Genomic DNA, 1153433 nt, shown 5'->3' with positions numbered 1-1153433 from the left:
GTGTTCTTTTTAAGATCAGAAACAAGAACACCCTTATTTAATTCTATATTAGAAGACCTCCCAGTAGAGTAAGGCAAAAAAAAAAAAAAAGAAATATAAAATGAAGAAATAAAATTGCTTTTCTCTTATTGGAAAATAATATAATTGACTACATAGAAAACCCCAAATAATCAACATATAAATCATTAAAGTTAGAAGATATAGCAAGTTGGCTGTATATAAATCAATACATAAAAATTAATTGCCTTTCTATCCAAAGTAACAAATAGTAAGAAAATGATATTTAAAACATCGAATTTATAATAATCTCAAAAATACATAGTATCTAAAGAATAAATCAAATAAAGAGCACAAAGAGCCCAGACATGTATATATGCACATCTGCTAAATATCAAAGGTGATATTTCACATCAATGTGGAGAAAAATCACTTTTTAATAAATGTTCTGGGACCAATTGCTTTTCTCTGTGGAAGAGATGAAACTGGACTCCCTGTGTTATACCAAATACAAAAACAAATCCAGTTGGATTTGAGACCTAAATGTAAAAAACAAAAATAGAGAAAACTTTTGCTATGGTTTGAATGTTTGTGTCCCTCCAAAATTCATGTGGGAACTTAATTCCCAGTTCAATAATATTAAAAAGTAGGGCCACTAGGAGGTGATTAGGCCATGCACACTCCACCCTCACAGATGGGATTAGTGCAACCATAAGAGGGCTGAGAGGACAAGTCTGTCCTTTCCATTCCTTTGCCTCTTCTGCCAAGTCAGGATGCAGCAAGAAGACACCACCGTAGAAGCAGAAGGAGCAGCCCTCACCAGACACTGAACCTGCCTGTGCCTTGATCTTGGACTTTCCAGCCTCTAGAAATGTCAGAAATAACTACCTATTGTTTATAAACTACCCAACCTAAGGTGTTTTGTTATAGCAGCACCAGTGGACTAAGACAACTCTAAAGGAGAGAGTATTTTTGTGTTATTTCATAGAAAGAAATTCCCAAGACATGAAATGTAAAAATAGTAAAGGAAAAGATTGTGAAATGTGACAATCTTTAAGTTAATGTTGATTGAAAGATTCTATAAAGAGAATGAAACCATAAGCCACAAACTGGGAAAAGATATTTGTTAGACATATAAACAACAAAGGGTTAATATTTAGATTATTTTCTAAAGAATGGCTTTGAATCAATAAGAAAAAGACCAATAACTCAATAGAAAATTGGATAAAATACTTGAATAAGCACTTCATACAAGAAATTCCAGTTGTCAACACACGGATGAAAAGATATTCAATCTCTCTGGTAACCAGGAAACTGCTACAAAAACTGTACTGATATACTAATATATGATGACTATAGTTGAAAAACTTGATAATATCAAGTGTTGGTGAGGATGTGGAGCAACGGAAATGCTCATCCTCCGCTAGCAGGAATGTAAATTGGTATAGCCACACTGGAAACCATTTTTGCATTACCTAAGAAAGGTGAACACATACGTAACATATGACTTGGTATCCCACTGCTAGGTATGTGGAAAAATTCTTACTGTGTGTGAGCTGACAGGTACAAGAAATGCATTAGCACCATTACTTGTAATTGAACAACAACAAAAACCTGAGAAAACTGGAAACTTTAAATTTCCATCAGCAAAATGGATACGTTGCTTATTTACTGAATGGAATACTAACAGCAGCAAAAATGAAGTCCAGCTATATTCAACATGGATGAATCAAAAAATATAATGCTGGTCAGGTGCAGCAGTTCATGCCTATAATCCCAGCATGGAGACTTGGAAGGCCAAGGTAAGAGGATCACGTAAGGCTGGATGTTTGAGACCAGTCTGGGCAACACAGCAAAATGCTGTCTTTACAAAAAAAATTAAAAGTCAGCCAAGCATGGTGGTGTGCACCTATAGTCCTAGCTACCCGGGAGGCTGAGGCAGGAGGATTAGAGCTGGGGGTTATAGTGAGCGTGCTACACTACAGCCTCGGTGACAAAGTGAGACCCTGTCTTCTAAATTAAAACACACACACACACACAAATCCATAATGCGGAGAGGAAAAAAGTCACAGTCAAAAACATATTGCATGTTTTAAATAATTTATATAAAGTTCAAAACCAAGTAAACTAAAAAAAAGTAAAATAATCAATTTTTTAGGGATATCTCAATTTTTTAGAGTTTTTTTGTATAGAGATATCTCCCTACACAGAAAAGCAAGGGGTAGTTAAGACAAAAGTCAGAACAGGGGTTCTCTGTGGGAAAAGAAAGTGGGTTGGGGGGTGACCATGAGGGATGCACAGTGACTTCTAAGGAATTCATGTTCTGCGTCTCTCACAGATCAGTATCGTTATTCTTTAAACAACACACATTATTTTTTCCCATTTCCACAGGTATAATAGATCTCACAATAAAGAAGTGGGGAGAATAATTTTACCAGTGATTGTGGGTCACTTGGGAATTAGGTTTCCAGTCTATGACATCTCAAGACTTCTAGGTCCGGATTCTCTAAATGAGACCAGTTCAAGATCAACACATACCACAAGAGCTCAAATATGGTTTCAGCTCCTAGACTTCATTCTAATGGATTTTGAATGACAGAATACCATCTGTCTCCACAAAAAAAGTGCAGAGAATTTTTTTTATCAAATGACAAATCAAAAGGAAAAATTCACTCCCGTTAAACCATAGCATACCCTGGAATATGGAATACCAGACCCCTGGCCATTCCCCCTACATCCAACACACACTGCAAGCACATTCTTTCCCTCACATAAGTTCAGAGACAGAAATAAAATGAAGATTTTTTTTTTTGTCTCCCATTCTGGGAAGCATGATCTTCACATGTTTCTATCCTACTTCCTTATCAACCTTTAAATAAGAAATTTGAATTTAAAAAAAAAGAAATGTGAATTATATTTAGGCAGGCAGAATAGTCTTCTCTTCACAAAATAAAAATCTGAAGCTTTAAGGCTCTTTAAGCTCTTTAATTGGTAGGGAATATTGCCTTATAATTAGCTATGTTCCATTGACTCTATGTCAGTAGAAGTGTATTCAGAACAGAGGGCTTTCTGTAAGTAAAAGGAAAATCTGAGTTAGTGAGACTAGTTAGTTTTAGCTGAAAGAATCTGTTCTTTGGAAATAATCTCCATGCTGTGGATTCTTATTTTTGTTAGGAGGTGACTCATAATTTAAAGAGTAAAGATTTCATTTTTAACCTTCAAGTTTACTTGACTTTCTGCCTCCACAAATATATCTGCAGAAGATGAGACCATGTGTTAGGAACTGAAGTTCAGCTTCATTTTTATATAACTCATTTTGGAGGTATATGATTTAATATTTTGATATTGTCTTTCCTCACCAAATCGAGTCACTTCTCAGTGGTGAATGTAGTATGTGTTATTTAACACTCAATAAAATAATGCAGAATTTAGGTTAAATAAAGATATTGTGATTGCCTTTTTACAAAGGAAGTTTACGATTTGACTTAAAAAGAGATTAGCATTAAATTTCACTCACTCTGTGTCTGTCTCCCTGCTGACGGTAATCAATCTTGCAATATTTCAAAGGTCTACTATTTAGTATCAATTCTTCAAGGAGGAAAATAAATTATAAGAAATGAGCAGTTGTTTCGAAGTCATAACCTAGGGAAGCCAAGTAGCCACTTGGTGTAGGCTCATAGTTACAAAGGGGTTCAAATTTGGAATTTGACATTCTGCTTGAAAGAGAATACACACTGCATATATGCACGTGCTCACACACATTCACAGAAGCCAGGGCAGGATGGGAAAAAATCATTTTTCTTAAACTTTAAAACTTTTGTTCTATTACCTATTTTCATAGCCAATAGTGTGCTATATATTAAAATTCCTATAAATTTTCATTATCTTGTAAATAACTTTTAGTTAAAAATAATTTATTCTGTGTAAACATTTGAATTACTTCCTTGATAAATGAAAATGGCCTTTGCTTCTTAACCGCTCAGAATCCAAACCCAGAAAATCTTTTGGTTCCATCTACCTACTACCTTGTCAGTAATTTTTTTTTGGACAAATCACTTAACATAACCAACCCTGTTTCTTTAAGATGGAGGAAATTTCCGACAAACCACATTTGTTTCAGAATCAAATAAGAATGTACATGAAATCTGTTTGAAAACCAGAAGCCTGTGGATGCTAATTAAGTAACTAGCCTAGCAAAAATGCATCGACATTGTTGGTAAGCCATTGTAGATGCCTAAGGTGTCAGGAAAAGCCACTGAGTTAATGTTGTTGCTTTATTTTTAATTATAAAGCTGTTAACCTTTTTATTCTGAAATAATTTCAGGCTGGCAAAAATAGTGTAAAGAATTCCCATATATGCTTCACTAAGATTCCCCAAATGATAATGTCTTTCTTAACCCCAGCATAATTATCAGGATCAGGACATTAACACCAATATACAATTATCTAATTTACAGACCTTATACAAATTTTGTCAGTTGTCCTAATGTCCTTTTGCTGGTCCAGGATCCAATCCATGATCACACAATGCATTTAGCACCTGACACCTATCCTCCATTTCCTTTCATCTATAATGGTTCCTCAGGCTTCTTTTGTCTTTCTTGAGACTTTTGAAAGGTACTGGAAGTTATTTTGTAGAATGTCCTCCAGCTTAAGTTTGTCTGACATTCCCTCATGACTAAATTTAGATTGTGCACTTTGGTCAAGATTACCACAGAAGTGATGCTGTGCCCTTCTCAGTGCTAAATGCCTTCTCTTTTACATTTTACTGCTGCTTGTATTTTTCTTTTTTTGAGATAGGGTCTCCTTCTGTCACCCAGGCTGGAGTGCAGTGGCACAATCTCAACTCACTGAAACCTCCACCTCTTGGGCTCAAGCCATCCTCCCTCCTCAGCCTCCTAAGTAGCTGGGACTACAGGCACACACCACAACACCCAGCTAATTTGATTGTATTTATTGCTTCATTAAGGTCCTGCTCCTCTGAATTCCAATGGTGTTCAGCTCATGGAATCAACACAAGTGGCAGAGGAAAGGTTTATGAGATCTTCCATAAGGCTATATGTTCCAATACTGAAAAGCCTTTGAGGACCACAGCAGGCTTCTTTATCTTTATCCCCAAATCCTAGCACGTGTCTGACACAGTAAGTTTTTGTTTGTTTGTTTGTTTTGAGACAGGGTCTCACTTTGTTGCCCATACTGTAGTGCAGTAGTACAATCATGGGTCACGGCAACCTCTGCCTCCTGGGCTCGTTATCTTCCTATCTCAGTCTCCCAAGTAGCTGGGACTACAGGCACACACCACCACACCAAGTTAATTTTTTTAAAAAAAATTCTGTAAGGGTTTTGTTGTGTTGACCAGGTTGGTCTCAAACTCCCCACCTCCCAAATGCTGGGAATACAGGCATGAGCCACCATGCCTGGCCCCACAGTAAGTATTGTGGGTTTGTTCAGAGACCAAGTTACATTCACTTTATTACCCCCGATACCCAAAAGAGAATCTGAAAGATGTGAAATCAGAGCTTCCAGTTTCACCTTCCTGGGCTGAAGTCACAATGTGTTTCATCGTTTCTGCAACAAGAAACATGGAAGTCCCTGCTATCCCTACTTCACAAACAAGGATGCTTACTTTCTACCATTACTTCACTTTTATCACTTTTCTTTCACAGAAGAAAAAAGACACTTGAGGGAAAAAGGCATTGTGTGGTATAGGATTTGGCATCCTGGAAAGCCTTCTAGAATGACAGGCAGTCACTGTTTTATGGGTTTGTGCTAATGCATTAAAATGGAAACCAAATACTGTTTCTTACTATTGACACATTGCTTTAAGATGCTTAGTCACATGAAAAATAGAAATGAAGTATTAATTGGCACTCTTCAAGAACGATGCCATACATAGATGTTATTATACATAGTATAGACAGTATTATACATAAATTACATTTGAAAAAGCTTTTGCTCAACAGAGATTAAAAATATTCTATATTTCACAGTATTTAAGAGCTTAATCCAGGTGGTAGATACCTTAAAATGTTAAGAGTTAATACCTACCCTCGAGAAGTTTATAATCTTGTATATTTTTGTACATGTAAAAGTACACAGATGTATTAACCAAATACAGAATGAAGTTAGATCTAGTTAGAGGTACACACTTGTGCTGCAAGAACACAAAGATAAAGGCACTTAATTCTGTTTTGGGGAAGGGAGTAACATCTGAACACATTTTTCTGGATAGGCAGTTTATGCTTCAAGAACACTATGAATAGGAGTTAGCAAGTGCATTCAGTAAAATCCTATGCCATCATTTAAAACGATGAGTATGAATTTTATAAATACAGAAAATGCCCTTAAGGAATCTCCACACTGTTTTCCTTAGTGGTTGTACTAGTTTACATTCCCGGCAGCAGTGCAAAAGTATTTCCTTTTCACCACATCCCTGCCAACATCTATTATTTTTTGATTTTTTGATTATGGTCATTCTTCCAAGTGTAAAGTGGTATCACATTATGGTTTTGATTTGAATTTCCCTGATCATTACTGATGGTGAGCATTTTTTCATATGTTTGTTGGCCATTTGTATATCTTCTTTTGAGAACTGTTTATTCATATCCTTAGCCCACTTCTCGATGGGATTTTTTTTTCTTGTTAATTTGAATTCCTTGTAGATTCTGGATATTAATCTTTGTCAGATGTATAGATAGCAAAGATATTCTCCCACTCTGTGGGTTGTCTATTAACTCTGCTGATTATTTCTTTTGCTGTCAGAAGGTTTTTGTTTAATTAAATCTATTTATCGTTGTTTTCGTTGCATTTGCTTCTGGGTTCTTGTCTTGAAGTCTTTGCCTAAGCCAATGTCTAGAAGGGTTTTACTGAAGTTATCTTCTAGAATGTTTATGGTGTAGGTCATAGACTTAAGTCCTTGATTCATCTTGAGATAATTTTGTGTAAGACGAGAGATGGAAATCCAGTTTCATTCTCCTAAATGTAGCTAGTCAATCGTATCAGCACCATTTGCTGAATAGTGTGCCCTTTCCCCACTTTGTTTTTGTTTGCTCTATCGAAGATCAGTTGGCTCTAAGTATTTGGCTTTATTTCTGGTTCCCTATTCTGTTCCTTTATGTGCCGATTTTTATACCAGTACCTTACTGTTTCAGTGACTATGACCTAATAGTATAGTGTGAAGTCAGGTAGCGTGATGCATGTCGATTTGCTCTTTTTGCTTAGTCTTGCTTTGGCAATGTGGGCTCTTTTTGGTTTCATATGAATTTTAGGATTTTTTTTTTCTAGTTCTGCGAAGAATGACAGTGGTACTTTGACGGGAATTTCGTTGATTCGTAGATTGCTTTAGGCAATATGGTAATTTTCACAATATTGATTCTATCTGTCCATGAGCACGGGATGTGTTTCCATTTGTCAGTGTCATTCATGATTTCTTTCAGCAGTTCTTTGTAGTTTTCCTTGTAGAGATCTTTCATCTGCTTGGTTAGGTAAATTCCTATTTTATTTTCCATTACTGGGTATCTATTCATAGAAAGTCATTATATAAAAAAGATATTTGCACACGCATGTTTATAGCAGTGGAATTCACAATGGCAAAAATATGAAACCAGCCCAAATGCCCATCAATCAAAAAGTGGATAAAGAAATTGTGGGGCGTGCACGCGTGTGTGTGTGTGTGTGTGTGTGTGTGTATACATACACATACATACATACATACACATAATGGAATACTACTCAGCCATAAAAAGAAATGAAATAATGGCATTTGCAGTGACCTGAATGGAATTGGAGACAATTATTTGAAGTGAAGTAACTAAGGAATAGAAAACCAAACATCATATGTTCTCACTCATAAGTGGGAGCTAAGCTATGACGACACAAAGGCATAAGAATAATACAATAGGCTTTGGGGACTCACAGGGAATGGGAGGAAGGGGTGAGAGATAAAAGACTGCACACTGGGCACAGTGTATACTGCTCAGGTGATGGGTGGCCAAAGATTTCAGAAATCACCACTGAAGAACTTATTCATATAACCAAACATCACCTGTTCCCCCAGGAAATAAAAAATAAATGCTTATGTAATGATTAGTTTTTAAAAAGGATGAAAGACTCTGAAAAAAACAAGAAACAAAAATAATGCCATCTGCAAGGGAGAGAGAAAACATACACAATGAAATGTTTCCAGGAGTTTCATCTCAGTAGCCAAAGGATTTTTTTCCTTTCTACTTATATTGTTCCCAACTTTTCTAAGTATCATGTTTTCCTTTTGTAAGACAAACACGCAACTTAGAGAAAAGAAGACATAGGGACAACTGGAGGACAGCAAGATCAGTACGGGTGGCCACAACACAAAACTGATGTGAGATCAAGCTTGAAAGGTAGATTGCACTAGTTCATGGAGGGCCTTGGATGTGAAACTGAGGGTTTTGGTTTTTTTTTTCTATCTCATTTTAGGTTCAAGGGATATATGTGCAGGTTTGCTATATGTATAAACTGCATGTTGCTGGGGTTTACCATACAAACGGTTTCATTACCCAGGTAGGGTACCCAATAGTTTTCGACCCTCACTCACCCTTTCTCCCACCTTCCACTTACAAGCGTGCCGTGATGTATATTATTCCCCCTTTTGTATCCATGTGTACTCAATGTTTAGCTCCGACTTATAAGTGAGAACATACAGTATTTGGTTTTCTGTTCCTGTGTTAATTTGCCTAGGATAACAACCTCCAGCTCCATCCATGTTGCTGCAAAGGGCCTGACTGCATTCTTTTTTACGGCTGTGTAGCATTCCATGGTGTATGTACCACATTTTCTTTATCCATTCAACCACTGATGAGCATCTAGGTTGACTCCCTGTATTTGCTATTTTGAATAGTGTTGCAATGAACATATGAGTACATGTATCTTTTTGGCAGAACAATTTACATTCCTTTGGGTATATACCTAGTAATGGGATTGCTGGATCAGACAGTAGTTCTAAGTTCTTTGAGAAACCTCCAAACTATTTTCCACAGTGGCTGAACTAATTTACATTCCCATCAGCAGTGTGTGAGTGTTCTCTTTTCTCCACAACCTTCCCAACATCTGTTATTTTCTCACTTTTTAATAATAGCCATTCTGACTGGCATGAGATGGTATCTCACTGTGGTTTTGATTTGCATTTCTCTGATGATTAATGATGTTGAGCATTTTTCATGTTTGTTGGCTGCATGTATGTCTTCTTCTGAGAAGTGTCTGTTTACATCCTTTTCACATTTTTTAATATGGTTGTTTTTTGCTGGTTGATTTAAGTTTTTTATAGATTCTGGATAGTTGACCTTTTTGGATGCATCATTTTCAAATATTTTACCCCATTCTGCAGGCTGCATGTTTACTCTTTTCACAGTACCTTTTGCTATGTACAAGCTCTTTAGTTTAATTAGGTCCTACTTACCTATTTTTTGTTTTAGTTGCAATTGCTTTTGGAGGCCACATGATGAAATATTTGCCAAACGCTACACCCACAATGGTATTTCCTAGGTTTTCTTCTAGGGTTTTTCTAGTTTTAGGTCTTACATTTAAGTCTTTAATCCACCTTGAGTTGATTTTCGTATATGGTGAAAGGAAGTGGTCCACTTTCAATCTTCTGCATATGGCCAGCCAGTTATCCCAGCACAGTTTATTGAATAAGGACTCCTTTCCCCATTGTTTGTTATCATCAACTGTGTCGAAGATCAGATGGTTGTAGGTGTACAGCTCTACTTCTGGGTTTTCTAACTTGCTCCACTGGCCTATGTGTTTGTTTTTGTACCCGTCTCATGCTGTTTTACTTATTGTTGCCTTGTATAGTTTGAAGTCAGGTGGTATGATGTTTCTGGCTTTGTTCTTTTTGCTCAGGATTTCTCAGTTCATTTTTTGGTTCCATATGAATTTTAGAATAGTTTTTTATAATTCTGTGAAAAATAATATTTGTAGCTTAATAGAAATAGTACTGAATCTGTAAACCACTTTGGGCAGTATGGCCATTTTAACAATATTGATTCTTTTTACCCATGAGCATGGAATGTTTTTAGCAGTGTTTTGTAATTCTGTACAGATGTTTCACCTCCCTGGTTAGCTGTATTCCTAGGTATTTTTTTTTATGGCTATTGTGAATGAGACTGCACTCTTGATTTGGCACTCAGCTTAGCAGTATGAATATGTTACTGACTTCTGTACACTTATTTTGTATCCTGAAACTTTACTGAAGTTATTTATCAACTTAGGAACCTTTTAGCAGAGTTTCAGGATTTTCTAGGTAGAGACACATTATCAGCAAAGAGAGATAATTTGACTTATTTCCTATGGATGCCTTTTATTTCTTTCTCTTACCTGACTGCTCTGGCTAGAACTTCCAGAACCATGTTGAATAAGAGTGGTGAGAGGAAGCATCCTTACCTTGTTCCAGCTCTTGCTTTCTTTTTTGAGATGGAGTCTCCCTCTGTCACCTAGGCTAGAGTGCAGTGGCATGATCTTAGCTCACTGCAACCTCTGCCTCCTGGGTTCCAGTGATTCTCCTGCCTCAGCCTCCCCAAGTAGCTAGCACTACAGGTGTGCACCACCACGTCCAGCTAATTTTTTTGTGTTCTTAGTAGAGATGAGGTTTCACCATGTTGGCCAGGCTGGTCTCGAACTCTTGACCTCAGGTGATCCACCCGCCTTCCAAAGTGCTGGGATTACAAGTGTGAGCCACCACGCCCAGCTGCCTTGCTCCAGTTCTTAGAGTGAATGCTTCCAGCTTTTGCCTATTCATTATGATGTTGGCTGCAGGTCTGTCATACACGGCTCTTATTATTTTGAAGTATGTTCCTTCAATGCCTAATTTGTTGACGTTGACTGCATTTTGACTCTGACCTGTCACATGAGGTCAGGTATGAAATTTTCCACTTGTGGTGTCATGTCAGTACTCAAAAGTTTAGGATTTTTTGGCACTTCAGATTTTGCATTTTTAGATTAGGGATGCGCATCCTATATGTTTCCAGAAGGCAATTTGAAAAATTATATCCAGGGGCACAAACACATGCTGTCCTTTGATTTAGCAATCAATTTCTTTGAACTTATCCTAAAATTATTAAAGATATACATAAATACTTTTGTACAAAGAAATTAGTAAAAATACATCAGTAGTGTAAACCTGAAAACCATCTAAAAGCTTTGACAAATGAGGGAATGGCTAAAAAATTAGGGTGTAATATGATGGAGTCCTCTGCTGACTTTAAATACAATGTTTTCAAATTATTTATGAAATAGTAAATGCTTTAAAGATATTAATTTTATATGGCATATTATTCACTTTAGTTTTAAAATATAACATATTAATAGAAATTTGAGATAAAGTAGGGTCAACCAATCAGGAGACATATATTGCCATCGAAAAGGTAGACTGTTACTTGCTGTTCCCAAGCGGAGTGTGCATGCCACACCACTGAGGGTGCCACAGGGGAAGCACTGTGTCAGTCAGAGGAAGAGAGAGAACTGTGGGCAAGAGTCTTGATTCTGGTTTCTGCAAGAACAGGTGAGGCAGGCTAAGCAAGCTTGGAATTGGCTACTTCGAATAATTTCAGTAGACTCTGGGGTACAGGGGCAATCCCTTCATAGAGATCTGGTATCTGGCTCTGAGGTGATTAGGTTAGACAAATAGTAGCCCAGACTGTAAGGGCTCAATAAAAGAGATGGTTGAGTAGTGGGCTCTGGACTAGTTGGTTTATATTTGAAAAGTGTATTCAAGGGAAAATTGTCTACTATCTCTAGGTATTGGCTAATCCTGGGAGGGACAGTCCCTCCAAAGTCAGCAAAGCATCAGAATATAGAAAATAAAAGACATGGTTAAGACATTTATATTTTTCTTAATTTACCTTTTCTTTTTCTACAACTAACAGATACTACTTTTTTTAAATTCAGAAAAATAAGGCCAGATGCCAGGGCCTCATGCCTGTAATCCCAGCACTTTGGGAGGCTAGGGCAGGAGGACTGCTTGAGCCCAGGAGCTTGAGACCATTCTGTGCAACATAGTGAGACTCCATCTCTACAAAAAAAAAAAAAAAAAAAAAAAAAAAAAGTTAGCTGGGTGTGGTGGCACACACGTGTAGTCCCAGCTACTTGGGAGGCTGAGGCAGGAGGATCCCTCAAGTGCAGGAGGACGAGGCTGAAGTGAGCCATGTTCACGCCACTGCACTCCAGCCTGGGTGACAAAGCAAGACCCTGTCTCAAAAACAAAACAAAACAAAACAAAACAAAAAAACAAGGCTGGTGTGGCAGCTCATGCCTGTAATCCCAGCACTTCGGGAGGCCGGGGCAGGTGGATCATCTGAGGTCAGGAGTTTGAGACCGGCCTCCAACATGGTGAAACGCCATCTCTACTAAAAATATTAGCCGGGCATGGTGGCACACCTGTAATCCCAGCTACTCAGGAGGCTGAGGCAGGAGAATCACTTGAACCTGGGAGGGGGAGGTTGCAGTGAGCTGAGATAGCATGACTGTACTACTACACTTCAGCCTGGTGAGAGAGCAAGACCCTGTCAACAATAACAAAAAAAAGAAATATACTAAAAAGTTTTCTTGTGTTATTCACAACCTTGGACATTTCTTTGAAAGGATAAATTGATATCACTATTCCAAAAGCCATGTACATGGTCCTTCTTGTTTTTTAAACCCAAAGAACAACTATGGACAGCTGATGCTATGAACTTTGTGTTGCTAAAGGTACGAGATCATGCTGAGCCACTTCCGTGGAACATCTTCATGTTTTCCCAAACAGTCAGGACATGGAGTTTCTAATCAAATGCAAGATTCCAGACTGGCCCTTTTCCTGTACTATGGAAGAGAGGTCTCTTGGTAAAAGTATTTAAGGGACTTAAGAAAGAGCCTTCCACAAGTATCACCTGCCTACAGACAATTCCCTTTGTGGGTGAGGGATAAGTGTACTGATTTCAGAAAGTGGTAGCCACATGGCTTTGATCGCCTATATTCCATACCTGATAACTGATTAAAAGCATTTGTTGGTGCTGTGTTTAATGCTTTAGAAATAACTGTGGCATCAAAGAGTCTATCAAGGGTTGTTGCTGGAGGCAGGGAACAGCCTTGTAGTCTGCCAAAAGCATCTGCTTTTTCACAGGGAGTGACTAAGCAGACTTTGACAACCTATACCAACTTCTGAGGACTTTTCTAAAGGAAGAACTTAATAACTGTGTGAACTCCATAAAATATCCACTGGTCAGGATGCCTAGCTTAAGCTCAGGTGCAAGCCCCTGCCACAACAAGAACACTGTCCCACACCCAACACGAGGAGCTCACCACCTCTGCTGACCATGGACTGAAAGGCAAAAAGGCAGCACCAGGCACAGCAAGAGCATTTTTGTCCAGCAGTTCCCCTAACTCACCGTGCATGGCTTTAGGTAAGTCACTTACCCTCTCTGTGGTCATTTCCTCATCTGCAATATAGAAGTTATAATAAAGACCAGAGTGACCTCATAGAGTGTTTACTAAAAAATACTGAGACAAATGTTTAAGGATTTTGGAATCTATGAACTCATGTTGGGCAGATATTCAGTAATACATTAATTACTTATCTGAGTTGAGTGTAGTGGGCTTATGACCAGGTATAAGATCCAAATGGACACTAGTGTACGTTTCCATCTTCATATAAATGGTCAGACTGAAGGGTGTAAATATTAAAGCTGAGTGAAATTAAGGGGTAGGACTGCTGTAGAGCAAGATTAAATCAGAACTATAATGCCAGGTAATTCAGATTTCCACATGAAACTCCTCATATAATTAATGAAATATAAATTAGTCCTTCCTCTTTTGAAGAAAGCAATATGAAACCATCAATAATCAGACAAACACATGATTCAAAATCATGAGCACTGCTGTGAATTAAAAGTAGTACACTTGAGAATATTCAATATGCAAACTACCAACAATTTAATTATTGTACAGCAGCTTTGGTTATTTCATTCTATTGCTTTAAACCCAACTGTGGGCCCCACTGAGTTTAAAATGACATGAAATATGAAATATGAGGCATTCCCATCAGCCTCATCCCATGCTACTCTCACTCCTAACCCAGGCAATGGCCTCAGAGCACTGCACGACACTGCCCAATCATTTCAGGTCCCCCCATGACTCTACTTCTCCTCGCCTGGAATTCCCTGTTCTAAATTCAGGTTTTCTCAGTTTATACTTACTTGTCAAGATAAAGTCAGATGTTCCCTCCTACAAAAAGTCCTCTCTACCCACTGTTTCCCAACATCAAAACCTGCCACCTGGGAGCCCTCAGACATTATACAGTGGCACTTTGTAACTGATGCCATCATTGAGCTCATCCCACTTCATTTAATTCTCTTTTTACTAATCAGTCTTCCTCACCAGGCATCGCTCCTTAAGGACAGGAACCATGTTTTTATTTCCAGTTTAACACAATCCCTGACACACTGCCCACACTCAATAATTGAGGAAATGGTGGATCATTCAATAATTTGTGTTAAGTCAATTCTATAAGGATATTCAGAAAAAGTTAAATCTCTGTTTCTCCCTATTTACCATCATGAATTTGTAATGGATAAATGAGTTAAATGTAAAGAAATAAAACCATAAAAGTATAAGAAAACATATATATATATGAATAGTCATAATCTTAAAGTGAGGAGAGAATTTTGAAGTCTAAAAAGTGGCTTTAGGTAAGTTAAGCCACATCTGTACATTTCATTATGTCTTCATTTAAGAAAAGAAAAACACAAATGTTAGCTTTTTTTCTGTTAAGTTTAATCTTCTTTGGTATCACACTATCAATTTTGCTATCACGCTATCAATATCTTTCTGGATTCAGATTACATCTCTCTCCTCCCTAAGCCTCCCCAAAGCAGGCTATGTGCAAAAGTGACCACAAGAACATCACCATCTTCAAGCCAAGTGACTGGCTATCATGTTGAACAAAAAAGCCAAAGAGAGAACAGCAGGGAATTTATTCACTATAGCCATATTCAACTCAGGCAAAGCGACAGCCCAGGCAGAGTTATAGGAAAGTAAAAGGTTGACAAGAGGAAAGAGATATGAATGGTTGGAATAAACTCAATCACTTGGCAGGTGGGAAAATTTAACTAATCTGGATTGGGGTAAATAGTCTGGGAGTAAAACTGTAAACAATGCCCAGGTATCAGAGAGCCCCACAGATTATGCTGTGCTAGCCTCACCATTTAAAACTAGCCGCAGGGGATCTGGTTACCTGATAATGACGCATCTTTCCTACCAGTAAGGATAGGCCAGGGAATCTCCCAGGATTGCTCAATGCAACAGCACATACATTTTAGAGCATGTTTAAGGTAAGATGTGGATTTGCTTGTATTGCTCATACTGGACTGTGTACTAAAGACGACCTTAAAATCAGCAGGTGCCCTGGATCTCTTGCACAGTTCATACTAAGGTTGCTTCTTCCTAGCTGATCCTAAGGGCATGGCACTCAGGGTAAAACAAACCAACTGCATGGGCATGAACATCAGAAAAATGATGTTTATGTTCTAAACCTTAGAATATATTCAAACCAGTTTTCCAGTTTGCAGTACAACCTGGTTGAAAGGATACGATTTTTAAAAAGCTAGCCCATTCCCCTATTTGGATGGCACCAAATGTGAGTGGGTGGTACTTGTCAGCTATGGTCTTATAATGTCCTGCAGATCAATTAGTAAATATTCCTCAAGCACCTACTATGAACAAGATGCTGAGCTGAGGGCTGGGGATATGATGGTGACAAAAGAGACTAATCCTTCATGGAACCCAAAAATCTAACAGATCTTCCTGTGTATCTTGCAGTTCTACCAGGTAGTAATCAAAGGCTTTGAATGCCTCTTGTGGCATAGGCAAATGAAGGAGAAGGCCAAAATTATTGAAAAATAATATCATTTATGCATACAGTGAAGAAAATGTAGCATGTAATCTTGAAGTTTTGATGTACATAGCCATATCACTTCCCTGTGTGGCATTCAACACCGAAGATGTTGGGTCTATCTCATACTTGACTACTGTACTAAACTACTCTTAGTCCATTTAGTGTTGCTATATACACTAGGTAATTTATCAAGATAAAGGGTTTATTTGGCTCATGATTCTGATAGTGGGAAAGTTCAAGATGGGACATCTGCTTTTGATGAGGGCCTCAGGCTGCATCCACTCAAAGTAGAAGGTAAAGAAGAGCTAGCAGGTGCAGAGATCACATGGGGAGAGTGAAAGCAAGAGGGTCAGGCTGCACCAGCCATTTTAACAACCAACTTTAACAAACAATTAAACAGAGTGAGAACTCATTTACCCCCAAGGAAGGACATTAATCTATTCATGGGGGATCCACCCCATGACCCAAATACCTCCCATTAGGCCCCCACCTCCAACACTGGAAATCAAACTTCAACATGAGGTTTGAAGGGGAGAAACATCCAAACCATCGCAACTATACACCTGTGATTTTGAATTTGAAGAGTCTTAAGTGTTTTTTCAAAAACCATGACATCAACTGGGAGCCATAGTCTGACAGTAGACTGTGGGAACAGAATGCTTTCTCTAGCATTGGTGGACAACAGCCACATAGCCAAAGGAAAGTGAGAATCATGCCAAGGGGTAGAAGTAAAACTTTGACAACAAAGGTATAGGCCAGGGGCAGTGGCTTACACCTGTCTAGCACTTTGGGAGGCTGAGTGGGTGGATCACCTGAGGTCGGGAGTTCGAGACCAGCTTGACCAACATAGAGAAATACCTGTCTCTACTAAAAATACAAAATATTAGCCAGGTGTGGCGATGCGCACACTCGTAGTCCCAGCTACTCAGGAGGCTGACGCAGGAGAATCACTTGAACCTGGAAGGAGGAAGATGCAGTGAGCCGAGATTGCGCCACTGCACTCCAGCCTGGGTGACAGAATGAGACTCTACCTCAGAAAAAAATTTTAAAAAAAACAACAAAGGTTTAATCATCACATTCAAGAGATAAGATAAAGTAGGAATAAGTAGGAAGGTAAAGTTTATAAAACAGAAAGGTCAGAAACATGGCAGGGAATTTACTATGAGTTGAATTTGAAGAAGCAGTTCAGAATAAGGACAAAAACAGTTATCAAGTCCAACAGACTAAAATGGTTCCCAAGATCATTCATTTGTTCACACATTGTCTCTCATCTCATGGAATAGAAAAGTGGAAGGCTTTTTTTGCTAATTTTTTAAATCTATTATTTGATTGATTCAACTATAAGTACTGCCTTTTAAATATTTGGTTTGATAGGGAAAAATAAACTATTCTTGCTCTTAAACGTTTGGAGAAAATCCTAAAAAACATACCTGGTTTTCTTACTTTGCAATAAAAGATTAATTGCAATAAAAGAAGGAAAAAGGAATGAAAGAAATTATCAGCCAGGCATGCTGGCTCTTGCTCATAATCCCAGCACTTTTGGAAAGCCTGGATGGGCATATAGCTTGAGTACAGGAGTTGGAGACCTGCATGGGCAACATGACAAAACCCTGTTTTTTTGTTTGTTTGTTTTGTTTGTTTTTTTTTTTTTTGAGACAGAGTTTCGCTCTTGTTACCCAGGCTGGAGTGCAATGGCGCAATCTTGGCTCACCGCAACCTCCGCCTCCTGGGTTCAGGCAATTCTCCTGCCTCAGCCTCCCGAGTAGCTGGGATTACAGGCACGTGCCACCATGCCCAGCTAAGACAAAACCCTGTTTCTACAAAAAAAAAAAAAAAAGTACAAAAATTAGCTGGACATGGTGGTGTGTATATGTGGTCCCAGCTACTCCAAAGGCAGAGGTTGACACAGGAGAATCACTGGAGCCCAAGGCCGTGGAGGCTGCAGTGAACTGTGATCACACCACTGCACTCCAACCTGGGCAACAGAGTGAACCCTGTCTCAACAAAATAAACAATAAAAGAAATTATCTTGTCCAATTTACTTATCTCACAGCTAACAAAACTTAGGCTCAGAGTGGTGAAATAATACGTCAAACTGTGTTTTACATCTTAGTTTAAATAAAAGAGAAAAAAAATCAGAACTTAAAACAGTTCTCATGCATGTCTCATCCTCATTTACTACAGAAACTGAAAAGGAATAAAAAACATGTAGGATGAATTTCAATGCCGCTGCAGAATGCAGCCCTTCCCAGCACTACCTTCTAGCATGTAAGCAGGGGCATATTTGAGGGAAGCAGTTGTAGTGCGCACTGATTGAGGAAATCTATAAACAGAGTGTATCTGGATTTCAACATGACATTTTTCAAACCTGGAGAGTAGTAGGCTACTTTAAGCCTTTCATGATAGCCTTGAGAAAAAAATGGGGATGGATTAAAAGAGTTTGAGGCAGAAATACTGGTTAGGAAACCATCCGCTGCGGTGAACAAGAATGACCAAGAGAGTGATGAAAACGAGGTTGTCACTGCTGTAGGTAGGACCACAGCTGCAGCTGCTGGCATCCCCACCACTGCCACTGCTACTGAATCCTGACATGCCAGGCACTATATGCTTTACATATTTTATACAGTCCTCACAGGTCTATAGTGTTTACTATCCCCACTTAGCATGTGAGGAAACCAAGGCTCAGAGAGATAAAGCAACTTCACTATGTCATCTTGGCTACACTACAGTCCTCAGTTAGTCTGTCAAACACTAGTCTAGGTGTTGCTATGAACGTATTTTGTAGATGGGATTAAAGCCATGATCAGTTGTCTGTAAATGAGGGAGATTATCTTAGGTAATCTGGGTAGGCCTGACGTAATCAGTTGAAAGGTCTTAAAAGCAGAGGGGAGGCTTCCCTGAAGAAAAAGAAACTCCACCTGTAAACAGCAGGGTCCGCCTGTGCTTGAGTTCAGCCTGCCTTTACTGACAACCTGCTCTGCGGGTTTCAGTCTTGCCTAGTCAGCCCCACAGTTGCATAAGCCAATCCCTTGCAATTAATCTCTTAATATGTATCTCCTATTGGTTATGCTCCTCTGGTTGAACCCTGACTAATACACATGCCAAACATCACACAATTGTTAAATGAGAGACCTCAGATGCTTTCAAAGTCAAATTAGGCCAGTATGCCACACTCCCTCCCAGAAGTTTTAGACATCAGCACTCCACAGAAACGGAACCACATCCAAATGTGCAGACACTAAAGGAATGCAATCTAGGGGCAAGGTTAAAAGCTCTGAAGGTCACTCTGCCTGGGTTCAAGCCCTAGTTCTGCCACCTTAACCTTAGGCAATGTAATTAAATTCTCTATGCCTCAGTTTCCTCATCTGAAACATGGATTAACAATAGTACCTATTTCATCAGTTACTGATAATTCAATGAGTTATACCATGCAAAGCATTTAGAACACCTAGCACATAGTAAATACTCAATAAAGATTAAGAATTTTAACTTTTTAACAAAACCAAAGACAGAGTTATAGATGCTGAGCTTTTGAAACAGGGAAAAGAGGGAGGAGAAACACTCATGATGACTATAAGGAAACTGGAGTCAAGGGAGGAAACCACTCATTTGTGATGCAGAATATAATCAGAATGATATAAGCACTGAAGAATGCTTCCCTGACTATGATCATTCCAGAAAAGGCCAGCATTTCATAGGCATTATACCTAATCCAGGGATGGGCAAAAGCAAGAAATCACAGTTCATCAGAATTTCAGTTCCATATCAACACAGAAAAGTCCCTAACTTGTTCTAGGGCTGATTGATCCCCATGCAAAAGAAGAATGCAGGGTTTAACATTTTCAACATCAGCAGGTTTTTCCAAAGGCACAAAAATGTATTTAGATTTGGATGGTCTACACTGAGTTTACTAATATATACTGAAAAATACAGCTCAACAAAATACAATTCCTGCAGGTTATGAGCAAACAGTAGACACAAGGTAGGCCATTATCATGATTCACATTAGTCAGGCATGTTAGATACACCAAATTCTACACAAAGCCTACAAAAGATAGGTAATTCCTAACAACTCAAGTAGCAACAAGATGAGATGCCTTCTATTTAACTTTGGGGGAAAAAAGCATCAGTGTTCATACAAATATTTGTATATCTTTTCACTGAATGGTGATTATTCTAGAAAAAAGGAAAGAGCCTTTTTTAAAAAAGGAAGCGGGAGCCGGGCGCGGTGGCTCAAGCCTGTAATCCCAGCACTTTGGGAGGCCAAGGCGGGTGGATCACGAGGTCGAGAGTTCGAAACCATCCTGGTCGACATGGTGAAACCCCGTCTCTACTAAAAATACAAAAAATCAGCTGGGCGTGGTGGCGTGTGCCTGTAATCCCAGCTACTCAGGAGGCTGAGGCAGGAGAATTACCTGAACCCAGGAGGCGGAGGTTGCGGTGAGCCGAGATCGCGCCATTGAACTCCAGCCTGGGTAACGAGCGAAACTCCGTCTCAAAAAAAAAAAAAAAAAAAAAAAAGGAAGCGGGACGCTGCAACAAGCAAATGTTAAAGTTTTACAAATACAATGTTTAATCACAATGCAGATTTTAAAAGCAATAAAACCCAAAGTGATAGCTAGGGCTTTAATACAATCCGGGCATACCCTGCCCTAGTAACAATGTTGATCATAATCCAAAGTTGCTTCCTAAAGAATATTTAATGAAAATTATTTCTAAACATTTTGCTAAATAATTTGCCCTGGATGCCTTCAGGGCTTTGAAGTATGAATTGAACATCCCTCTAAGATTGGGCTATTTTGGTTATGACGGCATACCACAGAGGTGGCTATGATTATTGTTTAAAGGAAGTGATAAGCCAAAAGTACTTTCAAGTTGAAAACTAAAGAAAAGGAGAATTGTCCTAAAGAAGCCACTAGCAGCGTGATGCATGGAAAATTGGATTTAGTCTCTCTTTTCTAGGTCAGAGTGGTTGCCTGGGTGACTTGTTATAGAAGAGATGGCCTACCTACAATGCGATATTGTTTGTTTCCATGGTAGTGTAAGCACAGCCTATCTTTGGGTGCCATGTAAACTCGGAGAGGAAATTTAATTCTCCAACCAGGGAGCTGATACATGTTCAAGGAGAGAAGACAGAGCTGTGGATTGTGTTCATTGTTTTATCAAAACTTTTCTCTAGATCTTTAACAAAACAACTATTAATCTTGATAATCTTCTACTCCTTTTTAAAATCTATTGATAACACATTCTGCCAAGTATTCAATCAATTTCAATCCCATCTACAGTATAGATGGTATAAATTCAATCTACAGATCAGATGTATACTGATCTAGCTCTTAAAATCTTCATTTCTATAAAATATACTTATAGCTTAAGTACTCTATAGACACAATAATATATTCTCCCTATATTCTCTGCTTCTAAGAAAAAGAGATGATGTATTTTGTTATATAGGAGTTTCTGTTTACAAGTAACTTCTAAGCCAGAGATCCTCTGCACTGTAACTGAATTAAAATAAGAACAACTGGCTGGTTGCAGTGGCTCATACCTGTAATCCCAGCACTTTGAGAGGCCAAGGTGGGCAGATCACTTGAGGCTAGGAGTTCGAGACCAGCCTGGCCATCATGGTGAAACCCTGTCTCTACTGAAAAAAAAATACAAAACTAGCTGGTTGTGGTGGTGCACACCTGTGGTCCCAGATATTTGGGAGGCTAAGGCATGAGAATCACTTGAACCTGGGAGGTAGAGGTTGCAGTGAGCAGAGATCGCACCACTGCACTTCAGCTTGGGCAACAGAGTCAGATTCTGTTTCAAAAAAAAAAATCTCCTGTCACCACACTTAGGTGTTTCCATGAGTGCTCTCTTCATATTAGGAATATGTTCTGATGCAGGGCACTGGATTTCTTACTGTTTATAAACCTTCATTAAGTGTTTGTACTGGAAGTTAAGGCTAAGGGTCTTCAGCTTTGCCCCATGCAGCTGCACAGGAAAAGTCTGTGAGCATTGTAAGTTCTTTTCTGCAAGCATGCCTGGAGCACATGCCCCTATCAAGGGTACAGAGTGATGGGAACGGAAGAACAACACAGGTCATGATGCTGAATAAATGTGGAAAGTGCAGATACCTGCTTCCCAACAGGCTGCCATGGAAATAAATGAAATCGTATTTACGCTGTTCATAAGAATGTGAAGTGTATTTAAAGACAGAAGTAGCTGCCTTAACCAAAATCAGCAGCACTTCAAAAAGCTTATCTGCCATGATCAAGTAAGCTTTATCCCTGGGTAGCAAGTTTGGTTCAACATATGCAAATCAATAAATATGATTCATTGCATAAACAGAACTAGAGACCAAAAAAACACAGGATTATCTCAACAACTTTTCATGATTATCAACTTTTGATAAAATTCAACACCTTTTCATGTTAAAAATCCTCAACAAAATAGGTATTGAAGAAATATACCTCAAAATAATAAGCGCTACCTATAACAAACCCACAACCAACATTGTACTGAATGAGTGCTGGAAGTATTCCCCTTAAAAACTGGCACAAGACAAGGATGCCCTCTCTCACCACTCCTGTTCAATGTAGTATTGGAAGTCCTGGCCAGAGCAGGAGGTCAAGAGGGAGAAATAAAGAGCATTCAAGTAGGAAGAAAGGAAATCAAGCTAGCCCTTTTTGCAGATGATATGATTCTATATCTAGAAAACCCCATAGTCTTGTGCCAAAAGCACCTTAAGCTGATAAATAATTTCAGCACAAATCTCAGGATACAAAATCAATGTGCAAAAATCACTAGCATTCCTATATACCAACAACCGTCAAGCTGAGAGCCAGATAAGGAATGTGGTCCCATTCATAATCACCGTAAAAAGAATAAAATACAAAGAACACAGTTAACAGGAAGGAGAAAGACCTCTATAATGAGAAATGATAAAACACTGCTCAAAGAAATCAGAGATGACACAAACAAATGGGAAAACATTCCATGCTCATGGATAGGAAGAATCAATACTGTTAAAATGGACATACTGAGGGAAGGTGAAGGTGTTCTCTTTCCGGGTCCATAAGGGGGTGTAGTTTTAAGGGCAAGAATTTCCCAGCGCCATGCCCACAACCCTTCTCTCTCCATATGGGAGATTTATATGTTTGAATTTCACGGGTGTGGGAAGAAACTAAGAGTCAATAACCCCAGCAGATGTTTAAAGGAATTCCTTTCATTGGCCAGAGGAACTTGGGAAGTTGGGAATGTCTCTCAGGATAAATTCCCCTGCTCCTTCACCCACACCGGATTTCCAGCTCTCTGGAATCCCTCTCACATGGTGGGAGCTCCCTTTCTCCTCTGAGATTTCCCCTCTGGAATCCCCCTTCCACACTCTTCGTGGAAGTCTTTCTCTTCTTCTCTTTTCTCTACCTAAATAAAATCACCTTTCTGCAACAGTTCTTGGGTCCAATATTTACTTTAACAAGCATACAGCACACCTGCAGTGGTCCCGTCACTTATTCTTTAAGAGACTGGAGACCAAGAACCCCCACAGCATTCTCTTCAGAGAGCTGTGCCTCACCAGCACCCAAGAAAAAACCCAGTTACAATACTATCCAAAGCAGTTTATAGTTTCAATACTATTCCTATCAAACTACCAATGACATTCTTCACAGAACTAGAAGATACTACTTTAAAATTCTTATGGAACAACAACAAAAAGCCCAAATAGCCAAAGCAATCCTAAGTAAAAAGAACAAAGCTGGAGGTATCACCATTGCCTAACTTCGAATTATACTACAAAGCAACAGTAACCAAACAGCATGGGAGAGGTAGAAAAACAGACACATAGACTAATGAAGCAGAATAAGGCTTAGAAATAAGGCTAAAACCCAACAACCACGTGATCTTCAACAAAGCTGACAAAAACAAGCAATGGGGAAAGGACTCTCTATTCAACAAACAGTGCTGGGATAACTGACTAGCCATATGCAAAAGACTGAAACTGAACCCCTTCCTTACGCCATAAACAAAAACCAACTCAAAATGTATTAAAGACTTAAATGTAAAACCCTAAACCATAAAAACCCGGAAGACAACCTAGGCAATACCATTCTGGACACAGAAACAGGCAAAGATTTCATGATGCAAGACACCAAAAGCAATTGTGCCAAAAGCAAAAATTGATAAATGGGATCTAATTAAACTAAAGAGCTTCTGCACAGCAAAGGAAACTATCAACAGAGTGAAAAGACAGTCTACAGAATGGGAGAAAAGTTTTTGCAAATTATGCATCTGGCAAAGGTCTAATATCCAGCATCTCTTTGGAACTTAAACAAATTTACAAGAAAAGCAGCAAACAACTCCATTAAAAAGTGGGCAAAGGCACAGAGGGATAGGTACAGTCTCCACCACCCTGGAGCCAAGAGTCTTTCACACCACCTGTCCTTGCACACATATACCAAATGGAACAGTGGCCATCCTTCCCCTCCCCCACCAAACATACCACCTTAATCTATCTCTTGGGACTTAGCCCTCCCCTCCTCTCATTTCCCATTAAGTCTGAGAGGCAAGAGCTGGGTTAGGCAAGGAGGTGGTTGGTCAGAGATGGGGAACAGCCAGGTGCCCTAGTCCTCTGATTTTTCCTCCATCCTGCTTATCACCTCCCTGGGTACTCTCGGCCTTCTCTTGGGAACAGCTGGGGCCAGGACTGGGTCACCTAGGAGCTGAATCAGCATCTCCTCCTGAGTCCCAGGGCCCCTGCAGTTCCCAGTCTCTTCGGTCCTGCCGCCCTTGCTTCTTTCCCACAGGTTCCACTTTATATCCACCTTTTCCTTCTGTTCAATTTTTATTTTTTTATTATTAAATGATGTGGTCTATGAAAACAAATAAAAATCTGACTTAGTTTTAAAAAAAAGTAGGCAAATGACATGAACAGACACTTTTCAAAAGAAGACACACATGCGGTCAACAAGCCTATTTAAAAAAGCTCAACATCACTGATTATTAGAGAAAGGCAAATCAAAGCCACAATCAGATTGCCACCTCATACCAGTCTGAATGGCTATTATTTAAAAGTCAAAAAATAACAGATTCTGGCGAGAATGCAGAGAAAACACTGTTGGTAGAAGTGTAAATTAGTTCAACCACTGTGGAAAGCAGTGTGGCAATTCCTCAAAGAGCTAAAAACAGAACTACCATTCAACCCAGTAATCCAATTACTGTGTATATATCCATAGGAATATAAATTGTTTTATTATAAAGACACATGCATATTTCATTGCAGCACTGTTCACAAAAGTAAAGACATGGAATCAACCTAGGTTCCCATAAATGGTAGACTAGACAAAGAAAATGTGGTAAATATCCACCGTGGAATACTATGCAGCCATAAAAAAGAATGAGATCATGTCCTTTGCAGGAACATGGATGGAGCTGGAGGCCATTATCCTTAGCAATCTAATGCAGGAAGAGAAAACCAGATACCACATGTTCTCACTAATAAGTGAGAGCTAAATGATGAGATCACATGGACACATAAAGGGAAACAGCACACACTGAGGCCTACTGGAGGCTGGAAGGTTGGAGAAGGGAGAGGATCAGAAAAAATAACGAATGGATACTAGGCTTAATACTTGGGTGATGAAACAACCTGTACAACAAACCCTTGTGACACGAGTTTACCTATGTAACAAACCTGCACACATACCCCTGAATTTAAAAGTTAAAAATAAAAAGATAGTAGTAGTCCCCTTTTCGGGAAAGAAAAGAAGATGAAAGAAAGAAGGGGCCCAGATACTTGGAGTGAAGACTAAAACCTAAGAGCCAACCATCTGGCAGGAACCAGGAATCAGTAAGCTTTCTGGCTTTCTTATTGATCAGAAATATGCCATAATTTGCCTTTCAAGGTGATTTAAAAGCTCTGTTGCCAGGAACCAAAAAGAAGATGCATGTATCCTTCCTTTTGTCAAGTAGGAAAATCACCTGTGTGTAAGACAGGCTGCCTGTGTTCACTGTCCACGCTGCATCACAGACCTTGGAGGGGAAGCCCAGTAGAAAATGATAAAACGTCAGTGGGCCAATTCTTTCTTTTTTAGTTTTCCTATCCACAGCCAAAGGATACTAACATCAGTTCTTCTACGCATGTCACTGGTGATTTTCCATTTCCATGCCTACTCTGTTCCCTGGAAGACACCTTCCCCCAATCTTTTTTTCTGCTTCTCCAAGAGTTATCTTTCCATCAATACTAAAATTAGCCCCTTTTCTGAAAGCATTCTGTGGTTCCCTCCTTCATGAACTAGATGTAATTTCTCCCAACTATGGGGAGGAGGCTAACTCCTAACAGCCCATATGTTGTACTGTGTTCCTATCTTGTATTACAAACATTTTGGCTGCATTTCTCACCCAGCCTAATAGATTTTATAAGCTCTTTAATCACTTCACCTGCTTTATCCACTTCTGCTTCTCTGTTTGCCTAGTAAATAGTGTGTATTTAAGGGATACTTTAAGAATGAGCTAACCCCTTCCACACCTCAAACAAACCATCCTTCGTTCAACATCTGCAAGCCTTTATTAAGCACTTAACAGGTGCAAGAAATTGGAGATTATAAAGATGAGTAAGAACCGATTCTGGCCTCCTAGTGATATGCAACTTAAAGGTGGAGCTAAGAAACCAAATAACTTGTGGCAAACAGGTACAAGTGTTATCATAGGCACACGCAAAAAACTACAGTGTGAAAATAGGAGGGTAGAATAAATTCAATTTGGGTGACCAGGAAGTTCTGGGAATGTTGCATGAGGAAAAAGGGGAAAATCATTTGTTGAAGGTCAGAGTTCATTAAACAGTTTGTAATCATTATCTCACTGAATTATCACAACCTTCCAAGTTAGGTATTTTACCCCTATTTTACAGATAAGGAAATTGGGGCTCAGAGAAGTTTTAATATTTGGCCAAGTTTACATAACTGATAGTAATGAAACCAGAAATCGCAAGCCCAGTGGCCTATTTCCAAAGCTTATACTGGTTTTCCTACACCAGATCTTCTCCACACAAACAAAAAAAGTGACAAGTGCGCTCAGTCTTCAAGCCTGATTGGTTAAGATTTTCCAGGCCCATCTAGAGGGAGGGCAGGGGCATTTCAGGAACAGCCAACAGTCTGAGGAAAGGTCTGGAGGTGGAAAAGTGTACACCATGTTGGGGAAAGGCAGGTCCCTTCACATAATTGAGTAGAGGATATATCAGAGGGATAAAGGTGGAGGCACTGGTCAAGAAGGGTAGTAGATGGTTCTCTACTTTCCCTATGCTTGAAAAATATGATAAAGTGTATTTCTCATCTACTTAAAAATGCATGAAATGTTGTAAGTAAAACATTTTGAATGTCTTGGAAGTGATTGTTTTATTTCAATAGTCTTAACCTTCAATTCTAAATATCATTTAATGCAAACCATAGAGTAGAAAAATGATTCTCTTTACATTTCCTTTTCCTTCAGACTTCTTTGTTTTTAATCTCTCTGTAATGATACTATCTAGAGATTTAAACCGTAAGTTTAAAGACTAGAGAAAATAAATACAAATAATTTAGCTACACAAATATCAAATGTCCTATCATGCCAACAATTTAAGTATTTTCTGGTGAGAGTGTTAACACTGTATAACTGAACTGATTTTAAGAAGTTTCAAAATATTTTAAGTTTAAAAATACTCTTTTTTTTTTTTTTTTTTTTTCAGGCTAGAGTACACTGGGACAATCTCAGCTCACCACAACCTCCGCCTCCTGGTTTCAAGCGATTCTCCCACCTCAGCCTCCTGAGTAGCTGGGATTACAGGCATGCACCACCAACGCCCAGCTAACTTTTGTATTTTTTAGTAGAGAGAGGGTTTCACCATGTTGGCCAGGCTGGTCTCGAACTCCTGACCTCAAGTGATCGGACTGCCACAGCCTCTCAAAATGCTGGAATTACAGGTGTGAGCCACCATACCCAGCCAGGTTTAAAAATATTTTAAATTGGGCCGGGCGCAGTGGCTCAAGCCTGTAATCCCAGCACTCTGGGAGGCCGAGGCGGGTGGATCACGAGGTCGAGAGATCGAGACCATCCTGGTCAACATGGTGAAACCCCGTCTCTACTAAAAATACAAAAAAATTAGCTGGGCATGGTGGCGTGTGCCTGTAATCCCAGCTACTCAGGAGGCTGAGGCAGGAGAATTGCTTGAACCCAGGAGGCGGAGGTTGCGGTGAGCCGAGATCGCGCCATTGCACTCCAGCCTGGGTAACAAGAGCGGAACTCCGTCTCAAAAAAAAAAAAAAAAAAAAAAAAAATTTAAATTGGGCCAGGCATGGTGGCTTGTGCCTGTTATCCCAGCACTTTGGGAGGCCGAGGTGGGCAGACCATGAGGTTAAGAGATCGAGACTATCCTGGCCAACATGGTGAAACCCCATCTCTACTAAAAAAATACAAAAATAAGGCTGGGTGCAGTGGCTCACTCCTGCAATCCCAGCATTTTGGGAGGCTGAGGAGGGTGGATCACGAGGTCAGAAGTTCAAGACCAGACTGGCCAACATGGTGAAACCCCATCTCTACTAAAAAATACAAAAATTAGCTGGACATGGTGGCTCGTGCCTGTAATAGCAGCTACTTGGGAGGCTGAGATAGGAGAATTGTTAGAACCAGGACCCGGGAGGTGTCACTGCACTCCAGCCTAGGCTACAGAGTGAGAATCCATCTCAAAAACAAAAACAAAAACAAACAAACAAACAAAACCCCAAAATTAGCTGGGCGTGTTGGCGCGTGCCTGTAGTCCCAGCTACTCCGGAGCCTGAGGCAGAATCGCTTGAACCAGGGAGGCGGAGGTTGCAGCGAGCCGAGATCGCGCCACTGCACTCCAGCCTGGCGACAGAATGAGATGCTGTCTCAAAAAAAAAAAAAAAAAAAAAAAAAATTTAAGTTAAAAAACTGGGTGGGGCCGGGCGCGGTGGCTCAAGTCTGTAATTCCAGCACTTTGGGAGGCCGAGGCGGGTGGATCACGAGGTCAAGAGATCGAGACCATCCTGGTCAACATAGTGAAACCCCGTCTCTACTAAAAATACACACACACACACACACACACACACACACACACACAAAAGTTAGCTGGGCATGGTGGCGTGTGCCTGTAATCCCAGCTACTCAGGAGGCTGAGGCAGGAGAATTACCTGAACCCAGGAGGCAGAGGTTGCGGTGAGCCGAGATCGCGCCATTGCACTCCAGCCTGGGTAACAAGAGTGAAACTCCAACTCAAAAAAAAAAAAAAAAAAAAAAAAAAAAAAAAAAAACTGGGTGGGTAAATGGGATATTGTAGCCTAGTGTGATACAATAAAAATAGTATGTGTCAGGGACCAGTAAGTGAGTAAGAGAAGGAAACAGGGTGGTGCAGGGCATGCATAGCTAAGAATTGCATAAATTATCAGTAAATATCTAGAAATGCTACACACTGCTACAGAGAATATATCCCACCTGCAGTCCCAATAAGGGCTTACACTGAAGGCTCTTAGTTCCCACAGGCTCTTGCCACTGGGAAGGGGCGAGGCACTGGGCAAGGCAGGGGCTACAGAGGGATGGGATGCTTAGAACCAGGGCAGCCACTCCAGGTAGCAAAATTGCAAAAACCAGGGCAGGGAATCATTGTCTCACAGAGCAGGCAGATGTCTCAGGTACTTTTGCTTCCTGTAAGGCACATGGCATACTCTGAGGCCCCTGGTAATACTTCTGTCTATGATGATGCTGACTAACGACCCAGATCCCAAGCACCCAAGTAATTCAATTGTCACTGCAGGGAAGTGGAGGTCTTCAATTAAACATGACAACTGAAACTGGGGCTACTAGAATGAATTGTTATTGGCTCATTTATGATTTTCTGAACACGACAAAGGGGGATTTTAAAAGGATGCTACCTCAGTGTCCACAGCACAGAACAACACCATGCTTTTTAGAACCAGGGAGTCATTTCACAAGGATAATGTACAATGAAATCACTCTTATCCTACTGACATTTTGGCTTTCCCTATACATTTTAAACATTAGTTTTTGTTTTTCCTGGAGTCAAACTTTGATGGAGTGTCAGTCCCTCGCCTCCCCTCCATCTCCTTCCTTCACTCTCTCCTTCCTCTTCTTTTTCCCTCTCCTCCTCTCTTTACTTCACACTTGCCCTCCTTCCTTCTTCTCCCTCCTCTCACTCTTTCTCGCTTCCCTTCTCTCTTTTCCTCCCCCTTAAATATTAATTAGCCCATCCTAGTTTATCTTGAGTCAAGCATTTCTGGCTGAAATTTTGCCCAAGGATCCATGCCAGGAACAGGAGCTTATGCAAGGTTGATTGGGACACGACTTTTGATTGCTGACTCACAAAATGAATTTAAACCACTATAACTGCAGAACTACATGTAAAAGATTTGGATCTTATAATAACATAGGTGAAAACATGAAATGATAAGAAAAGGGAAGGTGAGAAAGCTGCCCCACAGATGCCTTGACCCCAGATCATCTCTGGCCACCAGTCTTAGAAATGTGCTGCTCCCCAAGACCGCTTTCTTCCTAACTCCAAGGATTCTGGAATCATTTATCAGGAGGACACCCAGTCACTTGGCAGCACGCTCAATTTCGGTGTTTACCATCTAAAACAGATGGGATGGGGAAACCCACAGTTTGGCTTATGCTGTTAAAACAAAAACCTTAGGGCCAGTTTTGTAGAGGGCCACCAACTGGCCCAGAGGCCTGTTTATGTTTTCCCTCTGGAGATTGGGAGAAATAGTAAAAATATGCATACTTTTTTTTTTTTTTCCTAGAGACTTCCATTGAGAATTTTATTTTATTTCTACCACTCTTGAGATAAACAGGTGTCTGGAAGTGAGCACACTTGCTCATTAGCATCACCAACTCATATGGGAAAGAAACCAAAGCAGTATCATTGAGAGCCATGGATTTTAACTAGTTCTGTCACATCCTGGCTGTATAACTGTGAACCTGCCTCAGTTTTCTCATCTGTGAAATGGAGATACCACCTACATCACAAAGCTGCTGTAAGACTAACGGAAGCAGCCCTTGTGAAATGTCTGGGACATCTTAGGTACTCATCATACCTTGGGGCTCTCCCAGCCTCCACAGAAACATTGCTGCCCTTAACTAAGAAAATTTAATTGTTATTTTTCCCATCTTTACATTTGATATGCAAAGAGCAATGAACTATTTCTCTAAAATAGTTAGATAAATAACAATAAACTTTATCTAAAAGCTTATATGTCCTAAGTCCATAAGACTTCTCTGGGGAAAGTTGTTCTTTGAATTAGTAGATACATTTTCTTCCTTCTTTCTTACCCCCTTCCCTTTTCCCTTCCCCTTCCTCTCTCTTTCCCTTTCTTAATGGACCAGACAGGACTCACCAATTTCACAAAGCAAATTGGAGTTGTAAATTAATAACTACATTAAGCGAATGTTTTATGAAACACTATTTCCTCAGCATCGGGCTAAGCATTTCATTTGCATTCATATCTCATTTAATCCTAGCAATCTCATAAGTTGGACTGCACAGTTATCTCCATTTTACAGATGGGAGAACTTAGACTAAGGGAATTCAAATAACCTGGGTGACACATACAGTAAAGGGCAGAACTCAATCACAAGACAGAGCACAAAGGGAGTCAGAGCTTAACACCAGACATGCCATCTTCTATTTTCAACAAAGGGTTTTCCTAAAACTACTAATATTCAAATGATGGAATTTCTCAAATCTCCCCACGATCTAAATTCCCACAATTATATTAGAATTTCGAAAGCCACCTCCTCTCATGGCCTTATTTCAGAGAAGTATCTAAAACTCTATCGCCTTATTCCAAAAGGAAAGGGGAGAATTAACTGCTTCCCTGAACTTCTCTGCCAATCTTCCTTTAGTTATTTCTGTTTTCCTGCCTCCCACTGGTCGTAACAGCTATTTTATAATCATTCCATAATTGTGAGCAGTAGTCCCAAAGGCCCCGTTCTAAGAAACCACAGAATACGGCGGGTGAATACTAGCGAGATGGAAAAAGCACAGCAAACTTCCTACTCTGTTGACAAAAATACCTCAGAAATAGATCATCGAACAAGCTAAGTCCACTGACGACCCTCCTGAAGCTGCAGTGGTGGAAGGCTGTCGTGGTCCCAGAGTGGGGCCGCCAGTCCACGCGCACCTGCCCGCCTGCGCGTTCCTCCGCGGGGCAGCGGTTCAAGCCGGGAAGCCGCGAGTGTTTTCAGCTCAGAGGGGAGCGGTTCGCATGACCCGGGTTCCGTCCACAGCTGCTGACAATTGTTTTACAAGAAAGAAAGAAGAGACACAGAAGTCTCCGCGAGGGTGTAAGCCTTGCCGACGCCGAGGCGGGCGCCCGCGGTGGGCGGAGGCGGCTGCTCCCATCCAGGGTGCAGGGTCCGTCGCCGGCTCCCTTTTGCCAATGCACGCGGCTCGGGACCCAGACAGACACCGCGTCCTGAGCGCCGGCGGCGACCCTGGGTCCCCTCCCCACGCCCCGCGCCTCCGGAGGACGCGCCGGGCGCCGTGCTGCACCTGTGCCCCCCGGGGCGGCCTTGTTCCAGCGCCCCTCGGAGGCGACGCCAGGCATGAGGGAACGGGGCGGGCGCTTCCCTCGGGGTGCAGGGGGCAGACCTGGGGTCGCGGGGGCGCTCCCAGCGCGTCAGGCGCCCCGCGCCCACCCGGGGCGGCCGTCTCGCCACCCGCAGCCTCACCTCCCGCCGCAGCCTCCTCTTCCGCCGCCATCGCAGGAGCCACCCGGCCGGCTCCTCAGCCCCGCGGCTGGCAGCATGGAGGAGCCCCGGGCCCGCCCTGCCCCGGCCCAGGCGGCAGCTCCGGAGCGGGGAAGCGGGGACTGGCGGGCGCAGCCCGGCCGGCAGCGGCTACTGAGCATGCGGACTGGGGCCAGCCGCCCGCCGCTCTGGGCGCCCCGGGGCTCCCCGGCGGGAACGGGACCCGGGCGATGGGCGGAGTCGCCGCGGACACCGCCCCGCCGAGCCCTCCCGCGAGCCACAAGGCGCTAAAATGGCCAGTCGGGTCTTTCTACCAACCCGCCCATTCAAAACAGGCTTCCATGCTCATAGCAGGCTTTGCCCCGGCGTTCCGAAGACTGCAGCTGTAGACCCTCGGGGCCGAGGTGAAGGGTGAATGAAGATCCTTGCACGGCGGGTTAGCGGAGGGCACGGGGCTGGGGTTGGGGAGGGGGTGCTGGACGAGAGACCCTGCTCTTTTCGGCCTAAGGAAGGGCTTAGCTGCAGCGACGAGGGTGTAGAGGATGGAGAGAGGGTCCCCAAGGAAGCCGTTTTGCTGCCTGGAATGGTTGGGTAAATCCGGAAACAAGATCTTTTGGGGATCACTTGACAGCCCTACATCCTTATAGCTAGTGTCTAGAATACACTGGTCCTGTTCAGCGCGCTCTGAATGAAGAGAACCCCTAAACATGGCTGTTTACTCACCCAGGTGCAGGTGGGCTGAGTTGAAAAGAGAGTCTGTGCAGGGTGGTGGGATCGGAGTTGGTTTCATAGGTTTAGGGTAGGCAGTGGAAAGTTATAGAAGTTACAGTTTAGGGTGGTTTTGCAAGCTGGGAGGGGGTTGTTGAGTCTGGAGTCACCAGGTTGACTAAGGTCGGCTACAAAGTCCAATTGCCGGCCGGGCGCGGTGGCTCAAGCCTGTAATCCCAGCACTTTGGGAGGCCGAGGCGGGTGGATCACGAGGTCAGGAGATCGAGACCATCCTGGTCAATATGGTGAAACCCCGTCTCTACTAAAAATACAAAAAATTAGCTGGGCATGGTGGCACATGCCTGTAATCCAAGCTACTCAGGAGTCTGAGGCAGGAGAATTGCCTGAACCCAGGAGGCGGAGGTTGCGGTGAGCCGAGATCGCGCCATTGCACTCCAGCCTGGGTAACAAGAGCGAAACTCCGTCTCAAAAAAAAAAAAAAAAAAAAAAAAAAAAAAAAGTCCAATTGCCTTATCAATTGAGGCCAGGAATAAGGAACAACAGAAGAAAGTCTCAAGTTAATTAGGCGCTGCAGGGGTGGATCATTCTTTCCCTTTTCGTGGTCTTCCAGTTACTAAACATTTTCTTTTTTCTATTTTTTTTTTTTTTTTTTTTTTTTTTGAGACGGAGTTTCGCTCTTGTTACCCAGGCTGGAGTGCAATGGCGCGATCTCGGCTCACCGCAACCTCCGCCTCCTGGGTTCAGGCAATTCTCCTGCCTCAGACTCCTGAGTAGCTTGGATTACAGGCATGTGCCACCATGCCCAGCTAATTTTTTGTATTTTTAGTAGAGACGGGGTTTCACCATATTGACCAGGATGGTCTCGATCTCTTGACCTCGTGATCCACCCGCCTCGGCCTCCCAAAGTGCTGGGATTACAGGCTTGAGCCACCGCGCCCGGCCAAACATTTTCTAATTCCGGGAGGCCATCCAGAGATGTATGTGTGGGTCACGAGGGTCACCATGGCTTGATTTAGGGTATTGTCTGTGGTGTGGCCAGTTCAAAGAACCTTGCAGTCCCGAGACCCATTGCTTGGTAACCTAGTAGAAGTAGTAAAGAAAAGGCACAATAGAGAAGACACAAAATCAAGCTTTGCAACCAGCCTACATGTAATAATTTTCCTACAAGGACTGAATTCCAGCGTCTTAACCAGCAGCTTTTGTGTCCTCAGGGCAGTACTTAGGGCCATTGTTAGAGTCTGGGCAAGGGGTTTGGAAGTATGTTCCCAACACCAGTAGGCATGACAGGAGAAAACTGTTGCAGACTTAAGCAGGGGACTAGGACTGTATGCAGCTAGAGGTAAGGGACACCTGCTGAATACTGCTGTCCTCGGTAACACACACCAAGACACACCCCTAATCAAAACCATTCTTGAAACATCTCACCCCTAGCTTTGACTTGGAACTCCACCCCAAATTCTACCAACACCAACTTCTCCTGGCAGCTCAGAAACAGTAATTCCACAGAAGGCTCCCCCGAGTTGTGTTCAAACCTTGGCTTTCCAGACAAGTGTATGCTATTTTGAGGTGGTTTGCCAAAGGGTAAGAGGTAGAATCAATTAGACCTGGGCCTTAAGATCCTGGTTAAAATGTAAATACTATTCTATACATGGCCTTGCTTACAGTGCATTTTCCCTTATCAGCTCACAACCTGTTTCTTAATTCCTGTCTTAGTAGGGAAACAGAAGTACAGAGATGATGAGAATTTCGGCCAGGATCACTCAGCTAGTAGATAATAGAAGCAAGATCATGAAAATTAGGTCTCCTTCTTAGGAGTTCCTATTGTGGTGTCCAGTAAGCTTGCCTGTGAATCACTGCAGTCGCCGTTTCTTAGAAACGATGATTCATTTCCACCAAAGTCCAAAAGCAAGAGAAAGGGAATACAGAATCTACAAAAGCAGAAAGGGTAATGCACAAGCAAAGCCAGCCCACAGGATTCCATGGGGTGCAACCCTCTCATTGTTTAATAGATATTCCCCTACTGCTCAGATTTAAAGCCTGCTTGCTCTTTTCTTTATACTCTGGAGCTTTACTTTCTAAGACATGATTTTTTGTTTTGTAAAGAGTGGCTATATATCCCATAGGATAAGGCAAACAGACACACTGTCTTGCCTGATGGATAGGAAGGTAATCTCTCATCTCCAGTGAGTGGTTTTCTCATATTTTCTCCTGGGAAAGAAAATGTGAGAAAGGTGATTGAATGGTTTGTATAACAGAATGCAGGATAATTTGTATAATAGAATGCACACAGTTCATTTTGGTCAGCATGGTTCCCCTGCCAAAAGCCCCGAAGCAGCCTTGCTCTCCGGGAATCATTGCTTACCTTTAACTTAATTTGTTCGTTAATCTTCTTTCATTGCTAAGTACCCAGGCAAGAACAAATATTTTAAAGGTGGAACAAATATTCCATTGTCTATCTGGAATTAGGAACCACTGCCTCACAGCTGTAAACTCTTGTCCTTTTAACCTCCTGCTGGGATTGTAACAATATAAGTTAGTTTTCGTGGGAGGGGACTAAAGCCACTTAGAGATTTTATTTGGCCCAAGACCAAAAACCCCCAAAAAACTAACAACAAGAAAAAACCACACCTGCTTCAGAGTGTAGCTAAATTGAAGATACTGTTTCCAATGATGGATAACAACAAGTAACACAGAAGCCGGGAAGGGGAGAGAAGAGGGGGTGGAAAACAATAAGGAGGGAAAAAAAGGATATATGTGTTTACTACCATTGAACCGTACACTTAAAGTGGTAAAGATGGTGAATTAAACAAACAAAAATAGCAGCTACCCATTATTGATGTCTTAAGTGACTGGGGAAAATAAATTATTAATGTTTAAAACTATCTTTTCTTCCTACCCTGGCTCCAGCATCCTGTGGAGGGTGAATCCTGGGGAAGATGCTTAGATTTGTTGGGCAGATTGATGAGTGAGTGCAGTTTGGAGAAACAAGTAGGCCAACACTCTCCTATATGTGTTTAGAGAGAGATGGGGGTCTATGGTGGACTTCTGGTATAGGAAAGATCAGCTTGAGCGTGGCCTAAGGGAAGGAAAAGCAGAGAGGTAACTGGAGGACAGACAGTCCACTCCTGAAAGAGGGAGAGGCGGTAAAGGAGGTGGTGGTAGCTGCCATAAGGAGTGGAAATTTGCTATCTTTATTTTATTTTTTACACAGAGTCTCACTCTATCAGCCAGGCTGGAGTGCAGTGGCACAATCTTGGCTCACTGCAACCTCCGCCTCCCCGGGTTCAAGCAATTCTCATGCCTCAACCTCCTGAGAAGCTGGGATTACAGGCATGCACCACCACACCCAGCTAATTTTTCATATTTTTAGTAGACATGGGGTTTTGCCATGTTATTCAGGCTGGTCTCGAACTCCTGGCCTCATGTGATCCACCCACCTTGGCCTCCCAAAGTGCTGGGATGACAGGCATGAGCCACTGCACCCTGCCAGGAAATTTGAGACCTTTTAAAGGGATATTTAGGGAACTTCATTGTGTAATGCAAACTCTCTTACATTATTTCCCTGGAAGATAACAACTTCAGCCAAAGCTGAATTCCTTTTCTCAATGCTTTTGGAGTCATATTTGTTTTTATTAAAAGTGAAAACATTTTGAGATTGGCCTTAGGTGGAAAGCATGGTCACCTACAAAAATAGTCATTTAATTCACTTGTTCACAAACATTTATTGAGTGCCTGCTGTGTGCCAGGCACTGTTGTAAGCACTGACTTTTGTATTTTACCTACTGTACATCAGTTACTTTATATGTATATTCTCACAAAAACCAATGAGTAGATATTAGTTCTTTTTTCCATTAGCTCAGTGGTTCCCAAAATTCACTGTGCATGAGAATGTGCACAATTTTAGATCCACTTCCAGAGACAATGATTTAGTAGGTTTGGGGTGAATCACAGCAATTCCTTATTCCCCCCCCCTTTTTTTTTTTTGAGACGTAATCTCACTCTTGTCACTCAGGCTGGAGTGCAGTGGTGTGATCTCGGCTCACTGCAACCTCTGCCTCCCAGGTTCAAGCAATTCTCCTGCCTCAGCATACTGAGTACCTGGGATTACAGGCACGCACCACCACACCCTGGCTAATTTTTATACTTTTAGTAGAGACGGGGTTTCTCCATGTTGGCCAGGCTGGTCTCAAACTCCTGACCTCAGGTGATCCACCTGCCTTTGGCCTCCCAAAGTGCTGGGATGACAGGTATGAGCCAATGTGCCTAGCCACTAAGTCCTTATTTCAAATGTGCTCCCTATTTGATTTTGAAAGTTGCTCTAAGTACTCTAGGAAATACTGCTCTAACTTGTCAAAAATGAATTTTCTTAAGTCTGGGTTTTTGCAGTATGGTATGTACAAGGGAGAAGTGGTGGGGAGGGAAGCTGTATTTCTTAGAGGACAGAAATAGCAATACACTAAAATTCTGAGCAAACTGCAGGGAAGGACAAAACTTAGGACAAGCATAAGGAAATAGTGCACACATCTCCTTTTATGTAGAGTTGCTTACACTTCTTTTTCCATTAGGGATTATGTGTCAGTGACTCAACTAATGTTTACTTTTGTGGTTTTAAACACTCTTAAAGCAGATATAGTAACCCAAGGCTTCCTCAGTCCTCTCGGTATCGTATAGAATGGTACAAGAGGGTTCTCCAAGTTCTGTTCCTGATTTTTTTTTTACCCAAGAAGACAAAAAGGTCAGGTGCAGTGGCTCATGCCTGTAATTCCAGCACTTTGGGAGGCCAAGGCGAGCCGATGACCTGAGGTCAGGAGTTTGAGACCAGCCTGGACAATATGGTGAAACTCTGTCTCTACTAAAGATACAAAAATTAGCCAGGCACAATGGCAAGCACCTGTAATCCCAGCTTCTCAGGAGGCTGAGGCAGGATAATTGCTTGAACCTGGGAGGCAGAGGTAGCTGTGAGCCAAGACCGTACCACTGTCATCCGGCCTGGGTAACAGAGCAAGACTCCATCTCAAAAAAAAAAAAAAAAAAAAAAGTAAAAAAGGTATTAGGCTGAGTATTGACAGTTTACCTTTCCTACCATGAATTTCTCCCTTTGGAAGAGACTTAGAATAGTCTTCCTGTGTTTATGAGTTTGATCATGAATGTTTTAATAAAAAGGTAAAGTAATTCAGATAACTTGATGTTTGCTAGCAATCTCACCTGAGAAATGGTTTTTTTTTTTTTTTTTTTTTTGAGACGGAGTTTCGCTCTTGTTACCCAGGCTGGAGTGCAATGGCGCGATCTCGGCTCACCGCAACCTCCGCCTCCTGGGTTCAGGCAATTCTCCTGCCTCAGCCTCCTGAGTAGCTGGGATTACAGGCACGTGCCACCATGCCCGGCTAATTTTTTGTATTTTTAGTAGAGACGGGGTTTCACCATGTTGACCAGGATGGTCTCGATCTCTCGATCTCGTGATCCACCTGCCTCGGCCTCCCAAAGTGCTGGGATTACAAGCTTGAGCCACCGCGCCCGGCCGAGAAATGGTTTTCATTAGTCAAAGGTCATCTTCCCAATTTTGACAAAGCAATTGACCTAATAGTAATGAGACCACCCCGCCTTTGGCTGGATCTTGGGAGAAAATAAGTTGATGAGGGTCCTTATTTCTGTTAATGAGCTCTGGAGGAATTGGACCAATAAATGATCTACTCTGATTAATAGGATCTGGGAGGAATGGCAAAAGCACTAAAAAGACCAAGGCCTCTTTATATGATGTCCATCCTGTTGTATGATGTCCCGACACCCAATCCTATTCTCAGAAAAATGTTAATGGGCCAACCTTCAGTTCCTATGTAGGCAACAGCAGATCCAACACCACAGTCTAGGTGCAATGGCTTCAGGTAAGAATCATTGCAGTAAAGCTGTGTGGCATCCTCTTGATTAGTTTGTCAAAAGCACCCTAATTTGGTTCTGGTATCCATGTGGCCATGTTCTTTAGGTGAGCCTCATCCCAGTAGCAGGGATGTGATGCTTGATTACTTTTAAATCAACTGCCCATCAGGTACTGGTTTACGACTATATGGATGGCACAGTCATGGACAGTAAGATGCGAGGGTTACTTTACTTAGAATGCTTCTGGAAAAGATTTTCCTTGCTCTTAAAAAGCAGAGATGCAAGGCTGGGCACAGTGGCTCACATCTGTAATCCCAGCACTTTGGGAGGCTGAGACGGGTGGATCACCTGAAGTCAGGAATTTGAGACCAGCCTGGCCAACATGGCAAAACCCTGTCTCTACTTAAAAAAAAAAAAAAAAAAAAAAAAAAATAGTTGGCTGTGGTGGCACATGCCTGTAATCCCAGCTACTTGGGAGGCTGAGGCAGGAGAATCACTTGAACCCAGGAGGTGGAGGAGGTTGCAATGAGCTAAGATCATGCCACTTCACGCCAGCCTGGGCAGCAGAGTGAGACTGTCTCAAAAAAAAAACAAACAGTGAGATGCAGAAGTGTTGTGTGTGTTTTTTTTAAGGCCTTACGTGTTGTGTGAGGATTTGATGCTTAGAGTCTCTGTAGCCATCTAGCTTCTCTGGAAAAACAAGACCAAAGACAAAGTCAACACAATTGTCGTGACAAAGTAGAAAAATGGAAAACGGAGTCTCGGTATGGTTGCCCAGGTTGGCCTCAAGGGATCCTCCTGCCTCAGCCTCCTGAGTAGCTCAGACTACAGGTACGTACCACTGCTCTTGTGCTTTTGGATTCCTTGACGTTTCTGAGATGCTAAAATGACTACTCTGGAAGCTCTCTCTCTTGTGTCTTACTGTTACATAATATACAAACTTTCCTTATCATTGAAGCCATTTTTACTTGTGTTTTCTGTCACTTGTAGTCAAAAGTATGCAAAGTAATAACTCTGTGTCCCTGTCACTCCATGTATACTCCTGAGATCCTAGAAGCATGTGAGCTATTTTTTCAATGACGTTCACTCTATGATTTGAAGGAGTAGGCAACACTGGACTTGGGTTCAAGGGCAATTTATTACTTGTGTTTTAGGCAAGTCATGATCACTTGGCCTCATGTTGATCATCTATAAAATGATGGTAATTATGTAATTACAGAGTAGTTGTAAAAAACAAATAAGTGAAGACATTTTGTATACAAATATAAGTTCTTTGTTATCACTAGATGTTTTTGAAAAATGAATTTAGAGTCTCCAAGTTTGCTATAATGCCTAAATTTTAACATTCAGTGTTTTAACTGTTGTGTCTTACAATGACATTATTGAAATGATGTACAAGGAACAGTTGGGAGAGAAATGAGGCTGAATGGGATTTTCACTGGCTCCCTTGAGGCTCAGTGGAAAAAGTCATCATGATTGTCAGTGTTTTCCACAGAACAGGAGGTAGTGGTACCTGGGCCACTTATATTCTTATGCTATTTTGACACATTTTCATCAATTTAGTGCTTGCTAATTAGTTATGACCAAGTTGGGTAGTTGTATATAAGCTGTACATCCTGTAAGTACCTAAAAAGTGTAGCCAACATGTTTTTAGCTACAGATTTGGAGATTTTAAATATAAACTTCAAATATTTTGTTCTTGATGTGATTTTCAAGTGTAAAAGCTGGTCAGTAATTTACATTAAGTAGTCTTTCTTGAGTTTTGGGTAACACCTATCTCAAAACTCAAAAATAAAACCAAAAAACCTCACCAGCAGAAACTTTGTAAACATAGTTTTTATTCTTGTCTTACCGTCATTGAAAAAGTCCTGCCACCAAAACATTTTTGAAACTCAGTAACTGAACACCAAACTCATTAGCCTGATGATTACTTTTCTAGACAATTGCTGAATTATATTGCTTTTAAAAAAATAGCTAAGATATATTTTTACTATTTATTCCTTTAAGCAGCAATATTCCCTCACATTTTTTTTCATAAAAATCTAAAATATCTCTAGTAGTCCCAAGTGTCTTATATTTGTTCTAAGCATTTGTTTCACTAAGATTTTCCAGAAATAAGTGCACTTCTAAAGAGAAAATAAATTTAAATAAAATAATCATGGTTGTAGCAAAAGTTATTTTAAGTGTTTTGAATTTTAACAATTCAAAGAGAGAATGTGTTTGGTAGCCAGGGTCTTCTACAAACTAAAATCTCAATTCATTTATTTGTAGATCATTAAAAGACAGCTGCTGCTCCTGTCAGTAAAGAACTAATTGTCTAAGGTTTTCTACAATAAAACACCAAAAAGAAAAAGTACTTAAAAATATTTAAAATTTAGAGATTTACACAAAGCTCTGCAGCTGTTCAAAAAACAAATATAGAAATAAATGAAACCCCCGTCTTAGGCCTTACCAAACAAAGAACATTTTCAATACCCCATACTTATTTTCCATTCACTAGCTTATTAAATCAGCTATACACTCTATTCAGAAGTGGCTGGTTTATAAGCAATTCCTTATTTTCAGATAGCACAATGCTTCAATACATTTAAAGATTTAAAGCTATGTTAGTAATAAATGCATAAAAGAAAAATAACATAACTTGCTTTAATACAAAGGTTTTTAATAAAAAAGTCAAAGTCTACATTAAATCAGGAAATTGATAAATCTGAATTATACAAGCTTTCTATATACTTAGAAAAACCAAAAACACAGTTTTTAATAAAACTCTTTTAATTCAAAATAGAGTCTAATTTAAAGAAAATGTCACTATGCCCAGTTGATTAGATAGGGTTTTATCATTTAAATTAAATTATTCACCTGAAATATGGGAAATGTATAGTAGAGAAAATTCAATCTCAAGGGTACTTTGCAAATTATCTGGTTAATTTGCATCATGAATCAAATTCTTAGCTTCCAAAGGGCAGACACAGTCTTTAATTGCTTTTAGGTAGGCACTTAAGAAATGCTTTTGATGAGGAGAAAACCTCAAAGATTGTGAATCACTCTAATAACTCCAGGGAAGAATAAGACTCTCAACAAAGTAGCTTTCCAGAACTATCCTTCCAGTGCCAATTTGCAAGCTCTTTCTGGTAATAAGAATGAGGGAACTCAAAACAAAAAAATGCTCTATTCTTATGCATTTAAAAAGTAAACTTAGGTAAATTAGTTTCTTTTTATCAATCTCTGTCAATTTGAATTAATGGCATTTTTCAATACCATTTCAAGAATAGTTAACCATGCTAGAACTAGAGAATGTTGCAATTACCTCATATCTTACCTATTCATTATCACACTAGCAAAACAGTCCTTTAAAAAAAAATAATAAAGTGGGGGAGCAATGTGGGGTGAGGAAATCTCATAAACTTCAGCAAAAGTTAATATTATTTTAATTAAAGGCAGTTATAATTAGAAAAATTAGAATTGGTCAAATTGAGGTATCTCCAGGGTTTTTAATAGCTCTCTCCTAAATACTCAAAAAATTCCGACTAGAAAAATGGAAATGAACTGTTAGATAAACACATAAGTACTCAACAAATATTTTTAAAAGAAACAAACCAAAATAGGGAAGTGGGAGGAAACAGGATGGCCTTATGAAAACACTGTGGAGCTACCTAGCAGCAACATTTATAAAAGTTTTTGTAGGCCGGGCGCGGTGGCTCACGCCTATAATCCCAGCACTTTGGGAGGCCGAGGCGAGTGGATCACAAGGTCAAGAGATCGAGACCATCCTGGTCAACATGGTAAAACCCCGTCTCTACTAAACATACAAAAAATTAGCCCAGCACAGTGGCGCGCGCCTGTAGTCCCAGCTACTCGGGAGGCTGAGGCAGGAGAACTGCTTGAACCCAGGAGGCGGAGGTTGCGGTGAGCCGAGATCGCGCCATTGCACTCCAGCCTGGGTAACAAGAGCGAAACTCCGTCTCAAAAAAAAAAAAAAAAAAAAAAGTTTTTGCAGATTTGCACAATGCTCATATGCAACTCTTCCCCATTAGGAAGACATTCTTGCAAACAAATCATCACTTTAGATTTTGATCATAGATCATTTATAATGGTTATCATTGTTGTATGTTCTAAAAATTCCATCCATTAACAGTTAAGACAAACATTAGGCCATTCTTTGCTAGCATATTATTCCTCAACTAGTACTAATGAAACCAAAACCTCAGAGTTGTTTGAATTAGAATTAAAATATTAAGCTAGAAAAGATTATTTAATTCTTAGGGTGATACCCAAAGAATTTGATGCTGACATTATCTTCCCTGTCCTCTCATCACAACCCCCTGGCCTGTATTTAATTCCTTAATTCCATCTATATTCACCACAGTGATATAGCTAAACATGAACAATATTGCCCTTGATTAAACCGACCTCTATCAAAGATCTGTCAGGTCTGAATACAGCATTCCCACAGGAAAGGAAAATTCTACTAGTTGTGAGCATCCACTGTTGAAGATCTTTGGTACATTTGGAGCATACGAAAATAATGGCACAATAATACAAGTACTATCAAAGGAAACATTTTCATCAAAAGAAATGTTAACTAGCCATGATATGTAACAACTTTCTAGAAAACCAAAGTAAATAGCTTTTTGTTCTCTACAAGTCCATTTACATAATAGAAGTTTGACATTTAAAAAAATAGTTTAATAAAAATACACCAATTCTACAAGCAGCCTTCATGGTCATTTCTTAAATTCAACTCACCATAATCAAATTAAAATAATGCCATGTCCTCTTGTTAAAAAAGAAGTCCTCTTGTCACAAGAAAATCAACTTTACATGTTATATAATACAGTACGTCTCCCTAAGAGTATACAGACTACGTATATAAAGGTCATCAGTATTTCTGAATGCAACATAAATATATTAGTGGAGTGCTTGAGTGAAAGTGTTAAACTTTCTCTTTCTTGTTATAAACTTGTCACTCCCTACTGTGGAGTTTGTGTAATAACTTGATGATAAATTCTATTTTTTAGAGAACCAGTGAATTTCTTTTTAAATTTCCATTACAGAAAATGTCTTCATATATATTCTACAGATGTCCAAACCAATAGGGCAATGTTCTAACACCAACTATGGAAGATGGCTTTTACTGATTATCTAGACCCATAGAATTGCAGTAAAACATCAATACTGCAGTGTTACCTACAGGTTAACCTATGTTGCTTTAAATGATATGTTTCTCCTGAATTGATTAGAGGTGTTACAGTTCAAAGCCACAGCACACACAGGCAGAATGGACCTTAATACGCATGTAGGCAGTGCAGTTAGAAAGGGATGTCTGTTCCTTTTATTCCAGTACCTTCGTATAATAAAGTTAACAAAAACAATAAAATATTTTTAAAAAAAAGAGCCAGCTGGCACTGCCAACCAATTCCTATAGTAGTCTTAGAAATCCTAATCCTGTAGAATTTCCTCTTGTAGTCAATAAGCACCACCATCTTCAGGAGTATTTCAGTGTATTGTTATCTACGCCAAGCAAGCCTGGTGATGCAGCTACCTGAGTTCTCTTGGTTATGGGCGAATGTTATCTTCATTCATAATTTCCCAGCTTTCATGTAGGTGGGGATAGAGCCACGTTGAGTCAACCCTTCAAACCTTTTATAGGTATAATTGAGAAAAACCCAGTCTTTGGATTTGTAGTCCGGTTCTGTGGTATTTGGCACTAGAAAGAGAAAAATTAAAGGAATTTCATTAGTGAAATGCTGTCATCTTCAAAGACTTTTAATAGTGTTAGTTACATTATAGATTGTCTTACCTGGTTGTAAAATATCAGATTCAGGGAAGTCATCAAAATTTGAAGTATCATCAATGCTTTTGATTTCTATAGGGATTGCTGCTGGCCTTTCCCTGTAAAAAGGTATTGAGTAGGCATGGTAACTTTTCTGAAACTCTCAATCTCCAACTAATAATTCTACTTGTAAATTCTGTATACTATTCTATAGATATTAGAAAAGTCAAGGAAATTTATTGTGGATTTGAGAACAGTAAAAGGGAGTTCAAAATAGTTGAGTATAATTTTTTATTAAAATGTTTTCATTCACTTGGAATTTTAAAAAATTTTTTGTTTTTAATTTTTATAATTATGTTATAGGTATATATATTTATAGGGATCATGAGAGAGTTTGATACTGACATGAAATCGGCAATAAGTACATCGTGGAGAATGGGGTATGCATCCATTCATGCCTTTATCCTTTGAGTTACAAACAATCGAATTACATTCTAAGTTATTTTAAAATGTACAATTTTCTCTTTCATACTTTAAGTCCTTGCTAAGAAAAAAATGAAAAAAAAAAAAAGTACAATTAAGTTATTATTGACTATAGTCACCCTCTTGTGCTGTCAAATAGTAGGTCTTATTCATTCCTTTTTTTACCCATTAAGCATCCCCACCTACTTGCCATTTTATACTTCTGTACCAAGACTTTTTCATACTATTTTTAAAAAGTGAGCTAATGAAAAGTAAAAGAGGTTTTATTTAAAAGATTGTACAATTGTATAAAGTATGTGAGATATTATAAGGACTGACTGATCCTTCTTAATTGATTTAGGAACAGAATTTAGTAACAATCTATAAATTAAAAATCATTTGGGGAAATGAGGGGCACACAGGTGAAGGGACTATTTGTGATGAAATCTGAATACAAAAACTTCTGTCACATAAATTTTAAGAGAATCAAAGATAGTGAAAAAGAAACCAGTCCTGCAATCCCAGCACTTTGGGAGGCTGAGGCGGGCAGATCAGGAAGTCAGGAGTTTGAGACCAGCCTGACTAACATGGTGAAACCCCGTTTCTACTAAAAATACAAAAAATTAGCCAGGCATGGTGGCACGTGCCTGTAATCCCAGTTACTTGGGAGGCGGAGGCAGGAGAATCGCTTGAACTAAGGGAGGCAGAGGTTGCAGTGAGCCGAGATCGTGCCACTGCACTCTAGCCTGGGCAACTGAGCGAGACTAAAAAAGAAACCAGTCATGAAAATGCCTTCTTATCATGCTAAAAAGTTTATAGAGATAGTTAAAAGAAGCTATCAGTTTTTATTACTTCTGTTTTTTCAACAAATATTTATTGGATTTATTAGGTGGTAAGTTTACCAAATTATATAAAAACATATATATTTTTTACCAGAATTATTCCAACCCATTTATACTTAATATACTAATTTAATAAACCTAGTTTAGTGGAAAGAACCCTGGAGCACTGAGATCTAACCTTTCTGTTATTAACTAGCAGTATGACATTGGCAGGCAAGTCCCTGTGCCATGACTATTCCCTCATTATAAAACCAGGAGAACTGGCAGTCTCTGAGCATCCTTCCCACTGTAAAAGGGGGGATATCATAGTTCTTTCTATTCAATTAAGTTGTGTGTGTATAGTATTATACAGCATAATGATTAAGAGTTAGGTCTTCCACTAACTCTTAAATCATTACGCTGCCTAGATCCAATCTAACTGCCTGAGTCCAACTCTAGCTTTTTCATTTACTAGCTGCCCATTATAGGCACATTACTTAACTTTTCTATGCCTTAGTTTCCTCACTTGTAAAACACAGATAATAACATTTCTTACTTTATAAAGCTTATATGAGGATAAGATGAGAAATACAAGTAAAGTAATTAGAACAGTACTGGATACACAATAAATGATTTTTTAAAACTAGCTATTATAATAGGCAGAGTGAGCTGGGCACCTGTAATCCCAGCACTTTGGGAGGCCAAGGTGGGCAGATCACAAGGTCAAGAGATTGAGACCATCCTGGCCAAGATGGTGAAACCCCATCTCTACTAAAAATACAAAAATTAGCTGGGCGTGGTGGTGTGCGCCTGTGGTCCCAGCTACTCGGGAGGCTGAGGCAGGAGAATTGCTTGAACCTGGGAGGCAGAGGTTGCAGTGATCCAAGATCAGGCCACTGCACTCCAGCCTGGTGCCTGGCGACAGAGCAAGACTCTGTCTCAAAAAAGAAAAAAAAAAAAAAGACCAGCCTGGGCAACATGGTAAAACCCTATCTCTACCCCCCCCGCCAAAAAAAAAAAAAAAACACGACAAAATTAGCTGGGCATGGTAGCAATGCCTGTAATTTCAGCGACTTATGGGGCTGGGGTGGGAGGATCACTTGAGGCTGGGAGGTCGATGCTTCAATAAGCCACGATCATGCCACAGCACTCCAGCCTGGGTGATAGTGTCAGACCCTGTCTCAAAATAATAATAATAATAATAATAATAATAATAATAATAGGCAGAGTCCCTAGCACCCAGCAGGTTCTCCAGTGAAGATCTGTACCAAGGAAATGACACATAAGCTGTCTTAGAAGATACAAAAGAGCCAGCTAGGCAGGGTAGGGGTAAAGGTAGTGGGGAGAGGGCATTTCAGTCAGAATGACTAGCAAATGGCCAAACTTAGAGGTGGGAAGAGGAGTAGTAAAGGCCATTGAGATGCAACTTATGCAGATGAGGCAAGCGCTATACCCTGAAGTCCTAAGAAAGCAGTGAAGGCTTCTTCACTGTATCCCAAGTACGAAGGGAAGCAGGAAAGTGGCGTGGCCTGATTTATGCTTCTAAACTGTTGCTGTGTGGAGAACAGATTAGAACTACTGCAGGTAGTTTGGCCATAAACTGAAAGGACAATGCTCACAATTAACAACTGTAAGCAAATTCTTAAAAGTTACTTGTATTATTTAATGCCCCCCAACTAATGTTTAAAGAACATTATTGTAAATTAATTAAGGAGACACTGTGGTATATTACAGCAAGGACAAAAACGAGAGGTCACAGTGTGAAATGTAAATACATCTTTCATATGTTAACAGCCTTCACTGTGTGAGTACGAATATAAGAATTTAAACAGCTGCCCAATGTCCTTCGCTGAAAGTGGATGTTAGCCTAAAATAAGTCACTAAGTCACTTAGCTATAGTCACAACAGTCCCACTCACTTACATAATCCAGACAATACTGGACTTAATGACATTATATGTTACTTTTGTATTTAACTAGCAGAATCAGAAGGAAGTTAATTGCTAACTCTAGAATTTCGTTTTTACTCAGACTTCTCCCATTCAAAGCCTAGGAACATACCTTATGTGCTCCCAGTCCACACCTTCAAAAAATGGATGACCTTTGATTTCTTCTACTCCACTATTTCCAATTCTATTTTCAGAATCAATACAAAATCTACAACATGGAAACAGAGAAATTATCATACACAAGTTACATCTAAAGTATTCTAGCTGGATTACTTCAAATTTTTTTTACAGCAGTATGATATTTTTCTTTTTATTGATGTTAACTATGTTTATTGTAGGAAATGTGAAAGAAAATAAAAATAATCTGTAATAGCATTACTTAGAGATAACAACTAAATATTCTAATCTTCTAATCTTTTATAGTATTAAAAATACTGTGTTGATACTATAGTTACTATGTTAGGTCTGCTTTTTTTTACTTGATATACTGAGAAAATTTGGCAAGTCACTAAATATTTTTCTATAAATTTGTTTCCTAAAACTTACATATGGAAATACTATAGCCAGTCTACTATTGAGCCAGTCCAATATTGTTGAACATTTAAATAGTTTTCAATATTAAATACCATGATAAACATATTGCACCTAAATCTTTACATGTATCTGACTATCTGCATAAATAAAATTCCTAGAAATGGAACTTCTGGATCAAAGGTCATATATAGTTTAGGGATTTTTAAAAATAATATGCTGCCAACTGGCTATTCCCACAAGTTGCCCCAATTTATAGTCCTTCCAGCCATTCAGTACCAAAAAACTTCATATTAGTTGAGGAACAGTACCAAAACACTTCATATTAGTTGAGGCACACATGGAAATTTTTGCTTAGAAGATTTCACGTATATACTTTTCATGACAGGAATCTGCTACTAACATTTTCCCTTTTCTCTTTAATGGAATCAGGTCATTGCATTCTAACAGAAGTGACCTTTTGGTTTTACATATATCAGTAACTGAAGCAATACAAGACCTCCTCCCTCTTCTTAATTCCTACATTTTTTTCTGCATACTTCCTTTTAAGAGTTTACATTTTTAAAAACACCTTTATTGATCTCTTTGTATACATCAGTGGTATCCGCTCTTCCCAACAAAAGTGAAATGAGTTGTTTAGGTACTTAGGAAATTTTGAAGACACTATGAACTCCTCTGGGAATTTAACCACTAACCTGAGAATTAAGTCCTTGGCTTTCTCAGATATAGGTACCTCTGGAGGAAATACCAGAGTTTCTTTCCAGTTCATCACTTTTCTGTACGTTTCTTGAGGTGTTTCAGAGCAGAAAGGTGGATATCCTATGTATCAAAGAAATCAAAAATGTTTCATCAGCTTTGTGATTAGTGAAGTTATACCTACCAAACATGTGCTATAAGAAACCAAACTGAGTGCTCTATTTAACAGTCAAAAATGCCACCATTCATCAATTTACAATAAAATTGCTAATAAAGTCAATAAAATAAAAGATTTAAAGCACTGCCTCCCCTTTTACATGAAAAGCTATGCAGGTTAACAATTTTTATACATGGGAGTTTGGGTTAAATACTTGCCTTCCTGAAACAGGATCCCTGGAGAGCTCACTGGTATTGATCAGTATGCATTTAACATTGGGGGGACATCAGAATTAAGTTTAAAAAACTTCAAATATTTTAGTCAATGATATCTGTAATATGTTCAAACAATGGTACTCAAGGAAATTTTTTGTACATAAATGAATGATAAAACATACCTATTAGCATTTCATACATAATCACTCCCAAAGACCACCAGTCACACAATTTGTTGTAACCAGTCTGCATGAATACTTCTGGAGCAATGTAATCTGGTGTCCCAACTGTGGAATATGCCTACAAAGGAGCAGCTTGTCAAACCAGCATTCTTAACATTTAAAAAATATATATCTGAGGATGGCTTACTACTGGAAAAAGCAATATATAGAGGTGTTAAATTTTCATTTATGTTTATTTCACATGTTTATCATGTGCAAGGCTTAGTGGTAGGTAGTGAGTCAGATAATACGTTATAGACTATTATTTTTCAGTCTATTTACTTTCCTGAGGGAATGCTGAATTAGTTTTCTTTTCATCACTTGGTTGAACAAGTATTTATAGGGTGTCCATATGTGCCAGGCATTTTATAACAATATATCATTTCTGCCGTCCCCCAAGAAGCTCAATTAAGTTATTTATATACATATATAGCCTTCAGTCTATTTCAAATAGAATGAAAAAGTTCAACCTAGAAGACCTGGCTTCCCCACTCACTACTAATGTGTTCTTTGGCAAATTACTCAGTTTCTCTGAGGCTCAGCTTCTGCCTACATAAAATTGGAATAATAATACCTGCCCTAATAGAGTTGATGTGAAGATGAAACAATAAAAGGCATGTGCTTTGTAAACTACAAACTACAAAAATAAGCAGAGGTATTTTCATTAGAAATGTAATTCCAGGGTACTGCTTATCTATTAGGAAGCTATGCAGTTTTGAATTCTTAATTTATATAAAATCTTACAAAAATTATTTCTACAAGGCAGTAATTCTCAACTAGGGGTAGTACTCTTGGGGCAATGGTAAATGTATGGCTGCAGAGTTTGTCATCTCAATGACAAGACTGGCATTTAGAGGGCAGGGGATCCAGGCGCTAAAAACATTTCCTGTCCCAAACACTGAGTCCTCTCTACTTCTCCCTTGGGAAACACTTGATCCAAGGCTTGGTGACTGTTGGCCATGAGAATAAAAAAACACACACTTGAGTAATATTGTGTAAATAGGGGGGTACAGAATTCCCCTACCATATTTTTAAGCAGCATTCAGTTTTTCTCTTTAAAAACAGGGAATAAATATAGGAAATACTGCAATTATTCTCAATTGCAAAATCTGATCTAAAATTGGCACATTTTAAAAGTAGAATAAAGGTTTTCTCCTTAATGCATAACTCACTATCATTTAAAAATACAGAAATGTTTTTACAAGCATAGGAAGTTTGCGATTACTTAGGTTAATGAGATAATAAACTCAACAATGCAAAGGTCATTTTATTTGGTTTTAGAGGGTATTAGACTATTATTTTTCAGTCTATTTACTTTCCTGAGGGAATGCTGAATTAGTTTTCCTTTTATCACTTGGTTGAACAAATATTTATAGAGTGTCCATATGTGCCAGGCATTTTATATGAAATTAGGAAAACAAAATCCAAAGGCACTTTCTTAACCTGCAGAATGTTCATGGACCTATTAACAGGACAAAGGGAAAGAGGAAAAATGGGAAGCAATTCTATTTGCTCAGTTATAGAGGTAAATAGTATGGGGTTAAAAATAATGTAATTCTATATTAAAGGAGTAATGAAGTTTATTTGTGGCAAAGCCAGCTTTTTCTAATTTTATCTGTTTTATTGTAACACTGTTTACATCCCAAACTTCTTACTTTATTTATAAAGAAGTTCTTAGCAACAACCACCTTACTTGCTGATTGATATTTGTTGTATTAGGATTTGTAACACAGATATGAAAAATAGAAATCACAAGGCATTCAATACAATCGCATTCAACTCAGTGAGTTTTATTTAAAGTGCTCATTTCTATAAACAGCTTACTCATAGGTATGCTCAGTAAAGTACTGTAAAGTTATAAAGTAAAAACCAACATTTTGCTTTACAGGCAAGGCAACTTAACAGAGAAACTAAGAAAACTGTGTGATTCCAGAAAAAGAGCTATCATTGTTAGGCAGTAAATAGTAATCATTATAAAGATACAAATAATGAAGTTAAAAATCAGGTAAGATTTTAGAACCAAGGCACAAAATTCTTTCTTAAAAACATGGTTGACTCACCAGTTGTCTCCTGTTCTTCTTCCAGGTTTCTGCTTTCCTCTTTGAGTTCATGTTCTGAAATGCTAATTTCAACAAAAACAAAATCACACATTTATATCTAAAAAACAGTGGATTAAGGAGTGGGGAAAGGGAAAGAACTTTCAGTTCTCTACAGTACTGAATTAAACCAGCTACAATATCTTAACCAGAAAAAAAAATGAACTTACAGAAGTCACTTGGTGGGTTGTGTGTGAGATTTCTATAAAATTCTGTCCGGTGAGCCTTCTTTAATCCAGTGCATAAACCAAAATCAGATAGTTTTACATGACCCTAAAAAAATCCAGTAAAATCAGATTATATTAACTTTGAAAACAAAAGGCCTTATTATAAACTCCTCTGTTAAATGCCAATTATAATAAATACTGTTAGCTTGGGATTTATACAAGTAAAATGTAAAATTGTAAATATCTGATGATGATTTTTAAATGTAGAAAATGGAGGGAGACAGAGAGCCATATTCCCTGTTATCATTTCATTCCCAAGTCCTCTCCTAGTACTTTATTATATAAAATAATGTTTAGCAATCATCTAAATTGCAGTTGTGGATTTCCAATCACAAAATCAGCTCTACTGCTCTAAAAATTAATCAACAGCCTAGTAATTCACCCGTTTATTCACATGCCTTGGCATCCAATAAAAGGTTGTCTGGCTTAATATCCCGATGGATGAAACCCAACTGGTGGATCGCATCTATTGCCAGAACAGTCTCTGAAATGTAGAACTGTGTTTCCTCTTCTGTTAAGGTATCTTTCTTCATTAGCAATGTCATCATGTCACCTAAATAAAGGAAAGTTAAATATATTATTATTGAAAACACCTGAAAGGTGGAATACCTTGTAAAAGCTTTCCTGAAAAAAAAAAAATTTTTTTTTTTTTTGAGACAGAGTCTCACTCTGTTGCCCAGGCTGGAATGCAGTGGTGTGATCATGGCTCACATCAACCTCCGCCTCCTGGGTTCAAACAATTATCGTGCCTCACCCACCCAAGTAGCTGGGATTACAAGTGTGCACCACCACACCCAGCTAATTTTTGCATTTTTAGTAGAGACAGGGTTTTGCCATGTTGGCCAGGCTGGTCTCGAACTCCTGGTTCCAAGTTATCTGCCTGCCTCAGCCTCCCAAGTTGCTGGGATTATAGGCATTTGGGGAGGCTGAGGCAGCCTAGCTAGCTTTCCTGTTTTCATTTTATGATCTACCCAGTATATTTCTAACCATATTTTGGGCCACATAAAAGTGCCATTGCATAAACACAAGTTTCATGACATTCAATGGTTTTAAGGCAGAGACTATATGAAATCAAATCACAACAGAGCTGATAATGAAGTAATATCTACCACTCAATTTCTAGAATTAACTGCTGAGGAAAATGTCAAACTGCAAAAAAAAAAAAAAAAAAAAAAAAAAAAAAAAATCAGAATAAGTACACCTGGAAATCAAATATATTCTTCTTTTAGAGTTTAGTGAGACATTATTGCACTAAAAAAGGCACCTGTAGACATTCTTTTATTTTCAAGGAATTTAAAAAGTTTTAACAGTTTTATCTGTTGTAAACACTGGTGCACTTACAACACAGAATTGACAACTGATTACAATTTTTAATATGTTTTTTGAGGCTTTAAAAAGAAAAATAGGGGGCCAGGCATGGCGGCTCCTGCCTGTAATCCCAACACTTTGGGAGGCTAAGGTGGGCGGATAACTTGAGGTCAGGAGTTCGAGACTAGCCTGTCAACATGGTGAAACCCCCATGTCTACTAAAAATACAAAAGAGTTAGCTGGGCATGGTGGCTGACACCTGTAATCCCATCTACCCAGGAGGCTGAGGCAGGAGAATTGCTTGAACCCAGGAGGCAGAGGTTGCAGTAAGCCAAGATCACACCACTACACTCCAGCCTTGCCAAAAGAGCAAGACTTCGTCTCAAAAAATAAAAATTAAAAAAAAAAAAAGGTAGAAGAATTGTTTGCCCTTCATTGCCATTCTTTTCCCCTTGCCCTCTTTGCTAAACAATGATTATCATGGATTTGGTGTGTATCCTTCCAGCTTATTTTAAAAATATGTTTTCATATACACATATTTAAAAATAGATTTATAGTCTTTTGCATTTTTGAAAAATTTACATAAATGTTATCAATCTGTACGTGTAATCCCACAGCTTGGTTTATTCACTACACTCTGTTTCTGAGATCTCACTGTCGAACCAGATATAGCTTACGACTTAAGTACTGTAAAATATTTTATCACATAAGTATGACAGATTTGACCATCCATTCTTCTACTGATGGGCACTTATCTTGCATCAATTTTTTACCACTGTGACACATGATGGAGAGAATCTCTAGGGAACACAACTGGTTGTGGAAGTGCTGAATCTTAGGACACATGCATTTTCAGCTTCACTGGATATCTCTAAACTGCTCTTCATAAAAGTTAGAGATAATTTACAAGAGGACCGTTTCCCCCATAGCCTCACCAATACTCAGTACTGTAGATGTTCAGTGATTTTACTAATCTGAGGAGTATGACATGGCATCTAATTTTTGTTTTAATTCACATTTCTCTGAATACTGGTGAAGTTGATCATTTTCCTATATATTTACACACTAGACAGAGTTTCTCTTCTGTACATTGTCTATCATTTGCCCTTCAGTTGTTTTTTTCTTTATTGACGTATTTTTCTTAACTCGTGACTTATGATATAGTTTGGCTATCTACCCCTCCAAATCTTATGTTGAAATGTGTCTCCAGTGTTGGAGGCTGGCCCTAGTGGGGAATGTTTGGGTCATGGGGACAGATCCCTCACGAATGGCTTGGTGCCCTCCCCACAGTAACAAGTGAGTTCTCACTCTATGAGTTCTTATGAGAACTGGTTGATTTAAAAGAGAGCCTGGCATCTGTCTTGCCATGTGACACACCTGCTCCCTCTTCACCTTCTACCATGAGTAAAAGCTTCCTGAGTCCTCACCAGAAGCTGAGCAGATGTTGGTGCCATGCCTGTACAGCCTGCAGAACCATGAGCCAAATAAACCTCTTTTCTTTATAAATTACACAGTCTCAGGTATTTCTTTCTAACAACACAAAATGAAGTAACACAACTTATAACAATCTAATTATGTACAGTGAACCCAGAATGGTAATATTTAAAATGTGCTAACTTTATCATTCCTTCAAAATAATCTGTTTTGTGATCAAAATGAGCATCAGTATGGTAGTAAATATTTTTAAACTGTGACCATGTAAAACTTCAGAGCAAGGAATATAAAAGTAAACTTCATCAATAAACTTATTATTGCATATAAAGATGTGCTTGTATCAGTCTGTCATTGATACCATGTTTGCTTTTACCTCCAGGGAGAAATTCCATGATTAGATAAAGATTCCTCTTATCTTGAAAACTGTAAAACATCTTCACCACCCAGGCACCATCTGCTTCTACCAAAATATCTCTTTCTGCTCGGATATGGGCCACCTAGATGAATATATTTTTGAAAAAAATTACTGTAAACATATCATACGTTTGTCAAGCTCATCTCTTACACTTAACCATCCATAACAGTAATGAAAGAAAGATGGAGTTTCAGAAGATTTGAAACATATATGTTCATATTCTCATCAAATATGGAGAACCTTAAGAAATAGTTTATATTAGTTTATATCTTTAAGTCTGAAAAGGTGAGGTCAACAGGTATATTATGGGAAGCTAAGGCCTCTGAGAGCAAGAATCACTGTCAAAACTTTTTTTTTTTTTTGAGACGGAGTTTCGCTCTTGCTACCCAGGCTGGAGTGCAGTGGCCCAATCTCGGCTCACCGCAACCTCCGCCTCCTGGGTTCAGGCAACTCTCCTGCCTCAGCCTTCTGAGCAGCTGGGATTACAGGGACGCGCCACCATGCCCAGCTAATTTTTTTGTATTTTTAGTAGAGACCGGGTTTCACCAGGATGGTCTCGATCTCTTGACCTAGTGATCCACCCGCCTCGGCCTCCCAAAGTGCTGGGATTACAGGCTTGAGCCACCGCGCCCAGCCTGTCAAAACTTTTTAACCAGAATCTCTACCCAGCCTAGGATCCTGGCTTTGTCATATACATTTATGGCACTGTTGTGACTTTTAAAGTTAAAAGTAGTAAGCAATGCCCTGTAAACTGGTACAGCAAAGCCAAGCTTGGCTAAAAATAGCAAACTATTTTTAACTGTTAAACAAAGATTATGTTTTTTTTTAAAAGAAATAGTAACAATTACAGTAACTTTATATTGTTATTGTTATAATATAAAACCTCTATCATATCTACAAATGGTAGCTACAGCAAATTCATGTAACTTTTGGGGGTTTTGCTACTGATTTCCTGGACACATAATCACTAGAGATACTATTATGTGAAAATGTTACAGACTGGAATATTTTATAAACTGGATAATTTATGGTATAACTGGTCAGTTTGCAGGTGCTTTTCAATTAATATATTCATATACTTTTTCCAAAGGTTAATAATAAGATTTGATTTATGCTTTTGCTATTTTCACTGTGCACTATTATAAACTCCGATCCAAAGCACATGAGAACATAAATTTGTAAACCTTTTCATGATAATAAAATATAATCTACTTAAAATATCTATTTGGAATTACTGCCTAGTGCAGTAAATACTCGGAGATCAAAGTGTTAAGAGCTGAGGAGTAAGAACTTGTTTTCTAGCATGAAAATACTTTATAATTTCTACTGATCTGTTTCATTAAGTGAAAAATGGTACCAAGAGTAACTACCTGCTACCTTTCATTAAGCAATTGTTAAGGTGGTAAGGAAAAGTCCTAAACTTTGTTGTTGCATCTGATGTGTAAGAAAAACAACTACAACATAAACTTGGCTTGATTATTTTTAAATGATTATAAAGCCAAATTACAGGATATGTTTCCAAAACAGGACCCAAATGTTGGAAAGTATGACTTATGTTAATCTGGTACCATAATAGTGGGGAGATTAGTTGCTACTTAATTTTGTGGGGTGGTTTGCATTAAAATGAATGTGATAAAAGTTAAAATTTTGATGTATTAGAATTGAGTAGAAAAAAGGTTTCTAAACAAAATTCAGTGGTAACAAATACAAATTAATTCATACAGAAGGAAAAAGCAATCTCAAAATGCAAAAGCAATAAGACTTTGGGCTACAGTGAAATTTCTGCCCCCCCCCCCACCTCCCCACAGGAAAGAGCAGTGGTCCAGAGGCTCAACTTCCCACAAAATATTCTAGACCAAGGGCTGTCCAGTAAAGATGTAATACAAGGCACGTACGTAATTTTTTAATTTTCTAGAAGCCACATACAGAGTGAAATTATTTTTATTAATGTAGTTTATATAATGCAATATATCCAAACATCATCATTTCAATATGTAATCAATATAAAAATCATTGAAATATTTTATGGTATTATTTTTTTTTGCACCAAGTCTTATTTGCTGGATATCTCAATTTGTGCCCAGTAGGGTGGCTCGTATCTACACTACAGCTTGAACTAATTGCTTCCTTCTGTCCTTCCTATTATACCCTTTGTAGAACTAATACCATTATGGCTGTTAGATTCCTATTGACTATTGCTTGTCTCTGAGGCTATGCATCTTTACCTACATCCTTACTCCCATCATTATCTACAGTTCTCTAATCCAACTCAATATCTCAATCTTCCTTGCTTTCTAAACGTCTTCCCTCTGGAGAATCATAGCTTGTCATCAACAAAATCCCCTATAACCCTGTCTCTGGATGGTTCCTATTACCTTCTTATCCTCTAACTGAAACTAGGGTGAAAGATCACCCACCTATGCTAATGGGTTTCACTTTAAATTCATGACTGCAAAACTCAGTGAGCCTTCAACTGCATTTCCTTAGCAGGTCTGCTTTCCCACACCTAAAAATGACCGCTTCACAACTTCCCTCCTTAAGTCTTCAAAAAGTCATTCCTTCTTTACTCAAAGCTCACCCCCGGAACTGCATTAAGGCACAGGAAACATGGAGAGAGCCCAGAATATTTAAAAAGTTACAGATTTTAGAAATATGTAAAATCAGCAAAATTCTCAGAATAATTTTGATTTGATATGTGATAGGGATTGTGGGTGCTGACAACTGTCCTTTATTTTCACTGTAGTCAGAAAAGGAGGTATTTCAGAAGTTATGGACTGAATGTTCGTGCCTCTTTAAAATTCATAGAGAAAAGCTTTAATCTCCATTGAGGCTGTATTTGGAGATGGGCCCTTAAGGAAGTAATTAAGTTTAAATGAGGTCATGGGGTGGAATTAGTGTCCTTATAAAAAGAGACACCAGAGACTTCTCACTGGAGTGTGTGTCCCAACACACACCAAGGAAAGGCCATGTGAAAACTTATTGAGAAGGGGGCCATCTGCAAGCCAGGCAGAGAAACCTCACCAGAAACCAAAACCTGGCTGAAGCTTCATTTTTGACTTGCAGTCTCCAGAACTATGAGAAACTAAGTTTCTGTTGTTTAAGCTAACCAGCCTGTTGTGTTCTGTTATTAAAGACTATGCAGACTAATAAATAGATTATAAATTTGGAAGAAACCTTGAAATAACTGAGAAACACTAAAACAGGCTATCAAAAAATTAACAGCTTATGTAATAAGATGGGTAAATTGCCTCTTAAAAATTCTAACATAAACCCTCTAACACCCAGTCAGTGGATGCTCCTTTGCATTACATGTGTTAAAGAACTCATACCTGCTCTTTTTCAAGCATATCAGCCTTTCTTAATATCTTCATTGCATAGATGTGGCCTGTATCTTTCTTCTGGACCAACCGCACCTAAAATATAAAAACATGTTATAAATGTTAAACAGTCACTACTATTTGTTCAGGAATCAAAAGTTGCTTCCCTGAAAGAAAGCAGAAATTTGCCAGTGTTGGTATTTCAGGAATTATATGTATTTATTTATATATACACACACACACACACACACACAATTTTAGATGGAGTTTCACTCGTCGCCCAGGCTGGAGTGCAATGGTGCGATCTCAGCTCACTGCAACCTCCACCTCCTGGGTTCAATGGATTCTCCTGCCTCAGCCTCCCAAGTAGCTGGGATTACAGGCACCTGCCACCATGCCCAGCTAATTTTTCCATTTTTAGTAGAGACAGGGTTTCACCATGTTGGCCAGGGTGGTCTCAAACTCCTGACCTCAGACAATCCACCCACCTTGGCCTTCCAAAGTGCTGGGATTACAGGCGTGAGCCACCATACCCAGCCAGGAATTATATTTTAAAATACATTTTAATTATCCTAAGATATAAATTTGCAGCAGTAGTGACTTTTAAAAAGAAGCACACCTCTCCAAAAGCTCCTCTTCCTATAACTTTCAGAGACTCAAAGTCATCCAAGCCAAGTCTGGTCCTTTTGAGCCGTAAGAACTCTGTTTCTTTGCGAGCATGTTGTGATCGACGTAACTTTTTCTATTAAAAAAAGATAATTTAAAAGGATGATTTTATAATCAGGTTGAAGGAACTTATAGCATTAAAAGATGATACACATAAAAATAAATGATAGCACTAATATGTAATATACTATTAGACTAAAACAATTTAAGGAAACTTAAAAATTTCTTTTTTCTTTTCTCTCTGTCCTTATTTTTTAGTGGAGGAGAGTGAACTTTTTAAAATTTCTAACAACCTCCACTCTCGAGGTGGAAAGTTAAATATCTCATTTAACTAGTCCATCATATTTGTGTATATATGTATAACTTATTCTTTATATGGTAACTTTATTCCATAAATAAAAATTAAATGTTAGTAAATTTTAATAGTATTCTGATACTGATTTTATTGTCAGGAAATATGCTTTGTTTCAATTCCCTAATTTCCAAGGTTGCTCTTTCACAACTACGGAGACTTGTGACAATAATGGTAGTATTTCCATAAAGATTTACTTGTGGTAGAATTTACTCTTGGGCAAATTTTAATAAACTGCTTGAGACTTGGCATACAACTTCCTGAAAATATAAAATTGCAAAAACAATTACAAGAAGTCATTAAAATGACTGGGCACGGTGGCTCACACCTGTAATCCCAGCACTTTGGGAGGCCAAGGTGGGTGGATCACCTGAGGTCAGGAGTTCAAGACCAAACTGGCCAACATGGAGAAACCTTGTCTCTACTAAAAATAGAAAAATTAGCCAGGCGTGGTGGCGGGTGCCTGTAATCCCAGCTACTTAGGAGGCTGAGGCAGGAGAATTGCTTGAACCCGGGAGGCGGAAGTTGTGGTGAGCCGAGATCACGCAACTGCACTCCAGCCTAGGTGACAGAGTGAGACTGTCTCAAAAAAAAAAAAAAAAAAATTAAAATATCCAAGTCAGTAATTTCATAACTGATTCTAAAAATACCACAAAAAATAAATGCCATTAATAAGTAACACTGTGAAATACCTGAAGGTTACATTTGGAACAGGCATTTATTTTATTGTTCTAAACTTCATTTTTCCCCCTCACCAATCAAAACTCTGTTTTTTGACACAGCTCCCAGTAGAGGTAAAACTAAGTGGAAAACAAACAATATCAGTGAAAAAAATTTAACTCCTGTTCATCTTCAACTGACTCCTATCAAGCTTTTAGTGGTTCAGTGAGGAGAGAGAGACAAATCGAAATGACAGTAACAGCTTAGAAACACTGCTTCTAAATGCAGCTCATGACACAGCCCCTCCCTACTCCTGTGTATATCTATTTTTAAAAGGGATAGATGAACTATTAATTAGAAATATGTAAACCTGTATTATCAATGCAATGAAATTCTGATACTTCTAACAGTGTTAATCTAAGATAGATAGTTGAAGTCAAGAAACTATGTCTTCAAACAGCTAAATGAAGTTACACACCAAGTCACACCAATGGTGTAAAAATTATTACAGTAATGAAGGATAAAAATCAAGTACACAGGCCGGGCACGGTGGCTCAAGCCTGTAATCCCAGCACTTTGGGAGGCCGAGGCGGGTGGATCACGAAGTCAAGAGATCGAGACCATCCTGGTCAACATGGTGAAACCCCGTCTCTACTAAAAATACTAAAAATTAGCTGGGCATGGTGGCGTGTTCCTGTAATCCCAGCTACTCAGGAGGCTGAGGCAGGAGAATTGCCTGAACCCAGGAGGCGGAGGTTGCGGTGAGCCGAGAGCGCGCCATTGCACTCCAGCCTGGGCAACAAGAGCGAAACTCCGTCTCAAAAAAAAAAAAAAAAAAAAAATCAAGTACACAAAATAACAGGCTTTGCCTAATGTCTTTTTCCACATCTGATATTGATTATAAACTACAATGATACTGTGGAAAAAGTAAGCAAGCAACAATGAAAGGTAATTTTTTTCAGTAAGAAGTGGGGCAGGTAGGGCACAGTGGCTCATGTCTGTAATCCCAGCATTTTGGGAGGCCGAGGCGGGTGGACCATGAGGTCAGGAGTTTGAGAATGAGCCTGTCCAATATGGCGAAACTCCATCTCTACTAAAAATACAAAAATTAGCTGGGTGTGGTGGCACACACCTGTAGTTCCAGCTACTCAGGTGGCTGAGGCAGGAGGATCGAGAATCACTTGAACCCGGGAGGTGGAGGCTGCAGTGAGCCTAAATGCGCCACTGACTCCAGCCTGGGCAACAGAACAGGACTCCATCTCAAAAAAAAAAGAACTGAGGCAATAAATAGGCTGGCACAGTGGCTCACGCCTGTAATCCCAGCACTTTGGGAGGCTGAAGAGGGTAGATCATGAAGTCAGGAGGTGGAGACTATCCTGGCCAACGTGGTGAAACTCCATTTCCACTAAAAATATAAAAATAGCTGGGTGTGGTAGCGTGCAACTGTATTCAGGAGGCTGAGGCAGGAGAATTGCTTGAACTTGGGAGGCAGAGGTTGCAGTGAGTTGAGATCATGCCACTGCACTCCAGCCTGGGTTACAGAGCAAGACTCCATCTCAAAAAAAAAGTCAGGTGATTCAGGAAATTAAGTAGCTATTATAAAGACATAATAAACATTACTGCATTCACCTAAATACTATCCAGACCTAGTGGCTAGTTTAAAAAGCAGATTTCCCTGATTATGGAATTACAGGGTTTTTTCTCTTTTAAATATGTTTTATGGCGCTAAAACTACATTGATATAATTAAGAAAACAAAAAATGTGACCTAAAGCAATAGGGAAGACTATTTTTTGCTTCTTTTTACATAAATGCGATGACAAATGTCCTTTATTCCACATAGTAGGTGTTCAAAAATATCTTTTGAATAAAAAAATGAATTACTAGAAAAACAAAAGATAGCTCTTTTTTTTTTTTTTTTGAGATGGAGTTTCGCTCTTGTTACCCAGGCTGGAGTGCAATGGCGCGATCTCGGCTCACCGCAACCTCCGCCTCCTGGGCTCAGGCAATTCTCCTGCCTCAGCCTCCTAAGTAGCTGGGATTACAGGCACACGCCACCATGAAGATAGCTCTAAAAAGTAGCTGATAAATTTTAAGACTAATTTTTAAAAGGCCACTTGGTGGCACTATAGCATCATGTCCTTTATGAAAGTAGTGAGGAGGTTTTTTGTTTTTGTTTTTTAATTACATAAATGAATAAGTGTAAGAATTTTGAAGGATATTTTGAGTCTCTCCTTTTAAAGATTATAAAACAGTACAGATGGATATAGTTGCAGAAATCCTACCTAATCTGAATGGAAAAGATGACCTTGCTATACAGTTTCATAAATTGTCTAGTAGTTTGTATAATGCAGCAAGGAAACAATTTATGTGATTTTGGGCACAGCCATTTAATAGCAAAAAGAGAGTCGCAAGTGAATGGAACACATAATTCTATAAAAATAAGCATCACCTATAACATTGTTGTTACATTACTTAAAAAAATATCGATTCCATGATTTTAGTCTTAGAATCAGTGTTGCAGTCCAGAAGTAGCTGAAGAAGCAAATTCATGTTAAAAAGAAAAAGAAAAAAGCTGTTTATATATCTACTCACAACCTGTATAAATTAAGTAGCCTTGCAAGACAAATAGTATTCTTGTGGTAATTGCATCCTTTCCTCTCCAAAGAAGACAACAAAATCTGTGGACAGTGTAACATTTCACGAGTCTATTTTATAGCTTGTACTTGCTTATTTTCGTTTTTCATTAGAGTAAACAATATTCCATGTTGGATGGGATTTTGTTAAGGGAGATGAAACTAGAAAATGATTTTCTTCCTTTCTCCATTCCTTTTTAAATGGGTGCTCCTCAAACCCTCGATCTGTAGGGTGGCCAGTATTTGTGTAAGATAGACAGTGCATACAAACGTTTTCAGATGTAAAAAGGTTCAGCTAGCAACTTCATTTTATTTTTATGAAATTGTTTTATTTTTTATAAAACCCATTCCACAGAAAGATAGCTGTTATGTACTTTATATTAAGGTTGAGAGAGTTTGTCTATTTTATAGAATTTGATATAATCTAGGCTCTAGCACGGGGCCTAATAAACAAACCTACGGATATATTTGATTTGGACTGCAAATTGTTTTTCAAAACAGGTGACTGGTGATTCCGCAAAAAAGTCCAGATTTCCAGCTTCTCTGGAAAAACAGGGCCTTGGTCACAGGGGCCAAAGGTAGCAAACCCCTTGAGATGAGCCTTGGTTCCCTAATTTGTCAGTCTCCAGCACTGATGCCAGTCCCAAGGAGACATGTCCAAGTAGGCTAGGACTGTTCTTTTATTACAGCAATGTGAAAAGTGGTTTGTCTTTGCCAACAGATAAACCAAAGATCAGTATTTAGGAAAATGATAAATCTTTTTTAAAAAGAAAATAGACTAATCTATTTCTTCGTGGAAGCAAAAAGAATCATGTAAGTTGAATATAAAAACAGTATATCTGGATCAAAAGAATATAACCTAAGATGCCACTGTGAAACCAATCTGGCCAGTTTGTCTCACTTATGTCACCTGCTTAGTGCTTGGGTATCTGTTTTTGTAGTCTCTTCCCTACACTTCAAATTAAGATCTTATGTTTAAGATTTCTATATCAAAATAATGATGTACAACATATTAATATGATTATATGGTTATTAATTATAAGAATTTTATATTAATGACATGTAAATAAGATAATTTTAAATGTAAAAACGTTTGAGTCAACTGATTAACAAAGTTATCACCTTTCGTATAAATAACAAAATACTGTATTTGATTTAAACATTACAACTATAAGAAACAGGCACAGTCCTAGGAAAGGTACAGGGAAGATTAGATATTGATTTGATTTCAACTAATCATTCGATGGTCTACTCTTTCATAGAAACTCTTCCCATCACTGAAACCATTATACTTTTTTTTTTTTTTGAGACAGTCTTACTCTGTCACACAAGCTGGAGTGCAATTGAAGGATCTCAGCTCACTGCAGCCTCCGTCTCCTGAGCTCAAGTGATCCTCCCACCTGAGCCTCCTGAGTAGCTAGGACTACACACACAGGATACCATGCTTAGCTAATTTTTAAAATATAGTAAGATGAGGTCTTACTATATTGTCCAGGCTGATCTCGAATTACTGGGCTCAAGTAATCCTCCCATCTTGGCCTCCCAAAGGGCTGGGATTACAGGTGTGAGCCGCTGCAGTCAGCATGTTAAACTAATTAATCTAGGTTGTGACTCCCTATTGCCTAATACTAAAGTATATACCTTTCTTACTAAACTATTCTAAACCTAGTTTTCCGTGGTGTGCTATCAACTTACCTCACTATTTCCTTTACACCCTTTATAGCTCAAATGTAAATTCATTATTCTGTATATGTATCATTATTTTGTATAAACCTCTTACCTCTAATGTAAATACTACCCATTCTTTAGAATCCAAATCAATTGTTACTTCTTCTATGAAACCTTTTCTGATCCTCTGAATTAGAGGAAAAGTCTTCTGTATATTTTCAAAGTTCACCACAGTCTATCATATGTACATATTTTTACATATACTCACTTTCTCTCTCCTAATCTAAAACTCCTTGAGGGTAAACGCCATTGCTCATTTATTCAAATATTTATTCTAGCTCTCTGCTAGCCAGCTGTGGAGATGTAATGCTCAACAAGACATTATAGTGTCTAGTCTCTGGACTGTATTTTAAGGCTCCCATGGGGACAGGAACAGTAGAATGCAGAAGTACCTTGAGAGGTTAAGGAAGATTTCCCAGTGGAAGTGATGCCTGACGTGAGGCCTAAAGCTTCTTCTTTGCCCAGGCTGGAGTGAAGTGACATGATCACAGCTCATGGCAACCTCGAACTCCCAGGCTCAGGTGATCCTCCTGCCTCAACCCCACCAAGTAGCTAGGACTACAGGCACATGCCACCATGCCACGCTAAAGATTCTTGAAGAATAATGGGAGTTGGGTAGGAGTAAGGAAGAGCTCCAAGCAGCAGAAAGAGCATGTGAAAAGGTCCACAGGCAAGACAGGGAAAATCAAAGAAATTCTTACTGGGCAGCATGGGGGACGGGTGACAAGAGGCAAGGCTAGAGAGAGATAAGCAGCGGACAACTAGTGAATGGTCGTGTATACCAACATTAAAGAGCTTGCCCATATCCCAAGATAAGGGAGCCAGGGAAGGATTATTAAGCAAAAGAGTGACATGATCAAATCTATTTTTAGACTGATTACTCTAGCTGCAGTTTGCAGAAAAACTGGGTGTGGGAAAAGGGGAGACCAGCTAGGGACAGTTATTCTTCAGGTTAAAATATATGGTAGTTCAAACTAGGGTAATAGCACTGGACTAGAGAAGTAGATGGCTTTAAAAGAATATTTATAAAAAAATTCAGAAGAGTTAACAATTAGTTTATTCCTCCTGGAGCCTACCTTTCTCATTCTACACACCTGAAATACAGTAGGTAATGTTCTCTAAATATGTGTTCTTGGAATTTAAAAAACAACAAAACAAACAAAAAAACTGCCACCTTCTAAAGATACCCATAAAAGATCTCCATGACAGCAACAAAGAAGCCCATATTCAAATGGTAAAATCCACATTATTTAGGTTATAAAATACCTGATGTCAAATGAATGAAAAAGTCACTGAGGATGCTTTTGTACAGTAATTATAGGTAATTACATTACCTCTTCATCTGCTAATCCTTCTTCTTCCATGGCCACTTCTAATTTCTTCTGCCTTTTTAAAGGAAAAAATAATTTAAATTTTAAACACATTCCTAACTACTGCTATTTAAGAAATACACATTTATTTATTCAAGTTAACCACTTCAGTTTGCTATGCTAAAAAAAAACTTTCAAGTTGGATCAAGATAATCACTAAGAATAGTTTTCCTTCTCAAAAAACAAACCCAGATTTTGCTTTCTCATACTGGCCAAATTAATAATTTACTTCTAAAGCTTACTTCACTCTCCTGCCTAAATGAACTATTGGCAATAACTGATATTCTAATATAGAAAACACTGCTATCTAATGTTTAATCCACCAAAATCATTAATATTTCTCAATGTTTATATTAGAAATATAAAAAGATGACTATAATGACTAAAAGTATAAAATTTTAAGGTAGATATCCCTGGTTCTAACACTTATTAGCTAAATGATCTTGGCTAAGTCCCTCAATTTTCCTTCATTTATCAAGGAAAAATGTTCAGTGCAATTGTGTGTATTTTATTGTATTAAAATTCTTTGAAAATTGCAAAGTCATACATGTATATTTTTAAAAACCTACTCGCTACCAGAACATCTGCTTTTCTAGGTATAGCCAGGTTCAATTATTCATTTTTTTAAAAATGGCATCCTTGAAGTTAGTTAAGCTAAGCATTTGGGGTGAGGGCAGTGTAGATGAAGTAACAAAAGCTAGAGAGATGGCTGGGAAACACATTTTGCAACTCAAAGTGAATATTAGTATTTTATTTCTATTGTATTAGTTTTCCCTAAACATAAACCTAGCAGAACTCCTCCTAATTAGTTTTGGAGTGTGTCAGAATAACACTAAGTTTCCAGGATTTGGGTATAAGGGTTAAGGATTGAAACCCTCCCACAAATTTTTTGATATTTGTTATTCATGGCTACATGTCCAAAGGTAAGTTTTTTCCTAAACCATCATTAAGATCACTTATTTTTCCTTCTTATGGAAGATTTATAACATTTAAAGCCTGTTGATACATCAGCACCCCACTGGAGAGGATGAGGCCTAAGAGCACATTCTCCACCACATGCTCCCTCAGTGCTTGTCATAGGCACCTACCTTGGTGCTTATTACACTGATTTTTATCTTTTATTTATGCATTATTTCCCCTAGGCCCCAACCCTTAGAAGGGAATATTCTCCTAACATCAAATCTGTGCTGCCATCACCTACCCCTAGGCACTTCAGTGCTGCTTGTTGAATGATTTCCAGTTTTCTCCTCTGCAGAGAGAATCCAGAGAGTAAGAGGACCATTATTCTGGGAGGAGCTATCAACATATAAGCAACTTTATTCTTCTGTTGAATTTCCACTGCCCCTTTCCTCAATTATTGCCAAGACTAACACTTCATGATATAATTCCTCATTCTGGAAGAGATAACAGTAACTTTTATCCATTTCTACCATATCTAAACAGGAAAGATCCATGACTTCTGTTGCGCATTTTTTAAAAAAGTTTTCCAACTAAAATACTCTTATGCTTTGCTCTGATTAGAAATTTATTGAGCATATGCATTTATCCAATTAATTAAGCCTTAAAAATACATCACATGTTTTCTTAAAGCATAAGTGTTTAGAAAATGAGCTAATTGTTTGACTTGACTTCCAGTGGCACCAAGCTGAGACTACTTTCTTTTTCCAATAATGCAGATAATTTTATTCTTATTTTCTTTTATTTGTTAACAAAAAGCAAACTAAATTACTTTTAACACTGCAGCATGTAAAGACAATGAACCTTTTAAATTCTGATGAATTTTTTTAAGTGCCTGCTTTTTCTTCCTTGTCTTCTACTTTATTCACTCTCCCAGGAAGATCTGATCACTTCCAGAGACTTTAATTACCCTTGTCACTCATTTAATTATTGACATATTTAGATTTATTTCTAACTTATTTTGTGATATTTTGGTATTTCATTCATTTTTTCCATTTTTGGTACTTCAGTTTTTCTTTCTCTCTTGCATTATTTTGAACTGACTTTTTTTTTTTCCTCGTTCCAAATTTTTCCTTCTACTAGTCTGGAAGTTACAAACTATTTTTATCACTTTATGGTTACTCTAGAAATTACAACATAATTTGTCAAACTCTGAAGCTAATTTCTATGCCCTTTCTACTAAGGTCATTAAGTTAATTCCAATTAATTCTTTCCTGAATTAGATTCTTCTGTTGGAAAATATTATACTTTAATTTCTTTAATGTGTAAGATATTATCACTATTATTTCTGTTGTTTTATAGAATTTTTGTTGAGATTTATCCACCTGCTTACCATTTACATCTTCTGTTGGTGATCACTTTCCTTCTGCCTAAATGGAACCTTTGGAATTTCTGCTGGTGCTCTTTTTTGTTTATTTGTTTGTTTGCCTCTGCTCCATTTTCATTCCTTTCTTCCCTTTCAGAACCTTTAGAGATAGGTCATCTCTTCTCATGATTCTCCATGTTTCTCAGCTCTCTTTCACATATTCCTATTCTAAGTTGATTTCTGAATAATTACTTATTTTCCAGTTCACTAATTCTCACCATACCTGCATCTAATCTGCTGTCAAACCAGTCCAAAATTAAATTAGACTCGTCGTCCTATTTCATTTAAACTGTACCACTCTCAGTTTGCCCAGGCACGACATTTCAGGGGCAACATTGACTTGTTTCCCTCACATTTCATATTTGGCTAGTAGCCACATTTTGTCAGTCTTTCTTACTTGTCAGTTCTCTGTTGTCATTGTCACAATCTTATTCAGGCCCCCTTTCCATTAACCGGACTACATCACTAGTCCTTTCTGTTTCTAATTCCCCACCCGGACCCCAAACCATTCTCTTTATCACAACTAAAGTTCTCTTCCAGAGAAACACTTGTGATCACTTGATTCTTCTGCTCAAAAACATCCAAGACTCTCCACTACCATGAAAAGAGCTACATTAACAAAGCATCCAAGGCTCCCAGGATGTTGAAATGTGGCACATCCTGTGCTTGACCCAAATTGGACACTGCCTGACCTGGCGATTTCCTCTGTCTCTAATATCCTTCCTCTTGCTCTTTTGCCTCCTTCTCCTCCCTTTTATGCACGTATAAATAATACTTTTCTTTTAGAGTCCAGTTTAAATGCCACCACTATTTATGAAGCTTTCCCAATTGCCTTAGTCAAAAGCACATTCTCTCTCCCTTGTTCTTATTTTAATATTATCTTTACTCTTTCATGTAATATTATAAGTTTTCTTATTATAAGTTTTCTAAAGGCAAAATAACATGTCATTCTTTTTTATTCTTCTATTCCCACTGATGTGCACACAACATTGTAAATGTTTTTTGGATTAGAGTCATTCATAAAGCATTCCCCCCATATTTTTTTTAGATGGAGTCTCACTCTTTTGCCCAGGCTGGAGTGCAGTGGTGTGATCTTGGCTAACTGCAACCTTCAAGTGATTTTCCTGCCTCAGCCTTCTGAATAGCTGGGATTACAGGCATCCACCACCACACCCAGCTAATTTTTTGTATTTTTACTAGAGACAGGGTTTTACCATGTTGGCCAGGCTGGTCTTGAACTCCTGACCTAGGGTGATCTGCCTGCCTCAGCCTCCCAATGTGCTGGGATTACAGGCATGAGCCACCACACCCAGCCAGGCATCCCTTTAAAAGAAAATATACAGACATATAATTTCACATTTGGAAAAGGTTTAAAACATACTTGACATGTGATATAAGTATATGGATGCACAAGACTTGGGGCACCTCAGGAAACTACTCTGTGAAAATAAAACAAGTGTCTATGTGCACTATCAGTACAGGAAACTTAAAAATAGCATGCAGGGACCCATAATATTCATATTATTCATGGAAAACAAGCTTATACTCCACTCACAGCACAACAGCTTAATTAACTAAAAAAAGTTTTCATTCGCCCTTATTATACCTGGTTTCTCTCTCTTCATGCTGTAAAATTAGGTTGCTATAAAAATTCTCCAATGTGAGCTTGGCTACAGTCACTCTTTCCCGGGTATGGTTGCTCATAGGAAAGGTTGTTGTAGTCCCTGCCGTCATTGCCATAGTAACGGAAACTGAAACAACAAAGGAAACAAATTATTCAGTAGGAAAAAAACCTATCTTTTATAACAAACTCTGAAAATGTTTAATTTTAACTAAGAAAAATTCTACCCTAACTGTTAACACATCCAAATATTTCACATTATAAATAATACAAGGCTAGGGGAGAAAGAAAAAGCACTATTTCTAAAGCAAGAGAAATTCATATTGTGATGGCAAAACCACGAGTGAATGACAGCAAAGAAGAACCAGTGGCATCCATATATAATAAAGACACATTTATATACATTGTGTCACATTCAATAAGCATTCAAAACAAGAAAAGTTCCATCTACTTTGTTGTTTCATTACTAAATAAAATCTGTAAGACAGTGTTAATAGTTATATCCCTAATAAATGCCAGTCTAAGAGTTAATGTAGTTAAGTAGCTTCTGCCTTATGAATTCTAAGAAACATGAAATATTTTATCAAATATGCATATGAACACCAATCTAAAGCAATTTTTACATATACTGTATGGGGTAACTACTTTTAGAAGCAGGACTCTTTGGATGGGGCCCATTGCTGCCCCATTTCATTCTGAATTCTGGGTCATTCCAAAAAGTGCTATAACAAGGTATAGTAGACTTCTCCAGACTGTGAAGCCCATTTCATTTTCAAATGAAACTCAAATGCCTATAGGAACCAAGAAGGAAACAGAAATTTATGAATGAAGCCAGGTAACAAGAGGGAAGCTTTGTGGCCTTAATTAGATGATGTATGTCTGCTTAAAGGCATTCCAGTGCCAACTTTTAGAGATTACTGGGCCACCCAAACAAAGTACTGGTTCAAAGAAGATAATCTGGACTATTAGATAAGGAGTGTAGCAAAATGTCTGCTTCAAAGTGGGGAAGACTGAACTCTGGTGGCTGTGGCAGGCAGGCACTGACCCTAAGAGATTTGCCCACCACAGGTACATCTGGAAAAAAAGATTAGAAAAGGTCAAACATTAAAGAGGCTTTGCTCATCTAGATGAAAATCATAATAGACCATTCCAAAGAAGATCCAGCTTGCCAACAGTGACCATTCAAGGCATTCTTGGTTGAAAAGTATTCGCTCAATCCTGCCATCTATGTCCCAACATCCATCTTGCTTTAATTACATGAAGATACAGAGCCCTATATGTAGACCTGAAATGGACTAGATTCCAGGGTTGATGGAAGGAACCAAAAGATGTCAAGCAAATCAAGTATAGGTTGAAAGCAAACAATTATCTATGGCAAACTCCCAGTTCTCTTGTTGTCCTGTTGGGGGTTTATACCTCAATGTACTTCTTGAGCCTCAGAATCATTATGTCTAAAACGGAATCTACTGTTTTGGCATTATAAATCTGTTCCTCTGCTGACTGCTTTAAATGTTTTCATAACGAGAAGCTGATCATGTCACTTGTTTAGAATCATTCACGGCTCCTCATTGCCTACTACAAGCTAAATTAGCTAAACATAATAAATAAGAACAACTCATACACATTGAATGTGTGTAAATATCAGGAACTTTATATTTTACTCACTGATTTCCCCCTTTTTCTCTTCTGAGAATTTACGATAGAGGCACCTGCCATGCATGATTGCATTTCATCCTCACAACAGCCCTGCAAAGTAGGGAAGTGAAGTTTGAACAGTCACATAGGTAGTGTGATGAGGAGTCAGGACTCCAACTTGCTATCTTTATCTGTTGCTTTTTATCTTTTCTATCATTATCTGCTGCTCTTCCTCACCACTCATTCTTTTCCCAACATACCTTGCTCTTTCAGGCCTCCAATCTTTTGCATGACCTATCCCTGACCTATATACCACTCTCTCTGCAGGAATCCTGCTGATCCTTTATGGCCCAGTTTAGCTGAAGTCTTACTGTGGTGACTTCTCTAACATGCTCTACCAGAAGAGGCATCACATTTCTCATCTTTTTGTGCATGTTCTCTAACATAGGTAGTCTGACACTGATGCTTGTCACTTCTAAGAAAAATTCAACCTTAACTCTAACAGTTACTTCACCAAACCAGGAATGCCTCTAGGCAAGAACTCTTTGATTCATTTTTCAAAACTCCCCACAACAGCACCATCTCCGACACAGAGTAGGCATGAATAAATAAATGAATGAATGAGACAACCTATTGATGGGAGAGGGGGTGCTGCTGGAATAGTTGAAAGAATTAGCCAACAGTAAAGTACTCTATAAAGATTGGCTAATAAGCAACTGTGGAAAAATAAATTACAGAAGGTAGAAGTTAGAAATTAAAAGATATAATCCCAGCCTTGTTGCTAACTGATCATATGGTCTTATTCAAATCAACAGAACACCCTTAACTCAAGTCACTTTTCCTGAAACAGGGCTTATAATATTTGCTCTGCCTGGTTCACAGATCTAGTCTAAGGTCATTTGAGATAACACACAGGAAAGCCACAATGACTTATACAAATGTAAGATACTATTCTAGGTACCTAGTTTAATCTTTTTATTGTGCTAAATCTTTACTAATAATATTATTTTTAAAACAATAAATAATGAAAAATAAATTCAAGAATTATCATGGCCAAGTGATTTTTAAGAATTTAGCTGGCCGGGCTTGGTGGCTCTTGCCTGTAATCCCAGCACTTTGGGAGACCGAGGCAGGCGAATCATGAGGCTAGGAGTTCAAGACCAGCTTGGCCAACATGGTGAAACCCCGTCTCTACTAAAAAAACACAAAAAAATTAGCCAGGTGTGGTGGTACACACCTGTAGTCCCAAGTGCTCAGGAGTCTGAGGCAGAAGAATCACCTGAACCCAGGGGGTGGAGGTTGCAGTGAGCCAAGATTTGTGCCAATGCACTCCAGCCTGGGTGACAGAGTGAGACTGTCTCCCAAAAAAAAAAAAAAAAAAAAATTAAGCTGCTCTTACTAGACTGCTGTCTAAGACAATCCTGCCAAACCATTTTTGGAAATTTCAGCATCATTGGCCTCATGTTCTATGTTTCAGGATCAGATGCAGAAAGGTCAAAGAATGCCAGGCACAGTGGCTCATGCCTCTAATCCTAGCACTTTGTGAGGCCAAGATCACTTGAGGTCAAGAATTTGGGACTAGCCAGAGATCACTTCTCTTAAAAAGAAAAAAATTTTAATTAGCTGGGTGTGATGGTGCACACCTGTAGTCACAGCTACTCTGGAGGCTGAGGCAGAATTTCTTGAGCCTTTATTCAAGGTTACAATGAGCTGTGATTGTACCACTGCACTGCAGCCTGGGCAATGGAGCAAGAATTCAGACTATACAAAGTTAAGTAAGTTTCTTACTATAACACTTCCCAGCATCTTTCGGTTTTTATTGTTGTTGTTGTTGTTTTGGAGACAGAGTTTTGTTCTGTAGCCCGGGCTGGAATGCTGTGCGCAATCTCAGCTCACTGCAACCTCAACCTCCCAGGTTCAAGGGATTCTCCCATCTCAGCCTTCCCAGTAGCTGAGATTACAGGTGCATACTATTGTTTGTATATTTAGTAGAGATGGGGTTTCACCAAATTGGCCAGCCTGGTCTTGAACTCCTGACCTCAAGTGATCCGCCTGCCTTGGCCTCCCAAAGTGCTGGGATCACAGGCATGAGCCATCTTGCCCAGCCTTCCCAGCATCTTTAATATGCTAACATGCATCCTAAACCCTCCAAAAGAGGATAGGTATACAATCTGCAGTAGTATTATAATGAACCTCCCCTAAGCATATAAAATTCAAGTTCATAGATACTTCTCTTCCAATGCTTTTTGGTAAACAACTGCCTGTAACTTTTTCAACAAACATTTGAGGTGAAGGAATCTTAAAAGTTCCATCAAAGAGCAACACCCTAGAATGGTTTCTGACTTGCCTTGTATTTGTTCTGGCAAACAGATACTAGTGAACACAGAAAATATCTGGAAGATCTATAGCCAATAAGAATTTATAAAGTGGTTTGCCACTTTACAGATTTGCCTTTACAAAAGGTCAAGACCCAACTCTAGTTGTCCAAGGCCTTATATATTTCTTTCAAAAAGTGAATGGTGAAAAACAAAAAACAAACTTTTATAGTACCTCTTGGAAAAAAAGCAAAAAAAATAACATCACTCACAGAGTTATGTTGTTCATAGCTAAGCTTGCAGAAGTTGGAGAGAAAGACATATGTTGAACTTGGGGTGTGGTCTTAGAGGGAGCTGACTGCCAAGGGGCCTTGTCAGGCAGGCTGCCCTGCCTGGTCTGTCAAGCAAGATCTGGCCCTCTGCTGCCACTGTCTCAGGGCAATCAAATTCTGGAATCCACTTTATCCTAACAAAGTTCACAGACGACAAATATACAAGATAGAATGGCAATGTATTGATTTACACAGTAAGAAACTGGGTGACAAAAAAATTAGGTTCAGAACATTGCTTGGCAAGCATGGCATCAAAACAAAGAGAACTGTTATTAAATTTAAATGTTTAATGGCATCAGGATGAGGTAGAATCTGAAAAACGCAAGGCTGATGGCTATCTTGCCTAGGGCGCTAAGGCCCACTGGAGAGTGGCTGTAGGAGATGGTGTGCTACTGACCAGGCCTTTCAAGAATGAAGCCAAACTGGGGGGCCAGAGGTGGAACTTCTGAGGAACGTTATTGAACAAAACTTTTGAGGAAATTTTTGCGAAACATAAAGAAGTGCTAGGGAAATCAAAATAATCCCAAATAACGAAATTATCTGCATTAACAGTATGGAAACAGTGGCACATGTCTGTAGCCCCAGCTACTCGGGATGCTGAGACAGGAGGGGCATCTGAGCCCAGGAGTTCAAGGCTATGGTGCACTATGATGCCACCTATGCATAGCCACTACACTCTAGCCTGGGTAACAGAGCGAGACCCAGGCTGAAAAAACAAAAACCCAACAATATAAAAATACATATGAGGTCATTTTAGATAAATCTTTATGAAACTGCGGTCTTCATAAAAGAAGATAAACAGAAGATGAGGTTTCTGCTATCATAAGAAAGTGTAATGAGTTTTACTCCAAAATCAGAAGTGGATGATAAGTAATGAAATACTACTTTCAGACACTATATAATTTAGTCATTATTATGATGTTCTTTCCATTGTAGTTACATAGACATACATGCCTTGTTTAAAAACCAAGTAAGAGCAAAATCTCTTCTTTTATCTTTGTAATGAAAGCATCACAATACCTGGCAAAGTGCTGGGCACGCAGTAGGCATTCTGTAAGTGATGGTAACTCAACTCTAAAGTAATAGATTTTAAATTATATGTGTGTTTCATATATAATAATTTCATTTGGATTAAGAAATACAGAATCATTTGGTATTCTATTTACCTTCAGAAATACATTTGCAGAAAAAAACAAAAATCCCACCCTTATGTATGATTATACAGTATCTTTGTAGAGACTGGCTTTAAAAACAATAAAAATTTATTTCCTTTTTACCAGACACAAACAGACTTTAAAAAATTTTAATTATACAAAACTAAGAAGTGATCAAATTATTACAAAGAATGGTCTAGATGACTGGCACTTACTGTATTGCAAATTTATTCCTTTAATGGATTTAACACTGTTCTTTTTCTTTTATTAAAGCCCTTTCTTTGGCCAGAAAAAGAACAGGATACAATTTGCAAGTCTAGAATTCCTGGACTGATAAAAACAACACAAGGTGCCCTTGAATTTCCTGTTCACGTGTGTTTTCTCCAGACTGCTCTATTCATTAATGGAGACACTACCAATAGTTAAGTCCAACATTCTTTACTTTATCAAGCCTGGGGAAAGGAGATAACAAATCTGGCACTCAGGCCATTTATAAATAGATGTGGTATCTCCAACTATTTACCATCAAACTTCTAAAGGAAGAAAATAGAACAGATTTACCTAGCTGTAACACAAATTATTTAACTGGTGACTTCACCTTAGTTTTCACATACTACATTTTAGAGGAAGGAGTGTCCTTAATACTACTATAGTGCCTTAGAGTATAAAAATTCTCCTAAAGTCAATTCTCTAGTTGCAATTACACTGACCTAGTCCTCAGATTGGACACTGTATAAAATGGATCCCTAATGAAAGGGCAGCCACAGCTTCTTTCCTTTGTGAGACACAGTCTAAAAAGCAAGAAATTCATAGTCAGGTGAAGATTCAAATCCCAGCATTAACTTTTACTAATTGTATTATTTTCGAGCAACACTTAATGCAGATATATACTATACTGACTGAATGAAGTGCTGAGAAGACTGATAAAACACAGTTCCAGACTGTAAGGAGTTCATGATATTACGAAAACACAAAGTAGAGAGAAATCAGCTCTTCAAGAGGAAGGGTAATCAAAGGTTTAATAGAAGAGGTGATGCCTGAACTGAATCTTGGAGGGGAAGCGGCTGTAGCAGGAGTTTACCAGTCAGGTGGACTCACAGAGAAGGAAGAGCTAGCTGTAAGGCATGAAATACACTGACACACTTAAGCATACAGATAGACTGAGCATTTTTGATTACATGGCAGAAGATAAAGGGAGAAATAAAGACCTTTTTTGTGATGTTAAAAAAATTATCCTGAGCATAAATGGGAATCACTCAAGGCTTTTAATTTAGTAAAAACCTAACAGCAATTACAGAACATTTATTGAGTGTTTACCCAAGTACCAAGAATTCTTCTAAGAATATTACATTCTTAGAAGCATTTAATTCTCCTAACCAGCCCTCAAATCCTATCTGGAGCAGGAAGTAAATCTGCTCAGGAGGCCTCAATAACAAAATAGTTAAGGCTTACAACCCGGTAGCCTGCGGACTTACTTTGTTTGGCTTGTGTTACAATTTAGAAAGTAGAAGGTTTCACATGAAAATCCAGATCCTCCTGAAATGTCTGATCTGTTCACAATGAGCTCTTGTTCCTGCCTGCATCACAGACAGCTGGAGCAGAGCCACAGCCGGCCCCTTATAATACCGAATCCCACCTGACCACCACTCTCGCATCCCCAGACTCCTTCACTCATTTTATTACCCACCTGCTTCCTTTACAGTACATTTGAGATTACAGAATAGTGAGGGCCTAATTAAGATAGTAGCAGAAGTGATGAAAAGAAGCCTCAGTCAACTAGAAAGACTGAAATCTCTAATTATTTCTAAGTTTCAGATTTGGGTGACTAGGTAAATGATGCTACCATCAATAAGGTCAGAAAGTATAAGAAAAGCTAACTTGATGGAAAAAGAAAGTTAGTTTAAGGCTGATCCTGTCTCAGTTATTTAACCTGAGTCAGGATCCACATTTCTAAAATGGAGATCATAAATGCCAACCTTATAGGGTTGACAGGATGCTTTGATGGTGGCAGAGCACAGGATGAAAGGCCAGATTGCCTGGGTCTGAATTTTGGCCCAGCCATTCACTAGTTGTGTGAGTTTAGGCAAATTAAACTTTAAACTTTCTATGTGTCAGTTTCCTGTTAAATAAATATAATATAGCCAACTTGTGTGCATGCTTATTATGTTAATATAAGATTTAAGAGAATTCTAAGTTAGTATTTGTAAAAGGACTGAGATAGTCATGGGTTTGATAAATCGATTAAGTGAAAAATATTTTTAAATTACCAACTGGCTCATGTTAATGATTAAAAATTATTAATTTTCTTCCCTTCCCTGCTCAATCTTCCTGCTCATCCCTCCTGCTATGGGCTGCTACCATAGTAAGTTAGTTTGTAAATTTAGTCTCTAACAGATAGTCCCTCTCTCTTCTGATCTTAGCCTACTTCATTTGACAAATCAGATTGCTTTTAATGGAGAGGGGAGAAAAAATGCATCAAAAAGAAATATTTAAAGTAAATAAAGAACTCTTGGTAGAAGCTTTACTAAAAGTTAGTAGTGACTTAGAGTAGACTAGAGGTAGAAGTGTTCCATAGAAGAACCGCTTCTCTCAAAAAAACAGAGATTCTCATGAGGCAACACACACCAATATATTTATAATCTCTTTACTGTGTCTGCTGTTAATAGCTTTTGTTTTTGTTTTTATTTAGCATGGTCCTCTCCATGTGGTGTAAGCCCAGATCACTAGACCAGAGGGACACATTTCATTAACAGACACACTTGTCTTTGCTCCTTCTGTGAGTCTTAAGGTTGGTGATAATGGCACAGTGGTGCTGAACTCAACATTATCGTTTTCATTTTCCAAACCGTTTTAGAAATAGGCAGTTTTCCTATGGACAGTTCAGTGGTGGAGTATCTGAAAGCTCATTTGGCTACAGTAATGCTGTTCATGGCAGACTACCTGGCTTTATTAGTCCAAATAATTACTAAAAATCCCTCTGAACTTACTTTTTTTTAAATTTGCAATGAGAAGGGAAAGTGTTTATAAACCAAATGTAAACCATTAAACTAAGCGGTAAATTTACCAAAGAAGCAATTTTATTTAAAATTCTATTTACCAATCTTAATGTTTACAGTATTACCCTGGTTTTTTTTTCAAGAATATTTAAGAAAGAAGCAGTCTACTCTTATAATACTTACAAAATTTTTCTATTGCCATATTCCTATCTAGTAATGCATTAGATTTTGTCTGCAAAAAAATGCTCGGCTGAATCTACCACATCATAGTTAACTTTAAAAAATCACCTCAGCAGAAATGCCACATAACTTCAAATATTTATAATCTAGTACACCTCAGTGGGAAAAAAAAAATCAATGCCAACTTTTAGACAGTTGAGGCATCCTTAAAAGAATTTTAAATCAGTTTCTATTACTGTCACACACAAGCATATACAAAAAATAATTGCTTTAACTGACATAAAAGAGAAAAAAAGCCACAATTTACAAGAAAGGGAAGTAAAGGGTAGCGGGAGGGAGATGATGGGTAATGAAGGGGAAGGGAGACCAGAGTGAGTATGTCAACACTATTAAAGGAGGAAATATTCAGAGGTAAAACAAAACAAAAACAACTGGGAAAAAACAAATTTATATTATATATATATAAAAAACCAAAATGATGTATATTTGTCATTTATATTTAATTATAAATAAATATATATATGGAAAGAGAAAAATTTATAGAATTTATAAAGATGAATTAAGTAGTCTAGGGCAACTTTTGGAAAGCATGAAAGCATAGTGCGGGAAAAGACAGACATTACAGTGATCTAGAGAATTTGGGACCAGCAGATTTAAACTATGGCTCTGAAGTGTGGGTCTGGATGAGTGAGATGATAGCTAGTGTACCTAGAAGGATCTACCCTTCGCTTTGCCTTGTCAGCTGAGCCATGCTTCCATCTATTAATACATCCAATAGCCCAACATCGTAAGTTTTTTTAAAAATATTTTTCACTTCTGTTATAAAGAATATGGGTCAGTTAAAAGTAAGACAAATGATTTTTTAAATAGTGAAATTTAGAGTTTAAAATAAATGTATACTTTAAAAATGTTAACTTTAAAGACATAAACTAGAAATGGAAAAATCATACCATTTGCAAAAGTAGCAAGAAGGAGGAGATGGAGTACAACATTTATAAAATATGTAAGAATAATCTTGGCCAGGCATAGTGGCTCATGCCTGTAATCCTAGCACTCTGGGAGGCTGAGGCAGATGGATAACTTGAGGTCAGGAGTTCAAGACCAGCCTGGCCAACATGGTGAAACCCCATCTCTACTCAAAATACAGAAAAATTAGCTGGGTATGGTGCACACACCTGTAATCCCAGCTACTTGGGAGGCTGAGGCACAAGAATCACTTGAACCCAGGAGGCAGAGGTTGCAGTGAGCCGACGTCACACCACTGTACTCCTGCCTGGGTGACAGAGCGAAACTCTGTCTCAAACAAAACAAAACAAAATCTTGATTTTAAAAAGTCTTGGCTTTTAATGAGGTAACCTAATCATAGATTGTGGCAGGAAGAGAAGAGGAGAAGACATTCAATTAATAGTATTGGAACAACTGGTTATCCATTTTGGGAAAAAAAATCAAGTCAGATTTCATTTCATTCCAAAATGCAAAATAAATTGCAAATGCTTCAAAAGGACAGACATAAAAACTAAAGGAAGGAAAGATTGAGGGAAGGAGGAAAGAAATGAAAGTTAAAAAAAATTAAACTTCAAAAAAATTACAGGAAAATATAGATGAACACTGGATCTTCAGAAGGAACGGGCTTGCTTTTTTTTTTTTTTTTTTTTTTGAGATGGAGTTTCGCTCTTGTTACCCAGGCTGGAGTGCAATGGCGCAATCTCGGCTCACCGCAACCTCTGCCTCCTGGGTTCAAGCAATTCTCCTGCCTCAGCCTCCCGAGTAGCTGGGACTACAGGCACGTGCCACCATGCCCAGCTAATTTTTTTTTTTTTTGTATTTTTAGTAGAGACGGGGTTTCACCATGTTGACCAGAATGGTCTCGATCTCTTGACCTCATGATCCACCCGCCTCGGCCTCCCAAAGTGTTGGGATTACAGGCGTGAGCCACCGCTCCCGGCGTTAACAGTCTTTCTTAAAAAAACATCGCAATGAAAACTTATACTGCATTTCATTATACAAAAATTTGGAATATACATATGTATATACTGTATATCAAAAAGATTAAGAGAATAAAATAACTGTAAAATAACAATGTCTAAGTATACCTTAAAGTAGGCCGGGTGTGGTGGCTCACACCTGTGATCCCAGCACTTTGGGAGGCTGAGATGGGTGGACCTCTTGAGGTCAGGAGTGCGAGACCAGCCTGGCCAACATGGCAAAGCCCCGTCTCTACTAAAAATATTATAAAAAAAATTAGCCAGGCGTGATGGTGTGCACCTGTAGTCCCAGCTACTAGGGAGGCTGAGGCAGGAGAATCATTTGAACTTGGGAGGTAAAGGTTGCAGTGAGCCAAGATCCCATCACTGCACTCCAGCCTGGGCAACAGAGTGAGACACTGTCTCAAATATATATGTGTGTGTGTGTGTGTGTGTGTGTGTGTGTGTGTGTATACACATATATATGTGTATATATATATATTTTAAATATATACATATTTAAAATGTATATATTTATCAAATAAGTACATACATAGCTTAATATTAAAGTTATAAGGAGACAAAGACCCTAATAAAAGGATAAATAACACTATTTGACAATAAATAGGAATAGTTTAAAATGTTCAATTTAACTAGTAAATCAAAGACATGGAAACTTTAAAATAATGCAGTATGTTCCCTATACGAAAGTAGTCACAATTTAAGGGGAAAACACCCCCCTTAGTGAGGTCCAGTCTGTCATGAGGTACTTTTCTATCTACCATATGCACTTGTGTTAACTGGCAGAGATGTGACCCTTTCTAATAGGCAATATGGTAATTTATACCAAGATTTTTTATTTTTTGACATAATAATTCCAACTTTAGAAGTCTATCCCAAGGAAATAACCAAAATTGCAGCAAAAAATTTTTTTAATAAAAGTGTTATTTTAAATAACAAACAAATTAAACCAAATGTTTAAAATTAAGTGAAATGATCGATGGAATGATGATAGTATATCATAGAAAGAACACAGAAGAAAATTTTCCCTGCAAATTTTAACAACATGAAAAATGTTAAGTAAATAAGCAGGATATAAAGTTCTATTTTCAAGTACAATACGAACTCAACTATACAAAAATGGGGAAGTTAAATTGTGATGTAAGAACAATGTGAAATTAGGGATGACAATTTTTGCAGTCTACCCATCTGACAAGGGGCTGATATCCAGAATTTACAAAGAACTAAAACAGATCCACAAGAAAAAAAACAAACAAGCCCATTCAAAAATGGACGAAGGATATGAACAGACGCTTTACAAAAGAAGACATACAGGAGGCCAACAAACATATGAAAAAATGCTCATCATCACTGGTCATTAGAGAAATGCAAATCAAAACCACATTGAGATACCATCTCACACCAGTTAGAATGGCAATCATTAAAAAATCTGGAGACAACAGATGCTGGAGAGGATGTGGAGAAATAGGAACACTTATACACTGTTGGTGGGAGTGTAAATTAATTTAACCATTGTGGAAGACAGTGTGGCGATTCCTCAGTGACCTAAAAATAGAAATCCCATTTGACCCAGCAATCCCATTACTGGGTATATATCCAAAGGATTATAAATCATTCTACTATAAGGACACATGCACACGAATGTTCATTGCAGCACTGTTCACAATAGCAAAGACCTGGAACCAACCCAAATGCCCATCGATGACAGACTGGATAGGGAAAATGTGGTACATATACACCATGGAATACTAGGCAGCCATCAAAAACGATGAGTGTGCGTCCTTTGTAGGGACATGGATGAACCTGGAAACCATCATTCTCAGCAAACTGACACAAGAGCAGAAAATCAAACACCGCATATTCTCACTCATAGGCGGGTGTTGAACAATGAGAACACATGGACACAGGGAGGGGAGCACTACACACTGGGATCCATTGGGGGGAAATAGGGGAGGGATGGGGAGGTGGGAAGGTGGGAAGAGATAGCATGGGGAGAAATGACAGATACAGGTGAGGGGAAGGAAGGCAGCAAACCATACTGCCATGTGTGTACCTATGCAACAATCTTGCATGTTCTTCACATGTACCCCCAAACCTAAAATGCAATTAAAAAAAAAAGAAATTAGGGATGATTTAAATTTTGTCTGTTATCACTTTTTGAATTTTCCAAATTTTCAATAACAGGAAAACAGCCATTTTTATAATCAGAAAGAAAACATTTAAGAGTGATCCTGGGAGAGTGCCAGAGGTGGGGGAGGTAAAGGGGAATCAAGTTGCACTACTTTTCAGCACACAGAGGTGGTTTTTCAGGTACCACTGTATTTGGATTTTTTTCCCTATAAACCAAATTCTTAGTTCTGGTTTAGTGGAGGATTACAAAGAACAGAAAAAAATATATATATATTGGATGTCATGGAACAAAACTAAAGACAAATGAGAATAATAATAAAGGGAAATTTGAAGAAAGTTTTCTGATCATATCTTACAGTTGAGCTTTTAGGGCAACCATTTTTTGGTGGCTTATACCCACCTGTGCATATCTACAAGGGCTCAAACTATCACTTTTCTCAAATAGCTTTTCCACTGGTGACTAGAAAGGCCCATATCAAAACCAAAAAGCAGAATGGCACAACTGTTAGCTAAATGATCTTCAAATCTTATTTAAGGTAAAGGAAATACTCCTTCAAAATCATACAAAGAAGAGAGACAAAGTGAATGCTCTAGTTAAGGAAGATGCCCACCCCCTTTATTCCTTCCTTGCCTGTTTTAAGGGAGATAATGCCTGATTCAAAACATCAGTATGCCCAAATGCATATTTAGAGCTAAAAAGTGAAGGTTTGATGTGTGTGACCAGAGAACAACTAATGAATGTTACAAGGCAGGAAAAGGATGAGTAGTGAGAGGCGGGGACACCCTGGCAAAGGGAAGGGAAGGAGCAAGCTTGGGAAGCAGCCTGAACACATAAACCTGTACAAAGCTTGGGCAGCTTGGAACACTTGCTTTTCATTTTCTTAAAAGTAAACTTAGAATAGGAATGAGAGAGCGTGAGACAGACAAACCAGACACTTGCATGCACAACAAAACTTGAAAATATACTGAGTTAAGTGAGGATGTAAAATATAAATTTCAAATGCAAACTCAGATTTTAATTTTCCCATTCATTCAAAGCTTCTACATCACTAAACAGCTTCAGGAAAGACTTATGAGCATTTCTCAGTTGTACCAATTCCCTTTTTATTTCTTAGTTTTAATTTTTAAATTGCTGTGTTTTTTTGTTTTTTTTGTTGTTTTTTGAGACAGAGTTTTGCTCTGTTGCCCAGGCTGGAGTGCAGTGGCACGGTCTCGGCTCACTGCAAACTCCGCCCCCCAGGTTCAAGAGATTCTCCTGCCTCAGCCTCCTGAGTAGTTGGGATTACAGGCATGCGCCACCACACACAGCTATGCTGTGTTATTTTGTTTGCTCTTCCTTCCAAATGAAAACCACCCCCTGAAAGAGATCATACGAATGTTTTAACAACTTAAGAGCCAGAAGCAGCAGTTCTTTAGGGGTACAAACATTAGATAAGACTAAAATTAAAATACGTTATCACGAAGCTTACAATTTTAAGACCTAAGTAGCTATGAGCTATTTTTGGTTATTTTGAGTCATTTCAACTCTCCCAAGAGACTTTTTTGACCATCACAAGTGACCAAAAAAAAACTGTTCCCAACTAAAAGCAGACATACCATGTGACTCATCAGACCCAGATATTGTGTTAAACACACACACCATTTGACTTCCACAACCACGAGAAAATGGAGAAGACATCCATCTCATTAAGATACCAGAATACAAAAAATTTTGAGGCAGGAAGGACACTTTTATGTGGTAATGACCTTTATCATTAATACCTGAACAGCTTACTACCTAAGCAATGAAGAGGACCGGACCACACCATTTTTTTTAACTTGTGATCTTTAGAACACAATTCTGGATTATTTGGAAAACAAATATAGGAAAGGGAAAAAAATACCTAAAATGGAATGAAAAGTAAATTGTATAGTTGGTTGTCATCAAGGATATCCTGTAATTCAACTGGCAAACCCTCCCATAAATCAGCTTATAAGTTCAATTCTATTTAGCAATTTTCTAGACTCTACTACAGGTCTAAGATTGCAAACTTAGTTCATCAAGAGGCAAGGCTGATAGAATCATACAACTTGAATTCAATTTCAGTTATAGAAGCTGGTCACCATTAAGTGATGTACAGACTATCTTATTTGTCATTAAGTGAGAGAGACTATATTACCTAGCCCATCTCCCTCATTTTATGGACATGAGGCCCAAAGACATTTGGCTATTTAGTGGAAAAGCTTGGATCAGACCATGTCACTTAACCTTAAGGTGAAGCTCCCATTCTAGCTGAGTCCACAGTGCAGTGCCCACTCCAGGACACAGTACTGCCCCTGCAGCAAAGCTGGATATCAGAACACTGACAGCCAGGGCTGAGTCCTGGATTATGTAATATCTATTAGCCCTAACTCTGATGTCCATATCTAACACTGATGTCCGTATCTAACACTAAGTCACTGCTTCCTATCTTATGATTACAGATCTGTGGATCTAACAACTGGCTTCTGCCTGTTTTCTTCGTATGACCAAAAATGACAATTTCATCCCAAACTTGCTGGAAACCAAAATACTATGACTAAAGGTTTCCTGAAAGGTATTAAGATTTCAATTATAGAAGTTGATCACCATTCAGTGATGTAGATTTAGCCTGGGACTCTGCCTCTAAATGTAGAGTTAGCTGTGTGTCCCAAAGTTGGGTTCTCAAAATCTTACACAGTGTATGGGGTCATGGGAACTCCTTGTTCAGGACCCTAAGCATGAGGGCAAACTTAAGTGTACATATATTCAGATTTCTAGAATATGTCATAGGTAGTTAATAACAGAGGTGAAAAAAAATTTCTAAAATATAAAAATCCACTATTTTCTTTCCAAACTGGATGTATCTTCAGCCCCATATGTAAAAGTAAAATGTTGCATGTAAAAATGTGAAAATATCCATAAGTATACAAATTACAAAGTGAAAGTGACCTCACAATCCTACCTCCCATAATATCCAGTTTTAACTGTTGAGTAAGAGACTGGAGTTACACTCCCTGGATTTAAATTCTGGCTCTGCCACTTACGAACTGTGAGAACTCTCAGGGTGTCAGTGTTCTTATCTACAAAACAGAGATAATGAAAGCATATAAAAATTAAAAACTATGTTTATTGAGTGTTTTACAAAGCATAGATATTGTTCCAAACACTTAAAACACATTAACTAATTTTAATCAAGTGACTGATATGTATTAAAGCCCTTAGCATAGTGCCTAAAACTCAGTCAAGTACTCATTAAATGTTAACTATTGCTATGTCCTTCCAAAACTTTAATGCATAAACACACACACACACACACACACACACAGAGTTTTAATACAAATGGGCTCACGTAAGCTATTGTGTAAACTGCATTTTCGAAAGGTGTTCAATATTAATACAAATGGATCTACTTCATCCTTTTTAAGGAGCACATAGTAATAATAGTTGCTAACATATAATGAGTTATTTGTGCTAGACATTGTGCTTTATGTGTATCATCTCACTTAATCCTCGTGATAGCCTTAAAAAGCATATACCAATTTATAGAAGAGAAAACTGAGACTTAGCTGGATTAAGTTACTTGCCCAAGATCATACAGCTAGATGTGGTAAAGCCAGCTTTTAAACCTTAGTTTCTCTTAAACTAAGCGATCAAGCATATTGCACCTTCTGTTAAGTGCCATGGTTTTAAACTAACGTCCATTAACAGATGTTTAGATAGTTTCCATTTTTAGGGGGTATTTTTAGCTATGCTATAATAAACATCAAGGATCACAGATCACAGACTCTGTACTCTTTCTCTTTTCCTTATTATATACTTCCAGATGGGCAACTGTTGAATCAAAAAACATTCACATTTAAAATTCTGATATACACAGCCAGACTGCTTTCCAGAGAGACAATAACAACTGGCCATCAATAGTTATATGAGAGCACCAACACTAGGCAATGTTCATCTTTTTAATCTTCGTCAGTTTGATAGGTTAAAAGAAACCTTAGTTTTGCTTATACATTCTCTTGATTACAATGACTTAAGCATGTTTTTATATATTTTAGATAACTATTTCTTCTTTTTTAATCTGCTTAAGACTGTTGCCCACTTTTCTACTGAAAAATTCATTCTTTAAGAGATTCCGACTATAACTGAACAATGTAATTATTTTAAATAGCTGACATCATACCATAATGCCAATATTTAAATAATTTCAACTTAAACAACAGAAGAAAAAGTGTGATTTAGCTTATGCAGGAACTATAGTTATTATATTAGAAGTAGACACTTTCCTATAAATCAATAGGATCAAACCAAAACTACTGTCATCCTACTCAAAAGTTGAGAATGTAAGTAGAAACCATTTTCCAAACTAAGATTTTCTGTTATTCAGATGTGACATTAAGACTTCATTGTTTATTTATTTGGACCAGCATACATCATTTCTTTTTAAAAATTAATGTCAATTTACTCTTCGTTTTTTTTTGTTTTTGTTTTTTTGACACAGCCTCCCTCTGTCACCCAGGCTGGAGTGCAACGGTGTGATCCTGGCTCACTACAGCCTCTGCCTCCCAGGTTCAAGCAATTCTACTGCCTCAGCCTCCCAAGTGGCTAGGATTACAGGTGCCTGCCACCACGCCCAGCTAATTTTTTGTATTTTTAGTAGAGACAAGGTGTCACCATGTTGGCCAGGCTGGTCCTGAACTCCTAACCTCAGGTGATCCACCTGCCTTGGCCTCCCAAAGTGCTGGGATTACAGGTGTGACCCACTGCACCCAGCCTCAATTTACTCTTTGACAGAAAACTTCCCTGCTTAGATCATGATTGTCTGGAAATCAACTAAGCATTATCCTCATCTCTGTTCTTATTATCACTGTCGTTGTCGTCATGGCTACCATTTATAAAACACCTTCTGTGTGCCAGGCAGTACACTGTACATTATCTTATATAATCTTCACAACAGCTCCATGAGGTAGGTAATATTTCTCCATTTTGGAAATGGGAAACTGGGCTCAAACAGGTTATTTAACAGAGGCCTTTCAACTGGAAAACACTGGAGCAGGGAATGTGAACCCTGCCTCACTGGAGAGCTGTTGTTCTATGACCCATGCCTACTTTTTATGACCAGAGTCAGTTAAATAAAGCTAAAGCCAAAAATAAATCTGTAGCTTCCTAAAGGCAACTCAAGAGAATTACTGGCCTTGTCTTACATTATTACCTTATTTATTCTTAGTAAATCTTAAATGGTTTTAGAATTCCTTGTTTTAAAGAAACTTAAAATGATCAACATGTCTAACTTTGTAACAAAGACGAGGCTGTGTTGCTCCTCCCCTGATTCAAACTGCCTGCCCTTCTTGCCAAATAGCTCCATACGCTTTTTAAAAGAGTTTTATAATCTGTTGGAAATCTATGCAATTATTTCAGACTATTTAAAATACGTGTTGTCTGTCTTATGCCTTCTTCAGTCACTTATCTGAATAGGAAAAAAAGTATCAGAATGCTTTCTATATGAACAGGAAGATTAACCAACGTTGAATGGCAGCCAGAATCCTGGCAAAGATGCCATTACAGGGAGTCAGGGTTGAAGTCCAAGTTTAAGGTGCATCTAGATGGGTTCCCAGGACCCCTGAAGTAGCCTCAGGAGGTCCAAAAGAAAAAGCTCTCTGGCACAGTCTCCTAATGGTGACAATGGAGTCCCTCTCATCTGCTTGGCAGTCTTACAATCGGAGAGTTCTTACATCTAACCTAATTATTTCCCACTGAAATTGAAACCTAATTCATTTATTTATTCTCTATAAAAATGAAAAACACCACTGTAGCAAGTAACTTGCACAATTTCTCACAGAAAATAAAGGTAGCTGGAATCAGTACTGATTTTCTTTGATTCTCTTTCATTGCATCATCGAAAGTTCTTATTTTGCTAAGGGAAGAACTACTTATCTCCCTCAAGAAAACTGTGGAACTGATTTGAAAATAACACTGCCTTTCTGAAATGTTCATGATTACTATATATCTTAGAATTTAGAAACAGAAACCCTTCATAGTACTTTTAAAGGTCTTTTTAGTAAAAATAATAACCATGGGTAACTTTGATCAAATGCTTCTGTGACAGAAACAGAACTAAAGGTTTAACATGCATGATGTTCTTTCATCTTTATAGTTCTATATAGTAGGTACTTCCACATTTACAAATAAGTAAGTAGGCTTAGTTAAATCATCATCCCAAAGACCTACAGCCAATAAATGGAACCTGTTTCCCCAAGCTCAGAACCCTCAGCTATATGGTCTCTCATCAGACTTTTATTTTTTAAATATGTAAGCTTCCCTTTTTAGAGTATGTTGTTCTAGAAAGCATAAGTTCTTTATAATAAATTGTATTTTTCTCATCTCTTTCTGTTATAAATCTTGTGGAAAAACAACAACCTCACTGTTTTACAAAACTAGAGAGTTACACTTAAGAATGTAGTAAAAAAAAAAAAATTTCTTTTTGAGATGGAGTCTCACTCTGTTGCCCAGGCTGGAGTGCAGTGGCATGATCTCGGCTCACTGCAAACTCTGCCTCCCAGGTTCAAGCAATTCTCCGTCTCGGCCTCCCCAGTAGCTAGGATTACAGCTGTCCACCACCAAGCCTGGCTAATTTTTGTATTTTTTTGTAGAGACACGGTTTTGCCATGTTGGCCAGGCCTGACCTCAGGTGATCCACCTACCTCGACCTCCCAAAGTGCTGAGATTACAGGCATGAGCCACTGTGCCCAGCTAGAAACATTTTTTTTAAACTAAGGGAAAAAAATATGTTTACTAAGACGTAGAAGCATGAATATAAGTATACAGCTTTTGCACCAGAAACAGTCCATTTTGAGACTCTGTTCATTTAATCTATCCATTTATTATCACAGCTAACCATTTTATTTTCACAGCTGTATAATAAAAAGATGTTCCTCGACTTTCAGTGGGGCTACATCCCAATAAACCAATCCTAAGTTGAAAACATCGCAAAGAAGAAAGTGCATTTAATAGTGGCAGCAGAGGAGACATTCCCCAACTTAAAATTTTTCAACTTTATGATGGTCTGAAAATGAGGCACATTCGGCAGAAATCACAAGGACCACCTTGATGGGCTTATATCACAATAAACCCAACCTAAAGCTGAAAAATCAGTCAGGGACTATCTGTATTTTGACATCTGTTTGGGCAGGCCCCTGCTCTTTTTCCTCCAAATTCTTATACTTTTTCATGTGAATTCTAGAAATCTACTTATAAAGTTCAATTTAAATTACTGTGGAGATTTCAATTTTGTATCATCTTTTGAGAAGAGGAAAAGCATGATTTACACTATCCGGCCTCAGTTAATTTCAGTTTCAGGGCTGTCTATACCTACTTTGCCAAGATATTTCTGCCAGCTAGGAGACAAGTACTCAAATTTAGAGTTAAGGTTTTTAAAATCCTTTTTTAAAATTGCATCCAAACTTAGAGGGTCCGTTATTGATTATAAAAAACAAAAGATATTCAACATACCTAATAGGTAATGTATGCAAGACACACAGGCTTTCAGGGTCACCAAATAAAGACAAAACTGGAAGAAGCCAATAAAGCTAATAGTTCCATTGGCTTTAGGTAAGGCCAATCAAATAATTACATCACTAGCACCTGTCAATGTATCAGGCAATATGATAGTAGGAAGAGACCCAAATAGTAAGACAGATAATATGAGCATGCTAAGATCCCATAAAATTGTTGAAAAAAAGAAGTTAAGACTAACCCATATAAACAGTTAGCTTGGGTGGCCTTTCTGATATAAGCAGGGCTCCAGAAGAGAAGATCAGTGTGGGCTGCAGTGCCCAATAAAAACTAATAGATGGAATAGCTCAGCTCTTGATTAACTAAATGCCTGGTGGTAATTCAGTGACAGCTATTCAGAAGTCCATGTGAAGAAAAACAGTGATTATGTCAAGTTGGTTTATAAATCAAGGCTGGGCTACACTTATGGCCTCCCAATAAAAGGGCAGAGATCCTATAAGCAAGCATGTCTTAATTGTTCTTGCAGCAACTACTCCAGTCATATGGATAAACTGTGCCCAGCACTCAATTAACCGAATGGGAAACCCCCATGCTTCATGGCTTATAGGCTATTCAAAACCAGAACCTGATCCTACTCTCCTTATACATGACCTGAAAAGTCCTCTTCCACTGGACTTGCATCCTCTTAAAAACCCCACCCAGTTTCCTGACATCATGGAAATTTACTAGTCCACTTGGAAGACCTAGTATGTAAGCTCATCTATTTGTGGAAAGAGGCAATTCTTTCCAAAATTACTGAGTCAGAAATTTTTACCAGCTCTAGACTTTTCTTTTAAGGAGGGGAATTTTTTTTTTTTTAAGTTTTACTTGAATAAACAGGATGAACACTGTATCTACTCCCAAGGAGCAAAAAATACTGCTCAAATGGCTGGAAAAATTGATCAGGAGTGGAGTGGAAATCTGCTTTAAAATTTAAAAATTATATACCAACTCCACAGTTACTTAATTTTTAAAAAGTTATGAGATAAGACATCTCCGTGATTTACCTATCTGTCATTCCAGAAAACACGACTCAGGGAGGCCAGACAGCTCTTTCTTCCTCAAGTATTTCCTTTGAAAATGAACAGAAAACTTACCGGTGAGTTGTTTTTAAGGCAGTTTCACCAAAATCAAGGAGTTAAAGAATAACCCTCTTGAGATTACTTCCAGTCGTGTGGCGTGTGTGTGTGTAGGAAGTTTTAGTCTGTTGCCCAGGTTGATCTCGAATCTTGAACCCCTGGACAAGAGATGTTACCACCTCAGCTTCCCAAAGTGCTTTATACTTTTTAAAGGTAATTACTGGTACTTTAAATAGAGAAACACAGGGTGTGAAGTTTTCACACACATGCCTGAGGACTCAATTTCTACTGAGATGATATACTGTAAATCATGAAACACTAATTCACTTCATACCTTTGTATTAAATGAAATTTGGGTAATTTGGTTTGTACATATTTAGAAGTGAAATAAATATTTCAAGAGTTGTGAAGATCAAATGAAAGAGGTAAACTGCTTTATAAAAGGCAAGACACGCTATTCAACGTAGGGTTATACATGCATGAAAACAATAAATCTACATCTTCGGTAACGGTTATTTCTGGGAGAGAGAAAAGGGAAGGATTACCAAGTCGTCTTAACTCTATCTGCAATGTTTTGTTACTTAAAGAAAATCTGAGGCAACAGGGCAAAATAAAAGATTTGGTAAAGATATGTAGTAGATACATGAATATTCTTTGTATTTTTATTCATAACTTTGTGTATTTTGCAATAATTCATAATATAAACCTCAGTTACTAGTTCATACTGTAATTTTGATAACATAGAAATGACAAAGAATCCACAGAATTTTAAAAGTTTCGTATGGATCATTTTTTAAAGCTATTTAACCTTATACATAGAGTATCTTGCTTTTTACTAACTATTGTCTACTCTCATTCATATAATCACCATTGCTTTTCTTCCTTGCACCTCCACCTTGCAGAATTTAAATAATAAAGCACAACTCTCGCCAGGGCATGCGAACAAAAGGAATTTTAAGGAGATGGGCTCAGTGGAAGTAGTGGTCCTGGGAACAGCTTCACAGATTAAAGAGAAAGCACAGGGGCAGGCTGCCAGATTTCTGCACTTTTGTCTTCAGTGGGCTTCATTATTTTATTTCAATTATCATGACTTCCCACAATATCAGAGAGACTCATATTTAGAAGTTTAAAAACATGTCCTATACATACTAAAATATTTCCAAATGCAATAATACAACATCAAGGATTTACTGCAAAATAATGTGGAGAGGAGTAGGTGTGGGTATAGAAGAAACAAGATTGGTTATGTTTTGTTAACTTTTTAAGATGGTGATGTGTACACAGGAGGCTACAGTTTACTTTTTTATTTAATTTTGTGTTTACTTAAATTTTTCCATAATGAAGTTTAAAAAAAAATCCCAAAGCTAAAATAAATGATTTAAATATCGTTATATTAAGTCTTGCACACATTTCAATTTGTTCGGCCTATCCATGCCAAGGGGATCAGGAAGCCAGGCCAGGTTAGTCCTGAGGCACTGCTAGTCAGCTGTATGCTCTTAAATTATTCAGTTTCTTTGGTTTGGGTTTATGGATGAGATATCTACATTCCCTTTTAGCCATATCATGATTACTGGATTTATAAAACTGGCTTACAGATATTGTATAATACAGTAAGAACTGCAAATGTTATAATGGTACACTGTGACAACATGGGAGTATCTTTCATCCCTCATTTATTTATTTGAGAAACATTTAGGGAATGCATACTATGTGCCAGGTAGTATGATATGTGGGTAGAATTCAAAGTTAAGTGACACAGAATCTCTGCCTCCAAGATGCACTCAAATCAGGCCTGGTGTGGTGGCTCATGCCTATAGTCCCAGCACTTTGGGAGGCTGAGGCGTGTGGATTACCTGAGGTCAGGAGTTCAAGACCAGCATGACCAACATAGTGAAAGCCCATCTCCATTAAAAATACAAAAAAATAGGCCGGGCACGGTGGCTCAAGCCTGTAATCCCAGCACTTCGGGAGGCCAAGGCGGGTGGATCACGAGGTCAAGAGATCGAGACCATCCTGGCCAAGATGGTGAAACCCCGTCACTACTAAAAATACAAAAAATTAGCTGGGCATGGTGGCACGTGCCTGTAATCCCAGCTACTCAGGAGGCTGAGGCAGGAGAATTGCCTGAACCCAGGAGGCGGAGGTTGCGGTGAGCCGAGATCGCGCCATTGCACTCCAGCCTGGGTAACAAGAGTGAAACTCTGTCTCAAAAAAAAAAAAAAAAAAAAAAAATACAAAAAAATTAGCCAGGCATGGTAGCAGGTATCTGTAATCCCAGCTACTTGGGAAGAAGCTGAGACAAGAGAATCGCTTGAACCTGGGAGGCAGAGGTTGTAGTGAGCCAAAACCAAGCCATTGCACTCCAGCCTACACAACAAGAATGAAACACCATCACACACACACACAAAAAGGTGCAGTCTAATCATGGAAGACAGACGTAAAAACAAATGAACAACATAAAGTTAAGTACAATGATGGGGTGACGTAGCTGAAAATACCAAAAGGCCTTAGTAGTGTGAGAGAGCAAGGAATTGTAAATGATTTTGTATGAGGGTGGGGATAGAGAAAGTGGCAGATGAGGGAGGACAGGAAAGGAGGAACCAGATTGAGAAGGACCATGAATGTGATGCCATGGAATTTGGATGCTACCTTGAAAAGTGACAAGGAAGCCACTTAAAAGATTTTAAGTCTGGAAATGATGTGGTCCAATTTACATTTTAGATTAATTGCTGAAGCAGGAAGGTAGATTTGGTAGTTGCTGGCAACGTTTGAGGAATGGAGGAAGGAGGAAGAATGGGAGGGAGGTTTACAGTAATTATGAGATTACTAAAATGGTCTAGCAGGATATGACTGAACCCACGCAGGGTTAGCTGAGATACTGTTAGAATGCATTCTTGGGTTTGGAAGTAGAGAAAAGAAAACATAGTGAGTTATATGAGTAAGTAATCATTAATGTACAATAAAGGTAACAAGTTCCTTCTTCAAAGTATAAAAGTGACGATGTTAGAAATGCAAATTTTAGGTACTCTAATATTTCTCTTTCAAGATAACACAGAAACTGCAGCATCGAACAACAGTATATATTCATCATGAATGTCTTATGTGCTTCAAGCACAGCACCTAGCACATAGTAGGTACTGAATAAATGTGGGTTATGTGTGAACGTGATAAATTATTAAATACATAAAATTGTTGTCTCTGGTCACTGCCAAATAGTACAGATGGTAACTCCCTGCTGGCTAGATTGTAGTGACTTGATAAAATGCACAAGCAAAAAGAATTCTTTCTCAGGCGATTTTTACACTATTCTGTAATTTTCCTCCCCAGATTTGAAAACTGTATCAGCAACGATCCTCACCATCATTTCTTAAAAACAATGGAGACGATAGGTAACCTCTTGTTACTTAAGATTTAGACTATTACCGACATCTAGACTCCAACGGGACACTCTTTTTTCTTAGAAATTACATAGCATCTTTTATCTGAGCTCCAAAAAGGGCATTTCTAACAGAAGCATCAGAGAGAAGCAGCCAGTAAGTCCTCGGTGCTGGCACAGGGGCATAAAGCACATGGACTTGTGTTTCAGTTTTTATAAAATAACAGCAATACTGTTTCCTAAAAACACATTACCTTTATTTGAACAGAGAGAAAAAGTAATGCACAGAAAGGTAGATTATCTAGACAAAGTCCTGCTGTTAATGACTATTATTCTGAAATTAGAAAATTCTGCCTATCTTTTAATCATTACCTCCTTATAATTCCAGATTTTCTCAGCAGTGAGGCTATAGTACCAAACATCAAAACCTAGAAATCTGATCATTCTATTCCATACCCAGAACTTAATTAACTGCTAACACTCTGTTACTGACAATAATAAAAATAAGTAATTCATAATAATTAACTATATGTTAATTATGTCATAGGTAATGTGCTTAATACTTTATATATGTTATTTCATTTGGTTTTGATCCTTACATTAGCCCTAAGAAGTGGTACATAATGCTACTTCCATTTTGCAATAGAAAAAAATGGGATCAGAGAAGATGTATATGTTTTAAATGTTATAAAACTAAAACAAGCCTGTCACACTCACTAGCCCAGGACTCTTCACACTATGCAATACTGATCTCCCAAGCCATGTGTAAGTGGGCAGGTGTTAATATCCCTAAGTTAAAGATTAAAAAGCTGAGGCTCAGGAAGTTGGCAAGCCTTGTCTAGGGTCACACATTTAGAAATGGAGCCACCATTCAACTCCCAGTATAGGACCCCTCCCATTCTACCTCCAATACTGGACCTTCTCCATAAAATAAATCATAGCCACTCTCAGGGATCAATAAAGTAGAAAATCTCCACCCTTGTTTAAAAGAATAAAAGATAAACATACAAAATAAGGAAGAAAAAATATCAAAAACAAACTGGCTTTGTCAACATAGCATAAAGGTCATAAGGATCTTAAAAAAAATTAAAAAGCCAATAGGTTTCTTCTGACACCATCAGGGCCCCAAAGAAGCTAGTGTAGAAAATCATGCATTTCAGATTTCTAATCTATGAGTACATTTTTGTTTTTCCAGTATTTGTTTATGTGATTCTTTTACAGTCCACATTTAACTGCCAAGGTTTCCAGTACTTATCAGAGACCCAGCAAAAGGTTAAAGAGCAGTTTTCTGTCCCCAACCCACATAGAAAACAATGGCTACAATCAATCCTCGAAGAATCTATTGCCAAGTAGCAGGCAGGTGCAACTTTTCTCTGCTGCACTGTGTGTGTTGGGGGAGGAGAGGTTTTGAAAGAAACATTAAAAACAAACCACATTTGGAGGGATAATTTCTTCTAAGTAACTTACTTCTTGTAAGGCATTTGGCTGTTGACAAGATGATCCCACCCTTGAATACACGGAAGTTGCACCCAGTTTCACAAAGCAGATTCAGTTACCCCAGGCAGAAGTCTGGACTTCCCTCCAAGACAAATATGGAATTCAATCTCAGTGATGCCATGAATGCAGCTAATTAATTTGCAATCCTTTATAATGACCATATAAAGATGGGAAAAGAGCTACTTTCCTAGTCCTTCCTTGAGGGGAAATCAATAGAGGAAAAAAGCATATTTAAATCCCATGACAAAGTTTTCAAACTTTTCCACTAATGTACACGCCCTAGCTAAGTCATCAGCATAATACCCTACAGTGGATCACCTCAGTACAATCTTTCCTATACATGGTCATTCCAACACTGTGCTAATTTTACACAAAACTGAATCCATAAGAAGGTATCAGGTCTCATTCTTTTTGCTTAGCCATTTAACCCTACAATTTTTAGAGTAAATGCAATGACTTTAATTTATTATTTATTTTTACTTACAGCTAAACAAACCAACCACAGCTGAGTGAAGATTCTAAAAATAGCCAAGAAGCTGAAGCAGTAGTAGCAACCTAATGAAAATTGCTTTATGAACAAACAAGAGTGTTTAAAATCCAAAATAAAGATTCAGAGGGGGAAAGTACTTTTAACCTTAAGCTAATGAGCATGGTGACTCACACCTTTGTAATCCCAGAACTTGGAGAGGCCAAGGCAGGTGGATCACTTGAGGTCAGGAGTTTGAGATCAGTCTGGCCAACATGGTGAAACCCTGTCTCTACTAAAAATACAAAAATTAGCCAGATGTGGTGGCATGCACCTGTAGTCCCAACTACTTGGGAATCTGAGGCAGGAGGATCTCTTTAATTGAAAAAGCAGAGGTTGCAGTGAGCTGAGATCGTGCCACTGCACTCCAGCCTGAGTGACAGAGCGAGACTTGGTCTCAAAATAAAAAATACAAAAATAAAGCTAATGAGTAGACACATTTCAAATATGGCTAGCTATTTCCCAAATAGCTGTAGTCTTTTAGAATGGCTCTATCTCAACTGGACAGTAACTATCCAAGCTTAAAAGCCAACTGGAGTCCTCTGTGGAATATTTAAAACCATTCTCCACTAACTGTCCTCCAAACGTTTGCATATGGCATATGCGATATTCAATTACAAGCTATGAATTTTCTGAAATCTTTCAGAGGCCAGCAACCACTCATGAGGAGCCAAAACTCTTCATAATGAAAGCCTGATCCACTGTACACTTCCATTAGACAACTCCAGCTCCAAGTTTTGCTCTCCCTTAAAAGTACTAGATCCCACCAACCACACTGAAAATGTATTTTCCCATTCCCTCATCATCACATTTAAAAAACGAAGTCTTAGATGAATGTTTCTTTTAAAACTAAAAATGAATTAGTATTTCTTCAGACACCAAGTTGACGATATCTATGAATCTACTTCTAAAACTCTGCCACTAGTCTGACTGAGTTTGAATCCCTAATTCCATTCCTGCTGCCTGTGTAATCTTAGACAAGTTACTACATCTGCCTGTACCTTGGTAGATCAAAAGGACTGCTGTGACTTAATATATGTCATGCACTTAGGGCAGTACCTGATTCATGATAAGGGTCAATTTGAAGAAATTATCATTATCATTATCATTGTTATCATCACCTCGTTACCTCTACAATAACACTGTTAACATGTCCCTTTTGTCACCCTTACAGTATGAGGAAAACTCTACCAAAAAAATAATTAGGATCTCTCTACTAAGCTAAAGGAAGTAACTCATAGACAGTTTGGTCAGCAAGTTATGTATTACAAATAAGATCATGAAGACTAAACTAAAATCTTAGTTTAAGATTCAAGCCAGGCATGGTCGCTCACACCTTGAATCCCAGTAATTTGTGAGGTCAAGGTGGGAGGATCCCTTGAGTCCAGGAGTTGGAGACCAGCCTGGGCAACAAAATGAGACCCTGTCTCTATAAAAAAAAAATTTACAAGGGCCAGACTCAGTGGCTCACTCCTGTAATCCCAGCACTTTGGAAGGCCACGGCCAGCGGATCACCTGAGGTCCAGAGTTGGAGACCAGTCTGGCCAACATGATGAAACACCATCTCTACTAAAAAAATACAAAAATTAGCCAGGCATAGTGGCAGGCACCTGTAATCCTAGCTACTTGGAGACTGAGGCAGGAGAATCGCTTGAACTTGGGAGGCAGAGGTCGCAGTGAGCCAAGATGACACCACTGCAGTGCAGCTTGGGCGACAGGAGGAGAGTCCGTCTCAAAACAAAACAAAACAAAAGACTGAAAGTTATGGGTTATGACACAGAACACAGGCAACATGAATATATCATGGTTATGAACAGGTAGACTATTCAAGATTGAGTATTTTCCAAATAATAGAATACTAGGTTAAAAAATTAGCATCACGGAATAAAAAATAAGCCACAAACTAGCAGAAGATAATTGTAACACATAAAAACAAAGTATTAAATACAATGGTAATACAATGATGCTATTCTTACACAGTTGTTTCTTTCAGGTACTATTCTAAACAATATACATGAGTCTCAAATGCATTAAGAAGTCCTACAAATCAATAAGAAAAACACAAACAACAAAATTTAAAATGAGCAAAAACCCCACAAATTTCACAGAAGAGAAAACATAAATAGCCCATCAACCTAATAAAAGATGCTCAAATGCAATTCTAATCAGGAAAATAAAAATTAAAACCCTGAAGAGATACCACTTCATATTTTAGTTTAGCAAAAACCTAAAAGGCAATCAATATCTAGATTTTTTGAGGAAGAAGAACAATGAGAAGACTATTCACTGCTGGTAAGGATACAGATTGGTACAAACTGCTTTGGAGAACAGTTTGATGCTACTCAATAGGGCTGAACACGCACATGCCCAATGACCAAGCAATCCCACTCTCAGGTATATAATGTAAAAATACTCCCATACATGTAGAATAGGAGACAGTTCATAACAATGTTCACTAGAGCCTGAGGCTGAGGTGGAAGGATCGCTTGAGGCCAGGAGTTTGAGGCTGCACGAGTATCTGGGAATATAAGCATAAGCCACCATGCCTGGCTAATGTTTTGTTGTGGCGGTGGTTGTCACAGGTGAGGTCTTTCTTTATTGACCAAGCTGGTCTCCAACTCCTGGCTTCAAGTAATCTTCTCACTTCTGCCTCCCAAAGTGCTGGTGTGAGCCACCATGCCCACCAAGTTCTGCTTCTTAACCTGTGGTAGACATTTAGATGTTTTATTTTCCTTTATTGTACAGATATACTTCATATTCTCATATTAAAAAAATAATTTAACATGTATTCCCTTTAGATGAATGATGGGGAAACTTACACAATGAATTCATTACTGAAACAATGTATAGATTTCAGACTAGGAGAGTAACATTTATTTTAGAATAAAAGGTAATAGAAAAGCTTAAAACTTGCAACAGAAACAAGATCCAAAACTTTAAAATTGAGTCAAACTAAAATTTAAAAAACAAAGCAATGATATAAAGTATCATTTGTCCAAACCTGTTCTATAAAACATTTTCCTAAGTCTGAGGAACAAAGAGGTTCTAAGAGTAAAAATATGTCTGAAAACTAATGGGTTAAACAACTGAACCTATGAAGGAAGGCACAGAACTTCTCATGCATTTTTACATGGCAATTTACACCATGCTGCTTCTTCTAGGATTTGCATTTCAGATAAACACAATTTGGGAAACATTTTGTAACAGAGGCCATACCAGATTGAATATTGCCCCCCAAGAATGAATTGAGAACAGGAATGGATACTCTAGTAAGAGGTACCCAGATATCCTAATCTTCACTATCTGACCTAAACCCTGGACAACTGGGATCAGACCCCATAACCAAATATAGCTCTTTAGGAAGTAAGTGGATAATCACTGTGTGTTGTATGAACATGTGGGAAATGTGTTTCCTATACAGCTTTTCCATGATTTCCCCTAGTGGCAAAAAAAAAAAAAAAAAAAAAAAAAAAAAAAAAAAAAAAAAAAAAAAAAAGTTCAACAACAAAAAATGACCTAGGTGTAATATAAAGAATTTCTACTATTGTTAGGGTAATGGTGGACTGACTGACAGAGGGTCTTAGATCTGACCTAAGTAAAGTTCGATAGAAGCTTCCAGCACAGAAATTCATGTTTCAAATTGGATCTCTCAGTTAAAAAGTTTTTCTGTTAGACTTCCCCCAATCAAATTAGAAATTATCTAATTTTCTACCTAGGTACCAGTAATCTGTGAACTAGGCCTAAAAATTCTTCATAATGTGCTTTTATTACCATAAGAAAAGATGCACATTTATTTTAAAAACTTCTCTACACCACTAACATAAATCTTTGCACACACTTATTCCTTTTGGAAACTAACTTCTGAGTGGCAATGAAATATATTCTTAAGAAAAACTTCTGACACAACGCCTTTGCATTTTGAAATATGTTAAAATATTATTTGAAAAAAGTCAAACATCTGTCTTTTCAGGGTACCACAGAGATTCAAACTGGAAAATGTGGCACTGTCAGGAGTTTCTACCTGGGTGAAAGGTAGCAGACTTTTCTCTTCAGAGGGCTCTCGACAGGGTAGCATTCATTATCTTGCCAATTGACCAAAACCTAGGCCTAATCCTCAGTCTTATAGGTTCAGAAGTTTATTTTATTTATTTATTTATTTATTTATTTTTTTGAGACGGAGTTTCACTCTCGTTACCCAGGCTAGAGTGCAATGGCCCGATCTCGGCTCACCGCAACCTCTGCCTCCTGGGTTCAGGCAATTCTCCTGCCTCAGCCTCCTGAGTAGCTGGGATTACAGGCACGCGCCACCACGCCCAGCTAGTTTTTTGTATTTTTAGTAGAGATGGGGTTTCACTATGTTGACCAGGATGGTCTTGATCTCTCGACCTCGTGATCCACCCGCCTCGGCCTCCCAAAGTGCTGGGATTACAGGCTTGAGCCACCGCGCCCGGCCTCAGAAGTTTATTTTTATCAGCTTCAATAGGTAGCTACATTGCTTAGAAGCAAACAACATTAACAAAGCTTCAACAGAAGTCAGGATATAGATGCATTAATACAGAATGACAAATGTTACTGTGACAGAAATAGGAATGCCTGTTTATCGTCATACAAAACCAATACTTTCATTACAGCCAAACTGATATAAGAAGCCAAATAAAAGGCCCCTGGATACACAGGGAATCAGAATAAAAAAAGAGGAATAATAAAATAGAAAGTCTTCTTTCAATCAATCAATCTATATATATATACACACACACACATATATATATATATATATATATATACACACACACATATATATATATATTTTAATTAAACAACTACTATGTCCAGGCAACCTTCTAGGTACTGGGGACACAGAGGTCTCTGCTTACAGAAGTCATATCTAAGTAGCAGGTGAAGGGTATGTGTTTCACAGAAGTTTATTATAATATATTAAAAAGAGCAAAAAATTTTGGAAGCAATCTAAATGCTCAATAGAGTGCCAATTAAATAATGATAAATCCAAATAATAAATAATAATGCAGCCCTTTAAGAACAGCACTTGCAAGCAGTAATTCATGACATGGGAAAATTATCATGATGGAAAAAAAAGCAAGCTATATATAGTGCATGATCCTATACACACACATAAACACATATATATTTCCTATCCCTTTATATGCATAAGAAAACAAGCAGAAGGAAAGTCATATCTTTAGTCAAATCTTGTTTACTAAAGTGCTATTAATGATTATCTTTTTCTTTTCTTCATACCTTTTTCCATTTTTCAATTTCCTAAAACAGCCTTACATGCCTTTTATCACCAGGAGAAAAATTACTTCTAAAGTAATTTCAGTCAACATGCATACTAAGAACTCCACAGATTTCTCTATTAGAAGCTGTGCATGCCAGTCGTGGAACTCACAGAGAGCTCCTTTCCCATGGCTTTAAGCAATACCCAAAAAGTCTAGCACACCTAAATTTCTTAGTCCTTTGTTTTTTCATCCAACAGCCAGTCTTATATTTCTAGCTGTTTTCTAAACATTTCAACTGAAACATTTTACAGATAACTCATACAGTAGTCGTTCTTCAAAATGCATGGAGAACTGGTTCAAGGATCCTCCTCGGATACCAAAATCCATGGATGCTCTAGTTACTGATGTAATACAGTATAGCATTTGCAATATAACCTACAAATATCCTCCTATATACTTTAAATCATCTCTAGATTACTTGTAATACTTAATATAAATGCTATATAAATAGGTGGTATATCGTGTTTTTATTTATCTTTTTTTATTGATGTATTATTTTTTCTGACAATTTTTTCCCATAGTTGTTTGAATCAGTGCATGCAAAACCCATGAATACGGAGGGCCAATTGGGTTTAATTATGCCCAAAGGTAAATGCATAACTTTTCCCCTACAGCTAATCTTCTTACAACCCCATTGCTGTCCATGGCATGAACCTTTCTTCCAGTCAGAAAGTTTGGGAAGCAGGCTTAATTAATCTCTCCCTTTCCTGTTTCAGGTTCATTAAAAAACTCTTGTCAAAGACTCTTTCATTCCACCTTAGTCTTCATTCTCACTTCCATCAGCACATCAGTCCAGGCCCTTATGGTACTGTTAGTAACATTACTTACCAGCATTCAAGTGGGTCTTCCTGATGATATTCTCTTCAATCCTGAAACCACTGCTCTTTATACAGAACTTGTATGATGTCATTCATTAGCTCATTCATTAAAGCCTTCCTTTTTCTGCCACCCCAATCTAAATTTCTATGCCTGATTTTTATTAAAACCCATAATTTGGCCCAACCCTAGCTATTTAACTTGATATTTTCCACTATTCACCAGTCTCCTCCCTCATCAGTGAGAAGCCATACTATAATCAACCTCACCATTACCCTTGGAATATCAAAACTTAAAAATGGTCCTTCCTTTCCCCTTTACTTGTATTTAAAGAACCCAATGAATCATTCCTCCTCTGCTAAACTTTTCACAATTTCTTCAAACTCAGTTATATTTCGCTTTTTCAGAACCTGTCTTGCACTTATTATGAATCTCACAAGTAAGCACTCTCATGTAGAAAGATTTACAGTCATGTATGTTGTCAGGTTCTACTAAATTTCATACTCCTTGAAGGCAGGAGCCACACCTTATTCTGTCAGCCAAAGTACTCAGTATGATGCAGAGCACACAGAAAGTGCTCAAATCTCATTGACTGATCCAGTGAGAAACGAACGACTTCAGTTCAGCCTCTCTTTAACATGTACATAGCACTTTGGGCAAGTCAAGCACCATCCTAAAGGATATAACAGGGGACTCTTTAAGCACCTTATTATGAAGTCCCTTTAGGGATAATACTGGAGTGATGAGGTGCCCTATACCAGGGATAATGGAGACAGACTTCTTGGGATTCATCACTGGGGTTCTCAAAGTATCTTCCAAGGAGGTAAGAAAAAAGGACTCTAACAGCTTTGAATCTCCATGAGAACAGGCACACTGGTCCTTTGAAAGAGTTCTGTGACTGGGGTGAATGTCAAAGAGAAGTATAATAAAATAAAAGACCTGAGTAGAGTCCTGCTTATTCATAAAATGACACTACATTAATCACCAAATCTCATTCAGCCTTGGTTTAACTCAAGAGAGTCCATGCTACTGTAAGAGGTGGTAACTGCCAACAGATAAGAAATATTTTCATATGCATAGTTGTAGTGCCCCATATTTATGAACTTCCTCAGAGTCTTCAAAAGACTTTCTATATACATTATCCTTTACTTTCTAACTTTTCTAAATGCAAGGTGAGAGAGACACAAAGTGTTCTATCAAAACAGTCTTGGCCAGGCACAGTGACTCATGCCTGTAATCAATCCCAGCACTTTGGGAGGCTAAGGAGGGTGGATCGCCTGAGGTCAGGATTTCAAGACCAGCCTGGCCATCATGGTGAAACCTCATCTCTACTTAAAATACAAAAATTAGCCAGCCATGGTGGTGCATGCCTGTAATCCCAGCTACTCAGGAGGCTGAACCCGAGAGGCAGAAGTTGCAGTGAGCTGGTATCCAACCACTGCATTCCAGCCTATGCAACAGTCAGACTGTCTCAGAAAAAAACAAAACAAAACCAAAAAATAAATAAATAAATAAATGCATTTACCCATATTATTCTTTCTTTTTTATTTTTTTAATTAGAGATAGAGTCCTACTCCATCACCCAGGCTGAAGTGCAGTGGTGCCATCATAGCTCACTGCAGCCTTAAACTCCTGGCTTGAGTGATCCTCCCATCTCAGCCTCCTGAGTCACTGGGATTACAAGCATGAGCCACTGCACCTGGCTGTTTACCCATATTATTCTAAACTCAAGAAACATTTCAGAAATTGACTACTCAATGATTGTATTAGTTTTCTGCCATGGAAAATGTAATGTTTTAGGATATTTAACCTCAATACCTAGCATGAAATTTCTATAGTGCTTTCTCAAGAGGTATTTTGATTTATAAATTTTTTATTGAATTGGTGAAGATATATGAAATTTACCAAATGTAAATGATAAAAACTAATTTTCAATAAAATTTCTATTTTTTAAAGTTGAAATTTTACTTTAAAGACATAATTTGTATTACACACAATTTCAGTTTATAATGGCTGGATTCTCAATAAAGGCATTATTATTGTCTGGGCTCTAATCCTAAAATATAATTTTTTAAGAGAAGGGACTATTTTGAGATTTCTGTGGTTTCTTATAGCAAATGAATAGTGTCAAAAATGGGATACATGGTACACAAATGTCTGGTTCATACCTTAGCATACAGTTATCTGAAATGGACTCTTCACTGGTTAGGAAGCACATCTTGCAAAAACTAAGAAAATAATGTTTAGCCAGAGATCTGCTGCTGCTGCTAAAAACTAACATTTACTAACTGCTTCCACATTCCACGCATATGCTAACAAAGAGAACTGTATACCAAATATACTGTATTAGTTAACAATATGTAAAGCTTTTAAAACAATGTCTGGGAAATAGTAAGCCCTACATTAAAGTTTATCATCATCATCATCTTCATATCACTCAATTCTGAAGACAAGGATTAATGACTCAAGAAACAGGCATACTGCTCCCCACTCATTTTACAGATACAAAAAAAAGTTTAGAGAAGAACTTAGGAAATTTAATTTGTTTCAGGTCACACAGTTAAAATGGTGGATCTTGAGCTTTTTCTAGTCACTATGTAATTTTGATTAACTGATCAAGTAGACCTTAAGTTGAAAACGGAAGAAGAGATAGAAAAAGTTCAGATACTACTGTAACAATGAAAGAAGCTGGCTGGGCATGCTCTGGAAAAAAAAACAAAAAAAAACAAAAAAAAAAACCTGAAAATAATGGGAACACTTGAGTAAATTATTTGTTGCAGAAAAACATGAGAAAGGTGTTAGCAACAGTGTGATCTCAGGTCTCTGGAAACTCATGACCAGAATAGGGGTATTAAACAAGGAAAGAAAACCAACAATTTACAAATAAGTTAATATGATATCATTAAGCATCACTGAGATTTGATTAAATGGGTCTCCACACTAGAATACAGCAAAAGCAAGGAAAGTAGAAGCATAAAAATTGCTGGTATTCTAGAGACTTATGCAAATAAGCTGTGATGGGGACTTCAACTTTTGGGATATCTGCTAGAATTCTCCCACAGCTAAAATCAATGCCTCTGATAAATGCCTTGCTAACCCTTCCACCTCTCAAATGAGAAAACAAATATTCTGGAAAATGAATATGACCACTGGGAAGAAATCAGATGATAAATGGAAGTATTCAGAAACCAGAGATCAATTTACCATGGAATTTTCAAGTTTGTTACAATAGCTGGGAATGGAAACATGGGACACAATTAGGGAACAAAAATTACAAAATGTTCAGAGAAAAGAAAAGTAAATCCTGCCTGAGCCTCAAAAAAGAAAGATGAGTCATCTGTTTTAGGAAGCTCTTAAGAACAGAAGTCTACTTAAACTAGCCTTGATTAATTAATTCAACAAATATTTACTGAGCGTCCACTATGTGCCAGATACTGTTCCTGGTACCATATAAAAATACAAGTGACACAAAATACCAGCCCTATGGATCTTAGATTCTAGTGGGGCGAGGGGGGAGATAAAAGTACAGGGGCTGGGAGAGGCATTAAAATTTTAAATAAGGTCATCAAAAGAGGTTTCATTGAGAAGAAGGTTTGAATGAGGTGAAAAGAATGATTTAGAAATCCAGAGGGAGGAGGGTACCACACAGCGTGTATGTTAAGTGCAAAGCCCTGAAGCAGGGCTATGCCAGTAAGAAACAGCAAGGTGTTCAATATGGCACGGGCACAGACAGAGTAAGGGGGTGGGGGTGGTGAGAAAGAGTTCAGAGAGGTGACAGGGGCCAGAACATGTAACACTCTGCAAAGACAGTAAGTACTTTGTATTACTCCTGCATTATGCCCATAAGAATTCACACTGATTAGGCTCCCATTCACTAAAAGCTCTCTTAAATACCTACATTTTACTAGGTGTTATGAGAAAAATACAAAGGTAAACATGATTATTACACTGAACACAGTGTCATTTTAAGTTCTGCTAGAAGTAAATTATAAATTGAAAGTGAATTTAAAAGAATAACAAGGGAAATGTTCCATTATCTAGACATGATCTGATAAAATACCAGACTGAAACTTGTGAGCTTTAGAATAATTCCTAAAGTTATATCACAAAAAGAATCAGGAAAGAAAGATGAAGGAAAGAGAATAAGTCAGAAAAACATGGCAGGGGGATTCACATAACCAAACAGTACTGCTCCTATCCTCTTTTAGTCACAACAAAAAGATTAAAACTTGGTCCAAGAAACAGAGTTCTGGCTATAAACTACAAAGAATATTAATGACAGAAAATGGGAAGATTCTGAAAAGACTGGCTGCACAAAGAGCTCTTCAATGAACTCAGATTTTCAAAGACAGAAAAAGAAAGGAGGGACAAATAACATGGATGCCTATAAAAGAAACACAGGATGGTATCAAGAAGTAAAATGCCCACAATGAGCTGAACTTAAGAAAATCATTAAGGGCTACAAAAGTTCCTGAATTTATGTCTGGAAGAGAAAGTTTACAAAAGGCCTGGTATACAAAAAAGGCTAAACATGTTGGTTAAGGCAAATAGTGTAGTTAATACATGACAGAAAAAAAAAGAAAAGAAACCCTTCACTTCTATTTTGCTTTTTAAAAAGTCTACACTTGAATACCCCCTTACAGTTTACAAAGACCTTTTACACATTTCTGCCTGGAGCGATAGGTATCACCCCTATTTCATAAAAGAGAACTTCCGGTCCAGTGTCCAGCACTCAAGCCCTGCCTCTCCTCTCGGTGTGGGAGAACAACAGCAAAAACTGGAGTGCTGGGATGAAAGAACTGATGCCCATGACAAGTGAAGCAGCCCTAAGAGACCTGCCCCCAACACACTGCAAATCTTTTGACTTGACCAGTCGTATACTGTGAACCTGCATGGGAATTTTGCTGAATGCTACAAGAACTTTTACACAAGTTAGGAAGAACACAGAGGTTAAGACAGGAGACAAAGCACTCCATCTTTCAGAGTGAGGAAAAAACATGAACATAACAATAGAATATGAACATTGCAAAATATTAACTCTGTGTTTATCATTCAGACCGAAGAAAATCCTAGAACAGATTATAAAACAGTTTCTGAATAGACAAAGATGGCCATCACTGAGAATCAGTATAGGTTCAGGAAGAACAAGTCTTGCCAAGTAACTTTATTCCTTTTGTGGGCAAAGCTATAAGACAAATCTATGTGATTCTCTGAAAGGTATTTAACAAGCTCCACTCTCCAGTTCTTTTTGAGAGGAAGAGAAATGGGCTGAGTAACATGTATTTCATAACCAATCAAACAACAAAACTCAGAATGCTCATCAAATAAGTTCTGCAGTAATCACTGGGATTGGACAATAGTGTTACCAATGATCTGGATAAAACTTTTGCCAACGTCCTTATCAAAATGTAGGGATGACCAGAGCCTGGAGAGAATAATGAAACAGAGGACAGCACAGTCAGATCTAAAACAATCTTAACAGAATATTCACTTTAACAAATGAAATTTAATAGAGAAAATGTAAACAACTATATTTGGGTTCAAAAAAATCAAATGCTAAATGTAAATTGTGAAAACTGCTGTATACATAAAAAAGCAACTAGGCCGGGTGCAGGGGCTCATGCCTAACAACAGCACTTTGGGAGGCGCGCAGATCACCTGAGGTCAGGAGTTCGACACCAGCCTGGCCAACATGGTGAAACCCCATCTCAACTAAAAATACAAAAATTAGCTGGGCATGCAGGTAGGTACCTATAATCCCAACTACTCAGGAGGCTGACGCAGGAAAATCACTTGAACCTGGGAGGTGGAAGTTAGATGCAGTGAGCTGAGATCATGCCACTGCACTCCAGCCTGGGTGACAAAGTGAGACTCCATCTCAAAAACATACAAAAAAAGGCAACTATACCAGCACCTTGGAAGGCCGAGGTAGGAGAATTGCTTAAGCCCAGGAGTTTGAGACTAGCCTAGGCAATACAGTGAAATTCTGTCTCTATTAAAATATTTTTTAAATTACATTTTAAAAAAAGAACTAAAGAGTTTTGTCAAATAAAAATTTGGCATAGGCCGGGCACAGTAGCTCACGCCTATAATCCCAGCACTTTGGGAGGCTGAGGTGGGCGGATCACTTGAAGTCAGGAGTTCAAGACCAGCCTGGCCAACAGGGTGAAACTCCGTCTCTACTAAAAACACAAAAATTAGCTTGGCATGGTGGTGCACACCTGTAATCCCAGGAACTCGGGAGGCTGAGGCAGGAGAATCACTTGAATCCAGGAGGCAGAGATTGCAGTGGGCTGATATCACGACACTGCACTCCAGCCGGGCAAAGAGCAAGACTTCACTTCAAACAAACAAACAAACAAAAAAAAAGCTTGACATAAATTAAAAATGTGAAGTGGCTGCCCCTAAAATTTATACAATCTAAATCTTAGGCTGAGTTGACACACACATATAAATAAGATCAGGCACAAGGAAGGTGAATGCTACACTCTACACTGTACTAGTTGGCTCATATCTGGAGAAGTTATTCAATACTTAGTGATGCCCTATAGTCATACAAAGTGCAAAATAAATGTCCTCATAATTTGAAAATTAAGTCATCCTCTGGGAGTAACACCAGACTATATCAAATAAAATGATGGAATTTAGCCATTACCATAAATAATTCCAAGAAAATGTGTGACTGAAAAGGGCTGGGGATACCCAAGTCTGGTCAAAAGTGAGTAGAGTGTAGTTTCTGGGAGGCAGAATTGGAATGTGAATTTAAAAAGTTGAAACTCTGTCAACTATGTTAACAGAAGGGGGTTATATTAATCTAGAGTAGTGGGGAAGCAGGAGTTTAACAAGGAAGACTTTGCCTATGTGCCCCCAACACTGTCTGAGGTGAAAGCACACTGACAATACCCATACCCGCAGAGCAGCGCTAGACAGCTGCATCCTTATAAAGACTCTCCATCAGGTTATTCTGGCTTAGTGACACTCCCCATTAAGATTACCCATTTGATTAGAAGAGCTGGCTTCCCCTGTAGATTCTCCTATAGTGATGACAGTGTGCTCAGCAAACTATAAGCTTCCATTCCACTCACAGTTATATTAATAAATACACTAACTGGCATTCTTGGTTTTATGTCAGTCTCTCCATCACTTGCTAAATATAAGTAAATTCCCATATTTCTGATGACTTCTGGACACAAAGAAAAATGTTCACAGCTACAGACCTGGAAAAGTGAGGTCTACACCTCAAATATGACAATCCCTATCCAGCTGCTACCCTGAGAAGCCCTCTGTTTCTTTATGATAACTCTATTTGATCTCAAACAGAGCCATATATTTTAAGAAAGAAAACAAAACACATGGATGGGAATGATCAGGAAGGCAAGAGGTCTGAAATCCATATTTGAACAAATTCAGTGAAGATACTTAGCCTGAAACAGAGAAGATGTAAGACAGCCATCTTCAAATATTACTCCTGCAGTGACATAAAATTATCTCTAATTCTCTGATGAGAACCAGCTCAAAGTTACCCAAGAAAAAACTTTTCAGTTAACACTGTCCTATGCCTGGCACATACAAATGCTCAATAAGTTTTGACACATAGTCAATGCCCAACATTATTACCTCTTACTGTAGTTTAGGATATTTAAAAAACATGAAAGAAATACATACTAGACACTGTCAGAAAACCTAGGAGAGGCATCTAACCCTTCCAGAGGTAAGAGGTCAAGGCAGGCCTCCCTGAAGGAAATGCCTAAGCAGAATACTAAAGCAAGCACAGGAATTACCCAAAAAGTATTGGAAAGGGAATTCCAGAAAGCAGTGTGTGAGACTGAAGATAAAAGAAAGCTAGTGGTTTAGTATGGTTGGAGAGGTGAGTAGGGGAGTGACGGAAAATAAGGCTGGAAAACTAAAAAGGAATTTATATGTCACACTAAGGAGCCTGGAAAGGCCATGAGAGTCACTAGAAATTTTAAGGATGGAAGTTACATAATAGATTCAAGTTTAGGACAGTTCTTGTGGCAGCCACATGGAAGATGGACTGAAAGAAGGCAAATCTGGCAGAAGAGAAAGATGGCTAGTTCAGTAATTGGGCACCTGAATGAATATTCTGGCACTGGAGGAAGAGCAAAGCAAAGTTCAAGAAGTAGTAAAAGACCTAAAAAGTGACTAGATGTCAGTCATAAACAAGGAGGACTAGTCAAGGGTGATTTCTGGGTTTATGGCTTAAGAACCAAATAGAGAACGGCATCGGGCACTGGGCTAAGAAGCACAAGAATGGTCTGGGAAGTAAGAAGATCAAGTCAGCTCAGGGTGAATAGAATCCAAGTTAACCGTGTAATACACCGAAAGTAGTGATATCTAGAAGACAAATGGACAATGGGGTCCCAAGCTCAGGAGGGAGTCCTGAGCAACATACACCAGTTTGGAAGTCATTATTGTAGAGCAGTTATTGAAGATCACCCACACTCACAGTGCAAGGAGTAAGAAGAGGATTGGGGACAAAAGGCTGGAGCACACTAACCATTTAAGGGAATGACAGCTATTTTGTGATCCTAAATATTTAGGCAAACTAAATCCACTTGTTGGAGATGATATACAGAAAATTCACAACAGAGAGTTGGACTAGATAACCTCTAATGCATCTTTCAACTCTGAAAATAAATCTAAAACTTCAATACGGTATTTCTTACAATCTGAGAAATAAGTTTTCACCACTATTACAGAAAAGCTAAATGGCTTTGTCAGTCCAATATTTTGTATAAATTCTAAAGAAGAAATTCTTTGTTGTTTGATAATGTTTTCTGAAAGGGAGAGAGTACTTGGTTTACTTGAACAAGAGCGCACAGGCTCTAATTTCTTACCCTATTTTTCCTTCTGTGGGTCTAGTTACATTCTTGATTAGTATGAAAATGCAGTTTTACTACAGTAAAAATTCAGACACATGTAATAAGGCTATTCATCCCTTTACTTTCTGCCACCTTGTGCCTGAATGGGCTATACAATGGGGCTAATATATGGATTTAGATCTTAAATCTTTAACTATATTTCAGAAATGTGCTTATAATTTTCATTGATATTTAAAGTATGCTGATTTCTGTTTCCTTTTCTGCTCAATTCTAAAAACAGAGAGATACAGGTTCATACACAATTTTTAAAATTAAATCCAGAAATGTTTGATTAAAATGAACTGCCATTTTTGGCATAAAAATACACTCAGAGTATTTTCAGACAGGACTGCTGGGACTTTAACTTAATCCTTAAATATGGCACTGGCCCCACCAAGTGGTACCTACAACAGATGTGAGAGGTACTTGACCTTTTTTTAACCATATGTACTTTTTCTCCTGCCCTCACCCTACGTCTTCCCAATCACTCTGCAAATCTGATTTTTCTCCTCCTGTTCCTGTCTTTCACTTTCCTCCTGGGAATGCCCACAAACTTTTAGTATTATCAGTAATGGGACTAAAGCCAACACAGCTGCCAAGCTCTGGTCTAGAAATACAATGGATATAATTTGAATTAGAGAATACCATTAACTCTTTGGTTGCCCTGAGAAAACAACTTGATAATTCTGTTTGTGGCCCAATCCACAGGACAGAATAAAAAGTAGAAAGTAAATCTATATAAAAAAGTAACCTATAGTGCTTTTTAACCCTAGCAATCCAATGTAGATTATACATACAAAGTTTATAATCACGATTTGCAGATACAGGTCTCTGAATGACCAAACAAGGATAGAGGAGAACCAGAGATGATATTTGACACCATCTGAAGTTTAGAGTCATCTTAGTTATTACACTGTGTTATTTTAAAAAAAATAATAAGGCTTAGAGTAGAGAAGATGAAAATGATCAAGGCAAGAACAAGAATAAAAGAACTTTAGTATTAGGTATTAAAGTCTTAGGAAATTTTTAAGAGTTCCATAAAACCCTATGGGAAAGGTAAATAATCATGCTCCTACCACAATCCCCTCCCTCAAGTCAAGTGCTCTTTAAGCTGCGCTTTGATGCAGCATTCTTTATATAACAACCTTCGTGGTTCTAGGCATTCATCAAAGAAAAGGATTTTAGTGGATTTACTTTTCTCTTTGTCTCTTTAGCTGATGGTATCTTTACTTTTTCTGTTTAATTTCACAAAATGGAAGTAAGAGACAATTTATCAGTGGCACTGCATTCCAGCCTGGGTGTGGGAAGCACAGAAGAGGTGCTTCCAATAGGCTATTAGAGGCAACAGAAACACTTTTTTACAAAAGCACAGAGTGTTAAAGCTGGACAAACATTAAAAAAAAAAAAAAAAAAAAAAAAAAAAAAAAAAAAACATAGCAAATAAAAAGTTCATTGATGCTGTCCAGCATCATGGCAAGAATTCCGGTTCCTGGCTCCCTAATACGCTTCAGTGTCTTACATCACTGTGATAATATCTTTCTGAGGCTTCTTGGCCTGAAAAACTCCTCCTCACCCTTCAAGTCTAGGCTCAAACACTTCCACATCCTTGGAAATCGAACACTCTCCCAAGTATGTACCCCTATCCCTGAGGTGTGCCTCGAGTCACTGCTCTTTCATGACAGCTGCCATGCCTGATTGCAGCTATTTCTACCCCTTGAATGTAGCTCTCCAGTCACCTGCCTGGCTTCTGAGGGAGCACCATGTGTTTTTCCCTTTCCACATCTCCTGGTACAGGGTGTGTACTTTATGTACAATTGACAATGAAAGAACTCCCTAGGTCTCAAAATGAAGAGACACCACCCCTCATTCCAAGTGTCTCCTCTCCAAACTCACCTAGTTTAGAACTTCATTATTATCACCTAGGTTATTTAAATTTGTCTCTTCACTGGTCTTCCCATTTCTGGTCTCTCTTCCCTTGAATTCACTCCATATACACTACTGCTACTTACCACTCTAAGTAAACGTACTAAGTTGAGCAGGTGGTAAATCAGAAAATGAAAATCTGGAAAACACAGATTCTCAAAGTTCAATGGGTTCAAATCCAATAGGACAGAAAGAGAAGTAGATAATTAACAGAATGTACCAGGTGCTGTACAGATACACCCAATTTATGCTAATCCCTCTGCCTGGCATGTCCTTCACTCTGAAATGGTCAATTCATATTTCACTTCACATAGGAAGCTTTCCTAATCTCTCCATCCAGAAGAAACCTCTCTTTCCCCTGCTCCCACAGTACCCTGTTACTCTGTTAGCACTTTCTGTTTTAATTACAGTTATTTGTACCTATACAATATACCTCTTACTGGATTGAGCTTTTCTAAATGGATGGTTGCTACAGTACCTAACACAGTGCCCTGCAAATAGCTGATAAATAATGAATTATGATGACTAACTTCACTAAAACATTAGGAGTCTGTGATTCCTTTAGGATTTGCCAGTATTAAGAATATCAGTGGGTCATATACATGCAATTCAGTACTAAAATTTTCCACTCTAGCCACAAAAATAGAAAAAGTCTATTCTGTTTGGCTAGATAAGAGCTGACATATGGAGAACATCCTCAACCAGATCTGAAAATGTCCAAATGAAATGGATTGCTGTTGTAAAAAACACAACAAAGGGCAACTCCTTAGTAGTACCATAAACTGAGCAACCAGCCTCTGCTGCCAAACACAGAAAAGTCATAAGGGGCAAACTGGTGTGGTGTTTCCACAATGGGAGCAGGTCGGTGGGTAGATGCTTAGCTAAGTAAGAATGAACACTGCTAGTAAAAATTAAATTTAATAAAACAAGACACTAGTACAAGACAGTAGATCAAAAATGGATCATTAAATAAGCTGTCTGATCTCTCAAACAGTCACTTTCCAGAAGTGAAGAGCACTTGCAGCTTATCCATTCCTTTAAGGATCATATTCAATTTTCTACAAAAGTGCTACTGTAAGATAGCTCATCAAGCAGGGTGGGGAGTTGGGGAGAGATAGCATGGGGAGAAATGCCAGATATAGGTGAAGGGGAGGAAGGCAGCAAATCACACTGCCACATGTGCACCTATGCAACAATCTAGCATGTTCTTCACATGTACCCCAAAACCTAAAATGCAAAAAAAAAAAAAAAAAAAAGATAGCTCATCAAGCCCTTTTAGGATTCCCAATTCCTTAATTTCACTGTTTGTCTGTCCTCCTTCACCCTTTTCCTTTATCATAATTGTTTTAGTTAGAATGTTATCAGTTGAGTGCACAGTGAGACAGACAGTAACTTAAAAACTAAGGACTTTAACATTTCATGATTTAAAATGCAGAACTAAAATTCTAGCTTCTCAATTCTCACAAAACAAAGCTCAAGGCTTAAAACTTTAGAAAATGCCTGCTATATTTACCCACCCCTAATTGGCTTAATGAAGTCAGAACACTTGATTACATCATTTATTTCAGCATTGTAATTGTTGAGGGCAAAAACCTTGTCTCATCAACTAATTTTGTAGAGCCCTTAGTAAACACTTTGCCTGTAGTAGCTTTTAATCTACAAGGAAGATCAGTGTGTTTTAAGTGTTTATATTAGAGTCAAAAGACCAAATTTAAATTCAGGCTGTTATTTTGAGATCTCAGACAAGTCACTTAATCTGAGTTCCTCTCTTTATCTGAAAATAAGTTTAATAGTCATATCCTCACTGCCTATACCACATGACTGCTATGAGGATTATGTAAGGAAATGTGTAAAAATGCTTCATAAAACTATAAACACAATATAAATATAAGAGCTCCTGTTATTCTTAAAATAAGTGCTAAGAGTAAACCCTCTCTATAAGAAATCAGAATATAATTGAATTATTTCTGCATACGTTTTCCAAGAGAATTTATGTTTGGCATGCAAAACTGTAAATAACTCCTAAAAAGGAAATTACCAAAAAAAAAAAAAAGAGGGGAGAAAAGAGAAGAAAGAAGACTTGAGGTGGGACTAGAAGAGGGACATAAATTAAAGAGAAAAGAAGAAGTTTTATAAGAGAAAGCGAACCTGGATCTTAAGAATCCATTTCTAACTCTACCACTTACTTTGTACCTGTGTGACCCTACACAAGTCGCTTCACCTTTCTAAGCTCCAGTTTCCTCATTTGTAGGTAGAGATAATTACTCATAGGATTGCTATGAGAATTAAATTAGATAATATATATAAAGTATTTAGCACTATGTCTGGTGCACAGTAAGTGATAAGTGGTTACTGGCATTGATAAAATTATTAGAACTGTACCCTAATGGGTGGCATTCAGAAAGAAAAAGTAATCAAAACATATAAGAGGGAAAGATGATATTCAGAGAGCTAAATCTATATATTACCACTGGGAGACAAAGTTTGAGAAATATAAATTACACAAAGTATTCTTCATATTAAATGTACAAATTACTGTGTCTCTAGAATTGGTGAGAAATCAAGAGCAATGTCTTCAAAACTTCCAAATCACAAAAGCAGAATAGCAATGACCATATTCATAAAAGCAGAATAACAATGGGAGAACTAGGCCCCCGAAAAGTGCTTATTAATGTGTAGAGAAGCTTCTCTGTCCCAAACTCAATTTTCTGAACTTTCATAGACAGAATGAAAGCTAGACTCCACAGCAAAGGCACAGCAGTCCGAATGCCAAAAATAGCTGCTATTAGCTATCATGCACACTTATGCTAGTTTCTGCCATCTTGTTCTTTTTTTTTTTTTTTTTTTGAAACGGAGCCTTGCACTGTCACCCAGGCTGTAGTGTAGTGGTGCAATCTTGGCTCACTGCAATCTCTGCCTCCTGGGTTCAAGCAATTCTCCTGCCTCAGCCTCTAGTGTAGCTGGGACTACAGGCATGCGCCACCAAGCCCAGCTAATTTTTTTTTGTATTTTAAGTAGAGATGGGCTTTCACCACGTTGGCCAGGATGGTCTGGTTCTCCTGACCTTGTTATCTGCCCGCCTCGGCCTCCCAAAGTGCTGGGATTACAGGTGTGAGCCACCAGGCCTGGCCCATCTTGTTGTTTATTCTGGGTAACTGTCTTGTATTTGTGGTTGATTTGAGGCGTTAAACATTATCCGCCCTATTCAGGAATTGCAAAAGCAGTAAAAGTGCCCCAGGAATCAGAAAAAAGAGGAATAATAGCTCCTGAATCAGCTGTAGAAATAGTAAATAACTCACAGATGTAAGAAAACAATGGATGCTATCTGTGCACACAGGATCAGAAAGTTACCTATTATAATATGTAGAAATTCTATACCTGTGGAATCAGTGAGAATCAGCAAAAGGCAAGCAAAACAGGAAGCCTTCTGTATAAGTGGCCAGAGAATCAACAATTTGGGTTACCATCTGATCTGGTGTTAATTCAGGGGAAAGCAAGGAGCTTGTTAAGAATTTAAAAGCTAAGCATAGGCCAGGCACGTGGCTTATGCCTATAATCCCAGCACTTTGGGAGGCCGAGGAGAGTGGATAACCTGAGATAAGGAGTTCAAGAGCAGCCTGATCAACATGGTGTAAACCCAGTCTCTACTAAAAATACAAAAATTTACTAAGCATGGTGGCACATGCCTGTAATCCCAGCTACTTGGGAGGCAGAAGCAGAAGAATCACTTGAACCTGTGAGGCAGAGGTTGCAGTGCGCCGAAATCATACATCATACTCCAGCCTTGGCAACAGCAGCAAAACTCTGTCTCAAAAATAAATAAATAAATGCTAAGCATAATAGAAGTATTATCACCACAAACTACATACAATTGCCAAGGCTCCAGGCCTATGTGAATTTATACAATATGAATGTGAATGATCACGTCACCACAAGACCTATAACTGTTAATGTCTTCCCTAAGATCTATGCAGAGCTCATCTAAGAGGTAGGTTACCTGCCTCAGTGGATTTTCAATGGAGACTAAACTATTCCTGGTGGGAAAAGATTCCCCTAAAATTTCTATCAGCAAGGAGGTACAGTATAACCAGTTTCATTCTGATAGACCAACTCACACACCTTTTTACTAAGGTAACATTCCAAAACCACCTGTACTTAGAAATTGTAAACTTTTTATAACAAAGCAAAGTTGACACCTAAGTATCTCAATGAAATGATGGGCTAAATACCTGCCAATCAGGGCATGGTAAACAGAAATGATATACCATCACTACTAATTTAAGGTATGTTTAAAAAACAACTTTTAAAATTTGTTTTGCCATCTTTGTCTTACTTCAATAATATAAATACATGTGCTTTAAATCCTGTCTTTAGTTCTGCTATTTTTACCATTAGGTTTTAAGTTGATGGTTTCATCAACCATCAACTGTCCTAGTAAACGTGTCTTCCAGAACCTACCCTACTCAGTCAAATAGACAATACTTATATTAATTCACAGGGACTATGACTCTAGAGCTGTACTTAAACTACGAGTACAGTCAACTGGGGGCACTGACAAGCCGAAGAGTATGGATTCTGCTGGACAGTTAGGAAAAGGTAGGCAATACCTCTCTCCCACCGCTCAATCATTGTATTCCCTGCCTACATATTTTTTTTCCTAACCTTTAAATCCAATTGAATTTGTGATTCCAATTCTTAAACAGTAACAAATGTGGACTATTGTTGAAACTTTATAAATAAAATCAGGTGGACAGTTACAGTACTGAGTAGGCCTATACAAGACACTGTGTGTTTCTACGGCACCTTTTATTTTGAAATCCCAAAGAACTGTCAAAGTTGCCCCAACATAAAGTATCACTGATGGAACTTCTCTCATTTTATACATGTACAACACTCTATTCACCCTGTTTCTATCATTGTAAGCATAGCTATTCATGAAAATAAACTAAAAGGGCTCAGACCAACATTTAATCATTAACTAAGTTTCAATTTCATAATTCGACCCAAAAACTATCCAGTGCCAAGTGGTTTAAAAAAATTACAGAACAGGGATGGGCACATTGACTCACACCAGTAATCCCAGCATTTGGGAGGCCAAGGCAGGAGGATCACTTGAGCCAAGAAATTTGAGACCAGCCTGGGCAACATAGTGAAATCCTGTCTACAAAAAATTTAAAAATCAGCTGGGCGTGCTTATGCACATCTGTAGTCCCAGCGAGGTAGGAGGATCACTTGAGGCCGGGAGGCAGAGTTGCAATGGGCCATGATCACACTACTGCACTCCAGCCTAGAAGACAGAGCAAGACTCTGTTTCAAAAAAAAAATTTTTTTCAGAACAAAGCCAAGCACAGTGGCCACATAGTTCCAGCTACTTAGGAGACAAGAATATCATTTAAGCCCAGAAGTTTGAGTCCAGCCTGGGAACATCGTGAGGCTCTGTCTTAAAAAAATATAAATTACAGGACAAAACATACAATGATTCAAACATTCCATAAAGCAAAAGAATTAATATGGAATAACTTTTTACTTCTAAGCCCTTATGAGTACTTATAGGTAGTAAGTCAAAATTATTAAAAAGTCCCACTCCATAGTTATATTTAATTTGCACCAAGAATGACTTCAAAAATTGACTAAAATAACATGTCAAAAATAACTCATTTGCTTGGGTGTTCATTATTTTGGAACTCTAGAAAACTGACCCCAAAATTTAGATGTCAGAAGAACGTATTTCCCAAGTCAAGTTTTTGAAACTACATACCTGAGGAAGGCCATCATGAATGGAAGAGAAAATATGGATTGTGGTTAAGCACAGCTATATGGGTACAAGCCAGAATGCCTGAATCAGAATCCTGGTCCTACCACTCAGTAGCTATCAAACCTTAGTAACACAGTTACTTCATCTGCCAAATGGGAATGATAAAAATACCTACTCCATACAGTTGTTGTGAGGATTAAAGCCAGGCAAGTAAGTAGTACATGTAAAGGGTTTAACAGGAAGCAGCATTATATAAAGTATTTACTTATCATCATTATCATATGACTAGATCACTTAAATCATCCACACAAATGCCTTTTCCTATTCAGTCTTCCTTAATCGGTCTAGTAGCATTTAATCCCTCCCTCTTTGGCTTCCTCATGAAACACATTTTCTATGGTAGTTATCTGGGTGGGTACATTTCTCTCCCATTGGATTGTATCTCCTTGAAGACAGCAACCACAGTTGTCCAAGTATACAGAGCGGTAAACACTGTCTGTCTTTCATTTCTCTCCCTCTAAAGATTCTGAACAATACCCTGTCAATCAGCAAACCTTTAGCTGGAAAGAGAAGGTAAAGTACTTATGCAACCAGTGCACTTAAGTACTGGTCATACCTTGCTAATTCTTAAGACTTAAACAAAAATTTGGGGGGAAGAGGAGGAGGATGAGCTTCATGTTTTTAAACTACTAACCAAAGATATATTTCAAATTTTTTTTAAAAAGTTCTTATGTCTTAAAAGCTTGCTTTCATTATCTCATTCAAAAAAACCACGGTGCTTGTAATATAAAAATGCAGTAGCATAATTTCTGCATATGTCAAGTCTAACCTAATCATAACTTGCCCATCTGCTGATTGCAATGTAATCCTAAGGATGCTAGATGACAATATGCTTGCTTGATTCACTCTACACTATTTATGTAAAATAAACTCATTTTAACAATACACTGAGATGCAAATCTTTCTGGCTCTGATTTGTACCCTCTTTCCCTCTTAAAAAAAAAAATGTGCCTCGCACACACAAAAGCCTCCAACTTATTCTGGATCTCTGCAAAGGCACTTTTGAAAGTGCATTAACCAACTTCACTGACACAATGATGCTCTCCTTACTTTAAGAGAACAGAACTTTTCTGAAAGCAAACAGCTGAACTGAGTCCATTGCTTTGTTACCATTTTTTAGAAAGTCCAATTTTTCCTTTGTTCTTATAGTGTCCTATCTTTAGAAATCAAGTTTTCAGCATAAAAACTGGTAAGAACATCTGTCTGTTGCCACAAATCATCTTGGTCTCTATTCTTTGACTTATTTTAAAACAAACTCAAGAGCAAATGGCTAGAGAAGAACTGCTTCTATTAAATGTGGGTTTTCTAAGTCTAATTTTTTCATTCCCAAAGGCAGGGCCTTTCAAAAGAGCACAAAACCTGCACCCAACTTTGCTTCTCATTCTAAACACATCCCAACCAAACGGGAAACGTTATCAACCATCTTAACAAGGAGAAAACAAAGCTAAGTGAGGTCAAACAAAAACATTTTTTAATTCATTGTGCCTCTTTTGAGATCAGGACTTTTCAGATGGAAGCAGTCTGATGAACTTATGCAATAAACTTATGTAATATCATAATTTAACATCATATTTTAGACTAACTTCTCTCTCCTCAAATTGTCACAAGGGTGGCTAATTCACATACAATACCTCTCAGCCACTGAGGAGAGAGCATTAGTAAACTTAATTGTTTTACGTATCCTCAAGCACAGAGACAAAGGCCAGTCAAATTCAAAGATGTTTACAGTACCTGATATACATATACGACTGAGACAAAGAACTTTCAAAAACCTGTACTGAGTAAGCAAAAATGGGCTTAATACAACAAACCTTGCCTTATAATAGAGAGACCTGTGAAATGTAAGCCCCAGCGCCAAAAAAGAGTCTCATTCATCAATCCCCATCTTACAATCAAGAGGCAGAACTTAAATCACTTAAAGCTGTTTCTTCAGATTTGAGCGGTAAAATAAGCTAATACTCAAGCCATTTCCGAGTTAAGTGGCTTCTCTCAAAACTTATCACAAGTTATGTGAAATAGGCAAGAGCGCTGGTTCTGCATTTTATCAAGTGAGAAACAACAGCATCCTACTTTTGGATGTACTACTTCCAGAGCCACTAGATCCTCCCCCCACCTCCCATTTCTTTTTATATTATCCCTCCAAACTTAGAATCCGAAAAGCTATTCCACAAAACAAAAGCAGCACCAGTAAACCGGGAGGCCACTGGTTTTGAAAATAAAGTTTGTTATTTTGCTGTTAACCTGGCAACTTTTTAAAGGTGAAAGGTGCCCTACACAATCGGTTATAATCTTTCCTATTCCCACACCAATAACCACTTGTTTGACCTCGATAATAAAGGTGAAAAAAGCAGTGGGAGAAAATGATTCTGAAAGGAAGGGGCTACGGGTGCAATGGTAAAGGACAGATTCTGAGACCGGTTTTGAGCACTCCGTGGCTTCTGGGAGCTGGGAGGCTTTCCTGAGTCTGTCTTGAGAAATGTTTGGCAATCTGACGCATCAGTTTTTAGGAACCATACACAAACAGCCCCCACAATTGAAGAGCCATGCCTCGGATCCTGGCTCGGGGTGACATCGGCTGGAGGGCACGGGACGGGAGCGCTGGGGCTACCCGGAGAGGATACGCGACATTTGTTATTGTTTATGAAGCCTAGGCGGGTACCCGGAGCTGGGTGCTCGGGGGCCGGGGAATGGAAGGAGAAAGCAGCAGGGAAGGACAAAGATTCCTCTCCGGGCGCGAAGCTCCCTCTCCGGACGCACGGGGCGAGTATCACCCCGGGGAATAAGAGGGCCAAGGCCGTCGCCGCAGCTTCCCCAGAGACATTTCCAGTCCCGGAATTAGTCCGGCTTTCCCTGGGCACCCAAAGACCTCCTCCTGCTCCTGCTCGCAGAGCTGGGGCTGGCCCGGCAAGCCCGGGCCCCTAGCCGAGCGCTGTATCCGCGAACTCACCTGCCTCTGGTCGCACTCGCGGCCGGCTCAGCCTCCACACGGACCGCAGCCGGCCGGGCGCCCGTCCGCTCCCTTCTCCCGGCTCCGCCCTTGCCCCGCCCCCGGGAGGTGGGACCTGCGGCCTCGCCGGAATCTCGGGGCGGCCTCACTGAACTCTCGCGAGCCCTCCCTCCTAGGCTTCTCGATTGCTCGCCCGGTCTGACTCGCCCTGACGTCATACGCACCACAGCAGGAAGTAGCCTTCTGTCGTCAATGCCGCTTCCCGACACCCCCCGTCCCACCCACCTCTGCCTGGTGAAGTCCCGACTGGCTCTGAGGGAGTTGACTGAACTGTCACCACTTACCCTCTCACCAGCCTCACCTCACTGCCATTTTAACTCAAAACTGGTTCAGGCCTCTCTTGAAGTGGCCTAGTGTGTTGTGACATTAGTCACATTGTAAATGCCATCCGAATTTTTCAAACAGTGCAATGCAAAGAATGTTAGAAATGTAAACAGAGAATTCACACGTTTTTCAGAATGGGAAACAGTGGTCAACAAACATGGATCGGCTGACCAAGTTGCTCAGTCGGTAGCTGTGGGGACTAGAAGGCACCCAGGTTCCTTGACGCTTCTGTTTCACCGTGAGGAACCTCCAGAGACTCGAGAGGAACTAGCGTTTAGAAATGCCACAAAAAATACATTAAAAACATGTTTGGGTTTTCTTGGAAAATCTAAAATAACTGACAGTACCGTAATGCTTTATCATTAGGATCCGAGAATTGTGCAGAAGAGCACCCCCCTCTAGGATAACTCAAAAGGGACAACTTTGGGAAGGCGGATGCAGTCTGCTTCTGGGGACAAAACTGGCACTGGCCTTCAGAAAAGCCAAATAAAAGAATTACTCCCAATTACTGTTGACAAATTTATCCTCAATATGAATATTGAGGTTTTATAAAATACCCTTAGCTTTTAGCTGAGACAATAAATGAAGCTGGTACAGTGCTTGCAAAAATTATCACTTACAAATGCCATCCCCCCTTTTTTTAAGACGGAGTTTCGCTCTTGTTGCCCAGACTGGAGTGCAGTGGCCCGATCTCGGTTCACCTCAACATCCGCCTCCCGGTTTCAAGCAATTCTCCTGCCTCAGCCTCCTGAGTAGCTGGGATTACAGGCATGCGCCACCACACCCGGCTAATTTGGTATTTTTAATAGAGATGGGGTTTCACCATGTTGGTCAGGCTGGTCTTGTACTCCCAACCTCAGGTGATCTGCCTGCCTCTGCCTCCCAAAGTGCTGGGATTACAGACATGAGCCACCACACCTGGCCACTCGACATCTTTAAATTTCCCAAGAGCAGGTGACACGAGCGAAAGGCTTAAAAAAGAAGCATTACATCATTTCTGCCTCTTACACTGTGCTTTTTCATACATAGCTTAGTAGTGGGAAAAGCTCTAGTTTGGTAATTAGTGTATTTTGGGGGAGATTAGCTCCATTTACATGGTCAATTTGAAACTCAAATGACAGTTGTCATATACAAGCATAGGAGGTTTGTGATCAGACAAGCTTGACAGAGGTCTATGTGCCCTTCTCCCTGCACTGCACGCATACACATACTGTTCAAATGGGTAGGATTGAGAACAGTGTATGATTTGTTCCACAGCAAATTTATGTTTTCAAATGCGCCATGCTACAGTAATATGAACTAGTATAGAGAAGCAGTCCAGGTTAATATGGGATAAGCTAAGACTTTGACCTCTAGTTCCTAAATTGAGACCATTGTAAACAAATTTCCCTGGGAGGTTGTTGAAAGTACCTCACTGAAACAAATTAACGCTATGTACCCTTTTAGAATTTTGGTGGTCTATGGACCCCTTTTGAAAACAGTGTTCTTGAATGCATAAACTACCTAGGGTTACAAAGAAAATTTATAATATTGACATACAGTTACCAAATACTAAAAAGTGAATTTGTGATATAATTATGTGGTAGGTAGCATCTAAGATGGCTGCCAATGATTCTCCCCTTGCAGTACTCATGCCTTCTGCAATTCCCTTCATTTCTGTGATTAGGTTACAAAAAGATTCTGGCTTCTGTCTTGCTTGTCCTTGCTCTCTCACTTGCTCACTTTAATGAAAGTCGGCTGCTATGTTGTGACCTGCCTTACAGAGAGGCCCACATGGCAAGGAATTGAGAGATACCCAGTCAACAGCCACCAAGGAATTCAGGCCCCCATCCAACAACCTGTGATGAACTGAATACTGCCAATAATCATGTAGGTGAGCTTAGACATAGATTCTCTCCCAGTGAGTGGTGAGATGACTGCAGCCCCACCTGACACCTAGACTGCAGACTTGTAAAACCAGGTACCAAGCCAGAAGGCCCAACTAGCCAAGTCCATATTTCTGGCCCACAGAAACTGTGAGACAATAAATATTTGTTGTTTTAAGCCACTAATTTTTGGGGTACTATGTTACACAGCCACAGATAACTAAAACAGTTATGTATTTGCCTCTTTATTAATGCATTAAATAATAAGAGCAAGACCTACAAGACTTAATTTTGTAGTAATGATACACATAAACAATATTTTGAGATATCTACAACTTAAATGGGGTAGAAAATATGTGTGATTCCTATTGAGGAAAAAGTCACACATATTGCTAATATTCCTGTGGTTTGCTGCCTACATTCATGATGAAAGAAATACTAATTTTCAGTTTGGGTTTAGTTAAAAAAATTATATAAATATATAGCACTCTCTCTATATATTATATATATTAAAAACTACATATGTACATATATATATAGTTTTTTCATCAAAGTTCACAGACCCAGGTTAAGAACCATTTGCCTAAGTAATAGATCATTTGCAGGAACTTCCAAATTCTTATCACCAACTATCTGAGACAGAATCAAAGTTCAGGTAATAAACATACACTATAGCCATTGCTAACTTTATTAGCCTACAGCTGAACATGAATTTGTATCCCCTTCCTCCACTTATTCCCTCTTAATCAAGTTTATGCTAAATGTAGATAGACAGGCTAAAATTGTAGGCCAGAAAGAATGAGAAAAATCGTGATGAAAACCTTTTCAGCACTCTATTTACCTGATTTTTTGTTTTTACTATGTGAAATTGTTAGCTCCTTCACCAGAAGAACTCTTTGGTATTACCTTTACTCTCTTAGCCTACCACACAGTGAGTAAAGAATGAATGCCAGGCCGGGCGCGGTAGCTCAAGCCTGTAATCCCAGCACTTTGGGAGGCCGAGGCGGGTGGATCACAAGGTCAAGAGATCGAGACCATCTTGGTCAACATGGTGAAACCCCGTCTCTACTAAAAATACAAAAAAAAAAAAGCTGGGCATGGTGGTGCGTGCCTGTAATCCCAGCTACTCAGGAGGCTGAGGCAGGAGAATTGCCTGAACCCAGGAGGCGGAGGTTGCGGTGAGCCGAGATCGCGCCATTGCACTCCAGCCTGGGTAACAAGAGCGAAACTCCGTCTCAAAAAAAAAAAAAAAAAAAAAAAAAAGAATGAATGCCAAACGGCAGTAGTAAATAATAATAGAAGAAGAGCTATTCATAAAACCCTTCCACTAAGTGAATAAAGCAACTTTTCCACATATGCAATTTTGCAACTGTGGGATATGGCCAAAGCAGTATTTAGAGGGCTAATTTATTGTTTTAAATGCATTTCATGAAAAAGACAAAAATGAAAACAAATGAAACCAAGCTTTCAACTCAGAAATCTGGAAAGAGAAAACAAAATAAATTTAAAGGAAGAAGAATATAAAACTTAGAGCAGAAGCCCCTGCATGACCCTTATGTGCACCAAGAAATGTAAATCAAATCTATTTTCCCATATATACCTGTTTTTCAAATGTATGTAAATTCTGTTATGATTAATAATTTCAAATATAATTTTAAAGATAAAGACAAATTAACAATTAGTTAATTTAGAAACTGATTTTTCTTTTGGAAAAAGAAAAAAAGACTGAAGTTTACAATAACCAAAAACTAATTCTTTGGAAAAGTAAATGAAATAGGAAAAATTTTGACAAGATTCATCCAGGGAAAACAAAAAGCACAAACAGTAACAATGATAATGGAGATGCAACTACAGACATGGAGATTTTAAAGAGCATAAAAGATTGTGATATGCAGTGTTAGTGTTATGCCAAGAGATTTAAAAAGGAGAGAGAACAGGTACTTTTTAGTTCTCCTGGAAGTCTGCCCTGATGAAAACCCAGTAATTTTTTTTTACTATAGAAAAAAATGGAAAGTTTATAAGATTGTTTTAAAAACTGAATGGGTCTTTCCAGTTTTGAGACTAAGAGTGCTTGACTACTGGCTCCTCTTCTCATAGTCATGACTTTCAAAAGGACTCTAACCCAGACCAGACAACTAAGTGCAGTTGAGTTTGTTTGAAAATGAAGACTCTATTCTACAAGCTGCATGGGGCTCCCACTGGGCCATTTAATCATGGGGCTTCCACTGGGCCATTTAATCATGCACATGACAATCTATTCAGAGCTATCACCAGACTGTCTTCTGAAAATTACTTTATATACCTGGAAACAGTGACTTCTAATTGATCTCCCCTTTATTTTTTTAACTGATTTGACTCGACTGAAAAAAGGCTGACTCACATTAGAGATTTTTTAGTATAATCTTTCTTGATATTATGGATTGACATCCTTCAGTTCACATTTGACATAACATCACAATTATATAGAGGGTTGCTCTTGAAAAAATGTTTCCAAAGATCATTTGCTATTTGTGGTTTTTTAAATGCTAAACCATTACTTGCAACAGTTACCACTATGTTAAAACAGTTTAACTTCCTTTTCAGTTATCTCCTCCCACTAGAGAATGTGAACTTCAGAGCAAACTACTAGAAGTGACTCAAAGGCAATGCACAGTTTACATTTCCAAGCCTGTTACCAAACTACCATCCAGAGGTTCCACCAATTTTCATGCTACCAGCAGGCAGTACAAGAAAATTCCCTTTTCCCCACATGCTTGCTCACAATGGGGTTTTGTTTCCATTTTTAATCTAGCCAGCAAAAGCAAGACTAAGACCTTGACAGGAAAGTCACTTCAGAGACATGCAATCTATGTTCCTCTTCTTCCTTTCAGCTCTGAGGTTAAGGCTGGGGATAAGGCTACGTAGAGAAATAAGTTACAAAACCTTGGCTTGTTTAAATATAGAGAATTCTAGTAGAGTCTGAGGCAGGCAAGATCATTCTTGGTGTCAGCTGGTGCTGTGTTGATATTTTGGCTGAATGATTTTATAAAGCTAGAGAGATGGATTGTGGGGAAGAAGTTATTGGGTGTGCTTCTCATTCATTCTGCTATACTCTCCAGCCTCCTCAGGAATCAGGTGGTTGCTTTCGTAGGTTAGCGTCATACATTTTATGCTGATTTGATTTCCGTGAGAAAATAACCCAAATAGGGCTTTCAAGGAATTGATTTTTTTTCTTTGATTAGATAACACAGGGCCTTAAGAAATTGTTGTTGTTGTTGTTATTATAGAGACAAGATCTCACCATGTTACCCAGGCTGGAGTGCTGTGACTGTTCACAGGTGTGATTATGACATACTGCAGGCTCAAATTTCTGGGCTTAATTGATCCTCCTCCCTCAGCATCTTGAGTAGCTAAGACTCCAGGTGTGTGCCACCATGCCCCGCTAAGATTTACCTTCATATAATAGCAATAGAAGGCTGTTATAGAACTTTGGGCAGAGGGGTTTTATTTACAAGTATTAAATTGTATATTGCAAGCTGTCTGGGGCAAAAGTACCTTGGCAAGCAGACATGAATATCTGGTCTACTTGTGATATGTCCCACCAGGGCTGAATGCTACAAAGGTTATTAAATAAATTGGATAAATTAAAATCAGATAAATCAATATAAATTGGATAAATTAAAATCAGATAAATCCATCAAGTCTCAAAAAGTGGAGCCTCAGATTTCTAGCCTCTGGAATTGTGAGGAAATAAGTTTCTGTAGTGTCCACCCAGTGGTACTCTGTTATAGAAGCCCCAGCAGATTAATGTAATTGTCTTCCTAAAATAGGAATATATGCTTTGGATAAGGAAAAATCAGAAAACAAATCTTATTCTTGGAATTTAAAAATACAACTAAAAAATATGTAAAATCTTGGAAAATAATATAAGGAAATCTTGCAAAAGTAAAAAATAGGTGAGAAAGTTAAGAAATAAGGATCATTCACCTTAAGAGGGGCTGAATTTACTCAACTCATAGGTATTTGAGGGTACAAACTCATAGCAGGGCTTGGCTCTAAAAATGTCTTATCTAAGATATCTTATCTCTTACTGTTGCTCAGAAGACAAAAGAGGAATGGGTATGTAAACATTTGAAACAATATTCTAATTCTGGGCACGTTGGAATCAACTAGTGACCCCATATCTTCTTGATTCCAACAGTGCCCAGTTCATGGAAAGCCTTCTAATTTAGTTTACCTGGGATACTTTTACTTATTTTGGTTTACTCTTGTGGAATATATTGATGTTATACTCTTTGTGTGGGAATGTAGAATAAGCTTACTCAATGTTTTCTTAAACTGAATACTTACTAATTTTCCAGATATTACCTTTTGTCAGAACTCAAGAGTCATGAATGACCCTCACCACACCGACGCTTTCTGACTGAGTTCCACTCTATCTTGAATACCAGACACCTTAATCGTTATGCAGGAATATCATTGCCCCTATTCAGCATGAAGTTACAGATGAATCTTTGTGCTTCTGCAACCCTTAGGATTAAGAGTTCTCTTAGAAAAGGGATGGGGGAGCTGGGTGCGGTGGCTCACACCTGTAATCCCAGCACTTTGGGAGGCTGAGGCGGATGGATCACCTGAGGCCAGGAGCTCGAGACCAGCCTGGCCAACATGGTGAAACCCTGTCTCCACTATTCAAAAATTAGCCAGGTGTGGTGGCAGGTACCTGTAATCCCAGCTACTTGGGAGGCTGAGGCAGAATTGCTTGAACCTGGGAGGCAGAGGTTGCAGTGAGCTGAAATTGCGCTACTGCCCTCCAGCCTGGGGTCACAGAGTGAGACTCTGTCAAAAAAAGGAAGGAAGGAAGGAGGAAGGAAGAGAGGGAGGAAGGGAGGGAGGGATGGAAGGAGGGAGAGAGACAGAGAAGGAAGGAAAGGAAGAAAGGAAGGAAGAAAGAAAGAAAAAAAGAAAGAGAAAAGTGAGAGGGGAAATGTCAGAGGCATTTGAACCAGAGCAACTCCATCTTGAATAGAGGTGGGTACAATGAGGCTGAGACCTACTGGGCTGCATTTCCATATGGGTAAGGCATTGTAAGTCACAGGATGTGATAGGAGATCAGCATAAGATACAGGTCATAAAGACCTTGATGAAAAAACAGGTTGCAGTAAAGAAGCCTGCTAAAACCCACCAAAACCAATATGGCCACCTCTGGTCATCCTCACCGTTACACTCCCACCAGTGCCATGACAGTTTACAAATGCCATGGAAACATTAGGAAGTTACCCTATATGGTCTAAAAAGGTGAGGCATGAATAATACACCCCTTGTTTAGCAAAGCATCAAGAAATAACCATAAAAATGGGCAACCAGCAGCCCTTGGGGCTCCTCTATCTATGGAGTAGCCATTCTTATATTCCTTGACTTTCCTGATAAACTTGCATTCACTTAAAAAAAAAAGAAAAGAAAAGAAAAAAGATCATTTGAGAAAGTCCAAAGTGGCTAAAGAGCATTCTACAAAGAAAGAATACCAATATAATAGAAAAGTTAAATTAAAGAACAAACTGTCTTCAAGTTGAAAAAGCCCTTTGACTGCAGAGCAGGATGAGTGAAGGAAGAAAGGGAGAGAGAGAAGGAAAGAAAGGAAGAAAGGAAAGAAGGAAAAATCCTAGATATATTACTGAGAATGCATAAAGATAACCCTAAAAGCTTCTTGAAAGCAAGTTCAAACACACACACACACACACAAACACACACACACACCCCACCATCAAAGGAATGAAAGTCAGAGTAGTTGCCAAAATTCAAAGAGAAATGAGTTTCAACCCAGAAGCCTATGGACAGGCTAACTATCAATTAGGTTGAGGCAGAATACAGATGTTGTAAAAAAGGTAAGGATTTGGAAATTTTACTCCCAATGCATCCTTCCTTAGAAAGTCATTTGAATAAATTATTCAGCAAAATGGAGAAATGGAAGTCCATGTGTCCTACTGAGGAAAGCAATGAAGGGAAGTGCCAGGAAGGCATCTATTTGGCAGGTTTAAGAGAGAAAGTCCTTCATTTATTCAGCAAATATTTATTGTGCACTGACTACATGCTAGGCACCAGAAGGGTGCTGAAGCTACAGCAGTGAACAAGAGAGACACCATCAGGCTTACATTCCAATGAGGGATAGAGAAAAGATATAAACAAATATGTGTGCGAGCTAATTGTAGGTAACAATAAATGCCATGATGGAACGTAAAGCTGGGAAAGAAGTGTGCTAGTGCGGGTAGAGTGGACAAGGAAAGTTTCTCTGAGGGATGACACTTGGGTTGAGGCCTGAGTGAAATGAGGAACTGGGCCATATGAAATTCTGGGAGAAATGTATTTCAGGAAGAGGAAACAGCAAGTGCAAGGCCCAGCTGTAGAAACGAGCTTTGTGTGTTTCAAGAGTGAGAAGTAAACGTTGCGGGAACAGTGGGAGTGAAATAAGAGTGGTAGCAGATGATATCTGAGGAATAAGCAGGGTCCTTCTCTACTGTGTTGGCTGGGATGAGACGTCACTGGAGGGTTTTGAGCAAGAGAATGAAGTGAGCAGGATAATGGAGGAGTATGGGAAAAGGGAGCCTTAATGGGCTAGAAGTATGATTGAAATGATGGAAAATATTAAGGATAAGGGCAAAGAATAAAAGGAAAAAATGGAAGGTCATTTGAAAGTATAAGGATAAAAGGTTGTACAAGAAAATCAATATAATCTTAGTACATTACATGGCTCTCCACTGAAAACAATAATGTAAGTTATTTTTCACTGACTTTTAACTTTTAAGATCAATCTATAATAAAAGCAAAATAGATTTCATTATGTTTGCATAAAAGGTAAGAAGAAGGATGAGGCACTAACAAAGTGGCATGGTGGGACATCTATCCATTAGGTTAATGGACAAGAAATAGAGGTTTAATTATTTAAAATTTGAAAAGTAAGCAACCAAAGAGCTAAAAATATTGAATTAAATATATTGGCAAGAGAGGAGAAAAGTGAGTATAGTTTCGGAAGAAAACTAAATTCTCAATGATCACAGCAGGAAGATAAAGACATTATCAGTAGATAATGAAATTATCAGTTAAAGACATTAACAGTAGATAATGTCTGAAGTTCATCAGTCGATCAAAAATGTAAGCATAAGCATATTATTTAGAGAAATGGAGGTAACCATCAGAATTATAAGTTCTGGACTCTGGAGAGAGGGCCAGAGAAGTAAAGTGAGGGGCAGAGAATTATTAATTGTTGTTATAAGCCCTTCAGCCTTTAATGTTTTTAATAGCATATATATTAGTTTGACTTTAAAACATTTTAGGCCGGGAACAGTGGCTCATACCTGTATTTCCCAACACTTAGGGATGCTGAGGTGGGTGGACCACACTAGGCTGGGAGTTCAAGACCAGTTTGGCCAACATGGTAAAATTCCATCTGTACTAAAAATACAAAAAAATTAGCCAGGCGTGGTGGTGCTCACCTGCAATCCCAGCTACTTGGGAGGCTGAGGCATGAGAATCACTTGAACCTAGGAGGTGGAGGTTGCAGTGAACTGAGATTGCACCACTGCACTCTAGCCTGGGCAACAGAGCTAGACTGTCTCAAACCAAAATTTAATTTTATATATATCAATCAATCAATCAATCTAGACCCACCAGATCTACTATTTGTCTACATAAAGTCAAGATTTTCTTTTATGATCAAGCAATAGGTCCAAGTGAATAAAATGATCTACTTCTAAAAGATCCACCCTGAAGTGTCTGGACATGAATGTAGGTGGATGAGAGTGAAGAAGCATTAAACAGAGCTAGCAGAATAGCACAGTAGTTAGGAGCATGGCCTCTGGAAGCAGACTCTGAATTTGAATCCCAGTTTTGCCTTTCACTAATTGTGTGACCTTGGGAAAGTTACTTAACCTCTCTGTTCTTTAGTTTCCTTACCTGTGAAATGGGTGTGATAAAAGTACCTACCTCCTATGGCTTTAAGGAGTAAATAAGTTAATCTTTGTAATGTATAGATAAAACAGTGTCAGCAGGGTGCACTGGCTCATGCCTGTAATCCCAGCAATCTGGGAGGCCAAGATGGGAGGATTGCTTGAACCCAGGAGTTCAAGACCAGCCTGGGCAACATGGCAAAACCCTATCTCTACAAAAAATTTGAAAATTAGCTGGGCATGGTGGCATGCAGCTATAGTCCCATATACTAAGGAGGCTGAGGTAAGAGAATTGCTTGGACCTGGGAGGTGGAGATTGCAGTACACCCTGGGTGACAGGGTGAGATCTTATCTCACAAACAAAAACAAAAACAAAACAAAACAAAAAAATCGTGTCCACACATGGTTAGCATTAATTTTATATTTCTTTAAATTACAAAGCATGGTATGATTTGAGGACAATAGAAGGGTGTTCCATCCGAATTTCTCTCTTCTATAGGTATGAAAATCCATTATTATAGACTTTGCTAAAAGATTTACAATATTTTAGAATTCTCTATGAATAAAGAGTTCTCTTGAGAGGAATTACATCTTAAATTCTCATTTTCTCCAAACTTATTTGAGTTAATCTAACCCTTTCCAACATTGATCCTTATCTGAACATAAGGCATCCTTGTTAGGCAGCTGAGATAGGGTAGGGCCTGGTTTGCCCGGAGAGTAGAAACCCTCAAAAGGGAGGTGAGAAGACAGTTCCACAGGGAACTAACTAGGAGGACTCTAGGCAAACAACTTCACAGTCTGGCCAAGGACCAGATTTTAACAAATAGTCTTGGCTCCTGTTTCCCCATGGCCTGTCCTATTCCTGTCTGTCTCACACTGACACGTTTAAACCAGGATAGACCAGGGAGTGTGTTCTGGGTTTGGCACAGGCTCAAGTTATTTATTACCAGACTGAAAAAAAAAAAAAAAAAACCATGTTGTTTCTGGATCTGTTGTGGAGTCAAACCCCAAGGACTATGTTTTTCACATTTATTTTCATTCAAGACTCACTGGCCACTGCAATAGACTAGAATCCCAAAGGGTGGTCCCTTAAACTAGTTCAGTCTTGAGGGTTTGGGAGGGGCTGTTTGTTCAGGCAGGAAACAGCTCACAGAAACTTAACCCGCCTTTGGGAGTGGTTGCCTTGGGAGACCTTTCAATCCCCTCGGAATGGGGCCTCTAGCTGGCTGACCTCCTCTACTCTTTCCACAAGAACAGCGTCTGCATTTGAGTGGAAAGAACATGTGTACAAGTGAGGACTTGCCCCACTTCAAGACGAGAATTTCTGATCCATAGACAGTCTTCTTTGGAAGCTGATGAAATCTGAAGTGTGGCCTTTTATAGGAAGCTTTTTCAAGCTTTTAGGTTTCACTTTGTGAGAAACATGATATAGCAGTAAACCAGGCTGGACCAAAGAGTCGCCATCTGTATCTGCATTAAACATACAGGAATCATAACATTTTAAGGCTGGAGAAGACTGGACCAGATGATAATCTGGTCCCTCTCCCTTCTTCCTATTTAACATATAAAAATTATAAACATATAGAAATAATAAAATTTTAATATATAGAAATCATAAAATTTTAAGGCTGGAGAGGACTTGACCAGATTATCATCTGGTCCCTCTCCCTTCTTCCTCTACATGAGGAAGATCTGAAGGAATTAAGTCATGAATAACCTCAGTCACATATTGAGTAACTGAGATTAAACTCAAGTGTACTGACATACAGGAAGTAATTCAGTTCATCTTACTCCATTCGTAATCTGAAAGGCATTTGGGAGAGACCACATGAGACTTGGAGAAAATATAGAGCTCAAGCCTGTAATCCCAGCACTTTGGGAGGCCAAGGTGGGTGGATCACTTGAGGTCAGGAGTTTGAGACCAGCCTGGCCAACATGGTGAAACCCTGTCTCTACTAAAAATACCAAAAATTAGTCTGGCATGGTGGTGGGCGCCTGTTTATCCCAGCTACTCAGGAGGCTGAAGCAGGAGAATCACTTGAACCCAGGAGGCAGAGGCTGCAGTGAGCACAGATAATGCCATCTCACTCCAGCCTGGGCTACAAGAGCAAAACTCCATTGCAAAAAAAAAAAAAGAAAATATATTTTCTTTGTAAAATTATTACCTATAAAAATAATTTCAAATGCTATAAATGTTTTTTAAGTTTCTAAATGGTTTAACATTTGTTAAAGTCTTTAAAAATTTAAAGCCATCTTTGTCTCATAAACACCTGTAACCTATGACATGCTCACTGAGAAACCTTCCCAGAAACAACTCATGCTAGGAGTTGGTCTAGCCCTGTGAGGTGGGGTGCAACTGATAAGGAAAAGAAGTTCTAAATGTCTCTCTTGAACCCCTATTTCCACCAAAAAGGCCAGGCTTATATGTCTGGGAGTTGCTGATGGCAAAAGAAACTTGAAGGCTTGAGACTGGCAATGGCCAGGCCAGGGCAGTCTACCCCATCATGTCCATTCTACTGTGGGTCCAAGGCAGGGATTCTAGATCCAGAGTCCCTGGGAGCTGGGGACAGAAAAAAAGGAAGGGAGGGGATAGGAAAGTTTGGGAGCAAGCACGTAGGAACCAGACACACAGAACTGTTCTCACCTAAGAATAAGCCTATCATTCTCTGACTATCTCAGCATGGATGGCCTATGATCTAGGCTATAAAGTGTATCCATCCTAAAATAATGGAAATACTAATGTAAGATCAGACCTTGACAAAATAAACACATGGGTACTGCAGAGTGACTGAATGTTTAAAAGGGTAGAAGTAGGAACAAAGTGGGGAATGGAAGATGTCAGAGAAGAAAGCAAACTCTTCTTAATGGGGCAGTATTGATGAAAATGAGCCATTGCTGCTCAATGGTTTTATCTGCCACTCACTGACTCATCACTTATACCTTTTTTTTTAAGCCAATGCATTTTTAATAGGCTTCATTTTTTAGAGCAGTTTTAGGTTCATAGCAAAATTGAACAGAAAGTACAGCGAGTTCCCAGATGCCCCTTACCTTGCCCCCTGCACACAGCCTCACCAACTATCAACATCTAGCGCCAGAATGACACATTTGTCATAATAGATGAGCCTACATTGACATGTCATGATCACTAAAAGTCCATAGTTTACACTAAGGTTTACTCTTGGTGCTGTTCATTCGACAGGTTTTGAAAAATGTATGATGACATGTGTCCAGTACTATAGTATCATACAAAACAGTTTCACTGCCCTGAAAATACTGTGCATTTTGCCTAGTCATCCCTACCTCCCTGCTAACCCCTGGCAACACTGATTATTTTACTGTCTCCATCATTTTTGTATTTTTCCAGAATGTCATATAGTTGGAACCTCACAGTATGTAGCCTTTCAAATTGGCTTTTTTTTTTTTTAACTCAATGACATGTATTTAAGGTTCCTCCATGTATTTTCATGGCTTAATAGCTCATTTCTTTTAGCATTGAATAATACTTTGTTTGGATGTACCACTGTTTACGTATCCGTTTATCTACTGAAGGACATCTTTGTTGTTTCCAAGCTTTGGCATTTATAAATAAAGGTGCTGTAATTAGACATGTAGAGGCTTCTGTGTGGACATGACTTTTCAGCTTATTTAGGTAAATACCAAGGAAGGCAACTGCTGGTAAGAGTGTGTTTGATATTGTAAAACACTGCCACACTGTCTTCCAAAGTGGCTGTACCACTTTGCATTACCACTAGCAATGAATGAGCATTCCTATTACGCTACATCCTCACCAGCATTTGATGTGGTCTGTGTCTGGAATTTTAGCCATTCTAATAGGTATGTAGCATATTTAGTAGTTTGCATTTTTCTAATGGCATATATTGAGCATCTTTTCATATACTTATTTGTCATCTCTGTATGTTCTTTGGTGAGGTCTCTGTTACGGTTTCTTGCCTATTTTTTAATCAGGTTGTTCATTTTCTGAGACTCATTGCTGAGTCTTATGAGTTCTTTGTATATTTTAGATTACAGTCCTTTATCAGATATGCCATTTTGTGAATATTTTCTTCAATCTGTGGCTTATCTTCTCATTCTCTTGCATAGCAGAAGTTTTAATTTTAATGAAGTCTAGCTTACCAACTTCTTATTTCATGGATCATGACTTTAGTGTATTTTAAAAGTCATTGCCATACCCAAGGTCATCTAGATTTTTTACAGTGTTATTATCTAGGTGATTTTAATAGTTTTACCTTTTACATGTAGGTCTATGATCCATTCTGAATTATTTTTTGTGAAGGGTGTAAAGTCTGTGTCTAGATTTAATTATTTTTTTGGGGTGGTATATGGATGTTCCATTGTTCCAGCACCATTTGTTGAAAAGTTTATCATTTTCTCTATTTTATTGCCTTGGCTACTTTGTCAAAGATCAGTTTATCATATTTATGTAAGTTATTTCTGGCTTCTCTATTCTGTTCTATTGATCTATTTTCCTATTTCACCACTATCACACTGCCTTTGTTACTGTATAGTGTTGGTCCTCTGACTTTGTTTTTCTTCTTCAATATCATGTTGGCTATTCTGGATCTTTTGCCCTTCCTATAAACTTTAAAATCAGTTTGTTCATGTTATGTTCCCAAAATATATTGCTGGTATTTTGACTGAGAATGCATTAAATCTATAGATCAAGTTGGGAAGAACTGACATCTTGACCATTTAAGTCTTCCTGTCCATGAACATGGAATATCTTTCTACTCATTTAGATCTTTTAAAATTTCTCTTATCAGAGTTTTATACTTTTCATTATATAGAACTTCTGCATATATTAGATTTCTACGAATTTCACTTTGGGGAATGCTGATGTAAATGGTATTGTGTGTGTTTTTATTTTCAATTTCTTTTTTTTTTTTTTTTTTTTTTTTGAGACAGAGTTTAGCTCTTGTTACCAAGGCTGGAGTGCAATGGCGTGATCTTGGCTCACGGCAACCTCCGCCTCCTGGGTTCAGGCAATTCTCCTGCCTCAGCCTCCTGAGTAGCTGGGATTACAGGCACACGCCACTATGCCCAGCTAATTTTTTTTGTATTTTTAGTAGAGACAGGGTTTCACCATGTTGACCAGGATGGTCTTGATCTCTTGACCTCGTGATCCACCCGCCTCAGCCTCCCAAAGTGCTGGGATTACAGGCTTGAGCCACCGTGCCCGGCCTTATTTTCAATTTCATTTGTTCATTGGTGGTCTAAAAGAAAGCAACTGACTTTTTTTTTTTTTAAGACAGGGTCTTACTCTGTCACCCAGGCTGGAGCACAGTGGCATGGTGATGGCTCACTGCAGCCTTGACCTCCCAGGATCAAGTGATCATCCCACCTCAACCTCCCAAGTAGCTGATACTACAGGCACATGCCAAAATGCCCAGCTAATTTTTCTATTTTTTGTAGAGACAGGGTTTCACCATGTTGCCTAGGCTGGTCTCAGACTCCTGGACTCAAGCAGTCCACCACCTCAGCCTCCTAAACTGCTAAGATTATAGGTGTGAGCCACTACACGTGGCCACAATAGACTTTTGGATGTTAACCATATCATGCACTAGCTCCAGGAGTTTTACTTGTTGATTCTTTAAGATTTTCTAAACATACATATTTTAAAGTTTTGTTACACCTATTTTTTCTTTCAGTTATTGTCAGTGAAGTAGCAGAGGTAGGGGAAAGGGGTTTACGGACAGAGACAATTTTTCCTCTGGTTGCCCAGGCTGAACTGAACAGAGTTGGAATTCAGATCACAAGATACCTGGAAGGGAGGCCAGTGGAAAGGAGAGACAGTGTTGAATAATATAATTACCCATTTTCCAGATTTTTTTTGCCTGATTCTCAACTATTGTTTCCTACCTTCCTTTCCCTGATGTTTTCTTTTCCCAAACAGCCGTGGATGGTTGGAGATGTTCTCTCATTCTCAGGGCTCTGGACAATGCCTCCAAAATTTCTAATGCAGAACTGGCTGGTCCTCAAGTTTGTTCTTTTGCAACCCTGGCTACCCAGCTGGTCTCCAGTGTCTCTTCAGTTGAGCAATCTGGGGCTGGGGAATGGGGAGATCTTTGCTGTTTTATCCACCCTTCACGTCCAACCATCCAGTAGGCCTGGGTCAAGTCAAGCAGCCCCTACAATCAATATCCTACAAATGTGTATTCAGCATTGATTTGGTCAGGATATGAAAAAATGTATTTTTTAATCAATAAAAAGTCTAAGTAGAAAGAGATTTTTAAATAATTCACTTCTAGCCAAAGAAGAGGAAATATTCTTTAAAAAAAGTTGAATGATCAGTTCCCATTTTTCTGAAACTCATCTTCTCTCTTCAGTTTTGTTTGTTTGTAATTTTAAGAACAAGAACACATTTCGAGCGATATATGAAAGGGTGAGTTAAACAAATCACTTGTACTCAGGAAACAGCACTAGGCCACCTACTGTTGACTCAGAAGTTTCAGCTGACCACAAGTGCACAGGTGCATCTCAAAAGTATCCATCTTAGATGCGCTGCTGCTAATAAAGAGTGTTGTTTTCATTGCCTTTGAGAACTGTCAAAAGACAAAATTATAACAAATTTAGTTAAGTGATCTAATTGGCTTCATTTGTGATTCATGGATCAGGGTACTATTTAGAAAAATTAGAAAAGGTGGCTGGGCACCATGGCTCAGCCCTGTAATCCCAACACTATGGGAGGCCGAGGAAGGAGGATCACTTGATCTCAGGAGTTTAAGACCAGCCTGGGTGACATAGAGAGACCCAGTCTCTACCAAAAATCAATCAATAAATAAAATTAAAAATTTAGAAAAGGTGATCTGATGAGCTAAGCAGAGGAGGTGGGCTTTAAAGGCAGAAAAGGGGCAAAAAAGAAAAAGCAGAAATAAAGAACAAAAGGTGAATCAGTCATTTCAAAGTTATATTCCTTATTGGGTTAAAGCAGGAGGGACTTCTTTATCATGCCAGCTAAAACTGGCCTGTTTGGGGGATTTGGCTATGCTGTCTTTCCCTCTTTTTGTCTTTCCCCCTTAGTTTCTTGGAAGGCAAATAACTTAGTTTCTGTTTGGTGACATAAACCTTTAGCATGAGTGACTTCATTTTGGTGTGATCTGTAGAGGCCCAGTCCAAATCAATAGTCTCCTACAAATTTTATATGAAAGAATAGTGTTGCTGGGCATGGTGGCTCATGCCTGTAATTCCAGCACTTTTGGAGGCCAAGGAAGATGGATCATTTGAGATCAGGAGTTTGATACCAGCATGGCTAATAAGCTGAAATCCTATCTCTACTAAACATACAAAAATTAGCCAGGCTTGGTGGTGCGTATCTGTAACCCCAGCTACTCAGGAGGCTGAGGCACGAGAACTGCTTCAACCTGGGAGGCAAAGGTTGCAGAGACTGCATCACTGCATTCCAGCCTGGGCAAAAGAGCAACACTCTGTCTCCATAAAAAAGAAAAAAACAAAAGGATAGTGTCTACCTCAGTGAGACTGGAACCAATTTTCATCTCTATAGCTACATAAGGAGTTGATAGAAAAACTGGAGTAATGGACACTGTTTTCCAATTAATCTCACTGACATGTGGAATTGATTTGGTTTTGCCAGTGTTATTTAGCATCCTTTTAAAATCACCCCTCCCCGACTCATCTCCTCCTACAGCTGCCCACAGGCCTGGCTCAGAAATCTGTCTTAGACACTGAGTCCCACCTAGTCTAGTCATATAGTTTATGAACTACTCTGCCTTGGCTCACTTTAAGTTGACAACTTACTCTTGAATAATTTAACTCCTTTCTTGGAACTAACTCCTTGAGACGTCTCTTAACTTTCACTTCTGCGTGTGGGAGGAAAGTAAAGGTATTAGAGATCCACTATGTAACTGGCTACAGGGTATGTGAACTTTATTTCCCCCTCCCTGACAGCAAAGGCTTGTACTCAGCCTGATGTCTGGGCATAGTATAACTCTAGCTTGAGCTCTATTCATCACAGTCTCCACGTTTACTTACTTGAGCGTGATGATTTGTTTGAGATGTTTTGCTTTAGTCAGGAGGGATGGAAATACATAAAAATAAAAAGATAGATGAACTCATACTGTAATTCTACACTGATTCATTGCAGCAATATTAACATTAATTCAATTTAAAACTCCACATTCCACAAGTGTATTTGGCAATATAGTTCTGGGAGGTAATTTGAAAATATATACAAAACCTTAAGAATAGTTACATTAGTCAAGAGCCTTGATTGCCAGAGACAGAAAGCCAGCTCAGATTAGTTTAAGTAAAAAGGAAAATTTATTAGGGCAAATAATTGGACAGGTTTAGGGGAGCATCTTGCTTCAGTCATGGCTGAGGCCAGGAACTGAAATGATGGCATCAGATTGAGTGCAGTGGCTGACACCTGTAATCCCAGCATTTGGGAAGCCTGAGACAGAAGGATTGCTTGAGGCCAGGAGTTCCAGATCATCCAGGGCAACATAGTGAGATCTCATCTCCACAAAAATAAAAATAAGTTAGCCAGGTGTGGTCATGTGCACCTGTAGTCACAGCCACTGGGGAGGCTGAAGCAGGAGAATGGCTTGAAACTGAGTTTGAGGCTGCAGTGAACCATGAGGCTGTCGCTGCACTCCAGCCTGGGTGACAGAGACTGTCTCAAAAAAAGATGTCAGTAGGAATCCCCCTTTGTTCTTCATTGTTCAGCTCTGCTTTCTTCCATGTTGGCATCAAGAGGGTCCTCATCAATGCCAACCTTAAATGGTTTTGGTGCCATTTAAGAATTTCAGAAGGAAAGAGGTGTTTTCATCCAAGAGTTATTATCAGACCTGGAAAAATTCCCTCTTACTGGCCCTACTTAGATTATATGCTCACTCCTGGACCAGTCACTGTGTCTGGAGTGGTAGGATAAAGGGCACTCTGACCAGTCCAGCCATGTGATGAAACATTTCACCAACTGAGGAAGAGGCAGATACTAAAAGGCAATGAGAGAATGAGGTGAGAGGTCAGTTAAAAATGGGAAGAAATTCTGGGCAGGCAGCAACAAGTGGCATCAAAATATAATGTTCATCCTCTTCTATGAGTATTTGCTCTCAAGAAATAATCAGAAATGTGAGAGAGCTACACAGTTATTCCTCACAGAAGTATGAATAATAAAAATCAGCTGAACATGGTGGCTCACACCTGTAATCCCAGCATTTCAGGAGGCTCAGGTGGGTAGATCACTTGGGCCCAGGAATTCAGGACCAGCCAGACAACAACAAAAAGATACGTGTGTGTGTGTGTGTGTGTGTGTGTAGACACACACACACATATCTTTTTATACACATTTTATGCATATTATATACATTTTATCTATTTAAAACATAATGTGTAAATGTTATGAAAGAATGAAATAATATACTTTATAATGTTGATTGCTTCTAGTTGTCGAAATTAGGGATAATTTTCATCATTCTGGTACTTTTCTCTATATTCCACAGTAAATGTATCTTTTTAAAAATTAAAAACATTATTGAAAAGCCTTTAATTCCTCCCTGCCAATTTAAAACTGATCATGCTATTTCTGTCTGTGAGAAAAGGAGCTGAAATGGAGGGTCTAATTACTGGTAAATAGCAATCATCAGTATTTAGAAGAATAAATTATTCGCTAGTATTTTAAGATGAGCTGAAACCCAAAAGTATTCTCTACTATGTCTTATTTCCACATTTTGAGGCTTTATTTGTATGCACACTACTGACTTTTTCAGAATTAATCAACCAGCCAGCTCCATGAAGAAAGTACAGGACCAGATATCAGCAGAGGGAGAGAGTCAGGGTATCTTTTCTAAACTTCATAATTACTCTTGACTGTATCTGTAGAAAGCTGACTGCATTTCCCTGATGCTAGAGACAGGGAATTTTTCTCAATAGCCTTAGTAACATTCAGATTAGAGGAAATTACTTCAGCAAAATAGAGAACAATCAACCTAAATGACGAAACCTAAAGCTCCTAAATTGCTTACTCCACTCATTTCTGTTTTCCTTGGAGAATTCTGTTTTTGAATGAGCCTTTGCACCATCCAAACAGCCTCTGCATTATCCAACATCAGGAGAGAGGATTGAATAATTGGTCTCTCCCCAGTTTACCAATCAAGTATCAATGAGGCAAATCTTTATACGCCCAAAGGGAAAAACCTTAATTATGCCAGTGACTTCAGAGATGTACAAAATTTAGGAGGAAGGACAAAAAGTGGCACTCCTGTTCACTTATTTCTATCACTGTCTATCACTGACTTGTGAGCTAGCCCCATTTCTTTTTGGATTACCCAACAAAAGAGGCAACTTGATGCCATGGGAAGATGGACAACCAGGGTGCTGTTCTCTAATGAAGACGACTTATGTTTCTTGACACCTTGGAACACATTATGTTCCTTTCACCATGGAACACAAATACTAATAGAAGCTTGTTCAACAAACAGTCCTTCTTTCTCTGGCAAAACTATTCCTGTCTCCAGACTAGGAAGCTTAACAAAGGGTGTCAGATACAAGTGTCCCACCTAAGACTTTTCTTCTTCCTTACTAACAGAACTCCAAGTTTCTGTGGGGCAGCAATGTGCCTAACTTAAAAATTCTATTTCCCAGGGTGGCATTTACAGAAATGTGCTTCTCAGTTGCCCTTGCTTGGAGAAAGGACTTGGTACCCACTGTGAGGAGCATGGTTAGCTGACGGCCTCCAGTTATTAACTCGTGACAGCTTTGAAGCTGAGGTCATGCTTTTCTTGGAGCATCTCTCAGCCAACAACTAAGCAAGATGGTGGTATGAAGGCCTGCCTATTTGTACCTAACACAGGACTTCCTCAACAGGCAGCCTTTGCTTTGGAGCTACACTTCGGGCTGGTAGAGTTTTTGCCAGGTCTCTAACAGGGAGTTTCCCGGATGATTAGTGATGGTGAGCATTTTTTTCATGTGTTTCTTGGCCATTTATCTATCTTCTTTTGAGAATTGTCTATTCATGTCATTTGCCCACTTTTTGATGGGATTACTTTTTTCTTACTAATTTGAGTTCCTTGTAGATTCTGGATATTAGTTTTTATCAGATGCATAGTTTGCAAATATTTTCTCCTATTCTGTGGGTTGTCTGTTTACTCTGATGATTATTCACACATAGACTTTTAAAACAAACAAAAAAAGTTAAAAAAAAATAAACAGTTTGGGTGCAGTGGTTCATGCCTATAAGCCTAGCACTTTGGGAGGCCAAGGCAGGACAATTACTTGAGGCCAGGAGTTTGAGGCAAGCCTGGTCAAGGTAGCGAAACCTCATCTCTACAAAGATAAAAATAAAAAACTTAGCCAGGCATGGTGGTGCATGTCCGTAGTCCTAGCTTCTGGGGGCTAGCTTGGAGTACAGTCATGTACCATCATGGAGGGTTGCTTGAGCCCAGGAGGTTGAGGTTACAGTGAGCTATGATTGCACTGCTGTACTCCAGCCTGGGTGACAGAGCAAGACCCTGTCCCAACAACAACAACAACAACAATAATAATAAAATAAGTGATGAAACAAAAAAAATTTAATTCAGATTTAGGCTTGCTTGTTGTCAACATCCCTGCCTTCCTCCTACATAATGGAAAAGAGGAGCCAAGAATTACATGTCTTAGATTCCTTTTCTCCATATAGTTCCAGAGTAGCATCTGTAAATGAGAGGCACCCAAATGAATAGCAGAAGGTAGGCAACAAGATGAAGTCATCACTCTCTAGAAGCCACTCTAGGCGGATGTGTGGGCTGACTGTATACCTGAAGTTCCCAGCAGTTTCTGGATGAACTAAGCCCTGGGAATCCCCTATTTTAGAACAGTCAGCTGCATGCAGGCTGTGATGACTTGTGGGAGCTTTCCACAGGTTTTTGACTTTATTATTATTCATTTTAAATTATCTTGCTGTGTTATATATTATGTATTATCTCAAAATGATTGCTTCTGAGCCGGGCGTGGTGGCTCAAGCCTGTAATCCCAGCACTTTGGGAGGCCGAGGCGGGTGGATCACGAGGTCGAGAGATCGAGACCATCCTGGTCAACATGGTGAAACCCCGTCTCTACTAAAAACACAAAAAATTAGCTGGGCATGGTGGCTCGTGCCTGTAATCCCAGCTACTCAGGAGGCTGAGGCAGGAGAATTGCCTGAACCCAGGAGGCGGAGGTTGCAGTGAGCCGAGATCGCGCCATTGCACTCCAGCCTGGGTAACAAGAGCGAAACTCCATCTCAAAAAAAAAAAAAAAAAGATTGCTTCTGACAAAGGTTCTGATCTTTTGCTGATGGCACATGAGTGTTTGGTTTAGGATTTGAGTTCAAATACGTAAGATAAAAACCCAACTAACTAGCTTACATTAGTCAGAAATTTGTTTTTTCTCATGTAAGATAAATCAGGGCTGTTGAGTTGTTCTGTGACATCATCAGTGTTGACCAGTCTCCTTCCTCTGTTTATAATCTGTCCGTAGTACTGGATTCCACCCTCCAGCTTGTCTCATGATCACTGGACAGCTGCTACTTGTTAGCATTCCAGGCAGAAGGAAGGAGGAAGAGAATAGGATACGTGCGTGCCTGCCATGTGAGTACTTTCCTAGATGCTCTACACAGTGACCTCTTCTGACATATCTTTGACCACCACTGTCTTCAAGGGAGGTTGGTAAATATACTTCTCAAAGATGGTGGATAAAATATTGCATGGAGCATGCTTATGCTAAAAGCATTCATTGTTTATCTGAAATACAAATGTAACTGAGAGTCCTGCATTTTTATTGCTAAGTATAGCATGTGCAACCCTAATATTTTTATCTGACCAAATTCATTGCCATACTTGACAACATGGGGGTTCTAATTGTAAGCTGGGCAGGCAACTGGTGGTCTCTGTCACGTTGAGCCTTCAGTCTATTGCTTGGTCTCCCACTTTTTCACCCAGGCCTCTTCTCTCTATCCCTAGAGTAATTAGCCAGTTTTAATCTTTACTAGGGTTCCCTATCCACTGCCATATCACCTGATTTCTAATATTCAAATGCTTTTTTTTTTTTTTTTTAGCAGCACAGTTAACTCCATTTTGTGTGTGAAGTTTCCCCTGACAGGTGAATTAAATGGGAGGCATTTAGTTCAAACTGAATGTTAAAGACAACCACATATTTTTTTTTCTTTTTAAATAATTGTTCGTATAAATCTTCCTTAAATATGTTTATAGCTCACATTTATTTATTTATTTATTTATTTATTTATTGAGACAGTGTTTCATTCTTGTTGCCGAGGCTGGAGTGCAATGGCGCAATCTCGGCTCAACGTAACCTCCGTCTCCCGGGTTCAAGCGATAATCCTACCTCAGCCTCCCCAGTTGCTGGGATTACAGGCATGCGCCACCACGCCTGGCTAGTTCTGTATTTTTGGTGGAGACAAGGCTTCTCCATGTTTGTCAGGCTGGTCTCGAACTCCTGACCTCAGGTGATTTACCCACCTTGGCCCCCCAAAGCGCTGGGATTACAGGTGTGAGCCACCCCACCTGGCTGACAACTGAATTTTAATATAATTTCTCACACTAACTTTATAGCCTAAATCTTCAGTTCCTCTTCCTTATGTAAAATGTCTATCTTACTGCTTTTGTAGCATTTAGCTCTTTGTTTTAATAATTAATTTTAAGGTCACCAGTATCAGAACAAAAATGGTGATGTAATTATAGTAAAAGGAGAGTAGAGGGGAAATTGGGAAAGGTGTGGGAAGCAAACTGTGTCACCACCCATTGCAGTAAGAAGTTGATATACCATGTTTAACATTGATAAATCATAAATAGTTGAGTATGCATATTATTTTAAAATGCTCATTTGGATTTTGGTGGAGTGGGGCAGGAAACTATTGCCTCTCAATATGAATAATTTTGTATTATTCAATTTTTTTTTCAAACCCTGTGATTGAATTATTTCACTGAAAATGAAAATGTAAAGGAGAAACTACTGACAATGCATGGGACAGCACGGCAGAAAGCAGTTATAATTAATCAGTAATAAGCACCAACATAGTGGGCGCTAGTAGACAATTAACTACACAAAGGTTGTATTTGGGCTTCAGAACCTTCTCACCTGCAAGGATCAGAAAGCCATGTGCCCTGCAGTAGATTATCAGTGAAACTTAAAGTGCTACATTTTCTCATGGATTTTTTTTTTTTTTTAATTTGAAAGGTAGGAAGTATTAAGGTCCAAAAACAAAACTGTGGCAGAACTCTGGGTCTCAGTGGTGAGAGAAGCTCTGGGGCAAGGCCACAAGCTTTCTAGTGCCCCTGAAATCCTGCTAAGGATGTGGTTAGGTAAATTTTACTTGTTGGTAAGGTTGTCACACTAGGAATCATTTACTTACTCTAGAACACTGAGTGATATTATTATAAGAAACAGGCCGGGCGTGGTGGCTCAAGCCTGTAATCCCAGCACTTTGGGAGGCCGAGGCACGTGGATCACGAGGTCGAGAGTTCGAGACCATCCTGGTCAACATGGTGAAACCCCGTCTCTACTAAAAATACAAAAAATCAGCTGGGCATGGTGGCGCGTGCCTGTAATCCCAGCTACTCAGGAGGCTGAGGCAGGAGAATTGCCTGAACCCAGGAGGCGGAGGTTGCAGTGAGCCGAGATCGCGCCATTGCACTCCAGCCTGGGTAACAAGAGTGAAACTCCGTCTCAAAAAAAAAAAAAAAAAAAAAAAAGAAATTATTTCTCCAACTTTACTTGACTTTAAAATTTAAAATAGCCTAAAACAGTTTTGAAAAAATAGATAAACCTCTAATTCATAGTCCTATTTTAAATCAAGCCGTCATAATGCGATTGTAGCTTTAATGGGGACTGCTTTGAAATAGATCACTTTGTGATAATTATAAGGTATATTAACTCCTCTACTTTCTTTTTTTTTTTTTGAGACGGAGTTTCGCTCTTGATACCCAGGCTGGAGTGCAATGGCGCGATCTCGGCTCACCGCAACCTCCGCCTCCTGGGTTCAGGCAATTCTCCTGCCTCAGCCTCCTGAGTAGCTGGGATTACAGGCACGTGCCACCATGCCCAGCTGATTTTTTGTATTTTTAGTAGAGACGGGGTTTCACCATGTCGACCAGGATGGTCTCGAACTCTCGACCTCGTGATCCACCCGCCTCGGCCTCCCAAAGTGCTGGGATTACAGACTTGAGCCACCGCGCCCGGCTCCTCTACTTTCAAAAGAATTACTCCAACTTACAACACTGCACTATGGTATAGCCAGGATGTAATGTGACTTTTAAAGCTCTTCATATGGGAAAACTGGAAGAAATGTTTCATTCCTTTTTTATTTAATATATTTTAAAATTGGAGTAATCTTTTGTTTTTCATTCTAAAAAAAGACATGTTCATTGTAAAAATTAAAACATATGAAATTACATAAAAATACACTGGAGCAGAATGTATTTTCCAAAGAAGGTTGCACTATTCTATATTCCCACTCCATATACTCTTTTTTTTTTTTTTTTTTTGAGACAGAGTCTCACTCTGTTGCCAGGCTGGAGTGCAGTGGCACGATCTTGGCCCACTGCAGCCTCTGACTTCCTAATTCAAGCGATTCTCCTCACTCAGTCTCCTGAGTAGCTGGGATTACAGGCACGTGCCACCATGCCCAGCTACTTTTTGAATTTTTAATAGAGACGGGGTTTCAACATGTTGGCCAGGATGGTCTCCATCTCTTGACCTCGTAATCCGCCTGCCTCAGCCTCCCAAAGTGTTGGGATTACAGGCGTGGGCCACCGTGCCCGGCCCATTCTCTTCGCATGAGATGTTGACATTCCTCCATTGAGAGGTGGGGTCTGGGTTCCCACTTTTTGGACCTGGGCAGACGTTTGAAACTGCCTTTTACCAATAGATTGTGGCAAAAGTGACTTCCAAGGCTAGATCATAAAAGGCAATATGACTTCTCCCTGGTTCTCACTCTCTCTGCAATTCTGTCTTTGGAGCCCTAAATTGCCAAGTAGGAAGTCTACTAAATTGAAACCTCCATGCTGAGGAGATCACATATTAAGAAAAGCCACAGAGGAGGCCAGGCGTAGTGGCTCATGCCTATAATCTCAGCACTTTCGGAGGCTGAGGCAAGTGGATCACTCAAGGCCAGGACTTCAAGACCAGCCTGGCCAACATGGTAAAACCCCGTCTCTACTGAAAATATAAAAATTAGCCAGAGGCGGTGGTACATGCCTGTAGCCCCAGCTACTGGTAAGGCTGGGACTTGCCTGTACATGCCTCCTAGTAGTAGAATCCCAATTACTCAGGAGGCAGGAGAAACTCTTGAACCCGGGAGGTGGAGGTTGCAGTGAGCAGAGATCATGCCACTGTACTCCAGCCTGGGTGACAGAGAGACTCTGTCTCAAAAAAAAAAAAAAAAAAAAAAAAAAAAAAAAGAAAAGAAAAGAGAAGAGAAACAGAAAGATAAAGAGAGAGTCCCAGAAATAGTCCCAACTATTTAAGCCTTCCCAGCTCAGGCACCAGAAGTGTGAATGAACATGCCTTCGAGATAACCCCAACCCCAGCCACAGTCTTACTATAATCTCATGGGAACCCCTGATGCAGAACCACCCAGTTAAGCAGTTCCCAAATTCCTGATTTACATAAACAGGGGGAGTTAATAAATCAATAGTGCTACCACATTTTAAGGTGAGTTGTTATGCAGCATTCCATAAGGACAGTCCCTCCTTTCCTCACCCAAGATATAACTACAGTTACTAGTGGGAAGTCTACCTGTAAAGACTTCTTTTTTTGAGATGGAGTCTTGCTGTGTTACAGTCTGGAGTGCAGTGGTTGTGTGTGTGTGTGTGTGTGTGTGTGTGTGTGTGTGTGTACAGACACGCATGTGTGTATTCTGTATTTTGTATAAACTTATACTATCATATTATTCTGTAAACTACTTTAATATTCAATATATTATACTTCCATGCTATTAGATATTTTCTAAAATATTACTTTTATTGCTGGAAGGATAGCTATCATTTGAATGTATCATTATTGATTTAAATGAGTCTATTGCTGGATATTTATGTTGTTCTCTATAAAAAATGCTGTAGTTATCACTATATTGGATACACTTGTCCAGTCATTCTTAAGAATACATTTCTAAAAATAAAAATGCTGAACCAAAGGTATTTTGTACAAACTACTAAGTGCATCTGTGTTCCAATTAATGCTTCCATCAAAAGAAAACAAGCATATGTATTCCCTATCCATTTCTTAACTCTGATCATTTAAAAAACGTTTAATCTTTGCTGATCTCATTGGTTAAAATTATTTTATGTTTTATTCTCATTTACATTTATTTGGCTAGTTTACAAGATAGAGCCACCCTAAGTTTTGGTACGGACTGCCCTGAGGAGATTATTGGAAAGGAACTCTCAATACCACAGGGAGTCCTGCCTAAAGAATCCCAAGCCCTCCCGCCTCCTGGGCCATTATGTGAACTATAGCCTTGCTTAGAGATGACTAGGTTTCTCACACTTCATGCTTTAGCTTTACTAAGTGTAAAGATACTTATTTGGGGCAAAGGGACTAGTGAGATATAAGTGACATTGGGAGAACCTCAATGAAGGGCCTTTTTACTCTGGTTACTCTAGGGCATTTTGGTCCATTTGGAATCAAAGTACAAAATTAGGGAGTCCAGTCTCATATTTGAATTGGTCTTGCTAGACCGTATTTCAAGATTATCTCAAATGAGAAATGCCAGGGACTTTCTGCAGACTCATAGAAAGGGAATGTTCTTATGGTACTGGTTAAGGAGCTCAGGAGTCAGGGAGAGGCAAAGGTGTGGGCCCATAACTCAGTAAGAAATTTTCCTTCTAACTATCCCTGTGCCCAGTTCTTCTTTCTAAAATCCCTCTTCCTTTCTCTAGTTGAACAGACCCTATGCCTTCTGGCTTCTTCTTTTTTTTTTTTTTTTTTTTTTCTCTGAGACAGTCTCCTCTGTCACCCAGGCTTGGGTGTGATGTTGGCTCGCTGCAACCTCCGCCTCCTGGGTTCAAGTGATTCTTGTGCCTCAGCCACCTGAATAGCTGGGATTACAGGAGTGCACCACCATACCCAGCTAATTTTTGTATTTTCAGTAGAGAAGGGGTTTCTCCTTGTTTTGCTGGTCTTGAATTCCTGGCTTCATGTGATCTACCTACCTCAGACTTCCACAGTGCTGGGATTACTGGCATGAGTCACTGTGCCTGGCCCCTTCTGACTTTTCTAAGTTAGAAGTATCTGTTCCTCATTTAAGGCACTTACTCCTTTTTTGCCTCATATTCTGGTTATTTTCTTACTGATTTCCTGCACTATACTGGACTTTAGATTGTGTCTTTTTCACCGTTAGCTCTCTCTGCAATGCACAGGTGCTAGCAGGATCTTTTTATTAAATGTTCCTAACCTCTCTCTTTTAAGTCAGAGATCAGCAAACTATGGGCCTCAAATCAAATGAAGCTATCTGCCTGTTTTTTCAAATAAAGTTTTATTGGACCACAGCTATGCTCATCATTTCTGTATTGCCTGTGGCTGCTTTTGATCTAAAACAGCATGGCTGAGTAGTTGGGACAAATCTTATAGCCTGCAAAGCTGAAAATATTCACTATCTGGCCCTTTGCAGAAAAGGCTTATCAACCCTTGTTCATTTTTAGTAAGAAATTTGTCCTTGGACTGTATCCATTAAACCACTCACTGCCTTTCCTCTTGCCTTATGAAATCTGTAAGCATTATAATTATGAAGTATTTTGAGAAAGATTCATCATAAAATAGAATCTCATTTGGGGAAGTGTCAGGTATCAGTTTAAAGGTACTGCAGTAAGCTCATGTAGAACCAAAGAAGTGTCTAGACCCTTGTCAGAAACAGTTGTCATTGAAAAACGATAACCTGGCATTGCAGATTTGTAGATAATTTCTCAGAGCTTGGTTAATGTGAATCTGCCACATGGAGAGCCAGTTATGTACCACCCCAGCTGGGATTAGTCTCTTCTTCCTTAATGCTCCCAGAATCCTGCATTCTCTGTCACAGCATTCATTTCAATTGGCCTTGTATTAATTTTTTAACCAGTGTGTCTCAAGATAGGATTATAAACACCCTGTGGTAAGGAACTCTTTTTCTCAATTCTGTTGCTTCCATAGAGTTTTTGCAAACTGGATATTGATGAATGATCACTGAATAAATGTCATTAATGCAAGCATGAAAAATAGATTTATAATAAGAGTGTGAAAACATGGGCAAAATCTCAGCAGACATTCTTCAAACTGAGCTTCATACATGTACATTTTCAATACTGTTTATTCTGCTTATGTCCCTATTTAACCTGCTCATATATATGTATAGAAAGGAAGTCATCTCAAGAATGCCTACTATACAATAGCACTTTGTTGTTTAAAAACAAAACAAAATAAAACAATTCTCAAGAAAAAGCAAATGCCTTGTTTCTAGAAAAAGAAAATTCCTTGTCTGAGATCAAGTGGTTTTCTCAGGAAATTAACATTATTGTGAACCAGAAAATCCCGCTGGACCCATTTCCTTAACTATTCCCTTTATAGTAAAACTTCAGCAGGTAGTAAACCCTATTTAGCCATCTGAGTGACAGATGAGCCGACAGACCTGTGGGTTTCACCTATGTGAAATAACCCTTATAATCAGGCCCAGTGGAGTCTAACTAGGAAAGCAAAACCTTCCTATGGTACTTGATTTGCCTTTGTAGAAAGTAGAGCTCTTGGTTGCAAAGTGACAGAAACACAGTTTGCATTAGCCTAAAGAAATGGAGTAGGGTGTGGGGGTTGCTGGTTCAGAAAAATCCAAGAAGGTTAGTAACCAAATGATGGGGAAAATTGGAATCCAGCTGGGCCTCATGGAACTATGGGAACCAAGAACTGGACGGCTGCCAGAGCTCTCCTCTTCTCCATTTGGAATCTCTGCCTCTTACTATGTGCTGCTCTCATTCTTGTTCATTGTAGATCAACTTTCTCTACTAGCAAGGAAACCTACCCATATACAACTTCCGTTTTCTCCCTTTTTTATCTTACATCTTTACGCTTTAAGAGGTACAGTCACTCTTCATTTTAATCAGAAAAATCCCAGAGAAAAACTTTGAGTCCCAGTTGAGTCAAACCCAACAGGAGATGTGGTCATATAAGAAAATGACAGCCTCTAACATAGATGTGGGCATAAAGAGGAGGGAGAAATGGAAGAGGAGTGACAGTTCCTAAGAGAAGGGGGCTGGAAGGGCATTGAGTTGACAATTCTGTAGATGTTCTCTTCTTCTTTTTCAGGGTATGGGCTATCCTATTTACAAACAAATTCTTAAGCTTTTGGAAAGAAAGAGGGCTAATGAAGAGCCATACAGGTGCCTCTCAGCCAAAGGGATGAAGAGGTAAATGTTCACACTTGTTTGAAGTACAGTCAGTGAGTGGCCAAAGGCTTCCCATCAGAAAGGACTGAGAGAAACTCACAAGCACCTAAAATGTGAAACACCTAAAATGGACCTTCCCGGTAAATACTGTGAGAGGGCTGGTCTATTTTCCTAATGCAAAAGGCTAAAACTCTGGGCTGCCTTATGGTTCCTCCAAGTCCTGCCCCAGGACTGCTGCCAGCCCATACAGGACTTTTGTGCAAATTAGTAAGTCATGCCCTCCTTGAGGCAGACCCCCCACTCACTATGATGCCGAGACTCCTGTGTTGAGCACTGAATTTCAGCCTCTGTCTGCCCCTCAGACAGGCATCTTTGTGCAGGGCCCAAGCTGCACAAGCATCTGGGGCAGCCCTAGGCCTACCAAGAAGGAGATAGGATAGGCAGGCTGCCCCTTCTCCAAAAGCAAGGACTTACAATATCAGTGTACATGAGACTTGGTGGTAGGCTGGGCATGGTGATTGAAGAGAGTAGCACGAACAGCAATAATGGCAGAATTCAAAGGACTCTAGGGATGGGTAACCTACCTCTGGGTACTGGAGCAATAGAGGTTCTGTGGGTGGAGAGACCAGCAGCAAACTCCACCGGCAGAGCACCAGCAGAAGCAGCACTAGTGTCACTGAGGTTCTTAGAATGATACGAGGAACAATAGTGATGGTTAAGTCTCTCCGATTAAAAATAACATTTTTTCTTGCTCAAGAATTTATGTAACAGAATGTCTTGATAGAGATTAAACTTTTTTGTTTCCTTTCTTTTAACCTTTGAAACCTAAATATAACTCACTTTTGAAGGGTATGATTGAATAAAGATTTAAGGAAGCTGTCCCTAGAAAAAATAATGTGAGGATTTAGAAGTTTGTATTCAAACTTGCTGATTAGCCACTCTTAGAAGAGAAGCCACAGCCCCAATGTGTTAAAAGAGGGAAGAATCAGTGTATTTAGGGTGAGTGCCCAAAAGAAAGGCAATGGCTCCTTAACGTAGTAACAGGGAGGGAAATGATCAAGATCGAGAGCAGGGTCTGGGTGGGAGGGACACTAGAATCTGGGCGTCCCTTCTGATTCCAGCTGGAGATCAATGTTCACCCAGGCAGGTTTTGAAGATGCGAGCAGGGGATAGGCTGCTGCAAGTGGAGATCATGGCAGCACCTAAAGCAATGGCCAGAATGGAGGAGCCCTCATCCCAGTGCTGCAGTCCAGGGAGTAAATGCCCAGGCAGTATGCCACTTTGCTTTTAAATACCCATTTATTTTTGTGCTTTGAAGGAGCCGCCCATGAATGTTCTAGTCACTGTGTGAGTCAGTCTTGTTCCCCAAGTGCTGCTGCAATGCTGCAGCCATCCTACCCTCCCCCACTGCTTCCTGGGCCTCCCATATGGGAACCAAGAACTGGATGGCTGCCAGGGCTCTCTTTTTCTCCATTTGGAATCTCTGCCTCTTTCTATGTGCTACTCCCATTCTTGTTCATTGTAGATAATCTTCTCTACCCGAAAGGAAACCTAACCATAACACAACTTCCTTTTTCCTCCTTTTTTATCTTACAGCTTTACTCTTTGAGAGGGACAGTCACACTTTATTTTAATTAGAAAAATCCCGGGAAAAACTTTGAGTCCCAGCTGAGTCAAACCCAACAGGAGATGTGGTCACATAAGAAAATGACAGCCTCTAACACAGATGTGGGTGTAATGAGGAGGGAGACACCATCTGAGACACTGCTCAATTCCCCTGGCTGCTGTTGAGCTAGGAACTGGGCTGGGGCTCACACTCTGACATAGGTAGAGGCCCAGGATTGCACAGGGTTGGAGAATGGAAGAGACGTAGGCATTTGAGTATGTGATAAAAAGTGGCATTCAAATCCCTGAAGAAAAGGAGGGAGCTTTCAAAAATATTGGGAAGATAGGATAGTAACTAGCAAGAAAATATTAAATGCTTACCTCATTGTACCAAATAAATTAAGACAGGCCAAAGATTTACATGTAAACACTTTTAAACACAAAAGTAAAATAATATAGGGAAAAATAATGATAAATAATGTTGAGTACAATTGAAAACTTCTGTGTGGCAAAAAAAATTATACACAAAGTTGAAAGACCAATGACAAACTGAGGAAAATATTAACAATACTGTCCAAAGGTAAAGGGCTAATATCTGCACAATAATAAAAGAGCTTATATAAACCAAGAAAAATTAAAAATCTAATAGAGAAAAATGGGTAGAAGTCACAAACAGATAAATTACAAATGGAAATGGTCAACAAACATATGGAAAAATGAAAAATGTTCAATTCACTAATATTCAGAAGGCAAATTAAAAAAATAACAAAATGATTTTCACCTATCAGACTAGCAAAGACCTCTAAAAATTGATCAGACTCACACATTGATATGGTTAAGAGAAATACACATTTTGTGCTTTTTCTGTGGGTATACAAAATGACACAACTTCTCAAAAGGGCTATCTGACAAAAAGTATCAAAACATTAGATGTACATACTCTTCACTGCAACAGTTCTTGTCAGACTTTATTCCAAAGAGATAATGCAAATTTGAAAAGATGTACTCACACTTTGTTTATACTTTTGAAAAACAGGAAACAACTTTAATGTTCTTCAGTAGGGGTTGGCTAAATAAATCGTGGTCCAAGCATCCATGGAACACTATGCAGCCCTTAAAAAGAGTGATAAAAATATATTAGGTTGGTGCAAAAGTAACTGCGGGTTTTAAAAACCCAGTATATTGATGCAGAGAGATGGCTTCAATTATCGATTCTTTACAGCCCATTTATTCAATTATGTCAACCATGATCTTTTCTCATCAGCAGAGTTTCTAATCATTCTACCATTATTATTAGTAGTAGTACTATTATTTGAGATGGGGTCTCACTCTGTCACTGACTGGTGTGATCTCAGCTCACTGCAGCCTTGACCTCCTGGGCTCAATTTATCCCACCACCTCATCCCCTCATACCACTGTACCTAGCTTAATTTTATTTATTTCTTTGTACAGACAAGGTCTCATTATGTTGCCCAGTCTGGTCTCGAACTCCTGGCCTCAAGTGATCCTCCTGCCTTGACCTCCCAAAGTGCTGGGATTACAGACATGAGCTACTGAGCCCAGCCTCTACCTTTATTAATTATAGACTTTGGCACCTGACATACAGTCTTTCAAACCACTATCATCCAGGGTGACTTAAATATCTGTGAAGACATGTCATCCCATTTCCAGTCCCTGAAAATTTTGAATGCTTCATTTTCAATAAAATACAGTAGTTTGATACTCTATAGTCACACACTCTCACGGCCACAGTACACACAAACTGCCTTATCTCTAAAATTAGTGAATCAGGTATACCCCTCTCTAATCACATTCTCTTATCCTCTCAACTGGCGTGCCTAACTGTCATAATACATTTGTTCTCTTTTTACTTCAGGTCCTCTAATCTACACCCCCATTCATCTTAGACTTAATGATCCACCATTTCAAACTTTCTCCTGACAGTATCTTAAGCACCTTTGCCTCATTATTCTCATTGCATCTGCAGCAAAAGCTCTTATCTTTTGTTTTTGTTTTTCATACCTAGGCTGCCAAGCACTGCTAGATGATCACATCTTGGTAGAAAAGTACGATGTTAGATTGATATTCACTAATTTCAACCTTTTCTTGGTGCAGTTCCACAAAGGCAGAGCCTGAGACAAGGATCTGAATGTGAGTGGTTTATTTGGAGATAAACCCAAGTAAAATAATTAAAAGGAGAGAGAAGAGAGAGGGAGAGGGAGTGGGAAATGGGACAGAGCGGGGGAAACTAACACAGGGTATGTTGATGAGCAGATTACTACTGTGGGCTCAGTTCCGTTGGAGACCTCCAAGACCCCACCTGTGAGTTGACCCCCATGTTTCTCTCTGTCATTGGTTGAGAACAGCTCTCAGTGGCCTAATTGCCTTTCATTCCAGGCTGCCTTGTGCACAAGTCACAAACTCCCAGCCAGAGAACACCCCCAGGCGATATTGTAGGTGCCTGCAATAGAAAGCTGTTAGTATGTTTGTATCAGAACCATCAGTGCCAAGGGGATTCAGTGGGGCAGCAACAGTACATGGTTGCAGCCCTCAATGTGTTCCAGTCTCCTTGATGTGTTACCCTAGTCACCTTCATCCCCCACCTCCCAACAACTATTTCAAAATTCCTCCTATCACTGCAAATCTCTGATGCTCTTGTCCCCTCACTCTCAGCAGATGACCTCATCTCCTAGTTCACAAGGAACACTGAAGATCTCAGAGTGGAACTTGGTAAGATTCTGCCACCAATTCTAACATCCCACCCACATCCATACCCATCACTTCTCCCTCCATATCTCTGCAATAGAGGATGCATCTCTCCACTATCTAAGGCCAAACTTCTCTGCCTGTTCTCAGTCCTGTCGCTTCCATCTGCTTGTCCACTGTTATCAGTTGATTGCCTCATCTCCCTCACGAGTCTTCAACATCTCTCTGGCCTCCTCTTTCCCATCTTAAAACAAACAACTCGTGCCCAATCTGCATCCCATTCCATCTATTATCCTGTCTCTCCCTTCCTCTTCACACCAGAGTTTATTGAAAGAGTATCTTACATGTGTGGTCTCCAGTCTCTCTCCTCTCATTCATTTCCAATCAGTCACAAATGACCTCCCTGTGGCAGAAGTCACAGGATACCAGTCCTTATCCCTCTTGCCCTCTCAGCGGCATTTGACTCTGGAGATTCATTTCTCCCCTGGGCTCCCATTGGAGCGTTTCTTTTGGTTTGTCTCCTTTCTTTGGCTCCTCCCATCTCAGTCTCTTTATTTATCTTTTCAAAGATGCTCTTCTCAGCTCTCCAGCCTTTCTTCACCAGTGGTCTTACCCACTTCCACACCAGTAATTATCATGCCAAGGCTGATGATTCTCAGATCAACAGAAATAGTCCAGACTTCTCCCCTGACTTGACCTAAATATGCACTTGCTTAATGCACACACTCTGTTCTGTCACTTTAACCAAGTCATTAAACTTCCCTTAACCTATGTTCTTGGGCAAAACATGGAAATGAGAGCAACTACTTCTTACATACTTTTGTAAATCTCTTCATTTTGAAATAATTCTAGTGTCACAGAAAGTTGCAGAGATAGTACAGAGAGGTCCCCTGTACCCTCATGTAGTTTCCCCCAATGGTTACCTTTTATCTAACTATCATATAATATTGAACCCAGAAAACTGACATTAAAATAATGCATGTAGTTCTATAAGTACAAATCAAACCCAGGACACTGACATTAAAACAATGTATGTCATTCTCTGATGTGTTATCAACTATAGATTCATGAAACCACCACTGTAATCAGGACACAGAAGTATTCCATCACTACAAAGATCTTCCTCATTTGCTTCTTTTAAAAAATGTTTACTTTAAAAAAAAACATCAGATCCTTGAAAGAAGGGACATACATACTATTTTTCCATGTGTTTCAGTGTCTAACATGGTGCCTTGCTCTTAGAAGGCGTTGCTAAACGTTTGGGAAAACAAGAATGGAATAAAAGGTGGCAAATTCCATGTGGGTCAAAAACATCAGCCTGGGAGCCAGGACAGACCATGAAATTTCTTAGCTCCACACCAGGAGCCAAGAGCCTGAGGACAGAGACTTCCTCCCTAGATTTACATCCTGTTGAATGAGATGTTGGCAGTCATAGGCTACAAGTCAGAGTGGAGAGGCTTACCTCACATTCATTCCAACAATCACAGTCCCTGTCTGTAGCAGAGAGGAAGGACTTTCTCAGTCCAGGACCTTTTTTGGGAATCTCTCACATCACACCATATGGCCAGTTCCCCATTCCACCTATCTGATGTCTCCCTGCTCTGCCTGACATTACCGGCACATTCCTATGCTTTCTGGCAGCACCCAGGAGATCATCCAAACCTCGGCTTTTCTACTCAGCCAGCATGTGGGACATTTGTCTCAAGGCTCAAGAAAAGTGTTTGGTCCTAGGGCATGATTTTAAAATTCTGCTTAATAGTAATTGCTCTTAATAGGTTATATTTGTTTGCTCAGAATTATCATAGTCAGTAAGTGAACTCTGAAACTCAGAAGAGAGGCAAAACATAGAACAAAACAGCTAAAAAACTACAAAGACAGCTACACGTTCAGGTTATAAGCCCCCATACAGAACATGTGTGTGTGTGCACCAACAAATTCTAATTACTGTTGGAATGAGAAATAAAGGAGTATTTATCCAGCAGTGAGCTGTGTTATTATATTATAATAGGCTTTAATAAGAGCAAAAGTCAGATTTGTGTTCCCTCAATATCATGGTTAAAGTCTCTGAAATCAGAAAACTTAGCTTAGAATCTTTGTGTCAGCAATGAGCAATTTGTGTTGTCTATTCTGTAAGTCTCAAAGAGCAATTATTTGATTTCCAAGCCTGAAGCTCATTTATCAGTTTTAGTTTATAAACTTTGTGGAGCAATTTGTGAGCTGATGTCAGGCTTTCAGCAGGGTGGTTTGGAAACAGTCCACATGGGGATTCATTTCATTTCCTTCTTTTTTTTTTTTTCTTTCCTTTTTTTAGACAGGGTCAATCTTTATCACCCAGGCTAAAATGTAATGATGCAATAACAACTCACTTCCACCTGGGAGGTCCAGGCTGACGTGATCCTCCAGCCTCAGCTTCAAGTAACTGGGACTATAGGCATGCAGCACCACACCCAGCTAATTATTTTATTTTATTTTTTATGTTTTTAGAGACAGGGTCTGTCTATGTTGCCAAGGCTGGTCTCAAACAGTCCTCCCACCTCAACCTCCCAAAGTGTTGAGATTACTGATGTGAGCCACTGTGCCTGGCTGGATTCATTTTCAGTGGTGGAAGTGAGAGGCATGGAAATAAGGCAAAACCTGGGCCCCTTGGTCTTAAGAAACTTGGAGATTTGGAAGTACAGTGTGTGTTGTATATTGAGTGGAGGGCCTGACTGATCTCATGTCAGAGTCTCTCTGATTTTAAAGCCCTACATTCACAGAGAGCACACACAGAATGGATGGGCATATATGGAAGTTCAGGGATCTTTGTTTTGTTCACTGGCATTTCCTCAGTGCTCAAAACAGTGCATGCTGGGTTTCATGACATTTTTTTTTTTTTGACTAATTGTTCAATACGTAACAATGTGTGCAAAAGAGAAAGAACAAATCAATAGGTATTCTGTTGCCAACAAGCCCAGAGAGTCACACTCAGACTTAACCACAAAGCCTGTTGGATCACAGCAAAAAGAAAGAGGAGAGGGGAAAAACCAGGAGCCAGAAGAGTAAGGACTGAGGGTGAACTGAAGGAGCTCTGGAAACTCTCTGTGATCCAGGCCCAGCTTGGGTTTGGTTTAGACAGGTTGGTTCAATCTAACGTGTGGAACATATCAGTGGGAGTTCCAGCGATGGGCTAGAATCAAAGTCAGGTGGATGGAGAAATGGCCTGTCCCAGAAGAGCCCAGCCAGTGGCTGAAGGTATTAGAAAAGGACTTGGTTTTGTAGGGGAGGGACTTAGCAAGAACTAAGAACTTTTGAAAGGGCAAAAAAACTAGAGTGCAGAACTACGGAACTGATCAAAGCCCTGACTTACTGCATTAACATGGTAGTTACCTGGGGAAGGCTGTATCTGGCCAGTTTACATGGATGCCCAGGGCTTCCTAGGTCTTTGCTGGCAAGTCAGATTCTAAGAGTCAGCAGCTGGACAAGGGCTGATAGTGTAAGCAGGGCCAAGCCTACAGGTAAAGGAGACCAGATCAGCTCTCTGACTGCGTGCTTCCACTGCGTGCTTCCATTGTATCCTTAATATGCTTTTGGGTAACACTGTTCACCCTTGCAATTACCTCAACAGCTTTTGTTCCTTGCTGGTATGTGAGGGCGGGCAATGTTTTTATATTGACTATCACTATATCCCCAGAGCAATACTTGGCACATGATGCACATGTGGCATGACTAAGGAAAGAACTTCGGCCTATCTATGGAAGAGACTTGCAAAAGCAGAACTGGACTCTGAGACTGAGAAGACTTACATCCCAGCAGTATTTCTCAACTCATCTACCTCTTATTTCCTTGCAAGAGTCAGGACTGGAATTAAGGAGAAGGAAAGCAGAACACAGTCATCATCTGCCCTGCAGAGCAAAGCTCAACAAGACAGCTCTGCTAGCTGCCCCTGTTGTCCTAATAGCATCCAGTTTTCTGTCTCAATTACATAGTTTAGTCTTAGAATAGTGCCTTTTCATACCAGCATTTTCTTCTATATTAAAGAAGAAAGCTAATAAGATAGTATGAAGTCCAAGGAGAGGAAAGGTGAGTAGAGAGAGGAATGAGGGAAAGAAAAGGAAGAAAAGTAAAGATCCCATTATCATTTGTGCCAGGACTGGATTTGGGTTGTTAATGTCTCTGCTACTCAGTTACTGCCCCAACCTGCCCATTGCTGACTTCTGCTATCCTACAATGCTGCAGTGTCACCAAACATCTCGGGAGAGCCTTCCGGAGACAGAGAGCTCTGCCCACCACACGGCAGGGCAGCAGCCAGCTTTGTTCTGACCTCCTGACTTCCACACCTCACAAGTTAAAGTTCAGCTCCACTGCACTTGCTAATCTCCTAGGACTTTTCTCCTTGTAGCATAAGCATCCCAATCAGTGAGACAGAGCTGGAAGGTTTTAAACTCTAGAATGCCTCTGTAGCCAAAGCTAATGAACAACAGAAAGAAGGGTGGATGGTAGAAGAGAAAGACTCTGTGTGTGTATATGTGTGTTTTTAAACTAAATTTTAAAACATTGCAAATAGAATTTCAACAGGACAAAATCCTATCCAACAGGAAATTTTAAATGGTTCTAAGAAATACCAAATGGGAATGTAAATTAATTCAACCATTGTGGAAGACAGTGTAGCGATTCCTCAAGGACCTAAAAATAGAAATCCCATTTGACCCAGCAATCCCATTACTGGGTATATATCCAAAGGATTATAAATCATTCTACTACAAGGACACGTGCACACGAATGTTCATTGCAGCACTGTTTACAATAGCAAAGACCTGGAACCAACCCAAATGCCCAACGATGATAGACTGGATAGGGAAAATGTGGTACATATACACTATGGAATATTACGCAGCCATCAAAAACGATGAGTTCACGTCCTTTGTAGGGACATGGATGAACCTGGAAACCATCATTCTCAGCAAACTGACATAAGAGCAGAAAATCAAACACCGTATATTCTCACTCATAGGCGGGTTTTGAACAATGAGAACACATGGACACAGGGAAGGGAGCACTACACACTGGGGTCCGTTGGGGGGAAATGGGGGAGGGACAGGGGGATGGGGAGGTGGGAAGAGATAGCATGGGGAGAAATGACAGATACAGGTGAGGGGACAGAAGACAGCAAACCACACTGCCATGTGTGTACCTATGCAACAATCTTGCATGTTCTTCACATGTACCCCAAAACCTAAAATGCAATAAAAAAAAAAAAAAGAAATACCAAAGAACACAGACTTTGCAGAAAAACCAATGGATGACAATATTGCCTCTAAAAGGACTTGCTGTTTGAAAAAAAAAAAAAAAGCTAAAACTGGCCCACACCCACAAAGCAAATAGCTGTGAGGGATGATGGGAACAAAGTGGAATGTGGAATTCTTTGATCCATATATATTTTTTTTTTTTTGAGACGGAGTTTCGCTCTTGTTGCCCAGGCTGGAGTGCAATGGCGAGATCTCAGCTCACCGCAACCTCTGCCTCCTGGGTTCAGGCAATTCTCCTGCCTCAGCCTCCTGAGTAGCTGGGATTACAGGCACACGCCACCATGCCCAGCTAATTTTTAGTATTTTTAGTAGAGACAGGGTTTCACCATGTTGACCAGGATGGTCTCGATCTCTTGACCTCGTGATCCACCCGCCTCGGCCTCCCAAAGTGCTGGGATTACAGGCTTGAGCCACTGCGCCCGGCCTGATCCATATTTTTATAGTAAATAAAAATAAAGGGTTTCAAGTACAATCCTAGAAGGGTAGGGGGAAAAAAAATCAAAGAAACCAAATGGCTTAGAACTAGCAGAAGTAATTTCCAGAAAAAGAGGCTCTAGGTATATATGGGAAGGGGTAGAATATCAGTATCTCATTCAGATGTACTGATCTCTTAGACATGAGGGGATTTTGACTTTTTCTTGAAACACCTTCTTCCAGCGAAGTTAGTGCTCACTGGAGCCCAGATGGGAAGCAAGAAGTAAGAGCTTCTAGAAAGTCCAGTCATAGACACAGGTGGCCTTTCAGTCAAGCCAAAGAATGTGTTAACCAGCTTACTCTTCAAGGAAGTAGAATGGCAGTTAGAGGCTAGGCACAGAGCAGGAGAGACAGAGTATCATTGGATTGGAGTCCATTTTAAGAATTTCTATAAATACAGTATTTATCCTGATGGCATGCTTTATTGGTCTAGAGTCATGCTTTCTTTTTGAATGACAACATAATCCAAAACAGAAATATCTAACCATCGTGCAAAGGAGGTATGAATATACATTCCATTCATGACACATGGTACAAATGCAAAATACAGTTTACCAGGGGGAACTTTACAAACACAGAAGTAGCAGATCTCATGTAATCCCACAAGTTATCTTTCCCAAGAAAAGCATGCTTAGGCTGGGACTAGACAGATATAGTCACAAAAGTACCTATTCCACAATGCTTGACACACATATAGAGAAAGGTGATCATGTGCCAGTGGAAGCTTGCAGATCAAGCTGGTCATAAGGGAAGCTATTCCTCAACTCTAAAAGAAAGATAATTGCACTTACCAGCGGGGCACAATGGCTCATGCCTATAATCCCAGCACTTTGGGAGGCTGAGGTAGGTGGATCATCTGAGGTCAGGAGTTTGAGGCCAGCCTGGCCAACATGATGAAACCCTAACTGTACTAAAAATACAAAAATTAGCCAGGCATGGTGGTAGGCGCCTGTAGTCCCAGCTACTCAGGAGCCTGAGGCAGGAGAATGCCTTGAACCCGGGAGGTGGAGGTTGCAGTGAGCCAAGATTGTGCCACTGCAGTCAAGGCTGGGTGACAGAGTGAGCCTCTCTCTTAAAATAATAATAATAATTGTACTTATCTCATAAAGCTACTAGAGAGATTAAAATAATTGATACTTATAAAAGATGTAGAACACTACCTAGCACATAGAAAGCAATTTTCCAATTAAAAAGTATGTATCCAGTACCAACTATGAATCAAGTGCCATTTTAAGGGCTAAACAATGCAATGGTGAACATGGAGCTTCCATCTAGTGGGAGTAAAGACAATAAACAGCACAGTATATAATACAATGTTCTAAAGAAAATAAAGTGATGAGAATGCTTTCTGTACATAGGGTGGTAAGGAAAGGCCTCTATGAGGAGATGACACTTGGCAATGACCTGAATGGAGTAAGGACACAAACCTGTGACTATCTAGGGCAGGCGTCCCCAAACTTTTTACACAGGGGGCCAGTTCATACTGTCCCTCAGACCGTTGGAGGGCCACCACATACTGTGCTCCTCTCACTGACCACCAATGAAAGAGGTGCTCCTTCCTGAAGTGCGGCAGGGGGGCCGGATAAATGGCCTCAGGGGGCCGCATGCGGCCCGCGGGCCATAGTTTGGGGACGCCTGATCTAGGGGGAATGGTATTCTAGGCAAAGGAAACAGCATGGGCCAAGGTCCTGAGGCAGGAGCATGCTCAGGTTATTCCTGGGATAAGAAGGCCAGGTTGGGTGCAGTGTCTTACACCTGTAACCCCAGCACTTTGGGAGGCTGAGGCAAGTGGATTGCTTGAGGACAGGAGTTCAAGACCAGCCTGGCCAACATGGCAAAATCCTATCTCTACTAAAAAAAAAAAAAAAAAAATACAAAAATTAGCTGGGCATTGTGGTGCACACCTGTAGTCTCAACTACTTGGGAAGCTGAGGCAGGAGATTGCTTGAACCCCGGAGGCAGTTGCAGTGAGCCGAGATTGCACCACTGCATTCCACCCTGGGTAACAGAGTGAGACTGTCTCAAAAAAAAAAAAAAAAAAAAAAAAAAAAAGAAAAAAAGAAAAAAAGAAGGCCATTATGGCTCAAGAGCTGTGAGAAAACAAAAAAAAAAATAGTGGAAAATGAGATCAGAGAAGTAGGCAGGGGCCAGATCTCACAGGGACTTGTAGGCCATGATAAGGACTTTGGATTTTGTTTAAGAGTAGTGGTAAGCCATGGGAGAGGGTTATCTGATTCATGTTGTAGAGAGACTTTAAGAGAAAGAAAGTAGAAGGAGTTGTTAGGTAGCAATACTCCAGATGTGAGATGATGGTGCCTTAGGCTGGGTGGTGTCAGTATTTGTCCTAAGTGACAGCTGGCAAGCATGGTGACGCTATTTATTGAGATGAGGATTATACAGGAAGGAATCGTTGGGTTGGGGGTATTCAAAAGTTTGGCCTGGGACATGTTAATTCTGAAACAGAAACTAGACATCCAAACCCAGTAGGCAGCAGCAATGAGATTTACAGCAGTGGACCAATCATGAAAATAATGCCTGCAGCAAGCATTTGCCAAGAAGGGTTTGACAGCTGTATGGGAAGCATCGCAGGAAACTGGCAAGGACTTATGGGTCAATGGCAAGTACTATGGATGTCAAGGCATTGGTTCCCTTCAGGAGGACTGCTGGAGAAAGGAAGGCGCATGGCTCAGAGGCCCTTCTGGGATGGTATGAACTGCAGTAGTGGTGAGGTGACATCAGCTGCATTTGGGCAGGTGGGGGAAATGGGTTTCTCAGCTGGGTCCAAGTAGCTCCAGTGTCTCACTTGGGATTTTGCTCTGTTTATAGCTTCTGAGGTTGAGGGTGGGGGGATGAGGCAAAGAATAACCACTTACTATTTCTAAGCCTCCTGCTTTTATCTCTTAAGGAAGACAGACTATTCATAGTACTAAGAGCTAATCATTACTGAATATTTTTCTATACATTCCATATTGTACCAACGACTTCATAAGCACTGCATCATTTTATCTTTACAATATGCTGGGAGACAGAAGTCAGCTTGTAGATGAAGAAACAGATTTAGAGAGGACAAATAACTTCCCCTGGGTCACATGGTTTGCATTTATATATATATATATATATATATATATATATATATATATATATATATATATTTATTTATTTATTTTATTTATTTATTTATTATTTTTTATTTATTGCATTTTAGGTTTGGGGGTACATGTGATGAACATGCAAGATTGTTGCATAGGTACACACATGGCAGTATGGTTTGCTGCCTTCCGTCCCCTCAGCTGTATCTGTCATTTCTCCCCATGCTATCTCTTCCCACCTCCCCACCCCCCCACCCCTCCCCCATTTCCCCCCAACGGACCCCAGTGTGTAGTGCTCCCCTCCCTGTGTCCATGTGTTCTCATTGTTCAACACCCGCCTATGAGTGAGAATATACGGTGTTTGATTTTCTGCTCTTGTGTCAGTTTGCTGAGAATGATGGTTTCCAGGTTCATCCATGTCCCTACAAAGGACGTGAACTCATCGTTTTTGATGGCTGCGTAATATTCCATGGTGTATATGTACCACATTTTCCCTATCCAGTCTATCATCGTTGGGCATTTGGGTTGGTTCCAGGTCTTTGCTATTGTAAACAGTGCTGCAATGAACATTCGTGTGCACGTGTCCTTGTAGTAGAATGATTTATAATCCTTTGGATATATACCCAGTAATGGGATTGCTGGGTCAAATGGGATTTCTATTTTTAGGTCATTGAGGAATCGCCACACTGTCTTCCACAGTGGTTGAATTAATTTACATTCCCACCAACAGTGTAAAAGTGTTCCTATTTCTCCACATCCTCTCCAGCATTTGTTGTTTCCTGATTTTTTAATGATCGCCATTCTAACTGGTGTGAGATGGTATCTCAATGTGGTTTTGATTTGCATTTCTCTGATGACCAGTGATGATGAGCATTTTTTCATATGTTTGTTGGCCTCCTGTATGTCTTCTTTTGTAAAGTATCTGTTCATATCCTTCGCCCATTTTTGAATGGGCTTGTTTGGTTTTTTCTTGTAGATCTGCTTTAGTTCTTTATAAATTCTGGATATCAGCCCCTTGTCAGATGGGTAGGCTGCAAAAATTTTTTCCCATTCTGTTGGTTGCCAATTCACTCTACTGACTGTTTCTTTTGCCGTGCAGAAGCTGTGGAGTTTGATTAGGTCCCATTTGTCTATTTTGGCTTTTGTTGCCATTGCTTTTGGCGTTTTGGTCATGAAGTCCTTGCCTACGCCTATGTCCTGAATGGTTTTGCCTAGATTTTCTTCTAGGGTTTTTATGGTGTTAGGTCTGATGTTTAAGTCTTTAATCCATCTGGAGTTAATTTTGGTGTAAGGTGTCAGGAAGGGGTCCTGTTTCTGCTTTCTGCACATGGCTAGCCAGTTTTCCCAGCACCATTTATTAAACAGGGAATCCTTTCCCCATTGCTTGTTTTTGTCAGGTTTGTCGAAGATCAGATGGTTGTGGGTATGTTTTATTTCCTGTGAGGCCTCTGTTCTGTTCCATTGGTCTATATCTCTGTTTTGGTACCAGTACCATGCTGTTTTGATTACTGTAGCCTTGTAGTATAGTTTGAAGTCCGGTAGTGTGATGCCTCCTGCTTTGTTCTTTTTGCTTAGAATTGACTTGGCTATGCGGGCTCTCTTTTGGTTCCATATGAAGTTTAAGGTGTTTTTTTCCAGTTCTGTGAAGAAGGTCATTGGTAGCTTGATGGGAATAGCGTTGAATCTGTAAATTACTTTGGGCAGTATGGCCATTTTCACGATGTTGATTCTTCCTAACCATGAACATGGAATGTTTCTCCATCTGTTTGTATCCTCTCTTATTTCGTTGAGCAATGGCTTGCAGTTCTCCTTGAAGAGGTCCTTTACGTTCCTTGTTAGTTGTATTCCTAGGTACTTTATTCTCTTTGTAGCAATTGTGAATGGCAGTTCGTTCTTGATTTGGCTCTCTTGAAGTCTATTACTGGTGTATAGGAATGCTTGTGATTTTTGCACGTTGATTTTGTATCCTGAGACTTTGCTGAAGTTGTTTATCAGTTTCAGGAGATTTTGGGCTGAGAGGATGGGGTCTTCCAGATATACAATCATGTCATCTGCAAATAGAGACAGTTTGATTTCCTCCTTTCCAATTTGGATACCCTTTATTTCTTTTTCTTGCCTGATTGCTCTGGCTAGAACTTCCAGTACTATATTGAATAGGAGTGGTGAGAGAGGGCATCCTTGTCTAGTGCCAGATTTCAAAGGGAATGCTTCCAGTTTTTGCCCATTCAGTATGCCATTGGCTGTTGGTTTGTCGTAAATAGCTTTTATTGTTTTGAGATACATTCCGTCAATACCTAGTTTATTGAGGGTTTTTAGCATAAAGGGTTGTTGAATTTTGTCAAAAGCCTTCTCTAGATCAATTGAGATAATCATGTGGTTTTTGTCTTTGGTTCTGTTTATGTGGTGAATTATGTTTATGGACTTGCGTATGTTGAACCAGCCTTGCATCCCCAGGATGAATCTTACTTGATAATGGTGGATGAGCTTTTTGATATGCTGTTGCAATCGGTTTGCCAGTATTTTATTGAAGATTTTTGCATCTATGTTCATCATGGATATTGGCCTGAAATTTTCTTTTCTTGTTGAGTCTCTGCCAGGTTTTGGTATCAGGATGATGTTTGTCTCGTAAAATGATTTGGGAAGGATTCCCTCTTTTTGGATTCTCTGGAATAGTTTAAGAAGGAATGGTATCAGCTCTTCTTTGTATGTCTGGTAGAATTCAGCTGTGAACCCATCTGAACCTGGGCTTTTTTTGGGGGGTAGGCTCTTTATTGCTGCCTCGACTTCAGACCATGTTATTGGTCTATTCAGGGTTTCGGCTTCTTCCAGGTTTAGGCTTGGGAGGATGCAGGTATCCAGGAATTTATCCATTTCTTCCAGGTTTACTAGTTTATGTGCATAGAGTTGTTTGTAATAATCTCTGATGATGGTTTGGATTTCTGTGGAATCTGTGGTGATATCCCCTTTATCGTTTTTTATTGCATCAATTTGGTTATTCTCTCTTTTCTTTTTTATTAATTTGGCTAGTGGTCTGTCTATTTTGTTGATGTTTTCAAAAAACCAGCTCCTGGATTTATTGATTTTTTGAAGAGTTTTTTGTGTCTCTATTTCCTTCAGTTCTGCTCTGATCTTAGTTATTTCCTGTCTTCTGCTAGGTTTTGAGTTTTTTTGATCTTGCTCCTCTAGCTCTTTCAATTTTGATGATAGGGTGTCAATTTTAGATCTCTCCTTTCTTCTCATGTGGGCACTCATTGCTATATATTTTCCTCTAGAGACTGCTTTAAATGTGTCCCAGAGATTCTGGTACGTTGTGTCTTCGTTCTCATTGGTTTTGAAGAACATCTTTATTTCTGCCTTCATTTCATTGTTTATCCAGTCAACATTCAAGAGCAAGTTGTTCAGTTTTCATGAAGCTGTGCGGTTCTGAGTTAGTTTCTGCATTCTGAGTTCTAACTCGATTGCACTGTGGTCTGAGAGACTGTTTGTTATGATTTCTGTTCTTTTGCATTTGCTGAGGAGTGATTTATTGCCAATTATGTGGTCAATTTTAGAGTAGGTGTGATGTGGTGCTGAGAAGAATGTATATTCTGTGGATTTGGGGTGGAGAGTTCTGTAAATGTCTATTAGGTTTGCTTGTTCCAGGTCTGTATTCAGGTCCTGGATATCCTTGTTGATTTTCTGTCTGGTTGATCTGTCTAATATTGACAATGGGGTGTTAAAGTCTCCCACTATTATTGTGTGGGAGTCTAAGTCTCTTTGTAAGTCATTAAGAACTTGCCTTATGTATCTGGGTGCTCCTGTATTGGGTGCGTATATATTTAGGATCGTTAGCTCTTCTTGTTGCAGTGATCCTTTTGCCATTATGTAATGTCCTTCTTTGTCTCTTTTGATCTTTGTTGCTTTAAAGTCTATTTTATCAGAGATGAGAATTGCAACTCCTGCTTTTTTTTGCTCTGCATTTGCTTGGTAGATCTTCCTCCATCCCTTTATTTTGAGCCTTTGTGTATCCTTGCATATAAGATGGGTTTCCTGGATACAGCACACTGATGGGTTTTGGCTTTTTATCCAATTTGCCAGTCTGTGTCTTTTGATTGGGGCATTTAGTCCATTGACATTTAGGGATAGTATTGTTATGTGTGAATTTGATACTGTCATTTTGATGCTACCTGGCTGTTTTGTTGGTTAGTTGATGCAGCTTCTTGATTGTGTTGATGCTCTTTTACCATTTGGTGTGTTTTTGGAGTGGCTGGTACTGGTTGTTCCTTTATATGTGTAGAGCCTCTTTCAGGAGTTCTTGTAGGGCAGGTTTGGTGGTTATGAAATCTCTGAGTGCTTGCTTGTTCACAAAGGATTTTATTTTTCCTTCACTTATGAAGCTTAGTTTGGCTGGATAGGAGATTCTGGGTTGAAAGTTCTTTTCTTTAAGGATGTTGAATATTGGTCCCCAATCTCTTCTGGCTTGTAGGGTTTCTGCTGAGAGATCTGCTGTGAGTCTAATGGGCTTCCCTTTGTGGGTAACCCGACCTTTCTCTCTGGCTGCCCTTAGCATTTTCTCTTTCGTTTCAACCCTGGTGAATCTGACGATTATGTGCCTTGGGGTTGCTGTTCTTGAGGAATATCTTTGTGGTGTTCTCTGTATTTCCTGGATTTGAATATTGGTCTGCCTTGCTAGGTTGGGGAAGTTTTCCTGGATAATATCCTGAAGAGTATTTTCCAGCTTGGATTCATTCTCTTCATCACATTCAGGTACACCTATCAGACGTAGATTAGGTCTTTTCACATAGTCCCACATTTCTTGAAGATTTTGTTCATTCCTTTTTGCGCTTGTTTCTCTGTTCTTGCCTTCTCTTTTTATTCCATTGAGTTGATCTTCGACCTCTGATATCCTTTCTTCTGCTTGGTCAATTCGGCTGTTGAAGCTTGTGCATGCTTCACGAAGTTCTCGTGTTGCGTTTTTCAGCTCCATCAATTCACTTATACTCCTCTCTATGCTGTCCATTCTCGTCAGCAGTTCGTCCAATCTTTTTTCAAGGTTCCTATTTTCTTTGCGTTCGGTTAGAACATGTTCTTTTAGCTCACTGTAGTTTCTTACTACCAACCTTCTGAAGTCTGATTCTGTCATTTCATCACCCTCCTTCTCCATCCGGTCTGGTTCCCTTGCTGGTGAGGAGTTGTGATCCCTTTTAGGAGGAGAGGTGTTCTGGTTTCGGGAGTTTTCATCCTTTTTGCGCTGGGTTCTTCCCATTTTTGTGGGTTTATCCACCTGTTGTCTGTCTCTGTCCCAGGGAGTTGGAGCTTTATGAGTTTCCGTTGCACTACTGCCTTTTTTGATTTTTCTTTCAGGTCTGACCCGCCCAGCTAGCAGCAGGCCTAGCCACTGCCTGCCCGCAGGGGCTTTGCTGAGTTGCTGTGGGCTCCGCCCAGCTGCCCTGAGCTCTTCCCTGTAGTCCTGTTTATATGGGCGTAGTTAGAACTCTCTCGGCAACGGTGGCCCCGCCTCTGTTATGGAGGACTGTCTCTGTTGTGGCAGGTTGCCTTGGCAACGGCGGGTTGCCTCGGCAACGGCAGCCTGCCTCCGTAGTGGTGGAGAGTCTCAGTAATGGCGGAAGCCCCTCCCCCACCGAGCCGGACCGTCCGGGTTCAGCTGTGCTTGGTTTGAAGGGCTCAACCCAGAGGGTTTCCAATTACTGTTTTTGTTTTCGTTGTTGTTGGGGGTGGAGGGGTGGGACCAACCGAGCCTGATCACCTGGCTCCCTGACTCAGAGTCTTTTCTTTTAAGTTGAATGACCCCGCGTTCCGGTCGCTTGTTGAAAAGGCGCTGGGATCTCCCGTGCTGCGACTCATGGAGTCGGCTCGAACTGCGGCGCCGGCTCCTGGTGGATTTTTTGCCTAGGAATCTCCTGCTCTGGCTTGCTATTTCAGCTGAATGGGCAACTCTGCCATCTCAGGGCTCTGCTCGCCAGCTAAGAGGGCTCCCAGACCAGTGGCTTTTGTACGGAGAACCGCAGCAACAGGGCGTGGGCACAGCAGCCGCGCGGGCGGAATCAGCCCCACGGGGGCCAAAACAGCCGCACCGGCTGGGATTGCGATGCTGGCGACCCCTCTGCCTGGGTATCCCCTGGTCTGTGGGCAATAAGAGTTCGTCTGGAAATGCAGCGTCCACTCACCCTCTGCTTTTTCACTGGGAGCTGAAGTCCTGAGCTGTTCTTAGGCGGCCATCTTCCCAGCATTCCCTCTTATTTATATTTTTTAGATGAAGTCTCACTCTGTCATCCAGGCTGGACTGTAGTGGCACTATCTCATCTCACTGCAACTTCTGTCTCCCAGGTCCAAGCGATTCTCCTGCCTCAGCCTCCTGAGTAGCTGGAACTACAGGTGTGCCACAATGCCTGGCTCACTTTTGTATTTTTAGTGGAGACAGGATTTTGTCATTTTGGCCAGGCTTGTCTCAAACTCCTGATTTCAGGTGATCTGCTGCCTCAGCCTCCCAAAGTGCTGGGATTACAGGCTTGAGCCACCATGTCCGGCCATATAGCTTTTAAGTGGTTAAGAGACAGGAACTAGAATTGAAATCTAGATAGTCTGACTGCTACAATGTTCTGCTTCCAGCTCTCATGTCCTATTCCTCTAGAATAAAAATCACACCTCATATATGTATTAACATACTTTAGAGCATTCTGCAGGAGCTCTGGCATGCTTAATTTAGGTGCCTTAAGGCAACAGTGACTTGCCAACACCAAATGACTTGGTAAACTAAATGGTGGCTCCCAGCCTTACTATGGATATTCAGATGTCCATGTCCTAAACTCTATAACCTGTCACTATTACATTTATGGCAAAAGGGATTTTGCAAATGTGGTTAAGTTCGGGATTTTGAGATGGGGAGATTGTCCTGGATTAGCCAAGTGGGCCCAATGTAATCACAAGGGTTCTTCTAAGAGGGAAGATGATGTGAAGATGGAAGTAGAAAGAGATAGAAATTTGAAGATGATGCTACAAAAGATGCTTTTGAAGATGGAGGAAAGGACCATGAGCCAAAAAGTGCAAGGAAAACAGTTCTAGAAGCTGGAAAAGGCAAGGAAAGATATTCCTCTAGAGTTTCCATAAGGAAGCACTCTGGCAACACCTTGACTTCACCCAGTGAAACTAATTTTAGACTTCTGGCTTTTGGAATTACAAAAGAATAAATTTTTGCGACTTTGAGTTGCCAAGTTTGTGATAATTTCTTACAGCATCAATAAGAAACTATTAATAATATGAATGGAGTGGGGTGGTAGGCATGGCAGCTACTGGATGAGGATGTCAGGGAGAGCTAGAACTAGTGCAGTGGTGAAAGCTCCTGGATATATTCAAGGATAGGATGGTCTGAGAAAAGGCTAAGAAGTAGCCTCAAGCTGTGGAGCTGAGGATGGCTGCAATTTCTAACACATCCCGCAGAAGGCTGGGCTTCTGGAAAGGTCAGGAACACTCAACTCAGGGATTGTTGAGTTGAAGGAACCTCTGCTGGTCTTACCAGCTTTCTTCAAGGTGCAGGACTGACACACATCCACTTGGTGAGATGGGGACCCAGGTGCTTTGGTGGTCAAGGAGTGGCACCTTGGCTCAGCATATAGCACAGTGTTTTACACATAATGGGGCCTCCTTAAGGTTTGTCCCTTGTTTTCTCCTGGACAGTGTGACTCAGAAGTAGGAAACACATACACATATTCACCACTATAAATACACATCTCAGAAATGAGACAAACATTTTCTCATTCTAGATTTCTAAATAAGTCCTAAAAATAAAGCCCTGAAAAAAAATTCTACCCAAACTTATAGGATTAAAGGGAATAATCAGATATAGGGAGTGGCTTTTCTCTAAGGAAATTTGTGCCATTTATCATAGATACTGAGCACTCCACCCACAGCAGTGAGAAATGTCAACATCAGCAATAAGTAGTTTCCACTATACCTGATTTATCATGGCCTCTGGGGTAAAACTGCAAACATATGCTATACGAATTAGTTTTAATCAGCCATTGTGTAAGAAATTGAAATATCAATACTCTATCATTTTTAAATAGGACAGTCTGAATTCCTAATGTTGGCCCCTGGAAAGACTACTTGCCAACACACTGGAGTATTTCTTGGTTTGCTCCCAAAGAAAGCATTATTCACAGAAAGACATTCTAGCATTTCAGAGCTCTGAGCCCTTAGTTTAAAATACTCTTGGTTTTTGAGTCAGAACTTAATGGTTTTGGGCCTATAGTGAGCAAGATTTATGAATCAGACCCCAGATACAATGCCACTTCTACTATTAACTTTTTTTTTCTGATTATAAATACAGTGCAAGAGCCCGTGGCCTGCAATGCCACAAGGTCTACCTCAAATGCCAAGGTTCTCATAGTGGCAGTCACACAAGAATTTCCTTTACAGTGTCCAGTTCATACTCCTACTCCAGCTGTGGTTGGTTGACAGTGATGTGAGGCAGTGATGTGAGGCTGCTGCTACAGTAGCAAGATGTTTCCAGCCTCAACCAAGATTAAAGGTGCAGGCAGGCAACCCCAGCATCAACTGGTATAACTGATTTCATAAAGCTATGAAAAGGAAGTCCATCTGGGAGAGAGGTAGACTAGCAAAATGTATTTATCCCTCACCTGATGAACTCCTACTTACGTTTCAAGGCTCAATTCAGATGTCTTATGGTGACACCATGAGATTAAATGACAAAGCTTAGCAGAGTTAAGGAAATGGCTTCTTCTACACCTTGACTTAGAACAGAGATGGTTCTGGAACAACACAGACTGACAGGAACACAGTAGCACCTGAAGGGATAAAAAAATTACAGTGTATGTCATTGTAGAAAATATAGGAATGCAAGCTTTGTGCAGTGGCAGTATCATAGCCAATGAGGTCAATCTGAGGCATGATTATTGCTAATTGAAAACTTCTCCCGATACCCTGCTGTGACAACTTGCAATATAGTCAGCATTGGCAATTTTTGACAGTCTTCACGGAGACTGAATTAAAAAAAAAAATACAGGAATGCAGGAAAGTGTACAATAAAAAAAATCCAAATCGCCCATAATAAAACCACATGGATATAGAACTATTAGCAACTTATTGTATTTTAAAAGGTATTTTATTTCCAGACAATTTAAAATCATTAATAAATTACGGTAAATCCATATAATACAGCCAGTAAAATAGATTTTTCAAAAATATTTAATGACATGGGAGAATGTTTGTGATATAATAAAAATTCATGTCGTATTTTTTCAGTATGATTTGAATTTTGTAAAAACATACACACATCTACAAACATACATTTAAAACTCCTGAGAATTGATTAATAAACAAATGAATTATAAATGAAAAATAATTGCAAATTCCTTGTCATTCTCTAAGTCATCCAAGCCCATCTCTGAGTTGCAGTCTATTTCTTTTCCTTCTTGAATCCGGTTAGGCCTGAGGCTGATTTGACCGGCAGAAAACAGAATAAATGATTCTGTGATAATTCTGGGCCTACCTTTTAAGAGGACTGGAAATTTCTAATTTTTCCCACTTGGAACTTAGCTGCTAAGCTATGAAGAGACCCAAGCAGCTATGGAGGAGCCATGTCGAGGATGATCATCCCCTTTGGCAAACAGCTGTAGCCAGCACTGGCCAGTATTCCTGCCAGCTTGCCAGGCATATGAATGAACCATCTTCAAAGTGGATCCTCCCTCCTCCAGGGAGGAATACACAAATGGTGTATTTCTGTTGGCTAAAATCAGAGGTCTTTATAACTTTTCCTCCTTTGTTCATCATATTGCTTTCTTTCACTTAGCTTCTTCATACTTCAATATTCCCTTCTTCAATTTTTGATAATTTGCCTGGGTTAGTTAAGATGATTTCTCATTAGAAAATGCTGTGGGAGGAGGCCGAGGTGGGTGGATCACAAGGTCAAGAGATCGAGACCATCCTGGTCAACATGATGAAACCCCGCCTCTACTAAAAATACAAAAAATTAGCTTGGCATGGTGGCACGTGCCTGTAATCCCAGCTACTCAGGAGGCTGAGGCAGTAGAATTGCCTGAACCCAGGAGGAGGAGGTTGCGGTGAGCCGAGATCGTGCCATTGCACTCCGGCCTGGGTAACAAGAGCAAAACTCCGTCTCAAAAAATAAAAATAAAAAAAAAAAGAAAATGCTGTGGGAGGGCCAGGCGCGGTGGCTCACGCCTGTAATCCCAGCACTTTGGGAGGCTGAGGCGGGTGGATCACGAGGTCAAGAAATCGAGACCATCCTGGTCAACATGGTGAAACCCTGTCTCTACTAAAAATACAAAAAATTAGCTGGGCATGGTGGCGTGTGCCTATAATCCCAGCTACTCAGGAGACTGAGGCAGGAGAATTGCCTGAACCCAGAAGGAGAAGGTTGCGGTGAGCCGAGATCGCTCCATTGCACTCCAGCCTGGGTAACAAGAGCGAAACTCCGTCTAAAACAAAAAAAAACAAAAACAAAAAAAGAAAAGAAAAAAAGAAAATGCTGTGGGAAAATATATATATATACACATATTTTATGTATGTAGTTTCCCAGTTTTCAACAGCACAATAACCATTTTTAACTAGGAAGACATACTTTTTTAAAAGACTTGTCCAAGAACATACCAGGTTGCCCTTTGGTACAATAAGCAGGTATTTATTAGGGAGAAGTATAAAGGCATGTGAGAGGCCATGTGCCTCTTACTACTCTATCTGATTCAGGTCAGGTGGAGGCTGACTGTGTTTTCTAACTCAATGAATGGAGTTTTTAATAAAAGATAATCTAGCCAGGTGCAGTGGTTCACACCTGTAATCCCAGCACTTTGAGAGACCAAGCCAGAAGTTTGAGACCAGCCTGGGTCACACAGCAAAACTTCGTCTCTACAGAAAAATTTTAAAAATAGCTGGGCATGGTGGTGTGTGCCTATAGTCCCAGCCATTTGGGAGGCTGAGGCAGGAAAATTGCTTGAGGCAAGGAGTTCAAGGCTGTAGTGAGCTATGATAGAGCCACTGTAGTTCAGCCTATGCAACAGAGCAAGACCCTGACTCTTAAAAAAAAAAAAAAAAAGATTATCTGCCTAATGTATTCAGTCATACCAAAGCAAGGGATGCCAACTATATTATTTCTGTTTTTTGGAATCATTCCACGATATAGAGCTCTAAGAGAGGATATTCCATACTGTAAAGCCTTAGTAGCATAAAACATTTCCCTGGTCCAAAATTGCTTTTAAAATTCTGCCCCGCTTCCCCCCAAAAATACTGGACAATAATACATTCAATATCACATGAGGTCTGGATATGAACAATTCATTAATTATTTGCATATATTTAGCACATTATTACACAATGTTCACGTGCCTGCTATTTTAGTAACCATAAGACTTTGAACTAAGCATGCTTTTGCCTTAAATCCAAGATAGCTAAATTTGGACATAATGTCTGTAGGACTACTCACTCCTAGGAGGAAGGAGATTCTTCAGAATCAGCTCTATTCATGTGTTTGGAGTAAGCCATCTCTGAGTTGTTTTTATTCACAACACTTCTGACACCGAACACGGGGTTTTCACTGACATCACTCCATTCTCTAACTCTTCGAACACAAACTAGATGTTCTACAATTCAATTCAATTCTGACACTGTCTACCTAGAGTGAGTGCAGACCCCACAGGTTAAGGACTTGGTCCCAAAAGACTGCTCCCACTTCAGATACCAATTGCCAGTTTGGGCCACCCATACTCCTGGGCAACTGGTTATAAAGTAGGGGGATTCCTACAACCCTCTCCTCAGGTTCATAGAACTCATGACAGTCATCTACTTACTATTTCCAGTTTCTTACAACGGATAGAATTTAGGAGCAGCCAAATGGAAGAGATGCATAGGGCAATGTATGGTAGGGGGAATGGGGGAGAAGTTTCTAAGCCCTCTTTGGGTTCCCACCCTCCTCCTAGCACTTTGATGTGTTCACCAACCCAGAAGCTCTCCAAGCCCGATTGTTTAGTTTTTTTGTTTTTGTTTTTGTTTTTTTTTTTTCATAGAGGCTTCATTACATGAGCATGATTGATTAAATCATTGGTGATTAGTGACTGAAGTCCATCTACAGCCCCTTTCCCCTCACTGGAGGTTGGGGATAGTGGGGAGGCTGAAAATTCCAGCCTTCTTATCACATGATTGGCTCCTCTGGCAACCAGCGCCTATCTTGAAGCCACCTGGGGGCCCACCAGGAACCACTATATTAGCATAAATTTAGATATGGTTGAAAGGGACTTGTAATGAATAATGAAAAATGCTTTAATCACCCCTATTGCTCAGGAAATTCCGGGAATTTTGGAAGCTATGCCAAGAACTGGGAACTGGTGGAGCATGGTGGCTCACACCTGTAATCCTAGCACTTTGGGAGACCCCCTGTCTTGAACCAGGAGCTCAAGACCAGCCTGGGTGAGATGGCAAACCGCATTTCTACAAAAAAAAATATAAAAATTAGCCTATTTGGGTGTGAACCAAAGATCATGGAGCTTAAATTTAGTGGGGGTAATTCAGTCCATGAAAAAATGAGTAAACAAAATAATTTCAGGTACTGCTATGAAGAAAATATAACCCAGTGATGTGCTAGAGATAGTCTGGGAGACTACTTTAGATTCCGTGCCAAGGGAAGGCTCTCTAAGCAAGGAGTCTCCAAAGCTAAGCCACCCTTCCCATCACAGCCTGGTCTAACAAGGAGGGGTTGAGAAAAACAAGCAGCATTTCTCTGTGTAATATGCAAAAAACATTTTTCAATGCTTGTGGGAATGGGAAATAACGGTAGGGAGATCCTTTTGCTGTGAACTGATTTTTTTCTTAGAATCAGGATAGTTCAAAATTCCAGAAAATTTTGATCTTACACAAATCCATCTCCAGCTGTTCCTAAATTTTGAATTTTCCTTCAGACATTTTTTCTGTTGTGTAATGCTCCTATCTTCTTTCCTTTTTTTCACCTTTTCCTTTGATATATCCCATTAGAAATACAGAGTCATTTACTATCAAGTCTGGTCAACCACATGCATTTTGAAGTATTTACTTCCAAATGAAAGAGGAGTAATTTACATCTAAAAAGAGCTTTTAGCACTGAGTGTCTTGGTCATCACGTATCACAGTTACGTGATATGTCATATATCACATAACTGATATGACTTGGTTCACTTTTTTTTTTTTTTTTTTTTTTTGACAGGGTCTCTCTATGTCTCCCAGGCTGGAGTGCAGTGGTGAGATCTCAGCTCACTGAAACTTCCACCTCCCAAGTTCAGGTGATTCTCCTGCCTTGGCCTCCAGAGTAGCTGGGATAACAATTGTGTGCCACCATGTCTGGCTAACTTTTTTTGTATTTTTAGTAGAGACAGGGTTTCACCACATTGGCTAGGCTGGTTTTGAACTCCTGATCTCAAGTGCTCTGCCCACATTGGCCTCCCAAAGTATTGGGTTATGGTTGTGAGCCACTGCACCCAGCCATCTTTTGCATTAATGGGTGCCATATTTCGAAGACAGCACATAGTGGTGAAAGACCATGGGCTTTAGGGTCAGGTCTAGCTTTGAGTCCCTACTCTTCCACTTGCTGTCTGAGTGAATGTGATCAAATTACTTAATATTTTCTGGGTGGAAATCCTAGCTACATTTTAGGGCTATAGGACCAAAGATATTCAAAGAAAATTGTCTGGCAAACACTAGGCCCTTAATTCGCAGAAGTTATTACTATTATTCTAGTCATGCTTGGTAATCTATATAAGCTCTTGGATTCTATATATGGTTGAGTCTGACATTTCCACTTTTGCCTTTCAAAATCTGCTGTGAATGTCCTTGTAAATATAAACCTTGTGTCTTCCAAATGGAAAGGGGAAAAACCCAATTAAGATTTCATTGCATAAAAGTAAGTGTGCTGGAATTAGAGCTATGTGATATTAAACAGATTAATTTCCATGGGCTGTTGATGCAGTCATAAGCCTAAAATAATTTGGCAGAGCTAATCCAGACCAGCAAAAACAGACTTCTGAACTGGCACATAGCACAAAAGGTAGTTCTCCTTATGCCCAAATTTAGATGTTGACTCATGCAGGCTGGGTTAAACATCTGAGGAACAAAGTGATATCACCCAAGGAGGCAGGATGACATCATTCTCCAAATGTTTCTTGTCTGTCTGGTTTTGGGGATTAGACCTTTTTAGTTCCTATTCATAATTTCCATTGGTTGCTTTTAAATACTACCCTCCTTGAGAGATGCAACATCAGTTCCTGCCTATCTTTAAATTTCCTGTGTATTGTATTATTTTTCCTTGTCTGACATGGTATTTTTTTTCCTACCCTACTCATTCTATTGAAAGTGGTCTCAAAGGAGCCACTAAAAATGGTCTAGTTGCTCAACCCAATAGCTTTCTTTTTTGTTTTTCTCTGGATCTGTATATGGTGGTTGACACTGTTGATGGATTCCTTTTCCTTGTCACTCTCTTTTTTGCTTTCCTATGCTTGTATCAGGATTCCCTTAATTTCAAAAGTCAGTTCTTAGGAGCCTCCTTCATATGTTTCTCTTCCACAAGCCACCACGAGGTGTTCTCCAGAGTTACAATTCAAGCCCTTTTCCCTGTTCACATACTCTCCCCACCAGCACATCATCCTGTGTCCCCACTCTTATGCACCTTTCCCCATACTCAACCTGTTTGGGTCACTGAATCTGCCCCAACTAAGAACCTTCCATTTTCTCCATTATTTTCACAATAAAGCCCAGGCAATCTTAGAAGACCATTAAATGCTTTATAACTGGGTCTTAGCAAATCTTTTGAGCTTTATCCTGACTACTAAGGTTCTCTGCCCCTGCTCATGGTTTTTCTTTCTCTCTCTCCATTCTGCCTTCCTCAAAAATCTTGGAAATCCTCCAAGATCGAATTCAAATATCACTTCTGCAAAATCTTCCTTAGCACCTTCCTCCCTTCTCCCCTAGTAGAATTAGTGCCTTTATCATATTTCCCATATCATTTTTTTTTCTGTACGACTAGTGTAGCAATTCTCAGGTTTTATTACTGTCTGTTCTGGACTTGTTTGTTCCCTTAAATAGGGACTTCTTGAGAGAAATGACATTACCTTCTGTGTCTTATTATTATTCATACTACTCAGCACAGTACTTTGCAGATAACTGTGTCCTTGAGAAATGTTTCTTGATTTGAATTGAACCTATTTTTCAAAGATCAGTCTTCTAATCAGGTGCAGTTTCATTGCTACTTAAAACACAAGACAGAGATTGAGAGAGAGAGAGAGAGAGAGAGAGAGAGAGAGAGAGAGAGAGAGAAAATCTTTGTCATCAGCTCATTGTATCTTAGCCGTATTTAGGCCTTCATACCAAAGCTCTTTTCTACTCTATACATAATTAAACCGTGGACAAAATAAAGGTGTTCCATGCTATGTATAACCAACTCCCTGGTCAGCTAAATTTCAGTGCAGAATCATCAGAAAGAATCAGAATGTCTAGCCTACTGTACAGGAATAAAGGGTCTATTTAATTAAGTTGGATAAGCTCTTCTATGACACCAGGGTATTATCTAGTACATTTCTTCTCCTAGGATATTAAATAGGGCCTGGATACATGTTACAATAAATGCACACAAGCTCTAATTTTGTTCAGCAAAATAAATGGTTACTTAAAACTAAGCCTGGATAGACTCAATTGTATCAGGTAACTAAGCCAGACAGAAAAAAGCCTTATTCTAAGGCCGGGCGCGGTGGCTCAAGCCTGTAATCCCAGCACTTTGGGAGGCTGAGGCGGGTGGATCATGAGGTCAAGAGATCGAGACCATCCTGGTCAACATGGTGAAACCCCGTCTCTACTAAAAATACAAAAAATTAGCTGGGCATGGTGGTGCGTGCCTGTAATCCTAGCTACTCAGGAGGCTGAGGCAGGAGAATTGCCTGAACCCAGGAGGCAGAGGTTGCGGTGAGCCGAGATCGCGCCATTGCACTCCAGCCTGGGTAACAAGAGCGAAACTCCGTCTCAAAACAAACAAACAAACAAACAAACAAACAAACAAACAAAAGCCTTATTCTAGTGGTTGTGAAGGGCACAGTTTTTCTACTTTCAGCCACTATTCAGCCAAGATCTGTTTCACCAATGATCTCTATACAGGAGTATCTAGTGGTTTTTTTTTTTTTTTTTTTTTTTTTAATGCAGAACATCATAAAGGCAACAGAAAAAAGTATCTACTGTGAATGATAAAATCTCTACTGCTTAATAAGGGCACATACAATTTATAATATACATTTCTATTAAAATAATTGATAGCATACATTGAGCAATAACATGTATATGTTAAACACTGGTTCAATACCTTACATGGATTATCTCATTTCCTCACAATAATCCTATGAGGTTGTAACTATTATTATCCCCATTTTATGCATGAGCCAACTGAAGGTCAAGTAACTCCCTAGTGTCACAGAGCTACTAAGCTGCGAGCTATGAGTCAAAGTCTGACAATCCATAAGCAAAGTGGCCAAGGAAATGTGGCCAGGCAGGTCTTACTCTTTGCTTATCCATTTTTTCCAGCCCAGTCTTAAGATCCTTAAATCCTTAAGGACTGAGGCTTTGTCAGTTATATCTACAGAAGACTTTTATCTCTTTTTGAAGTGTAAAAGGAAGAGAGAAAGGGAGAAATGCAAAGCAAGTCAAATTATACGAATTCAGTTTTCTGCTCAAACCTTGGTTGATAGCTACATGTGGCTACGTGGAAGCTGTGCTCAAAGTTCTGTAGGTCCTTTGCAGAGTGTCTTGCTTCATCTTAGCAGAAACAAGTCTCCTTTTTCTGGATCTCCCCTCTGCCTTCCCAGGGGAGCTTTATAACATGGAGTTCAGGGGGCTCAAGTACAGAATTGTCAAGCATTGCCATGCAATTATTGTATTTACACAGACATTTTTCTTTTGCAAGCTGACATTTATCCTTCTCTTTTTTCCAGTGTTACCAGAAAAATGCCTCCATATTGCTTTTGAAGACAATGAGCCAAAAGATTAATTATTTATTAGCCTATCCTTTTCTTAGCAGAAGCCCTGAAAATAGTGCTATGCCTTTCTACTGCCAAGATAGGCTACTTGTAAACATTTCTTTACAGCTGCCAGTTATTACTATGGCATGATCAGTCTACTCCTGAGAAAGGTGGCTTCCTACATTGTGTCTCCAAGAAAGCATGTTACTGTCTCTCAAATTACTTAGAGGCTATTGTTTAAAAGAGAATTGCAATAACTATTAAATGCAAAAATCAATGCCTTTTATTAGCAAATTGCAGTAAAAATCTTAGATGGATTATTAACAATCATTAATAGTGATGGTGTGGCAAAATGCAAAACATTTGACACACATTATGTTGCTGAGGGTGTGGGAAAACAGATATATATTACTTGTAGGAGTATCAATCCATTGGTAAAACTTTTCATAGATAGTAATTTAGCAATAGCTATTGACATTGCAAATGCATTTACAGATGATTCATAACTGATTCATTGTTGCACTACTTTGTAACAGGAAAAGACACAGTCTAAATATCCATCAATAAGGTACCTAAATGAAAACCTAAAAAAGATTGACAAAGCTCTATGGGTAACACAGAATAGTATCTAAACTCTGTGTCGGGGGCTGTGTGTGGGTGGATGTGTGTGTGGGTGTTTATATACAGTGCTGTGCTGGTAAATATTCAACAACCAGCCCCACAAGTGTAGTTTCATAAATGTTGATAGACAAAAGAAATGAAAGTGAAACAGGTAGACATATTTTGGAGTTTCACTGGCACATCAGTCATATGCATGACCTCTTTGCTCAATCAGATATTAATTTAAAATACTGGAAGGATACCTCCTCAGTTTTTTGTTCCATTATGCACAATGATAAACTTTGAAGTTTAATTTGTATTATTAATACTTTTATCGTCATTTTCATAAGTCTAGATAATCAACAAAACAAAGAATTAAGTTCTGATTTGTATCATTTGCTGATTTCTATGGCAGAAATACTCCCAAATTGGCCATTTTCAAGATACCAACGTGTCATCATGTAATACAGAGTTTCCATGTATTCTGGAGAGACACACATACCTCTATGTACATCATTATATAGTATTTCTATCATATGTATACAGCAGATGCAAATAATTTCAAGAGCACAAATAGTGAAATGTAGTGAAATAATTGGGAAGAGATTAATTTTTACTGGTTATTAGCTTTGTATAACTTATTTAACTTATTAAAGTAATAAAGTAAGTTAATTTATTTTTAAATAATGGCTGTGTTTAATTAGCAGCTGATGAAATTGTTATAAACAATTGGCTCTCTCAAGTTGGTATAAGCCAGAGCCAGCATACCACTGTGTGTATAATTAATTTAAATTCAAATTAACAAATTCTGCATTTATTTATTAAAGAAACAAATATTCATTTAGCATCTACAATGCAGAATGGTTGCTGCCCTCTTGGAACAGGGTCCCAGCAGAAAACAGAAAGCATACTGAATGCTTTCAGTTTCCTTAAGAAACAGAAGGAAAATTCAATGAAGGGACTATTTATAAAGGAGTAAACAAGGTTAAGGAAACACAGAGAGGCTGGCACATCTGTTAATATATGAGAAGATATTCAGATATTAAATTGTACACTTTAAGTGGGTAAGTTGTATGACATGTGAATTATATCTCCATCAAGCAGTTTTAATAAGAGAGGAAGAGAGGCTGAGTCTCCCAGGGACTAACTAACAATGGCAGAGAGCCATTATTCACATGGCCTATGGGGCAAGAGGAGGAACAGTGTTATCAGAAACCTGTGAGAAATGAAAACCCAGAGGAAGGGCTAACTAGCAAGAGCTGTGCTTAAAGAGAGACTTAGTACCCCAATTGTAGCTCTAAAGCAGAGAGAATTGGAGGAAAAAATCCAGAGGAAGGGCTAACCAGCAAGAGCTATGTTTAAAGAGATTTAGTCAGTGACCCAATTGTAGCTCTAAAGCAGAGAGAATAGCCCAAAAATTCTCCTCTCCTGCTCCTCAATCTCCTATTGATGTCTCCCATTGGCCAAACTCAACTGTAAGTGAGAGGGCAAGGGAACTTGAGAGATCCATTTATAAATGTCAACTCTCTAGGGCATAGAACAGATCCATAAGGGTCTGAATCTGAGGGCAAACAAAGGAGAGTCAGCACACACACACACACAGAAAGAGATAGAGTTTTTGCCAGTATAGTATAGGTATAGCATATCTCTAGAAGAAACACAAGAAAATTGTTAACACTGGTTGGATTCAGGGAAGGAAGAAGCTAGAACAACATAGGCTTTTCACTCTATAACATTTTGTGACTTTTTAATTTTGAACCACGTAAATACATTACCTATTTCAAAAAATATATACCATCTAAATTTAAAAAGTGAAAATAAACCAAAACCCAAGTGATTTTGTGGCAGTCATTAAGGCTGTTCACAAATACACCAATTCTTCTCTCCTGAACACAGAGTAGGATTATAGTTCTCCAATCCGGTTGAAGTTAGATGTTGACAAATCTTATTTGACAAATGAAATATGAGTAGAACTAACATATGTCTCGTATGTCCCATTCAGGCAGAAGCCTTGAAAGTCAATGGATTTATTGCCATTTTCCCATTTTCCTGCCTTAGTAAGTGTGGAAGCATCTATCTAGATGGAGTTCCTGTTAACCAGAGTCTATGACTTATAAGGAGCATACACCCACCCTTCAACCACTTCACTGCAATGAACATATAGCATGAGTGAGAAATAACTATTGTTGCTTTAAATTACTGAGCTTATGGGATTGTTTGCTACTACAGTATACACTAGCTTATCCTCACTGATACAGGATTGAATAGATGACTCCTGACATTATTTCCATATCTAAAATATAAGATTTTTAAATATATTTATATTTAGCCTCATATTAAAAACAACTCACATATTTCCATCCACAGAAACATGATTGATTGTAATGATAGTACAAATATTAACTTATGAGTATTAATATCAAATCTAAATTTAGCAACTTGTATCAGCACTTCAAAAATATACAACTTTGGCTGGGCACGGTGGCTCATGCCTGTAATACCAGCATTTTGGGAGGCTCAGATAGACAGATCACCTGAGGTCACGAGACCAGCCTGGCCAACATTGTGAAACTCCACCTCTACTAAAAATACAAAAGTTAGTCGGGCATGGTAGTGCACACCTGTAATTCTAGCTACTCAGGAGGTTAAAGCAGGAGAATTGCTTGAACCTGGGAGGTGGAGGTTGCAGTGAGCCAAGATTGCACCACTGCACTCCAGCCTGGGTGACAGAGAGACTGTTTCAAAACAAAACAAAACACACCTTTTGACCAAGGAATTCTACTCCTAAAAATCAATTCTAATGAAATAGACAACAATGATGAAATTTTACTGAAAGATTGTTATATACCAGGTCCTATTCTAAGTGCTTTGTATAAATTAATTTAGAATGTTTATAGCAATCCTTTGATACATAACCTATTATTATTACCTATTCATATTACACTTTTATACAGTAAGAGTGAGGCTTAGAGATGTTAAGAAACTTATAAAAATTCTATAACTATCAGGTAGAGTATCTGGAATTTTCATCTATCAGCTTGACTCCAGAGACCATGCTTTCAACCACTATGATATAATTTTCAGCTACTTCTTAAATAGGTGTATGTTAACTGTAGCATTGCTTTAGAATAACAAAAGTGCAAGAGTGGTTGAAGCAATTGTGGTAGCACTCTGTGATAGAATACTCTACATGTGCAGTCATTTTTTTTAAATCACAAAGAGGCACATGAAAAGATACTGTGATGGGAAGGGTGTGGCGAAAAGGGCACCTTTGTACTCCATTGGTGGAACTGTAAATTAGTACAGCCATTCTGAAAACAATATGGAGGTTCCTTGAAAACTGAAAACCGTATGATCCAGCAATTCCTCCTCTAGGTCTGTATCCAAAGGAACTGAAATCGGTATGTGGAAAAGATGTCCACACTTCCATGTTCACTGAAGTACTGAAGTAAAGTAAAATATAGAGATAAATTACTAATTAAAAACATTTTCTTTGGGAAGCAAGAATTGTAGTTCAGAACATACACATAGATTGAGTGGTCTTCCTTGAGTATGTTTGAGGAACAAAAAGAAGGTTGGAGGTTTTTTAAAAACAGGAAATGTTACTTACTGGTTTTTCTGTTTGTTTGTCTTCTGAGACAGGATCTGACTCTGTCACCCAGGCTGGAGTGCAGTGGTGTCATCATGGCTCACTGCAGCCTTGACCTCCCCAGGCTCAGGTGATCTTTCCACCACAACCTCCCAAGTAGCTGGGATTATAGGTACATACAACCACACCTGGCTAATTTTCATATTTTTTTTGTAGAGATGGGGTTTTGCCATGTTTCCCAGGCTGGTCTCCAACTCCTGAGCTCAAGCAATCCACCAGCCTTGGCCTCCCAAAGTGCTGGTATTACAGGCTGAACCACTGCACTTGGCCCCTACTTAATTGTTTTGAAAGAACATTCACTGGCACTAGTAAGGTTCTGAAGAGCTGGTGAGCTCTTGACTGATGAGTGATGGTGGTGGGTAAAACTAAGAGTCGTAGTAGGTTGTTTGAGTAGGCATTAGGTAAAACTGGTTTCAAGTTACAGCAGGCAGTTTCAGCAGCCAGGTTTGCAGAGAATTACATTCTTGGAGCAATGTTATGTGCCCTGAGTACCTTTCCCCCAGCCTCTTGACTCTGTTTTAGCTGGGTATGACAAAAGTGACCTATTAAATAATTTTCATAATCAATTTTCACCGCAACATTATTAACAATAGCCATGGTGGAGGTGGCTGCCAAGATGGCCAAGGAGGAGCAGCTCTGGTCTATACCTCCTAGTGAGATCAACACAGAAGGGGGGTGATTTCTGCATTTACAACTGAGGTACCTAGTTTATCTCATTGGGACTGGTTAGACAGTGGGTACAGCCCACGGAGGGCAAGCTGAAGTAGGGTAAGGTGTTGCCTCACCCAGGAAGCACAAAGGGTCAAGGAACTCCCTCCCTTACCCAAGGGAAGCTGTGAGGGACCGTGTGGTGAGGAACGACACATTCTGGCACAGATACTATGCTTTTCCCACGGTCTTCGCGACTTGCAGACCAAGAGATTCCCTCGGGTGCCTATACCATCAGGACCCTGGGTTTCAAGCACGAAACTGGGATGCTGTTTAGCTTTACTTGCAAATTTATATAGGGCTTATAAATATTTTTATTGAGTATTGTTTAAATGATCTGGACTTAAATCACACCATCAATTTAAAAAATAGGCATTTTGATGTTATTATTAACAATGTTGGCTGGGTGTAGTGGCTCATGCCTGCAATCCCAGCACTGTGGGAGGCCAGGAAGTTGGGAGGATCTCTTGAGCCCAGGAGTTTGAGACCAGCCTAGGCAACGTAGCAAAACCTAGTCTGTACAAAAAATTTTTTAAAATTAGCCGATATGATGGTGCACGCCTGTAGTCCCAGCTACTTGGGTGGCTGAGGTGGGAGGCGTGCTTGAGCTAGGGAGGCTGAGGCTGCAGTGAGCTGTCATCATACCACTGTACTCTGGCCTGGGCAACAGAGTGAGATCCTGTCTCAAAAAACAAACAAAATCAAAGTTAGTAGGGGAAAATAGAAGGAAAAGACTTCTAAGACCATATTGAAATCACGCATAAGAAATAATAGGCTCTTAGGGAATTCTATTATTATTGCGTCAGCAAGGGGAGATTTGGTAAGCCTCTGCAAAACATCAAGGCAGCAGATCGAAATAGGAGAAAGACAACAGCATTTCAAAAACAAACAAATGCAGTTTTTGAAGCAGGAGCGGCCTCAAGAAACAGACCTCTGGAACACCAAACCGGGAAGGAAGAGGTGTTTATTATTATGGCTTGGGAACAAGGCTTTATGTTTTGTCTAAACGGCCAAGCTAAGCTCCCCTAACAAAGAGAAGCTCTGCCTTTATATAGGCTTAGACTCTAGATACTACACATGAAACCATCTTAGGTTTCCAGCCTTAGAAATCACTTGTAAGTGAAAGGGTCTTGGGTTTACAGTTTTAGAAATCACATAAGAAAGGGTTTTGCATTTACAGCTTTAGAAATCACATACTAAAGGGTCTTGAGTTTACAGCTTTAGAAATCACATGTGAAAGGGTCTTGGGTTTACAGTTTTAGGAATTACATGTGAAAGCGTCCTGGTCTCTGGATGGAGGAGTTTTGATCTTGTTTAAGTAAAAGCAGTGTCTTCTGGAGAGATTCCCCCATACCACACCTGCCATCTTATAGGAAGGTGATTTAGGAGGCGCCAGTCGGCCAGCCTTTTCTGCCATTGAAATGCAGTGTGGAAGTCAAGGGGGAGGTGATCCTAGATGCCTGTGTCTCCTTCCTCACTTCGAATCAAGTTCTGCCACTTCCTGTGAGTATGACTTTGGTAAAGTTATTTAACCTCTCTGGACCTCAGTTTCCTCCTTTGTAAAATCAAAATGATGCTACCTTAATTAGGTTCTTGACAGGCATGCCAAGTACAATTGTACAGCCTATGAACAAAGGAAGCTAGTGGAAGAGGTGAGAAGGGACTAGCATCCCACCTGGGCTCAGATCACTGAGCAGCATTTACCTTGCAGAAGTTTTCTTTCTAGTTTGCACAAGACCCCTGTAGATTACCTCAGGACTGGATGTTCTAAGGATTTAAGAGACAACCTATTTGTAAAGCACTTAGTAAGCAGCAATCAATGGTAGCTGCTATGGTATTCTGTCACTTATTGGAAATCTACACTGCAAATAGAAGTCGGACCCAGCCCTGTGTGATAGAGATGGCCACAACGGGAAGGGCAGGTCTCTGACAAAGTCTGCTTCCCCAGGGATTCTAAAGGACATAAGGGAAGGGACCTGTCTTACTCACCTCTGATGTTCCAGGCAGTTAGCAGACAATAAATTTTTGTTTAATGATTGAGTAAATAGAAGGATCCTCTTACTTCTTGTTTTTGAAAAAGTAACAATAATAAAAGCATCTTTGAAAATATTTGCTTGGATGCGTTTTTGAGCGCCTTATTCTCCTATGTTGGTTTTCAGTTCGCCAGTTCTCAAACTGAGTTTTCTGTCCGTTTTGAGGACACTTAGAGGGTAAATTTAGGTCTCTGTTCAGAGTATGTCACTTCATTGTCTTATATTTAGAAAGAGAATTCTCAAATAACGAAACCAAGCAGTAACAACTCAATAGATTCTCCAAGCTTTTTTTTTTTTTTTTTTTTTTTTTTCTGTCGTGTTTGCCATGTAATCAAACTTTCAGCCCCACAGAAGTGGAACTAAACCACCCATTATGTTATATTGATCAAATTTAAGTCTGATTTCTTTAGAGTCTTTCTGCTGACCTTTGTTGTCTCTTCCTTTCATTTAGATTACTGAATGAGTCTGGCTCTTTAAATTATGCTTACTGAACTCTGTGATAGCCCAGAACAGCAACTAGGACTGGGAGAAATTGTCTGCTGAGATAAGTGGTAGAAGAGCCTTCTCCTGGTTCCACCCAGACTCCTCCTCATCTTCCAATGTGCAGTGGAGACTCAAACCACACCATGACCCCATTAGCAGTATAGGGAGATTCTGGAATGGTCTTCTTCAGTGACAAAGAGGGGATGCATCTGAGGTATCATGGAAACCGTCTTTCCTCTAAACAAAACTTGCAGTGGAATCTGGCAAAATAATCTTCTCCGTTTAACAAATATAATTTTTCTATAGTTGCCTCTGAGTTAAGCAACTAGCTCTAAAATATGATATGATGCAATAAAATGCAATATGCCTTGCTAATGTGGGTCATTTATTCTGTTTGTGTCCTATTCCTGTTGCATTGCTGGGTTGAATTCCTCACTTTCTTCTAGTTCACCAGTGACTGGGCTCATTAACTTGTCAGAATTAAACCTTATGTGTTGTGCTACTAGCTTCTTTTTCCTTAACAAAAACTATATATATATATTTTTTGAGACAGAGTTTCTCTCGTTACCCAGGCTGGAGTGGAGTGCAATGGCGCAGTCTCAGCTCACCGCAACCTCCGCCTCCTGCGTTCAGGTAATTCTCCTGCCTCAGCCTTCTGAGTAGCTGGGATTACAGGCAAGCGCCACCATGCCCAGCTAATTTTTTGCATTTTTAGTAGATACGGGGTTTCACCATGTTGACCAGGATGGTCTCGATCTCTTGACCTCGTGATCCACCCGCCTCGGCCTCCTGAAGTGCTGGGATTACAGGCATGAGCCACCGCGCCCAGCCCAGCTATTTTTTTTTTTTAATTTTAACTTTGATTTTAGATTCATGGGGTACATGTGCAGGCTTGTTACATTGGTATATTACATGATGCTCAGGTTTGGCTATGATTGACCCCTTCACCCTGGTAGTGAGGATACCACCCAACAGGTAGTTTTCCAGCCATTGCCCCTCTTCCTTCCTCCCCATTCTTAGAGTCCCCAGTGTCTGTTATTCTTATGTTTGTATCCATGTGTACCCAATATTATGCTCTCACTTATAAGTAAGAACATGCAGTATTTGTTTTTCTGTTCCTGCATTAATTCTCTTAGAATAATGGCCTCCAGCTGCATCCTTGTTGCTGCAAAGGACATGATTTTGTTCTTTTTGTGGATATTCCAGTGTATTAGTACCACATTTTCTTTATCCAATCCACCATGGATGGGCAACTAGGATGATTCCATGTCTGCTATTTTGAATAGGGCTGTGATGGACATATGAGTGCATGTGTCTTTTTGGTAGAACTATTTATTTTCCTTTGGGTATATAACCAGTAATTACATTATTGGGTTGAATGGTAGCTCTGTTTTAACTTCTTTGAGAAATCTCCAATCTGCTTTCCACAGTGGCTGAACTAATTTATTAATACATTCCTACCAGCAATGTGTAAGTGTTCCTTCTTCTCTGAAGCTTTGTCAGCATCCATTACTTTTTAACTTTCATGAGATGGTATTTATTGTGGTCTTGATTTCTCTAATAATTAGTGATGATGAGCATTTTAAAATGTTTGTTGGTTAACCGTATGTCATCTTTTGAGAAGTGTCTGTTCACGTCCTTTGCCCATTTTTTAATAAAGTTATTTGTTTTTTTTGCTTGTTGCTATGTTTAAGTTCCTTATAGATTCTGGATATTAGACCTTTGTTGGATGCATAGTTTGTGAAAATTTTCTCCTATTTCTGTAGGATGTCTGTTCACTCTGTTTATAGTTTCTCCTGTTGGGCAGAAGCTCCTTAGTTTAATTAGATCCCACTTGTCAATTTTTGCTTTTGTAATTGCTTTTGAGGTCTTAGCCATAAATTCTTTGCTAAGGTTGATGTCCAGAATGGTATTTCCTAGACTTTTTCTGGGAATTTTTATAGTTTGAAGTCTTACATTTAAATATTTGATCAGTCTTGAGTTAATTTTTATATACGGTGACAGGTAGGGATCTAGTTTTATTTTTCTGCATATGACTAGCCAGTTAGCCTAGCATCATTTATTGAAAAGGGAGTCCTTTCCACATTGCCTATTTTTGTCAGCTTTGTCAAAGATCAAATGGTTATAGGTGTATGATTTTGTTTCTGGGTTGTCTATTCTGTTCATTGGTCTGTGTGTCTGTTTTTGTACCAGTGCCATGCTGTTTTGATTACTGTAGCCTTATAGAATAATTTGAAGTCAGGTAATGTGATGCCTCTGGCTTTGTTCTTTTTGCTTAGGATTGCTTTGGCCATTCAGGGTCTTTTTTGGTTCCATGTGAATTTTAGGATAGTTTTTTCTAATTCTTTGAAAAAATGACATTGGTAGTTTGATAGGAATAGTGTTAAATCTGTAGATTGATTTGGGCTATATAGCCATTTTAACAACACTAATTCTTACAATTCATGAGCATGGAATATTTGTCGATTTGTTTGTGTCATCTCTGATTTCTTTCGGCAGTATTTTGTAGTTCTCCTTATTATAGAGATCTTTCACCTCCTTAGTTAAAGCTGTATGCCTAGGTATTTTTTGTAGTTATTGTAAGTGGGATTGCATTTTTTATTTGGCTTGAATGTTATTAGTGTATAAAAATGCTACTGATTTTTGTACATTGATTTTGTATCCAGAAACTTTACTGAAGTTCTTTATCCATTCCTGGATCCTTTTGGCAGAGTCTTCAGGGTTTTTTAGGTACACAATCATATTGTCAGGGAAGTGAGATAGTTTGATTTCTTTTCTTTTTTTTTTTTTTGTGAGACGGAGTTTCGCTCTTGTTACCCAGGCTGGAGTGCAATGGAATGGTGTGATCTCGGCTCACCGCAACCTCCGCTCCCTGGGTTCAGGCAATTCTCCTGCCTCAGCCTCCTGAGTAGCTGGGATTATAGGCATGCGCCACCATGCCCAGCTAGTTTTTTGTATTTTTTTAGTAGAGATGGGGTTTCACCATGTCGACCAGGATGGTCTCGGTCTCTTGACCTTGTGATCCGCCCGTGTTGGCGTCCCAAAGTGCTGGGATTACAGGCTTGAGCCACCGCGCCCGGCCCTTTTCCTATTTGGATGTCTTTTATTTCTTTCTCTTGCTTGATTGCTCTGGCTAGGACTTCCAGTACTATGTTGAATAGGAGTGGTGAGAGTGGGCATTTTCAGTTCTTAAGAGGAATGCTTCCGGTGTTTGCCCACTCAGAATGATGTTGGCTGTAGGTCTGTCACGGACGGCTCTTATTATTTTGAGGTATGTTCCTTCTATTGTGCTGCTTGTTTTAAACAGTATTGAGAATACCAGTCCCTGTAACTGAAACAGGAAAATTTCCCATAGAAGGACAGCCTCGGTGAGCATAAGAAGGGGCCTTTGTTCTTCCTCAGAACAACTAATCCCTCTTGTAAACAGGCCTGCCATCCAACTCCAGAAACTTCTAAGGAGTTCTGTCCTTGGAGCTTTCTTTAGTTCCTCTGAGCATGTTTCATTGTAACAGTGGGCCAGGTCTTCTGCTGGTTTTAACTGCCTATTTTGAAGCTGCTTTCAGGACAGTTGCTTTTAAGTTAATCTTTATATTCACTGACTTTGATGGAAAACAAACAGTATTATGCTGTTGCTTCTGTATGAACACAGGATTTCTTAGGATTAACTCTATTCAAGCCCAAGTAGCAAACTTTTGGGCAAATATTTAAGTGAGTACATCACTATAAATGCAGTTTATAATTTTTTTCTCATTAAATGTATTATATTCACTTTACAGGATTTCTCTACAGGAAAATGTTGGAAGAAAGTTTAAAATTACATTCTGCACAATCATTATATTTTGGAATGCTATATTAGAAAATCACAAAATATTTGAAGAGAGGGATACCAATCCTCAGATATGATTTTCCATTTTTGATTCTAATAAAATAATGCCAGGTGTTCTGTTCCTGATCTATGGTGAAGATCTAGGTTCCTTTAATTTCAAAATCCTTCCCAATGCCTATCTGGTTATCTTTCTGGGATATTCCCCAGGCTTCCCAATTAACTTCACAAATCCCACTTCATAGATCACCCAAAGTAACAGAAAGAGGCCTTATAAGGGAATGGTTAAGAGCATGAGCCTGATGCAGTATTAGCTGTACCCCTTACTACCTATATGACAATGAGAAAGTTGCTTAAACACTGTGTGCCTAATTTTCCCATTGTAACATGGGAATAGAAACAATGTGTACCTCAGAGAGTTATTAGGATTAAATGAGTTAATATTTCTAAAGTTGTTAGAATAGTACCTGGCAGGAATTACTACATAAATGTTGCTAAATTAAATTTTACCTAAGTCTAATCCTGACTTGCTTTCTCTCTCCAAAATCAGAAGTATTTATATCCCATAAATTTAGTGGAAAAAATTTGTTAATCATTTTTAATGCCTTTTATATAAATAACATATGTAATAAGTATCTTCAGGCTGGACGTGGGGGCTCACGCCTGTAATCCCAACACTTTGAGAGGCTGAGATGGGCAGATCACTTGAGGCCAGGAGTTTGAGACCAGTCTGGCCAACATGGGGAAAACCTGTCCCTACTAAAAATACAAAAGTTAGCCAGACATGGTGGTGTGCACCTGTAGTCCCAGCTACTAGGGAGGCTGAGGCAGGAGAATCACTTGAACCCGAGATATGGAGGTTGCAGTGAGCCAAGATCATGCTACTTCACTCCAGACTGGGTGACAGAATGAGATACTATCTTCAAAATAAATAAATAAATAAAATAATAGTATCTTCATTATAGATTATAAGCAATCTAGATGTCCAGAAATAAACAAATTGTTAAAATATCAAGGTATTTAATTTTAAAAAGTAAAATATAAATTTATCTTCAGTATGTGTTTAAGTGGAAAAGCAGGTTACATAAAATAATGTACATTATGATTCAGTTTTTAATGAAACAGTATGTATTATAGAGGAAGGCAAAAGAAAAGTCTAAACAGATAGATACCAGAATGCTCCCAGTGCTATTTTGGGTGATGAAATGATGAGAGATTTTTATTTTATTTTATTATTCTTTTTTCAAAAATCTAGATCTTATAAATTGTCTCAAAGAACATTTGTGATTTATAAATAAAAAGAAATTGAGAATTTTGATAAAAGTATAGATTTATGATTGTGGAAACTTATTTTCTCTCCATGGAAATCTCTAAGGAAACTGAAGAAATATATTGAATTCCTCTAATTTAATATAATCATAATTTTCATGAACCTTAGAGTTATCAAGGAAGAGCTATTTTAACCCATTGCCTTAGATATCATAAGATATAAAAGATATTTTAAGCAATTTTGCATTTGTCAGCTTATATATTTTAATCATTTATTCTCATTTTTGTCTTACATTAGCTGTGGATAAGTAGTTTCATGTTGGTTTGTATTATATAACCTGACTCTTAAAACAACTCATTACATTAAATTTGAGAACTGAGGTTGATATTCTATAGATAAAATAATTTTTAATTATGTTTTTTCAATCTAGCAAGTAACAGAAATAAAAAGTTTCAAGGGATTATTTGTGAGGTAAAATAAGTATCTATTTAAATTTGATAAATTTTCCAGAAGCTAGAGAGAAAAGTTATATAATAATACCATCTTATCATTATTGGTATTAGGAAGATTTTATTAGGTCACTTCTGATTTTTGCCCTTCTTCAAGTGTGACTTTGTTTACCCTCTAACGGAGTTGTTGGTTTCTTCCAATCTCATGTCAGGGCTAGGTAAAATCTTTGCATGTTCCTCCTTCTTTTTGCTTTTTTTTTTTTAACCATGTTGAAGTTTATCCTTCCTCTCTCATACTAAGAATTATAAACCTAAAAGCCAAAATACAGTATACCAGGAAACTAATAATTTGATAGATTTAAAATGTACAGATTTGAGGGATGTCAACTGATTTTTGTTCCCCCACAGAAATGAAAAACGCATTTCTGCCTCTTGTTGAATCAACTGTTAACCCTCTAACTCACACATTTTTTTAAGTATTAGAAATACATGTTTTAACCTTGCTAAGTCTGTGCAATCATCTTCTCTGGCTATTTTGCTTCTTTTGTCCCTAAGAGGAATTCCCACTGGATTATTAAAAACTTTCTGCCTTGCTTTCCTTAAATCTATTCTCAGAGTTAGAAAAAAGGTTCTGAGAAGAAGATGACCCAGTTTTCTAGAGTGAATAAAATTTTTTTCACCACAGTGGAAATTTTACAGTATTTTTTTCAAAGTTGTGAGATGGTGGGGAAAGGGCGTATTTTTCTTCTTATTAGAAGTACTGAATAAAAGACAAATAACATGTCAAAAATCTTACTTAGAAAATCTACCAGCCAAAAATCTGTAAAGACAGCCCAGAAAACTACAAGGAGGTTATTAAAAAAAAAAAAAAAGTGAGGCAAAGCCTCTTTCTCTTGTAATCTAGCTTCTCTATATATTGAAAGACCCAATGTGGCTTTCTATTTCAAATCTTACACCATAAAGACATTTGATTAACCACTGATACTAGGTTAATAAAATATTTTACTCAAGAAAACAGCCCTCTTATACCATATAAAAAGGAGAAAATATTCAAATAGAACTCAGAATAGAAAGTACTAAACTCTTTTACTCTATGTAAGGAAATTACAAGATTTTTTTTTTTTTTCTGGAAGATTGGTAGTTTTTCATACTACTTCTCATATGCTGTTCTCCTTAAATTTATTGCTTTTTTATCTTCTGCTAAATACACAAAAAAAGTTTTAAAGATGTTCTCTTACAGTACCTAAAAAGTTAATTAAATTTTTTCTACTGTCTCCATCCAGGAATCCATTTCCAATTATTTACATTTAAATTTCTTAATTCATCCATTTATTTATTGATTCACAAATACTTACGGTGTGCCTACAATGTTTCAGTGACTGAGTTAGGCTCTAGGGATACCATGAATGGTGAGCACTGTGGGGGATGTTCCTGTGTGAGACCCCCAAAAGGCGTGGGTCTCACTATACGGTGAGCTTGATCCCAAACACAGTTTCCTACTGGAGGCAGTCGAGCTATCGGAAAGAAGGGACTGAAAGATGACTGATCAGTTTCTAATATCAACCACGATATCGTTTGGGCCTAAACTATGTGGTGCTGCTAGACCGAGTGACTCCCTACCAGCAACCAGTTTCTGCTTTTAACTTTTAATAACTTTAACCTTTTCTTTACTTGCATGACTGCCTCGTACCCTAGATAATGGTTTAACTGTGGGGATATTTGCAAAGCAGGCTTTGATCCCAGACTCAGAGACTCCTGAATGGGGGAGTTGAGATAAGTTGAGTCAGGAGCAGACAAAGGAGAATCTGGTTAAAAGATATTCTGATGAGCAAAACCAGAAAACCTTCTCACGTTTGAGTCCTAAAAGAGGATCAAACCAAAAATAACTGCAGCCATGAGGAATAATGTCTGGATGTAAATAAGCTTTGTGATCACAGGAAATTCTATTACTTTTTACAACCACTGATTGTGTATCTGACTTCTCTATTGTATAGGCCATGTAAGGTATAGATTTGCATTTCCTCTTGCAATGATGTAAACCAGAGCAAAGAAAGTGTATTTATTCCTGGCCTTTGAAAAATAAAATTTGCTGTTTAGGCACTGCCTTCTCAACCCTCCAGACCCCCGCACTTTCTGTCTGTCTTTATTTCTTCAAGCGCATGCTCTCTTCCAGGTTTTGGGACCCTCTTGCAGGTCAAGAGACCCCCGGCAGATGTGCCTCCCGGACCAGTCCCCAACAGAGCATGAACAGGCTCAGCTCACACTCTTACTGAGCTGATAGGCTAATGAGTTATTCAGGTATGAATCAAATGATCACACTAGTAGAGGCAGAATTATGAACTGATGTTCAAGTTCTGAAAAAAAGAACACTGTCCCAATGAGTGGACACTTACTTAGAGTAGCGGACAGGGAGAACTTCCCTGGGAAACAAAACAAGGCATCAAGAACGAAAATGAGGCTGAGCTTAAGATTTAATCTCCTTTCATAAGAACATTGCGGGAAGCCAACCAGACTATTAATTCTAAAGGTGAGCAGCACAAAATTTCATTTGAACCCATTTTCTGACCAAAAATGTTTCTTCTTATCTCATAGGAAATACTTAGTACATCTAATCGAAGCATTATACAGAGTAGGTTTTTGTTTCCTGGCTGCTCCCATATATTTAAGTAAGAAAAAGAGTGAAAAAAAACTCGCCATTTTTTCACCATTTTGTTTCTCTGTCAAATAAATTATGTTTCTGAAATATTTTCTATATTAAAAAAAGATGTTTCATGGATTCTTATTTGCAAATCCATTCCACAATATTGCTATTACATATTCTAGTTTATTCTTTTTTATCCTCTTTGGAAATCCATAACTATGTATCACATTACTACTCACTTGTGTTTCATTAAATGGAACACATTAGATAATTTTATTTCTACTTGTTGCTTTATTACTGTTTTAAATTATTGTGAAGAAGATATTTTTGTTTTAATTTATTTTTTGAGACAGAGTCACTTTGTCACCCACGCTAGAGTGCAGTGGTGTGATCTCAGCTCACTACAGCCTCCACCTCACCCTCCGGAGTAGCTGGGTCCACAGGCGCACACCATCATGCCCAGCTAATTTTGTAGAGACAGAATCTTGCCATGTTGCCATGTTGCTCAGGCTGGTCTTGAACTCCTAAGCTCAAGCAATCTGTCTGTCATGGCCTCCCAGGGTGTTGGGATTACAGATGTGAGTCACATGCCTAGCCAGGCAATATTTTTATATCAGACTTTCCCTAAAACTCCAAATATATTTGATACCTTTTTATCTGGTTGCATTTATCTGGTTTATTTTTATTTTTAATTTATTTTGAAACAGGCTGTCACTCTGTAGCTAAGGTTGGAGTGCAGTGGCACAAATCATAGCTCACTGCAGCCTTGAACTTGTGGGCTCAAGCAATCCTCCCACCTCAGCCTCCTGAATAGCTGGAACTACAGGTGCACACACCCCATGCCCAGCTAATTTTTAAATTTTTTATATAGACGGGGTCTTGTTTTGTCCCTAAGGCTTGTCTTGAACTCTTGGTCTCAATCAATCCTCCAGCCTTGGCCTCCCAAAGTGCTGAGATTATAGGCATTAGCCACTGTGCCCAGCCTGCTTTTAATTTTTTTAAATTTATTCTTATTACAAAACAAATATATGTATTATAGAGAAAATAAGATTTTTAGCAGTAAAATACAATAAAACTTAACAATCCTGAACCAGAGAAAACCACCAGTAATATTTTGTTGTATACCTACATATAACTATATTTTTATATAATTCACTGTGTTTTCTCAGGATTTTCATGAGGTAGTTGAGTAAGCAAAAAATGACAGAACTTTTTTCTTGACTATAATTAATTATCTATTTCTGGATTTTTTTTTTTTTAATTTTGAGACAGAGTCTTGCTCTGTGGCCCAGGCTGGAGTGCAGTGGCACACAACCTTGGCTCACTGCAACCTCCGCCTCCCAGGTTCAAGCATTTCTTCTGCCTCAGCCTACCCAGGAGCCGGGACTACAGACGTATGCCACCACACCTGGCTAATTTTTATATTTTTAGTAGAGATGAGATTTTGCCATGTTTGCCAAGCTAGTCTTGAACTCTTGATCTCAAGTGATCTGCTGGCCTCGGCCTCCCAAAGTGCTGGGATTACAGGCATGAGGGAAGGGAAGGAAGAGTGGAATTGCACAATGGCTCACAACGCTTCTGCTTTGAGATGGTGTAAGTCACCTCCTCTTGCATTCCATTGGTTAAAGCAAACCATATAGCCAAACCTGCTATCAGTGGGGCGTTTTGGGTTAAGAGTTAACAAAATCTTTTATCTGCTGCATATGAATTTGACCTTTGGTTAACATTCTAGCTCTGTTCCCCTGGAACCAGATTACAGTATATGTTAACAGTGTTACTCAGCATCATTGCTTATAAATGATCTCTGATTGGAAATTGCATCTGAACTGGAAGGAACTATAAATGTATTATAAATACCTGATGGAAACTATAGCTTCTAGTATCCTGGAATGTGCTGACTGTTTTAGGTGGGCATGTGTGGTGATGCCAGAAATGACACCTCTGAAGTTTGTTACAGGCAATATTGGCTCCTGTAGGGAATGAAATGCTAAGTTGGGGTGGTTCCTGCAATTGCCTCATATGGATTGCACCTTCTTGCATTTGAGCTGCCTCTGGGCAGCTGCATAATTGGAGGGATACCTGACACCACCAATAGTTAATTGCCTTGTCTCATGTTTTGTTTTTTCTTTTCTTTTCTTTCTTTCTTTTTTCTTTTTTTTTTCTTGAGACAGAGTCTTGCTCTGTCACCAAGGCTGGAGTGCAGTCGCAAGATCTCAGCTCACTACAACCTCCACCTCCCAGGTTCAATCGATTCTCCCACCTCAGCTTCCTGAAAGCTGGGATTACAGGCACCTGACAGCATGTGCAGCTCATTTTTGTGTTTTTAGTAGAGACAGGGTTTCATAACATTGGCCAAGCTGGTCTGGAACTCCTGACCTCAAGTGATCTGCCCTCCTCGACCTCCCAAAGTACAAGGATTACAGATGTGAGCCACCATGCCCAGCCCTGTCCCATGCTTTTTTGAGTGAATCTGATGCCAAAGTGGTCTATGGTAGTTTTGTGAGTTTGAATGTTGACTTGAACCTAATAATAGATTTGATGCCATTGTGAGCACTGTAGGCAGAAATTCACATTCTGCCACAAGACAGCAATATACAAATGCATGCTCTTCTAACTCAAAGATGAACAGATAATTAGAAGTAATAAAAACATCTACGTAGGAGGATTCTCCTAGGGGACCTTGGTACTTTTCAGCAGACAACAGATTCATAGAAAATTACTGATCAACAGAGGAAAAATGCAAAGAGAAACAGGTTTGTGGCTCAGAGAAACCTCAGTTAGAAACCTGGCTCTGCAGCTTCCTGCCTGCAACCTGGGTGAGTCGCTTTACCCATCTGAGCATCAGAATTCTCATCTATAAACCTACTATTTTTAAGGCCTTTTTACTAAAAGAAAAAACTCAACTGGAACTCAGTTGAGCAAAAACAAAACAAAAACAAAAACAAACCAAAAAAATCAAAAAGGGCACGAATGGAGCTGCTCCAAAGCCCGAGCCCAGTTTCTTGTACTCAGTAGCTCCATGATAAATAATTCGTAAAATGAACAGTTAATCTGAAAAAAAATAATTTAAACAGATAATATCTGAAATTAAATTTCATTTCCTTTCATAAAACTTAACTAGCTTCTACTTTAACTCAGTCCATGAAAATTTATATGAGGGGGTGTAGGGGGACAAATCATAGTGTGTATGTTCCCTGAGTGGGAAAGTTCAGTTTTATCCAATACATGAAGCTAGTTAACAAAAGAATATCCATATCATTCTACTTCTCTGAGTACAGACTTATAGTCTATCCACTCTTTTGAATTTAAAAACTTTTTTTGTTTGTTTTTTCACTCTGCCCAATCTTTTTTCTTTTAATTATACTTTAAGTTTTGGGATACATGCACAGAATGTGCAGGTTTGTTACATAGGTATACACGTGCCATAGTGGTTTGCTGCACCCATCAACCCGTCATCTACATTTGGTATTTCTCCTAATGCTATCCCTTCCCTAGACCTCACCCACCAACAGGCCTTGGTGTGTGATGGTCCCCTCCTTGTGTCCATGTGTTCTCATCGTTCAACTATAACTTATGCTATCCCTCCCCTAGACCTCACCCACCAACATGCCATGGTGTGTGATGTTCCCCTCCTTGAGTCCATGTGTTCTCATCATTCAACTATAGCTTATGCTATGCTATCCCTCCCCTAGACCTCACCCACCAACAGGCCCTGGTATGTGATGTTCCCCTCCTTGTGTCCATGTGTTCTCATTGTTCAACTATAACTTATGAGTGAGAACATGTGGTGTTTGGTTTTCTGTTCTTGTGTAAGTTTATTGAGAATGATGGTTTCCAGCTTCAACCATGTCCCTGTAAAAGACATGAAGTCATCCTTTTTTAAGGCTGCATAGTATTCCATGGTATATATGTGCCACATTTTCTTTATGCAGTCTATCACTGATGGGCATTTGGATTGGTTCCAAGTCTTTGCTATTGTGAATAGTGCCACAATAAACACATGTGTGCATGTGTCTTTATAGTAGAATGATGTACAATCCTTTGGGTATATATCTAGTAATGCGATTGCTGGGTCAAATGTTATTTCTATTTCTAGATCCTTTAGGAATTGCCACACTGTATTCCACAATGGTTGAACTAATTTACACTCCCACCAACAGTGTAAAAGGATTCCTATCTCTCCACATCGTCTCCAGCATCTGTTGTTTCCTGACTTTTTAATGATCACCATTCTAACTGATGTGAGATGTTATTTCATTGTGGTTTTGACTTGCATTTCTCTAATGACCACTGATGATGAGCTTTTTTTCATATGTTTGTTGGCTGCATAAATGTCTTCTTTTGAGAAGTGTCTGTTCATATCCTTTGCTCACTTTTTGATGGGGTTATTATTTTTTTTTCTTGTAAATTTGTTTAAGTTCTTTGTAGATTCTGGATATTAGACCTTTCTCAGATTGACAGATTGCAAAAATTTTCTCCCATTCTATAGGTTGTCTATTTGCTCTGATGATAGATTCTTTTGCTGTGCAGAGCCTTTAGTTTAGTTAGATCCCATTTGTCAATTTTGGCTTTTGTTGCCACTGCTTTTAGTATTTTAGTCATGAAGTCTTTGACCATGCCTATGTCCTGAATGGTATTGCTTAGGTTTTCTTCTAGGATATTTATGGCGTTAGGTCTTATGTTTAAGTCTTTAATCCATCTTGAGTTAATTTTTGTTTAAGGTGTAAGGAAGGGGTCCAGTTTCAGTGTTATTTCTGAGGCCTCTGTTCTGTCCCATCATGAGTGAACTCCATTCACAATTACTACAAATAGAATTAAATACCTAGGAATACAACTTACAAGGAATGTGAGGGACCTCTTTAAGGAGAACTACAAACCACTGTTCAAGGAAATAAGAGAGGACACAAACAAATGGAAAAACATTCCATGCTCATGAATAGGAAGAATCAATATAGTGAAAATGGCCATACTGCCCAAAGTAATTTATAGATTCAATGCTATTCACATCAAGCTACCATTGACTTTCTTCACAAAACTAGAAAAAAACTACTTTAAATTTCATGTGGAACCAAAAAAGAGCCTGTATAGACAGTGGTGCAAAGACAATGCTAAGCAAAAAGAACAAAGCTGGAGGCATCATGCTATCTGACTTCAAACTATACTACAAGGCTACAGTAACCAAAGCAGCATGGTACTGATACCAAAACAGATATATAGACCAATTGAACAGAACAGAGGCCTCAGAAATAACACCACACATCTACAACCATCTGATCTTTGAGAAACCTGACAAAAACAAGCAGTGAAGAAAGTAGTCCCTATTTAATAAATGGTGCTGGGAAAACTGGCTAGCCATATGCAGAAAACAGAAACTGGACCCCTTCCTTATACTGTTGGTGGGAGTGTAAATTAGTTCAACAATTGGAAAAGACAGTGTGACAATTCCTCAAGAATCTAAAACTAGAAATACCATTTGACCCAGCAATCCCATTACCGGGTATATACCCAAAGTGTTATAAATCATTCTACTATAAACACACATGTACATACATGTTTATTGCAGCACTGTTCACAATAGCTTCAATAGTTCCAAAGTCTTGGAACCAATCCAACTGCCCATCAGTGATAGACTGGATAAAGAAAGTGTGGCCGACAGATACTGTGGAATACTATGCAGCCATAAAAAAGGATGAGTTCATGTCCTTTGCAGGAACATGGATGAAGCTGGAAACCATCATCCTCAGCAAACTAACATAGAAAAAGAAAACCAAATACATGTTCTCCCTCGTAAGTGGGATTTGAACAATGAAAACACATGACCAGGTGGAGATGAACATCAAAGACTTGGGCTTGTTGGGTGGCTAGGGGAAAGGAAAGGGAGGGCATTAGAACAAATACCTAATGCATGCAGAGCTGAAAACCTAGAAGATGGGTCGATAGGTGCAGTAAACCATGGCACATATATACCTGTGTAACAACTCTGCATGTTCTGCAAATGTATCCCAGAAGTTAAAGTAAAATTTTAAAAAAAGAAAAGAAAAGATAGGTCCAAAAAGAGTATAAAATGTCCAGAATAGTCCAGAAAGACAGCTGAAGACCTTTTCCTCTAAAATATCTTAATATCGCAGTACCAAATAGCCTAACTATGTCAAGGCAAGCATATAACTACTACTACGATGGTAAAGGATTAGGTAAAAAAAAACAAACAACAAATGAGAAAACTGATGGAACAATAACAATTTGTGTTCTGAACCACAAATGAAAACACAGAATACAATTAACTGTTGTATTGTAGTTAAGGTTCTACCACTGGTAAGGGATTACACCTCAGCTCAAGGTAATAGTCACAAGAAACTCTCAGGGCTATTTCAATCTGAAAGCTGCCATAATTTCTGCAGAGATAGCACAGGCTGTCATCTGCCTAGAAACTAAATGGATCCTGCTACCATGGCTAAAGGTTGCACATCCCTAATTTAAGTCTCCTCTTGGCTGAAGCAGCTCTGGGCTGTGATTTGACCAGGAGACTAGAACAGCACCATGGAATGGAAGGAATGCAGAGCACACCCAGGGGACTCTATCTCATTTCTTCAATTACGATGCACACAGCCTCGAGCTACTGCTAAATAATAGATTTAAGAACTATTGAAATCCCTTTCCCCACTTCTCTACTCCTGAAGCAATGGGAAACTATGGCTCACTGAAGCGACGGAGTCAGAACCCAGGTTTCCCCCAAATATCGTAACATTAAACCACGCATCCACTAAATAAGAGTGAAAATTGTCTTGGAACCTCTTCCCCCTTCTTAAAAAAACTGTTGAGGCTACATATCTAAAAGCCATCATAGATACTTAGGCCTCCTAATTAAATGTATAATGCATGGAAACTTGAGAGAAAAAACACCACTTGCTCAGTTATAGAGCCAGCATATATGCACACATACATACACATGCCAATTATTTGATCATTTGCTAAATGTTCAAGCTGTTCCTCTGTCTACAGTTACACGCTAGCGTATCTGTCTCATAAAGGAAAATAAAAAATCAAAGCCACTGGCTGCCAATTTCCCAAGAGGTGAGGAGAAAGCAAAGCAACTGAGAATGAAAAGACTGCTATGGATTTGACAAGATGAGCAAATAGCTTCTAACAGCCCACAATCTTCACACACACACAAACACACACACACACACACAGCATCTGCTTGAAGAGAAAGTTCTAAAAGCCCAACTAAATCTCTATCTGATGGTAAAAGTGAGCCTAGATATTTGGTAGAAAAAGGAGAGAGGACTAACAATAACAACAACAACAAAAAAAAAATGGAAAGGAAAACATTTTATGAGTTACATAAAAACAAGATCATTTACATATTGTTTCTCATGAACCAATTAAGCACAAGACAAACCAAATCTGACACAATTCCAAATAAGACTGCCATCCCCAAGCAATATTTCTAGAATTTTTAGTACAAATTACCTAAAATATTACTTAGTTCACAAAAGATAGTCAGGAGATAGAAAGCCTCAATTCCCACATAATAATGAAAGTGATAAAGACTACAAAACGGGTACAGAGAAAAGGGTGTAAAGGATAAAGCCATAGTAGATGCTTTTCTCTGGGGATGACATTATCTCAGTGACTACAAATTGCCGAATTACAAACCACTACACTACAGGGTGGAGGAATGATATAGGCAGGCCTGAGTGAATAAGTAACAGTATAGTCCCATGGCCTTCCTTGGCCTAATGAAGAGAAGACAGAGATGAAACTGGACAAGGGGCTCCCACCTCTTTCTTGTGTCTGAGTGCATTCAGCCTCAGAAGTGGTATAATCAGCTTTCACCACTATCATCCATGAACCCAAGGATCACTGACACAGAGGAGAGAATAGGGTGTTGCCTGCACTCTCAGGCAAATGAAATTTCATATATTTGCCAGTTGCCAGAACACCTAAGACTAAAAGTAGAGCCAGGAGCAGTGGCCCACACTTGTAATATCAGCTGTTTGGGAGGCCAAAGTGGGAAGATCACTTGAAGCCAGGAGTTCAAGACAAGCCTTGGCAATAAAACAAGACTGTCTCTACAAAAAAATTTAAGCTGGTACACATCTGTAGTCCCAGCTACTCAGTAGACTGAGATGGGAGGATCCCTTGAACCCAGGAGCTCAAGGCTGCAGTGAGCAAGGATCGCACCATTGTACTCCAGCCTGGGCAACAAACCGAGACCCTGTCTCTTAAAAAACAAACAAAAAAAGAGTATAATGTATAATATTACAAATTTCCTTTGTGTAAAATAACCCTAGAATCTCAGCTCCACTCTCTTTTTGAACTAAGTAAACCAGTTCAGACAACCAAGAGTCTCTTTACTGACTCACCCTGGGGAGGGACATGCGAAGGACACATGGACAAATGTTTCCTTTCATCCTCCCTCTGAGTTTCAGTCTAAGGTGAGGCAAGTAGAAAAGGTGAGGCAAATAGAAAAAATATTTTTTGTTAGTACTCACTTAAAAAAAATTAAAAACCAAGCTTAGCTAGTTCATGGACACAGAGGAAATTCATGAAAGGAATGGAACCAGACATCACATTAGCTCCCCACAAAGGTATCAAAGCTGTGTGAAAGGATGTTTCCCTAACTTCCTTGCTTTTTGTGACTCTAGCCAAGGTTTAGAAGGATGAGAATCACATTCCTATTATGAACACAATCCAGGAGGTTCCAATGTCTTATTGACATCCATGCCAGGATGAGCATCCAGGCAAATCAGAGAAAGTCAGACAGCTCTGCATTCACACTCACTGGCTAGGTGACCATCAGCACACTCCTTACCTCTCTCATATCCTCATCTAGATCACCGAAGTGTTAACTCTTACCCTGCACGGGTGCCACGAGGACAAGGTAATAAGCAGTGCCAGAGCTGTGCCTGGTTCACAGCAAGCATTCAGAAAAACTATTTGTAGAATGAATATGGAGTTGAATTAATCAAATGCTTGTCACTTGGAAGCTCAATAAATAGTGATATATTTACTGAACAAGAGAAACAGGGAGAAAGTGGGTAAATACGTTTGTGAGAAACCACCACCTCATATTCTAAGCCTACTGGGTCATTAATGGGTCAACCAGCAATTCTCACTGGTGTAGATAAGGTGGTAAAAATGGTCTGTGAGGTGAAGAGTGATGAAGGACTTGAGAAGAGGGCTGTGCTTTTTATTTCATGTGCTACCAGGTCTGTGTTTTCCTTCTCAGTGCCAAATGAAGACTGGCTCATCGCCTGCCACACCACGTGTTAATCCTACAGCCACCTGTGTTAGTCATAATACTCTTAGCATGTACAAGTTTTAAATGGGGGAGTGGATACAAACACTCTTAAACTTAATGAGTAGACTCGCTAGAGTCAAGTAACTTTACTGCTGGAAAAAAATTCACACAGACTGAGAGGTAACTGCAGACTTTAGAGAAGACTGAAATAAATCATGGCCAGAAGTGAATTCACTTACATTTTAAAAAGCTGATTTATTTGTTTTCAGGTCTTCAAATCTTGTTTGTACTTAGCAACTAATCCACACAAGCTCTTTGATACTGAAAAGAAACAAATACAAAAATAACAAGTTAAAACTGATTTGAAATTATAGCACACCAGAAAAAACAAAAGTGGCAAATGGCTAATTATTATGTAAACAAAGAACATCAAACTAGATAACATGAGTGTAATTAAAAACAACAAAACTTGTGTTAAGGACTTCCTTCCATCCATCCTTTCTTACCTATCCTCCTTCTTCCTTCTCCCCTATCCTCCTTCTTCCTTCTCCCCATCCAGCACTCTACCCTTCTCTCCCTTCCTTCCTCAGTTAATTGGACAACCTCAAAGACTCCCTGATGACTGATTTTTATGCTGAAACTACCTTCATTAATTTTTATAGCACAAAGTAGTGGTAGCACATGGTAGGTGTTATGAATGTTTGTTGAGTAAATGAATGATCCATGGTTTTGCAATATTTTGTTAAGATAAAAAAAATAAGAAATGCCCACAAGTTATTATTTTGTTGTCCAACAGTAACAAGTTGTAGACAATATTTAGAAATACATATACCATTTCTGACTTGCATTTCTGATTATCTTATCTCTTTTAAATAACTCATACTTAGGAGAAAAATCCCTATTAGTATATGGGGGCACATATATCCTCACCATGATATGGTAATAAAATATATTTTGGTATTAAAATAATATATAAGAGCAGTAAAATTCCTTTTGAGATGTTCTTTCTTCATATACCTCAGAACTACCTGCATCCAAAGGAGAAACCAAGGTGTCTCCAAGTTAAATACAAGCGATATTCCCACACGTTTTACAAATGCATACATAGTCAGGGCCAGTCCTACACAAAATTATGATATATGGATGTGGCTGTTTCTTTCCTTCTAACTGTCCTTTTGAGGATTCTGTAACCCTGTATGTTTAATCAAGTAGAGAAGCAAAAGGATCTGCTTCAAGGTTACAACAACTTAGTGAATATCCTTCATGAGGACATTTTTATTTTTAAAAAGGAGCTTCAGAAAAGGCAGGTGCTTAACAGTGAAATAAATGCATTACTGACTATGGAATTTCAGGAATGAATGGGAGTATGGATTGTCATCATGGAATTTCTCAATACCCCATCAAATCACATCAGGTAAACATCTGTCCATTCTGGCTTCATATATGGCTCATATACACACACCAATCCCAGCAACTTTAAACAATTTATTATATATAGGTAAACTGAATTTTAAGACTAGGATGTCCTCCGAAAGTAAACAGTTCTCTTAATGAGCAGTTTTCAAAGTGAGCTGCTAGGAATCACACCCTAAGTTGCTTCTGAGAGCAGAGATAGAAGTGAGTGGATGTGCAGCAGTGGGCAGAGCAATTTCACTTTCATCTGTTTCATACTTAGACCCAAGATTTAGTTGGAGAAGTGGTTCCTCAAACTGCTTATGAAAGAGCTGAAACAATCAATGTAACCAAGTGATAATTAGATTAAAAGCTAGTGCAGAAAATCCCAGTCAGTCTACAACACAGCTGATTTAACACCAAAATCCAACCACCACCTGTCACAGGGCCTTTATGGTAAAATAGGAGTCCCGGCCTGAGCCCCAGCGCAGAGGTCAGCCTGGGTCTGAGCAGACAGGAGCTGGGCGTTCTCTTCTTCCCTACTCAGCCCCCTCATCTCCTTCCTTGGAACATCATGAGCAGAAGGAAGGGTACCTACATTTCCATGAGGACTGAGTCAACAGTAAGAGGACAAGATTAGGGTGTGGGGGGACCTGTGGATATTCACAAGATGGAGAAGTAAGGATCTCCAGCAGAGAACAAGACACGGCAGGTTTGTGTAAGTCAGTCACTTCCCAGGCCCTGCCCCAAACCCCCCAGCCTCTTTGCTAGGAATTCCATGTGGAAGGTTTACACGTTTCACCTGGGTCAGGCCTCTTAGTTAGGAATGAGAAAAGAGAAAATTAATAGAACAGTTTGAAAAGAAGACAAAAATCCTATGTTCTATGAAATCCAATTCAAAACAACATATACAATGGAAAAAAGGGGGGAAAATGGGGGTAGTATTATAAGAAAATAAGCATTGCCTGAATGTGTTCCAGAGAAATTCACATTAACTAAGAGGCACTGAGCATATTCAGTCTCTCCCTCAGCATATAAATGTTTTCGTGTATTCAGTCCTGGCTGGGCCAAATAATCAGAACTCTGATTATTTGGCCCAGCCAGGACTGAATACACGAAAACATTTATAAACACGAACCATTATATTTTTTGAGTTTTCCTCATAGGCCTTAAGTAAAAGTAGCTGTACATGATGGTCCACTAGGAACAAACGAAAAGCTATTGTTGGAGTACAGCCTTGGCAGGCTGGAGTGGGAGAATCACTTGAGCCTAGAGTTTGAGTCCAGCCCAGGCAACATAGCAAGACTACATTTCTAAAAAGAAGAAAGGAAGGGAGAAAGAACAGAAGGAAGGATGGAAGGAAAGAAGGAAGGAAGGAAGGAAGAAAGGAACAAAGGGAGGAATGGAGGGAGGAAGGGAGGGAGGGAGGAAAAAGAACAAGAAGGAGCAGGAGGAAGAAAGAAGAAGAAATAAGAGCAAGAAGAACAAGAAGGAGAAGAACAAGAGAAGAGAAAGAAAAAAAGAGAGAGGAGAAGGAAGAAAGGAGAAGGAAGAAGAAAAAGAAAAAGAAGGAAGAAAAGGAGAAGGAGGAGATGGAGAAGAAGAAGAAGAAAGGAGAAAGGAGGAGGAGAAGAAGAAAGAATGAAGAAGAAGGAGGAGAAGAAGGAGAAGAAAGAGAAGAAAGAAGAAGATAGGGGAAGTCATTTTGATTTGGTGGCACTTTGGAATGATGTTGAACTTTAGGTAGCCAAATGATTTGTCTGCTTCAGTGTGATATTCTAAGGTGCTTACTCAACAGGATCAGATGAAGATGTTTTTGTAGATTACTGTTGTAGGGTGTGGCCAGGTGGAAGCCCTCTCTGGTATGATATGCTTACTGTCCTGGCAGAGAAGGGTTTTGGTTGTGTGGTACAGGAACGACTATGTAGGGATAGAGAAAATAGATCCAGAAGAAAGATGTGTCTGGATTCCATAGAAACCATCAGAATATCTTGCCAATCAGATGAAGAACCTGGAAAAGTAAATATACAAACATGGTATTTTCCCCCCAGAAAACATATCAACATCTTGTATGACTACAGCATTCTGCACACCATAGTTTAGGAAATACCTAGAGTTATTTATATTGTTCTGACTAGACACTGAAATATAAAAACATGATATTTTCTTCCCAGAAAACATGTATACATCTTTTATGCTGTCAATATTCTCCATGACATAATTTATTTAGGAAATGCAAATAGCCCAAATGCTCTTCACTTTTGTTTTCTATTTGTTTTTTCTGGAAATAGGCACTTTGACTACTGCACTACTATTATTATTTACGTTATATTACTTTTTTTTTTTTTTTTTTGAGACAGAGTCTCACTCTGTTGATCAGGCTGGAGTACCACAATCATGGCTCACTGCAGGCTCAACCTCCTGGGCTCAAGCAATCCTCCCATGTCGGCCTCCTAAGTAGCTGAGAGAATCACTTGAGCCCAAGAGTTCAAGACCAACCTGGGCAACACAGCAAGACCTTGCTTTCAAAAATTTTTTAAATTAATTAATTACTTTTTAAAAGATGCTTCCATAATATAAAAATACAAATATCATTGTATTTTTAGTGGAGAACGGGTTTTGCCATGTTGCCCAGGCTGGTTTCAAACTTCTGAGCTCAAGCAATCTGCCTGCCTCAACCTCCCAAAGTGCTGGGATTACAGGTGTGAGCCACCACACTCAGCATATTACATATTTTTAAGGCAAAGTTTTACTTAAATTCTATCTTCCATATACATGTTCCACCCAAGAATTCTTATTGATACCTATAAAATCAAATATCAAGCTTATTTTCTTCACCATCATTCTGTGTACTAACGCTCAACAAACCCATTTATTTATTCTTGAGATAACTTATATGCAGTAAGGTGAACAAATCTTACATGTACAGCTTAATAAATTTTTACATAAGCATCAACTAAAGATGCACACATTTCCAGTGTTCCAGAAAGCTTCCTCATGTCAGTCCATCAATACTTTATTAAAGATGATGACTATTCTGAACTTTCCCACAGATTAGTTTTGTTTGTTTTTGAACTACATACAAATTAAATCATACAATATATTACTTTTATGTCTGGCTTCTTTCAATATTTTGTATGCGAGATTCACCTATGTTGTTGAATGTGGTTTGTTCATTTTTATTTCTGTATCAGTATTATGTCACTCTATCACTCATTCATAATTTATTTATTCATTCGACTCATGATGAACATTTGAATTTTTATCAGGTTAGGGCCATTACTGTAATTGCTATGAACACATTCATCCATGTCCTTTGGTGGATATAAGCACTCACTTCTGTAGTGTATATACTCAAGAATGGAACTGCTGGTTCAACAAGTGTGCATACATTTGGCTTTGCAGATACTGCCAAAAAGTTATTCAAAGTGGCTGTACAAATTTGCATTCCCATGAGCAATGTATGAAAGTTCCATTTGCTCCACATCCTCACCAAAACTTGGTGTTGACATTCTGGTGGAGGTATAGCAGCATTTCATTATGGCTTATATTTGGTTTCTTGATACCTAAGCATCATGAAAAGCTTTTACACTTAGTAGCCATATGGATATTCTCTTTCTTTGAGGTACACATTTCCATTCATTTAAGAATATTGAGTTGTCTTTTTATCATTAAAAAGGAGTTTCTTAAAGGAGGAACCTTTGAAAAGTTCATGGAAAATGTGTATTATGAAAAAAAACTATGCATGGATTTCTTTTTTTTACACCAAAATAAACTCATATTAACTTAATATAATACATCTGAACAGAATCTAATTTGAAGCACTAAGAAGGATAAGACATCAATTTGAAAAGAGCCCTTATCAGAGCAACATGAATTCAGTTAAAACTGAAGCAGTAACATAACATCAAATTTATCGTGAAGCTTTGATGGAAGAATGGTGAAATTATTGATGTTTTACAAAAAGTTGATGGGACAATGCTTCAAAGAAATTAGCAGTTTACAAATGTATAACCCATTTTAGGAGGGATGAGGTGATATTGAAGATGAAGCCTGCAACAACACACCATTCACATCAATTTGCAAGGAAAAAATGTAATCTTCTTCATGCCCTAATGGAAGAGGACTGACAGTTAACAGTAGAAACAATAGCCAATACTATAGACATCTCAATTGCTTCAGCTTACACAATTCTGACTGAAAAATTAAAACTGAGCAAACTTTTCACTGGATGGGTGCCAGAACCATTGTGCGCAGATCAGCTGCAGACAAGAGCAGAGCTTTCAACGGAAATTTTAAACAAGTAAGATCAAGATCCTAAAGCATTTCTCCGAAGAATTGTCACAGGAGATAAAACATGGTTTAGCAGTAAAATCCTGAAGACAAAGCACAATCAAAGCAATGGCTACCAAGAGGTGAAAGTGGTCCAGTCAAAACAAAAGTAGATGGATCAAGAGCAAAGGAAGGCCGAGTACAGTGGCTCATGCCTGTAATCCTAGCACTTTGGGAGGCCAAGGCAGAAGGATCACTTTTTAGGAATTCCAGACAAGCCTGACGAAATAGTGAAACCTTGTCTCTATAAAAAAAAAAAGGTAAAAATTAGCCAGGCATGGTGGTGTGTGCCTATAGTCTCAGCTACTTGGGTGGCCGAGGTAAGAGGATCACTTGAGCCCAGGAGATTGAGGCTTCCATGAGCTGTGATCATGCCACTGCACTCCAGCCTAGGTGACAGAGCAAAACCCTGTCAAAAAAAAAAAAAAAAAAAAAAAAAAGAAAAAAGAGCAAAGCTGATCGCAACATTTTTGCAGGATGCTCAAGGCACTTTGCTTATTGACTCGCTGAAAGAAACAAGTTCTTTTAAGAAAAAGGAAACATTCTTTTAAACATAAAGAATGACAATATTGCGATGCAGTGCGTTGGCTCACACCTGTAATCCCAGCACTTTGGGAGGCCAAGGTGGACAGATCACCTGAGATCAGGAGTTCAAGACCAGCCTGGCTAACACAGCAAAACCCCATCTCTACTAAAAACAAAAAAATCAGCCAGGCGTCATGGAGCACACCTGTAATCCCAGCTACTTGGGAGGCTGAGGCAGGACAATCACTTCAACCCGAGAGATGGAGGTTACAGTCAGTTGAGATCACTCCACTGCACACCAGCCTGGGCAACAGAATGAGACTCTGTCTCAAAAAAAGAAAGAAAAAGGCCAATATTATGGCAATGCTTATTATGGGAGTTTTGAGAAAGCCAGTTAGCAGAAAAATGCCTGAAAAGCTTCGTCAGAGAGCTCTCCACCACAACAGTGCTTCTGTTCATTGCTCTCATCAGACAAGGGCAATTTGTGAGTATTTTGAGAGCTCATTAGATGTCTACCTTACAGTCCTGATTTAGCTCATTTTTACTTCTTTTTGCCTCAAAAAAATCTTTAAAGGGCACAAATTTTCTTCAGTTGATAATGTAAAAAAGACTGAATTGACATGGTTAAATTCTCGGGACCCTCAGTTCTTTAGGAGTGGACTAAATGGTTGGTATCATCGCTTACAAAAGTGTCTTGAGCCTGATGAAGTATGTTGATCAAGTTTATGTTTTATCTTTTAACTCCATTTTTATGAAGTTTTGGAGTCCCCTTGCACAGTCTATGTATGAATTCTTTGTCAGATACATATATTAAAGATATTTTCTCTCAAGGCCAGGCACAGTGGATCACACTTGTAATCCCAGCACTTTGGGAAGCCGAGGCAGGCAGATCACTTGAGGCCAGGAGTTCAAGACCAGCCTGGCCAACATGGCAAAATGGCATACCTACTGAAATTGTAAAAATTAGTGGCCATGCTGCTGTGACTGCAATCCCAGGTACTCAGGAGGCTGAGGCACAAGAATTGCTTGAACCCAGGAGGCAGATGTTGCAGTAAGCTGAGGCTGAGACTGCCACTGTACTCCAGCCTAAGCAACAGAGCAAGACTCCATCTAAAAAAAAAAATACATCTATGTCTACATCTATATCTTCTCTTAGTCCATTGCTTTTCCACTCAGTTTATTCTGTTTTTTTTTGATAAATAGAAGTTCTTAACTTTTTTTCTTTGAGACAGGGTTTTACTCTGTCACCCAGGCTGCAATGCAGTGGCCCAATTATGCCTCACTGTAGCCTTGACCTCCTGGGCTCAAGCTATCCTCCCACCTCAGCCTCCTGAATAGCTGGAACTACAGGCATGTGCCACCATGCCTGGCTAATTAAAAAAAAATTTTTGTGTGTGCAGATGGAGTCTTGCCATGTTGTCCAGGCTGGGTCTTGACCTCCTGGGCTCAAGCTATCCACCTGTCTTGGCTTCCCTAAGTGCTGGGATTTCAGGTCTCTGCCAACACACCCAGCCTGAAGTTCTTAATTTTAATGAAGTAAAATTTATCAGTCTTTTCTATTACAGAGGGTACATTTCTTTCCTGCCTATGATATTTTTCTCTACACTAAGGTCATGAAGACATTTTCCTTTATTTTCTTCCAGAGCTTTATTTGGGATACATCTAGGTCTTTGGCAATCTCAAATTAATTTTTTATGGTATGCAGTAGGAATTAGGGTTAATTTTTTTCCATATTAATATCCAGCGGACCTGGCACCATTTATTGAAAAGATCATTTATTGAAAAGACCATTTATTGAAAAAAAAAAGAAAAGAAAAAGACCATCCTTTCCCTGCTGAATTGTAGCGGTGTCTTTCTTGTAAATCATGTGACTCTTTTCATGCAGATCTATCCCAGATCAGCATTCTGTTCCACTGACCTGTGTGTCTATTCTTGCACCAATATTATACTCTCAGTTATTATAGTTCCAAAGCCAACCTTGCTATTTCTTGGTCCTTTGTATTTCAATATATATATTTTCAAACAGAATCTTCAGTCTAGTTAAATGTAATATCAAAATGCTTGGGTTTAAGTATACCATCTTTCTACCCCTTGTTTATCCCATCTGTTTTTTATTCCTTTATTTCACCCTTCATGCCTTGTTTTGTATCACACTATTGTTATTTCATTTTCTCTTCTATGAGCTATAAGGACTACAGGTGTGTGCCACAGTGCCTGGCTTAATTTTTTTTCTTTTTTTGAGACAGAGTCTTCCTCTCACCCAGGCTGGAATGCAGGGGCACAGTCTTGGCTCACTGCAACTTCTGCCTACGAGGTTTGAGCAATTGTCATGCTTCAGCCTCCCAAGCAGCTGTGATTATAGGCCACCATGCCCTGCTAATTTTTTTTTTTTTTTTTTGAGATGGAGTTTTGCTCTTGTTACCCAGGCTGGAGTACAACCTCCGCCTCCTGGGTTCAGGCAATTCTCCTGCCTCAGCCTCCTGAGTAGCTGGGATGACAGGCATATGCCACCATGCCCAGCTAATTTTTCTGTATTTTTAGTAGAGACGGGGTTTCACCATGTTGACCAGGATGGCTCAATCTCTTGACCTCGTGATCCACCCACCTCGGTCTCCCAAAGTGCTGGGATTACAGGCTTGAGCCACCACACCTGGCTAATTTTTGTATTTTTAAAAGAGATGAGGTTTCACCATATTGGCCAGGCTAGTCTTGACTCCTGGCATCAAGTGATCTTCCCACTTTGGCCTCCCAAAAGGCCAGTATTACAGGCATGAGCCATAGTGCCCGGCCTGTGCCTGGCTTTCTATTAGCTTTTTCAACAGCTTTATTGAAATAAATGCCATGTAATTCACCCACTTAAAGTATACAATTGAATGATTTTTAGTCTATTCAAAGAGCTGTACATCTATCACCTCAAATGCTTTGACATTTTCATTGCCACCAAAAAGAAATCCTGCATCCCTCAGCTATCACCCTCAATTCTCCTATATCTCCCCAGGCCTAGGCAACCATTAAACTAATTTTCTAACTCTACAGAGTTGCCCATTCTGGACATTTTATATGAACATTTAGAAAAATGTACACAATGGGTATTGGTGTGATATTATCTGAGTGTGTGTATATATGTAAGAGAGTAAGGCAGTAAAAAGAGGAGCTTCTGAGTAAAACAAGGAGTGAGGAAAGAATAGGAAGAAAGAAAAAGTGGGGATAGATTTTTATATTTTCATGAGTATGGACAATCATGTGCACTTAAAGATCAGATTTATGTTTATAAGAAAAGAACTACCCCATTAAAAAGGGGGAAAAGGACATGAGCAGACAGTTTTCAAAAGAAGACATATGTGCAGCCAATAAGCATATGAAAAAAAGCTCAACATCGCTTATCACTAGAAAAATGCATATCAAACCCACAATGAGATACCATCTCACACCAATCAGAATGGCTACTACTAAAATGTCAAAAAAATTACAGGTGCTGGTGAGGTTGCAGAGAAAAAAGAACACTTATATACTATTGGTAGAAGTGTAAATTAGTTCGATTGTGGAAAACAGTGTGGAGATTCCTCAAAAAACCTAAACACAGAACTATCATTTGACCCAAAAATCTCATTACTGGTATACAATTCCTTTGTATACCCAAACGAACACAAATTATCCTATCATAAAGGTATGTGCATGCACATGTTCATTGCAGCACTATTAACAGCAAAGACATAAAATCAACCACAATGCCCATCATGGTAGACTACACAAAGAAAAGAAAATGTGGTACATATACACCATGGAATATTATGCAGCCATAAAAAAGAACAAGATCATGGTTTTTGCAGGAAGTGAATGGAGCTGGAGGTCATTATCCTTAGCAAACTAACACAGGAACAAAAAACCAAATACCTCATGTTCTCACTTATACATGGGAAATAAATTATGTGAACATATGGACACATAGAGGGGAACAATAGATATGAGGGCTTGCAGGAGGGTGAAGGATGGAGGATGGGAGGAGGTAGAGGATCAGAAAAAATAACTAGTGGGTATGAGGCTTAATGCCTGGGTGCAAAATGATCTGTACAACAAACTCCCATGACACAAGTTTACCATTTAACAAACCTGCACATGTACCCCATACTTAAAAGTTAAAAAAAAAAAAATCAGATTTATAAATTAGGATACTGAATTCAAGGTTCTTGGTAAAGTTTCTTAAAAGAAACTAACATTGCACAGATGTATAAAAGTTTTGGTTCTCAAATATCTGCTGAAGAAAGACTGGTACATATTTTAGCACTGAAACTGTGGTAGTTCAGTCAGGGTGGTGGAAAAATATTAAGGGAAAAATATTAGAGATAGTTTAGGATATAGTTACAAAACCCCCTTTGAAGACCAAGCAGCTTATGTGGCTTCAGATGACAGAATGGGCTGAAGGTGGTCAGTTCTTACCCTAGGGCATTAGAACATAGAGTAAATACCAGGAATTGTATAAAGACTTCCCCCAGAGAAGTCTGTTTGCCCCCACCTCCATTAGCAAACCTTTAATCATCTGTGTGTGCATAACTACCTTCTACTCGGGATTGGGGAGTGGGGGTGGCAGAAGTTTTTTACCCACAAATGGTGTTTGTTTTAGGCCTCAGAACCTGGTTTTCAATTTTTACCCTCTAGTGGTGTTGACTCAAAGCCTTTGCCATTTAATGTGTGCTGAATAAAGGCCAGGAAGGCCATTGTGTCAGGGCCAGTGGCGATTAACTCCTTCTGGTGAGTGGCCAGGACATACCAGCCCGCTCTTTCACTATATTCTGTGTCTGAGTGAATTTATTCATCTGTTGCAGGGTCAGGGTCTGCCTGTCAGTCCCCAACAGTGGTGCCCGTGTGAGAAGACTTGTCAGTGGTGCCCTCTCTGAGGCGAGCTGTAATGGATTGAAGATCACAATGGAACCCCCAAAAACGAAGGTTAAAAGAGACTGTGCAGCCAGGCAGTAAGTCATTGGTACCCGCTTGGGATTACCAAGTTCAGGGGAGATTGTTCAGAGTAGGGTTTCATCATGGGACAAGTTATCAGCTCAATGGAAACAGTATATAAAAGTGTTAAAACAGCTGCTTAAAGCTAGTGGAGCCTCTGTTTCACAGGCTCAATTAAGGGACCTAATGCAAACTGTTGTTTCCCAAAGTCCATGGTTCCCAGCAGAAGGTACAGTAGACATATAGCTGTGGGAACAAGTGGGGAGAACTCTTAAACAGCATCATGCATAAGAGCAACACGTCCCAGTACCATCATCACCAGGCCAAGATAACAAAGAGGAAATAGAGGTTTTGCCTGAGCTCCATCCTCCAATAAATAGTAAAAAAGACAGGGGATATGCTCCAGCTATGGGACGTTATCTTAAACAAGCAGCACTAGAAGGCGGGCTCTTAGCCTGCCCAACAGTGCAAGATCAACAAGGCGATTAGGTACATAAAAAGATAAGAAAAAACACTAGAGGCAGAAGCCATATGGGACCAAATGAGCAGTGGGTGGAAGGAAAGCCTCGACAGCAAGAAAACTCATAAACCTGGAGCAAGCAAATGTTCCCGGGAACTTAGCCTGCATGGCCCCAATGGCAATGGGGAGCCAAGCTCAGCACATAGGCGCTAGCCTGCTAAGGAGGGGCAGAAGGCACGCACAGGAAGGCCTGCCCAGCTGGCAGCAGCTGCCCAGTGGCAGAGAGAGGGAGCAGCACAAGCAAAAAGCTGCACAGGCAAAAAGTGGCACCCAGGTGAATGTAATGTGGCTGCTGCCCAGGGCCCTGCAGTGCTGCCCTCTGGCTCCACAGGAGGCCCACAGTGAAATTTCATATGTTCCTGATATAGAAGCAATGTCCCAGATTATAATTCTCTGCTAAGATTTAAATATAATTTAAGAATTTGTAAGACCTTTTTCTGATAATGGCCACTGCTGTCATTCCAACCTTCCCCCTAACATGACCCTCTCCAAAACCTATTTAAGTAAAACTGTAACCTCTGAAGGAAGAGAAATTCCAGACAGCCCATGAACTAGCTGAGGTTAATTTACAACCTATAGGACCCCTTCAGTGGGGCCTCCCATCCCATGCAACAATTCTTCAAGATTGGCCTGTAATTGTTATTGACTTAAAAGACTGTTTTTATATGATTCCTCTAGCAGAACAGGACAGACAAAAACTTGCATTTACATTACCAGCTATTAATAGTGTCGCGCCTGTAATCCTAGCACTTTGGGAGGTCGAGGTGGGTGGATCACCTGAGGTCAGGAGTTCAAGACCAGCCTGGCCATCATGGAGAAACCCCATCTTAAAAAAAAAAAAAAAAAAAAAAAAAAAAATGAAAGACCAGCTTGCCGATTTCATTGAAAAGCGCTGCCTCAAGGAATGCTGAACAGTCCTACTACGTGTCAGTATTATGTAGAACAGGCTTTGCTCCCCAGTAGAAGGAAATTTCCCAATCACAAGATTATTCACTTTATGGATGATATGTCACTGGTAGCCCCAGTGGAGCTAGTACTTTTATATTTATATAACTCTGTCATAAAGAATACACAGTTGAGAGGTTTACTCATAGCACCTGAGAAAGTACAAATGTCATCTCCTTAGAAATATCTTGGGTACGTACTAACTTCCCAGTCAGTAAAACCTCAAAAAGTTAAATTAAATACTAGCAACTTACATACCTTAAACAATTATCAAGAATTACTGTGCAATATAAACTAGAGCCTTCCCTGTATGCTCTTTTTCTTCAACTTTATTTATGGGGTGGCCCAAAATGATAATGGTCCAGTTTATGCCAGCTCACAATTTCAACAATTTTGTTACACGCTGAACATTCAACATTCCACAGGCATTCCATACAACCCCCAAGGACAGGGCATAGAAGAACATACCCACTCCACCCTTAAAAATATGCTCAGAAAACAGAAAAGGGGGAGTATGAGTAAGGACCCTGCAACACTATTGACACAAGCCTTATTTACCCTTAATTTTTTAAATTTAGATAACAAATTTCAATCAGCTGTAAAAAAAACACTTGCTAAAACCTCTCAAGACAGAAACAGAAAGATTGGAGAAATAGAAGGAAAGAATGAGAAAGACATAAAAAGTAAGATAAAGGAGAGAGAGAAAGTAGGAAGAAGAGAAAGAAATATTAAGAAAGTTATAGATATAAGAATGCACCTTTAATAAGGAAGGTTATAAAACAAAGTCATAAAGTTAAGGCATGTCGACGATTGTGAAAGTTGTAAAAATGTTATAAAGAGAAATTTATGCAAGAAATGTTGTATAATTTTTGTTTTGAAGGTCTAAGCAAGTTTTTTTTGTTTTTGTTTTTGTTTTTTTGTTTTTTTTTTTTGAGACTGAGTTTCGCTCTTGTTACCCAGGCTGGAGTGCAATGGCGCGATCTCGGCTCACCGCAACCTCCGCCTCCTGGGTTCAAGCAATTCTCCTGCCCCAGCCTCCTGAGTAGCTGGGATTACAGGCACGCACCACCATGCCCAGCTAATTTTTTGTATTTTTAGTAGAGACGGGGTTTCACCATGTTGACCAGGATGGTCTCGATCTCTCGACCTTGTGATCCACCCGCCTCGGCCTCCCAAAGTGCTGGGATTACAGGCTTGAGCCACCGCGCCCGGCCCTAAGCAAGTTTTAAAACATTAAGTGTAAAAGAAATTCTGTGTGTAAACATATTGGCTAAAGTTAAAGAAGTATCATCCAGTTTTTCTGTAAACTAGACATTAAAATAAAGCACAAGAGGTTTTTCTTAAAGCACTAACCTGCTCTTTAACAAAGATTATAAAAGGTCTCTTAGCACAGGCACCACCCCTAGAATTTCCAGTACACCAGCACCAGCCTGGAAAATACACTCTCATCAAAGGATGGAAAGAAGAAAAACCTTGAGCCATCCTAGAAAAGACATTGCAGGACCTGCAACCCTGGATGATGCAGCTTCCTTGGATGACACATGCCCCAGATATTACCTGGGGGATGCTGAAGAAGACAACGCAGGAGACTAAGCAAATCCTGTTCCAGACACAGACGTCATTCACTTCAGATAATTTGATTCTTTTTTACTCTCTCACTTTGCCTGCTACCTGTATCTGCCACACTCTGTTGAGCCCATCTTCTAAATCACCCTTTTTTCTGCTCTGGTATTTAGACAAACACCCCCTTTCCCAGCTTCTAACAATGGAACTGCTTGGCTAAAAGGGATTAACATACCCCCAGTGGGATATGTATTTATTGATGGAATAAATGTTCTTCTCCTCCCTTTATAACATCATTTCTATAAAAGAGCCAAGAACCTTGTATGACTTATTCATTGCTATATCCCAGCAGTGCCTGCATACAATAGGGGTTGCAATAAATATTTGCTGGATAAATTAATAACAAAAGAACTTTCCTAGTATCCTCAATTTTTCAGGCCACTATGTTGAATGCTATACAATATTGTCTCTGCCCTATTAATATATTAAGGTAAATAATGTATGCTTTGTTCAAGTACGCTCAAAGTTCAATATCATACACTTCTTTTTTTTTTTTGAAATGGAGTCTCATTCTCTCACCTAGGCTGGAGTGCAGTGGCAGCATCTTGGCTCACTGCAACCTTTACCACCTGGGTTCAAGCAATTCTGCCTCAGCCTCCTGAGTGGCTGGGACTACAGGCATGTACCACCACAACCTGATAATTTTTGTATTTTTAGTAGAGACAGAGTTTCACCACGTTGGCCAGGCTGGTCTCGAACTCCTGACCTCAGGTGATCAGCTTGCCTTGGCCTCCCAAAGTGCTGGGATCATAGGCATGAGTCACTGTGTCCAGCCTCATACACTTATTAATTCTATAAATCTTAATTTGGCAAAGTCTAAGACCATGTAAGAGACTGAACTTTTATGTTTCTGATTCCTACATTTAGAAGACATAAATGAAATTTGGAGAGTTAGAATGACATATAGGGAAGTGCCTTGTTTGGAATCAGAGGAACTGTCACAGACAGTCTCTGGGTCAGTGGACAATTACCTTCTAAGCCTCAGTTTACTCTCAGAAATAAAATCAATTTACCTTTAGGAATACTGTCTTAATCTGATTTGTGCTGCTATAACAGAATACTGCAGACTGGGTAATTTTAAGTGAATAGAAATTTATGTCCTAATAGTTCTACAGGTAGGGAAGTTCAAGATCAAGGTACCAGCATCTGATGAGGGTCTTCTTCTTATCCCATAGCAGAAGGTGGAAAAGCAAGAAAGCTTGAGAGATAGACAGAAACAAATGAGGTGTCAAACTCGATCTTTTATGAGGAACCCGCTCCTGTAGTAATGAACCCACTCCCACAATAATGTTAATACATTTATAATAGCCCTCATGGCCCAAGCAGCTCTTAGATGTTCCACCTATTAGTACTGCTACAATGGCAATTAAATTTCAACATGACTTTTGGAGTGGACATTCAAACCATAGCAGATACCTACCCAACAATAACTACAGGGATGTTGTGAGGCCTAAGAAATAAAGCAAACTGGCCTGGCAGTGACTCACACCTGTAATCCCCACACTTTGGGAGGCTGAGGAAGGCAGATCACTTGAGCTCAGGAGTTCAGGAGAAGCCTGGGCAACATGGTGAAACCCTGTAAAAATACAAAAATTAGCTGGGCATGGTGGCCCATGGCTGTAGTCCCAGCTACTCGGAAGGCTGAGGCAGGAGAATTATTTGAGGCCAGGAGACGGAGGTTTCAGTGAGCCGAGATCACACCACCACACTCCAAACCTGATGACAGAGTGAGACTCTGTCTCAAAAAAAAAAAAAATTAGCTGGGCATGGTGGTGCACCTGTGGTCCCTGCTACTTGGGAGGCTGAGGCAGGAGAATCACTTGAGCACCATTGCACTCCAGCCTGAGCAACAGGAATGAAACTCTGTCCCAAAAATTAAATAAACAAATAAATAAATAATAAAACTAATTATAAATAACATTTACTGGTCATTTAGTACCAGAATAAATCCTTTACATTTATTATTAACATAAACCACATAGGATCATGTGGTTTATGTTAATAATAAATGTAAAGAATTTAGTAAGTATTTAGCAGTATGTTGTTATTATTTTGTACATATCGTAACTGAGACATGGAGTGATGATGGAACTTAACCACGGTCACATGACATGTAAGTGGTGGCATAGCCAAGGTTCAAACCCAAAATCTGTGCTCTCACCCATTATGTTTTACGTTTTCCATACAGTAAATAGTTTTTCAAGAATGATTTGTCAAGAATGCTTCCGCCAAGAAGTTCTTGCAGCAATAATCAGAAGTTGTAAGATTCTGTCTTTCCTAAACTCAACTCCTGCCTACTAAACCTAAAGCCAACTACTGGTATTCTCGATAGCTGATTCCCAGCAAAGTCATGAGACTAAAATGCAATGCTGAGTCATCCTATAAGTCCCACGTTCTGCATAGTGTGCTTTACTTGGCAATGATTCCCTTGCTTTGCTTTAGCCAAAATGATTTTTTAAAAAGCTGACATTGCATAAGTCTGAAAAGGACTTTTTGAATTCCTATAGATCAACCACTTTTAGAAAGAATAAGTACAAATCAAAAGAATTAATTTTAATCCATCTAATAAATAAAGAGGGCGTTAGCCAGGGTTAGGGGGAAATCTGTACCAGCAGTGTTCTGAAGGAAGAACAGGTATTTACAGTACTCTTTGACTACTTGTAGATGCATTTAGAATAAGCCAGTGTCTGAGACAGCATTCTATATCAGGATGGAACTTAACTGTCTTCTAAAATTACAATGCATATTTAATCTCTTACTGGATTTTTTTTCTTTGGAAAGGAAAGGACTTGTTCTCAATAATTTCTTCATTGTGCTGAGAAATAATTTTAAAATTATGGATATGACCATGGTATCTAGGGGTTTTCTTACATTTTTTGGCTCTGGCAGAAGAAAATTGTAATTTAAGAAAAATCTTTAACTTTTGCCAATTTGGGGTCTGAAAAATATGAATATAATTAATGTAAAAAGTCTGGATAATTCTGACAAAAAATGCATATCTTTTAACCTCAGCAGAGTTATGTGATTTATGAGGGTCACCTGTGAAACTCCGTCTCAAAAAAAAAAAAAAAAAAAATTCTTTTTTTTTTTTTTAAGTAGAGGCAGGGATTTCACCATGTTGCCAAGGCTGGTCTTGAACTCCTGGCCTCAAGTGATCTGCCTTCCTTGGTCTCCCAATGTGCTGGGATAACAGGAATGAGACACTGTGCCCCCACCAAGAAATGTTTTTAAATATGCTTTGTTTTTATAAAATTTGGGTTGGTATTGATGGGTTTCATTAAGCAGTATTTCAAAACTAACAATTGTTAATATTATCACTGGTCTCATCAGAAAGATTCCAGAAAAGTCTCTAAATATTGGGAAGCTGTCAAGCTCATAGGGAGGGTATAAATTTTCCAAAATTATAATTTTCACTTAAAAATGCAAATTTTATCACTGGCAAACAATACTATTCAGTTGTGTTCCCTGAAATGACAGAAATACTTGCTTCATTTTATGAGATAAAATGATATGATGGTCTGATTATAAGTTTAGTTCACTACAACATTTGGTGTTAATGGTCCTCAAAGCTGAAAAAGATCCTGCAGAGAAGTATGGATTCAAATGAAAGGGTTAGCTTCACTTCCTAAATGAGAGTATCAATTTTTCAGTCCATTCACCAATTAAAAAGATACGTTAATTACACTGATCTAATCACTATACATTGTATGTATTGAAACATCATTATGTACCCCATGAAGATGTACAATTATTATTTGTCCAGTTATAAAAAGAAAACTAAAAAAGAAAGAAGAAAAAAATGGGAGGTTTTTGTTTAAGTAATAAATGTGTATCTTCTTTGATATAAATAAATTATTCTTGGAAGTAATCAAAGTTTTCACATTTCCATCAATAGGTTCAAAACTAACTTTCTGAAAGATTTAAAAATAGAGCAGATAATCTTCAGGTAGAAGAGTTTTATAGATGGACATACATCATTTTTGACAACAAACTCTTATAATGATGGAAATATTTCCGAACATCTGTTGTCAAAATGCCTTTTATCCTGGTCTTCAAAATGCGGGTATAGATTTTCTCACTCATTGTGAAGTGTTCCCTTTTCCTGAAAGTGATACATTAAATGTGTTTTTGTATATACATTTATTTTGTTTCTCATTTTTATTTCCATACAACCACTATGGAAGAGTTTTGCAGTGCTATAAAAAAATTAAATATTATATATACCTATTATACTACCATTCTACTCCTAGGTATTTACCTAAGAAAAATTAAAGCTTAAGTCCATGCAAATACTTGTATGTAAATGTTCTTAGCCACTTTATTTGTGTTGAGCAAAAATTAGAAACAATCCAAATGTCTGTCAACAGGTGAACTGATAATGGTTTGGCCATACAGTGAAACATGTCTTAGTAACAAAGATCTAAGTAACAAAAAGGTATGACCTATTGCTATATATAAAGTACATACTATAGATTTTATTAATATAAAACTGTAGAAAATACAAACTAATCTATAATGACAGAAGGAAGATCAGTGTTTGTCCAGGGTAGGGTAGCAGAAGCAAGGAGGGGAGAAAAGATAGAATTTCATAGGGGTATGAGGAAACTTTTGGGGGTGATAAATATGGGGGTGATAAATATATTTGTTATCTTGATTGTGTTGGTTTCATTGGTGTATACATATGTCAAACTCATCAAATTGTACAGTTTAAGTAGGTATAGTTCACTGCATGTCAATTATACCTCAATTTTAAAATGAAATTAAAAAATACAATGAGTTACCACAATACACCCACTAAAATGGCTAAAGTTAAAAGACTTTGCCCAGTGCTGGTGAAGCTGAAACTCTCATACACTGCTGATGAGAATGCAAAAGGGTACAATGACTTTGGAAAAGAGACTGATACTTTCTTGAAAATTTAAAATACATTTTCCAAATATCTCAGCCATTCCATTCCTACATAATTAAGAAATGGGGAATATGTCTACACAAATACTTGTAAATGAATATTCATAGCAGCTTTATTCATTATAGCCCAAACCTGGAAATAGTCCAAACGTCCATCAATAGGTGAACGGATAAACACATTTGGTAGATCTATTAAATGCAATATATTATTCAACAATAAAAAGACTGATACACTAACAACGTATATAAATCTCAAAATCATCACAGTTACTGAAAGTAGCCAGACATCCCCCCAAAAAAAGAATACATGATGTATGATTCCATTTATATAAAATTCCAGAAAATGCAAACTAACTTATCAGAAAGCAAATCAGAAGCTACCTGGGGCTGGGGGTAGAAGGAAGGATCGATTTAAAAGGGGCAGGAGGAAGACTTTGGGGTTGATGAAATGTTTGTTGGCTTGATTTTGATAATGGTTTCATAGATGTATGTCAAAACTTACCAAATGTGGAAGGTTAAGGTTGTATTGAACTATGATTGTGCCACTGCAGTCCAAACTGGGTGGCAGAGCAAGACCCTCCCTGTCTCAAAAACAAACAAAAACTTAGCAAATTGTGCACTACACACACACACACACACACACACACACACACACAAACTTATATGTAGTTTGTCATCAATTAAACTTCAATAAATCTGCAAACAAACAAAAAGTACTGGAATATGATAGTTACTAAATGCTATCAATTAATACTTTGGTGGGGGTGGGGAGGCTATGGGTAGTAACCATCAATTGAAAGCAAATATGAAAGCTAGAAGGCCTCTGGCAGCAGACGCTCACCTCTCGTAGCCTGAAGGCAGAAAATGCTGAGGATCAGATTCACCTTTAATTTCAAGAGTGGTGAACAAGCTCTAGAAATATATGATTCTCAACTCAGGCAAGTTGGCTTCATCAAGGCCAGGGAGCGCATTGATGGGAAGGACTGTGACCCTAAGACTTGGAATGGGTCCTCTTGGTTAACACACTGTAAATCTTGAATCACAATGCCAGTGATTCCTCTGGGCTGGCACAAGCAGCCTTCTCCTCTTCCTCCCTTAAAGGTTAGCTCTACCCATTTCCTGGAAGATGATGCCAAGTCCCCTGCTTTGCAAGATAAATACCACCGCCCCACCCACTCACCTCGGCCCAGGATACACACCTGAAATACTTTGGATGTCTGTCCCCACCCAAATCTCATATAAAAAAATCCCCAATGTTGGAGGTAGGCCATGGTCAGAGGTGATTGGATCATGGGGGCAGATTTCTCATGAATGGCTTAGCATCATCTCTTGGTACTGTCATCACAATGGTGAGTGAGTTCTTGTGAGATCTGGTGGTTTAAAAGCACCTCCCATTCATTCTCTTGCTCCTGCTCTGGCCATGTGACATGCCTGCTCCCCCTTCACATTCCGACATGATTGTAAGTTTCCTGAGGCCTCCCCAGAAGCCAAGCACATATTAGCACTGTGCTTCCTGTACAGCCTGCTATTGTGAACAGTGCTGCAATAAACATATGTGTGCCTGTGTCTTTATAACAGAATGATTTATAATCCTTTGGGTATATATCTAGTAATGGTGCTGGGCCAAATGTTATTTCTATTTCTAGATCCTTGAGGAATCACAACACTGTCTTCCACAATGGTGGAACTAATTTACACTTCCACCAACAGTGTAAAAGCATTCCTATTTCTTCACATCCTCTACAGTATCTGTTGTCTCCTGATTTTTTAATGATCGCCATTCTAACTGGTGTGAAATGGTATTTCAATGTGGCTTTGATTTGCATTTCTCTAATGATCAGTGATGATGAGCTTTTCTTCATGTTTGTTATCTGCATAAATGTCTTCTTTTGAAAAGTATCTGCTCACATCTTGCCCACTTTTTGATGGGGTTTTTTCTTGTAAATTTGTTTCAGGTCTTTGTAGATTCTGAATATTAGCCCTTTGTCAGATGCGTAGATTGCAAAAATTTTTTCCCATTCTATTGGCTGCCTGTTCACTCTGATCATAATCTCTTTGGCTGTGCTGAAGCTCTTTAGTTTAATTAGATCTCATTTGTCTATTTTGGTTTTGTTGCCATTGCTTTCTTATTTCATTGAGTTGATCTTCAATCTTTTATTTCCTTTCTTCTGCTTGATTCATTCAGCTATTGATACTTGTACATGCTTCATGAAGTGTTGTGCTGTGTTTTCCAGCTCCATCAAGTTGTTTATGTTGTTCTCTATACTGGTTATTCTAGTTAGCATTTCATCTAACCTTTTTTCAAGGTTTCCTTGCATTGGGTTAGAACATGCTCCTTTAGCTCAGAGAAGTTTGTTATTACCCACCCTCTGAAACCTGCTTCCGTCAAATCACCAAACTCATTCTCCAACCAGTTTTGTTCTCTTGCTGGTGAGGAGTTGTGATCCGTTGGAGAAGAAGAGTTCTGGTTTTTGGAGTTTTCAGCGTTTTCACACTGATTTCTTCCCATTTACGTGGATTTATCTACCTTTGGTCTTTCAAGTTGGTGACCTTCGGATGGGGCCTCTCAGTGGATGTCCTTTCTGTTGATGTTGAAACTATTTGTTTGTTAGTTTTCCTTCTGACAGGCCGCTATGCTGCAAGTCCACTGGAGGTTTGCTCTAGACCCTGCTTGCCTAGGAATCACTTCCAGGGGCTGCAGAACAGCAAATATTGCTGCCTGTTCTTTCCTCTGGTAGCTTCATCCCTGAAGGGTACCCACTAGATTCCAGCCAGAGCTCTCCTGTATGAGGTGTCTGTCAGCCCCTGCTGGGAGGTGTCTCCCAATCAGGATACACAGGGGTCAGGGAGCCACTTGTGGAGGCAGTCCGTTCCTTATTGGAGCTCAAACACTGTGCTGGGAAATCCATTGCTCCCTTCAGAGCTGATGGGCAGGGATGTTTAAGTCTGCTAAAGCTGTACCTAAAACTGCCCCTTTTCCCAGATGCTCTGTCCCAGGAAGGTGGAGGCTTTATTTATAAGTCCCTGACAGGCTGCTGCTTTCTTTCAGAGATGCTCTGCCCAGCAAAGAGGGAGTCTAGTGACACAGTCTGCCTGAAGTGTCCTTGCTGAGCCGCCATGCCCTCCACCCAGTCACTGTGTAAACTTCCTGGAGACTTTGTTTACACAGGTGAGGTTAAAACTGCCTATCCTAGCCTCAGCAATGGTGGATGCCCCTCCCCCCACCAAGCTTGAGTATCTCAGGCCGAACTCAGATGCTGTGCTGGCTGCGAGAATTTCAAGCCAGTGGACCTTAGCTTGCTAGTCTTCTTGAAGGTGGGACCCACCGAGCCAGATCACTTGGTTCCCTGACTTCAGCCCCCTTTTTCAGGGTAATGAGTGGCTCTGTGACTCTGGCATTCCAGGCACCACTGGATTATGAAAAACAAAACAAAACAAACCAAAACTGCTGCAGCTAGCTCAGTGTCTTCCCAAACGACCACCCAGTTTTGTGCTGGAAACCCAGGGCATTGGTGGTGTGAGCACCGGAGGGAATCTCCTGGTCTGCGGGCTGTGAAGATGGTGAAAAAAGCGCAGTATCTGAGCCAGAGTGCCGGGAAAAGTCCCTAATGGCTTCCCTTGGCTAGAAGAGGGGGTCCTCCAGCCCCTTGTGCTTCCTGGGTGAGGCAACACCCCATCCTGCTTTAATTTGCCCTCCTTGGGCTGCACCCACTGTCTAACCAGTCTCAGTGAGATGAACCAAGAACCTCAGTTGGAAATGCAGAGATCACCCATCTTCTGCATCGCTCTAGCTGGAAGCTGTTCCTATTTGGGCATCTTGCTGAAAAATCCCCAGATTTCTTACCTCACAGTAAATGAATGTCTCTGCTCTCTTTGCCCCAGCCTTACCCTTGGGGCTATCAATGAGAATCCATGAGATTTTTTTCCTACCCAAGTGAATGGGGTCAAGTAAAACAAACAAAAATCAAGGCTAGGTACAGAGTGACTCTATTTGAAATTATTAAAGTAGCGCTACAGTCTGAATTGTTGTGTCCCTCCATCCCCTGCAAATTTGTATGTTGAAATACTAACATAGGAATGATGATGGTATTAGGGAGTTGAGTCTTTGAAAGGTGACTAGGTCAAGAAGGCAAAGGCCTCATGAGTGGGATTAGTACCTCTAAAGAGCCCCAACAGTTTCCCTTGCTTTTTCTACCATGCGAGGACAGTGAGAAGGTGCCATCTACAAACTAGAAGTGGGTCCTCACCTCACCAGACACCAGGTCTGCCAGCACTTTGACCTTTGACTTCCCAGGCTTCGGAACTGCGGGAAATAAATTTCTGCTGTCTATAAGCTATTGGCTTATGGTATTTTGGTATCTATAGCAGCCCGAATGGATGAATACAAACAGGGAGAGAGGAACTATTTTAATAGGGTCAGGGAAACTATTGTAACAAGGAGAATGCCTCAAAGGTAAGATCTGCAATCATCTCAAAGATCAGATAGCAATGGGCTTTTTTCTCTTTTTCTCCTACAGGAAGGAATAAACAGGCCTAGAAAAAAACTAGTGTGGAGGGGAGGAGCAGGTGACATTAATGGGACAGTTGAGCATGGAATGTCCTTCTTGGTGGCTTACCAATTTTCAGGAGGGGTGGTTAGGGAGGGACTATTCCACAGTCCAGTGCTGGCCTAGGCTGAGGGTGGATCAAAGTCCAGTGGCCTATGGGGAAGGGAGAAGCATAAAATTGGGTCAAGTTAAAAGGCATTTTGTCCAGATTAGTCTATAGGGACAAAAAGCTCAACTAAGTACTTTGAGGCAAACAATGGAATTTAGAGGGTCAGTCTGGCTTTATCATAGGTAAAGGAAGGGATTATTCACAGTTCTGGTGGTTCTTTGCAGTAAGCCGTTTCTGGAAATGCAACAAGAGGGAGGGATTTCTTTTTTCTTTTTCTTTTTTTTTTTTTGAGATGGAGTCTCGCTGTAGCATCAGGCTAGAGTGCAGTGGCATGATCTTGGCTCACTGCTACCTCTGCCTCCTGGGTTTTTAAGCAATTCTCCTGCCTCAAAGCAGCTGGGACTACAGGTACGTGCCACTATGCCCAGCTAATTTTTTAATTTTTTAGTAGAGATGGAGTTTCACTATGTTGGCCAGGATGGTCTTGATCTTTTGACCTGGTGATCCACCCACCTCGGCCTCCCAAAGTGCCGGGATTACAGGCATGAGCCACCTTGCCCAGCCAAGACAGGGATTTCTTAACTGTCACTGTTTTCCAGGAGCACAGGGCTCAATTAAATGTTAATACTGTGGTCAGTGGCCAGGTACCCTATAAGTAGGAGACAGGGAAACAGGTTGGGGAGTGTTTTACATGTCATACTAACCTCTCAACATTTAGCATGTCCTCAACGGGACTATCCTCGCTGGCATTTGTTTGTAGAATCAGAAGTATATCTATTCCAGCAACATATCTGAAGTAGAAGCCATGATCACAGTGCATCAAGTCAACCTGAAGGGTCTTAGCTACCAAGTTATATTTATCTCCCCACCTCACTGGTTACCTTGCCCAGACCCCAAGTTGAATTCAGGTGCCTCTTCTCCTTACTGGACCAGTTATAATAGTAACTTAGGCACCTATATTCAATGAAACCATGAAGCTTTTCCCGTAGGCTTTCCCGTAGGCTTCCAGAAATTTCAACAGGGGTGTAGGGTGTGTGGTCCTTCAGTAATAGAGAGAATATGGCTTTATCCTAAGGGCTTTTCTCCTTTAAACAACTTAGTATGTGTAAAAGAAGAAAGAGGCAGGAGATGCAAGACACATCCATCCATTGTTTTTGGTCCTCTCAAAGGTGGGTACCAGGCAGGAAGGTCATTGCTGATAAATCTATTTTGGCTTTGAAAACCCCCTAATCCAACAGTCATAGCCACACAGCTTTCCAAGTGGGGCCAGGGGGTGTGCACCCCTTGGCTGACCTGGACTTAACTGGCACTACAACCTTGTTTAGCAATAAGGGCTTTAGGGTGATGCAGTTAGCGAAGTTTTTTTGATCCTCTTTCTCCTTTTATTCTTTCACTTCCCTAACTCCTCCCATATTTTCTGTAAATGCTAACTCCTTGATCAAATCCCTTATTCCTGTAATGTTTGTAGTAGCATTTTTTTTCACGGCTACACTCCATTGAGTCTACCTCATATTGACACCTTTTGCTACCAGAAGAGGCAGCAGAGACAGAATCTTCTGGAATTTCTTCTCTGGATTAAAAGGCATAATGTTCCCATTGCCAAGGTAATCGACTGTCTATGTTAAAAGTTACTTATCACTTGTAGTCATTTGTTTGTTAACTAATGCCTAGACACAAGGTTTACTTACATTAAATCAAAGTGAAATGCCAGAGTATCCTTCCTTGGTTTACAGAGAACATTATCAAAGACACAAATTCTGGGGTAAAATTATTATACATAACTTACTCACATCCTATCTTCTCTGGAAGGATGCAGAGGACACTCTCTTCATTAAGGCTTTTAAAAAAAACCATTGGTGAGGGGAAATACTATCATTCTTGAAAGGCTCTACTGGCTATTATAGGTCAAGAATGATAGTAAAGGATACTCCCATTGAAACTGACTCCCGGGTATGGTGGCTCATGCTTGTAATCCCAGCAGTTTGGGAGGCTGAGGCAGGCAGATCATCTGAGGTCGAGAGTTCGAGATCAGCCTGACCAACATAGAGAACCCCATCTCTACTTAAAATACAAAATTTGCTGGGCGTGGTGGCACATACCTGTAATCCTAGCTACTTGGGAGGTTGAGGCAGGAGAATCGCTTGAACCCAGGAGGCCGGAATTGCGGTGAGCCAAGATCACGTCACTGCACTCCAGCCTGGACAAGAGCAAAACTCCATCTCAAAAAAAAGAAACTGGCTCCCTAAATTCAATAGAGATTATGGAGTTAGGATGGTTAAGGCACAAGTGGAAGGATTTAGCATTCAGAAACAAAGAGAGATTGGTCATCTAAATTGACAGCAGAGCAAGTAGTAATCAAAATGGTTTCACTTCTATCTGTAGGGCTAGTTAACGGATCTGGTGCCCCTAGAACTGAAATAGAGAAGCAGGATATTAAACTCTTCTTAATTTACATATGAAAAAATCAAATTGTAGGTCTAATGAAGAAAGGTCTTTCATTATAAGAGCCACAGCTTCTTATCTAGTTTTGAGGTTTAAATCAGCTTAGATCATTGACATTTAATTATCAATATATTAATAAAATAAAACTTAGGGTTACTATTTTATTATTTGTTTTATTCTGTTTCTCATTCCTGAGTTACCTGAATCTTTTTTAGTATTCTACCTTAATTCATTGATGTTTCTGAAAACAATTTGTGTAGTTTTTCAGAGAAAAAAAATCTGTGTTGCTCTAGGGTGATCCCAATACTTCTTACATTCTGCTGTTCAGTATAAGTATCTTACCATTTAAACTTGAAGATAAAAATCTTACCATAAGGTTCCTTTACTCTTGCCTTTATTATACAGGTGACTTAATTACCTGTGCAGGCCTGGTGAGGAGGCCAGGCTGGAGGATCACTCGAGGCCAGGAGTTTGACATTAGCCTGGGCAACATAGTGAGACCCCATCTCTTAAAAAAAAAAAAAATTAGCTGGACATGGTGGTACATTCCTGCAGTCTCAGTTATTGAAGAGGCAGAAGTGGGAGGATCACCTGAGCCCAGGTTGAAGCTGCAGTGAGCCATGATCACAGCACTGCACTTCAGCTTGGGTGACAGAGACCTTACCTTAAAAAAACAAACGAACAAAAACTACGTATATATCCTCTAGAGAATCGTATAAAACAGTGCTTTTTCTTTCAATTATCAAACGTAATTTTTAAAACCTCAAGAGAAGTCTATTATATTTACTCTATACATTGTGTCTTCTTTATTCCTGCCATTCTGAGTTTTCTACTGCTATAATTTCCCTTTTTTCTAAAAAGGTTCCCCTGACAATTCTTTTAGAGCAGGTTTACCAGGGATAAATCCTGTTAGTTTTCCTTCATTTGAAAAATGTCATAACATTTTCTATTTGTACCTTCTTGACTCCTTTATAACACTTAAGTACTTTGAAAATCAGTTTTCTGATCAAATATTCTCTCCTCCAAAAACTATAACGAAGAGTACAGATTTATGCACAATGTCTGTGATAGCAAAATGTTTTTAATAAACATCAACGAAAATACAGTTAAAAGTTCAAAAAAATTCTATGACTAGCCAATAAATTGCTACAAATTTTATAGCTAACGCTGGTGTTCCTGCAGTTTGAAACACAGTACTTTTCAAGAACTGTGGAAAAGCTTGATTATGACAAAAATAACAGGCGGTGTACTATTTTTGTTTTCTCCTGAAACTTAAACTCTGAATAGCAAGATTGCAGCAAATGTAGCTCAGGATATTCTGAAAAATACAGCCCAAGGAGATGGCCAGTTAAAATGTGGAACACATTTCAATTCCACCTTTCCAGTGGAGAAAATCACTAGACTAAAAGAGATCCAAGGGTTGGATGAGTAACCATAGTTGAAAATCCTGAAACAAATGTTAGCAATAATAAATTGAGGTTAAATGGAGCCCAGTAACTGATGTATTGAAAGTATGATCTGGTCTGACTAGAACACAGCAATAAAAGTTGAGAGGTTAATAAAGGGCAAAAGAAAGAAACTTTAGATAAATAAAGAGAATGAGAAAGAATTGATGATTCAAAAAACATACTTCACTGTGATGACAAGCAAATTAAGAAGGATGAAAAATACAAGGTGAATTATTTCACAATAGCATGAAAATTCTCTTGACAGAGGATTTCTTGGTAAAATAAATGCATAGATGAACTAGAACAGGTATGAAGTTCTGAAAGAAGAAACATTTGCATAAATGTGACTTACTTATCCAGCCACGCTAACTCTATTTAAAAGCAATACAATTTCCAAAACTTTCTTGCTCAAAGTTCAAATTTACACAATGCCACCTCTAAGAGGCTGGACGCTAGCTTAAACTAAAATGTCCCTTATGTCTGTTCTTACTACCTTCTTCTCTGGCTTGAGAGATGCTTTGATTTGTAAAAGATACTGGCCAATACGATAAAATAAAGACATAAATCATGTCACAATAGAATTTTATATATGTTTACTTATGTTTAATAATGCATTATCTGCCTTAATAATTTCAGTTAAAAAATGATGGTATGATGGTTTAAAGCTGGTTCAATCATGATTTTATAAGCTTATTTATCAAGAGTGAAAATAGAAGACTATTTAAAATAGCTGAAAAGGGAACATGTGTCATAGTGTTGAATGTTTCTTTAACTGTTGGTAAGGCTTGTTATCTAAGTCTGATGCAGAATTCTTAATGGCACTGAAATAGTTCTTTTCTCAGCCACATGGTATCCACTGGTGCTACGAGTCTGGAAGAGACTGGCTATGGGTACCACTTCTTGTCTTCAGCTGTGACTGTGCAATATCAGCAAGCGCACTTTGTATCTTTTCCAGAAGCATGTCTCCTCGATAAACAACATCTTCCAGACATGTAGCAGCTTCATGGTTTTCTTCTTCTAGCTTATATAAGCTAGCAGCCTTTATAAGACAGAAATTTTGAAATCTTTAGAGTTAACGAGAGAAGTTGTTGCAGAGGTACTTATTTTTAAATCTGGATGACTTTGCAATCATTGTGATTTTTCAGCAAAGAAATTCTAAAAATCAGGTAACTTCTAAGAATTTTCCTCATGTGAATTATTAAAAAGAATGAATTTTCAATTAGAAATCTCTAGATATCTATAAGTGACTCCTTTCCACACTACATTTGGGCACCATTGTTCTACTTCACATCCAGAATGCCACCCTCCTCTCATTCTTCACTGGGAAAAGAGACACAATTGAGGAAAGTAAGAGGTTTCCTTATAATGGAAAATAGAATATTATAACAAAAGGTGCTATGATTTGAATGTGTCCCCTCCAAAATTCATACGTTAAAATCCAATCCCCAATGTGATGGTATTAAGAGGGGAAGGGCCTTTAAGAGGATATTAAGTCATGAAGGCAAAGCTCTCATAGAATTAGTGCCCTTATAATATGGCTTGAGATTGAAAAAGGAGCTCTTGCTCTTTTGTCCTTTTGCCTTCTGCCATGTGAGGAAATAGAAAGGCCCTCAACATGGCCTTAAACATGGCCCTCAACATAGCACCGTGTTAAATAAAAATTTCTTACTCATGCACAATGAGTAATAAATGTCTTGATCTTGGACCTCCCAGCCTACAGAAACTGTGAGAAAATAAATTTCTGTTCTTTATAAATTACTGTCTCAGGTCTTCTGTTACAGCAGCACAAATGGACACAGACAAAAGGTATTAAACCTAGCTCCCTTAATTCAAAATTCTCTATTACTAGTAAAATTCTCAAAGGAATAAAGACTTACCTGTAAAGCAGCTGTAGACTCTTCACTGGGTAGGGAATCTATCAAAACATCAATGTCTTTTGCTGTTCGTGCAATCAGCGCTGCAAAAAGCTGGGCATACTCTAGAGAAAGATAATGCTAGATTAGGTTATTAGAAAACCTCAAGTTTTCAGAAACAAATTTTAAGTTAGTGAAACTGGAAACTTCACATAGCTTTTTCTGCACTAGGATTCTAATGATTAAAATATACACCAATCCTATTACACATTTAGCTCAAATTGGGAATTAAGCATAATGTATGTAATTTCATTTATTATGACAATATAGTGGTCACTTAAAAATAAATTTATAAATGGGATGCCTTCCTTGTTAAGGTCCCTCATTCAGCTAAATTAATACAAATTCTCCTCTAAAGGAGTAACAATCTATTATTTGACATGAAACAGAATTATGAGATTTTATGTGGACTGTAAATTTTTTATGACAAAATTTGTAATATCCTCTAATATTTTTAGAAACAAAATAAGCTGAATTGCTCAATAAATCTAATTTTAAAGGATTACAATAAATGTGAGAGTCAAACAAAGAGAAGCTAAGAAAGCCTGTTTACCTTCTGTAGGATTAGCTGGCTGGTCTTTGTTAATTGCTGTCTGAATATTACTAAAAGACGCAGGAGGACCACACTGCTGCAATACCCCAATGGCATTACAAAACTGATCTGCAAGCTTAGGCCAAAGAAAACATGTCAAGGTTAGGAAGGACTTATCAGTTTTAAGGACTTTATTGATAACAGCAACAACAATAAGTTTCTGTAATCATAATCTCTGAGCAAGGGAATAAAACAGAAAGGAATAACTGCTCATAAAATAAGCCAGTTATTATTAACATTAAACATTTTAATTCTGCAAAGAAACTAAGTTTGGTATCAATCTAGTTGAAACAGTTGAAATAAAAATAATATTTTTTTCTTCTGATAGTAAAATGATAAGAGAACATTAGCCAATATTTATTATAAGCCAAAAGTAAAGACTTTTGGGGAACAGTGATGGAAAAGAGAAGTGATGAAAATTCGACTTGCAAATATCTAAGTATGGCATCACATCTAATGAAAATTTATTACTCATGTACAAAGTATATAATTCCTTTTCTGAAACTGGAGTAGTTACAAGCATAAAGAAATAGTGGGGAAAAGTCTGCTCAGAAAAGCAACTTAAGTAATCAGAAACGTATTTGTTCAAGACTCAATCTTTAAATTCTTGTGCTCCAGAAGTACTCCTTAAGTACTTCTAAAGATTGAGAACAGCAATTCCTTATCGTCTCCAAGTTAAATACACCTATCCTCCCCACCAATTTCTCTCACCTAGTCTTGACCTCTCAAACCTCCTATTTCTAATAAGCATTTCCACTGGGTTTCTCTACCATTGTTCAATGACAGAACTCAAAGGCAACTGTTTCCTCTGTTTAATTTGTATTGACAGTCTCCAAGTCAAACAGTCTAACTATAGATTCTTATTTTCCTTTGATCTTCAAATTCTACTAATACTACAAATTTTTCTCTTTTCCTCTGACTTGTTTTCCACTACTCCTTCATATTTACCTAGTCATAAAGTCACTCATGACTAAATGGCTTTGCCCAGGTTTTGCTAATTGTAATGGAGCAATAAGTGCTCAGCTGCTATACAAGTCTAGATCCTAATCCTAGTTCTATTAACTCAAGTAGCATTTTTCATTTTTAAATTGGATACATTCTCATATTACAACATTGTTGTGAGGAACAGAGCAGACACAAAAATATTCAACACAGTGGTTATCTGTTCCATTCTTCAAAAGCTTTTAAGATCCATTTAGTCAAAAATTTATGGAAAATAACTATGACAAGTATTGTATATAAACATAGTAAATGAGACATAGCTTCTGCACTCACAGTTTTCAGAGGGTAGAAGAAATGCTAAAAGCTATACAAATAATTAATTATGATTAGAATAAATGCTTAAGAAGATTCTCCCTATTTTGGTTCCTATCACTCCATATTCCAATTTACTTCAGAACCTGCAGTTGAAAATACTCAATTCATTGTAACTCCCTAACCACAAACTGTTTTTCCATCACTTAAATGTCTCCTGAATATATATTTTTTAACCTCCTGAAGGAGTATGTCTTTGTAAACATGATAGTGCTTATATACAGTAGGCACTCATACTAGTTATCCTAAATGCTTCTCTCCAAAATCCAATTATCAGTATGCTTAACCTAAAGTTAAGGCCATATTCACTCTGTTCTTACTATCCTTCTAGTTATAAGACATGTATGAATATGAAAAATTTTCCCTAAAATAAGATTTCTATCCAGCAGCATCATTAAAATTTGATTTTGTAAAACCTCGAAGGAGTAGTTCCCTGAAGGAGGCTGGCTGGCAGCCCAGGCAAGTCCCTGCAGGGTAGAATTTATCCTGATGAAGTCAACACTTAAGAGACTGGTCCTCTCAGCCTTAAAAACTACTGTTAATCACCCAGAGTATATCTATCAGTTTATCACAAGTAGATTGACACTCTTCAAGTGCGCAAAGCCTGATGTATTAACAAAAATACCAAGTTATTAGCTTACAGCGGGGTTGGGGTGAGGGGGACAGGCAAGGAGACCAGGTACTTAGGTTTTCCTCGCAGCATGTTTTCTCTCCAGCCCCTTATCTAGGACATTAAATCACAATTAGACAATGAGAAACATAACTATTGATGAAAAACTATTTAACCGAAAACTATGTAACTTGTAATGGTAATAAGTATACCCACTGCCGCATAACGACGTGTTGATCAACAGGATGCATATACTATGTCAGTCCCCTATGGTTAGAACAAAGCTGAAAATTCTTACTGCCTAGTGACATCGTAGCGGTCCTAACGCTGCAGCGCAACGCATTACTTAGTGCTTGTGGTGATGCTAGTGTAAACCAACCTACCACGCTGCCAGTGTATGAAAGTATAGCACATACAAGTATGTAGAGTCCATAATACTAGATAATGATACTAAATGACCGTGTTACTGGTTTATGTATTTACTGTTTACATAACCCATTCATTAAGGGCCCATGATTGTATGTGCATCCTTTGGCTTTGCATCTACTTTCCACTCAGGCAATACTGTGGAGGAAAAATAACCAGAAGGAAGAAAACTGGGGAGCTACTCACAAGACTTGGCCTTTAATAGAACAGAATTTGGGGGAGACATTAAAAAAGTGTTTACAGGCCGGGTGTGGTGGTTCACACCTGTAATCCCAGCACTTCGGGAGGCCAAGGCGGGAGGATCGCTTGAGGCCAGGAGTTTGAGACCAGCCTGGGCAACATGGTGAAACCTCGTCTCTATTAAAAATACAAAAATTAGCCAGGCTCAGTGGCGGGCGCCTGTAATCCCTGCTACTCGGGAGGCTGAGGCGGGAGAACCGCTTGAACCTGGAAGGCTGAGGCTGCAGTGAGCCAAGATAGCGCCACCTAACTCCAGCCCGGGAGACAAAGCGAGACACTGTCTCAAAGAAAAAAAAGGAAAGAAAAAAAAAAAAAGGACTCAAACGGAAAGGTATACGAGGATTAGAAGATTTCCTATCATAAAGATATCCCCAAACTGATGTATTCTAAGGGGTGGCCAAGAGACAAGAGATGGAAGGAGACTCGGCCCACAGGAAAGAGCTAAGATGAAAGACCTCTCACCTCAGCTTCGCCTCCCGCACCAACCTGAAGGCGCTGACATTTCATTACAAAAACCAGTCATCCAGAGCATGAGACCTCCCTTGGTGGATTAAAATTGATGAGGAAAGAAAAAGGCTTCTGCTTCTCCCCCCGACCCCCAAAAGAAAGAGATTCCGTAAGCACCACTGATAATAAAACTGTCCTCAGGGAACACGACAGGACCGCGCAGCCCACAAGTCTTGGCGGTTTGACCCGGACAAGAGCGACCCTCCCGGTCTCGGTCTCCTAGGGCGAAAGAGGCTGCTCCCTCGCACTGCAGCCGGCCTCAAACCTCCAAGTTCGCGGTGGCGCCTCCCGAGAGAGCCCTTTATGCCGAAGCCGTGTCTCATTTCGCTCCCCACTTCCAAGTTTTGCCTTTTGAGCCCCTTTCCTCCCTTGTTTTACCTCAGGAAAGAGAAGGACAGAGGTTAACCGAATGAAATTCCTCACCGAATTCACCGCGTCCTGCAGCTGCGTGAGCCGATCCGCCATGTTTCTCTCGCACACAAACGGACGCCGAAAACAGCTGCTCTTCCGCGACTGGGCCGCTCTGGCACGCGTCTTGGCCAATCACAGGGCTGCATTCTTGGAAGGGGCGGGGTCGGAGAGAACTGCCCACCCCGTCGGGAGGGGCTGGGATTCCCCGAGGCGGCCTTTCTAGAGCGGGCTACACCTGGGTGAGGCTGCGTCTTTTTGAGTAAGTGGGGAAGAATGGTCGGGGTCCAGTTGCTTTGAGGGGCTTCTTTAGATTTTTAGGTGTTAAAGCCTTCAGAGATTGTTGGATTCTGCGGAGATTTTTTTTTTTTAGTGATTTCTCTTACCCTCATGTATTTATTTACTGACCAAATTGAACACTAGATATATTTATATTAATTTTTTTCTTTTTATATATGTATTTTTATTGCGTTTTAGGTTTTGGGGTACATGTGAAGAACATCCATGGCAATGTGGTTTGCTGCCTTCCTCTCCATCACCTATATCTGGCATTTCTCCCAATGTTATCCCTCCCCAACTCCCCAACCCTGCTGTCCCTCCCCTAGTTTATATTAATTTTTTATATATCGCCATGAAAGCTTCAGTTGCTTTTGCTTTCCAGGTTTCAATAATATATTCAATATTATTGAATATAAACTATATTATTAAAAGTTTCAAACATATACAAAAGTAGAGAGTGTAGTGAACCCTTGCATACCTTTCACCAGCTTCAACAGTTTAGCAACTCACAGACAATCTCGTAAATACTTTGGGTTTTACATTTGTAGTAACTCTATTTATTTTTCAGAAAAAAACCTTTAACAAGGTTTCCAGTGGACCACAAAACATATACACAGCAAGCAAACTCACGAGTACTTGGGGGTCACAATATGGACTTTAAACAAATACGAGTTTACTCATATAACCAACCTTCACTTGTACCCCTGAACCTAAAAATTAAAAAAATAATAAATTCAAATTAAAATTCATGAGGCAGTCATGAAGGACAGGGTTAGGGTGCCTTCTCTTGTCACCTTTGAGCTGAAGAGGTTGGAGCTACCCATGTGGAGACTGGGTGCTCACTTTCATTCTGAGTGTGGGTGGGCTGGGACAGGTGACACTCAATAAACAGAAAGCATCCAAAACGGTCAGGTACTAACCTGGGCAGTAGTGACCATGTGTGGAGAAGGAAGGAAGAATATAGAGTTACAAGGGAAGGTGTAAGTGTAGGTAATTAATAAGCTTCTTTGGTTTCTGTGACAGTGAGGAAATCCCTGTGAGGAACAGAGGAGGGTTAGTGGAGAGGAGAGTGGAGGTTTCACAGTATACTGTTGGAAAAGAGATTCCTGGAAAATAAGCTAGATGCATTGGGCAGGTTCACTTTTAAGAAAAATCAGCTGCACAATTTAGATTTAGAGTTGGGACGTATTGAGAATCGAAGTGTGAAGAGTGATAATAGAAATTCGGTACTTAAGGAAATTTGCCTAAGGATAATCTGGTAAAAAAATGAGTTTGGAATCGGCAAATAATAGGTTTGCAGACTTCAAACAAACTCTCAAATCCTCTTTCTCAGGCTGATTATTCGTGATTGCTGCAGGGAAGGTGAGGGACACAGTCCCTCGGAAACAGCTTGTTGTATTTATCCCAACCCTTGCTGGGAAGCACCACTTCTGCTTCACACCCATGTGCCACCCCCATCCCCAGACAGTCTGCAGCTGTACTGGGGCCTCATTAGGAACATGGTTAAGGCATGCTCCCCATAATGGGACTAATGAGAGATCACTTTATAATTTGTTTTAACTGTAATTTGGAAGGAATCTACGACCTTCTTCTCCCACCCTTACTTAAGAGTGTACCTTACTGAATGCCTGTCATATGCCAGGAAGTATAGCCAGCGATCATTTTGCAAAGATGGATAAGCCAAGGACTTGGAGGAAGGTTTTGCAGTTGTCCGAGAGTGAGATGAGCTGGGCCTAGAATAGAGTGTTGACAGATAAGAAGGAAAGACTAAAATGTATTTTTGAGAAAAAAATTAATATGGATTGGTGACTGATTAGATATAGTTTAGTCCACTCAGTAAGAATACTAAATTTTACAGCCTGATTGAAGGGAATGTGGGTACCTGAAGTAGAGAAGCCACTTCAAGACAACTCACATTGTGACACAGCTTTTGTCCTGCCATATCTTCCTAATAGGTCTTTGCCTCTGTGCCTCCACAGAGACCTCAGGTTGATATCCAACTATCTCTGCCTGATTTTCAAGTTTCACTGTAATCTGGCTTCAGCGAACAGGCCCAGCCTTGCCACTTGATAATTTTCTGAGTGAAATAATCCTCTGTTTCAGCCAAGGCCCCTGACCCCTTGGTTTTCTGGTTCTTCAGCCTCTTTTGGAGAATCAGATTAAAGAATCAGATAAAAGCTGTGGACCATCTCCCCAGAAGAGGTCCACAACTTAGCCTACATTTGAAAAGGGTTTTATGAATCTCTTGAAGCTGTAGACTTCAGGAATAACCCACCTGCCAAATATAGTCTATGCCTCTAGCTCAGGATTTCTCAATGGCCACACTGTTGACTTTTTGGTCAGATTATTCTTTGTTGTAGGGTGCTGATCTGTGCATTGTAGGATGTTTAGAAGCATCCCTGTCCTCTACTCCTGAGATACCAGTAGCATCCCCCAATCCATTTATGACAACATAAAGTATCTTCAGATAGTCCCAAATGTCCCCTGGGAGACAAAATTGCTCCCAATTGAGAACCACTGGTCTTGCTCTTTCCTCATTCTTTACCTTTCCCAAAACAATTTCTTTCCTGCTATTTAATTCTTACTTATCTTTTTAAGTTTTACACTTCTCATACAAATTTTATAAATTGCTGAAGTCTATAGGGACCTCTCCTTTCTTCTTTTCTTGATTTGGACACTTTCTCATATGCTTTTTCATTTGCTTCTCTTGTGACACCAATTGGATTATATGGTTTTAGGAGCAGGAACCCATTATTATAGATCTCATATTTTAAACACACAATTTTGGCAAGTATTTTCTTTGAAACTTTATATTATTAAAAGTTTCAAACATACAAAAATTAGAGAGTATAATGAACCCTCGCTTACCCTCATCAGCTTTAGCAGTGAGCCCTCATAGTCAGTCGTGTAAGTAGTTTGCTTTTTATGACTGTAGCAACTCTATTTTTTTCAGAAAAACACCTTTAACAATTTTTTAAATAACCTTTTTTTTGGAGATGGAATCTTGCTGTTGCCCAGGCGGGAGTGCAGTGGCCCCATCTCGGCTCACTGCGACCTCCGCCTCCCTGGTTCAAGGGATTCTCCCACCTCAGCCTCCCAAGTAATAGCTGGGATTACAGGCATGCACCACCATGCCTGGCTAATTTTTGTATTTTTAGTAGAGACGGGGTTTCGCCATGTTGGCCAGGCTGGTCTCGAACTCTTGATCTCAGGTAATCCACCTGCCTTGGCCTCCTAAATGGGATTACAGGCGTGAGCCACTGTGCCTGGCTGAAAACACCTTTAATACTCACAGTTGCAATTTATTAAATATCTAAAATGTTCCTAGTGCTGGGATGAATATACTATAAATAAGTATTTTCTATACTATACTCCTTGAAATTCCCTAAACATGCTCTGCTGTGTTACAATTCCATGCACACCATATAAAAATGCCTATAATTCCTTCTTCCTTGTATGAAATGCCCATACGTCCATCCACATTTCCACTTTGTTCCCTTGGTGATTGTTCTCACAGTCCTCAAATGTTATTTTCTTTATTATTGTTATGATTATTATTTTTGAGACAGAGTCTCACTCTGTCATCTAGGCTGGAGTGCAGTGGTACAATCTCAGTCCACTGCAACTTCCACCCCCAGAGTTCTAGCAATTCTACCTCAGTCTCCGGAGTAGCTGGTATTACAGGCACTTGACACCACACCTGGCTAATTTTTTTGTATTTGTAGTAGAGACAGGGTTTCACCATGTTTGCCAGGCTGGTCTTGAACTCTTGACCTCAGGTGATGCTTTTGCCTCGGCCTCCCAAAGTGGTAGGATTACAGGTGTGAGCCACCGTGCCCAGCCTATTATTTTTTTACTCACCACTATACTAGTGAAGAAAATCTTATTTTAACCATCTCTTTATAAAAACCTTTCCTGAATTCTGAGAAAAAGTTAAATGCTCCTAATCTTTACCACAATTTTTCCTTACACTTCTATAATTGCACTGAGCATACTGAGGTGTAATTATTCGTACATCATGCTAATTCGTCAACCAGTCCATGGGTTACCTGCAGGCAGAAAACATATTCTGTTTCCATATTTCCAGTACCTAACACCGAGCATTTAGGCTGGCACATAGAAGCTGAATACATATTTATCAACTAACTGAATGAATCTTCTAGCATAATAATTTATATATAATAGCTACTAAATAAACATTTATTGAATTTAACTTAAACAGTCAAAGAATGTAAATTACTGCCTACGAAAGAGCAAAAGAGTTAAAATATACAGGATGAAGGTGAGATTAGAGTGGAAAAGAATAACTGGACAAATTTCACAGAGGTTCAATCCTGCCTTTTCCCTGGATCCTTGCTCCCAACTCCATTTAAGGTATCTTAGGTTTTATTTAAAAATCTAGAGTAAGTTTTCTCCGTTCCTCCTTCTCTCTCTCCTGACCTTCCTTCCTTTTCTAAATTTTAACAGACTTTTGTTTTATCAGATACTGGATCTCACTCTGTCACCCAGGCTAGAGTACAGTGATACAATCATGGCTTGATGCAACCTTAAACTCCTAGGCTTGAGAAATTCTTCTGCTTCAGATGCCTGAGTATCTGGGACTACAGATGTGCCCTACCATGCCCAACTAATTTTTTTCTTTTTTCTGTTTTTTGTTTGTTTGTTTGTTTTGTAAGAATGGGGATCTCACTATGTTGCTGGGCTGGTCTTGAACTTCCGGCCTCTAGAGATCCTCCTGGCTTGGCCTTCAGAAGTACTGGGATTACAGGCATGAAGCTACCACACCTGGCCTAAACAAACTTTAAGGCTCTAATTATTCATATCTTGTACTTGGGAATCTTTTCAGTTTCTGCATTTCCTTTCAATGCATAGAAAAAATAAACTCATCTGCAAAGCTGCTAAGCTAGTTTGCTTCTCAGCTCTCCAGTGGAACTCTGACATGAACATGAAGCCCCAGGCAATCATCCTCCCAAGCTGTCACGATACTGCACTTAGAAGCCACGGTAATGAGGCCCTGTTCTGATTGCTGACACATCATCAGCTGTCATGTAGGCACAGGCAACTGCAGGCTTGGGGAACTGTGATGCAAAGGTATGGAGGAGAGAGAATAGGCACAGTTCAGGAAATTGAAATTAATGCAATGTGGCCAGCATGTAGAGGTCTGATTTTAGTTGCAGCAAGAACCTAGGGAGGTGAACAAGCACTGCATCACGAAAAGCATTTATGTGTCAGACTTAGGAATATGGACTTATGTCTTGAATGCTTTTACAAGAAAACCCTTAAAATCATATTATCTTTTACAAAATCATAATTTCTTATTCAAAAATGATACATTTTAATGTAGAACTTTTTTACAGAAATGTGTAAAGAAAATCATTCTTAATTTAACCACCTGGAGATAACTATTTTAAACATTCTGGCATATATTCTTCAACCTTTTTTTCCATGCATATAACCAGGAATACATGTTAAAAAGGAAGCAAGGGCTGAGCACAGTGGCTCATGCCTGTAATCCCAACACTTTGAGAGGCTGAAGCGCACGGATGATGAGGTCAAGAGATCAAGACCATCCTGGCCAACGTGGTGAAACCCCATCTCTACTGAAAATACAAAAATTAGCTGGGTGTGGTGGTGCTTGCGACCCAGCTACTTGGGAGGCTGAGGCAGGGGAATGCTTGAACCCAGCAAGTGGAGCTTTCAGTGAGCCAAGATCCACCATTGCACTCCAGCCTGGGTGAAGGAGCAAGACTCTGTCTCAAAAAAAAAAAAAAAAAAGAAAAGAAAGAAAAAAGGAAAAAAAAGAAAACAAGGCAGGCACAGTGGTATGAGCCTATAGTCCCAGCTAGTCAGAAGGCTCAGGCGGCAGGATTGCTTGAGTTTGAGCAGCAGCATAGTCATCTCCCATAAACACTGCCACTTTAAGTTCCAGCTCTCTTTTTACCCTCGTACATTTCGAGGAAATCACTTCTCTTCTAACTACAAGCAGCCGGAAAGAACAGACAGTAAAATACAAATAAGACAGCTCAGGCACAAAGGGAGATGGGTGGGAAAGTTTCTTGGGTAACTGCCAAACTTCACCCTCATACAATGGACCCCAGGAAAACAGTGGGCTTTAATAAGCACATTCCTTTCTCTTCAGGTGCACCAAGATAGGGAAGCTAAAAGCAGACTGGGGGTATGCCTGCAGCTGCCGGAAGATGTATGGGAACAGATACACAACTCTCGCTCCCAGGTAAGCACCACAAAGAGGCACAGAAGCAGTCCAAGCCTCTGATAAACTCTCCCACCCTAAATCCTTAAAAACTTTTTGTCTGTAAGAGAGTGTGCCTCTAACCTAACTAGCTAGAAGCTCCTCTCAGGTTTGTTTTCTCTAAAATAAACCTGTCCTTGACTTCCAAGTCACCTTTCCTGTTCTTCCTCTTGAATTCTTAAATCTGGGCGTTTGAGGCCAGTAACATAGTGAGATCTTGTCTCTTAAAAAAAAAAAGCAAACAAACAATAAAAGTGTATCCATTCCTCTGAGTCAATAAAAGATGTATGTTTAAAACAAAGCTGGATACTATATATATTTATTGCATCGTAAGTTGCCTTTTCATAAAGACTTCAATCAGTTGCTTTCCAGAATATAAATGAAGGGCTGCACAGGATCTATTATATAAATGTATCATAGGATATTTAATTCCTAATTGTTGGGCATTTATGTTGTTTTACATGTTTTTGCTACTTTAAATAACACCTTGATGCATAGTTTTGTACACTAATTTTTTTAAGAGATGGGGGTCGCACTATGTTGCCCAGACTGGAGGGCAGTGGCTATTCACAGGTGCAATCACAGAGCACTGCTCCCTTGAACTCATGGGCTCAGGCAATCCTCCTGCCTCAGCCTCCTGAGTAGCTAGGACTACAGGCATGTGCCACTTCCCCCGGATTATACTAATTTTTATATGTTTATTTAATTACATACTTAAATCTAAAAGTGGAATTATTATACCAAATCTATAAAAATAAGATTTTTAAACATTTTTTATGTAGATTACTTTTTTTAAAGTGTATATTCCCACTATCCCTACTTAAGAATGCCTCCTTCTCAGCTCTTTTATCCACACTGGATGTCCTTTTACTTTTAAAATATTTACATCTTAGTTTGTTAATTTGATTTTTTGTTTGTTTACTATGAGATTGAACTTTTTTCATGTATTTACTGGCAGTTTGTATTTCCTTTTTTTGGGTGAAATTCTGTATTCATGTCCTTTGCTAATTTTTATTTTTTGGTCATCAGCTTGCCTTTTCATATTGCTTATGTGTTTACTTTAATACAATTATCTCTGTAAAAGTATTGATATAGCCAAGTCTACCAATCTTTTCCTTTATGGTTATTTTCTTTGCCGTTGTGCTTCTTAGAAAGCTCCTCCCATTTTGAGATCAATTTATTATTATTTTTAAAAAAGCACTCTTCTACTAGCTCTTTTATGGTTTTATTACTTTGGTATTTTGTTTTGACAATTATTGTGAGATAGAGTTCTGATTCTTTTTGCCCATAGCGCAGCTAATCAATAAGAACACAATTTACTGAATAATTAATCCACTGATTCATATGCTACCCTTATCATAACTATTCCTTTCATCTTCCTTCGATGTCATCTACTGAGGGTTATAGGAATAGGGGCATGTGGAAGAGTGAAAAGCACCACAGAAATAGTGCCACCAAAAGCGTGAAAATTTGGACCAGGCAGTGGGAGAGCAGAAAAGGAATTGTGCCTGTGACAAAGATTATTTGCTTAGCCAAACTTTATTACGGGTTCTGAATATTCTGCTAGGTCCATCTGTGCACTTCTTTGTAAAAATCGTTTTAGCAAAGAACCCTCCCCCCCCCCCCCGCCTTTCCTCCATATCTGATCAGTTTCCTCACCCTCCACCATCCCACAGGTGATATCCTGTCTTCAGGAGGAGTCCTGTTAGGTCACTTTCACCAAATGCCCCTTACCTCTGATGTTTCCTCTTAGTAATTTTCTGTCCACTGAACTCCATGCTGCTCATTGGTTATAAATTCCGACTTGTCCGTGTTGTATTCAGAGTTGAACCCAGTCACTCTTCCCCACTGGAAGAGCCAGTTGCAGTGGTCCCTATGCCAATTGAGACAGTCCTCAACAGTCTTCGTTCAGTGCTTTAACAAGTACCAATGAATAATTTTGTCTTCAACACCTCTTCACATTATGGTCGCAGCTATAGATTGTTAACTTAGTAGTGGATTAACTGAACATGTAATTTCCAAGCTATAGTTGCTCATCAAAATATGTAAGTGGAAAAAATTAAGAAGCAGGAAAGGAAAGCAAGACAATCTTCCCCAAGTAACGTTGAGTCTTTGCATCTGATTCTACATCTTCGATGAGCCATCTGTCACACGGACTACTGTCCCTTAAACAGCACTCAGGTATGTGACTTAAAGGAGAAATTTAGATCAGGCCGTGTCTTCGACGATGTTTCGTTTCGAGACAATGAAACTATTTTTGAATGTAGTGCTCATAACTGGTGCGGTAACCACTACACAAACAGCATTCTCCCGGCGTTTTTATTACACTAACATAAGCCTCAGCAGGGAAGGCAGTTGCTACTGGGGGAAATAGCCTTCAATTGTGTTTTTCGCAACCGATTCCTCTTTTTTGCTGTTGTAAAGAGCCGTTAAACACGGGAACAGTAGCCTGGTGACCGCAACAGAAAATTATTTTGTACTTTCAAGGTGGTTTGCAGACGTGGTGAGATACAAGTGGGAAGACCGGGCCTCAAGCCAGGTCTTTCTTCCTGGGGGTTCCTAGGAGTGCCGCAGGCTGCGAGTCCCCCGCGTGCCGGGAGGAGGCGCGCTCTGCCTGGAAACGCCAGAGCGCCGCCCGCGCTCAGAAACCGGTCGCGGTGACGCAGCGAGAGCCGGGGAGGAGGCGCGGGAAGGCGCGCCGGGAGTAGAGTGCCGGAAGAGGAAAGCTCTCGCTGGGGCGGCGAGTGCGGCGGCGCTCACGCCGGCGGCTACGGAGCTGGCAGGTGCGAGGCGTCTGCACCTGACGGGCGATGGCGCCCGGTGCAGGCGCCCCGGGGTAGCTCGGGCGAGGCTGTGGGTCCCCGGCGCACACGCCCGCACCCCTCCCTGGGCTTGGCGAGGGCCCTGCCCGACCCAGGCAGCAATGGGGCTCCTGCAGCTGCTGGTCCTAGCGGTGCTGGCATCGGAACGTCGGGTGGCTGGTGCAGCCGAGGTCTTCGCGAACTTCAGCGAGGGTAATGTCGGGGCGCCTGGTTTCTGCAACCCAAGGTTGCTTTTGCATTTGCTTCAAGGTCAAAATCCGCCCGGGGTCTGTCAACCTAGCAGGGAGATGGTATTGGGGGCGTTGGTGCACTCCGGATGGTAAGTTCAGAACCAGTACTCATGGACCAGAGTTCTTTCCTGCAGTAGAAACACCCATGGCTAAGCAGGCCTTATTGGCAACCTTCTCATTTAGGCGGAGGAAATGGGAAAAGAGAAATAATTCTCTCTCTCTCTTTTTTTTTTAAACACAGTATTATCTCCCTTAGGGAGCAGCCATGTTTGTGGCTTTAATGTAACTTACTAAAGCGCCCCTTTGCTCCCCAGTGGAATGTCTGAGCTTCTGGACAGCAGGACTTGGGGTGGAACTAAGGGCTTAATGACTTATGGTTCTCAAGCTACATGGAGCTTTTACATCCCCAAATCTTGAGGCTTTTCAAATTCGTTATGTTCTGTAGAGTTTGAGAGGAAAAATGAACCCAGAATCGGGCTTTATTTATTTTTAAAGGGCCTTTACCATCGAATGTATTATTAATGCCATCTGGAGACCGGAAAACATTCCATAATCACAATGAGAAATGAAGGACTTTCTGAATTACGGATACAGAGAAATACAGATAGAGAGTGTATACCCTCAATTCTACAATTTCAGCCACAAATGAAAAATAAACACAGAAACACAAAAGCTTGCCAATCCAGGTATCAGTTATTCTCCTTACTTGAGGGCAAGAAATTTCTAATTGATTTGACCTCAAAAAAAACGAATGTACAAAAACGAACTATGTTGTCTATTGTCTCATATCCAACAAGAAATAGATCTCTATGAGAGATCACAAAATTCTCAATCATTGCAGCTACCAACAGGAAATAACTTGTCATCCATAAATGAACTATAAAGAATAACAGTTTAATAGAGACTAAAACTAAAATGAGAAAAACAAGAATCAACAAAGTTCTATTGCCACTTCAAATTCACCTGTGGGAGCCAAGAAGAATCATGCCTGGGCTTGGCTCCCTGTGAGTACACCATTTTTAATGATATCAGGTGACTCTTGCTCGTCTCAGTGAGAACTCAGAATGGGATATTAGAGTGTAGGTCTTTTGCTTGGTGAATGGGTTTTGGCAACAGCTCACAGTTTGTTAATATAAAATGTAAAAAGCGGCTGTGTCCGGTGGCTCATGCCTGCAATCTCAGCACTTTGGGAGGCCGAGGTGGGCAGATCACCTGAGATCAGGAGTTCCAGACTAGCCTGACCAATATAGTGAAACCTTGTCTGTACTAAAAATACAAAAAATTAGCTGGGCATGGTGCCGGGTGCCTGTTACCCCAGCTACTAGGGAGGCTGAGGCAGGAGAATCGCTTGAACCCAGGAGGCAGAGATTGCAGTGAGCCGAGATCGCGCCACTGCACTCCAGCCTGGGTGTGACGGAGCAAGACTCTGTCTAAAAAAAAAAAAAGAAATGTAAAGGCCCTAGCTATTCCAGGCAGATCGTCATGTGCTTTTCCATGAAGTTAAGCACATTCTGTTTTGTTTTGAGGTTAATAGACTAGTTGCAGTTCTGAAACCTATTTTCTGAATAATGTGATTGTATTCCTATGCACTTATCTTTGAAAAACCTTTGTGCAAACTGAATCATAGAATCTTTGTGTAGAACTGAGGCAAAGCTGAAAAGGGCATTTTTTTTTTTTTTTTTTTTTTTTTTTTTGTGGCAGAAAAGCCTTGCTTATAATAGGACACTTAACACTCACTGCATAAAGTGTGTGCCAGGTGCTTTCCATGTGCAGTGTTATTTAATCTCTAGAACCCTACAATATAATGATCTTCCTTACTTGTCAGAGGGACAAATGAACAGCTGCTAGGGACACAGATAGGATTTGAACCCAGGTGTGTCCCCCTGCAAATTTCATAGTCCTTCCACTTCAGTGAAGCTACCTTTCAATAAGAATATCTTACATAGCAAGGTGCTTTGTACTTAATCCTTTTGTGCATCCTCATTCCTCAAAATAGTCTTATGATGGAGGTAGAAGAGATGCTATCTCCATTTTAACAGGTGAAGAATTTGAGATATTAGAGTTTGTAGTTGATCTAGGCTATCCCCTGAGTCAGAAGAGCAGGGATCCAGATCTTTTTCTTTCTAGTTTGGTGCTTTAGTATTTAATACCTAGAAATTTTTATACAAAAGTTAATTTTTTTTTTTTTTGAGACAGAGTTTCGCTCTTGTTACCCAGGCTGGAGTGCAATGGCGCGATCTCGGCTCACTGCAACCTCCGCCTCCTGGGTTCAGGCAATTCTCCTGCCTCAGCCTCCTGAGTAGCTGAGATTACAGGCACGCGCCACCATGCCCAGCTAATTTTTTTTGGAATTTTAGTAGAGACGGGGTTTCACCATGTTGACCAGGATGGTCTCCATCCCTTGACCTTGCGATCCACCCACCTTGGCCTCCCAAAGTGCTGGGATTACAGGCTTGAGCCACCGCGCCCGGACTCAAAAGTTAAATTTTAATATGAATAAATTGAGAATTTTTTTTTTCAGACACTGTTTTTAGCCTCTTTGCTATGATTATAGCACTGATATTCCTCAATGTTGTTCTTTTTGCCTTGCATTGGTATTGTGATTCTGTGCAGGAGAAGGACAATGTGGGACTTAACTGCTGAGTGATAGTAGAAGCAGATATTCTACATATCTGTCAGATACAAATCAATATGGAAAGGTAGAAGGGTGTAGTTCAGGATTTGTATAATCCTCCTAGAAAATGGCTGGATTGCTGTTTGATGATTCTGGTAACTACACAGACTGAAGAAACAGCATCTGCTGTAATTTAGGAGGATTTACCCATCTTTAGCAGGATGAGCTAATTTACATGACTTGGGTAGTAACTTGAATGCTAAATAAGTCTTGGAAGGTGGCAGATGGAGTTCCTAGAATGTCTGAGGAGGGTGCTTTTTGTGACCAGGAGGCACATGAGATGGATCATACTTTTAAGCAGTTTTTCCTTCTCTTGGAGTCCTAGTTTACTGCTGCCCTTAAGTAATTGAGCACAGCATCATTTGGGCCTTGCAGTCTTTGTGCTATTGATGGTGCTTTACGCAAGATAGCAAGCCATTTGTGGTTAGTTGCAAGTGCTGTCTTTCTCTAAAAAGTATATGAAGCTAAGATGTTCATTTTTGTGTTTCCTTTCAACTTTTAAGGCTATTGAACATTTATAAGAAGGTAACAATGAGAAATTGGGAGGGGCAGTTGACTTCTGACCAACTCAAGTATCTGAACCATTTTTGTTTTTAATCTGAAGAGAATTATGAATATATGATAAATTTCTCTTAGAATTTGGTTGTTGTGTTAAAACAGAAACAATAGAAGTAAATTTTAGTAAAATCGTAAAAAGTATGAGTTACAAATTTTTATGGTTACCAGATTAGGGTATGATTGGGAAAGAAAAAGGAAAAGATTAGGATTGAGCGGACCTTTTTAAGTGGAACTATTGGAAAGAAAAAATGATTCTGGGTAAGAATGGAAGATGAGAATGAAAAATCATTTCAAGTCCCTTCTATAGGTCAGATGGCAAAAAAAAAAAAAAAAATCTTTTTAAAGGAAAGCTAGTGTAAGTACCCCAAGTTGATGTTAGCCATTTGCTTTGTTCTATCTTTTGATGTGCTGTCTTTTTTTCTCCTACTCTCCAAGTCATAAGATCTAATTATGCCTCATAAAATGCTTCTAATAAATCCTTTTCCAGATGCCTTAGAAGTGAAGTTAAATTCCTGTTAACTTCTTCAGGATTCTTTTGGGTGTGTGTCTTCTTTTGCTAAATCTCTTATGAGCAGAAATTGAATGAGTTTCTACCAGACTGAGCTGTTTGTCTTGACTTTCAGTACCCTCTGTTGTCACTGTATGGAAGTCTTTCTCAACATAATGCTTATGATGTTCCTGAAATTTCTGTGAATGCCCTGTACCTGTTAGTCCCTTTCTAACTGCTAATTAATTTCTGCTCTGAGTGCCTGATTCTCTTTCTTTTCTTTCAATAAGGAGATGAACTTCTGAAACACAGGAAGGCTAGTGGAAGTTAATAAATGAACTTTATTGTGTAGCCTTGGGCATTTAAAAAAATTGTTTCTCATTTGTTTGATACTTTGAGCAGCCAACTGATGGCAGCACAGTTACCTCAATTTTACTTTGAGGGAACTGAGGCCCAGAGGAAACAAATTACTTGCTTGAGGTCACATAGTTAACCAACATTTAACAAACATTTACTGTATGCCAGTTAGGTGACTATACCGTTTTAGACGTTGGAATATCAAAGATGACAAAATCCTGCACAGCCAGGAATCAAACCACAACTAATTTGGTTAAAGCAGTCTTCTGAAAAAATTGTGCAATGGCTGTTGGATTGCCAAGTTTACGCTGCCAAGTTATTTTCACACAAAAGTTAGGTTAAAGATAACTAAGACTGAGAAAAAATACATTTATCCTTTGCTTGTTCATCAAATATTACCTTAGGAGTTCTCAAACCTGGCTAAACATTAGAATTACATGGAGAACTTTTTATAAAATGTATATTGGTAAAGAGACAGCTAAAATAGAAATTTAAAAGAAAAAGCAGGCCAGGCGTGACCTTTGGGACATTAAATTCCTGTTAACTTTGGGAGCACTTTGGGAGGTTAAGGTGGGCAGATCTCGAGGTCAAAAGATTGAGACCATCCTGGCCAAAATGGTGAAACCTTGTCTCTACTAAAAATACAAAAATTAGCTGGGTGTGGTGGCATATGCCTGTAGTCCCAGCTACTTAGGAGGCTAAGGCAGGAGAATTGCTTGCAACTGGGAGGCGGAGGTTGCAGTGAGCCGAGATCGGCTCCAGTGCAAGACTCCAGCTAAAAAAATAATAATAATAAAAAAATAAGGCAGGGCTGGGTGCTGTGGTTCGGTCTGTAATCCTAGCACTTTGGAAGATTGAGTTGGGGAGGATCTCTTGAGGCCAGGAGTTTGAGACCATTCTGGTCAACAGCGTAAGACCCCATCTCTATAAAAATTAAGAAATAAAATTAAGAGAAAGAGTAAATTTACTATAGCCTCAAGAAATATTACCTATTCCAGGATGATTATCATGGGATATGTAAAGATGTCTACAGAGAAAATGATACAATACATCCCAACATTCTTGAGATAAATCGAGAAACTAAAGAAATAAAGGAATATCTCAAATTCATAGATTAAAAAATTCTAAAGATAAAGATATTTTAAAGATATAGGCCGGGCGCGGTGGCTCAAGCCTGTAATCCCAGCACTTTGGAAGGCCGAGGCGGGTGGATCACAAGGTCAACAGATCAAGACCATCCTGGTCAACATGGTGAAACCCCGTCTCTACTAAAAATACAAAAAAAAATTAGCTGGGCATGGTGGCACATGCCTGTAATCCCAGCTACTCAGGAGGCTGAGGCAGGAGAATTGCTTGAACCCAGGAGGCGGAGGTTGCGGTGAGCCGAGATCGCGCCATTGCACTCCAGCCTGGGTAACAAGGGTGAAACTCCGTCTCAAAAAAAAAAAAAAAAAAAAAAAAAAGATATAATTTCTCCCTAAATTAATCCATATATTCAGGGCCATCCCAATCAAAATCCCAGCAGCCTTTTTTTGTGTGTGTATTTTAACAGGTTGATTTCTAAAGCTTATATGGAAATGAAAAGGATCAGAAATAGTCAAGACAGCTTTGAGAAGGAAGAACAAATTTGGAGCAGGAGTTAAGGGAGTTTTAATATTTGTGTTAGGATTGGTGTCTGTAGCTAGACAAATAAGCCAGTAGAATGTAATTGAGAATCCACAAGCAAACACATAGGTTCACTTGACTTATGTGAAAGGTGGAACTGCAAAGCAGTAGGGAGAGGGTTGGTATTTTTAAATTATTTTATTTGTATAAATTTATGGAGCACAAGTGTAGTTTTATTACTTGGATATATTGTGTACTGGTGAAGTCAGGGCTTTTAGTGTATCCATCATTGGAATTATGTACATTGTACTCATTAAGTAATTTCTCCTCCTTGGCCCCCTCCCATCATCCTCAGTCTTCAATGCATATCAGTTCACAGTGTAGGTTCTTATGTGCACATTATGTAGCTCTGATTCATAAGTAAGAACATGCATTACCTACAGGGTGGTATTTCTAGTGAAGGTTGCTGTGAAGTAGATAAACATATGAAACAATAAACTGTGACCTCTGTCTTACACCATATATAAAAATCAACATCAGATTGAGTTTCAGCTCTAAATGTGAAAGATAGAACAAACTTCTAGAAGTTAACATGGGAATGTTTCTTCATGATCTTAGAATATGTTGGCAAAGATTTCTTTAAAATGACACAAAAAAGACTAATCTAAAGGAAAAACCTGAGAAACTGGACTGCTAAAATGAAAACTGTTAATCTAAAGGTAACAAGAGAGTGAAAAGACAAGCTACAAGAGTGGGAGAAGATATTTGCAACACATGTCTGTCAGAATACTCATATCTATGGTGTATTAAAAACTCCTAAAATTGAAGAAGGACAGATAATTCAATTTTTAATATATGTAAAAGACTCGAACAGACTCTTCACAAAGAGGATATCCAAATAGCCAATAAGCAAAGCAAAGGGTTTTTAACACCATGAGAATTAGGGATGTGCAAATTAAAAATCACAGTCAGGTACCACTATATTCCCAGCAGAGAAATGAATGATACCAAGTGTTGGTGAGACTGTTGGACAATTGGAATACTGTTCTACAAGTCGATGGGGTATATACATTGGCAAAACATTGTTGGAAGACTGGCAGTATCTACTGAAGCTGAACATGAGAATACCCTATTACCTGATAATTCTACTCTTAGGTTCCACCCAATAGAAATATGTATATGCATGTAACAAAAGACATGCACAGAAAATGTTTGGAGTTATTTAAATAACTCTAAACCAGAAATAATTCAGATGTTTAACAGTAGAACAGATAGATACATTGTGGTATGTTCGTTTCATGAAGTATACAATGGTAATGAATTATGGCTACTTATAGCAGCTGGAACGAATGTACAACCATAATGCTGATTTTAAAGAAGCCAAACACACAAAAAAATTGTACTGTAAATTCTATTAATTTGAATCCCCCAACTAAATTCGTAGTGTTTAGAACTTAGACCCTATTTCCCTCTGGGGAGGAAAGAAGATGTGATTGGGAGGGTCCGCAAGGGGACTGCTGGTTAATTCATGGGTGTGTAAACTTTGTGTATTTCTCTGCATATTATGTAATGAATATTTATTTTTTAATTGATACCTGGACTCTACCCCCAGGGATTTTGATTTAACTCATCTGGAGAGGGTCTGAGGCAGCAGTGTTTTTTTTTTTTTAATCCCCTCCAAATGATTATAATGTATAGCCAGGGTGTATAACCACTGTATAATAATATTTTATTAAAAGGACACCTTACGGTCACTATGGAAAATTTTAAAACTAAGGAAATGTGTAATGAAAAGAAAAAAAATCACTTAAAATACACTCCCAGAGATACTTTTTCCTAATACCCCTACCTATTTTGTCAAGTGACCAGATTTTAAATAATGTATACAAGGTCCCTCCCTTTTATCATCTGGCTTCTGCCTGGTTCCCACTATAGACATTTGAGGAAAGAAAGATGATGAGACATCATTTTCCTGTAGCTTTGGGAAATTTAGGAAGTAATAGATGAAAGTTATTATTCTTGAAATTCAGATATACTTCTTGAAGAAGAATTCAGAAGCAAAGACTGCAGGTTAATTTTTGGTTCTAATCATTATGTATTCTCACATGGTCTGTTTGTTTTCATTTCTGGATTTCTTAAACCAGAACAAGACTTTTTAGGTACAGTTTACCATTTAAAATCAAAGGTCATCTGTTACACTGTCACAGCAAAAACTCACTCAGATAAGTTCATTGCCTGAATATATGCTTTATATGTTTTTTGGGATAGTCTTCCACAAAATCAGAACTATTTTATTTCTTATTAATTTATAATTCATGCTGTAATGGTAACAGCCTAGATGTTCATCAATAGGAGATTGGGTGAATAATTATGGTACCTACCCAGAATGGAATACTCTATAGCTTTTAAAATGATAAAGCTAGAATTATCTATGTTGCTATGGAAAGATATATAAGACCTGTTAAATGGGCAATATCAAACATGTTTATATCTTTTCCCATCTATGTGGAAATATGCATGCTGATAGCTGCCTAAGCCGTAAAAGATGTATTCCCACTGTTAGCAGTGATGATTTCTGTGCAGAGTTCTTGCTGGAGGAATTAGCTATTTTGCACTTTTTGTAAGGATTATATATTTTTTAGAAAAATATTACTATTTTAAGGGAAAGCAAAGTAGTGACAGAGTGTAGAAAGAATGTCCCATTTTGTCCCCCCCCCACTTTTTTTTCTAATATGTGTTCCTATCTTAAAAATATTTAAAATGTAGAGTTTGCTGGGTGCGGTGGCTCACACCTGTAATACTAGCACTTTAGGAGGCTGAGGTGGGTGGATCATGAGGTCAGGAGTTCGAGAGTAGCCTGGCCAACATGATGAAACCCTGTTTCTACTAAAGATACAAAAAATTAGCCAAATATGGTTGCACGTGTTTGTAATTCCAGCTACTCAGGAGGCTGAGGCAGGAGAATTGCTTGAACCCAGGAGGTGGAGGTTGCAGTGAGCAGAGATCATGCCACAGCACTCCAGTCTGGGCTACAAGAGTGAAGGCTCTGTCTTAAAAAAAAAAATGTAGAGTTGGTCGAGCACAGTGGCTCACCCCTATAATCCCAACACTTTGGGAAGCCGAGGTGGGCAGATCACAAGATCAAGAGATCAAGACCATCCTGGCCAACATGGTGAAACCCCATCTCTACTAAAACCATAAAAAATTAGCTGGGTATGGTGCTGAGTGTCTGTAGTCCCAGCTACTCAGGAAGCTGAGGCAGGAGAATCACTTCAACCCGGGAGGCAGAGGTTGCAGTGAGCTGAGATCACGTCACTGCACTCCAGCCTGGTGACGGGGAGGGTGCAGTGGCTCATACCTGTAATCCCAGCACTTTGGAAGGCCAAAGCGGCGGATCACTTGAGGTCAGGAGTTTGAGACTAGCCTGGCCAACATGGTGAAACTCCGTCTCTACTAAAAATACAAAAATTAGCCAGGCATGGTGGCACATGACTGTAATCCTAGGTACTCAAGAGGCTGAGGCAGGAGAATTGCTTGAACCCGGGAGATATAGATTGCAGTCAGCCAAGATCGTGCCACTGTACTCCACCTAAGTGACAGAGTGAGACTCCATCTCAAAAAAAGAAAAAGAAAAAAGCCAGTTAAAATATACTTCCAGGTATACCTGCTTTTAATACTCCTCCTCTCAGCTTGTGAAGTCATCAGTTGTTTAACAATGTATTTTTGTTTCGATGGTTCTGTGTTTCTGTACTGTCTTGCTAAAGTTTTGGTTCTCCAAGTATTTTTGAGCTGTGATTCATCCTCAACCTGGGTGATAGGTTAATGGAAGACTACCTTGAAGTTTACCATGAAGCCTTCTCTAATTGATGGCTTCAGATTCTTCCAGGGCTTTTAAAGGTTCTGTGTACTGTTGTGATGGAAGGCCCATGTCATGGGTGATAGACATAAGGATTATTAAAACATGTTCTAAAATATATCAAAGACAAGTTTAAGTGATAGTTACAGAAGTCCTGGATAACCTTTATGAATTTGTTTGTATTAGTTTTGGTCATGGTGCCCAACAACTAGTCATAAGTATCTCATAAATATTTGCCAAATAGGGAAAATGAGAACAAAAGGGAAAAACTGAAGATATAGATGAGAAAAGGCAGGATAGTAAGTGAACTGAGTGCTGTGAACAGTGAAAGGATAGAAATCTGATTAATTTGTGGGAAAACATACTGATACTGCCAAAACAGGTGGAAATTTTTAAGACTTGGAGGATGCATGATGGATGGAACCAAAATTGAAGAGCAATACATGAAACATTTTTCATGTCATTTACTGAAATCTATGTAGTTTGATGTATAATTTGCTTTTCCAATGAAATAATCATGATGATGGGAAGGCCTGGAAAATATAAACATGCTTTTCTTGTTTCTCTTTAAAAAGAAAACATACACAAACTTCCCATACTTTCCAGACTTCCCTACCCAGATTCTATCGGCCACTCTTTAATATTTTAACCTCTGTTCCATCTAGAGGTTGGTCCCTGTACAATGCAAAATGGCTTTCTGGTTCCATAAACAGGAATTATACTATCCTCATTTGTCATTGCTACAGCTATTAAAATTTTCTCCAGAGTTTTAGAAATGAAACTGTAATCATAAATACTCTTTTGTTCTATCATCTTTTTTAAAATAAACATTAAGTTATGAAGGTAATATAGCATCATGGAGCTTAGGGAAAATATATAGAGGTTTACATTATTCTAGTCTTAGCACTATCTGTGTCTTCTTTTTGGCTGTCCTCCCACAGGCTACTCATTCTTGATTTTTTTGGTTCTGTTTTGTTTTAAATCATCCAGTGGAGCATTTGTATTTAAAAAAAAAAAAAGTGTTGAAAATTGACCTTCTTTTGCCAGAGACTGACTGAAGATTAAAAAAAATTAATAAAAATAAAGAAAATTGACCTTCTTGGGACATGGTACATAAGAATGTGCTATTAAGGTTTTCAGTAGGGCCAGGCGCGGTGGCTCAAGCTTGTAATCCCAGCACTTTGGGAGGCCGAGGCGGGTGGATCACGAGGTCGAGAGATCGAGACCATCCTGGTCAACATGGTGAAACCCCGTCTCTACTAAAAATACAAAAAATTAGCTGGGCATGGTGGCACGTGCCTGTAATCCCAGCTACTCAGGAGGCTGAGGCAGGAGAATTGCCTGAACCCAGGAGGCGGAGGTTGCGGTGAGCCGAGATCGCACCATTGCACTCCAGCCTGGGTAACAAGAGCGAAACTCCGTCTCAAAAAAAAAAAAAAAAAAATTTTTTTTTCAGTATCTGAAATGTTTTCTTTTACCATCCACTGACTCTAATTTTCTTCTAAAATAAAACATGACAATTCCACTATGGGACTTGGGTGAATCTAATCTTCTAAAATAAAACATGACAGTTCCACTATGGGACTCAGGTGAACTGTAATCTTTTTTTTCATCAACTCCTTTTCATCTATATTTAATCTAAATCTTTTGTTTTTAGAATTGAATCTGCAAGACTGCTTATGCGAAGCTTGGGATCTCTTTTGCTCTTCATGCAGAGAGATACTGACTGTAGGTGGGTGGTGAGGTAGGAATCCAGGACTACACAGGATATGAGCAACCTAATTAAAGGATTATTTGAGAGTTAGATTGGAAAAACACAGAGCTGGTGTGCAGCAGGGAGAAACAAACTACAGAGAAATGGGGACAGAGTCAGTGAGTCGCAGACCATGGAGGCAGATGGACAGATGGGACAGGCCTGGAGGATGTGTTGAAAAACTGTTCTTGTTGTAACCTATCTTTTTTATGGACTCTGAGCTTGATCCTTAAGCAAACTAAAAGCTCCCTTTTACAGAATGCCTATGGTTCACAATCGTATGTGCAGTGCCTGGTGTGGACACTCAACGGACATTTTTGTCAGTATTGATGGTTCCTTCCTTTGGAATCTCAGTTAGACAGATGAGGAAATAGAGGCTTAAGGGGATTTAAGTAACTTGCCTAAAATCAAACAGCTGGGAAATGCTGGTATTAAATTGCAGCCACCTGTGTCTCTTCAGGCTGTGCAACTTCAGAACTCACCAGACAATGTGGTTCTTTAACATCAGCACATCCATGATTGTTAGTAGCCTCACAGGGTTGTCGTCCTTAAATTCAGGTACTCTTTGGAAGATCATTGTTATTGCTGCCACCAGAAGGGAAGTTCTGCGCTCTGGGAGCCTGTCTTCAGCACTTTAAGAATTGTTTGTGTCTTTTGAAGCACCTCTTGCATTTTATTTCTGAGCTCTACCATTTACTGGCGGGATGACTCTGGATGGGCTGCTTCACTTTTTAAGCTACATTGTCTTTAGCAGTTGAAATAGGAGCAATAACTGTATTTACCTCAAAGAGCTTTTCTGAGAATTAAATTCCACATTTGTTTATGAATGTGATTTCTGCAAATTGATATCAGAGTACAAGTGTTGTAATGAAAAGTTTATCTCGTTGTAGGTCTTATTGAATTTTCTGTGGGGAAATTTAGAATCTTCGAGCTCAATAGGCCCTTTCCAGAGGAGGCTATTTTACATGATATTTCAAACAATGTGACTTTTCTTATTTTCCAAATACACTCACAGTATCAGAATACAACTGTTTCCTTTTCTCCGGTGAGTACAAATAATTATTTTATTAAAATCATTTCTATATTTTGGGATCTGGTATTTAGTATGAACATTAGAATTCAGTATCTCTTTCTCTTTTATGTTTATGACCTATGTCTTAAATTAAAAAAAAAATCAAGATATATCTTTTCAAGTTAGTGATTATCTCAGGCTTTTCTTGAGTGTGGCAGTCTCTGACTTAAAAAGGGGATAATAGAGAGCTGAGCTGGGGGAAAGGGGGCCCTGTTCCAATGTTACTGCGATGCAGGTAAGTTTTCCTCTTGATTTCCCACCTTTTCATTTTCTTACTTTAGTGGGGCCTTAATAATTTTTACCTGAGAATACATGTCTTAGTGGGTTTTCACTGTTGTTTAGCTTTTCAGTTTTGAACTTTACTAAGAACCCTATAGTATCAACTTTATTCTTTGAACTCTCTCATGCAAACAACAAAAAAGTTACAGTGCTCAGTTCATTCAGCCCTGTGCTATGCCTCCAGCAGTGTTAAGGACTCTATTATAGATGTTATCACTAACCTTCTTAACCTCAACCTCAGCCTTAGAAAGTTTGTTAAATTCCCTGGGTTAGCTTAAGCTATGAAGGACTGCCATTTACGTAATATTTTACAAATCTATTTATATTTAGTCTCTATGATACCTTAGACCAAATCATGAATTTCACCTTGCATAAAGTTATACTTCTTTTTATTTGTACTAAGCCTATCTTATAATATTCTGGAATTTGGTAAACAAATCTGTCTTAATCCAATTCATATGTAATTTTTTTTTTTTTTTTTTTTTTTTTTTTTGAGACTGAGTTTTGCTCTCATTACCCAGGCTGGAGTGCAATGGCGCGATCTCGGCTCACTGCAACCTCCGCCTCCTGGGTTCAGGCAATTCTCCTGCCTCAGCCTCCTGAGTAGCTGGGATTACAGGCACGCGCCACCATGCCCAGCTAATTTTTTGTATTTTTAGTAGAGACGGGGTTTCACCATGTTGACCAGGATGGTCTCGATCTCTTGACCTTGTGATCCACCCGTCTCGGCCTCCCAAAGTGCTGGGATTACAGGCTTGAGCCACCGTGCCCGGCCCATATGTAATTTTTAAAAATTTTATTTTATTTTATTTTGAGAAGAGTTTCACTCTTGTTGCTCAGGCTAGAGTGCAATGGCGTGATCTCAGCTCACTGCAATCTCCGCCTCCTGGGTTCAAGCGATTCTCCTGTCTCAGCCTCCTGAGTAGCTGGGATTACAGGTGCCTGCCACTATGCCCACCTAATTTTTGGTATTTTTTAGGTAGAGATGGGGTTTCACCATGTTGGTCAGGCTGGTCTCGAAATCCTGACCTCAGGCGATCCGCCCACCTCACCCTCCCAAAGTGCTGGAGTTACTGGCATGAGCCACTGCACTTGGCCTATTTTAATTTTTTTTAGAGATAGGATCTTACTCCATCATCCAGGCTGGAATGCAGTGATGTGATCATGGTTCACAGTAGCCTCAAACTCCTGGCCTTAAGTGATCCTGGGACTACGGGCACATGTCACCACACTCAGCTAATTTTTAACTTTTTTTTTTTTTTTTTTTGTAGATACAGGATTTTGCTATGTTGCCCAGGCTGGTCTTGAATTCCTGGCCTCAAGTGATCCTCCTGCCTGGGCGTCCCAAAGTGCTGGGATTACAGGCATGAGCCACTGTGCTCTAGCCCACATATAATATTATAGGCATTGGTTACTCTATCTTTCTTACTATTTTGTATTTTTTTATTCCTGCCTTTTGCCCCTACCATAGAGGTGTTGAAATTGTGTGCATATGGTTGTGCATGAGTGTTGCAGGGGTGTGTAGTTAATAGACTAGAAATGGAAGAGTTCAGCTGAGGAAAAAGAGAAAGGAATAAATAGTATTAATTGCAAGAGATACCAATGTCAGTCATATGTCGAACTTGCCCAAGTTTGTTGCAGCTAGAGCAGAAGGTAAAGCATGTTAAATTTCATAACTTCCTTAGAAAGGAAGGAGTATGCCAATTCCTCAGGGGAGGCCAAGTTTTTTATGGCACTGAATTCAAAAGACAACTTCCTATTCTGGCTCTTACATAGGAGACTTAGTAAAATGGCACATAGCTGAGTTCTTTCTTCTTCTTTTTTAGCTAGCTCTATTTAAAAAATTTTTTTAATTGACAATCAGTATGATTTTCTTCCTAATGACATTATAGCAAGACAACATTTGAAGGAAAAGAGAGAGGATGGGGAAAGTTAGCATTTATATTTGAACAGTGCCTACTATGTACTAGGTCAGTGGTTCTTAAGTTCCTGGAGCCATAGATTACTCAAGTCTGTGGACTCAAATATAAATATATAATTTCATGGGGCCCTTCAGAATCTCAGACCCTCAGGCCCCCAGTTAGGAACCCCTGTGTTTGGTTTTCCATGTAGTTAATTCTCACTAAAGCTCAACAAAGTAGTAGTGATGACTGTTTCTACATCCGAGGAAGCAGAGCTTGGATAAAGAGTTGCCAGCATCGCTAGTGACAAAACAGACCTGGATGGCAGCATCTTGGGCCTTGATTTCTATGCAGAAAGGGTCTTAGTTGTCCTTAATTATCATTTTATTTCTTGGACTGCCTTTAGTTCCCACTATTATATTACTTAGAAGACGATGGCCAGAACTGCACATGGCTTAGGAAGCAAGTGGCACTTCTGTTTCCGGTGCCTTTCCTGATAAAGTGTGGCACTTTTGTTTTTTTTGCGTCATGACAGCAGTTAGCTCTTTGAAACTGTTGACCTGATCATTTATCAATTAATATTTGAATCATTCTTTCTTGTGCTTATCAAATGGAAACTGATCTGCTACCTTTTCCTTACCATTTCCTTAGCTCTGATAGACCCTCTTGATCTGTTACCACTTAACTTAGCATTTTATTATTCAAAAAGCTTTCCAAGCAGATGGGAGTGGGGGATGGTATCGAGGAAGTGTTTGAGGAAGGATTAGGAAGGGGTACAAGGAAACCTTCTGGCGGGATGCATACATTTACTATTTTGATTGTGGTAATGGTTTCACAGGTGTCTATGTATATCAATACTTAAAAGCAGTTTATAGTATGTCAGTTATAACACTTACATAAAAGACATTTCAAAAACTGAACTCCTTGGGGCCAGGGCTGATGTTTTTGTCTTAGTGGTCTCAGACACTAAGAACACATTACTTGATGTAGTAAATCTTAATTCAAGTTAATTGAAACACAAGAATTTCACTGTGCATCTGCTATTCCTGATCATAGATTATTTTTGCAGACAGAATGTTTGTGTCTTCACAACCTTCTCAGTTGAAATCCTCACCCCCAATGTGTTATATTAGGAAGTGGCATCTTTGGGAAGTGATTAGGTCATGGACCCCCATTTAGAACCCTCATGAATGGGATTAGTGGTTTTATAAAAGGGACCCCAGAGATGTTTCTTGCCCTTCCTCTGCCATGTGAGGATACAACAAGAAGTTGGGTGTTTTCAATCTATAACAGGGCCCTCATCAGAACCTGACTGTGTTGGCACCTCGATCCCGAACCACCAGCCTCTTGAACTGTGAAAATAAATTTCTGTTGTTTATAAGCATCTAAACCCGTGGTACTTTGTTATAGTAGTCTTAACTAAGACAATCATATTTTTCAGAAATGGTTTCTCCATGTGTATGTGTGGGCATGTGAACATAGAGATGAAAAAAATTTACTGGTTATTTAAGGAAGGTTTTTTTTTGTTGTTGTTGTTGTTTTTCTATTGGTTTTGAAAAGATTTGGAATAGGACATATGCACTGGATCAACTCGGTAATTTATATATTTTGCTCGACTTCCTGTTCATGACGGTGCTTCTTCTTGACTGCAGACTCTCCTTCCTAATGCCTCAGAAACAGGCACTGACAGTGGACTGGTTTTCATCCTTAGACCAGAGCAGAGTACATGCACTTGGTACTTGGAGACTTCAGACACAGAACCTGTCCAGAATATGGCTATCCTCCTCTCCTACTCAGAAAGAGGTAACCCTTCTGTCTTTTCCTCCCTCTTACTCTTTGGAATATGGGATATGTTCATGAAACTTTAAGGAAAATTATTCTATTAAGATTGTTTGTTGCAATTATAATTTATATAATCAGAAATATAGTAAAAAGCCAGAGAATTAGCATTATGACTGAAAGCTCAGGTAGTGACTAGGAGAACACATTTATTCATTCAAAAAACATTTAGGGAGCCCTTGGAGAAGCAGTAATAGTAAGGCAAGACATAGTCCTTACCAGTTTAGTTATTCTAAGCAGAAGCAGTAAGCTACGTGTCATGAAGAAGAATGATTTGGACAATGGCACGTTGTGGGTGTGGCAGCAGCTGGATGTGGAGGGCCTTGCATGCAATTTGAGGTTTGTGTTTTATTTCAAGGTAGGTTCTAAGGAGGCATAGAGTTTTAAGCAGAGGAATGGTGTTGACCATTTCATCTCTTAGAAAGCCAACTCTAGAAGCAGTGTGCGGATGGATAGGAGAAGGCATATCAGAGTCAGGACCCAGCACAAAGTGAGAAATGAGGATCTGAACAGAGGCTGTGAGAGGCAGGATGGAGGAGAGGAGCTGGATTTGAGATATCCAGAAGGTAGAATTGATACAACACAATGCCTGGTGGTTATGGATTATAAGAGGAAAGCATAGGTTTCCTATTTGGGCAGCAGGGAAATAGTGATACAAAATAGGTATAGGAACAGGGTTGTTGTGTTGCTGGATGTTTTGGGAGGTGGGATGGAGTAGATGGTGATTTCAGTTTGGGACGCAATCTGAGATGCTTGTAGGACATTTGGATGGAAATGCACAGTAGGTAATTTAGATAAGGGCGTGGAGTGAAGGGGTGATTTTAGATTCTCAACTAAATAGCTGTTAAAGCTGTGGCAGTGAGTGGCAAATGATAACTGTTGAGGAATAAGCACAAGACTGGGGAGTATTCAGGAAAGTCGGAAGAGAGCCTGGAGGTTCTGCCTTAAAAAGGGAGCAGGCCAGACCCGGTGGCTCACACCTGTAATCCTTGCACTTTGGGAGGCCAAAGTGGACGGATGACCTGAAATCAGGAGTTTAAGACTGGCCTGGCCAACATGACGAAACCCCTTTTCTACTAAAAATACAAAAATTAGCCATATGTGGTGGCGGGTGCCTATAATCCCAGCTACCCAGGAGGCTGAGGCAGGAGAATCACTTGAACCTGGGGGACAGAGGTTGCAGTGAGCTGAGATTGTAACACTTCACTCCAGCTTGGGTGACAGAGAGAGATTCCATCTCAAAAAAAAAAAAAAAGGAAATGGTAAGTCATACTCTACAGAGAGGTCAAGATAACTGACTGAAGGTGTCCATATGCTAGAGCAAGTACAAGTCAGTGGTGACCCTTTGTAAGAGTCACTTTAGTGGCACAACAGGGATGAACACTAGATTACAGTGATGGAGAAGTGAATGTGAGATGAAGAAATTTAGACTACACTTAAAGCTTGGGAGTAAAGGCAAGGAGAGGGAGCACTAGTTAGGAAAGGAGGTAGAATCCAAAAGGTTACTGGAGTAGACAATAGGAAATGTTATCTGCAACAAAAGGCTAATTACCTGATAAGAAACCTTAGACTTAATTAAGGCTTGCATCAAGGACAGTGTACAGAGAAAAATTCTGAACAGTGGAGCTTCAGCTGGCATACATACCATTTTCTCTGGTGTGGTAAAGATCCATAAATGCAGAAAAAGGAGAGTATGAAAGAAGAGCGTGGAATTTAGAGGAAGATTCCAACATGATATTGATACATATATACACACTGTATATCTGCATTCCAAACCTGGCCAGAAGTAGTCAACCAATAGCTGATCTTTTTAACTCTAGAGGAGAGTTTGACAGACTACAGACCAAGAGCCCGGACTACAGACCAGACTACAGAACCAATTTGCTGCCTGTTTTTGTACATAAAGTTTTATTGAAACACAGCTATGCCTCTTCCTGTACGTATTGCCTGTGGCTGCTTTCTTGCCACAAAGACAGGGGTGGGTAGTTACTGCAGAGACCATCAGACTGACAAAGTCTAAAATACCATCAGGCCTTTTACAGAAAATGTTTGCTGTGCCCTGCTCTAGGGACCTGAACCTTAGTTAACTTTACCTTCTTTAACCTTAGTTCATGAAATAGTGTAAGACTAGAAGCTCTGTGTTTATATTTAACTTCTATTTGGGAAGTTCTTCTAAGAGTAGAGTTCTGTTTTTCTGAGTATGATTTGGATATGTAAGAATTGTTTGTTTAGTAACTTCCCTATTTTTCATCCAGATCCTATCCCTGGAGGCTGTAATTTGGAGTTTGATTTAGATATCGATCCCAACATTTACTTGGAGTATAATTTCTTTGAAACGACTATCAAGTTTGCCCCAGCAAACCTAGGCTACGCGAGGTATGTCTGTCTACCACCTCTGAGAAATGCCTTTAGAACACACATGATGTCAAGTTGTGTAGATTTGACCAGCTTTCTCAAGTCCCTAGTTCTCTGCAGTAAAATTGAATTCTTTAATTTTGGGGTGGAGGGGGGAGGAAATTGATGTAATTTAAACTTCATTATTAATATTTGGGCTGTCATTTACAGTTAATATTTTCCCCACTTCATTCTTGTGAACTCTTTTTATTTCAAGAGTCAGATGTGAATCTGCTATGAGCTTAGAAGTACATCCTGGTTTTTATAAAGCACTTTAAATATAGATAGCACTCAGTAGCCCTGAAACATCCTTATATTATAATAAAGATTCATTGTTTTAATTAAAGTTGTACTTCAGTTTCTGCTTTAACAGTAATGATAGCTAACATTTGAGCACACTTGAATGCTTCCTGTGCATTGTCCATGGTGCTGAGTGTCGTTATGTTCTTTGTTATCTAATCCTAACAATTTTATGAAGAAAGGCTATTGTTATTATTTTATAGAAAGGTTCCCTAGCAGTTATTGAAGTTAAGCGACTTGCTAACAAATGACACAGCTGCTATATTATTTTTTTTAAATCGAAGTTGAGGTCTTTCTGTGTTGCCCTGACTGGTCTTGAACTTCTTAGCTCAAGCAATCCTCCTGCCTCAGCCTCCCAAAGTGCTGGGATTATAGCCATAAGCCACTGCACCCAGCTTTTTAATTTTTTTTATGTTTTTTTTCTCCCCAAAGCTGTAGTATTACTCTAGGCCTGACTGATACAGAATCCAGTTATTGAACAACCCTTGCCTGTTGGTGTTAGTCTTAGTTTGTGGTGCTGCAACAAAGTAGCACAGACTGGGTGGCTTATAAACTTCTTTCTCACAGTTCTAGAGTATAGAAGTCCATAATAAGGGTGCCAGGACAGTTGAGTTCCAGTGAAGTTTCTCTTCCTGGTTACAGACTGCTGGGTTCTCATTGTGTTCACACATGACAGAGAGAAGGCTAGAGGGCTCTCTGGGATCTCCTTTATAAGGGCAGTAATTCTATTCATGAGGGCTTCACCTTGATGACCTAATTACCTCCCAAAGGCTCCAACTCCTAATATCATCACATTGGGAGTGAGGGTCTCACCATATTAATTTTGGAGAGACACAAACATTCAGTCCATAACAGTGTGTTATTTTTCTTCAGAATACTAATTATTGCCACTGCAAACGGTGAACTCTTAAATTTTAATTATTGTTGCAAGTGTTTGAAATTAGGGCTCTTGGTTCCTTTTTATAGATGGGATTTCCACCACAAGAGACTGACGTTTAATTTTGTTGGTTGACTTTAGAGGTGCAGATCCCCCATCATGTGATGCTGGGACAGACCAGGACTCCAGGTGGAGGTTGCAGTATGATGTCTATCAGTATTTTCTGCCTGAGAATGACCTCACTGAGGACATGGTGCTGATGCATCTGCAGAGGATGGTCACGGTGCCCCAAGTGAAGGCCAGTGCTCTCAAGGTAAATCTGAGTCCCATGATTTGTGTGGCCGGATTGTGATATTTTTATAAGAGTTGAGAAGGGGAGAAGCTACCAGGATCTTACTTCTTCCCTGTTTTCTCCATTTTTTAGGGACACTCACTTTATTCTCTTTTATTTTGTTATCATCTTGGAAGTTTTTGCTGGTGATATCTCAAAATGATGTTGGCCTTTGAGAAGATGCATGTAAATTATGTTAAATTTTAGTTTAGCCACATCTGTGTGACTTGGTAATCTGAAATGTGAATGGAAGGAGGTGGTAATTTTCTATGTACTCCCTCAACTATTGGGTAAACATTTTTGACAAGTATGAAGGTTACAGTGTTTTGAGAAAATAATAATGAGAAACTGCTTAAGGATATACAGTTTGGCATTAATATTTCAACCCAAACTCAAAGTCTCTAATTTTGGAGTAAAAATCTTCTCTGAGTTTTTTTTTTTTGGGACGGAGTTTTGCTCTTGTTACCCAGGCTGAAGTGCAATGGTGCGATCTCTGCTCACCGCAACCTCCGCCTCCTGGTTTCAGGCAATTCTCCTGCCTCAGTCTCGTGAGTAGCTGGGATTACAGGCATGTGCCACCATGCCCAGCTAATTTTTTTTTTTTTTTTTTTTTTTTTTTTTTTTTTAGTAGAGACAGGGTTTCACCATGTTGACCAGGATGGTCTTGATCTCTTGACCTTGTGATCCACCCGCCTCGGCCTCCCAAAGTGTTCTCTGAGCTTTTGAATACCCTTGCTCCCCAGGTGTGGACCATGGATCAGTGGCATTGGCATCAATGGGGAGTTTCTGAGAATTGTAATTCTTAGGCTCCACCCTAGAACTACTGAATCTAAATTTGCATTTTATAAGCACCCTCAGGTGATTCTGGCCGGGCAAGGTGGATCATCCCTGTAATCCCAGCACTTTGGGAGGCCAAGGCACGTGGATCATCTGCGGTCAGGAGTTTGAGACCAGTTTGTCCAACATGGTGAAACCCTGTCTCTACTTTTAAAAAATATAAAAATTAGCCAGGCGCGTTGGTGGATACCTGTAATCTTAGCTACTCAGGAGACTGAGGCAGGAGAATTGTTTGAACCTGAGAGGTGGAGGTTGCAGTGAGCTGAGGTCGTACCATTCATTGCACTCCAGCCTGGGCGACAAGAGCAAAACTCCAACTCAAAAAGAAAAGAAAAGAAAACAAAAAAAAGATGAGTGACTCAGGTGATTCTTATGCATATTAAATTTTGAGATGTACTGCAATAGATTATTTTTGTGGAGGGGAGATTTTATCTTTATGTCTTGAAAAGTGCCTAACAGAAATATAATATATGATGTCATCCTTCAGTCTAATGTTTGATGGGTGGAATTTTGCTAGACAGCTTCATTGTGCTTATTCACAAAATAAGAAACTCTGTTAGTGAAGTTTGTTAGTTGCTTTATTAGATTTGTCATTTTGGTACTATTTTTATTTTTATGAAGATTATAAGAACTTATATAATAGGCTCTTTTTAGGTTACTTTTTAACTTTTAGTTAAAACAATATTTTGTCCCGGAATGTGGGAAAACCCTCAAAGACTAATAAGGGTATGTCAAAGAGATTCAGGAGCCTGTTTGAAGGGGCTTGCACTCCCAAATTTGGGACAATTCAAGAATCAAGAAAAAAAAAAGATTGTGATTTCAGCCTTGAATAAATAAAAATGAAACCTTCCTCAGTTGCTACCACTGGAGGAGACTCTTACACCAAATTACTCTAAAAATTGATAAAGGAGTTTAGCTTGCGTTTTTAAAGGAGGAACTAATTCTTCCCCAGTTTGAGAGAAAGCTCTTTGCAAAAGAGAGCCAGCTAATATATGTAGAAGGAATAATATAATTAGATGATCACCATTTTGTGGCCCTCAATGAAATAGTTCAAGCAAGGATCAGCAGGTGAAAGGTTTTTAGGGGACAGGATGTTTCCAGAGTGTCTAAGTAGCATCCTTAGATTCATTCTCATTGCAAAAGGAGAACCACTTTTAAATGGAATGGATTTATAGTCCACCTATTCCAAGTGGGCAAAGCTAATTGCACTGAAAATGGGTCAGCCTGTATTATGTGCTCATGTAATGGAGTCTGACATTATCATCATCACCTTGGAATATTCTAGCAAAAAATGTCTAACCTGAATTCAGTCCATTGGATTTCCTATTTACAGGAAATATGGGTGATAAAAGAACAAGTTAGACACCTTGAGCACAATCTGACAAATCCAGATTGTAGAATATTTTGTGAGAATACTTACCTGACTTCATCCCTTCCACAGTCATTGGGTGGCTGGGAGAGAAAGGTGGGACAGACTGCTCTAGATTACTGAGATTGGCCATAAACGTCATACGTGGAACTTGGTTTGATCTTGAGTAAGAAGGTGAAAAGCTAAAAAAGGCATTAGGGGCCAGGCACAGTGGCCCACACCTGTAATCTCAGCACTTCGGGAGGCTGAGGTGGGCAGATCACTTGAGCTCAGAAGTTTGAGACCAGCCTGGGCAACATGGCAAAACCATATAGCCACTAAGAAAAAACAAAAATAGCTGGGTGTGGTGCTGCGTGCCTGTAGTCCCAGCTATTGAGGAAGCTGAGGTGGGAGGATCACTTGAGCCTGGGAGGCAGAGGTTTCAGTGAGTTGAGATCATGCCACTGCACTCCAGCCTGGGTGACAGAGTGAGACCCTGCCTCAAAAAGGAAAAAAAGACATTAGGGAAAATCTGGTTATGTATTAGCTAATAAGAAATTATTCATTTCAGGCCAGGTTTGGTGACTTACGCCTGTAGTCTCAGCACTTTGGGAGGCTGAGGCGGACAGATCACCTGAGGTTGGGAGTTCCAGACCAGCCTGATCAACATGGAGAAACCCTATCTCTACTAAAAATACAAAATTAGCTGAGCGTGGTGGCTCATGCTGTAATCCCAGCTACTCAGGAGGCTGAGGCAGGAGAGTCGCTTGAACCTGGGAAGTGGAGGTTGCAGTGAGCTGAGGTCACGCCATTGCACTCCAGCCTGGGCAATAAGAGCAAAACTCCATCTCAAAAAATAAAAAATAAAATAAAGAAATTATTCAGTTTCTTAGGTGAGCTAAGGTATTGTGGTTATATAGGAGAATATTCTTATAAAGATGGTCCCTGACTTATGACGTTTGACTTAGAATTTTTTTTTTAATTGTACTTTGGGCTCTGGGGTACATGTGTACTCCTCATTCTGCAGGATTGTTGCATGGGCACATACACCAACCCCACACACCCGTCACCTACATCAGGCATTTCTCCCGGTGTTTTTTATTTTATGATGGTGAGAAAGTAATAAGCATTCAGTAGAAACCATACTTCCAATTTGAGTTTTTAGTTTTGGTAATTTCCTGGGCTAGCAACATACAGTATGATACTCTTGCCATGCTGAGCAGTGGCAATGAACCATAGCTCCCACTTGACCACACAGGTAAACAGCTAATAAATTACATAAGCAACTAAACACTTTATTATAGCATAGTCTTTGTGTTAGATGATTTTCTTCAACTGAGTCCAATGTAAGTGTTCTGAGCACATTTAAGGTAGGCTAGGCTAAAGCCATGATGGTCGGTGGGCAAGGTATATTAAATGCATTTTTGACTTACATTGGGTTTATTCTGATGTAACCCCTCCCTTGTAAGTCTGTACTTAGACTTACGTCTATACTGAGTACCTTGTTACTCAGAGTGTGGTAGGTGGTTGCATGGCATTGGCATCATCTGAGAGCTTGCTAGAAAAACAGAACTGCTGGTACCACACTGACCTAAGAATCAGAATCTGCATTTTAACAAGACTGTCCCCTGTGATTCACAAGCACATGAAATTTGAGAAACAGTGTGGTAGGATATGCACAGCAATATGTTTAGAAGTGAAATGTCATGGTATCTGTAACTTACTTTCCACGGGAAGAAAGTAGAGATGGGGAGAAAGGAGTGATAGGGAAGCAAACGTGGTAAAATCTTAACGATTGTTGATAATAGGCAGTATATAGTCTGTTGGCATATTCATTCAACTTTTCTGTCTGGTTTAAATTTTTTCATGACAGCTTGGTGGTAATATTAACAGTTTATTAAACTTGACTAGACTTTTGCCCAAAAACAAGTTTTTGAAGGCTAAGCAGTATATTTAAACAATGATAGTCTGATGTAGGAGGCCTCAGAATTATTTACTCCTGAAACCCTAATATTTATTTTTCTCAAATTAGTAGGAACATATCTATGTATTATGGTTATATAAAGCATTTGTTTCTTCTAGCTTATAGTTTACAATGGAATTTCTGAAGTTAAGAACTACTGTGTAGCAAAACCTTATACAATATTTTCTTGTTTCAGAGACTGTTAGACAAAAATAAGTGGCTACTACCTGTGAAACATTAACAGACTGTCTACATTAGTTTGTGGCTAATGTTGAACACATCCTTTGTATAGGCATTGGGCTGTGTACTGAGGAAAGAGCAGTGCAGAAGAGAAATACAGTTCCCATCCTTGCTTATAGTCTAGTAGAAAAGAAAAAACTTTTTACTTTGTCCTAACTAGCATTTATGCATTATTTATTTCACATTTTCCTTAAACCAATAAAAAAAACCTTTGGAAGAATTTTGTGTAAGAGCTTGTTTACATTAGCATATACAAACCATGTAAGATGGCCCTTTGACCATATTAAATGGGTTGGTGTATATTTTAAACAATAATTATAATTTATAAATATACCATTTAATATTACACATAGGTGGGGTTATCATAGAATAGCTTTAAAAAATTACCTAAACACTAATGATATATTATTTTTGGCTTCAGGTGGTTACCCTAACAGCTAATGATAAGACAAGCATTTCCTTCTCCTCCCTCCCGGGACAAGGTGTCATATACAATGTCATTGTTTGGGATCCATTTCTAAATACATCTGCTGCGTATGTTCCTGTTCACACATATGCTTGCAGCTTTGAGGCAGGAGAGGATAGTTGTGCTTCCCTAGGTGAGTACATGGATTTAAACTTTTACAAATTCTTCTTTGGCCTTGTAGATTTATATTACTAAAGTAGAATTTAAGAATATTCAAAAATGTTTTTGTTGAGTTCTCATTCATTCGTTTAACACATACCTTTTGAGCCCCTACGCAATTCCACTCTCCGTTCTGGGCACTAGGACACAGTAGTAAACAAAACAGCAAAAATACTTGTCCTCCTTCAGCTTATATTATAGTGAGGGAGACAAGACAGATAAATTTATAAAATATGTAATACATGAGAAAATGGTGAGTGCTAAGAAGATAAAGTAGGAAAGGGAGATAACATGCACCAGTAAGAGGAAAATTCAACATAGTTAGCATGGCCAGGGCAGCCGTTGCTGTGCCACACACGTACCTGGATGTGGTGTGTACCAGGCAGCTGGAGCAGCCAGGACGAGGGCCTGTACCTGGTAGCCTGCCTGAGGGTGTGAAGAACTGCAGTGAGGACAGGGGTGGAGGAGAACGAGGAGGGCAAGAGGAGTAGAGGTGAGACGAGAGGTGTGGGGGCAGACAGCTCACTTGTGGCCTTGTAGGTCTTAGTATGGGGGTTAGCTTCTATTCTGAACGAAAGGGAAAGACATTGGAAGGTTTTGAGCAAATGGAGCCATGATCTGATATTTTAATGGGATCACTGGCTGCTTTTTGAGAAGAGATGGGGGCAAGAGCAGAAACACAGATTGGTTAGGAGGCCACTGAAGTAATCCAGGGGAGAGAGAACAGTGGGTTAGGTAGACTGGGGACAGTGAAGGTGTTGTGAGGTGTGTATGTGTATATGTAGGTGTAGTTAGCAGTTTATCTTGAAATAGTTTCTCAGAAGATATGCAAAAATAGTATAAAGAATTTCTGTATAATCTTCATCCAGATTTCTTAAAGGTTGATATATTAGGCTATTTGCTTTTCATTTTCTCTTCTCTCTTTCTATGTACGATTAACCTTTAACAGTGTAGGGGTTGAGGGAGCTGACTCCCGTGCAGTTCAAAATCTGTATAACTTTTTTTTCTTTCTTTCTGAGACTGGGTTTCACTCCTGTTGCCCAGTCTGGAGTGCAGTGATGTGCTCCCGGCTCACTGCAACCTTCGCCTCCCAGGTTCAAGCAGTTCTCCTGCCTCACTCTCCAGAGTAGCTGGGATTAATGGACACACACCGCCCTCCCCAGCTAATTTTTGTATTTTTAGTAGAGATGGGATTTCACCATGTTGGCCAGGCTGGTCTTAAACTCCTGGCCTCAAGTGATCCACCTGCTTTGGCCTCCCAAAATTCTGGGGTTACAGGCATGAACCACCATATCTAGCCCGTGTATAACTTTTGACTTTCCAAAAACTTAACTATTGTTAGCCTAGTGTTGACCAGAGAAGCCTTACTGATAACATAAATACTTGATTAACACATATTTTGTATGTTATATTTATCATAGACTATAGTCTTACAACAAAATGAGCTAGAGAAAAGTAAATGTTATTAAGGAAACTATAAGGAAGAGAAAATATATTTACTATTTATTAAGTGGGAAAGGATCATCATAAAGGCCTTCATCTTCATCATTTTCATGTTGAATAGTAAGAGGAGGAGGAAGAGGAAGAGTTGGTGTTGCTGTTTCAGGGGTGGCAGAAGTGGGAGGGGAGTCAGGAAAGGCAGGCACACTCAGTGTGACTTACTGAAAAAAAGTCTGTTTGTGACTGGGCGTGGTGGCTCACACCTGTAATCCCAGCACTTTGGGAGGGCAAGGCTGGCAGATCACAAGGTCAGGAGTTCAAGACCAACCTGACCAATATGGGGTAGCCACATATCTACTAAAAATACAAAAAATTAGCTGAGTGTGGTGATGCATGCCTGTAATCCCAGCTACTCAGAAGGTGGAAAGAGGAGAATCATTTGAACCTGGGAGGCGGAGGTTGCAGTGAGCTGAGATCGTGCCACTGCACTCCAGCCTGGGCAATAGAGCAAGGCTCTGTCTCAAAAGAAAAAAAAAAAATTCTGTATGTAAGTGGACCCATGCAGTTCAAACCCATGTTGTTCAGGGGCCAACTGTGTATATAGATATGTACACACACACACACACAGCTTTTCTCAGAACCATTTGAGAGTAAGCTGCAGGCATAAAGACCTTTTTGTCCTTAAATACTTGTGTTTATTTTCTTACATAACCATAGTAAAATTACCAAAATTACAAAGTTAACATTGATACCGTAGTTATTTAATTCACGCATGTTATCACATTTACTAGTTGTTCCAATAATGTCCTTTATAAGTAAAAAAAAGTATTTTTTCACTGGGTGCAGTGATGCATGCCTATAATCCCAGCACGTTGGGAGGTCAAGGTGAGTGGATTGCTTGAACTCTGGAGTTCAAGATCAGCCTGGGCAACATGGCAAAACTCCATCTCTACAAAAAATACAAAAATTAGCTGGTGTGGTGGCATATGCCTTTGGTTCCAGCAACTTGGCAGTCTAAGGTGGGAAGATCACCTGAGCCCAGGAAGGTCAAGGCTGCAGTGAGCTGTGATTGTACTCCTGCACTCCAGCCTGGGCGACAGAGTGAGACCCTGTCTCCCTGTCAACAAATTTTTTTTTTTTTTGCCCTGTCCAGGGTTCAATTTAGGATCCCACATTGAATTCAACTGATGTTTCTCTTTAGAGTGCTATAATTTGGAGCAAGTCTTTTTTTGTTTAATTTTAATCTTTTAAGACCTTGACCTTTTTGAGAAGTACAGAATATTTATTTACTTTTTTAGAATGTCCTCAATTTGGGTTAGTTTGATATTTCCTCATACTTAAATTTTGATTATGCTTTTTTGGCAGAAATACAAAGGAAGTGATGTGTCCTTCTCAGTAGACAATTAATATTTGTCTCTTTACTGATGGTAACACCCTTGATTAAGTTGGTTAGTGGTGTCTTGTCAAGTTTTTCCACAGTGACGTAACTGTTTCCTCCTTTGAGTATCTTTAGGGGAGATACTTTGAGCTTCAGTAAATATCCCATTCTCAAACTCTCACTTGCTAGTTTTGGCATCCAGTGATCTTTGCCTGAAACATTTATTACTAGGTGGTTGCCAAATGGTGTTTTTCTAATGTATCGCTCCTTCTATGTTTATTTGTTGCCATTCTACTCTAAGGAAGAGTTTTCCCTCCCCTCTTATTTGTTTGTCCATGTATTTACATAAGCCTGGACCTGTAGATTCCTATTTTATTCTCTGGATGAAATCTGTTACCATCATTTGTTTTGTGTTCAAATTGTCCCAGGTTTGGCTCATGAGTGGCTGGATATATTTTGGAGTAGTGTGCCGATGGATTGCATTCTTACTGAAGGGGTTTGGGAGAAAAAAGTGAAAAGGACTGTAGTTTTGGCAACTGGAGAGAGAGAATGACCATTCGCAGAGGTGGGAAGGACTGTTGGAAGAGAAGGTTCGGAGGATACATTAAGAGTTCAGTTTTAGACATGTTCAGTTTGAGAAATCTATTGAATATGTATGTTCAGATGTTTAACTGGTGGTTGATTATGTAAGTCTGGAATTCAGAGGAAAGTTTTAGCTGGAGGGCATCTTGGAAATCTTCAGATTAAATATATGGCATTTAAGGCCTCAGGCTAGATGGTATATCTATGAAGAGGCAGAAGGGGAGGCAGGAGAGGCAGGCACACTCTGTGACTTGGAGAAAAGGTCTGAGGACTGATCGTTGGGTGCTACAATATTTGGAGCTCAGGAAATTGAAGATTCTACCAATGGGCTGAGAAGCAACAGCCAGATTGGTAAAAGGAAAGTGGTGTTTGTTGAAGCCAAGGGGAGATACTGTTGCAAAGAAGAGAGAGTGATCAACTGTGGCAGCTGCTGCTGACAGGTCAGCTAAGAAAGAGACTGAAAATGACCCTTGGATTTAGCAACATGGAGGCCATTGGTTACCAATGAGAGCTGTTGCAGTGGAGAAGTGGGGTAGGAGCCTGACTGGAGCATATTCAAGAACAATTAGGAGCTAGGAGCACAGAAATTAGAGAAAGTTCAAGTAGCTGTTTCATAAAGTCTATTAGTTGTATTCAAGCCAGGGATTATGATCCCCCCGACCTCTGCTAGAGCTATATCCCACTGTTAAAGAAAAAAATCAGTGACACTAGTTAAAGCACAGTAAGGAAGATTTTATTCAATGTGGGGGGTAGTACTACAATAGGCATAGGGACCACTGTGATGGAATTTTGCAGTGGGGAAGAGAGATTGGGCTCAACTCTTGAGTACAGCATGGGCTAGTGAGAATGTATAGCCAAGGATCAGGATGGGAGTCAGTGGATGGAAAATTTCTAAGAGGAAACATGAGGGGTAAGGAGACATTCTGTCTATACTGACCTAAGGGGATCCTTACTGAAGACAGACTAGGTTGGTCAGACATCATCTGGGGGATGGCTGGTGGAGGATGAAGAACCCAATCGAATATAGAGGGTGATTTGATATCAAGCATAGGGGATTCTTGCTAAGCTGGTTTATCAATTCTTGGTGATGCTGGATTTTACACAAATATACACAAATGGGCCTAGGAGGGGGTTTAGGAGACTGATGTTTTGCCAAGCGAAGGCTCTTTGTCACCACTCAGTCTTCCACTCAAAACAGCTTCCACTCAAGATCCTTGAGAGATACAGTGGAAGATACCTAGGCAGATATAAGTTTATGTGTGTGTGTACTTTTTTTTCTGAGACAGAGTCTCACTCTTTGTCACCCATGCTAGAGTGCAGTGGTGTGATCTCGGCTCACTGCAACCTCCACCTCCAGCGTTCTAGTGATTCTCATACTTCAGCCTTCAGAGTTCAGAGTATTGGGGATTATAGGCATGCACCACCCATGCTCTGCTAATTTTTGTATTTTTAGTAGAGTCAGGGGTTTTACCATGTTGGCCACCTTGGTGTTGAACTCCTGGTTTCAGGTGACCAGTCCGCCTTGGCCTCCCAAAGTGCTGGGACTACAGGTGTGCGCCACCTTGCCCGGCTAATTTTTGTATTTTTAGTAGAGATGGGGTTTCACCTTGTTGACCAGGCTGGTCTTGAACACCTGGCTTCAAGTGATCCAGCCGCCTCAGCCTCCCAAGGTTCTGGGATTACAGGCATGAGCCACTGCACTTGGCCCAGTAATTTTAACCGATGGACTGAAGTATGTCTGGGTTCCTCCATTTCTTTTCCTTGAACCTTTCATGCAAAAACCCCTTCTAAATAGAAACCCCCCAAGCCTGCCTCTCTCTTTTAGCCTTAGGAGACAGAGAGCTCTGAGCCAGTTGTTCTTCTCGCTCAAAGTTGAACCTTCCTAGTGATGTTGGTTCTATTGTTACTTTCATTTTCAAGCTTGATGAGTACTAGGGTGTTTTTCCTTAGCTTTGAGTAGGGAGGCTATTATCCATATTGCCTCCTCAACTAAAACCTTGGCATGTAGTTCATAACGCTTAGCAATACTGTCATAATTAAAGACACTTTAACCTTCGACTTGCTTCTGTCCTATTCACTTTTTTCATTCCCCAAAGTGACTGCCTGTTTTATGTCTTATCTTAGACTCTGCTTTTTATGAAACCTTCCATGCTCTCATATTTCACTTGTATACTTGTTTCTCTCCCTCCTTCCTGGTACTGTGATAGGGGATTTAGTTTCCCTCTGATGTTAGGGGAGAATATGTAACTGTGTCTTAGTTTTCATTGGGTTGGAAGATCTTGCTGTCTTGGTGATTGTACTTGCTGAAAAGTTCCACTGGATTTTAGTTTGAGAAAATCAACCCAGTGAATTTAATGGTTTTGGGGTGAAAATTAAATTCTAGAAAGATAGCTAAAGGTTTGAAATAAACAGAATGTGGTGTTTTTATCTTTCATTTAATCTTTGTGTGTGTGTGTGTTTTTGTTGTTGTTGTTTGTTTTGTTTTGTTTTGTTTTTTTGAGATGGAGTCTCACTGTGACACCCAGGCTGGAGTGCAATGGCCTGATCTTGGCCAACTTCTGCTTCCTGGGTTCAAGCAATTCTCCTGTCTCAGCCTCCTGAGTAGCTGCAACTACAGGCATGTCCCACCAGGCCTGGCTAATTTTTGTATTGTTAGTAGAGATGGGTTTTCACCATGTTGGCCAAGCTGGTCTCAAACTTCTGACCTCAAATGATCTGCCTGCCTCAGCATCCCAAAATGCTGGGATTACAGGTGTGAGCCACCACATCTGGCCATCATTTAATCTTTTTTATGGGCTCCTTATTCTCAGACAAGCTGATATGTAGGTATATACTATGCCCTGCAAATTCTGCTCTTCTGTCTTGTGTTTCTTATTTTACTGTATGTCTTCATGGTTTCTCCATTCTGAGAACTCTGAAGCATCTTATGTATTTTGATTTGTGGCAGACTTGTTATATTTTCAACGTGAGATTGTATAGATGTTTTGGTTTTGGTTTTAGTTCAGGGATTATTTCCTTGAGTTTATCTCTAAGGAGTCATGATGGTGGGTGATGAATTTAGTGAGCATGTTTTTCTCTTCAGTAAACTAAATGATACAGTGCTTCATTGGTTGTAATGCAACGTTTTCCTCCAAGGCAATATGTATAATTGATAAGACTGGTAGTAATTTGTGTATGTGTGACTTTTAAGTGTAATACATGTTTTTAAATTTTTTATTGTGAAAAACTTCAGCAAGCCTCCATATACCAATTATCCAGCCTTAACAATTTTGATTCATGGCTATTATCTTGTTTCAGCTGTGCTCCACCTGCTGCTTTGTCTCTCCACCTCATCACCTTCCTTTATCACTGGATTATTTTAAAGCAAATCCCTGGTTATCATGTTACTCACAAATATTTCAATATGTATACCTCAAAGATAAGCACTTAAAAAAATAGAACCACAGTGTCATTAACATAATTTTCATTTTAAAATATGGAAAATAATTCAGTAGCATCAAATTAACAGCCAGCTTTTGTTTCTGCAGTCATCTCAGTTGTTTTCTACAGTTTGCTTAAATCAGGTTTCAGATGAGATATATACATAATATTTAGTTGATGTGTCTTTTAAATCTCTTTTAACCTGTGTTCTCCCTTCACCCCCCAACACCTTTTGTCCATGCAGTTTATTTGTTGAAGAAACAGGATTATTTGTGTTGGGAACACTCTCTCTCTGTTCCTCCCCACTCTACCCAGGAATATGTCATAGGAAGTATTCCATATCTATCAGCAAGCATATAATGTCTGGATTCTCTTTTTGATATAGTGGCAGTTTTTGATATTGTCTACATAGGTTCATTCATTAGGGGTGGCAAGGGTATTTTAAAAATAAATTTGTAATGTAAATGTATAGGATAAATTATATCAGTTCACTTAGCTTTTTTGATGAAGGTTTGTTCTATAAATATTAATACAAAGTATCAAATTCAATGTATTATCCACTAAATATTCATTATTTTGTAGGCAGAGTGTCTTCCAAAGTGTTCTTCACTCTTTTTGCCCTGCTTGGTTTCTTCATTTGTTTCTTTGGACACAGATTCTGGAAAACAGGTATTATGTCCACTGTAGTTGCTGTTTACATCTTCGTTGTCTTTTTTCTTTAATGTTGCCGGGGAATGAGGAGAGTAAGCACTTACTTATTTCTGCTATCTTCATAGATTTGTGGCTGGGGTCTTGTAGTCATGAGCCTACTGAGTTGCACTGCATTTTTTTTTTTTTCTATTCTCCCTAGAGTACAACCTTCTCTTCTTAACAGGGGAATACAATTATGCAATGAATTTTTTCAGCTGCTAGATCTGTTAGTCGACTAATGATAACTGAGATTATAAATTGTTGTCAGGGCTGGACGCAGTGGCTCATACCTGTAATCCCAGCATTTTGGGAAGCTGAGGTGAGGGGACTGTGTGAGACAGGAGTTTAAGTCCAGTCTAGGCAACATAGTGAGACCCCTTTCTCTACCAAAAAATTAAAGAAAAATTGGGGCTGGATACTGTGGCTCACACCTATAATCCCAGCACTTTGGGAGGCTGAAGCAGGTCGATTGCTTGAGCTCAGAAGTTCAAGCCCAGCCTGGGCAACATGGCGAGACTGCCTCTTTCAAAAATACAAAAAAATTAGCCAGGCATGGTGGTGTGTGTCTGTAGTACCAACTACGTGGGGAGGCTGAGGAGGGAGGATTGCTTGAGCCTGGGAGGCAGAGGTTGCAGTGAGCCAAGATTGTGCCACTGCACACTCCAGCCTGGGCAACAGAGTGAGACCCTGTCTCCAAAAAATAAAAATAAAAAAATAAAAAAATAAAAAAAAAGAACTTGGTTGTCTTTGTAAAAAATACATGTGGGTTTTTGTGATGGCGACTGACTTGGTTTTGTATAAACCAGTCTGTAGGGCTGCAGTGTACACTGAATTTGAAATGTGTACCTGATTCAGGTTCCAAAGGGAACACCCACATCCACATCAGTGAAACACACTGAAGGACTGGGGTGTAAACCATGCTCATTGAATTGGTTTGAATTATTTGGGCTGCCTTTTATATAAGTGATGTTTTCGATTATTAAAAAATCCTTATTGGCCAGGTATAGTGGCTCATGCTTGTAATCCCAGCCCTTTGGGAAGCCAAAGGCGGGTGGATCACCTGAGGTTGGGAGTTTGAGACCAGCCTGGCCAACATGATGAAACCCCATCTCTACTAAAGAAAATACAAAAAATTAGCTGGGTATAGTGGTGGATGCCTATAATCCCAGCCGCTCGGGAGGCTGAGGCAGGAGAATTGCTTGAACCCAGGAGGTGTAGGTTGCAGTGAGCCAAGATTGCACCATTGCACTCCAGCCTGGGCAATAAGAGCGAAACTCTGTCTCAAAAAAAAAACAAAAAAACAAAAAAACTTGTTTAATCAACAAGGTGTATAACTGAGTAGCAAAGGTAGAGTAAATGTAATCTTGATCTAATAAAGCTCTTTAAACTTGTATTAAGTTGTTTGAAATAGCAGCTCCTTTCCCGCTATTATGTTACTTTTTTTTTTTTTTAACTGGGAAGAGAATATTGTGAAGAATATATAATATATATATATATAACTATATATATATATATATAATATATAACTGAGTAGCAAAGGTAGAGTAAATGTAATCTTGATCTAATAAAGCTCTTTAAACTTGTATTAAGTTGTTTGAAATAGCAGCTCCTTTCCCGCTATTATGTTACTTTTTTTTTTTTTTTAACTGGGAAGAGAATATTGTGAAGAATATATAATACCTCAACAGGTGGGATGATTCTGTAACAAAGAGCTGTAGACTCAAAGTTATCACTGGCTTGTTTTTTTTTTTTCTTTCTTTCTTTCTTTTTTTTTTTTTTTTAAGAGATAGAATCTCACTATGTCTCCTAGGCTGGAGTGCAGTGCAGTGGCTGTTCACAGGTATAATCATAGTGCACTACAGCCTCAAATTCCTAGCCTCAACTGATCCTCCCACCTCAGCCTCCCAAGTAGCTGAGACTACAGGCACAAGCCACAATGCCCCACTCTTGAGTTTTTTTGGTATGTTGATATGTATCATTTTGTATTTATTGAAATTGAGATACAGTACAAGTATTACCAAAAACAACTGTGAAGAATTTAATAGTTGGAGCTATGGCTTCCATGATCAGGATTAGGCTTATTTGTGGGAACAGAGTTATCTGTATGCTTGCATTACGAGGTGTTTTAATGGATGAAGGTAATGAGTGATCATTCTAAGCAGGATAGGATGAATTTAAAGAAGATATAAAAGTTATACTTGGCTTTGGAACAGTTTGGGTTTCTTTTACATTTTACGTTTTATTTATGCTTACAAAACAATTCAAATTTAGTGTGTAATTTCAGATTAGACACACATGACAAAAGTGCTATTCTTGTTTTAAGCAGAAAACATAAATATATTAAAATGAGCTATGAAATGAACAAATAACAATTTAACAATTGATACTGACCTATATACAAGAAAGTGTATCCTGTAGTTAGTACTTTAATATTGTATCTGTTTAATCATAATTGCTCCCATGACTGCTGAATTTCTTCTGCCCTTTAGACAATTTTTTTTTTCTCTGAATGCTGTAATGTGTAAACTCCAGGAGCTTAAGCATGTATTTGTAGATTAGATATTTAAATTGCATTGTAAAAAAGGTGCCTAACCATAGCTTTTGTTGTTTTGCTTTTTTCCTTTCCTGATGGTTTGCCACTTAGAATTATTCTTCATAGGCTTTATCATCATGGGATTCTTCTTTTATATACTGATTACAAGACTTACACCTATCAAGTATGATGGTAAGTGAAAATTACATAGTTTAATACACAGGTATTCAAGAAGGCAGGTGCTGTGTTTTACTGTACCTTTCCTTCTGCAGTTTGGCCTGTGTGTGTAAAATAATGGTCTACCTAGGCTCTGAACACCTTTTCTGAACTACTCATTTCAGACCTTCTGGGTTTTTAATCTGTACGGTGAATTCCTTGGTACCTAGGCAAAGGAGGGCCCATATTGATTATAAACCTGTGTTTTGGCTATGTGATATGTTGAAGATATGAGATGTACAACAAGCAAAATGTTGAAGTTTTCTTTACCTAAAAACAGACACCCCCCACCGCATTACATTTAACAGAATGCTTGTCACCTTTTCTTCCTCAACCCCAATTTATTGACAAGCCAAGCCTGTCACTGGTCCTGTGGGGTTTAGCTCCCTGGCTAGTTTCCTTGTCTCAGCGCAGACCCCTCTCTAGAGAGGGTGACTCTGTTCTGGCTTCATGGAACCGCTGAAGAGCCCTCAGTGCCTGACCTAAAGAAAGCTGAAGCTGTCTCTGGTAAAGGTATTGTGTGTCTAGGGCACGCGATTGGAAGTACTACTGGTGATCCAGCAGTTCATCCTCTTTCTTTGTACAGTGCGTCTGATTCTGACAGCTGTCGCCGGAAGTGTCGGTGGAATGTTCTTGGTAGCTGCGTGGTGGCGATGTGGAATCCTCTCGATCTGCATGCTCTGTGTTGGACTAGTGCTGGGGTTCCTCATCTCGTCAGTGACTTTCTTTACTCCACTGGGTAGGCGGCATGTAACTGATGTTTTGTGTGTCTGAGTCACTGTTTGAATACTGCCTAATTGGATTTGCATCCTAGAGTGGTGTTGCATGTCAATGCTTCTCCTGTGGAGTTCTGGAAATCTGCACTGATGGTGTGACACTTCCAGACAGCACGAATACCAGTAAGAGTCCCTCCTTTCTCACAGGCACATTAGGTGAAATATAGAATGTCTTTAGAGTTAGCTTTGTATCTGTTTGTTGTGATAAGAGGTGTGTGTTGATTAGAAATAATGGAGGTATAGGGGCACTGCTCTGATGGCAGCTGAGTTGGGGAACCTGATGATTTGTTTCTGGTCTTCTCTTGTACCCTCAACTTCTACTCCCACCCTCTGCCAAACCCCAGGTGTCCCTGAGGTACCTCATCACCCTGGGACTGTAGCACAGGGATGGTTCTAGGGTTTTGTTTTTTTTTTTTGGTGTTTTTAAAAAAGTAATTCAATTGCTATCAGTTTTTTACATGTGGTTAACTTACAAGTTAACTTTCTTTGCCATTGTTTAATAAGTTACATTTCCTGATTGTTGTCAAAAACAAAAAGAGTATCTGTATTCAAAAGTATTCTATTTGGCTGTTTCCTTTCTGTGATAATGTTCTTCAAATATTAGAATAAAGTTGATGGGACTGTTAGATACCAAAATACCCATTTCATGAGGCTGTCAACTGTATAAAATGCAGGAGATAATAGAGTACAAGTCATCTCCCTGAAAATTTGTTTTTCTAAGACCACAAAGAATTAACAACCTGTGTTTACTGTCTGTCCAAGGCCCTTTGTTCTGATTTTAGCAAACCTGGAGCCAAGCATATTCCTCCTGGCCCTGCTACAGGTAGCCTTTTATCTGGACAGTCTGATGAAAAACAGTATTGTTTAGGCTTGGCTAAATGACATTCACATGGGGATGTTTTTGAAAATACAGATTCAAGGCTGTATCCTAGAAGTGCTAAATAAACTACTACTTAATGGCTGGGCATGGTGGCTCATGCCTATAATCCCAGCACTTTGGGAGACCAACTGGGAGGATTACTTGAGCTCAGGAGTTTGAGACAGCCTGGGCAACACAGTGATTCCCCATCTCTACTAAAAATAAAAAAATTAGCCAGGTGTGGTAGTGCATGCCTGTGGTCTCAGCTGCTCTGGGAGGCTGAGGCCAGAAGATCACCTGAGCCTGGGAGGTTGAGGCTGAAGCGAGCTATGATGGTGCCACTGCACTCCAGCCTGGGTGACTGAACAAGCGCCTGTCTAAAAAATGAAAAGACCACAAAAACCAAATACCTCTTACTGGGCTTCCCCCCTTTTGTTAATGCTTAGAGCACACAGGAATGATAGGTTAGAATTTCTAGTAATTAATGTGCTTTTCATGAGTAGAATGAGCACAAATTGTAAAGTGTGAAAGAAAATTCTCTATATGCATTCTGGTTCTGTCACTAGTTCCCTTACTAGCTTATAACCTTGGACAAGGTATTGAAACTTTGTTCCACCATCTGTGAAACTATCTCATAGGATAGATGTGAGGTATGAGAAAATAGAAATAAAGAGGTCTCTTAATTTTCATCTTCATAAAAGTAGCCTAGAGCAGGTTGTCTCTAAACTTGTTGACATACGATTCCTATTAGTAAAAATAATTTTAGCATATGCCCTTTATATATGTTTATTTATGAACTATCTCATAGCTCAAGGACAGTTAGGGTGATTATCACAATGCTAGTGGGTCCAAATGTATGTTTTTATTTTTTAGAGACAGGGTCTCTTTCTGTGACCCATGCTGGACTGCAGTGGCACTGTCATAGCTCACTGCAACCTCTAATTCCAAGGTTCAAGCCACTCTCCTACCTCGGCCTCCCAAGTAGCTGGAACTACAGGTGTGTGCTACCATGCCTGCTAATTTTTTTATTTTTAGTAGAGACAGAATCGCTATGTTGCCTTGGGTGGTCTCAAACTGGGCTCAGGCAGTCCTCCCACTTTGGCCTCTAAAGTGTTGGGATTACAGGCTTGAGCCACTGCACCTGGCCTCTCTCTCTCTCTCTCTCTCTCTCTCTCTCTCTCTCTATATATATATATATATATATATATATATACACACACACACACACACATACATATATACACATATTTACACACACACACACACACATATTATATTCTGAGACGAAGTCTCACTCTGTCTCCCAGTCTGGAGTACAGTGGTGCAATCTTGGTTCACTGCAACCTCCACCTCCAGAATTCAAGTGATTCTCCTGCCTCAGCCTCCTGAGCAGCTAGGATTACAGGCACATACCACCCCGCCTGGCTAACTTTTGTATTTTTTAGTAGAGACTGGCTTTCTTCATATTGGTCAGGCTAGTCTCAAACTCCTGACCTCCAATGATCCGCCCACCTTGGCATTCCAAAGGGTGGAGATTACAGGTATGAGCCACTGCACCCAGCCAAGAGGCCTACCCATATTTTTAAGAATTAACATTTGAAAAATATTTGGCTGACCTCTCTGTTCAGATTAGGTTACTAATTTCTACTTTATGTGGGTAGCGACGAGCTTATACTCTCTGAAAGAGTCCATTCTTCACATGCATGCATCATAACTATTTTCAATCCCTCGATTTCTTGAAAGCCTTTTTTTTTAAATAAAGCCACATATATATTTTGTGAAGGTTAATATGAACTAGAGAATATAATCTGTAAGTTCACCTCAATGGCATGTTGCTCTTGGCTTCAGAGAATATGGAGTTTCAAGGTCCAATCCTGTAGCCTAGAGATTCCCACTCTGTCCTGGAATATGTGGGTCTTATGGACTGAGTGGTGGTGCCAGTGTCAGTATTAAACAGCATTCAGGCTATTCTTGCTTTTTAAACTTAACTTATAAAGAGGAGTTGTCATATATTTGTTCTAGGTCAGCCTAATTTGTGCAGCATTTTGAAGTCCAGCAGCAGAGAAGCGTGTGGGAAGAGCAAATGGTTGGTTGGTTCCTCCTTCCTGATATATGAGGAAATCACATGTCACAGTGTGCAGTGGCATGTAGGACATGCTTTGATGGTACAAATCTGTTAAGTGGATTTGCTGTTTACAGTGAGTTCATGGCTTAACTTCGAGTGCCTTTATTTTTTTTATTTTGCAGTACAAAATCATGAAGCCAGAAATGTAGCACTAAAAGGGGTGATTTAGAGCTTGGAGATAATATAATTCAATCTCATTTTGAGGGTTAGGAAACTGAGGCTCAAGGTCACAGAGCTAGTGAATGGAAGAGCTTGGACTATTCCAATCTCTTCTAAATTATTCTGTTAATAAATGCAGAGCGTTTACCTGCTTGATCCCCCTACCCACCCACTTTCTAGAACATATCCTTCAAAGAAGATTGACAGTTAATTGAAGAAAATCAGAATTCATTTCTAGTTGCCAACATATTTCCTGGTTGTCACTTTAAGCATTTGATGTATATGTGTGTTTGGATGTTCCAAGAAATGAAATGTAACTTGGTAAAGCTGTTGCTTACTCTTAGTTTCTTTTTGCTTTTTCAGGAAACCTAAAGATTTTTCACGACGACGGTGTATTCTGGGTCACTTTCTCTTGCATAGCTATCCTCATTCCAGTAGTTTTCATGGGCTGCCTAAGAATAGTAAGTGTCTCATCAAAAGTTAGATTAATTCATTATGTTATCCTGTGTGTTCAGCTGATCACTTTATTTCATCATTTTGCATGTTTTATTCACTGGGGAGGACTGTGTTATCTGTATCAGATGACTGCTTCTGAATAGCCTTGTTACTGTGAAAGCTAAGGAAGTTCTATTTAGATTATTACATGGTGGTTTTTTTTTCTTCCACCAAATGGAATATGCTTTTAACAGTAGGAGCAGAAAAGGTAGTGCTTACTCTAGTACAGGTGTCCCCAAACTTTTTACACAGGGGGCCAGTTCACTGTCCCTCAAGACCATTGGAGGGCCACCATATACTGTGCTCCTCTCACTGACCACCAATGAAAGAGGTGCCCCTTCCTGAAGTGCGGGGGGGAGGGGCGGATAAATGGCCTCAGGGGGCTGCAGTTTGGGGACGCCTGCTCTAGTACACCAACCCAATGGGTCATTAGTTTCAGCTGGCGTCACAAGTGGTTCTTCATGTAGTAAGGTTTATTGTTGAAGTTCCTTCACAGGGAAGATAGATAGTATTTGGACAAGCTGAACTGTGTTTTAAGAACTCATATGGATGCTGAAGATTGTTTTCAGTTTATCTTTCAAGGGAAATTCTGTTCAGCTGTGGTCCCTTTTCATGCGTGAGGGAGCAGAAGTGATTGCCTGTCATTGAAGCCAGTGGAGAGTTAGAAACGACTTTTGTTTTACCAGGGATGATGCCTAAACTCTTCCATTCTTCCACAGCTGAACATACTGACTTGTGGAGTCATTGGCTCCTATTCAGTGGTTTTAGCCGTTGACAGTTACTTGTCCACAAGCCTTTCCTACATCACTTTGAATGTACTCAAGAGAGCACTCAACAAGGATTTCAGCAGAGCTTTCACAAATGTGCCTTTTCAAACTAATGGTAAGGCTCTTAAATCCAAAAACCAGTGTGACAGCACAGTAGGAATCTTGACCCACCTGTGCTAACCAGAACACTTGGGAACTAGATTTAAAGAAAGTCAGCTGGGGCAAAAGAAGGAAACACAGCATACAGTGCTTTGAGAGCCCTCCATTATAACTTAGGATCATGGGAACAAGGCATTTAAAATTTTAAGATGAAGATAAAAATCTACTAGATGAATTTCACTAAGAAATTTCCAAGATTATTTAGATTTACCTGGTCATTCTCAGTGGGGAGAAAAATGCTAACAGTAAATACATTTGACACTTATGGGTGGGGATGGAATGAGGGATGAGAATGACAACCTGATTTAATTTTAAGTTATTCCTTGTTTCCCTCCATTTTATGAAGCATGCAATTTGCTAGTTGAAAGAGCTTTTGATTAGTAAGCCTGTAGTTTCCCTCATTTGTGATTCTATCCATTCGATTTTCTATAAAATTTTTGAAGAAAAAAAATGACTACCACATGAAATGTTCACAGATTGTAAGATGTGTTGACTTCAGAAATGTTAAAATGGAGAGTGAAAAAGCATGTCTTAGAATTGAAGATATATGACAATTGTGATTGTTACGATTTTATTTTATGGAAGATCTTTCCCTCTACTATTCAGAGCTTTCCCTTTGGATAAGAGGTTGAAGGTAGAGACCTTGAAATCCTTAAAAACCTTAAAACTCTCCCAACTTCTCAGTACCAGACAGTGTTTTGCCAAGCCTTTTAATAGAAGCTGAGTACGATTGGTTGAATCTTTCCATGCATTCCTGTACCTACTCTGTGAGTGCAATAGGGTCCCATACAGAGTGGAATGGGAAAGAAATGAGCATGGTGGCATCTGATGTTCCATGATGTACATATGTGAAGTATAACTAGATCACTGCCTTCCTCCTTGAACCCCCTCTGAAAAACATACAAACAACTGTGGGTACTTGTTACATAATGTTGTAAGGCCAAGGATCCAAACAACTGATTCTTTTACAATCTGTCTGGACTTTCAAATGCTTGTAATAGAAAATTCCTAGTTTCAAAAATAAGACTGTGGCTTCCCCACTGATTCCTTGGTTTGTAAGTGAGGAACTACATACATGTTTGGGCTAACTTACCAGAAAGTCTATCAGAAAGGAAGATACAGATTTAGTCCATGAGAGTTGTGTTATTATGTTAGATTTTAAAATACTAGAGTTCAAACTACTTTTCTACTGTTTTTTTTAGACTTTATTATCCTGGCAATATGGGGCATGCTGGCTGTAAGTGGAATTACATTACAGATTCGAAGAGAGAGAGGACGACCGTTCTTCCCTCCCCATCCATATAAGTTATGGAAGCAAGAGAGAGAGCGCCGAGTGACAAATATTCTGGACCCTAGCTACCACATTCCTCCTTTGAGAGAGAGGCTCTATGGCCGATTAACCCAGATCAAAGAGCTCTTCCAGAAGGAGCAGCCAGCTGGAGAGAGAACGCCCCTGCTTCTATAGATGCCCAGGGGGTTGGTCAGTGTGCCTCAGCTTTGGCGTTCATGCCCGAAGTGCTTCACCAATCTCTGGTGCAAGTCTAATAAAAGATCAGGCATATATATCTGTGCTTTGCATAATATTATGGTGCCCTTATGGATATATGGTAAGGGTATACTAGGGGATTAGGATTATTCTAAGAGAATGAGAAAGATGACCAAAAAGTTATGGTAGGGAAGCTTTTCCTTATTTCCAAATATTTGAGATTACCTTTTGGTTTACAACTTATTCCATTAAATAGATACATTTAAAAAATTAAAAACTGATTCTCCTGCAGAGCCCTGGTGTTTCTTTTTATAACCCCTTAAAACAAGTCTCTCACCTGAATCTATCTAATATTGGGGAGGTAGTTTATTTTAGTGTTGTACTGAGTGTTTATTTGTGACAGTGTTTGGAAATTTAGGGATTTGATACTTGGGCCTTTGAATTTTGGAATACAAAATGAGAAGCAGGCCAGGCATGGTGGCTCATGCCTGTAATCCCAATACTAGGAGGCCAAGGTGGGAGGAGGTGGGAAGATCACTTGAGCCCAGGAGTTTGAGACTAACATGGGCAAGAGTGGCAAGACCCCATCTCTACAAAAAGAAATTAAAATATTAGCCAGGCATGGTGGCACATGCCTACTCCCAGCTCCCAAGGAGACTGAGATGGGAGAATCCCTTGAGCCCTGAAGTTTGAGGCTATAGTGAGCCATGATTGTGTCTCTGCACTCCAGCTTGGGTGACAGAGACCCTGTCTCAAAAAAAAAAAAAAAAAAGCAACTTATTTTCTTACTAAAAGCAGTTTGATTGCTTAGTTGTATGTCCTTCTTAGTATTACACATTATCTAAAAGTTAACCTTTTTTTCAGTATTTGAAAAAATTCTTAAATTGTGATAAAATACACATAAAATTTACCTTATTCATTTTTAAGTGTACGATTCAGTAGGTTCCCTTTGTTTTTCCCTTTTATTGCTTAAAATGGTAATTGAAATAGCTAAATTATTTGAAAATAGGCCAATTTATATAGATAATAGAATTTTATAAGGATGATTTATTTATATTCAAAATAATGGCCCCCTTTTTTCTTCAAGGCCTTTTAAAATAGTGTCAACAGGTGATCTTTAATTTAAACTGCATTAGATGGCATATGGATTATGTTTGTTTTTAGGAAATAACCTCACCTTAATCTATATTGCTTGCTGGGCACAGTGGCTCACACCTGTAATCCCAGCACTTTGGGAGTCCAAGGCGGGAAAGTCAGGAGTTTGAGAACAGGCTGGCCAACATAATGAAACCCTGTCTCTACTAAAAATATGAAAATTAGCCAGGTAATGGTGGTGGTTGCCTGTAATCCCAGCTACTCAGGAGGCTGAGGCAGGAGAATCATTTGAACCCAGGAGGTGGAGGTTGCAGTGAGCCAAGATTGCACCACTGTACTCCAGCCTGGGCAACAGAGCGAGACTCCAGCTCAAAAGAAAAAAAAAAAGTCTGCATTGCCATTAAGAAAACTTTCAAAAAATTTGTACTTCTTAGTTCTTTCTGCTCAATTAGCTGTGTTAGCATTAGTGTGAAATACAGTTTTCAGTAATTTCTTTTCTGTATGAAGCCTTTGTACCACCTATGTTTTAAAGTGATGAGGATGGAGTCAAAAAGGATTCCGATGTTTAGTGGAGCTGCTTTTCATTGGAGAGTCCCCTCAGTTTTGACACCCTTGTTTCACCACAAGAAAGCACCTGAACACCCTGGGTTGTGTGCTTACTCAGGGGCTTTTCTCCCAGCTTTCAGAGCACTGAATTATTGTGAACTGGTGACTTTGCAGGCCTGAGTGGAATTAGGGTTGGTGAATGTTGTTGCATACACATTTGTGAGTTAACCACTATTTAAATGATGCTGCTTTTTAAAGTTTTTCAAAGTACAATAGATTTTTGAAGTTTCAGGTAACTGGAAAAATCTTTAACTTTTGCTTTAAGTGTTTGGAGCAGGATAAAACAACATACAAAATATAATACGATTTTTGCTTTGAAAAATTCAGTGCAGGTGACCATTTACTGTTTATTCTGTAATCCTTGCTGTCTATCTATAACTAATTTCAGTAACAGTGAAAATTGATGAAGTTTTTAAAAATGATTTACTGTAGGGACAAAGTTATATGGTATGTTTGTGAGTTATTTTCTATACCATCTGAATGCAGTGCCAGTGAAGACTGTAAGGGCAGAAAACACTATTTTGGAGGGAGGATACAGATTGTTTAAAATTTTTCATTAGTTGTGAATGATAAAAAGTCAAGTTTGTATCATTTTTATAATAAATCCCTATTTTGAAAAAAATGCTAAGAAGCCTCATTTTTATAACATTTTTCAGGTTATATTTGTACCATAGCAACAAGACACAAGAGGACAGTTTCACAACTATAAAAAAGTTACTTAATATGGGCAAACAATATAGTTCTTCATTTTTAAAAATCACAAGGATAGCCAGGCACAGTGGCTCACACCTGTAAGCCCAGCACTTTGGGAGGCCGAGGCGGGTGGATCACCTGAGGTCAGGAGTTCGAGACCAGCCTGGCCAACATGGTGAAACCCATCTCTACTAAAAATACAAAAATTAGCCAGGCATGATGGTGCATGCCTGTAGTCCCAGCTACTCAGGAGGCTGAGGCAGTAGAATTGCTTGAACCTGGAAGGTGGAGGTTGCAGTCAGCCAAGATCATGCCACTGCACTCCAGCCTGGGAGACAGAGCGAGACCCAGTCTCAAAAAAAAAAAAAAAAAAAAAAAAAAAAAAAAAAAAAATCACAAGGATAATTAACAAGAAATGAAGAAATCTGGGGCAGTCCATTAAAAAAAAAGATTAAATTGGTGTTATTAGCACTTCACGTGTATCAAACTAAAGAAAACTAGTAATGTTTTCAGAAAGTTCTGATTAATCTGTTATAGGCTACCTACCAGACTGCCAACCATACTAGCTATATTAGGCCAGTTGAGTTTTCTGTAGCAGGTGAAATAGAAAACTAACAAAGAAATTGCTAGAATATTAAACCTTCAAAAGACTTTAGAGATCATGTTCACTGACCTCTATTTAATACCTGAGGAAATTCTTAAGAAGTTAATGATATGAAGTCAGAGTTATCAAATAACACAGCTCAGACCAAAACTGGGATGCCCGAGTCCCTATCCAAATGTGCTTTACACTTGTCATGACGAAGATGTAAAGCACCAGGCTATTTTCTATTTTCTTCTGCTGATGAATTGATAGAATGTTTCTAATATAAATATTGCTGATTGTTCTTTTTGAAAATTAATTTTACACAGTGAAAGCATGTTTTTCCAAGTTAACTCTCTGAAGTCATGGACCATTTATTTCAAATCATTGGTACATAAATTTCCAATAACCATTTTTCCACAGCAGCATCAGTTCAAACTTGGTCTGAAGTTCACTCCTAGGTGATGTACTTGTGACATTCATTCAAACCCAGAGTTCTTGGCTCTAATTTCCTGAGAACCGGGCCTCGCCCTGGGGCACAGACCTCATTGCACCCCAGACCTTGTTGGGAGGGCTGCTACCTATGGTTTTCTAATGGACTAAACTGTGCCCCCCAACAAATTTATATGTTGAATTCCTAACACCCGGTACCTCAGAGCATGACCTTATTTGGAGACGGGGTCTTTAAAGAGGTTTCAAATTAAATTGAGATGATTAGGGTGGGCCCTAATCCAGTCTGACTAGTGTATTTGTAAAAAGGGGAGATTAGGACACAGAAACACCAGGTGCATGTACTCACAGAGGAAAGACCAAGCACAGAGCAGCAAGAGGGCAGCCATCTGCAAGTAGACAAAACCATCCCTGCTGGCACCTTGATCATGGAATTCAGCCTCCAGAACTGTGAAAAATGTTATTTCTGTTTAAGCCATTCAGTCCATGGTATTTTGATATGGTAACCCTACCAAAAGAATCCTTTGCAAGCCTTTTTACCCTGATTGTTGATTGAAATGGCTCTTGGCAATTCGGCCATTGTATTTGCAAGGCCCACTCTTGATGAAATTGACACAAAGAGGGGCTTGTTAGTGGGAACTCTGGACTTACCAGGGACTACCATGTAATCATTACACTGGGGAGGTTGGCAGGTCTGGATCAAGCTTAAGATTAAAAAAAAAACTTAAGGTGGCTCACGCCTGGAATCCCAGCACTTTGGGAGGCCGAGATAGGCAGATCACTTGAGGTCAGGAGTTCAAGACCAGCCTGGCCAACCTGGTGAAACCCCGTCTCTACTAAAAATACCAAAAAAAATTAGCCAGATGTGATGGCGCACGCCTGTAATCGCAGCTACCTGGGAGGCTGAGGTGGCAGAATCACTTGAACATGGGACAACAGAGATTGCAGTGAGCCAAGATTGCACCACTGCACTCCAGCCTGGGCAAGAAAGCTAGACACTGCCTCCAAAAAAAAAAGAAAGAAAAAAAGAAAAAAGAAAGAGAAAAAAATTGTAATACAATGATAGGCCTTGACTTAGATCTCACATTCACTCATTCAGTAAATATTTGATGAGTTCCTGTATGCCAGGCATTGCCTTGAGCATTGGGAAGATGGAAAACACAGACATGGTCTTTGTTGTCTGGGACTGGAGTATAATAAGTGAGACACACTAGTTACACAAGATGTATAATATGCAATGAAAATGTATAACGGGTAGGGTAGAAAGAGGGATGCCAGGGAAGGAGTCCTTGAGGAAGTGACATCCCAGCTGAAACTTGGAGGTTGAGTAGGAGTAGCCAAACCTAAGTATGTTCCATGTAGGTGAGGAATATTAACAGAAGCCCCAAGGCCTCCCCTTCTCATTGTGGAGAGCTGTAAAACCAGCACATGCCAATTGTAACCTTGGGTCTGCAACCTAAGATTAACTCTTAAAACCAAGTTCTGTTAAAATCTCACACTGACAATGTCATTAACAAGCTTATCTTCCCAGGTGCAGAATAAGGATGAGACAAGATCAACCACTCTTCTGCCTACCCTAAGATGGATGCATAATTGAGTATTTATTCCCTTTTTTCAAAGTTTACCTTATATTATGTGAAACAGATTTACTGAGCATTAACCAGAGCTTCACAAGAATGTAATCATTTGCCTCACCGCCTACCCCTCTCCCTTTTCCTTCCTTGCTCTCCCCGCCTAAATAATGAGTTTTCAAAACCTCTTTGGAAAGCTCAGGTCACAGATGCTCATGATACTTGCATTTTTTTTCCTGTTATATCTTTAAACTTTGGCTCAATAAACCTTTACTGATTTAAGACACTTGTCTTAGTCACTCTTTTTGGTTAACAGGTTTTCTGATTCACAAGAAACTTATAATGACCTCTGGGAAGACAGAGGTTGTAGCAAGATGTTAACTTACTCTGAATTGTAAATTTTTTAGTATGCTAGATTTTTAACAATATACATTTATTTTTTCATTTAAAAAAGAACCTGACCCAACAAACTTTTGGGAATTTACATGCTAGAAATTACAGTAAATAAAGGCATGTATATGGATGTTTACTGCAGCATTATTTTGTGTTAAACTTTGCAAACTAAATATCCATCAATTGGGAAAATTGATGAATAAATTACAACTATATAATGGGAGCTACAAAATGCTTGATTATAGGCAACAGAAACTGGCTAATGCAAACAAGACAGCTGGAATACTGATGCTATTTGCTTCAGGACATTTCCTCCTATGCATCTGATTTTCACATATTTGTAACTGTATATGTAATTTATATTAAACTATTTATCATGCAAATTTAGGTACATATTTTCTTCCTATTGCTAGTGTTTTCAAGCCATAGACTGTAATCAACTCTATTAAGTGAATTTTGATACTTAACTATTCCCCTACTGTAGGATATTTAGGTTGAATCTAATTTGTATACTTTAACACTACCATAATGTAGCTTTGACCAGGGGTAGCAGTGGAGGAGAGAAATGGTCGGATTTTGATATTTTTGGAAGGAAGAGACAACAACAGGATTTGCTGATGAATAGGATGCATGATATGAGAAAGTAGAATCAAAGTTGTCACCAAGGTTTTTGGCCCTAGCAGCTGCAAGGATGGGAAAGAGTATGGAGAGGTTCTGGGAGATTCAGTTTGGCTTTGGACATCTTAAGTTTGAAATGTCTCTTTTTTTTTTTTTTTTTTTTTTTTTTTGAGACGGAGTTTCGCTCTTGTCACCCAGGCTGGAGTGCAATGGCGCGATCTCGGCTCACCGCAACCTCCGCCTCCTGGGCTCAGGCAATTCTCCTGCCTCAGCCTCCTGAGTAGCTGGGATTACAGGCACATGCCACCATGCCCAGCTAGTTTTTTGTATTTTTAGTAGAGACGGGGTTTCACATGTTGACCAGGATGGTCTCGATCTCTCGACCTTGTGATCCACCCGCCTCGGCCTCCCAAAGTGCTGGGATTACAGGCTTGAGCCACCGCGCCCGGCCTGAAATGTCTCTTTGACAGTCACAGCTGCATGAATCTGGAATCAGAGGTCTGTGCTAGAACTGTAAAGTCGTTAGCATCAAGCATAGAGGTGGTATTTAGTCATGAGACTGGGTGACATCACCAAAGTGAGTAGAGATACTGTACAGAATAGGTATAACGACTGAGCCCAGTGCTGTCTAATGTTAAGAGGTCAGAGAGAAGAAACAAAGGAAACTGAGGAACAGCCAGTGAGGTAAAAGGAAAGTGTCTCCTCAAATTCCAATTAGAAATTACCTTCATCAGTATTTTACTAAAAAAAGTTCTATTTCACTCTGACAATGGGAAAAGGTAGTAGTGATACCAAAATTAAGTTATGAATCTACGATCTACTTCATTGAAGCAATTTCCTTCTTTCTTTTTTTTGGCGGGGGAGACGAAGTTTTACTACTGTTGCCCAGGCTGGAGTGCAGTGGCACAATCTTGGCTTACTGCAACCCCTGCCTCCTGGGTTCAAGCGATTCTCCTGCCTCAGCCTCCCAAACAGCTGGGATTACAGGCACCCATCACCATGCCTGGCTAACTTTTTGTATTTTTAATAGAGATGGGGTTTCACCATGTTGGCCAGGCTGGTCTCTAACTCCTGACCTCAAGTGATCTGCCCATCTCAGCCTCCCAAAGTGCTGGGATTATAGGGAAGCAATTTATTTCTATAAAATTTTGGAAGACACCTTAATATTAAAGAATATAAATTAGAACAGAAATTATCTGTGAGGTTATAAATAATTGGTTTTTAAGAACTGTTCTTTTTATATAAAATAAAAAATATACTTGATAGATGATAAATAATAGATGATGTCTCAGTTTCCTAGGGTTGCTGTAACAAATTACCATAGGCTGGGTGGATGAAAACAACAGAAATTTATTTCCTTACAGTTCTGGAGGTCAGAAGTCTGAAATCAAGCAGGCTTGGTCTTTTCTAGAGGCCATAAAGAACTCATTCCATGTCTCTCTTGCAGCTCTGGTGGTGGCTGGCAGTCCTTGAGTAACTCACTGCCTCTGTCCTCATGCAGCTCTATCTGTAATTATATCATGAGATCCCCTAATCAAATCTGTAGACTCTATTTCCAATGGTCACCTTCACAGGTATATCAGGTTAGGACTCAGACTTACTTTCTGGGGGACAAGATTCAACCCACTATAGACAGAAATTCTGCAGGATCTGCACTAAGAAGTTGCCTATCCTAAGGAATACAGATAGAGGTTGTTGCTAAGTAGTTTTGTAGTAAGAAGAGACAAAAGACCTTAAAATTAACCATATATAAGAAAAAATGTAAGCATTTTTCAAATTAAATTGGAGACCATAACAATTTTAATCACTCATCTTTAATAACAAAATAGGTTCCTATGTGACACATACCTCAGACATAAACTTAAGGTTCTGTTTAACAACCCCCACCCCCAAAAAAGGGATAGAAAAGTGTCACTAAATAACAAAGTAAATGTCTTTAAACATCAAGACCTTAAATTCATATCCAAGCAAAAAGACCAAGAATAAGTTAACCCAACTTGTTTACAAAAATAATTATTTATCAAGTCATGTTTTATATCAGAGCTGCCTCAATGCATTGCCTCAGACTTAATCTCAATTGTGTAGCTTATTTCTTTTCTTACTAGGGATAAAAAGTATCTGAATGAATGTGTCATTAAATAAAGGGATACTTTACCAAAAACAATAAAAAAATTTAAAAATAAAAACTGTCATTTATTTATAAAATATCAAATAAGGCCTCTGACTGAGGAAAGAAATCTATGCAATGTTTGAGTCATCAGCCCTTTTCTATTCAATTAGCCTCATCCACCCCACTCACACCAAACTTGATAGAAAAATTTTCTGAAGTGTAGAGTAGTTTTGAATTTTACCAGTATATGAAATTATACATACAATTACCACATAAAGTAATACTTAACAAATTACATACTCAAAGTAGAATTTCCTATTTGTCTTAATTTTAATATGTATTAAATATAAATGAGTACAATATATTTAATCATGTTTGATACTCATCCCTTTTTACTACAGTCACCACAACATAAGAAAATTTAGGTTTCAACTAATGTTAAAGCACATGTCTGTATCTGGTGGCTTTTAAAAAATTCACATACTATATATTTGACATTTTAAAAGACAACAGAAAACAAATACTTCTAAATCCACAGATTACCCCACCCCACTCCCACTTTCAGCTGAAAAATCTTACAGATTATGAAGATCAGATGGAGCCTAAAAACAGATCCAGATATATTTTTTTTAAATTTTAATTCACTTTCTTTTCGTATCTCAAGAATACTTAAGGAAAAAAAAAGGGTTTTATGAGCCAGAAGAATTCCCAATTCACTTTTGAAATTACCATACCTTTCTTGCTATAGCAAACATTTCAATTCTGTTAACTAAATGAACTACATAGTATCCTTAAAAATCAGCCAGAGAAGAGAAAAACAAATTTTATCTTCATTACTGACTTCGAACCAAAACTTATTCTTTCAAAGGAGTAGTTTAACCTACTAAATATGTCTATTATAAGATCTTCTTTCTTAGAAAGTAGTATTCCTTCTTTTTCATTCCTGAAATGATATTTCTTATACTTCAACAAGCTATGGACAATTGTTAGCTAAGTATCAGTTATGGTAGTTTGCTAAAATTATCTCTTTTGTTGATGGTACATATAACACATTCATTCCTATAGCCTTTAAAACTTCTTTCACAAAAATTTAAGTAAATGTGAAAGTAGGCAATCAATAAAGCTGAAGTCTCATGGCACATGAACTTTGTATTAACTTTGATGCCAAATTGGAAGGATGAAATTTAGCATACAAATCTTCAGTTCACAATAGAGTGGCCAAAATGTATATTTTTAGATGGGTATAATTTTATGAATTCTCAAACATTTATTGGGAATATTCAAGCTTACCTTATTAATCACCCAGAAAGCCAGCACCACTGCCAAAAGCTCTTGATATATTCAGTAGTCACTGTGAAAACCTTTCATTTCTTTATACCAGTTGGCAATGGCTCAGTTTCTATTTTCCAATTATGTTTTGGAATAAAGTCTATGACCATTAACTATGCATTGTTGCTATCTCATAGCCAGTGCACTATACATATTTATAGAGAAAAAAATAAAGGACTGAATTTTCTGTTCATTCATTCATTCATTCATTCATTCACTTATTTGACCATTTGGAGCCATGTAAGAAGCTCACAGACTCAGAAGCTCTTCAGCTCTTCCTCAGACTCAAGTCACTGCTGGTCACTAATGCTGACAAAGAAGTACTTTCCGACGCATCATCTTTCCTTAGGTTCAAAAATGATTCTCGAGTTATTTGAAGGATCTCTCTTAAGCCTTTGTTTTCTTGCTGTAAGAAGGCAAACAAAAACAAAGATGCAGTCGCCATCTACGAGGTAGCTGAACAGCACAAACATACGTTAGGAAAAACTAAACATATGAAGGTATAACAAGTTTTGTAATTGGCATTAATGTACTCAATGATGTATGCAGTTGGCAATTTGAATCTAAAAAACACTTAAACACCTAGGAATTGTGTTCAACATCTTACACAACTGCAAAGCCTTCTTACTCAAGCAGCTATAATTGTAAATACAAACTCAGAAATGGCCTTATTTTATAATCACATTACAGATGAAAATAACACCTAGATTTATATTTACATAAACTCATAAAGCCAGTGAATAGGCTACAATCTCTTAACACTCTTTAGTACTTTTATTACTTTTCATGATAGCACAGAATGAAGGACAAGTTTCTCTCACTGGAATTCGGGAGCAGCAGGGTTGGGATAGCTGATGATATTTGTCAAGAAGGAATGTAAGTAACCAAATCTGACACTGGTAAATAACTTTGCTTTCCACTCCCCTTTTGGTTATTGTAAAAAAAATTTGTAGACATTTAACAATAACCTTTCATAATTTATTCTCTACCACTTTGTCTTTAGTCTCACTTTCTAAATTTTAGTACAGCGAGTGCTCGACTTACAACCACGATTGGTTCCGACAGACCGGTCGTAACACGATTTGGTCTTAAGTTGAGTAGGCTATATGTACAGTTGAAATGGTGCACGCGGAGATGGTAGTGCTGCCGGAAGCTGGTCCGCACTGTCGTACGCCCAGCTGGGCAACGTTTGCGCTGCCAGACACAGAGCAGTCATGGCTAGCGATTGTGGTTGTAAAGTCAAATGGTCGTAAGTTGCATAGGTTGTAAGTCGATCAATACCTGTAGTCTAAAGCAGATTCCCCACCATGATTTCAAAATGAAGTTCTTAAAGTATAAAAGTCTATTGTACTGATATCAGTTATTCAGTGACTTGCACTTTCACCATCACAAAACAAAGGAGGATGAGACAAAGGCTTTGAGAGTCCCCAGAAAAATGAGTGCTCCTAAATATCTGTGGTTTAAAAAAAATTTCCCTGTATCAAAAAAATTTCCCTGTAATAGAATAAACAAAATTTTAAAAATTACTGAACTGAAGAGTACATTCACTTCATAAGATAAGCAATATAGGATCAAACCTCAATTTTCTAAATTACTGGTATACTGTAAGTTACTAATGATCCTAGATTCTTGCATTACCATATAAATGGTCTTGCATAATATGCCCATATAAACAGCATCCAGGAGAACACTATCAGTACTCCAGAAAAGTGGTATGTGTGTATGTATGTGTGTGTGTGTGTGTGTATATATATATATACACACACACACACACACACATACACACACACATCCAGGAGAACACTATCAGTACTCCAGAAAAGTGGTATGTGTGTATGTATGTGTGTGTGTATAATATATATATACACACACACACATACATACACACATCTAAAAATGACATATATTTTCTGACATAAATCTTTGCATGGACAGTTTTCACCTACATTTACAATATAAAACTTACTTCAAGTTGAAATATTCGTTCTTGTTCCTTGCAACCCTGTTGCTCATCAATTTCAATGGCTTTCCTCATTACTGCTGCCATTTCAGTTATCTGGTCAACATGTGCTTGCAGTTCCTGAAAAAGAAGGATGGGAGTTGGAAATTAGCAAAATACTTTATTATTTTTATTTCTGGATCCTCTCTTTTTTTTTTTTAATAAAATCTGCAGTATCACTTAACATGAATATAATAGTCTTACATTGTCACTTAATATAAATAAAACAAATATTCACAATGAAGTTGCTTGACCATGGATGTGCTTTTAAAATCAGATTTGTTAGGATAAGCAGCACAATATAATTAAACCTAGCAGCAAGAAAAGTATTCATATTTTACATTCCTCTCACCACAATGATCAGCAACTTTTTTTTTTTTGCACTTACACACACTATTGTTCAAAGTAATGGGAAAGATAAAAATTGCCAACACATTCAACCTTTTTTCCTCTCTGAAGTCTTCAATGATTTAGAAATCTTTTCTGTTTTGCTCAGGCCTATAAATTGATCTCAATCCAATCTGTAACCTTTTCTAGATCATGATCCTCTTTGAGAGCAGGAAGTACATCTTTACATCCACCTATTATTTAGTGTACGGTATAAGATAAATATTGGATAAAATGAGCACAATTCTGCTTTTCAGTATTAAAATATTAAATGGCCTTTGCCAACTATTGAAAATACAGTATCAGTATAATACAGATATCCACATTTGTTAGGCGCAGCAAGTAGCATAAATTCTTTCAATCTCATTCTCTTATTTTTTGCACACCTATGATGTGCCAGTACTGGGCTAAACAACAGGAATACAAAGACTGTTAAGACATGTTCCCTGATCTAAAGGAGCTTACAGTCTAGTGAAAGAGACAGACAAAAAAGGTTTAAAAATCAACAAAAACTTGAGAATAATCATTTTCTCAATCAACAGCTTCTATAGAGCATGATTTACTGGCAAGTGAGAGAGATTTTATTATATTAAACCCAAGACTTAAATATAAAAGTGAATAACTAACCAAATGAACACTGTCTTTTTAATAATTATATATACTTTTTTGTAAAAAGAATTTAACAGTACTCCAAAAACCCACAGAAGTTGTTAAGCTGGAAGAAATGATAAAGTAGTATCTTTGGCAAACCACATTTAATAACCTCTTAACCAACAGAAATGTAGGTCCTTTTAATAGGGAAACCTAGTACTGCTAGTACTCAGCAAGAAGGTACTATAAAAGACGAATCTGTGCTGTCCAACACAATGCTATTTAAACTTAATTAAAATAAAAATATTTTTAAAAATAAACAATTCATCAAGACCATCATGGCCAACATGGTGAAACCCCATCTCTACTAAAAATACAAAAATTGGTTGGGTGTGGTGGTGTGCGCCTGTAGTCTCAGCTACTCAGGAGGCAGAGGCATGAGAATTACTTGAACCCAGGAGGCGGAGGTTGAAGTGAGCTGAGATCGTGTCACTGCACTCCAGCCTGGGTGACAGAGTGAGAGTACATCTCAAAAAAAAAGAAAAAAAAAAAATTAATGATTCAGTCCCTCAGCTGCATAAGTGACACTGCAAGTGCTCAAGAGCCACATGTGGCTACTGGCTTCCACACTGGACAGCACAGATAAAAAACATTCCCATCATTTCAGAAAAGTTCTACTGGACAGTTTTGAAGTAGATTAGAGTAGCAAGAATGCTATCAGGACAAATATTTGTCATATTCCGCAAGTTAATCATTAAAATTCCTCCCATTGTCAAGGAAGCATAACATATAAAAGCAAGTAAGTACAAATCATTGCAGCAGCAAACTGAATAAAGGATAATGAGCAAAAATTTTGAATGCCAACAGCTTTCTCAATTTATTATTTGGTCAGTCCTATGGCACACTGACCTAAGTTTAAAAACTATACAGGAAGCATTTCTTTGCCTTTAAAATAGAAGGGGAAAAAACGGATTTTTTCAGTACAGAGTCTCTTCTAACAAAACTCATAATGAGAAAACACCCAATACTTCAAACAGAACAGCATTTTTATAGGCCAAGGTAATGGTTCACTTATTAACTATAAAATCCTTAGAGAAGTATCACACACTTTTTAATGAGCACAAGAGGCAAGATCTGTCCTTTCAAAACTGTCTTGAAGACAAGAAGTGTCACCAGCATAACCCTTGAACTGTCTTAAAATGTCTTTCATTTCTAACTCCCTGTCTAGGTGTATTCCTTCTTTATTCAATAAAGATCTGCCACGAGTAAGTTAAAAAAAATAGTTAAGACACAATGGAGAGAGCACTACTATGCTTAATCCTAAAATATACATAAACAAAAACATTTTTATTTGCAAAATCAAAGGAGTACAAACTATCCAAAATCTGAATCAAAACATTTAGTACTTTGACCAAAATTTTTATGAAATCAGGTTAAAATTAATGCCAAGAAAATATCTTTGATGTCCAGAAAGAAAATGACTGTTTTACAGCAACAGGTACCAACAGCAAATAAAGAGTTGGGCTGAATAACCTATAAAACTCGAAAATATCTAACAAGCTGTACATGATATAATACACAAAAAATTAATGAGAGATTTAAAGTTTCTACACTTAACAGCATGGCTATTAAAGACACAACATTATTTTAATAAATTTCATTTATTTGCTGATCTAATCTGGGAGGGAAATTCAATGTAAAAAAAATTTTAAAATGGACCCCCCTTCCATCCACACCCCAAAAGTTGACTGTTTATTTAGTGTACATTCTGATTTGCTTCCAAGTGCCTTCTCTCCAGTCCATGTTGAGGTGCTTCAAGGATGTGTCGAGATGCATCAAGGAAGAATCCTTCGGAGTTGTTACGATGTACCATGTCAATCTGTAGTACAGAGTCATTATAATGTTAATACGGATATCATCCGTAATTTAAAAACTGAATGAGTGTTAGTTCATGCGTGTTAGCCAACTGTTTGAAATGTTTGCTTTTTTAAGATTTCCAAAAAGGTATCTGTTCAAAAACAACGTGAAAATTAGTATTTGGGTAAAACGAGCTCTCAACCTTTCTACCGACTCAAAAACTTCTAGGTAAGGGCAAAGTTCTGTTTCATAACAGTCTCAAAAGGATCTCTCAAAAACTTCTACGTAAGGGCAAAGTTCTGTTTTGTAACAGTCTCAAAAGGATCTCTTAATCCAATGCAAAATGCTGCTATGTGCAATTCTATTCTTCAGACCTAAATGTGTTGTAAAATTACTTTTGCGCTTAGGCATATCAGAGCACTAGTACCTAAACACATCCTGGAATCCCATACTTTTTGTGCCTTTATTATACAAGTTTCTCTGCCCACTCACTTCTGCTTGTTGACCTACCTACCCATAATTAATTCAAGGCTGGACTGAGACAGATTTTCTTCCCTTCCCTGATAACTTTCCAGATTTTCCTTATGACAATTAATATTGCTCCCTCTAGCATTCCAGTAACAATTCATATCTCTACTATGAGATTCATCACAACCTACCATAGAGTAGATAGTTATGTTTATGTCTGTATCTCCCATTACACTGCAAGCTTGTACATTCATCTTATTATTACCCGCAACTAACTCAGTGCAAGTATTAATGTTTGTTTAATTAAGTCGAAGTGTCTCCTTTTTGGGAAAAATCAAAATCACAAACATTAATATGTATTAGTGAGAATTAATAACAAGTAACAGAATAGTCATTTTACGGGAGGCAAGGATCACCTGAACTTAGATGAAGAATTCAATCTACTTAATGAAAAAGGATGGTTCACAGCTATCATAGGGAATGTTTAACTTTACTAATTAATAAACCAGCTCTGGTGAATAGTAAAATCTAATGTACTTCAGAAAACATTTGCTTCTGTCATAGTTGCTACCAGATAGGACCAGCAAGCTGTATTCTTTTGCAATGGTATTCTTCCCTTTGGATGTTTAACATTTTATTTTTTACATTATAAAACATACAAACCTTTTGGAAATTCTCAAGATTACATTTCTCTTACTAATAATATTAAGTCAATTCCTTTTAGTGTCTTTAGAAAAGTCCTAGTTATTATAGTTATTATTATACCTTTAAATTTAAATGATTTTAGAATGGTCTCAGTAACAATAGTTGCATTTTGTATTAAAAATATCACCACTTAAAACATCCATGGATTTCCATTTGCTTCGGAGATGAATAGTATAATTAGAAAATATTAAACACAAATTCATTAATTTATTATTTTACTGGTTGACATAAGAGGTACCTATCATTAGGTTTTCTAATATATAAAGGCACAAAAAGAGCTATTTCATAGGTATTAATTCTAATCGAAATAATTACTAATAAGTTAAAAACACCTAAAAGCACCAAAACGGAAGAATTATTTTAAAGAATCTAAAATGTGTTTCAGTAATAGATAATTATAAAAATACCTCCTTTCCCATTTCTAATGTAACAAATGGGGAAAAAAGGTTCCTATCACTATTTCTTAAATAATATTAATAACTAACAGTCAGCTCACCATTATGTAATACAGATAATAGCCTAGTTTCCACAATCTAGTTTAATATTTTTATTTCACATCGGCAATTAAAATTCAGTTAAATATAAATGAGAAAGGATTATTCTACTTGTTTTCATAGCAGTTGCCATAAAATATGGGGACATACCAAAGGGAATAGCCATGGAATGACAAAGGGATGAATGGCAGGTAAAACACTAATTTATAACTACTTCAGCTTTGCTTATAAAAAAAAAAAAAAAAAAGACGTCAATTGGTATGCAATACTGGGGCAGGGGAGCAAAACTTTAATATGTTGCTTCTTCTCCTCAACCCCATGTTTTTTCCATTATAATAATTAAGATCATTTATAGTCTGGATGAATTAGCCTCATTCAGAAAATAGTCTTAAGAAGAACAAATCTATATTACACTGCTTTCAGATTTAAAAAAAAGTTTTCAGTATTTTTTGTTTTTGCAAGAGAAGTCAATACACAAATTTATCAGAAAAAAAAATTTCTTAAAAAATGTGTGTGTGTGTGTGTGTGTGTGTTTTTAGAGACAGGTTCTCACTCAGTTGTCTAGATGGGTCTGCAAGGGCATGATCATAGCTCACTGTAACCTCAAATTCCTGAGCTGAAGTGATCTATCCACCCCAGCCTCCAGAGAAGCTAGGCCTGCAGGTTTGTGCTACCATACCTGGCTAACTTTTTTACTTTTTGTAGAGATGGAGTCGTGCTATGTTGCCTAGGCTGGTCTCGAACTTCTGGTCTCAAGTGATCCTCCTACCTTGGCCTCCCAAAGTGCTGAGATTATAGGCGTGAATCACCATGCCCAGCCTTTAAAAAAGTATTTCTTAAAAGCATATAGCCCTACATAAATAATGTTGAATAGTACAGACTTACCTTTATATCCAAAATAAAATTTATTTTTCAACATACAAATTAAAAGTTTCTAAGAAACAGTGAGAGCTATAAGAGTAAATCAAACAGAAAATGATATATAACAGAAATGGAAAAATTAGAAGAAGGAGAAAATGTCAATTAAAAAGATGAAACATTCAACATCATGTTAAAATGCCACTACTAGATACCTGTGATTTTTTTACAAAAAAATCTGAACACAGGATAATCAATCACCTTTCTTTTTCATTTCATATCACATTTATAGAATGGATTACCTTGGAGTGCTGCTCTTTTAACTTCATTATTATACCTGGATCATCTTTTTTGCTAGCCATTAGCAATCTAAACATTTGTTCTCGATACTTGCTCATTATAAGTTCCAAGGCCGACTGATGTTCTTCCAGGGATGTACGCAATTCTATCAAGAATAACATTGAATTTTATTCAAACTTGAGTTAAAAGTACATAAAATATTCTCTTCCACTAAGCGACTTATAAATAGGACATTTTAAAAATAAAACACAATGCACAAAAACCTAGCCATATAACAATAATGGTCACCAAATGAAGTCCCTTATTCTTTTTTTGAATGACCATTTTAAACCTGTTTTTTGATAATCATTTCAACAAAGATTTGCTAAATAGCAATTAAATATAAGCCAAGGCTCCCTCTATATTAAGAATACCAAAGGGCCACCACAGACTTCAAGAGCCTAGTAGAGAAAACAAGTATGTGGTAGGTGAAGAGTTGAGTGTCAGTCAAATAGATTTAAGAGATGTCTGTGAGGAGAAATTGGTAGAAGCTCTGTAGAAGTACCCTGTGAGTTCCCTCAGTTGAAAAGTGAAGGAATGGACATCCTAAGCAGGGAGGCAGGCAAACAGATGATGTATTTAGGAAGTGATTTGTTTTGGCAAGAGCAAAGAGTTTATGGTGAATAAAGCTGTGTGAAGAAGATAAAAAAGAAGGCTGGGAATTGATTTTTAGGGTCCTTGTAAAAGGTAGTACATATACAATAAAGTTCTTAAGCAAAAGAATAACATGATCAGATTGATTTTTGATATATCAATCTGATGCTTATCTTGAAGAGACACTGGAAGAGGGAAGAGAGACTAGAATCAAGGAGATCAGTTTGGATACTTCGAGTAAGAGACTGAGCATCTAATCTGGGGGCCAATGCAGTGGGACTGCAGAGAACGAAGCTGACTTACTTCATAGCTAACAACGGTGGTGCTAACTGGATATTGAAAGTGAGAATCTAAGAGGATGTCAAGCAAGGCAGATGTTTGTATGTAAGGAGTGATATAGAGCAATAAATATGATTTAGGAATAGAGACTAGAAATGGGATCAATGTCAAAAAGTAACGTATCTTGCCTTTGTTTTCTTGTTGCAATTCTCTGATTTGTCTGTTTTCTTGCTGGATTCCCATAACTAATGTGGACCGTGGCCGATGTCTTGCAACTTCATTAAGTTCTTGAATTTCTTCCTGATACTAATGGGGAACAAAACACGTGGGATGAAAATATCTGCAAATACATATCTGATATATAAATATATCTGAAATATACACGTAAATATCTGATAAGAACTTAGTATCCAGAATATATAAAGAACTCTTACAACTCAACAATAAACTAAAAATAACTCCCATTTTTAAAAGTGGCAAAGGATTTGAATAAATATTTATCTAAAGAAGACAAAAATGGCCAAGAAACACATGAAAAGATGCTTGATTAATGTAACTTGTCATTATGGGTATGCAATTCAATATAATCCACTAGGATGATTATAATAAAAAAGACAATAACAATTGTTGGAGAGCATGTGAAGAAATTGCAACCTTCCATACATTGTTGATGGAATGTAAAATGATGTAGCTCTTGGGTGTCCAATCTTTTGGTTTCCCTGGGCACACTGAAGAACTGTCAGGCCGCACATAAAATACACTAACACTAACAACAGTTGATGAGCTTAAAAAAAAAAAAATCTTGTAATGTTTTAAGAAAGTTTGTGAATTTGTGTTGGGCTGCGTTCAAAGCCATCCCGGGCCATATGCAGCCAGCAAGTCACAGGTTGGAGAAGCTTGGTGCCGCTGCTTTGGGGAACAACATGGCAAATCCTCAAAAAATTTAACCAAGTTATTGTAGGACCCATCCATTTCACTTCTAGGTATTTACCCAAGAAAACTGAAAACATATGTCCGCACAGAAACTTGTACACAAATATTGATAGCAGCATATTCTTACTATCCAAAAAAGTAAAATAATCCAAATGCCTGTCAGCTGATGTGCTGTTTTCCTTACAACGTTATATTATTTGGCAATAAACAGGAATGAAGTAGGTGACACATGCTACAACATAGATGAACCTTAAAAACACTATGTTAAGAAGCCAATCACAAAACATCATGTATTTTATCATTCCATTCATACGAAATGTCCAGAATAGGCAAATTCATAGAGATAGAAATATTAGTAGTTGCCAAAGACTGAGGAAAGGGGAAACTAGAGAGACCACTCACTGATGGATGTAAGGTTTTATGATGATGAAATGTTCTGGAATCACATAATGGTTATACTGCATAACCTGCAAATGTGTACTAAAATCCAATGAACTGTATCCTTCATAAAGGTAGATTTTATGGTATGTGAATATCTTAATAATAATAGAACATGTACAAAAGAAATGCAAACAGATTTTCCATTAAGAAAACGAGAATCAGGCCAGGCGCGGTGGCTCAAGCCTGTAATCCCAGCACTTTGGGAGGCCGAGGCGGGTGGATCACGAGGTCGAGAGATCGAGACCATCGTGGTCAACATGGTGAAACCCCGTCTCTACTAAAAATACAAAAAACTAGCTGGGTGTGGTGGCGCGTGCCTGTAATCCCAGCTACTTAGGAGGCTGAGGCAGGAGAATTGCCTGAGCCCAGGAGGTGGAGGTTGCAGTGAGCCGAGATCGCGCCATTGCACTCCAGCCTGGGTAACAAGAGTGAAACTCCGTCTCAAAAAAAAAAAAAAAAAGAAAACGAGAATCTTATTTTAAAATCGCACTCATTAGTTTTCAAGGCATTCTCATGAGACAGTAATACATTCATTGTAACACTCCTGGTTCTTAACTTCAGATGTCAAACTCCTTTTTTAACAACTCAATACCAGATACGTGTTCACTGAAGTGCCTGAGTCTAGCTAGACAGTTGGTCAGGGATGCAGGTAAATCTGTTTAGTGCAACAAAGTTGTAAAACCAAGTAAGTAAACTTGCTCCACTATTTCCAGTAGCTTTTTAAAAAATACTGTCCCAGAACTGCTTCCATGTACAAAATAGATGAGGAGAGTTGGCTGTGAATATACATTTTCCCCCTCTGATTTCCACCATAATGTCAGAGATTTTATAATTTTCTTTTTTTTGAGACAGAGTTTTGCTCTTGTTACCCAGGTTGGAGTGGAATGGCGCGACCTCGGCTCACCGCAACCTCTGCCTCCTGGGTTCAAGCAATTTTCCTGCCTCAGCCTCCTGAGTAGCTGGGATTACAGGCACGCCCCACCATGCCCAGCTAATTTTTTGTATTTTTAGTAGAGACGGGGTTTCACCATGTTGACCACGATGGTCTCGATCTCTTGACCTTGTGATCCACCCGCCTCGGCCTCCCAAAGTGCTGGGATTACAGGCATGAGCCACTGCGCCTGGCTTTATAATTTTCTTAAATGACTTGAAAATTTTTATCAGAAGGTTTAAAATAGTGTCTAAACTCCGTGGCCCTATTCTGTTATACAACAGTAAAAATAGCAAGAAGAAAGCTCTTTTTATTTATTCTTTAATTGGCAGCATTGAATAAAAAATAAGGGAGCAAGTATGGGTACAATAATTGCACAGAGTATATATCAGATATTACCTTGCATCATTTTCAAAAGCTATTTTGTTGTTAAACAGCATCACCTAAGTACTTTTATAAAGAAAAATATGAACATTTCCACATTATATAAGACAGAACAAAATGTGTACCAACATTAGTAAAAGGTATTATCTGGTCTTTGTCAAATGTTTCTAGACCTAACAAATTCATTTATTTTAGAAACTCAAATGTGCAACTCTTGTCAGCAAAATAAGCAATCAAATCTAGGTCTAGATTTGATCTAGAAACATATGCCTACATATGTCACCTGAACGTGATAAAATTAAAGTAAACCTGAAACACACAAGTCAAGCTACTTTAAAATTTAAGAGAACATTGAAAAAAATGAGATATTAATTAGCCAGCAATACATAACTGTCAATGACTGCTTTTGTTAAATGGAAGGAACAAGAAATAAAAATCAAACCTGCTTCATGGCTTCTACTCGCTTGTTGAGAGCTGTGGTTTGCTCAATCAGAGATTCCGCTGCATCGTCGTGATCTCTTAATCTTTCAACAAGAGCTTTAGCATCAGCAAGTGCCTTCTCAATTGTGCAACTCATTTCTGAAGAAATATCTATAATTAAAATTAAAATCAAGACTCAAAATCAACATATCACCTTATTTTAGTTTCATGTCAACACAGATATGCTCCTTAAGCCATGTTTGTTACAGTATAATTTACTGCCAAGGGAGGAAAAAACATCTAAGAACACCTGTGATTTTACTTCTGCTAGAACAGCACAAACTCGAAAGTAAATTTATAATATTACAAAAAAATTAAAACATATTTAAAATATTTGCAGATATAACTAGAATGTATTTAAAACACTCTGAATTTACAGTGGGAAAAACGTACATGAATATAGTTAGTTCAAAAGTCCAACGGATATAATGTTACACAGAAATCATGCCCTTTATGAGGACATTCCCTATCTTGTCACTTTTGAGAAAGATCATTTGTTCACTGGCCTGTATTCTAGGGTCAATGACTGTCAGATCTTTGACTGTAAGAACACTTCCTGACCTCTGACCTCTGCTTGGTCAGGTGACTTGAGACACTGTTCACAAACGCTGCTGACCAGCCAAAGTGGTCTCAATGGGTCATACTACATTAAAGTCTCAACCTCCTCTTGGAAGAACTTCTGCTTCTTATATAGAGTTGCATTATAATTCTAACTCTTGCATTTTCCTTAGTAAAGTGCAAAAAAAAAAAAAAAAAAAGCTTTAACTTGGAACAACACTGGTAATTATGAGAAAGTTCTGATATGGTAAAATCAGTAAGTAATGTGTTTAAGAGTAGCTGAAAAAATTATGAGACAAAACATGAAATAGCTTCTTCAACTAGTATGCAGAAACCTCAAAAAAAATTTTAATAATTTTAAATACTCTCCTTTCAAAACTTTGTTTCCTCTGAAACTTACCCTCCTTGAAATCTTTTATCTTTCCGCTAAGTTTTACCTAAACTTCTGATATAAGCCATCCTTTCTTCAGGGTTTTCTCAAAATAATAATAATAATAATAATAAAATCACACTAAATTACTAGGCCAGAAGCCAGGTTTACAGAAGTTAAATTAAAACTTTGGTGTAGATCCAAGTCAAAGGTTATAAACAAAGATTTTCATCAACTTTAGTAAGACGGCAATTTGCCACAGAATTCAGGACTTTGTTGTTATATACCACTGCCCTGGACTACAGATCTGTACCAACTAGTTCAATTAACGATTATCCCCTCCAGTACAAAAAAAACCCCAAAAAAACAAAAAACAATGCAATAAGGTAGAAAAGAGAAGATTTAAATAACTCAACAGTATAAAATATTTTCTAAAACACATCAGGCAATTTCAGAAGACTTTCTTCTGTTATTATAAATAGGGTCACACATAAATAAGAATATTTAATTAAAGTAAATTTAAAGCATCAATTTAGAAAATACCCAACATATGACCAGACATTTCCAGAGAGCCTTAAGAAGTAAACAAGCCAGAAATTACTATAACTTCTGGCTCTCTAAAAATAACCACAAGATTTGCCTTGTAAGATTCAGGAGATAAGGATACTTGAAAATACGACAAAGGGCCATTAAAGGAACCAATGTCTGATACTGGCTAAAACCCAAAGTACAACTACCCAAATCTATCTAAAGATGCAGCTCTGAGAGAGGCATGAGCGTCCAACAATAAATACCCTGTACTTCCTCTAAATTTCCAAGGAAATTATCTAAAATTGTAGATAGACAATTTTGTTAAGAAAGTTAACATAAATGGATAAATGGGTATCACTATAACTCCCATTACTATAGAACACCAGATCCTTCCGAGTAAACTTTTAAAGCTGTCTGAAAAAAAAAAAAAAAGAAAGAAAGAAAGAAAAAAGAAAAAGAAGAAAGAAAGACAAACGAAAACGGGGACTGACTTTTAATAAGAAAAAATAAAATAACCCCCAAAATTTGTTTTATAGTAAAAATAATAGGTTGGAACAGATGGTAAAAGTAATAAAAGACAAATTTGAAATCCTACAACAAATTGTAAAAGATCTGAGAGAAAATAAAGTTTATCTTGGTTTAATAGAACTTAAGTAATAGAACTCTCTAAAGTCCTAATCTGTAAATGATATTGCTGGGACCACTATCAGAAGAATCATTCTTTGTGCACTGAAACATAACATTTACAAATGAAACAGATAGGATGTGTTTCCAAATGAAATGCAATAAGGTCCTATGTATGATCAGATAGCTAGATAGCCCTCAGTCTAGACAGTCTTCCTACATAAACAACGCTTTTTGGAGTACAACAATAGTGTACTGTGTTCTGGTAGTATTAACAACATGGCATCAAAACCCCATTGCCTATTATATCATATACCTTAGGGTGGGTGCAGTGGCTCATGCATGTAATTCCAGCACTTTGGAAGGCTGAGGAGGGCACATCACTTGAAGTCAGGAGTTCAAGACCAGCCTGGCCAATATGGTGAAACACCATCTCTACTAAAAATACAAAAATTAGACAGGCGTGATGGTGGGTGCCTGTAATCCCAGCTATTCAGGAGGCTGAGTCAGCAGAATCGCTTGAACCTGGGAGGTGGAGGTTGCAGTGAGCCAAGATCACACCACTGAACTACAACCTGGACAACAGAGTGAGACTCTGTCTCAAACAATCAGTCAATCAATCAGCAAGCAAGCAAGCAAGCAAGCAAGCTGTGCGTGGTGGATGCCTGTAATCCCAGCTATTTAGGAGGCTGAGGCAGGAGAATCACTTAAACCTGGGTGGCGGAGGTTGCAGTGAGCCATTGTGCCACTGCACTCCAGCCTGGGCAACAGAGTGAGACTCCATCTAAAACAAACAAAAAAAAGAAACTGTATACCTTAATTCAGCAGCTATGGTTTAGCTTGCCTCAAAGCAATTATAAACCTCAACCGAACTGATCACAGCATCTTCAGAGGTTATATTAGGCCTTTAAACCTCATGTCACATGCACAGTAAACCACTATTGTTAAAGGAAACCATCCAAATTTTCTATCATTTCAGTAATTATGGTAATTATGAAACATTGTTATGCTCTCTTTTTCATATTACCATCCATTGGAATAACAGTATTAATCCAGCAACCTTTACCTATTGCAGGGGAAATCTCATGATTCTGATTCCATAAGACAGGAATTATTCAAGCCTAAAACAAAACTTTTGAATTTTCTAGTACTAAATCCTGACTTTATTGTTTGTTAACGGGTTTATCTTAAAAACAAAAATCAGTAATATCAGGCTTGATATGCAATACGTACTTTAGTCACTCTGATAAAATTCAATTTTTTACAGGAAGTCAGATTGATCAAATGACTTAACTAGTCCTCTAAGATAGAACAACTTATTAAAATAAAAGTAAATACATATACTTATAGCTGGTACGCTTTTAGAATAATCCACTTCTCTGAAATGTTGCAAAGAAAAGAGGTTCCTCAGATATCCTTTAAAAACAACGAGTACATTAACTCCTTCATGGCTTGATGGTAGCTGCCTAATATAACTGCTATCATAAAGGGAGAAACAATATTGCAGATACCATAGAAATCCCTTAAAGTTAATTACTATAAATAGGATGCTTTGACTAAACGTCCTTATGCAAAGGACTCATATAAAACTATAAAATAAATTCGTCAAGAAATTCAAAGATTCCATGACAGATACACCAAATTTGGCCTGTCAAATTTCAAAAGAACCATATGACCACCAAGTTGTAAGATCCATGAAGATAAAAACTGACACAACCAGAGTGGCTACTTGATAGCACCACATAAAACCTCAGACACTACTCCATGAAACATTTCATTTAAGTAGAAAAAAATGGCCATGATATTAAATATAGATGGAAAAACTTACCTTGGATAGCATAGGACACTGGTCAGTTATGCCTCATTTGTAAATAAATTAATCTGGAAAAACTGTAGGCCAGGCACAGTGGCATACGTCTGTAATCCCAGCACTATGGGAGGCTGAGGCAGGTGGATCACCTGAGGTCAAGAGTTCAGGACCAGCCTGATGACCATGGTGAAACTCCATCTCTACTAAATACAAAAAAATTAGCCAGGTGTGGTGGTGCATGCCTGTAATCTGGGCTACTTGGGAGGCTGAGACAGGAGAATCGCTTGTACCTGGGAGGGGAAGGATGCAGTGAGCCAAAATCACACCACTGTACTCCAGCCTAGGCAACAAGAACAAAACTCGGTCTCAAAAAAAAAAAAAAAAAAAAAAAGAAGAAGAAAAGAAAAAAAAGAAAACCTGTAATGGTGAAGCAAGGACTAGACTAAAGCCATTCCTGAACAACTTTCTGAACATCTCTATGAAGACCTGCCTCTCTATATAGTTTAGGAGTATGTACTATTATTACTATTTTAATTGTAATTGTTTTTAGAGATGAGGTCTTGCTGTCACCTGGGCTGGAACTCCTGGACTCCAAAGATCCTCCACTTTAGTCTCCCTAGTAGCTGCGACTACAGGCGCATGCTACTATGCTGGGCAATATTCTTAAATATACTAGTAATAGTATATTTATGTTATGAATACCTTAGAAGAGTCCCTTATTGAAAAGACACAATATTCACAATGACTAAAATACTCTATTTTATTTTCCCAAGGGCATTCTAATTTGTCATCCAATACTATAAAAACATATTTAACTGCAACGGTTGAAACTTATACATTTTGATGATGTAATACTTTGCTTCTTTCTAAGAAACCTTGTCTTCATCATTTCCAGTCTCCAGGGAACCACAAGCAGGAGTTTCCAACAAGATCTAAGTCCAGACACATTGTAATCACATTTCTGAAAACTAAAAACAAAGAGAAAAATCTTGAAAGAAGCCAGAGAAAAATGACGCATTACTCAGAGAACAATTTGGTTTCCCATCAGAAATGAAGGCCAGTAAAAAGTGGAACAACACTTTCAAAATGCTGAAAGAACAGACCTGTCAACTCAAAATTCTATATCCAGCAAAAACATGTTTCATATATGAAGGTGAAATAAAAATCACTCTCAGCTGAAGAGAAAGAATTTCCAGTAGTCTTATTATAAAGAACACTCTTCAGATAGAAGCAAAGTGTTATTAGAAGAAAACTTAGAACATCAGGAATGAAGGAAAAGTGACAGAAATTGTAAATATCTGGGTAAATATTTTCCTCTTAGTTCTTTTAAATGTCTAATGTTTAAAAACAAGAATTATAATATTTATCTAATGAGATTTTTTATTTATGTAGGGAAATACATAACTATGACAAGACAGGAGGAGGCTAAAAGGGCCTATATAGTGATCAGATTTCTACATTTCACTTGAAGTTGTAAAAATATCAATTTTAAGTAGACTTAAAAATGTACATACATTGTAATTCCTAAGAGATCCCTAAAATAACTGTACAGAGGTAACAGTCAAAACCACAATAGATTAAAATGAACTAAAAAGTGTTCCATAACCCAAAAGACAGAGAAAAGGCAAAACAAAGGAATATCAAAGGAACAAAAGGAAAACAAATGCTAAGACAGCAGTACTAAATCCAAACATTAATAATTTCACTAAATATGAACGTCCTTGACACATGAATTGAGATAGATTATCATAATTTAAAAAGAGTATCCAACTATGCATTATTTATATGAAATCCACTTTAAATATAATACGGGTAGGTTAAAGTAAAAGGATGGGCCAGGCGTAGTGGTTCATGAATCCCAGCACTTTGGGAGGCCGAGATGGGAAGATGGCTTAAGCTCAGGAATTCCAGATCAGCCTGGGCAACATGGCAAAACCCAGTCACCACAAAAAATTAAAAAATTAACTGGGTATGGTGACATATGCCTGTAGTCCCAGCTACTTGTAAGGGTGAGGCTACAGTGAACCCTGAATTACTGCTTGGGCCACAGAGTGAGACCCTGTCTCAATTTAAAAAAAAAAAAAAGTTAAAAGGATGAAAAAGAGGATATACTATACAAATACTAGTCAAAAGAAAGCCGGGGGCTAATAAGAACATGAAAACATGGTCAACATAACTAGCCATCAGTGAAATGCAATTCAAAACCACAGTGAGATACGCCTAGCAGGATGGCTATAATACAAAAGATAGTAGGTGTTGGCTAGGATACGAAGAATGTGAAATGGTATAGCCACTATAGAAAACAGTCTGGCAATTCCTCAAAAGGTTAAACATGTGATCCAACAATTCCACTCCTAGATATATACCAAGAAAATGAAAGTATGTCAACGCAAAAAACTACATAAATGTTCACAGCATTATTAGTCATAATGGCCCAAAAGTAGGATTAACCCAAATTTCCACCAACTGATAAATAAACAAATATGATGTGTTCATACAGTGGAATATTTGGCAAACAACAAAAGTAGAAGGAATGATGTCCTGACACATGCTACAACATGGATGAAAATTGAAGAAATTATGCTAAGTCAAAGAGTTCAGTCACAAAGACAATGTATGACACCATTTATATAAAATGTCCAGAAGAGGCAAATCCACAAAGGCTGAAAGTAGATTAGTGGATGTCTAGGGCTGGGGAATGAGGAAAAGGCAGGAGGAATGAGAAGTGACTGTTAATGAACATATGGTTTCTTTTTGCAGGCAAAAAGTGTTCTAAAATTGATTTTGGTGATGGTTACACAACTCTGAATATACTGAAAATCCTAAAAGTGTACGCTTTAAATAGATGAGCAGTACAGTATGTGAATTACATATCTTAATAAAGATGTTATATTTAAGTAAAGAGCTAGAGTGGCTACATAATATCAGACAAGGCCAGGAGCAGTGGCCCACACCCATATAATCCCAGCACTTTGGAAGGCTGAGGCTGGCAGATCATGAACCCAGGGGTTCCAGAACAGCCTGGGAAACATGGCGAAACCTCATCTCTACTAAGAATACAAAAAATTAACTGAGTGTGGTGGTGGACACCAGCACTCGCAGCTAGCTGGGAGGTGGAGGTAGGAGGATCACCTAAGCCCAGGAGGTTGAGGCTGCAGTGAGCCATGATCATGATACTACACTCTGGCCTGGGCAACAGAGTAAGACTCTGCCTCAAAAAATAAATGTCAGATTAAGTGAACTTCAGAGAAAAGAAAATTACCAGGGAGAGAGGAACATTACATAATGATAAAAAGCCCAATTCACCAAGAAGACATAAGAATCTTAAAAGTATATACAACTATAATTAAAGAGCTTCAAAATACAAAGCACTAACTGAAAAGATAAACAGGCATATCCACCCTTACTGCTGAAAAATTAAACACTCCTTCCTCAGTAACTGGCAAAAATCAGCAAGAATAGAGGCAAAATAAACACCAACAAGTAACTGGCTTGAATTGATATTTATGAAATGCTATAACCAACAAACAACAACAGAGTACACATTCTTTTTAAGGGCACAAGACATTCACAAGGACCGACTGTATTATGGGTCACAAAACAAACCTTAACAAATTTAAAAGAACTGTAATCATACAAATTATGCTTTTTTTTTGAGATGGAGTTTCGCTTTTGTCACCCAGGCTGGAGTGCAATGGCATCATCTTGGCTCACTGCAACCTCTGCCTCCCAGGTTCAAGCGGTTCTCCTGCCTCAGCCTCCCAAGTAGCTGGGATTACAGGAGTTCATCACCAGGCTCAGCTAATTTTTGTATTTTTAGTAGAGACGGGGTTTCACCAGTTGGCCAAACTGGTCTTGAACACCTGACTTTGGTGATCCACTCACCTCGGCCTCCCCAGGTGCTTAGATTACAGGCATGAGCCACCACACCTGACCAGTACAAATTACGCTCTCTGATTATAATGAAATTAAACTAAATTATTAAGCGAGAACAAGAAAATCTCCAAACATTTGGAAGTTAAACAATGTACTTCTATATAGTAAGTCAAAAAGGAAGTCTCTGGAAATTAGAAGATACTTTGATCTAAATAAACATGAAAATACAAAATATCAAAAATTTTGGCATATATGTAAAACTGCACTTTGAAGCAAATTTATAGCATTAAATGCTTATATTAGAAAATTAGAAAGATCTCTAATCAATTATGTAAGCCTCAACCTTTAGGAACTTGGAGAAGAAGAGCAAAATAAACCCTAAGAAAAGAGAAGGCAGTAATAAAGAGTAGAAATCAGTTAAATTGAAAACAGGAAAGCAACAGAGAAAACCCAATGAAATCAAAAGCCAGTTCTTTGAAAAAAATAAAAATGGAAAAACCTCCTGCAAAATGAACTAAGAAAAAAAAGAGAGAAGACATAAATTACTAATGGAAAGAAGGGATACCAGGAAAGAAGAGATAACACTGCAGACCTCTAATTCAATTCAAAGGATAAGTGAATACAATAATAAATTTCACACACATGAATTGGATAATTTAAATGAAATGGATAAATTCCTCAAAATAAACTACATAAAGTCACACAAGATGAAACGCACAACTATGAATAGTCCTATTATAACTACTTTAAGAAACTGAATTTGTAATTAGAAATCTTCTGCAAAAAATCTCCAGACCCAGATGGCTTCAAGGACAAATTCTTTCATACATTTAAAGAAGAAATAACACCAATATTACGCAGTCTCTTAAAAAAAAAAAAAGTAGAAGAAAATACTTGTACATTTAAACTCGTAAAATGATGGCAGTATCATCATTTTACGAGATACCAAAACCAAAGATAATACAAGAAAACCACGGACTAATATTCTTCATTAACATAAACGAAAAACCCATAAGACAATATTAGTAACTCAAATTCGGCAACATATATTTAGAGTAATATACCATGACTAATTGGAGTTTATTCCAAATTCAAGGCTGTCTCAGTTTTCAAAAATCAGTGTAATCCACAGAAAAAGAAAACCACTTAGGCATACCAAATGGAATATTATAAAAAAATTCAGCATCCTTTCATAAAACACATTTTTTGCAAGCTAGGACTAGAGGATGATTTTTTTTAAACTGAGAAAGGGCATTTTCAGAAAATAGCAAACATCACACTTCATAATCAAAGAGTGACTGCTTTCCCAATAAAATTAGGAACAAGGGAAGGATGTCTTCTATCACCAGTCTTGTTCAATATATTAGTCCTAGGAAGGACTAATAAGGCTAGGAAGGAGGGGAAAAAGCATAGCTTGGAAATGAAGAAATAACACTGCCCCTTTTCACAGCCAACGTTGTTGTCTGTGTAGAAAACCCCAAAGAATTAAAAAAAAAAAACAAACCCAAAACTAATACATCATTTCAGCAATGTCACAGGATACAAGCACAAGAATCAACTGTTTTTCTATATTATAATAGGGAAAAAAAAAAAAAACAAGGAAAAAAAAAAACCCCTGAGATTCTTGGACATAAATTAAAACATATGCAAAACCTGTTTGCTGATAACTACAAAATGCTAATGAAAGAAACTAAAGAGGATCTAAATAAATTAAACATACTGTGTTCATGGACTAGAAGACTCAACATATAGTCTTCTAGATGTTTCTTTTTTCTTTTTTTTGAGACAGTCTTACTCTGTTGCCCAGGCTGCTGGAATGCAGTGATGCGATCTTGCCTCGCAACCTCCAGCTCCCAGGTTCAAGCAATTTTCTTGCCTCAGCCTCCTGAGTAGTTGGGATTACAGGCATGTGCCACCATGTCCAGCTAATTTTTGTATTTTTAGTAGAGACAGAGTTTTGCCATGTTGGCCAGACTGGACTCGAACTCCTGACCTCAAGTGATCCTCCGCTTCGACCTCCCAAAGTGCCTGGATTAGGGTAGAGGCATGAGCCACCACACCTGGCTGAGATGTCAAGTTTTCTATAACTGTTCTACAGACAGTACAATTTCCAATCAAGACTTTTTAGAGAAAGTGGCAAGCTAATTCTGAAATTTCTATGGAAACGCAAAGAAACTGGATAACAACAAAACAACTATGAAAACAAATAAAGTTGGAGAAACTATTTGTTTTCACACTATCAAAGTTTAAGACTTACTATAAAGCTACTGCAGTCAAGATGGCATAGAGCTGATAGAGACAGAATAGGTTTAGAAACAGGGCCATAGAAAAATAGCCAACTGATTTTTGAAAAAGGTGCAAAGGCAAGTCAAAGGAGATTTGTTCAACAAATGTTGTTGGAAGAACTGGATATCTATATGCCAAAAGTTTAACCCCAACATAATTCTTACACTTTATGCAAAAATTAACTCAAAATTGACCATAAGTCTAAATGTAAAATTAAAAGCAGTAACACTTCTAGGAAAAAAATAAGAGAAAATCTTTGTGACCTAGGGTTAGGCAATGGTTTTTGTAAACATGATACTAAAAGCATAATTCATAAAAGAAAAATTTGATAAACTGTACCTCATCAAAATCACAAACTTTTGCTTTGGGGAAGACACTGTTTAGAGAGTTTGAAAAGACAAGATACAACTGGGAGAAAACATTTTCAAATCACTTACCCAGCAAAGGATTTGCATCTAGAATACATAAAAACCTCTCAAAACAATAAGAACATAATCCAAATAAAAATGAACAAAATACCAGTAAACCAAAAAGGTATGGATGATAAGAAACACGAAAAGATGTTCAACATCATTAGCCATTAGAGAAATGCAGATGAAACCTGATGAAAACCATGATGAACCTGCCTACTAAAATGACTATTTCTGTATCAATACCACATTGCCTCAAATTTAACCGCTATAAAATAAACTCTCACTATCTACTATCTAATATGGATAAGTCACTATTCTTCAAACTTGCTTCACCTATTCTTTGCCTTCTCTCTAACCTAATTCTAACCAAAGGGATCTCTAGAATACCCCAGAGGAAACTCAAACTGCTAGGTAATAATTTCAATGAATTCAAACTGTTGGTAGCTTTCTGAATCTGAGCAACACTAACTTACACTGTCATTTGGGCAAGAGAACAAGTTTTATACCCATTTTACCAATGAAGATATAGACACATGGATTCCAAATCTAAAAAGCCAAATGATAGCACCACAAAGCAAGAAAAGAGCCAAACTAGTACCAAAAATAGAACTTTTGATCCCCAGTCCAGTGTTCTACTCTTGAGCCAAGTTGAATTCCCAGGGTCCTGTTTGCTTTTTACCTATATAGAAACCCTCTCAATCTCATTAGGTGGGGGGGGAAAAAAAGCAAATTCCCTCACCCTACCCCACAAACGGAACATGACAGACATTATGAAAAATTTTTTGAGTCAGCCATAGAAAAGAAATGGGAATGCATATGAAATTTTAAAGAATAAAAAAATTTCAAATGTTTTCCAGACATAAAAGCCTAGCAACCATTTTAATTAGGTGTCACAGTTAATTATAAGATCAATGAATGTTACGGATGGGTTTTTTAAAATCATAATTAACATTCACTTTTTGAAAACCACTCTCTCTTCTCCAGACTGCATAATGAAATACAAAATGAGCTACATTTAAAATTCTGTTAACTACAAAAACCTATCTATTCAGGAAAAACAATTATAAACAGCAGATAGCTCAAAGTCTAATTTTATTAGCACTTCAGAAAAACAGTGACAACAGTTTCTAAGAGCTTGCATGTTCATTTCCTGTATGTGAAACCACACAAAAGTTTGAATATTTTATAATATGCATTTACTTCATCATCTTTTTTGAAGACAATTGTGCTTCCCCTCCTTTTTGGCCCGGAAGTAGAGTAGGAGGAAGACTGTTTTCCAAACTCTCTAACAAGTTTCAAATTTTAAAAACAGACTTCAGTAAAAAAGGAATATTCTAAACTTTTCAACCTATTTTTATAGTGCCTATCTTGACTAGCCACAATACACTTACTTACATTATTTTCTATAGGTAGTTTCAAATTACAGGTGAATTTTTTTTTAACCAAGTTTTAAAAAAAACTTTTTCTTTTCTGCATTAGTCATATTCTCGCCCACTTTACCACCCAAAGACTTTTGCAGTCAGACTCCTGGCAGAAGGTTTAGAACATTCTGCTGCTGATAAAAGAGAAACCACCACCCACCCAAGACAGCAATTGCCAGCTGTTTTTTGGTTAAGAAAAATTTAAGGAAATTCAAGTCAAAATTTTTAAGCCAACCACAGAAAATAAATGGGAATATGTATGAAATATAAGAGAATTTTTAAAGAATAAAAAAAATTTCGAATGTTTTCCAGATAATAAAAGCCTAGCAATCATTTTAATTAGGCATTACATTAATTATAAGATCAATGAATGTTTACAGACTGGAAACTCTTCTATTTCCTGTAACTGCAAGTAAACTACTCCCACCACTACAGGAATACAAAGAAATATTCTGACTACTGATATACCCTAGATGTGTCTTTAAATGTCAACAATCTAGTTTAAATTTTTTTCATGTTCAGGTTATTCGTCTCTAATATTAATTAGTATATAGTATGAACTGACACATATGAAAATAAAAAAATTAAAAGTATAGTTATGGTTTTCATAGAAACTTATAATCGTAAGAAAGAAACAATGCATACAAATTACATATAAAATACGCATTGATACAGGCATATCATTGTATCTGAAAGCAAAGAAAATTTTCACTGTCCTTGAAAATAGTGGAATGAACACATGTTTGGAACTGTACACGTTCTGAAGAAAATTAATTTTTAAAGTTGGAAGAAAGGCTTTGGAAGTAACGGCGCTGGAGGATTTTTTTTTTTTTTTTAAATACACGTTCCCTTAGAATTGTGGCTGAATTTAAGTTTCATATTCAAACAATTATGACAATTCAGGAAAACTAACCGTATCTAAACCAGTTATTTCTAACCTACAGGCTAAGGAGTCAGTGGAAGAGTTGCCTGAATGCATATACTCGAAGCACTGTCTGTAGTCTAAAACATCTCTGCTCCATTTTTCTAACATAAACAGTATTATAAAAATAAAATACAAACTCATTTAAAAGCGTAGTAGTTTTCTGTCACATATAATTTCAATCAACAATTACTAAAAGTACAATTGCATAAGTGTAGGGTTTCTCATATTCAAAACAGGTCAGGGGTCTTTAAGCTAATGCACAAAGTTCCTTCTGGCTCCAAAATTCTTTGATTTTAAAAGATGAAGAACTCTTAACGGTGAATTCTTTAGAACTATTCCATTTCTATAAGCATACATATGTATATATAAATAATGCTTGCTAAGTGCCAAGCATTAGACTGTTTTCCAGAGATGAATAAGACATGATTCCAGACCCAGGTTCAAATTGGCAGGAGAGACAGATACATAAACAAATAATACAACCTAATAAATACTGCAGAAGAAATGTTTCAAACGCGTTGGGAACACAGCGGTATCAATTCACCTGCGGGAGTCTGAGAAGACAAAGATTTATGATTTGGGTTTTGATAGGTGGTAAAACAGAGGAGCAGTAAGCATTCTAGACAGATGGTACTGCACGTACAAAAGTACAGAGCTGTCAAAGTGCATGGCATGTTTGAGGAAGCAGCCAGTATAGTATGGTATGGTCAGATATTAAAGCAAGATTAAAAGGTAAAATGGATTGGGACAGACTGTAAGAGATCCTGAATGATGATGTACTTAACAATTAGGATTTGATTCTGTCAGCAATATGGTTACTAAAAAGTTTAAGGAAAGAACAGAGATAAATATGTATTTTAGAATAACTCTACGGAAGGATTATAGTAGGGAAGCCAGTGTAGGGCAAGGGGCAACTACAGTAATTCTGGCGAAAGAAAAAAATTAAATACAGTGCAGTGAGTGGAAATGAAGAACCAAGAATGATTCCTGGTTTTCTAGTTCGAAAAACAGGACAGATAAGGAACCATTATCAGGGATGGGACAGAGAAGGACGACGGGAAGAGAACCAGAAAAGAGTAATGCCCCGTGGAGAGGAGTTTCAAGAAACAAGTTATCTTCATCAAACGCTGCTAACAGGTGATTGAAAGGGTCCCCCGGCCGGTGGTGAGCTCGCAGGTGGGTAAGGGAGGAAGAAAGCAGATACGAAGATGTGTCCACAGGGTTAGGGCCAAGGCTTTTCATTAAACTTTCTGAACCGCAGCTCGATGAAGAGCAGCTCGGAGCCCGGGGACGCGGAGAATAAGTCCGGGTCCCAGGAGCTGGGAGCCCGCCGCTGGAAGCGGCCGGGAGCCGGCGCCAGTGGTTCTAGAGGCGCAAGGCACCGGCCTCAGCGAATGAAGCCCGCGACTCGCTCACCACCGCTCCTGTCCCTGGATTTAGTCTACTTACACTCTCCTCCTAGTCCCTCGCAGGCTTCAGCTGTGGCGATCCGAGGACTCAATGCCTCAACCAACCCGGACCTCTGCACCCAAGGGAAGAGACTCCGAGCCCCTAATCCGCCTCCTCAGCGAGCAGACGCAGAACCGGACCGAGGCAGCGGAGGGGTGGCCGCGAGGCCAGTGGTGTTCAGCCCCATCACCGGCTGGGGAGACACCTCCGCCGACCGCCTCCGACCGTCGCGCCCGGAGGACTCCAGCCTCGCGAGATTTCCTACCTCGCGTTACGGTGGGGCAGAGCCGACCCCTCGCCGGTTTGCGCGAGCAGGCGGGGCGGGGCCCTTTTATGTCCCTCACTAGGCCTCCCCTGTCAAGTTTTCACTCGGCCTCTCGCAAAGTCTCGCGAGTTTTTCCAGGGGAACGCGGCCTGGGTGGAGAGACCGAGAAGGGGAGATCGAGTGGGTGGGCCCTACGTTTAGGGTGCCGTGGCTGGTTTAGCCAGTGCTGTGGTTGGTACTTCGCTTTTTGGGAGGCTTTCAGGTCGCCCAGATCCTTCTTCCCGATGGGTGACTGGGAAAATTAGCGGGTGGAAAATCTCGAGGGGTGGAGGCTTTTTTTTTCTACCTGGCCCCGCCCTCTTCCTGTTCGGCGACTGAGGCGTCTGGCCCTCCGAGGGGGAAGGGAGGCTTGGTGGGGTGGTTGGGGGTGGCTATTGGAGAGCGCTGTGCGCACGCGCGAGCCCGAGTGTGTGAGAGTGTGCACGCGCACGCGCGCTCCTGCACTTAGGAAGCCTGGGAAGGACCGGTGTGCTAGGGGATGATCGGGGAAAGCATAGTCCCCTGTCTGTGACACCAGACACTCCCGACTGTGCGCTGACTCTCCCCACCCAGCCAGCAGCCTTTTCCAGAGAGGCTGTGGTCCATAGCCTCTGTTCGTTTTCACTTCCAGGACCAGGCACGAAAGTAAGCGAACCTCGAACCTGAGGTCTTCCCTATCCACTCACCTTGTATTTTCCACCCCCCACCCTCCAGCAAAGTGGGTCTAGAAGGTTTCTCAAAGAGTTTTGCATGAAGGGGAGATACGTCTGAAAGCAGGAGGTGAAAATAGCTGGATCTTAAGAAGTCAGTTCGTTTTGAACACTTTGGCGTTGCTTGCCATGTGCTTTTCGAATGTGAATTGTCTATTCAGTATAAGATTTTGTTAGCAAAGCAGGGGAGTGCCATATGCTCTGTTTTAATAAGAAAAAGTTTTACAAGTTCCTCCTCCACACCAGTGTGATGGTAGCAACTAAGTTTTTCTGGTGTGCCTGGTAAATTACTGTGATGTTCAAAAGCTAAGGGAAGAGTTTGAAGTTGGGGTGCTTATCCTAAGGCGAAGACCTGATGTGCGTTATCTTAGGAGATGTTTATCTTTGTTTTGGCCTTTTCTTTTGCTGTCACTCCTCTTTCCTGTTAATTCCTCACCCCTAATTCCTGGTCCCCCTTTTTCAAAAATCTTCAAACATTTTCCTTGGAGGGAATCCCAAAAATGCTTTCTTGGGGTTTGTATGTGACTAATGTCAATTAATGTCAATTAGCAAGGATCGTAAAAGTGTGTTTGAAGAGTATTTGTCATTATGTTTGGTATATGTAAGGGAATCAAATATAATTAATTAAATGTCAAAATGTTTTCTTCTGACAGTTTTAAGTTCCTTTTAAAAGCAAAATCAAAAATGTATGCACTGGTAATTTTGTCTGTGCCTGGTAGAGTGACAGCCTAATATGGTGTGTTGATACAGTTGCTTTCTGGTTATGACTTAATTAAACTGTCCTTTGTGGACAAATTTCTTTGAACATATTATTCGTGTTCCCTACCAAGTCTTCTTGAGGGAAAGACAATCTTCTTGAGAAAATTAGAAAAAAATTTAAGATACTAAATGTTATATATAAATATTTGGCTAATATATTTTACCCCTTACAGGTTAAAGCAAAATGAAGATTTTTTCTGAATCTCATAAAACAGTGTTTGTTGTGGATCACTGTCCTTACATGGCAGAATCATGCAGGCAGCATGTCGAGTTTGATATGCTGGTGAAGAATAGAACCCAAGGAATCATTCCTTTGGCCCCTATATCTAAATCATTGTGGACTTGCTCAGTAGAATCTTCCATGGAATATTGTAGAATCATGTATGATATATTTCCTTTCAAAAAGCTGGTGAGTGTAAAATACAAACAAAATCGTGATTTTGGGGATGTACTTAATTGCATAAATGATTTTTTTTTGTATATGAATTTGCTATAGATTATGACTTCAGTACCTAAAAATGTGGTACAGAACGCTGCCCTTTGGGATTAATATATAATGGATATTTAATTGGGGCCAGTAATAATAACAGCTAACAATTATTGAGCACTTACATGTGCCAGACATATTTCAAAATGCTTTATATCTTTAATTCTGATAGCACTCCTATTAGGTAGGAACGGTAATTTTTGAAGCGATATTGAAAATCTATAACAACCTGTGTAGAACCCAGGCTGACCATTGAGAGCTGTTGTCAAACTGTGCTGGCATGTATCAGCTGAGTGTCTTATTTATCACTTCCTGTTGTGGATGGAGAAACTGAGATAAGAGAAGAAACTTGTCCTAAGTCACATAGTTACTTAGAGGCAGAGCCAGAATTTGAACCTAAGCTGGCTGGGTGCTTGTAGTTTTAGCGAATGTATACTAAACTGCTGTACGGTTTAGACATATTAGAAATAAATACTTTTAGGCCGGGTGTGGTGGCTCAAACCTATAATCCCAGCACTTTGGGAGGCTGAGGCGGGTGGATCATGAGTTCAAGAGATCGAGACCATCCTGGTCAACATGGTGAAACCCCGTCTCTACTAAAAATACAAAAACTTAGCTGGGCATGGTGGCGTGTCCCTGTAATCCCAGCTACTCAGGAGGCTGAGGCAGGAGAATTGCCTGAACCCAGGAGGCGGAGGTTGTGGTGAGCCGAGATCGCGCCATTGCACTCCAGCCTGGGTAACAAGAGCGAAACTCTGTCTCAAAAAAAAAGAAAGAAAGAAATACTTTTAAGAGTACTGAGTGGAAATAGTTTATCAGTAAGAAGAGAAATTAATGATTGATAGAAATTCCAGGTATTAAAGTTATTTTAGATTTCAGTATCTTAAATGTCTGATTTTGGGAAAGTCATTTGGTTAGCCACAAGTGGAAGATTTGTTTTCTGTCTTAGCAGCCTAGGCTAGGACCTAGCCAATTATTAGACTGAGGAAGGTAGGGCAGTAGAGTAAAGGTGAACATAGTCCAATATTATACATTCAGATATATTCCAAATTAAAATATAAGCCCTTCTTAAAATTTGTGTGCATTCTATGTAGGATAAAAATATATAATGAGAGGGAATATAACTGATTTAGAGCACAGGCATGGTCAGCTACCAGCGGTGTGACTTGGATCATTTCTTAATCTCTCCAAACCTCAGTTTCCTCCCATGTAAGTGTAACATTTACTTCCTTGTTGTAAGCTTTAAAAGAGGTAAATCTAAGTAAAGTGGCTTGTAAAATATGTCCCTGTCAGATAAACCTTGGAAGAGAAGACCACTTATCAAACTTTTGGGGAAGGAAGGAAAACTGGTATTTCATGGATGTATAGGAAAAAAGGTCATGGATTAGATCGTATTGTCCAGAGTAAACAAAGAAATCTAACCTTCTACCCAAAAAGTAACATGGGTCAGAATCATCATTTGATAAGTTTTCAAAAATGGTTCTTGTCATTATCTTACCTGATAGCAGGTAATTTCAAATTTTCAAATTTGCATTTTTACTTTAAAACTTAGCAGAAAGTCCATATTCATTCTTTTGGCTTTCAGTGCCCTATATGATAACAGCTCCTGCCTGTTTCTCTGAGTTTCTCTCCTCCCCAATTGCCTGCTCTGACTTTCACCCTTTCAAGGGTATATGCTTAGAGGACTCTGCATTTGTTGTTTGCTGTACCCAGATTGTCTATCCCTGACTTTTACAGTGGCTGGTTTCTTTCATTCATTTTGGATTGCCTTCAGTTATCACTTCTATGGAGAGCCCTTTTCTGACCACCCAATCTAAAGTAGCTAACTTATTTTTCATAGTGTTTATCACTCTCTGAAATTATCTTGTTCATTTATTTGTTTGTATTCTTCCCACAGTGCCCTCTGTCCCAGTGGACTCCCCTCCCCTGACTTTCCCCACATTGTGAGTGACAGAACTTTTTTATTCATCACTCTATTCCCCAGCAGTAGTGCCAGCAGTAGCATACCCAGTGCCAGCAGTAGCACCTGGCATGTATTATACATTTTGTAACTATAAAATGAATGAATGAATGAATCAGTGAAACAGTGTTAGAAATTGCATATTATTTTAAAATGCGTTACTGATTGAGTGAAATTAGAGTTGAACACTAATTGTTTCTTTGGAATTTATTAGGTGAATTTTATTGTGAGTGACTCTGGAGCACATGTTTTAAATTCTTGGACTCAAGAAGACCAAAATTTACAGGAGGTATGGATAGATTTTGAGCTGTGGCCATTTGTAAAAATTATCTAAATGTGGTAATGCTTTTTAAAAAATGACCAATTTTTAAAATCACTCTAGTATTTGCATATAGTGTTAAAATGCCAAGTAATATTAAAAGAAAACAGCTATCTCCATTCTAGTCTTTCCCTACACCCAGCACCCCCAACCAAACATCCATTCTTTAGCGGTTGTTGTATTTACTTCCAGATTTCTAAATAACGTGTTTTTATTCCTATTTATTGAGTTCTCTGTTTATTTATCTACTTATTTATTTATTTTGAGTCGGAGTCTTGCTGTCACCCAGGCTGAAGTGTATTGTGTGATCTCGGCTCACTGCAACCTCTGTCTCTCAGGTTCAAGCGATTCTTTTGCCTAAGCCTTCCAAGCTGGATCTACAGCTGGGACTACAGGCATGTGCCACCATGCCTGGCTAATTGTGTATGTTTTAGTAGAGACAGGGTTTTGCCATGTTCGCCAGGCTGGTCTCAAACTCCTGACCTTCATGTGTGTAATGCCTGCCCCCTTCTCTTGTGTTCTCAATATGAAATATATCACAATTTTTGGTTATTTCAAAGTTACATGTTTGCATAATAACATCTACATAAAGTGTTATTCACTGTTAAGCCAAGTAATATATATATGATTATTTCCTTATACAGGTGTTTATTTCTGGAATTATTTGTTATTTCTGTTTTTTCCCCTTCATGTGTCTTGTTTTCATAATATCCATTGCCGCTTTTCCTCATGCTTCTATAAAACTGCCCAATATTTTGATCATTAATGTGTTAGATAGTTCAGCAGTTTGATTTTGTCCCCTAAGGAGCTTCTTGGAGCACAGTCTTCTGCTCCAGTTTAAACTGGCTGCTTTCTAGGCCCACTGAACTGATGTCATCCTTCTCTCCCTATTTCTCAGATCCCATTTTTTTCCTCTCTTTGTCTTTATGTAATCTTTTGTTTTGGTAGAACATAACCTCCGGAATTCCTGTAGTTTACCCTGCCCTTTGCTGATACTTTGGGTGTAGAAATTTCATGTTGGAAATAACATTTTCCTCAAAATTTTGAGGGCATTATATACTCCACAAAATTGTAAGTTTTATATCCTCCAATGTTGAGAAGTCTAACACCATTTTTCTTCATAATTTCTCCCTGAAAGCTGTTAGAATCTCAGTGATGTGCCTTGGTGTTGATCCATTCTCATCCATTGTGCTAGGCTTCATATTTTCCAGTACAGGAAACTTTCCCTGCATTGTTTCATTGATAATGTTCTTGTCTCTGTGTCACTCAATAATACTCATTCCTGGAATGTTAGACCTCTTGCATTAAATTCCTTACTGTTTTTCTCACTGATCATCTCATTGTCAGTCACTCTGCTTTTTTTGAAACTTTTAACCCTTCTATAGAACTCTTTAATTGATTGTACTTTTAATTTCCAAGAGCTTTGACCTATACTCTAATTATGTCTGTTTTTGTCATATCCTTTTCTTGTTTTATAGATATAGTTTTACCTGCAGGTATTAACATTAGTTTATTTGACATTTTCTTTTGTCCCTTTTGTGTTCTCACAGTTCCTTTCTTGGTGAGGCTTTTATTAAATGCCTGCTGACACTTAGCTAGGCAGTCTTATTTAAAAGCAAGGCACTAAATGACAGATTAGAAAATCTGCACATTGTGGAGTAGGTATCGCTGACTATACTTCATTGTAGTTTAAGCTGATTGTTTGCACTAGGGGACCTCCAAATATTGGAGTTGACAGATGGTCTCTCTGGGACTGTTCAGGGTCTCCAGATCTCTTCTACTCATTTATCTGTATGCTGTTAACTTGGTTGTCAGCTCTTTGGGGGCCAGGAGCGGATAAGTTACATTTCCTCTGTAGCATTAGCCATATTTCCGATGCACCATAAGCCTCTTATAGATAGTGGCTACGGTATTGGACAGCACAGAGAGAGAACATTTTCATCGTCACAGTAAGTTCTATTGGGCAGTAATGATTTAGTATTTTATCTTTACTCTCTTAATGTGCTTTTGGTATCCTGTTTGATATATGCTTTACCCATATCCATGTTTGATACCTTTCAGGTTCAATTCTTCCAAAGAATGTGATTTTGTATCTTTTGGGGTAGGGGAGAGGTAGTTACTTACATGGGTAGGATATAAGTAAGATCTGGGAGTCATGTTGTTCCTTAAACTGACTTCAAGCTATTGACATTTTTAGTATCTTGCCTCACCTCTGCTTTGTTTGGTAATTGGTGCCTCCAGTTCATGAACTTCTGGATTCTACAGGGTATATTATTTTGCCTTTTGCCTTCTACTGGCACTTAGATTTCTGTGCATTCAAGTCCTATTAAGTTCATCACCATTTTTTCATCCATTTTAATGCATCTTTGTTACATCTCTCGTTTATTGTTGTCTCTTCTTCCATTCTCTTCATGCTTGTAGGTTTATGCTTTCTTTTTTGGTTTATGTTGTTTTTTGTTTTTGAGGCAGAGTTTCACTTGTCGCCTAAGCTAGAGTGCAATGGTGCTATTTCGGCTCACTGTAACCTCCGCCTCCTGAGTTCTAGCAGTTCTTCCTGCCTCAGCCTCCCAAGTAGCTGGAATTACAGGCACCCGGCTACTTTTTATATTTTTAATAGAGTTGAGGTTTCACCATGTTGGCCAGGCTGATCTTGAACTCCTGACCTCAGGTGATTCACCCACCTCAGCCTGCCAAAGTGCTGGGACTACAGGTATGAGCCACTGCACCAAGCCCTGGTTTATGTTTTTTAAAAAGTAAAATCCCTTCTATTTTAGTGGAGGAAGTAGAAATCAACTCATGCTCAACCAGTTAGGTTTATGTTTTAACATTATTTGTCTAAAAATACTGAGTTATTAGTAACTTATATTCTTTGCCATCATTTAGTTGGGTAGAAGACTTCAGTTTATTAGATTCTTCACTGATGAATGTGAACAACACAAGAAACAGACTTTAGTGAAATAATTGAATACATTATTTGAATTATTTTATGTCAAAATTTTTTTGTTAATGGGTGCTATACAGTGGTAACAAGCCCATCTGAGGTTTCATTTTTTAATTTTTTGTTTGTTTTCTTTTTTTAAATTTTTATTTATTTTATTTTTCTCTCAGGTGAGTTTTAAATAGAGCACTTTTAGGAAAAATGCATTTTTTTCATGCTGTTTGGTCTTAAAATGTTTGTGATTAGTATTGTAAGATATGTAAACATAGCTAGCCTTTCACTCTTTTGAGGTAATTCACTCAAGTAGGCTTTCATTGGCTTGGCTTTGCACTAATATCATTCCAGAATGTTCTTAATATACTATTACTTGAAAAAGCAATTTTAAGAATTCCATGCATTTCCACTGTACTGTCTTTTTAAAATACTGTGAAAGAAGCATTTACATTTTTCAAGGGGTACTGTGAAAGAAGTGTGAGGGCTTTCTAGCAGTATATTAATAAAAACAAATACAAATTTGTATAGATTTCTACCTAGTGACTGCACCTCTGCAGTGCAGTAAAGGCGTGCATTTGATGGATAGGTGTGCTGGTCATAAAGGAATTCCTATTTCTTTCTGCTTTCTCAAGGTGAAGGTACTTGATATCCCATTCATTGCTTTTAAATTGTGAATGGAGGGGGAAACTTCAGCTGTGAGAGCAAATATGTGGCAAAGCACTGGTGTTCAAGAATATGTAAAAGAATTTACATTTTGTATAAATTACGTATAATCTTGTCTATGTTTAATGTTTAGCTTTGGTTATCCATGTAACACCTTTTCCACATGTTACACCTTTCCGTGTCTCTGTATCTATCCTATGCCAGTACCACGCTATCTTGATTACCATTGCTTTGTAGTAAGTTTTAAAAATAGGAAGTGTGACTCTTCTTACCTTGTTCTTTTTGAAGATTGTTTTGACCAGTCTGGGTCCCTTGCAATGTCATGAATTTTAGAATCAACTTATCAATTTCCACAAAGAAGTTGGGGATTATGTTGACACTGTAGGTCAGTTTGAATAATATGGCCATCTTAACAATATTAACTCTTCCAATCCATGAGCATGGTATGCTTTTTTTCTTTGTTTAGCTCTTTACTTACTTTCAAGAATGTTCTGTTATTTTCAGAGTATAAGTTTCGTACTTCTTGTTAAATTTATTTCTAAGTATTTTATTTTTGATCCTGTTTAAAGTGGGATTTTTAAAAACAATGTGGTCTTCAGATCATTCATTACATTTATATAGAAATACAGTTGGTTTTGTGTATTAATCTTGTATAGTACAGGTTTGCCGAACTTGTATATGAGTTATAATAGTTTTTTAGGGGCCGGGCGCGGTGGCTCAAGCCAGTAATCCCAGCACTTTGGGAGGCCGAGGCGGGTGGATCACGAGCTCGAGAGATCGAGACCATCCTGGTCAACATGGTGAAACCCCGTCTCTACTAAAAAAATACAAAAAATTAGCTGGGCATGGTGGCGCATGCCTGTAATCCCAGCTACTCAGGAGGCTGAGGCAGGAGAATTGCCTGAACCCAGGAGGCGGAGGTTGCGGTGAGCCGAGATCGCGCCATTGCACTCCAGCCTGGGTAACAAGAGCGAAACTCCGTCTCAAAAAAAAAAAAAAAGAAAAAAAAATAGTTTTTTAGTGGATTCCTTGGGATTTTGTAAATACAGGATCATGTCATCTGCAACATAGAAATAGTTTTACCTTTTTCTTTCCAATCTGGATTCCATCCGTTTTCCTTTCCTCCTTCTCTCTTCTTCTCTCTCTCCCTCCCTCCCTCCCTCGCTCTCTTTTTTCTTTCTTCCTTCTTTCCTCTTCCTTCCCCTCCCTTCCTGCTTTCTGGCCTTCTTTCCTTTTTCCTTCTGTCTTATCTTTCTTTCTTTCTCTGTCTCTCTCTCTTCTTTTTCTTTCTTTCCTTTCTTTTATCTCTCTCTTCATCACCCAGGCTAGAGTTTAGTGGCTTAACTCTTGGGCTCAAGCACTCCTTCTCCCTCAGCCTTCTGAGTAGCTAGGACTACAAGTGAACAGCACCATGCCTAACTGATTTTTTAGTTTTTTGTTTTCTTTTTTTTTTTTTTTTTGAGAAACGATGTCTTGCTGTGTTGCCCAGCCTGGTCTTGAACTCTTGGCCTCAAGCAGTTGTCCTACCTTGGCTTCCCAAAGTACTGGGATTACAGGCATGAGCCACTGAGTTTGGCATGGATTTCTTTTCTTTCTTTTTCTTTGCTATCGCCCTGGTTAGAACAACCAGTACAGTGTTAAATTTCAGAAATAGTGAGAGTAAACATCTTTGTTACTGATGTGTAGGGAAAATTCATCCAATCTTTCCCCATTAAGTATGGTATGACCAGTGGGTTTTTCCATAGGTGTCCTTTATCTTCTTGAGGAAGTTCCCTTCTATTCCTAATTTATTGAGTTTTTTAAAAAAAAAAATCATTAAAAGGTCTTGGATCTTGTCAAGTGCTGTTTCTGTGTTTATTGAGATGATTGTGTGATTTTTATTTTATTGATATATGATGTGTTATAGTAACTGATAGTTATATATTAAAGAAAGTTTGTATTTCTAGAATAAATCCCACTTGATCATAGTGTATAATTCTTCTTTGTGTGTTACTGGACTTGGTTTGCTACTATTTTTTTAAGAATGTTCATGTCCATGTATGTAAGATACGTTGGTGTGCAGTTTTCTTTCTTGTGATATTCTTATCTGAATTGCACATATTCTTGTCAGCATAATTGTTTTCTCCTTTACTTAGCTAATGGCAGCATTAGCTGCTGTTGGGCCTCCTAATCCTCGGGCAGATCCAGAGTGCTGCAGTATTCTGCATGGTCTTGTTGCAGCAGTGGAAACTCTCTGCAAAATTACCGAATACCAACATGAGGCTCGTACTCTACTCATGGAGAATGCAGAACGTGTTGGAAATAGAGGACGAATAATCTGCATTACTAATGCAAAAAGGTGAGGTGTTGATTACAGCAATTCTTTCACTGTGGGAATTTTAAGGCCCTATTGTAGTTTTTCGAAAAACTAGAACAGCATGTTTACATGTTTATACTTAAGCATATTACAAGTGGCCTTGCTGATTTTTTTTTGCCTTTTAATATTGAGGCTGTGTTTCATTCTAAAAAAAAAAAGACTTATCGAAAACTGTTTAGTTGGTAATCATGTAGGTTAATTTTTTTTCTGACTAGCTTTTCACTTAGTTTGCTCATATGACTGAGCACACTAAATGTAGTCCTTATTGAAGTAACTTTAAATATGTATAACAAGATAATACAGCTGAAGAGTGTTTTGAACTTTTTATCTTCCTGTTTATTCCTTTAAATTTGCTATATCTTTTTAATGCCATAGTGATAGTCATGTGCGAATGCTTGAAGACTGTGTCCAGGAAACAATTCATGAACATAACAAGCTTGCTGCAAATTCAGATCAGTGAGTATAATTCATAAATGAAATAAATATGTTCACTTTGATAGTTATATGTATTTCATTATAATTATTTCCAGTGACTTAAAAGTGATTGGTAGGATTTCCCTGAATTCTCAACTGACTCAACAAATTAGTCAAAAAATGTATGTTTGATCAGAAACTTTTTTTTCATTTTCCCTTTCACTTTAATATTTTACTTTTCTCCCACAAGAAAGGTGATCAAAGGGATAAAATAATATGTAGATTTATAATGTGTATTTGTTTTGATGGTTTATTCTTATAGTTGTGTTTCAAATTTGTAAAATATGCTGTGTGTAATGGCTTATGCCTGTTATCTCAGCACTTTGAGGCGGCTAAGGCAGTCGGATAACCTTAGCTCAGGGGTTCAAGACCAGCCTTGGCAACATGGCAAAACCCTGTCTCTACAAAAAAATACAAAAATTAGTCGGACCTGGTGGCAAGTGCCTGTAGTCCCAGCTACTCAGGCAGCTGAGGCAGGAGAATTGCTTGAGCCTGGGAGACAGAGGTTGTGGTGAACTGAGATTTTGCCACTACACTCCAGCCTAAGCCACAGAGCAAGACTGTGTCTCAAAAAAAATTTTTTTTAATTTTAATTTTAATTAAAAAGAAATTGTAAAATATGCAAGCTGTTCCTGGCATTATTCAGTATTTACCACATCTAAACAAGTAGTTGCATTGTGTGACTTTTTTTTACAACTTTTTCTGTTTCTGAAAAGAAAAACACTTTTTTTCCTTTATACTCACACTAGTACTTTTGATTAAATGTTTGGGTTTTTCTTCCACACCAGTGAATTCTGCAACTCTGTGGATACCAACTGTGTGCCCTACAATTCAATTATGACATTCCTTGGAGTTAATACAGACAGTACAGATTAGTTATTGCAGGTTCAGTTCCACAAGACTGTACCCCATTTAGACACCAATCTTAACCAGTGGTTCCCCAAGTTACCTACACTTTTGTCTGACTTGACTACAAATTAGGTGTTTCTGCAACCTCCTCCTCATGTTTAATAATTTCTTCTGATGGCTCATAGAATTCAGGGAAACGCTTCAGTTTACTGATTTATTTTAAAGGATACAGCTGAACAGCCACATGAAGAGGGTGAGGTTGGAAGGATCCAGGTGCATCAGCTTCTGTCCCTGTGGAGTTGGGGTGTGCCACCCTCCTAGTACATAGATGTGTTGAAACTCTCTGAGCCCCATACTTTAGGGAATTTTATGGAGGCTTCATATAAGGATGATTGATGATTAACTCAGTATCTAGCTCCTCTCCCCTCTCTGAAGGATAGCAGAGTACGGCTGAAAGCTGACAAGCTTCTAATCATTGCTTGGTCTTTCTGGTGACCAGTCCCCATTGGGTAGCTGTCTAGGATTCCACTAAGGTTGCCTCAGTAGAAGAAGAGATGCTCCTGTCACTCAGGAAATTCCAAGGAACTTACGAGCTGTGTGTCAAGAACTGGGGTCAGAAACCAATTATTAGAGCAAAAGATGCTCCTAGCATCCCTGCTATTTAGGAAGTTACAAAGGTTTTTAGGAGCCCTATGCCAGGAAGTATGGGCAGAGACCAATTTGCATATTTGTGATTGTGTCACAGCTAATAAAGACATGTTTGGAACTATTGCAATGTGGACTTCATTAGATTGATTATTAATTTTCTTAGGTGGGGTCATGGTGTTACTGTTATGAGAAGGATTAATCTAACTAGGAAAAGCATGCTGAAATGTTTAGGACTACATGTCATGCCCTCTGCAACTTATCTCAAATGGTTTAATTGAAAAGTGTACATCTACTTAGGTATAGTGTATAGAGAAAGCAAATATAGCTAACAGTAACTCTAGGTGAAGGACATATGGGTGTTCATTGAATAGTACTTTTCTTTCAACTTTCCTGTAGGTCTGGAAATTTCAAAATAAAAAGTTGGGGGAAATTTTTAGCATTACCAATCTTATATTCTTAGAAATAACTAATTATAGCTAATGGTTATTATTGCCTGATTTTATCCTTTAAAAAAATTACTATAAGGGAAATTAATACACGATATATTCATTTTCACTGTTGTAGTTATCTGCTGAAAATTATACTTTTGTAATAATTTTTTCTTTATTTTATCCTTCAAGCACAGAAAATTATTATTTTTGTATTTGAACTAAATTTGTATACTCATTAGGTGTTCATACAGGTATAGCAATTACATAGACTGCCTTTCTAATATTTAGCTTTTGGGTTAACCGTAATATCTGATTACAGCAATATGCTGTTTTAATACATTAAGGTTTTAATAGTTTACTTGCCTGAGTTCTCAACATACTATATATTCTTATATTTTAAGTGAAAAGTTTCTCTTTAAGTCTCATGCAGATTCAAAAATGTGAGTTGGTCTTGATCCATACTTACCCAGTTGGTGAAGATAGCCTGGTATCTGATCGTCCTAAAAAAGAGGTGAGTGTGGAAATAATGAAAGAAAAGATCATGGTGGTTAATAATAAATACTGAGAAGGGTTATCATTAAAATGATCCATTGCCAATATTTTCTGCCAAGAAAATATTTTAAGTTTTCAAAGTAAATCTCTATGGCAAGCCATCTAATTTGGTTCTTTATGATATAATTGTAGATTTTAAAGTGTTTTCTGTTCTGCCTGCTTCTTGATGTTTATCAAAATGTGTTATAAACCATACATAGTTTGTATTGTTCCTAAAATTTTAATTACTTTAGTGATTATTTTTATTCTATAAAAATTTTTTTCTCCTTACTAGAAAAGCAGTACATTCTTTACCAAAAATATGTTCCAATAAAAAATTAATTTTGCACATTCAAAGGGAAAAATCTTGTTTTCCAACCTTGGTTTTACTTTGCAAATAAATTTGAATAAGGTAATTGTGAATATTACTTTATTTCTTAAATTTTTGTAGTTAAGTAGTATTTTTAGTCGTTATTGCTATCATTGTGTTTTTAAGTAGTTCCAGTGTAAACCACTTTTTTATTAACTGTTTTCTGCCTCTTTTGATAATGTGGTAATGTTAGTTTTATTTTATGATAATGAAAAATTTATTTCTAATAAATATTATTGCCCTCAAATAAGATTTCGTATTGTCCTGTATACTACTCTGGCTGCCTTATTTATTGGTGACAAAATGAAATTTTTGTGATGATTTCCACATTCTTTTAGTTTTATCTGTAGGGGTTTGTCCTCCTGACAAAATAAATTATTTTTTCTACAGTATACTTCAAATCCATTTTGCATATCGATAAAAATAAGTAAAAATTATAAAGAAGCATATTTAGCTGGGCGCAGTGGCTCACACCAGTAATCCTAGCACTTTGGGAGGCTGAGGCAGGCGGATCACAAGGTCAAGAGATCAAGACTATCCTGACCAATGTAGTGAAACCCCGTCTCTACTAAAATACAAAAATTAGCTGGGCATAGTGGTGCATGCCTGTAGTCCCAGCTACTTGGGAGGCTGAGGCAGGAAAATTGCTTGAACCCAGTAGGCAGAGGTTGCAGTGAGCCAAGATCGTGCCACTGTACTCCAGCCTGGCACCTGGCAACAGAGGGAAACTCTGTCTCAAAAAAAAAAAGTAGTATATTTAAATAGCAGACTATTCGACTCTAGACTTTAGGAGGACAGGGATTATGTCTGTCACAGCTGTGTTCTATCTACTCACAGTTTCTGGCATATAGCAGAATGATTAATATGTATGTGATGAGTGAATGAATGAATGCCTGAAAATATATTGCTAAAATAATTATGGTTAATTTATGGATCCTTTTTTTCAACCTTCAAAAAGTTAAAAATACTTAATTTTAATGGATTTTTAGTAAAATATGTAGCACTCAGTTACAATGAATTAATATTTTGTGGATTATTTTTCTTGCATATTTTTCTGTAGTTGTCCCCAGTTTTAACCAGTGAAGTTCATAGTGTTCGTGCAGGACGGCATCTTGCTACCAAATTGAATATTTTAGTACAGCAACATTTTGACTTGGCTTCAACTACTATTACAAATATTCCAATGAAGGTAGGCAGTTATTTTTCTTGCTATTTTGAAAGCCCTGATTTGCTTTTTAAATATTCGTTTGAGGCTGGGCGCAGTGGCTCATGCCTGTAATCCCAGAACCTTGGGAGGCTGAGATGGGAGGATCACTTGAGGCCAGGAGTTTGAGACCACTCTTGTCAACATAGTAAGATTCCATCTCAGTATAAAAAAAAATATAAATAAAAAAATAAATAAATGCTTGACGTGTTATTTATTTTAATTGAACGTTTACCTTTTCTCCCCATATCACATTTTCTATTTTGCTAGCCTACATTCAATGTCTTTGACCAGGTCAGTAAATAATAAAAAGCAACCAGAAAGGATCACAGAATAAAATGCTATATTTTTGTTTTCTAATAAGAACATGTTACATGAGCTTTTTTTAAAAAAAAGTTGTGCTCTCATTGTTTTCATCAAAATATATTGTCTGTTTTAAATTATTATTCTGTGATTCTTTTCCTGACAGCTGTGTTATTAGATTTTGCTTACTTTGCATATTCTAGTGGATCTTTTATTCTCTATATTTTTGTTGTTGCCCACCCAGTATAAAGGAGTTTATAACTAATAGGTCTAACTAGGAGAAAATAGCTCATAGTTTTAAACTAGTTTATTACTCTCCAACTGAAAGACCATAAATGTGTGCCCCTGATTTTACTGGTGGATTTTTTTAAGGAATCTATTGCTACCTATTCATTATATTAATATTATCACTAAGTTGTTTTAGGGCTAGCACAGTGCCTGGCCTGTAGTAAGCTTCAAATGAGTTTGTACTGAGTGAAATTGAGTTTAATTGTATTGATTATGTTTACAAACATAAAGTAGCCACTATATCAAAAATTCAGATTTTTGTTACAATCCAGTTTCTATTTTCTGCCACTATATCATGAACAATAAATTGTATGAGAAATGTAATTTTTAATTATTAATTTCTTAATGCCATTGGCTGATTTTTCAATACAAATTTTAGGCATTCCCTGTAGAACCTTTTGGATGCAGAAGCAGTTAACAAGTAAATAACATAATAGATACACTTTAATATATATAATGTCATATGTTATAAGAAAAATAATCTGATAGCTTGCCTGTTAAATTTGATCATATTTGTGTTCTACTGGTGTGACTCTTCAATCTTTGTGTTTTCTGGAAAATAATGTTGAAATTCCTATTTGCTATTACTGAAAACAAGTTACTAAACTTGTTTATTAGTTTGTATTTTATATAATTGGTATTTGCTAATTCACTGTAGGTATTTAAAGATGCTATTTCCTCTTTTTAACAATTATTTCACTTTAAATTTATGTAAATCATTTCAATTACATTTTATTTGTATATTAAAAATATTGGTAAGACAATGCATTTGGAGTAAAAATAAATTCAAAATTTCTGAATTGGTCATCTTTGTTAATTCTGACATAATGTAAAAAAAAATCATTAAATACTTTATTACCTGTATATAGCCAGTAGTTTTTTAATGGAGTTTATGTTGCATGGAAAATGTGCATCTTTAAATAGATTGTCCTGTTATTTTAGCTTATTATTATTGAATGTATTTGACCTCATTTTAAACAAAAAGCAAAATGAATAATTAATAATTTTATTATTTTGAAAGCAAAATCAAATTATTTTAAATGTTTGAAATTTTACTTCAAGGAAGAGCAGCATGCTAACACATCTGCCAATTATGATGTGGAACTACTTCATCACAAGGATGCACACGTAGATTTCCTGAAAAGTGGTAAGAGACATTTGAAAGTATTATTTTGTACAATCTAACATATGAAAGCATATTATAGCAGTCCCCATATCCTCAGAGAAGATACTCCAAAACTCCCAGTGGATGCCTGAAACCTTGGATGATCTTCAACCCTATAATGTATATACTGTTTTTTTCCTATACATACATACATATGATAAAGTTTAATTTATAAATCGGGCAAAGCAGGAGATCAATAACAATAGTAATAAAATAGAAAATTATAACAATATATTATAATAAAGTTAGGTGAATATAGTCTCTTGGTCCCCCTCTCAAAATATCTTATTGTACTGTACTCTTCCTTCTTTTTTGGGTAATGTGAGATGATAAAATACCTACATGATGAGATAACTGAGATGAATGATATAGGTGTTGTGATATAGTATTAGGCTACTACGGACCTTGAATACAAGCACTGTGATCCCTCGACAGTGGATCTGATAACCAAGAGGGCTACTAATACGCTTGTAGCATTTATAGCATGGGTATACTGGACAAAGGAACGATTCACTTCCCAGGCAGGACAGAGTGTCATAGGGTGAAACTTCATCATGCTACTGAGAACAGCATGCAATGTAAAACTTATGAATTGTTTATTTTTGGAATTTTGTATTTAATATTTTTGGGCTGCAGGCCGGGTGCAATGGCTCACACCTGTAATCCTAGCACTTTGGGAGGCCGAGGTGGGCCGATCACTTGAGATCAGGAGTTCGAGACCAGCTTGGCCAACAAGGCAAAGCCCTGTCTCTTCTAAAAATACAAAAATTAGCCGGGCATGGTGGTGCATACCTATAGTCCCAGCTACTTGTGAGGCTAAGGCAGGAGAATCTCTTGAATCTGGGAGGTCGAGGTTGCAGTGAGCCAAGATCATGCCACTGCACCCCAGCCTGGGCAACAGAGCAAGACTCCATCTCAAAAAATATGTACATATATTTTGGGGCTGCAGTTGACCACAGGTACTGAAACCACGGAAAGCAACACAGCAGATAAGTGGGAGGACTACTGAAATAGCTTTGAGAAGTTCTTCAGTAAACAGACCTGATTGACTTTAGTTCATCCCTGTGCAAACTTAACTGTCAATATCACCTGTTAATGGCCACGGAACTAGTGTCCTGTAGGATTTACTTTGGAAAGACTGGGCTAATAGAACAAATACTGAGAAAGACGAGAAGGACCTCGGCCTCCCAAAGTGCTAGGATTGCAGGTGTGAGCCATTGCACCCGGCCTGCAGCCCAAAAATATTAAATACAAAATTCCAAAAATAATTCATAAGTTTTACATTGTACGCTGTTCTGAGTAGCATGATGAAGTCTCACATTGTCTCTCTCAAAACTCACAACAGTTTCTTTTGCATGCAAACAACCTTGAGAAAGGGAAAAGAATAGGAGCAAACTGAAAAGAGTGATAGACTTTCAACTTGGCCTAGAAATTAAATTTTGAAATTTAAATTCTTTTTTTTCTCTAAAAATTATTTTAATCCATAGATCTCATCTCCCAAACTGTGATTTCTGCAACTGTATTGGCTTGGTTTAGGGGAGAAGACTCTGGAGTTAGGAGATACGTTTTAGCTAAAGCTTTGCCACCAACTGGCAAGTCCCATATATTTCTAGACATATGTTTGTGTGCTTATGAATTAAAGATGGGAGATTAGATGAGCTGTAATATTCCGTTCAATCCTAAAATACAATGAAAAATTTTAAGACTTGAAGGTCATTTTAAAAGCCTTTATGCTTTGACATTTGGTTAAATTCTTTAGAATGTTTTCTAGTAAATTGATGCCGCCAGAGAAAAGGTTAACTTTGATTATGTTGTATGCATCTTCTGAAGCATAATCATGAGCCAATTGTGACATTTGTTACATGTCTGAGGAAGCTCAGAATTAACCTAATGAGTTGCTAATATGAAAGAAACCGTTATGATAAAGGGATATATAAATGTGTAACAAAGGAATGTAGAGAATATGTTTTTGAAAATACAGGACATGGAAGTTGCTGCGAACCTGTGATGTGATGTCAGTTTTCAAGATGTTATTTTAAAAACTTACAAAAATGTCAAAAATATCCTTTGTAACACAAAATAGTTTTCTAAAATAGTTGTTGACTTGACCTGTAGTTATATGCATTACATGTGGGCATCATGTGTCAAATGTTATTTTAACAGTAGGAGCAGAATACTATGGGAGCATAGAGGAGGCTGCCTGTGGTTGTGCCAGTAAGAGTTAGGCAGGCTACCTCTGCTACTGAGGTGGTAACAGTGCAGCTGGGTATTGGTGAGTAGGCTTATACTTTAGCCCAGATATCTTCCATAAGTTCCAGATCTTTATATTCTACTGCCTAATTGTATCTCTTAGATGTCTCTCAGACACCTACACCCCAACGTGCCCGAAACAACTTAGGAGCTTTGGCACCTGAACCTGTCTGTTTCCTTTTTCAATGAATGGCCCTGTTGTCTCTCCATTTATATAAGGCAGAAACCTCAATCATTTTTGAGACATCTAATCCATCATCAAATTTTCTTGATTTCATCTATTAAGTATTTCTTAAGTACATCAAAATCTCCATCTCAGCTACCATTAATATTTTCCTAATCCAGCCTGTTATTTTCTTACCTGGTATCCCACAGTAGCCTCCTAAATGGTACGTGCTTGTGTACTCTTTACCCTCTAGCTACAATAAATTTCAGAATGGTAATTCTGACCATGTTCTCATGACCTTAAATTTGCCCCCTGCCCATGCGTTTCTGTTGCCCTTAGGAAAAGACAGAGCTGTTTAAATGTCTTACAAGGCTCTTTGTTGTCTGGCTCCTTCCCTCTTTTTATTCTTGTCTCAAAACCTACTTCTTTTCTCTGTTTCAGCCACACAGACCTAATATTTTTCATGCTTCCTCTTCCACAGTATCTTGGCATCCACTGTTCCTTTTGCCTGAATAGTCTTTCCTCTATTTCTTCCTTTTTTTTTTTTTAATTTGAGACACAGTCTCACTCTGTTGCTCAGACTGGAGTACAGTAGTGTGATCATAGCTCACTGTGTTAACCTCTTGGGCTACAAGCAGTTCTTCCACCTCAGCCTCCTGAGTAGCAGAGACTGCAGGTGCACACCACCACTCCTGGCTAATTTTTGTATTTTTTCCATAGAGATAGGGTCCCACTATATTGCCCAGGCTGGTTTCCTGACCCCTAGCAATCCTCCCACCTTGGACTCACAAAGTGCTGAGATTGCAGATGTGAGGCACCGTACCTGATCCATTTCTTTAGTTACTTTCTACTCATCTCCTTATAACTCAGACCAATCTTCACTTCTCAAGAACTTTTCCTGGTGTCTTGGAATAGGACAAATCTCCCTCTATAGGCACTCATAATGAGGGAATAAAACCTTCTGGATTATTGGGGAACTTTTTGGAAACCCTAGCATGGAAAAAGGTCAACACGGGTACTTCAGCCACATTAGGAGGCTATGTTTAAAGTATCAGTTAGCTGTTCAGCCACATTTCGATACTGCTTGCAAGTTCAGTAGAAACTAGGAAACAAAACTACCACCATAAAGAGAAAATTAGGTGACTTATGGTCACAAGCCCTCTCCCCACACAGGACTAAGGGGCAAACACTTAGCAACTCAAAATTACTTGGTGGAATAAGCCCAAGCAGCCCTGACCAACAATGGCAACCCTCTTGGGCCCCCTCTGATATTGTGGGAGCTTCATCTTTTCTTGCTCAATAAACTGCATTGTTGCTCTCTCTCAGGGTCGGGAACTCTTGTTTGAAGCTGTAACACTCACCGTGGGGTTAAGGCTCTCTGCTTGATTTTTTGAGCAAGGGAAGCCAAGAACCTAAGCCCGGGGCCCAAGTTGGGCATAGAGAAAGGCCCTTCTCAGGGCCGACCTTGGACCCAGCAACCGTATTTTCAGCAATAATAGCTCTGTATATATTCTTTCAAAGCTTTGTCACCTTTATGGTTGTACATTTGTTCATTATTATTAGATTAATATTTCCTAATGTATTTACTCTGCAGATCCCTTGGTTTGTGTTTCTTCTAATTAAACTTATTAGAATTCAGTATTAGTTGTGCATTTTAGATTCCTTAAGCTTTGTCTGAGTACTTAATCATGTCATTTTATCATTTAATAATGTGGATAGGGAGGAGGAGTTGTAGATGCTTGAAAATTTTTAAATTTTTGCTATTGACTTTCAGTACAATGAGCTGAATGATTAATTAATTAATGACAAATGTCGAGGAAAATTGCTATTTATTTTAATTATAGATAATATCTGTGCCCTATTTGGTATTTGTCCAGGGGACCTGATAAAAAGATACTGTCTCAGAGATATTTTCTCTTACAGAGTTTAAACTCAACTTGGAAATCTTGGTGAACAATTTGAAGCTTGGGATCTATTTGATAATGTTAGTGTTTCTCTGACATTTTTTTCATTGTTGTTTTTAAATGAACTTTAAATTTTAGAGTAGTTTCAGATTTACAGAAAAATTGTGAAGACAGTACAGAGCTCCCATTACTCTATACCCAGTTTGCTGTATTATTATTTTTTGCTTTTATAATTTTTTAAATTAACACATAATTGTACATATTTATGGGATACAGTGTGATGTTTCCATACATGTATACAATGTAATGTCTCTGACATATTTTTAAAGGTGATTCACACCTAGGTGGCGGCAGTCGAGAAGGCCCTTTTAAAGAAACAATAACGTTAAAGTGGTGTACACCAAGGACAAATAACATTGGTAGGTATTTAACAATAACTGAAAAAGACTAAATCAAAAGGTTGTTAAGGGGAACAGTTATTTCATTTTGGATTTTTATTTTTCATTGTTTCAGGGCTCAATGAGCTCAGTGAACAAGATTTTTTTTTTCTTTTAATTGTGGGACTATTTCTTTATATTCTTTCAAATCAGTGTTTTCTTCTATTTCAGAATTACACTATTGTACTGGAGCTTATCGGATTTCACCTGTAGATGTAAATAGTAGACCTTCCTCCTGCCTTACTAATTTTCTTCTAAATGGTAACTTTCCCCATTTAATGGTTTTGACTGAAATTATATTATTATTTGAATTATTTTTATTATTATTCGAGTGAAATTATTCGTAAGAATATGAACTCTGGAAAGCTATTTTCATCACTATAGCTTTGTCATTTATTTGCCAAAACTGTTTTAAACTTACGTAATTGGAAATAACCTTTAACAGTTTTACTAACATTTAAAAGATGACTTTAGGTTTGACTTTCAGGCTATTATATGTAAGCAAGTTTTATTTAATAAAATTGTGAGTATTTTTATTTAAAAAATTTGACGCTTACAGTCTAAATTGATTTGTTTTAGAGCTAGAATTAGAAAATAAACTAAAAAAAAATAAAATGGAAGCTAGAATAATATAGACCATTTATTTTGGCCCATTGAATTTTAAATCAAAGCAAATGTGGACTTACTTATCTTTGAACACTATACCTTTATCATAAGTAAATACTGTGTTTTGAATATTATACTATATGATTCTTACCTGTGACCTTAAATCTGTTGTTTCATTGTCTGAAAATTTTTTTTACAAGTCTAAATTACTGGATTCCAAATTAAATGCTTCTCTGGTAATTCTTATGATCATCTCAGGTTTTGAAACTAGTGATCTGAAGAGTCAATGTGTCTTTATCATAAGGTTATGTCATTGTTAGTTAAGCACAATTTGATTATCAGACTAAGTGAAATTCCGATTAACATTTGGACACGTAGAATAGAAAGTAGTTAGGATTACAGTGCAGATGAGAAACTATTGAGTTAAGTGAACTGAGACTGTGCCTTCTCCCGAAATGTTCTGTAGCATTAATAGCCTGAGGATTATGGAGCAGTTGCCTCACTTTTCTTCTTGATGTCTAGGAGAAAAATTCAATATGTACATGTAATTGGATCAATCATATATCCAAATGTCTTATGTCAGAGACCACTGTAGTTGTTTTTGGAAACTGTGTAACTATATAATCTTGTTGTAACTAAGATAAAGCTAAGGCTAGAATTCAGATTTTTATGTATGGAAGAGTAGATACACTAAATTAGCAATGCTGGTTAAAATATGGGATCAGGCCAGGCACGGTAGCTCATGCCTGTAATCCCAGCACTTTGGGAGGCCAAGGCAGGCAGATCATGAGGTCAGGAGATCGAGACCATCCTGGCTAACACAGTGAAACCCAGTCTCTACTAAAAATACAAAAAATTAGCCGGGTGTGGTGGCATGCGCCTGTAGTCCCAGCTGCTCGGGAGGCTGAGGCAGGAGAATTACTTGAACCTGGGAGACGGAGGTTGCAGTGAGCCAAGACTGCACCATTGCACTCCAGCCTGGGCGACAGAGTGATACTCTGTCTCAAAAAAAAAAAAAAAAAAAAAAAAAGAGGATCAATAAATAAAATGAAAAAATATGGACATAAATCTTAAGGAAATAAATGAGAGCCCATTTGAGTTTCATTACTGATAGTGTAATCTTGCTTTTGACAGGTCGTTCTGTTTTATTGGAACAACCACGAAAATCAGGTTCTAAAGTCATTAGTCATATGCTTAGTAGCCATGGAGGAGAGATTTTTTTGCACGTCCTTAGCAGTTCTCGATCCATTCTAGAAGATCCACCTTCAATTAGTGAAGGATGTGGAGGAAGAGTTACAGACTACCGGATTACAGTAAGACTCTAATATCTATAAATTTTATATTTTGAATCTATCATCATTCAGCAAGTATTTATCTAGTGTTCGTTAAATGCTGAGATCTGTGAAAAAAGAGATTTGGAAGAATTTGATTATTATTTTAATTAGGTGAATTTCCTGTAATATTTGCTTAAAAGTTCTATTTATCATTGTGTAATCTTATTATGTATTCAGTGTATACTGAGAAGTATCTGAATTGCAATGAGATACTGGAATTGTAGGAAAGAATAAATTGATTTGAACTATTATTGTAGGTGGAACTTAATTTCTGGTAATTTAAATGGCAACCAGAAACCTGGAATATTTGGATTGCTGCTACTTTGAAATAACATAAACTTTCGTATTATTGGGTGGAACATAAAAGGAAATTGTGTCCATTTTTGTTAGAAATTATGTTTTCCTAATTTTGATTTTTCATTCTCCCTCCTCTCTTTCCTATTTGGTATTTCATAGCTGTTTACTTCTAGAGGTGGTTGTAAAAACTAAGTGTAATTTATGTATATGAATATGCTTTGTAAATCACAAAGTGTTATATACTGTAAGTAACTGTTTTTAATTAGGATTTTTAAATAAAGAGAAGCCTAATCAGTATTTATTGTAGAAAAGTTAGAGAGTATACGTATCTTTTAAAAGTACCCACATTTGTAAATTACCTATAACTTCATCATTCAAAGATAACTATTTTTAACATGTTTATGTTATGTCAAGGTAGTTTTTTTTGAGACGGAGTTTTGCTCTTGTTGCCCAGGTTAGAGTGCAATGGCGCAATCTTGGCTCACTGCAACCTCCGACTCCTGGGTTCAAGCAATTCTCCTACCTCAGCTTCCTGAGTAGCTGGGATTACAGGCACCTGCTACCACACGCAGCTAATTTTTGTATTTTTAGTAGAGATGGGGTTTCACTATGTCGGCCAGGCTGGTCTTGAACTCTTCACCTCAGGTGATCCACTCGTTTCGGCCTCCCAGAGTGCTGACATTACAGGTGTGAGCCACCTCGCCCAGCCTCAAGGTAGTTTTTAAATAAGCAAGTGGGTCTTCTAATGTGATTAACTCACTCTTTTATCTGTATGTGATAGAAAAGTTAAATTACAGAAGGGGAAAAAAGTGTTTCTTGATTGCTAAAAAAGGTTGGGGGAAACATACCATGAATGCATTTATGTTTGAGGCTTTCTTCATTTTCATTACATAAAGGCTGATAGGTTTCAAGTTCAAAAAGGATAAAAAAGTAGTGGAGTTGAGGGACATTATTAGAGAAAATGTTTTGTTGCACATCACAGGACAGAAGACATCAGGGAAACAAGACTAGTACATGTAATCCATACTGAAACATTAGACAGAGTTTCTAATTTTATCTTATTTGGTTATCATTAGGATTTTGGTGAATTTATGAGGGAAAACAGATTAACTCCTTTTCTAGACCCCAGATACAAAATCGATGGAAGTCTTGAGGTCCCTTTGGAGCGAGCAAAAGATCAGTTAGAAAAACACACCCGTTACTGGCCTATGATCATTTCACAAACAACCATTTTTAACATGCAAGCGGTAAGTGTTAAGTAGTTTCAACTTTTTTTCTAGACTAGTTATATATTCTTTATAGAAAAAAAAAAGATTTATACCATTTCTTAAGCAAAAAATGAAATACATGAGCTTGCTAAAGTTAAGAATTAATGATTAAAAATTAAAGTGATAGTTTATGGATTTCCTCATAATGATAATCTTTAAAATCCTTTTTAAAATCAAGTTCTGCCTAGATGTTTTGATATTTATTTTTCAAGACAGATTTTTTTTTCTTTAAAAAAAAAAAATCTAACAGGTAGTTCCATTAGCCAGCGTTATTGTGAAAGAATCTCTGACAGAAGAAGATGTGTTAAACTGTCAAAAAACAATATACAACTTAGTTGATATGGAAAGAAAAAATGATCCTCTACCTATTTCCACAGTTGGTACAAGAGGAAAAGGCCCTAAAAGGTAGATATTTTTCTTACTTTCCTTATAGATCACATTTACTTGATATATATTGTTTCTTAGAATAACTTATTTCATATGTAAATTATACTTGAGGACGTGTATTTATACATATATATGTTTGAGGTAAAATAATACACAATTATAGAAATGGATATATTATAGCTTAGAATTTCACTATTAACTACTAAGTAAGAGGAAAGAAATCCACATTTCATTATTTCTTTTTACTTTACCAGTAGCAAGTGACACTTCAATATTATTTAAAGAGTATTTTCAAATCTTTACTGCAGAGATGAACAATACCGCATCATGTGGAATGAATTAGAAACCCTTGTCAGAGCCCATATCAACAACTCGGAGAAACATCAAAGAGTCTTGGAATGTCTGATGGCATGCAGGAGCAAACCCCCAGAAGAAGAAGAACGAAAGAAACGAGGAAGAAAGAGGGAAGACAAAGAGGACAAGTCAGAGAAAGCAGTGAAAGATTATGAACAGGAAAAATCATGGCAAGACTCAGAGAGGTGACTTCTTGGCATTGATATGGAACCATGGTGCCTTTTGATATATCACATTCTGCACATAGCACTTTCAAACATTCAAACCTGATTTAATAGTAATTCATTTAATACATGCTTATTTATTTTCATTACTGTAATTTTATTGTTCTTAAAGTCTAGATCTTTCTTAGGCATAAAAAATATGAATTTTTACTGTTAGGAGCAACATTTGTGTTAGTTTTTCCTGATTAACTTCTGAAAATCACAATGCATGATGTTTGGTATCAGTATGTGCTTTACGTGTTATGAATTTCAAAGACGTAATTTTATTCCTCTGTTCACTAAATATTTATTGAATGCTTATGATGTGCCAGGCATTTGGCACAAGATATCCCTACCCTGGAAGAACATACAGTATGATGGTAGCAACAAACAAGTTAGTGATTGCAGGCCAGTAAAATGGCTTCCATCTGTAATCCCAGCACTTTGGGAGGCTGAGGCAGGTGGATCACTTGAGGCCAGGAGTTTGAGACCAGCCTGGCCAACATGGCAAAAACCTGTCTCTACTTAAAAAAATACAAAAATTAGCTGGGTATGGATGGGAGTGCATGCCTGTAATCTCAGCTACTCAGGTGGCCGAGGCACAAGAATCGCTTACTCAGGAGGCAGAGATTGCTGTGAACCGAGATTGCTTCACTGCACTCCAGCCTGGGCAACAGAGTAAGACTCTGTCTCAAACAAAAATGTGATTGCAGCAAAGTGTGGAAGAATGGACTGTATGCTATTCTGTGCTCCCAGCAGGTCACGAGGTCAAGAGATCGAGACCATCGTGGCCAACATGGTGAAACCCCATCTCTACTAAAAATAAAAAAAATTAGCTGGACGTGGTAGGGTGTGCCTGTAGTCCCAGCTACTCAGGAAGCTGAGGCAGGAGAATTGCTTGAACCCAGGAGGCGGAGGGTGCAGTGAGCCGAGATCGTGCCACTGCACTGCAGCCTGGCACCTGGCGACGGAGTGAGACTCTGTCTCAAAAAAAAAATTTTTTTTATCATAAAAATTGTATTATAAAAATTTTTTATTATACCTCTGCCTCCTGGATTCAAGTGATTCTCATGCCTCAGCCTCTCAGGTAGCTGGGATTATAGATGTGCACCACCATGCCTGGCTAAGTTTTTGTATTTTTAGGAGTGATGGAGTTTCACCATGTTGCTGAGGCTGGTCTCTGTCTCCTGACCTCAGGTGATCCACCCATCTTGGCTTCCCAAAGTGCTTAGGATTACAGGCATGAGCCACTGCGACTGGCCTAAAATAGATCTTTTTATTATGGAATATTTCCAACATATGTAGCAATAGAACAGATAGTCACTCATCATCTACCTTCAATGATTAACAATTCATGGCACATCTCATTTCATATATATCTCCATCCACTACCTTCACCACTACCCCCATAGGAATATTTTGAAGCTAATTCTGGAAATCCTGTAATTTTATTCATTAATAATAGAATACCTTTATTCTCTTTGACTTTAGAAGCTTATGTTTTCGTTAGGGCTGCTGAGCTTCTGAAACAAAACTGGCTCACTGTAAAAGGGAAAAAGTATTATTCAGATCCCACTGAGCTTTGAGTACACTCTTGTATATTTTGCAAGTGTTTTTGTTCTCTGATGAAACTGAGTACAAGCTTGGAGTTAAGTTTCTAATTTGAAGAAAATAAATACATTTGCACAATATATAGACTAGAGAATAAATGGAAATGAATTTGTTAATCTTATTTGTAATTTGAAATACAGTATTATTTTGTCCATATCTTTAAAAATAAAAATTGTGCAGTTTCTTCTGAAGATCACATCATTTCCGACCTTTTAAATTTTAATTTCTTAAGTATTCTTCTATTTTTTAATATTTAACAGCTGACTGATTCCTGAATTGTTGCATGATTATTATGAAGGAAAAGGGAAACTTGTATTTAATTCATTAATTTCTGTGAACTGGTTTTAGATTGAAGTTTTTGATTAGTCCCTAGGTTTATTTTGTGAGATTAGCCATCTTTTATAAAGGTTGATATGCTAAGGTAGTTTAATTAATGGACCATTTTTAAACTTCTAAAAATTTAAACTTTACATTTTTATTATTTGTCCCTCTAAAAGATTGAAAGGAATCTTAGAGCGTGGAAAAGAAGAATTGGCAGAAGCTGAGATTATAAAAGATTCGCCTGATTCTCCAGAACCTCCAAACAAAAAACCCCTTGTTGAAATGGATGAAACTCCACAAGTGGAAAAATCAAAAGGTAACATACAGCTGTGGTAACTAGACTTATAAAAAGTTTTCCAATGAAGCTCTGTTTTATACAGTTTTAATTAATATTGTTGTGTATGCGAGGAAGAGTTCTTAAGTATTCATGGATGTTGTTTAGGAGATTCTCTGTTTACAGTCAATATTAGTCCCTTTTCACACTGCTAATAAAGACATACCCAGGTGGGTAATTTATAAAGGAAAGAGGTTTAATTGACTCACAGTTCCAGGATGGCTGGGAGGCCTCTGGTAACTTACAGTCCTGGCAGAAGGGGAAGCATGTCCTTCTTCACATGGCAGCAGCAAGGAGAAGTGCAGAGTAAAGAGAGGGGAAGCCCCTTATAAAACCATCAGATCTCATGAGAACTCACACAGTATCATGAGAATAGCATGGAAGTAACGGCCCCCATGATTCAATTACTTCCCACTGGGTCCCTCCCACAACACGTGGGGATTGTGGGAACAATTCAAGATGAGATTTGGGTGGGGACACAGCCAAACCATATCACAGCCTTAGAGAATGTAGGCAGTAAATATATTTGACAGTGTTAAAATAAAAAACAAGTAGTGTCATACTTCCATAAACGAAGCCTTTGGAAAATAAGCATATGAAGTTTGTGTTTTAAGAAATTTTAAATATGTAAAAACTTGAATCTGTTTATGTTCCTGATACTATACTAACAGCTGGGTTATTGAATACAAACTCTTTGACCCTAAATTCCTACTAAACTTAGGAAATAATGTAATATCACTCATTTATTGATATATTAAAATGTGTTTGAATCAGTTTCAGTGTAGGTATTATTATAAACAATATTTTCACTGTAAAGCCTCTTAATCTCTTACTTATAGGCTAAAAAGTTTAGTTTCCTCTTGAAGGAATTCTAGGCACCAAGAATATGATTTGGATTTGGCAGCACCTGAAATCATTCTAGGCCTTAGTTATCTTGAAGGCAAATTAGATTTAGTCTTTTTAGGTTACAAGAGAAATGATGTGCCATCATCAGACTATGTCTGCCACTATGACTCTCCTAAGGCAGTAGGTCCAGCTTATGATTATGGGCAGCTCATCCTAGGGAGAAGGTAGGCTTGTTTGCTTTTTATATACTTGTTACAGTGTGTGTGTGTGTGTGTGTGTGTGTGTGTGTGTGTGTGTGTATATATATACAGTGATACGTGTTATATTCTTCAGTTCACTAGTTTCTTTGAAGCCAGAGATCACCCTTGGGGCAATCTTATTATATTTGCCTTTCAGGCATTTGTTAGAGGACCCAGAAAATAATAGGATTTAAATAGATGTTTGTTGATAAATTATTTCTCATATGACAAAATATACCACTGTTCATTAGGATGAGAAATTTAGGTCTACTCTAAACAATGTTTCAGCATTGCTTGGCAAATAGAACCCTAAGAAGTATTACTGAGGTAGAGATTGCAGTGAGCCAAGATCTTGCCATTGTACTCCAACCTGGGCAACAGGGCAAGACTCTGTCTCAAAAAAGAAAAATAAAAGAGTATTATTTATACTGGCAAAAATTGCAGGCAACTAAAAGTCATATCAGTAAGAAAACAACTGAATAATGGTGTGTTCATAGGACATTATTTATTTATTTATTTATTTATTTATTTATTTATTGAGACAGAGTCCACTCTTGTTGCCCAGGGTGGAGTGCAATGTCACAATCTCAGCTCACTGCAGCCTCTGTCCTGAGTTCCAGTGATTCTCCTGCTTCAGCCTTTCAAGTAGCTGGGATTATAGGTGCTTGTACGTGTCCAGCTAATTTTTATATTAATAGAGTTTCACCATGTAGAGACAGGGTTTCACCATGTTGGCCAGACTGGTCTCAGACTCCTGCCTTCAGGTGGGTGATTTGCCTGCCTCGGCCTCCCAAAGTGCTGGGATTATAGGCGTGAGCCACCATGCCTGGCCCCTATAGGGTGGTATTTATATAACCCAAGAATAATTATTGAATGAATGTGTAAATGAATAAGTTTTTTTAAAGCAGGCTACATAAACATATGTATTGTGATCTCAATTTTAAGTTTTCATACACACATACACTAACTTGTCACTTGGATGACATATCAGCTATCATTAAATTAAATGGATCCCTGATGCTTTTCACTCTAGAAATACTATATGGAATAGCCCACATGAGAAGCAACTTGATTGCACATTACTACCTTTCCTTTAACTTTCTATTTGAGGCTGATAATTTGAAAAATGTTTGTTTCTTCTTTCATTCTATTTTTTAACCTAAATTGCATGTCTCTTCTGATCAGCAATTTATCTGGGCCTTTTATTATACTTCAGTTTTATCTGCTTTGGAAAATGACTTTCCAGGCCTCCCCAAAGTGAATTTTGTGCCTGCTCTATACACTGCACTTAAGGTTGGGCTGTTTCAAATGTGCCATCTAGATTTGGCAGACATCTGTTCAGCCCTCTTTGTATGATGCAGTAACAGAAAAACCAAAATAACATTTTGTGGATATAGTTTGGCATTGAAAAAGGGACTAAAATTTTTATAGTTGTTAGAGCAGTGGCATTAGGATTTTATTTCCTCCTTTATTGTTTTCTAAATTTGTTCTCATGAACATGTATTTTATAATAAGACAAATAAGAGTTTTAAAAAAATTATATACTATAATATTAGTTCTTTTTGATGTGCAGTTCTGTGGGTTTAGACAATGCATACCACCCCCAGAATCAGGGTACCCAGCAGAATATCACCCCAAAAGGTTTCCTTGTATTGACTCATCCTTCACTCCTTCTCCCCAGTCTGTGGTAACTATATGTTTTATCTTCCTATAATTGTGCTCCCTATAATTTTTCAGAATGTCTTATGAATGAAAGGAAATGTCATGTTACCTTTTGAGGTTGGCTTTTTTCACATAGTATTATAATGACTAATTTTATAAGAAACTGCCACCTTTTTTTTTCAAAGTGGTGGCACCATTTTGCATTCCCACCACCAGTGTAGGAGAGTTCTAGGTGTTCTGCATCCTTGTCCACTTGCTATTGTCAAGGTTACTTTTGTTTTTGCTTTTTATTCTATAAGGTATGTAGTGGTATATCATTGGTGTTTTAATTTACATTTTTCTCATGATTAATGATGATGAAACCCTTTTCCTTTGCTTGTTTGTTATCTGTTTGTCTTCTTGGGTGAAAGGTCCATTAAAATATTTGGTACATTTTTAAATTGGATTGTTTGTTTTCTTATTAGTGGATTTTGAGAGTTCTTTGTTCTGGATACAGGTTCTGTGTTGGACATTTGATTTGCAAATGTTTTCACTCATTCTATGGCTTGTTCTTCTCTTAACAATGACTTTTGCACAACAGAAGCTTTTTATTTTGACGAAGTCAAATATACCCATTTTTGCTTTTATGATTATGCTTTAGGTATTGCATGTTTGAAATCTAACCCAAGGTCAAAGAGTTCTGTAATTTTAGATTTTACATTTAGGCCATGATCAATTTTGAGTACAGTACTTATTTTTTATAAGGTATAAAGTATAGATCAATATTAATCCTTTTGGCATATAATGTCCTAATGTTCCAGCAGCACTTATTGAAAAAACTATTTTTTCTTCATTGAAGTGTTGTACTTTTATCAGAAATTAGTTAACTGTGTATGTGGGAGTCTGCTTCTGGATTCTCTTTTATCTATTGATTTATGTGGCTATCCTTTCACCAATCCAGTTCTATCACAGTCACTTCAAATTAAGTCTTTTAATGAGGAAGTAAGAATCTTCTAACTATTCTTTTTTGGAATTGTTTTGGCTATTCTAATTATTTTGCCTTATCATATTGTGCAGGAAAGAGTTAACATAGCAGGCTTGAGACTATTATAATTTGAAAAGCCTGCTTGCAAGTTTGGTCCTTGGCTGCCATCTGGGAACTTGGCTTTTGAGATGTTCCCTAGATAATGAACTGAACACCTGCTTCCCTTCTGAAAGTCTGGAACTTCGGTAGTTATGGTTAGGCAGAGAGTACCTACCTGATCAGCCCCAGTAAAAACCCTGGAATCTACTCAAACAGGTTTTCCTGGCAGAAATATTGCACATATGTGGCTGCATTTTTGCCCATGGAGGAAGTATGTACTCTGCATAAGCCCTCACTGGAGAGAGCAAACAGGGGAAGCCTGCAAATGGATTCTGCCAGTCTCCACCTCATGTGTTTCGTCTGCTTACTGATCTGGCTCTGTCTCCTTATTGTATTGCTGTAGTCATTCTTAACCAGTAGTATAACTTTACATTTAGTCATTTGAATCCTTCCATCAATCATTGAGCTAGTGGTTGCTCTTAGGGATCCTGAAACACATACATTTTAGAATAAGAGAGAAGTGATTGCCTTAATTGTGTAAAAAGAATAACAGAATTAAAGGTAAGTCTGTTAAATTTGTAAATTTGGAAGTAATAAATTATTTTTTTCTCTCTCTCCTTTTAAATATAATACCAGGGCCAGTGTCCTTATTATCCTTGTGGAGTAATAGAATCAATACTGCCAATTCCAGAAAACATCAGGAATTTGCTGGACGTTTGAACTCTGTTAATAACAGAGCTGAATTATATCAACATCTTAAAGAAGAAAATGGGTTTGTGTTATTTATTGTCAAAATTGGTTTTGTCAATTGCCTGTATAGTACCTTAACAAACACTGCTTATTTGTAATAATCAGGCATTTTTTATTACTAATATTATGAACTAATACATGTCACCCATAAGGAGAAAAAATTAACCTCTTTGTTTCTTGCTTGTAAAGGCTTAATTATATTGGTTGTACCCCTGAATGTATTTACTTCTTAGAGCATTTATTTTCAATGGTTAGTAAACATATGAAAAATCATAGCACTTAGGATATAATGCTGATCTCTATATAATAAAAGAGGGAAATGTTTTCCTATTAAGGAATATAATACTTAAGAATATTGATTATAAGGCCAGGCGCGGTGGCTCAAGGCTGTAATCCCAGCACTTTGGGAGGCCGAGGCGGGTGGATCACGAGGTCGAGAGATCGAGACCATCCTGGTCAACATGGTGAAACCCCGTCTCTACTAAAAGTGCAAAAAATTAGCTGGGCATGGTGGCGTGTGCTTGTAATCCCAGCTACTCAGGAGGCTGAGGCAGGAGAATTGCCTGAACCCAGGAGGCGGAGGTTGCGGTGAGCCGAGATCACGCCATTGCACTCCAGCCTGGGCAACAAGAGCGAAACTCCGTCTCAAAAAAAAAAAAAAAAAAAAAAAAAAAAGAATATTGATAAAATAAATCTCAGATCTGATTATTTTGATTTTTTTTTTCCAAAGAAATCCTTTTAAAAATGTATTGATGAAATACATTTCTTTAGTGGAAAAGGAAATAAATTTTTGGCTAAATTGTAGAGATTTTTTTCTCAGTTTTGCTTGGAAAGGGAAAGTGTGGTATAGTAAAAAAACAAAAAACAGTGGCCTTTGACATATAACCTTGGGAAAGTCACTTAGTGTCTCAGGGCCTTAATTTTCTCTGTAAAATGAGGAAGTTGGCCTACCTAGAGGAACCCTAACTTTAGTCTTTTTCTAAAATACTGATGTTCTGTTCTGTCAATATAATGTTCATGTGAAAGGTAGATAATTAAGGAGACAAAATATAGATGGTTAATGAGTGTTTCATTTTATCAACTCATTTTTTTCCTCCTATTTCAGGATGGAGACAACAGAAAATGGAAAAGCCAGCCGGCAGTGAAGAGTGACTTGAAGAACTAAATTTAGTGTATTGCAAAAATATTTTGGGCGGAATTTGATATAAGTACTTTTACAGCAAGATTGTATAGTTATGTTGCCTGGACTGGTTTTTACATTTTTAAAATATTTCAACTATCGTTTTTGTACTAATTATAAAATTGGCACATAAGTCAAAAATATACATTTGAGATGATTTGTCCTCCCAAATTATACAAGTTTATTTTATGGTAAAAGGTGTTCTCTCTGGAAATGTTTTTAAAAAAAATTCTTAGGCTTCTCTTTGCCAAATAAAACTATTAAAATATTTGAAATGCAAATATTGGAATATTACTTTAGAAAAAAGGTATTATTCACTTAATAACTGAAAACAACCTATAGGAATTTTTTAAACTTTGATGAGAGTTTATGTAAGATTTGTAATACTTAATATAAAATCTTGCCTATTAAGCTCATCATATATTGTGCTTTTCTAAAAAAGAACATTGTTTTTATTTTGTTTAAAATTATTTTGCATATGTGTTGTTATTCATTTAAAAGTAGAGTTTTCAGGTAGGTTGTATAATTTTATATTTACTAGTATTGGGTAGTTTTATTCTTTTTATTTTTCTGCTAAGTATTTTCCATTCATTTGCTTTTCTTATTTAAAGAGAAGTATAAAGGAAATTACTTCACAGATTTAGAAGAAAGGAAAGTTACTAGGTTGTTTTACCTCTGGAGAGAATCTTGGTCTCATTTCTTAGAAATGTCATGGTTATATGTTATATGTTTCATGGGCCTTTTTCCTGTGCTGCTTCATCTAGAAGTTTATGTTACAAAAGACAGGTTATTTCAATGTTAAACGCCAATTATTCGTTTGCCATTTTTTTCCTTGAGTGTTTACTAGAGAAAGGAAAAGCTCTTTATACAGACTCAATATTTTCTGTTGGAAAAAAAAACAACCAGTATTTACACAGGGGTTCAGCAACCTTTCAGGTCAGCCTGGTGAATTGACATTGCTCCCCTTTACCAACACCTGCCTCATTCTCAGCCCTCTTCCCTAAACTAGAGTTACTTTTACTCCTTTCCACTGTGTTTAGATCAACACAAACCATACACAGGCAGGGCCAGGCCTAATTAGCATCTTAGACTTGCAGGGTTGAAGGAACTATAACCCAATCGTATTTACTTTTGAATGGGCTCTGACCTTTTATTTATTTTTTTATTCTTTAAGTTCTGGGGTACATGTGCAGAATGTGCAGGATTGTTACATAGGTATACATGTGCCATGGTGGTTTGCTGCATGCATCAACTCATCATCTACATTAGTTATTTCTCCTAATGTTATCCCTTCCCTAACCCCTCACTCCCTGACAGGCCCCACTGTGTGATGTTCCCCTCCCTGTGTCCATATGTTCTCATTGTTCAGCTCCCAATTATGAGTGAGAACATGTTGTGTTTGGTTTTCTGTTCCTGTGTTAGTTTGCTGAGAATGATGGTTTCCAGCTTCATTCATGTCCCTGCAAAGACATGAGCTCATTATTTTTTATGGCTGCATAGTATTCCATGGTGTATATGTGCCATATTTTCTTTATCCAGTCTAACATTGATGAGCATTTGGGTTGGTTCCAAGTCTTTGCTATTGTGAATAGTGCTGCAAAAAACATACATGTGCATGTGTCTTTATAGTAGAATGATTTCTAATCCTTTGGGTATATACCCAGGAATGGGATTGCTGGGTTAAATGGTATTTTTAGTTCTAGATCCTTGAGGCATTATCACACTGTCTTCCACAATGGTTGAACTACTTTACACTCCTACCAACAGTGTAAAAGCGTTCCTATTTCTCCACATCCTCTCCAGCATCTGTTGATTCCTGACTTTTTAATCATTGCCATTCTAACTGGCATGAGATGGAGTTTAATGATCACCATTCTAACTGGTGTGAGATGGTATTTCATTGTGGTTTTGATTTGTATTTCTCTAATGACCAGTGTTGATGACCTTTTTCTCATATGTTTGTTGGCTGCATTAAAGTCTTCTTTTGAGACGTATCTGTTCATATCCTTCACCTACTTTTTGATGGCATTGTTTTTTTCTTGTAAATTTGTTTAAGTTCCTTGTACATATTAAGTCTTTGTCAGATGGATAGATTGCAAACATTTTCTCCTATTCTGTGGGTTGCCTGTTCACTCTGATGATAGTTTCTTTTGCTGTGCAGAAGCTCTTTAATTAGATCCCATGTGTCGATTTTGGCTTTTGTTGCCATTGGTGTTTGAGTGCTTTTGGTGTTTGAGTTCTAGGGGATAACCATGCAGTATTTGATGAGTCACATTAAATTGCAGCCAGCTTTCTGGGCCTGAAGGATACTGTCTTACTGATTTTATTTCAAGTGTCAAGTGAGTTGAGTTGCCATCTTCTTAGTCATAAAATGTGTCAGGAGGGATTGGGAAATGAAATGTGTGCCCAACCGTTGCTGTTATTGATGGGATTGAATTAATTACTGTTGGAAATGTATTGGGTTGACCTAGAAGAAGCAAACAAGAAACAAACTTCAACAAATACTACTCTTTGTTTAAAGGCTTAAGGTTGTCTTGATGGTTAACTTGTTTCTCCCCTTACTCAGTTTTGCATAGGGAAGTAAGAACACTTACATTGATTCTCTCTCTCCCTTTCATATATATATATATATATATATATATATATATACACACACACATATATATAATATATATACACATATATATAATATATATAAAATATATATAATTATATGTATAATATATATAACTATACTAATATCTCTATATAATGTATAATATATATGATATATAACTATACTAATATCTCTATAATATAAATACATATTCTATATATTATATATATTTTTTTCTGTTCAACTTTTAACCCAACACACACAAAAAATCAGTTGAAGAATTTATGCTCTTTGCCAAAATATTGTTTTTCTGAAGTCCCCTAAAACAGATTTGATTAGTTGGTAATACTAATATCTCTGTGTGTGTATATATATATATAACTCTGCATATCTCTGTATATATATATATACAGAGATTAGTATACAGTTTTATATATATACAGAGATTAGTATATAGTTATATATAGAGAGATATGCAGAGTTATATATATATATATATATATATATATATATATATACACACACATATATACACAGAGATATTAGTATTACCAACTAATCAAATATGGTTTAGGGGACTTCAGAAAAACCATATTTTGGCAAAGAGCATAGATTCTTCAACTGATTTTTTTTGTGTGTTGGTTAAAAGTTGAACAGAAAAAATTTTAAATATCAGTACATACAAGTTATATAATGGTATATGTAAGTTACATAATTGATCAGAATCATAGTACCAAATCATAGTAACAAACTAGTGCTCAAATTACAATTAACACAGTTAAATCTCAGAGAAACTACAAAACATTTCAAGCTCTGCATAGATACATTTTGGTGTTTTCTGAGGAAGATGAGATGAGTTATCACAAAAAAGGGGCTATGATGTAATAATACAACAAAGGCAGGTGGCTTTAGATACTGTGGGGAGCATCAAGTTGGAAAGAAGAGGAATATCGTGCTACTGAAAAAATGCAATGAATCAAGAAGATAGAGTAACTCAATCACTTGATAAAAAGAAAGACTATTTGAAAGTGACATCTAAGTACTGTTGCATATTTAATAGGATGGTTAACAATGTACGTCCTAACTACTAGGGAGATCTGTTTTTACTGAATTTCAAACAGCATCAGGTTCCATCAGCCTTACTATTCCTTGATGATAGAATTACTTACCTGAGTGTGACATAGTCTCAGGTTTCTGAGATTCAGAATGCAGAGCTCATGTTGTCAGCATCTATGTTACTTGAAACAGGTCACATTTAGTGACAGACAAACTGATTGCACCTTGTCTAACTACTGTTTCTGTAAACTCTGTATTTACTCCAAAGGAAACTCTTTTTTGTTGTTTTGTTTTTGGTTTTTAAGACAGTATCTCACTCTGTTGCCCAGGCTAGAGTGCAGTGGCACAGTCATGGCTCACTGCAGCTTCAACCTCTCAGGCTCAAGCAATCCTCTCACCTTAGCCTTCTGAGTAGTTGGGAGTACAGTCATGTGCCACTACACCTAGCTTTTTTTTTTTTTTTTTTTGAGATAGAGTCTTGCTGTCGCCAGGTTGGAGTGCAGTGGCTTGATCTCAGCTCACTGCAACCTCTGCTCTCAGGTTCAAGAGATTCTCCTGCCTCAGCCTCCCAAGTAGCTGGGACTACAGGTGTGCACCACCACACCAGATACTTTTTGTATTTTAGAGACAGAGTTTCATTATGTTGGCCAGTATGGTCTTGATCTCTTGACCTTGTGATACACCCACCTCGGCCTCCCAAAGTGCTGGGATTACAGGAGTGAGCCACCTCACCTGTCCTACACCTGGCTAATTTTTTTAATTAAAAAAATTTTTTGTTGCTGTTATAATTTTTTGTTTTTCTGTGGTAATTTTTTGTTGTTAAATTTTTGTTGTTGTTTGTTTTTGTAGAGACAGGCTCTCACTATGTTGCCCAGGCTGGTTGCAGATTCCTGGGCTCAAGCAATCTTCCTGCTTCAGTCTCCCAAAGTGCTAGGATTCAGGTGTGTGCCACCACATTGGCTCCTTAATTTAGACATTTAATTTAAACAAGGAAATCTCCCTCAAATTAAAAATTCATGAAAAATTTCATGGAAGTTACCATGCAAGTATGTTTCAATTTGAAACAAGTTCTAAAGCAATCACTCTGATATGAGTTAGTTCAGAGAAGAGAAGATGAGCAGAGATGATAGCTTGCATTTAATGAACCATGTGCCAAAACACTATGCTAAGTACATATTTCATTTTATATTCACAACAAATATATTAAAATAATTATTATTCTCAATTTGTACATGATAAAAGTGAAATACTAAAGTGAATACCCAATGTTACACATATAGTAACTTATAGAGCTAGATTTCAAACTCCTGTTTCACTATAGATACTGAGTTCTTAACCACCATACTGCCCTTTTGCAGTATATCATGAGATATATAAATGAAAGAGGATGGTTTTTACTTTAGTTGTAGAGTTTGAATCTGTTAGCAAGCATTTATTTCTCTTACTCTGGTGGTCTGTAAGACTGCAACAGGGCCTGGCGTGGTGGCTCACACCTGTAATCCTAGCACTTTGGGAGGCCGAAGTGGGTGGATCACCTGAGGTCAGGAGTTCGAGACCACCCTGGCCCTGGCCAACATGGTGAAACCTCGTCTCTACTAAAAATACAAAAAAAAAATTACCTGGGCATGGTGGTGGATGCCTGTGATTCCAGCTACTCAGGATGCGGAGGCAGGAGAATCTCTTGAATCCAGGAGGCAGAGATTGCAGTGAGCCGAGATTGTGTCATTGCCTCCAGCCTGGGCAACAGGAGGGAAACTGTCTCAACAACAACAACAACAACAACAACAACAGCAAACCCCAAAACAACAACAACCACAAAATCCTGCAACAGATGGATGATTAAGGAATAGTAATAACTGGACAGAGTAATGGCTTGAAGTTCCTTCCAGGTTTGTGAGTCTTCGATCAATCTATTATGAGCACAATACACATTAAATAAATAATGTGTATAGGGTGTGAGATGGGTACTGTATTTTGTTATTGACGTTTTTTTCTTTTTTTGAGATAGAGTTTTGCTCTCGTTGCCCAGGCTGGAATGCAGTGGCGCGATCTTGGCTCACTATAACCTCTGCCTCCCAGGTTTCAGCAATTCTCCTCCCTCAGCCTCCAGAGTAGCTAGGGCTACAGGCATCCGTCACCACCCCTGACTAATTTTTTCTATTTTTAGTAGAGACAGGGTTTCACTATGTTGGCCAGGCTGGTCTTTATCTCCTGACCTCAGGTGATCCTCCTGCCTTGGGATTACGTGCATAAGCCACCGTGCTTGGCCTGATGTTGGCTTTTCTTAGCTGATAGATTCTTAAAGTTCTTTCTTTCTAAAAATAACTCTGTTCCTTGGAAAAAAAATTGGAAAATATAGACAAATGTAGAGAGGAAAATCAAGCACATATAATTTCATCACACAGTTGCCATTAGGTTACTCTGTTTTAATTATTTAGTTGGTTGCTGCTTGTTAGTGTAAAGATTATTTGAAAAATATGGCAAAGGAAAAACTCAGCAACTCCCAGAATCTTACCTTGTACTTTGTTAAAGTCAGAAGTAGTCCCGTATCTTGTTGTCAATACATTTTTGAAGGTTTGTGGGTAACTTACTACCATTTCAGTAGAGTCCAGGTTAAGTATGGTATTGCCTGGCAAAATCAAGCTAGTTCTTGAGAATCCACTGAAAGCTAAATGTTCTGTGCCTGAGAACCAGTCACTATGTATATGCATCATAGTTTTTGAGCCCATATTTTCAGGTAACTCCAATGCATTTGAAAATTTGGACAGCTCAGAAAGGGATAGTTCAGATAAATCATCTAATTGAGTAAATGATGGGGTCTCCTTAGAATACAATTGAGTTTTCAGAATCACATCACACAGTGAGCCTTCCTCTACAGGTTGCTGGTGAAACAGTCAGTTTCCATGGGCAAAAGAGTTGAGTCAGATGTACTATTCCATACAAATTTTGTATTTATGCTCATGCCAGGAGCTGAAATTGTTTGATGAATGAACGAACCTGTTGAGAAACTTCAGGAGTGTCAGATGAATGATTATGCTTATACAGGTGCTGTTGATTTAGCTGATTTGACAGGGGCACTTGACTGAACTCCAGGGGAAAATGGGAGGCTGCTGCTGTCTCCCTTGCTGATGCTGCAGGTGTCAAGAGACTGTCAGGTGAATGTGCAGATTTTTCCAGGTGGACTGGAACAGAGCCACTCTATTTGCTGAGAAATGTTGTCATTGAAGACAGTTTTTCCGAAGTCATGGCTATATCCTGCATTTCTGAGGGCCCAAGAAAAGGAGAGTACTTGGATAATGAAAGGGGAACTTTTGAATACCCGACTTGACTAATTGAGTCTGAGACAAAGTCAGGTAAAATAGTGTGCTTTTGTATTTCTGTTACATGGATTAGGGTGTGCCCTTTTAGTTCCCACTCTGGAGAGTCTAGTTTTTGTAATAACATTGACACTTTAGAAGTTCTACCCTGAAGGAAGTCAAAATGTGTGAATGAGGTAGCTATTAGTACCATCGAAGGGGTGACTTCAGGAAAAGCAGGTGAATATTCAAGGTTTGTAGTCAAGGACATTTCCTGTAGTGAATTCGGTGACACTGCTGTATGCGCGGCCTTGTAGTGTTTGTGCACTTTTGGAATAAACTATTGGTATTTGGAATGAAGTCGGGATCAGGGATAGGAGTGATGCGTCTTAAGGCAGCAGATAAGCTGGGAATTGACGATGCCTCATCTTTAGGCATCCAGTGAGTCAGTGAGGTGGGTAACAAGACAGAGAAAGGCTTGCTTAGCTTTGTAGTCAGTTTGGGTGGCCTCACTGTTGAAGTGGGGATTTCTCTTAACTGCCTGGGTCTCCTTGTTTGAGACTTTTGAAGTAATCTCCAACCTTCAATTTTATATCCTAAAACTTGGGCAAGATAGTTAGAGGAAGCTTGCTGTTGAAACACTTGCATTAGCTCTGGCAGTACTGTGGAAAGCTTATATCCCACAGGCCAGTGGAATTTTACAAGGTGACTTTGTAAAGTGATGACGTGCCTAGGATCTTCAGCCATCACTGGAAGATTCCACAGATAATCGGTTGTCTTGCTTCTGAATGGGCTCATAGTCACTGAAGAAGATCTAAGTGGAAATAGTCGGCCAGTGTGCATACCAAAAAGAGACGCTCTTGGACACCAAAAGCTTCAGCAGCTGCTTTAAGGGTAATTTCAGCTATAATGGCAGAAAATTCCTTTGAACCTCCTTTGGTCCTAATGCTGAAGATTTAAAACAAAAACACAGCATGGATTACTGCTTGATTAGCAATCCCTTATTTTTATGTAGTCCCTCAGAGTTTATATGGTATTCTCACATAATACCATCTCATTGCTACATCCAACAAGAAGGAGCGAAGAGAGAGCAACTATTATTGTTCTTAGTTTATAGTTTAAAAAGCTTAGGTTCAAAGTGGCTAAGTAAAGTACCCAAAGACATAGAGTAAACACGTGATCTAAACCTAGGTTTTCTAACTTCAGATGGGAAAGTAGGGGATTTGAATGGAAAAGCTGTGTGTTTTGGAGTTTAAAAGATTAAACTCCAATTTGTCGGCTAGACTGATGACATTATTTTGAGGTATTTAACTAATCTGAGTCTCAGTTTCTTCAAATGAAAAAGGGGAATAGCATTGAACTTCCAGGGTTGTTTTGAATATTGACTGAGGTAAGACACTTTGCGAGTTAGCTGGCACCCTGGTGAGCCTTTCACTCTCCTGGTCCTTTGCTGTTCCTGTCTTTCCCTTCTCTTTCCCTCCCTCTGGCCTTCCCTGTCCTTCCTTTCCTCATGCACCTCCCTTTGTCCTTCCCTTCATTATTCCCTGTGTCCTTTCCTTCCCCATATCCTTCCCTTCCTGTCATCTTTCTTTATCCCTGCCTCTGCTTTGCTTGTTATATTTCTTTATCTCACATATTTTTGCAGCTAGACCAAAGGTGGGTCTCCTCTCAGATACAAGTACTGATCAGCGGCCCCTGCAGTGACTGAATGTGCTCTTTTCAGTAACAGCCCATGGTGGGGCTGCAGTTCAGAGCTGGAGTTGGAAGCCAGGGGCTCTAGAAGAGTGTGGCTTTGTTGAATGGAAACCAAGATAGTAATTCTTACAAACCCAGGAAGGCTCTGAGGGTGGGACAGTTGAAATGAGCAGGCATGCTAAAAAATAATTAGGCCTGTAATAGTGTGAAAACAATTCTAAGTCTTTCAAGAAAAGGAAAATAGGGTTAAATGAATTGCTTTTTAGGGGGGAATGAATAGATTCTGTACTTAATCCATTCTTTCAGGACTTCCATTTTGATCTTCCATATCTGACTTTCAAATATAGTAATTGTCATAGACTATATGGGTTTCCAAGATCCAGGTTCTGCTCAACTCTCCAGCCTCTTGAGGTCAGGAGTTTGAGACCAGCCTGACCAACACTGTAAAACCCTGTCTCTACCAAAAATACAAAAAAAATTTAGCTAGGCATGGTGGCAGGCGCCTGTAATCCCAGCTACTTGAGAGGCTGAGGCAGGAGAATCGCCTGAACCTGGGAGGTGGAGGTAGCAGTCAGCCGAGATCATGGTACTGCATTCCAGTCTGGGGACAAAGCTAGACTCCCTCGAGAGAGAGAGAGAGATGGGAGCAGAGAGAGAGAGAGGGAAATCTATTATGGACATTACTTCATCCAGTTTTTCCAACATCATCGATCTAAATTAAAACAACTGAATTAGTTAAAACCACTAATTTAGCCTCTATATCTCATATATAGTTCTGTTATTGCAGTCATTATACTTTTAAATATTTTTATGTTTTAAACTTTTTATTTATAAAAAAATTATTTAAAAATTATTTAAATTTATAAATGATATAATAGTACAAATTTAAACTTTATTATAAAAATTTATAAAAAATTTGTAAAAATAAAAAAATCCTTTTTTAGTCTTATATTTTACATTTCTGTATACCTTACTGGAATACTACACTATGAGTTGCTTGACAGAAGCTTATTCATATTATCTTCAACTCCTAGCTCAGGAGTCTTGTATAAAACAGGCACTCACCAAATTCTTATTGAATGAATAAGTTAATGAACAAAAGATGAAAAAAGATGGAATGACATATGTGAAAGTACTTTATAAATTGTGAATTGCTGTGTGGGAGTTAGTTATTATTGGCCTGATCTATAATTTTCACAATTTCACATAAAAATTATTTTAGAAGTTAGAGGCAACTTTCTAGAGAAAAGTCTTAGATTGAGAGAGAGAGAGTAAATGACATGGCTGTATCTATTTATCTTCCTTAAACTATGAAAATAATTCACATTATGTCAAATTGCCAAGATGGCTGGAATATCATTCTCCTACCAAGACCGTTTATCTTCCTGAAATTATTTTCATAATTCCTTAAATTATTAAATTTTTTTATCTTCCTGAAATTATTTTCATAATTCCTTAAATTATTAAATTATTTTATCTTCCTGAAATTATGAAAATAATTTCAGGAAGATAAAAATACTTGAATGTGAATTGTTAAGCTATGTAGAACTGCCTTTTAACCTTTTAAAAATAGATAATACATGAACACACTATAAAAACTCAAAAGGTAAAATAGAAGATTAGTTGCCCAATCTCCTAATTTCTTTCACTTATGTTACCAGAATATTTAGATATGTTCTCTGCTTTTATAGACATATATGTATACAACAAGTTGCCCTTTGAAAGAGAAAAAGAGAAAGGACTGTTTTCAGCTAGTGCATGGTCCATGAGTGTAAAATAAAATAATATGAGAAATAAAAACTTAGTTCTCCAATTTTTATTGACTTGGGAGTTATTTTCCCATTCAAGGGATTATTGTAAAAAGCTTTGTTTTAAGGACTTACTGTTTAGCAACATTGTGAAAACATTGCTATGTCTTTTGTTCTCATTCTTTTTTTAACACAAGATTCTATTTCTTCAAATCCTACCCTTGCTTTTTAACTGAACTGATAAACTGAGCACCACACACAGCTACCCTGATACTTACCCATTTGGAGAAGGAACCAAGCTTCCCCTCACCTCGTTCCCAGCCAGCACATGAAGGGTAGAGATGATGAAAGCTATTTGTGTTTGCTGAAAACATCCCCAGATACTAGCACCATGATTTGGTAAGTTCCTCCTTCATCTTCTAAGGACAGTCCTTGCAACGTCTTGGTAGGAGAATGATATTCCAGCCATCTTGGCAGTTTGACATTATGAACCAGTGTAACCTGTTCAGGTATACAAGAAACATAAGGTCTGAAATTGCCTTTAGGAAGAGGTTTGAAACTTGCTTGCTCTTTTCCTGTGTTGGACATTAATACCAAGAGTTAAAGACCTCTGCTGAGGTACGAATGTCAAGTTTCCTCAAAAACTTTTTTTTTTTTTTTTTTTTTTTTTTAATCCCTAGAAACAGACATTTTTTTGGTCTCAGGTTTATAAAGTCCTTGTTTAAAAAAAATACAAACTTTTAGTAGAAATAACAAAATAATCATTAGGTTCATTAAGACATTTGGCTAAATATTTTTCTAAAAAAACTTTTTACCAAAACCTAACTACTACATAATATAACTGACGATTAAAGTTTGTGTCTTAAAAATGCTATATTCTATTAAATTCAAGTGTTGAGTTGTTCTTCTCAAACTGTGTTCCCCATAATAGATTATTTATGAGCCTTTAAAAATATTTTTATTTTCTCTGTTAATGCTGTGAGGCACCAACATAAAAATTATTACAGGGAGCAAGTTGGAAAATTTGAGTTCTATTTACATTAATATCTATAAGAACATCATGCTGAACAGATAGGTTAGAGATATTTAGATGCTTACCTGAAACTGACTTATTTTCCCATGGAAGGCATAGGGAGAAATTGGGTAAGAGAATAATTTTCCAATAATAGCAACCGTGTCTGGCATATCATGAAGAACTTGGATCTCTTCACGTGAATAGTGGGTCGTCACAATCAGCATATTCACAGAGAAATATGTCAGCACCAGCACCAGATACGGTATTGCTGAAACTCTTCTGATCCAATGCAGGGGAAAATGGGTGCCACCAGTGTCTGCCCCCATGCTTTTCTTACCAGTATCCATTGCCTCAGTAGAGTTAGCTCTGCTTGGGTAACTGGATATCACTTTACTGAGCCTCACACTGCTTAAAAACAAAAGCAAAAACATTTGAGCTCCATCAATTAGCGCTTCTTGGGAGGAGAAAATAGATTTTATCTATCTTTGGAGTTTAAAGTTTAAATTCTTAAAGTTTAGACTTATTTTGTTTTCACATATCATTTGCATCAACTAATGGAGAGTTAAAATAAAAACTCCTACTACCTCCAAACATCACTGCTCTGTGGTGACTGCGAAACAAGAAAAACCATAGATGCATTTTGACCTGGTGTCTGCCTTGCACTGCTCCTTTAGGGATGATAATGCTCCCGTATCCAGCTGTACTTGGAGTTTAATATCAACTCTAAAGAGGACAAATTAATGTGATAATACATTGAAAATACAAAACAAACACAACAAACAGAAGCCTTTCTCAGCATTGGCCTTATTCCCTTTCTTCCTCTGTGACCCTGTAATAAACATTGACAGTTTCTGTCTTTCAGAACCTTTTTTTATTTTTTGAGACAGAGTCTCACTCTGTTCCTCAGGCTGGAGTGCAGCGGCGTGATCTCGGCTCACTGCAACCTCCACCTCCTGGGTTCAAGCAATTCTCCTGCCTCAGCCTCCTGAGTAGCTGGGACTACAGTGGTGCCACCAAACCCAGCTAATTTTTGTATTTTTAGTAGAGGTGGGGTTTCACCATGTTGGTCAGGCTGGTCTTGAACTCCTGACCTCAGGTGATCCACCCACCTTGGCCTCCCAAAGTGCTGGGATTACAGGCGTGAGCCACTGCACCGGCCTAGAACATTTTCATCTATGCTCCCTTTTTAGTAGTAACAGCCTCCCTTTGGGAAACTTTCCCTCTCCTACCTCATGATGAGCTGACAGCTGCCAATCAGTCACCCATCTCTTTGGTCCAAGGAGTAAGCAAATGATTCAGGCCTGCTCAATCATAATACTCAGCATCTCTTGCTAGGTGAAAAGACTCATCTGAGTAGGAGACTCAGGCTCAGCTCACCAGAGTCTTTTACTGTTTTCTGGGATTTTATATGGAGATGCTAGGCCATAAAATCTCTCTTTCTCTCGGATTGCTCTGATGTCGCCATGTTAACCTACTCCATCACTACTACAATCACTACAATGATAACCATCACTACTGTCAATACCTATTTCTACTTCCTCTGTCCACTCTACCCTAGCCTTCTGTCAGTCCACCAAGTCCAGCTTCACTTGTTTCTGTTACTTGCTATGAAAAAGCTCAGTGAGACACAGGTGCCTTTGAAAATGTCGAATAACCACGTGTTCCAATTGTCAATTTATTTCCTCTTAGCTCCTCTGTCCTCTATGTAATAACGGGCTAACCTATAGCATTCGGCTCTCCTGGTGGGCACAATTTTCAGAGTTGCCAGGAGAGGGCGATAAAGAGACACTGCGGGAGGAAAAAGGCGCTTTTCGCTTCAGCCCAGGTTGTGCGTGAACAGGCGCATGCAGTGGCACTCCGCCGCAGCCACTATGTTCCCTTTGTGACTTGTATGCAGCTTCCCAGGCCTAGTGCGCCACTTCATCATGACGCTCCTGACAAGGACACTGGCATGTTCCAGACCTCATGTTGGGAGTGAAATCCCAACTCGCTCTGTGCACCTGCCCACCAGCCTTGGGTCATCTGTTTCTTGTGCCTGGTGGCTGTGGACCACCTCTGGCCCAGGCAATTCAGCTGACTTCTCTGCATACAGTGGGCTGTATCCATACTTTCTCTAATGAAGTCTAAACCTCATCCGTGCGGTGGTGGCTTTCCACCAGTTTTTCCTTTCCCTAAGACACCCTTTCCAGTTCTCTTTCTTTTCTTTCTTTCTTCCTTCCTTCCTTCCTTCCTTTCTTTTCTTTCTTTCTCTTTCTCTTCTCTTCTTCTCTCTCTCTCTCTTTCTTTCGTTCTTTCTCTTTCTTTCTTTCTTTCTTTTCACTCTCGTTGCCCAGGCTGCAGTGCAATGGGGCGATCTCAGCTCACTGCAACCTCCACCTCCGAGGTTCAAGCCATTCTCCTGCCTCAGCCTCCCAAGTAGCTGGGATTACAGACACCTGGCACCACATCCAGCTAAATTTTTTTTTTTTTGTATTTTTATTAGAGACAAGTGTTCACTACGTTGGCTCAGGCAATCCACCCGCCTCAGCCTCCCAAAATGTTGGGATTACGGGCGTGAGCCACCGTGCCTGGCCCTTCTTTCTTTCTTTTTTTGAGACAGGGTTTCACTCTGTCACCCAGGCTGGAATGCAGTGACATGATCATGGCTCACTGCAGCCACCTCCCAGGCCCAAGAGATCCTCCCATTTCAGCCTCCTGAGCAGCTGGGACCACAGGCACATGCCACCACACTTGGGTAATTCTTTAATTTTTGTAGAGACAGGGTCTCACCATGTTGCCCAGACTGGTCTTGAACTCCTGGGCTCAAGTGATTCTCCCACCTCGACCTCCCAAAGTGCTGGGATTATAGGCATGAGCCACCATGTCTGGCCTCCAGTTCTCTTTCCATCTTTTTTAGTTACTCCCCTATCCTAGTTTAGCAATTTATATTCAACTTCTTCTGTTCAAGTTACTGGGTAGTTTCTGTCTCCTGATTGGACCCAGAGAGATTAACCTTTATTCTTACAATTTCTTGACCCCTGGTTTCGGTGACCAGCTTAACTTTTTGTCTTACGTTTATATCATCATCATCCTCATCATCATCACCATCATCCTATCTCTGAAGTGTTTGTAAAATGGGAGAAACAATGCCTGTCTTACCTAATGCTGCCTATATGGGAGAGTTTATAAATTACAGGATGATATTTTATGTTTGCTGTATTTATTACCTAACAACACTTCCTCATCTTTGCTGGATTTTCTTCCATCCCACCCTCTCTCTAAACATTCCCAAGAGGTTGGTGGTTGGCTTTTGCCTTCTCTCTGTACCTTGGCTTTCCCAACCTATTGCTTCATCCTAATCTCTTGCTGGAACTCTTCCCCTCTACCCTGGCCCCAACTACCGTCATCACTCATTCTTCACGGTCTTCATCCTAGAAGATAATGACCTAAATTTTAAATTTTACAGTCAAACTTTATTCATTCAACACACCTGTGGGCCTGTCACTGGCAAGACACAGTTGTAGGTGCTGAGCACAAAGAACTGAACAAGACAGGCAAAGCCCCTGCTCTTATGGAGTTTACATTCCGCAATTTTACCCTACTCTGATCTTCCAGACTTCTCTCTCTACATTAACTTGTGCTCTAGGGGAAAGTGAATATCTCAATGTTATTTTTCTGCCTTTCTAGCAATTATCCCACCTGGAATGACCTCCATCCCCTCTGTCTACCTAAACCCTGTGCGTTTTCCAAGACCCAGTTTAAACCCATTCATAAATCCTCAGTAGAGGACTCCAAAGCACTTCTTTCAGCTGTGATTCACAACTATTTCCGGTAGCAACATATCTGAGAAATAACATGCTCTTTTGTAACAGTGGTTCCATATGCATTGATTCTCAATGAGTAAAGGGAGGTTTTTACCAGAATCTCAGCACTTAGGTTTGGAGAGCATGCATACTTTCAAAGAATCTCTCCAGTGATTCTGATATGTCTCCATAGAGGGGCATGATTCCTTCCCTCTTCTCCATACCCTGTTGTGATCAGTGGTATTGGTCATAGGTGTCAGAAACATGAGTCAATTGAACCATTCTCCCTTGTGTCAATTGCAGGAGAATTAACAGAATTAACTTCTCCTGCTTGCTTGGCTTTCAAGAGGGAAGCTGTTTTAGTACATTAGGTCTGCTATAACAAATTATCATAGACTAGTTGGCTTATTAACAACACAAGGTTTTTTTTTGGAACAGGCTCTGACTCTCACCCAGGCTGGAGTGCAGTGGTGCAATCTCGGCTTACTGCAACCTCCCCCCAACCCCAGGTTCAAGCCGTTCTCCTGCCTCAGCCTCCAGAGTAGCTGGGATTACAGGCGTGTGCCACCATGCCTGGCGGAATTATTTTATCTTTTATTCTTACACTGATGACATAGGCTTTTGGGACCCGAGTGTAGATTCTTTCCTTTTGTGGGGCCCTTAGGCTTTGTGTCCTGTCCCCTGTGTCTCACACAGCCATTTAAGTAGGAATGCAGTCTTCAAGTTCACTCAGGAATCCCCAAGGGCAAAGCTTGCTTACCTCTTAAGGTGCCTGCGTTTACTGGGTTTGGAGAGCTCAATATTTCTTTCTTTCTGCTGTCTCAAGAGTTTAAAAAAGATACTTTTACCCAACATTTTATTTGTTTCTGTTGGGAAAGTCATTTAGGACATCTAATCTGCATTACTACTGAAAATGGAAAAGTCTGGTAAAATTCCAACTTGAGTGCAATTTATTTTTATCAATAGGGTTTCTTTTTTGACACAAATTACTCAGTGACTAGAAAGCCACCAAATTTGGATTCAGTTTTGCAGAAAGAGAAAGGAGAATTTATTACAAGGTAGAGGGACTGTAGTTCTAGCTATTTTCTTTAGGCCTTTATGGCTGGCAGGGCACATAGAAACTGACATTTGTTGGCTTTCAGAATTGACTACTCATGATCTGTATCATTGACATTGAAATATGAAATGTGAGTTTTGAAAGAGATTTGGATAAAACTCCCCCTAGTAACTTACTGTTGTTAAACAGGTTATATGGAGGTAAGTGAGAGATCCACTCTGGGAGTGGTGAGTATTTGATACTGGGTAGGAAAATGTAAAACCCATTGATAGATGTAGCCAGGTGTCTGTGTTGACACCCAGAGAAAACAGTTCTTGCCTTACCTTTTTTCTTTTGACTTGCTCAGTTGTTTTGAGGTCAAAACGAATATTGTTTTCTGAGAACATTTCTGAAAAATAGTTTACTTTGGAAATTCATGTGAGCAAACTACTCTCAGTGCCAATAGCAAGATGATAAATGCTATGATCTTAGAAAAAGGCAAATGACTGTCTTCCTCTTTCTTCCAATCTAGGGATAATGAAACCTGCTGCAGTGAGAGTTCCTGGAGCAAACCAGCAAAAAGAGGCACACCCTATGGTCAGCTTCTGCTGCCTGGATCCCACAGTGACTCAAGATTTCTTCCAGCTTAAAAATGCTACCCTTTTAAAGAAAATGTGGCACATATATACCATGGAATACTATGCAGCCATAAAAAAAATGGGTTCATGTCCTTTGCAGGGACATGGATGAAGCTGGAAAGCATCATCTGCAGCAAACTAACACAGGAGCAGAAAACCAAATACCTCATGTCCTCACTCATTAGTGGGAGTTGAATAATGAGAACACACGGACACAGGGAGGGGAACATCACACAGTGGGGCCCATCAGGGGGTTGGGGGAAAGAGGAAGGAGAACATTAAGACAAAAACCTAATGCATGTGGGGCTTAAAACCTAGATGATGGGTTGATATGTGCAACAAACAAACCACCATGGAATGTGTATACCTATGTAACAGATCTGCACGTTCAGCACATGTATCCCAGAACTTAAAGCAGAAAAAAAAAAGTGATTCTTTTTCTGATGTACTGTAGGCTGCTGATAGAAACTTCCATGATTGGTGGGAAAGCAGTTGGCTGAATGTGGCTCCTCAGCATATGGTGAGCAGCTCATGGCCAGTGAGCACACCCCTTTTCAAAAGCAGCCATGTAAGCGAATCAGACATTAATGGACCAAAAAGTTCATCAACACACAGGCTTGTCAATGAACAGGAATGGCATGAGCACCAGAATGTGTTGGTGTTTTCTCAGGAATAAGAGGGAAATAAAGCTTGACTCTCTGAATGGCACACAGTGCCCTGGCCCACAGGCACTTTAAGGTTTGGTGGTTCCTGCTGGTCAGCACCTGGGCTTCTCTGTGCTTCTTTGCTTGAGCTCTGGGCACAAAAGTGGAGTTGGACAGTTAAGTATTTTAGCAACTGTCTCCATGGTGACTGGGCCAGGAAATGAGCTTTGACCTAACTCTATTGTATGTAGTGGGCTCTGAGCCTTCTTCTGCACCTTGCCTGGAGAAGTTAAAGTTGGCATCCTTCCCCTTGGGTCCTGGCCATCTGGCCTAGTTGCCAGACATTGTTTCTACAGATCAGGAGGTGTGGGCAACCACCACTCCCCTCTGAGAGGCACCCGGGAGGGAGGATGTGGGAGTGGAAAGCCTATTTTAAGTAGGGCGTGATGGGAGATGCAAGGCTTCCCAGGACAGGCTGGTGTGAAAAGAAATTTTTATTTCAGTTTTTTTTAATATCTTCAACAATATTCAGTGCTCAGTATGTCTTTCTCTGTAATAGTTCTACCTGGAATGTTTATACTTATTCTCTCCTATTGAGAAAAACATCTTGATTCAGTTAAAAACATTCCATTATTTTAGAGGGCGAAGTTTTCAGTACTGGGCTCTTTGCCTCACATTGTCAGGTCACAAGGAGAAGTTGTCTTAGTGAATGGGACATAGAAGACTGTTTTAATGAGTTCCAGGAAAATGAAATGCCATCTCCTGGGACATAGTCTGTGGGTGGGATGCTGTGTGGGAACCTTGAGTGCCAGTGACTGTTGACCTTGGTGGGAGTGGGTGAGGCATCCAGAGGAAGGACAGATACATCAGGAAAGAAGGTTAACTTGTCCTACCTTATTCATTTTGCCTAGAACATAATTAGCACCATAGCATAGATTCATCCAGAGGTAATTTTCCTAATCACCAGAAGGGGGACCTGGCTGACTGCAGTCAAGTGATCGCATTTTTTTTCTTTTTTCTTTTTCTTTTCTTTTTTTGAGACACAGTCTGGCTCTGTCGCTCAGGCTGGAGTGCAGAGGCGCAATCTCAGCTCACTGTAAACTCTGCCTCCCAGGTTCAAGCGATTCTCTTGCCTCGGCCTCCCAAGTAGCTGGGATTGCAGGCGCCTGCCACTGTTTCCAGCTAATGTTTGTATTTTAAGTAGAGACAGGGTGTGGGGGACGATCATCATGTTGGCCAGACTGGTCTCAAACTCCTGACCTCAGGTGACCCACCCGCCTTGGCCTCTCAAAGTGGTGGGATTACAGACATAAGCCACCACACCTGGCCTGCATTTTATACTCTACATCTACAGAAGGAAAAACAACTGGCTTTCAGGATGAATTTGGAAAGCTCAGCTTTTCATACAGCTGTTAAATCAGAAGCAGATTCATGCTTTATGTGGATCCTTATTTGCAGATTAAATAGCTTGATTAGATTGAGGTGGTGGTGGTTGTTTATTCCATTTTTTTGGTTGTTGTTTTTTCCATTTTTGCTAAAATATTCACTCAAGTTTCTGCACACCTGTAGTCCCAGCTAATTGAAAGGCTGAGGCAGGAGGATCCCTTGAACCCAGGAGTTTGAGGCTAGCCTGGGGAACATAGTGAGATCTTGTTTCTAAAAAACAAACAAAAAAAAATTATAAGAATTCAAGTTTCCTTTTTTTTTTTGGTCTGGTTGGTGGGTTTCCAATTTATCCGACTGAAGAATTTTTATTTATTTATCTGTTTTTTGACCTCTGAACTTTTGATTGGCCTCCTGTTCCCCAAAGGGTCCCCTGCTTCTGATGGCTTAATGTCTCAGAACTTTGGTGTTGCTGGTCTCAGACACCACTTTGCCATCTACTGTCTGGCGGGTGGTGGTCTTTTGGATGGTTTGCATGGAGTTGCTGCTGTCCAGGGCATCACCAAGATGGAAGTCCTCTCCCATCTTTCAGCAGGTGGCAGTAGGTGGCGATCTCAGCCTCCAGCTTGACCTTGATGTTCAGCAGGGCCTTGTACTCCTGGGCCTGGCGCTGTCCCTCTACCTGGGTCTGTGCCAGCTCTGACTCCAGGTGTAGCAGGATCCCTTTGAGCTGCTCCATCTGCAAGGTGTAGTGGGCCTCCACCTGCCTCCGGGCGTTTTCCAAGTTGGTCTTCATATTTCTCATGGAGTCCAGGTCGATCTCCAAGAACTGGACTATATGTCGCAGGTCCATGAGTGTCATCTCAGCAGTTCCAACCTTGGTGGACTGCATGGTGACCACTGTGGTGGTCTCCTTAGTCTGCTGAGACCACCGCTTGTCCAGCTCCTCTCGGTTCTCCTGAGCCAGCTCATCATATTGGGCCTAGATTTCTGCCATGATCTTGGTGAGGTCCTGAGATTTGGGGGCATCTACCTCCATGGTCAACCCAGAGCTGGCAATCTGGGCTTGTAGGCCTGTTACTTCCTCTTTGTGGTTCCTCTTCATAAAGAGCAGCTCCTCCTTGTGAGCCTTGATCTCTGTCTCCAGCTGCAGCCAAGTGACATTGGTGTCATCAGTGACCTTGCATAGCCCATGAACGTCGCTCTCCACAAACTGGCGCATGGCCAGCTCTGTCTCATACTTGACTCTAAAGTCGTCAGCAGCAAGACGGGCATTGTCAATCTGCAGAACAATGCGGGCATTGTCCACAGCATTTGAGAAGATCTGAGCCCTCAGGTCCTCGATGGTCTTGAAGTAATGGCCCCAGTCCCTGACCTGGGGGGTCCCTTCTTCTCCAGGTGTTCCCGGATTTTGCTCTCCAGCTTCTGGTTCTTGGTCTCTAGGCTCCTCACTCTGTCCAGACAGGAGGCCAGGCAGTCATTCAGGCTTTGCATGGTCTCCTTCTTCTTCTGGATGCCTCCCATTCCTGCCAGACCCCTGGCCATCCCCGTAGCCAGGCCCCCAAGCCCCATGCTGCCCCAAAAACTGGTGGAGCGGGACACGAAGATGCAAGAACCAGAGGCCCCAGCGCCTGCATAGATGCTGGCCACACTATTGACTGGTCATGCGCTGTAGTTGGGCACCCAGACGAAGCCCAGGGACCGGTAGTTGTCGGAAAAAGTGGAGCGAGTGGTGAAGCTTATGCTGCCTGGGGAGGAGAGGGAGAGGACAGGACTCAGGCTTTGGGGACGAGCTATTTATTTATTTATTTATTTATTTATCTCGAGACAGAATTTCACTCTATTGCCCAGCCTGGAGTGCAGGGCTCACTGCAACTTCCACCTCCTAGGCTCATGCAATTCTCCTGCCTCAGCCTCCCAAGTAGCTGGGATTACAGGCACCCGCTACCATGCCCCACTAATTTTTGTATTTTTAGTAGAAACAGGGTTTCACCATGTTGGCCAAGCTGGTCTTGAACTCCTGATCTCAAGTGATCTCTCTGCCTCAGCCTCATAAAGTGCTGGGATTACAGGTGTGAGCCACCATACCTGCCCCAATTGAAGTTTTTAAACCCACCCTCAGGCACATTTCATCCATTCATGTGAGATTCCAGCTACCTGTGGCTGGCACAGGAATCAGATCTGACCCTTTCATCTCATACTCTACATCCAAATCCTATTGGTTTAACTTTCAAGATATGGTATATTTGTATTCCAAGTACATCTCAACATTTCTATCTTAGTCCAAAGCCCTATATCTGTTTCCTGGGCCACTGCAAAGCCCTGTAAAGATTTCTTTTTTTTCTCCTACCCTTCTCACCCCAATGGTTTCTTTTCAGAGCATCAGCCAGAATAATATTTTAAAAATAGAAATTTGACCACAACATTGCCCTGCCTGTAATGGACAGGCGAGGGAGGCAGGCAGGCATGCGGGAAAGACTCTTCCATCAGTGTCTCACCACATTTAGAAAATGCCTTATTAGGCCTCACCAAGTCCTCCAGGATTTGGCTGGGGCCTCTCTTGCCACTCTTCACGTCCCATCCCCTTTCCCTCCAGGCGCGCTGGGCTTCTTTATGTCGGAAACAGATGCTCTTACACTTGCAGAGCTCTCTGTCTGGTGCGTTACTTGTGCAGATTTTACATTTGGCTTCTTCACATCACTCAGGCCTGTGTTCTGACTTCCGCATGTAAAGCATCACCATCATCTCTCTTTATCCCTTAGTCTGTTAATCCATTTGTAGATTATTATTGCTGTAAGTAACTTTTACCTTCTTTTTCTTTACTTATGTATCATTTTTCTCCTTTACTAGAAAAAAAAAAACCTCTGCTTTGCTAACTGGGGCCTTGGGGGGTAAGTGGGGATGATGGGGGTAAGGGATAAACGACTACACATAGGGTGGTGTACACTGCTCGGGCCCCAGGTGCACCAAAATCTCAGAAATTGCCACTATGTAACTTATCTATTAACAAAAAACCCAGCTGTTCCTCAAAAACTATTGAAATAAAAAAAATTATAAAAAAATAAAACCTGTTAATCTCCAGCACAGTGCCTTGCACAGAGCAGACACTGAATAAAAATATAAAATAAAGGCATCTATCAAACTTAGATCTGGCAGATACATCCCCTCATGAGTTCCTCCTGGCACCTCTCCAGCTCTTCCTTGCTTAATCCTGGAAAAGTTTCCATTTCTCCAGCTTGAACCATCTCATCACCCTAATTCCTTCACGTAGTTTCATCTTCTCCTCTCTCCTTCTCTCCCAGGCATCAATCTCATTGCTAGGATTCCACTGACTGCGAACATCAGACATTGTGCTAAGGACTTGACTTGCATTGTACTGTGGGTCATCTCTAACTGTCCTGTGAGTTAGAAGCTATTATGATCCCAGTTTTAGAGACGGAAAAACAGCAGCTCAGAGAGGCTAACCTACGTGACCAGACTCACATGGCTCAGTGAGTGGCAGAGCGAGAATCAGACCCAGCCTGATGCCAGAGCCATGCTCTCCATCTTTTTGCTGTCAGGAAGGTGCTCTGGTAGAAAAGAAATCTTAAAATCATCTCTGGTAAATATAATATTTACAGATGGAAACAGTACAAAGAAGAAGCCTACGTTAAATATAATATCAATTCAGTAAACATTTTTTCAATTCCTACCATGTTGCAGGTATAGTTTTAATATGTGAGATTGAGTAATGTGATAATTTCAAAATTAAGTTTATGTATGATTCTAAACTGTTTGTTGTCATTTCAACAGTATTCACAGTAACTTCACCAAGAGTAGATTCCATCTCAAGGAACCGCTTTCTTTGCTCAACCATAGGAAACAATTTCTCATCTGTTGAAGTTTTATCATGACATTGCAGTAATTCAGTCACATCTTTAGGATCCATTTCTAATTTTAGCTCTTTTGCTGTTTCTACCAAATCTGTAATTACTTCCTGTACTGAAATCTTGAACCCTCCAAAGTCATCCACGAGGATTGGAATCAGCCTCTTACAAAGTCCTATTAATTTTGATATTGGACTTTCTCCCATGAATTACAAATGTTCTTAGTGGCATCTGGGTCATGCATGGTGGCTCACGCCTGTAATCCCAGCACTTTGGGAGGCCAAGATGGGTGGATCACTTGAGGTCAAGAGTTCCAGACCAGCCTGGCCACCATGGTGAAACCCCATGTACTAAAAATACAAAAATTAGGCAGGTGTGGTGGTACATGCCAGTAATCCCAGCTACTCGGGAGACTGAGGCAGGAGAATCGCTTGAACCTGGAGGTGAAGGTTATAGTGAGCTGAGATTGCACTACTGCACTCCAGCCTGGGCAGCAGAGTGAGACTCTGTCTCAAAAAAAAAAAAAAAAAAAAAAAAAAAAAAAAAAAAAAAAGAAAGTTCTTAGTGGCATCTGGAATGGTGAATCTTTTCTGGAAGGATTTCAGTTTACCTATTCCAGATCCATCAGAGAAATCACTATCTGTGTCAGCAACAGCCATACAAAATGCATTTCTTAAATAATAAGACTTGCAATTCAAAATGACTTCTTGATCTGTGGGCTGCAGAGTGGATGTTTGCAGGCAAGAAGATAACATTAATCTCCTTGTGCACCTCCACCACAGTTCTTGGGTGACCAAGTGCATTGCCAACAAGCAGTAATATTTTGAGAGTAATCTTATTTGTTTCTGAATAGTAGTTCTCAATAGTGGGCTTAAAATATTTAGTAAACCATGCTGCAGAAGATGTGCTGTTACCCAGGTATTGTTGTTCCATTATTTAGAAATCACAGCAGAATAGAGTTAACATACTTCTTAAGGGCCCTAGGATATTGAAAGTGGTAAATGAGCATTGGCTTCAACTTCAAGTCACCACCTGCATTAGCGTCTAACAAGAAAATCTACCTGTCCTTTGAAGCTTTGAAGCTTTGAAGCCAGGCATTGACTTCTCTCTAGCTCTGAAAGTACCAGGATGCCATCTTCGTCCAACAGAAGGCTGTTTAATCTACACTGAAAATGTGTTATTTGGTGTAGCCACATGCCAACAATGATCTTAACTACCTCTTCCTTTTTTTTTTTTTTTTGAGACTGAGTCTCATTCTCTCACCCAGACTGGAGTGCAGTGGCACGATCTTGGCTCACTGCAACCTCTGCCTCCTGAATTCAAGCGATTCTCCGGCCTCAGCCTCCTGAGTGGCTGAAATTACAGACACCTGCTACCATGCCCAGCTAATTTTTATATTTTAAGTAGAGACAGGGTTGGCCAGGCTGGTCGAGAACTCTTGACTTCAGGTGCTCCACCTGCTTCGGCCTCCCAAAGTGCTGGGATGACAGGCATAAGCCACCATGCCTGGCTTAATTAGATCTTCTGGATGACTTGCTGTGTCTTCTCCATCAGCACTTGCTGCTTCAGCTTACACTTTTATGTTATGGAGACAGCTTCTTTTCATGAGCCTCATAAATCAACACCTACCAGCTTCAGACTTTTCTTCTGTAGCTTCTTTACCTCTCTCAGCCTTTACAGAGTTGAAAAGAGTTAAGGCCTTCACATGAATTAGGCTTTGGCTTAAGGAAATGTGTTGGTTGGTTTGATCATCTGTCCAGCAATGAGGATAGACTAAAACGTTCTTCGTATCAGCAATGAGGCTATATCGCTTTCTTATCATTGGTGTGTTCGCTGGAGTAGAACTTTTAATTTCCATCAAGAACTTTTTCTTTGCATTCACAGCTTGGTGTTTAGCACAAGAGATCTTGCTCTTTTTTTTTTTTTTTTTTTTTTTTTAAATCTATCTCAGTTTTCCACATAGTTTTCTCACTAAGCTTAATCATTTTTAGCTTTTGATTTAAAGTGAGAGACTTGAGACTCTTCCTTTCCTTTGAACACTGATAGGCCATTGTAGGGTTATTAATTGGCCTAATTTCAATATTGCTGTGTCTCAGGAAATAGGGAAGCTAGAGGAGAGGGAGAGAGATGGGAGAACAGCTGATTCATTGATTCAACTTAAAGTCAATTTTAGAACAAGGTACACCTGTACAACATATTTGCTCCTGACTCCCTTAATCTATGTTAGAAAATCATCTAACATGGCCGGGCGTGGTGGCTTATGCCTGTAATCCCAGCATTTTGGGAGGCCAAGGTGGGCAGATCACCTGAGATCAGGAGTTTGAAACCTGCCTGGCGAACATGGAGAAACTCCATCTCTACTAAAAATACAAAACTAGCTGGGTGTGGTGGCAGGCATCTGTAGTCTCAGCTACTCAGGAAGCTGAAGCACAAGAATTGCTTGAACCCAGGAAGCAGAGGTTGCAGTGAGCTGAAAATGCACCACTGCACTCCTGCCTGGGCTATAGGTTCCAGCCCTATAGGATTCTGGGAGCCCCTCCCTGCTGGTGTGGAGATGATGAGAAATGGAAGAAATAAAAGACACAGACACGGAGATAGAGAAAAGAGAGTTTGGGCCAGGGTGTCCACTGCCAACCAAAGCGCGGAGACCTGCAGTGGCCCCAGGTGCCTGGACACTCTGACTTTTACTGAGTACAAAGCAGTGGGCAGGGAAGGTAGGGTGAGGTAATGGTGGTGGGTGATAGGGTCAGGGAAACCACGTGTCTTGAAGATAAGGGGCCCAATTCTTTCAAGTAGCCAAGGTGAGGAGAAAACCTAATGCGTCAGCGCTCTTCACGTATTTGTCAGAAATACCAAGGACACTAAGATTATGTTACTATTGTTAATTCTTATCTCTTAAGAAAAAGAGAAACCAGGTGCAGGAGCAGGGCGCGAGAGCAGACATGGAGCGTGACCGGGGAGCACAGCATCACATAGACGCGGTAAGCCCCCGGATGCCTGCTGGGGTCCCTGACAGCCGTCAGGCCTTGCCACAAGAGCTTGGGGAAGCGGAGTTTTCTCCTAACTTTCCCAGAAGGAGATGTCTCTGTCATTTTGGACGTCTCCTTCCCTAGCTGGCTAAACAGCGGGCGCTTTCACAGCGCTGGCGCTGCCGCACAGCCAAGGCGCCCTCCGGCAGCCCTTATGCGGGCGTGACAGAGGGCTTAGAGCATCTGGCCTTAGGCTCACTCTGTTCACAATGTCACCTCAGTTCCGTGCTTCATAACCCAGTAGTCATTAGTAAAATTAAAGGTTATATTGAGTATATATCTTTATGATTATAAGTTAGTAACTATAAGATTATATAAAGGAATAACTATGTGCAAACATTTCTAATTCTTTTCTAAATCAATATTTATATGGGAACAGGCTGAGGCTTCAGACTCTTGCCACAATACTTGCGGGATTTCCCCCTTACACTGGGCCACAGAGCAAGACTCCATCTCCAAAACATAAAGAAAATCATCTAAGAATCTCCTTTCCCCAAGTTACACACCTCTTATCTTTCCCACCTTGAGGCCCGGGGATCACATCAGCTGTTTTCTATTCTTCCACCTGGGGCCTATTTTCTCTTGGGCCTTCTGCCGAACTGAATTCAGCTCTTCAGCTTCTCTTCCCATCTCTTCATTTCCTTTTCAGACACCCCCCAAAAACTCTTGACGTTTAGAAAAATATCTGTAGTCTTTAAAAGCTACATTGAAGTGAACACAAGAGGGTAAAAATGAAAAACTAAATCCAAACATCAGAAAGTTACTAAATTTAATAAAAGAAAAACGAAAACAAAAGTACGTATTTGTAGTTCCCAAACTGGTGTGCAGTGAAACTTGTTATGCTGGGCAGTAGTAAGCAGGCAGAAAAGTGTTTTGTGTTCAAAACTTGGAAACTCTGGCTTAAACAAAGTATGTCAGTTTATTTGTTGCAGACCTTCTTAGATCCTTTAATATGCCAAAATAATTTTGAGTTTGCAAGAGGAATTTTAGGCCTTGGTGTTCCTAACTTCTCTGAGCATTTTCGGCATAGTGATAATATTTCTTACAGGAATGGCAGTCTTTGGCCAATTGCAGATGGGGTGGAGCCTGGTCTGTCCTATGTTCAATTGTCTTTCACTTATACTCACTTATGGTATAGGAAATTGCTTCTTCTCGGAATTGGCAATATTCACTCTCCTCTCCCAATCCACTCCCCATTTCTGAGGCTGGTTTTCCCTGCTTGGATCAGCAAGGCTTGTCCTTGGTCCCTTTCTCCTTTTGCCTGACAACATAAGTCAAAGAAGTGGAACTACAGCTGTTATTAGGCCGCTGTGTCTCCAGTGGTTCAAGTGACAACATTTCCTCAAAGGAATTGGCTGTGTGGTCAATCTGTTTTTGTCTCCTCCGGGAGACAAAATGACCTCCAGGTCATTCCCAGACAGATGATATACAGGAAACTGGAAACTATTTAAGTAAGACCAAAGGAGCTGCTATGGAGTGTGCTGCACAGAGAAGAGCCATACACATATTATAGCTTGTGTTGGACAGGGGGACTCTTGCAAAGGATTCAACCAATAAATGACTCTCACCGAAAAAACTTCTGCTTCAAAATAAAAAAATCCCAGGGTGAAAGTTTATGATCAGAGACTCTGAAAAGTATAAGCAGAGGAGTGCCGTGAACTCACAAGGAATAAGGTGCAGGCATGTTCAATCAAAGGCAAACTTGGGGTTATACAAATAGGATGACCTCAGTGAATGTGACAGCTTTAAAAGCAGGGGATAAGTTGAAAGGTACATTTTATCCCTAATGAATTTCTTTTTTCCTCTGCATTTTTATTTGTGAGCCTCACATACTGTACCCTCCTTGGACTGTTGTGTGTGAAGTAGGACTATATACCACAGGCACAACTGTAGTGATATGAACCCCATCACAGATGGAACTATACAAGAAATCTATGTTTATTTTGCTAGAACACAATCTAATTTTTGTTTGAGACTCCGTCCCTTTGGTGTAGCAGAAATCCATCTCTGTCAGCTTAGGGAGTTCCCCCACCCTTCCCAGGATTGCCCCTAACTTCTAGAGAATGTCCCCAGTGAAAAAAGGTGGCTCCTGGGGGCATAGGGTTTGAGTCTAGTGTGTAGTCATCATTTTTCCATGCATGTCTAGGACATTCACTGTGACAGTCAACACTAGGGTCACAACAAATCCCCCATCACTTCAGCTCCCATGGGGCCCACCCCCTCAATATTAATCTCCTGGATGCACCACAGAATCATTTTTCTTCTAGGATATTCTTGCTTTTTCTCTTTGATTTGGGAATCCACAGACCTGTCTGAAGCTTAATTCCCCCTTCCCATCTGACACTTGAATGGGTGAGGGAGGAAGGGAAGGGCCTTTCTCGGGTGTCACCTTCACATCCCTGTGCTCCTGACACAGCTGGGAAAGCCCTTTCCTTTTCCCACAGCTGGGAAATCTCCGTGTAATCTTGCATGAGAGTTCTTCCTCTCACTTAACAAAGAGGCTTCTACGTCTTACGTATGCCTGTTTCTTTCCCATTCATTTTGGGGACCTGAGTTTTGGATATTCAAAAGTCAAAAGAAGCTCATTTTTTTCTCTACTTTCTGTTAACCTACTCTGCCTGGGGGAAGTGGAACTCAGAATAGTCTATTTGCTATTTGAAAGATGGTAAGAATGAGGCCAGAGAAAATATTACAGGAAAATAGTGACTAACGCTTCAAAATTATATCCTACCTCATAATTTTCTATTGATTAATTCCCTAACAGAGGTGACTGGGATGGCATTTGGAACAAAGAGAAAACCTTTTGATATGTGCTAAGTGGCACACACACGCTCTAATATTACATGTAGGAGATTGTAAGAAAAAATATTATTTGTAACAAATAAAAATTATTTAGGATATGCACGGATTATATGGGGGTCCCTCTCTGCTGTGAGTTGGCTGTAGAACATGAGCCTCATTGCTTCTCCTTCTAAGTACTGGCTTTCTCACTTGTTAAGTGGTGATAATAACCCCAACTTCACAAGGTTTTTGTGGGAATTAAGTTCAATTAATTCATCAAGGAGATGCATGATAGCCATTTAGCAAATGCTTATTTGTCCATTTGCTCTTTCATCCATTCACAGGTTTATCTTTTCTCATCAGGTATGCATACCTTACTCCTCCAAAGCAAGACCACAGCCACTGTTAATAAACCTTGTGTAATACGTATAATAGGTGGATGGGTGGGTGTGACTCCATCCCACCCACTTATCTCATCAGTTGCAAATGGACACCCTAAGTAAAATCCATAAAGGTAAGCCTTGGATTCACTATTCCCACAGATCTGGTGAAACAATGCTTATGACTAAGACCTCCCCATGGCCCTTACTGGTTCCTAATGAATGAGTTTTTAGCAGAAACAGTATCTTTAATGACAAAGAGCCTTTAAGCATACCCAGCACCCACCTCCCCACTTCTCTAAGTGAATGTTATCAACGATATTTTCCAGGCTTCACATATAGCATTGGAGGAGATAAAATCTTAAATCTAGACCAGAATTCGTAACTGCTATTTTTCTTTTTAAAATTGAGGTACAATTTTCACACAATGAAGTGCACAGGTCTTAAGTGTTCAATTTAGTGAGTTTTCACAATTCTGTACAGCCATGTAACAACTACCCAAAACAAAAATTTAACATTTTCATCACCCCAGACATTTCCTCATGCTCCTTTCCGGTCAACCCTCCCCCAGTATGGCAGCATTTTTCAATATGACAGCTCCCACCCGTTCTTAGGAGTGCTTTCTATTTTAACATTGAAACTCTCATAACTGCCTTCTGTTGGAAGTAGGCTAGTAATGTGAGCCAACATCTGCTAAGAAGAGATTTGCATGCATCATCACACTTAATATTTATAACTATCCTATGAGGTAGGAACTATTATTTCTTTCTTTTACAGATAAGAAAACTGAAGCTTAATGAGACAAAGCTGTACATGGGTCAAAGAGCTCTTGTAGCAGAGCTGGGATTTGAACTCAGATTGGTCGGATTTCAGAGCTTGGCTTTGAAGCCAAGATGCTACTGTGCTAAGCAAGGAGCAGAGGCACCCCACAGTTTAGATAATGAGTACAATTTTCCTGGGTCTGGATTTTGTGAGAAAGGAAAAAAAGTGTAAGTTGTTTGATATATATATATATATACTCACAGTATTACCCCATTTCATTTAATATCCATATGAGACTTGTTGCCCTTTCATTAAATTGTGCCTGCAAGATTTTTACCAGCTGACTGTTAAGAACTAGTAATAATAACAATGATTATAATAAGATGACATTTATGGAACAACCATTTTTTAGTACTTACTACGTGTCAGATGCTGTGTGAAACACTGCACCTAAATTTCCTTATTTAGTTTTCGTAACCACTCTAATGGTAGTGTCTGTTACTGACATCATTTCTTTTTCTTTCTTTCTTTCTTTTTTTAGAGTTAGGGTCTTGCTCTGTCACCCAGGCTGGAGAGCAGTGGCACAATCATGGCTCACTGCAATCTTGACCTTCTGGGCTCAAATGATTCTCCCACTTTAGCCTCCCAAGTAGCTGGGACCCACCATACCCAGCTAATTTTTTAGTTTTTGTAGAGATGGGGTCTCGCCATGTTGTCCAGGCTGATCTTGAACTGCTGGGCTCAAGCAATTCTTCCACTTCAGTCTCCCAAAGTGCTAGGATTACAGGTGTGAGCCACTGTGCCCAGCTCATTTTTACAGACTAAAAATGTAAGGCTTAGAAGAGTCTGAGTGACTTGCTAGAACTGCCGAGCTATAAAGTGGTGGAGCTGATTTTGTATTTTGGCAGTCTACCTCAAAAGCCTTTACTTTCAACCACTACATCCTCCTGATCCTCTGCGTATGCCCTGAGTCCTGTTGATCAAGAATGGTCTTGCTTCCTGCCTGAACCAGCTTTCACCAGAATGAATGTGTGTGTGTGTGTGTGTGTGTGTGTGTGTGTGTGAATTCTGCCAGCTGGCTCTCTTTTAGATAAGATCCTGTTAGTTCCAGACACTTAGGTCTACGTGGGCTTCAGGACTTGGAAAATAGCCAGGTTCACCCTGGGCCAAGTTGTGAAGCAGAGGAGGTGTGTCTGGGGCATTTTATCCTCTTCTGCACACTGCCATATCCTCTAAGGATCCTATTCACCAAACACTCCTCACCTTTCAATCCCTGAAGCCCAAATCTTGCCAGAGGGACTGAGCCCTTCAGCTGTGGACTTGTTGAGAGCCCTGCTTTTGCCCCTCCCTTGCCCCAGCTTGTGTGGCTTTTCCGATTTATACTGAAGCCAGTTTCACTCCAACTTTCCTGTCCAAGCCTGTGCTGATATCCTTAGGGAGGGAGATTAGAGGTTCTCCAGGTGTCTAAGGGTCTCTAGAAATAGGACCTTTATCTATCATTGGCAACCTCAGAGGTGTGTCTGATAGGAAAGACAGGCAAGGCAACCTTAGTGATAATGACAGCTCATCTGCACACAGCATTGAATCTGTATACTGTGCTGTTCTGGAGGTAGGGAGATTGAAGAGGTTGGTAGGGAGATTTCTATTAAAATTTTTAAAAATAGAGACAGGAGCCTCACTATATTGCCCAAGCTGGTCTCAAACTCCTTGGCCTACCAAAGTGTTGGCATTACAGGCATAAGCCACCACAACCAGCTAAAGTACCTCTTTAATGTTAGGCAGACAACAGTTTCTATGAAGAAAAAGGGTGAGAGAGCTGCTTGTGGTGGCTCTTGCCTATAATCCCAGCTATTGGGGAGGCTGAAGTGGGGAGGTTGCTGGAGTCCAGGAATTCGAGTTTGCAGTGACCTATGACGGTGCCACTGCACTCAGCCTGGACAACAGAGTGAGACCTCGTCTTTAAAAAAAAAGAAAAAGGGTGAAGTTGGGAATAAGAGTAGGATAGAGGAGACAGAAAAAAGAGATTAAAAGTGTACTTTGTCTCTTCTCTCTTACCTTCGAAGGTAAAGAAAAAGTTTGTCTGTGAGGTCTGACAATACATTATCACCATTTACATTTTAGTTGTCCCTGAGTTATGGTGGAATGGAGGGATTACTTCTAAATGACAGGCTGTAATCTTAACAACAGTTCTTACCTGAACTCATGTGGCTGTCAGAAAAGTAGGGCTTCCATGAGGTAAATCTACCCTTTCTATTCATCCAAGTGCCCTTCTCTGGAATCTGGGGCCCGCTTTGGGAACTGCATGTCTCCTGGCATCAATTCATCCTCAACAGATAGCTACCCTCCCACCCCTGCAGACTACACTCCTGTCTGTACTTTTCTTCATCTAATTGCCTGGACCTTCCTGCCCTAGATAACTGGTGTCTCTTAAGAGACAATAACACTATCGAGGATGAGTGTTTCCAAATGTAAGAAACACATCTAGGCAGACAATTTTAAAGTAAGGGAGGTTTAGATTAGATTTTAAAAAAACAAGTTTTTTTTTTTTTTTTTTTTTTGAGATGGAGTTTCACTCTTGTTACCCAGGTTGGAGTGCAATGGCACGATCTCGGCTCACCGCAACCTCCGCCTCCTGGGTTCAGGCAATTCTCCTGCCTCAGCCTCCTGAGTAGCTGGGATTACAGGCACGCACCACCATGCCCAGCTAATTTTTTGTATTTTTAGTAGAGACGGGGTTTCACCATGTTGACCAGGATGGTCTCCATCTCTTGACCTCGTGATCCACCCGCCTCGGCCTCCCAAAGTGCTGGGATTACAGGCTTGAGCCACCGTGCCCGGCCAAAACAAGTATTTTTTTAAAATTAATATTTGAATTTTGCGATTTAATGCTAATTTCTCATTTATTTCTGCAAATCATGAAATGCATGAAGGTAATTTCAAGCCAGTGTGATGAGAAACTGACATCTTTGCCAGAAAAGAAAATATTGTAAGTAGTTTCAGGGCTGTCTCATACTGAACCATATCCTTTTAATAAAAATACTGAAATTATATTGTGAGAGTCATTGTATCTCACTTAGTAATCTTACTGCTCTTATTCTCCCTCTCATCTCCAAAATCTCTCAAAAACTAACTAGTACTTTTGTTGAATCTTTACTATATGCCAGAAGCAATGTAACTTCTTCACATGTATTGACTCATTAAATAATCATAAAAATCCTATAAGATAACAACCCTTTTTTTCCAATTTATGGATGATAGAGGCTGGATGTGGTGGCTCACATCTGTAATCCCAGTACTTTGGGAGTCTGAGGTGGGAGGATCACTTGAGCACCAGAGTTTGAGAGCAGCGTGGACAACAGAGTGAGACCCTGTCTCTACAAAAAAATTTTTTAAAAAATTAGCCAGATGTGGCGGTGCACACCTATAGTACCAGTTGCCTATGAGGCTGAGGTGGGAGGATCATTTGAACCCAGGAGTTTGAGGCTGCAATGAGCCATGATTGCACCACTGCCCTCCAGCCTAGGCAACAGAGTAAGACTCTGTAAAAAATATATATGTATGTGCAAATAAATGTAAATATATATGTAAAGAAATATAAATGAATATGCAAATAAATACAAACATACACATATGCAAACAAATACAAATATATGCATATACAAATAAATATTAAAATATACACATATGTAAATAAATACAAATGTATGTAAATAAATATATGTATATGTAACTATACACACATGAACATGTAAATAAATATAAATATATGTAAATAAATATAAATTATGTATATATGTTTTTATATGTGATGGAAATAAGGCTCAGAGAGGTTAACATTCACAGTAATAGACAAACTAATAAGAAGAGAACAGGGTTAGATCCCAGCAGGTTAGGCCCCAGAGCTCACTCAGCCACTAACTTCAACTGTTTCTGCAGACTTTTTGATGAGTTACACTGCAGAAATGATCAGCCTACTTCTCATCTTTGTTCTGATTCATGCTGCTTATAAACGTGGCTGACAGCCTAAGGCTCCATACACATGTCCTCTTTACTTTCTGCCCTGTGTCCTAATTTCCTGTCTGTGTTCCTTATGTTCTCCTTGAGGTCCCCCCATCTGATGCCACAGTACTCTGAGCATTATGTCCGGGGAAGCTTGCTCCTCAGCTGGTTGGTGGATGCACTGATGATCATCCTCTCTGTCTAGACATCTAAATATTTGTCAACCAGAGATACAGGAAAATGGGAAGACTGGGTCTCCTGGGTCTGATTATTCCCTATAGATATTGGAAAAGGGACTAGCCTTCTAAGAAGAGCCACTTTGGATTTCTTATGAAGCTGTGGCTCTCAAAATTCTTAACTACCACTGTAAGGAACTGATTTCTATTACAACTTACAACACATATATACATAGAATTGAAAATAACATGTCACAAAACAGCACTTACTCTTACTATGTAGAATGTGCTCTGAAAATTTCTATTCTTCTCAATTCTTCCTTTAAAAAAATACGAATTGAAATCCAGTGAATTGACTTCATAATTCACTGATGGGTCATGGCAGCTTAAAAACACCACCATAGGCCAGGTGTGGTGGCTCATGCCTGTAATCCCAGTACTTTGAGAGGCCAAGGTGGTAGCATCACCTGAGGTCAGGAGTTCGAGACCAGCCTGGCCAAGGTGATTTAACCCCATCTCCCCATCTCTATAAAAAATACAAAAATTAGCCAGGCATCGTGGCATATGCCTGTAATTCCAGAAACTCAGGAGGCTGAGGCTGGAGAATCACTTGAACCTGGGTGGTGAAGGTTGAAGTGAACTGAGACTGTGCCACTGCACTCCAGCTGGGCAACAGAGCGAGACTCTGTCTCAAACAAACAAACAAAAAGCCCCAAAAACCACAAATAAAAAATTATTTCTAACTTAACATACAACGATTTTTCATAAATAATAGATTTAGAGCAAAATATGAGTGCATTGATTACACTTAAAAAGTTTTTTCTTTTTTTTTCTTTTTTTTTTTTTTTGAGATGGAGTCTCCATCTGTCACCAGGCTGTAGTGCAATCTCAGCTCACTGTAACCTCTGCCTCCCAGGTTCAAGCAATTCCCCTGCGTCAGCCTCCCAAGTACCTGGGCCTACAGGTGCGTGCCACCATGCCTGGCTAATTTTTTGCATTTTAGTAGAGACGGGGTTTCACCTTGTTGGCCAGGATGGTCTCGATCTCCTGACCTTGTGATTCTCCTGTCTTGGCCTCCCAAAGTGCTGGGATTACAGGCATGAGCCACCATTGCCCAGCCTAAAAAGCTTTTTCAAATGATTAGTGCTTTCCCCTGTTTCAAGTCCTTGCTAGAGATCAGCATGGACATCTAGGGGAGCAGCACATGGGAATGATGTTAATTAAGATTAGACATAAAGGCTGAGGTTGTGTTTATATGTGAACACGTGATTATGGCTTTTCCTTACATGTCAGCTAGGATTATCCCTACGGTGCTACTATAATCCTTTAAAATATGAAGATTTGGTTCCTTACATCTTGGGGTCAACCAGAACAATTTGCATATGGTCTGGGGTTTGGAGAATTGCTGTTAATTGGGTTAGGTATAATAATAGTATTGTGGTTATGGGTGACATTTAGTAATGTCTGTAATCTAACTTAAAATCAAAGATGAGGACAGGCAGGTAGAGAAGCAGCACAATACCTCAGCCAGTGGTGGCTGCTGCAGATGCCATCTCATCCTTCTCCTGCTTCACCAGTCCCCTCTTAACTAAAACTCCAGTTTCTGGGGATGGGTAAGACAGGAGAGGGAGAAGCTTTCACTGACCCACTGAGAGTTAGATGTCCAAAAATTTGGTGTCATAGTTCTGGTTCCAGGATAGATGGACTAAGAGCATTGCTCCCTGTCTCTCTTACTGTATGCAGCTATAAAATCTGAAAAGAACACTGAAACTAACTCTCTGAGGACTCTGAAAGGTAAATAGAATCAGGCAGTTTGGGAACGAAGACTAGAATTTGAAGTAACATGAGATTGGCAGTGAGTTTCCCTTTTTTTTTTTTTTTTTTTTTTTTTTTTTGAGACAGAGTCTCACTCTGTTGCCCAGGCTGGAGTGCAATGGTGCCATCTCAGCTCACTGCAACCTCTGCCTCCCAGGTTCAAGTAATTCTCATGTCTCAGTCACCCAAGCAGCTGAGATTACACGTGTGCACAGCCATGCCCAGCTAGTTGTTATATTTTTAGTAGAGACAGGGTTTTATTATGTTGGTCAGGCTAGTCTAAAATTCCTGGCCTCAAGTGATCTGCCCATCTCAGCCTCCCAAAATGCTGGGATTACAGGCATGAGCTATGACGCCTGGCTGAGTTTACCTTTTTAAAAAATATTTTAATATTGCCCAGCCTAGATTCAAGGCTGCCTGCAATCTGGAACTGAATATCAGTGTGGACAGAGAGAGAGAGAGCGCACCAGGAGAAGCCTCTACTTCAAGCTTGATGAACAGGAAACAGGTTAGAAAAAGGCACGATCTGTACAAGAAAACCTTTGTCAATTAGACTCCATTAACATTTAAAACTTTTGCTCCATAAAAGACATTACTGTACTAAGAGAAGGAAAAGACAAAGTACAGACAGTGAAAAATTTTCCAAATCACACATACGACAAAGGACTTACATCCAGAAAATTGTAAAACAACCCAATTAAAAACATGAGCAAGGCTGGGTGCAGTGGCTCACGCCTGTAATCCCAGCACTTTGGGAGGCTAAGGCAGGTGGATCACCTGAGGTAGGAGTTCAAGACCAGTCTGGTCAACATGGTGAAATCCTGTCTCTACAAAAATACAAAAATTAGCTGGACATGATGGCAGGTGTCTGTAATCCCAGCTACTTGGGAGGCTGAGGCAGGAGAATCACTTGAACCCAGGTGGCGGAGGTTGTGGTAAGCAGAGATCGAGCCACTACACTCCAGCCTAGGCAACAGAGCAAGATTCCTTCTTAAAAAAACAAATGTCAGTCTTAATAGGCTACATATATAATTGCATTTATAGAACATTCTCAAAAAGACAAACTAATAGTGACAGAGATCAATTCAGTGGTTGCCAGGAGTTAACGGTTTGGGGAGAGTATGATTACAAAGGGATACTGTGAGAATTTTTTTGGGGCAATGGAACTATTGTATCCTGATTGTGATGGTGGTTATAAGAATCTACACATGTATTAAAATTCATAAAACTGCCAGGTGTGGTGGCTCACGCCTATAATCCCAGCACTTTGGGAGGCTGAGGCAGGTGGATCACGAGGTCAGGAGTTCAAGACCATCCTGGCCAATATAGTGAAACCTGTCTCTACTGAAAATACAAAAATTAGCCAGGCATGGTGGCACATGCCTGTAGTCCCAGCTACTCGGGAGGCTGAGGCAGGAGAATCGCTTGAACCCAGGAGGTGGAGGTTGCAGTGAGCCGAGATCAAGTCCCTGCACTCTATTTGGGCAGCAGAGTGAGACTTCGTAAAAAAAAAAAAAAAAAAAAAAAAATTCATGAAACTGTATAACCAAAAACATGAGTTTTACTGTATGTTGGTTGAAAAATAAAAGTTTTAAAAGATGAGCCAAAATTGCTAACATTTTAACAATTTTCAAATCTAGAAAATGAGTAAAAGAGTATTCAATGTACTCCTGCCTCTGCTTTTCTGTATGTTTGAAAATTTTTAAAATGAAAAGTGAATTTAAAAATATTTAGTCAGAATAGTAGTTTACAACACGGCATGACACATCAGGCAGCCTCTGATTTTTTTATTCTTTATGTTCAAGTTCTGCCTAACTAGTTTTGTGACCTCAAGCAAGTTAGTAAAGCATCTAAGGGCTTAGTTCCTGAATCTGCCAAATGGGGATAGCAATAGTATCCATCTCTTATGGTTTTTTGTAAGGATTGAGTGACTAAATAGTCACTACATACATATAGTAAGTACTGATACATGTTATCCATTATTGTTTTATTATCTTCAACTGTTGATATAAATTGAGGTTTAACATTAATTCTTTGACAGATTTAATAAAAGCCTGTCTCAGATTCTTATTCTAGAAGTCAAATATGACACATAGAATGTCACCATTTTTCACTATTTTAGAATTTCTTTACTTGATTTCCTTCCAGTTTCAGGAAAAGGAAAAGTTGATTAAGAAAGTCCCTGGATCCCAGCACTTTGGGAGGCTGAGGCGGGTGGATCACGAGGTCAAGTGATCGAGACCATCCTGGTCAACATGGTGAAACCCCGTCTCTACTAAAGATACAAAAAAATTAGCTGGGCATGGTGGCATGTGCCTGTAATCCCAGCTACTCAGGAGGCTGAGGCAGGAGAATTGCTTGAACCCAGGAGGCGGAGGTTGCGGTGAGCCGAGATCGTGCCATTGCACTCCAGCCTGGGTAACAAGAGCGAAACTCTGTCTCAAAAAAAAAAAAAAAAAAAAAAAAAAAGAAAGTCCCTGGATACCATGTTGGGAATTGTTGTTTTCTAGATCATTATTAGTATGCTAATATTCTAGAAAATCTTCAAGAGAAGAGAAGGTAGATTAAAATAAGTTTTAATATAATTTTAATTAATTAATCAAGTAATTTTTGAGACGAAGTCTTGCTCTGTCACCCAGGCTGGAATACAGTGGCACAATCTTGGCTCCCTGCACCCTCTGCCTGACAGGTTTAAGCAATCATCCAACCTCAGCCTCCTGAGTAGCTGGGGCACAGGTACTAGCCACCATGCCTGGCTAATTTTTGTGTTCTTTGTAGAGATCAGTTTTGCTATGTAGCCCAGGCTGGTCTTGAACTCCTGGGCTCAAGTGATCAACCCACCTCAGCCTCCCAAAGTTTGGAGATTACAGGCATGAGCCACCATGTCCTGCTTTAACATAATTTTTAGGAAGGATAAACAGTATACACATATTTTGGTATCTCTTGACTATTATGCAATTATTCTGTTTTTGAAAAGAAAAAAGTGTATACTCATCAAACTGAAGCCTATGAACCCATTATTGGTCCTGTGCAAGTTTCTAGATCAGATTAGTAAAGTAATGGTTTATGAATGACTAGAAAAGAAGGCTGTGATCATCAAAGAAATCAGCACAGATTAACAAAAAGCAAGTTCATTGTATTAACTTCATCTCCTTCTTTGATGGGGTTACTATCTGGAAAATGTGGACTAGTTCAAGGCATTTTGTGAAAGTCTTATGATATTCTTTTGGATATAATTGAAAAATATAGGCCAGTGTGATGGCTCACTCCTGTAATCCCAACACTTTGAGAGGGCGAGGTGAGAGGATTTCCCGAGGTCAGGAGTTCGAGACCAGCCTGGCCAACATGGTGAAACTCTGTCTCTACTACTAATAAAAAAATTAGCCAGGCATAGTGGCATGTGCCTGTAGCCCCAGCTACTCAGGAGGCTGACTTGAACCCAGCAGGCAAAGGTTTCAGTGAGCTGAAACCACACCACTGCACTCTAGCCTGGACAACAGAGCCAGACTCTTAAAAAATAAAATAAAAAAATATAGACTAAATGAAATATAAGGTCACAAATAAATGATGGTTCCCCAAACCTAGAGGGAGATGCATCTTTCTTGTTTTTTCCCTTTGTCCTCCCTATTTAACAATTTGATGATTTAATTAATGAGATAGGAAGACACACTTATAAAAATATCAGAAGATTCTATGAAGACCGAAGGACTGTGCCCACTTGGATATCAGAAGCAGTTTTAAATTAATTATTCATAATTGAAGGGTGAGATGAAGCAAGCAAAATAAAATTAATGGGAATAATCGTTAAGATTTTGTTCTTATGTCCAGAAATCAACTATATGTATGTAATATGTAGTTTAGCTACAGTATGTATAAGTAAGACTTTGTAACTTAAGCTAAATATGAGTGTCTTAGCTTCTTATTTCTGCTGTAACAAATAACCGTACCCTTAGTGGCTTAAAGGAACACAAATTTATTCTCTGACAGTCCTGGAAGTCAGAGGCTGAATGGGTCAGCAGGGCTGCGTTACCTCTGGAGGCTCTGGGGGAGAATTGGTTTCCTTGCCTTTTCCTTCTAGAGGCCGCTCACATTCCTTGGCCCATGGTCCTGCATCACTTCAGTGACTACTTCAGTTGGCATGTGTCCTTCTCTGACCCTGCCTTTCTTGCCTCTTTCTTGTAAGAATCGCTGGGATTATATGGGCCCACCTAGATAATCCAGGATCATTTCCCCTTCTCAAGAGCCTAAATTTAACCACATCTGCAGAGTCTTTTTTTGCCATGTAAGTTAACATATTCACAGGCTCTAGGGATTAAGACATGGACTTGAATAATGGTCCTCTGGGGGACTATTATTAAGCCCACTACAGTGAGTCGATAGTGTGATGTCATTGCCATAAGAGTTATGGAATCACTGAATGCATTTGTATGGGCACATTTGAATGCGCTGATGTTTTCGATGAAATATTATTTTGGTAATATGTAATAAATAATATAGCAAACAGTAAATATATTTATATAACATATATTATAATATATAATAAATTAACATATTTATATAACAATATATTTATATAACATAATATATATATGTAATATGTATAAATAAAATATATATTATATGAAATGTATACAAATACAATACTCACATATATACAAATACAATACTCCAATAAGAGATTATAGTTTCACCCTACCCTTCCTTATCAGAGAATACTGAGATAATTATCTTCAGCTCTGGGCACTACATTTTCAATTATAATCATACTGGGATACAATCAGAGAAATATTATAAAAAGACATAAGAAGGCAAAAGTAAAAGAAGTTGAGCTGTGTACAGGAGAAAAAAGTTGGGAAGTGTATGATAGCTACCTTCTTTCTTTGAAGGGTGAGCATATGGAATAAACATTAGAGTTGTTGTGACAAATTTTGATGGGGTAAACTTGGAATTGCTGGAAACAGCAGGTAGATTATTTCACTGGAATGGAAAAAAGAGCTGTCCATCATGGAATGGGTTTCCTTGACAGCTATTGAGTTCTCTTCACTACAGACTCTGCACAGACTCCTTGTGATTTATTTTTAAAAAGTGAAAACACTTGGAGAGTACTGAGCTAGATCAATGTCAACACCCCTCCCACATTTCAGGTTTCATGATTCCAATGACTAAATGTTCCTGCTTCAGGGAAGGCAAGAGAAACAACCAGAGCAGGGGAACCAGGCAGCAGAGAAGGCTTTTGTAATGGGCTGAATGGGCTGTTTTGATGACTGACACTTTTACGATGGAGTAACTTCCTCTGTTTGTCCTATAATGAGTGTTTGTACCTTGAGTTTGCAGCAAACTCCTTGCTCTGTGAACATTTCCAGATGGATTTCAAAGAAAGGAAGTGGTTTTGTTTAAGTGACAATTTAACAGAATTCCTGCTGATTAATTTTTTTTCTTATTGTTTTTATCACAGGCAATAGGTAGCTATTTGTTTCAGAGCAATAAATCTAAAGTCTTATGATTTCAAGATAAAAGTTCACATTAATTTTATTTACACAGACTGTGATTTCCTTAATGCCTAAATTTTATGTGGATTCTTTTATTTCGAATACAGATATATGAACTTTAATTACTCCAGCAACATCTTAACATCCTCTCATAGCAAGTGTTACTTTCTGAGGAAGCTGTCAATCTGTTCACTTTCTATTTTACAAATAAGAACCTTCCTCTTGCCTATTTTGGTTATTTTGCACATTTTCTTCTCTTTCTTAACCCTACCACTTTCTCTTACTGTTCCCTTTGCTTTATCCTAGTTCATTAAGAAAAAAAGGCATTAGATGAAGCTCTCTCATTATTACCACAGCAATTCTGTGGACATTCCCATTTCTGCACCTATCTTCTTCCGGCTCCTTTTATTTCAATGAAAGAAGTATCCCTCCTTGAAGGGTCAGTCCCATCATTTGCATTCTGGATCCTCTTACATTTCCAAGGACTTCACCAAAACTATCATTGGCAAGTTCATTAGTAACCTTCAAATTGCCTAATTCAAAGAACACTTTTCAGTTCTTATCTTTATTGCTCAGTAGCATTTGATACAATTTTACATTTTAAATCTCATCCTGTCTAGTGAGTTTCAGTTTTATATGTCCCAGTTAATTTATTAACATTACCAATTGGATGTGTCAAGCATCTGGAACTTTAGTCATTCAAAACTGGACTTTTATTTTCCGACCTCTTCCAAGAAAAGCCATGCCCATTTCTCTCCTGTTTTCCACACCTCATTTAGTAGCCCTATCATTTTCTCCACTGTCCAACCTGCATGCTGGAAGCCATCTTTAAGTTTTTCTCTTCCTTCCTGCCTCCATCCAATCCATCATTAAATTGTTTGATTCCACCGTTAAGATAATTTTAAGCGGGCCGGGCGCGGTGGCTCAAACCTGTAATCCCAGCACTTTGGGAGGTCGAGGCGGGTGGATCACGAGGTCGAGAGATCAAGACCATCCTGGTCAACATGGTGAAACCCCGTCTCTACTAAAAATACAAAAAATTAGCTGGGCATGGTGGCGCGTGCCTGTAATCCCAGCTACTCAGGTGGCTGAGGCAGGAGAATTGCCTGAACCCAGGAAGCGGAGGTTGCAGTGAGCCGAGACAGCGCCATTGCACGCCAGCCTGGGTAACAAGAGTGAAACTCTGTCTCAAAAAAAAAAAAAAAAAAAAGATAATTTTAAGCAAGTCAACTTCTTTTCATCTCTACCAACACCACCCTGGGCATTCATACCATTATTATTTCTTGCCTAGACTACTATATGAGCTTTCTCACTTGTGCACTTATATTAATTCTTGTTCTTTTGGGGTTCCTTCTTCACAGAGCAGACAGAGCAATCTTGTGTCATATGTTGCTCAGCAGTAGACCTGCAACGTGTTCATTAGGCAAACAAGTACAGATGTCTAGGCAGCTGGATATAGACTTTGGGGTTCAAGTTGGAGTGTAAAATTTGTGAGTGAAGGTAAACTAAGAAGAAAGAGTCCAATGTCTGAGCCCTGGGGCACTCTATTGTTTAAATGTTGAAAATATAAAAATAGAAGCAGCAAAAGAGACTGAGACTTAGTGTAGCATAAGGAAAACCAGGAAAGTGTGGTGTCCCTGGAAGCCAAGAAAAGTATCAAAGAGGAGGGAACCATCAGCTATACAAAATGCTGCCCGTATGTCAAGTAAGATGAAGACAGATGGATAACTGATGATTTGTTTAGCATCATGAAGGTCACAGGTGACCTTGAGAAGAGCAGCTTCAGTAGATTCATGGGACAGAGCCAAAGTGTTTAAAAGAAAATGGGAGGGAAAATCTAGAGACAGTAAATATATACAGTTCTTTGTGAGAGATTTTCTGTAAGGGCATTATCTGGGATGGGGGTGAGTTCATAACAGCAGGATGAGAAGCATAGAAAATAGCACAGAGGCATTGGCAGGTGCTTGTGGAAATTCTGTTTTGATTGCTTCTATTTTTTCCTTGAAACAGGAAGCAAGGCTATTTAGCAGGATGAGGGTAAGGATTGCGGAGGTGGTGTTAGCATTTGAGGAGGGAAGGCAGAAAGTATGAAGTAGTAATCGAAGAGAAAGAATGAACTAAGAGAATGTATTGTGACTCCCATACTCATTTGAGGCTCAGTAGTTATGAATTCAGAATGAGACGAGTCCGTGTGTTTTTTTTGCACTTTCCTCTAGTCATATGAGTCGGGGGTGCAGGAATAGAGTAGGCTGAACATTGGAGTTAACCAGGGTTGGAGTTTATCAGGTGAATAATACAAAGAAGGAAAGGACAAAGAGAGTTGAAGGTAGTGCATGGAAATGATTATAATAATTAACTGTAATTCAACTGAGTAAGAAGGGAAATAGGGCATGTGAGAGGCAAGTTACCACATAATAGTGGTGGATCAACGGGATAATGGGTTTGAAAGTTGTTGGAGTTAGGACATTTAGAGGATGCAAGTAGAAAGATAGGATAGTAGATGATAGTAAGGGAGTAAGCTGCTTGAAAATGATATTGGGCCAGGCGTGGTGTCTCATGTTTATAATCCTGGGATTTTGAGAAGCTGAGGTGGGTGGATTGCTTGAACCTGTGAACTCAAGACCACCTGGGCAATATAAGGACACAAGGTCGCTACAAAAAAAAAAAAAATTAGCGGAGCGTGGTGGAGTGTACCTGTGGTCCCAGCTATTTGGGAGTCTGAGATGGGAGGATCACTTGAACCCAGAAAGAGGAGGCTGCAGTGAGCTGTGATTGTGCCACTGTACTCCAGCCTTGATGAGAGAGTGGGCCCCTGTCTCGCAAAAGGAAGGAAGGAAGGAAGAAAGGAAGGAAGGAAGGAAGAAAAGAAAGAAAGAAAGAGAAATAAAAGAAAGAAAGAAATGTATTATGGGTTGTAACTATTGGTAATGATGGATCAATGGCATGCTTATAGAGTGATGGGCTAAAGCAGAGAAGAGGAATTGGGATTAAGCTAGAGGCCAGGATAGAAGATAGGTAATTTATATAGATATTGCAGGTATTATGAGTTATGGCCAGAAAGTGTTGGCAAGAATAACAGCTAGGAGCTAGATCTGCAACGAACAGAGAAGGATGATTTGGGGGTTGATAGGTGACTGCGACAAGGATGAACAATGTATATTTATAGTCTGATGACATCAAATATTCAAACCTGGGAGCCACAGGACAGTAAAACAAAAAAAAAATTGCTAGAATGTGATAGATATCATAGAATAGAACAAAGTGCTGTCAGAATGCTTATTAAATGATTTGTTAAAATATGGATTGCAGGGCCTCACCCCTCAGAGTTTCTGCTAAAATAGTTCTGGGGTGGGGTCTGATAATTTGCATTTCTAACATATTCCCAGGTGACACTGATGATGATGGTCCAGGAACCACACTTTGAGAAACAATGTGGTAGAAATATTCAGAAGAGGAAGGGGTTGCTCTGGTTGGAGAGATCAAGGAAGGCTCCTGGAGAATATTATTTCTCTGCATGTGCTTAGAAACAGTGGCTTGACATAGTCAAATAACATATACATTGACTAATTAGAAGAAAAGTTGTACTTTTATGTTGGGTTGCAGATTTCCTGGCTCTGCAAGTTGGAAGCGCAGAGGAAATGTAGTTCCTTCATTTGTCTAAAACTTCACTGTCTACCGCTGATCTGATCAACACACGGCTCCATCTGCTGGATGACCAGGAAATGGCCACTCAGTCCCTTTAAAATGTGGGACAAAAATGTAAACAATCTCTTGAGGTAAACGTCTACTCTCTTTTGGGCAAAATGTTTGATCTTTCAGATTTCACCTGGAGGTGTGTGGTTTTGTGACCGTGTGGCTGTGGGCGGCTGGGGTTCCGAGGTCCATGTGCTGTCCTTGCTTTGTGCTCTGGCCTCTATGAGGCAATGTTTCTTGTCTGCCAGGTTGCTGCCTGCTCTGTTGGCCCTCCTGGCTGAGGTCCACCAGAGGTTTAACTCATGACTGGGTCACTTTCTCAGTTTGATGGAGCCCCGTGGTTCTCTTTGACTGACTTGGCAGTACCTTGCTCACTGTGGTCCCTTCTGAGTTTTTCTGCCCTGCTCTCTATCTGGCCCCTGGCCTTGTGGATGATGGGATCATTTCACCCTTTGCCACAGAGTGGGAAGGGATTTGCTGCAGTGGCCCTGAGGAAACCCCACTGGGTCTCAGTTCATGTGCCTTCACATTCTCACTCTCAGGACGAGCACTTTGGCTCCTATCTGAAACATGTATGAGTAGAAGTAAATTTAGGGACCTGGCTTTAACCTTCCTTTCTGCTCCATTACCTGGAGTCACTGCTTTTTCTTTGACATGGCACCTCACTGTCTGCATTAGTGTGAGGAATGCCCAAGAGGCAGCCTTCCCTCCAAACCCTACTGGAAGCAGGCAAGACCCCTGCCCCCAGCATGGGCCTCAGATGAGCTTTAAAGCCCCAGAGTGAGCAGATCAGAGCATCACATCTGGCTTCCTTGCTTCCTCTTTTGTCCTTTCTTTTACTCTATTTCATGCATTCTAAGATGCACTCTCCAACCCCCTCCATATTTTAACGTCTTTGAAATTGGGTCTTAGAATTCCTGTCATGTCCCAGTTTAATTAGCAGAATGTTTATGTTTCTTGTAATCAATACTGTCTTAAATTCTATAGGATGTAGCATGTCTCCATTTCTCCTGTATCACATTTGCTACCTTTCACTTTAGCCTCAGAGCTGAGTGCATTATGGCACTGAAGGCACCTTCCCTACCCTGTAGCAGATGGTCTTTGTTAAGTGGGAGACAAAGAATTTAGTAAATTCTTTTGCCACAAGCCTGGATTTCTATCAAATTGTCTTGATCAAGAAACCCCCAAAAGTCCATTCTAGCCTTAGTCCAATAAGCAGGGCTTGATATCTGAGGTAGAAACCTGATTTAAGGGATTGGGAGGTAAAAAGGTGTCTGTTTAATATTTGCAAAACGGATACAATATCCATTACACAGTTAAAAGTCAGAGCAAAAAATGCTTTCATCTTTCATAAAGGTATTTGCTGATAGTGATGGCAACAGTTTCAAATATGTGGTTGTCTCAGTACATTTTAATTGCTAATAATTACTTTCTAAAATTAATTGGAAAGTATTAATATAGATTAAACTATCTTTCAATTAAATTCTTTATAATTGAAGTAAGCATTTGAAAAACAAAGCACATAAAATTTATTCAAAATGGAAATATCTATTGTTTAGTGAGAAAAGCTTGTTTCCAAATGGTTTATCTAGGATTGTCCCAATTTTGTAAAAAATATATTATCTGCATAACTTATACATAAATAACAAATGCTGAAAGGGGCCAGTTGCAGTGGCTCACATCTGTAAATCCAGAACTTTGGGAGGCCGAAGTGGGTGAATCATCTGAGGTCAGAAGTCCAAGACAAGCCTGGCCAATATGGTGAAACCCTGTCTCTACTAAAAATACAAAAATTAGCCAAGTGTGGTGGCATGTGCTTACTGTCCAGCTACTTGGGAGACTGAGGCAGGAGAATCACTTGAACCCGGGAGGCAGAGGTTGCAGTGAGTCAAGATCACACCACTGTACTCCAGCCTGGGTGACAGAGCGAAACTCTCAAAAAAAAAAAAAAAAAAAGAGCTAAAAGAGTACAACATGATGATTAGAACACTTATCTCTGAAAGGATAAATGAGTGTTTTTTAGCCCTCTAATTAATCTTTATTTTCTATGTCTATTTTTCTACTAAAGCATTATTTATTTGTATATTATTTAAAAATTAGGCACAGTTACTACAATTAGGATTAATAATAGAAAGATTTGAAAAGGAAGTTTATGATTTAATTTCTGATTTATAAGTCACCCAATTTATTTGGTCCTTAGTTTTTTTCATTTCTAAATTGGGAAAAAGATGATATTCATCTAGGTGTGGAGATGTTATCCAGTCTGGGAGTGTCCTGTTTGCAAAATCAATAGGAAAATTGAGTTCAAAACAAAACAACAAAACAGAAAGAAAAATGCATACCTAAGTTAAACTCAAGAAGTTGGCTGTTTCATAGGGCATGAATCATTCAGAGAATTCTCTCTACCTTGTTTTGCATTGTTAGTAAACACCAACAGAAACATCCACAAAATTAAGTGTTTTCACTTACCTATAAAAATCTTAAGTAATTTTAAAATATTAACTGAAAGTTATGCATAGAAATAGTCACATTATTGTTGCTACTTTAGGGACATTAAAGATAACTTTGTTGCTCAATCATTTCTCATACTGGGATTGAGTAATATAAAGTTCATGAACATTGATTCCTTTCACTTCTCTCAGGCACATCCTCTACTCCTATAATACATCTTGGAGTATATAGCATGTTGAACAAATGATAAATAAGGAGTTTCCTGTTCCTCTGGAATAGTCAAGTGTTATAGTGAGATAAAATAATTTTCATTTTAAAGTTAATGGTGATAGTATAGAGTATCTTCTAGGAATATAGATTTGATCTTTACATAATTTGTTGCAAATGTATACGGTAATATTTTCCAGATTACATGAAATTTAAATATAATCTTTGGAACTGTCCCACATAGAGAATAGTTACATTTTCTGCTAATAAAGTCCAATTTGAGAAATTCCTCTGTTAACTCAGAATGAAGATAAAAAACCCAACGGTGGACAAGCTAAGTACACAGTTGGAAGCTATGAGAGTGTTTTTCATGAAAAATTAGGAGATTGATAATAATTGAGAAAATGCTATTTATTTTTGTTTGCCCAGAAATGTCACCAAAGAAACAAATTCTAGTAATTTAATTATATACCTCACAGTTTTGCTTGCATTTACTCTTCTCCTTATTTTCAGACCTACAATGCCAGTATCTCTCCCCTTTCTTCACTGTACCTATTTGAGTATAGTTCAACTGAGTATAAATGTAATTCTGAAAATTCTAAAAATTATTAAAATATGTGATAAGTGACAAAGTTGTTCTAAGCAGTCCTTATTAGGTTAGGCTAAGAGAACTTTGTTATTAGAATTTATATTTAATATTAATATTTACACAAATTTCTGTTCTTATACATAGACCGTGTAATTAAGAAGGGATTGTGATATGAAGTTTTTTTTTTTTTTTTTCCCCTGCTGGGCTTCAATGAGTTCAGCTTAGTTGAAAATTGCCAATGAACAATAGGTAATTGATAATAAGTGACATAAGTCGATTTGATAATTACTACAATTTTCTGCTGTGTTTTGGCTTTGCAAACATTTCTTTATTATCCACATTACTACATACTAACTTTAAAAAGGCATAGGACCAATTGTGTACCCTCAACAGTAATTCTTGAAAATATGACATGAACCTGAAATATACCATAGATCTGATTAAAATTAATATGAAAATTTTGTCAGTATAACTTTTTAGAAATTCATAATTTTGCCTTCTTTAGAAGTTATAAAACACATTTGCAAGTATCATTATACTTACATTAAAGATACGCTTCCAAAATAATATTTGATTATGGGAGGTTCACACACACAAAGCAAACACTATGCATCTATTTCAATTTGGGATAAATAATAGAAACACATAATAAAAAACATTTGGCTTTTATAAGTACAAAATACTGTTCACAGAAATGCTGAACCTTATTGTTTAGCTATTTTGTTGAGTGAATATATATATATATATTTTATATATATATACACATAAGTATTATATGTGTGTGTGTATATAAATATATATATATTTAAAAAAAAATTTTTTTTTTTGAGACAGGATCTTGGTCTGTCAGCACTCAGTCTGGAGTGCAGTGGCGCCTGGCCCTGTCATAGCTCACTGCAGCCTCGAACATCTGGACTCAAGCAACCCTCCTGCCTCTGCCCCCTGAGTAGCTGGGATTACAGGCACATGCCACCATGCCTATCTAATTAAAATTTTTTTTTTTTTTTTAGAGACAGGGTCTTGCTATGTTGTCCAGGCTATTAATATGATGTGAAAATATTTAACATTCATTATTGTAATACAAATCACTCACCTACCTTTTCTGTAATTAATAGTCTCTATAATTAATAATTATCTTAAAATATTAAGTTTTGAAGGTTTTTTTGGTATGTATGACTTGGAGGGCATGTGTCATTATACTTACTGTTTATAAGTGACCTTATATGGTTTGATTCTTTTTATCCCCAGAGTACTGGTTTTCTAAACTCTTATCTCCCCCACCCCACCACGTGCTTTTTAATAAAATATATGACCATATCTCCCTGTAGCTAGAATGTGGTAGCTCAAGAAATTCAGGGGCTTAATTTTTATTGTGAAGTTGAAGCACAGTCCAGTTAAATTTGTCTTAGCATTTTGTTTAGAAAATAAAGAGGAAAATAACCATTTTAGTAGTGGAGATTTTGCCTGCTTCTCACTAGGGTTAGATCCTGGAAAGAATGTGAGAAGGGAGTTGTCCATTTGCTATTTTATCTTAGTAGGCACCATGGCTTTGGGAGTGTGAGGATCTGAGATGCTAATGCTTAAAAGGTAATTTTTGTCAGCCTGGACAGCATAATGAGACTCCATCTCTACAAAGTATATATAAAAAAAAATCCAGGCATGGTGGTACACACTAGTGACACCGCCTGCTTGGGAGGCTGAGGTGGGAGGATCACTTGAGCCAGGGATGTTGAGGCTGCAGTGAGCCATAATAGCACCACTGCATTTTAGCCTATATGAAAAGTGAGATTCTCTCTCAAAAAAAGTATTTTTTCTTTGCTTAATTCAGTTTTTTATTTAATCCTGATTTTAAATGTCAATCTTCAAACAAGATGTAACTGGACTGTGTAATTTATAAAAAATTAATATTAATTTATCCTTTTTCCCTAAGACCATGTTACCTGGCTTACAAAAATGGCCTGATGTTTTATAAGGGATAGTTAGGTCCAACTCTTTGCAGAATCTTGTATAACTACCATTTAACATAATGCTTGCCGCATAGTAGGTAATCAATAAATATTTGCTGCATGAGTAAAATATAGCCAGTATAGCCCATTAACTTTCAATAAATAGTTTCTATTATTTATTTATTTATTTAATTTGTTTTTGAGACAGGGCCTTGCTGTATCCTTTAGGCGAGAGTGCAGTGGTGTCATCTCCTGAGTAGCTAGGACTATAGGTGTGCAATACCATGTGAACTAATTTCATTTATTTTTTGTAAAGACAAGTCTTACTATGTTGCCCAAGGCTTGGGATTACAGGCGTGAGCCACCACAGACCGGTTACATTTTATAGCATTTAAAATGTTCATATCTGCTTGCTTTATAAATAGACCATTGTCAGATGACAACATAGTTTTTTTCCCCCCAAATGCTGTGCCTGATTGGCTACAAGTTGACCCAGTCATGGTGCATACCAGTTAAGAGAAAAATGAAAGCTGATATTTTTATTTTATTAAGTGTAGGGGAAGAAACGGGTGAGTATTAAGAAGTGGAGACCAGACATGGTGCCTCACATCTGTAATACCAGCACTTTGGGAGGCTCAGGTCAGAGGGTTGCTGAAGCCCAGAAGCTTGAGCCCAGCTTGGGCAACATAACAAGACCCTGTCTCTACAAAACATTTTTAAAAAGTTGGGTGTGGTGGTGTTATGTTTGTGTTCCCAGCTGTTCAGGAAGCTGAGATGGGAGAATTGCTTGAGCCCAGGAGGTTGAGGCTGCAGTGAGCCTTGATCACACCACTGCACTCTAGCCTGGGCAACAGAGTGAGACCCTATCTCAAAAAAAAAAAAAAAAAAAAAAAAAAAAAAGAAAGAAAAAAGAAAAAAAAAGTGGAGTGAGGTGAAATCATCTCATGTGATACTGACTTAGACAAAAGCTGTATTATTAGATTGGTGCAAAAGTTATTGCAGTTTTGCCATTAAAAGTAACTTTTGCACTAAGCTAATAGAAACAACCGCGATGGCTGGGGCATACTGGTATGCTCCTGTAGTCCCAGCTACTCAGGAGGCTGAGGCACAGGATCACTTGAGCACAGGAATTCAAGGCTGCAGTGAAATATGACTGGTCCACTGCATTGCAGCCTGGGCAACAGAGCAAGACCTTGTCTTTAAAAACATTAAAACAAACCAAAACCATGAATGGTGCCTGATGCCTGATGCTGTTTGGATTGGTGGAATATGTCTTAGCAGGGTGAGAGTAGAGAGAATGAGATCTCTCTCCTGAAATACCCATCTTTGCTTCAAGAATGGGCTGAGATGAAGAAAATCTGTAAGGAAAAAAAAAGTTAGATAAACATCAAGTTAAAAGAAAACACTAACGACTAAAAACCAGATGATAATTTTAAATGTTGAGTGCAAGTAAAGTTAATGTAGACTTTTAATATAGTTGCTGAAAAACCAATATAGTAGAACTTTATATGGATGAGTGTACGACTGCGTGTTGGAGGAATGATATATATTAAGAATTCTTAGTATCAGAGATGCAGGCAATTATGGAACAACTCTAGGAGAAAATATTCTAAACAACTAGGAATGGAGAAATTGTAGCCTGTGGGTAAAATAACATGCTATTTGGAAGCAAACAGAACAGATACTGCTGGCCAGTTTTCTTAATCTACCTGCTTACCCTTTAGTTCCACACATTGCTATTTATGCATTCTCTCAGAAATTCCACAATACAGGTGCTTAAACAGTGTCAAGGAAGTGAGCACATATTCAAAACCTGGTGTCCTGTTATCTTAGTTTACACACAAATATGTGTAGGAAGTGATGTCTGGAGCAGGTGTCTATCATTTCAAGGAAATGAAGTCCGTGTGAAGCAGCTGTGATGGGTATATTAATACTCTTTGAAAAAAATTTCAAGTTTTCTCTAGTGTAAACCTATTTCAATAGAAAAATACTGGATTAGATTCACATCTGTCTTAGAACATTCTTCAGAGTATATGGAAGATGATCTGGAAGAGATTGGGGAGCTGAGTTTCGGTTCATATATTTGACTTTCTATGAAAACTCCTCTTGAAAAAGAGTTTAGCATCTTATCTCTCTGTCAGTGTTTCTGTATCATTTATTGCAAGCTTTATTCAATGCACAGCCTGCTCCAGTTTGATAAGCAGAGATTGTTATGGTGAGCGAGGCCAGATCTGTGCTTAGCCGGGAGCTCATAGTTACCACAAAAGTGATAACAAGTTTAGTTGCAACACTTTCCTGGAACATGATACTCAGAAATAAGCAGACCCCAGGCATTGATAAGGTTGTCATGGAGAACTAGATTCCAATCTTCAAAAATCTATTTCTGCCAAGAAGGTGGATTCAAATTCTACTGTCTTCTTGAATTTCCACATATACTTTTTTCCTCTAAGATATTCTGAAAGATGCAAGGAGATAACAGCCCAGCAAAAATGAATTACTAAAATGCCATGAAGTTGTATGTGCTGTCTTTACGATTTCACTACAAAGAACAAGATAATCATTTTCTTAAAAATATGCATCAATAGGAAAAGATAAATTAAAACACCGAAAGGGATTTTCCCATCATGTCTTCTGCACAGTGGAATCTGATGATGCCATCTTTTACTGCTCTGCCCTCACTCTACTGTGCCATGATCAGATTCTGCCTTCCTTATAATTTGGAGTAAAGTTTTTTTTTTTTCTTAAAAGCAAAAGCCATTTATTGTGGAACAGTTTATATTTTTCATTAAAAAATAGATCCTCTCTAAAACATCAGGAGAGCAGAAAAATTACCATAGTTTTTATTATGAAAGTCTTTTTTTTACCATATACTGTTTTTCCCCTAGTGATTCTGTCATGCTTTTAAAGACATCATACAGGCTGGACATGATGGCTCATGCCATTAGTCCTAGCACTTTGGGAGGCTGAGGTGGGTGGACCTGATGTCAGGAGCTTGAGACCAGCCTGGCCAACATGGTGAAACCCTGTCTGTCTCTACTAAAAATTCAAAAATTAGCTGGTCATGGTGGTGGGTGCCTGTAATTCCAGCTACTTGGGAGGCAGAGGCAGGAGAATCACTTGAGCCCAGGAGGGGGAGGTTGCAGTGAGCCAAGCCAGTGTCACTGCACTCCAGCCTCGGTGACAAGCAAAACTTTATCTCAAAATAAATAAATAAAAAAATAAAGTCATCATATAAATCATTTTATATATTATTACATATTCTTCGTAAGAATTGCTTACTATATTCCCTGTCAGCCAGTGTAATCACTAATTTGCTATTGTTCAATATTTATTTTGTACTCCATGCTTATTATTACTATGATAAACATAATTGTGAACAAAGCACTTTTCATACATAGGATTGCTTCTTTAGGCCACATTCCATATGTCCATGTAGCCATTAAAATGGTTGTACAAGATATGAGATTGGCTGTTTGACTAAGAGCACTGGTTATAATAATTAAAAACTTTCATTTTGCTAATGCATGAGAAATGATAGCACACTATTATTTACTTTTATTTTTTTGCCTATAACAAACCTTTTGCCTATAATATTTGTTGCAAAGGATTCCCACTTGGTTGCTTTACTTTCATTTGAGTTTTTGGTTACATTTTAAAAATAGGGGTAAAGTATACATAAATAATTTACCAACTTTACCATTTTAAGTATGCAGTTCAGTGGTAGTAAATACATTCGTATCCCTTTTTGTTCTCTTCACTCACCCTTTCCCCTTCTCTTACTGGTATTAGCATTTTGATATAAAAATTTAAAGTTGTAAGAGTTAAACTTACTTGATAATTTGCTATATGTTTTTATATTAATGCATATGTATTTCTAAGCTTAGGGATCCCATGTTCTTAAGATGGTAAATATTCAATTCCCTTTATTTTGGTGAATTTTGAATTCAGGTGAATATATTAAGTCAATAAATATAAAATTAATTAATTAATTATTTAATTCTTGAGACAAGGTCTCACTGTGTCACCCAGGCTGGAGTGTAGTGGCACCATCATGTCTCACTGAAGCCTCAAACTCCTGGGTTGAAGAGATCTTCCTGTCTCAGCCTCTGAGTAACTGGGACTATGGGTACAGTTTTTAAAATCTTTAAACTTTATTTTTTTGAAAGATGGATTCTGGTTATGTTGCCCAGGTTGGTCTCAAACTCATGACCTCAAGTGATCCTTCCACCTCGGCTTTCCAAAGTACTGGGATTACAGGTGTGAGTCACTGCACCTGGCCCTGGATTTATTTTTAAGACATGTGATAGCTTAAAACTGCTTGACTAGTATTTTCCATATAAGTAAATAATCAACATCATTTCTTGTATAATCTTATGCTTTCCCATTGATTTCTTATGCTTTATTTTTTATATATTGAGTTCTTACAAATAACCAGGAGTGTAGACTGTGGTACTGCGCTATGGGTACAAAAAACGAGTACAAAACAGCTTCCTCTACCTCTAGACATTCGTTCACTATGAAACAAAATGTACAGTGCAGAGTTTTTGCCTTACACAAACTGATGCTGTAGTTGGGTAATCAAGATGTATACATCTGAAATAATGCACTAAAGCAGACCCACATTACTGCATTTTAAACTAGATTCATACATGAGAGAAAACAAAGGTAAGCTTGGGGGAACAACAGGGGTGAGAAAAAGGACTCCAGGAAGTTTTCCCTGGATTTATCCTCCCTGGTTTTGCCCAAAAATAAGGAACCACAAGCATGACAGCATTCTCTGGTGTTAGATGGCAGTTTTCTCTGTGGGTTTTATCTGCTCCCTACTTTGAAGAGATAAAAAGCTGTCAGCTTGTGGAAGGCACAGTTCTCATGTGACAATTGTGGGTGGTTTTATGGAACCAGGCTGGAAATTTAGCCATTTTGTTTCTTTTGTCTCAAAATTTACTTTTCCCTGCTGTTTGAAAAGTGTCTGTTAAAATAATTAATTTCTTTCTCTTAAGCATATTTTTTAAAAATTCAAATTCCTTGAAGGAGAAAAATTTAATAATTATCAAGAATTCTGGCCTGGCACAGTGGCCTATGCTTGTAATCCCAGCACTTTGGGAGGCCAAGGCAGGTGGATCACTTGAGGCTAAGAGTTCAAGACTAGCCTGATCAACATGTGAAACCCCATCTCTACTAAAAATCCAAAAATTAGCTGGGCATGTGGCGGGCTCCTGTAATCCCTGGTACTCTGGAGGCTGAGGCAGGAGAATTGCTTGAACCTGGGAGGTCGAGGTTGCAGCAAGCCAAGAGGGTACCACTGCCCTCCAGCTTGGGCGACAGAGCGAGACTCATCTCAAAAAAACCTAAAAAGACAAAAAGGAAGAATTCACTACTGTTGATGGAAGGGATTGATCTGTAAATGACAGAGCTGGTGACCCAGAGGCTCGGGAGACAGCTCTGGTGTGGGCTTAGTCACTGGTGTGTCTAATTACACAGACAGCAACACCTCCAATGCTTGGTTTTCTTATGACATTTAATACTGCTTTTCTCACAGATAATCATAATCACAATAACAGTATTTATTGAAGTTGGGTGTGGCGGTTTATGCCCTGTAGTCCTAGCTCCTTGACAGGCTGAAGCTGAAGGATCACTTGAGCCTGGGAATTCTGGGAGGCAGTGAGCTATGGTTGCACCTTTGCACTATAGTCTGGATGACAGAGTGAGACTCTCTCTCTAAAAAACAGCAAAACCAAACAAAGAAACACGAAAGTTTACTGAGTACTTAATTTATGCCAGGCACCATATCAAGCCTTTTAAATGTATCTTCTAATTTAAACCTCACAAAGACCACATGAGATAGGTAGCATTATTGTCCTTATTTTACAGATAAGTAAAATGAGGCTCCAGAGGTTAGTATTTGCATAAAGACTGGTAGAGAGTAAAGTGTGAATTAGTAACTTATCCCAGGTCTATGTAATACTTGTGTCCTTAACTATTGTGGCATATAGGTATGGAATTCTTTTAAGTCCTTGATAAAATGCTTTCCTGACATCTACATGGGAACATTAAATTATATTTGGGGAAGAATCATTGCAAATTGAAGTAGGCAGGATTTTAGATATTCGTACTTCTTTTTTTTTTTTTTTTTTTTTTTTTTTTTTTTTTGAGACAGGGTCTCACTCTGTCTTCCAGTCTGGAGCGCAGAGATTGAAATCTCTGCCTCCTGGGCTCAAGTGATCCTCCTGCTTCAGCTTCCTGAGTAGCTGAGGCTACAGGCATGCACCATCACACCAGGCTAATTTTTGTATTTTTTGTGGAGACGGGGTTTTACTATGGTACCCAGGTTGGTCTCCTGGACTCAAATAGTCTGACTACTTCAGCCTCCCAAAGAAGTAGAATTACAGGTATGAGACACAGTGCCTGGCTCATTTTTTTTTTTTTTCTTAAAACTCCCTGTTCTTTTCTGTTACAGAGATTAGACCATTTTCTCTTTTCTTCAATATTTTGATGAATCTCAGCTCTAATTGATCACGGTTCTCAGAACCAAATGGTATCAGTTGTATCAGTTCTTCATAAGATACTTCTAATTACAACACTCCTCTTTTTAATTCCAAGCCCTTATAGAATTGTGACATTAGGGTCAGATCAAGCCATAAGTGATTCAGCAGCAAGTAGTGTAAATAATTCTAAGAGCTGTGACCCTCAAATAAGTCAGAAGAATATATTAACAGGATGTTACATTGGAAGTTTTAGTGGAGGCATCAAAATACCATCAAATAAGACCAAGATGCAAATTTTGAAAGGAAATATTTGACCACAAGGGATACAATACTTAAAAATCTTTCTCCCAGACCAAGTATATAAAACAGTTGGGCTGTTGGAGATGTGAGGGTTTTGGAATGAGCTACTGCTCTGTTGGGTCCCACACTGTATATACCCAGTGGAGGAGAGAAGAATGTGTTTGTGAGTGTGTTTGTGTGTGCATGTATGTTTGTGGGTTAGCCATGGGGAGGGAGGTCTTTGACTCTTAGATAATCTAGTGAGAAGAACTTCATAGGCACCAGATCTTCCATTTGTCTCCTGCAGGTAGGGGGCTAATTTTTGTATTTTTAGTAGAGATGGGGATTCACCACATTGACCAGGATGGTCTCAAACTCCTGATCTTCAGTGATCTGTCCGTCTTGACCTCCCAAAGTGCTGGGATTATAGGCATGAGCCACCATGCCTGGCCAAATGGCTTGTATTCTTAAAAAATGTCAAAGTCACTGAAGCCAAAGTGTGGCTAAGGAATTGCTATAGATTAAAAGAGAAAAAAAAAAGACATGAAAACTGAATGCTACACTTGATTCTGAATAGGATTCTGTCCTGGAGGAGAAAATGCTGTAAAAGACACTATTGGGACAGTGGACAACACTGGAATATGGCCAGTAGATTAAAGTTGTATGTCAGTATTAAATTTCCTGAATTTGATGGTTGTTCTTTGGCTGTATCTTTGTTCTTAGCTGTACATGAAGTATTGAAAGGCAGTAGGGCATGATGTATGCAGCCTACACTCAAATGGTTCTGAAAATAAATTGCATGTGTATGTGTATAAAGGCAGTGATAAAACAAATGTGAAAAATTATAAAAATTATTAAATTCAGGTCAAAGTTACATATTCTTGTAACTTTTCTGTAAATTGGAGTTTATTTCTGTAAGTTTGAGGTTATTTCAATATAAAAATTAAAAACAAATCATTTTCTTAGCCACCAGCCAAGGTTTGTTTCAACCTCCTCTCCCCAACCCCTACCCACATACAATCACCCCTTCAGGAATGATAGTAAGTCCCACCCCAGAATAACTACATCAGAATCTCAGGAGATAAGGCCCAAGGATTTGTGTTTTAACAAATTCTCCAGATAGTTCTTACATGTACTAAAGCTTGAGAAACACTGGTTTGGACTAGTTAAGACCCATGCTTGGAGTTGGGGGTGGGGTTAACCTTATTAGCTGTTATACTATGGGGAAAGGTGGCTGGGTATTGGGGGAAATGGCCACAGGATCTGCCTCACAGGAGTGCTGAGATGACACTGAACAAGTCAGGTGTCCCCAAACTATGGCCCCCGGGCCGCATGTGGCCCCCTGAGGCCATTTATCCGGCCCCCCCGCTGCACTTCAGGAAGGGGCACCTCTTTCATTGGTGGTCAGTGAGAGGAACACAGTATGTGGCGGCCCTCCAATGGTCTGAGGGTAAGTGAACTGGTCCCCTGTGTAAAAAGTTTGGGGACACCTGAACAAGATGGTTACATTCTCCTCTATCCCAACCACCTTTTTCCTTTTAGCTTTGACCCAGAGGCCTTAAGGACACATTTTTATCCCAAAATTGCACGACAGGAGGCATATGTGACTAATCTATATTTATTAGAGAACAAATTCACAAAACTTTCCACACTGAATACAAATTCATTATGGCGAATTAGCAGAGTTGTCCGTTTTTGGTCTAGTGAGGAGTAGTAGAGATTTTCCCATGTCTTCTTAGGGAATATTTCAGAAGCAAATTTGTAAAGAGTGGTAGTGCCTACAAGATCCTGGCCTTGGATATTCTAATTGGTATGTCAGATTTGTTGATCTGTCTGAGTAGGGAAAAAGGAATTGGAGAGTGATAGAAAGATTGATGGAATGAGGAGGATCAGTGGAGTAGTTTACACGCCCAGTCTTTGGCATGGTAAGGATGCCTGTAACCAGAACTAACTATGTACATTTTCATGGCTCAGTGCAAAATAAAATTGTGGGGCCTCTTGTTAAAAATTATCAAGAATTTCAGGACGGCACCATCAAAGCATCAAACCAATCACGGGGCCCTATGCTACTGCACAGGTTGCAACACCATGAAGCAGATCCTGCCTAAATCTCCTATGGTCAAAAGGAGGCCAGATTTGCTAGAACCCACCCCAGAGGTTGGTTGAACTGTGTACTGCAAAGTCTTTCAGAGCTTTTACTATCCCCATCCATATGCCCAGCATAGAACTGCTATTTGATAACCACCTGACAAGAAGTCCTCTGCAACCTGTCAGGGTTTACTAGATGAGCAGCAGAATCTGGAGAGGACTGAAATCGCAAACCCAGGTCAGAATTACTATACTCAACTAAAGTGTGTTTTTCGTATAAAATGAAACAAGCATGAGGAAGCCAGAAATAGAACCTCTAACTATAGAAGAAAGGTTGTGTGATCTCTGTTGAATACAAAATGCATAGTTTCGGTTACTGCTTAATTTTAGGGAAAGTTTTTGTTTGGCCACAAAGGCGCCATTTGCATGTTATTTCTTCCAAGTGAAACTTTGGTCTGGGATTGGTTGTAGACAAGGGCAGTTGAGAACCAGGCTTCATCTCCCTCCTTCGAAACTCTGAAACGTGGCTTTATTTCTATGAAAAATTCGGACTGCATTATGGTCAATTCCAAAATGTTAGATGGCAGGGATATCTGCCCATCCTTCACTTTCCTTGGAAAAAGTTGCTCATTTCATCCTGATCCTACATTCCCTTCCCAACACCCATGAAGCTAAAATGTGAAGATACATGTGAAGGAGTAAAAGAACAGACCACATCCCTCCCTGATGGTGGCCTATTGATCTAAGGAAGTCTGGAGGGGATGAGACCAACCTTTTAAAGTGAACTGGTGCGTGCGTGCGTGTGTGTGTGTTTGGAGAGGGTGTCTTGCTCTGTCATCCATGCTACAGTGCGGTGGCGCCATCTCAGCTCACTGCAACCTCTGCTTCCTGGGTCAAGTGATTCTCATGCCTCAGCCTCTCAAGCAGCTGGGATCACAGGCATGTACCACTATACCCCGCTAATTTTTGTATTTTTAGTAGAGAGGGGTTTCACCATGTTGGCCAGGCTGGTCTCGAATTCCCTACCTCAAGTGATCTGCCTGCCTCTGCCCCACAGACTGCTGGGATTACAGGCGTGAGCCCAACTCTAAATTTAAGGGCTCTTCTTGAAATATTATTAAGAGACAGACATGTAGATTTGATAGAATATTTCCCTTTGTTGAAAGGGAATGATTTAAAACCCCATATTTTATTTGCACCTCATGGAGCAGATTGCTCAATAAACCAGTTATTAATAAAAATTATATTTAGGCTGGATGTGGTGGCTCATGCCTGTAATTTCATCACTTTGGGAGGCCCAGACAGGTCGATCACCTGAGGTCAGGAGTTTGAGACCAGCCTGGCCAACATGATGAAACTCTGTCTTCACTAAAATTGCAAAAATAAGCTGGGCGTGCTGGCACATGCCTGTAATCCCAGATACTCAGGAGGCTGAGGCACGAGAATCGCTTGGACCTGGGAGGCAGAGGTTGCAGCGAGCCAAGATGGTGCCACTGCACTCCAGCCTGAGCGACAAACAGCAAAACTGTCACACACACACACACACACACACACACACACACACACACACTTATTACAAGGTAGGGAGCAAGAAAATGAATTCACAAAACACTCAGTTGACAGATAATAGATTGCAATCTTTTCACTTCTAGTATCAGTCTGAGGATATCCAAGTGAACAATGAATGTAAATTACCCTGAGAACATTTCTGCTAGAAGAACTCGTTACTGATACCTTATTTTTTAATATATGCAATCCTTTGGGAGTAAACATTTCAAATATTACACTCTGCTCTATTTATTATCTCTCTCTACGGGTTTTTTTAGGGCATGATGACTTTGGCTTTTGTTGAAGTGACTCATAGTCTCAGCACAGGAGACTTTTTGAATGTCATTTGGTGACTATTCTAATCATCCAAAGTAATAAAAATATTTAAGCATTCAAAAATTCTACATTAGTCATTTATTATTTCATTTATCTATCAAATATTTATTGAAGTCATAAATGGGTACTGCTAGGCCCCATGAGGGATGAAACATTAGCTAGACACTGTCCTCATTTTCAGGATGTTTCTAGTTTGGTAAGACTCAAGCTGTACAGATATAACAAGAAGGCAAGGTGAAAAGTATTGATAGTTACCTTAAAAGGGATGTGCCCTTAGACCAGGCAACTGAGTTCCTGACCTGGGCTCTGTGTTTTACAGGATCTTCTTCTGGTTTAAGGGGACCTGCTCACCAGGAGCCTGAACTTTCTCCTCCTTCTAAACTGCGTTCTGAGTAAGATCCCAGAATCTCATGCATAAATTCATCTTCGCAAGTGTAGAGACAGAACCTGGAAATGTGGGCCAACTTTTTCTACACTACACTACTTTTTACAGTTTATCAGCTTACTTAGCAACTTTTAATATTTAGACTATGTAATAAGGGTCTCTGATACTCTTGCCATGAAAACCCATGAATGTTAGGGGGCAAGTTGGCCTGGCTATGGGAATTCAGGCGGAGGGAGAACTTCGCCTTGGCAGTATCTGGGAAGTTCCACCGGGGAAGTAGAGCTTGGGCATGGAGAAGTGGGAGAAGGGAGAAGAGGAACTTCTGGCAGAGGAAACATCACACTCAAAGATCTGGAGACTAAAAGTGCCAGGTTACATGTGGAAAGTCTGGCTTTCCTGGATGCCAAGAATGGAAGGACAGAAACTCAAGTTGTAAAAGGAAAAGGAGACCAGATCATGGATAGTGTGGAATATAGAACATAGTGAGTGAGGGTTTGGCAAACTGCCTCATATTCTCAGCATAGGAGAGTCTATTTAGAGAGACTGACAGTCACATCCAACACTCAGTCAGCAGTTTAGGCCTTACCATAGACAATAAGGTGTCATTGGACGTTTGAGCAGTTTTGATGAGATCAACTTTGTAAGCATAAAGCTCTGGTTTGCTATGGGGTAGCAAGTGTAAGTGACTGGAAGGGTGTAAACCAGTGGGCAGGCAACTGTGTAGAAGAGAGCAATGATATCGGGAAGGTGAAAAGGAGACATATTTGAAATAATAGAAAGGAAGAACTACATAGAGAAATAAAAAGTGATCCCAAGACTTTGTATGAATCCCTTGGCCACCCCGTAGGCCACCTCTGTGTGGCCAGCTAACCATCTTCGCCATGACGACACAGAAAAGTGAGTAGCTCCAGTCCCCAGACTATATTGGATACCTCTATGGGTGTTGAGTAGTGGGGGGTGGGGACAGGTGAAGAGGAAGGAAGGATTTTTTTTTTTTTTAATTGCATTTTAGGTTTTGGGGTACATGTGATGAACATGCAAGATTGTTGCATAGGTACACACATGGCAGTGTGGTTTGCTGCCTTCTGTCCCCTCACCTGTATCTGTCATTTCTCCCCATGCTATCTCTTCCCACCTCCCCACCCCCCCACCCCTCCCCCATTTCCCCCCAACGGACCCCAGTGTGTAGTGCTCCCCTCCCTGTGTCCATGTGTTCTCATTGTTCAACACCCGCCTATGAGTGAGAATATACAGTGTTTGATTTTCTGCTCTTGTGTCAGTTTGCTGAGAATGATGGTTTCCAGGTTCATCCATGTCCCTACAAAGGACGTGAACGCATCGTTTTTGATGGCTGCGTAATATTCCATGGTGTATATGTACCACATTTTCCCTATCCAGTCTATCATCGTTGGGCATTTGGGTTGGTTCCAGGTCTTTGCTATTGTAAACAGTGCTGCAATGAACATTCGTGTGCATGTGTCGGAAGGAAGACTTTGAATTTGGGTACATGGTTTGAAGTTTGCACCTTTCCATTAGCATAAACAACCACCTATTCATTTTGTATGTGTTGTTCACAGATAGGTTGGAACTTGAAACAAAGATCATTTATAATTTTGATCAATAATTTGGGTACATAGTTTGAAGTCTGCACCTGTTCATTGGCATAAACAACCACTCATTTTGTTTTGTTTTTTGAGATGGAGATTTGCTCTTGTTGCCCAGGCTGGAGTGCAGTGGCACCCAGGCTGGAGTGCAATGGCATGATCTTGGCTCACTGCAACCTCCACCTCCTGATTTAAGTGATTCTCCTGCCTCAGCCTCCCAAGTAGCAGGGATTACAGGCATGCACCACCATGCCTGGCTAATTTTTAAATATTTTTAGTAAAGACGGGGTTTCACCATGTTGGCCAGGCTGGTCTCAAACTCCTGACCAGGTGATCCACCTGCCTCGGCCTCCCAAAGTGCTGGGATTACAGACATGAGCCACCATGCCCGACCAACCACTACTCATTTTGTATGTGTTGGCCACAGATAGTTTGTGACTTAAAACAAAGATCATTCATGATTTTGATTACTAATTGAGCATCCACTGGATATATAGCACAGTAGTGCTGTGCAATATGGGGAACAATAGAATGTAATACGTGGATCTCTTGGATAGACAGAAACTTCCATTTCCGGGGTCATTATCTTGTTCCGTCTAAAGCTTTTTAATAACTCCTATGCCCAGTGTCTTGGTGGCCCCCAACAGTGATACTATGTGTGTAGACAGAGAAGGGCTACATTGTGTAACAGGTATTTCTAAGCTGTCAAGTAACACTTTACAAAGGAGAACACATAAAAGAAGATCTGTCGGTGCATGCTACTACAACGACTGGGTCCAGTTTATCTCAACACACACTGGCTTTGCACTGGTGTTTCCTGGATTCAGTGTCTATTCTCTTTTACCCAGCAGGCTTTTTTAACACAACCTTTTTTTTTTAATGAGATGGAATTTTGCTATGTTGCCCAGGCTGGAGTGCAGTGGCACCATATCAGCTCACTGCAACTTCAGTCTCCTGGGTTCAAGCGATTCTCCTACCTCAGTTTCCTGAGTAGCTGGGATTATAGGCATGGGCAACCATGCCTGGATAATTTTTCTATTTTTAGTAGAGACAGGGTTTTGCCATGTTGGCCAGGCTGATCTTGAACTCCTAACCCCAAGTGATCCGCTTGCCTCAGCCTCCCAAAGTGCTGGGATTACAGGTGTGAGACACCGCGCTCAGCCTAACACAAACTTTTGAACTCTAAGCTACTTCTTTCATTTTCCATTATGTGATTATAAGTCTAAACCTAAACTATCTTTGAACTGTAGCAGACATAAGACATCTAACTGTAAATCACATTTTGGTCAGTTGCACAATTTGACACAACATGTTTCTGCACACCCCGAGTTCCTCTGCCTTTCTGCAAACTTTGCTCTGTGAGGATTACTTAGGTAGCACTTTTTAATTAGATGGCTGGTATCGAAACTACCACAATTTGTCTCCAGCGTGTCTTTTAGATGGGAAAGGCAAACAGCTTTCAAAATCACGTTCTAAGAGGGCTACAGAAGCAACAGAGAAGGCGTGGAAACGTAGCTGGCTGCGTTTTGTTTGCAACCGCTGGAGCTTTAAGAGTCAGCAGCTTCAAACGTAAACAAGCGCGCGCTGTCAGGAGCCGGAGACCCGCGCTGACGGGGAGGAAGGTTAACCTCGGCTCGGAATTAGGGAAGCGCCGGAGGCGCGGCCTCGGAGGCTCAAAGCTCAGCTCCACTGCGCCCTCACAGCCGAAGGTTGGCTACAAAAATTGCCGGCTCGGCCAAGTGACGTTGACCTTCTTGGAGGCTCGCGACCACCCGGACATCGCCGGACGGGTCGAGTTTCACTAATACCGCGTACTTGAGAAAAGAAGAGGAAAAAGAGCACCCAAACTACGTACCGAAATCGAGAACACCCTCCTTCCTTCACTCTCTCCCTTCCTCTTCTCCTCTTTTCTACTTTCTTTGTCATGCGTTTATTTTTTATTCGTATTTTTTTTCCTTTACTTCAAGCCTACCTCTTCCTTGGCCAGCAAATTACCCACCCCCTCAGGCCCCACCTTTTCGTCACCAGCGGCTCGGGGGCTCTCTCCTCGCGTCCGGGGCCAACTCTCGCTCTCCCTGCCTCCATCGAGCTCCTTCGCGTTCCCAGGCGGCGACTGTCGCGCCCGAGGTCCGGCCTCTCCAGGGCGGCCGCACGCGCCCCCTCCCCGGCCCAGGTCCCCCGCCGCCCCTCCAGCGCCGCCCAGCGTCGCGTTCCCGCGCGGGCTGTGGCGACCGCCGCCGAGGCTTCGCGGGTGTACCGGCCTCCCGAGGGTCGCCCCGCCCCGGCCCAGCTCCGCCCCCGGCCGCCGCTCCCTGATTGGCCGCCCGCCCCCTCCCGGGCTCCTCTCCTCCCCCTCGTCCAATGGGCTCCTGCACCTGGTCCAAACATTCCCCCGAGGGGAGCGAGGGGGCTCTGCTACCTCCAGCTCTCGCTGGGCGGCTGTGACGGCCGCCGCGGGTCGCGGAGTGGGGAGTGGACACGGAGCGGGGAGCGGAGAGGAAGGAGGAGGAGGAGCAAAGGTGTTGGAGAGAAAACTTCAGAAAGGAACAGGAAACCTGCCGGGGAGGCAGCGGCGGCGGCGGCGGCTTCTACAGGCCCCCGGGCTGCGCTGGTCGCGGGGTGTTCGCAGCAGCGGCGTGGCCCTGCCGGGCTTCCCCGGCGCGCACGCGGGGCTGAACCGCGACGCTAGGTAGCTCGGGCCGTGCCCTCCGCCGCGGCTCTTGGCCGCCGCCGTCCCGCGCTCCGTTCCGCTCCTGCCGCGGCGGCTGCCTGGAGACAGGGCGGCGAGGGCGCAGGGAAGAGGAGGTCCGTCCACTGTGGAGCATGAAGCAGCATGACTGATAAAATGTCCAGCTTCCTTTACATAGGGGACATCGTGTCCCTGTACGCGGAGGGCTCGGTCAACGGCTTCATCAGCACCTTGGGGTAAGCGGGAGACGCGGGCTGGGCAGCGCTCGCGCTCTGGGTCCTGGGAACCCGTCCCTGTCCCTCCGCCTCCGCCCGGTCCTCCAGCTGCCGCGCGCGGTGGCCCGGCCGGTCAGGGTCTGCGCCCGCGGACAGCGCCGTGCGCTCCTCTCCCTCGCCCGCTCGCAGGAAGCTGCCCTGAGAGGCAAGACTTTCTCAGCAACTTCGTAATTTCGAGCTCAGAGCCACACCAGAAAGGAGGAAGTGATTCAGAAGCCCGGAGACTGGCCCAGCGAAGAGGTTTTCGCTGGCTTCTCCCTGGGTTGTTTTGATTAAAATGTGTGCTTGTTTTCCCTAGAAGGTAAAACAAAATACCCCCTTTTCCCACCGTTTCTTGCTACCGTTCTCAGCCCCTAGTCTCTCAGTGGCGGGTTTGAAAGAGCAGTCGATAAAAGTCCGTGGCCTTGGACATGAAACTCAAGCGATGTGGTGAGCCAAAGTGTGGCTTTGTCCTGCGGGAGAAGCTCACCGTCCCCTCTTAGCTGGAGCAATTTCTTTTGGGCCTTGCCGAATGGGGACTTGCCCCGCCGGCCTGGGCAGCCTAGGGGCGTCCGCAGCTCTGTGGCCCTTGAACGTCTCTGAAGGCTTCCTGGGTTCTCAGGAACTCAGAACTCAGACCTGCTATCTCCCCTTCCCAGGCCTTGGCCCACTGAAATGCTGAGCCTCTCGTGGAATGTAGCCAAGTGCAGGGTTCTTGAGATTCGAGTTGGATGGGGAAAAAAATACATACGTATATATTTATATGTTTATGAATGGGGAAATACATATTAATATATTTATACGTATGTATATGATACCTATATAACAGTGTGCTAACTGATTAAATAGGACTTCCTTGTTTTCTCTCTGTCCTGATTGAGAATACCAGTGTGAAGTTTAATTGCACACTGCAATATATTTTGATGCACAAGGAATTTTTTGTTACCTTGTTGTTTAATTACTTAGTTCCTCCCCAGTCTTAGACATTTCAGGCAGTGGAATTGGTGTTTCCACTCCTGTCTGGCTGCTGTTTTCAGCTATTAGGCTTTGGGGCAGATGACTTAACCAGCAATGTCCCTGAACTGTGACTTGGAGCTGTGTTATAACGGAGTGCTGCCTACCAAACATTGGGACATGGAAGTCACCAGTGCTTCCACAGTTCCTGTTACTTGTGCATTCTCCCTGATGAGTGAAAGAAGGGAGGTAGATTTAATGAAATCCCTTTCCCATCAGTGTTACTTTCTTGTGCAACTAAAGAGTGGAAGAAAAGACATGTTAATGCCAAATGCTTCTGCTGGGTTTGTGAATCATGAGCTACCACCGTTTTTGAGATCATTCATGACACAAGTTCAGTTTCTGGGCCCCCAGCAACATTTTGCAGGTGGACTCTGCTGCTCTTCACCCTCCAGAGACTCTCCAGGTGCATGTGTGATGGAGTAGTTAAGCAGAGGGGGTTTCACGGACAGAGTCCTTGGGGTTTGAATTCTGGCTCTTCCACTTGTAAACCTTATGACCTTGGGAAAGTTACATAATTTCTCTGTGCCCCAGTCTCCTTGATTCTAGATTCTACAATGGGAATAGCATGGTTTCTACCTCATAGGGTTGTGGTGAGGAAGAAGAGATTAATATATGTAAAGTGCTTAGCACATTACTTGGCACATTTTAAGCATGTATGTGATAGCTATTTTAGTAATTATCATTGTCTTATTACTGTGGACAAAATAATAAAAAGAACTAGGAATAGAGTATAAAATCTAGACATTTTTAGTGTCTTATTCAGCAAAGGTATGCTTATGGATAACTTATAAAACAAATACCAGAAGGGGTATAGATGGCAAATCAGGAAGCTACAAGTTTAACAGTTATGGAGTCAACCCTGATCATTTTAGAGATTAGGAAACTTAGGTGAAGAGAAATGAAGTGACTAACCCAAGAAACAGAGGGCATTAATGCCAAAAGCTAGAACTCTAACCCTGTCTCCAGATTCCAAGCCAAGAGTGCATTTCTTTGATTATATATAATAATCATTAAACCTTAAGATAAATAAGCTAGAAGAGCCTTTAATGTAGCATATACATTTGTGTAAATATTTCTGATTTGTATTCAACTTTCTTGCTGGTGTTTGGAAGGTTGAGTTTCCTTAGTATGTATTCATGCAATATATTATTTTTCTGTTAATGAACTGAGTCTTGTTGAAGTTAATATTTGACAAGGCCTATGTGCTGCTAGATTCTAAGGTGAAGAAGGGTATTTAGAAATGCCATTGGACCAGGTGCGATGGCTCACACCTGTAATCCCAGCACTTTGGGAGGCTGAGGTGGGTGGATCACTTGAGGTCAGAAGTTTGAGACCAGCCTGGCCAACATGGTGAAACTCCATCTCTACTAAAAATACAAAAATTAGCCAGGCATGATGTCAGGCACCTGTAGTCCCAGCTACTTGGGAGGCTGAGGTAGGAGAATCGCATGAACCTGGGAGGCGAAGGTTACAGTGAGCTGAGATTGAGCCTGGGTGACAGAGCAAGACTCTGTCTCAAACAACAAAAACAAAAACAAAACAAAACAAAACAAAACACACACACACACACACACACAAACACAAAAAGATTAAAAAAAAAAACGAAGAAATACTGCCATTGTTGAAACTTGGTGCTTTGATTGGATATTCTTTTTCTGAGATAAGACTGCTTAGAGTTTCAGGTAACTGTAGTAGTTTAGAAGTCAGGGGTTGGGTATGACCATGCTTCCCTTCCTTCCTGGTACTTGCTTCTGAACATCTTTTCAAAGGACAGTTATGATCAAAGTTATTGCTGTTGTGCCATGATGCAGTTTCCTGGACTTCACGGAATAGTCTCCAAAGGATACTCAAGGGAAATACGGTGAGTCTAGGACTTAAATGGGTCCTGGGTGGAGTGAATCTATTTATAGAATAATTAAGACAGACTATAAAGTTAAAAATGCCATGATCCAGCCTGGGCAACATACAGAGACCCTGTCTGTACAAAAAAGTATGAAAAATTAGCCAGGTAGAGCGGTGCATGCTAGTGGTCCCAGCTGGTCCCAGCTACCTGTGAGGCTGAGGTGGGATGATCACTTGAGCTTGGGAGGTCAAGGCTGCAGTGAACCACAATCACACCATTGCACTCTGCCCTGGGTGACAGAGAGAGCCTCTATCTAAAAAAAAAAAAAAAAAAAAAAAAAAGCATTCTGAATCTCACTTGACAAATGTGCATCAAATTTTTATAATGCATAAAAATATAGCACTTCCACTTTGAAAACAGGGCAGTGCAGAAAATGTTAATTTTTTTATAATAAAAAATTGGGAAGATCAAAAAATTAAAACTGAAGTTACCTTGTTAATGAACATTTCCAAATTCTCCTGTATGTGAGATATGCAAATAATGTTGCAAACACTTGAAAGTTGCTTTCAGAAAGCATCTGGCACTTCATAGAAAATGGCTCATTTAATTTCTAAAGAAACCATGCTGTTCATTTGCTCTTCTTCTAAATATTAAATTTAAAATTCATATAAGAGAAAAGAGGAAACTTAGGAAGAAAGAAGTGAATTTATTTTCCTGCCCATAAATCTTCTATCTCCACAGAACTATGTGGGCTCTTGTGCCAGGGATGTAGGTTTGCCTACAGCTCCTTGCAGTCCTCTACTCTGTACCTGCAGCCATCAAAGTGTGTATTTTTCTGGAAGTTGTCAGATAAGATGCTAAAACTGACTTTTGACCTTGATGACAAAACCGAGATATTTTGTCCTAATTTAAACAAGTATTTTGCACCCATCTGATTGATTTTTTATTAACATGTGGGTAGTTTTCATAGTTGGGGATTCCAATTTAGTAAATAAAATAATTTTCTAAAATTCAGGGATGAAAAAGTTTCAGCTATTGAGAAGTAATCCCATTTAATTTCATCTGATGCTTTTATCCTGAGAAATCATACTGATTAATGATTTTGTTCCCTCTGCTTTCTGTCTGTGACATTGCAGTTTTTTTGATGGTCATGCTTGGTTTTAATGTTTAGTACTTTCTTTAGCTTGTGGAATCACATTGGCCTCAGACTTTTAGGAATTATAAAGCTCATGGGAGCATGTGTCTGTGCCATGTGAAATCTTATGTAGGTACATGTTGGGGTAGCACCCCCTATTCTTTTTTTGTTTGAGACAGAGTCTTGCACTGTTGCTTCGGCTGGAATGCAATGGTGTGATCTCAGCTTATTGTAATTTCTGCCTTCCGGGTTCAAGCAATTCTCCTGCCTCAGCCTCCCTAGTAGCTGGGATTACAGGCGCCTGCCACCATGCCCAGCTAATTTTTTTGTATTTTTAGTAGATACAGCGTTTCACTGTGTTGGCCAGGCTGATCTCAAACTCCTGACCTTGTGATTCCCTTCCTTGGCCTCTCAAAGTGTTGGGATTACAGGTATGAGCCGCTATGCCTGGCTGCACCCCCCATTTTTTACCTCGGAGTACAACTGGTGGATATTTTATTTTGCAAGTTGGTTTTAGGGCTACAAAACCAAAGCAGAGTGGTAGTTGTAAAGGGTTCTCATTGTGTTGTTGTGGAGTCATTATTTGCACACTTTCTACATCAAAGACAGAGTGCATCTTTCTAGTTGAATTTTCTTTCTCTTCTGTTAATTGGAGGTCTGTTGTTGTTCCAGGTCTGCTGCTAATTAGCCATGTGGCCTTGTTCATATAATTTATTCTTTTTTCATGTCACCGTGTCTTCCTGAAAACTAAGAAGGAAAGATGCTGTTGCCCATCCCCCTGGGGGTATTATAAAAGCGAGTAATAGAGACAGAAAGAAAAGATTTCTTTTTTAGAAAATTGCTAGGAAGATCTACATTATGCTTATATTTTTGCATGTAAAATTTCACATTTTCTTCAAAGGCGTATGAATTGTTAAAGTGAATCAGATTGGAGACTTGACACTGTATATATTTAGCCAAAATTTATTCTACTGTCATATTAAAAATACAACGGTGGAGCTAAAAATTAGACTAAAAATTTTTGATTTCCATCTTAGCTCTTCATCCGTGCATGTTGGTTAGTAGCATGATGTTTTGTCAAAGTCAACTTAGCAAGGTATTTAATGAGAACTGAGTTTACACAGTATTTTAAGATAATGAATGGACATTTATTTTCAACTAAATTTTGTTTGATTTAATGTTTAGAGTGTAAATAAATTTTGGATGATATGCATTATTATGTAGCTGCTGGAAATTTTTGCAACAAGGTAGTGAAGTGTTCAACTGAAAAAGTAATGGAGTTTCACTATATTTGAGTTTACCAGGCCCCTCTTGGAGGACCTTCTGACTGGAGATGTGGGAGAATTTTCTTAGGCTTAGTGACCCAGCTTCTCAGGTGGATTTATTAGTCTGCTTTTGGAAAATTTGAATGCCCTAGTTGCAAAGATTGGCATTTTTCCTTTTCTCCCCTTTATCCTTTACCAGTATTTACTAGATATTTCTGAATCTTGAGTTTTTGCGTACTAAGTTACAGTTATTGTTCTTTTCTCTGTGTAAGTGCAAAGGGGCCTGGTTTGTATTTCCTAATTTAAATTTTCATCTAAAGAATCAATTTAGGAAATACTTGTATTGATTTATGGACAATTGCTTTAAATCCTGTTGGATGAAGATGGTGAATATATTTAAAATAAACTTTTTTTTTTTTTCTGGCATGTCTTAAGGTTATAGTTTTTGTGTTTCTTTTAAAGGGGAAGGAGGGAGTTTTGAGATAGCTATCCAACTTCAAATGTAGTGTTGATTGTCCCTTTCCTCTCCTTCCATTTTTTTCCATACTAGGATTTGTTTTTCTTGCTGCCACATCTGATGACAACAGATATTCACATTTCTGTGTATGTCAACTTGCCCAATAATCAGGTACCACAGAGTAGGAACTGAGCATAGCAGAATTCTTGGTTTAGTGGAATAGTAGAATCCATGAAAGGTGCATCAGTTCTTCCTTGGCTGTTCTTGGCATGGTTGAGTGATTAGTAAATGAAACGTATGCATATGTGTGTGTATGTGTATGTATATGTCTGTATATGTGTGTTTAAGTGATAGCTACCTTTGCCTTGAGGTTTCTTCTCAGAATCTCCTCAGAATCAACACATAGTAGTTAAGGTCTCAGTAACTATCAGTTGACTACCAACTGATACACTGACTTCAAACCATCAAAAGCATCGTCATCATGGTCTTTTAGTCAGAGTGACAAAGGATTGGGGCCCTTATTTTTACTTCCTGCTTGATTTTGGCCAATGCAATTAACTTTTCCATTCCTTTGTTTCCATGTTCAGGGATGGCTTTCTGCTAGGATAATGGTGGGGGGGGGGTGTCACACAGTTTATAATTCTGACTTAATTTCTTAGATGAATGAGACTGTGTAACTGTTTACATTTTACTATTCCCAATTATAGTCCCTCAAATTTCTCTTCCTGATCTTTTTTCCTGCTAAACATTTTTGATGTTTAAATAGTTGTAGATTTCATTTATTATCTTATTTAATTATGCTGTTCTTATTATAGTTTTAAAAATATTTTCCTCAATAGGACTTTTTTTTTTGAGGTGTGACCACAGCTCATTGTAACCCTGAACTCCTGTGGTCAAGTGAGCCCTCTATCTCAGCCTCCCAAAGTTCTAGGATTACAGGTGTCAGCCAAGACACCTGGCTTCAATAGGACTGTTTAATAAGTGGTGAGTTGTAGGTGAAGCTTGGAATGGTTATAGTTAACTTTTATTTTTGTATAAGATGTTTAGTATCTTCCAGATAGAACCCTTCCAAATGACAGCTGTTATTTCCTGCCATAACCAGGCATAGAAGCTTAGCTTTGTTTTGGCTAAGGCATATGATAATGTGATAAATATATCTAAAAGTCCATTGGACATTTGCATGTGTGTTCACTGTGGAGGAAGAAGATGACAGAAGCTTGAATACTGAGTTGTTTTGGAAAGTCTTAAGTGTTAGAAGTGTGATGTTGTGAAACTTGAAATTAACTCAAGTACAAAGAGTTTCTGAAGTGGTGAACATAAGTATATTTTAAGCTGAAAGGGTGACTATTTCTTAAACCTAAAAGTCATTCTATAAATAACATTGCAGGTTTTCAACCCCCTCTGGCAATGAGAGCTCAGTCAGGTAAACAACCACCTCTCCTCAAGAGCCCTGATAGCTTGGCTTTGATAGAAGAGGGTTCAGAGGCAACTACTTGGCTTCATTCTAGGTGTAACAGAAGCATTTTCTTTTTGCATAGGTAGCACTTTTCACAATCACACTTTGTTTTTGGAACTGTTCCTTGTAAAGATAGTGTGTTGATAACTTAGAGAAGAATATAGACAGAATACTATAGACTCAAATGTTAAAACTTTAATTCCGGGCAGAGGATGAGTCTTCATATATAAATACGAAAGAATTAACAGTGGACTTTTATGACCAATTTTTGTCATAATAACAGTGAATTTGACTGTTTTTTTAAAGACCAGAACTTGGTCATAGATCACTGCATTATAATCAGATGTGAAGTTTTAATGATTATTTATTCATTCATTCACTTAGTTTTATTTTTAAATTGTCTTTGGAGACAGGGTCTTGCTCTGTTGCCCAGGAGGGAGTGCAGTGGCATGATCTCAGCTCACTGCAACCTCCACCTCCTGGGTTCAAGTAATTCCTATGCTTCAGCTTTCAGAGTAGCTGGGACTGCAGGTGCTCACCACCACATCTGGCTAATTTGTTGTATTTTTAGTAGAGACAGGGTGCTGCCATGTTGTCCTGGCTGGGGTCTTGAACTCCTGACTTCAGGTGACCCACCTGTGTTGGCTTCCCAAAGTGCTGGGATTACAGGTGTGAGTCACTGCGCGCAGCCCATTCACTTATTTAATAAATGAAACTGTGCCTTTTTAATGTATTGATGGCTTTTTTTGGTGTCACGTTTTCTACTCCCATGATGACTTAGATGGGAATGTTTAAAAATAGATAGCTTTAGAAAACCACAATTTTGATTAAAAAAAATTCGAAACAATATATATGGAAAATAGAACAACATATTAGCAGTGGTTGACCCTTTATGGTGAGTGTAGATGATTTTAATTTCAATTTTTATTTCTTCTGTATTTCTCAGTTTTATATATGTTTTTTAAGTTAAACATCTATTACTTTTATAGTCAGGAAAGTTAACTAAAATGGTTTATAAGGACCCTTCAATTTCTTATTAGTGTTCATCAACAATATTTACATTGAAGAGCATAAATAAATTATTTTCCTGGTTATGGTCAGTGGAGGAAAACCACAAACTAAGCAACTGTTGTTACTGAAATAGTCACATATTTACCATGAACATTTTTTTCCTGGTTATTATTGGTATTTTAAAGTGTATTGTGGAAAAAATGTTTGTCTGGCCAGTAATGCTGAGCAATTAAGTTGGTTGATTAACCTCATGTAGTAAATGTATACAGATGAAAACTGATTTACAATGGTTTGATGGTTTGATTTACAATTTTTCAACTTTATGATGGTACAGAAGTAATACTCATTCAGTAGAAACCATGTTAGAATACTCATATAACCATTCTGTTTTCAACTTTCAGTATAATATTCAATAAATTACTTGAGATATTCAATGCTTTTATTACAAAATAGGCTTTATATTTACCTAGTATAGGCTAATGTAAGTGTTCTGAGCACTTTTAAAGTGGATTAGGCTAAGATATGTTGTTTGATAGGTTAGGTGTTAAATGAATTTTTGACTTAGAATATTTTCAACTTACAATGGGTTTATTGGGATGTAAACCTGTTGTAAGTTGAAGAGTATTGGTTGTCTTTATTTTAGAAGTCTATTGACACATGTAAGAAGTATGCATTTTAGCAAGGCTGACTTGTTTGTTTTAGTAATCTTAGTACTCATTATGAAACTTTTAATGCTTGGGTCAGCTTCTGTAGTATTAGTTTGTGAGGGGATTTTTGTGTGTGTGTGTGTGTAATTGAAATTTAATCAATTATTTATTTATTTATTTATTTTGAGACAGAGTCCTTCTGTCACCAGGTGCCAGGCTGGAGTACAGTGGCACGACCTCGGCTCACTGCAACCTCTGCCTCCCGGGTTCAAGCAATTCTCCTGCCTCAGCCTCCAGAGTAGCTGGGACTACAGGTGCGCGCCACCACGCCCAGCTAATTTTTATTTTTATTTTTAGTAGAGACGGGGTTTCACCATGTTGGCCAGGATGGTCTTGATCTCTTGACCTCGTGATCTGCCCGCCTTTGCCTTCCAAAGTGCTGGGATTACAGGCATGAGCCACCATGCCCAGCCTAATTAATTGTTTTTATTGACTATCTTTGAAATAGATGGATTAACTCTCTCAAAGTTCAAATCAAGAATCGGTTAACAATAGCTATTACATAGTTTATACCAACCCCCAAAATATTTCCAAACTTGAATTAAGAATAAGTTAAAATATCAGGTTATTTAGAAAAAACTTTAATCTTACAATTGGAAATGTGTCCATATTAAGACACATGTGACTATCCTGGCCATGTGGTTTATGCTGAAGCATGCTGTGGATTGACTTATTCATTCAGTAGATATTTCTTGAGCCCCTTCTATGTGCCAGGGAATACATGTAAAGAGGTGCCAGATATTAAGCTGTTTTTAATTATTATCACAATGGATTAATTAATTAATTTATTTTAATTGTTATCCGAAAAACTTAATCTTCTTAGGAATTTGTAGTATGACTTTTGGCTAGGATCTGTGGGAGACATCGAGGCATTAGACACTTTTTTTGCTCTCAGTGTTGCAAATGTTGCCAGGTCAGGAATGGACGCTGTTTTCTTAATCCTTGTATGCTGAGCATCTGACAAAATTGCTGGTACATAGTAGATTTTTTTTTTTTTTTTTTTTTTGAGACGGAGTTTCGCTCTTGTTACCCAGGCTGGAGTGCAATGGCGCGATCTCGGCTCACCGCAACCTCCGCCTCCTGGGTTCAGGCAATTCTCCTACCTCAGCCTCCTGAGTAGCTGGGATTACAGGCACGCGCCACCATGCCCAGCTAATTTTTTGCATTTTAGTAGAGACGGAGTTTCACCATGTTGACCTGGATGGTCTCGACCTCTTGACCTCGTGATCCACCCGCCTCGGCCTCCCAATGTGCTGGGATTACAGGCTTGAGCCACTGCCCCCGGCTCATAGTAGATATTTAATAAGTATTTGTGCAATCATTCAGTAATTATTTAGCAATGGAGATAAGACTGGTATTGAATAACTGCAATGTCAGGCATTTTTTTTTTTAAATGCCCAAAAGGTGATTAAAACAGTACCATAGGAAGTCGGAAGAGTCAGATTCTTTCTCTCCTGATTGGGGTGACCTGGAGAGAGCTTCAGTGAGGAGGTGGCATTTACACTGAAGTTGGAAGTATCATTAGAATGGATATTTGTCTCAAATCTATGCCTATGATTCATCATGTATACTTGGTACTTTTTTCTTTCATTTAAAATAATTGGTAAAAATTTACTGTCCATTTTAATAGCTCCAAAAAGCTGAAGCAAACAATTCGAGATTGTTGAGATGTGCAAAGACAGAAGAAGTAATATGAGAACCTATTTTATGTTTATTTTCCAAATTTGAGAGGTTTAAGCTTGGTTCAGATCCTCTGAGATTAAGATGGCATTCAATCCTTGTCATATATGCTGAATTTACTGAGACCTGAGAAAATGAGGCTAGGACTATAAAGCCCAGTCAGGAAGAAAGCTGGCAGTTGTTTGGGAGAAATTTATGTGACGTATGCAGCCCCTTTGGCTATTATATTTTTACCTCCTTTCCCCATATTTGTTTTTATCCCCAGTACTTCATAGTAGTTTTTCCTCGTAAATCATGAACTTAATTAGAGTTTTATAAATGCTTGGAAATGGTGGCAATATGGACAACCTTTTGTCCAATATTAAAAACTATTTTAATAGTTCTTAATATTTTTTGCTTCATATGGCACATGAATGTTCAACACACACACACACAAACACACACACACACACACACAGATATACACGAGTCTTCCACTTGGTATAGAATACCCTTCTGGTATATATGAGGTCCATCATGCTCTCTTTTCCTTATAGTGTTTTAACATGTTAAAAAAAGCCATAGATAGATTCCCATAAATGCTGGGAAGACTAAAGGAAGTGAACATAGCATAATCTGAATTCTTGGAATTCAAATATGTGTTAATGAGGTTATATCTATTACTAAGGTATTTGAGTCACTATATGAATATCATCATAAAAATTTCTTTGTGCAGATTACAAAATGCTGGACTTTTATTATGTATTAATTATTTCAGAGAGTTCCTCAACAGAGTCCTAGAGAAAACTTAGATTTTTAGTGAAGTAATTTCTAGTTCTCTAGCTGTCTGAGATCCTGTAATGACTAATTATGAAATAATCACTAAGGACAGACACTTCTGTCTCCCATATATTATCTCCTCCTAAAAAGAGGACTCTTCAAATTATGTAGGGAACTTATATGGAGCATCAGAGCTAAGCATAATTGCTCAAATGACCGGATAAGCAAATAAAACCCAACAAAAACCCAATAAACAAAACTGGTTTAAAAGTTGTTAATTTTCTAATGGCAAATCAAAGAGTATAATTTGTAAAAATTACAGAGAATACTCTCCAACTCAAATTGCAGCTCACATTTAATTAAATTATTTGCAAATCTTGTAGTGAATTGTCTTGGAACTCTTGAAAACAATTTATAGGCTTACCTTGCTATCCTCATTCTTACTATTTGATCTCAAAAGCCCTGAAGATTTGGAAAGCAAGGGATTCTTGGATATCACTTTGCCCACATGGATATAGTTTAAGAATTGAAAAACTGTGTTAGAAGTAACATTCTTTGTTGGCGTGGAACAGAAACCATCTCTTACTAGCTTAAGGAAAGAAGGAAATTTATTGTGAGAATACTGGAGGAGTTCCAAGAAATAAAATGATGAGCTCAACAACTGAGCATCACGAGAGGCAGGAACCTAGGGTTGCTGTGGGAATCTTCGTAGCAGGACCTACTGTCTAGGTCCCATCATTTACATGACTTGAATCCAGCAATTTCTGTATTCAGTGTCTCTCTTCTTAAACTTCACATTATGAGGTGATGGAATTTGGCTCCCCTTGAATCGGGATCAATCATTTATATCCATGAAGGCAAGTGGCAATGCCCAGATCTGGCTACCGGGGAAATCACTGTGAGCAGGGCTCTGATTTCTGCTTGCTGCTGGGGCAGTGTGGTATGGGGCAAAGAGAGCAAAGATGAGGGGTGTTAGCTGGATTTCACTGCTTAGTAGGCAACTTAATAGTCATATTTTAGTACCTTTTAAAGTAAATTGTGATAAAATATACATAAATTTTACCATTTTAACCATTTAAAAAGATATAATTCAGTGATATTAAGTACATTGACAATGTTGGACAATCATCACTGCTATCCATTTCCAGAACTTTTTATATTATCCCAAACAGAAACTCTGTATCCTTTAGACAATAAATTCCCATTTGCTCCTTCCCCGAGCCCCTGGTAACCTCTAGTCTACTTTCTATCTCTGAATTTGCCTATTCTAGCTACCACGTACAAGTGAAAACATCAATATTCATCTGTCCTTTTGTGTTTCTGGCTTGTTTTACTGAATGCTTTCAAGGTTCACCCATGTTGCAGCACATGTCAGTATTTCATTCCTGTTTATTGAGAATACAGTTTCATTGTAGACATATGACCCATTGTATTTATCCATTCATCAGTGGAGGGACATTTAGGTCATTTATACTTTTTGGCTATTATGAATAGACATATTTTGTGTAGACATACTTTCAAAAATTCTCTTGAGTATACACGCTACTCAAGAGAGCGTATACTCTGGGTCATATGGTAATGCTGTTTAACATTTCACCTTGGCCTTTCTTACTTGGTTTACCCAGTATTACCTACCTTTCCTTACTCCATATGAGCTTATTACATGCAATATGATTTATTATTTGTTGTATCCATTGTGTATCATCTGTCTAGCCCTCATAGACTGTAAGTTCTTTGAAGGCAGGGATTTTTTTTTGTTTTGCCCCTAAATATCTTAAGCATTTGGCTCATAAATATTAATAAATATTTGTTACATTACCATATACATATTTTATTTTAAAATCTCTGAGTAGCTGTTAACATCAATCCCTCTTTGGAAAAAAGTCAATGTAATTTTTCCTATTTCTTAAATACCTTGAGATCCATGGGCAGTTCTTTTAAAATCAATGGAAGTTGTCACTGGATTTATGGTGTCATTAAATCTTGCCATCATCTGTACTTTAATAATCTCTTGGGTCATATCTCTGTACACACTCAGGTCAATATGTGGTAAAACTTAACACTCTGAAAAAGTAAAGTAATGGCCTTTTTTTTTTTTTTTTTTTTTTGAGACTGAGTCTCACTCTGCTGTCACCCAGGCTGGAGTGCAGTGGTGATCTTGGCTCACTGCAACCTCTGCCTCCCAGGTTTAAGTGCTTCTCCTGCCTCAGCCTCTGGAGTAGCTGCGACTACAGGCTTGCGCCACCATGCCCAGCTAATAATTTTTGATATTTTTAGTAGAGATGGGGTTTTGCCATGTTGTCCATGTGGGTCTTGAACTCCTGGCCTCAAGCGATCCACCTGTCTTGTACTCCCAAAGTGCTGGGATTACAGGCGTTAGCCACCACACCTGACCTATATGGCCTTTTTTGATGATTTGCATGCTATAACCACATTAATGAAAGGTTCATATTTCTGTACATTCAGTTTTGTTTTACATGTTCAAAGAGTGAATTTGTAAGAATTTTGTGAGGCCATTTCTTAAGTTAGGTTGGCCGTTTCTCTTAGTGGATAGTACGTAATACATCCAGGGAGACATTTTATACTTTAACTGTTATTGACAGAAAAGTTTAGTTAAAAAGAACTTGCTGATATAAAATGCAACATGTAGTTGGAAAATTTATAGTACTTTAGAAAAATAGAATAGGGCATATGACATCTTGTAATTTTAATTTTAAAATTCAAGAATAAGTGTTTAGAAAATGATAAGCATTTAAACTCAGATTAAGGAGAACAAGTGGACAGTATTTTGTTCCTCGTTAATTTATATCCTATCTGTTGACAAAGTCTGTTGTAATGAGCTTTGCCTTAAGCCAATTCCAAAAGATAAAATATTCAGCCAATTTCTTTAAGAATTTGAAATTCTCCAGTGTTATTATTGACTCATGCTAGAATCTTCATTGGTAGCAGTGTTACAAATGAGGATTTGTGTGAGAGTTATTTCCATATAGGACAGAGAAATAAAGTGAAAAATATAGATATGTACAAATTACAAAATAACTTGAAAAAATAAAACAATGTATTTTGATTTCTAATGTTTCTGACATCCTATAATGCTCTTTGCTAGATATTTAAAAATGTAATATATTCAGAAAAGCAATTTTGAGGCAAAGATACCAAATATTTTCAGAGTTTTGTTTCATTTTTGCGACATCCAAACTAATATAATTTAAATGTATCATACCAATAAAGACAGTGACTTAAAAAAAATTCTGTTACCCAAATTACCAAACACAGTTACATTAGGAATCCAAAGTAAGTTAATGATTTAAAGAACAGTTACTGTGTTTAGCAAAGTGTTCAAGGTCATTGCTAATATCAGGGATAAAACTACTTAAACATTTGCATTTCGGGTAGATCTTTGACTTCAACCATATTTTCACAGGCTGTGATTTCAGTTCTGGTTCTTTACAGTAGTAGGGAAGGTAAAGAAAGGAATTTTGTTGTACTTAGAGTCCTATACTTGTGGCCAGGAATGGTAAATATTAAGTGACTTTTTAAGTCAAATCAAGATTCACAGTCAGTGAAAATGTTAGTTATTAAAAACTTGACTACACTAATTCATGTGCAGGAATATTAATAAATGAGAAAAGGACTTTTCTTTCTTCCTGTATTTACCTGACAGTTCATAATTTAATAGTTGAATTCCAATTTAAAATCCATGCAAAGAATGAGCCTCCTTTTCTGGTCAGTACAAACGAAGTCATTGTTATCTGTCAGGGGAGAAACCAAATGGATCTTTTCAAAAAGTCTCAGTAGCTAAAGAATCTCTCAGAAGATCTTTTAAAGTATTATCACATTGCAAATGTAAAAGTATTTTGTTAAGAATTGGAAAATCTGAATGAAGAACTATTTGGGTAAGTTGTCACATAGGAGTTCTGAAAGACAGTCATTTCTTTGGCAATGCATACCCATAAAGTGATTCTATAAACATTTTCTAAAGATTAGATCAATATTTGTATTACACATTTTTTCCAAAATGGAAGTTTTAATTAATCCAATAAATTTTAAACAATTAATAACCACATTATTTAGTTTTAAATATATTTAACAAAATGCATGCTAATTTCAGTTTTTGTATCACAGACTGCTAGTTATTTCTCCAAATTCATTTTTCCCTTCTTCCATACTGATAGAAGGACTTGAGTTTCTGGGTACCCAGAATAAAAACCACATTTTCTAGCCTCCCTTGTAGCCAGGTGTGGCCATAGGCTATACTTTGCAGTCATGCCTTTTTTTTTTTTTTGGAGAGCTAGTCTTGCTCTGTTGTCCAGGCTGGAGTGCAGTTGTGCGATCTCAGCTCACTGAAGCAATTCTCCTGCTTTACCCTCCCAAGTAGCTGGGATTACAGGTATGCACCACCATGCCCAGCTAATTTTTGTATTTTTTAGTAGGGGTTTCACTATGTTGGCCAGGCTGGTCTTGAACTCCTGATCTCAGGCATTCTGCCCATCTTGGCCTCCCAAAGTGCTAGGATTACAGGCGTGAACCACAATGCCTGGCCTACAGTGAGGTCTTTTAAGGAAGTATTTACTTCCTCCCCGACCCTCTCTGCCCCTACGCCATTGAACTCTTTGGAATATGTATGTGGGAAAAAGGTACCTTGGACCATATAGATGAGATCAATCGCTAGGAATACTAGAACATCAAGAAATGGACCAGTTGTCCAGATATCCTCAAATCCTGGCTCTACTATATATGGTCTAAAAGATGAAACTAGGTGGGTAGAGAAGAGCCAGATTATGTACTCCCTATTAGGTGATGGGAAGCTGTTGAAGAATTTTGAAGCAGGAGAATGAAATAATCAGATTTTGCTCTAGAAAAGTCAGTCAGTGGTAAAAAGAAAAAATAGAGGAAGGCTGAAAATGGCAGGCAGAGGAGAAATCAATTGACAGCAGCCTGTTGCAAGCACCTGTAGTGGGGCTGAAAAGCAGCTTGTCTTCAGAAGCATTGAAGGGACAGTATCTTTGTTTAGTGTTTCACTTTAGGCCTAGAAAAGATGTATGAATTAAGGTAGTCATCACTACTATTGAAGCTTTATTAATTTTGGAAACTGAACATACACACTTGAAGTTTCTCTTTCATTTGCTCACATTTGAATAACATGTCATTACACCCAGCATTATCACAGGCTTTTCAGGTTTCTCAGATCCAAATGTCATCTTGTGTCATTCCCTCCTTCCTCTAACTCTCCACTTTGTGCCTGCTGCCTTTTTGGCCTTTTAGTTACACAGACGTTCTGAGTTCCCTTTTGCCACAGAGCCTTTTTACATGCTTTTCCCAATGTCTGGTCAATTTCTCATCTTACCTGCCCACTTCTCACCTGTTTATTATGTAGATTTACTGCTCTCTGACTCATCTGTAGTGAACTGTTCCTGATCTCCCAGACTGTATGAGGCCCCTTTACTATATCCTCAGATAGCACCTTATTCTCTTCCTTTACAAAATTTATTGCAATTACAGTTTAATTTTGCTTCTATTGCTGTGAATATTGGATTATGTTTGTTTCACCCACTACACTTTAAACTCTGTAAGGGCAGTGACTATGTCTGGCTTTGCTCATAATTATGTCCTCAGGTCTTTCACCCTATCTGTCACATAGTAGATACTCAAGAAGTATGTTGATGGAATGTAAAATGTCTTAGCACATAGTTAAGAACATGGGCTTTTAGTTCCAACAAATCTGGTTTCATATGATGACTCCACTCTTTCATGGTATGATCTTCAGAAGTTATTTAATACTGAACATCTCAGTTTCCTTATCTGCAAAGTAGGATTATTGTCCAGTTTGTAGTGTCACCATGACATTAATGGCAACTAGCATATGTAAAACACTTAGTGTCAGGCTCATAGCATCAGACACCTAAAGTATTAAATACATGGAAGCTATTATGATGATTATTTATATTATTCTTAGTATATCTGAAAAATCAGCATGAGTCTGTTTGAAAGCTTGGCTATGTTCATATTACATTGATGTTAAAAGTTCTGCTGTATTATGTTTATATCATTTTGTGGTACACCTGTTTTTAGGCTGATGTTTGTATAGTAGGCTGTTCAAAGGCATAGTGCCTTATCTATTATTTATTTTGGTTTTTTCCTTTTTTCTCTCTTACCTTGATAATGCATGCCACTCAAATAAGCAGGTACTTACATTTATCATTTGTTACTGGTTTGATGCATGCTATCCTTTTGATGTAATGCAAACACCTGAACTATATCAACATTAATAATAACTTTAGAATTGCTTGGTATGTGTGTATATATATATGTATACACACAAACATATACATATATACATACACATGTATATACACATACATATATACACATACATATATATACACACACACACCAAGTAATTCTAAGATTATTATATATAATATATATTATCTCTCTATATAATATATATTATATATATTATATATATCATATATATGTAATCTATATAATATATATCATATATATTATATATTATCTCTCTATATAATATATATCATATATATTTTATATATTATCTCTATATAATATATATCATATATAATATATATATCATATATATGAATATATAATATAGGTTATTATATATATTATATGTATTATCTCTCTCTATAATATATATGATATGTATATAGTCTATATATATGATATAAATATATAAATCTTCCTTGACTAGAATTTTCAACTTTTTAAATATTTTAAAGCCAACATGTTGCTAATATTTTATCCCAATAAGAACATAGTAATAGAAAGAAATGATTAAGTTTCATTTATTGAGATAAAACAAATGTTTGATTTGGAGCCATTAGAATAGCTTTTGCATGTTTTCACTGGACAGCTGGTACTACTGTCCCTTCTCTAAGATTTCCCTTTTTTTTTTTTTTCCATTTTTTGGAGACTGAGTCTTACTCTGTCACCTAGGCTGGTATGCAGTGGCACAATCTTGGCTTACTGAAACTTCTGCCTCCTGGTTTCAAGTGATTCTTCTGCCTCAACCTCCTGAGTAGTTGGGGACTAAAGGCACTCACAACCACACCTGGCTAATTTTTGTATTTTTTGGTGGAGATGGGGTTTCACCATGTTGCCGAGGCTGGTCTCAAACTCCTGACCTTAAGCGATTTGCCCGCCTTGGCTTCCCAGAGTGCTGGGATTACAGGCATGAGCCACCAAGCCTAGACAAGATTTCCTGTTGGCTAAGAATTCTGATTAAACTTCTGTGACTGTTGGAAGAATTAGCAAAAGCATTTATCTAGTTTAGATAATTAACCATTTTACAGATAAAATTTGTTTAGCAGAATCTTGTCAAATTTTAAATAGTAACTAATCAAATTATTATGCTTACTTCTCTTGGCAATATTAATAATTTTTAGACAAACCATTGGGATTGAAAAAGTGTAAAGAGTGTATTTTATTTCTGCTTCATAGATCTACCTAGTGAATAAAAATTATTCAGGCCCTAGCTTTCTTTTTGTTGTGCCATAAAAGGAAATTTTACTATTTATTGGAAACTTAGAGTATACATGTATACTAAGTATTGAAAAACCTTAAAAAAAATTAAAGCATTAAAAAACAGTTTGAAGAATAAACCACTTTATAAACTCTTATTTGAAAATTTCTTTGTGAGAAAATGTTTCTTTTTAGGTAACATTAATTCCTGATGGTGAAGTCTGAGTCAGTTTGCTATTTCTAGGGATCCTGTAGTACCTGGTAATGGAGAAGAGCTTGCAAAGTGCCACACTCCTGGATATGAAAACAAACTGGCGTATCTGTCTATTTTATAACTTATTTTAATTTTTAATTTTTAAATTCATTCCTTCAACAGAACTGGTGTATCTGAAGAAACTAGTTTTATTAGTTAAGGTGTTTTTTGGTTGCAGAAGTGAGAAAACCAACTCAAGTAATTTTCAGCCCAAAAGAGGACCTTGTGATGAAGGTATTTGAGAAATCTTGGTGTAATCTCCTAGGTTTCTTCATTCTGCTGCATCATTAGTATTAGTACCGTCTTTGGGCAGTTATTTTCTTTATGGCATGGCTACTAGCCGCTCCAACCTTACCTCTGTCCTCTTATACTAGAGCTGAAAAGAATGCCTCATTCCCCTAAATGAGGAGGGGAGTTTCTGAAACAAAATTCCAAAATAAGCACATTATTTATAATCACAGAACTTAGATAAATGCATCTCATTCATGAAAGCATATGTTTATGAATATTTCTCACAGTAAATTTGATTGTGAATATTCCCACTTTTAGCTTAGATGCAAGTAGCTTATCTTGTGACTATGAATAATTATGGTTCTTTATGGGTACACAACAAGCATGAATTAATTGTGATGGAGATGAACACAAAGCAGGATGCAATATAAGCAGGATTTAAAATTTTCAAAATTCAAAATTTAAATTTTAAAAGTCAGGAATTGTTAATTTACATCTCAGAAATTAGAAAATCTTACTGCTGAAGTGCTTTTTATTAAAAATTCCCCAGTAAAACAAATATAATTTATGCTATAACTAAATATGAATTAATAATTAACATATAGTATTTGAAATGTGATCTTTATGTAACTTTATTGAAAAGTCAAATGAAACTTTTCTCACTCTTGAAAGTCAGTGTCTTCAACTCATTTTTGTTTCTTCTGTTTTAAATATTTAAAACTGAGGTGCATGTTTTACTAATGAAGACATTGGTTGGTTATGACATGACCATCTAGAAAATCAAATTTAATTTCAAAGTTGAAGTCAAATCATTGAATAAATAGATGTTTGATAGTGGCTTTTTAAAGGCAGTGTTGTTTGCAGAGAAAGCTGTTCAAGCCCTTGGGTCTGAATTCTGTTCTGTCCTGAAGAAATTCTGAGAAACGGACACATCATTTAACATCTGAATTCAATTCCTCATCTTTATATTGGGAGTACTGATAACAGTTCTTTAGTGTTCCTCAGTGGTGCTTCGGAGTTAAGAAATGACATTATACCTGTTTGAGTATCTGGAAAGCTATACTGGTACAGCTAGACATTTAAAAAATTAATATTAGGTTTTTAAAATGATAAAATCATTAGGAGTTTACCTAAACCTATTTATTAGCAGGAATTGAATCATAGGACACATTTTAGTGCCAATGGATTATTTTTCTAGATTTCTATACTTTTTTTTTTTAATTTTTGTGATGGAGTCTTGCTCTGCTGTTCAGTCTGAGTGCATTGGCATGATCTTGACTCATTGCAACCTCCACCTTCCAGGTTCAAGTGATTCTCCTGCCTTAGCCTCCCAAGTAGCTGGAATTACAGGTGTGTGCCACCACGCCTGGTTAATTTTTTGTATTTTTACTGTAGATAAGGTTTTTCCATGTTGGCCAGGCTGGTTTAGAACTCCTGGCCTCAAGTGATCTGCCCTTTGGCCTCCCAAAGTGTTGGGATTACAGGTATGAGCCACCACGCCCTGCCCTAGATTTCTATGCTTTGAAAAGCAGAACAATATTTCTTCTGCAGCAGAGATGCAAATAGGAAGAAAATGTTGAATTAGTTTCATATCCATGTTATTTTCTTGATTTTATTTTGTGCCTGTTGATAAAGAAACATATTTGGAAAATAGAAATAATTTAAGTTCTATACAAAAGTAAACATCTTGTTTTAGGTGGTCATTTTAAAACTTCACTGCAAATCTGACTACAATTCAGCAGGTGTGTCGTGATATTTGGAGTGTCATTAGGGTATCCTTTCTTTTCTTTTCTTATTTTTGTTTAACTAAAAACACAAGGGAGATGAGACATGGATTTAAATTTCACTGTTTGTTTAAAAAAACAGAATAGGCCGGATATACAGGCTTATGCCTATAATCCTAGCATTTTGGGAGGCTGAGGCAGGAGTTTGAGACCAGCCTAGGAAGCACAGTGAGACCCTGTCTATGAAAATAAAGAAATTAACTAAACCAAACAAAAAATGAAACTGGTCTAGCTGTTTCTTCAAACACCGGCATTCAGGGAAGTTAAAAGGTGAAATACTAAACACAATTATGTATTTAAGTCAAGATGTCCATACATGAAAGAAAATGCAACATTAAGAGAGACAAAATAAAACATTTCCTATTATATCCTCTTTGTTCCTGTTTTTAAATCCCAAGTCCTTTAAAGAAAACTTCTGCTACTTAGCAAATCTTTAGGCAACGCTTGGAATGCTCATGCAGAGACTGGCCCAGCGACAGCCCTGGACTGCCAAGTTCTTGAACTTAGACAGTTAGGGAAGAGGCTTTTGATTGGTGTGTGAAAGGAAGGGAGGCGGAATGTCCAAGCAGGGCTGTGCTTAGCAAAAGGGAAGTAGGAAAAAGGTTGGGCACAGGGATAATAGTGAGTCTCCACTTTATGGCTTTTTTTTTTTTTTTTTTTTTTACATTTAGAGAGAATTCAATGATTTCAAACGCTGAATAAAGCAGGTAACTGATGAGACATCATTTCACTGATTTAACACTGAAATATAGGATACTATGAAAAAAAGCTGTAAGGATTTGGGGCAACCATTTACTGTAGGAACTATCTACAAAATTTTGAGAAAACTAAAAAAGGAATGAGGTGGTTCTACTGGCAATACTAAATCTCCTTCTAGAGTGAAACTTTCAGTCATGTGCCTATCACAGACCTTCTTCAGACTGAACAAAAACAAAGGCATGGTGAGATTGCGAAAGTTATTTTATTCTTTTATGATTTAGGGTAAGTCTTACTTCCCCTGGCAGGAGTTGCCATCATCTTGTGTGGATGTGGCCTTTCAGTCACAAAGCCCTTAGTGTACAATCCAGAAACAACATACAGTTGAAGAATTGTTTGTCTTCTAATGGATGTATTTTTCCATGTAATTTATGATTATGAATGGCATTATGACTTAATGGGCAAAGCTAAGAAAACTGAAAGAAGAAAAGCTGAAATCCGTATTGGAGTGTGGGAGAGAGGGAGTCTTACTAAATCTACACTTGTTCTTTTTAGTATGCCCAATAAGGTAAGGTAAATGTGGAGGTTTATCTCTCTCATGATTAGGTTTGGTTGGAAATAATCAGATTGGCAAGATCATCAAACCCTAAGAACAGCTGCTAAAAGCCCCTCGAGCTCCTGAAAACCAGTAAATATTTGGATAAGTTTTACTTAAAACTTATTTTGGATAAGTTTTACTCAAAATATCTTTAAAGCCTGGCATTGTAAAAGAGAATGAGAAAGGCAGATATGGATAGAAGATCATACTCACTTGGAGAGAATTGGTAAAATTTCACCAAAATGTCAAATCAGATTGCCTGTAGGAATTCCTAGGGAGATATTTCATAGGGAAGAGTGAGGTAGTGGGTACCGGGAGAATATAAATCAGTGAATTATTTGGGCAGGATAAAAAAAATTCATTGTGTACATTTGATTACATAGTCTTCAGTTTCATTCCGTAGTATAGCAGAAGGCTGAGAAATAAGTTGTTTTGCATTGAAAAGGAATCTGCTTTTGGAATTTTATAAGTAGGAACAGACAGAACATAAGCCACTTAGTCACGTTCTTAGGGGAATTTTAGGGACAAAATAATTATAATGAAATTAGCTGCTGTTTAGACATCTCTGGAAGGCATTTTTTTGAATACAGGAAAGCAGCAGCCCTGGTTCCTGTTTTTCCTTTTAACCAGAGAGGAATCTGATCAGTATCAGTTTAGAAGAAAACCATTTTACAGATGAAAGGAGATAGCTTTCCTTTTGGTCCAGGAAATACAGGTATGAAACATATGCTTCAAAAGGAATTGGAAAGTAGAGACTGAGATGTTCACCACCCACTCAGATGAAGGGCAGAACATAGGTGGTTAAGGCTCCAGTTGTTACCTGTTAGTTTTGTTTTCATAGGAAAAAGGATTATTAAAGGAGATAGCCTCATAACATATTGTAAAGGAGTACAGTATTTCTATGAAATGCCTGTTGAATAGAGTGTGTTCTCTTTGAACACACCTCTGTGTTAAGGTTAAGAGATCAGAATTTCCATAAGAATTTTGAAACATATTGACCTCAAGATATGCTTATGTTCTGAGTTTTTCTGGGGTAATAGGTACCTTTGAGCTTCTGAGAAAATTTATTGTGCCGCTTCCCATAATTATGTCTGAACACAGGATTTTATGTATATTTGAGAGTCTTCAAGACTCCCTGAAGTTTACCCTTGGACCCCAGCTTGGGAGTGCTTGTGCTATCATGCAGTAATGGCTCTAACATGAAAATGTTAGCTCTAGATTTGGTCTTTCATGTATACTGCTCTATCCCCAGTGCCTAGGACAGTGCCTGCTTCATAATCAACACTCAATTAATATTTGTTGAATGAATAAATCAATGACAAAATGAACATTTTATTTTTTGGTATATGTGGCAAGTGTGGATTTTTTGGTTACTTATCAGTTCTTTACTAGCTGTGTGACCTTCATGGCTACGTTTACTTCTACTAAAGGGGACAGAAAACCAAATAAACAAAATAGAAGCTGGTTGGTTTGCATTGTTGAGAAGTTCAAGAGAGGGACCTGGCTTCACGTACAGCTGGAACCAACGGTTCCATTGATGACACCAGGATTTTGCCTCTCTTTCTTGACTTCTCTCCTTCTTGTAGGCTTTGTTCTCTGGCAGATTTTTTCTTAGCTGTGGTGGGGAGAATGGTGTCTAGGCCTACACTTTTCCTCATGATGCTTGATGTTAGAAGGAAGTAGAATCTATGTGGTATTGTTCATGTCTGCTTCTGTAAAGGCATTTTGGCCCTGCTTGGGTTAAGTACTTTCCTCTGGATCAAGAACTGTGTCTGGGGGTGATGGGAAAGAAAGGAGCCATCTTAGGTCTCATACCTTTCCTTGGGTGGTGGAGGACTCCCATGGGTTCTTCATGCCATGTTAAGAGTTGTACATGGGAAAGAGAAGTCTCTAAAAGGGAAAGAAAAAGACTGAACTGTAACAGATATCCATGGTACCTTTTGTAAATAATTAGTTTAATTTGAGGTTGGTATTACGGTCTTAAGATTTCAGCAGGTCCACTGAGTGTCCCTTACCAAGCAACTGGTTTTCTGTATGGTATCACCAAAGGTACTTACATTCTCAAAGTAAAGACTATCTTTCTTGCAGAATTTTAAATAATTATGAGAATAAATACCAACATTTGTACAAAAGAAAAAAAACTCACAGAGCAGTTGTAGGAATAGTATGAAACCTATTATAAATCATGGAGAACTGCTGTCTTCAGACTATAGTGGCAGTGATTTGGATTCACCATGTGTGACATTGTGTTCCAGCTTTGACTTCACACCTTCCCTCTGATGCCTCCAGCAGGACATTGACATGGGCTGAACACATTGTGCTTGGTGAGGTTCATAAGTAGAAGTAGTACAGGTTGATTCTGGGTGGGGAAGGAAATACTTTGCAATGTATGAGTATTGTTGAAATACTTTTCTATGTATTTTATCACAGTGGAACATAGTGTTAATGACCAAGATTTCAAATGACTACAATTTCAATTATTCTTTCTTTGATATATATTTCATTTAACATGGATTTTCTAATTGTGTGTGTGCGTGTGTGTGCATGTGTGTGTGTGTGTATATCTTATTTTTTATTTTTTTTTTTTGAGATGGAATTTCACTCTGTCACCCAGACTAGAGTACAGTGGTGGGATTTCGGTTCACTGCAACCTCCACCTCCTGGGTTCAAGCGATTTTCATGCCTCAGCCTCCCAAGTAGCTCGGATTATGGGTGCACACCCTCATGCCCGGCGACTTTTTGTATTTTTAGTAGAGATGAGGTTTCACCATGTTGGCCAGACTGGTATAATAATGCATATATTACATATTTCTCAAAGAGGAGATTTTTTTTTGTATAATTATTGCGAAAGTTTGAGAGTAACACCCTTAGGATAATTCAAATGCATTTAGATCTTTCAGATGTTTTGATAAATTAAGATGGCTGCAGTGGGCTGGGCAGGGTGGTTCATACCTGTAATACCAGTACTTTGGGAGGCTAAGGCAAGAGGATTGCTTGAGCAAATGTGCTCGAGACCAGAGTGGGAAACATCGCAAAATCCTGTCTCTACAAAAAGACAAAAATTACTCAGGCATGGTGGCAAGTGCCTGTAGTCCCAGCTACTACCACTCTATTCCCAGATCCTTATCCTGAAATTCTTTGCATGTTTTGTAATGAAATGTGAACTTATCTGGAATTTTCCCACACATGTATTCTTTTCTTTCCTCTTAAGACCTAGTGAAGGGATTCAACTAGAAGGTAGTGTGGTACTTGACACACAGTGGGTGGTCAGTTATATTTGTTTAATGAGAGGATGAGCAAATGTAAATAAATGTGTAAAAAACAGTGTACTGTAAGAGTAGAGGGTACCACAGTTTCTTGGTTTTTTTTTTTCAAGGCTTTTTCTATGTCTTATTTTTTTCCCTATTAAAAATCATGTTTGAATAACATTTTCCACTAAGAAGCTGAGTACATTCATATTTACTGAACTCAGTAAGTAATATTCAGTGTTTATTCTGTGCCAAACAGGGTCTAGTTTTTAGACTCTGAAATACTTAACTGCACCGTATTTACAGTCATTACTATATTGCCATATATAATTCCACTCCAAAATCAATATAACAGCTCTTAAAGAAAGAGCAACTGTTTGTATCTCCCCTGAAAAGTTTTCTGCTGTGCTCCCTAGTTGGGAGATTTTGAAAAACATATTTATGGGCACTCACTTTTCTTACCTGGATTGCTGTGCTAGTTTCCAAAGTGGTTTTTCCCATTTCCGTCTCTCTCTTCCCCACCAGTCTATTCTCAACTCAGCAGCCAGAGGTATCTTTTTAAAAATAAGCCACATCACATAGACCTACCTGGGCTCCCAATGCTCTTGTCTCACTCAGAATGAAAACCAGAGTGTTTCCTATGACTTGGGAGGCCCTGCAGGTTTGGCCTTCCATTCCTTGATGGTTCCAATGTCCTTGCCAATCACTTACGTCCTTTCTGGCTCCTCCCAGCCATATTGGTTCCTTGCAGGTCTTAAAATATACTGAACACAGTCCCACTGTAGAGTCTTTGCCCTGGCTATTCCTTCTGCCTGGAATGCAGTTCTCCTACATGTCTCCCTCACCTTCTTTAAGTCTTTTTACTATGTTTTATGTTCCTTTTTTTCTATAGTGTTTATCCCTTAGCATTCTATATGGCACATGATACAGTTTATGGATTTACTATGCTAATTGCTTGTGACTTGTCTCCTCCCTACTCCTTCCTACAAGCATGTTAGTTTTGCTTGCTGTTAGACCAATGCCTGGCACATAGCTGGTCTGTAAATATTTGTGGAATGAATACATTTCTTTGTGAAGATACTTAAATTCATTTTTTTCTGAAGTGACTATCTTACTGGTGAACTCCTTTCAACAATGAAGCAGTAATAAATAATGATGGTGCAAATGGTGATAGCTAATCATTATTATGTACTTGGTGTCAGGTGTTGAATAAATACATTAATAATGATGATAATGATGGCTAACCTTTATTGCATATAACTTTGTACTGAATATTTTGCATTATTAAATAAATTAATTTTCAAATAAACCCTATGAGTTTAGTGCTATTATTATCTCAACTTTGTAATTAGGCCAGAGAAATGACTTTTCCAACATCACAGATTTAGTATGGAATAGATACAATTGTGATATTAGACTCATAAATATAAAAATATATCATTAAATTTATATTTTACCATTTTAGTTCCACTAGGATAGAAACCAGTAAGTCTCTTCAGAAATTTTTATTTGTGGTAATGATCACTGTCTAAAGGATTAGGGATTAGAATTAAGGGTCTCTGGCCTGGTGCAGTGGCTCACTCCTGTAATCCCAGTACTTTGGGAGACTGAGGTGGGTGGATCTCTTGAGCCTAGGAGTTCAAGACCAGCCTAGGCAATATGGCAAAATCCTGTATCTACTAAAAATACAAAAATCAGCCAGATGTGATAGTGCATGTCTGTAGTCTCAACTGTTAGGGAGGCTGAAGCGGGGTGATTGCTTGATCAGGAAGGTCAAGTTTGTAGTGAGCCAAGACTGCACCAATTTGCTCCAGCCTGAGTGACAGAGTAAGACCTTGGCTTAAAAAAAAAATTAGGAGTCTGTTATATTGAGAGACAAATTCACTATTATTAATTATAAATTCTGCTTTAGCAGTACTACTATTTCTGCCTCCAGGGGTTGGAAAAATATCCAGCCTAGAAGCGAGGGAAATGATTTAATTTAATGCATACAGATGTAGCTCTTTTCAGCCATCAGACTTTTCTGCTTGTTTTTATTTCCTTTTGATTTTACCCTTGGTTGGCTCAGCTTTCAGAGGTCATGTGGGTTGCTTCATTATTTTGGGGTAAGAATTTATTCACTCCCTCCCAGAAAGAGAGGTCTCTGAACTTTAATTAAAATGCTCCAGAAGAAGGTATATCTGTCATTCTAGCCACAAATAGTCCCTTGCCAGTAACATAAATAAATCTGAGCTTATTTTTCTTTGTGCACAGAAGTGTCTTAAAAGAGGGGTTATATGCCCATTGATTCTGTCCATACCAATTAAAGGTGTGAATTTGGAATGACAATTGTGTTCTCCTTTTAAAACCCAGATTTATTCACATTTAGCCAATGTTAAATGTGGGAAGCTCTGTCTGAAGAAATTACTTGGGAATGGGAAGTTGTTTTGTGTTTTAGCTTTTCCCTTTTCTGGTAGTTCTCAGAAAGGTTCTAGTTACTGGTTGACTCAGAAACAACAGTCATCTGCTTGTAACTTTAACAAGTTAACTTAAAATTATTCCTTTTTTATTGATATATAATAGTTGCACATATTTTGGGAGTACATGTGATATTTTGATACTTGTATATAATGTGTAGTGATCAGATTTATACCCTCCAAGTTTCTGGCAATATGAGTCTAGTGTTCTCATGCTGTAACGATTGTGGGAATTGGTGTACAGTTGCCAGAGGTTTTTCTGGCCAGGGAAGTTCTCTTGCCAACTGTTTCCTCCTAGGAATGTTTCTCTTTTATGTCTGATCAGTCAGGAAGTGGTAGTTTGTTCTCATGTTCATATCTTTTTGAAGGAGGAGGCATAGTTAAAGGAACAGGGAAGAGGCAGGCTACAGTTCCTTAGGCTGCAGAACTAATCACTGACTGCATTGTCATCTGAAGATTTCAAAGGAAAAAAATGTTTTTGGCTAACTGACGTTCTGTTCTGCCTAGGAGCTCTTACTAACTGGATTATTTTTGGAGGTCATTTCTAGCCATCCACTTCTAGAATATATAATTAAATGTTGCTTTATGATTTGCTGAGGGTATGAGCCAAGAACAAACAACTATATCATTATTACATACTTGCTTCATCTTTTCTTCCTATAATCTTTCTTTCTGCTATATCATCATTTACCTCATTTTGTCTTCTGCAGTTTGTTTACTTTACCTTTAAAATATCAATGGATTTATTCAACATTTGTTTTTGTTTTTTTTCACTTACTATATGCCAGTCACTGTGCTGGGTATTGAGGAGATAAAGATTAAAAATATACTGTGCTATCCCCAAGTAGCTTATTGTTTGTTGGAGACATGTAGTTAGAGGTATCATTCAATAAGATGACAGCTTGAAGTAAAATACCATACATTAATATGGTGGGGATCATAGGAGGCCCTAAGCCTCTGGAGGATGGGTGAGTGTGGGGTTTTTAGTTAATTGTTAAGTTCAGTGTTAGCTAAGAAAATAATAGTTTTTAAAAAGCCAAACCTGTAAATTTAGGCTATATTTTAGAAATAGAATGGGATATGAAAACCATATAATCTGAAAACAGTTGAGGAAACTAGTATGTTAATATTCCATATATGCTCAAAAAGAATGTGTTTTCTATTTTGTGTGTGTCCATTAGATCAGGCTTGCTGATTATCAGTTTCAGAGCTTACAGCCTTACAAATTTTGTCAGTTTGCCCTATCAGTAATTAAGAAATCTAAATTACTGAAATCTCCCATTAAGATAGTGTATTGTTAATTTCTCCCTGTAGTTTTGTAAATTTGTTTATTTTGAGGCTGTTACATACCCATTTAGAATTTGTATATCTTCTTAGAGCAGTGAAACCCTTCTCATGATGTGATGGCTTTCTTTATTCTGAATAAATTTAAAGAGACAGGGTCTCACTGTGTTACCCAGGCTGGCCTTGAACTTCTGAGCTGAAATGCTCCTCCTGCCTTGGCCTGAAAAAGTGCTAGCTTTACAGGCATAAGCCACCATGGCTGGCCTATTTATCTGATATTATCACTGCTACTATCCTTTTCATTTTTAAAAATTATTATTATTTTTTTTAGAGATAGGGTCTTACTCTGTTGCCCAGGCTGGAGTGCAATGGCATGATCATAGCTCATTATAGCCTCTACTTCCTGAACTCAAGTGATCCTCCCTCCTCAGCCTTCAAATAGCTGGGATCACAGGTGCATGCCATACACCAGGCTTATTTTTAGACAGGGTCTTGCTATGTTGCCCAGGGTGATCTTAACTCCTTGCCTCAAGTGATCCTTTCACCTCACCTTCCCAAAGTACTGGGATTATAGGCATAAGCCACCACCCCTGGCCCACACCTTACTTTGGCTAGTATTTCCCTGCTTTGTTTTTTTCTGTCTTAGTAATTCTAGGTATGACTCTTGTAAGTAGCCTATGGCTGGATTTTTTCATCCAACTAAAAATCTACCTTTTTTTTTTTTTTTGAACATGAGGTGTTTTTATTTTGTTAAATCCTTATAATAGTTTCATTTTGCAGATGAGAAAGCTGAGGCCCAGAGTTTAAACAATTTGTCCAAAGTTATACAGTAACTGGCAAAGAGCTGGGATCTGCATTCTGATTTCTGGCACTTGTACAACCAATACCAGACTTTATTATCTTTATTGTCCAGAGGAAGGAACTATGGGTATCTTAAAATCTCTTGACATCTCTAGTGAGTGCCTGATAACTGAGAGAGAGGCCAGGGCCTGACAACCAATGATACAAAGACCAAGAAGAATCTATTTTAATTCTTCTTCATTTGAGTAGAGAGAATCAGGTGTTCTTCAGAGCAAACCCAACCCTAAGGCGATGTTAAGGAAGGTTAGCAGTAGGTGGTATGGTTAGCATCTTGGTTCCAGGCATCATGCCAGTCATACCATATCCATCATTATCCTTATGAAGGAACCAAAGCCCAGAGAGGTGAAATGATGAGGGAAGTCCTGATGCGAATTTTCCTTCTGGATCTTGTTGTTCAAGGTATGCATTTCTCATACTTAAGGTTAAATGGGGGTCATTTGCCAATGAATTTTGGTGATTGCTTCTCTTTGCCATGTTTCCAGCCAGTCCCAGGTTGGAATGTTCTGGTATAGAATATCCTCAGTGGCCATCCCTGATCCAATGTCCATGTCCATGCCTTGGTCAGTGGCTACTTGGCCCAGCTACATGGCAATGGGGGCCTGGGCAGGAACTTCTGGGCCAGTGCTCATGCCCAGTGGTAGGTGACATCATCTTCCTTATTTTGGGCTGTAGCATCATTCACCAGCCTCAGTACCTACGTAGTTGTTGGCTTTTGAAGATGAGTTCCTTCACTAGGGCCACCCCCAAGCAGCGTGTCAGCCTCTGAGTGCCTCCTGCCCCCAGGAGGAGCCATCAAGTGGTTTCTCAGTCAGTCCCATGACTTCCGAGGCAGCTACCACTTGGAGGTCACAGACCAGGGAAAGCTCCAGACCTCCACCCAGGGTGAACCCATTCATAGCCGCAATGGTGGGTGCAGGAAAGGCTATGATGTCCTTCATCAGACCTTGAAATTGCTGGACAAAGACCCCCACCTCTGACTCACTTATTGGCTCCCACTCCTTCAGGTCTGCACCTGTACAGAACAAACCCTTCAGTCCACTTCTGAAGAGCAGGACACTTGCTGGCTCTCCTCCAGCCAGCCAGAGCTTCCAGCAGCTCAGTTATGAACACCTTCCCTAAGACATTGTTGACCGAGGTCTGTTATCAGAATCTCAGTGATTTCTTGGTCCATACCCTCTTGGGTGTGCTTTTGAATCTTGGGGCTCCGTGTGCCCTGGTAGAATTGCAGCCCAGGGCAGGACATGCAGCCTTGGGGTACAGGCTGGGAGGGAAGTTGCCTCTTGGGCCCTCCCCAAATCTATCTTTTAAGCAGCATGTTAAAAAAATTAAATTTACTATGATTATTATGGACAAAGGACCTAAGCAGACATTTTTTTTCTTTTTTTCAAAAGAAAACTTACAAATGGCCAACAGGTATATGAAAAGTGCTGAACATCTTTAATCATTATGTAAATGCAAATTAAAGCCATTATGAGCTATCACTTTACCCCTATTAGAATGGCTGTTATCAAAAAGACAAGATATAGTAAGTGTTGGAGAAGGTGTGGAGAAAAGTGATGCTGTGTACACTGTTGGTGGGAATATAAATTAGTATAGACTTTATGGAAAATGATCTGGAGGTTCCTCAAAAAACTGCAACTAGAACTACCATATGATCAGCAATCCCACTGCTGGGTATGTATCCAAAAGAAATGAAATCTGTAAAATCAGTATGTTGAAGAAATAGCTGCACTCCCATGTTCATTTCAGCATTATTTCTAGTGTACAAGATATGAAATCAGCCTAAGTGTTCATCACCAGATGAATGGATAAAGAAAATGTGGTGTATATACACCATGGAGTCCTACTTAGCATTGAAAAAGAAGGAAATCTTGGCATTTGCAACATCATGGATGAACGTGGAGGACATTATGCTATGTGAAATAAGCTAAGCGCAGACAGGCATATACTGGATAGTCTCACTTATATGTGGAATCTAAAAACGTTGAACTCATAGAAGCAAAACATACAATGGTTGTTGCCAGGGGCTTGTGGAGGCAGAGGAATGGGGAGATATTGGTTAAAAGGTATAAAGTTTCAGTTAGACAAAGTAAGTAAGTTCTGGAGACCTATCATACAGCATAGTGACTATAACTAATAATAATGTATTGTAGACTTGAAAATTGCTAAGAGAGTGGATTTTAAATGTTCCCACTGCAAAAAAAAAGTGTGTGATATGATGGATATATTAGCTTGATTTAATTGTTTCACAGTATATACATATATCAAAACATCACATTGTACACTATAAATATATACCATTTTTGTCAATTGTACCTCAATAAAGCTGCGATGAGGAAACATTTTACTGTATATACTCAACAAAGTATTAAGTACATTGATATTTTAACTCATTCCTGTACAATTCAGAACCATAGAACTAGTTAACTCTGATCATCCCCTTTCTACTTATATGCTGCTGTTGGTATTATAATGGTATTTAATGGTATTTTAATGCTGTTCTTTTAAAACCTCATGTATTAGTTATTATTATCCTTTTATACTGACAATGTTTGTTTAGATTAATTTATATTGACCATTTTTTTCTCACAATTTCTGCTTATAACTCAAATTTTTCTACTAAGATAATTTTTCTTCTGCCTGAAGTATATCCCATAGAAGGTTTTTAAGAGAAAGTCTGTTAGTGGTAAATTCTTTGTTTTTGTTTATGTAAAAATACTTTATTACTTTATAAAATACTTTTTTTATTGCATTTTAGGTTTTGGGGTACATGTGATGAACATGCAAGATTGTTGCATAGGTACACACATGGCAGTGTGGTTTGCTGCCTTCCGTCCCCTCAGCTGTATCTGTCATTTCTCCCCATGCTATCTCTTCCCACCTCCCCACCCCCCACCCCTCCCCCATTTCCCCCCAACGGACCCCAGTGTGTAGTGCTCCCCTCCCTGTGTCCATGTGTTCTCATTGTTCAACACCCGCCTATGAGTGAGAATATATGGTGTTTGATTTTCTGCTCTTGTGTCAGTTTGCTGAGAATGATGGTTTCCAGGTTCATCCATGTCCCTACAAAGGACGTGAACTCATCGTTTTTGATGGCTGCGTAATATTCCATGGTGTATATGTACCACATTTTCCCTATCCAGTCTATCATCGTTGGGCATTTGGGTTGGTTCCAGGTCTTTGCTATTGTAAACAGTGCTGCAATGAACATTCGTGTGCACCTGTCCTTGTAGTAGAATGATTTATAATCCTTTGGATATATACCCAGTAATGGGATTGCTGGGTCAAATGGGATTTCTATTTTTAGGTCCTTGAGGAATCGCCACACTTGTCTTCCACAATGGTTGAATTAATTTACACTCCCACCAACAGTGTATAAGTGTTCCTATTTCTCCACATCCTCTCCAGCATCTGTTGTTTCCCGATTTTTTAATGATCGCCATTCTAACTGGTGTGAGATGGTATCTCAATGTGGTTTTGATTTGCATTTCTCTGATGACCAGTGATGATGAGCATTTTTTCATATGTTTGTTGGCCTCCTGTATGTCTTCTTTTGTAAAGTATCTGTTCATATCCTTCACCCATTTTTGAATGGGCTTGTTTGTTTTTTTCTTGTAGATCTGTTTTAGTTCTTTGTAAATTCTGGATATCAGCCCCTTGTCAGATGGGTAGGCTGCAAAAATTTTTTCCCATTCTGTTGGTTGCCGATTCACTCTACTGACTGTTTCTTTTGCCGTGCAGAAGCTGTGGAGTTTGATTAGGTCCCATTTGTCTATTTTGGCTTTTGTTGCCATTGCTTTTGGCGTTTTGGTCATGAAATCCTTGCCTACACCTATGTCCTGAATGGTTTTGCCTAGATTTTCTTCTAAGGTTTTTATGGTATTAGGTCTGATGTTTAAGTCTTTAATCCATCTGGAGTTAATTTTGGTGTAAGGTGTCAGGAAGGGGTCCTGTTTCTGCTTTCTGCACATGGCTAGCCAGTTTTCCCAACACCATTTATTAAACAGGGAGTCCTTTCCCCATTGCTTGTTTTTGTCAGGTTTGTCGAAGATCAGATGGTTGTGGGTATGTTGTATTTCCTCTGAGGCCTCTGTTCTGTTCCATTGGTCTATATCTCTGTTTTGGTACCAGTACCATGCTGTTTTGATTACTGTAGCCTTGTAGTATAGTTTGAAGTCCGGTAGTGTGATGCCTCCTGCTTTGTTCTTTTTGCTTAGAATTGACTTGGCTATGCGGGCTCTCTTTTGGTTCCATATGAAGTTTAAAGTGTTTTTTTCCAGTTCTGTGAAGAAGGTCATTGGTGCCTTGATGGGAATAGCGTTAAATCTGTAAATTACTTTGGGCAGTATGGCCATTTTCACGATGTTGATTCTTCCTAACCATGAACATGGAATGTTTCTCCATCTGTTTGTATCCTCTCTTATTTCATTGAGCAATGGCTTGTAGTTCTCCTTGAAGTGGTCCTTTACGTTCCTTGTTAGTTGTAGTCCTAGGTACTTTATTCTCTTTGTAGCAATTGTGAATGGCAGTTCGTTCTTGATTTGGCTCTCTTGAAGTCTATTACTGGTGTATAGGAATGCTTGTGATTTTTGCACGTTGATTTTGTATCCTGAGACTTTGCTGAAGTTGTTTATCAGTTTCAGGAGATTTTGGGCTGAGATGATGGGGTCTTCCAGATATACAATCATGTCATCTGCAAATAGAGACAATTTGATTTCCTCCTTTCCAATTTGGATACCCTTTATTTCTTTTTCTTGCCTGATTGCTCTGGCTAGAACTTCCAGTACTATATTGAATAGGAGTGGTGAGAGAGGGCATCCTTGTCTAGTGCCAGATTTCAAAGGGAATGCTTCCAGTTTTTGCCCATTCAGTATGATATTGGCTGTTGGTTTGTCGTAAATAGCTTTTATGGTTTTGAGATACGTTCCGTCAATACCTAGTTTATTGAGGGTTTTTAGCATAAAGAGTTGTTGAATTTTGTCGAAAGCCTTCTCTGCATCAATTGAGATAATCATGTGGTTTTTGTCTTTGGTTCTGTTTATGTGGTGAATTACGTTTACGGACTTGCGTATGTTGAACCAGCCTTGCATCCCCGGGATGAATCCTACTTGATCATGGTGGATGAGCTTTTTGATATGCTGTTGTAATCGGTTTGCCAGTATTTTATTGAAGATTTTTGCATCTATGTTCATCATGGATATTGGCCTGAAATTTTCTTTTCTTGTTGAGTCTCTGCCAGGTTTTGGTATCAGGATGATGTTTGTCTCGTAAAATGATTTGGGAAGGATTCCCTCTTTTTGGATTGTCTGGAATAGTTTCAGAAGGAATGGTATCAGCTCCTCTTTGTATGTCTGGTAGAATTCAGCTGTGAACCCATCTGGACCTGGGTTTTTTTTGGGTGGTAGGCTCTTTATTGCTGCCTCGACTTCAGACCATGTTATTGGTCTATTCAGGGTTTCGGCTTCTTCCAGGTTTAGGCTTGGGAGGATGCAGGTGTCCAGGAATTTATCCATTTCTTCCAGGTTTACTAGTTTATGTGCATAGAGTTGTTTGTAATAATCTCTGATGATGGTTTGGATTTCTGTGGAATCTGTGGTGATATCCCCTTTATCGTTTTTTATTGCATCAATTTGGTTATTCCCTTCTTTTCTTTTTTATTAATCTGGCTAGTGGTCTGTCTATTTTGTTGATCTTTTCAAAAAACCAGCTCCTGGATTAATGATTTTTTGAAGAGTTTTTTGTGTCTCTATTTCCTTCAGTTCTGTTCTGATCTTAGTTGTTTCCTGTCTTCTGCTAGGTTTTGAGTTTTTTTTGATCTTGCTCCTCTAGCTCTTTCAATTTTGATGATAGGGTGTCAATTTTAGATCTCTCCTTTCTTCTCATGTGGGCACTCATTGCTATATATTTTCCTCTAGAGACTGCTTTAAATGTGTCCCAGAGATTCTGGTACGTTGTGTCTTTGTTCTCATTGGTTTCGAAGAACATCTTTATTTCTGCCTTCATTTCATTGTTTATCCAGTCAACATTCAAGAGCAAGTTGTTCAGTTTTCATGAAGCTGTGCGGTTCTGAGTTAGTTTCTGCATTCTCAGTTCTAACTCAATTGCACTGTGGTCTGAGAGACTGTTTGTTATGATTTCTGTTCTTTTGCATTTGCTGAGGAGTGATTTATTGCCAATTATGTGGTCAATTTTAGAGTAGGTGTGATGTGGTGCTGAGAAGAATGTATATTCTGTGGATTTGGGGTGGAGAGTTCTGTAAATGTCTATTAGGTTTGCTTGTTCCAGGTCTGTATTCAGGTCCTGGATATCCTTGTTGATTTTCTGTCTGGTTGATCTGTCTAATATTGACAATGGGGTGTTAAAGTCTCCCACTATTATTGTGTGGGAGTCTAAGTCTCTTTGTAAGTCATTAAGAACTTGCCTTATGTATCTGGGTGCTCCTGTATTGGGTGCGTATATATTTAGGATCATTAGCTCTTCTTGTTGCAGTGATCCTTTTACCATTATGTAATGTCCTTCTTTGTCTCTTTTGATCTTTGTTGCTTTAAAGTCTATTTTATCAGAGATGAGAATTGCAACTCCTGCTTTTTTTTGCTCTGCATTTGCTTGGTAGATCTTCCTCCATCCCTTTATTTTGAGCCTTTGTGTATCCTTGCATGTAAGATGGGTTTCCTGGATACAGCACACTGATGGGTTTTGGCTTTTTATCCAATTTGCCAGTCTGTGTCTTTTGATTGGGGCATTTAGTCCATTGACATTTAGGGATAGTATTGTTATGTGTGAATTTGATGCTGTCATTTTGATGCTACCTGGCTGTTTTGTTGGTTAGTTGATGCAGATTCTTGATTGTGTTGATGCTCTTTTACCATTTGGTGTGTTTTTGGAGTGGCTGGTACTGGTTGTTCCTTTATATGTGTAGAGCCTCTTTCAGGAGTTCTTGTAGAGCAGGTTTGGTGGTGATGAAATCTCTGAGTGCTTGCTTGTTCACAAAGGATTTTATTTTTCCTTCACTTATGAAGCTTAGTTTGGCTGGATAGGAGATTCTGGGTTGAAAGTTCTTTTCTTTAAGGATGTTGAATATTGGCCCCCAATCTCTTCTGGCTTGTAGGGTTTCTGCTGAGAGATCTGCTGTGAGTCTAATGGGCTTCCCTTTGTGGGTAACCCGACCTTTCTCTCTGGCTGCCCTTAGCATTTTCTCTTTCATTTCAACCCTGGTGAATCTGACGATTATGTGCCTTGGGGTTGCTCTTCTTGAGGAATATCTTTGTGGTGTTCTCTGTATTTCCTGGATTTGAATATTGGTCTGCCTTGCTAGGTTGGGGAACCTTTCCTGGATAATATCCTGAAGAATATTTTCCAGCTTGGATTCATTCTCTTCATCACATTCAGGTACACCTATCAGACGTAGATTAGGTCTTTTCACATAGTCCCACATTTCTTGAAGATTTTGTTCATTCCTTTTTGCGCTTTTTTCTCTGTTCTTGCTTTCTCTTTTTATTCCATTGAGTTGATCTTCGACCTCTGATATCCTTTCTTCTGCTTGGTCAATTCGACTGTTGAAGCTTGTGCATGCTTCACGAAGTTCTCGTGTTGCGTTTTTCAGCTCCATCAATTCACTTATACTCCTCTCTATGCTGTCCATTCTCGTTAGCAGTTCGTCCAATCTTTTTTCAAGGTTCCTATTTTCTTTGCGTTCGGTTAAACATGTTCTTTTAGCTCACTGTAGTTTCTTACTACCCACCTTCTTAAGTCTGATTCTGTCATTTCATCACCCTCCTTCTCCATCTGGTCTGGTTCCCTTGCTGGTGAGGAGTTGTGATCCCTTTTAGGAGGAGAGGTGTTCTGGTTTCGGGAGTTTTCATCCTTTTTGCGCTGGTTTCTTCCCATTTTTGTGGGTTTATCCACCTGTTGTCTGTCTCTGTCCCAGGGAGTTGGAGCTTTATGAGTTTCTGTTGCACTACTGCCTTTTTTGATTTTTCTTTCAGGTCTGACCCACCCAGCTAGCAGCATGCCTAGCCACTGCCTGCCCGCAGGGGCTTTGCTGAGCTGCTGTGGGCTCCCCCCAGCTGCCCTGAGCTCTTCCCTGTAGTCCTTTTTATATGGGCGTAGTTAGAACTGTCTCGGCAATGGTGGCCCCGCCTCTGTTATGGGGGACTGTCTCTGTTGTGGCAGGTTGCCTCGGCAACGGCAGCCTGCCTCCGTAGTGGTGGAGAGTCTCAGTAATGGCGGAAGCCCCTCCCCCACCGAGCCAGACCGTCCCGGGTTCAGCTGTGCTTGGTTTGAAGGGCTCAACCCAGAGGGTTTCCAATTACTGTTTTTGTTTTCGTTGTTGTTGGGGGTGGAGGGGTGGGACCAACGGAGCTTGATCACCTGGCTCCCTGACTCAGAGTCTTTTCTTTTAAGTTGAACGACCCCGCGTTCCGGTCGCTTGTTGAAAAGGCGCCGGGATCTCCCGTGCTGTGACTCACGGAGTCGGCTCGAACTGCGGCGCCGGCTCCTGGCGGATTTTTTGCCTAGGAATCTCCTGGCCTGACTCGCTATTTCAGCTGAATGGGCAACTCTGCCGTCTAAGGGCTCTGCTCGCCAGCTAAGAGGGCTCCCAGACCAGTGGCTTTTGTACGGAGAACCACAGCAACAGGGAGTGGTCACAGCAGCCGCGTGGGTGGAATCAGCCCCGCGGGGGCCAAAACAGCCGCACTGGCTGGGACTGCGACGCTGGCGACCCCTCTGCCTGGGTATCTCCTGGTCTGTGGGCAATAAGAGTTCGTCTGAAAATGCGGTGTCCACTCACCCTCTGCACTTTCACTGGGAGCTGAAGTCCTGAGCTGTTCTTAGGCGGCCATCTTCCCAGTATCCCCTATAAAATAGTTTTATATTTTATTATATTATTCTTAAAAGTGAGATTTTTCTGGGGCCACAGTTTTAGCTTGATAGCTAAATTTTGTATTAGAATTTGAAGAAATGATTCTCTTCTGGCTTGGATTATGGATTCTGAGAAGTTTACTGTTCATCAAGTTGCTTCACATGTATTTGTTTCTCCTGTGCTGTTTTAAAGACCTTTCCTGTCTTTGCTGTCCTGTAGTTTTTTTCAATGTGTCTAGTGTTTTAAAATGTATGTATTTCAAGGAGTATGTTGTATTTTCTCTATCTGTGGATTCATGTATTTCATTAGCTGTGAACATTCTCAGCCATTATCTCTTCAAATATTGCCTCGCTTTCGTTCTCTTCAGTCTCTTTTTTCAGGATGCTAACTATATATGCCTGATAATGTTCTCATTCTACCCTTTATGTATCTAAACCTTCTTTCATGTTTTTCTCTATCCTTGTTGTCTTCTGCTTCATTCCAATTAATTATTAAAACTTTCCTTTGAAGATATTAATTAGCTGTGTCTGGTTTACTGTCTTAAATCCACCTACTTATTCAATAATTATTTTTCATTCCTAGGAATTCTTTACTAAATCTATCTGGCCATAATTTTTAAAGTGATGGGGTCTTGCTATGTTGCCTAGGCTCAAGCAGTTCCCCTGCCTTAGCTTCCCAAGTATCTGGGTCTACAGGGGTGTACCACCATGCCAAGCTCTCTTGACTGTTTTTGATGAGTTCTTCCTCTTTGCCCTTTTTATAAAATTTATCTTTTATTTCTTTAAATATTTCATCATAGTTATTTTATATTTTTAGTTGATAATTACAATATTTGTTGTTTTTGGTGACTCATGCATAGTAACTTGTTTCCTTGTCTTAGTAATTTAAAAAATATTTGAGTTCATATTTCTTTGAATTTAATCTGCAGTGTATCAACTATAAAATTTTTTTGATTTTTTTTTTCTGAATGGAAAGTTTTTTCTTGATCACAACTATAAATTCTGGACAAAATATAAAAGACAACTATGTGTAGGCACTGGAGAGTGACCAAAAGCAGACAGAAACCTGGGGTGGTGGAGGTGTATGTACTAGGAAAAAGAGAGTGGGATGAGGTGGGTTTCTGATTTTTATGGCCTTTTGCCTGAGAACACCTGCAAATTGGTGTCAGCAAGGTGGTGAGAACTCAGGTAGAAATGACAGTGTGGTAGTTGTAAAGATCTGAACCTGAACTTGCCTAGCGAGTCACTTTTACCAGCACCAGTGATTATCTGGCTCTTTGAAGGTGATTGAGAGCTGGTAGTAGTTAAGGTCAGCTCAGCCACTACTAAATAATTGACCTCAACAGGTAGAGATGCCTGTTCATATTCTGAGAAAGGTACTTTGCCGATGCTTTGACTTTCTTGAGAACTGTAATGGACAAGCTAGGACACAATGCTCCACAAACTGACTTTTAATAACACTGGGTTCAAAGAGGTTGAGGAGGCAGGGTCAAGAGGATAAAAAAAGGAAGTTATTAGATGGAGAAAGAGAAGCCCAGAAGAAAAAGTTAAGATTATTTTTCTTTGGCTGGATTAGGACTTTAACCTTTCAAAATATATGGGCAAATCCTCGTGAAATCATTGTCAGATGGATATGTTTCTCTTTGAAAGGCTATGTCTAATTCTTTTAGTTGTTTTCCCCATTAGTTTTATTAGTACCCATACTCTGAAGATAATTGCTTCACAAGATGATGGCTTCTTGAAGTGACTTATAAAAAGATTAATATGGCAGAAACAGCATTCTCTTTATAGTCATGTGATAACCATATTTTGAAAAGATAGTAGTTATATTCAATCATTTGATCAGGGTGATAGCATTCATCAGAAAAATTTAAATATATGGATTCATTCAGTACTTTTAGTAGTACTTCAAAGTTAATGTTTATGTTATAATTTGTATGTGGACGTAGGTTAATTATGTCTTTCATGGAAAAATAAGTGGGAACATTTTGAATACCTAAGAGCAAGCAGAATTCTAACTTTGAGTAAAGCCAGTTTTAGAAATATTGGCAGCAACAAACCTATGCATGATTGAAAAACTTATATATGGGATTAAACACACTTTTAATGTTTAAGCCAAAATATGTGTTAGTCAAGGATATTATTGAAATTAGACAGGTCTAAAAAGAGGAGATAATGCTAAATTTATTTGTTTAAATTTGCAAACCATTAAAAACTTGCCATGTATGCACGTATGCAACAGTCCTGCATGATCTGCACATGTACCCCAGAACCTAAAGTACAATTAAAAAAAAAAGAAAGTTAATAGCTTAAAAAAAGGTTTTAGACTTTGTAAAACGAAAGAACTAACAGTGTTTTAAACAAAAAGTTAAAAAAGATTTTATTAGTTAAAAAAATAAATTACACATTTCAAATGGCAAACAAATATGCCCTTAACTCTTCTTGTCATCATAGATAGGCAAAATTTGAATGTAGCCATGAATGAATGTGGTATGTTTCATCTGTTTTGCATTTATAAGTTAGAAAACATTTTGGCAGAAAGTTTTGCAATGAAATTACTTCCTTCTTTGCATGATTTGAATTATTTATGGCCTTGTACAGGAGTATCTATAGGACCTGTCAGATATATGGTAGGAAACTAGACATTTGTAGAACCTTGTATTTGTTGTTAAGTTATTCTGCATTACGAGACAAATTCATTACCATGCAAACATGAATTAACATCTTTGGGATTGATTTATTTGGGCAACTTGCGTGTTAGCTAAGTTAAAAAATGTACCTATTACTAAATGGCAAGATATTACATTTTAAAAATAATGTATTCTAAGACTATAGTCAATGAATGGAAGAAAACCACTTAGTACTAGTATTTAGCTTGTAATGATAAAATAATTTGTAAGCTTCTAAAAAATAGATGCTAAACACTTAAACTTTCAAACTACAGTGTATAAATTATGATACATGTCAGAGAGCACTAGTGAAAGATGATAAGCCAACTCTAGTCACAAAACAGAAGCAAACAAACAAAAAACCACAGAAATACGAGGAACTTGTGGGAACTGCCCCATTTAAGAAGTGCAATACACGAGGTCAAGAGATCGAGACCATCCTGGTCAACATGGTGAAACCCCGTCACTACTAAAAATACAAAACATTAGCTGGGCTTGGTGGCACGTGCCTGTAATCCCAGCTTCTCAGGAGGCTGAGGCAGGAGAATTACCTGAACCCAGGAGGCGGAGGTTGCGGTGAGCCGAGATTGCGCCATTGCACTCCAGCCTGGGTAACAAGAGCGAAACTCTGTCTCAAAAAAAAAAAGAAGTGCAGTACAATGAGATTCAGTAACTAGCATAAACACAGCTGGTCAAGGATGAGAAAGTCAGGGTTTTTCTTCTCTTCTACTGCTGCTTCTAAATGCAGGTGAAGGAGGGAGTTGAATTGTGGAGGGGGGAACCCTGAAGAGCTGAGGCAAGGGTCTGAGGCCTCAGTCTGTTTTCATATAAATATTGAATTAGAAAAGAATTAGAGATATAGTTACATAGTTATTCCTATATATAATCATAAATATCATAGCTATACACATGTAATCATAAAAATGTATGTATATACAATCTTATATTCTTTAATTTTTCTAATAAGTCTCAGGTCATGAAGTATGGAACTGAAGTGGCATTGGGAAAGAGGTGACCTTAAGGCAAGATGCTCTAAACCTCTGTCACGCCCACATAAAGGCTGCTGGAGGGCACCTCGGCTCTGTGGTAGCATCAGTGCTGTGAAAGCACCTGCTGTTCAGCCAGCTAGGGAAGGAGATGTCCAAAATGGCCAAAATGTCTCCTTCCTCGAGGGAGTTAAGAGAAAAGTCTGCTCTTCCAAGCTCTTGTGGTAGGCCTGGCAGCTGTCAGGGAGGCCCACAGACATCTGGGGGCTTAATTGTCTCTGTGTGATCCTGTGCTTCAGCGGTTATGCTCCATGTCTACTTTCATGTTCTGCTTCAGCACCTAGTTCCTCTTTTTCTTCAAGATAAGAATTAGTAATAGTAACATAAATTTTAATATCCTTGATATTCTTGACAAGTATGAAAAAAAGTGCTGACGCATTAGGTTTTCTCCTCCCCTCGGCTTCTTGTAAATCCTGAGCCCCTGTCTCCAAGACATGGAATTTACCTGACCCTATCACTGACTACCATTAACTTACCCTATCTACCCTGCTACCTGCTTTGTGCTCAATAAAAGTCAGTTTCTAGGCACTTGGGGCCACTGCCGGACTCCACACTTTGGTTGGCAGTGGACCCCTGGGCCCAAACTCTCTTTTCTCTATCTCTGTGTCTTGTGTTTTTATTTTCACAGTTTCTTGTCTCCACACCTGTAGAGAGGGACTCACAGGACCCTATAGGGCTGGACCCTATATTGAATGACGTGCCAGGGTTGTGGGGGCCTGTGGTAGATTGTGGGGTGGAGGGACAGTTCAGGTGAGAAGCCAGAAGATTGCAGTTGAGGGAGAAATTCATATAGTCAAGCAGAGTGAAAATCCCAGCATTGAGGGATAAAGTTATCTGTGATAAAGTTCTGAAAGTTCTTCTAAAGACAATTTCATGATGCTTATGAACCCAGCCACCATCTTAATCCCCTCTCTATTAAAAGCTTTTAGTAATGTCCAGTGTGGATGCCTCATCTTCTCTCTTTTCCCAAATTCATTTTATTTAAATGCACTTCAGAGCCATTTTGTTAATGAACTATATCACTTAGTGGTAAATAGATCAGATATACATGGTAAACAAACATCATGAAAATAATATGCTTATTTTTTAATGTATTCCAGATGGAAATACCACTTCTGGCTTCGTAAGGGAAAAGACTACAACTAACATTTTATCAGTTATGTGGCATTTTCTTTGTAGTTGTTGGACTAATGAGGGGCTGGAGACAAAGGAATTATTTGTTTTCTTTTAGAAATCTACTTAAACACGCCTGTAATCCCAGCACTTTGGGAGGCTGAGGCGGGTGGATCACGAGGTCAAGAGATCGAGACCATCCTCGTCAACATGGTGAAACCCCGTCTCTACTAAAAATACAAAAAATTAGCTGGGCATGGTGGTGCGTGCCTGTAATACCAGCTACTCAGGAGGCTGAGGCAGGAGAATTGCCTGAACCCAGGGGGCGGAGGTTGCGATGAGCCGAGATCGTGCCATTGCACTCCAGCCTGGGTAACAAGAGCGAAACTCTGTCTTAAAAAAAAAAAAAAAAAAAAAATAAGAAAGAAATCTACTTAAAAATCTGATAGCCATATATTTTATACATTAATTTATTTTTACCCCTTGTGTATTCCTAAAATATATGCTGTTTAGTATTGCCTATATATGCATCTATATAATGGAATTATATAACATTATTTTTGGACTTGCTTTTTTTAAAGCTCAACTTTATGTTTTTGAGATTTTTAGTGTCATTGCATGCAGCACAGATTTTTCTTTTTTTGTAGTTATCTATTGTATGAAATTCATTTATTTGTAACTCCTTTATCCATGTTACTATTGATGAAAATTTGTTTTTTTCAGTTGTTGCTATCATAAACAGTGTTGCTTTGAACACTCTTGTTTGTATATGTCTTCAGATATAAGTCTGTAAGATTTCTGTAGAGCATATATATGTCTATAAATATAAATGGTGAATGGAAAGGTATGCCCATGTTCAACTTTTAAATGTCACATTTTTTTTCCAAATTGCTTGCTCTAATTTCTACTCCCTGTGGCAGTGAGTGAAAATTTGCATTGATTCAAAACCTTAATAACATTTAATATTTTTCCTGCCTTATTTTTTGCCAATTTGTTGGATGTGTAGTAAGATTTTAATTTGGCTTGAATTTTTTTCTGATTACAAATGAAATTAAACATTTTATCAGATTTTAAAAGATATTAGTGTTTCTTCAGGCTTATTCATGAGTTATTTTGCCTTTTTCTGTTTGCTTGTCTTTTTCTTATTGATTCTTAGACATGCCTTATACATTTCTGATAGTAAGCCTTTGTAGCAAATATCTTTTCCTAGTTTGTAACTTGTGTGTTAAGGGGATGCTATTAGTATTTATGGCTTCCTTGTTTGATTGAGGAAAAAGGCCTCTGTTGGCTACCCAGGCTGTTCTCTTGTGAAACATACCATGACTTCTGGGCAGATGCAGTTGTGCCACTGTATGTGGCTTCAACAGTGGAACATAGACCACATTTCAGAACTGATTTTGTATGCTGCCATCCTTATTTATTTTATTATTTTTTTGAGACAAAGTCTCACTCTGTCACCCAGGCTGGAGTGCAGTGGCATGATCTTGGCTTACTGCAATCTCTGCCACCTGGGTGCAAGCAGTTCTCCTGTCTCAACCTCCCAAGAGCTGGGATTACAGGTGTGTGCCACCGTGCCCTGCTAATTTTTGTATTTTTTGTAGAGACACGGTTTCACCATGTTGACCAGGCTAGTCTTGAGCTCCTGACCTCAGGTGATTTGCCCACCTCGGCCTCCCAGAGTGTTGGGATTACAGGCCTGAGCCACCGTTGCTGGATGCTACCACCTTTTTTTATAATATGCTTGTACAAAAATGCACAAGCATAGCAGTGGCCTTGTGACTCTTCTGTCTCTTTATGTTGTCCTTGGGTGGATGGAAGTCCTTACTTTTAATGTCGATAAACTTATTGGTCTTTTACATTTTGTCCTTATTTTTTAGTCTGGCTTAAATAATTTTTTTCTACTCTCTTGTTCATGAGTATCGTCACCCATATATTCTAAAAGTTTTATTGTTTTGCTTATCACATTTGAGACTTTAATTCATGTGATGATTTTTTATGTGAAGGAGGGATTTTGTCGTTTTTTTCCCCCAAAAGACAACTAATTATCCTAACGTCATTTAATAATTCATCCTTTCCTTACCTTAATATGTTTTGGTGTTGAGTTTCTAGGTATAGCAGAAATCAGGAAGGCATTATGGAAATTAATGGTGTTTGTGAAATACTTTGGTGTACAATACTGCTTTCTAATTTTAGATACTATAAAAATGGAATTACAGAATAATGAGATGTTAAAGCTGGAATAGACATCGATGAAAGTCAATTAGCATTTCCGTAAAAAAAAATTGGAGTATCTGCTACATCTCTATTATTGTACCATGCATGTATACTTGCAGAGCAGAGTATGTAGCATATGTAAGAGAATACAAGTTCAGCCTAGTGGAACAGAAGAAGGGAGCCAAGTCTTTGGTCTTGTAGATCTGAATTCTAATTTTGGCTTTGCTCTTGAGCTGTCATCTCCATCATATCATTTGAGCTCTGTAATCTGCCAGAGAAAAATGTCTTGCAAAATAGTTTGGAAATTAGTGATCATATTTATAAATACAGAGAGCAGTACTCCACATGCAATCAGTGATTGACAGATCATAGTTACTATTTGATTGGAAAGATAAAACTAATGTATATGACATACTTATGAATCATCTTGCAAACTAGAGGTTAATTTAAAATTACAATTGGAATCCTTAGAAGAATCTCCCACTGGGGAAATATAGCTTTAATGAAAAAATAAAACTTGAAGACATGATCAAAGGATGGATTTCAGTTAATTTCTGTAGACTGACGCCAGGTAGGAAGGATGGAGTTCAGTTATGTTTCTGCACATGGACAGCAGTAGAGTGTCTTAAACAACAAAAACCTAGAAAATGCATAAGAAAACAATGCATTTTTTGACTGTTGACATTTGTGAAAATAAATAATAATATACTTTATTTTTAACAAAGATAAAATAGACCAAAGGTCCATCTTTATATTTATCCCTATTTGGTTGTAAATTCTGGTCCTTAGGTTATAAAAGTTAACTGCCCTACTGGTGGGTGGGAGAACCTGGCTTATCAGTGGTACACATGAAAAGGACCTGGAATTATTGTTTACTGTAAACCCAATAAAAGTCAGAGGGGAACTTTGACTGCCATAGGAGCTACTAAAATTGCAGGATGCATTTCTGCAAGCTTAGTATTTATTTATTCTGTAAGTTTAGTATTTATTTTTTAGAGCAGGTTTTCTTGGCCTTTTTCAGAATATGACATTTTTGATAATTTTCTAGGACATTATGTACATGGGGAATACTTCCAAATCTGTCTTCCATCTCCTATTAGTCAACTGTTTATTGCTTCTAGTTATTTTAACGTTTATGTTAACTATCAAAAATAGCATTACTGATTTTAAATGTCACTTCAATCATTCATCAATTAATAATTATTTAGCATCATCTCTATTTTGAGCATAATGCTTAAAGATGGCCCTATAATGGTGAGCAAGACAGAAATGGGCTCTCTTTGAGCTTATAATCATGTTGCATATATTTGTATGAAATTATAAAATTGTAATGGGCCGTGATACAGTCTATTGGTAAAGGATAGCCTAGAGTATTGTGGGAATGCAGAGCAGATACCACTAATACATTTAAGGAAGGTTAGAGGGCTTTTTAAAACACACAATCCTTGTCCTCAGAAAGTTTTATTCTATAGGTCTGGACAAAGGAAAGCTTTATTTATTTATTTATTTATTTACTTTATTTTAAACTCCCCAAATGATTCAGCCAAATTTGAGAAACACTGATCATGAGTGGTTAAAATGGGCAAAATCATGATATGGTCTAAGTGAATTAACTAGGGATAGAATAGATGCATGTTTTTCAGACAATTTCTTCTCATAGACCAAAGGTCAGTCTTTATATTTATCCTTATTTGGTTGTTAATTCTGGTCCTTAGGTTATGAAAGTTAACTGCCCTACTGGTGGGTGGGAGAACCCACCAGTTTATCAGTGGTACACATGAAAAGGACTTGGAATTATTGTTTGCTATAAACCCAATAAAAGTCAGAGGGGAAACTTGACTGCCACAGGAGCTACTAAAATTGTAGGATGCATTTCTGTAAGTTTAGTATCAGAAAGAAGGAGGTAATAGTCCTCTGTACACTGCCCTCATTGGGACTCATCTAGACTCGTGGATAGTCTCTAGGATCACAGGTGAGGGGATGCTGGCACTTGGGTGCATGAAGGATGCTAAACTCCTGGTAAATATCTACATGAAGAAGCACTGGAGAGAAATCAGCTTGTTCATCTCAGAAAAAGAAAACTTAATCTGTATAGTCCCGGAAGAAGGAACTGGGAACAAAGAGGAAGAGTTAATTAGAAAGCCAATATCATTTATTCATTGACTCATTTATTTATTTAAGAAATATTTATTTAGCATCTATTGCACCTCATTCTAGTAGATGCCAAGGATATAATGATAAACAAGATGGATTTCTGACTTCATGAGCTTAAAATTTATTCTGACAGTCAAGACAATTAGGCAAGTAGATATAAGAAAATGTGATAAGTACTGGGAAAGGGAAGATATTATTTCACCTCCATATAAACACATTTCTAATATGCTGTCAGAATGATGGTAAATGGTAAATACATTGGCCTTGGAACTATTCAACAAGAGGCGGTTGGAGATATTGTAGAAGTTGTTCCAGGATTTTGGCGTTAAAAGTCAAACAGTATTCCAACTACCATTAAAATCCTGTTTGACTTTTAATGCCAATGATCATATATGTCTTATAACAGATTCATACTCCTTGCATCTTCCTCCTCCTCCTATCCTTTTTTTTCCTTCCATTCTCTTCAAATTCAGTCCCAAGTCTTTAAGTCTTCAGGATTAAATTTGTGATTTTCACAGACATTTTTGTATAAGGACTGCCTTTGTGATTTTCACAGACATATTTGTATAAGGAATAGGACATTTTTAGAACTAAGGGTCATAGGCGTCTGTATTTTTGTGGGAACGTACACGTACAAGAAATGAATAGAATGTCAGTGTCATTTTTAATTTTTACATGATGTAATTTGTATGTGCTCTAAATAAGACTATGATTTTTTTTTAATCATTGTATTCGAGTTCTTAACATGTCTTGATCAATTAGAAAAGCTGACCTTTCCCTCACAGCACTTTTAGTTACATCTTATGTTGTAATATTCTCACAACTATTGGAGGCTTTCAGATTCAGTGTTACAGTTGGACATTGTAGAAGTCTGGGTTTACTTTCTCTTGAGCCAATGTGACTTCCTGTTTCTAATAAATCAGTTTTTAGAGACTCTAAAAAGGAATTTCTTGCATGCCTGGCAGCTCTTGTAAAACCACATTTTAGTAAACCAGTGTGAATGAAGGATATATTAAAACAAATCGAAGTAGAAACTGTACTCCTTGACCAAATCAGCATTTTGTTTTGCAGAAATTGAATCCCACAGAAAAATCTGTTGATTTAGGAAGTGTCTGCTTCCAGTAACTAGATAAATGAAGAACCAAAAGTTTTATTTTGATTAGGATAACCATCCTAGTTCAACTCCTGTGCTGGAGTTGATGCATGCTAGTGAATCTGGTTAATGCTTTTCCTTTTTTTTTTTTTTTTTTTTTAATTGCAAGATTGCAGTTTGGGAGTCTCCCTTTAAATGAATTCAAATAAATACGTGTGAGTAATTCACATACATTCTCACAATATTCTGGAAAAATTCCTGGGTATTCCCACCATGTAACCAGTGGAGAAGTAAGTTAGTGAGTCTGGTATTCAAAGAGATCTTTCTCTTTGAACAAGAGATTCATGTCTCCTGGCTCTCAGTTCAGAGATTCAGCTTCTCTATCTTGAAATTGCCCTACAAATTGGCTCCTCATAAATATTTTAAGAAAGATTAAACATATTGTTGTAACTACAAAGACACTATATTCATTTGACTTAGATTTATTGAGCACTTGTGTGTCAGGCACTCTTCTAGAAGCAGAGAATATGTGAAGACACAGAAGATTCTTGATTTTATTTGTCCATTAAATGGAAACTGCCAGAATTTGGACCAGGTACTTTAAAAATATCAAGTCATGGCTGGGTGCAATGGCTCACACCTGTAATCCCAGCACTTTGGGAGGCCAAGGTGGGTGGATCACCTGAGGTCAGGAGTTTAAGACCAGCCTGGCCAACATGGTGAAACCCTGTCTCTGTTAAAAACACAAAAAATAGCTGGGCATGGTGGTGAGCACCTGTAATTTCATCTATTTGGGAGGCTGAGGCAGGATAATCACACTTGAATCCAAGAGGCAGAGGTTGTAGTGAGCCAAGATTGTGCCACTGTACTCCAACCTGGGCGACAAGAGCAAAACTATTGTCTCAAAAAAACAACAAAAAAAATCAAGTCATTTAATCTTCCTAACAATGCAGTGAGGTAGGTAGGTATTTTTATCTTTATTGTTTTGTTTAGGTATAAAGAAAGAGACATGAAGTCACCTAGCTAGGAAGTGGCCAAGCCAGAGATTGAATGCAGGATAGGTAGTATAACTTCCTACTTTATGGACACTCCAGAAGCCTGATCTCATGAGCTTACACATTCCCTTTAAAACATACATACACACAGGAAAAAGAAAAAAGACAGGAAAATAAAAACTATGGGTAATCTGACCACTGTTAATATTTTGCTGTCTGTGTTCCATTCCTAAATGCATGTGTAGAAGTGTGTGTGTGTCTGTGTATGTGTTTAAGCATATATGTATCTTATTGATGGATTACCACTACATTCACTGGCATACTATAAACATTTTGCAGGCCAGTGCATTTTGTTTAATGTAGCTTTAAACAGCTCTACTGTGTTTCATGTCATGAGATATCTAACTAGTTTCCTACCACTTAATAATGTTTCCTATGTTTCAGTTTCATAAACCTGGCTTTATATCTTTACAACCAAATCTTTTTACAGACCTGTGATTGTTAAAAAGTTACTTAATAAAGAATGGTATTAAAACTTTTGGTAAATATTTATGCAATATCCACATACAGTCTATGATTTATGAATATGAGAAGGATGTTAACAATGTAAACATGCTTTTCCTTCTAGGTTAGTGGATGACAGATGTGTGGTGCACCCAGAGGCCGGGGACCTTGCCAACCCTCCCAAGAAGTTCAGAGGTAAGAAATACATATTTTTTTTTAATGTCTGAGCTAAGAGGGCAGATTATTTTTGTGTCTCAAAGTAAGTAATGTCAAAACTTTATTCAATGTGAAACTTTCAGATATAAATATGTTCACTGAAAATTTAACAATCTTTCCATTGTTTTTCTTTTACATATTAAGGGATTTATATGAAAGAATAGTGTTAATTTTTGTTTTGCTGGACAATGATCTATCTGTTAGAAGGAAATTTCAGTAATTAACTGTGAAAGGCTACTTTTCGAGCCAGTAAATGCAGCTGAACAATATTTATATGCTTATCTGACAGCTGTATTATAAATGTTATAGTGTTTCATTGTTATCTTTTAAATTTATCTTTGTAAACTCTTCAGGAGTGTGGCAATGATGTGTTAGCTTACTTTTTAAAGTAGCAGTTTTGATGGTGTGTAATAACTGACAATTTGTCTTACAACTCCTAGTATAATTTTAGAAATAGCTCGATAATTTCCTCAAATGAGAAATTGAACCTAGTAAGAGATTGATGATAACTCAACTCCTACAAAAGAATGGTTAATGGAATCTTTAGAGAATCACAGAAAGCTAAAACTCATCATTAAAAGCTTGTCCAAATCAATTTCATAATTTGTACATACTTATAATACAAAAAATACTTTTAAAATGGCATTTATTTTGAACAGTATATAAGCATTCATTCTCATAATGGTGAAAAACAGCCTTTATAAAGGATTAAAAACTGGAGAGAGATGGAGGGATTCTTCAGAGCCACAAGCCCAAATCAAGATTGCCGCTGACTGAATGGAAAAGGGAAAAACAGTTAGCATTGGATTAATGTTGACTGTTTTTATGCTCTGTGATAGGCATTTTATATACAATATCTCTCATGGGAATATTTTATTTATTTCATTTTCCGTAGACTCAGATCCTTGCAGAGAAACCAACATGCACACACAAAAAAATGTAAAACGTTGAGTTATATTGGCCACTTTTATAAGAGAGCTAGACTTCTCCCCAAGTAGCGAAATTTGCATAAGACAGACTGTGGAAGACAAACTACCCACTGGAAACACCTGCAAAACTACTCAGTAGGGATACTTCCCTAACCCTGGGCAAGTGAGGTCTTCTTGCAGTAAACAGTTTCCACTGAGGATGGACTTAGAATGAAGCTACTGTGAAGGTGACATGTAGGCTACTAATATTCAGGAACAATCTGCCAGAGACAATGCAGGAAGTGTGTGTGAAATGATTCAAAGATAAGAGGGTAGAGAAACCCTAATGGAAGGACAGATAGTATGAATAAAGGTAGATTCTGAAAAGTATGAAATAGTACATTGTGTAAAGATGAAGAGAGAATTAGTGCTCTGGAGGAGAGATCTGAGGAAACCACCCAGAATGCAGCACAGAGAGATACAAAGAAGGAAAATTTGGACGAGTCATGAAAAGCTTGGAGGATGGGCTGAGAAGTTCCCGCAGTGTCTCGCTGAATTCTAGAAGGAAAGGCTAGGGAGACTGGAATAGAGGCACTATGTGAAGGAATGTGGGTGAGAATTTACTAAACTGAAGGAAAACACTCTTTACCAGGTGGAAGAGGCACATTGAGTTCGGAGTAGTGATGGTAAATACAACCACATCCACCACTAGACACTCTTTGGTGAACTGTACGGCACTGAAGAGAAAAGTTCTAAAAGCAAACAGGGACAACAAATCTGTATTTGTAGCAGGAAAATGCATGATGTTCAGGGTTTTTTTAAATTTATTTTTATTTTTATTTATTTATTTTTATTGCATTTTAGGTTTTGGGGTACATGTGATGAACATGCAAGATTGTTGCATAGGTACACACATGGCAGTGTGGTTTGCTGCCTTCCGTCCCCTCACCTGTATCTGTCATTTCTCCCCATGCTATCTCTTCCCACCTCCCCACCCCCCGCCCCTCCCCCATTTCCCCCCAACGGACCCCAGTGTGTAGTGCTCCCCTCCCTGTGTCCATGTGTTCTCATTGTTCAACACCCGCCTATGAGTGAGAATATACGGTGTTTGATTTTCTGCTCTTGTGTCAGTTTGCTGAGAATGATGGTTTCCAGGTTCATCCATGTCCCTACAAAGGACGTGAACTCATCGTTTTTGACTGTACTACTTACTGGCTGTGTTATCTTAAGTAGGTCACCTACCTGCTTTGAGCCTCAGCGGAGGTCTGTCATTGGCTAGTGGGAGTAGATGTGGCTAATAACAAGAATGATGACTACCACGAAAAGTTTTGTGAGCCCTGACGTATTTCCGGAGAATAAATGTAAAAGTGTTTTAAGTCATTATACAAATGGTAGTTAACCTTATGATAGAAAGGCATAATGCATTTCTATTAAACATATTTGACTCAACGCTTACATTATTGCTTCTTCAAGAGCAGGATTTTATTTTCTTCTTTTTGTGTTGTCCAGGCATAGTGATTTGCCCATAGTCTGTATCCCCCAAAATAGCCATTAGGTGCTTTTGGATGAGACACTCAAACTTTTTCTGGGATCATGTGATAAAACTTGGTTCCCAGGAGGGCTCACACTTCACAGGCATGAGCCTGGGCAGCCTTGCTCCTCTGTAGGTCCCCAAGGAAGAATGAATCTTTCAAAGATTAACATTTACACTTCATGACTGCCTTTCCTCTTTTCCTCTTTCAATCCACAGTGAGGTGGATTGTTTTAAATTTGCAAAGATTATTTTAGAGTATCTAAGGGAACCTGGGGTAACAGCTCTGTACCCACAAGGTAATTATATGCAGATACTTTGTCTCATGTTACTCACTGGGCACTGGTTCAGAGCATGAATCACTTTTTCAGACACTCCATCCTTCTGGTGAAAGGCTGGCTTTTTCTGTCTTTGAGGTCATTATCCTTGCTAGTTTACTCTCATTTTCTACCTCCCGTTTTAGACTAAACCATTTATCTTACTACACTCATCATTGGAAAAAGAGGGTTTTTTCCTATTGGGAACTCAGGGTTCTCTGTTATCTTAAAGCCCCAGCCTTTCTTTCATGATGCATTGAACTTTATCCCACCAGAGTCCCAGAGAATTCCCTGAGCTGGGTTTGCCTCTGCCCTGGCTTCTTAACTGTCAGGAGCAGACAGTGCATGACCAGATGTCTCATCCTTTTGCATAGCTTGTCTTTATAGCTCTCGCCTTAGGCCATTCTCTGCATGAATATATTTCCCCCATTCCTTTTGGCTTTAAAAGCCATTGCTGTTTCATAGATTTGCCTCCCAAAATCACCATCCCAGCATTTCCAGACTCCCCTGCCAAGTTTCCAGAGCACCCTCCCTTATTGTTACTTTTTAGATAAGGTGAAGAAACAATAGCATATCAACAGTTCAGCTGCACCTCGGTTCCTCTTGCCTCAGCCAGAAAAATGATATTCTGAAATTAATTTGAAAAGATTTTTGTTTTTTACACTCATGCTATGATTTGTTCAAGTGAATCATAACATTTTACAGCTGTTAGGCAATTAAAAGTAAATCTGGTACAACTCCTCCAATTTTTTTGACTGTGGCAACAAAGTTCCACAGTGAAATGTTCTTTTGTCTGTGTCACATTACCTCACTTGCGAACAGAGGAAACTAAGTTTTAGCAAACAATTTCCAGGGGGTTATTTAAAACCTGATAAACAACCATTTTTCAATAGATTCCATACAATAGATTGATATTAATAGAAGCATAGTAACTTTTTCTTATATGAATAAAATTTCTTTAATGATCAAATAATCTCTGTTTTTAAAAGATAGACTGTAACATTTGAATAAATTTAGCTCTGCAGAAGAGTTGTGAAGGCATACAGAGAATTCTTTTCCACTCTCTTTCCCATGTTATTTGCATCTCACTGGGGACATTAGTCTAAACTAAGAAGTTATCATTTGTACATTACTAGTGACTACATTCCAGACTTCATTCGTATTTCACCAGCTTTCCTCTAAAGTCCTTTTCCTGTTCCTGATCCCATCCGTGATCCTTTGTTATATTTAGTCATTGTGTCTCCTTAGTCTGCTCTATTCTGTGACCTGGTCTTGGTCTTCCCTGGTTTTTCATGATCTTCATATTTTTGAAGAGTACTAGCTAGGTATTTTATAGAGTGTACCTTGTGTATCTGTCTGATGCTTTTGTCATGGTTGGACTGGAGTTAAAGTTTTGAGAATATCCCAGAGGTTATGTGCCATTCTCTCTGCTTCATACCAGAGGGCACATAATACCAACAGACTTCATCACATATCTTATTTTTTGATGTACAAATTTAATCTTCTTCCCTTTTATAAGGCAGTTATTTAAATTGATTTTATATTCTTTTACTTTTTCCCTATTCCTTTCCACACTTCTCCCCCTTCTCTAGAAAACTCTTCTTAGTATTATTTTTCTAAAAGTTTGAATATTGATACATGTTCCATTTCTATTAGAAGAAGTCAACTTAAATCAACTTAAGGAGAGTTGATTTTATTTTAAGAAAACTCTTCTTAGTATTATTTTTCTAAAAGTTTGAATATTGATACATGTTCCATTTCTATTAGAAGAAGTCAACTTAAATCAAATTAAGGAGAGTTGATTTTATCATCCTTCCTTACCATCAGGGTGATAAAACATGACAGTAATGGAGAACCCAGGGACCACTTCCTGGAGGATGGAAGGAAGAGAAGACAGTCCGTTCTTGTGGTTGATTAGGTGTTTTTCAGCATTGGGCTATTTGGTCTTGAAAGTTCTAGTTCTGAGATTCTCTGATCATTTGTCACTTGACTATTTCATAATGCACCAAGCCTACCATGGGGCCACTTCTGGCAATCAACACTCAGTCATTTTGAAGTAATAAGTCATTTGGCCTTTCCCACAATAGTAGCCCTTACTTTACCAGTCAGGGGGCCAAAGTGGGGTTTTGCCCCCTGCTAAGTATATCTGTGCCAATTATGCATTCTGGCACTGGGGACATGACCACAGGATGAGTCCTGGGGAACCACTGGACCCACTGTAAGTTGAATCTGAGCTAACATTTACTCCATTAATTACCTGACCTCCATAAGCCCTTTCTTTAACTGGAGGACCACATGACACTTTGAGTCTGTTGGTATCAATGTTAGCTTAGAGCCAGTGTCCAGTAGTCCCCCAAATATCTGATCATTTCCCTTTCCCCAGTCCACAATTACCCTGGTAAAATGCTGAATATCTTCTTGGGGAAGGATGGGAGAAATATTAACAGTATAAATTGTCAGTAGTATAGTGGGATCCTTCATCAAGGGGACTTGGCCTCCCCTTCATTCAGGTAAACTGGCTCAAGTCTGGCAATTGATTGAGGGGTAGTCATTCTCTGTTTTATAAAATAAATTAGTCTTTTGCCCATTCGACCTGGAAGTTTTCTCCTTCTATAAATTAAGTAGGAATGCAATAGGCTTTTTATCAATTTCACTTTTAGGAACACCATGATTATTTGAGTCAGACTATTCTGATTGCTACTTTGCCTCTGCTGTCCATTACAGTAGCTCCACCCACCTTGCCTCTGACAGTTGAGTGTTACCATTTGGTCCCTGCCACCTTGGGACCCAATTATTCCTGTAGTATTTAAATTTTGTAGTTGAATGACTCTTGTTTCTATGTTAGATCTGGCATGCAGAGAAGAGCAATTACAGGCCTCCTCAAAGATTCAGGTGCTGCCCTCATAAATTTTCTGGACCCTCCCAGCTGGGATGAGTAAAGTGACTAATCCACTCTAGCATCCCAATCTCCTTTGGGATGAAGGCTTTGAATCCCTTCCTCTACATTAAACCAAGGGAGATTAGACATTTCCTGCTTGCTCACAGTGGGCCATCTTTTAACCCATATTTCCGCTAACCAAGCAAATAAACTATTAGAACCTTTTTTAATTCCCTGAGCTGCAACATTAAATGCAGAGTCTCTACTTAGTGGGCCGAAATCAATACATTCAGCCTGATCCAACTCTATGTTCCTTCCACTATTATTCCACACCCTTAATATCTATTTCCATGTCTCTTCTCCAGATTTCTGCTTATATAAATTAGACTCAAGCAATTTTTTTTGAGTGTTGTACACCTCCTCATGGGCCGCACTCTGAACCTCATCTTTAGGGGCCTCTCAGGACATTAGTCTAGTTTTAGGTCTGGAAGCAAACAAGGGTGTTGAAGATGGTTCCTGAGGAGAATCAACATTATCTTGCCTGGCAACTGCCTCAGGGGAGTTCATCACTGTTGCCTCAGGCAGTGCAGGGTTTATCTACTCAGACAAAGGTAGAAAGACTGATGGCACCATGCATTGGGGAAGGGATGTTGCCACTACTGGAGATAGGGAAGCTGTTTCTTCTGTTAAAAACAGTTCATCAAAGTTCATAAGCTCAGTGTCCCCAGCTTCATCAGAGTCCTCCCACACATCCCCATTCCAAGTTGCAGGGTCCCATTCTTTTCCAATGAATGCCGTCACTTTAACAGTGGACACCTGGTGATGCTGTGTATGCACTTTTTGTTGCAGGTCAGCCACTTGCATGATTAGTGCTTGTGACTATTTTTTCACAGTTTTAGTTCTTTCTCTACAGGAGATAAGATTCTCACTGAGGGCAATCTTATCAGATTTGAGGCACAGTATCTGCTTCCTAAGCCAGGAGTTAGAATCCCTGAGTTCCTCATTTTCTTTCATCACTTTGTCCAGTGAACTTAAGAGCAACCAACCAACTTCATTAGGTTCTTTGGTTCTCCACGTATGATCAAAGGTATTATGTGTAGAGTCACTAAACTCCTTGCCTCTCATGAGTGGCAAGTCAGGAGTATCAAATGCATTTATTTTGCATAAGTCTCTACACAGTTTATGCCAAGGACTATCAGTGTTCTCCATACTATTAGAAGTAGAGTCTTTAGCAGTTTTGGATCTAAAAATATTAAGCAGACAATTCCAGAAACCCCAAAACCAATGAAAGAACTCCATCCTTAATATTCTGTTCCTCTAGAACCACTCCTGGTACCAAAATCTGTATTAGTCAGGGTTCTCTAGAGGGACATAACTAATTGGATATATACATATATATACATATACACATATACATATACATACATACATATACATATATATATACAGTATATGTATGTACACATATATACATATACACATACATATATATAAATGTATGTATATACATGTATGTATAAATATGTATGTATACATATATGTATGTATACGCATACACATGTATATTCATACATATATATCCATACATACATGTGTATGTATATGTATGTGTGTGTGTGTGTGTGTGTATGTGTATATATGTAAAGGGGAGTTTATTAAGTAGTATTGACTCACACGATCACACAAGGTCCCACAATAGGCCATCTGCAAGCTAAGGAGCAAGGAAGCCAGTCTGAGTCCCAAAGCTGAAGAACTTAGAGTCTGAAGTTTGATGGCAGGAAGCATCCCACACAGGAGAAAGATGAAGCTGGGATGTTAGTCCAGTCTAGCCTTTTCACGGTTTTCTGCCTGCTTTATATTTTGGCTGCGCTGGCAGCTGATTAGATGGTGCCCACCCAGATTAAGGGTGGGTCTGCCTTTCCTAGCCCACTGATTCAAATATTAATCTCCTTTGGCAACACCCTCACAGACACACCCAGGATCAATACTTTGCATCCTTCAATTAAGTTGACACTTAGTATTAACCATCGCACAGCCCAAGAATCTTGGGCCAGAGTCCCTGACTCACCTTGTGCTTTTAGTCAACCCAAACTCCTGATGCTTTTTCATTTGCGTCTCTGGACTCTGTTTCTATCTTCCTGTGCTGTGTAATTGGTTCTTTGGAATCAAGTGGAGGACCTGTTACTTTTCATTTTGTTGCATTGGCTCATTGTTCTAGGCTTGTTCTAGCCTAATAAATTGTGTTTTTTGCTTTCTTCTTTTTTTTTTTTTAAAAAAATCTTAACTCTTATCCAAATTGTTTATTCTAATTCCCAGCCTTATGACATCTTGAAATTTGTGGTTAGTAAAGCATATGTGTTGTGATGATCTCATTTCATGTTTTTTTTGGCATTATTGGATATGTCTGAGGAGAAATACATTAGGATAGTTAAGTTGGGGTACCTGTGGATCAGACCCTGGAAGACTTGGTAGAAGTAATCTATTTGGGAGGTTATCCCTGGAAGCACAGATGCGGACTTGGGAGATATTGGGCTGAAAGGAAGAAAAGGTAAGACAGAATGCATTAATGAAGCTCAATCCTGGTGGAAGCAACTGAAGCTCAGTCCTGCCAGGGCCTCTTGGAAACCATGCAGAACATGCCTTGGAGCTTCCCACCCATGGACAGGAAGGCTGGGGCCAACTTACATCCACCAAGGGTTTTGGTTTGCACCAGAGGGTGTTGTTACCTCATTCCACAATATACTTCTACACCATTCCTGTTGTTTCTCCTGGTGGCAGGGAGAGTGCTCATGTGGAGAAAAAGAGATCCAGGAAGTTAAGGTGGGAAGCTGTCTGCATGTTGGAAATTGTCTACTGCACTTGTTGGTGAACTTGGGCCTGAGGACACATGTTCACATTCTTGTGCATGGTCAGAATTTTTACCTGTTTCTTTAGTTGAAAGACCTGTGATTAGACTGTAAACTGTGTGAGTGTCAGGACTATGTTAGCCTTGGGCTCTGCTCAGTCGCCAAAATCAAGCACAGTGTTTTGCATATTGTTGGTGCTGACTTAATTTTTGTTGAATTAATGAATAAAGTTTTAGAAAAGAATTTATGTATTTATTTATTTTTCTATAAAAACAATGTCTTACTATGTTGACCAGGCTGGTCTCAAACTCCTGGCCTCAAATGATCCTCTCACTTCAGCCTTCTCAAGTGCTGGGATTAGAGGTATGAGTCACCACACCCAGGCTAAGAACTATAATTTTTAAAGGCACTATAATTTTAGTTCTATCTCCACGTGCTTTTTTAGTGTCTTAACACTACCCAGCATGTAACATAGTTGTTTGATTAGTCATTTTATGTTAAAGCAACGTGTAGACCTATTAGTTTGTTATAGTCTTAAATTCTACCACACCTTTAAATTTAAGTTCACAGGTGTCAACGTGGATTCTAACAAATCTTTAGTGTGAATAACAGAAGGCAAAAACTTCTCTATTATTAAGTGAAGATGTTTTTAGTAGTTTGTAGTATTTTGTAGTTTGCCCCTACTCAAAGAAGTTCAGAAAATTGCAGTGATTTCCAAGTCAGTAGTTCCATGCTTTATACTAAAAAAAAAAAAAAAAAAAAAAAAAAAATTAAAACTCTCCAGTTGAATGTTGTTGCTATGTTTATCCTGTGTGTTTGTGGTAAGTCATCTGTTTATAACCCTTACTGCTAATGTCATATTATTAAACTCTTAAGTGACAGTGGAAATTGGATAACAAGTTTGCTCTCCTCCATGAAGTTTCAGAGAAGGGCCACAGAATGAAATGAGAACACATTGCTTTTCCTCTTTGCTTCTCCTGTCAAAGCTAGTCAGGATTGTAAAAGTGCTTATGCATTAAAATACTTTAGTCTCTGTAGTGGGAAGAGGGAAGTCGTGTGGTTCTGAGTGATAAAGTAGGACTGTTTTGGAAGCCTCATGAACCACTGTTTAAGGCAACACTCACACAATTATTTGTGTCTCTGAGTTATGAACAGTATGTGAATTTTGGGTGATTTGTGGCTTTAATTGTGAGATTCAATTCTCTCCCTTCAGAATAGGAAGTGATGGGCAGAAAAGGAACAATCGTGGTGCATGTGATGTAGTGGGCTAAGAACAGCTCTCCAGCTCCCTTACTTCCTCATCCTATGTCCTTGGGTTAATTTTGATGAGCTGCAAGGCTCATGTGTAAAAATCTCCCTTCCTATGGTGTATATGGAGTGAGTTGTGTGTCTAAATTCTTAGTGAGTACTGAATAAATACCATTTTTTCTGTGAGTATTTTAACAGCCAAGACTATTCAAGAATAGAAAGACCTAAATATTAAAATTTTTAACTTTTAGTGCTTATAATGGCCTTTCTCCATGTTGCCCTACTTAATTCTGAATAGTCCTGTTTTTCAAATGTGGAAACCACACTTTAGAGAAGCAGCACGCTCAAGTTGCATAGGTGATAGGTAGAAAGGTAGGCTTTTTTCAACACTGTAAGATCTTGTGCAGCCATAAAAAAGAAGGAGTTCATGTCTTTTCTGGGGACATGGATGAAGCTGAAAGCCATCATTCTCAGCAAACTTAACACAGGAACTGAAAATCAAACACTGCATGATCTCATTCATTAGTGGGAGTTGAACAATGAGAACACATGGACACAGGGAGGGGAACATCACATACCTGGACCTGTTGAGGGGTGGGGCCCAAGGGGAGCAAGAGCATTAGGACAAATACCTAATGCATTCGGGGCTTAAAACCTAGATGACGGGTCGATAGGTGGAGCAAATCACTGTGGCATATGTACACCTGCATAAAAAACCTTCACATTCTGAACACGTATCTAAGAACTTAAAGTTAAAAAAAAAAGATTTTGGATGCATTTAGCAGATTTATCGAATATACACCATGCACACATACACCATGTGCAATGCAGTGCATGAAGTAGTTGCTACAGTTCAGACAAGTCAGAAATGAATGCTGCTTTCAAGGAATTTATATGAGGAAGATAAGATATATGTGTATATATATAATATAGCACTAGGTAGAAAGTGATAAGGGCTAAATCAAAAGATATGGTGAAGTATTGTGGGAGGAATATTTTCATTTCCTGTTTTGAGTGATGATGAAAGCTTCTTAATTAAGATGGCATTTGGCCTGAAAGATTTGTGCCTTTGGGGAAGGGACATGTAGACTTGTTGGGCCCAATATGCACCTTTATGTGAAATTAATTCCTAGGATAATAATTGGTGTGCCAAGTTCATTTGCATTTCATCTTTAAACAGTAAAGGAATGTTTAGTATTCTTTTGAGTATAATACTGAGAGGAAAGTGCCAAGCCTTTACCCCAATCCCTTTGGTTTTCTGCAGGTGTTACACAGTAAATCAATGACAACTAAGTGTGACAAGAGTCTCACTGCTATAAATAACTAATATTTATTTAGTTCTTAATATAGATCAGGTAATGTTCCAGCTGCTTTATATTCTATTAATCCATTTAATCTTTTACAGTCATATGAGGTATATATTATTATTAAATATTATTATCCCCATGTATTAAAGTGCTATGACATAAATACCCCCAAAACCCAAAAAATAAACAAACAAAAAAACCTTATAATGACTTCTATTTGGTAGAAATGTATTTCTCTTTCACCTGATAGTCCCTAGGTGAGTGCTCCAGGACCATCTTGGAAACTCTCATTCTCAGCATGTGGCTTCTAAAGTTGTTCCAGTAGTCAGCATTTCCTGATTGGTAGAAAGGAGGTAAGGGGAATATAAGGAAAGTAGATTCTTCCTTCAGGAGGACTCCTGGAATTTCATAAATCACTCTCACTCATATCTCATAGACATATAGCACGTTGAATTGAATGGTGGCCCTACAAAAGATATGTTCATGTCTTTGTGTGTAATGTCTTTTTATATAATATCTGGGTACTGTTAAGTGTGATGTTATTAGGAAAAATGGTCCATGCAAATTAAATTAAGGATCTTGAGATGAGATTACCTTGGATTACACAAGTAGGCCCCAAATCTTATATACCCTTGTACAAGACATATGAGTAGAAGGCACACACAGAAGGCCACATAAAAACACAGTCAGATGGTGGATTTTTTCTGCCATAAGCCGAGGAGTACTTTGAGCCACCAGAAGCTGGAAGAGGCAAAAGAGGATTTTTTCCTAGAGCCTTCAGAGGGAACATGGCCTTGCCAACACCTTGACTTTGAACTTTGGCCTCCAGAACTATGAGAGTGTGCATTGCTGTTGTTTTAAGCCACCAGTTTTGTGTTGATTTGTTGTGGCAGTCACAGGAAACTAATAAACTTGACTCCATGTTGCTGCAAGGAGCCTGAGGAATATGGTGATTAGTGGGCGGGCCATGTGCCAACCTAAAACTACATCAAGGAAGGAAATAATGAATATGGTGGGGGGGGGAGGGTTAACATTCTCTATCATATCTCATTTTATAGGTGAGGAAGTTGAGGCACAGAGAGAAGTTAAGTAATTTGCCTCTTGTCATACATCTAGGAGGAAGCAAGCAAAGCTGTGATTGAAATCTAGACCTTTAACTACTAAGTATACTGCCTTTAAACCCAAGAGACTGTAGAAGCACAGAGAAGAGAATTGTGATTGGCTTTGGAATTCAGAAGAATGGCTAGTTGTTAACCAGGCAGAGAGGAGGGGAAGATGGAGAAAGAGGCATTTTTGGCTAAGGCACAGAGGTATGAAATAGCACGACCAGTGGGGGCAGTTCAAAACTCAGTTTGTGGGGGGCAGTTCAAAACTCAGTTAACCCAGAAATACCCTCTTGACTTCATTGAAAAAAGAATAAGCCTCCCCAGTCTACAGTTCTGTGACTTTTTTCACCTCTAAGGCTGGCTGTGTGGGAAGATGGAGAAAGACCTTATTTATTCAACCCCTTGCCTCTCTTGACCCTTATAGGAAGGTCGTTGGTGAAGTCTTCTGATATTTGTATGATACAGATCTACTTTTGGAGAAAAGATGATCCTTATAATAGTACAACAAAGTACATTTTAATCATTTTTATAGAATGTTGCTCTCCTAAATGATGTGGAAGGTATACGGTTAGAATATTTCTATCTATGCTGTCATTATTAAGTTTGTATTCTTTAGGAAGTTGTTCCCAATCATGTTACACCAATTGTATTTCCCTTGGAAAATGCATTCTTTTTATAATGTATTTCTAGGAACACATTGTTGTGAGAGGCATGGACTGTTTGCGGAAATGAAACTTTGGCTCCCTCAAAATACTTTTGATGAATTAAATATAGATGTTTTTAAGTAAACCATCCCGCCATTCACTCTTATCTTATATTGTGTATTAGGCATATTAAAATATCAAATCAGTTTCTACCTAGTCTCTAGTATGAAGTGTCTCCACTGAGAAGGAGGGTATTACATACGTATTTACTATTTTAAGTGGAAATATGTGTGCATTAATATTGTGCTTCTATGGTTTATGGTAGGTAGGCCTTGTTTTTCTTTCTTCTGAGTATTAAGCAGATTAACACAAGTTACATTTTGTTTATGGAAGTCTCTATGTTGCTCCATAAGCTTAATAATCATTAACTTATTCAAGCTGCCACCAAGAGTTTTAGATAAAAGATTGATTTGTATGCTGTGTATTCAAGCCCAAGTCAACTGCCTTTCCTTCCCAGGTGTTGATTTAGTGAGTGAGCAGTTTGAAGATCTTCTCTGAACAGGTGCCCTTGTTTACAGTTTGTGGTTTTCAAGGTAAATACAGCAACTTCAGAATAAAGTACACGTTGCTGGTGGGTGGCAATGTTTGTTTTACAAATACTTGGAAGTGGTTTAGAAACTGTCTTTTAAAGAATAAGGTGGATAATAACCCAATAGAGCAGGCCACATGAATAGAGATCCAGCCTCAGTTAGCAAGGCACCACTGATTCACCCTTGTTCTCCTGGAAACTTGCTTGCCCTTTAACTGGATCCCCTGCAAAGAGAGACTTTGAAATGAAAATGAAAGTGATGGCCCCGCTGGAACTCACTGAGTCCTGATGCTTCTGCAGTGTTTTACTATCTGGCAGGGATTGGGGTGTGTGTGTGTGTGTGTGTGTGTGCACGCGCGCGCTCTACTAGATGACTTGGAGGTGGTTAAAGTTATACAGATTCTGAAGGGTTATGAAGAACTGCTATCTCTAGATAATACGCTTATCTAGAGAGTGTCCTATCTTGGAAGTAGTCTAAAAATGGTTTTTACTAGCGTTTTAGAAAGGGCAGAAGCTTCAGCTCTGTTTAGAAATTGTGCTGTGGACATTTGTTCTTCTGGTTTTATTTAGACAGGCTGCATGAAGCACAAGTGCAGCTACAAATTGTTGTAGGAAGCCTCACAGTTATTCAACTTGAACTCTTGATTATATCTGCATAATTAAATACCCAGGTGTGGGTCCTTAATAACTTTTTTTTGAGATGGAGTTTCACTCTTGTTGCCCAGGCTGAAGTGCAATGGCATGATCTTGACTTACCACAACCTCTGCCTCCTGGGTCAGACGATTCTCCTGCCTCAGCCTCCTGAGTAGCTGGGATTACAGGCATGTGCCACCATACCTGGCTAATATTTTGTATTTTTAGTAGAGGTGGTGTTTCTCCATGTTGGTCAGGCCTGTCTCGAACTTTTGACCTTAGGTGATCCGCTTTCCTTTGCCTCTCAAAGTGCTGGGATTACAGGCATGAGCCACCACACCCGGCCTAGGTCCTTAATAATTTTTAAGAATGTGAAGGGGAACTGTGACCAAAAGGTTTGAGAAATGCTTACTAGAGGAACAATTGGGAAACAGGAGTTAGGCATAAGCTTAATTCAGCTATAGGGAAAAAGCACATGTTCAAAGCAGTAGATAGGCATGGTTCTTACCTAGGAACCATGGTCAGGGAATGTAATTAGAAATCAGGAAATCAGCAGGTGTAGCAAGGAGGCAGCATGAAATAAGTGAGCAGGAGAAAGGCTATTGTCTGTGAGCTTTCTGAGGGTCCACATTGTATCACTGCCACTGAGCTTATAGCAGGTTGAGTGTTTGTCAATGATTGAATTGATAAGTATAAATAATGTTGAATCAAACATATGTTGAGAAACATATGAGATGAGATGTTTATGACAGAATTATTTATAATGGAGGAATCTTAAATATATAAAAAGAAGAAACAGATTTAATACATCATAATGTTTCCTAGGAGGCCATTAATGTTTTCAGGTAATATTTAATAACATTAGAAAATGTAAAATGGAAAAGAGCCTTCATGTGAAACTGCATATATAATACATTTCTGGTTATCTAATATATATATGCATGTATAAGTGTACACTTTGAGAAATTCATCTGTCTCTCTAAAGATACATAACAAAATGATAATTATGTTTAACTCTGGGACATGAAAAGAGGTGTGGTTTTTTATTTACAGTCTTTACATTTTCCAAAATGTTTTCAGTGATCATACATCAATTTTATATTTAGAAAAAAGCCCGTTTTTCATTCATACATACACCCTTTTTCTGAGTCACTAGAGAAAGGTTCAAGTCAAGTTTCATATTGAAAGAGCTTCCTGTCCTAGCCTTAGAACTTTTCTATTTATGTGCCGCCTGTGTGAAGCCGCTCTGAACCTCTGGAGGGAGCAGAGGCAGGTGAGAATTCCAGGCAGAAGTGGGCATTGGCAGTCAGATATTACCTACAGTAGAGGAAAGACGCAAGTATGAGAAGTTGCTTTAATTTTAACTGCAATACTTGATGCTCCATGTGAAGAACTTTAACAAACTCCAGGCTCAGAAGGAGGCCAGCCTGCTGCAGGGCCATCAAGGAAAGCACAAGGAAGCTTGGAGCAGTGAGAACAAGAAAGGAAAGAAGGAATGACTGAGGCATGGCAACTTTGATTTCTCTTTGCCATTTGGAGGGAAAAAAACCTAGGTTTATCATAGGAGGAAAAAAATAATAATTAAAAGTATATATTTACATACACATACCCATGCATATATACAGAGTACTAGCTAATGTTTTCAGTGATTTGCATTTTCTAGTGCTTTAGAACACAAATGGTCCTATATTGCCTCAATTTTACCTTTTTTTCTTCTCTCTTTAAAATATAGGAAATCTGACATTTAAAAGTAAAAGAACCCTACACAAAAATTAACTCGAAGTGGATCATAGACTTCAATGTAAGAACTAAAACTATATGACAATTAGATCCAAACAGGATTAAATCTGTATGACCTTGGGTTATGCAGTGATTTATTAGATGCAATACCAAAACATAGCCAACAAAAGAAAAAAATAGATAAACTGGACCTCATAAAAATTAAAAACTCTTGTGCTTCAAAGGACGCCATCAAGAAAGTGAAAATGCAGTCCAGGGAAAAGGAGAGGGTATTTCCAAATAATTTATCTGATAAGGGACTTGAATCTAAAATAAAGAACTCTTATAAAATAAAAAGACAACCCAATTGAAAAGTGGGCAAAGGATCTGAATAGATATTTCTTAAAAATACATAAAAATGGTCAATAAACACATGGAAAGATGCTCAGCATTGTTAGACATCAGGAAAAATGCAGATAAAAACCACAATGAGATATCACTTGAAATCTGCAATGATAGTTATAAAAAAACAGATAATAAAAAGTATTATCTAGGATATGGAGATATTGAGACCCTCATACACGGCTGGTGGGAATGTAAAATGGTGCAGGACTTTGAAAAACAATCTGGAGTTCCTCAGAAAGCTATTAAAAAATTAGCATTTGGTCCAGCAATTTCACCCCTAGTTGAAAATGTATGTCTCCACAAAAATTTGTACCTGGATGTTCATAGCAGCATTGTTCATAATAGCTCAAAGTGGAAACAACCCAAATGCTTAGCAGCTGGTGAACGGACAAATAGAATGTGAGATATCCCTACAGTGGAGCATTATTTAGTTAGAAAATGTAACGAACTACTGATACATGCTACAACATGGATCAGCTTTGGAAATACGCTAAGTGAAATCATCCAGTTATAAAATACTGCATATTGCATGATTCTATTTATATGAAATGTCCAGAATAGGCAAATCTGTACAGACAGAAATTAGATCAATGATTGCCGAGGGCTGGTGGAAGAGGAGGTAAAGAGAGGCAGTAAGTACAAGGTTTCGTTTTGAAGTGATAAAAATGTTCTAAAATTAGTTTATTGAGATGTTTGTATAACTCAACTGTGAATATAGTAAAAGTCTTTGAAGTTATACACTTTCAATGGCTGAGCTTAGTGGTATGTAAATTATATATTAAGAAAGCTGTTAAAAAACAAAAGATATGTAGCCACAATAAAATGTTAAAACTCACAAATAATAAATTACAAGTTTAAAAAACTGTTGTATAACATTACATTCATCCAATCAGCAGCAATATGTAAAAATTACAATCTTTAAGAGAAGGTAAGGGAAATAAGGACTGTCATACTGAAAGAGAAACTATACATTGGTATACTTTCTAGAGAGCTGTCAGATGAACCAGACATATTTTATAAGGCTTTGGCTCATAAAGGAAAATATAAACTAACCAGCAAGCAAAGAATTCTGATCTTAAACATTAAATAACAAAGCTGTATCTCTATTTTACTCATGGGTATACACATTCAATGATACACTTTCTTGCTTGTAAAATTTATAATCAACGTAGATTATTGAGTCAACATAGAATAGGCAAAATTCAAGGCAAATAAAAGTATCATTAGTTGTTTTGATGCATCTTCCATAGAAAATGTGGGCTATTTTGTTAACTTTTCATACAAAATTCTGGGTGTATTGGTTAAGCTCTACTTATACAAAATGTGCTGTAGGTTAGAGCTTCCTTGTTTGACAATAGATTTAGATGGAAGGGCCTGATAATCTGATCACTGTCTTCATTCCATTTGAGTTTTAGGATAGCCCAAATGTGGGTAAAAAATTGACAGAAATCTTGTTTTTTATTAGCTAGGTTCCTTTTAATAGCTAAAGAAGAGAAAACAATAAAAATATTCAACAATTTAGGAATGGTTAAGTAAAATATGAAATGTAAGTATCATTTAAAAGAAATATGGACCTTTCCAATACGCATTCTAGGATGTCCATTTCCCTGACTGATTTAAAAGCTCTATGAAGGGATAAAGTATAACTGTTTTGTTCACCTCTTCATCTGCAGCAAGTATCATAGTACATGCACACTAGGTACTTACTAAATGTCTGATAAATTAGTCTGGAAAAATGTTTTTTTGTTATGTTTCTCTGCATTTTTAATTAGTTTATAATTAAGAAAAATTAAAAGCAATCAAAATAACATGACTTTACCCTTCTTGCTATTAACATCTTGTTAATAAGAATTCAAAGAGAATATGTTGCTTTATGTCTTAAAATATTTTCCTTAAAATTTTTCAATATGATGAAAAATAAAAGCAACACATACTTTCTGTCATTCTAAAATATTAGAAACTACTATTTGGTACAAATTCTGCTTAGTTCAATCAAGTATCACAATCCACGGTTCCCAATTCAGAATCCAATTCAATTACCAGTCTTGATGCTTTCTGGCAGAAGAGGAGATAAAGTGTTATGGAAATTTTATAGATGAAACAGAAAGTGTGAGGGATAAGAAAGGAAGAGAGAAAGATACCGACTCTTTTTACGTGATACATCTCACTTGGAGGAGGAGAGAGGGAAGAAGAAAGAGAAAAATCTTGCTAATCTTCACTCAGCAGTGACTTTCTCCTGATTGCCACCTGCAGTTCTTTTCACACTTTGGGCCCTGTTACCTACAAGGGGTCTCACTTCAGACCTTGAGGACTTTTTCCTCAAGACTTCATATTATTAAGTCTATACTTTTCAAACCTTAATGGATTTATATTCTGCTTTAAAATCCTTAATTTTATAAGTACTCTCCCATATTGCTAATTAATTTTAACTATCATTTATATTTTAAAAACTACTATAGCCTTACTTTTAAAAAACTTTCAATATGAAATAAAGCATGCATTCAAAGAATATATATAATAGATGTACATGTGTATATCTAAGTACATGTACATACATGTATGTGTATAGGTATGTGTGAGTATATAGATATAGAGTATATTGATATAAATATAGAAATAACTGGGCAGAGCTCAAAAATAACTTTGCTTTAAAAAAAAACCTTTGTCTTTTAGAGCAATTTTTGGTTCATAGCCAAATTGAGTAGAAAATACAGAGATTTCCCATTTACCACATACACACAGCATCTTTTACTATCAAAATTCTGCACCAGAGATATATTGGTTATAATTGGTGAACCTACATTGACACATCATTTATCACCTAGAGTTCATGTTAGGGTTCATTAGGGTTCAGTCTTGGTGGTGTACATTTTATGGGGTTTGACAAATGTATGCTGATATATGTTCACCATTACAATATCATGCAGAGTAGTTTCACTGCCTAAATATCCTCTGCATTTTGCCTGTTCTTCCCCCTCTCCCCAGCTCCTAGAAACCTTTGATTCTTTCATTGTCTCCATTAATTTTGCCTTTTCCAGAATGTCATAGTTGAAATCCTGCATTAGGTATCCTTTTTGGATTAGTTTCTTTCACTTTAGTAATAATATGTTTAATCTTTCTCCATGTCTTTTCATGGCTTGATAACTCATTTCATTTTAGCACTGAATAATATTCTGTTGTCTGACTGTGCCACAGTTTATTTGTTTATTCACCTAAAGAAAGACATCTCAGATACTTTTAAGTTTTGTCACTTATGAATAAAGCTGTTGTAAAAGTTTGTGTGTGTGTGTGCGTGCATGCACGTGTGTGTGTGTGTGTGTGTGTGTGTAACTTTTCAATTCATTTGGGTAAATACAATGGAGTATAATTGCTGGATCATATGGTAAGAATATGTTTAGTTTTATAAGAAACTGCCAAACTCTCTGTCTTACAAAGTTATAACATTTTGCATCTTCACCACTATGAATGAGAGTTCTTTTTGCTCCATATCCTTGGCAGCATTTGGTATTAGTGTTTTTGATTTGGCAATTCTACTATCTTGTTGTTGTTTTAATTTGCAATTCCTTAATGACACATGATGTTGAACATCTTTTTATACGTTTATTTGCCGTCTATATAATTTCTCTAGTGAGGTGTCTGTTTGGGTCGTTTGCACGGTTTTTGTTTGTGGGCTTTATTTAGAAATCCACATTAGCAATTGTTATAGTTGGGATATGAATCCAGTAATTCCTTTTCTTGGTGGATTATTTAGTTTATTTATTTATTATACTTTAAGTTCTAGGATACATGTGCAGAACGTGCAGGTTTGTTACATAGATATACATGTTGCACAGTTTTTAATTAGGTTGTTTATTTTCTTATTGTTGAGTGTTAAGAGTTCTTTTTATATTTTGGATAATAATATACAAAGACATTTCCTTTATCAAATACGTCTTTTGCAAATATTTTTTCCCGGTTGATCCCTTATCTTTTTATTCTTTTGACATTATCTTTTGCAGAACAGAAGTTTTTAAGTTTCATGAAGTCTGGCTTATCAATTTATTCTTTCTTTCATGGATTGTGCCTTTGGTGTTGTATCTAAAAAGTCATTGCCAAACTCAAGGTCATCTAGATTTTTCTCCTGTTATCTTCTAGAAGTTTTATGGTTTTGCATTTCACATTTAGGTCTATGATCCATTTTTAGTTAATTTTTGTGAAGGTTGAAAAGTCTTTGTCTAGATTTAGTTTCTTGCATGTGGATGTCCAGTTGTTCCAGCACCATTTGTTGAAAGACTATCTTTACTTAATTTTTTTGCCTTTGCTCCTTAGTCAAAAATCTGTTATATTTTTATGTGAGTCTATTTCTGGGCTATCCATTCTGTTCCTTTGATCTGTTGATCTGTTCTTTCACCAATATGATACTGTCTTGATTACTGTAGCTTTATAGTAGGTTTTAAAGTGAAGTAGACCTGTTCCTTTCAGTAAGGAAAGGTTGAGGAGGAGGGTAGGGAAGATGGATACCAAAGTTTCACCTTTTATGTAGTAGAGGCTAGATGTGAAGATCTGGCTTTAGGCATTTTGGCAAAGTGGGTGTGCTAATTGTGAACCTGTAATCAAGCAGAATGCTTTACCCAGTGTTAGCATTCAGGTAATCATATAAGTCCCTTTGCTTCTTTGTGTATGTAGAAGGACGGAGAAATGCCACAGTTTTACTCTTCAAATTTCCATTATCAGAAGGAAACCGTGGAAGTGGGGAAGAAATTCCCCACTAACAGAACTTCTAAAAGAAATATAAATTACACAAGTGCCTCTCAGCTAGCTTAAGAAAGAGTACTTGCAAATAACTTAGAAACTCCTGTTTTCTCACAAATATAACTACTATCCTGAGTTTTGTGTTAACCATCCCTTTTATTTTCTTTAGTTTTATCATTTACAACATGTGTATGTATCCCTAAACTAAATATCCATATCATTGTTTTCTGGGTTCATAAACTTTGTTGGGAAAAAAAAGTCATACCTTTATTTTCACTAGCCTGTTTTCATAATTTTCATTATTTTCACTCGTTGATTGCCTTTGATTACATTTATTTATTTTTTGAACTGGCACTTTTAATTTTTTCCTCCAGTTTTATTAAGATATAATTGGCAAAAAATATATTTATTGTATGTAACATGAAGAGTTGATATATGTATACATTGTGAAATGATTAAATGAAGCATATATGCCCCAGAACATGCATCCATTGCCACACAAATTTATTTTTTTTTGTGGTGAGAACATTTAAGATGTATTTTCTTAGACATTTTAAAGTATAAAATTCATTTCATCAATTATAGTCATCATGTATAATAGAGCTACAGAATTTATTCATTCTGTCTAACTGGAACTTTGTGCTCTTTAACCTAAAATGTCTTATAGTTATAATAATCTATTTTAAGCTGATAACAATGTAACTTCAACTGCATACAAAAACTCTACACTAACTTCTCCTCCTAGGACAAGTTAAAGTGTAGAGTTCTACATTGCTTCTAATTTTGTTGAACTTCTAATTTTGTATGATTGTTTTCATAATAATTTTATATTATTGATGTCATAATTTATACATATTTATATATTATATAGCCATTAACAAGTTATATCTATAGTTATTTTAATGCTTTTGTCTTTTAAATTTTATGCTAGAATTAAAAGTGATTTATCAATCGCTATTTCAGTAGTAGATGATTCTGAATTTGACTATGTTCTTACCTTTGAAGTGAATTTTATACTTTCATATGTTTTCATGTTGTTATTAATATCCTTTCATTTCAACTTTAGGAAACCCTTTCAGCATTTCTTGTTAAGCAGGTCTCATGGTGATAAACTTCCCCAGCTTTTATTTGTCTGGGAAAGTCCTTATCTTTCCTTCATTTCTGAAGGAGAGTCTTGCTGAGTGTAATAGTCTTGGTCAGCAGTCCTTTCTTTAAGCACTGTGAATATATAATCGCACTGTCTCCTGGCCTGCAAGGTTTCTGCTGAGAAATCTGCCAATAGTCTTATGAAAGTTTATTATTTGTGTTGAGTTGCTTATCTGTTGCTGCTTTCAAAATTCACTTTGACTTTTGAGAATGATTTAATGTATTTCAGTGACGATCTCTTTATAGTTAATCTATTTAGCATTATTTGAAATTCATGAATCTGGATGTTCATTTCCTGTTCAAATTAGGGAAGTTTTATGTTATTATTTCTTTAAATAACTGTTCTGCCCCATTTTCCTTCTCTGTTCCTTCTGGGACCCCGTAATTTCTATATTAGCTCTCTTGATGATGTTACGTACTCATGTAGGCTTTTTTCAGTCTTTTTAAATTCTTTTTTTCTCCTGTTTCTCTGACTGAGTAGTTTCAAATGACCTGTCTTTGAACTGACTTTCTATAGCTTGATCAAATCTGCTGTTAAAGCTCTATGGAATTTTTCTATTAAGACATTGTATTCTTTACCTCCAGAATTTCTTTTTAGTTCTGTTTATGGTTTCCATCTCTTTGTTGAACTTCTAATTTTGTGTAATTGCTTTCCTGATTTTTGTTTGGTTGTCCATCTGAGATCTGTTGTACTTTACTGAACTTCTTTTTTAGAGACAGGGTCTTGCTCTGTAGCAAAGGCTGAAGTGTGGTGGCATGATCATAGTTCAGTGCGGTGGCATGATCATAGTTCAGTGCAGTCTTGAATCTCTGGACTAAAGTGGTCCTCCTGCCTCAACCCTCTGAGCAGATGGGACTACAGGTATGTGCTACTATGCCTGGCTAATTTTTAAAACATTTTTTGTAGGAATGTGTTCTCATTATGTTGCCCATGTTGGTCTCAAACTCCTGGCCTCAAGCAATTCTCTTACCTCCACCTTCCAAAGTGTTGGGAATTTCAGGCATAAGGCACCATGCCCAGCCTCACTGAATTTTTAAAGATGGTTATTTTGACCTCTTTATTAGAAAATTTATAGATCTCCATTTTTTTTAGGGTTGGTTACTGTTGCTTTATTTTGTTCCTTGGTGATTTTGTATTTCCCTGATTATCTGTGATTTTTGTGATCTTGTGTTGGTGTCTGCACATTTTGAAAGTTAGGCATCTATTCTAGTCTTAACTAACTTAAGTAAGGAAAGTCCTTTACCAATCAGCCTGTCCAGAGATTCTTGATGGGCTGTCTGGTGGATTTCTCAGGCAGGATTGCTGATAAAGTCCTTGAGCAGGCTGGCCTGGTGCCTGGGTCAGTAAGTATATGAATCTGGTGCTGTCAATGGGGTTGGACCTGGAGCATTGGTCCACTGGGCTTGCTTGGCACTTGGGTCCATGGGGGTGGACCTGAAACCTGTAACCTTGGGGCCTGGCCTGAAGCCTGGTTCTACAGGACTTGGCCGGATGCTGGGGTGGGCCTTAGGCCTGAACCTATGGGGGCCAGCTTAGAACCTGGATCCACAAGGGGGTTTCTGAAGGCTGGATCTGATGGATGCCAGCCTGGTGCCTGGGACCATGGAGACTGGCCTCATTGCCTTCAATTATGAATGTAGATAATGAATCATTATTCTGGGAGAGGTTCCATGAACTTCATCAGACTCCCATGACACATTCCTAGTAGAGTATTTTTCTAGGACTAGTTTAGCTGGATCTCAGGGAACATGTGTTTTTCACAATATTACTAGAAAAACCATCATACTCTGCATTCTAGTCTTTCTCACCAGGATTCCTCATCTACCACAGAACACAGATAATAATGTGCATAACTGTTTTCTTAGTTCTCCAAAGGGTGATATATAATCATCCTTTTCATTTTAGGTGGATATGAGCGATGTTCATTTGTTATATACAAGGGATTTATTAGGGCGTTAAGGCTTCCTTCTCTCCTGGAACCATATACAGTTTCAGCATTAAGTTCTTTGTTGGTGCTAAGAAAAATGGAGTCAAACTGATTTGTACTTAGACCCTGGCACTCCACTTACTAGAAGTGTGACTTTGAGTGGTTATTTAAACCTGCTTCATTTTCAGTATACACATTGTCAAATGATGGTGATATAGACATCTTGGGGTTATTTAGAAATTAAATAAAATAATTTGTGTAAAGTAACTAGCACATTTATTGGCACTAAATAGAATGGAACTCCCATTCTCTGTATTATAAGAAATCAGAGATGTGTATGTTAATATATGCAGTTGGCCCTTTGTATCCATGTATTCAGCGTCTATGGATTCAAACAACTGCAGATTGAAAATATTTGAAAAATTTTGCCAAGTTCCAAAAGGCAGAACTTGAATTTGCTGCACCCTGAGTACTACATTGAATCTACATGAATGAAGTGATCTAGAGATGGTTTAAAGTGTACAGGAGAATGTGCATAGGTTATATGTAAATACTATAGCATTTTATATCAGGGACTTGAGCATCCATGGAGTTTGGTATCAGCAGGGGGTCCTGGAATCAATTCCCCAGGAGATACCCAGGAGTGACTAATTATATTTTCCTTCTCTCCTTTCCTTGAAATGAAAGGAGAGAAGGAAAATATTTAAATTTCAAAAAATCGAAATGTTTTTAATTTTATCTTTGTTAACCCAGTGAAATCATATTTGATTCTGTTGGCTTCCATATTGGTTTTATATTTTTTAGTTCAGACATTGCTTGGGTTTAGTGGAAGAGTTGTCACTAGTCACTAAAAGCTCTAGAAAAGATGATGTGGAGTTCATAAGGAGCCCTCGTTGGGCTTGCCAAAAGCTACTATTTCAGTGTCGTTATTGCACCTGCGTTAGTTTTGTTCCGCTACCTTTAATTGCTCTTTAGTCTTTGAAGTAATTTTCATCACTTTGCCTTAGTTAGATTGTATGTTTCAGCTCTTAGTATCAGTAACTCTGTATTTAATTTGGCTAGATTTGCTTGGTATTTGCCAAATTAGTGCAATTTCCTTAGGTAAGATATAATTTACAACAGAATGATGCCTCATAATTTAAATAGCAGCTGCTGAGGGAAGGTAAACAGTTATATATTACTTTCTCTTCCTTTGAAAAAGAGCTGTCCTGTGGTGCTGTGAGGAAATGAACAAAATGTTTTAGGACCTTCTTGGGCTTAGGCTGTATGTTTTACATAGATAAAGAAGAAAAAAACTACTCATTTGAATTTGCTTTCAGATGTTAATAGAAGTTAGATTCCTGTAAGATAATTTTGAAAGAACAACTCTCTTGTTACTAAGAGAAAGAAATTCTTCCTGTTTGTTAGCTCATGTAATGGACAGTGGCCCAGTGCACCTACATCTGGGGAGGGAGTGTTTCTTTTTTTGAAAGGTGAGAATTTATGTGCATGTATCGTTTATTTATTTCTGAAGTATTTACTGAACACTTTTTATGTGTCAGGTACTTTGATAGACACTGGAGATACAATTGTAGGCAATGTGGATACTGTTTTTGCTTTCATGGTGCAAATGGCCCATGCTGTCCAGAAGATTTAAGTTTGGCCTCTTAATCTCAGTCATGAAAGAGACTGTATGCAGGAGGATGTGATTCATAGAGGATCAATAACCTGTTGCTTGAAAAACTATAAGTTTTGTATATATTTCCATTTATATTTCCATTGGCAATTAAGAACATTGAAAAGAAAGTGCTGGCAGATTTCATTTGAGCTAAGTAGAATGTAGGAAATTCTTCTGCCATTCATATGCCTGGTTCTATATAGGGAACCACAGACCAGTGAGTGAAGAGTATGTAAGTTGCAGCAGGTGAAACAACTTTTCTGGAAATTGACACTTACTAGGATTATCTGGCTGCTGGGTTACATGCCCTGTCCTACTTGGAGCTTTTCATTCCAGTGCCTAATCTGTGAAGACTTGAACATCCTGCGTTCTAATAAAAGGCCTTACATACTGGCCATGAAACATTTAACAGTATAAAGTTGGAATTTTTCAGAACCATTATGGCTAGAAAGACTGTGCTATGGAGAAAGGCTAGTGTTGAGATGGGGAATCCTGTTCACCCCACCTCCCATTAAGAGCCATTGATCCTGACAAAATTAATTAAGGGCCAATTGTAAGGCAAAAACATACAGCAAATAAACTAAATGGGGAAAGGAGTGAACATTAACAAACATCCGTTATGTACTAGGCAGTGTTTTGTTATTTCTAAATTTTCATAGTCAACTAATATTTTATAACTTAGAAAAGGAGTCATCAATGTAAATTACATGAATACTTATTAAATATGCTTTTATATATACTATCTTTAGTTAAGGAAGTAAGAAGGTTAGAAATGGGAGGATGAAGAGTGAGAAAGGTGAGAAAAAAGGATGGGGGACAACACTGACTCAGGTGAAAATAAGAGGTAGAGATAGAGCAGAAGCTGCATGGAGGGAAGAGGAGTCAGGTGGAGAGGTTCTCAGTTGGATTAGTAATTTGAGCAGTTTCTTCAGAATCAAAGTTTGGTGACTAATACTATTCGTTAGAATTCACATTAATGCTTAAGGAATTACTTTTTAATGCTTTTAGAACTGTCATTGGATTTCTAGAAATCACCAAACAGGAGAGTCACTGCAGCCATCTCCACCCTTGCTTTCCAACTTTCCACATCCCCAGGAGGATATTTTGCTAAGAACTTTGCCTAAGCACTGTCAATCACAGTATGAGATATTTCTGGAGAGTCCAATAAAATTAAACAGAGGTAGACTTGGATCAGATAAAGAATAACCGTTTAATTAAGTGTTTTCATATATTTGAAAAGTTGTGCAAAGTATGAGAACCAACCACAGATGTTCCTCAAATTACAATGGGACCATGGCCTGATAAACCCATTACCAATAAAAAATATTGTAAGTCAAACTGTTACAGGAAAGGGGTCCCAATCCAGACCCCAAGAGAAGGTTCTTAGATTTTGTGCATGAAATGATTCAGGGTGAGTCCATAGCATAAAGCGAAAGCAAATTTTTTAAGAAAGTGGAGGAATAAAAGAATGGCTACTCCCTAGACAGAGCAGCCCCAAGCGCTGCTGCTCGGCTTGCCCGTGTTTATGGTTATTTCTTGATGATATGCTGAACAACGGGTGAATTATTCATGCCTCCCTTTTTTAGACCATATAGGGTAATTCCTGACATTGTCATAGCATTTGTAAACTGTCATGGTGCTGGTGGAAGTGTAGCAGTGAGGATGACCAGAGGTCACTCTTGTGGCTATCTTGATTTTGGTGGCTTTTAGCAGGTGTCTTTACTGCAACCTGTTTTATCAGTAAGGTCTTTATGACCTGTATCTTGTGCTGACCTCCTATCTCATCCTGTGACTTAGAATGCCTTAACCGTATGGGAATGTAGCCCAATAGGTCTCAGCTTCATTTAACTTAGCCCCTTTTCAAGATGGAGTTGCTCTGGTTTAAACATCTCTGACATTTTCCCACTCCCTTTCATAAGAGAACCCTTAATCCTAAAGGTTGCACAGGGGTAAATATCCATCTTCTGTAACTTCTTCAGGCTGAATAGGGGCAATGATTTTTCTGCCTATTAGGGTCTCTTTTGTTCAGGGTAGGGAGGAGCTCAGTCAGAAAGCATCAGTATGGCAAAGGCTATTCATGACTCTTGAGTTCTGATAAAAGGCAATAACTGGAAAATTAGTAAGTGTTCAGTTTAAGGAAACATTCAGAAAGGTTGTCCTGCATTTCTACACGAAGACTACAACAGCAATACTTTCCACAAAAGTAAAGCAACATAAGTAAAATTATTCCTATTCTCTATCTGATCTAAGTCCCTCTCTGTTTAATTTTATTGGACTCTGAGGAAAATTATTAAACTAAATAAGAAGGCTTTCCATGAACTGGGTTACTGTTGGAACCAAGCTGATATGGGGTTGCTAGCCAATTCTAATATATGCACAGAATTAGAATACTGATCCAGATTTTTACATTACCTATCCATTTTGTTTTTTCTGAGCAGCAGTCAGAGATCACTGGTTGGTTCACAGGAATAAGCAAAGTTAGCCTAAATTGCAGAAACAAGCTTAAATACAACTGATGACACTAGAATCTAATAACAAGTGTACCATAGTTCTTGAAATATTTTTTTCTCTCCAGTTTCCCATTTTTACTAAAGACAAATTATGATAAGACTGATTTGCTTTATTATACTTGGCTTAATTATTTGTATAAAGTGCAGCAAGAATAATTGCTTTTTGCATAAGCTCTTTCAAACTGGCTTTGATGGAACTTGGTTCCATAGAAGGAATCTTAGATAAGACATTTTTAGAGCCAAGCCCTGCCATAGGTTTGTACCCTCAAATACCTATGAGTTGAGTAAATTCCTTTCCATTGGAGGTCCGAAGATAACTTGGGGCTCCTGGACATTTTAGAAAGTGCCATTCTTTACTTACCACAGGTCAGAAGCTCTGTATAGGGACTGTTGTAGACAAGGTCTGGGGTCAGTTCCCCACGTGGCTTTTATTAACTTCACAAATCAAGTTTGATTCCTTAAAGGAAAGCACACCATTCCAGTCAAAGCCTTGGTAAAATAACCAGTTTCTTCAATTCTGTCTTAGCATTGCAAAAGAAAACAGATTCAGATTGTGCTTATGCAAGTACCTATATTGCCATAAATTAAGAATACTCACAACTAGTTTCCAAATTCTGGAGAAAGTAGGTAGAGAGAAACAAATACGTTCCAAATTTTGTTCACAGGAATTTACTCAATTGTTACAGCCTTAAACAGCTATACACTTTTCTTGACTCTGAAAAACAAAGGATCAGCAATATTTTAAGCAAAGTTAGAAAGATTACTTTAGACTTCTGTTGGTTCAGTCAACTCAGTTAACTCCCCTTTTGCTTGATATTCATGAACATTTCAGTCTCCTTGAATCCTGAAAGTTTTTCCCTTTTTTCTGATGTCACAATCTCCAAAGTTATCAGAAACCTGCATTCCAGAGCACCTGCTAGAGTTTTATAGTTAATTATAAACCAACTTCTAAAGAGGACCAAAGCAAGACAACAATTGTTAGTGGATGACAAAATGTCTTAGGACATGCACAGTTAAAAAACACGATTGATAAAGAAATTTGGTTACCTTTGTGGCATACAATGATTTTATGTAACAATTATTAAAAACATACACTAAGTCATATTAGAATTATAGGCGTTTCCCAGAATTTTGGAACACATAGCAACAACACATTTATGCAAATACAGCACAAAGGAAACCAAACACCATTTTATATTTTATAATGCTTCTTATAGAATTTTAATATTAAATAAGCCAAATGTCACTGTTGCATTAGTGCGCTACTGATGTTAAACCCAATTTTTAATGAAACTTTATAGACAAATGTATTCAATCTTAATCAGTTTGACCATATAGTAAAATTTTAATAAACCTTTTATAATCCTTTACAATTTTTGTTAAAGAGTAGATCATAAGCAGGTTTTTGCTCTTAGAAAAAACTATTGTGCTTTTATTCTAATGTTTAATTTACAGAAAAACTGAATAATATACCCCTTTAACTTTAGCCAATATGTTCATGAACAGAATTTGTTTTACAAACTCATATTTCACAAGCCTTCCACAACTTGCTTGCTTAAACCTTCAGCCTTTCCTATCTTACTTAAAACAATCCTTTAACTCTTTAAACATAGGCAAAAAAAAAAAAAAAAAAATCCACATTCCCATGACTTCTTATAATCTTTTACCAAAACACATTTCACTTTCATTTACACACCTCACATCTAAAAGTGTTTCTTCAGTAGTCTCAATTACATGTTACAGTGTTAACTCTTAGCAACTTTTATTTTGGATGAATACCTTGGTAAGTTAGGGATTTTAATTATGTACCAGGTGTGGAGCCTAGGACAGCACACAAAAGTGCAGTTAAGGGCAGACTTTTTCCGGCAGAGCTAGGGGGTATGGCTACCTCCACATGTCTCCAGCTGTATCTAGAATCTAATGCTCCAAAATCAATTGAACAGTTTTCAAAAGTCAAAAAAGCAGTTTATGACCTTAAAGCATTTAGCAAACTTAATAGCTGACCAGCATAATTTAGACAAAATATTTACATTTCTGAAGATATTTTTATTTTACCAATAATCTTTTACAACTCTCTTTATTTCCCAGAAATTACTTAAATTACATGACATAAAAGGCATTAAACTTTTTACTTTTCTCACAAATATTTCATTTAATCTCTTATTATTAAACCAATTAATCAAATCTCTTTCATATATAAACATCACACACACAATATATATAAATATAGAGACAGAAGAAGATAAAGGACTTATCCCCTAAGCTGGAAGTCAAGCCCTTAACCTGGACTGCCATTGTGGAAAGAGAAAGCATGGCCACTTGGTTATAAGGTCAAGTTCCCAAGGCCATACAAGACAAGAGGGAAACCTCATCCTGGTTTTTCAGGGACCTGTAGCAAAGTTTGTAACTGATCAGTTTGCTGGGCTGTCTTGAACAGCAGGCTTATAGGTGTCCAAAGCCTGTGTTCTATCCTAAGTTATCCCTCTTGATGACAGAACAGTAAGGGAAGACATATAAAGCACACTGGATTCGTTACAGCTTAAGACTAGCTTCACAAATCCTTTTTCCCATTAATCAAAACTTTACAGGAGATAAACAAGTTTTTTTTTTTTAACCATGAATGATTTTTTTTTTTTTTTACCATGAATGATTTTTGCCCTTCATTTAACCAGTTTGCAGAGAGAGAGAGAGAGAGAGAGAGAGAGAGAAAGAAAAATACTGCCTGAAGCAGGGTGGGGAAAGCAAAACACTTAGGGAGGCCAGGGAAAGATCCACCCATTGCAGCAACACTGAAAAGTTCAGGTGGCCACTTGTTGGTAATGAAGGGATCTTTTCCAGCCGTCCCATCAGCTCTCAAGTTTCCCCTATCAGGGAGAAAAAAACCTCCCCATGTCCCATGATCCTGTACATGCCTAATTCTGTCATCCATAGCTGTCAGCAAAGAGTACAAGACAGATTATTCCAAATAGAATAGCAGTTAACATCCCGTAGTGCCAAATCTATTCATAAATGAAAGGGACTTTACCGAGATGGACTCTGCTGAGAGAGGCCTTTAACCCCCTAAATCTTAGAAGGGACTCTAACCCACGGTCGGTCAACTGTCCTTGCCTTTTATTAAGAGGGGCCTCTAATCCACTCTGTCTTAGGAGAGACTGTAACGGGAGTCAGGCCTCTAACCCAATCCCATTTGTTACCCAGGTACCCCACCACTTACCCAAAGTCATCCAATCAGTGCTACAGTCTATTTGCTTTGGGTTGGGGGGTCACCTCAGTATCATCCCTTCTGTGGTTCACCAGAGGATGTTACTGGACCCTACCACTTACCCAAAGTTAGCCTTTGGGTTGGGGGTTTCTGCACGTATAGTTGCTTCCATGGTCATCAGAAAGATGTTATAGGACCCCACCACTTACCGAAAAGTTAGCCTTTGGGTCAGAGGTTTCCTCACTATAGTCCCTTTGTGGTTGCCAGAAAGATGTGACAGGAAAGGGGTCCTGATCCAGGCCACAACAGAGGGTTCTTGGATCTTGTGCATGAAAGAATTCAGGGCTGGTCCATAGAGTAAAGTGAAAGAAAGTTTATTAAGAAAGTAAAGGAATAAAAGAATGACTACTCCATAGAGCAACCCAAGGGCTCCTGGTTGTCCATTTTAATGATTATTTCTTGATGATATGCCAAACAAATGGTGGATTACTCATGCCTCTCCTTTTTAGACCATATAGGGTAATTCCTGACGTTTAATGTATTTGTAAACTGTCACGGCTCTGGTGCAGCAGTGAGGATGACTAGTGGTCACTCTTGTGGCTATCTTGATTTTGGTGGGTTTTAGCTGGCTTCTTTACTGCAAATTGTTTTATCAGCAAGATCTTTATGATTTGTATCTTGTGCTGACCTCCAGTCTTATCCTGCGACTTAGAATGCCTTAATGATCTGGGAATGCAGCCAAGTAGGTCTCAGCCTCATTTTATCCAGCTCCTATTCAAGATGGAGTTTCTCTGGTTTAAGTGCCTCTGACAAAACCGTTGTAGTCAGGGACTATGTGTACAGTCATTATCTGAACTGAGAATGCAGTAGTAGAAACAAACTCAAGTATTCTGAGGAATTTAGCATAGATAATAAGAAGTTAATGACTAACAAAGAGGACTGTTAAAATTAAGGTGGAGTTTTAGATGTGTAATGTGAAAATTTAACAAGTTTTTCAAAAAGGAGACTGTTTACCTGTGAAAGTTAATTGTTAATTCTATATATGCATTGACCCACTGAAGACTATAGACACATATCTATAATTGTGGGATTATGCATGTGGTAAAAACACTTTTATGTCTGGGTTTAAAATTATGTGGTTTTGGAGTGTTGGTTTTAGGACGTGTAAACCTTTTTATATAAGATAATGTGTTTGACATTTCAAGCTCAGTTCATTTGAGTTGGTGGGAGTCCATTGTTAGATTATATAGAGTACAAGAAGAACATGAATTGATCTTGGTCCCCCTGACCTGGACCTCAAGGCTACAACATTGGCTTTAGTAGTTTGAGATTATTCCTGTTTATGCCACAGTAACTGTAAACGCAGTTTTGAACTCCAGGACAATGATCTTTCAAAATTTAATTTAGGTTCGGGGGTACATGTGCAGGTTTGTTCTGTGACATGATCTTTCAACTGTTGAGATCATATGTCTCATCAGAAAAAAAAAGTGAGCATAATTGATACACATTTATAAAGTTACATATATGTGTTACTATAATATTGAACATAAGCAGAATAAAGTTTTAAAATAGGGATAAATAAAAGTAAATATAATTTCTGGAATTTTCCTCCACACCCCAGTAGATTGTTTGGGTACTACCCTGAAATGTGCACACCTTTTTTGAACCCCCTGCCCTGGTCCTTTGCCAGTATGGTGACTCAGCTGTTTTGGGTGCTTGGGTCGTGTTAACTAGCTGCATGATCTTGAGCAGATATCTTTATTTAACGGATTTGTAAAATGAGGGTAATTATATGTATCTCATAGGATTGCTTTGGAGATTAAATGTAATGTGATCTCTAAAATTGTTAGCATGGTGTATGAAATGTTAGTTGTTTTTCCCCATTGTTGAGTTTCTCTTTATTTTCCTCTGTTTCACTACTTCTGTTCATTCATATAACTACTTCTTTTTCTTCTGCATCAGGACTTTGCTTAGAGCCTTCTGTCTGTTTGTTTCTGTTGGTTTTCTTTCTAAGTCTCATGTACAGACAGGGAATCTGGGCTAATTGGTTATAACCATAAGACCCATTTTGTCTGGAACAATCCTGGTTTCAACCTGTTGTCCCAGTAAGACTATGGTGGTTCTTTTACCTTTTCAAGGTGTCCTGAATTGAAAATAAAGCACAGGATGAACTTAATAAATCACCATAAAGTATAGATGACCCATATGGGGGCGGATGTCTTGTATGAAGGATGCCTCCTTGGCACTCCACCCCTTAGAGATGACCTTCTGGCTATCTTCATATGATGTGTTAACCAGAAGAGGAGGGTCCCATCTATCAGGACATGATGGGATGGCATGGTGAATGTGGCATGACCTCAGGGAGATATCTAGTATAAGAGGTCACTCTTAATCCACAGAAAATAGATTACTTTAGGAGACGGCTGGACAGTTGGAATCTATAACCATGGCAACTGTCTACTCAGATTGCAAAAATGAAAATCAAGAATTTATTGGGTTTTGAACTTGGAAATCTGAACCTGCAACCTGAGGTTCAACATCAAGGTGGACATTTTCTAAGCTGAGAAAATGTTCTTTTGATTTGGAATAAAATGTGCTACTCTTATGTAAGGTTACACTCATTCATAGCAGGAATTACAAATAGGTCTTCTTGTTCTGCACCAGGTGCTCTAGAAAGAACAGAATAGTTTCTTGTTCTCCTAATGTTTACTAAAAACTTGTTGTTACTTGTGGGTTTTTCAATTCTGGCTTCATGTTTTAACTCTACTGGAGACTGAGCAAATAAGAATTAGCAATTGTGAAGTTTATTTTAACAGTGTCAGAAAAAAACATATGTGATTACTGAATAATGTACATTTTCTTCACTTTCAAATAATTTCTATAACCGTGTTCTTGAGGCATAGTATTTAAAATTGCTACTTTACTTAGGAAGTCATAGATAGGAGACACATGCCATTAAAAAGTAAATGGAAGATTAAGATATTTTGGTTTTTAATTTCTATTTCATGACCTTTATTGGAATTGATAACATAAGAAACTAATGGGTAAGTTAACTTTTATGTTTCCTGAGATCTATAGGCTCAGATTTCTAAAACAAACATAATCCTGTGATCATCAACCTGAAATTTTACAGCCTTGACACAATACTTGAAAACGATGTTTTAATTTCCTCTCTTAAATGTGGTGAATATATTGGACCATATCAATATTTCATTGTTTCTTCAGGAGAAAAAAATAGCGATTGAAACCCTATGATTACTAGAGTTAAAAAATCAATTATGACTTAAAAATGGCTGCAGTGCAGACTTTTCCACTAATATTTGACATTTTACATTATGGAATAAGCAGTAACTTCTCAGAAAAGTCTGAGTCATATGTCTGAGTGGTTGTTGCTTTGGATCAGGGTTCATTTTTAATTTCCTGACTTGGACATTTAAAAGTCAGTCCAAACTAATCATAATCATGAGTTCAGTTTCTTCCTCTAGGTTCCATCTTGGACTTTCAAATTGCAGAGAAGAGATAATAACCCATAAATGATTAATAGGGAATCAAGCTAATACCTTTGAAGAAAGGCTGCAGGTATTTGAGTATACCTGATATCACATATTGAAATTCAAGTAATGAATTTCATTCGTTTTAGTCATTTAGCACATACGTAAAAGGTACGATTTCCCTAGGTTTTGTCCATTTCCTTCACGCTCTTTGTATTTGCATTTTTAGATTTTATCTATTTTTGTAGCTTAGATTTTCATCTTGGTACTGATGGACTAAAAAATTTACATTTTAAGTTCCTTTTAACATTTTCAGTCTCCCCTGTGACTTATCACCCTTGGGTTTCCTGAAGGAAATGGTATTTTAGAATCTCACCTATTGTTTCACAGTTTAAAAAATAACTTAATCAAGTATTAAGGATAACCATCATAATTCTCACCAAGACTAAAATGCAAGTCTGTCCCACATGAAAAATGGGACAGCCAGTGGATACGTTCTGTAGACAATTTAGAAGTCATTGTACTGAAGCTCTTGTGAGAAGATGGTTTAAAGATACTTTTCTGAAATTCAGATAGGAGCAATTGTCAAAACTATTAGCTTGATGCAAACATAGTTGTGGTTTTTACTACTACTTTTAATGGCAAAAACTGCAATTACATTTGTACCAATCTAATATTAGAAAGAATGATTTCTTTGTAATAATATAGGATTGAGTGTAATAAAATTAATTAGGAAAGCCTTGGCCAGGTGTGGTGGCTCACACCTGTAATCCCAGGACTTTGGGAGGCTGAGGCAGGTAAATCACCTGAGGTCAGGAGTTCAAGACCAGCCTGGCCAACACGACGAAAAAATACAGAAAAATAGCTTAATGTTGTAGTGGGTGCCTGTAATCCCAGTTACTTGGGAGGCTGAGGCAGGAGAATAACTAGAACCCGGGAGGTGGAAGTTCCAGTGAGCTGAAATTACACCATTGCACTCCAGCCTGGGAGACAGAGTGAGACTTTGTCTTAAAAAAAATACATAAATAAAAATAAAAATAAAGAGAAGAAGGAAAGAAACTCAGGAAAGGCTTCCTGGGAAAACTGTTTCTTCAGGGTTTTGAAGTTAGCAGGGACTTGCATTGGTGGAAGTTGATGGACTATATTATTCAGATACTGGAGTAACACACACAAGTCCCTTAGGAAGGAATAACAAGCTAATGAGTTCGGGGAAGCGAATTTTGTCTAAAACAGAAATCTGTTGAATAATGAAAAAGGGTTAATGAAATCATGACCCGAGATTGGTGACATGGTGTAGGATACTCAAGAAGAGATACATTTGCATTTGATACAGAAGAATTCTTGAACAGGGAAATAGAAGCAATGTTGGAAGAACCTGATCTGTTGGCCTCAAGACTGGATTGGAATGGGAGAGTCAAGCAAGGACATGTTCTCAGTTGTTCTGCTGACAGGTAATGAGCCACGCGCTTCAGCGATGTTTAGGAAGTGGAGAAGGGTGGCAGTAAAAATAGAACAAGAGACATATAGGAAAGACCTTATGGATTTGATTAGATAAACCTTTATAACATTTGCATGAGTAACATGAAGAGGTGTCAAAGATGTTGATAAGCCTACATTCGGGTTGACCTACGAAGTTACCAGTATTTGACTTTTCAAACCTACAAAAGTGATACTATTAAACAGTTTCTTGTAATACACACCTGGGTTGGGTTGGAGATGATTACTACTCTCAAAAATGGATAATGGCATCAATGAAGATCTGAGAATTGCAAAGATAGCAGTACTACCACTTAAGTGAGGACAAAAGCCTTAAGTGATTGGGCTCAGAGCTCTGAGTTGGTAGCATAGTGAATTGTAGTATTGAGAAAAAAGGGAAGGAAGGAAGGAAGGAAAGAAGGAGAAAGCAGGTAAGCAAATTTCATGAATGCTTTTTCTTTGAAATTTTAAACATGTATTTTTTTTTTATGTACAACAGAAAGTCTCAGATAAAACAATACAGCCTTTTTCTAAGTGGTGTTTAACCAGTGTAGAGAAACTTTGGGAGGGGAGATTGATTACTTCATCAGACAGTTTGGCCCTGATCTAGTCAATTGCTCAATTTGGAGTTACTTGAATATTTAGCAAGGAAAAATATATTTTTGGAATTTGAAAGGGAAGCATGTTTTTGCTTACTTTTCTAGTCATTTTTATGTAGCCACTAAGAGGATCAGATGAAAGTAAACAAAATAACACTCCCTAACATGCACGTGCACACACACATACACACACACACACACACACACACCCCTGATAAAAGAACATTTGTGCTCTTTGGAGAGAAAGTTAGGTACATGCAACAACACACTGTTTTAGGATACCCAATTTGGCTACATTACTTTGAAAATTCTCTCCACTTCTCCATGCAGATCTGACTGGTGAGCATAAATTAGTCACAAATAGCCCATGTGTGCATCTAATAAAGAAGATCACGGCACTGCTACACTAAGTTTGTGATGCTTTCAACAAGCCAGTGGTAGTATGAGTCTACGGGTGATCTCCCACAGATTCCTTTGAGAAAGACATGAGTCATGAGACCAGATCTCTAAGAAGGCAGGCCACACTCAGGACCAAGCCACAGCTGAGGAAAGTTTACATGTTTTAGAGTGGCAAATTGTCAGGTTGTTTCTGCTCATTTTCTATTCAAACTCACGTTCAGGGCTTCCTGAGTACCACAGTAAACACTGGCTCTGTCTTCTCTAAGCTAAGCCAACGTGGGACATGGGGTGAAACAGAATGGGCTCATTCTCCAGGTTCCCTTCATTTGCATGCATATTTTATTAGGTCATCAAAGAAGCAGCTTATGAAGGGGCATGCAGGAACATTTGTGTGTGTGTGTGTGTGTGTGTGTGTGTGTTGTAGGAATACACAGTTATTTGTACTCACTTGGGATGTACAGAATGAGATGTTTCATATTTAACCTACTCTGTGCCCTCCAACCCCTGTTAGGTACTTCTGGGTAATTCAGAAGAAATTTAATATGTAGTCTTTGAATGTGAGGGATTCACAGTCTAGGTGGGTACATAAGGATCAATACAAAAAATAATTAAAGAACAACAAAAACAGTTTATAATCATTGTTGGATAGTAAGTATTGTAAGAGTCTGAGAAGTGAGTTTCTTGTGAGCTAATATAATCAGGTAAGGCTTCTTGGAAAAAATACTGTATCAGTTTTAAATCTCATTAAATTTCAATTGGCATTTATTGAATATGTATTATGCCAATGTGCTCCATCATGGCACTAAAATTTGAATTATGAATGAAAACCATTCTGGTAGAAGCCTCTTTGTATTAGGTAGAGCCATGTAAATGCTTTTTGATAATTGTGTTCCACCAAAAAAAAACCCCACATTGTAACTACCTCTCTCTCTCTCTCTCTCTCTCTCTCTGTCTCTCTCTGTCTCTGTCTCTCTCTCTGTCTGTCTCTCTGTCTCTCTCTGAAGCCAAGTATTTTCTAATTTTTGCTTGGTTAAATTATGATTCTCCTATAGACTTCTATGCCTTTAATAAGTGAGGAATTTGTTAGGGAATTTCTTCTCCTTTCTTGAGGCTGTGATTCTGGGAAGGAGTTCAGGGGTGCTTCTTCAAACAATGAAAGTTAGCTGTCTTGGTAGCAATTGTCCTAACAAGCAGATAATTCAACTTTGTGGTTTAGGCTATAGAAAAATAATCCTTTAATCGGATTGTTAGAGTGTTCAGAATTTATGCCTCAAATAAACTTTTATGTTGATGGTGCAGAGAGTTGCTTTTGTCTTTTGCTGGGATTCAGTCACAGAGTGGGAACATCACCATGTGCAATCATTAGAAGTGCAATAGAATCTGAGCATCGGTTGAACCAGCTCATATTTAGTGAGGTCACATCTGCTGTATGTCTGTGTTTGTTCAAGGATGAAAGGAAAGAAGCACCAGGGTTTCTTTATGTTCCCATGTTTTCATCTATTGGGCGAGGAGCGCGGGAGGTCTGTAGTTCGTCATTCCTGGATAACATCAAAGCCCGTTCTGGCAAAGCTGTTGCTAATCTGTGGGCAGGGTGACCCTGAGAACGCTTAGAATGCTGCTACCTGGGAAATAGTTCTCACTTTTGCAAAACATTTTATCTGAAAAAGGTTGCACCTACCATTGTTTGCCTGACTTTTAACAGAAAACTTCTTCTGACAATCTGTACATGAATAATAGTTTGCCTGCAAAATTGTTATCCTCCATACTCACATGTTCCTTTTAAAAGCTCATAGTAACCCCTTTCTGTATAAGGCTATGCATTTGATGAGGCAAACAAGAAAAGAAAGTATATTTCCTTTTGCTTTATGGGCTTTTGTTGTTCTTTTTAGGCAGATCATGAATAAAATCCAGTGAAATTACAGGCTACTGTGACTGTTCTCTACTTCCTGTTTGTGATCCAAAGTAACCCACATGTGCAATAAAAATTCAAATTGTACCAAAGGTTATGGGATTTTATTCCCTATGCAGGAATTAATATAACTAATGTTTATTCATTTCTTTTATTTGTATGTTCATGTGTATGTTCATTCAGGAAACATTCATTGAGCACCTACTAAGTGCTAGACATTTATCAGATGGTGACATGCTATGTAGCGAAATAAAAAACAGTGACCGAGAGTGCTAGCTTGGGAAGAGTTGCTGTTTTTGCAGTGCCGGGGCAGGCCTCACTGATACTTGAGTGGAGTCCTGAGTAGAGGCAGAGTTGACTGTGCAGAAATCTTGGAGAACAGGCAGAGGTAGAGAGAGCATCCAGGGCAAAGTCCCTGAAGTAGAGTTGTCCTGTATAAGTAATGGTAAGCAGGACAGTGTGGCTGGGGTGGAGCCAGCGAGTGGCCAGGTAGTGGCAGGGAGGTCAGGCCAGTCATTAGGGGTGGCAAAGGCAGAGAGCAGCTCATATAGGGCCCTGTGGGCCACTGGGAGGCCTTTGAGTTTTACTTTAGGTAAGATGGAGACATTGAAAGGTTTTGAGCAGAGGCTGATGGGCCCTGACTTCCATTTAACAGGCTTACACTTCCTGCTGCATGGAGAATCCACAGCTGGGCAAGGGGCAGAAACAGAAACTTGTTAGTAGGCTTTTGCCAGCCAGGAGAATAATTATGGTGATTTAGATTAGGATGATGAGTTCATAAGAAATCAGTTGCTAGATCTATTTTAAAGGTAGAACTTATAGACGTTTTATTGTTTTGGACATGAGGCTTTTTTTTTTTTTTTTTTAATACGAATTTTGCTCTTGTTGCCCAGGCTGGAGTGCAGTGGTGTGATCTCGGCTCATGGCAACCTCTGCCTCCTGTGTTCAAGTGATTCTCCTGCCTTAACCTCCCGAGTAACTGGGACTCCAGGCATGCACCACCACACCTGGCTAATTTTGTATTTTTAGTAGAGACTGGGTTTCTCCACATTGGTCAGGCTGGTCTCGTACTCCCAACCTTAGGTGGTCTGCCCACCTTGGCTTCCCAAAGTGCTAGGATTACATATGTGAGCCACTGTGCCCGGCCTGGACATGAGGTTTTTAATGTAGGCAACTGGTAGGGTAGAATTGCTTCACTGAGCATATTATATGTTTGAAACATGTTCTAGGTGTTTATATCTAATAATTCATTGATCCTCATCACAATGCTATGGATTTAAGCAAAATATTTTTTTCTAATATATCTGCTGAAATACTTAACTTACATTCAACAAAGCACATAAATCTTAAGTGCAAGCTTAAGTGTATTAAATGCAAGCTTGATAAATTTTTATTTGTGTATGTCTATATAAACATATAACATATGTAAATAAATGTAAATATAGATATTTATGTAAGCATCACCTAAATCATGATATAAAACATTTACAGCTCTGCAGAGGTTTCTCTGTCAAAGGTAACCACTGTTTTTACCCTCACACCACAGATTGTTTTTGTCTGTTTTCAAACTTCATATAAATGAAACCGTATTATGTGTATTGTTTCTTTAATTGGTTTTTATTTACATAATTAATATATTATAAAATTCACCTTTTAAAGTGTACAATTCAGTTTTTAGTGTATTCATGAGTTTGTGCAACCATTGTCACTTTCTATTCTAGAACTTTTTCATCACCCCCAAAAGATAGAGCCATTAGCAGTCACTTCCAATTTCTCCCTCCTCCCATCCCTGGCAAATCTCCTTTCCATCTATATACATCTGCCTATGCTGAACTGGCTTTCATTTAGATAATGTTTTCAAAGTTTATCCATGTTTTAGCATGAATCAGTAATAATCACCCCTCTTTTTTTTTTCAGACACAGTCTTGCTCTGTCACCTAGGCTGGAGTGCAGTGGTGCGATCTCAGATCAGTGCAACCTCTGCCTCCCGGGTTCAAGGAATTCTCGTGCCTCAGCTTCCCAAGTTGCTGGGATTACAGGTGCCTACCACCACACGTGGCTAATTTTTGTATTTTTAGTAGAGATAGAATTTCACCATGTTGGCCAGGATGGTCTCAAACTCCTAACCTCAGGTGATCCTGATCACAAGCCTGAGCCACTGTGCCTGGCCACGTCATTCCTATTTAAGGCTGGATAATCCAATATGTGGATATATCATATTTTGTTTGTCCATCTATCAATTAATGGACATTTAGGTTTTTCTCTTTTTTTGACTATTATGAATAATGCTGCTATTAACATTAGGTTTTGTGTGGACATGGACAGGTTTTCCAACATACTCTCTTATGGCTAGTTTCTTTGTTCAACATTATATTTATGTAATTCATTAATATTACTGCATGTAGGAGTTCAGTCTTTCTTGTTACTTTACAATTCCATTCTGTGACCCTACCACTATTTATTTATCCCTTATCTCATCAATGGGCTGTGATGAATGCTGTGACATGCTTCACATGTCTTTTGGTGGGCTAGAGCACTTATTTCTCTTTGGTAAATACTTGGCCATGAAATTGCTGGCTCATTCCTCTTTTTCTTTATCTGCCCTCTCACAGCATTCTGTCATGCTTGCTCATGTTGGTACGGGCACTCCCTTGCAGAGAAAATGTGCTTCCTGCAGACCTGGTCCAGGAGTCTCCCATCCCTGCTTGGGCCCACATTTAGGACTGACTTATCTTCTTTCTATTTCTCTAAAGCATCTTTTAGGAACCCTCTCCTTCCTTAAGTATTTCCTCTTCCATTGTTTAACAAAGCAGGGTTTAGCTCATGCCTGCTTGCAACTGACTATGTTTGTACAGTTACTGGCTCGAGAGCCTAAGGTGATTTATAATGGCACACTCCCTTTCAGGAGTGATTTCTGTGGGTTTCTGAGGGGCCTGGATTCCTCTCAGATTCTGATAGCAGCTAAGCGTCCTCCTCTAGAGAAATCTATCTGTGTATATATGCACACATGCACTCACACGTGCATGCACACACTTGCAGTTTTTCTTACACTTTCAGGGGATTAATGGACCTCCATGAATCCCATCCACCATAGGCTCATGGTTTTCACATTAAGAATCCTTTTCTACTTTGTAATGCATTGACATTTATTCTCCAAATAAAACTTCCCCTGTGTCAGCTGACTCAGGCACATGGAAGGACTGTATTTGCAGAGATTATGTACAAAACTGACTGAAACGGAGGTCCTGACTTGTACCCAGCTGGCAGAAGAGGTAAGAATTATCAGCACTTAGAAAAGTAATTTTAATTGTTATGGAATCCTCATTCTTTTCAGTTCTGCCAGCAGTTGAGAATGTTTCCAATTATATCCTTTGCTACCCTGTTAAACTTCTTAACTAGAGATTAAAATGAATGCGCTGCCATTGAGCTGGGCCTTCCTAGGCCTGGAAGGCGCAGCCTCCGCTGCAGGGATAGCTGGCATCAGAGTGGGTGTGCTCACCCCTAGCTCTTCCCCTCAATGGGAGCCTCACCTCCTCAGCCTGAGTTTCCTGTCTCACAGGTTTAATGGGTGAATAATTGGGTTTCACTCAATTGCAGAGTTTCTTGGAAAAGAGCAGGTGTGGACTAAATAAAGTAGAAAATTAAATAGACCTTTTCTAAATGCTGTTATTTAAAATAATTCGATGACAGTGGTAACAGAAGTGGAATCATCATGGCCCATTCTCATTCTCTGGTGCATTTTGAACTAAGACAAAAAGAAACAGCAACATGAGAGTAAGCTCTTCTTATTTACATCTTTTGAAACTTTTATTTTATACTTTTCACTCTAAGAACAAATTTGGGCTTCATCCAGTAGGTAGTGCCAGCATCATTACAAAGCTTTAACATAGAGTCCATAATAAAGTAGACTTTTTTCCCCTGGGAAAACAAAAAAGTTTTGTCTAGAAATTTATTGCTTTAAAATGTTTACAAAAGCAATGAAAAATACACATTGAAAATCTTTTCTCCTCCTCCACAACATCCATTTCCATATCTCAGGGGTAACCATGGTAAATAGTTTATCTTCCTTGCATTTTTACTGAAGTCTATAAAAGCATTGTATAGATTTGTTTATTTTTATAACACTGGGATCACATTATATGGTGGAGTGAAGCTTGCCTTTTCTACTGTGTGGTGTATCGCGGACATCCTTCAGTGTTTATATTGATCTGCCTTCCTCTTTTCATTTATTTCTTTTGTAGCGTATTTCCGTTTATCTTCCAGATTTTAGAATAATAAGTTGGTACTCTAACCTCCAAAGATGACTAATATGTGTTTTTAAAACTAATTATGAACTCATGGATTTTAACATCTTTGGTGTGTTTTAATCCAATGTAGCCATTCATCTCGATGCTCAGTAGTCTCGATTTTGTTTGCTGAGACCCTCTTCAAATATTTTTGGCATGACCCAATAGTCTGTTCCTTACTTTCAGATGTGACAAGGTATTCCAGGCTCTTATTTTCTCCAAATTGAAATTAAATTGTGGATTAAACCTTAATTTTATTGTGTGCTGTGTTAAGAAATATTTATCTCACTAGATTTAATTAGATGTACCTGCTGAACTACCTGGGCGTGCCGTATCAGTCATTTACCAAATGATTTTGAGAGCTGCCTTGTGTGGGGAAGTCAAACTAGATCCTGTGATTTAGCAAACAAGTCACCCCAGCATTCCTCTTCCCTCCTACCAACCAAACCAAACCAAACCACAACAACTATTAATAAAACAAATCCTTATTATGTCTTTAAAGTGTATCTTTTTTCTTAAAAATATTTATGAGAAAAAATTGATCCATAGAAAAGTGAACAATTGAGGACTATATACAAATGTAGTAATTTTATTTTCAATTTTATTATATAGTAATTTATATCACATAAAATTTACTCCTTTTAGATGTTCAATTTAATGATTTTTGTTAAATATATACAGTTGTGCAGCCAATATTTAAATCACTTCCATCACCCCAAAAAGCTCTTCTTGGCCCCTTTGCAGTCAATTCTTGCTTCCACCCCACTTCCAGGTAACCCTTGACTTTCTTTTGCATGCTATAGTTTTGACTTTTCTGGAATTCATGTAAATGGCCTCGTGGTATGTAGTCTTTGTGTGTGAAGGATATCCATTCAATATCCACTTTACTTCAGAGTCTATCCGTTTATACCCTAAAGATAGAAAGGTCATAGAAAAGACTCTGAAGTGGAGTGAAGGATATCCATACAATATCCATTGTATGGATATTCTACTACATTTGGAGTTGGAAATTTGATTTGCTTTCCCCCATTTTTGGGAAACTGTGAATAATGTAGGTGGGCATTTGCATACAATGCTTTGTGTGGACATATGTTTTAATTCTCTTGGGTAGATACCTTGGAATGGGATTACTGGATCATATAAGTATCTTTTAACTTTTCAAGAAACTGCCAAAATGTTCTCCAAAGTAGGGAACCATTTGGTGTTCATACCACCAATGTATGAGAATTCCAGTTACTTCACAACCTCATAACACATGACATTGTCATTCTTTTTAATTGTAGCCATTCTAGTGGTGTAGGGCTAATTGTGGTCTTAGTTTGCATTTCTCTAATGACCAGTGGTATTGAGCATATTTTTATGTACTTGTTAACCTTCCATATATCCCTTTTTTGTGAAGCATCTGTTTAAAGCTTATTGGATTGTATGTCTTCTTTTATTGAGTTATAAAAGCACTTTCTATATTCTGGATCCAAGTCCTCTGTTAGAAATGTGCTTGCTTTTGCAACTTACTTTTAGGTTGAGTTTTGATAAGAAAATGTTCAACTCATCTAAGTTTTTATTTGAAATAGAAAAGAACTAATCTTATCCAAAGGATATAGTACATTTTAAAAGAATAATTTTATAAGTATGTAAGGGAGAGAAAGAAAAGAGAAAGTATGGAGAAGAGATAAAAGAAATATTGGGGAGAGAGTGAAGTAAGAGTATGTGAAAGGAAGAAAATGATTAGGAAAAGAGAAGAGGTTAAAACCACAAAGAGATCCAAGCTCATTCTTGTTGGTAAAAAGAAAAAACAAAAACAAGCCCCCCCCCCAAAAAAAAAAAAAAAACAAAAAACAGACAAAAAGAGATGTAATGAGAGAGAGAAGCTAAAAAATAGAGGAAGAGAACAACAAACAAATTTACAGTTATGGAGAATAAAAGAATAGAGAAGAAAAGGAGGAGACCAAAAAAAAAGAAATGCCAAGAGAAGAACATACTCCACCCTTGCTTTCATTTCCCATGATCTGTCTGCCATGTTGTCTCCTCTCTGCTCTGTTGTCTCATCCCTCGGTTCCCTACTTCTCATTCAGTCTGCTTACTGGAAGTCCCACCTTTCCTCCTACAACCCAATTCTTTAATATTTTACTGTTCCACGTTCCAAACTTACAAAATAGCTGGGTTATGTCCTTTCTATCTTTAGGGTATAAAAGGATAGACTCTGAAGTTAGTTGTTTGGGTTTGAGTTCTACCTCTGTGACCCTGGGGAGAACCTAACCTTTAAAATTTCCAGTTTCATGATCTGTAACATGAGAACAATAGTAATATTGGTCTCAAAGTTTTTATGAAGATTAAAGAATCTGTATAAAGCTTTCATCATTGTGCTTGGCATAGAGTGCTCAGTTGTTAAGTATTGTAGCTGCTATTTGTGTGTGGTGTGTGTGTTGCGGGGAGGGAGTGTTTCTTGGTTATCATTTCTTTCATCTTTGACTCTGTTCATCTTTTAATCTGGGAGTATCTTACTGAACAAAAAACTTAAGTGACAAAATACCACAGCAAGCATCATGCTTCTGAAACTGCAAAATATAAACACAACTGTATTTGTTCATGTGGAATGTGAAGTTGCAAGTAATAATAATACATATTTATATAGTGCTTTAACTTTGAGCATTTTAATCTAGCACTGACAGATATTTAGTAGTAGAAGACTTATGGGGTCTGGGGTTGAAGTTTCATGGTTTCTGTAATACTGAGATGCCAAACCAACCACAGTTTCATAAATACAGCTGATGCAGATGAGGTGTGTGAGGTTTTTATGTAAATGCAGAACATGAACTCTTTCCCTTTTTGCCAGTCACCTCTACCACAATTCCCTTTGAAAAACAGAAGGTAGTGGTCAGGCATGGTGGTTCACACCTGTAATCCCAGCACTTGGGGAGGCCGAGAGAGACGGATCACAAGGTCAGGAGTTCAAGACCAGGCTGACCAACATGGTGAAACCCTGTCTCTACTAAAAACACAAAAATTAGCCAGGCATGGTGGCATGCGCCTGTAATCCCAGCTACTCAGGAGGCTGAGGTAGGAGGATCGCTTGAACATGGGAAGTGGAGTTTGCAGTGACCCGAGATCGTGCCATTGTACTCCAGCCTTAGCGACACAGCGAGACTCCATCTCAAAAAAAAAAAAAAAAAAAAAAAAAAAAAGAAGGTGGTATTTGGGAAAGACCTTCCAAATGCAAGATTCCTGCTGCACTGTTTCTCATCTGCCTCTGCCTCAACATGATGAGTACAAGTTTACTTGCCTCTGAGTAATTTGTATTATTTGGATTTTTTCCAGTTGCCGGCAAGTTTCCCCTTGCATGGAACTAAAATTTGCTTTGATCCTGGATCAATATAGGGAAAAACTTTCCTCCCTCTTTTACATGTAGAAGTTCAGCTACACAAAGTGGGATTATGCCAACTCTTTATTTTCTCTCTGTTAGGCAACGTTTGAACTATTGTTGCTCAAATAACATGAACCGTGTGTTTTGCTTGCTTTTCTGTTTGCTGAACTTTGGATACTGGCTAATTTGCTAGGATGCTGCTTAAAATGTGGCACCTGTAGAACTGGACTCAATAACCTGGATGTGTTCCTTCTTCCTCTAATTGAAGAATCATTCTTCTGTGAATCAGCCTAAAATGGTGGCTCAGCTTTTCTGCTGGACAGCACAATATTCATTTATTTATATTTAGAGTGATAATATACTTATCACCCAACTAGTACATTCTTGAGAGTGAAAGGGGGACATGATTAATAATTAAGCTCAGGCAACAGGCATAAACCAGAATTGTCCTGAGCACACAGGGCTGTAGGTCATTCTAATTAAGTTGAACTCAAGCCTAAAGTCTAGGCTATTTTTAATTTTTAAAATATTAATTGCTAATAGCCTTGGTGGTCCTCTCTATCATGTACCAAAGTAGTTGACTTCTTTTTTTACCTTAATATTTATGTTTGTATAAAGTTAACTGCATTGATGTTTGTCCTGTGGAGATTTAAAAAAAAAATCTAGATTTTAATCTGCCTAATTAGCTACTCCTCTTCTCTCTACATTATCTGCAAATTTGATCAACAACCTTCCTGTGTATTTTTCCGTCATTAGAAATCAAAAAGTTGCCTTTCCCAGATGCTGAGTACCAATCACCTCACCCCCTGGAGCGCTCAGGCAGCAGGAGTCAACTGAGAACCAAGATCTTAGGGTATTCCCTTCTCAGGTGTTGTATTTTAATAGGAGACCCCCTCCCCCCCCCCAAAAAAAAAGATGGTTAAAACCTTTCATAGCAGAAAGAGTAGATATCTATGATTGTTTCTCAGGTAACTTGGCAGGAACTTTGTTTTGCAAACAGATTTTGAGCGTCTTCTGTATAGCAGCTAATAGGTGCTGAATATAGAGTTACATGTAAACATGTTATCTAATAGGAAGCACTGTCTGATAGATGGATGCTATAGTAAAGGCAGAGGCCAATCACTGTGGTGCTAAAAAGAGGAAGACATTTTTGAAAGGGCATCTTCCCATCTTCCCATTCCATTGTAATTATCTATATAAAAATTTGACAGGGCCGTTAATTTAAAACTATAGTTTTTGTGTATTTCAAAAGTCATTCATAGAGCAAGGGAAAGTTTCCTGGTCTCAATTTCCTTTCCTCCTGACCACAGGATATGTTTATGTAAATTCGAAGTTCATTTAGCCCTAACCTGTGCATATGTGCAGTCCTCTAGAAGGGTGGCTTTTGAATACTTTTAGTTGCGACTCTCAGTAAGAAATACATTTTATATTGTAATCCAGCATGTGTGTATGTATGTGTGTGTGCACATGCACAAACCCACACACAACCAGAAACAAGTTTCTTGAAAGAATACTTGCTACTTGCAATGTCTCTTCCATTCTCCTCTCCTCCCTTTCCCCTCCTTTCCCCCTTTCCCTTTCCTCTCTTCTCCTTCCCTGTCCCCTTCCCTTCCTTTCCCCTATCCTTTCTCTTTTCCTTCCCTTTTTGTTTCCTTTGTCCTTCCCTTCTTTTTCCCTTTCTCTTCCTGTTCTATTCAGTTCCATTTCAATTCATTCAGAAAGGCTGGTTGAGACCAAATAAATTGATTTCAAGCCTAGCTAGGTCAGGTGTGGGGCTCACGCCTGTAATCCCAGAACTTTGGGAGGCTGAGACAGGCAGATCATCTGAGGTCAGGAGTTTGAGACTAGCCTGGCCAACATGGAGAAATCCTCGCTATACTAATAATAGAAAATTTAGCTGAGGGTAGTGGTACAAGTCTGTAATCACAGCTACTAGGGAGGCTGAGGCAGGAGAATCGCTTGAAACCAGGAGATGGAGGTTGTAGTGTTGTACCATTGTACTGTGGTTTGGGCAACAAGAACAAAACTTCATCTCAAAAAAAAAAAAAGGCCTGGATTGCACAATTAGAGTTTGTTAAACTCTGCTCTGGGGTTGTCCATTGACTCCTAAATTATCTGTAGTTACTTTTTGGTAGTAATAATAATTAAAAGAAAGCTAGTCTTATTGGGGCATAAATCAATAATAATATTGATTAATAAGACTCCTTAATCTTTTTGTTATTATGAATAAATCTCTTCTCACAGAGAAACAAGCATAACACACTGATTTTGTTTTAGGTCTCCCATATGAGAACAGCAATTAATTCACTACTGGAACAACAAACAGCAAGCAGTTCTTCACTCTAAATACTGCTATTACATAACTGTGACTTGGCAGAAAATATCCAGTGTACATTTTTAAAAAAAAAATTTAGGAGAATAGTCATTACAGTCTTGCTAAAATTGGTTTAAAAAGGCAAGCTTACTGCTATAAAGTTAATTTACCTGTATTAATAGTTTAATTGTTCACCTATTAGAAAATTATTGCTTTCCGAGTGGAGGCCTTGAAGCCATGAACTTCTCTGCCCAAGTGTTTCTGGTTCACCACTTGCTTCTCTGTTGTAGTCATAGTTATAGGTATTCGCATCATCTCTTTTAACACATTTTTGGGCCCTTGTAGGAGAATTTCAGCAAGAAATCTCGGAATTTGAGGCCAGAGAAAGAGGACTGTCACATTACATGTTTTAATTTCAGTGAAGGTACCTGGATGTAATTGTTAATGTTCTAATTTGATAAACATACAGCATATTCTATTAAATTATGAAGATGGGCTTCAGAGGCAGGTTATTCTGGACTAAATTTAAAAACTAGTTCTGAAATTTTAGGGTAGAGCTCTAAAACATTCTGAGTTTCTCTTCCTCCTTTATAAAACTAATACTTACCTCAAAGCGTTTGTGAAATAATTAAATGACATAATGTATGTGACAAGACTTGAAGTAAAAGGAGTTGCTATGGAAATACATACTCATATGTAAACATATATAAAATATATTATGCATCCGTAAACATTATGTATGTTTCTTATCTGCATTTATGTGTATAGAAACATATATGTATGTAAAAAATCACTTCCTTTCAGATCTGATAATTGTGCAATGGAATTTAGAGGCTTGCATTTTGATATCTGAATCAGTCAGCTTATTACATTTGTTTGATTATCAGTGTTAACATGGCACACTGAGAATGGGAAAATTGATTGAAAAATTATACATTAAGATTTTCGGATGGCAGATTTCACTTACATCTAGTGTAGTGCCTTGCTCAATGCTGAAACTCAAACCGTGACAAGAATATAAATTAGCATTGTTTCCTCCCCACTCCAAATGAGGCAAAGGATAAAGTTGTATTTGTTCTTGAGTGTTTACCTACTAGTGTATGAATCAGGCAATTAATCTCTTTGCAACTAAGATTTCATAACATTTTTACTGATGTTTTAGTATTTATTTAATTACATATACACATGTAATATAATTTTCATTGAAAACCATTCATTAGTTTCTTTTTAAGTATTATAACTGTGGCACATAGGCAATTAATCTCTTTGCGACTAAGATTTCGTAACATTTTTACTGATGTTTTAGCATTTATTTAATTACATATACACGTGTAATATAATTCCCATTGAAAATCATTCATTAGTTTCTTTTTAAGTATTATAACTGTGGCACATATGTATACATATCTTGATAGTATTTTTCTAGAGGTTGTGTTATGTTGCAAGACTGTGGTAGGGATGAGAACTGAGTCATATTTTACTCTCTGGCCAGTGGTTTTCTTTCTTTCTTTCTTTCTTTCTTTCTTTCTTTCTTTCTTTCTTTTTTTTTTTTTTTGAGATGGAGTCTTGCTCTCTCACCAGGCTGGAGTGCAGTGGGGTGATATTGGCTCACTGCGGCCTCCGTCTCCCGGGTTCACACAATTCTCCTGCCTCAGCCACCCTAGTAGCTGGGATTACCGGCACACAACATCATGCTCAGCTAATTTTTGTATTTTTAAAACAGATGGGGTTTTGTCATGTTGGCCAGGCTAGTCTCGAGCTCTTGACCTCAGGAGATCTACCTGCCTTGGCCTCCCAAAGTGCTGGGATTTCAGACATGAGCCACCACACCTAGTCTGCCTGGTGATTTTCTTACCATCTGAATTTCCTAAATACATTAATAGATGCTTTAACAATTTAGTCTTTAATTGACTAAAATCACATCTATTATGGGAAAGAGATGCTTAGTATTTGGTAATAAAAATGATAACTTTTTTAGGAGATCTTACTGTGATGACCAAATCAAAATTGGGGTAGAGGAGTTAGAAGAGTACTGTCTGAGGATATTTAGGCCTGTTAAGGAGAAGCCAGATTAGGTTTGTTCTAAATGACCTTGATGTATACATGTAGAATTGTGAACAGCATTTAAACAGACAGATTTTGCCTCAACATGACAGCCTGCTCCTGAATGGCATCTTTGTGTGGCTACAACACACTGCATTGGGTTCAGAGGATTTTGGTTCACATTCCACCTCAATTTCTTACCAAGAAAAGTCTCAGTTTCCTTCTCTGTAACATGGAGAAAATAACCCTGGCTAACTCCTGAATGTCTTGTGAAGCTCCAGTGATCTTTATTATCAATGTGTAGTGCTGTTTGTAGTTTACAAACGCTCCATGGTAGTAAACTGTGTTGAGCAAACCAAGTGTGGCATTAGTGTCCCTACCACTAAGAGTTCAGGCACTCACTTGTCAGGGCATTCAGGCATCCTATGTGTGGTTGAACTTGTTTATATTTATAATATTCCAATCTAGGGATACTATCCTGAAGGACCTAAGCAACTCACTTTTTGAGTTTTTGCTTCAAAGAAGGGAAATATTGGATTTTATCCAAGGCTTCTTCAAGTGCTAACATTTTATCAGTCTGCAAGCCTGTAATAACAAAATGCCATTTCTCTTCATCTTTTAGTATTTCTTTCATACTAAAATAGTTGGCTTTCAGCTGGAGGAAGTTACATTGCAATCTTTGTGGTTGCTAACCCATATGTTGTGATTAGTTTCATGTTTGCTAACATGAAAACTAGCCTTCATAGTATTATAGAGGACACTTGCCCTCTTAGATCCTCTCTCTACAGTTGCCTTAGGGAAGGCAGGTGGGGGATGGATGTTTGGTTTGAAATTTGGGTTCTTAAAATACATTCCTTTTTAAAACTTCTGAAAATAAAGAATTTTATACAAACATTGTATTTCAGGATGTGTTTCTTAGAGAAACTAAAAAATGAAAATAATCTACAGTTGTATTTTCAGCTAATGAATGCATACTTCTTTCTGCATCAGCTCTGAATTATATTGTTTTATTTTTAATTAAAAAATTTTTATTTTGTAATAAAGACTTGCATTGTCTTCCAGGCTGGAGTACAGTGGTATGATCATAGCTCACTACAGCCTTGAACTCCTAGCTCAAGTGATCCTCTTGTCTCAGCCAACCAAGTAGCTAGGACTGCAGGCACGCATTATTACACACAGATGATTAAAAAAAAATTTTTTTTTCTTAGAGACAGAGTCTCAATTTTTTGCCCAGGCTAGTCTTGAACTCATGGCTTTGAGCAGTCCTCCTGTATCTGCCTCCCAGAGTGCTGGGATTATAGACGTGAGCCACTGTGCCTGGCCTGAATTCTAATTTCTAGTGTCTAGTTGCCCCTTGTCTGCCTGCCCCTTATCTTAAGGAGAGTTTTTTTTTTTTTTTTTTTTTTTTTAACTGTGTTCTATTTTATTATTGGGAAGGTTCTAGCTTGCTCTTCTGTCTCAGAGACCATTGTCTTCATTGAACTCTGCTGCATCCACTTTATGTCGTAAAGAGAGAAACAAAAATCCCCGAGGCGCTCCCTCCCCACCTTTCTCCACGTAGGGAGAATAAAGCCCTTAGAAACCAAGTTCCCTATAATTGGTATGAGGTAGTTTTACAGGCTGCCATGAAAAAACCATTTGTTGAATGCCTGCCTTGTGATGAGCACTTGCCTCATTTAAATCTTAAGCCATCTTTAGGCAGAAGGAGAAATGAAAAACCAAATTTTCTTTTTACCATTACCAAAGGATACTGCTGGCCAAGACATAACTTGAACTTTACATATGATAGCCTGGAATGGAGTCCTAAAATCAGTTTCTGGGGTTCAGGGGTGGCCTCAGATACAAATATTGTAGAAAGTACATTCACAGGTAAAAAACAAAACATTACAAAACATTTCAAAACTAGAGAGGTATTGTAAGTGGAGGTTTAGACTGGTTTCCTGCCAGATTTCCACAGAATCATGTGTGAAAAAGGTTGGCTCTTTGACTTACGGTGTTACATGCTGTGGGTTACGTGATCCATACCATTTGAATGGCTTTCATATTTCTTCCCTGCTAGAATTTGTAAGCAGGCTAAAATGCCACCAATGCTATGGGTTTAAAATGAACGCTTCCGAGTGACTTAATTTCCTTCCATAACTATTAAAAAAAAAAAAAGATGAAAGTTCTCATTCTAACCCATTGTTCTTATAATATTGTCTGACTGAATGTATGTCTGGTTGGCTTACTAACATTTCCTGAACTTCTGTAACTCTGCAAAATTGTTGGCCTCGGGTCTTAAGGTTAAGCTTTTAAAAAAATTAAATGAAAATAACTTCCTTTTATTTGTGCTTTTGATGCTCACTCTATGAGATAAACCTTTCCTTTTTTTATTCCTTGAGTCTTGAAATGCTGAAGAGATTGTTGTTAGAATTAAAAAATGACATTGAGTCAATATCTGATTGAACTCCAAAAACATTTTTCTTAACAGTATTAAACCTCTACAGTTCAAGGAATACTAGAGAGTTTAGAAGCAGGATGAGGAGGGCAGGTGACAGTGGGTTGTTCTGAAATAGCTGTAATCCTGCACACTGAAAAAAGGTAGGCTTGCCAGAGGCTCCACCCTTACTGATGTTAGTGATAGTATCTGCATTTTAAAAAAGATATTACATGATAATGAAGATTTAATCCTCTTCTTACTGCCATTTTGTTCCAAGGAATTTGAGAAGTTTATACAAAGTCACACTGTGTCATCTTAAACCAAAGGGGTGAATACCTTGTAATTAGTTGGGAACTCTTGGTGTGTGTTTAGGTTTTATCTGAGAACTTTTCTTTTTTCTTTCTTTTCTTTTTTGGCTTTTTTCAGCTTTCCAGTGTATGCCTAACATATGCCTTCTCTCCCCCCCCGCCTTTTTTTTAACTTTTATTTTAACTTCAGGGTTACAAATACAGGTTTGTAGGTAAACTTCTGTCATGGGGATTTGTTGTACAGATTATTTCATCACCCAGGTTTAAGCCTCGTACACATTAGTTATTTTTCTTGATCCTTTCCCTCCTCTCATCCTTCACCCTCCAAAAGGCTCCAGTGTGTGTTGTTCCCCTCTATGTGTCCATGTGTTCTCATCTTTCAGATCCTAGTTATAAGCAAGAACATGTGGCATTTGGTTTTCTGCTCTTGCATTAGCTTGCTAGGGATAATGGCCTCCAGCTCCATTCATGACCCTGCAAAAGACGTGATCTTATTCTTTTTTATAGTTGCATAGTATTCCATAGTGTGTATCTACTATATTTTCTTTATCCAGTCTATGATTGATGGGCATTTAGGTTGATTCCATGTCTTTGCTATTGTGAACAGTGCTGCAATGAATGTATATGTGTATGTGTTTTCATAATAGGATGATTTATATTCCTTTGGGTATATACCCAGTAATGAAATTGCTGGGTCCAATGGTATTCTGTCTTTAGGCCTTTGAGAAATTGTCTTCCACAATGGCTGGACTATTTTACACTCCCACCAACAGTGTAGAAGTGCTGCGTTTTCTCCATAATCTCACTGGCATCTTTTGACTAGGAGTAGCTGTCCTGACTGGTGTGAGATGGTATCTCATTGTGGTTTTGATTTGTATTTCTCTAATGATCAGTGATGTGGAGCTTTTTTTTTCATATAATTGTTGGCCGCATGTATGTTTTCTTTTGAAAAGTGTTTGTTCATGTCCTTTGCCCACTTTTTAATGGGGTTGTTTGTTTTTTTCTTGTAAATTTGTTTAAGTTCCAAAAGCAATTGCAACAAAAGCAAAAGTTGAAGAGTGGGAGCTAATTAAACTAAATAGCTTCTGCACAGCAAAAGAAGCTATCAACAGAGTAAACAGACAACATACAGAATGGGAGAATTTTTTTTTTTTGCAAATTATGCATCCAACAAAGGTCTAATATCTAGCATCTATAAGGAACTTAAACTACTTTTTATTACCCTTTGCTGAGAGCTCTATAAGGATTTAGTCATCTCTTCATCTTAGTGAGGCTATTGCTGAAAGAATGAAGCAATATCAATAATAATGCCTTACATTTATAATAGGACTTTAAAGTTCACAGAGAACTTTCACACAGATTTCCTTTTTGCTCATCTCAGCAACCCTGTGAATTAGGTGTGGCAGGTATTAGCACTTTTATTATGCAGTAAATTTAGAATCAGACAAAATATGTGACCAGCCCAAGAACAGTAGATTTTAAAAAATGTGTTCTAAAGGAGGCAGAGAGAGAATTAAGCATGCACACACCCTACTGACACCAATGAAAGCTTCTTAACAGAAGTCTGTGTGTACCCACATCCCCTCCTATTAGCCAGAACAGTCCTGCAAGATTAGTTCCCATGCAGAAAGAGATCAATTATTTACTGTAATTGAAAGTGAGATGTCCCCTGTGGGAGGTTGCTGAGAGGGACTGTAAAACTAGGGCCCTGAAATGGAAAGGGCTTTTGAAATCCAAGACTTTGCACTTCGGATAGAGTGGGTGGAAGCTTGTTAATTTGGCTATCTTCATTTCCCCCTCCCTCACCTTTTCCACCCCTGCATCTAGTCGATTTTTAAGCCTATTGGTTTGGTTGCTTTATTTTATATCTATGGCTACCTCAAAACTACCATACAGCCCCATTTCCATCCCTACTGTCTCTTTACACCAGCAGTGGGCTTTGGGGCTGGCCTTCGTGCCCCTTGCTCATGCCATTTTTCACATGCTGTAAGAGATTAAAAGTCTGTAAGAGATCAGTGTTTTCCATGGGATGCAGTCCATCCTCCTTAGCCTAGAACAAGCGTCCCCAAACTAGGGCCTGCGGGCCGCATGCGGCCCCCTGAGGCCATTTATCCGACCCCCAACTGCACTTCAGGAAGGGGCACCTCTTTCATTGGTGGTCAGTGAGAGGAGCACAGTATGTGGCGGCCCTGCAGTGGTCTGAGGGGCAGTGAACTGGCCCCCTGTGTAAAAAGTTTGGGGACGCCTGGCCTAGAACATAACACTGCAGATCTTGACCTCAACCTACCATACCATTTTTACTTTGCTGCCTCACTGGTGGTTTTCCTGCATGGTTAGGGGTCCCTGAGCATTCTCTGCCTTCATACCAGCTGCTGGCTCTGTTTGAAATGCCCCTCCCCTCAGCATGGGAGTTCCCTTTCCCCCGTGCCAAATGAATATTGGTTCTTTAAAATTTGGCTGTGTTTTCTTCTTTCTTCTCTTTTGAGAGAGCTTTTCTGACCTCCCCTACCTGTGAAGTTGGCCATATGCATCTTTGTGGCTCATAGCATCTTCTCCAGAGCTCCTTTCTGAAGCTTTCAGTAAACCATGAACTTTCTGAGGACAGGGTCTGAGTATTAACCCCTGTTTGCACAGGGCCAGACCACCTGTAGGGGGATTACAGTAAACACAGTTTGGCTGAATGTTTGGCTTCACATCACAATGACCTCAGCTACCACTCAGGAACATTTGGCCTGACAGTCAGTTTGCTGACTCCCCAAAGATACTGCTAATTAGGAGTGCTATTGAGGTGGTCTGAAATTTACAAATATATTTCCTCTGTTAAAGGATCATTTCCTGTTGAGCTTAATTAGGAATCTGTAATAATGGAGAGAAACACAATTTTTTCTTTTTTTTATTTCTGAAGAAAGTCAGAAAGCATAAACTCCAGATGATGGAGTTCAGTTCCCCTTGATCATGAATTTGTGCTTTTGCTGAGTGTAGTTTTGTCACTTACCTAATACAGGATAGTCAAAATAGTCTGCTGTATTAAATTGGGAGCACTCTTGTGGGAATGTCTGTGAACAACCTGTGGATTTGTGCTTCAAGAAATGTGTATAATTCTCTTTGTAGTTGCTAAGATACAGGAAATAACTTTTAGGGCTTGTATGATATACTGCCAAGGAAAACATTTTCCAGGGTGTTGGTTTTTGGTCACACACGAGCTGGGTGTTGATTCCTGTATCATACTGTAATTGTGGTAGCCTCTTAGCCTACTTTTAGGGGTTGGAAGTTATCTGTTTTCTAGTATCTATAAGATATTTACTCATCCATATCAGACCTTTTAAATGAGAAATTAAGATTAGTTTGCTATTTCCTTGTCCGTAAAAGGGGGGTGGGGTAATCAATAGAATGTGTTTGTATAGAAAAAAAGTCATTATTGTCTTGTTTTTCCTACATTCCTTAAAGTATTTACAGCCATATTTCTTGATCCTTTCTGCTATTAAACCATGAAAAAGTGGTATTTGAAAACAGATAATCTTTTTAAATACAATTAATCTGGAGGAAAATAATGGAACAAGATTATTATATAATATAGTCAATAATGTGGCTAAAATGGATATTTGAGTTGACTGAATTTTATTTTTGTGGTACTTATTTGTCAAATGAGAATGACCCTAAATATCAACACATTGGGCAAAATAAATTTTTTATGTTGAACTCACACAGTATTCTGTGAGAAAAATGAAAATAAGGTTTGAATTTTCTGCATTACTACTTTTTTATGAGAGAATACTGAGAATTAACCTTTATTCTAGATTGCAATCCATTCCACAAGCATGCAGAATCATTAGCATGTGGCAAAACTGTTGAGTTCTTCCATTCTCCTCATTGAAAATAAAACCTTTTTCTTTTCGACTTAGAGATATCACAAAACTATAATATTCCTCTATGATTTTCTATCTTGATGTTTAGTAGGAGAGTCAGGATTGTAATCTTGGTTTAGGTGTTTTGTTTTGCTTTATGTTTCCATCATATTACACTGTCTTTTAGATTTTCATATCATATTCACCCAGGTGTTTGAAAACTTGGGGTGACTCTAATTGTCAGCTGTGATCTACTTCCTGGATCACTTTGGCTTTCAAATATACATAGCACAAATACATATTAATTGTTCAAGGTCAGATAAGGCAGTGAAAGTCACTAATCTTGTTCTATTTGCTTTCTAAGACGAGGTCCCCCATTGTAATTAATACATGTGTTATAATATCAAAATTACATGGGTTTGATTTCTTCATACACTGGCTATAGTGGTCTTTAAAAAACTTAAAATAATGAAAAAGGGGATATTTTAACTGAATGTAAATAATTATTTGAAAAGGTTGTTATAGAGTGAATGGATATTTGGCCAGAGGATGGACTACATGATCTTTAAATGTTCTGAATAATAAGGGATTACAGGATTCCAAAAATGGGTTATAAGGGAAATCTAAGAAATGCTGGTAGCCTTAGTTACAATGTTTTTGTTTGTTGGTTTGTCACAGACTGCCTTTTCAAGGTGTGCCCTATGAACCGATATTCTGCCCAGAAGCAGTATTGGAAAGCCAAACAAGCCAAACAAGGGAACCACACTGAGGCAGCCTTGCTGAAGAAACTGCAGGTAAGGATCAGGCTTCCAATTGTCTGGCTTAGGCTAACCACGTACAGCAATGACAAAAGACGTATTTTGAGCTTCCTAGCTTTGTGATTTTACCCAATACACAGAGATTTAGAATACATACAGGAACACATTGAAAGAAGAGCTTTTAAAGTAATAGGGTGTGACCATTTGTTTCCTGGCATGTAGGTAGCATGTTGCTGCTGCTGTTTTTTAGGGTGTGGCAGACTAATTCAAAGCTTCCCATCAAAATGAAACCAATTCAGAATCTCTGTTAGAATATTAAATCCAGTTATATTTTACTTGACGTAATCCTTGATATTTTTCCTGAAAGACTAAGGAGAAAGATAATTGAAAGACCATTGTTTATGGTTTGCCTGAGTGTAAATTCCATAGAACTTAATTTTGCCTCATTAAAATTCCTGGTACTTTCAGAATTAAGAACTGTACTTTGAGACTTTTGAAATTCTCCTATTGTCCTGGTTGGTTTTTCTACCTTCTTAAATTAATTTTATAAGAACAAAGAGCCTAGTACTTTTCCAAAATGTCCAGCATAAAAGTGACCCAAGATGTGTTGGAGGGGATTTCACCATACATTGAGAAATCATTACACTGTATCATTTATTTAATCACTGCTCCCTTTCTCTCCTCTTCGCAAGAATCCAGAAGAGAGCAACAAACCTATTTTATTCCTGGTTATTGTCTTGTTCCTAAAAAATTACTTATTTGTCAGTTATTGTACTCTGTTTATTGTATTTCCACATTGAATATTTGATAATCATCTTATAGCACGCTGCAGAACTGGAACAAAAACAAAATGAATCAGAGAATAAGAAACTGTTGGGAGAAATTGTGAAATACAGTAATGTTATACAAGTAAGTATTTTCTCTTAAATGAGGTGAGTATTTTATGGGGAGTTTGTCAATAGTTGGCAGGAAAGCCAAACTGCATTAAAATTTTGAGATACAATAGTTTTTCCTTTGATGGGAATTATAGATGATATGATATATTGTGATGGATTCAGTTGATATTCGATGCACTATTCTGTATATTTAAGAATAAATCTGACATATACACATAAAGAAGTGATCTTATTAGATGTATGCACAAGTTATTACATCAAAAAGAAGAGGGTCAGGAAACAATTTCCAAAGGCCTGTAATAAAATAGTTCTTCAGATTAGTGGGAGCAGTGTTTAACACATGGAACTTTATTTAGCTTTTCATTTTGTGAAGAGAGAAGTTTTCACTTTCAGTTGGAAGTCATCCTTGAATTGTTATTAGAAGGTCTTCTATTTCAATTAGTATGCACACTCTTATCTCAGCTGCATTCCTTTCCTGTGTTTTGTTTAGATCTTTTTAGCTTCTTACTTGGTTATTTGTTAATATACACCCCACCTTTTTCAAAAAAGAATGTAAGGCACTCTCCAAAATACAGAGCACATAGTGAGATAAAATAGAAATAAATAAAGCAATTGGGTCGCAGGGAAAATCATGGTAGGATTAATAAACTGAAATCAGGGGTGAGGCATGTTTATAAAAACCATGTTGTAAAGTCTGGTAAATTTTGGCTTGAAGGCTTTTTCTTGCCCACTTCGCCATAGGAAAGCATAGTCTGTTACAGCATTGACTAGGAGATCCACAGCATAGAGCCAAATCAGAGGTCTAGAAGCACAGCTGTTCCCAGGAATAAGACCAGGGAAGTGTTTTTCCTATGTGTGCTCATAAAGAGGACACTGTGTGATATAGTAAACAATAGCCTTGACAACTTCCTTACAGTAAATGCTACAATGAGGCATTTCATAGAGCTGTTTTTAAAGATAATATCCGTGATATTTTGTTATTGGCCAATGGCAAAATGCCAGAGCACAGGGCAGTCAAAGCAGTGCACTGTTAGGAGAAGATGTGAGAAGCTGGGACGGCTGCTCCCTGAATGTATGACTTAATCGAATGATGGATAATGTGAAACCTGCAGCCTGAGTGGGCTGCATGTCTCTGGGGCAATCCTTCATAAATAGAGTTTCTCTTAACCAAGTTTTGATTAAATGTCAGTAAGTGGAGCTTATGCTCCTTGTAAAGTACCTGAAGCACAGATGTTAGTCTGGTCAGTGAGAGGCTGTGCCTTGTTCTTTAACATGGTGGATCCCAAAGGTCAGCCCATGAGGGTTTCCCTTGGTCTACAGTAACATAAGGAGCCAAGAGTATGATAATGAGCATTTCAAAATGCTGATTTTCTTTTTTCAATTAAAGAATGGTCCTTTTTTTGAGATAATTTCTTTATTATATTGTGAATACTGAAATGAAATAATTGAAATCATAGATGGAAAGGTTATTTTGTTTTGGTTTTGATACTCAGTAGAATCGTGTTTTGGTAAGATTTTGTTCACAAATTCCAAAAAAAACCCTGAGAAGTGATGCTTTTACACTCATCTGGGAGGAAGTAGGGTCAGCATCCCCTGGCAGAAGGTGTAGAGCCTACTGGGGATGAGCAGCTGCCTCCTTACAGAGGAAAAATTAGGGTTGACTGTGGGTAGGGCTGATTAATAATGCTAAGTGGGTCAGTGCATTATTTGAGTTTTTTGACCTTTCTTTAGTATATTCTGTTTTTGTGGCTATGTAGGCATTGAGAAAGGATATGGTTTTAGAGAAAATCAAGGTCTTCTTTGGAAAAACTAGTTTCAGTCTGTTATTTATCAGTAGATGAAAATCATTCAGAGGGGTCCCCTGGTTTTTTTTTCCTACTATGCTTACTTCATTGTGAAGCAGAAATGGGGGCAGAGGGGAGAAAGAAAACAAAGAATGTCAAGTAGGAAAGATGGTGAATGTGGAGGCTGAAAATACTCCTTTGCTTAATTTTCACCTCAAGCTATGTTAGGTGAATATATGGTATACGTATAAAGCATATGAATATAATTAACAGAGGAGATCAAAGAATGAAGGTGCTAGTCTGTGTCTCTTCCCTACAGCTACTGCATATAAAAAGCAACAAATATCTTACTGTCAACAAGAGACTACCTGCTTTACTGGAGAAGAATGCCATGCGTGTGTCCTTGGATGCTGCAGGAAATGAAGGGTCTTGGTTTTATATTCATCCCTTCTGGAAACTGAGAAGCGAGGGTGACAATGTATGTAATATACAATTAAGAGGGAAATAGTGGGTTCATAAAGAAAATAATTCCTAATAAGTAAGAGAATCTAGAAGGTACAAAAAAGAAAATATAGTTTTTACTCAATGCCTTATTTTTATTTTAGTGTATACTAGGTTAAACATATTTATTTATAGTACAAATTGTGCTCAGAAATCATAAGACAAAGTTCAGATTAATTTAAAATCTTCCAGCTTGAATTTGTATTAAAGAACTTAAGCAACCATAGTTTTGGCTGAGACTTTTAAAAGAGAAGGTAAGATTACTTTTTTGTCTAATCAAGAGGGAGCTTGGTCATAAGGAAAAAAAGCCGTTTAGGAAATAGTATGTGCCCTTTGAATGAATAGAGTGACGCCAGGAATCATGACAGTATTCCATTTACTGGCTCTATGGCCAGCTGGTGAGTCTATAAGTCTTAATAGAGATGGAGTAGAGGAGCTGAAGATTGACATCTGCTCATTGATGGCAGCTATATTTATAATATGTTCTAGACTACTTGGGGCACTGAGAAAGGAGAATCACTTAAGCCCACCAGTTCAAGACCAGCCCGGGCAACATAGTGACACCTTGTCTCTAAAAAAAATTTTTTTTAAATGTTGTGGAGTATGTGTGTATTACATGTAAATTTTAGTAGTTGCTAAAATATTTTCTGCTACTTTATAAAATAGAGAATAAATTATAAAAAATATTCAATAGGATCAAGAGGGTCATATTTTTGTGTATATACATAAAATATTGGGTGATATTCCTTAGCACATGGAAGATGCTCAGTAAATGCTTCTATATACTGAATGCTGAATAAGTTTCATAAATACTGGCAAATACTAAGATTAAAAAAAATAACATTCTGAATTCAAAGCAATATAAAAGTATAATTATTCTGATAGAGTTTTTCAGTCAAAATTTTGATTGTATTTTAAATGTGTTTTGGGTATTTCTTGTCTTTGGAATGTCTTTATAGTGAATCTATTTTTTCCAGTGAATTTTGAAGTACAAATTCAATTCCACAGGATGCAAGCTTTTGGATTTAATTTGGTTAATAAATTATCTGGCGATGTCTTCCTTTGGTAAGGTTTGGTAGAAGCATGGCATGCAGGAATGTGATGCACTTTAAGCCTTGTATTGGTTGGATTATCTTAAAAAAAAAACCCTACTTTTTATATTTTTTCCTTTTGACATCGGGTGATGTGTGCTGTGAGCATGATACACATTTTAATTTCATTAAATAGTTAATTACAATCAACTCTCAATTATTCAGACTGATGATGCAGTGTGTGGACAACCTGTGCCTTTGAGGCCCTTTCTTGCAATGCTTGTTCCCATCCCCAACCCTTCACTGAATAGTGTCCCTGTCTACAGGAGGTCCATGAAAATTAAACATGAAAACAAACCAAACCTGAGCTTGAGCTCAGAAGGAATGTAATGAAATGATTGAATAAGTTGGGGTTTTTAGATTCGCTGTGGATTATATTAATTCATCCTGTCTGCTTATGCATTCATTTTATCTATTCTTTTCCCTGCTGCTTTTACACAGTCAATAGAGAGTTGAATGTAATGAACTATTTCAAATAATTAGTTGTACTGGAAAAACAAAAGAAAACAAAACCGACTACCCAAACACTCAACCTTAGTGAAAATGGACAATGTAATAAATGCAATACAGGAGTTCTCCTTATCTGGATGTGCTTCAGAAAGCATGGCTGAAACAACCTTCCACACTGCTTTTTGCTGAAACAGCTCACTGTTTTTGTTTGCCACTGTGTAGCTTTTGTGTGTAATTAAGGTTGCTGAAAGCATAATCACACCCACAGCCCTATATTGGTCACATAAATAATCATATTGCAATACTCATTTTCTTCCCTAAAGTAGGTGACATCTTTCTAACATATAAACCTACTGTGTGGAAGGCAATTGGAAATACAGCCAGTTCATAACCAGTGGTTCAACTACTACTGATTTTCTTTAAAAATATATTAAATCAGAAAGAGGAAATTACAATGTTTAGAGGAATTTTTAAATTATATTTTACTATTTAGCAATACATGAAGTTTTAAGTATTCTACAAGATGTTCTGTGATCCAAATGAAATGCAGTAGTTAGTCTGGAGAAAGGAAACCCTATCTTCAAACACAGGCAAGGTAATCATTGTCAAGCATAAGACTGAGGACCTGAAAATTAGTGAATGAATATTAGGTTCTACTTATGAGTACCATTCTTATAAATTATTGGAAACTGTTTCACAGATATCAAGAAACATTTTGGCTATATTATTGATCTCTTAAAAATATATACAATTTTAGGCTGGTCATGGTCACTTATGCCTGTAATCCCAGCACTTTGGGAGGCTGAGGTAGGTGGACCACCCGAGATCAGAAATTCAAGACCAGCCTGGCCAACATACTGAAACCCTGTCTCTACTAAAAATACAAAAATTAGCTGGGAGTGATGGCGCATTCCTGTAGTCCTGGGTACTTAGGCTGAGGCAGGAGAATCGCTTGAACCCAGGAAGTGGAGGTTGCAGTGAGCTGAGATTGTGCCACTACACTCCAACTTAGGTGACAGAGCGAGACTCCATCTCAAAAAAAAAAATTTACACACACACATTTGTATATATTATACATATTTAAATATATATACACACACACCATTTAATGGGTTGTGTTTTGAAGTAAGTATATGGATTGACCCAAAGCTCACAGACAACTATAATAAAATAGCAAGACTTAGAGCAGTGAACGTAGGTGCAACCAAAAATATTCTCGAATTGGAAGAACATAGTTAAAATATATCATTATATTTAGTAACTTATTGGCTAGTATTTATATGGCACAGATGAGAACAAAATATTAAACCAAATCCAATTGTTCTTTAAGAAATTGGAAGTTGAGAACACATGGACACAGAGAGGTGAACAACACACCCCAGGGCCTGTTGGGGAGAGTGGGGTGATAGGTGACGGGGAGGGAACTTAGAAGATGGGTCAGTAGGTGCAGCAAACCACCATGACACATGTATAACTACATGTTCTGCAAACCTACATGTTCTACACATGTATCCTGTTTTGTTTTTGTTTTGTTTTGTTTTGTTTTAGAAGAAATAAAGAAAAAAAAAGTAATTGAAAGACCAGATGCAGCACTGGCAAAATGTGGTATCAATCTCCCAGTACTTTAGTGTATGGCTGATGACTCAGGCCTCTACGTGGCTCTGTGACTTGGAGCTGCCTTGGTGTCATGTGCAACAGCACGTATTTTCCTGGACAGAAAGGGGGTTAGAAATATGCTTACGTCATATTGACTTTCATTTGTTTTTGCTCATAATTTAATTTTTAAAAGGGATACCAATTCATGGTTTAAAGATAGAAAGCAGTGTAAACATACATTGTGAAAAATCTCTTTTCTCCTCTTTCTTTTTTCCATCTGCCGAATTCCTACTCTCTTCTTCCACAAGTACCCACTGTAGAGATTTCTTTATGCAGATACTCCTATTCCCTCCCTCACATTTTTACACAATTGATAGCATACTACATGCCTTGCTCTGCCTATTCATCTTTTCACTTAATACTGCTCCTCAGTGATCTTTCCTTAACTGTATAGAGAGCTTCTATGATGAATCTCTGTGAATTACAGCATCTGACTTCTAATGGACTTGAAAGGTACAGTGGTGAGTAGAGACCAGTCCTGTAAACAGCAGAAGCTATTTCCACAAACCAAAGCACAACCTTTCTTTGATTGGTGGGCTTGAGGCTTCTCTATTGTATTTCAATTGCCAGATACAGTTTGTGAGAAGAGTACCATATATGAGTGTAGATTCCTCCGTATCATTCATATGAGGTTATCTGAAATTATGTTTTTTTTTTTAAAGTTTGGGTTTCAATGAAGATATACTGCAGGGAGAAGTTATGTTTATTCATATTGACTGAATCTTGATTTGTTTTTCATTTATCTATCAAACTCATTTATTCTAATATTTACTTGGTATGAAATATACAAAGGGAGGGTTTTGTTTTTTATTTTTGAGATAGTGATCAATTCTATAGCTGAGAGCTTATTTACTATAATAATATATCTTCTAAATAAATTTAGCAACATAAGTACCTTTAATAATGAAAATTAAACTGTCCATTATTATCATGAAGAAAGATTAACATCAATTCTACACAATTTGAGTTAAGAATAAAAACAAAGTAGATATTGCTACAGTAGCATAAATAAAAAAATCAATTAGACTTACTTCTTTAGAGCACTTTTCCCATAATCAGTTTTAGTTTTTGTTTAAAAATGAACACCAGGTTTAAGGAGCAATATGAGTTTAATATATTTAAGATATGAGTGAATCAGATGCCCAAAGCGCAAACGAAAAACTTATTTCTACAAGGTCATACATAATCCTATATTTCCTGAATTGAGCTGACATTAGAATTTTTATTACATTTCTGAGACTATGGAAGAGCAAATTTACTCATCTCTCATTGCAAAGATAATACAAGTATACAACATGTTCTGGTTGCCCCTGCAGTTGTTCTAATATTTAGATAGATTACTTTTTTTTTTTTGGTGGCAGATGCATTTACTCTATCTGCTGTGCTTGTGGCATAAGACTTCATGGGGAGGGATAATGGCCTATTTATTGATTTTAAGAAAGCTCTAACTAAAATGGGAGATGAATATGAAAAAGACCCACACTAGCCTTATGAATCTAGACTGATAGGCCCTATGGGACATGCTTATATGATCATTTATTAGAAGATATTTTACCTCAAAGAGAAAGAGAATTGAACAAAAATTTGTGTTAATGATAAAAGGGCCAGATGTCAGATCAATAATGCGGGCTCCTGTGCAGTTATTTCTAGCTTCAAATATAGCAGCAAAGATTCATGCAGTGTCTTCATTGTGATTTATTTCTGCTTCCTAGATTGTTGTAGGAGATAAAGTTGTTTTGATGCCTGTGAATGCAGGGCAGCCACTACATGCCAGCAACATAGAGCTTCTTGATAACCCAGGGTGTAAAGAGGTAAGCTCAAGTGGGAAAGGAATGAATGTGTTGATTTTTCATATAAGAGAGAGGGAGAAAAAAAGTAATATAGTTTCTTTTATTGTTTTCATGAGCATAATCCCGGTTATTCTAATTAATATCCCCAAGGTACATATAGCTGGGATTAGCTATTGCTATTTTTGGATGGTCTCTCAAAGATACTTGTATTGAGCTACATACTTCATTATCCAAAGTTGTCCTTAATTTCCTTTTACTAGTTGAAATAATAATTTCTGGTAGAGAATGGAATCTGTAGTCTTATAACTTTGAACATTTCTTCATTAACAGGTGAATGCTGTTAATTGCAACACTAGCTGGAAAATCACTTTATTCATGAAATATAGTTCCTATCGAGAGGATGTATTAAAAGGAGTAAGTATGTGCTACGTAGGACATTTGCTGGCAGTAATGAAAGTAGTCTTAACTGAAATTCTAGATGCAAAACCTATATATTCACTAGTGTTCATAAATTAGAATGTGAGTATACATCTTAATATTCTGAGTGTTTTACTGAATTTCCCCCATCAATATTTTAAAATGTTTAAATAAGCATTAAAAGTCAAGAACTAGCAGAAGGGTCCAGAGTATCAAAACCAGAAACAGACACCTGCTTCTTCCGATTATTTGTTCAGTTATCTCTTGACCTTTTTTCTAGGGTGATGTTGTTAGATTGTTTCATGCGGAGCAAGAGAAGTTTTTGACTTGTGATGAATATGAGAAAAAACAGCACATTTTCCTTCGTACAACCTTGCGCCAATCAGCTACTTCTGCTACTAGTTCTAAAGCACTCTGGGAAATAGAGGTATATTAATATTTTTTGACATGTAATAAATATTTAGATCAAAAAGATAAGATTCATTGGGCTGGTTGTTTTATTGTTATAGGCATCATTTATGATAGAATCATAAAACAATAATTTTTGTGAACCAACTTGTACCTATCATTGCTGTGACCAATTTGAAAGAGACTATTTCCTTAGCCTGTCTCCTCTTTGGTATCTCTCATTTTTTCTCTCTCTCTTTTCTCTCTCTCTCTCTCTCTCTCTCTCTCAAATACACACACATAAACACATTTTAAAAGGGTACATTATGGTCTTAGTTTTAACAAATCAACTGTGAAATGTCAAGACTAGTTAGACTGAAGACCATGTTCCTCAAATGGCATTGGAGTCAAGATGGACTAGGATGACTAATTTTGAGGAAAGGTGGATGCCAGAATGACTCAGTCCCGGGGAGAACAATGTTTTTTCTTCTGTGGATGCCACCATTTCTATTGGAATCAGGAGACCCCTAGTTAATAACTCATTCATCTTTCTAAAAGTATCTTTTAAATGTGGAACATGATAGAGTAATTAAGAAAATGTAACCTACAGATTTTTTCTTAAAGGATCTTTTTATATGTGGAGGAGGTAAGATCTACAGAATTGCCTATGAACAAGAGGTTTACTGGACGTCTGAGCCACTAGCTATGGTTGTCAACCATTTCAAATCCTTCATCTGCCCCCCCATTTTAAAAACATATATTTTGTGATGCTCCCTTTAATATTCTAAAATGAAATTTATAGGTAATATTATTTATATATTCTAATAGGTAGAATTAGCATAATGCTCAAATTCTAACATAAAGAAGAAATAAAAGGAAAATACTTTATAATACAATAATATGTATTTCAACATGAGAATGACTATCTAAAAGATATAATATTTATGTGTTTCTTGGATGGTTATGTTTGGATTTGAGAGACATGGTTAAAGAAGAGGATCAGAAGACAGTCCATAGAAGTACAGGAAAATGAAAAAGCAAAGGTGGCTTTTGCTGTAACTGTGCCACTGCACTGAACCCTTTCCATCAAAATGCATAGTTGGAAATGCTGTAACACATTGAACAGTCAGAATAGGGAGCAAATTATTTGTTTAATAATTTTGAGATGTCTTCACTTCATTTAAATGTCCCTTGCCATAATGAATTTCATATAAGTTGTTGTAAAATGTTTTTATCTGATGATGTGCTAAAGTGTTGCCAGTTTATAGTGGCGGTAGCTTTATTTCTGTAGGAGATTTGAAAGATGTAAGCTGCAGGACATTTCTCTATTGTGTGCTGTTACAGTTGGGCTTTAGTAAGGAAGCCTTAGGACTGTGCTTGCCCGGCATGAGCATCAGGTGTTTCAAGCAAGAAGGAAATTACGTTCACACTGTTGGAAGGGCTGGAGGAAGGAACTTGGAATGGGGGGCATGGGCTTATCTGAATGCAAATAAGCAAGCGATGACTGCTTCTCCACTGAACCTGCAGGCCTCTGCTCACATGCTGAGGGGTCTTTACTCACGCACCCGGTAGCAGTGGGCACTAGTCAACTGCTACGACTGTTACTGCAGCTAAAAGAGGAGGCTCTCTTCTACTGTTCTCTGCTTCCCTTTCTAATGGGAATGTCCTCAGAGTCCTGCTGGGTGAGGCTTTCGGCCTCTGTGATGCACGGGAGCATTTAGCAGGGTGGGGCTGGTCCTGAGGGCCATACACGGTGTTGAGCACATGCTGGAATTCCTTGTAAATTGCAACATAGATCATATCTTGGTCACTGCATATTAAATGCCTATAGCATCTCTCCAAAATCATGATGGTAAACAAAAACACCCTCCCTTCCAAATCTCCAGAATATCTCCGCTAGGGAGCCTTACTGCCTTTGCTAGACCCACTGATGTATAGGAGAGTAGTTCTTAGTCTGAGATTTTCAGATTATTTTTTAACCTTAGAAATTATATACAGACCACAAAATGTGTGTGTGTGTGTGTGTGTGTGTGTGTGTGTGTATTGTGAGACAAACATTAGATTTTATCAGATTCTCAAAAACATCTTTGCCTCCTGAAAGGATTAAGAGTTCAAACACTGACAATATCGTAGTAGCCAGTGTGATTAGCAAAGGATTTGTGGAAGAAGTTTGACTTGAGATTTTGAAGGATAGGTGGGCTTTTGGCCACAGAGGGAATGTTTTATGAGACCTCATGCACTTTGAAGTATTTTCATAATTATTATCTTACTTGAGTTATGAGAGTATGGGAAGACAGTTGCTGGAGTCTAGCAGAAGGCATTAGAAAGTGAAGTATGTTAACACACAAAGTTCACAATTGCAGCAGGAGACAAAGGGTGGTCAGTACTAGCAAAAAGAACATAATGTGCTGAGGGAGAGTCATGAAAAGTGATCCTAGCACTTGGATATGCCTTATGATATTTAATTTTCACAACAGTCCTGTGAATTATCCCATTTTGTGCATGAAGAAATAAGGCTCAAAGATGTTAAATTCCTTTCTGTGGTTATATCACAGTAATCTATGGACCTGGCACTCACATGCTGAGTCTGAGTATAAAACTCCCAGCTTTTCTGCAGCCCGATCCCACCTGTCATAACGAGGTGTGTCAGAACTTCTACTGCATTTATTCCCAGTGAGCCTAGGGGCTCAGCATCTGGGCAAGGCCATTCAAAGACAGGTATTAAAAGACATGTTGTTGGGCTGGGCAAAGTGGCTTGCTCCTGTAATCCCAGCACTTTGGGAGGTCCAAGGTGGGTGTATCACCTGCGATCAGGGGTTTGAGACCAGTTTGGCCATCATGGCAAAACCCCATCTCTACTAAAAATACAAAAGAATTAGCCTGGTGTGGTGGCATGCACCTGTAATTCCAGCTACTCGGGAGGCTGAGGCAAGAGAATCGCTTGAACCCAGGAGGCAAAGGTTGCAGTGAACCAAGATCACACCACTGCACTCCAGCCTGGGTGACAAAGCAGGACTTTGTCTCATCCCCCCCCCCCTTCAAAAAAAGGATGTCAATAAAAAGCATGCATGGAAAGGGCCAAGAATTAAGTAGTTTAGACCCTAGGCCTCAACGTTTGTGGTTCTCTCTTCCAATCTGCATGGCTGTCTTTCTCATCCTCCAGGATTCAGCTCACATAACCCAAGTGGCCCATACTGATGACAGTTGTATCTGAAGTTGCCTTCCCTAGTTCCTCATGCACTCCATTTGTGTCATTCCTGGCACTTGCCAGGTCTTATTTATGTCTTTGTTTGCTAGCTTTCTCTTTTCCATTAGAATGGAAGCTCTGGCTTTATCCACTGCTGTGTTTCTCTTCTTTTGAAGAATACTTGGCATATAGTGGGCTCTTACTGCAATATGTCAAGTATATGTTTGAAACACAAAGGGAGGAAAATCTCTGTATTTCCGCTTTGGCATTGGAAACATGTCTTTCTGAGTAAAGCTGTATCTGCAGATATAAGGCACAAGTGTCATGCATGCATGAGTCAACAACTGTTATAACATGTCTCGCTCATTTATGAGGAATTTTGTTTTTCTGCCACATTAGACTCACATGGAAATATATATTAGGTTTGACAGGTCAGCATTAACAGGATGGCAAGCATGTAAACTGTTGGCATTTGCTTGCCAGGAACATAAATATGGTTTTGTCCTTAATTTCGTTGCTCTCTTTGTAGGTGGTTCATCATGACCCATGCCGTGGGGGTGCGGGACAGTGGAACAGCTTGTTCAGATTTAAACATCTTGCAACTGGAAACTATTTAGCTGCAGAGGTAAGACTAATGTATAGAGTGCTATTAAGTTTCTGACTCTGAGTTAGTGAAAGAGGCAATTGGGTTTTCCACAAGACATTGTATTTGAAGGAACAATCATTATACAAATTTGATTATTGCTTCTAGTATTCTGGATTGGCACATAAATTATTTTTAAAATGTAAATGTTAGTCAAAGTATTAAAAATTAAGACAACAACAAGAATAACAACAAAACTCTGCAGTTGGTTTACTGTAAGGTCAACAGAATGGGACATCTGATTTGCATATGTATGTGATGTAGCCTAAAATTTTCTATTTAGCTTCAGCCTTTCAGAATGTCTGCATCATAGGTATGATCAGTTCATTGCTCATGTCAGATAGCCTAGATAGCTCTGGGTTTATCTGCAGTGGTCTCTTTCACTGTGGGTGGCTTTTATTGTTCAAATCACTGGGAAGGAAAAGGTTTTCTTCCTAAAGCTGTCAATAAAAGTGGTAAAAACATAGAAAAGCCTTTTCTCTATCCACTAAAAGTATGTTGACAGACAGATATGAAGGATATCAGAAGATGTGAAGTACAGGTAGAAATAACATCATGGAAGTTTTATAAATGATTTAATTAAAGTTTGGTTATCTAATTTAAAAATAATTTGGGGCCAGGCACGGTGGCTGATGCCTGTAATCCCAGCACTTTAGGAAGCTGAGGCAGTCAGATTGTCTGGGCTTAGGAGTTCGCGACCAGCCTGGGCAACATGGTGAAACCCCGTATCTACTGAAATGTGCATACACACAAAATTAGCTGGGCAGAGTGGCACACACCTGTAGTCCAACTACTTGGGAGACTGAGGCAGGAGAATTACTTGAACCCTGGAGGTGGAGGTTGCAGTGGACCAAGATCACGCCACTGCACTCCAGCCTGGGCAACAGAGTGAGACTCTGTCTCAAAAAATAAAATTAAAAAAAATAATTTTGAAGCTATTCTTTTCCACATATATGAAAATTTTCATTCATGAAACTGTGCTGGGCATTTATAAAGCAATTGATGACTACTTTTTGAATGAATAGAGGATGGGAAGAAGGAGATTTCAGGATTTCTATGTGAGAGGCATTTGGAGACATATTAGACAAATTAATCACACTACATTCTGATTTCTTCTTCTGGAAAATGGGGATAGTCAAATATATTTCTAATTCTCTTAACTTATTAGAATTATATGAGGCAAAGTGCTTGGAGAAGTTGTGGCTGATGGTAAGCACAGGGTAAGTGATGCTGGCATAACTTTTTTTTTTTTTTTGAGGCAATCTTGCTCTGTTGTCCAGGCTGGAGTGCTGTGGTACACTCAACCTGTGCCTCCCAGGTTCAAGCAATCCTCTTGTCTCAGGCTTCTGAGTAGCGGGGACTACACGTTCATGCCACCATGCCCAGCTATGTTTTATATTTTTAGTAGAGAAGGGTTTTACCAGGTTGGCCAGGCTAGTCTCAGACTCTTGGACTCAAGCGCCTGCCTCAGCCTCCTGAAGTCCTGGGATTATAAGAATAAGCCATAATTATAGAAATTTCTAATTATAGAAATTAACAAGGAAAACTAGTAATATACACATAATACATATTATATGTAATACATATTTCTATATAAACACACATAATGATTATTATGTGCCCAGACTAATTTTATATGATAAACAGGGATTATTTTTACTTTTTAAGGTGTTTAACACATTATTTAGTACTCAATTAAATGAAATACAGCTTTGCAATTTACAGTCTGTTTATAACATAAATGTTTTAAAGTAAGCCTTTTGAAAAACAACTCATTGAAACAAAAATCATTAGGAAAGTAGCGAATCTTGTTTAAAATAAAAATTAGAAAAGCCTAGGTAGACATCCTATAAAAGACAAGAAATTAGGATTAAAATCCTCTGGGATCTTATGTTAGTGGCTCTTTTTCCCAATTCACTTTTCAAGCAAGTCTGCTGATGTGCTGTAGAAAACTGACATGATGTACGTGTATATTACTAGTTTTCCTTGTTTATTTCTGTAATTAAAACGTATCATTTGATGCATTCAAATAATTATATTTTAAGAACTAAATTGTTCATCAATCTTACTGAAGATCCAAGATTTCAATATATAAATGATTTAATTAAAAATGGAAAAGTAGAAAGCACTTCATTCCTTGAAAAAGATTTGAATGATTGTCTTTCATCCTGTCTCTAGAGAATGTAGCTTTAAATGCCAGGTGCCATCCCCTCCATTAAAGAGTCTGGTGTATTTAGAGGACCTTTTCTTTGACCTTTAGATAACATCTTTTTTATGGTCTGGTAGGAGGAGGAGAATTAAGTATTAAATACATATCTGAAAATTGAAAGCTAGGAATTTATTTTCTACTGACTAGTGTAACAGAATGGGTGCTTTGTGTAGTGTTCTAATATCAAAATAGCAATCATAACCTCAAAATTCTGGCATCCATACATTGGGGTTTTGTATCTTCTATGTCAGTTGGGACAAAATCTGGGTGTGCTCATGTCTCAGGATGCTTGTCTTTACTGGTGTGAAAGTGTCTGGAAGTGTGTCCAAATCACAGTGAGTCCCAGTCCAGGAACAGCTGGTACCTTGCCTCTGATAGCAGTTGAGAAGCAGTGAATACACTTTTATCATTTTGATTTCTAAAAATGCCCAGGTCTTTATTTCTTTTTAAAAATTTTTAATTTTTATGGGTGCACCATGAGGCACATGTGGTGTCTTGTTACAGGCATGCAATGTGTAATAATCACATAGGGCAATTGGGATATCTGTCATCCCAAGTATTTGTCATTTCTTTGTGTTAGAAACATTCCAATTTTACTTTTTGTTATTTTAAAATATACAATAAATTATTGTTAACTGTGTAGTTACCCTGTTGGGCTATCAAATTCTGGATCTTACTCCTTCTATCTAACTATGTTTTTATACCCATTAATCATCCCTACCTTCTCTATCCTCCCTGCTACCCTTCCTAGCCTGTGGTAACCATCCTTCTATTCCCTGTCTTCATAAGTTCAATTGTTTTAATTTTTAGCTCCAACATATGAGTGAGAACATGTGAAATTTGTCATTCTGTGCCCGGCTTATTTCCCTTAACATAATGTCCTCCAGTTTTATCCATATTGTTGCAAATGACAGGATCTCATTCTTTTTTATGGCTGAATAATACTCCACTGTGTACATGTACTACATTTTCTTTATTCATTAATCTGTTGATTCCAAATCTTGGCTATTGTGGGCAGTGCTGTAATAAACATGGGAGTGCAGGTATCTCTTCCATAAAATGATTTCTTTTCTTTTGGATATATACCTAGCAGTAGGATTGTCAGATCATATGGTAACTCTATTTTTAGTTTTTTAGGAACTGCCATACTGTTCTCTATAGTGGCTGCACTAATTTACATTCCAATCAACTATGTGAGGGTTTCCCTTTCTCCGCATCTTCATCAGCATCTGTTATTGCCTTTCTTTTGGATAAAAGCCATTTTAACTGGGGTGGGATGATATCTTACTGTAGTTTTGATTGGCATTTCTCTGACGATTAATGATGTTAAGGATTTTTTTTTTTTAATGTGCCTGTTTGTCATTTGTATGTCTTCTTTTGAGAAATTTTTATTCAGATCTTTTGCCCATTTAAAAATCAGATTATTAGATTTTTGGGGGTCTATTGAGTTCCTTTATCTCCTTATACATTCTGGTTACTAATCTTTTGTGAAAAAAATACCTAGGTTGGTAGGGTATAGTAGTTCATAATCCCAGCACTTTGGGAGGCCGAGGCAGGTGGATCACCTTAGCTCAGGAGTTCAAGACTGGTCTGGCCAACATGGTGAAACCCCTTCTCTACAAAAATAAAAAAAATTAGCCAGGCATGATGGCAGGTGCTTATAATCCCAGCTGCTAGGGAAGCTGAGATGGGAGAAATGCTTGAACCCAGGAAGTAGAGGTGGAGGTTGCAGTGAGCTGAGATTGTGTCATTGCACTCTAGCCTGGGCAACAAAGCAAGACTGTGTCTCAAAAAAAAAAAAAAAAAAAAAAAAAAGCCCAGTTTTTAAATTTCGAAGCATTAGTCATGTCCTTCAAGTAGGATGGGGGTTCTCAATATTTTGAGTGGCAACCTCCTAGAATTATTTGTTTTATTACATTGTACCCTTCTTCTTAGGGGGTAAAGGCTCCATGGCATATATTTATTTTAATTTTTCAGTTTTCACTTTAATATCTAGATATTATTAAAAAAATAAGACACATGTTGGGATGTGGGAAATGTAAGAGTTAGGAATTACTATTTTTGGAATTCATAAATTTGCAAACATAGTCTTTAAGATTTCATGTAACTTTCAATATGTTTCTTCAGTGGCTTGTAAACGCACAGCATGGTAGAGTGCTGCAGGTACAGCAAAGGAAGCTGACTCAGTCTTTGCCCTCAAAGAATGGACCCTCTCGTTTGGAAGACAGCACGGCACAATCAGGGAGAGCTAATTATATGTACAGGTAGAATTGGGTCATATTCCAATGAGAGGATCTGGAGTCATGCTAGTTGAGGATTCTTGCTTGCGGCAAACTTGTTCCCAAAGAAAATAATAGACATGGACTGTTAGAGAAATAAAAGGGTAATCCTGTGTAAGTTGCTAAGAAGGTGCATCCGAGAAGTGGAATGTCCAAATCATACATAGACAATATTAAAACTGAGGTCCAGCCCAAGGAAGGGATTGCCAAAGGAATGATTGAGTGACAGATCTCTTTTCTTTAAGATTTTGAATGAGGGGTTTGGATTTGATCTAGTTTGTAATAGGAATGAAGTTTAAGGAAGTTTATCTTGGTAGCTACCTAGAGGCTGGGACTGATCAGCTACTAGCAGGCTTGGTAGAGATCGGTGATGTCATTTAAAAAATCCCAGTACAGTGTGGTAAGTTTATGATAGCAGTATGAATAGTGGCCCACATCTTTGTCAGGGGGTATCAGGGATGTGCAAGGAATGGTCAGGAGGTCTGAGGTATTGCTGCTTGATGAATAAGACAAATGGGGAAGAGGAAGAAAGGGCGTTCAGGCAGTGAGGGCAGCTTGTACACAAGAAATGAGATGTGTAGTGCCATACAAAGTAGTTTCATATGTGGGACTTGTGAATTTGGAAGTAATGCTAGAAGGTGAGAGGGGAGGCGATGGGGCCAGAAATGTAGCATAGCTGATCAGTTCAGAAATATATATTAAGGAGAATGGGCTTTATCTTTAAAAAGGAGCATAATAAATAAATTTGTGATTAATGAAGACCACTCCAGAGTTGGGTCTAATATAGTAGTTTCTAGCCACATGTTGGCAGTTAATATTATCAAAATTAAATAAAATGAAAAATTCAGTTTCTCATTTCCAATAGCCACATTTCAAGTTGCTCAGTAGCCACGCTGTATGGAATAATGCACATTTCCAAAGACACAGTTGTAGTGGGCAACATGCTGTGGAGCCTTTGTGAAGTGACTAGAAGAAATTAAATCCAGAGGCAGTGAGACCTTAAGTCTGAATGATCTGCTGCTTTCTACATTTTCTTTCTTTGCCACCTGGTGGAAGTTTTGCCTGTCTACAAACAAATAAGGTAGTTGTCTTTAAAGGGGCTCTATTACAATCTTTAACAAGGAAAATTATTTTCGATACAGCTTTGGAAAGGTCATCAACAGTTTTTGCTTTAGTAATTTTGAGAACTTGAACCAAGGAAGAGGCATTGGTAATGGTGAGGAAGGGAAGGGTTGAAGGCATTCTTGGGAGACAGAATTGATGCTGTGTTAAGCTGTCAGGTGTTACGGGTTGAGGAATAGGAGTCTGGCTTTGGAGAACAAGTGATGTCATTCACCAAATTAGGGAAAATGAGAAGATGTGCCAAACTGATTAGGGAAATAATTCATCCAAATTTGATTCTGCTTGTCAAATGTCCAGGTGAAGTTGTCTAATAGGGAAGATTCCAAAACATCTGGGAGTTTGGGGATTGACGAATGTTAAAGAAGTAGATTTGGGTTTCCAGAGCACAGATAAAATCATGAGGGAGTCGAAAGAGAGTGGGAGGGTGTATGAGGAAATTATCTTTTAAGGATGGGGAAAAGACTGGGAGCCTGAGAAGCCAGAAGCACCTGGAAAATCGAAGGAGCTGAATCACAGATGCCAAGCGAGGGAGGGGTGGGTGAGTTTCACAAAGGAGGGAGTGCTACTGAAAAGGCCAGAAACAAATCTGTTTACACCATCTGGCAAGAATGCAATCATTTGTTACTTTATGAGGAGGATTTTTAGTGGAAACCAGAATGCGGGAGTGGAGGGATGACCAGGAAGCCATGAAGCAGAAGTGGGTGCGGACTGAGTTTGCACAGTATGACCGTGAAAGGGGGAAGCAGAGTAATAGTCCAGGGGAAGTTAAGAATCCCATTAAATGTTTGTTATAAAATATATTTTAAAAATGAGGTGGTTGAGGATGCTGCTGTTTTTGCATTAAAGGGAAGTACCCAGCAGAGCAGCTAGATATTGCAGAGTATTAACTTCTTTTCCCATGGCCTTTCCAACTTTAACAGATGTATTTATAATTTAAAATATTACTTTCATGTGCTGTAGGCATTCCTGGTAAATTGGATTATGTAATTCTTGAATTGCCTTTGAGTTTATGGTGTTTATATTGGCCAGTGTGACAGAGCCTAGCATAGTAGGAAAAAAATCCCATGCATACTGTTTACAATCTGTCTGACTTTAAGCAAGTATTTAATCCCTCTGGACCTGAGTTTCTATGTGTGTAAAAAAGTAATAATGTATATTATATGGGATTATTCTGGAATTAAAGAAGATAGGGAATGTACAGCACCTTGTACATAAGAGGTATGTGATAAATATTAAGTCTGTTTACTTTCTTAGAGAGGAAGCAGAGGGAAAATGCATAGTAGTGTTTTATTATTATTATTATTAAGAACTAGCATGTCTTAGGTAACTTAAGGAGGGAAGGTGTTTAGGGGCAAAGTTTAGTTATTTAATATGTTTATCTGGAAAAGATTACTACTGTGCTTTTGACATAGGAAACACTGCTTCATGGAGCCGTTGAAAATCCTTCCAATAATATGTCACGAACTGTTGTACAGTTCCTATGTTCAAGTATAACACAGCCAGCCAGTCACTTCCATGACTTACAGACATTTTGGGTGACATTACTCTTATTCAATTAGGCAAAGTATGCTGAGTGTTTATCTAGGAGAACAGCTGAAAAGACTAGCCATGCCTTGGATTATTAGACTATTTTAACATATACTGCTTTTATTTCTCTTAAGTTCTTTTTTTTTTTTTTTTTTCGAGACGGAGTTTCGCTCTTATTACCCAGGCTGGAGTGCAGTGGCATGATCTCGGCTCACCGCAACCTCCACCTCCTGGGTTCAAGCAAATCTCCTGCCTCAGCCTCCGGAGTAGCTGGGACTACAGGTGCACACCACCATGCCCGGCTGATTTTTGTATTTTTAGTAGAGACAAGGTTTCACCATGTTGACCAGGATGGTCTTGATCTCTTGACCTCGTGATCCACCCGCCTCGGGATTACAAAGTGCTGGGATTACAGGCTTGAGCCACCGTGCCTGGCCTCTAAGTTCTTTAGATAAAATTTTCTAAAGCAGAAATGAAATTTCTTTTGAATAACTTGAAATAGTGTTTTTTATTGTCTATAAATTTGAGTTTAACTCAGGCTGTTGTGTAATAACTTAAATTGTGGTCTTTTAAATAATATAGTGCAGTTAGAATTCATTGAGAATTTTAAAAGCCTTTGATTCTGGATAATGCCACAGTTATTCTCCATAAACCTGTTGAGATATTTCAGAAATTCCCCACTTAGGGAGGCAATGCTTATAGCATTTCTTTGGTCTTATCTCAGTTCACAGTTAGGTATGCATTTGTTTGTTACCTGTTGTATGTATTGCGTATACCTATTCAATAGCTATTTTGATCCCTGCAAGGAAAGGCCTGTATCTGTTTTGCTCATTGCTGGATGCCTTGTGCCTAGAAGTGCCTGACACTTACTTTGCATTCAGTAACTGTTAGATGATTGAATGAATGAATCATAGGGACTATGACTGTTGTTATAAGCCCAATAATTTTACTTTACAGAAAAAGAAATCTGGGCTCACAGAGGTGATTTATTTTGTTAAAAGCAAAAAACCAGTATAATGAAAGTATTAGGAATGAATGCTGTCAACTGAGGGTAATGATGGCAATATCTAGAGACATTTTTATTGTCACAGTTGGGGAATGGGAGTTGCTGGCATCTAATGCGTAGTGGCTAGGGTTGTAGCTAAACATCCTACTATACGCTGGACAGCCCCTCACAACTAAGAATTATCTGGTTCAAGATAACAGTAATGCTAAGGGTTGAAAACCCTGATCTGTATTATACTGAAATTATACATTTATTGAATGGCTTCTAGATAGAAGCACTACCTTGACATTGTGAAGAAAACAGAGATGATTAATACATGGTTCTTGTCCTCTAAGAGTTTGCAGTCTAGACTAACTCAGTCTCTGGGACATTGAGATCTCATTTGCCATGGCTTCCACCATACATGCACATCTGAGATAAGTGGTTCTATGTAATGTTTAATTGTTAACATCTGTAGATGACCATGCTAAGTCTCACAGTAAGTTTCTTATATCTAACAGCAAATTAGATGAAAAGATCTAAAATTTACTTATAGATACAGTGCCCAAATGTGATACTCTATTTTAACCAGCACTTAACTGGATGGCTTAGTTATGCAGAAAAATGTAAAAAGCCTAATTATTTATGTAGAAGTGAAGGGGAGACTATCCGAAGGAAATTAGACCATTTGATAGGCTGGAAATTCTGTAGTTGAATTATATAGACAAAACACACATGTTGCAAGCTATTTAAGAATAGCATCCTTTTTTTTTTTTTTTTTTTTTTTTTTTTTTTTTTTTTGGTGAATTGCAGAAAACACCTAGGAATTAGGATAATGATACAAGATTTAACATGGTTTAAGTTTTATTCTGCAAGGTAGTAAAGCAAACCAAGGGTTAGAAATGGTCCCTTGTTCCATGTGAAGATCTCCAACAGGATAGTTTAGGGATTCAGATTAATTTGAAAGAAACACTCGATGCTAGCCTGTAATCCCAGCACTTTGGGAGGCCAAGGTGGGCACATTACTTGAGGTCAGGAGTTTGACACCAGCCTGGCCAATATGGTGAAATCTTGTTCTCTATTAAAAATACAAAAGTTAACTGGGCATGGTGGCACATGCCTGTAGTCTCAGCTCCTCAGGAGGCCTAGGCAGGAGAATTGTTTGAACCCAGGAGATGGAGTTTGCAGTGAGCTGAGATCGCACCACTGCACTACAGCCTGGGTGACAGTGAGACTCCGTCTCAACAACAACAACAAAACACAAAAAGAAAGAACTACAAAAAACCCAAAACCAAACCAAAAAACCTCAGTGCTAGAAACCTATGGATAAAATGTAGAACAAAGTATCTAATTGTGAACAAGATAAAGATTTTTGATTTCATGAGGTAATACAGAAGCATCTTCCCTTGCAATGTCAGTTTCTGTGGGGCGTATTTATGTAGTTAGGTGGAATGAGGAGAAGGTAAATAAACACTCATATTTTTGACACAGCTGTCCACATACTCATCGACACTTTGTCATAGATAGTTTACTTGTATTATTGTAATGGTGCATGTGAGTTCACAGTTATGTCTGTGGGAAAGAAAGTAATTTTACCATATTTTGCATAGGAAAATATGGGGACCTCATAAAGTCCAGTAAATGGTTCTTCCACAGTTGTGGGAAGAACTATAAATCAACCTTCACAATTTCTGATATTCTGCTTTCTACATTTTATTTCTTTGGATATTACTAAAGCAAAAACTTTTTACGACCTTTCCAAATCAATATAGACCGAGTAATGCACAATAATGTTACTTGTTCAAGATTGAAATCAAATGCTTTTAAAGACAACTAGCTTATTTGTTTGTAGAGAGGCAAAACTTCCACCAGATGGCAGTAAACACTTATTTCCTGACTATTCAATAGCTTTTGGATTTAATTAATTAGCTAAAAACTCAGTACTCAAGAAATTGTACATTAGCATAGAATTGTATGACTATCGGGGCTGTAGTTTTAAATGTCTGTATGTTTAGTTCTCTATCAAATGTATCAGCCATAGTATGTGAAAAGGGCCTGATTTGTATACATGTATATGTATACATAAATATACAGTAGACGAACATACAGACCAGACCCTATATATATGTATAACATTTCATGTATCAAAATATAGAAAATGTACCTGGCACACATAAACACTCAGTAAAGGTTATATTCCATCCTTTCTTTTCTAGGCTTATCAATCAAAATAATAGATTGGCCTGAAATGACAGTCATTGGAAAGAATAATATATAAATATAATTATTTAAAAATACACACATGATAAGTTTATGATTTCAGTGTTATATATAATAAACATCGATCAAAACACATTTCATCGTAAAAAAGCACAGTTTTTTTTTTTTTTTAAAGAAAGTAAACATGTATTATGTACTTAAAATTTCTGGTCTGCTTCTTGCTATTGTGTTAGATGAAAGGGTGCAGTTGTCTTTCAATTGATTGTGATACAATCATGACTTTCACTGCCTACGTATTTATGATATTTCTCTCTCTGCCATTTTGCACCACATCTGACTTCTTTGTATTCCTCTATGTCCATTTAATTGAAGATTGTCTTCAAAGATTAGTAATGAGTCTCTATATTCTCTCTCTGTCACTCACTGCCATGGCTGCAGTGGCCCATGTGTTTGATCTTAGATATGCCATTGCCATACAAAATCAATTAATTTATCTAAAATTTAATTATTTCCCTGCGAAATAGTGATTTTTCTTAGTACATAAAGACGTGAGAGTCATGATAAACAGTTTTCTCTCTCAGTTTACACTTTCAGATTCTACTGATTCTGTCTCTGCAAAATCTTTCACATCCACTTTCTCCTTTTTATTCCAGCATTATTATCTTCATTTGTGTCCACCCACCTCTTCCTTGGACCACTGCTCTTGGTTACTTTCCCTCTTTCATCTTCTGTCACCTTGCGTCTTCTGAATATGGTACAAACTCTCTAGCTTATGGTTTAAAGTCCAGGATGGTCTGGGCTGATCCTCATTCCCAGCTTGCATCACACCACTCTGCTTTATGGAGACAGGAGGGAAGGAGCATGCTACAGGAATGGAAAGATGTGGCTTTGGAGCCCTCAGACCTGTGCCTGCTCACCCTGCCACTCCTCAGCGGTATGACTTTGCAGAAAGCACTTCACTTGATGTGCTCCAAGTGCCTCATCTTTAAACAGGGTTAAGAATCCTGTCTTTTAGTATAATCATAAGGTTAAATGAATTAACCTTTAAAAGCATATCAAAAAGTATTCCCTAAGTGACACTGATGGGTCTTCTCTAAAGAAGTCTCATTTTTCTCATCTATGTGGCTGTGGCTCCTCCAGCCTTGCTGCCTTCTTCACTCCCTCGTTCCTGCTCTGCCAGTTAAAATTCTACCCATCCTTCAAGGCTTATCTCAAATGCTACCTTCTCCATGAATAATTTGTGAATAAATTTGCCCACCACAGATCCCTCCTTCCTCTGACCTATATTATTTATAAATTATTCATTCCTGTCTTATGTCCCTTGTCACATTTTATTTTGTATTTCAGCTGACTGTAGTTATGTCTTATTTTCCCTCCTAGATTATAATGTCTTATGGCCAGGGACTATATTCTCTTTGTCTTTGCTAAAATACCATATGCCACAATGCTTTGCCCATTATAGATGCTCTATTAATATTTATTGAATAAATGATTGAATAGCATATTAGCTCTTCAATGCCAGATTTATAATTTATTTTTTAACATAAAGAATTCAAGTCTTAAAAGACCTCCATATGACCATGTCTTTTTCTTCCTTCTTTAAAAAATAATTTTTTTCTATTCATCTTTAGTCTCTTACTTTAATAATTACTGCTATTATCATATCTAGAGGCAGAAAGCAGCAGTATAATTTAAAGCATATATTAATTTGGCCTTTATTAGTTAATGTTGGTAAATTTATATGGCCCTGGATTTATTTGGGTGGCTTCTTCTCCTTTCCCCTCTCCTCTTCCTTTTCTTTTTCATCATTATTTTTATTATTTATACTTTATTGATTTTACTGAGGTAATCTCTCTATGTTAATCATTTTAAAAATCACATTGCCACCTGAGAGACAAAGATGAGGCAAAATCTAACTGATTGATACCATCTTTAGTTTTGCTGCCAAAGATATGAATACATAAAATTTATTGACATAGAGTCATGGTTTAGTCATAGTCTTGTTCTCATTTTGCAGATGAGGACACTGAGTTCCATGGGCATTAGGCCACCTTTCCTAAAGACGCTAGTATTTCTTTAGAGATCAGAGACTCGAATCCGCTTCCCCAGACAGCCAGACAAGGATGGGTAATCCTAGTGGGGGAAATACATAAAGATTGATTTTAGAAGGTGACATTGTCTTTGGGGTAGAATATATGACCTAAGTTTCAGAGGGCATAACTTATTTATTTTGTGTTTGACTTAGGTGTGTTAATTCCCGTTCTTGTGCATGTTTTAGTGAGGGATATTTCATGGTTTCCAGCATGAATTTGCTTTAAAATGTCTGTAATAGCCATTCTAATGTGTATTGAGTGAAAACTTGGGTCATAAGGTATATCTTGGTCGAATATGTTGCATATCATTTGGATATAATTTAGCAAAAATTTTAATTTTTTTTAAATTTAAAAGAAAAGTTAGAATTTTTCAAGCAGAAAGAAAAGAAAAGTTTTAAAAAGCTGTGGTGGAACTTGACTAAAATAGATGAATAAACTTCTTCTGGACACCATGCTAGAATTTTCTTTACTACCAAGTGAAAATGTGTTTGTTTAATCAGTAGAAAGGAGGCCAGTTAACTCATTCTTTGCCCTCTACCTTTCACTCTTGGATTCTAAAAAGAGGACTAAATCCCCTTTTGGAACTAATTCTGTTACTTATAATTTAAGGGAACCTAAAAAGTCTGAGGGAAAGTCTGGGTCTCTGTAGACAAAGGCCAGCCTCAATTCCCTCAATGGTTGGTTCAGCACTAACAGGTGACCTGTATCTTCTTACCCTCCTTGTGTGTCAGTCCTGACAACTTAAAGACTGCTGTCATGAGATTCTTGGGCTGGGTACTGCTTTCCATTCACTCCTCTTCCTCACACCCCTACTTATTTTCTAATTTGTTTCACCATAGTGTAGTTTTGTTTATTCATTTACTTTATTTAAATTGAATCATGCAGTACATTATTTTTTGTGCTTCCTTTCCTCCACTTAGTGCTTTTGAGATTTGTTCTTCTTGTTGCTTGCACGAGAAGCTTGTCATGTTCATTGCCCAGTAGTACTTCATTGTTTGGATATACCACATTTAGTTTATCATTCGTCTCTTACACGACATGCTTTTAAAATCTTAGCCTAATTTCCGGCTCTGTTTTATCCCTACCATGATTTTCTCTGCCTTTCCCCCTTATCATCTTCAAATGAATGTCAGTCTTTTGTGGTTGATTTCTGGAGATAAGGTAAACTCTGCATATGTAATTCTTTCTTCAGCTGAGGAAAGATTTGTCTTCTATTATCTTTGATTATTGCTTGTGTTTCACTTATTCTCTCTTCCTTTTGAGAGCTCTCGTTGCCCATTAGTTGGTTGTCCCTTCTCTGGTTGTCTGTGACCATTTTCTGTTTTCTGATTTTCATTTCTGGATACCTTCCTTCTGTATGGAGGCATAGCCATTCAGTTGCTCATCCTCTGTATTGCTGATTTTCTAACTATGCTTTCTATGACTGCTAATGTGGACTTTAATTTTGTATTTATGTTTTCATTTATATTGAAATCTTCCTTAACTTCTCTTATATTATTTATACATTATTATAATTATTTTGAGACAGAGTCTCACTTTGTCATCCAGGGTGGAGTGCAGTGTCTCAGTCTCGGCTCACTGCAACCTCTGCCTCCCAGGTTCATGTGATACTCATGCCTCAACCTCCCAAGTAGCTGGAATTACAGCTGCATGCCACCATGCCCAGCTAAATTTTGTATTTTTAGTAGAGATGGCATTTTATCATGTTGACTAGGATGGTCTCAAACTCACAACCTTAGGTGATCCACCCATCTTGGCCTCCCAAAGTGCCAGGATTACAGGCATGAGCCACTGCACCTGGCAATATATTATTTATATATTATCGTTTTAGCTGTTTTGTTATTTCGCTGCCTTTACATAGAGATCATGTTTACTTGTACCTTCCTGAGAATGCCAAATCATTTCCTGAAAATTCATTTTGCATTATACTGTAGGATAATACCACAGGATATATTGAGGAAGACTCTGAGAAGGAATTTCCCTTGTTCTAATCTAGTATTTCATCAGTCCTATTTGTTTGTTTCCTTCCTTTCTTCTCTCCTTGTTATCCTCAGATGAGTGAGCTCTGTGCGGAACCAGAGAGTTGAGTGGATTATCCATTTGTTCCATTTTTAAATTCTCTAGTGTGACAATTCAGTCTGCTTTCTAAATCTTCAGCTGCAGGAATGGCTGATGGGTGCATTTGCAGTTCCCAGATTGAGCAGACATCGACTCTGTTGACTCTAGGCACATGGGCTCAGCGGAGTTGCTTCTGTGTCCTTCCCCTTTGCTATTTCTGTATCATCATGAAGTAACATTCCAGCACACAGCATTCCTTTTCCTTCTTTCTTCACACCATGCTTCTCAGAAAGGCCTTGGCCATCATCTTTTCTCTCCACTTGCTGCCCACTTGTTTTCTGAGCTTCTCTTTGGTCACGTAAAGACAGACAGGTAGCAGACTAGGGAAGCAGTTTTCTGCATAATTTCACAGCATCTTGTCAGTGATATAGAAACCCTTTTGTATCAGTTTCTGTTTGGTAAATTCTCTGGGTTTCTACAGCAGTGTTCAAACTGAGTCAGTATCTTATCTTTGTTTACATGACCACTAAAAGATATGTTGAAGTTGCCGCATGATAAAAACTGTGCCATTACCTGCCTCTCCCCAAGAACTATCAATTTTTTTTTTTTGTTTTGAGATGGAGTCTTGCTCTGTTGCCCAGGCTGGAGTGCAGTGGTGTGATCTCGACTCGCTGAAACCTCTGCCTCCCGAGTTCAAGCAAATTCTTTTGCCTCAGCCTCCTGAGTAGCTGGGACTACAGGTGCATGCCACCATGCCTGGCTAATTTTTTGTAATTTTTTTTAGTAGAGACAGGGTTTGATCTTGTTTCCAGGCTGCCGGTAAACTCCTGAGCTCAGGCAATCCACCTGCCTCGGCCTCCCTAAGTGCTAGGATTGCAGGCGTGAGCTATTGCACCTGGTCCCATCTACTTTATAATTAGCATCAATTCATTGAAGATTTGGAATTTTGGTTGTTTTTTTCAGCCTTAGATCTTAATGAGATTGGGAGTTTTTTTCTTTCATCTGCTTTCCTTTTTTTTTTTTTTTTTTCCCAGGACCCTCTTTGGTGTTTAACGATAAATTAGGAGGGGTACTTCTCAGAGCTGCTAGGTAAATAACATTATGAGAAAACTTCTGACCTTACATTTTAAATGGTAACTTTAACTACTGGGATTGTGCATTGCATACACCAGTTGATTCACATTAAAATTATTAAATTCAATTGGACAACTTGATGTTTCAAGAAAAATACCTCATAAATCTATTGCTTTACGAGTGATCAACTATTTCAGAACAACTAAGATTCGCTTTGAGACTGTGAGGGCAAGTTAGAGTCCAAATTTATGGATTTCAACCAACTGGATGGTGCAAGGGTCCATACTAAATATATCCAGAACTCATCTTTGTCATTAGATTGTCCCCCAAATGCCACTATCCAAGCCCAAAGACAAGTGTTTGTTAGTTTCAATAGTCCTTACGTGTTTGCTCACAAATCTGATACATAGTTCCTTTTTTGCTCTCTTTTCTTTTCCTTGTGTGCATAACATGTAAAGCATGGTCTTAAATTATCAATTTCCCTTTTTTTCTTTGAATTGGTGTCTGAGCTATTAGTAATTGCCAGTTTTTGTGGTGGGTAAATGGTGAACTCTATTGAATGTTTTTCCAGAGGAGGTGAGATGGTCAATTCTTTCTTTAAAGATGTCAACATTTCTGATATAAACCAAGGCAATGAACTTGGCATGTTAGCTTTTGTCTCCTGCAACTAAGGTTTGATGGTAATATTTTAAATTGTCATATTTACTATTAGTTGCTTTCTTTGCTTTTTCTTATAGTAAAATTAGTTGAGGATAGAATAATTAACTGAATTGAAGATCACTGGTCTTGTTAGTGTGCTTTTCACAGCAATGAAAAACTAATTTTGCTTTGTTTTTCTAGCTTAATCCTGATTATCGAGATGCCCAAAATGAAGGAAAAAATGTGGTGAGTAGAATTGATTTTTCTCCAATAAATCTCAAACATATTGTTTATATTTTATATAGATAATTGGAATTTTAATAGCAAATTTGAAGACCAGGGACTCAGATTTTCTGAGTACAGTCTGTGGGTCATAGGTGAAAGGTGATATGGCTTAGATTATGAGAAGATGGGTGCTTGGGAAGATTTCTGCAAGTTGGAGGCCATTTTTAGTTGAGTGCTAAAGGGAGCTAGCATCTGGGAGATATGGTAGGTGTAGGTTTAGTTTCCAGAAATGCATAGAAATTAAGAAAGAGAAATAGAATTATGGTGTGATGTTAAAATAGGAGAATAGGACATTCCCTTTGGACTCAAAATAATTTGGATTTTATTTTTGGAGAAATTGAAGCATCTAGCTGACTGATTTTTCTGATATTCAGAAGTGTCCTACTTGAAAACATCTCAATCTTATTTTAAAACCAGTTTTCATGACAATATTATTATTTACACTGTTTATTTAACCATCTGTAAAGAAGAAAGCTTGATGGTGGTAACATGGCTTCTTTATTCAATCAGAAATTCAGAAATTCAGGACAATTTGATGTGATGCACACAAAATCTCTGGATGATGGGCTAGATTTTAAAAAAGGTTTCAGAAGTACTTTAGCTATTTTGATGTAATATAGATACAGTCTGTAATTCAATTTTCTTAGGAGTTTAACAATTCCTTTTGAAATTGGTAGGTATTATTAGTGCATCATTCAAAATTCTACCCATTGATAAAAAGAATTGGAATGTTTAATTAACATGACCAGTATCTTTGCATTGGTACAACGGTTTTATGAGGATATTGACGTGGGGGAAGTGAATCCAGTCAGAATTTCTGCACCTCATTCAATCCTGTTTGACTCCCTGTCTGACTGCCAGGCTTACAATAGAAATAAAGCTGTGAAGTATCAGGCAACTGGCCTAATGAAACCTTTAACATATCAAAAAGTCTCTAAATACAGAGGTAGGTTTATTTGATCAATTGGCTCTCCTATTTATAATTCAATTTTAGCGTACTGGGTGGGTTGGTTTTCACATGGCTGCCCCAGGATTGTTGGGTTCTTACTTTCCTATGATTTAGGAAAATGCTGTTAGTAAACAGGTTTAAAAAGCAGAGTGTGAATCATGGCTTCTTTGGTTCTTACTATAAGCTTGTCAATGGCCTCCACCCAAAGATCACCAGAAACATGTGGGTAGTTGAACAAGTTGAGTTTATTACCTATGCAGTGAGAAAGCACACATACCATGGAGAGCTGTGGAGCACCTCAGAAAGTGTTAGAACTTAATAGAGGATTTGTGTTTGTGTAAGGTAATTTGGGGAGGATTTAAGGAAGTGAGGCTTTGCTGTGGATGAGAGTGCTGTCAGGAAGAGGAATTCTGTGATTGGTATCTTAATAAATTTTATCTATAGGGAGGACAGACTTCTAAGGAAGCAACCGTCACTCATATTAGTTGGGGGAGAGGTATATTTGGTCATTTTTGTGGCTCGGACAATATTCATATTTTATCTGTGTTTTGGTATAGTTAGGGAATGGTCTTGTTTTGTCTTGACCCATCACAGTCACAGAGTGGCCTTGTCTGATGTTGATGCTCTGTGAAATTGTTCATGTTCAACAGAAAATGGCATGGCCTTGCTAAGAGGACCAGGCTGCCTATTGGATGCCAGGGGCTGCTGCTTTTCTCTTTTACAAGGTTAATATTCTGTGTGACTTCTTCAGCATGGTGTAGGGCCAAGAGTCTTGTTCTGGCACCACCACTAACTTTTGTGGCCTTGGACAAGTGAGATCTCTTTCTTCAGACTCAGTTTCTTCCCCTGTGTAATGGGGTGAAGACGTTTGTCTTATGTACTTCACCTGCATGCCATGAGGATAAAATAAGATCAGACAGATGGAAACTCTTGAATTTTTAAGTTGTTTCTATTAAAAGAGCATTGTATCAAAGTCTCAAATTGTGCAACTGAATTAAAGCTCTGTGTACATGTCCTTTCTGTTACATAATATTCAGTGATACTACCAATGGTTTTGGCCTGAGCAGAGTAGGAGAAAACAGTCTTCCTCCATATCCAGGGATTTTGCATCTGGGTATTCAATCATCCACAGAGCAAAAATACTAAAAACACCAACATATGATAACACAAATTAAGAAACAATACAGGATAACAGGTATTTACCTGGCACTTACACTGTATTCGATATTATGACTAATCTACATAATATTTCAAGTATATAGGAGGATAGAGGATATGTATAGGTTACTTGCAAATGCTATTCAATTTTATATAAAAAACTTGAGCAGATTTCTGTATTTGCAGGGGGTCCTGGAACCAGTCCCCTGCAGATACCGAGGGATGACTACACAGAGTATGGAGGTTTTATGGAACAGCACAAAATATGTAAATGATCATACATCCATGGTGAAGTTCACTCTTTGTGTTAATCAAGCTTTTAGTTAGACTTGATAGTTTTTCTTCTTTTTCTTCCCAAACATAACTTCCTCACTCACCTTTAAAGGTGAGAAAGAGTGCTTTTCCTTTAAGTCATTGTTACTGGCAGGACTTTAGTTGCACACAACACAGATGGGTCTGGTTTTGTTGTAGATGTTTATGACTGGGTCTCATCTGTCATCTCAGAGAGACATCCAACTGGAGACAGTTGATTTAATTTTTTTTCCTCTCTAGAATACCTAGCTTGAGAGCAAAGGAAATTGGGAATATGGAGCCATAAAGCTAATAGACCATTTGTCACAGAGCAATAATTATTTTTCTGTCTAAAGAAGAAAACAAAGGAGCTGTTAGAATTATCTCCAGCCTGTGAAATATGAAATCAGTTTCCCAAAACAGAATGCTGTTTCACCTCAGATCTGGGTTCCAGTAATGCTGACTTTATTATGACCATGCTAATTTTTTTCTTTCCTCATTTTCCTGATGTTGTCTATTTAATGTCCAGTTAATTTTTTTTCTGTAATTTAGAAAGCTTTATCAAAATGTTGCCTTCCATATTTGAAGTTTCAAAGGTTAATGCATGGTGCCGCTGAAATGAGGCAGTGTGTGTCAGAGCTCCCATTAAGACACAAATTGCTGTATTTATTCTACAAAGGAGTCTATTATTTCCAATCTTACAAACGTGCAGCATCCACAGGGACCCTGTAAACATTGGAATTGTGTCAAGCCCAGCTGAAACCTGACAGTCATTAGTTTCTTCTCCTTGAAAGGCTGCATCATTTCAAATGGCTCTTTGAAGGGGCATTTTTTGGAATTAACACTACCCATCTTAACATTACCATATTTACGTGGAATGTGATCTGATTTTTCTTGGAATGTCTGTTTTACATGTTGGGGTTTCTAGCCATATTGGGCCAGATAATTCTTTGTTGTGGTGGGATGGCCTTTACCTGGAGGATGTATAGCAGCATCCATAGCCTCTGCTCACCAGGTGTCAATAGCAGGCAGGCCCCTGATTGTGGCAACTGACAGTGTGCCCAGAAATTGCCAGATGTCCCCTGAAGGGGCAAATATCATTCCCTGTTGAGAACTACCGGTCTATGTGCATTTATATACATCAACAGAAATGTTCCAAGAACCAGGGAACTTCCTGGAAATATAATTGAACATCCTGTTCCATAGCAGTTGGTGGGGTGGGGAGGGTATGCCAGATTCTGATAGACCCTCAAATTTTTCTGAGTACCAGATTCTGACCCATGGATTCCCTTGTTTTACTCTATATTCATCAGTGACAAGATGATAAGGAAAACACAGAATAAAAGGTTCTATTAGGAATTAGATTAAGAGCAGCAGTTTGTTAAGGAACCTCGGCAAGAGAAGCAGTGTTGCAGTTTTAAATGGCAGTGTTGCGTGCGGTTACATAAAGTCAGTAGTGAGAGCCCAGGAGAATGTGTACCAAAACACATGTGCCAGCATATCATTATGCTGCCGTGGCCACTCACAGGTCTGAATCAGCTCCGCAAATGCAGACATTTCTTACAGAATGTCTCTGGCTCCCAACAACAGAGTTGCAACGTGATGTCTGTGCTAAAAATTTGATGACTCACAAATGAGTCAACAGAGAAGGTGTTCTAGGGGCTGACTGCTGTGTGGATGCCTGTAGGCCCCAGGACTGCTTGGGGAGCAGTGAGAGACATTAGCTGAGTTGACTCAGCTGGCTTTACATAGAGGATTTTCTCCTTGTATAACCTGAGAGGCTGTGTGACTTGCTTTCTGAGTGAGTGAAAAATGCTTGTTTGATTAAGAGCTGAGTAGACCAGGCTGACATTCCAAGGCCCTGTGTTACTATAAATTGAGCGTGTTTTGGAGAGCTAGCTGAAATTACATTTAATACCTGTTTAAGTTCTGTTGTACCTTAATGTATTTTCATGATGCAAGAGAGAGGGCATTGAGCTTCTGTAATTCTGTGTGGGGAACTAGTGTTTCTGTGTCTTTTTTCTTACGTAAAAAAAAAAACAACAATGTGAGTTTATAAACAAAATCCACAAGCACACAATTTAAAACTGAATTGTCTTCATGTTAGAAAGCTATATTGACTTTTTTCTATATCAAGCCTTGAGTCATACATTAGAAATTGTATACTTACCACACATTATTCAGATGTCATGAGAGGCTGGCTTGAGGGGCAAATTCCAAGGAGTGGGCTTGAAGTTTACCGTCAAACTGCCTACCAAGAGAGTTTATTAAGCAAATTAACAGAGTACAAGAGAAGAAAGGAGAATGCTTTAGGCTACAGCACTGTTTTTTAAAAAAACTTCTAAACATGTTTGAAGCTCTTATTCACTTATAAACAATTACATGCTATTTACGAGTGGAGATTTTCTTTTCATTAAAGCTATTTCCAAGAATCTAAGTGAACTATTTAAGAGTGGAATTACTTATCCTATGTAATTAAAGTAAAACTACAGGTCTTAAATAGTATGAGTAATTCAGAGTGACCTCTTTTAATTAACCCTAATTGGTGAGGTTTTTTTTTGTGTGTGTGTTTGAAAGAGAGTCTAATTGTTGTAGTGTGAGAATGTTAAAATAGAGAGGTCCATGACTACTCTTATTGGGTCTGTACAGGGAGACATTGCCACGTGGGGTAGGGTAAAAGAGCAATCTCTAGGAACCTGGGTCTGATCTCTTCTCGTGAGTCTAGAAAATTTATTTTGTTGGCATTTTAAAAGGGGATTAATTGCAGGAGGATTGACTCCTGCTGAATAAACTCACAAAAGACTGATGTATAAACCACAATGCCAACTTTCAATTGCCTAATAGATCTAAATCTATTTGGGTCAGTGGGTGCATTTTCCTTGAAGGAGAATATATATCAAAGGCTAAATTGGAATACTGGATTACAGAAGACTCAGGAAATTAGGTGCCACATACTCCTTTTAAGGATATGCTATGTGTCCAAGAAGACTGGCAAGCCATTTATTGAATCTACACTAGGCAATGGTGAGAGAAACTGTTTGATTCTCCATTTATTTGGATTACTTGCTGATCTTCTGTTAATAAAGCCTTTATTCAAACATTGTTCAATATGACAGATAACATTTTATCTTCCTTAGTTAATATCATAGTTTAATTGTGCCTTCCCAATATACCACTTAAACCACTTGTGTCCAAATCTCATTGCCGATAATAGTAACAAAAAATCCTTTGGATTATTTGTATAACTGACTGATCTTGTTCATAATTTCTGTGTCCCTATATTCTGAGGCAGTCTTCTCTCACATGTATTAACACTCAGTGTGCTTGTAGCTCTTTCTTTTGGCTGCAATACTCTTGCAAAATCCAGGGGGAAAAATGCTCTTTTACATTTTTTCTTTGTATCTGTAATTTTCCTGGTCTATTTCTCCCCAAGTTTTCATGATACTGAGGATATCATTAAAAACAAACATCCTTTGCTTTCTTTTAGAATTATCACTTCCTCTTCTAAACCTCTTCCTTCCTTTCCTTTGTATTCCATCTTCTTCATAATCATTGTCCTCTTCAATATCAGATGTCATACAATTTTAACCTTGAGAAGGAATTCCTACTTGCACATGGTCTTTTACTGGGCCCTTTCAAAGAGGATTGCATAGACCTTTTTCAGGCCTTCTTGCCTCAGCTGTTTGTATTCGGACAGCAGTGTGGCTTTAGTGTCACCACCAGATTTCAGAGGCTTTGGGGAAAACTGTGTCTCTGCCATCCATATCTTATTATAACACCTAGATTTTCATGTTGAGCTACATGAAACACACTTTTGAGTTTTCCCTGCCCTCCGTCCCTCCCTCCTTCCCTTCCTTCTCTCTCCTCCACAGCTGCCTCCCTCCTTTTCTTTCTTTTTTTTTTTTTTTTTTTTTTTTTTGTCTTTTTGAGACAGAGTTTTGCTCTGTCTCCCAAGCTGTAGTGCAGTGACACGATCTCGGCTTACTGTAGCCTTGACCTCCTGGGCTCAGGTGAGCCTCCCACCACAGCCTCCTGAGTAGCTGAGACCATGGTGGTGTGTACCACCATGCCTAACTACTTTTGTATTTTTTGTAGAGATGTGGTTTTGCCATGTTGCCCAGGCTGGTCTTGAACACCTGAGCTCAGGTGATCCTCCTGCCTCAGTCTCCCAAAGCACTAGCATTATAGGCATGAGCCACTTTTTCATTTTAAAATTGTATCTATTTAAGGTATATAACACGATGTTTTGTATAGTAAAATGTTACTCTTGTCAAGCAAATTAACATATTCATCATCTCACATAGTTACCTTTTTTTTTTTTTTTTTAAAAAAAAGAGACTCTCTTACTCTGCTGCCCAGGCTGGAGCGCAGTGGTGGGATCTCGGCTCACTGCAACCTCCACCTCCAGGGTTCAAGCAATTCTGCCTCAGCCTCCAGAGTAGGAGTAGCTGGGATTACAGGCGCATGCTGCCACACCCAGCTAATTTCTTTTGTATTTTAGTAGAGATAGGGTTTCACCATGTTGCCCAGGCTTGTCTCAAACTCCTGAGCTCAGGCAATCGGCTTGCTGTGGCCTCCCAAAGAGCTGGGATTACAGGTGTGAGCCACCACAACTGGCCATAGTTACTTTTTATTTTTATGATAAAAGTACTTAAAATAGACTCTCTTGGCAAATTTCCAGTATATGATACACGATTATTAACTATACTCCGCAAGCTGTGCATTAGATCTCTAGCCTTATTCATTCTACAGATATGTGACTTTGCACACTGTGACCCCTATTTCCCCATTCCCCCTTCTCCTAAGTAATCATTCTATTCTGTTCTCTTTTTTTCTATGTATTGTGTTTTATTTTTCCTGTTTTTTTTTTTTTTTGTTTGTTGTTGTTGTTGTTTAGATTCCACATATAAGTGAGAGCATGTGCTTTTTTTCTTTCTGTGTATGGCTTATTTTACTTAGCATAATGTTTTCTAGTTTGATCCATGTTGTTGCAAATGGTAGGATCTCCGTTTACAAGGATGAATCATATTACATTGTATATAAATGTATGTTATATATATCACAAATTTCTTTATCTATTCAACTGTTCATGGATACTGAGGTTTTCTCCATGTCTTGGCTATTGTGAATAATGCTGCAGTGAGTATGGTTGTACATGTTTCCGTATGAGGTGGTATTTCGTTTCCATTGGGAATATGCCCAGAAGAGGTACTGCTAGGGCATATATTAGTGCTATTTTTAATTTCTTTAGGAACTTCCATATTGTTTTCCATGATGGCTGTGCTAATCTACAGTCCCACCAACAATGCACAAGGATTTCCTTTTCTTCACACTTTCCCCATCACTTGTTATCTCTTGTCTTTTTGATAATAGCCATCCTTTTTTTTTTTTTTTTTTTTTTTTTTTTTTTTTTTTGAGATGGAGTTTCGCTCTGGAGGGCAATGGCTTGATCTTGGCTCACTACAACCTCCGCCTCCTGGGTTCAGGCAATTCTCCTGCCTCAGCCTCCTGAGTAGCTGGGACTACAGGCACGCGCCACCATGCCCAGCTAATTTTTTTTTTTTTTTTTTTTTTGAGATGGAGTTTCGCTGTTGTTACCCAGGCTGGAGTGCAATGGCGCGATCTCGGCTCACCGCAACCTCCGCCTCCTGGGCTCAGGCAATTCTCCTGCCTCAGCCTCCTAAGTAGCTGGGATTACAGGCATGCACCACCACGCCCAGCTAGTTTTTTTTTTTTTTTTTTTGTATTTTTAGTAGAGACGGGGTTTCACCATGTTGACCAGGATGGTCTCGATCTTTCGACCTCGTGATCCACCCGCCTCGGCCTCCCAAAGTGCTGGGATTACAGGCTTGAGCCACCACGCCCGGCCCCAGTTAATTTTTTGTATTTTTAGTAGAGACGGGGTTTCATCATGTTGACCAGGATGATCTCGATCTCTTGACCTCGTGATCCACCCGCCTCAGCCTCCCAAAGTGCTAGGATTACAGGCGTGAGCCGCCGCGTCAGGCCAGTAATAGCCATTCTTAACAGGTGTGAAGTGACATGTCATTGTGGTTTTTATTTGCATTTCCTTGATAATTAGTGCTGTTGGGCACCTTTTCACATACCTGTTTTGAGAATGTCTTCTTTTGAGAAATGTCTCTTCAGGTCCTTGGCCCATTTTTTGATTGAGTTATTTGTTTCTTGGCCGAGTTTTGTGAATTCCTTATATATTTTGTATATTAAACTTTTATCTGGCTTGTATAGTTTGCAAATGTATTTTTTAATTCATTGGATGCCTTTTCATTTTGTTGATTGTTTCCTTTGCTGTGCAGAAGCTTTTTAGTATGATGTAGTACCACCTTGTTTATTTTTCCTTTTGTTCCCTGTACTTTTGGTGAGATAGCCAAAAAATCCTTGTCAACATCAGTATGAAGAAGCTTTTCTTTTGTGTTTTATTCTAGGAGGTTTTTGGTTTCAGATCTTATGTTCAGATCTTTTGATTGATATTTGTGTGTGGTGTAAGATAGGGTTCAGTTTCATTTTTTTGCATGTGAATATCTTGTTTTCCCAGCACTATTTATTGAAGAGACTGTCCTTTCCCATTGTGTCTTCTTGGTGGCTGTATGCTTGGGTCTATTTTTGGGCTTTCTATTTTATTCCATTGTTTTATGTATCTGTTTTTATGCCAGTACCATACTGTTTTGATTAATGTTGTTTTGTAATATAATTTGAAATCAGGACATATGATTCCTCCAACTTTCTTTTTCAGGATTGTGTTGAATACTCTGGCTCTTTGGTGGATACATACAAATTTTAGGATTGTTTTTCTATTTCCAGTAGAAAATGCCATTGGAATTTTGATAGGGATTGCACTGAATCTGCATATTGCTTTAGGTAGTATGGACATTTTAATAATAATAATTCTTTCAATCTGTAAACATAAGATACCTTTCTATTGATTTGTATCTTCTTCAGTTTCTTTTCTCTGTGTTTTATGGTTTTCAGGGTATAGGTCTTTCACTTCCTTGGTAAATTTGTTCCTAAATATTTTATTCTCTTTGATGCTATTGTAAATGGAATTGTTTTCTTGATATCTTTTCAGATAGATTCTTACTTGTTAAAAGAAATGTGACTGATTTTTGTATGTGGATTTTGTATCCTGCAACTTTACTAAATTCATTGATTAGTTCTAATAGTTTTTAGTGGAGTCTTTAGGGTTTCTACATATAAGATCATGTCACTTGAAACAGGGATAATTTTACTTCTGCTTTCCTAATTTTTATTTCTTTTTCTTGTCTGTGTGCTCTTGCTAATAATTCCAGTACTATGTTAAATAGAAATGGTGAGAGTGGGCAGTCTTGCCTTGGACTAAGTCTTGGAAGAAAAGGATTCAGCTTTTCTCTGTTGGCTATGATATCAGCTATGGGCTTTTCATTAATGGCCTTTATCATGTTGAAGAAATTTCCTTCTACACGTATTTGTTGAGAGCTTTTATCATGAAAGGATGTTGAACTTGGTCAGGTGCTTTCTCTGCAATGATTGAGATGATCATGTGGTTTTTATGTTTTATTCTGTTAATGTGGTGTATCACATTGGTAGTTTTGCATATGTTTAAAACAACCTTGTATCCTACATATAAATACCACTTAGTCACAGTGTATACATTTTTTAACCTGTTGTTGAATTTGGCTTGCTGGTATTTTGATGAGAATTTTTGCATCTATGTTAATCAGAGATAATGGCCTATAGATTTTTTTTGTTGTGGTGGCTTTGTCTAGCTTTGGTATTAGGGTAATGATGGCCTCATAAAATGAGTTTGGCAGTATCTTCTCTACTTCCATTTTTTTTTTTTTTTTTTGAATAGTTTAAGAAGGATCGGTGTTAGTTCTTTGAATGTTTAGTAGAATTCAGCTATGAAGCCATCTGGTCCTGGACTTTTCTTGGCATCTTGTTTTCTTTTGTTTTTTTTAAAAAATAAACCCAGCAACAGGCAGTCACAGAAGTAGAGCAAAAAAGGCAAACATGTACATTCAGTTATGTTTATCTTCTCCAGGTTGTTAGTTGATAGTTTTCTGGGCACCTTCTTGATTATCAAGCTCTTTCTGTAGCATAGCAGTTAAGGGGTTAGGACTGTGGAGTCAGCTAGAGTTGGATTTGCTGTTCAGCTTCAGCACATGAGAACTATGCAAACTTGGCCCCGAGAGCCTCAGTTTTCTCATCTATAAAATAGGTTAATAATATCTGACTTATAGCACTCACTCCTTAGTAAGCTACACATATTTTTGGACATCATTTTTTCCCTGCCAATAAAAAGTATCTGCAGTAACTCTGGACCATAGTCCATTTTTCTTGCATACTCCTGTTTTCTTCTAGTGTACCACACTCACTTGCCTTTTCTTCTCCTTCCCCTGTTCGTGCCTTTGCATTCGAACTGGTGCTCTCCTCTCTCTCAAAGGATTTTGCTCACAACCCATTATGGGAATTGAAATGCAGGAAATAAAACTGTGAAAGTGCTGTCTATGTCCGCTTACCTTAACATGTTTACTTTTTTGAACTTGTACTGTATAGGCTATTGGTGCAATTCTTCAGAAGTTGTAATGAACTCAAAAAAGTGCTGTCTAAAGTTCTAAAGAGACTAATTAAAACCCAGGGAATACATTTTAATAGATTTCACTTGAGTAGCTGCCAATTACCACCAGACACTAGCTGCTGACTACTACTAGAGATTTATTTGGGAAGAGATTCCATGATCCTAAACTATTAAGGCCACTGTGCTAGCCATCTCTTTGAACTCATTTGTCTGGACAGACTACTCTCATTATTGGGTTATTTAAAGACATTTAGACTTTGTTCGTGAGGGACGAGAGGGTGATTTTGCTCCTCATAAATGTTGTCTCCAATTCTTAGACTTCCTCATCTTTCATGCAAATCACTGTGAAAGTGGGTCGCATGACCCAAGATAATTTCTTCAGAAGACTCGAGGGAGGGTCTTAGCCATGAGTTATTATTGACTCTTGGAGAATTGACTCCTACAGTATTTAAGGGCCCCAAACCTGGCCTCTGGCTTGGATTCAGGCCCAGGTAGTTGAGTTTGGGGCTGAGCATTCACTACCACTACTCACTGCTCCCCTCTCATTCTGCGTCCTTTCTGCCCACCTCCTCTCCTTCCTTCTCTCCCTCTTTTCCCTTTTTCTCCTTCTTCATCTGCTTCTCCTTCCTTCTCTCCTTTCTTCTTCCCCTTCCCTCATCTTTCAACTCTTTTAGGTAACTGCACTCATCTCTTTGCTCAATGGAAATTATAATGCTTATCTTTCTCTCTCTCAAATTTTTGTTGTGGGATTACTGAGACCAAACAAAGAAATGGCTTTGGTATTATGAGAAGCTTTGTGTACATTTAGAAGTATCAGCCAGGTGCAGTGCCTCACACCTGTAATCTCAGCACTTTGGGAGGCCAAGGAGGGAAAATTGTTTGAGTTCAAGAGTTCCAGACCAGCCTCAACAACATGATGAGGTCCAATTAGTACAAAAATTATAAAAATTAGCAATTTTGGTGGCACATGTCTGTATTCCCAGCTACTTGGGAGGCTGAGGTGGGAGGACCTCTTGAGCCCTGGAGAGCAAGACTACAGTGAGCCTTGATTGTGCTGCTGCATTTCAGCCTGGGCGACAGAGTGAGAACTTGTCTCAAAAAAAAAAAAAAAATTGGAAATATTATTTGTTGTTTCTGCATTTTCTTCCTCCCTACATACCCATACTCCCTTATGATGTATAGTAAGCTAAATATGCCCTTTTCTAGTCAGTAAGTTTATATTTACTAATAAGAAACTCCTGATATTAGGGTCACCATTTGTGGAGAGTTTGCTGAATGCCTGCTTTCATTTAACTCTGAATTTTGGTCTCTGTGGAAGACAGAAATCAAAGATACAAGAGCTATTAGGTGCCGCTGGGCTGTGAGGGATTTAGCAGATAACAATCCTGCTCCTGTTTGGGAATCCTGGCAATTCCCTCTGCCCATTCCCATTTCAATGGTGCTACCAATTTGTGCACCATTTACAGAAGAGGCCAGAAATGAAACTGCAAGGTTTTTTGAGCCAAGTAAAATGATACTGACAATATCTGGGAGGGAGTAGGGACTCCAAGTGAATGTTCTGGGGTTACCAGGAGTAATATCTTGTTGTCAGAGCAGCCATTAAAGAAACGCTTGTCCATGGCTGCTTGCATTTGCCTTTTGAGCATCCCTTCTTTCCCTCAGTTTCATTTGCCTTCCTGTGATGGTACAGTGACAGTGTGTCTGTCTGTCTTTCTCTCTTCCTCTCTCATTTTGAGATTTCACCTGTTTTAATAAATCTGTATGTCACTATATTTATTTGCCAACTACAAAGCTTATATTGGATCCCCTGTTTTGGTTTCTCTTGCAACCAGTTCTTCCATGGGATACTGAGACTTGGGAAGTTCAAGTAAAAATGCATATTCATTAATCTCCTGTTGGTGTCTGCTTAAAATGGTAGGTTGTGCTGGAAGCATTGACCAAGTTTCACATCATTATGAAGGCTTCTGTGTGTGGAGATCTCCTTTTATTTTATTTTGTATACAATTATAGTATGTTCTTGAATCTAGTGGAGCAAGCTGGTGGTGAATGGGAATGTTGCTGTTGATTCTCTCCTTTCCAAGTATTATTATGTCTGGGGAGTTAGGTTAAACTCCTGTTAGGTTAGGTTAAACTCTGGGGGAGCTAGGTTAAACTCCTGCACACTGCCATGCTTCCTTTAACTTAAGAAATCTAGATGATTCAACACACAGGTTCTTCTCTGCATTTGTTTTAACTGCAGAGTGGTCAAAATTACTACTTTGTAAATAGGTTTAAGTGAATGAGGAAAGGGTCCATAACTATTGTTACTGTTAGTGCCTTAATGATGTGGGCAGATCAAGCCACCCACTCCGGAGTGTGCCACTTATCACTGTTGACAGTAATTACCTCAATGGCTGTTGGGCTAGAACTGGTGTTTCTGGATGATGTGAAATAGACATCTCTCCAATCCAAGGAAGGAATAACCTGCACATTTAAACCTTATCATCTGATTAACTGGAGAGTTTAGCAAGAAACCTGATAAAAGTAAATAACCTTGTACCTTCTCAACAGAGAGACGGAGACCTTCCAACTTCAAAGAAAAAACGCCAGGCAGGGGAGAAGATCATGTATACTTTGGTTTCAGTCCCACATGGCAATGACATTGCATCCCTTTTTGAACTAGATGCCACAACTCTTCAGAGAGCTGATTGCCTGGTTCCAAGGTAAAAAAAAAAAAAAAAAAATATATATATATATATATATATATATATATATATATATATATATGGTTAGAAGGTTTCTTTGAATAATTGGTAGATGAGGAATGAGAATAATATATTTTTATGATATCAAGGGAGCAGGCATAAATAAAGACAAAATGTGTAAAACATTTTTCCTCTTCTGTAAGAAGGTTAACATAGTTTGTTTTATTCATATAAATAATTAAAATATGCAGGACCAAAGAAATTCTGAAAATTTTATAAGAATCATTTATTCTTATTATTTGTATGGCCTTTGGTTACTAAAATGAAAAATAATATAAAAGCATTTCTACTTATACATTTATCATTTATTTTTATTAGTTCAGATTTTCCATTTCATTCATTTATTTGTTCACTTTTGTAATCATTCAGTCAACAAATATCTATTGAACATCTGTTACGTTCCAGGCATTGCCCTTGGCTTTGGGAAGACAACAGTGAACAAACTAGTTATATTCTCACATTTAAATGGGGAAGACAGGCAGTAAACAAAACAATATACATAAAATATTAATATAAAGTTAGGTAATAAAAGTGCTTTGAAGGAAAAATGGAGGGTATGGAGAGTTCCGTTAGGTAGGAGTGTTCAACTGTGGCCTCTCTGAGTTAGGACATTTGAAGGATGATCTGAATGAATTAAGGAATCAAGTCCTCTCTTTCTGGGAGGAACATTTCAAGCAGCAGGAACACAAAATGAAAAATCTTGAAATTTACTGGGTGTTTTTAAGGACCAGTGAGAAGGCCAGAGTAGTTAGACAAAAGTGAGTGAGGGGGTATGGGATTGAAAATGAGGTTGCCAGAACTTAAGGTAAGACAGCATCTTTCATTCTTTTGCTTGAATTTGACTATTTTATTTTACTTTTCATTTATTTATTTATCTTTTTGAGACGGAATCTCACTCTGTTGCCCAGGGTATAGTGCAGTGGCACAATCATGGCTTGCTGCATCCTCTACCTCTGGCATTCAGGTGATCCTCCCACCTTAGCTTCCTGAATAGCTGGGACTATAAGCACACACCACCATGCCCTGCTAACTTTTGTGTATTTCTGTAGAGATGAGATTTTGCAATATTGCCCAAGCTGATCTTGAACTCCTGGGCTCAAGGGATCCACCCACCTCAGCTTCTCAAAGTGCTGAGATTATGGGCATGAGCCAAGGTGCCCATCCTGAAATTGATTAGTTTAGTTTAGTTTAGTTTATTATTTGTTATTTCATTTTTTTTGTCTACAGCTGTCCGTCTTTCAACCATAAGGCTATGATGTACTCTCTAGATGCATCGAGAGGAGTCTTTCCCATATTAGTAGGGTTAGTGGGATGGTTCTAAATTGGCCTTTTAGATTCTATTAATGTATATATGCATGCTGAAAATTTAAGGCAATTATTAAAATAATAAAAATGGAAGGTATGGTGGTAATCACTAACAGAAAGAGAGGATATAACTTTATGACATAATTTTTAAAACTTGATAAATTAGCCCCTCCAAAAAAGTTATTAAGGAATTAAAAAGGATAAATCAGAACAAACAGAAGACTCAAAATAGGTTAGTATTCAATATCAAAATATGGGTTTGACATAATAGCCCATGCCTATAATCCCAGCACGTTGGGAGGCTGAGACAGGAGGATCACTTGAACCCAGGAGTTCAAGACTAGCCTGGACAACATAGCAAGACCCTGTCTGTACAAAAAGATTTTTTAAATATTAGCTAGGTGTGGTAGCTTGTACCTGTAGTCATAGCTACTTGGGAGGCTGGGGCAAGAGGATTGCTTGAGCTCAGGAGTTTCAGGCTGCAGTGAGCCACGATCACACCACTGCACTATAGATGAGTGACAGTGAGACTCTCTCTCAAAAAATCATCATCATCATCATCATCACCAGAGTAATCACTATAAATGTAATTGGCAAAAAAAAAAAATTGGTCTTGATGGAGCAGTATCGTGCTTGGCTTTGGCAGATGGCAGTGGTGAAGCTGAAGGCACTTGTGCAAAAAGGCAGACATTGTATGGGTTTCCTCCAGGTAGGGTAAAAAGCGACTGCAATAACACCACTGAGAAACATTGCTGGTAGAGCTTCCCAGGGTGTTTTATGGCTGTTCTCATTCATGAGAAATGTTGCCGAATTTCATTCCTTATGTGAGTCTATCTCTTTTTTGTTCCATCAGTCCTCTCTGGTTTTACCTGACCCAGGTCTCTGGCTTTCTTCTCCAAGCACTGGGATCTTAATCAATCCTTATTATGACTTTACTTATTTTAGATTTAAGTCAGCAAAAAGGGAGTCCCTCTTGAACTCTAGTGAAGAGAGTTTGCTTAAGAAAGTGATAAAAGGGTCCTACTATAAAGAGCCTAGAACCACAATGAGGGCCCCCAAGCCTCCCTTTATATGGAAGCATTAATGTATTACTTTTCAGAACTGTGGAAGCTCTATTGACTATTCAATATAGTGCAGTATTTTGTATTAACATGGATTCATCTGTCATTAATTGTATTAAAGCCAACACTAATTAATGCTTAATAATAACTACTATCGTAATATAACTCTTGAGCATTTTGTATGTGCTAAGTTCTGTGTCAAGTTCTTAATATATATTGTCTTATTGAATCCTGGCAGTAACCCTTATAGATCAGGAACTAGAGGCTGAGTTAGAAAAGTGCTTCTCATGTTGACTGTAAATTAGAATCACCTGGGCAGTGTTGACATCTCACCATGCCCTGGCCACATTGAGACCAATGAAATTAGAGTCTCACAGGTGGGATGCAGGCTTTATTTCTTTTTTTTATTTTTTATTTTTTATTTTTTTTTTGAGACGGAGTTTCGCTTTTGTTACCCAGGCTGGAGTGCAATGGCGCGATCTCGGCTCACCGCAACTTCCGCTTCCTGGGTTCAGGCAATTCTCCTGCCTCAGCCTCCTGAGTAGCTGGGATTACAGGCGTGAGCCACCATGCCCAGCTAATTTTTTGTATTTTTAGTAGAGACGGGGTTTCACCATGTTGACCAGGATGGTCTCGATCTCTTGACCTCGTGATCCACCTGCCTCAGCCTCCCAAAGTGCTGGGATTACAGGCTTGAGCCACCGTGCCCGGCCGGCTTTACTCTTTTTAAAGCATTCATTACCCAAGTGATTCCACTGTGGAGTCCAGTGTTTCTCAAACTTTAAACTCTATAGTCCAATGCTGCTCAAACTTTATTCTTTACCAAATCACTTGGGGACCTGATGACGACTGAATACAAATGAGATCTCCTGTGTAATTCAATGCAGAAGACGCTAAGTGATAAAACAGAGGCATTTCAGAATTTCTGGTTATTTGAACAAAGATTGGAGGACTGCTATTTTAGATGTCTGAAGCTCAGTTTGTGTTTTATCTACTTTTATAAAGGAGCAGAACCAGGTTGTTGAATGAATCTCTTTACCTGAGGCCCTTGGCATTTTATCTGGTTTCTTTTCTTGGCCCTAATACTTTTTATCTTATGTTGTAAGACGTATTTATGCCTTATATTTATACTGATCTCTAAGCAACTTGAAGGCAGAGTACTTAATGCTCTTCTTTTAATAGATACTATACATATATTTGTTAAAAGAAACAAAAGATTATAAAAGATTTACTAAAAATGGTAATATTTGAGTAGGATGAAGATCTAGGTGTTCTTTCTCACACACTCTCTCACAGTTCATATCTAATCAATTTTTAAAAATCATGGTACATGGAATTAGCAAATACTGAACCATTGTTCCTAGGGGAACTATAGAGTTAAGTTCCTGTGAGCTTCTGCTCACAACATTTTTGTTGACCAATACATAGCCTCATTTTATGTGTGTTTCTCATTAAATATACCTTATTTAATAAACGTTGTTAATTCATTAACACTGACCTTGTGGTCAACAGCATTATAACTCATGCATGAACAAAATTCATCTAACACAGGTATTTTCTTTGCAAAGCACATCACAGCCTTCTTGTGCTTAGGAACATTAGACAGCACTTCTACACCTCACTTGGGGGCCATCTTAAACATCAAAATCGCCAACAAAAAGCCCAGAAATGTGAAAAACATGGCACTAAATAGACCACAAAAAGAACACTTGTTTATAGCATGATTGCTGAGACAAGAAGGCAGAGCATCGCCTTGTTCCACTTAAGCTTAGAAATGTGCCTACTGGGCCACTTAAATTTTTACCACTCTATGTTTGTCCTGGAATGACCACAAAAGATCCATGGATATTGATTTGGGGGCTACAAGTAAATTTTTGTGAGCAGGAGAATTTGCAAGTACAGAAGCCACAAATAATGAGGATAGACTCTATATTAACAGTTGCACATGCAAATAATTAAGCTGCACAGAGGACTATTGTCTGCCGGCCGTGTTAACTGAGTTGGTTATTTGATCAATGTTCTTAGTTTAGCATGCCTCAGAACTGCCTGGAGAACCTATTAAACTACTCATTGTTGGGCCCCACTCCCAAAGTTTCTGATTCGGTAGATGGGAATGAAGTCTCAGAATTTGCATTTCTAACAAGTTCCCAGGTGATGCTGATGCCACTGGTATAGGGACCATACTTTGAGAACCGGTTAGTAATAATTATTACTGGCTTAGTAATAATGCTGCATGCTTTGGAATAGTCTATAATTCAGAATTTCCCCTTAAAGCAAAGGGATCTTGAGTCAATTACTAGTTAATATATATTTATGTTCATATCATATACAAAACTGTTAAAGACATCAATATGTAAATGTGCTAATTTTTAAATAATTTTTTAATACTGTTTTCGTTTTAGGAACTCATATGTTCGGTTAAGGCATTTATGCACCAACACATGGGTAACCAGTACTAGTATCCCCATAGATACAGATGAAGAGAGGCCTGTTATGTTAAAGGTAAATATCACTGAAGATGGTTTAATTTTCAACCAAATGTCGTGCAAATAGGGTTAGGGTAGGAATGCTGTGTAGCATGTTTGTTACACTCCATCTTCACCAATATTAATTAATTTCATCAAGCATGTGTGTGTCTGCCAGTTGCTTAGGTAGCTGATCTAAATGGGTTGGCTACAGCAAAGCTGTGATTCAGGAGGATGCTGCAGAGACACCAAAAAGAATAGTAGCAGCATGTGGATGGAGGAGTAAAATCCAGGAGTGCCTTTTCTTTACTCTGTTGAAACTGAGGCAGAGGGCAAGTGTGAAAGAGAGAGGTTTCTAGTGGGGCTTTGGGAACAGGGCAGGAAGTGGCACAGGAAATCTTTGTGTCCCTATAGGCTTTCGTAGTGGATAATGCATGTGGGAGATACTGTGTTTGGATTATCTATTCTTGTCTTATATTTCTTAAACAGTACTAGATGTGTTAGTCCTTGAAGAATATTGTATACTTAGTTATAAAACTAATCTTAATGGAAAAACACATTTCAGATTGGAACCTGCCAAACCAAAGAAGATAAAGAAGCATTTGCCATTGTGTCTGTCCCACTGTCTGAAGTTCGGGACTTAGACTTTGCCAATGATGCCAACAAAGTACTAGCGACCACAGTTAAAAAGCTAGAAAATGGCACGATAACTCAGAATGAAAGGAGGTGAGTCACTTTTTAAAATGGCTCTTAAATAATCAAGAGTCAGTTGTCAATGCTTATAGTAAACCTGAAGTGAATGAATGACTCTAGGGAAATATTTAGAACATTCTTGATAGCACACTTGTTTCTGAATGACATGGGAACTTGATTCCTCTTGACATGGTGAATGAATTAAATGTGTCAAATTTAAATATGGTGGAATGTTTACTTGTCCCATTTTAGCTTTGCATGAAAATAGTTGTTTTAAGTTACCCTCTGGTCATACTTTTAAAAATCCTTTGTGAGAGATTTGCAATACTTTTTGCTGTGCGTGGTTTGATATTTGGATTTAGAGTTCCAAAGGACCTAAAGGAAGTTTTGTATTTCTCTGATCTTATTTATTCAAGACCATGTCTCAGCTCTGGTACCACAAAACAAACAGATACGTAAAACCAGAAAAAGTCTATAGAGTGTAGCTCTCTGTTCTCATAGCTTGTTCAGAGAAACTGGATCCTTGATTCTTAAGCTCTGGTTTTGGAAATAAGTGAGAAATAGAATGATAATGACAGCTAGCAATTATTGCATGCCTACTTTATGTCAGTTACTAGGTTGGGCACTGTAAATATATTTTATCTAATCCTTCAAATAGGCTTGAAATAGGTATTCCTGTTTTACATAAGGGAAAATCGAGGAGGGTAAGTAAACAAGGTAAGGCTGTATAGTTAATACTAAGTGGAGGTTTCAGCCATGTGTGGTTTAAAGTCCATATGCTTTCCAGTATTCCCACGCACAAGCATCCTCTGTATTTCCTCTGTTCATGATCTGCTACATGCCTTTTAATTTGAACAAGAAAAAGCTATTTGCCAACTTCCCAGGCATTCAGACATTGGAGCTCTCATACACAGCTGGTGAGATGATAATTGATATATGCACCTTGGAAAATAGTTTGGCAGTAACTAGAAAAATTAAAGAAGCAAACACTCAGTGACTCAGCCAATTCCACTCCTAGGCTGAACATTCTCAAACATCTGTCCAAAAGACTCTCCTCCACATGTGTACCAGGACACATGTTCAAGAATGTTGAGCTTTGTTTGAAATAACCCCAAATGAAAAACCATCCAAATGTCCATCACCAGTTGAATAGAGGATGAAAATTTTTGTTATTTTCATTCAATGGAATACAGTTTTGTGATGAAGATAAATGAACTACATCTATGTGCAACGGCATGGCTAAATTTAACAAATGGATTGGGTGAAAACTAGACACAACAAATACATTCGCTGCAATACTATGTGTAACATTCAAAAACAAGCAAAAACAAACTTCATTTCTTTGGGGGTGTTTAAGCAATTAGAAGAACCATAAAGAAATGCAAGGAAGTCATTATGACAAAAATAATGATGGTGTTTCCTTTTAGAGGGGACGGGGGAATTAAGCTCCCTGAAGGCCTGAAAGGCTCCTGCAGGGTTCCATTTCCTGCTCTGGGTGATGGCTTCATGGGACTCACTTTATCAGTAGTCCTTAGCTAAACCTCTATGTTTTAGAACGTTTTAGATATACATCTTACAATTCAAAAAACAAAAAATCTAAGTTTGCTTCCCTTCATCCCTGTCAATTAAAAAAATTCTAAATATGCAAACAAATGGAATAGCTGTTTCTCAGCTTCCTCCCTGTTCTTATCTTGATTTTTTTCCCTGGCAAACTTGTATTTCAAAACAACTATTGTATATTCAGTCATATCTCCAATCCTGTTAGGGGAAATGAATAAAGGCCAGAAGCAGGAACAACTGCCCACTTTTTTGGGCTATAGACAATTAAATATCAAAGCTAAATTATGGCAGGAAAAGGATTGTGATGTGCAGTTAGGAATTTTTATTTGCCTGTTATTGATCTAACTTTTCTTTTTGATGAATCTTTTTCTTTGTTTCTGGCACTCTTACGTATGCACAGAAATTTGCTTGGCTTCACTTAAAAAGTCTCCCTTTCTAAGCATTAAGGTATTCTTTGAAGAAAAGGACAGATAAAAATTCAGATTATGGGCTCTCTACCATCAGTGGCTGGAATCCTGTGCAAGTAACTCTTCTTCAGTCACGGATGGAGATTATCCTAATCTCTCAAGATGATTCTAAGGAAAGTAGTGGACTACAACTGATTAGAGACCATGCATTTTTATTTCCTTTGCTTCTTTCCCTACTGTTTTAGAGTGAAAAACATTGTATTAATAGCAAAGAGAAGACTTTGCCTAAGAAATATGAAGGTACAATTCTTGATTTTAATTTAGTAATTTTAGAAAAGCTACCTCCCATCAAAATTCATTCAAAGCTACCTGTCAGCAAGGGAGAGCTTATTAGCAGAGTTGAATGCATTTATATGATTTTTTCAGTTTTGGAATTGAATATAAAATTATTTCTGAAAATAACTGACAACTCTGACATTTTTTTTCCCCCTATGGAAAATGAAGTGATTATTATCTGTCTCGGAAAACCTGTGTTGTTTGAATCTTTCTCTCTCTCTCTCTTTCTCTCTCTCTTCCCTTCTTTCTTATCCCAGGAATGAACGTGAACCCTGGAGGTATAGCTCCTGTGTACAGCTTCAAGATCCTCAAACCTTAGACATTTTCAGTGGAATTTTCTAATCTTATTCTACATAGTTGCACCCACAAAATAGAGAGTACTGGGAGCATGTTGTCTGGGAGGGAGGAGGGAAGATGGAGGGATGCTAACTGTATCCAGAACTTGAGGAAGTGACACAGGCAGTTCTTGACCAGCATTTCTGCGCTGTATTTACCTCTGAGGGTACACAAAATACAGGGGTTTCTCTCAAGCAGTGAGAGTTCAGAGATGTGATTAATTCAGTTTTGCTGAACTCCTGGTATATGCTAGGTACTTGGCCATGTAGCATGGGTATATGTGGTGCTAATGTGGCAGTGAAGGCCACAGACCATTCCATGTCTCTGTGAAACTTACCTTCTTGAGGGATGGTTCTCATTCCCCATGATAGGAGCTCAGGATCTAGACTAGGGGTCATCCACCATGTGATCACCAGGTCAGATGTTGTTCTGATGCTATTTCCTGAGCAATATCATTTTCTCTTAAATTTTATTTGCCAGGTATGACTATCCTGACACCAGCAACTTTTTGTTTAATATTTGCCTGATGTCTCTTTATCTACATCTTTTCAGATTTCAGATTTCCTGATCATTTTGTTTTAGTTGTGTCTCTTATGAGCAGCAGAAGGTTGATTATAAAAGTCTAATCTGATAGTCTATTTTATTTATTTATTTATTTTTTTGAGACAAGGTTTTGCTCTGTTGCCTAGGCTGGAGTGCAGTGGTACGATCATGACTCACTGCAGCCTCAACCTCCTGGGCTCAGGTGATCCTCCTGCCTCAGACTCCCAAGTAGTTGGGAACACAGGTGCGTGCCACCACACCCAGCTAATTTTTTGGATTTTTCTAGAGATAGGGTTTTGCCATGTTGCCCAGGCTAATCTCAAACTTCTGAGGTTAAGCAATCTACCTTTCTTGGCTTCCCAAAGTGCTGGGATTATAGGCTTGAGCCACCATGCCTGCCTGGCTGATAGTCTATTTTCATTTGCATTCATTTAATGACTTTGTATTTGATCAATTTATTTGAATGCCTTTTTATTTTTTTTCTTGCTTTAGTGTAGCTTGTTTTCATTTCCTTTTACTTCTTTCTTTCTTTTTGCTAGATTAATAAAGTTTATATTTCCCTCCCCCCATTTTACCATTTCCTCTACTGATTTTTAGAAGTTTTAGGTCCTATTTTCATTCATTAACAATTACCCTTGAATTCTTCACATACATTTTGACTGTATATTCTTCCTGATAAACTTGAAGTTACTAATAATTTTTCTCCTTTCTATGAAAGAAAAGTGTCTCAGCATGCTTTGGTTTTCCCTGATATTCTCCCTCCCATCTTCTTGTAGTAGTTGTCTAAAACCATAGTTCTATGTTTATTCTCTTCATTTGTAACATTTTATTTTAATTTGATAAATACAAAACAATAAATGTATTGATATAAATAATGATGTACCACCTTTTGTTTTTACTGATAAATTTTATTCCTTTTTTTTAAGACAATGAAACTTTTTTTTGACTTAAAACATTTATTTTATTTTTTAATCTTATTTCAGTAGTTTTTGGGGAGAGAAATTTAGTTTCTAAATTTTTTTTTAGTGATTAAGTATATTTTTAAAACAATTTTGCCTCTTCCCCTGTCTCTTCCTTTGCCTCTTCCTCCTGCCTTTATTACTTGTATCTCCCTTATTTGTTCTCTTTTCATCTTGCTCAAATTTATTCTTTAGTCCATTTAGCGGAGAGGCCTATGGGTTATAATCTTTTTAGTTTTTATATATATGAAAATATCTTTATTTTGCCTTTACTCTTTTTTTTGTTTTGTTTTTTGAGACAGAGTCTTATTTTGTCACCCAGGCTGGAGTGCAGTGGCATGATCTCGGCTCACTACAACCTCCACCTCCTGGGCTCAAGTGATTCTTCTGCCTCAGCCTCCCAAGTAGCTGGGATTACAGGCACATGCCACCACATCCGGGTAATTTTTGTATTTTTAGTAGAGACAGGGTTTCACCATGTAGGCTAGGTTGGTATCCAACTCCTGACTTCAGGTAATCTGCCTGCCTTGGCCTCCCAAAGTGCTTGGATTACAAGAGTCAGCCACTACGCCCAGCCAAAATTTACTCTCTTAGCACATTTCTTTGCTATTTTTTTGAGATAGAGTCTTGCTCTGTAGTCCAGACTGGAGTACAGTGGCACAATCTCGGCTCACTGCAACTTCTGCCTCCTTGGTTCAAGTGATTCTCCTGTTTCAGCCTCCCAAGTAGCTGGGATTATAGGTGCATGCCACCACATGCATCTAATTTTTGTATTTTTGGTAAAGATGGGGCTTCACCACATTGGGCAGGCGTATCTCGAACTCCTGATCTCAGGTGATCCACCTGCCTCCACCTCGCAAAGTGCTGGGATTACAGGTGTGAACCACTACTCCCTTGCCTTCACTCTTAAGTGATACTTTATATATGAAATGTTAGATCTGTAATTACTTTCCACCAATATTTTAAAGCTATAATTTAATTATTTTCTAGCATCTCTTGTTGCTGTTAAGAAATCTGCTATCAACAGACTTGTTATTCTTTATTGGTAGTTTTTCTTGACTTGGTAATTTTATAGATTATTTTCATTTGTTTGTTATGTCTTAAGATTTCACCATGATGTGTTCACAAAGGATTTTTATTTTTGTTTTTTGTCATTTGACATTTAAGTAAGGTATACTTTTAATCTGAATATTTACTTCTTCCTTCAATTCTTGGAAATTTTTAGCCATTTTCCAGCATACATTGCTTCTTTGTCTTTTTCCTCCTTTCTGGCTTTAGGAATTTATATGAGATATATGTTGGATCCTCTTAATTCATCTTCTTTCTCTCTTAACTTTTCTTTTATTATTTGCCTTTTAATATTTCTCTGTGATATCATCTGGATCAGTTTTTGATATAGCCTTATAGGTTAATAATTATTTTTAGAATGTATGTAAAATAGTTTTCCTTCTTCAGTTAAATTTTTATTTAAATAATTATAATTGTTTTTTTTTATTTTTTTGAGACAGGATCTCGCCCTGTCTCCCAAGCTGGAATGCAATGGCGCAATCAGACAGCTCACTGCAGCCTTGACCTCCCAGGTTTAAGCAATCCTCCTGCTTCAGCTTCCTGAGTAGCTGGAACCATAGGCGCATGCCACCTCACTCAACTAATTTTTAAATTTTTTTGTGCAAACAAGGTCTCACTATGTTGCCCTGGCTGATCTTGAACTCTGGCTCAAGCAATCCTTCTGCCTTGACCTCCCAAAATGCTTGGATTACAGGCATGAGCCATGAGCCACTGTGCCCAGCTTATAATTTTTATCTCTCAGATTTTTTTGCATATCTACCTATTTTTCATTTATATTGGCTCTTTTAAAATATGTTGTCTTTTTAATATATTGCTTTTTTATCTCTTTGAAGACTGAATACACACTCATTTAAAACTTATTTTGGAATTGTTTTGTTACTTGGATTTTGTTGGTGGTGAAGCAGCCTCTTGATGCTTTAGTATGGTGGCTAATACTATTTAGTATGGTGACTAATTCCTCAATGTCAGCTTTCCTTAGGTGCTTTGGACTTTTACTGTGGATGATTTTCATAGGTGGGAGATTTTTGTTTTTCCTTTCTCTACATTCACTTATCTTCTCTATCAGTTTTATGGTTGCTTCTACTTGGCTTCCCTCAACTATTTCAGAGCCAGATCTGATATCAAGGGCTGAGAGTTCATGTTCCCTGGTAATTTGAGGCTTTGATTGTAGAGATTGCTGGTGGCTGGGTACAGTCCTATCCATGTGCATCCATTGTTTCCTCCTACCACTGCACAGCCACAGCCCAAATAAGGGCCACTGAACTTTAAATTTTCTTTAAGAGGTTAGAAAAGCCAGATGTTAGTTCCTGCCTTCATATCTTTAGTTTATTTCCCTATCATGTGCTTTCTATCCCTCTTACCTTGCAAGAGTTGAACATCATCCCTGCTCTTCACTATGTTTTTCCCATTTTTTTCATTTTCTGTAAAGCTTAAGAAGCAAATGAGTAAGATTGCATGAGTTAGTAAGAGCACTGCCCAGTACAGAATCAGAGTTTGATCTAAACTGAAAGCAAACCAGCTTTTTGTTTTGTCACAAAGGGGATGCTTAAGGTGCAAGGTCAAAAAAAAAAAGTTTCGACAGTTTCAGAGGTCAAAAGAGAAGGTTGGTCTTCTTGGCTTCCATAGCCTTGTCATGAAGAGGTGGGTGCTGCATGTAGGGTTAATGTATCATGATTTGCAAGCGAGACTGTTCATGTTCATCATTACCATTCCATTGACTGTCACCAATTTTCAGGGTATTTGAATGAATTTGAAACAGAGCGATATGTAGTCACTCACAAAATTTTATTTTCTTAGATATCTAGATATTTGATTACAGTTATTGAAACAGCAAGAGAAAAAGAATCTTAATAATTTTAGAAAGAAAATATAAACATTGATGCTCAGACTGGAGTTGTATTGAGCACATAGAAACTGGAAATCAACTTTTTTTTTTCAGTTTGCTGAAGTAACCTGAGCTCCAAATTTGTTTTGTTTTAAGAGCAACAGAATGATTTGGAGGACTTTAAGTCACAATTTCAAAAGAAGTTCACATCACATTTCAATACACATGAAACATGCTTTACGTTGCTGTGGCTGCCTTCAGAGATTAAACGTAACTATGCCAGCGAATCCTGCCAGACACGATCTTCCAAAAGAAACAGATTAGGTTAAAATTTAAAATAGGCACACCAAGAAAACATAAAATCCCTGGAATTTTGGAGTGGTGTTTATGATCCCTGGAAGTATACTAAAATTTCTCTGGTTGACTAAATTATGGATTGTAGGTGTGTCCACTTGGCTCCATGAAGTGCATTCTCTTTCAAGACATATATCTGGAGATAGGATCAAGATGTTTTCTCACCAAAGGTATTGGAAGAGAAGAAAACAGATGTTTTTCAACTGAATACATTCTATACTTTCCTGGAATTGCTGAAGCTCTTAAAATATAGTTTTCTTATGCATGTATTCATGATTAGCATCATTATATTCACATGCTAATAACAGCAAATAAAGATGCTAACACTATATGGACAAAGCTAATTTAACTATTTATTGGTCAGCTTTTGTCTTATTCCAAAAAAATTCTGTGTTTATTGAATAATTAAGCTGTACTTCACCATTAATACGATTTTAAAAAATGCCTTGACTCTTCCAATACAGATTCCTCATCTGTTCACCCATTTTTGCAATAGCTTGAACCCCTGCCCCCTCCCTCAATTGACCAACACAAATGGAAAATGACAAAGAACAGGCAGAGGAAGGAGGAGGAAAAAAGTGAAGAGAGGAAGGGCTTTCAAGACACTTCCTGTACTAAATGCCACTGAAGTTCAAGTAATAGTTGTAATAATAACTATAGATTTAAAAGTGAACATTCGTGTATGGTTTTAGAATTTCATGATTTTGATAGATCATTTCATACAATTTTGAGTGTCAGATTGCTTACTCTGTCTCTATTCACAGGTCATTTAAATTTTTCCTATTCTGTACATTGAGTAAGTTGAAATGTGGTGAGGATTAGGAAATGTAGTTTGAGTTAACAGTAAAAAAAGAAATAAAAAAGATTTGTATTTAGGAATAGCATAGCTGTTTTCCCTTAAGCAGAAAGATGCTGCTTTGCTAGTCAGTTGTAGAAAGGCATCTGGAGGTGTCATTCTACCAACTCGTGTGTAGTTGTGACTCACATGGCTTTATCTGATAACAGCCTGCAAACACTTGATGAGAACTGGAGGTGCAAGTAGAGGTTGGAGATGCTGGAGAAGGAAGTTTCTTTGTAAAGGTTTAGGTAAACAGTAACTGCCTTAGAGATATCTTTCATCAATTAAATACTTTTTTTGTTATAAAATACCTTGTTTTCAAGTGTCTTGGTTCTTATTGTTTAATAAAAAGAAATTTCCATGGATTTGAGTTTCACTCCTGAAGAAAAAGTAAAATCTTCTGTCTCTCTGTCTGTCTGTCTGTCTGTCTGTCTGTCTACCTACCTACCTACCTACCTACCTACCTACCTATCATCTATCTATAAATTTTCCAAAATTAAGCACACCATAAAGTAAAATTTCCTTTTCATTTTGTGATAGGTTTGTAACCAAATTATTGGAAGACCTCATCTTCTTTGTTGCTGATGTGCCTAATAATGGACAAGAAGTTCTGGATGTGGTTATCACTAAGCCAAACCGAGAGCGTCAAAAATTGATGAGGGAACAAAACATACTGGCACAGGTGAATTTTTTCATGTACTAAATTTTTATATTTTATTTTCTGAATTATAGTATCAGGAAAGTCCTTGTAGTAGTTATCATTTGCTATGAAGCAAATGATCCCAAAACTTAGTGGCTGGAAACAAGATACTTCTTACCTCGCAGTTTCTGTGGATTAGTGATCTAGGCATGGCTGACGTGGGCAGATCTCACTCAGGGTCTCCCACCAGGCAGCAGTCAAGGTGTTTGCTGGGACTTCAGGCATCTCAAGGTTCAACTGAGAGAGGACTCACCTTCCCAGCCCCCTCACATGGGCATCTTGCAGGAGTACATCAAGACAAGGCAGCTTGCTTTCCTCAGAACTGAGGGATCCAAGAGAGAGCTAGAGAGAACGCTCAGGTGGAAGCTACCATCTTTGTATAACCTAATCTTAGAAATAACATCAGTTCTATTAGTTAGAAGTGAGGTAATAAATCCAACTTGTAGTTAAGGAAAGAGGATTCTATGAGGCTGTGAATATCAGGAGGCAGGAATATCAGGGGCCATTGTAGAGGCAGCCTACCATGGACCTGTAAAAACTCTGCATAGTCAGACTGTCTCGAGAAAATATGTGGAAAAATACCTAGGTAGAATTTCCAGGTGAACTTGGAAGGTGCCATCTCCATCTGCTTCCTACTTGTTTCCTTCTCTTCCCTAAAAAAGTAGGACAGTCTGTTCATCAGTTCACAAGTGCTCTGTATGATATTCTAGTCTTTTTCCTTGAAAGTACAGAGGTATTCCTATATTACATCTTCTTGAAATTGTTCATAACACGTCAGTAAATTAATTCACCTCCTGATGATATGCACATATGGACATGCCTACGTTTGTGTATTCTTTTTATTCTATTAAATGCTATTTAAATTATTTTGTTAATTGCTATTTAAATTAAATTAGATTATTTAAGTTATTCTGTTAATTGCTATTAAATTAATGCTGTTTAACATAAAATTGTATAAAATTAATTGCTGTTTGATAGATTAACATTTATCTTAATCCTTTTTAGGGCAGAGTGTATCACTGTAGGTTTCTTCATTAATGAAGTATAGATTCAAGGAACAAACCTAAAACATAAAAATCATGTTCTTGATATACATGTTCTTACTGATTTGGGAAAGGAAAATAGTAGACGTAATATTGGTTATATGTGGCTGATTGTCTGAAAATAAAAAATTGACTTTTTTCTCAAATAAAATAAAGGTTGTAAATCTAATAGGTCTTTTTTCAAAAACATCTTTTTTTAAAGTAATTCTTTTATAAAAACATTTAATTTCAAGACTTTTAGGACTTTGAATGATTTATTAATATTATTTTAACCAACATATGTCAAATATTTTATTTTTATATTATATATATACAAATTAAAGGTTTAGTGAATATAAAATTATTAAAGAAACTTTAGTTCATATCGTATTTCATGAATTGCAAAGAATAATTCCTTTTTATCTTGCTTTCATGTATTAATGCTCAATGCCCTTGACTCTGTGCTCTTTCATAGACAATTTCCTCATTCTAGCAGCTCATCTCCAGGTGATCCCACCTGCTGTCTTGCTGCTGAAATGAGTTATATTCCTCAGTGCTTTTTAAATGCTTCCTAACCACTAACCTTTTTACAAGAATCTGGTTTACTGGGTGCCACCAGCTGTCCCCGTGGCTCCTAATTTGTCACATTTGAATGCTGATACGTTCATTGATTTGGCCACATCTTTGTGTACAAACAACAGTAAATTAAGTCTTTTATAAAGTAGTTTAGAAGCAATGTCTGGAAGTCATTTTCTGATGTCAGTTTTAGTAAAAAGTAAATGTTTTCCTTATATTATTTTGATTTTGAAAGGTTGTAGAAAATAATAGAAGAAGGTATAAAGTCTATAGGAATCAACCTACATTTAAGTTCATCTGAATGTGTTCATTTACATATTGATACAATCAAACACATTCAGTTTCTTATTTTATAAAATATAATTTCTTTTTTTTTCTTTTTTTTTTGAGGCAGAGTTTCGCTCTTGTTACCCAGGCTGGAGTGCAATGGCACGATCTCGGCTCACCGCAACCTCCGCCTCCTGGGTTCAGGCAATTCTCCTGCCTCAGCCTCCTGAGTAGCTGGGATTACAGGCACACACCACCATGCCCAGCTAATTTTTTGTATATTTAGTAGAGACGGGGTTTCACCATGTTGACCAGGATGGTTTCGATCTCTTGACCTTGTGATCCACCCGCCTCGGCCTCCCAAAGTGCTGGGATTACAGGCTTGAGCCACCGCACCCGGCTGGTATAAAATATAATTTCTAAACAAAATTAAGCATTTTATTTAAAGAATGTTTTTGTCACTCAATTTAGGGGACCGTTTTAGCAGTGCTTTTCTAATCCATGATATGTTGGTCCTGTAACGTAAATCTTTTTTGCTTTTCCCCTTTACACTAATACTACTCAAATTTATGTGAGTGTTTTTTGAATCAATGTTCTTATTTGCTAAAAAAAAAAAAAAAAAAAAAAAAGTTGCAAAACATGTACCTCCATTCATCGGACTAGGTGGCTGTATTTATTCCTGATAGGTATTTGGAATTCTTAAAGCACCCTTTAAGGAGAAAGCGGGAGAGGGCTCAATGCTGAGACTTGAAGATCTGGGGGATCAAAGATATGCACCCTACAAGTACATGCTTCGACTCTGCTACCGCATCCTGAGACATTCTCAGCAGGACTACCGGAAAAATCAGGTCAGAGAGTAGCACCCATTTTAAACTGTTTCATATTTAAAGTATGGACAAGGTTCTTTGGTTATAATTCTACAGCATAGAAAGTGGGAATGGGAAATTTCACTTTGAAATGAAATGTTTTGTATTGAGGAATACATAAAAATGATTTGTGAGTATTTTTGAGTTGTATTGAACTTGCCTTTATTCTTCCATATGAAATAAGAATCACTGGGGGAGAATGTCCTAAGTACTAACATATGCCTGGTGTTGCCTTCTGGAGACCAGGGCATTCTGGTTCTATTATGTAAAGAGAAATGGAACATTTTTGGCTTGAGGTAATTGTTTAGTAGAAAACATATGTGAGAGAAAGAAGGGACACAAGAGAGAAAAGATAGAGTTGTGGGAATTCACAAGAGGGAGAGCTCAGTGGTAGCTTTGGGAACCAAGGAAGGATATTGGAGAAGGAAGCCTTTGAGTAGGATGAGAATCATTTTCATAAATTGGATAAGAAGAGGTTTTTATGAAGAGAGATCTATGAAATGAGAATGAAAGATGCTAGAAAGGGCATGTTTTCCCTAAGGATCTAGGGGTACAGTTAAGAGTTGCCAGTTGCAAGTGAAATTTTTCTTAAGTCTCATTTTTATCTTAAAAATGCAAGCCAGGTGTGGTGGCTCAAGCCTGTAATCCCAGCACTTTAGGAGGCCAAGGTTGGGGGATTACTTGAGGTCAGGAGTTCTAGACCAGTTTAGGCATTATAGTGAGGGCCCCATGTCAACAAAACCAAAAAATAACTGGGTATGGTGGTGTGTGCCTGTAGTCCCAGCTACTAAGGAGTATAAGGCTGGAGGATTGCTTCAGCTCAGGAGTTTGAGACTGTAGTAAGCTATGATCATACTAGTATTCTTTAGCCTGAGCAATAGAATGAGACCCTGCTTCTTAAAAAACAAAACAAAACAATCACAAACTTAATATTTTGCCATGTGTCCAATAATGTAAATGTCTGTTTAACATAAAATTATATAAAATTCATTATTGTTTGATAAATTAGTGTTTCTCTTAATCCATCTGAGGGCAGAGTGCATCACTGTAAGTTTCACTAACAAGTTTGGTCCATGAAGAAGGATGGTGTGGGAGAGGGCTGGAAGGGCAGGGCGGGCAAAGCCACTAGGGCCTAAGATGTCAACCCCAGAGAGTGGAGGTTATTTGGGAATAATTAGTAGTATTTATTGCATGCTTACTTTGTACCAGGCTCAGTTCTAAGTACTTGTCATGAATTAATTCAGTTAATAGTGAATTAAGATGAAGGACAGCGGCACAGAGAGGTTATTTAACTTGTACATGGTGATAGTTTAAGAATGGAGCCAGTATAAAAACCCAGACTCTGAATCATCACACTATTCCATCTTGGTAGTCTGAACATTATTGGGGAATAAAAAAACTATTTACTTTAGGAAGACTATGTTAAAACATTTTGGCTTCATAATTCTGTTAGAAGAATAAGAAAGGTCTGCAAAGAGTATGTAAAAACATTAGCTAGAAGATAAGTAATATGGCAAGGAATAGGAGTAAGCAAGGGGATGATACAAAGAAACCTTAAATATTGTCTAATATAATCCTAGTTATAAATACCCTTCTTGCTGATCCAAATGCTGTCACTAGAATTATTTTTCCCAACTTCATTGTATTCCTTTAAGATGGCAAGATGAAGTTGATAATGTTGTTCATATTTTTCTTTTTTGAAAAAGCATTAAGTACCAGAACATTAAATGTTCAACCTTCAAGCACTCAGAGTCAGTGTTGGGGGCTCCCAGTGTCAGACGCTGAGTTCTTAGTGGAGGTCTGGAGTAGGGAAGGGCAATTGAAAGGCTGCTTAATGTTTTCTCCTTGCTCTCATTTTTCTTCTTGGGTTTGGAGAAATATGCTTGCAAGACAGGTTACCACTTCACACATACAAGCAGTTCTGTATTATAGAGATTGAAATTAACAGAAAAAAAACTAATAGATCTACAGAGGCTATTCAGGGCCCTCAGGCCCATCAGATCCCACAATGTGCACCCGCCCTGATGGCTGTCAGCCTTTGGAAGGGTGCTTGGGAACCTTTCCCTTTTCTACAGCCCTGTGTTTTGGGATTGTGAGGAGCCAGATAACTTTGGATTTGGTTATTCCGCTAGTCACTAGTAGGTTCCCTGAGCAGTATGTCTTAAGTGGTGTCAGTTCTGTCTTTCAGGGTCTGGCATACATGGTTCTTTCTCACTCCCCTCTCAGTCTTGGCCAGGAATCAGTTTGTGCGTACACACACACACACACACACACACACACACACACACACACACGCCTACCCCTTCCTAGTCATATCACTCCTTTCAAGTACATGTTTATGCACTTTAGGGACCTGACTTCTGGGTTTCTTTGGAGCACAGAGATGGAGCATAGATGATAAAGGAATAAAGAATCCCTAGGATTTGTTGAGGGTTAGATTTTATTTTTCTTCCTTTTCTGTTGTGTGTTCTAATTGAATCTTAGTGATAACCGAGAAATATTTTTCTCATTTCTATTGAATTAAGAATGCTTTGTAGTAAGCATAAAGCAACTTTCTGATGTTTTACAACACGATTTAAAAACGTTCTGTATTATTATGTAGTACAAATTATATAGTATTATGCCTACAATTACTTTGTTTTACTTTATCTTCACCTATATGTTATAGTTCTAATAGGAAGTTCATATTTGACTTAGCACTAATCCATATATTTAATACTGAGTCTCTATTTATTACTATTTATAAAATTTGATACCACCCCTAATTTTATTTGATTATTTATTAACATCTTTGGATCTTTGCCTTATGCCAGAGTTTGCCTTAGACTACTATAGTAGTGATAAAAATGTGTAAATCAATATGAATCCTTAAAATGACACACTAACAGAAGACATTTACTTTACTTAACTGGCTACCCAATATACCAAGCCATCATTCTGAAAGGCCATGAAAATGCTGCCTAGAATTTAATTAGATTTGTGCAACCAATATCATTTTCAAGGAATAGGTATATTCTTGTAAATTTTACGTAAGGCAAAACCACTTTCTAATCAATAAATCCTCTCCTCATAGAAACAAAGACACGTTTCCAAGGAGAATCCCAAGGAATCAAAGTGAGAATGTTTCATGGTGGAAGGGGGTGAAGCTCACCAGTTCCATGGCAGTGTGAGATGTGCCTGCTTGTAGAACAAGGGAGATGGACAATAGTGGTTTGGGATATAGAAAAATTAATGTGATGAGTAAGGAGTAGATCAAACAATAACATGATCGAACCTCCCCAGTGGCTTTCTCTTACTTTTAGAATGAACTCTTTGCCCTTGACCACGGCTCACAGGATTCTTTTGACCTACCTCTCCAACTTCAGCTTTGCTTTCTGCCCCTTACTACTGCCTAGTTACAATGGCCACCTTCTGTTGATAGAGTACAGGCTTGGTTCTACTACCACAGGGCTTTTGCCCTGGCTACTCCCACTGCCTAGATGGCTTCCCTCTAGGCCTTTCAATGGCTGCCTTGTTCTCTTTGTTTCCATCCTAGCTCAAATGTCACTTCTTCAGCATCTACCCTATCTGACGTTCATAGCTTTCTCCAGTCCTCTGTTTGTTTCATTTCACTTGTCAACATGGAATGGAAGGGAATGGAATGTAGTAGGTTTTCAAGAAACATTTATTGGGCAAATGAATCTAATCAATAAGGTGATTAATCATATTACCCTTTATAGCTTTTTAAAGATGAAAAGTGTATGACATTTTACCATTATTTTAAAGAAAGGATTTTATAGATCATTGTAGCATATACACAAAAAAGGAATCAACCCAAGTCCATCTAAGACCGTCATGTAACAACCCAGATCCCATGTCTCATGAATGAGACATCAGGCAGTCATTTTCTTTTCTATAATTATGCCCAAGTCCTTGGCTATGCCTTTATGCAAGAGACAGAAGAAAAGCCAATCTGAAGTTATGTTATAAAAACTTATTTTAATTAGATTAATTTTTTTCCACTTAGACTATAAATACCTATATTAAAAATTATTTCTAGGTACATAATTTTTGGTAGAAGTTAAATAATGTATATGCCAGTATGTTTTCATTCACTTGCTCAAAAATCTCTATTTATTGAAAAATTATTTACTTGCTTTTCTTTTGAGAAAACTTTTAGTGAATTTTCTGTTATGAATAAATTAATCAATGTTGTTGATCCTAATAGAACCTGTTATTTCTAAGCTGTTGGCAGTGCGTTCTGACAGCCTTTCTTCTTTGCAGGAATATATTGCTAAGAATTTCTGTGTCATGCAGTCCCAGATTGGCTATGATATTTTGGCAGAAGATACTATCACAGCTTTGTTGCACAACAACAGAAAACTACTAGAGAAACATATCACAGCAAAAGAAATAGAAACATTTGTCAGTTTACTCAGGAGAAATCGGGAGCCAAGGTTTGAAATGATTCATGCAGTATTCTTTTCTAGTGGAGATGAGGCTTTATGTTTTGTTTTTAGAACTTTTAAAAGTTAGAATGCTTTCATATCACTAACTTTTATGGACAAACTATGTTGGGCTTATTGCTATAATAATTGTATATAATAAAGAGTTCTTACCTTATAAGAGATCAAAGCCCTTTGTGGACATACTTAAGTGTGGTTGATTTTCACTCTGAATCCTCGTGATTTCATAGACCTTTATGGTTTCTCAAAATACATTCATATACATGATCTCATTTAGATCCTTGCACACTTGTGTGAGATACACTGGTTGTATATTATTATCCCCATTTTAGAGATGAAAAAATAGAAACCTAGAGAGCAACTTGCCCAAGTGTACCCGAATAGGAATAGAATATGAGGTAAATCAAGGGTTTCTGACTCCACATCAAGTTCTTTTTCTGTCGTACCATGCTGCCTTATCTTGAAGAAATGAGTGCAGAAAATTCAAGCCAATTGTCAGTGGTTTCTTAGCTAATTAGTACAGCAAATAAATGCTAGAAGGTAGAAATGGGCTTCTGACTTGACCAGATCATAGTCATTTTCATTAGGCGTGTGCTCTATTTATGTATAATTCAGTACAGCATTAGCTTTGATCTGCTTTTGTTTTGATATTCAGCTCTGGGAGACTCACTTTAGGACAGATGAATGATTTTCTAAACATAAGTCATGGTGCTGTGGGAGGAATATAAAATAAATAGAAGCGAACACATCCTTTTTGAAACAAGGCTTGTATTAAAAAGAATTGTGTGTTTAATTTGTTTCTAATGATGTAGTAGTTAAACAACACATTAGACAAATATGTGGAAATAATATTTAAAAATGTAATAAGTTTATTTTGTTAAATTCCAAATTATGTCTTTATTGTGATGCTTTTATAAAATTCTTTGTCTTCATATTCCATTTAATTTTTCAAATTGTCTTTATTGTGATGCTCTTATAAAATGCTTTGTCTTCATATTCCATTTATTTTTTTTCCTTTTGCCAGATTTTTGGATTATTTGTCAGATCTGTGTGTGTCTAATACCACTGCTATCCCTGTAACTCAAGAACTCATCTGTAAATTTATGTTGAGTCCAGGCAATGCAGACATTCTCATTCAAACTAAGTAAGCCCAGATAATGGATGCATCTTTTTCCTGTTGATTATTTGTAAGCATTGTAGTTTTTGTCATATTTACAAGTACACTTCTTAGTATATTTTTGTATGTGCTATTTATTTGAAGGGTGGTCTCAATGCAAGCAGACAACCCCATGGAGAGCTCCATCCTTTCAGATGACATTGATGATGAAGAAGTTTGGCTATATTGGATTGATAGCAACAAGGAACCTCATGGCAAAGCTATTAGGCACCTTGCTCAAGAGGCAAAAGAAGGCACCAAAGCTGACTTAGAAGTTCTTACCTATTACAGGTTAAGTATTGTAGACAATCTTGTAATTCCCAATCTCACATATTAATTGAGAACTGGGTTGCTGTAGCCATTAGTTAGGTATCTATGAAGAGGCAATTTTAAAAGTCATATAAGAACTAGGGTAGCTGAAATATTTAGTATTATTTTAAATATTCAGAATAAAATTTAACATTTATATTTTATACATATACCACTTACGATTTCCTGGTTTTCTACTAGTTTGGAATTATTTTGCAGCCAAAGGGTTTATCCTATTGAGTAGAGTGGAGGCAGTTGAGACTCATGTTAGAACCTAGGTGATGGAGTTGAGAGGGATATAGACATGGGGCTAAGGAAATTGATTTGGCCACAAGGGTAGCTCAGAGCAAGTAAGCCAGAAGTTTAGTATGGAGTGGTTTATGGATATGTGGTAACCTAGGGCCTAAGAGAAATTGGTGCCTGTAGTTATGAAAGTTCAGCACTGGAATATGGCAGCTGAAGTACTGAAGGCAGTTCCTGGTGGTCAGTACATTGGGAGCAAGAACCTAGCTGGCATCTTTGAGTTGTAGGGATAGAAACCCAAGGCAGAAGCCCTGTAGCCAAGCTGGGCCCAAATGACAAGAATCAGAGAAAAACAGATGATGCCTTGTATTCCCTGGTTTCTACAGCTACAGCAACCAAACCAAAGGTGAATTCTTAATCTCAAAACTGGGCTGATGAAGCCAAGTGCACTCAGGCCATTTGGACTGATCACTTTTGGTTTGGGAACGGAGTGGCGTGCAACCTGGCATGTAGATACTAGAGCCTGAAGCTGAATGAGGCTGGGGAAGGTGGAGAGAGATGGTTTCATATGAGCTGTTGCCCATAGCCTTCAGCCTGAATGCAGTATTTGTAATGCTAGGAAACTGAGAATGGAGTGCCTAGAGACACTCTCCAGCAGACACATGTTGCTGGAACAAGTGAGAGGAATTGTAACTGAAGGGACATAGAGACAGTTTCATATATGTGTTGTCGTTTGCTCTTAATGATTAAAATAACTATTGGAGTTTGACTCCATTATCACCAATGCTTAGAAATACAGGTGTCTTAAACGTAGATACTGATTGGTGCCATGATGTTTAAAAACTTCCTCCAGATAAGACAATAATGTAATATGTATACTATTTTTAAGGTACCAGCTAAACCTCTTTGCAAGGATGTGCTTGGATCGCCAGTATCTGGCCATAAACCAGATTTCTACACAGCTCTCTGTAGACCTGATCCTGCGGTGTGTGTCGGATGAGAGCCTGCCGTTTGACCTCCGAGCGTCCTTCTGTCGCCTCATGCTCCACATGCACGTTGACCGAGATCCCCAGGAGTCCGTGGTGCCTGTTCGCTATGCCAGGCTCTGGACAGAAATCCCCACAAAGATCACAATTCATGAGTATGTTTGGAAAAATGTCTTGAGGCTTTGGAATCCAGCAGATGAACTCCACATCCAAAGTCTACAATTTTGAAATGAAACATGTGGAAAGGCATTTGTGTGTCCTAACTTGGGTTGTTAATCTTCTAAATGCAAATAAGATACTCTTTTTGAGGGGTGAAGTGATAACTCTCAGTGATAATAAAGGCACTTTCTGGAAAACAATAAAGAAGTAATATTGATGTAATGAGCAATAATTTAAGTACTGAATACTGTGGTAGACTGACTTAACTGCTTTACACATACGAACTCATTTCACAACAGCCCCATTTTACAGGTGAGGACCCTGCCCCTAGGAAGGCTAACTAATTTATCCAAGATTATGAACCTAGGAAACTAAAGGTTGTGTGTTTTCCTGTTTTTAAATGATTGCAATCAGTTTAACTTGCATTATTTTCTTTATGTATTTCCAGATACGATTCTATAACAGACTCTTCCAGAAATGATATGAAGAGGAAATTTGCCCTGACAATGGAATTTGTTGAAGAATATTTGAAAGAAGTTGTAAACCAGCCCTTTCCTTTTGGGGATAAAGAAAAAAATAAATTAACATTTGAGGTACTTTTCCCCTTTCATATTTAGAATGTTTTAGTAATTGGGTAGTTTAGTTCATGAAGTGTGATTTTTCTCTGCCATTTTAAAAAGATAGATTTGGTGCTTTGATGTCCAGTACAAAATATTTTATTTATAATGGTATATTAATTACTATTTCCGTTGATTTTTTTTGTTTGTTTTATTCATGTAAGGTTTTTTGCATGTAAAAAACAAAGGCAGTTTTGCTTATTTTGTAAAATGTTTGGATACTTTTCTATGTCTATGGAGATGATGTTTTTATTCTCATTGAACTGACTTGAAATATCAGTTTGGGGATATAGTGACAAAACTAGACCAAGGATGCTCTTACTTGATACCTGGTGTATTAGTTACCTATACTGGTGTGTAACAAATTACTTCATAACTTTGCATCCTGAAGCAACAAACATTATCATAGCTTCTATGGGTCAGAAACCTGGGAGTAGCTTAGCTGGGTGGTTCTGGCTCAGGGTCTGTGATGGAGTGGCCAGCAAGCTGTTGACTGGGACTGCAGCCATCTGGGGCTTGACAGTCTGTTTCTAAGGTCCCTGGAGGGGTTGTTGGTTACCATACCTCCTTGCTGGCTGTTGGCACCTCAGCTTCTTGCTATGTGGGCCTTTCTGTAGGCTGCCTAGGTGTCCTCATTACATGGCACCTGGCTTCCTCAGTGCAAGCCATCTGAGAGAGAGTCCAAGATAGAAGTCACAGTCTTCTGCAATCTAATCTTGGAAGTGACATGTAATCACTTCTGTTGATCATTTGGACCAACTCTGGTACAGTGTGGTGGGGGGAGACTGTGCACTGGGGACCACATCTTGGAGGTAGACTCTGACACTTGGAATGCCCTGTGCTGTCCAGAAGACCACAAAGCAGCTTAGGGAACATATATTTCTGGGCAAATTTCTTGGATAGTAGCCATTTATTAAAGCAATTAATTAATGCAATCATTTATTAAGTGGCATCCTGCCGACTTAAATGAGTTAATGTTTAATTAGGATGTAAATAATTGTGGTATAAATTTTGTTGAGAACCTTAAAGCACCCTGAATCTTATTTGGATTTAGTTCCAGACGTGAATAAATCAAAGTTCAAGAGGTTGTTTTTACAAGTATTTTAATTCCTAGGTGTTAAAGAATTAGGAAGTTTAGAAATAGCTGTACTAATTTAGATAATAAAAAAGCCAATGTTTATTTCAGTTCCTAATTTTTTTCCATTCTTTCACCCTCACCCCTCACTTTTTTTTTAAATTAAGGTGGTCCACTTGGCTCGGAATCTTATATACTTTGGATTTTATAGTTTCAGTGAGTTATTAAGGCTAACAAGAACACTTCTGGCTATTTTAGACATTGTACAGGCTCCCATGTCATCATACTTTGAAAGATTAAGCAAATTTCAAGATGGAGGTAAGAATTTTGAGAAATGTTATAATATCATTGTTATTACTTGGAAGATAAAAAACAAAACTACAGAGAAGGGGGTGCTATTGTGTACCTGATAATATATGTGTGCATATGAACACAAGTCATTTGATAGGTCTGAGTGATAATATGGTGGATTTACAAACATGCATCTCTGTTTATAATGCTAAAGGTTTGAAAGTTAAGTTCATAAGATCAGATTCCATCTTTAGCAACTAACATTATGGTCAAGCCACTCATGAAAATATTATGTGTTAAAAATGAAAACATCTTGATATTTATGGCCATCTTGATATGTGTCATCAGCTGGCTGTGCTCCACAGCAGGGCTTAGAAAGATGGGAGGAAAGGGCTGGCAAAGTATCATGCCAGAGAAGTAGTGAATGCCACTCCAGTGTGGGAACCTGTGGAGTGAAGTAGAGAAGAGGCTTTCAAGGTAGAATGCCTATATTCAAACCCTGCCTTGACCATTTAGAAGGAACTTACCTTCTCTATGATTTTTCATTTCTCACCTGAGATATGAAGATGATAATAATAATATCCTTCTCACAGTTTCCTTGCAAGAATTAAGGGAATGTGTATAATATATTCAATGGACTTTCAACAGTGCCTGTCTCAAAAGTCAATACAAAGTTTTATGATGATTGTCTTGGGTTGGATACCCTAAAAACATCCTGAGATAGAGTCTTGTTTTATAGAAGGTATATTGAGGATTGCACTTGGATATATATCCAAGTTAGGAAGTGAGGAAGGTAGGACTGGGCAGACGGAGAAGCTCATCTGCAATGCAGTTATGACTGAGTCCTGAGCTGATCCATAGGGAGCTCTGGAGCTGGGATGCTCCTTGGAATTGTCACAAATTAAGGCAAGGGAGGCCACACTTTGTATCTGTATCAGCCAGCTATCAGCTACGTGGCTTCATCTTGGTGGGGGCTGTGTAACATTGAGTAAGAGTCTGTCCTAGTGAGAGATACAGCTGTAAGTAGTTAGCAACCAGGATGCCCAGGGCAATAAGAGCCTCAGACCTGAAGAGGGAACATGGGTGGATAGAATAGTATCCACTACAACATCCACTACAGGATTAAAAGGGCAAAACAAGAAATCTAATTTCAGACATAAAGAAGAAATATCTAATTAAGGATTACAAATGGGCAACGTACAGTAAGCTGAAGTAATTAATTGCTGCCATCCAAATCTCAATTTCTTTTATATCTTTCAAAAAACTGTACAAATCAGTAAGAAGCCAATTGAACCACAGAAATGCCTCACCTTCAACATAACTAGAAGCTAGGGGACAGTGCAAATGCTAGTTACTGTTAAGTAGAAAAATAAACATTCATTTTTAGTACAGCTGCCTGGTGAGCTCCCATTGCAAGCTTTGAGGATGGCGAGTGGTTTTCGGAGAAACCGAAGAAGAGAAAAGGGATCGTGTGCAAAGGGAATGAAATGAAATTGTATGAAAATCATCCTCAGAAAGAGAAAGTCTATTTAGGTGTGAAAATATGGAAAAAGTATCCAGGTAGATAAAAGCACCAATTAAAAAAGAAGGAACTTGAAATAGCACAGGGAGCTTCCAGGGATGAACAAGGTTGCAGGTAAGGGAAGGGTACCCCTTCAAGTCTTTTGGTGAAGGAAAAAGAGGCAAGATGGGGAGATCTAGAATACCACAAGACAAAAGAAACCCGAAATATTGATGGACGTTATCACTCCTCCACCGACCTCCACCAAAAGCCACGTTTTAAAGAAACTGCACTTCATAACTCTGACAGGAGGGGGCGCTCTTGAACCAGAGAGCCTATAAACCCACTCATTCTCAATCCTGGTCACCAAATGTGTAAATGTCATCAGTCTCACTATGTGAAACTGCTGTAAGACCAAAACAAAATGAAAAAATCAAAACACTTCAGTGGATGGAAATTCCTCTCTGAAAAGCTACTGTGAAGCAGAAAAATATTTAACATGATACTCTAAATGGAATTAAGTAGCTTCTAGCACATTGCACTGTGGAAAACATTTTGACTCATAAATTCAAACACTAAGATCAGAAATGGACTAAAAACCAAGAAGAAATGAAATAAAAATTGAACTCAGGAAAGAAATAGAGTAAAATAGTTGCCTTTATTTATTCATTTATTTTTACAAATACAGATTAAAATATGAGGTGTCAAAGAGAGAATAGATTTGAAGGAAAATCTATTAGGGGACATTGAAGAAAGGCAGGAGAACAATGAAGAGAATGACAATGATCCAAAGAAACAAGTGGTGAGGGTGGGAGGGAAAGTGGTTGAAATGGAAGGAAGGCAAAGAAGAGCCACCATATGAATAATTGGAGTCCCTGAAGAAGAAAAACAAGAAAATGGAATAGAATAAATATTTAAAATTTCAATCAAAGAGAACATCCTGGAAATAAAAGCAACCTGAATCTACATGGTGTGATTATCCAGAATGGTAATCTATAAATAATAATAAAATGATTATATACAGTATATATTCAGAGAGAGAATAAAAAGGGTTTGAGGGAGGAACCATGAAAGCAAATCGAGAAATAAGGAAAGGGTATATGAATATCCTTTACTATTATTGCATCTTTAATGTAAATTGAACATTTTATAAAAATAAGTCTGTGCACAACATATGAATGAGAACGAAGCAGAGACTAAGAACTGTAGTTGTTAATAAAAGAGCAGGTACGTGTACATGGTCTATACAAATTCTGCTGCCTGAATCTCACTAGTAAGACTCCTTTTACTACTCCCAAGGGGTACATAACACTTGAAATGTCCATAATAAAGCTTCCTGTTATGATGCTTTTACAATCTTCAGTCTAAACTAAATTATTCTTAGAAAGCTAGAAATTCATCCTGACTTTCAAAATCTGCCTTCAGTGTTTCACCATAAAGAGTATTTTATTAAAGATTTATTTTTTTAAAGCAGTTTTAGGTTCACAGCAAACTTAAGAGGAAGATGCAGAGATTTTTTTTTATTTATCACCTGCCCCGCAACAGGCATAGCCTCCCCATATTAACATCTCCCATCAGAGTGGTACATTTGTTACAATTGATGAACCAACATTGATATCATTACTGCCAAATTGCATTGTTGACATTGGATTCACTCTTGGTGTTGCACATTCTATGTATTTGGACAAATGTATAATGACACATCTCTAACATTATAGTATCATACAGTGTCTTTTCACTGCCTTAAAAATTCTCTGTGCTCTGCGTATTCAACCCTTCTCCCACCTCCTCACCACCCCCTGGCAACTGCTGATCTTTTTCTCTCACCATAGTTTTGCCTAAGGAAAATGTTTTTTTTCCCCTGGAAAATTTGCTGCCTTGTTTGCACTCTTCACCATCCTGTTAATATCTGCCCTCAAAGACACATACATTTATTTTTTATAATTCTCATTTTTTAGTGAATTCCATTTACTTCTAGATACCTTAATTACTCTTTTGCAATCTGATAATCATTTACTAATTTATTTAATAAGAAACTATTGAACAATTACTATATGCCAGACACAGTTCTAGTCACTGGGAATAAGTAACGAACAAGCTAAACAAAGTTGTTAGCCACAGGGAAGACAATTAATAAATAGGCAAAATTTCTTTTTTCTATCTATCTACCTACCTACCTACCTACCTACCTATCCATCCATCCTTTAACACCTGATAATGTTGTGAAGAAAAATAAAGTAGGTCAATGATATGAAGACTGATGGAGTGCAGACTTTTGCTTTAAGTTTGATGGGCAGTCTCTGGAAGGATTGAGAAGGGATTGATATGATCTGCTCACTGAATGGAGAATAGAGAATATGTGGGCAAAAATGTCAATGTAATGAAAGATAAAGGAGGGCTGAGAAACAGTTTCAGATTAAAGGAGATTAAAGAGACATAACAACTAAATGCAATATGTGATTCAGTACTGGACCCTGGATTAGGAGAAATATTATCTATAGAAAACATTATAAGCACAAGTGATAAAATTTGAAAACAGATTGTGGGAATATGGATTGCATATTAAATTTTAATATTGTATCAGATTTCCTAACTTGTGTAATTATACTGTGCTTAGCTAAGCCAGAGTACTTGCTTTTAGCAAATACATGGTGAAAAATTGAAAGTTGAAAGGTTATGATATCTGGAACTAAGTTCCAAATAGAGCAGGAAAGATGTGTGTGTGTGTGTGTGTGTGTGTGTGTGTGTGTGTGTGTGTGTATGTGTGCCTGTGTGCATGTGTGTGTGGGGGGGAGGGGGTGTATGTGGAGACAGACGCAAATGTGGCAGCATTTGTGAATCTAATCAATCTGGGCAGAAGCTATGTGGGAGTTCTTTGTACTATTCTTGCAATTCTTCCTATAAATTTGAAAGTTTTTTAAAACAAAAAAGTTAAGAACTTAGAGAATTAACCTGGTAGTAAAAGGATTTATGTTATGCAAGGTGACAATTCAATCTTCAAGAATGACCTTACAACTCTACTAGGAGATGTGTTATTAATATTATAGCTGGGTTCTCTATTAGAGTATAAATTCCTAACAAAAGTTCTGTGAGACTGTATACATTCTTAACAGAAGATGCAAGAAGAAACACTTTCCTGGAATCTCCAAATGTGGATGCAGGATTGTCAAGCATGGGAAAAATTCCTGTGGTGCAGTGTGAGACAAAGGTCGATGCCAGAGAGGAAATCCCAGATTGTGGAAAGTACCTAGAGAAAAGAAAAAAGAACTACTGTTTTAAAGATCAACTTCTAGGAGTCATAGCAAATGTTACCACATTTCAATACTCAGTGTATCATCCTCTTGGCTCTTTGATATCTAAATAATTTGAATGGTATTTTCTTCTTTTTTTATACGGACTTCTTTCATACTGTAAATGTTTTTTCTCTTTTAATGAAACTTTATCTTCAATGGGAAGTCATTTGCAAAGTAAATTTTTTTTTAAAAAGTGGTTTTATAAACACTATTGCTGGATAGACCCGTTCCTTTAAGTAAGTGAGACAGTTCTGTATGCTCATACCATGTCTGGAAAATTTTATGCAATAGAATTACATCTTTTTTATCCCTCTCTTACTTCCCACTTGCTAATTCTTCTCCAGCACAGTTGGGGTTGGACATGCAGAAAAATGTGTTTGGCAGGTCAGACGCAGGGGAGCGGAAGAGGAGGCATATCTAGAAGGAAAGGCTTACAGTTCCTGGAGTTCCATTTTGTGCCAGCCTCAGTGGCGCCAGGCTTAACTAGGATATGCATGCACAGCATTCATTTGTTTTTCTGGGAAATCCTGTAGGTTTAGATGCTAGTGATGAGTGTTTGTGGTGGTGGAAATGGCTGGCTTGGAAAGTGGCAATTCCAGACGTTTTCTTCTTCTGCCTCCTTGGTCACACACGCAGCCCACCTCAGTGTCACTGTGAGTTGTCCCCATCCTAGAGCTGGTTGGGAGTCTGCATTCAGCTTCCAAGCTGTGGCTGCTCCCTGTCACAATGTAGTTGGCATGCTCGGCAGAAATTGCTAGGCTCAGAAGTAGCTTTTCATCTTTGTGCTCTAAAGGTGGTCCATTCAGAAAATGATTGAGGCTTGCTCTTATGGAGACACGGGGAGCTGGCACTGCTCCAGCCTTCACTGTAGTGAAATAGAAGATTTAGGTCTTCAGAACTATAAATGTAATACCTTTCATTGGCTGTACAGTCACTTAAGAAATAATTGTTTTCAGACAAATGTATTTGCTCCCAGGAGGCTGTGTTGTTGAGTCAATTTGCTTTACCTAATACTTATGATTTGCTGTCAGTGATTTTAAATGCACAGGCACCATTCAGTGTAATAGATCTTTTGAGTAGAAGGATTATGGCAAGCTCTGTTCTTCTTTGTCACTTATAGAAGTTAAAAGCAAATGAACATATGCACTGATAAACTGAATATTTTCCATATTCTTTGCAAACATTTCATTTTTAAAGTTTTCATCTTTTTATACTTGCCGAAGGATATACAATCCAAAGCTTTCTATTTCTACTAATAATTAAGAGCCGTTTTTTTCTTTTATAACAGCGCAGGTATATTTTGTTGTACTGGAGAGTCACTTGAATAGTTGAGGACAAATGTGAATCTCACTTACACATCTATGGAACAGCATGCCATGTGTGTAACTATATCATTTGAGTATCCTATCCTTTCCATGTGAATATGTATGTGGTTAGAATAGAGAAGTTGACAGAGTCTGGAAATGGTTTGGGTCTGTTTTGTTACTTAGTTATCCTGTTAATATCCTTCTACTTATCTGTGTTTGCTGTTTGAATTGAACTGGGGTTCAACTTTGAATCTCCAACATGGAACAATAAAGTCTACATTGTTGAGTGAACTTTGGACTTTAAATTAGAGTGTCTAATACACCACTACAATTTCTTTTCACTATCGTCTTCCTTCCCATCCTTGAACTCACCGTAATTGGAAAAGCCAGTAGATCATAGAAGACGATCAAAAGACCAACCAAGAGCTGAATAGTTTCTTTGTAGCTTCTCTCATTTTGCTTTTTCACAATTCCAAATTCTTGGTAGCTTCCATAGCTAAGCACTGAAATGGGGGCCTGTTCCCAGTTAGTAACCAGATAATCCCTTTTGTTGGCATATACGTTATGATGTAGAAAATGAGGAGTCACTAAAAAAAAAAAATCAATGGAGAATTCCATTTGTTTGTAGGACTTCTTTTTCTTTGAGGTTTCAGGGTTGGAAATGAAGTGCCTTTGGCCTTAGGGAATAAGATACAGGCAACCACAACAGCCTGGAATTATCCACCTTCCCTGAAATGATTCTGCTGTCCCGAGTGACTTACAGCCCTGTGGACCCAACTCAGGGTAGGGCGGAGATAGGAGGCAAAGTGATGAGATGCACTTTGAATATATGTGTGTCCAGGAGTACCCCTTCACCTAGGAGATTTGGGGAACAAAGTAAGAGGATGTCAACTCTCCTTCCTGGCAAAGAACCACTTGCTTCTTCAGTTTAAATTTTTTGGTTGTTTGTTTTCCTTTATAGGGACTTCACATTATCCACTTTGAAATGTTTTTTCCTGGCAGCATAGTTACTGTTAAAAAGGAGAAGGGAAGCTGAGATGAGAGGGGTGGGGAAGAAACATTTTAAAATATTGTTGTATGGGTGAGAAAGGAAGAGAATATTTGCAGCCAAAAAAAAAAAAAACTGCCTAAAAATAATTTCTTCTTTATAAAACTATGAAGTTAGTCTAAATATGATCTTTGCAGTCTCCTTTAGTTCAAAACTGATTCTTTGAAGATTAGTATGTAATCTTTCTTTATTCATCGAATGGCATTCGATGTGTGTGTGTGTGTTGTGAAACACTTTTAAGCAAATTCTATGAAACTTTTGTTCTGATTAATAGCTATGATTGTTCTTTATAAGACACCAGCTTGAATGTCTTGAAACCAGACGCCCTAGTTCACTGAATATACCCGTAGTATCTTACAAAAAAAAAGGAGGGGGGCGGAGAAAGAAAGGGAGAAAAGAAAGTCTCAACTGAATGTGAGGTGAGACCATGAGGAAGTATATATGTGGAGATGGGGCATTAGAAAGAACAGAAAAGGGTTCAGTTTAAGGATCAAAACCAAAGAGCACATACCTAAGGTGCAAGCTAGCTTCCTTTTAAAGACTCTTGCCAGTGTTCCTCTCTTTTTAATTTTTCACCTGACTGCACTCTTTTAAGGTCTCTGCAAAGGAGTTAAGTTTGCAGTGGAGTTCACAGTGCTAAGGAGTGTTAACAAAGTTTATGTGCAAAGAGAAGGCATCACCAATTACTGTTCATCACTTGAAAAACGCAAAGAGAAGGCATCGCCAATTACTGTTCATCACTTGAAAAACTCTTCATGGATTTCTGGACATGCTCTTCCCAGCACCATGCTACCTCTGGACATTCAGGGTGATTTTTCTTGAGATGGCCCGATTCTGTCTGTCTTCCCTCTGTCCATGCTCTGCGTTCAGTGAAGTCCCTTTGCTTCTGAAAGAACTGTCTTGTCTTGATTACGTACCATGTTCCCCACCCTTACCCATCTTGCATATGCAGTTACCTTCTTCCTGTACCTTCTCTCCATCCAAATCATAAACTTAAATCAAGGGAAGCTTTAGACTCTAAGAAAAGGCAGGAACATGGGTATACTTCCATCCACAGTGGTAGGTTTCTTTCTTGTCCCTTCATGTCTGTGTGTATTGTATGAGATGAGCATGTACTTCTCATAACATCTTGAAATTCTTCCACTGATTTTTAAATAACAGCAGCAAGGACAATAATTCTCAGCAATTCTGTATTTATTGCCAGTTGTGTTCCTCAGGAAGCAGACTCTGGGACAGGATTAGCATGAAGGAGACTTGTTAAGGAGAGCTCTTAGGAGCAACACCAGTGGAATGGAAGCAAAAGCAGGATTGGGAAAGGGAGAAGTGATGCAGTTTAGTGGAGGCATCTGGGAAGTTGGTTGGGATGTCCTTCAGGACTGTCTCCATTAGGGTGAGGGCACTGAGCCTTTATGTCCCTGTAGGCTGCTCTGGAATGGGTAAGTGACCTTGCTTGAGGGACCTCTCTTCACACTAGTTGTCTTAGTCTGCCTGGGCTACTGTAATAAAAATACCATATACTGGGTGGCTTGTAAACAACAAGCAATATCTCTCACAGTTCAGATGGCTGGGAAGTCCAAGATCATGGTTGATATGGTTTGGCTGTGTCCTCACCCTAATCTCATCTTGAATTGTAGCTCCCATAACTCCCATGTGTCATGGGAAGGGCCCAGTGGGAGGTAATTAAATCATGGTGGCAGGTTTTTCCTATGCCATTCTTGTGATAGTAAATCTCACGAGATCTGATGGTTTTATAAAGGGGAGTTCCCCTGTACATGCTCTTTGCCTGCTGCCATGTAAGATATTACTTTGCTCCTCATTCGCCTTCAGCCATGATTGTGAGGCCTCCCCAGCGATGTGGAACTGTGAGTCAGTTAAACCACTTTCCTTTATAAATTACTGCATATCAGCCATATCTTTATTAGCAGCTTGAGAACAGACTAATATAATGGTGCCAGCAGATTCAGCATCTGGTGAGAGCCTGCTTCCTGGTTGATAGATGGTGCTTTCTATTGCCTGGGTTCCACAGCTCAGCAGGGCATCCTTTGGAATCCAGGTGGAAGCAGCAACTCCTCCCCAACCCAACTCCCCCACAGCTTTGCAGGACACAGCACATGCTATAATGGCACCTACTGGAGCCATACCTGGGGCAGCCCAGGAGCTCAGTGATGGGGTATGGGGAAGTAAAGCCCATGATGTGAGGTGGTACCCCCTCTTTTGAAATCTTTTTGCCCCCTAGCTCCTTATATTCTGGGCCTGTGATGGAAGGGGCATCCCTGATGATCTCCTAAATCTGTTGGGATTATTCTCCCATTGTTTTGGACAGTAGGTCCTGGCTTCTCTTTAGCTGGCTAACTCATCTCCCCATTGTCATGATAAATAGCACCTGGCTTCCCTTGAGATGCCTGATCCATAGTAAACTCTTTATCAAATGGTCACTTGGCCACACTTCCAAACAGACTTTCTCATATTTTTCAGTATAGATAGGCTGAAGGATTTTCAAAAAATTTAAGTTCTGTTTCCTTTTTATTAACAATTTCGTCTTTAAGCCATTTCTCTTTTCTCACATTTTGCTGTAAGCAGTCAAGAGGAACCAGACATTCTGTCAACACATTGCTTACATATTTTTCACCCAAATATTCAATTGCATCTCTGGCAAGTTTTACCTTCTATAAAACAGTAGGGCATGAACACAATTCAGCCGTTTGTTGTTACCTTATAACAAGGATGGCCTCTTCTGTAGTTTCCAGTAAGATGTTCCTTATTTCTATCTGAGACCTCCCCAGCATGGACTTCAACATCCATATTTCTACCAATGTACTGTTTGTGACCTTCTATGAATTCTTTAAGAATACTCTTAGAGAATTCTAAGAGTGTGAGAACTACAAGTTTTCTCTATAGCTTTCCTCCTGTCCTCTGAGACTTCACAGAATCATCCTAAATGTTTATGGCAATGTTGGCTTTTTCTAGGATGCACCTCAAAACTCCTCCAACTTCTACCTACTACCCAGTTTCAAGGCACTTTTACATCTTAGATATTTCTTATAGTAGCAACCCACTTCTTGGTATTACAGTTTTCTGTCTTAGACTGTTTGGATTGCTATAATAAGAAATACCATAAATTAGGCAGCTTCTAAACAACAAACATTTATTTCTCATAGTTTTGGAGGCTGGGAAGTCTAAGATTATAGTGCCTGCAGATTTGGTGTCCAGTGGGGGTCTGTTTTTGGATCACAGATTGCATCTTCTTACTGTGTTCTGACCTGGGGGAAGGGCAAGGGGAATCCATTTTGGGCGTCTTTTAAAAGAACCCTAATTCCATTCATGAGGACTCTTCCTTCATGACCTAATCACCTCCCAAAGGTTCTACTTCTAACGCCATCTTTGGAAGAGAGTATCTCAACATATACATTTTGGGGGACACAAACACAGGGCTGGCAGTTGAAGACTGTCCTCTGAGTAGCACTCCGGCAGCTTGGGGAGTAGTCCTTCACTTCTGAAAGGGAATATGGGCAGGACCATCACAACATCCACGACCGTTATCTTCCTTTCTAGTGCCCTGAGTGTGAGCATTTTGGGTCAAGACTCAGATCTTGTCTTGGTCCATTTTGCACAGCAGGCCTTTTGTGGAATGTTTTTTTTTTAGATGTTGAGGAAGATTTCTGTGCCATTGTCATGTTCTGAGTTTGTTTCTCTCTCTTTATTTATTTACTTTTTTTGAGATGGAGTCTCGCTTTGTCATCCAGGCTGGAGGGCAGTGGTGTGATCTCAGCTGACTGCAACCTCCACCTCCCTGGTTTAAGCAATTCCCCTGCCTCAGCCTCCTGAGTAGCTGGGATTACAGGCACACGCCACCATGCCTGACTAATTTTTTAATATTTTTAGTACAGACAAGGTTTCACCATGTTGGCCAGACTAGTCTCGAACTCCTGACATCGGGCAATCCACCCTGCTCAGCCTCCCAAAGTGCTGGGATTACAGGTGTGAGCCACCGTGCCTGGCCATGAGTCTGGTTCTCTTATTAGCTTTATGTTATGCTGGCTGAACCTGTAAGTCCTTTCTGGATTAATGTGTAATATCTTTTGTAGAATGCCTGAGGCTGGATAATGTATAATGAACAGAAATTTATTGCTCACAGTTCTGGAGGCTGGGAAGCTGAGGGTTGAGAGGCCAGCATCTGGCAAGGATCTTCTTGCTATGTTGTTTCTTGGTGGGAGGGCAAAGAGAAAGCAAGAAAGTGCAAGGGCAAGATGGTGTTGAACTTACTCTTTTATAAAAACCCACTCCTGGAATAATGTCATTAATCCATTCATAAGGGTATTGCTCTCATGACCTAAATCCCCCTTAAACATCCCACCTCCCAACTTCATAACATTGGGGATCCAGTTTCCAACCCATGAGCTTTGGGGACACATTCAAGCCATAGCAGATGTCATGGGAAATAGAGATTATGGAGAAAAATAAAAATAAATTAAAACATGTAAACATGTAACAAAGTTCTAGGCATGAAAACAACGGCTAGAAGCTTCCTATTTCTAGGTGCCCCAGAATCACTGGCATCAGAAACCTGCTCTAGGCAGCAAGTCCTTTGCGGGATGCTGTTCCTCAAGAGCTGAGAAAGATTTCTGTGCCATTCTGAGGTTCTCAGCCTGGTTTTCTCACCAGCTTTGTGCTATGCTAGTTGCTCCTCTAAGTCCTTGCTGGCTTAATGTGTAACATCTTTTACTCCCCCCATCCCCAACCCTAATCTTTTATAAGTTTTAGAAAAAGTATCTTTATAACTATTAGGCCTCTGTTAGTTAACAATGGTGCCTAAAAGGACTCTCCTCATTCCACCTACTAGCTTCTCTCTGTTTCAAGAGGGTGTCAAGCACACACTCTACACTAGATCATGTTCCTTTTAAAAATCAAATGCACATAGTAAAATGGAGGGTAATAACTATGTAATGTATGCCAGGCTAAACATCGGGCAAGGGATTACTATATAAAGTCATCTATTATATAGAGTACCTGGCACACCTCTAGGTCTTTCGTACATTGTTAATCCCTGTCACAGTGCAACAAGTTGGTTATTATGGTCCTCATTTTGTCCAGGAAATAAGCTTTTAGATAGGTTATATACTTTGCCTAAGATCAGACAGCTTGTGTGTAGCTTGCTGGAAATTTTGAAGTCAGGTTTCTTTTCTTTTCCTTTTTCTCCCTTCTTTACAGCTGGTGTTCTTTCTATTATTATTTTATTGCTTTCTTTATACACAGATGACTTCCTCATGTGCAGGGACTCTTTTCTACTTTTTCCAAGTTTCCCAAGAAAGTTCAGTACAACATAGTACATATCTATGAAAGAGTTTTGATTTGGCTGGAAGTTATTTTTCAGGTCATATTAAAGAGATTTGTTTTTAATGTTTTTAAACAAAGAATCACTCCTTTGTGAATGGTTGTTTGGCTTGTCTCAGAAAAGTTTCAATCCCAAGCCTTAAAAGTTTTACCAGCTAAAGATCTCTCGAAGCTAGATATTCCTTTTCCTTTCCTGAAATAAATTTCTGATTGTTCTCTCTGTTTTTTGGCTCTTTCTCCACATTCCAACATAAAGATCTTTCTAAATCACATACTCTGGTTCTTTATTTAGCTCTCATCATCTCCAGAGAATAATAACTCAGCTTTTTAAATTGGTGCCCAAGGGTCTTCATAATCTGAGTTAGACATCTCTAGCTCTGTCTCCTGCTGTTTCCCCAGTAATACTAAGCAATTGTATCTCCTTAGACACCTTGCTGTGAGCTACTCATATGAGTATCTCATATATACTTTCAGATTTCACTGTCGTTAGGATGAATGTGTGTAAGTGACATGCCTTATAAAGCATTTATGCATTTGAAGCACGAAAATATTTAGAGACCCTGTTATTTCAGACATATTCTTGTGTCTTTCTTTTCTTAATTTTATGATTATTTTTCATAAGGTTGTCTTTTCCAGTAGACTTATAGAAGATTCTATGACTCTTAGAGTTACTATATAGTTTATTCAGTAACAGAGATTCAGATTTATTGACTGAGAGTATCATAGTGGTAAGTAAACTATCAAAACAGATTCTATTTCTGGTTCTATGGGTGACTTGTAGCATGCCAAATATACAACTATATACCTAATTGGTTTTCAAAAATATTTATTGAGTGAAATATATTTAATATATGTAAATTATATACTTTATACAAATATGTGTTTGAATCACAACAATATTACTAGATTGTAACATTCTAAGTATATGATTATTTTTCTTTTTTTTAAAAATTATTATTTTTTATGTTCCAGGATACATGTTTAGGACCTCCAGGTTTATTACATAGGTAAACATATGCCATGGTGCCTTGCTGATGTTTTTCTAATCACATCGCCTGACTGAGTTAATAGGTCAAGATCAACCCCTAAGAATGACCCTACAAAAATGAGAATGACCGAAGAGAGTCATGTTGTTCTCAGCAATCTACTACAGCTATTTTTCTATAGTTATAAGTATTGCTTGAGGCCGGGCGTGAAGGCTCACGCCTGTAATCCAAACACTTTGGAGGCCAAGGCAGGCGGATCACCTCAGGTCGGGAGTTCAAGACCAGCCTGACCAACATGGTGAAACCCCATCTTTATTTTAAAAAATATATTTAAAAAAAAAGAAAAAAAGAAAAAAAATATGCTTGAGCTGGGCTGGGTGTGGTGGCTCACACCTGTAATCCCAGCACTTTGGGAGGCTGAAGCGGACAGATCACGAGGTCAAGAGATCAACACCATCCTGGCCAACATGATGAAATCCTGTCTGTACTAAAAAAAATTAGGGGGACATGGTGGTACACGCCTGTAGTCACAACTACTCGGGAGGCTGAGGCAGGAGAATCACTTGAACCAGGGAGCCAGAGGTTGCAGTAAGCCGAGATCCTGCCACTGTACTCCAGCCTGGAAACAGAGTGAGACTCCATCTAATATATAATACATATATATTATATATTGCTGGAGCCTCAGCATCTGATCTCTTCAGGTGTTAATATGCTTGCATAGTCTCCAAGTTCTTACAATCTCTGGTGACCTTCTATAAGGCTTATTGTTGGAACCCAAACACAAACTTATAGAATGCTGGGATAGAAAGGAACCATATACATTATCTATACAATATATGAGCTTCATATCTTCATGCAATATCCATTAAAAATGGTCACATAGGATCTCCTTGAACACCTGGAGTGACCAAGATTTTACTGCTGCAATGGGTAGGCCTTTCTTCTTTTTCACAGCTCTAATTATTAGGTCTTTTGTTTGGTTATCCTCTATGCAGACTTCCCTCTCACTTCCAGCAAAGAGCCTCATTTGTGTTGCTGGTTGAACTGCACAGAAATCCAACATCTCTTCCACATGTCTGGTCTTTCTGTGCTTGAAAATGGTTAGCACATCACCTGCGTTCCCCCTCCTCTCTGTATAGTCCTATGCAATTCCTTTAGCAGTTCCTCTTATGATTCAATTTAATTTATCACTGGTTTGACTGGCACAGAGGCAAAGACAGCTACATTCGCCTTCATTATGAACCCTTTTGTAATGTAGCCTAGGTGAAAATGAGTGTTTTGGTAACAATGACATAATATTGATTCCTACTAAACTTGAACTCAACTAAAATTCTAATTCGTTTTCTTTTACATCACATTTTCCCCCATCATGTTTTTGAGTTGGTTTTATTTGGCTCTAAGCATATATCACCTTTTATATTTTGATTTTATCATATTGGATTTAACCTGTTATTTTCAACCTATTTATATAGTTTTGGAATTTGATAAGTCATTCACTATATTAGCTATCCTCGCTTGTTTCATGTTACCTTTGCATTTGAGAAGCATGCTGTCTCTGACTTCACCCAAGTCAATGACAAAAATACTGATTTAGTCAAGGCAAGAACAAAGTAGCAAAGGCCAGAGGTACAAAGTAACAAAGGCCAGAGTAACAAAGCACAGAGGCCCTTTTGTGCTTTACCATTTATCATTTACCCAGTATTCTTTGGCACAATCACGTAACTAAAATCATACCTATGAAACTCTACATTAGCTATGCATGCATCTGTGGTGTGAGAAATCAAGGGTGCCTTTGATGGCAGGGCTGGGGAGAAACTGGGGGGGAATTGACTATGGAAGGGCATGAGAGAGCTTTCTAGGGTGATAGAAATGTTCAGTAACTGGTTTGCATGTGGTTCATATTGTATATGCCTTGTGAGAACTGCTCAAACCTTTCATTTATGATCTCTGCGTTTCACTGTAAGTAAATTACATCTCAGTGATAAAAACAGCATGCACATTCATTTGTTACTTGTATTACCAACGATTAAGCATTGAAGATCAGTTTTGCAAATTGATATCTTGAGATTTGGAATACTGAAATGGCTTTGTCAATATTTGACAGTGATGAAATCCAAAATAAGTTGCAGAACACAGCCACTATTTTATATGAATTGCTTTTTCAGTTCATCCTTTGAATAATGCTTCTTTAGTGTGTGGGATATAAAACAGTTTTCTTCTAAGTAGTCCACTTGATATTCGGTAAAAGATGGATAATAACATTACTATGCTTTGGTTACATGCTTTTGGTTGGTTTTTGTTTTGTTCTATTTCTAAGCCCTTAGAAACTTGGAATCTGTAAGCAGTCTATTAATGCACTATGTTCACTGGTGTTTTATTTAGAATGAAGAAAATTAGGTATCATATTATCTGCTTCTTCCATTAAGTATTCTTTATAAAACACTCTTCTGAAGGACATCTCCATTTAGAGGCAATATTGTGTTTCAATCATGCTGTATCATAAGACATTATGAACCATAATTATATGATGAAACCACAAATTCATTAGAAAAGTGGTGACCACTATAATGGGAACATAATTAAATGGAGAAGAGTCATTTTTCAGAGGTGTAGTAAAAGCATGCATGTACCCTTTACTTTTTATTTTTAGAGTAATACCTCACAATTATATGGTACTTTTTATTCTTCATGGCTTTTTTTTGCACACATTATATAATTTGATTTTTACAAGAAGGCCCAACCTATTTTATAGGATTTAGATTCTGAATATAGGCTGATGACATGATTTGGCAAAGATCATGCTTCTGTAATCTAAATCTTTCACTCCTTTCAAAACCTCAATAAAAATTGTATATCCTCTATGGAGCTGTCCTTCACTGCCCTCACTCTAAGATAATTTCCCAGTTTAAAAAAAAATTCCTAAGCAATTTTATGTGCCGTCCATGCTGTACTATTACCATCATATGTGTATTCTACTTGTTGTTAAATTTTTTATGGACATATTTTATGTTTTCCTGACCATACTGTAAATTCTTCTTCTTTTCCTATGTCTTCCCACCTGAGATGTCCCTGGGTATAGAGCCAGATGAACATTAGGTACTTTATGAATACTTTCTGAACAAGGGCTGCCCGTAAAATTAAATCGTGTAATATAAGCAAAATGGCACTTGTAGTATGTGGCACATCATATGTAATAAAAACTGGTTGGGTAAGATCACTTGCGAATAATGTGAGCAGATTTATTATACAATTAATAGAAAAATCTACATTTCATAGTACAGTTTTAATTGGAATCTTTTCTGTCTGTAATTGCATTAGGGCTTTCTGAATTCTAGTATACAGTTTTTGGAACTTTATAAAGTCTGTTAGTGAACCAGCGTCGTGTGGGTAAACATGATTCATGTTGAGATCATTTGAGACTCTGCCACTTTCTGGCTATGTAAATGGGATACATCTCCCAATCCCCACTGTGCTGTGAGGATCCAATGAGGTGAAGGGTGTATGTGGCCTGTGGCCTAGCAAGGTACATATGATATGATAAGGCCCTGATAAAGACAGATTTCATTATTTTCTCTTATCTCATTGGTATTTATTTTTATTAATTCCTTTTAATAAATTTTTAAGTAACATGAAATTATGTATGCTTTTTGAAAAAAGGAGAAAGTATAAAGGAAAGTAAACAAAACCTCAATTTGATGAAAGATGAAGTACTTTTAATGTATTAGAATCCACCTTTTAAATAATTATTAAGTCATTCTCATTTTTAATAGTTCATTTTATTATCCAATCTTTGTTATTCATGCGTTAATTTAACACACATTTATTAAGTGAGAGTTTGGCATCAGCCACTATTCCAGATGTTAGAAAAAGGTATAATCCCTGTCTTCTTGGAGCTCTTGTTCTTTTATGTCATTGGAGAGGGGGACTACAATAAACACATAGACAAATATATGATGTGATATGAGAGAGTGTTAATGCCATGACCAAAATTTAAAGGGGGTTCATGAATTGAGAGTGATTGAAGTTCTGTAGAGAGGGTGGCCAAAAGAGGTCTACCTAAGGAGGTGACATTGCATCACAAATCAGAAAGGAGTGGCAGAGCAAGCTGTGTGACCGTCTGGGCATCCGAACTCAAGGCAGAGGAATAGCAAGTTCCCTCCAGGTTCTACACATTGAGTAAAAATCATGCATGTATGAACTACGTAGAACTATCTAGCTGTCCAGCTTTCCAAAATACTGTGAGCTAACTTTAAATTGGTAGTGCTGGTTAGATAAAATTGCTTTCTCTGGCTGTTTAATCTTGATCTTCCATTTAACCCAGTTTGCTACCATATTACCTATTACTCTATGGGTAATTAAGCTTAATTAAGGCTTGATCTTATGCTAATGTTTTTGTTTTCTTTGCATACAGAAAAGTCCTTTTATAACCCAGACCCCCAGCCACTGGGAGGAAGCACTGCTCCAGAGAATATTTGAAAATGAAAACTGCTCTAGTTTTAGAAAGTATAGGCATTTTCCAGCAAGGGCAGGTTTATAAGGAGCTGCTGAGCTGGGATGGAAAATAGGAAGACTTCTGGAGTCATGTCTTTATGGTTGAACATTTTTCAGTTTCAGATGAGGTATTATAACAGCAGATACATTTATTCAAATCCAACTATAAACATATGTTTCAGGGAAAAGAAGACTGGTTTTTGGATTACCCATTTTTGGCCTCTATTGTCATAAAACATTGAGCTGACTTTAGTAGTCACAGAACAATTAAATGGCTGTGAACAATTATTCACAAAACTCTTTGAATCAAATATGTTTGTTATCACTTCTAAATGCTGAGAATGTTTCAGAAATGTCTGTCTGACATTCATCAGGAAAATTCAAATTATAATTTTCTTATGTGTTCATAAGAGAAAAGCATTTCTAATAAAAAGAGAGAATAAAGATAACTTTAAGTAAAATAAATACCAGCAGACTTAGGGTAAATTTCAATCAAGATTCTCTCTTATACCTGCTATAAAGTCATACAACTGCTAGTGGTTGTTGAACCCAATAGTGTGATCCTCACAGTAAAATTATTTCTGAATAGGGCAAAATTAAGTTACTGTCAGCACAGCTCTAGTGTTAGGTTGCTTAATTTCTTATTGCTTTTCACTTTCCTGAAATGGGCAATAGAAACTTGGCCCACTAGAACAATCAAAGAACTAAGTAATGTATTCCCCAAGCACTCGCAGTTACCACTCTCAGTATATCAGTATGCATTTGCTATACCTGGTCTTTTAGAGTTTTCTCTTGAGGGAATTAAGGTTAGTAAAAATATCTGTGTAATCAAATAATGAAAGAACCTGAAAAGTTGATTAGTCATTCTTTTGAAGCAGTTCCTTCCTTTTTTTTTTTTTTTTTTTTTTTTTTTTTTTTTTTTTTTTTAATGATGTCTTGCTCTGTTGCCTGGGCTGGCATGCGGTGGTGCAATCTCAGCTCACTGTAACCTCTGCCTCCCAGCTTCAAGCAATACTCCTGTCTCGGTCCCCACAAGTAGCTGAAATTACCAGCATCTGCCACCATGCCTGGCTAATTTTTGTATCTTTAGTAGAGACAGGGTTTCACCATGTTGGTCAGGTTGGTCTCCATCTCATGGCCTGATCCACCCACCTTGGCCTCCCAAAGTGCTGGGATTACAGGCATGAGCCACTGTGTGTGGCAATTCCTTCCTTCTTCCTTTGGACTTAGCAAAGAAGACTTCCATATTTTTAAATTATCCCAATATACTTTGTATGCAAATGCCAATTCTGGCTGCTGGTTTTATGTAAAAGACACAGAAAAGCTGAATCTGTAAGCATTACATTGTTCAGAGAATTTATATCATAGTAGGCTTTTTTACTGAACACTTTCTAGTCAATATTAACTAATTATGATTGAGAAGTAGTAACATTCTTCTTTTGCAGTGTTGAGGATTAATCACCACTGATTTATCCCAACAGTTTAGAAATGGATATTAGAAGCTTTGTGTGGCTGTGATTTATGTAGTGTCTGACTTCATGTTTTTCAAGCTGTAATAGTTCACAATTTTTAGCACTTCTCATCACTACCAAGAAAATCCAGAAAATATAGCATCTTTTAATTTGAGGCCACTGAGTTGGCCATACATGGAAATGTCAAGAGAGGTTTGTGATGACCACGTGCCATAGGCATCTGAGGATGTGGTATGACTGAGTGAACCCTCCCATTTCATTGATGACATATGTTACCAATTACTATGGATCTGGCTTCTGGATTTTAATTCCTTGGTGACAGGATCTATATTTGGAGAAAAGAATTGTCTGGGCTAACTTTCTATGTAATAATCATTTGGATTAAATAATTATTTTCCATGCAAATCTTAATAAGATGCAGACACTGTGGGTGCAGAGGATTTGTGTGTGAATCAGGGGTAAGAATAACAAAGGAGCCTGTTCTGTATTAGTGGTGAGAAAGCATGTCTCAGAGGCAAACACATATACATACTTGAATCAAGTCTTGGATAAAGGTACTGGTTGAACATCGATGGCTCAAAACCGTTGCTAACAACCAGATGTGCCTCCCTGCAGTCCATGTAGCAAGCAGGCGGAGGGATGTGGAAATACTCAATTGCTATGATTGTTTAAGAACCACAGACAATGAAGCATTCTGCCTCAAAGCTATTGATAGAAAAGAGGGGCTGGTTCAATTCCTTTTGCTTCAATTTTGTCCAAACTTGGAAATTACCCTTATATATACATTTTATCATGTTTTTTGGCTTACGCAAGTAGCAGTATAATAAAGGGTCTCAGACCTTCAAAATGAAAGCATCTGCCTGGAATATACCACTTTAGGAAAAATGTTACTTCCTTCCATACTCTAAGATGTATTATTGGAGCACTACCCTCTTATACTTAAATTGATTCCATGTGTAGATAAGATAATGAATTTTCAAAGGCATTTCACCTTTTCATAATGTACATATAATAGTCAATATCAGTGGCTTAATGGTAATTGTGGTCTTGTCCATTTAGATTCTCTTATCATCTTTTACATATTTTCTTTTTGTTTGTCTTTTGATCGTGTAGGCATTACCACGGTTTACATTCTTCTCTTAGAGCTGAGAGGTTTTTTTTTTTGTTGTTGTTTTTTTTTTTTTTTTTAATAAAAATCTCATCCTGTCTTATCTCCATTTCCCTCTCTCTTGGTTTACGCCCTGAGACACTGAGGGAAAGAAACATTCTTAGTCCTTTGCTTAAGGCAGAGCTCCATGAACACCCATGAAACAAAGACCACTGTTCAGAAAGGAATGGAGACAGATATCCTTTTAAATCCTTATTGTTTCTTGTAGGAACTTAGAAGTGAAAAGCAGCAGTCGGGCTGGAGAACATAAATTGTCATAGTGTCAAGGAGGATCTTTGGATATAGCTATTTGTGGTTAGTGTAAGGAACATGCGCATGATGCAAATTATGATATTTTATCAGCAAATAAATAAAGGAGAAGCCAAACTCAGGAAGAGAGGGAAAGAGCGTGATCCCTCATTGAAAATGATCATGTTTGTCACTAGCTTGTTTCCATAATCACCTCAAATGTTACTGCTCTTTGTGGATTTTAAGTAATGGTTTTCTATTGAACTTGGATGAAGGAATGAGAAGTGTAATGGCTAATGCATACATCTTCCCCAGATGAGACTTTTTTTTTTTTCTTAAAATGAAGTTAACAATCCTCCTCACAAGTTCTTTTTATGGTTATTAAAGGAGAGCTAAAAAGTCCTTGGTTGGAGGCTTGGATTATGATGCTGGAATTAAACATCTAAATGTTTTCTTGCAATCATTGTATCCCCACTTCTAACTCACTTTATCTTGGCAACTAGTAATCTTCTTTTGCATTATTGTAAAAGGCAGGGCCTGTTGGTATGATAGTTGGTAGGACATACCGTGTTACAGTAGGACCTGATTTGGATGTCAGAGCAACCAGCCCGCCTTTGGTACATTATTTGAAAACATTTTCTGAGAAAGGAAGACTTCAATTTTTAAAAGCTGTAATTTTGAAACGTGTCTGCAGCATTTTAATTTTATCTTTAAAAAAAGAGCCCAAACAATGCTGATGCTATTCTGTCTTATCCCGAATCCTTTTCCTGGGCTTCTTTTCAGTGTAGTTGTGACCAACTGAATTTTGCAGTTATGTGTTCTTCAGGGTTTGTGTGTGTTGACTTGCAGCATTTTCTCATGCCAGGAAACAACGTCATGAGAACCATTCATGGGGTGGGAGAGATGATGACCCAGATGGTACTCAGTAGAGGCTCGATCTTCCCCATGAGCATGCCGGATGTGCCACCCAGCATCCACCCGAGCAAACAAGGGAGCCCTGCTGAGCATGAGGATGTGACTGTGATGGACACCAAGCTGAAGATCATTGAGATTTTACAGGTGTGTTGCCTAACGGAAGCTAGGTGACAAAGATGTCATTTTGCTTATTGGTTTAACTTCTTACACATTTTGTTCCAAATCACCATGTAAGTATTCTGAAATGCTATCAATATAATTTTTTTTAAAGTTAGTGACAAACCTGATAAGAAATCTTACACAGACACTATTTGACATATGAATCATATTTGTCCATTCTCATTAAATATACTAATGATAATATCTAATAATTGTGGGTGCTTTGAGGTTAATAAAGTGCTTTCATGTGTATTTAAGAAGAATTTAGTATTGACCCTGATTGAATTTTACCTTCATTTGAGAAGGATTTTAGAGCAAAAAGTTATTTGATTAATTTCCAGCTCTTTTCCTATTTTTAATTGAATTGAACATATGATTCCATATGTCCAGATTTATTGTCTTAGTAAGAAACACAAATAAAATTTTATTTATTATTAACAAAAATTATTATTTATTAGTTTTGGTATTTTACATGTGACAGTCTTTCTGTGTTTTTGTTTCTAAAGGACAAGGAATAACTGGAAAAAAATAATCTAATGCCTAATTTTAAGAATTTAAAGGAGATAAATTATTGTTTCATGCCCATCGGTTTAGTGAATAAACCTCTCATTACTGTAGCTATGATTTCTTAGCAGTTTTTAAGTTTGGAAAATACTTTTATGATACCTTAATTCAGGCGTCCCCAAACTACGGCCCACGGGCCACATGCGACCCCCTGAGGCCATTTATCCGGCCCCCCGCCACACGTCAGGAAGGGGCACCTCTTTCATTGGTGGTCATTGAGAGGAGCACAGTATGTGGTGTCCCTCCAATGGTCTGAGGGACAGTGAACTGGCCCCCTGTGTAAAAAGTTTGGGGACGCCTGCCTTAATTATAGCATTTATTCCAGATTTGGAGAATGGAGAACCTATTAAGAATCTGGGTACAGTTTACTGTATCTTTCACCATAATTTCATATAGACTGAGCTACCAGAAGCGGGTTAGGAGTCCTGGAAGGGTCTGTACATTGTTCATTTACAGTAATTAGATTTATAATCATAAAAAGGTTTCACAGTTCCTCTAGGAATTCCAAAGGCTGAATCCTGAGAAATATTGGCAGGCCTCCCAATGCTGTGTTCATGACCCTGAAAAATCACTTAAAGTTTTCCTGTTCTCAGACTGAGAAACGTAACAATCACCTGACCCGTGGACCTACTGAGCCTCAGCTTAACATTACCCGACTCATGGGACAAACTCTAAAATATGTGACCTCATTTTAGCCTACAGTTACAGAAAAGAAACATTAGAAAAAAAATCTCTAATAGCTAAAAAAATGATGAGATGGAGCTTCTACAGCTTAGCAGTCCAGGGCTGATTCATTTCTGCAGCGTCTCCTTGAACCTCTATTCACTCTGGTTTTCTGTCCTTGTGTCTGGTTGGCTTCACTGTGCCTGTGTGCCTGAGTACTGCTTCTGGATGTGTCTTTCTTAGAATGGCTCTTCAAGAATTTCTTTGCGGCCACACTCCTTGGTGCTACAAGGACTTCAAGGTCCCCTGCCTTGTGCCAGCTCTTTTCTTCCTCTTGGTCTTCTTTTTTCCCCATCACTTTGTGTATCTCTTTTAGTCTCTCTCTTTTCATTTTTCTCTCATTCTCCCTCTCCCTCTCCCTGGCCCTCTCTTAACTTTCTCTGCTTTCTTTTTTAATCCTTCCCTTTCCTCTTTTCTTCTAGTTTCCACTAGTTTTTCCTTATTAGATGTGTTAGAAAATGAAAGTTTTAATTTTGATTGTATTTATGGAATACAATTCTGTGTGTAATCATCTTCAAGGAGAAGTTAGTGTTTCATTTGTTTATGATTTATCTTTTATTTTTAATAACGGGATTTTAAACACCCTTCCCTGTGAAGCACCTGCAGTCCAGCTCTCCCTCTGCCTTCTGCTCATGGCTACCAAATTCCATGCCCTTTCTTAGTCCTCTTCCCATGGTCTGTCTCCTGCTCTGCAAATCCCTTTGCTACTTAGAATCAGTTCAACCAATACGTTTTGCAGCCCTCACCACACACTAATAAGAGTCTCTTGTGTTTATTTTCTCTCTAGCCTATAAGTTCTCTAAGGCAGAATTTAGATCCTCAGCACCTTTTTATGCCCTTGGTGCCTTCCTCAATACCTTGTTTAACGCATGTCAGGTGAATTAACCAGCTTAGTACAACTGACATGGAGGATGTTTCCATAAAAAGCTTAAAAGTCTAGCAAAGGAGAGAGAGAGAGACTGAGACAGACAAAGGGAGGGAGGGAGGAAAGGAAGGATATTGATTCAGATTATGACTGGGGAACCAGTGAACAATGCATTAAAAAAGAATTCAAACTGGACCTTGGAGGATTTTTTTTTTTTTTTTTTTTTTTTTTTTTTTTTTTTTGAGACAGTATCTTGGTGTGTCATCCAGACAGGAATGCAGTGGCACAATCTTGGCTCACTGCAACCTTAACCTCCCTGGTTCAAATGTTCTCCTACCTCAGCCTCCATAGTAGCTGGGATTGCAGGCACGCATCACCATGCCTGGCTATTTTTTTTTGTATTTTTGTAGAGATGGGGCTTTGCCATGTTGCCCAGGCTGGTCTTGAACTCCTGGGGTCAAGCGATCCTCCTTCTCAGCCTCTCATAGTGCTGGGATTACAGGCAAGAGCCACTGTGCCCTGACAGAGGATATTTTAAAATGTGATTATTATGAAGTGGAGGAGAATATTCAAAGTAAAGTGAACACTGTGAGTACTTGTGGGTTGGCAAGAGTGGAAGTGCAGGCACTCCAGCACTGTTAGAACCAGGAAATCTGAGAGAGAGGATGAGAGAAGGAGCGTAGGAGGAGGGAGGGATGGGACACAGGTGGTGTAGACAGAGATGATACCATGAAATGCCAATCTTCCTAAAACTTGGGTGACCACATTGTTTACTATACAAATGTGACAATTTGTACAAGGGCAGGGCACCATTAATAATTATGCTGAAACACAAGGTTAAACAGGGCCTATCTCAGGCAGACGGGGACAGATGGGACCTATGTAAAACCCCCTCATGTGATCTTCAGCACATCCCAGCTTTTCCTTCTCAGATTTCCGTGGTATTTAGACCATGTGATTAAGCTCTCAATAGTTTCCTAATTATGCTAACAATGCCGTATTTTGTTTTCCAACTTGACTATTGGCTTTTTGAGGGCAGTAGGCTTCACGTGTTTGCATTTTCTGTGGCACCTAGCAGAGTGTGGGGCCTTGCTAGATAATTAGTTTCTGTCCAAGCGTCTGTGAATACGAACAATGACAGCAACCCAAACCCAAGGAAACACAAACACCAGTGAGGAAAACCCATGGTGTATAGATGCTGTTATTTCAACTGTGTTTAGAGCCTGGCTTCAGGACTGATCATGGTATAGTCAGAGTCATACTGTTGTAGCTGAATTCTCACCCTACAGTGTAAGAAGGAGGGTCACACCTCCAACAATCTCCTCCAAGAAGCAATGGCACTCTGCAAAGTGTTCAGTGAAATGACATCGTCATTACCTCTTCATCCAGATCCCCACAATGCCTCTATCTGGAATATTCAGAGAGCAATCATAGGGAGTCACATGTTCTTTCCAAAAATTTCTTTGAGGTTTCACTAACAGCCAGTGGAAATGTATTCCTTTGCTTAGTCTTAAGGCTGACAAACATGTGGCAACTGGTGTTAAGTTTCTAACTACCTCCTTTGAAAAGTTGATACTTCCACTGTTCTTGGTGTGTCATGAATTGTATTTTTAAATACTGTGCTAATGAAAGAAATGTATGTTGTTCTTAATATTTCTTATAGTTCATCCTGAGTGTCAGACTGGATTATAGGATCTCATATATGCTGTCAATATATAAGAAGGAGTTTGGAGAGGACAGCGACAATGCAGAGACATCTGCCAATGGATCTCCAGATACTTTACTACCGTCAGGTATCTCTCTGTGACAATATTTACTCTTTGTTTTTCTGAGTACTTGAAAGTATGTATCATGTTTTAAAACAATCATATTTTGTGTGTGTGTGCTTTTATTTATTTATTTTTTTACTGTACTTTAAATTCTGGGGTACATGTGCAGAACGTGCAGGTTTGTTACATAGGTATACATGTGCCGACCTGTCATCTACATTAGGTGTTTATCCTAATGCTATTCCTCCCCTAGTCCCCTACCCTCCAATATGCCCCAGTGCGTGATGTTCCCCTCCCTGTGTCCATGTGTTCCTACTGTTCAGCTCCCACTTGTGAGTGAGAACATGCATTGTTTGGTTTTTTGTTCCTGTGTTAGTTTGTTGAGAATGATGGTTTCCAGCTTTGCCATATTTTTATGAGATAAAAATGTACATATAATCTCTGCTAATGACATCAAAGAACTAGACAGGTTATGAAATAACTCACCTAGAATGGTGGGGAGGGTGTTTGCTGTTGTTTGTTGCTAACTCCTGTGAATGCCTTTTCCTTTGTAATTTTCAAGACTCTGTAAGATAGATATACTGTTTATTGTACCATTTTACAGAAGAGAAAACCAAGGTCAGAAAGGTTAAGTTACTTGCTAAAGGTCCTGAAAGTAGTGGAACAAGGATTCCCTTGGAGCTTCAGAGTCCAAATTTTTCAGCATCATGATATTTTGGTGAAAATCCAAGAGAAGTTTTTCTTCCTCGATCAAAGAGCAGTGTGAAATGTAGTCGTCAGAAGGATGGGTGTTTTGAAGAGAGGCCATTGCCTGATTCAATAATAAAGACATGGCATTCCCTAAAGACCTGAATGTGGTTGTTGGTCTCATTTTGTGTGTGTGGATTTTTTTTAAAAAATTTACTTTGTATGGTTATAAACTGGAACTATATTTCAATTTTCACATTTAAAAAGTGTAAAAATGAAGCTACTTTGTCTCTGAGCATTGGAGCATAACAGCAAAAGAGCACAAATATGATTTAAAAATTTTGTGACTATTGAAAGGACTTTAGAAAAACTCAGAAATATTAAATTACCATTTTTTTTTTGGACAGGTCAGACCAAGTCATTGTAGGCTGAAAAGTATGTCTTACTGAAGATTTAACCAGCTAATCCTATTCTTCTGAGGATAGGATTTGTACACAGATGTGAAACTTCCTTCTAACTGCCACTACTGTGACATTAGGAACTCTCTCCTCTTCTTCGTCCGTCAATCAGTCAGGAATGATTCAGTGGTTACAAGCATGTAGCTAAAATTGATAATAGACCAGCTGTCCTGCTGTCTGAATCATGAGTCTCATTAAAAGGCAGCATGCCTCTGCAGAAGGACCTGAACTTGCCTATGCAAGACTTCTCTTCTGGCATGTTTGCAATGGTGGTGTTTTTCTACTTCTCAGAAGTGTAGAACCCCAAAGGGCTATTTCCAGGAATGATATGGCAGAACCAGAAAGTCTTGCTGGCAGTTGCATTGACAGTAGCATAAAAATTATTGACTCCCAGAGGCCAGGCTTCTGGAAACATGAACTTTAAGTGTCAGTAAAGTACCAGAGGGAAAGTCCAGGGACACCCCAGAAAACTTTCTAATTTACCTGATCTCTTTCATTTTTTATATCAGTAAGGGATACCTTTCTGGGGAGAATTGTTTTTCAATTTTTATGTCTTACTCTGTTTCTTTTCAAGCTTTGGAATGAGAAGTAAGTAAGTGGTGTATTTTATTCTTTGAACATGTTACCTTGACCAGGTATGGTGGCTCACGCCTATAAATCCAGCACTTTGGGAGGCTGAGATCGGGGGCAGATTGGTCAAGCCCAGGAGTTTGAGATGAGCCTGGGCAACATGGTGAAACCTGGTCTCTACAAAAAAAATACAAAAAAATTAGCCAGTTGTGGAGGTGCATGTCTGTGGTCCTAGCTACTCAGGAGGCTGAGGCAGGAGGATTGCTTGAGCCTAGAAAGTTGAGGCTGCACTGAGTTGAAGTTGTACCACTGCACCCTAGCCTGGGCAACAGAGAGAAACCCTGCTTCAATAACCAACAAACAAACCAAAAATCCTCATGTTATCTTTGTAAAGATATCTTTAAAATGTTAGTGGCGTGGGACAGTAAGGAATCATGATTGGTTCACATAGAAAAAAAAAAAAAAAACGTCCTTTCCCACAAGAAAAAGGGATGGAATTTTAGTAGTAGTAAACTTAGGTAAAAAGACCATGTTGTTTGGAAATAACCACGTAATAACAAGGCTCATTATATATATATTTTGATTATTTAAAGAATTGTCCTCCCAATGTTATCACTCATTTAAATTATATGTAAGTATGTGCATATATGTGTATATGATCTATATATATACACACATCCTTCTCTAGACAAGAGGCACGTTTGTAAATGGTGCTTTCTGACCATTTAGACATATTTTGGACTACAGCAATACATGAGTTTAAAACATAGTTTACATTAAAAAATTACATTGATGTTTTAGTGGAAGTGTATTGTGATTTTTTCCAAACTGTTAATTGACTTAAATTTTAAAAAATTTTTGTGAATACATAGTAGATGTATATAGTTGTGGGGTATGTGGAATATTTTGATATAGGTATATAATATGTAATAATCATATCAGGATGAATGAGGTATCCATCACCTCAAGCATTTATCTTTTGTGTTATAAATAATTCAATTATAGTCTTTTGGTTATTAAAAATATACAACAAATTATTATTGACTATAATCACTCTGTGTACTAGATTTTATTCATTCTATCAAACTATATTTTTGTAACCATTAACCATCCCCACTCTGCCCACCCCGCTACCTTTCCCAAGCTCTATTATTCTGCTCTATTTTCATGAGTTCAATTGTTTTAATTTTTAATTCCCAGAAATGAGTGAGAACATGAGAAGTTTGTCTTTCTGTGCCTGGCTAATTTCATTTAACATAATGACCTTCAGTTCCACCCATGTTGTTGCAGATGACAGGATCTCATTCTTTTTTTTTTTTTTTTTTTTTTTTAATGGCTGAATAGTACTCCATTGTTTCTTTGTACCATACTTCTTTATCAGTTTGTCTGTTGATGGACACTTAGGTTGATTCCAAATCTTAGCTGTTGTGAATAGTGCCACAGTAAACATGGGAATGCAGATATCTCTTCGATAAACGAATTTCCTTTCTTTTACATATACACCCAACAGTGGAATTACTGGATCATATGGTAGCTGAATTTTTAGTTTTTTTTTTTTTCCTTCTTTTTTTTTTTTTTGAGAAACCTCTAAACTCTTCTCCATAGCAGTTGTACCAATTTACATTCCCACCAACAGTGTACGAAGGTTCCCTTGTCTCCATATTCTCACCAGCATTTGTTATTGCCTGTCTGTTGGATGAAAGCTGTTTTAACTAGGGTGAGATGATATCTCATTGTAGTTTTGATTTGCATTTCTCTGATGATCAGTGATGTTGAGCACCTTTTTGTATACCTATTTGCCATTTGTATGTCTTCTTTTGAGAAATGTCTATTCAGATCTTTTGCTTATTTTAAAATCAGATTAGTAGTGTTAATAGATTTTTGGTAGAATAAAGAGATTAAGACAAAAGTATTTTTATGTCAATTGATATTAATATGAATATAATGGCTCCTAACTAAAATAGGATAAAGAAGAGTTTTTACCATTTATCTTTGCAGCTATTGTTCCTGACATAGACGAAATTGCAGCTCAGGCAGAAACTATGTTTGCGGGAAGGTATGGTAACATTTATATATCTTTATCTTACTTGTGAATAAGATTTTACTTAGAATTTTATTGATACTTTGATATTGTTCACCCCTTATATCTATTTATTTTTAGACCCTGTATTGTTGCTAACATAATTTCTGCCAGAAATAAAGCTGCTAATTTACTCTAGAGGAGAAAGCATAGCTTTTCTTTAGGTCAGTTAAAAAAAAAGGACAAGAGAGATGAGATCAGTGTATTGAACTTTTCTCTGAATTCTTTGCTTTTCTTTCCTCAAATAATGACAGCCCAAGAATGCCCTTTAACTCCCCTGGTATAAATATCACTGCATCTCGTAAAACATTGCTTTCCTGAATCTTAGATTCTATTTGAGACAAGAAAGTAACTTCTTTAATGCTATCATTAACTTTGTATGTGAGAAATAAAGCTATTTTCTGCCTATTGAAAATATCCATGATTAAATAAAATAAGATACCTTTGACATGACTAGCCTCCTTTGCCATCAGGAATCCTACCATTTATTGTTTTAATATTGTTTCTTTCTTCTTCAGAAATGAAATTAATAGTGATCAAAAAGAAAAAGTAAAATGTTTAAGCTATAAATTATTAAGCTTCTGGTGCTCATTTTTATTACAGACTTGACATGAGAACCTAAAAACAGTCTATTCAGTAGTCTTCCCTTATCTGTTGGGGATACATTCAAAGACCCCCAATGGATGCCTGAAACCACAGCTAGTACCAAACCCTATATACACTATGTTTTTTCCTGTATATACATACCTATGATAAAATTTAATATATAAATTAGGCATACTAAGAGATTAACAACATAACTAATAATAAGATAGAACAATTATATAATATGCCAGCATCACTGCTCTTGCACTATGGGGCCATTGTTTACTAAAATAAGGGTTACTTGAACAAATGCTGTGACTCTCTGACAGTCACCTGATGACTGAGATGACTACTAAGTGACTAATGAGGGGGAAAACACGTATAGCATGGAGACGCTGGCAAAGGGATGATTCATGTTCCAAATGGGACAGAGCAGGATGGCACAAAATTTAAAGCTTGTGAATTATTTATTTCTGAAGTTTTTCATTTCATATTTTAGGACCGTGGTTGACCACGGGCAACTGAAACCACAGGAAGTAAAACCACAGATAAAGTTGGGGAGGGTAATGGGGATGACTACACTAAGCATTTTGTTGCAGTTTTTGTGGTTGTCATTGGAAAGACAACCAAGAATTAAGAATTAAGGGCACTCAAAAAGAGTTTTTATCTCTACTGAACATTTAGTTTAGTTTAATTTTTACATTATAGTACCAGTTTTTATCGTTGTATTTTCCTATTGAAGAATTTCATTATTCCCAAAGAGGGAATCAGTATATGATTTCACCTTGAAATAATAGATGGACCTTTTGTCCCAGTGGAACCTCATCCAGAGTCCTAGTATGCCACACTTGTGGCTGCTCTAGTGATGGTTCAGGCACACACAGGTTAGCCTTCCCTGCTCTTCCCCACCTGTCATGTAGGGGCCTCTAGAGCCTCAGGCATAATCAGTCATTGGTGGACATCCAGCCTAGCACACCTTCTCCCATAAATGCTTTTGGATTGACGCAGATGCCCATCTTTTGTCTATGCCGAGGTGACCAACTCATCCCAGTTTGCCTAGGAATCCCGGAGTCTTGGATAAACCAGGATGTTTGGTCATCCTGCTTTCACGGACAGACACCAGCGTTTCTTAGTGATTGTTTCCTCATCAGTTACATGAGGAAAAGTAAAAATGTTTTCCTTTTCACTTCCTAATTTCAAAAAACAAATGATGTACTTTTGAGAATATGTATACAATTCTAATGCTAAAGTGTAGATGTTACATAAATGTGAGTCACTTTAGAATTATTTTTGGTTTATAGAAAGGAAAAAAACCCAGTTCAACTTGATGATGAAGGAGGCAGGACATTTTTACGGGTTCTCATTCATCTGATCATGCATGACTACCCGCCTTTGCTGTCTGGAGCCCTGCAGCTATTGTTCAAGCACTTCAGCCAGAGGGCGGAGGTTTTACAGGCATTTAAACAGGTAAGATTTAAGAGCTCTCAGTGCATCCACAGCAGAGGCTCTGTAAGTGATGTTCATAGCATCCAACCTGACTTCATGGCTACAGGGGTAATAACACTGTATGGCTGTTCCTGGGGACACTTTGTATTTTTAAACATTGATACAGCCTTGTCTATGCCAGGACACAATCTATTTAGAAGGTGTTCCCCACAAGTGATTTTTAGTTAACATCTTTAAAACAAATGAAAGGCACCAAGATTTAGGAAGGTACTGGAAGATAATAACCTGTTAGGAATTTTGTTACCACTGCTATTATTTTGACCTTAAATTTTACTAATGAATTTGGGCAGGAGAACCAATAGACCTGAAATAATTATTTTGTGATGGAAAACTGCGTAAATCCAAAAGAAAGGAACTGTTATGGATCTAATCTTTTTCTTTGTGGTCTTTGAATATGACATCAGTCTTGAGATTATTAATTAGTAATAATTAAGTGCTTACATATGTTTCACTATTTAATATAATAGAGTATTGATCATTTAGGCAGTTTTACAGGAATATGTTAAAAGAATATGAAATAATTAAAAGTAGTTGTATATTAATAAATGCATATATGTATATGTCATAATACCTATAAATTATAGGAAAATAAAAACTTGTATGATGAAGTTTAGATTGTATCTATTGATATTTTCTCCCACTTATTTTTATATTTCTCACTCTTTTCAATCAGATAGAGTCAGTCTCAGAAAAATTAACTTCAGCAGTGAAATTAAAGTAAGGGTATCTTTTAATGTTAAATCACTTTGAAAAGTTTCGCTAGGGCTCACTTAAAAATTATAATATGTGAAAATATTGGCTAAGAGTTCACACTTATATCCAGGTAGGTTTTCATGATCAATATACATATAAAATATTTGCAAATGTTCTAGAAATAGTGAAAGAGATTGAAATTCTTCTGTTTTAGGTGCAATTACTGGTGTCTAATCAAGACGTAGATAACTACAAGCAAATCAAAGCAGATCTAGACCAGCTTCGACTGACAGTAGAAAAGTCTGAGCTGTGGGTCGAGAAGAGCAGCAGCTATGAGAATGGAGAAATCGGGGAAAGTCAAGTGAAAGGTGGTGAAGAGCCAATTGAGGTTTGTTTCAAGATCTATTTTGAAATACTCCAAATGATATCTTTTAATTCAGGTATGTAACCACATGCTCTACAATCAAAATTGTTCATAAAGAAAAATTCTATTCTGAGCAACAGAGCACAGAATTTTTATTTATTAAGTTGTCAGTTAACTCCATAAACTAGCACTTTGGTTAGTGCTTGTCAATTTCTACCACTTCCTACCTCATCTGTCTAGTGTTTCACTCTTTGTCATTTCCACTGTAAATTCTATAATCCAGCAATCAGGAAAATAGGAAGGAGTGGAAGGAGAACAAAAGGAGTGGACCCTAAACTGAGATAGGTGGAGAGAGGTGAATTTTTATGGTCCCTTTCACTGTGGCTGTTTTTTGCCAACCAGTAAATCAGTGCTATCGTTATGCATATCCTTATGTAAAAATATCTAAATGGAAGACCAATATGCTTTATTTTCAGTATGAAAATACCAAAAATCTAAACAGTGACTATCATTTGTTATATTGGCTTTTGTAGTATGTTAATTAGTTTTCACATTTCACTAAGTAAGTATGACCATTTAAAAAAATGTTAAATACTGCTTTAGTAGTCATGTTTAGATAAAGCAAGCTAGTACCAGCATCATAATTGTTAATACAAAAAGTTTTGTAAATGCCTGTCTGGTGTTTTATATAGTTGTTTTTTAACCTGTAGGCATATAAACCGTTTTGATGGGTTTACCTGCTTTTGCTTTTATGTTTGTTAGATTACCCAAAATATTGTGAAGTGAAAAGTGAAAACAGAGCAAGAGATAATTAGAGTAATCAAAATGCTTCCAAAATGCTTTGGAAGTTTGTGACAAGATACTGGCACATGGGCTTCAATGCATACTCATGTTTACTGGGATTTCCTTTGCAGCCATCACAGCCACAATTAGATGCCCTTATTTCCCTTCTGGCGTTTAAGTTCTGCACAAGTTTATCTCATTTGCAAAAATTAATTGAATTTAGAACTTCAGCTGCAGGGGAATTTGAGAAACCAAATCTGTGATACAGGGGAACCCTCAGGGGTAGGAATAAATGCTAAGTGTCAGGTAATAATACGCCTCATAGAAAGGACAATGCATAGGTTATTAGCTTGGGTTTTGGAATCAGACACTCCAGAATTTGCCACTTGGTATATGCACTTTGAGCAAATTATTTTCATTTTCTAAGTTTTATTTTTATTGACTATCAGATGGACATCATAATGGTACTTAGCTCTTAGAATTGCTATAAAGATTAAATGAGGAAACCCTATGCACATGGTGTGTCATTTAATATGGCTTCAGTGGGAATATAAACAATATGAAAATATATATAATAAGATGATACATTACTTACCAACAAGTCAAGAAGTGAGTCTCCAGCTTTAATTCCTTGCCTCAGTGTTGGCATCATGGATCAATGGGCTCAGTTCTGAGGCCAGTCATTCTCCTGACAGCATCATGGCAGTAGCATCCTAGATATCACATCTGTGCACGACAGCATCAAGAAGGAATATCTATTTCTGGGTCTCTTGTTTAAGAGCAAGGAAACCTTTTCTAGACATCCCTCACCTTATTTCATGTCTCTTTGGCCAGAACAGGGCCAGATGTTAAAACTACACCAGTGGAGTACAGGATTAGTTTAGATTACATAAAAGATGTCTCTCAAGGTAGGATACGCCTTGAGTTACATGGGAGAAGGATACATGGCCAAACAAAATTGGATTTTTCTAGCAGGGAAGAATAAGAAAGAATGTTGGTTAGCAACCAATAGTGTTCAACATTAAGATTCAGTCAGCGTTTGTTGTAATTATTATTATTTTTTTGTGTTGTAACACACGGTGTTGTTTACTATGATGGATATGGAATTATGAAATTTTAGAGTTACAGGATACTTGTAGGGATAATCACCTCCAATTCTCTGCTTGATATATGTGTTCTCATATCTCTAAATATCTCACCTGAGTGAGATTATTTCTTCAAACAAAGCAAACTTCTGTGATGGGAAATTCAGTACCACCCAAGGTAGCATATTCTGTTGGTATTAAGGTATGGCTTAAGAAATAGAGTATTGCCAGTAAGAAGTTGATGTGGTCCCTCCCTGTATAACAGAGGAAACCACTATGATGAATTTATTTGAGCAACTTCCTTGCTTAGTAGTTTTACCATGTGTCTGTATTTCTAAAACATAAGAAATGTATGAGAAATATTTATTTAGCCTATTTTGTACATGTTTTCATTGTTCATCCTTGTTGATGTATAACTGCAACTTATTCATTTTCTCTAATATATATTATTGCATTTATGCCTATGTTTATCCAGTTAGCTGTTGATGGGCATTTGGGCTCTTCCTGGTTTTGGTGTTTTAAAAGAAAATTTGCTACTAAGACCAGTGCTGCTGTGAAAAATGTTGTATGCTACCTGGTGCACATGTTTGGGAGATTCTCTGGGCTGCCTCTGTAGGAGTGACACATGCAGTATGTTCCCCTCTACCAGACAATGCCAGGTGTTTTCCCTCCACTGGTGTGTGAGAGTTCTTCTAGCTCCCCATCCTTATGGTGGGTGTTTTTCTTTTTTTTTATTTTTATTTTTATTTTATTTTATTGCATTTTAGGTTTCGGGGTACATGTGATGAACATGCAAGATTGTTGCATAGGTACACACATGGCAGTGTGGTTTGCTGCCTTCCGTCCCCTCACCTGTATCTGTCATTTCTCCCCATGCTAATTTCCCCACTTTTGAAGATTGAGTGCACTTGATATATTATCTCTGTTGTGATTTTCATTTTGCTGAATTACTTATGAGGATGAGATTTTTCTTTTTTATGTTTATTTGCCATTTTACTTCTTTCAGTTTAGATAAAGCTAAATTCTGTACAGGCAGGTAGTTAAGTCCTACCAATTCTTGTGTACCTACTAATAAGGTTAAACATATTTGTTCACTTCAAGTCAGATTAATGTTGTAAGTTCAAACTTGAAGATTATTGTTTATTTCTTTTTTTCTTGCTTTATTGTGTTTGTAGAATTTTCTAGTATGACGTCAAATAGAAATGGTAATAATGGGCATCTTTGTCTTGTTTCTGATTTTAAAGTGAATGTTTCTAATATTTCACTATTAAATAAAATACTTACTGTATGTTCTTATATAGGTACCCTTTATCGAGGAGCACATTCTCTTCCTAGTTTACTTTTTAAAACCACAAATGGTTATTGACTTTAATTAAATGTAATTTATGAATCTATTAAGATTATATATTTTTGAATTTAATCTGTTCATCTTAATGACATAAATCTTAGAGCTTCTACTATAGCAACCTTGCATTCTAGGTTTAAAATATCTAGGTGATTTTTTTCTTTTTACATTGCTAGATTCTGTTTGCTAGTACTTTGTGTAGAATTTTACATCTGTAATTTTCTTTCTTTCTTTCTTTCTTTTTTTTAAGTGTTCCTATCAAGTGGTGGTATTGAGGTTAGACTAGTCCCATAAAACAAGCTGTAGAATATTCCCTTTTCTTTGTGTAAGATTAGAATGATCTGTTCATAAATGTTTGGTAAAACCTGTCTGCAAAACTGTCTGGGCCTGATATTTACATTGTGGGAAGATTTTGACTACTAATTCAATTTTTTATTGGTTATAAATTCATTCAAATTTTCCATTTTGAGTTAATTTGTTGTGTATTTTTCTAGCCATATTTTGAAATTTTCAAATTTATTGGCATAAATTTGTTCATATTCTTTTGCTATCTTTTAAATTTCTGCTGTATTCATAACTTTGTACTCCCTTTTCATTCTTCATATGTTTTGCTTATGGCTCTCTTCTTTTCTCTAGCTCTACTAGCTCAGTCTTGCCAGAGTTTTATGTACAGTTTACCCTTGAACAGTATTTGGGGGATGGGTATGTGTACCAACCTCCCGTACAGTTGCAAATTTCTGTAATTTCTGACTCCCTCAAAACTTAATTACTGATTGCCTGTTGTTGACTGGAACCCTTATTGATAACATAAACAGTCAGTTAACATACATTTTCTGTGTTGTGTGAATTACATAGTGCAAAATAAGCTAGAGAAAATAAAATGTTAAGAAAATCATAAGGAAGTGAAGATATATTTACTACATATTAAGTGGAAATGGATCATCATAAAGGCCTTCATCCTCATCATCCTCATGCTGAATAGGCTCAGAAGGAGGAGGAAGAGGAAGGGTTGGTCTTGCTGTCTCAAGCGCAGCAGAGGTAAAAGAAAATCTGTGTATAAGTTCAAATTCATGTCGTTCAAGGTCACCTGTATTTTATTCATCTTTTAAACATAGTCTGTTTTGGGGTTTGTTGAGATTCTGGATTTGTTTGCTATTTTATTATACTTACCCTACTATACTCTTTTTATGTTGACAGAATTTTTGATTTTAAAAAAGTTGGTGGTATAATTTCTTCCTAAGGAGCTGCATTCCCTGAGTTTTGACAAATGATACTTTTATTATTTTTCAATATTAGATATTAAAAATGTTTCCATTGTGAGTACTTTGGCTTAGAATTACTTGGAAGTGAGTTTTTAAATTTCTACATGCATAGGTAAAATTTACCTTTTTTGTTAATTGAATTCTTAATTAACTTGTGACAAGATAATTTAGTTATTATGGTATCATTTCTCCAAAATGCATTGAGACTTGCTTTTTGGCTTGTTATACATCTAGGTTTTGTAAGTGTCCAATGTGGCTTGAGAAGAATGTGAATGGGTGTAGGATTCTTTTTATATGACTGGTGAATCAAGCTTATAAATTGTGCTTAAATAATATATTTAATAATATTTTAATTTTCTTAACATATCACTAAGTGAGAGAGTTATTGACATTTCCTACTACAATGGTAGATTTATCAATTTCCCCTTGCATTTCTGTTAAGTTTTACTTCATGCAGTTTGAGACTATGTCATTAGAAGCCTGTACATTTGAAATTATTATATTTTTACTGCAGAACAAAAAGGTTTATCAACTGTGAGTTATTTCCCCTCTCTTCTGATTATTTTATTCCATGTCTTCTGGCTTCCATTGCTGCTGTTGAGAAGTTTGCTCACTGTTAAATAGTGGTGCTTTAACTTTGAAACTCCAATTAAGTGCATGTTGAACTTTATTAGTTAATATATTTCTATATACTTCATATCTGTTCATTTCCTTTTTATATTTTCCCTACCTATGACTTTGTATGGTATATTGGATAATTTTTTTAGACTCATCTGAGTCTCTCTTCAGGTCGGTCTTATTTGAAGTCTTCTCTACCAATTGACTTTTAAACTTCAGCCACTATATTTTTTCATACCTGAAATTTCATTTTTTTCAAACCTGAAATGTGAATTTTTTTTCAAATCTATTTGGTCATTTTTGATCATGCTTTGTTATTTTCTAATTTTTGTGATTCCCTATGGCTGTTTAATAGTCTGTATATAATAACTTTGAGATCTGACGTACTTGAGATTTTCTTATGATTCTCACTCATGTTGTGTTTCATTATATTTTGATCATCTTTGATTATGAGCTCATATTTTTTTCAAATTGACTTCATTTTTACAGCAGTTTTAGGTTTAGAAAAAAATCGCACAGAAAGCACAGAGTTCCCATCTAATCCCTCTTCTCTCTCTCTTTCTTCTGTTGTTGACATCTAGGATGAGTGTGGCATATTTGTTAAATTGATGGGCCAATATTGACACAGTATTTTTTAATGAAAGTCCATAATTTATTAAGGTTCACTCCTTGTGTTGTTTAGTTATTGGTTCTCACAAATGCATAATGACATGTATCCACCATTGTAGTGTCAAACAGGACAGTTTCATTGCCCTAAAAATTCTCTGTGCTTTAATTATTTGTCTCTCCCTCTGAATCCCTGAGTCCCTGGCAACCACTGATTTTTTGGGGGGATAATCTCTATAGTTTTTCCTTTTCCAGAATCTCATATAATTTGAATTATACAGTATGTAGCTTTTCCAGATTGGTTTCTTTTACTTAGCAGTATGTGTTTAAATTCTTCCATGTCCATAGCTCATTTTTTTGTTATTGCTGAATAATAGTTCCTTGTATGGATGTACTACAGTTTATACATTCACCTATTGAAGGACATCTTGGTTGTTTCCAATTTTTGGCAATTATGAATAAAGCTGCTTTGAACATTTGGGTGCAGGTTTTGATCTCTTATCTTTTGACTTTTGTCCTGGGGTTGACATAGGGGATTTCTTCTCGGAGTATTTGTGATTGCATTTGCCTTTTGGCAGGGGGCGCTGCTAGCCTGAGACCACATTACTCCCTTCTTATATACCTGTCTTAAGGCAGGAGTTTTGGGGTTAGCTTCCCAAACTAGACACTTGCTCAGAGTTTACTTAGTCTTTGTGTTGCAGATCTAGTATTGTCATTTGCTTTCCGGGAAACTTACATTGTGCCCTTGTTGCTTGGAGCTCTCTGATCTGGTTTCAGTTTCCATTTTTCCCTTAGAAGATGGAGGGTGGGGTCTCTGGGAGTTGTCCTTTGTTTTCTGTGGGCCCAGAAATGTGATTTAAATAGGTTTATATCCACGATCTGGTTGTTTTGTAAAAGGAGGGTTCTTTGCAGTTTTAAGTTGGCTATTGTTGCTGAAGTCTTTGGGATGTATTTGCGTCAGGTGTTTGGTGATATTTTTATTGTGAACTCACATTCTTTGGAACTTTGTATGTGGAATTCCTTTGAGGTCTGTAGTTAAGGCCTCATTTAGATTTTATTTGCCTCTGTGAAGCACGTTGGGACACTATATTCTGTAACCATATTCAACATGACTTTTGACTTGGGTCTTTTGGGACCTCTTTAGATTGGACATTCTGGTCCCCAATGTTGAGTGAAAGTGTGCTTCTCTTTTCATATGGGAGCCTCAAGAGAATTTTTTCCCCCTCTTTTGTTTTTGATGAGAGCCAAAGCCAAGATAGCTAACCCTTTGCTCTTCTGTGGGCCACATCTTCCCTGGTTTATCACTGTGGGTGTCACCCTTAGTATTCCTGATTCTATGCCAGGGTCTCTGATCAGACCTTTCATTTTGCTTGGGATCTGGATTTTGTTTTCTTTTGCTGTGTGTGTGTGTGTGTGTGTGTGTGTGTGTGTGTGTGTGTGTGTGATAACAAAACTCAGAATCCAGGTTATTAAGTTTGGCTGATGCCCTCAGAGCCAATGATGAGTCTAGTGCTTGATTATTGCTCTAAAATTTTTATGTATTTTCAGGGTTTCTGGCCTTGCTATTATAAAGACACATCAAAAATATTTTATCAATCACTTTTAGATGTTATACAGGAAGGATTTCTCTGTACTTTATCATATTCTGTTGGATAATTCTTAACAAGAGACAACTCTTCTTTGTTTTGAACCTGTGTATTTGTCTCTATAATATCTATTCAAACCTATGCTAGGTTTGAGGCAATGTGAATGACATGCATGGTTGCATTTGGTGAATTGTCATGTTTCTCTAGAGTAAAATCTTTCTTTCAATTGCTGTGTAAAGTGTACATTTCAATCCCATGGCTTTCATGCTCACTTGCCTTGTGCATACTTGAATTTCTCCTCTCCATACTTAAAGTTTAATATCTGGACTTAAATCTAATATTCTACTTGCCCTCAAAGAATAAACACATTTCATGAACACCCAAAAAACAGGGTAACAAAGTAGTTGATTATATACTGAACTATGTGGTACAGAAAAAGGAGAGGCCAGCATGGGTCTGATGACTGGGAGAAGGCCTCACTCCAGATTCTACACATAGGCCTATTCTGAAGGATTGGGAGGAGTTAGCTAATGTGTTCAAGAGTAATAAGAAAAGTAAAGTTCAAGAATAAGTGAATTATATTTGAAATGGCTGGAAATTAGGAGCCTGTGAAGATTCTTGGGTAGGGAGGTAAGCATACTGTTTTGGAAATTGAATCCAACAGAATCCAGAATGCTTTAGAAGAACAAGAGGCTGGGTTGGGACACCCATTAAGAGGCTCTTGTACAAATTCAGGTGTGAGGTTCTGAAAGCATGAACTAGGGAGATAGCAGTAGAAATGTATGCAAATAGGTGAATTGAGAAACCAGGAGAATGGTACCTATATAATGAATTAATATAAGGAGAGCAAAAGTGAGAAACGATGAAGTTACTAATTTATATACAGCTAAATAATCCATATTATGCAATAACCCAACAGCCAAAGATTGTGGCAATGTATTGTAAACAGGATGAAATATATCACAGTATCAATGGAAACAGCCAGTAGCAGGCAGCACACACTCTAGCAAGCCAATATGAACAATACTCCTTTGTTGTTCAGTAAATCTTACAAAGACTGTAAACACAGCACCATCAGCATTGTTCTAAAACAGCTCATAATGGTCTAACTTTGTGCTTGCTTAGATATCAGAAGACCAGATAACTTTAATGTGATCCTTCATTTTGAGAATAAAAAATATCTCTAATAACACAAAAGTGTGTTTTTCCCCCCTCAGTGGTAAATTTGGTATACTCTGTTGTCAATAAATGTGAATTGATGGTCTGTCTACTAACACTAACAAGTCTTGGTTTATAATCCAAAATTATACCATTACTGTACTTGATCTCTTATAAATAAGGAGAAGGGGATGGATTTGGTCTCTGGTAAGCCCGTTGCATCCCTAGAGCTGAGGAGCTTTATTATCTATTGTATATTATAGTGTTTTCCTTTATTAAACTTATCATCCCCAGCATTAAAAGACTGTATCATCATTTCTGAAAGCTTAAAGGCTAAAATATAACAAGTTGACAATATCAGTAGCATTAGGAGAAATTACTAATTCATCGCTTTCAAAATGCGTTGACTTCTAAATATAGGAAGGAGAGATTAACTCAGGAAATCGTATCCGAGTAGGTTAAGTCAGGATTACCCTTTACGTTCATCCACCGCTTTATTTAGGGTTGAGAAGCAGGTCACGTGGGCATTGCAGTGCTTCAAAGGAAAGTTCCTCCTCATGTTGTTTATTTTGAGTGTTAATTTTTCTTACAGTGATTTTGCTTCCATATTTGTGTGTATACCTGTATTTATCTCTATATCTATCTACTCACCTATCTATGGTTTCCAGCTTCTTTTTCTTTCCTTTTCTTTAGAGATGGGTCTTATTCTGTCACCCAGCTGGAGTACAGTGGCTCTTTTTAAAAAATTGACTTAAACTCTCACTAATGTAGTCTCATGCTCAAAATGTCTATCTAATTTTTACTTCAAAGACCATATATTTCATTTTCAGGTTATTTAACTGGTTCTTTTTCATATCTGTCTATTCTAGATTCATATCTATTTTTATTTCTTAATTATTTTCATTCTTTTAATGGATGTATGATGTAAGGGATAGAATTAACTAAAAAATGTCCCTAGGGGCTGACTCTGGGTTATCTGGACAATGAGGTGGCTGGTACTGTTTTTGCTGGATGAGGAGTACCTCTCTTCCAAGGGGCTGTGTACTGATTTGGCTTCTCATAGGATCTGTGGCTTCTGCCCATCAGCAGGGACAGTCCAATTTTTATGGGCCATGGGCTAGTGTTCAAAAGATTCCTGTAAACAGCAGGTACAACCTGGTGCTGAAGCAGTTTGTATGTCCCTTTATTGAGAAGGTTACTCTTCAACTTGCCCTATAGGTAGTTACTGTGGCATTGCAGTGACTGGTTGCTTGGAAATCTAGACCCATACTGTCTAGCAGAGCACCCAGCACTCCTGTGCAGGGAGATGGGTGGATGGGGATCTGTGCCTTCTCTTCTCTTGCTGTTGCTTGGCTTGTAGCCTATCCTTTCCCCATAAAGGCTATCCTTCCTTTTCCATGCTGAGCGATGCTGTGACATCATCCTGAACACTACTGCATGACACAGGGCAACCACAGAGGTGCCCATCGGGCATGAGATATGCTGTTCTTCGCTATCTCTATGATTATTTAAAAAATACCTGCTTAGAAGGCCTGTCAGAAAAGCTCTTGATAGTTTATATTTCACTGGGCATGATATAACATTGTTATTGAGTTTTTTGGTTGACTTTGTTAGTGTTAATATTCCTCATAGGAGTTTGATTTATAGTTTGTAGATTTATCTTAATTTTTTTATTAATTATATTAGTTTATTAATTATGAGTTAATTCCTTCCTTCTCTCCCTTCCCTCTCTTTCCTTTTCTTCATTGATTTTTCTCTATTTCTCCCTAGGCACACCTTCCCTATCTGATCGTTTTTCTATTACCTCCACATCTCATTGCTTGTTAAAAGCAAAAACTGTATTCCATTCTTTGCCTGCCACTTCTGATCTTTTTTCCTTTGATGAAGCATTCAAGGTGGCAGATCCCTCTAGAAGGATATATGTGAAGAAGGTTCTCCTTTTCCAAGTGTTGGCATGAGATTCCGTGTAGTGGGAAAAAGTTCTATATAAACTTGTTTCTTCAGCCAAAGTTGTGATTGATTAGCTGATTTTTGACAGAACGGGTAGAATGTCTACCTTGATGGCCTGAGATAGAAGCAGTCCATGTGTTCTAGACAGAACCTTGCAGCTTGACCTAACCACTCAGGGACACTATGGTAATTTCATGAAGAGCTTTTATTCATTAGTTTTGGACAGTGCTTTCCTGAATTTTCCTTTTATGGAATCTGTTTTCTTGTCTCCAGTTTCTATTTTTGCCCCAAACCTCATTGTATAATTTATTTACTTGTTTATATCACTATACATATTCCCATCCTTATGTCTGAGCTAATTCCACTGAAGGTAATTGTTAACAGATGAGTTTCAATTAATAAGCCCTTTTTACATGACATAAATGTACAAAATAACTTTTACTAAAATTCTTGTTTTACACATTCTCATTCTATTTGGTTATAATATAAATTCTTAAGTGTAACAATTATACTTCCATAAGGTGTCACTTGAATTACTTGGTTTTTAGACCTTTTTTTATGGGATTTTTTTCCCTTCACATTTTCTAATCACATTTAAATTGATACTACTAAAACAGTACTCACGTAGTATTGGTGTGTGATAATAGGTTCCTGATGTGTTGTTATGAAAGCAGTTAATGGTTACATTAAACATTTCTAGTTTTTCCTAATACTTGTCTAAGCAAAGAGGCTGCACCCCACTGGTACCAACTTTATTTGTTAACTTATTTATCAGAGATACAGATTGTAAAGGAGATTTGGGTTGTGTTCTAGAACACAGAACACATTTTAGAATTTACCATCATGCTATAAATAAGTTACTATCTTATTTTTTTTTAACTTTTCCATTTGTTCTTTTCCTAGACATGGTCTTGCTCTGTCATCCAGGCTGGAGTGCAGTGTTGCGATCATGGCTCACTGCCGCCTCAACTTCCTAGGCTCCAGTCATCCTCCCTTAGCTTCCTGAATAGCTGGGACCATACGTGTATACCACTATGCCTGGCTAATTTTTGTATTTTTTGTAGGAATGGGGTTTCACCATATTGCCCAGGCTGGTCTTGAACTCTTGAGCTCAAGCAACCCACCTGCTTCAGCCTCCCAAAGTGCTGGGATTACAGGTGTGAACCATGGTGCCTGGCTTTACTTGTTCTTACTTCAATATAAGTTGATAGTGAAGATTCTGTGTTCCCATATGGTTTCTTTTTTTCAGCGAGTGGCTAATGAGGAAATAATAGTGGCTGATTCATTCAAATCAGGGTATACATTTGTTTTTAGAGCAGACAACAACATTTCTGTAATGATTTCTTGGGGGAAAAAGTGAGTGTAAAAGGCAGTACTGATTCCTCCTTCTCACACATTTCATGCATACACCCCCATTCTCACAACCATGTCCGTATGGGTCTGGGTCCAGGTGAGCTGCAACCCTATTGTGACTAGGAAAGCTTCCTTCATACAATGTATCAGTATCAAAGTCCTCCTCTAAGGGTTCTATTATGTTGCTGTTTCACTTCCTGTGCAGTGCTCTGTATGCCATTCTATTGACCAAAAGGTTGCCCATCCTTTCTACATTTTATGTAATAGTGGTGAGTTTTGGGCCATCCCTGGAGTTACATCAGAAAATTTCTGGGACATGTTTCTGTGTGATCATAGGTTCCTGATGTGTTGTTATGAAAGCAGTTAATGGTCACATTAAACATTTCTAGTTTTTCCTAATACCTGTCTAAGCAAAGAGGCTGTACCTCAGTGGCACAAACTTTTTTGGTTAACTTGTTTATCAGAGATACAGATTGTAAAGGAGATTTGGGTTGTGTTCTAGAACATCAGATTAAACATGATCAAATACTAACTAAAATGACATCAAATGAGCCAGAAAAACATGATTATTGTATTTGTCTTGGGACAGAGTAAAAGGAAAAAAGGTTTAGGTAAGGTTATGGATATGTATGTATTCTCTAGGAGGGAAGAACTTTTCCCCTGTCTTGAGGAAACATCTGGAAGGAAATTCTCTGCCAGGAATGCTGGTCATAGCCTCTTCTGCCCATAGTGGATTTGTGCCCAAGTCTTCAAGCAGCCTTAGGTGCTTCTCAGGGAAGAAGAAACCAACAACCATGATACTATGATGGTCCAAATTAGCTTTCCATGCAAGGTCATAGAAGTAGATCTAGGGTGATATCTCCCTAAATGACTAGTCCATGATGTTATCATTAGATGGGAGGGATAAAAAAAAATATCTCCTCATCCCACAGAGGTTTATTCAGTTATCTGAAGGAGGCAATATTTATTCTGAACACCTTCAACTACATTATAATCTGAATCTGATTGGCCAATCAAATATAAAAGACTGGTTATTAGAAAATTTTTTTTTGCATGTTTTGAAGGGAGGTGAGGATGGAAGACAAAAAGCATTTGGCCTCTGAAGTTGTGGGAGGGTGGCTGGTTGATGGTGCCACTGACTGGTTTAAAGAGTGGTTACACCAGAGAAGGCTAGCAGTACAGATGGTGAGCAGAAGGCCTTGCAGTCTTGCTGACTTGGCAACTTGGCTGAGGATGGACCTCCTTAAACTTCAGTGGGATAGGAATAAATAGAAGGCACGCACCAAGCTATTTTAATAACGCAGCTGCAGATGTAGACAGCTCTACATTGTAGGATTTGGAAAATTCCATTTTTAAAAGCATGATTGCCCTTGGTTAAATTAAGGAGCTGGAGTCCCATTAATTAGTGCCAGTATTTATTTATTTATTGAGTTGGGTCTCACTCTGTTGCCCAGGCTGGAGTGATTGGCACATTCATAGCTCATTACAGCCTCAAACTCCTGGCTCAAATGATCCTCCTCCCTCAGCATCCTGAGTAGCTAGGACTATAGGTGAGCCCACCATGCCCACCTAATAAAAAATTTTTTATAGAGACAGGGTATTTCTATGTGGTCCAGCCTGGCCTCAAATTCTTGGACTCAAGCAGTCCTCCCACCTTGGCTTCCCAAAGTATTGGGGTTGTAGGCGTGAGTCATCATACCTAGCCAGTGCTAATATTTAGTTCACCATATAGTTCATATAATGTTACTTTCCTTTATCATTTTTGCTATTGATATAAAAGTTTCCTTGACTAATGCCAGAAAAAAATGGGAGAAACTTTTTTTTTTTTTGACATGGAGTCTTGCTCTGTAGCCCAGGCTGGAGTGCAGTGGCGTGATCTTGGCTCACTGCAACCTCTGTCTCTTGGATTCAAATGATTCTCCTGCCTTAGCCGCCCCAGTAGCTGGGACTGCAGGTGTGCGGAGAAACTATCTTTAGAACCAATATTCACTCTTTATATCTCTGCCTAGAATCTTGATGCTCACCCAATTTCTAGAGTCTTCTTGCTCTCTTGTTTTTGAACCTATTGTTTTGTGTTATGGTATATACTATGCAATTAAAAATATAGCTGCTTCCAAAATCACTGAACTAAGCTGCTTCCCATATTCCATTAGGTTCTCCAGATGATAGGAAGCAATTACAATAAAGTGCAGGGATGTTTGGAGTCCCATATTTATTTTTCATCACTATTGTCAAAAGGATCATTTGGAGATGTGCTACGAGCCTCACACTGTTCTCAGTGTTACAAATTTTTTTTCTGGGCCCATTCAGCTCTGGGATGCCACATAAGTCACACTTCTACATTTTGTACTTTTCTGATATTTTGTCATTAGAAATAAATTCAGAGTTTTATAGATTTTGCCAGTGATGTAGGGCTAAAGTTTATCGAATATGAAGAATTGTATAAAACATAAAGAATACAACCAATTTCTACTCTTTCAGGAGGAAAACTTTTGCAACACCTTTATTTAGACCAATCTGACATCAGAATGAGAAAATAAAACCCAATTTTAGTTACATAGTTTACATATTTCTTAAATTACCCTGATTACTGCTTTGGAATCATCCAGATGTTCCATGAGTTTTTGTTCAATTTAATTAAATTAAGTTATTTTCTGAAATTAAAAGGGGTTGTTTATTGAATTCTCCAATGTTGCTGCCTTTTGTTGACTACTAGCACTTTTAAATTAAAATCATTATTTTTCATAATTCCCACACTTACAGAGTTTAGCATTGTCTATATCTTCCCCTGGGCTGAACTAAAGAGCATAACTTTTTGTAATGTAGTACATTTTCTCTGTGATTACTTTTTTAAAAAAAAAGATGGTTGCTTTTTCTTCAGATTATTGCTTGAAAAACAGGATTAAGAATATCTACCAAAGCTTCGCCTGCCTTTTTTAACAGCTTTCTTTAAAGTTGACATATATCAGAAAGATCTCCTTTCTAACTAAGGAGCTTTGTCAATCTTTAGAGCTGGTACTATCTTAATCCTGATTTGTGGTACAAATGTGTATGTTTGTGTGTATGTATTTTAGTATTTTTTCTCTTACAGAAAACAAATGAAATGACCTTTTAAAAATCCAGCCTTCATCTTTGTGATCAGAAAAAGGAAATCTAATTATATTTTTAGCTTTTGCAGTTTCTACTTCTCATCAATTATTTTTGCTATCAAATGGGAAACATATTTGTTTCATACTCTGACTTCTAGCCTCTTTCCATCTAAATAGTTTTCATTCATCTTAGCCACTGGGTTGTGTTTTCTCTTCTACATTGACTTTACTTACATATATAGTTTAATACTTTCTCCTACAATTTTTAAGATTCACTTCATGGTTAATGTCTTGCAGGTAATATCCTGCATTCTTTTCTCTCTTTTGTTTACCTGGAGTGGTGGTTGGACTGCTTTCACTTTTGTCCAAATTTTCATTATGATAGCTAGGTGATACAGCTCTGAAATCTAACTTAGTAATGCTTTGAAGGCTTTCAGTGTTTGAATCTTTTACTTTTTGCAGTTCCAATTCTAGTGAGTATGAGTGACAAGTGATCAGCAAGGCCGAAGCTCAGAGATGAGAAAGAGTCATTAAAGGGTAGAAACTGCTCTTGTACAAGAAACAGGGATGAAGCAGGGAGAGGAGGATGAGGAAATAGAATTTTTGAATTCATGCATCAACAATTTTGTTCTCTGAGACACAGTGGGGAAGATAGGTTTGTGGACACCACTGGAAATTTTTGGATGGAAAAGAGGAAGTGTCCATGTAGAGGACTTTCTGTCTGCTCAATAAATTGGGAGGGCGAGGTCACTTGCTACAGTGAAGTTGAGACTGGGAGCTTCAGGACAATATTTGACAGAAAAGAAGCAAAAGAAAAATATAAAGCTGAGTAAGGAATGTGCTGGCTCAACATGGACCAAGTCATTCTGCTGCTTAAAGCCTTTCCTCAGAACTGTTTGATTAGCAAGCAAAGTATTTTTTTTTTCTTTCTTGGTATTTATTAATTTTGTGTTTTGTCCTGGAGCACAGTAAGAGAAACAACTTGGGACAAATGAAATTATATCAATTGGCCTCATGTATCTTTGTAACATTTTCCTGAGCTTAAACTAGGGTTTCTTTTAACTGTGAGTGCCCAACACCATCATTATAGTCAGGAGTTTAGGGTGTTTTGAACCCAAGTTGAACTTGACATTCATCCCAAGTGCAATTTTCCATAGATTGTAAATGATGGAGGCCATCAGACCACACTCTGATTGCCCACTCTTTGCAATGGACCCTGTTGATTCTTGCCATATTTTAAATACAAATGTGCTTGTTGTTGCTGCAGTACCTTTGGCTAAAGTAACTTCTTGTTCACCTGGCAAGGCTTTCCCCTGCCCACCTAAAACATCCTTTATGCCTAACTAGACACTTTTCATCCTTCTAGACCTTGCCTTAAACTTGACCTCCTTCATAAACTTGTCTAAAGCTGCAGCTGTTCTCTTACTTTCTCTCTCTCTCTCTCTCTGAATAGTGAATTTTGCCCAGTGCAAATCTTTGTATATTTTTCCCTGTTTTCTTAGGTAAACTGTGATTTTCTTGTGAGAAGGACCATATCTTCTATGTGTCTCTTTTAGATCCGTTCACCATAATCTAGTACTGGGTGTGCATTGCATCTTCATAAATGTTTGGAATGGGTTTGTCACTGGTGTTCGATCTTCTTTTCTTTTCTTTTTTCTTTTGGAGACAAATCTTGCTCTGTTGCTCAGTTGGAGTGCAGTGTGCAATCTCAGCTCACTGCAACCTCCACCTCCCAGGTTCAAGAGATTCCCCTGCCTCAACCTCCCCAGTAGCTGAGACTACAGGCATACACCACTACACCATCGCTAGGTTTTTGTATTTTAGTAGAGACTGGGTTTCACCATGTTGGCCAGGATGGTCTCGATCTCCTGACCTCAGGTGATCTGCCCAGCTCGGCCTCCCAAAGTGCTGGGATTATAGGCATGAGCTACTGTGCCCAGCCTGGTGTTTGATTTTCATAAGATGACACCAATAGTTGATCTTTAAAATATGTCTACTTCCTATATTTGCTTTTTATTGTGATGCTACAGATAAAGGTTATTATAGTTAAGTATTTTTGGTTTTTCAGCTTTTCTTAATAAGCTTTATTAATTTGGTCACTTAAAAATTGTATTTTAATTTACTTTTTACTTTTCTTTCTTCATTTTCCTGGTCCTGTATGTTGGTCCTGAGTCATGACTCTTAAGGATGTCATGGTAACGTGACAGAGAATTGTTGCATTACATTGTTCTTTGCTCTCTTTGAGATGTGTTCAGCTGTGAAGATCTGCTCCATCACTCTTTTTTTCTTACAGTTCATTCCTAGTGATTAAATTATATCTTTTATACCCTGTATTTTCATTATTTCTTCTCATATAGGCAATATAAAATCACAGCATGTCTGAGATATATATGTCTCATAAGGATATGCACTAATAATGTGTAGGAAAACTTAACAATTTAACTCATAATAATAGGTCATTCTGTGTAACTTGTCATTGGGTTCTTATTGGGTAGTGGTGATTTGCATGGCTCGTTCACGCCAAGGAACATTTTATGCAATAAAAAAGTATAAAAGAAACATTTAACTTGAATAATAGATTTATTGCAAAATAATTACAAAATATGTTTAATACAAAAGAAATGAATTTACCATGAAGCTACAAATGGCATAAAAGTACATATTTGTGTACCTTTTAGGAATCGAACATTTTAAGTCCAGTGCAGGATGGAACCAAGAAACCTCAGATTGACAGCAATAAGAGCAATAACTACCGGATTGTAAAGGAGGTCAGCAGATACAAGATATTCTTATAGAGGTTTATATTTGCCTGCCAGATAATTTTTGCTTATATATTATATTTAATATTGTTATTTGTTATATTTCATGCTTTTCCTCTTCTCTTTAAAGATCTTGATTAGGCTAAGTAAACTCTGTGTACAGAATAAAAAGTGTCGGAATCAGCATCAACGATTACTGAAAAATATGGGGGCCCATTCAGTGGTGTTGGATCTTCTGCAGATACCCTACGAAAAGGTTAGTCCTGGTTATTTTTGTTTCTTTAGCTTATTTTGATACAATTTCACATGCTTTGCAAAATTTAAAGAAATTTTTTCTTTTCTTTATTTGAGAATAAATCACCCACTGGGTGCCCCATCACCCCGAGCCCTTTTGTGTATTTTTTCTACAAACAAGGGCACACTACTACGTCACCATACCAGAGCCTTCCAAATCAGGAAAGAGCATGGTACTTTACTGTCACCTAGTCCCACACACTACTCAGATTTCTACCATCGTCCCAATTGTTTTTGGTTTGAAAAGAAGATCCACTTCGGAATCAGGCATTGTTCGATTGTCATGTTTATTTAAATCTCTTCATGTGGGAACTCCCATGACATTGACACTTTTGAAAATTGCCAGTTATTTTGAAGGATATCCCTTAATGTGCATTGTCTGATGTTTCCTTGTGATTAGATACAGTTATGCATCTTTGGCAGGAACATAACAGAAGTGATACTATGTTTGTCTCATTGCTTCCTATTTGTTGGTGCACAATTTTGATTTGCCCCATGACTGATGATGTTCACTTTGATCAATTGATTGAGGTTGTATCTGCCAGGCTTCTCTAATTTTCCCTTTGTAATTCCCTTGTAATTAATAAGTATTTTGTGGAGTAGTTATGTGAAACTAAGTAAATATTCCATTCTTCATCAAACTTTCAGCTTGTTCATTTATTATGTTTATTTTTATCAGTATGGGTTTGTAGATATTCATTTTATTCAATAGGCTACAAAGAGTTCTATCATTATTTGTTTTCATTTCCAGATTGTTTCAGATTTGGCCAGTAGAGTTCCTTCAAGCTAGATTATCTGTCCTCTAACATTCTCCCACCATTCTTTGAGTAATTCTCACACAATAAAATGTTCCAGACTCATCTCGTACTCTTCTTGCTTCAACTGTAGAATCAGCGATTTTTTGAGAAGCCCCATTTCCATTTGGTGGAGAATGGTATTTAAGAGCAAAGTTCTGAAAACCGAGTGTCCTGATTGCTTTGGAGTGTTGCCCCCATAGGCCCTCTAAATAGACAAAGCTAGGGAATATACGTATGTGTGTGTGTGTGCATGTATACATTTATTTAATAGTAATATAGAATACCACTCAAAACGTGTCCATCTGAATTTCTAACAATGACCACATGACAAATGGTACAATCAACTACACAGGGAAATTTTAGGTGGTTTTGCTGCTATTGTCACAAGATCTCTTTTAAGAAGACAAATTTCCTTCACTGTGAATTTTGAGACTTAATTTTCTTGTTAAGATTCTTATAAGCAAATGATAGTAGCATAGTATAGGACTTTGGAAAATGACAGTGAATAAGATAAGTCACTTAAGAGTGTTAAAAAAGAGGGGGACAAAGAAGAGGGGAAAATAGAAGAGAAAGCAAAGAGGAAAAGGAAAAGAGTGGAAATAAGAGACAAAGTAAATAGCAAAATGAAGGGACAGAGAGACTGGAGAGAGGAAGAACTGAGATGAGTACTAATAAACATACACAGAGAAGATTGACAGAGTGGAAGAAGAGAGGAAGTTTGAATGTGGGGTGGGGAAGGGAGTTAGGGCAGAGCAGGAGGAAAGGGGACAGGAGCAGGAGAAATAATAGATGGAACAAGAGAAGCAGAGAGGAGAAGGAATAGATGTGGGAGAAAGAGTAGGAAGGAAGATGTATGGGAAAGGGCAAAATAGAGTGGGGGAAGGAAAGAAGAAAAGAAGCAGAACAATGCAGGTATGTAGACACACTACAAAATGAGGAGACATTTAAAGGAAAGGAAGAATTATGGGGACTGGAGAGTACAGTGGAGAAGAAAGGAGAAATAGAGAAAGATAGGGACAGAGAGAATAAAGGAGGACGGAGAAGGTGTGGGGATGAAGCAGAGGAGGAAAAGGTGGCCATGTACAGAGATGGGGAAATGTGGTGGACAGTTGGAAAGATTGGGGAGGAAGAGAGAAAGGCTGTAAAGCAAAGGGGGAATTAGAAGAGTAGAGCAGAATAGAATCAGGAGGAAAAATAGAGAAGGTGAGAAAGATCTAGAAAACAGAGAAGAGAAAAAGAGGGGAGACTGGGAGAGGTGTGAATCATAAAGGACACAGAAAAAGGAGAGCAAAGACGGGCAGAGAGAAAAATAGTGTGTGGATGAAGGGATGTATTTTTGCATACTATTTGCTGTCTCCTATGTTTGTTTCTATCATGTGCTATTCTTTAACTTACAGAATGATGAAAAGATGAATGAAGTAATGAATCTAGCCCACACGTTTCTGCAGAATTTCTGTCGAGGAAATCCACAGAATCAAGTTCTTCTTCATAAACATCTGAATTTGTTTTTAACTCCAGGTGTAAGTATTTTAGCTTTATTAGAAATATTTCTAAATATTTCTAATAAAGTGTGCATCAAACTTGTCATAATAACATTCATGAATAGAGTTTTGTTAAACTTCATTGCTTTATTTTTTTCCTTCTGGAAATTCTCTCGGCCAAAGTGAATTATCTTTTATTTCCATTGAGAAAACTTAAAGAAACTTGAAAAATTGCAAAAGTTTTGCATGCAAATGACGTCTTTTTTATGTATATAGTTAAATGTTCGGGAAAAGATGTGGTAGAACAAAGACTAACTCATAATACCATGAGTAAGGTAAATATGGAAAACTCAGAGGTGGAGTTTGCCCTTGTTTGTAAAATGTGTTTGAGTAGATTTTATGGAAGACCTAACTTTGAATTCATAATTAATCTCAAGAATACTGTTGCCAATATGTTGCACTTTATGGTAATAAGCTCCTTTCTCCAACTAAATTCCTCTGTGAGCTCAGTTTTCTTTAAATGGCTAATGATCTCATTGCATTTTTTGGAAGACTTGCACAGAAAATTCACTGTGGCTTCGAATAAAATATGAAACTGATCACAAGCAGGGCAATTAATCTAAGTACTGTAGAATAGAAAATTGATCTTGTCAGAATTACAAGGGCACGTTCCTCTGTGTTTAGCTCCTTGAAGCAGAAACCATGAGGCACATCTTCATGAACAATTACCATCTGTGCAATGAAATTAGTGAGAGAGTTGTACAGCACTTTGTGCACTGCATTGAGACACATGGCCGCCACGTGGAGTACCTGAAGTTTTTGCAAACAATTGTAAAAGCAGATGGCAAATATGTGAAAAAATGCCAGGATATGGTAATGACAGAGGTATGTTCTCAGTTTGCCTTTTATCAGCTTTACATAAACAGTATGTTCAAATATGTATTTTCTATTAATTTAGAGTGAAAAAATGCCCAACAATATAGATTTGGAAAATTGTTTAGTTTAATAATGACTACTTAAGTGCAAATATATTTTTGCTTTAATCTAGTGAAACAACATATCTTAAGTTGGTTTTATGATTTTCTAAGTTTATTTTTCTTTTTGACCCATAACAAATTTGTATATTTTAAATAATGGGTAATGCTGTGAAATTTTATTGATTGTGAAAATCCTGTGAAATTTTATTGATTTTTTGGAATGAAGGTGACAAAATTTTGTATCTTTAAGTTTCCAATAATATAAGAAAGACAGACTGAACTGTGCTTTTCCAGCGTGTTTACTGCTGTGTTTCTGAAATATAGAATGGGTGTTCTCTGCTGCTATTTGCAGAAAGCTTTGAAGAAAGTCAAACTAAGTAATAAAAACTACCCAACAGTGGTTTATTACAACATATGGAAACTTACTATTTAAAGTAAGTTAAAAATTTCAGCAAATGAATAGATGAAGGTACTTCATCTATTTATTTGCCTTTTTCATTTTTATGTTTGACCTTGAGTGATATTTATGTAATGAGTAAGTTACTAGGAAGCAAGTATGATATATTAGAGAACTAGCAGCTTAAAAAGCCCATTGATTAAATCACTGCTCTGTGACCAAATGGTTCTCTAGTGGCCCATATAGATTAAGGGAGCTTCCACCCATGGCTACCAAACAGTTACATGGTAGATTTTTATTGGTTTCTGGGCATTTTCATTATTGTATACCTTAAATCTGGGAATGGAGAAGATTTCCACATTGATTAAAGGAGTCCCTCCTGCCACGTAGAAATCTCAAAATTAATTTATCTTAAAGCCTTGAATTTTTAAATTTAAATTATTGTTATTAAACATTTTAAGAAACATTTTAAGCTTGTAAAATGCACCTTTTTCTTACCTGCATTTACCTTCACTTTGGCTCCTTATTATCTGGAAATGTAGGAAACTAACTGGATTTTGTGTTATGATCAGCAAGGGAAGAATTAGAATGGGAAAGCAGCAAACAGTGAAGCCATTCCTATGACACTGTTAGGTGAAGTGTTTCTATGCATAAAGAAGCAATCATAATATTATATTATGTTAATATATAATACATATTTTTGACACATACACATTCTCTTTCAACAAAACTTTCAAAGTAACCAACTAATTGGCTTATAATTGTAAATAATTTGTCACTTTAAAATATAATACATAGAGAAAAAATTGTGTATCCTTAGTTATCCACCAAAATATCTCATACTGGGGTTAGAAAATTGGTACTGATAATAGACAATAAGATATTATGGAGTTTGAATAATAAAACTGCCACCTGAGGGAATTTTCTGCTAAAATTATATAAACAAAGTATGAAGGAAAATTTATGTCCTAGAAGCCCCTACCTATTCATATCTTTGTCTCTCTTGGTTTGTGTGTGTGTGTGTGTGTGTGTGTGTGTGTGTGTGTGTCTGTAAGTGTGTGTGTGTGTCTTAGTTTTCTGCTTATTTCTCTGATCTCTGCTTTTGCCTTAATTCTCTAATGACATATGGAATTTTCTAGACTTTTGTGGAGCTGAAATTGGCTCAATATACTTGCTTACTTATATAGTCACTATTGCAATGGGTGGGATATTTTATTCTTCTTTAGTAAAATTATAAGATTTCTTGTGCTTTGGCCATGGAGTCTTCCAAAAAAAAGTTGAGGAAAATAACTATTTTTTTTACAGGTTTAATTTCAGTGTGATGAACAATTTACTATCATCTATGTTGTTTCATTCTTGCCCCATCTGTTGCTTTCATATCACTCCAACTGGTTTTGATAGTGTTCATCAACTGGTTCCTTGGCATGGAACTATAACCTTTTCACCACCCTCCCCCAGCATAACTCTGCTTTTGTCATATTATATATGTTTTTACAGAGAGATACACATGTTTCCAGATATATCAAGCCTTTGAAAATAACTGCAAGAATGAATGTTTGGACTGCTATATAGACTCTCTTATTGTCATTTCAGTTGATAAATGGGGGTGAAGATGTGCTGATATTTTACAATGATAGAGCATCATTTCCAATCCTTCTCCACATGATGTGTTCAGAGAGAGACCGAGGGGATGAGAGTGGCCCCTTAGCCTACCACATCACCCTGGTGGAGTTGCTGGCAGCATGCACAGAGGGGAAAAATGTTTACACTGAAATCAAGTGTAATTCCCTTCTGCCACTGGACGACATAGTGAGGGTGGTGACCCATGATGACTGCATCCCTGAGGTAAGCCTGGCAAAAGCTTAGCAGCTCTAAGAGAATCATTATTAATTTTTAAATTTTAAGTGCCAGAAGTCCCCCATACTAATATTTATAATGAGATCATGTATTTAGTCAAGGAATTGTATTTAACTATATAATTTGGAAAATGTAAAAGAGCATAAAATGTCTACTTTTTAATAAGAAGATCTATAAGAAGTTCTGAAAGATGATAAACTTTTTTTTTTTTTTTTTGAGATGGTCTTTCACTCTGTTGCCCAGGCTGGAGTGCAATGGCATGATCTTGCCTCACTGCAACCTCTGCCTTCTGGGTTCAAGCGATTCTCCTGCCTCAGCCTCCTGAGTAGCTGGGATTACAGGCATGCACCTCACACCCAGATAATTTTTGTATTTTTAGTAAAGTCAGGGTTTCACTGTTTCATGTTCAGGTTTCATGTTGGCCAGGCTGGTCTCAAACTCCTGACCTCAGGTGATCCACCCACCTCAGCCTCCCAAAGTGCTGGGATTATAGGTGTGAACCACTGCACCTGGCCAATGAGAATCTTTTAAGAGCTATAGCTACTGCTAGTTTAGTATAAGCCACTAGACAGCTCTCTTAAATTCTAAACATGGCAAGGTAATCAAGCTGAAAGGTTTACTTGAACCTTTAGTATGTTCTTGAGAATAAGTGGGTGCTTCATAAATGATTCATAGTTATTGATTGGAGAGGCTAGGATAGTACTACAGGACCACATAATAGACTCTATAGGTTTACCAGGCTTTATGGAATGATGCATTCATGAAAATATGCACACATAGTTTGCTTTATTCCCACATCATTTACCCACTGTCCTAGTCTGGCTCTGATGATAGAAAAAAGTCTCAGTAGCAGCTGGTTGTCTGCCAATAAGTTTCTATTAATGAGGCTTCCAGGAATGTACAGTGCAATAATTTCTTTCTTTTCTACTGTTGTATGTTGTTGCAAAGTTTATAAATGTATGATACACTGAAAAAGATATAGAGCCAAACATTTTAAATCACAGTAACTTAAAAAGGTATCAGATAAGGTTAACTTCCCTATTTTTAGATAATCCTATGTAGTGATGGACTTGAAAGCATATTTTTGTGAAATTTTGTGGAATTGTTGACATGTCAATCCAAGGATACTTCATGCCTTGATTGGTTTGAAATAAGATGACAAAGAAGGAAAGTCTAGTCTAATGATGAAGTCCCTGGGCTCTTTCCTTCCTCAAAAGCCCGATTCTGGGTATATTTCTTCCAATATGTAGTTCCCTCTGACTCTACCACTCTTACCTCTTACATTTATCTAAGTAACTCCTCTTCATCCTTTAGATCTTAATTCAAGCCTTACTTCTCCAGGGAAGACTTCCTTGGCCTTCATTAGTACAGTCTGTAAGAATATATAATTTGAAATTTGGCATGTCTGTCTTGTTAGTAGGAAAAGACCTGTAACCCTCATGCCCATCTCCAAGATTGTAAGTTCTGAGAGTAACAATACTTGGATCTGTTTCTCTTCACTGTTACATTGTTTGACCCAGAACCTACATCAATAGATAAGTATTGAATGAATACACAAATGAATTAAAGAATGAATCAGGATCCTGGATACATTACATTCTAGTTATGTGACTGACTCCAATAGATTACTTAACTTTTAAATTTCAATTCCTTCAATTTACTATCATCTATATTATTTCATTCTTGCTCCATCTGCTGCTTCCATATCACCCCAACTGGTTTCGATAGCATTCATAACTGGTTCCTTGGCATGGGACCATAATCTTTTCACCACCTTCTCTCAGCATAGCTCTGCTTTTGCCATATTATATATGTTTTTACAAAGAGATACACATGTTTCCAGATATATTAAGCCTTTGGAAATAACTACAAGGATGAATGTTTGGACTGCTGTGTAGACTCTCTTATTATCATTTGTGTATTTATTCAGTTTTAAGGTGGAATAATTATTGTATGTACCTGATAGGATTGTTGGAGGATTAAATTAAATAATTCATACGAAATGCTGATGGTATTTGGCACATAGGAAACATTGAGTCAGTTTTAACTGCTGTGAGGATAGGTGTGAGAATGCACTGAGTGGCCCAAGTCTCTATACCCTGTGGCCATCCTTGACATGGCACTCTCCCATTTACGGTTTGTTCAGGCTCAGTGAAGTACAGAGAGGCATGAAGGGTATGAAAGCTCTCCTAAATTTTTTATGGTTTCAATTTAGATTCCATGAGTCCCCTTAAATTGTTCACATGATTTTTTATGTATATGCATTTTTTCAGAGAGATTTATAGATTCATCAGATTTTTATAATGAAGGAAACAAAAAAATGCAAAACAAAGATCACTGTTCTTTGTGTTTTAGAAATGGTGTATGTTAATGATATTCATCCCAAACCTTTATGAGGAATTTCACTAATTCTGGAAAGGAATTTTACTACATTTGTATCTTAAAATAATATACATTTGGGGGAGTGAACCATGAGCTTATTTCTTCTCAGAAAAAGTAATTTAAATATTTTTGAATGGCAATGAAGTATTTTTTGGCCAACTTATTTAAATGTTTTATTAGGACTCTCTTGGTTACAAGTAACAGAAACCTAATATAAACCAGTTTAAACTAAAAAGGGAATTTTATTGGCTGCAGTACTTAGGAGTTTGAAGTATGTTTATTCACATGAATCCAGAGGTTCAAACAGTGTCAGAATCTATTCTATTTCTCATCCCTTTTTCCTTCATCTTTCTGCCTCATTCTCTTCTAAGTATATTTTGCCACATACCTGGAGAAAGATGGTTTCTTAAAGTTAAGGTTTACCTTGTTTCATTTTAGCAATGAGATAAAAATGAAAGAGTTATTGAGAAGAAGAGGAGGAGGACTAACGTATTTAGTCAAGTAATTGTATTTATATAAATTGGAAAATTTAAAAGAGCATAAGAGGTCTACTTTTTAATAAGTTCTGTAAGAATTTGACAAAATTTTTCAAAAAAAATTTGAAAGATAACGAACTTTTAAGAACTATAGCCACTGCTAGTTTAGTGGAAGCTACTACACAACTCTTTTAAATTCTAAACATGGCAGTGTTATCAAACTGAAAGGTTTACTTGAACCTTAAGTATGTTCTATTTATTTTTTTTTGAGACAGAGTCTCACTCTGTTGCCCAGGCTGGAGTGCAGTGGTGTGACCTTGGCTCACTGCAACCTGCACCTCCCGGGTTCAAGCAATTCTCCTGCCTCAGCCTCTTGAGTAGCTAGGACTACAGGTGTGCGCCACCTTGCTAATTTTTCTTTGTATCTTTAGTAGAGACAGGGCTTCACTTTGTTGGCCAGAATGGTCTTGATCTCCTGACTTCATGATCCGCCCTGGCCCTTAAGTATGTTATCGAGCATAAAACAGGTCCTCAAGATAGGGACGGGATTGGAGGGGAGGGAGGGAGAGGGAAAGAAGAAAGGGAAAGTGAGAGGAAGAAGGGGTTGCTTTGGATACCTAGTGTCTCAAATATGATAGGCTTGTTTTGCATAAAGTTCTTTCTCACAGCAATTGTTGGTCCCAGGGGGATGGAGTACTAGGCCCCATGTTTTCACAGCTAGGTCAGTGGACTCTTAGCAAAAGAAGAGAAATGGAAATACTTTCTGGGTAGACAAAAAATATGCTTTGATCTACCATAAAAACTAACAGATTTTATGTTAACCTTTCATAATTGATATTTGAAAGTCATCAATAAAACTAACTTTCTTTTGTATTTGAAACTTGCACAGGTTAAAATTGCTTATGTGAACTTTGTTAATCACTGTTACGTTGACACTGAAGTGGAAATGAAAGAAATCTATACAAGTAACCACATTTGGAAACTATTTGAAAACTTCTTGGTGGATATGGCAAGGGTAAGTTAGATTTTGACCATTGAAGGCCATCAATAGATATTTTGACTAATAGCATTAAGCATCTGGATGAAAACTTGCAGTTAAATTCACTACCTTTTGATTTAATGCATTCATTCATAAAGTTGAGAAAAAATTTCAGAAGATTGTGAATGAGATTTAATGAGTTAATATATACACAAAATACCTAGTACATTGTAGATAGCAACAGGTAAAGTGTTCAATTTTACCTTTATGAGTGACTGTTATTAAATGGAATCTTAGTGGCTTTCTTATATTGGTTAGAGAAGATACTTGGCTGAGGTCAGTTTGCATTTAATCTCTTACTCTAAGTGGAATTACAAAGCACAGATAAAGAGACCTGAAGAGGTCTTGATTACTGCTTTCAGGCAGATAGGTACTTGACTAGCCGACTGAGGACTTAGCCTTTCCCCCTGTTGCCTATTCAAAATCTTCTTTGGAAGTGTGCTCTAGTAATTTAATCATTTGGCATTTTCACTCATGTCCCCCAAATTCTGCTTGTTACTATTTTTTAGTTGGGAGCTGTTGGGGAAGACACGTGGAGCTGATTGGCATTTTCTCTAGATACTGCCTGGCATATGTTTTTGCTCTGTTAATATTGAGTAAATGAATGAATGAAGAAAGAAAAGAAGGATGGAATCTCTTTGATAGGCAACACAATTTTCTTTAGCACATCTTAGCCTTTTTTTGCATACTGAATTATTGTAACAGCCAGGGTCTAAAAAAATCTCTAATATTCCCTTTAAAGTTATAGGACTTGATGTTCACTAAGAATGGTGTATAGCTAACTTCTTAGACCTATTATGTATGATGGTGGCCTGTCTCAGCCCCTTTGGCCTTTCAGCATTCCTGAGCACTGGTAGCTTTGTATACATCATACAGATGTATTTGGAGGAGAAAGATTAGTGAAGTCCATAGTTTCATTATCTTAATTACAAGAATGGATGCTGTTATCTGTTAGCTCACTGCCTTTCTACAGCTTTTTCTGAAAGGAGGGATGCAAGGTACAGCCTTCCTTTCACTGCCTGTAGACTCAGACATGTGAGAGCACCCTTGGATAATACAATGAATCATGTGTTATTCAAGACCATGAATTCTTTTTATTTAGCCAAGGTTTCCAGGTGAAATGCACTTATTTTACCTTTGGTGTGGGGTAGTGTGGTGAAATGAGATAGTTCTTGTTTTACTTCATTTCCATACGGCTAAAAGCCACTTATTACCTATCTCAGGTACATACACATCTTTGTTTGTTTGTTTTTGTTTTTGAGACAGAGTTTCACTCTTGTTACCCAGGCTGGAGTGCAATGGCACGATCTTGGCTCACTGCAACCTCCGCCTCCTGGGTTCAGGCAATTCTCCTGCCTCCACCTCCTGAGTAGCTGGGATTACAGGCATGCGCCACCATGCCCAGCTAATTTTTTGTATTTTTAGTAGAGACGGGGTTTCACCATGTTCACCGGGATGGTCTCGATCTCTCGACCTTGTGATCCACCCGCCTCGGCCTCCCAAAGTGCTGGGATTACAGGCTTGAGCCACCGCGCCCGGCTACATACACATCTATAGAGAAATTATCCTGTTCTGTGCAGCATTTAACATAGCACTCATATGTGTCCCCACTGACCTTGTGAAAACCTTAACTCTGACCAGCTATAGTATCTCCAGAGACCTTGAAGTAAGGAGTGACTTACCTGCCAATGACTGAGCTTTAAAACTGCACGTGCAGGAGGATATTAAAGAGATTATAGATGGATTTGCAGAGTTGCACAGTGCTGCTGACTAAAGATAATCCTGAAACAGATCAAGGTCACATTGTAGGCAGTATGAGCTATAAAGCAGAAAGGATTTTTATTTTTTAAACCAAAGAAAGCCAATGATAACTTCCATTGATTATGTCACCTGGGAAACACTGTTTTCACTGAGGTATTTGCCAGGCAAAAGGGTATAGATTTACATTTTTTGAAAAAAAAAATACACATTGTTTTTTTTTAAAAAAAAACAATGATTTTTATTTTAACTATTACTTAATTGGATAATTAATATTATTTATTATATTAAAGCTCTAGGGGAATTTCAAGATCTTCTTGATCTATTTATTCTTTATATCTAGTCACAATAGCTTAGCTTTTAAAAGGTTTTTAAAAGTATTTCCCTCTTGTTTATATTTTAAAACAGCAGCTCTCTAATCCCTTTACCAGGGTTGACAAGGATCACCCTTCCTTTTTCAGGAAAGAACATAGAAACCTGACTTTTTCATATTTAGGATTTCTCTCTCTCCCCATGAAGAAAGATCAGAGTTGCCACAAACTTTCAAATTCAAGTTATAAAACTAAGTGTGATTACATATGTAGACTGTGGCCTTCTAGGTAAATTTTCAGTTCAGTTGAGCAGTTTTTAAGCTTTAGTGAGCATAAGGCTCAGCTGGAGGGCTTGGTAAAATACAGATTGCTGGGTCCTATCCCTAGAGTTTCTGATTTCCATACATGTGAAACTTGGAATTTTTTTTGGTCTTCTTCTTTTTTTTAATTGTATTTTGGGCTCTGGTGTACATGTGCACATCCTGCATCCTGCAGGATTATTGCATAGGTACATACATGTCATGGTGGTTTGCTGCCTCCATCCCCTCACTGTCCCATTGCCTACATCAGGCATTTCTCCTGGCCCTCTGCATCCTCCCTGCCCCCTTGTTGTTCCTCCCCTCCTCCCTACCAACCCCCCACCTAGCCCAGTGAGTGTTGTTCTCTTCCCTGTGCCCAAGTGTTCTCATTGTTCATCACCCACCTATGAGTGAAAAAAAAACATGTGGTGTTTGGTTTTCTGTTCTTGTGTCAGTTTGCTGAAAATGATGGTTTCTAGATTCATCCATGTCTACACAAAGGACACAAAGTCATCATTTTTTATGGCTGCATAGTATTCCATGGTGTATATGTGCCGCATTTTCTTTGTCCAGTCTATCATTGATGGGCATTTAGGTTGGTTCCAGTCTTTGCTATTGTGAACAGGGCTACAACGAATATACGTGTGCATGTGTCTTTAAATAGAGCGATTTATAATCCTTTAGGTATGTACCCAGTAATGGGATTGTTGGGTCAAATGGAATTTCTATTTCTAGATCCTTGAGGAATTGCCACACTGTCTTCCATAATAGTTGAACTAATTTACACTACCACCAACAGTGTAAAAGTGTTCCTTTTTATCCATATCGACTTCAGCATCTGTTGTCTCCAGATTTTTTAGTGATCGCCATTCTAACAGGCATAAAATGGTATCTCAATGTGGTTTTGATTTACATTTTTCCAATGACCAATGATGATGAGCATTTTTACATATGTTTGTTGGCTGTATATATGTCTTCTTTTGAAGAGTATTCATATCTTTCACGCACTTTTTAATGCGTTTTTTTTTTCTTGTAAATCTGCTTTAGTTCTTTGTATATTCTGGATATTAGCCCTTTGTCAGATGGGAACATTGCAAACATTTTTTCCCATTCTGTTGGTTGCCAGTTCACTGTAATGATTGTTTCTTTTGCTGTGCAGAAGCTCTTAAGTTTAATTAGATCCCATTTATCTATTTTGGCTTTTGTTGCCGTTGCTTTCGGTGTTTTAGTCATGAAGTCCTGGATGGTGTTGCCTAGGTTTTCCTCTAGGGTTTTTAGGTGAGACTTGGCATTTTAAACAAATTCCTAGGTGATGTTGCAGATGCTGGTCCAGGGACCATACTTTGAGAATCACTGTAGTAGAGCATAGTAGCTAAGAGTAGGGATTTCAAAAGATTTAGCCAGACCAGAGTTCAAGTCTAGGCTCTGCCTCTCAGCAGCTCAGTTTATCTTGGGCAAGGTTCTTAAACCCTCTGGGCCTTGAGTTTCCTGATTTTTAAAATGAATACCATAAAAACACATTCCCCATAGGGTTAGTGGGAGAATCCAATGAGATAATGTATATAAAATTCTTGGCATGTATTAACATCAGTAAGAGTTAGTAACATCATCCATATCATTGTCTCCAGTATTATTGCAAGGTTATATGTAGCTTTTTAACTAGTTTCAAGAAACTTCTCCAAGACCTACACCAAATAATTGAGGATAACCAGAAGACCATTCAGCACAGGCAAAAACTAGAAATTATGTCCATAAAGCTGGACATCCACAGCAGTAGTTCACATGAATAGCCGTGTATGAGATAAACCAAATCCAGAAGTTCCAACAAAGTTATGACGTCCTGGAAGAACTGATTTACATCCATGAGAAATGATGAAGGCAATCTGGAGGAAAGGAATTTGGCAAGTTGAACCTAAAGAATCATAGCATCTAAGGGTTAGAAGAGACTAGTAGTCAAATTTATATCTAGTTCATAGTCTTCAGCACATATTCAAATATCTGATTAATAATGATCTTACCACTTTTTTCTTTTTCTTTTTAATTTTTGTGGATAAATAGTAGTTGTATATATTTATGGGGTACAGGAGATATTTTGATGCAGCCATATAATGTGTAATGAACACATCAAGTAAATGGAATATCCATCACCTGAAGCATTTATCCCTTTTTTCTGTTACAAACAATCCAATTATATTCCTTTAGTTATTTTAAAATGTACAAGAAATTATTGTTGACTGTAGTCACCCTGTTGTGCTATCAAATATTAGATTTTGTTCCTTATTTTCAACTATATATTTGTATCCATTAATCATCCCCACTTTCCCTCTGCCCTATTGCCCTTCCTAGCCTCTGGTAACCATCCTTTTTTCCTCTATCTCCATGAATTTAATTGTTGTAATTTTTTTAGTGCCCACAAATAAGTGAAAACATGCAAAATTTGTCTTTCTGTGCCTGGCTTATTTCACTTAGCCTAATAATCTCCTGTACCTTCCAAGTTGTTGCAGATGACCGGATCTCATTCTTTTTTATGGCCTCATAGTATTCTATTGTGTATAAGTACCACTTTTTTTTTCTTTTTTTCTTTTTTTTTTTGAGATGGAGTCTCGTTCTGTCACCAGGCTAGAGTGCAGTGGCTCAATCTCAGCTCACTGCAATCTCCATGTCCTGGGTTCAAGCGATTCTCCTGCTTCAGCCTCCCAAGTAGCTGAGACTACAGGAGTGCATCATACCTAGCTAATTTTTATATTTTTAGTAGAGAAGGTCTTTCACCATGTTGGCCAGGATGGTCTCAATCTCTTAAACTTGTGATTCACCCGGTTCAGCCTCCCAAAATGCTGGGATTACAGGCGTTAGCCACCGCGCCTGGCCAGTCATGTTTTTATCCGTTCATCTGTTGATGGGCACTTAGGTCCTTTCCAATTTTTGGCTATTGTGAACCATGCTGCAACAAACATAGGAGTGCAGATATCTCTTCAATGTACAGTTTCCTTTTTTGTGGGAATATATCCAGAAGTGGGATTGCTGGATCATATGGTAGCTTTATTGTTAGGTGATTTTTTGAGATGGAGTCTGGCTCTTGTCACCCAAGCTGGAGTGCAGTGGCATTATCTCAGCTAACTACAACCTCTGTCTCTGGGGTTCAAGCATCTCCCATTTCAACCTCCTGAGTAGCTGGGACTGCAGGCATGCACCACTATGCCTGGCTAATTCTTGCATTTTTTTTTTTTTTTCTCTTCAGTAGAGACAGGGTTTCTCCATGTTGGCAAGGCTGGTCTCTAAGTCCTGACCTCACGTGATCCACCATCTCAGCCTCCCAAAGGGCTAGGATTACAGGCATGAGCCTTTGTGTCTGGTTATTTTTAGTTTTTTGAGGAAACTCCAAAGTGTTCTCCCTAGTGATTGTACTAATTTACATTCCCACCAACAATGTATGAGGGTTTCCATTTCTCCACATGCGCACCGATATTTGTTATTGCCTCTCTTTTGGATAAAAGCCGTAACTGGGGCGAGATAATGTCTCATTATAGTTTCAATTTGCATTTCTCTGGAGATCAATGATGTTGAGCACCTTTTCATATACCTGTTTGCCATTTGTATGTCTTCTTTTGAGAAATGTCTATTCAGATGTTTTGCCCATTTTAAAATCAGATTCTTTGATTTTTTCCTGTAGAGTTATTTGAGCGCCTTATAGATTCTGGTTATTAATCCCTTGTCACATGAATACTTGGCAAATATTTACTCTCATTTTGTGGATTATCTCTTCACCTTGTTGATTGTTTTCCTTCACTGCACAGAAGGCTTTGTGGTTTTTTGTTTGTTTGTTTTTTGAGACGGAGTCTTGCTCTGTCACCCAGGCTGGAGTGCATTGGTGCGATCTACAACCCCTGCCTCCTGAGTTCCAGTGATTCTTCCATCTCAGGCTCCTGAGTAGTTGGGACTACAGGTGCCCGCCAACACTCCTGGCTAATTTTTGTATTTTTAATAGAGATCGGGTTTCACCATTTTGGCCAGGCTGGCCTTGAACTCTTGACTTCAAGTGATTTTCCCACAGCCTCTCCAAGTGCTAGGATTATAGCTGTGAGCCACTGCACTCGACTTGAAGCCTTGTAGCTTAATGTCATCCCATTTGTTGATTTTTGCTTTGGTTGCCTGTTCTTGTTGGGTGTTACTCTAGAAATGTTGCCCAGACCAATGTCCTGGAGAGTTTCCCTGATGCTTTCTTGTAGTAGTTTCAAGGTTTGAGATATTAGATTTAAGTCTTTAATCCATTTTGATTTGATTTTTGTATATTGTGAGAGATAGGGATATAGCTTCCATTCTTCTGCTTATGGATTTTCAGTTTTCCCAGCACAATTTATTGAAGAGACTATCTTTTCCCCAGTGTGTATTTTTAGCACGTTTGTGGAAAATGAGTTCATTGTAGGTGTGTGGATTTGTTTTTGAGTCCTCTATTCTGTTCCAGTGGTCTATGTGTCTTTTTATGCCAGAACTATGCTGTTTTGGTTACTCTAGCTCTGTAGTTTACTTTGAAGTCAGGTTGTATGATTCTTTCAGTTTTATTCTTTGTGCTTAGGATAGTTTTGGCTATTCAGGGTCTTTTATGGGTCCACATTAATTTTAGGATTTTTTTTCTATTTCTGTGAAGAATGTCATTGGTATTTTAATGAAGATTGCATAGAATCTGTAGTTTGCTTTTGGTGGTACCAATATTGACTCTTTCAATCCATGAACATGAAAGATCTTTCTATTATTTTGGTAACCTCTTCAATTTTTCACCAGTGTTTTACAGTTTTCATTTAGAGATTTTTCTCCTTTGGTTAATTCCTAGGTATTTAATTTTATTTGTGACTATTGTGAATAAGATTACTTTTATTTCTTTTTCAGATTGTTCATGGTTGGCATCTAGAAATTCTCCTGTGATTTTTGTATGTTGATTTTGTACTTTGCAACTTTACTGAATTTAACAGTTCTAATAGTTCTTGGTGGGTTTTTCAGGATTTTCCAATATAAGATTAAATCATCTGCAAACAAGGATAATTTGACTTCTTCCTTCCTAATTTGGATGCCCTGTATTTCTTTCTCTTTTCTGATTACTGTAGCTAGGACCTCAGTACCGTGTTGAGTAACAGAGGTGAAAGAGCACATCCTTGTATTGTTCCAGATCTTAGAGGAAAGCCTTTCATTTTTTTCCCCCAGTTATTATTGATCTTATTGTTTTTAAGGCAATTGATTTCATTATTACACTAAATATTTTAATTATCATACCTGAATATTTCTATTAAAAATGATATTATTTTCAGAGATAATTGGTTTTATTACTATATGACTTTAATTGTTAAGAATACTTATGCTGAGTCAAATTTTTCCTCATTACGATTTTTGCCTAGTTATTCCTTCTGCAGCAACATGAAACAATTCAGTTAAGCAAAGATGTGTTTACTATAAACACCTCCTCACTATTCTTGCTAGTGACCTATTTTGAAATGACAAAATTATATAACTTAAAGAAAATTAAGATCATCTCTGTTGATCTCACAATTTTGCCTGTGGGTTCTACAGAGAATTTTCTGGGTGACTCTCCTAGCTAGGTATAGAGTGGGAGGGCTGCAGTAGCATCATCCAGTGCCTTTCCCCAAGAGCTAGTCAAATATTTTACGATAGCTTTCATGTTTCCCATAATTTTTCTCCATGTCTTTCAGTGATTCCTCTTCTAATACAGTTTCTGGGATTCTACTTTTAACATACTTTTGAGATCTCTCTAGTTTCTGTGTTTTATTGAAAGGTATGACATTCAGGATGGAAACCAGTACTTCAGGCAGCAGATGACCCAGCACAGTTTATTTTAGTAGACATTTGGAGAACAGTATTTTATAAGATACAAATGAAATAGTAATGAAATTACTAATAGTAATGAAATTGGTACTCATACCACCTTCCACCTTCTTCTTGTGTTTTTCTGGAGTCATCACAACCAGGGTCTTTTTGTCTACCCTTGAGTAAAGCTGTTTAAAGTCACCTTTTTTAGTATTTTTCATTTTCCTATTGACATTTCCTTGTCTCTTACCTTATTAAGACCCATACAAGAAAATCTTTCCCAAAAGATTATTTTTAATAAACTGGTGCTAGATTGTTTCACATTCTTATTCCATTCTAATATCCTGACAGAGACAGTATCCATGTCCTAAGTACACCAGATCTAGGCAGGCAGCAAAGCTATTAGACCCATGAAAAGTTGTTATACTGTCTTTCAGAGCATTTAATGACAGCCCACTTTGATCTATGTTCCAGTGCAGCTAAAACTAGTGTTTGTAGGGCAGAAAAGCTTTTCTTTGGCTTTATAACTGATTGTTGTTCTATAGTCAGGGGATTTGAGTCATTATTAGGAGGCACATAAAGGGGGTAGACTGTGATCAATGTTAGCCTCAGACTATAGTTTTTCTTTGAAGATGTTTCTAATTTTGCCATTAATGTCAGGATACTATAAGGACCAATAGTAATCTAAGTGATGTGCTGGCAGAATGAAATTAGACCAAGAAATAATTTAGGAGGCTCACCTAACTCTCTGGCACGCCAGTGTCCCATCAGTCACTGGTTAACAAGACAAACTGGTATGTTTCACTTTCAGATAGATAACTTGAGCCATTTTTTTATATAATTGGTTTTACTATTATACAACTTTAATTGTTAATTACTCTTATATTGAATCAAATTTTTACTTAAGATTTTTGTTCCCTTAACTTACCAAATAAATATGAAGGAAGTTGGAGTAAAGATATAATTTACATGGACTTTGAAACACACTTTCTTAGTTCTTTAATTTGATGCCATTAAGTTGATTAAAAAATATGATTTTCTTGACTTTCTTAAGTTGAATGAGCTATCAAAACAATCTCATTTGAGAGGGCTCATTTCATATGGTCTTTTAACCAACATTGCAGGGAAGTGAAGAAGTATAAAGTATTCTATAACTCATATAAGGAATTAGAAAGTATTCTGTAACTTATATAAGGCTTATACAGGGCTTCTTCCCTTGGACTCCCAGATGTCAGTTCCAGTCTATTTTCCACCCACTATACTGTCCACTCTTCAGTCTCTTGTTTGTTTTCTTGGCATGTTCCCAACTTCTAAATCTTGTAGTGTGCCAGGCTCAAACCTTGGAATGGATCCCTTCTCTGTCTGTAGTCACTGGTCACTGCTTACTAATCTCTTCTACTCTCATAACTTTCTACCCTTCTCCTGATGTCTTGTTTCACATATTCAGCTGTCTACATGACACCTCCACTTGGCTGTCTAACCTCAAACTATTCATTCCCATGCCCGACTCTAAAATAATCCCTTTTCAAGACTATAGCATCTCTATAAATGACAATTCTATTACTCACTCTAGGTGTTCAGGCAAACCATTTTGGCGTCATCTGTAAATCTTATTTCCTTCCACCCAAAATCCAGTCCTTCCACAAATTCTGCAATTTCTAACCATAAAATATTCCAAATTTGACTACTCCTGAATATTTCCATCACAACTACCCTACCCCAAGGTACCATTCTCTCTCATTTGGATTATTGCAATACCTTCATAACCTGTTTCCAAGCTTCCACTCTTGTCCCTCTCTCCATCTATTCTTTATCTAGCAGCCATCATGATTGAAGGAGGGGAAAGAGGAGGTGGAGGAGATGGAGAAGAGGCTGAAGGGGAAAGAGAAGGAGAAGAAGGAGAAGATGATTGTCACTCCTCTACTCAGATTCCTCCAGTGACTTCCTGTCTTGCTCAGAGTAAAGCCCCTGTGTGACTCAGCCTCCACCCTATGACCACTCTTCTTCCCCTTGTCCTCTTATTCTCCCACTAGCCAGCTCTCTCGTCCATGCTGTGGCCTCCTTGCTGCTCTTTGGATATTCGAACACATTTCTATCTCAGCACCTGTACATTTTCCTGGGATTTTGGACTCCCCGGTATCTGCACAACTTCTTCCTTCTTTTCGTTTAGGTTCTTCCTTCAAAGTGACCCCTTCAGAGAGGGCTTCACTGACCACCCTATGTAAAGAAAACAGCCTCTTTTCTCTATCCTCTGTACAATTGCTTCATTTTTCTCCATAGAACTTATTACCACCTGACATTTTTAAAATATATTTATTTGTAGTTGTTTCAGTAGAAACAAATGAAAGACAGGAATTTTGTTTCTGTTGACTGCTGCATACTTGACCTAGAATAATGTCTCATGCGTAATAGATAGTAAATAATTGTGAACGAAATAAACATCATATGAAGCTAAAATATTATAAAAGTGGATTTGAAAACGTAGAAAGTGTGGTCTGAGCATAGAATTAAGTAGGCATATCAATGAAATGAAATGAATAGCCAGAAATAGACTTTTACATATATAAGATATTGGTATATAATAAAGAAATTATCACCTATTAATGGAAGGGGATTAGATATTTCCAGGAATTGGTGAACTTTTTCTGTAAATGGCAAAATAGTAAATATTTCAACTCTGTAGACTACTATTGCCACTATTATGACAATTACTATAGAGAAAGGAGTCCTAGACCATATAAACATGAATGGATATGACTAAGTTTGATGCATGTGCTGTAATTTGCCTACCCTTGGATTATTAGTAATAGAAACTCAATTAGCATAGTTTTTACATATTTTGTTCACTGATGAATCTCAAGTATGTAGAATATTCTTGGCATGGAATGGACACTCAATAAAAATTGTCGATTTGAAGTAAAAATGACTATTGATGACACTGGCTATTTGGGGGTGAAATTAACTCACATAATAGCAATAATTGAAATGGATTTCATAGCTAAATAGAAAAAAACTGAAGCAGTAAAAATAGATGGAAATGTAGGTAATATTTATCTGTCTTTAGATGAAAGCAATAGATGAAATTAGCTAGGGAAAATCAGAGCCATTTCATTGTTTGAAAATTTAATACTTAAGCACATAAAAACATCATAAATAAAAACTAAAAATACCTTCAAACTTGTAACTCCAGTGTTTTCGGAAGCCTAGGTCAGGGGATTGCTTAAGTTCAGAAGTTCGAGATCCAGCTAGGACAACATAGAAGGAGACTGTCTCTACAAAAAATAGGCTAGGCATGGTGGTATATGCCTGTATTCCCCGCTACTAGAGAGGCTGAAGTGGGAGGATCCCCTGAGCCCAGGAGTTTGAGCCTATAGGGAACCAAGATCATGCCCCTTCACTCCAGCCTGGGCAATAGAGCAAGACCCTGTCTCTAAAAATAAATTGATAAATAAAATAAAACACATCAAAATGGAAATAACTACTATACAGTTTCAAAAAGGGTAATAACCATCACATGAAGAACTTATATGTAACGTTAATAAAAACTTTTAACAATTTAATAAGAAAATGGGAAAAACCAAGCATTCATGATTTATAGAACAGGAAATATAAGTAGTTAATATACCTCTGAAAAATGTTCAACTATCAATAATTTTTTAAAATAACACAAAAAGAAATAAGATCCAGTTCTTAACCTTCTAAGTTGTAAGCTTGGAAAGATAATATTAAATGTGGGTGGTAGTTCAGGGTATGTATTTGCATACCCTGCTAATGAGAATATAATTTCATGTAGCCTTTCTAAAAAGCATTTAGAAAAATCCTTCATGCTTTTCTAATGTGTCAAATAATTTGTTCTCCAAAATATGTCCTTGGGAAATAATTTGAAATGGTATAAAGGGTCAGATGCAGTGGCTCAGACCAGTAATCTCAGTACTTTGGGAGGCTGAGGCAGCCAGATTGCTTGAGCCCAGGAGTTCGAGATCAGCCTGGGCAACATGGGAAAACCCTGTCTCTTCAAAAAGTACAAAAATTAGCTGGGTGTCATGGCATACGCCTGTATTCCCAGCTAGTTGGGAAACCGAGGTGGGAGGATCCCTTGAACCTGAGGAAGAGGTTGCAGTGAGCTGGTTGCACCACTACCCTCCATCCTAGGTGACAGAGAGAGATTCCATCTCAAAAAACTTAGCAAAACAAATGCTATTAAGGATTTATGGTCAAAGAAGTTCAACATACCTTTATGATAATATACAGTAGGAAATAGCCTAAATATTTAATATTTGAGAAATTATTAAATAAATTATGATATATCTATATAATGATGTTAGAGTCATTGAGATTATTTTTTGAGAATTTTTAATAATGTGAGAAATGCTTAAGCCTGAGGTATAAAACGGAAGATGTGAAACAGATCATCTAGAATGATTTCAATTGTGTAAAATATATATGGCAGACCAAAAAGATTAGAAGAAAAAATTCTAACATGTTAATCATAGTCTTATCTGAATTTTAGGATTATACATAATTTTTATTTTTCCATTTTATATTTTCTGTATTTTTTGGAGTTCCTACAATTAATATGTATTGCTATTATGAAAATGTTATCTGTTTAATAAAAGAATTTAGAATTCAAAGAAAGCCAATTGAGTATATGAGCTGATGATTCACATAAAAAGGAGATATAGAAAGCAAATGCTTGGAAAACTTTTCACCTCATAAGTAAGGGAGTGAAAATTAAAATAAATATGAGACATCACCTCAGATATTTAGAGGAACATTTTTACTGTCTGTGTGAATACTAAAGTGATCTTAAGATTTGTATTCCTTATGATCAAAAGTGTGTGACTGGCTCTGTAGGGTAGCCACTTGCCAACTGTGGCTATTTAAATATAAGTTTTAATTCAGATAAATTAAATAAAATGTAGAAATTCAGTTCCTCAGTTGCACTAGCCACATTTCAAATGTTCAGTATGCACCTGTGTCTAATGGCTACCATATTGGACATCACGGATATAGAAGATTTCCATCCTTATAGAAAGTTCTATGGGACAGTGCTACTCAACACAGGGTAACTTATTTACCATAGACAGTCATCCTTGGAAGGGCAGCAGTCACTTTTAGAGCAGAAGAGAGGAAGGACATCATACATGCAAGGGGAGAAATTCAGACATAATTGTATCTAGAAACTTCACTTAATATCTGCTTGTCCAACAAATAATTTTAGAGTATCTGTTATGTGCTGAGGTGCTACATGTCCAGTGGTGAGCGAGACAGACTTGTTCCTGGTGCCCAGGAACATAATGGCAGAGGAAACTTCTTACCTGCTCTTCCCCCAGAAATGTTGATGCCTGCTTTCTCCTTCAGTTCTTTGTGAAATGTTGCCTTATGCAGAGATACTACCCAAGCTGTTTAAATAAACAGGAATCCTTGACCATCCCTACCCGGCCTGCTGCATTCCCTGAACCACTTGCCCTGCTTTATTTTTCTCTAGTCTATTATTTTCTTTTTTTTTAATCACTCAGGTTATATATTTATTAATTTGTCTATTATGTGTCTCTCTTGATTAGGATAAAGGCTCTAATAGAGCAGGGACATTGTTTTGTTTGATTTGTTGTTCTAACTTCTACTCCAATACGTAGCTTCAGTTTAGTAATTTGTATCCTTATGTGATAGGCCATGAAATCTGACAAATATATAGTAAAAAATCATCTGGAAGTAGAAGACAAATATTTCAAAAGATAGATTTTTTTTTCTTGGAAAAGACTATGTTGGACTTGGTTGTTTCAAGTTGTAAAACATATTATGGATAGGGAATCATTTCATTCTGTGGAGTTAGGTTAAAATATTTTTAAAAAATCCATGGAGTATATTAGAGATTTGGGGACAGATTTAGGTAGTCATTAGTAATACACTATTAGACAGACCTCAAGTAACCTAGGAATGAGGCAGGAATTAATATTTAATAAATGTTTTGAGGACATTTGAATATCAGTATGGAGAAAAATGAATCAGAATTCATAAATTACGTCACTTACAGCGCAAATTGCAGATATTTTAAAGAGTTAAAATCTAGAATAAAAATAGACTATTATTTTCTTTTTAATAGGGTGATTTTTCCTTCTTTATGTTAAATATTAGTAAATAGTAATGATCAAAATAATTAACAGTGCCTGAATGTTAAAAAGTAGTTTACACAATGAAATGTAATGAAATAGTCTAAATAGAATGCAAAAATACGTATGATAGGACAACTGAAAAGAGCTCATAAAAACATGTTAAGCTTATACTAAATGTGCCGTCATTAGGTTTTGGGGAAATGGTTTACAGGACTTGAATTGTTTGTGTACTACAGAAAATAGAAATGTAATGATTCCATGAAAAGTGGCCAACCTTGTTAACAGTGAGAGAAATGAAAAATAACTTTTAGATATAATTAAATTGATAAAATAATTATAATTTATTGATAGAGCAATCAGTACTAGTAGGAAACACATAGCACAATTCAAGAAACGAGGGTAGATTTAACAAGAAGGGATAGGAGAATATTGAGGGATTTTACCACCTCTAGACCTGAAGGCACATGGGGTGGACATTATTACTAGATCCTGGGGAAAGCTTGGAGACATGGAGATAGGGCTTCGGTAGACACTATATCCAGAGAACACAGAAGCCCCTACATGGAGAGGGAGATGGGGATGGAGGCAGAGGTAAAGTGGGTGTTTGACTTCTTTCTCTTCCATTCTGATCTCCTGCAAGAGCCTTGCATTAGCTGAATGCAACCAGAGCCCCAAAGAGAAAAGCTATTTGGTGGTAATGTGGAGATACCCTGTGTATCTGCGGAGAGTTTATTGATAGCATTGTATATTTATTATTTTAGAGGATCAGCCCTGCTAGCAATATAAAACTGTCTACATACCCTCATCTGGTGCTTCCTCTTTTGGTGAAATATGCCAAAAAAGTCTGAAAGTAAAAACAGTAATTTTGCACAATTCTTTATAATAGAAAAAAAAATTCACATCATAAAAGATGAACAAGAAGGAAATAACTAAGAAAATAAGAAAATGATTTGTAATATTGGTAATGTGTACCTCAACTCATTCCAAAAATGGTTTAAAGCATGATGGTGCATTAGAATGATGGAATAAACATAGCCTTTTAAAATAAGTATTTAGATAATGACAGTACATGAAAGTGTTTTATAGGAAAGAATGTTATGTGAATAATATGTGCAAATGGATTAAAACTTTTAAACTATGTATTATACATAAAAGATCATTTGATATGATGTAATTTTGAGTCATGTCCAATCTTTATTATAAAGAGACAATAAATAAAAATAAAGGAAAATTTAAAAATTCATATTTATGAGGTTCTTTTTGCCCGAAAAATTTTAAAAGCTTTTAATAAGTGGCTTCCTACATTTCTTCACTCTCCATGATATTATAGTATATAATGAATATGTTGTCATTCATAGGGGACAGAAAAAAAACCTTGAAAAATTATTTGAATTTCTTATTTAAATGAAATGAGGAATAGGTTCCACATAGCTTTGTAAAACACAGACTTCATAATCTGGGATATTGAAGAAAGTCTTTATCCAGAAATAGATTACTTTAATGAATCTACTGACTAAAAAGCAAATTTCTGGGTGGTATTTTGGCAAGTGTCCAGCTGCAGGAAATGCAGTGTGGTATATTCTAATGACTCCAGAGAGCCCCACACAATTGCATGAAGTGCCACAGAATGAGGGAGGTCATTTGTTTTGGTTATGATGGAATTGGTCTGCTACCTCTTTAACTTTAGTATATTTTTAGCTTATGTATCAGAAAGGTTCACTGTAAAGCCAGTATTAAGATGATTCTAAAAGAAGTAAATCCTAATTCTTATCCATCATAGGAAGATCAATTTTATATTATATTAGATCTGGGACCATGTAAATTAAATTAAATTTTAATCCTAGGTTAGATGTTTCAGGAATATAGCCCAACCTAAATTTAACCTAAAACAAGAGTCCTTAATCCTTCTTTCATGTAAAAATTGGCCAAATTATTCATTCATGTCACAGACATTTGTTGAACATCCTGTGTGTGCCAGGCACTATGTTATATGCTGGAACAATAACTAGAATATTACATAATTTGACATAATTTATTTGCATTAATTGCACTGTACCTGCAATTACCTTATGAAGTTAGACACACTAAAAATCTTTAAAAACAAAGTCAGGTAGGGGTCATTTAATAGCTAAGGGGAAAGTAACCTGCTCAGATGGGAAGTGAGTTAAATGCAAAACAACCCCTGTTCTCTTTCTCCCACCTCCATTTGGCAAATGCTGGTATTAGTGCTCCCAGGCTCCCAGGACACATGGTTTGAGTAGGAAAATGTTCTCTTTTATGAATTTGTGTGAAAGCTTTTAAAACAATATCAGATTAAAAAAAAAAAACTATCAGATTAAGTTACATTGACTTATTCTTTTGGTTAAGCATCGTATTGAAAATTTTTAAAAATTACATAAAAATTTGGATTGTCTGAGAACATCTGGCCACCATATTAACCCATCACAATTTTGTGAAAATTTAAACTTTCTGTTTCTGCTCCAGTTTTTGAGTCTTTTCTCACATTCTCTGCTCACCACTCCCACTTCTTTTTCTTTTTATCTCCATGTTTTTCTGTCTTTTCATCAGCCAACTTTTGTGTATGTATGTGTGTTTTTAATTAGGTATCTTAGCTTTTGCAGTTTGTTCATGCTGACATTGAAATTTATAGCAAAATGCAAAATGACAAATTTCTGCTTCATTTCATCAGATGTAAAGATCGGAGCAGGAACCAGGACTACTCTTTCCTGGTCTTTCTCCAGCTCCAGTATTGTTTCTTTGGCTGAGTCCACTGTGAGAATAATGCATGCAAATATACAGTTCCATGCTTCTTACATTCTCCATGGCTGAAAAATGTCGAAATTATTGGGAAGGGTTTGATTTATCTTTTCCTACCTTTCTGTTTTCCTCTCCAGATGCTTTCTGTGTTTGTGTCCTCCAATTTGAGCCAGGGTTAGGAATGTTTGGAATTACTAACTACCATTAATTACCTTTCTTATACTTAAAATGACTGTTTCATCTTTGGTCTTTTTATACCAAGTGGAAAAGTGTTTTTCAGCAAAGCCAAGCTTGGAGACTGAGGGAGAGGTTGGTGTGCAAGAGAAGGGAGGTGCAAATTAGGAAGAAGAGGCTGGGGGTCTGTGAAAGAATTCTGGTCCAAGACTGAAATGACAAGCTAACTTAAAGGAGAAGCTACTGAAGGATGGTACAGTTTTCATGATTTCAGGCTGAAATGCTTCTCTTCTAAGCAACTTTAAAAAGCAGAAGGGTGTGTACCTATGCAACAATCTTGCATGTTCATCACATGTACCCCAAAACCTAAAATGCAATAAAAAAAAAGAAAAAAAAAAAATGAGTTGAATACTGAAGAACCCCTTTAAAAAAAAAAAAAAAAAAAAAAAAAAGCAGAAGAAATGTTATTGAAAACTATTTCAGAACAATTTTTAGATAGTTCCAATGCTGAGTTGTACTTTAAAAATAGGATAAAACATATTGAGTTGTTTTGTTTTCTGTGCAGGTTTGCAATACAACTACAGACAGGAAACATGCAGACATCTTTTTGGAAAAGTGTGTTACTGAGTCAATAATGAATATTGTGAGCGGCTTCTTTAATTCTCCCTTTTCAGACAACAGTACCAGCCTCCAGGTAAGTTAAACAAATGCAAAAGCATTTTGTTGTGAAGCCTTTCTCTTATTTGAGTAGGAGAAATTCTTTTCTGGTCAGGAAGTCATTTCCTACACTTTCGATGTTTATTCTTTTCTTATGTTATTTACTATTATGCCTCTTTCTGAGTTTACTAAACTTCATTTAAAATAAAGAGACCCCATCTTTAAATCGAATTATTTTTCCTCTTTCTTTAAGCAGAGTAAGAACTTTTATATCTGTATGTTGATTGTTTGATAAGTGTTGAAATAACTGCATAATTAATTCTTTAAACAATAGACATTTTGCCCCTATAGTTTTACTTTAGTAACTTATCCTGAAAGAATTAGCAAGGTTTATATAATAAAATTTTAATCCAGGTATTTATAATACTAAAAATTTAATCAATTAAATATCAATAAAAGGAGGAAAAGCTAAATAAATTATGGTATATCTGTTGGATTATGTAGCAATTAAAAATCATGTTTTAAAGGGAAAACTGATGACCAAGAAAATAAACATGAAGTAATATTAGACCACTGAATTCCATTGTAGTATTATCCAAATTTATTTGCATAAGGAATATACAAACATACATGTGTCAAAAAACTCAGGAAGTAAATATCTTCAAAATGTTGACACTGTCTCTATGTTGTAGGATTCTTGATGATTTACATTTCTGTGGTCCCTAACTATTCTACAGTGATTGTGTATTACTCTTATAAAAATATCATTTCAATTATACTTTCTTTAGGGAAAAATCTTAAACTGTTAGATAGAACCGTAGGAAATTGTTTCTGTAGTTCAAAATGGTCGTCTCCTCTACTTGCCCATCATATGAAACCAAAACCAACCAACCAACCCAGAAACACTTACTCATTTGCACTTGGGAATAAACCATGGATTATTAAAGATATTCATCTCATTGGCTTCAATAAATGGCATATTTTTCTGATTAAGAATATAATTAAAATGCAAATAATCAATTTTCTATAGTGTGTAGCATGTTGCCTCTCATGAAGAGAGTACCTAATAAATGTGTGTTGAATAAAGTATTTATTAACTAGTACTGAAACTTGAAAGATTGTATTGTAATTTATTTTGGTGACCGTTTCTGATAATGCATACATACTACATCAGGGGTGTTAATGGTTTAGCAGTTCTATTTGCCTACTTCCTTTCTGGTTTTAGACACATCAGCCAGTTTTTATTCAGCTACTGCAGTCTGCCTTTAGAATTTACAATTGCACCTGGCCAAACCCAGCACAGAAAGCCTCCGTGGAATCCTGTATCAGAACTTTGGCTGAAGTGGGTAAGTCATGATTTGGGTTTTACTTATTTTTACATTTCTTGAAGAAATTGGGTTTTTGGCTAACCGGCAACACAAGCAGCTTCCCAATGTACAACTTAATAAGAAAACAGTTATGTTTCTGTTAAATTGAAGAGCAGCCACCAGCATATGATTCCAAATGTCACATACTTCTTGGGAGAAGGATATAATCATCATATTAAAAATCTTAAATTTATATTGCATATGGAACTTTAATATGGCTCAGTCAGATTTTACAGGATTTTAGTTAATTGTTACCTCAGATTTCATTTTGGAATTGTCTTGTCTATTGATTGGCCTAATTTACTAATACCTTCATATGAAATAGGACTTTTTGAGGGTCTTATAGTTTTCCAATTTTGTCTGAAGTCCATCAATATTTAATGAGGACTTATTATATATAGAAGACTTCAGAAATTACAAATGAAATTTAAGGCAAGGGAATTACAACTAAAAGAGGGTAAGTAGTTTCTAGAAGAGTTTCTCATAGATTCTTCTTTGTGTGTGGAGGAGGGTGGGATGTGTGTGTGTGGGAGAGGGAAAGAGAAGGTTAATAAGTTATTTGGGCCACTCTCAGTGGTAGAGGGGAGAGGAGAGAAGAGATGCAGACTTGGCTGTACTGAACAAAAAAAGGAAGAACTTGATCATTTTCTCAACAAATGGTGGCTCCGCAGGCATTGGGAAAGGAAGTATTTCATGATCAGTCATCATCATTGTTAACATTTATTGAGTACTTACCATGTGCAATGCCAGCAATTTATATGCATTATCTCATTTAATCTTTATATAGGTTCTTTAATTATTTACATTCTGTAGTTGAGAAAACAGAGAGTTTTATAACAGAGAGTTATGTAATTTGGCCAAGGTTATTGTATAGCTCAATAAATATGGGATAATTGAATAAATGACTTCACTAATTAATGACCATTTAAAATGTTTTTAGTCGTTTCTTCCTGTTTGTAATTTAACTTAGGTTATTTTATATCAACAAAAGTGACAGCCTCAATTCCAATTTGAATACATTGAAAGGCAGTTGTAACCCAAGAAGATCAACTGAAAATTAATAGAACTAATAGACTAATAATACAGTTCACTTAGGTAATTAATTATAAATAAGTGTTATACTGAAAAGACTTTCTGTATACCAAAAAAGAGAATATAATATGAAAAGGATATCATTAGCAATAGCAACAAAAACATTAAACATCTAAGAGTAAACAATATGAGAGAATAAAATGTTACTATATTAAAGGATATAATATTTTAATAAATAGAGAAACATACAATTTCTTGATTGGAAAATTCAATTGAGAAAGATGCCAGTTCTCCTTAAATAATCTAATAACTTTAATGTTTCCACACCTGGAAGCATTCTTTGCACATACCCTCCTCACCTCAGAGCCTACATGAGCTGGGATCCCCCATGCTGGGCCACACCCCACAGGGGTGCTATCCTTTTGCAGCTTGGCCTCTGCTACCCTCCTATGGAGGGGCACTGTCCTCATCTCCGGTCTTAGTCTGTTTTGTGCTTACTCTGTTTTGTTCTGCTATAACAGAGTGGCCGAGACTGAGTAATTTATCAAGAATAGAGATTTATTTCTTACAGTTCTGTAGGCTGGGAAGTCCAGGATGGAGAGGCCTGCATCTGATGAGGGCCTTCTTGCTGTATCATCCCATAAGGGAAGGCAGAAGGTGGTGGGGGGTTGGGAGAGAGACAGAGAGAGACAGAGAGAGACAGAGAGAGAGAGAGAGACAGAGAGAGAGAAAGAGAGAGAGAGAGAGACACAGAGAGAGAGAGAGACAGAGAGAGAGAGAGACAGAGAGAGAGAGAGAAAGAAAGGGGGCCAAACTCATATTTTTATTAGAAACCCACTCCCAGGGTAACCAACCTACTCATAACAGCATTAATCCATTCCTGAGGGCTTTGCCCTCTTAAAAGTCCCACCTCTCATCTCTGTTGTATTGAGGATTAAGTTTCTGACACGTGAACTTCATGGGATACAGTAAAACCATAGTGCCTCCCTTGGGCTGGAAGTAGGTTAGGCTGCTGCTCTGGGTGGGGGCATCCTCTTCACCTGGCTTGGCCTCTCCCTCTCTATCCTGGATCACTCCTTTACATGGATACATTCCTCACCTGTAACCCCTAGCCCAGGCTGTTCCTCCCATGGACACCCTCCTCTGCCCACTTGAGTTCTAATTCTCTGCAGGCAGTCCTCCTACATAGACCTTTCACTCCCTTTTGGGCTCCCACATTCTGGACTGCCACAGCTCCTTTGCGCATCTTACCCAGCATGGACACTTACTCTGCTGCACTCCTCCTAAAGATTATAGGACTGACTGGTTTGGGAAGGGAAGTGAAGAGGTACAGGAAGAGGAAGAGACCACAATAGGTATCATATCAAAAATAAAGAAGGACACACAAAAATAAAGAAGGAGAAATAAAGAGAACCTAATTTTTATTTTAAAAAGATGCACAGTGGAAAGTGTTCAGAGAGATAAATAAAATTTTAACATTGATTATCTGATTGTCTCTGAGTGAAGGATGATGTGTGAATATGCTTTTCTTCATTATACTTTGATGTAATTTTTGGTAATTTATTACTTTCAAGTTATACTAAAACAGCAGTAAAAGTATTTTTATTTGAGCCAAATCATTTAGGAAACATATTAACCATTAAAAGATAAAATCCAAAGGAGAAGCAAAGAAATATGATGGTGTTAATTTTTACATAGGAATACATTGTCTTAGCTGCTAAGTATTTTTCTGTATTTCACATTTTAAGGCAGTCTCTTCTCTTTTCCTTCTTTCTCTCTCCTTCCTCCTCTTGTTCCTCCTCCTCCACCCCTTAATATTAGCAAATGCAAGGAAAGTACCTGTTGGTCCTACACAGAGCATAGAGGACATGTTGCTGATCACATGTATAAATTGAGAGAGAAAGAACTTGGAGCCACAAGTGAAATTCCATGTTGTGACTGTCTTCTGAATTCTGACTTCAGTGATATACATTGTCTAATCCAATCAGTTCATGTATAGAGTTGCAGAGATTTGGGGTCTTAATATAGTTACCAAAACTACGTTACTCTAAATATATCTTTTATTTCTACGTAGTAAGATTTCATTTCCTACCATTTCCATACTGGCCAAAGCATTATAATTTAAAAGGAAGTTTTAGTTCCTTTCTGTGTGCTATAAAGACATGTATGATAAGTCTAAAAAATAATTATATTGAAGTTTATAATCAAGATAGGTGAAGAGTGAGGTTTCTGTATGAATCTGTTTTCTCTTTGTGAGATGACATGCTTTCTTTGTTTTCCTTGTTGTTCCCTTCCATCTGACCAGTTAAAGCTCTGGATATTCTATCCCCACTCTCCCTCTGCATTTGTTCCTCCCCTCCCCTCTCCCTGATTGTGGCCTCATTAAAAATAAAGAAATTACTTTCTTCTTGGACCACTGTAGGAAATTAGTTATCTCCTTCTGTGTTTCCTTATTCAAATAAGCCTGATACCAGAGTAATCTTTTTGAAGTGGAATTCCTTCTTTTGGTTTAAAAAATCAACACTACATCTCCAACCATCAATAACATCTCTTTGCCTAATAACCTAAGGCTAGATTCCTCATGGTTACATCTAAGATGCTCCAGCGGTTGCGGTGAGCCGAGATCGCGCCATTGCACTCCAGCCTGGGTAACAAGAGCGAAACTCCGTCTCAAAAAAAAAAAAAAAAAAAAAAAAAAAGATGCTCCAGCATGCCTCACACTAGCTTTCTACAGTTTCCACCATTGCCACTCCTCAGCATCTTTCCCATCACTCATTTTTTTTTTTTTTCTGTTCAAATTCCTCCATAGGCATCCTTGGCTCCTACATCCAAATTCAAACTCTTCCCCCATTGGTCCATGTATGCCTTTCTTAGTGTCTGTGACATGGTTTGGATGTTTATCCCCTCCAAATCTCATGTGGAAATGGGATTCTGATGTTGGAGGTGGGGTCTGGTGGGAGGTGACTGGATCATAAGGACAGATCTCTCATGAATGGTTTAGTGCCATCTCGATGGTGATAAGTGAGTTCTTACTGGGTGAGTTCCCACGAGATCTGGTTGTTTAAAAGTCTGGAACTTGCCCCCATTCCTTGCTCTTGCCCTTGCCATGTGACCCCGCCTGCTCTCCCTGTGCCTCACGAAGGGTGGAAGCTTCCTGAGGCTGCACTAGAAGCTGGATAGTTGCAAATGCCATGCCTGTATGGCCTGCAGAACGATGAGCCAGTTAAACTTATTTTCTTCATCACTTATCCAGCCCCAGGTGTTTTTTGTTAGCAATGCAAGGATGGCCTGTTACAACCTCATTTCATTCTAACTTACCTCATCACAAGTACTATTCTCCTCTCCCATATTAGATTTTGAGTGGCAACAGTGAAATAGTTGTCAAAAAGAAATTAATAGAAAGTTGTTCTCTAGGATGAAGCACATGATAGAAGCATAGAACTTTGAGAAAAAGCATGCAAGAATTTCTTCCATATCATTTCACTTAAAAAAGAATTTTGTTCCATGTGTTTCATAATCTTCAAATGATTTGGGGGGATTAATACTGGGTATGTTTTGGCAGCATAATCTATTTTCCAAGCGGAAATTCCATAAGATATCTTTTACAAATGTTTTGAATAATAAACATCAATTTCAAGCCAGTTGGTCCCCAAAAATTTGTAAATGTAGAAAATATTAACCCTTTGAGAAGACAAATTCAGTTTCTATTAAATAAACACATCTATTTTCATCTATCTAAGGTGTCGTGGTTGATTTTATAAAGAGCTTAACATTATACACCCCTGTGATCACAGTTTTTAAAAATTCTATTATTACTAAAAAAATTAAATCAGAGCAATTTATAAGGTAGGACAATATCATACAATTTTTACACACTTATTAACTCAACTGATTTATAATAATTCTTCACTATCTAAAAGGCATTATTCTAGTTTTTGGGGAAATGAAATATATCTAACCATATTTTCTACCCTCAATGAATTTCTAGTATATTGGGGTAGATATAATATGTACAGAAATCACAAAGCAGAATAAAACTAAGTATCCTACCTGTTATAAAATTCTAGAGCCTACAGTGTCTACAGAGCAGTAGATACTCAATGTATATTTATTACATGAATAAAGTAAATGAATTAAAACAAATAAGTGAACGAATATCTTATTCTTCTCTCTGGCTGCATAACATCCCATTGCATGACTATTAATATAGATTTAACCTCATTATTGGATATTTATGTTGTTTGCAATCATTTTGCACATGTGAATAAGGTAAATATCCAAGAGTGGCATTTCTGGGTTATTTCACTTTTGACGGATGCTGCCCTGTGTAGAGACTGTTCAGTTTATACTCCACTAGCAATGTAGGAGAATAACTTTCTTCTTGATAATGCAGGGTGTTAGATTTTTGCCAATATTGTAAGTAAAAATATTTTTATAGTTTTAATGTGTGTTTCTCTTTTTTATGAGTAAGAAGAAAAAATTATATGATTGGTATTTCCTTTTCTGTGAAAGGTCACTTCTTGTGTTTTCCTTATTTCTCCTAATGGGTTTTTTTTCTTAATAATTTGTATAACCATTTAGGCATTAAGAAAATGAACTCTTTGCCTATAAGTAGCAATTTTTTTCTCTCCTATTTTTTTTTTTTAAAGACAGTCTTGCTCTGTCACTCAGGGTGGAGTGCAGTGGCATGATCATGGCTGGCTACAGCCTTGGCATCCTCAGGCTCAAGCAACCCTCCCACATCAGCCTCTCGAGTAGCTGGAACTACAGGTGCTTGCCGCTCCACATGGCTAATTTCTGTATTTTTTGTAGAGGGTTTTCTTTTTTCTTTTTCTTTTTTTTTTTTTTTTGAGACGGAGTTTCACTCTTGTTACCCAGGCTGGAGTGCAATGGCGCGATCTCGGCTCACCACAACCTCCGCCTCCTGGGTTCAGGCAATTCTCCTGCCTCAGCCTCCTGAGTAGCTGGGATTACAGGCACGCACCACCATGCCCGGCTAATTTTTTTGTATTTTTAGTAGAGATGAGGTTTCACCATGTTGACCAGGATAGTCTCGATCTCTTGACCTCATGATCCACCCGCCTTGGCCTCCCAAAATGTTGGGATTACAGACGTGAGCTACCATGCCTGGCCAAATTAATTTTCTTATTTTGTCATTTGAACTTTTATTTATTTTTTGGCGTGCAATATTTTTAAATGTTCTTTCAGGATTTTAGGTTTTCTTTCATCTTTGGAATAGCCTTAATCAGTCTAAGATGTTTTTTGAATTCTTATTGGAGAATTTTCATAGTTTCGATTTGTCTGTTTGTGTTTTGGGAGTTGTTGTTTAAAATTGGGAGCTATCTGGGATATATTTAGTTGTAAGGTGTAAGGTATGGAATCAACTTTATTTTTTTTCCAGATGACTAATCAAGTGTGCCAATACTAGTTCTTCAATAACCCATAAAAAGCACACGTGTTATTCAATATAAGGATTGATCCAGTATAGTTGAGTGCCAGACAGGAAAGATGCATTTAATGTATTTAATGTTCTTCCTGTTTATGTACACTGGCACTTCAGTACAGATTTATTTGTTGTTTGACATGATATAGGAAATGTACCACTCTCTGCCCGTGCCATTCCACATTCCTGTGGTCCACCTGGGCCTGTATGTAGAACTTGACAACCAATCAGGTTTTCTAATTAATGCTTACACTTTCTGTTGCCTTTCCCCACTACCTGTCAGTTTATCTATCTAAGATTTTTCTCATGGCACCTATCACTGCACTGTATGTATTCTCAGAGATTTTGGTCTGGCAGGTACCATCAGTAATGCCATCTAATTAAATATTTTTTACATAATAAGCAATATTTAATGAATAATAATTAGAAATAGACTTTGATTACATCTTAAAATCACTGCAAAGACTTGTCATATCCAGAGAATTTCTGAGATTTATAAGCCTAATTAGCAGTTGCCTAATCATAAAAAAAATACCGTGAATAAAGATAGCTCATTTTAGAGAACTAGTTATCTCTTGGCAGAGCTCTACAAAAGATAAATGCATCGCTAACAACCCATCCTCTCTCCTATTAGTTTTTTAAGGGATCCATGTACTTACTCACTGACAGTGTATCGTTAACAAGGTGTATCTCAATTGCATTCTAGCTTAGAAGTGGAATAGGAACAAGTGTTTTAAAAAATATTTTAAACTTTGACGTGACCCTTTGTATTAAAGTAGATAGTTGGAGTTAACGCTATAGGCCAGAAGAATGGCTAACTGTAGTAAATTTATTAGCTCTTCCTTATCGAAAGACAGATGGGGCAGAGAATAACCACTAATCCCAAGAATACATTCTAGTTCACATTTTGGCATGCAAGGTATATACGCCGGAATTTTTCTTGCTTAGTAAGAGTAAGCTATGTTTGGATTGTTTTTGATTACATTTGAAAAATATTGTTCAGTTATTAATGTCCTTGTAAGTAAAATAATAAATTAATTATTTCCATTTTTAGAGGTAAATTTTTTTTTCTGCTTTAATTTTTAAGCAGTGGACCGCTAAATTAGTATTGTTAATTTTGGTTTCTGATTAGTATTTACACTATTTGGACAGTCCAGTGAATCTGTTTCAGAGCATGTCTTTAGAAATATTTGTGTTTTCACAATTGTTTGGAAAAACTTTGTCTACAAAGTGGACTTACTTTGACTCAAAATCTCTTTTTCTCAATTGCATAGTTAATTTTCTAATATTACTTAGAAATTGTCATTTAGCTCTGCTCAAAGTTTACCTGCAGTTGTGGAAAGTAATATATTTTACCTTGCTAATTTTTACTGTAAAATTTATCTGAAGACTGAAGACTAGATAATATCAATTGAAGTGGACGATTTGAGGGAAACAGAAAAACTTTCAGTAGAGTTTGAGATCGTGGAGTCTCCCCAGCCTGGTTTGTCCATGGTGCTGGCTATACAGAAATGTGCACTAGCAGCAGCTTACAAGAGATTCTAGAGGTGGATGAGATTTTCCTGAAGTCACTACTAAAAAGGCTGCATTGTTAATAACAGAGGTGCTGCCATTGGATTAAATTTCCAGTACTGTCATTAGAAAAATATTAATTGAGCACTGCTTTGTATAAGTCAACACTTATTTGATGGTCAGTTTCACCTAATGTACCTGATTCCTAAAGGGGAGATAAATCCCAATATCCTCCCCAATTTGTTTAAATGTCAGTGGAAACTGGTTTGTAATATGTTTTGAGAAACACTGAAGTTTATAATTTTTATTTTCATTGCTTAGGAAATAACATAGAAGTAGTATTGTCTTCTGTTTGATTTTTGAATGTTTAGAGCAAATCCAGTTTATGTGTGAAGCAGCCAGAAAAGGATGAAAATCTTGCCAGGATTTGATCGTGGTGGTGCAGGATTAAGTATTTATAAAACTATGTGTTGCTTGGCAGTGTTGAGGCTGTCTTTCCTTCAGATGAAACAGAAGTGCAATTGCACTGCTGTACGTGAAGGACATAAACAGAGATATTGCATGCTTTGGGAAAGGGAAGTGTCTTATGAATATTAGGAAAACATTCACTAGGGAAATCTGAGCAGTGGTAAAATTGATTGTTTAAGGTTGCCTGATAGCTGTTATTATTTCTGTTAAAACTTGAGTGCGTTTCTGTCTAAATTGGTGCATGTTTTTGTGTGGCTAGTGAATATTATCTATTTTCTTTCATCCTTTCCTTTTCCTCTCTTCTTCTCCTCTCCTCTTCTCCTACTTCTCCTCTCCTCTTTCCTCTCCTCCTTCTTCCTCTCCCTCTCTTGTCTCCCCTCTCCTCCCCTCTCCTCCTCTCTCCCCTTCCCTTCCGTTCCCTCTCCTCCCTTCTCTTCTTTTCTTTCTTTGTTAGAGACAGGATCTCCTCTCCTCTCCTCTTTTCTTTCTTCCCTTCTTTTCTTTCTTTTTTAGAGACAGGGTCTTTCTGTGTTGCTCAGGCTATATGCAGTGGCTATTCACATCATAGTGCACTACAACCTCGAACTCCTAGGCTCAAGTGAGCCACCTGATTCAGCCTCCTGAATAACTGAGGCTATAGCTGCATCCAGCAAATGGTCTGTTTTCCAACAGGTTTTTGAGTATATTTAGGCATCGGAGAATTTTCACCAGCAGATTATATTATCTACTATTTACTTTCCTTCCATTATACGCAGCAAGCCAGATTTTCTATGTATGTGTCTATTTGTCTATCTGTGTATCTATCTGTCTGTTTATCCATCCATCCATCCGATTTCTTTTTATCACTTCCTTCCTATTTTCACTCATTTAAAGTAAGCCTTCTGGTGACTATCATTATAACTTTAAATGTGATCCTTATAGTTCTGCTTCTTGATTAAATAGCTTTAAACGATATCCATATGTTCCATACTGTGAAAAATAAATTAACGTATTTCCTTCATTTTTACCTCTTTCTCTATTTTATATTCCAATTTTTGCTTGATGTGTTATTGCTTTTTCATTATGATTTGTGATATTTGTATTTTGTTTGGAAATATAATCAAATCTTTTCCCATATGTTGATAAACATTAAAAATCAATTATCAGGCTGGGTGTGGTGGCTTATGCCTGTAATTCCAGCACCTTGGGAGACTAAGGTGGGTAGATCACCAGGTCAGGACTTTGACACCAGCCTGGCCAACATGATGAAACCCTTCATCTACTAAGAATGCAAAAATCAGCCAGGTGTGGTGGCACAAACCTGTAATTCTGGCTATACAGGAGGCCGAGGCAGGAGAATCACTTGAACCCGGGAGGCAGAGGTTGCAGTGAGACAAGATTGTGCCACTGTACTCCAGCCTGGGTGACAGAGACAGACTCTGTCCCCCCTCCAAAAAAAGTCAATTATCGGAGCATATAGATCAGGCGTCCCCAAACTTTTTACACAGGGGGCCAGTTCACTGTCCCTCAGACTGTTGGAGGGCCGCCACATACTGTGTTCCTCTCACTGACCACCAATGAAAGAGGTGCCCCTTCCTGAAGTGCGACGGGGGGCTGTATAAATGGCCTCAGGGGGCCACAGTTTGGGGATGCCTAAATAGATTATGATGTGTAATATTTTCCATGGTATAACCATTTAGGACAAAAATGTATCACTATGATATTAAGACTTTTCCAAGTAGAAGAGAATTTTTCAGCCATGGAAATAGCTCATGGATCTTCCTTCATTTGTTTCTAACTTTATTTTCTTCTTCAGGTTTATAATTAGTTGCTATAGTTTCTCTTATCCATGTGGACATTAAAACAAGTTATCTGCTTTTTTTTTTTTTTTTTTTTTTTTTTTTTTTCTGAGACCGAGTCTCCCTCTGTCACCAGGTTGGAGTACAGTAGTGCAATCTTGGCTCACTGCAACTTTCACCTCCAGGGTTCAAGCAATTCTTCTGCGTCAGCCTCCCGAGTAGCTGGGACTACATGCACGCACCACCATGCCCAGCTAACTTTTGTATTTTTAGTAGAGACCAGGTTTCACCATGTTGGTCAGGATGGTTTCGATATCCCGACCTCATGATTTGCCTGCCTTGGCCTCCTGAAGTGCTGGGATTGCAGCTGTGATATTTACTCTTTCTTTAGAGTAATTTTTTCATAGGGGGTTCATTGAAGAATTTCTGAGCCTTTACATATTCTGAAATGTTTTTACTTCAGAATTACATTTGATTTTTAGTTTAGATGGACATAAAGTCCTAGTTTCAAAATGTTTCATCTATAAAGATATTCTGTCTTAGTATTCAGTGCCGCTGATGATAAGTCTGATGCTGGTCAGATTCTTTTTAGGAATCACCTTTTCCCTCTGGAAGTACTTGAGATTTTCTCCATACTATTGACATTTGTGTGGTTTCTACCGCTGGCCATACATTAGCCTAACTGAGTAGTAGCTTAAAACAACAGAAATGTTACTGCCTCACAATTTGGAGGCTAGGAGTCTGGAATCAACGTGTCATCAGCACCATGCTCTCTCTGAAGGCTCCAGGGAAGAATTCGTTCCATGCCATTCTCTTAGCTTCTGGTGTTTGCCAATAATCCTTGGCATTCTTTGGCTTGAAGCTGCATAAATCCAGTCTCTGCCTCCATCTTTATCTCCATCATGTTTGTCCCTTAGGTATTTCTCTGTGTCTCTCCTTTCCTTCTTATAAAGACACCAGTTGTGTTGAATTGGGGCCCACCCTGATTCAATATGACCTCAACTTAATTTGATTACATCTGCAAAGACCCTATTTCCAAATAAGGTCTCATTCAGAGGGAGTGGTGATTAATACTACAATATATACTTTTTGGAGATGCAGTTCAACCCACAACAGCTTCTAAAGTTCTACCAGAATATGGCCAATATGCTTACTTAATCCTGTTGAACACATTGTGGACCTTTTCAATTTGGAGATGTGCATGTGTTTTAAGCTCAAGCAAATTGTCTGCTATTATTTTCTTGATAATTTCTTCTCTCACATTGTGTCTGCTGTTTCTTTCTGAAACTTATATTTGTTAGATGTTTACATTCCTGGGTTGACCCTCTTAATTTCACAATCTCTCTGTTTTATTCTCCTTTTTGATTTTTCATGCTTAATATTTAGAAGATTCCTTGACTTCCTTTCCGGATTACCAACTGTGTTTCTATCAATTATTTTTCAGCCAATTTTTGACATGTTTATGTAGGCAATCACATTTCAGTTTCTAAGAAGTCATTCTTCTTTCTGATTTCCTACTTTTGTGGATGCAGTATATACTCAGATTCTCTGAGGACAATAATTAGGATTATTTAAATATTTTTTGCTTTTCCCTGAGTCATCCCTGTTTTCACTAGGGTCAGTTATTGTTAATGGTATTAATTTCCCTTGTGATCCTTGGTGATGTGCTTGTAATTAGGAAAGTTGGTAATGACTGGCATAGGTTTCCATTGCAGTCGTAAAGCCTGTTTCTTTCCTAGAATTCTTGTATAAATGACAAGGCTGACCTGGAATTCTGTATGAGGGGTCAAAGGGATCAAATGATATGCAGGCTTTCCTTTATGCTGTGTGTGTGTGCATATATGCATGTGTGTGTATAGCAGAGGTCAGGCTGAGAACACCAGTAAGTGTTAAAGTAAGGAGGGCTTTGCTCAGGGGTTGGAGGCTTATGTTATTTCCTCTCTTAGCTGGTGCTGCCTCTTCTCTCTCCCCACATTTTACCTCTTACTTGGCGATCTCTGGTGTTACTTCAAGCTGCACTCTGCTTCTCTATCAAGTTCTAACACCTTCATTTGGCATTCTTTCCAGTCAGGTATTCTACTTTCTTGAGAGAACATTTCTTCATTTCTCTGACTTTATCCTCTGGGTAAAAACTGCTTCTGCCAACTGCTCTATGCTAATCAGAGGGAGGAGGCCTTAGCTTCCCATCTCTTCAGCTGTTATTCTTTATGAGTTGCCCTACACCCCTAACACACTTTGACTGACTGTGCATCTGGGAAGACCTTTTCTAACTCTAATCTCTTGTGGGGCAGCTTCTTCTCTTCCTTCTCTGATGGACTAATCCCGTCTTCATTTTGCCTTGCAAAAATGCTTCAACATTACTGTTTTGTGTGTGTGTGTGTGTGTGACAAGCATCTTCAATTTTCAGTATTGTTGTGACATAAGTCTGTTAAAATATAAATTTTGGTGGATCTAGGGAAGAAAGAGAGACACATATTGAGATATACCCTCTTCCAACGCATATTTTTACACTCTTTAACTTTTTATTTCTACTCTCAGATGTTTTATCACGTACAATTTTGTGTGCACACAAACACTACTTAAATTAATGAATGGAGTGGAAAAATCATATCGTGTTTTACGTCTACTTTCTTATTTATGTTGGCATCTGGAAAAGTACAAATATGCTGGTTGTTATACAGCGTTTTTCTGTATCGATGTTGTATAAAGTGCATTTCAAGCATGAATCATTAAGAAATCAAATAAGTTCTTGAATGTTTCATGAACCCACTTTACTAATTGGTCTTATGAATTGAAATACATTCAAGTGAGAAGCTTTTACAGTTATATAAAACAAGTTAATGGCAGAGTCTAAAGATTTGATAATTTTTCTTTTATGTTTATTAGATTGTATGGATAATGTGTGAGACACTTTAGTCAAATTAAGAGGGAAACATTTTAAATCTTTATTTTTCAGCAAAAAATCGTGGAATTGCCATTCCAGTGGATTTGGACAGCCAAGTTAATACTCTTTTCATGAAGAGCCATTCAAATATGGTGCAGAGAGCAGCCATGGGTTGGAGACTATCAGCTCGCTCTGGGCCACGCTTTAAAGAAGCTCTCGGAGGGCCTGCTTGGGATTATAGAAATATTATTGAAAAGTTACAGGTATATGAGAACATGAAATGGCATTAATATTTTCTAAATTACATTTTTTGAAAATATATAGTCACACAAATAAAATATGGTTAAAAATATCAAGTTCTATTTGGGGACCAGGCCTTGCTTTACAACTGTCTACTACCACTACTCTTTTTAAACATATAGCTTCCATATGTTGTGAGTTATTTTTTAACGAATGTATATTAATTACTGTGTTTTGATAATATGGTAGTGAGTAGTGGGTCTGAATATCAAATAATAATCATAATACCAATGATAACATTGGTTAATAAATTACATATTCATAATCTTGCTTCAACTTATCTTTTGGTATTCCATTCTAATCCTTTGGTCAGAATGACCCAACCACCTTGCTCTTAAATTACTTGTATAGTATCTCATTCTTGATTTTAGCCTGGAAATTGTATTAGTTTGCCAGGGCTGCTGTAACAGAATGTCACAGACTTGGTGGCTTAAACAACAGAAATTTATTTTCTCATAGTTTTGGAGGCTAGAAGTCCAAGATCAAGGTGTCAGCAGGGATGCTTTCTTGGAGGCCTCTCTCCTGAGCTTGCAGATGGCTGACTTTCTGCTGTGTCCTCATCGGTTCTCTCATCTGCGTTTGCAAATATCTGTGTCCTAATTCCTTCTCCTTGTAAGATACCAGTTATGTTGGATTAGGGCCCATTCATATGAGCTCATTTTATCTTAATTACCCTTTTGAAAGCCCTGGCTCTAAACAGAGTCACATTCTGAGGTACTATGAGTTAGGGCTTCAACATATGAAATTTGGGGGGGGGTTACAATTCAGCCCATAACAGACATCTTCCTATCCACATAATTAGTATAATATTCCATAGAGTTGAATTGGGGTGTAGTTTGAAGTTTTTTTCCTGCAAAATGGCTAAGACATGGACTGAAATAAGTATTATGAGAGATCACATGTAGATGAGTGTTATATGGGATTAGAAGGACAAGTTAGATTCAGAGAGTATGAGAAACTTAAAGGGTGTGAGATGTTAAAAATTTGGGGGAAAATGCCATTATAAGTGGTCCTTGATTTGTAAGATAGTGTTATCAAAAAGAGACTAGAGGAAGAGAGAGTAGTGAGAATTTACTTAAGATCTGAGCCAGGTGGTGATATGGACGGAATGAAGAAATTGGTGCTACAGACAATAATGAAGGCAGGGTCAGCAGACCTGGAGACTCCTGGATGGAAGTAAAAAGAGGGCATGAGAGGAGTTTAAGAGGCCATGATGATTGGAAACTAGGTGGTATTATTAGGACTGTGTATTCTAAGAGCAGAGGGAAAGAGAATGCAATAGGAGGGCAATGGAAAATGCAGTGAACTAGGCTAGCAGGCTACTGAGTATACTGGAAGTTAAGTCTATATTTGAAGATAATAGTTGGAGCAAGGATAGTAGTTTGTATTGCTTAAAGAGAGACTATAATAATAAAAATAAACAAAAAAGAACACTTGTGAGCAGCTAAGAGTAGCGGAATGGCCACATCATGAGTGAAGAAAAAGCAGGGTCAGAAAGGAGGAGGGTCAAGGTCAGGAGAACAAAGAGAGTGGAACATTTCAGAGGAGAGGTAAATAGTAGTGTCAGAAAGCCCAGAGAAGGTATGCCTTAAACTTCTTTTAATAGATTGATATTCATTAAGTATTTATTTAGTGAAAATTCTAAACTAGCCACTGTATGAAGTGCTAGAGAGAGAGAGCCATGGGGTCTATGCTCTTCTGGGACATGCATTCTAACTTATTAAATAAATGATAAATTGTTAGATAATTAAAACTGCAATGAATAAAATAGCAGCATGGTGGAGAATTACTGGGAGAGTGATCCTGTAATTGTGAAGTTCCTTTCTACTAGGGTAACAGTTGTGTTGAGACCTGAATAATAGGAGTATTCCAAGATTTGGGTTCAGAGAGTTTTATCGGAAGGAAATAGGAAATTTAGAAGTGCTTAGGCAGGAATGAAGCTGATTTTTGAAGATCTAAGAAAAGTCCATTGGAGCATGAGTTTAGTGAATAAAGGAAGAAAATATTATGAGCTAAAGGGCCAAATCATGTAGAGAGTTATATGGTGCTGTGGCTGTGCCCCAAGTGTTTGTGTTCTCCCCTGCCTCAAATTCATATGCTGAAATTCTAACCCCCAAGGTGATAGTATTAGGAGGTGAGGTCTTTTGGGAATTGAGATTACTGTCCCTATAAAACAGGCCCATGCAAGCTCATTCAGCCCTCCACCACGTGAGGACACAGCAGGAGAGCGACCGTCTGTGAACCAGGAAGTACGTCCTCACCAGACAACAATTCTGCTGGTGCCTGATCTTGGACTTCCCAGCCTCCAGAACTATGAGAAATAATTTCTGTTGTTTATAAGCTACTCAGTTTATGATATTTTGTTACAGCAGCCTGAACAGATTAAGACACGTAGGAAGGCATTTCAAGTGTACTCTAAGTGTGATGGCAAGTCATTGAAGATTTTCAGCAGAGGAGAGGCTGATTTGGTTTACTTTTAAAAAGATCACTTTGAATTTTGGGTGTTTTATAATATCCTGACATGGAAGCAGTAAATCTAGTTAGGTAGCTTTGCATTAATTCAGGCAAAAGGTGATGACAGGTTGGCTTAAGGAGGTAACAATAGTAATGCCGAGAAGTGTGTGCATTTTGTATAAATTTAGTTGTAGAACTAATAGAACTTGGTGGATGAATTGATGCATTGTAAGATGATAGAAGAATCAAGGATGACTCAGTTTTGATATGATATGATTGTGTTATTTACTAAAATAGGAAGCAATGGTAGAGAAAGAGGTTAGGGCTAAGTTGAAATTAGGAGTTCTATTTGGGGAATTTTAAATTTGAGATGCCTATTTAGATACCTAAGTGACTGTGTCAACTAGGCTGTTGGATATATGACTCTGAAGAGGTTTAGAAAGATGTCCTGCTGGAAATATAAATGTGGAAGTTCCAACATATAAATAATAGTAAAACCATAGAATTGGATGAAATTTCTCAGAAGAAAGTGTAGGTATCAAAGAGAAAAGGAGCGGGCAGTACCAGGAATTGATGAAGAAATAATAAGGACATAAGTGGAAAATAAAGTGTGGTGTCATAGAAGTCAAGAGAGAAAGTGTTTCAAAGAGCAGAAACCAGTGTATAAAATGCTTAGTGGTGATTAAGATGAGGCCAGGCAGTAAACCACCGAGTTTGGGTGATGATCACAGCTAACTGGTGCTCAATAATAAAGATTGTTAGCATTTATATGGAGTAAGTGACCAGTATGTGTTAGAGGCTGTTCTGTGCTCTTACCTTGAATCCTTGCAGCAAACTCACATGATTTTTAATATCATTATCCTAAGCTTTCATGTAGGGAAACAATGACTTAAGGAGGTTGTATGGTTGGCTCATGACCAAAATATGAGATAAAGACAGAATTCACATCATAGCAGTTAGAGCACTGTTTGTTTAGTAGATGAAATAAAGATGAGGTAATCTAAACAACAGGGACATTTTTGGGACATTTACTTAAATATTGTCATATTTGATAAGCAAACAATCCCTATTTTTGTATAATACTTAGTTTCCCCCTTTATTTCCTGTTAGTCTCTTTTAATTGTTTTCAGAAATTTCTCAGAAAGCTTATTTAGAGTGGTTGAAGTAGAAATGATCACTTTTGCAGAAAGAGAAGACTTAAAACAGGAATTAACATGATTCATAAGAAATCAAGAAGGTGACATCCCCATCTGTGCTTCTGTTGCCTAGAGTGACAATAAGCAATTGGCAATGTTCTGCTTAATAAAAATATGCCATAGCTAGGAGTGAATAAATTGCTCCTTTACATAAGATTTTTTTTCTTCTAACATAGTTTAAAAATAAAAGGGAGTGCTTTAACCATTAAAGAATGTTTAGGAAATTATAATTACCTGCAGTTCATTTTAGAAACATATCAGTTAAGACGGTTACAGTTTTAATTAACACAACATTCCACTAAAAGTGGCTTAAATAATAAAGACCATATCATTTCACATAGCAAGATGTGAAGCTGTGGCTCTCCTTGAGTTTGATAATTGTAGGCCTGGGCCCCTAAAACCAAAGGTCTGTAGGCATTCAGCTGGTCTCCCAAGGTCACATGAAGGCTGCCTCAGATTTTAGATTCACACCCTCAAGCTGCCTTGAGAACAGTAGGTGGTTTTGAAAGAATCTCCCCACCTGCAGCACATACCCCACTCTCTCAGTGGACTTCACCTGATGTCTCATTGACTGGGACTGTGTCACATAATCATGCCTAGACAGATTGCTAGAGGTGGAAATGGAATAACCATGCCTGGCTTGGAGTAACCAACCTTGACCTTAAGCTGAGGAGGCTCATCCCCTGAGAATGTCATTGCCAGACTCAGAAATTACTTTGAGATTCTGTTAGCAAGGAAAAGGGTAAAGAAAGGCTGTTGGGTAGGTGACCAATAGGGTCTCTCAAAATATATAATTTGAAATTCTGTTGAATGTCATTGAACCCAGGTATAGTACTAATATTGCTTCAAATAATTATTTCAGTGATCTTTCCCATTGGATGAAATAATTCATTCTGAATGACCAATGACACATGGAATTTTTTTTCTTTTCAAGACAGGGTTTCATCTGTCGCCTAGGCTGGAGTGCAGTGGTGCTATCTTGGTGCTTACTGCAACCTCTGCGTCCTAGACTCAGATGATTCTCCCTCTCCAGCCTCCTGAGTAGCTGGGACTACAGGCACAGGCCACCATGCCTGGCTGATTTTTGTATTTTTAGTAGAAAAAGGGTTTCACCATGTTGGCCAGGGTAGTCCCCAAATCCTGGCCTCAAGCAATCTGCCTGCCTTGGCCTCCCAATGTGCTGGGATTACATGTGTGAGGCACTGCACCTGGCTGGAAATCTATTTATATTTATCTGTCACCTGGGTATGCCCCTAGTTTTTTGCAATTTAGTGAGTGCCTGACATATCTCCATTATATTAGGCACTGCAGGGCACATAAAGTGGCTTAACTGACTTTTCCTTTTATAGGTGTATATCCTTAGAAATCTTATAGCTACCTTCCCCTCCTTTATCTTGTAAATGAACACACACACACACACACACACACACACACACACACGGACCCAGGCAGTATTAATACATAAAACCAGACTATAATTATGGCACAGACATTTGGTGCTATGGAAATATAGGAGGCATCTATAAAATTCCCATTAGTATTCTTAGGCTTGTCATATCTTTGAAAGATAAAATCTGACTTAGGCCTTCATGTGGATTCTCTTGTGTTTCATTCCCTAGGATGTGGTGGCCTCCTTGGAGCACCAGTTCAGCCCAATGATGCAGGCTGAATTCTCAGTATTGGTTGATGTATTGTACAGTCCAGAGCTGCTATTCCCTGAGGGAAGCGATGCAAGAATAAGATGTGGCGCTTTCATGTCGAAGTAAGTGGATCCAATCTGAAATTCTGCTAGTGTCACCAAACTGAGATGGCCTCTAACATTTCCACTTTATACTTCACTGATATAAAATGACAGTCCACAAAGTATGTGAAAGGTCTAAAATCCATGTTAAAATATGCTGCCAGAATAATTAAATTGAGTCATTTGAAATTTTGTTTTGGTGAAGGTCAAGTTATCATATTTTACTAAATTTACTGAAAATAAAGTGTGTCATTATGGGGCACAAAGTATTATGCAAAATAATATTTTGGTCCTAATTCCTTTCCATAATTATATGGTGTGACCTTTTAAAAAATTCTTGTTTAAAGTCACTGGTTTTCATTAACATAGGGAGAAAGGAAAAGGAGCTAGCATTTATTGAGGTCTTACTATTGTCATATGTCTTTAACTATTATTTTATCTAATCTGCATAAACACCCAGAGACTGGGAGGTCTGCCTGATTCAGAGAAGAGAAAACTGAGGACCAGGTGCACTTCAGGTGCAGGGTTAGTAAGACTCAGACCCAGTATGTGGCCGTGCTGCCTGGATGATTCTTGCTGCAGTTCTTTCATTTACTGATTTTTCTCAGCATTTGTGGTATTGTCAGATCTATTATAGCTGATATATTTACCGTATAGTATCTTCATCTTAATGGTAAGTGAAAAATTCTCTAGGGAGATGTGCAAGGATAAGGAGTTGTGAGAAAAAGCCTAACTAGCTCCAGAAAGAAGAGACTTGTCTTTATGTGGAGGGCATGCCATTGAGGACTCTGCCCGTGGTCACATGTAGACTCTAGATGCCCAGTTAGAAAGAAGGTGCTTAGTCTTCTTGGGAAGAGTATCTGGATGGAGAGTCAGTGAGATGAGCTTGCCGAGCCTCTTGACCCTGAACCATCCCAGCTAATTCCTGTGTGGTAGAGGGTATTGCTGATGAGATCTGGAAACCTCTTCTATCAACTGTGATGTATTGAGGCAGAGATTGAAGCCCTAGGGGACATAATAAGTGTGTTCCTTTCTTTCACCATTTAAGCTGAGACGTTGGGAGTGAAAGCAAGGTGTGGGATGAGAAAAACTGCAGGGATTGTGCTGAAGAATAGGTGGGGTTTTTATATTACGGTTATGGCTAGAATCAGGTATAGACTCATTGCATCTTAGGGAGTTTGGCAAGAATGTGTGTTTCTGGACACCTGCCAGTCTTCTGAGTAAGGATTTTAAAGTGAAGAGGCCCAGAGTGTACAACTGATGACTGCTGAGATCATTAGAAAGAAAATTTAAAGTGGAGGTATTTCCTAGTAATTCACTATAAAAATAGGGTGTTGAGCAGCGTTCACTATTCAGAGGATGGGTACACTGAAAGCCCAGACTTCACCACTACACATACATGCATGTGAGAACTCTGCACCTGTACCCCTTACATATCTAAAAATAAGAACTAAATTTAAAAAAAGATAATAGGATCTTTGATAAATATCTTTCATCTTCTATGAATATATGTCATTGTATGGAATATGGGTTAAAAATTAGGTGATAAACCTGTCAAGTTCAATACATTAACATAATATTATAACTATACGCCTGAGATGTGACAGCCTGGAATGGGGGTTGGCAAGCTCTGGCCCTCAGACTAAATTGGTCCTGCTACTCATTTCTATAAAGAAAGTTTTACTGAAATGCAGTGGTGCTCATTCATTTCTAGATTGTCTATGGCTGCTTTCATGCCACTGTGGCAGAATCAGCTAATTGCCAGAGACTGTGTGCCCCACAAAGCCTAAAATATTTGCTATCTGATCCTTTAGAGAAAAAGTCTCCTGACTCTTTGTTGAGAACTAAGGTGCCAATATGGTAGTTACTAGCCACACATGGCTATTTAAATTATAGTTTTAATTAAAATGAAATAAAAATCTACTTTCTCAGTCATATTGGCCGCATTTCAAGTGCTCAATAGCCACATGTGGCTAATGGCTACCAAATTTGGCAGCACAAATATAGAATATGTGTATTATTGCAGTGAGTTCTGCTAGACAGCAGTGGTCTAGAACTTGAAGATACTTGTCTATGAGAAAGTGATATGAAGTAACTCAGGATGTCAAGTAAATATTGAGCTGTGCTGCAGATGGAGACAAATCTGTGGCACCATTAGGTAACCCAAAAGGAGAGAAGCAAAAGTGATATGGTAATAGGAACACATTGCAGATCCTACACCCATATGAAGGAAAAATGATGTGTGTACATGAGTGGTTTTAGAGGAGATTCTAGAAGATATTTTTGTGCTATTGCAATTGTATTACAGCCAGAGCCTCAGGACTGTCTGTTTTCCATCTTAGTACTCACCCTACCTCTTCCCCAACTCTGTGAAGAACCAAGGGTTTCTTTTGTAAGAATATCTTACAAAATTAGAATCCAACTTTATGAATAGCTTTGCCAGGGGTCTTGTATTGCTGTGCATACCATCCTAGTAAAGCTTAGCTGGAGAATATAAATTTAGGTCCAAGCCCTAAGTAGGGGCTTCCTACTTTTTCTAAAATAAATGTAATTCTTAGAATTTGTTGACTCAGATGGGTCTCCAGGAGAATAAGAGGATAGACCCCAGGAAAGAACTGGAATTCAGTCTACTTAACACATAGAGTGAGAGAGAAGAGAATAGGTCAATGACACTGTCAAATCTTTAAGGAAGCTGATTAGAGTCTATTCAAGTCAACACCTACTCTTCCCTTGTGAAGGAGAATCTCTGTATTTTTCAGACTGTGGGATGTGATCCATTTATAGATCTTTTAATTGACTTAGGTAGAGGCAAACAGCTAATTAAAAAATGAATTAGAGAAGATGCAAATTATCAGAGTGCATCTCATAGTAAGGATGACGTTTGTGTGAGTTTATACACACACTCCCACACAGGTACTTCTATACTGGGTTGTTTTGTGAAATCTATTTCTTGCTTTGATCATAGAAAAAATATTCGAAAGTCACCAACCTAGCTCAACCAGTCATTATGTGGTTTATGAATGCCTTTTATAAATCTGTAGCAAGCGGTCATTCAAACTTATGGTTGATATTTTCAATATGGTTAGTGAATTAAAACTTTTATCTAAGGAAGAGTTAAAAAAAATGGAAATACTTAGCCTGAGAGAGCAAAAAAAAAAAAAAATTAAAAGAAATTTATCATGTCCACCAAAACTGTTTTCACATATTTAAAGACTACTATATGAATGTATATACCTACTGTGTACCCACAAAAATTAAAAATTGAAAAAGGACTATTGTGTGAAAGAATCAAATAGTAAAAGTTTTAGAAAGGCAGGCTTCACTTTCCTGGCCAGGAGGACTTTTGAAATTTTTCTGCCTGTTAGGCCTGACCACATGTATGTAATACCTTTTCTAGACTCAACGTGTCTAAAAGGACATCAGTGTTACTTTCATTGTGTATTGGCTACTTCTTCAGCATGGAACAGTGTCATTTTAAACTGTCATCCTTGGGCTGGGTATGTTGGCTCACACTTCTAATCCCGGCACTTTGGCAGGCTGAAGCAGGAAGATCAGTTGAGCCCAGAATTTTGAAACCAGCCTGAGCAACAAAGCAAGACTCTATCTCTGCAAAAAGCAAAAAAATTAGCCAGGCACTATGGTGTATACCTGTGGTCCCAGCTACTCAGGAGGCTGAGGTGGGAGGATCAATTGAGCCCAAGAGGTCTAGGCTGCAGTGAGCCATGATCACATGAGTACACTCCAGCCTGAGTGACAGAGACCCTGTCTAATTAAAAAAAAATTAAAAAAAAAAATCACCATCCACTCTTAGTCCAGTCTATACATTTCAAGGGTCTCTGATCTGCCCTGCTTCCTCTTCTATTTCCTGCATGTCATTATTTACAGTCTTGGCTGTGGGTCTTCTCTGTTGCTTCCTACATCCTCACCCGACCTCTGCCACTGTTCTCTTGCCTTGCTCCGTCTCCTCTGCTTTACCTTTCCTGCTGCCATCATTGGTCTCTTTCTCACAGTGGGAAGAGGCATTCAGGTCCTTTAAAACAGTAGTTCCCTATTTTCTCTAGAAAACATTCCAGATTCTTGAGGTTAACATTCCAGTCCCTTCTTTCCAAACCACATCTCTTACACTTTCCTCTTCCAAGTCTTTAAGTGTCAGTGGGCAATTGGCGTGCTTCTCATTTCCTGAACACGCTGGCCAGATTTCTGCCTCTGTCCTGTGTTCTTACCATTCCCTTTGCAGGGATGTTTTCTCTCCCCAGCCTTCCTTGCCAGGTGAAATCTTCACAAGTTGCATGCTATCTCTTCACTGAAACCTTCTCTGATCAGCCCTAGGTAATTCCCCCCAGCAGAATGAAGTGGTTTCATGTCTGGTTCACAGCATTTGCCAATGTCTCTATTGTGGCACTTACCCATTCAGGGGATTTTGTGCAGCCTAGCATGTGTGGGGACTCTGCACAAGACCCCTGAGACTCCAGAGATCAGTGATCTGAGTCCCCGTCACCACAGAGTGGTTCTTAATAATTTTGGCTCTGAGGTCAGATGGACCTGAGTGCCTTTGCGGGTCTCACCCCTTAACAATTTATGTAACCATAGGCAGGTTGCTATATCTCCCTAAGCTTCTGTTCTCTTATGAGCAAAATCAGCCTGAACCTGTCCCAAAGGCTTGGTGTAAGGATAAATTGGAAGACTCCCTGGGAAGTCCTTACACTTAACCCTGACACCTTGCTAGCCATTAACCAGTGAAAGTTCACCTTTTCCCCAGGGTTATGTCCCACAGTACTCATGTTATGTCACTGAAATTGGGTCATTTGAAGAAGACGTCTCACTGGGTCATTTTGAGAATCAGCTTTTTAACAACATGAGCTATATAAGTTAAATTTTGATAATGAAAATTTTATTTGATTTTAAGTTCTTGGGGATGGTGATCCTGAAACTCTTCTCCTAACAGAGCACTAGTACACAGTTTGCCACTTGATTAAAATTGATTGGAGTTTTTGCCCAAATTATAGCAAAACTAGTAAATGGATAGACTGTCTTGGTGTCATTTTTTGTTTTTTGTTTTTAAGACAGAAACTGCTTGTTTCTACCAAACCCTGGCAGTGAAAAATGGCACATTATTATGAATGGAAACTGGAAAGCAGCCTGTTATATTAAGGTTGCAAAATTATATACAGCCATTGCTACTCAGTAATGTAATACAGTACATAAAAATAATATAGTGTAACAACATAATATAATATAATATAAATATTTATATTTATCTACTAATAAATTTGCTTTAGTTAATAGAGTGGGAATGAGAATATTAGTGTTTCATTGTTTCTCAGAGTAGTGTGTCCCACTAAAAGAATGCCACCTGAGTAAGTTTGGGAAGCCCTGAGATATACTACCTCTAAAACAAATATAATGTGTTATAATACAAAATTTATAAGCTAAAGTGTAATCTTAAAACTTTTGAAAAACATGTACCTGGTTTACTTCATATTCTCAAATAATTGTGTGATTTTCTTTCCTCTGTGGCCTTTGATGTTTGTATATAGCTTGAAGAGAAATCACTGTCTTACTAAAGGTTTAATGTTTTGCTTTAAGGTTGATTAATCATACAAAGAAACTAATGGAGAAGGAAGAAAAACTGTGCATTAAAATTCTTCAGACATTACGAGAAATGCTAGAGAAGAAAGACAGCTTTGTGGAAGAGGTATTTTTTTAAAAAAATTTTTATTATTTAAAAATAAAATAGGATTTCCAGAATACTGTAACCTATGAATTACAATAGGCTATTACCTGATTACTTGCATTATATATTAATGGTGTATGTACTTAGATGAGTAAGATAATTTGAGTTTTTATGGTATTCGTCTCTCATGCCTTGTTTTAAATTGGGAAATAGCTAAAATCAGAGTGGCCTAGATATTTGTTTTATTCATTTATTTTTTATATTCTGGCTTGGATCTGTGTTTGTTCCTCTTATGGCTTTTTCTAATGGACCAACTGACCTTTTCAAACAATGAGTAACTGAGATGCATTATTTAGACTTGTGTAAAGTTCTGCTGCATACTAAGAATGTTTATGCATTTTGTCATATGTTGATTTTTTATTATAAATATATGTTCATGTTACTTTTGATAATCTGCCAAGTATTATAAAATAATACTATTTTAGTAAATGGAATAGTCAGTTTCTATTCTTAACTCTATTAACTTGAGATTCAAAGATGATCTTCAGGGAAATATCAACCTATAGATAATAATTGTCAGTCTGTTATTAAAAATGACAGCTCAGGTGCTCATTAAGAGATAGCTAGCAGCATGTTTAATACCCAAGGTGATACACTTAAATATAAAATATAAATCTAGAGAATTTTTTTTAGCTAGCTGTCTGTACTTTTATGTTAGATATCAAACAAAATTTGTACCATGTTCCTCAATAACCTTTTGGTCTCTTTCAGTAGATACGAATCATTTGATACTTTAAAACTGGAAGGATTTTATTTATTACTTTATGTATATGCTAAATTCCAGAAAGATTGTTGTGGTTGAGTTTTTTAGAGTGCGTTCCCATTTTAGAAAAAAATGCAATGGAGCATTGGATATTAGTAGAAAGGGCATTGCTGAAGCAATGGAATACTTTGAAAAGTATTCCATGTAAATCAATGTTTGTTTCCATAATCAAAATGCCTTCTACTTTGCATTAGTTCTCTGCATCACTTAAATTATATTTGGGAAACAAATGATCAAAAAATTGCAAAAACGCAATTTTTGCAAATGTTTCTCTGAGATAGGACTCAAAAATACGCTTGTATATTCAAGTGTGTGGTATGCTTTTTAAAAATGATCAAGAGAATTCCTTGGGACTTATTGTTGCCTTTCTCTTAAAATACTGCTATAGATTGTGTGATATTGACTGAAGCACCAGATTCTAAAGTAGGAAAATGAGATCAATATACTTTTCTGACAGAGGATGAGGTTCACAATAAAAGTGACTTGTATTTAACAGGAGATACATGGCAAATGTTCCATTTTTATGTAACAGATTTTTATTGAATTGCTCCAAAGGAAAATCGGAAAGAAATCAGGTTCAGATTTTACTTTGGCTAGTCAAGAGCATTTTTGTGTGTCTCCCAAATCACTCTAAAATAAATCACTTGTTTTCTTCTTTCCATTCCCACTGCTATCACTAGTTCAGGTTTTTATTATCTCCCATCTAGAAAATTCCAGGAGTGCAGTTTCGTGAGACAGACTGCTTCCTTGGATGGAGGCAGGGCTGCTGTTTTCATAACTCCAAGGATCCTCATTTATGCAAGACGTGATGTAAATGACACCCCCATGACACAACCCTCAGGGAAGAGTTGAGATCAGAAAGGCTAATTGCAAGTCCTTCATTCGATCACCCAACACATAGGTTGTGAGCAAACTATTAAATGGTGGTTATCGTGCTTGGGTACTGGGGATACTGAGATGAATGACACAACTTGCCAAGGGCCATGAAAAGGTACAATTACTATGCTAGTGGACTCCCTTCATAGTGTAGGCAAGAGATCACTAGAGCCCTTCAGATACCAGCAGGGGCTCTGCACCACATTAGTGTTGCAGGCCCTCCATTTGTCCTCTCCACTTCACACCCCCATCTCTATTCATCCATTAGGTGTCCAGAGATCTGTGATACTCTATGTACCTATAATGTACCTCAGGCTTTTCCTGCCTTGACCTTTATCAGGAATCATAAGACAGCAAAAATCCAAACAAGCCTCAATGCTACCAGTTGTCTTTGTGGAGGAGCTACTGGGTAGAATTTATCAAATATTCCAGCAAGTGGTGATTACTTTCTCAATAGAATTACCAAAATACTTCATGCTCCTCTTTTAGGACACTTTAGGATGTATCTTGATATTTAGTCCAAGCTTCTTATTTTGTAGATGATGCCACAGAGTCCCCGAGAATTGATGTGATTTGAGTGAGGTCACATAGCAAGAGCTAGAACCAAAGTTTAAATTGGAACTCCTTTCTCTCTGCCTTACCTTCTTACTCCTTTGATCATAGCCAAGTTTTACAATATTTTGCACTGTTGCTAAGAAAGGTTAATATACTTTGTCTTGTGGGTTTATGGCTCTGAATTTTAAGACACAGGCAGACAGAATATAAGACAGAATAACATCTGAAATAGGTAAAGATTCAGATGAATGTCTAAGAAAATAGTAAAGGTAGGGGAAATGAAGCCATTTAACTAAGGAAGAAAAACCTGATTTCATTTTTTTATGGCTGAGTAAGATTTCATTGCACATATATACATCACATTTTCTTTATGTATTCATCCATTGAGGGACACATGAGTTGATTCCATATCTTTGCTGTGGTGAATAATGTTGCAGTAAACATGTGAGTGCAGGTATCCCTTTGTTATGTTGATTTCTTTTCCTATAATAGATACTCTGTAGTGGGATTGCTGAATCCAATGGCAGCTCTGCTTTTAGTTTTTAAAGAACTCTCCATACTGTCTTTCAGAGTGGCTCTGCTAGTTTACTTTCCCACCAGTAAGGTATGAATTCCCTTTTCTCTACATCCTTATCAATGCCTGTTATTTTTTGTCTTTTTAATAATAGCCATTCTGGCTGGAGAAAGATAACATCCTGTTGTCATTTTGAGTTGCATTTTTCTGATGATTAGTGATATTAAGGAGTTACTCATATGCTTATTGGCCATTTCTGTGTCTTCCTTTGAGAAATGTCTAGTCATGTCTTTTGTCCACTTTCTAATGAGGTTTTTTGATTTTTTCCTGTTGGGTTGAGTGTCTTACATATTTTGGGTACGAGTCTCCTGTCAGATAAATAATTTGCGAAGATTTTCTCTATTCAACAGGTTGTCTCTTCACTCTGTTGAGTGTTTCCTTTCTGTGCAGAAGCTTTTTAGTTTAAGATAGGCCCATTTTCTCTTTTTGTTTCTGTTGCCTATGCTTTTCAGATCTTAGGCATAAATTCTTTGCCTAGACCAATGTCCAGGAGAATTTCCCCTAGGTTTTCTTCCAGTGTTTTTGTTGTTTTGAGTATTACATTTAAGTCTTGAATCCATTTTGAGTTGATTTTTGTATATTGTGAGAGATAAGGATTTAGTTTTTTCTGGATGTGACTATCCAATTTTGCCAGCGTCATTTATTGGAGAGGGTGTTTGTTCCCCTGTATAAGTTCCTATCTGCTTTGCTAAAGATCAGTTGGCTGTAAATATATGGCTTTGTTCCTGGATTCTTCATTCTGTTTCATTGGTCTGTCTATTTTTATACCAATAGTGCTGCTTTGGTTAGTCAAGCCTTGCAATATATTATAAGTTAGATAATATGATGCCTCTAGCTTTGTTCTTTTTGCTCAGGATTGCTTTGGCTATTCCAACTCTTTTTTGGTTCCATATGAATTTTAGGATTCTTTCAAAAGAATTATATCATTTCATTTGCAGCAACAATGAACTGTTGTTTGCTGAAATGGATGTTGAAATGGATGCTGCATGGAACTAGAGGTCATTATCTGAAATGAAACAAGCCAGGAACAAAAAAACAAATACTGCATGTTCTCACTTATATGTGGGAGCTAAACCATTTTATCATATGAAGGTAAAGAGTGGGAAGATAGATAACAGAGACTGGGAAGGATGGAAGGTGGAGAATGAAGGGAACTGGGTGAAAGGGTACAAATGTATGGTACGACAGAAGGAATAAATTCCATGTTTGGTAGCAGAGTAGGGTGACTATACTTAATATGTTGTACTTGAGTGATGGACACATCAAATACACTGACTTGATCACTATGCATTTATATATATGTAACAAAATGTCTCATTTATCCTATAAGTTTGTAAAAGCAAGAAAAGTAAAAGGAAAAACCTAATAAAAAGCATAAGTATGTTTCTTAATTACCTTGTTTCTTAATTTTCACTTTTACTAAGGACAGAATAAAAAATTATAGCTAGGCCAGGTGCGGTGGCTCAAGCCTGTAATCCCAGCACTTTGGGAGGTCGAGGCGGGTGGATCACGAGGTCAAGAGATCGAGACCATCCTGGTCAATATGGTGAAACCCCGTCCCTACTAAAAATACAAAAAAGTAGCTGGGCATGGTGGCACATGCCTGTAATCCCAGCTACTCAGGAGGCTGAGGCAGGAGAATTACCTGAACCCAGGAGGCGGAGGTTGCGGTGAGCCGAGATTGCGCCATTGCACTCCAGCCTGGGTAACAATAGCAAAACTCCGTCTCAAAAAAAAAAAAAAAAAAAAAAAATTATAGCTAAAGCAATTCTAGTTCTTGGACAACTTTTTAATTCTAAGTGTTTTGAAATGAGAACTATTTCTACCAGTGAAAGCAGAAGACATTTCATTCCCTTCTCAGGAAATCTTAAAGAAAAAAAAAAAAAGAGCATACTAGATCTAGAATGATTCAAACAACCACCCTGGGAACTAGTCATGACTACAACCATTGGTCCTTCTGAAACAGCTGGTGCTCAGTGATCCATGCCATTCGGGGGAGCTAAATGGCTCACATATCTAGGTGAAATGGCATTGGATAACAGATTCAGAAAGTATCCAATGATACTATTGTATAACTAATGGTGGGCTCTACTAACAAACCGTAATTACCAGTAGTGGGATAAGAGGTGGCTGTGTTTCCATGATTGTATTATTTTCTATTGACCAAAAACTTCATGGTATAAAACCACACAAATTTATTATTTTGCAGTTTTGGAAGTCAAAAGCTTAAAGTCAAGGTGTGAGCAGCAGAGTGTTCCTTCTGCAGAATCGAGGGGAGAGTTTATTTCCTTGCCTTTTCTGGATTCTGGAGGCCACCTGCATTCCTTGGCTCGAGGCTCCATTCCCTGTCTTTAAAGCCAGTAGTGTAGCACTTTCCAATCTCTACTCTTGATTCCACCCCCCTGCCACCACAATTGTCACATCTCCTACTCTGATGCTCCTGACTCATTCCTCTAAGAACACTTGTGATTATATTGGAACCACTTGGATAATCCAGTATAATTTTCTCCTTTCAAGAGCCTTAACTCAAATCACACCTGCTGAATCCCTTTTGCCATGTGAGGTAACATGTTTACAGGTTCTGGTGACTAGGAAAGGGATCCTGAGGGCATGTGCATCTTTGGGGAGGGTCATTATTCTGCCTATCACACACAATGACCCTTTTATTGATAGTGAGAAATAAAGTCTAGAACATAGATGTAGTATTTACTTGTGGCTGATTAATATTACTACGTAATGCAATTTAAATGCAAATGAATAGAACAAAAAATGCTTGGAATCTATAGCACTTTGCTGTTTTCACAATACTTTAGAATATTTTGGTACCTTTCAAAAATTCTAACAAGTACATACAACAGGCAGTGTTACCTCCACATTGCAAATGTGGAGAGACTCAGAGAAGTGAATCGTGTTAAGTCACATATGTTACCTAATACCTGCCCTCTAATGGCTAACTAGCTGGATTTCAACTGTCTGTGTATTGAAGCATTCCCAAGAGATTTATCAGAATTAAATCAAAACAGGGAATGCAAACTAGGGTTTTTCACACTAGCTATCCTAATATTACATTTGAGACTCCACTTATTTGAATTTAAAATGTCAACTTAAAAGAAAATTACTATTTTTATTTTCTTCATTCCTGACACCAGAAGTGGTGTGTGTGTGTGTGTGTGTTTGTGTGTGTGTGTGTGAAATTGGTAAAAATTTAAAAGTATAGGGCAATGAAACATAAATTTCCTTCATGGTTGAACCAAATGTTCTGTAAAGCAATTTTCAACCCTGGGATTCTAAATTTCCCGAGTTTGTTAGCCTTCTCTGTATGATGTATTAAGGAAGTATATTAAGGATATTTAATATAACTAAATGTAACTAGATTTTATCTGCTAGTCAATTATTTATTCAAAGCTTATAATTTAGAATACCCTTGAATACAATTTCTAAATTTATTACATTTAGGTATATTCTTCCTTGACCCATGTTTCTTAGTTTGTGCATAAGACACTGAGAAATAAGATATGGGTGGACAATGTCTTAAAGATTCTTGAAAGAATAAAATAAAGGAAAATTTAATTTCCTGTGATGTTTACCTATATGTGAAATCATTTAGGCATTTAGGGATTATATAGTGAGTTAAGCTATGGTACTTATTTTTAATGGAAGGATAAAATGTGAATTTTTTAAATAGAAAGTCTTTAAGGGGAAAATTACCTAAGTAAGTTTTAGAAAAATTCCCCATTAAAATATTGTTTGTTTAGGTGATTGTGATAGAAAAGCAAGAGTTTACAAAGACTATAACTAACAACCATAACAACTCTGAGAGCTCAGTATTCCTTTGGGGTTGGCATATTTAGAAGACTTTTTAAAGGTAACAACACCAGGCATATTTATTTGTACTTAAAAAAAATGTATGTTGGGACATTGGGGGAGGGAAAGAGAAGAGAAGGAATGCTTCAAAATGGCTTGAGGATAGTATGATCTCTCCTCCCTTCTTCTCTCCTCGCCTCCCCTCTGCTTCTCTCCTCTCCTTTCTTTTTTGACAGAGTCTTGCTCTTTTGCCCAGGCTTGAGTGCAGTGGCACTATCTCAGCTTACTGCAATCTCCACCTCCTGGGTTCAAGTGATTCTCTTGCCTCAGCCTCCAAGTAGCTGGGATTACAGGTACCTGCCACCACACCCAGCTGATTTTTGTATTTTTAGTACGAACAGAGTTTTACCATCTTGGTCAGGTTGGTCTTGAATTCCTGATCTCAAACAATCCACCTGCCTCAGCCTCTCAAAGTGCTGGGATTATAGGGGTGAGCCATTGTGCCCGGCCTGAGGGCAGTGTGATTTCTAAAATTCTCTATCCTTAGAGCCATTTTGTTCTACTCTTATTTCCATGACCCCCCTCCCCCGCCGCGACACACACGCAAAATATCTGATAGTATATGTATGCTGTTGAAGAGAGTAGCTTTATTACCGTATCATGCCTTTATTCTGTGTATTTAGGGATAGTTTAGGTCCAGATCTGTGTAGCAGTGAAGTGGTAATGGAGATAGAAAGAGCTTATGTGGATTGGATAGAGGTGGGCTGATAAGGGTGGAGCAGGAAATAAGGACTGTGTTCAGAGGAATGGTTTGGTTTGGTTTTAAGGATTTTGGGGGTCAATCTTCTGCATCTTTTACTCTTTAGTATACATTTTCATTAAGATTTGTAAAGCATTATGAATTATTTCTCTCATAAAAAGGGAAAAACTTATATAAATCATAAAAGTAGAGATGTCTGTAAACTCCAATTCTGAGTGTATAAAATTCATAGCTTCTGTACTTTAGAATTGGAGAAGAGAATGAGCACTGAAAATATTCATGGGTCACCTGTGGAACTGGTAATGTACAGCTACTCTCTTTACATAATAGTCGAAGAAGCTGGCCTATTTAAAATGACAGTCACAATTTTCCCTGTGACTATATTCCTATCTACTAATGTTACAGTGACATACATATAATCTACAGGGCAACAAAGATGTTTAATATAAAGTTCAATATTCTTAAAATGTTCAGATTTAAAATACCATCTATCTTTGGAATATTGTTGCAAAGCTATTGAGAGCTGCCTCTGCAATAGCTATGGTACAGTTTTAAGCACTAGCATTTATTAATTTATTATATAATTAATTAAATTAATTTATATCATATAATTTATTCATAGCTAGCATTTATTAAGAGCTTATTGTATGACATCGTTATTATCAGACACTGCTTTCAGACACTGCTGCTAATCATTTATATATGTTACCTTATTTATTCTTCAACCCTATGTCATAGTATTACTATCTCCCTTTTACTGGTTAGGAAACTGAGGTATAGAGAGTTTAAGGTCACATATCTTAGGAGAAGGAGACTGGGATTCCAATCTAAACACTTGGGCTTCTGAGCTCACACTCTTAATCAGCATGCTAGATCCAAACAGGTTATAGGACTTATAATCACAGCTTATTTATTTTCTCAGTTATAAAATTAAATAACATGAAAAGTTCTTCAATTTTATTCTTTTTTTTTTTTTTTTTTTTTTTTTTTTGATGAAGTCTTGCTATGTCACCCAGGCTGGAATATAGTGGCACGATCTTGGCTCATTGCAATCTCTGCCTCCCAGGTTCAAGCAAATCTGCCTCAGCCTCCTGAGTAGCTGAGATTACAGGCACCACCACCACACCTAGCTAACTTTTGTGTTTTTAGTAGAGATGGGATTTCACCATGTTGCCCAGGATGTTCTCAAACTCCTGACCTCAGGTGATCCGCCCACCTAGGCCTCCCAAAGTGCTAGGATTACAGGCATGAGCCACTGCACCTGGCCTCAATTTTATTGTTGATAAAATTTGCCTAAGTGTGTACTGGAAAGCATAATCTGTTTATTCACTCAGCTGCTCAGGAAAGGCTTGACACCCACCCTGTGATCATGGTCTGAGTTGTTATTAACCAGAATATTAGTTATGAAAGTTCTCAATAATATTTTGTAAGATGACTACCATAGATAGCCCCTTGTGAAAGTATGGCATTCAGCAAATAGCATAGCATCTAATTGAGAGCTGTGATCTTTACAAATGCCCAGGTGGGGTTGGTGATATTTATACATTGAGCAGTGATAGCAGACAATGGATTCTTGATTTGAAAGTTGGTATCTGGAGTAATATGGAATAAAGATCTTTGAGAAATGATGCCCAAATTATTTTTAAGATGTCCTCTATCATTTTTTCTTAACTCTAAAATATATTGTCTCCTGAGTTGACAAGAATTTATTCTTTTCCTTAGCAGAAAAATAATATTGTAACTAATCTTTTATTTCTAATGTTGAGAAGTCACAGAAAGAATGTCATAATTATACCAAGCAACTTAACTCCTATATCAAATATCCATGAGTGTCAGTCCCAGCAATGATTGCATTGCTGCAAATTTGTAAATTGTATCAGGCTCCTCTTATTTTAAGAATCTGTGCAGAATCATTCATATCTATGCATATACTCATTTTCAGTTTCTAGCAGGCAAATAAATGAATTTAAACAGAAATTATATAGCTTCTACAGAAGCTACATAGACTGTATTGTAGCTTGAAGATTGGATAATAACTGTTTTGCTGAGAGGAATACATTTTAGTTATAGTATCAGCTATATTTTGTAATATTCTTATTAAATACATTTTAGAGGCAAGTGCATTTGTTTTGTAATATAACTGCTCTAATGTTGTTTTAAATCAAATGTTAGTGATGTTGCAAATGTGTACCATCTTAATCATTCCCAAGGATATTGTGGCTGTGTGCACCTTTATATGTGTGTGTGTTTTTTTTTGTTTGTTTGTTTTGTTTTTTTGAGATGGAGTTTCACTGTTGTCTCCCAGGCTGAAGTGCAATGGCACAATCTCAGCTCACTGCCACCTCCACCTCCCGAGTTTAAGTGATTCTCCTGTCTCAGCCTCCTGAGTAGCTGAGATTACAGGCACCTGCCACTATGCCTGGCTAATATTTGTATTTTTGTTTTTTTTTAGTAGAGATGGGGTTTCACCATGTTGGCCAGGCTGGTCTTGACCTCCTGACCTTCGGTGATGTGCCCACCTTGGCCTCCAAAGGTGCTGGGATTACAGGTGTGAGCCACCGTGCCAGGTCATGTTATGTTTTAACACATGTGTAATGCCACTAAATGGTTGGAAACATGAAAATCAGTTGATGTGTTCTTATAATAAGAGATTGCTTTCAAATACATTATTAGCATGCTCTTCCACTTTGGATTTTTTATTTCATATTTTCACCTAAGCAAAAATACTTTCAAACATTAAAGTGGGCATAAAAGCAACAGTTGCTTTTAGAAATTTACTCTTCTCAGTTGCTGGGCTGGTTTGGTCACTTGTTAGAGTGTAAAAGTGGTAAATTTACTAGATGAATTATAGTCATTATAACCTTGTTATTACAAAGAAAATTTACAAAGTTCTTAAATGTGCCTCACATTTACTTTACTCTTTCAAGATCTCACTTAATAGCACTCATTGCTTCAAGGGTTTTTGAGATATGCTATGACTCTTTAGATATATAGGACTAAAAAGTCATATTGAAAATATTGCCTGTACTTAGAAGCTAATCACCATCATTGCCTGTAGTAAGTATAAGTCATTTGGTAGCTAATGATTGTAGGGAAAATATGGCATTGTGATTAAAAAACTAACTTGGATAACATTTATAAAAAGAGAGAAGAGAATAAGGAACCAAAAGGAGAATCACTAAAATCAATATATTGTTATCATGTTCATTATTTCCACCTAAATGTAACCTAAACCCTTTTCCAGAAAGTTTTTCCCAATTAGTTTAAGTCCATATCATTCTAATTTGTAACTGTTTCAGCACTTATAAAATTATGTTGATCTTATTAGTGTAGATCATGTCATGTCTTATGAAGGTTTTCTTTTCCATATCATGTCTTAGGAAGGTTTTCTTTGGTTGTGTACTGCCATTTAAAATATGCTAGAAACTCCTTGGAGATAGGTCTGAAGCATAACATAAGGTGAAGGAATGCCCAAAAGGCCTTTTAATGCTGAGATTCTAGGAGGATAGAGTACTGGATTTCTCTCTAGTTCCAGCCCACACTCCACAAAATGCTGTACTATTCGAAGGCAGAGACTGTTGATTTATTCACTGAAATATTCCCCAGTGTCTAGCATTGTTCCCTGCACTTAGTAGCTCTTCAGTAAATGCTTGCAGACTGATAGACTGATACATAGTAGATGAAAATGTTACCAGCTGTTTGCAGTACAGCACATTGACCTTCCCTAGTCCTATCCAAGAAATAGATTCTAGATGTATTATGTCATGATATACTTTGCATATCTCTGTTACCCAGGTAACAGCAGGTTTCTTTGTATTTGACATACCTGCAAAGTTGGGTGGGCAGCAGAGAGCCACAACATAGAGGACTGAGGAAGAAGACATCTTTCAGAAAGTACTGCGACCAGTAGACTGCTGTTGTCTTGTGCTCACTGTGTGGCTTAGAAAGCAAAAGGGGATCCCAGACACTGTGCCTAGTAATGGTGTGAGCTCGGCCAAGGGGGATTGGAGTAGATGATGACCAAATCTGAAGATCAGCCGGTGGGGAGAGGGTGCCAGCCATGGGGCGTCTTCTCTGGAAAGGGACCTGGTAGGAACAAGCAGAAGGGCATTCTTCTCTGGAAAGGGACCTGGTAGGAACAAGCAGAAGACCTAGGCTACTAAAAGAAACCATGTAGGTTTCCAAAAAGAAAAACCATGTATGCTTTGAACCAGGGTTGCAGGAAAAACCTACTATAAAACCAAGAGAACATGGCAGCAATCAGGACTCATGAAGAGAGGCCAAGTTCCAGCCATGGGAACTGAGACGCTGAGTTAGATTGATGAAAGCAACTAGTTGCAGAGTCCGAGAGCTGTTGATCTCAGGCAGCATCAGGCTGTCCTGCCACAGGATGAAATTGGTGTTGTGAAATGCTCAATGGTGTTGCAGTTGAGAGGAGAAGGAATAGAAAGGTTGTGGAGAAGACTGGGCCCGATACATTTCACCTTTTCTATCAAATACACTAATTTCAGGATACTGTTTGAACAGGTCCTCACAGAGAAGATTTGCAACCTGGCATATGAGGCACTAAAATCACACTATTATTATTTAATTGCTGTTGACTGTGCATGTCTAGACAAGCTGTTTGCAAGGTAACAATGTGTCTGTGTTTGCTTGGATCTTCACACTAACTCTGAGGAATGAAAATATTTTCATCTCTATTTTATGGATAAGAAAAAAGGCACAGTGGGTAAAATGATCTGATAAGAATCACAGGCTGGCTAGGTGGCTCACACCTGTAATCCTAGCACTTTGGGAGGCTGAGGTGGGTAGATCACAAGGTCAGGAGTTCGAGACCAGCCTGGCCAGCATGGTGAAACCCAGTCTGTACTGAAAATACAAACAGTGACCAGGTATGTTTGCATGTGCCTGTAATCCCAGCTACTTGGGAGGCTGAGGCAAGAGAATCAGTTGAACCTGGGAGTCAGAGGTTGTAGCGAGCCGAGATTGCTACTGCACACCAGCCTTGGTGACAGAGCAAGACCCCACGTCCCCTGCCCCAAAAATCACAGGCTTCACAAATGGCAGAGTGGGAATATGAATCAAGGTTTTCTGATTCTGTTCTCTTTGATGCTTCTCCGTATGGTAGGAAATTAAATAATGCCAGTGAAAGTAAATGATAATTTGAATTTGATTTCAGTTTTTCAGGCCACATCTTCCAGACTTATTTCTTTTGCTACTTCTAGCAAGCTTCTAGAAGTTTAAATAAATCTTTTTTTTTTTTTTAAAAAGGTATGTGGGGGGATATATTCTTATCTTTCAGGTACATGCCCCAGATAATATTAACAGCTTAAACTTTTATGGGGTTTACTCTCTTGTTTGTTTAACAGTCATAACACACTGAGGACCTGTAGCACAGAAAGGTTAAGAAACTTGCCCAAGACCACACAGCAAAAAATGACAGATCCAGGAAGACAACCCAGCCAGTCTGGCCTTAGAGCCCATGTTTCCAGTCACTATAGGATATTGTCTCATTCTGTGATGATATCAATTTGCAAAGCTGTAGGAATTTCACACATGGCTGCCAGAGGAAAACTACTTTTTTATTTAAAATAACAGAAGCTACCTTAAGGTATTTTTTTATATATAATGATTTTGAGTATCTACCATTTACTAATTTCTTCAGAGCAGGCCTGGTTCCTGCATCTTCCATCTGGTGCTTGAACATCTTAAACATTTTTTGGATAAATCTTAGTTGCTTAAAACAAAACAACACAGAACATTTTGAATATTTGCAGATTGCTCAGTGAAGTTCTTAGATCTGTCTTATCTCAGTTGTTCCTGGCTTTTGGCTGGGTTTTTAATTAAAACTCAATATAGAGTATATTACTTATACAGCATGGATTACAGAAAACAAATGTGGTATGTTAATAAGCACAGCATGGCAGCTTGATAAAATGAGTGCACGGCACAAAATAATTTAAATGAGGACACATGGACAATTAGAATCTGATCAAATGCTTATGATTAATATCACATAGATGGAATGATGTTGAAGATACTGACTCTGAGACATGTACTTACGTAATTCCATCCTGGGTATTGAGTTGATTTTATTTTCTTTGACAATGCCAGAGTATAGTAATCAGGGAAGCGTTCACCAGAAGGTAAGTGATAACCAGGCAATAATCTCATACTTGGGTGCACCTTTGAGGATGCTTCTTTAGTCTTCTTGCCATCTACCACCCTGGCACATGCAGCCATTTATTCATTCAACAAATAGACTGCAGTATATGTAGAATTGGCAGACAGTCCCCCATCCCCTTGGCTGAGTTAGACAAGACCTCTGGCTACTAGGCTAACTGCCCACTCTCTTGAAAGAAACTGTTGGTATCAACTCCACCATGCTTGTACCAGTTAATGCATGAAATATACGTACCAACCCTTCCTATTACCCCCATGACATTGAACATCTCCCTGCCATTTCTCAGCACTTCCTCTCCTGCTCTGGAACTGCCACTCCGGAAGCTTTCCTGTATTCTTGTTTTCTTCTCTAAGAGGTCACTCCAGATTCTTGCTTTATTTGAAGACTTCCTCTCCCTTAAGGTCAGCGCACTTTCTCAGCAGCTGTGTCAAGCACTGTCTCTTTTCTCCTTCATCCTCCATGGGAAGAAGCTTTTTGTCCCCGTGGTTTCCCATTGCTATTTCAAGACCAATTCCTTCCTTTAAAATTCTTAGCTCCTTTGAAGTTAAGACCTTCGAACTATGTCACCACAACATCAGTCTACATCCCAGTCAATTCCTCTCATCTAACTAAGATTTTGGAACCTTGATCTTGGCCCTCAGCACTGCCATCATCAGGGGTGACTCCAGTCCATCTGGGCCGTGTAGCCGACACTGGCCTGGTGGATCCTGGACCTCTGTGTCTGCACTGACCATCTCTCCTCCACAGTCCACCATCTAGTTCTTTGACAACACTGGAACTTTTTATCACAAGGAATTGCTGCTACTTCACAATTGCTAATTCAGGCATCCCAATGCCCTGACATTTACTCCTTTCCATTCAGTTTGCTTGTTCACTGACATCCATTACAACTGTCCTTCAACTGATGAAAACCACTGGCCCCTCCAATTTCCCAAGTCTTCATCTTGCCCCCTTCCTCTACTTATTCACCTCAGATTTCATAGTCACAAGTGTAACTGTTGAGCAACCGTTTAAGATGGGACTAGCAAACTGTCCTAATAAAACAGCATAGAAGAGGGAAGGGGCTGTTCCTCCTGAGAAAATTGCAGTATTATTGCCAAAAGATGAGAGGGGATGGCAGGCAGGCCAGAACAACCAGTGACCCACCCTGAGTTCTTTTGCAAAGTCTTGACAGATTGAGTTATTTGGATTATTTTTATTTGGCTGCTTTTCTTTTAATGTTCCACCTAAATGTATATGCCACCTCTTTCCAAATGAAGCCAGAAATCTTGGCTCAAAGTTCTCATACAAAAAAAGCTTCTACTCGTTATATACACAGGCACTCTGTGTTCTCCAAAATTCAAATGACTGAGGATATTCTTTCTTAAGGCTGAGAAAACATATGGATGAAAGTATGCTGCTTCTCATCGTCTGTAGCCTCTTGACAAGACATCTGCTGCAACAGTTTTTGTTCTTCGATCATGGACGGTTGTTTGCCAATTGTTTTCATAAATATTAATCTTTGAAATCTTGACTGACAATACAAGTTGTTCTTTTTGGATTCTTTTTCTTATTTTCTTGTTTATATGCACCATATTTAAATGATTATGCCATAGTATAACAACAAAAAAAGATCTTCTTATGAAAAATCCTTATTTTAAAAGTGGAAGCCATGTAATGTCTAATTTGAAAACTTGTGATTTTTTTCTTTACATTTAAAATCTCCCTTTTCTCTTGCTCAACTAAATTTATTCCATTGGAATGATGCTTCTGCATTAATTTTGCAAAAATAATTCTTTTACTTAAGCTCTTTGAAGTACCCAAGGGAGACATCTAAGCTCAACTGCCCCAAGTACTTGACTGATTTAGTACCAAGGTAGATAACTGTTTTGTATTTATGTGAAGGTATAAACTTTAGAACTGAATAATTATTTTGAATTGGGCAGCGATAGCCAAGGTGTTCTCCAGTGGCATTTGATGCAACTTAATTTCTAATCATAGTTTTTCATGAGAAGATAATTGAAAAATTTGTATCGGAACATACAACACTGTCTACCAATGGGTGTTACTTAATAACATTGATAAAGTTTTATTGGACTTCTGCAACCTCTACCATACTCTAAGTAGAACATACGGAGAATTTTAAGTCCCATAAATAGCTTTTTTGGACTCATTTTTATTATGCATAGTAGCTCCTGACTTATTTTACTGTTACCTCTTGGGATAAGTAATTCAACATATTTTAAATTGTTTCAATTATTGCTTAATTAGCAAAACAATTTTTATGGACACAAATGTACATATTGATGTACTGTATGATATTTTGATACATGCTAATATTACATAAAAATAAAATTAAGGAATTCAGCATATCTATCACCTCATACACATAATATTTATTTATGGTGAGAACTTGAAAAATTCTCTCTTCTGGCTATTTTGAAATATACAGTATAATTAATTATAGTCACCTTGCTGTGTAATAGAACACCAAAACATTCCTCTTAATAAAAAACAATTTTTAACCTTAAGAATGAAAAATACTTCACACAGATATTGATCCTAAGTCCTGTTAGCAAAGAATCCTCAAGTCATGTGAAGCTAATGATGCAAAGTACAGCAAGTGACTAATTTTGAAAGACTATTTAATTGCGGTGCCATAGTATGTTTTCCTCCTTAGTAAACCACCTGTTCAGCATTTAAACTAGCGCCAATTCCTTAAGTATTCAACATTTAAACTTAAGTGTTCAATATTCCTTAAACCTACCTGTTCAACATCTTTTAAAAAGATTTACACCATAAAATCTTGAGAGGGAAGCTCCACTCTCTGGTTTTCATAAGAGCTTTGGGTTTTCTTTTGCTTTTTCTTTATTTTTTTTTTAAAGTGAGGATACGCTGTTGTTAAATGAGAGTTAATAAATTGGAAAATATACTAACTCATTGATAAGTGATGCCATTTTTATTTCTTTAGCTTTATCTAGATCATGTGAAATTTATACTTAGAAGAGATTTTTTTTACATCTCTTGCTGTCTTTGAGGGCCATATCAGGGATTAGGAGTTTATCTCTTAGTTGAGACAGATCTATTGGCAAGTGTCATCTCTCTTCCACATCTGCCATTTTGTGAAAGTAAGATGAAATTCACATGTTTACATACCATTTTGCTGATTCTTGCCAGGAATGCTTCCTGGAGAAAGCATGCTGAATATTTCTTCAGTGCTTCAATTTTAGGGAGAAAAAGGAATATCACAAAATTTGGAACTATCCCATGACAGAGCCAGGAGCTGAGGAGCAGATGAAGGACCTACTTCAAGAAGGCCACGGACGTGATGGCTGGTGGCTCCACGGGGTTAGAAGAATGAATGTGTCAAGAGGTGGCCCTCTGGATCAAGGATTAGAAACTGGGGAGGGAATTACTTGGAGAAAAGGCTGGGCTGACTTATATGGTTCTAGTTTGATAAACAACACTTAGGGGGAATCTGCCATGTATAGTATCATCTTCTGTGGGAGGACACAAAGGAAGGAAATGATGCTACCTGTGTTAGTTTTTAGGGCTGCCATCACAGAGTCCCACAGATGGAGTGGCTTAAACAACAGAAATTTGTTTTTTTGGTAAATCTGGAGGCTGGCAGTCAGAGATTCAGGGGTCAACAAGTGGTTTCCTTCCAAGGGCCAGGAGGGAAGGATCTGTCCCAGGTCTTTCTCCTCAGCTTGTAGATGGCCACCCTCTCCTTGGGTCTTCATATTTTCCCTCTGTATGTGTGTCTGTCTCCAGATTTCCTCTTCTTATAGGGGCACTAGACATATTGAATTAGGGCCCAACCTAATGACCTCATTTTAATGTAATTACCTATTCAAAGACCTAAATATGATTGCATTGTACGGTGCTGCAGGTTAAGGTGTAATTCAGCCCATAACATACCTAAGTCTTTAATCTTTTCATAGATGAGATGTGCAAAGGTTTTCAGCATATGCTTCTCTTGTGCTTATTTTGTTGAAGGCAGCCAAAATGCACTGAGCAGCTTGCGGACATCTACAAACAGATTTAGGAAGTGATTTCTAAACATTATTTAGGAAATGATTTCTAAACATTATTGTTGAAGTCAGTCTAAATCCACAGAAGAAACAGAAAAGAGATTTTTCTTGTTTCATATCTTAGGTTAATGTTGGGGAAAAAAACAGTTGATTGGCATAAAAACTCAAGTGACAACAAGAACTAAATACATAGGTATTTTAGCAGAAAGTCAAAACATCATATAGACTGGTTTCAAGATAAGTGGGAAAATGTGATAGCATTGTGTTTGTGGTAGTTTTTAGACTGAAGATGACTCAAATACAGAGTCCAGTTTCGTGGTGAGCACTTTTTGACTGTGTTTCAGCATGATCATGAAGAATGTACATTTTAGATAGGATCTATTCTTTCTATTTTCTATTTGCTACAAATTAAATTAAAGAATTATTCTGGGTTGGGTGCAGTGGCTCATGCCTGTAATCCCAGTTCTTTGGGATGCTGAGGCAGGTGGATCATCATGGTGAGACCTTGTCTCTGCTAAAAATACAAAAATTAGCTGGGCATGGTGGTACGTGCCTATAATCTCAGCTATTTGGGAGACTGAGATAAAGAGTCACTTGAACCCGGGAGACAGAGGTTGCAATGAGTCAAGATTGTGCCACTGCACTCTAGGCTGGGCAGCAGTGTAAACTCTGTCTCAAAAAAATAAGGAATTATTCTGGAATAGCATTTTATCAATTCATCATCACGGTCCATTGTGTGCAAAATACACACTTAAAATCTTTCACTGGGGGCTGGGCACAGTGGCTCATGTGTAATCCCAACAACTTTACAAAAAAAAGTTTTTAAAAATTAGCCAGGCATAGGGTACCCTTTTTGTATATATGCGTTTGTGAAAGGTAAAATGTATTGAGATCTCAGCTCTTTGGGTAACTGTATATGCAGTGGTGACCCATGGCAGTTTTTGAATAATCTTGTCAAGACTTAGGTTGTCCCTCATAGTATTTCAGATGACCACAGTTATAAAGCTGGGTGAAAACAATTACTAACTATAGTAATATGCATTTATACATTTTGCTTTTTGATCTATTTATGAATATAGCTCATCTTCTCATAACTTTTATATCAATGTGACTATTGTTAGTGTACCTGAGTGTTTATGTTTGCAAAATGTATATGTTATTATTGCCTATTTTATTGTGTAAAGTGGTGAACCTATGAAGTGTTCTGTCACAATTTCATGTTTCTCAAATTCTCAAATAAATCACCCTTTAAAATGTAAAAAAAAAAAAAAAAAATTAGCCAGGCATAGTGGCACACACCTGTAGTCCCATCTACTTAGGAGGCTGAGGTGAGGTGGGAGAATTGTTTGAGCCTGGGAGGTTGAGGATGCAGTGAGCCATGTTTGTGCCATTGCACTGTAGCCTAGACATCAGTGAGACCCTGTCTCAAAAAATATATATATTTTATTGAAAAATGTCCCTTTGCTGGAGGAGTGTTTTGTACTGTTTACAAGTTTTATAAACCACACATACACAATTTTACTATTTATTTTGGCAAGTGACCAGTGTTTACAATGTTGGTGGTGGATTTTAATATCCACATAAATACAGAGTGAATTTTACAGAGCATAACTCAAACAAGAACACTACTTTTAGCCCACCACACAGTCAAGCCTCAGTGACTTATTCCTTCCACCCGTATATGGGAGATAACAATGAAATAATACATTCTTATTATTTTGAAAAAGAAAATGGCTCATGTCAGAGTATTACTTTCATAAATATCCTTTTACAAATATCCTATCATTTTAAGATTTGTTTTTAAATCTTAAAAATATTTATGGAATATTTTTCTGATATTTTAAGGCAGCATTACCATATTTTCTTTCCTACTTCTAGTGTAAAGCTTTCCTACTTCTAGTATATTTTAAACCAGTTCTCTTGTGCCAATCAAAGGAGAGTATGCAATATCAGAAAAACAAACTTCACTATAGACTTACAGTAATTCCTTCTGTTCTCAAGTAAGTGTCTATTCCATATCTAAATTAAGATAGACAATTGATCATTTTTTGTTTTGGTGTTGGTAAAATTTCCTATGAGGTTCTAAGGGGTGGCGTAATTCACTGTACAGGAAAAAGGAATTTTCTTGAATTATTCAGATATACATTTATATGTGTGTGTGTGTGTGTGTGTTAATACAGTAAACATGAAGAATAGAACATGGTAGAAAATCAAAAGTGTATGTGAGAAAATATCACCTCTTAAAAATCTGAGATACATTATTCTGGAAGTGAAGAGGCAATCTAATGTGCACAAGAATGACAATTGTCAGAGCATTGCTGTAGATGGGTCACAAAGCTAAGACGAATGAATAACTCAAGGAATATTTTTAAAAACCACTATTCATACTTGTCTACTGCTGAATTTCTCTACAGTTAGTTTCTACTCCAGTTTATTACACATGACCAGTGTATGTGATAAATGAATGGCTAAAAATGAGTTATAGACTTTAATGTGAAAATCTTTTGTCTAATTTTATTGTTCACTGCTGTTACTCTCAGTACATTTATTGAAATGTCTTACACGCTTAATGCTGTAGTGTGTTATGTGTGTTTGTACTTCTCACTGCCTTTGAAATTTCAGTGGGCAGAATACAATGAGGTGCACTAGGAAAACCCAATGAATATGGTATTCCAAGGGAACCAGACACAGAAATGGACTTGCTTGGTTCCCAGACTTCTATCTTTTATCATACTCTTAAGGGTATTTAAGATAAAAACAATTTACTGTAATTGATTTATTTTACCAAATCTACTTAGCATTCAGTAACTGTATCCAAATCTAAAAATATTGATAGTTCAGCATTAAAAGTGGGTTTAAATTTAATCATAGAAGAGTTAAACTCTAAAAAGATTTATGTTTTATTTTGGGCTTTTTCTATCATCAACTCTTCTTTGCTGAATGTAATTTTTATGACTTTACATATATAAATTAGACAGATTTAGGTTCTCTTGCATTAAGAGAACCTGAAATGAGAAAAGAAAATCGTTCTGGAGAGAATTATTTCTTTTTCTGAATTTATTGGTACATTCCTATGTAGATATACTACAGCGTTTGAGAAAGTTACATAAACATGGGCTTTCTACCCAGAATCACATCCATATTATTTAAGAACCTAGTAGGGGAGAATTGAAAGCTGAGGCTGACCTCAGAGAATCCTACACTGGGTAGAGTTCCTGACGTTGGAAGTCCAAAGCAGGGTACGTTTTGTGTAGAAATAATAGCTGTGTTAATTCTAGTAGTTCATAGCCCCAGTTGGGGGGCCAGAGAACAATTGTCTTCTTTCTGCATTTACTTCTGACCATCAAGAAAGTAAAAATCTCCAGGATTCATGAGGAAAATGATCCTCAGTGAACAGTGTCATCGGAAGATGATGACTGTTGGCAACAGAAACAATGAATTTTCCAAAATACAGACACAGACACAAGAGAATAGTCCAAATAATTTCAACTGTTCTGTGACCTTTGTGCCTGACTTTGTGGACTTGAGGCGTAGAAAATTCCAGAATAAGTGTTTGAGATGTTACCTGGTTTTCTGACCCCATGCGAATGAGAAAGCAAAGTATCATCTATAGTTTCTTGACTATATATAACTATTAAAAATGAACTTGGTCCTTCTGACTCCATACACAGACCAAATATGGCATTTAGAGTAACCTCAGACAATGTTGAGAGTGCTGGTCTGGGACACTGAGGCACTTCCCATATCATGTATTAGCAGTGGGATTCTAGGACCCTTGGCTTTAACCTGTGTCATCTGTTAAATTAAATGAAAATCCCAATTGAGCCAGGTGAGCTTTAGAGATCTGTATCCTGATTTTATGATCTTATTCTGCTTTATGGATTTAGATTCTTAATGGGACTACAAAGCATATAAATTTCTTTTCAGAAATATTGGAGGTAGACTTAAACTGCAAAAATAAAAATTTGATTAAATGCCTACCATGTGCCAGGAAATGTACTAGTTATGAAGATACAGTTGTGCAAGAAAGCCAAACAGAATGGAAGGGCAAGGTCCATTCTTTTATTGGGGCTTACATTCTGGAGAGGGAGCAGACGATACGTAAATAGATAAACAAATACAAGTCGGGTGGGGGGAAAGGCTGTGATGAAAAATGTAATAGCCATCATGTGTTGAATGTTTATAGTTTCCAGGAATCATTTTAAGGATGTTGAAGGTGCTTTATGTGGAGATTTAATTCTCACATTTCAATGTCCATTTTACAGATGGAAAAACGGAAGTTTAGAGAGGTTTGGTTATTTTACTTGTTCTAGGTTCCACAGACAGAACCAGCCCATGACCCAGCTGGCATTAGAACCCCGGCAGTGTGGTTATAGGGTCTTTAATAAGAAATTATTCTGCTACATGTCTCAGTATAAAAGGAGAGCAAGAAGGCTGAAGAGAAATAAGGTTTGTATTATGGCATGTTAAGAGAATGCGTCTTTGACAGGGTCTTGTATGGCGGAGACCGAGGAAGACCATGAAGCCACCCTGGGCAGAGGAAAGAGCACATGCCAGAGATCTGTGTTAGCAGCTGGATTCCTGGTTTGAGAACCAGCAAGGAAGCCAGTGTGGCTAGAAAGTGCTCAGTGACAGGTAGCACTAGGCCATGAGATCAGAGCAGTGGGAGAAGGGGCTGGATCATGTAGGCCCTTTGTAGGAGGTGGTAAGGACTTTGGTGTTTTCTCATTGTTTGTCAGCATTAGACAGAAAGTCACTAGAAGGTTTGAGTATAGAAGTAAGTGAAATCTGATCTATGATTGACAAGGACTACTGTGTCGGCTTAAGTGTAGAGAGTACACTTAAGAGGGCAAGAGTGAAAGCAGGGAGAATTTTTATGAAGTGATTGCAGTAATCTAGGTGAGACATGATGGGGGTTAAGGCTGGGGTGACAGGTGGAGGCAAGAAATTGTAGGATTCTGGATGTGGAGTGAAATTTGAGTGAACAGCTTTTTTTTTTTTTTTTTTTGAGACGGAGTTTCGCTCTTGTTACCCAGGCTGGAGTGCAATGGCGCGATCTTGGCTCACCGCAACCTCCGCCTCCTGGGTTCAGGCAATTCTCCTGCCTCAGCCTCCTGAGTAGCTGGGATTACAGGCACATGCCACCATGCCCAGCTAATTTTTTGTATTTTTAGTAGAGACGGGGTTTCACCATGTTGACCAAGGATGGTCTCGATCTCTTGACCTTGTGATCCACCCGCCTCGGCCTCCCAAAGTGCTGGGATTACAGGCTTGAGCCACTATGCCCGGCGACTGAACAGCTTTTGAATGTGAGAATGAATGTGAGAAAAAAGAGAAAGTGGAGTCCAAAATGTCTCTAAGGATTGCGGCATGAGTAACTGGAAGAATGGGGGTGCTGTTTATTGTAAAGGGGAGGATGGAAGGAGGAACCTCACCTGCTCTGTGCCTCCAGGGCACAGCACAGCACAGCACAGCACAGCAAATGGGTTCAGTACGAACCTGAACTAGTGAGGCATGAATTAGTCCTACTCCTGCCAGGTCTCCTCAAACAAATACCAGAATCCATGACAGCAAAGTTTAATGCAGAAGCCATGACCCCTTTGCATGATATTCTGAGCATCCTAATGACAGCAATATCAAAAGGGAAAATGCAGTTTTAATTTGGAGAGAGATTGAATCTCATTTATGATAAGCCTGAACATAAAGGTGTAATCAACATTTCTTTCTTATACAATGTGAAGAGTTATTTTGAGCACGTTTTCAGTGACCTGTGAAGAAATGGTATTTCCGTACAACTTCTTCCTTTGGGTTTTCATACAGATGGAGATTGTTATAAGTGGCTAAAAAAGATATAGAAGAGAACATGATAGGATAGAAACTATTATTCTGGGAGACATGCAGTGTTCCTCAAACATACAAGTGCATTGAATCTTATACTTACTTTTGTAGCCCTAACCAAAAATCCAGCATCCTTTGCGGTTCTGTTTTAAGCAATTTGTTAGTGTTAGGGATTGCAGAGGCCCTGAAGTAACATCCCTCTCTCAGGAGTTGGAACAATTGAAAGTCATAGGAGTCATTCAGGTTGAAATAAAAATTTCAGGTTCATAACTGGAATATGCAACTGGAAAACATGGCTTGAGGTCTGTGGGTGTGTTTGCTAATATTTCCCCCCAACCAAATGGCAACCCCAGACTCTCCAAAGGGGCAAGCCTCTTAGAATATAGCAGAGGGCAGTCCAGAAGTCACCTGCCTTTGGTGTCAGGCAGAACTTAGGGAGGACTTTGCTAAAGCATCTCCTGTTCCTTCTCTCCAAACCACCAGTTACATAAGGCACTTCCTTTTTCCAAGGGAGACATGAGTGAGTGGGCAGACAGAAGCCAAAAGTATCACTAGCAGAAGTTCTTCCACCTAGGGCACAAGAGGTAAGGAGAAGGGTACTTCTTCACTGATCTTTCTCCTTTGGGAGCTTTATCTCATTAGGTAGTAAATTTTCATTACTTTTATCCATGTCAGGTTCATGTTTCTCTGGGAAATATTGTAAGTGCAGACTCCTTGCTTTATAGTATAGGAGAAGTATGTCTTTTTTTTTTTTTTTTTTTGCTTTCGATTCTTTTAAAAAATTTTTTTAATTTTGCTTTAAGTTCTGGGATACATGTGCAGACCTTGCAGAGTTGTTACATAGGTATACACATTCCATGGTGGTTTGCTGTATCCATCCCCGCATCACCTATAATAGATTTTTCTCCTAATATTATCTCTCCCCAATCTTTCCACCTGCTGCTATCCCTTCCCTAGCCCCCCACCCCACAACAGACCCTAGTGGGTGATGTTCCCCTCCTTATGTCCATGTGTAATCATTGTTCAATACCCATTTATGAGTGAGAACATGCTGTGTTTGGTGTTCTGTTTTTGTGTCCGTTTGCTGAGAATGATGGTTTCCAGATTTATCCATATTCCTGCAAAGGACATGAACTCATCCTTTTTTATGGCTGCATAGTATTCCATGGTATATATGTGCCACATTTTCTTTATCCAGGTTACAATAGCAAATACTTGGAACCAACCCAAATGCCCATCAAAGATAGACAGGAGAAGTATGTCTTAACTTGTTTTTCCTCAGAAACATATCTGATGAATAACAAACCATCAGTATTGGTGTCTCATTAGCTGCTACCACTAAACCGTGCATTACTCCCAGTTTCACTGATGCCAAATCTATTCTTTTCTCTGTGAGATTGAGAACTATCAGTGTAGATACATTTCAGTCAAGATTAAGGAAAATTTCTATGAAATGAATATTTAGAACTGATTATCTCAATAAGTCTACCAGCACACCTGAACTGAAAGGGATTCCCCAAAATGCCAAATATTCAGCTATACCAGAACTATACTGATTGCTGGTGTAATGTTTACTAGAATTTTCCGAATTTGATGACACTTTCAGACATTCTATCATCAACAACAGCAAACATTGATCAAAGGCTTCTTGCTACAAAGTGCAATGCCAAGTCTGAGGACACATCAAGAGGTATCTGTTGTTTGGACACAAGAAGTCTGTACTCCAATGTAGAATGCATGCCATGTGAGTACATGTGAAAAGTAAATAATATAAATGTACCCTATCTACCTGCTAAGTGGATTCTATCAGTGTTATAGGCAGAATGTTAGGCCATGCACCAAAGACATTTTTGACAGGTTTGGGATGACTGTAAACCATTTCCTAGGAATTGTTCATAAAACTTGAGACACTAAAATTGGGTGTTAAATTTGCAGGAATAGATCACTAGAGCCATTTGGTACTAGGATATTTCATAAAGAGGGTAGAAATTGAACCAGACTTCAAATATCTCAGGACTGTTTGGTTCTCTTGTCCACTCTGTCTACATTCCTCTTATTAGTAAATAATATCACCATCTACCAAGCTGCTCACCAAAACTTCAGGTGTCATTCTTGATTTCTCCTTATCTTTTGCCCATTATGGCAAATGCATCAGCTAGTCTTGTTGATTTTACCTCTAAGTGTTTCTTGAATACACCTGACACCTCCTTGTCTAAACCCATTATCCGAGTCCAAGAAACCCTCATCTACTGCTTGGATTACCATATGACCTCCTAACTCGTCTCCCTGATTCCAGTATTTGTAACTTCAAATCCATTTTTTTCCCATAGAGTAACAGTTGTAAATAATAAATTAGATAATGTCATTCTCCTTTTAAAAACCTTTTGATGTTTTTCTGTTGCTCTTTAAAATGTCAATTTCTTGCCAAAATCAGTAGGACCCTGCACAACACAGCTTGTGCCATCTTTTCAACCACTTTCCCTTATTTTACTGTAGTAGCCACAGTGGTTTCCTTTCTGTTCCTCAAACAGAATCATCTCTTTCTATTTAGAGGTTTTGCATTGGCTATTCCTTCTGCCTGGAATGCCATTCCCTCGGCTATTCGTGTGCCTGACTCCTTTTATATTTTTCAGGTCTCAGTTCTAACATCAATTTCTCTGCTCAGATGCCTTTCTTGACAACTCTATCTAGAATAACTTCTCCCAGTTCTTCTCTGTTACAACTTCTTTTTCATTTTTTATAGCAAATTTCAGGAAATGCACATATTTCATTTTTGTTATTTCCATGAGTATAAGGACATTTTTTATCACTCTAGCTGCAGTGCATATCACAGTGTCTTGGACTACCCAATAAACATTTGTAAAATGAATAAATAGTGCAGCTGATATAAGCAGAGGAGAAAGAAAGGGGGCGTTCTTGTCTGGGTGAGAGTGTGAGCAAAGAGCTGGAGACAGAGTGTGCATAGTATTGTAGGGAGCAATGTGTGAGTCCTGCTCAAAGGACTGGAGGAGCCTAGCAGGAATGCTGGCAGTGGTAGCTTGGATTGGAGGTTGGGGCCTGGGGTTGAGTTATAGTGGCTAAAAATGAGACAGTCTAATGGGTAGGTACAAATTGTGTTCAAAGAAGGAAACAGGAGAAGTATCATATTAAGCAGTAGGTCTGATAGGGTGAGCCCAAGGTTGAAGAGAGAAAAGATTAAATATCAAACATCAGGAAGAGGGCATAGTAGGGAGAAAAAGGGTAAGTGAAATACATTTTGTTCAGAATGCGGTTTGTGAACAAATCATCTAGAGTACTGTTTTTATTGAGAGCAATTCTATTTATATGGTGTAAAGTTTTGTTTCAATAGTACTGATATATATTAGTTTGGAGAATAAAAACAAATGTATAGAGAGGGTCTTAAAGTCAAAGCTGTATGGACAGAATTCACCTTACAGTCAACTTTAAGTTACCGAGGAAATATTTTTGATCAAGGAGTGACTTTATAAGATTAATCCTGCTGTCATATTATTGGTTACAAATGCTCTACGTAGGGATGCCATTAGAAAAGAATTGTAGCTGACCAGGTGAGACATGTTTCTCAGTCTGTTTCACTTATAAAGGATGGACTTGCCAGGTACAGTGGCTCACACCCATAATCCCAGCACTTTGGGATTCTAAGGTGTGTGGATCATGAGGTAAAGAGATTGAGACCATCCTGGCCAACATGGTGAAACCCCATCTCTACTAAAAATACAAAAATTAGCTGGGTATTATGGCATGTGCCTGTAGTCCCAGATACTCAGGAGGCTGAGGCAGGAGAATTGCTTGAACCTGGGAGGCGTAGGTTGCAGTGAGCCAAGATAGCACCACTGCACTCCAACCTGGCGCCTGGTGACAGAGTGAGACTTTGTCTTTCAGAAAAAAAAAAAAAAGGATGGACTTTATATGTCTGTCATAAATTCCATACTAAAAGTACTCGAAGGAAGTTGTCACAGAATGAAAGACATGAAGACCTGAACTTTGGGAAACTTTAGCAACAGAAAGGTTGGCAGGAATATTAGAGTGTCTCTGCTTTGATGTCGCCTGTCTTCCATGCCCACACTCTCCTCATGATAGTGACGTCCATATTTTACAGTAAAATCTTTGGAAATTTCTTTATCCTACTTCTTCCTTGAGATGGTCAAAGGGCAGCCTATAGAGCTGGGCTGCAATATCACAACTTATCAGTAGGTGTCACCCTCTCACCAGTGACTTATCCCACTCGTTTCTCAGGTTTAAAGTTTTAAATTATATAAAATAATTGTTTTATTTTTATTCCATCTGTATTTTGAGTCTTTGCTTTATAATTATACATAATTTTTTGAGTCATCAAAGCAAAATTTTTCTAAATTTATAGTATCAGTCACATCTTGTTTAAAATTATGTTTTAGTTATATTTTTATACAACTTATAACCTACTTAATTTTAACTACTGTAGTATTACACTATTTATTTTGATAATATTTTAGTAGTTGATGGAGACATAAATAAGTCATGGAATCAGAAAATATATGGTTTATCGACTTTGTTTTCAGCCCTTGTATAGATTAAACCAATCTATTTTGTTTTTGAAAAAATCTGCAGACATTGCCATGCACCTGAGTTCAAGATCTTGTACATAGACCTGTTTTTAAAAAATTTAAAAACAAAATATGGGTAGGAATTTGTTTAGCATATATTGTATTTCATTACCAATTTTAGAGATATGTTTACATTTGGCCAAAAACATTAGCAATAAAATGATAAGGCAAGGGTAAATATTTATATATATTATGGTTCAATATTTATAAATCAAATGACATTACTTAAAAACCAGATGTACTTAATATTTCATAGTTGTGCTATTTCTTGTCTAATCCCTGCAAGTAAAATGATGAGTATATGAGGTTTAGAATGTACTATCTGTGGCTCATGTTCAGGAATATCTAGCTCATATCTGTCAATTGGTTATACTCTACATAGTATCTAAAATATATTATTCCCACACCTCCCCAATTTGAAAATTCATTTGAAATGACAGGGATACTATTAGATAGCTTTACTCATTTGAAAAATGGAGTATTTGAAATTTGCTTTCTCTGCTGCTTGCTTAGAAGCATCTGCGTTACATATGCCTTCTATCCTGTTATAATCTTGTGTGCTATGTGACTGGTTTTAATGAACTGGGGAAATGGTCCCTGTTTTATTTGCTGCTATGAAAGTCCCAAAACATGTGACAGTACATGTGAACACTCTGTGCAGATTAAAGCTGCGGGGCATGATTGGAGGAGGCACAGACTGCCAAGCCACTGAGGCGGCTCTGCCAACAACAGCATGTGATTATGTAACGCCTGCAGTGTCTGGCACTGTGCTCCACTGGAGACGCGTCACGTGTTGTGCAATGCTCTTGGCCCTGAAATTCAATTAGATTGCTTTGAACAATCCGTGAGTCTGCATGAGATAAGCTTTTACTGCTCTACACTAGAAAGCAAATGGATTGATTAGCTGCACATAAATTGATAAATTGCCATTATAATTCCAGCAAGAATATTTGCATTATGCATACATCATCATGCCCTGAAGAGCTGAATTTAAGCATTATATAACCTGGATAAATAATGTGGCAGTGGGGTATCAACCTTCACAACTAGAGAAAAATGTTTTCTTATAGATAGTTAGCAGTAGGCTTTAAAAAAAAAAAAAAAAAGAAATAGATTTTGTCATTGTTTTGGAGAATCTGCTTAAAAGGCTGCCAGTATTTTATTTTTTCAATGCAAATCTGTGAGTGAGAATAAACAAATTGATACAGTGATAATTTGGTGGAGGGTAGGAATATTAGTGAGAAAAAGTGTTGAATTGTGAGTTCAATTAAATTAAAACTAAACTGTGAGCTCAAATGACCTTTTACTATTTAGCAAATTAATTTTTTGTGAGATTATAGCTGATCAATTTAAGGAACAGTTGGAAATTAACCCTATGTTGTTTGGTTGAGACTTCTAGATATCTTTTTATAAAAAGTTATCTGGGATGAAAGAGGGAAGGTAATAGAAGTTGAGAAATTGAGGCTTGGAAAAGAAGTTGAGGGTTATTATCATACTAGAAGCTTAAGAGCCTCTGGGAAACAACCAAAATCAATGATGTGATTTGGCTATCCCAGCTCCCTCTACCTCTATTTTGCTTCAAATAGGATTTAAGTTTTTAACCAAAAGCCCTGGCAAGATGATGTTCATTAGAATTGTTAAGACACTGAGTTGAAACCTGAGGCATTGAAATGTTTTGCAGAATGCTTCCAGTTTGTTATATCAACAGGGATTAAGTGTACAATTCTTTTGTGATTTTAGGTAAAACAGTCTTGAACTGTAGCAAAATGAGTGTTTGTTGTGGGGCTTTTTCCCTGTGGAAGAAAGGCTTTTTTTCTCCTATTATTTGAAAAATCTTCTTAAAATCATATCCTGATTTTAATGTTAGTAGATTATTTTCTAATATATATTAAAACCCAGAATTTTATAATTTTTAAATTTAATAGATTGTCTCAATGATGTGTGAAATTTAACTTGCACATGTATTTTCCCATTTATTTAACTTTTATAACTATCTGTAGTAGGTGTTATTCCATTTAACCAAAGGGAAAATGGATGCATCAAGTATAATGAACTGCTTGGGGTCACACTGCTCAGAGGTGACTGGATAGGGGTTCCAAAGCAGATCTTAAATGTTTTCTTTCACTATATTAATTGTCCTCAAATACTGACCCACAAACTGGGCCATGTTGGACCATATTTCAGGGAAATCCTAATTTGATATGTCTACAGCATAAGCCTGGGAATACATAGTTTTAAAATAACTTCCCAGGTGATTGTGATGTAAGATCAGGATTGGTGGCTACTTCATATCTAATAGTCTAAGCTACAGAGATAGCATTAGAACATCTCTATGCTGTACTTCTGATGTGTGTGTGTATAAATAAATAAACAGGATGAACACTATATAATATCTAAAAAATTCTTCAGGTAATTAAATTAAACCAGCATTGTACTGGTTGGTTAACTGAAGTTTCGAATATTCATACTATATAGTGTTCATCCTGTTTATTCAAATCAAATTGTATAAACATAGTTTATTCTTTTTGGTTCTTAGTAAAACTTTAATAGAAAATATATCTTGCTAGAGTAGATATAAAATATTCTGTGTCTGACACGGTAGGATTTTATAATAGTCAAAAGAATATAGTGGGAAATGTAATTCAGTAAATGGCATCTGCTATATAAAGGCTAGCCTCCAGGTCTTAAATTGATGGTAGCTGGAGTAACTTTGTTAATGAGCGAATTCAGAGTTGGTTTAATAGGTTGGTGATGGAGGGTAGCTCATTATCATCAGGGAATGTAACTCACTGCTGCATCTTGGCAAATTAATAAACAGGGACTAGCTAATCCCTTACCCTGCCATAACTGAGTCTGGCTTTGTTGTTGTTGTTTCCTTTCCTGTTTGCATCTTTAAAAGATGAGATGTGATCCATCACTGTTGGAGATGGGACTCCCTGAGCATCTCTCCTTTCTTCATTCCTCCCTCCCACTCTTTTTATGAAGATCATCTTGTCTTGTACCACAAATATTTGTTTTAAAGGAAAGTGTTTGAAAGGCCAAATTAAGTCTGTGAACCTACATGCTTCATGACCAAAGCATCCTGGCTCGAGCTTTGGAAAGACTCCAGAGAGGCCCCTGACTGCGTATAATGAATCTGAAAAATGTTGACAGTTAATAACAGGGTACATGCAACTTTGCAGAACATGTATTTTTTAGAAACGCATAATTAATGGTTCAGCTGTCATGGTGCATTACCAAGTATATGATTGACAACTATTAAGGTATTTGTATCTTAAATTTTAGTATTTGTATTACATAATTAATATGAATTTTTTCATGAGTTACATTTAAAAAATAAATAATAAAGTATCATCATTTTCTGAACTTCAGTTATGAGTGAGTAAACTTTTCTTTGCAAATGAACTAAATAATAATGCCAGTTTTGCATAACTATTGAAAATGCACCACTTCCCAAAAAATATCTTCAGATAATAAAATAAATTAAATCAGCATTATATAGGTTGGCTAACTGGAGTTTCTATTTGAGTATTTATGCCATAGAAAGGAAGCTACTTAGAGGCAAAATCTGAGGCTTTAGTGCACTTTCTTTCACAATGACTCATATTGCTACTTTAATGTGATGTTTAGTTCAGGAAATAATTTATCCAGATACTCTAAAAATGAACATGTTATATTCCTTACATAAACTAATTCTACTTGATTCCTGACTTGTTCTGCTGTAAATTTTCAAAGTTATATCAGCCTATAGAAGATCCACATCCTATAAATATTGAATTAGTCAAATTCATATAAGATATAGTATGTGCTTAAAAAATAAAGAGAAAAGGCCAGCACGGTGGCTCATGCCTGTAATCCCAGCACTTTGGGAGGCCGAGGCAGGCAGATTACCTGAGGTCAGAAATTCACAACCAGCCTGACCAACCTGGTAAAACCCCATCTCTACTAAAAATACAAAAATTAGCCAGGCATGGTGGTGTGTACCTGTAATCACAGCTATCCAGGAGGCTGAGGCAGAAGAATTGCTTGAACCCAGGAAAGGGAGGTTGCAGTGAGCCAACATCGTGCCACTGCACTCCAGCCTGGCTGACAGAGCAAGACTCTGTCTCTAAATAAATAAATAAAATAAAGAGAAAGATTTGCACGGTTGGTCTATCAATCAGGTTTGAATTAGAAGACAAAAAAAATCCACAAATTATTTTAACAAAAAATTTAATATGAAAAATTGATAGCTAGGAATGAAGAAACAAAAGACTAAAAGAAAATACTAAAGTATCACAAAGATAGCAATTTCATGAAGCAGATCTCACCCCTACATCAGGAACAAAGAGAAGTAATTGGCATTCCTAAAACTTAAAACTTAGATGAGGGGTCCCATGTGGCTGAAACTCAGACCTTGGGGACCACTGGCAAAGGCAAGGAGCAGCTGTTTCTAGGGGAAAGGTATGTTAGAAAAACTGCACACTGGGTTAGTTGTGGCTTTGAGCAGGATCCACCCTTGCCAGAATAAAGTGTGGTTGGAATGACACTCACTGGAACAGGAAGCAAAAACAAGAAGTCAACAGGAAGCCCACAGGAAGCAGAAAAGGGAACAAGTCTCTTCTTCCTTCCTGGAGTCTCTTCTTCCTCCCAGGTTGCATGCGATCTCCCTTTCATACTTCCTGTTGGCAGAGCCTGTCCTGTATCTAGCCAGCAAAGCAGAATCGTGATTCATAAAATTTCGTCCCCAAATCACAAGGGCCAGTTTGGAGCTGAGAGGCAACAGCTCAAAAACTGGTATGCTTCTCTGAGAACTTTAAGAAAACTATCTCAATTAAAAACTATTTTACATTTAATTTTTGAATAGATAATATACTGCATGGCACCAAAAGGTAACAAGAATCGTTTCTCCCTCACCTTCATGGCCCTTGACCATGTTCCCATCCTCCCACCTACCCGCTGCCTAGATAATCACTATTATTCTTACATATCTTTTCAGAGTTCCTTTATGCATATACAAGCAAATACAATATATTTGTTTGTTTCTATATCACTTATCATACCACTGTGTCACACCTTGCTCTTTTTACTTAATATAGCTCCTTGATTTTAACATATCACAGAGAACCTCTTCATGCTTTAAACCTTATTACCTTAATAAATTCTCTTACCGTTTTCAGTAGTTCATTTTTTTTGTCTTTGGTGTTCACAGGACAAAATGATATCATCTCCAAATATTGATGGTGTCCAAATATTTTGTCTCTAAATCATTTCTCTCTGCTAATTGTTTTGGCTTGTACATCTATCAGATGTTAAATATTAATGTTAATGAACATCTTTGTCTCTCTCTGGCCTTACTGAGAATACCTTTAATATTTCCCATTAAGCATGATGCTGGCTTTTGGGACAAGATAAATATGTTTTATTTTGTTTAAAAAAAGCATGTATTTATTATACTTATTTTTAACATCAGAAATTAAATTAAATTTTGTCAAATGGCTTTTCATTATCTAGACAGCATAATCATAGGACTTTTTTGATATTTTATATAAGTACTATATTTCTATAAACTTCCTGTTTTGTTAGGCGATTTTCTAATATTTCTTATATTGAGCCATCTTTGCATTCCTGGAACAAATTCCACTGGGTCATGGAATTTACTAACACACATACACACACACACACACACACACACACACACACACACACACACGTGTTTGTACACAATATTTGTAAAAATATTGTAAGCTATTTTTTATTGCTGATCACTATTTGTCAGGTTTTTATTTGCTTCATAGGAAGAATTGGGAAGTTTTTCTTATTTTCTTCTGCTCCAAAACAGTTAAAAAGTGCTGGATTGATCTCCTCTTTGGTAGAAGTTTCCTGTGAAACTATCTGGGCTTAGAGCTTTTTGGGCTGTTTGCTCTTTGACAATTTCCTTTATTATGTGAAAATGATCCCATTAGATTTTCTGTCTCATTTGGGTTCAATTTTGATAAAGTTTATTTTACTCAAAAATTATTCATTTTATGCAGGCTTTCAAAAAATTTAACATTTAGTTGAAAAATTTTGTTGATGATAGAAAATCTTATGATCATTTAATTTTTTTCTGTTTCTTTAGTTATTTCCTTCTTTCAAGTTTTACTTAGTATTTTAGTCTTTTCTTCTTTCTTTACTAGGGTTTCTGCTGGTTTTCTCAAAAAGCAAGTTTGTAAAAAAAATGTATTTATTAATGCTATTTATATTTCTTTTCAACCTCATTACATCACGCTTCTATACTTAATAAGTTGGTTTTAATTTTTGCTTTTTTAATTTTGGGATATGACGTGTATTTTTGTTTCTATGGATGTTTCAAGGATACAGATTTTTCTCTTAGCACTACTTTATTTTTTATTTGTATTTGTTCCCCCACTCCCCAACAACTTTTATTTTAGGTTCAGGAGTACATGTGTTTGTTATGTAGATAAATTGCATGTTGCAGGGGTTTGATGTATAGATTATTTTTGTCACCCTGGTAATAAGCATAGTTCCTCAATAGCTAGTTTTTTGATCCTCACTTTTCTTCCACCCTCCACCCTTAAGTAGGACCTGGTATCTGTTACTCCCTTCTTTGTGTTCATATGTACTCAGTGTTTAGCTTCTACTTATAAGTGAGAACATAGGATATTTGGGTTTCTGTTTTTGTGTTAGTTTGCTTAGGATAATGACTTCCAGCTCCATCCCTGTTGCTGCAAAGGACATGATCTCATTCTTTTTTAGGACTGTATAGTATTTCCATGGTATATATGTAGCACATTTTCTGTATCCATTCCATTGTTGATGGGTATTTTGGTTGATTCCATGTCTGTGCAATTGTGACTGATGTTGTGATGAACATCATGTATATGTGACTTTATATTAGAATAATTTATATTCCTTTGTATATACCCAGATAGGATTGCTGGGTCAAATGGTAGTTCTGTTTTAAGTTCTTTGAGAAATCTCCAAACTGCTTTCCACAGTGGCTGAAATACTTTACATTCCCCCCAGTGGTATATAAGTTTTCTCTTTTCTCTGCAATCTTTTCAGCATCTGTTAGTTTTTGTTTTGCTTTGTTTGATAGATTCTCACTCTGTTGCCCAGGCTGGAGTGCAATGGCATGATCTTGGCTCACTGTATTCTCTGCCTCCTGGGTTCTAGCAATTCCCCTGCCTCAGCCTCCTGAGTAGCTGGGATTACAGGCATATGCCATCATGTCTGGCTGATTTTTGTATTTTTAGTAGAGATGGGGTTTCACTATGTTGGCCATGCTGGTCTCGAACTCCTGACCTCAGGTAAACCACTTGACTCGGCCTCCCACAGTGCTAGGATTACAGGTGTGAGCCACCGCATCCAGCTAGCATCTGTTAGTTTTTGACTTTTTAGTAATAGCCTTTCTGACTGGTGTAAGATGTTATCTCATTATGGTTTTGATTTGCATCTCTTTAGTGATTAGTAACGTTGAGTGTTCGTTCATATGCTTGTTGGCCACATGTATGTCTTCTTTTAAAAAGTGTCTGTGACCTTTGCCCTTATGCCATATGTAATGGGGTTGTTTGCTTTTTGCTTGTTAATTTTGTTGAAAGTCTTTATAGATTCTAGATATTAGACCTTCATTGGATGTGTAGTTTGCAAATATTTTCTCCCATTCTGCAGGTTATTTACTTGGTTGATAATTTCTTTTGCCGTTAGCACTACTTTAACTGCATCCTATAGCATCTTCCTATATGTAGTGTTTTCATGACTGTTGTTTTTCAGAAATTCTCTTTTGAATTTCTCTCTCCTAAAAGTTGTTTAAGGGGAGTATTTTCTAGATGCAAGGGATCTTTCAGAGTTTAAAAAAACTAGTTCCTAGTTTTCTTATTTGTCATCAATGTTATACTCTTCAAATATTTTTACATTCAAGATAATTCTATTATATTATGTATTTTAAAACTATTTGTTAACTTCCGTTTCTTTTGTTTCCTTCTTCAGATCTCCAATTATATGTATGCTGAGTCTTCCATTCACTGTCTTTTTTTCTTTTGTATCCTCTTTTAAGTTTTGAAGAGATTTAAAAAATACCCATTTTATTTTTTTCTCCTGTCTATCCACTGCCTCCCTTTGTTTGCTGTAGTGTCAAGGTTATTTGTGTCCCTTCCAATTATTTATTGATTTCTGAAGAAATAGTTTTAAAATTTTCATCTCCTATTTTTTCCACAATTGCTTCCTGAATTTCTTCTTTTTGCTATGCAGTTTTCCTTTATAGAAGTGATTTCATCATCATGTTAAAGAGTAAATGTCAAAACATTTTTATAATGATTTTAATTTGTATAATCCATGAGTGCTATTTATTGATAAGCTTTGCTCTTGCAAAATCCCACCTTTCCTTTCCCCTTTATTTCCCTTATATGTATATATATATTATTTCAGTTGATATAAAGACTCCAAAGCACTTGTCTTTTCTGCTGTCACAAAGCTGGAACACATCCTACAAATATGGCTATTCTGATAGTATCTTTCATAACAGTAGTTCCTCCATCCTCCGCTCCCCTCTCTTCATTTTCCTCCCTATCTCCCACCTTTTTTTTTTTTTTTTTTTGAGACAGGGTCTCATTCAGTCACCCAGGCTGGAGTTCAGTGGTGCAATCATGGTTCACTGCAACCTCTGCCTCCTGGGCTCCAGAAATCCTTTTACCTCAGCCTCCTAAATACCTGGGACTATATGCTCATGACACCACACCCAGATTGTTGTTTTTGCTGTTGTTGTAGAGGTGGAATTTTTCTGTGTTTCCCACGCTGATCTTGAACTGCTGAGCTCAAGGAATCTGCCTGCCTCAGCCTCCCAAAGTGCTGGGATTACAGGCATGAGCCACCACACCTGGCCCCTCTGCATTTCAGACATTGCCTTTTCTCCCCCTAATTCTGGCTTCTATGGATACAAATATGAACTGTAGCTTTGGTGTTTCTTGGTGGGCTCCTGCACTTCAGGAGATAGATTTTTTGTCTTTACTTCTTGGGGCTGCAGCTGGGCCACATGGCCACTCTCAGTGCTTCCCTGTGCTTTCTGCTGCTTGGCTTCTGCCTGATGGCTGCTAATATGGGCAGCCCTTGTATGTCTTCTACAGTTTGTGGATCATGTCTGTCTCTTCCTTTTTCTGAAAATGGAAGGCTTTTATTTTCTTCTCCTTCTTTTTGTTGATTTCCATAGAATTATAATGATACTGAATTGTTTAGCCAAGCACATACTGAAAGTCAGTATGGGCCTTAAGGAATAGCAGTTTAATATCAGGGCTTTGATAGTTTACACAGGCAATATAATAATTACAGCAGGTGCTGTTCAAATGTGGAAGTAAAGTAATGTTCACACTTCCCCCAGAAAATCACTGCAGAAAATGAAAGACATACTGCTTTTCTCTTTCTTGCCTTTCATTTATTTTAAAGAAAAGTTTTCATATTAGAATTTGGTGTAAATATTTGAGCATGCCAAGAAAATTATGATAAATACTGCAAAGCTCCTATTTTCTCTTTGTATCTTTCAATTTATGGATTCTTTTTTCTTGCTATTTTGCTGATACTGGGGCAAACTGGTTCAATCTGAGTAAGATCTTGTGGACCTTCTTTTTTACTGTTTTGCTGGTATTTTGTTACTGAGGTAGAAATTACTTTGTATATTTGTTAAACTGCCTGGAGTTTAGGAGAATAATTTTCCATCATCTTACTTTTAACTAATGAGAAAATACATAGATACTATTCTGATTGAAGGCTGATTTCTTTGTCATTTGTTATAATTCCAGACAGTAGAAATAATTGTGTTTTGCCTGAATAATTAATCATAGCTTCAGTGCAAGTTTTAATTGGTAAAATAAGAGCTGTTTTATAGTCAGCTGTTCATTAAATCTTATTTATGTTTGATTTTTATGAGTAACCAAATTGAAAATGGTGTGAATTAAGATTAAAGGTGAAGCTTTATACTTAATTTTCCTTTTAACATACAGTTTTTGGCAACAGGCAGAAAATAAATGAAATGAAATCAGTGTTCCAATAGTGAAACTGTACAAATGGTAGCAAGTTACTGGAGCTGACAGTTTTCAAATGATAGTAGTGGGTTATATAAGTCACCCAAGATGGCTCAATGTACTATTATTTCCAGACAAGAGTTGGAAATAGCACGTGCCAAGGCAACAGGAAGTCAGACAAAAACACAACAATTTACTTTCCAGTAATTATCATCACTTCTTGCCAGGCTGGAACTCAATTGATCTGGTACAGCAGAATATCTTTTTGTATGGGTTTCTTTCAAGCCTAGAAACATCATGACTGCAGTAAATCCTCCTGTAAATCGTTTTCAGGACTTCATTAAAGGAAACAGCAATACTGTAATCACTTTGTTTTTGCATATCAAACATAAATTGATACAAATCCCAGCTAATACTATCCATCAATTCATTTACCCTTTCTTCTTTTCCCTCCCTCTTTCTTTTTAAACTTTTTCTCTTTTTTTAAAAAAATTGTAGTTAATTGGAAGCGTTTAACAAAAGAGCTGATTACACTAAGGAATTTAGCTCACTCTTATTCCATAGCTTATAAAATATTAAAAAATAAGACCAAAATTATGCATCCTATGGTTTATAAGAATTACATTGTTCTTAAGATACATATTTAATTGAGAGATTTCTAAGGAGGCTTACTAATCCTTCAACCATTATTGTGAAAGGGAAATATATTCAGAAGTTCAAACTTGGGACAAGTGGAAGTGGACAAATGACAAGTTTGGTGGAAACACAGAAAATGAATGTTAGAGATCAATTTGAAATTGTTGATGACATACATGTGTCCTGAAGTCAGTTGATTTTTCTTCTGGGTAGCTTTTATATATGAGACTTTTGTTCAGGGACTACCATGAGGGGAAAGAAAAATAGGGCTGCCTGTGTGTGTGTGTGTGTGCGTGTGTGTGTGTGTGTGTGTGTGTGTGTGAGAGAGAGAGAGAGAGAGAGAGAGAGAGAGAATTTCTTTCAATAAAGGAAATTTGGAAACAATGGAGAAATTGAATAGAAGACATAAAGCAAAGGTGACAGAAAGAGGGAATGCTGAGACAGGTTAAGAGAAACCTGAAAAGCTTGGGTGTGGATGAAATTATATTCCCACATGACTTCATCAACCTAGTGGCTGGCTCATGCTCAGGGTCAGAGTTTCTGCAGAAAGAGAGAGAGAGAGAGAGAGAGAGAGAGAGAGAGAGAGAGAGAGAGAGAGAGCGCGAGAGAGAGCGCAAGCGAGCTCTAGGAAGAGTCACAGCTGGAGCTGTCCAGGACAGAAAGTAATTGCCCATTCAGAGTAACCCAAACTGGCCTGTATTATTTAATGTAAAACTAGCTAATGAAACAATTAAACCTGAAATTCTCTGTGGCTTAGTATAACAAAAGTTCACTTAGGTTGTATAGCAAAAGTTAAAATTCCAATGTGAGTGCTTCTAAGTAAAGCAGCATTTCTATGAGCCAGCTTCCCTGGCAGTTCAGCGCCCTAGGTTCCTTCCATCATGGGCTCAGACTCTCCTTAGGTCACTTTGCTTTTTTGCATGAAGCTACAGCAGAGGAATACATGAAGCTACAGAGATTCCCCCAAGGGCCATTTCCATGGAACTTCTGTTTACCTTCTGTTTGCTTAGACTCAGCCACATGACCCCACCTAGCTGGGTGGAAGACTAAGAAATGTAGTCTTCTTGTGTGCCCAGAAGAAAAGGGAGAGGATTTGGTGAGCAGCCAGCTGTCCTTTGACACTTGGCTTCTTGTAGCAGTAAACTAGTGAGTCTGTCTTTCACTCCCTTCTGTTGGTGACTACAGATTTATAGGGTGACGATATCTGATGGTATCTTTGACAATGGATCTTTATAAAACTTTTTACATTTTCCAGAATAAAGATAAAATTAACATCTTTTTTTCACAGAGTTAAAATGTTAGTAGCATGGCAGTAGCATAATGAATCTTAATTCTGTATTAAGCAAGGGCTTTGAAAATGCAGGATGGAAATGGCTTTCATAAATCTGTGAAATTTCCTGGGTATACAGGCAGCATTCTGTTTCACAGTGATAACTGCAGAGTGTCTTACAGTAAAGTGTCTGCTCATATGATTTGGACTTAAAAATTGTTTTTCTTCCCTGTCTGCTAAGAAGTATAAACCCAAAAGTATCTGAGGCAGATCTCAATCAATGTAGAAAGTTTGTTTTTCCAAGGTTAAGAACACTCCCATGGCACAGCATCAGGAGGTCCTGACGACATGTACCCAACGTGGTCAGGGCACAGCTTGCTTTTATACATTGTAGGGAGACATGAGACATCAATCAACATGTGCAAGATGTACTCTGACTAGGTCTGGAAAGGTGGGACAACTCCAAGCTGGGGCTTCCAGGTTACAGGTAGATAAGAGACAAAAGATTGCATTCTTTTGAGTCTTTGATCAGGCTGTCACTCAATACACAATTTACATGTCGGGGTGTGTGTAGAGAAATAGTCACTTATGCCTTAGTCTGGATGGGTGAATCTACATTTTTACATAAGCAGTAGGGCAGAGGAAGCAATCAGATATGCATTTATCTCAGATGAACAGAGGGATGACTTTGAGTTCTGCTCTTTGTCCCATACCTGTGAAGATAAGCTATCAATTTATGTTGCCAGGGTGAAACTCAACAGAATAGTTTTAGGGTAAAGATCTGGAGACCCACAGGAATTTCCTTGTGGGAAAATTGTGAGGAAAGTATGAAGCTTTTTTTTTTTTTAAGTCTTTGTAGCTATCTTATCTAGGAATAAGATGGGGGGCAAGTTTGCCTGACACAGTTCCCACCTTGACTTTCCCTTTGGCTTAGTCATTTTGAGGTCCTGAGATTTATTTTCCTTTCACAGAGGTAAAGCAAGAGCTAACTATGTTTTTGATGGAGGACTGAAATGAGATGAAGAGTAGATGAGGCAGAGAGGTTCTGGGAGGTTGTTTAGGATGACAGATGTTGTAGAGAAGGAAATTTTAGAGTCAGGAAAGGTAAAACTGTGTGGAAAGGCGTTGAGGAGGACAGGACTAAAGAAACTGATGGAGCCTGAGGGTGCAAATGGCAGACAGAGATGGCTTAGACTACGAGACTTGATGTGTAGCTATGTTATACCAGCCTCCAGCTCATGTCCCAAACATGATCCCACACACGTTTACACATTGGTCCAACATATGCTGAGAATAATTACTTTCTATTCATCAGAGGTCAGAATAGGATAAAGAATGTTAATGTCATAGTATGACTTTTTAGGTGATTTTGAAAATCAAGAATATGAATTCTATGAAAAAATCTATTAGGAAATTATGTAAAGGGCAGAATGCAGAGGTACTTAGAAATAGAAAAAAAATGAATAAGACAGTAAATACTTACAAAAAAGTTATTGAATGTCTGCTCAGCCCTGGAAAGCCATTGATGCACAAATCACTCTACCCCCTTGGCGTTTAGTGAGAAAATCATATGCCAACCAAGTAGTTGGACAGGGATTAATTAATTTCTGTTTTAAATTTACTCTGAAAGAGAAGTCCAGAGTGCTATATGAGTATGTAGTATGAGTGTATACCCAGAGGACACAAACTGGGCTAGGGAACGGGTATCAGAAACAGCTTCTCGAAAACAGTGACATTAAACAGATCAGAAGAGGAAGGAGGATTTGGTGGTAAAGGCCCTGGGAGCAGTGGAACACACACAGGTGTGAAAGGTGCTCCTGTACCACTGACTGGGTGATACCTGTGGAGCACTCTCCTCCCTTTGAACAATTAGACACCTGGAAGAAGCAAGAAGGATTGCAAGGAAATGATTGGTTATAGCTCAGAAAAAAAGAGACTGAGAACACAGAATGTGGGCAAGTCAAGATGATAGTGAATTTGAAATAGGGGAGGAGAGTTGGCAATAGCATAGAGCATGTTATTAGAGCAGAGATCTACTTAATATAGGTATATATATTGGCACAGTTCTTTTTGCGATCTTTTGCTATCAACTTCTGCCCCCATCATGTCTAGTGAACATTTTATAATTTTTCAAAAAGCTGTCTTTATTTTGCTTTAAATTAAAACAAATGTACGCTCCTCAAAAATATTTTGGAAGAGCAAATAATGCAGTTGCTTCTTGCTGGTAAGCTAGGTGTTAGTTTCCTGTGAGCACCAAATAAGATAACATTTGTGAAGTTCTGATACACAATCAAATATTAGTTTAGTTCTATTCAAATTTACTAATTTATTTGTTTCCATTGTTAAAACAATTTGTGTTCTTTACCTTACTTCTGCGGGTCCTCCTGTAATGACTAGAATAAGTGGCCCAAAGAAAATGACAGCATTTCTGTGCATGCTGATTATCTTTGGAGTTCTGGGACCTGAACTCCACCCTTCACAACAGTGGAGGGACCCTTCACAACAGTGGAAGTGATCTGGGGACGTGGAAAAAGCTGCCATTGTGATCTTCTCACTTCTTTAGACCACTAAAGCTGTAAATAAACAGGTGTGTGGTCAGGTCTTGTCAACAAAGTCTTGTGGGAAGCACTTGCTTTTCTTAATGGAAGCTACATGTGTTCTTCTCATCCTTTGTTTTGTATAATTCTGAAATGGTTGGCAAATACCATTATGGCTTTTCTGTCACATCTGGAAGATGTGTAGTCTTATTTCATGGGAACCAGTAAAGGATAATGGGTGGAGCAGCCTGGTTGTAATTATAGTATATGTTTATTTGGAAAGGCTAGCATCTTACTATGCAGTGGCTAGATTAATTAAACTCAGCTGGCATAATTCAATACAGTTAGTTCCTATAAAAACAAACTGTCTTTAAATTCTTGAGGTTTGCAGTAAAGCTAATGATGAGAGCAACAGTTTGAATGTCTCTTCCTCCTATATGAATTACAAAGGAACTTAAAAACTATTTTTTTAAAAAAATTGTTTCCCTTCTCTCCCTGCCCCCACCCACCAAAACAAACAAACAAACAAACAAACAAAAAACCCTTATCCACTTGTTAACAAAATAAATTCCAGGATCTTTTTTTAGGAAGATGAGATCTTTTTTAAAGTAATATATTTTGTGAAGCATAATATCCATGAAGTTGTTTATAATTTGCAGTTTCTACACCTCAAGTAGTGTGAGGTATCCATGGAAACTGTCTAGCTTAAATTCAGTGCACTGGATCGCCTTCCCACACAGGTCAAGCCTCAAACAGTTCCAGATACTAGCTTGATTTATTGTGCTCTAAACATTAGATAGTTTTAACAAGAAATTGGCTCCTAATTGACATATATAATTTTATATTTAATTAGCAGTTTGAGCCTTTCTACATTTTGCTAACTGATGTAACATTCAAAATATGTGCCATAATAATGTATCTGTTGCACAGATGTACTTAAATGCAAGAACTTTGTGGCAAATAGCAGCTCAGCTGCTTAGCAAAAACTTGGACAGAACTGACATGATTTTCCCTAAGAGATGTACTTTAAAATCACTTAAGGAGTGATTTGCCTTAACCAATCTAATGGGTTTATTTTATATTTTGGTAACAGCTTTATTGGGATACTCAAATACTGTAAAATTCATTCCACAAAAGTATATAATATAATGTTTTTTGGTATATTTACAGATTTACAAACAATATCACTGTTTAATTTTAAAACATTTTCATCACCCTTAAAAGATATCCCATGCCTCCTAACAGTCACTCTCTATTCCCTCCAGCCCCAGCCCTTGGCTATTTGTTGCTGTCTAATCTATTTTTTTGTCTCTATGAATTTGCCTCTTCTGGACATTTTATATAAATGGAATCATACAGTAAGTAGTCTTTTGTGACTGCCTCCTTTCACTTGGCATAATGTTTTAAAGACTCATACATGTTCTAGCAGGTCTCAGTACTTCAGTTCCTTTTTATTGTCAAATAATATTCTATTGTGTGCATGTACCACATTGTGTTTATCCAGTCATCATTTGATGGTTCTTTGCATTGTCTCTACTATTATGGCTTATGCTGCAATGAACATTTCTGTACAAGTTTTAGTGTGGACCTCTGTTTTAATTTCTCTAGGGTAAATACTGAGGAGTGGAATTGCTGGGATGTATAGTAACTCAATGTTTAATTTTTTGGAACCGCCAAAGTGGCTGCCCCATTTTATATTCCCATTAGCAGTGTATGAGAGTCCCAATTTCTCCACATCCTCAGCAACATGTGTTATTGTTAAGATCACAATGTCAGCTTTTTCCATGTCTCCAGATCATTTATTTTACCATCCCAGTGGGTGTGAGGTGGTATCAAGGTACATTTTCTTTAAACGGAGAGAAATTTAATATTTTCCATGTTTCATAAATTAGTTCGTGTGTCTCTTACTTATTTGCTTTTCCATTACTCTTGATTTGTAAGATAAATATACCTTTCATCTCTATCAATATTGTCATTTTCCTTGCTAATTTTAGTGTAAGCCTGCTTGGGGCATATGATGTCAAAACTTATGGTGGTGAATTGGGCTACATATACAACATGTGTCATGAGAAAGGGAAAACACTGAAAATAAACTATTTGATTCAAAGGTTAAATCTCTGAATTTCTGTGTGTTCTCATCTTACTTTATTTTAACTAGAAAATAAGTATTATAGTGATGCCACATACTGTGAAGCAATGAGTGTTTGATACGATGACAGATTAAAAGGTATACTTATTTTTTCATTCAATATATTTCATCAATTCTAATATACTGTCAGTCATAAATAAGGCATACCATAATTTTATATATCTCTAAGAAGAAATAAATCCTGCCAATTAAACTATACTGCACCATTTATTTTAAAGTGACCTGTAATTCAGTAATGTTAAAATGTGGGGTGAAAAAATGTGTGTGCTAGAATCAGTGAAATAAAGCAGAAATGAAAGCTGCTTGCTCATTTGTTTTTTGGAGGTAATCGAGTCATTTATCGTTACCAACACCCAGGGGAGAAAGGAAGAATCTTCAAACTTCAAAGATCGAATTCATTTTACAAATATGAATCAATGTCCATAAGTAAAAAAATAGATATATGTGTCTATTGTATACATACACACTGACACACAAACATACATACACACTGACACACACACACACACACACACACACACACACACACACAGAGAGAGAGAGAGAGAGAGAGAGAGAGAGAGAGATAGAGACAGACTGAGACAGACTATAGAGATATATTCATTGACTTATTCTTCCCCAGTTTAGGAGTATTAGATTAGCATCAGCAACCTGTAGTTCACTGAAATGATTCTTCATCTCTTCAATTCACTAATTCATAAAAGCTGGTTTACCTCAAATCAAGTTTATTAAAGATTTTAAGCTTTCTTTTCAGCCTGAAAATGTGTCATCTTGTTTCTTCCAGAAGCTAATTTCAATAGGTGATTCACAAACCTGTGAAAATCCACATTTATAATTCAGAGGCTAGCACCACAGTACTACCAAGTGGCTATGCTTCCTTACCAGCAAATAGGCTTTGCATGTCATTAAAAATAAGGTTTTACTTTCTTAGTGCCCTGATTTCAGTTATAGTTCTAAATGCATTAAAGTAGTGAAATATCTGCGATGGTATATGCCACAGGGAATCAGACTGATTTCCAAAATAGTGTTCATAAGACCATAATAAGTCTAACAAAGCCTTTCTTAAAAAGACCCTTTTTAAGGTAAGTATTTGGCACTTGGCCCCGTTAATTAGCTCAGACATCTCTAAGCTTGTTTGAACTGAGACCTCATTTTCTTTTAGTAATAATTGTGTTGGTTCTTTGAAATGTTGATGAAAATTTAAGATATTTTTATTTTTCACTAGTACTAAATCACTGTCTCAGTTTTCTCTCTGCAACATTCTTTGAAAATTATGGTTTACATGTAGAACACAATTAGGAGCTCAGGGGGCCAGATAATTGCTTATATTAAAGTAGGCCAAATATGTGGCCTCTTGGACAAACAGATGCAAGAAATGATTAAGATTAGATTTATATCATTTTTAATGTGGCAGTAAACACTAAAGAAATGAAATGATTTTTTATTTCATGAGGAAAAATGAGATAAAAGAATTATCTTTATCTTCTGTGATAAATTATGGCACATTCAAACAGAGAATTAGGAAGCATGGCCTTTCCTCTAATGAACAATTGTTGTATGATAATAACTTTATAAACATACTTAATATATTTCTTGTGCTAAAACCCAATAGGAGGGAAAATAACTCTTTCCTCACAGAACGTGGAATGTTGATTTTCCTTATAACACGACTTCAAGAAAAGTCTGTCTAAATTACCTTCTGAAGAATTCTGCTTTATACATGTAATAGGGGTGGGTTGAAACCTATCCACAATTAAGTGTTATTTTTAAGAAATTATGGCACATTGATGAAATTGGCTTCAAAGTAATCTTTCACAAAATGAATGCTGTTTTTCATTTGCCTTCTCTTGAAAAATTGTAGAAGGTTGGAAGTGGATATTGATGTCAACTGTGAAAGCCATGGCTGTCTTGTGGCACTTGCCATTGTAATATCCTTTTTATGTCATCAATTGTGCAGCTCTTCCCCAGAGTGAAACTTACTCATACTTTCCTTTAAATATAAAATAAAATATTACAGTAGTTGTTTGTTTAGCACTTTTGATGGGTTAAGAACATAAAGCTTTTCATATTTAATTTCCTTAATCCTTAAAGAGCCTTGCAGTGTAAATATTATTATCCATAGATGGGGAAACGGAGCCTTGGGGCAGTTAAATAAAATTCCTTAGATCACAGAGCCAATAAGTGGAAGAACCCAGACTCAAACCAATCACATTACTCTCTGAGACATCATTTCCACTAAGGTCTGCTAACGTGTGTTGTCACTACCAATGCAGGGAGTATTTATAAGCTGAACTTCTTATGTATTAAACTGTGTGTAGATATTATCTCATTTAATTCTCAAGGCTTCCCTTTGAAGCTGTGCCATGTACAACTTCTCTATCATAGATTCCATAGACTGTTTTTTCTGAGGAACTTCTAAATGTATTCTGAGTTCATTAAAATTTGGCTTCATACATAGTTTGTCAAATACTGCATTCATTGATTAATACCTGTGTTAGTTTTATTCCTGTCTTTTAAGAATAATGTAATTCTAGTATTTTTGGGAAAAATAATGAGGTCTTTGTCTTTCATTTTGTGTGTGTGTGTGTGTGTGTGTGTGTGTGTGTGTATGTGTGTGTGTGTTGATGGGGTGCAGTCTTCTCCACATTGCTTCCTTGCCAGCTCTTCAGAGCCATGCACTCCTCTCACTGCCCTGTGAGCCACATTTTCTTGTTCATAGATCAGGAGGTCACAGCTTGAAGATCAAGGACTGCATGACTGTTGAGAATGCAAGAAATTCCATAGAAACAGGAAGGCCAATATAGTGTAGGATAGTGCTGGTGATACGTCCCTGTATGTATTGTTCCTTACCTCCTGTGACACCACCTTCCAAAGTTGTGCCTATCTTCACTAAGTAGAAATGTAACAGATTTCACAGAATCTGGGAGTAGCACTTTAAAACAGCAAACTAGATACTACTTTCCCCGTTGTCCAGGTGGAAGAACTTTCTCCCACTGAAGTTCATATTGCTATTCAGATGAGTGTCAGTGTTCTCATTTATTTCCATCTCCTTCTCTCTCCTGCTTTTTCCTCTTGTGCTCTCTGGGATGCACTGTCAGCTCAGTCCATTACTGAGTTACACACTTTTCCATACCACCCCGCAGCAACATAGTCTTTGGAGAAGCTTTGAAATTACTTCTTGACATTCCATTTTCCTCAGTCTTTTGGTGTGTGTACATACACCTGCACTGGCAGCACTGATTCCATTCTTTTCAGCAGCAAATAGGACTCCAGTAGGTTTTTATACTGTATACCAGGGGGGATTATGGGCTTTACTTCCGTGATTGTGTGCCACTGTCCTTTGAGTGTGATTTTATGAGGCACTGATTTATGCTATGTGAATACAGTCATTCAATAAGGAGATGATATCTAAAGCTTGTCTGCTATTTCTTGCTTACTCACCCTCCTCTCAGTTTTGTTCTGAAAGTCAAAAGACTGCTTATTCAGAAAACCAAACAATTACAGGCAGTAAAATCCATTCTCAAGTCCTATTGGTGAGAGGTTGTATAAGTTCCCAAACTCTGAATTTCAGCAAACCCTGTATTTAAAATGGTTGAGGTAGAAGGATCTGTTGAGTTTGATGTCAGTCAGTGTAGTTCCTGGAATTCAAATACTGGGAGGCTTTAATTAGTCTCCCAAAGAAAACAAATACAGTTTTCTTTATTCCTCACTGTCTGTGGAGTATAGAATCATCTCATAACAAAACCTTCTCAGCAGCCCTGTTTGCCTTGAGACTAGGATAGATGATAAACTCAGAGTGGTTACTGAAGTCACTTTTATATTCAACATCATTATCAAATATTTAAACCTCATCATTTACTGTTTAAACATTTAAATTTCACCAGTGAAGTCAAATGATCTGGTGAGGATTATTTATACTGGAAAACAGTTCCATATGTCTCAACTCTACATATCTGAAAATTCTTTCAGCATATGCTGCAGAATTACTTTTGCATCCACTTTTGTAGTTCCTGACACATGGTAGAAATGTAACAAATGTCTTCACAGTTAATAAAAACAAGGAAAGAATAACTTTGGAATTAGGTTGCCATTATGGTGAATGAATATTTGGTTCTAACATTTTCCACAGTCTTGTTTTTTTCACAAGACTCTTTACTAAAATCATTGAGACATCGTATATTTTTCAAGAGTGTAACAAGTGTGTCATTGTGTTGATGAATAGCATCTTCTAAGTTCATGTAACTACTCCTATTGAAATTTTTGTTTCCTGTCTTAAAAAAGCTAGGCAAAGACAACAGGAAGAGAAATTGACATAAACTTCTTGGACAGAGAGACTAAGACATTCAAATGATTGGACAGCTAGATTATAGGAGATTGACTATACTTTCCCAAAGTAGTTTTCTGAAAATATAGGTGATTATAATGAAGGACAGAATGTCACTCCACAAAGATACAGTTGTTATAATAATGTATTGAAATGAGAAATGTACCTTTTTACCCCTGGGAATTCAAATGAGGAAAAATACCTAATCAGATATATTGTTACTAAGCCAAAAGGTTACGGAAACACTAATTATGCTAATACCAAGTTTAATGTTAAAACGGGACTATGGGGAGACTAACACGTACATATCATCACCTCCGTATAGGTCTTGTCTCAGCTTAGTAGCTAATCATAAATCTTTGAGGGTAAGTCTTAAATTGGGCATCTTTAGTTTGCAGTTTTCATTACCTTTTGAATTTCTAGTTGAGGACTTAGTTTTCTAGGATGCTGGTTGTCATTTTTTCTTGATGTCTTGATTGTATTTTACATAATAGAAAAAATATTAACTTAGCAAATTGTTTTTCTAAGGGGATGGGAATGAATGTGGGTGTCTGTACCTCAAATATCCCATATCCTTGAACTCTTCACTCCTAAGGCTATTAACCGCCCATTAAGGCAAATGGACTTGTGCTTCCTCAAAAACGAAACAAAATTTAAGTCCTTTCTAGGATTTGTAAATTTGATTATCCTTCCTATCCATGAAAAGCAATGATTTCTGAGCTTTTTAATTTTTGATGCATTGGACTTGGCATAATAGGGAGTGGGCGGGAAAAACCCAATCCTCCCAGATATTCACAAACCGTCAGCATGACTTCTCTGGCCACAAAAGATGTCTTTTTATGGAGATATTTTGTTGTAATTTCAGAAGGTGGTTGTTAGTTATCTTGGCTACATTACATTTAGCACATCTGGTATGTGTTCACATGAAGACATTGGCTAAAAGTAGTGTCTTGTGGCCTGGAATTGACTCTGATACCGAAAAGGCTGTAAAGGACGTTCCTTGCTTGTCCTCACCCAACAGAGAGACCTCCCATAGAAGGTGCATCAGGAATGCATTTTGGGTTTGAAGAAACAGCACAGAAGTCAAACTTCTCAACTGTCGTGAAATTCTTTTCACAATGGCCTAACATGCTTTTAACTCGTCCCTAATTTCTGCCATGGCAATTATAACTCTGAGACAATTATTTGTAACCCTGGCACCAGAATTTCTGACAATGGTTTTACAGTGTCTTTTGAATTAAAGTAATTTGGTGAAATGACTCACATTTAAACTACCACCACTGCACAGAGAGTACAAACTATCAAGAATGCCCCAAAGCAAACTGGGACACAGTCCTTGTCTCTCACTCCTTTAGTCAGAACTTGATAGTCGACAAGAGAAGTCAGTTTCTGCTGAACTTGTGATGTAGCAATACCCAAATTTTTTATTCTTAAATGAAGATCACTAAGACATAACAGAATCTTGTTCTGTTTGTACCCTATTCATCAATCATTTTTAGCATTAGAGTTTGTCTTAGCACAAAACTGAAGTTTGAACCAAGATAGAATTTGTTCCAACTTTAGTTGAGGTTATAAGGGTACATTTTATATCATGAAGTATATTCATGCTTTAGGGTGACTTTGCCATGTTAGCTAATAAGTATATAATTCTAAGGACTGATGAACAGTTAAAAAAGCTAGGATTTGGGGGCAGTTCATCATTTGTTATTTTTGACATTTTCTTAATATGCTGGCAATTTATTTTACTTTTGTGGAAAGGCTTGGTATTACATGAGAAGGTGTCTGAAAAAGCACTTTGCAAGTTGTAGCCTGTTCTCATGATCTGGATAGTACTAATACTAGCAGGGATAATATCAACAATGCACAATTTATATAGCACTTACTATTTGCTGGGAACTGTTCCAAGTACTTTCAGTAAATTTTAACTATTTAATTATCACAGAAATCCTCTGAGAGTAGATAATTAACAATTTCATTTGACAATTGAGGGACTGAGATCCAGAGTGATGAAGTAACTTGTTTAAGATCACCAGTTAGTATATGGCATAGAAGAAATTTGAATCCAGGCAGTGTGGCTTCAGAGTTGAGAACAGAGAAAATAGGAAGCCCCTGCTTTTCCTGTGGCATTCTGAATATTATATAGTGAGGAAATAGATGCTTCCAATGGGCTATAATTGAATAAGGAGAATGTTACTCATTTGATTTTGATATCTATGAATTTGATAGACACCTGTGATTTTATCTGCTGAAGGGAATTAAAAAATAATCACAAATATGATGCTTATTTTTGATTTGGTGTTATATAATTCTACTCTTTGATTGGTATTAAATAGTTTTATTATTCTAGCAGCATAAAGGGCATTTTAAAAAGTAAATGGTAAAAAAGTTTTCCATTTCTTCTTAAAAAAAAAAAAAAAAAAAAAAAAAAAAAAAAAAAAAAAACATTTGTTTATCTCTTGGCTGGGTTCTTACTGTAGTGTGATAAAAAGGTTAAAGACTCTTCCAGGGCCAGGTGAAGTGGTTCATGTCTATAATCCCAGAGCTTTGGGAGGCCAAGGTGAGAGGACTGCTTGAAGCCAGGAGTGTGCAGTTGCAGCGAGCTATGAATGTGGCACTGTACTCCAGCCTTGGAAACATAGCAAGATCCTATCTCTACATAATGCTAGTAATAGTAATAAATAAAAAATTCTTGCAGAGACTAAAAAGGGAGCTAGTTCACAAGGGTTCAGTACTCTTCACAACAGGTTCCCTTTCAGACAGTGATGCTGACTTGTGCAATTTCAACAAAAAGGCCTGGATTTTCACATTATCAGCTTTGGTTATTACAAGTGGGCCAACTGTCTCCTACAGGGTAGAGTGAGTGGTCTGTAGAGCTGAGATCCATGAATACTACAACAAACTGAGCTACCCTTTAAAAAAATAGTGCTCCGGTTAATATGACCTCACATTTTTCTCCCCAACTTATAACTTCAACCCGTAGTTTATGGGTCTGAAAGATTTTTCATAGCATCTCCTTCTTCTATAATGAGAGTCACAGTAAATGCCCAAACACATTGGCTCCAAAGAAATGCTTTATTTTGCTTTTCCTTTACTTTTGTAAGAAATATTCTTTGGCCAAATGGAATTAATTCAACTCAAAGGACTTTCTCTTTAACAAAAGATAAAGTAAGCACTATTTTCATTTCTTATGTTTCTTCTAGGTGCTGTATTTAAGTTTTATAAGGGATAGTAGATACTAGATTTGTATTCTTTGGCAGAATAAAATCTTATACTTCGCTGTTTCTTTTGAGACTGTCATCATCTTTACTTACTATATCCCATTATGAAAAGGTCTTAAAGAAAGAAACCATGAAATTGGAAGCAGTAATAAATGTCTGTTTTCTAAGAACTTAAGTACCAATCAATAAAAGTTGCTATAAGGATAAGCAAACTCCAGACATTCTGAGTGTCTATTAGAATTCTTGGCACTGGCCGGATGCAGTGGCTAACGCCTGTAATCCCAGTACTTTGGGAGGCTGAGGTGGGCGTATCGCCTGAGGTTGAGTTTGAGACCAGTCTGGTCAACATGGTAAAACCCCATCTCTACTAAAAATACAAAAAAAAAATTAGCTGGGTGTGGTGGCATGCACCTGTAATCCCAGCTACTCAGGAGGCTGAGGCAGGGGAATTGCTTGAACCAGGGAGGTGAAGGTTGCAGTGAGCCAAGATTGCACCACTGCATTCCAGACTGGGTGACAGAGTGAGACTCTGTCTCAAAAATTCTGGCACTATGACATTTAGGACATGTTAGTTGAGCATTAACTATATATAATACAGGTCTGTCTTGATCACATAAGTTAGTAGAGAGGCTATGCCATGTGGAACCTCCTCATCAACTGCTTCCTCTTACGCTTTCAGAAGACCTGGTGGATGTTTATATTATTGTGCTCATGTCATTGTAAACTCTTTGAGGGGAGGGTCATATCTTATTGACTTAGGATGGTGCCTAAAACAATTGGTACCTAATGAATATTTATAGAATGAAGAGGGAAGATAGAACCTGTTCATGAGTAAGATGAAAGAAGATCATTTCAGACAAGGAATAGAATATGAGTAAAGGAAAGACATAGAAGGCTTCTATGTGATCTTCTTAAAAGAAATTAAAATTAAGGGGAAAACATTTGCAAGAGAATGAATATTCTGTTTTGAAAATTGAGTTTGAGATGCCAGTGGAATCTCAAGACACAGGTAAGGAAATATAAGCGGAAACAGAATGAGAAGCTTAGGAAAGCAAGGTCCAGGCTGGAGGACACCCATCTGGCAGGCAAACCAGCAGAAGTGATTGTGCAACTAAGGATCAGATGAAATTGCCAGCCAGGAGAGGAGCACAACAAAAGAACTGAGGAGAATACCTGTAGAACTTGAGAGAGAATAACAAAAATATAAGAAAGTGAAGGGGTAATGAGAGCTACATGTCACAGCATGAAGGTTGGGTGCAGCAAGGCATGAGGAAATGGCTGGATTTTGTAGTCAAGAGTTGAGTCAGGTGTTGCTCAATCACCTGATAACTGCATGATCTGCAGCCAATTACCTAAGCTCTTGGGCCACAGTTTCCTTACCTGCAATATGGGAACAACACCTCTGTAGTTGTTGTGTTAATTTAAATAGCTTAAAGAAGTATTCCTTAAATAATGCTTTTAAATGACTTTTAAAACTAAAATAATACACCAATAAAAAAGAAGATTTGGAGTTATCCATGTTTCTTATGTACATACAAGCAATTATATAATGTATTATTTTACAAATGTCCTGTAATCAGTACAAAATTGAAGACTTAGGAATTTTTGGATTATAAAATTTGTAGAGTAATACATTGTCTTTTGCCTATGGTCTTCTGAATAAAGCATTTTGAAATTTAAATATAATTTAGTCCACTTTATCAAGCATAATTTTTTGAGCACCTGCTCTGTTCCCAGCTATTTTCTGGCTCTTTTAACTAAACTCCTCCACCTAAGCTCTTTGCTTTCCAATTCTTAGGTGTTTATTATTCTGAGTCTTCTTTAGGCAACTGATACGCCTCAACTCTGGGAACTTCAGCTTTTGAAGCAATCTTAAATTTATAGCGTTTGTGATTTTTCTAATACATTCTATTGAGCATACTCTTATTTTTTATTTTTGGCAGTATCAATTTACTTTAAAACTCTATTGAATTATGATTTATTAACATACAAAAAGCTGTATGTATTTAATGTGTGCAACTTGAGCCTGGAGATAAGTATACACTGTGAAACCATCACCACAATATATGCATAAACCTGTTCATCACCTCCAAAAAGCTGCTTCCACCATCTTTATTTATTATAAGAAGCAAAATTACTATTTTATCGGAATGCATTATTAAATTTTTGCCTCAGAAAATATCTGGTATGAAGTTAATTTTTTCATGCCTCAACATCATTCACAAAATGCATTTAAGGCATTTAACATACTGACATTTTTCACTTTTATTAGAAAAGGAAACAATAACTCTTTGTTATCCTTCTTATTAGGGTAACACATTAAGAAAGATACTTTTGAATCGATACTTTAAAGGTGATTATAATGTTGGTATGAATGGACACCTGTCAGGAGCCTACTCAAAAACTGCACAGGTGGGAGGTAAGTCCTGTCTTTTTTTTTTTTTCTTATTTTAGGATTCTCATGACATATCTTCATGTTAGTGTTATTCTAGTATTTTACTTAAATGGAAGAGATATAAAAGAGTCATTTAAAAATCACTATTAAAAACTTTCATATAGGTCAGGAGCGGTGGCTCATGTCTGTAATCTTAGCACTTTGGGAGGCTGGGGTGGGCAGATAGCTGATCACAAGGTCAGGAGATCAAGACCATCCTGCCTGACACAGTGAAACCTCATCTCTACTAAAAATACAAAAAAAAGAAAAAGAAAAAAATAGCCAGGGATAGGGGCACATGCCTGTAGTCCTAGCTACTTGGGAGGCTGAGGCAGGAGAATCACTTGAACCCAGGAAGTGAAGACTGCAGTGATCCAAGATTGTGCCATTGCACTCCAGCCTGGGTGACACAGAGTGAGACTCCATCTCAAAAAAAAAAAAAAAAAAAAAAAAAAAAAGAAGAAGAAGAAAAGAAAAACCTTTCATACAATTTGGGTTCATAAAACATAAAACAACAGATTTGAACATCAGACTTGATTTTGCTTTTTGACTTTGGAAAAATAGTTAAACTAAGTTATAATCTGTTAATATATAAATTAAGGACAAAGTAAAGCTAGTTTTCTTTTTCTATTTTTAGAAAAAACATTTAATCACATGTCAAACATTTAATAAAGTGTTCTATTTTTACAAATGTTGATATTTTTGAACTCAAGCTTTTTTTTTTTTTTTTTTTTTTTTTTTTGAGACAGAGTCTCATTCTGTCACCCAGGCTGGAGTGCAGTGGTACAATCTTGACTCACTGCAACTTCTGCCTCCCAGGTTCAAGCAATTCTCCTGCCTCAGTCTCCCAAGTAGCTGAGATTGCAGTCATGCACCACCATGCCCAGCTAATTTTTGTATTTTTAGTAGAATTGGAGTTTCACCCTGTTGGCCAGGCTGGTCTCAAACTCCTGACCTCAAGTGATCCACACCCGCCTTGGCTTCCCAAAGTGCTGGGATTATAGGTGTGAGCCACCATGCCCAGCCTCAAGCTTCAATTATATTTAACTTTGTAGGAAAAATCTAAAGATTAAGATTTTTATGGTTTAAGAATTTGAAAACCTTACATGCTAATAATGTCTACAATTAAAGTTTATTTATTTATTTTTCCTAATCACAGGAAGCTTCTCTGGACAAGATTCAGATAAGTTGGGGATATCAATGTCAGACATTCAGTGTCTGCTGGATAAAGAAGGTGCATCAGAACTTGTCATTGATGTTATAGTGAACACCAAAAATGACAGAATTTTTTCAGAAGGCATTTTCCTCGGCATTGCCTTGCTTGAAGGAGGAAACACACAAACACAGGTACTTGTTCAACACTCATGGGCATTACAATTTATGCTTGGTATTTCTTGTTTACTTGTCACAGAAAGCAAGTAAAAGTAATGTGTTTCTTTTAGCTCTTACTACTATTTAAAAAAAAAAATCCATGTATCACACTTTCCTCATAAATGTATTCAATTTGCTATAGAAATTACAGAGCTTCACAATTTATTAAATCAAGCAGAACATTCCTCTGAAGCATCCTCCTGACATTGTTCCAGGAATACCACAACAGTGTGCAATATGCTCACCTGCACACATTAGGCCACTGTTTCCAGAAGGCATATATTTTCTTTTGAAACTTCTGCCAAGTTGCCCATAAGCTCGACTGTACCCAAAGGTAAAACATGCTGTGTGAGTCTGAGAGCTGGGGAGTGTTCTCAGATGCAAGACATTGTCCTCCAGTCTTTTTCTTTTGTTATTATGGTTACATAATAATAATCGTACATATTTATAGGGTACAGTGTGATATTTTGATACATGTATACAATATGTAATGATCAAATCAGGGTAATTAGCACATCTTTCACCTTATAAGTTTATCATTTCTTTGTGCTGGAAACACTCAAAATTCACTTTTCTAGCTATTTGAAAATATACAATAAGTTGCTAATATGACCACCCTACCGAGGATTAGAACACAGGAATTTATTTCTCCTATATAGCTGTCTGTTTTGCTGCTAGGTAGCCTGCTCTTTCTAGGTTTGCCTTGGTCAGTAAAGAAAGCTATCTACTTACAACTAAGTGTATAGTTAGAAATTCCAAAAGCCATTTTCTGGCCAGCAGAAGCCATGTCTAATTTGAAAGTGGGAGATTGTACTTTATTTAACCATCGAATCCATTGAACAACGGGAGTATTACCATACAACACATCCAGTCACAGTGGCTTTAGGAATAAAGGCCTCATGAGCAGCAAGTGGCATGGGGTGACAAAAACAACCCTAAATCAGTAATACTGTGTTGAGAAAAGAAAGTGTTTAAAATTCTCATGATACTGTAGCTGCAGCACAGATTTCCTCTGAGGGAAGTTGAAGGAGGTGATAGAGGAAGTTGAGTAGATTTTCTTGGAAATTATCTTTTCTGACCAGGTGTTCAGTTGGGACTTTTAAAAAATTCAATTCAATTTTTAATTTACAAATAATCTTTGTGTTTATTTATGGGGTACAATTGATGCTTTGATGTATTTATACATTGCATAGTCATCAATTCAAGATAACTGCTATATTTATCACCTGAATATTTATCATTTGCTTGTAGTGAGAACATTTAAAATTCTTTTAGCTGTTTTGAAATATATAGCATATTATTATTATTAAGTATCATCACCTTGCTGTGCAGTAGAATACCAGAACTTCTCCTGTTTAGCTGAAACTGAACTCTTTGACCAATTTCTACTGTCTACTTCTATGACTTCAACATTTTTAGATTCCACATTTAAGTGATATGTGGCATTTGTCTCTGTGTGCCTGGCTTATTTCACTTATCAATGGATGAGTGGTTTTAAAAATGTGGTATATAAACATGATAGAATACTATTCAGACTTAAACCAGGAAGTTCTGTCAACTGGGACTTCATAGAGAAAGTCCAGGCAACCACATAACATTAGATAGAGGCTTGTTCAGCGGACAGAAGTGAAGGATTTTTTTTTTCTTTTTTTTGGTGGTGGGGGTTGCATCTCTAGAAAAAACCCATGGGATTACAGCATTTTCTAGATTTCTGTTTCTAGGCCACTACGGGTCACCAGATGAGATCATCCTTCATCTTTTGCTTACTTGTATCCTCATATTGCTGGGGAATAAGCCAGCTCCCATCAGAAACTGCATGTTCTTGTAAATTCCTGGCAAGTTGTTCCCCTAGATCTCTTCACAACCGAAATATTTTTCAGTCCTTCTTTACATGATTTTCTGTGTCATTTGCCACTAGTGACTTTTTCTTTCTTCTCAAAACCTTTTCTGCCTAGGTCTTTGGACACCACCCTCTCCAGCTTGTCTTCCCACCTCCTACCATTTCTTCTTCGTCTACTGCAAAGGTTCTTCTTCTCTGCTTAACTCTCGAATCCTGGCATCCCCCAAGTTTCTTTGGACTCTTTCTTCTCACTCTGTTTCCCATCCTGACCTCACTCATTTCCACACCTTTAACACTTCACTGTGTTTGGATGCTTCTGAACTGACATTCTAGACTCTGTATCCAACTGTCTTCTAGAATATTTAGTGGGATGTGTACAAGTGGCTTAAACTCAACAGGTCTTACGTGGAATCCACTGTTGTTCTGCATTCACCCACTGCTGCTTTTGCCATTGCCTCTCTCAGTGACTGGCACTCCGTCTGCCCAGTTATCTGACAGAAAATTATATTCAGTCTTGACCTTAACTTATCTGCCCTTACCCTGTTCCTGAACATCCCACTGATGACCAACTTCTGTGATTCTGCCCCTTAATATCCCTCATATCCATACTCTATATTTCAATCCCTGCTTTGCCAGCTCTTATACAGATCCTTCTTATCTTTTCCTGGACAGTGGCAAGTAGTCTTCCAAGAAGTGTCCCTGCTTCCAGTTTTGCCCTTCTCCCAGTCATTCTCCCATGTTGCCTTCAAGGATGCCTTTCCAAAAACGTGCTATTCCTCTGCTTAAAATCTGTCACCTGCCCTATAAAGACAAACTCCCTGCTATAGTCCATAATATCCTTCATGATTTAATCTCTTCAAATTTTCCAACTTTCCCTTCTTCTTCCACTTCTTGCCTCTTCCATCCTTTCTCTTGTGCATCAGCTACACTTAGCTCTTTGTCATTACTCAAATGTATTGTGCTTTTCTCATGCTGCTTCCCCTTTTTTGAGGATTCAACTCAATGCACTTCTCCTAGAAACCATTTTAGGTTCCAAATCTCACTGGGTATAATTGATTACTGCTTACTATGTGCCCCTGTTATAACCTGTGGACATCTTCAGTGACATTTCTGCCTTTTTTTTTCCGAGGCAGAGTTTCACTCTTGTTTCCCAGGCTGGAGTGCCATGGCCCAATCTCAGCTCACTGCAACCTCTGCCTCCTGGGTTCAAGTGATTCTCTTGCCTCAGCCTTCTAAGTGTCTGGGATTACAGGTGCCCACCACCACACCTGGCTAATTTTGGGGATTTTTAGTAGAGATGGGGTTTCATCCTGTTAGCCAGGCTGGTTTCCAGCTCCTGACCTCAGGTGATCCACCTGCCTTGGCCTCCCAAAGTGCTTGGATTTACAGGCGTGAGCCACGATGCCCACCCATTTCTGCCACTTTATTGTGCCTCTTCATTGTGCACCAGGCTCTGTCTAGTAAATTATAAATCCTTAAAGGTTGAAACCACATTTATTTATCTTTGTACCCCTTGCGTCTTGCCCATTGGTTGGTAGTCAGTCAATTTACAGGATTGAATGGATCTACAAATGAATGATGCCAAGCAAATTATTTCTTCTTCACAAAGTCTTCCCTAGCTGTCTGGGGCATTTGGTGTCCATTCCCTTATCTCAGATCCTATGAACTTGTTTCTTTAATCCCCACTTGGCACTTTACATGTGCTTCTTTGTTTTGTTGTAATTTGTGTTACACCCTGCCTCTCCAACTGAATTTCAACTTCCTTAATGTAGGGGATCATATCCTATTCTTTATGTCTACAGTGCTTTATAGCCATTCAACAAATATTTGTTGATGAAACAGCATTAAATGACTTTTGTATATGAAAATCTTCTTCTAAGATGGGTTACAACAATAGGGACCAACCTTTCTCTATTCAGATGTCTCACATTGTATAACCCAGATGTCAGGTATGTGCTCCTGGCTCTAAGGGGTCTAGTTGAGATTAGCCCTAATCTTTTATTTTCAATTGCATTTTAGGTTTGGGGGTACATGTGTAGAACATGCAAGATTGTTGCATAGGTACACACATGGCAGTGTGATGTGCTGCCTTCCTCCCCATCACCTGTATCTGGCATTTCTCCCCATGCTACCTCTCCCCAACTCCCTACCCATCACTGTCCCTCCCCTATTTCCCCCCGACAGACCCCAGTGTGTGATGCTGACCTCTCTGTGTCCTGGAGATGATGTGGAGAAATAGGAACACAAAAGTGTTCTAGAAATTACCATCTCCATCCTCACCCCTAGGATAGTTCTGCTTGATCTGGAAATTATTTTTTCTTATGTTTTCTTCATACTATCTCTCCTCAAGCTTATATAACTCTCTTTTAATCACTACAGTTAGGGCTATTATCTTTATTAATTTACAATTGCTATTTCTCTTGTTTGCCTTGTGTCTATCTCATAATCTCTGTAGTAATAACTTATAATTTCCCTACCCACTTCAAATCCTATCTTCTCTGGAATATGTTATCCTTCCTACGTCCTACTGTTTCTCCTGGACACTTCCATAAGGCATTAAGCAGGCAATGATTAGGGTAAATCTTCCCAAGGTTGAGTATTTCCACATCCTACAAAGATACATTTATGATACTTTTGGTTCTGAACCATTTCTACATCATTATTGACTGTATTTATTTTAAGATGGATTTGTCTGAGACCCCATGCAAAGCAATGTAGCTAATGAGGAACCAAAAGAGTTGGTACCTGTTTATCAGTGGGATCCCATGAGTGAGGCTACCATGGTAACACTTTCCAACTTAAATGTGCTGTAATTTAGATAAAGAGAAAATAGCCCTTTGTAACTTTCCATAAACTCATGTTTATTCAGGATGATCATTGTATTGAAGACTGTTTCCACTTTAGATTACAAACTCATGAAAGCAAGGATTGTGGTTGGTTTCCATTCTTGTCCTATCCCTGTGACCAGAGAGCTTGGCACATAGTAGGCACTCAATATATACATGTTGAATCAATGCATGACTTTATAATAATATATAAATCAGAGAATTCTTTCCATACAACTTCTTACAATGTCCCTCTTAAGTTTTTAAAAATACGTAACCAGTAAATTAAACAGCATATGAAAATATGTTGGAGTTTAGTGGAAAATGTTAAGTAAATACCAGCTATTATTAGTACACATTAAATAGTATAAGAAACTGGCAAAGGCTGTCAGTTTATGAAATAATAATGGGTAGTACATTAAGTGTGTGCTTTTACCTATAGTGCTTATGTTTATTTCAAGCATAAAAGCATAAAAGCACTATTTGTCTCCCCTTGGGTATTGATATCTTAAAATATGTTTTCTTGCAGTACTCCTTCTACCAGCAGTTGCATGAACAAAAAAAGTCAGAAAAATTCTTTAAAGTTCTCTATGATCGAATGAAGGCTGCTCAGAAAGAAATAAGATCAACAGTGACAGTTAATACCATAGATTTAGGTAGCAAAAAAAGGGATGATGACAATGAATTGATGACATCTGGTCCACGAATGAGAGGTAAAGAAGTATTTGAGTATTTGGGAGAACAGAATGAGAGAAAAGAGGGGAATAGCATTTAAATCTCACATTTGTTGTCTCTCTTCTCTTGGTTTAATTATCCCTACTGTGGCTCTGATCATCCATAAAGAATTTTAGTCATGGCTTGACCCTAAAATGGCTCTGCAGGACTAAACTTAAATGAGACATAATCAATGCAAAGCAACCAGTGACATGAAAAATGTTTGATTTTATTGTGGCATGCATGGTAAAGAAACTGCCCTAAATCTTTTAAGTGACAATGAAAATTAAACTTTAAAAACAGAAATTACCACACAAAACTCCAAGGAAAGATTTTTGGTATTCAGAATGACAAAATCTTCAATGTATTAAATACAAGTTATAAAGACATTAACATTTTGAAGTTTGTCACATTTTCCTATCTTTTTCAATATGAAATATATATATGAGTGTGTATGTGTATGTGTGTGTGTATATATATATATATATATGATATATATATATATCAGAAAGACATGAGTCCTTTTAAAATTTGCTAAGCATTGAGATCTTTTTTATGACCCATTGAAGATTTAACTTTTAAGTGCTGTTCTGAAATCCTTTTTGGAAATTGTTGCGCCTTTGCCAGATTATTTTTAATTCAATTGTTAGAGAATTGGGGTAGCTAGTTGTCTTTTAAAGAAATTAGCAAAAGCAGATTGGTTCAGAAATATAAAAGTACTGCTTTGTTTACAGTAAGAGATTCAACACTACATTTAAAAGAGGGAATGAAAGGACAATTAACAGAAGCTTCTTCGGCAACATCCAAAGCATATTGTGTATACAGAAGAGAAATGGATCCAGAAATAGACATTATGTGCACAGGACCAGAAGCGGGAAATACTGAGGAAAAATCTGCAGAGGAAGTAACAATGAGTCCTGCAATTGCCATCATGCAGCCAATACTGAGATTTCTTCAGTTACTGTGTGAGAATCACAACCGGGAATTGCAGGTATTTGTTCTGTTTTGTGTGAAAGCTGAGAGTACAACCTATAGTTATAAGTAATTAAATTTGAATAAAGCCAACAGGTAGTTTTGGAGAGAGTTTTGGAAAGATGATCAATAAAACCAATAGTGCTCATCTGAAATGGGAAGAAACTTTGGTATCAGTGAAAAAAAAGTGAGAAAATCCCTTTATGCAGGAAAAAAATCAGGCTCATATAGCATCATCCTGTGTTTCATCAATATTTTTAGCCTCAGATATTTTTAGCCTGAGTGGGCATCATCTCTTCCTAGTGTTCTCTGGTAAGGTTATATTGTTGAGAGAGAACATATTTGTCTCATCTATACTTTCATGGTTTTATACTCTTAAAGGGCTTTCATGATTTTCAAGCCAATTCATATTTCTTGAGTGAGCATACTGAGTATATTTGTATGTCTTCACTGGAAACAGAATTAACATAGAAGAGGATTTTTTTTTTTTTAACCAGAGTGAACGTGGATACCTTCAAAAATGATTGTGGTCAGTGTCTTATATCTTCCTTCCTGCATTTTCCTTTATTAGATAGATGAACGTAGGAGTGCTTATGAATTTTAAATTTTGGCCCCTTTTTCACATGGTTTGTACACAGGCAGGCAAAGGCCAGAGGCATTGCTTCCAGAGGGACAATACTGGATCAGTGCCCATGGGCATATCCTAACCCATTTTGTCTGTCATTGTAGGAAATAGATGTATAGGGTATATAACACATTAGATAGCATCTGATTGAACAGTTTACTGATAGAAGTGTGGGATCAATGTAGAAAATACCACTTTTAAAATTATCTTAAGAGTAATAAATGGTAGACATAAATCCACATAAACACACTAAATAATAAATTAATAGAAATAAGTACTAAATTAAAATAAAAAAGTTTATTTCCATGCTTACCCTTTTACCAGAGAAAAACACTGTTAACAGGTGATTAATCTGGAGAACTTGACTGAATATTGTCAGGGCCCAGGTTTTTTCTTCTAGAAATTTTTATGCATGCATATTGATCTGTGCAGGTAAACATTTAAAAAAATCATATTCTATGATATTCCTCAACTTACATTTTTCATTTAGTAATATATCTTATTAGTCAATTACTTATTGCTAGGTTGTGTTTATTGACACATATTGAAGTACCTAATTTTTATAGTTTTACATTATTCTCATGTTTCAATGTGCTATTGTTTATTAAACCAGTCACATTATCATGGGTATGATATGGTTTCTGGTGTTTGCATAACAAGTAGTGTGCAGGAAACCTCTTGGTGTATTTGTGTACATATACCTAGAAAAACTTATTAGGAGTGGATTGTATGTTAACTGAAAATTTTGCTGGGTACCTCCAGATAGCCCTTTGTAATGGTTATATCATTTATAATCAGTGAACAAGTTGCACTCTTCATATGAGATTATTTATAATTTAAAATAGGCTTCTCTCCCTAATGAACTTCTTTCTACCTAGTTTTTTTTCTCTTTTTCCTACTTCCTGTTACTTTCACCCTCTCTATATGGTTTTATGATAATGATACTGAGAAATGTTTATTATGAACCATCTTGATATATATAGATGCTTGAGGAAAAATCCAAGGGCCTTTCTCCCTCCTTAAATGGAAGACAACTTTAATAAATGTGAACACTTTTCTTATAAAGAAAAGTTAGAAAAGCACATATATGGGAAGAGCAGCAAACATTCAGCACAGTGAATTTTTGTAACCCTTCAGTTTTATTTTCTTTGTTTTCAGAACTTCTTGAGAAATCAAAACAACAAAACAAATTACAACCTTGTCTGTGAGACCCTTCAGTTTCTGGACTGCATTTGTGGAAGCACAACTGGTGGCCTGGGCCTGTTGGGGCTCTACATCAATGAGAAGAATGTAGCACTGGTCAACCAGACCCTGGAGAGCTTGACTGAGTATTGCCAGGGCCCCTGCCATGAAAATCAGGTAACCAGAAGTATTCATGACTAATTAGTAAAGGGATTAAGTTGGGGAGGGAGCCAATCTTTGTGTGCCCTTAAAATATATTTCTTCTTGCTTTGCCAGACATTTTAACTTTTCTAATAAAACGTACAAAGACTGAATTATAGAGAAGGAAATATTATGCTGTATTTGTTTATAATTTCATTGTAAAAACAATTTCCATAAAAATGTTCAAGATAAAAATTGACTTACTGAAAAAAGTGAAATATATGTCTTGGCCATCACTCAGTTTTCGTCTTTAGTGAACCTTTCCAGGATTTGTGGAATAAACTTTGTTTAGCTCCTTCTGCACCCCTGCAAGGAGTAGTATATGTCATTTCTTTTATACCCACAATAAACTTGTGAAGTAGGTATTATTGTTTCCCTTTTGCTGATGAATAGGTTCTAACTCAAAGATTAAGTGACTTTCCAGAGTCTCAGAGTGACAGAAGCAGTAAGTCATAGAGCCAGTTTTACAACTAAGGAATGAATCTAAATCAGGTGCTCTTTCGACTGTATTACATTTTGGAGGGCACAGTTTCAAGTGTCTTTTACAGAAAGTTTGCCTCCAATTTCATTTTGTTGTATATCAAGGACATATTGTGGGAGCAGAAGGCAGGACACTTGGGTCAATCGAAGGAAGAGATGCCACCTGAAAGTTTGTTGGTTGACTATTTCACTACCATTCAGGCATCATGGAGCTACCATTGTAAGCATGGATCAGGCCAGAAGACAGAGTTTTCAAGTCATAAACACTTCTGGATATAAACATTAAAGAAGCCATTGAGAGCAAATATCAATGACTGACATAGAAAAATGTGAAAAAGAAGTCTGCTTTTTTGTTGCAATTTACATGAGATATACACACACATACACACAGTGACTATGCATGCACACATATATTTATAAATACATATACACATGTATATGCATAGATGGGTAAAATAAAAACAGGAAAATTTTGGCATAATTTGTTATGGAGGTATTTTCCCTTTCTGTACTGTACATATGAAATACTGAAAGTTTGTGGATATTTCACTGTATTTTTCTGGATTATATTTCAGTTTCCCAAAGCAATGATACAAGAAAACCTAAATGTTGATTTAAAATTAAGGAAAAACATACAAATTTAGAGATTTGGTTTTTTTGTTGTTAAAAACATCTATGTCTATAATAGAAAATAATTATGCCATTTGTTTCTTCTACTGTCTCCGGGAAAGCTTGTAAGAATGTTCCCCAATTTTGGTCTCATAAGAAAATGGAATTGAGCTTTGAAAGTAATTTAATAAAACCAAGTAAGTTCTAAAAGTAAAAGCTAATTTTGAAATAACAAGGACCTCACACATACTTCCCCATTGCTCTGAAAATGTGTAGGAGGAAAGATTGCTGGCAAATTCTAGAGATGATCTGCAAAAAGATTTTCGTTAAGTTTGGCAAATATTTTAATGATCAGGAGACCCTCAGGAAAGGTAGGAGATGGATAGAAAATGCCTTTCTTTTGTGTCAGAGGAGTAAAAACTCCATTGTATGAAAGGAGAAATGAGACCTATGCTGAAAAAGCGGTCGTTTAGAAGTTGTCTTGGTTTTGTTCTTTCTCATTTAACTCACCAGAATTTTAGTTTTTCATACCCCTTGACATAAACATTTCTGGATCTAAATATTAAAAGGCACTACATATCAAGCTCACAAGTTCCTGATTTAAGTTCTGTAGAATTAATTTCAGAACCCTAGCACAGTCTATCTTAACCTTCAAAATGTGAGTATTTATCTCGCAGGATGTTTTATAAATTTTCCCCAATCAAGATTCCACATGTAAGTTTAAGAAATCTGGTAAATTTTTCCTTCAGCCATCATTATTGACAGCATGTCCCCAAACATCAAGAGAGTCTCATATTACTTGTCTTCACTTCCACCTGGCATGGACAGTAGCATCTCTTGTCATCAATTTAGCATTAAGTATCAACTAAATTAAAATGTGTCATCGGTATTACAAAATTTGCCTACAAATCTCAGGTATGGGGGACACATGTCTTTCATAAATAGGAAAATTCTTTATTCAGGATAATTCAGATCTTAAAATTCTGACCTTAAGAAACTCCTGTGTTTATAGGTATATTGAAATTTACTGAATGAAAGAATATTTAACTTAACCAGTGGTCTCCGAAATTCTATAAACACAGTTCATTTAAAAAGATATGAGCTGCACACAGTGTCTCTCTCAGTGTTCTGCATACAAAGCCATTTGATCAATACTAATCAGTTAATTGTCTGACCCTACACAAAAGAATAAGTCAAATGCTCAAAGTTACATCTTATCTATCTTTTAAAGTTCAAAAATTCAGGTGATTATGTTGTTTCATATCCTATTAGTTCTAGTGCATTCTGTGGGACTAAAATGCTATTTTACAAATATTTTGTTTTCTAGACCTGTATTGCTACACATGAGTCTAATGGGATTGATATCATCATTGCTTTGATTCTCAATGACATTAACCCTCTCGGTAAATACCGAATGGACCTGGTGCTTCAGCTAAAGGTAGAGCAAATCCACTATTCAGGCAAGAAAAGCTAGTCTCTACAGCATAATCTTTAAGCAGTTCTTGTCAAAAGCAAGATATTATCATATTTTCAACTAATCAATTGACAGAAAGGGATAGTGAAAGTACAATGCTTACTAAACTCCGAATTCAATGTGAAATTAGCTTTGAGGTAATATTCCATGGCAAGGTCCTTTCCTGGAAGTTCTCTAAGCAGCCTCTGTGTTTCATGACTTCCCTTCTGTTTTTATTTTATATTTTTCATTATAGGGAGAAGCAAAAGGTACTGATATATTTTTAATACACATTGACTACAGAATTCTACACAGAAAGTCACAAGGAATTTGACAAAGTCAAAGGAGTGCTGCATTTTAGTTTTACTGCTCTCTTCTTTCTAAAAGTTGTTCTCTTTTACATTAAAATTTAATTTTTCCCCAAAATACTTTCAGTGATATTCATACTCTCTTTAAGAGGTTCTTTTAATTTAAGCCTTGTACACAGTTCCCAGCAGTTCTGTTTGTAAGAGTTCAGGAGCACAGTAGCATTAAAAATAATTCTTTTTGAATCTTTTGTTAAAATAGAAATAGACAAATGAATATACACAATAAATTATATAAAGCCCAAATGCTTAAGCATGATATTCAGTTGAGATAAGCTAGTAAAGACCATATTATTGTGTTTAGAGTTAAATGGGCAAAAATAATTCTTGCTTAAATTACAATTTCTCTGTGAACTCAGGTCTATCCAAGATTATAAAGAATGTATAATTAAATTTAACTTTGCATGGGTAAATTTATAGCTAAGAAGAATAGGAATGATATTTTTCTAATTCTGTTTCTAAATTTAGGTTTAGGTATTACAATGAAAAGTACATATGTTTACCTGAATATTGTGCTAAAGGCTCTTAGTAAGCATATAATTCTTTATTTTATTTTTTTGAGACAGGGTCTCATGATATTGCCCAGGCTGGTCTTGAACTCCAGGGCTCAAGTGATCCTCCAGTATCTGCCTCCTGATAGGCTGAGATACAGGTGCATGCCACCACACCCAGCTTAAATGCTTTTTTAATGGACAAGATGAGTTTGTATTTTTTCATGTTTTCAGTTGTAATATGTATAAGTTTCTGCTCTTTCTATTCATAGATTAGAAAAGGTGATCCTTACATTGATTGTATTTGTGCCCTTTGATTCATTATCATCATGCTTCAGTTAGTGAAACCAGCCTAGGCCTACAAGATAGTCAGTTTAAATTCAAGTTATTAGAAAAATTTTTGTTGTTTTATCTTAAATTCATCTTTAACCATAATGAATTCAGAAACAATATAGAGAGGTCTTGATCTTTGGCTTTTAAAATCCTTCATTGGTCTAAAGACTGTACCTTTAAATTTCATTTTTAATTAACTAAACTTAATGGGGAGAAATATTGAATGACTCATCCATTTAAAATAAAGTGTAAGCATATAGATTATTTATAAATCAAAGCCTACATAAACTAAGTGAGAGGGCATCACTTAACAGCACAAAGATATTCTCAACTATTCAAATGAAAATGCTTTTTTAAAAAAGTATTTAAATTTTTATTGATTTTAGTATGTACAGTTACTACCTTTTAAAAATATACAGTTTGATAAGTCAAAATACAAATATAGATTTGACTTGAAATATTTAAAGTATAGGGTTTTTTTCTTAGTGAATGTGGTGTGTGTAATTTTCTAGAGAATCTTTGAGGCTTTGTACACATTGACCAATATAAGAACTATGTTTGTAAGACAGAATAATATATATTAGCAAATTTAAGGGACTTCCATGAATAAGGCACTTTAAATAATAAATTCTCTTTAACATTAAAAAGATACCATATTTTAAAAATTAAGGTTTTATTTTATGTCATTGATTTTTTTAACTTAATTGCTTAATCATCCCTAATTTCTTTTAAGGGAAAACTGGTACAAATTTTATTTTACACTAAAACTCTGTTGAAAGAATAAATAGTTCTCTAATTCATGAGTCTAAGGTATCCAGATTTTTATAAATCAATATGTGGACTTTGTGGAGAATTTATAACCACGCAAATATGATAACAGAATTTTACCCTTCAAGGTTTACATTCTTTTCATTAAATAATCCCTAATTTTAAGTATAGTTAACTTTATCTACTCATATAGTATAAGATTCAATTACTTTTTCATATTTGTTATCCTTTACTTTTTATTTTCATTTGCAAAACTGAGCTGTGAATATGAAGTGCTTCTTTGTAAATAGGTAAAGATTTCTGTTTTGTTTTGTTTTTTAAAAGAATCTGGTTTCTCATCTTAGACTGCAGAGCAGTTTTAAAGGAAATTTAGCAAGACCGTTGAGGAGTCCTTGACCCAAAGTCATCTGTCAGAAAGAATCCCCCCATCACCTCATCTCTCAGGAACTGTGTCTCGGTGTCTTTGCCACAGTCATTAGCACTTACACGGCAATAAATTTCAGAATCACCAGCTTAAAAAAAAAAGAGAGAGAATCCTGTTTCTTGAAGAAGAAACTCCTGTACTGATATTTCCATTTGATTTTGTGGTATATATAGATTCTTATACTATCAAATAGATTCATATTTCATTAGGTTGTTTATAAGATTTCTATTCTTCTGACATAATATAGAAAAGAAGATTGGTTAGAAAAAAAATACCACATTACCAATAGCATTCTGAAATTGGATATATTTTTAAGCTATCTTGTATTGGGCCTGCTGAAGATGATTCATTAGATAGCACTCTCAGTGTTGCCAAGGTTTTAGCTTTGAATTCCATGGAGGTCTGTTCAGATTACTCCTAGGATTTAAGCTCTCCACTAATCCTAGAACCTTACGTTTAAGTATGTTGTTTATGTGGGATACTAGATAGTGGAAGTGGATTTTAATGAAAATCTGCAAAATTTGAATGAAAAGTCTGCATGAAATGAAAATGGAGCAGAAAAAGATTAATACTCCCTTTCCCCCCAAATACTAAAGTCTTTTCATAATGAGTCAGTGACATTAGTGTCAATCATTATCTTCATCATCATCTCTATTATCGGTCACTTAAGATGTACTTCTGAGGAAAAAATAGTTGGATAGAATTTGGTGTTAAAACTACTCAGGAGAATTAATTTGCACAACCTTAAGAAAATTTGCATGCTGATTATTTATTTAGACCAAACACAATTCAGTTTAATTTTCATCCTATGATATGTTAACTTTGAGTCACTTAGAAGTGTCTTCAAGCCAATTCTTTTGTACTTCTATCAAAGATTGTGTATGGAGGTTAAGATTTTTATCTAAATGAATATTATGAGAATACTGTAGCAATAACTCCTGGATATTTAATTTCATCTTGCAATTTGCCAAAATTCTGTGGCAGCACTGTTAAAAACATAGTGTAAAGTAACATCTTTCAAAATGTTTAGGATATTGTGCTTTGTTGGCTAAGATTTTCTGTAACTCTGAGTATCTATTTTGGCTTATAAATTGTATCAGAAATATTTTTGATATCTGTAGGTAAAATGTTTGAGATAATATATTTATAAAACAAATTAGAACACATCAAAGACAGCATAAGCTATTTTCATTCTCTCTTAAGCAAAAGTAGAAGATATTCTTTCACAACCCAAAGGTAAACAAGTTGCATATCACCTGCCATACAGTGAGACTAGGAAGCCATTATCAATATGTTTATATTTCTAGCACATGAATTTGTAATTTGATAAGTTAATTCTAATTATTGCTCAAATTTATTTTAGATTTTGATTTGCTAATATATATTAATGTTTAATTTTAACAACTGTGCCAAATTCTTTACATTGTATACCATTTCTGTAAAATATGTTACTTATACCTGTTCACCTTATTTTTCTATTAAAACGTCATTATGAAATCTCTATTCAGAAAAAAGTGATGGAAAATATGATTATATTTTAGTGCAGTATATAGTAAGCCAATTTTCCATTTGAACTACCTTTTCACCAATCTCTTGTAACATAGCTCTCATGATTCATTAGTTTTATTTTGTCTTGACAAGAAGTAAAATGTTCTGTTTTAAAATGTTAACAAGACAATTGAAATTGGCAGTTTTAAATTCTGTTTGATTAAAAAAGGGTCCTAGTAATCTCAATTAAAACAAATGCAGAGGATCGTTAATCCATGAAATAGACTTTGGATGTGCATTAACTCAATCTGTGTCTCTAGAACAATGCATCTAAGCTTTTGCTGGCCATTATGGAAAGCAGACATGACAGCGAGAATGCGGAAAGAATTCTTTTTAACATGAGACCCAGAGAACTGGTAAGAAAACTTTTTAAAGCTTGGTTAATAATGGGTAGCCTAAAAGGAACAAGTTTAGAGAACAAAAAAAAGTTGATCAATTTACTTTGCTCTACCAAGACAAATGGAACATCATGACCTATCATTACCAATACCTCAGAAGGCCCTGTGATGGCAAAGGCCTGTGTGATTTGGGTCCTTGTGACTTCAGAAGTTTTATCTAATCCAAGCACTTTTCTTAACCAACTTACCACACTCTACTAAACTGTATGCAAATGTGTATTGCCAGAAAAAAGTTGGCTTTAGTTTAATGGTGTATTGGAGCACATGAGGAAGGTATGTAAAAAAAAATGTTTGTACCCTTCAAAAATTTTATTTATATCTCTTTTGAAAAATAAAAATAAAATTAATATTTTTTGTAATTGTTCTTCTCTGTGATATGTTGTACAAGGCTTGGCCTCAAGGAAACTGTGCAGACTGTGAGTGGAGATTCCACAGAGATCATTAGTGTGTCTTCCTATTGTAGAAGTTATCTTTTCCTTCTCACTCGTGGAATGCACATTATAAAATAATGTTGGTGTATTTTAAAAGCGTTGGGTTCCAAAAGCATTGAGAACGTCCTCACATAATATAGTTCAGTGCCCTGATGATTAAGTCCCACTCACATCAGGGCCATTGTTTGTGCTATGGGTATAACATATTAAAGTCTGACACGACACTCTTTTGGTCTCACTTTATTAGTAAAGAATGGAGTCAAGGGCAGACAAAAAAGAAAGTAAGATGAAGTTTGATTTATTATGTATTTAATGAGAGCCTAGTATCTATCTGCAAGCAGGGAGTTATAAGAACCAACACTTTTTCTATCCTATGGTTAAACGTGGCAATGAATTATGTATTTATTCAACAACAGCACTGTGCAATAGCCCTTGAAAATACTAGTTCCTCTGTTGACAACACCTTTATCCTTTCATCGCCTTCCTCCTTCTGCCCACCCTCCACCTCTTGCCTGAGTTATGTGCCCCTGCTCTACACTTCCTCAGAAACCTACATAGCCCTGCTGTAGGACCAGCTGCACCCCACTGTGTTTGCCTCTTTGCTTGCTAACTCTCCCACTGGATAGTAAGTTCCTTGAGGGTACCCTCTCCCATCCACTGTTGGGGTCCTCAGTTCCCAGGTCAATCTCCAGCACCATGTCTGCCTGTTCCTTAGTGGGCACTTAGTAAGTAATGGATGTTTATTAGGGTTCTCAATTCTTCTAACTCATGGGAACTTCGGCACTATCAACATTCAAGTATCAAACAAAAATTTCCAAGAAAAGGGGGCATATTGTATAAAAATACTTCCATGTTCATTGTTATAAAGATGGTTTCCAAGACCATTTTTATTTAGAGTCCTTTTATACTTTTGAGGCTCATGAAGCTGCCCAGTTTTTAATTATTCCTCATAAACAATGTAAGGTGGATGTTGTTCCTGGCATTTCAATCTTCTTCTTCCTTTTTTTTTTTTTTTTTTCGATAGGTGGATGTGATGAAGAATGCCTACAACCAAGGATTGGAATGTGATCATGGGGATGACGAGGGCGGAGATGATGGTGTTTCTCCAAAAGATGTTGGACACAATATCTATATTCTGGCCCATCAGGTATCACATTTTATATCTTTACATTATTCTGCTCATTCTATCAATCATGTTTTGTATCCCTGGCATGTTGTCATATTTTCAAGTTCTGGTTCCTTCATTTATTCAGCACTCGCTATCCTAGGTTTGGGGTAAAGAGAGGAACACCCTTCCAGAATGCCTGATTGTGCACCCCCAAGATATGGTAGGGGACAGTCCACAAGAAAATGCTTGGCACCCAAAACTACTGGACAAGAAGGGAGGAGACATTCCCAGGTCAGCCTGAACCATGGATAAACCATGGCAACAAATGAGGGATCTGAAAGAGAGAGGAAGAGAGGCTACTGTGGAGACAGAGTGTGAAGTAAGGGGGTGCATTCAGGCTTAATCAGGTGAGCTGGCAGGTAGTTTCTGGTCTCCTTGAATTGCAGGTTGACATGCTTTCTGCAGAAGCCATAAACTGGCAGCCTCTGATTGGAACTGTGAGGCTAAACTTTAAATTCTTTTGAAGGAACTATTTCTATAGTATAACTTATAAAAACAGGTGCCTGATGAGTATTATTCATAAATTTTATACCATTAACATGAAGATCAACTTTAAATTGGCATCTTCGAATGCAAATTTATTAAGAAAAACATTTTAAATGTACATTTCACAATTTGATTTTGTCTATGATAGCTCCTTTGTTTTTACAAAATGAAGTTCAAACTTTAGAGACTTGCTCTGCCTTCCTTTTTCATCGTTTTCTCCCATTGTCAATATCTCCCTTCTGTTTCCCTGTACGTTTTATCGATTGATAATAAACATTGATAGATATAAAGTCAGATTCTCAAAAGATTTATTTTTAAGGTTGCTCTTTAGACATTTCCTATGCCCTTTTCTACCCTTTGTATAACTCTAATATATGTGAACTTGACTATAATTTTTACAAAAGCTTCCAGGAAGGAGTCAGATTCTAAAAGATACTAACAAAAGACACCACTATTGTTTCATGATCTATCTGGCTCATTGAGAAGATTTTAAGATCTCTCGTAGTGTATCAGAATGCCTATGTAGAACAGAAAGAGGTAAGGGCAGAGGAGTTATAGCTAGACAGACGAGCATTGTAGCTGCTGAGCAAGGATGAAGGGCAAGTTGAAGGGAGCAGGAAGCAGAGATTTAGGATGTGGAAAATGTGTCATTTTAAAGAGACAGGGAAGTCAGGTGACCCAAAGTGAGTCAAGCTAGCAAATGAATGGCTAGAGAGTGAATGTGAATAGAAAGAAAAAAATCCCAGACTGAAAGTTAAAATCATATTGGCTACTAGAGTGAACACAGAAACATGGTGACCCATATATGTACAGGGTCAAGGAGTTACTACTTTAGAGGCTGTAGCACTGTGGAGGGAAAAAGGCAAGGAAGATGAGCAAAGTCCAAAAGGCAAGGTCAAAATGAGCAGTAATAAGTTTTAGAAGAAGGAAGTAGGGAAATAGAGCCACCTCTGCTTTCTTGACTGCAAGATAGTCTTGCTTTGCATGGGGGAGGTTGTCTTCTTGCACAAGTCGAGCAGCTGCATGAAGAAGGCCTGACTGTGTAGCTGATGAGTGGGGAATGAACAACCAGACCAGCTAAGCTTGCCCTGGAGCCAGCAGAGTGACAGATTGGCTAGCAGACAATGAACGAACCACCTCACATCCATTCAGAAGTTTTAAAAAGCAATCTCAGATGACCAGTATCTTAGGGCTAACAATGACAATGTCAAGGTAAATAAAAGACATGTTACGTCACTTCAGTTTGAAGCAGAATAAGCATAAGAGTATACAGGCCAGGTGCAATCCCAGCACTTTGGGAGGCTGAGGTGAGTGGATCACTTGAAGTCAGGAGTTCAAGAATAGTCTGGCCAGCATGGCAAAACCACATCTCTACTAAAAATACAAAAATTATTTGGGCATGGTGGTGCATGACTATAATCCCAGCTACTTTGGAGGCTGAGGCACGAGAATCACTTGAACCTGGAAGGCGGAGGATCATACCACTGCACTTCAGCCTGGGTGACAGAGCCAAGACTCTGTCTCAGAAAACAAACAAAAAAAACCCCAACAAAACAGAGTACAGAATACAAATTTTTAGGAAGACAATGTTACATGTTGAGAAGAATGGATGAAGAGGGTAAAGAATGGAAGCACTGGTCAGAGATGGAAAGATGATGGAAAAAATAAAGCAACCTATATATGAAAGAAACCCAAAATGAAGATGGCATAAAGACCAATTATTTTAATGAATTTGACTTTATTACAGTGCTTGAAGAGGAGAATAGATAAATGCAAAGATGATAGTGGAATTGCCCCGAAAGTGGAAATTTACAAATAGTAAAAAAAAAAAAAGTTACAAGGGGTTAAAAACAACTTGTTGAAAGGAAGAGAAATCAATGATGTGAAAATGGCTGGGATGGATATATCAAGGCTTTTTTTTTCCTTATACTTCCCAGAAGAAAAATATTGGAAAAGCCATGATTTGTAGAGCAGCGAACGTCCAATACAGAAGTACGGAAACAAAGTCAGGCCTCTAGATGAGAGAGAACAAACATACCCTCTCTCAAAGCAAAAGAGAATAAAATGAAAAGGAGATTCTGAATTGCTGAATATTTTAAGCCCTGTGATTACACTGTAAGAGATAGAATATTAAGTAACAGTCCACATGAATTCCTTTTAGAACCCAAAGAGGGCATAGGTATGGAAGAAAAGTAAGCCAGTTGTATGTAACTGACAGTGTAGAGTTAAGCAATTGTATGCTTATTCTATTATAATGACACAAGGAGTCTTTACCTTGCCACTATATAAATGCATTCTTTATGGAGTAACCCCTTCACCAACTTTTCATGAAAAGTAATTGGCTTTCACTCACAGAAGAGAGACCATTGTGCTCTGCTGATCTTTCTGCAAGTGACTCCTTGGCTTTTTCTAGGATAGGATAGCATATTTGGTTTCTTGGAAGGCCAATCTCCAAGATTGTTGCCAAGTTCTTCATGAATCTGTTGTCCCCAAACTCACAAGGAGTGGTTTGTTGTAAGCACTGCTTCAGAATTGGCCATGTAGCTGTGCTATAGGGATTTGGTAGAGTCCAGTTCTGCTGTTTTCATTGTGGATATGCAATCACTGGGCTCCTGCAGGCAAATGACTGTGCAAATTGGTTTCTGCCTTTGCACAGTTCAGTAATTCCAAAACCAAGATGCAACTTCCTCTTTGTTTTACTATAATCATCTTTTGTGCAGACAGTTATTCTGGTGCTCGCAGACTTTCAATTTTTGTTGTTTTCTTTTCATGGTAGTGAAGTAGTTCTGCTTTTTCTGCCATGACATCCCTTTTGGCCTTTCCTGTGGTTGGTGTTACAAGAAACAAATAATGCTTCTTGTAAGTGTCTTGTCTGATCTACATAAAACTATAAATACATCAAAAAGGGAATTTCTTAACTTCTAATACTATAGTATTGTGCAGAGAATTTCCTTAAAATCCAACTATGTGCACTTTTTTACTTTCTATCTTCTGCATACTTCCCTTAAGCCTCTCCGCCCCATTTCTCCACTCTACTCTTGGTCTTTTATATTTTTTTCTTGCTTTCTGTAAAAACAGTCACTACCAACAGTCCAGAGCACTGTTCAGTACTTTGCGTATGTCCAATATATATTAAACCAATGTCTATTAGACCATGGTCCAATATATATTAAGCCATATTATTTCATGCTGTCCTGAAACAATTTCTGTTCTTATGTCTGAGACCCTGCATTTAATGCCTATCTGAAGTAAGAAGCATATGGAGAAATGTTACATGCTTTTCAGGATGGGGAGAAGTATTAGATAGCAAGCTGTAGGAAGCAAAAATAACTCCTGGATCACAAGGCAAGAGAGAATGGGTCATTTTGATTGGTTATATTTAATTCTTTTCAAAATGCGGGCTTGAAAAGTTTTCATGAGCACTCCCATATCACTCACTAAATGGCCTTTGAAAACATAATTTTAATGTCTGCATAATTGTTCCTCACCTGAATGTACCATGATTTATGTAATCACTCCTTATTGTTAGACATTTAGATTTCTAACGTATTTGATATTATAAATTATGCTACGATTAACATCCTCATACATTAATCTTTGTCTGCCACACTGATTATTTCTCTAGGATAAATTCCAAGAAGTTTAATTACTGGGTCACAGGGTAGTAACTATTTTATGGTTCCTGATGCATATTGTAAAATTGTTTTCCACAGTTTATGATAGTACGTGTCTTAGTGAGTCCTAAAATTATTACCATTTAAAAAATATTGGCCAAACTGATAGTATTTGGGACATAGTGATCACTCAACAAATGTTTGCTGAATGAATTAATGTGTGATAGATGAAAGGAGAATCACATTTTGATTCATATCTTTTGGATTATTGGCAAAATGGGCTATCTTTTAATATGTTCCTTGGTCATTTGTATTTCTTCTGTGAATTACTTGAAAGTATTTAGTTATCTCTTCTTTTATCAGGTTCATTTTTCTTAATGAAATTTAATTAGAGATAATAACTCTGTCAGTCATATTAGTTATATTTACTTCTTACTGATTTACTGGCTTTTAATGTTTTCATAATAATTTTCTTTCAGCACCTTGAGATGATTTAAACATTCACCTAGATTTTTTTCTGGTGTATAATGAATCCAGTTTTTGTATTTAATTATATAATCTTTCCATGCCATAATGCAGAAATAATAAGAAGGAAAGTTCTGATGCTTCAGCTATAAAGACATAGTCCAAAATTTAGTGTCACAGCAATCCATGAAGGCAGAATTCATAGGAATTATAGGAGGGTGCTATAGAGCATGGGTCACAGAGAAAGCTTTAGTAGAAGAGATTAGGGCCAAAATCTAGCCATCTTCAGGGCCAGACAGGGTATATGAATGAGTGATCTAGGAGCTGGTGAGGTTGGGCCAGTCTGATGATATTCCAAAGCAGGGAGCCATTACTCACTTCTGCTCACTTGCCAATTGGCTTGCAGACCCTGGATTTCCACTTCTTCTAATATTTCAAAAGGAGCCCATATTTTGAAGTTTGGTAAAAATGTGGAATCTCCTAACTTTTAAACATTGGCAGATCATTCACGATTTTAACAGACACTGAACAGGCCAAAGAAAACTCAGCAGCAAGCTGAATGCTGTCCTGGATCCATCAGTTTACCACTGTGGAGTAAAGGATTTACATTTCTCATTCTTTCTTTCACTGAGTTTCATAGATGCATTGAGTGCTTCCTAGATGCCAAGCACTGTGCCAGATATGCAGTGGTAAAGAAGATCCACAACAGATCAGCTCTCAGGGAATTTACATTCTGGCAGGGAGCAATGAAGAGCAGACAGTGAACCAGAAAGATAGCAGATGGTGATATAAGCTATGGAGTGAATAAGAATAGATTGTGGTGAAAGACAATTACTAGAGGCTATTAGAGACTGGCTGATCTGGAGGTTTTCTGAGGAGCAATTTAAACTAGATAGATCTGTTAAAAATCAAAAGCCAGCAGGATACCATGGGGTTGTGGGCGGTTTGCAAGAGAACAGCCCAGTGGCTTGAAAGTGGCAATGAGCTTGGCATATTTAAAGGAGCAAAAGAAGACCTGGGTAGCTTGACCCTTCCCCTAGCCAGCTATTAGTGTTTGAATATTATATTAATCACCTGCAATTCACCTCAGGCTTATTTATTATAATATAGTCTTTCAACAATATTTATTGAGCAGCTCTTATGTCAGGCATTGTGCTAGTTTATAAGATGGAAAGATGACTAAAAATGCAATCAAGAAGCTCACAATGAAGTGTATATGAAAGGAAGAGCAAGAGAGATAAATCATTATAATTGAATGTGCTTGTCTTAACAAGGAGGTATGTTCAAGATGCACTTCCCCTAGGAATCAAGAGGGCTTTCTGGAAGAGGTGATATTTGAACTAAATCTTGAAAGAGAGGAATGGAGGAAGACAGTCCAAGCAGGTAGAACAACTGCAAAAAGAGCCAAAAATGTTTTAGGGAGAGAAGCTTCTTTTGGTCATATTGGTAGGGATCTTGTGTGGTATCTGCATATATTTTTATATGAAATAAACTACAATAATTTGAATTGTGTATACATCTCTGATAACTGCAATGACTCTGTAGGTACTTAACAAATGTTGCACAAATGAGTGAATAATTGAAGGATGAGTGTGAGTGAATGCGTGCCTAGGACACTCTAAAGCTATTCTAAAGTTTTGCTATTTTATAGATTAAGTATTATCTTCTCTCTTGCTAGGTGCTTTTCTTATTTTTGTTCATGATACCATCTTTCTCTTTTACTAATAGAATATCTCCTCCTATTGTTACAACTCATCTTAGTGTTACCTTCATACCCTTAAGATCCAAACTGAGACCTACCTAACCCATTTCCTAGATAAATTCCAGCCAGCAATGATCTGTTCTTTGTTTTGAATTCTTACACTTGTTATGTCCACCCAGAACCACATGCTTATTTTACAGTAGGTTATGCTATGTATCATCCTGGAAATGATCTTTGTTTCATGTATGTAGGTCCTGGCTACTAAAGTAGTAGTATATCCACAAAATCTGGGCACCCAGAAGGCCTTATTTTCACAAAAGAAACTTTCCGCAAAGAAAAAGTATAATTGGAAAAAATGCCTAGGTGTTATAGAATAGACTTAAATCTTCTAATAGGCAATTATATATCTTTCACTGAGCAACTAAGACTCTTTGGGTTATGGCCATTTAAATGACCTCTCAAATTGATGGTTAATGGATACAATAAAAAATGCAATCTAGGAAATGGACTGAAATGGGACTCACTAATTATTAGTTCGGTATAAAGATCATGAAGCCAGATTCAGTGGAAGCAATTATTTGTTTACTTAACATTCCATGTTTGTTAGATATATATATTTATTTCTGAGTGACATAATTATTAGAGCATCAGTCTGAATTCTAGAAATGTAAAATGCCATTGCCGCGCCTTCGTCTCCTTCTCCCTGCTTTGACTATCCATTGAATTCAATGTCTAACAGGAGAGCTGGAGATACCAGACAAGGCTTTTATGATTAGTTTTTCAGGAAAAGGAAAATGCATAGCACTCCCTAGTATATTTCAGGCCCTTGAATTTTTACCTTATCCCTAACCAAAGTCAATATCTCTTTCTTAACTTTCAAAAGAGAGAAAAAGAGATAGAGAGAGGGAAAGAGAGAGAGAGAGAGAAAGAGAAAGAGAGAGTATGGTAGGTACAGCCATGGCGTTTTAAGGGAAGGGAATCCTTATGTCATGCTAAAGAAATTTTCTGGATGTCCTGATAGTCTTCATTAATCTACTTTTTTATTTAAAAATTCTGTTTCTAAACTAATTACAATTGCTTGAGCTATATTCATTTTAAGGGATATGATGTAAATCCTTCCAAATAGCTGAAGTTTAATTTATACTGAAACTATATGAAATGTATGTATTACTCAGACTACTTACAATATTTTCCTTAGAGATTTATGCTATTCACCTCTTTGCAGCTTCTATTTTCTTATGCTAATATGTAGTAATCAGCATTGCTTCATTTACTTTATTTGTAGATGCAGAAGGATGTTTGTAATTGGTTACATAACTTCCATTTCTAATATCTTTGAAGGATTTTAAGTAACTTATAATTACTTCATCTTTATTATTGCTTGTAGTGTAGAACGTAGAAAACACAGCTGGGTTTTTCAACTCAGAGAGGCACTTGTAGCTTAGTAATATGTTGGCTAGAATATTGTACCAAGAATATTATGCAAACAGCTTAGCTATTATTCCACCCCTGCACCCTGTATTTTCTCTGTGAGCTATTTACATCGCTTAACTTCTCTGGCTTCAGCCTTCTCATCTATAAAAATATGATGGCGGTCAGTGAGCTACATTTGCAAAGTAAACTTTCAGAGACTTATATGAGCTCTAGAGAGTAGTTGGACTGTGATGGCTCTTTTACTGGATTTGATTATGTTCCAAATAATGTAACAATAATCAGCTACTAGATATTTATGTATTTATAAATATCCCTCCTCACTTATAAACAGAATTTGGGGTTGAATGAGAAATGCATGTGTATAATTAGCTTGTTAGAATACAAGATCAAAAGCCTTGAGAAGGAAAGAGGATCTAAGTATACTAAAGGTCATGGCTAACATTCTTACTGTTTATAAGTGATAGCTGTGACCTTCTTGGTAACCAATAGTATAATTAATACCTATAATATTCATTAATGACCAACTTTTTACTGATATTTAATTCAGAAGGAGTTTGTGTAAGAATATAGTACAACATAGTGGACAGAACCATTCTGCAGAACACACAAGATGAAATAATGCACATAGCTATTTTTTGGTCCTCAGGGACAATGATCAACACTTCCAATTTATAAGCAGGAGCAAATGTAATTAATCTTGAAGTGGGTTTAATCCAACAGTCATTGTGCAAATAGATATTACATTCACTTCATAGACAGACTGATAATGTAGGACCTTTCTAATATGTGAACTTAGTTGAAAAAAAAAAACTTTTGTAAACATGAACAGATTATCATATTAAATCACAGAAAATAGACTTATCCTACTTGCCCAGGTATGTGAAAAGCCTGCTGCTCTTAGTGCTGGATATAATGTAGTGAGCACACACACCCAAATCCCTTTCCTCCGTGAGCTTACATGCTAACAGGGATATCTCCCTCCTTGAGACCACATTATTCCTTTGGAAGATGTGCTTTATAGACGCAGTTGTTGGGTGAGTAGGGAATGCATGGGATATGGAAAGGAGGCATCGTCTCTACCCCCATGGAGTATACCTTTATTACAGGAAGGAGACACAAAAACAACCACATTGCATCAAGTCCTAAGAAAAATGTGTATCTCAGGTGCTCTGGGATCTCAGGTTAGGGGTGTGCTTGGGAAAGTGAGTGTGGCAGAGCAAGAGAGAGGGAGCGACGGAGAAAGAGAGCACCAGAGGAAGCAAGAGGAACAGAAAGATACGGCTTTTCTTCTGTTCTCCCTCATTTGATCATTCACTCAGCATTCATGCATGCAAATCTGCTTCTTAAAAAAAAAACCTCTAGCCTACTGGCTCATAACTTGCTGTCTTTTATAGCAAAACTGCTCAAAAGATTATATGTAATTGCTATCTCCAATTCCTCTCTTTCCATTCTCTCTCTAACCCATTTCTGCCAGGTTTTCATTCTCGCCATGCCACCAAAACCACTCTTGATGAGGCCACCAGTCACAGCCTCTTTGACCCACCTAATGGTTGCCCCCATTCCACATCTTTTGTCCCGTCACTAACATTTGACACAGTTGGCCACTCTCCTTTCCATGAAATGTTTCTTCACTCATTTTTTTGCCCAGCACAATCTCCTGGTCTTTCTTTCTGCTTCACTGGCTCCTATTTCTTTCTCTGGCTTCTGTTAGAGGTGTTCTCTTCAGATCCATTCCATGGATTTCTGGTCTTAATCGATGTTCACTCCCTGAATGTCACTTACTCACATGACTTTAAACACCAGCTGTACCATGATAAATTCCAAATGTACATCTTCAGCGTGGGCCTGTCTTCTGAACACCAGACTGGTTCCTCCAACTGCTTGCTCAGGATCTGCATTTGAATGTGTTTTTAGGCATCTCACACTTAACATTATCCATAATAGAACTCTTGATCCTCCCACCATGTGTACACCTCAGATACCCCACACGCCCAGACTCTACAGCCTGAGCTCCTTCACATTCCTGTAGCCGAAGCCTGGGTGGATGTCCCTCCTGTGAGTCCCCATGGCATGCTACACCTGCTGTGATCACAGAACATATATCACTAAATTCACGTGGCCTATTGACTTGTCTCCTCCACTAGACTCCAGACTTCATAGAGGCAGGAGTTAGGTTTTACTCATGGATGCCACTAGGTACATAGTACTGTGTTTGATATGGTAAATACTTTTGATTCATTGAGTGAGAGTAAGTAAATCAGTGACTATGATCATCAATAAGTGCTGTAGATTGGGGTCCCCAACCCCCGGGCCCCAGATGGGTGCCAGTCTGTGGCCTGTTAGGAACCATGCCACACAGCAGGAGGTGAGTGGCAGGCAAGCAAGCATTACCACCTGAGCTCTGCCTCCTGCTAGATCACTGACGCTATTAGATTCTCATAAGAATGTGAATCTTACTGTGAACTGTACTTGTGAGGGATCTAGGTTATGTGCTTCTTAGGAGAATCTAATGCTTGATGATCTGTCACTATCTCCTGTCACCCCTAGATGGGACTGTCTAGTTGCAGGAAAACAACCTCAGGGCTCCCACTGATTCTACATTATGGTGAGTATGTAATAATAATAGAAATCAAATGCACAATAAATACAATATGCTTGAATCATCCCCAAACCATTCCCCTCATGTCCTGGTTCGTGGAAAAATTGTCTTCCACAAAACTGATCCCTGGTGTCATAAAGGTTAGGGACTACCGCTACAGATGACTGGAAAGGAAACGGGTGAAATAGGTTAATATTGGCTGGAGTTACTGTAAAAGGCTTTGTGGAGGGGCTTGCATTTTAGATGAATATTATGGATTGATAAATTTAGATAAACAGAGGAAAGAGAGAAAAGCATTTTCATCATAGGGAAAGTATGTATAGAGGTGGGGGCAGTATTCACCACCATGCTGTGTGTGTGAGATTAGCTTCTCTGGGACCTTACATCAAGAAGAGAAAAAGCAGTATGTTGCAACTTGGGAGGGACACATCCTGTCAAATTCTGGAGGACTTTAAGTACCAAAAACGAATTACATAGAAATATTTATTGAAATATGATATAGTATACATTTTTGCTAAACTGTTCCTTAGAGTACTTAGTTCTTATTTCTGTTGCCATAAAATGAAAGAGACATTAATGATTCTGTAAAATGCTGAAAAGAATGATGCAGAGACAAAAAGCACTGAAGTCTGCTTTAAAAAATATCCACAAACCCCAAAGGAATGTGTTAAGTCTTAAAATGATTATTTAATGATTATACTTTTATTCTTTATGACCAAGACATTATTAAGCAAGCATTTAAAGATAAATCAATTATAAATAAACCCATGAGAAAACATAATTAGTAAACACATAAACCAAAATAAAAATACTAAGCTCAGAGCACTAAGTAATATTCCGTATATATGGGTTTATGTGTGTCCTTGCATGTATCTGCATATAATATTTATTGATTAACTTGTTTTTCCTGCACAGACATAAATGAAGAAAGCTTAACTATAGGTAAGGCAAGGTGGCTCATGCCTATAATCCCAGCACTTTGGGAGGTCGAGGCAGATGGATCACTTGAGATCAGGAGTTCAAGACCAGTCTGGCTAACATGGTGAAATCCCATCTCCACTAAAAATACAAAAATTAGCCAGGCATGGTGGCAGGTGCCTGTAATCCCAGCTACTCGGGAGGCTGAGGCAGGAGAATCGCTTGAACCCAGGAGGTGGAGGTTGCTGTGAGCTGGGATGGTGCCACTGTACTCCAGGCTGGGCAACAGAGCAAGACTTCATTTAAAAAAATGCCTAACTATATAGCTAATATTTTATTCTGAAGACACACTGAGGAAGTGTGAGCTAGGACAGAATATCAGGACAGAGAGATCCAACGAATACTCATTTAGTCAATAGCCAGTATTATAATATCAAAGTGATATGTGAAAATAGCTTTTCCAGCTAGGTACAGTGGCTCATGCCTATAATCCCAGCACTTTGGGAGGTTGAGGTAGGCAGATCACTTGAGGTCAGGAGTTCCAAACCAGCCTGGCCAAAGTGGTGAAACAGTGTCTCTACTATTTTTACCAATGGCAAAAACTGCAATCACTTTTGCACCAACCTAAGACAAATACAAAAATTAGCGAGGTGTGGTGGCACGTACCTGTAGTCCCAGCTACTCGGGAAGCTGAGGCACGAGAATAGCTTGAGCCTGAGAGGCGGAGATTGCAGTGAGCTGAGATTGCACCACTACACTTCAGCCTGGGGAGCAGAGGAAGACTTTGTCTGACAAAAAGAAGAAAGAAAGAAAGAGAGAGAGGAAGGAAGGAAAGAAAGAAAGAAAGAAAAGAAAGAGAGAGAGAGAAAGAAAGAAAGAAGAAAGAAAGAAAAAAATAGTTTTCCTGGTGTAGTAGCCCATGGAATCATTTAGGTATGTAGATATGTGAGTCTTACTATTATATGATGATATTTCTCAGCTTTTGTGTTTTGTGACTGTTGGTGCATTTTGAGTTTCAGAATTACTTACAGAGGCACAGCAAAGTGGCAGACCATTGTGACAAACTAGTGCTGAAAGACAAATTGTTGAGCTAAAAAAAAGTCAGGCCTCTGAAAGGGAAATAGTTATCCTTAGCCAGACCAAAAATAAAAGTATCCTTCTACGTCACAACCAAGTGATTATTTGAAATTATATAGTAGGGAAAAATTCTGGAAAGTCCCTTGTCAGGATTTATATTGTTGACAACATGTGATCAATTTAAGAAATATGAAATTAGTTCCAGAAAACTTCTAGAAATGTATCTCTATACATATATATGTAACTTTATACATATGTTTGTATATATGTGCATGTGTATGTATACATATATATATGTGTGTATGTGTATATATTTATTTATATACACATACACACACATATATATGCATATATATATATATATATATATATATATATATATATATGCTTTTTTTTCTGGTTGTAAGCTGCATGAGACCTGAAAAATGATTTGGGATTTGCAAAGCACTGCATAGTCAGTATTTTAGGCTTTTCAGGTTATACTGTCTCTCTTGCAAACACTCAGCTCTGCCATTCTAGAGCAATAACAGCCATAGACAGAATGTAAACAAATAAGCCTGGCTGTGTTCAAGAAAAACTGTATTTTAAAAAAACAGGTGGCAGACTGGATTTGACCTAGGAGCTGTATGTGGTTGGCTAAACCCTTCTGTAGATTATTTTTATAATCCTCACAGTTGAGAAGTTTCCTGTGTTCCGTATCTGAAATATCCTTGTAAGAGCTGAGTCATTTATTTTTAAATATTTTTCGTGCTTATATTTAGAGTGTTTAATTCCCTTTGTATGTGAGTGTAACTAACACACATACTGATCGATATACATGTAGAGGTTCTGACTACATTAACAAAGAACATACTGGAGTTTCTTTCTCTGATTGCTGTGGTTGAGTGACTTAAGCATTCTATGGACAGTGGAAGCCTGATCATAAATGAGAATTAACTAACCAATTGACAGAGCAGGCATATGTTCATTTAGTAGATTCAGAATATGAATGAATCTAGTATAAACCAGGTGTGTGAATGAATCAAATAAAATAGAAGCAGAAGAGGGGGAAATGAAGGCAGAAGTCATTGAAATGAGACAGATTAGGCATCCAGGTCAGAGGGAAAACTAAAGAACCCTAGCTGGGGCAAAGGTAGTTTTCTGCTTATACCTGATATACAACTTGGGAAACACTGTGTATTAGAGTTGAGCTCTAAAGCAGTGGTTCTCAAATTGTAGTGCATCAAAGTCCCAGAGACTTTGATTGAAAAGATCTGGAGTAGGATCTGAAATGGCTTTTTACTGTATATCCTGGATATACAGTTGTCTGCAAACCACAGTTTCAAAAAAAGCTGCTCCAGACTTTTTACCTTCTCAGCTTCCTTCCCTATTTGTCTGATAGCCTGATCATCTGATCTAGAGACAGCCTTTTCTCATTTCCTTCCCTTCCTTCTCTTTTTTGTGCTTTCCACCTTCCTGCTACCAACCTAAGCTGATTGTTACTAATTTCATTTCTGTTAACTCCCCTTCTCAGAAATTAAAGGCATTAACCTCTCCCACTTATACACATGAAAATACCTGTTGAAAAATACTTTGCACCAAAACAAATGAATAAAAACCACAGCACTCTCCTCCCTCGGCATGTACTTTTTGTCCCCATAAGGTCATGTGAGAATCTGGAGTCTCTTACTGCTTTATATGCAAAGTCCCTAATGACCAAACAAGAAGTGGCCAGAATAACTAGGGCACCAAATGAGAGAGGACTGGAGGTGAGACACAGGAGGGAGGCAGGGTTGGATCAGGGTTGGAGGACATGTAGCTCTTGCTGAGGGTTTTGGCTTATATTCCAGGAGCAGGGAGAATCCATCACCACTGCCCTTTCCTAAATCCAAGCACCACTTCATCTCTAGCTGATCGAATAGCTGAGAATGGCTTAAGGTGAGAGAAAATGAAGTGAGAGTCTTGGATGGTTCCTAGTATAGAGTTGGCTGATGGGCAGATGATGGTGCATTTCACAAGACTGGAAAGAGGAGGCTCGAGGTGGAATGGAGAGAAGAGCAGCTCAGTTCTAGTCTTTTGGTATTTAACGAACTGATGGGATACTGCGTTGGAGGTGTACAACAGGCAGATGATTATACGTCTTTGCTTCTCAGGAAGGAGAGCTAGGCTTGGAACATAGATGTACAGAGACAGTAGGTATGTAGATGCTGTTCGAAATTACAGATGTAGATGAGATTTCCTGAGAAAATCAACTGGAGTGAGAGGAGTAAAAGATCAAGAGTTGAGTCCTGAGAAATGGCAAACTTTAAAGGAAAGAAGGAGGAAGTGAAACCCACAGACATGGATTGAAAATCAGAGGCCTGAGGGAATGTGATACAAAAGCAAGAGAGGAGAGAGTCACAAAAGAGAGTGAGACCAAAGACCCTCAAGAACTCAATAAACAAGGTGCAGCTGTAAACCAGATCCATGGCTTTGGCTCCCAGCAGGTCACGGGCAGTCTCCCCAGAACAATCTGTTGATGGAGGGGGAGTAAGAGACACAAATTGGACTGCAGTGAACAGAGGATGCTGTCAGATTTACTACCTGCAAAGCAGACACACACCAGAATGCACAGCAGAGTCAGAGAAGCAATGATTCAAAGCATCTCAGCCAGAGTGTCCTCTTCAGATCCCTGTTTTAAGTGGAATGAAGGCAAAATATCAGTTCTAAAATCTGGAGAAGAGGGGAGAATGAGGGAAACGCCAGTGGCATTACAGCACAAATTGTCTTGCTGGCACTAAGCAAGTGTGTTATTTGTTCCTTAAATATACTGCAATTGCTCTTCAGCAGAAGTGTGTGTATGTTTAAAATGTCCACCCTCCTAGATTTCCTGAGGCTCCTCATATTTGTATTTGTTTCCCCTTAGCACAGCAGCATTGCCTAAAAGCAGTACCAGTAAAGGACTGATAGGAAGTATGCATGGGGTCCAGTTTGCAAAAGCAGCTCTTTATCTACCAGACTAGGGATTTATTTAGCTTGTAGTTGTGCCCACTCTGTGCAGTGCTTTGTAGTTCTCATTGGGGAAGGCCCGCTATGGGATCACAGTGACTGTGCTAATTAAATGTCAGTGTGTTAGGGAGCTGTGGCATGGCCTTCACGCTCAGCTCACCAAGACCGAAGCAGGAGGGAGAGGCACATCAGCCGTCCCGAAGCTCATTAGGGTAGGAAGTACTCGGATTCAGACAGCTTCAGTGTTCAGATCCTAAATGGATGCTGCAAGAGGGCTCACAAATGAGCTCCAAAAGAATAAACAAACTCATGCCTGTGTAGTTTTAACAGAAAACAATTTTTATTTGGGCAAGTTTTCCTTGAAAATATTCCCCAAATTAAATGTTTTCTCAATTTTATTGACTGTATCATTGATTCTAGAAGCATCTCATATTTATCTTGTTTTTATCATTGACCACTCCCTCATGTTTAACATTGACACAAACTAAGGGAGAACAAAGTAATAAACACACATATCAAGAAAATATCAGTGCTTTGGGTGCAGGTGGTGACAGGCAGCCAGGCCCTTCTTGGCTTCCCTGGCAGGCCCTGGTGTTTTCCTTTCTTGATTGTTCCAATCCGAGTGTGCTGCATTGCAGGGAAACTGGGTCTTGATGTCATCATCAGCCTCCGTTAGTGGCACGGTTCTCTAAGCAGCTACCAACTAGAAACTGGCATTCACATGGGCCCCTGTACTACCCTCACCCAGACAGCCTGGCAGAGCTGCTCTCTCCTCTCCACTCATACTGCCAGTTTCTTCCTGCCGCCACCTTCGTTTTGTGCCTGGACAACTGCTGCAGCCTCCTTTCTCTGTGTCCAGCTAAGTCCCTTTTCAATCTACTCTCCACGGGGAAGCTAAAAAGTTAATCACACTAAAAGGTCAGCTGATCCTGTCTATCTCCTCACCAAACATTTCCATAGCTTCTGATAAAACAGAGTATGTACATGTTCACCGACATGCTCAGGAGACCCTTAGTGAGTATGCTCCTGGTTACTCTCATTTTTTTCTTGTTATTTTAGTTACGATTTATTGAGTGTAACACATACTTACTTTGTATCAGGTGCTATGTCTCATCTAAATATCACAGTAACTCTCTGAGGTAAATATTCATAAAGTACTCTTAGGAACCTCACTCGCAGAAGAAGAAAGTGAAACTTAGAGAAGCTAAATGATTTACTGTGGCTGCTCGGTTAACAAGTAGAATATAATGGAGTTGAACCCAGATCTGTCCAGAGCTCATGATGCTAACCACCGTACAATCCCACCCTTTAGCCATGTCTGTGACTGCTCCTCTTCATCTCATCGTGTGTTACAGAATCTGCCCACATCTTTCACTACCACCTGGTTCAATCCGGCACCATCTCTCATCTGTATTATTTGCAATAGGCTTCTGACTCTTCCTGCATCTGTTCATCCGTACATTCCCTAGTGTCTTCTCTAACAGTAGCTACAGTGAACCCTTAAAAATGTAACACAGATTATGTCACCTCTCTGCTCAACATCTTTTAATACTTCAGTTTCTCAGCAAAGATCTACTCTTGTGTTGGCTTCCCAAGTCTCCCAATACGACCTGGCCGTCTTCCCCTTCTCCCCTCTCTGGTCACTTTCCTCCTTACTTATTCTGCTCAAGCCACATTGGCCTCCTGGCTATGTCTTGGAGTCAAGAACCATAATTGTGCTTTGTGTCTATAAGTTTCTGTTAAAAATGGTCTCTAGCCATTTGATTTAAAATGGCAAACTCCATCTCCCAGTGCTCATTACTTCTATGCTCCACTTTATTTTCTCCTTAGCATTTGCACATTTTGATAGATGATATAATTGTTTATGTCTCCTTCACCAACAGAAAGTTAGCTCCAGGAGGGCAGGAGCTTCGGTCTGTTTTGTTCACTATTATAGCCCCAAAGCCTATGGCATTATTTGGTACACATCGGAGGTTCTTTAACAATTGCAGAATTGTTGCTGGAAAGGGGTCCTGAGCAGGTTCTTGGACCTAGTGCAAGAAAGAATTTAGGGCAAGTTCATAGAGCATAGTGGAGGCAAGTTTATTAAGAAAGTAAAGGAATAAAGAATGGCTATTCCATAAGCAGAGCAGCCCCAAGGGTAGCTGGTAGGCTGTTTTTATGGTTATTTCTTGATTATATGCTAAACAAGGGGTGGAGTATTCATGATTTTTCCAGGAAAGGGTAGGCAATTTGTGGAACTGAGGGTTCCTCCCCTTTTTAGACCATATAGGGTAGGTTCCTGATGTTGGCATGCATATGTAAACTTTCATGGCACAGGAGGAAGTGTTTTTAAGGATGCTAATGCAGAATAATTAGTGTATAATGAGCATTAAAGATGATCAGAGGTCACTTTCATTGCCATCTTGGTTTTGGTGGATTTGGGCCAGCTTCTTTACTGCAACCTATTTTATCAGCAAGGTCTTTGTGACTTGTACCTTGTGTCGACCTCCTTCCTGTCTCATCCTGTGACTAAGAATGCTTCACCTCCTGGGAATGTAGCCCAGTAGGTCTCAGTCTCATTTTATCTAACTCCTATTCAAGATAGAGTCACTCTGGTTCAAATACCTCTGACAGATTGAGCATACAAGGCATATATTAATTATTGTATTTAGCTCATGATGGCTTAGGTCATAGGATAATTTTTTTAGTATTGAATGAAAGAAGTGGGTCTTTATGTTATGTTAATATTGCATATAAAGTGCTTCATGTATCTGAAACTATTAATGATACTGTTTTACTTATAGATAATTCGTGATGTTATATAATCTCCAAGACACACACAATACAGGCAGTAACTTTGGTCATATACCTGTATATTTATGTTCAATACCTTTATCTTTAAATGACTTCTTTACCAGTTAGTTCTATATTTTTTAAGAAAGGACAGTAAGTTTTTCTAAATGAGTTTTTCCTCTAAATTTTGACTTTCTTCCCTTCCTCTCTTTACTTCTCATGCCCTCTCTTTGTCTTTTTATTTGCAACCTGGGTCATTTAACTTCTGAATGACTAGATAACATTTAAAAGGGTGTTGGATGTCAGGGAATGAACAAGTAACAAAATATATCTGCTCAACATTTTTTGTCTCTTTTCAGTTTAATTCAACTGATCTGAATCCCTACTTAGAATTGAAATTCACCTTGCCACCTCATTTCCTCCTTTATTAGGTTTGCCTTTGAAATGCAGAAGTTCATTTGAGCTGTAATTCTCTGACTTTTAAGAACTACTCTATCTCACAAAAGCTGACCTTTTTTTTTCTTTTTTAGCAGCTGTTGATTAGACAGTTAAACAGAGAGACAGCAACAGCATATTTCTCAGTCTAATGTAACTCAGAAATAGAAAGCTGAAGAAACCTGAAGTTGAAATACTTTCAAGCAATTGAGCTTAAGGTTCCTGAAAATTATCTCGTAGTGCTTTTTCTCAGCTCCCCACATCCACCCTCAATTTTACATCTGGCTAATTTGTGCACTTCAGATTGGATTCCTGAGCACACACTAGCAGTGTGAGGACTGTTGTGGAACTCATCATTATAATTTCAAGCCCCTAATTAACCCACTTTAAAGTGGCTTTGTCAAGACTATAAGCAACAGAAAAGCAATTGACTCATTCTTGGAATAGGTATATCATAGAGAAAAGTAGAATAGTAAGACTGTGCTCTTCACTATGCCTCATTGATTCAGGAACTTAAGGAGCATTAGGAGCACAAATCCTGCAGTAATTCTTTTTGGTATATTACTGCAGGTATTGTTATTTTATAGTTAGGTAAATTAAACATAAAAAGGTCAAACGACTTGAACATGTTACCATAAAAGGTCAGTGATAAAACCAGAAATAATCTCTCCATGTCAATCATAAGCCATGCCCTCATCCTCCAGCAATTACTTTGAGAACAAGAGCTCTCTAAATTTTCCCAGTCAATCACAGGAACTATTTTAACGTGATCTAACATCTCAAAAAGATGACTTTCTTTACCTCTTGATGTTTGCCTAAGAAAAAACATCACTGCAAGCAGTGAAAGAATCGGAATGGTTTTTTTTTTTCTTTTTTTTCTGAGGCAGAGTTTTGCTCTTGTTACCCAGGCTGGAGTGCAATGGTGCAATCTCGGCTCACCGCAACCTCCGCCTCCTGGGTTCAGGCAATTCTCCTGCCTCAGCCTCCTGAGTAGCTGGGATTACAGGCACACGCCACCATGCCCAGCTAATTTTTTGTATTTTTAGTAGAGACAGGGTTTCACCATGTTGACCAGGATGGTCTTGATCTCTTGACCTCGTGATCCACCCGCCTTGGCCTCCCAAAGTGCTGGGATTACAGGCTTGAGCCACCGCGCCCGGCCCAGAATGCTTTTAAAGTGATGCAATCATTCCAATTTTCCTTATTGTTGTATATAAATGACTAGAAATTAAAACATTTCTTACTGGGCATGGTGGCTCACACCTGTAATCCCAGCACTTTGGGAGGCCAATGTGTGGGTAAATCACAAGGTCAAGGGATTGAGACCATCCTGGCCAACATAGTGAAACCCTATCTCTACTAAAAATACAAAACAGAAGCTGGGTGTGGTGGCACACACCTGTAGTCCCAGCTACTTGGGAGGCTGAGGCAGGAGAATAGCTTGAGCCCAAGAGGCGGAGGTTGCAGTGAGCCAAGATTGTGCCACCGCACTCCAGCCTGGCGACACAGCAAGACTCCATCTCAAAAAGAAAAAAAAATTATCATATTTGCATGTAGTATTATAATTTGTCATTTTCTAAAAATCAATCTATTTTAGAAAATTAGGTACATATGCCACTAAAATTGAACTAATAAATAAGCAAAAGATATTCTATGCCATCCATCCATCTACCCATCCATTTATTCATCCAAAAAATATTTGTTGAGCTACTGTTCTATGCCAGACACTTTTCTAGATGATGAATACAACAGTAAATGAAACGAAATCCCCATCCTCTGGGACCTACATTGTAGGTGGAGGACATACTTGAATCAAATGAGGAATATTTCATACTCACATGTTATCTGAATTATGATGGAGAAAGATTCTTCTGTTCTGCTAGTGTTTCCCAAACCACATTTGAAATATGTGGGAGGGGACATGGATGGGAAAGATCCAGCAAATTCGTTTCTGGATGCTTGAAGAAGTAACTCAAGTAATATTACATGCTCATCTCTGGATCTGAAGAAAATATATTATTTCCAGTGTGGGAATAGTGAGACCCATAAATTTCAAAGGCTTGCTTTTAGTTACACCAAAAAGAAATAAGGTCAAAGTGATGTCTCTTTTCCATCAATTCTATATATCAAAAGCAAAAACTCCTACTGTACTTAATTTCAGGGTTTCCCAGAAAAAATTTCTATGTTTTTCTTATTAATGTCTATCTGTGTTTTAGATAACCCCACTTCACCAGTAGAATTAGTTTCTTTTCTTGCTTCCTCAACCTGAAATGTTTTAATTCTTTGGACTAGGACACTACAATAATGATTACTTTAGAATATTTTTTTGTGGAATACTGATTTCAGATGAGATGATCTATGTACCTAGTATTTAGTTTCATGTTGTTTTAGTCACTCAGAAAATATTGATGTATATCTTACATTGATATCAAAACCAAATAAGAATTATACCTCATTAAATTTCACATGAAAAACACAAAACAGCAAGCATTTTCCATTAAAGTGATGAATTTTTTATAAAATCTTAAATAAGTAGCCTCTGAAGTATTGAAGTAGAAGTAGGATAAGGTATAAACTCTTTCAGTTGAAAGTGGAAATAAAGAATAAATTTGTCTTAAATAATTATAGGAAAAAAGCTTGTTTTAGAAGATAATTTTATCTCTGATCATGAAAATAAACATATAAATTAAGTGATAAACTAATATATTTTTTATCTATTACATGTAATTATACAGACCTCCTGGGATTAAAGTAGTTTTTACCGTTTTAGTACATGTCTTAGTCCATTTTCTGTTGCTATAAGAGAGTATCCGAGACTGGGTAATTAATAAAGACAAAAGGTTTAGCTAATGGCTGGGAAGTCCAAGATCAAGTGTCTGCATCTGGTCGCCTGCTGGTGAGGGCCTCATGCTGCATCATCACTTGGTGGAGAAAGGAAAAGGAAGCAGGCATGTGCTACCAGGGCGAAGCCTGAGGCAGCTTTGCTTCCTAAAAACCTGCTCTCAAGATACCAAATCCAGTCCCTTGAGAGCGAGAATGTATTCACTTCCTCTGTAAATTAACCCAGTCCCCTCAGGAACAGCATGAATCCCTCTTAATGAACAAATCACTTCCCAGAGGCCCCACGTCCCAGCACCACCACACTAGAGAAAAAATTTCCAACACACGCGTTCTGGGTGACACACTCCATGCACAGCAGTATGGAAATTCATGAATCCAGAAATTAAAAGCTATGAGTGACAAATAACCAATTGTTTAAGTGGCGTATATTTCTGATCCTAATCTCAATTTTTTTGAAAATGTGTTCAGTAAATATACTGTTTATTAAGAGTATCTAAATGTTTACATTTTTCTTGTATGCTTTTAAAGGAAAAAAAAACCTTCTTTCTTTTTGATTGATTGAATTTTTAATGTTTCTTTTATGTTTAAAAGATTCTTTTATGTTTAATTTTGGTTTTTTTAAAAAAAGCTGGTGGATTTTTCAGTCAAGAATCCAAATTGCTTATGGTGATAATATCTACTATTAGAACAGTGGTTTACATATGTTAGCAGGATTGAAATCACTTGGAGGGCTTGTTAAAATAGATTGTGGGGTACAGTGGGAGAGGGGTGTCTTCCTTCATAGTTTCTGATTTGGAAGGCTTGAGGTGCTGCCAGAAAATTTGCATTTCTAATATGCTTCTAGGTGATGCTACATAGCTGTCCAGGAACCCCATTTTGAGAACCATTCTATTAGGATGAGTGTTAGCAATCTGTAGGAAAGCTAACTTCATCAATCATCACAGCACTTTGTAATGCTTGATGATAAAATCATGGAACAAAGAGAGCACACTTACTGAAAACTGCCCTAAATCATTTTAAAGTGAATATTTTGTGGGCCATTTTCTTCCTTTTTTTCTCTCCTGCTTTGCACTGCTTCAAGGGTTGAGCTCTCATGAATCATTTATTTATTATAATCACTAAGGTCTTTTATCAATTTTACTATAGTTTAAGATAGGCCCTAATAAGTAGGAGTCTAGATCATTTGAAATTAGGAGATGTTTGTTTTATTTTTTAATTCTGGCAAATTTCTTGTTATTTTGCACCTATCTTTGTCTTAGTTTGGCTACCATTATAAAAGAAATAATAAACTGGTATCTAAGAACCGTAGTGGATTTTAAAAAGGTATTAGACAAATATAACTTACAATATTTTTTAAACTCCTTGGATAAAGGTTCTACAGTGTAGAATGATGCTGGCGGCATTCCAGGGTTCCTCCTTCAGTACTGCTAGGGAGGAAAGGAATCAGTTCCTTACTTTCCTACTGTGTGTGTGTGTGTGTGTGTGTGTGTGTGTGTGTGTGTGTGTGTGTGGCGGCGGGGGGTGGGTGTTTGTGTGTGTGATATGTGGGAAAGCTGTCTTGAGATCTCATGATTTCCTTTAGGTCTGTGGTCTTTTGGTCTGGTGGTCCATGAATCCTCCAGAGCTGTCTCGCAAGTTATTCAAGAGTTGGTGCTGTTTCTTCCCCAGGTTTGTATGGATTTGGGATGATCTCCCCTATTCTCCTTTCTGTGCACTGCCATGTTTTCCTCCTCGCTGTGCTTTCAAGTCTTTCTCTTTAGATTCTCAAAAAGGTATTTTGAAAGTTCGGAAACATAAACATTGCTTCTTTCTCTTTCCATTCCAGTTATATACCAAAATCTGCTCAAGACAATATGGACAACTCTGTTTGACTAGGGAACAAGGATGCTAAGAAAGAAAGAAGGATAAGAATTAACTTTCCAAGAGAGACAAATTTGTTACCTTTTCTAACTAATCCATTCCATTGTACTGTTTGGTGGGGCATGAGGACTTTCATCTGCTTCCCATAGCCCATCTCATACCCTTCCCCATTTTCTTTCCTGACTTTCCCTTCCCCCTCTACTCTAAGATTCTCAACCCCTCCAGAAGCTACTATTTCCTTCTTGAGAAAAGAGTGCGTACAGCCCTTCATGTGTCTTCTAGATTGTTTAGCTTCAGTCTTATGCTGGATATTCCTGGTGGTTTCCGGCTGCCTCAATTCTGCTGACTAAAGTGGAGAGAATGTGCTCCTCTCTGCTAGGAATTCCTGAAACTGATCTTCTTCTAAAGTGGTCTAAGTACCAAATATTCACCTGCCACAGTGAATATTTTCTGGCTGAGACCACACAGTTGAGTCTCATATGGGAAAGCCTTTTCTTCTTTCTCACATGACTCTGACCCTACTACTAACAGAGTAGTAATTCCGGCATCAATATTCGGGAAGACCACTTATTTTCTCTTTTGGTCTGTGTTCTTTATGAAGGACCTCACAGTACTGCAAGGAGCTCTGGACAGACGGCACCACACCCAAATGGATCCTGTCTTGTCCCCAAATTCCTTTTTTAATAGAAAGGAAATCTTGCCACAATTAAGAGAAAAATTCCTTGGTGGTTTGTAGCAAATTCCTAGGGCTGCCATAACAAATGTCCACAACTTGGAAACTCGCAATGACAGACATTTCTTGTCTCATGGTTCCAGAGGCTGAAAGTCCTAAGTCAAGGTGTTAGCAGGGCCATGCTCTCTCTGAAGGTCCTCAAGGAGGATCCTTCCTTGCCTCTTTTCAGTTTCTGGTGTTTGCCAGCAGTTTTTGGCATGTGCTGGCTTATATCACTCCAATCTCTCCTATGTTATTATGTGGCATTCTCCTTGTGTATCTGACTGTGCCTGTATTTCCCTCTTCTTGTAAGGACTCTAGTCATAGGATTAAGGCCCACCCTAATCCAATGTGACCTCATTTAACTTCATCACATCTGCAAACTCCTGTTTCTGAACAAGGTCACATTCATAGGTACCAGGGAATAAGATTTGAATATGTATATCTTTTTGGTTTGATTTGGACACAATTCAACCCACCACAGTATTCTGTTTGTGAACTTCTCATACAGGCATTTAAGGTGGCTCCAAATTCCCTTCTAGTTCTCTTTTTTATTGCCCATCCTCCGTGACTGGGCTCATGGGATCCCTCTCTCTATGCAGAATCAATTCCTCATGCCATCCTTTCTTCCTCCTTTCTACCTGGACATTTTATTCATTCTTCAAAACCTTTATCAGATGCGCTTCTTTCATGGTTCCTTTCCTAGTGCCAACAAATCGCATGTGATTCCTTATAATTCTGCCCTCACTTTCCTCGTGTTAATTACGTGTCTATCATTGTTTTAATTCCTCTGACCAGAAAGTAGATTGCTTGAAAGAAGAAAATAAATCTTGTTCATCTCTATCATCCTACTACTGTAGCTAAAACTGTGCTTTGCACATTACAGGGTCACAGAATCAGAGAAAAATATAGATGTTTTGAAAACAGAATGCTTCCATATTTTGCACATTAGCATAGGTAAAACCTTAGTTTTTGCCCCCTTTTGCTGATTTTTCTCTGCTTCAAATAGGAGTAGTGTTTGTCATCTTGGGAAGGCCAATTGCTATATCACAGTTTTACCAATTAATAAAAGTTGACCTCACATTAAAAAAATACAGATGAAAAGTACTAAGTAATAATTATTATTGAATATCATTGAAATATAGTTTCTTGATTTTTTTTTTACTCCATCCTTACTTGGACCCAAACTGAAATGAATATTAAAATCCTAGTGATAAGAGACAAATGTGAAATGGATAATAAAGGATACCACTAAAAATGGGAAGCCCAAGCCTATCATCTTTATTCCCAAATCTTGTATTCAAAAAATATATGATGTTGCTCAAAGATCCTGATGCAGGTTGTGTATGTTTACGTGTAAGGTTTGCACTTATGTGTCTGTCTATATTTTATGAATACATAGATATATATGCTTTTATTTCTATTTAGTGATGCATCTGTATTTAAATTACAAGTATGTCATGATTGATAATTATGTGATTTTCCTTTTGTCTTCAACACATATGAAAGAATCTCTTGGTAATCTTTCCCTCTGCGGAATGTCTTTACTCTTTTTTAAAGATGACTATCTACCAATGCTTTGGATCCTCGCCTCACAAATCTATATGCATGCACTATAACTACCCATGTATTCATTGCATTGTTATAAAACTTTAATATTATGATATGTAACAAATTATCTCAGGCCTGGTTTTTCTATTTATAATAATGACCTAATAAATGTTCCTTGTTGCTAAAATTCTTTTGAAACTGGATACTAACTGGGTAGGCATCATTTCCACACCATATGTAAAACAATTGCTACTATTTGGGCTCATAAAGATTGTTGTGGAATACAAGTATTTCTAAGACCCAGAGATTTCCTACCCATGACATTTCCCCTTTTAACATTTAATGCAGTTGCCCAGGTTTAGACTCTCATTATCATTCATATTGATTGTTGGTTGGTTTTCTGGATCATGTTTGTATAGTGACATCAGATAATTTCGAGTTCTGTTGGGAGTATCTTTGTCAATAGTAAAGTTGGATATCCTAAGACACTAAGACAGCTGCCCTTGAATGTCCTCATTAGCAGTTTTTCAGTTTTTAATTAGTATCTAAATTAGATTTCTTACTGTTACAACTCTCCACAGATGGGCCATACTTCTCCAGAAACTTACCAGGTATTTCTACCTTTGGTTTCCAAAGCACATAGTAGTAAATAGTGCAATTGCTGCTTTGGATGTTGGGCTTTCTTTTTTTAAAAAAAGTCATATAAAAGACTACATGTCATGTAAAAGTGTGGAGTAGGCAAATGTGGCTAAAGAGTCCATCACTAAGACAACTGAGTGTCTTTGGCAGTGCATTCACTGTACAGAACATTTTAAATCAGATTGCATTTATAGGGGACTAAATCCTTTAAAAACTATTGAGCATATGTTAATTGATCTCTGAGACATTGTATTGTGCTTTTATTAAACTGAATTTGGACTAGGAAAGCTCTGTATTGATATCAGTCATTTTTATGCATTTCACAATCATCGAGATATTTCTTAATTCTTTTGCATTTTGTTTTTATAATAGGAATGCTATCCTTGCTTTATCATACAGGGATCCATTCAACATTGAGTACCCAGTAAAAGTGAAACTCATTTAAAAAAAAACACAGATGAAAAGTACTAAGAAATAATTATTAGTGAATGTCATCAAAGTGTAGTTTCTTGATTTTTTTTTTACTCGTCCCTACTTGGACCCAAACTGAAATGAACATTAAAATCCTAGTGATAAGAAGATGAATGTGAAATGGATAATAAAGGATGACACTAAAAATGGCTATTTCCTTCTTCCAAATAGCTTGCAATCTATCAGAATACATATGACTGCATAAATAACTATCAAACAAGAAAAAATATTAAATTTTTTTTCTACAAACACTGTAATTTGTACCATCATCTGTTTTCTAATCAAATTTTTTTGCTCCTCTTCTCTACAGATGATGAAACAGAGATAATTCATTGAGGCTTAAGAGTTGTCCACTTAAATGCATGAATATATGTTATTAACCCATTTCTTCATTGATTTCAACAAATACTTATTGAGTCTATTTTATGTACCAAGTTCTGTTTTTGGTGCTGAGAACAAAGAGATGAGTAAGACCAGGACCTTTACTTGAGGATGTCACAGACCACTGGAGAGAAGTAATAGTTACTCAGATACAATGTGAGAAATTTCGTAGTATAGATATGTGCAGGGCTATCAGAACACAGAACAGGGAGGAGCAAATAAGCCTTGTTAGTCAAGACCCTCTATTAAAAGGAATATGAAAAATTCCCAGGTAGAGAAAAACAGTGCAGTTGTTACTATTTTGTTTGTATTGCTCTTTTAAAATTATATATTTCACATTTTCAAAGATATTTATATATGACTTATCTAATCATGAATGAAAATATAATTCTAATACTTTGAACATGTAAAGGGAGGCCTAGGTGAGTTTTTTTCTTTTCTTTTTTTTTTTTGTTTTTTTTTGATTGTCTTTTAGAATGTCTCTTCTCTGCATCAAAACAAGGTAAATGCAGTTTCATGTCATTAAGTCAACAGGAGAGAGAGAGGCCCACAAATGTTTCTGTTAAGCAGTATATACTAACTGAAAATGATTTGTATAGGTTTGTCCACTATTAATTAAATATTACATAACACATTAATAACATTATTGGTTTCTTAAAATAATTGTAGCAATTTTTGACCCTCTAAAGTGATATAAAGAAGTAAAACCTTTTTAATAAATTAACTTATGAGAAATTGTTCAAATTACTATTTCACCTTGGGAGGCTATCAGTTATGTAAGATTTAAGGTGTTTCAGTATTTAAGTGTCTCTCTTTTGTGTGTTCTTGACCTCACCCAATGAAATTACAGATCTTATTATTTACAGCTCTCTTCCTACCCCGTGCCTATACCCGGATAGCTGAATATTGCTGGAGAAAAACACACAAATATGCTTCCTGGCCTCCCTTTGAACATACATAAAGGAGACCCTTAAGGCTTCCTGGCAGTACTACTACATTTCTCAAGTCCATGTACTTTCCCTAGCTATTTTATAGCTACTTTTCATCAGTTATCCAACACCTCCTCTCTCGTCCTCATTGTCAGCTTCCTACTTCACTGAGAAAAAAAGTAACCAGAAAAGCACTTCTCAGTGTTCCTATCATCACAACCACCCAACCGCCTGAATCTGTGCCCATATTCCCTGCTGTCTCTAATGGTGAATTTATTCCTAAGGCAACCCCTCTGTAAATGTTCTAGATCATTCCACTCTCACCTGGTCAAGATGTTGCTCTAGCAAATATTGCCTTTCAAAATCAAACAAACATGATGTTCTATTTTCCATATTTTAAAAATCCACTTTAACCCTGCCCTTTTGTCTAGCTACCATCCTATTTCTTGGCTCTCCCTTACAGTCCTCCCTGCAGTCCTCAATAGTTGCCTCTACTCACATTCCTTGTTTATACCTTCTCGCCTCCTATTTGTTTTAAAACTCACTACAATTAAGCGTAGGTATCTACCACTTCCTAAAACTACTGCTTTGAAACTTGTCAGTGATTTCTGAGTTGCTAAACCGAATGACATTTGCCTGTCCTCATTTGATTGGACTTACCCGTCACATTTGACGCAGATAATCACTCACTTCCTCTTGAAATTATTTCTTCATTTGGCTGCAAGACACCTGGCTGCCTGGGGTTTTGTTCCAACCTTGCTTAGCCAACTTTCTCAGTCTAATTTGCTGATGTCTTTTCTCTTCCTAACCTATATTGGAGTTCCGTGGGGCTCTGTTTGCTGTCTAAGCTCACTTTTAGATGATCTCAGTAAGGCTCATGACTTAAAATATCAGCCATATACTGTCGACCCCTCCATTCACAGCTCCAGCCCTGACCTCTGCCCAGAACTCCTGACAAACAAATCCAACAGCCTGCTCCTCGTCAAAAGCTTCACATGTCCAAAACCAAACTCCTGATTTTATCCTGCTAAATGTACTCCAACTATATTTTTTCTTAGTAAATGACATTTCAAAATTATTAGTTGCTCAGGTCAGTAACTTTGGAATCATCCTTAATTCTCTTTCTTTCATGCCCCAGATCCAATCAGTAAACAAATCATGCCAGTTTTGCCTTCAAGAAACATGCTAAAACCTGCTAATGTACTTAAATGATTACAATAATTTTCTCCTTTCAAACTTATTGAGATTTTTAGAAACTCCTATAAGTCACAACAAGTGTCATGACTATGGTTTGTAATAAAAATGTGTATAATTCAAATTTAGTTGAACAAAAGCATAAATACAAAATAGGAAATGGTTTTCTTGAGTGATTGATAAATGACCCAGAAAACCAGTTCTTAAATAATAGTTTTCAAAATTATTTGCTATAGAACAACATAATGAAATGAGTATTTAACTTACCAAATTATCACTTACAAGGATAATATTCATTTGGTTTTATAGGTTCTGCATTATTATTTAAAATTCATCTTCATGATTATAATCACAATTTAAGATCTGTGAATAATAGGAAAGCTTATTGCTCTATAATGTTAATAAAATACTGGCTCTACCATTTTCTAGCTATGTTATCACAAACAAGTTTCTTACACTCTCTGTGCTTCAATTTCCTCATCTGTCAATGAAATAATAAGAGTTCTTACCACTGGATTTCCTAGTAGGCTCAAATAAGATCATGTACTTGAAGTGCTTAGAATTAGTGCCTGGCATGGAATCAGAGGCAGGCACTATGTTAGGAGTGAAAGAGTTCTATGGGAGAGTCTTTGTTAGTAGAAGCCCTCAGGGAATTTAGGCATTCATAGAATATTTGATAGGTGAAAGACATTGCAAGGTTTCAGGAATTGCTGAAGACAACCATAAAAGAGACATCTGAAGGCAACATGTATTACTAATCTACAAAGTGAGAGAACTAGCCAGCAAATGCTGTAGACACTCAAGTGGGAGAGAAAGATTACTTCTACCACCAGCAGTTTAAAATAATTTATGGTGAAATGCTTGCATTTTTAATGCCCAATTTCAATGACAATAAAATCAAGATCTATACCCAGAAAGCACTAATTTTGGCTTACAAACGCGCAGAAACATAGGATTTTATACCAACTACTGATGTAGAGCTTAGATTACATGGTATAAGAGAAACTCTTCTGAAATACAAATACCTATTTACATGTGTATAGGAAAAACACAAATTTATATTGTTCCCACTACTCACTGATTTATTGCACTGTTGATAAGTTTGTTTTTATGTGCATGTAGTTTAAATTTACTATAGGAAGTATTAATTATATATCACTGTGAACATTTCTTCTTCCTGATACAATCGTACATTTATTGAAGACAAATTTAAACAAATAGTAACGGTGGATCATTGTGATTTCATTATCCGTGCCTTTCAAATACAGACATGCTTTCCTGAAGTATAACTAATCTTCCTTAACTCTAGGACTGTGAAGTTATGCGTATAAGGAGACAAAGTTATTTCAAAGTTTGACCCCAGGAAAGGGAGAAAGAAGATCTAAAACCTTTATCTTTTCCCCCTCTAGTTGGCCCGCCACAATAAACTATTGCAACAGATGCTCAAACCAGGATCAGATCCAGATGAAGGAGATGAAGCCTTAAAGTATTATGCCAACCACACTGCACAGATTGAGGTAACCATCTATTATTTATTGAAAGGTACCAACTGTGAAAAGACATGCTTACTTTCTATTTTAGACTATTTTCATTTTTTTTCTAGAGCAATGAAGCAGAATTGAGTGGTTTAAACTAAAAAATACATAGTAAAAGGATGAGTGAGGAGTGATTTATAGGAAACTAAGGTGTACATCTTTCAAAATTGTCTCTTTTTTACTAAAACCATATGTAAAATTTCTTTTGCAATTAATAGATTTTTTTTTAACCATAGAAGCAATCAATCATTGCAGAGTAATAGTGTTTGAGAGATGGGATTATTATAATAGAAGCCATCATTCAGAAAAATGTTTCTTTTTAAAAAAATTGTAGAAGGCTTATTAAAATAGAGGCCTCCAAGTATTCACAAGTGGAGAAAACATGAAAGAAACTAATAAAGTTTTCATATTGATCGCATAAGCTTGGAAAGGTTTAATGGTTTCCATTTTCAGTATGCAGAAATTGACCTCCCTCCACCCTCATAAATGGGACATTATTTAATGGTTGGTGGCAGTTCAGGAGGTATGGGTCAAAATGGACTTATCATTTTGTGTTCTGAGACCCATCTGGCAGTCATTTACTAGCTATGGTATCATTTTGACACTGGTTGGCTGAGCTCATCAGGCAGAAATGAGCAGAGTAGTTGACGCTTGTCACTCCTGTAAGTTACATTTATACATTCATTCATTTTGGCAGATATTTTTTACTTTTAGGTAGAGTACATGATGGGCATCACTATATTCACTCTCAGGATATATAACCCCTACACTGTATTGTTTACTGCTGCCAAACCTTTAGAATAATGAGCATTATCACTTTGTGTCACAGAAATGGATACCTTGCTCACATTTGTAAAGATTAATAGTACCACAGTTTTGGTGTTGGACTTGACTTAATGAAACCCATGAGCTGGACCAGCAGCAAAAACATTTCTATACAAATAGGAATAGGTCATCAAACCATGAAGGTCTTAAGGAATATCCCAGAAGTCAAAGTACAGAGCTAGGAGATCAGAAGAGACCAGGGAATAGCAGATAGAGTGATCAAGTCATGGAAAGAAGTTTGATTAATGTCTGCGAGAGATGGGAGCTGTTGCTTGATGTTGTTTTATTGACTCTAGCAGTGAGGAGAGATTTAGCTATAAATGCACACATTCAGTAAATGTTTACCGAGCACTTACTCTCTACCAATTCACACATATAGAAGATAATTCTGTGTAATAAGTATATAAACACAGGGCCAAGGAAATGTAGAGAAAATAATAATTAGTGGTGCCTGAGTGATTTCAGGATAGATTTCACAGAGAAGGTTACCTTTTAAAATGTATTAAAGATTGAGTACAAGTTTCTCCTTCAGGAAGGGGATTTCAGAAAGAAGAAAATAAGTAAAGGGAAGGTATTGAAGAACAGAAGAAGGAGATGACTATTTTTAAAAGATCAATCTGTTTGCTCTTTGGAGACAGGACTAGAAAAGAGAGTGGGATAGAAAACATACATAGATCAGATAGGAAGATATTATAATAGCAAATGTGAGAGATGATATCAAAGATGGCTAGACTGGAAAATACATAAAGATACATAGTTACAGATACACATATACATACACATCTCTATATAGTTATATATAGATAGATAGGTGTTATATAAATACACACACTTATATACATATACATACTGACTGGGCTTGAAGTCGAAGTTGAATTGCACATACTAGGAAAATCATGTGGAAAAGGATGTCCTCTGGGCTACTGGTTTGAATAAATGAGCAGAAGTTGGTGCTATATATGGGAATGCTATGAGAGAGTGAAGTTTGGCAGCTAAAAGGTAGAAGAATATTATTTGTTCATTAATGGATAGATTGAATTCGAGGCAACTTTGAGTCATCCATGAAGTTGGGTATACAAGTCCAGGTTTCAAAGGAGTGGTCCAGGCTAATGATGTAAGTTCTTATTGATCAGTTCTCATGTTCATCGGAAGCCAGCTCACATGACCTACTCAGAGAAGCCTCCCTCCCTTCTCCAGGCCTTTGTTAATTTCATCTCACTGTGTATGCTTCCACAGAAGTTTGGTTATGCTGTTAGTTTAATTTTATCACATTGGAATATTGTTAGCTTCATATATGTCACTTCTCCTTTGCTTGGCGCAGGGACTGGTCTTGGTTATCAGACAAAACTGAACCCTATGTCTCAAACATAACCACAAGAATTAATGTTATTGAGAATAATAGTTCGCCTGCAAGTTATAGACTTAAAACTCTGGGAAACAGGAGGGGCCTTCTGTCTAATCACCCATTTAAAAAGGAATTGCCATGTAATGATCTGCTTCTGCTTTAAATTCTTCCTGTGATAGAGCTCTCACTACATCGGGAGGAAACTGATTTGATTTTGAACAACTCTAATAATTACAAACTTAAAAAAAAAATAAAGTTGGCATGAGCCCATTTTAATGTTTACATTCAGAACTTTTTCTTAAAATTTATACTTTGAGTTCTGGGGTACAGGTGCAGAATGTGCAGGTTTGTTTCATAGGTATACTTGTGCCATGGTGGTTTGCTGCATCCATCACCTCATCATCTACGTTAGGTATTTCTCCTAATGCTATTCCTCTCCTAGCCCCTCACTCCATGACAGGCCCTGGGGTGTGATGTTCCCCTTTCTGTGTCCATGTGTACTCATTGTTCAACATCCACCAACATGTGGTGTTTGGTTTTCTGTTTCTGTGTCAGTTTGCTGAGAATGTTGGTTTCCAGATTTATCTATGTCCCCGCAAAGGACATGAACTCATCCCTTTTTATGACTGCATAGTATTCCATGTATTTTGCCACATTTTCTTTCTCCAGTCTATCATTGATGAGCATTTCGGTTGGTTCCAAGTCTTTGCTATTGTAAAAAGTGCCATAATAGACATATGTGTGCATGTGTCTTTATAATATAATGATTTATACTCCTTTGGGTATATACCCAGTAATGGGATTGCTGGGTCAAATGGTATTTCTATTTTTAGATCCTTGAGGAATCGCCACATTGTCTTCCACAATGATTGAACTAATTAAACTACCACCAACATTGTAAAAGTGTTCCTATTTCTCCACATCTTCTCTAGTATCTGTTGTCTCCTTTTTAATGATCACCGTTCTAACTGGCATGAGATGGTATCTCAATGTGGTTTTGATTTGCATTTCTTTAATGAGCAGTGATGATGAGCTTTTTTTCATATTATTGTTGGCTGCATAAATGTCTCCTATTGAGAAGTGTCTGTTCATGTCCTTTGCCCACTTTTTGATAGGGTTGTTTTATTCCTGTAAATTTGTTTAAGTTTTTTGTAGATTCTGGATATTAGCCCTTTGTCAGATAGAGAGATTGCAAAATTTTTCTCCCATTCTATAGATTGCCTGTTCACTCTAATGATAGTTTGTTTTGCTGTGCAGAAGCTCTTAAGTTTAATTAGATCCCATTTGTCAGTTTTGGCTTTTGTTGACATTGCTTTTGGTGTTTTAGTCATGAAGTCTTTGCCCATGCCTATGTCTTACATTTGGAACATTTTTCTCCCCTCAACATGATAGCTTGACTTTAACATCTGAAGAGCCATCATGATTACTTAAATACAAGCTTTTACTCATTGGGGTTCATGTTTTTTTCCCCAACATGCATCACCTAAAGATTGAATAAGCATTTGTTGAATAAATGTATTGAAAAATTACCCTTCTTTGACTTTTTGCGATTAATACACCTCCATTTCCTTCACCAATCCCTCCAGTTTGTTTATGCTGTTTGTAAAATGTGACAACCATAATCAAACATAAGATTTCATAAAGGGACTGAAAAGCATGGCTTATACTAATCTAGACATGATTTCTTTGATGCACCTGAAATTTTTTAAAAAAATATTTGACACTGTTGGATCAAGTAAACCTTTTTTTTTCCACATATGGTTGCCTGTCATACCAAATGTGTCAAATTATTTTGTACAATTGATTTTTGTAACCTATATGCAGGAATTTTTATTTACCCTGACTAAATATCATGTTGTTTGCTCTATGACGGTATTCTAGTACGTAATTGAATATATCACATATCATTTAGGATACCTTCAGTTACAAGTTTAATAGAATACCACACTGACAATTGTTTAAACAGTAAAATATTACTTTATGGGAAGTTGGAGTACCAGTAGTTCTATAATTGATTCAGTGATATCTTAAAACATGCAGACCCTTCACATCTTTATACTAGGTTTCTTATCATGCTGATACTCTCTCACCTCATGGTTGCAAAATGGCTGCTAGAGTTCTAGTCATCCTGCCCTTAAACCCTTTAGTTCTAAGCAAGAAGAAAAAGGGTACAGACAAACCAAAAAAACTTTTATTTTTATATATTTGGTTATTGTTGTTTTCTTTGTCTCTTGTGGCTCTCTGCTTTTACCAAGAAGCAAAATCTTTCCTGGAAGCACTTTTAGGAGATTTCTCTTTATGCCTCATTTTCCAGAAGTATGGCCTGTGACCACCACCACACTAGTCAATAGCAAAGGGAAAGAGAATTACTCTTTTGAGTTAAGCCAATCCTTATTCATTCCTGAGAACTGGGCACTGTACATAAATATGAACCTTGAAATTTAGGCTACATAAACCATAACAAATAAGGGAGGCTCAAAATGATGAGTATTTAAATATGGGTATATGTTTACATGGATATTGTACCTAAAAAATATGTTTTTCCATGAATAAGAGAACATTTTAATGATAAAAAGCACTTCTCTCTATAGAGTTCAGACCACATAATGTTGACTATATCACTTGTTATCCAACAGCCCCTTTTAGGACAAGGAGGCTAAGAACAAAATACAAATAATGTAAGCGCTGTATTTAAGGCTACCCAACCAATCACTTTCTAATTAAGACTGTCTTAGTTTTAGGATGTACTACATGAAAATATAAATGGGTGACAGAAATGTAATGCTAACTCAGAAAGAATAAAAGGTTTTAGTTTTTGTTATTTAAAGCAAAGTGTAGTGTTTATGATATATTAGTCAATTAATTTCTCTTATTTAAAGAGAAAAATGCAAAACAGTACAGTAAAAAAGGATTCTTTTAGACATTTCTAGTTGGCACATTTTTTCACAACTGAATTCATAAAACATCATCAGTAAATTCATGTTAAAACCAAAAACAAGGCTGGCACAGTGGCTTATGCGTGTAATCCCAACACTTTGGGAGGTCAAGGCAGGTGGATCACCTGAGTTTGAGACCAGCTTGGCCAACACGGTGAAACCCCATGTCTACTAAAAATAAAAAAATTAGCTGGGTGTGGTGGTATGCACCTGTAGTACCAGCTACTTGGGAGGCTGAGGCAGGAGAAGAACCCCAGAGGCAGAGGTTGCAGTGAAATGAGATCGTGCCACTGTACTACAGCCTGGGCAACAGATTGAGACTGTCTCAAAACAAAACAAAACAAAACAAAACAAAACAAAACAAATGAAACGAAAAAACAAAAATAAGTCTAAGGCTTAGGTGACCAAATGTCTAAAAACAATATAAATTAATGTTTTCAGATTGTTCGGCATGATAGGACAATGGAACAAATCGTTTTTCCTGTACCCAATATATGTGAATACCTCACTCGAGAATCCAAGTGCCGTGTGTTCAATACAACTGAGAGGGATGAACAAGGAAGTAAAGTCAATGACTTTTTTCAGCAAACAGAAGATCTCTACAATGAAATGAAGTGGCAGAAGAAAATAAGGAGTAAGTACAATAAACTGAAATGGTTAGTTTTATGCATAGTGGTCGATAATTTGAAACTTTGGGACACATGATACAGTTTGTTTAAATTGTTTTGTTAATTTCTTGCCGGTCTGATGTTACTGAAGTCACTTGCAGGCTTAAGGTGTCCGCTTAGTCTACCACTGGAGCCGAGCCACCTGCAGCTTAATGAAAACAGAGAACCCTAATTAATTACATCATCTCTTCGTGATGATCCTATTTTTTAATAAATATTATGAAACACAGGGTTGCAACTGTACGTTTCAAATGTTGAACAGCTGCAGGTTTGAAGTCCGTGAATGGGCCCTGACTGGCCTATCAGTGAATAGGATTGAGAGACATTGTCTCTGGTGCACTATTCCTCTATTGTCCTGCGATTGAGGGGATTGTTTCATGTTTTACTGAGTGTAATTCTTTCTTTGAATGTATCTTTACCTCCCCAAATCAAACAAGCTATACATTTTCATGACACTTTTGTTTAAATAGAGCAATGTTATAATATTACAGTTAAAAATCAGCTTAGTACTGTTCCCATGACTTATCTATTAGGTTCCAAGTGTATTAGGAAACACTGCATTTTAAAATTTTAGAAATTTTAAATAAACTTTAGTTTATTTTCCAAGATAAGAGATCCCATGAGTTTTTCATAAAGTTCAATGGGGGAAATTTTTGAGTGGGTCTTTTTTAGTCCCTTGGAGTTTTCTAGACAAACAGGATATGTTCTTAATACTGCTATTCAATAATATTTCATTATGCTAGTTTTCAGGAACTATAATGGGTTTGATTTATGAATTTGAGTGGTGCTTGAGAAATATCATCTATAGGGGTATGGCATGCATTTTTAGGCATTTAAAGCAGGTTTTTTTTTTTTAATTAAAATTACTCTCCCTTAGCATTTTGCCATGTAGAGCCTTATGGAATTCAGTGAAAAATTTGGGTGTCCAAAATACATATGAAGATACTATTTTATTTGGAGCATTTAAAAAACATGTATTTTCTCTTTGACAATAAATTGAATAATTAACTAGTGTTTTGGTGGTGGGGGCGGGTCTGTGCTTTTAAAAAAAATTGTTTTGTCATTTACCAAAAATTAAATCTTAAAATAATTTTCAGTGCACATTTTACTTTAACATTTGGAAGCAGCTAATTATGAGGTTATAGGCAGAATCTAATTCATTTGGTGGATTTAATAGTGAAGATTTGTTGTTACAAATGCATGCATCAACATCTTCTAATTTTGTCTAATAGTCTACTTTTAAAAACGAGGACTCCTAATTCAGGAATGTTGGAGATGCAGATGTTTGTAGTTTAGGATACATTAGTCAATTAAATGTCAGAGCTAATCATAGTATATTTCAGCATTGGAATGTTCCCTTCCAAGGGAAGGGAAACAAGATGTGCTGAAGAGAAATACAGTTTGTAAGTAGGCAGTAGGCACTGGGTTGAAATTCACAGGCTCTATCTACAAATTTTATCATTTCCATTTGAAAATTGATGTGCCTTTGGCTTCAATTTTTTAAATCCTGGTGTTAAGTTTTTAAAAGTTAGAGAATGGACAAGACTATAGGAGCCATGTGAGTGCCCAGTGCAGGCTAATAAATTTGGCTGTCATTCAAACTTACATGGATTACAGATCTATTCAGTTACTTAACAGAGGTGGAAAGAACTGATTTTTGGTTCATGTAAACTGTATTAGATTGTATTATTACTTCATTTCTGATGACAGACACACAGTCGTTTGCTGAATACATTCAGCAAAGCCTGTTACACTTATTAGCAGTTTTTATTATAGTGCTCATTTTCTTCTGCTGTTTCAAGCCCAACAAGTTCTTAGGAATATTTAAGGTTTAAAATGTAGATAATACTATAAATTACTAGTTTCCAGTCAGGAATACTATGACACTTGAATAGGTTTCATAGTTTCAGGTAACTGTGACTGTGTCATAGGAATTTTCATTAGAAATATATCTGTGCTATGGGTTTGGAGTTTTTTTATTTGACTTTAAGACATGGGAGTGGGACCAATTTGTCAATATTACCAAATTATATAAGGAAGTATATCATTTCATTAAAAGGGACCCCAGGCTACTGTTAAAATGCCTTCCCGCAATCTGCTCTGTGGATAGACAGAATTTTTACAGAATCACTTTTTCTGACCACCTTTAGCAATTGCAAAATTACTCACCCTTCTGCAGTAGTTCAGGTCTAAACTGGCTAAAGTATGAAAGAAGGAATCAAATAGAAGATTCCTTTGTGGTTCTGATTGTTTTTAACAAACTTACTCAAGTCAAATATTTATTTAAATAGGTTTTTATAAGAGTTTACAAAAATAGTGCGTTTAGTAAAATATTATTTTGGCAAGTCTCATGTGTTGAAACCAAAATTTATTTTCGTGTTCTGTTCCTTTACGCCTCTCGCTTCCTAGATAACCCTGCACTGTTCTGGTTCTCAAGGCATATCTCTCTCTGGGGGAGCATTTCCTTCAACCTGGCTGTGTTCATCAATTTAGCTGTTGCTCTCTTCTACCCATTTGGGGATGATGGAGATGAAGGCAAGTGCTTGTTTTTCCTTAAATGATAAATGTTTTAAAGTTGCCACTTAACTATTTAGAGCTTCAAAATAAGAATAATTTCATTCCTGTTAAATGGATTTTTCTGGACTTGTTGAAAGTAGAGTATGATAGTATGTATAATAGGTGGAAAAGTATGGTTAATAGAATTGTTATTTTTCAAAAAGCTCATATACACAATTGTTATTAGGGCTATATTACATCTTGGCAAATAAAGCAAAGAAAAGATTTGTTATTTCTACCTAACTATTATTACCCAAAATATTTTTATACTGTATCATCTTAATCATGCAAATGACAATTCTGTGCCCAAATATTAATTGTTGTTACCTAAATACTGGCATTTATATTTTACTCTTTGTTTTCTGTCTTGTCTAAGGTTTCCATAATGAGCATACATGTAATCTAAAAACAATTTTTAATTCTATAGCAAAGTCAGGGATTCTTACTAGAATTAAATATTTGTCATCTCAGGTTTCAAAAGCAAATAGCATAAAACAATATAATAATAGAAAAATAAAGGATACTGAATATAAAACTAATATTATTAAACTAATACAAAAGCAAAAACATGAGAAACTGTACCATTTTAAGTAAAGTGAGAAACACAGGCAAAATATACTGAAGCATGAGACTTTGGGAAGTAAGTTTTGTGTAAGTTTGATGGAGAGAATGGAAAATATGTTACAGGCTTGGGCTACAATCTGGTAAATAACTTTGGAATGGGCATAGAAAGAATGGCTTGGAAGAAAAGGTGAGAGAAATTGGCTAATAATAACTATGAAGTACTTTTGTGTCTCATCATTTCATAGGATAACTGTGAGAATTTAATGAGATGCTGTAGGTACAGCATTTAGAATAGTACCTGATAAACTTTAAACAAAGTTCAGTGGTGGTGGTGGCTGCTCTTTAAAAGGTACATATTTGTATTGCAGAAGGAAGCCTAGTAGAATGACAGTATGATGAGAGCAACAGGTATTTCAGTCTATTTCAGATGAACTGGAGTGGGCAGGAAAGGAAATGGGAGTCTAAGAGTCATTTGCTGTTTTACAAGTTCATTACAGGTATCATAGATATCAAAGTTGTAAACTTTAGCTGTAATTTGAGTGGTCATGAATAACAACTGTTTTTAGAAGGCATGCCTATAATAAAAGAAGAATATTAGGTAATGGAGTGGATGTGAGTTAAGTTGCAGTGAAAATGTAGCAAATATTTGGCCATCCATTATAGAACAACTGCAAATACATCAGAAAGTAAAAACAGCTTTCTCTTCACTGTGTTTAGTCTTCTTTAGTGATCAACTCATAGCACAGAGGTATATAACTCTTGGGAGGAAAGAAGTCCAGCATGAAATGATAAGTTAATATCATCTGCACACAGAATGCTGAAAAATTATAGAGTCTCAGTTAATAGAAGCATAAAGTCTTAGAAATGGAAACAATTCTGGAAATCATCTAACATCAAGCACTCATTTGACAAATGAACAGATGCAAGCCCAGAAAGCCTAAAAAATGGCAGATATTAGAGTAGAAAGCTAACCCTTTTGTGTCCAGTCTAGGACCTTTCTCCATGGATTGGAAACATGTCAATAACGGATGTGCCTTCGTCATACAGGACCTAATTTCCCTTGAGTTCCATTCCATGATATCCTTTTCTTGACCACCAGAGCCAATGTATGTAGCCTCTGCTGCCACCTATTGTACATGAAATATAATGGTGATGGGAAATGCCACCCCTCTGGGCAGTTGCTCTTTACTCATTCGGGAGAAGCAGAACACATGGTATCTGTAATACTTGCCTGGCCAATAATAGTTGTAATAGTAATACTGATAATTATAACAGCAGCAGATGTTGTTCACCACTTCGATAGGGTCAGACAAAATGCTAAGCACCTCACATACATTTCACTTCATCTTCCTGACAAATCTGTATTCTGTATAAGGAGAAAGAATATCCTTATGTATGAAAAAACTGAGGCTGCAGATTTGTCTGGTAATTAGAACCCAAAAATATGTATTTTTAAAAAATAAGCTCACTATTGCTGGTGCAATTGGTCCTTGAACAAGGACTTGAAACTACCTATATTGGAGGACGTGGAATAAATCTCAGACAGAAATAGGACTAACAAATGCAAGACTGGAAGAGATGGTGCTTCATCATCAGGTGCAGATGCACACTTTACTTCTGGAAAAGGACTGGATAGGAGTTAACAGCAGTAACCAAGGTAAAGGCTCAGCGTAGGCTATCTAAGTGGATGAGGTGCTTAGAGGGAAGGAAAGGCATGGACTTCCATTTTGGCAATATCAAACCCAAGGTTGTGTCTGGGTCATCTGGTTACAGTTCTGGATGAGTTATTTCATTATAGCTCCATGAATAAGGTTAACATTTTGGTCAGGATTCACTTATTCTTAATCTGTTACACACTGCATAGCTAGGAATGCTGGGGAAACAGAGCTAAGACTCATACACACACTTGGCCATCAGAATTGTCTGGAGAAGGAAAACTCTGTGCTGGAGGTAAAGGTTCTCTGATGCTGGATTTGGTCAAACAGACTGAACAACTGTATGCCAGGGTCACTATGAAGGGACTTAGAGATGGGGGAGATTAAAGATAGATTAAAATTCCTTCAAGAAGTGCTTTAAAATGATGGAGACGTGTCAGAGAACACAGGATCCAACGTGAAAGGTTTCCAGGTGGTCAAATATGAGAAAATTTCGAGGAAAAGATTATTGGCAGTGATACACTATCTCCCATAGAATAAAATAAGAACCCAGTAATTCCTGTTGATAGTGGGAAGAGAAAGCTCTTTTTGTTGATAATTGTATTCCAGTTAATACAGACAGAATGATGGAAATAGAATGTCACCATTTGGCAAACATCACAGTAGTAAAATTATCAGTAGATACTAAAATTAATGGGTGACCATATGATGAAAAGTATGTAACCCATATATAATGTACAAGTCTCTCCCCACAATATACTTAATTGTGAAAGGAAAAATAATAACTATAAAGTGGGGGAAATCACTTTAAATGATCAGCATTAATGGTACCAGTAATGAGACCCAGCAACATCATGTGCCTCCTGGTACAATCACTGACCAGGATGTAACATCATTTTCCAAAAATGAATAAACTGAGAAAATTTCAGACAAACCCCAAATGAGGGGTATGCTGCAAAATAACTGGCCAGTACTCTTCAAAGTTATCAAGCTTATGAAAGACAATTAAAGGTTGAGGAACTATCCAAATTAAGAGACTAAAGAGACATGGCAACTGAATCCCATGTGTGTCTCTGTTTGAGAATAAGGACATAAATTGGGAAATTGACCAATTTTGACTAGATGGATGATTAAAGTGGTCTATCAATGTTAATTTCCTGATATTGATCATTGTAGTTATATGAGGTGTTGACATTTGGGGAATCTTGGGAAAGGATAAAGTTAAAAAAGAAAAAAATAATAAATGTAAGGATTCTGTCCAACCCTGAAGTTCCTTGACTCAATATAGAAGTTGATTATGCAATAACCTGGTAAGTCTTGGACCAGAAAAAGACCTCTATGCCACCCTTCTAACCTCAGACCCTGATACATGCTATTCCCAATGTGGTGGTGAGAACAGAGGGCCTGGCAGAGGGAATGAGCTGTGTATGCATCCTCCAAGTACATTTCCCAGTCTGAATGTCTGAACTACTAGGAGTTTCTTGTGCCCGAATATTTGGTTCATGCTTTGGTTTCGATATTAACTGAGAGAGTAGTTTTCCTTCTCAACCAGGTAATGGAGTACAATAACTAAAGGGAGACAGTTATGGGAGAGATAATTCTCAGAGGACCAGCCTGTTACGCACTCTTCACCCTCTACTGCAGATTTAATTTCCAGGCTTTGAAGAGCTTGGTTTGAATTTGTTCAGGACTCCAGGGCTTATTTTTTATGGCTAAAGGTTTTGGTTTTGGTTTCTTTGTTTGGGGGATTGGTTTTTGTGGTTGTTTGTTTGTTTAACATATGCTTCTCTAGAAAAGAAACGTGCCATCGTTGAGGAAGGAGGCTATGCTGGTTGTGACTGAAGCAGCAGCTGCTGATGCTGGGAATCTCCTGGATGTCCAGTCAGAAGCTGACAGTTGCCATGACAGCTTTTCCTACCCTGGACTTCATTTGGCAAAGGCAGACTAGTTAGTGGGGAAAATTGATGCCATGGGAATGTTTTATGTCAAGATAGCATGTGATTTTAAAAAAGTAATATTAAAATTTGTAGTGTAATTCTTTTTTTCCCTCAAGTGCTTTGTGTTAAAGAAAATGAGTTCTTCATGGTGATTTCAATTCCTTCAACTTAGCTACTGATGGAGTGCCACCATGTGCCAACCACTGTGCTGGTCCCTAAAAATACAAAGATCAGTCAACTTGTCCTTGCCCTCAAAGAATTCACAGGCTAATTAAGGGACCAATAAATGAATAAAGCACAATAGTAAAGACCACCTAGGGATTTATGAGTGTATACTTTAGCTGGACTGAGGTAGAAGAAGCAGAAAGATCTCATGAGGCTACTTGGAAGGCAGAGGAATGGAGAGAAACAAGGAAGTAAGAAGCAGCATGTTCTGCATGAGGAAACTATAGAGTCTACATGAGGTAGATAGCAGAGTTCCAGTGTGTGAACTAGATAGAAGTTTGCAATTTTGCTTTCTGAATTTTCTTTTATAAAGGATAAACTTCATACTTTCTAAGATTTAAAAATGTATAGGGTAAATTATAAATTTTTTGTATTAAAATAATATGCTTATTATAGAAAATGGATACATATATAAAGCATTAAGCAGAGAAAATGCTCATCCTTTCCCACCATTAATGGATAAAGAATGGCTTTGAAAATCCGTACTGTTGGCTGAGTGAGGTGGCTCACGCCTGTAATCCCAGCACTTTGGGAGGCCAAAGCAGGTGGATCACCCGAGGTCAGGAGTTTGAGGCCAGGGTAGCCAATAGGGTGAAACCCTGACTCTACTGAAAATGCAAAATTTAGCCAGCCATGGTGGGGGTGCCTGTAATCACAGCATCTTGGGAGGCTGAGGCTGGAGAATCACTTGAACCTGGAAGGCAGAGGTTGCAGTAGCTGAAATCACATCACTGCACTCCAGCCTGGCTGACAGAACAAGACTCACAGAAAATCTATACTGTCTTCTCTAGAGTTTCTCAGAGAGACTTCAGTTCTGTTTTTTAGCATTGAATCTTTAGATAGAAATCAATATGATCATTCTTACAGAAGATAATTACAAACATCATTGTTAATAGCTGTTTTAAATAACTTTTAGGTTTATTCATTACACAAATATATATTTAGTATGAACGTATGTGCAAGCTGCTATACTAGACACTCTTTGAGTTCTTTTCACAAAGGGATCAAACACCCAGTTTTAAGTGCATGACTATAATTTCTGTTCGATCAAGGGGAAATCTTGGCAAACCAGGTATGGTCTTAGAAAGAATAGTGAAGAGGTGGATAGCTTATCAGGAATTAGTGACAATGCACAATGTTAGTATTTATGCCAAATTATTCTAGAATAAGGATGTCACCAAGACATTGCTTATGAATTATACTGAAAAGTCAAATAACTGGCTCAAAGCTATAAATGTGCCTTGAAGATAATGTCAGTTTTGGTGAACTTAAAAGCTAAGTTCCATGCCTTGGGGAATTGATAACTGGAGACTTAATTATTTACTCAAAACAAACTCACGGAATAGATTTTTGTTTATTTACTCAATCAACAAATTTTTGTTTGTTGTTGCATAACAGGCATGATGATAGGCCTAGAGATGGTCCTCACTCTTTTAGAATTTACATTCTGATGGAGTCTCAAGTCCCAATAAGCAAGAGAGAATGTTGAAGGCTTTATTTACTCTATGGCTCTTACACAGCTGTGAGGTCAAGGCAGTTGGTGGTCAGCCTGTATTTTGGTAGATGTAGAGCGCTTACAAGCCAACATCATCATAAACGTGAGTAGGGTACTTGTATGTTAGCATTGCAAGAAGACAGGAATTGAAGATAACGTTCAGAGCAGTTTACCCTTTTTCTTTCCCCAACTCTAAATTAATCTTATCAGATTATAAATTTGGTGAGGGGTAATATCAAATCTCTCTTCCCAAGCTCCTGTCATCATTGTTTGCTTTAGGAGACAGCATGATAAGAACAAACCTTGCAAAAGTAAACATATCTAAATGAATGCTGTTCATTATCTGATTTTTTGTTTGTCTTTTAACAGCTGACAGGATCTTCCTACCTATTTTTGCGATGTTGCATACACTATGAACTAACAGTTTATACAGAATTCATTAAAAGAGTCATATAATCCTAGGGTTTTGATGACAGTACAAAAGCTATGCACACCAAGCCCTTGAAGTGTTTTGCATGCAGTAGCAAATTTTATAAATAAAGATAAGAGGTGTGGTCAAAATAATAAGATCGTTATTGAATATTTGCCAGAGGACGTATTGGAAATTCTCCATTTTGTTGTTTTCTTTCTATGTTAGCCTACAGACACGTTTTTGATGCCCCAGAGCTGATCCAATCACCCCAAGAATGTTGCCTTTTAATTTACTTCTGTTAATGTGGCACCACATGACCTTCAGATAGGGATTCCTTGAATGCACATGTCAGTGCAAATGTCAATGAATTGTACTACTTATTAAGAAAAAATAGTTTTGAATCTCCCTTTTGGGAGTTCCTAAGAAATCTTATGTGTAACAAAGTTCATTTTTTAAGATATTTGGAATGTGAATTTTCTGATGATTAAATAGCTCAAAATTTTATTTAGAAGTTGAGTGGCCTTCAAATACACACTTGTGCTCATATTTATATACACATATATATAGGCAAGTGTGTTCGGCAGTAAAAGGTTATGTCTATTTTATCAAGTCTAGTTATTCTAGATTCTTCAGAGAAATCTGGAATATGGAAACTTGATACTAATAGGACAAGACAAGGTATAAATTTAATTTTTTAATGATTTCACATGATTTAGCTGTATATCTAATGGTCATTAATCACAGATTTTGAATTAAGGTTCCCAAGAGAGATGTCTATCAAATGTATTTAGCAAATCATCCCCATATGAGAGAAAGATGAACAATTCTCAGATTTAATAAAAGGAACATTAACTAATGAGTATTTAAGTAGCATGAAAGTATTCACAAACTTTCTGGAAATGTAATAATGAGTAATGTGTTCAAAGACATTTCCCTGAAATATGGAGAATTTAGAAGGGGTCGTTTTGAAATTTAATGGATTATGGCTCTGACTTATGATAGCATATAAAGTAGAGTAGCAAATATTTTAACATTTTTTAGTTTTATTCTTAGTAACAATAAATTTCTTCCACATTTTACAGGTATACTTTCTCCATTGTTCTCGATTCTTCTTTGGATAGCAGTTGCGATCTGCACATCTATGCTGTTTTTCTTCTCCAAGCCTGTGGGTATTCGGCCATTTCTTGTATCAATAATGCTCAGATCAATATATACAATAGGTCTTGGGCCTACATTAATACTTCTTGGTGCAGCTAATGTAAGTACTTTACTTAGCTTTGTACTGTTACAGAATTAGCTTAAAAATATATGAAATATAAAAATATAACTATGATTTTTAATTCATGTATGCATAGTGAATTCTAATTTATTATAAATCTAAATTAACCAGAGCATAATTTGTACTTTATTTAATTTTGAGTGGAATAAAAAAATGATAAGTAAAAGATTGCTATGTTTAAGAAAGTAACATTTGGGGCATGACCTAGTTCTGCCATCAGTTTAATCCAATCCAGTTTTAATGTGTTCTGCATCCTATACCCACAGCTATTGACAAAAATGACTGAGCCATTGTTAATATTCCAAAGTGACATCCTAAATCATCCAAAAAGGATTAAATTATGTTCAATAGAATTTCGAAAGTGAGTACCTTTCATCAAATGACGTAAGAGAAAAGATTTCTATATGAGAAATATTAAATTTGGCTCTTTTTATGTGAACAAATACTATTAACTTACAAAAGTCAGAGAGGAATAATCTTTGACTAAATTTTGAAGTATTAGAATAAGGAAGCATATTTTTAAGCTTGAGTAAGGTGAGTTTAGAATAAGTAAACCAGAGTAGTAGTACTTTCAGAGTAATAGTACTTCAAAAAGTAAGTGATAAATTTATAGAAATAATTTTACCCGATAAATACAATTTCAGCGGGACTAGCCAATGTTATGCATGGCACAGCCATACAGGGATATTAAAAGATAAATCATCAGACTGATGAAATAACAAATGGGCAGGTAAGAAAATAAGTATTGCTAATCTATGTGTTGAATACCTGGAGCACTTTCAATCTTTTACTGGGTTCTAACGTAATGTCCTATATTCTGGTATCTGTAATTAGAACTAATCTCCCCTACTACATTATACCGTGCTTAAGGATTGATCATTCAATATCAAGAACATTACAGGTACTCAGTAACTATTTCCTAAATAAATTAATGAGTGAGTGAATGAATGAGCGAACAGTTATCTTTATATTCTTATATATTTACAGTGGCTTGTACACAAATATGTAGCAAATATTTAATAATAAATATTTAAATTTAGCAAATATTTAATAATAAATATTTAATATTTAGCAAATATTTAATAATAAATCTTTAATATTTAGTAAATAATAAATAAAACATATTTATTTTTCTTATTTATTAAAACAAATTAATGAAATAGTCAACCAAACTTTCAAGAATTATGGCCAATTCTATGTTTCTGTGTTTCTAGCCTCTATTTTATTACAATTCTTGAAAAATTAGACATGATGTATTTGACAGCTCCCAAGTAGCTAGAACATTCAGACAACCAAATTACCAGTTATCCTCAATCATTGTCAATAAAGGGAAGTGTGCTATACCTACAAGGAAATCTATCAGAAAAGAATTTTGTAAAGGACCAAATATTCTGTAAGTTTCTTGAGGACAGAAGTTGTCACATTTATAAATTCAATCCTACCTGCCTCACTCCTTCCCAGCTCCATGTTTCTCTACTTTAACAGCTGGCATTGAAACATTCAGAAAGTGTTTGCATGAACTGAACATGTACTTTCGATGCCTTGCAAATAAGCTAATTTTACAGTATTACCAACCAAGCAAATTAGAGAATTGTCATGAATTTATCTAAATTTTTCTAAGCCTATGTGTTTGACTTAAAAAAAAAAAAAACATACATTGCATGTTGAACTATATTATTTGAAGAAACAAATAATATTTATAAACTGGTAACTGGCCCTCAAGAAGACATGAATCCAAGTGAAAAAAAAAATCCAAATCTGACAAAATGAAGTAATAGCTAGAGTTAGGCCAAAAATAATAACCATTTACTGGGTCTCTGTTATATAATAGACACTAAAAATACCAAGACGATAAAGGAAATGGTTCTTGCCATCCAGAAGCTGATGTGTCATACTCACCAATTTGCATTTCCTTTGTTTTTGGACCAAGAATATATAAAGAGACAAGGCATACCATTCTAATGTCTATTGAGGGAAACCAAAAATATTTGGAGTATTTATCCCCCTGTAGGACAGGATAAGAAGATAACTTTTGCCTGGTTTGGCAAAAATAATTCCACTATAGCAAATGACTCTTCATAGGAGAGGCAAGTTTTATATTTCACTTTCTTTATGAGAAAGAATATACATGTAGATATACAACATCTCTCCCTTACTAACTGTACAAATCTGTGAGTACTCTAATGGTCTTCACAGCATAGAACATCTGTTTGCACAGTCAAATGATACATTATGGTCTACCAGCTCAGAGTATTTGACCCAAGAAAAACAACTTTCCCCTCCCCGTGTCCATGTGTTCTCACTGTTCCACACCTGCCTATGAGTGAGGTCCGTTGAGGGGAAATGCGGGAGGGACGGGGGTTGGGGAGGTGGGGAGAGATAGCATGGGGAGAAATGACAGATATAGCGGAGGGGAAGGAAGGCAGCAAATCACACTGCCATGTGTGTACCTATGCAACAATCTTGCATGTTCTTCACATGTACCCCAAAACCTAAAATACAATTTAAAAAAAAGAAAAAAAAAAGAAAAACAACTTTCATTTGGGACAAACACATTCAGTGGAATAATTGTCATTTTGATATTGTTAATATTAATAGACAACATTTTATCTATAATTTTAATATTATGTGGATTAATAAAAATGTTTTAGGTTGGGTGCTATGGTTTTGCCTGTAATCTCAATACTTTGGGAGGCTGAGGCAGGAGGATCACTTGAGGACAGAAATTTGAGACCAGTCTGGTCAGCATAGTGAGACCTCATTTCCACAAAACATAAAAAATAAAAATGTTGTAGAGAATATCATCTACCTTCATTTTTAACATAACAAGTTCACTGCTGGGTGCACTAGCTCATGCCTGTAATCCCAGCACTTTGGGAGGGTGAGGTGGGTGGATCACGCAAGGTCAGGAGTTTGTGTGGCCAACACGGTGAAACCCCGTCTCTATTAAAAATACAAAAATTAGTAGGATATGGTGGTGAACACCTGTAATCTCAGCTACTTGGGGGGCTAAGGCCAGAGAATTGCTTGAACCTGGGTTCAGGCCACTGCACTACATCCTGGGTGATAAAGTGAGATTCTGTTTCAGAAACAAAACAAAAATTAGCTAGGCATGGTAGTTTGTGCCTGTAGTCCCAGCTACTTGGGAGGCTAAAGCAAAGAATTGCTTGAACCCAGGAGGTGGAGGTTGTGGTGAGCTGAGATGGTGCCACTGCACTCCAGCCTGGGCAACAGAGCGAGACTCCTTCTCAAAACAAACAAACAAAAAAGTTCACTACAAAGCTATCTATGGTTTATTATTATCTAGGAGTTAGGAAATAAATACATGAAAATATCAGTTAGTCATTTGTATCCTAAGTTTTAGTACATTTATTAATTTAATTTACACTTAAAAGTTTGCATTGTGTAAGAGGTGAAACTATAAGTGTTAAAACTATAGGTATCAGAAACAAGAACAACAAAAGAAGACATCTACCTGACAGTTTTGCCTGAATGAGCATCAGAGTTCTAGACTTTAGGCAAATCAGCAAGCCTTTGAATTTCATTCTTCTCATTAGTGAAGGGAAGATACTAAAGCCTGATTTATCCTCACTGGATTATTAAGGAGATACATTGAAAAGATTTAGTAAAGGTTAGTAACAGTGATAATGATAGAATAGGAACAATGGCCAACTGTTTACCAACTATCTGTAAAAATACATGCAGCATTCTTTAATTGTAAAACATTTTTATTACAATTGTAAAAATATTTGTATTTTGGTCCACAGAGAGTTGTTTCTGAACTCTGTCTTTCACAATGTTAAGCCAATACAGAAAATCTTTTTTGGAAAAGGAATCAAGCAGGAGGAAAACCCTCAACCTGCTTTCTGACCACTTAGTACTGGTTTCTATTTATTATTGTGCTTCCTTTTTATTGTCTTATTCATTACTAAAACTAGGAGTTGGTCTAGATTTAAACTAGCTTGCCTTGTCACAGAAGTGATCAGAATATTGGAGATAGTTTTTAAAATTCAAGTTTTTTTTCTCAGTTATAAAACACATCTTACAACCCAGTCTAGTTTTCTTCCCTCTGCACTGCACTGTTAGTTATTGGTAATGGAAATTAATATATTCTGACAAATATAAGCACACATTTTATAAATTTGGGATCACTTAATATTTTTTCATACCATTAAATTTATTGGTAAACCTCATTTTAATAACTACATTTGGGTGTTATATTATCTGTTTAACCACTCTGTTAATTTTTGTTGTTCATATTTTTAATAAATAGCAATGTAGTAAAATATCAGAAAAAAGATCTTTTAGTAGCTTCTGAACTTCTTATTTACAATGATTTCTCCTTTCTAATAGTGCCTGGGAATGTGTAATTCATTTAATAACTTGGTCTCACCATTTGCAGAGAGAAGAAGCAAATGGAGTTTAGCAGATAGCTAATCTACTAACAGTGAGCCACTGTGTTCAAATTTAATAGAGTATTAAACAAGTAATAGTTGCTTACTTGTAGATAGATTTCTGTGAGGTCTCATGTTACTGCTAATTTGTAAGGTTGAGTTCCACCATATGTTAATTTAATATAAACAAATTAAATGATATATTCGGAGTAAAAACTCATATTTTCTCTCTCTTTTTCTCTGTGCGCACACACACACACGTATGCACACCCTTTTTCATGTAAGATGGTCACTGAATGCTCCTAACTACTTCTAGTTGCAGAAACAGAAAACTGCTCCAATGTCCAGTGCTGGCTTTAAACTAGGATGAGCTGAATTTAGTGAGTGATGCTACCATTTACATAACCTGTGCTTACTGTTCTGTTTTGTCAGCAATTTAAGAGTTTTCCAGGGTGATTTTGACTGCATGCGAATTTTGCCTTCCACGTTGATCTTAGAACCTTGTTCTGCCTTAGGTGTAATGCCCTGGAAATGGAGGTTTTTGAATCAAATCATCTCATTTTTAGTAAGAAGGTTAATTTACCTGGTTGATGAAAATATGGTAATAGTGTTAAATCATAAATTCAGTTTTACCTTTCAATACATAAGTACACAAGTCTTTTTTTTTTCTTTCTACAATTTATTCCTATCAAATAGGTCATGTTTTCCCATAGGAACAATGTAAGATGGAGATAGAATTCTTGATAGGGACAGAGTACCAAATAAATAATATAAAGGCAAAGATAAAGCAGCTATAAAGGTCGGTGATCAAATAAAATAGTAACATTTAAAGGATATCACATAGAATTCTACAGCTATGAGGGAGCTTAAGGATTGTTCACTTCTAGGCATTTCATTTTAGATATGAGAAAACAAAGTCCTATACACACCTGAAAGATTTACCAAAGCAAGAAATTAGTGACAGAGCCAAGACTGGCCTTCTGATGAGCCAGATGACCTGCTTTCTAACCCAGTGTCTTTCCACTGTACTGTACTGTTAAAAGTCCTGCAAAGACATAACAATAAAGTATATATGAAAACACTACTTTATTGAATAACTTACTCAACTAAAAATTATCTAATTAACTAGTTGAATTATTCAACAAAGTAGTATTTTATTATTACTCAGTAATAATAGTTACATTATTAGTTACACAATTTATTAGCTAAATAAGTTATTCAATGAAGTAGTATTTTCATGTACACTGTATAGTTTAGTTAAATTGTTTACTAATTGTTTACTGAATTACTAACTAATAAATTAACTAAATACATTCATTAATAATTTAGTTAATAATGAGTAATTTAACTTGTTATTTAGTAAATAGTAATAATTAATTTCATAAATAATTAGCAAATAGATAATTTAAATAAATTTAAATAAATGTAATGAACTTATTTTAGTATATATTAATTAATAAACATTAATTTTGCTTTTGTTTTTAGAAGGCCTATTTATAAATCATTTGGATGGTATATTATCACTTTTTAAAGACTGTCCCAAAGCTTGCATTGATGCTGGTTTTTTTTTTTTTTTTTTTTTTGATTTTTTTGAGATGGAGTTTCTCTCTTGTTACCCAGGCTGGAGTGCAATGGCGCGATCTCGGCTCACTACAACCTCTGCCTCCTGGGTTCAGGCAATTCTCCTGCCCCAGCCTCCTGAGTAGCTGGGACTACAGGCACGCACCACCATGCCCAGCTAATTTTTTGTATTTTTAGTAGAGACGAGGTTTCACCATGTTGACCAGGATGGTCTCGATCTCTTGACCTCGTGATCCACCCGCCTTGGCCTCCCAAAGTGCTGGGATTACAGGCTTGAGCCACCGCACCCGGCCCTGATGCTGTTTTAATTCTAACCCTTTTCCCACTGTCACACAATTCACCTCATTCCCAACAAAAACTGTATCAAGGGTGCCTTTGAATTATAGACAGAGTAAGAAAAAATATATATATGAGACAGTTATGATCCTTCAAATTGGTATTTGTGTGTTGACTTGAGGAACCTATTAGTACCAGCTCAGAAGAGTTTTGTGACCATCTTGCCCTGTTTCCTGGGCACACCATCCACATATCGTCACTCACATGGACCCTTGTTATAATTGTATTGACAAATGAAGAACCGGTTAGATGATGCCAACTTTTTCATGACGTGAAAAGAACGAATGTTTTAGCAACTTGCTCATTCTTGGCATAAATATTCCAAGATTCCATGAAAAATGCTGTATGAAAACAATTTGTAAGTTTCATGAAGAAAGGAGAATTCGTAGCTCAACTTCTTTCCCACCCAAATCATTTATTCTTGCATGTATTTCCCCTTCAAATGAATACTCTGAGAAAAGGACACAAGTTCTCTGTTTTCGATCTCAAAAGAAATAATAAGTAGATGCCACTGTCAGTATCAACTCCACTCCACATCAAGACTTAGTGAAGAGAACAGGAATCTATTCATCAAGCTTTAGATCCAGGTTCAGAGATAAAACCCAAAACCTGAAAACAAGTAAGGGAAGTTCTTATTTGTCAGGTGAAATGGTGGAGTATCTTTTAGGAATAAATGTAGTCTTGTTTTTGCATTATTTGAGAAATGAAATGTATTGTTCTTTTTGAGAATTTAAATTCCGTGTATTTTTTTCCTCGGTATATGGAGCTTACAGTTTTTCTGCATAATTTTTATGATTTAATTTAGAGAATCAGAGATCATATAAACAATGTGTCTTAAACATATCATTTGTCCCTCTGAAAACTCATGATTCCAGTTATTAATTTTATTTTTATAGAACTTATTTCTATTTCATATTGATGAACTCTGGTGGGTAAATCAAGGTAAATAGTACAAATTTAAATAATGGCATTCAAAACAATTTAAATAATTAACTACTGAATGTTACTTCTCTGGACACTCTTTTTCACCATTTTCAGGGGTGTTTATTGTTAAATACATCATATAGATTAGCATTTTTCTGTATTTCCTGGGTTTTTAAATAATAACTTCTTATAATATTAAACCTGCTCTTGGGCAGAAAATATAAAGACATCCATTATGCTACAGCTATATTTAATAACAACATAAAATATTGATGATGAAACACTTAACAGTGAAATAAGACATGAATGAAGTGATAACATTGATTATTGAGAGGATACTTAATCAGCAGGGGAGAGATTTAGGAAAGGCTTAGCCTTTTTAATTTCTATGTTGTTAATATGGTTGGCTCTTCAAAACATGTAATAATAACCCATTTCTCACTTCATTTGTATTGATTTGAACTTCAGAAATTAAAAGGGAAATGTTTTCTAATCCCTCAAATTTTGTATCTACTTCAAAGTGTTATGGTCCTTCTTAGATTATTTAAAAGTCATTCCATAATTTGTTAATATATATTGAATAAATCAACAATGTTGCAAAGAGCAACCTGTTTTTCCAAAGTTAGGATTGGACATTAAAAGACAAATATGATTCCATTAGATAATCTAAAGAACTCAGAACAATTATGAAGAGCAAACTGTAAACCTCTGAAATCTGTAATTCTTTCCTTGATGACTAAGACACAAAATTGGCTCTTTGGTTTATAAATACTGCAGTGATTCTAGAACCAAATAGATGGTGCTAAGTTTATAAATCAGTGCACACAGATCAGATCGTTGTTATTAACAGAGGATCTCAGTATACATTTCTACATTCCAAAATTATGCCACAAAAGGCAGTATAAAATGTGGTTTGAATATAAATACTTATAAATACTCTACATGGTCAGAAGCATTATAAACACTCCAAAATGTTTATTGCATTATTATTAGAAAATATATACATGTATTATATTTATTTTAACTCAAGTATATAAGTATTTTTATATTTTCTGTGTATATAAAGTAAATTAAATGGAAAAATAATTTTAATCACTTACTTGCTTAAAATAGTACTCAGTGTAAAAAATCGAGGATAAAAATACAAAATCAAGAACAGATCTCTGGATATTTCCTGAAAATATATTTTTCTGTTATATTTACATCATAATAAAAACATCTTATATATTACTTTTAATGTAAAAAATATACAAGTAATATTTTAGGAGTCATTATATTAAGGGCTTCATATACATTACATCATTTATTCATCTGAGAGGTTCTATGGGTGGAAATTCTTTTATTCCGGTTTTTCAGAAGAAATCATCAAGGCCAAAGTTGTATTAACTAGGTCACACAACAGTAATGGAAGAACCAAGATTTAAATCCAGGCCTGTCTTGACTGCAGTCTCTTAATCATTCTCTCTCTTCTTAGAACCGCAAAAGATGCAAATTTTGCATGTATTATGTTTACATGCAAATTTGTAAGCAATGCTGAAAAACTACAAAATGAGAAATTGTGAGAAAAAGTCATGGACTTTATGAATAATAGTTTTCATCCATGTCATAAAGTCATAGATTTTAATGAATAATAGTTTCATCCATGTCAAAAAGTCATGGACTTTATGAATAACAGTTTTCATCCATGTGAGTTTCAGGATAAATAAGACAGTAATCTCTAATCCTTTCCTCCCTTCAGCTTTGTAATAAAATTGTATTTCTGGTGAGTTTTGTTGGAAATCGTGGCACGTTCACCCGTGGGTACCGAGCAGTCATCCTGGATATGGCCTTTCTCTATCACGTGGCGTATGTCCTGGTTTGCATGCTGGGCCTTTTTGTCCATGAATTCTTCTATAGCTTCCTGGTGAGTACATGTCTATGTGGACAATCACTGCTGAAAAAATACACAATGCTGCTGCTTCTTATGCCTCTTCCTTTGATTTTTTTTTTAAGCAAAGCCTGACATTTAGGACAAATTATGTTATTTTTAGAATTTCCTAGGAAAAGCATGAATTATTATCATTTGTAGTCTTTTTTCTTTGGGCAACTACACAGGTGGTGGAGTTCTTTATTTCCTCTCTGAGAAGCAACCAATCACCCCACCTCTTGACCCAGGCTTCACATGACAAGGGCTGCTTTTGCTTTCAGCCAACTAATATTTCCCTTTACATTTAAAGATTCTCCTACAGAGTGTGGGAGGCAAAACAGGAGTATATTTTCTTTGGTACTGAAATCATTGTATTTTATTTATAATATCAAAAATTATGTGTACCTTTAGAATCACATATAAGTAAAATGAGGAGAATAACCTTATAGCAAAAAGGACAATCAGTTGTTTTAAGCAGTCTTATAGTTTTCAGTTTAATATGTCATTGCTGTTAAACTTCTCTACATATGTTTAGCTCATTAAGTGGCTCTTTCCGATTTTTTTCTAAAGATTGCTTTTTTTGAAATTCTGATTTACCTTCCTACATATGTACTGCCTTATAGCCATAAACCAGGAGAGGAATCAACACAAATATGTAATAATGTTTTGAAACTTAAAAAGCACTATCAGGTTACCATTATGATGCCATAGAAACAATTTATTTATATTTCTCGTTCATAGTTGGCATGCAGTAGAGAGTATTGTCCAATAAGATGATTCCTGAATGCAAGTTAAAGATCTAAAAACATTTTGTTGAGGAGTTTGCCTGAGTCATGAGGGATAAATCCAGCACCTCCTGTCTCCCTGTTCTCTAGCACACCCATTTGAGAAGACTGAAATGAGGCCAGTTTTCCATATACCCTCAAACACTTGAAAGAGCCACAGTGAAGAGTAGATTTGTCTATTATACTATCATATAAACATGTACGCAGTTCAGTTAGATTATTCAGCAATAGATAATTTTTTCTGTTATAACAATCTAAATGAATTTTCTTTCTGTCCTGATTCACCAGATTAAGTTCATTTTTCTAACCTGTCGTGGTGAAGTCCTATTATACCCAGCACTTTTACCTGACTGACATGTGATATTCTATAATTTTTAAACTACTTTACTGCAGTATAATTGATATACAGAAAACTATACCCATTTAATGTATCTAATTTGATGAGCTTATATAATTTTGTGCTTTAAATTTCTTGTTTATAAAATGAATAGGGTTAGTATGGGAGACTATGAATATCAAGATCCATTAAACAGATAATGTATTAGTCTGTTCTCACACTGCTATAAAGATACTAACTGAGACTGAGTAACTTATAAACAAAAGATGTTTAATTGACTCACACGGCTGGGGAGGCCTCAGGAAACTTACAATCATGATGGAAGGCAAAGGGGAAGCAAGGCATGTCTTACATGGTGGCAGGAGACAGAGGATCACAGAGGAAACTGCCACTTTTAAAACTATCAGATCTCTGGAGAACTCACTCACTCTCTCAAGAATAGCAGGAGGGAAACCACCCCCATGATCCAATCACCTCCCACCAGGTCCTTCCCTGATACATGGTGATTTCAATTCGAGATGAGATTTGGGTGGGGACACAGAGCCAAGCCATATCAGATAATAGGAAAAACTTGTGAAATGATGTACACAAATGTTTATGTTTTTATTAACTCCCTTTTCTAATTTTATTTTCCTCTGGTCTTTTATCTTTGAAATCTTACAATACTGATGGTAGTTTGTTTTTATTGGGTTGGTTCTGAAAAGAATATTGTCCATTTTGATGTTTAATACTACAAGAAAATTGTAATATATCTAATACCAAAAAAAAGATATGTAAGCATATTTTTTAAAGATTTTTTTTGTATTTGAAAAGATATTTGAATATGAATTCCCTGTTGTATCCACAATTGTTGGTCCTTTATTTAGAGTAATAAGAACCACACTCTAGATTTTATTTTCAGAAACAAATGGAAAGAGCAATCAGCCTGTCCAATGTCAACAGCTTTTGCAAGACTCTGATTTCATGGGCCTAAAATGGAACTCAGGAATATGCATTTTTAGCTGGCATCCCAGGAGCTTCTGAAAGTTATAAACTTTCTCTAGAGCTGACCTACAGCACACTGCCAGATTTTTTTCTTTATGCCCCTACCGAGTTAAAGAAAAATCTCGACTACACCAACTTATAGCTTAAGTAAATTTAATAAGCCACATAGTCGACAATTTGGAAGTTGAATGGGCATTAGTTAATTTCTCTGTGCTGAATAATATTGACTTTATTTCTAACGCTGGCTTCGCCTTCCAGGAGATAAATAGACAACAAAATAGACTTTAAAAAAAATTAACCATCATAAAATAGCAATTTCCTAAGGTGAGCAAACCAGTTAATATCTAGACAGCAATGATTTGCAAGACTACAATTAAATTGAACAGTAAGTGTATAATCCTTAGCACTGAGGAAAAAAAAATAGAACAAGGGCCTGAAAGGGTATATGACACATAACTGATCATTCCAGCCAGTTCAGAAACTCTGATTACTGCCCACAGATAGAAGACAAGCCCCAATTATTCCAATTTTTGAAACACTATTCATTTCCAAACAGATATTTATATTTTTAAAAGTGAATGTGATTTTATTGCATTTAACCAGATTTTAATAATAAAACATGTACTTGCTAATGTATAATTTCAACTTTATAATGTAGCAATAAATAAAATTATCCTTAGTGTCGAATACGGATTGCAAACACATACCTTGATTAATGAATAGATTTTCTACTACAAAAGACGAGAGATAGTAACCTACTAAAGTCAATTAGTAAAATTGCATATTGTATTTTTGTTTATACTTCCTTTTCCAAAAGCATATACTAAAGTAATAGGGTTTTTTTCCTCATCATACCTTGTTACTAAGGAAGGATGTTTGTATTTCCCAAATATTTTTAAATTTCATGCTTTTTTCACTGCATCAGGCTCATAAAACTGTTTTTATAATTTCACCTCTAAGCCCTTGATTAAATAATACATTTAATGAATTTGTCAATTATTCATCACTTAGGAGGACCTAATTCAGCATTCTCACTTTAGCCATTTTACATATTCCAGAAGTAACTGCAGAATATCAATAAGACTAAAAATAAAGAATACGTAGCTAAGCTGATAAAGTACAATGTAAGTTTTCTAAATTCAAATGTAAAACTAAGCTATTTCTATAATGTTTTAGTAAATTGATATTATGCTGGTTATGAAACCAACAGATGCATATTATATGTTGTGTTAGATGTATCTTTCCAGAAAAACAGTTTATTAATACATTCCAGCTGAAGAAGAAATAAATACTTTGGTTCATTTTTAAGGTGGTTTAGGTTATTTCTTTACATACAAACTAGAATGGCTTGGATTTTTATATGTAATTACGTTTGTTTACCTTTTTCCTCTAGCACCTTTTTTTCTTATTCATGTTTTCTTTATTTTTGTAGCTTTTTGATTTGGTGTACAGAGAAGAGACTCTGCTGAATGTCATAAAAAGTGTCACACGAAATGGCCGTTCTATTATTCTAACTGCAGTCCTGGCTCTCATCCTTGTCTACCTGTTTTCCATTATTGGGTTCCTTTTCTTGAAAGATGACTTCACTATGGAAGTGGATAGGCTGAAAAACCGAACTCCTGTTACAGGTATTGCTATTACCACTAAAACGAGGTTTCTCTGATGGCAGATGTGACTTGTGCATAGCTTGTTAATGGGATTACAGATAAACACGAATGGAGGAAATGTTTTCTTTCATTCCTTTGAGAAAATGTTTTTGATCACTACTAAGAGTCAGGAATGTGAAGTACTCTTAGACTGTATATTAGCTGTCAATGTGTATAGGGAAATATTTATACAAGAAACATCATCCCAACTTAGTAAGAAAGTTTCAATAAAGCTGACAATATTCCAAAAGACAGTCAACAGCTTAAGGGCAGGATAATAACTTTGGAATCCTTTTCCTCCTCATTTCCCTGTTTCCCCAAAACGATAGCTAGCATCATTCACAATCATTATTCCATACATGTTTGATCATGGTATATCATATTATACTTAAATAACTGAAAATGATAAATGCTTTGAATTGAAACCATCAGATCATAAGAAATTTTGCTCGAAATACTGAGCAATAGGAAGAAGACATGCTCAAAATATTGTGATTAATGGACCAAATCTATCAGTGTGTGACTTTCAGAGTTTATATACTATCGTAATTTTTGTTATTGACTGGTTAGACACCATCCATTTATAATCAGTGTGATTCCTGTGGTGTTAGGATTTATTTTCTCTGTGTTATTTTGAATTTTTTATTTATTGTGCTTTCTAAAGTGTTTTGCCCCCTTTCCTACCTTTTGTTGTTTTGGTTAAGCTTCTGAAGTTTGTTACTCTTTTTCCTCCTCCCCTGCTTTGCTGGGTAGAAATCACTTTGCACTGGGTAGTTCTGCACTTTGCTAATGGTTTCTCTGGGTGATTCTGCCGACTATGAGTTGTAGAAAATGGAAACCAAACAATGACACTCTGTCTCCTCAAACCATTGAATTTAAAACCAGGATTTAATTAGTGATACCTTGCAAATTATATTCTCTCTTGCCTTTAACAAACATTTCTTATTTACTAAATTGATGATATATAGTAGTATCTCAGATTATGGGATAAGTAAATGGCATTTAGGCATTAGTAAGTCTCAGTCATCAAAGCACAGAATGGAAACATAATCTATGTGGACTGGAAGTTATTTAACTTAAGACTATCCTAAATTTTATACCTAGATATTAGTCTTTATTCACAAGAATATAAAATACTTACTGTTACTATCTTTCTTGTTTTCTTCCTCAAGTGTTTTTCCAGAGTTTTGCAGGCATAAATATAGGGACCTGTGTTCGTGTATATGTATGTGTGTGTGTGTATATAAGCCATCTGCTCCCCAAAACCTCCATATTAATTACATTAATTAATTACTAGATTTGAGGCATGATGACATTGAGTAACAGTACAGACTGAGGCTTAAGCTGAATCATAATTTATGAATTCAAAAATGTGTGCAGTAGTTATTGTCTATGAATCAAGTGATAAATATTTTGTGTTTAAAAAGTAATTGGGTGAAGGATATGAACAGACACTTTTCAAAAGAAGACATTTATGTGGCCAGCAAATACACAAAAAAATGCTCATCATCATTGGTCATTAGAGAAATGCAAATCAAAACCACATGGAGATACCATCTCATGCCAGTTAGAACAGCAATCGTTAAAAAATCTGGAGACAACAGATGCTGGAGAGGATGAGGAGAAATAGGAACACTTTTACACTGTTGGTGGGAGTGTAAATTGGTTCAACTGTTATGGAAGACAGTGTGGCGATTCCTCAAGGATCTAGAAATAGAAATTACATTTGACCCAGCAATCCCATTAGTGAGTATATACCCAAAGGATTATAAATCGTTCTATTATAAAGACACATGCCCGCATATGTTTGTTGCGGTGCTGTTTATGATAGGAAAGACCTGGAACCAAACCAAATGCCGATCAATGATAGACTGGACAAAGAAAATGTGGCACATATACACCATGGAATACTATGCAGCCATAAAAAAACAACGACTTTGTGTCCTTTGTAGAGACATGGATGAATCTAGAAACCATCATTCTCAGCAAACTGACACAAGAACAGAAAGCCAAACACCCTATATTTTCACTCATAGGCGGGTAATGAATAATGAGAACAGTTGGGCACAGGGAAGGGAACAACACTCACTGGGCTAGGTGGTATGGAGGAAAGGGGGGGAGGGGAAGACAGCGGGGAGCAGGGAGGATGGGAAGGGATAACACCAGGAGAAATGCCTGATGTAGGCGACCGGCAGGGGTGTGGTGGGGAAGGAGACAACAAACAACCATGGCATGTACATACCCATGCAACAGTCCTGCAGAATGCAGGATGTGTGCATGTACCCCAGAGCCCAAAGTACAATTTAAAAAAAAAAAAACAAAAAGAAAAAAAAATGAAAACTTATGCCTGGGAAACAGTCACTGTCTACTCCCCAAATCTGACTCCTGGTAACCACAATTTTATGTTCTGTCTCTATAGATTTTTCCTATAAATCATCTAAAGTAATTTGGTTATCATTGTATTATGCATATAAATACTTTCCTTGGAAAAATACCTTCTTTCTTTTTTTGCTTTTTAAAAAAATGGGCAACAGTAGACCGGAAGTTTCAAACTCTTTACTAAAAAATATTTATGCACATTCTTATAGAATGCTGTTAAATAAAGCTTTTATAGATACTATGAAAACCCAGAATATGGGAACAGTTAACAAAGTTAAACCCTTGATTATTCATAGATTAAGAGTGTTTGTTTCATAAATTGAGATTATACATGACATGATGCCCTAGGAAAAACACCCTTATTTTCATAATATCTTAAATTTCATTTCTAATGCCATATGTTGTCTCTATTGATACATAGCACAAGGCTTATTCTTTCATGTATTGGACACTGTTTGCTCACAAAGTTGACTATATATTGAGTGACATTGTTGAGGATACCTCTGGATAGCCAGTGACATTTGGTGTACAGAGAAGTGTGCAACTCTTCAGCAAATGAGAAGGAAAGATCAGAAAACCAGTTGGTGGGAGCAACGAGGGGAGGTTGAGAGTTCTAAAGCTGTATGGTGAAGCCATCACAGGATCCCATGAGAGTAGAGGATGGGTAATTAGCAGATGGCATTGGAAACACAGATTCTGCCTGTAGGACCAGAGGAATCTGGCTTGATAGATGAAGTAGCCACCACTTGAGAAATTTTCAGGAAATTGATGTCTTAGAAAAGTCTGGGAACTTGGAGGGAAGTATCTGTTGAGCAGTGGAGGTGGCAGTTTCTCTTGCTCACACCTGTCTTTCTTCCCCATTTCAGGGCCACCCTCCTGTTTCTCACCTTCATTTCCACTCACCCAGAATTCTGCAAGAGCCACCTATGTGGCTTCCTCTACCTGTTGCCTCTCTTCTACCTGCCCAAATTCCTCATGCTAACCACAGCTCTCACTGTCTCTCACTGGTTGACAACCTTAGGATCTGCAGTGTCTGTGGGGTTCTTGGTTCAAAGTGGTGGTCAGTTGCTCTGGTTACTCTGACTGGTCCATGCCTTGTTGGCCTCTGTGCCTTTTGTCAGACGCATTGCACCTGGAATCATCCCCTTTGCTCCCCGCCTTATCTTGCTGAATCTAAGTCCTATGACTCCTTTAGATGGACCTGTTTCCAAAAAGCTTCCTGAATGTTTTTTTTTTCCTCATAGAATTCACTTCTTCTTCCTCTAATGCACTACATTAAAAAATAACCTGTATTTCACTCTCTCCATTCAATGATAATTGTGTCTGTATCTCTCTATGTCTTCTAGTTAACTATTGTTCTCCCAGGCCTCAGCTCTGGGATTCTTAGGGCACACTCCTCTCCTCTCACTTTCTGACCCCCAACACCCACCCACCCTTAAGTCAGGGTTAATAGGAATATGGTCACCCTCAGGGGTTGGAGGTAAATCTGTGGACCCTTTCTGGAGAGGACACCAGCTCTCAGCACCAGTGTTTGTGTGGCTGACAACCCCAGCCTCACTCTGCCTCCTCCTCATGTTTCCAACAAACTCCAGCTTTCCTTTGCCATTTCTACCCCATCTCAGGTGATGAGTCAGAGTCAGGGTAACCATGGTGTGGTGTTGCTGGGAAATACACTTCAGTACTGCTACAGCCCTTTGTAGGTACAACTAGACCCACTCCGTCTCTGCATCATGAAGACTTCCCTTGATGGCTCTATGTGAAAAATAAGTTTGAGAGGAATTTCTTTACTTCATATTTGTTGCTAACAAAAACAACATTAAAAAAATGAAACATTGTTTCATATAAATAGGAGGGTGACTGTTTTGAATTCTATTCTGGGTCAGGAAAATAGGTGGTGAACCAGGAAACAGATGGATTCCTGGGGACTATGGAAGAATAGAAGATCCAGATCTGGCAGAAAATTCTTGCTCCCCAAGGCATTTGATGCCCTTGTTCCCTGGAGCCTGTACCTGACTGTTAGAACCACTATCACCAGCAGTCCGTGCCTCAGCTATAGGGACCAGCAGCTTAGGGCTCAGGGACAGCCAACCACACTGAGGGGAATACGTTCCTGGCATACCAAATCAGAACCTGAATGAGTTTGCCCATAGAAACATTATTACAAGTGGTGGTAAAGGTCTACAGTATTAATACTTTATCTCAGCCACTTTAAAAAAGGTATAAAAGGCTTTTAGTGGGTTGGCCTATGAACCTATTCTCCATTTATAAAATTGCTTCAATAGGTAAAACTGTGTTCAGAGTTTCATACTAACTTCCTAGACTTTAGAAACATAGCTAAGTTGTAGTATGTATACTTTTAATTTACATGTCTTTAGAACTGTAGGTTCATTTTTCATCCTGTGCATATTTGGCTCTATGTCATATTTTCCTTTGTGTTTTCTTAGGCAGTCATCAAGTGCCTACCATGACTTTAACTTCCATGATGGAAACATGTGCCAAGGAGAACTGTTCACCCACAATTCCAGCTTCAAATACAGGTCTGTAGAAAGGACTTTGGGATGGTATGAACTTGATATCTCTTAAGTTTTATTTGGTAAATATTATTACCTCTTAGGAGTCTATCTAGAAATTTCGTGATGGATTGAAATAGAAGAATAGAGGGTAAAAGAACCAACATCATTTGAACTGGAGAAAAGATGCCCACATTGGTCATTTTGTCTCCCCATCCTGTTTCTTATATGGTTTCTACTCAGGAGGATTTAGCACATTTACCCTGAGGTATGTGCTGCTGAAGATTCTATTACCATATTTCAAACCACACTAAGTGAGTCCCTTTTAACTGTATAGCCTTTAATACAGGATTTGGGAGAGCATGGGCTTAGAATTCAAAGGACTTGGTAAAAATCCTGGACCTGACACTCTCTAGCTCTATGTCTCGGACAAGTAATACAAACTTCCTGGACTTTGTTCAGTTGACTTGCCTGCCTAGTGCGCATGCTGTCTCTCTCCCTCTCATTCTCTCTCTCTCTCTCTCTCTCTCTCTCTCTCTCTCTCTCTCTCTCTCTCTTTCTGTCTCTCTCTAGAGAGTTTGCTGAGTTTTTTCTATGAGAGAGAGAGAGAGAGAGAGAGAGAATGAGAATTAAACTTTCCCTGCCTCCACAGGATCAAATGGAACCTTACATATAAAAATAATATTTTAAACTATGAATTAATCTCATAGGATATGGCAGTCTGCAAACTATGGCATGTGTGATACTTAATGAACTCTAGAAGAAATTAGTTATCTGTTTCCTGAAGCAGCAAAGATTTAGGGAGTGTATGTCTTCAAATATCTCAAGGATTGTCATATAAAAAAAGAGCAAATTTAGTAGGAGTTAATGTGTCTTATCTACAGAGGGCAAAGTCAGACTTAGGAAAGATAAGGAAAGAAAGAGTTAAGCATAGTGTAAATGTGGAGTTCCCTAGTTTCCATCTGGGACCACACAGTTTGATTGGTCATAATGATAGTGTTTCTTTCTTAACAGCCTTTTCCCTGAGATGTTGGACTATTGCTCAAGGAAAAATGAGTAGATCCTTTTACTGACTAAATATTTTATGCTTTTTGACCTAAAGAGAGAATTAAGCACATGAATACATTCTATCCAGTGTCCCAGCAGCCATTGGCACTGTGGGCAGCTGTCACCAGTACTTCTCTCGCCTGCCGCCTGCTCTCCCAGTCAAGGCTTACAATAAGAACCAGCTCATTCTTGGCTCATATAGCATGATAGTGCTCTGCAGTTTCTAAAATCCTGTTATTCACATCCTCGAGTTTAGACACCTCCAATTTCTTCAGCCTTCCTCACATATTATAACAGTGACTACTGCCATGATACTCCAGGGCAAGCAGTTGAAAGGTGCTGTCTTATTCTGGATACTGGATTTTAGAACCACATCACACTCTGGACCCATATTTGGCTGACTCTTGGCTAACATGCCATTCTTCACTGCTTCAGCTGTCAAGTCATAAGCAGCCACCCTGTTCTCATATAATTAGGAGTTTGGGATTTCAAATAGAAGCCCATGCATTTTTTTCTATATATTTCTGCCAGCCCATAGTCCCCGGATGTCCCAGTTTGACCAGTGAATAGATTGGGAGGTCTTTGTCCAGATGATCTCTAGGTTTCAGGACCCTTCCAGTTCTAATGTGCCATGAACCTCATGATGTCTGTATAGATCCTATTCTGTCAAGTAATATATTTATTCTCCCTTATGTCCTCAACTTTGATACACCCTTGAACAGGGGATGGCAAACTATGTCCCATGGGAAATATGATTTGCTCTCAGTTTTATATAGCCCTTGAGCTAAGAATGATTGTAAAATTTACATTTTTTTTAAGAAAAATATGTGATGGAAACTGTATGTAAGATATTTGCCATCTGGCTACAGATTTTTTTTTCCAACCTTTGTCCTAGAAGATTTTCATTAAAGGTGCCAGAAATGCATAGGACAGCAACGCAGTGCTAAGTACTAGAACATGCTCTCAGATGGACACGGTTGCATTTTGTGCAATTCTTCGGTTACATAGAAAGCTCTCTTAAAGAAACTGTGCATATCATTCAGCCCATGTGTCTGTATCCTTTTTCAAAGAATATCATGAGACTTTTTATCAAAGCCTTTTTGCCAAAGCCCAGATACATGATGTCGGCTACATTTCTAATTTGAGGTTAGTCTGAACGCATACTGAATGCACTGTTAGTGTGGTTAGTCCTAACTCACATTGTCCCTTTAATGATCCACTTTGGTATCTTGTCTTGGTGTCAAACAGCATTTTTCAGCACTTTGCAGAGTCTGCCACAGCCTCAAATTAAGGTCTACAGGTGTTCCTCATTTTCCATCTTTATCCATGACTTAAAAAAATCACTTTTTAAAAAGGGGTATTTTGAAAACTTGGACATAGTTTAAATAGCTGGGTAAAATTAAATGGCTCTTGGGATCTTTTTGGCCACCTCAAAGTTCAGATTGTTGTCATCAGTATTTATTTATTTTTCAATTCAACATGTTTCCCCTTAACAGAGTATGAAAAATAATGTTAAAAAGTTTATTAACACAAAATTTTATTTTGTGTTCCAAGTATCGGTGGTCCTATCTCTGCACTGGTCTTCTCTCTGAATATTTCTTTAATATTGCTTCCTTTATTTTAAAGCAAATATACTTTAACTGTGGTTTGATTTCAAGATAAAATACTGCTTTGCTAGTGAACCAGCAACAAAGCTAGTACTCCTTCTTTCAGAGTCTACAAAGAGGGCTGACCCAATAGGCCTAGAGGAGGATCTGAGTGTCACCCACAGTGTGGTGGCCAGGGCTCCCAAGGCACAGCGAGAGAACTGCCAGGGCCACTCTCCTTCAAGGAGGTCTTTGAAGTCATTCATACTGTGAGGATCTCCCAGGATGGTTGGCTGCCCAGCTCTGTGTAAATCTGTAAATGTTAGGCTTTATACAACTCTGCAGGCTTGACTGTTGATGCTCAACCAAGTGATCTATTGTAATTATTTCATACATTATTACTATTGTGACATTTTGACCTTAAAATTTAAAAAGTAAGTATTTTTAGAAAACAGGAGAGTAGTTAACTTACTTAGTACAAACATTGATGATGACGATGATGATGAGGATGATGATGATGATGATGGTGATAATGTAATAAAAGCCTGTGCGTTCATTTCTTCCTTCATTCGTTCATATAGTTATATTTGTTGAGCCCCTATTCTGGACCAGCCACCATGCTAGGTGTTATGGACACAGTATTGAATAAAAAAACATGATTATGGCCTCTATAGAACTTACAGTAAGGGAAACATAAAAAGTTGTCAGAGAAGGCGAGTATTACAAATGTGCTATGCCTGATCATCACAGTAGAGATTGGCTGTCGGGAGATTAGGCAGAGAGACCTTTCTAAGAGAAACTGCTTAAGCTGAGATATTGAGGATGAGAAGGAGCCAGTGAGACCAAGAGGAGGGAGAAGAGTGTTCTGGGCACATGGAACATCTGAGAGTGAATGCTCTGAACGCATTCAAGGACCTGGAGAAGGCTTATTCATGTCAGGTACTGTGTTGTGCATGTTGTATACATTATGTCACTTAATTATTACAACAACCCCGTGAGATAGATAGAAACTACTAATTATCCTTACATTTCAGGTAAGGACCCTAAGGAAAGAGGCATTAAATAGACTACCAAGGTCACAGAGCTAGTCAGTCAATGTATGTTGACATAGATTTCAAAGCCTATGTTCCAAACTTCTGTCTTATGACCTCCTAGTTAAAGGATCACTCAATTATTTCTGGTCTAACTAAAATTTGAGATTATTGCATTTTACTGAGTATGTTTGGATAGATTTTCTTTAAACCTTTCTTTATGCCTACTAAAGGCAATTTCTTGAATATAAATATTCTTCGTTACATATTTATCAACTGGAGTTGATTTTGCCTCCACCCCACCCCTACCCCCCAGGGACATCTGACAATGTTTAGAGAAATGTCTGGTTGTCACAACTGGGATGGGGTGCTACTGGCATCTAGTGGGTAGATGACAGGGATGCTGCTAAGCATGGCACATTGGCACAGGACAGCCCACAACAAAGAATCATCCAGTCCAAAATATTAACAATGTTAAGCTTGAAAAACTGTTATGTTTGGATGTTATTCATGACCGCGAATGTAAACTCTTATAAAAGGCTTCGCAGGAAAACGTCTATAACCTGCACTTCACCTAATATATTACACAAAGAACATTGTTTCTCCTTTCTGTGGACAAATGGTAACTTCTTCCTCTCAGGCACATTGGGGCAAAGTCTCCATCTTTTAGATTGCAACAGGGCTAGGAGTTGGGGGAAGAGGTGGGGACAATTTTGTAAGGATAGCTGCCAGAGTGGGGAGGAAAGCAAGGATTCCATCTGGAGAGTGGAGGAGTTTCATCTCTGGAGGTGTGTCACAGATACTGCTGGGAGCCAGAGATGGTGGCAATGGCTTTTTACAATTAGGGCGTATTCCTACATCAGTATCAAAAATACAGGAATGCCTGTATTAATCTACTCTTTCTTTGATACTCTCTTTGCATTTGACATTGTAAGTGATAAAATTCATCTATTTGAAAATGTCATGGATTTGATCCACTAGCCTTTGCCACCTTTAAATTTTGACTGCATGTAGTTAACTGCAAAAGTAGAGTGAAAGCTAGAACCTGGGATTTGTTGTGCAGCATGTGTCACTTAAATTTAAAAATAACTTCTATGTCTAAGACCAGGATTAAATTGTAACTTGCAAACCCTAGTATGCATCTGTGACAGCCTTAGTTTGTTACCTTATGGACAGCAGGTCTACATTACAAAAGGCACAGACATACACAGTAGCTTAATAACAAGCCTCACGGTGACTTGGAGGCAAAGTGGCCAGCTCCCTCGAAGGGCTCCTGTGGATGCAGGGAAGGTCATTGTCCCAGCAGCAAAAAATTCACACGGTAACTGGCAACCAACTGTGTTTAAAAAAAAAAAGAGAAAAACCCTCATATTTCATTTGCTGCAGACCTCCCTGGTTACTGAACAAAAATATTCACCTTTAAAAAAAAGAAGGCCTTTTTGCAACAATTTACAAAGTACAATTACAATTATTTTATAAGTAAAAAATCATTTGAATGTACAGAAAAAGAGGAAGAAGTTCACAGACAGTTAACATTTATGAATAATTCAAATTTAATATGTTTGGGTATTTTACTTTAATAGAAAAGATTGATGGATACCAGAAACCAGTCAGCCTTAATGCATTCTACATTTTGGCTTCCCACTGGGTTCCCAGTGTTTTAAAATTTTTTTCTTGTTAAAATTTTTATTTCTTTGTATTTATTTCTTTTTCTAGCAGTACTGACATTTTGGATGTAGTTGAAATTTTTAAAATCAGCATTTCCACAGTGAATTAATTATAATTAAAGCTTAAGAATAACAAGCAAGAGGGTTTTTTTTTTTCTTTATTTTTTTTTTGAAATGGAGTCTCGCTCTGTCATGCAGGCTGGAGTGCAGTGGCGTGATCTCAGCTCATTACAACCTCCGCTTCCTGGGTTCAAATGATTCTCCTGTCTCAGCCTTTGGAGTAGCTTGTATTACAGCCATGCACCACCACACCTGGCTAATTTTTGTGTTTTTATTAGAGATGCGGTTTTGCCATGTTGGCCAGGCTGGTCTCAAACTCCTGACTTCAGGTGATTCACCTACAAGAGGTGTTCAGTTGCACTCAGACTTTCAAACGTGTCTCAGTGACAATCTCTTGTTTTCTAAGAAACCATGGCAAACACTGAATAATTTAATTATTAAAGCAGAAAAATATAACATTATTAAATACCATTATTCAAGCAAGGCCAATATTTTTTTAAATTTATAGATTAACAACACCTCAGATTAGAGTGAACTATTTCAGAGACAATAAAATATGTTTTTATTCCTTCCATCATATGAAACATTTTATTTGTATTATAAATTAAGAAAAAAATGTGTATATTACTAGTCAATTGAAAGAGGATTATTTAACCTCAAAGAATTCAAGTATAGAATTTGTTGATTGTTTTAAAATAAAAAATTTTCATAAGATTTCATTACCATCTCTCAGTAATGATAATTATGGTAGCTAGAATGTATTGAGTCCTAACTATACTACAAGCACTGTTCTGAGTTCTCCATAGGTATATATTTAGTTCTTTTAAATGTCTCCACATTAAAAGTCTGTTTTCACTAATTCTTTCCTTTTGTTTGTAAGCCACATGCTCTCAACCTTCTTTTTTTTTTTTTTTTTGAAACTGAGTTTCCATCTTGTTGCCCAGGCTGGAGTGCAATGGCACAATCTTGGCTTACTGCAGCCTCCACCTCCCAGGTTCAGGTGATTCTCTTACCTCAGCCTCCGGAGTAGCTGGGATTACAGGATTAAGCCACCACACCCAGCTAATTTTTGTATTTTTAGTAAAGATGGGGTTTCACCATGTTGGCCAGTATCTCTAACTCCTGACCTCAGGTGATCTGCCCACCTTGGCCTCCCAGAGTGCTGGGATAACAGGCATGAGCTACTGTGCCCGGGCCTCTCCCTTCTTTTGTAACTAGCCCGGTATTTATCATTACTTCCTGGCTGCCATCAGCTGGACCATTGTTCTTATATCTGAAATATTTTCCTTATCACCATCTGTTTTCTCTCGCTCTTCCTACACACATTTTGGGTCCTCAGTCAACTTTCCTCTGGGTTCTCTTATTCCCTGAAACTCGTATGCTAGCAGTCTCCTTCATTCAGTACCGAATTTCTCTATAAAACAATTGACTGACCCTCTCTCCTTTAATTTCTGCACTGCTTTTTCTCTGCTATTTGCTTCCTTCCTACTGTTTCCTGATGATCCCATTGTTTAATCCAGTGACCTTTTTTTGCTTCTCTTTGCCTTTGACTATTTTGCAATTTTGACATCTTTATTATCTTTCTTAATTTGGATCACAGTATCCTCTGGACTCTCTTGTCCTTTCTGGCTTTTAAAAATGTTTTCTAGTCTTCTCATCTTATAAACATACAAATCATTGAGATGCTTTCCTTGCCTTCATCAAAACACCCTACATCCAGTTCTTCCTTCTTTTTTTTTTTTTTTTTTTTTTTTTTTTGAGACAGAGTTTCGCTCTTGTTACCCAGGCTGGAGGCTGGAGTGCAATGGTGTGATCTCGGCTCACCACAACCTCCGCTTCCTGGGTTCAGGCAATTCTCCTGCCTCAGCCTCCTGAGTAGCTGGGATTACAGGCATGCACCACCATGCCCAGCTAATTTTTTGTATTTTTGGTAGAGACGGGGTTTCACCATGTTGACCAGGATGGTCTCGATCTCTTGACCTTGTGATCCACCCGCCTCGGCCTCCCAAAGTGCTGGGATTACAGACTTGAGCCACCGCGCCCGGCCCCAGTTCTTCCTTCTTAATGGTCTATTTCTATGGTCTAGTGGGACAATCCTTTTCCTAAGTCATCCATGGCTGGGAGGCCTCAGGGTGGTATTTAATGCTGCCTTCTCCCTCCTGCCTACAGCCCTGTCAACTTTCTTTCATTCATGCTTTGCATCTTCTCTGCCATTATCTTGATTGAGGCTCATAGCACATCATGCCTGAATTATTGCAGCTGACTCCTAAGTGGTCTTTCCACCTCCAGTCATCCTTTCCTCTTCAATTCATCCAGTATATCACCATTAGACTACTTGTCAGAAATCACTGCCTTGAATATTTCCTCCCCTCCCCCTAACTCAGGCTTTCCATGATGCTCCGTTACTTTCCCAATAAAATCCAAACTCCCTACAGCTTCACAGAGAGCTCCCAGTTTATTGCTCCTGCTTCATCTTCCACTCCTCTCATCGATATTTACTGGTTTATTTCATGTTCATTGTACAAGCATATATTTTTCTATCTCTGGGGCTTTCTGTCCATTGCATGTGAAATGCCTTTCTGGTCAAGTCTTAGTACATTGACTAGTCAAGGAAAACTTGATTCTACTACTTAATTTAGAGTCTACATTAATTAGAGGAACTCCCCTCTAATTCTCTGTGTACAGTTTCTCTCCCTATTTCTATATCTTTGCATCACTGCTGCTACTGAATTTTTGGTTGTTTGCTTGGTTTTTTAGAGACAGAGTCTCTCTGTCACACAAGCTGGAGTGCACTGGTGTGATTATAACTCACTGCGCCTCCAACTTTTGGGCTCAAGTGACCCTCCCACTTCAGCCTCCTGAGTAGCTGAGCCTACACACATGCATCACTGTGCCTGGCTTCCACTTCTGTGTCTTTTATCGCATGCTAATGTGTCTTGTACATGTTTTATCTTGTACTATTTCACCAACTAGCTGGAAAGCTACTTTACCCTGTTGAAAGTCTTCCAGTTCCTCCCCCTAATTTCAGGATTCAGTTTAAATTCTTCAGCTTGATGTATGAGTCTCATCATGACCTGGTGCCCCCTTGCGTCTCTTCACACACCTCCCACACCCTTCTGTATTTACCAAAGGCCCAGTCATTTCCATCTTCCCTAAGTTTTCCAAAACACCCCACATATTTTTGTGCCTGTTTGCCTTTGCTCATCCCGTATTATCTGCCTGGAATGTCTTCCCTTATTGATTTTACTGGCCAATCATGACCCTCTTTGAAAATTCAAATCAGGTGATACCCACTTCAGGATATCAATACCCGCCCTGTGTGAGATGTACATTTGTTATGCTTCCACAGCATCCTGTGATACTGCACTGCCCTTGTTCAGCTGCTGACCCACCTTTCCTAGGGACCATAAATTTTCTACAGACGGTACACTTTCATCTTTCTCCCCAGTTTTCCTAGCACCTCGTCCAGCAGCTGTTGGTGTACTGAAAGGAGGCAGGTATGGCATGGGTAAGGCCAGTTGATTACAGAGGTAACCACAAGGTGGCATTTACTAGGTGAATTACCATGACTCAGAGCCTGACTTTGAGGCTGGATGCCTGGGAACTTGGCTTCTCATATTGAGAGTGGCTGCATCTCATGAAGGTAGAACCTTATTAACTGAGGGCATAGAGGCTCCTCTGTAAAATCAGCATGCCTGTGTACTGATTATTTTGAGCAGGATGATTGCTGGCACTGATCTGACTGGGGTGTTCTCCTCCCTTTTACATGCCACACAGAAAACCAATTCTCTCATTATAGATTTTCAGCCAATTCATTTTATTTCACAATGGTTAATCGCATGAATTGTGTACAGATTTTACTAAGCTCACTTCTTAGAGAACCACCTTATTTCCAAATTCTTGGAGAGAGGTAGGAGCTCTCTGCTGTAGCTTTTATGTGCCGATTAATCTGGCACTTAGTAAGCCTTTAGCAAACACTTGTTGTGATGTGACCAGGTAGTTTCTGAATGAATAAATAAAAGCAGTTCGTGACACTAGATGGACGGTAGTGATGGAAAGTCCAGCTGTAGCAAAGCAGCGTGTAGACATACTCCGCCTGATTTGGTTATTGGAAAATGATTTTCTCCTTAAAAGCTCCTTTTGATCTCTTACACATTTCTGACTCTTTGTCCTTGTATTCTTCTCAGCCATCATGTTGGCGTCTACTGCTATGTATGGGGGGGACCTCACTAGTGCATTCCAGACTGAGCTTCCCCCACCCTTGGTCTGGCTTCCTTGTCTGCACTGCTTCTCTGATTGCTCTCACCACAGGCCCTACCTCTTCCCCATTTCTTCTTCCTCCAAAAGGAGTTCTAGTTCTACTCCTTTTTAGGTCAGAATGTGCCTTGGACTCAGCGCTAAGGTAAATAACCAGGCACAGATTCTGCCGATGTCTCTGATGCTGCATTTTGCACTCTCCCCTTCATCTCTGACTTCGGCCCTCCTCACAAGGTGTATCCCAGCACATTTTAGAAGGAAACCACTCCAACGAAAGTAAAAATATCAGGATCCCTTATCCGTAGGATGTTAAAATAAAGTGAGCTCAGACGAGGAAAATTAGCCTTTTCATAACAAAGTACCAAAGGCGCTGTTGGCATGAAGCATGTAGATAAAGTTGGACTGAATTTTTGTTGTTTTTATGTTCATGCTTTGACATGCATACAGTGGCTACACAATCCCAAAATTTATCACCCCTGTGATTCTTTAACCTTGTAGTGAGAAAAATACATTTCTGGTCATTTGCCAATGTTAGGGATTTCTGATTCTAATATTTAACTTAGTATGATTTTTTTCACTATTTTAAGTGACTAAGAAATTATGTTTGAAGTTGGATCCCAGTAATTCTAAACAAAATAAGAATAGCGATTTTTCTGTCACATTGTATCTTTTTTGCTTTCCCCCTTTATCCCTAAATAGAGTTTTTCACATAAATACGTTGTGCTTATCAAGAGCTCCAGGTTGGTCCTCAAAAAAGCTTAGATACTTAACCGCAATAATGAAATAATATCTGCCCCAATTCATAAGCAACTATTGTTTGTGTGCCAATCTCTGTGCAAAGTATAATATTTTACAGACCCTAAATGTATTTTTCTTTTTTTTTTTGAGATTGAGTCTTGCTCTGTTGCCCAGGCTGGAGTGCAGTGACATGATCTCAGCTCATTGCAACCTCTGCCTCCCAGGTTCAAGTGATTCTCCTGCCTCAGCCTCCCTAGTAGCTGGGATTACAGGCATCCACCACCATGCCTGGCTAATTTTTGTATTTTTAGTAGAGATGGGGTTTCTTCACATTGGCCAGGCTGGTCTCGAACTCCTATGATCTTCCTGCCTCAGCCTCCCAACATGCTGGGATTACAGGCATGAACTACCACCCCTGGACCCCTAAATGTAATCCTTAAACAACCCTTTGAAGAGTGTAATCCCCAGACAGCCCTCCCCATTTTATGGGTGAGGAAAAAAAACTTGCCTGAGTCCCAGTACGGAAACAGCAGAATTGGAAGCCAGGCAATCTTCCTTGTTCATTCCCTTTCCCCTGCAGTACTTTTGCCTCCTGGGGAACATGGCTGTGTTTCCAGTTTTCACCACAATCTCTTTCCACCATAACAAGCACAATGAATGTGAGCCTTATGTTTTGTGTTTTTCGTCATGTTATTTTTTACCTATAGAAGAACAAAAATATATGAGAATATCATATATGTGGTTTCATCATTTTGTGTCAGTCGTGTGCTGCCACATGTGGAACAGAGGCTGTGTGACTTCCAAAAGTTGTGTCATGGCACAATTAGAAATAGCCCTTTGGAAATAGGTAATAGTATATTTTTTTAAATGTAAGTTTACTACACTGTTTTTAATATTATATTTTATATATTTGTATGTATCTTTTATTTTATGTATATTTATGTATATGTATATATAGATATATATATGTATGTGTACTTATGTGTATTTCGTTTTATGTGTATTTTATTTTCTATATTTTTACAGAATTTTATATTATATATTTTTATGTGTTTTTAGCTGATGAAGAGTATGAAGATGGAATTGAAAGGACGTGTGACACTCTTCTTATGTGCATTGTCACTGTTTTGAACCAGGGCCTCAGGAATGGTGGCGGTGTGGGGGATGTGCTAAGAAGGCCGTCGAAAGATGTAAGCCAGAGTAAAACTATTTTTTCAAGAAGCACATCTTTTTTTAAAACCTTTCTTCACAGTATTTATAATTTGGTTTTGGTTTTCAGGATAATATATTGTACCATTTACTTTAAGAGTATAACCGTGGCTGTTAAAGCCAATTAATTGTACTAATTGTACGGTAGGATTACATAGAAACAGTTAATGTACTACGAGTCTTTGTGTGTTAGTAGAGTGGTGAAATGTTTCCAAGTTAACCTGTGTATTGTATTACAGCAATGAAATCATGACTGTGAACTTTATATAGGAGTTAATTGTTACATAAATAACAGAAACGAGGTTGCCTCTTGCCTATTAGGTTTCTCAGGCATGACGATTTACTCTTTGCTTCTGCATAGGAATAGACTCCGTCCTTTATCCATGATGAATATAACATTTGAGCAAATTCTAACAGGATTTCACATATTAAAATGGTAAAGTGGAAACATTTCTCAATAACTGCAAAATCTCAAGTGCCAGGCCAGGAGCTTGAAGAATCTTAGCTCTTCTCAGACCAATTGTATAATATTATCAAATCATCTAACCTCTTAACCTCAGGTTCCTCTTGTGTTAAAAAACTGGATTACATAGACTCTAATTTGCATTTTAATACAGTTCATCAGGTAGAAATAAGAAGGAGCCGTATATACTTGACCCTGAATGGCCAGGAATAAAGCCTACTCCAGAAATTGACAAATCATTAGGTCCTCCTTGGTTCCCTTATCACTGACCTTTGGAATTGGCATTTAACTACCTTTTCTGTAATGTCTGGGACAGGAGACCACTGTGCCAAAATGCACTTAGCAGAATGGCATAATAAAGCCTCTTCTAAAGAAAGTGAGTCCCACCACTGCCTGAAAGATGTGCTTTAGTCTTAGAGAAATATAAGTGGTTCTGGAAATAGGCTAGGAAGTTTTTCTTACAACACTTATAGATTGAAAGTGAACCTTATTTTTCCAACTTGGGATACTATTTATATTCATTTCACAAACATTTATTGAATATACTCTCTATGCTAGACAGTGTGCTCAATTAATATGGCTTGAAAGTGTGTGTGTGTGTGTGTGTGTGTGTGTGTGTGTATGTATGTGTGTGTATGTGTATATATATATCTCTCACACACACACACATATATTTAAACATTTTTATTTCAGGAACCCTTGTTTGCTGCCCGAGTGGTTTATGACCTTCTTTTTTATTTCATTGTTATCATTATCGTTCTGAACTTGATTTTTGGTGTTATCATTGACACCTTTGCTGATCTCAGAAGTGAAAAACAGAAAAAAGAAGAAATTCTAAAGACAACTTGTTTCATCTGTGGTAAGTGTTCTGCAGATGCTGAAATAATAGATGAATAAACTGTTTGCAGGAAAGAGGGGCTAGAGGGATTTTTATTTTTTATGCTTTTGGAAAAATTATTTCAAAATGAAGGCTGGATAAAATTCAGATTATGTAACAGAGCATGAGACTGGAATTCTCTGCTTCTATAAATAGAGAGAAGAATTATACCCCAAAGCTATCCTGTCATTACTTCTGCGATTTACATGATTCTCTGACTATAGACTGTGATGCAAAATGCCAAAAGGTTTCACCAACTGGCAGGCAGGTTTTTAATCACAGTAACATATTTATTACACAAGAGAATGATATTTAATTTTGTCAGAAAATGAATCTGAAGATGATTTTCCAGCAGCTTGAGCTTCTACTCACTGACATCACTCTGTTTTGGATTCTGAACTGAGCCTTCTCAGCTTTTTGAAATTTTTGTTTATTTATTTTTTTATTAACAGAGTTTCACTCTGTCACCCAGGCTGGAGTGCAGTGGTGCAATCTTGGCTCACTGCAACATTCGCTTCCCAGGTTCCAGCAATTCTCTTACCTCAGCCTCCCGAGTAGCTGAGACTACAGGTGCATGCCACCATGCCTGGCTAATTTTTGTATTTTCAGTAGAGCCAGGGTTTTGCCATGTTAGTCACGCTGATCTCGAACTCCTGACCTCAGGTGATCCACCCACCTCAGCCTTCCAAAGTGCTGGGATTCCAAGTGTAAGCCTCCGTGCCCACCCCTTCTTTCAGTTTTTAAATTCTTTCTCTCTCTCTCTCTCTCTCTTTCACTCTCTCTCTTTCACTCTCTCTCTCTCTCTCTCTCACACACACACACACACACACACACACACACACCCCACTTCCCTCCCCTTCTCTCATCGTCTCTCTCAGTGCACCTAGCCTTCTCCTTCTTTCTCATTGTCCTCGTCATCCCCCTCAGCTCTGCCCTCTTCTCTGTACTCATCACCTCTTTCTGGCTTCAGTTGTCTTTGTAGCTGGTCTCATGTCACCCTAGAATCTATCCTCCTCTTTGGATGATCACCCTCTCTAGGTTTTGTTCACCCTTCATGTTTCTACATGAGACTGAAAATAATCTTTTGGAAATAGTCACACAAAAAAAGGCCTAAGGGCCTCACTACAACTTTATGTAACAAATTGGGCCCTGAATACATGTCATCCTCTCCTTGGTTCAACTGTTGTTGAGTGTCTCATCCACCTCAATGGCTCTCCAAACCTTTTCAACCTTCCTCCAACAATTGTAGGTATACCAGGTAATAATGTGTAATAATATGCTATGGTCAGTGGAAACAAATATAAAGTAGCCATTCCCTGTTTTGGGGTGTTCATGATCTATTGTAAGATACAAACACAACAAATAGCCTTGCTATCTCATGCATTGAAGGAAAGGGTAAACAGGAAGCTGCAGGTACCAGAAGAGGGATGCCTCTTCACAATGGGGTAGGGAGTGAGATAGAAGAGTCAGGAAAGCCTTTTAGAAGAGATGGTGACTGAGCTGGTGGTAAAAGATGAAAGGGAGGTTGCCAGATAAAAGTGAGTACAAGCAGAAAGGCCAGGATAAGCAGTCGTGGAGGTAGAAGAACAGTACAAGGGCCTTCACTTACTCTAAAGCAGCTAAGTGTTGCTTACATAAAGTTCAGAGCAGGGCATGCCAAGGCAGCTTGGACTTTATCATCTGGACTTACAGGGGAAGATGAGCCATTAAAGATTTTTAAGTCGAAGAGTTCAGGGTCTATTTTGTTGCTTTAGAGCACTGTGGCAACTTTGGGAGGTCATGCATCGGGGAACAGTACCAGAAGCAGAGTCATCAGGTGGGAGGTTATTACCACAGTCCAAGCAAAGGATAACGAAAGCAAGAGAGTTAGTGGTGGCAGTATTAAGGGTAGAAGGCAGAGTCAAGAAATATTTGGGAGATCAAATCTTTAAATCTTGATAGTTAGGAAAGGATATGAACGATAGCTTGAGCGCCCTCGCAGATGGTAATATCACAGTGATTGAGCTTAAGAATAGATGAAAAAAAACAATTTTAGGTAGGAATATGCTGAGTTTAACTTTAAGAATCCTGAAATTGAGGTGTGTACTGACCCAGCCCAGGAGGATACAGCACAGCTAAATACATGCGTCTGAGCCTCAGAGGTTGAGTCTTCACTGAAGACTGTAACTGGCGAATCCTCAGCCTATATGTGACAGTGGAATCTGGAGTGTGGAGGAGGGCGTCTGAGTGAGAAGAGAAGGAAAGAGACTGGAAGTGGAAAGCCCCAGCTTTGAAGAGTTAGGAGAGAAAGAGAAGCACATACCAGAAAGTCAGAGCACCAAGTCAGTACGGTGTGAGGAGAACCAGGAAGGGGTGGCACGTGGAAGAGGGGAGAAAGCAGCTTTGGAAAGAAGTGGATTCGTTATCAACTCTGTCCAAGCAGAGAAGGCCAAAAACATGACCTGAAAAAGCCTTCTGATTTCCTATTTAGGAGGCTTTGGTGAATTCAGGTGGAATGGATTGCACAGTGCTGAGTAGAGATTTGCTAGAAAGAAACAGATCCAAGAGTCTTCTCTTTAAAGTCTCAATTAGATGGGGAAAGGAAACTTGAGATGCAATCAAGGAAGATGTTGTACAATTCAGGGATTGGGGAAGAGGCTGAGAGGACACTCCATTAACTTTAGAAGATAAATACACCTCCTCCTACCCTTGTAGAAAAATAACCCATACCCTGTAGTTTTTCTTTTTTTTCTCTTCTTTATGTGACAGCTATCACCACCTCCATTCCCTCACAATAGATGTATGCGTGTCTCCTTTCTTCTCTTCTCAGCAGATACCTCAGCCTTTCCAAGGATGATCCTCTCTTCCCTGTGTCACCTTACCTGGAGCTCTGTCCCCTTTCAGCCTCCTCATAAAAAATTTTAAGAAATGATTATTTATTGAATACTTACTACTGATTTTACTTAGGTATTTGTTTTAATTTTATTTTAAAAATGAATACTGTGTCTGATGTATATTAACACCTCTTTACAAACATGGAAACAGAGACTTGGCTCCCATCAACATCCAGTCAGTAAGCAGAAGAGCCAAGATTTGAACAGAGGACTACCTAACTCAAAAGTCTACTTGGCTATCCTATTCTCCTCAAATGACAAAGTGACAGGTTCTCATTCAAGCATAACCAAGCCTGAGGACAGATTCCTGGTTGAAGGGTGTAGCATTATTGGGCCAAGCTGTTGTTTAGAAGGCTGAGTCCCATACAAGAGAACGATGCTGCCCTCAGAAACCTCTGTGTGTGTCTCATGGTCTTTCTTTTGCACTGCTTCTTCCTCTGTGCCCTTTTCCTTTTCTTCATGGTCATAATTATCATCATGTTGGTACACTACCTCTGAAAGAGATGGTAGTGGAAGAATGGACCAGAGGATGAAAGGCTCATTCTAAGACATGATATTGTCTCCTGTATTTTAACCAAAAACATGAACAGCAAAATAAGCCCATTGCTTAACCACGATTCCTGCTCCTCTAAGCCTTCCCTTCATGGTGAGAATTCTCTTTGACTTTCCACAGTTATTAAAAAGTCAGTCACCTATACATTCCTTTAAACATCACAATAACTGTCATCAGCAAATTGAAACATTCTTGAATCTCACTGTTAACTTCCTGCTGACCTTTTTTTCTCCCTCTGCTTACTTTTTCTTGGTCCCAGGGTTCTATTCTTTTTCCCAAAACTGCTTAATAGGAGGTTTTGATTTTGCTATTGACTCCTTGTCTCTTCTGTCTGTCCTCCTCTTTGATGTCACTTTTATGCAGATTAGTGCCAGATATGCTCAGCCCCAACCTTTCCCCAGGCTTTCCCCTTCTGTTTTCAGTCACTCACTGAACAGTTGGACAGGAAGGTCTTCCTGGCAGCCAAACTGGCCATGTCTGAAGCCAGTCCATCCTCCCTTTCCATCTCCCTCCTCTAGCCTACCTCTTTATCTTGATGTCCATATTGCTATTAATAATATGCCACAGTGCCTTCAGTTGTCTGAGGGAATGGCACCATCACATTTAGCATCTCCTTTTTTCTCTTCCAGGTAAGAGAAAAAATTACTAGCTACCAGGCACCAATGAATCTACCTTCACAGTCTCACCCACATCCTTCCACACATTCCCACAGCCACATCTTAGTTTTTCAGGATAACCCTGGCTCATAACCTCAAATGCCCTGCTTGGTGTTGCCAGACTCATTTCTCTATTTTGAATTAATCGTTTCCTTGCTCAAAAAGCCCTCAATAACGTTGCGCAGTCTATAACTCTGAAACTCAAATTTTCCTGGCATCTAAGCTACCCCACTTTTTCTACCTACCTTTCCCCCACTGTTCTCCCATTTATAGCTTAAGTTCCAGGCCAACTGCATTACTTACCTCTAACATCTCAGACTCTCCATGTATTCTTAATTGTGGGAGAACAATTCATTTGGAATGCTCCAACTCCTGCGCTATTGAACTCCTGCCCTCTCTCTGAGGCCCAGCTCTAATGCCATTGTTCTAGAAGTCTTCTCTGATCTCACACATCTGCTCCTAAATTCCTTACATCACACTTAGCTGTATGACACTATGCATATTTCTGTTGTCTGATCACCTCTGCTGGATGCCACACATTCTCAGATCATAAAAAGTACATGAACTTTATAGTCAAGTAGTCATAAGTCTGTACTGGTTCAGCATTCCAGCTATATGATCATGGCCAAATTTCTAATCATTCTGAGCTATTGTTCCCTCATCTGGAAAATGAGGAATATAATGCCACGGTTTGGTGTTGTGATGAGTATAAATGAGATCATGTATATCAAAATCTCTAGCAGGAAGCTTCGCTGAGGGTTCACCCTCAGCACATGTTAATTTCTCTTCTTTCCATTTTTTTTTTTTTTGCTTTTGTAATGTATACTGGCAAACATCCATAAATATTTGCTTAATGAATGAATATCCAATAAATCAGCCTCAGGCTGATATTGTCTCTATACTTATCTGGCTTGTAATCTACAAAAGGAAGATAAAATACTGAGATCGTATATGCTGCAGACAGCAGGTGTGTTAATTCCAGGCTGCTTCAGATTTTGTCATATGCAGGGTATTGATTCTGTGGAGTGCTGCCCACAGGAATATAGGATAATATTGCAGGACTCACAAAGAGATACAAGATAAATATCTTCTGTTTTCTAGAAGCTTCACTTTTATTCAAAAATCTGAGGGAACACTAGATAATTTAACCTAAGAGTGAATTTATAATACTTTTATATTAGAACAAGTAGAATATTATAAAGTAGAGCAAATTCAGTGTAAATATTTAAAATAAAATAGAAACTTTTTTAAAAAATGGACAACTGGACTCAGCTACTACTCCCTGTGACCTCAGTAATAGAAAGGTATACATTTTCTGCCCTCTTCCCTTTAAGGACCTTCAGCAGAAACTTATAAGAAGCATTATGATAATGATATCTAGATATGCATTTATTCCTAGAAGCTCCAACCATACAAATGATTAATTCATCTCATATGTGTTACGAGAACTTAATTACAAGAATGATTTAAATGGTTGGGATGTTTAAGGGTTGTACTAGTAGTCCATAAAATAGTGACTGATCTAGAAATGGTTCTTGGTAAAGTTAGATGTGAAATTGTGATCCAAAGAGGGACATAATACCCAATAATAAAGGAGTCTCCACAGTAGGAGAGAACTGGCTCCAGGTGTGTGCCAAGGGACACCCAGAGTAGGACAAGAGGATGTAGATTCTGTGACAGGCAATGGAGCAGTTGGAAATTCCCCAGCCTTGAAGGCAATGTCCAGATGTTTGAAAGTGAAACATAACTCAGAAAACAATAGCTAGTAATCCAGAAGTTGGCCATGGGAGGGTGATGATTAGCAGATGACAAAGCTGAGCAGTAAGCAGAGACACAGATTAGCTCTTGCATCCATATTACTTATTGATGTTGAGTTACTGGAGGCTGAAGATCCAGTAAGAAAGAGATATCGGAAGACCAGTGTGACAGAACAACAGAATGGAGAAAGAATTTGATGATAGGTCAGAATTCCTGTTCTAAGGATAGGGTATCTTGCTGTGGTGATATTATCGTGAACTCAGTCATTCAAGTCAGAAAATTCAGAGTCATTATTGATTTCTCCTTCTTCCTAAATCTATACCTCTAATTGGACATCAGGCCCTCTCAAATTTTCGTTCCAAAGTGTCTCTTCAGTCTCTCTGATTCATTTATTTAATTATTCTGTCAAATTTAGTTGCATGCCTACTGTTCTCCAGACACTCTGCCAGGTGCTGGTAATGCAAAAATGAGTCAGACAGTTAAATGGTAGAGGCTAAGATGGAAACAGACACATTTTCATAGTGGAGTGTTGTGGGCCCAGAAGATCAACCAGCTGGTTGTGTCTGTGGGAGTCAGTGGTAGAAGTGGAGGAGCTGAGTCTTGAAGAAGGAATACTTGGAAGGCAGAAAAGATAGTAGATGGAGGTGTCTTGGTGTATTTGGCAAATGGTGAGAAAGGCAGCATGACTACAAGAACTGTGCTGAGTGGAATGTCTTCAATGACTTGCATTAGTCTAAGAATGGCTTCAAGTTTCCTGGTCAACAGGGACTTCATTAACAGAAGTGAAGAAGAGGGCTTAAGAAACAAATGTTTGATGAGTTCAGTTTGACATGCCCCCGAGCTATCAAGGTGGATTTATCCAGCAGGCAGGTGGAGATAGGACTGGAAGTTGAGAAGAAAGGTCAGTACTGAGGATAAAGATTGAGAAATCATTAGCATGATGATGGTAAAATCATGGGAATCCACAATGCAGCTTAGAGAGTAAGAATGTATCAAGATAAAGGACAACAAGTTTTCCTCTTTTACATTTCCCTGGTGCCTGGGTCTTGCACCCTCAGTCTCTTTTTCCAGTCTTCCCCTGAATCCTGCCCCAGGAACGACTTGAAAGTATAGCTCTGAATACACTAGTCTCTGTGCAGAAGCTTTCAGAATAGGGTAGGTGCGGTAGCTTATGCCTGTAATCTTAGCAACTTTGGAAGGCCAAGGTGGGCATAGCGCCTGAGGTCAGGAGTTTAAGACCAGCCTGGTCAACATGGTGAAATCCCATCTCCACTAAAAATTAAAAAAAAATCAGTCAGGCATGGTGGCGCATGCCTGTAATCCCAGCTACTCAGGAGGCTGAGGCAGGAGCATCTATTGAACCTGGAAGGTGCAGGTTGCAGTGAGCTCAGATTGCACCACTGCACTCCAGCCTGGGTGACAGAGCAAGACCCTGTCTCAAAAAAGGAAAAAAAGCTTTCAGAATAAAACACAGATGTTTTAGCCCCCTTTAAACTTGCCATTGTTTCTGTCAGATGTACCGTTTCATCTACATTTCCAAATGTTCCCTTTCAGACACGTCACAGTAATTGACATTCCCCAACAGGACATGTACTTTCATCTGTGGCTTTTCCATGCCATTTCTTCTGCTCAGATGACAAAAGAGCATGGGTTTTAGAGTCAGAAATATTTTTATTTAAACACTGACTGACTCTTCCGCTAAATAGGGGTATTAACTTGAGCAATTTATTGAATCATTCTGAATCTATTTCCTCACAAGCTAAAAGGTCACATTGGATTATTGTAATTATAATAGCATATTTAGACATCTTTATAGTTGTCAGCATCAATAGGTGCTCAATAAAAATTAAGTATCTTTTATTACCATTCACCTCTTCTTCACTTACCATAATCATGTACTGAGGCTGGATTTTTCAAGCTTTATACCTCTTGGAAACCTTTTAAAATGACCCTCATCAGAATTAATTTCCCCCTTCTTTATGCTCCCTTGGCAGTTTATACCTCTTCAGAATATAACGCAAGTTGTCTGTTTCCTCTACCATATTACAGATTAATTGATAGTTAAGAACCTTATTTTTATAGCCCTATTACCTTGCAACTGGTAGATGTTTGAATTGAATTCTAGGAAAATCTGCTTTAATATATTCTTTCTTTTGCTTGTTTTTCTCTCTTTTGTTTGTTTAGTTTGTTTTTCTCTCTTTTGTTTATTTTTTAGTGTTTTGCTGTTGTTAATAGCTCTATTGAGATATAATTCACACACCATAAAATTCACACATTTAATATGTACAATTCAGTGGTTTTTAGTATATTCAGAGTTATGCATTCATCACCATGACTAATTTTAGAACATTTTCATTGTCCCAGAAACAAACCCCATACCCTTTAGCCATCATCCCTTCTCCAACCTTCCATCTCTGCCTCAGCCCTAGCCATCCACTGATGTACTTTCTGCCTCTGTGGATTTGCTTATTTTGGACATTTTATATAAATGGAATCATAATATGTAGGCTTTTGTCACTAGCTTCTTTCACTTAGTATCATATTTTAAAGGTTCATGTTGTAGCAGGTATTGGTACTTCATTCTTTTTTATTGTAAAAAAATTATCCTATCATATGAATATACCATATTTTGTCGTTTCATTAATTGATGTACAGACATTGGTGTTGTTTCCACTTTTGGCTATTATGAATAATGCTGCTATGAACATTCATGTACAAGTTTTTGTGTGAACATACATTTTGAGTTCTCTCTAATATATACCCAGGAGTGGAATATGCTTAGTTATATGGTAACTCTCTGTTTAACCATTTGAGGAATTGCTGAACTTTTCCAAAGTAGCTGCTGCACTGTTTTACATTTTTATTAGCAGTGTATGAGGATTCTAATTTTTCCACATCTTCATCAACACTTATTATTATCTGGTTATAGCCATTCTAGTGGAACAATATTTTAGTAGTGAAATATTCTTAATTCAATCAATCAGTATTTAATTGAGTGCTAGCTATGTGCCAAACATTATTTTGAGCTATTGGAACTATTGGTAAAAAAAAAAAAAAAAAGAAACAAATATATCTGCTCAGGTGGCTCTTATAGTTAAGTGGGAGAACACACCCAATGCATAATAAACATAATAAATGTTTATCCAAGTTCCTGGATGAAATAACATTTCTTTTTTTCTTTGCTGATTATCAGACAGCCTTTTTCTTACACAATAATTATACCTCTTTATCTTCGAGATGTGATCCAGTTTAATTTAACAACTTTGATATGACTACATTTAATCTATAAGGAGGTGGTAAGCACTGAAAAAGAGTGGAAAAGGAAAAAGGTGATCAAGAAGGTCACCAGAAGGGAAGGGACGGTTGTATTGTTCAACAGGGTGATCAATTTAAGCCACACCGAGAAGGTGAGATTTTAGCAAAAACTTGAAGGTGAATGAGTTAGTTAAAGAGATGCCAGTGAGAAGAGTTTTGTAACCAGAGGAAGCAATGATTCCAAAGGCCCTGTGTTCAAAAAAAAAAAGAAGAGTCCAGTGTGGTTGCGTGGGAGGTAGCAAGAGAGAGAATAGTAAGAGATAAGGTTAGTGTGGCTATGAGGCCAAGTCACATAGGCTTTAGCAAACACATATTGCATGGGACTCATTTTTACTAAAGAATTATTTATTATCTATCTGAAATTCAAATATAACTGACCATGCTGTACTTTATCTAGCAACTCTACTTGTAGGCACTTGTAAGGACTTTGACCTTTATCCCGAGGAGGAGAGGGAGCCATTGCTGGGTTAACAACAGAAGAAAAACACCATTTATCTTAGGTTTTTAAAGAATCGCTCTGGCTGCTGTGTTGAGGATGGGCTGAGGAGAGTAAAGATGAAAACAGGGAGGCCTGGGAGTCTATTGCAGTAATCTATATGAGGGATGACAATGGCTCAGACCAGAGGGTAGTAGCAGAGCCAGGTGAAAAGTAGTCAGATTCTGGATATATTGAAGTTAGAGCCAAATGCATTTCAACATGGATTGGATGTAATATGTGAGAGGCAGAGAGGATTTAAGAATGACATCTTGGCTTTTGGCTTGAACAACTGGAAGAACAGAGCTGCCATCAAATAAAAGGGGAGGACTGTGGGTGAAGCAGGTTTAGGGAAGAGAATTGGAGTTTATTTGGGCATGTGGAGCTGGTGATAGGTCAAATAAGAAGAGGCATAGCCATCAGCCAGCAGAATTTTATAGCATTTTTCATACAAATATCCAATAATGTAAGCAAAAAGTCATCCCCTTCAGTGGGGATGGGTTTTTACTTATTGTGCTTAGTATCATTATGTAAAAAGGGTCTTCAGGCTGGGCAACATTGTGAAGCCTCATCTCTACAAAAAAAAAAAAATACAAAAATTAGCTGGGCATGGTGGTACATGCATGTATTCCCAAGTACTTAAGAGGCTGAGGTAGGAGGATCAATTGAACCTGGGAGATTTGTGCTGCAGTGAGCCACTGCACTCCAGCCTGGGCAACAGAGTGAGACTCTTGTTTCAGATAAATAAATAAATAAATAAATAAATAAGATCTTCAGAGTGAGACTGTTTCAAATAAATAAATAATTTTTTTAAAGGGCCTTCTGCATCTCAGAGCGAACTTACAAAAAATGCTTAGAGAAAGAATAGCCAGGGTTGGATTTCAGTTTCCTGGTTTCCTCTTCAATATCTGAGCTATAAAAACCAAGCTGAATCCCAACATCCCACTTCACTTGGCACTCAAATTTATGTTTCCATAGATGTTTTCCTTCATATCTAATCATTTCTTTTCATGTATTCTCTAACTTTGAGAGAAAAGAATTTTATTATTTAGATTGTTTCTTTACTGTACTTCTGAAGGCTTGAAAATGTGCCCTGGACATGGAACAGATCACCCCCTCCCCAAAATGCCTGGAACACGGTACCCTAGAGGGCTGGCGAAGTGTGAGCCCTCGCTGTCCTCAGTGTGTGCACGGCCATCTCCCCTGTGTGCCCTTCGCTGATTCCAAATGGTTTTGAAGGGATGACTCTCTCAATTCCTTCCCTCTTTTAATCCAAGTTCCTGGGTAAAATGCTATTTTTTTTTCTGTCCTGATTAGCAAGCATGATCATTTTTACCTCTTTTTCTCAGACTTGTGGTACCATTTAATTTGACAATTTTGATATGGCTAGATTTAAAATTATCTGCAACTTTTATATCTATTATAGGACTGTGCATTTCCAAGGATCCATGGGGAAAAAATAAATGTTAGTTGGGAAGAAATCTATAAACGATGGCCTCTTTCCTGGAGGTCTTATGTACTGTGTTGTTTTTAGTCATAACATTTTAAATTGGCACACTCTTACAGACAGCATTCTTTTTACAATAATTATTGTGTTTTGTTTTTATGCTGAGAAGTAAGTACTGATTAAATGATGAATTACATATATTGTGTTGCCTGTGTCTTGCAGGACTTGAGAGAGACAAGTTTGATAATAAAACTGTTTCATTTGAGGAGCACATTAAGTCAGAACACAATATGTGGCATTATTTGTACTTTATAGTCCTGGTGAAAGTAAAAGACCCAACAGAATACACTGGACCTGAAAGTTACGTGGCTCAGATGATTGTGGTGAGTGACCAGAAGGTTTTAATTTGTGACTATATTGCATTTTGTAGGCTTTCATCTTTTCTACCCTACAATTCTTCCAAAATATGAAGATTGTAGCAATCATTTTTGTTAACATTTAAATAAGCCTATCAGTCATTGAAGAACATCTACACTGACTAAGTCATTGGTTGCCAGTACATTTCTTGGTTATTCAAACCAAATTTGAGTCTCCAGTGCACAGATGATATTTACTGGATTCTCTGTGTAATGACTAGTACTATTTCAGTGATTTCTATCACCTTCTGACCTCATGCCTTTTATCATTGCTAGTGTCCTACTTCCTGAAATCTGGAATTTCTCCATTGTTAAATATGAACAGACTATTAAGAAATCCCTTGAATTTCAAAAATCAAGAGTTTAAGAAATTAAATTGTGTTTGGGGAGGGCATGATGTTCAGTCCTAATGGGAGAGTACTGGTTTTCCACCAACACATACTTAGGATTGATTTACTAATGTTGATGTATTTGCACTGGTCCTGCCAAGTCCAGTTGCTTATAACTCCTCAGTGAGATCAGGACACAGGGTGTGATTGTCCATGATTTGAAGTTTCTTCAGTCTTACAGAGAATTAAAGTAAATTGGCCCAAAAGGGAAATTAAAGTGATAACTTTAGTGTATACAGATACACATTTAGTGAGTATTGTTGGATCTGATTTAAATATTTGCATTTTTATAATTAAATATAGCTATATTGGATATTTTTTTCCCCAAAAAAGTTATCTAACAAAATTGTGTTCACCATTTGAGAAAGAGGCCTTAGATGACTCATGATCCTTGTTGCTATTCGGTCCTAAGGATAACACTCAGCAAGCACCAATGTTTGCACCAGTGTCGTAGTGTCAGCAAGCTTGTCATCCACTTAGGATGAGACTATGCTTAGGGAGCAACAAAAGAACATTTTTGGAAGATAACATATTAACAATTACAAGTTTATATAGTCATAGTTTACCTTTCCTGTCAATGTTTATGTGTCACAAGAGAACTACATGTAAATTGGATTTTTCTATTTCGGCATTTTCATGATTTGTTATTAATGACTTGCATTCTGTTACAAGTTGTTTTCTCTGCATTCTTTATTTGACAATGGACAGAACCTAACATTGTTTGTCTTCTCCACTTTTGCCTTTCTGCCTTCTCCTCCTTTTAAATCAGAGGAAAAAGGTAATCATTTTAAGGATGTATGTTCATGGTCATCATTTACACTTTCTTGATCTCATTTGTGAAAAACATTTTGTTTCTGCTTGCTGGGGGGAGAAGCATGTAAATCATTATATTTAAAATGTGACCTCACGTTGCTGTCTTTTAACAAAGTTTGAGTAAGTTTAATCAATATACATTTATTATGCTCCTGTTATATGCCTTGGACGAATAGATGCTCGGGTATACACTAAAGAGTATGATATATTTCCCTTCTGCCAAGGAACATAGAGCTTAGTTAGAAGAAGAGGGGAATAACAAACCCAAAGTAGAAGATGCCAGGTTCTGCAAGAAAAGTCCAAATGAAAGCCTGTGAAGGCTTCCAGACAGAGAGTGGCATCCAGTGAGAGCAGGTGGAAGGAATTGATGGGGGTAGGGTGGTAATATTCCAGAGAAAGGATGGGGAGTGTCTGTCTATAAGAGAGAGGGGCCTAAATAAAAGCATAAACATGAGACACTCAGGGGATCTTGAGTTGCCCAGTTTCACTGGCATGTGGTCCACTTACAGGGAAACTCTGAGAGATCTGACAGGAAATGTAGATCAGAACTTTAATAAAAAAGGTAAGAATTTAGATGTTATTTCATCAACAAGGGGAAACCTCTAAAGGTTATAACTAAGAGAATAATGTGACCTAGGCAGACAGGCAGGCAGCAATGTGCAGGCTGGTTTGTAGAGGAAAAAGGGGAAGTCAGAGATGGAATTTGGCAGCGGATGAGATTAGGAGTGAGGACATGTGAGGAGCAGGGGAAGTAGAAGAGAGCAAGATGAGCCTCAGATGCCAGCCAGTGTGAGCCTGGTCATTGGGAGAAAGGTGGTGGCTCAATTTCAGATGATGTATTTGTTAGGGAGAGAAGCTGGTCAGAGAAGGCTTGTTGATTTTGAGGTGAGACTGGAGGCCACGAGTCATGGGTTGGGAGTAGTGTTGGGGCAACAGCTTGAGCCTTGGAGCCTGGAGGATTAAGCTGTTGCTCTGTCACTCATCTGCTGGGTGGTCTTGGATTTCATGGATGAGTCTTGAAACCTGCCTAAGCCTCTGCCTCCTCATTTAAATGGAGGGACTGCTACATTGCCCACAGGAGGGTTGTGGACTCAGTGCGATGATGTGTAGAAAGTGCCTCATAGGGTGCAGGGACTCTCTCCATAAATGACAGTTCTCATTGTGACAGTCCACATAGAATGACCATGGAAGCTGTCAGATTAGAGAATGGTGAGGAAAGGGAAGGAGTGTAAAGATAGAAGAGAAAGTTTGAGACAGAACCCAGGGGACGGCCATTCAGGAAAAAGAAGAAAGACAAGTGAATAAATACGAAAGGAGACAATAAAAAAGGCAGAAAGAGAGCCAGGAAGAAGAGTATGTCCAAAGCTGAAATGAGGATTTCAGTGGCAGAGTCCAGCAGCATCAATTGCTGCAAAGAGGCTAGAAAGAAGAGGCAGGTCACGCCTTTGGATGTGATGAATAGAAATCACCAGGTGACTTTTTATCACAACAGAAGACTGCTGTGAAAATGTTGACCCATCTCTAGCCTTAACATTAAAAGCAGCATTTTACCAGGCACTTGTACTTGAATTTTTAAATATCTACCTACTTATCCATGTTTCTGCCAAGGCTTTTCTGTCAGAGCTTTCTCCAGAGCCATGACAAGAGGGAGAAGAGCTCATGAGCTTATTCCAACATGAAACATTTCATTTTCATCCAAGAGAACAGTCTTCATTCCTGAATTTTAATGACCAGGAGAAGGAAGAGTGATATTCACTTAGGTCTGATGGAAATGAAAAGTTGTTTGCATGGAAGGTTATTTATGGAAATAGCCTTTTTGGAAAACATCTAAAAATCTGTAGCTGAAAAACCCATTTCAGAAAATCTGTTTCTCCATGCTCTGCGGAGATGATGGCCTTGTGACTGTCTTCTTAGAGAGAAGATTTTGTAGCATGTGGAAAGTTGAAGCTCATCTATAGTTCAGTTCAAAGACTGTTATTTCTCTTTTTTTTCCTCCACTCCTGAGCAGCTACTCTTCAAAGTTTTATAGGAAACCTTCCAGGCCTTTTCCTGCTACTCTTATTTTTGTTACTTAGAAATAGTTTCGCTTAACAAGTTGATTAGGTACTTGTTTATCAATACGGTTTTGGAAGAAGTTTAAATTTCTTTATAATTGATGTTGCTTTTACTCTCACAGATTTATGGAAAGGTATTTCCTCATATTAGTTCACGAAACAACTCATCTGAATCCCGCTACACTGTTTATGTAAATCTGATTTGTACCTTGGGACCCTTAGAAAATGCCTCCTACCTTCTGGGGAAATGGGAAAAACAAGAATATAATAAGTTCTGGGAATGTTCTTCCCTCTGTATATATTTTTTTCACCTCCAATGCTTCAACTTCATTACCATGTCAGTAAGGAGTATTTATACTAATACCCATTAACACACTGTGTTAATCTGTTTTGCGTTGCTGTAAAGGAATACCTAAGGCTGGGCAATTTACAAAGAAAAGAGGTTTATTTGGCTCACAGTTCTGCAGGCTGTACCAACATGAAACTGGCGTCTATCTGCTCAGCTTCTGGTGAGGCCTCAGAAAGCTTTCACTCATGAAAGAAGGTGAAGTAGTAGTAAGTGTGTCACATGCAAGTGAGGGAACAAGAGAGAGAAGGAAGGGAAGTGCCATACTCTTTAACAACTAGGTCTCAAGTGAACAAATAGAGTGAGAAATCACTCATTACTGTAGGGAGGGCACCAACCATTCTTGAAAGACCTGCCCCCTTGACCCAAAAGCCTCCCACTAAGCCCCACCTATAACACCAGGGATCAAATTTCAACACGAGGTTTGGAGGAGACAAACCATATCCAAGCCATAATACCTCTGTTTCTTCATCTGTACAATCCAGATACTAGGTAATATTTTATCTATTGATTACATTTTAACATAATTTTTGGAGGGGACAAATATACAAACTATATCAACCATACATTTTTAAAAAAGTAATACATTGCTTCTAAGAGTTAGACTCAAAGGAAACACATTTGTGTCTTTGTATCCATCCAATGATAGGATCAAGGGTCTGAAATATTAATCAAAACTTAAAACTTTCTTACCTCTGCCTTCAAATACTTCTTTTTTGTTTGTTTGTTTTTGTTTTTGTTTTTGTTTTTGAGGCAAAGTCTTGCTCTGTTGCCCAGGCTGGAGTGCAGTGGCACAATCTTGGCACCTGCCAGGATCAAAAGATCCTCCTGCCTTAGCCTCTCAAGTACCTGGGACCACAGGCATGCACCACCACACCTGGCTAATTTTTGTATTTTTAGTGGAGATAGGGTTTTGCCACATTGGCCAGGCTGGTCTCAAATTCCTGACCTCAAGTGATCTGCACCTGCTTCGGCCTCCCAAAGTGTTGGGATTACAGGCATGAGCCACAGCACCCAGGCTTGCCTTCAAATTCTAAACCCATCTATGTAAATAGCAACTGTTTGATTATTTGAATTAACACCAAGGGTCTTCTAGGATATTGTTCAAGGAAATGTGACTAGATCAAGGTATTTGGGGGATGTATTTTCTTGTCAAGTAAACCCTCTTGTTTGATCAAAACAATTGATATTTTGAGCTAGTTTTTACTGGGAATGGAAAGTAAGAAGGAAAAAGAAGGGACCATACAGGAATGTAAAAATAATAAAAGAAAATTTAGAAAACTAGAGGAAAAGGTATGAAAGGAGAAATCCTCTATTCTGTACTGATAATGGCCTTTGAGCATCACTAAGCCTCTTTTGCTTCTCCCATTAAGCAAAGGATGTCATGACTGAGGAGGAACAAACAAAATAGACATCATTAGAAAAAATGTCCAAGACTTTTAGATGTTTCTCTAACATTTTGGGGACATTTTCAGATTATTAGTATTCATTTGCTGAGGTATATTAAGGGACAGTTACTACTTAATTTGACAAAGAGCAGGATCCAAACCAGAGGAATGTCCAGGGAACTGATGTCTCCACAAGTATTCTGGTGGCACTCAGCTGCTAGTGAGACCTGGCTGGCCACCCTCCCCCTGTCATGGCCATGAGTTTTCAAAACCATTTGTTCCTTTTACGGCATCACAGTTTTCAACTCTCCTACTTGTCTCTTGACTAATAGCTGCATCCTGACATTGCAGCAGTGTTGATGAAGACAATTTAACTCATATTTTTGTTAACATAATAATTGTCTGTCTTAACCAAAAAATAAGTTTCTTAAAAGCCATAATCAGGTGTAGAGAAGCTCTTTGTTCTGCATAATACCAGGGCAGATAATATCTGTAATATGTATTAACAGCACTAAACATTGAATGTCTCTGTATGCTAGCAACTGTTGTTTAAAGATAAATAGGAAATTGCCTCTTCTCCCAGGAAACACAAAAGATTTGTTGAATGAATAAATAAAATAATAGGCAAATTAATAAATGAATGGTTTCTTTTTAACCCTCTGAGAGTTGGATATAATTTACAGAAAGAGATGCTAAAATAGATGTGAGAGATTGCAACACAAATTTCTCATTAGTCAAATGCTATTTATCCCTTCTTTTAAAACCAAAAGATAAAGATACAGCAGAAGGGGTTATGTCCCCTGACCCAAATTGGAGGGCTGATTTGACAGACGAGGCTCTAGGCGCTTTAATCCACCTGTGGTCTCTCTCATTGCATCTCTCCAACCCAGCCTTTTCCTCAGACAGGAGTAGGCATTCCCTGGCTCTCCTAGCAGAGGGCCAGGGATACACATTAGTGGATTTTTCAGCATCACTCACCCTTAAGAATGAATTCTCCCTTGCCATGATCTGTTAAGACCTTAAAAAGAAAGGTCATTCTTTTAATGAGATAGGAAAGAAATCTACCCATCTAGTCACCCACTACTTTAGCTACATAAGGAGGGGAAAGAACTAGCAATTTCCCAAATGTTGTTTTCTGAGTCTGGAAATCAAAATCAGTCTTGTTTAGTTAAACCATATTTTTGAGGAGTAACTGTTGGAGGGAAGATGTTTGGGCTCATGAAAGCCATCGAGTCTTCTAAGATTTATATGCACCCCTCCTGCTTTAGCACTACTGGCCATCTTAATTTCTACATTCTTCTTATTTGTCATAATTATGAAATTATATGTTCTGTTCTGTTCTGTTACTTCTAATTTACACTGATTTTGTAATTGGATCCCATTAAGCCAATTATGTAACTGCTTAATTTTTAACTAAACACTATTTTAAAGACTTCAGAACTTAATTTAAAATGTTTACATTTCAAAGAAAGCCAAGGGGGTCTTTGCAGCTCAAAATGCACAATTAAGAAGTAAATTTGAGTGTTCAAGGAGATCCCACCCTCACTTCCCACATTTTGAGTTCAGACATGTGTCTGCAATTTAAGAGGGATCGTTTAAAATTCCCCATCTCTGGGATCTGTGTCACTGTGGGATCTGTCCCCTATGTTATTCTCATTTCCTATTTAGTATGCATGTGTAAGATCCATGAATTACTTCATTATTGCATGCATGTTAACATCTTTCTACTCTTCTTTTTACTTTGTAAAACGAAGACAGAAGTAGTAGGTACTTAACAGTGTGGCTGTATGCCATCTTCTTCACCTTAAAGATTCTGTTCCAGTGCTTAGGTTGTTAGACATTGATGCTGGAAGTGAGGATGAAAGGATTTGAACCAAATAGTGTTTAAATGATTTTCATGGGTAAAAGTGGCATAGGAATAAGAACGAGGGCAGGCAAGTAAGACGCTGACCCTGAGATGTTCTAGATTACTTCCTGAATTGGTCAGAAACTATGGATCTACTAGTGTTTGGGTGATTGGCCACAGAGTTCCAGACACAACTGGCTTATGTTAGTTTTTCTAATCAGTGTTTAAGGAGAAGTTCCATGCGAAGGAATAAACCTGAACGTTTGAATCTGAAGTTTAATTTCTTAGGATTTCCATTTACAAAATTGGTGATTTTTCTTATCCCCTCTGTACTTCTATGTATGCATTGATAAAATATGTATAATGGAGCAGTTAGAACTCAGCACAGAAGCCAACTGAACTGAAGTAGGACGCTGGCAGCCTCTGGCTGTACCAGGCATTAACCCTTCAGTTGCTGGATCATGCAGAAGAGGCATGATGGGGATCCCAGGGGCAGACCAGGGCAGATTAATCTGCAGGGGAATAGAGGGAGGGAGTATTTGGAGGGCTTATGAGAGTGGCTGACTTGACAATCAAGAGATACTGCAGTATTTTAGCAATTAGTACAGCCCTATCTTTGCGTACCAGGTAAATATTGGTACTGAGTATAATGGCACTTTTTTTTGTAGAGTTGCTATAAAATCATGCCACTAACAATACTATTACTAATATAACTGACATGGACAAGTGTTGACTATGGATACACTACTGCTGATATAACTGACCTGGGTAAGTGTCGACTACTTATCCAGCTGACATTAGATAAATGCCTATGCTATGCTAAGTGCTTTACATGCATGCTCTCCTTTAAAGCCTCATGATAACTCTAGGAGGCAGATCCTATTGTTCCTATTATCCCCTTGCACACATGAGGAAACTGAGCCTCCGAGAGGATTGGTAGCTTGCCCAAAGTGGCACAGCTTGCACAAAGGGATGCCATCTCCACAGTGTTCCAGGCGCACACAAGTGGTCAATAAATGTCTATTAGTATTCGATCCCATACAATGTGTAAAGCTAGAAGCTGTGATTCCTTTGGGAACAAGGAAAGCCAGCTGTACCCAGCCCTCTCGGCAGTGCACATGGCACTTTATAGAAGGACGATAAAAATTCAGTCCACAGGGCAGGGAGTAGACCTGGCTAGGAGACAGGAAGTCAGATGACAATCCTACAATGGCAGGAAGGCCTGAGAGGAATTCAAATAGAAAAAAAAGAACTCGTTCAGAGCCGGTTGGCAACTGCATACTTCCTACAAAGATTAGAAGTATTACAATTACAATTATTACAATTGCAGACAAGAAAGAAAGCGGCTGCAGGATGCTTCAGTGTAATTTGATGAGTATTTACTGGGGAGAACTATGCACGAGGCTCTGATAAGACTAAGAATAAAATATTGCTGCCCTCCTAGAACTACACTGTAACTGGAAGGACAGCTTTATTCACCAGAAACAATTGTGCATGTCACAACAAACTCTGGTGAGAGACAGATGTACAGATACTCAGTAGCCAGAGAAACCTTAAGACAGATCACACCACTGCACTCCTGCTTAAAACCTGTCCATGGCACTTAGATTAAAATCCAGACTCCTTCTGGAGCTTCTTATATTATCTGGCTACATTCTACATTGCCAGTCTCATTTCATCCCACCTTCCTTAGCCAACTGCAGTCCAGCCACATCGGCTCTTCTTCTTTTCTCAAAAATGCCATGCTTTTCCCTGGTGGGAGCCTTGGCCCAGGTGGCCTTTTGTTTGCGGTCATCAACCTATGGCTCTTTGGATGTCCGTGCCTTCCCTGACATCCCCATTCCAGTTACTTTCTGTCTCATCACGCTTTATTTCCTTTAGCATTTATATTAATTGACCTTAAATTGTTTTTTTATTTATTGGTATATTTATTCTTTACCATTACCATATACACCCCATTAACACATTTACATGTCTGCTTTGTTTTCTTCTGTATTCCCGGCACCAATTAGTGCCCAGCACATAGTAAGCACTCAGCATAAATTTGTTGAACAAAATAAATAAGATACAGAGCCACTGGAGCAGAGAGGACAGGTTCTTTTTCTGACCAAAGGCACTAGGGTCAGTTTTACTGAGAAGATTATGAGGAGAGTCTAGCTAAAAATGAGGAAGATTTTGATAGAAGGATGGAGGGGAGTATATTCCAGGCAAAGTTTGTATCTTAAAAGTGTGAGAACAAGAAAGGAAACTAATTAAGTGTATGATATGTGCTAGCAGCTTTGCATGTTATTTAATTATACCTATTTTGTGTGAATTGAGGCTTAGAAAAATGTTACTCATCCCAGGTGCTCCATAAATAAGTACGTGAACAAGGATGCAAATCCAGATTTTCCTGGATTCCAAATCCAGTGTCTATGATTTTACTTTTAGTTATGCCTTCTTCTGATGAATAATCAGGTAAAATTTGACTAAGGCTAAATATATGTAAATCAAGCATTGGAGAACAGGTATGGAAAACCCCAAAACCAAAAGCCAAAAGACATCCTTTAGGAGGAAGAAAGCTGTTTCTCAACATTTTTAGGAGTTAGAATTCTTAATCTCTAAGCTGCATTTGTAGAGGTGTGATCTAAAATGCCTTGAAAACACAGGACAGTGAATCATTTTTTATTTTTTAAAGATAGGTTTATTCAGCAAATGCAGATTGAGTGTTATTGTGTTTGAGGTGCTAGGCTGGGCTTAGAGATGCAGAGTTGAGGCAGATTGTCTCACTTCCGTTGGAGAGCTTTGGTAAAATAAAGGAAATAAAGGAGATAAGGGAGTGATGATAACACAAGGCAGCAGTGGAGTCTGCCAGGGCGGAGGGCCTGGGAAGGGAGGCTTCACGGAGGTCATCCCTGGATGCTTGAGGCTGATCAGGTAAATGAGGATGGAACACTTAGAGGGAGCACTTAGGTATGTCTGGAAAAACAGTGAGGACATCTGGGAGGGCAGGCAGGGGGCTAAAGTGGTAACCAGGAGCCAGATTAAAAAGGGCCTTGTGTGCTTAGAAATTTTTACTTTATCCTGGGCCAGGTGCAGTGGCTCACACCTGTGATCCCAACACTTTGGGAGGCTGAGGCAGGTGGATCACCTGAGGTCAGGAGTTGGAGACCAGCGTGACCAACATGGTAAAACCATGTCTCTACTAAAAATACAAAAATTAGCCAGGTATGATGGCGTGCACCTGTAGCCCCAGCTACTAAGGAGGCTGAGGCGGAGAATCATTTGAGCCCAGGAGGTGGAGGTTGCAGTGAGCCACTGTACTTAGGCCTGGGCAACTGAGCGAGAGTCATTCTCAAAAAAAAAAAAAAAAAAAATTTTTTTTTACTTTATTCTGAAAGCTAAGGGAAGCCCTGCAGAGATTTTAAACCAAAGACACGGGAGCAGATTTACTTTTTAGAAGGCATGTTCTATAGCACTATAAGAAACAGATTCAAGAGGGCCCATCTTGGAAGGAAAATAAAAAGAAACAGAAAGATTTTGTTACCCAGCAACGGTAATGAGAGCTGGCACTAATGAAATGCCACTGGAAGTTGAGAAGAAATAATGGCTATGAAAAAATTAAGGTAGAAGTTTTAATGAAGGTAAAGGGAAGGCTGTTTAGGTCCCTGGCCTCAGAGAGTGGGGGAAGGGAGGGTTGAGCAGTGGGGAGAGGGAAAGGATTCCACAGGAGTAAGTTGAGGAGATGTGGTCACCTCACTTTGGCTTACAGTGCCTCAGTGCATATGTGGACTTGGACATTTTCAAGGCATTTTCATTTTTGAGATATTTTAGATGATACCTCTACAATTGTAGGTTAGAAATTAAGAATTCTAGTAAGAAACTGAGTACATAGGTCTGTAATTCAGATGAGAAATCTAAAATAGTCTGCTAAAAAAGGTTAACTACCACAAGGATAAGATTTTAGTTTCTTTTTTGAGACAGGGTCTTGCCCTATTGCTCAGGCACGATCCTGGCTGGCTTCAGCCTTGACCTCCCAAGGCTCAGGTGATCCTCCTGCCTCAGCACCCTTAAGTAGCTGGGATTACAGGCGCACACCACCATGCATGGCTAGTTTTTCTATTTTTAGTTGAGACGGGGTTTTGCCACATTGCCCAGGCTGGTCTCAAACTCCTGAGCTCAAGTGATCTGCCCACCTTGGCCTCCGAAGTGCTGCCAGATTTTAGTTTATTTTATGCACTAGGATATCTTGGGAGAATAGAAAAGTGCCTGGTATGTATTAGATACTCAATAAAGATTTCTTAAATGATCACAAGGATTTGTAAGTTTCTGAAGTATGCTTGATAGTTGAAATCACAGATTTGGATAAGACTCTGCAAGGGAAACTGTATAGACTGAGAAATTCAGAAAAAGCATGCCCTCAGACTTACAATTGCACAGACCTATCTCTGTTATTTAATAATAATGATAATAATGTCAAAAGTTTAGTACTCAGATTTTACTGATCAAAAAATAGAACCAGAAAGGCAAAAAACAATTTTCATCACGGGCTCTTAAAGAGGATGTTAATTTTTCATCAGCCAGTGAACCTAGAAGTGGTGTGGTCAATTTGTGGATATCTTGTGATCTGACATTGATTATGTTTTAGTATGAAATTATGCTGCAAATCCAAATATTTAGAGCAAAACAACTTGGACGTGCTCAGTATATGGAAGCTTTTTTAAAAATAATAACTCATCCTAAATAATCTATTTTAAACTTACGAAGGGATGTTCACTTCTCTGATTCACATAACCTTAATAAAAAGATTTTCTCCTACTGTGTGGAAGAAAATTCTTGTTTCCCAGTTCTAGTCATTACAGTAAGATCTTGTTCAATTTTCAGTTGGCTTTCTAAAATAATAATGTCCACATTGTTAGGACTGATACATTTTACTCAGAAACTCTGGCTTTCTTCCAGGGAGTAAGAGATGCCATCAAAATGTACATTTTGGGAATAAGAACTATATACCGTAAAGCCACAGGACTTCTGTCTAATGGTTTTTAATAGGCTAGCATAGCCCATGCCATATTGTAAGTAATTAGTTAAGATGGCAATTAAGCTAAAATACTTCTCTTGTGTTAAAGTTATCAGCCAACTGAATGTCCGTAGGATTTTGGACTAATTTCCTGAAAAATAATTGCTGAATTTTACAAAAGTGATTCAGCACTTGGATTTCAGAGATTAGTCATTTAATAGCAGGTTAGTGGAGTCTGCTATTTTCATGGGATTTAGAGATCAAGATGTTTTGGAAATAATAGCATCTGAGGTAAGTTACCGCAGCTTTCTGAGTCTGTTTCCTCTTCTGTAAATGGGGATAATATTCCCCTTCAGTCGGATTCCTGTGTGGATTAATAAAATCCCATCAGTCCTAGCACCTAACATGGTGTCTGGCTCACAGTTACTGTTCAACAAATGTTTGATCATCCCACATCTACTTAAAATATTTGGCGCCGGGCGCGGTGGCTCAAGCCTGTAATCCCAGCACTTTGGGAGGCCGAGGCGGGTGGATCACGAGGTCGAGAGATCGAGACCATCCTGGTCAACATGGTGAAACCCCGTCTCTACTAAAAATACAAAAAATTAGCTGGGCGTGGTGGCGCGTGCCTGTAATCCCAGCTACTCAGGAGGCTGAGGCAGGAGAATTGCCTGAACCCAGGAAGCAGAGGTTGCAGTGAGCCAAGATCGCGCCATTGCACTCCAGCCTGGGTAACAAGAGCGAAACTCCGTCTCAAAAAAAAAAAAAAAAAAAAAAAAAAAATATTTGGCTAAGTAAATAATCTGGCTAACTTTAAATACTATTTTGTGGATTCAAAGCATTCTTAAGTCATTTAATGTTCAAACTCCTCATTGATTCTACCTAGTGTTTCTTTAATGATCAACTTTTATTTGTTCAATAAATACATAGCACTGATAATGTCCTAGACACTGTGCCCACCCCTAGAAAGGGACACAGATGAAGTAAAGACAGCTATGGCCTGTCACACAGTTACCTGTTTAGAGCTGAAGGCAGATCCTAGACAAGTCAGCACAGGTTTTACATAACTAACTAGTGAGTATTACCATCAAGCAAAGGTCAGGCAGAGGGCCCTTCCTATATTGTTGTTTGACACAAAACCGTGTGGCATTTGTTGCTTTATCTAACCAAAAGTTGGGAGTTTACTTAAATATTTACATGGCTGGAACCATTAAATCCATTTGAGTTTACAAGTGATTTTAGGACATGTCTTACCACAAAGAGGTGTGGTATGATACCATCTGGAGTGCCCCGGAGAGGACATGGAGACAGACACACTGTGAAAGGGAGTCGTAGGAGCTAATTCTGAGTTAGGACCCAAATTACGTAAGAAGAAATGTCTAGTTTACTTCCATCTTCACCCTAGGAAGCTAGGAGCAAGCTCTGTCTGTTTCTAGGTTATATGATGGGAGCAACCAAGAATGTTTATTTCATTTGCCAAATAATACAATTTAGGCTCTTTCAAGTAAAGAACTTGAGGCATTCTTCATACATGTAATCAGCTTTTTCATTTTTTCCAACACTTGAAAAAGTTCCAGTATAAAGCACATTTTTTTTTTTTTGCCTTAGAAATAATATTCTGGTCTATGGCCATACCACCCTGAATGCACCCGATCTTGTCTGATCTCAGAAGCTCAGCAGAGTTGGGCCTGGCTAATACTTGGAGAAATAATATTGCAGCTCTCCAAGTTTCCTTCTGAATTGGTGTTCTACTGTGATTGTTAACTCTTAAGAAAGATTTCAGGTGTTTATGGCATTCTGTGAAGTTATTGATAAGCATTCCAAATACAAATGACATAAAAAGCACCAGTTCACCAGAATCTGAAATTCAAAAATGGCCAAATTCAGAAGTGGTTTATTTGCAAAGGTATCTGTAACTTTTCAAGAGGTAATTACTCAGGGATTTCTTTTGACTATCTTGGCAACAGGTTTTGATATAAAGGCCCTTGGTCCCAATTGCACTAGGTAGGCCTGTGTCTTTGAGAAGAGACTTGATTGTCATAGATGTGAATTCTTCATTCATAATGAATCCAAGTGACTTCCATTATATTCTTTGTCCTGGTTCTAAAATTTTGATAACTCTAATATTTAAAATGTTTATTTGCTTCAAGTTTTGGGTGTATTGATGTTTATTTTATCTTACAAACCAGAAGCAATTGGGACAGGAGTTTTAGAGTGGTCCAGATTTGACTCTTTCTATTGTATTCATTGGTGGAGATCATGTGTGGATCAGCTTTCCCCGGCTGTCGTCTGGCTGTTAAGTCCTGATGTTATGTAGTCCACATGATTACACCCTTGTGCTGCTGTGGCCTTTTTAGTAGAATAACACTGATTATGGACAGACAATGATTTTTTTCCCTAAGACCGGGAGGAGACCCTCTGAGAGAACATTAAACTGTGATTCTAGCTGGGGTCAGGGTTGGGGTCAGGGTTGAGGTCGGGGCGGTGGGAGGGGTGAGGAATTTCCACTGTCTCAGGCTGCACCTGTGCTGCAGGGACTGAGAATTTCTGTTTCTCAAGCTTAGGGCCCAGTACCACTTGGAAGCACTAAACCCAGTTTGAAAATGTCATTTTAGAAGGCAAAGACACACTGGCAACAGATAGATAATAAGATAACGGATTTTATTGGGGTAATAAAAGTTATTCTTACTTGGGAGCATCACAATCGTCTCACTTTATTTTCTGATATATAACTCATTTGTGCCCAAGAATGAAGAATGAAATAAGAGTCTGGATTGTTTGAAGAGCGTTAGTGGAAGGGGTGCTGCATGTGTTGGAGAGACACAGTTTGGTGTGGTGGTTTAGACATAGACTCGGGGACTTGGGGAGCCTTGGACAGGCATTCAACCTCCCTATGTCTCAGTTTCTTTATCTGTAAAATGCGTAAACTCCCCTACCTATAGGGTTTCATACGAATGAAACAATTCAGTGTTTTTGCATTATCTAACAGTTAATACATTTTAAATTAAACTGTAAACTATGTATGAGTGTGAGAATAGCATTTCAGGGCTCAAGAAATTATTACTTATTCAACAACTTTTACTTAGTGCCTACCATGATCTAGGGCAATGGATTAGATCCTGCAGGGGAGCACAAATAAAGGATGAATAAATTATTCCCTGCTTCAGGAATCTTGGGCCTAATGAGAGATAATAATATATGGTCATAAATATGAGTTAATAACAAGCAGAAATATTTGGTGAGCTAAGATGAGGAGCTGTCCTCCAGGGCGGGAAGAGGACATTGTGCCTAAAGGAAATGAGCAGATCTGAGTAATTGAAGCTCAGAGAGTAGGTGGACTCACCTGGATTAGGTTGGAGCTAATTAATTATCCTGAAAGGGTAACAGGAATTAATTTCCAGGATAAGGAGATCTTGTTCGATCCTTCAAACAAAGGAGAGGCATTGACAATTTTTATGTAGAGGAATTATGTGATTTTTTTTAAATGAGATCTTAAGTAAGTGTCAAAGAGTCTATAGTAGGATTTCATGAAGGGGCAAAAGTCTGGCAGAAGGAAAACCAGTGACCATCACACTGTTGGAAAGTGTGATGGAAGGAACTGGGACTAGAAAGGAAGGGATGGGTGTGGTAGAAAGAAGATTTGACCGAGTGACAACACATAAACCAAGAGGTCTTGGTTCCCACACACCCAACCCCATACCTGCCTCTCTCACTAGGCTCAGCCTCCCTTGTCTTCTTTATGAGGCTTTCAATTCTGCCATCTTTGGCTCCTGCTGTTCCCTTCACCTGGAATGCTTATCTTCAGAAATTAAAATCTTCCTTTTGTGGCAAGTCCACTTAAAGACTCCAGGGTCTCTTTAAGAGCACTTTGTCATATTCTATCCAAAGCCTTTACCACTATCTCAAATTATTTACCTGTGGAGTTACCTGTTTTTCACTGTCTTTGTTTCCTTGGGAACTGGACTCTCGACTGTCTTGGTAACTGTTTCCCCAGTACCTAGAACTCTTTCTGAAAGCAGAAGGGTCTTAACAAATATTTATTGAGTAAATGAATGAAGTAGTTTGGAAATCATACATAAGACTCGTGTTTGCCAATTTGTATGACCAGAGACTGATTTATTTAAAACTGTTAGTGGAGCTAGTTATATTTTAGTGAAAATTCCACACGGGGGAAAATAACCCAGATGAAAATGTTAAGAGATTTTAGCATGGCAAATCAATTTTATCATGTAATATTTACATGGATTTGCTCATTGTTTAGACAGAGTAGTAGTATAACTAAAATACTCCTTTTCCATTAGGACCTGACTGTGGACACAAATTTCTCTCAGGTCCATCCATCTTATGCAGTGACAGTGACCTGAAATGCTATCCTGACACCAACTGGTACTATACTGCAGTATAATTCCCAGGCTAACCACCCAGAGTCAGCACAGACCCCACAAGTTCCAGGGCATAGTTCCCAAAAAGGTGCCCTTACTTCATATTCCAGCTGCTCTTTGCATGACCTCAGGACACTGATAATTTGGACTAAGTGGGTACAAATTCAGGGGTTCCCATTATCTCTTCAGTTAGATAATTCACTAGAATGACTCACAGAATTCACAGGAACACTGTATTTACCATTACAGTTTTATTGTAATGGACACAGATCAGCAACAGCCAAATGAAGAGACACATGGGGCAAGATCTGAGTGGGTTTTGAATGAAGGGCTTCTGTGCCCTGTCTCTGTGGAATCAGGGCACATCGTCTTCCTGGCACGGCAGTGTGTTTACCAACCAGGAAGTTCCACTGGGCTTCAATGTCCAAAGTTTTCATAGGGGTTTCATTGCATAGGCATGATTGACCTACTCATCTGCCATATAATTGAGCTCAGTCTCAGCCCCCATGTCCTTTCCAGAGCCGGGTTGATTCAAAGCTCTCTAATCATGCAGTTCGTCTTTCTGGTGACCAGCCTCCCTCCTGTGGAGTCATCCCATCTCTTAGCCTAAACTCAGATGTGATCAAAGGGGCTCCTTTCACTTGGGAGACTCCAGGGGTTTTAGAATCTCCCTTCCAAGATTTAGGGACAAAACTAGTATAATTCTTTATTATACATCCGAAGCACTGCTTTTTTCTGCACATGCATTTGTTGCTTTTTAATTTAAGCACCTAACTGGAAAGAAATTTGAAATCTTAACTGGAAGTTATCCCTTCTTATTCCTCTGTCCCTCTTATATACAATGTACACTTCATCAAAATGTCTCTTCCACATTATTCAATAAAACTGATATTAATCCACCACTTTCTAAAACTTCTACTGTTCTAATTCAAATAGCCTTCAACTGTCACCCAGACTATGACAGGTGCCACTAAACTGCTCGTTTTTTTTTTTCCATACTTGATCCTCTACCAACTATTCCTCAAAGAAAAAAGTGAAAACATTTAAAATGTAAATCAGAATATGTCACCCTCCCCCTTCTCCAAATCTTCCACTGGCTTTCCACTCTACATAGAATAAACCTGAACCTTCTTGTCCAGGCCTACAGGCTCTGGCACCTGCTGTCCTCTGCCCTTCCCCCACTTCACTGGCTACAGCTACATGAACTTTGTTGTTTTCACAATATACCAAGCTTGTTTCTACCTGAAGGTCTTTGCAAATGTTCTTCTTTCAACCTGTAGCACTCTGCTTGTTCCTTAACATCCTGTACATCTCTGCCTAAATGTCATCAACTCAGAGAGGCTTTCTCTGGGCACCTTTTCTAAAGAGGTCCTTTCTCCCCACTGTGTCATTCTTTATCCTCTTACCCTGATTTCTCATTTCCCCGAAACACTTAATCACAATCTGACATCATGTTGCGTATTTATTTTTTTATTGTATGTCTTCCTCATTTGAATGTAATCTGCATTAGGGCAACAACTTTGTTTTGTTCATTGTTGTATTATCAGGACTTATAGCAGTGGATGGCACATAGTGGGTGCTTAGTAAATATTTGCTGAATGAATAAATGACTGAATAAATAAATGAGTGAACAAGAAATAAGTAATGATGTCATCTTTAGTGATTAGCCTAGATTCATAATAATACAGGTGAGAGCTAGAGTAAAAATGTATGGTAGCTGAAAGCACAGGTATTAGACTGTCTCAGTTCACACGCCAGCGTGGCTACTTCTTAACTGTGTGACCTTGGGGAATTTGCTTAACCTTTCAGAGCCTTATTTTGTCTCTTTTAAAAAAAGAAAATATAGTAATATTATCTACCTTTACATTTAAAACCGTGTTTAAATACCTTTTATAAAAAGGAGTTTACTCTCTCTCAATACCTATAATTCTTCAGTCTACACACATTCAAGTGGAACCTCTGATTAGAGGATCCAATAGGGCTAAAATAGACCTCTTAGATATACAAGACTAGATTAGAAACTAAGAAATATAAAAGAGTTTGGCCATGTTACTTCTTCTTGCTTCCTTTTTTGAAAAACAAAGATGTTGAATTAGATCTATCAAAAGACTCTTTGAGCACTGATACCTTGTGGTGTTACAATTAAAACCACGAGACTGGACAAACTTGGAAGCCAGAGAATGATAGGGTAATCATATACCAAGCTTGAAGAAAAGCAGTGGGCTCCCTTCCTTATTGTAAGGTTCTGCTCACTTAAATAGTCACCAAAGAGGCCTGTAATATCAAATAAACTATTCTGCAGAACATAATCAGAAAAGCATAGTTCAGTTGGCTATGATTAGATTGCCAGCTCTGGTCTACAGGGGAAAATCACAAAGAAAATGGAGCCAAATCTCAAGTTAGATTTAGGTCAACAACCCATGTTAGCCATCTCTTTCTCTAATAAAGTACTACCGAAGAAGGACTCGAAATTTGTTGATATCATTAGTGAATATAGTGCACTGTGTAAGGAGAACTAGAAACAAACAGTGGTAGAAACATGGGCTAACACACATGAATACACTTTCTCCAACTGGCAACCCATGCAAATTATTTGATCTGTTCAAATCATAATAACACAGAAAGTCTTCCCAGAAGAAATAATTTGTTCCTACTGCTCATTCTTATTTGTTCCAAGTTTGTGTCTCAGTTTGGCTCTATTGCCAGATTACTTCTCTTCATATAACTTCATTGTTCATTTACTTTCCCTATCTGCATTAAGAGTTTTTGTCAGATTTTTATATTTGGTTGCCAACATGCTTTGTGAAATCTTATCTTTACTGTCTTCATCTTTGCATCTCTGGTTTTTTTTTTTTTTTCTCAGTAGTTTGGTAGATGTGAAAATGATAGAAGCTAAGATTATATCATCTTTAATAAAGGAAAAAATATAGCGTATATGGAATGCAGGTGAGCCATAGAGAAAGAAATCAATCAGGTTGGCAAATTGCATCAATAGGACAAGGTTCAAAATGCTTGTTTCATGCAGTATTTATTGAACTAGTTGGTTGAAATATAGTTAAAATATATATGGAAAAATAAGGAACCATTTTGTTCAATTTAAATGACACTGATGTATTTTACATCATGTCTTTCAATATTTCCAACAATAATCTTTGACATAGTACTTTATACAGTTTTTTCAAAGGCCCTTCAGAGATAAAAGTATATATCTAAGGTTGTAAATTGGGTATATCCAATCTATGTATAATAGAAGCCACTATAGTCACTCTGTAGAATTCAATAGATCTGGTACTATATAGATCAAGTATTATGCTTGAGAATTTGGGATAAGTTGAGGTTTTGAATCATCCTTAAAGCCCTCAGTCAATGGTTATTGTTTTTCATTGATCCCAGTTCAAATGGCATCTGGATGATTTCTTTATAGGACCAACTAATCAACTCATGCTCTCTTCTCGTCACTGTGGAAAGGAAGTCTTAATGTTGTTTTTAGAAAAACAGAAAATGTCTTCTTCCAAAATGAACAGAAAAGGAAAAAATGACTTTTCTTTTATTATGGTTTTGGAACTACCAAATAGGCATCCTTTCTAGAAGTGACTGCTCTACAGGTTGTTTTTATTGCTGTTTCTCAAAAGGGAACATTTGCTCAAAGTACACCCTCCCAGATCAAGAGGTCCTTCCCTCCTGTGACAGAGGTAAATAAGTGTTTTCAACAGGAAGAGGAATATTCTCTTTAAAGCTTGCATTCTTGGCCGGGCACGGTGGCTCATGCCTCTAATCCCAGCACTTTGGGAGGCTGAGGCGGGTGGATCACAAGGTTAAGAGATCCAGCCCATCCTGGCCAACATGGGGAAACCCCGACTCTACTAAAAATAAAAAAAATTAGCTGGGTGTGGTGGCATGCGCTTGTAGTCCCAGCTACTTGGGAGGCTGAGGCAGGAGAATTGCTTGAACCCAGGAGGTGGAGGTTGCAGTGAGCCGAGATCATGCTGCTGCACTCCAGCCTGGCGTCTGGCGACAGAACAAGACTCCGTCTTTAAAAAAAAAAAAAAAATCTTGCATTCTCTTTAGTCTTCCCATCCTAAAAGAAATCATAAAACAACAGTGGCAAAGAACATGGTAGATTGTATTTGAGTTATCTCAACAAAAAGAAAATGTATTTTATTTTGAAGATAGAGCAGAAATAGGACCACAGTTGGGTGATTCTTGGTAGAGACATCCCTGAAAAATGTAAACACAATCGGAAGCTACTTTCTGGAAAACAGATAACTATACACATCAAAATATCAAACTAAAATTAGCAGAAAGAATTGTTGACAAAGGTTTTGTTAAAGAACAGTTGCAAAGGGCGTGAAATTGTAGTGAAAGTTCACATAGCCTTTCATTACTTACTTGTCATTTAGTTGGATTTTCTTATTTGTCTCTCCTGTTGCTATAATTAGCCATTCAGCTAGCAGAAATAACATTTTCCACATCACATGGGCAATGTCTTTAAAGTTTACAAAGAGAACAAGGAAAGCAGGCTATACTGTTTCATGAAAAGACCAACCAATGTAGGAGAATAAGAATATTTGTTGTATAATCACTGAAAACCTGTCAGCAAGCAGAAGATGTTTAACTGGTAATTACTTTAAAATAGATTTCTCTTCGGGTGTCTTTTTAAAGATATTCTACATGTTATTTTTATTTTCTAGTATAAAATAATTTATAGTTTTCATGGTAAGTTTGACAATGTGCAAGAATAATACTGTAATACTTAAATAATATTAAAAAAAAATGGTTTCTAAGCAGGCCTCAGCTCTGGGACCAGTGTTTGTGTAAGACTTTTTCTTAGCACACTCATTGGCTTTTGTGTTTGAACACGTTAGCTGCCCTCTTCATTGACGTTGTCTTAGATAGAATTGCTTTTAACAAGCATTCTATTTAAACTCCTTAAGTGATAGATTTGCCTTTTAATTAAACATTATTCCTTTAACTGGTATGCATGTTATTATCCACAGTTTATTTTCCAAAGAAAACACACCTCTCTTTCCTACTTCCTAACTTCTAGACTAAATGCACAGATGAGCAAATTTATTTCAGGATTTAAAATGACAAACTCACATATATAACAGTAAACAAGCATGAACAATTTAACACTTCTAGGGTGTCATGTGTACTTAATGAAAATTCTGATCTACTCCTTCTGAACTCCTGTGTCTTGAGTCTGAGGATAGAGTACACCAAGGAGAAAAAAAATACAGTTTCATTAAAAAAAAAAAATCATGTAATTAAAGTTGCAGGAGCCATTTATTGAATCCTGGAATACTTGGAAGATATGCAATGCCATTCTCTTACATTAAAAATACTGTTAGATAGCTGGGTGTGGTGGCTCACACCTGTAATCCCAGCACTTTGGGAGGCTGAGCGGGCAGATCACAAGGTGAGGAGATCAAGACCATTCTGGCCAACACAGTGAAACCCCGTCTCTACTAAAAATACAAAAAAAATTAGCTGGGCGTGGTGACATACACCTATAGTCTCAGCTACTCTGGAGGCTGAGGCAGGAGAATCTCTTGAACCTGGGAGGCGGAGGTTGCACTGAGCCGAGATCCCACCATTGCACTTCACTCTAGCCTGGTGACATGGTGAGACTCTGTCTCAAAAAAAAAAAAAAAAAATATATATATATATATATATATATATACACACATATATATACATATATACATATATATATACAAATATATATGTATATATATGTATATATATGGAGAGAGAGAGAGAGGAGAGAGAGAGAGAAAGTGTTAGATACCCAGGTTTCAGGAATCACTAAGCTTCCAATTACATTTTCATTCTTTGTGGTGACACTGTTCATTTTCCTTTCCTCAAGTCCTCTGTGTTTAGGCATGAAAACTCTCTGACTTGCCTAGAGTTTCCAGTCTAACCTCACTAGTAAACCCTGAAATAAAATTATGATTCGCTTCTGTGTTCTAGCTGGGACAGTGTGATATCACTGAGCCTCACTTCACAATTCATGTTCATCACCATCATTCCCAAATTATGCCAGATAACTGTAGTCAGAATACTGCTTTGCTTAAAATAGAATTCAGTGATATTGAGTTACCACATGGGGAGGCCAACCTACAGATTGCCAGATGGTCTCTCAGGACAGTGCCCCAGACATTGTCTCTCTTAGGGCACAAAGGTCCAGGCCCAGCGCTAACCTTTACAAACTAATTCTAGATGCCTTCAGGATACACAGAACAGATTGAGGGTAGGAACACAGTTATCATGGTCAAAAGACAGAAATGTGGATAAATCAGAATGCCTATACATTGGTTTAATGAGATAAATTGATTTTCAAGAACAGATACACATGGTGGCTGATCAGTGTATTTTTCCCTGAGAAGCCAGATTATAATCAGAGGGTTGGTGCTGAATAAGCAGAGGTTGGGTGCAAAGGGAGTTCGTTGGTTGCGTGATTTGAATGTTTAGTTGACCAGACTGAGATAAACAGATGTAACCTCATTGCTGCATGTAGCTGGAGACTGGAATTTAGATAAATCCTGCATGTGAGTCCTGGCTCTCTCATTTACCAGCTCTGTGACCTTGGGAAACACTGACCAGTATCTACCTTAGGGTTATTGTGAATGTTTATTCATTTATTCTACTATGTATAAAGAACTTACTATGTGCCAGGAATTATTTTAAGCGCATATCCTAGAATAGCAGTGAACAAAACAGATAAAAATGCCTACCTTCATGACGTTTACATTCTAACACTCAATCAATCAGTGCAATTAATAAATAATATAGTCTGCCTCATGGTGATGGGTGCTACAGAGAAAAATAAAGCAGGGGAAGGAAAATCCCCAGAATGGATGGATTCACTGTTAAATAAAGTGAAATCTTAAATGTAAAGATGATGGTATCTGACCCACCATTTATTCTAACATTATTATTATGACTTTCATTTTATCTTCTATGAGGAACAGGCAGAGCCTAACCAAATATGTGCAGGAGGGTGCTGAATACATAAGCTGGTCTGGCCTCATGCCACCCCATTTGTTTTAAGCTCAGTACAGTCTTCCTGATTGCCAGTGTTGCCTTTAGATTTGTAAATTCTATTGATTAATTAACAGTTGGGCCTTTCTTTGTTCTAGAAGACAGTTTATCCATAAAGGTGTCATTATACATATTTCATTTCCTTTATCATGAGTTGAGTTTTTAAGTCTAACTTCAAACATTTTACAGTTATCTACATACTTAGTGCAATTTGAAGGACTTAATTTTTTTTATTTTACTTAAAGTTTGGAATACATGTGCTGAACATGCAGGCTTATTACGTAGATATACATATACCATGGTGGTTTGCTGCACGTATCAACCTGTCATCCAGGTTTTAAGCCCCACTTTTTCTAAGATCGGAGCGTGAAAATGGTATCAATGCATCATGATCAAAAACCTGTAATCTTGTTTCACTTTCTCATTATCTAGGTCAGCAGTCCCCAACTTTTTGGCACCAGGGACCATGTTCCATGGAAGACAATTTTTCCAGGCACTGGGGTTGGAGGGTGAGGGGGTGGAGGTCAGAATGGTTTGGGGATGATTCAAGGGCATTACTTTTATTGTGCCCACTTTATTTGTTATTATTACATTGTGGCATATGATGAAATAATTATACAACTCACTATAAGGTACAATCAGTGGGAGCCCTGAGCTTATTTTCCTGCAACTAGATGGTCCCATTTGGGGGTGATGGGAGACAGAGACAGATCAGCAGGCATTAGATTCATAAAAGGAGCTCATAATCTAGATCTCTCGAATGCACAGTACACAGTAGGAGGTTCTTACTTCTGTGAGAATCTAATACCACTGTTGCTGTGATGGAAGGTGGAGCTCAGGAGGTAATGCAAACGATGATGAGCAGCTGTAAATACAGATGAAGCTTCACTCACTCACCCATGCTTCCTTCCTGCTACACAGTCCAGTTCCTAACAGGCCACGGACTGGTACTGGTCCATGGCCCAGGGTCTGGGGACTCCTGATCTGTGTGACCTGTGATGCCGCGATAACTGTGTAGCTTAGTTTTCCTTCCTGTGTCTTGGGGAACATTGGGGCTGCCTTTCATAGGGTTCATGAGAGAATAAAATAAGACTTGCCCAAGATCACCCATCAATAGGTTCCCCATCTTTTATTCCCCAGTTATTCATTCTTTCAGCTATACTAGGAAGAGGTAATGAGAGAGTGTGAAGGTGCTGGGATAGAAGAGAAAACACCTGTGAATAGTTTGGATAACTTAATATTGGTTGGGCTCTAACGTTATTTCAAGAGATCAAGAGGTTTAGTTTTGATAGGTTAGAAAACGGTGGTGTCTGAGCAGAAGAGCAGTTTATGAGGATGCTGTTAAGGGGGTCCCAGCAGCACTGTATTAGAGAAAAGGGATCTGATATGAGAGTCATAAGAAAAATATGATTGTAAGTAATCAGTGACTAACTGAAAGCAGCAGTGAAGAAGAGACAGACAGTAAAAGTCTATCCATATTCTTGTATGTATGCATCTACCTCCAAATATTTGAGCACTTGCTGAGCTTTTGAGCTAGGCACTAAGAGAAAAATCTGAGTGGCTCTCAGATGCATATGACACAGGGAACAGGGGAAAGACATGTTTTCTAGAATGTTCTGTTGGTGCTTAGGTCTCAGAAGACCTATGGAAGTTTTAATTTGGGTATGAAACGTGCTTGCGAGTTCTGGGTTTGAACTTAAGCTCAGGATGGAAATAAATTGCTAGTACCCAGCTCTGAGGAAGAATCTGTTCAGTGCAGGTTAAACTAGGGCAGGTAGTGTGTACCTTGTGGAATGTCAATCTGCAAGTGATTCCATCCTGCTTAATGGAGCTTTAGCACTTTGACCCCAGCTCAATGCCTGGGAATATAGCACCCTCCGGCCCCTGGACCACAAGCCAGTTGTAAGCTGGGCATATCAGAAATACTTACTTTGATCCAGCCATCATACGTGTATTTATTACAATGGGATTCTACACAATAAGGTGGTGGTGTTGTGAATTAGAGAATACCAGAACACTTATGTATTCAAAGTAGGATTTGGTGGGATGTATTCAAAGTAGGATATTGCACAAAATTTCACTGTGCAATAAAATGGTAGTCAGTATAAACAAGATTTTTCTAAATTGCTGCTTAACCTGATAGTGCACATGAAAACAATTTCAACCTCACCTTGTATATTAGGCATATTATTGGAATGTTGCATATAAATGTATTTTGTGTTGAAAATTAAGTCATGTTTTCAATGTACTTGGGAAAACTGTTACTTAAAGAAATCTGGTGATCATTCCTTTAGGAAAGAATCCTTTGGAAATGAATAGTAGATAATCTATTTTTGATGGATTTTGTAAACCTTGTTTTTATATATCACATTAGACTAATGTATTTTAGGTTAAAATAATTAGGTTACCTTTCTTCTTGAAGTAGTTGGTAATAGTACACAGTCTAAACCAATACAAGCTGCATTGTATCATTGTATTGCCAAATCTTCCCCCATACTTTTTAGCAAATTAAAAAAGAAGTGGCTGGGCATGGTGGCTCATGCCTGTGATCCCAGCACTTTGAGAGGCCAAGGTGGGAAGATCACGAGGTCAGGAGATCGAGACTATCCTGGCTAACATGGTGAAACCCCATCTCCACTAAAAATACAAAAAGTAAAAATATTAGTAATTAACTGGGCGTGGTGGCATGTGCCTGTAATCCTAGCTACTTGGGAGGCTGAGGCAGGAGAATCACTTGAACCTGGGAGGCAGAGGTTGCAGTGAGCCGAGATCATGCCACTGTACTCCAGCCTGGGCAACAGAGTGAGACTCTGTCTCAAAAAAAAAAAAAAAAAAAAAAAAAAAGAATTCTGATGCAATGGGGTGGGGTGGGGCTAACAAAGATTACTCTGAGCAACATGAATGAGAGGATATTATGATAAATCTTATATGATATATAAACCATGACCATGGATTAAATCATAACCAGACAACTTAATGCTGTGTAAATCTTGCTATGATTCCAATCGATAACATAATTCAAAACCCAACTTCCAGCACAATTAAATGTGAAGCTATTGATAATGTTGTGGGGTTTTTTGTTTTTTTGTTTGTTTGTTTTTGAGATGGAGTTTTACTCTTGTTGCCCAGGCTGGAGTGTAGTAGTGCAATCTCAGCTCACTGCAACCTCTGCCTCCCAGGTTCAAGCAATTCTCCAATTCTCCTGCCTCAGCCTCCTGAGTAGCTGGGATTACAGGCACCCATTACCATGCCAGGCTAGTTTTTTTGTATTTTTGTAGAGACAGAGTTTCACCATGTTGGCCAGGCAGGTCTCGAACTGACCTCAGGTGATCCACCAACCTCCCAGAGTTCTGGATTTACAGGCGTGAGCTGCTGTGCCCGGCTGGTAACATTGTTTTAAGTTCTCAGTAAGTACCCAATTGCAAAAAACAATTTAGTAAACTTAGAGGTGATGATTACAATGTATTTTTAAAATATTTGTAATGTTCACACAAAGATGTCATCAAATTACATGAACATTTTAGTAGGAGAAAGGAAAAAAGAATATATTCATATTGGCTTGGTGAAATTTACAGGAAGTAGCAGAACATCTATTAAAGAGCTAGGCATAAATTTGAATTCAACAAGACCTTGGAAATCTTGGCTACTAACCTTGGCAAGACTATCCATTTTCCATTCCTGGTGATAAATTTTAAATCCAAATAAATTCTGTTTGTTAGGGCAGTAAAAAGCCTTGTCAGCTCTGAAGTTAAGTAGGCATGTATTCACTGGCAGCATGTGGAAGCCACAAACTGGGCCAAGCTGTAGACATCTCCTATAATCTAATTTTCAAGCACGAAGTATGGCAAAACCAAAAACAGCTCTCAGGGCAAGACTTCCTGGGCTCAATTCATGACCACGGGCTTTGGGACCCGGGAAAGCTAAAGATCATCATCACTTCTGCAAAATAGGGGACTTCGAAGAGGGGAAGCAACAAGGCCAGAGTGGGTGCGAGAAGAGATGAACTCCCTCTGGAAGTGCTTCTCTGAGCCCCTCTGGTAAGAGAAATGATGAAGGAGGAAGTGAGAGAGGATTCATAGTGTGTTTAGTAAAACATGGAAGGCTACAGATACCCTGGAACAAAGCCTCAGAACCTTCTTTCCAAGTAGCAGTCCAGATGCACAAATGGGTCAGCTCTGACTGTGTGGGCACCACCCCTTAGGAAGCCTGACCACAGACTGCCCTTACAAAGAAACGGAGACAAAAATAGAGTCATTCCATTCTGCAGTGGCCTCCTTCTTCTCTGTGTGTCAGTGATTTTCAATCAGTAGATTGCGAAAGCCATGGCAACTTGAGGAATTTACATTTTGAAAAGTGAGCACGTAGAGGCAAAAGTGGTATTTGGGGATATGGGACAGATGAGTAGGTTCCTTGTTCCCACAAGGTTACCAAGCAGTGGGGTGGGGCAGTGTGGATGGAAACCCCCAAATTGCAATTGACATGGGAAGGTTTGAAAACTCACATACTGGTGACGCCATGTGCTTGTCCCTGAAAATGTGTTAACTCCAGGGATGTCATCATCCCATGAGGCCAGTCACAGATCATTCCTCCCACTCTCCTTGTGCTTTGCCCCAAACCATATGTTCCCTCATGACACACCTACACTTTCCTGCCCTGCCCCCCTTCCATCGCCTCCCACCAAAAGCATGTTCTAAATATTAGCTTTTTTTTTTTTTCCCACAAGGGAAAAGCAGTGCACTAGTTTCTCTACATCATTTTATGAAACACAAAAATCCTCAAACATAAGCATTATTATCCCTATTTTCAGAAGAAACTTTAATACTAATCTGATCACATGCCTAATGAGAGGTGATGCTGGGATTCATACTGAGATTTCCCTGCCTCTAAAACCCCTTACTTTTAAATCATAGCCTGCTTTCTTGGTTCCCTGTATATCTGAGCATCCTCTCATTTGGACAATGCCAAGACTGGTTTCATCCTGGTTAGTGTTAATATGGTGCACAGACCTTTCCAGCATGGGGCAAGTCACTTCACCTTATATCTGAATATTTCCCAATGGGTCTGGAGACTCTGGAAAAAATGAAATAGTGGTGGTGGGGCACTTTCTTCCTTTTTGACCTCTGTATTTCTTCACTTATTCAGCTAGCATTTAATGAAAACCTACTATGTGCCTGACCCTGTTCTAGGCTCTAGAAACAAGGGAAGTAAAGCCTTGCCCTTCTAGAACTTGCATTCTGTTATTGGAGACAAATGACAGTATGATGTAGGCAATGTTGGCTAATGACAAGGAAAAGCAGAGTAAGCTGAAGGAGCAGAGAGGGTTGAAAGTGTGCTGGGTAGGGTTGTTAATGGCAGCCTCTCTGAGGAGGAACATTGGAGCAGAGCCCTCTATGGAGTAAGTGAGTGAACCATGGAGAGGTCTAGGGATCAGCAGGAGCCAACCCCTGGTGGGAACAGATTGAGCATGGCAGAAAACCAGTAAGACAGCTCATGTGGTGGGAGCTAGTGATGGTGGCAGGTGGCAGCCACAGATGGGGGAGGGGAGGAGGACAAGGACTGGATCACATAAGGCCCCCTGGGCTAGGAAAGGAGTTGAGCGTTTATGCCAGGAAAATATTAAAAACGTATCAGTGCCTTTTTAAAAAAATTCCGAGATGAGCCCAGCATCATCAATTATTTGTAATACACAAAATTCACTCCTGACAAGGAAATGGGTAGAACATCTGAGAATAAATAGTTTAATCCACAAAACACAGCCAGGCTGATGGATTTCAAATTGTTGCTAATTCTTCAGGCAGAAGAGGTAAGAAATAAAGAGAGAATGTATGTAAGATCACAATCCAACCAGCATGCTTTTTCTGCTCAAGGCTTAAGGGAAAACAGGGAGAATGGCTTTATTCTTTATCCATAGACTCTGGATAAATCTTTTCTGCCTTGCATTATCATATCCTAAACATATACATGTTTAGGATATATATAGCTGCAGGTTTCTGGATGTATTCTTGCTTCCATAGCTCTCTGTGATAGTTCAACCAATGTCCACTATTTATAGGTCTCCAAGCAGCAACCGTTAGCAAAAGTAAACCTAGTAACCTGAGCTAGCCACCCTGCAGCTTCCTCACCTTTGCCACCAAGGGCACCCTTCCCCTCTGGCCATGGGCAGCAGCTGATGGCCACATGGGCCACAACCAGGGATGATGTATAGTTTGGGTGCCTGATCTGACACCAGCTATTCAGTTTCAATCCCAACTGGGTGCACTGCATCTCAATTTTCACACTACCCGCCCAGGGTTAGTGCACACCCCACAAGCTAGAAGGCATGATCTCCACCCATACTGTCATATGTCAGATGCCAGCCATGTTTTGGGAGTCCCCAGGCTACTGCATTTATGACAGTCTGGATATAAATTTGGGGATTCCCACAACCCCCGTTGGTCAATAATTTACTATAACAACACATAGAAGTCATAAAAACACTAATGATAGCAGTGTTGTTATTATATAAAGCATGCAAATCAAGAGACTCTGCCAAATGAAGTGACACATGGGGTGAGGTCTGAGAGGGAACATGGAATTTCTATGGCCTCTCTGCATGGAACCAGGGCAGGTCACCCTCCCTACACATCAGTGTGTCCACCAATGAAATTCAACCAAGCCCCAGTGTCCAGAGGTTTTTTTAGGGCTTCATTACATAGGTCTGATTGATTGAATCATTGGCCATGTAAATGAACTCAATCTTCAGCATCCCTCCTTCCCTGTCCAGAGGTTGGGCTGACTTGAAATCCCAACCCCACAATCATGTGTGCTTGGTTTCTCTGGTAATCAACCTCCTGACCCCCACCCCACAACCTCTCAGCACTATCTAAGGGCCCACCAAGAGTCACCTTATTAACATAAACCCAAGTGTGGTCTGGCAGCTCAAAGATACTCTGTCACTTGGGAAACACCAATTGATATTATTGGCCAATCATTCATAAACATTATGTTATTTCATCAGACTGGCTCCATCATGTATTAGAAACAAGTCTTACATGTACGAATTGCTTCAATATCTATTTCAGCATTTTAAAGTCTTTTTCTATTAGATTGATATCCCATAAAAATAATCAGTGAGATGTTTCAAAAATAGAAAATGTATAAAATGGACCTGTAATCCTAGCATTTTGGGAAGCCAGAGCAGGAGGATGACTTAAGGCCAGGAGTTGGAGACTAGCCTGGGCAACAGAGCAAGACCCCATCCTACAATCAATCAATCAATCCATCAATCAGTGAGAAAAGTGTATAAAAGGCATATAACCTAAAGGGCCTCAGTTTAAAACCTGGAGAATTTATTTGTGAAACGGCACAGAAGTTAGAAATGCAGCACCTACTGTGTGATCAATAGTTGTTTCCACACTGCATTTGTGTAAATCTGCCCTGTGGCTCATGGCTGTAATTCCTGTCCATAATACCTTGTGCCTTTTGTGACTAAGCATCTTATAGTTATTATCAGACAGAGCCGTTATTTGAAAAGAGCCAGAATCCTCTGAAATTAGAGCATACCATATTCTTTCCGTCTCACTTGTCTCCTGGGAATTCCATGGCAGTGCTTCATCATTTTGAGTTTCTTATGTTCATCCTACTTGGGATTACTTCATTTCTTCTCACCATGTAACATCTGCTTGGCAGAGGAGGTAAAGTCCTACAGCTACTGGGTAAAGATGGAGGCGAAGGTGTGTGCAGGGCCACATGGTCTGGGACCTATCTAGCCAGCTGTCAGTTCACTGTTGATGGCAGTGAAATACCTTTCCAACTGTGCACCACCCTGTACTGGGTCCAGTTCCCAGAGCCAGCAAGACAGTTGTCACTGCTATACTCTGCAAAGCTATAATCTAACTTAGAGTTGAATCCCATTCTGACATCACACCTTGTTTGCTCCCCCTCCCAGAATAACATATTGGTCTGTACTCAATTCAAATTTTTAAATTCAATATCCCTCATACCACATGATGTCCTGTTTGAAAAATCTAGTGAAGAATTTTTAAGTCTCTGATACTAATAAAAAAGTTTGGTTTGCAAGGTCTCTTTAGTGCAATCTTTAGTGCACACCACCTTCATCCAACTTTGAATTTTTTGTTAGGCCTCTGTGTTGTGCTCACCCCAAAAAGCCACTCAAGATCTTTATCCTGAGCATGCCCTGGCCCTGCCCTTTGGCAATGGACTTTGGAAAACTCAGAGACCGGTAGAGAGGATAAGTATGAAAGACTGAGGAGAAAAAAAAAATAGGGATTTTCTAGAAAAATGTCTTTGGAATCAAAGAGGAATTTCAGGGGAGTATTAGTATCTATCTATTTTATAAGACTTAAAGGAGAGAATGGGTAATAATGAAGTGGGAGCAGCCGACCCCTCTCACATGAGAAATATGTTAAAATCCATTGGTATAGGCATTTTTTGAGTGACCAGAATGCTTATGACTTCCTAGCAGATAATACCTCAAAGTCATGCTCTCATAATTTTACACATGTAAATGGGACTTTCTAACCTAGAGAAGCTGCCAAAATACTGTTTCAGAATTATTTCATTCTCTTACTTAGTTGGTCGAGATCCCATAAATGATAGTTTGGGTTTTTTGTGTGTGTGTTTGGTTTTTCTGAGATAGAGTTTCACTCTTGTCACCCAGGCTGGAGAGCAATGGCACAATCTTGGCTGACTGCAACCTCCTCCTCCCAGGTTCAAGCAATTCTCCTGCCTTAGCCTCCTGAGTAACTGGGATTATAGGCATCTACCACCAAGCCCAGCTAATTTTTATGTTTTTAGTAGGGATGGACGGATTTCGCCATGTTGGCCAAGCTGGTCTTGAACTCCTGACCACAGGTGAACCATCCACCTCAGCCTCCCAAAGTGCTGGGATTACAGGCGTGAGCCACCATGCCCGGCTGATAGTCTGGGTTTTATTGGAACCCAGAGGAACCATCGTTTTGACTGGAGCAGTCTTTCTTCTAATGTCCTCGTCTCTGCATAATTATTAATAGCACTCCTTTTATGCTCCAGTGTGTACCTATTTAGCCAATAAATTGTATGATTACCAAATCAACATGTATGATGATTTTCTTTATAGTTCATTCAGTGACTAGTGATGTTAGGAAATCACTGGACTAGTAAGAGAACATTAGCCGGTAGGCTGGCCAGCTGTAAACACACTATATCAACATGTATGATTATTTGGTAATGGTTAAAGATTTTCTTTATAGTTCATTCAATGACTGGTGATGTTAGGAAATCACTGGTTAGACCTTGAGTTATCTATAGTGGTCATTCTCAAACTCTAGCATGCATCACAATCACCTGGAGGTCTCATTAAAACACCAGTTACTGGGCCTTCAACCCCAGAGTTTCCGATTCTCTAGATCTGGAGTAAGACCTAAGAATTTCTATTTCTAACCATTTCCCAGGTGATCTAGGGAAGACAGACTTTGAGAACCACCAATTCACCAGACGCAGTGGCTCACTCCTATAATCCGAGCACTTTGGGAAGCTGAAGCAGGTGGATAACCTGAGGTCAGGAGTTTGAAACCAGCCTGGCCAACATGGAGAAAACCTGTCTCTAGTAAAAATACAAAAATTAGCTGGGCATGGTGGTATGTGCCACCAGCTACTCAGGAGGCTGAAGCAGGACAATCACTTGAACCCAGGAGGCAGAGGTTGCAGTGAGCCGAGACCCCACCATTGCACTCCAGACTGGGCAACAAGAGCAAAACTTCATCTCAAAGAAGAAAAAAAAAATAAAGAGAGAGAGAGAGAGAACCACCAATTCTCTTCCTCTTGTTGGGTAGAATTTTGAAGACAATGGAAAAGACATAAAGAGAGAAGTAAATAAAATGGCAATATCAGAGACTAGTGAAAGAACATTAGCTGGTAAGCTGGCCAGCTGCAAACACAGTACAATCAAATGACAGTGGGTAATGCTCTACGACAACCAAGATGGTCGACCCTTCCTTGAGCTACTCTGTAAGTTTAAGGTTTGGTCACCACTTGTTAAAGAATTCTTTTTTTTTTTTTTTTCAAAAGGAGAAGTAGACTTTTAACAGATTTACCCATTTATTTGTGTGAGACAAACCTAAAAATATACTATCAAAAAGTAACAGATGCATTTACCAAGCAGATTTTATTATTATTATTATTTTAGAGGGAGTCTGGCTCTGTCGCCCAGGCTAGAGTGCAGTCACACAATCTTATCTCACTGCAACCTCTACCTCCTGGGTTCAAGAGATTCTCCTGCCTCAGCCTTCTGAGCAGCTGGAATTACAGACACCCACCACCATGCCTGGCTGATTTTTGTATTTTTGGTAGAGATGGGGTTTCACCATGTTGGCCAGGCTGGTCTCGAACTCCTGATCTCAGATGATCCACCCACCTTGGCCTCCCAAAGTGCTGGGATTACAGGCATGAGCCACTGCACCCGGCCCAAAACAGATTTTAATTCTATTTTTGCATTTTTTTTTTGTTGCGTTTGATTATGTGCTAAATAATTTCTGGGAATGTTTTTTCTCTAGGTTCTTAGGTATAGTATTTTCTTTATAGTCATCATATATACATGGTGTGTGTGTGTAGTTTTCCTTGAGTTCTGCCTATAAATACTCCTAATTCTCCTCCTATTAATCATATACAGTGGAAATAAATAAAATGATCATATTTGAGGAATTTCAGTGACATCCTGTCAAAGGATTAGGCAAGACTGACAGAAAAGCTATTTTGATTTACATTTTAGGAAGAAATGTATTGAGTTGTGGATTACTTGAAACACAGAGTCAAATTATTATTGTTAATTTTCCAATTATGCCAAGATTCAAATAATACAACCATTTCAAAATGGTTGTATTATTGGAAAATAATTGGAAAATCCTGAATCCTGTCTTCAGGTTGTTCTTAAAAGATGAGCAAAGGAGAGATAATCAGACAGACTGTCATGGAAACTTAGGGCAGACTCCTGTGTAAGAGTCTACCTGAAAGACTCAGATCTACTCTTTCTGTAGGCCACCCTGAGTCTGGTGCCATTCAGCATTTTCTAAGTAGTATTTGAAAGATAAACTGCCTTTCATTTTGTTTTGCTGACTTGCAAGATGATCTTGATGTAACGGGCTTTTCATTATCATGATTGAGGACTTTGATCACCAAAATACACTTGTCAATACAAAATAACTGAAAGACTCAGAAAGACAATTACTAAACCATGAACCCAGTAAATTAAAAATTCCAGTGGTAACATGCTCAAAGATAAAGAAGGTTTTAAGGTCAGGAGTGCCTTTGTTGTATTAGGAGACTTTCATGGTCCTGGTTCTGTTATGATCTTCTCATGTATAACTTTGGGTCAGTCATTTAATTTAACCTATCTTTTATGGTCTCCTCTGTCTCTGTTTAGTAAGGGACATTGTTCAGTGGTATGCTAGTTAATGTTTAACAACCAGTTTGGGTAGTGTTCAGTAAGCCTTGATTAGAGCATCTGCCTATGTCCATAGTGTAAATACTCCCATCAGGGATGATTTCAAGCTGCAGACACAGTATCACTGGATGCGAGGTGGAAAGAGATGTGCACCATTGGTCCTTGCAAATGGCACAACCCAGTTCTCTTCTCCAAGAGAACAGCTGTGGGATTCTGGCCCAATAATCCACTTTGGGGACTGAATTATCCAGTCTGTCTGTTCACATTAATCATGTTAATCAACTATTTTGAGTTCTGTGAATGCACTCTTATCCTCCAGGGGAAAACTGTTGTCTGTTAAGTATGCATTTTCAAGCACTCAGTTTTCAACTTCAAAGCCCCCTTGGCAGACATTACTGTGGTAGCACTTCCCTGTATCCCACTCTTGCCACCCCTGCTGAAGCCACCATCAGTGCCCACGTGGACTCCTGCAGTGGTTCTTTACTGCAAACAGCAACTGACTCTGATTATCTTAGGGAAGAAGGAATTTGTAGAAAGGATTACAACATTAAGAGGAAAGCAGGAACCAGACCCAGTGTGAGCAGATTCCAAGAGAAAATCCAAGAGCTGGCCAGAGGTCCCACCTGGGGACAGCCTGGTTAGAGGAAGAGTACTATTTCTGCATACTGGAAGCTGGCTCCAGCACAGAGGATATCACCACAGCCAGAAGCCACCTCTGCAACCACTGTCAATGGAAAGAATTCTGTGCTGTCATGCTTCTTGCCATCACTTGCTCCATATGAAAATCTCAGGAAAAGCATCCAATGGGCCACCCTTTGGTCACATGACTGAGCTCTAGCCCCCACAAGGAGGGCAGGCAGAGTATCAGCCTTTTCAACTTTTGTCACAGAAGGCTGGACCCAGCCTTCCACCAGGACCCCACCATAATGATTTTCTCAGATGCGGGAAGGAGCTTCAGATTTTGGCCAGCCACACACTGGGCGAATGCTCCCTTGAGTATTCAATACCCTATTCCAATTGTCTTGCCCTAATCTCACCGTGAAGAAATCTCTAGTTTTTTGCTGTCTCAATGAGACTGGCAAATGTTCCTACTTCATACTATTTGCAGAAGAAAATAAACATATTCTTTTTAAAGGAGGACAAGAGGTGGTAACTTAGATTAAAATATGGAAATTAATAAATAATAAGATTAAGAAAGGCTTAAGGTCCAAGGAGAAAATATAGAGACTCAGTGGAATTCAGAATTGACAGGAAAAGAAAAGCACAAGCAGGAAGGGACATGTCTGGCCCCGATGAAGTCCATAGGCAGGACCCTGGGCTGCTGGCACCCCCAACAGTCTCTTCCTTTTCTGAGACAGGGTCTCACCCTCGCCCTGTCACCCAGGCTGGAGTGTAGTGGCACAATCACAGCTCACTGCAGCCTTGACCTCCCAGAACTCAAGCAATCCTCCTACCTAGTCTCCTAAGTAGCTGGGACTACATGTGTGTGCTGCAACACCCGGTTAATTTGTCTCTTCCGATGCCAAAGCTTTACCTTATTATTTTTCCTTTGTGGTCAGAGTGTTTCCCACTGGACATTTCTGTAGGAAAAACAGTAGTAGGGATCCGGGAGAATGTTGGGTAGGCCCCTTGCTCAGACCAGCTTCCTCAACATTGTGTCATCAAATGCATCTTCAGATTCCCAGAGACCTTTGACTGATGGGGCCCCTGTTGCTGAGTCTGATGCCACTACAGCATCTGGGAACCAGCTGGCCGATGGCTCAAAGCAGTTCTGGGAACTGGGCTCCACGCCCCCTCTCTGAGTGTTCCTCACCTTCATGTTGACTCAACATTGAGATCAGTGCCCATACCCAAGCTTCCCAGCAAGTCATATCAGAGATGGTCACTCATCCTGGAGTCCTGCTTGTTCATGCTCCCAGCTCCTGTCATACCAGTGCTGCTAAAGCTATATAAGAGCTCTGTAGCTTGCCAGCCATTGGATCTGAGCCTTTTTAGACCTCCCCAGTCCTAGGCCATTCCCTCTTCTCTCTGTGGCTCTGTCCCTTGGTGCCTTGTTTGCTGGGAATGAGCAGGACCCCACTATGAGCAGATGTAGCTGATGCATTCTGTAGACAGCTAAGGCTTATGGTTGGTTGGATCAGGGATCAGAAATCTGAGACCAAAAGAGAAGACACAGTCATTTCACTTCTTTGTGCAGCCTCTGATCTTCTACTCATGGGGGACAGAAAGTTTCTAAGAGGGAGAGTTGGGAAGGAGGAAGGAAGAGGAATGGGCCAGAGAAGCAAGGTGGGTTCTTGGTGGCTGTGATCTCTGCTCATAGTCCAGGCTGTTGTCTGGGGGGGTGAGACCCACCACTTGCCACCACAGGCACAAAGCTAAGCTCAAGGGTCATCATCACACTTGGTATCCACACCTGTTTTCTCAAGTCACTGCCCAGAGCCCTGCTTTCAAACTTGATCCTTTTCAGGCTGCCTGGGAGAGGCAGGTCTTAAATATCACAGTTCTCTCAATGCCCCCACACAATTGAGAGCCACCATCTGGCATGCAGCCCACCCAAGAGGATGATTTTTCAGGTGAGAGCTAGTGCATGCAGTGCCTCTTGCCCCTAGGATGCCCACTGCAGAAGGCTCCAGTCTCCACTGCCATCTGTCTTTACTCATACCAACTCCCCCACTGGTCTGGAAACAGTCTAAGGATAAGAATTCATGAGCCTTTGAAACTCCAAAGCTCAGTGCTCTTCCTGACATCTCACAGCTTTTTTGGAAATGTTGGTTAAACTATTTTAATCCTTCTTTTGGCTGTGGGGGTCCTCGCTTACCTGCTTCCCTCTGTCTCCCTAAAGTCAGGACGCCATCAGGGATAAGGGCCTTCTGGCTCACACCTACGTAAACTTAGAGCCCGCAGGACCATCCATAACATGGTGGTGGCCAGTACTGTCCTCCTGCCAGCCCTGTGCTGGGCATGGGTCATACCCCCTCCCACCATGGATGTGCTGCCTATAAAGCCAGGGGTTATAAAATCAGCCCATCTCCGGGTACCTTCCAGCTATAGCTTTTTATTAGATACTTGGGTCTTGCTGAGATTAAGAGTCCCATGAAGTCATTTTCATCCCAGAACTCTCCTCCTTCCTGGGTATTTTCATGGAAACTCTTTTTCCCTCTGCCTTTGGGAGCAATGACTAGATTAAATAGGCTTGTCCCTGGAAGGCTCCTAGGGCCAAATGCCCCTTCTCACCAGTGCACTGAAAATGGTGCCATGGAAAGGGGGCCAGGCAGGAACATGGTGGTGACACCAGCCTTTGCTGGGTACCATGCACGGCTCTATGGCACAGGCTTCAGCCACTCTGCATATGGCTGCAGCTAACCAAGGATGCTTTCTATTTGTAGTATTGCTTTATAATTTTGTAGAAATTCACAAATTTATAATATGTTAATATGTAAGTCTGATATTTGAGCATTTAGATTTGAACAATATTTCAATGTATGATGATAACACTGAAAGGATCTGTTGCTTTACAAAATCTTTCAATTCTGTTTTGCTTTGGATAACTAACACATTTCAAATTTCTCAATCCACACAAAGGTGGTACCCCACCACATTTGCAGGAACCTACCAGTTCACAAAGAATATCCAGGGAGATCCAGACAGAATAGACAGGGAGACACAGAAAGAAGGATCTGCTTAATTAGGGCTTGAAAATGAGTCTTCACGTCCTGTCACATGTTTTTCTAATGGAGCAAAAAAATCATCCTACTCTTCTTCCCTCCCTCTGTATAGAATGAGTTGTCAGGGTTTTCATTTATTTGTCAGTCCAAGAATAGTTTGTTGTTGTTGTTGTTGTTGTTGTTGTTGTTGTTGTTGTTGTTTTAGAGACAGGGTCTCGCTGTGTTGCCCAGACTGGAGTGCAGTGATACGATCATAGCCCACTACAGTCTCTACCTCCTAGGCTTAAACGATCCTCCCACCTCAGCCTTCCAAACAGCTTGGACTATAGGTGTGCACCACCATACCCAGTTACTTTTTAAATTTTTAGTAGAGATGAGGTCTTGCTATGTTGATCAAGATGGCCTCAAACTCCCAGGCTCAAGTGATCTTCCCACCTTGGCTCCCAAAGTTCTGGGATTATAGGTATGCGCCATCACACCTAGCCTTAGTGTTTTAATTTCAAAGAACACAGCTGTATCCTTTCTCTCTCACTTGCAGTCCCTGACACTTGTCAAACAAGACTATGTTTTCTAGCACATTCTTCCTTTATGAATGCAGGTCCCGATCTGAGCCTCTGTGAGAACCAGCTGTTTCATTGCCCGCCTTGAGCAGTGCTTGTTGTTTACAGGTGGGTGTTCACTAGAAACTGGATGAGGAATCCCAATGCCCATGTCATGAGTATCTCCTCATTTTTTGAGATAATGCCTAATCTTCATGTTAGTGCAAAAGTGAGAAGCTCACCGTGCCCTTACTGAAATTGAGCAGAGGTGCTGGTGTACCTGAGACACTCCCCCATAACCATGCCCCATAGCAAAATGATTACTTTGACTTCAGAAAGAATTCTTGTTCCAGATTATTTGCTAGGTCTAAAGTTCTAGGACAGAAGGAATGCTGCCTTTCCCTGAGGGACCTTCCAGTAAGTAGGGAGTAGCAGCATGGCTTGTGTTCCTTTTGAAAGGCATTTCTGCTAATGTCTTCAGACCAAAAGTGCAAAGAGAGGAATGCAGTAGGTCATGCTGAGGCTTTGCAGAAATGCTTATACTCCTTAGTCTAAAAGGCTTTGTGAATGAATTTTAGAACGGAAAATGCAGAATAAACATAAAGTTCAGGAAAGGATGGTAACCAAGAAAAACCATAGGAAATGGTCTTGTGACAGCACATTCTAAGCATAGTCATCAAGTCTGATTATAGAAGTGAAGGTACATATTAACTGGTTTACTGATATTCCATTGTGATACATAGTACATTTCACATATTGTCCTTTATTAGCAGTATTTCAAAGCATTCTACAAAATCACAGGATGTCAACTGCTGCTGCATTTCCATCAGTATCTCCACGTGGATCCATGATATCATGCCTAGAGGGTTTGTGTTTCTTATTTGTAATAAATCAACCTATAACATACCCCACAAGAAGAAATCAAGGGGGCACAGTTATAGTAGCTTCTGTTTGGAGACTCACTGTAGTTTTTATTTTCTTTAGCAGGTTCAGAAGCTAAGCGTAGATATCTTCATTAGACATGGAGAGCAGTCTGGTGCAGTGACAGGATACAAGATTTTCAATCAAACAGAGTGAAGGCTAAAGCTTGGTTTAGCCACTAACACCACCTATATGACCTTGGGCTAGCAACTAATCCTCTTGCCTCAGTATTGTCATCTGTAAAATGGGATGGAAATAGTCACTACCTTACGGAATTGTGGGTATTGGTCACTGCATGATTAAAAAGTGCCTGACATTTGGTAGGCAGCCCACAAATAGGATTCATTGCTATGATGTAGAACCACAGTGCTTGCCTTCTGTAGCTTAACAACAGTCAACTTTTAATACGTACCCAATACAGCAAGTGTTCGACTTATGACCACAGTCGGGCCTGCAGAACGGTTGTAACACGATTTGGTCGTAAGTTGAGTAGGCTATATGTACAGTTGAAATGGTGCACGTGGAGATGGTAGTGCTGCCAGAAGCTGGTCCGCACTGCCGTATGCCCAGCTGGGCAACGTTTGCACTGCTAGATGCGGAGCAGTTGTGGCTAGCTATTGTAGTCGTAAAGTCGAATGATCATAAGTTGCATAGGTCGTAAGTCGATCAATACCTGTAGTGCTAAAAAGACCAAGATAATTTCTTTAATGTTCGGGTCATATAAGTCAGTCTCATTATGTCTTAATCTCATTCTGATGTGGAGAAAAATTACTACATTCTTTTTATTTTCTTGAGCCAGTGGAGAATTAGGTAGGAATAGGGATAGATTATATAAGAGCGATTCCACTATGTAATATGGAAGAACTTGTCCAGAAGTGGAAGTCAAGTGCAGGGACATCTGCTGCTACTGTGCTGTGAGACCTCAAGGAAACCTAAACTTTCTAGGTTTCACGCTGGGCATTTGCAGTATACTTGGTGTGGGCTGTGTGGTTTTGAGGCGCTTCTAGCCAAAATGCCATGTTTCTGTTTGCTTATTTGGCAAGCTCAATCTTCTCTCAACAATTTGGTTTTTAAAGCTGTCTTTACGTCATAGCTCACAAAATGATGAGCTGGAAGAGACATAGATAGCACCTAGGGTAACATTCTGATTTTACAGATAAGGAAACTGGGATTCAAAGAATAAGGCTTTCTTCCTTCTTATTTCATATAGCTAGAATTTTGCGAAGCTAAAACCAGAAGTGAGGTGTCCTGACTCATAGATTTGTGCTCTTTTCATTATACCCCCATTGTCCTTTCCCACAAATCAGGTATCACATTTAAGAAAAAAATATGAAAACATAGCACAGCTGATTTTTTTTTTTTTTTTTTTTTAAAGCTGTGAGTCTTCACTCTTATAGCCCAGGCTGGAGTACCATGGCACAATCTCGGCTCACTGCAACCTCTGCCTCCCAGGTTCAAGCAATTCTCCTGCCTCAGCCTCTCTTGTAGCTGGGATTACAGGCACCCACCATCATTACCCAGCTAATTTTTGTAATTTTAACAGACGTGGGGTTTCACCATGTTGGCCAAGCTAATCTTGAACTCCTGACCTCAGGTGATCCACCCACCTCAGCCTCCAAAGTGCTGGGATTTCAGGCATGAGCCATCGTGCCTGGCCCAGCACAGCTGATTTTTGACACTTGCAACCTAATAATTTTATTGAATAACTACAAGGTTTTTATACTTCTGTCTAACGGTCTTTTAATCACCCAGAGAAATACATAACTATTAGAATTTAGGGATAGGAGGGTATGGTTGGCATACTGTGTGTGCCCTAAAGGGACTTCTTAGGGACATGAGGGTTCATCTTTGAGTTTTGCATTTTAGAATCTTCAAGAAGCTCTAGATTTCAACTTACCCACTTACTAGGACCATACACTGTAGCCTCAGAATCTAAGAGTTTATGCACGTCTTCTCTGACTTTATACTACCCTGTGGTCAAAAACGTTCACTCCTAGTGAAATAAGGAGGTTATTTTATTTTGACCAAAGTCATCATGAGAATCTAATGATCAGAGGAACGATCACAAGATATACATAGCATGTATGAGTAAACCAAGAAATAACAAACCAAATCAAACTGCTTTGTTAGATGGCGTACACATTACAAGTCTACATGGAGAGGAAGTGGTGTCCTTTTAACTAGTAACTGCTCTGTGTGTCTGTCCTCTGGTTCTGGTGTAGGCTAAAGTCTAGGGTAGGCGTCCCCAAACTACGGCCCGCGGCCCACATGTGACCCCCTGAGGCCATTTATCCAGCCCCCCGCCGCACTTCAGGAAGGGGCACCTCTTTCATTGGTGGTCAGTGAGAGGAGCACAGTGTGTGGTGGCCCTCCAACAGTCTGAGGGATAGTGAACTGGCCCCCTGTGTAAAAAGTTTGGGGACGTCTGGTCTAGGGTTTACCTTCCTCTTCTCCTGCTCAGATTGAGCCTTCCGTGGAAGCCATAAGAGCAGAGAGAGAAACTTCTGAGTGTTTAATTGGCAGCTACTTTCAATGGAAAAGCACATTCAACATTTAAGAATGCCTCTGCATTGGAGTTAATTTTCATGAAAAGAATGTGCAGTAATCTCCCCTTCTCCATGGCTTTGTTTTCTGTGATTTTGGTTACTCACGGTCAACTGCAGTCCAAAAATGGTAAGATATTTTGAGAGAGAGAAACAGAGACCACATTTATTACAGTATATTGTTTTAATCATACTATTTTATTATTAGTTATTGTTAATCTCTTACTGTACCTAATTTGTAAATTATACTTCATCATATATATATATATATATATATATATATATATATATATATATCAGGAAAAGACATAGTATATCTAGGGTTCAGTACTCTCCACAGTTCAGACATCCACTAGAGGTTTTGAAATGTATCCACCTCAGGTAAGGGGAACTACTGTACTTTCTGTGGTAATTTTAAAGAAAAATCAGTTGTCAAACTGATTTTTAAAAGACCGCTTTCTTCAAAAAAGAGAACATAAAGCAATCAATTTAAGTTGGTGATTTTTTTCCGTTGTAGTGAGAAATGTAAAGCATTCAACTCAGGTCTCTTAAAAATTAAGAAAAGGAAGCATAAAATGTTCAATATTAAAATAATTTTTAATTGCATATTATATATTTGTCTCAGATTAAGATCAGCAGATATACAAGGGAAGGGAAGAATGGAACGGGAAGCAGAAAAGTAGGTGAGAAAAGGCTGAGAAACTAACTAAAACACAGGCAGATACAAAGAGTGAAAGAAGGATTAGAAAAACCAGAAGAGAGTTGGAAGACAATAATATTTAGGAACAAAGAGAAAGGATGACAGGACTATGTAGATTTTGGCACTTAAGCACAGCTCTTCATTACTTTTGTCATGCTTTGTTTGAAGTCTTGCTCTCCACCTATGAACTATATGAGAATCGTGCTAGATTTTGCTCACTCTTGTTTTCCCCATGCCTGGCAGAGACATAGTAAACACAAGCAAGAATTATTAAGTGAATGGATGAACAAAGAAACAAATGAAGGAAGAGAATGTAGAGAAAGGGAGTTCTGTGGCTCAGATGGCACCAGTTATGGTCCACTAAGAGCTGCCCTTGTTTCCTCAAAAGCAAGAGGGCATGGATTTGGCTGATCCGGGCCCCTGAGCTGCCTGCAATGGTGTTTTTTTGGAGGCAATTTTACAAATGCTCATGTGTTATCTGTGAGAGTTGCAGTCTACTGTTAGAACAAGGTTTTGCACCTGTTTCTTTTGGAAACGTTTTGAAGGTTGATGTTTTCACCATCCCTCACATTCCTGGTACCTTCTTACCCCAAGCCCAGTCTGTGATGCTCCCAAATCCTCCTGCTCCAACAGCCCCTCTGGAATCTCTGTCCTGTTGTGTGTCAAACAAATCTCTCCCAGAACACTGCTTTCCTGGCTGTCTCCTAAGAGGAGCCTTTTCATAGTCTGTTTTGTGTTGCTATAACAGAATATGTGAGACTGGGTGATTTTATAATGAACAGAAATTTATTGGCTTGCAGTTCTGGAGTATGAGAAGTCTGTTATAAAGGTGCCCACATCTTGGTGAGGGCCTTCTTGCTGTGTCACCACAGGATAGAAAGTGAGAGGGTGAGAGCAAGAGGGGATTGAACTTGCCCCTCCCCACCCTTTTTTTGAGACAGAGTTTCGCTCTTGTTGCACAGGCTGGAGTTCAGTGGAGTGATCTCAGCTCACTGCAACCTCCACTCCTGGGTTCAAGTGATTCTCCATCCTTAGCCTCCTGAGGAGCTGGGATTACAGGCATGTGACATCACACCTGGCTAATTTTGTATTTTTGTATTTTTAGTAGAGATGGCATTTCTCCTTGTTGGTCAGGCTGGTCTCAAACTCCTGACCTCATGATCCACCCGCCTCAGCCTCCCAAATTTCGGGATTACAGGTGTGAGCCACTGTGCCTGGCCTGGAACTTACCCTTTTGTTACAGCACCAATCCCCACCCCCATGAGGTGGATGCCTCAAGGTCTAATCACTTCTTAAAGGTCCCACATCTTAATACATTTACAACACCAATTAGACTTAAAAATTAAATTGAGTTTTAGAGGGACAAGCATTCAAACCATACATAGCAAGCCCCTTCTCCTTCAGTCCCTTGGTGGCAGCTGCCTGTTTTCCCAAACTGTCTGTATTAAGAGCCCTAGAAAAGGGTCAGCACTCTGGGCTCCTCATCACCAAGAAATCAGTGCACCTCAAACCTCAAATGCACTTTTCTAGTCCTTCCCATCCTATCTTCTAACACCTCCTGGTCACTCTTGTTCATTCATACAGATTTTGGCCCTTGGCCACCCACAGCCTCCTCATCTACCCCGACTACTGACCTGCAGGATGACTTCAGGAGTTTGGTGCACAATTCATCTAAAGGATTAGCCTCTGCAAATTCTAAGATATTTTTTATGGTGGTAAAATATATATAACACAAAATTTACCATTTTACCATTAAAGTATACGGTTTTGTGGCATGACACACATTCACATTGTTCTGCAACCACCACGAATCTATCTCTAGAAATTTCTTATCTTCTCCAGATGATAATCTATATCCATTAAACACTAACTTCCCCGGTTCAGTGATACTTACTTTTACCAGGTTTAAGGCACTCTCACCCCAGAATTTTCATTTCCTGAAGTTGTTCTACTTTTGGAATTTTAAATTTTGTTATTCTACTTTCTTCCCACAATCCCCTGTCTTGCCAACAGACCTTGATGCAGACAGATCTGAGTTGGGATCCCGGCTAATCCAGTTGCTAGCTTCATTTCTTATTCTGTTTTGTGTTGCTATGAAGGAATACCTGAGACTGGGTAATTTATAAAGAAAAGAAAGCTATTTAGGTCATGGTTCTGAAGGCTACACAAGAAGCATGGCACCAGCATCTGCTTGATTTCTGGTGAGGGCTTTTGTGCTGCATCAAAATATGGCAGAGAAGGGCCCAAGGGGAAGTCAGTATGTGCAAAAAGACTCCAAACCCTAGGGGCACCCTGGCTTATAACATCCCTCTCTCATGGCAACTAATCCATTCCCCTGAGAAACCATCCAGGCTCTGAAGAGTGAGAACTCGCTGGGCACAGTGGCTCACGCCTGTAATCCCAGCACTTTAGGATGCCGAGGCCATCAGATCACTTGATTGTCATTGCCCTCCAGTCTGGGAAACAAGAACAAAGCTCAGTCTCAAAAAAAAAAAAAAAAAAAAAAAAAGAAAAAAGAAATTGAGAATTCACTCACTATTGTGAGAATGGCACCAAGCCAATTCCTGAGAGATCTGCCCCCATGACCCAAACACTTCCCATTAGGTCCCACATCCAACACTGGAGATCAAATTCCAACATGAGATTTGGAAAACACAGACAAACCATATCTAAACCATGGCAGCTCACTTTCTTCATTTGTAAAATTCAGATAATAGATAATATAAATACTGGGTAAATCATAGAACCTCAGTTCACAGAATTGTTGAAAGGAATAAGTGCTTAAAGAGCATTTAGCACAGGTCTGTTTTCCTCTGTCCTTCCTACCAGTTCACACATTAATCTGCCTCACATCAACCATTACTCTTGATATTTCCAGCTCCCTTAAACCTTTATCTTTCTGATGCTCATCCCAGGGAGACACAGCATGCTGTATCAGTCCAGCTTTCTGCCTCATCTGCACATCCAGCTGGGCTGTGGGTGAGCAGCTGGACCAGCCATACTACCGTACAAGCATTTCATGGGCCCCTATTAGGTTTCCTCTGCTATTAACCCACACACCTATTTCAGATCTTTCCCCTTTTCTCTATCTGCCTGCCCAGCCACTGTCTTCTCTGCTTCTGTAAACCAGAGTCCTTAGCACTTTAATGATATTAGAACCACACACATTCCCTGAAGTTCTGATTGGTAACAGGTGGTAGGATGGGCATCTGCAGTTTTAACAAGCGACCTGGGGATTTGGACGCACACAGTGTGCAGTCCACTTTGCGGAGGGCTGTCCTGAGCCATAAGCTCCTTGAGAGCAGACACACAGTCTTATCTGACTTTCACCCCTAAATACCTAACAATAGATGCTGAAGGATTGAATGAGTGAATGAATCTGTCATTCTGCACTTCAGAGTAAGTTACTGTTCGCCTTTGAAATGTTAATTAGCTACAGCTGTTTAAATGCAGTTTAAAGCTCTTTAATACGTTTTATCTTTAGTTTTTTATCAGCCCTTTTCACTGCCATTGGGGGTAGGGAACTATGAAGAACTTGTTATTTCCTGACTAGCAGCAACAAAAAGCCAACCCAATGGCCAGGTAAGATTGCAACTGTGGTCTAGAAGATACACAAATTGGGCCCTGCCACTGTCACTTAGGGAAGAACACTTGATGACTCTCCTCCCACGGATCCCCCACAGGCAGAGGTTGTTGTGGCCATTTCAGTGGACTTTTCTGGAGTGGAGTATCAAGGGCGATCTCACTGCTAGGGATGTTGGGAGAAGGTGACCTAGAGAAATAGGTGGGTAGATAGAGATGAATACTGGCACACCCAGTCAGTGCTGCAGTGGCTTAAAATTCCAGCTTTGCCGTTTACTAGCTTGTGACATGAGTAATGAAGCTGTTGGAGCCTCTTCTTTCTTTATCTCTAAAATGGGGACCATATGATTTACTTTGCAGAGCTTTCGGGAGGATTGAAAAACATCTATAAGAAATGCATAGTGATTCTATGACATTAGACAATCGAGCAGAGTTTTCAAGAAAGCATCTGTCAGTCTACCATGATGGAGGGAAAACACACACACACACACACACACACACAGACACACACACACAAAACACCTACATCCAGGCTGCCTACAAAAACAGAAGTGGAACCAGTGATTGCCCTGTGGGGAAGTCTAACTCTCACCGTTTGCAATAAAATCTTTCCAAAGGGAGCAGACAGAGTAACCTCGGGCCATGCCCTCCCACTTCCCTCTTCCCCAAGTGGAGCTCTGAAGGGGCAGAGCTGGTTGGGGAGCCTTTATAGAGGAAGTGGGAGGTAAAGTAGTGTGGGTGGCTAATGCTGAAACATTTCTTTTACCACCTTCCTATACCGTCCCTGCCCCCCACTTCTCTTCTGTGTCAGGGGGAAAGAGAAATAGTGCATGCCTATGCTGTACCCACACATGCTTGGATCTGCTTGCCCAGCCTCCGGACCCCACCTCATTATTCATCAACGTTCACTGAATGCCTGCAGCCTTCATGGTGCTTTCTGCATGCCTCATTGGGACCTCTCTAGAAACCTGCATAAAGTTTGCTTCAATATTTGGGGTCTTCCCCAGCCCATGAAGACCAGTGTCTAAGCCCTACTTCAGCCCTTCCCTCTGTCTGATTTTCTCTCTTCAGTTTGAGTGCTGAGAGACTGCTTTAAATGTCAATAATAATGAACAGCTATAGATATTCTCCCCTTCCATACTTATTCCCTTGTTCCCGCACATTTATTTGCTTTCAGGAGAAGAATTTGGACTGGTTTCCTCGGATGCGAGCCATGTCCCTCGTTAGCAATGAAGGGGACAGTGAGCAAAATGAAATTCGGAACCTTCAGGAGAAATTGGAATCGACTATGAGTCTGGTCAAACAGCTGTCAGGTCAGCTGGCGGAGCTCAAGGAGCAGGTGGGTGCATTCAGGGAGATGGTGCTTGGTGGGAGAGGTCATTCACCACCTCCACTGAGGGAAGACAGAGGCTCAGGGAGCCAGGTCATCATGCACAGATTGCAAACTCCAAGAAAGAAACCTCCCGTTGTACTGTAGAACCACATCCCAGCAAATGGGGACTTCCACTTATCCCACCTCCCTGAAGCTTGTGCAACACTTCTCCTTCTATGGAAGGGGGAAAGAGAAAATGCCAAAATACAAGCACCTCTTTGCATTTAAAAAAACATAATTTTCTGTCATGATAGTAATTACTAAGCCCATGGGAAAGGCAGATTCTCATTAGTATCTGCCATTTCAATGCTATAATCAACCCCTTTATCATATAAAATTGTTAATATTAGTAGAAATATCAACAGTAACCATGGTAGCTATTTAAATGACTGTAATGGTGACAGCTATGTGACAGGCAAGATCTGTTTTATAAAATGGCTCTTTTAAGAGTCATGGTTTCTGCTTCCTAACCACAGAGAGGGGTTTGCTCTTTTTCTCTGTTTTTGGAAATTTATTTTTTTTAATATCCCTTTTTTGATAACTATATTCTATATGATGCTAGACAGTAGGTAGTTGGGGAAAATTAACTCAAAATGGTTGTGGCCCAGCAGCACTGGGTAAGAGTGAGAAAATCCGCTGAACACACATTCTCTCTTTTCCCCCAGATGACAGAACAAAGGAAGAATAAGCAGAGACTGGGCTTCCTCGGATCAAACACACCCCATGTGAATCATCACATGTCAGCACACTGATACCATGGGGGGAAGCCGTGACTAGCCTTTCATCAGTGTCCTGCCTGATCACTGAATAAAGAACTGAGATAGAGGGGAGTGAACAGTGCCTATTGTTGAAAAGTTAAAAACAACCAAGTGCCAAGATGTTGAGTGGGTTAGCTCTGAGAACAATTTATAACTGTGTTTTCATGGTTGCAAAGACCTAACCTCAAATGCATCTGCTAGAAAGCGTCCATCACACATTCCCAATGCAACAGGAAGAAAAGGCACATCCAAAAGGCTGGAGAGGGCAGGGAGTGCAGGGTGGAAGGAGACACGGGGCAGGGAGAACTCTCTTTTGCTAAATTGATAGGAGTCAGTTTTGTCTTAAATGCTGACTACAGCCACTGACATGGTTGGCTGGAATTTCTTTTAATTGTGGCGTATAGGTTCATGATACAAGAAGTCTTACTTTGGTGGCTAAGTTTTACCAAGGAAAATAACTGAAAAGATTAAAAGTGAGAGTTGAAAAGAAATGATAATGATGCTTCTAAACTGTAGTTATCACAGAGTAATTTCTTTATTTATGACATGAAGCACAATGGATTTACAGCTCTAGGAACTTAGTGCTTTGGAGCTTTTGCCTCTCACGCTGACAACATAACGGACTGTGATTGCCTTCTCTGGGATTCAGACAGGCTCTGTCAATGTGGAGCACAAAAGGAGATTTTCATATAACTTGTTTAAAACATGTTCTAAGTCATGTAGTCATATATAGGCTAAGATTTTAAAAGATCTGGGGGAATAAAAAGCCAACAGTAAGTGCCAGGAAAGATTTTTCTGAGACCTTATGTATGCTATTAAAATATATTGAGATTAATGAATGAAAATGCTTATAGGTGCTAGGAATTATTGAGAAACTTATGATGGTGGCATTGCCTTTTATAAACATGGAATGAAAGCCATTTGACTCATGTTTGCTATGCTTAAAGAACTGCTTAGGGAACTGAGCATTTTCATTTATGCTATTCCTGAAGTTAGGAAAAAAAAATCCAAGAAATATATTGAATACTCAAGAAAATGCCACATTTCAATTACATATTTAAAACTGTATCTGTAAGGGCTTTTCAAAATGTAGAAAGACAAAAACCTCTTACTCAAATTGTTTTTATGTTAAATCATTGCAATCAGAATTTGTCAAGGGAGAGAATAACCTGGCGTGTTCAGGTTATTCTTAGACTACACATTTGGAATAGCAGAGCAAAATATGGATAATGAAAGTGTTAGGGAAAATGCGGTGTGATAGGAAGTGAAGATGCTTGATTCCAGACTCTAGAGATGCTCTGCAAGTTGACCTGGCCTCTCCCCAACAAGAACAAAATACTGCTTCCAGAGTCTTTAAATTCTCTGTTATTAACGCCAAGGTTTAAGGTCGAGAGAGTGTTTGCTATGACCATTTTTAAAGCTTTTGGATTGTTCTAACATAGTTTAAGCTATTGGTTCCTAAAAATCCCAAATCTTGATCTATGTAGAATATAAGGAAAGCCTGAACCAATCCTTCTTCCACACACTGTTAAAATGTAGAGCTGGAACAAAAGCTGTTGGGACCGAGAGCAATGAATTTTTGAACTGAAGCTACTGGTACTCCTCAGCACCACCTCATGCTAAAACTTCCTCACCTGACATGATAGTATTTTTCCTGACTAAGAGCTGAAAGACTCTGACATTCATGATCCAAAGATACTACAAAATTTTGATATGTCTGCATGCAGCACAGAATTTTGAATCTAGCAAGCAGTCAATAAACACAAGAGAAATTCAGCTGTCATTCAGTTACTCTTAATTATTTATAGAACTTTAAATGATGCCACATATTTGTTTGTTTTAAACAGCTTTCCCAAAATCAAAGTAGACTAAAGCAGCCATTTTTAATATCCAGGATCATCAATACTATTAACAATATAAGGTAAAAAAGTACACTCTAAAATGTTTTCATCAGGCAGAGTTTTACAGATAGGGAAAAGAAGAGAAACGTCGTAAATATTGAACATATTCCAATATAGGAACCTATCTTTATTTTAGTATAAAGTATTTCTGATGTCTGAACTAGAGGTCAAAAGAATAGATTAATTTGTACACATCTGAGCAACCTGTCTTTCAGATGATAAAGTATCTAGTCTTTTCTGACACCATAATAGTTCATTTTGTAGGGAATAAGCCATTAGGTGTATGCAACTGCTATCTAGAAATGACCTAATGTCCCCAACCACTATGTAGTAGCAGCTCACTGTTTCACAGCATATTTTCTCCTGAGGGAAGTGTTCAAAAAGGACTGCAATTCTTTTGAAAAAACAAGACTCTTATTTCATCGAAATTTAAATATTTCTCAGTTGTATTTTTAATGTATCTTTCTTTCCTGCCTAAATGCTTAAAAATTATAAAGCAAAAAAAAAAAAAAAAAAACAAAGACAACAACAAAAGCCCAAGCAAACAAAAAAGGCACTTTTCAGAACATCAAATTCCTGATGGAGAAGATAATGGGGAAATTTGACATTTGATATAAATTTGTATTTGTTATGTGTATGTTTGTTAATGCAACTGAAATATTTGACCTAGGTAAGTATTAGTTAACATCCTTATATTTACATAGTGACATCAAAATAAATACAATCATTTTGACTTTGATGTTAAGGGAGATTTAGAAAATATATTTAGTTATTTTAAATCCATATTGGTTCAAAAGTATCAGTTTCTGCTGAATAATATTTTTAATTTCAAAAGGGTTTTGTTCCCTCTGTGCTCCATTTTAAGGCTCAAGAGTTTAATGCAAATATGTTTTCTGAGTTAAAATAACAGTTTTAGATGAGAAAATGCTTGTCAGAACTATAATATAAATAAATAAATTATATGTATGCAAAGATTTATCATATTTTCTACCCCTTAAAAAGTTAAATTAGGCTTATTTTCTTGCATATTGCCATTTTTCTGTTAGTAAAGAGGGCACAATTTCTAGTAGATTGTTAATAATATCAGCAAGATATTTCATTTGTCAGAATTAATTGTGTGTTTATTCCCATATTCTCAGCCCATAACTCCCTGCTTTGGCTGCCCTTTTTATTTTACAATTGTTTTATTGCAAACAGCAAGGCAATATGGCCCCCAGCCCCCAGGACTGAGAATGAGTGGAGAGGTTGAGGAGTTGGGGAGGGAAGATAGAGATGGGGATTTCTGCTTCCCAGTACTCTATCATTAGAGAAAAGGAGGGGTAAACATTAGCTAATAAGAAGAAAAGAGCTTGTTCTTCAGGGACCCAGTAGATTGGACTAGGCAAGGAAATATTGCACAGGCATCATGATATAACAGATTACGGACCCCAGAGATACCCCTTACCCATGCAGAGAACAAAGCTATGTGGAAGAGCAACTACCGTAAGATGGTGCATTCCCTCCAGTGGCTGCTAAACTATCCTGAATAACAAATCAGCTATTCCAACCTACAGACCCATTCCAACCAATATACTGTGATACATGCCGCAGTACACCACAGAGGAGACAGACATCTTCAGCACAAACACAGATGCCTGTAGGAACTTGGCAAGTCACTAAATTGCATGAAATTGTGAGGTGCACACCACATGCAGGGATGGGGGAGGCTGTGGGAAGCTCTGTGTTCTCAACGTTTGACAGCTAATTCCATTTTTTAGAAAATGCCTGAGGCCAGTAGAGGCCCTCTAGTCTCTCATGGCTGGTCTTTCTGATATAATTAATGAGAAAGCTATCTCATTTAATAGAAGAAAACATGCACTATCCAAACTAGAGAGCCTAACATGCATGTGAAAGTCAAGAAATCTGAAAACAAATCCAGGTACCCTTCTCTGAACTGGAGTGTTTCCACAGACTTGAATAATTTATGAAATTATCATGCCAGTACGTCTTATATCACCAAGACTTTTTTCTCCTGCAGTAGAGGATTACTATATTTACCTAAGAAAACACGATTCCACTATATGTCAAGGGCAGATAATTTATGTTAATGTTAATAAAATTGGATTTGAATAACTTTTCTGTTTGCAATACTTTTAAGTGCTTTATTCATTTCTTGCCATGTTTCTAAGTAATATCTGCATTGGTATGACACAGCATTATGATTGCAAGACATGAGGTTATAAAAAATTTGGTGACCCAAACCACACAGATGAGCTAATCCAGATGGACTAGTGTGCCAAAGGCTTATTGGGATTTGGCCAATTCCCCAATGTGCCAACTCCTTCTGCTGCATCACATTGTGTCTGATGTCCTGCTTGAACTCAGTGAACACAGGCCATTGGATGGCTTAGAATTTCCTGATTCTTAACACGCACTGCTTTAAATGATAGTTCCCCTCAGAAGAGAACTGGGTGTGCAACAGCTGAAGTCAACCTGGGTGGCACGAATCACATGCGATCTCAAAATAGAATTCTTTGCTCATATGGGTATTTTCCAGTGTGCCACAGTTCCTTGAAGTAGTGTGGCAACGATTGTTTGCTTTGTTTGTAATCAGAGGAAAGGTTGGGTGAGGGCAATTGGACAGGGAGTTCCTCTTCCGGTGAGAGTAATTGGCATGAAGAGCAAGCAGTAGCATGCATGTGGGGGCAGTATGGTGGAAGTCCACAAGTCACCCTTCCTTTGCCTGCTCAACTGGGGTGCTTTGAGGAAGTCCTAGGAAGGCCTAATGTTCAGAGAACAATCCCAGTCCAGAGTGTGTGTACTTCAGCCTCACCTATGTTCCTCCTCGACAGCAGAGGTGCTGGCACCTCACACCGAGCCACATGGCAGACAAAAACAGATACTAAATGTGATGCTGGGAGAAAATGTATAGAAACAGAGATAAGTTGTTAAACTCGGTTTGACTCTGTTTCACAGAAAATGATGGTTTTTACTGCTTCGGTGTGGATTTCCCCCCAGATTAGCCTGTTCCTCTTTAACTCCAGTTCTTGGGGCAAGATCAGCTCCAGGTAGAGTAGCCCTACTCAGAGCTGTGGAAATGCGGCTGCAGGCATGGATTTTCTCTATGATACACCCCAGCACATCCTTGCAAAGCTCCCCTCCCCTCCCCTCAAGTCTATTTGCATAGGACAGAGCTGCTTCGGAGGCTGCTCGCTGCTCTAATAACTGTGAAGATAATAATTATCTTCATTTTGGACGTTTGTATCCTCCTTTCTCTATACCGTAACCCACTCCCTCTTCTCCTTCAACATGGGTCAGATGTATCTTTGTGATGCTGGACTTCTAAGCAGTAAACTCAAAAAGTCTATAACTACAATACCTCAAAATTAGGCCCTGCAGTATTAAATATATTAATGTACAACTATAAATTAGGGTTTATCAGGGAAACAAAATCAGTATGGGTATCACGGGCTGAAAATTTTATTTTAGACATTAGACACCATGCAGTTATGGTAAAGAACTCTACAGAAGGCTGATGCTTCTGTGTCTGGTGGTAGGCCTGAGGTCACTGTGAGTCAGTGGGGCTGGTAGTGAGGAAGAAGAGCTGGGTATGAAGCAGGCGAGAGTGAGGACAAGCTAGAACTCATGAAGACAGTTCAAAATTTGCATCTAGCTCTCACCACCTCCAAACTCCATAATGCATGGGTGACCTAAAAGCAAAAGCTGGCACTCTTCCTCATGGAATTGCATGTGTATCTGACTCAGGACTCAGACGAGCTGAAGGAAGAGATCTCAAGTGAGCCAGAGGACTGTGGACTAGCTGCTGCCCGTACTGACAAAGTGAGCCAGGTGATCAGGCTGGGCGTTGCAGCGACACCTGTTGCCTGCTCCTTCTGATCTTGGTGACTGCTACTTCATTTCCACCTTCCAAATCTCATGAAAATATCTCCTGTGGTCATATCTAATGTGTAGCCCTAGGAGTAAGGGAATTCTAGGAAATTCTGTAGTTCCAGATTAGCTAGTTGTAGTTCAGAACCTCTTCACTGAAGTACACCTCAAGAGTGATACCTCTTTTTCTAGTGGGCACACAGAAGTCACACTTCTTAGTACCCGTTGCAATTAACTGGAAATACATGGCTACTTCTCACCAGTGGATTGTGAGGTCAGCTGACAATCTGAGGCTTCAAAAGCCCCTATACAGGCTTCAGTTCTTTTCCTGCCACGTCAATCATGGAGGCCAAGACGGAACCACCCTAAATCTCTGAGATTTAAATCTCTGAATCTTTGAAGGGAACTACCCTGGAGAACCGTGAGACCTACAGCAGAATTGGTGAGAAATAAACTTTCATGTGTTAAGCCATTAAAATTTACGGATTTTTAAAATTCCTTTTTGGCTGTTAAATAAGCGTATGTGATAAGTTGTTACTGCAACGTAACCCAGCCCACCTGACTAACACAGATACAGGTATCTCGACATCAGGATTTTCCTAGTGGAAGAGATCTGAGTTACCTCAAGTTACCGGCAGCCAATCCATACAAACTGCAGCAACCTCAACTCTTGCCTCCGCGGAACGAAGACTTCAACTGAGGGGCATAAAGCAGAAAAAGAAACTGAGGCAAGTTTCAGGGCAGGAGTGAAAAAGCTTTAGAACAGTAGGGAAAGGAAGGAAAGAAAAGAAGGAAGGTATAACTCGGAAGGGGCCGAGTGAGTGACTTGAGAAACCACGTGCATAGCTTGGCCTCTTGACTCGGGCCCACTTCCGGGATCTGCCTTACTTCTCCCCACTCCTGAGATCTTTTTGGGAATCTGCTGATCAGTGTCAGGTGTTTTCTGTCTATTGGGAAACTGCCTTTCTCTGGCGCCGGCTGTGACCAAATATTACTTTAGAGAAACGGTTAACAACTGCCTGACGATGGTTGCTCAGTGCTCTTGGTGTGTGTGTTGTGAGGGACGGGGTCCTCTCCTGCTCATCGTAGCTACCTACCCTAATGAGAAAATTGACCCAAATACACAACTTTTGGGATTTATCCAAAAAAAATATAAATTAAGGAAAAGATCCATACAGTTGTACCTTGGTATTTCCAGGACCTCCCCTCAACAGATATTGATATTGAAATCTACAGACTTCGAGTCCTTGATCTAAAATGGCATAGTATTTGTATATAACCAACAACCTCCTTCTGTGTACTTTAAATCATCTCTAAGTTACTTATACCACCTAATACAATGTAAATGCTATCTAAGTAGCTGTTACGTTGTATTGTTTACGCGATAATGACAAGAAAAAGGTCTATGTATGTTCAGTACAGATGCAGACACTCATTTTTTTCCCCAAATATTTTTGATCTGCAGTTGATTGAATCCACAGATGCAGGACTTACAGATACAGAGGCCAACTGTGTATGCAAAATATTCATCATATTATTTATAGTTTAAAAATTGAACACAGTCCAAATGTCCAGCAACTTGGGTGTGTTTAAAATTTTATAATTCAGGCATAGGATGGAATGTTATGAAACCTATGAGAAGTATATAAATTAAGGCAATACTGGAAAATAGGCAGAATAAATGTTTTAAATGGCTATACGATTATATATACACTATTAACAATATAAAAAAGCCAACTTCTCCAAAAAACTTGAACAGAATATACTACAATTTTACAATATTCCTTGTAAAATAGCTATAGGATATACATTATTTTCCTTTTTCTCTACTTTCTAAACTTTTATAATTTTAAAAATTGCTTTTATAGTTTAATAATAACATTTTTATAAAGAAATGAAAATCCTAATGACTAAAATCCAACAAGTATTTCCTAAGAACAAGTTCTTCCAAACTCATTTGCATTTTTATAGGATCACTAGAATTGTAGATTAAGTGAATACCATAGCCACAGTTTAAATTGATTTCAACAAGACATTTAAGAAAAATTTCCATGATGTTCCTGTTGACAAGATAGAGAAATTTGTCCTGGATGAGAATGGAGCTTACCAATTTGCATGCAAGTGAACAATTTCACTTAATATGAGACTAGAGTAAAATATCCTTGGCCTGCTGTTAGATCTCTGTCCTTGGCTTTTCCCAACCAACATTTAATGTCTGGAAGAAAGAAATAGCAAAATTACAAAATGTAGAGATGACATAAAGTTGGAAAGCAGACTTAACGTGATTGATGACAGAGTAACAGTAATATCAGAAATCTGGAACAATGAACAAAGCTGTTCTGAAGAACTGTAACAGAAATGCAAAGTTTAGCTCCAAAAAGCTCAGTTTCATAAATACAGTACAGAGCAGATAGCCATTCATGTGAAAAACAAACAAATCTTGAGATTTTTGAATAGACTCTACCTCTATGCCTATATATTTATTTGTCTCAACAAACATTTTATTAGTATTTGTTATATTTAAGGAATTTTTCAGAGGTCCAGGCAAGACGGGATAATGGTTTCATCTTAAGGAGTGGGCTCCAGGGACAGAAAAAGCAATTGGTTACAAAAAGTATTCAGAATGATGAGCTTATGCTTGGTTGCATGAGTTTTAGTTGTCTTAGAGACATCCAGGAAGAAATATTTGTTTTATCATGGGATATATAGGTCTACACTCTGAAAAAAGTCAGAGCTAGAAATAAAAGATGGCAGAGTCATCGGGACATGCATGGTAATGAGACAAAGGAATGAATGAATGCTGAAAGAGAGAGTAGATATTAAGAAGTTTGAGAACACATCCCCAAAGAAAATCTAGCAAGGATTATTAATTAAGAAAGAAAAACCAGAGAGCTAGTGAGAGAACAAAAAGAAATTATGTTTCAGAAAGTTAAGAGACGAGTTTCAAGAAAGCTTAGAACTTCCAGGCAAGTATGCAGGTAGACTATCAGAGCCTGATTAGCTCCTTCTAACTCTCTATTCACAAACACATAAAAGCCAGAAAGGAAACCTTACCTCATAGTACGACATAAAAACAAAATATCTTAATCGTTCTTTAACTAAATAACATAACGCCATTACTGAAGCTAAGGAAAGTCTGTTAAGGGACTTTTCTAACTGTATCTTCTACAACACACTAGACATTTCATTCTGAGAATTAGTTCATAGATAGCTGAAAGAAAGAAACCAGGAGAAAATGTTGACTGATTCCCACAATTTGTCACTAATTTCAGGACATGGGCCACACTCATTTGGATATGTGGCCATCCCTTTTATTTATTTATTTTTTTTAATTTTTTTGAGACAGAGTCTCACTCTATCACCCAGGCTGGAGTGCAATGGCACAATCTTGGCTCACTGCAGCCTCTACCTCCCAGGCTGAAGCAATTCTGCCTCAGCCTCCCAAGTAGCTGGGATTGCAGGCATGTGCAACCACACCTGGCTAATTTTTGTATTTTTAGTAGAGATGTGGTTTTGTCATGTTGGCCAGACTGGTCTCAACTCCTGACATCATGATCCACCCACCTCCGCCTTTCAAAGTGTTGAGATTACAGGCGTGGGCCACCCACCGGGCCAGCCATCCCTTTTAACTTGAGAACTATTCCTGAGTTCCTCAGTTACAGTGTCAACTTCCCCTTTCTCCCTTCTATTCCCATCAGATCTTCTCATTCCACCTCTAAAGATAAACTTCCTGTACGGGACACTACAGGAAGTAGAACAGGCTAGAAGAGAAGCAAGGTGCGTCTTGGCATACTTAGTCAATGAAAGAAAATGTTAGGAGTCTGGGTAAGAAGATTTCTGGACTAGTACTTGCTGGGCACTGTATCTATACTGAATGGAAAATAATGCACTGCCTCTGACTCTAAGAGAAGCTAGAATCAGTGTGGGAGGACATGCTTTGGCTCTGTAAGAATTGCTTATTGGGCACTGCAATTTGGGCTGCCAGCCATGCATATCAACCTGCCTCAAGCAAGAAGAGCAAAGAGGAAGTGAGGAAAATGTTCTACTAAAAGGAACTCTGCATTCTTCTTCCTTCAGCATTGCTGATTGAGGGCACCTGGAAACGTGGTGGAGCATTGCCACAGTGTAGTGGGAGATGCACTAAAGAAACCAGTCCTGGCCAAACTTTCAAGTCAGCCTTACACACAGTAGGGATGCCACTGAATATTGAACTAGAGGAAGTGGTGGAAGAAGAACCTTCTCTGCATCTCAATTTTTAAATACCCCTCTAAATTTGATTACAGGAAAAACTACAAATAGTATGGCAGAAGATTTTAAGTGAGAAGCACTTTACTATCATCAGTTCAAACTCACCTCTAATAGGCGTCAGTGTTCTGGCTTCAAGATACACAACAGGTGGCAGTTTTCCTATGCTACTCAACAATTTCAACATCATTCTAATGCTTCAGCACATACATTGTAGTGTGTCCTTTCTCGTGGCCTAAAATAATGCAGCAGGGCTGTGTGTGGGCACACACAGAGATAACACAAATAATAAATGCACTGTATTACAAAGTATTGGGACTGATTTTGTTTGCACCCTTCACAATCTCATTATTCTTTAAACCCCTGGCTCAGTGGATGAACTAAGCAGACAGCCAACACACATGCATGATGGTCGATTCTGGGAGGGCCATGCCCCTCCCTGCTTGGCCAGACTCCACTGTCTCCTATCTGATTTGAATTGTCCATTATTCATTAGTCACTTTTAAAAATTAAATATAATTGTGGAAGAATTGGGGATAAAGTGGATAAATGGCTTTAGAAGACACTCTATTGAAAAAGCACCGTTGGGAAGAAAACAATGACTGTGATAGTCTGTCATTTTTCCATTAGATCACGTTGGGTAATGGTCAGTGATGTACCCCTAAGTGAGTTAACTTATTGAGTGCCAACTCTGTGCCTGTATGTTCTAGGGAGAGAATGGCTGGCAGGGAATAAATCAAAATAAAAAGATAGGACATGTCTTAAAATGACTTAACAGCTACTGAGAGGTACAGCTGCACAGGCAATTTTGAAGCTAAGTGGTAAGTGAGATACGAGAGGTAGACTGTGGGGCCCAGGGGAAGGAGCTTGGAGGAGAGGAGAGAGAAGCTCACAGACGGAAAATTCACATTCTAGTGAAACTAGTAACAGCTAACGTTCCCTGTGTGCGTACTCAGGGTCAGATCCTCTTCTAAGTGCTGCCCACATTTGAACTCATTTAATGCTCATACAACACCATGAAATAAGTATATAATTATCTCTAGTTTAAAGATGAGGAAACTGAAGCATAGAGTAATTAAGCAACTTGCCAAAAGTTTCACAACAGGTAAGTGGTGATCAGAATCGAGGCAGTCTCATTCCAGAATCCATTCTCTTAGCCTACATTCCACGTCCTAAAGACAAATAGATAATGCAGAATAATAATGTTCAAGGATAAATGAGACTGTAGCTATTATGACTGCATGTTCTTAGCACCCCACACCAAATTTATATGTTGAAATCCTAACCTGCAGTATGACAATATTAGGAGGTGGGACCTTTAAGGAGTAATTAGATAGAGGCCTCATGTGTGGAATGAGTGTCCTTAGAGCTCTCTGCTCTTCCATCCTGTGACAATACAGTGAGAAGTCATCAGACTGCAACCCAAAAGAGGACCCTCACCAGGAACTGTATCAGCTGGCACCATGATCTTGGACTTCCCAGCCTCCAGAACTGTGAGATATAACTTTCTGTTGTTTAAGCCACCCAGGCTACAGTATTCTGTTATGGCAGCCCAAACCACCAAGACAATAGCAGTGCTGTTTAATATTTAAAGTAAGGTAAAAGCAGGAGAAAAACTAGGCAGCTCTTCAAACAGGAACATCCAGGATAAACACCTGAAAGAAGGGAAGTAATGAAGCCAAGCTCTGCCTTTTCCTACCTTTATTAACAAACATTCATCAATCAGGTCCAGGACCATCCCAGGCACTGAGTGAGGCACTGGGGATATAAAGATAAATATGAAACAAGCACTGTTTGGGGGAGCTCACATTTCAGGGATGAGACAAGCCAAAAACAGATTTTAATGCAATGTAGTAAATCTATGGCAGGGTATAGAAGGTGCTGTGGGTGCTCAAAAGAAGAAGGTGCTGTGTCCTAAGTGTTGAGAGAGATTGTGAAGAATTGAATGGGAATTTAGAAGTGGCCGAGGAAAGGGCTCAGGGAGAGGGACACTGAAGTTGCAGGAAGTGTGAAAGCAAACTGAGGGAGAGGAGAGAAACAGTCTTCATGGAACAGCCAGAAGAAACAGTCACAAGGGCCTTTGTGTCATGGAGAAGTAGCTGTGAAATTGTTCCAGATTATTATCCCAAGGAATAATGGGGGAAGCCCCAGAGCTTTTATACAGGAAACAGAACACAATCATATTGAGTTTTAAGGATGTGAATGGAGGAAGAAGGAAGGATGGTATATTAGTTAGGGTTCTCTAGAGGGACAGAACTAATAGGATAGATATATACATATAAAAGGGAGTTTATTAAGTATTAACTCACACGATCACAAGGTCCCACAGTAGGCCATCTGCAAGCTGAGGAGCAAGGAAAGCCAGTCTGAGTCCCCAGACTGAAAACTTGGAGTCTGATGTTCGAGAGCAGGAAGGATCCAGCATGGGAGAAAGATGTAGGCTAGTTTAGTCTTTTCAGATTTTTCTGTCTGCTTTATACTCTAGACGTGCCAGCAGCTGGTTAGATGGTACCCACCCAGATTAAGGGTGGGTCTGCCTTTCTGAGCCCACTGACTCAAATGTTAATCTCTTTGGCAACACCCTCACAGACACACCCAAGATCAATACTTTGCATCCTTCAATCCAATCAAGTTGACACTCAAGTATTAACCATCACAGATAGGTTAGAGAGGAAGGAACCATTGACAAGAAGTTCAGCTCGATTGAAGGTTGTTGCAAAGATGCACCCAAGAGAATAGAAGGCCTGGCCCAGAGCAGTGGTTGTCTGATGAATAAATGAGAACAGACCCAAGATACATGAATGAGGTAGAGGCCCAGGATTTTAGACCAAGAATAACTCAGGAAGGGAGAATTTTTCAGGATTAGCTGAAGATTCTAATTTGGGAGACAGAGTAGATGTCATCAGCAGGGAGAGAAAATTCTTAAGAGTGGGTAGTGACCTGCTGAGTTTAAGGAATCTACAAGGTGTCCAGACGAATATTATAGTATACTCTCTAATTGCTGCGGCAAAATAATATTGTAGTAATTTCCTAACACCTTATTTGGAATGCCAGAGAGCTTTACTGAAAAGAAATCAGTGACGGATAGTAGATACTATGTAATTGAATCAGTTCCTTGGATATTCTAGATAGAGAAGTAAAAATCACAATGTACTTTGAGTTCAGTTAAGAAGAACCAAGGTTTGTACTGAGTTTTATAGTTTTTTTGACATATATTGTTTCTTTTAATCCCTCCAGCAATCTTAAAGGCAGGTAATATGCAATATCTTTCCATTTTTATAGATAGGGAATCTGAGTCCAAATCAGTTGTCTTACTTATCACATAATGAGAAGCAGAGCTCCAGCATGACTACCTCCTTCCTCCTCTGCCTGTAGAGAGAGATCATCCTCATGAGACTGCAAACCCACTGAGGGGAGGAGGGTGATCTTGTGACCCTGATGCCAGCCACAATGCCCTGTGTGTGATAGCACAGAATCACCTGCTTGTGAAATGAATGAATGGATGTCATACATCTAACATTGTAGAATTATTTACCTTATCAAATAACATGACTACAGCCTGAGTAAATATTTCCATGGAAATGAAAAATTAAAGACACTAGCCAGGGAGGTTCTACTTGATGTGAAATATCTGGGAGAGTGAGTAGATTCTGTTAGTAAAAATAACAAGTATGGAGAATTAATGTCTAAAAATTAATACATAAAAAGAGATATTTTCATGTAATAGAATTAATTTCCCAAACTACTGGCAAGAAGACCCTTTCCTGAATCCCACCAGAACACGTGTTTTTGTTGCTTGCTTTCCAAGAGTGTGTCTACACATCGACTCTCATCACCTTCTCTGTCTGCCTTTCTCTATTTTATAGCATGACATTTTCATTGAGCTATTGAAATTGGATGTGTCAGACACATTAAAAGCAATGGCAGTTGTGGCAAGTTAGTTGATACATTTTAAAATAAACCAAGAGGACCATGCAGATGTCAGGGGAATAAATTGCTCTGTTTAGCCACAAGTGATTTATTTAACCACTGTAGACAGGGTCCAAGGGAATGCCAAGCTGCATACATTTTGGTTGGGAAAAGCTGAGGTATTTCTCAGAAATCTCTCCTGTGTGATCAAAATAAGAGTGGGATAAGTTTATGAGAAGATTAATTAAATTCTTGATTTGAGAATGACCCTGAAGAATGAGTTTTATTTCCCATGTGCTATAAAATTTGACCTCTTAGTGTTTCTGCAGGTGAGAAACGTTCTGGAAGCATCAGGTATTAGCAATAACCCTGACTTCATGGGCGTCACTCTAACTGCAGCAGCAGTATTTCTCTAGCTTGCCTTTGAGGCAAAGTGTGATGTTTCCAAGAGTGTGATAAAATGGCCAGAGGCTGGAATTTCACACTTTCTTCCTCTCGCCATTCAACCTTGGCTAGTGACTGCTAGATATGAAGTAATCAATACATGTGAATTGATTGGAATCTAAAGTCACAGACGTGCAGCACAGCAGTGAAAGCACAGTCTCTGGAAACAGAAGGTCCAGATTTGCATCCTGGTTCTGTCGCTTAATCACAATGTGACCGTGAGCCAGTTTCTGACCTTTCTTTGCTTCATTTTTCTCATCCATAGATGAAGATGGGAATAGTACTTAACACATACAATGGATATGAAGTTAAGTAGCAATCACAGAAGGTGTACCACCTGCAGTGAGGACTTCACTTATCCACATCACCAGTCTCCCCATCTATTCGTTCATTCCTGCAGTATACATATGTTGTGATCACTCCCTTTAAAAAGAATCTGCGATCCTACATCCTCCTTCAGTTGTGAACTTACACCCTTTCTCTCATTTACACCAAAACTCCTGGAAAATAAAGAGTAGAAGGATGGTTACCAGAAGCTGGGAAGGGTAGTCAGGGATTAGGGGAAAGTGGGGAAGGTTGATGGGTATGAAAAACATAGAAAAAATGAATAAGACCTACTGTTTGATAGCACAATAGGGTGACTGTAGTTAAAAATAACATAAAGAATGTATTTGATTGTTCGTAACTTAAAGGATAAATGTTTGAGGGGATGAACACCTCATTCTCCATGATGTGCTTATTTCACATTGCATGCCTGTATCAAAATGTCTCATGTAACCCACAAATATATACACCTAGTATGTACCTACACAAATTTTTAAAAATAATTAAAGATTGAAAATAGGTAAATAAATTGCTTTTTTCTTTTTTTATCTTTGATTTATTATTATTATTATTATTATTATTATTATTATTTTAAGAAAAAGAATAAAGAAGAGTAAGAAAGAGAAAGAGGAAGAGGGAGAGAGGATGGGGGTATTGCTTTATTGCCCGGGCTAGAATGCAGTCTAAATATGGGTATGCCTATAATTGTCCTTAATAATGGAGGTATAAAAGAAAATGAGGGAAGAGAATAACAAACAAGGAACCAACCAACATTTCGTTTAAATTTCTAAGTTGATATGATGTGGTATTGATAAGAGTGTATATTTTGTTTATTTAAAGTGGAGAGTTCTATAAATGTTAATTACATTTACTTGTTCCAGATCTGAGTTCAAGTCCTGGATATCATTGTTAATCTTCTATCTCATTGATCTGTCTAATATTAATGTTGAAGTCTCCCACTATTATTATGTGAGAGTCTAAGTCTCTTTATAAGTCTTGTATGTCTGCGTATTCCTGTATTGGGTGCGTATATATTTAGGATCTTTAGCTCTTCTTGTTGTTGCATTGATCCTTTTATTATTATATAATGTCCTTCTTTGCTTCTTTTGATCTTTGTTGCTTAATTGTAACTTCTGCTTTTTATTTATTTATTTTAGCTCTCTGTTTGGTTGGTAAAGCCTTCTCCATCCCTTGTTTAGAGTCTTTGTGTATCCTTGAATGTGAGATGGGTCTGGATGCAGCATACTGATGGGTTTTAGTTTTTTATTCAAATTGCCTGTCTATCTTTGGATTGGGAGATTTAGTCAGTTTAAATTTAGAATTAATAATAATATATGTGAATTTAATACTGCCATTTAATATTAGCTGGCTATTTTGCCCATTAGTTGATGTAAATTCTTCATTATATTGAAGCTCTTTTTGGTATTTTTTTAGAAAGGCTGATACTTTGTTCCTTTCTATATGTAGTGGTTCTTTCAGAAGCTCTTGTAAAGCAGGCCGGGTGGTGATGAAATCTCTGAGTGCTTGCTTATTCACAAAAAACTTTATTTTTCTTTCACTTGTGAAGCTTAGTTTGGCTGGATGTGAAATTCTGGGTTGACAGTTCTTTTCTTTAAGGATGTTGAATATTGGTCCCCACTCTCTTCTGACTTGTAGGGTTTCTGCTGAGAGATCTGCTGTAAGTCTGATAGGCTTCCCTTTGTGGGTAACCTGACCTTTCTCTCTGGCTGCCCTTAGTATTTTCTCCTTCATTTCAACCCTCGTGAATCTGACGATTATGTGCCTTGGAGTTGCTCTTTTTGAGGAATATCTCTGTGGTGTTCTCTGTATTACCTGGAGTTGAATATTATCCTGCCTTACTAGGTTGGGAAAATTTTCCTATTTTTCTTAGATGGGGGTCTGGCTCTGTTGCCCAGGCTGGAGTGTAGTAGCATGATCTTGGTCCCTGCAACCTCCACCCACCAGGTTCAAGCAATTCTCCTGCCTCAGACTCCTGAATAGCTGGGATTATAGGCAGCTGCCACCACACCTAGCTAATTTCTGTATTATTAGTAGGGATGGGTTTTCACCATGTTGGCCAGGCTGTCTCAAACTCCTGACCTCATGTGATCCAGCCCCATCAACCTCCCAAAGTGCTGGGATTATAGGCATGAGCCATGGCACCTGACCCAATAAATTTCATTTTAAAAACAATGAAAGAAACTCCTGGAAAGAACTGTGGATTTGCTCTTTGATCATCCACTCAGACTTGTATCTCCACTGTTCAAATGAAACTGTTCATCCAAACCACCTATGGCCTTCATCTTGCCTAATCCAAAGGTTCATTCTTACATCTCAGAAGACTCAACTTTTCAGCAGCATTGACCCATTCCTGACTCCCTCCAACATTCTTAAAACACAAGTCTTTCCTTTCCTGGTTCTTTTCTTACTCTACTATTTGCTTTTTCTTAGCCTCCTTTGCAGGCATCTTTTTACTGTAGTGCCCCAAGGTCTTCTATTATTTTTCTACACTCCTAAGATGGTTTCCTCCAGTTTCATGCTAGCTATAGAGATTTAGATACATGGCAATGACTCCCACATCAGTGCCTCTAGCTCCAACTTTCTCCTCATTTTTCATATCTCCACTTACATGAATAAGAGGCTTCTCAACCTTAAGACAGTTCAATCCTCATTATTCACAAATTCCATATTCGCAAATTTTCTTACTCACTGAAATCTATTTGTGACCCCAAGATGAGTACTCATGGCATTTTCACAGTCATTGCAGTCACGTGCAAGCCTATAAAAATTTTAAGTCACCTGACATGTACGTTCCAGCTGAAACAAGACATTCTACCTTCTTGTTTCAACTCTAATGATGTAAATAAGCATCCTTTTCATGATCTATTTAATGCTACTTTTTCACACTTTTGTGCTTTTTGTTAGTGACCTTGCTCTTTAAAATGGCGCCCAGGTATTGTGCTGAAGTACTGGCTAGTGTTCGTAAGTGCAGAAGGCTGTGATGTTCCTTTCAGAGAAAACACACGTGTTAGGTAAGCGTCATTCAAACATGAGTTATAGTGCTGTCAGGAATGTGTCCAATATTAATGATTCAACTATATATTTTATATACAGGCACAAACACACATAAAGTAAGATCATGTGTTGGTTGGTTGATGAAAATCTTGTGACCAGAGGCTCACAGGAACCTAATCCTAGGAGCAATGTCTCAGTTTTAGGTGATTACGACTTTATAGAGCATTACTACTGCAAATCCTGACAATCAACGGCATATCCAGAACTTAACTGTGAATTCCTCTCACCCAGTTCTTACTCATTGCAGAAAACAACCATTCTTCCAGTTGCTTAGGTCAGTGTCCTCGAAGTTATCATTTGCTCATCTTGTTCTCTCATATCTCATGTGCATGTATCAGCTAGCTCTGTTATGTCTTCCTTTGAAATTCCTCCACTTCCCACACCTTTATTATTTCAATAATGAAATACCCAATCACGATCACCTTGATTACGGCAATTGCATCCTAGTTGGTTACCCTCTTCTCAACTATGACTATGCCTGCTCCCAGCACTCATAAGACAGATCATGTCCCTCCTCTGCTGAGAACACTTCAAAGATGAGTCTTATTTGAAACTGCACTGTCACCTTTGCTGATCCTCTAATACATAATGACATGCTCTCACCTCAAGGCAAGGCTTTGCATTGCTCTTTTCGCTATTTCACTTTTTTTTTTTTTTTTTTGAGACAGAGTCTTGCTGTGTCGCACAGGCTGGAGTGCAGTGGCATGATCTCGGCTAACTGCAACTTCTGCCTCCTGGGTTCAAGCGATTCTCCTGCCCCAGTCTCCCAAGTAGCTGGGATTACAGGCATGCACCACCATGCCCAGCTACTTTTTAGTATTTTTAGTAGAGAAGGGTTTCACCATGCTGAGCAATCTGGTCTCGAACTCCTGACCTCGTGATCCACCCACCTCGGCCTCCCAAGGTGCTAGGATTATAGGTGTGAGCCACCATGCCCGGACTTCTTTTCTCTATTTCAAACTCTCTTCCTGTAAGGATGCAAATGGCTCACTTCCTTTCTGGCTTTTTGTCTCTGCTCAAACATCAGTTTATCAGAAAAAAAACTCCCCTAGTTACTCTATATAGAATTGCACCTTCTTCATTCTCTGTCCTCTTACTCAGCCTTACTCTTCTTCATATCAATTATTACCCAGTATATTAAAACTCTGCTTATTGTTTGTTTACTCTCAAAAGAATGTAAACTTTTTGAGGGCAAAGACTTGATCTATTTTGTTCACTGCTGTTTTCCCAGTGCCTGAAACATTACCAGACACAAAGTAGATGCTCAAAAAATTGTATTTAGAAGATGATTGGTTTCTTCTGTGTGCAATGGAGATAATAAGACTCTATTTCACACTGGGACTTATTTGTTACAATGTTAGAATGTACTTCAGACTACCTGGCAGGCCCTTGGACCATCAATAAGTCAGCTCAAGGAAGGCTGGTGTCATCTATTGACCTAAGCAAGCCAATGACAGCCTACTCCTAAAGCAGAGATCAGGAATATTGGGATTATCTACTGTCCCTTGGCTTTGATAAGAGGAATAAAAAATGGCTGTGTTGTTTTGGAAAATATCACCTTGAAAGCTCTATGATGATGTACCAATTTGCTCCAATTATCTCATAAAGCACCATTTTCCTTCCTCATATAGATTATGGGGCAGACAGCTCTCTTCTCAAAGGAAGCTGTGCCATTTTAAAACTTTTCATCCCAAGCAGGATGCGCCCGCCACTGGCTGAGATGGTAAGATCACCCTTCATCCAGCCATGCTATTGTAACCCAGGTTTGAGGCCTGGAAAGTTAACTGCATGATTCCCAGGTGTTTGGGCTTCTTACCAAGAATGTGTGCTTAACTTTGAAAGGAAGGTTTCCCTGGGAAATACATTTCCTGGTGAACAGGATCAGGTGTTGCTTAATAGATATTAAGTAGATACAGAGTAAATGTCGGGCTTACGTAGGGGAGTTGGCTGCTGAGGCAAATTCACTCTTCAGCCTTGGCCAGCAACCCAGAATTTTAGGGAAGAGTCAAAACTGGAAGCCACGTGCATTGAGGATCTAGGAAACCACCCACGGAGTCATCCTTCTTCCAGATTCAGACTCCTCAGACAAAAATCTCACTCTGTTCCCAGGCCGGAGAGTCTACAGGGGTGGAATTGCTCAAGCCTCGGCTCACAGATGTGTCACTGTATTCATTTACTCCACAGGTATGTGTGCAGTTTGGCCCCATATGTGACAGACAGGCCAAGGTAACAGAAACTTGGGAATTTCAAAATTGATTTTTATGGCAAAAGGAACACATGACCATTGTGATAGAAAACACTGGAACATATAGGTAAGTACCATGAATTTTAAAAAGAACTCATAATCCCCAAAACCAGAGATTAAACATCATTAATAATTTCTTGTCTCACCTTCCAGGCTTTTGTTTATCTATGCGGAAGTATATATAGTGTAAAACAAATTGGATTGCCCTAATGATGTTATTTTATGGTCTTTTTCTATATACAATTCTATTCTATGGTGGACATTTTCTCAGGTTATTGATTACTCTGCTCTAGTAATTTTTTAATGACCACACAACATTCCAACATAAAAACATGCCATAATTTGTTGAACCATGCTTTATGGTTGAACATTTAGCTAATTTTCAGTTTTTTATTATTAAAAATAACACTATGATGAGCATGGTTGAACATACATATTTGTGTATGCCTCTGATTCCTAAGAACAATTTCATTCAAATGAAATCATGCAATCAAAACATATGAGTATGTTTAAGCCTTAAAAAAGGTTTTGCTTACTTACACTCCTATACCTGCAGCATGAAACAGACCATTTCCCAAAAATGGCTTTTAGGTAAGGCTGCTTTGGTGGCCCGACCTAGGATCCCCCTGCCTCTGATGGAGCTAAACTGTGCTGCCAGAAGCTGCCCCAGGGCAGCTGTTTACAGAAGCCTGCTTTTGCCCCTTGGGGCCTTCCGGCTGCATTTTCTCATCTCTACAGCCGGGCCAGCTGAAGCATGTGGAGGTCAGGTGATGTATGTGGGGTCATGCAGCCAGCAGTGACTCAGCCAAACCCATTCCAGCTCCTAAACCTTGCTCAGATCACAAGGCTGAGAGCACTCACTTTCCCTGTGGCGCACAACTCCCAAATAATTAAAAGGGGTTCCTTGCGCTTGAGTTTGTGGATATTAAGTTTTGGAATGAGTAGTCCAGCCCCATGACCTTGTTAATTGGTGACACTAAATGCTGTATAATCCTGACTTCCTTTTCCTTTCTGGAAACAATCAGAATAATTTGTTGAGCTTCCCTGCACTGTATAATTTGCAATGAAGCTTTGTGATGAGTCTATTCAGGTGCCCATCTGAGACTCAGATTCAAAGACATAACTGCTGAGCTGAATCAAAACAACAATTCTGGTACATCTGATTCATTATGATTCATGCATCAAACCCAAGCTGCCTAGCGAGGTACTAGAACACTCTCACCAACATAAGAAAACCCCTGATGACAAAGACTGGCCAACTCTTGGAGATTCTTGTCTCCTTCATCCATAATTCAGTAAGCCAAATTAAATTCAGGTGACCCGTTGTCAAATCAACCTAATAAGACCCTCTTTTCTCAGGTGACTACGCCAGCATGGGGGATGACTGCAGCCATTCCACAGGGATCTTTACTTCCAGTGGTTTACTATCCCTGTATTACTCTCTAGAACGGAGCCTGTGAGTTCAAGGTCCTCTGTGGACATCGTACTTTGTTCTGATACTTATCCATACATGGTGGGAGTTGAATCCCGGATGTCCTCTTGGGGCCCAGCACCTTTTGCACGTGGTTAAGAGAAACTATAAGAGCATCAACCCATCCCCTCAGCTGGGAAATGACTCCTCACTCTTTCCCAGGAGAGTATATCAGTTACGTCCTCTATTGGGCATTCAGAGATGAGCCTAATATGTAAAAATTAAGCAGAGTAAACAGGCTGAAGAGACACCTACTTGTAGTATAGCTGCTGTGTTATTTATCTGCATATATAAATGCAGAGACCTATAACTTAGCTGATTCCAAACTGTGATTCAATAAGTGTTTGTAGAACTGGGGGTTGGGAACTTTTCTCAGTACCTATGTGCATGAGCTGTGTTTCAGGAAAGTTTCTGGTTGTTAGCTGAAGGACGATGATGGAATTTAATGAGGAGCTCCTGGGACAGAGACTGAAATGGATGGATGGCATGACATTTGGATCCTATCAGGACCTTGAGGGTGATTTGAGCTCAGAGGAATAAGGGATGACAGCCATGTCCTGGGCCTTGGCACTGTTCTGATGCTCTGAATGTCAGCAGATTTGAGAGCTTTGCAGGGGAGCTGTTAGCATGGATACCAGCAATGCTCATGATAGGTTCTGCCAGCCATGGTAGGACTTAGGCTTCTTCAGAAGGTGTTGTGAGTAAAGGATGCTGAGGAGGGAGAGAGGGAGAAAGAGAAAGAATAAGGCAAATGCCACATGTGATCATATCTAATAGTGTGATTTATAAGTTCCTGTGGGAGAACTTTGGGGAAGTTCGGAAATGCTTGGGTGGGGAGAACTTACAGCGGTCTGCAGGACAGGTTAGACCAGAGCAGGAAATCCATTTGTAAATGCTAATACATCACACCAAAGGCCCCTGTTTGTGTAGATCATTCTTTCATTTCTTGACATTTAGGAAATGTCTGCTTTTTGTTGTTGTTGTTTGTTTGTTTTTGAGACAGGGTCTCACTCTGTTGCCTAGGCTATAGTACAATGGTATGATCTCAGCTCACTGAAGTCTGGACCTCCCAGGCTCAAGCAATTCTTGTGCCTCAGACTCCCATGTAACTGGGACTACAGGTACACCACCACTCTCAGTAAATTTTTGTGTTTTAGTAGAGACAGGGTTTTACTATGTTGCCCAGGCTGGTCTCAAATTCCTGACCTCGAGCAATCCACTGATCTTAGCCTCCCCAAGTCTTGGGCTTACAAGTGGTAGCCACCGCATCCAGCCAGTTTCTGGTTTTCCAGTATTAAAAATAACAGTGAGGAGGAGAGGGTAAGATGGCTGAATAGGAACAGCTCCTGCCTGCAGCTCCCAGTAAGACAAATGCAGAAGGTGGGTGATTTCTGCATTTCCAACTGAGGTACCTGGTTCATCACGTTGGGACTGGTTAGACAGTGGGTGCAGACCACAGAGGGTGAGCTGACGCAGGGTGGGGCATTGCCTCACCCGGGAAACACAAGGGGCCAAGGAACGCCCTCTCCTAGCCAAGGGAAGCTGTGAGGAACTGTGCTGTGAGGGACGGTGCTATCTGGCCCAAATATTACTCTTTTCCCACGGTTTTTGCAACCTGAAGGCCAGGAGATTCCCGTGGGTGTGTATACCACCATAGCCCTGGGTTTTAAGCACAAAACTGGTCAGCCATTTGGGCAAACACCAAGCTACTACAGGAGTTTTTGTTGTACCCCAGTGGCACCTGAAACCCCAGTGAGACAAAACTGTTCACTCTCATGGAAAGAAAGCTGAAGCTAAGGAGCCAAGAGGTCTTGCCCAGTGGGTCCCACCCCCACAGAGCTCAGCAAGCTAAGATCCACTGGCTTGAAATTCTCACTGTTAGCACAGCAGTTGGAAGAAGACGTGGGACACTTGAGCTTGCTGGGGGTATATATATATATATATATATATATATATATATATATATATACCAGTGAAACTGAATGCAGTCCTCAGAAATAACACCAGACATCTACAACCATCTGATCTTTGACAAACCTAACAAAAACAAGCAATGGGGAAGGATTCCCTATTTAATAAATGGTGTTGGGAAAACTGGCTAGCCATATGCAGGAAACTGAAATTGGACCCCTTTCTTATACCTTATACAAGCATTAACTCAAGATGGATTAAAAACTTAAATGTAAGACCTAAAACCATAAAAACCCTAGAAGAAAACCTAGGCAAAACCATTGAGGACATAGGCATGAGCAAAGACTTCATGACTAAAACACCAAAATCAATGGCAAGAAAAGCCAAAATTGACAAATGGGATCTAATTAAAGAGCTTCTGCACAGCAAAAGAAGCTATCATCAGAGTGAATAGGTAACCTACAGAATGGGAGAACATTTTTGCAATCTATCCATCTGACCAAGGGCTAATATCCAGAATCTACAAAGAACTTAAACAAATTTACAAGAAAAACGCAAACAACCCCATCAAAAAGTGGGAGAAGGATATGAACAGACACTTACAAAAGAAGACATTTATGCAGCCAAAAAACATATGAAAAAAAGCTTATTATCAATGGTCATTAAAGAAATGCAAATTAAAACCACAGTGAGATACCATCTCAGGCCAGTTAGAACGGTGATCATTAAAAAGTTAGGAAACAACAGATGCTGGAGAGGATGTGGAGAAATAGAAACACTTTTACACTGCTGGTGGTAGTGTAAATTAGTCCAACCATTGTGGAAGACAGCATGGCAATTCCTCAATGATCTAGAAATAGAAATTCCATTTGACCCAGCAATCCCATTACTGGGTATATACCCAAATGATTATAAATCATTCTACTATAAAAACACATGCACACATATGTTTACTGCAGCAGTGTTCACAATAGCAAAGGCTTAGAACCAACCCAAATGCCCATCAATGATAGACTAGATAAAGAAAATGTGGCACATATACACCATGGAATAGTATGCAGCCATAAAAAAGGGTGAGTTCACGTCCTTTGCAGGGACATGGATGAAGCTGGAAACCATCATTCTCAGCAAACTAACACAGGGACAGAAAACCAAACACCCCTTGTTCTCACTCATAAGTGGGAGTTGAACAATGAGAACACATGGATACAGGGAGGGGAACATCACACCCCAGGGGGCCCTGTCAGTGGAAGGGGGTTAGAGGAGGGATAGCATTAGGAGAAATACCTAATGTAGAATATGGGTTGATGTGTCCAGCAAACCACCATGACATGTATATACCTATGTAACAAACCTGCACGTTCTGCACATGTATCCCAGAACTTAAAGTATAAGAAAGAAAATAAAAGAAATATAATCAGTAAAGACAAATGACTAATTGTTTTCCCAAAAGGAGAAACTTGAGCTGTGCCTCAAGGATTATATTTCTGTTTCCAATTACAGACAGCAACATTAATATTACCTTTTTAAATGTGCCAATAGAAGTTACATCTAGCAAAATTGAAAAATTAAAAATTAAAAAATAGCACTGAGAAACATCCTTGAACATAATTTTTATGTTAATCTCTGATTAAATTCATATACATAGATCAACACATTTAATAGTGTGCCTATCTACATAAAATTAAATTTATTGAATTATGTTCTATATAATAGATTCACATATGTAATTATACAATTTGATGACTTTTTTATTATCTTGACCTTTACTATAATTGATGCTGATAAAATCATCCCAAAACGTGTAGGTTGACACAGCCCATGCTATATTTTTATGATAATTATTCTAAACACCAACTTCATAAAGAAGTAATATAATTGATTCATTAATTAAATCAGAATCAAAAGCATCCCAAATCTTTTTGAGAATAAAAATACTACATTTTTTTACAGAGCAAATGGTTTATTGTAGTCAAGAATACCAGAGAAGGAGTGGGAAGTGAAATGGGGCAGTGAAGGAAACCAATAAATTGTGAGTAGTCAGGGAGATTATCTCTGGGGCAAAAAGGCTCAATCCCATTTCAGAACTCTGGGAGACAGTGTTGACCACACTGCAAAATTACCCCAGCTGATTAATAGATAAGGAAGCTGGTGTACTTATTTACCTACTGCCCTTTTATCATTGCTGTGTTTTTTTTGTTGTTGTTTTTTTCATTTTCTTTGTAATGAGAACACTTAGCATGAAATCTACGCTCTTAATAGACTTTTAAGTGTAAAATATGGTAATGCTCTCTCTAGACACAAAGTTGTGTATCTTGTATAATTGAAATATTGTGGACGGGTATGGTGGCTTATGCCTGTAATCCCAGCATTTTGGGGGGCCAAGGCAGGAGGATCATTTGAGATCTGGAGTTCGAGAGCAGTCTTACCAACATGATGAACCTCTGTCTCTACTAAAAATACAGAAAGTATTAGCTGGGCGTAGTGATGCACACCTGTAGTCCCAGCTACTTGGGAGGCTGAGGCAGAAGAATTGCTTGAATCCAGAAAGTGGAAATTGCAGTGAGCCGAGATCGTGCCACTGCACTCCAGCCTGGGTGACAGAGTGAGCTCCATGTCAAAAAAAAAAAAAAAAAAAAAAAAAAGGAAAAGAAAAGAAAAAAGAAATATTGTGCCTATTGATTAGCAACTCCCCATTTTCCCCACCCCCCAGTCCCTGACAATAGCTATTCTACTCTCTGTTTCTATGAGTTTACCAATTTTAGACACTTCATGTAAGTGGAATTATGCAATATTTGTCCTTTTGTGACTGGCTCATTTCACTTAATATAATGTTCTCAACGTTTATACATGTTGTTTCATATTGCAGGCTTTCCCTCTTTTGTACAACTAAATAGTATTCTATTACATTAATACATGACATTGTTAAAAATCCATTCATCTGTCAATGAACACTTAGTTTTTATTTCCACATCTTGGCAATTATAAATAGTGCTGCAATGAACATGGGAATGATATCTCTTTGACATCCTGATTTCAGTTCTTTTAGATAAATACTCAGAGGTGGGTTTGCTAAATCCTATGGTAGTTCTATTTTTAATATTTTGAAAAATCTCCATACTGTTTTTCATAGTGGCAGCACCATCTTGCATTTCCCTCCAATAGTGTATAAGGATTCAAATTTTTCTACATTTTATCAACATGTGTTGTCTTTGTGTGTGTGTATTTTTATATAATAGTCATCCTAATAAGCGTGAGGTGATATCTCATGATGGTTTGCATTTGCATTTCCCTGATGACTAGTGACAGTGGGCATCTTGTCATAAACCTGTTGACCATTTGGATGTCCACTTTGGAAAAATGTGTACCTATGCAACAATCTTGCATGTTCTTCACATGTACCCAAACCTAAAATGCAATAAAAAAAAAAGTGTATTCAAGAATTTAGCCCAATTATTTAAGCAGGTTATTGGGTTTTTTTTTCTGCTATTGAGTTGTAGGAGTTTCTTATATGTAAGTGTTCTTATATCTTTTAAAAATTAACCCTTCATCAGATATGTGGTTTGCAAATATTTCCCCATTTTATAGGTTGTCTTTTCACTCTGTTGATTGCTTCTTTGTTGGTAAAAGCTTTTTAGTTTGAGGCAGTCTATTTGTCTATTTTGCTCTGTTACCTGTGCTTTTTTTGGTGTCATATCCATGAAATCATTGTCAAGACCAATGTCATGAAGATTTCTCCCTACATTTTCTTCTAAGAGTTTTATAGTTTCAGGTCTTACCTTTAAGACTTTAATCCATTTTGAGTTGATTTTTGTGTATGGCATAAAATAAAGCTCCCATTTTATTATTTTGCATGTGGGTATCCAGTTTTCTCAATACCATTTGTTGAAGAGACTATCCTTTTCCCATTTTATGGTATTGACACCATTGTTAAAGATCAGTTGACCATATAAGTGTGGGTTTATTTCTGGGCTCTCAATTCTGTCCCCTGGTCTATATGTCTGTGTTTATTCCACTACCACACTGTTTTGATTACTATAACTTTGTATTATATTTTTAAATCAGAAAGTGTGATGCCTCCACCTTTGTTTTCAAGATTGCATTGACTGTTCAGGTTCTTTTGTGGCTTCACATGAATTGCGGAATTGGGTTTTTTTTTTTTTTTTCTATTTCTATAAAAAATGCCATTGGGCTTTTGATAGGAATTGCATTGATCTGTAGATCATTTGAGGACATTTTAACAATATTCAGTTTTCAAATCCATGAATGCAGAATGTCTTCCCATTTGTTTGTGTCTTTTTAAATTTCTTTTATTTATGCTTTGTAGTTTTCAGTATATAAGTCTTTTACTTTCCTAGTTAGTTTTATTCCTAAAAAATTTATTTTTTGATGGTATTGTAAATGGGATTGTTTTCTTAATTTATCAGATAGTTCATTATTAGTGAATATGCTCAATGTTTTGTAGTTTTCAGTATTACAAGTATTTTGCTTCCCTAGTTAATTTCATTCCTAAAAATCTTTTTAAAAAGTTTTATCTTTTTCAAAAATGTTATTGTGAATGAATTGGTTTCTTAATTTCTCAGATAGTTCATTCTAAGTGTATAGAAATGTAATTTTTAATGTTAATTTTTTTATCTTACAACTTTACTTATTTATTAATTGTAACAATTTTTTAGTGGAGTCTTTAGGCTTTTATATATAAAATCATGTCATCTGTAAATAGGAACAATTTTACTTATTCCTCTCTAATTTGGTTATATTTTATTTATTTTACTTGCCTAGTAGCTCTGGCTAGGACTTCCAGTACTCTGTTGAATAGAAAGGACAGTGAGTATCCATGTCTTGTTTCTGATCTTAGTGGAAAAGCTTTCAGTTTCCATAATTGTGTTTGATGTTAGCTGTGAACTTTCTGTATGTAACATTTGTTATGGTGAGGTAGTATCTATTCCCAGTTTTTTGAGAGTTTTTAATCTATAAAAATTTGTTGGATTTTATCAAATTCCTCTGCATCAGCTGAGATAGTCATGTGAATTTTACACTTTATTCTGTTAATAAGATGTATTGCATTAATTAATTTTCATATATTAAGCCATTCTTGCATCCCAGGGATAAATCCCACTTGGGCATCCTGTGTGATACTTTTAATATGCTGTTGAATTGGTTTGATGGCATTTTTGTTGAAGATTTTTGTATGCGTGTTCATCAAGACTATTAGCCCATAGTTTTCTTGTTGTGCTTTGTTTAGCTTTGGCATCAAGGTATTGCTGGCTTCATAAAAATGAGTTTGGAAGTATTTCTTCATTTTCAAATTTTGAAAAGAGTTTGAGAAAGATTGGCATTAATTTTTCTTTAAATGTTTGATAAAATTCACCAGTGAAGCCATCTGGACCTGGGATTTTCTTTGTTTGGAGATTTTCTATTACTGACTGCTATGGCTTGAGTGTACCCCTCAAAGATCTTGTGTTCGAAATTCAATCCCCAGTGAAAAATGTTGAGAAGTGGGGCCTTTAAGGGATGAAAAGCATTAGTCTTATCACAGGAATGGGTTATTTATCATAGAAGTTGATTTCTGATAAAGAGATGAGTTAGGCTTCTTTCTATTTACTTTTGCCCTCTTGCCCTTCTGCCTTCAACCATGGGATAATGGAGCACTAAGGTCCTGCAAGATTCCAATAGCATGCTCTTGGATTTCCCAGCCTCTAGAATTGTGAGCCAAATAAATGTATTTTCTTCCTAAATTACCCAGTTTCTGGTATTCTGTTGTAGCAATACAAAATGGACTAGGACACTGATTCAATCTCCTTATTAGTTAGTTATAGGTGTTTTCAGACTTTATATTTCTTCATGATGCAGTGCTCGTAGGTTATATCTCCAGGAATGTACCCATTTCTTCAAAATTATCCAGTTAATTAGCATTCATAATAGTCTTTTATGATCCTCTTTATTCCTGTGGCATCAGTTGTAATGTTTCCTCTTTTACTTCTGATTTTATTTGAACTCTGTCTCTTTTTTCTTAGTCTAGCTTAAGGTTTGTCAACTTAAAAAAAAAAAAGCAACTCTTGGTCGCAATTATTTTTTATTGCTCTTCTATTATATATTTCATTTATTTCTGTTCTAATGTTCATTATTTTCTTCCTTCTGCTAACATTGGGCTTAGTTCTTCTTCCAGTTTGTTGAGGTGTAAAGTTAGAGATTATTTTTCTTTTTTAATGTAGATATTTATTAATATAAACTTTTCTCTTAGAACTGCTTTTGCTGCATCTCATTAATTTGGTATATTGTGTTTTCGGTTTGTTTGTCTCAAGATGTTTTCTAATTTGCCTTTTGATTTTTTCTTTAACCCATTAGTTGCTCAAAAGCTATTGTATTGTTCTTATAAGTTGAAAACTTTTCACACACACACACACACACACACACACGCCTATATATTCATATAACAAACTTTTCATTTAAGATGTAGAATATTTCCACCTCTTCAGAAAATTATTTTATGTCCCTTTATGATCTCCTGTTGCCTTCTCACAGCTCTCAGGCAATCACTGGTCTGATTTCTATCATCGTAGATTGGTTTTGCCAGATCTATAAATTCTTAGAAATGCAATCATACAGTATATAATCTCTTCTATATGGGTTATTTTGCTTAGAATAATGTATTTGAGATTTATCCATGTCGTTCTATGTATTAGTAGTTTGTTTCTTTCTATTGCTATGAATCTCATTATATGCAAATACTTCAATGTATTTATTTATTTGTAGTTGCTGATTTGTGTTGTTTTCTAAGCTTTTACAAATAGGGTTGCTATAAATATTTGTCTATACTTTTTTTTATTTATTTGTTTTTGCATGCACATTTTCTCTTGTGAGTAGATATCTAGGAGCAGAATTGCTGAGTGGTTTGGCAAGTTTATATTTAACATTTAGAAATTTGCTAAACTGTTTTCCAAAGTTGCTGTACTCTTTTTCAAGAGTGCCAGTTGTTCTAAATTTTTAGTCCTTTTACTTTTAGCAATTCTAATGGGTATGAGATATTTTGTGGTATTAATTTTTATTTCTCTGATGTCTAATGATGTTGAAGATCTTTTCATGTGCTAATTGGCCATTTAGCTCTTCTTTTGTGAATTTTTGTTCATATCTTCCTATTTTTATTTTGTCTTCTCCTTTTTTTCCCCCAAGAGACAGAGTCTTGCTCTGTCACCCAGGCTGCAGTGCAGTTGCACAATCTCAGCTCACTGCAAACTCCACCTCCCAGGTTCAAGCAATTCTCTGTCTCAGCCTCCTGAGTAACTGGGATTATAGTCACCCACCACCATGCCTGAGTAATTTTTGTATTTTTAGTAGAGACAGGATTTCACCATCTTGGCCAGGCTTGTCTTGAACTCCTTACTTTGTGATCCACCCACCTCAACCTCCCAAAATACTGAGATTACAGGTGTGAGCCACCATGCCTGGCTTGTTTCATCTTCTTACTGTTGAGTTGTAAGAGTTTTCAATATACTCTAGATACAAGTTCTTTTCCAGATGTGTGCATCGAAAATATTTTCTCCTGTTTGTGGCTTGTGTTTTGTTTTATTTTTTTTTGAAAAATGGAAGGTTTTAATTTTATAAAGTCTAATTTATAATTTTTATAGCTAGTAAAGTGTATATCATAAAGTATAGATATCCATTTGTTTTGAAGACTCTAAATGGGTTAGTATTTATAATTGGTCATAGTTCAGATAATAATGAGCCCAGGACAAAAGCCAACAAATGTGTCTTTCAAAAGCTTAATTACAAAACAAGATATCTTAAACCAAGAATTTTGAGGTTTAGCAAATGGGTCACAGGTACAAAGTAATCATTTTCCAAAGCAGATGATGGCATGGTATATTCATGTGTTGTAGCCATGTTGTTTCACATTAAAAGCCTGCAGAAGGAGTCTTCTAGATGGTTTGCTTAGCGTTTGTTTTTCTGCCTGTTGACTCCTTCCCAGAAAGACATTTGAAACTCATGCTGCTCTAGTGGTCTGCTTCCATGTAACTGAGGCTGTAGAATAGCAGAGTAACTACAGGTTAACAAAGTAATTTTGTTGACATTTATTTGAAAATGCAGATGAATGGCAATTTTGAAAGTAATGTAGAAATATTCAGAAAAGTGACCTTCTAACCCTTTTATGTTGGACAGAAACATGGTGCTCCTCTATGCCTTGCTAATGTATACAGAGATTAGGGAAAGACAGCATAAAAGATTTCATAAACTCAGCTGGTCACGAACATCATCAATATGTGCCCTGGGTGTTAGAGGACCTATGTTTGAATTCAGTTCACTTTGACTTTCAGCAAATAAATTATCCTTTCTGAGTCTCCATGTTCTACTTCATAAAGTAGGGATGCTACCTTTCATGTTTGTTGTAATCATTAAATGACATAACACATGCGGAAACATTTAATACATGGTCTTGTCTTATCTGCACAGGGTAAATACTCGATAGATGTTTGTTGAATCTGAATAAGTTGGATATGCAATGTTTCTATTTAAACCAGAGTATTCTATTAAAGCTACCATAGGCTGTTAGCACCTTATCTAAAGGTAGCCTTTTGGACTTCTCTGTTACCTTGTCAGTATCCTCTAGGAATGTACCCCCTGACAGTCACTTTTGAGCAGGAAAAAGAAAAAAAAAAGAAAAGAAAGTTCTATAAAGAATGAAGAATAAAATATAAAAGACATAAGGTATTTCCCAAAGTGTTTTTCATCTGTTGGTGTGTTTTCAGCTCTGGAGCAGGTTTCACACTAGGTTTCACACTTGGGCAGGCAGAGTAGATTATGTTGGCTGGGTGACCTTGGAGGGAGAGAAAAAAAGCCATAAGGGAAACATTAATGAGCAAGAAGCAGAATGCAAGGTCAGAAAGTCAATGCTTTTTTATTTCACATTTAGTCCTTATCTTAGATCATTAATGTTTCAACAGATTTTTCCACGTCACAGCAGGCAGACCTAGAATTCTGCTGTATATGATGGACAATTTAGAAACCAGTGTCTATTCTTTGCAATGAGTAAGTCAGATAGATGTAAAATAGTGATTCAAGGCCAAAATGATTGATGAGTCAAAATGATTGACAGACCGTGAACATTTTAGAGTTCAAAAGGAAGCTATATGGAGAGTGGGGCTGCCCATGAAGGGCTTCAAAACAGGGGTTAGAAATATAATAGACATGTTCTCAGGGATGGTGAAGGGGAAGGATTAAAACTGGAAGGACTCAAAGGAAACAGGATTTCCTTGGGTCTGTAGGCCTTCATAAGTCTCAGTTCTAGTGTTACTGTACCGCTGTTACACTCCTTGCTCTAATAAGTTGCTTTCTCCAAAAGAAGATGGGTAAACTTGACATCAAACATGATGCTCCACTCTGGTATCTCCAACTATAATGTGGATTCTTAAACGTTAAGAAAAGAAGGTACTGTGTTATTTTCAAGTTCTCCTTACCCCTGTAGCCCCGGCACAAGTAACTGGGTGTGTAGGGCTGGAGGTAAGATTGAAGAGGTGAATAGGCATGACATGATTTCAGAAACAAAGACCTCGCTGAACTCAAAATGGCATTTCTCCTGTGACACTGACCCCGTGCTTTCAGTAAAGCTTACGGGCTTGTCTTTCAAAACTAGTCTATTTTCCAGAGGCTGTCACATCTCCAAATCCATACGCACATTGAAACTTTAAAATTGAATTCAGTTTAGACAAATAATCTAGACCTCCTAACCCACAGGAATGTCTAATAAGTAGCATATCAGCTCCTTCAATTTCTACCTAGTGGGATGAAGGTAGAGGTTGGTAGTGGAGCCATTGTGGGAACATAGTAGGGGTGGGGAATAAAAAAGCAAGCTTGTATAATCTAAAATGACTAAGCCCAAGAAGGAATGGAGGAAACAAGTGATTGTGAATATGAAGGAAGTTTCACTAAAAGATATAGACAAAAAGAGCATTTTTAAAACAAGAGAATGAAATACTGTTGTCAGTACCCATTCCTCATAGGCTTTTTCAATTTGCCCACTTTAGGGTGGCATTTGGTTGACTAGCCCCTCATCTATGCAATACTTTCTTGTTGCTGGTATAAATCACTACTCTGGGCATATTATCTTTTGTTAGTTTCCATCTCCATTGTAGAACCTGAGGGGACAGATAGAGAACAGCAGAATGGGTAGTGGTGTAGAGTTGAGATTAACCATGGCTTAGGTTGACAGGTCAGGTTTATCAATGTGGAAGACTTTTGGGGAGAAACAACGGAAAATTCATTCATTGATGTGATCCCTGCAAAGCACTCACTCTGTGGTAATACTACATAGAAAAAGAGATAGTAGAGAGGAAAAGACTGAAGACACTGAAAAATCAAAAGAAGACAGAAGTGAATACATTTACCTTTGGATCTCAATAGTAAAGATGAAAGTATAGATGTTAAGGAATAAGTAATCCCAGGCAAACACTGGGGAGTCATTCATGAAAACTTGTACTGAGCATTCATTACCTGTCAAGCAGCTTTTTATGAGCTACAGAGGATGTGTGATGAAGGAGAGGGGAACGGGAGACAACAAGGAGTAAAATATAAACCCAAGAGTTGAAGGGTTTAAAGTCTATGGGAGAATCAGATAAGTAAATAAGAAAAGTATAATGTTGCAAATGCCATAGTAAAAATACAAATGTACCTGGAAGTCCCCTTCCCAGGTCCCCTAAATCAGGGTCCTGACCTTGGCATGAGACTTGCTTTGGCTGAGTGTTTAACCACCTTTGAAGTTCAGTCCTCAGATTATCAGGCTGGGCTCTTTCTCTTCTTGTGGCTGCAGGAGGTGAGGACTTTTCCATGAAAACAATAAAACCTGTGGCTTTTCCACTTGGCATTCAACTTTCTGTTACTTGGATATTTGTTATGTTTCTGCAGAGCATCAATGGCCTTAGCAATCAGTATTGAGGAATATCATTATCTTTTTAGCTACAATTTCCTTAATATGCCTTAGAAGCCTGATACATCACACCCTCTAGTGCATTCTTTTCTGCCAGTACACTTCACCACCAGTAACAATTTAACCATTAGATCAACACGCTGGGCCAGGGCTATCTGTGATCCACCTTCCACTAGCAATGGTATTTAGCATCCTCACTGCCAGCTGGAAACAAAACTCTAACTTACTGCATGCATATTTTCTAGGACTACTCTTAGATTGGGTTCTCTAGAAAGAGACACTAAGACACATTTTGGGGTCAAGCCATTCATTATGGATGAGCACCATAAAGGAAGGAGGAAGAAGCAGGATTGAACAGAGAAAGTTGAAGATGACAGGGAGCTTACGAGCTAAGATTCCAAGTCAATAATCTTGTGGTGGTTGAAATAACCAGGCCTTTAGACCCATTTTTCTCTGGCATGGATGTGGACCACTCCTGCAAGGATGCAAGATGAAGTAACTGAGGCCGACCCTGAAGATGACAGCTGGACAATATCAGCTAATCACACTGTCTACAACTGGGTGGCAAGTCATTCCTTGAAGAGGGATCTGGACAACCTACTATAGGCCTGAGCTAAGACAGATGCAATCAGGCCTATAGTAGATAGACAGACAGATTGACAGATGGATATAGAGATGTGTGTATGCATACATACACACACATATGTATACATGCAGAGAGGGAGAATAGGAAGGAGGCGGGAGAGAAGGAGGAAAAAGAAATTATGGAATAACATTAATATTGCCTATAAAGCTAGAAGATTAATTTGCAAAGATCAAGGATTGTGTGGCTGGATATTTGAAGAAAATAAAGTATTTGTACATCCTCACCAGGAGAAACATTTTAAGCCTTCTGACAGAATTTTTAAATCACCCTAATGTTGCAGATCAGCTGGAGTTTATAGTGTAAATTTATAGAAGGCCAGTCCCAAAAGATTTTGAGTCTTTATCCCAAAGTCTCATATTGTCAAAGGCAGGTCCAGAGAACATAGTGGGTGCAGACCAGGGTTTGGGGGTGGCATGATGGATGTGATAAGTGCCAAATGGATAAAGGTGTCTAGGATGATGGGGACATTATGTAACTGCTGACCATGGACTTTAAGCTGAATTGAGTGGAGTCAGAAGGGTTCCTGTGTCCTGGCGTAGCAGAAAGGAATGATAAGTGATTTAATATAGCTGAAGGGTAGAAGAGGATTTTTAGTTCTTATGAGTGAGTGGAAGAGAGAACAGATGGAGAGGTTTCAAGAGAAAGATGAAAGGACCAAACTGAGATCCTGATTGGGACTTCTCCCATCAAAAGACCCAGGATATAGCTATGCAGGTGGAAACTTGGTATAGATTCGAGATGAAGGCTGCTAAAATCATTTAAGGCAAGAGAATGTGAGGAATGAGTTGCTATAATCATTGACATCAAGATGCTTTTAGTAAAGCCTAGAATAATTGGATTTGAATTTCAGGTTCTGCACAGAGCAAGGCAGTAGATGCCATATCTGGCCACTAGGGATTTATAATCTGCCCCCTCTTGGAAGAGATGAAAACGAGTCTCCCCATTCCTGAAAAAAAGACCTCACTTGTTTTTTGCAAACTAAGAAGAACCAGGAAAACATTTTGGTGACAGGTATTAGTCTAAAATGCTAAAATATATTGAAACTTAATTTGGCGGACTGAGGGACAGAACACGTTTTTAAAAACAGACGTCGAATGACTTCTTCCTCTTTCACTTTCTGCCACAGTGTCTGCTAGGCAAGGAAAATGACTCATTAATAAATTTAGCCCCAGAGGCCTGACTCATTCCGAAACCTCTTAACAACCACCTCACCCAATCTTACTATACTTTAGCTAATGATATTCTCCAGCTTAGGTTGTCAGAATTATGCCTAACACATGGGTAATGGGTTTTATAGCTTGTACTGGAAGTATGCTAATAGTATGAATTCACATTTTAGTGATGTTAAAGCTGAATGAAGTGAATCACCTTAGGCTAAACATCGAAGAGAGGATTAGACTGTACTTCTTATCCCCAAAATAGCAAGTGTCCACAGCAAAGCACTTAACTCTAGAGCAGACACTCCATTTAATAGGTTAGGAACAGAACCCACAGACCTCACAGAAATAACTACTACCAAATTTGAAGAAGTGGTAGCTGCTCTTTTAATGAGCAATTGGAAGGTAGGAATAATTTCTTATCAAATTTTGTATTTTCTGTGCCTAGCACAGAAATTGGTAATAGATATTCAAAACAGATGTTTGTTAAATAATTGAATAAATGAAGTATCTTAGATATTCCATTTTTTTTTATGATCACTGTCATCCCAGAGAGGAAATAAGAAAATGCATACTTTCTAGCTAAGGCAAACTGTGCAGTTCTCAGCAGTGACATGTGCTCAAATCTAAGTATCAAGGATAAATCTACTGCATTACAGAATCTTCAGTATCCTTGATTTTATTCTTTTGATTAGTTTTGATGCTAATATCCATGTAGTTTCTGGAGCAGAGGTAGGAGAGGAGCTCAGCATGATTTCAAACAGACCTCCAGCTTCCTGGCTTGGGCTCCCCAAAGCTTCAACTTTTTATATTTATCACCTGAATTTCAGTAGTTACTATTGCATCCTCTGTGTTGCTAGTCGAGGTAGAGAATCATTGTGCATCATTGAGAAGTCAAATCCAACCAATTCATATTTACTGGCACATCTATAAGAAAATAATTGAAGGGTTACAAAATGTAAGATATAGGCTATTCTTCAGGTGTTTTAATCTAGCTGGGAGGAAAAGATATGAAAAGTATGAAAAGATGACAATAAAAGGCATAAATAGCAATTTAAGATAATAAATACTTGCCACAGGGCAACATATAACATTTATCTCCTCTTTTCTTAATTCCTACCGGACCCCAACCTTACTAAAGTATCTACTCCTCCTAGGCGATACAGGGGAAGTTAAGGTGTAGGACTTAATTAGCATAAGACTTAGCATTTGTATTCTGATTGAGCCAACATTGGTCATAGGCACACCGCTGGACCAATAACAGTAGCAATGCCGCTGCCAGTAGTGGGCATGTGACCAACATTGGCTCAATCAGATGGAAAGGAGAGACTGAGTCACTGCCTGGGGATAGAGTCCCTGCTCTCCGCCACTAGGTGTAAACAAGGAAGTGTGTCTTAGCTAGCTGCCTTTGACAGCCATCTTATACTCATGAAGAAACCAAACATTGGATGGCAGAGTGGAGAAAGCCTGGATCTCCAGCTACTCTCTTAAGTTCCTGAAACAACCTTGGAGCGTGTCCCAACTCAGGGCTTCTTGCTATATGAGATAATAAATTTCCCTCTTGCTTAAGCTGGCTTGGTGGGGGATTTGTTTCCAGTAGGATCGTGAGGAGACAATGACCAATTGCCAAATATGTGGGCAGATAATAATTACTGTGAGAGTCCAGAATGAGAAGAGTTCACATCAGGCTAGAGCGGTCAGGACAGCCTTCAGAGAAACAGATGCTTTAAGAATGAAAAGCGTTTGTACAGAGGAAGCAGCAGGAGAAAAGTATCCTCGTCGAAAATCAGAAGACGGAGGGAGTTTGAGGAGCAGAAAAAGAGTAGAAAGTGCAGAGCTAGGAAGGCAACCTCAGCCAAGATTTCAGAAGACCTTGAATTCTTACCACATGAAAGTACCTGGAGCCTGCTATTTAGGCAGGAAGGCTTGGGGGATCAAATATTAACATGAGGTTTGGTGGGGACAAACACCCAAACCATTAGCAATGGCTATGCCCCATGGCTAGCACCAAGGTTGTTTTAAGGGACATCAACTAAGAGGTTGATGTATATGCTATACAAAGAGCTGTCTGAAGTTGACAAGAAAAATGCAAACAATCCAATAGAAAAATGAGTAAATAGCTAACCGTCATGAAAGGGTGCTCAAATTCCCTAATATTATGGGACTGCAAATTAAAGAATCCGTGAAATATCAAATTCTCTGGCAAAAGTTAAAAAGAACCCTACTACCTAGTATTGGTGGGCATGTAGGGAAAAGTGTACTCTTATATATTACTGAAGGAAATATGAAGACTTGCAGCCTTATCTAGTGGAGACAAAATGACAACATCTCTTAAAATTAAAAAATACATATAGCCTTCACTCCAACCATCCACTTCGATTTTAATGTTATAGAAATCAAACAGCAATACAAAAAGACATAAGTACAAAGATGTATATTGCAATGCTGCTTGTGTGAGGGGGAAGAAATGGGGAAACAAGAGAAAACTCATCAAAAGAAGAGAGACTGAATAAATTACAGAATATTTATTATACAGCTATCACAGTCAATTGGTGCTGCTGCCAGTTGACACAGAAAGATTTACATGGGGAATAATGATGGCTTAGATTTGTCTAGTGTATACTAGGTGATAGGTATGATTTCAAGTTCTTTACCTATACAGGCATACCTCATCTCATTGCACACACTTTATTGTGCTTCACAAATACCGCACTTTCACAAGTGGAAGAAGTGTGGCAGCCCTGCATGGAGCAAGTCTATTGACACCATGTTTCCAGCCACCTGCTCATTTCCTGTCTCTGTGTCACATTTTGGTAATTCTCACAATATTTCACACTTTTATAATTATTATTATATCTGTTATGGTGATCTGTGAGCCATGATATTTTTTAATATTACTATTGTAGTTGTTTTGGGGGACCACAAACTGCACTCATTTAAGACAGTGAACTTAATAAATGTTGTGTGTGTTCTGCCTACTCTACCAACTGGCTGTTCCCCAATTTCTCTACCTCTCCCCCTATTCCCCAAGACACAAAAATATTGAAATTAGGCTGAATAATGACCCTGCAATGGCTTCTCACTGTTAAAGTGAAAGAAAGAGTCACACATCTCTTACTTTAAATCAAACCCAGAAATGATGAAACTTGGTGAAGAAGGCATGTCAAAAACCAAGATGGGCCCAAAGCTAGGCTTCTCATACCAAATATTTAGCCAAGTTGTGAATGCAAAAGAAATGTTCCTGAAGGAAATTAAAAGTGCTACTCCAGTAAACACACAAATTATAAGACATTGGAACAGCCCTATTGCTGATATGGAGAATGTTGGAGTGGTCTGGAGAGAAAATCAAACCAGCCACAACATTCCTTTAAGCCAAAGCCTAATCCAGAGCAAGGCCCTAACTCACTTCAACTCTATGAAGACTGAGAAGAATGAGGAAGCTACAGAAGAAAATGTTGTATTTTGCAGAGGTTTGCTCATGAGGTTTAAGGAAAGAAGCCCTTTTTAAAACATAAAAGTACAGGATGAAGCAGCAAGTGCTGGTGTAGAAGCTACAGCAAGTTATCCAGAAAATCTTGCTAAGATAATTGATCAAGGTGGCTGCATTAAACAATACATTTTCAATATAAACAGGATAGCCTTCTATTGAAAGATGATGACATTTAGGACTTTCATAGCTAGAGAAGTAAAGTCAATGCCCTGCTTCAAAGCTTCTAAGGACAGGCTGACTCTCGTGTTAGGAGCTAATGCAGCTGGTGACCTTAAGTGGAAGCCAATATTCATTTACCATTCTGAAAATCCTAGGACCCTTAAGAATGGTGCTAAATCTATTCCACCTATACTGTATAACTGAAACAACAAAGCCTGGATAACAGCACAGTACATATATTTAGAGCATGGTTTACTGAATATTTTAAGCCCACTGCTGAGACCTACTGCTTAGAAAAAAGGATTTCTTTTAAAATGTTACCACTTGTTGACAATGCACCTGGTCATGCACAAGCTCCACTGGAGATATACAAGGAGATGGATGTTGTTTTCTTTTTCTTTTCTTTTCTTTCTTTTCCTGGGCTCAAGTGATCTTTCTGCCTCAGTCTCCTGAGTTGCAAGTAGCAGGGACCACAGGTGCAGGCTCACTGCACTAGCTCCAAATTGTGTGCCTTTTTTTTTTTATTGTGCCTATTTTATTTTAAAATTATAATTTAAGTTCTGTGGTACATGCGAAGAAAGTATAGGTCTGTTACATGGGTATGCATGTGCCATGGTGGTTTTCTGTACCAATCAACCCATCATCTACATTAGGTATTTCTCCTGATGCTATCCCTCCTCTAGTCCCCACCTCCCAGCAGGCTCTGGTGTGCGATGTTCCCTTCCCTGCGTCCATGAGTTCTCATTGTTCAACTCCCACTGATGAGTAAGAATATGTGGTGTTTAGTTTTCTATTCTTGTCTTAGTTTACTGAGAATGATGGTTTCCAGCTTCATCCATGTCCCTGCAAAGGACATGAACTCATCCTTTTCTTATGGCTGCATAGTATTCTATGGTATATATATGCCACATTTTCTTTATTCAGCTTATCATTTTCATGCCTGCTAACAACATCCATTCTACAGTCCATGGATCAAGGAACAATTTTGACTTCCAGGTCTTAATATTTAAGAAATATATTTTGTAAGATTGTAGCTGCCATAGATAGTAATTTTTCTGATGGATATGGACAAAGTAAATTAAAAACCTTCTGGAAAGGAATCATAATTCTGGAAGCCATTAAAAAAAAATCTGTGACTCATAGGAGGAGGTCAAAATGCCAACATTAACAGGTGTTTGGGAGAAGCTGATTGAGAACTTCTCTCAGAAGTTTTGGAATAATTGAGGGTTATAACACTTCAGTGGAAGAAGGAACTGCAGGTATGTTGGAAATAGTGAGAAAACTAACATTGGAAGTGGAGCCTGAAGATGTGACTGAATTGCTGCAATCTCATGTTAAAACTTGAATGGAAGAGAAGTTGCTTCTTATATGAGCAACAAAAAGTGGTTTTCTGAGATGGAATCTACTCCTGGTGAAGATGCTGTGATCATTGTTGAAATAGCAAAGGATTTAGAATAGTACATAAATTGAGTTGGCATGAAAGTGGAAGAGTTTGAGAGAATGGACTCCAATTTTGAAAGCAGTTCTACTGTTAAAATTTCTCAAACAGCTTCATATGCCACAGGGAAATCTTTTGCGAAAGGGTCTATAGATGTGGCAAAGACATTGCCATTTTCTTTTTTACTTTTTTTTTTTTTTTTTTTTTTTTTACGGAGTCTTGCTCTGTCAACAGGCTGGAGTGCAGTGGCATGATCTCAGCTCACTGCAACCTCTGCCTCCGAGGTTCAAGGCATTCTCCTGCCTCAGCTTCTCGAGTCACTGGGACTATAGGCACATGCTGCCATGCCCTGCTAATTTTTTGTATTTTAGTAGAGGTGGGGTTTCATCATGTTGCTCAGGCTGGTTGCAAACTCCTGAGCTCAGGCAATCCACCCACCTCAGCCTCCCAAAGTGCTGGGATTACAGGTATGAACCACCACGCCTGGCCTATTGTCTTATTTTAAGAAATTGCGAAGCCACCCCAACTTTCAGCAAACACAACTCTGATCAGCCAGCAGCCGTTAACATCGAGGCAAGACTCAACCAGCAAAAACATCATGGCTTACTGAAGATTCAGATCAATATTTGTGTTTTTTACCATGAAGAATTATTTTTAAAAGGCATGTAATGTTTTTTAGACATAAAGCTGTTGCACACTTAAGAGACTGCACTATAGTGTGAACATTATTTTTATATACACTGTGAAACCAAAAAATTTGTGACTCACTTTACTATGATATTTGCTTTATTGCAGTGGTGTGGAAGCAAAACCACAATATCTCTAGGGTGTACATTTATTAGCTCACTACTACTAATAATAATCTTATGAACAGGTATTAATATTGGCATTTTGCAAACAAGGAAACCAAGGCATGGAGAAGTTAAATAACTTTTTTGCAAATATGCAGTTAATAAGTAGCAGAGCCGGATTTGACACTTGGGAGTGTGGAGCTGCTGAAATAGATGTAATGGGAAAAAAGGGGGAAACCAATTAAAAAATAAAGAAGGCCAGGTGCAGTGGCTCACACCTATAATCCCAGCACTTTGGGTGGCCAAGGCAGGGGTATCACTTGGGGCCAGGAGTTTGAGACCATTCAAGGCAACAGAGTAAGACTTCATCTCTACAAAAGAAATTTAAAAATTAGCTGGGCATTGTGGTGCACCCCTGCAGTCCTAGCCACTCAGGAGGCTGATGTAGGAGCCTCACTTGAGCCCAAGAGTTTGAGGTGGCACTGAGCTGTGATTGCACCACTGTACCCCAGCCTGGGCAACAGAACGAGACCCTGTTAATAAATAAACAACTAATGAATGAATGAATAAATTAAAATAAAGTATCAAAGTTTAATTTTTAAAGTCAGGTGTGATCTAATCATATTTGTGCACTACAAAATTATATAGTGTATATAAAATTTATTTTTTATAAATGAGAAGTCATGAAACCATAGAATCTTAGGATTGGAAGAGAACGTAAAAATCATGTCATACCGTTGCCCATCTGAGGCTTGAGGTGCTGCTCTATAATATCAGTTCTCAGTAGTTGGCAAACACACTAGGATGAGAAACAATGCATTTTTTAGGTAGTACCTATTTTGTTTGAATCTCTGACTTTTATTAATTCACCCTTATTCTATTATTTGATTGTCATACAAAGCAAGTCTATTCTCTCTTCCACAAGAAAAGCCATTGACTACTTCAGGAAAGATAACATAGCCTCTCGAGGTATTCCCTTCTCTGAGTGCCTTAAAACATGATTTTGAGTTTTTATTACATTAGTTATTCCTGTACAAATATGATCTAGTCTGCTTGTATCTCTTTGCAGGCATAGTAACCACAGGACACAATACTGTAGTCTGAGACAGTGAACCATTCAAGATTCTGATCCTATGTTGATGCAAACTAAGATCACATTAGCTTTTTTTGATGATCAAATTATACTACTGGTTCTAAGAGAGCTTGCTGTCCACTAAATTGTCCTTTTAAATTTACAATCTCTTTTTACTTGTCACTGCAAAACTGTCTCTCACACAAACTTTACATTGTGTTGCTTTTCGGATGCAAGTAAGACTTTAAAATGGTCGTGGGAAAGAGACTAACCTGGATTTGAATCTTCACTCTATTATATCCTCTGTGACGCTGGAAAAATCAACGACTTTGTTTAGCCTTGCTTGCTTCAAATGTAAGGTAAGTATAAGAATTCCAACTTACAGAGTTGCTTTAGGGACTAAAAATAGGGTGGGTAAATGCTAATCCAGTGGTCCCCAACGTTTTTGGTACCAGGGACAGATTTTGTGGAAGACAATCTTTCCATGGATCAGGGATAGGGGGTGGTTTCGAGATGATTCAAGCACATAATGTTTATTATGCACTTTATTTCTATTATTATTACATTGTAATATATAATTAAATATATAATTAAAATAATTGTACAATTCGCCATAATGTAGAATCAGTGGGAGCCGTGGGCTTGTCTTCCTGCAACTAGATGGCCCTGTCTGTGGGTGAGGGAAGACAGTGACAGATCATCAAGCATTGGATTCTCATAAGGAGGGTGCAACCCAGATCCCTTACATGTGCAATTCACAATAGTGTTCATGTTGCTATCAGAATCTAATGCCACTGCTGATCTGACAGGAGGCAGAGCTCAGGCAGTAATGTGAGCCATGGGGAGCAGCTGTAAATACAGATGAACCTTTGCTCTCTGGCCCACCTCTCACCTCCTGCTATGTGGCCTGTTTCCTAACAGGCCACGGATGGGTACCAGTCCATGGCCTGGGGATTAGGGACCCCTGTACTAATCCATGTAAGAATACAGTAAAAAAGTTATTGTGGGACCAATTTATTGCCATATGTAGATTTAGCTCATTGTAGGAACATTTTGAAGCCATTGGGATTGAGATTATAGCTTCTCCATGCTAACTGCCACCCCTGCTTCCCTTCAACTACCACAGAAGCATCCTTCTGGTTAACTAATTCACATCTTTTAGGGAAGGACTAAAATCCTGTATAATGTTTTAAATCTGATTATCCTTTTCTCCAGCAGTCCTTTGGTACTTTGCAGATTCTACCTTCATTCATAAGATTGGAACTTTTACCTATTGCCAATATTATTTGAGTTTTTCACAATTCCACAAAAAACACCAATAATAGATTTGATAATCTCATGAACTAGGGGTATTGAGCTCATTTAGAGCAGGTAAGGGAATCAGACAATTTTCTCTCCAAATTCTCAACGATTTCACTTTCACCAAGGCATTCTTCCTTGTTCAAGTAGAAACTCCCCCACCTCTCCCTCCACTTTACTGATTGATGATTCTGTCAGTTGAGTAAGTTGAGAATTTGTTAGATGTCCTACTTTCAGCCAGATGAGACTCCCTGCAGATGCCCTCCTGGTTGGACTAGGTTTCTAGGCTGTTTGAGATGTGGGCCAGGTAAGTATCCTGTCTGCCAACTGGCCCCAAGTGTGTTCTCCTTCTTAAAACCACCTATATACCCATGTGGTGTTCTCATCCTCGAGTTTCTGTATTTCTGCATAGGTGTATAGCTTCTTGATGTAGCCAAATTGCATCCTTCTTCAGGGTTAATCATTTTTTTAATCTGTTGAACCTAGAAATTTTTCACTACCCATCATCCTCCTTCATGTCCCTACTTCCTGCTTAGTTTAAATCGCATCATTAGAACAACCCACATGCATCTCAAGTCTCTTGCTCTCTTTTCCCTCCATTTGACTCCCCTAGTTAAGCCCTGCTCCTGATTACATTTACACCCTCTACTGTGTCTACATCCTTAAATCTTAACATTACTCAGGGAAAAAATTACAGAACCATGCTAAGTAGTCTCACTTTGAATTTTGAAACCTCAAATGGGCACCCAGCACTGCCTGAGACCCTCTATCCCATACCTCTAGTAGTTGGCCTTCCCACTCTCCTCATTCGCTTTATTCACACATCTTATTCCTCAAATATCCAGCGCTCACCCCACCTCCCTCCTGCTGACCTACATACTAACATCTTGTCTGCTCCTTGCACTTGTTGCTTCTGTCATGAGTGCTACCCCATCCCACCCTCTGAACTTCATGATTTACATCTTCATCTCTTCATCCTTGTTCAGGTCTTCCCTAAGCACCTTAGCTAGGAGAGCACCTGCCATCACCAACTCTCTACTTTCTTCTTTCTTCATTTCCTTCAATACTTATTTCTACCTGAGACTGACAGATATCTACCTATTGTCTGTCTATCTATCTATCTATCTATCTATCTATCTATCTATCTATCTATCTATCTCTATCTATCATCTCTCAGTCTCAGTTGCATATATATATATATAAAATTTTCACTTTTATAATTTGCATATGCATAGTCTTAATTCTTTCGGCATGCTTCATCACATTGCCATTCATAAAGTCTAATCCTATTGAGTTGGATACCTGCCTCTTAGACCCCCTCATTCTGCTATTACAAACTGTAGGAGTTGCTCTCAATGTAGGTTGTGTAGTTATCCTAAATTTCTTTCATCCTTCCACTACGTTGAATCCATTCCTTTCCAGAGAATATGTTTTTTCTCTTTTTTGGTTTACTCCTTCTTTGTGCTGAAACATATTCTCTGGGAGCTCGAACCTTTAAATTCACAGAGCCCAGCTGTAGGGACAGAAAGCACAACAGATGCTGGAGAGGGTGTGGAGAAATAGGAACACTTTTACACTGTTCGTGGGAGTGTAAATTAGTTCAACCATTGTGGAAGACAGTGTGGCGATTCCTCAATGACCTAAAAATAGAAATCCCATTTGACCCAGTGATCCCATTACTAGGTATATATCCAAAGGATTATAAATCATTCTACTATAAGGACACATGCACATGAACGTTCATTGCAGCAGTTTACAATAACAAAGACCTGGAACCAACCCAAATGCCCATCGATGATAGACTGGACAGGGGAAATGTGGTACATATACACCATGGAATATTACTCAGCCATCAAAAACGATGAGTTCGTGTCCTTTGTAGGGTCATGGATGAACCTGGAAACCATCATTCTCAGCAGACTGACACAAGAACAGAAAATCAAACACCGCATGTTCTCACTCATAGGCAGGTGTTGAACGATGAGAACACATGGACACGGGGAGGGGAGCACTACACACTGGGGTTCTTTGGGGGGAAATGGGGGAGGGACAGGAGGGTGGGGAGGTGGGGAGAGATAGCATGGGGAGAAATGACAGCTATAGCTGAGGGGAAGGAAGGCAGCAAATCACACTGCCATATGTGTACCTATGCAACAATCTTGCATGTTCTTCACATGTACCCCCAAACCTAAAATGCAATAAAAAAAAAGAAAGCACAGATCTCTCAGGTGGGTCACTGTGAGTGATGGGAAGCAAGGCCATTCTTACAGCCACCCTGTGTTTCCCGGATCCATTTATTCTACCTACTGGGGCCACAGCACAAGAAAATGGTCATTGGTCTATGGCTGCTATTCTTACCAAGGATTCTAAGGCATCCATTGTGCATAACAAATGAACTTTCTGCCTAACAGTCTAGGGTAATATTAGCTGTGGACCATCCTTGTGAGAAATGGGAGAATGGAGAAAACAGTTACACAAATCATTTTCATTGTGGCTTAAATCTCTCATGGAATTCTGATTTAGAAAGATGGAAGGTGTATCCTATATCCTACAAGACAGCATCTCATCTACACAAGGAATATCTCTAAGCAGGCATTATGCTTCTAAAAGTTCATTTCATCATTCTGTCTGTCTGGTAATTTCTTGATGATGCATTATATGATAAGACCAGTAGATTTTATGATCATATGTCCACTGCCACATCGTCTTTGTTGTAAAACAGTGGGTCTCTAGCATTGGTGTATATTAACATCACGTGAAGAATTGGCTGGGGAGAGTGGGCATGGTTAATGAATACAGAAAAATGCATACAGTTAAAAAGAATGAATAAGACCTCGTATTTGATAACACAACCAGGTGACTATAATCAATGATTATTTAATTGTCCATTTAAAAATAACTAAGAGTATAATTTGATTCTTTGTAACACAAAGCATAAATGCTTGAAAGAATGGATACCCCATTTTCCATGATGCAATTATTGCTTATTGTATGCCTGTATCAAAGTATCTCATGTACCTCATAAATATGTATATCTACTATGTACCCACAAATTTTTTTTAAAAAAATCACCTGATGGGCTTGCTAAAACACAAATTTCTGGGCCCTACCTCAGAGTCTCATTCAGTAAGTCTGGGGTAGGAACCAAGTATTTGCATTTCTTGTAAGTTCCTAAGTGATGCTTGTGCTACTGATCCAGAGACCACACTTTGAAAACCATTACTTGGGTTCCTTTGTCCAATGATTATTACATAAGATGGTAAGTCAATGCTTCAAACACTCTAAAAACCTTTGTATAGTAGTGCACGCTGTAGCCCTGCAGGCAGGAAAGACAAACCCATACCCAGAATATGTGTCACTGTTCCTCCCAAGTGGAGGAATCCAGTGTAATCAACCATCAAATGGTTGGTTGATCCCCTGGGAAGACTGGTCATATCATGGGCCTAGAGACGGCAGATGGACAATTGTCAGTGGGAGTATCCAGATCAGCTTTGGTGGATGAGAAACTATGCTGTTGAACCCATGAATAGCTTCCAATCATGCTACTACAGTACTTCGTTCACACCTCCATTGTGCCAGCACTCTCACCAGTGAGAGAGGCTTGCTGGTGTCAACTAGCTAAGTCGTTCTGTCTGCTTGATGTTTTAGTGCTTTGCTTGTGGTTAATGCTCTCTGATAAGTGGATAGTATGGACACAATGATTTTCATGTTGCGTGCACTCCGATAAGTCCATTCATATGCCTCTTTCTCAGATTTCATTGTCCAATCTTTCAATTTTTCTCTTTCCAGACCCTTGACCAACCAGCTGAACCATTTACTACTGCCTACAAACCCACATGTGTTCTTACTGCAGGCCACTTCCTTTTCCACATAAAGTAGATGACCAGGTATACCACCTGAGGCTCTGCCTGTTGGGAGGAGTTCTATTCACTGCTGTCTTTCAAGGTGTTCTCTCCGTAAGGTAGCAGCATTTACTTTCGGTTTTCACATACAAGCTCAGCCTTTTTTATTTTCCTCTATCACTTGGTTATAAGGGTCTCTCATGCAGCCACAGATGTGAGCTGAGAGAAGATGTGGCCAGTCAGTTGGGGGTGACACAGGAGACCAAGTCACCTGCTTGTGTGGCTTCCTTGTTCCTTCTGGCCTTGCTTGTGACCTATCCTGGATGTTATGGTTCTATCTTTCAATGGATTGTGGTTGCTCCACCTGACTTTATGACTTGGTGAGTCTGCTAGGACCCAGATCATGGGTGATTCTGACCACATGTTCACTTACTGTTTCATTGTCAGGCATTTCATTTCTGCCATGGTCAAGTAGCATTCGAGTTGTTAGCTTTTGAAAGGCATAGAATTCTCTGCTGTACATGGCATGGCCTTGATCTAAAAGCCTAAGAGTCTATACTGTGATTCTCCTACTAGTCTTGCCTTAAACACCACATAACAGTTTTTCTTACCATGGATGTCTCTAATGACCAGAGTCTGCTGGGTCATATTGTCCAAAAAGCAGGGTGGTCTGTACCACAGTCTGGACCCGCTACAGAGCCCTTCCTTGCTCTGGGCCTCTCTCAGAGCTGGAAGCCTATGTCACTCATTAAATTGGTTGTATTAGCATTCTCTCATCCTCAAAATGCCTAGTTAATCCTCTCTCCAGTGCATGGCTACCAGAGTAAGTATAGGGAAAGACTTTGGGGAAAGACTGGGTGACTCATTACCATCTGTTTGCTGTGGTGTTGCAGTGTCGTGGCTCCAGGAAAGCATCTCCTTCTATGAAAACTAGTTCAGACCAGAAACTGAGTCATGAACTTACCTTCTTTGTTCTCTTCAGTTTTTATTTCCAGTCTTTCAGCAAATCTGTTGGCTTCACCTCCAAGGTGTTAATTTAGCCTTCCTGTTCTAGGTGCTTAGGATTACAGAAGTAAACAGAAAAATCGCAGACTCAATGTTGCATATATTTTAGTGAGTTATGCAGACCACAGATATGAATAGGTAAACATATAACCATATCAGATGACAAGCACCATGAAGGAGAATAAATTCGGATAAGAGACTAGAGCTATCATGGGAGGCAGGCAGTGGCAGTGGAGTGGAGTAGGGTGTGCTTTTGTAGATAGGGTGGCCAGGACAGGTCTCTTTGAAAAGGTGACATTTAGGTAGAGACATACCTCAGGTGGAGAACTAAGACATGTGAGCGAATGGAGGAAGTGTATTCCAAACTCTGCCTCTTTATCTCCATCTCCATTTCTACCATCCTAGCTCCTGGCGCCACTATCAAACCTCCTAATGTTCCTGTTTCAATCATCCCATCTGCACAATCCACTCAACATGCAGCAAAATGATCTTTCCAAAGCATAAGTTTAATTCAAGCCACTCATCTGCTGAAAACCTTCCAATGCCTTCCTATTGCATTTAGAAAGAAATCCAAACTTCTCACTGTTACTCTCAAGTTTCCACATCATCTGGCCCTGCCTGCCTTTCTAACCTTATTTCTTCCCACCTTCCTCTCACTGACCACCCCCCAGTCACTCTAGCTTACTTCCTATTTGAAACTGTGGAGGTAGGGTCCTCCCTCAGTGCCACTGCATGTGTGGCTCCTGCTGCTTGGATTATTTCTGCCCACCCTCCACCTGCCCTCCAATTCCTTTACACTGTGGATTCATCTTACAATTCAGAACTCCCTTCTGATGTCACTTTCTCAGAGGTGCCCGCCCTGACAACCTCCCCATCTAAGGTGGACTGAACTCATCTCCACTGTCAGTCCGTCTTATCTTTTTTTTTTTCACTGCACATATCACTATATGAAATGTTATGTATTTAATTGCTATTCTGTTTCTATTTTCTCTCCCTTTCCCATTTCTCAGTAGGCTCCATCACTGAAAGGCTCTTGCCTCTCTCATTCAGTGCTCTATCCTCTGCACCCCAATAAAATAGTCAATTCATATTTGTTGAATAAAAAAATGAGTCAGTAAGATACCCCTTCACCTGATAGAGCCTCACTCCACCCAATTTTATTAGTATGTGTGAAGTTAAACCCAATAATATGTTTATGGCCCAGCCCTGAGCCTTTTAAGAAGCCATGCTCCACTCACCGCCTCCCACTCTCATATGTTAGCCAGTTCTCAATAACCCCTGGCAACCTGGAGAAGATCTCAGCTTCCTTCTTGAATGTAATCAATGCAAACCACTCTGGGACCAATTTCATAACCTGTTCCTGCCTCTTAGCCTTCTGACCACTTGCTTTATTCCCCCAATTAAGGCATACACTTGCTTTGAAGTTTCCTCAGGCATCAGTAACAGAGGACCAGATGCCTGTATCATCATCCCATCTCTGCCTGTGAACTTTCCATATGATGTGCACTGATACTGAAGACTGTTTCCTACTCCCACTTGGTACTTTGCCACTCTGTTTCTTCTTTCCATGTTTTTATCTAACATGCTCTATGGCAACTGGTTTCCCATATTTATCCGACTGTTTTTCTCCCCACAACATACTATATTGAGTTAAAAGTCTAGCCTCTTGCCAGATATATTCTTTCTGTGCATGTGAACTGTAAACCACCCATGGCCAAGAACTCACTATTCCAGGATTTTAGGCCAATGGGCCCCAAATCCAAATCCAGTTTGTCAGTGCTACCTGGGCAGGCAGTCATCCATCTCCAGCTCTTTCCCTTTCATCTCAAATCCAGATTCTCGGTAGTATTAAGTGATGAAAAACAGCACCTGTGCCCCAAGTCATTTGGTGTTTTTATTCAATAGTTAATGTTCTCTGAAGATACTTTCCTGAGTGTCTCTAATTGTTTTCAGACCCAAATACTGCTTCTGTTTTCCCTCTGCCACAACCAGGTTTCCTATGGACAGGCATGGGTTTGAAGGTCTCTTTACAATCAATTCTGATATAGGCCAATAATCTCTTTGTTTCCACTTTTCTGTATATCTAGAGCTCTTTCTATTAGATGTATTGAAACTATTTGTGCCTTAAAAATATAGTTGTGTATGGAGATGCAATCTCAAAATCAAGAGATCTATGTGTCCCACATAAGGAAGAATAGGTAAGTGAAGACAAAATGGAGATAACAGAAGAAAAATGGACTCAGTTTCTGGCAAGAATTATGATGCCCACGATACATGAGAACTTCTAAAACCTGCAAATGAGAAAGGAGGAGTCAATGAGGTTGCCTCATGTACTTTTTTGCCTTTCATCATGGTCCATAAAGCTTACAGAATCATCAGAAATTTTGCCAGAGTACCTTCCACATTTAAGTTATAGATCCAACATTAAACAATAACTACTGGAAAATGAGAACATAAAGCTCCTTTCCAAATGGATTGGCCAGTTTATTTATGTAATTATGAATGTAGCTAATACTTCAACCTACCAAGCTAGAGCATGAAGTGGTTGAAGAAACAAGCAGCTCAAAACAGCCACCACCAAGAGAACAGAATCCAACAGGTCAATCCAGAATTCCCATGGTCTAGAACAGGCGTTCCCAAACTACGGCCCACGGGCCACATGCGGCCCCCTGAGGCCACTTATCCGGCCCCCTGCCGCACTTCAGGAAGGGGCACCTCTTTCATTGGTGGTCAGTGAGAGGAGCACAGTATGTGGCGGCCCTCCAACGGTCTGAGGGACAGTGAACTGGCCCCCTGTGTAAAAAGTTTGGGGAGGCCTGGTCTAGAATGAGACCTAGGTTCCAACGTCAGCTGTCTCAGACAGGCATTCTATAACCTTTAATCTGTTTGGATGTTACTATACCCCTATGTAAAAATGGGAGCAAAGACTCCTTTTCAGGTTATTCTAAGGATATAATGACATAATACACAGGACAGCACCAGCATGGGGCTTGGCACCTGAATACTCAGGAACTGTGAGTTTACTCTTCTTTTTACTAGATGGCCATCCCAAATGCTGAGATTTTTGACCCCATACAAATATTAGACACTCCTTGCTGTGCCCCTTTAAAAAGTAACAGGAAATAGCTTTGTTCCACCTTCTTAAAAGGCCATTAGCCAGAACAATATCCTTCCATACCTACTCACTAAGAGTTAGAAAGGAAAACTTCAAGCTTTGCCAACAGAGGGATGTTTGATATTGGAAGGCAGGGAGCGTCATGGTACCCATGTTTCAGCCCAATGGGAATTTCAACTTAGACTTCAAATCAGAGAGATCACACTTCTGTGAAAAAATGTATACATGGAAGTGGAGCAATAAAAGTTGACAAATCAAAACTTGATGAGAACAGAATAATCCAGTGCTCTGAGGAAGAGCACCTGATTTGTTTGTTTAGTGATGAAGACCCAGACTTCTGCATCTTTAATTTTCCGTGGACAATTTCATTATGTAGAGCAAGGTTTTAAAACTACGATTCGCGTTTCAAATTACGACCTCAGTCATTCCCTACAAAACATTTAATTGTCTTTGTGAAGTTAAAGAAATCTCCAAGTTAAGCAAAATCTCAGGAAGAGCAAAACTCTGGCCACTGTCAGTGTGCCCTAACTCTCCTCTTCCTGTTTCTGTGGCAGTCTAACCCCGCAGCGCTCATTCCCACTGATGTGGAATGTGCTCTCAGATTTGCAGTTAAGATTTTAGGCCCCAGGACAAGTAAAGGCACGCGAGCACTCTGATGACAGGGCTCCATTTGTCTCGGTGTACTGTGTGCTGTGCTGGCCGTGGGCAGAGCTCCTGCCACAAGGAGGAGGAGGAACGAGTTTTCTTAGATAATGCTGACAGGTATTGACCACTGATTGGCCCCAACTGGCCTCCCTGTTTCTACTCTTTGTCTTTGGATATCACTAGCTCTGTTTCTGTTTTTCTGAATACCAGGCCTGCTTCCATATAGCACACAGCTCTGCTTCCTCCCTGGTACCCACTTAGATTCAGGCCTCACTTCAGTTCCTCACTGCTATTGTTCACTGAATACAGGCCTCTAGGTCTTGCCTAGCAACCAGCTGTGTTTTGCTGCTCCTCCTGGGCAGAGCCTGCTGTGGCCTTAGCAGGCAGGCTTTCTCAGTCATCTTCACCTGGTCTGGTTAACCTAGGTCTGGGAAGCTGCCCGTGGGGTCCAGTCTGGCCTTCCTTGGCCTTGTCTGGCCTTGGCACTGGGGCTTGGGGGTGTCCCACAGCTTTCCTCAAGGGACAGCTTGTACCTGAGTTGGCCCAAGCCAAAAAGGAGGCCTCCTCTTCCTTTTCTGGATTTGTGGTTCACTAGTTATTCCCCAACCCTACCACAGTTGCCTTGACAGCAACACACCCTGGGGCCTGCTGGGAAAATTCCACAGTCTGATTTGGCACCTGTTCCTGGTAGCAGACTGGCCTGAGCTGCCAGGGAAGAATACAGGCACAATGAGTTAGATATTGAACTGATTGGGGCAGCAGGGAAGTTCCTTTCCATGAGAGTGGCCTGCAAAGTTGAATTAAGGAAATGGGCTTCTTTTCTTTCCTCTGTTAGCAATAAATCTCTGTGCCCCAGGACGGCCTCAGCTTGGCAGGTTGATACTCAGATGAATTCTGATGGCCTACGTGCCAACCGCAAAGCAAGCTTGAGCACTGCCAACTCAGCCTCCACAGAGAATCCCTTCTCTGGGGTTGAGGGGTGCCGCTCCAAACCCCAGAGAGCTGGAATGTGTCCACTCCTACCCCTTGCATGTCGCTACAGTGCACAGTGGTCAGCTGAATCAGGAGGGCAGGGGAGCGGCCTGTCTGTACGGGAAATGTCAGGCCATGCTCTGAAACCTGAGACATAAAGGGAAATTTGGCCACAGAGGAGCTGTCGTTCCAAAACTGATAAAAATGTTCCAAAATCTTGCTCCGTCATATGCTTGATTGCACCAATCCTCAGAATGGCAAATGAGCTTCCATCTTAATTAGAACTTGGGAAAGATGTGTAGACAGCTCTTTGACTTCTGTTTCATTCTGTCCATTCCAAATGGCTGCTTCAAAAAGGGGCGGGGGAAAGAAGAAGAAAAGAAGATACATAAATAACACTCCATGGACTGTCTCATTTGCCCTGGAAACTCTCCTAAAAGGTTAATGTTGCTTCTCATGCTTCTGGACATGTGTGGAAAGCATGCTGGGGTCTAGGAAGCCACTCCAGACTCCTGCTGCTGTAATGCCTGACCAGGCAGATGGGGACAGGTACCAGGCACCGTAGACACAAGCTCTGGTAAACCATTGTTACCTTCAGGATTATGTCTGTAAGAATAATTCTCATGGGGAAAGAAATCTCAGTTTCCTTCCCTGAGAAAAGAAAGGCACAAGAAAGGGAAGGGAAGAGTGGTTATAATGCCTTCAGGGTGTCCTGAAAGAAGAGATATCCTTGGACAATGAGGAGATCAAATCTCCATGTGCCTCACGTAATGCTGGGAACATCCGAATCCCCAAGGAAAAGGGCCTTTCACTTCCTGCTTGGAAAGTGATAGATTTCCAGTGCCAAGTATCCTGACCAAGGCATTTTGTGGCAAGGATAAAGGAGAGGAGGAAATGGGTCAGAAACCCTGGTGTAGACTGTCTTTGGGGAAAGAGCCAAAGAGCTGCATTATTCTATTTTCATGTAGTCTGAATCCTTAAACTACAAAGCAGGGAACTCAAGTTTCACCCAGCTGAATAGGCCATAAGGTGCCAGAAGATGTGGCCAGAATGTAGCTCTGCTGTAAGGGATAAACTGCCCAGGGTCCTGCTGGAAGTTGTGGGACTCCTTTTTGTGAAGAGCAGGTATCCATGAGGAAGTCTAGAAGTCACCCAAAAGAGGCAGAAATGCAGATGCCTGTGAAAGTGAGGTAGGAATTCAGCTAGCACAAGTTGAAGGCAAATAGGGTTATGAATGTAGCTGCCCTAAGTAGGTTAATGGAAAAACAGACAAAAGGCCACAGAGGGCAAAAGCAAGATGCAGTGAGTTTGGCTGCTGGTTTCCCTGGGCCATGAGAATAGCCCCTTTCTCCTGCCGCCTCCCAGCCTCATGTGGTTCTCATGTGCTGAGCGGAGGCTGGCGGAGGGCTGTGAAATCAGCTCCCACTGGTGCTGGAGGTGGGCCGTGTGCCCGGATGCCCTATGAATCACCTACAGCAGGAGGAGCTCATCACTCTCCCATCTGCTGTCCCTGCTCTCAGCCTCCAAATCAAGTTGGCAGCAGGAAATGGGCCCAGGAACCTCAGTCCTCTCCCTCTTTCCTGCCCAGCTCACTGAGAAGGGAGTCAGCCTTTGGTCATTAACCTTGGGGCTCCCTAGCTGTCCAGGAGGGGCTTGCTGTAGCTGTGGGGCCCAACCCCCAGCCTGCTAGAGACTCTTGTATTGGTTGGCTTGAGCTGCCATATAAAATACTACAGAAGGAGTGACTCAAATAACAGAAATGTATTGCCTCACTGTTATGGAGGCTGGAAGTCCAAGATCAGGTGCCAACAAGATTTGTTTCTAGTGAGACCCATCTTCCTGGTTTGCAGACACTCATCTTCTGTCTGTGTCCTCACATAATTTTTCTTCTGTACAAAGTACCCCTGGTGCCTCTCTTCTTATAAGGCCATTCACCATATTGGATGAGGGACCCATCCTTATGGCCTTATTTAACCTTAATTACCTCTTAAAGGCCCTGTCTCCAAATACAGTCACATTCGGAGTTAGGGCTTCAACATATGAATTTGGAGAGGAGGACGCAATTCTCTCCCTTATGGTGCCCCAGCAAGTGCAATTGCTTATGAGGGGTGCTGGAATGGGTTCCTTCGAATCAGGAAACAAACAGCCTGTCTGGGGACTTCAGAGCCAGCACCTCAGCCCTGTCACACATCAGGCATTCAGTGGGCCTCATCTGCTCTTGTGATCTGACTGGGGACGGGGCACAGGCATGGCCATCTGAAAGAGCCTTTATTGTTGGCTTGTTTATTTTTGCCACTTGGTGGGGAGCTAAGAGGCAGATTCTGGTTGTACTTTTGCTTCTATTAATATTCTTCAACCACACACATTTATTTAGGAAATCATATAACATTAAAGATGCCAGGGACCTCAAAGGGTCTTCTGGCAAGGTCTCTTGATTCTGGGAAGCTCTGTGCCATGAAATCATTCAAGGCAGAAGACGAATAATCCTAGCTGCAAAGATCCATTTTCCTCCCACCTCCAGCATCTGCCAGATGCTCTGAAAATTTCACATATGAAAGAAATAACTCCATTAACAATGATAAGGACTCAAACTAAACAAAATTTATAGAGGAAACGAGGATTGATTTCTTTTTTAAAAAAATGGTACTGATTGGTTAGTATCTATCAGTCACCAGTGAGAGTTGGAGGGATTTATTAACTCCTCTCAGACCTAGCTAATACATAGGAGGATCAGGGTTAGGACACACATCTTCTCCACCCCCACTTCAGTATCCTTACTATAATGCCATAAGGAAGGGACGGAAACAAGAAATCTGATTTAAACAATAAAAACTTTAATTATGAAATTTCTTTTAAACAATACATTTTTAAGAAAATGTATTTCTGACTCAACAGAAATATCTTTGTTGGCAAAATTCAAAAGGGACCCAAATTCTGTATAAGCAGGTGACTTTAAGATTTATGAGGAGCCAGACTTGGTTAAACATACCTATAATCCCAACTACTTGGGAGGTTGAGGCAGGAGGACTGCTTGAGCCTGAGTTCAAGACAAGCTTGGACAAGATAGTGAGACCCCATCTCTCTAGAAAACAAAACAAAACAAAACAAAAACAAAAACAAAAACAAAAAACACAAAAAAAACCCCACAACTTATGGAAGCAAGGTTTTCACTAGCAGGGTGAGCATGGCTTGCTCTGATCATTTGATTTCTGACACCATGCTTAGCAAAACCCTTCCTTTTGGCCACTCTCATTAATGAGTACAAAGCCAAATAAGTGGGGCCCCAAGCAAGGAGCCAGCTTAGAGAATGAGGGCCAGGACTCTCCTAAGGTGAGACAGGCTCACTATGTGGCCATTTGATTCACTCACAAACTTTCTTTAAAAGCAGAGAGTGCTTATAACTTCTCCTGTTGCTACTTCTGTCCGATGAAATCAAATTGGTCCTCTCAGCACACCTGCTCCCTCAGGGATGGCAAAATTGTGGAAGACATGTTTAGTCAGGGTTCTCCAGGGGGATAGAACCAATAGGAGATATATATATGTGTGTGTGTGAGTGTGTGTATGTGTATGAGTTTACTATGTTTGTGTGTGTGTGTGTGTGTCTGTGAGTTTACCATATCTGTATATGAGTTTACTCTCTATATATATATGCACACACACACACACACACACACACACACACACACACGAGTTTACTAGGGAGAATTGGCTCACATGATTACAGGATGACATCCTACCATAGGCTGTCTGCAAGCTGGGGAAAGAGAGAAGTCAGTAGCGGCTTAGTCCAAGTCCAAAAGCCTTAAAACTAGAGAAGGCAACAGTGCAGCCTTCAGTCTGTGGCCAAAGGCGTAGGAGCCCCTGCAAAGCTGCTGGGGCAAGTCTCAGCATCCAAAGGCAGAGAAACCTAGAGTCTGATGTCCAAGGGCAGAAGGGGAGGAAGCAAGCATCTGACATGGGAAGAAAAAGAGAATCAGGAGACTGAGCAAGGAAACTTTTGCCTGCTTCTGCCTGCTTTGTTCTAGCCACACTGCCACCCACACTGAGGATGGGACTTCTTCTTCCAGTCCACCAACTCAAATGTCAGTCTCCTCTGGAAGTATTCCACAGACACAATACTTTACCAGCTATCTAGGCATCCTTCAATTCAATCAAGCTGACACTTAATATTAAACAACACAGAAGGTATGCTGGGAGTCTCCCATCCCTCACCCATGTAGTCATAGCTAACATGGCATGTGCAGCCTCTTTCCCATTGACCTTTGATGTGATTCAGAATCTGTCTCAACATAGCACTCAAGAGAAAGTTGACATGTGAACTGACACCCAATTGCCAGCTTGGTTTTTTTAACCTGCTTTTGACTCAGAAGGGTACTGGAAGCTCTCACCCTTCTCTTCAGTTTGCTCTTTATTTACATTCAACTGTGTCAGGGTAAAAAATTATCTTCAGGCTACAAAGATGTCTAGATAAGGTACTTTTGTTTTGTTCCGTAATTGCTCTCTATTACCCTTACTAGACAGTGGGGAAGGGACATGGAAGGGTTCTGTACTTCAGATCAGCCCTACTCAAACGTGAATGTGCCTATGAACCCACTAGAGGCCTGGTTAATATGCAGATTCTGATTCCTTAGGTCTGGAGTCTCAGGTCTGGGACCTAAAAGTCCGTTCCTAATGAGTTTCCAGTTGAAGCTGTTGGTTTGGGGCTCATCATTTGAGTAAGTAGTCAGACTTTTAGACACTGCAAGAAGCCTAGTCTGGTATCATAATTTCAATAGTCTCCTTATGAAACTCTTTAGTCTCTCTTACATAAAATGCTTAGTTGTTCAGAGTTCTGTTCCTTCCCCGTGCTCCTCTTAGGGATGGTGTCTGGGTATATGGAGAAGGGGTGTGTCTTCAGTATCCTCATGGCAGTATGGGGAGAGGGTATCCATGAGTCTACATGGAGTCTCCATGGTCAACCCACAGCAGGTCAGGTCTGGGCTGTTTCATGGTCTGGTGACCACTAAGTTCTCATCAGCCTCCTCCTCCTGGACCTGTGCCTAGACTGGGCAGTTAATCTTGTGAAGATATTAATAAATGACATTGACTTCTTGTGTCAACAGAGAGAATCTATGAGAATCTTGAGAATTCTAAGCACAATGGCAGCCTGGTGTTTGGGGACAGGGGATTTCCAGTGACTCTCACATCACAGATAGCTGCATATTCCATTTAGGGGAAAGGCTGAGCTAAGATGCTCGGTGTCTCCAGAGCTCAGGTTCTTTTTATATAAGTCATGTCCCATGGTAGTACTTTTTATGGTCCTCCTTTAGCTGCAGTGAAGCTCAGTGAATCTACTTTTGGTTTCACCTCAATCCAAATGCAACCTGAACCCTCTAAAGTAAAAGAGGATGGATGGAAGTTAATATCAAGTATGCTTGAGGATACTGAACCCCAAATTGTGAGAATTTCAGAGCTAGAGGAAAGCTTAACAATAGGTGACTTTTTACTGACAATAATTTAGCCCCCGATTCACCCATCTATCTGGCCATCAACACTTGTTAAGCATTTAAATGGGTCACAGAGCAATGCACTAGACAACAGTCAATCATTTGAGATAAATGAACATATAAATTTCAAGGCCACACTTAAAAGCACAAATTTCCTGTTGTCTTAATTTTCAACAGGAATGGAGAATAATTTCATTTCTATGTAAAACTCGTTTCCTGGGAGTGTTGACGTGAGTCCTGCTGAAAGCCCCTTTAAGGAACATTGTCGAGAGTCCCTGACATTTTCTCTGGACAGTCCAAAGCAGAGGCTTTTGTCGCCAGAGCTCCCATTTACTTGCAAATCTACTTGACTACCAAAAGTGAAATGAGGAGAGCAGCCAGTCTTGTAAATAGAAAGAGGTCTTATCGCACTGATGGAAACAAGTGACCCAGACCCTTCCACCAAACTAAAGCATTCTCCCAGTGCTTTTCAGTTTGTTTCATGTTTTGGATAGAAGGAGTGGACAGATTGGATGACTTGCTCACGGCCTCCAAGTGTGCTGCAACCGAGGTTTGGAATGAGAGATACCGTTCCTGGCTCACAGACCTTTCCCCCACAGTCCTACCTCTCTTTGGCTACAGGGATACCAGGGCTACCATGAAGACAAAAGAGAACAAATTAGAAAGTATCATGCAGCTGTATTAGTTTCGTAGCCCTATTGTATGTGACATCTGCATGTTACAAATTTGCTCTGTAGATGAAAAAAGCTAAGGATTTCATTATTCGGACAGAAAATAAGGTTTGGTCACCAGTCCTGGAATTTATGGGAGGGCAGCCAGTCCTTGAGACTTTGAAAAGGGAATGTTGATGGGCTTCGCCTCCAGTCCTGCCTCAGCTTGAGCCAACCATGTCAAGGGCAAGCAACTTAGCTGTGTACAACGGAGCAGGAAATTAACTCAAGATCAGCAGTCCCAATAGTGGACATGTGAACGATGCCCTATGAATGCTCACATGTATCTCAGCCTCAGTATCCTAACCATCCCAAAATACTGACCAAGTTCATGAAATGAATATGAGTTGTCTTACCTAGCACTCTTGTAACTCACTAAGATGGAAAGGCAGCCCTGAGCCTCAAATTCCTTAACCAACTCTTGCTAACTCTCAGCCTTTGGGGTCACAGGGCACTGGATTGATTCTGTGCTTCAGCTGGTCAGATGGCTGGATCCATCTTAGTAAATGATGTCACTATCTTAGTAAATGATGTCACCATCCGCTCAGTGGCTCAAGCTGAAAGACCTAGGAGCATCCTTATTGGAACCCTTCCTTTATTCCCTGGTATCAAACCCATCAGCAGATTCTCCTGGTTCAAGCTCAAATCTCTGTTCTCTCTCCCTCTCTGCTGCTATCCCTTTGGCTCAAGCCACTATTATCTCTTGCCTAGACAACTGAGATAACCTCCTCAACAGCTGCTTTACTTCCACGATTGACCTACAATCCAGCCTCCTCATAGTGGCAAAAGTGCTCTTCTGTTCATGTGAGCTGAATCGTGCCCTTCCCCTGCGTGAAAGGGAGCAATGACTTCTCACAGCCTTGTGAGCATGGCCTGTGTCTGCCTCTCCCTCCTCCTCTCATGTGCTCTTCCTTCTCCTGCATACCTCTTCAGGCTGGTCCATCAGTTCCTACAGCACTGAGGCCTTTCCACACCTTGTACAGTCACCAGCGTCTCACATGGGTTCTCTACTGAAACACTGACTCTGAGAGCCTTCCCTGACCCATCTAGCTAAAGATCACTCATCCCTGCATTCATTCTCCTTCTCAGCCCCTTCTGTGTTCCCTGCAAAGCACTTAACTGTATTTGAAATTATTACATTATTTTGTTTTTTTCTTTTGAGACAGAGTCTCACTCTGTCATCCAGAGCTCAGCGATGTGATCATGGCTTCAAATTCTTGGCTTCAAGCAATCCTCCCACCTCAGCCTTCCGAGTAGCTGGGATCACAGGTGCATGGCACCATGCCCAGCTATTTTTTCATCTTTTGTAGAAACAAAGTCCTACTATGTTGCCCTCATACCCAGGTCGGTCTCAAATTCCTGAGCTCAAGCGATCTTCTCACTTCAGCCTCCCAAAATGCTGGGCTTACAGGCATGAGCCATTGTGCCTAGCCAAAATTAGTATTTTAAACGATATGTAGATGAAAAAAGCTAAGGATTTCATTATTCAGACAGCAAATAAGGTTTGGTCACCAGTCCTGGAATTTATGGGAGGGCAGCCAGTCTCCCAGTCTCTTTAAAGGCAAGGGCTTTAAAGGGTTTAAAGCCCTTATCATTAAAGAGCTTATATCCTAGTCTATTCTACTAGTCTATCCTAGTAGAATTTAAGCTCTTTAAAGGCAAGAGCTCTGACTGTCTTGTTCACAGTTCTCTTCCCTGTGCCCAAGGCAGTGCAAGGCATGTAGCAGGCACTGGATAAACATTTGTTATGTGTACAATGAATAGCAGGGAAGGATTGTTGGGTGTGACAGACAGATAGGTGAGAATGCCATCTTCTATGTCCCTCGGGGACTCAGGCCTACTCGTTTTTCCACATGCCAGAGTCAACCACTGATGTTTCCATTTCCTTTGTCTCCTGATCACTCATGTTGGTTTCTAGATGCTCTCAATGTGCCCTCAGAGGGTCCCTGCTAATCTGTTTCTAAAGAAAGAATGTAAGATCCTGACTAAAGCTTAAGCTAAGAAATTCCACTAGGCCTTAGCTATTGAAGGAAACAGATTCCCACCTGAGAGTGACAGGTTACAGCTCTGCTCACAGGGACAGACCCGCCCTCAGAGAGCCCCACGAGGTTGCTGAGGCACAGAATTTACAGAGAGCCTCTCTGTTTGGGGCGGTGGGTTTTCTCTGCTTTGTTTTCTTGTGTGCTCAGTGGCTTGTTCCTAACTTGCGGCCAATCACCACACTGCCAGATGGTGCGAAAGATTTACCGGAATTTCGTTTTCAAATAAACCACAAGCTTGGATGAGCTAATGTTGTTCCACATAAAAAAGCCACAAAACTGGACAAATTAACGTTGTTTCAAGAAAGGAAACTTGTCCCGGCCATCAGGTCTGCCCTCTCAGGGGGCTCCAATAGCTGCAGCAAGACACTGGGGACACCCCTGCCTGCTTTGCGGCTGACTCCACGGGATAACTTAGGGGGAATTTTATTTTCCTGTGGAACTGAATCATTCCTGTTGAGTTTATCTCAGTTATACCAAGAGCCTGAGGATGGCAATGCCTCTTCCAGTCTGTCAGCAATGGCTGCAGTCTCTCCCCACACTGTCTGTGAGCACTCCCGGGACGGGGCCACTAGCCCAGCAGGTCAGCTTGGGCTGCTTAGCAGGGACATTTAGCATGATTTATAAACCACAATGGCATGGGTGGGAGTGGCTTCCAGGAAGGCTCTACCCTCAGCAACCGTGGCCATATAGCCTAAAGGACAAAGCTTCCAAGATTGGGATCCTGCATTCTCACCCCTGCTGTACCACTTAGTGGCAGAACCATAAACAGATTGAAAGGCTCTAAAAAACATGATTTTCTCTTTCGTAAGATGGAAACAGGGTGGGTGTGGTGGCTCACACCTGTAATCCCAGCATGTTGGGAGGCTGAGGCAGAAGGATAACTTAAGACCAGGAGTTTGAGATAAGCCTGGGCAACATAGTGAGACACTCCCTTCCACAACTCCCCTTCTCAACAACAAAAAAGAGCCAGATGTGGCGGTACATCCCTATTGTTCCAGCTACTCAGGAGAATGAGGCAGGTGGAAATGCTTGAACCAAGGAGTTCAAGGCTGCAGTGAACTATGATCATGCCTCCAGACTCCAGCCTGGGTGGCAGAATGAAACCCTGTCTCTAAATCAATCAATCAATCAATAATTAAAAGATGGAGATTATGATATTAAGCCAACAAGGTTGTTGTTGTAAGGATAAAACTGAGTAAATGTGTAAAGCCCTTTGGTGCTCTGATCAACACACAAGAAGTGCTCCTTCCTACATGTGGACACTACGTGGGATGATGATGATGATGATGATGATGATGATGATGACGATGATGGTGGTGCTGAAGGTGTCATCTGTGTGGCTGCCCCTCATCTTACTGCACTCATCTTGTCCATCTGGTACTGAAGAGCTAGCCTCAGAGGAGGTATGTCATCTGCTTCCTATGGTCAGCTGAGTTGAACAAAATACCATGAAGTGAATCAAGCCAGGAAGTCAATCCATGTAACTCAAGCTGAAAGAGCCCTCCTTTCAAGGATCTAAAGAATTGCCTCATCTTTCCTCCTTCCTTTTCTCAATCAAACAACAAAATGTTTTGCCTTAAGAATTAGATGCCTTAAGAATTTTGTTTTAAATTAGAATTTTAAGAATGTTCTTCCCCCCTGAAATTTTATATTATAAATATATGTAGAAATACTCTGAAGGGATGTCTGTAATCTGGGGGCTGGAATTTCATCTTGCTGTATGGGATAATGAAATATGGAACTTATTTGAGCAGAGATTCAGGTCTATTGACTTGAGAATTATAACCAAAATACCACTTACTGAGCACTGTCTAAGCTAAATGACTCTGTATACTTTATTTTATTGAATGCTTGTTAAAATTTTTATTTTCTCCATTTTGCAAAAGAAAATTCTAAAAAAACATTTTGCTAGTTGTAAAAAGGCCATGTCTGCTTGACCATAAGACCTATTTATGTGATTCTGTCTCACTAACAAATGTTTGGATAGAAGTCACTAGAGATGAACATTAGGCTAACCTTAAAAGATAATGATGGAGAAAAAGAAAAACATTCAAAATGCTTTACAAATTTTACTTTAGTCTTCACAACGACCCTATGAGGTAGCTGCTTTGGTTACCTTCATTTTACGGATGAGGGAACGAAGCAGAGAAGCCAGCTGTGTGCCAGACTCACATAGCTGGTGGCCAATAGCAGAGCCAGGATTCAAATCCAGGCAGTTTGACCTTGAGCTTTGTGTTTTCTGTCATAGGTAAGGCTCAGCCTCCTGAAGCCTTGCACAGGGAAGAATATGTTCCCTGCCTTGTGCATCAGTCAAGCTGCCCTGAATTTCCTGCAGCACCCACCATAGTATAAGGTGGACCCACCAACTCCATATGCACTCCTGACATATGCACCCAGATTTGGGCTGTGGTTTGCTACCAAAAGACAAGAAGTCGCCTGTGGCTTCTTGCTTGGCATGTTGAAAAGCATGGTGGGTGGGAGTGCAAGCCATGATTCATTGTTTGCTGATACAGAAAGTCTGTAAGGTTTAAACTACATTTCTCAGAAACACGAAGAGGAACAATTTCTGGTCCATTAAGCCTTTTCTTACAGGGCTTCATATTGTTTTCTCAGGTGTTTCATTTGTTTGTTTGACCTCAGAATGTGACAATAATGTGTCTTTATTTCCCTCTCTAGCTAAAACCAAACCTTTTGATTTCTCAGTTGATCTAAGTGTGCCCCTTCTCCTGCTCCTCAGACTTCTTTCATTTTTTTTTGAGATGGAGTCTGGCCCTGTCACTCAAGCTGGATTGCAGTGGTGCAATCTCAGCTCACTGCAACCTCCAGCTCACTGCAACCTCCACCTCCCTGGTTCAAGTGATTCTCCTGCCTCAGCCTCCAGAGTAGTTGGGATTACAGGCTCTTACCACCATGCCCAGCTAATTTTTTGTATCTTTGGCAGAGAGGGGGTTTCACCATGCTGGCCAGGCTGGTCTTAAACTCCTGACCTCATGATCTACTCGCTTCAGCCTCCCGAAGTGCTGGGATTACAGGTGTGAGCCACCACACCCAGCTGACTTGTTTCATATCTTAGGGTTAAAATGAGGTTTGGAGAAAGCGCTGTTCATTTTGAAGCCTTGGTTTTCACCCCAACACTCCTAGAGCCTGGCTGGCCCTTGGAAGACAACTGTGATTACCCGAGATAGGAAAACCCCAGCAGGTCAGCCACAGCCCTAAATAAACAGTGAATCTTCTTGCAAGCAGCCCAGCTGGGCTTCAAATACCCCCAAGGTCTCCTTCAGCCTGGTGCGTGGGCCCTGTGGGGCCTGCATTTCAGAGCCTCATGTGGTACTTCCCCTTCCAGGGCAGGCCCCACTGGGCATTGACTCAGGGCTTATCATTCTTTACTAGAAGTTCTGGATGAAGCAATGCAGGGGAGGGAGTCACTGTTTCTGCTCCCTAACTCTGACCATGACTCATTATTCAGCAAACACCAAGCGGTTCCACATCCTCCTCCCGAGAAGGAGGTGCAGAGCCCGTTACATAAGCAGCAGTCTACAGTTGCTCTTGGGTAATTGAAAGTGAAGCCCTCGGCTGGAGGCCCTGCTGGGATGGCATGACTCTCTCCTCACTCCTTGATACCAATCTTTATGAGCACAGAAACCCTCTCCAGGAGAGGGTTCCCAAAGCCAGGGGGTCTGTTTTTTGCACAGTAGGCTTGATGTTTGGAATAGCTTGTATTTTCCGCCTTGTTAAAACCTAGCCCTTCCGTAGTGTCTCTGATGCTATCTCTTGATGAGCCAGCACTGAGCTGCGGGAGGCAGAATCTTCCCAGCGTGCTGAGCAGAGGAGGAAACGTGGCCTGGGGTTTCTGTGCCCAGGGACCCACCCAAGAAGGACCACCCAGGAACGATTGTCTTAGGGAGAGGATTCACAAGAGCTGTTTTTGTGTAATAAACTCAGTACTGTGTTCACAGAAAATAGAGTTAAACTGCAAAGCCCAGAGTAAAGGGGATGGTTGTTGATCTGGTTCAGGGATAGGAGAAGTAACTTTTAATTGCTCTGAAAAAAAAAAAAGAAAAGAAAAAAGAAAAAACAGAGGGGTTAAAAGAGATCATCTGTGGTCTCAGAAATCCTGTCTTCTTTCCACGCTTGCATTACCAGGCAATTACTTTCAGGAGTGGTGGCAAGCCAGACTAATTCTGAACATCCTTATCTGGAACCTGTTTCATGCAGAGAAGTCTTGCTTGTAAACGCAGCAGGAAATACAAGCTGACAGGAAGGCTCTCTTTTCAAATGCTGCCCCTGGGGGACTGGGAGGTCTGCTAGCCCTGGCTCCTTGGGCAGGACCATAGTCCTCTAATGGGCCTCGCTCTCTGCTTTGGCCGAGCTGGGAATGGCCAGCAAGGGAGGAGTCTCGGGTGAGGGAGCACATTGGCGTCCACCTTGGCAATGCCGCTGTCCCAAGGGAAATGTTCCAGGAAATGTCCTCAGCACCACAGAGAACTGAGATCCTGGAGAAAACTGACCTAAGGAGCTCAGAAAGGCCTGTGAAACCAGGGCATTTTGGTAAGAGGAGGAGATGGAATGGCATTATTGGATTAATCAAAAGTGGTGTGTCGCTGTGCTTCCCAGCCTTCCTGAAAGTCACAGACACGGTATATGAGATGAACTGCGTCTCCCCAAAACTCACATGTTGAAGTCCTAACCCCCAATACCACAAAATGTATTTGAAGACAGAACCTTTAAAGGTGTAATTGAGTTAAAATGAGGCTGGAAAACAGCCCTAATCCAAGGTGATTGGCATCCTTATAAAGAGAGAAGACACCAGAGAAGGAAGACCTGCGAAGACAAAAGGAAGAGAGAGCCATCCACAAGCCAAGGAGAGAGGCTTCAAAAGAAACCAGCTCCGCCAGCATTTGATCTTGGACTTCTAGCATCTAGAACCATGAGAAAATAAATATCTGTTGTTAAGCCACCCAGTCTATAGTATTAATACTTTGTTATGGCAGTCCAAGCCGACTAAGTACAAGATGACCCTGCAATATCCTATATTTGGAGTGCTTGGCTTTTCTCTGTAGCTCAAAGCCTGTCTCTTTTACAGGGAGCTCTGAGAAGACAAGCAAGGGGACATGCAGAAAAGGAGGTCCTCCTTCCCCCACTGCGATCTCTGAGCATGGATGGAGATGGGAGGGTTTGGCTCCTGGGTTCGGTGAGAAAAATACAAAGGAACCATAAGCCCTAGAGAGAAGGGAGAGTCTCCCCGAAGAACTAGTAAGGAAGGGGCGTGGACCTGGGCCTTCCACTCCAGGACATTTTATCAGCCCTGCGTCAACAGAGCATGCACAACCCGGAGGACGTTTTCTTTGAGCCTCACTTTACAGCCTCGTTTACCTGGATCCTGGCTGGGCTCCATCAGCCCCCACTCAGTTAGAAAACTGCCAAAGGAGCAGTTTACCCATATGCCTGGAGGACCCTAAGGAAAACGAATGTTGTGTTCTGGCTGAGAGGGCTTCAGTGGACACTTCCAAAAGGAACCCTGATGAGCAGTATTCAGTACTTGGCTATTGGCTTTGGAAGATCCTGGTCTTGTGTTTTGTCTTCTGAGAGGCAGGTACTGGACTCCAGAAGCAGCAGGATGATGGCTCGGAGGGAGTCCTGACTGCCGCCCCCTGACCACCACCACCAGAGAATTTGCTCCAGCTTTCCTCTCTTCTGACTTTCCGGAAATTTGGCATTTTAACTAGCTATTTTATTTTGGCCTCCGTTCTTCCTTTCTAAAAAGTATATTTTAATTAAATGTTCTTTGGTTTCTGGCTAAGCTAACCCCAAAGGTTGGTATCCCTGGTGTGGGCGGGGGAGGTTGACTTCACACTGCCTTTCAAAGCCGTGACAGTCCCTTTTGCGTTCTGCGAAGCCCACGGGAAGGGAAGACAATGGGTTACTGTGGGACACAGACCCACGTCCCCTTGTACTGCTCTTCCTGTAGGGCTGCCAGGTATGGGTGGGGCCTGAGAGAAACTTCTACCCTCACCATTCCTTTTGAGACAACACTTAAAACAGAGGCTTCTGGAAGGAAGCACAGCACAGCCAGCGTCTCAGCACACGCGACAATTTAGAGCGGAAATGTGTTCTAGAACAAAAATTAAACCCTAAACCCATAGGTACTAGCTAAATCCTGCCATAAGTGCCTCATCAACTTGGAACTTCCAGCACAGCCCCGAGAATGCTGCTCGCTCCCACGCGATGACGGCAGGCCTGGCCCTCCGCCAGGGAGTTCAGTTGCAAAGCTGGAAACTCCCTAACTTAAAACAATGTCTGGGTGTTTTCTGCTTCATAGGGTCTCAGAAGGAAGGTAAAAAGCTTAGTAAATTTGTTGTTGGACATCTCACTCTGAGTACTGTGCGTTTCATCTGCCTTCACTATCTCATACCTATTATCAACCTGCCAGCTATAAAAGGCAGGGGCCACAAACACACTCTAAGCCAAATGCAGCACTTGCTTCCTATTCGGGATCCATTGTATAGCAGTGTTGGGTGCTGCGTAAGACGATTGCCCCCACTGCCTCCAAAAAGCAGGACACAGTCCACTGCGGTTCATAATCTAGTAAGTAGTCCAGAGAGTCCAGGCTCATCGTCCCTTCAGGTATGCATTGCTAAAACCCATTTTCTTCCTATTTCTTCATCTTCTTTCTCCGATCTCTCCACTTCCTCCCCCTTCATCCCCTCTTTGCCACCTTCCTTCCCCTGGTCTCCTCTACTGAGCTAGAGGTAAGAGCATACAGCTCATCTTCCACTGCTGTCAGGGCCAAGGGTAGAGAGGAGTGACTTGCAGTTGTCTTTAAAGTAATATTCCCTTCCCAACCCTACTTAGCTGAAGTTGGCTTTTAGGAGAAGAAGGTGATCAAGAAGGGAAAAGAAATAGATGTAGGAACACCACATCAAAAAATATTTGTTAGCACGGAAGAATATAGGTGAACACAAAAATGGTGAGCCATGGAATCCTAGAGCTGGAAGACGACTTATCTCCTCACTTTACAGATAAGAAAAACGAGACACAGGAAGTTTGGTGACTTAAGCAGAGAGAGATAGTAATCATCAAAGGCTCTAGACTCAGCCCTTTTTGTTTCTAAGTCGGTGCATCTAAGTCAATATGCCTAGATGGCAAACGTCTGTTATTAGGAAGATCATTCATGGGCCTAATCCTACCCCACCTTCACCTTCATCTGCAAGTTCTTTCCTCTTATCCCATGATAGTAAAGGAAACTGCCCAAGGATGTTACTATAAGCTGCTATCTGTTGATTACGTCCCATGTAAACGAATCATGGGAATGGTGGACAGCACTGAGTTAGGAGTCCTGACCTGCCTCCAATGATCCAGGTAGCCTTGAAAAGGCATTTAGCCAAACAATTGAGACCACAGCTGTCCAATACAATTATAATTTAGCAAGCCACGAATGTACACCACTTGTGTGATTTTGAATTTCCTTGTAGTCACATTTTAAAAAGTAAAACAAAACAAATGGAATTACTTTTAATAACATATTTTATTGGACCTGATCTATCCAAACTATTATTATTTCAACATGCCCTCAATAAGAAAATTTATTAATGAGATATTTTACATTCTTTTTTATTTTTTCATTTTTGGTGCCAAGTCTTTGAAATCCTGCATGTGTTTTACAACCGCAGCACACCCTGGCCATTGAAATGCTTATTAGCCTCCTGGGACTAGTGGCTTCCACATTAGACAGGAAAGACCTAGAGCTGCTTTCTCATCTATAAAAATGAAAGAATGACACTAACAGGAGTTTTCTAACTGTCTCTTCTTAGAGTCCTAAGAATTCTATAGAGGTATCTCAGTGAGTGTCTGGTGTGCATGCGTGCGTGTGTGTGTGTGTGTGTGTGTGTGTGTGTGTGGTGAATTTGGCGCGGTAGAGATAGCCAGCTTTGGTTCATCTACTACCACTTCATGCCAAGTACTTCTAAAACTAACTGTTTTAAAACAATGGGCTTTGGTCTGTGAGTTTGTCGGGAGAAGAGTTTCCATGGCTAAATAAAGAAACTAAAAACGCTTGTACAGCATAACCTGCAATCTGCACTGATAGTCCCAGATTCTGGAGGGCCTGCAAGAGGGATAAACAGTCACCTGCCGGGGAAGAAAGGGCCAGATGACAAGCACGGGATCAGCCCCACACTCCAGCTGGCTGTAAAAGACATATGGCTCCATGGCTGTGGCCTATAAACTGCACACACTGACTCCTTCCCTCCTGGTCAGGTTAATGGATAACAGTTTGGGTTATCAGCCTTGGTTTTGCCCAGTGGACCTGTCCTAGGAACCTATCCAGGACAGAGTGTCTAGAATCTGGGCTGACGGATACACAGAGGTCACAGAAGGCCAGGCTTTCTGCAGAACACTGAGCCTTGGCTCTTGCTCCCGGAACATCCCAGCTTGAGGATTCTGCCCATGAGGTTTCTATAGGTGGTCCCAAGAATTTTTCCTGCTCTCCTCATTTTAAATAGTGACATATAAGCAAGAGCAAAACAGCTGCAAGATTCAAACAGTTGTATCAGCAAAGGATGCAGTTGTTGGAGGGTATCATTAAAGACCGCTTCAAAGCGCAGCCGCCAGCACACCCACTCGCTTCCTGGGGCCAAGCCATGTGAGATGGACTTCGTGGCTGCAGTCCTCTGAAATCCAACTGCTGAAGACAGGCACATTTTAAAAAAATTATTATCCTTCATTGAATGAGTTATTAAGCAGCTTTACTGAGTTCAGCTAGACACATGGTCTCCACCCTTCTGGAGCTTTTACCATATTATGGTAAAACAAAGATGTCCTCCTTATCAACTGGCTAAGGATTCCCAGAGTCTTAGGCCAGCTAGAGACGAGCAAAATATACAGCAGTCCCTGACATGTTTATATTACCAAGGAGATGATTAAAAACATAGCCTGTACATTTCCCACTTTCCAATTCTTCTTTTATTTCTCTGTTTTAGTGATATGTGGGTCTTCAGGTTGTGTATTATAATATTATGATTTTCAAAATATATATTTCTTATTATATCATAATATGATTTTCATATCTGGTTCCTGGCCAGGAATCTTGAAACCCTTGGAATTTTCTAGGTGATAAGAGCAATAAAGGTCTTTTGTTACTCATAACAATCTCCTTTCAAACACACCTGAGTTTAATAATGAGGTGACTTTTGGAAAGTCCCTAAGGATGGGAGGCTGGTTGCTGTGGGAGAGAATTGCAACTTTCAGCCCCACCCTTCAACCCCTGGGGAGGGAAAAATGGTAGGAGATTGAGTTAATCATGAATGATCAATGATTTAATCAATCATGCTTATGTAATGAGGCCTCCAGCAAAACTTAGAAGGTTGGGGTTTACAGAGCTTCCTGGTTGCTGAACACATAGAAGTGCTGGGAGGGCTGCCCACCCAGAGAGGGCCTGGAGCTCGGTGCCACATCTCCCATGCCTTACCCTATGTATCTGGCTGTTCATTTGTATCCTTCAATATAGCCCTTGTAATCAACCAGTAATATAGTAAGTAAAATTTTCTTGGGTCTGTGAGCAGCTCTAGCAAATTACTGAACCCAAGAGGAGGATCATGAGAACTTCTGATTTGTAGCCTAGTGAGACAGAAGTTGTGGGTAACCTGGGGACCTACTGCTTATGGTTGACATCTGAAGTGGGGGGCAGTCTGGTGGGACTGAACCCTTAACCTGTGGTGTCTGTGCTAACATGGATTGGTATCAGGATTGTATTGATCTATAGGACACCCAGTTGGTATCTACAGAGAATTGGAGAATTGCTTGGTGTGGGGGAAAAAAAAAAAGCCCATACATTTTACTGGCCAGAAATGAAGTGCTGAGTGTTCTGAGTAGCAGTATAGTGAAGCTCTATATACATATAATATATATGTAATATGTGTGTGTGTGTGTGTGTGTGTGTGTGTGTGTGTGTGTGTGAAGCTGGATTTCCCAATACAAATTTAAGCAGAAATCTTCAGAGGAAACTCTAGATGCTTTTCCAGGTATAAAAGAAGATAACACCTAAGTGTCTAGCAACATACAATTAATAATGATAGCCCTTTCAATATGCCAGACACAGATCTGCACACTATGACATGTTTCATTGAGTTTCATAACAACCTTCATCAGTAGCCTGTGATTTACAGAAGAGGAAAAAGTCTCAGTGAGATTAGGATGTTTTCCCAGTATCACAAAGTGAGAATGCACGAGAACTTGGATTCTAAAGCAAGCTTCAGCGACATGCCAGAGCCCATGTGCCTTATGTCAAGCATTCTCTTGCCATTCAAGAGGTAAGAGAACACATTTTTTAAAAAAGAAAATTCTGGGCCAGGCACAGCGGTTCATGCCTGTAATCCCAGCACTTTGGGAGGCTGAGGTAGGTGGATCACTTTGAGGTCAGGAGTTTGAGACCAGCCTGGCTAACATGGTGAAACCCTGTCTCTACTAGAAATACAAGAATTAGCCAGGCGTGGCGGTGGGCACCCATAATCCCAGCTAATCTAAAGGCAGAGGCAGAATTGCTTGAATCTGGGAGGTGGAGGGTGCAGGGAGCCAAAACAATGCCACTGCACTTCAGCCTGAGCAATAGAGTGAGAAATGTATCAATAAATAAGTAAATAAATTCAATTTAATTTTAAAAAAATAATAAAATTCTGTAGAAATTATTCGGCCCCAATAGTAGAAGGCTGGACAAGTTAATATGTTCTTGCTCGGTATTTGTTAATTTGGGATGGTGTATTAATTCAATGATGCTTAGGTTTGGCAGACACAGGGTAAGTTCCCATAATTGTAAAGTAATTATTAGTCTGGAGTAACGCCTCTCCTTCGGTAGGAGACCCCTTTCTCCTTTCTAAGAACGGGTATCTCTCCTGCCACCACTTACTTGGTGCTCACCAAAAGCCTGATCTTAACGTCTTATTTCTACAGGAAAAAATTGAGACAAATGGCTTGATAAATTATTTTTCTGATATGTGTATTTAACTATACTAAATCTTGCAAAACTTTTCAAATTAATTACATTAAGTTTTACATTTAATAAGTTACTTTCCTTGAAACAGATAAAAGAAGGTGACATTTACATTTCCCAGGAACAATCAAGTAATAGCACCAGGACCTGAGGGATCTGACTCACCTGCCTCACAATTCAGACATCCCCTACACAAATGTGTTAATCACGCAAACCAGCTGAAAAGCACCTGGGTTTCCAGATATTTGCATTCTAATAGGGACCCCTTGAAAACCAAACTGTTTCCAAATCCAAGTACTGAGATGGGAAGGATGGAGTGACCTGTGGTTGGGCAAATGCTTTGGCTGACAGTTGCCATTTTCCCGGATGTTCATTTCACACCTCTCTCTTCTCAAAATTTCAGTGCTTCCCCTGATCTTCGCTCTCAACTTATGACCTTTTTTCTAGTCCACTGAAAGATAGAAACAATCTGAAGGGAGATCCGGTGTCAGCCATATCTCCCCCAATAGCTGCATCTGTCTCCATACATCCTGCTTTCTCTCCATGAACTGAGGATAACTTGTCTCTGCTTCTGTACAAGTCTAAGCTTTCTGCTTCATCATCCTCTTTCAACTGCTCATTCACATCGTTTCATTTTCTCTCTCCTGTAGCAATCTTTTCTTCCTTCTCTACTGGACCATTTCCACCAGCATACGAATGTGCCAATTCACTCATTCTTATTTTTTTTGAGACCAAGTCTTGCTCTTGTCACCCAGGCTGGAGTGCAGTGGTGCGATATTGGCTCACTGCAACCTCCACCTCCCAGTTTCAAAGAATTCTCCTGCCTCAGCCTCCCAAGTAGCTGGGATTACAGGCACCCACCACCATGCCCTGCTAATTTCTGTATTTTTAGTAGGGACAGGGTTTCACCATGTTGGCCAGGCTGGACTCAAACTCCTGACCTCAGGCGATCTGCCTGCCTCAGTCTCCCAAAGTGCTAGGATTACAGGCATGAGCCACCACACCCAGCCTTCACTCATTCTTAAAACCAAAAAAGAAAAACCCTCTTGTTCCTATATTATTCTCTGGTTACTGCTATATTTCTCTATTCCTTTTTATAGAAAATACCTCAAAAGAGTTATCTTTACTTACCATCTTCTATTCTTCTCCGAAAGTAACCAATAAATAACCAATTATGGCATTTAACATAGTGGCTCACTTCCTCCTCATTCAAACAATTTCTTTTCTTGGCTCTCAGGATGTCAAGCTCTTTGGCCATTTCTCTGTCTTTTCTGATAGTTTGTCTGCATATTACATAAATAAATAAAAAATAAAATAAAAACACACCAAAAAAATAAATAAATAAATAAATAAAATATTTCATGGCCTCAAGCTTGGTCATTGGTCCTCTCCTCTTCTGTATCTGTTCTCCCTTGGAGATCTCATCAGTTTCATGTCTTTAAATACAATCTTTACATAGATGACCACTGAATGTATGTCTCCAGCCAAGATCACTCTCCTTAACTCCAGACTTCTTAAACCAACTGCCCGCTTGACAGCTCCACAAAGTTGTTTCAGCCATCTCAACCATACATCAGCCTTAACATATCATCCTGAGCTTCCTCTTTATACCGTTTTCTCTTTCTAAGTAAATGACAACTCCATCCTCCTAGCTTCCCAGAGCCAAAACCTTGAAGGCAGAAAGATGAGGATAAAAAATAGTATCTATTGCATAGGGCTATTGCAAAGATTGAGTCAATATTTGTCAAGAACCTGGAACAGTGCCTGGCATGTAATTAGTATTACATGAACTTTTGTTAAATAACTAAAATAAATAATCATTTTTGATCCATTTCTCTCTCAGACCTTATATCTAATCATCAGCTAATCTTGTTGACTCTTCCTTAAAAACGTGTACAAACCATGATCACTTCTCACGGCTAACATCCTGATCTAAGCCACAACCACCTCTTACCTGGATTACTGCAATAGCATCTTAATTGGTCTCCCCACTTCTACCTCTACCCTACCAGAGTCAACCTCAACACAGTAGCCAGAGTAATCCCTTTATTTAAAACAGTCAGATCATGTCACTTCTTTGCTCAAAGTCCTTCAATAGCTCCTATTTCACTCAGACTAAAATCCAAAGGCCTTAAAATGCCCTGCAAGACTGTTAATGCACTACAAGCCACATCACCTCTGCCTCTTTGAACTTATCTCTGCCATGTACCCCTTATATTCTGTGCTACATCTACATGCGTTTCCCACTTTCTCTTACTTGAATATGCCAATAATCTTCTTGCCTACAATCCTATTTCCTGTTCTCTGCCTGGGTTGCTTTTTTCCAAGTTAGCTGCACAATTCCCGCCCTCATTTCCTTCAGACACATTCAAATGTCATCTTGTTAGGAAAACCATGGGTGGCCACTTCTATCCAATGGTAACTGCCACTTCCACCATTCCCACATTCTCCTTTCAGCTTTTCAAGGCTTTCCAAAACTCTCACAGATTAAATATCAGTGTAGCTTTGTTTATTGTTTGTTTCTCTCCCATTACAATGAAGGCAGAGACTTTGTTTTGAACACTACTGTGTCTCCAATACCCAGATCAGCACTTGGAACAGTGCAGACACAAAATAAATATTGGTTGAATAATTAATACACGAAGCCCCATTACTTGTCTACCTATCCACTTGCTCCCTCATAAGGTTGGCTTTTGTGTGCACACACACCAAGGAACACACATTTCAGAAAAATTCTGAGTCATGAGATACTTCATATTCAACTTTTAGGGAGTAAGAGAAAAAAAAAGATTTATCCTATGAACATGAGTTAAAGTTGTCTAATTGTGTCTGATAAAGACCCTTGTCAGCTTTTGACTACCCATCTGACATTGTTCACATCTTTTGTCTCCCTCTCTTAGACTATCCTGAAGTCATTCAGGCTAAACAGGCCAAAAGCACCACGTAGTGGCTGAAGGGTACAGTGTTTGCAAAGCCACAGAGATGAGAAAACAGGTACAAAATGTTGCTTTTAGGGAAAAAAAAAAAAGAGTAGTTAAAAGATAATTAGTATAGCAAGAACACGTAGCTACTTGAATGTCATAGTCCATGGAGCATGATTAGTTTTTTGAAGCCCAGTTGAGTAATTTACTAAAAAATGATTGAGCAATCCTAATGAGCTGTGCTCCAAAGAGAACATAATAAAGATCTACTTTTTGCTCATAGCAGCTTCTACTGATAAGAATGAGGCACTTTAGCCATTTTTCATTTTTTTGCATGGCTATACAGAGGTATAATTTACATATAATAAAATGCACCCATTGTAAATCTAGAATTAAATTATTGTAGTAAATTTAGAGAATTGTACAAAAGCCACGAAATCCACAAGTTGAAGAAGCTCCCTTCTATTTTTTTCTTTTAATTTTTATTTTAAGTTCCATGGCACATGTGCAGGATGTGCAGGTTTGTTACTTAGCTAAACATGTGCCATGGTGGTTTGCTTCCCCTATCAACCTGTCACCTAGGTATTAAGCCCAGCATGCATTAGCTATTTTTCCTAATTCTCTCTCCCTCCCTGCAACCCACCTGTCTACAGGCTCCAGTGTGTTGTTCTCCTCCCCATTTCCATGTGTTCTCACTGTTTAGCTCCTACTTATAAGTGAGAACATGAAGTGTCTTATTTTCTGTTTCTGTGTTAGTTTGCTAAGGGTAATAGTTTCCAACTCCACCCATGTCCCTACAGAGGACATGATCTCATTCCTTTTTATGGCTGCATAATATGCCATGGTGTATATGTACCACATTTTCTTTATCCAGTCTATTCTTGATGGACATTTGGGTTGATTCCACGTCTTTGCTATTGTGAATAGTGCTGAAATGAACATATGCGTGCATGTATCTTTTTAACAGAATGATTTATATTCCTTTGGGTATATACCCAGTAAAGGGGTTGCCAGCTCAAATGGTATTTTTGGTTCTAGATCCTTGAGGAATCACCATGCCATCTTCCACAATGCTTGAACTAATTTACATTTCTACAAACAGTGTAAAAGCATTTCTATCTCTCTGCAACCTTGCCAGCATCTATTGTTTCTTGACTTTTTAATAACCACCATTCTGACTGGTGTGAGATGGTATCTCATTGTGTTTTCAATTTGCATTTCTCTAATAATCAGTGATATTGAACTTTTTTCATATGTTTCTTGGCCACATGAATGTCTTCATTTGAGAAATGTCTGTTCATGTCCTTTGCCCACTTTTTAATGGGGTTGTTTTGTTTTTCATGGAGTTGTTTTTTCCTTGTTTATTCTTAATTCACTGAGAGTTTTTAAGTGAATATTAGATTTTGTCAAATTCTCTTTCTGTATCTATTGAGATGAGCACGTGGTGTTTGTCCTTCCTGTTTCAGGTTGATTTTCAGATCTGAAAACAACTTTGCATTCCTGGGATAAACCTTTGACAAATCTGGGATACTTTGTCTTGGCATATAATTCATTTTATATGTTGCTGGATTTAATTTGATAATATTGTGTTAGTAATTATTATGCCTGTGTTCATGAAGGCTATTGGTCTATAGCGTCCTTTTCTTGTGAGGTCTTTGGCTTTGGTACTGGGGAAATACTGGCCTCATAGAATGAGTTGAAAAGTGTTTCCTCCTTTACTTCCTAAACAAATTTGTAAAGGACTGACAGTACTTCTTTAAATATTAGATAGAAGTCACCAGTAAAGCTGTCTGGGCCTGGGTTTGTCTTTGTGGGAAGATTTTTAATAATTTATTTGTTATATCCCTACTCAAATTTTCTATTTCTTCCTGGGTCAAATGTGTTAATTGTGACTTTTTAGAAATGTGTTCATTTCATATAAGTTGTCTAAGTTATTGGAATAAAGCTATTGATAATATCCCCTTAAATTCCTTTTTGTTTTTGATTTTGGTAATTTGTATCTTCTTTTTTTATTATTTTATTTCTTCTAAAAAAAAATGGGATACATGTGCAGAACGTGCAGGTTTGTTACATAGGTATACATGTGCCATGGTGGTTTGCTGCACCTATTGACCCGCCCTCTAAGTTTCTTCCCCTCACTTCCCAACCCCCAATAGGCCCTGATGTGTGTTGTTCCCCTCTCTGTGTGCATGTGTTCTCAGTGTTCAGCTCCCACTTATGAATGAGAACATGCAGTGTTTGATTTTCTGTTCCTGTGTTAGTTTGCTGAGGATGATGGCTTCCAGCTTCATCCATGTCCCTGCAAAGGACATAATCTCATAACTTTTTATGGCTGCATAATATGCCATGGTGTATATGTACCACATTTTCTTTATCCAGTCTATTATTGATGGGCGTGCATATTTTTGCTATTTGTAAATAGTGCTGCAATAAACATACATATGCATGTGTCTTTATATAGAATAATTCATATTCCTTTGGGTATATACGCAATAATGGGATTGCTGGGTCAAATGGTATTTCTGGTTCTAGATCCTCTTGAGGAATCACCATACTGTCTTCCACAATGATTGAACTAATTTACATTCCCACCAATAGTGTAAAAGTGTTCCTATTTCTCCACAGCCTCACCAGCATCTATTATTTCCTGATTTTTTAATAATCACCATTCTGATTGGCATGAGTTGATATCTCATTGTAGTTTTGATTTGCATTTCTGATGATCAGTGATGTCGAGCTTTTTTTCATATGTTTGTTAGCTGCATACATTTCCTCTTTTGAGAAGTGTCTGTTTATATCTTTTGCCAGCTTTTTGATGGGGTTGTTTTTCTTTTTCTTTTTCTCATGAATATGTTTAAGTTCTTTGTGTATTCTGGATATTAGACCCTTGTCAGGCGGGTAGACTGCAAAAATTTTCTCCCATTCTGTAGGTTGCCTGTTCATGTTAATGATAGTTTATTCTCTTTGTAGCCATTGTGAATGGGAATTCATTCATGATTTGACTCTCTGCTTGCTTACTGTTCGTGTATAGGAATGCTTGTGATTTTTTCACATTGATTTTGTATCCTGAGATCTTGCTGAAGTTGCTTATCAGCTTAAGGAGCTTTTGGGCCTAGACGATGGAATTTTCTAGATATAGGATCATGTCATCTACACACAGACAGTTTTAATTCCTCTCTTCCTATTTGAATATGCATTATTTTTTTCTCTTGCCTGATTGCCCTGGCCAGAACTTCAAATGTTATTTTGAATAGGAGTGGTGAGAGAGGACATCCTTATCTTGTGCCAGTTTTCAAAGGGAATGCTTAAGTTTTGCCCATTCAGTATGATATTGGCTTTGAGTTTGTCATAAATAGCTCTTATTATTTTGAGATATGTTCCATCAATACCTAGTTTACTGAGAATTTTTAACATGAAGGGATGCTAAATTTTATCAAAGGTTTTTTCTGTATCTATTGAGATAATCATGTGGTTTTTATCTTTGGTTCTGTTTATATTATGGATTATTTATTGATTTGCATATGTTGAAGCAGCCTTGAATCCCAAGGATGAAGCCGATTTGGGATAAGTTTTTTGTTTGTTTTGTTTTAATTGCATTTTAGGTTTTGATGTGCTGCTGGATTCAGTTTGCCAGTATTTTATTGAGGATTTTTGCTTCAATGTTCATCAGGGATATTGCCCTGAAGTTTTCTTTTTTTGTTGTGTCTCTTCCCAATTTTGGTATGAGGATGATGCTGGCTTCATAAAACGAATTAGGGAGAAGTCCCTCCTTTTCAATGGTTTATAATAGTTTCAGAAGGAATGATACCAGCTTCTCTTTGTATTTCTGGTAGAATTCAGCTGTGAATCCATCTGGTCCTGGGCATTTTTTGGTTGGTAGGTTATTAATTACTTCCTCAGTTACAGAGCTTGTTATTGGTCTATTCAGGGATTCGACTACTTCCTGGTTTAGTCCTGGTAGGGGGTATGCATCCAGGAATTTATCCACTTCTTCTAGATTTTCTAGTTTATTCACATAGTAGTGTTTATGGTACTCCCTGATGATAGTTTGTATTTCTGTGGGGTCAGTAGTGATATCCCCTTTATCAGTTTCTATTGTTTCTGTTTTATTCTTCTCCCTCTTCCTCTTTATTAGTCTAGCTAGCAGTCTATTGTTATTTTTATTTATTTATTTATTTATTTTAAAAAACCTCCCGGATTTGTTGATTTTTTTTTTTTTTTTTTTTTTTGTCTCTATCTCCTTCAGTTCTTCTCTGATCTTAGTTATTTCTTGTCTTCTGCTAGCTTTTGGATTAGTTTGCTCTTGCCTTTCTAGCTTTTTTAATTGTGATGTTAGGATGTCAATGTGAGATCTTTCTAGCTTTCTGATGTGGGCATTTAGTGCTATAAATTTCCCTCTTAATACACTTTAGCTGTGTCCCAGAGATTCTGATATGTTGTCTCTTTGTTCTCATTGGTTTCAAAGAACTTCTTGATTTCTGCCTTAAATTCATTATTTACCCCAAAGTCATTCAAGAGTAAGTGGTTCAATTTCCATGAAATTGTGTGGTTTTGAGTGAGTTTCTTAATCCTGAGTTCTAATTGGATTGCACTGTGGTCTGAGAGACTGTTTGTTATGATTTCAGTTCTTTTGCATTTGCTGAAGAATGTTTTACTTTCGATTATGTTCTCTATTTTAGAATAAGTGCTGTGACACTGAGAATAATGTATATTCTGTTGATTGGGGTAGAGAGTTCTGTAGACATCTAGTAGGTCCACTTGATCCAGAGCTGTGTTCAAGTCCTGAATATCCCTAATTTTCTGTGTCATTGATCTGTCTAATACTGAAAGTGGGGTGTTAAAATCTCCCACTATTATTGTATGGGAGTCTAAGTCTCTTTGCAGGTCTCTAAGAACCTGTTCTGTGAATCTGGTGCTCCTGTATTGGATGCACATATATTCAGAATGCCCTTCTTGTTGCATTGATCTCTTTACCATTATGTCATGCCCTCCTTTGTCTTTTTTTTTGATCTTCATTGGTTCAAAGTCTGTTTTGTCAGAGGCTAGGATTGCAATCCCTGCTTTTCTTTTTCTGCTTTCCATTTGCTTGGTTAATTTTCTTCCATCCCTTTATTTTGAGCCTGTGTGTGTCTTTGCATGTAAAACGGGTCTCCTGAATACAGCACACTGATGGGTCTTGACTCTATCCAATTTGCCAGTCTGTCTTTTAATTAGGGCAGTTAGCCTTTTTACATTTTAGGTTAGTGTTATTATGTGTGAATTTGATCCTGTCATCATGATGTTTGGTTATTTCGCACATTAGTTGATGCAGCTTCTTCATAGTGTCATTGGTCTTTATATTTTGGTGTGTTTTTGCAGTGGCTGATACTGGTTTTTCCTTTCCATATTTAGTGCTTCCTTCAGGAGCTCTTGCAGGGCAGGCCTGGCAGTAACAAAATCCCTCAGTATTTGCTTCTCTGGAAAGGATTTTATTTCTCCTTCACTTATGAAGCTGGATATGAAATTCTGGGTTATAAATTCATTTCTTAAAGAATGTTGAATATTGATCCCCAGTCTCTTCTTGCTTGTAGAGTTTCTGCTGAGAGGTCTACTGCTAGTCTGTTGGACTTCCCTTTGTAGGTGACCTGGCCTTTCTCTCTGGCTGCCCTTAGTTTTTTCTTTATTTCAACCATGGAGAATCTGATCATTATGTGTCTTGAGGTCGATCTTCTTGCAGAGTATCTTAATGTGCTCTCTGTATTTCCTGAATTTGCATTTGGCCTGTCTTCCCAGTTTAGGGAAGTTCTCCTGGGCAATATCCTGAAGTGTGTTTTTCAGCTTGTTTCTATTCCTCCCATCTCCTTCTGGTACTCCAGTCAATCATAGATTTGGTCTTTTTACAAAGTCCCATATTCCTTGGAGACTTTGTTTATTTCTTTTCATTTTTTTCTCTATTCTTTGCATGTCTTAGTTCAGTAAAGTGGTCTTCAGACTCTGATATTCTTTCTTCCAGTTAGTTGATTTGGCTGTTGATGCTTCACAAAATTCTCATACTGTGTTTTTCATCTCCATCAGGTCGTTTATGTTCCTCTCTAAACTGGTTATTCTTGTTAGCAATTCCTCTAACCTTTTATCAAGGTTCTTAGCTTCTTTGCATTGGGTTAGAACATGCTCCTTTAGCTCATCATAATTTTTTATTACCCATCTTCTGAAGGCTACTTCTGTCAATTCGTCCATCTGATCCTTTGTCCAATTCTGCACCCTTGATGAAGAGACACTGCAAACATTTGGAGATGAGGCACTCTGGCCTTTTTGGTTTTCATCATTTTTATGTTTCTCATCTTTGTAAGATTGTCTAGTTTTGGTCTTTGAGGCTGCTGACCCTTGGATAGGGTTCTTGTTGTTGTTCTTGTTCTTTTTGTTTGTTGTTGATGATGCTGTTGTCACTTTCTGCTTGTTTTGTTTTCTTTCAATAGTCAGGTCCATCTTCTGCAGGGCTGCTACAGTTTGCTGGGGGTTCACTTCAGGCCTTACTTACCTTATTTATTCCTGTGCCTGAAGATGTTACTCAAGGAGGCTGGAGGGCAGCAAAGGTGGGTTCTCCCTCCTTCTCCTGGGACCTTTGAGCTCGAGGCACACCAACTTGATGCTAGTAGGATCACTCCTGTAGAGATGTCTGACAACCCCTGTTGGCGGGTCTCACCCAGTTGGGTGGCACAGGGAGCAGGACCCATTTAATGAGGTACTTTGTCCCTTGGTGGAGATGGTGTGCTTTGCTGGGGGGAAACCCATTCACCTGGCCTGCCCAGATTCTTCATAAGAACCAGGAGAAGAGGCTAAGTCTGCTGGTCTACAGAGACTGTGGCCACCCCTCCCCCTAGGGACTCAGGTCCAGGGAGATCCACATTCTGTCCCTGAACCTCTGGCTGGAGTTATTGGAGATCTTGCAGGGAAGCCCCACCCACTGAGGAAGGATGTGTCAGGGTTAAACCTGAAGAGGCACTCTGGCCACAGACGGCCACAGCCCACGTTTTGGGCTGTGGGGACAAGTCTTGGGACCAAGTCATCCAACCTCCCTGGCTCCAGCAGGGGAAAAGCACAGCCTAGAACTATAGAAATGAGTGCCCTTCCCCTGCCCAGGGAGCTTAGCATGTTAGTGTTAGACAGTTGCCAGTTCCAGTGCTAGTTGTTGGCTGTCTCCCAAGGAGCTCAAAGGGCTTAGACAGCAAGCAGCCCCAGCCAGTGCTGATCACCCTCTCTCGGGGGTTTGATACGGCTTAAGTAGATTCCAGGGGAGAAGCTGTAAGAATCTGTGCATTCCTGGGGTGTGATGCTAGGCCCCAGTGGTGTGGGTTTGCGAGTGGGATCTTCCAATCCATGAGTTGCACAGTTCCATGGAAAATGCAGTTTCCCTGGCTGGGTAGTGCACTCACTCACCACCTCCCTTGACTGAGAGTCGGGGTTCCTCTTCCCCATGTAGTTCTCAGGTGGGCTGTAGCACCACACTGCTTCTCCTTCTCTCCATGGGTCACACCAGCCTTTTAGTCAATTTTGATGAGAAAACCTAGATAAACCTTGGCTGCTGGTGAAGGATTCACAGGCTTATTATGGTCTTTTTCGATGAGAGCCTCCAAAGGGCTCTGCTTCTAGTCGGCCATCTTGGCCCCACCCCTTAATTTGTGTCTTCTCTCTTTTCTTGGTCAGTCTAACTGACGGTTTGTCAATTTTCTTGATTACTAAAAGAAAATGAAATTGCCTTTCTTTTTCTGTTTTCTTTAAGTGAAAACTTAGGTAATTGATTTGCAGCTTTCTTCTTCCTTGATATAGACATTTAAAACTATAAATTCCCTCTAAGCACTGCTTTAATTGTATCCCTTAAATTTTGGCGTATTTTGACTGAAATATTTTCTAATTTTCCTTGTGATTTCTTCTTTGAACCATGGGATGTTTAGAAGCATGTTATGTGATTTGCCAATATTTAGGAATTTCTCAGATTTCTTTCTGTTGTTGATTTCTAATCCTGTTGTGATTGGAGAGCATACTTTGTATAATCTTAATTCTTTTAAATTTATCGAGGCTTGTTTTAGGGCCAAGCATATGGGCTATTATGATCTAACCATGTGTGCTTGAAAATAATGTGTATTCTGAGTTGTTGGATAGAATGTCTCTATATGCCACTTGAGTTGAGTTGGTTGGTAGAGCATTGTCAAAATTTTCTATATTCCTGCTATTTTTGTTGTTGTTTAACATTTCTATTGATTATTGAGAGCAGTACTGAAATCTCCAACTATAATTGTTGAGTTTTCTAATTCTATTTTAATTCTGTTGGATTTTTATCATGCATGTTGGAACTCTATTTTTAGGTGCATTTACATTTATAATTATTAAACCTTTTTGATATAGTGACATGTAAGTCTCAGCAATTACCATTTTAAAGATTGTATTGTCACAGCTTTCTATTCATTACCTCAATTTCCACACAAGCTAAATAGTGTTAACAATATTGGTGGAGTTCAGGACACATGACCCCAAAATGTGACTGTACTCCCCCAAATATGCCTATTTGGCAAATTGATTATTTTGAGCTGGTTATTTAGAGAAACTGAAGACACAGATGTAGTCTCTTTCTTTGAGATCTACTCTAGAGATTTATTTACCCATTTCTCTGGATTTCTCTGATGTATATATGAGGTATACATGTTAGTAAACTTCTATCTGTTATTCTCTTAATCTATCTTTTGTTATGGAGAGTTACAGTTAAGAATTATTAATGGTAGAGAGAAACCTATTCTTTCCTCCTGTATCATATCCATCATATTAGATGGTTGTAACAAACAAGTAAAATGGAAAAAACTTCAGCACATTGCTGAGCAGGAAGCAGGTTCTAAATAAATGTTAAGCCCCTTTTCATTTCCTTCTTTCTTTGTGTCATGAGATGTGAGCATAAAGTTTGCTTTGAAAATCGTTCTAAAAAGAACAATTTCCAATAGTACTTTTGCTTCTAGTAAATATTGTTATATCCATAAGAAAATGGTATAAAGGGCATCAGGCAAGCTGGAAACAGAGCATGGCTTTATTTTTCATCACTATAAGCTGCTGAAGAGCAAACAGTATATCACTTTATTAGTTTCTGTATAGTTTTTGCACACCATGTCCTCAATAAATATGAAATCAATACACCAAACTTCATTAGGCAACTCATAAGTTATCTATGGCTTATCTTTAGATAATAAAACTAAAAAGATAGCATGGAAGGATTTACCATATATGTTTAAAAAAATTAGAAATAATAGCAGTTACCTTTAAGATGCAAGGAAGTATTTCTGGTGCGGATGAAGTAAAGGGGCAGGGGGCAAGGGGCAGTGAGGGATAATAACAGTGTATTTTTTAAACCTGTTTGTTTGTTATCGGTGTGTTCATTTTACTATTATTGCTTAAACAGAATGTTTGCATTTTATGTTTTTTTTTGTATTTTATATTCCAGTTAAAAATAAAAAAATTCTTATTGAATGGGTTAATTAAATGCGAAAAGAATGATAAGCTGCAGTCCTTGATAAATAATGATTATAGCTCCCATTGAAGAAACATTTACTATGTGCCAGGTACCATGCACAGGGCTTACACTCACTATCTCATTTAATTTACCATCTTCAGAATTATCAGCCATGTGCTGTTATCATCATTCTAAAGATGACACCGAGGCTCTGAAAAGTTCATTATTTGCCTAAGATCTCGCGGTGAGAAAATGATGAGGTAGGATCAGAACTCAGGAGTGTTTGACCTCAAAGCTGGTCCTCTTCCTCATGAGACTATCCCGAGCCATAATTATCACACCGACAGAAGTTTCCAGGAAAATGTACTTTATACCACTATCTTTGGGATTTTTTTTTTTTCTGATCACTAGAATATAAGTGTTCGAGTATTTACCAGACAATTTCAGGTTGGCTGCCATTTCGCAACTTAGAGAACTAGTCCAGATTGGAGCTAAGGGATATTTCTAGAGAGAGAGGAAATTCTTGGAATTTTTTGAATTCTTAAAAGACTGGATGATTTTGAAACATTATAAAATAATTTTTTCTTAGGAAGAGAAAATTTAAAATCTGTACACAGAAGTTATTGTCTTATCCAAAATAAGCTAAAATATGGCAAATGTTTGAGAATTGATGAAGTATAAGAAAAAAATAGTATCCATTTGACCTTGGTGCTGGAAACATTCTCTTTCAAATAGCCCAGAAGTCATGACACTGGACCTGCAGATAAAGACACTGAATATGAGCACACTATTTGGCACTGCTATAAAAAAATTTACTTAGTCTCATTTAAGTAAATGCAATTTCTTACTTTTTAAGTTTTAGAATAAACTGATGTCAAATCATGAAAAGCATGAACATGATCGTGAGTTGCTATTAATATTATGTGCTAGTCACTTTTCTAACCATGCATAAACTCTTGTGTCTCACAAGAAGTAGGACCTACTTTTCTTCATCTGTAAAATATGGATCAAGAAACGGAGTTACAGATAGAGTATCTTGTTTGCCCAAATTTAATCAGCTAATGTGAGCAGAACCAGGTTCAAACAAAACCAGTCTGCTACAGAACCTTCTCATAACCATGGCACTATCATATCGTAGAACAGAATGTAAATATTATAATTATTTTTTGAGATGGAATCTTGCTCTGTTGCCCAGTCTAGAGTGCACTGGTGTGATCTCTGTTCACTGCAACCTCCACCTCCCAAGTTCGAGATTCTCCTGCTTCAGCCTCCTGAGTAGCTGGGATTATAGGCACTTGCCACCGAGCCCAGCTAACTTTTTTGTATTTTTAGTAGACACAGAGTTTCACATGTTGGCCATGATGGTTTCGATCTCCTGACCTCAAGTGATCCCCCCTGCCTCGGCCTCCCAAAGTGCTGGGATTACAGGAGTGAGCCACTGCGCTCAGCCAATGTAAATATTATTAACCTTGAAAACATAAAAATAATGTGTAGTGGATAGAAACTAGGATTCAGGAAACACAGGAGTGATATTAAGGGAACAGTAAGAGTCACAGTATCTTCATCCTGTTTGGCTAGTATTTTAGCTTTCTCTTGGTACATAACAAATTACCACAAACTTAGCAGCCTAAAACAACACTCATTATCTCATAGTTTTTGTAGGTCAGACTTCTTGGCATGGACCAGCTGGGTTTTCTGATCAGTGTCTTGCCAAGCTGCAATCAAGGAGTCAGCCAGGGCTGCACTCTTATCGTAGGTGGGGGTCCTCTTCCCAGCCCACTGGTTGTGGTAGATTTTCAGCTCCTTGTTGTTGTAAGATTGGTGTTCCTCATGGAATATTCCAGACACAGTTCATGGCATGGCTGTTTGCTTTCTTACATGCCAGGTGGAGAGCATCTCTGTTGCTTCACCTTCTTTTAAATGACTCACCTGATTAGGTCAGGCCCACCCTGGACACCTCCTGTTAATTAACTCAAACTTAACTAATTAGTAATGGGCCCTGCCCACACTTAAAGGAAAAGGATTACACAAGGTATGCACACCAGGGGATAGAAACTTGGGGGTCACCTTAGAATTCTGCCTACTACAGTTAGGAATCAGAAAAATGGCATCCAAAGTTGATAGACAAAAAATAGATATTTAACTATATCATTTAATAAGATTAATTGAATAAAGATTAATACCATAAAAACACCTAATTGTAAGAATGACAAAAAAAGAAAGAACATATGTACTATAATTAGTAAATGTTGGGAGGAAGGAAGGAAGGAAGGAAGGACGGACGGACGGACTACAGGCATTGAATGCGAACAAATTAGTAGTTCTCAGCCCTGATTTCACAGAAGAATCATCTGAATATCTTGAAAAATAACTAATACTTAGATCCCACCCAATACAAAATAAGCCAGAATTTATAGGGGTGGGAACGAGGTACAGGTATGTTTTAAAAGCTCTTCAGGTGATTTTAATCTGCATCCAGGTAGAAAACCTCAGAGCTGAATCTTCATCTTTCTCTCTCTCTTTTTTTTTTTTTTGAGATGGAGTTTCGCTCTTACTACCCAGGCTGGAGTGCAATGGCGCGATCTCGGCTCACCGCAACCTCCGCCTCCTGGGTTCAGGCAATTCTCCTGCCTCAGCCTCCTGAGTAGCTGGGATTACAGGCAGGCGCCACCACGCCCAGCTAGTTTTTTGTATTTTTAGTAGAGACGGGGTTTCACCATGTTGACCAGAATGGTCTCGATCTCTCGACCTCGTGATCCACCCGCCTCGGCCTCCCAAAGTGCTGGGATTACAGGCTTGAGCCACCACGCCCAGCCCATCTTTCTTAATAGAGAGGTCACTGGAGTTCCCCCCAACCTAAAGTTGATAATAGAGATGTAATCATGTTACTTGGAATTGTGAAAGTAACCATCAGAAGCACTGCCTCCAATGAAGAATGGAGTTGGGAATTTTGGGAGTGCAGAGCTAGTGAATTAATGCTCAGTCCAAATCTGCCTGCACTATTTTTTAAAAAATCATCTGCATGTATTATGTTGACTTATTTAAAAATTGTTTCAGGTGGGTGCAGTGGCTCATGCCTATAATTCTAGTACTTTGGGAGGCTGAGGTGGGCAGATTGCTTGACTCCGTGAGTTCAAGACCAGCCTGGGTAACATGGTGAGATCCCAATCTCTACAAAAAATACTGAAGTTAGCCAGGTGTGGTGACACTCACCTGTAATCCCATCTAGTCAAGACACTGAGGTGGGAAGACAGCTCAGGCCCAGGAGGTTGAGGCTGCAGTGAGCCGTGATTGTGCCACTGCACTCTAGCCTGAGAGACAGAGTGAGATTCTCTCTCTCAAAAAAAAAAAAAAAAAAAGAAAAGAAAAAAAAGAAAAAAAAAAAAGGAAAAAAAAAGGTTTCAGGGTTTATAGTATCTTCAACAAGTGAAGAGTCAACATTTCCTATGTGATTAGTACTAAAACCTTACCGGCCAATATGACCTAGCTATTAAGTGCTTTTCTTTAAAGTTACATGCCCTAAACATAATGAAATGAGTATTGTGATTTGTTCCTTAAGAGAAAAAAAAGCAGATAATTTTCATGCTATCTCATTTATTAAAATTCTGCCCCCTCACTGCCCTTTACATTCCCTTCGTCAGTAAGCATTAATTCAGAATAGCTTTTGTATTAATCTCCTGTGGCTGCTGTAACAAATTACCACAAACTGGATATCCAAAATCAACAGAGATCATCTGTAGTAGTTTGGTGGTCCAGAAATCTGAAATTCGTTTCTCTACCCTGAAAACCAGGTGCGAGTTGACAGGGCTGTAAATCTTCCAAAGCCTCTACGGGCAATCCACTCCTGGCAAATTTCCAGCTCCTGGTGGCTGCCAGCATTCCTTGGCGTATGGGCACATCACAACAGCTTGTGTTCAGATTGCCTTCTCCTCTTCTGTGTCAAACTCTGTGTCTCTCTTATGAGGATACATGTGATTGCACTTAGAGCCCTCCTGAATAGTCCAGGATAACCTCCTCACCTCAAGATCCTTCACTTAATCACATCTGCAAAATCTCTTTTTTCCATATAAGGTAACATTTACAGCAGGGATTCCTAACCCCCAGGCCACAAACCAGTACAGGTCTTAGGCCTGTTAGGAGCCAGGCCACGTAGAAGGAGGTGAGTGGCAGGCAAGCAAGCAAAGTTTTGTCTGTATGTACAGCTGATCCCCATTGCTCACATTACCATCTGAGCTCTGCTTCTTGTCAGATCAGTGGCGGCATTAGATTCTCATAGGAGTGCTAACCCTATAGTGAACTGTGCATGCAAGGGATCTAGGTTGCATGCTCCTTATGAGAATCTAATGCCTAATGATCTGTCACTGTCTCCCATTACTCTCAGATGGGACCATCTAGTTGCAGGAAAACAAGCTTAGGGTTCCCACTGATTCTACATTATGTTGAGTTGTATAATGATTTCATCATCTATTATAGTGTAATAACAATAGAAATAAAGTGCACGATAAATATAATGTGCTAGAATCATCCCAAAACCATGCCCCTCCTACTGTGTCCATGAAAAAATTGTCTTCCATGAAACTGATCCCTGGTGCCAGAAGGTTGGGGCCCACTGATTTACAGGATCCTAAGGATTAGAACGTAGATATTGTTGTAGGACTTCAGTCTACCACACTTTTATTTTTTGCATTTTTAATCATTGAGCTAGCTTCCAGTGTTTATTCAGATGAAGGAAATATATCTGAGGTGAAAATGAGATTTCAAAATCTTATTTATTTGGAGCTCTGGAAACACTGTGAAAGGAAAATACATGATAATGGGAAGTGTCCATATTTTTCAAAGTTAAGTATTTTGTTTGTCTTGTTTATAGTAGATTCTCCTACTATTTTATGTAGATTCTCCCTGTTTTGTTTACTATTTGACTTCTGTTGTTTACTCTTAACATATTTCGTTTCATTATATCTTTAAGTTTGTAAAGGGTAAATAAGATTAACTGAATATACCCACAAGTAATTCATGTTTTTATGTATTCCTTGCTAATAACCACTCTGTCCAAGATTATCATAATTTTCTTCAACATTATCTTCAGTGTTTTTAAAAAAGGTATTTGTTTGCCTTCTTACATATTTGCTTTCAACAACAAGAAGCTCTGTGGCTATGAAGTCTCTGTTTACTTGTAGTCTCAGAGGTTACCAAGTTTTTAAAACTCCATCCTTTCAGAAGAATAATATTATGTAATTTTAGCCATATTGGCTATACTCACAGTTCATAATAAAAATAATCCTTCCTTTTCTCTCCGATTTTTCTCTCTCTCTTTTAAAGTTCTTGAAAGAAAATAAAGAAGAAAGGAAGAAAAAGAGGGAGGGTTAGGGTTGAAAGAAAGAAGGAAGGAAGGAAATCAGTCAATAGAAAAGAAGTATCTGAAGGAATTTTATAGGTCAACACCCCAAAACATTTGCTTGCTCTAAGAACTTCCATTGACTGCATCCTTCAGGGTGGTGCAATGTCTTTGGACAAAGAGAGACCATTGTGGTTAAATAAGCGGGTAAAACTGAAAGTTCTTGTCTGGGAGGCTTGGTGCTCTGAGCAAATAGGAATAAACCACGCCACTTGTAAATTACTGGTTTTTGGTTCCTTAAACCAAGCTGTGCCTTCTCTTAATGGATATGTAAGTCCGAGGGGCTTAGTGAAAAAGCCATCCAGCTTTTTCCTTTTGTGACCCTGTTCTGGTCACAAAGAAGTATCTTAAAGGTTGGCTTTCAAAAGTCAGTGTCCAGCATGACTTCTGTGTAGATAGTGCTGTTTCATTTCAGGTATTAATTTTATAAAAGGGTTTCCAAGAAATACTTGCCTTATTTTCTAATCTAGCCCTTCATTTTATACTTCTGAGAAATTGTTCACCTTTCTAAATATCCAATTTTCAGTAACAGTCAATTATAAAAACATAAAATATTAAAATATTTTCACAACTCAAACTAAGTCTCTTCCTACTCATTTATCTTCCTTGTGTTTTTGTATGGGTTTATATGTGTGTGTCACATATGTGAGTGGAAAACACAGGTGATGAACTTCATGTTACTTCACTGCTTGGAAACACTCCAATGGCTCCCAACTTCCTTACAGTGGCTTGCAAGTCCCTCTGCAATCTGAGAGCAACTGACCACTTCATCTCCACGCCGTAGTAGCCTGCCCTGCAGACACTCTGATCAGGGGACCCATGTCTTCTTTCTGTTGCTCTGATTATCCAGCCTCATTCCTGGGCATTGCATTTGCCGTTCTTTCTACTTATAATGTTTTTCCCCCAGATCGTTGGCTGGCTATCATTTCTTATTCAGGTTAAGGATCAAATGGCATGTCCTTCCCTCACCATCCTTCTCAATATTGCCCTACCCCTTTTCTCTCTTCCGTAAGAGTACCCTCTTCATAGAACTTGCCTGCTATTAAAATGATCTGTTTATTTGCTTATCTTTTCGTTGTCTGTCTCTCCTTCTTGGATGTAGGAAGCTTGTCTGTCTTATCGGTTCTATGTATCCAGCTCCTAGAACAATGACTAGCACAAAATAGGTATACTAAAGCTTTTACATTTCCTTACCCTCTTGTCCTCATTTCTTATCCCATGACCAAGAGGTCAAGCTCAGATGACTCAAAGATCTGTAGATACAGTGATAATAAAATGCACCTCATGGCAGAAGATCAAGGAAGGGCTTGGAGTGCTAGGATCTCGACAAAGGTTTGGGGATTGGTACGGCTGACACCCCCTCCTCTACCCACCACGTTACCGCTCAACCCCTCCAACCTCAGCGGGCCAACCGACATTTTAGTCACCTCTTCCCCCCCTTCCACTTGGACTATGGAGCACATCAATAATTTAAATGCCCAGGAGCATTTCTAACAGATACCCTTCAGGCACAGGTGATTAAGGAAGCTGGAGAGAGGCGCACATTCCTCCAGCCTTGGTACATAAGCCCTGCCCTCGCTCACACCCTGGGCTGATGTAGTGAGTCACCCCAGGTGAGGGGTAACACAGGGCCAGAGGTGACGGCAGTGAGGACTGTGTTTTTCTTGTTTCAGAGGAGGAGAGCTAACATGGAGACTCCTAGCTACACAGAACTGGGAGGCAGGGAGCAGTGAGAGTGGTGGTCCAGTCTCTGCCTAGGCAGAATTACTTTCATTATTGCTCAATTTGAGTTGGGTTAAAAGCGGATAGATTATTTGTAAAGTCCTTTTTCTCCTTTCAGTAGATATCCCAAAGTCTAGAAATTGATATAATTTAAAGGTAATGAAAAGAAAGTTCAGCAGCTGCATCGTGTTTCATGCTGTTCTTTCCTTTTCCTGGGGTGGGGCCTCTCCCCCTTCCTCCTTCTGTTGTGTTGCCAAGGGCACTGCTCAGAATGGAGGAGATGGTTCTGAGGCCATGGCAGGCTTCTGCGGGCTCATTTCACATTAGCCACTTACCAAGATAAGCTGGAGCCGGTTCTTTTTTTTTTTTTTTTTCAGGTTGAGCAAGTGAAGAATGTTTCTAACTGTTCCCAGGGCATGACCAATGATGGTGCTTATTTCTGCTGTACCTACTGACTCCCATGTCCAATGCATGTTAGCTTTAACTTGCGTATTTGGTTGCTCTCTCAAATGCCATGGGAAAGGCTAAGACCTGATTGTTTTGGAAGAAATTTACACAATTAGCCAGGTTCTCTATTTGTTATGGGTATTGGGTGTTTGCACTGATGATTGTAGGAAAGACACATAAAAAAGAAACATCAGAAGGTTTTCCTACTTCATGATTTCATTGGCAGGATCAGGGATGCCCAGATCACTGTTTTTCTTTCCAGCATAAAATGGCCTTCAGAATGTTTTGGTGTCAAGCCAATTAATTGCTATTGGAAATTGTCTTAAGATTCCCTCTCTACTTTTCAATTCTTCCTTGTGTGCTAGTAATTATGTGATACCTCCTGAGAGTTCCACTGCAAACTCACTGAAGGCAAGAGCACTGACACGGAACTGGAAGGACTGTGAATCTGATGGAGAAGAGAGAGGTCCCATTATTTGCCCACTAACCCTTTTCATGCATCATAGTGGGGCTGGCTCTGAAGTCCTGGGGCTTTTTAGAAGAAAAAAGCGTGTATCTCCCCTGGAGGACCAGCCCATATTTGAGAAGGGCATTACCAATGGCATAAGAAGAAGGCTGAGCAGAAAAATATCGAATGCTTATTGGCAATAGGGGCATTAGCAACAGAATCTAAAACCCAATCCCACTGCTGAAGACTTGGTGTCGCAACTGTCACTCTCTGTTGCAGACCTGATGCCACAGTGAGAAAGCCCAGTGCACATTGGGCTAGTTTCAGAGAGGGCTCATTATATTAGCCAGAAACTAGACTTTAATGTAAAAGTCTGAAGCCTATCAGAGATTTCTCTAAGAAAGCACACTCAGGAAACTGCTCTTTCTTTCAATGTTAGCTGCAAGCATGCATGCCTTCATGGTTACAGCTGGGTTTAGGTGCAGGAAAAAGGATTCCTCATGCTCTCACCAAGTTGTAACTCTTGTGTTCCTGAGATCCAGTCAAATATAGTAAAATAATTCCCCTCCTTTTCCATCCCTGGCCCATATTTTCAGATTCAAAGATGAGCTGGGAAACAGGGTTGATAATAGGTAATGATAACGATAAGTACAAATTGCACCCTTAGAATGTTCCAGGCACTTTTCCCAGCACATTACAGAGATGAACCCATGTAAGCCTCACAATGACTCTGTGAGACGGGTACTCTTATTACCCCTGTTTTACGGATGAGGGAATGAACTTGGGTATAGAGTAGTTGAGGAATTTGTTCACGTATATATTTAGCTAGTTACTGGCTATCACGTATATATTTGGCTAGTTACTGGCAATCTGACTGGTCTCAAGTCCGTTTTTAACCACTGAACCACACTGTGGCAGGCGGGCAGCTTCCTCAGGGATTGCAGTCACCAGTGTTACATAATCAACACCAAGGGCTTGTTCTCAAAGAAAGAAGCTGTTTGGTCTGCCCCTTACTGTTTTCTAGTCACACTTACAGCTACCCTGCTTCAAATAGGTTTGGATTTCCCTAGAATCACTTTTTCCCTTTCTTCATTCTCGGAGAAGATGAACAACGTTCATTTTATTTTACTTTCTTTCTTTTTTTCCTTTTCCTTTTCTTTTCTTTTTTTTTTTTTTTTTTTTTTGAGACAGAGTCTTGCTCACTGCAACCTGCACCTCCCAGGTTCAAGCAATGCTCAGCCTCAGCCTCCAGAGTAGCTGGGATTATAGGTGCCCATCACCATGCCTGGCTAATTTTTGTATTTTTAGTAGAGAAAGGTTTCACCGTCTTGGTCAGGCTGGTCTTGAACGCCTGACCTCATGATCTACCTGCCTCAGCCTCCCAAAGTGCTGGGATTACAGGTGTTAGCAATGGCACCTGGCCTACTTCTTTTTATTCTGAAAAATATATAGAAGAAAAATCCTGGATAGATTAGCAAAATTAATGTCGACATTTTGCCCTGTCCCAGAAAAAAAAAGAAAAAATAATTAGTTCTTGCCTCGTATCCTTGAGAATACCGAGCAGGGGTTTCAAACCTGTTGAAATTAGGGTTTATACAATTGCAGATCCTAATCAAATAGGACAAAAAATTTTATCGTAAGACAAAGAGTAAGGTGAGGGAAAGGAGGGGGAGAAAAACATATGCCAGTTTTAAACCAAGAGTTTATGTTAATAAGAAAAAGATTTGAGGTGAGTGAGCCTAAGCGAGCTATCCAACGTCATCTGGCCTCAGTTTGCTTTTCTGTAAAATACACAAGCAGGACTGGAAGGAATCTTTCCAGCTCTAACACCATGATTTTAAGATAAGTAACTGTGAAGATGATCGAGGTGGGAGGAAAGTAAAAGAGGCTGTAATAATATTTCCTTTTCCCTCTGTATACTTTTCCTTATTATAGGAAAACAAGTATAATCGATAACTTTTGACTACAAGTAATGAGACCTAAAATTAAGAGCAGAAGATTTTAACATATTATAATAGATATATTCCATATTACAATAGATAGCTTTTGACTATAAGTAACAAGACCTAAACTAGAGAGCAGAAGATTTCTCACCTTTGCTTATGTCAAGGGCCCTGACTGCACTGGGGCAACAATGCCCAGAAGTAGAATGTGGGTAAGAGTATAATCCGGGGGTGGAAGAAGAGAAATATCCCTTAAAAACACACTAAAATCCAGTAATTTCATCAAAAACCCCATTGAAGTCTAATTCCTGTTACAAAAGAGTACATGAACCTTCAATAAATCCTAGGTTTCCCAGAACACAGTGTGAAAACCTCAGTGCCTATCTTTAAGTATCTCACATGTTCATTCACCACACCTTCAACTCATTTTCATCCAGAAACTCTTTTGTGTTATGTGAGGAATGAATGCAAAGCTCTGCAGGCAGCTATCCAAGGGTTTCCATGCTAATGTCTCCTTGGTCCCTTACCCTGGTTTTGTTTCTTCTTGCTCTGCATGAAAGAAAAACGGAGAAAGAGTAAACTTGGAACAGGAGGGGAGTTGGGAGGTGGCTTGGGGTTGAGCGTGGTGTCACCCATGCCCCTCTTTTGACCTCATAGATCCGCTAATTTTGGAGCAATGACTGTGGCTTGAAGTGTCTGTTCATGGTCTGATCAGATCCCGTGACATTTCTCCCAAAGGCGAGGAAGGCATCTTTCCCCCAGTAAGATTATTTGGTCCTGTCTATATTTCATGTCTATTTTAAATTCACCAAGATGCTGCAATTCTCGATCTCATCTATCCATCTTAGCTCTTAAGGGTACCCAAGATGTCGATTTATAGAACTCTACATTTAGGTTTGAACAAAGTAGTCTTGCATTTAAAGCCCACTTCTGACACCACCTCATGGAGCCTGAGGCAGGCAATGTGGCCTGGTAAGAACAGCTTTGGAAAAGGCCTCTGAAGGTTTTGTCTCTTGGATTCCAGGGCTGACCTTGACTGTCTTGACATGGGTCTATAAAATTTGAGGAAACCAGTTTGCTCTGCACCTTCTTGCTATCACACAAAAGTCCCTACCAGGGCTTCACCAAAGTCCAACTCTTACTTGGAACCTGAGTTACTACTAGTGCTGAGCAGGGCTTAGGGACAGAGCTAATGGAGGGGCAGGAAGAAAATAACTCAGCAAGCTGGGTTGAAGAAAGGAGTGATGTATATCTGTGCAAACACTTCATTCATAAATCCTACCAGAGACTCAAAAACAAAGATGATGGGATTTTCCTTCCCAATGTACACTGCTCGTTACCCTAAGGTTTTGTTACTTTTTTACTTTCTGAAATGTTGTATAAGTTATTTATTATAATCTGAAGTCAGCTGCATCTATGGGAGTAGGGTAGTGGCCAGTAGGATAGCTGTGGGCTCTAAAAGTCTTAGTCTGTCCCTGACATCGTTCCCCCAGGTCAGTGAGTCTCAGGACTCCTAGATGTCAGGACTTGGAAGCCTGATCCAGTTTGCCCATGAGTAGAGATTATGGCTTGGGAACAAACCCCGAAAAATCCTCTCTATTGCACTTTCTAATGTTTGCAGAGAGCAGAGAGATTGCTATTTTGTACTTAGGCTCCAGCAGGTACAAACTATTGACTTCTGTTTCTGCAAAGTGTTTTTCTATAGCAATTTTAGTTGCTACTGTTATTTTCCTGATTTCCTGATGTTCCTATGAATTTCTGTTTGTTGACAGTTTCTCACCATCACCATAATCATCATCACCATCATCAAACACTTGCATAGCATTGTTCTAAATCTATTATATAAAATAATAATCAATTTATTCTTCACAAGCCCCTATTTATTATCCTTCAGATGAGGAAACTGGGGCAAGGAGGCACAAGGAGATTAGGTGGCTTGTCCAAGGCTGTGCTGGAATTCCAACCCAGGTAGACTTGTTCCAGAACTATTCTCTTAGTGACCATAATATGTAGCCTCTCAGATCCATGTAAATACTAATTCAAAGGCTCTTTAAATATTACTCTGTGGGATTTCCTGAGTCTAGTTTAAGAGTACCATGTTTTGCATTTATGTTTATGTAGTTAAAATATGTAGACTATTCTTAAGGAGTTTTTTGATTTAAATTTTATTGTTGTTGTGATCTTGAAGTGATAATATATTGATATTTCAATTCTACTCCTTGCTACAGTCCTTTAACTTCCTCATTTTTGATCTTGTCTCTAAAATTCCCTAAATTAGAAGTATTTTTAGAGCCAGAAGAGGCCAGGGGGAAAATAAGAAGGGAAAATGACTCTATTAGAAGTCTCATTGGTTTGGTAAATTCCCATAATTTCCAGTTGGAAATTTTTTTCTCTTAAAATTTTTGGGAAGTATTTGAATGAAGACACTCTGGAAAGAGTTTTGTACTATTTTATTAATAATCTTCAGAGAAGATTTATTTAATATACTGCAGAAATAGGGATTATGTAAGATCCCTTGGTAATTCATAGTTAGGAATTTCATCCTAATATGTATTCTAAATTCTCCCTACATAGTCAGTTAGCGTTGAAAAAGAAAATGGATTTGTAATAACACTTCCATGAGCTTTTTGAGTGCTGCCTTTTGAGTTCTTGTCCTTGTAGTGTGGGCAGCCCCACCCATTTTTGATGCAGATTGTATTCACATAAAACGGAAGCAATTTCATTTTCTTACCTGAGGTGGACTTGAACTTCACCTTGTTTCCTAGGGATAATAAATCAAAAGGAGCTGATTTTTTTTCACATTAAAGTTGGTGGAGTTTTCAAATTATGTGTTCTAAAATTTTGCCCTGTAAGGTAGGCAAGTAACTCCTCCAAGAAGCTTGGGCCCAAAGACTGAAGGGGTGTCTTCAATGATCCTTGGGGAAATCTCTCTCTTAAAGCCAGAATGAAAAGCTCCTTCTACTCTCAGCGTTTTGAAATAGAGTAAGCTGAAGATGATAAGACCTGAGCCACGTGGATACACAAAACTGAGCGTAGCACAATTTCTTGAACTCTCAGTCTGGCAACTGCTGCCCAAAGATCCGTGCAGTGAACTTGGTGGACTGGCACCTGATGTGGAGGCTTTAAGGGAGCTGGGAGGGACAGCCACAGCACGGGCAGGCAGGTGGCCTCTCACTTCTCCTCTGCCTGCTGCCCAGGGATGCTCTGCAAGGCAGTCAAGATGGCTGTGCCTCACCAAGTTCAGGAACCCCTTCTGAAAGCTTTGCCAAGGACTCACATGTCACTGAGCAGGGGAAAAAATGTGCCTTCACCTAAGACAAGTCACGTAGATGGTCCCAGATGAGAAAATGTCTGCTGCAGAAAGAAAGAAGCAAATGACTTGCAGGATCTTTGAAAGATGATGAGGTCCAAGGGGAGGAGAGGGCAGGCTGGAGCAGGCTGTCCCCTCTCTTTCTCCTGTTCCTCTCCCCAGGCTGCTCTGGCAGCAGAACCAGATGGAAATGTCCCCTAATGCAGAGTGTTTTATTCTTCCTGATCTACACGCCTGCCTTAAACAGTGAGAGCTCCTTGGCAACATCGTGCAGAGGTTCTTTCATTTTTAATTAAATCCTAAGAGATATATATATTTTTTCCCTAAAGGTGCCAGGTTAAAATAATTACTAGAATTCCCAACAGGGCTAATCAGAAACTTATAGAAAATCAAAATGAAGGAGAAGGCCCTACCCAATGGGTTTCTGTCATTTTGCTCAGAAGGCTCTTGCAGTCTGGGGCAGCAATCACAGTTTTGGCATTATGGGCTATTAATAGGAGGCTTGAAATAAATCCCTGTCCAGTGAGATAAGGGAAACTTATTTCACTGCCTGGGTATCTCTCCTCTGATGACCAGACACCTTCCATTTTCATCAGCTGTTTATCAAAATCAGATTAGTAAAAAAAATAATCAGATCAGAATCGTTTATGCCTGTCTCAATCTTGAATTACAAATAACTTTCATGTGCTGCTTAGGCAAAGTACTGTGACCTATAGATGAACTAGCTTTTGTATTTCCTGCACCTTGTGCTGAACTTATAATTTCCCAACGACCACAAGTCATTAAGTCTCATTGTTGATTATTGATCTAAGCAAGATAGGTGAGGCTAGCTCCATGGGGGCTGTGGATGTGTGGGCAATAGATTCTCTTTGTGATAAGTCATAAGTCACTAATGGGTTATTTTGAGCTCTCCCAAGTGGAAGACAATGGAGCCTTTAGTAGGTTGTGGAGTTACGTAAGACATCTCTTTCCAAACAAAGAGGAGGCAGGACACCCAGCCAAAGGGTTGAGCACAGGAGGCTGTGTGGTCTGGTGGTTCCAGGGAGAGACGTGGGGCCAGGGCTTCCTGGGTTCAGCTACCAGCCGAGACTCTGAGTCAGGGGAGAACAGAGCCAAGTCTCTTGGCTTGAGGCAGATAGACTGTAAAACCAGGAGAGAGAAAACCGCAGGTCTGAGCTCAAGGACTCTAGGGGAAAAACATTCTGCAAAGAAAAAAAAAAGATCACCCCGTAAGTTACAATTTAGGACTTTTTCAACAAGAAATGAGCATCTTTCCTGTTGATTGGCTGGCAAGTCCTCCTCTGTGCAGCACTGTGAACCCAGCCAGTGTCGGAGGGTATTCTGTGTGGAATGAATAGAGAAGCCCAGGGGTCTGAGCAAAGCCAGTCAACCTCGGTGAGTTGTCACAAGGAATGCTCAGGGAGCTGGCCCTGGGAGCAAAGAGGTTCTGCATGAATTCTTCCCTTTCACTCATCCTGCCTTCTACAATAAAATGTCCTCTGAAATCATGGGAGGAAAAATCCCTTCCTGCTGACTTCTTCTGGATACCTCCCTTCCACCAGTCTGAGCACAGATTTGCTCAGCTGTAACCAGCAACCTGTTCAGCCACAGATCCAAACAGGTTCCCAAGCCACAGCCAGGGCTGGGGCAGATGGTCGATGTTCTCCAAGTCCCACAGGCCCAGAAAGTCTGACAATTCGGTCAGACAGAGTGGGTGGCCACCTACATGGTGGGTTCGAAGGACGACTGGGCAGGGTGCCACATTTCTCTGGATCTGAAAGTTTTTCTGATTGTTAGAAATAGGCTATTAAAATGAAAACCATATTTATGAAGAAATATCTATTCAGCATTAGCACTTGAGTCAATAATATCTTAATGGAGTCCCATAGAAATGGAACAGGAAATGAAGGAGGGGCAGATTTTGCTGTGGAATAAGGTTGGGGGAAGTTGTCTCTGGAAGAGGGGACAGAGAGAGAAATCAGGTGGAGGGAACCTTTCTAATAATTTCTCCTGGAGTGTCTAGAGCAATGCTAAAATCTGGTGGTGGGTGGGTGTGAGTTGTACCAGGAGGGTTGCTCTTACTGTAATTCAAGCCAGGCCAAACGGAATCCAGGTTTTCACTTGTGAGCACCTTGTCCAGCCACTAAGTACACTCATGATGTCGCTTCTCCCTGCATTTGCCTGAGCGCATGTTCCCAGCCATTGGTTAAATAGCCAAGCTCAGCGTCCCAAGTCCTCAGCTTCCCCAAATTAAAATGAAGCAGCTATCTCTCCTTTTGCAATTTTATAGCCATTCTTTTATCACTTTGTTGCAATCTAAGGAAAAATTAATAAAAAATTAATCTACTCTTGCAGGCAAAGGTATCTGAGGAGGGAACATTATTTATTTTGTAAGAATATATGAGTGAAAGAATGAAAACTAATCCATCGACGTTAGTGACAGCTTTAATCACTTGATTTTCAGACTCTGCTTCCTCCACTTATGATAATTCACTATGGCTGGCACGCCACTTTCAGGCCCTCCCTGGGTAACCAGCACTCTAATAAACATATGCCTAGGAAGATATAAGAGAAAACCATGTGCAGGTGGATTTCACAAGATTACTCTCAACTTCTCTGGTCACAGTACCACTGTTTCTTGTGGTCCTTGAGAGTCCTCCTCCTTCTCTCTACAATCACACCTGGCCAAGCAAAGACAACACAGTGAGAATTTCTCGGGGGAAAGTTCTGGGCAGGAAATCAAACAGAGTAAACAAGGCACCCTGCCCAGAGAGAGGTGCCATCCAGAGTCTCCAGGTTTGGGGTCGCTAAAGTGCCAACTGATTTTCCTTGTTCAGTTGTCTCATTGAGTATCATCTAAGTCTCCTCCACAATTCCTGGCAGCACCAGGTGGGTCTCAGTCCCATTCAGGGCCCTGACTTTCTCTCCAGCATGCTTTTCTGTGAGAGAGGAAGGACCAGCCCATGTCCCACAAAAGTGACTCCAGGCTTCCTCATCCCTCAGTCAGAGAGCCTTGTTAAACAGAAGACTTCACATCTCAGGTAAAATCTGTTTTAATACTACGATTGTAGTATGTTTTAATATTATGTTATAGTATGTTCATGTAGACATGAGTATATGTCCCCCATCCCTTTGATTAAAGGATCTGTCTAATGACCTCCTCAAACAACAACAACAAAAACTTCCTCTAAGTACTCATGCTTTGGAAGGGATCAGTAAACATATAAACATACAAGTAAACGTTTGCTGGAAATAATGAATGACTTGTCTCTGAAGTGGCATCTCATATATTAGTTTTATTTTTACTTACATTCTGATTTTTTAAAAACATAGTATCTAATATTAGTTTTATATTTACAAAGGCTAACTTATAAAAGATATGAATGTGCTAAGTAAAAAATAAAATAACATATCATGACCTATTAAGATAGATAGGTTCCATCAAGGGAAAAAGTCAATTAATGGCTGTATAATTTCAGTAACTAAATCTGCCACAAATGTGAAGGCTCATGGTAATGTTTTCATATCCAGCTTGCAGAATGAAGCTCCATTTGGTATTTTCTGACTGTGCTCAAAAGTAAACCTTGTGTGATTCTTAATGAAAATCAGCAAACCATAGGGTCAAGCATACAAAGGTGCTTGTTTGTTGGTTTTAAAATAAATGAGAAATGGTACATTACAACCTAATATATGGTAGACTGGTAATGTACAAAATACTGGTTTCTAAAAGCTGGGGTTAAACATGCTTCTATTACATTAAGTTAGAAGTTATATGAAACATAGGAGAAATATCTCCAGTTCTACTTCTGCCTGGCAGAAGAATTGAGAGAAGACAGTCTCATTCAAGAAACATCCAAATGTGTAAACAAGCAAAGGGATCCAACCAACACATAATTTTGTGTGCTATGTGTCTATCTACGGAAGTTGGTGCTTTTAGCAGGATTTCTGTTTGAGGCCCATTTCATGTCTCTGGTTTACAAAAAGGAAGTCACGGACAGCAAAGCGAGCTCCTTTTCTAATTTGATGCGGGGACAGGAGCCTGCAGCAATGAGAAGAGTCCCAGGCTATGTGGAACTGGGCTAAGGCAGGAGGAAATCAAATATATATTAAGCACCATCTAGGAGCCAGTTGTTTTGCTAAGTGCTGTTTCATTTAACCTTCCCCATGATGCTGTGAGGCAGTTAGATTTTTCTCCACTTTAAAATGAGGAAACTACAGATGGAATGCTTTGCCCAAAGTCACACTTTGCTCAAAGTGGCAGCCAGACTTACAACTCAAGTCCCTACTGCCTTAACACAAATGATAGAAAGTCCAGATCATTGAGAAGTGTCTGTTCATATTCTTTGTCCACTTTTTGATGGGGTTGTTTTTTCTTGTAAATTTGTTTAAGTTCCTTATAGATTCTGGATATTAGCCCTTTGTCAGATGGATAGATTGCAAAATTTTTCTCCCATTCTGTAGGTTGCCTGTTCACTCTGATTATAGCTTTTGTTTTTGCTTTTTTTCTGTGCAGAAGCTCTTTAGTTTAATTAGATCCCATTTGTCAATTTATGCAGGCAACAAACATATAAAAAAAAAGCTCATCATCACTGATCATCAGAGAAATGAAAATCAAAACCACAATGAGATACCATCTCACACCAGTTAGAATGACGATCATTAAAAAGTCAGGAAATAACAGATGCTGGAGAGGATGTGGAGAAATAGGAGTGCTTTTACAGTGTTGGTGGTAGTGTAAATTATTTCATCCATTGTGGAAAACCATGTGGCGACTCCTCAAGGATCTAGAACCAGAAATAACAGCAATCCCATTCCTGGGTACATACCCAAAGGATTATAAATCATTCTACTATAAAGACACATGCACATGTATGTTCATTGCAGCACTGTTCACAATAGCAAAGACTTGGAACCAACCCAAACACCCATCAATGATAGACTGGATAAAGAAAATGTGGCACATATACACCATGGAATACTATGTAGCCATAAAAAAGGATGAATTTATGTTCTTTGCAGGGACATGGATGAAACTGGAAATGATCATTCTCAGCAAACTAACACAGAAAACCAAACACCACATGTTCTCACTCATAAGTGAAAGTTGAACAGTGGGAACACATGGACACAGGAAGGGGAACATCAAACACTGAGGCCTGTCAGGTAGTGTGGGGCTAGGGGAGGGATAGCTTTATGAGAAATACCTAATGTAGATGACGGGTTGATGGGTGTAGCAGACCACCATGGCATATGTATGCCTATGTAACAAACCTGTACGTTCTGCACGTGTATCCCAGGACCTAAAGTATAACAAAAAAGAAAGAAAGAAAGTCTAGGTCAGAGAGTGTTTCCTGGGCTTGTGTGTTCTGGGCTTTACTAAGGACGTAAAAAGAATCACTGTATTTTATAGTATAATCAACTATTTAAATTGCCTCAGAGTTTGTAAGTGGAAGTCCTTGAGTTCTGATCTGAAATGGAAAAGGCTGTTTTTCTTTACAATAAAATATAGAATATGATTGAGTATATGTGCATCCCATTCTTCAGGACAAATTTTAGTTACTATTAGTAGATATACAGTAAGAAGCAGTATTCCAGGTACATTTTATGAGACTTTTTCCAGCCAGACTCTCTTTGCCTTGGGAGCAATTACAACCTTGACTTCTAGGATGGATGCAGAGTACCAAACCAGAAACAGTCACTGGAACAAAGGAGTCACAGTGAATATTAGTTTTTGTCAGATTTTGAAATAAACACTTACCTGAGAGATTTTATGTGTACCAGTTCATTTGTAACATGCTACTTTAAAGCACATCGAAACACAGTGTTTTCAGAGATTATGAAAATTTTATTAATAAAGAAAATCTGCATTACACATATCCTGTTTAAAAACAACCACTTCAAACATGTAGAAACACTTTATTTTGTGTTTGCTATTTGATCAATGCCAGAAAAATAAAACCACAACACCAAAGTACAGCCCAGTATTTTTGCAGGGGATAATAATCATTTGAGATAATAAAGTACTAGAAAATCAGAAGAAACGATTCAAGGTATTCATTTCAAAGGCTAAACCACGAATTCTTCATCCAAACGAATGTTTCCACTGTGAGTCAATACATTTGCCATCAGTTATTTTTAATGCTATCCTGAATACACAACGTACATCTAAAAACATAATAGAATTCTCAGAAAACAGTAGTAACTGATAGTCAACATGATTTACAGAAATTCATGGCTATGTAGCAATGGTTCAGAGACAATCTCTAGAAAATATGAGGATACTCTTCATGACAGGAAAGGATTGGTTTTGCAGAGCAGCTTTTAAGTTCATTTCTGATTATCTTTAAATAACCTCTCTACCCTTGTCACTTGATCTCACCCTTTGCTAAAATTTTATAAACATATTCCAGACATACTGCGTGCAAAAAGGGAAGTATGAGAATATTAAGATTCTCATGCCCTGGACATGAATAGAAAACATGTATATAATGTGTTCTCACTGTTGAACAACCCATTGAAGTGTAAAGCTGGAAAACACTAAGTAGAGAGCATATACATTTTTAATCCAAAGGAAAAAAAAAGTGAGGCCTGTTACTTGACTACAGTTTCCAGGGCTCTGGTGTAGCTATATTTTAGGCATGGCTCCAAGGAGCAGCCTACACAAATTTGGATGGAGCCAGGGAGGCACAGATGGTGGTCACGTGAAGGCACAGACTGATCGAGTGGGCTCGGCTACAAAGTCTGTACATTTAGGCTGCTGTATCCTCCTGTTTCAAGTACTGCCAAGTCCCGGTTCTTCCCTGTCTTTCCAAAGTCTTGATTCATTTAATTCTCCTGAAGGAGGTGGAAGAGGAGGAGGGTTGTGCAAATCTTACTCTTTCATGGTTTAGAGGAGACAGTCACCATCTTGGCTCCTTGTCAGATTTTAAATGTAACATTTTGCTAAGTGTAAAGCTGTGTATCTGTTCCTTTTCTGTTGCCATTATTGTAACTTCAATATTTGCAAAACACAACATCAAAATACTTCAAATCCAGCCCAAAGTGGTTATTCACGCAACACAATTCTTATACGTATCAATATACAGTGAGCTCATAGCAATAAAATCTTTTCTTTCTTTCTCTTTCTTCTTTCTTTCTTTCTCTTCTTTCTTTTTCTTTCTTTTTTGTTTAGTTTTTCTATTCACTTACAATTTTTTTCTCTCTTCGGGGAACTTAATGATTTAATCATACAATAGTAATATCCCCATTTTATATATGTATAGTATATATGAATATATATATCCTGATGGTTATACTATTATAAAGCTCATTACAATGTCAGCTCTTATTGGTTGCATTATTTCGAAAAAGGAAGCACACAAGCTAAAATGATTCTACCATTTGAAATACTCTGTGATTCACTGATAAAACATAGAGCACCTTAAGGGTATGCAGTCTTAATTTTTACATATAAAAACTTGTGGTGTTCACTATAAAATGTTTTTGCTAAAGAAATTCAGGAGGTGCTTTCAGTGGTACCTAATTCACGGTTACTAGCATTAAAGTGCTACTACTTACTCTTTAAAGGATGGCCTACGACATTCAAGATTCTCAGTCATTTTCTTCTTTGTATAGGAAACTCTTATCAAAAATCAAAATGGATTCAGTTGCTGGCTTTAAAAACACACACACACACACAGGGCAACAAGGTATTCTTCAAGTCCTCATTCTGCTTAGTATTCTGTTGGCGTAACTTTTGCGTGTGATCAGGTCTGCTCTGGAGACTTATCCACTAAGCTCTCCAAAGTGTCTTTTTGACTGGAGCTAATGTGTAGGAAGGCCATTTTTAAAGCAAATCAAAACATTAAAAGGTTTAACATCTGTTAATCGGGTGTTTTATCTAGAGGACATAAAAGATACTTACAATCCTCTAGCTTACTGACTTAATGCTTTCCTTTTTACTTGAATGTTTATATTGTGTAGAAACCGACACTGTTACCACAATCCATGGAATTAGTCCACTTTCTTCTAAGGCAAACGAGAAATGCTTTTCTTTTAGGGTAGAATCTCATGATTAGTAAAGTTCATCAATAGGCAATGTGGAGAGGTGAATGGAACTCAATTATTATCTTAATTTCTGCTTTCAACAAAGCATGCGGATAGAAAAAGTTCTTGATACCATTTATGTTTCATGAATTTCCATTTTTAGCTTGTTCCTTAAAATATGAATACAGTTCAGAGTGTAATAATAACAATAATTAAAGAGAGAAGTCTCCCGACCTTGGTGCTTTGTGCTTTAAGTCATAGTCACTGAAAAACAAAACAACTAAAACTACCCTCCAAGTCAAGTTTATATTGCTCAAATAAGAACTTCAAAACATTATTTTGATTTTCTAAGTTGACTAAGCATACAAATTAATAATAGGATTATGTATCAAATACAGTCTCTTGAATGGAACACATCAGCATTACCCAATCTTCCTCAAACATAGACTGCTGGCCAAGAGAGATACTTTTCTACATATCACAAATGTGCTATTTGTATAAACACTTCCTATTACAAATGCTCTTGTTTTTGTTTAAATGAATGTTTTTAACCTGCGCTATTAATTCAAAATTTTTTTTTTCCCTTGTGGTGCTTGGCTTTCAGAAGAAAGAATCTTTAGGCCTCTGTTCTTGTGAGAGTAATTTCTCTTAACACTGACAGTGCAGCATAAGTACAGCCAGAGCTCATTAAATAGACTTCTGAGCATAATTATAATTAACAATTAGCTAGAAATTAGTTTTAATGATTTGTTTTAGATGATAGAATAGAAGCATAATGTAATTATTTTTAAACCTTCTACATCATTAAGAATACAACTACCACCACCTTTCAATTATTGAGAGGCAATCATCTAAAGCATTTAGCAAGTGATCTACTTACAGAGCCAAGCTCAGGGAGCTGAAGAGGCCGCCGCCCCAACCCAGGTGTTTATAATTATCTAGCCTTTTGCAAAGCCTCTTCTGTTTCTACGCTGCTCTTTAAGCTATTTCATGCCTTAAAGACGTCTCTACCAGGGAAAATAAAGAGATTCAGCTCTTCCCCCACCTCCTGCCTGTCTCCAAGACAGAGCAGGGCTGATGACTGGAGGTGGGGAGAACCAAAGGAAGATGCCACAAAATTTAGCAACTGGGCCTGAAATTCACCATTCACACCATCAAACTGGACTAGCAGGAAAGAAGATTATGTAAGTCATGGATAATATGAGTAAGAGGAATCAGCTCCAGACTGTAAGGCTAGGTCTATGCCATTCTTTCCTTGTTCAGTGTCCTTTTAATATCCCAAAATCAATTTGGATCTTGCTTTCTCTGCAAGAATGTTAAAAAAAAATACAATAGAAACCCGAAGAAATGCTCTTTTGTTTCATAAAAATATAAAAATATTCATTTAGAACAGTGAATATTATTTATTGTCAATTTTTTTCCTTTCTTTGTTTAGAAAATTCTTTTGTTTAACCTCAGCTATACATGTGCTATTTTCTCTTGCAACTTTGAGCAAGAATGTTAGATCTTTTGCTGGGGCCCCTCAGAAGCTGTTAGGGAGCACATCCTGACACCCACGTAGAAGACCTGGTATCTGTGTTTCCACATCACAAAGCAGGCCAACAAGCACACAAGGCCGCAGACCAAATTAAGGATCATCTGGATGAGTAAGAACAGTTTGAAAGTGCCAGTGACGCTGGTACAGTCCGTCACATCCCGGTAAACAAAGGTCCTGCTGAGCAGCTCCGAGGAGGGCAGTTTGCACTGGCAAGAGTCGAGTGTGGTCTCACAGGTAAACTGTGTGAGCTGCAAATAGTGGTGGGCAGCAAAGGCCACGGCCAGCACACAGACTGTCAGGCCAAGGGCACTCAGCAGAAAGTATAACAGCTGCAAGAAAGCAAAAGAAAACCTTTCTGGTTACAAAGAACACTGGGTGATGATTTGCAAAGCGAATTCATCAAAACTGTTCTTTTTATTCTCTCCCAGAAATTTTCTGATGGAAAGGCTGTCTCTTCTCAGAAACACAGCATCTAAGACATGGAAATAGTTCTATGTGTATTTATTAGCGAGTGGTCCTTAAACCCTGATCACATGTTCACTTGCCATCCAGATGTTGGGCCCTTTTCAAGAGTTGTGACAACCATATTAGCTGGATTGTGGGATGTTTTCATCTAGATATTGCCAGCAGTTTAGATAAATCCCAAATAAGCTAGCCATCCCTGAATGACATGTTGTGCTTATTTTGAACTCAAGAACTGCTGATAGTAAGACTGAAACAAGACTAGGAAGTAATCTTTTATAATGCAAACACTGTGTTGGCCAAAATTAGCAATGATGGGTCAACTAGTAACACAGGTTAATTTTTGAAAAAGGCTATGTTCAATGTAGCAATTGACAAACTGTATCCATAAACCTGAGAATCCCCAGCAAAAGGTTTCTGGGAGAAACTAGATTATGACTCCAGAAGTCAAGTGATTTGATGTCAGCTTCATCGCCTATGAAACTTACCCCAAGCCCAACAATAACCATGTGATTCCTGAGCATGAAAATCCACTCTAAATGGTTCCTCAGCCACCAAGAATTTGAACCCTGTTGGGCCCCAAGTTAGCTTTGGGATTGAAAAAGTCTGGTTAAAGTTCTTACTTTGCTGCTAAAGGGCTGTGGGAACTCTGAACAATTCAGGCATTTAGCTTAAACCTGAAATATTCTGAGCAAAACTTGTGGGTGTTCACTGACATGGCCACAATAAAATCTATTTTATGAAACAAGAAATATTTTTGTGATTAGACTCGCCTACTAGGAATGTTTCTCTTAATGGTCCACCTGCTGAGATTCTAGGTGAGGCTCAGCGTCCCCAGGTTTTGAGACTAGTATATATAGTTGTTACTGCAAAAATTATATTATCACAGTCAAAAGTTGCTCTCTACAGAGAACAATTCTGGTGAATGAGTACTTCACAAAATGATATTTGTTCTAGTTATTTCTCGGTTCAGATGAAAGTAGCTCTGCAAAGATGATGCCTTTCTCCACCTACCCGTATATATAATTCAAAATCAAAACATATATGTGACACTATAAAGTATGAATACAAAAGTCCTCCAAATGAGTGTTTCCCACACAATGAGATTTCAAGTATTTTTAAGTCTTAAATTTGGAACGCCATATTTAAATTTTTACTTTTCTCTTTCTTGAGTGGTATGTGTGCATGTATATGTAGCTGTGGGTGCACATACTGGTTGCTGGTGCCCTAAGCTTATGTCTGGTTTGCCTGTAAGGGAGTCCATCAGGGATTACATACAGCTTGATTGTATAACTGAAGTCACTGGAAGAGAGTAGAATTAGTTAAAGCCATTTTTTTTTCCTTAACATATCTTAATTAGTATATCTTAACCAAGGAGTACGTGGATTCTTTAGATCTTCTCATCAAAGAGATCTTAAACACACATTCTTTTTCCTCTTCAAATCATTTAAAGGATTGTCAGAAGTAACCTAAGTATCTTCATCTGTAAAAGTTTATAGAAACATCTTATATCTCAGGAACATAACAAGGACTATACTCAATATTAGTGCTCCTTGGAGGAAGAGAACCAGATAAATACAAAGTGATACCATCATAAAACTTTTTTTGGTAAGAGATGGAGTCTTGCTATGTTGCCCAGGCTGGTCTCGAACTCCCAGCTTCAAGTGATCCTTATACCACAGCCTCCCAAAGTATTGAGATTAGAGCCATGCATCTGGCCCTCAGTATTTCCGGTGATTCTATTTTATGCAAAAATTGGAGTTTTAGGCTAAAAAATATGGATTTATTTTGTAGGACCAATGGGGCAGAGTATTTGAACAATTCTGGGTTGTTCTGAAATATTCAGGCTTGATTACCGACTTCAAACTCTTGGTGCCAAGAGCCAGATTAAACTGTCTTGACTATGCTCTGTGTGTGTGTGTGTGTGTGTGTGTGTGTGTGTGTGTGTGTATACCCATTGAAGCTGTGTTCCCAGTATAGCCAGCAGAGAACTGGAAACAGTTTGCTCTGAGAATAATGGTACATCTATGACTTTACCAACATGGATGCCCAGGTTAAAATGATCATTTCCCACCTAGTAATCATCTGCTGTAGAATGGTCCTAATTGGAATTTTCTCTACTTGTTTTATCAACATCAGTGGATGAAAGTGGGGGGCAGGTGTCTTGTGATAACCTTCCTACCTGTAACATACATACATCCTTCGATAGCAAATTTTTTTTTGAGACAGAGTGCAGTGGCTTAATCTAGGCTCACTGCAACTTATGCCACTCAGGTTCAAGCAATTCTCATGCCTCAGCCTCCTGAGTAACTGGGACTACAGGTGTGCACCACTACACCCAGCTAATTTTTGTATTGTTTGGTAGAGACAGGCTTTTACCATGTTGCTCAGGCCGGTCTCAAACTCCTGACCTAAAGTGATCCTCCTGACTCAGCCTCCCAAAGTGCTGGGATTACAGGTGTGAGCCACTGCACCCAGCCATTTTCTGTAGCAATTTTCTGTAACAATTGTTGGGACAATATCTTGAAGAAATGAGCAATTTTCTGTAACATTTTTAGATAGCAATTTTTGGTAACATTTGTTGGGACAATATCTTGAAGGAATGACCATAATCTCTCATTCTCAGTCTGCAAATAATTCAAATAGTTGAAAACGATTTTACTAATTCATAATAGTCACAAAAATCCATTTGTTGAAAATGGGAATTTTGTCTATTTTTAAAAGATGACTTTTTGGCTCAGAGATTAAAAGGTGTGCCCAAGACCATTTAACAAGTGCATAGCAGTACTGGCTGATGATTAAGAGCATGAACCAGGGAGTCAGGTTTCCTAGGTTGGAATCCTGGTTTTCCCCTCACTAGCTATGGTACTTGGGCAAATTCAGCAATCCCTGTACACCTGTATTTCTTCATCTGTAAACTTGGCATGATGATCATAATAGCACCTACTTTACAGGATAATTACCAGGATCAAAAGAGCTGATGTCTGTAAGGAGCTTAGAACAGCATCTGGTACACAGGAGCACTATTTAAGTATTTGTGAAATAATAAGCAAATTAGTAGGGATGGAAAGAGCTGTCTTCTCAGGACTGAGGATATCAATTCGACTGCCTTTGTCTTATTTTGTCATGTGGGAGTAACAATGCATTCTTGGCTTGTAGGAAGGATGTAAACATTTACACAAACACAGTGGTTGCTCAATTTTAATTGAACCGTTTAAATATGCTAGAGCCCAACGAGAACACAAAGAAAAACCATGCTCCTTAGTGTCTCTGAGTATGAATAAATTTACATCGTCCATATCTGTCTCACACATAATGACTCGGCTTCTCCCACTCGGGAAAGCATCAGGCTAAGCAAACTAGAGGAAGACACGGAATCAAGTTTCTTATCCATTTTAATATATAAATATCTACTCGATTCCCCCTAAAGCCTGCGGACTGCATCTGCAGCGCTGTAGCATTTTTCCTTCATGGCTTTTAACCCATCTGACAGCAACAAGCTTCTGGGTTAGAATCTGTAATTTAAAATCAAGTGGCTTGTTTTACCTACGCGGCACGAATAAACTATAAGGAAGAGTGTTTACGATGACCTTGGGAATCCGAGCAAATATATCTTGATAAAAGCCCAGAGCAGGAGGCATCTGTCTTGCGGGTGTCAGCCCATCAGCCTAGCGCTGCGCAGCGGGCGGAGGCGCGGTGGCCCCGGGCGCTTATGTAACAGCAGCGCCCGGGCGCGTCTCCGCTCGCTCGCTGCCTCTAATTGGTACTCGGCCTGCAGCTTTCGCGTTAGGTGACCTCGGGAGGAGGGTGTTTCTGCTCCAATTTAATTACCTTCCCCGGTGGCCTGAACAGGAAGGGACCCTCTGCAGCGCGCCGCTCGGGAGGAGGCTGCCGCAGCAGCCCAGGGGCCTCTTGGATGTGGACAGGAGGGAACGTGCCCCGGAATGTTTCCTCAGGCACATGCCCCCGACACGTTTCCGAACCTCCAGGGGAGCCCTGAAAAAGTCAGGGCAGAGGAAAGGCAGGAAGCGCGACTTGCAGCCAATGCCCAGCCAAGCCCAGAGGCAAAGCCCAGGGAGGAAGAAGGAACGCTCTGGTGGCATCGAGGGTCTGCAAAGGGACCCTCCTGCTCTCAATCCCCGACCCCCGCCCCTTCCGCCAGAGGGCTGTCCCAGCTTGAGGAAAAAAAAAAAAAAAAAAAAAAGAGCCTGTGGCTATTGTCTGTAAGAGAAAGAGAGGGTGTGTGTGCGTGTGTGTGTGTGTGTGTGTGTGTACCTGTGCTGACTACAGTGAGATTGTCAACATGGCCTGATTGCCTGTCCTGGCTATCTGGGCATTCAACAATTGGAAATAAATCCTCACACAAAGCTTAGGCCAGGGTGCCGAGATGGGAGCACCTATGCTGGAAAGATTTCTCACCTATGCTGGTGAGATTGGCTGAAGCTCACTTTCAACCTGGTGATAATGTAGCATGCAACCTTAGAGAGTTAGCAGCAAGCATCAAGAAAGGTCACATTCAGGAAAAGAGAAAAGTGCCTCAGTATTTGTCAATGCCTGTCACGGGTAGAAAAAAGAGATAGCTAATGAGATCTTCCTAGTGGGGAATCCTCAACCTGGCTGACATTGGCAGTGACTTTTTTTTTTTTTTTTTTGTCTTTCTATTTTTCTCTTGCTCCCTATTTTAACTAAGGTGCAGATGTTGAGATGACACTGGAGTATCTCTGAAGCTGATGCTTTTGCCTCTGCTGTTTTCCAGATCATGGTGTGGGGGGGTGGGGGGTGGAATGAGGGCATTTCACATAAACTAATAGAAACATAGTTTTGGGTGTTCTTCAGCTACTGGATGAAGTTCTTGTAATTTAACAGGCCATTTCTTACTAAGCTTTCTGGCTTCTTCTTTTTAATCATCGAGACTTGCTCTTTAGTCAAACCTCTGCAACAAAAAGTAAACATAGACTGATGTCTACTGTATCTGGCCTTCTTTCAAGGAAAGTACTAAGACAGAAAAGTACAATTTCCAAATGAAGGCCTATCCACCAAAATTCTATCTTTAACATTTAAAAAAAATAGCATCTATTAATTTTTTTACTTAGAAAAGTTACGTCTAACTATTGGAGAACATTTTAAAATTAGAGACTCTGCAAAATGCAGATATAATCCCACCACTTGTAGATAATTGTATTTTCTATGCTCATTAAGAGCTTTTTTTTTCTGTAGGATCATATCATACATTCTTTGTAGTCAGCTTTTTAGAATTAGTTATTATAATGTAAGCTTTTAAATTCTATTCATTACTTTTTATAGCATGATTTTAAAGGATATCATCCCATTGCTTTTTTATATCAACAGCTTCATTATACTAGAATCTTCCAACACATCTTATTTTTTTCATCTTAATAACTTCCAAATAATATCATTCTCTTACTCTTATGTCTTATGTTTTCTCATTGTACTGAACAAATAATCCAGTTTGTATGTTTTCTGGTAGAAGAAAAAACAATATGAGCGGACCAAATTAAAGAAAAAAAGATTAAAGATAGCTTTTTATTATTTGCTACAGTAGCTAAGAGAAAATGAAGGAATTTGATTTCTATTAGGTCTGATTTCTAAGTTCTGTGTCTATGTCCGTACACTCTGAAAGGGAGTGTCTTTGCTTCCCTTTGGAGTAGATTCTATTGTGCACTGAAAATGCTGTGTATCTGAATTGGCTCCAACGGAAGGCACTGTCCTTAACAGAGAAAAGATACACACAAATGAAAGATGCACACATTTGCCAAACCATGCATATCCCACCGCCTGTCCCCTGATTTTGCCCTGAGACTCTTGGCACAGAGCATTTGGATGCACCCAATGTACTTTTACTGTCTCAGTGATCCCACCTACAAGAGGAAATACACTTAGACTGTTTCATTATTAAAATATTCCAAATAACCCCCGAGATATGGAAGTGGGCACTGAAAGAGACACCTTTTTTTCTGGCCAAGTGTTTTGTTGAATTGATGAATTTTCAACATTCCTTTTAAGGGCACTGAAGGACAGACTTCAGATCCTACAGGCCAACCCAGTTCATGGAAATTAAGACTTTAAAAAAATCAGCATTACCTTTGAGGTCTGGATCAATGCCCTCTTGAAACATTTTTTGGCCTGCCTAAAAATGCAATTTCTTAACTAATCAGATATGCAATCCCTTAAGAAGGCACTCCTTTATTTTGTACTTGGGTTTCTTTCTAAGTGATGATAAAGAGAAAGAACAATCACAACTTACCTTCATAGAAAACTGAATACACGTCCGTTCATCAACCTGATATGAGAAACAAAGCATAAACAAGCCAAGATAGGCCACTAAGCAGACCTGCAATGGAAAACAGAGAAAAAAGGATGTTATCAGGGCAAGTTGTACATTCAAATGACATCAGTCTCCGTGTCTTTCACCAGTCACATCCATGTTATAAAGCTGTCCATTTCATTTACTTATCATTATGTACCGTGTTTTTCTTTCAACTTGTGGAAAACCACTTTAAAATTAGTAAAATCAATTGATTTCCATTTAGCCAGCATTTGCTAAGTTCTTTTGATATGCCAGGTGCTATATAAGATCCTTCAGAGAGTATGATCATGAAGTTCACTCAGTGTTAAGCAGTTTACAATCCAGTGAAAGCCAAAATAAATGCACACACTATGCTAAGGCAAGATATTACATGTTAAATATTATTCCAAGAAGTACAAAAAGAGGAAGAAATCACATTGAGTTGGGTGATATAAAAGGCTTCCAACAAGGCATGGATTTGAAATGGTCCTTGAAAGAAATAAAACGTGATTACTAACATTAGCTAAATATTTACTACATGCAGGGGCTCTTCTAAGGACATTAGATTGTATTTCCTCCTGTAATTGTTACAAAACCCTATAAGGTAGGTGATATTATAATCTTCATATTGTAAGTGAGAAAGAAAAGGCACAAAGCTAGTAAATAGTGGAATCAGAATTCAAATCAGGTAGCTTGGGGCAAAGCAGCATCATAAGCAATAGCACAGAGGAAGGACTGCATAAAGACTGTGTTGAAAGAGCAGCAAATATGCACCCATGGTTTACCCATAGTTCAAAATAACGACATATAGGCCAGGTGCGGTGCCTCATGCCTGTAATTCCAGCACTTTGGGAAGCGGAGGTGGGTGGATCACCTGAGGTCAGGAGTCTGGGTCTATCCTAGCCAACATGGTGAAACCCCACCTCTACTAAAAATACAAAAATTAGCTGGGCATGGTGGCACACACCTGTAATCCCAGCTACTCAGGAGGCTGAGGTAGGAGAATTGCTTCAACCGGGGAGGCAGAAGTTGCAGTAAGCCAAGATTGCACCATTGCACTCTAGCCTGGGTAAGAAGAGTGAAACTCCATCTCAAACAAACAAACAAACAAACAAAACCACCTAAAAACATACAGCGCAAAAAGGGTAGAATGAAAATCTGGTGATACGAAATTGATTTAGTAAGTAGTGACACTTCCTTGAAAATTTTTGAGCAGGGAATGACATGATTTGAGAGACACATTTCAGGTAAGTTAGCAGTGATGTTGGGTGAGTCGGCAGTGAGAACATCAGGGTATTATTTTACTAATCTGAGCAGGCTCAGTATATCAGATGAACCAGAGCTCAGATAGTAGCACGCAAATTCAGAGAAAGAGATGGAGAGGATAGGCATAGTAAAAGCTGAATCTATACGTCTTGGCTATTGCATAACTGATGTGAGGACCTGGAGAGGGAGAAACCGGAAGTGACCTACAAGGTTAGTGCATCAATGAGGAAAAGATGGTGGATGTGCCTACTGAAAGAAGGCTGGCTAGAGAAATAGCAGCTTTGAAGGAAAATATACTCAATCTGTCAAATCGCATTTTCTTTTTTATGAACTGGAGTTTTAGAGGCATGATTTAGAGTTTCTAATCAAAGAGTATCTATTCACTCAATTTTGAAAGCTTAAAACATTGATAAAATTCCACACTTTTAAAATAGAAAATATCAGCAACGGAATTGCATTTCCTGATAAGCATACTTTTACTAGAGACAGATGTTGTAAGAGTGGCTAAGAGTCACCTAGCAAGTCATTAAACAACTGTTTTGTTCATACTCATAGTTCCTATCCCAGGGCCAGTTTCAAACCATAAGCAGTCCCTGTTAGGGTAAAGAAACTGTTTGCAAAGCCAACAGTGCATTTTAAGGTAAAATTTTTACCCTCTTTTCCCTTTGGTTACCCAATCAATAATCTGCCTGTGCCCACATCTGTTGCCAAGTTGTGGGTTGTTTAGATTTCTATTGGACCATTAAGTCAAAAGCCAAGCCTTCTCTTACTACAGACTGTTTCCAGAGTTTTCCATAATTGAATGGAAATGGCTGCATGGTTTAATAGCAGTAGATAATATGCAGTAGATAATATGGTTTAATAGCAGTAGATAATATGTGCAGTGGAGAAACACAGCATGTAGATAATATGCAGTAGGTAATATGTGTTTAGTAACAGTAGGTAGTACATGCAGTGGAGAGACACAGCAGTAAAACAGGTGAGCATAGCATGGACTGAAGAGATCTGGGGAGAAAACAAAACACATAGGACCCAGGGAGGCAGCTTTTCACCAGAAGATTGGCAGATGCAAAAGTAAAGATATTGATGTTATTTGTGTAGCCCCTAATGTGGCATTTTCAAGTCAGGATGAAGTTCTTTTTTAAAACTCATTTGCAAAACATACTAAACTGAAGGATAAGTTTGATAAGAACTGCAGGGTTTTACTAATTATTCTCACATTAAGAATTTATAGAACTTGAAACAATCGAAGAAAGATCTACTTTTTGTTTATTGGTGACAAACCAGATTGAGGTTTGTAATCCTGCTTATATCCATAGGCACATGCCTGTGAGTTTATGTCTGCAGGTGCAGAGGGTCAGGCTGTCTCCCACATAACTGTCTTCTTCCCTAGAGACTGCCAGCTGAAGTTGGCAATTGCCAAGACTTTCCTCTTTGTCTTCATAAGAGACACATTCCTGTAATAAGGCCTAACTGACTGGCACCTTAAAAATCTGATTCAGTGCCTCTGACTTCAGCAGTAGCTACTTCGTTGTACCCTTCATCTGCCCTGGCTTCCAGAAAAAAGTTGCATAGGAACACATGACCTCATTCTAGAGCATCTGACTCATTCAATTCACAGAATTTTATAGAGAACATACAATAGGCAGACCTGGTGTTATTGTATGATCCTCAGAAATAAGAGATGGAAAAACAGGCCCTTACACCAAGGACTTTCCAGCATCCAAGGATCTCCCAGTTCAGTGGGAAAAGAAAGGATAATGCAGTTGCAATATTGTGTAAGTACTAGGACTATATCTTCTATAGGAATACCTAGCAGGAATAATTACCCTGATAGAAACTTGGGGAAACTTCCTGGAGAAAGATGAGTTTTGAGGATATGCAGAAATTGGCTAGAAGGAGAGTGTGAGGAAAGGTACTCTGTGCAGAGAGTAATAGTAGGTGCAAAGGCATGAAGAAAGGCAGAGTAAATATTCAAGGATTCCTCTAGGTCTAGGTCCAGTGCATAGAAAAAAATAAAAGGCAAAAGATGCGTTTGCAGGGATGGGCAGGAAACAGATCACAAAGGACTTTGATTTCAACTAGGACATTTTAAGCAGCAGAAGGGTGTGGTTGACTGGCTTTTAGAATGGTCCTTCTGCCTATGAAGAATGGATTGGATGGGGCGATTCTTGGGAAGAGAGAAAGACCATCTAGAGGCCATTCTTCACCTGAGAAATGATGGGTGTCTGAGCTCAGGTAGAAGTAGGGATAGAGACTGGGTGGGTTTGAGTGACAGTAAACAAGCTGAATCCATAGGCTCTAAAGACTGACTAAGAGCTGAGAAGAGGGAAAGGTCAGGAAGGTACTGCCAGGTGGATGATGTGGACATTTAATGAAATAAGATATAAAAGGAGGGGCAGAATGGGAGTGGGGAATGATGATCCCACGTGGACACAAAGGGCAGCCATATCGGCTTAGAGCTCGGGAACGAGGGCTGGGCTGGAGGCAGGGATTTGTTAGTCATCACCACATGTGAAACACTTGATACCATAGGAAAGAGTGGCCCATCCAGAGAGAGTCTGGAAACAGAAAAAGGGCCCAGTTAGTTATCCAGTTAGTTCAGAAGAATCTTTGAATTTTTTGAACAGAAAACATCTTGGGCATAGTTCTCATAATTACAGTTCTATGTCCTGTCATACCTAAAAATTATGAAATGGATTATCCTTTTAGATTTTTTAAAGCTTTAATTAGGTTCTTTCACAGGGTATTTGCTATAAAGCTTAAATTTATTCAACATATTTTAATTTCTTGGCCTTCTGATAGGGCTTGATATGTTCTAAGGTGAGAGGGGATTTTCAATTTTTTTTTTTTAACCTACAGCTTTGCATGTTATAACAAGAGTTCTTTAACAAATGGTTTATTGATGTTCAGGGTAAGCACGTTTTAGAAGGGTAGTCTTTATTGAATACTGAAAACTGAAGGTTTTCTGCCCATGGAGAGAAAACCAGATTTCTCATGCTAGACTAAGGGTTTTGTTTCCTGAGCTGGCAGGAAGACATGGTGTTATGGCTTCCCAGCAAGGAAGGGGGAGGTCATGTTAATGAGCAGTGAGACCCGCCAGGCCTATCTGGAACAACATTCCTAGAGTCCAGACCAGAGCTCCCATTAGATATGGTGAGGTGAAGCCATGGCACAGGAAAAAGGCAGTTATGTTAGGTTTTCAAGAAGGTGCTTGTTGGACCAGACACCAGGCCTGAGGCAGATGATGTTGTCACAGAGCACAAAGCCACATGGCACATGGGTGGCACTGGGAAAGCTAGTGCTGAGAGGGCAACAGGGCAACTAGCAATTACGAGCTTGTTAAGATTCAATCCATGTGCATGGAAATAATTAAGTTGATAAGAAAAGCTTAAAGTGATTTTTAATGGAAAGAAGAAAGACTGTAATCATCACTTTAACCTATTTTTGGATTTATGTTTCTACAATTTGTTTAGTGTGAAGCGAAAACTGAAGTCCTAAATTCCACATTCTGCCTGAAGATACTGTTTTTTATCCGTACAGGGTGAAGTCTGCATTCTCTCTTGTGAGCTAGAAAGTTAGGTCTGAAATGGTCTCTGAATGTTAAATCCACTTCTGTGGATGTATGAGTCCTGAGTAGTGTCACACACTCTCTTTGTCTTTGTTAATTTGGCCTATTATACCTGCAGTGCTGTCTTTTGAGGGTTTGTATTATGTATAAAAGGTAGATACTGGACCAGTGTCTTGGAGATTTACCTACTTGTTATTTTTTTTGCCTTTTGATTTTGTCATAGCTGGAAGGTATCATCCTAAAACATTTTGTGAGAATGAGAATTTTGGTATTTACTCTCTCCATGTCACATGTATTTATATTCTGGTCTTGTGACATTCACACAACCTCCAATTTATTTGTTTTCTTCTTTTTGTTGTCAACAGAGCTGCTTGACAAGGTTGTCTGGGAACACAACCTTCCCCTGTCAAATGTCTTTCAATGTTTTTCTTCTCCTCCCTTACCCACGTTTCATCATGTACCTGCAATGGGATTCTATTTCTATAAGTTAATCAACTTTCACCTTTGTATTTAAAGTGCTTTAATCCAATCAATATAGTAACAAGATGAACTCTCTTCTGATGTTTGCAAAATCAATTGATCAACAAGAGAAGTAGCAGAACTGTAAATGTTTCTCTGGCTATTTCTTAAGCGAATTTCCATGGATTATCATCTATTTAATACACATTAAGGTAAAGTATTAGAAGTTATTTTCAACAAATGATAAATATATTGCAGTCTGTCAACTGAGTATAGTCTTAGGAGGATTGTTAACATATAACAGACCAGAAAATTAAATGATATGCCACAGAACATTTCACACGGGTCTATTAAAGCCTGCTTATCCAATCAAGATTTCAGGAAGACTGGAGAGAACATTTTAACATGACTTAAACATTTTTTACTAGATTCTCATTGCCACTGCCTTATTGTAAGACAAACCCTAAGAGAGTGGTTCAAAATCACTTGAAGAGGTGCGTAAATATTGGTCCCATCCTCAGATTTCTGATCCAATCAATAGGTCTGGGATAAGGACTGAGAATTTGCATTTCTAACAAATTCCCAGGAAATGCTGATGCTGCTGGTGATGGGACAACCCTTCTGAGAACCACTAGGCTAAGCTATAAGCACAGTGTTCTAAATGCTGATGTCTGGTGTGGGGTTTATTGAAATGGTTAGGGGTCCAGAGTGACACACTGACTAGTGAAATTTCCTATAGAAAGTCATTTATTGTAAATAATAATATAACAGTAATAATAATATATGCCATTTATGAGTATTTGCAGAGTGTTAAGCCCAATGCTGAACACTTGACATGCGTTCTTGCATTTAATTATCTCAAGAATGCATTTTTCAAGGGAGAGAAAACCGAGGTTTCAGAAATGTAAAACACTAGATATACACTCATTGCAACTGAATCTTTTTGTATTACTATTGTGTTACAAAGGTGTTAGCACCCCATAAAGAAATTTAGTCTCTGCTATCATAGGAGTACTTCGAATTGGGAGAGAAAACCCTGTGTCTTCATTGCTATTTAAATATGACCTCATTGCAGAGCCTGTTGGCTCAATGTATCTGCCTGGTGGTTTGAGGAACATCTCTAAATCGTCGAGTGTGATGTGGCATTCTGCTATTGTTAAAGGACATCAGCCACTTGAACCCAAAGCAAAACAAGCACCTCTAAATTGCACCACCTCTACAATGGCGTGATGGTAAATGTCTAGTAACCAGTTAGAGAAGCACTATTTTGTAGCATTTGCTAATTTCCAAGGTGTGACTACTTCTACCACATCTGATTTCAAGATAACCAACACGAGGTCACTGAGCAAAGTTGGGAAGAGATGTGTGCAGTTAGCTGCCACAAGCCCATCAGAAATGCTCCAGCATGACCTCCACCCCATTTCTACCTTTTCTGGGTCCTGTTTTTGACAGAAGAATCTGATTAACAAGTGAGATTGTTTGGTAACTACATTTGGCACACTACTCATTACTAATTGTTTGGAACTCCTACAATCAGCTTACAGAATCCGCATAAAGATACAGAGAAGAGTGCCAAGGAGAAATCATAGTGCTTATTTCCTGATTTGTGGGAATAGAGGAAGAATGGTTACAGCATAATCTTTAAGATCTTGCTTTTAATGTCCACCCTAATCTAGGTATCACTCCCCAGCTGAATGTAGCTCAGTGACCTTTACTGTGGTAGAGACTGGGAGAATGGAGAAGAAGATATGTTCTTTGCCTTTCAGAAATTCACAGTTTAGTCCCCAGAGGAACTGAGGCACAGGAAAATGTATTGCCATGGCTAATGCCAGTTGGCCAATCTATGCCAGGTGTGAATATGAGCAGCTGACAGCAGCTTATACAATCCCCACCTTGCTGATCACTTATCAATATCCCTCATTGTTTTATAATGTAAGATACATTGAATCAACTATCTTTTTCCCCCAATGTATTATTTTTTAAAGACAAAATTTTGGGTATTAATCAAGTAGACTTAAATATGGTATAATTATCAATGATATCACCTCCCTATATTTGTTATTATTATTAATTCTTTTTCTTTATATTTTTGGGTAAAAGCAAGATAAAGGAACACAAAATGTACTCTTTTTCCTAATTGGATAAGGTGAGAAAGGTAAAAATGACACAATGCCTGAAACATCAAATAACAGTTCATCCAATAAATGATAACTGCTTATTTGGTTCTATAAAATCACATATAAAACTATAAACATAATTAAGGAGACAGGGCTACATAGTGGGAAGAACATGGGCATTAAAGTTTGAATCTTGACTCAATAACTTTGCTAGCTAAATGATCTTGGACAAAGCTATTTAATTATTTTTAGTCTCAGCTTCCTTATCTATAAAATGGAGACAATAATGTCCCCATTTGATAGTTACTCCAAGGATTAATAATAATATAAATAAAGTTGCTAATGCCTACCATGTAGCTGAACAATAACTAGTAGTGATTACTATCATGATCATTGCCATTAGAGTCACTTTTTTATTAGTGTATTAAGTATTAGTTTATTAGAGTAGACCAAAATTAGAGTATATTTAAGGGGTCCTAAATGTATTACCAATATAACCATGTTTAGAATTGATAACAAATGTAGTGTGTTGGTAACAAATATCAGGTAGTCTACTTTGTATTAGCACCAGTGGTCACTTGGTATGATCTTTATGTAAGAAAATTCATTATCTAGTCTAGATGGTTTGACATTTTAAGGCTAATATGGAGCAGTTTTACATGGCAAGGACTATACTAATCATGTAAATTGCCCGATTTTGTCTTCATGAAAATCCTGTAAATCAGTCACTGTTTATTAGACCTATTTTACAGATAAGGAAACCAAAGCTTAGAAAGGTTTTATGCTCAAGGTCACATAGCAAATACACCATTTATCACAGAATTGGTGGCTGTGCTGTCAGAGTACAGAGCCTGGCCCTTAGCCACCTGCCTGGAGGAATCTTGACAGCACTATAAGCAAGAACTGCAGCGATCTGGAGACCATTCTACCATCTGCTCCTCTCCTGAATTGCTGAAGCATCAATCCTGAGGCAGTGTGAAGAGGAAAACCTTTGAGGTCCAAATGACCAACTAGACTGGGGAACCATGACTTAGTCATTGAGACTCAGTCTTACTGTGTAGAAGATGAAGAAAATAATAGTTTATAATTGGCTGTTAGAGATCATAAATAACATGCCTGGCATTGTAGTAGGTATTTTTCCCCGTCTCATAGGAACTCAAACTGTGCTCAAATTCAAGCTGAAAATGAATAATAGGTGTAAACACAAGCACCCAGTCACATCTTAGAAATGATCTCATTCTGCTCATTTAACAAATATTCATTGTGTAACTACCATGGGCCAGGTACTCTTTGAGGCTTGGAGATACCACAGTGAACAGAAGAGATAAAAATCCCTGCCTTGATAGGGCTAAAGTTAAGAGGCAGACCATAAACAAATAAAGAAGATATATAACCTCTCAGCTGTTGAGAAGAGCTATGGTCAATATAGCAGTTGTCGTCATAGCTTCTTTTCCCAACAAATATGACACATAATGATTAGTAAAATACAAATAATAAATCCTCAGAGTGATATGTTCCCCATAAAAAAATGAATTGGTAATATCCAGCAACCCTTTAAATAAAAAAAAAAATTTAAAAAAAAAGATAGATGTTTGAAAGCCTTAGTGACTCTATTATTCCAACAACATGTATCCACTATAAGTATCCAAGAATTTACAGGTTCCAGAGACAAAATATGAATGCCTTCAAGAGAGGACAACAAAAGGTAACTACAAAGTATTACAGCAAAATGGGCCACGTACCTAAAGACAAAGAACAGGTGGTATATGTTAGCTCTGGATCTAGTGAAATGGTTCAAACGTCACCTCCACCACTTTCTAGTTGACTGACCAAGTAAACCCTTCAAGCCTTAGTTTCATCATCTCTGGGATGGTATTTTGCCATCATAGCAAGGACCCACTTTCCAAAAATCTTCCCAAAAATGTTGACATAGTTTGCAAATACCTAAGAGTCATAAAACTTCTTTTCCTGCCTCTTTATATTTCTCTTACAAACCTATTTATCACCTGCTACCGAGGAAATGCCAATCTTGGGAACCATGCCCCATCTCCAGCTGTGTTTCTCTGATTATACTACTGTGGTTTTACAATGACAATCATTTAATTTCTGAAAAGAAAATGCAGTTCAATTAAAACTATTTTCTGGCCATATGAGATCCCCAGGTTCATATTACTTTTTTAAAAAACCACAATTGTTTCAGTCAGAGTTAGTGCACAGATATGCATGCAAATTCCAGAAGTAACAGGGGCGCAAATAGAAACTGAAGGATTTATGGCAGAACTGACTACCGAGATGAGGGAAGCACTGTAACAATCTGTCTCTAAACACTAGCATTAGTGGACAAGCATTAAAACTCAGCACTAATTATAACCTTGAAAAAATAGGTTTTTTCTTCATTTTATCTAACTAGGCTCAAAATAAGGCTTCTTTTTCACTGTGAACTTAACTGTAGCTAGCAACAACTTTTTATGTCTAGTAAGTTTTGCGAATGACTGCTTTATTTGGCCTATGATATATCTGGAAGATTTTCAATGCTTTTTCATTTGTCTTAAGAATAACCAACCCCAGAGCTTCACTGTTTTTACTTTCTTTTTTTCATTAGAGTAAAAGTTGCAGATGAAAAGCTCTAGTGCAGAAATCCTATTTATGGAAGAACTAAGTTCTGCCTGCCCACGAGGGATTTGGGTTTCGACACCAAGCCTCATCTGCTCATTTCCACATCTTTCTGGGGAGTTGGGGAAAACAATTTCCAATATTGACTTTGCAAAGATGACATCCAAGATTATTTTTAAAAGTACATAGTAGAAATCCAGATCAAAATTTCTCAGCAAGATGTCAATTCTAGACAAGAAATTCTATCACAGAAAAGTATTTCCTTTCAGGGTCTGAAGAGAAAAGACATCTGCTCAATCACACCGAATTTTAGCCCATGTTTAACACACATCCTCTTATTATTTTAACTGTCCTTCTACCTAAGGAATTGATATCTGACAGGTCTATATCTGAAATGTTGTAAATGTATGTATTTTTCATATATGAGTATGCAAAGACATTTGAAGTAAACAAAAATAGATGCTAGTTAATTAAATTATGACACAAATGCAGGGCTTCCTCACCTACAACTTTGCTAATCTAGATCTCTTTGGAAAACACATTGTAAAAATAAAATTTCTAAGAACTTATGAGATAATTTTTGAAGGAAGTTTTGCTCATGCAATTGTCAGAAATGAGAGTGGATTCACCTGGTATGTTGTGATAAAAGCTCTGATTGGTTGGTAAAGAAGTATGAAGCATTTAAATGCCAAGCCAAAGTGCTTTGTATGGCTAGATACACCCTTTCTAATTCAAAGTGGGAGGTTTTGTCATTGTTTGGAACTACTTGATAACCAGAATCTTATATAATTTTTTCCCACCAAAGCTGCATTGTAATTTGCATTGCTGTGTAGTTTAGCCAGATCTGTTGTACAAGCACAGAAAGAGTGGGAAGAAAAATGTGCTTGTTAAGTGACTGCCCTATTTCTCAGCACATATTGTGCTTTGCAGATGTTCACTTGTATCTCCTATGCTGCTTTATAGGATATTAGAAAATGACCCAATGGAACTGATAAAAAGGAGTTGGAACTTGTGACCAGCAGCTGGATAAGAGGAGTGTGAATCCCCCAAATCTTATGGATACAGTGTGCTTTCTTTGATGCTCCTGCCAAAGTGAGGCTGGAAAGCTAGGAAGATCTGGAAGATGTGTGCCAGCACAAAGTGACTACAATTCATAAGTTCCAAAAACTTTGCTTGAAACAACTGCAAATACCTCATCATTTTAAAACAGTGAAGCCCAAGTCTGAGTGTTTCATCTATTTACAGAAAACTGAGAAGAGAAATCTGACAACTATCCTAGTATGTAATTTACCACAGAGATCTTCAAGTAGAATCCCTTTGGTTTGGGTCTCATTTTTATATTATAATACAAATTTGTATATCTGGGTTAAGATTCATATTTGATAGGAACTGCTGAGAATTCTTGCATTTATATCCTCAAAAGACAAAATAAGTACAAACAGCAGAATTGTGAAGCAATAGAGTTGGTTATAGATGAAAACTGGGCTGAATAGTCACAGAACACAAATTGTGCCTTTGACCTAAAATGTGCTTTTCTTTCCTTATCTACCCAGTGTAATAGTACTACTCTTTCAACCATCTTGAATTCATTCATATTTATTCATCCAAACCCTGCTCAGCTATCTCCACTACCCAGAAAGTGTACCTTTTTTGTATTACTTACTTTTTATACATTAGCTCATTTTCCCCCAAACAATGCAATAAAGTAAAAAATATTATTCTATTTCATAGAAATTTGCAGCTCAGAGAGAATAAGAAACTTGCAAGTTTATCCAAAATAAATTTCTAAAAAGCATCAAGAGGTTTAATTTCTGCAAAATATTAGGACTAAATTATAGGAAAGCTCTCTGCCTATAAAACACTGTAAAATGCTGGATAAATATAGCATCCCTTATAAGATGAGAAAACAATTAGCCCACTAGTACTGGAAGTCATCAAGAAAATTATTCTGTCTCAACTGATACAGGAGGGCAGTTTGAGGTTTTTCTACTACTTTCTTAGTCCTGGAACCTACTAAGATGAGAAAGTAACATGAAAGTGATCCTGAAAAAATAAACCCAAACCGGGCTATTTCAATAAACGAATCGTAAGGGGGAGAGAGAAACAGAGAGAAAGAGAGAGAGAGAGAGAGAGAGAGAGAGAGAGAGAGAGAGAGAGAAAGGAGAGAAAGGGGGTAAATTTTTGAGTAAAGGAAACTTTAGAAATACACGAATCAACTGCAGTGTATAGGTCTTATTGGCATCCTGATTTGGACAAACCTATGAAGAACTAGTAATGAGCTAATCTTGGATATTCGAATAGTGGTTTGATTCTATTAGGTGTATTATTAGTATGCTGATTATTTTTAGTCTTCATCTTTTGACTTATATAGCAAAATATTTATGAATAAAATGATATGTAGTGTGGGTGTGGAGGAAATACAGGAACATACAGATAAGATTGAACATGAGTTGATAGTTACTGAGGCTGGGTGATAAGAATATAGAAGTTTATTATACAATTTTATCTACTCTTATGTATGCTTGAAATTTTTCATAATAAGTAAGTTAAGGAAACCAAGTGGCTCTGGGCCTATAACACCACTGGGACATATGGCAAGATAAACTGGTGTGGAAGGGTTGTACCCTCAAATAGGCTATACCAAATTAACACACATAAAGCCTGTTGGAAGATGAACTCAAACGCCAAAATTAGCAAACCCTTGAAAAATTAATTACTAGTGAAGGCCAGCTCTTATATGCATGTACATGTACACACACACACACACACACACACACACACACACACACACACACATTTATTTCTAGGAATTAGAGCTATAAGAATTCCAAATAATGGAAGTAATGAGCAGAGCCTATAAAAAGTACTTTCAAAAACAATTAAAGACATGAAGGAAGGAACTGGGCATAAAGAACAGGGCAGTTTTTGAAGCACCAGGGATCTACAAAAATAATATCAGTAACAACATCAGTAAGTTCTAGAAATGAAAATTTTAAATTGCTGGAAGTAAAAACTCAATGGACAGGTAAAAGGTAAATTAAATGTAAATCAAGAAGGGAATAGTGGACTGGAAGATCTGAGAAAATAACCCAAGATACAGCATAGAGAGATAAAGAGAGATGAAACTAGACAGGATAAGAAATATGGAGGGGAGAATAAGAAGATTCTAAATATACATCTGACAGCAGTTCCAGGCAAAGGGACTAAAGAAAAGAGAGACAATATTAGGAAAAAAAAGGCTCAAATTTTTTCAAAATTCATGAAAACCCCAAAAATCTTAGATTCAGGAAACATAGTGAGTCCCTATTAGGGTTATCAAAAGTAGAATCCACTTTTAGACATACTTGTAGCTAAACTGTAGAACACCAAAAACAAAGCAGAAATCTGAAAAGCAACCAGAAGGGGCATATTTCCTCTAAAGGAACAACAATTAGACGTTTGGCAGATGTCTTAGCAGCAATAATTGAAGTCCAGTGATAATAGGATAATATTTTCAAAAAACTGAAAGAAATAGCTGTCAACCTAGGACTAAAGGAACATTTTATAATTATTAACTTGTATGTATCTATTAAGTGGACTAAACATGTTAAATGAAAATAGGCAGAACTATAAGGAGAAATAACAAAATTACATAATTTTAGAACATTTAACTCACATCTCTCAGTAACCTTTAGATTAAACAGAAAAACCCAGTAATTATGTAGAAGCTGAAACAACATGACTAACAAGCTTAATTTTAAAATTGAATATAGAACCCTAAACCCCAAAATGAAAGCATCCACTTTTTCTCCAAGCATTTATGAAATGTTTATAAAAATTAGTCACAAAATAAGTCTAATCAAATATCAAATAATTGATATGAAAACATACGAACTGAGAACAAAAAAATTAAGGTGAACTCGATAATCAAAAGACCAGATAAAAGACATTAGAGAAGACCCAAATAAATGGTGAGATCATCTTTGCTAATATATAGAAAGTAAAAATCCCATTAAATTACCAAAAGTATTTTTCTTAGAATTTGAAAAGCCTATTCTAAAGTGTATATGGAAGAGAAAACGGCTAAGACTCACCAAGAAAACTTTGAAGAAGAGTAAAATGAAGGAGGGTGGGTTGGAGGTGAGCTGCTTATCCTATCATCTTTACAACAAGATACATTATGACATTATTTTAATTTAGACAATGGTATTGGCATAGTACTAGCCAAATAAAACAACAGAACTAAAGAAAATCACTTCTCGCTCATAGGCGGGTGTTGAACAATGAGAACACATGGACACAGGCAGGGGAGCACTACACACTGGGATCCGTTGGGGGGAAATGGGGGAGGGGCGGGGGGTGGGGAGGTGGGAAGAGATAGCATGGGGAGAAATGACAGATACAGGTGAGGGGACGGAAGGAAGCAAAGCACATTGCCATGTGTGTACCTATGCAACAATCTTGCATGTTCATCACATGTACCCCAAAACCTAAAATGCAATAAAAAAAAGAAACTCCGTCTCAAAAAAAAAAAAAAAAGAAAGAAAATCACAAAGCAAATCTAATATGAAAACTTGACAGATAATTAATGGGTGTAACAGATCAGTGTGGAAAGGACGGATTATTTATTAAATGGTGCTAAAACAATTAGTAATCAATATGAGAAAAAAATATATATAGACCCTTCATATCATTGCAAAAGTTAAACCACTTATAATAAAGATACAAACACAAAAAGCAAACCTTTAACATTTTTAGAAAATGGTATAGAAAAAATATTTTTATGGCCTTGGAGTAGAGGAAAATTTCTTTAAACTATATCAAATCCATAAAAAAGAACTGATAAATATAAATACATTAAGATTAATCTTTTTTTAATAACAAAAACACCATGAACAACATGATACCAACCAGAAAAAGATATTCATAGTACCTAAAACCACAATGATTAAGTAACAAAAGTAACAAATCCTATAAATAAATAAGAAACAACCCATAGAAAATATTTTTTGAATAAATAAATGATAGAAACAAAATACAATGGCCAATCAACATAAAATATATTCCACTCCAGAAGTAACCCCAAAATGCAAATTAAAACAAGATACCATTGAATACAAATAAGATGGATAAATAACTCTGATATACCATTGGTGGGAGTCTAAGTCAGTCCAATTTGGATTTGTGGTAGTGATTTGGCAATATCTAGTAATTTGACTGTGCTTATATCTTAAGACTCAACAATCTGACTTCTAGGAATATGCTTTAATAAGACTTAAAAATATGCACGCAGGGAGCCATAGACAAGAATATTCACTGTAACATTGTAATTGCAAAATAAAAAATCAATTTTGAAAACAAATTTTCTTCGACAGAATAAATAAATTAACTGTTACATATCCCCCCCCCCACCACCACCACCTATTTTGAGACAGGGTCTTGCTCTGTTGCCCAGGCTGAAGTGCAGTGGTGTGAACATGGCTTACCACTGTCTCAACCTCCCAGGTTCAAATGATCCTCCCACCTCAGCCTTCTGATTAGCTGGAATGACAGGCACATGCCACCACACCCAGCTAATTTTTGTATTTTTCGTAGAGATGGGGTTTTGCCATGTTGCCCAGACTTGAACTCCTAGGCTCAAGCAATCCTCCTGTCTTGGCCTCCCAAAGTGCTGGGATCTCAGGTGTGAGCCACTGTACCAGGCCAATGTTGTATATTCCTAGAGCGAAATTCAGTATAGCAAACGTGAATGAATGGGATCTATGTACTACTATAAATAAATCTCAAAAACAATGTTAAGCAGAAATGATACCATCTGTATAAAAATTAAAATACAATTTAAGTATTGGTTATGGATAGATTCATATTTTTAAAGTATGAAAACAAGCTTAGGTATGAAAAATAACAAATTCAAGATAGTACATATCTCTGGGGAAGACAAGGAGTAGGGGAATTTGATTAAGAAATGAAACACAGGGGACTTCAATGCACTGTAATGTTTTCTTTCTTTAAAAAAAAATCAAAACGATTATAACAAAATATTAAAATTTAGCAAAGCTAGGAATGGATATGTGGGTGTTTTATTAATTTCTATGTTATTATGCAATTGAAATGTTTCTAATTTTAAAAATCATAGAATTGCACAGAATTACTGATAACTTGTTCAAACTCATACAGAAATGAAAATAAGAAATCATTGTTAAACATTTTTTAGAAAATGATTCTAAATTAGTAGAGCCAGGATTCTACCCACACTCCAAAGCTGGAGCCATTCCTAAAATTTCAGATCCCCTCTCCTTTCTTTTTCTGATCTTACCGTGAGTGTTCATCATGCTCTTCGCTATGCTAGCATGGTACATTGTTTAGGGCACCACCTTGGCACTTGGTTTTTAAAACTAAATTGCAGTTAGTTGTACCTGTGTTTCCTCACTCAGAGACTAAGCTTCTGAGGGCACCACACCTGGTGTATGAAAATACAGAGGGAGAGTGGCTAGGGTGTAAGATGATTCTCTTTCACTAGTAAGCACTCTCTTTTATAGGCTTCTGATCTGTTTCCTCTCAACCTCCTAACTTACTCTTGTGACGGCTTACCAGAAACTAATCACCAAGTTGTATAAATACTTATTTTTGCAAAATAACCAATTTCCAAAGGATGTAAGAGAATCAAAGATTGTGTTTCCAGCCTTTCTCATGAATCAACAGGAGGGGTAGAATTGTTACAAACAGTATTTGTGGGAAGAAATAAACAACCTATAGTTTATTTGTTTCACTTTGGGATTTTTGAAGCCCTCAGAAGAGGGAAAGGAATCTTGCTGATATGGGTTTAGCCTACTCCAGTGGTATAGTTATGGGCTGGATTTCATTACTCAGCCATAATCAGTCAGTTCTCAAATTAGGTCCCATTCTAGAAATGACTGTGGAGATAATTCTATATTAAACTCCTGGGTTCATATATGCCAAAGAGTACAATAAATACAAATATATTAAATAACACAGTGCATAGAAATTATACAGTAAATCAATATAAATTGAATTACGTCACATTGGAATGAGAGTATAAATGAGAGAACCATCTTGTTCAACCTTTAAAAAATATTACCAAGTGGCTTTTCTAATTGAGAGCACTTTATGAAAAACAGAGTATAAGGGACCATAAAGTAATATATATTATAATATTATTTCTCCTTTGAAAAGTGTTTTGTCCTTTTCAACATGAGGAGGTCAGTGTCCCCAAGCAGCCTGCAGCCTGCCCTACGTTTCCCCCTCGCCTCCCATGGCAACACGGGTTAGGCAGACACTGAGCTTTTTGTGATGTGTGTGTGAGGACAGACAGAAGGGGAGCAAACCTTCCCGGAGGTCTTGAGGTGGAAAAATTTGTGACGCACACGATTTGGTGACTGAAGAAGAATTATTTCTTGAGGGTTGTATAACACAATAGTTACGGTCACCCTATGTGCATTTAAAAAATCCGTTAGTCTCTGAGCCCTTAATACACCAAAACCCTTTAAAAGGCTGCTCAAACTACTTGTTCACAGAAATATTATGAGACGAAGTCAACCTGTGTGGGTTTGGTCTTTTTGTTCCAGAACCCAACTAGCAGAGAGCTAGAGAGATATACATAAACTTATTTATTGAGCATGTAACTCATAAACGAAAAGATTCCAATTCTGTATGCAGAATTCTGTAAGCAGTCATGAAGAAATTCCTTGTCCTTTATGATCATATGTTTGCCTTAGGGAGTCCAGGGTTGCCCTGTTCACTGCCTTGGGTACCCCATTGTCTTCCTGAGATAGCCACAGTCCTCAAATTTCTCCCTGAGAGGAGAGTACCTCCACCCTCCAACAACAGTGATGAAGACTGAAATGCTGTTGCCCTGGTCTTGGAAAATGCCTCCTTCATAGCTTTCCTGGCAAAGCTAAATGTGAGATGGGGCTAAGCCTGTTCCTAATGGCCTTACATGCATTCCACACCTGATACTTTAGAAGGACTCCGGCCAGGGAGTGTGTCCCCTCACACACACACACACACACACACACACACACACCCCTAGTAATAAAGCTAAAATTCTCTCCCTCATCAGAGTCTAGTTAGCACATTAACACCCCCCTCCTGCTTTTCTGGCCTCCTGTCATTTCTTCTGTACGAGAAACAGGACTTGATAATAACATATCTTAAAGGGATTTTTAATTGCTCCTTACAATGAATGCTGCATACAATGCTTTACAAACAACTGAGTGGGATGGCATTTAAAAGTGTATCCTCCAGCTTTCTCACCTCCGCTCTCAGCACCACAGCACTCCCAGCCAGGGGAGAGTTGCTCATTTCTGCAAAGATTAGAAGCAGGTCCAACAGAACAACTTTGGCAGAATCTGAGAATGCTCACTTGTGAACAAACTGTTTGCCTTCCAATGTCCAGTCACTTACTAGACTTTGGCCAGCCCCAGGAAAACACTCCACTGAAACACTCACATTTATGAAATTCACCATTAGGAAGGGATCGTGGCTCTAGCAACATTAGGTCAGAGAGCATTGACTTTAAATATGCTCAAAACTCAAACTGGAGAGCTTACAGAGTCCCACAGTGGCCACGCCTTTTCGTTTTGGAACTGAGATTGGACCAATTGTTATGAAAGGCTGCAGGTTTTAGTCTCCCCTGGTCTTTCCCTCTTGGGTGGCTTGGGTTTGTGCAATACAGTACTTCGTAAAGGAAAAGCAGAGCCCAGCTCGGATTTCTTAACTCTGAGTGAACAGAGTCCTAGGAGAAGCCCTTAAATGTGTGTCAAAGTGAAGATCTACCAAAGAGGGAAGGCACCTCCTAAAGGCTATGGCCTCATAAGGCTTAGATGGCGGTGGGGGATGCCCACGGTATGAGATCACTAACCCCCACAGGACGGCAGGCTTGGTCAACGGCTAAACATATAAGCATTCCCCAAGGGTACCACTCAGCCAACCACCTTTGCCTGAGAAGCGAGGTATCCTTGAGGTACATCTTGACGTCAGGGTACTCTCTGGAGCATAAAGAAAGACGGGAATTTACAGCATGGAGGTTCCTAGCCTTAAAGAGTTAATGCAGCAAAGGAAATGCCTAAGTTCACCTTAGAATTGTACTCACTAGCTAGATTTACTAGATTTTTATTTTTACAGAAATTTGACAAAAGAAGCAATCTGTAAATGCGATGAAAACAACCTCCTCCATATGTCTCGCTACTGGCATGAGCACAGAGCCGCACCACCTCATCGTACCTCCACGTGTCAATTTACCGGCTCAGAATCCCCATCGGAAACACTCAAACTTCTAGCTGTTCCAAGAAAGCCGTAGGGCTTTCATTAATAAGCTGTGAAACGAGCTTAAGAATCACTGAGATGGTTGTACAAATGTATACACCTCACGGGAAGTACCATAGACTGAATTGTGTCCCCCCAAATTCATATGTTGAAGCTCTAATCTCCAAAGTGATTATATTTAGAGATAGGGCTTTTAGGAGGTAATTAAGGTTAAATAAGATCTTAAGCATGGGGTCCTAATCCAACAGGATTGGAGGCTTCATTAGAAAAGGAAGAGAAAGAGATCTCTCCCTTTCTCCACCTGCATGAACTGAGAAAACTCACGTGAGCACACAGCAAGAAGGCAGCTGCCTGCAAGCCAGGAAGAGAACCCTCCGCAGCCCGTGATCATGCTGACACCCTAAATCTTGGACTTTCAGTCTCTAGAACTGTGAGAGAACGAATGTCTGTTGTTTAAGCCACGGAGTCTACAGTATTTTGTTATAGCTGCCTGAGCTGACTAAAACAGAAAGAAAAATGTATTTCAGTTAATGCCATATTTGTAGGTATACCCATACGAATTTTAAAATTAGCTAGGGCGATGGAGTGAGCTGCTTCACTCAGGCATCTGACAGTCACTCCTGCCAAGTTTTATCTCAATACACAGAGATCTGAAACTGCATCCAAACCATCTGAAAGAGGGTGTGCCTGTGGAATAGGTTTTTATATAGCTTATGCTGTAAAGCCTGTTCCCAGCATCTGTTTTTTTTTTTTTTTTTTTTTTCAAAGCAGTTCACTGTAAGCTTATGAACTCACTGTGATAAACCTAGACTTGAACATTCCCAGCAAGTAATAACTGGAAGGTTAAAATATAACATCATGAGGTCCCATCCAGCTCTGGATTTTGATCGACTTTTTTTGGCCAGTACCTCCTTAGTTTGCCAGGATGGAAGACCTAAAAATGAACTGCATTTTGCAGTGAATTATACCTAATTAAAGTTTAATGGCTAGCTTCCATTTCTGTCTGATATGGTTTGGTTCTGTGTCCCCACCCAAATTTCTCTCCAATTGTAATCCCCACGTGTGGAGGGAGGAACATGGTGGGAGGTGGTTTGATTATGGGGGGTGGTTCCCCGCTTCATGCTGTTCTTGTGATAGTGAGTTCTCATGAGATCTGATGGTTTATAAGGGGCAGTTTCCCCAGTGCTCTCTCTTCTGCCACCATGTAAGACATGACTTGCTTCTCCTTTGCCTTCTGCCATGATCGTAAGTTTCCCAAGGCCTTCTCAGCCATGCAGAACAATGAGTCAATTAAACCTCCTTTCTTTATAAATTACTCAATCTCAGGTAGTGTGAGATCTTTATAGCAGTGTGAGAACAGACTGTCTTACACTGTCCTACAGTAACATAGAAACATATATGCTGAACTCTTCAACATACCCTTGTGTATTTTCTTTTAATGTTGTCGTTAACCCTTTAGGGCACACTGCAAGCAAGTGGATCCAGTGAAAGAACACTCTAAATAGAAATGTCACAGATACAGCTAAAGGCAAGAGCAAGTCTAGAAAATATCTATTTCCTCAGACCACATTGAAAGTGGATATCATATTGGTAATTTATTCAATTGTTAGACCAAACATTAGAGAAAATTATGCCATTTCTTCCTTCATAAATGGGTGGTAATATCAACATCTAGCATTCAGCCACATCAATCCTAACATGTCCTGTTCTAGTTAGGAGAATGCAAAATAAGTCAAATGACCTCTTTCTTTTTAAAGTCCTGCCACTTTATAAAATGAAATAAAAAATCTAAGTAATGCTAAGTCAATATGTTCTGAATTCTTCTAGAACCCAGAAGCCAAAATGGAGTAACAACACATTCCTTATTATTACTTCATAGTTGTCTTAAATGTTATAAATAAAGTTGTTTGTGTTTGAATATACAAGTACAGTCAGCACTCTGTATCAGTGGGTTCCATATCCATGAATTTAATCAACCACAGATTGAAAATATTTGGGTAAAAAAAAAGGATGGTTGTGTCTGTACTGAACATGTAGACTTTTTTCATGTCATTATTCCCTAAATAATACAGTGTGTCAACTATTTACATAGTATTTACATTGTATTAGGTATTATAAGTAATCTAGAAATGATTTAAAGTATATGGTAGGATGTGCATAAATTATATGCAAATACTACACCATTTTATAGCAAGGACTTGAGTGTCTGTGAATTTTGGTATCAGGAATCCCAGAACCAACCCCATGCAGATACTAAGAGATGACTGTACATAGTTTAAAAATGGCCATATGAATGTTCAAACAGATGCTCTGATAATGGCAAGTATGAAATAAATGGATTTCAATTCAACTTATCCATTATGTGTCAGGGGATAATAGCAGCCCTGAGAATAAATATTACTTTAAGTAAGAGAATAAATTACTTTTTCATTTTATTATCCCAAAATTCTATGCACTAATATTTCTATCAAAAAATAAATCCAAAATGATGACTGACATCTCAAAAGCTTCCAGAGATTAACTTTCTGAGTTGAATATATCCATAATATAGGATTAAAAAATATCAGGACTTGCTCCTTCTCCTTCCTTATTTAAAAAAACAAAAAAAGAAGATTTAGGGACAATTTCCTCATTATATAAGCACTCCCTTGGCCTTTGTATATCTGGGCTTAGTAGAAGGCTGTAAGTAGAAGTGAAAACACATTTCTCCTGCTGATTCTGAAAATCTAATGATTTTGTTCAACCTTAACCTGTCTGATTATTTATCCTATTCCTGAAATTCTTTCAGGAAACATTTCACCAAACTCCTTGTTGTTATTGTTGTTGGTTTTATGGGGTCTGGCTCTGTGGCCCAGGCTGGAGTGCAGAGGTGCAATCTCAGCTCACTGCAACCTCTGCCTCCCAGGCTGAAGAGAACCTCCCACCTCAGCCTCCCAAGTAGCTGGGACTACAGGTGGGTGCTACCACACTCAGCTAATTTTTTGTATTTTTGGTACAGGATGGGATTTTGCCATACTGCCCAGGCCGATCTCAGAATCCTGAGCTCATGCCCTCCACCTGCCTTGGCCTCCCAAAGTGCCGGGATTACAGGTGTAAGACACTGTGCCCTGCCTCACCAAATTCTTGATTATTCCATTTTATTTTCATATATGTATTAAAATTAACTCTTTTGCCAAAATAATTCAATTGCATTCCATTTTTATACTTACTATGAGAACTTCCTATGCCTATAAGATAATTTTCCTGTCATTATTATTCCATGTATTCAACAGAGTTTGAGTTGGGCCATGTAATTATCTCTCCTCAGTTCCTAACAATCCTGTGATAGTTGCCACAATAAAAATTATTTCCCAGGGGTACTAGGGATGCTACATTATATTTTGGAAGCATATTAAAGTCCCAATATGGAGAATAATGTGTTACTATGTAGTGTACTCCTAAAAATATAATTCCAGATTAAATTTTTCAAGTATCAGTACACCTCTACAGAAAGTTACCACCACATTTAGCTTCTTGATTTGAAGGGTCTATCCCATACTCTAATGTCAAATGTTTCTCTCTTCCAGTTACTTTTCATAACCATGATCTAACCATTTAGCTAAATTATTGTCTTACTTTCTCTACTTATAAATTCTGTATAACAACTGTATTTGTTCCTTATTTACTATATGTCATATGCCTACTTGTGCATTTCATGGTATATTCTGTTTTAAAATAAATAACCACCCAATTTTCCCTTCCACTAAGGCAAGACTTAAAATCGGTTTTTAAAATCTGAATAAACCTGCAACTTGAATTTCCTAGTTAACATAAGAAAACTGTTACTGAAATTCTTGACAGGACTTTTAATCATTACAGATTCATGTGATGAGTTTTACGAATAACATTAAATAAAGGAAATATTCTTCCCTTTCTTTTAAGCCCTTGCCTTAAACTTTCTAATGTGATTAATGCAGTATTTATCTCAGGGTTTTTATTCCACTGAGTGGGGTTATGGAAGCAATGGAGGGAGAGTGGGAGAAGCTGAAAAGCACAATAAGGTAATAAATTCTCACTTTCCATGGTAATATTCCCTACAAGGGCCAAGAGAATATCGAATACTAAACATCTTCACTGGGGATGAGTAGCAAGAGTTTGCACTTAAATTGCCTTCAGAGTAGAGATGCCAAAGCAAATAAATCACTGTAAGTGGAATACTTTGAAAGGTAAATGGATTTTAAAAATATTTGTGTAGGTAGGTTAAATTTTCTAATCGGAAGTATTCATTACTGTCAGATATAATAAGGGCACGTGTCCATCAGGATCTGGAGATCTCCTCCAGGTAGTTGATTCATTACTTTTAGACCAATGCATAGTACAGCAGACACCCTCCACAGATGTTACTGAATGAAGAAGGGAAAGCCAAAGGTTAAGCACGTAATGCTTTACCTAAACTAAAACTGTATTCATTTGAGTGAGAAGTAAAATCCCTAGAGTCCTTAGATTCCTTCAATCCTTACACATTTTTCATCAATCAGAATTCCAGAAAAATGAGCAACTTGAATTCCCATCTGACTTAGCTACTCAAGCCATTAATAGAAATAAATGAAGGAACAAACTTCTCTGTCCTAGGATCCCCTGTACCCAGCCAAGTGCATCCTCGAAGTTGCTATTCCACTTTGTTTTGTCATTGCAGTGCGACTTACAATCCTCAAACCATCTATAAAGAATTACAAGACATGAACAGCACTGTTACAGGTTACATAGTCTCCATAATGACTCCAGTATGAGTTTTTTTTCCCACTTACAGGAATCTTTTGTAGCAGAAGTAAAAAGACTTCAATCATCTTTTGATTGGGGATGAGTGGAGTCACATTTATGGATAGATAAGAAATGACCTATTTGTTTTCCCAAAATTCCACTGGACGTAAATTTCTGATCATAGATCACCAAGTGCCTCTTCAATCTATAACCACACCTTGAATATTCATCAAGTCACCCAGGCATTTGTCAAAGAGAAGCCACCTAAGTGGATTTATCCATATATCCACGTTCTGTTAGGGAAACAGCAATCCCCAAATTCCAAGTTAATGGGATAGTGGCCCTTATAAAATGAGGCGATGACCACATGAGAAGAGGCAACCAGAATAAAGGGAAACAGAGATGTGAAGCCCGGAAAGTTGTAAAGACGGTGTGGGTGCCTTACTCAGCTTGGCTTCAGCCTACATCCTGGGAACCAGTGTCAATCAGCCTCAGCCCATGGTCTGGTGGGACTCCTGAACAGGGAAAACTGGTATAACCCTGCAGAACATACCAGTCCTGAATCACTGCAGAACCCAAAGGAAAAATGACCCTGAGGAGGCCACTCTCCTCCAAGTTCATTTTTATAAACCTCCAGAGAGATTCAGAAAGTAATGGATTAATCAAATACCACTGTGATTGCTAAATAGTAACTTGGCTGAGAAAAGAGAAAGGTGAGATGGCCAAACTGATATTTGCTTCAAGGTTCAAACTAGTCTGGGAAATGTAGCGAGTCAAAAATGATACTTCTGCAAGTCTAGAGATGAAATAAAGCCACTTTTCCTCTGCAGAGTGATTCTACCAGTGACTGCTTCCCAAGCAGCTTATAAGTAGAGCCAACTCTGAATCATGCATTTGTTGGCACTATCTTAAGTGCTTTATATGTATTAATTTATTTCATCCTCAGGGCAGCCCGAAAGATAGAAATTATTATCATTCTGATTTCATTAGAAAAGAAATGGAAACCTAGACAAGTTAAATACTTGTCCGAAGTTATTCAGCACACAAGTTAGCCACATGTGGTGGTGCACACCTGCAATTCCAGCTACTTAGGAGGCTGAGGCATGAAAATCTCTTGAATGTGGGTTGGGGAATTTGCAGTGAGCCAAAATCACACCACTGCATTCCAACCTGGGCAACAGAGCAAGGCTCTGTCTCAAAACAAAACAAAACAAAACAAAAACAAAAACAAAAACAAAAACAAAAAAAACCAGAGTTATTCGGCACACAGTGGCGGAGCTGGGGCTCAACACCAAGTGTGGTGTGTACGCATCTTCACTTCACCACCTGCCTTGCTGTCTTTTGCCTTCCCTGAAAGCTTGGAAGAGTGCCCTGTGACCAACCACAGAGAGCATCGTGAGGACAAGCAGAACGTGGTGTCTGTGTGAGACAGTGACACATTGCCCAAACTCTGGCCCTGCTACGATGAGAGTTGTTCCTGGCCTGGCTTCTCAGAGACCCTCCTCACTAGTGTCAGGACATCCTCTACTAGCTGCTCTGTCTACATAGATTCTCCGTTGAAAGAAAATCTAAGATTACAGATATCATCAGGGCTATGTACTGAGAGCAACCTTCAGATGAATCCTAGATGATAAAAAAAAAAAAAAGAAGACCAGGAAGAACAGAGACCTGGCTGTATATAATGCCCTCTGTGCAACACCCAGGGAGCTTCCAGGGCAACTGGGAACATCTCCCACAGGAGCTTAGTTTATAGAATTTCTGGGTTGCACGGTTTGTATGTTCATGCCTTAAACATTAAAACAAGTTTTTTCTCCATCTAATTTGCCTCTTTGGTTCTGGGCTTCTTGAAGTTGCAATAAAGAAAGGATGGGAAACAGATTCGCAAATGATATTCAAAAACATTGAATGAAAGAGCTTCATTCTTTTTGTGTTTTAATTCCCCTAGCATTAAAGGGCAGCCATTTTTTCCCCCAGATATGTGGATAGTCATTGAGGTGCCTGAAATACCTATTTTTAAAATCACCCGATTTAGAAAACTCCAATTGTGACAATTTCACAGGAATTCTTAGTACAAAAATTAAAGTTTTAAATTACTATGCAAAAGTTTATGTATTCAAATCATCTTAATTAGGAAATACCTGCATCAATGCATATATATATCAGGTCTCTTTAATGTCTGTCCCTGATATAAAATTGTTTTGAGGGATGTTTTGTGAGTTACAGTTCCTGTGGTCAGTTATAGCAGTAAGGATGCAATATGAGATTAGGAGTCAAAAATGTCATTTCTAGTCTCTCTGGATTCGGTCACATTCAATCTCTGGTCTTGAGAATGTCATCTGACTTTTAGCCCTATTTCCTCACATCCCAAAAGGAGTAACAATTCCCACTTCAAAGTGTTGTTTCATGGGTCAAATGAAATAATGCATGTGAAAGAGTTTAATAAGCTACAAGGCACTGTAATATAACATAATATTAAAGTTACAAACCAAATGTGGTGGCAGCGTGATTCAATGAGGAAAATGCAGATAAGAAAGAATCAGCCTGGCTGAATGCTTTACCCACTCACGACCCTGGGTGAGTCTGGCCTGGGTTCCTTCATTTGAGAAATGAGAATGATAAAAACGATCCAGTCAGGATGATGTGGGGATTAGAAATAATACATGTAAGGCCTCTAGCAGGCACACAGGTGTTCAGTAAGTAGAACCTGTTTTACATTAGAGAATTCATTTAATCAAGTCAAGTATGCTACGTGTTTCAACACTCACAACAGCTGAGTACTATTCTACTTAGAACAGGACATCCATCAGTGGAGTCCCAAATATACTTCCGTCATGGTCATCGCCCTGGGTTTATCCCGCTTTAGACTCCAGTGGATTAAGGCTGTGTTTGCTGTATTCGCATTTCCTGTCATAGCCCATAATTTCATGAAACTTACTAATGGAGCCTCAGTCTAAAACATAAAATGAATGCTACTCAATGTGGCAACTCCAAATACAGGATTTCTCCTCTCCTGCTTTTACTAGATGTACTTAATTCACTTTTTGCCACTTATTTAAGGACAGGGGTGGGATCTGGGTAATAGGATAAGGAAAGAGCCCGAATGAACCTGCTGTTAGTATTGAGGCTGTTCAGTCTGACCCAAATCAGCAGTTTTTGAGATGAACTCCCCAGCTCCAGAGCGTCAGTCAGGCCCGGTGGAGGCGCTGGGAACAGCGAGCAGGAGAGGGGCAGGAACCCCTACCGCGTGCAGCCCTGCCCCGCCCGGGAAAACCCAGTGCCCCACGCATCAGTCACCAAGCAGAGCGCGAGTTAGAGGAGTGAACCTGGGGAAGGGCACATGCAGCTGGGTTAGTCTCAACTCTACCATGCGACTTCGCATTCCTGTTTGACAAACGCGCTTAGGCAAAACAGACTCGATGCTTACAATGATCCCAGCCCAAAATGGAGTGTCCCTGACTAGCAGGGAGGAGCTGATGCTCGCCATGAGGAAGCCCACCACGGTCACGGCGATGCCCAGGGCCAGCTGCAGCAGGGCGAGCAGCAGCGGGAACCGGCAGCCGCAGCAGGTCCGAGGCTCCTCCTCCCCGCACTCCTTGGGGGCCCCCGTGCCCCTCTTCGGCCCCACGTCGTCGGGCCCAGCGGCGTCCACGGCGGGCGGCCCCCCCTGCCTCTGCTGGCCGCGGGGCTGCTTGTTCTTGCCCATGGCGCTGCGTGGCTGGGTGGTTGGTGCGTGTGCGGGGCCCTGGGCCCTGGAGCGCGGCGCAAGGCGGGCTCGGCCTGCCCTGGTATTCGAATTATGGAGGCTGAACAAATATGGAAAACATTTGGAGCCGACTCATCGAGCCTCCAAAGGCCACGGGGAGCCGGCAGCAGAGGGGGATTCGAGGGGGGTCGCCAACTGCCAACGCGCCCAGACGCAGCGCCTGCCGGGCCCGGGCAGGGTTTGCCGGTGGCCCGCGGGAGCCGGCGCGGGTCGCTTGGCCGCCTAAGCCTGTGCACTCTAGACAGGGTGCGAGTCAGCGCGTGTGCGAGTGCGGGCAGTCTGTTTTCCTCACTCGAAACTCCAGGACTGTTTTGGTTTTGGCTTTTAATTTCCGTGAGGTGCAATGCAAGGTGATGAATGTTGAAATCGTGGGAGCTTAATTAATACACAGTCTAATCCAAAATAGGCATTGCTGGGCTCTAAGCTGTGAAGCCGTTTCCACAAGTTAAGTCGTTGTTATTTTCCAGCAGAGGCACAGGCACTGTGCTTCCTGCGTTCTGTAATCCAGCTGACAAATAAAGGCACTTTTCCCATTGAGGTGTTTTTGAAATAACTCTTTATAGAGATACTGTGCTAATTGTGAACTCTCTTTCACATGTTATTGTTATTATTATTATTATTATTATTATTTTCCAGACACGGCCTCACTGTGTTGCCCAGACTGGAGTGCGGTGCCACCAACCTACCTCAGTGCAGCCTCGGACTCCTAGACTCAATAGCTCCTCTCTACTTCATCTCCCAAGTGGCCGGGACTACAGGCAAGCACCACCATGCCTGGCTAATTTTTTATTTTTTCATAGAAATGGGGTCTCACTATGTTGTCCAAGCTGGTCCTGAACTCCTGGCTTCAAGGGATCCTCCTGCCTGAGCTTCCCAAAGTGCTGGGATTATAGGCGTGAACCACCGTGCACCTAGCCTCTCACATGTATTTGTTTTTAAAAGCTCAGTTGGCTGGGTGCATTTGCTCAGGCCTGTAATCCCAGCACTTTGGGAGGCCAAAGCAGGTGGATCACAAGGTCAGGAGTGCAAGACCAGCCTGGTTAATACGGTGAAATCTCTACTAAAAATACGAAAATTATCCAGGCGTGGTGGCGGGCGCCTATAGTCCTAGCTACTCAGGGATGCTGAGGCAGGCGAATTGCTTGAATCTGGGAGGCAGAGGTTGCAGTGAGCCGAGATCACACAACTGCACTCCAGCCTGGGCGACAGAGCGAGACTCTGTCTCAAAAAACAAAACAAAACAAAAAACTGTTAATAGATTATATGGAGTCCCTAGAGTCTTCACTCATCTCCACAACAATGATTAGGAGGATCGAATTGTCCATCTTAGAGATGGACATTTTACTCAGTCAATATTTAAGAGTTATTTTTAAAGCACCTACGATGTGCTAGGATATAAAGATTTTCAAGATAGACTTGGTCCTGGCCCAAAGTCACAGAAGAAATCAATAAAACTGATTATTTTTATTCCCACATACCTCTACTCAGTAGCACTTAGAGCAAATTTCAATGAAACCACTAAAAAATGATCCTGTCGCTTTGGGGGTATTTAGATCTCCTTTGGTGTGGTCATTGTAACATTCAGAAAGCTATATTCAGAAATAAGTGGCGTTACCCAGATGTTAGGATAGATAAGGGCTTCTCCTAGGTTGTTGGCTATCAGCAAATTTAAACAAAGTCCAACTCCTTGCTGTTTGCTTTAGAATCACAAACTAATCATCATCAGCTCTTTTTGTAAACTGCAAAGTTCCCATAAAAGTAACTTCGAAGACATAAAGTATGTACTTCCTTACTTATTTTATGAACTTCAGTGTTTTCCTTATGCCTTCCTTTTGGACCAGTGAGAAAAATAATGGTTTTGGAACAAATGCATTCGCTTAGAAAACAGAGTCTAAACCATACATCCCAGTTCCATGCAGAGGCAGTAGAAACAGCACTCACTCTTAGCAGAGAAACAGAGTGGCTAAGGCAAGGTTATGGTCAGCTTTGGGGCCATCACACCACTAGGGGTTTCTATTATGAACAAACAAATAAAAACTGGTGTTATACCAGGATTTCCTCCTGACTAGGGCCTGACTGAGAACAACCCAAATGACAAAACAAGAAAATGCTTGATTTTCCTATGTAAATACAATAAACATTTATAGAAAGTCAACTGACTACCTAGAATCAAAATATGTGTTGTTATTAAAAATATAGCTAGTTATTACTGAGTATTCTGTAACAAGCACATGCCGAATGCTTTGCATATTTTACTGTCACCCCTCACCACAATGTTATAATTATAGCTTCCACTTTTAAATATAAAAAAATGAAATTGAATATCAGAATTATTAATTGGATTAAAGTCACTAACTACTTATGAAGGGAGTAAGTGGAACCAGATGTGAACCCCAAAGCCAATGGTTTACATTATTAACTGTTTTATTAATTACTTCCTGTATGTACGTTGCCTACAGGCAAACAAGTGGGTAGACTGTTTAAATTATGATTTTAAACAATTTAATTGTCGTGGGTAGCATAGTATCTATAATAGGGTTAATTACAAACATAGACCTAAGAATGAGTCCCTTACAAAAATATCTTGATTTACCACCATAATATACATTTAATGGTCAATAGAGACCATTATTCCTATTAGTACTAGTTTATAACTAGATACAAGCTCTATTCGCTGATCATACTGCCAAACCGTCATTTAATTAGAAGGGAAATATTTTTAGCCTTTTCCTCAAAACCTTAAATTCTATGTAAGTTAAAATAGTCAAACTAGATAATAGGGTATTGCTGTAGGTTTGTCTTCTGAGTTTCAGAACTAGTGGCTTACAGTTGTAAAACAGTTGTACATATATTCTTTTAAAAAAGGCTTACTTTTAATTGCCTCACTGAGAAAAGTTACAAATGAAAGCAATGCAAATGAACAATATCACAGATATACTGAAATTCGGCAGGGCATGGTGGCTCAAGCCTGTAATACCAGCACTTTGGGAGGCTGAGGCGGGTGGATCACGAGGTCAAGAGATCGAGACCATCCTGGTCAACATGGTGAAACCCCGTCTCTACTAAAAATATAAAAAATTAGCCGGGCATGGTGGCACGTGCCTGTAATCCCAGCTACTCAGGAGGCTGAGGCAGGAGAATTGCCTGAACCCAGGAGGTGGAGGTTGCAGTGAGCCGAGATCGCGCCATTGCACTCCAGCCTGGGTAACAAGAGCGAAACTCCGTCTCAAAAAAAAAAAAAAAAAAAAAAAAAAAGATACACTGAAATTCTTCTAGTCCGATTATAACTTGCAGACTACAATTTTCAGCCTTTGGTGGTCTAGGGAAACTCGCACCTGCTCAGTTTCTCAACAGCATGTTTGACTCTGTGTTTGGGGAGGTCTGGTCTTCGGTAATATTATGAGATGATACTGATGAGAATGGGAAATGGCATTTTCACTTAATTGATATCGGAAAGTAGAAACGAAGAAAAGTTACTGGCAAATAGTGACAGAGAGTAATCAAGGCTAAAATGAGATCAGACTGTCATTAACGATACAACAAAAAAACCCTCTTCCTTTTACATGTCCTTTCCACTGAGAAAAATCACCACGTCTAGCTCATCACAGAGTTTAACAGAAATGAACCAGGGTTTTCAGTATTCATAAATTATGATGTCACTATTTTATAGGTTAAGCAATAACCTCTTCAGATATTTATATTACCGGGAAAAAAGGCACAGTAGAAACAAAATGTTTTCGGATACTCTTGGCTGATTCCATAATTCTAAGCTGACAAAGATTGTAAATTAGAAATTGCAGGAGAGTAGTTAATATATGGTTTGAGATTATTTTGATCCTCTTGAGGGAGAAAACAAAATCAAGCCAGTACCTCTATCTTTGCAGTCTATCTCAAACTTAACATTATTTTGAAGTATTTATGCTTCAGAAATTCAGAACAGGGAAGATGATAACTCCCTAAAACTAGTGTCATTAACAAAATGTCCTTAGGAAACCCAACTAGAAATAATCTCTAAACCAACATATTCTTAAACACATAATCTTACATCTCTAAGAACAAAAAAGGACTTCAGAGAAAAATTATTACATTTCCAAGGTCTATATCAAGTCTTTTCATATGTAACTAAATATATCTAAAATGTTCAATTAAATCTGATTTAAAGAAGTATCAAATACTCTGCAGAAAACAATTGGGAACTCATTTGTGATATGTAGGATGGCTGGCCCCCTATCCCTTGCTTGCCCCCATACCTAAAATGACTCTAGGGATATTGTTGACCTCTGAGTGTGTGTTTGTGTGTGAGTGTGTGTGTAGAACAAATTAAAGCAACTCCTATTTTTAAAATTTTCTTTATTTCTATTTTATTAATTCTAAATGTGTCTTTGGGCTCATTTTTTCCTCAACAGAATTGACCCACTTATAATTTTTCTTTGGCAGTTTGTATTTTCAAGTTAAATAACATATGGACATTGCAATTTTATGGTCAACAGAGGGCTTATGACTTTCTCATTCTCTCTCTCTCTCTCTCTCTCTCTCTCTCTCTCTCTCTCTCTCTCCCTCCCTTTCCCTAGAGATGGGATCTCACAATGTGGCCCAGGCTGGACTCAAACCTATGCTCAAACAATCCTCCCAGCTCAGCTTCCTGAGTAGCTAGGACTATAGGCACATGCCACTATACCTGGCTTAACTTTCTCATTCTCTGGAGAGCTATAGAAATGATAAATGTCAATCATTTTATCATGCATTTCACCTATTTTTAAGATGCTATTTATAAGACCAAATTTTTCTACATGTAATTTTGATTTTTCCACTGCATATGATACTGTAGAAATAACTAAATTTATTTTAATTGAGAAATACAGAAGAAAAATGAATGAACAAATGCAGTATATCCATACAGAGGAATACCACTTGTTAATAAGAAAAAGGGTGAACTATTGATACAGGTAATGACTTGGATAAATCTCATTAACGGTGTGCTGAGTGAAAGAAACCAGACACAAAATAATACATACAGCATAATTCCATTTATGTAAAAATTTCAGAAGGCAAAATGAATCTATGGTAATTTAAAAAGTAATTGTGGAGTTGGGATGAGAGAATTGTCTAGAAAGGAGCAGGAAATTACTTTCTGGGTGATGGAAATAAGTCTTTTTTTAATATATACTTTAAGTTCTGGGGTATATGTGCAGATCTTGTAGGACTGTTACATAGGGATACACATGCCATGGGAGTTTGCTACCTCCATCCCCTGTCACCTACATTAAGTAGGAAATCAGCCCTCTATATCTTAGGTGGTGGTCATATGGGTGTTAGCTGTCAAAGTCATTAAACAACACTTAATATCTATGCATGTTATTGTATATAATGACATCTCAACTTTTAAAAGTGTAATAAAAACAGAAATACAGGGAGTCACTGAGTGTCCCTCAGTAATTAACAATAGAACAAGTAAGAATTTTTTTGTAAATTTAAGTTACCTCACCAGTCTCTCCTAATGTCTCTACTGCCATTCTAAGTCCTCTGTATTAATTACCTATTGCTACAATAACAAATCACCCTAACAGTTAGTGGTTTGAAAGAATAATTATTATTTAATGGTTTCTGTGTGTCAAATATTCAAACAGCACACAGAAGGGATGGTTTGTTTCTTCCTGTTATCTTGACTCTCAGCTGAAAGACTTAAAGACTGGAGGCCTGGGATCAGGACGATCCCACCTCAGCTGAAGCAGGAGGATCTGCATCCCAGGCAGCTAATGCATCTTGCAAGCATGTCCTTTCCAAGTGACCTATCCACAGGGCTGCTTGAGTATCCTCACAACATGGTGGCTAGCTTTAGAATAAGTGATTCCGAGATTGAGAAAGCAAGCTAAATGTAGTTCTTTGCATGATGCAGCCCCAGAAGTCACTTAGCAACACTGGAGGTCATTCAGTTCTTTCAAATCAAGTCACAAAGTCCAGCCCACATGCAAGAGGAGATGAATTAAGATCCATCTATTGAAAGGAAGCATACCAAAGAATCAAAGGTTATCAAAGATACATTTTTAAATCACCATATCCTCCCTCTCAAGTTTCTTCATGGATTGTTCTGCCTTTGCTCATCTCCTAAATGTTAGTAAACCTCATGATTCCTTTCTCAGCTTCTTTCTTCTTGTACTACATATTCCATGGCTTTGCTGAAGACTCCCAAATCCATCTATATTAGGAGCCCAGAATTCTCTCCTTAGTTCTAGGTCTACAAATGCAAACACCTATTCACATCTCCATATAAAAGTCCCAAAAGTGCCTCAAATTCACTCTGTCCTTGAACTCCGCAGAGATATAAGGTGTCCACAGACTTTAATGACAGGTAGTCATTGGTTACCTTTGCCAGAACAATCTCATATAGCAGTTTCAAGATTCTGATGAGTTTAAGAATGAATAGGAGGTGAACAGGGAGACTACATGTAAAGGAATCTATTGAGATACTTAGCTGTGAAGGGAAGGATAGAGAAAAAGCTGCAGCTAAAGGGATAATATAAAGTCAAGGAAAGGTTTGCCTTTTTTTTTTTTTTTTAATGGAAGACACTTGAGTATGCTTGTGTACTGAGGTAGAAAGTGATAAAGATGCCTGAGGGAGGGGACATTTGATCAGACAAGTTCCTTGACATGGGAGAATTAGTCTTAGAAGGAAGTCCTTCATAGGCTGAGGTGGGTGGGGGAAATGTAAGACTAGAATGCAGTTGAGTTTGCAGGGTGGGAGAAAGACAGCTGTGAGTTCCTAGGCACGTACATATGAATGTAGGATCAATACTTTTCTTGTCAATAATGCAATTTTGGGATACAGAGACATTCTACTTTCATATCCTATCCCACAGCACCTGTGACTGCTATGTCTTGAAAGCACAGATGAGTTTTAACAAAACAACATTTTCTGAAAAATTCCTCTGCAATAGGCAAAAACATATTTTCTGTAAATTATAATCGCAATGACAACTTGCAATTTACAGAAAGGTTTATGTATTTTTATAGGCTACAAAGTACTCTTTTATCTGTTTAAATCTGACCAAAACCCTCTGAAGTTGGAATTTCTTCAGAGTGGTTAAGTAACCTTTCCCAGGTTACATTAAAAACAAAAACAAACAAACAAAACCTAGATCTTCTTCTTCCTCTAAATTCAGTGTCCTTTCCACTTACATTTTAACTTAGCTGAAATGACTTAGCTTTTTTTATTCTACAAAAAAATTGCATGAGTACATTGCACATACAGGCAAGCAGACAGGCTAAGAGAATACAGTGCTGTGTGCACAGACACCCCTGCCACATACCAGGGTAGTAAGAACAGAGGCTGTCTAGAGTCCTGATGATAAGTCCCATGAGTGCAGAAACGATGCTTCCTTAATCACCATTGGTCCCACAGAGCCTAGCATGGAGCAAAGGTCATAGTATGGCTTTAATAAATATTTGTATATCCTAAATAGTCATGGTGTTATCTAGATTTGGATATTTCAGACACAAACAACATTTCTTTAAAATTCTTGAACTGCATATTTTCTCTGTCAATTTTTATTTTTGTTTGGAGAGTTGTCTTTAGGAATAACTCAACTGGGACACAGGGATGAATTATAATTAGGTTTTCTAAATAATAACAGTAAACACCCTGTGTTATAAGCAAATTATAAAACTTTCATTTTGACCAGTAATCCTCTTCCTTAGTTAGAATAGCTGAGTCATTGTCTGACTCTAAGCCAGATTGACATCTTTGATCATTTGGATAATGTGTATGTTTCCACGGACTTATCCCCCTGTATTTGGTTTGATATCTAGTCATCACCACTTTTCAAGACATCTTCGTCTTATGACAAAGCCTTGTGGGCCATGCTCTTTTTCCCCTACACTTCTATGAATTATTTCATTTTTATGTGGTTATGAGTACAGATGCTGGGCCCAGACTGCCTGAGTCCCAATCTCAGCTCTAATTCTTACCAGCTGTGTGATTGTGGGCACGTTCCCTAACCTCTCTAAGCCTCAGCTTCCTCTCTGCAAAATGTGAATATTGCAAGTACTTACCTCAGAAGGTTGCTATGAGCTTTAAGTACAATAGTTGATGCAAACACAAAGAGCATTTCCTGGTGCGGGTAAATAATCAGTCATTGTTAGCCAGTATCCTAGCCCTGCCCTTTTTCCTATTCACTTTTCCCTTCCTATGCATTATCTTTCTGAATAATTTCTCTTCAGCAATCTTGTCCTCATTCTTTCTCTTCCTATACCCTGCACAAAAACTATCATCCTCCCTGTTCTTCTCTTATACTCACTGCCTGTTATCACTGAAGTTTCAACTGCCGAATTAGTGCTTTGCTTCACAATATCATTTTGTTTTTCTTCACCTCCACTTTCCAAACTCACACCTAATTCTGTAATTGAGACTTTTCCAGAATGGCCCGTAGAGGAATGTGAGGCAGCGCTCTTTCTTCTATACCTGCATTGTTTCAGCCCATTCTCCTTAACCTCCCTCTGACCCCACCTGCTGGTGCAGGGAAGTGACTATACTCAAATACTATGCTGCCCACCTCAGCCAACCATAAAAGGTCTGCCGTTTTATTTCTGATCTTTTACCATATGCCTTGTGATGGTTACATCAAAATAAGTAGAAAAGTCACACTGGATTTCCCCAGCTGATTTCAAATTATCTCATAGAAGTTACTGAATTGCTGGTGTATCAAAAACAAAGTTGTGATAATCTAACATTAAGCTACATTTAGTCAGATCTTGGCAAGAAAATGTTCACACTTCCCAAATGTTTTGCTCCCTAAAGTCTCACACATGGTGCATTGGACATCATTTGTGGGGGGGGGGGGCGCTAAAAATCTCTATATTGGGGAAAGATCCCTCCCCCATGCCAACATGGTCTTTGGGGCTGCTGCCTACTTCATGACCATAGCAGCAGGCTCTGAGGCCTGGCCTGGCCAAACATGGCATCTCTGCCCCGTACCTGGGGTTAAGGGTTGGGCACAGGGAGGACTAAGCCAGAACAGAATGAATCAGAACTCTTCCACTAGGCATGAGACAAGGATGCTAGGGTGAAGTGTGCAGGCCTTTCTTCCTTTTGGAAGGGGAGCTACCAGCGGTGGGCTTCCTTTCCCACTACTTGAGGACAGTCTTTCTATGACAGGAGAGAGTAAGGCCAATGTGCAAAGAGAAACAGAGGCTAAAAGAACCAAAAAGACGGAGTGGGTAAAGGGGAAAGAGAAAGAGAGAGAGAGGCTTGATGACACTACTTGAGCCTCTGAAGACAATTACAGCTAAAGCAAGCTCATCCTGAACATCCCGAGGCAGGAGACTATCTTGTTTACCACCGTCTCATCACAACTGACACACACTTGGAGGCTCAATCCATACTTGTATTATGGTTAATACATAATCAAGCCAGTAAGTATTCCTTTTCTTTAAGTGAGTTATTTTTGTATCTTAAAACTGAAGGTTCCCTGACTCAGGCAGTGACCCAGGTGAATCTCACTCAGCACAGCCCGTGGACGCCCTCATCTTTGCAATAACAGACCTGCAGGAGCAAAAGAAATTATGTTGAAGTGACAAGTGAGCAGTGAGTTCATTTCCAAAAAGACAAGAATACTGAATAACAGAATGTTTTTGTCAACTTTTGTGGGAAGATATGAAGCCGTTCTTGGGCAGGACAGACATTTTATAAGGTGTCTACAATGCTTTTGCAATTTGGTATATGAGGAAATGCCAGGTGCTATTTAATAATCAGCACCACTTTCAGCTGAGATGTATTTGTATCAGTTAAGTGTCATGCTCAACTATTTAATTATACCTGCAACTTTTGTTGTTCCTCTATTAGCCTAAATCATAAAATTAAGTGGTATGTTAATAGATACTTTTATGCACTAGTTTTTAGCCAGAGATGCAGGTCAGAAGCACCTGTAAAGCATTTAAAATATTTTTTAAAAATTCCTGATGTAGTTCTGTTTGGGGTATGGTCTGGACTCTGTATGTTTGGGATGTACAAGCCCTCTAAAAACCTGCCAGGACACATCCCAAGGTAAGCTCAACACTTGCTGTCCCTTAAGGCAAAAGAAAGCATTCATTTTCTAAAGACTAATTTTTGCCTTTTCATTTTATTTCTTCTCAGTAGTAGGCTGCTTACAAAGCATTCTTTTTTTCAGTTCATTGAGAAACATTCATGGAGTGCCTGATATTGCCAAGCAACCTGGGAGGCACTGGTGATAAAAAGGCAGGTTCCTGCCCTCAAGGAGCTCACGTTCAACTGGAGGGAAACAGACCCATAATCAGGGAAGTGTCATAGAGCATGACACGTACTAAGACAGAATTGTGTGTAAGGCACAGACAGGCACACAGGGCAAAGTCACTCTACTACAGCGTGTCAATCTCAGGCACAGTCTGTGTTGGGAAATATGCCAGGAGCTGATCACTCACAGACTTGGCACAGCAGGTGGTCACTCATGGCTTGTGGTTATTTATCTCTGAGGTGACTCTGGTATGTGTCAGGGTGGACCTACTGGTTCAGTCAGGCCATTATCTCAGACTGACCTCAACTTTTCTCCCAACCTACAGTCCCTTCCCTCTCCCTAGTCCTTGGAAACAATGCTTCTGAGTGTCACTTCTTTTCTCCTCTGCCCAGAGGAGAAAAGATATAATCAGCCCAGTACAAGGTGCTGTGTGAATGGGGGAAAAGCTCACTGACTAAATACCCAACCCTTTTGTTGGCCCCTGAGAAGACAGTAGACCTCAGTACTGAAGAGCAAAGTCTGGCCAGAGTTGAAAAATCCCACGCCTGCCAATCATTTGCAATCTTCCTCAACAACTATTTTTTACTTAACATGTTTTTTTGGTCCATAAGCAAGTTGGTCCTCACGGGCAGGAACCTGTCTTTTCATCACCAGTGCCTACCAGCTTGCTTGGCAATATTAGGCATTCAATAAATGTGTGTTGAATGAACTAAAGAATGCTGTATAGGCAGCTCATACTGAAACACTGATGACATCATGTAAATTTTGGAAAGGAGTATTTTTTTCAGTATCATGCATTATTTTCAGTTTATGCATTAGCTTAAATTCTATTTCTAAAACCTAAGCAATCCATATTTTAAATTAAAAAAAACTTAATCTTCATGCACATTCTGTGTAGAGACAGCAGGAGAAGTATCATAAGAGAAGAAAAGGGAGGATCTTTGTAATGTTTATTGAAGCAAGGTGCTTGAGGTTTCTGGCACCTAGAAAAAAACTCACTGAGATGCAAAAATGGCTAGTCAGGGGAAGTGGGAAGAAGATATTTTCCTTTTATCCCTATTTTTGTTGTCCTCTAATGAGCACATCACACTATAATGTAAAAAAAAAAAAAAGCCCTTAGGTTTTTAAAAAAAGTCACTTCAGTTGATATACAGGTTGCATCATTTTATTTACCATTTTCTATAGTAGTCTTTCCTCTGTGGATGCTCATCTAGAAAAGAAATTAATTATGCCACTAAATGGTCTATATATTGACCATATAGACCACTAAAGTTCTTTGGACACATTTCTAATTTATGTTAACTTTCAAAATGTCAGCTGACTGTTACTCTCCTCCAACATCCAAAAAGAAGAGTCCACAGTCCTGGCTACATGTCAGTTGTATGTAAACAAAAAGTTTACTCTGCATAAGGGTCTATCCCAAGCATAGAGATCTATCCCACCTTCTCTGTGAAGATTTTCCTAACTGTTGAGGTCATTGACTGTGTCTTTCTTGAACTTCTATGGAGTTGCATGTGTCACACCAGTTAGTTATACAGTTTGGATTCTGTGATTATTTTACATGACAGATTTCATTCATTTATAAGGCATTACAGTTACTGTGTGCTAGGAATTGTGTTAGCACTAAGGAAAATGAGCAGGATGGATTGCAGAAAACAGACACTTAAAATATGTTGTGGTAAATAACTTTAATGTATAAATATACCCAGTGCTTTGCAAATCTGAAAAGGAATTCCCTACTCTTTGCCCATTCAGATTGTCATCTCCAGGCTTTAGAGTAGTAATTTCCCATTTTCCACCCCACACCTTGACCACCACCCCTCACAAGTGACCATGGGCTTATTGGATTCCAGCACACTCTCTAGCTCAGTGGTTGGAAGATGGGTGAGCCTGCTTGCTCCTTTTCTCCTCAAGTGTCCATGCAGAAACAAAGGTAGCAGGCTGAGTTGGGGGCTGCTCCCTTGGAAGGCTTAACCTCTCTGGTGCTCTTATTTACTGACAATTTCCTTTTTTCCAGTTTCTTCCTTTCAGGTTGCCATCTAAAGTACAGTACAACTTGGAGTGATCGCCAGGAACTGTGAAGAGGCTCACTATGAGTGTATAGCCTAGGCTTTGTAATCCAGCTCAGAATCACCCTCTGATTGGCAGTGGTGTCTGAGTAATTAATGCTAGCAACTTGCAGCATTCCCTACCTGTTTATATCCTCAGAGATTCATGAGGAAGGGTAGCTGTGGTTTGCAGAAGATCTGAATATTCTGAGTGCCCCTTTCATAATACTATCAACATCTAATTTTCTTTTATAGTCAGTCGCCCAAATAATAAACGCAGAATTAAGTACGTAATAAATGCTCAATTAAAGATGTTACAACTCAGTAGATGGAGAAATTCTCTCTGGATCAGATTTCCATGTATTAATTGAATTTAGTTTTGGTAAGATGTGCTAAGATAAGATTTTTTTAAAGAAAGTTTAGGACCAGGCACAGTGGCTCATGCTGGTAATCCCAACACTTTGGGAGGCTAAAGAAGGCCAACTGCTTGAGCCTAGGGGTTCAAGACCGGCCTGGGAAACATAGCAAAACTCCATTTTTACAAGAAAGTTTGATGAGAAAAGGTAGGTATAATATACTAATATAAAGGTTGAAATTTTTAAAAGTACAGGGGTTTATTATAAACCAGGTTCTTTTGTTTGTTTGTTTGTTTTAGACAGAGTCTTACTCTGTCACCCAGGCTGGAGAGTGCAGTGGTGTGATTTTGGCTCACTGCAACCTCTGCCTCCCGGATTCAAGCAATTCTCCTGCCTCAGCCTCCCGAGTAGCTGGGATTACAGGCGTGTGCCACCATGCCTGGCTAATTTTTTGTATTTTTAGTAAAGACAGAGTTTCACCACATTAGCCAGGATAGTCTCGATCACAAGATCTACCCACCTCAGCCTCCCAAAGTGCTGGGATTACAGACGTGAGCCATTGCCCCTTTCTTCAGGTTCTTATTCTTAATTGTGTATCCAAATCACCCATGATTCTCTTTTTAAATGCCTATGACTTAGACCTTCCTCAAGAAATTCTAATTCAGGAAGAGAGTTAGGATATAGTACCTGTATGTATTTTTTAAAGTATGTACTTTCAGGCTGAGCACAGTGGCTCACACCTGTAATTCAAATACTTTGGGAGGTTGAGGCGGGCAGATCACTTGAGGTCAAGAGTTCAAGACCAGCCTGGCCAACAGGACAAAATTGTGTCTCTCCTAAAAAAAAGAAAATACAAAAATTATCCAGGCATGGTGGCACATGCCTGTAATCTCAGCTACTAGGGAGGCTGAGGCTGGAGAATCACTTGAACCCGGGAGATAGAGGTTGCTGTGAGCACAGATCACTCCACTGCACTCCAGCCTGGGTGACAGAAGTCAGACTCCATCTCAAAAAAAAAAAAAAAAAAAAAAAAAAAAAAAAAAAAAAGTACATTTTTTTTTTTTTTTTTTTTTTTTTTTTTTTGAGACGGAGTTTCGCTCTTGTTACCCAGGCTGGAGTGCAATGGCGCGATCTCGGCTCACCGCAACCTCCGCCTCCTGGGTTCAAGCAACTCTTCTGCCTCAGCCTCCCGAGCTGGGACTACAGGCATGCGCCACCACGCCCAGCTAATTTTTGTATTTTTAGTAGAGACGGGGTTTCACCATGTTGACCAGGGTGGTCTCGATCTCTTGACTTCGTGATCCGCCCGCCTCGGCCTTCCAAAGTGCTGGGATTATAGGCGTGAGCCAACGCGCCCCGCCAAAAGTATGTGCGTTTAAAAGATTCCACATACTTAAAAGCCTCTACATATTTTTCAGTACTTTTCAAAGATGCCATAGATGATTTTGCTGCATGGCTAGGATTGCAAGCCACTGGAAGGAAGGAAAGGAAAGGGGAAGGAACAGGAAAATAAGAGGGGAGGGGAGGTAAGGGAAGGGGAGGTGGGGGGAAAGGAGATGGGGGATGGGAGGTAGGGGGAGGGGCGGGGGACAGGGATCCAGATATCAAACTAATGCAGCTGCAATGAGCCTGGTCCTTCACCTTTGTCAATGTAAAAAGTTGAATTTTTACTTACTAAAACTATAGTTGCTCAAAACATTGTCTTTGGAAAATTTCATCAGTGATGGTTTAAAATCTATCCAAAAAATAACATTTTTATTGCTTAATGCTAGTGTAAACGTAGTCTGTTATTTTAATTTTAATTTTTAAAACAGATTAATCACCAACCTAGGACAGGAATTTAGGGTCAGAGATAACCACTTCATCCCTCATCTTCTGTTATCCACTCCCCATAGTGAATGCTCAGTACACCTCTATTGAATGACTGACTGACTGAGTGAGTGAATAACTGCTCTGTGAGGCTCACATCAGTTGTTCAACTCACCCATGGTCTTACTACGAGTAGATGAAGTGCTAGACTCAAATCCAGGAGAGCCCATTCCCAGTACTGAATTCTTATCCTGATACGTGATTTGCTCACCTCCAAACAACTGTCCAAAGCTTAAAGCTCTGCTTCACGAATATTGTTCCAAAGCTTAGAGCTATCCTTCAAGAATATTATTGGCTCCCATATAGACTATTCAAAATAATGTGTCACACAGAGTTTAAAAGCAATCCTCAAAAATAATTAATAAAAATATGTGGAGAAACAGCAAGACTGCATGCGTGGAATATCTTCCAAAGCAACTATCAATGCTTTGAGCAGGACAATGTTTATTTCTACATATACATTCCCATTTCTTAAAAGGCAGTCTTTGACCCTCTGTTTCTAAGTCGCATAGTGCTAGCCTCCACTCACAGGTGTTCCAATGACAGGCATCGATATACCGGGTGTAGTTTACTGGTTTCAGTCAGGCGATAATCTCACAGGACAAGTTTGGCTAAGATTATTCTACAAAGCCAAAAAAAGAAAAAAGTGCCTCAACTTAGATCCATAATTGGTGTCTCTGTTTTCACAGTCATGTTTTTAGATAACATTGCCTACAGAATTGCCTTTTATAAACTGATCTGTAGCACCAAGAGAAATTGTGGTTTTAGAATGAGTTCTTACCACTCTCCCTTTTTAAGCTGCCACTGAGAAAACAACTATAACATTACATGTTCTTAAAAATAAGACAGTGGAAAACAGCTACCATTGTTGGCCAATCTCCCTTCAACAATCAGAAAGTTAACTGATTTTGTTCCTAAATAATAATTTTGTTTTATACTACTATTTTTGCTGTTCGAGGAGAAGAAAACGCAGAATTCTGATAAAGAGAGAAGTGGATCAAATGACAGTTTTTCCAACTATATTGAGTTACTCTATTCAGAACAGCTTCTTTACACACACACACACACACACACACAAAAGTACTAAACTTTAAAAGTAAGGAAAAGATTTCCACAGAGATCACGGCTTCTCTACTGATATGACCTCAGTGAGAAAAAAAAAATAGCTCTTTTTTAAATACATAGCACAAAAAAAGACTTGTTTGAGATTCCGCACAGTCTAAGGGCATTATCCTCCTTGCCTTCTATCTGCTCCTTGTTCTCCAGCACTGTCTTCTCTGGAGCACAGCTGAACTGCGGAGAACTGTAGTGGTCAGCCCAGTAAATCTCCTGGATGGACTGGCAATCAGTAGGAATTGTTGCCCCGTTGGAAATTTTTCATTTTTCCCTTCCAGAGCTATCACCTCTGAACACCTCTCCGCTTTTTTGCTTCCCTCTACATGCTCAATTTATGTAAACAACATTTGATAGATGCTTTAGCTTGGAGCTTCAACATTTTTGAGTCCCTAGCTATGTAGAAGACGCTGTATGATTCTACAGAAGTTGAAGAGAAATATCTGATTTCTTGTTCATTCTTCTCAAAAGGTCTCAGATACTGTTCAAGTTTTTATGTATCTTAAAATAATGTTTCTTGTACTGCAGCATATATCTGTTAGCTAAAAAACTGCTTAGTTATTTAACAGTGAACTTTAAAGCTAAATTTTAAGATTAGGGAAAAATATGCTATGTGATCAGAAAGCACAGGGGACAGTTAAGAGGGAGAAATCGAATTTCTTAAATGTAGCGGTAAGTTTATATTTTGTGGCATGAGATGTTGCATGTAATTTTGCACAATGGTGGGGCTTTTTGGAGTGGCGTGGGAGGTGTCACCTCTGACTACATTCTGCAAGCCCCCTAATGTCTCAAGGTGTCAGGACACTCTGTTCATTGTGACAAGAAAAAAAAAAAAATCTTGCTGCTATGAGCACGATCATGTGAAAGAATATTCAGCACCTCCAGCTCAGATTCGCAGCTAATGATCTAGATTTTGAATTTGCAAGGTCCAGTTGTGTAGCCTCCTTCTTTCATGTTGCTTTTCTCCTTAGCAGTTTCATTATTCATTCACACCTCCAGGAGAAGTGTAGAAAGAGGATAAAACATAAATTCATCAAGTTTCTTCAACTCCATCGTTAGTCCTGCTGGTTCTCTGGTTCCGAGATGGGTTGTAGAAGAGTAGGAAGTGTTCTGGAGAACAGTCCACTACCGTGCCATAAGCAAGCAACACGGAGCACATCATCCTCAAGCTGGGGCAAACCGTATCCTGTTCACACAAAAAGACAGCAAACTAAGTAAATATTTTACTATGGTGCTGGAAAAAAAAAAAAAAAAGAAAAAGAAAAAAAAAAGCCTAGCTAAATAAGAAGCCAATCGTCTGAGGGTTTCAATTACCAAGTGATGTCCATCATCAGAGACTGCAACACCGTGTGTGTATGTGTGGGGGTTGTAGAGAAGTGACTCAGTTCCGTCTGTTGCCTGAAACTAAGAGGCATGAAACTGTGTTTGTTTGATTTTAATGACTTTCAGATAGTCCACTAGCATAATTTTGTAGGGCCTCTTAGGAGGCACTTGTAACTAAGGTCATACAGTAAAATTGGGATTTCTGAGGCTGTACATGGTGCAGTAGTGGAAAACTGAAAACACACCCATGCAGAGCTTTGGTTTCCTGGTGGTGGTTTAAGGAATACAAGTCCCCTAAGCAAAATTGTGAAGGCAAAGAGGTAGCTCTTGATACAGACGCACCTTGCTCTTGGATTCTCCTCTGCCCTGATGGTACCGTGGCCCCTACTCCCCCTTCAGAGTGCCTGGCTCCTGTCCCTAGCAAATCAGGAGAGGGCAAATCCATCATTGTGAGTGAGATCCAGTCATCTAGCCTGCAGGTGACAAGCTCAGTCTCATTGCCCTAAGTATAAAAGCACTGGCCTCTCAGAATGGCCCCTCTACCCTCACCTTCTCCTTTCCAGCCACACTAGGATTCTTTTGTTTCTCAAGCACTGCTCTCCTTGCTGTCAGGCCTTTGAACACATGGTTCTCTGTGCCAGAGATGCTCTTCTCCCCTCTCCCTGTCCCAGGGTTCCTCCACTCAGCCTTTGTAGTTTCCTCCAGGAAGCCTACCTTGATTGACCTTCAGCCTAGGTCAGCTTTGCTCCTCTAGCCCTTTCTCAGGGCTTCAATTCTGCTTCTCCTTTGCAAGTCTTCCTGTCATTGTCCATCCTCGGAGGGATCTTATGTTCCCTCCTACGCTGTAAGCTGTGAGGCTTTGAGCTTTACAACAGACATGTTTATTGCTGTACTCCCAGCACAGAGCCTGGCCCATGGTAAGTGCCAAATGACAGCTTTATAAGTGAATGATTTAATGAATTAATCTAGTCTAGATATCTATAGTAATATCATATCTCAAGAGAATATGATATCTTTAAACTCCTCAGGAAGCTTTCAGGTTTTTATCCCAGACCAGCTGCTCTTGCTGGGAGAACAGATGAGGGGCCAGAGTTGATAAAGACCCATTTGGAAGATGCTGTGACCACAAGGGCATATCCCAGCTTCTTGTGTCTGTGCTGCTGAGGCACATGTCTGCACCTGAGCCAGACCTACTCTGTTTTCTTTTCTCTCTCTCCTATGTCCTTAACCCCTCTTATATCTCTGCCCCCCAAATTTCAACTGATGAATCCTGAATTCATTCTTAGTATGCTCAAATATCTGCTTTTGTTCCCCACCCCTCACTGCTTTAGCTGAATTTCACCCTATATCCAGGCAGGTATTATACAACCAGTCATCCACAGCCTTTCTTAATTTACCTTATTCTATGCTTCAGATTTCCATCCCTATAATGATTGCGAGCACTTATGTATCTCTTTTACCAAGCATGCAAGTGCTTGCACAGGCAGACACACACACACACACACACACACACACACACACACACACTTAGTCCTTATAATAACACTATGTATGAGATGGGCACCATTGTAATTTCCATTCAACATGTGAGGAAACCAAAGCACATAGAGAAGTTAAGTAACTTGCCAAAGGTTACCTGGTGGAGCCAAGTCTGAACAATATGGGCTGGTTTCAGAGTCACACTTTTCAGTTCTGCATTCTGTCCCTTCTCAGGGATGTGAATTATTGTTACCCTAGTCACATTGCTTTCTTGAAGAATTCTCACTCTAGTGCCTACTAAGTGAGCATCAGAGAATATGACCTTGTATTTTGTGGCCTCAATGATTGAGTAACTGGTCACCTAACCCAGGTGACCTGGCCCATAAGCCAGTCAGTGAGCTTAGACTTGGGGGTCTTGCTCAAATGACAATTTTGACCAATCATATTAGAATATATGGAATTGGAAATGAACAACTTGGTCTGTCATTAGTTGATGTTGGAGATGAGCAGTCACAAGACACATGAGAGATATACAACCGGAGGGCACCATCCAGGGTCCTGTGCACCATGAGTGCATTGAGAGCCAGCTGACACAGAAGAGCAGAGCACATTGTCAGATGCAGATGACAGTCAGATCCTGAGCACTTAGGATCTCCAGACTAGCTCCAGCTGGTGATTTCTCTAGTTCCCAGTTTCTGGGACTTCTGTTCCTTGCAATCAAAGATTCATGACTACAACCTATTGCCTCACAACTTCTGGTCCTCAAAGGCTTCCACAGCCCTTCACAGTAAGACCAACAAGAGGAGGCAAAAATAAGGAGCTCCTTGATGGGAGGAGAAGCTACATATGGGGCAGAATGCATCTGAGTCATGTGTGATGCCTGGGGAACTTCTGCCAGCTTCACAGTTCCTCTCCCAGAATGACCCTGACTTACTCAGCACTGAGGGCAGCATGACTGTTCAAGGTTACACCTCTAACCACTGGGGATGCAGATGAAGGTGTCCAGGGGCCCAAGATTTATCTGAGTGTCTAGAGCCATGTAGCAACCAATCCTATATCCCAGGGTTTCATGAGCTTAGGCTGGAATAACACACCACTTAAAAGTAAAATTCTGATATTCAGTAATCCTCAAAGATTCACTGAGAGACAGGTGGGAATAATATGATGATAGTAACCTTAAAATAATGTTTTATGTCTCACAAAGCCCTTTTACGTAAATCTTCTCATTGGATCCTCACCCCAAACTACATCCATTCAATCATTGCACTTTGCTCATTTTGTATTCTGAACTTTTTTTGGTTCTATCTCCCTCTCTTTGTGTATTGTTATTACTTTAAGAATAAAGTCCAACAAGGAAAACCTTGCAAAGTTACACTAAAAAAAATTGGACTGTATTCCTAAGGTAATAAAAAACTATGGCAAATATTTGAGCAGGAAAGTAATGTGTTTGGATTTATATTTTGAAAGTGTCACTTGGCGACAGTATGAATAATGGACTGATGGAGGAAGAGAATGGAGGTAGGGAAATCAATAGGGAGCTGCTATACTTATCCAGCAGAGGTACAACAGTAGCTTGAACAGGGCAGTAGAACTGGGAATGAGAGAAGAAGAAAACTGTGCCCAAGTATCTGTCTGACTTCAGCAACTGAGGGAGACAGTGTTTCCATGTTAGAGGACAAAGTAGCCACTTCCAGAGAATATCTAGACCATGAAAATCTCAACTATTTTTGGAAGAATATTATTAATTGGTACAAGCACTTGAGATGAGAATAAGGGAGAAGATTTCTGATAAAGAAATTACTGAGTAGAGCTGTGCAGTGATGCTCAGCCTCCCACTGACTGCAGAAACAGCATAAGCAAGTCTAGAGTGCTGGCTTTAACACAGAGTATTTGAACATCTTTATGTAGAGTTTGTCTTAATTCTGGAAGTAAATTTAGCAGAATTTTGATACCATTTTAATGATTTAGAGGGCCTTGTAAAAGGTTTAGACCATCTCTCATAGTTTCTCCTTTTATTATTACTTAATGTGACTCACATAATCAAATGATTGTGGCAATCTAATGGTTGTGAGTCTTCTATTTATAAAAGGTTGAAAGATAGAGAGGCTGAGTAAATTATATCATTAGAATAATTCAGGTTAAAATATCTACATGAAGAGAGACAGACAGGCAAATCGAGAGAACTAAAAGAAATACTATAATTGAAATATTTTTTGCAATTTAAGAAACTCAGAATAGGCTGGGCCCTGTGGCTCAAGCCTATAATCCCAGCACTTTGGGAGGCCTAGGCGGGCAGATCACTTGAAGTAAGGAATTTGAGACCAGCTGGCCACAATGATGAAACCCCGTCTCTACTAAAACTACAAAAATTAGCGGTGTGTGGTGGCACATCCCTGTAATCTCAGCTACATGGGAGACTTAGGCAGGGGAATCGCTTGCACTTTGGCAGAGGTTGCAGTGAGCCAAGATCGCGCCACCGCACTCTAGCCTGGGTGACAGAGTAAAACTCTGTCTCAAAAAAAAAAAAAAAAAAAAAAACAAAAAAACTCAAAATAAAATTTTTTTATTCTCAGAATCAAAACTTTTTTAAGCCCATTAAAATAATCGTTTTTGTAATTTTTTGATTTTTAACAAGTGAGCTCTGTGAATTCCATAGAATTGTGTTTCCCATTATAGATTAATATCTCACAGTTGAAGTGAACTGTCTTTTTCAAATGTTGGTTTATAGAGCTAAAATTTTGGCATCACCTCAGCTTTTCTGTATAGCTCTCTAAAACAAACAGATTCCTGAATTTTTTAAACCATCATTATAGTTTTAAAAATAATAATTCCCATAAAAACCACAAATAATAAAATTTGCTACATAGCAAGAGAATGAAAAGGTGAGCTATAGACTGGGAAAAAAATTTACAAATCACATGTTGATAAAGGACTTGTATTCAGGATATATAAAGAACTCTCCAATTCAGTAACCAGAACCACAAATAATCCAATAAAAAATGGAAACAACTTGGACAGACACTTAGCAAGAGAAGATACATGGCAAATAAACACCTGAGAAAATGTGCAGTATCACTGGTCATTAGGAAAAGAGAAGTAAAAGCCTACACCCACAAACAAAGATGTGTAGGCAAATATTCACAGTAGCTTTATCTGTAATAGCATTAACATGAAAACAAATACATGGCTGGATTTCAAAATAATTTTTCTAAGAAAAAAAGCCAGACTCCCCCCCACACACACAAAAAAAGTACATCCAGTGATTCCATTTCTCTAAAATCCTAGAAAATGCAAACTAATCTATAGAGGCAGAAAGTAGATCAATGGTTTCCTAGAGATGATGGGGGATAGGGAGGGGAGAAAGGGAGGGATTACTAAGGGACACAAGAAAATCTCACAAGGTGATGGACAGAAAGCAAAACATACCAAACTGTACACTTTAAATACAAGCAGTGTATTATATGTCAGTCATACCTCAATAAAGCTGTTAATGAGAAAAATAGGTAGATGTGATCAGTATTTGTAGTTTAAGTGGAGCTTGACACACGATCAGTATTTAACCAAGATAGTATTTAGAGATCAGGTGTGTATAAGTTAGTGATGATGCCCTGAAAATGTGAGTTTGACCTTCAAATAATGCCTAACATTTTTCATGGCTACTGCAAAGAAGTTTCCTGATTTATTTATTTTTCACGTTTACTGGGTTTAAACAGGGTGTACTCATTTTCTTGGTGACCAATGAAACCCTGGCCATTTCTTCCCTGGGATGATTTTAGCCAGGGGAGCTTGCCTTCCATGTCCTAGGATGGTCCACTAAAAAAAAATTACAAATTTAGTATAGAAATCTCACATGTCACATATTTCATTTGAGTTTTGGAGGTGGCTGCAAATGAATTTTTCCTTGTCTACTAGTTTCATGATATTATTTAAATAAATCTTCATTTCTTCATTCATCTTTGAAGACACATTTAAGTTTAATCATCCACATAAATAAGCTACAGTCAACATAATAACACAAAAGAAGATAAGAAAAATTGTAAGGGCAATATATGTTAATGTATTGGGATTTGGTTTCCAAGAAATATAAAATTTGAAGATACAATGGCTTGTCAATTGATGCTTAAAATAGCTTTTTAAGAGAAATACCACAGGCTTTTTATATAATATAATGATTGAACATACATAGTATTTGCCTACCTTCCTTCCCAAGACACTATGGAAATGGCCGTAAAACAGGAATAAAAATAAATAAATAAACCTATAAGAGTCAGGAGAAAGAGAAGAAGATATCAGCCTATGAAAGATATCAGCAAGTATCTGGACACTGGAAAAAGACAAAGAGGGTGTTGGCAGGAGAAGAGGCCCTAGATGTCCCCAAAAAGAAAGGCTCCAGGGTAGAGATGCACCCGGGTTCTCAGAAGAGGCTGAATCTGCAATTACAGAGGGCAAAGTTCAGAGGGGGACCTGAAACCTGGGGACTTCATCGAAGATCTATCTGGAGAATAGGGGTGCCCACCGCTTCTGCTTCCACTCTTAAATGCAGAACAACACCCTTACAGGCCATCCTGACATTTGTCGCCATGCTCTTTTCTGTAGAAAGGAAAACAGACACTCCTAGAATGGCAGTTCACACCCCAGAGTAAAGTTTCCCCAGTTCTGAAAGTTGGAAGTCACCCAGAAGCCCATCAGTCATTATATCCTGTCCCTGTGTCTAAGTACAAACAAGCAGTGAAGGACCACAAAACGTACAAGTCAAATCAACAGCACAAAATAGAAGGATCAAAATGAACAGCCCTCAAAGGGAAAGGGGAGAATTCAGCAAATAGAAAAGATCTAGTTAAACATTTTTCATTACTATCCTCAGGGATGTCTATGAAGATATTGTATCCATAATCTAAAAATTGGAAGCTAATCAACATAGAAGCCTTGAACAATAGTTAGATGATTCAGGTGGACAGACAGAGAAGGAGAGAGAGAGAGAGATCTGTAAAGAAGGTAGATTCTAGTCATGCCACTGCACTCCAGTCTGACAACAAAGCAAGACTGTCTCAAAAAAAAAAAAGAAGAAGAAGAAAGAAAGTGGATTCTGTGTAACAGAATGATTAAAAAGCAGGCGTTTTTGAGGATATGCTGAAAACACATTTGTGTTTTGGGCTGGAAACCTTCTCCAAGTGGCACAAAGATTACTCCTGGCTTTGAGCCTATGGAGAAGAACATGCAGGCAACATTGTTTACAATGTCATAGCAAAGCAAATGTCACTTATTCAAAATTACTTTATTTTTATTAAAAATCATAGATTGGCATGGGAGATAATATAAATGAGTTATATCCTCATCTTTCACAGCAGGGACTTGTTAGACACAGTCTAAAAATGCTCATCAAGAAATAGAGGAATGAGCCTATTGTTCAGAGTTGTGATGGTAACTGCCTGAGGAACTGAAAACAGCATTGGGCAAGGGTGGATATTTACCTCCAGGGAGTGGGAGTGATGGGGTAAAGGCTAGGAGGCTTTTCCACAAAAAGTCGCTCTGCAATATTCAACATTTTTGTCATGTGTTTGAATTATTTTCATTCATGTGCCCAGAGATACTTTGTTTATGTGAATTATATCTATTGATATTTATTGTATTAAAAGTTAAAACTGAGATCTTTTAAAATATTTATTAATCATTTAAAAAAATTATAAAACTACATAAATACTTTGATGAAAAATATACTTCTTTCACAAAAGCAATAGTGAAAGCGGGGGCATTGTTTTAAATATTTGTAAATCTCTAGATTGATAGAAGATAGCTAGGACGGTCATAATCCCTTCAGTATTTATTGTGTTTAGTAGAACATATCAAGCAGCCTCTGGAAAAATTCCACAATACACATTACAAAGGGCAAACAGTTTCTAGTATTATTAGGAATATAGTTTTGCCTTAGTAAACCCCCTAGAAGGGTCTCAGGGACCTCCAGGGGTCACCAAACCATTGTTTGAGAAGGGCTGCTCCACAACACAGCTGCTTGATGAAGTTTGAGGTAATTAGAAATTAATAAATAAAACTATTAGGAAAATGTCAGGAGTGTTATAGCTATTACAATGGAAAATTCAAAAATGTATATACACACACACATTTATTTACATACATACTCATTTATTGAGTGACCTCTGCTTCTGATTCGACCTTACTTTCTAAGCCTAAACTCAGGCTAAAAGTGTCATCTGTATTCTAGAGGACCTGAAGGAAAGCCCACAGCGTCATCCCAAAATAGCTGAGGGAGGCAAAGAAGCATTTAAAGGGATGGGTTTCAATCTCATCACTATAACTTACCAACTAGGTGATTTTTGTTCAGTTTACTTCATCTTTTTAAGTCTCAGTTTTCTCATCCGTAAAATGAGGAGAAGAACAACACCTATTTGTAGAGTGACTATGATGGTGCAATGTGATAATTTATATAATTATAATGACATGCAATGCTTGACAAATGATGAACACTTACATTTATTATTACTCGTGTTACTGAATGGGCAAAGCTGTTCCTCACGATCTCCCGCATGCGACTGCTAAGCAGGGCTATGGATGCGGGGAGAAAGACCTAACTGGAAAGAATAACTTGCTCAGTAAGTTATTTATTCAATGAATTCCAAAGCACAAAATATCAGATTCTGAATTACAGCAATTTTCCTCTAGCTTACTTGGAATTAGCAAATCATAGACCACAGGGGAAAATTAGAGTAATGACAATAGATGATTAAAGAATAAGAGGTGAAGCATACAATTCAAGTATGTTTGTATAGATTTTTTTATAATGCTTTGTTAGTTTGAAAGGATTTCAATAGTGGTAATCAATCCAATTGTCTGGATCTCAGAAATACATGAAGGCTCTCAAAAAAGCACTATATTATGAAGTCTGCTTTAATATCATTGGAGAAAGATGGTCTATTGAGGGCTTAGGACAGTTCTTTTTTAGAGCTATTGGAATTAATGCCATACATTAATTCTTAGGTTTCTTAGTTCAGCTTTATTCTAGATCTAGAGTTACACTGAGAAACAGAATAATTTATTATTATTCTGTTTATTTATTTATTATTCTGTTTATCCTCATTTAACTCCTAATTTTAACTTTGTATAATACCGAGAATATTCACTCGCATTGTATACACTTAGGTGTACAAAGAAATGCAGCTTTTTAATTTCAGTATAGCTTTTCAGATCTCCTCATGAGTTCCCATATTGTTGAGAACTGGGGGAGTGTAGGGAGGCCAGTGGGTCATAGTTTGCTTAATGTACACAGATTAGTTCTGTCTAGTGCTTTGTACTGCCTCTTTAGATGATTTTTGTTTGAATCATTGGTGCTCAGAAATCACCTCTCTTTACAAGTTCTCTCTACACCTCTGGATCCCCTCAATAGGGAACTTGGGTCTTTAAGGTCAAATCTGTGGCAGGAGAAACCAGTTGCTGGAAGGCTAGAGCATTTTCTAGGGTCCACAGCCTCCTCTGCAACCCGCAGAAAAGGAAGGCATGAGTCCAATGTCCTTCTGCTTCCACATAACTACCTAAATATTTCTAAAACTTTATTTGCTGAATTTTCAACCTCACATAGGAAAGGGGCCTAAGAACTTTGATATTTGACCTCCTCAAACTCCTTGTCTTCCTTTCCTTGAATGAGTAGGGTCAGGCTTAAACCCGCTACTTCCTCTCCTCTCTCCATTAGCTATCCCCACAGCCTGGCTGTCCGAAGAAGAAAAGCTATTCTCTCTGCACTAGGTAAAAAGAAAAAAAAAATCTATGATTTGAATCCTCCTATCTGAGTCTTGGTAGCTAATGGCAAAGAGATTTAGAAAACTCCTTCTCAGCAAAATCTGGCTTACATGACTATTGTCTGTTTGAAAATCCTATTTTGATATCAGAGGCTAAATACTAAGCCTCCTACTCCTTTGTATTCCTTCTATAATGTTCCTAAATTCTCTCAAGGCAAAAGAGTACTTCTTGAAAAATAAAGAAAATATAACAGAGACAATCTCATTAGGATATTTCAAAAATATCTTCCATTAACATCCCCATTATGAGTGGCTGTCATTACTCCAAATTTGGGCAATTTGTATGGACAACATTAGTTTGCATATTAACTGAGAGCCTTCCAACTGCTTTTGAAAGAGTGAAGCAAAGAGAGCAAAAAAAAAAAAAAAAAAGTAGAAAGCAGAATCAATTTTTTGGGAGTTTCAAAACCAAAGAAATAAAGAAATGCTTACTGAATACAGGAATGCTTTTCAAGCGCTCCCCCAGAATTCTAGTCAGCTAGGTAGATGCTTGATGTTGGATAACCATCAATATCTCTTTTTTTTTTTTTTTTCAAAATGAGGTGTATAATCTTTCTTTTAAAACAAAACAAAACAAAATAACTAGCTTTGTTTCTTTACCTTTTAATCTTGTTATTGGTACAATATTTCTCCCAGCATAACAATCATCTTCAACTCAATTTCATTCAAACCACATTGGCTACAAACACGGTAGGTACAACATTCACCATTGCAGCATGTCAAGGGCACTGACTCTGCCCCAGGGAATTTCTAATAATGCCCTCCACCTAACCAATCACTAAGTCATATGGATTTTTCCTTTGAAATGGGTCTCGTGTTTTCCTCTTGGCTCTCTTTTCTGCTGTCACTATCTCTTCATATCTGAATCACAGGCATGGTGGCATGATGGTCCATCCCCTCCACGAAACCTACTTCCTACTGCCCAGAACACAACGTCTTCCTTCATTTCTTAACCCCACTATTGTTGGTGCTCAATAAGTACTTACTAGATTTAATTAAGTTCTTCAATCCCCACAGTTGCCTCTGAACAGCCTACCTGTATCCAGAAGTAAAGTGAGAGGACATCTGTAAAGTCAATGCAACCTTATTCATATGGAACAACAATTAATGCTTGCACACTTGCTCTGACCCCCATCCTCACCGGGGGCTGTCTCTGCCTCACAGTCTCTGAACACTGGGCGGGGTAGATTGCCCATTTGGTCATTCTAGCATTTTTGAAACTCTTTTCTTCATCTTTCCTTGGATGCCTTATGTGCATAACCATTTCTTAGTGCCCTTCCCTTTAGTGTCTGTGCCAATCAATCACATATAAATATGTTGCCCTTGTTACTATTATTTTTTTTTTGAGACAGGGTCTCACTCTGTTGCCCAGGCTGGGGTACAGTGGTGTGATCACTGCTCGCTGTAAACTCAACCTCCCTGACTCCAGCGATCCTCCCACCTCAGTCTCTTGAGTAGTTGGGACTGCAGGCCTGTGCCACCATATCCTGCTAACTTTGTATTTTTTGTAGAGATGGGGTTTTCACCACATTGCACGGGCTGGTCTCAAACTACCAGACTCAAGCTATCCTCCCACCTCAGCCTCCCAAAATGCTGGGATTACAGTTGTGAGCCACCATGTCCAGCTGCCCTTCTTATTAATTTCATCCTTGTAAGTCTTAAAATATTCAAAAGCAAGGTTAATGAGTGGCTGTACTTTTATTTTAAAGACTGCAGTCTAATGTAACAGATGGCATTTTCCTGACTTGGGAGGAACAGGGTGTTCAGTATCTAGGCTCCAGAACCAATTCTACTTCAGAAAAACTCCCACTTCAACCTTGTTCAGGTGTGAGTTACTAAGTCACCATGAAGGACACAGAATACCATTTAAATCTCATCAAAGAGAGAGTTACAGTCTGCTCAGATGGTAAACTGACGGTAAATAAGCTTGTTTATATTTATTGAATGGAGGGAAAGTTTTTCATGCTTGCTGGCTCCCTGGGTTGGTGGGGTAAGAAATCAGGAGAGATTGTAAAGGGAAGCCTGCTCTTCTCTTTTATAAAGATAAATGTCGTAAAGGAGGAGACAGAAATTGCTGTCTAAGGGCAGAAATTGCTGGAGCAGAACAACTTGCTAACCCCATGTCAGGGACCCTCTGCAAACCCCACCAGACAGTTTCAGTCTTACAGAGAGCTGTTTATTGTCCTTTTATACACTCTGATGCTTTTTCCAATCTTTGTCCATAAGGTTTTTAATATATAGGTAGCATAAACAACATAGAGGGAAAAAATAAAATTGAGATTAAAAATCAACAAAATATATGACTTTTAAGCAATCACTATAAACATTTTCTAGGTTTTTAAAAAAAATTTCATGTATGTGGTGTATGCCTCAATAATATTCTAGTTTCCAATAAATGTTTGTTGGATAACTAAATTGACTAATTAAAGGCTACAATTATACAGTTACACAGGTTGGTGCTCTGATTTATTTTTCCACTTTAACATAACCATTTTATTTTTTAATATTGGTAGATAGCCATTGCCCTCAGTTTTATTGGTTTTGAAAAGCTCTATTGAGTGGATATTCCAAAATTTATTCAATAATATCCATATACTTGGAAAACCTTTAATGTTTTTCTAATTCTTCCATAATAGATGACACTACATTGACAAACTTTCTCCATATTGCTTATTCAATAGTTCATGAGCTACATCTTTTAGATAGATTATCCAGATCAGAGATCATCAAACTTTTTCCATAAAGGGGTAGAGAGTAAATACTTTTGGCTTTGCAGGCTATATGGTCTCTGTCTGAGTTACTCAGCTCTACCGATGGATTATGAAAGCAGCCACAAATAGTACATAAATGAACAGGCATGTCTATGTTCAAATAAAACTAGGTATATGTGCAATGAAATGTGAATTTATTTATTTCCAATGTGTCATGAAATATCACTCGTTTTCATTTTGTTTCAACCATTTAAAAACATAAAAACCACTCTCAGAGCTGTAAACATAGACAACAGGGCAGAGGCTTGCCATTTGCTGACCTCTGCTCTGGGTCAAAGGTCATAAGCAGTCTATAGCTCTCAATGTACAATCAGCCAGTTTTTTAGCTGGTAATCTTGATGGTTCCTTCCAACCATATCTCTTGGTTGCTACAATTCTGAGTTCAGGCATTTATACAGTGTTTTGATCACCAGACCACATAATTATTAAGGGACTATGCAAAAGAACTACCCTTGCTGCTCATTACCTTTGGCCAGTAACCATATTCTTAAAATTAACTTAGAGGGACAGGGCTATATAAGAGGTGATCTGGTCCACCCTTCTGCCATGGTCATCTGAAGCAAGAGCCTAGTTAAAAGCTGTTCAGAATGGGCTCCCCAGAAGAAGGGGCTCTCCAGAATTTCATCACCTAACCTTAATCTTTCCCAGTCAAACACATTTCATTCTAATTCTTCATCTGAGCCTAAGAACACCTGGCCGGCTGCTACCGTCAAACACAAAGATAATTATTAAGTTAATCCCTCTTCATTTCTTTCCCTATCCTAGGTTGATAACGATGAACAAAAATTATTTCCTCTTGTGGACTGTGAAACTGAACTATAAAAGTGCTTTATCTCTGATTGGATGATGACTAGAGAAAAGTAAAACAAACTCAAAATTTCATGTTCCCTGCTCCTAGGGTTACCTGTCACAATCATAAATTAATATTTGTTGAGCATCTACTGGTTGCATGCCACTGTATGAGGCACAAGAGCAATTAGTCCCACTCATTATTGAACATTTTTAATAGTTTTTCAATGTATTAAATTGTATCCTGGATGATTAAATTGCTCCAGGCAATAAGTGCAAAATCGAAAATAATTAGGACACACAGAACAAAGAAGTAGTAGTTAAAACACGGTGCATTAAAATATCAGCTTTACCAATCTTAAAATCTGGAAGGTTTCGATTTTACCTGAAGTTCTGATGGCCACAGGACTTGAACTAGGAAGGGCAGTGGACTTCTTAGGAGAATACTTTCCCCAGGTCTGTATAGATCGAATGTGAGACCCAAGCCTTGCAGGTGGCTCAGATCATCTGCCAGAGTTTTTCTAAATTATTTCTTAATTTTAAGATATGAAAAAAGGTACACTCCCTGTTCTTATTCCAACTAGAAGTTCAGAAATTTTCAAATAAAAATGCTAGTTCAAAATTCTTCTCTCTACCATACCCCTTGTGCTCTAAGCATTTTTTAAATGGGATGTTAGTATAAACCAAGCAATATACTGCATACAAAGAAAATAGTCATTTCCCTTTATGTGACTGTCCTACAAGCTAAGGCCAATGTTATTCATGGCTGAGAGTCATTAATGGGTAGAGCAGTATTCCACAGAAATCAGGCTGGAGAGGAGGATTAAGAGGAGGTTTACTTGTTATTATCTTTATAAACATGGGCTCAGTCAATGTGTGGCTGGTTCTAATCACATAATGCTGTTAATACTGCAGAGAAAATAGGTAAATTCAACATAGCTTTGAGCAGGTTTTTTAATGGATTTATAAAAACAGGCTAAAATTTAATAGGTACAAATATAAAATTGTATAGCTAGAAGGAAAAGAAAAGTCAACCAAGAATACAAACACAATATAGGAAAGGGCTGGCTCATATTTGACAATGAACTAAATAAATCAATAATAAGAGCGTCACTGGAATATAAGCCAATATAAATTTAGGATATTTTGATGTCTGTCATCACGTCATAGGTTTATTTATTTAGAGAGAGAGTCTGGCTGTCACCCAGGCTGGAATCCAGTGACATGATCATAGCTCACTGCAGCCTAGAACACATGGCCTTAAGCAATCCTTCCACTTTCGTCTCCCAAAGTGCTGGTATTATGTCACAGGTTTAGATGTGTGAAAGTCATTCTGTGTTAGACCCAAACAGCCTGTGGCTGAAACAGTACTGAGAATCACCTGGTGAGATTCTTTAGAACAAAGACTCTAGCACCCAACACTGAAAATATGACATAAGAAGTTCTTGGGAAGGATTCTGAGAATCCATTTTAAACAAGTTTGCGCATGATTCATATGCAGGTTGGTCTCTGAAGCATGCTTTGAGAAACACTGCTCTCAAGGATGATCAATTCTTTTTGTCACTGCAGTTCAGGTGATTATCAGTGGTATGTGATGCTGCTATGTCTTTCAGTTGAGTGACCTGCTTACTGGGCTTTGCACAGACCTGAGCATTAAGATTAATTACATTAACGTGCAGGCCATCTACTTCTGGTTTTTATTTTCTTAAAAATATAGCCCTTTATTAAGGTAAACACTCAAGTAATATATACTATGATTGGACATTCCTCTGTACTCAGCTTCTTGAGAGCAGGGACTGCTTTTGTTCACCTTGGTGGCCTTACTGTTTAGCACAGTGGAGTTCACTAATAATTTTAATTTGTTGAATACTAGACATAATGTTATTGATTTATTAATGTAAATTATATAAGAGAGAACTTAATACTTAAAGAAATATAAACCCATAGTTTGAATGTTTTTATTTCCTCCAAAATTCATGTTGAAACGTAATTCCTTCTAAAATTCACATTTTGCTAACGTGATAATATTAAGAGGTGTGGCCTTTAAGAGCTGATTAAGCCATGACAGCTTCTCCCTCTTGATGAGATTAAGGCCCTTTTAAAGGAGGCTTCAGGATGCATTCAGCTAGCTTGCTACCTACTCTTTCTGTTCTCGCTTGCCCTTTTGCTTTCTGCCATGTGACAACACAGCTAGAAGGCCCTCACAAGATGCTGGCACCTTGATCTTGGACTTCCCAGCCTCCAGAACTGTGAGAAATAAATTTCTATTCTTTATGAATTACCTAGTTTTAGGTATTCTTTTAGAGCTGCACAAACAGACTAAAACAAATGGAAAATGTTTACTCACTTATTCTTGTGCTAGACATTCCCCCAATTTTACCTGTTCTAATTCTGAGGCTTCAGAGATATTTCAGATTAGCTTAACAATTGATTACTATTTATTATAAAGAAGGTATTAATCGCCTTCTTAAGATCAACACTATCTTACTTTCCACCTCACATTTAACTCTTAGTCCCTTCAGGTCTAAACCTTCCCTTTTTCAAGAAAAGACTGCTTTCAGTTCTTCATGGTGAGCTGTGGCCACATGTCCGTGCAAAGTCCTGAAGTCTCAAACCTCATGCTTTGTTTTCTTCATTGGCAGACACACACACACACACACACACACACACACACACACACACACGTCTTGAAGCATACAGTATTTGAATCTGCCTAACTTCTCTCGTCAACTCTAGCCAAACATCTTTCTACCAATTCATCAACTTAATATGGGTATTACTCTATATAGTTTTTCAGGTAACATATTAACTTATCTTCCCAAGTGTTCAGATCATTTTGAAATTGTGTCTTAATGGGATTTCTCCTTCTGTCATGAACATTTTAGTGCTTTAACCAAGAAAAACTCTTTAAACCAATGTATATTATGGTTTCCTTATAAAGGTAATCCTTGCTCACCATTTTAAGTTTGAACTTTAGTAAATTGTTTTATTCACTAAATTGTTGTAGTACACATTTGCATGCCATATTTTAAAGTTTACTTGTGAAAGTTACAGCTTTTGAAATAAAAATTATGTCTCTTGGTGAAAGTTAATGATATTGGAGTGGTTTCATTGATAGACCAGAATGCTGAAGGTTAGCTTTACTTTCTTCAGCTCCACGAAGAGCTTCTGGAGAAGAGATCTCTAGTAACTAATTATCCATGTCTAGAGAGAATAAATAAGAAACTCAATGCTTATGTTAAAGCACGGGTCTCCAACCCCTGGGTAATGGGCTGGTACCCATCCATGGCCAGTTAAGACCTGGGCCACACAGCAGGAGGAGAGAGCCACAGGTTTATCAGCAGAAGGAACACATGCTATAACAGTCTATTAAGGATAAGAATAGCAAAGGTGTCAGAATGTCTGGACCTTCACTGACCTAAAACAAAGACTGCCTCAGGAACTATTTTGAAGCCCTATTAAGCTGGATGAATTACAAAAAGAAAAATCTTGAACTGCATAGGTGAATTTGGTAATATTTTTTCTCAAGTTAAAACAAAAAAGGAGCTTTGATATTATCTGCATATAAGATGATAACATTAGATAGCAACAAGTACTCAAAGAATAAATGAGGAGTTAACCAAATAGACTGGCCAGTGATATGTTACGCAGATGAATGATAAAAGTTTGGATGACAAAATATGCACAAAAAACATTAATTTGTTCACTTCTTCATCCAATAATAGGGACTAGGTACCTATTAAGAACCAGATACTATTCTAGACCATGGGTCCCCAAGCCCTGGGTAATGGGCTGGTACCCATCCATGGCCAGTTAGGGCCTGGGCCACACAGCAGGAGGTGAGCAGCCAGTGAGCGAGCATTACTGCCTGAGCTTTCACTTCTGTCAAATCACGGTAGCATTAGATTCTCACAGGAGCATGAACTCTATTGTGAACTGTGCATGTGAGGGATGTAGGCGGCGCTCTTTATTAAAATCTAACTAATTAAAAAGATGATGTGAGGCGGAACAGTTCCATCCCAAAATCATCCCCCCAACCATGTCTGTGGAAAAATTGTCTTCCATGAAACTGGTCCCTGATGCCAAAAAGATTGGGGAACCACTGTTCTAGGCACTTGAACAAAAGAGAGACCCCAATCTTGTGTAGTTCATATTTAATTTGGGGATGCTAGCAATGAGTAATAAATAAGTAAATTACAAAGTATGATAAGAAATGATAAGCAAAGAGGAAGAAGGAAAAAAGTAGAGCCAATTAAATTAAGGGAGATCAGGAGTGCAGTAGTTGGTTCTAAATTGCAGAATTAGATGGGCAGAGTAGGCAAAGAGTTGAGCAAAGACTTGAAGAAGAGATGGAGTGAGTCCAGAGGATGCGCCCGGGAAGACTGCTCCAGGCAGAGCTAATGCCAAGACCATCAGGCATAGGTACTTCGTAGGTTCATGAAACAGCAAGCAGGCCACATGGTGAGGAAAAAGAAACAGAGGAGATTGCTGGTAAGAGGGGTGGAAACTGATCATGAAAGTATGTGTAGGCCTCAGTCAATACTCTGAATTTTACTGTCAGTAACATGGAAGCCATGTAAGGTTTTAAGCAGAGGGAAGACAGACAGGACAGAACTTTGATTTTTGTTTTCTTTCTTTTTCTTTTTTTTTCTGAGACAGAGTCTTGATCTGTTGCCCAGGCTGGGGTGCAGTGGCACAATCTCGGCTCACTGCAACCTCTGCCTCCTGGATTCAAATGATTCTCCTGCCTTGGCTTCCTGAGTAACTGGGACTACAGATACAAGCCATCATGCCCAGCTAATTTTTCATATTTTTAGCAGAGACAGCATTTTACCATGTTGGCCAGGCTGGTCTCAAACTCCTAACCTCAAGTGATCTGCCCCCCTGGCCTCTCAAAGTGCTGGGATTACAGGTGTGAGTCGCCACACCTGGTCAACTTTGATTTTTTCAAGTGCTCACTCGCACTGCTGTGAATAGGCTGAGGAGGGAGAGGAATAAGTTAAAGAGGGAAAGAGGCCTTCATAAGGCTCTTAGGATAAGATGAGAGATAATAGTGGTTCTGACATGAGTGGTAGCAGTCAAGGTAATAGATAAGGGAGACTAGGGTGATATCGGTTTATCAGTAAGAAAGAAAAATGGTTCAAGAACTACCATAGACAAACTGTATCTACAAAGGAAAAATTCACACATTCCCTGTATGTTGATATTGTTTACACTGGACGTGGCTGCTTGAATAATTTTTCAAAGTGACTGACAGCATTTGATGTAAAGATAAGTTTGCCCTGGCTGTTATTGTAAAATAGTAGAGTGATTTCTCTTGAAACCTAATACACTGATGTTATTTGTATGTTCATATTGCAGTGATTACTTAGACCTGCAAAAATATATAAATTGACCTTAAATTGCAAGTTCATTTAAGAGTAAAAGGCTATTTGGAAGGACAGGGTAAATGAGGAATATAAAATAAATGTGTATTTGTACACAAGGATATTTTTCTGTTTTCTTTATCTTGATCAAATATTAAATATCATAGATTGAGACACTCCGTGCTATTGGATTCTCTCTTTCAAAGTGGAGTTCTACCTATCTGTTGTAGCCTGGACCAAACACTGCAGTGCCTACTCTACCTGAGACAGATCTGGTTCAAGCTTTTCACCCCTTCTGCATTCCCCAAAACTTTATGCTGAAATTTCCCAGTCTTGCCCTCAGTGATTGATAGTGCTTCAGGGAAGAGGTTCCCCTAGACCTGCAGAATTGTCTACAAATGCTCATCAAGAGGCAGATGTCACAGCCAGTCTCCTTCATGGTCCAGACTTACAGAGAGAATCTCTTCTCTAACAAGGGATCCTGATCAAGGGTCATCCATTCGTTTACTCATTCATGAATGGATACTGTCTTCCAGGCACTGGGCTTGGTACTCAGGATGCCACTCAGGGAGCATTTGCTGCTGCTGGAAGGCTAGAGGTGGGCTTTTTTGGGTTTTTCTTTTTTTTCATTAAGCCAACCTCTGCCTTCTTGCAGGATCTGCTTCCATTTGGGATTCTGTCATCTGGAGAGGAATACTAAAATATCATAGCTATTCCTGCATCCATGCATCAGCCCTTCTTCCTCTGTAAACATAACCATTCTCATGAATGGGTACAGACTGAATCCTACTTCTTAAAACATGAACCACCCTGGAATAGCTTCTGTCATCATCCAGAAAAACAGACCCACTGATGGCTCAGAGGGTCATCCCCCTTGTAATATTCTACCTGCCCCACTTGGGGCATCTTCACCTGGCTGCACATAACCCATCTTTTCAGACCCTCTGGAATACTATGGGCTCCCCTGATGTTCCTCTGGTGGCCAATCTTTAGCCTGGTCACGTTGCCTCGGTATCTTCCTTGTTTGTTCCAGTTTATTCATTTTTCCCACCCATTGTTTCTAGGGTATCAGCCAAACTCCTGCCTGCATGACTAAGTTAATTCACTGGGCAGAGAGTTTGCCTTGGGGCCCCTCTGTGGCCTTAGATGACCCCTTCTTCTGCCCGGGGCATGTCCCAGCAGCATCACACCTCTCAGCCCATCACCCTCTGTCAATCTGTCACAACCCATACCTGGTTCTGTACTCCAGGCAGTTCCACCTCCCTTCCCCATCCAGCCTGGCCAGGGCTGAGTGGAGCCAAGCTCCAGCCATGGGCAGAAGTGCCTTTCCTGACCCCAGAGCTGGTCAGATGGCTGCTGTGCCCATGAGGAATCTTAATGAAAAAAAATAGGGCAAAGGAGAGCATGACCTAACCTAGCTCCTGACCAGCTGTCTCTGATGCTGTCAGTAGAATTGGAAAGTATCCTGACCCCAGATCTCCTCCTCTGTGCCTCTGAGCTTAACCACACAATGGGCTCTACTGGCAAGAGCAGGTAGCCAATGTCCTGCCCATAGTATGAGGCCAATCTTGTACTAGCATTCAGCTGAGACTCACAACACCTGGCTTTAAAGGAACCACTGTATGCAGCGGCCAAGCCAGAGAGTCCTAGACACAAAGCTAAAAGGGATTTCAGGGGTCTGCTGCAGGAGCAGCCCTGCCCTGAGGCACCTCAGCTGTGTGTGTGCAGCAACCCTCCACACAGCCTCACTTGAGCCAGAACTCATCTGCCTCTTCTGCCTATCAAAATAATTACTGCAGACTGTTCAGAGTCGACCAGCAAAATCAGAGGGACTTCCTGCAGATCCTGTGATGCAGACGGTAGGAGTTCCTGTCACTCAGAGCCTGCGGTACCATAACGAAGCAGTTAAGCCTTCTCAGTTCCTACCGGGTTGTTGTCTAGGGAGATGTATGTGCCCATGAAGGTTAAGAGTCTGTTTACAGAACTTGGGCAGGGTAGGCCCCTACATTTTATTTTAATTCACAAACTCAAATGAATTAAAAAAGAAAGGAAGGGGAAAAAAAGAAGGAAGGAGGAAAGGAAGACAGAGAAAGAAAAGGAAGGAAGGATAGGATGGAGGAAGAGAAAGAAAGAAGGAAAGAAGGAAAAACAAAGAAGACAAAGAAAAAGTATATAATGAAGTGGGGAAGAGCTGAACAATGCATAGGAGTTAGTATTTAAGATCATCACATTAAGCTACATGAATTAATATCCTACTTGCATCTTTTGAAATATTAAAATCAACATGTTTTCTGCCTCCTAAAACAAAACCTATTTGCCATTTCTAGTTGCCTTGGATTTGGGAATTTAAGAAAAAAAAAAAAGACAAAGTAACTGCTCCTTTATGATGACGACCATAGGTCACAAGGTAGATAATGATATTTGTGGGGTTTTCCTTATAAAAATACTTTGAATCCTAAATAAAATGTTAAAAGGAGAAATGAGCACATTGCACATCTGCACTCAAGAAACAGCTGATTTCTTCATAAAGAGCCCATAAAATGGTCAAGACATTGATTTTTGTCCCATAGTTTAGGGTTGCCATAGTGCCACTGAGTCACTTAAATCTTATCAAAAACTGGGAAATATTAATTTTGTCAAAGCAGAACGAAGCAGGTGTATAGAATATACCCATGAAGTGTCTAGAGACAATTAACCGGGACTTCAAAGTCACGTTGACCATGATTTCCTAGCCTAGCACAGTAGTCTGGGTATGTGTGAGCATTTTCTCAGATTTGTTTCTTTTTCTTTTTCTTTTTTTTTTTTTTTTTTTTTTTTTTGAGATGCAGTCTCACTCTGTCACCCAGGCTGGAGTGCAATGGCACCATCTCAGCTCACTGCAATCTCTGCCTTCTGGGTTCAAGCAATTCTCTGCCTCAGCCTTTCCCGAGTAGCTGGGATTACAGGTACCTGCCACCATGCCCATCTAATTTTTGTATTTTTAGTAGGGATGGGGTTTCACCATGTTGGCCAGGCTGGTCTTGAACTCCTGACCTCATGATCCACCTGCCTCAGCCTCCCAAAGTACCAGTGTGAGCCACTGTACCCGGCCCCTCCCAGATTTTTTTAAAAGAAGCAAAATTTGTCATCTGAACATCCTGAGAGTGTCAGTGTGGCATCGATCATTGTGAGTACAGCATATCCAATGTGCATTTTTGTGGGCCTGAGGATGAGTTGATCCAATCTGAATGAGCCAAAGTTAATTCACTGCAATTAGAAATGCTTATGTATGAAACCAAGACTCCAGGGTCCAAGAATGAAAATGCATTTCCCAGCAGTCTGTTTACTTTATGAATGATACAGAATTGGCCATCAAAGAATTGCCTTTCACATAATCATTGTATCCTGGACAGTTGCAAACAAAAGAACTTGCAGTAAAATCTGCAATCACTCTGTGAAGTCAGCAGCCACTTTTGCTAATTATTAGCCAACACAAAGTTAAGGTGCTATGAATCTGCACCTGGAAAGCCCTACCACAAGCAAAACAGCACTAACAAGACTGAGCTGAATGCCATTCATCTGGAGAGCAGAGTTGTTTTACTAAATATGAAAAACTGTCTTAAAAGAGCTACCTGTACAGAACACAGATCCCTGCTCTAAACTTTTTCCCCCAGTATATGATACCTCAAATTTACCATTAGAAATATATTTGCTTTAATGAAAAATGCACAGTATTCAGCACACTAGATTTAGAATCACACACCTGGATTCTAAAACTCAGGCACCACAAGCAAGTCCTCAAACGCTATGGGCCAGTTTCCTCATATGCAAAACAGTGATACACAAACCTACACTACAAGTCTCACAGGGTTGTTTTTCACATCTAGCTACATCTCGCTGTGTCCTCTAAAGCAACCGTACTTCCTGCCAACCACCTTTACGAAGTGTGTCTTCCTGAGCTGCTCTCCGCATTTGTTCCTTTGAAAAAGTATTTTCTATGAAACTTCTGTCAGCAATGTGTCAGTTGTCTGGAGTCTTTCTTATCACTGTCAGGGGTTTCTCCAAATCACATGTTTCGGTGTCACTGGACGTTCCAGGTGATGACCAATGGAAGAGTTCGAGGGCCTTTCTGAGCGACTCAGTTGCTTTGTTTTTTAGTCATCCTTGATGAGGGACCTCTTCAACCAAAGGAAAAACAGGTGGTGTGAGGCTAGTTATCACTCTGTGGTCCTCCCTTTCTCATTTCCCTTTTTTGTCTTTCTAGTCATGCTTTATTTGCATCTCTACCCCACCATTCGAGGTAGATGCCATCTCTGCTCTCTCACACCCAGGCTTAGCACTTCCTTTCCCAAGTTTGAATGAAAATACTGTGGCCTTTCTAATGCTGCAGACAGCGGTTCTAATCCTGGCTCTGATATTTGTGAGTTCTGTGATTAACGGTGACTTCTCTGAACTTGTATCTCCTCATCTGTGTAAACAGAAGTCATGTCTACTCCACAGAGTTCTTGTGTGAACTAAAGGAGATTACACTTGTGCATCTTAATCACACAAGGTGGCCAGAAATATTAATTTCATTACTCCTTTAGGGAGGCTTTCATCCTTCTATTCTTTGCCATGTCTTACTTTCATTCTAGAATTCTTTACCATCAAAGTTCTTTGCACTTTTCTTCTCAATCCCCTCACAGTCTTCTTCAGCATCTTTTCTCAGCCCTTCGAGCACTTTAGCTGAATGGTTACACACGGGAGCTTTTGTCTGAGAGAGCTGAGGTTCAGAAGTCAGATCCTCTACCTGCCAGCTCTATCACAAGCAAACTACTGACTTGCCCCGTTCGCTGGGGCTGACAGGGCTTACCCCACAGGTTGCTGTGGTAACAATGTGATGGTACCTGGGAGAAGCTTAGCACAGTGGGCTTGATGTGCAGTAAGTGGCCATTAATGTTAGCTCTATTTTTTGTCCTCCTGATTCATTATTAAATCTTGCCTTTTCCCTCACATTCATCATAAATGATTTGCCTTCATGTTCTTCTAACTTCAAATTTCCTCTTTCAGATTAACTCTTCCTCTTTCTGCCAAATTACTTTCTCGCCTACACACATATTAACAAAACCATCCAGTGGTCATCAGTGTATTACTGATGTGCCTGAAGACTCTTTTTTAAAATGTTAATGTACGTATTCCTTTTGAGGTTTTCAGATTGTGTGCCGTAAACATTTATGGGTAAAGCTAGGGTCACTTTTCTGTTGTTGAAGCTTTGATAATCTTTCACTCTTTCCCTCTGTCCACAACACCATCCCCTTCCATTTCCAGATACATGCTCCCATTCCCGGCATCTGCAGCCCTCCCTTCTGCATTGGTAATTGTTTCTTCTTTAATTTTCACCCTCTCATCTTCGAATTCACTTTTCCATGACCAGTCTGGACAAGTAACTTTAATTTGTGATTCATTATTATTTGATTTACCCAGTTTAAGAAGAAAGAGGTGTTACCCAATGGCTTTGTTGTATACCATGAAGACACTAGTTTCAACTTTAAAAGTAGCCAACTGCCAAGTTCTTCTCATTTGATATTCATAGAACATGGCTTTGATTTTTTTCCTCCTAAAAAGTCGATATTCAGTAAAGAATAGATGTTCTTCAGTAGTTTGGTAGAGATCTAGATATCACTCCTAATACAGTTTCTCATTATAAAAATTATTCTATCCTGAGTTCCACAGATTGTTTTCTCTGCCAATATACTATCATGCCCAACTTCCTCACTGTACACTACCATCACCATCCCTCAAACTCTGGGCCCAAACTCCATTACTTCCTCATGTAATTCTGGTCCAGGATCTGCTGTGGCCCCATGTTACTGGGACAAATTCTACTCTGCCCTAGACCTCTGCCCCTTAATCTGCATGCCGATCATACATGAACAGAAAACACTCCATGAGATTCATATCAACAATAATTGAATGTAGAGTGGATACTGGGTTCTCAGCTGAAATGTTTACCTACTCTATCTCAGTTAATCTTTATAGGTACCACTTTATTCCCATCTTATAAATTAGAAAACACAGAAAGGGTAAGTAACTTTCTCAAGGTTACTTATTTGGTCATTCCCTAAATCATTTCACTAGCACCAGATCCTGAAGCCGCTTTTGTCTGCCTCCTTTCTGCTTAGTGCCTCCTTAAGAGGAATTGGTAAAGGAGGCAGGGAGGATCCCCCTAGAACTCCAGAGAGTTTCACCAAGGTCCTGCTGCTAAGATTTCAGGTGCCATACTCTAATTCGATGTCTTTCTGAACATGGAAACCTATCTTGCATCTACAGGTTACTGCTCAGCGCAAGGCTCTGTGCTAGGTACTCAGTGTGCAATGATGAGTAACACACATGGTCTGTCCTCAAAAAGCTCACTGCAGAGTAAAGCAGTTTGGCATTCCCAATCAACTGAGGATGAGTTACAGAAAATCTTCATGAACCCTGTCATATTTTGACATGTCAGGGACCTAAATGAAAAGTGAAAAATATAGAAATGGGCCTTTTCATAGCACCTTCTTGAGTGGCTGCTCGGGGTCAAGATAAGTAAGCTCAAGATAAGGCTTTTGCCATAGGGTTTTCTTTGTTTTTTTTTTTTGTTGTTGTTGTTGTTGTTGTTTGTTTGTTTGTTTTTTCACATATCTGCTCTAAATGTAACCACTACAAAAGCAAAGGCTGGAAGTCTTCCTGAGGCTGCTCCAAGTTCTTCCACAAGCGGTACCCCATGGCTGGGCTCTTCTTTTTTTTTTTTTTTTTAAGACAGAGTTTCACTCTTGTCGCCCAGTGCAATGGCGTGATCTCAGCTCATTGCAACCTCCGCCTCCTGGCTTCAAACAATTTTCCTGCCTTAGCCTCCCAAGTAGCTGGGATTATAGGCATGTGCCATCATGCCCAGCTAATTTTTGTCATTTTCAGTAGAGATGGGGTTTCTCCACGTTGGTCTGGCTGGTCTTGAACTCCTGCCCTCAGGTAATCCGCCCACCTCAGCTTCCCAAAGTGCTGGGAGACGGAGCTCTTTCACTGAGCAGAACAAATGTTTAGAGGCACTGGACTTTCTTACCCCTGGCTGCTTCAGGAAACAAAGCTTATAGTTCTTCTGCATCTGGGCTCATCCTTCAGGAGGGACCATAAGCTACTAGTTCTTACAACTTAGACTTCACCATGAGAGCTAAGTGTAGCCACAATATTCCTGATGATTGGGACCACTGGGACATCAGCTACTTGGCACTCAAGAAGGCCCAGAACCCAGAATTCATGGAATACCTCACAGACAAGCAGCAGGAGTCCAGAAGTTCTACCACCTACAAAAAAGGTTGTGCCCTTCCAACCATGCTGATGGAAAGCCTGTGTAATTGTATTTTCTAAAAATAAATCAAGGCTAAGAATGGTGTCACCACCACTTCTCGTGTTTACTCATTTTATGCGCACATTCATTCAAAAAATATTTAAGTACTTAGTGTGTGGCAGGCACTATTCTAGGCGACAGAACACAGCAGGGCATGAGTCATTCAAGGTCACTACTCTCATGGAGCTCAAATTCCAGTAGAGGAGAGAGGAAATAAGAAAACAAAAAACCAATAGATAAAATACTCTTAGACAATTAAATAAATGATATTAGGCAAAAGTAATAAATGCTCAAAACATCACTTCCTAATTGTTTTACTTTTACTACATTTTTATTGTTATCTCTGATCTTAAGGTTATTGATGGCTACATATCTGTTTGGTGAAAATATTACATAATGGTGAGTGGTGCGCATCATTTGAATACTGCAATAATATAATGAAGATAATATTTCAATAAAAATGATGATGATAATATTAGCAGCTAACCTTATATAGATAGTGCTTAATAATATCCAAGCAGGATTCAAAGTTCTTTACATCTATTAATTTGTTTGATCCTCATAACCCTATGAGGAATATGTACTACAGTTAAAAACTGAGGCATAAAGAGGCTAAGTAATTTGCCTGAGTTCCTGAGAACAAGGGAACATGATGGAGAGTGGAGGTATGGGGAATGGGATTCACTTTAGATAAAATAGTCAGGACAGACTTCTTTTAGGAGATGACACTTCAGCTAGAACCTGAATGATGAGAAGGAGCACCAGCCTTGAAATGCTATGAGGGAAGAATATTCCTGGAAGAAGGAACAAGTGCTAGGGCCCAGAGGCAACTACACAGAAGGTATGTTTTAGGAGAAGAAAGATGGCCAGCAAGGCTGGAATGAAGTGCTGAATCAGACAACAGCAAGATGAAGTTGGAAGACAGCCTGCAGCCACGTGAGATAGGCCCTTACTGGGCATGGTAAGAGCCTGAGTTTTCTTCTAGGAACAACAGGAAGACATTGAAGGGTTTAAGATGGGAAGTGATACGGTATATACATTTTTAAAATATGACTGGCTCTTGTGTGGAGAGTAGACTATGGGACACAGATCAGAAATGGAGGCAGGGAGAATAGCCAGAGGCTACTGCAGGGATACAGGTGAGCCGTGAGGGTGATGGGAACTATTGTTGCAGTAGGAAGGTGGTCAAGATATGTTTAGGAGGTAGAGTCTGCACGATTGGCTGTTGGATTTAAAACAGAGTGATGAGGGAAGGAGAGATAGCGTTTATGATTACTGTGGTTGGGCCCTGACATAGTAACTTATGAGAGCCTACTATTAAATTTTCAGGAATTTTGCAAGCCAGTGTGAAATATAGCTATTGTTAAAAATTAAATGTTAAAAATTTACAATTAAATAAATTAGGCAAAAGTAATAAATGCCCAAATCCTATCACTTCTTAATTGCTTTACTTTTACTACATTTTTATTGTTCTCTATGATCTTGAGGTTGTTGATGTCTACGTATCTGTTTGGTGGACATTACATAATGGTGAGCTGGGGCAAATCTTTCCTACAAGCAGTGACCTCACGTCGCTTGCTTTAAACTTGCCACGATGGGAGTATTTACACCGTGGAAATGAGCATATGTGACAGATCAGGACTTTCACTTACGGTTTTGTTGAATGCCTAGAATTAAGAAAATGATGGGGGAATGTCAAAAATGAAGATTAGACTTAAAAGCATCTTGCATTTTTAGTCACTGAATTATGAATAGCACGAAATACTGAGAAATTATTCATTCAGGATTCAAAAGTATTATCTGGTGTGACATCTCTTTCCCTTTCTTCTCTCTTTCACTCTAGGGACTAAGCATTATCCAAATGCAATGGTTAAATTACTGAATTAGATGAGAAAAATTATAGTTGCTATGTTTTATATTCATTTTCTGCCATGCAGGGGTACGTGAGGAAGGCTAGACCAGGTATGGACAAAATTTAAAAATACATTTATTTTCTCCACATGTAGCATAGTGTGTTAGTAAATTTTGCAGCCCTGTTACAAGAAATTTGTGCTAGATCCCCCGAGACCTTGGGGAAACTTTAAGCAAGCTGAGGGTCAAGTGTTGTCATGCATAGGTAAGTTAGATCCTCTGCATGAGCTAAACTGCAAGCTCCATGGGGGCAGGGAGCTTTGTCTGTTCATTGATTTACTCCCAAGAACTCTGAACAGTGCCTGACACACACTAGGTATTTAGTGTTGAGTGAATAAATGATTTGTTTTTCATTGCAATAACAAATCTTTACGTAAAAGGGTATCTCAGAAAAAAAGCTTAGAAACCCAGTCGAGGACTTTAAAAGGGCAGTTGTGCTAGGTAACAGCAAGAGAAAAATAACACAATGCATGACTTTTTTTTTCATGGTTGAGAAGAGATCTAAATAGGGAAATAATGCCAGTTCTAATCTAAATATTTTGGAATGAACTGTAACTTTCTTCAGTTTCTCTCCAGCTTCTCCAAAAGAATTTAGTAATGTTTGGTGGTTTTGCCTGGGTATTTTAACAAAAGCTGATCTCATGCTGGCATTATAGTACAATTGCTTTTTCCAAAAAAACCTGTTCAAAAGACTAACAGGGCACTCAAGAGTTATCTGAGAGAAAGAACAGTCATGATAATTTTAAAATATAGACTTGCCCCTTTTTTCCTAAGTTCCACCTGAAAACCCCATCAAAATGTGCCATTCCAGTGCCTGAAAAGCAATGCAGAAGAATTTATGTATCTCAGAAAATTCTGAAAACGATTGTTACAGCAAGTCATTTCTCAACCAATGTTCACACTGGCCGATGAATAGCATTCTTGAGTTCTCCAGTAAGCAGAGCCAAACAAGTGACTTCAGACTTCAAAATCCCAGGAGTGATTTTGGCCTGACTCTGACTTTCCCAGAGGCAAAATTATCCTCCTTCAGAATACATCACAAATCCCAGTGAAAACTGTTCCTTTCCAGGTTTTAAGAGAGGGCAAAAAAAAAAAAAAAAAAAAAAAAATCAAGCCATATGCCTCCTTCCAAAATCCACCAGCACTCACAGAATTTGGCTTTATGCTGTTTTATGACAATTTTTTCATAGCTGTGGGGTCTCCAGGATTTCCCTTAAAATGTCTTTTTAGTAAACAAATAGATTATAATGATGCAGATGACTCCCCAAATTAAAAACGTACAAGGATTTGCACAAAAATTTTTAAATGGCTTTTCATTTTAAAAGCACACTTGTAAACAAGCTCTTTTTGAAGGATATATAAATTGTATGTACAGGACAAAGAATGTTGTCATTCCAGGGAAAGTAAAATCATTAGCTTAAATGAAAAAAAAAATTAAACCAGTTTATAGTATCAGTCTATGAAACTCTAACTGGGTATGAGACTGAAATGTGAGGATGCCATATTTGGGAAGCTGTCACACAGGCATTAACAAAAACTTTTACTGAAGTTTGCTGCTCAGTGTCAAAATATTCAGCTGTGCAATGGTGCTACCAGGTTTTGTGAGAAGTCTGTTGTGTGTGACCTGGGGAGGCAAAATAAAGCATCCCTGACCTGCCCCAGAGTCAAACCCATTTCTGCTTTCTTCAAAGTGCTTCCTTTCTTGTGGCTAATGTGAGCTTGGCCTTGAGCCCTTCCTGACACAATCAAGAAGAAGCTATAAACCATGGGTGCCCTAGGTTAGGATGGTGTTCAGTCAGCCAGAATCATCTTCAAGTTTGAGACAGTACCCCATATAGCATAGTTATGTGCCCATGTTTCTTCCTACCTTTCAGAAGATGTGAGGAAGTACTGACCTTGAAAGTATATGTGTACGTGCACAAAGGATTTAAATTCTAGAACCTCTCCTTGAAATTTTCAGGTGCATCACGGTTCACTTAAAGGCTCTAAAAAAATTAAAATTAAAAAAAATCCGGTGCAGGATGTATGGATGTGTGTATGTGCATGTGTGCTAATCTACATTTGTTAACTGTACAAAGAAGGTAATTGACTAGTGGGTTGTCCCATTATTTGGCTAACAAAAATTATAGGACATGTTCCATGCAGACTATTTCCAAGGTATTATTGTTGCTTTTATTGCTGTTGTGAATGATAACAGGCAGCAAGTACTGAGTACAAATTATGTGCCAGACACATACATTTATTGTCTTGTTCAACTCTCACAAGAAACCTATAAGCTGGATATTATTATTGATAAAAGATAGATGGGTAGAGTGAAGCTGAGAAAGTTAAAGTCATTTGCCACAGGGAAGCACTAGGGAAAGGGGAAGCTGGGCTTCAAGTCTGGTGTTTGTCTGCCAGATCAAATAGGCTAAATAGACCAAATAGGCTAAAGCCTATTTTTTGCCCCAAAATAAAGTGAGGTAAATATGGAAATCATTAGGGACAGAATTTGACCTTTCTTTGATAATTTTAAAAATAATTCTTGCTCTCACAGTGCCCCAAAATCACCATTATGGTTGCTGGTTAGATGCATACAAATACAAGGAATTAAGAGTTCTAATCCCAAGAATTATAGACAAGTAGACTTTTATTGAATGTTTATAAATGCAGCAACACAAGAAAATAGCCATAGTGATGTTGAGGCATAATATATAAACTGCATCACATCTATTGCATCAGATAAAAGGAATAAGCTCTGTATTCACCAATTTATAGTAAGTGCTTCTCCACATAAGATAAATGTTCCAGAAGAAAAATCTACCATTACTTTAAAATCCAAGATGGCTTGAAGTTTTTCAGGTTGAAAACCTTAAACAGGAATAATGTACATAGGAGAACAAAGAGAATTTCTGATTTTAAAAAAATCCAGGCATTTGTGTGTGTGTTGGCGGTGTTGAGGGAGGCACCTAGCATGCCTAAGAGTGTGATAACACAGATGAGATCAGTAATTGCACTAGATTAGCTGGTCAGGATGGGGCAGATGTAGCATTTTGTCCACTGTGATTCCCATAAAATCTTCATTTATTTTAAAGACATTTCTGAATGGAAATGTCACACAGAAGCACAATTGAGAGAATGTCATCATAAAACAAGCTTTTTTAAAAAGAAAAATGCACCATGTCACGGTTTTTAGAGTTCATGTTTTCACCTGAAATAGACATTGTTTTAGAAAACCATGCCTGAAACAAGATAAAACTGGGTTAAAATATTAGAGAATGCAAGGTGCCAAAATCATAAAATGTTAAGCAGAGAAATTACAGCCTGCTCCAACCCCTGAATTTTTCACTTACATCCACTCTGTAAAGTAGCACATCGTATGGGCCCATTCTTTATCATCATATAAGCCTGGCTTGTTCATCTTTATCTCAAAAAGTCAGTTCTAAAGCATTCAACAGGATTATTCACTGTCGAGATTTTATTTAAATCTCTTAACCATTGGTGCCCAGAACAAAAATACAAACCATACAGCATCTTCACTTCCTTCAGAGTAGCATAACTCAAGGCCAATCGCCTAATTTAAATCTGGGGAAGAAGCTGGTTGTCCCAAAATAGCCTCCATGTAAGGCTGTACACAGCCATGGAGATGGCTTGGCACTCAGCTGGCTGGAGGATGGGAAGGCAGCAGGGCCTGTGCAGATAGGTCCTCAAGAAGAGCCCCATGTTAATTCATGGGTCGTTAACCACAGATGAGTTCTTTGAGTCCCTTCCTTGACAGAAATTTATAAGCAGAATTTCAGACTATAGAATAAGCTTACCAATTGTCTTTAAAAGCCCCTTGCTGAGTCTATTTTATAAAATTAAGCATTAAAGTCATTAAATAAATAGTAAGATGTATTCTAGAATTCCAAAAAGTTGTCTTAACTACAACATTTCTAATAAGCAGATTCTATTAGTGCAAACGCAAAGGTACAAACAAGCACCTGCCCTCTCCCACATACATTTTGAGAGCCTTGCTGTTGGCCCCAAATTACACAAACCTAACCACTTACCCATAGGACCTATGGCTCTGCACACATTCACTCGAAAGTAGAAAGTGGCAGATCACTGAAAAGCAAGCACTTGCTCCCTTAAAAACCTTCTGTTGTCAGTCTTGCAGAGGAAGAGTGGGGAGAAAAAAAGTTCTGCATCTTTCATAGTTGTTTCTGCTCACACAGAAATTTCTGATATTACATTAAGTAGTAATCGAATAGTACCTCCATGCCTTTTTACATGTGTAAATATTATTGCTGGCCCAGGTGCAGTGGCTCACGCCTGTAATCCCAGTACTTTGGGAGGCTGAGACAGGTGGATCACCTAAGGTCAGGAGTTCAAGCTGAACCTGGCCAACAGGGTGAAATCCTTTCTCTACAAAAATACAAAAATTAGCCAGGCATGATGGCAGGTGCCCGTAATCTCAGCTACTCAGAAGGCTGAGGCAGAAGAATCAGTTGAACTTGGGAGGTGGAGGTTGCTGTGAGTCAAGATCATGTCATTGCACTACAGCCTGGGCAACAGTGTGAAACTCAGTCTCAAAAAGTATATATTGTTTTTATTTTCTCAGATTGTAGCTTCATTGCATATTGCTTTATTACATATGTTACAAGATGTCTTGGCTGAGGTAAAGCTCAAATATGGATATTTCCAGAAAGTAGAACTAAGCAAGACTCCTACTTCTACCTATCCACTTGTATTTGTCAATTTGCTTATGTTTTGAAAAGCATCCTTGGAAAAAGAGTCAAACCCTACCAGCCTGAAATCTTTGTTCAGGCACCTGAATCCTTGCTATCAGTCCAGAACTATTAGTGGACGGAGGCTCTATGTGAGACAGAACTTCCTGCCATCTCCTAACAGGTACAAATGCTAATGTCCCAGGCATAGTGGATACCACTGTGTGGCCTACCCTGCACTCTTCCCTAACTCCATTGACACACATTTCACTTCACTCCTAACTATAAGGGCAGGCCCATTCCTGACGCTGGGTGAATCAGAGCCCCTCACCAGCCCTTTCAGGACAAAGCAATTAATCAAGTGCCTCAAGAAGACCTGCGCAGAGTCATTTCCCAGCTTCTCTTGAACTGAAGGTGGAAGGATCAACTCTTCTCTCTGGTTACAAAGTGGTAAAGATGGAACCTTAAAGCTGCAGGCCCCCATTCCTGACCTCAGTTAAGCCTTGAGGAAGAAACTGGCTTGAGAAAATAAAGCTCATTTGCAGTGGGAGCCTGAGATGAGAGCTGGAGAGGAAGAAAGCTAAAGATGTTCACATCTGTAGGTGCAGTCACCTCGCCTCCCTCAGTTGGTTACATAGACCAATAATCTCTCACTGCTTCCGATAATGTGAATTTTGCTTTTGCCACTTGTGGTGGGGTGAAGTAATAATACAACAATGCTATCTGGTCAATGAAGTCTGAGTTATTCCAGTAACACAAATGTGGATGTGATAAGAGTTTGACAGATGTGACGATTCTAGTTTTTCCTAATAAACTAAAAAATAGATTAGATACAATTCATGAAATACGAATTTGAGTAATAATGTCTCACATTACATACAGTTTTGAGTACATTGTATCCACCTGGATAATCCTGGATAATCTCTCCAGGTCCTTAATGTAGTCACACTTACAAAGTTCCTTGTGCTATGTAAGGTCATATATTCACAGGTTCCAGGGATTAGGACATGGACATTTTTGGAGGCCCATTATTCTGCCTACTACAGATTGGACTTTGCTCTAATTGGAATACATAACTAGTGGAGAGATTTAGAGCAAAAAAGTGACAGGAGCTGCTTTATATTTTAAGAATTCCTTCTTCACACTGTGTGAGGAAAAAGGGGAGGCAGGAAGACCAAATATGAGTGTATTAGTCCATTCTCACATTGCTATAAAGAGCTACCTGAGACTGGGTAATTTATAAAGAAAAGAGGTTTAATTGATTCACTGTTCTGCAGGCAGTACAAGCAGCATGGCTGTGCTATGAAGGCCTCAGGAAACTTACAATCATGCTGGAAGGCGAAGAGGAAGGAGTCACATCCTACATGGCCATAGCAGGAGGAAGACAGTGAAAGGGAAGGTGCTACACACTTTTAAACAAAAAGGTCTCATGAGAACTCACTCACTATTATGAGAACAGCAAGGGGAAATCCACTCCCATGATCCAATCACTCCCCCCACCCCCAGACTCCCTTTCCAATACTGGAGATTACAATTTGACGTGAGATTTGGGTGGGGACACAATCCCAGCCAGGTCGAGTCTCTCAACAGTCCCAATGAGAGACAGTGCCTTTGACGAGGGTGACAGCAGTGAAGATGGTGAGGACTGCCCAGATTTGAGAAGTATTTTGGAATAGAAGAAACAGAACTTGCTGATAGGTTCAACATAGAAAGTAAAAGAAAAGGAGCAAAGATGATTCCTAAAATTAGAGCTCAATCAACTGATACGTGGTAGCGTCACTGACTAAGAGTGATGAAGGCTGGAGGAAGGCTACATGGGTTTGGGGTAAAACATGGACATTAAGATGTACCAGGCTTGACTGGTCATGACTTCATACAGTTATTTCATAAAAATAACTATATTTCATGAAATAACTGTATGAAATCCAAAAGGAGTTATCAAGTAGGAAGTTGGATTTGTGAGACTGGAGCTTGCAGTAGAAAAGCAGAGATGGAAACATAAAGCATAAAGATGATATTGAGGCCATGAGCCTGGATGAGATCATTCAGGTAGGAAAAGTAGACAGGAGGGCAGGAGGATATCCAGGAAAACTTAAATCTTGGCAGGCTTTATTCATATTTATAGCCCTAGCACCACCTCAAAATTGTTGATAAACACAGGGCCAACATTCTGGGAGTCTACTCTATTAGGAATTAAGTTATAAAAATTTACCACTAAACAAATTACAGTAAAAACAAGGGTAATAAATACTCAAAGCCCATCAGTTCCTAGTTATTTTACCACATTTTACTATTAACTTTGCTCTTGAGATCAGTTACATCTATTTCCTAACTCTGCAGTCAGTGATGTCATATTAGTAGTGGTGGGAGTATTTTCACCATGTAAACTGGCAAGTGCTACAAATTGATTATTTTGTCAATTGTTGGACTCAAAAAAGTAATAGAGAAAACGTTAATCAGGCATATTTCATTTAAAAGTATCACATTTATCATACTGTGAAGAGCACACAAAAATGGGGAAATATTTTGCCAGTATGTGAAAATTATTACCTGATCTAGTGGAAAAGTTGCTCATACCAATGATGAATAAATGAGGTTCTAACAAATGTCTTCATTGTTTGGCTTTCACCTTAATCATTAACATAAAGGAAAATTTCAATCAACATTAATGCCAGAATTACACTTGTGAATTAATTGTAATTACAGGTTGGCAAGAGATAAAAGAATTTAGCAAAAATCAATAAAAGCATTCAGTGAAAATCAATGGGCTATATGGGATTTTCCAGAGTAATACCTATTTTGTTCTTATGTGTTAGTGTGTGTTTTGCTACACATCCTTTATAATAACATAGTACATAATAAACCATACACACACATACAAGCAGGCACACACCTACATTTTTCATAAAGAACTGGTTAAATATTTACCAGCACACCACTGCTTACCCCTAAACCTAAATAATCTATATATGGTATCATATCCAGAATTTAAATTATTATATTACTATTTGTTTATGGGAAGTAAGTAAAATATTCATAGCAAATTCATGATCACTGTTCTAAAATATTGATAAGTTACATCATTTGAGTTCCAGTAAAATTAAAATGGGCTATAGTTTATTGGCCTGAATTTATGCTCGATAATTGATATTTTTTTCTTCCTACACAGATTCTGAGCACCATAGGCACCTTAAAAAAAAAAGAACAGGTTAAAAAACTGTCTTGGCTTTTTTAAAAGAATTATTTATGGATTGATCAGTATGTGGACCTGATTAAAGCATCTAGACTTTCCTTGTGCAATATGATAGTCACTAACATGTGGCTATTTAAAATTAAATTAAAGTTAGTTAAAATTAAATAAAATTTAAAATTTGATACCTTAGTTAAATGAAGCACTTAAAAAAAAAAAGGCGGAGTCTCACTCTGCCATCCTGGCTAGAGTGCAGTGACACAATCTCAGCTCACTGCAACCTCCGCCTCCTGGTTTCAAGCAATTCTGCCTCAGCCTCCTGAGTAGCTGGGATTACAGGTGCACCACCAGCACGCCCCGCTAATTTTTGTACTTTTAGTAGAGATGGGGTTTCACCATGTTAGCCAGGCTGGTCTTGAACTCCTGACCTCAGATGATCTGCTCACCTTGGCCTTCCAATGTGCTGGGATTACAGGTGTAAGCCACCATGCTCGGCCAAACAAAGCACATTTTAACTGCTCAGTAGCCACATGTGGCTAGCAGCTACCACATTGGACAGGCTGGATCATACAATATTTCTACCATTGCAAAAAGTTCCGTTGAACAGCACCTATCTAGAAATGCCTTGCACGTAGAAGATACCCTGCTACTGTTAACTCAGTAATCAAATTCTATCTTATTTTGGAAAGCTGAGAAGTTTAATAAAATCAAACATTTGTTTTTCAGGAGAAAATAAAGCACTAAAATGATTGCTTATTTGGATATCTTTAGATACAGTTAGCTCTCTGTATCCACAGGTTCCACTTCCACAGATTCAACCAATCATGGATCAAAAATATTTTAAACAAAAGAAATAAATAACAATACAAATCTAAAAATTCAGTGTTTACATAGTATTTACATTATATTAGGTATTATAAGTAATCTTGAGATGATTTCAATTATACAGGAGGAGGTGCATAGGTTATATGCAAATACCTTCTTTACATGAGACTTGAACATACACAGATTTTAGTATTTTAGGGTGGGGGGCGGTCCTGGAACCAATCCCCTGTGGATACCGAGACAGCTGTTAATATTCAAGGTAGCAGGCCAGACGCAGTGGCTCATGCCTGTAATCCCGGCACTTTGGGAGGCTGAGGTGAGTGGATCACTTGAGGTCAAGAGTTTGGGACCAGCTTGGCCAACATAGTGAAACTCATCTCTACTAAACTACAAAAAAAAATTAGCTGGGCGTGGTAGTGGGTTCCTGAAATCCCAGCTACTCAGGAGGCCGAGGCAGGACAATCACTTGAAAACAAGGGGCAGGAGTCACAATGAGCCAAGATTTCACCACTGCACTCCAGCCTAGGCAACAGAGCAAGACTCCATTCAAATATAGATACACACACATATATACATATATACACACATATATATACATATTCAAGGTAGTGACACTTATTGGACATCTTCTACATGTCAGAAATAATAGTCACCTCACAACAGGCATATAAGATTCTCATTCTAAAAGTGAGGATACTGAGGTTTAGGGAAGTTCAAAACCTTGCTTCTCCCAACTAGGCAAACAGGTATGCGCAAAGCTTAACCTATGCTCACAGTTTCAGACCCTAAAGCCATGCTTTCTGGCATCATGAAGCCTTGCTTCTCTAAACAAAAATCATGGATGATAAACAGAAATGCTGAATTTTTGTCTGGCTTTTTGGGAGGCCACTGTGCAAAGAGGCAGTCAAGGTTATGGGCAACGACTCTGCAGCCACAGTGCTTTATTTGAATCCTGGCTCTGCCATTTACTATCTGTGCAACCCAGACAAATTACTTAACCTGTGCCACAGCTTCTTCCTTTTCTGAATGGCATTATCACACTACCTCTGTCAAAGGGTTGTTGAGCAAATAAATGAGTAAAACTTGCAAAACACTAAAAGAGAGCATGGCACAGAGTAACTGCCACAAAAGTCTTGCTATTGTGAATAGAATGGCTGAGATAAAGAAGAAACAAGTCAAGATACCTCCCATGGCTAGCTAACAAAGTTTGAAACTTAATTCACCTATGTCATTCATTTAAGACCTGAACAAGGCTTCAACTTACGGCAAAGCATGGACTAACAGGATTCCCCCCCTCTCCCACCCATTTGTGCACAAATGTGGAACTATGTGACTTCTCAGAGGAACTGTCTAAATAGCATGATTTAAAAGGATAAGGTTGTGACCAGTACTGCCTATTTCCAAGTAGCACATGAAGTACGGGGGACTCTTAACGATGTCTCATTAATGAAAAATCATGTTGACAGATCTGGCCTTCGGTTTTATTATTATTCACCTATTACTAGAGGAAAGGGTAATTGAAAGCAACAGGTTTACCTCTTGAACTTAAAATGTTACTCAATTCATCAATTATTTTCATACAGCCATATTTTCTATGACACTCATACTTTTAACCAAGCAGCTCAAATGGAAAAAAATAATAGCTGCCATTTATTGCTCACCTACTAGAATGCGGGTGTTCTCTGCACGTTGTCATAGACACGCAATAAACAGTCAGAGGGAGGTACTGCTGTCTCTCTGAATTACATTTGAGAAAACAGACTCATTCATAATTTGTCCAAGGTCACACAGCTACTCAGGGGTAAACAGCATTTAAACTCAGGTCCTTTTGATCTTTAAAGCCCAAGTCCATACCAACTCTGCCATCATTAACAGCAACATGAAACATACTCATCCCTTAGTATCTGTGGGATATTGGTTCCAGGACCTCCAGCGGATATCAAAATCCTCGAGTGCACAAGGCCCTGACATAAAATGGCATAATATTTTATATATAGCCCACACACATCATCCTATATACTTTAAAGCATCTTTAGATTACTTATACCGCCTAATACAACGTAAGTGCTGTACAAATAGTTAAACTGCATTGTTTAGGGAATAATGACAAGGTAAAAATATCTGCACATGTTCAGTACAGACACAATTTACTTTTAAATAGTTCTATTCCAAGGCTGGTTGAATCCATGGATGGGGGCCCACAGCTATGGAGGGTGGACTGTATGAAATATGAAACAATGTGATATGTCTATTTCATTACCATTGGTAACGTCTGAAGCAGCATTTCTAAAACAGAATAAAAAGCCTGGGCTCCAGAAAAATCATTAGTGCCATTACTCAGTAACAAAATTGACCCAGAACTGTATCTCAGCTGGATCACCACTGGCAGTGCAGGACTGTTGAGCAGGTGTGAAATCAGACCCAGGCCTGCTGATGGCTTACAGTCACTGGGGCTATGTTTGGCAAGTGTAGTTTGATTTTGCAAGAAGCCCTTGATCAGAAAAATCAATGCTTTCTTTTTGAATACATAATTAGGAAGTTAGAGCTCTGTCTTTTTGCAAGTACGAGTGCCAGGAGCAAATGCAAAGTTGGTTTGAAGGTGATGGTTGAAGTGTTTCTGACCCAATTTCCAGCCTATTAAGGGCATAACCAACTGACCACTTCCAGGAGAATTCCTCCACATGTGCAGCACATCCTCCAGACATGGCCCCTGCCTCCTGCATCTTGCCCCAGCTCTCTTTTGTCTGTACTGACCCCTCGCTCCTTGCCTCCTCTGTGCCTACCAGCTTGGCATCCTGATGGACTGGCTTCCCTGACTCTCAATCCTCCCACTTTGTTCCGGAGTCTGAGGCTTGACTCCTACATCCTGGCACAGTGCTTGCTTCTTTCTGCACTCCTGGTAACCAAGCTCTTTGGCTCTGCCCCAGGACCCCCTCCTGTGATCCACTCAGTCCAGCAAACCTGTAAACACAGTTTGCCAGGCCAAATTCTGCGCCCCCTCCCCACTTCTGGCCTCTGAGAGCCATGCCCTGGATGTTACCTCATCAACCCACAGTCTATAGAACACCTGTGGAATTCGATTGGACTAGCTCCAGCTTTTACAGTCTCTCTGACTTGCTAATGCATACTGTGAAAGGAAGTAAAAGTTCTGTAAGTGAGAAACTCCAACTTACCAAGGCTGCTAGGGAGCAGAGCTTATTGCCTTCTGGGCACAGAACACATACATCCTGGTACAATGACCAAGAGCAATTCCACAGCCACAGGTCCTACCCCCCAACCAGAACTTCCCACTACTTCACTAAAGCCTCTGCCAGACTACTGGGTTTCCTGCAATATCAGGAGCACTTTATGATTCTTCACAGTACCTACTATCTCATCTCCACATGCCTGGTAAAGCCAAAAATAAATATACAGTACTCCAAGTATAGTGAGGGTGTCCCTGCCCATAAAAGCCACACCAGTATTAGGAAAGTCCTAGTGGGGGATGGGAGGGTGGGAGCCAGAATTATATTCCCCATCTCCAGCAGGTACAAGGACACTTCAAATGTTATGTGGCTTGGTTATGACCCACCATTCAAGTGTTTTCCTGGAACGAAGCCAACTTCAGTGTATAGAGGATTTGGTGGAGCATATTTAGGAATCATCCAGAAAAGTTGTATGTCTGTTCTGTGGAAAAGTCATATGAGTCTTTCAGAGAATTACAGGCACAAAGGGAGTTGACAGAAGGAGACAAATCCAAATCTGGTCTAGGAGCTCAGAGAAGCCTTCTTGGAGACAGTGATATTTCAGATGACACCTGAAGACTGAGTAGGGGGAAGAGAGAGGAGGAGCACTGGGGAAGTGGGAACAAAACATTCTAATCAATCAAAACAGTATGAGTGAAGGACCTGAGACAGCAAGAGCAGGGTACATTAAAAAATATTTTTTGAAAGAAAGCTGGTATGCTAGATTCTAGAAAGAGGGGCAGAGAGATGAGCGATGAGGCTGAGATGTAGGCAGGAGCTAAATCATATTCAGGCCACTGAAGAGTTTCAAGTTTGATTTTAACTTAATGGAAATAGGAAGCTATTAAAGGGTTTTGATCAAGAGAATGACATGAGCAGAGAAATTGCTCTGGCTATAATACAGTGATTGAATTCAGTGCGGTGGAGGGAGAGAGAAGGAATACACAGTGGATGCAGTTGTGAGATGTCTGATGTCAACTCCACCAGCTCCACTGCCTTCTCCATTCTGTCCTCATTGCATAGTAGAAACTTGGAACCACATTTTCCAGAATCCCTTCCCCACCAGGTTCTAACTTAGATTCTGCCTTTGAGAGGCCCTTGTGCAAGATGTAGAAAGTGGCAGAGACACATCGTATTTCTCCCCTGGCAGCTGTGTGCAGATGTGAGGTTTACAGTGGCTCTGGACAAGCTCCTGTAAGTCAGCCTCTTTCACATGGCAGGCAGCTGAGCTCAATGGGATTCAGGATTCCTTGAACCAATTGATTGTCAAGATTTCCTGGAAGTCAACAGCAGTTTTTCCCAAAACTGATAATCCCAGATTTTCCAAAGTTTATGATTATGCCTTTAATCTCCTCCGTCAAATTGCTCCTACTTGAAATATCTAGGGTGGTTTTTACCTTCCTTACTAAACCTGAACTGTTAAAATCTGGGAAGAAGCTCTTGCAGCATTTGCAGTGAGAAATTATCAGGACCTTGTCTGAAGTGTGGGCAGTTAGGATGAAAGGAAGATGGATTTATAGATACTGAAGAGGTGGAATCCTCAGATATTGTTATTCATTGGATGAGGGGAGTGAGGGAGATGAAGGGGTTAAGAGAGACCACTGTATTCTTTGATTAAAGGTCAGGCAGTCTTGCTAAATTTGCCTTCCAGTCCCTGTACCTGAAAGGGATGTGGACATCAAGCTGACCAAATCCACAAGCCCTGTCAGGTCCCTTTACATGTTGAACTGCTGAGGTTAAAGAACTGAGGGAGTCAAATATATGATGAGGAAGTTTTCCTTTGCAGGATGTGAAAATCTATGTGTTGGAGGTCATGAGTCATTATAATGAGTTATCTTCTTGTATGAAACCATTCCGGCCTTCTCTGGAGCAATGGACATTAGCTAAGTCTAATCCTATCCAAATCTCCTACTAAAAGAAACCTGCTAGAAACCTGCTTGACAATGACCAAGCAACGGGGGTCAGGGTGAGGGCCGAGGGGCTGGGAGTGATAAGGAGCTTCCTATCAGAGACTACAGAGGGTGTGGAACACAAAGGAGTAGACCAAATTACAATCCAGAGCAAAGTTAGCTTCCAACTCCAAAGAGAGAAAGTTCAAATGCTAAGCCATGAAAAGCGAAGATCACACTTGTCAAAGGAGGTGGCAGAATCCCAAGGGAGGGTGGAGAGCAGAACAGGAGCACAGATAGTGAAGCTGTATATACTTGGAAGGGGTGGGTGTTGAACAGGCATCCCTACCATCAGGGAACTAGGGCAAATTGAGGAGGTATGTGGATATAATGGAGATCTAGATGGTTCAGGGAAGCAGGGAAGACAGCCTTTTTTTTTTTTTTTTTTTTTTTTTTTTTTTTTTTTTGCCAGTGGTCTTTACAGGACAAGCCTTACCCACAGACCAAGGCCACTGACTACATTTTCTGGAATAATTCCTAAAGTGATTTCTAGAGAACTAGAGCTGTTTAAGTGTACCTCAAATGTACCAAAAAGGAGGATTTTTTGGAACATAAAATGGCTTTAGGATAACTATTTCACTTTTTTAGTGATCTTTTCTTTTAGAGAAATTTAATCCATAAAATTGTGAACCCATTGAAGACAAGATGCACTACTGAATCCCTAAAACCGATCACAGTGCACAGCTTATCCAAGCACAGTAACTACTCATTCAGCAGAGGAGGACTGGAGAGCAGATCCCAAGATGCAAGACAGGGGGCAGCTTTATTCAGTGGGCTAACCACACCCTTATCCATGTGTCTGTCCGTAGGGAAATACATGCAGAATTCCAATTCAAACACCAGAAATTCCAACTTAACTAGAATGGGGTTAAGAATTTCCCCTCCCACCATCTTCCTCATCTCTCAGCAACTTCTCTAAACACCAACCCTCTGGCAGTGGCTCCCATGACCTGAAGTAGAGCTTCACCAAGGGAGGTGAAATGCTTGGATAAGAGATCCTCTCAGGGGCTGAGGGGAGAAGGCAACTAATTGGTAAAACTCAAAACTTGGGCAGGGTACGGTGGCTCACACCTATAATCCCAGCACTTTGGGAGGCTGAGGTGGCTTATCATGAGGTGAAGAGATCGAGACCATCCTGGCCAACATAGTAAAACCTCATCTCTACTAAAAATACAAAAATTAGCCAGGCATGGCAGTGTGAGCCTATAGTCCCAGCTACTTGGAAGGCTGAGACAGGAGAATCACTTGAACTCAGGACGTGGAAGTTGCAGTGAGCCAAGATCATGCCACTACACTCCAGCTTGGTGACAGAGTGAGACCCCATCACAACAACAAAACTCCACTCCTGCCAGTGAGAACACCCAGGAGCACACCTAGGTCCCTACTGCCTGGCTTTGCCATTACTACTGACAACATACAAGCTACCTAAGGTATCTGAGCCTGAATTTGTTCATCTGTAAAGTAGAGTTAACGGTGCCTAGTTCAAAGCATTGAGAGAACTGGCATTGTTTATAAGACACACCTGTCTTAACACCTGTCCACAGTAAACTGCTCCAAAGATACATTCTCTTCCAGCATTCATGTCCCAATACCAGTCGTAGAAATAAGCCCCTCTGCTCCCATTGCACCACATTCACTTACCTCTTCTTTCCTTCCTCATCTATTGTAGAACCAGCTGGATAGTGTAGCTCTCCCACAATCTTCTGACCCTAAAGCAATTGTATCCCACATAAATGTGGTTAGAAATGAATGGAGTGCAAAATCCTAGCTGCATTCAAGGAACTGTCAGAGTGCCTTTCTCCTGGATGTTGCTCTCTTCAAGCCAATTGCCAGAGGCAGAAGGCACAGCTGCAGGAACAGAACAACCAGAGGATAGGTCTGCTACATAAAAAGAATCATTTCCAAGAAAACATACAGCTGCAATTTGCATTCCACATGAAAAAGAGCAAACTCTTATCAAATTTCCTCCCCAAGCAGATTTCTACAATTATTAGAACTTAAAAATACAGATATTAAGGACCATGTGCTTAAGGAGTTAGTTAAGTTTGTGCAATTGCAGACAGGAAGATTGACATTTTTCTGAAATTGGAATTAAATACCCTAATGTAATAAAATGATGCCAACTCATACGGCATAATAGAGGGGAACAGATTCACTGATGAAGAAAGAAGAGGACATGAACAAACCATTTTCTTTAGTCACATCACTGCAGAGATGGCTAGTGCCAACCCAGTATCCAGTTTCCACTTCCCCTTTACTAAAAGAGCCCCTATGTTGCTGTGGAGCCTCAGCTAGAAAACTGCATTTCTAACCCCTTGCAGTGGGATTGGACAAGGAGATGGGTGGAGCCTGTAAGAGAAGCTCCTTAAAGGGGCCTTGCTCAGCGGGCAGGCAGGCTTTCATCCTTCCCTGCATGAGTTCCTGCAGCCATCTTATGACCATGAGGCAATCTTGTGGACGGACACTGGCAGAGAATGGAAAAGCAGAAGTCTGCGACACTGATGGCACTTTTACCACTTCTCGTTACTCCCGGACTGTTTACCTCAGATTTCGTTTATGTGACCAAAAAAGAACTTCCTAATTTGTTTAAGTTGCTGTTATTTTGGCTGAAATACAGATTTTAACAGATATACATAGCCTAGATGTAATCAGTTTCCTTACTAATGGTGATTGTAAGTTAATACCAGAACCATATTACTTTTTGGGTAATTTTATATATGATTTATTGCTTTAGCTGTTAAATAAAAATTTTTATAGCAATAGTTTTGAGTGTAAGTCTAGATTAAACCCTCCCTAGCTAGTTTGTTGTTGTTGTTGCTTTTATCAAGTAGGAGTATCTTTCTAAAGCTGGAAGAAGTATCTATTACCGATAGCTCTCTGCACCAGGTGGACGCCATCTGACAATTGATTTAAGGACCCTATGAAGCCCATAGTGGGTGGGTGAGAGAAGTGGCTATTTAGTGTATCTTATTTCTATTTGAATGTGCTTCACATTGTACAAACATGTTTCTCTTTGAGGATTTTTCCAAGAATTTTCATCAGCAGTAACAAGGAAAACACAAACATTAAAAGGCCCCTCTTCCTGCAGACTTCCACCATCAAACTAGTCCAGGAGAATCCAGAGAAATGGTAGAGAACACTTTCTGAAAATCCTTATGGGGCTGTCATCTTTTCCTCATGCTACTTTTCCAGTCTCATTTGGAATCCACCTCAATCAGTATGAGAAGCACATAGGCAGCAGGAAGGACCAGGCAGATACTTAGGGGCAGAAGGGCCAGGGAATCCTCCTATTGCCCTCTTTGGGCTTGGCTCTCTCCTAGTTGTCTTTTGCATGTTAAGCAGGAATGTTGAGCACACATGAAATTCAGAACAGCCTGCATGAATGGTTTTGATCATCACATAAATACAAATATACAAATGATTACAGCAGGAATAAAATTTATTTCCAGTACTCAATATTATCTACTCCTTGAAGCTATGCAAAGACTAATAAGTGCATAAACTTCTTGAGCAGTGTTACATAAATATAAAACATGATTCACAGGTATCTTTAAAGCCACAGACACATTAATTGATAGTCTATAGAAAGACTTAAGTTTCTTTACAAATTAAAAGGGGACACATGTGCTGTTTCTGCTCATTTGCTGAGTATGCAACTGGAAAACCCCATCTTCTATTCTGGGATTTAAAGTCTGGTACCTTCAGCAAATTAACACCATCAATATTTTAAAGTCATACTGGCTTTGGTGGGTAGCAGTGGAATTGCTGTCCCTCCTTGAATCCTTCTCTGAGGCACCCTTTCTTCTGTGGTGTGCCTGACAACATTAACCCTTCTCCCTTGAGCACAGGTGAGCGCCAAGAGCAGAAATTCCTCGGGAAGCTTTTGTAAGCCCAGATCCCACTCGCTATCTCTGCTATCCCTGCCAGGCCTTGATTTTAGCATCAGTCCAAAACTTTTTTAGATTTTTATGGACTCTGCTTAACCTTGATGTAGAATGTCTGTAGATTCTTGTCCGCTGTCTAAAACAGAGGTGATCAAGAAAGGTTTCTGCCCTTCAGATGGATCATTTTCACAGCGTCACAGGCAGGAGACTCCATGCCCTGAGGCAGATCTTGGGCCTTTAAGACCATCAGAAATGCAGTTAGTTTGGATCAGACCTGGGTTCCTAAAACCCTGGAGTCAGTTCCGCAGAAGGACAGTATGGCTTGCAGAATCCTAAAGAGGAAGAAAACCTCTATTCCCCATGGAATCTTTAATCTTTTCAGGCGAGTTCTGTTTCTGTTGGAAATCCAAGACTTTGCAAACAGGATAAGACCTTCTAAAGTCACAGGGTGAATATAATGAGTGCAGGACTTAGGCTAGTTATGCAGGGGGGAGAACTGGGCTAAGTATTTCCTTTCATTAGTGTCTATATAGATAGTGATTTCCTTAACTAAAGAAAAGCAATGGAAACAGCTTCCCCCTCACCTACTAAAAGGAGGAAGATGGATATCTTTAATTGAAAGCAAAGAATCACAAAATTCTTTAATTATAAGCTCAAAGGGGCTTTGAGCTCATCTTGTATCTTGGCTTTCAGCAGGATGGCATTAAGCTTTCCTAAAAAGATAAGACTCAACCTATTTTTAAACATATCCAAAGAGGACATTCCAGTTTCTGTTCCTTTGTTAGACAGGGGACTTTTTTTCCCTTTCTAACCTCACCACAGGTGAACTTTTCCTATTACTAACCTGAAGTCTTCACATTCGAGTTTGGCTTAGTTTGCTCAGCAGAGCTGGTGAACAGCTAGTTACCATCAGCCTTTTCTAAACTGTACCTCCATCTGTCCATCTGTATAAAATTATAACAATTAATTAAGATATTTGGATTTAAATAAATAAATTTGAAGCTAGATGCCAACTGAATGACTCACTGACATGGCAAAAGATTGCATCCCTTCTTTTTGCCATAGCTTTTCTTATTTCTGCCATTAGCTCTAACGCTAACAACTCTCCCTTTTCCATCTCTCTTGCAAAATTCCCACACACAAGTTCACTAACACACACACAAACACACACATGCAAATGTGCACACTTATACTGGTAAATAGAAAAGCATCCCTGAAGCAACTAGTTAACACTTACACCTTACCCCTCACTATTCATAGTGAGGGGTAAGAGTTCAGGGTCCAGACTCTGGAACCCACTGTCTGGGCTTAAATCCTGGCTCTGGAACCTTGGAAACATTTTGTAGTCTCACTGTGTAAGCATGTTCTCATCTGTAGAATGGAAACAATAACAGTGTCTATCTTATAGGGTTGTGGAAATGATTAATGAGTTAATACATCAAAAACTCTTTGAATCCAGTCTGGTACTCTCATCCTAAATGCTATAGAGTTGTTAGCTATTCTTATAACCTTCTTGCAGCAAAGGGATATTCAGAGGCATCAAACTATGCCCAGTATTCCAGATGCCAAGAGTTTGAAAAAGAACAGGAGTGAGATTCAAGTTTAAGGAAACCAAGAAGAGTCACCAGAGTGAAAGATAAAAGAAAAAAAAGGGCAAAAAGCAAACAGGAGAGATTGACAAAACGACAGAGAAAGGACAAAAGCTGGTATTTAACAGGGAAAAGGTAGCCAGAGGAGAGCATAAGGGAAAGGAAGATAAAGAAGAAATGGAAAAGAGAAACATTAGTAAAAAGGTGAGTATGTAAAGGAAAGACAGAAAAGAAGAGAAAAACAGGACCAAGAACAACAAAGGAGATCAAAAACTGGAAAGACCCCATTTGCAGTTTAAGTAGGTATCACCGGAAAAGGGGAGTGGAAGAGAAAACAAAACTATTGGCTATGGAAGCAGGGAAGCTTGGGGCAGAAGGGATGGGGGAGAAAGGAGGCTGGAAGTGGTAAGGTAATAGGCTGCATTTGTTATTTGCAGCTTTTTTTCTCTTTAAATTATGGGGCTCTGCAAGCTCACTTAACGCACCCTTGAGCCTCAACGCTCCTGACCCTGTTCCTCCTATTCCAACTTGCTTTTAATCTCTACCCCAGACTTAGCCCGCCAGGTTTGCTCTGGTCAGATGTCTGCCTTGTGCTTTTGGCCCGACAAGGCCAAAATGCAGTGATCCAGTCTTTATTTCATTTTCCCTAACCAGTCATCATTTTCAAGTGAAATTGAGCTCTGGAGCAAATATTTACATCCCCTTTCTACTCCAAACATTCAGAAATCTAGAAGGGGAACTGGTGTTTTAATCTTTAAATTATTCGTCTAACGGCATTCCCATTTTTGGACAATTAAGAAGAGGTAAAAACGATACAGTACGACAGGAATAGGTCGATTTTAGGACTCCGACATACCCTCCCTATATTAAAGGGACTTAATCACTTAACCTTTTGGAAAGAGGAGAGAGATTGGACCGAGGTTTAAAATAAAGTCAGCATTTTAAAAATACTTTTTAAATTAAGAATCATCGTGGTTAAATTGCATCGTGATGAAAATACGTCCCCCTATTTGAGGAAGTCGAGAGTCCGTAAAAGGCCCTCTTAACAGATGAACTGAACGGACCGCGAGCGTCTCCTCACGCCGGGGTGATCCTGGGCCGCCGCCGCCGCCGCCGCCGCCCGAGTCACGAAGCCAGACGCAGTGCGCGTCTCCGCCCAGGACTCCCGAGACTGCAGCAGTGCGAGCGGCCGCCGCGGCCCGGGCTGCTCCTGGAGTCTGGGAGGAGACGCGACTCCCGCAGACACGTGACCTCCTCCCAGCCGCCGCTTCCCGCGACCCAGATCCGTCCCCGGAACCCGTGCCCGGTGGGGCGGGCTGGGGGACACGTAGCGGGCGCCCCAGTCCCTGCTGCGCCCCGGTGCGTGTACCTTCGGCGTTCTTCTCCCCTCGGGTCACTTATCACTTGCAATAATGAATGTTTCGGAGATCACCCCCAAGAGAATGTAAATATCCCTCTCGGTGCAAAAACAAAACAAACAAACAAAAAACCCTTGGTTTCATCTCTGTGCCTTTATGTATATCCAGAGGAATAGATATCCCCTCCATCCCACCCCTGGGAGTCCCTCAGGACATGCTTTCCCCTGGGCTGGCACGGCGACGTGGGCAGTGCGCATCCCCGGGCACCTCCCGGTAACTCTCACTAGCAGTGAGTCATGCTCCCAGGGTGGCTCTGGGGAAAGGTAACCCGGCTCTTGCTGGCCTGTGCTTCCCGGCGCCGAGCGCAGCCGCTGCCGGGAGAGCGCGCGCGCGCACGGGTTCCCCGAGCAGTGATGTGGCAGCAGCGGCAGGTCGGATCACGTTGCTGGCCCTGTGCTGGTACCCGTTTGAGACAGGATTAAGGAGGGAGGCTTTGGAGGTGCCAGCGGTAGTAAACGTGGGCTCTGCACACTCCGGGCGTCTCTTATCGCGCGGGGGGGGCGGGGGTTTGGGGAAAGCACGTAGCGTCTCCGGAGGCTCGGAATGCGGCGGAGTTGAGCGGGTGGGTGATAAATGCTGCATTGCTTTTCTGCGGTAGCCCCTCTCGTGCCACCCTCATTCTCCCTCCCCAATCCCCACTCAACCCCGGCTAGCTCCCTGCCGCCGCTTTCCTCCAGGAGCACACGCGGCCCCAAACGTCGTCATCTGCTGCTGTGATTAGTGGCACCGCAATTCCGGCTGCTGCGGGGAAGTTTAGGTGGCCCAGGGAAGCCGTGTCACCGAAAGACACTTGGATTGCGACATTCTGAACCAGTGACAACGTTTTCATGTATCTTAAATCCTTCAAAGAGCGGACTGCAAGTTGCTCCTTCTCCGGGACAACCTCCACCCAGCGCCCGGGAGTCCCCCCCAGGCCACTGATCAGTGAACAAACAAGTCTCCAAAATTGCCTTTGGAATTGAAGTTTACCCACCGCGAATTCTCTTTCTCTTTCCTTTCTGTGGTTCAAACCAACAGCACAATCGGTGGAAAAGCAAAAAGCCACGTTCACATTCCTGCACCGTAATAACGGACGAACCCAGGGAGTCGCATTTCCGAGCCAAGGAAGCTCAGGCTGCCCCGCACCCCTGCACCCCCACTCCCCCCTCCCCCTGCTGACTGCACCGCCTTAGGGAAGATGAATAGCTTGGCCGAAGTTGTTTTTCCTTTCCGGTGGCCCTGACCAGGTGTCCCCGCCCCCTCCCGCCGTTCTCCTCCTTTCGCCGCCTTCTCCCGACGCCCCCTCCCGGCCCGGCCCCTCCTCCCCCGCCCCCCTCCGGGCTGGACCGCGGATGGTACGTTCCGCACGTGAGCTGGGTGCTGGTCTGGCCGGCGACGCGCGTGCCCTGTGGCCAAACACTGCCTGGAGTGAGAGCAAACTACCAGCGCAGTGGGGCCGGCGCGAGTGTGCGTGTGTGTGCGTGTGTGTGTGCGAGCGCGGTGGTGGGGGGGGACCAACTGCTTCACACTTTCAACACTGCACTGAAGAGGGAGAGCGAGAGAGAGAGACTGGAGACGCAAAGATCCCCCCAAGATCTCCCAAGCCTACCGTCCCACAGATTATTGAACAGAGCCCCAAAAATCGAAACAGAGGAAACGAACAGCAGTTGAACATGGACGAAGGAATTCCTCATTTGCAAGAGAGACAGTTACTGGAACACAGAGATTTTATAGGGTAAGGTGCACGCACCCTTGCAAATATCTGTCTAGGCTTTGGTTTGATTTTTTTCTTCTCCAGAAAGTGGTATGGGGCTTGCAAGGACAGAGCCCCTCCCCGAATGGTGCCTGATGCTGATTTCTGTTTTGCAGACTGGACTATTCCTCCTTGTATATGTGTAAACCCAAAAGGAGCATGAAACGAGATGACACCAAGGTAAGTGTAGTTCCCGATGTTCCTCATAACCTGCATGGATAGTTAATTAGGGCCATTGATTTCACAGTGAAGCTCTGCCCGCAAATATAATTCAGCCCCTGGGCTTCCACAACTGTGAATTTTAAGTGACTTGCTGGGTACCCTCAGGGGGATATTAAACATCATACCTGAATATAAATTGCATTGCAGAACAGTCCAGAGGAAAGGAAAGAGGTTTCTTGGGTGTAGTTTGTCACACAGTATGTTTGGGGGGGGGGGGGCAGATGAGGGTAATATCCAATAAGTGAATGTTTCGCTTATTGTTTTCTCTCTTCCACGACTCTCATATATTAAGGATACCTACAAATTACCGCACAGATTAATAGAAAAGAAAAGAAGAGACCGAATTAATGAATGCATTGCTCAGCTGAAAGATCTACTGCCTGAACATCTGAAATTGACAGTAAGATGCACATTTTCATTCTTTGCCGCTCTCCAAGGGCGTGTTAATAGCCTGGTGCGACTCCCAGAAAATACGAGAATAAATGTAAATATAAGTTCCTAACTTACAACTTGTGCTATACTGTACAGAGTTTCCCTCAAACTCAGAGTAGGTGCTCCCAGCTGAAGGCAAGAAATCATTTATAACCTGTCTTGTGGAAAGCTCAAGAAGTATAAGAATAGTACTTCTTTCCAAGAGGTTACTTAAATTGCTGTGCTGAATGGACAGCCATTCAAGCCAAGTGTGTGTTTTTAAGTAACCAAGTGCCTCTTTCTTTTTTGCACTACTGCAGACTCTGGGGCATCTGGAGAAAGCCGTAGTCTTGGAATTAACTTTGAAACACTTAAAAGCTTTAACCGCCTTAACCGAGCAGCAGCATCAGAAGATAATTGCTTTACAGAATGGTAAGTCAGTTCAAGGAGGCCAGCCTACCCCGATGAAGCGGGGTAGCCTACAGGGGAGCAGTGTCAGGGCTCCCTCACCCGTACCCCACCTCCTTCCGTGGGCCCAAGGGTTCTCTTTCATTTGTTACATTGCTTATACTTTCCCTTCATTGGAAAGATCCCATTTCCCGAAGCATCCTAGAGGCTTTCAGTAGAACTCGGAGGAATCAGGTTTTTATTTAAAGTGGCGGTTGTACCCTCTCCACTTTGGTTTTCAGCTGGGAGGAGAGCGCCCCCTCCCCGCTCCGCACCTCCGCCACCCTCCCCTTATCTCGGCAACCGGTGGATTATATCACTTGAATACTGGGGGAAAACCGAGATCACTTTAGTCGATGCAGAGCCCACGTGATAAGCAGATGTTTTAACGTGGGTATGTTTCTTCTTGCCTCCACTTCTCCGTCCCCCACTCCCACCCCCACCCCATCTTCATCCTAGGGGAGCGATCTCTGAAATCGCCCATTCAGTCCGACTTGGATGCGTTCCACTCGGGATTTCAAACATGCGCCAAAGAAGTCTTGCAATACCTCTCCCGGTTTGAGAGCTGGACACCCAGGGAGCCGCGGTGTGTCCAGCTGATCAACCACTTGCACGCCGTGGCCACCCAGTTCTTGCCCACCCCTCAGCTGTTGACTCAACAGGTCCCTCTGAGCAAAGGCACCGGCGCTCCCTCGGCTGCCGGGTCCGCAGCCGCCCCCTGCCTGGAGCGCGCGGGGCAGAAGCTGGAGCCCCTCGCCCACTGCGTGCCGGTCATCCAGCGGACTCAGCCTAGCGCCGAGCTCGCCGCCGAGAACGACACGGACACCGACAGCGGCTACGGCGGCGAAGCCGAGGCCCGGCCGGACCGCGAGAAGGGCAAAGGCGCGGGTGCGAGCCGCGTCACCATCAAGCAGGAGCCTCCCGGGGAGGACTCGCCGGCGCCCAAGAGGATGAAGCTGGATTCCCGTGGCGGCGGCGGCGGCCCGGGGGGCGGCGCGGCGGCGGCGGCAGCCGCGCTCCTGGGGCCCGACCCTGCCGCCGCGGCCGCGCTGCTGAGACCCGACGCCGCCCTGCTCAGCTCGCTGGTGGCGTTCGGCGGAGGCGGGGGCGCGCCCTTCCCGCAGCCCGCCGCCGCCGCGGCCCCCTTCTGCCTGCCCTTCTACTTCCTCTCGCCTTCTGCAGCCGCCGCCTACGTGCAGCCCTTCCTGGACAAGAGCGGCCTGGAGAAGTATCTGTACCCGGCGGCGGCCGCCGCCCCGTTCCCGCTGCTGTACCCCGGCATCCCCGCCCCGGCCGCCGCCGCCGCCGCCGCCGCCGCTGCCGCCGCCGCCGCCGCCTTCCCCTGCCTGTCCTCGGTGTTGTCGCCCCCTCCGGAGAAGGCGGGCGCCGCCGCCGCGACCCTCCTGCCGCACGAGGTGGCGCCCCCTGGGGCTCCGCACCCCCCGCACCCGCACGGCCGCACCCACCTGCCCTTCGCCGGCCCCCGCGAGCCGGGGAACCCGGAGAGCTCTGCTCAGGAAGATCCCTCGCAGCCAGGAAAGGAAGCCCCCTGAATCCCTGCGTCCCAAAGGCCGGAGGTTCAAGCGGAGTGAGAAGTAAAAACACCCTTAACGTCTTTAAGGGAGGAAGTGTGATAGATGCACGACAGGCATAAACAAGAACAAAACAGGTGTTTTGTGTACATTTGGAGTTCCTGTTTTGCTCATTCCTCACCACCCCACCCTCCACACACTAACATCCCTTTCTTCCCCCCACCAGCTGTAAAAGATCCTTTACGAAAGACATTGGTTCTTTTTTCTTTTTTTTTAAATAATCCCCCAAATAAGTTTTGCCCTCTTTTAGGCCATGTTCCATTATCTCTTAAAATTGGAATCGAATTCGAGAGGGAGTAAGAAGAGTGTTCTGTGGGTGAGCTAGGTGAACCGGGTTAGGGGGAAGATGCTAACACCGTTGACGTCTTGACTGCAGTTGACATGGAACAGCAGGTAGTTATCTAGAGCTACTTCTTAAAGCTGCCCTGACTGTTTTAGGAGGCTTTCCACAAACAGATTGAGGATCTTTTAGAATTAAATTTACTCTTCGCTGTTTTATAATATTCAGCTTTCTGAAAGGCATATATGTTTCAAAGAAGTGAGGGTGCAGTTGCTCACGTTGCAACCTATTCTGAAGTGGTTTAAATGGTATCTCTTAATAACTTGCACTTATTAAAGAAACACGGAGCTGGGCCATCGTCAGAACTAAGTCAGGGAAGGAGACGGATGAGGAAGGCCAGAATCATTCCTAGTACATTTGCTAACACTTTATTGAGAAATTGACTATGAATCAATGGACTCACCTTAATTTCTTCTTAGTCCATATATAGATACCTATCTATACAGATTTCTATCCATAGATAGGTACCTATACATATGTATCTCAAGTGCATCTATTTCCACTCTCATTAATCATGTTCCTAAATTTTTATAATCTTACTGTAAAAAGTGCACTGAACTTAAAAAAAAAAAAAAACAAGTCCAAGCTGATACAGCCTATATTCTGTTAAATGACAAAAGTGAATGAAAGCATTTAACTTGTCAGTTTTGATTGGAGATGCTGTAAAGATGTGGAATGAAGTCCTGTGAGGCCTTCCTATCTCCAAGTCTATGTATTTTCTGGAGACCAAACCAGATACCAGATAATCACAAAGAAAGCTTTTTTAATAAGGCTTAAACCAAGACCTTGTCTAGATATTTTTAGTTTGTTGCCAAGGTAGCACTGTGAGAAATCTCACTTGAATGTTATGTAAGGGGTGAGACACAACAGTCTGACTATGAGTGAGGAAAATATCTGGGTCTTTTCGTCAGTTTGGTGCATTTGCTGCTGCTGTTGCTACTGTTTGCCTCAAACGCTGTGTTTAAACAACGTTAAACTCTTAGCCTACAAGGTGGCTCTTATGTACATAGTTGTTAATACATCCAATTAATGATGTCTGACATGCTATTTTTGTAGGGAGAAAATATGTGCTAATGATATTTTGAGTTAGAATCTCTCTTGGGGAGGATTTGCTGAAAAGTTGCACTTTTGTTGCAATGCTTATGCTTGGTACAAGCTTACGCTGTCTTAAATTATTTAAAAAAAAATAAATACTGTCTGCAAGAAACCAGCTGGTTTAGAAAAGTTTAGTATGTGAAGATAAACTAGAAATTATCTTTATATTCTCGTATTTTCAGCACTCCATAAGTTCTATTACCTAAATATTGCCACACTATTTTGTGATTTAAAAATTCTTACTAAGGAATAAAAACTTTAATATACAATATGATATTGTCTAATAATTAAAAAAGACATAATGGATGCTCTATTAGTTTTAAGATATCTGTGACTATAGGGATGCAAATCACTAAGGTTCTCAGATACACAGTTTTTTGTCATTGGCTTGATATCACACATTTCCAATCTCTTGCAAGCCTCCAGCCTCTGGCTGCACCTGCTTGTTCCCAGTGTATCTTAATGAAAAGTGCAAAAGAAAAACCTACCAATTAACTTGTGTGGTTGTTTATGTTAGACCCAATTTTCTATTGTTTTTATGATTGACAGGTTTTTCACTTTTCATCTATGACATCAGATAGCCTCTCTTGTATGGTCAGGTGTTTCTCTTTCACTGGGTCTCGTATAAATAGATGATCACATAGGGGTGCTTAATTTAAGAGCATTTTGGCTTCTTAATTTTTATAAAATAATTGTCATGGGACTTAATCATGGAATTCCAGGATAAGAATTTCTAGACTTTTCTCAAATTTCCATTCAGGTCTGTGATTTGATACAAACTGAGTGAAGGATTGTCAGCTTTTAGTTTCAGGAATGTTCTTTACAAACCCCTTGATTTTTGAACAATCTTTAAATGAGAGATTGTATAAGATGTAGAAAAAGTGCTCCCTCTGCTGACTTTATGGCAACTGAACTGCCAGTCATACAGTGTGGAGCCAGAAGGAACTACAGCTCATCCAGTCCCCTGCATTTGGTGATAGGAAAAAAAGAAAAAGGGAAGCCCAGAGATATTAAGTATCTTCCCAAGGTCATAGAGCTACCTAGAGTCAGCACTAGCACTAGCGGCCAGCTCTATTGTATTCCTCAGTCAGTGAACTACTTCCTATTACAGTATCTTGGACCTAGTAAGCTGAACTTGATTAGCCTTCAGGAAGCTTCATAACAAGCCATTAAAAAAAAAAAAAAAAAAAAAAAAAGGAAATTGAAATTAACACTAGAAAATTATGTAAGATTTTTGAGCATTGTTAATTTATTGAACTTTAGAAAAATAGTCTATCTCAATCAGAATAATGGGAAAAACAGAATTTCAAATATTTTGAGCTAGATTTTAAGGCTACTACTGTAGTAATATTAGTTTCATAACCAAAAAGGATTAAAACTAAATCAGAGGATAATACAATGTTTTTAGCATGTGTATAATTTTAGTATAATGAGATTAAAAAAACTTCAGAGTTGAGCCAGATTATATAGGTCAGTTGTTTAGTCCAAGTGCCCATATGGTAACATGATAAGATAAAGTTAGAACAGAAAAGCAAAAATAATATTGTCTATATTGCATCTGAAAATCTGAAAAATGTCATTTTGGTCATTGATTTAATGAATTAAAAGGCTGAAGTCATAATTCACTAAGGAGGCTTCTATACTTGTAATGGTGAAATTTCAGCTAAAATGATTTTCCAACTTCAGGCAAATATGAATCTTGAGTCAATAATGCTTTTATAAGTATAATATGCTCATAAAAATTTAATTTTACATACATATATTTTACATAATCTTTGTAAAGATTAATTTTATATACACATATTTCTTAGCAAACTTTATACTGTATTGAAAAAATGGCCCTTCCTCCTACCCCAAAGAGCTAAATTTAAGCACGTTTTCAAGGCACTTAGAAACAGCACTGTAATAGCTGTGTAAAACTTGACTGGAGTTTTAGTTCCTGTCATTGTGAAACTATTTTTCATTTAGTTCCTTGTTTCTGGCCATCCAGGCCATGACTTTGGTTATTGCCCATCACCTGAGATTTGTTCAAAAGTTATGTAAAAGGAGGCTCAACCTGCTCCTTTCTATGTCATGGGTCAATTCTTAACCTTTCCATGGAAAGTGACTGCCAGCAGAACCTCTGGGGAGACATGGCTGGGCAAACACACGAAGGACTTTTACATTAGCTAGAAATGAACAGAGCTCTCATGAATGACTTTAGACTATTATACTGCCAAAAGCTGGCTGTACTGTTGTGATCACGGTATTTTACTTCAGGTGGCAACCTGATATTTCCATTAAACAAAAATTCTTAACATATTGGACCCTCAGCTCAATATATTAGAACTACTCAGTGTCCTCACTGTTATTTTAAACAAGTTCAAGGTGGATTTACAGTGCATGCTAAAGTCTCATGTAAGTTTCAGTTTCTCATAGAGAAATTTAAGGGATTGACATGGGAAATTATCACATATTTTCTTTGATTAAGATGGGATTTATACTAGAAAACGTGCAGCATGTACTTTAAAAAATGTTATTCTAGGAATCATACATTTGTCTTAAATTGGGTTTCTTACGGTCGTTCAGAGATTTCATATTGAAAACTCCAAGCAAATATAAAACCACCTTTTTAAAAGTTGGTATTTTAAAATTCTAAATTCAGTGATGCCTAGTTTGACACGAGGAACAAACGGTCAATAGTTTAGAAAACTAAAGCTTCTATGTTCAAAAGCCAATGCTGTTTTTCTTTGATTTTTATTTTAGTGGAAAGCATACTAAAATGTATTACACATATCCTCTAAAATGTCTTAGAGATGTTTTACCATGGACATATCAACTCTTTCTCAATAATTCAGGGCAATCATTGTAAACATCATTTCTGCACTATGTATGACATCTGGGAGTAATTGCACCTGCACCAAATTCTTTTTGAGTTCCATCTGCTTTTTATAGGGTTTTCAGTCTTTTTACGCACAGCTAGCCTGTCAGCTGTCACTTCTTGAAGCCTCAGAGTGCTTCCTCCAACTCTTAACTAATTTGCTACCTCTGACTTACTGTGGGCTGGGGAACCATTTAAACACAACCACACCCATTTGACATGTGCTAAAATTAGAGTAAATAGGCTCTAACAGAAGACCTGAGGGGTTGTTCTACAAGTAAGTTGTGTGAATTTGTAGAATCTGTGACCTTTTCTTCCCAAAGCTTTTTTGTTTCCTTTAACTTCCAGATTCTCAGCAATGCTCTTCATCAGATTACTTACGCAAAAGCCTTCAAATACTTTATATATTTCTCCATCATTTTATTCCATAAAAATAAAAGCAACTTGCTAATGGTTTTAGTCCATAACTAACCACCAAATAAACAAATTTGCAAGTCAGGAATAAGTTAATTGATTGGATGAACACTTCTCTCCAGTTGCTAAGAATAGGGGATCGAGCACCACTAGTGAAACTGATTCAGCATTTTGATTTAAGGATGACTCTGGCTCCTGCTTCTTGTATGTAACCTCCTCTGCCTCTGGGTTTTGGACCTCTTGAGTGGCCGGCAGAATGCAAAAGTATTCTGGGAAACTGGCAGGGTGGGTGTGCAGGCCTGGATGCCACCTCTGAATTTAGACACACCCATGGTGAGGGGTTTCAGTCTTCTCAATGATTGCAGCACATTCCTTTTCTTCTTGAAGTTACAGATTCAATAAGCGGTGTGACGATTCAGATATTTGTTTTGCTCACTGTATGTGAAGTGCTATGGCAATGCTAGGGAATCAAAGATTAACCTCTGAAGGTCTCAGAGTATAGTGGGGGTGATAGACCTATACTAAAATAAATTACATTGCAACACAGTAAGTGCTATCCAGGGATGGATACAATACTGTGGTGGGGGTGGGAGCTACTAATGGTGTCTAAGTGAGGAGGCCTAGGTGAGAAGTAACTGGGTTTTACAGAAGGAACAACACAATGAGTGCATGAGGCCATCTCCAAAGAGAAGGCTCTGGCATACCCTGGTTCTGGGTTAAGCTGCACTACAGTTTATTTATTTACATTTTTATGGTAAAACTCTATTTAGAGATGACATTATCAGATACATAAATCACAGGGAATCGATCTACCAAAAAAAAAAAAAAAAAAAAAAAAACCTACTATAACAAATACATGAATTTAGAAAAGTTACAGAAGAAAACGTCAGTAAACAAATATACTTTGTATTCTTATACACTACCAATGAACAACTGGAAATTAAACTTTAAAAAGTGCCATTTACAATAAGCTGCAGTACAGTTTAATTGACTATATTTGACTTGAGGTCTCAGCAAGATTTCCTAACTTGCCAGTCTCTTTAGAACTTGACTACTATGCTGGCTCTCACCAACATCGCCTCCTGAGGATCTGAACCATGGGCTGAAACAAGGGAGTCATGATATTTCCTGCTGCAAAGTGAGATATGATAGCATTCAGAGCATGATCATATCTTATGTGGTAGGGGAAAAGGACAGCAAGACAGCAGTACCTCATAAGCAGCTCTGTGTCTCACCTCCTCCAAAAGAAACTAATGGTGACTTCTTTCCCTGTGAGTAAAGTAAGGGGGAGGGAGGGAAGGAGGGAGAGAGGGAGAGATGGGGGTGGGGAGGGGGTGGGGGGAGCGAGAGAGAGAGAGAGAGAGAGAGAGAGAGAGAGAGAGAGAGAGAGACCTAGAGGGGAAACATGGCATCCTAAGGCCTCATTTTCAAAAACTTTTGGGAGGAGGCTGAGGCAAAGAACTAGTCCAAGGTCATATAGCTCAGTAACAGAACCAGGACTTTTTGTTCTGAGTCTAGTGCTCTTTATACTTTTATACCATAGTTTTAGTAATGGGGAGGGATAGGCTGAGGTTTTCTCATGGAATGAGTTGAGCTAGTCCATGTGTGATCCTAAGAGGCAGAGTATACTTGTTGGTGGAGGAGAAAAGATGATCACCCTAATAACCTTGCTAAATGATGGCATAGAGAATACAATAATTTTGAGAGAGACGAAAGTTTAGGGAAATAATTTTCAAAATCTCCTACAATTAACCATACTATCCCACCGTCCACTCACTTTGGAGACATCCAGAAATGTGTCTTTCCTAGTTTGGAAGCCTCCACGTTATCTGGTGGGCTTTCTGCCCCTCTGAACCTGCGTGATCCCAGTTGTGTTCTAGAGGTTCTCTGTAACAGAAGGGATCCAGGACCAAAATAACCAATAAAGCTGGTCAGAGAAAACCTCTAGAATCCAGCAAGCTGGAGAGAGGGCCGTGTGCTTCAGTTTTTATATAGAGTATTTTTAGGGCACTGTGAACTTTAGCTAAGGTTTCAATTTTGGAGCCTTTTCCATATGGGTGTGCACAGAGAATATTATGTGCTGCACAACAGAGATAGTGAGTATCTGCCAGATAGTTTAATACATGTTGCTTCCATATGCGGCCTCGCAGCTTCCTCACTGTGATTCGAAAAGTATCTGTAACACGGGGACTGAAGTCTGGCCCCAACTCTTGGCGACCTGCAACTTAGAGCAACCAGAAAAAAACAGAAAAACTTTATAATGTCATCATATGACACTATAACGACACAGGATTCTAAGGTACCTTAACAGGACTTAGTTTTCAAATATATCTTATCTTAAACAAGACTTATCTGCATAGCCATATCATGGTTGTGTAAACTGCGTATGACCAGAGAGGCACCTGACTGCAGGCATCCCCGAAGGCCTCTGTAGACCCAAGTGGTTGCGATAATGGATCGATTTCTAAGCTGTGCCTGTAAGATCCTCATTTTAAAGCTAGTAAACCAACCCTTGCTCCTTCAATCACCGTTGGAGCGCTGTTTGCGGGGATGGGGAGAAGGAAGGAGGGGGAAACCGTCATCAGCCTTGAGCTCTTCCAGGAGCTCTAGGATTGGAGACAGAGAAGCATTCTTAGGTTGCCTAGCGATAAAGCTGCAGATGATATCATTCTCCCCTAGGCCGGCCTCCCCGCCCGGTTTTCCTTCCTCCTTTCCCAGCTCCAGTCTCCCACGCCTGGGTTCAAAGTACAGCCGCGCGGGGTGAGGGAACCGGAGCCGGACGCGGCGCTGTCACGTGCGTCCGCACGTGTCTGGGCGCACGCTGAGTGGCACGTGAGAGGGGGCGAGGCCTGCTCGCCGTCCTCCGCGCGTGCGCGCTGCCCCTCTGCACCCGCAGTTCTCCAGACGCCGGCCCTGGGGCCCGGGTGGGCGGCGGGGTTGGGGACCGCGGGGACCCTAGGGCTGAGGGCGGAGCCGAGGCGGCCCGGCTTGGGCGCGCTCTCCCGACAGCTGCGCCGCGCTCTCCCGACAGCTGCGCCACACCCTTCCCGGCTGCGTCTCTGCGGGCCAGCCCCGGGTAGTCATCTCTCCTGAATTAAAGCTGGCTCTGACTCAGGACTCCTCGAACCATTCTGACACAGCAGTTTCCGAGCGGCCCTTTTGGGCACGGGTTACGCGAAGGTCGACGGCCGCCTCAGAAGGGCCTTGGGGCGGGAACTCCGGTCTAGGACGGGCCGCGGCCGGGCGGGACCCCAGCGCGTCCGGGTCCTGGGCCAGGACTTGGCGGGGAAAACCCCAGGCGGTGGGTGGGGGTGGGGAGAAAGTGCTAGAGCAGAGTTCCGGGCAAACGAGGTGTCGCAGTACCGGCTGGCGGAGGCATTGCATCTTTTTCCATTGGGCTCACATGGAGTTTTGCAAATTGAATTCCCACTAATTAAGCACTAGGCAGTTTGTTTAATTGTCATGAAATACACTGGGACTTTCCGTTCAAAGTGTAAAGTGAAAGAATGATTTTATGGCACTAACGGATTTTGCATGGTGCAGTAAAGTGAAGGGAACTAATGTAACCAGAGACCGGGAGATGGATTTACTTATTTACAAACCCCTTTTGGGCAGAATGATCATCTAACACTTTCACTCTTGGAAGCGACCACACTGATTTTGTAACACTTTCTGAAACATGCATGTTTATAAACAGTCTAAAATGAATAATTAGTTTGGAGGAATTTGGAGTTCATAGTACCTTTTAGATAACAGATACTCAAGGGTGTTGCAAAAGTAGGGAAGTACCACCACCCTCCGCAAACAGGGCTTTGGTCATGTGATGGAAAAAGATCTCAGGCGTTGCCAGTAATATCTGGACAGGTCAGGTGCCAGTATTTGCTAAGACATCACAGAATGGTTGTAATCTCTCCAGTCTAAATGGCACAGTGAGTGCCACCCTGGAGACAGAATGCTGGAAGCTAACAGACATTAACAAAGCACAAGGCATCCTTTGTTTGTTGTTTGCCCGTTAATGGTATGTATGCATAATATCTATAGGTTGAGTTTCAGTTACAGCTCCTCCTTCCAGCCCCCCACCACGTTAGACTGCAAGAGACAGTTTAGTTATTAATATTCTGAAAGGCTGAAAAAGCGAAGATAAACTTCAGACATTCACTCAAATATATATTGAGCTCTTCCTATGTGCCAGGCGTTGGAAATACAGCAGCGTCCATACAGACAAGTTCATCACCCCCCATGATGTTCATGACTCCTAGCAAAGTCTCAAAGCGTCCCAGGCATTTGCCAACACAAAGATTATTTATGACAATTAGTCATCCTCTCCCTCAGCACGAATTTTTTTCGATTGACCCTTAGGAAGAATGTCAGGTGAAAGGGCTGGATCTCCAATCCTATCAATTCCTACTCACTGTCTACTCTTTCTTCTCTCCTTTCCTCACTCCTTTCATACTAGCTTCCTTGCTGGTCTGCCAGCGGGATAGGATTCATTCTTTATCAGAATATTTGCATTTTTTTCTTCTTCTGCCTACAACACCGGGTCCCCAGATATCTGGAAACTCAATTTCATCACCTCCTCTCCCCACCTTATGTCTCTTTTCAAATACCATTCTTCAGAAAGGCTTTCCCGGAGCAGCCCATAGGCAATATATAGAATACTTCCCCTCCACCAACATCATTATTTCTGCTGTTTTGTTTTTCTCCATAGCAGGTACCGCCTCTCACATAGAATGTGTATAACAATGTACTGTGTGTGTATACACACTCATGTAATCTGTTTATTGCCTGTCTACTTCAGTAGGATAAGCAGGGACTTAGTTTTGTTCATTGCTTTGTCCAATGCAAGAATGGTGCCTGGCAATAAGTAAATAAATATGGCCTTTTAAAAATAAATATGTATTGATTCACAATAAATATTTTCTGGATGAATGAATGAACATTTCTAGCAAACTACTTCAGTTTGATCGCCTCCAAAGATAACAGCGCACAGCTTCTGAAAGCCTCATGTTGGGTGTTATGAATCCATTTCCTCCACTCTTACTGAACACCTGCTATGTTCCAGGTACTGTGTGATTCAAAGAATAAACTACATAGAGAAGTCAGTAAGTGGTAAGGAGGCAGAGGCCGTGAACACCTTATACCTGCAAATGGGAAAAGAGTCAGCCTGATTTGGAAGCTTATTGGAAACAGTGAGGAAGCATTAATGGAATTCCCTTAACAATAGAGTTAATTAAATTTCACCTTAGTCCAAATGATTACAAGTTACTATGTCTAAAAAAATTGCTCATCTAGTGGAGTTCCTTCTGTCAAATTGAAAATTAAAGATTTTGATCATTTGATCCCTTTAGCCAGCAAGAATAATTGTAATAGCCCTGTAGAGGAAAAAGTGAGTTTCTTGTTTCTCACCTCTCAGATGGCCCCAACCCCTGCGTGGAAACAGATCCTCTGACTGTGACCCACGGTGGAATGCACAACGCATGTGACTTAGGCTTGAGTCTCAGCTGCCTCAGCTCTAGGCAGGTGTGGTAACCTTTGTTACCACAGTCTCAGCTGCCTCAGCTCTAGGCTCTACCAGGTGTGGTAATCTTTGTCCCTTAATCAATGAGCTTCTTCAACTCAAGGCTTAGTATTTATTTGTGTAATCTCAGCACCTAGCACAATGCATGGCACACACTAAGTACTCAATAAATGACTATCAAAATCCAAACCTTCCTTTCCATTCCCACAGTGACTGTTCTAGTTCAAACCCTTATCAACTCTCACCTGGACTGTCGCAAGAGCCTATTTAATGGCCTTTGTCCAATCTTCCTTTCCCCAAGCATTGACCACACAGACAGCACAATTAACTCTCTTCTCCCCCACCCCCCAGCTGGAGTCTTGCTCTGTCGCCCAGAGCTGAAGTGCAATGGCATGATCTCGCAACCTCCACCTCCTGGGTTCAAGCAATTCTCCTGCCTCAGGCTCCTGAGTAGCTGGGATTACAGGTACATGCCACCACACTTGGCTAATTTTTGTATTTTTAGGAGAGACGGGGATTTCACCATGTTGGTCAGGCTGGTCTTCAACTCCTGACCTCGTGATCCATCTGCCTCGAACTCCCAAAGTGCTGTGATTACAGGCATGAGCCACTGTGCCCAGCCAATTAACTTTCTAAACACAGAACGCATACTGAAGCATAGTCAGGGACTCCCTTCATGCAGTCACGAAGACTGTATGAGGGCTTAAACCTTCCCTTCTGGTTTCACTCTCTTCCATTTCCTCCCTTGTCCTGTTTCCCCTAATGGAAAGATGGACATCTAATGGCCTAGTTGCACTGAACTACTGCAAGTTCCCTGAATATGCTTTGCACTCTCAAATGTTTGTCTTTAGGTAGATTAACTTACATTTGGATACCTCCTACTCATCCTTCAAAACTAAGCTCAAATTGCACCTCCTCTGTGAAAACTTCCATAACTATTTTAGTCAAAACTTAACCTCACCCACTTCTTTGCTCTTAGCCCTTTCTTTAAATCTCCATTTTGATGTTTAACATCGTATTCTACTAACGTGCATGTGCAAGAAGTGATGCATATTCTTATTTTCTCTCATTAAGTCTGACTTCACGCCACCTGCCCAAGGGCTGTTAGAAAATGATTGGAGAGTCACTGTGAACTCTCCTGCCCCCTCCCTTCCCCAGACCCTCTTTAGAATTTTCACAAGGACCCGGGATTTCAGGAACCAGGGAAAGGACCCCTTCATTCTCAGACTGCCCTAGATAATTGTCATTGTCAGAGCCTGCTGCTTGGTATCCTTACCATCTCTTCCACTTTCTGGGTAGGAGTCTTTGCTAATGCTGAAAGCTCCAGGCCTTAGGGGCATTGTGTCCCTATTTCCCTCCTGGGCTTTGCCACGCCCAAGGAGCTGCACACCTGTTTATTGTTTCTGTCTCTACTCCTTCCCCCAAACATAATCTCCAGCTTTATTTAGAGAGGGCCGCAAAGGCTGCCGAGACCAGGCAGCTAACCTGAATGAATGATGTTGGCAGAGAAAATGGTAGGGATCAGAGTAAACTGGAGGTTTTTCCTCCTTTAAAGGGACAGACATTACTCAGCTCCAAGCAATTGTAGCTGGGTGAAAATCTAGGCCCAGTATTGTGAGATCATCTGATTTTTTCCAGGAAAAGCTGAAATCTAGATTTTATGCAAAATCTACTTTTAAAATGTTGGCAACTATTTTTGAAGACTTCAAAACACTATTCATTACAAATGAAACCTATCTGTAAAAGTATTATTCAATCTGGAGAAGGCTGCTTTGAGATTTCTGCTTTAAAAAAAAAAGAAAAAAAATAAAGGGCCTGGCAGGAGGTTTTCTTCAAAACTCCCCTGATGTAACTAGCCCCAGAGCCATTCTTGAAAATGAGTGAGGGAGAAAATGGAAGGAGAACAAACAGAGTCATGTCTCAATAAGTTATCCTGTCGCACTGAGACTCTTCATATTGTATTGTAATTAGTCATGTATGTCTCCAGCACCTGGATGCCCTAACACTCCTGTCAGGCAGATCGGCACCACCTCCAGCCTTCGCTTGGCCTGCACTGCTGTCTGTCAGACTGTTTACTCGTTCCTAGCTCCTTCTCGAATTTCCTTTATGACCCTCCCAGATCTCTCTCTCTCACTTACCTCAAGACCTTGGCTTATTTCCAGACTCCTCTCTCTCTCAGGAAAACCCCTACTTCACCAAGAAAATTCTGCCCATGGTCATGCTATCCCCAACTTTCAACCTTCCTTACTTTTGTCCTCCCATGTCCTCGCTTGCCTTCCAGCTGCAGAAGAAATGTGACCCTTCTCCTGCTCAAAGCCAACGCTTCCATTTGTGCCATTGGTGATGCATTCAAACTACCTGTTAAAACATCCCTATCTGCTGCATGTAGCAAGTCTGGACCTCTGTTAAGATAGCTCTGTTGTTCATTCATCATTGCATTCTTGGAGTCTAGTACACTGCCTGGGACGGGGGAGAGGATCAATAAACATTTATTTCATAAATACCTTTTTAGAAAATCTGGAGGCTGGGCCCGTCCTTAAACTCTCTAGAGACACGAGACAACTGTTGAAACCTGAGTTTTCATAGGTTATTGATCTAGAGAGGGTAGTTTCCCTGACTCTGTGCGTGGGCTAAATTTGGAGGAGATAATCCAGGAGGGAATGTAACTGGCAGGCCAGGGAGTTTCTCCTGGGTCAGGTTGGTGCTATCCAGCTGTGAGTTTGCGGTATGAAACCTCCTGTCTGTCTTCTCTGGTTACTGCCACTGAGGCTGGCCTTCTGGTACTTGCTGTGGGGATCAAGGGGGAGCCTCCATGACCAAGGTGTCACATTGCTGTCTGTACTCTTGGGTTATTCCCCCATTAAGATACCACTACTCCATTAAAAGATTGGGGAAAAGACAGATAAGCGCCAAGCCCTCTTACTCCTTGTTTGTTTTCTCTTCTTTTTTCTTCTAACGTATTTTTTTTTAAGTTTTGATGGTATTTTAACATCCATATAAATCATCTGATTATTTTTATCTTTAATCCTACTGACACGTAGGATTAAAGTATCTCATATCCTATTTTATATCTTACCTTTTTACCCTGTTGGCTTTCAACCTTAGAATATCTGTTTTAAATTATTTCATAACTAACCTCATTTTTAACTTTGACCTTAGTGCTTTTAACCTTCTGATTTTCTTTTTAAATTTATCTTCTTGCTCCAATCTTTATTCCACTGATCTTATAGCTCATCTTATACTTCCGTTTTATTAGGGCTTTCAAAAATAATTTTCTTAGTTTAAAATTTTGCCTTACTATTTGTTTAAAATTTTGTTATACTTATTTCTTAATTTACAGCTTTTACTTGGTTTAAAGTATTCTAGCATCATTTAGCATCACATGCTAATATTTTGTTTTTTCTTCCTCTCTCTCTCTTTTTTTTTTTACCCTTTTTTCTTATTTATGAGTCTGTCAATCAAACTAGCTCAAATAATGACTTGTAAGAAGCCCATTGGATTAGGAAACCTTCTTTGTCCTTGCCCTTCTTTCTGCCAGCCACCACTATAACTACATTTTTTTTTTTTTTGCATTAATGTTGCTTTTTGACACAGCATTCCATGCAGTCTTTATTTTTATATTGTCTGGTTTAAAATCTATAGTCTTAATTTTTTGTTTGCAAAGAACAAACCCATTTGATTGTAACAAATGCATAAATAAGGAAATCAGAATCTCAGTCACTAGGTAGGCCAGGCGTCCTGTCAATACTGTGAAAAGTTCTCAGGAAGAACTGAAAGTCTTGTGGAGTCAGGCCTCACAGGCACAAGAACAAAAAAGGGTTCAGAGGCAAATGCAATATCAGTGTGGCAATCTTTATTTTATGCCTTAACACATATAACCTAATTGCATCTGAATTTCAAAGATAAGAAGAAAATCATATTAACATCCAAGAAAAAGAAGCAAGCCACTCAAATGGGAAACAATGGCTATGTTCAGGTAGCCCCAGATTCCTCCATAGCAATTGTCATTACGGGAGACAGAGGAGCAGGGTTTATACCATTGCTACTCAAAAGTATGGTCCATGAACCAGCAGCATTGGCATCACCTGTGAGCTTATTAGAACTGCAGAATCTCAGTTGCCATTCCAGATTTACTGAATCAGAATCTGCATTTTGATCAGATGCAAAAATGATTCCAATGGACATTAAAATTTGAAAAGCACCAGTTTATATAGTTGTGAGAGAAAGAAAAATGTGATGCAATTTTTAAAAAAACCAAGGCGTCCCTTTAGTATAAAGGCAACAAACTAACATTGTTAAATCAACCCTGTGTTTTTGAACTTCTCTTGCAACTTTCTTTGGTCTTTCTTTTCCCCCCTAAGAGAGCCTGTTTGTGTAATTTCTTTGAGATTAGAGAGATTCGTTTGCATATTAGACTCACTTGAAGAATTTTTTTTGAATATTGTTGCATGAATCTTACCCTCAGAGAACCTGACTGAATTGGTCTGGGATGATGCCCAAAAGTCAGTAGTTTTTCAGAAGTTCTCAAGTTCATTACAATATGTGGCCAAGGTAATAATCATGGAACCAAAGGAAACCAAATCCATGAACCTTTCTTGAAAACATTTCTGAAAGATGGACAGCAGACAATAAAGAAAGGAATCAAAATACAGAACTCGGAAAGGAAGGAGCTGTAGTAAGAGGTAGTAAGTGAGTCAATTTAAAAACACACTACAACTAAATAACTGGGAATTTAGAAGGCAAATATGCTGTTGTCTACCCTCTACATTTTTATTTATGTTCAGTGAACTCTCTCACCAAATCTGTTATTTTCTGAGTTTTGTATCATTGATTCTCTGGGTTTCATGCCAATGATTGTTGGTCCAAGTCCCTCCTTTTACACACCTTATCACTGGCAGTTTTTCCCTCGGCTAGGAAACTGGGCAGTAGAAATGACAACTTTGCCAATCTGCTCTCAAACTGAGCTTCGGAAAGGGAGCCAGAAATATGGGCTGGGGGAAGGCTAGAGAAAGCCTAGTGCTATTAGATTGGAAGTAGAGGTATTAGTATGAACTCATGATTTTATTTATGTAACCCGCACAGCTCTCACCTCCCTGGGGCCCTGCCGTGCGGATTCTGGCACTCTGGCTGCCCCAACCTCTGATCTCTTTCTCCTCAGTTCAGAGGGACTGTTGTACTCTGCTTGGATTCTGGATCGCTACTCTGTAGTCAGGAAAATTTCCCTAGGCGGGGAGCCAGACTCATCATGAGGTCCACCTCTTAGGTTTCCCTGCCTTCAGGGATTGATTGCAGTCTTGCATCGCCTACTCTGCCTCATGTTGCTTCTTCTCCAATGTCTGAAAACACTTGCCTTTGGTATTTCATCCAGTTTTACAGTTAAGGCAAGACAGCTAGTACCAGATACTCCATCAAAGACAAAAGTGGAAGAGCCGGTCTCTATATTGGATAATAGTATTATATTAATGCTAAGTTTCATGAAATTGGTCACTGTACTGTGAAGATGAAAGAATTTCTTGTTCTTAGGGTATACATGATGAAGTATATGGGATAAAAAATTATGATATCTTCAACTTACTCTCAAATGGCTCAGTCCAAATAATCATATCAATAGCAATAATATGCATATTTGTAGAAGGAGCAGGAGAGATCTTGATAAACCACATATGGAAAATGTTATCAGTGGTGAATCTAGATGAAATGTATATGGGAATTTATTGTAGAATTTTTGTAACTTTTCTATACTTTTTTTTTGAAATGGTAATAAATAAAGCATCCCTTTGAGTGTGGACAGAACTTAATGATTCATTTCTGAAGATTAGAGTATGGAAAGAAAAAAAAATAGCAACTTTACAGTGGAGAAAGTTGACAGTCACCACTTTAACCAAATTATATTAACCAAGTGATCATGGTTAATATCACCAGTGGTAAGTTAGGTGGATATCATATGCCCATTGATATTAAGTGATTTGAGGGTGCCTTACCTCTGTGATTTTCTTATTCACAATTTATAACCCAATTTGGCCAGGCTCGGTGGCTCATGCCTGTAATCCCAGCACTTCGGAGGCCAAGGTGGGTGTATCACTTGAGGTCACCAGCCTGGCCAACATGGTGAAACCCTATCTTTACTAAAAATCAAAAATTAACTTGGCATGGTGGCAACCACTTGTAATCCCAGTTACTCAGGAGGCTGAGGCAGGAAAATCGCTTGAACCTGGGAGGCAGAGGTTGCAGTGAGCCGAGATTGTGCCACTGTACCCCAGCCTGGGCAACTGTCTCAAAAAAACAAAACGAAAAAATTTATAACCCAGATTAAAAACTGAGTATTCTTAAGATACCTTTCCTTAGATACGTTTTAAAATTGAGTAAATATTAGCCATTTCATTTTCTTTCTACCTAGATAAGAAGCAGCTATCTCTAAAGAAGTAAGGATATATGTTTATAAATTTTATTCCAATTTTAAAGTCCAGAGAAATTTTTATAATACAGTGATTTTTTTCAATGTATAGTCCCATTTTAATACAAATGTCAGTGTTACTAAATAAATGCCATTCATAACATTTGAAGAAGGAAGAAAAAAGAGAAAAGCCTTGAAGTGTGAGAGAGACTCCTGTCTGGCTTTGAAGATGGAGGCAGGGGGCCAGCACTAAGGATTGCAGGAAGTCTCTAGAAGCCAGGAGCAGCCTTCAGCTGACAGAAAGGAAACAGAGACCTCTGTCCTACAAGGGAGCCTCCCTTAGAGCCCTCAGAAGGAAACGCAGACTGTCCCCTTCGATTTTAGCATCATCTCGACTTCAGTTTGATTTGGCCCACTCTGATTCTCTGACCTACAGAATTATAAGAAAATGAAGAAGTGTATATGGGAATTCACCCTGTATATACTAAGCCAGTCAGCTGTGGTTATCTGTTATGGCTTCAATCAAAAACGAATACTGTAGGCCTCACTGCGAAAGTAGGAGAGACTTGAAGGAAGTGAGAAAGGGGGGCCGTGAGGAAATCAGGGGGAGGAGCGTGCCTGGCACGGAGAGCACCAAGTGCAAAGGCCCTTATAGGAGCATGCGTGGCACATCCAAGGAACAGTGAGGAGGCCAGTGTGCCTACAATAGAGTGAGCAAGGACTACATTTGTAAGAGAAGACATCAGAACAGGCAGATTTGCCTTCCCTGTTGTGAACTCAGACTGATTGCACTTCCTACCCAAGCTGGGAGGAGGAGAGTCACCTTGCCCTTTATCTGATTGAGAAGTTAGATGCTCAGCCCTAAATCCTGTTCCCAACTGTCCAACTCCGTTCCCTCGAATGGCAGATTTGAAGTATCCTTATTTGTTTGGCTACTTCACCAGGAAGGCCAAGTCTCATACAGTTGGCCTGACCAACCACATCCAAATCACCCATTTCCAGGAGCTGGTTATCAGACCTGATGAGGTCTGTGGCTTGCTGTGGCTCTGCCCATTTTGAAGGATAGTGTGACCGTATTCCTTTATAACCAGTAATCTTTCTTATACCTGCCTTTCAGAGATTAGGATTCCTTTCCTGTAAGTTAGTTGCAACAAGAACCCTCATGTGCTGGTTTTTCTCATAGGATTTCACATCAATCTGCAAAACGTATGGAATTTTCAATATTCAACTCCTCACGTTGTGGTTTTAGACATTTTATCTTTCTAGCTGTTGTAGAATACATATTTTGGCAGATGTAAAGGTGATTGACTGTCTACATCTGTCAAACTCCAAAGCACTGTTACCAAGCATCAGAGGCTACATTTCAGGGAATATTTTCTTTCTATTTTAATTGAGTCTATAGTAAACTGGATGTGATTTGTCTTACTATTGACTGCCCAAAGCACATGTGATTGGCTTAGGTTGAATGACCGCCCCACTCCCCACCCAGCTTTCTTTCATGGTGGGAGAATATGTGCTCTCCAGCTAGTACAGAGAACAAAGTAATTGAACCAGAATAGTATGAAAAGAATGTCTCCTTATTTGTATTTTTGTATTGTCCACAAAGTCCCCAAGTGGAATACTTCTCATATACTTACATTTATTGTTCCTGTTCTTGAAATTGATGTTGATGGGTATTGAGTCCTGGCTAATTATTTTTTATTGCATTTTAGGTTTGGGGGTACATGTGAAGAACATGCGAGATTGTTGCATAGGTACACACATGGCAGTGTGGTTTGCTGCCTTCCTCCCCATCACCTATATCTGGCATTTCTCCCCAAGTTATCCCTCCCCAGCTCCCCACCCCCTACTGTCCCTCCCCTATTTCCCCCCAACAGACCCCAGTGTGTAGTGCTCCCCTCCCTGTGTCCATGTGTTCTCATTGTTCAACACCCGCCTGAGTGAGAACATGCAGTGTTTGATTTTCCGTTCTTGTGTCAGTTTGCTGAGAATGATGGTATTAGAGTACCCCCAGTATCTAAGACCATGTCTAGCATCCAGTAAATATTTTAAAGATTCATTCACTCAACCA

At 38.6% G+C, this 1153433-nt stretch overlaps 9 protein-coding genes, 1 non-coding gene and 1 pseudogene across 33 annotated transcripts in view; 5 read left to right on the top strand and 6 right to left on the bottom strand.

Moving 5' to 3' along the window:
• Nucleotides 1-32809, bottom strand: part of BMAL2 (basic helix-loop-helix ARNT like 2) — an 84619-nt gene extending 51810 nt beyond the window's left edge. For 3 of the 7 annotated variants that reach the window (XM_074402961.1, XM_074402957.1, XM_074402959.1), the window contains exon 1: nucleotides 32624-32808. In XM_074402961.1, coding sequence (XP_074259062.1) covers nucleotides 32624-32654 — 31 coding nt within the window. In that variant the 5' untranslated portion in view covers nucleotides 32655-32808. Of the gene's footprint in view, nucleotides 1-31966; nucleotides 32183-32623 lie in introns of those variants that run through there. The other 4 variants (XM_039472021.2, XM_074402960.1, XM_074402962.1 and 1 more) reach the window with 4 other exon arrangements.
• A 9080-nt stretch (nucleotides 32810-41889) lies between these two features.
• On the bottom strand, nucleotides 41890-235495 carry STK38L (serine/threonine kinase 38 like). 8 transcript variants are annotated; one of them, XM_074402955.1, is made up of 19 exons: nucleotides 232788-235495; nucleotides 232044-232127; nucleotides 227930-228012; nucleotides 208469-208550; nucleotides 174991-175139; nucleotides 155792-155894; nucleotides 70206-70350; nucleotides 66241-66292; nucleotides 59485-59607; nucleotides 58878-58961; nucleotides 55507-55630; nucleotides 52790-52944; nucleotides 52335-52437; nucleotides 52129-52190; nucleotides 50030-50147; nucleotides 49475-49598; nucleotides 48361-48456; nucleotides 45045-45136; nucleotides 41890-44951 (listed from the first exon to the last, which is right to left on the bottom strand). In XM_074402955.1, the coding sequence occupies exons 7-19, from the start codon at nucleotides 70337-70339 to the stop codon at nucleotides 44824-44826; spliced, it is 1395 nt and encodes a 464-aa protein (XP_074259056.1). In that variant the 5' UTR covers nucleotides 70340-70350; nucleotides 155792-155894; nucleotides 174991-175139; nucleotides 208469-208550; nucleotides 227930-228012; nucleotides 232044-232127; nucleotides 232788-235495; the 3' UTR covers nucleotides 41890-44823. The 8 variants fall into 8 exon arrangements, with proteins under 8 accessions (XP_074259056.1, XP_074259054.1, XP_074259053.1 ...); XM_074402953.1 differs by having other exon boundaries at nucleotides 227930-228008; XM_074402952.1 differs by having other exon boundaries at nucleotides 227930-232127; nucleotides 232788-232874; nucleotides 234183-235495.
• LOC120365248 (U4 spliceosomal RNA) lies at nucleotides 175194-175334 on the top strand. Its single transcript, XR_005580251.1, has one exon. It is a non-coding gene; the product is annotated as a U4 spliceosomal RNA (small nuclear RNA).
• Nucleotides 235496-235586: 91 nt separating the features above from the next.
• MED21 (mediator complex subunit 21) lies at nucleotides 235587-242106 on the bottom strand. Its single transcript, XM_003926597.4, has 4 exons — nucleotides 241999-242106; nucleotides 238440-238554; nucleotides 237851-237951; nucleotides 235587-237012 (listed from the first exon to the last, which is right to left on the bottom strand). The coding sequence occupies exons 1-4, from the start codon at nucleotides 242038-242040 to the stop codon at nucleotides 236836-236838; spliced, it is 435 nt and encodes a 144-aa protein (XP_003926646.1). The 5' UTR covers nucleotides 242041-242106; the 3' UTR covers nucleotides 235587-236835.
• A 6317-nt stretch (nucleotides 242107-248423) lies between these two features.
• TM7SF3 (transmembrane 7 superfamily member 3) lies at nucleotides 248424-294238 on the top strand. 3 transcript variants are annotated; one of them, XM_074402948.1, is made up of 12 exons: nucleotides 248424-248494; nucleotides 263745-263899; nucleotides 267759-267909; nucleotides 270201-270321; nucleotides 271658-271829; nucleotides 276657-276834; nucleotides 284263-284349; nucleotides 287015-287095; nucleotides 287706-287858; nucleotides 291402-291499; nucleotides 292253-292415; nucleotides 293662-294238. In XM_074402948.1, the coding sequence occupies exons 1-12, from the start codon at nucleotides 248440-248442 to the stop codon at nucleotides 293922-293924; spliced, it is 1677 nt and encodes a 558-aa protein (XP_074259049.1). In that variant the 5' UTR covers nucleotides 248424-248439; the 3' UTR covers nucleotides 293925-294238. The 3 variants fall into 3 exon arrangements, with proteins under 3 accessions (XP_074259049.1, XP_003926643.2, XP_074259050.1); XM_003926594.4 differs by lacking the exon at nucleotides 248424-248494 and adding an exon at nucleotides 251187-251526; XM_074402949.1 differs by lacking the exons at nucleotides 248424-248494; nucleotides 293662-294238 and adding exons at nucleotides 251187-251526; nucleotides 290777-290840 and having other exon boundaries at nucleotides 292253-292406.
• A 7510-nt stretch (nucleotides 294239-301748) lies between these two features.
• FGFR1OP2 (FGFR1 oncogene partner 2) lies at nucleotides 301749-329480 on the bottom strand. Of its 2 annotated transcripts, XM_010337328.3 has the most exons (7): nucleotides 329397-329480; nucleotides 315096-315244; nucleotides 312153-312270; nucleotides 311055-311197; nucleotides 308136-308249; nucleotides 305360-305473; nucleotides 301749-303799 (listed from the first exon to the last, which is right to left on the bottom strand). In XM_010337328.3, the coding sequence occupies exons 2-7, from the start codon at nucleotides 315228-315230 to the stop codon at nucleotides 303662-303664; spliced, it is 762 nt and encodes a 253-aa protein (XP_010335630.1). In that variant the 5' UTR covers nucleotides 315231-315244; nucleotides 329397-329480; the 3' UTR covers nucleotides 301749-303661. The 2 variants fall into 2 exon arrangements, with proteins under 2 accessions (XP_010335630.1, XP_010335631.1); XM_010337329.3 differs by lacking the exon at nucleotides 308136-308249.
• A 105-nt stretch (nucleotides 329481-329585) lies between these two features.
• INTS13 (integrator complex subunit 13) lies at nucleotides 329586-365355 on the top strand. Of its 4 annotated transcripts, none has more exons than XM_074402947.1 (17): nucleotides 329586-329672; nucleotides 331343-331578; nucleotides 333831-333905; nucleotides 339666-339868; nucleotides 340262-340342; nucleotides 342709-342799; nucleotides 344250-344378; nucleotides 346047-346131; nucleotides 350799-350888; nucleotides 351060-351167; nucleotides 352647-352825; nucleotides 354220-354390; nucleotides 354662-354816; nucleotides 355107-355337; nucleotides 357464-357603; nucleotides 362068-362203; nucleotides 363287-365355. In XM_074402947.1, the coding sequence occupies exons 2-17, from the start codon at nucleotides 331354-331356 to the stop codon at nucleotides 363324-363326; spliced, it is 2139 nt and encodes a 712-aa protein (XP_074259048.1). In that variant the 5' UTR covers nucleotides 329586-329672; nucleotides 331343-331353; the 3' UTR covers nucleotides 363327-365355. The 4 variants fall into 4 exon arrangements, with proteins under 4 accessions (XP_074259048.1, XP_074259046.1, XP_074259045.1 ...); XM_074402945.1 differs by lacking the exon at nucleotides 329586-329672 and adding an exon at nucleotides 329811-329892; XM_074402944.1 differs by lacking the exon at nucleotides 329586-329672 and adding an exon at nucleotides 330150-330345.
• A 4024-nt stretch (nucleotides 365356-369379) lies between these two features.
• Nucleotides 369380-396662, bottom strand: LOC101030407 (keratin, type I cytoskeletal 18-like; annotated as a pseudogene).
• A 31863-nt stretch (nucleotides 396663-428525) lies between these two features.
• On the top strand, nucleotides 428526-926216 carry ITPR2 (inositol 1,4,5-trisphosphate receptor type 2). Of its 4 annotated transcripts, XM_003926591.4 has the most exons (57): nucleotides 428526-429083; nucleotides 480102-480172; nucleotides 538628-538743; nucleotides 539530-539616; nucleotides 541707-541865; nucleotides 546798-546896; nucleotides 547206-547289; nucleotides 547573-547719; nucleotides 551396-551491; nucleotides 567917-567961; nucleotides 581521-581672; nucleotides 586483-586582; nucleotides 587111-587271; nucleotides 596005-596146; nucleotides 598716-598877; nucleotides 603159-603331; nucleotides 604365-604484; nucleotides 604602-604787; nucleotides 605938-606189; nucleotides 606642-606786; nucleotides 608053-608203; nucleotides 629867-630060; nucleotides 633891-634020; nucleotides 637710-637767; nucleotides 639678-639843; nucleotides 640790-640963; nucleotides 658453-658542; nucleotides 658664-658789; nucleotides 661022-661144; nucleotides 661790-661990; nucleotides 664073-664324; nucleotides 668084-668209; nucleotides 686025-686153; nucleotides 687342-687462; nucleotides 700673-700863; nucleotides 706170-706312; nucleotides 711878-711986; nucleotides 766433-766541; nucleotides 767716-767903; nucleotides 773122-773305; nucleotides 774041-774297; nucleotides 776062-776262; nucleotides 778703-778813; nucleotides 783018-783113; nucleotides 784611-784733; nucleotides 815214-815321; nucleotides 820887-821079; nucleotides 823523-823648; nucleotides 831040-831215; nucleotides 840210-840374; nucleotides 843916-844111; nucleotides 848953-849045; nucleotides 860464-860594; nucleotides 861770-861935; nucleotides 873253-873413; nucleotides 921251-921412; nucleotides 922111-926216. In XM_003926591.4, exons 1-57 carry the CDS (start codon nucleotides 428992-428994, stop codon nucleotides 922195-922197), a joined length of 8106 nt encoding a protein of 2701 aa, XP_003926640.3. In that variant the 5' UTR covers nucleotides 428526-428991; the 3' UTR covers nucleotides 922198-926216. The 4 variants fall into 4 exon arrangements, with proteins under 4 accessions (XP_003926640.3, XP_074259044.1, XP_074259042.1 ...); XM_074402941.1 differs by lacking the exons at nucleotides 428526-429083; nucleotides 480102-480172; nucleotides 538628-538743; nucleotides 539530-539616; nucleotides 541707-541865 and adding an exon at nucleotides 542909-542953; XM_074402943.1 differs by lacking the exons at nucleotides 823523-823648; nucleotides 831040-831215; nucleotides 840210-840374; ... (5 more) ...; nucleotides 921251-921412; nucleotides 922111-926216 and adding an exon at nucleotides 807650-807735 and having other exon boundaries at nucleotides 428527-429083; nucleotides 820887-820975.
• A 100635-nt stretch (nucleotides 926217-1026851) lies between these two features.
• Nucleotides 1026852-1134669, bottom strand: SSPN (sarcospan). 2 transcript variants are annotated; one of them, XM_074402940.1, is made up of 3 exons: nucleotides 1134616-1134669; nucleotides 1037317-1037403; nucleotides 1026852-1030918 (listed from the first exon to the last, which is right to left on the bottom strand). In XM_074402940.1, exons 2-3 carry the CDS (start codon nucleotides 1037371-1037373, stop codon nucleotides 1030553-1030555), a joined length of 423 nt encoding a protein of 140 aa, XP_074259041.1. In that variant the 5' UTR covers nucleotides 1037374-1037403; nucleotides 1134616-1134669; the 3' UTR covers nucleotides 1026852-1030552. The 2 variants fall into 2 exon arrangements, with proteins under 2 accessions (XP_074259041.1, XP_010335628.2); XM_010337326.3 differs by lacking the exon at nucleotides 1134616-1134669 and adding an exon at nucleotides 1064813-1065227.
• On the top strand, nucleotides 1131652-1134832 carry BHLHE41 (basic helix-loop-helix family member e41). Its single transcript, XM_039472017.2, has 5 exons — nucleotides 1131652-1132051; nucleotides 1132186-1132249; nucleotides 1132584-1132691; nucleotides 1133023-1133134; nucleotides 1133609-1134832. Exons 1-5 carry the CDS (start codon nucleotides 1131669-1131671, stop codon nucleotides 1134700-1134702), a joined length of 1761 nt encoding a protein of 586 aa, XP_039327951.1. The 5' UTR covers nucleotides 1131652-1131668; the 3' UTR covers nucleotides 1134703-1134832.
• The last annotated feature ends 18601 nt before the right edge of the window (nucleotides 1134833-1153433 follow it).

The sequence above is a fragment of the Saimiri boliviensis genome, chromosome 7 (assembly GCF_048565385.1).
Source record: "Saimiri boliviensis isolate mSaiBol1 chromosome 7, mSaiBol1.pri, whole genome shotgun sequence".
In the NCBI taxonomy this organism is placed as follows: Eukaryota; Metazoa; Chordata; class Mammalia; order Primates; family Cebidae; genus Saimiri; species Saimiri boliviensis.
Note: the sequence above shows the minus strand (reverse complement) of the source record. Positions and strands in the feature narration are given on the sequence as shown.

What these genes read in the sequence shown, in the direction of transcription:
- BHLHE41 (XM_039472017.2), top strand. Translation starts at nt 1,131,669, where the DNA reads ATGGTACGTTCCGCACGTGAGCTGGGTGCTGGTCTGGCCGGCGACGCG. An exon ending in GAACACAGAGATTTTATAGG is followed by an intron (nt 1,132,052 to 1,132,185) that starts GTAAGGTGCACG and finishes TCTGTTTTGCAG; the next exon opens with ACTGGACTATTCCTCCTTGT. An exon ending in TGAAACGAGATGACACCAAG is followed by an intron (nt 1,132,250 to 1,132,583) that starts GTAAGTGTAGTT and finishes TCATATATTAAG; the next exon opens with GATACCTACAAATTACCGCA.
- STK38L (XM_074402951.1), bottom strand. An exon ending in TATGTATGAAATGCTAATAG is followed by an intron (nt 49,599 to 50,029) that starts GTATGTTTTATC and finishes TTTGATACATAG; the next exon opens with GATATCCACCTTTCTGCTCT. An exon ending in ATCTGATATTTTACAACCAG is followed by an intron (nt 44,952 to 45,044) that starts GTAAGACAATCT and finishes TTCTCTTTCTAG; the next exon opens with TGCCAAATACCACAGAACCG.
- ITPR2 (XM_003926591.4), top strand. Translation starts at nt 428,992, where the DNA reads ATGACTGATAAAATGTCCAGCTTCCTTTACATAGGGGACATCGTGTCC. An exon ending in ATTTGTTTTTAACTCCAGGT is followed by an intron (nt 661,145 to 661,789) that starts GTAAGTATTTTA and finishes CTCTGTGTTTAG; the next exon opens with CTCCTTGAAGCAGAAACCAT. An exon ending in ACCACACTGCACAGATTGAG is followed by an intron (nt 815,322 to 820,886) that starts GTAACCATCTAT and finishes TAATGTTTTCAG; the next exon opens with ATTGTTCGGCATGATAGGAC.
- TM7SF3 (XM_003926594.4), top strand. Translation starts at nt 251,436, where the DNA reads ATGGGGCTCCTGCAGCTGCTGGTCCTAGCGGTGCTGGCATCGGAACGT. An exon ending in ACACAGATTCTGGAAAACAG is followed by an intron (nt 284,350 to 287,014) that starts GTATTATGTCCA and finishes TTTGCCACTTAG; the next exon opens with AATTATTCTTCATAGGCTTT. An exon ending in TGTGCCTTTTCAAACTAATG is followed by an intron (nt 292,416 to 293,661) that starts GTAAGGCTCTTA and finishes TGTTTTTTTTAG; the next exon opens with ACTTTATTATCCTGGCAATA.
- FGFR1OP2 (XM_010337328.3), bottom strand. Translation starts at nt 315,230, where the DNA reads ATGAGTTGCACAATTGAGAAGGCACTTGCTGATGCTAAAGCTCTTGTT. An exon ending in ATTGCAACAAGAAAACAAAG is followed by an intron (nt 311,198 to 312,152) that starts GCAAGATACGTT and finishes TATTCTTGATAG; the next exon opens with AATTGCGTACATCCCTGGAA. An exon ending in ACTTGGAAGCAAATCAGAAT is followed by an intron (nt 305,474 to 308,135) that starts GTACACTAAATA and finishes CTTCTTTTTCAG; the next exon opens with GAACTGCAAGCACATGTTGA.
- INTS13 (XM_074402947.1), top strand. Translation starts at nt 331,354, where the DNA reads ATGAAGATTTTTTCTGAATCTCATAAAACAGTGTTTGTTGTGGATCAC. An exon ending in AAGACCAAAATTTACAGGAG is followed by an intron (nt 333,906 to 339,665) that starts GTATGGATAGAT and finishes TCCTTTACTTAG; the next exon opens with CTAATGGCAGCATTAGCTGC. An exon ending in CCATTTTTAACATGCAAGCG is followed by an intron (nt 354,391 to 354,661) that starts GTAAGTGTTAAG and finishes AAAATCTAACAG; the next exon opens with GTAGTTCCATTAGCCAGCGT.
- MED21 (XM_003926597.4), bottom strand. Translation starts at nt 242,040, where the DNA reads ATGGCGGATCGGCTCACGCAGCTGCAGGACGCGGTGAATTCG. An exon ending in GCCAGCTAATCCTACAGAAG is followed by an intron (nt 237,952 to 238,439) that starts GTAAACAGGCTT and finishes ATCTTTCTCTAG; the next exon opens with AGTATGCCCAGCTTTTTGCA. An exon ending in AGTCTACAGCTGCTTTACAG is followed by an intron (nt 237,013 to 237,850) that starts GTAAGTCTTTAT and finishes TGTCTTATAAAG; the next exon opens with GCTGCTAGCTTATATAAGCT.
- SSPN (XM_010337326.3), bottom strand. Translation starts at nt 1,065,091, where the DNA reads ATGGGCAAGAACAAGCAGCCCCGCGGCCAGCAGAGGCAGGGGGGGCCG. An exon ending in CATTTTGGGCTGGGATCATT is followed by an intron (nt 1,037,404 to 1,064,812) that starts GTAAGCATCGAG and finishes TTTCCATTGCAG; the next exon opens with GTCTGCTTAGTGGCCTATCT. An exon ending in GTATTCAGTTTTCTATGAAG is followed by an intron (nt 1,030,919 to 1,037,316) that starts GTAAGTTGTGAT and finishes GCTTTCTTGCAG; the next exon opens with CTGTTATACTTTCTGCTGAG.